Genomic DNA, 1,153,433 nt, shown 5'->3' with positions numbered 1-1,153,433 from the left:
AAGCTATTTGTTTTCTGTTTTGCTTTCTGGTTTATGGAGTAATAAACCTGTGAACTTTTGATGGAACGAGCCTCCTAAGTGTCAGCCGTCGCACTTGAGCGAGTGAAACCCCTACAATTGGTGGTAGACGTGCGGGCAGCGTTCCCAGCGAAGACATAAGTCTGTTATTGAATGTCCTGGGTCAAGTCTGTTGTAAGCCAGCAAACATTGCCGGGGAAAATGGAGGAACTGCTGAAACACTTGGTCCAGTTGCAGTCACAGCAGCAAGAGACCAACAGGCTGTTGCAGTCACAGCAGCAAGAGACCAACAGGCTGTTGATGCAGCAGATGCAACAGAACCAGCAGGAGCAACGGCAGCAGATGCAGCTTCTGGCAACCGCCATCCAGGGCAAGACGAGTGCCCCAACTCCATGTTTGGCTGTTGACACCCACATCCGGAAGACGGTAAGACGCGCATTACAGAAAATGACTCCCGGGGATGATGTTGAGGCCTTCCTGACGGTGTTTGAGAGGGTCGCTGAGAGGGAAAAACTTCCACCAGAGCAGTGGGCAGAGGTGTTGGCGCCTTACCTGATGGGGGAACCTCAGAAGGCGTACTATGATTTGACCTTGCAGGATGCCAAGGAGTATCACAAATTGAAAGCCGAGGTTCTCGCACGTCTGGGGGTGACACTGACTGTTAGGGCACAGTGAGTTCACTGCTGGGCCTATCACCGGGACAAACCGCCTCGCTCCCAAATGTTTGACCTGTTGCACCTGGTCCAGAAATGGCTGCAGCCAGAGTCCTCTACGCCTGCACAGATGGTAGAACGGGTGATGATGGATCGTTTTGTGCATTCCCTCCAGAGGTCCATACAGACTTGGGTTGCCCAGGGTGATCCCCAGAATGCCGACGAACTGATCGGACTGGTCGAGAGATACCAAGGGATGGAAGGCTCCTTTGGGAGGCAGCCCATGCCGTACTGGGGGTCCCAGAAAGGTGCTGAGTCCCAAAAAGGGGTGGCGCATCAAAGGTCACAAAGGGCGGGCGTGCGGTGCATACATGGTGATGCCAAGGACTACCCTATGGCCAGGGTGGATATTGAAACGGCGTGTGGCACTGAGTTTCATGAAGATGGCGTCGTTCGGGACTTGTTGCACCCTATAATTATTGGTCGGGATTTCTGTTTGTTTTGGGATTTGTGGGGTAAGGGTTCTGAGGTCACTAGCAAGAGTAGAACCCAATGAACCCTAAAAAGGTATCGCCACACCCAGAGACAGACAGGTTTCCTTTTTGTGTCCTGGTTGGGGATGAGGAGGAAGTGTCCCCTGCATCTGACATTCTGGAGTTAGAGGTAACCGGTGAAAATTTGGGGACTGCCCAACATAGGGACCCCACTCTGACGGAAGCCTTTAATAATGTCACAGTTATTGACGGGGTGGTACAGGAGCCGGGGGCAGACACAAGGTTTCCCCATTTTCTGATGAGTGGGAAGTTGTTGTACTGGGTCACGAAAATAAGGGAGGAGTCAGTAGAGCAGTTGGTAGTGCCGGGTCCATATAGACGGAAGGTATTGGACATGGCCCATTCACACATCTTGGGTGGACACCTAGGGGTGGAAAAAACGCAGGAACGGGTTGTGCAGAGGTTCTATTGGCCTGCGTGTCACCGGGAAATAGTGAACTATTGCAGGTCTTGCCCTACATGTCAGCTAACTGCCCCCAGTCCTCATTTCCGGAGCCCCCTTGTGCCATTACCCATTATTGAGGTACCATTCGAGAGAATTGCCATGGACTTGGTCGGTCCCTTAGTTAAATCAGCCCGGGGCCATCAGCATATATTAGTCATCCTGGACTATGCCACATGCTATCCTGAGGCAATTCCTCTGAGAAATTCTTCCTCAAAGAGTATAGCCCGTGAGTTGGTCCATGTGTTTTCCCGGACACGTCTGCCGAAGGAGATTCTGACTGACCAGGGGACACCTTTCATGAGCAAGGTGATGAGGGAGTTATGCAAAGTCCTGAAAATCTCCCAGTTGAGGACCTCGGTGTACCATCCCCAGTCAGATGGTCTTGTTGAGAGATTCAACAAAACACTGAAGAGCATGCTGAGAAAAGCTATAGAGAAAGACGGAAGAGACTGGGACTGTCTCTTACCATATCTGATGTTTTCCATTCGTGAAGTTCCACAGGCCTCCACAGGGTTCTCACAGTTTGAGCTTCTATATGGCCGACATCCGAGAGGACTCCTGGATATAGCCAAGGAAACTTGGGAAGCCGAAGTTACACCCCACAGAAGCGTCATTGAGCATGTGGAACTGATGCAGCAGAGGATTGCAAAGGTAATGCCTATCGTGAAAGAACACCTCCTCCAGGCACAAGAATCACAGGCGAGGGTCTACAACTGGTCTGCAAGAGTTAGGCAGTTCAAACCGGGAGACCGAGTTCTTGTGTTAGTTCCGACAGTGGAGAGCAAGTTCTTGGCCAAATGTCAAGGGCCATATGAGGTCATAGAGAAGCTTGGTGAGGTAAACTATAAAATTCACCAACCAGGTAGACGGAAACCAATCCAAGTCTACCATGTCAACCTCATCAAGCCATGGCAAGATAGAGAGCCGGCAGTAACTCCGTCTTTCCTAAGCAACCCAGAAGGTGAGGTTGGAGGGGTTACTATAGCGGAGACGCTATCGAAGGCCCAGAAACAGCAGTGCCGGGAGTTACTTCAGAAGAACAGGGACCTGTTTTCAGAGTTGCCTGGGTACACCAAGGTCATAGAGCACGAGGTCCTGACAGAGCCACATGTGCGGGTGAATATGAAGCCTTATCGAATTCCTGAGGCACGTCGAGAAGTAATCTCCAAGGAAGTGGGGCGTATGTTGAAGCTTGGAGTCATTGAGGAATCCAAGAGCGGTTGGTCAAGCCCCATTGTCCTGGTCCCAAAACCTGATGGGGAGTGGAGATTTTGCAACGACTATAGGAAGTTGAATGAAGTCTCCAAGTTCGATGCATATCCCATGCCCCGCGTTGATGAGCTCATCGAAAGGCTTGGCCCCGCCAGGTACATAACCAACTTGGATTTGACAAAGGGGTATTGGCAGATACCCATGGCACAGGAAGCCAATAAGAAGACGGGGTTTTCTACACCAGATGGATGCTTCCAGTATGTCCGGATGCCGTTTGGCCTACAGGGAGCTCCGGCGACCTTCCAGAGGGCTATGGATAGAATCCTTGCACCCCATAAGGCATACGCTGCTGTGTACCTGGATCATATTGTCATCTTTAGCCCGGACTGGGAGAGTCATCTGGAAAAGGTCCAAGCGGTGTTTGATGCTATAAGAGAGGCGGGGTTTACAATAAACCCGAAGAAGTGTGCCTTGGGTAAAGAAGAAGCTAAGTACCTTGGATATATAGTGGGTCATGGAGAAATAAAACCCCAAATTAGTAAAGTGGAGGCAATTCAAACATGGCCAAAACCAGTTTCCAAAAAGCAAGTTAAAGCCTTCCTGGGAATCGTGGGATATTACAGGAGGTTCATCCCGAACTTCACCACGATGGCTGCGCCTCTGACTGATCTGCTAAAAGGGACAAAGTCAGTGATGGTTAAATGGTCCGAAGAAACAGAGTCAGCCTTCAAAGAAATGAAAGAGGCTCTGTGTAAGCAACCCGTTCTGATGGCCCAAAACTTCAAGAAAGAGTTTATTCTTCAGACCGATGCCTCAGATGTTGGGGTAGGAGCAGTCCTTTCCCAAGAACTACATGGGGAGGAACATCCTGTTCTCTATCTGAGTAGGAAGCTGTCCCCGTCTGAAAAGAACTACTCAGTCGTAGAGAAGGAGTGCTTGGCCATAAAGTGGGCGGTGGACACATTACGGTACTATCTGCTGGGATGTAAATTTAGACTGATATCCGACCATGCCCCACTTAGATGGATGAGGGAAACGAAGGGTAGAAATGCTAGAGTCACCCGTTGGTTCTTAGCACTGCAGGACTTCTGTTTCCATGTGGAACATAGGGCCGGGAAGCTGCACGGTAATGCTGATGCCCTGTCAAGAATCCCTTGTCTAGAGGGGGAAAGTGCCAAGCCCCACGGCTTTAGGCAGAGGGGGGAGGTATGTAGCGGGGCTAAAGGGTGTCTAATCGACGGGAGATATGTGTCACATAGATGGCTTGCCGCTGTGATGTAACCATAGCTACCTATATGTGTGTCAGGACCTGTGGTGATGTCACAACCACATGTCTGATCATGTGATGGGTTCTGGGTGTGGTTAGACCTATAAAAGAAAGCCTAATGCTGAACACAGTAGATATGTGTGGAGGTGCTAGCCTCCAGAGTGTGTTAAGGCTCCAGGTCTGAGCCTGAAGGACTGGACACTTGTATTTTCTTTTGCCTAAGCTAAAAGCTATTTGTTTTCTGTTTTGCTTTCTGGTTTATGGTGTAATAAACCTTTGAACTTTTGATGGAACGAGCCTCCTAAGTGTCAGCCGTCGCACTTGAGCGAGTGAAACCCCTACAATATCCATTCACATCTGTCTGTTTAGCCTTTACGGGTTTGAAATTATAGGGGGACTCTACATCATTCTGTTTTTGGGGTACCCCAGAAAATAACCAATAAGACTAACTAAACACCTATGAGCTGATATTAATAACTTGGGAACATTTTGGAATATTGCCCTTCTTTCCAGAATATTAACATCAGCCGTCTGAAGTTAATATTCTATGGAGGAGGACAATATCCCTAGAGGTTCTCAGGCTATAAATATCAGCTCACAGCTGTATGGTTAGCCTTTACTCATTATTTTATGGGGGACACCAGGAAAAAAAATGATGTAGGGTCCCCCATGATTTTAAATCAGCAAAGGCTAAAAAGACAGCTGTGGACTGATATTAATAGCCAGGGAAGGGTCCAGGGAAATAGGCCCTACTCCCAGGCTAAGAATATCAGCCCACACTGCCCCAAAAATGGCATGTCAAAAAGATTCCCCAAATCTGGTGCTTAGCCTCGATCTTCCCACTGGCCTTGTGGCGGTGCAAGTGGAGTATTATTTGTGTAGTTAATATCACCTTTGTATAGTCAGGTGACATTACTAACACATCAGGGATGTGACCGCTATCCAAATCTAGATCGTTGTGGGACAGTATGGATTATCTTCACATTGGATAGGAGAGAGACATGGTTGTTTATTTTTTTTTAATTTATTTATTTTTTACATGGGACATATGCATTGCTGGAATAGGCGTAAGGTGAGTATTTTTGTTTATTATTTTCTTTTTTCTTTTTTTTACAAGGGACAAGTGCTTCGATGGAATAGGCCTAAGATGAGTAGAATGGATTTTTTAATTTCAAATAAAGGAGTCTGTGTCTTTCTTTCAAACAAAGGATTTTATTCTGGCTGTGTATTTTTTTTAAATCTAACTATGGGGTTCATAAATGATAGGCCACAAAACAGCTGACATCAAACCCATAAATATTACCCCACTTGCCATAGCACCAGGGCAAGTGGGAAAAGCTGGGCAATGCGCCAGAATTTGCACATCCAAAAGGTGTGCCTCACATGGGGTGGCTGCAAGCTGCTATTTTTAGGTTGGGGGGGGAATATCTATGGCCCCAGTTGATTGAGCCTGAGAACACCAGCCCCTAGCTGTCTACTTTATTTTAGCTGGTAGTCAAAAATGGGAGGACCCTACACTTTTTTTATTAATTAAATAATTTAAAAAAACGGCATGGGGACCCCTCTATTCTTGATAACCAGCCATGATAAAGCTGACAGTGGAGGGTTGCAGCCCACAGCTGTCAATTTTGCCTGCACTGGTTATCAAAAACAAGAGACAAGGCCATATAAATAAAAATTAATTTATAGTACATTCGCCAGCTAATAAATACTCCCATCAGCAGCGCCTTCTCTCACTTATCAGTGACAGCAGGTGTAGCCTGATAGGAGTAGTACTCTCTCATCAGCCAACCCCTGTGACTGGTGGTAAACATTTTACCATCGGTAACAGGTGCTGGCTTACGCTGTCATCTGATGGAGTGGGAACAGCAGGTCTGACCGCGAGGTAATAATCTTACTGCCGATCAGAGTCTGTTTGCCGCGCTGTCATGCAGAAGACAGGTGGCAAACAACAGATGTTTGGACCCTCCATCATCTGAATGGGTCCGGGTTAGAGTACCCAAACAAAACTTTTTTCTTTTTAGATGTTTGGCTGTACCTGCCGGACCCGAACATCCACAGGTTAGACCATCACTACTCATGACAATTAGTCTTTACTCTATTACTACAAAACTTTTTACCGCTATAAATTTAGGCAATAAACTACACATTCTCTGGCACTGTCAAATCTATGTTAACGTCTGGAACCAGAGGCATACATTTAAGCCCCAAAGCAAAATGTGTAACAGGACCCTACCTACCATGTGTCATATAAATAGTACATTACTGGTGCAATGCTTGCTTTTACACCCCCCATAGCTCTGGCCCTGTGTTGAATAGCCAAATGGAGACATATGATTCATTCATGTTTATTATGCAATGCTTTGTAGCCTACAACATATAAACACAGCTCTTTTCAGGTTTTATTCAAATAAACCAACCAGGAATTGTATAATTGGGTCCTCAAAACTTAATAATGTTGTTAGAGAAAACTAATATTATGATTTTCAAAGTACATAGTCTACATCAATATGACATTAGTACAGTGAATGAAAAATCATTACTATAATTTAGTTTATTGACAGCAAAGCTCTGCAAGTCATCAGGGTTTGAATATCTACGATTTCCTTACACCTAGAAAATTGCTTAATTTTATATACTGCTCCTAACATCACAGTCATGACCTCTGACACTCAGCTCAGTTAACCATATTTTCCCATAAAATCTAGCAACTACCTAACTTAACAGATATTTTTCACGAAGGAGCGACTATAATTTAGAAATCTAAGAATATTCCAAATGACATTCCGATATCACTTTTATCCACTTGTTTTGGAATATGAAATATACTTGTTGTGGTAAAACTATCGCTGGTTGAGTAAATATAGAAAATGAAAAATGTTAAATGCAAGCTTGATGTGCTCCTGCTACAGCATAACTAAGAAGATGCACAATTATCATGGTGATGACCTTTGGAGGTGCATTTTTTTGCATCACAGTCCCAGCCATAAAAATAATTTTCAAAGAACAGGCTTTGTATAACTAAGAAATAGAGACAGTCTCAGATTGATATCCAAAATAATTTGCATCGTCAGCAATAGATGAGGTAGTTGTTTTTAAGTTCAATAGGTTCAACAAATTTGTTCCCAAAAATTTGATTGACAGAGAATCAATCTACTGTGAATTGTCTGTACTGCTAAGTTTTTAATTGCTCAAAAAAAGACGTGCAACATTCTGAGGTCACCTAGGACTGTATTAAAACACTTACGAGCTCCTCAACACAAACACAGAGCTAGAAATATCAAAGTAACCTACCTATATAAACAAAATATTAACTACTGATAATCAACAGCCTGTTTTCTAAATGGTTTAGAATTGAAAATTATCTTTTTGTGGGGCAGATGCCTGCCTGGCACTTGTTTATACACAGTTAATACACACAGAAGAAGCCATGGCTTTTCACAGGGGGTGATGCAAAAATAATTCCTATTTGGTGAATACCAAAAAATTTTTTCAAATGAAGTAGTAATAGCTTTTTACAAACCATACAAAATGTATCTCTGTTTTGAGAGCAGGAGACAGGAACACTGACGCTAGTCACTTCTCACGGCCAAGCCATAAGTCAGAGTGGTCAAGGAGTCTATGGTCAGAAGCCAGAAGAGTATGTCATAAACAGAAGAAAGGACAAAAGCGCAGTCAGGTAACGTTCCGAGGTCAGACTGCCGGGAGGATAACAGATCAGAGCTGAAGGAGTTAAACAGGCGGATGGTTTGAACGAAGTCCAAGGTCAGGCAACAGAACAATCATACAGAACTCAAGAAACAAGAAAGCACAAATCTCACAGGTTGAATGTGTCTTGAGTTCTATATGATTGATCTGCTGCCTGACCTTAGACTTCATTCTGACCATCCGCCTGTTTAACACCTTCAGCTCTGATCCGTTATCCTTCCGGTACTCTGACCTCGGAATGTTACCTGACTGAGCTTTTGTCTCTTCCTTCTGTTTATGATGTATCCTCCTGGCTTCTGACCTTGGACTCATTGACCACTCTGACTTACGGCTTGGCCATGAGAAGTGACTAGTATTACATTATGTCTGGCCACTGTCATGGTTCCACCCCTCAGTGTGTCTGGGATGCAGTTACTGACAGCTCAGCCATCCAATCTGGGATAGCGGTGTGCTGAAGCTGTCAGTAGTTTTATTGACACCTTGGCCATCCAATCTGGTACAGGGGAATACTGAGCTACCAATGTGTTGATAGACAGCTCTGCTTTCCAACCTGAGACTGTTAATCAACATATTGAGAGCTCAGCAAGCCCCTAAGGCAGATTGGATGGCCAAGCTGTCAATAAAAGTACTGACAGCTTCAGCACACCTCTAAAGCAGTTTGGACGGCAAAGATGTTAGTAACTGCATCCCAGACACACTGAGGGATGGAACGCTGACATTTAACATGCACGCTCAGGAAGCGCCTCATTACCTCCTCCCATCGGCGCCCATGTCACATAACTGTGGGTCGCCAATGCGTTGGCATGATAACCCGGGGCCAGCAGAAGACCACTGTGGTTATCACTGCTGGATCGCTATGAGCGCCACCTGATGGTCAGCTCTCATAGCAAGTGAACATATCTGCTATATAGATCGGGGTTGCAGCTGTGGGATTGCATTTTTTTGGCAATTTCACCGCCCTTGTAATTTTTTTCCTGTTGTCTATTACATGACATAGTAAAACCAATAGTGTCATTCAACAGTACAACTCATCCCACAAAAAACAAGCCCTCACTTGGCCATTTTGACCAAAAAAAAAAAAGTTATGGCTCTGGGAAGAAGGGGAACAAAAAATGAAAACACAAAACCAAAAATACCCCTCATTGTTAAGGAGTTAAGTGATGAGCCAAAATTCTGAAATTAATTTGAAAAAAAAGTTGTGCTTTTGTCGCTATTTTCTAAGACCCATAATGTTTTCATTTCTCAGGGATATAGGGCTGGGTGGTGACTTATTTCTTGAGCCTGAGCTGACTTTTTTATATATACCATTTTTAGATAGATGAGACTTTTTGATTGACTCTTGTTGCAATTTATTGCGATTTTGCAGCGACCAAAAAAAACGGAGTTCTGTAGTTCTTATTTTTTTCGCACTACACTGTTTACTGTGCAGATTAATTTATTTATTAACTCTGTGACCATTCTTGACTGGCCCAGCCAGAGACCTGACCTAAACCCAAATGAGCGTCTCTGGAGAGGCCTGAAAATGGCTGTCCACCAATGTTCACCATCCAGCCTGACGGAACTGGAGAGAATCTGCAAGGAAGAATGGCAGAGGATCCCCAAATCCAAGAGTGAAAAACTTGTTGCATCATTCCCAAGAAGACTCAAGGCTGTACTAGCTCAAAAGGGTGCTTCTACTCAATACTGAGCAAAGGGTCTTAATACGACCAACAGATATTTCAGTTTTCTTTTTTAATAAATATGCAAAAATGTCTACATTTCAGTTTTTTTTCAGTCAAGATGGGGTGCAGAGTGTAAATCAATGGGAAAAAATTAACTATTTTGAATTTACCAAATGGCTGCAGTGAAACAACGAGTGAAAAATTTAAAGGTGTCTGAATACTTTCCGTACCCACTGTATCTGTATTATTAGATAAGGGTATTAGGTCAGGCGTCATCACCAGTAAGATCCAGTGATGGCTCTTGCCTGATCACACTACATTACCAATCTTTCGTGGTTTACCCAAAACCCATGAAGGTTTTTTTCACCTCCCCTACGCCCCATTATTTCAGGGTTGGGTTCTCTGAATGAGAAACAGCCAATGGTTGGATGAACACTTACAGCCCCTTGTTGTTAGGACACCAGGCTGCTTAAAGAATACAGTCACAATTCTTAAGGTTTTTGATAAATTAAAGTGATGATTTCTGTTTCATAACCTGTGTCATTTATAACTTTTATTCCACCATTCCACATTCTTTAGCAATTATTGCCATTCTTTGCCATCTGGATAGATACAGTGTTTATTCTCTTCACCTTAAAAAAAATCATAGTTGCAGTTTTGGATTACTTGTCGGAACAATTTTATTTTTAGCTGTAATTCAGAATTTTTTTTCAGGTATTAGGTACCCCGATGGGTACAAAATTTTCTCATTTCTTGCGACCCTATACAGCTCTGGCAAAAATTAAGAGACCACTGTAAAATGTTCAGTTGGTCTGATTTTTCTCTTTATAGGTATATTTTTGAGTAAAATGTAAATTGTTTTAGTCTACAAACTTCTGACAACATGTCTCCGAATTTCCAAGCAATAAATTTTATATTTTTTTTCTGAAAAGGAGAAATGGTCAAAATAATAAAAAAACAGTACTTTAAGACTAGAGATGAGCCACCTCCCTAGTGTTCGGGTTCGGTTCGGTTCGTTGAACAGGGACGTGTTCGACGAACACCGTCGAACCCCATTGAAACCAATGGCAGGCAAACTGAAACACATACAAACACATGGAAAACACATAGAAAACACCTTAAAAGGTGTCAAAAAGCTGACAAACTGCTCAGAAGACACAACAAACACATGGAAAAGTCACAACTACATGTAGTCATGTGAAAAGAAAAGAGGTGGAGGAGTAAAAGGAGGAGGAGACACAGATATAGGCATGTCATGCCCTTCTAAAATCAAGAAAGGCTGGAGTAAAAATCTAAACTCACTCTACCAACACCCAGACGTCTTGACAAAAAAAAATAAAAAAACAAAATATCTTTAGGTAGAATGGCGGCGGGTCCATTCAGAACACTTTCCTTAGAAGACGTAATGGTACCCCCGTTGGGAGTTGTGCCAAAAAATGAACCCAATACATTCAGACTAATCCACCATTTGTCATATCCAAGGGGCAGGTCAGAAAACGACAACATCGACGCAGAACCAAGTACAGTACTATGTACTGTACCTCCTTTGATGAGGCAATCAGGCGGGTCAAGAAGTTGGGAAGGGGAACCCTAATGCCAAAACAGACATTGAGGGGGCGTTCCGGTTACTACCTGTGCCTCCGAATAGTGTCCTCCCATTGGGCTGCTTCTGTGAAGGAGCATACTACATTGATCGCTGTTTGCCCATGGGGTGCTCCATATCCTGCTCACTATTTGAGGCGTTTAGTTGCTTCCTCGAATGTGTCATCATGGACGCAGTAGTCCACCTGTGAGAAGGAGAGAGCTGGAGGGAGAGTGGACACCCCAGAGCCGAGGGGTTAGATTGAGAAAGAAAGAAGGCGGTGTAGCTTGCTTCATGGGTGGGGGACTCTGCTGAGAAGCAGAAATTGCTACTAGGCCCAAAAGGATTTCCTGGGCCAGATGCCATTACAAAATAGTAGTTAGGTAAACAGTCAGTGTAGCTTGCTTCATGGGTGAAGTATGCTGCTGAGTAGCACAAAATGCTATTAGGTACAAAACGATTTCCTGGGCTAGGTGCAGTTAAAAATTAGTAATTAGATCAACAGGCGGTGTAGCTTGCTTCATGGGTGGGGTATGCTGCTGAGTTACACTAAATTCTACTAGGCCCAAAAGGATTTCCTGGGCCAGATGCCGTTACAAAATAGTAGTTAGGTAAACAGGCGGTGTAGCTTGCTTCATGGGTGGTGTACGCTGCTGAGTAGCACTAAATTCTACTAGGCCCAAAAGGATTTCCCAGGTTAGATGCCGTTACAAAATAGTAGTTAGGTAAACAGGCGGTGTAGCTTGCTTCATGGGTGGGGTACGCTGCTGAGTAGCACCAAATTCTACTAGGCCCAAAAGGATTTCATGGGCCAGATGCCGTTAAAAATAGTACATAGGTAAACAGGCGGTGTAGCTTGCTTCATGGGTGGGGTACGCTGCTGAGTAGCACTAAATCCTACTAGGCCCAAAAGGATTTCCCGGGCTAGATGCCGTTACAAAATAGTAGTTGGGTAAACAGGCGGTGTAGCTTGCTTCATGGGTGAAGTACGCTGCTGAGTAGCACCAAATTCTACTAGGCCCAAAAGGATTTCCTGGGCTAGATGCCTTTAAAAATAGTACTTAGGTAAACAGGCGGTGGGTGGCTGGCTACTCTGCTGACTAACAGACACTGAAGCTTTGGAGCAGACCTCTGAATCCCAGGCCGTAGTATGAGTAAACAACTCTGCAGATGACCCCACCCACCTGGAATTGACGATGGCAATGTCATGTAAAACTCAGCAAGGGGACTAAATAGGACGGTTGAAACGCGTTTGATTTTAATGCACTTTAAGCCTGTGACTGTCACTGGTATGAATCACCCGTTTTTGTGTCTATGGATAATAATAATCTTTATTTTTATATAAAACATATTCCGCAGCGCTTTACAGGTTGCACACACATTATCGTCACTGTCCCCGTTGGGGCTCACAATCTAAATTCCCTATCAGTATGTCTTTGGAATGTGGGAGGAAACCGGAGTACCCGGAGGAAACCCACGCAAACACAGAGAGAACATACAAACTCTTTGCAGATGTTGTCCTTAGTGGGGCTTGAACCCAGGACTCCAGCGCTGCAAGGCTGCTGTGCTATCCACTGCGCCACTGTGCTGCCCATGGATATGGATATGAAGATGGACTTTGGATTTATGTGCTTTTAACGAAAATGGAATAAAAGGTATTTTTTATGGACATCACCCACGCTGGACTCCTGCTTGTCCTAAATAAAAGAGTCTACATTTTTTCAAAAAATTTGGCCACAGACACCACTTAAGTGACATCAATTTCTCCAGAGTTTTTCAAAACGGTTGGTGAGATGATTTTCAAAAATCATCAAGCTTTTAGTCTCCCCAAGATGACACAGGGGTAGAAAAGTCCTTGCAGATCCAGGATTTGTTCATCTTGATGAACGTTAGTCTGTCTACATTGTTACTGGACAGCCGCATGCACTTATCTGTCAGCACACCACCAGCAGCGCTGAACACACGTTCAGAGAGAACGCTGACTGCGGGGCACGACAAGATCTCCAAGGCGTGAATGGCGAGCTCAGGCCATTTTTCAAGATTGGAAGCCCCAAATGAGCAAGGGTCCAGTTCCACAGTCATGGCATCGATGTTAACTTGGAGATACTCTTGTACCATCCTCTCTAGGCGTCTCCTGTGGCCTTGCAAAGGATGGTATAAAAAAATCTTGAAACGATTGGAAAAAATTGCTGTTACCACCAGATACGATGTTACTGTTACGGTTAGAGAGTGATGACTCAATAGTCCCACGGTTGGCAAGTTAGAACTTACAGATTGACTATGTGCACCACTGGTGTTTTGTGGAAAAGCAGATGTTAGATTCTGTAACAGTCTCTGCTGATACTCCTGCATGCAGGAATCCCTTTCTATGGCATGAATTATTTCGCCAAATTTGCTTTTGTACCGGGGATCTAAGAGTGTGGCAACCCAGTAGTCGGCATTTCTTCGGATTCTGACAATCCGAGGGTCATGTTGCAGGTAGTGCAGCAAGAAGGCACTCATGTGTCTTGCGCATCCAGGAGGACCAAGTCCTTGTTGTCTTGGTGGTGGCGATGTGAGAATCATTCTTCCTCCGTCTGCCCTCTCCCCCCAACCTCGCACAACAGAAATTTGATCAAGGTCTCCCTCATCTGTTGAGTCTTCCATGCCCAGCGCCAGTTTGTCCTCCACTTCTTCCTCGCCTCCTGCACCTTCCTCAACAGTTTGGCTGCTACCATGCGCCCTCGGTAATCCCTCTTCCCCAGCCTCCAATGCCAGCCGCCTTGGTGCTGCCAACCTTCTTGACCTTGGAGATATGATCCCTTCTGCATACGACTCCTCCTGTTCCTCCTCCTCCTCCTCTTGTTCCACCACCTGACTCCGAACACTGTGTAAGGTGTGCTCCAGCATGTAAATCACTGGATTGGTCTTGCAGATAATGGCATCGTCAGCACTAAACATCTTCATTGCTATTTAAACACTGTGCAGAAGGGTGCATAGGTCCCTGATACGAGACCACTCCTGCAGCGTGATTTGCCCCACCTCTTGAGCTCGTGGGCCCAGGCTATACGTCACAACGTATTGCACCAGGGCTCGTCGGACAGTGCAGACACTGCTCCTAGGCCCAAAACTATTAACTGGATTAGATGCAGTAAAAATTGAGATACACAGGCGGTATAGTTAGTTTCACAGGCTGGCTACTCTGCTGACGTGCAGACACTGCTCCTAGGCCCTAAACTATTAACTGGATTAGATGCAGTGAAAATAGAGATACACAGGCAGTATAGTTAGTTTCACAGGCTGGCTACTCTGCTGACGTGCAGACACTGCTCCTAGGCCCAAAACTATTAACTGGATTAGATGCAGTGAAAATAGAGATACACAGGTGGTGTATTTAGTTTCACAGACGGGCTACTCTGCTGACGTGCAGACACTGCTACTAAGCCCAAAACGTTTTACTGGGTTAGATGCAGTAAAAATTGAGATACACAGGTGGCGTAGCTAGCTTCACAGGCGGGCTACTCAGATGACTATCAGACAATGCTACTAGCCCAAAAGGATTGGCTGAGCTAGATTACACCAAATGCTGTGACTAACACTTGCACAGCACTGGCTCAGACCTGCCTGGCAAACAGTGCTATGAACTGCTGTAACCTACCCTGAAAAGGGCTGATATTACAACTAGTCCCGACTCCCTAAACCTATCTCTCTGACAATTCGCTCCAAAAAAACACTCTTAGTCTGTATAGCGCCCACAGCAGCAGCAGTGCCGTCTAACACTAAGCTGCAGCAGTGAGGAAATGGAAGCGACGGGGCAAATGGCTGGTTCTTATAGGGCAAGGACATGTGACATACACAGCCAATGACACATGTCCTTGCTTGTGTGCATCACATGCACATTGCTGTGTGTGTGTGCACTGCTGATAGGCTGAGAGACTGCACCGCCCCTCTGTAAATGCGGGAAAGAAAAAAAAATGGAGATCGGCGTTATTTCAGCACAGATCTATCCACCGCCCCCTTCCCCCCGCCCACTATACACTGAAACAGTCCATTAACAATGATAAACAGTTTTAATGTGCAAATCAAGCTAGGCTTTTGGTGAATGAACAGTTATCGAACTGAAACTCGAACAGCCGAATTTTAAGCAAATTGTTCGGGTTCGTCGAATGACTCGAACACCACCCAAAACAGCTCGAATTTGAAATTGGCGAACAGTTCAACTCGAACACCGCTCATCTCTATTTAAGACCTCAAATAATGCAAAGAAAACAAGTTAATAATCATTTAGAAACAACAATACTAATGTTTTAACTCAGGAAGATTTCAGATATATTTTGTGGAATAACCATGATTTTTAATCACAGCTTTCATGCGTCTTGGCATGCTTTCCACCAGTCTTTCAAACTGCTCCTGGTACAAAAATGTAAGCAGTTCTTCTTTGTTTGATGGCTTGTGACTATCCATCTTCCTCTTGATTACATACCAGAGGTTTTCAATGGGGTTCAGGTCTGGAGATTGGGCTGCCCATGACAGGTTTTTTTTTTGAACAATAAATTTCTATTAAAATTAGCAATTTACATATTCGGAGATAATAAAGAAAATATCAATACAGAGCTGTAAGTATAATAAATATAATAATGCATGTAAACATATAACACGCAGTCATATCAATTAACAATAAGTGGGGGACAGGGGGAGGGGGGGGAAGCCCGAGGAGAAAGGCTTATTGCATCTGCTATCTGTAGCGAGTCATTCCGAATCAGACGGGTCAGGGACGGTGTGGTAGAATGCAGGTGCGGCAAAAGGAGTATGGTTGGCATATTCCGCCCAAGGGAGCCATATTTTTTCAAATTTTCGGACTTTATCGGTGAGTATGCCCGATAGTTTCTCATTAATCATGTACCAAGAGAGGCGCGATTTCACTGCGGAAAAGTCTAGACTTGTTTTTTTCCATGCCAAAGCTATGATTTGTTTGGCGGCTAAGAATATGAATGTGATAAGGGTCTGAGTGTGTTTGGGGATGTTAGGAATGCGTTTATTGAGTAAAGCCTCCCAAGGTTTTTTTTCGAGGTTTGTATTAGTTATAGAGGAAACTAAATGATAAATTCTAAACCAAAACCTACGTACAATCGGGCATAGCCACCATATGTGGTACATGTCTCCTATGGAGCTGCATCCTCTGTAGCAGTTTGGGGAGTAGTTAGCCACTGCTTTAGCCACTCTGGCTGGGGTCAGGTACCAACGGGTTAACACCTTGTAGTTGGTTTCTAACATGAGAGTATTCAGTATCCCTCCAGTAGAGGCAGACCAGATTTGAGACCACTCCGGGTCAGTCAGGGTAGACCCAATGTCGGACTCCCAGCGAGAGGTGTATTTAAAGCAGTGTCTATGGGAGGGGGAGTTGATATGTAAGTAGAGGAGGGATATGATTCCTGAAGCATGTGGGTTTTGACAACATTTTTGTTCAAAAGGAGTAAAGGAATAAGGAGGGGTAGAGTGTTTTAGTAAGGAATTAACAAAGTTCTTTAGTTGTAGGTAACGAAATATTTATCCGGGAGGGAAATGGTACTTTTCTCTTAAGACTGAGAATGGGATAATCCCGTCGACATTGAAGAGATGGTGAACTCTGGATATACCTGCTGCCACCCACATATGGAAATTTCGAATGAATCTCATGCCTGGGGGGAAATAGGATATTGCCTCAAATGGGAGCAAGGGGCATAAAAGGTGAAATTAGCTGAGAGGAATATTTCACCGAATCAAGATTGTAAGGGAATGTTTTATAATGGGGTTCGAGATATGTTTGCGTTGAGATGGGAGAATCCATAGTAGTGTGTCTAAGGTACTGGATTGCAATTCTGAAGCTTCTAAAGATAGCCATAATGGAGGTTCAGTGTAGGCGTGGTATAGGGTCAGTTGACCTAATTGGGCTGCGCGGTAATATTTTGAGAGCCATGACAGGTTTTTGATGTGGTGACCTCTTAATTTTTGCCACAGCTGTATATGTCCTGGTGGGAGGAGAATTTTATTTTTACAGAAAGAAAAACAATTTTGTCCTTCTATCAGACGATTTGGTAAATATGTGGACGACCTTCTCCTGGTTTGTGCGGGTCCCATATCCACCTTTAAGGGGTTTGCCTCATATCTCAATACTAATGATATACACTTACGGTTGACGGTTACCAGTCCGTCTAGGTCAATCTCAATAGTGCTGCGCCAATTCTTTGGAATGCACTACCTAGGGCAATTTGATTGATCCCCAATATCCACAGTTTTAAGCGTGCCCTAAAAATGCATTTCTTTAGACTGGCCTGTCACTTCATCACACTTATCTAACTATCCCTGTTTTGCCCTCTAAAATTTTCTTACAAATCAGGACCCTCTTAGCATCTGTTCACACATCCTCTACTCACTTATTAGCCCTCTGTCTCTGTACCTGCACTGATACTGGCTGGTGACTGGTTCATGCAGTGTTGTGAAATCCCCTATGTATTTTATTCATGGCTGGACCATACAATACAAGCATTTTTTTTTATCATTCTCCTTTCATGTCTCCCCTAAATCCTCATAGACTGTAAGCTTGAGAGCAGGGCCCTCACTCCTTTTGGTATCTGTTGATTTTATGTGTTTTTTTGTCATGTCTTTATTGTTGGTATAAGTCCCTTCTAAAATGTAACTTGCTGTGGAATATGTTGGTGCCATAGAAATAAAAACTATTATTATAATCGTATCCCTAAAAGACCTCAGAGTGTAATACAAGTTTTTTCATAGAGATTACAGGCTTTGCAGTATTTATGACTCCTGGTGAACTTCAGTGTACTCTTCATAAAGACTGGCTTGTCTTGACGGATTGGATGCTTTGATAAATCAAAAACTTATTATAAAAAAATATATCATGCACATTGAACCTGTGTGAACTATTTAAGGCCTCTACTAATATACCATTATAAGTGAGGATTAGATGTCTGCATTGCAATGACATACCATTTTTATTCAATAGCTTGAAAAGTAAGAGCTGTTCAAAACATAAATAGAGGTACCCAAGTGAGTCATTAGTACAGTGCCAAAGCAGTGCCCATCCTTCTTATAAATTTATAATACAAATCCAAAACACAATGAGAGAAATAGCATCACGGCACGAATACCGAAAATTATTATTATTATTTCATTTGAAGTATACAAACTGAAAAATAGGTGTACTGCAGTGCCTGGACTATATTAAGCAGATTAAAATAAGGAGAGATTGATGAAATTATCCTGCCAACACCTGAAAATACATGGACATTTGTGGACTACAGAAAAGTAAGCCATTTTCAGTTCATGCCTCTTAGTTTGCAAGCTATCATTTTTAAGGGGATTCAGCCACAGAATACAAATGTATGTGATAGTTCTGTCACTTTCAATAGTTCGTTGGAGAAACAGCATCCAGCTTGGAAAAGCCATAAATTATCTCTCAGCAGACCAATTTTCCCCAACCTTAAAGGTAATAAAGGATGATGCATCTGCATCCAGTTCGGCTCTTCAATAACTGCATACAAAATATTCATGCACAAACTAATTTGCCTTAAATTGCATTACCTTCCAAGAAAATACACAACCATAAAAATGAAAGAAAAGTGCAACATGAATAAAATATAATTTAGAGGAGGAAGAAATGTCAGACAGTGGGGTTCTCAACTTGTCGGCTTCTATTAGCGTATACTGCAATTGCTTTTGCATTTATGCAGGGGTACCTCCGGGTAGTAGGTGGCCTGCAGTACAATGTCTATGTAAGCTTTGGACCTGATATACTTTGAAATACATGGCTTTTCCCCAGCCCTTTGAAACATCCTAATACTCCAAGGAGAAACATGCCTGAATACTGTTGTATGACTCTGTAAGCCTTTAATAGCAGCTAGGACTATTGGGTAGGAAACACTTCATCTGTTGTGACAGTTATGTCAGAACAAGTTTACATTTTGTCATTTGCAGTGATTCTTCAATCACTATAATGGACACTTCCCTACAAGATTTCCTTGCTGCTGAGCATGCCATCTTTCTTTACTGTTGTAGCTAATTTTTCCCAATTGCACATCTATTTAATTCTACTTATTTAATTAAATAAATGGAGAATTGTGTATGTCATTAAGTCTATCTTACTTTACCTGCAAGAAGACGTATTGAATGTTATAAGAAAATCCATGCTATCCAATTACATTATTCACAACAGCATTGCACACACAGTCTACCAACTAACTCAGCAACCGAGGTATCATCTATTAGAACAGCGCTGGTGCCTCTGTACAAATCCCCTACCCCCTCCCTGTAGAGACATCGGCGTGTTCACTTACTCGTCCGCCCTCCATCGGTGTCTGTGTCCTCCCAGGACCTGTGCTCAGCATGCACGCCTCTATGGAGTTTGCTTAAGGTGCGTGCTCCTTGAAATGTTCTCAGCCAATAGCTGGAAGATGTCTGATATTTAAGAAACCCTCCCCTATTCGGAAGTGCCTTTGCAACGTTAGCATTCAGTCTGTTTTCTGCTACCAAGTTTACCTGTGCTCTGTCCAAAACTGACCTAGTCCAACTTGCTTTCCCTATGATACTGACCTGAGACCTTCCTGTGTTCCTGAACTCATCCTGTCCATTGCTGATCCAGTACCTGTTCTGTCTAGCAGCCACATGTTTTTGTCTTCCAGTTCCTGGCAGGAACTGCTTCTTTGGCCCTTCGGGGTCATCTGCCATGGCTCTGGGGTCTTTCTTGGATTAGCACCTGGTGTCCATTTTGATTCAAAGTCTAACCACACCACCAGGGGCTCTAGTGAAAAACCAAGTGTTTGCTTATTTACATCCCTCCACGCTCTACCCAGACCATGGCACAGTTGTTCCACAACCACTTGCATAACATATTGTGTCATTCTGAATAAACACATTTATGCAAGACTAAATTCTTTTTACAAACACAACTATACATTTCCTGTCCACAAATATAAGCAAAGTGAGGATTTTAGTGAAAAGGTGTACTTTGCATTCCCAGGAACAATGCTACTTTCATCTGTAGACTGTCAGGTATTACAGCTCAATAGTGGCTTAGTGTTAGTTGTCAACGCCAGGGGCAAGGCAAGGATTTTTCACCAGCCAAATCATGGGCTCCCTGAGTCCAGTAATGAACCCCTTATAACTTTCTCTTTGGCCAAATATTTTTTTCTGCTTTTTCCTGAAATCTGCCAACAGTTTCAAAGTAAAAATGTATACAATGTCATATATGCTTTTTTTTTTTTTTTCAGTTTTGTAAATATTTTATTGCACTAGCCCTAAACTAGCCCTATCTCTCTAGCCACAAGATTCGTCCATAAACATAAATTAACTCTACCCCTTGCGAAACTCAAGCTACAGCCCTAACACCGGGTAGGAAGAAGTGTGTTAAAATGTAAATTGTATTTATGTTTTCTTACAGATGATACTTATTTGATACAGAACTCCTTGCAGGTACAGTGGGGCAAAAAAGTATTTAGTCAGTCAGCAATAGTGCAAGTTCCACCACTTAAAAAGATGAGAGGCGTCTATAATTTACATCATAGGTAGACCTCAACTATGGGAGACAAACTGAGAAAAAAAAATCCAGAAAATCACATTGTCTGTTTTTTTATCATTTTATTTGCATAATATGGTGGAAAATAAGTATTTGGTCAGAAACAAACAATCAAGATTTCTGGCTCTCACAGACCTGTAACTTCTTCTTTAAGAGTCTCCTCTTTCCTCCACTCATTACCTGTAGTAATGGCACCTGTTTAAACTTGTTATCAGTATAAAAAGACACCTGTGCACACCCTCAAACAGTCTGACTCCAAACTCCACTATGGTGAAGACCAAAGAGCTGTCAAAGGACACCAGAAACAAAATTGTAGCCCTGCACCAGGCTGGGAAGACTGAATCTGCAATAGCCAACCAGCTTGGAGTGAAGAAATCAACAGTGGGAGCAATAATTAGAAAATGAAAGACATTCAAGACCACTGATAATCTCCCTCGATCTGGGGCTCCACGCAAAATCCCACCCCGTGGGGTCAGAATGATCACAAGAACGGTGAGCAAAAATCCCAGAACCACGCGGGGGGACCTAGTGAATGAACTGCAGAGAGCTGGGACCAATGTAACAAGGCCTACCATAAGTAACACACTACGCCACCATGGACTCAGATCCTGCAGTGCCAGACGTGTCCCACTGCTTAAGCCAGTACATGTCCGGGCCCGTCTGAAGTTTGCTAGAGAGCATTTGGATGATCCAGAGGAGTTTTGGGAGAATGTCCTATGGTCTGATGAAACCAAACTGGAACTGTTTGGTAGAAACACAACTTGTCGTGTTTGGAGGAAAAAGAATACTGAGTTGCATCCATCAAACACCATACCTACTGTAAAGCATGGTGGTGGAAACATCATGCTTTGGGGCTGTTTCTCTGCAAAGGGGCCAGGACGACTGATCTGGGTACATGAAAGAATGAATGGGGCCATGTATCGTGAGATTTTGAGTGCAAACCTCCTTCCATCAGCAAGGGCATTGAAGATGAAACGTGGCTGGGTCTTTCAACATGACAATGATCCAAAGCACACGGCCAGGGCAACGAAGGAGTGGCTTCGTAAGAAGCATTTCAAGGTCCTGGAGTGGCCTAGCCAGTCTCCAGATCTCAACCCTATAGAAAACATTTGGAGGGAGTTGAAAGTCCGTGTTGCCAAGCGAAAAGCCAAAAACATCACTGCTCTAGAGGAGATCTGCATGGAGGAATGGGCCAACATACCAACAACAGTGTGTGACAACCTTGTGAAGACTTACAGAAAACGTTTGACCTCTGTCATTGCCAACAAAGGATATATTACAAAGTATTGAGATGAAATTTTGTTTCTGACCAAATACTTATTTTCCACCATAATATGCAAATAAAATGATAAAAAAACAGACAATGTGATTTTCTGGATTTTTTTTTCTCAGTTTGTCTCCCATAGTTGAGGTCTACCTGTGATGTAAATTACAGACGCCTCTCATCTTTTTAAGTGGTGGAACTTGCACTGTTGCTGACTGACTAAATACTTTTTTGCCCCACTGTATACCGCATCGTCGTATACATGGCCCCTATCCCCCATCCTGGTATACATGGCCATTATCCCCATCATGTTATACATGGCTCCCATCCTGATATACATAGCCCCCATCATGCTGTACACATAAAAATAAACAATTATACGTACCTTTCCTCTGCTCCCTCACAGTGGCGTCCTGTTCTGATGCTGGCAGCTTTCTGGAGCATGTAAACAGCGCATGAAATAACTGCCATGCACGCTCACATGCTAAGGTCAGCTGCCGGAATACACACTGCTCTCCATGCCCAGCGACGTAACCCTCGACAAGCCAGGTGGTCTCTTGTTTTTTGCCTACTTCAACTTCACACTCCATTTTCAGCCAGCAGTTACGAACGTCAAGGTGGATGCCCTCTCTAGATCTTTCCAGTCTTCTGACGAAAATGAGGATCCCCAACACGTCATTGAGCCCACCAAAATGATTACGGTTCATCTGTTGTATTTGCCCTGGTTCCCTTTTGGTTGTGTGACCAAACCCGATAAAACACGGGTTCTTCTGTAGAGTCATTCGTCTAAGGTTTCTGGGTATGTCAGTCAGAGGAAAAAGTCTCTCCTCATTAGCCAACATCATTGGTGGCCTGTGTCAGGATATTGCAAATTTCTCCTCTGCCTGTCCTTCTTGTGCCCAGAACAAATCCCTGAAGCAGCTTCCCTCAAGTTGTCTACTTCTTTTGCCTGTACCATCTGCTCCCAGGCAGCATATTGCAATGGACTTCACCGGTGTCCCACTATAGGCAGATTGTACCTTTACCTGAGTGGTTGTGGATCGTTTTGCCAAGATGGCTCATTTCATTACACTCTCTGGACTCTTATCTTCTCCAGGGCTGTCAGAGAATTTCATTCTACATATTTTCTGCCTTCATGGTCTTCCACTCCATATCATCTCGGATAGAGGCACCAATTTTAAATCTCACTTCTGGAGGGTCACCTGTAAACTGCTTAATATCGCTCTTGATTTTTCTTCTGCCTACCACCCTCAATCCAATGGTCAAATAGAATGGGTCGGTCAAATACTGACCAACTTCCTGTGGCCGTTCATCAATGCCCACTATAGTGACTGATCCAAACTGCTGCCAATGGCCGAATTCTCATACAACAATCATGTGAATAAATCTTCTGCTAAATCTCCTTTTTGTTTGCATATGGTCAACATTACAATATCTGTTTCCCTGTTTCCATTACCTCTAATATTTCTGCTGCTGAATCCCTCAACGGTTTTTCTAGGATATGGGAAAATATCAAGTCCACATTATTGAGATCCTTGGAAAGGATGAAAAGACATGCAAACAAGAGACGTCTGGATTTGCCTCTGTTTCGTCTGGCTGTCATCTAAATATGTCCATCTCAAGATACCCTCCTATAAGTGGGTCATCCCTTCATCGGTCCATTTGAGGTTCTCAGACAGACTAATCCTGTGGCCTACAAGCTCAAACTTCTGGATTCCTATTTCTTTTCATGGGTCTCTCTTCAAACCTGTTGTCTTCAGTCATTTCTTTAAAGATCCTGCTACTACTCCTGCTCCTGTCAGCACTGAGGACGATTTTGAGGTAGAGCACATTCTGGCTACCAAGAGGGTAAGAGGAAACACCTTTTTTCTTATGGATTGGAAGTGGTTCCGATAAGAGGTCCTGGGAGCCCAGGGAGAACATACATGCCCCTCTCCTCATGGAGATATCTTAAGGACTTGAAAAAAATGGGGTGTAAAGGAGTCACACCAGTGTCTTTGCACCCCTGTCCTCAGCAGAGACACCGACTCCATCACTACCACAGCCCTGCACCTCCTTCTACCCCTACTGCCATCCTGCTAAGGCTTCAGTGTCTCTGCCTCCCTCCCCCAGAAGAGAAGCCAACATACTCACCGACATGGTCTCATCCTCATGTGGCTGCCCACGGTCTGCACAACCCTCACAGATCCCTGGGCACTGTACTTAGGGTGCAGCATCTTAAAAGGACAGCACGCGCCCTTCTAAAGTATTCCCAGCCAATGGATGGGGAACACTTATTATTTAAAGCACCTCCACAAGGTGGGAGGTGCCTGTGCAACATTGTAAGTTTGTTTCTTAACACTCTTGTTAGTTGTCAGGTGCCAGTGCTCATATTCCTGTATACTTTCCTGTTTATCAGCAGCACCCACCAGCTTATCAGCCTTGCCCACCTGCCTACCCATCAGCCATGTTCACCTGCACACTCATCAGCCGTGTCTGCCTGCTTTTCTATCAGCCGTGGCCATCTGTGCTTGCCAAGTCTACCATCCCTGGCCATTCCTGCCTCTGGTCACTTGGAGCTCAGCTGTCATCTACCCAAGGTCAGTCCTGGACAAAAATGTAGTCCCATTTCCCCTCTAATTGCAATATTGTCAGCCACCATGCATCTGAGGTCAGACTTGGTGAGGTACCTAGGTACTGCTCCAGGCTCTACACGGATCACGGCACAGTGATTTCACCACCTAATCCGTTACAGCCAGCAGGCAACTCTCACATTTTTAGATAGTCAGCAGGTATCCTGCAGACAGAGGCGACCAAGAAAGAGCTTTTTGATGAAGTGCATAATTCTACTGTTCACTGTAAATGGAATGAGGCTTACAAATAAAAGAACATAGTAGTTACAGACAAATATGGTGGAAGTTCAAAAATATTTTGTGGTTGCTTTGCTGCCTCTGGCACTGAGTGCCATGACTGTGTGCAAGGCATCATGAAATGTGAAGATTCCAAAAGGACTTTGGGTGACAAAGTAGTGCCCAGTGTCAGAAAGCTGGGTTTGCATTGTAGAAGTTCATGGGTCTTCTAGCAGGACAAGGACCCTAAAACATGCTTCAAGAACTACAAAGAAATGGATGGAAGTGGTAATTCCCGCTCCAGTAGTGTAAAGTCTCCCACCACTACCTCTTACATACAGACACTACAGAGAAACTGCGAATGGACACATTAAATCAATTAATTTTGCACAGTAAAAAAAACAGGAATCTGTCAATGAGTGTATGGAAAAAAAGCTATCAAGTTACAGACTGTGGAACCACCTATATGAGTCAATAATCCCTGCCTAGATGCCTGTAATACGCTATCCCTACTGCAACAGCACACTACATGAATTGTAGATAAGAGCGGTATTATTAGAAAATTATATCTATTTGAATTAGCCCTGAAAAAAAGCGATTAGTTTAACGTAGCAGCATCAAGGACTATTATTTCATCAACCCTGCTGATGCTATTATGCTGCTGTCATCCAGTGGTGTAGAGAGGTTTGGGCCAATCCATACCTTGTTCATTTTGATAAGAGTCAGCTTGTCAGCATTTTCAGTTGATAGACGGATGCGGTGGCACTAAAAACCCGCTCTGATAAAATTCTAGTGGAATGGCAGGCCAGAACCTCCAAGGCATAGAGAGACAATTCATGCCACGTGTCTAGGTTGGATACCCAATAGTTGTAAGGTACAGAGAAATAACAAGGTAATCCTTCAGCATCTTTCAAAACTTTTCCCTCCTTGTCCTAGTACCCCGCACATCTGAGTCTGGGCGATGGGAGGGTCTGCGAAAACTGTCCCACACATTTGATAGTGTTGACTACACATGAGCGAATATTGATGGATCCCTCCTTATTCGGCTCGCTAATAGAGCTTACTGAATAGCTGCAGCGGGAACCCGGATTCCTGGAGCGCTCCCAATAATCAGGTGTCCAGCGCCCCAGTTGCATGTGACACGGCTGTGTGACAATCACAAGACATAAATGGAGAGCATGTGTGTTGTGACTGTAACATAGCTGCGACTCATGCAGCCGAGGCGCCAGAAACGTGATTTTCGAGAGCACCATAAAAAGAACATATCATTAACTAAAAACCGAAAATAAAGATTAAACAACCACAAAATGGATTTCATCAACCAAGACATAATTTTAATTAGTATAACGGTGCCAACCTGACACTATGTGTAGGTTACTGTGCACTATCCTGTTGACAGCTGCCCTTTAATATTGAATATAATTAGCCCTAATAAGGGCTGTTGCAGTTGAAAGAAACATTAATGGTGTCTAATCTCTGCCTATATGCAGCTAAAACTCTGTCCCTAGTTCATAATCACCTCTCCCTGCTCTGTCTGTTGCCGTTGGTAAACTATGCCAAGCATATAGACCTGATGATGACACTATGTGGCCATCCAATCACAGTAATGCCACAACCAAGATGGCTGCAACATTACAGTGACTGGCAGGCAATGCCTGCATGTGTATTAGCTGTCCAACAAGCGCCAACAAGTAGAGCGGAGAACTTGTGGGTGAGCATTCAAAATTACTCTCTGAGCAACAAGCATCTCGATCACTATTCTGACTCTTCAATGCAGTATGAGTCTCTAAATCCTTAGCCATCAATTCCTTAGGTAACTGTATGATTGTTGTACACACATGCCACGCGTCTTCAGATAGTGCCAACTCAGCTAGCAGTGACTTGTAATAAGAGTCCCGGAGAAACAGAGTTGATATTCTCTGAAGTCTTGTATTAAGTACAATGCAGCAGGTGGAAAGAGTATTCTTAAACAGAGAAGTATACCAGTGCCTCCAAAGATGGATGCAGCAAACTGATAATGAAGAAGAGAGGAGCAAGGGCTAACATCATCAACTACAGAAGAGACAAAGAGACAAACTTCAGAGGGCAGAGCTTCTCCTTAGCAACAGCTAAATGAAATACATAACATAGAAAATACACAAGTTGTTCCCATTCATGGGACACAACAAGCACCCTGATGCTTGAGCAAGTAGCAAGCAGTGAAGAGCATGCCTGTGTGACACCCCAGAAGTTCGGTTGTCACAGTGGTATTGCCTTCCTCACGGGGAGCGTGATGCCATGCTTGGAAGCGACGAGGATCCCTTTAACAGGTAACCAGTATATTATATACAACACTCATCTGACTCCAGGGAAGAAGGGAGAGCTCAAGACCTGGTTTCAGGGGAACTTCCCTAGATGTATTCTGGCTGGAGGAGGAGTTAGTCAGTCAAGAAGAGAGCTGGAGCTGTGCAGACACTAGGTTCGGCAGCTCCTGAGAGGGCAATTTGAGAGGAAAGCTGGGGCCGTGCAGACATGAGGTTCTGCAGCTCCAGGAAAGGAAAGAGAAAGACATAGCAGTCTGTAGGAAAGTGTGAAGGAGGAAGGAGCACAGGAAAAGTGAAGAGCTGGAGGGGAACTGCGACTTAGCAGTGCAAGAATACCGGAGGCCGTAAGCCCGAGGTTGTGAGGGTAACTGTATGCCCCACAGCAGAAACCGACAGGCAGGAGATTTCAAGTCACCTGTCCACCATTAACACCCGAAGGCACAGCAGCATTTAAAGCCCGGAGTCGCAATCAGAGACACCTGCAAAAAGGCTGGAGTTGCCTGCCATGCAGGTAGTGTCCAACTAAAAGGGACAGAGAGAGAGTGAGGACCTTGAGTGAAGCCTTAGGCAGCAAAGGTCTACAACACAGCACAGTAAGAAAGGCTTCCAACCCCACCTGGCAAGGGGGATTGTCACGCTCACGCCCTGACTGGTGGGTGTGAGCTCGGGGGGTTTGTGGCCCCACTGTGCCACAAACCAGACTACCCTGGAAGGAGCGTGACTATGACAGCTGCCTGGGTTTTCACTGGAGCCTCTGATGGTGAGGTCAGGCTTGTGCAGCAGGCAGCTGCCAGGTGCTACTCCAGGGTGGTGTCTGGCTGTGGCTGCTGATCCTACTTGGGAGACAGGAACACCAGGATTGGTGCGGGCATAAGGCAGGACTGGCAGAAGAGCACGGCTGAAACTCAGATGAGTAGTCTGGCATGGCTGAGACACAGGGCTGGCAGAGACACGGCAGAGAACACAGGGCTGGCAGGCACGGCAGAGAACACAGGGCTGGTTGATGTGGTGTATGAAGGAACATGTAGGGACCTGTTCACACTGGAGGTGCAGGAAAGGAAACAAGCAGAAAGGAATGAGGTATGAAGGAACAGGTTGGGACCTGTTCAGACTGGAAGAGAACCGCAAGGCTGCGGATAGGAGCGTTAGAGCAGCAAGAGATAGCTCAGCAATACAAACTAAGCAGAGCAGAACCACAAGGAATATGGAGAGTAGCTGCAGCAAGAGATTACTGCAGCTGCAGATGCTAAGCAGAGCGGAGCCACAAGGAGTGTGGAGAGGAACTGCAGCATGAGGTTTCTGCAGCAGCAAAGCAGAGGCGCAAGGAATACGGAGAGGAGCTGCAGCAGGAGATTACTGCAGCAGAAGATAAGCAGAGTAGAAAGGAGCAGAACCGCAGGAGTGCAGAGCAGAGGTAAAGCCACAAAGGTACAGAGCAGGCAGAGGCGCAAGAGTGCAGAGTGTAAGCAGACTGAGAACATGAGGAAAGACACAGCAGGGAAGGAAGCCACAGACAAGGAGACCGAGATAAGACTAAGTTCAGACAAGGAAATGGAACAAGACAAGAAACAAGGACAAAGACACAGGGACCAGGATATTCTGCCTCCTGGAGGGCGGACAACAAGATCAAGGCAAGAATACAGAGTAAAGCCTCCAGAGAGGGAGTAACACAGAGCAAGGCCTGGCAAACTCAGAAGCTAAACACAAACTGAGCTAACACATTCCACAGGCCCCATCTACTGGGTGGAGCTGCACTAAATACTGGAGGCCTCCTGGCAATTGGTCAGGAACAGATTAGACAGATGCACCTGATTCCTATAAGAACCAGAGAGTTCAGGCGCCGTCCCCCTATGCGCACAGCCAGGAAGCATGCAGAGAGCAGAGACAGAATATGGAGCTGGCAAGAAACAGAAACCACATCATGGCCTGGAGCAGTGGGTAAGATAGTGTGAGAGATGAGAGGCCATGCCGTGATGCCAGCAGAGTTGTCACAGGGATTCTGAATCGCTTCCAAGCTGGCCGGACCTCACTATCACCTGTGATCCGTACCCTGGACTGTGACTGCATCATACCAGTAAAAGGTAAAGAGACTGCAACCTTGTGTCCTCTCATTCTTTTCTGCACTTTGCCAATAGTCATCTTTACCCACTACACCGGGAGCCCTGGGGATTAAGCTTCACCTGTGGGAAGCCACACCATCATTGTTGCAGTACCATCATTCCCAGTGGACCCCTTTAAGCAGCGTTGGTCATCCCTGACCGAATACCACAGGTGGCATCACGAACATTCTTTATTAACAACAACCCCTTTACAGACCTTCCCTTTAACTCGGACGCTTAGGGCCAGGGACCGGGTCGCTTTTACCGCGACTACCCCTTTAATGACCACCGGACCCGGCCCGAGTACGCCAGGGTCCTAGTGGGCAATCCACTTGCTCATCACTAGTACTCACCTGAGGAGTTGTGTAGGCACACGTCCTGTGAAAGCTCAATAACCATTGCTGCTGCCCAGGGCTCGGTCATGAACTTCACCAGGATGCTTGAAGGAAAAGACAATCACGGTTTTTGGCTGGGCTAACCGAAATGAATATCCGTGATCCACTACTTTAAAGGAGTGGTTTTTATTTAACAACGTTTTTCCACTTCAATCTGACATTTTTCTCAAGCATAAAAAACTAAAGTTATTTTTTACATTTTAAAAAGATGCCAGTCTGGCATGGAAACACCTTGTGGAATAAAAATTACTCTTATTTTATATTATTACATCAAGGAATCAAGGATCTTCATTTTGGTTACTAGTGTTGAGCGATACCTTCCGATATGCAAAGGTATCGGTATCGGATTGGATCGGCCGATACCCAAAAAATATCGGATATCGCTGATACAGATACCCGATACCAATGCATATCAATGGGACACAAAATATCGGAATGGTTCCCAGGGTCTGAAGGAGAGGAAACTCTCCTTCAGGCCCTGGGATCCATATTCATGTATAAAATAAAGAATAAAAATAAAAAATATTGATATACTCACCCCTCGGACGGCCCTTGGCTCTCACCGGTCCAAGCGTCTGCCTCCGTTCCTAAGAATGCAGAGTGAAGGACCTTTGATGATGTCGCAGCTTGGGATTGGTCGCGTGACCGCTCATGTGACCGCTCACGTGACCAATCACAAGCCGCGACGTCATCGCAGGTCCTACACTCACTGCATTCTTAGGAACGGAGGCTGCCGGTTACATCGCTAAGGTCCAGGGTCCGCCGGAGGGGTGAGTATATCCATATTTTTTATTTTTATTCTTTATTTTTTACATGAATATGGATCCCAGGGCCTGAAGGAGAGTCTCCTCTCCTCCAGACCCTGGGAACCATACACTGTGTACTTCCGATTCCGATTTCCGATATCACAAAAATATCGGAACTCTGTATCGGAATTCCGATACAGCAAATATCGGCCGATACTTGCGGTATCGGAATGCTCAACACTAGTTACTGCACCCCAAAACCATGAATACTCTTTTCCTTCATACAGCTGTAGAGAGTAGAATTGTTGTGAATCCTGCAGTGGAATGAGATAAAACACAAGAAAGCAGCAGCACAATCCCCCTGCTCCTCTCATTCAGCTGTAATCTGATCCCTCACTGATCAGGCAGTCTATCGTGTTTCCAGCAAGATCGATTTTAGCAGTGTTTTAGAGTGAGTGAGGAGTATAGGAGGCTCATAAATAGAGAAGCATGCAGATTAGTCTGATAACATATATACACAGTTTATTATATTTGCATGCAATAATGATTTATGCAAAGTTTGTTGAAACAAATTACCACGTTGAATGAACATTTTAAGTCCTCTTACTTTTTATCCTTGCACATTATTCATTTTTGTGCTTTTCAGCTTACAACAATTTTTTATTCTAACAAAAATACATACAAAATAAGTACAATGTACTGTAAATGTTTAGATTATATGTATGTATTTGTAAATCTTCAAAAATATTTGTAATGTATCTACATAAAAAAACTGCCAGTCATTAATAGATAGGCCCCATGATCACCTTGACAAAGTAAGTGTGACTACAATTGATTGATTATTATGCTTAATACAGGAAGGAAATGTAGTAAATTTACTCATATCATGTCAAACACATTTCTGACAATGGCACCACATGCTCCCAAGAGATGCAATAAATAGGAAATGGCATACGTGTTAGACTACTTAAATTTCCTTTTACGACAAAAATCCTCAGACCCCAATTCCTTGGAGACAATATGTATTTCCTGGATACGTAATGACTTTTACTGTACATGATTACTTGAATGATCCATTTTATTCTTTCCTAATTGGCAGCTTTGATTATACAGTACTTTCTGCCTTTGAGCGATTTTCCTCTTAGCCACAAGCACTCGCTTGGTAAGTTACATTTTTACTGTTCAACATTCTACAAAGCTGTGTGTTATTCCACTTGAGATAGCTTTTACAACAGCAGAAAAGTAAAAAAAATACATTCTGGATGATGCGCTAATGTGCACTGCATTCAATTACAACCATGTAAAATATATAGTCAGACAAAAAATCACCAAAAACAATTTAGGAACACAAGATTAGTTTACTGAAATCATGTTGAGAAATCAGTTAACTGAATGAGCTTAAACAAAAAGCTAATTTAGATTTTGTTGTTGCATAGTCTAAGTGAGCTGTGCTATTTAGATTGGATTTTTGGTGCTTTGTCATTACTTTATTTGCCTCTTATGTGTCCTCTCGTTTGGCACATGAGCCATACTAGAAATCAATACTCCGACAGTACTGAGACTACAGTTATTTCTGCCTCTAGTAGACACCGAGGCATTGAATCATTGAGAGCATCCATCAATGGTGCTCTAAAAATGGAACTTAGGGAGAATAAAGCTCTAAGGAGTTTAAACACTTCTAGAAAAAGTCTACAAAACAGATTGTTTAATTATCTATGGAATGCTGAGCATCTAGTTAATTTTTCACTGTGATAAGGTTATCCTGATTAATGTCACTGATCGGAGTACATTAAAGACCCACTTAGCAATTAACTTATTGAATAAATTGACTGTAATATAAGTTGTGGTCAAAAGCTAGCTAAAAATGTAAATTGATATAGAATTTGCAACCTTTAAATGTATGTGGTAGTTAATTTATTCACAAAGGCTAAGCAAAATTTGGAGTTCAGGCACATTACAGAATTGTGTGCACAGAGTTAACAAAAAACAGCATGAAGGTTTACTAGCTTACGAATACAAAATTATACCAATGGAGCATACCCAAAGTATGGAATTGGAGAGATATGGAGGTACAGTTTAGGACTTGTGATGAGCGAGCACTAAAATGCTCGTGTGCTTGCTGCTCGAGTCGAGCAGATTGGAATACTCGGGTACTCGGCCAGAACAACGAGCCCTATGTAAGTCTATAGAAGACCCGAGTATTTTTACTGTGATCCCCCCCTGGGGTCCTTTTAAAGGTCTAAAAACGTCTGACAATGATAGAAACAGTACTCCAATGACATGGGAACATAATGGGGATCGCCCGTGGAAGCGTTACTGACTCCCAGGTCACAGCTGTAAGCAATGTTGTCAGAGTTTTAAGGCATTTTTACAGGTGCACCCAAAAACATACAAAAACAAAAACAAAATGAGTTTTCCTGGGAAATCTACTATATAATTGTCTAAGGGTACTTCCGTCTGTCTGTCCTTCTGTCTGTCTGTCATGGTTATTCGTTCGCGACCAATCAGAGACGCGCACAGTCCGGAAAAAAATGGCCGTTCCTTACTCCACGCACTCACTGCCCGGTGCCCGCATACACCCCTCCGGTCACCACTCACACAGGGTTAATGCCGGCGGTAACAGACCGCGTTATGCCACGGGTAACTCACTCCGTTACCGCCGCTATTAACCCTGTGTGTCCCCAACTTTGTACTATTGACGCTGCCTATGCGGCATCAATAGTACAAAATGTAATGTTAAAAATAATTTAAAAAAACCCCCTGCTATACTCACCCTCTGTAGTCTGCTGAGCCGCTCGCACCACCCTCCATCTTCCGTTGCAGGTTGCGGTGGCAAAGATGGTATGGCAGAAGGGCCTGCCATGATGTCATGGTCATGTGACCGCGACATCATCACAAGTCCTGTGTGCCTGCGCGGAAAGGACCTGACGTGACGTCACGGTCATGTGACCGCTACACGGTCATGTGACCGTGACGTCATCACAGGTCCTGCGCTCAGACCAACCCTGGGACCGGAAGCTGCCGTGGACTACAAGGGGCCCTTGGAAAGGTGAGTATATGTTTATTTTTTATTTTTTAACCTGTGACAAACGTGGCTGGGCAATATACTACGACTACGTGACTGGCCAATATACTACGTGGCTCTGTGCTGTATACTACTTCACTGTGCAATATACTACGTGGCTCTGTGCTGTATACTACGTCACTGGGCAATATACTACGTCGCTGGGCAATATACTACGTAATTGGGCAATATACTATGGCGCTGAACAATATACTACGTGGCTGGGCAATATACTACGTGACTGGGCAATATACTACGTGACTGGGCAATATACTACGTGACTGGGCAATATACTACGTGACTGGGCAATATACTACGTGGACATGCATATTCTAGAATACCCAATGCGTTAGAATCAGGCCACCATCTAGTATGTTAATGAACATCCTTTCCAGAGTAATGATTTATATATAAAGCAAAATAATTAACCAAAATCAAAAATGTTTCTCCCCCATTTTGGCCATATTCACGCGTAGCGTTTTTGATGCATTTTTCAACTTAACATTGCTTTCAACCAATACAATGAATTCACTGGGAAATGTCATTGTAACATTTACCAACTTTAGCTGGCCATGTGGTGAGTGACACATGATCAGATACATCTTGTTTCATTTATGAAGGAATGAAAAATCACAAAGCCTATTTTTATAGTGGCATCAGGCAGCATTAATATTATTAATGAGCTATTATTATACAGTGTGTCTCCTATACTGTTATTGCCTGTGCAGTGAGTGGCTGGGCTGCCAAAAATTAGGAAGCACCCCAATACCTCTTTCATGAGACATACAGGAGGGCCTCCTGAAAAAATGTTCCCATTAGAAGAAAGTGGGTCTCCCATAGTGTTTGCCTCTTCATTAAATCCAAGGCCTGCCCTGCCCCAAAGTAACACACACCCCAATAAGCCTTTGAGCCCACGTGCTGGATGGCCACATGAAACCAAATTTCACATTTTTTTCATTCGGTACTGCTATGCTGTTAGCCTATGTATTGCATGCAAGGCCTGCCCTGCACCAAAGTAACATGCACCCCAATAAGCCTTGGAAGAGACATAGAGGTTGGCCTCCTGAAAGCAATGTTCCCATTATTTGGAAGTTGGTCTCCCATAGTTTTTGCCTATGCAGTGAATACAAGGTCTGCAAAAAATTAGGAGTCACTCCAATGCCCTTGAAAGAGATGTGGAGGAGGGCCTAATAAAAAAATGTTCCTACTATTATAAACGAGCAAGTCTCCTATACTTGTAATGCCCATACACTTAGTATAAGGTCTGACAAACATTTCCCCCTGGGGGTACCCTTTTTTATTATTTAAAGGGAACCGGTCACCTGAATTTGGCGGGACCGGTTTTGGGTCATATGGGCGGGGTTTTCGGGTGTTTGATTCACCCTTTCCTTACCCGCTGGCTGCATGCTGGCTGCAATATTGGATTGAAGTTCATTCTTTGTCCTCCGGAGTACAATATTGCCTTGCACTGGCGTGTACTCCGGAGGACAGAGAATTAACTTCAATCCAATATTGCGGACAGCATGCAGCTAGCGGGTAAGGAAAGGGTGAATCAAACACCCGAAAACCCCACCCATATGACCCAAAACTGGTCCCGCCAAATTCAGGTGACAGGTTCCCTTTAATTAGTTACGGGCATCAAACACCCTTGCCAAAAATTAGGCTGGGGTCACACTAGAGAGTTTTACAAACATATGAGAGGCGCAAAAACAACGCATTGCATACGGACTAATGATTCTCTACGGGGCAGCTCCTATCAGCCGTATATTTCTCGGCCGTATTTTATGGGCTGAGAAAATCGCAGCATGCTGAACTTGTCAGCTTATTGCGCAAAAAATCCACCAATGAAAGTCTATGGGGGTGAGAAAAATAGGGATTACACACGGACCATGCGTGTGACTTGCGAGAAATACGCACCGGTGTTCTATAGAAAAGCCGGCAATTCAGTGCGGTGTACAGTAAAATCACACTGACAGATTAGAATAGAAAGAATAAATGTCTACACATAGTATAGGTATATATATATATTTATATTTCATACAGCACTGGATAGCTTAAGAGCCGGTAATTCAATTGCCGGCTTTTGATATCTCCTTATCAAACCCAACAGGATATGAGACATGGTTTACATACAGTAATCCATTTCTTATCCCTTATTTTTTTTCATATTCCTCACTACTAATGTTAGAAGTGTCTGTGTGCAAAATTTGGTGGCTCTGGGTGTTAAAATAAAGGGTTAAATCACGGAAAAAACTGGCATGGGCTTCCGCGCAATTTTCTCCGCCAGAGTGGGAGAGCCAGTGACTGAGGGCAGATATTAATAGCCTAGAAAGAGACCATGGTTATTGGCCCCCCTGGCTAAAAACATCTGCCCCCAGCCACCCCAGAAAAGGCACATCTGTAAGATGCGCCTTTTATGGCACTCAAAAAATACTACAGTACCACAAAAAATGCCACAATTTTCTGCGCACTCAGATGTGATGCCTGGGACGGGAAAAGCCGTTTAAAATTACTGGATTTTCACACTGCAGTATTAAAATGATCTGGCTGTAGTCTGCATTGTCAACCAGCAAATGGAGAAAAAAATGGGGTCTGGATTGCTTTGGAATAAAAAAAAAAAATCATGATTAAGGTAAAGGTTGCTAACCACTGATACCTGGAGCTAGATGTATATGTAATAGGTGCAGGGCCGGACTGGGACTAAAATTCAGCCCTGGCATTTGAAGATACACAGGCCCACTTGTCACATGGTGACTGTATAATATCTTTGTACACTTGTAGGTTACAAGAAGTGAGGGGAGTTCAGGGCCGGACTGGCCATCGGGCAGTTCTTGCAAATGCCAGAAGGGCCTATGGCAGTCGTGGGCCGCTCGACTCCCCCCCCCCCCGACTCCCCCCCCTGCCAGCGCCACCGCATTCAACTATACCGGCGTCTATGACGCCGGTACAGTTGAATGCAATGATGGAGGAGAGAGTGTCTGCTGACGCTCCCTCTCCCATCACTCCCCGCTCTGCCTGGCGCTGACACTGCGGGTGTGCGATGACGTCATATCATTGCGCACCTGCTGTGTGACCGGGCAGACTGCAGCTGCTGAGTCCGGAGCCAGGAGCAGCGCTGGGCACAAGGAGAGGTGAGTGTTTTTTTTTTTAAATATATCACTGAGTGATAACTGGATTGGGGGCTATTGGGGGGGCTGCATTACATTCTATGGGGTCTGTGCTGTATTTCATTCTATGGGGGCTGGCTGTATTACATTTTATGGGGGCTGTGCTTTATTACATTCTATGGGGGCTGTGCTGCATTACATTCTATGGGGACTGTGCTGCATTACATTCTATGGGGGCTGTGCTGTATTACATTCTATGGGGGCTGTGCTGTATTACATTCTATGGGGCTGTGCTGCATTACATTCTATGGGGCTGTGCTGCATTACATTCTATGGGGGCTGTGCTGTATTACATTCTATGGGGGCTGGCTGCATTACATTCTGTAGGGGCTGTGCTGCATTACATTCTATGGGGGCTGGCTGCATTACATTCTATGGGGGCTGTGCTGCATTACATTCTATGGGGCTGGCTGCATTACATTCTATGGGGGCTGGCTGCAGTACATTCTATGGGGGCTGGCTGCAGTACATTCTATGGGGGAGGGCTGTATTACATTCTATGGGGTGCTGTATTATATTCTATGGAGGGGCTACATTATATTCTATGGGGGGCTGCACTATGCTCTATGAGGGTGCTACCATATATTATATATGCAGGGGCTGCACTAAACTATATGAGGGGGATGCATTATATTCTCTGGGGGGTTACATTATAGTCAGGGGGCTACAATATATTCTATGGGGTGGCTGCATTATACTCTGGGGTGGCATCATTATACTATATGTGGGCTGCATTATACTGTATCATGGACTATGGGGAATACATTATACTATATGAAGAACTATGGGGTGCATTATACTATGGGAAGTGAATTGTTCTACATGGATGACAATGGCGGGCATTATACTATATGGAGCACTATGAGGAATGTATTATACTATTTGGAGGACTGAGGAATGTATTATACTATATGGTGTAATTGCAGTGTATTTTAATATATGGAGGTCTATGAGGAGTGTACTATACTATATGGATGACTATGTGGAGTGTATAATACTATATTGAGGACTGAGGTGTGTATTATACTATATGGAGGACAGAGGAGTGTATTATACTATTTGGAGGACTGAGCAGTGTATTATACTATATGGAGGACTGTGGCAGTACATGATACTATATGGAGGACTGAGGAGTATATTATACTATATGGAGGACTGAAGAGTGTATTATACTATATGGAGGACTGAGGTGCACATTATAATATATGGAGGACTATGGGGTGTATTATACTAAACAAGCAAAATGCTGCCTATTCATCGAGTGATTGGATTGTTTGAGGGAACAGAAATCCTTGTTCTCAGCAGCACATCGCCGGTGTAAATGGTTGTGCTGCTGATAACATGATACTGTATGGGGACAGATTGATCTAATTGTGATAGTTCTGTTCCCTTCATTCTTTCTCAGTTGGTGTAAAGAGGCCGTGAAACACGCGAACGACTTCACTATTGTCGATCACACTCGTTTAGTGGCCTGAGATCAGCGCATGTAAACACAGCAGAAATGCTTCGCAGGGAGACCAGACAAGGATGATGACAGTTTTAGTTAGCACCCAGCGCCTGGGAATAGCGCTAACTCTACTGCTTTTCCCAGCCGCCAGAGCATTTAATTCTGGTATGTGTAATGATTTTTAGGGTTGATGTCAGCTGCGTAATGCCAGCTGCTATCAATCCCTGGTGTAAGTAATGGAGAGGTGTCTATCAGACACCCCCACTACTAGCCCAGACCTGGCGAGACCCAGCAACTCTGAAGAGCAGTGACGGTAGTAACAATACCGCTCTTCACAGTTGCCGAGCTCAGCAAAAGACCTGGAATATCTGAAGAGCGGTGACGTTACTGATGTCACCGCTCTTCAGAGTCACCGGGTCTCGTTCTGCGCAGCGGAAACAAAAGTGGCTGTAGGCAAAGTTTATGGAGCATCAGAATGAGGTTCTATAGCCTTTGGTTGTCTCAATCCCTTCATTATCTACGAGATCCAGTTATGTAGCGGCTTTTCTTGATACTGCAACTAAAAGCAATATATAGGACTGAGCTGTAATGCTGGATACAGCTGTGATTATCTGTTATATAGTCATGTTACACTCCCCCAGGGCCGGACTGGGACTAAAATTCAGCCATGGCATTTGAAGTTACACAGGCCCACTTGTCACATGGTGACTGTATAATATCGTTGTACACTTGTAGGTTACAAGAAGTGAGGGGAGTGTGACACGACTATATAGCATAATCACAGCTGTATCCAGCATTACAGCTCAGTCCTATTTATTGCTTTTAGTTGCAGTATCAAGAAAAGCCGCTACTTTACCTACTGTAGGGATGTCACTCACTCAGGTGCGATGGCTGACATTCAGGAGGCACGTTCCTTTAAAGTTCAGAGGGTTTATTGCTTCATAAACCAGTTTAGCATAAACAGGAACACAAATAGCCTTTAACTCAGGCAAAAGGGAAAAAACAACTGTCCATTCCTTCAGGCCCAGTGCTGGAGCCTTAACACACTGGAGGCTAGCAGCTCCACACATATCCCCCTGTGTTAAGGGTTAGCCTGTCTTATATAAAGCTAACCACACCCAGTAACCCATCACATGATTAGCCATGTGGTCTGACATCACCACAGGTCTTGAACACACATATATACATGGTAATATACAATCAAGAAATACTCCGGACTACATTACAGCAACAAGGCACTTATGTGGCACATACCTCCCATCGACTACACACCCTTTAGCCATGCTACATACCTCCCCCCTCTGCCTAAAGCCGTGGGGCTTGGCACTTTTTCCCACTAAACAAGGGATTCTTGATAGGGCATCCGCATTACCGTGCAGCTTTCCGGCCCTATGTTCCACATGGAAACTGAAGTCATGTGTTATGACCCCAGTGGACAGGGTCTCAGAGGAACGTGTAAGTCTGCGAGATTCAAAAATCCAGCTCATAGGGCTGTGGTAACTGGGTTGACCAAATAGCTACTCCTAACGCCAACACTAGAAGTAGCCGGGGATCATGCCTACGGTGATCGCTAGATGACTCGCGCCAGCCGGAGAATCTAACTACCCCTAGGAGAAGAAAACAAAGACCTCTCTTGCCTCCAGAGAAAGGGACCCCAAAGCAAGATACAAGCCCCCCACAAATAATAACGGTGAGGTAAGAGGAAATGACAAACACAGAAATGAACCAGGTTCAGCAAAGAGAGGCCAGCTTACTAATAGCAGAATATAGCAAGATAACTTATCTGGTCAACAAAAACCCTATAAAAATCCACACTGGAGATTCAAGAACCCCCGAACCGTCTAACGGTCCGGGGGGAGAACACCAGCCCCCTAGAGCTTCCAGCAAAGGTCAGGATACAGATTGGAACAAGCTGGACAAAAATACCAAACAAAACAAAAGCAAAAAGCAAGGAAGCAGACTTAGCTTGAAATACAGGAACCCGGATCATAGGACAAGAGCACAACAGATTAGCTCTGATTTCAACGATGCCAGGCATTGAACTGAAGGTCCAGGGAGCTTATATAGCAACGCCCCTGAACTAACGGCCCAGGTGAGGATATAGGAAAAGACAGAAGCTCCAGAGTCAAATCACTAATGACCACTAGAGGGAGCAAAAAGCAAAATCACAACAGTACCCCCCCCTTAGTGAGGGGTCACCGAACCCTCACCACGACCACCAGGGCGATCAGGACGAGCGGCGTGAAAGGCACGAACTAAATCGGCCGCATGAACATCAGAGGCGACCACCCAGGAATTATCTTCCTGACCATAGCCCTTCCACTTGACCAGGTACTGAAGCCTCCGCCTGGAGAGACGAGAATCCAAGATCTTCTCCACCACGTACTCCAACTCGCCCTCAACCAACACCGGAGCAGGAGGCTCAGCAGAAGGAACCACAGGCACAACGTACCGCTGCAACAAGGACCTATGAAACACGTTGTGGATAGCAAACGACAGAGGAAGATCCAGGCGAAAGGATACAGGATTAAGGATTTCCAATATCTTGTAAGGACCAATAAAACGAGGTTTAAATTTGGGAGAGGAAACCTTCATAGGAACAAAGCGGGAAGAAAGCCACACCAAATCCCCAACACGTAGTCGGGGACCCACACCGCGGCGGCGGTTGGCAAAGCGCTGAGCCCTCTCCTGTGACAACTTCAAGTTGTCCACCACAAGATTCCAGATCCGCTGCAACCTATCCACCACAGAATCCACCCCAGGGCAGTCAGAAGGTTCCACATGACCCGAAGAAAAACGAGGGTGGAAACCAGAGTTGCAGAAAAACGGCGAAACCAAAGTGGCGGAACTAGCCCGATTATTAAGGGCAAACTCAGCCAACGGCAAGAAGGTCACCCAATCGTCCTGATCAGCAGAGACAAAACACCTCAAATAAGCCTCCAAAGTCTGATTAGTTCGCTCCGTCTGTCCATTAGTCTGAGGATGGAAAGCAGACGAAAACGACAAGTCAATGCCCATCCTACTACAAAAGGATCGCCAGAATCTGGAAACGAACTGGGATCCTCTGTCTGACACAATATTCTCAGGGATGCCGTGCAAACGAACCACGTTCTGGAAAAACACAGGAACCAGATCGGAAGAGGAAGGCAGCTTAGGCAAAGGAACCAAATGGACCATCTTGGAGAAGCGATCACATATCACCCAGATAACAGACATGCCTTGAGACACCGGAAGATCAGAAATGAAATCCATGGAGATATGTGTCCAAGGTCTCTTAGGGACAGGCAAGGGCAAGAGCAACCCGCTGGCACGAGAACAGCAAGGCTTAGCTCGAGCACAAGTCCCACAGGACTGTACAAATGACCGCACATCCCTAGACAAGGAAGGCCACCAAAAGGATCTGGCCACCAGATCTCTGGTGCCAAAAATTCCTGGGTGACCTGCCAACACCGAGGAATGAACCTCGGAAATGACTCTGCTGGTCCACTTATCAGGCACAAACAGTCTGTCAGGTGGAAAAGAATCAGGCCTATCAGCCTGAAATCTCTGCAACACACGTCGCAGATCTGGAGAAATAGCTGACAAGATAATACCATCCTTAAGAATACCAACCGGTTCAGCGACTCCAGGAGCATCAGGCACAAAGCTCCTGGAAAGAGCATCGGCCTTCACATTTTTTGAACCTGGTAAATACGAGACAACAAAGTCAAAACGGGAGAAAAACAATGACCAGCGGGCCTGTCTAGGATTCAGGCGTTTAGCAGACTCGAGATACATCAGATTTTTGTGATCAGTCAAGACCACCACACGATGCTTAGCACCCTCGAGCCAATGACGCCACTCCTCAAATGCCCATTTCATGGCCAACAACTCCCGATTGCCCACATCATAATTTCGCTCCGCAGGCGAAAACTTCCTAGAGAAAAAGGCGCAAGGTCTCATAACAGAGCAACCAGGGCCTCTCTGCGACAAAACGGCCCCTGCTCCAATCTCTGAAGCATCCACCTCAACCTGAAAGGGAAGCGAGACATCAGGCTGGCAAACAGGCGCCGAAGTAAACCGACGTTTCAACTCCTGGAAAGCCTCCACGGCAGCAGGAGCCCAATTAACCACATCGGAGCCCTTCTTGGTCATATCCGTCAAAGGTTTCACAATGCTAGAAAAGTTAGCGATAAAACGACGGTAGAAGTTAGCGAAACCCAAGAACTTCTGAAGACTCTTAACTGACGAGGGCTGAGTCCAATCAAGAATAGCTCGGACCTTGACTGGGTCCATCTCCACAGCAGAAGGGGAAAAAATGAACCCCAAAAAGGGAACCTTCTGTACACCAAAAAGACACTTTGAGCCCTTGACAAACAAAGAATTTTCACGCAAAATTTTAAAGACCATCCTGACCTGCTCCACATGCGAGTCCCAATTATCAGAAAAAACCAGAATATCATCCAGATAAACGATCAAAAATTTATCCAGATAGTTCCGGAAAATGTCATGCATAAAGGACTGAAAAACTGAAGGGGCATTAGAGAGCCCAAAAGGCATCACCAAGTACTCAAAATGACCTTCGGGCGTATTGAATGCGGTTTTCCATTCATCCCCTTGCTTAATGCGCACAAGGTTGTACGCACCACGAAGGTCTATCTTGGTAAACCACTTGGCACCTTTAATCCGGGCAAACAAGTCAGACAACAGCGGCAAAGGATACTGAAATTTGACAGTGATCTTATTTAAAAGCCGATAGTCAATACAAGGCCTCAAAGATCCGTCCTTTTTAGCCACAAAAAAGAATCCCGCACCAAGAGGGGAAGAAGACGGACGGATGTGTCCTTTCTCCAGAGACTCCTTGATATATGAACGCATAGCGGTATGTTCAGGTATCGACAGATTAAACAGTCTTCCCTTAGGAAATTTACTGCCTGGAATCAAATCTATTGCACAGTCACATTCCCTATGAGGAGGCAATGCACTGGACCTGGACTCGCTAAAGACATCCTGATAATCAGACAAATACTCCGGAACTTCCGAAGGTGTAGAAGAAGCAATAGACACAGGCAGGGAATCCTCATGAATACCACGACAGCCCCAACTAGACACTGACATAGCCTTCCAGTCAAGGACTGGATTATGGGTCTGTAACCATGGCAGCCCCAAAACAACCAAATCATGCATTTTATGTAGAACGAGAAAACGTATCACCTCGCGGTGTTCAGGAGTCATGCACATGGTAACCTGTGTCCAATACTGCGGTTTATTTTCTGCTAATGGCGTAGCATCAATACCCCTAAGAGGGATAGGATTTTCTAATGGTTCAAGAATAAAACCACAGCGCTTAGCAAATGAGAGATCCATAAGACTCAGGGCAGCACCTGAATCTACAAACGCCATGACAGGATAAGATGACAGTGAGCAAATCAAAGTTACAGACAGAATAAACTTAGGATGCAAATTACCAACGGTGACAGGACTAACAACCTTAGATATACGTTTAGAGCATGCTGAGATAACATGTGTAGAATCACCACAGTAGTAGCACAAGCCATTCCGGCGTCTATGAATTTTCCTCTCATTTCTAGTCAGGATTCTATCACATTGCATCAAATCAGGTGTCCGTTCAGACAACACCATGAGGGAATTTGCGGTTTTTCTATCACATTGCATCACATCAGGTGTCTGTTCAGACAACAACATGAGGGAATTTGCGGTTTTGCGCTCCCGCAACCGCCGGTCAATTTGAATAGCCAGGGACATGGTATCATTCAGACCTGTGGGAATGGGAAAACCCACCATAACATTCTTAATGGCCTCAGAAAGGCCATTTCTAAAATTAGCGGCCAGTGCACACTCGTTCCAATGTGTCAGCACGGACCATTTCCGAAATTTTTGGCAATACACCTCAGCCTCGTCCTGGCCCTGAGACATAGCCAGCAAGGCTTTCTCTGCCTGAATCTCAAGATTGGGTTCCTCATAAAGTAAACCGAGCGCCAGAAAAAACGCATCAATATCAGCCAATGCCGGATCTCCTGGCGCCAACGAAAAAGCCCAATCTTGAGGGTCACCCCGTAAGAATGAAATAACAATTTTTACTTGTTGAGCAGAGTCTCCAGACGAACAAGGTTTCAGGGACAAAAACAATTTACAATTATTCCTGAAATTCCTAAACTTAAATCGGTCTCCTGAAAACAGTTCAGGAATCGGAATCTTGGGTTCAGACCTAGGATTTCTGGTAACATAATCTTGTATACCCTGCACACGAGCGGCAAGCTGGTCCACACTTGTAATCAAGGTCTGCACATTCATGTCTGCAGCAAGCTTAAGCCACTCTGAGGTAAAGGGGAAAAGAAAAAAAAAAAGAAAAATGAGAGAGGGAAAAAAAAACTCAAAATTTTCTTTCTTATAATCCCACTTCTGCAATGCATTAAACATTTAATACTGGCCTGGCATACTGTTATGACCCCAGTGGACAGGGTCTCAGAGGAACGTGTAAGTCTGCGAGATTCAAAAATCCAGCTCATAGGGCTGTGGTAACTGGGTTGACCAAATAGCTACTCCTAACGCCAACACTAGAAGTAGCCGGGGATCATGCCTACGGTGATCGCTAGATGACTCGCGCCAGCCGGAGAATCTAACTACCCCTAGGAGAAGAAAACAAAGACCTCTCTTGCCTCCAGAGAAAGGGACCCCAAAGCAAGATACAAGCCCCCCACAAATAATAACGGTGAGGTAAGAGGAAATGACAAACACAGAAATGAACCAGGTTCAGCAAAGAGAGGCCAGCTTACTAATAGCAGAATATAGCAAGATAACTTATCTGGTCAACAAAAACCCTATAAAAATCCACGCTGGAGATTCAAGAACCCCCGAACCGTCTAACGGTCCGGGGGGAGAACACCAGCCCCCTAGAGCTTCCAGCAAAGGTCAGGATACAGATTGGAACAAGCTGGACAAAAATACCAAACAAAACAAAAGCAAAAAGCAAGGAAGCAGACTTAGCTTGAAATACAGGAACCCGGATCATAGGACAAGAGCACAACAGATTAGCTCTGATTTCAACGATGCCAGGCATTGAACTGAAGGTCCAGGGAGCTTATATAGCAACGCCCCTGAACTAACGGCCCAGGTGAGGATATAGGAAAAGACAGAAGCTCCAGAGTCAAATCACTAATGACCACTAGAGGGAGCAAAAAGCAAAATCACAACAGTCATGCAGGGCTAAGAACCAACGGGTGACCCTAGCATTTCTACCCCTTGTTTCCCTCATCCATTTTAGTGAGGCATGGTCAGATATCAGTCTGAATTTATGACCCAGCAGATAGTACCGTAACGTGTCCACCGCCCACTTTATGGCCAAACACTCTTTCTCAACGACTGAGTAGTTCTTTTCAGACGAGGACAACTTCCTACTCAGATAGAGAACAGGATGCTCCTCCCCATGTAGCTCTTGGGAAAGGACTGCTCCCACCCCGACATCTGAGGCATCTGTCTGAAGAATAAACTCTTTTTTGAAGTTTGGGGCCATCAGAACGGGTTGCTTACACAAAGCCTCTTTCATTTCTTGGAAGGCTGACTCTGTTTCTTCGGACCACTTAACCATTACTGATTTTGTCCCTTTTAGCAGGTCAGTCAGAGGTGAAGCCATCGCGGCGAAGTTTGGGATGAACCTCCTGTAATATCCCACAATTCCCAGGAAGGCTTTAACTTGCTTCTTGGAAACTGGTTTTGGCCATGTTTGAATTGCCTCCACTTTACTGATTTGGGGTTTTATTTCTCCACGACCCACTATGCATCCAAGGTACTTAGCTTCTTCTTTACCCAAGGCACACTTCCTCGGGTTTATTGTAAATCCGGCCTCTCTTATAGCATCAAACACCGCTTGGACCTTTTCCAGATGACTCTCCCAGTCCGGGCTAAAGATGACGATATCATCCAGGTATGCAGCAGCGTATGCCTTATGGGGGGGCAAGGATTCTATCCATAGCCCTCTGGAAGGTCGCCGGAGCTCCCTGTAGGCCAAACGGCATCCGGACATACTGGAAACATCCATCTGGTGTAGAAAACGCCGTCTTCTCCTTGGCTTCCTGTGCCATGGGGATCTGCCAATACCCCTTCGTCAAATCCAAGGTGGTTATGTACGTGGCGGGCCCAAGCCTTTTGATGAGCTCATCAACGCGGGGCATGGGATAAGCGTCAAACTTGGAGACCTCATTCAACTTCTGATAGTCGTTGCAAAACCTCCACTCTCCATCAGGTTTTGGGACCAGGACAATTGGGCTCGACCAACCGCTCTTGGATTCCTCAATGACTCCAAGCTTCAACATACGCTCCACTTCCTTGGAGATAACTTCTCGACGAGCCTCAGGAATACGATAAGGGCTTCACGTTCACCCGCACATGTGGCTCTGTTAGGACCTCGTGCGCTATGACCTTCGTCTGTCCTGGCAACTCTGAAAACAGGTCCCTGTTTTTCTGGAGTAACTCCCGGCACTGTTATTTCTGGGTCTTCGATAGCATCTCCGCTATAGTAACCGCTCCAACCTCACCTTCTGGGTTGCTTAACAACGATGGAGTTACTGTCGGCTCTTTATCTTGCCACGGCTTGATGAGGTTGACATGGTACACTTGGAATGGTTTCCGTCTTCCTGGTTGGTGAATTTTATAATTTACTTCACCAAGTTTCTCAACAACCTCATATAGCCCTTGCCATTTGGCCAAGAACTTGCTTTCCACCGTCAGAACTAACACAAGAACTCGGTCTCCCGGATTGAACTGCCTCACTCTTGCAGACCGGTTGTAGATTCTGGCCTGAGCTTCTTGTGCCTGGAGGATGTGTTCTTTCACGATAGGCATCACCTTTGCAATCCTCTGCTATATCAGGGCCACATGCTCAATGACGCTTCTGTGGGGCGTGGCTTCGGCTTCCCAGGCTTCCTTGGCTACATCCAGGAGTCCTCGCGGATGTCGGCCATATAGAAGCTCAAACGGTGAGAACCCTGTGGAGGCCTGTGGAACTTCACGAATGGAAAACATCAGATAGGGTAAGAGACAATCCCAGTCTCTACCGTCTTTCTCTATAGCTTTTCTCAGCATGCTCTTCAGTGTCTTGTTAAATCTCTCAACAAGACCATCTGACTGGGGATGGTACACCGAGGTCCTCAACTGGGAGATTTTCAGGGCTTTGCATAACTCCCTCATCACCTTGCTCATGAAAGGTGTCCCCTGGTCAGTCAGGATCTCCTTCGGCAGACCTGTCCGGGAAAAGACATGGACCAACTCGCGGGCTATACTCTTCGAGGAAGAATTTCTCAAGGGAATTGCCTCAGGATAGCGTGTGGCATAGTCCAGGATGACTAATATATACTGATGGCCCCGGGCTGATTTAACTAAGGGACCAACCAAGTCCATGGCAATTCTCTCGAACGGTACCTCAATAATGGGCAGTGGCACAAGGGGGTTCCGGAAATGAGGAGTGGGAGCAGTTAGCTGACATGTAGGGCAGGACCTGCAATAGTTCACTATTTCTCGGTGACACCCAGGCCAATAGAATCTCTGCACAACCCGTTCCTGCGTTTTTTCCACCCCTAGGTGTCCACCCAAGATGTGTGAATGGGCCATGTCCAACACCTTCCGTCTATATGGACCCGGCACTACCAACTGCTCTACCAACTCCTCCCTTATTTTCGTGACCCAGTACAACAACTCCCCACTCATCAGAAAATGGGGAAACCTTGTGTCTGCCCCCGGCTCCTGTACCACCCCGTCAATAACTGTGACATTATTAAAGGCTTCCGTCAGAGTGGGGTCCCTATGTTGGGCAGTCCCAAAATTTTCACCGGTTACCTCTAACTCCATAGTGTCAGATGCAGGGGACACTTCCTCCTCATCCCCAACCAGCACACAAAAAGGAAACCTGTCTGTCTCTGGGTGTGGTGACACCCTTCCAGGGTTCACTGGTTCCCTACTCTTGCTAGGGAGCTCAGAACCTTTTCCCCACAAATCCCAAAACAGACAGAAATCCCGGCCAATAATTATAGGGTGCAAAAAGTCTTGCACGACGCCGACTATGTGGGACTCAGTGCCACATGCCGTTTCAATGTCCACCCTGGCCAAAGAGTAGTCCTTGGCATCACCATGTATGCACCGCACGCCGACCTTCTTTCCCGGGAGCAGGTGGAGAGGGAAAGTGGCCCTCACCAGGGTCACTAAGCTCCCTGAGTCTAACAGCGCCGTTGCTGCTTGACCGTTCACCTTTACGGGACACGCTTGAGGTCCCTCGTTGGGCGGAGAGTTCACACTGCAGGCAGGATACGCATAGTATGAACAACGGCGTCCCATGCTGCAGTCCATCTGCTCAGTGGTCTGAGAAGAACGGGCAGCTATATGTCCTGGCCCGTGGCACTTCCAGCAAATAATATCACCCATAGGGACCTTGGGCACCACCTCCCCTGCCCTTTGTGACCTTGGACGCGCCACCCCTTTTTGGGACTCAGCACCTTTCTGGGACCCCCAGTACGGCATGGGCTGCCTCCCAAAGGAGCCTTCCATCCCTTGGTATCTCTCGACCAGTCCGATCAGTTCGTCGGCATTCTGGGGATCACCCTGGGCAACCCAAGTCTGTATGGACCTCGGGAGGGAATGCACAAACCGATCCATCATTACCCGTTCCACCATCTGTGCAGGTGTACATGACTCTGGCTGCAGCCATTTCTGGACCAGGTGCAACAGATCAAACATTTGAGAGCGAGGCGGTTTGTCCCGGTGATAGGCCCAGCTGTGAACTCGCTGTGCCCTGACAGTCAGTGTCACCCCCAAACGTGCGAGAATCTCGACTTTCAACTTGTGATACTCTTTGGCATCCCGCAAGGTCAAATCATAGTACGCCTTCTGGGGTTCTCCCGTCAGGTATGGCGCCAGTACCTCTGCCCACTGCTCTGGCGGGAGTTTTTCCCTCTCAGCGACCCTCTCAAACACCATCAGGAAGGCCTCAACATCATCCCCGGGGGTCATTTTCTGCAATGCGCGTCTTACCGTCTTCCGGACGTGGGTGTCATCAGCCAAACCTGGGGTTGGGGCACTCGACTTGCCCTGGATGGCAGTTGCCAGAAGCTGCATCTGCTGCCGTTGCTCCTGCTGGTTCTGTTGCATCTGCTGCATCAACAGCCTGTTGGTCTCTTGCTGCCGTTGCTCCTGCTGGCTCTGCCGTTGCTCCTGCTGTGACTGCAACTGGACCAAGTGTTTCAGCAGTTCCTCCATTTTCCCCGGCTGGCTTACAACAGACTTGACCCAGGACATTCAATAACAGACTTTTCGTCTCCCCTGGGAACGCTGCCCGCACGTCTACCACCAATTGTAGGGATGTCACTCACTCAGGTGCGATGGCTGACACTCAGGAGGCACGTTCCTTTAAAGTTCAGAGGGTTTATTGCTTCATAAACCAGTTTAGCATAAACAGGAAAACAAATAGCCTTTAACTCAGGCAAAAGGGAAAAAACAACTGTCCATTCCTTCAGGCCCAGTGCTGGAGCCTTAACACACTGGAGGCTAGCAGCTCCACACATATCCCCCTGTGTTAAGGGTTAGCCTGTCTTATATAAAGCTAACCACACCCAGTAACCCATCACATGATTAGCCATGTGGTCTGACATCACCACAGGTCCTGAACACACATATATACATGGTAATATACAATCAAGAAATACTCCGGACTACATTACAGCAACAAGGCACTTATGTGGCACATACCTCCCATCGACTACACACCCTTTAGCCATGCTACACTACATAACTGGATCTTGTAGATAATGAAGGGATTGAGATGACCAAAGGCTATGGAACCTCATTCTGATGCTCCATAAACTTTGCCTACTGCCACTTTTGGTTCCGCTGCGCAGCACGAGACCCGGTGACTCTGAAGAGCGGTGACATCAGAAACGTCACCGCTCTTCAGATATTCCGGGTCTTGCACTGAGCTTGGCGACTGTGAAGAGCGGTATTGTTACTACCGTCACCGCTCTTCAGAGTCGCTGGGTCTCGCCAGGTCTGGGCTAGTAGTGGGTGTGTCTGATAGACACCTCTCCATTACTTACACCAGGGATTGATAGCAGCAGAGTTTTAGAATTAAGCACATAGTTATACATCTTATTACTTCTACCCAAGTGCATGACCTTACATTTATCCCCATTAAAGCTCATTTGTCATTTATCAGCCCAAGCTTCTAGTTTACATAAATCATGCTGTAATATAAAATTGTCCTCCCCTGTATTGATTACCCTGCAGAGTTTAGTGTCATCTGCAAATATTGAAATTCTACTCTGAATGCCCCCTACAAGGTCCTTAATAATTATTTTAAAAAGAAGAGGGCCCAATACTGACCCCTGTGGTACCCCACTGCTAACCGTGACCCAGTCCGAGTGTGCTCCATTAATAACCACCCTTTGTTTTCTATCCCTGAACCAGCTCTCAATCCACTTACACATATTTTCCCCTATCCCCATTATTCTCATTTTATGAAACAACCTTTTGTGTGGCACCGTATCAAAAGCTTTTGAAAAGTCCATATACACTACATCCACTGGGTTCCCTTGGTCCAGTCTGGAACTTACCTCTTCATAGAAGCTGATCAAATTAGTCTGACATGAACAGTGACTAGTAAACCCGTGCTGATACTGGGTCATAAGGTTATTCCTCTTCAGATACTCCAGTATAGCATCCCTTAGAATGCCCTCCAGAATTTTACCCACAGTAGAGGTTAAGCTTACTGGCCTATAATTACCGAGTTCAGTTTTTGTCCCCTTTTTGAATATTGGCACCACATTTGCTATACGCCAGTCCTGTGGTACAGACCCTGTTATTATGGAGTCTTTAAAGATTAAAAATAATGGGCTATCAATGACTGTAATTACACAATTGTTTTTTCTTTTTTTACACCATGTTCACTAAATGCTAAAACTGACCTGCCATTATGATTCTCCAGGTCATTATGAGTTCACAAATACCAAACACTAAGTATAGGTTCTTTTTTATTTAAGTGGTGAAAAAAATCCAAAGTTTCTAAAAACCAAAATGGTGCCATTTTCTGAGATCTGGGGCTGGGTGAGGGCTTATTGTTTGCATGCTGAGTGTACATTTTATGGATACCATTTTTGTGTAGATACAATGTTTTGGTCTCTTGTTATTGCACTTTATTGCAATGTAGCAGTGACCAAGAAAACGTAAGGCTGGTTTCAGACTTGCGTTTTTTGCCGCTGCGTTTTTGCGCTAAAAAACGCATGCTTTTTTTCCTATACTTAACATTAAAAACGCATGCTTTTTTTGCGTGCGTTTTTACGCGTTTTTGGCAACGCATGCGTTTTTTAATGCGCGTGTTTAGTTGCAGTTTAACCCTAACCCTTGGGTTACTAGGGATCCTAACCCTAACCCTAGGGATCCTAACCCTTAGGGTACCGTCACACAGTGGCATTTTTATCGCTACGACGGCACGATTCGTGACGTTGTAGCGATATCGTTACGATCTCGCAGTGTCTGACACGCTACTGCGATCAGGCACCCTGCTGAGAATCGTACGTCGTAGCACATCGTTTCAAACTTTCTTTCGTCGCTTGATCACCCGCTGACATCGCTGGATCGTTGTGTGTGACAGCGATCCAGCGATGTGTTCGCTGGTAACCAGGGTAAACATCGGGTAACTAAGCGCAGGGCCGCGCTTAGTAACCCGATGTTTACCGTGGTTACCAGCGTAAAAGTAAAAAAAAAAAAACCGTACATACTCACCATCTGATGCCCGTCAGGTCCCTTGCCGTCTGCTTCCTGCTCTGACTGAATCCGGCCGTACAGTGAGAGCAGATCACAGCGGCGACGTCACCGCTGTGATCTGCTCTCACTTTCCGGCCGGCAGACAGTCAGAGAGGAAAGCAGACGGCAAGGGACCTGACGGGCATCAGATAGTGAGTATGTACGGTTTTTTTTTTTTTACTTTTACACTGGTAACCACGGTAAACATCGGGTTACTAAGCGCGGCCCTGCGCTTAGTTACCCGATGTTTACCCTGGTTACCCGGGGACTTCGGCATCGCTCCAGCGCCGTGATTGCACAGTGTGACCGCAGTCTACGACGCTGGAGCGATAATCATACGATCGATGCGACGTCACGGATCGTGCCGTCGTAGCGATGTAAATGGTACTGTGTGACGGTACCCTTAGGGTTAGGGTTAGGATCCTAACCCTTAGGGTTAGGGCTAGGATCCCTAGGGTTAGGGTTAGGGTTTGGATCCCTTTATCACCTTGATGGTGGGGGGTGGCTTATCAGTGACCTGGTGACCAGGACATTCTTATAATAAAAAGCTACCCCTAACCCTAGGGATCCTAACCCTAACCCTAGCCCTAACCCTAGCTAATTCTATTAATAGTGGGTTTTCTAGTTGATTTTGATGATTGGCAGCTGTCACACACTTCTCAGCATGCGTTTCAAAAACGCAAACGCAGGAAAAACGCATGTAAACACGTCAAAACGCAGCGTTTTTTTTTCTGCATGCAAAAACACATGCGTCTAAAAAACGCAGCGTTTGCACGCGTTTACATGCGTTTTTTCACCACATGCGTTTTTTTTTACAAACGCTGCAGATCAAAACGCAAGTGTGAAACCAGCCTTATTCTGGTGTTTTGATTTTTTTCTCTTTATGCCATTTATCGATCGCATTAATTATTTTTATATCTTGATAGATCAGGCAACTTTGAATGCAGTGATTAACATTATATTTTTCTTTTTTTTTTTTTTTTAATTTTAAAACTTTTTTTTTTTACTTTTTGCTTGCTTCAATATGGGAGACTAGAAGCTGCAATCATATGATCACCTGTGCTACACATAGCAGGGCTGCAAACCTGCTATGTGTAGCTAAAATGCTCATTTGCTATGAGTGCTGGCCACCAGGCGGCACTTAGAGCAGTTTGACAAAGACAACCACAGGGGTCTCCTGCAGACCCCAGGTTGTCATGCCAATCCCGTGGTTATGTGACATGGGTGTCGATGGGCGGTGGTAAGACACGCATCCAGGTTGTGCAAGTTAAATGCTGATGTCAGAGATTGACAGATATATTTAACTAGTTAACAGCCGCGGGTGGATTGCAAGCTGCTGTTAGGGTCACCTGTCAGCTGATTAGATCAGCTGTCATGTGCCAGAAAAGGTGCAGGCTCATTGTCGGAGACAGCACCAATGAGGGGGTGATGACCTATGATTGACACTGCAGGTCCTAGGTCAATATTGCCTTGCGCAGGCGTGTACTCCGGAGGACAGAGAATGAACTTCAATCCAATATTGCGGACAGCATGCAGCAAGCGGGTAAGGAAAGGGTGAATCAAACACCCGAAAACCCCACCCATATGACCCAAAACTGGTCCCGCCAAATTCAGTTGACAGGTTCCCTTTAAAGAGAATTTGTAAGAAGCTTTGTGTTAAGTAATCTGAAAGCAGCATCATGAGACCCTTATTCCAGCAGTGTTACTGAGTTGCTTGTTGCATGTTTATTAAAATAAGTGTTTTATTCACAGGAGATTATTACTAGAAGACTAGTTGTCTCATGCCATGTAGTCCTTCTGCATTGTGTAAACACATTGCCGATGCACCATGTACATTGAAAGTTGCCAATCGGAGTGAGTGGCGATATCCAGAGCTCAGTATTGATAGAACTGTTAGATCTCCAGGAGGGGAAACGGGGATTTGATCAAAATGACAGCATGCCGGCTAATAAGTGATAAATCTCTGGAATCAGTGTCACTGCCCCTACAACATGCTGATCTCAGATTGCACAGCAAAAACCTGATGAAAGATTCCTTTAAGCAAAGACAATGATGGATACAGTATCAAAGACTTGCAAAGGCAAATTACTATAAATGGGAATGCCTGAATCAAAAGCCCTTATGTCAATTGAGCACTGAACAGTAAAGGTTGCAGTCTGCAAGCTGCTATGTACATATAAGGGTCAATCTGTAGACAAAGATGTAAATGGATGAACATGTGGAACATATTTGAGTTAAGGAGATGAGAAAAGAAATCCCTTAAAAGTAAATAGGGCATTCGTTCTGACCTGTACTTTATGTGTATGTCATTGACTACAGCACTAGTAAATCTCACAACAAATATTTTTTTCTTTACCCAACAGCATCTGCTGTTGAACACAGCTATGTTGTACGGATATCTGATGCTACATTTCTTTGTAAAGCCTCTATAAACAGGTAGTGAAACTAATCCCCATCTATGTGAATCTCCAAAGCATCTGGATGAGCTTCAGGCTGTTAAGCCATGTCATTACTAGTGGCATTTACATTTAGCAATGACTGACCATGACCAGTAAAGCACAAAAAACTGTTATAGTGAATTTCCTCTTCAAGTATTATAGGTTTCAAAGTGACAAAAATGAGAACATTATTTTTTTTGTATCTCAATCTGTTCCCACCACCAAAATCCCCATAGCTGTTAACAATGCACCAATATCCTTCTTTTCCCTAACACGTTGCCTAGGGATAACATTTAGCTCAGTACCTATTTATAAACTTCTTACATATGTTCTTACAATCTCAATTCATCTTCAAATCAAAGCCATATTTTGCATTTATCCATCCTTCACAAAAAATACTGCAAACATGCTAACACTAGCAATAACATATAAAATATCCTGGCTAAAAGCCACTGCAAAAACCTAACTTTGCTTTTCTTTACCCACAGTGTCTTTTTAGATTAATTACAATTCACCGCTGCACACAAACTTCCACTCGGCCAATAACAATCTCTTCTCTACCACTATATTCTTCTCCTTTCACTCTAGGATGTCTTTTGGAATTCCCTACCTGATTCAATATCACATTTCCCAGCTCTTGAAACCTTCAAACACTCACTAAATACTTCATATAACCTCTAGCAATGTCTAAAGCGTCTTAAGGCATCTATATACTGTACATTTAATTCCGCTAAACCCAGCGATATTTGCAGAATTGGTCGACCATCTAATGGATATAGGAACTTTCTGACTTATCTATTTCTTCTCCCTAGAAGTGTCTGGCATCAGCTTACTTGCCTTTCCCCATACTGAACACATGCACACTTAGTTGAACCACAAAAATCTAACATTACTCTATGTTTGGTCATAGTTTGCAAATCCCTATGCACCCATAGCTTGTCATGCAGGTTACATGCGACTTGCATACAACATGTCTGCAATTTAGTGGTGTCTTAAACACGCAGATAATTACTCAAAAATAGCACAAGAGTCACAGAGAAGTCGTAAAAAATGTTTTTGTTTGTGAGACTTTTCGGAGAACTACTTACAAGACCAATGTTTCTGTGTAGTGGTAGCATTGCTCATTGTTTCATTATTTTTATGTACGGCCAAAGTTTGACCTAATATATCTTGTAAAACAGTCCTTTGCTTGTCCTTTATATCCATTACAATGTGCTACTTCAATATTGTTCAATGTAAAGCTCATGATGCTATATAAAAAATGAATAACTAGGTCACATGTATGAGAAGGATCCACAGCAGGCATGCACAGTCAGTCTATTAGATGTTGGTCAGACTAGCCAGCTTCTCCATAGTAGAAATGCTTACAGGATGCTAATAAGCAGGGATATAATTATAAAGGTGCCAAGGCTGTAGTCACTCCTGAGGCCTGGATACTAAGGTGGCCCAAAAGGCTTACCTGGTCCATATGAGAAGACTAGTACTATTAAACACTGTAATAGTTGGAGGGAGGAGGACCTGATGAAGATTTAGGGCCTGAGCTTCAGGTTATGCCACTGTCAATCATTTTACATGCATCTCTACATAAAAATTATTCTATGCTGTCGAACTTGCTCTACCGATCTTTGATTTCAGCACTAAGAAAACTACTGTATTGCTTACCACATTTATTAGGGCACAGTTAGGCTTGATTGATAGGGAAATCTATGTAAATAGGAATGTCTGAAATTATTAGCAGTGCTTCCATGCATAGATGAACTCTCGTGGAACTGTAATAAAAATGCAGATTGACTTCCCAGGTGTAGTTGTATCTATCAAAACACTTGAGCTATTCCATTTCCATGAATGGTGGATCGGAGAGTGTTGGTGCTGTATAAGAGGAATTGTGTTCAGTCATCATTAATGATAGTATAATGAGAATGTTTTTCTATGACACTAGATATTAAGTCAAACAGGTTTGATGGTGGTTTTCTAATTATTATTAAAACATTCATTTTAGAAAAAATAAATTATTTTAGTCAAAAGATCTAAAGAGTAAATATGTTTTCAAAAGTCACAAATTGTCAGGCTTTAAATATTACTTCCAGCACTCAAAAACTTACAACATAATACATATAGGTAGTATGATGAGATATTTAAACACATGATCAATCATAGTAGTAATAGTTGTGCGCAGGAATAGCTACTCTCTAATAACTCGCATCAGACCAGCAAAAGCGCAGTCACAGATGCATTTTGCGCAAGCCACCACTGCTAGTCAAGTCCTTAGGGGCCGGGCTAATCTTCATCCACTCCCTAAGGAGAGGGGCGCTTTATGGAGCCCTTCCCAGACTGCTGTTCCAGGGTAGCTGGCGTCTAGTGACGTGGACAATGTGGAGTCCGGTACAAGAGTAAAACCAAAAGATAGAAAAAACCCAAATGAAAACCAAAGGGGAACCCTGGGATGATAGATAATAAAGAAAAACCCAATAAAGACTTTTAGCAAGTACGTAGAAGCAACCAGAGCTCAACCAGGAAACACTAACCATACAACTGCACAATAGAATTGAATAAACAGCACTGAAATGTATTAGAAGCAGGCCTTATGAAGTCAGACCTAATCCTAGGGTAATAATAAGGTGATGTAATCCTCCCAGTCATGTCCAGGGAGCCACTCCCTGCTCATCTGAACCGCAGGGTGAACAAATTCCCACCACTGGCTACCAACAGACAAGACAGCATCCTGCGTTATCTGGCAATGGGGAGACACAACATGACATGTCTCCCAGGCAGCAAAACCAGTGGGAAGCATGGCATCCCATGTTCCCACATCGATCAACACTTACATATACATATGAGGCATGCAGTGACTGCAGGGAGTATGGAGCGGGCGCCGGGCACTGACTGCAGGGGAGTAGGGAGGGACTAATCGGACTGTGGCCGTCACTGATTGGTCGCGGCAGCCATGACAGGCAGCTGCCGAGACCAATCAGCGACACAGGATTCCATGACAGACAGAGGCCGCGACCAATGAATATCCGTGACAGAAAGAAAGACAGAAAGACAGAAGGACAGATGGAAGTGACCCTTAGACAATTATATAGTAGATTATGTAAAGTGCCTAAAATAAACCTTTTGTGTAATGCCCAAAGTAGTAAGTCATCTCTGATTTCTGGCAAATATGCATAAATGCTAAACCCCTGGTTTATGTGATAATTACTATGAAAAGTGTTGTTTCATCAGGACAGCCTATTTTTGTCAAAGCTTGCCCAATGTTTAGTTGATCACTGTATGCCTACCTAAAGAAACCACTGATGATTAGCTAGCATCATCAAGAAAAGCTGCAGCCAACTAGAAATTAGCCACTGCCATGGCATAGGGTACAGAACATGTAGCTTACATAAGTCCCTCCAATGAATAAATACCCAAGAAACAAAAAGGCTGGGAAATTTCGATCAGAGTAAAAGTTCCCCTGTTTATATGCTCTAAAATATAATATGTGATTCAATCAAATGTTCCTTTATTATAGCTATTAGAGATTAGCACATCTTTTGAAATTAAAGTTTGTCAGGTTTGGCAAATTTTTACTAAAAATTCAATTTCTGTTAAATAAATTTACTGTGAATGGCAAGTACTCCAACTGCCCTGAAAAGATATGTATAACAGTCTGAGGTCTTGTAAGACTATATCCAACCCCCTTCTATTTCTTTAATACAAAGCCAACAAGAGTAATGTCAAAATTACCTCACCATAGAAACGGAGGGTAACTGGGTAATAACCAACACCCCATTTATTAACAAAACACCCTGAGAGATTTTTCTTTGTTTTTGATAAAAAAAATGTCTAAAAATTATTCTCAGTAAATTGTGATCAGGTAGACCATTCTGTGCAGAACAGAGACTCAAACTCATGTTGTTGCTGTTAGATACAAAATGATCCTGCTGTAACTGGAAAGAGTGATGTGCCATGTATTCCATAATTTCTTCTCCTTTCTCCCCACTAATAAGCTTGCTAGAAGCAAAGGAGACCAGTTGTGGCATGTGTTTGGTAGTACAATTGCCTGGATGGCCAAGTGTTAAGGCCCCGTCTCACATAGCGATTTACCAACGATCACGACCAGCGATACGACCTGGCCGTGATCGTTGGTAAGTCGTTGTGTGGTCGCTGGGGAGCTGTCACACAGACAGCTCTCTCCAGCGACCAACGATCAGGGGAACCTCTTCGGCATCGTTGAAACTGTCTTCAACGATCCCGAAGTACCCCTGCAGCACCCGGGTAACCAGGGTAAACATTGGGTTACTAAGCGCAGGGCCGCGCTTAGTAACCCGATGTTTACCCTGGTTACCAAAAAAAACAAACAGTACATACTCGCCTTTCGGTGTCCGTCAGGTCCCTTGCCATCTGCTTCCTGCTCTGACTGAGTGCTGCCGTACAGTGAGAGCAGAGCGCAGCAGTGACGTCACCGCTGCGCTCTGCTCTCACTGTACGGCGGCACTCAGAGCAGGAAGCAGACGGCAAGGGACCTGACGGACACCGAAAGGCGAGTATGTACTGTTTGTTTTTTTTGGTAACCAGGGTAAACATCGGGTTACTAAGCGCGGCCCTGCGCTTAGTAACCCGATGTTTACCCTGGTTACCAGTGAAGACATTGCTGAATCCGTGTCACACACACCGATTCAGCGATGTCAGCGGGACCTCAACGACCAAAAAAAGGTCCAGGCCATTCCGACACGACCAGCGATCTCACAGCAGGGGCCTGATCGCTGGTACGTGTCACACATAGCGAGATCGCTACTGAGGTCGCTCTTGCGTCACAAAACTAGTGACTCAGCAGCGATCTCGCTAGCGATCTCGCTATGTGAGACGGGGCATTTAGTGGTGGAGCTCTAAGGCTATGTGCACACATTGCAAATTTATATGCGGATCCGCAGCATTTTTTGAGTCGCGGAATTGCATAAAATCTGCAGTGTAGTGCACAAGCAATGTTAGTCAATTTGAAATTGACATTTGGTGTGCACACGCTGCAGAAAAAAATGCACGGAATCACAGCTTTTTTTTCCGCAGCATGTCAATTCTTTTTGTGGATCTGAAGCATTTCTGCACCTATTGACTTCCATTGTGTCAGGCCAATCCGCAGCAAAACTGCAGGTTTAAAAAAGATCTGCGGATTTGCTGAGGATGTGCCTGCCAGAAACGCTGCAGATCGGGAGGGGGGAGAGTGTGTGGGCGGAGAGTTGGCAGATACTGTGCGTGTGGGTGGAGACTGTGTGTGTGCGGAGAAGATGTGCGGGGCTGTGTGCGGGTGTTTGTGTGTGTCTGCGGGGTTGTGCAGGGCTGTGTGTGTCTGTGGATAAGATGTGCGGGGCTGTGTGTGCGGGTGTTAGTGTGTATCTGTGTGTGTGCGGGGCTGTATGTGTGTGTGCGTGGGTATGTGGGGCTGTGTGTATGTGCGTGCGGGTCGGTGTGTAGGCAGGCATTATCCGATGGGACTACTAGTCCCATCCGGCTATGCCTGCTACAGTGACAGCTAGCCGGATGATGGGACAGCAGTAGTCCCATCATCCGGCTACCCTGTTCAAGTGTAAAAAAAAACCAAAAACACATACACGCAGATACAGTACAAACATATAGACATACAGTACATACAACATACAGTATATACTCACCATACAGCTAATCCCCGAAGCCCTCAATCACCTGTAAAAAAATAAAAAAATAATAAACCAACAGTATACTCCCTGATCCAATGTAATCCATTTAATAACGAGTGTCCCATGACGATCTCCTGTGGAGAGCTGTCACATCAGCAGATGCGACCGCTCTCCAAGGGCTCTGGGATACAATGACTGAAGGCATCCTTCCACACTGTATCCCTCTGTCGCTGTGAGTACAGTATAGTTCATACTGTCACTTGCGGCACTTGTTGTGAATTTACCATTTTGGCTCCCTCTAGTGGTTACTTGTGATTTGACTCTGGGAATGTCTGCCATCCCTTGTATGCTCACCTGGGTCGTTAGGTCAGGGGTGTTGCTATATAAGCTCCCTGGACCTTCAGTTCAATGCCTGGCAACGTTGTAATCAGAGCTAATCTGTTGTGCTCTTGTCTACTGATCCTGGTTCCTGCTAGATTAAGCTAAGTCTGCTTTCTTGCTTTTTGCTATTTGTTTTTGTTTGCATTTTTGTCCAGCTTGTACATAATCTGTATTCTTACCTTGCTGGAAGCTCTAGGGAGGCTGGAGTTCTCCCCCCGGGCCGTTAGACGGTTCGGGGGTTCTTGAATTTCCAGTGTGGATTTTTGATAGGGTTTTTGTTGACCATATAAGTTATCTTACTACTTTCTGCTATTAGTAAGTGGGCCTCTCTTTGCTAAACCTAGTTCATCTCTGTGTTTGTCATTTCCTCTTACCTCACCGTTATTATTTGTGGGGGGCTTGTATCCAACTTTTGGGGTCTATTCTCTGGAGGCAAGAGAGGTCTTTGTTTTCCTCTTCTAGGGGTAGTTAGTCCTCCGGCTGGCGCGAGACATCTAGCGACCAACGTAGGCATGTTCCCCGGCTACTTCTAGTGTTGGCGTTAGGAGTAGATATATGGTCAACTGTTATGGTTCTCAATGGCAAGAGAACATAGCCCAGCAAACATCAGAACTAGCTCTTGGAAGGATGGAAACTAAACTGACCATGAACTAAACCTGCCGCACAACTAACAGTAGCCGGGTAGCGTAGCCTGCGTTTTATCCCTAGACGCCCAGCGCCGGCCGGAGGACTAACTAATCCTGGCAGAGGAAAATATAGTCCTGGCTCACCTCTAGAGAAATTTCCCCGAAAGGCAGACAGAGGCCCCCACAAATATTGGCGGTGATTTTAGATGAAATGACAAACGTAGTATGAAAATAGGTTTTGCAAAATTGAGGTCCGCTTACTAGATAGCAGGAAGACAGAAAGGGCACTTTCATGGTCAGCTGAAAACCCTATCAAAACGCCATCCTGAAATTACTTTAAGACTCTAGTATTAACTCATAACATCAGAGTGGCAATTTCAGATCACAAGAACTTTCCAGACACAGAAACGAAACTACAGCTGTGAACTGGAACAAAATGCAAAAACAAACAAGGACTAAAGTCCAACTTAGCTGGGAGTTGTCTAGCAGCAGGAACATGCACAGAAAGGCTTCTGATTACAATGTTGACCGGCATGGAAGTGACAGAGGAGCAAGGCTAAATAGCGACTCCCACATCCTGATGGAAACAGGTGAACAGAGAGGATGATGCACACCAGTTCAATTCCACCAGTGGCCACCGGGGGAGCCCAAAATCCAATTTCACAACAGTACCCCCCCCTCAAGGAGGGGGCACCGAACCCTCACCAGAACCACCAGGGCGATCAGGATGAGCCCTATGAAAGGCACGGACCAAATCGGAGGCATGAACATCAGAGGCAGTCACCCAAGAATTATCCTCCTGACCGTATCCCTTCCATTTGACCAGATACTGGAGTTTCCGTCTGGAAACACGGGAGTCCAAGATTTTTTCCACAACGTACTCCAACTCGCCCTCAACCAACACCGGAGCAGGAGGCTCAACGGAAGGCACAACCGGTACCTCATACCTGCGCAATAATGACCGATGAAAAACATTATGAATAGAAAAAGATGCAGGGAGGTCCAAACGGAAGGACACAGGGTTAAGAATCTCCAATATCTTGTACGGGCCGATGAACCGAGGCTTAAACTTGGGAGAAGAAACCCTAATAGGGACAAAACGAGAAGACAACCACACCAAGTCCCCAACACAAAGCCGAGGACCAACCCGACGCCGGCGGTTGGCAAAAAGCTGAGTCTTCTCCTGGGACAACTTCAAATTGTCCACTACCTGCCCCCAAATCTGATGCAACCTCTCCACCACAGCATCCACTCCAGGACAATCCGAAGATTCCACCTGACCAGAAGAAAATCGAGGATGAAACCCCGAATTACAGAAAAAGGGAGACACCAAGGTGGCAGAGCTGGCCCGATTATTGAGGGCAAACTCCGCTAAAGGCAAAAAAGCAACCCAATCATCCTGATCTGCAGACACAAAACACCTCAAATATGTCTCCAAGGTCTGATTCGTCCGCTCGGTCTGGCCATTAGTCTGAGGATGGAAAGCAGACGAGAAAGACAAATCTATGCCCATCCTAGCACAGAATGCTCGCCAAAATCTAGACACGAATTGGGTACCTCTGTCAGAAAAGATATTCTCCGGAATACCATGCAAACGGACCACATTTTGAAAAAACAGAGGAACCAACTCGGAAGAAGAAGGCAACTTAGGCAGGGGAACCAAATGGACCATCTTAGAGAAACGATCACACACCACCCAGATGACAGACATCTTCTGAGAAACAGGAAGATCCGAAATAAAATCCATCGAGATGTGCGTCCAGGGCCTCTTCGGGATAGGCAAGGGCAACAACAATCCACTAGCCCGAGAACAACAAGGCTTGGCCCGAGCACAAACGTCACAAGACTGCACGAAGCCTCGCACATCTCGAGACAGGGAAGGCCACCAGAAGGACCTTGCCACCAAATCCCTGGTACCAAAGATTCCAGGATGACCTGCCAACGCAGAAGAATGAACCTCAGAAATGACTTTACTGGTCCAATCATCAGGAACAAACAGTCTACCAGGTGGGCAACGATCAGGTCTATCCGCCTGAAACTCCTGCAAGGCCCGCCGCAGGTCTGGAGAAACGGCAGACAATATCACTCCATCCTTAAGGATACCTGTAGGTTCAGAATTACCAGGGGAGTCAGGCTCAAAACTCCTAGAAAGGGCATCCGCCTTAACATTCTTAGAACCCGGCAGGTAGGACACCACAAAATTAAACCGAGAGAAAAACAACGACCAGCGCGCCTGTCTAGGATTCAGGCGTCTGGCGGACTCAAGATAAATTAGATTTTTGTGGTCAGTCAATACCACCACCTGATGTCTAGCCCCCTCAAGCCAATGACGCCACTCCTCAAAAGCCCACTTCATGGCCAAAAGCTCCCGATTCCCAACATCGTAATTCCGCTCGGCGGGCGAAAATTTACGCGAGAAAAAAAGCACAAGGTCTCATCACGGAGCAATCGGAACTTCTCTGCGACAAAACCGCCCCAGCTCCGATTTCAGAAGCGTCGACCTCAACCTGAAAAGGAAGAGCAACATCAGGCTGACGCAACACAGGGGCGGAAGAAAAGCGGCGCTTAAGCTCCCGAAAGGCCTCCACAGCAGCAGGGGACCAATCAGCAACATCAGCACCCTTCTTAGTCAAATCAGTCAATGGCTTAACAACATCAGAAAAACCAGCAATAAATCGACGATAAAAGTTAGCAAAGCCCAAAAATTTCTGAAGACTCTTAAGGGAAGAGGGTTGCGTCCAATCACAAATAGCCTGAACCTTGACAGGATCCATCTCGATGGAAGAGGGGGAAAAAATATATCCCAAAAAGGAAATCTTTTGAATCCCAAAAACGCACTTAGAACCCTTCACACACAAGGAATTAGACCGCAAAATCTGAAAAACCCTCCTGACCTGCTGGACATGAGAGTCCCAGTCATCCGAAAAAATCAAAATATCATCCAGATACACAATCATAAATTTATCCAAATAATCACGGAAAATGTCATGCATAAAGGACTGAAAGACTGAAGGGGCATTTGAAAGCCCAAAAGGCATCACCAAATACTCAAAGTGGCCCTCGGGCGTATTAAATGCGGTTTTCCACTCATCCCCCTGCTTAATTCGCACCAAATTATACGCCCCACGGAGATCTATCTTAGAGAACCACTTGGCCCCCTTTATGCGAGCAAACAAATCAGTCAGCAGTGGCAACGGATATTGATATTTAACCGTGATTTTATTCAAAAGCCGATAATCAATGCACGGCCTCAAAGAGCCATCTTTCTTAGCCACAAAGAAAAAACCGGCTCCTAAGGGAGATGACGAAGGACGAATATGTCCCTTTTCCAAGGACTCCTTTATATATTCTCGCATAGCAGCATGTTCAGGCACAGACAGATTAAATAAACGACCCTTAGGGTATTTACTACCCGGAATCAAATCTATGGCACAATCGCACTCCCGGTGCGGAGGTAATGAACCAAGCTTAGGTTCTTCAAAAACGTCACGATATTCAGTCAAGAATTCAGGAATCTCAGAGGGAATAGATGATGAAATGGAAACCACAGGTACGTCCCCATGCGTCCCCTTACATCCCCAGCTTAACACAGACATAGCTTTCCAGTCAAGGACTGGGTTATGAGATTGCAGCCATGGCAATCCAAGCACCAACACATCATGTAGGTTATACAGCACAAGAAAGCAAATAATCTCCTGGTGATCCGGATTAATCCGCATAGTTACTTGTGTCCAGTATTGTGGTTTATTGCTAGCCAATGGGGTGGAGTCAATCCCCTTCAGGGGTATAGGAGTTTCAAGAGGCTCCAAATCATACCCACAGCGTTTGGCAAAGGACCAATCCATAAGACTCAAAGCGGCACCAGAGTCGACATAGGCATCCGCGGTAATAGATGATAAAGAACAAATCAGGGTCACAGATAGAATAAACTTAGACTGTAAAGTGCCAATTGAAACAGACTTATCAAGCTTCTTAGTACGCTTAGAGCATGCTGATATAACATGAGTTGAATCACCGCAATAGAAGCACAACCCATTTTTTCGTCTAAAATTCTGCCGTTCACTTCTGGACAGAATTCTATCACATTGCATATTCTCTGGCGTCTTCTCAGTAGACACCGCCAAATGGTGCACAGGTTTGCGCTCCCGCAGACGCCTATCGATCTGGATAGCCATTGTCATGGACTCATTCAGACCCGCAGGCACAGGGAACCCCACCATAACATCCTTAATGGCATCAGAGAGACCCTTTCTGAAATTCGCCGCCAGGGCGCACTCATTCCACTGAGTAAGCACAGCCCATTTACGGAATTTCTGGCAGTATATTTCAGCTTCGTCTTGCCCCTGAGATAGGGACATCAAGGCCTTTTCCGCCTGAAGTTCTAACTGAGGTTCCTCATAAAGCAACCCCAAGGCCAGAAAAAACGCATCCACATTGAGCAACACAGGATCCCCTGGAGCCAACGCAAAAGCCCAATCCTGAGGGTCGCCCCCGAGCAAGGAAATCACAATCCTGACCTGCTGAGCAGGATCTCCAGCAGAGCGAGATTTCAGGGACAAAAACAACTTGCAATTATTTTTAAAATTTTGAAAGCAAGATCTATTCCCCGAGAAAAATTCAGGCAAAGGAATTCTAGGTTCAGATATAGGAACATGAACAACAAAATCTTGTAAATTTTGAACTTTCGTGGTGAGATTATTCAAACCTGCAGCTAAACTCTGAATATCCATTTTAAACAGGTGAACACAGAGCCATTCCAGGATTAGAAGGAGAGAGAAAGAGAAAGGCTGCAATATAGACAGACTTGCAAGAGATTCAATTACAAGCACACTCAGAACTGAAGGAAAAAAAAAAAATAAAAATCTTCAGCAGACTTCTCTTTTCTCTCCTTTCTCTGTCAATTAATTTAACCCTTGTAGGCCGGTCAAACTGTTATGGTTCTCAATGGCAAGAGAACATAGCCCAGCAAACATCAGAACTAGCTCTTGGAAGGATGGAAACTAAACTGACCATGAACTAAACCTGCCGCACAACTAACAGTAGCCGGGTAGCGTAGCCTGCGTTTTATCCCTAGACGCCCAGCGCCGGCCGGAGGACTAACTAATCCTGGCAGAGGAAAATATAGTCCTGGCTCACCTCTAGAGAAATTTCCCCGAAAGGCAGACAGAGGCCCCCACAAATATTGGCGGTGATTTTAGATGAAATGACAAACGTAGTATGAAAATAGGTTTAGCAAAATTGAGGTCCGCTTACTAGATAGCAGGAAGACAGAAAGGGCACTTTCATGGTCAGCTGAAAACCCTATCAAAACGCCATCCTGAAATTACTTTAAGACTCTAGTATTAACTCATAACATCAGAGTGGCAATTTCAGATCACAAGAACTTTCCAGACACAGAAACGAAACTACAGCTGTGAACTGGAACAAAATGCAAAAACAAACAAGGACTAAAGTCCAACTTAGCTGGGAGTTGTCTAGCAGCAGGAACATGCACAGAAAGGCTTCTGATTACAATGTTGACCGGCATGGAAGTGACAGAGGAGCAAGGCTAAATAGCGACTCCCACATCCTGATGGAAACAGGTGAACAGAGAGGATGATGCACACCAGTTCAATTCCACCAGTGGCCACCGGGGGAGCCCAAAATCCAATTTCACAACAGTCAACCCAGTTACCACTGCCCTATGAGCTGGATTTTTGTACTTCGCAGACTTACTTGTTCCTCTGAGACCCTCGCCATTGGGGTCATAACAGGCACTACTGTGTAGGAAAATTCTCACGCAGCAGTGTCGTAAAGTGAGAAGCCATTGAACCCTCAGTGATAACACTGCAGGAGCCATTGTCTCCTGTCAGTGTGTCACTGGAGACCTACAGAACTGTCTCCCGATCTGATCTCCTGATGTGACAGCTCTATAGGGGAGATCATCATGGGACTGCATCGGACCAGGGAGTATTCTGTTGGTTTATTTATTTATTTTTTTTGCAGGTGATCGATGGCTTCAGGGAATTAGGCGTGGTTGTGAGTATGGTGAAATTAAGAATATTAAAATACTTTTTTCTGGCTGTGTCTTTATTTAACTTTCACTACCATAGGATAAAGGTACCGTCACATTAAGCGACGCTGCCGCGATATAGAAAACGATGCCGATCGCTGCAGCGTCGCTGTTTGGTCACTGGAGAGCTGTCACACAGACAGCTCTCCAGCGACCAACTATGCCGAAGTCCCCGGGTAACCAGGGTAAACATTCGGTTACTAAGCGCAGGGCCGCGCTTAGTAACCCGATGTTTACCCTGGTTACCAGTGTAAATGTAAAAAAAAAAAAACACTACATACTTACATTCCGGTGTCTGTCGCGTCCCCCGGCGTCGGCTTCCCTGCACTGTGTCAGCGCCGGCCCTAAAGCAGAGCGGTGACGTCACCGCTGTGCTCTGCTTTACGGCTGGCCGGCGCTGACACAGTGCAGGGAAGTGGATGCCGGGGGACGCGACAGACATCAGAAGGTGAGTATGTAGTGTTTGGTTTTTTTTTACATTTACAATGGTAACCAGGGTAAATATCGGGTTACTAAGCACGGCCCTGCTTAGTAACCCGATGTTTACCCTGGTTACCAGTGAAGACATCGCGGATCGGTGTCACACACACCGATCCAGCGATGTCAGCGGGTGATCCAGCGACGAAATAAGGTGCTAGCCTTCTAGCTCCGACCAACGATATCACAGCAGGATCCTGATCGCTGCTGAGTGTCAAACACAACGATATTGCTATCCAGGACGCTGCAACGTCACAGATCGCTATCGTTATCGTTGTTAAGTTGTTCAGTGTGAAGGTACCTTTAGTAATGGATAGGTGTCTTATTGACACCTCTCCATTACTAACCAGTCTTAATGTCACCTTACAATCAATGGTGACATTAATCCCTAATTACCTCATATGCCACCTCTACAGGGCAGTGGGAAGAGAGAGGCTAAGTGCCGCAATTGGCGCATCTTACAGATGCGCCATTTCTGGGGTGGCTGGGGGCTGGTATTTGTAGCCAGGGGGGCAATAAACATGGTCTCTTCGTAGGCTATGCATATCAGCCCACAGCTTAACCTTTTCAGGCTATTAGTTATAGGGGGACCCCATGTCAATTTTTTTTGGCTCCCCTATTTTAATAGCCAGTAAAGGCTAACTATACAGCTGTGGGCTGATATTCATAGCCTGGGAAGCTCCATGGGTATTAACTAGTGATGAGCGAATATACTCGTTACTCGGGATTTCTCGAGCATGCTCGGGGGTCCTCCAAATATTTTTTTAGTGCTCGGAGATTTAGTTTTTCTTGCCGCAGCTGAATGAATTACATCTGTTAGCTAGCATAAATACATGTGGGGATTCCCTAGCAACCTGGCAACCCCCACATGTACTGGCTAGCAGATGTAAATAATTCAGCTGCGTAAAAAAAACCTAAATCTCTGAGCACTAAAGAATACTCGGAGGACCCCCGAGCATGCTTTAGAAATCTCGAGTAACGAGTATAATCGCTCATCACTATCATTAACCCCTTCTCAGGCTAGAAACATCAGCCCCCAGCCATCGGCTTTCCCTCTCTCACGCCATTTTTTTCATTTTTTTTAAATTAAAGATATTGCATGCAGATTTTGTGTGTCTTTATTTAACTCTTTATGTACCATTTTATTAGGTTCATTACTAAACATCGGCCTTGGTATTATCTATCTATCTATCATCTATTATCTATCTATCTATCATCTATCTATCTATTTATTATCTATGTATTATCTATCTATCTGTCTGTGTGTGTAAACATTATTCTTCAATAGAGTATGTAAATGAAGAGGTTGGACAAGAAATGACATCACAATTCTTTTTTTATGTTAAATAATAGATCTTTATATAGGTTACAAAAACACAGACAAATCGGTATGAAAATCCGCGCAAAAAACTTATCAAAAACGCGCAGACTTTTACCTGCGTTTTCTGCCTAGAGATGCAGAATCTGCACAGAAAATTCCACAGACAAATCTGCAAGGTGTGCACATAACCTAAAAGGGCATTTATGTAGTGTAATAACATGGTCATTTTATATTATAGTTGTTAAAGATAATTGAATCTTCTAAAATTCTAATTTGCCAGGTTCAGCAAATTTTTCCAATAATTTGTGGCAAATAAATTTGCAGGTACTCCGATTGCTCTGAAAATATGTGCATAGCACATAGTCTCCGATGACTGTACCCATCCCATATCAATCTCTTTCATGCAAACAAAGCCTTATTAATTTCATAGTGACCTCAACTGATATGACTACGGCAAACTATATTAATGCGAAAGCTGCAAGGAATTATGGCTATGGTCATGTCAACCTTCTGAAACTGATGTAATCTCCTGCAATGTGTAAAAATGCAACAGGAATTTTTTTTTTGGCAATTTGTTTTTACGCAAATTGAATTGCAAATTGCTGGGACCTGTGAATTTCATTAAATTTGATTGGAATTCAATTTCCAAAATGAGCAATTTTAAATTTTGTAATACAGAATTACAGCAAATAATATTGACATCACAGCTTACGCTGTTAGCAAGACAAAGGCCATAATAGTTTGGTTTTCAAACAAATCATATGAAGCAATGGATTCAATGTGCTGTCTGCTACTACAGCAGCATAAACCTTAAATGGCAGAGTAGTTCTATCAATAGCTTAGCTACGTATGCTATTTTCAGAATGTGCTTGTACAGTTTCAAATAGCAATACGCAGGAGACCTTGTTTTTGTCAACCTGAACTTGTCAAACTACATCACATGCAAAAGCTTGAAACAGCAAAACTATCACTGTCTCATTTAGGGTGTTGAGAAGGATCTGCAGTTCAGTCATTTAGTCACAAAATGTTAAAGACACATAATTCCTACTGTAGCTACATATTAGCCAACATACCTTGAAATTCAGCCTGGATTATTATTATTATTCATTTTTATAGCACCATTTATTTCATTGCGCTTTACACGTGGTTATCCTCCTGCAAGTGTGTAGAAAATGGCAGCAATAACACCAGTCATCCAGATGCTCGGTCCGTCACATGCAATTTCTTGCCCTTAATAGAGATGAGCGAATTTGATCGGGTCATGGCTTATTCGGCAAGCTATAGTGCTTACGCTTATCGAATAAGCTGCAGAAGGAACCTGGCTTCCTGGATCGCTCCGACCGATCAGCTGTTCGGTCAGTAGCTGCATGTGTCGTGGCTGTGTGAGTCACAACACATGCATGGAGAGCCTGTTTGTTGGGCTCTCCATGCATGTGTCATGTCTGTAACCTAGCCATGACACATGCAGCTGTGGAGCAGAACAGTTGATCAACCGGAGCGATCCAGGAAGCCGGGTTCTCTCTGCAACTTATTCGCTATAGCTTGCTGAATAAGCCTTGACCCGATCAAATTTGCTCATCTCTAGCCCTAACACCTTTATTATGGAGATAAGTGAATTTGTTAAAGTGGAATTGAATTATACTCAGATACATTTTTGTGAGTAGGGATTTTTGCAGATTTACTTCACCGGGATTGACCAAAATGTCTACTGGCTGGTTGGCATTTTGCAGAACCACAGCCAGACAGCAAAATTTTAAAAAGCAAAACAGGAAAACTTATGCTCACTAAAAACCTGTTTAGCCCCTCTGCTGCTTGGTGCCACTTTCCAATCCAAAGAGTTCTCTTTCTCCCATTCTTTCTCTTTCTTTAGTATGGTGAATCCAGCTAGGCCTTAGAAGTCATTGCACATCTTGACATCATGCATATTTGAAACCCAGAGACTTCTATGGCCTTGCCGTGGCAGGAAGTTCCGGCTTAAGTGAACAGGTCAAAGATGTGATAGCAGAAAAAAGAAGACCGTATGGCAGGCTCGTTTCCTGTCATTCAGTCCTTCGAGCTTCTTATTTCTGCTGTTGTACCTTGAGCTTCTTAACTCTAGACCCAGAACTTCCAGTCTTGACTAGGCTTCAGAGGAAAGAAGAGGCGGCTCTGAAAACAGGACTGTGGTCAGCAAGCAGCTGAGAGGTAAGACGGGTGAATAGAGTTGTGAGTATAAGTTGTTGTATTTTCTATTTTCACATCTTATATTTATCATCTCTCCAGGCCCCAGAACATAATAATTTAGCTGCAGATAGAATTTGCTGGGAAAATGTATGCAATTTTTCAAATTCAAATTTTGTCAGCTTCAATCATCTCTACTGCAATATAAATAGATAGAATATTAGTTTGGAACCAGCACTCCAATGGAAATCAATAAAAAAAGTGGATTTCATTCACACAGATACATGCAACGTTTAAGCTCCTCATTTATAGCCTTTTAAGAAAGGTTTGAGAAAAGCTTCAAATGAAAAGCAGAAATGTTGCATGTAATGTGTCAATATCTGTATGAATAAAGGCAACTCTCTTCACCGATTTCCATTGGAGTGCTGCTTCCAACCTACTTTTGCATCCACAACATTAGGACTGTGTTGCTATCTTACCTTCTTCAGGTAGATAGATAGATCGATAGATAGATCGATAGATACGGTAGATAGATATTTCATGCTCACAATTAAGTATTCCAAAATGATGTTTAACAAAAACTACAACTCATTCTGTAAAATATTAAGCTTCCATAAAGCAATGTAAAAGATAATACAAAATAATTATTTTCTCACGAAGACTAAAATTATTGATAATGTAATCGGTTGTTAATTTGACACATGGATAAGTGTTAATATTTGTCTATTGCAAAAAAAGTAAAATGTATTTCTTCTATTCCTCTTCCTAATTTTTCCCACCAAAATTGTAGCACTAGTGTTTTTTAGTGATGGAATAAAAACAGTTAACTCTTGACAAAAGCTGCATTCTAGGATACTGCAGCATCAATTCACTGTCTCCAGAGCATGGCTCCTGTAGCCACAACATATCCTGCACATACATTATTCTATCTTTTCATTTACTCCCAAGACAGCTATCGTTAACCTGTTCTCCTGCTCATTAATTATGCAAAGATCAGGAACACAGACTTGGTGCCTGGAGGCAAACAAAAATGTCTTAAAAATTTATCATAACACTAACCTTATGGTCCAGATAGCCGGAGATGTAAAATACTAAAATGAACATCTGAGTTTATCTAAATGGTTCATAAAATGTCATATGCCTCAGCCAACAAATAATATCTCGTTGGCAGTCAGAGCAAACAACACAGAGCTAATATTTTTTTAGTCCATCATTTTTTTTGGGAAAACAATCCTAATGTTTTATTAATCTACCAAGATGGTTGCTTCTCCAGGAAAAGGAGCATTCAGAAGGTCAGCACAACATGATTAGGGAAAAATCCCTTTTTTCTTGAGTAGTGAAAGCTGACAAGCAAGAATGTTAATACCCAAGCAGCCTGCAGTTATAAATGGCCGATCTTCTATTATTACAGTAGTATGTCAGGGTCCTGGTTGTAGAATATTTTTTGTTTGAAATTTAAAAGATAATTAAATGTATATATGAGTAAAACTGATACAAGATCATACAGTGAAGGAAAACATTTGATCCCTTGCCGATTTTGTAAGTTTGCCCACTGACAAAGACATGACCAGTCTATAATCTAAGGGCAAGTTAATTTTAACATTGAGATATAGAATATCAAAAATAAATTCCAGAAAATCACATTGTATAAATTATATACATTTATCTGCATTTTGCAGTGAGAAATAAGTATTTGATCCCTTTGGCAAACAAGACTTAATACTTGGTGGCAAAATCCTTGTTGGCGAGCACAGCAGTCAGACGTTTTTTGTAGTTGATGATTAGGTTTGCGCACATGTCAGGAATAATTTTGGTCCATTCCTCTTTGCAGATCATCTCTAAATCATTAAGATTTTGAGACCCTTGCTTGGCAACTCGGAGCTTCAACTCCCTCCATAAGTTTTCTATGGGATTAAGGTCTAGAGAGTGGCTAGGCCACTCCATTACCATAATGTGCTTCTTTTTGAGCCACTCCTTTGTTGCTCTGGCTCTATGTTTTGGGCCATTGTCTTGCTGGAAGACCCAGCCATGACCCATTTTTAAATGTCCTGGCAGAGGAAAGGAGGTTGGCACTCAGGATTTTACGGTACATGGCTCTGTTCCATTAGCAGAGAAACACCCCCAGAACATAATGTTTCCACCTCCATGCTTGACAGTGGGGACGGTGTTCTTTGGGTCATAAGCAGCATTTCTCTACCTCCAAATATGGTGAGTTGAGTTAATGCCAAAGAGCTTAAATCTTGTCTCATCTGACCACAGCACATTCTCCCAATCACTCACAGAATCATTCAGGTGTGTATAGGCAAACTTCAGACGAGCCTGCACACGTGCCTTATTGAGCAGTGGGGCCTTGCGGGCACTGCAGGACTTTAAACCTTTACGGTGTAATGTGTTACTAATGGTTTTCTTGGTGACTGTATTCCCAGCTGCCTTGAGAACATTAACAAGTTCCACCCGTGTAGTTTTAGGCTGATCTCTTACCTTCCTCATGATCAAGGATACCCCTCGAGGTGAGATTTTGCATTGTGCCCCAGATCGATGTCGATTAACAGTCATTTTGTATTTCTTCAATTTTCTTACTATTGCACCAACAGTTGTCTCATTCTCACCCAACATTTTACTAATGGTTTTGAAGCCCATTCTAGCTTTGTGCAGGTCTATGATCTTGTCCCTGACATCCTTATATAGCTCTTTAGTCTTGCCCATGTTGTAGAGGTTAAAGTTTGACTCATTAATTGAGTTTGTGGACACGAGTCTTTTTATAAAGGTGACTATGTAAGACAGCTGTCTTTAATGCAGGTAATGAGTTGATTAAGAGCGCTAACTGGTCTGTAGGAGCCAGAACACTTAACCCCTTACTGACATCAGACGGGATAGTACGTCCGATGTCAGCTCCCCTGCTTTGATGCAGGGCTCCGCGGTGAGCCCGCATCAAAGCCGGGACATGTCAGCTGTTTTGAACAGCTGACATGTGCCCGCAATAGCAGCGGGTGAAATCGCGATTCACCCGCTGCTATTAACTAGTTAAATGCCGCTGTCAAACGCAGACAGCGGCATTTAACTACCGCATCCGGCCGGGCGGCCGGAAATGACAGCATCGCCGACCCCCGTCACATGATCGGAGGTCGGTGATGCTTCTCCATTGTAACCATAGAGGTCCTTGAGACCTCTATGGTTACTGATCGCCGGTAGGTGCGAGCGCCACCCTGTGGTCGGCACTCACAGCACACATGATTTTCTACTACATAGCAGCGAACAGCAGATCGCTGCTATGTAGCAGAGGCGATTGTGCTGTGCCTGCTTCTAGCCTCCCATGGAGGCTATTGAAGCATGGCAAAAGTTTAAAAAAAAGTAAAAAAAAATGTGAAAAAAATAAAAAAATATAAAAGTTTAAATCACCCCCCTTTCACTCCAATCAAAAAAAAAATCAAATCTACAAATATTTGGTATCGCCACGTTCAGAGTCTCCCGATCTATCGATAAAAAAAAGCATTAACATGATCGCTAAACGGCGTAACGAGAAAAAAAATCGAAACGCCAGAATTACTTTTTTTGGTCGCCGCGACATTGCATTAAAACGCAATAACGGGTGATCAAAAGTACGTATCTGCACCAAAATGCAATCATTAAAAATGCCAGCTTGGCATGCAAAAAAATAAGCCCTCAACCGACCCCAGATCATGAAAAATGGAGACACTACGAGTATCGGAAAATGGCACAATTTTTTTTTTTTTTTTTTAGCAAAGTTTGGAATTTTTTTTCACCACTTAGGTAAAAAATTACCTAGTCATGTTAGGTGTCTATGAACTCGTAATGACCTGGAGAATCATAATGCAGGTCAGTTTTAGCATTTAGTGAACCTAGCAAAAAAGCCAAGCAAAAAACAAGTGTGGGATTGCACTTTTTTTTGCAATTTCACCGCACTTGGAATTTTTTTCACGTTTTCTAGTACACGACATGGTAAAACCAATGATGTCGTTCAAAAGTACAACTTGTCCGGCAAAAAATAAACCCTCACATGGCCAAATTGACGGAAAAATACAAAAGTTATGGCTCTGGGAAGTTGGGGAGTGAAAAACGAACACGGAAAAATGAAAAATCCCACGGTCATGAAGGGGTTAATGGTTGGTTCGGGATCAAGTACTTATGTCTCACTGCAAAAGGCAAAAAAAAAATGTTTATATAATTTATACAATGTGCTTTTCTCAATTTTTATTTTTGATATTCTATCTCTCAGAGTTAAGATTAACCAACCCTTAAAATTACAGACTGTTCATGTTTTTGTCAGTGGACAAACTTACTAAATCAGCAAGTCATCAAATACTTATTTTCCCCACTGTACCTCATCAGTACCACAGAGGGTTATCAGATATATTAAAAAGTAGCTTCCAGATCTTCTCTTGATAGATGCTTGGAGAATTACGCATCCCTCAGACAAAGATTACTCGTTTTTCTCTACAGTGCACAAGAAATGCTCTAAAACAGATTACTTATTTAAACTACATAATTTACTGAATCAGGTTAAGAAAATCACCTATGACACCATAATATATTTGGATCATGCCCCTTTATTTCTCAGCATCACCTCAATTGGAAGAAAATGTCCATTTAATTGGAAACTCAATAATAATTTAATCTATAATAATCTATAATATTGGGGGGAAAATTGCTTAGATGGTATATGTGACTCTAATATTTGCAAGGCACACAAAACAGTGCTTAGAGGCCTCCTTATAGAATTGCAAATTTAAAAAACTGACCGTTACATCCAAACATAAACTAAGTGTGAACAGGTGCTTACCTAGAGTCGCCAACTATACACTCAAACAAAAAAGGCAGCACTCTGTAGCGCCATAGCATGCAATGTGAAATATGATAATTGAATTGCATTACTGCTCTAGAAATATGAAAAAATGAGAATGCTTATCACAAATTAGCCAATTCATGTGTACCTGGAAGCCACATTAAGGCATTTCTCAAATCCAGGACCTAACTTAATGGCAATCCTCTCTTAGATTAAAGTCATCTGTATGGGAACTTAATATGAATCCTCTCAGACTAAAATCTATATCTCTGTAGAGGGGTAGTGGTCCTGCTGCTTTTAATCTAAGAGAGGATTTATATTACGTTCCCACACAGTTCTCAATTTTTCATATTTCTAGAGCAGTATTGCAATTCAATTTTCATATTTCATATTTGCATGCTATGGTGCTACAGAGTGCTGCCTTTTTTGCTTGAGTGTATACGAGTTGGTGAATCTAGGTAAGCACCTGTTCACACTTGGTTTATGTTTGGATGTAACGGTCAGTTTTTTTTAATTTGTACTCATTAGCCTTCTGACTGAGCACTCCGCCTCTTAGCCTTAGGCATTTTTAATCACAGCAGGACCACTACCCCTCCACAGAGATATAGATTTTAGTTTAAGAGAGGATTTATATTAAGTTCCAATACAGATGAAGAATTTATTCTAAGAGAGGATTGGCATTAAGTTAGGACCTGGAAACGAGAATCGCCTTAACGTTGCTTCCAGGTACACATGAATTGGCCAATTTATGCGCTAAGGATTCTCAATTTCTCATATTTCTAGAGCAGTAATGCAATTCAATTTTTATATTTCATATTTGCATGCTATGGTGCTACAGAGTGCTGCCTTTTTTGTTTGAATTCCTTATAGAATTAGGCTCCAGGAGAAAAAAGTAAAAGAGAAACTTGCTACTGCCTTTTTAAATAAAATCAAATATTTAGAAGAGAAACATAAAACAACCCAAACACTAAAATTAGAAAAAGACCTATTTATTATTATTATCATTATTATTTATAATGAGAAAGAAGAGAGGAGGGCTGAAACTTCCGGATTTTGACAAATATAGACTTGCTCAATACCTGGCTAGAATCAGTGAGTGGCGAATGTCCCCACCTAGGAAGCTATGGGTTGACCTGTAACTTCGTTTTCTTAATAGAAATATTAATCAATATCTTTGGCCAACACTGCACAACAAATTCAAATGCTGCGAAGTTATAAACCCGCTCACCAAATTAACTATTAATGTCTGGAACAAGACTAATAAAAAATATAATTTGGTCTCCAATAACTGTACATATACTCCATTGTTATATTTGATTCCCAATAGATATAAATATATTAAAAATAAAAATAAATCCTCAGTAAATTTTTCTAGCATACAAATTGGCCAATTATTTCAGAATAATTAAATTCTTTCCGCGAGCAAACTTAGAACCTTATTTGACAACTTCCAATGGACAGACCCTGAACTTGAAATTTTAAGAGAAACAAGATACACCTACCTGATATCTCTAACAAATCAGTTGATAACCTAATACAAAGTGTCTTTTTTAAAGCAAACGAAAACAGAATAATCTCTAAAATATACCAAATAATTTGCAACTCAGGTGAAATACTCTAATTTATCAGCAAATGGGAGAAAGAATTAAATATTACCTTGAAATTAGAGGTTTCAAAATCACTAAAAGATACACACTTCATTTCTCCCACAATCAAACATCAAGAGTTGAACTACAAAATCATGTATAGATGGTACTAAACCCCAAATATATATTTTTTTTTTTACAAAAATCGATGCAATCTGACAGTTGGAACGCCCTTCCATATTTGGCTTTATTGCTCTAAATCACACCTTTCTGAGAAAATATTCATAAATATATAGAAAAGGCTTTGAATATATCATTCTCTCTTACACCCCAATTAATTCTTTTTAACATTCATTCTCAACATCAGCATATTAGTACCTATATTATAATATCCCATCTCCTTAATGTTGCTCAAAGCCTCATAGCAAGATATTGGAAGGACATTGACCCCCTTCCCTCTTATAATGGATTTATGAATCTAACAGTATATATTAATTTGAAAAAATTTGCTAGATTCACCCCAAACAGGGAAAACTCTGTGAAAATTGGCACCAATGGCATGAATATAAAAAAATTACATTATAAATCATAGAAATAAGTAATAAACTATGTTTATGCTTCATATAATTATATTTGTTTTTAATTTCTTCATTATAAAGGAGAGTACTTGCTTGTTCTCAACAAGACTTCCCTATTTCCCCCCTACCCCTCCTTTCCATGTTTGTTCCCTCTTCCTCCTCCAATTTTCTTTAAGTTTGTACCCCATATATAAAATGAACTAGCTGTTTCCAGCCAGCTAACGCTCGGCACGCTTAGGAGCCCCATGTGGTAATGTGCGGGGATGGAGCTTCGTGTGGTAATGTGGGGGGACGGAGTATTGTGTGGTAATGTGGGGGAACGGAGCCGCGTTTGGTAATGTGTGGGGACGGAGCCTCGTGTGGTAATGTGTGAGGACGGAGCCTCGTGTGGTAATGTGTGTGGACGGAGCCTCGTGCTCGTGTAGTAATGTGTGGGGACGGAGCCTCGTGTGGTAATGTGTGAGGACGGAGCCTCGTGTGGTAATGTGTGTGGACGGAGCCTCGTGCTCGTGTAGTAATGTGTGGGGACGGAGCCTCGTGTGGTAATGTGTGGGGACGGAGCCTCGTGTGGTAATGTGGGGGGGCAGGATTATGTGTGGTGATGTGGTGGGGGGCGGGATTGTGTGTGGTGATGTGGTGGGGGTGGGATTATGTGTGGTGATGTGGTGGGGGGCAGGATTATGTGTGTTGATGTGGTGGGGGGCGGGATTATGTGTGGTGATGTGGTGGGGGAGGCGGGATTATGTGTGGTGATGTGGTGGGGGGCGGGATTATGTGTGGTAATGGGGTTGGGGGGCGGGGTTGTGTGGTAATGTGTTGGGGGATTATGTGTGGTAATGTGGTGGGGGGTGGGATTATGTGTGGTAATGTGGTGGGGGGGCGGGATTATATGTGCTAATGTGGTGGGGGGGCGGTATTATGTGTGGTGATATGGTGGGGGGTGGGATTGTGTGTGGTGATGTGGTGGGGGGTGGGATTGTGTGTGGTGATGTGGTGGGGGGTGGGATTATGTGTGGGGATGTGTTGGGGGGCGGGATTGTGTGTGGTGATGTGGTGGGGGGCGGGATTATGTGTGGTAATGTAATGGGGGCGGGATTAAGTGTGGTGATGTGGTGGGGGGCGGGATTATGTGTGGTGATGTGGTGGGGGTGGGATTGTGTGATGTGTGGGGGTGGGAATATGTGTGGTGATGTGGTGGGGGGACAGGATTGTGTGGGGCGATGTGGTGGGGGGGCGGGATTATGTGTGGTGATGTGGTGGGGGGGCGGGATTATGTGTGGTAATGTGGTGGGGGGCAGGATTGTGTGTGGTAATGTGATGGGGCGGGATTGTGTATTAATGGGGTGGGGGGCAGGTTTATGTGTGGTGATGTGTTGGGGGTGGGATTATGTGTGGTGATGTGGTGGGGGGTGGGATTGTGTGTGGTGATGTGGTGGGGGGTGGGATTTTGTGTGGTGATGTGGTGTGGGGGCAGGATTTTGTGTGGTGATGTGGTGTGGAAGCGGGATTGTGTGTGGTAATGTGGTGGGGGCAGGATTGTGTGTGGTTATGTGGTGGGGGCGGGATTGTGTGTGGTTATGTGGTGGGCGCGGAGCTACTGTGCAGGGGGGCGGGATTAGCGAGTAATCACGATACCTCATATATAGCTGTTGTTATACTCCAATGTACACACTGGTTTTATTTTCTCTTTGTGTACAATTATGTTGCCATTCATATCAACATTCCTAAATAAAGAATTTACAAAACAAAAATGAGGTGTGTTCCTCAAAACATACAAAAAAGAATCATAAAAAAGACATTGAAAAAATGCAAATTGTAAATTTTCAAACTTGTGTTGCATCAACTGCATAAACATGGTGGCATCAAACTACTCACTACCTCCCTAAATAGATTAAGGTGAAAAGTGAGAATTGTCATCAAACAATACATCCCTTTAAGGATACAATAGTCCATTTAACGTGAGGTTACAATATGTATTCATCATGATGTATTTATTTTCTTTATATTTACAGTACCTCCTTCTCATCCCCTAAAACATTAGCTACATAGTCCTGGTTGACTAATAGGAATGGATAGCACAATGCTATGTAACAGACACTGACCAGGTGCTGCCTCCTGTGACACTCTTGGCACATCACAATACACAGGGTCTAGAATGTAGGTGCTGGAGGTTGCATAAGTCACCTCCCGTGATGTGCTTCCGGCCAGGCCACCACATGCAGATACAAGAGACCTCCTGTCTCATTCCCCCAGGACACCAACAGCAGGCACGAGGCAAGGCACGGGAGCGCCGCCACTATCCACAACCTTAAAAAGTTACAGCAACCTTATTCCACTAACGATATACAGTTAGGTCCATATATATTTGGACAGAGACAACATTTTTCTAATTTTGGCTATAGACATTACCACAATGAATTTTAAACAAAACAATTCAGATGCAGTTGAAGTTCAGACTTTCAGCTTTCATTTGAGGGTATCCACATTAAAATTGGATGAAGGGTTTAGGAGTTTCAGCTCCTTAACATGTGCCACCCTGTTTTTAAATGGACCAAAAGTAATTGGACAGATTCAATAATTTTAAATAAAATGTTAATTTCTAGTACTTGGTTGAAAACCCTTTGTTGGCAATGACTGCCTGAAGTCTTGAACTCATGGACATCACCAGGCGCTGTGTTTCCTCCTTTTTGATGCTCGGCCAGGCCTTCACTGCGGTGGTTTTCAGTTGCTGTTTGTCTGTGAGCCTTTCTGTCTGAAGTTTAGTCTTTAACAAGTGAAATGCATGCTCAATTGGGTTGAGATCAGGTGACTGACTTGGCCATTCAAGAATATTCCACTTCTTTGCTTTAATAAACTCCTGGGTTGCATTGGCTTTATGTTTTGGGTCATTGTCCATCTGTAGTATGAAACGACGACCAATCAGTTTGGCTGCATTTGGCTGGATCTGAGCACACAGTATGTCTCTGAATACCTCAGAATTCATTCGGCTGCTTCTGTCCTGTGTCACATCATCAATAAACACTAGTGACCCAGTGCCACTGGCAGCCATGCATGCCCAAGCCATCACACATCATGCTTTGGATCATGAGCTGTACCACGCCTTCGCCATACTTTTCTCTTTCCATCATTCTGGAAGAGGTTGATCTTGGTTTCATCTGTCCAAAGAATGTTCTTCCAGAACTGTGCTGGCTTTTTTAGATGTTTTTTTAGCAAAGTCCAGTCTAGCCTTTTTATTCTTGATGCTTATGAGTGGCTTGCACCGTGCAGTGAACCCTCTGTATTTACTTTCATGCAGTCTTCTCTTTATGGTATACGCCGACCTCCTGGAGAGTGTTGTTCACTTGGTTGGCTGTTGTGAAGGGGTTTCTCTTCACGATGGAGATTATTCTGCGATCATCCACCACTGTTGTCTTCTGTGGGCGCCCAGGTACTTTTGGATTGATGGGTTCACCAGTGCTTTCTTTCTTTCTCGGGATGTACCAAACTGTAGATTTTGCCACTCCTAATATTGTAGCAATTTGTCGGATGGGTTTTTTCTGTTTTCGCAGCTTAAGGATGGCTTGTTTCCCCTGCATGGAGAGCTCCTTGGACCGCATGTTTACTTCACAGCAAAACCTTCCAAATGCAAGCACCACACCTCAAATCAACTCCAGGCCTTTTATCTGCTTAATTAAGAATGACATAACGAAGGGATTGCCCACACCTGTCCATGAAATAGCCTTGGAGTCAATTGTCCAATTACTTTTGGTCCCTTTAAAAACAGGGTGGCACATGTTAAGGAGCTGAAACTCCGAAACCCTTCATCCTATTTTAACGTGGATATCCTCAAATGAAAGCTGAAAGTCTGAACTTCAACTGAATCTGAATTGTTTTGTTTAAAATTCGTTGTGGTAATGTCTATAACCAAAATTAGAAAAATGTTGTCTCTGTCCAAATATATATGGACCCAACTGTATCTTTCTCTACATATTTTCCACACTTCCTTCTAGCCACTAATGGTATCAATTTACTTCCACAGCATATCGCTTTCTTTGTGGACTATACAGGCACCACAATCTCTGATTTATCACCCTCTTCTTTTAGCTATGGGTTTCATTTTCATGCTTTGTTTCCTCCTAGCCCATTGTACACATCACCAAAACCAGGGAGGCTTCCCTATACAGTGTACATCCACCACCAAGACAGCATTGAGTAAGCATCAAATCTATCTATATAATGGTCTAAGGGTCACTTCCATTTGTCTGTCTGTAACGGAAATCCCGTGTCACTGATTCGTCGAATTCGCCCCTTCCTACTCTCCGTCAGTGCCCCCTCCATACTCCCCTCCAGTCAGCGCTCACACAGGGTTAATGGCTTCGTTACACTGCTTTATGTCACGGTATAACGCAGTCCGTTAACGCTGCTATTAACCCTGTGTGACCAACTTTTTACTATTGATGCTGCCTATGCATTCTTGGGACCGGAGCGTCGCGAGGAGCATCGCTAAATGCCTGGCCTGGATCCGGGGGCCGCCGGAAGGTGAGTATATAACTATTTTTTATTTTAATTCTTTTTTTTTTAACAGGGATAAGGTGCCCACATTGCTATATACTACGTGGGCTGTGTTATATACTACGTGGGCTGTGTTATATACTGCGTGGGCTGTGTTATATACTACGTGGGCTGTGTTATATACTACGTGGGCTGTGCTATATACTACGTGGGATGTGTTATACACTGCGTGGGCTGTGCTATATACTATGTGGCTGTGCTATATGCTACGTGGGCTGTGTTATATGCTACGTGGGCTGTGCTATATGCTACGTGGGCTGTGCTATATGCTACGTGGGCTGTGCTATATGCTATGTGGGCTGTGCTATATGCTACGTGGGCTGTGCTATATGCTACGTGGGCTGTGCTATATGCTACTTGGCTGTGCTATATTTCTCGGCTGTGCTATATTTCTCGGCTGTGCTATATTTCTCTGCTGTATCTGTGCATCATGAATCATGGTATGTGTTAAAGAGGGGGGCCCACTGAGACTCTTTTGCCCGAGGCCCTCAAAAACCTTGAGCAGGCCTTGGCTTCACTGATTGGTCACGCCCGGCCGGCCGCGAATAATCAGCAACAGGCGCAGTCCGGCTGCGAATTGGCGCGGAATTTGAACCACGCTTCGCTAATTGGTTGCGCCCGGCCTGCAGAATCCTACATACATATTCTAGAATACCCGATGCGTTAGAATCGGGCCACCATCTAGTGTTAATAATATTCATTGATGATTGATTTAGGACTTGCTGACTTTATATTTTTAGTTGTCTTTATCATAGTACTTAAGAGTTGTGATTTAATCCTGAAACCCATTATCTCATCATATTACTTTGTATGGACATGAATTTTATTTTATTATAACTCTCATGCTATACCTATACCTATGTATATAAGCTTGGGACTGTGATATATGTAATATATGTATTATTTTCATGTAAATTATCAGTTATGTGCTTTTACTCTAGCAAGGGAACAAAAATAGTAGTTACTCACCGATAACGGTGTTTCTCTGAGCCCATGACGGCACCACGGAGAGAGGGGATCCGCCCACCAAGGACAGGAAACCTACAGATAAAAAGGCGGTACCTCTCTCCCGCATCAGTTTGTTTACAGAGCATAAAGGGAATATCAGGTTAATGATCACAAATGTTTCAACATGACTAAACCTTAATAAAAGATACCGCGTGCATAATGATTATATACATAACTAAACATTGTAAGAATGTGCACACCCACGCGTGAGGGAGGGAATGTATGGGTGCCGTCATGGGCTCAGAGAAACACCGTTATCGGTGAGTAACTACTATTTTCTCTGTCCCCCATGACGGCACCACGGAGAGAATTGCAGAGACTGTCTACATTAGGGAGGGACTACCGCTTCCAGAACCCTTCTACCAAAGGTAAGGTCTGAAGAAGAATTTAAGTCCAACCGATAGTGCCTAAAGAAAGTTGAGGGTGAAGACCAAGTAGCAGCTCTACATATCTGGTCTATTGTCGCTCCGGCTCTCTCTGCCCAGGAAGCCGCCATCGCTCTAGTTGAATGAGCTTTAACTTCCCCTGGAGCTGGCATCCCACTTGAAGTATAGGCGAGGTTGATGGCATCCCTGATCCACCTTGCCAATGTACCCTTGGAGGCCTTCTTGCCTTTCCGAGGGCCCTGAAAACACACAAAGAGAGAACCTTCCTCTCTACACTCCCTAGTAGTCTCCAGGTAATGGATGAGACACCTTCTAACATCCAATGTGTGTAGTGATTTTTCCCCCTCGTTTTTAGGGTTAGGACAAAAGGAGGGAAGAGAGATCTCTTGGGACCTATGGAACCAAGAGGCCACTTTTGGTAAGTATGCCGGATCAGTTTTTAACACCACCCTGTCCTCCAATATTAGCGTGAAGGGTAGCCCGGCTGACAAGGCTTGTATGTCGCTAATTCTTCGGGCTGAAGTGAGGGCTACCAAAAGGGTGGTCTTAAAGGATAGAATCTTTAAGGGAAGTTCTTTTAAGGGCTCAAAGGGTGCTTTGGTGAGGGCCGTAAGACCTAGATTTAAGTCCCACTGTGGGGCTCTACGTGAGGGTAGAGGCCTAGATCTTTCTGCCGCCTTAATGAATCTGGACACCCAACGATTCTTTGCTAGATTGTAATTAAACAGTGCCCCCAGTGTGGCAATATGAACCTTCAGTGTAATAGTGGCTAGGCCTTTTTCCAGCCCATTTTGCAGAAATTCTAACACTAATTTGAGAGGGATTCCTTCGCAGACTTTAGCCCCTGAGGAAGAGAGGAATTTCTTCCAGATTTTACCATACTGCCTAGTAGTTAATTTTCTACTTTTTAAGAGAGTTGACACTAGACCTTGAGAAAAGCCTTTCTCTATCAGCAACCCCCTCTCAAAATCCAAGCTGTCATGTGTAACCTCGCTACCTGCGGGTGTGATACTGGACCCTGGAATAGGAGATTGGGCAGGTCTGGGAGTATCCAAGGGTCTGTTATGGACATCCTTCTGGCCCAGGAAAACCAAGTTCTCTTCGGCCAGTAAGGGGCAATCAATATCACCCGGGCGCTGTCCTCCCTTATTTTCCTCAGAACCGCTGGTATCAGTGTGATAGGGGGAAACGCATACGCCAGTTTGTGCTTCCAAGGAATCATGAAAGCATCCAGCGCCACCGGGTTCCCTGCTGGGTTTATGGAACAAAAGGGGGTCACCTTCCAATTCAGATTGTTCGCGAAGAGATCTATTGTCGGAACCCCCCACATCTCCGTTATCCGATTGAATATGGACTGGTTCAGTTCCCATTCCCCCTGTTTTAGGCAGACCCGACTTAGGTAGTCTGCCTTGAAATTGTCCACCCCTTTTATGTGAAGTGCCGTCAAGGATGCTAAATTTTCCTCGGCCATCTGTAAGATTGAATGTGTGACTTCCATCAGCGGTTGAGAGTGTGTTCCCCCCTGATGGTTTATGTAGGCCACTACCACTCTGTTGTCTGAAAACAGTCTTACATGATGTGAGTGAAGGGGTTTTTGGAATTCTGTAAGAGCGAATTTTACTGCCAGTAACTCCCTCATGTTGGAGGATGCTTCTTTTACGTCGTCTGACCATGTCCCCTGAACCACTAGATCGTGTAGGTGAGCCTCCCAGCCGAAGGGACTTGCGTCTGTGGTTACCACCTTTGACACTGGGATCACCCATGGTAGACCGCGGCCCAAGTTGCTGTCTTTTGTCCACCAATCTAGCGAGAGAATTGTGTTTGATGAGAAGGTGAACCGACCTTCTAAATTTCCCTTCAGGGAAATTTCTTCCGCTAATGTCTGCCATTGCAGTTCCCTTGTATGTGACTGGGCCCATTGGACGGCAGAAATGCAGGCTGTCATGGACCCGAGGAGAGACATTGCCTCTCGAAGTGATATAGAGGGGAGATCTCTTGCCCTGGACACTAACCCCACCATCTTTTGGATCTTTTCTTGGGGTAGGCGACATTCCTGGGAGATGGAATCCAATGTGATCCCCAGGTACTCCTGAATCTGACTTGGTATTAGTCTGGACTTCTTCAGATTCAGGAGCCACCCCAAGCTTTCCAAAGAGTCCATAACTAACTGTAGCTGGTTTTTGCAATGTTGGGGAGAGTTGCCTATTATCAGGAAATCGTCCAGGTATGGGACGATTAGGGTGTTTTGTTTCCTCAGGTCTGCCATGACTTCCGCTATCAATTTGGTAAATACCCTTGGGGCTATTGCGAGACCGAATGGTAGGGCTGTAAACTGATAATGCTTTACCATCCCTCCTATTTCGATTGCCACCCTGAGGAATTTTTGGAAGTCTTTGTGAATGGGGACGTGGTAGTATGCGTCCTTTAAGTCGAGCACTACCATGAAACAATGCGGAAACAACATTTTGACTGCTGTCTTTACTGTTTCCATTTTGAAAGGTTCCACAATCAGGTGTTTAAGTTTTTTAAATTGATAATTGTCCTGAAAGACCCGTCTGGTTTCCTCCTGAGAAAAATCGGAGAGTAGAACCCTCTCCCTTTTTCCTGGAGGGGGACCTCCCGAAGAACCCCTTTGTTCAATAATGTTGAGACTTCCTGTTCCAGAGCTATCCGTTCCTGCGGAGAAGCTCTCTGAGATGTCACCAGGAAGGACGGCTGAGGGAATGTAAGAAATTTGAATTTCAGTCCCGATCGTACCAAGTCCAGAATCCAGGCACTGCTGGTTATCTTTTCCCAGGCTGAGAGGAATAGGGACAATCTTCCTCCCACCTGGGGCAAAAGTTCATTCTGAGGGTTTTTTGGGATCGGTGGGGCTTTTGTTGAAAATAAACCCTTTACTCTTATTCTTTTTATCTTCCCATCTGTCCTGTGGCCTAGGGGGCTTCCTACGGAAGAATTTTTTACTCCGAAAAGGACGTTTGTAAGATGGGTATTGTAGGACGGGAAAGGACTTCTTTTTGTCCCCTGCCTTTTCCAAAATATCATCCAGAGTAGAGCCGAAAAGAAATTCTCCCTCACAAGGAATATTACAAAGTTTTGCCTTTGTCTGGAGGTCTCCGGGCCAACATTTGAGCCAGAGGGCTCTTCTGGCTGCATTGGAGAATACCGCTGATCTGGCCGAAAGCCTGATGGAGTCTGCCGACGCATCGGCCAGAAAGGCGGCTGCCCCTTTCATTACTGGTAGAGTATTTAGTATATTGTCTCTGGATGTCTTATCCTTGAGCTGGGATTCCAGCTGGTCAAGCCACACCATAAGGGAGCGGGAAGTGCAAGCTGCGGCCACCGCTGGTTTTAGACCCCCCCCCCCTGCTGATTCCCAGGAACTTTTCAGGAAAGCATCCGCTTTTTTATCCATGGGATCCTTTAAGACCCCCATGTCTTCAAAAGGTAGGGCAAACTTTTTTGATGCTTTAGCGATTGCAACGTCTAATTTGGGTGCTTTTTCCCAAAAGGAGCATGCAGGGTTTTCAAAAGGGTATTTCCTTTTGGGTGTAAGCAGGGCCTTTCTTAAGGGTTTTTTCCATTCTTTATTTATTAAGGCTTGTATTTTATCATTAAGGGGAAACACCCTTCTTTTTTTCTGCTCCAGTCCACCGAACATGATATCTTGGACTGATTTTTTAGTGTGGGAATCGGCAAGCCCCATGGTACTTCTGACTGCTTTAATTAGGGAGTCCGTTTCTTCTAATGGGAAACAACTACGACCTCTCTGAGAAGAGGATGATGAAGAGGATGATGAGGAATCGGAGGAATTTGAACTAATCTCCCCACTATCCGAGTCACTAGAGTCAGATATAGGGGCTTTTTGTTTAATTTTTTTACGTTTTTTACCCTCCTGGAGAGACTTAAATGTATCTTCCACCTGAGTTTTAATTAGTGTTTTGAGTTCTGTGGCGAACCCTGGAAGCCCTTCACAGAGAGTCTCTTCCATACAGGATTTACATAATCTCTTTTCCCAGGAGGCAGGTAAATCTTCTTTACAAAGTGCGCAGATCCTATGTTTAGTTTTCCCTGCGCTCTTCCTTCCCTAAAACAACAAGAGAAAGGTAGGCTCTATTAGCCGGAGCATTCACGGAGATCACTCACCACCTGGTGTACCCTCAGTACCGGCTGTGGATGGTCCGTATCGACAGTATGGTGCTCCTTTGATCCGGATGCAGCACTCGAATTTTTGCTGTGCTGAGATCCAGAACGTGCTCCAGCTCCACGCCGCTGGACATGAGAGGTCCCTTGCCCCTGCTGCCGGCGTTTCTGCTGCTGCTGCTGCGGTGCCTGCGGTTGCTGTGCTGGTGAGCCCTGCAATTCGGGGTCACTCATAGTTGCAGGGGAACGCTGGCCGTACTCCATTAGAGCAACTAGCCAGGGAGACAGGCCCCATTTAAATATTCTGCGCGCCGATTTCCGCGCGCTTCCCGACGCTTACTGTGCGCATGCGCGAATCCCGGCATGCACCGCATTTCCCAGCAAGCCCTGCGCCGCCCAGAATGCCCTGCTTCGCCCAGCAGGCATTGCGGCACCCGCGCATGCGCGTTGCAAACCCGGAAGTTCGACACCATGCCTGGTGTTTCCAGGTGCGCCGTTCCAGCGCGCAATGCCGCGCCGTGCTCCACCTATGGAGGGACCCCTCACAGTGGCGTGCGGGTGTGTGCCATCTGGAATCCCCACGTGGTGAGGATTCCTCTAGGAGCCGCAGCGCTGCTGCTGCGGTCCCCCGCTCACCCTAGAGACCTACTGATCCCAGCGGTGGCACTTCGGGTGGCCCAGCCTAGCCGAGGCAGGGAACCCCCGCTGCCTGAACCGGTCTGACTGGCCCCGGAATCCAACGACGATCTGAGGTAAGATCTGCTGCAGGTCCCGTCAAGGACAGGAAACCAAACTGATGCGGGAGAGAGGTACCGCCTTTTTATCTGTAGGTTTCCTGTCCTTGGTGGGCGGATCCCCTCTCTCCGTGGTGCCGTCATGGGGGACAGAGAAATATTGATGTTTCTCCTTTTCTTACAGCGACGTATTGAATAAGACCTGGGATAGGTCGAAACGCTACTCTATTATATAGTCGATCGAAAATAAATTTTTCTGCGCTTTGCCACTTTACTGTTTTTTTGTTCTCACCAATAAATGTTTTTTTCTTGCATCACTTGAAAATCCTAAGAGTGTGCTGTGAATTTCTAATCTATGGACTCAGGGTCATCCGGCCCATTACACCAGCACCTCGAATTAGGACAGAATGCAGGTCATTATCTTTCTTTATAAAGAATATATGGCATAATCGTCACCTGATAGCAGGTGTCCAGTAAAACATTCATTGAGATGCGATCAATCACAACTGGGAGGACCGGTCATCCTCCGACGTACTTGTCTCGCCAGCTTTGGGGGCCTGGTCGTCTTACTACTGGGGGTTGGCACTCTGCTCCACGGGTTGCTCATTTAAATTGCAGAATCTTGCGATGTGTCCCACTTGTTGCAGCGGTGACAGATGGGCTGTCCATCCTGGTCATAGCAGTCGTTGTCTTTCCCTCTGGTCGGTGGGATCCTCTTCTGCCATCACCATGGGATGTCATCTGGACTGAAAGCCAGCTGGATCTTCTCCTTTGGGGACACTTGCAGGGACTGCACAGTTTTAGCTAATGCAACCATAGTTTTGGTCAGCTCCTGGACCTGCAAACGTAGGTCTGCAGAGGAGTTATTATCTAGGATCTGCGTGTCGGCTTCCACAAGGGTCTGGGGAAAGTATGCTGCTTCCTGGTGGTATATAATTGCTGGGTGCCTAGGGGGCACTGTGCGGCTGGAACTTGGTTCATGCAGTACCCTGATGGCCCTATCTTTAAAGTGTGCAAAGTCCAGATCAGGGTTTTATAGGGCCAAGATGAGCAGCTGTGTCCTGTGAGTGCTGGACAGGAGTCCTTCAATAAACTGCTCCTTTAACAATCTGTTCCCATCTTGCACACTGTCGAGGTCAACTTGCTTAATGGCCCGCTGTGCCTCATGGACATTAAGGGCATAGTCCTGTATACTGTCCTGCACCCTTTGTTTACACCCAAAGAATCTAATTTTTATCTCTGCTGCAGTGCGGGTGTCAAACGTGTCCTTCAGCTTGGCTAAGCTTTGTTTAACAGTTCTTTTATCGGTGTCCAGCCAGGACTTTACTTCCTTCTGAGCTGCACCAGTTAACTGGCCAATGAGCATGCTGACCTTTTGATTCTCAGACAGGGGGTACACTTCAAACAAACTGCAGAGTCTCTCCTTAAAATCACTCAGGGTGTGTGACTCCCATGAGTACTGCGGTAGCCAGGCTGCTCCCGGTATGTACAGCATTGATAAAGGCATTATGGAAGCTGTGGTAGCGGATTGACTTGGCTGCATCATGGGGGCTGAGGCTGTGGCTGCCGCGGAACCTCCACCCGGATTGGACATTTTCTCCTCCCCCCTAGTTAACCTCAGCCAGGCCCTGCATTTCATTACCGGAGACAGCGGCTGCTCCACCGGCGGTCTGGATGGTGCTCCTTCCAGTTTTCAAGTCCAGGGCCTCCAGTTTTATTTTTGCCCAGTGACAGTCGAGCACAGAGCACAGCTTACCTTCACGCTCTTTATTTCGCTCTGCCCATTAAGGAACACCTCTTCTGCTCCTCTTAAGCTGCGTGGCACGACAATGGCGGCGATCAAACAGTACATTACAGTCTATGGCGCACAGAACCCAGTTTGCTGGGTCGGTCCATCCTGTTTGTGATGCCAGAAATGCAACACCCGCTAGGGCCGTGGGGTACCTGGGAAGCAGGTCAGACGGCTCTTAAAGGGATGGTCACGGAGGCAGTGATTTGGTCCGTGGCCCTGGGCTTGCAATCAATGAGATGAGGGAAATGTTGGTAGGGGATTGTTTGTGACGCCACCTGTGGTATTCAGCTATAAATCACCCATGCTTCTTAGGCATGCTTCTTAGGGAGTCGATGGGACTGATGGTGATGCAGCTGGGATGGTTCTACTCCCCACAAGTGGAGCGGGGGGGCCCAGGGCTACAAGACCAGTCTATGAGGGGTTGTGTTATGATCCTTAGTGGCTGAGGATCACGAATAGACCAGCAAGTGAATAAACTAAGGACAAGCTCTAGGGGGATGGTAACTGGACTGATCGCAAATCTGAACCTATCCAACACAAATAGAGGTAGCCGGTGAACGTGCCTAAAAAATTCCTAGACGTCTCGAGCCAGCCTGAGGAACTAGCTACCCCTAAAGAAAAAGAAAGACCTCGCTTGCCTTCAGAGAAATAATCCCCAAAGATATAGAAGCCCCCAACAAATATTAACGGTGAAGTAAGAAGAAGGCACATACGTAGGGATGAAATCAGATTCAGCAAAAGAGGCCCACTAGTACTAGAAAGCAGAAAATAGAGCAGGGGTCTATGCGATCAATAAAAAACCCATACAAAATATCCATCCTGAGATTTCAAGAACCCACGCACCAACTAATGGTGTGTGGGGAGAAACTCAGTCCACTAGAGCATCCAGCAAGCGAGGGAATCACATTTTAGCAAACTGGACAAAAAAACATGAAAAACTCTGCTGATCAAAAATGAGCAAAACAAAACTTAGCTTATCCTGGATGGACTGGGAGCAAGGTAGTCAGAAGGAATCTGAGTAGCACTGATTACATCGACAGCCGGCCACAAGTGGAAGTAAAACAGAGCTATATAGGAACCTCCCAGAGGATAACGAACCAGCTGATAGCCAGAGACCAGCAGGATAACAAACAAAGCCACCAGGGGGAGCCCAAAGCAAAAGTCACACCATACCACCAGTGACCACAAGAGGGAGCCTGAAAACAGAGTTCACAACAGTACCCCCCCCTTAAGGAGGGGTCACCGAACCCTCATAAAAACCCCCAGGGCGATCAGGATGAGCCACATGAAAGGCACGAACCAAATCGGCCGCATGAACATCAGAAGCGACAACCCAAGAATTATCCTCCTGACCATAGCCCTTCCACTTGACCAAATACTGGAGCCTCCGTCTAGAAACACGAGAATCCAAGATCTTCTCCACCACGTATTCCAATTCTCCCTCAACCAGCACCGGGGCAGGAGGCTCAACCGGAGGAACCACAGGTACCACATACCTCCGCAACAACGAGCGATGGAACACATTATGAATAGCAAATGATGCCGGGAGGTCCAGACGGAATGACACAGGGCCAAGGACTTCCAGAATCTTATAAGGACCGATAAACTGAGGCTTGAACTTAGGAGAGGAGACCTTCATAGGAACGAAGCGAGAAGACAACCACACCAAGTCCCCAACGCGAAGTCGGGGACCCACACAGCGACGGCGGTTGGCAAAGAGTTGAGCCTTCTCTTGTGACAACTTCAAATTGTCCACCACATGATTCCAAATCTGATGCAACCTATCCACCACAACATCCACTCCAGGACAATCAGAAGGCTCCACCTGATCCGAGGAAAAACGAGGATGAAACCCCGAATTACAAAAAAAAGGAGAAACCAAAGTAGCAGAACTAGCCCGATTATTAAGGGCAAACTCGGCCAACGGCAAAAAAGTAACCCAGTCATCCTGGTCAGCAGAAACAAAACATCTTAAATAAGTCTCCAAGGTCTGATTAGTTCGCTCGGTTTGGCCATTAGTCTGAGGATGGAAGGCCGACGAAAAAGACAATTCAATGCCCAACTTAGCACAAAAGGTCCGCCAAAATCTAGACACAAACTGGGATCCTCTGTCAGAAACAATGTTCTCAGGAATCCCGTGCAAACGAACCACATTTTGAAAAAACAGTGGAACCAACTCGGAGGAGGAAGGCAACTTAGGCAAGGGCACCAAATGGACCATCTTAGAAAAACGATCACACACCACCCAGATGACAGACATTCTCTGAGAGACAGGGAGATCTGAAATAAAATCCATGGAAATGTGCGTCCAAGGCCTCTTTGGGACAGGCAAAGGTAACAGCAAACCACTGGCACGAGAACAGCAAGGCTTCGCCCGAGCACAAATTCCACAAGACTGCACAAAGGAACGCACATCCCGCGACAAGGAAGGCCACCAAAAAGACCTGGCCACCAAGTCTCTGGTACCAAATATTCCAGGATGGCCCACCAACACCGAAGAATGAACCTCGGAGATGACTCTGTTGGTCCATCTATCCGGGACAAACAGTCTCTCCGGTGGACAGCGGTCAGGTCTATCCGCCTGAAACTCTTGCAGCACACGTCGCAAATCTGGGGAGATGGCAGACAAAATCACCCCTTCTCTAAGGATACCAGCTGGCTCTGAATCTCCAGGAGAGTCAGGCACAAAACTCCTAGAAAGAGCATCAGCCTTCACATTCTTCGAACCCGGCAGGTACGAGACCATGAAATCAAAACGAGAGAAAAACAACGACCAACGAGCCTGTCTGGGATTCAGCCGCTTGGCCGACTCGAGATAAATCAAATTCTTGTGATCAGTCAAGACCACCACACGATGTTTAGCTCCCTCGAGCCAATGTCGCCACTCCTCAAATGCCCACTTCATAGCCAACAGCTCCCGATTACCGACATCATAATTCCGCTCAGCAGGCGAAAACTTTCTTGAAAAGAAAGCACATGGCTTCATCACAGAGCCATCGGGGCTTCTCTGCGACAAAACAGCCCCCGCTCCAATCTCGGAAGCATCAACCTCCACCTGGAAGGGAAGTGAGACATCTGGCTGACATAAGACCGGAGCCGAAGAAAACCGACGCTTCAGCTCCCGAAAGGCCTCCACAGCCGCAGAAGACCAATTAGTCACATCAGAACCCTTCTTGGTCAAATCCGTCAAAGGCTTAACAACGCCAGAAAAATTAGCTATGAAGCGACGGTAAAAATTAGCAAAACCCAAGAACTTCTGAAGACCCTTAACAGATGTAGGCTGCGTCCAGTCATGAATAGCCTGAACCTTGACTGGGTCCATCTCAATAGTAGAAGGAGAAAAAATGAAACCCAAAAAAGAAATCTTCTGGACTCCAAAAATACATTTTGAGCCCTTCACAAATAAAGCATTGTCACGCAGGACCTGAAAGAACATCCTAACCTGCTTAACATGAGACTCCCAATCATCCGAAAAAAACAGAATATCATCCAGATACACAATCATAAACTTATCCAGATATTCACGGAAGATGTCATGCATAAAGGACTGAAAGACTGAAGGAGCATTAGAAAGTCCAAAAGGCATCACCAAGTACTCAAAATGGCCTTCAGGCGTATTAAATGCAGTTTTCCATTCATCACCCTGTTTTATACGCACAAGGTTATACGCACCACGAAGATCTATCTTGGTGAACCAACTAGACCCCCTAATGCGAGCAAACAAATCAGTTAACAATGGCAAAGGATACTGAAATTTGACCGTGATTTTATTCAAAAGACGATAATCAATACAGGGTCTCAGGGAACCATCCTTTTTAGCCACAAAAAAGAATCCTGCACCAAGAGGGGATGAGGACGGGCGAATATGTCCCTTCTCTAAAGACTCCTTTATATAACTCCGCATGGCAGCATGCTCCGGCACAGATAAATTGAAACGTCGTCCCTTAGGAAACTTACTACCAGGAATCAAATCTATAGCACAATCACAGTCCCTATGAGGAGGTAGAGAATTGAGTTTGGGCTCCTCAAATACATCCTGGTAGTCTGACAAAAACGTAGGGACTTCCGAAGGAGTGGACGAAGCAATTGACACCACAGGAGCGTCACCATGAATTCCCTGACAACCCCAACTTGACACCGACATAGCTTTCCAATCCAGGACTGGATTATGAGTCTGCAACCATGGCAGACCCAACACGACGACATCATGCAAATTATGCAGTACAAGAAAGCGAATCACCTCCTGATGAACAGGAGTCATGCACATGGTCACTTGTGTCCAGTACTGAGGTCTATTCGTAGCCAATGGTGTAGAATCAATTCCCCTTAGTGGAATAGGGAATTTTAAAGGCTCCAAATCAAAACCACAGCGCCTGGCAAATGACCAATCCATCAGACTCAGGGCGGCACCTGAATCTACAAAAGCATTAACCAGGTAAGATGACAGGGAACAAATCAGGGTAACAGACAAAATGAACTTAGGCTGTAAAGTACCAATGGTGACAGATTTATCAACCTTTTTTTTTTGCGCTTAGAGCATGCTGAGATAACATGAGCTGAGTCACCACAGTAAAAGCACAACCCATTTTGCCGTCTATAATTTTGCCGTTCACTTCTGGTCAGAATTCTGTCACATTGCATAGATTCAGGTGTCTATTCAGAAGACACCGCCAAATGGTGCACAGGTTTGCGCTCCCGCAAACGCCGATCAATCTGAATGGCCAGAGTCATTGACTCATTCAGACCTGCAGGCGTAGGGAACCCCACCATGACATTCTTAATGGCTTCAGAAAGACCTTCTCTGAAATTTGCAGCCAGGGCACACTCATTCCACTGAGTAAGCACCGACCATTTCCGAAATTTCTGGCAGTACACCTCTGCTTCATCTTGCCCCTGCGTGAGGGCCAATAACGTTTTTTCAGCCTGGTTCTCAAGATTAGGTTCCTCATAGAGCAATCCAAGGGCTAGAAAAAACGCATCTACACTAAGCAATGCAGGATCCCCTGGCGCCAATGCGAAGGCCCAATCTTGGGGGTCACCACGCAAAAAGGAAATGATAATCTTAACTTGCTGAACGGCATCACCAGAGGAACGAGGTTTCAAAGAAAGAAACAACTTACAATTGTTCCTAAAATTCAGGAACCTAGATCTATCTCCAGAAAACAACTCCGGAATAGGTATCCTAGGCTCTGACATAGGACTGTGAACAACAAAATCCTGAATACCTTGAACCCTAGCAGCAAGATGATCCAGACTGGAAGCCAAGCTCTGGACATCCATGTCAGCAGCTGAACTCAGAGCCACACCAAGATTAAGAGGAGGAGAGAAGCCAGCCACAGCAGCTAGACACACGGCAAAAAAAAAAAAATTCTCAAGGCTTCTTTTCTCCTGCTTCTGCCATGCAATTAACACTTTATAGGCCGGCTGTACTGTTATGATCCTTAGTGGCTGAGGATCATGAATAGACCAGCAAGTGAATAAACTAAGGACAAGCTCTAGGGAGATGGTAACTGGACTGATCCCAAATCTGAACCTATCCAACACAAATAGAGGTAGCCGGTGAACGTGCCTAAAAAATTCCTAGACGTCTCGAGCCAACCTGAGGAACTAGCTACCCCTAAAGAGAAAGAAAGACCTCGCTTGCCTCCAGAGAAATAATCCCCAAAGATATAGAAGCCCCCAACAAATATTAACGGTGAAGTAAGAAGAAGGCACATACGTAGGGATGAAATCAGATTCAGCAAAAGAGGCCCACTAGTACTAGAAAGCAGAAAATAGAGCAGGGGTCTATGCGATCAATAAAAAACCCTTACAAAATATCCATCCTGAGATTTCAAGAACCCACGCACCAACTAATGGTGTGTGGGGAGAAACTCAGTCCACTAGAGCATCCAGCAAGCGAGGGAATCACATTTCAGCAAGCTGGACAAAAAAACATGAAAAACACTGCTGATCAAAAATGAGCAAAACAAAACTTAGCTTATCCTGGATGGACTGGGAGCAAGGTAGTCAGAAGGAATCTGAGTAGCACTGATTACATCGACAGCCGGCCACAAGTGGAAGTAAAACAGAGCTATATAGGAACCTCCCAGAGGATAACAAACCAGCTGTGTTGTGGATTCTGTTTGTGGGCTCCCTCTGGTGGTTACTGCTGGTACTGGGTGACTTTGGTGGGTTGCGGCCTTTGGTTTCCACCTGTCCATCAGAGGCTGGGTGTTTCCTATTTTACCTGGCCTTTCTGTCATTCCCTTGCCGGCTATCAATGTATTCAGATGTGCTCTGTTTGGTTCCTGCCTACCTGCTCCCAGATCTTTCAGGATAAGCTAAGTGCTGATTTTCAGTTGTTTGGTTTTTTGTCCAGCTTGCTTATTATGTCTCTATGCTAGCTGGTAGCTCTAGTGGACTGAGGTTCTCCCCATGTGCCATGAGTTGGCACATGGGTTCTTGTAATCTCAGGATGGTTTTTTGATTAGGGTTTTTTGCTGACCGCTCAGTCCCCTTTTGTATCGTTCTGCTTTCTAGTTTTCAGCGGGCCTCTATTTGCTAAAACTATATATATCATCTCTATGTGTGTGCCTTCCTCTCATTTCACCATCAATACATGTGAGGGGGCAACTATATCTTTTGGGGTTCATTCCTCTGGAGGCAAGTGAGGTCTTTATTTTCTCTGCAGTACTAGTTAGCTCTTAGGCTGGTGCGTGGCGTCTAGAACCAACGTAGGCACGCTCCCTGGCTATCTCTAGTTGCGTTTGTCAGGCGTAGGGCAGCGGTCAGCCCAGGTTCCATCACCCTAGAGCTCGTCCGTTATCTATTTGTACTTTGCTTGTCCTGTGCTATCCCTAGCCATTGGGGATTCATGACACAGCTGATAGCCAGAGACCAGCAGGATAACAAACAAAGCCACCAGGGGGAGCCCAAAGCAAAAGTCACACCATACCACCAGTGACCACAAGAGGGAGCCTGAAAACAGAGTTCACAACAGGGTTGTGGATGTTGGGGTGCAGGAATAATTGGAGGACACAGGGACTGTAGTTTCTTTACCTTTAATTGTAGTTGCAGTCTGGAGCACTGGTAACAGGTAACAGTCTGGAGCACAGGTAGGTGGTATCAGAGATCCGGGCAGCCTGGAAGCAGTTCAGAATTCCCCTAGCCAGTCGGGGTTGGAATCCTCCCTACTGTGCTGCTCTCTGGGTTCCTGATGCTTGCAGTTCTCCTCAAGTCCCTCTGTCAGTCTGTTCACTTAGTGAAATGCTACCCGCATGGCAGGCAGCTTGAGCCTTTTTCAGGTATCACTCCCTCGTGGTGACTCCGGGCTCTGATATGCAGCTGTACCTTTGGGTGTTAGTTGTGGCTAGGAGACCTGCAATCCCCTGTCCTGCAGATTTGGCTGCGGGGCATGTAGTTCCCACACAACCATAGACTCCGGCGTCTGCTCTGTTGCGCTCAATCCTGGGGGGAGCTCAGTCGCAGCTCCGCTCCCAGGCTCTCCTCACATGCTTCCTCTCCCTTCACTGTCTCACAGTAGACTCCCTAACCCCGCCTCCAGGCCATAACTTATAGAGAAGCTATCCTGAAACATAGTATGATGTCATGATCTCAATGGCAAGAGAACATAGCATAAGCATATATAGGAACTAGCTCTTGGAAGATGGGAACTGAGCTGACCATGAACTAAACCTAACGCACAACTAGCAGTGGCCGGGTAGCATGCCTACGTTGATTCTAGATGCCCAGCACCAGCCGGAGGACTAAATAAAGCTAGCAGAGGAAAATATTAGTCCTAGCTCACCTCTAGAGAAATACCCCGAAAGGAGACAAAGGCCCCCCACATGTATTGGCGGTGAGTTGAGATGAAATAACAAACGTAGTATGAAAATAGGTTTAGCAAATTTGAGGTCCACTTACTACATAGCAGAAGACAAAAAGGACACTTTCATGGTCAGCTGAAAACCCTATCAAAAACACCATCCAGAAATTACTTTAAAACTCTGGCATTAACTCATAACACCAGAGTGGCAATTCCTGTTCACAAGAGCTTTCCAGACACAGTAACGAAACTACAGCTGTGAACTGGAACAAAAATGCAAAAACAAACATGGACAAGAGTCCAACTTATCTAGTAGTTGTCTAGGAGCAGGAACAAGCACAGAGAGGCTTCTGATAACATTGTTGACCGGCAAGAAACTAACAGAGCAGCAAGGTTATATAGCGACTCCCACATCTTGATGGGAACAGGTGAACAGAGAAGATGAAGACACCAGTTCAATTCCACCAGAAGCCACCGGGGGAGCCCAGAATCCAAATTCACAACAGTACCCCCCCCCTCAAGGAGGGGGCACCGAACCCTCACCAGAACCACCAGGGCGATCAGGATGGGCCCTATGAAAGGCACGAACCAGATCGGAGGCATGAACATCAGATGCATTCACCCAAGAATTATCCTCCTGGCCGTATCCCTTCCACTTGACCAGATACTGGAGTCTCCGTCTGGAAACACGAGTGTCTAAGATTTTCTCCACAACGTACTCCAACTCACCCTCAACCAACACCGGAGCAGGAGGCTCAACGGAAGGCACAACCGGTACCTCATACCTGCGCAATAATGACCGATGAAAAACGTTATGAATAGAAAAGGATGCAGGGAGGTCCAAACGGAAGGAAACAGGGTTAAGAATCTCCAATATCTTATACGGGCCGATAAACCGAGGCTTAAACTTAGGAGAAGAGACCCTCATAGGGACAAAACGAGAAGACAACCACACCAAATCCCCAACAGAAAGCCGAGGACCAACACGACGGTGGCGGTTGGCAAAAAGCTGAGTCTTCTCCTGGGACAACCTCAAATTGTCCACCACCTGCCCCCAGATCTGATGCAATCTCTCCACCACAGCATCCACTCCAGGACAATCCGAAGATTCCACCTGACCAGAGGAAAATCGAGGATGAAACCCCGAATTACAGAAAAACGGGGACACCAAAGTGGCAGAGCTGGCCCGATTATTGAGAGCGAACTCCGCCAATGGCAAAAAAGCAACCCAATCATCCTGGTCAGCAGACACAAAACACCTCAGATATGTCTCCAGGGTCTGATTAATCCGCTCGGTCTGGCCATTCGTCTGAGGATGGAAAGCGGACGAAAAAGATAAATCTATGCCCATCCTAGCACAGAATGCCCGCCAAAATCTAGACACGAATTGGGTCCCTCTGTCAGAAACGATATTCTCAGGAATACCATGCAAACGAACAACATTTTGAAAAAACAGAGGAACCAACTCGGAAGAAGAAGGTAACTTGGGCAGAGGAACCAAATGGACCATCTTAGAAAAACGGTCACACACCACCCAGATGACAGACATCTTCTGAGAAACAGGCAGATCTGAAATAAAATCCATCGAGATGTGCGTCCAAGGCCTCTTAGGAATAGGCAAGGGCAACAATAATCCACTAGCCCGAGAACAACAAGGCTTGGCCCGAGCACAAACGTCACAAGACTGCACAAAGCCTCGCACATCTCGTGACAGGGAAGGCCACCAGAAGGACCTTGCCACCAAATCCCTGGTACCAAAAATGCCAGGATGACCTGCCAACGCAGAAGAATGAACCTCAGAGATGACTCTACTGGTCCAATCATCAGGAACAAACAGTTTATCAGGTGGGCAACGATCAGGTCTATCCGCCTGAAACTCCTGCAAGGCCCGCCGCAGGTCTGGAGAAACGGCTGACAATACCACTCCATCCTTAAGGATACCTGTGGGCTCAGAGTTACCAGGCGAGTCAGGCTCAAAACTCCTAGAAAGGGCATCCGCCTTAACATTCTTAGAACCCGGTAGGTATGACACCACAAAATTAAACCGAGAGAAAAATAATGACCAGCGCGCCTGTCTAGGATTCAGGCGCCTGGCGGTCTCAAGATAAATCAAATTTTTGTGGTCAGTCAATACCACCACCTGATGTCTGGCCCCCTCAAGCCAATGGCGCCACTCCTCAAAAGCCCACTTCATGGACAAAAGCTCCCGATTCCCAACATCATAATTCCGCTCAGCGGGCGAAAATTTACGGGAAAAGAAGGCACAAGGCCTCATCACGGAGCAGTCAGAACTTTTCTGCGACAACACTGCCCCAGCTCCGATCTCAGAAGCGTCGACCTCAACCTGAAAAGGTAGAGCAACATCAGGCTGACGCAACACAGGGGCAGAGGAAAAACGGCGCTTAAGCTCCCGAAAGGCCTCCACAGCATCAGGGGACCAATCAGCAACATCAGCACCCTTCTTAGTCAAATCGGTCAATGGTTTAGCAATATCCGAAAAACCAGCAATAAATCGACGATAAAAGTTAGCAAAGCCCAAAAATTTCTGAAGACTCTTAAGAGAAGAGGGCTGCGTCCAATCACAAATAGCTTGAACCTTGACAGGATCCATTTCAATGGAAGAGGGGGAAAAAATATATCCCAAAAAGGAAATCCTCTGTACCCCAAAAACACACTTAGAACCCTTCACACACAAAGAATTAGACCGCAAAACCTGAAAAACCCTCCTGACTTGCTGGACATGAGAGTCCCAGTCATCCGAAAAAATCAGAATATCATCCAGATACACAATCATAAATTTATCCAAATAATCGCGAAAAATATCATGCATAAAGGACTGGAAAACTGACGGAGCATTAGAAAGACCAAAAGGCATCACTAAATACTCAAAGTGGCCCTCGGGCGTATTAAATGCGGTTTTCCACTCATCCCCCTGCCTGATTCGCACCAAATTATACGCCCCACGAAGGTCAATCTTAGAGAACCACTTGGCCCCCTTTATGCGAGCAAACAAATCAGTCAGCAACGGCAATGGGTATTGATATTTAACAGTGATTTTATTCAAAAGCCGATAATCAATACATGGTCTCAAAGAGCCGTCTTTTTTTGACACAAAGAAAAAACCGGCTCCTAAGGGAGATGACGATGGACGAATATGTCCCTTTTCCAAGGACTCCTTTATATATTCTCGCATAGCAGCATGTTCAGGCACAGACAGATTAAATAAACGACCCTTTGGGTATTTACTACCCGGGATTAAATCTATGGCACAATCGCACTCTCGGTGCGGAGGTAACGAACCAAGCTTGGATTCTTCAAAGACGTCACGATAGTCAGACAGGAACTCAGGAATTTCAGAGGGAATGGATGATGAAATGGAAACCACAGGTACATCCCCATGAGCCCCCTTACATCCCCAGCTCAACACAGACATAGCTCTCCAGTCGAGGACTGGGTTGTGAGATTGCAGCCAAGGCAATCCTAGCACCAAATCATCATGTAGATTATACAGCACCAAAAAGCGAATAATCTCCTGGTGATCCGGATTAATACGCATAGTTACTTGTGTCCAGTATTGTGGTTTATTATTAGCCAATGGGGTGGAGTCAATCCCCTTCAGAGGAATAGGAGTCTCCAAAGGCTCTAAATCATACCCACAGCGTTTGGCAAAGGACCAATCCATAAGACTCAAAGCGGCGCCAGAGTCGACATAGGCGTCCGTGGTAATAGATGACAAAGAGCAAATCAGGGTCACAGATAGAATAAATTTAGACGGTAAGGTGCAAATGGAAACAGATTTACCAAGCTTTTTAGTGCGCTTAGAGCATGCTGATATAACATGAGTAGAATCACCACAATAGAAACACAACCCATTTTTCCGTCTAAAATTCTGCCGCTCGCTTCGGGACAGAATTCTATCACACTGCATACTCTCTGGCGACTTCTCAGTGGACACCGCCAGATGGTGCACTGGTTTGCGCTCCCGCAAACGCCTATCGATCTGAATAGCCATTGTCATGGACTCATTCAGACCCGCAGGCACAGGGAACCCCACCATAACATCCTTAATGGCATCAGAGAGACCCTCTCTGAAAGTCGCCGCCAGGGCGCACTCATTCCACTGAGTAAGCACAGACCATTTACGGAATCTTTGACAGTAAATTTCCGCTTCATCTTGCCCCTGAGATAGGGACATCAAAGTTTTTTCTGCCTGAAGCTCCAAATGAGGTTCGTCATAAAGCAACCCCAAGGCCAGAAAAAACGCATCCACATTGAGCAACGCAGGATCCCCTGGTGTCAATGAAAAAGCCCAGTCTTGAGGGTCGCCCCGGAGCAAGGAAATCACAATCCTGACCTGCTGTGCAGGGTCTCCGGCAGAGCGAGATTTCAGGGACAAAAATAATTTGCAATTATTTCGAAAATTCTGAAACCCGGATCTATTCCCCGAGAAAAATTCCGGCCAAGGAATTCTCGGCTCAGATACAGGTGCATGACAAACAAAATCTTGCAAATTTTGTACCTTCGTGGCGAGATTATTCAAACCTGCAGTTACACTCTGAAGATCCATTACAAACAGGTGGACACAGAGCCATTCAAGGGTTAAGAGGAGGTAAGAAGCAGCTAGACAGCAATTAAGGGCTAGGCAGCAAAACTCTGAGGGGAAAAAAAAAAAAAAAAAATTCCCTTCAACACTTCTTTTTCTCCTGCTTCAGCCCAAACAATTAACACTTTGCGGGCCGGTCAAACTGTCATGATCTCAATGGCAAGAGAACATAGCATAAGCATATATAGGAACTAGCTCTTGGAAGATGGGAACTGAGCTGACCATGAACTAAACCTAACGCACAACTAGCAGTGGCCGGGTAGCATGCCTACGTTGATTCTAGATGCCCAGCACCAGCCGGAGGACTAAATAAAGCTAGCAGAGGAAAATATTAGTCCTAGCTCACCTCTAGAGAAATACCCCGAAAGGAGACAAAGGCCCCCCACATGTATTGGCGGTGAGTTGAGATGAAATAACAAACGTAGTATGAAAATAGGTTTAGCAAATTTGAGGTCCACTTACTACATAGCAGAAGACAGAAAGGACACTTTCATGGTCAGCTGAAAACCCTATCAAAAACACCATCCAGAAATTACTTTAAAACTCTGGCATTAACTCATAACACCAGAGTGGCAATTCCTGTTCACAAGAGCTTTCCAGACACAGTAACGAAACTACAGCTGTGAACTGGAACAAAAATGCAAAAACAAACATGGACAAGAGTCCAACTTATCTAGTAGTTGTCTAGGAGCAGGAACAAGCACAGAGAGGCTTCTGATAACATTGTTGACCGGCAAGAAACTAACAGAGCAGCAAGGTTATATAGCGACTCCCACATCTTGATGGGAACAGGTGAACAGAGAAGATGAAGACACCAGTTCAATTCCACCAGAAGCCACCGGGGGAGCCCAGAATCCAAATTCACAACAGTATGAGTATAGAGCTTCACCTTTTGGTCTGGAGTCAGGAAAGGTGTTGTACACCAGCATACCTAGTAAGGGAATCTCTTCTTGCTTCCAGGCATGGCATCAACCCCTGTGAGGGAGGCAATGCCACTGTGGCAACTGGACTCCTGGGGTGCCATACATATCTGTCTTATTTAAAGGGAATCTGTCACCCCCAGGGTGTTTTTAAGGAAAAGAGCCACCTTCAGCAGCACTAAGACTTCAACACTATCTTCAATGGTGCACGGTGACCTCCCAAGACTTCGGCACCATCTTCAGTGGAGCACAGTGACCCGCTCCACTGCACAGGCGCCAGATTCATAACACTGCGGGGCGGGATCTGGGCCCTCGGCTACATAAAGGCGCTGTGACGTCAAGAGAGGAGGCGGTGTCCGGTGGGATGATGGACAGCTGTGAGGCGCTTGAGTCAGGGAGAAATCATACCTCCCTGACTAAATAGAGGTATGGCGCCAAGTTTATAAAAGTGATTAATTCAGCAATCCTATGGATGCTAAACATAAGAGCCACCTTCACAGAATGCAGACCTAGTGCTCCTGAAGGTGGCTCTTTTACTTAAAAATACCCTGGGGGGTGTCCGTTTCCCTTTAAGGGCATTAAAATTCAAAGTTTGAAAATTGCAAAAACAATCTCAAAATCAGCGGGATCCGTTAAAGCATTCTTGAGTGATAACCCCATAAAATGAAAGTGGTCAGAATTGTAAAATTTGGCTTGGTCATTAACCCCTTTACCCCCAAGTGTGGTTTGCACATTAATGACCGGGCCAATTTTTACAATTATGACCACTGTCCCTTTATGAGGTTATAACTCTGGAACGCTTGTGTAGTGCCCCCACTGCCGCAGGGCCGAGGGGTACCCGGTACCGGGCCTGTGAGTCTCTGCTCTGGGGTTGTCACGGTGGCTAGACCCGGTCCGTGACCCTGCTGAGGGGCGTACAGTGATAGATATGATGGTGGTGGTGAGGCTGTAGTGGTGCGGTGCAGTAAATAACGAGGACACCGGGTTGCAGTCTCTTTACCTCTTTACTGAAGATCTCTGGGTCCTCAGTCCGGAGTCCAGATAGCCAGGCTGCGCAAGTCCGGCCGGTCCAATGGCACCTCCAGAGTTCTCTTAGCAGGTGGAAACCTGTGCCTTCCTTCTAGCGCTATGTGTTGCGGTCCTTCCCTGCTGTGCTTACGGAAAGTCCCCACAACTGTTGTGTCCGTTTCTTAAGTTCCCTCACAACTCGATTAGATGATGTTCTGCTAATTCTCCGTCCCTCCCTGATGTTGCGGTTAGAACGGCACCCGTTTGACGAGTAGGCTCGGAGCTCTTCCGGGACCCTAGAGTCGCCCCTCTCCACTGGTTGCCCCCCATGACTGCATAGGTGATTTAGGTGAGACAGCCCGCCTTAGACTGACTGTCCTGCCGCTGTTTAGAGTATTGCTTGAAGCTGAATATTGTAATACTCCCTCGGCGTTCCGGCCGCCGGTTGTGCGCCTCAGTAGGATGTTGCCTCGGTCTTACAGCACGACCCCTACTGGTATTCTCCTTCTTGCTTTGATCTCGTTTCTCACTCAGCACAATCTATCTCGCTTCCAATCCCTTCTTGGGCACCGCCGCTATACTGAGCAGGCACGGTCCCGTTAATTTCGCTCAAGTTGCCAAGCCTCTGTCAGGATCCCACCCCTGACAGAGACCCTACCGAATCTTCTCCCGCAACACCCTCTGCCACAAGGTGTTGCCTGGTTCCAACCCAGTCAGCTTTCTGTCTAACTTCCTGCCTGACCCCCAGTTTTACCAGTATGTGGAGAGTGGCCTAATGAATAGAACCCTTAGCTCCCCCTGGAGGCCCGGTGGTGAAATGTTTTGGTGTCTGTGATACCTGATCAGATGAACTCCTTCAGTGCCATGGGACGTACCACAGCTCCCCTTAGTGGCGGAGCCACAGTACTGCAACGACCAGGACTCTGGGGCGCTGCACTTGTATGGATCCTGGTGATTCTGACAATGTTTTCTTGTGACATATTGTTTTTCATGTTAGTCATAAAATTTCCTTGACATTACTTGAGTTTATTTGTGAAAAAAACGGAAATTTAGCAAAAATTTGGAAAAATTTCACAATGTTCCAACTTTAAATTTTCATGCCCTTAAATCATAGAGATATGTCACACAAAATACTTCATAAGTAATATTTCCCACATGTTTACTTTATATCAGCATGATTTTGGAACCAACTTTTTTTGTTAGGGAGTTATAAGGGTTAAAATTTGATCAGCAATTTCTCATTTTTACACCACCATTTTTTTTTAGGGACCACATCACATTTGAAGTCACTTTGAGGGGTCTATATGATAGAAAATACCCAAAGTGTGACACCATTCTAAAAACTGCAGCCCTTAAGGTGCTCAAAACCACATTCAAGAAGTTTATTAACCTGCCAGGTGTTTCACAGGAATTTTTGGAATGTTTAAAAAAAAAAAATGAACATTTAACTTTTTCACAAAAAATTTACTTCAGCTCCAATTTCCTTTATTTTACCAAGGGTAACAGGAGAACATGGACCCCAAAAGTTGTTGTACAATTTGTCCTGACTACGCTGATACCCAATATGTGGGGGTAAACCGCTATTTGGGCGCATGGCAGAGCTCGGAAGCGAAGGAGAGCCATTTGACTTTTCAATGCAAAATTGACTGGAATTGAGATGGGACGCCATGTTGCGTTTGGAGAGCCCCTGATGTGCCTAAACATTGGAACCCCCCCACAAGTGACACCATTTTGGAAAGTAGACCCCCCTATGGAACTTATCTAAATGTGGGGTGAGCACTTTCGACCCATTAAGTGCTTCACAGAAGTTTATAATCTAGAGCCATGAAAATTAAAAAAAAAATTTTTTTCCCACAAAAAATGATCTTTTAGCCCTCAATTTTGTATTTTACCAAGGGTATCTGGAGAAATTGGACCCCAAAAGTTGTTGGGCAATTTGTCCTGAGTACGCTGATACCCCATATGAGGGAGAAAAGTGGCGTTTTGGAATGCAGACTTTGATGGAATGGTCTGCGAGCGTCACATTGTGTTTGCAGAGCCCCTGATATACCTAAACAGTAGAAACCCCCCACAAGTGACCCCATATTGGAAAATACACCCCAAGGAACTTATTTAGATGTGTTGTGAAAAGTTTGAACCCCCCCAGTGTTTCACTAAAGCTTATAAAGATTTTTTAGCTCCTAGTTTTGCATTTTCCCCAGGGTAACAGGAGAAATTGGACCCCAAAAGTCGTTGTCCAATTCATCCTGAGTACGCTGATACCCCATTTGTGGGGGTAAACTACTGTTTGGGCACACGGAAGAGCTCAGAAGCGAAGTAGCACAGTTTTACTTTTTCAACTCAGAAATTGTATGGATTGAGATCGGACGTCATGTTGCGTTTGCAGAGCCCCTGGTGTGCATAAACAGTGGAAACCTCCCAATTCTAACTTCAAGCCTAACTCCAACGCACCCCTATCCCTAATCCCAACCCTCACCACACCCCTAACCCCAACACACAACTAACCCTAATCCCAACCCTAACCACACTCCTAACCCGCACACCCATAACCCTAATCCCAACCCCAACACACCCCTAACCCCAACACCATCAGGGTTAGGGGTATGGTTAGGGTTGGGATTAGGGAATCCCAACCCTAACCATACCCCTAACCCTGACACACCCATGACCCATCCGTAAACGTAATCCAAACCCTAACCCTAACTTTAGCCCCAACCCTAGCCCGAATGAGAAAATGGAAATAAATAAATTTTTTTTAATTATTTTTCCCTAACTAAGGCGGTGATAAAGGGGGGGTTTGACTTACTATTTATAGCGGGTTTTTATGTTTGGCAGCTGTCACACACTAAAAGATGCTTTTTATTGCAAAAAATATTTTTTGCGCTAACACTCAGAGGTATAATTTTTCCATATTTTGTTCCACAGAGTCATGTGAGGTCTTGTTTTTTGCGGGACGAGTTGACATTTTTATTGGTACCATTTTCGCGCACTTGATATTTTTTGATCGCTTTTTATTCAGATTTTTGTTAGGCAGAATGAACAAAAACCAGCAATTTGTGAATTTCTTTTGGGAGGGCGTTTAAACCGTTCCGCGTTTGGTAAAATTGATAAAGGAGTTTTATTCTTCGGGTCAGTCAGATTACAGCGATATCTCATTTTTATCATTTTTCATGTTTTGGCGCTTTTATACAATAAAAACTATATTACAGAAAAAATAATTATTTTGCATCGTTTTATTCTGATATAACTTTTTTATTTTTTTGCTGATAATGCTGTATGGCGGCACGTTTTTGCTGGACAAGATGACGTTTTTGGCAGTAGCATGTTTATTTAGATCCATCTTGATCATGTGTTATTCCACTTTTTATTCGGCGGTATGCTGATAAAGCATTGTTTTTTGCCTTTTTTTTACGGTGTTCACTGAAGGGGTTAACTAGTGGGACATTTTTATAGGTCGGGTCATTATGGATGCGGCGATACTAAATATGTGTACTTTTATTGTTTTTTTTATTTACATAAAATTTATTTATTGTAACAATATTTTTTTTTTACTTTTTTACTTTGTCCCAGGGTGGGACATCATGCTATAGTGTCAGATTGCTGATCTGACACTTTGCACAGCACTGTGTCAGATCAACAATCTGACAGGCAGTGCTGCAGGCCTGCCGGCGCATGCTCTGAGCAAGCGCTTGCAAGCTACCTCCCTGCAGGACCCGGAAGGAGCCCTATGGCCATTTTGAATCCAGGGCCTGCAGGGAGGAGACACTCGGAACAACTCGTGTTGTTCCGAGGGTCTTAGGGAAGCACGCAAGGAGCCCCCTTCCTGCACGATGCTTCCCTATGCCGCCGGAACGCTGTGATCATGTTTAATCGCAGTATTCTGGGGTTAATGTGCTAGGAGGGGTCCGTGACCGCTCCTGGCACATAGTGCTGGATGTCAGCTGTGATAATCAGCTGACACCCGGCTGCGATCGGCCGCGCTCCCCCCGTGAGCGCGGCTGATCAGTGATGACGTACTATCCCGTCGATGGTCATAGGGGCCCAGACCACCCCGAAGGGATAGTCTCATGTGAGAAAGGGGTTAAGGTCAAAATTGGCTTGGTCACTAAAGGGTTAAGCTAGAGCAATATGGGACGTGAAATATACGGCCAGGAAAAAATATGCAGCTAATGAATTCTTTTGAAAACCCTGCTATTGGAAGTGGAAATAAAGAACAAAAACATAAAATTCTGAATGAAAATAGAGGAGCAAGAGAAACAGACTACAAACTAAAATGTGTCTATACAAATGCACAAAGCATGGGAAACAAACAAGGTGAATTGAAGCTGCTAAAACAGAATGAGAAATATGATGTCAAAGGCATCACTGAAACTTGGTGGGATGATACACATGATTGGAATAGAAACCTTGAAGGCTACAACTTATTTATTAGAAACAGAAATAATAGGAGGAGGAGGTGTTGCATTGTATGTTAGGAAAACATACCATATATACTAGAGTATAAGCAGACCCGAGTATAAGCTGACCCCCCCCTATTTTTTCCACAAAAAACTGGGAAAGCTTAATGACTTAAGTATAAGCCTAGGGTGGAAAATGCAACAGCTACCGGTAAATTTAAAAAATAAAAATAGGTACCAATAAAAGTAAAATTAATTGAGATATCAGTTGGTTAAATGTTTTTGAATATCCATATTACAGTTCATGATGGGCCCCATAAGATGTTCCATACAGTTCATGATGGGCCCCATAAGATGGTCCATATTAAAATATGCCCCATATAATGCCACACAAAGGTTAATAAGGGCCCCATAAGATGCTCCATAGAGACATTTGCCCAATATAATGCTGCACAAATGTTGATTTTGGCCCCATAAGATACTCCATAGGGATATTTGCCCCATATAATGCTGCACAAATGTAGATTATGGCCCCATAAGATGCTCCAGAGATATTTGCCCCCATATAATGCTGCACAAACGTTGATTATGGCCCCATAAGATGCTCCATAAAGATCTTTGCCCCATATAGTGCTGCACAAACATTTAATATGGCTCCATAAGATGCTCCATAAAGATATTTGTCCCATATGGTGCTGCACAAACGTTGAATATGACCCCATAAGATGTTCCATAGAGATATTTGCCCCATATGCTGTTGCTGCGATAAAAAAAAAATGACATACTCCCCTCTTGTCGCTCAGGCCCCCGACACTTGCAATACTCACCGGTCCTCGTTCTGGTGCCGCTGTGTCTTCTGCGTCCTTTGCACTAATGTTCCGACAGAGGGCACGGACTAACCATGTCATCGCGCCCTCTGACCTGAGCCTCACTGCAGAGGACGCGGAAGACGGAGCGGCGCCCGGAACGAGGACAGGTGAATATCGTGCAGTGCTCCCCCTCCCCATTATAATCACCTGCTCCTGGCGCAGTCCCTGCATTTCCGGTCTCCGGGCGCTGACAGCTTCTTCCAGAATTGATCGGTCACCGTTACCGCTCATTACAGTAATGAATATGCGGCTTCACCCCTATGGGAGTGGAGTCGGGTCCATATTCATTACTGTAATGAGCGGTACCACATGACCGCTCAACACTGGAAGAAGTTGTCAGCGCCCAGAGACAGAGAGCAGGTGAGTATATCACAGCCGCCGCTCCCCCGCCGACCCCCCTGGGACAATGACTCGAGTATAAGCTGAGAGGGGCACTTTCAGCCTAAAAAAGTGGGCTGAAAGTCTTGGCTTATATTCGAGTATATACAGTATCTCCACAGAGACTGATAGCTCGGTAGAAACTGTTTCGGTAAGAATACAAGGAGAGAAGAACAGAAAAATACATTATTGTAGCTGTTTACTATAGGTCACCTGAACAGACTGAAGATATGGATGAACTTTTATTTTACATCAGATGTTTCTGTTCTTCAAAAAATACGACTCTGATCATGAGAAATGTTGTCTATTCAGATATTTGTTGGGAATCTTCCTCAGGCAAAAGTAATGGGTATAGAAAAATCTTATCTTCTTTTGCTGACAACTTTATCTTTCAATAGGTAGAAGAGAGAACAAGAGGATTTACAATCTTGGACCTAATTCTACCCAACAGGGAGAAATTGGTTGAGGAAGTAAAGGTGGCTGGGAATTTAGGAGCCTGTGATCATGCTATCATCAAATTTTGGATTACAAAAGGAGTAGAGTTGAGCGAATTTGCTCAGGTCCCTGTTTATTTGAAAAGCTATAGCGCTTACCGAATAAGTTGCAGAGGGAATCCGGCTTCCTGGATCGCTCCAGCCGATCAGCAGGGAGCGCATCACCGCGACTGAAGGTAACTATAGGTCATTGACCTACATTTCCTTCATTCCCCGGGGTTTACAGGCACGAGCACCGCTGCATTAGCAGAGCTCCTGCCTGTAAAATATTTTAACCCTTTCAGATGGATTTACATCGTTGGACGTTACAGATCTACGGATGGTATGTATATTGTTGGTTTATTATGTTTCCTTTGTTACAGAGCGAGGGTCTTCAGGTGGATTGAGAGAGCAATAAAATATTACAACAACCTGTGTGTTTATTTCATTAAAATACTTTTTAATAATGTGTGTGTTTTTTTAACCCTTTCATACAATTGGATTAATAATGGATAGGTGTCATAACTGACGCCTCTCCATTATTAATCTGGCTTAATGTCACCTTACAATAGCAAGGTGACATAAACCCTTCATTACCCCATATCCCACCGCTACACAGGAGTGGGAAGAGAGTGGCCAAGTGCCAGAATAGGCGCATCTTCCAGATGTGCCTTTTCTGGGGTGGCTGGGGGCAGATGTTTGTAGCCAGGGGGGGCCAATAACCATGGACCCTCTCTAGGCTATTAATATCTGCCCTCAGTCACTGGCTTTACCACTCTGGCGGAGAAAATTGCGCGGGAGTCCACGCCAATTTTTTCCACGATTTAACCCTTAAATTTAATAGCTACAGCGCCGAAATTTTGCACATACACACTACTAACATTAGTAGTGTGGAATATGCAAAAAAAAAGGGGGATATGAGATGGTTTACTGTATGTAAACCATGTCTCATATCATGTGGGGTTTAGGCAGGAGAAATGAAAAGCCGGCAATTGAATTACCGGCTTTTCACATATATCGCGCTGAAGTAAATATAAAAATATATAGATTTTCCATTACCTTGCATTGGGTTTCGTGTTTTGGCCGATCCCCGACCCTGACTTTTCAAGAAGATCGGCCGATTTCACTCCACTCGACTTTTGAGAAAATCGGGTTTCGTGAAACCCGATTCGACCTCAAAAAAGGAAAAGTCGCTCAACCCTACTCCCTACATATATCAGTTGGACCTGGGACTAAAAATATAATAACAATAATATACCTTTAGGATACAGTTATGTGAGACACTACAGATATAACACTAACCGTGTGAGGTTAATTGTATAATAACATGAAATGGTGTTGCACAAATATAACGTCCCTACGCGTGTCAGTATAAATGAGGGACTGATGCAAATTACAGTAACAACATTACCTAAGCAGGTCAAAGACTAGTCCCAGAATTAAATCCTGAATGAGGATTTTACCTATAACATTTGTGCTGTATGTCCATTCGGTGTCCCCTCACCCCAACGCGCGTTTCGCTGCTAGCTTTTTCCGGGGGCTCCCGGAAGGAGAATAGGAGAAACGCACATCGGGGTGAGACGCAGCAGTGTTGATACACGATTCAGGTACAATGAGATTTTTATGGACTTTACTTTATGGTAAATATAGCACTAAGCATGTAGACATTTTACTTGATTGTGCCCTTATATTGTGCCCTTATATGGGATTAAGGGAAATAGCATTTTCAGTAATTCATTTTCTTTGATAAATGGCACTATGCCTTATGCTAGTGAGTGTAGGTATAACCTTGATTCATGGTTATTTATTGCAGTAATGTTATGGCTTTACCATTTAGTATTAAATTAATATATTCTATGTGATTTGGTGTAGCATGCTGCTGTTTGTCCTCTAGTCTGACTTGAGAAATCCATTATATACTTTGACAAGATTTTATGCATATTTATGTGAATAAACTTCATTGATTTTTTTGATATACACTCCATGTGCCTTAATTGGTTCTGGGCAAATTAGAATATTTCCTATTGTCTGTATAGGGAAACACAGGAGGTTTGAAATTCCACAGCTTAGCCAGTCGTCCACTAACAAACAGCATCCCTTAAAAGTACCAATCCGGGTCATCCTTGAAATATGAGCCTATGATCAAGAGTATAAAGCCGAGTGACACAAAGAGAATTGTTCACATGTGGGGGCTGTCTAAGGGCTCATGCGATTCATGATTCCCTTCTCGCTCCCTCAGGAAAATAGACAATAACATTATTTTATAACTGTTGTGCATATTTGTGTGTCATTTTATTGTTAACTTTTTATATATTTATTGTAAGCACTATATATTTTTATATTAAAGCTTAAAATCCTGTATGCTCTAAAAGAATCTATAGCCCTTCAGAGAGTGTGTGATCTTTGATTGTCTGACAGTAACATATTTGTACCATATTTTGGGGACTCATCTCCCTGTGTGTTTAATGAGTGGTGGCAGCAAGTTATGAAATCAGGGTGGCTGAATGTGTTGGGCTGTGATTTTTGCTCACGTTATAGCCTAAAGCAGAGGTTTAGAGCTGGATTGAGTGAGAGGAGATAAAATAACCCTTGAGGTGAACTCCACGTCACGTGTTGAGAAGTGTGTACGTGACAGCAACGATGAAAATTAGGAAAGAGGGATAGACTCTAATGTAAGTTTTATCTGGAGAAAATTGTTCAGCGTTGCTTAACCAAAAATTACACTTTAACTCTAAAGTTATATAATGTATAAAGTGCTGTATATGACTCTAGTGTAATCTATATTCAAGATTAGGCTTTCTTAATAAGCCTGGCCTAGATGACATTTATGTGAGTGCATTGATTCACTGCGAATAAATGCATCTTGTCACATTTATAGCTGCATACTCACACCATTTGTGAAGGTCAAGCGGTTTACTTTCAGACTTTATTATGCCCCTTAATGGTTTTTTAATGCTCATCCATTAGACATCCAGTAAGTATAGCATGAAGGTATATCGAAGATGGTGGCGCATGCACATTTCTCTCAGCTGTTCTATTAGATGAATATTCTTGTTAAATGTACCTGTAAACTGTTGAAGAATGGCTTCATTGTGTGACAGCATAATGACGTTATGGAAAGTCAAAATGTAATGAGTAAAAGGTCCCACAAAGGTTGTGTCACAATTATCAAAAACGTTATTTATCATGGTGGCCCATTGGTGAGCTCCAATCCCTGTTGTTACAGTGGGCATCTGGGTACTGCTGTCCATAGAGCAGGAACAACTTCTATGCGTGTAAGGTTTCTGATGTAATTGTCCTTCTTTAAGAAACCGTTATGCAAGGCAATACATTTATATCATGGACGTCCCTTGGGTTATTGAGCTTGCTAAGAATGCATGCACATGGCGTGGACTTGAGCATACCCGTATTGCATGTGTTGTAGGAAGATACTTTAGTAAATCACTGGTGGTATTTTACCTGTAGTGTCTTTTCTGATGTCTTCCCTGACATTTTTGCTGCCTTTTTATTTTTTCCTTATATAACAAAAATGGTGGCGGCTCTGGAGCATGAAGAGGCCCCTGAGCATAATAACGTCTCTGTAAATTTTGCCTGATCTGCTCATCTCTAAAGCTTTGTGCAAAAAGGATGTAAAATACATGAGGTCATTCCAAAGGATCGTCTAATGAATGGATAATAATTTATTTATGAGATGTATTTGGTGCATATATGCCTGTATTTATATAGATATACTTTACAAAAGAAATCTTAAAAAATAATGCCATTTTCTTAAACTAACCATTTTCTCCAAATGCCATTATACTTAAAGTACCGTGTCTTTAAGATCCCATGAGCTTGTTTTCTGCAGGGACTGGTAAATAGCTGGACTGCCTTACCTTTTCTATTGCTCTGCTCCACCTTTCTTTTGCAATGCTACTTGTGAAAACCGCATCTTCATTTCTAAGGAAAAGAAACTTATATTTATTTGGTAAACAAATAGCTATTCTGTATAGGCTGTTTTTTGCTAAATTATTTTACAACTATTGGAGTAATACAATGCTTTAGGCTACTTTCACACTAGCGTTAACTGCAATCCGCCACAATGCGTCGTTTTGCCGAAAAAACGCATCCTGCAAAAGTGCTTGCAGGATGCGTTTTTTCCCCATAGACTTACATTAAGCGACGTATTGCGACGGATTGACACACGTCGCAACCGTCGTGCGACGGTTGCGCCGTGTTGTGGCGGACTGTCGGGACCAAAAAACGCTACATGTAACGTTTTTTGCTCACGACGGTCCGCTTTTTCCGACCGCGCATGCGCGGCCGGAACTCCGCCCCCACCTCCCCGCACCTCACAATGGGGCAGCGGATGCGCTGGAAAAATGCATCCCCTGCCCCCGTTGTGCGGCGGAGACAACGCTAGCGTCGGGAACCTCGGCCCGACGCTAGTCTGAAAGTAGCCTTAACCTTTATATAAATGCAATTTTTGAATCAGCTGTAAAGCTAGAGTTTTTTAGTTTTTGTCATACTACAGTTTCCCTCAAAGACTAAAACTGTCCCATACTTAATAATAGTGACGATCTGATTTGTCACTTAATCACATTGATCACTATAGGGAACATGACTTCTTCATCCTGTATCAAGGGCACATAACACAATTGCAAGAGTCTTTATTAAACAATGTGATCATCTCTTAGCAAAGTATCATATACCATATTAGGTGATCAATTTTCCAATTGCAAAAAAAATTATTCTACACAGTGATAAAGATTAGTGTATACAATTAAATGATATTGATATATAATAATAATAAGCATATATATATATATATATATATATATATATATATATATATATACACACTGTAAGTAAAAAAAATGTCATTCATAAGTAATAGCTGATAAAATTACATTAGAAAGTTAGCAACTTTTTTAAAAATATATTTCATTAATCATATGATGCAGAGTTGTAATGTATTTTAATATACAGTATATTTATTTTCACTGCTGTCCAGTTTGTAATTTTTGTTGTTGCTGTACCCCATAAACAGTGCTCTATCTACTGGTCATGTGTTATTTCTCATCATATCGTGGGAATCATCTACCATGGATCTATGTGTGCACCAGTCCCTAAGTTTCTATTGCATTATCTCCCAATATAGAGTCACTGTACATACATAGCTTTTACTGGGCCTGCTGTGAAACTGATGTACACGCAACAGAAGTTACACGATGGATGAACTTAGACACGTCATCTACTCTATATGGAGAGAGAGCACTGGTTACGGGTGGTAAATAAAGAAATATATCAGTAGAATTTAGCTCAGACTTCAAAATAAAGTTAATTAGAATTTTACAACATTATATCGTTTCTCATTGGGTTGGCCCCAATTATTTTCACTAAACCCACCCCAATGACTCCCATTTGGTGTATTAATTGAGGGGATTTTAGAGGCAGACCCGTCACACAGTGACAGATGTATCATAGAGCTGGCATTGACAAAGAGAGATTGGTGATTTTGGGAAGTCCTTTACTGATGGACGCCAGAGCACTAGGCAGGTCTTAAATTGACTACTGGTCACTGACAATCTAATTTGCATAACACAGTTACTGTTTCTTTTCAAAAAATTTACTGAAAAAATGTTTTCATATGCTTGAAAGTGTACTGCTCACCACTGTTATCAGTTTTATAAGGAAAAATTTGGTAACACTTCCTACAAGGAATTTTCTTTGCTCACATGTACTGTACATATACATTACTTACCGGTAAATGTATGCTGTACTCAATAGCCTAGCCTCAATAAAGAAGAGGTCTAATAGGACAGATCTCTTCAAATAGTACTTGAAGGATAATGTAAATCAATTGGTAACACAGAGGGTAACACAGTTAATGGCAGATTCTGCTTTCATTTATGTTGTGGTACAGAAATTTCATTTGAGGACAACACAGACAGAAAACTAATTTGGTGCTGAAAGTGTCAGAAACCATACAATGCATCTGGTCCAATGAAGTGGAAAATGTGTCTGCAAGGATTTGCTGTGTAGTTATTATGTGTAGGAAAATGCATAATTATCAGCAAATACAAATAGTGCTAAACAGAAAAGTAAACTATTTCTAAGATCTCTAGGTGGCAGATACAGATTTAGGTATGTGTATAGTTAAACCCTGTTGCAATATTTAGAATTAACCTTAACTAATAATAATTAATCCTTATATTGAGTCAGACCAAACATTGCTTATCATGATAGAGTACATTTAGTTTTATAGGCCAAGATGACTAGAAGAACTAAAAGAATAGTAATATATACAGTGAGTACGGTAAGTATTCAGACCCCTTTAAATTTTTCACTCTTTGTTTCAATGCAGCCATTTGGTAAATTCCAAAAAGTTCATTTTTTTCTCATTAATGTACACTCTGCACCCCATCTTGAATTAAGATAAACAAAACAGAAATGCAGGAATTTTTGCAAATTTATGAACTTTTTTGAATTTACCAAATAGCTGCAATGAAACAAAGTGAAAAATGTAAAGTTGTCTGAATACTTTCTGCACCCACTGTATCTTACTGTGAGCATCATTTGGCACATAGCGTGATAGAGTTGTGCTACATTTTCATCATGTGCGCGTTATTTAGGCACAGACATTAATCATAGGTTGTAATCCCACTTATATCGCCTTTCAAAATTTCAAAACGGCCCTGAAGAATATTTTTTTTTTATCTTTTGCATACACAAATGATGGGAAATTCCATAGCAAGTTTATACTAGGCCCTGTTTTTAATCTTTTTTTTTCCACATAACTGTGGATGATAAACAACGTTCATGGACATGCACCATTTTGAGAACGCTGGGGGCATCATGAATATTCAGTGTGGCGTCATTTTATAGAATGACGCCACTGACCATGTCATATGTTTTTTTTAAATGTATTAGTATTTAGAAAAAAGTCACATTCTGGGATTATAGAAACTTAGTGAACATGTATCCCCTTAAAACAAAATTTTTATTATAAATTCTTTTAAAACAACACCACACCCAGTGTTTTTGGCAAATTAATGCCTAAAAATGCAAAAAAAGGACCAAAGTGGCACTTATCTATGGCATCCGGTATCTGACATCTTCTATAATGTGCCTCCTGATGAACCGAACCACGGGGAAACGCGTTGAGGCGTAACGTATAAACAATATGCAATTTTGCAAGTACTACTGACATATCTTGCAGTGTGATTTAATATGTCCATTTGGACATTTGACAATGACTATTGATGCTGTCAATCCTTTCTTGTTAGGCGTTTTTTTGGTTGCACTAATGATATCTGTGCTATTAGTGGTCTGACATTGTATATATCATGTGTTTTTGAGATATGGTCAATAGTTGATATTTTATGCCAAATACATCTTTATATATGTGGCATATTAGTTAGCATACCCACTGCAATCTAGCAGTCCAGAATTATTAACTGGCTTTACTGGCTTGTTCACTGTGCGCACAGCTCATGTGTTCTGGTTCTACATAATTGTTTTCTTGTTTCTACAAGACTGGGGAGGCCTCCACCCCTCTTTTCTTGAGCTGTGCGCACAGGAGCCGTTCTGTCCAACGAGTCCACATGGACATTCCTTTTCTGAATCCTGCTCATACAGGTATTGTACATATGACCAGGTTTTAAATACATCAGATAGGGATTACATACATTAGTTAGGACTGCTGTGATATGGGTATACCTTGGCGATTGGTACAGCGGCTTAATATACATTTTTTGCAAAAAACGTATCAACCAAATACCCTGTTTTTTCCATCTTTTTACTAGCACTTGCTGTCCACTGTGATTTTTTTTGCAACAGAGTGGTTTTGGTTTTACTGTGCTTTTTTGTGTTTTCAAGTCTCTTGGTGGTGTGAACATGTCTTTACTGGCTTGTTCACTGTGCGCACAGCTCATGTGTTCTGGTTCTACATAATTGTTTTCTTGTTTCTACAAGACTGGGGAGGCCTCCACCCCTCTTTTCTTGAGCTGTGCGCACAGGAGCCGTTCTGTCCAACGAGTCCACATGGACATTCCTTTTCTGAATCCTGCTCATACAGGTATTGTACATATGACCAGGTTTTAAATACATCAGATAGGGATTACATACATTAGTTAGGACTGCTGTGATATGGGTATACCTTGGCGATTGGTACAGCGGCTTAATATACATTTTTTGCAAAAAACGTATCAACCAAATACCCTGTTTTTTCCATCTTTTTACTAGCACTTGCTGTCCACTGTGATTTTTTTTGCAACAGAGTGGTTTTGGTTTTACTGTGCTTTTTTGTGTTTTCAAGTCTCTTGGTGGTGTGAACATGTCTTTACTGGCTTGTTCACTGTGCGCACAGCTCATGTGTTCTGGTTCTACATAATTGTTTTCTTGTTTCTACAAGACTGGGGAGGCCTCCACCCCTCTTTTCTTGAGCTGTGCGCACAGGAGCCGTTCTGTCCAACGAGTCCACATGGACATTCCTTTTCTGAATCCTGCTCATACAGGTATTGTACATATGACCAGGTTTTAAATACATCAGATAGGGATTACATACATTAGTTAGGACTGCTGTGATATGGGTATACCTTGGCGATTGGTACAGCGGCTTAATATACATTTTTTGCAAAAAACGTATCAACCAAATACCCTGTTTTTTCCATCTTTTTACTAGCACTTGCTGTCCACTGTGATTTTTTTTGCAACAGAGTGGTTTTGGTTTTACTGTGCTTTTTTGTGTTTTCAAGTCTCTTGGTGGTGTGAACATGTCTTTACTGGCTTGTTCACTGTGCGCACAGCTCATGTGTTCTGGTTCTACATAATTGTTTTCTTGTTTCTACAAGACTGGGGAGGCCTCCACCCCTCTTTTCTTGAGCTGTGCGCACAGGAGCCGTTCTGTCCAACGAGTCCACATGGACATTCCTTTTCTGAATCCTGCTCATACAGGTATTGTACATATGACCAGGTTTTAAATACATCAGATAGGGATTACATACATTAGTTAGGACTGCTGTGATATGGGTATACCTTGGCGATTGGTACAGCGGCTTAATATACATTTTTTGCAAAAAACGTATCAACCAAATACCCTGTTTTTTCCATCTTTTTACTAGCACTTGCTGTCCACTGTGATTTTTTTTGCAACAGAGTGGTTTTGGTTTTACTGTGCTTTTTTGTGTTTTCAAGTCTCTTGGTGGTGTGAACATGTCTTTACTGGCTTGTTCACTGTGCGCACAGCTCATGTGTTCTGGTTCTACATAATTGTTTTCTTGTTTCTACAAGACTGGGGAGGCCTCCACCCCTCTTTTCTTGAGCTGTGCGCACAGGAGCCGTTCTGTCCAACGAGTCCACATGGACATTCCTTTTCTGAATCCTGCTCATACAGGTATTGTACATATGACCAGGTTTTAAATACATCAGATAGGGATTACATACATTAGTTAGGACTGCTGTGATATGGGTATACCTTGGCGATTGGTACAGCGGCTTAATATACATTTTTTGCAAAAAACGTATCAACCAAATACCCTGTTTTTTCCATCTTTTTACTAGCACTTGCTGTCCACTGTGATTTTTTTTGCAACAGAGTGGTTTTGGTTTTACTGTGCTTTTTTGTGTTTTCAAGTCTCTTGGTGGTGTGAACATGTCTTTACTGGCTTGTTCACTGTGCGCACAGCTCATGTGTTCTGGTTCTACATAATTGTTTTCTTGTTTCTACAAGACTGGGGAGGCCTCCACCCCTCTTTTCTTGAGCTGTGCGCACAGGAGCCGTTCTGTCCAACGAGTCCACATGGACATTCCTTTTCTGAATCCTGCTCATACAGGTATTGTACATATGACCAGGTTTTAAATACATCAGATAGGGATTACATACATTAGTTAGGACTGCTGTGATATGGGTATACCTTGGCGATTGGTACAGCGGCTTAATATACATTTTTTGCAAAAAACGTATCAACCAAATACCCTGTTTTTTCCATCTTTTTACTAGCACTTGCTGTCCACTGTGATTTTTTTTGCAACAGAGTGGTTTTGGTTTTACTGTGCTTTTTTGTGTTTTCAAGTCTCTTGGTGGTGTGAACATGTCTTTACTGGCTTGTTCACTGTGCGCACAGCTCATGTGTTCTGGTTCTACATAATTGTTTTCTTGTTTCTACAAGACTGGGGAGGCCTCCACCCCTCTTTTCTTGAGCTGTGCGCACAGGAGCCGTTCTGTCCAACGAGTCCACATGGACATTCCTTTTCTGAATCCTGCTCATACAGGTATTGTACATATGACCAGGTTTTAAATACATCAGATAGGGATTACATACATTAGTTAGGACTGCTGTGATATGGGTATACCTTGGCGATTGGTACAGCGGCTTAATATACATTTTTTGCAAAAAACGTATCAACCAAATACCCTGTTTTTTCCATCTTTTTACTAGCACTTGCTGTCCACTGTGATTTTTTTTGCAACAGAGTGGTTTTGGTTTTACTGTGCTTTTTTGTGTTTTCAAGTCTCTTGGTGGTGTGAACATGTCTTTACTGGCTTGTTCACTGTGCGCACAGCTCATGTGTTCTGGTTCTACATAATTGTTTTCTTGTTTCTACAAGACTGGGGAGGCCTCCACCCCTCTTTTCTTGAGCTGTGCGCACAGGAGCCGTTCTGTCCAACGAGTCCACATGGACATTCCTTTTCTGAATCCTGCTCATACAGGTATTGTACATATGACCAGGTTTTAAATACATCAGATAGGGATTACATACATTAGTTAGGACTGCTGTGATATGGGTATACCTTGGCGATTGGTACAGCGGCTTAATATACATTTTTTGCAAAAAACGTATCAACCAAATACCCTGTTTTTTCCATCTTTTTACTAGCACTTGCTGTCCACTGTGATTTTTTTTGCAACAGAGTGGTTTTGGTTTTACTGTGCTTTTTTGTGTTTTCAAGTCTCTTGGTGGTGTGAACATGTCTTTACTGGCTTGTTCACTGTGCGCACAGCTCATGTGTTCTGGTTCTACATAATTGTTTTCTTGTTTCTACAAGACTGGGGAGGCCTCCACCCCTCTTTTCTTGAGCTGTGCGCACAGGAGCCGTTCTGTCCAACGAGTCCACATGGACATTCCTTTTCTGAATCCTGCTCATACAGGTATTGTACATATGACCAGGTTTTAAATACATCAGATAGGGATTACATACATTAGTTAGGACTGCTGTGATATGGGTATACCTTGGCGATTGGTACAGCGGCTTAATATACATTTTTTGCAAAAAACGTATCAACCAAATACCCTGTTTTTTCCATCTTTTTACTAGCACTTGCTGTCCACTGTGATTTTTTTTGCAACAGAGTGGTTTTGGTTTTACTGTGCTTTTTTGTGTTTTCAAGTCTCTTGGTGGTGTGAACATGTCTTTACTGGCTTGTTCACTGTGCGCACAGCTCATGTGTTCTGGTTCTACATAATTGTTTTCTTGTTTCTACAAGACTGGGGAGGCCTCCACCCCTCTTTTCTTGAGCTGTGCGCACAGGAGCCGTTCTGTCCAACGAGTCCACATGGACATTCCTTTTCTGAATCCTGCTCATACAGGTATTGTACATATGACCAGGTTTTAAATACATCAGATAGGGATTACATACATTAGTTAGGACTGCTGTGATATGGGTATACCTTGGCGATTGGTACAGCGGCTTAATATACATTTTTTGCAAAAAACGTATCAACCAAATACCCTGTTTTTTCCATCTTTTTACTAGCACTTGCTGTCCACTGTGATTTTTTTTGCAACAGAGTGGTTTTGGTTTTACTGTGCTTTTTTGTGTTTTCAAGTCTCTTGGTGGTGTGAACATGTCTTTACTGGCTTGTTCACTGTGCGCACAGCTCATGTGTTCTGGTTCTAAATATTTAGAATTAACCTTAACTAATAATAATTAATCCTTATATTGAGTCAGACCAAACATTGCTTATCATGATAGAGTACATTTAGTTTTATAGGCCAAGATGACTAGAAGAACTAAAAGAATAGTAATATATACAGTGAGTACGGTAAGTATTCAGACCCCTTTAAATTTTTCACTCTTTGTTTCAATGCAGCCATTTGGTAAATTCCAAAAAGTTCATTTTTTTCTCATTAATGTACACTCTGCACCCCATCTTGAATTAAGATAAACAAAACAGAAATGCAGGAATTTTTGCAAATTTATGAACTTTTTTGAATTTACCAAATAGCTGCAATGAAACAAAGTGAAAAATGTAAAGTTGTCTGAATACTTTCTGCACCCACTGTATCTTACTGTGAGCATCATTTGGCACATAGCGTGATAGAGTTGTGCTACATTTTCATCATGTGCGCGTTATTTAGGCACAGACATTAATCATAGGTTGTAATCCCACTTATATCGCCTTTCAAAATTTCAAAACGGCCCTGAAGAATATTTTTTTTTTATCTTTTGCATACACAAATGATGGGAAATTCCATAGCAAGTTTATACTAGGCCCTGTTTTTAATCTTTTTTTTTCCACATAACTGTGGATGATAAACAACGTTCATGGACATGCACCATTTTGAGAACGCTGGGGGCATCATGAATATTCAGTGTGGCGTCATTTTATAGAATGACGCCACTGACCATGTCATATGTTTTTTTTAAATGTATTAGTATTTAGAAAAAAGTCACATTCTGGGATTATAGAAACTTAGTGAACATGTATCCCCTTAAAACAAAATTTTTATTATAAATTCTTTTAAAACAACACCACACCCAGTGTTTTTGGCAAATTAATGCCTAAAAATGCAAAAAAAGGACCAAAGTGGCACTTATCTATGGCATCCGGTATCTGACATCTTCTATAATGTGCCTCCTGATGAACCGAACCACGGGGAAACGCGTTGAGGCGTAACGTATAAACAATATGCAATTTTGCAAGTACTACTGACATATCTTGCAGTGTGATTTAATATGTCCATTTGGACATTTGACAATGACTATTGATGCTGTCAATCCTTTCTTGTTAGGCGTTTTTTTGGTTGCACTAATGATATCTGTGCTATTAGTGGTCTGACATTGTATATATCATGTGTTTTTGAGATATGGTCAATAGTTGATATTTTATGCCAAATACATCTTTATATATGTGGCATATTAGTTAGCATACCCACTGCAATCTAGCAGTCCAGAATTATTAACTATTGATAGGGACTGTATACCTGTAAGGAAAATGATAACATTTATCTTGGTCTTTGCCGTGCCCCCTTTTTTGCTAATTTCATTATAATGAGTTTTTTGAATTTTTTTTGACCATATTTTTGTCTTTCTTCATCTCTGTTCTTTCATTATTGTTTTCTCACCTGTAGAATAGGGTGAGCTAGGGCAGTGAGGGGTAGCCTACGTTGAGTGGGGGCGCCAATAAATCGTTACCAGGGTGCCAACCTCCACAGCTAGGCAGGGGACAGGAAAGGTTTATTCTAGGGTATGCGCTAGACCTTTGGTCCTTTTTTTGCATTTTTAGGCATTAATTTGCCAAAAACACTGGGTGTGGTGTTGTTTTAAAAGAATTTATAATAAAAATTTTGTTTTAAGGGGATACATGTTCACTAAATTTTTTTAAATGGAGTCACTAGAGGGCTTGAACATACTTGTGAATAATACTGTGTTGGATTACTATATCCTTTTCACATATTGCCACATATAACGACACAATATATCTTGCACAATATTTATTGAAGTTATACATGATGCACAAAATGTTGATATAATGATTGATCACTGTGCTTTACACTTTTCCTATTTTTCTGTTGAATGAAACAGTGATGATGTAATTTCTGATTGTTTTCATGTGTATAAATAATGGTCACTGCTGCTTAATTATTATGCCTTAGGAAAGCTCCTTGGAGCTGTACACTCAATGTGTGACTCACTCCATTATTGTTGACTATTGATGACCATTGGATCAAGTCCAAAGAGGCGTGCACCCCCACTTTCAAATTGCCAGTGCTGCTGCCTTTCCTTTGACTATACATACAACATTGTTACAGAGCATTGCTATGATATGATTCAGCAAATCTGTGCAATATAACACTATAAATAAATAGTGCAATACAATATATGTACGCAGTATACAGTGAAAGTTGCATTTTTTAAAATGTAAAAGATAAACATATATAGATTTTTTTTACTTAGATACAAAGGAATGTGTTAAGCCTTTTAGAGATCATTTCTTCTTCATCTTGCTTAGGCTAGGTTCACATTGCGATAAAGCAGCCCGTTCATCACATGTGTTAAACGGGCTGCGTTAATGCAAGTACCGACATGTCATATTGCTAGTACAGATAGAGCTAGCAGATGCTCTATTTGCGATAGCGGTGATGAACCCGGAAATGCTGCAGCCCGCGTTCCAGGGTCCGTCACTCAATGACGGCACATTGCTAGCGCACGCCCATTTTGATGGATCAGAGTGTGATCCGATCTTCAGTGTGCCCATGAAAGCCAGACTGCACTTGGATGACGTCTGAGTGCAGTCTGAATTTTTCCATAGACTCATGACATTTGATTATCGAAGGCAACTCTTGCACGCTGCAATTTTTTTTCTCGGTCCGACTCAGTTTAGGGAAAGAATTATACAAGGACACAGCCCACAAATCCCTGACGAAGGATTGAATACAAAATGTGCGTCGGGATGCGCTGTACTTGGACTGGCAGGCCTTAAAGGTACATATTCTCCCCCCATTGCACTCCTGGTTGCTCTTCATTGTGTGCGTCTTAGAACATTTTTTTCACTTTTTGGTCCCTATTTTCCCCACTATTAAATGCCTTTTTTTGCACTTATTGTGTTTATATTTAATCAGTCATTACTTTTGAATTGTTATATGGTCACCTTTTTGCACTACGTTGCACTCTTGGTAGATATTGATATATTGATTTTTACAATCATATCTCTTTCTAATATATTGCATACATGAAGGGCACTATTTTGAGTGATTACTGGGCATAATGTACATACAGTTAGGTCCATATATATTTGTACAGAGGCAGCATTTTTCTAATTTTGGTTATAGACATTACCACAATGAATTTTAAACAAAACAATTCAGATGCAGTTGAAGTTCAGACTTTCAGCTTTCATTTGAGGGTATCCACATTAAAATTGGATGAAGGGTTTAGGAGTTTCAGCTCCTTAACATGTGCCACCCTGCATTTGGAAGGTTTTGCTGTGAAGTAAACATGCGGTCAAAGGAGCTCTCCATGCAGGTAAAACAAGCCATCCTTAAGCTGCAAAAACAGAAAAAACCCATCCGAGAAATTGCTACAATATTAGGAGTGGCAAAATCTACAGTTTGGTACATCCTGAAAAAGAGAGGAAGCACTGGTGAACTCATCAATGCATAAAGACCTGGGTGCCCACGGAAGGCAACAGTGGTGGATGATCACAGAATAATCTCCATGGTGAAGAGAAACCCCTTCACAACAGCCAACCAAGTGAACAACACTCTCCAGGAGGTAGGCATATCAATATCCAAATCTACCATAAAGAGAAGACTGCATGAAAGTAAATACAGAGGGTTCACTGCACGGTGCAAGCCACTCCTAAGCATCAAGAATAAAAAGGCTAAACTGGACTTTGCTAAAAAACATCTAAAAAAGCCAGCACAGTTCTGGAAGAACATTCTTTGGACAGATGAAACCAAGATCAACCCCTACCAGAATGATGGAAAGAGAAAAGTATGGTGAAGGCGTGGTACAGCTCATGATCCAAAGCATACGACATCATCTGTAAAACATGGCGGAGGCAGTGTGATGGCTTGGGCATGCATGGCTTCCACTGGCACTGGGTCACTAGTGTTTATTGATGATGTGACACAGGACAGAAGCAGCCGAATGAATTCTGAAGTATTCAGAGACATACAGTGTGCTCAGATCCAGCCAAATGCAGACAAACTGATTGGCTTTATGTTTTGAGTCATTGTTCATCTGTAGTATGAAATGACGACCAAAGCAACCCAGGAGTTTATTAAAGCAAAGAAGTGGAATATTCTTGAATGGCCAAGTCAGTCACCTGATCTCAACCCAATTGAGCATGCATTTCACTTGTTAAAGACTAAACTTCAGACAGAAAGGCCCACAAACACAGCAACTGAAAACCACCGCAGTGAAGGCCTGGCAGAGCATCAAAAAGGAGGAAACACAGCGTCTGGTGATGTCCATGAGTTCAAGACTTCAGGCAGTCATTGCCAACAAAGGGATTTCAACCAAGTACTAAAAATGAACATTTTATTTAAAATTATTGAATCTGTCCAATTACTTTTGGTCCCTTTAAAAACAGGGTGGCACATGATAAGGAGCTAAAACTCCTAAACCCTTCATCCAATTTTAATGTGGATACCCTCAAATGAAAGCTGAAAGTCTGAATTTCAACTGCATCTGAATTGTTTTGTTTAAAATTCATTGTGGTAATGTCTGTAACCAAAATTAGAAAAATGTTGTCTCTGTCCAAATATATATGGACCTAACTGTATGAATATGCAAATTGTTGTTATTGGATACACACATATATTTTTTACATACTTAATTTTGATGTGCATACATGTTTTTAGACGATATTATAAAAAATATATATGTACTTCTTTTGGCCCGCTGTTTCTTTCTTTTTATATAATAATATATATATTTTAATATTGTTGTTGTAATTTTATATTTTCCAAGTACGGGCACACTTTTAATAGTGCTACCGTTTACCATTTAATATTAAAGGCAATTTCATTGAATTATGCTTGTATTATTTGAGATCCTAAGTTGGGTTATGCGGTCTTGTTTGTAATATTCCGAATGGTCTGCCATTAGTGTTGAGCGATACCTTCCGATACTTGAAAGTATCGGTATCGGATAGTATCGGCCGATATCCGAAAAATATCGGATATCGCCGATACCGATACCCGATACCAATACAAGTCAACGGGACACAAATATCGGAAGCTATCCTGGATGGTTCCCAGGGTCTGAAGGAGAGGAAACTCTCCTTCAGGCCCTGGGATCCATATTCATGTAAAAAATAAAGAATTAAAATAAAAAATATGGATATACTCACCCCTCCGGCGGCCCCTGGACCTTACCGATGTAACTGGCAGCCTCCGTTCCTAAGAATGAGGAGTTTAGGACCTTCGATGACGTCGCGGCTTGTGATTGGTCGCGTGACCGCTCATGTGACCGCTCACATGACCAATCACAAGCCGCGACGTCATTGCAGGTCCTAAACTCCTCATTCTTAGGAACGGAGGCTGCCGGTTACATCGGTAAGGTCCAGGGGCCGCCGGAGGGGTGAGTATATCCATATTTTTTATTTTAATTCTATATTTTTTACATGAATATGGATCCCAGGGCCTGAAGGAGAGTCTCCTCTCCTCCAGACCCTGGGAACCATACACTGGGAACTTCCGATTCTGATTTCCGATATCACAAAAATATCGGAATTCGGTATCGGAATTCCGATACCGCAAATATCGGCTGATACCCGATACTTGCGGTATCGGAATGCTCAACACTATCTGCCATTCTTCTATCTAGCACTATATTCCTTTTTTATTGATATATATATATATATATATATATATATATATATATATATATATATATATATATTGATATTATAAATACATTTTAAACCATTTAGTTGGGATATAGGTTTGCTGCGCTCCTCTTTTTAAGGACACAGTGTTAGGGCTAGCGGAACACACCAAGTAATAGGGTGATAGATACGAGGTGCGTTCGCAGCCCGGGGTCCACCGTGCAAAGATACCTGCTGCAAGTAATGGCGGATGGACACTGAGCTCACAGGTGGGTTAAACATCACCCTGTGTGAAATGAAGGTGAGCTCTGTTGCCTCACAGAGTCGCGCTGTACACAGGGACTAAAACCCTAACTAAAAGTTGTGCTTGCTCTGGAACTCTTCTGTGCTAACCACACACATGAAGTTACCAGATGCTAAACCAAGGCTAATTGCCCCCACTGATGCAAGCTGCCTGCCTGAGTTTACAGCCCCAAGGCTAAGCAGACTCACACCACTTATATACAGTGTGGCAGAGAATCCAGTGGCAACTGCCAAACACAAATGATACTAGCCGTGCGGCCATGCAAACCTTTTATAGCTGTAGCAGTCCAAGACCTTTCTAGTGGACCAATAGGAGCTGCTACTGGAGGGGAAAAGCAGGACTTAGTCCCAGGAGTGCCTGCTCGTCGCTGAACAGCACTAGTTACAATGGCTGAACCTGAAAGGGTAGCAGTAACCAAACGTGCAGTTTCTGTCCTGGCCAGGTGCTGGGACCGATGTCTCCGCAGGCTCCACTGTGGCTGGAGAAAAATGGGAGACCGCAGTGGACATGGCTCGAAATTCCCCGTGTGCAGCAGCAGGAACTCGATGCCTAACATTACCTCCCCTCCGTGGGCCTCACTACGATCAAAGGCTGCAATAAGTAGCGGAGCCCGAATGTGCTCCACAGGCTCCCAGATTCTATCCTCTGGGCCGTGGCCAATCCAGTCCACCAGATAGTATTTTTTGCCATGTACCACCTTGCACCCCAAGATTGAGTTCACCTCGTACTCATCCCTGGACGAACCAGATGTCCCGGCAGATGACTCAGAAAACCGGAACATGTAGACAGGCTTTAACCCCTTAGTGACAGAGCCAATTTGGTACTTAATGACCGAGCCAATTTTTACAATTCTGACCACTGTCACTTTATGAGTTTATAACTCTGGAACGCTTTAACGGATCCCGCTGATTCTGACATTGTTTTTTCATGACATATTGTACTTCATGTTAGTGGTAACATTTCTTCGATATTACTTGTGATTATTTAAGAAAAAAATGGAAATATGGCAAAAAAATTTAAAATTTTGCAATTTTCAAACTTTGTATTTTTATGCCCTTAAATCAGAGCGATATGTCACACAAAAAAGTTAATAAATAACATTTCCCACATGTCTACTTTACATAAGCACAATTTGGGAAACAAAAAAATGTATGTGCTTCACAGGAACTGAAACAATGTGAAGGAAAAAATGAACATTTAACTTTTTTTGCAAACATTTTAATTCAGAACCATTTTTTTTTTATTTTCACAAGTGTAAAAACAGAGATTTAACCATAAATTTGTTGTGCAATTTCTCCTGAATACGCCGATACCCCATATGCAGGGGTAAACCACTGTTTGGGTGCACTGCAGAGCTTGTAAGAGAAGGAGCGCCATTTGACTTTTTCAATGTAGAATTGGCTGGAATTGAAATCGGACACCATGTCGCGTTTGGAGAGCCCCTGATGTGCCTAAACAGTAGAAACCCCCCACAAGTGACCCCATTTTGGAAACTATACCCCTTAAGGAACTTATCTAGATGTATGGTGAGCACTTTAAACCCCCAAGTGCTTCACAGAAATTTATAACGTAGAGCCGTGAAAATAAAAAATCCTTTTTTTTTTTCGTCAAAAATGATTTTTTTAGCCTGCAATTTTTTATTTTCTCAATGTTAACAGGAGACATTGGACCCCAAAATCTGTTGACCAGTTTGTCCGGCATACGCTGATACCACATATGTGGGGGGGGGGACACTGTTTGGGCACCCATCAGGGCTCAGAAGGAAAGGAGCGCCGCTTGGAATGCAGACTTTGATGGGATGGTCTGCGGGCGTCATGTTGCATTTGCAGAGCTCCTGATGTACCTAAACAGTAGAAAACCCCCACAAGTGACCCCATTTTGGAAACTAGGCCCCCCAAAGAGCTTATCTAGATGTGTGGTGAGCACTATGAACCCTCAACTGCTTCACAGAAGTTTATAATGTAGAGCCATGAAAATAAAAAAAATCATATTTTTTCCACAAAATATTTTCACCCCCAAAATTTATTGTGCAATTTATGCTGAGTAGGCTGATACCCCATATGTGGGGGTAAACCACTGTTTGGGTGCATGGCAGAGCTCGGAAGGGAAGGAGCGCCGTTTTGGAATGCAGACTTTGATAGAATTGTCTGCGGGCGTTATGTTGCGTTTGCAGAGCCCCCAATGTACCTAAACAGTAGAAACCCCCCACAAGTGACCCCATTTTGGAAACTAGACCCCCCAAGGAACTTATCTAGATGTGTGGTGAGAACTTTGAATGCCCAAGTGCTTCACAGAAGTTTATAATGCAGAGTCGTGAAAATAAAAAATAAAACATTTTCCACAAAAAAGATTTTTTTAACCCCCAAATTTTTAGTTTCACAAGGGTAACAGGAGAAATTGGACCCCAAAAGTTGTTGTCCAATTTATCCCGAGTACGCTGATGCCCCATATGTGGGGGTAAACCACTGTTTGGGCACATGGCAGAGCTCAGAATGGAGGGAGCACCATTTGACTCTTTGAGCGCAAAATTGGCTGTGGCGTTTAGAGACCCCCTGATGTACCTAAACAGTGGAAACCCCCCAATTCTAACTCCAACCCTAACCCGCAAAACACCCCTAACCCTAATCCCAAAGCTAACCATAACCCTAATCAAAACCCTAAACCCAACACACCCCTAATCCTAATCTCAACCCTAACCTCAAAACCTAACCCTAATCCCAATACACCCCTGACCCTAATCCCAACCCTAACCTTAACCTCTAATCCCAAACCTAACACTAATCCCAAATGTAACCCTAATCCAAACCCTAATCCCAACTCTAAACCTGACTTTAGCCCAAACCCTAACTTTAGCCCTAACCCTAGCTCTAACCCTAATCCTAGCTCTAACCTTAATCCTAGCCCTAACCCTAACCCAAGCCCTAACCCTAACCCTAAGGCTATGTACACACGTTGCAGATTTTGCTGCGGATCCGCAGCGTTTCTGCAGCTGCGGGTCCGCAGCAGTTTCCCATGAGTTTACAGTACAATGTAAACCTATGGGAAACATAAAATGCTGTGCCCATGCTGTGGAAAAATCCACGTGGAAACGCAGCGGTTTACATTCCGCAGCATGTCACTTCTTTCTGTGGATTCCGCAGCGGTTTTACACCTGCTCCATAATAGAAAACCACAGGTGTAAAACCGCAGGGGAATCTGCACAAAAACCGCGGTACATCCGCGATAAATCCGCAGGAAAAACGCAGCGTTTTGGCCCTGCGGATTTATCAAATCCGCTGTGGAAAAATCCACAGAGAACCATTCTACGTGTGCACATATCCTAACCCTTCCCATAACCCTACCCCTAACCCTACCCCCAACCCTACCTCTAACCCTAATTGGAAAATAGAAATACATACATTTTTTTATTTTATTATTTTTTCCTTACTAAGGGGGTGATAAAGGAGGGGTTATTTACAATTTTTTTTATTTTGATCACTGTGATAGGATCTCACAGTAACCAAAATAAAACAAGAGGAAGAATCTTCCTCTGCCATCCGGCAGATCATGGCGGACGCCAAGAAGCCGGCGGCCAGCAGAAGCAGGAGGACCAAGGGACACCGGTAAGTATAACAGGTGTGATCACATCGGAGGACAGAGAAATTAAATGACAAATCGCGTTTTTTGTTGTTGCGACCACTGGTAAATGGTTAATTACCGGCGATCGCAACTCGGGGGTCGGTAAAACCCCCCCGAATCATGTTCTCTGGGGTCTCGGCTACCCCCGGCAACTGAGAACCCTGAGAAAATCCGACTCTAGAGGCGCTATTCACTTTTTCTACAGCACCGTTAATTAACGGCGCTGTGGTTTAAGTACCCTTAACTGCCACCGTTAAAAGACGTATCGGTGGTCGTTAAGGGGTTAAGAAGGATACATGAAAAGTGTCGGTGATACCTAGGCACGGAGGAATAGCCAAACGGTAGACCACAGTGTTGACCTTTTCCAGAACCTTGAAAGGGCCTATGTAGCGAGGTGCAAACTTAGTGAACTCAACTCGCAACCTGATGTGACGGGCGGAGAGCCACACTAAGTCACCAGGAGCAAAGGTTAGAGCGGGGCGCCGTTGTGCATAAGAAGAAACCCTCATTCTCTCCTTGGACGCCCGGATGGCATCCTGTGCACAGTCCCAAATGTCATGTGCCTCCACCGCCCAGTCTGCCACCCTAGAATCGGTGGATGACACAGGCATGATCACAGGGACACACAGATGCTGGCCGTAATTAAGGAGAAATGGAGTTTTCCCAGTAGCGTTGGCTATGGTGTTGTTCAAAGCAAATTCCGCCCAAGGTAGCAAAGATGCCCAGTCATCCTGCCTGGCGGAGACAAAATGTCGCAAGTATGTGACCAGAGTCTGGTTGGCCCTCTCTACCAACCCATTTGTCTCGGGGTGGTATGTAGAAGAGAGATTCAATTCAATGCTGAGTAAATGACAGAGCTCTCTCCAGAACTGAGATGCAAACTGAGGACCCCGGTCACTGACAATTTTATCAGGCATGCCATGTAGACGGAAAATGAATGAACAATGCTGCTAAGGCCCATGCAGAAGGTAACAATGGAAGCGGAACCAAGTGCACCAAACTGTATATCATTGGTTTCTTTTGGAAAAATATAAAAGTACTATACAGTAATACTAGCAATGTCTCAGGTGCACTGGGACATACAGTGTGTCAAATCACTTAAAGGGGCGTTCTCAAACTTGAAAGTTATCTTCTATTTAAAGAATAGGGTGTAACTTTCCGAACGTTGGGGGATACGACAGCTGTGGCCCCCACCAATCCTGTGACTTTGAAGAACCCTAGCTGAATGGAGTGGAGGTCGATCATGCACACTGCCTCTCCATTCATTCTAATAGGAGTGCAGAAAATCGGCTGAGCATTGTGCCCGGCAATCTCCAGCACTCCTGTTAGATAGGGGTTATAGTCACAGAGCCATCAAGCACGGTTACCACAGGGCTGAACACACCCCACGTGAGATATTTCTAAGATTTTGCTTAGACCTTCAAGAAAGAGTAAACAAGAAGATGATAAAATAAGATTTATCTCCACTAGTGATGAGCAAGTGTACTCATTTCGGGTTTCCCGAGAACGCTCGGGTGACCTCCGAGTATTTATGACTGCTCAGAGATTTAGTTTTCATCTCAGCAGCTGAATGATTTACAGCTACTAGCCAGGCTGAGTACATGTGGGGGTTGCCTGGTTGCTAGGGAATCCCCACATGTAATCAAGCAGGGTAGTAGCTGTAAATTATTCAGCTGCCGCGATGAAAACTAAATCTCCGAGCAGTCATTAATACTCGGAGGTCACCCGAGCGTGCTCGGGAATACCCGAGCAACAAGTACACTCACTCATCACTAATCTCCACCTTTAAATGTAAATGGGACGCTATGCGTATGATCTTGAACAAGCATTGGTCAGTTTTAAAAATTAATCCTCTGCTTGGTAAGGTAATCTCTGATACTCCATTGATGACAGCGAAGAGAGGCACAAATCTCAAAGATCATTTGGTAAGGAGCCACTATGTGGCTACAGCAAAAAACTTTTTTGGTAACAGCAAACCAAACTGGGGGTGTTTCCCCTGTGGTAACCGTTTGGCTTGTAATCAGAAGAACATTCAAAGGGCCATTTTATCTAGATCAGCTGATGGCGTCCGTGAGTATGCCATCACGCATTACATTACATGTAGTACATCCTTTGTAATTTATTATGCCCAGTGTCCGTGTGGGAAAATCTATGTCGGCCTCACTTCGAGGGAGTTACGTATAAGGACAAGGGAGCAAATCCGGGATATTATTGCAGCGGAAGAGGTGGATGATCCTTCACAGCTGAAAACCATCCCGAAGCATTTCCGATTAGATCATAATTCTGATCCTCGGGGGTTTCACGTTAGGGGTATCGATAGGGCTCATGGTGGCATTAGAGGAGGTAATCTCATGCAAATTCTTGCGCAAGCTGAAGCCAGGTGGATTGTGGATTTGGGCACCATGTCCCCCAAGGGACTCAATGAAAAACTAATCTTCGTCTGCTTTTTATAGTTTTCCCTAGCTTTTTAACCTTATTTTGTGTGTATTTTTGTAGTTTTTTTTTTCCTATTTATTTTAGTAGTTATTCCATACTCACCCTCCCTGATGTGATCCCATATCTGCTGCCTGGATGAGGCGTATTGACATAATTACCAGAACTTGAATATTCCCCAATAATGCGATAACATATATCATATAAGGTCTACATGAATGAAGAAATGGAATTCTTAGTGCCACTGTGCGGACTTCCTTTAGATGACTTGCGACATTTATATGTTATATGACTATACTTTTAATGATTTGCGGCATTTGTATGTTATGTGACTTTCCATCTTATTTAGATGCACTATGCACTTATTATATGATTATATGTGGGTTGTTTAGTTATGTATTACATACATTTTTCTCCATTTTAGTTATGATTAGTATCCAGGGTTATGGAGATTGACATACTATGTGGTATTTGCATATATATGCAAATATATGAATATTTTTATTAATATATATTCAATCTATTGACTATTATGGAGATATTGCTGCTCTTATTATATTAGACACATTTGACATATATATGTTTTTGATACAGCATTTTGAGCAGTTTTAATGTGACACCATCAAAATGGCCGCTTATACTGAACCTTATGGCGACCTTATTATGTATATGGACTGCACCTTTAGCCATGTTATAGTGTGGTGGGTGTATGCAACTCTGGTATGTAAATTTTCAATGATTATGTTATCCCTATATTGTAAGATTATGACATATTCACACTTATAAGATGGTATTATGGGCAGTTTGTATGTGACGTCTTGAAAATAGCCACGTACTTGGAACCTCCTAAAAATGGTGACTCCACTGCACATGTGCACTGGCTTTTCCGGACGGTGCATAGTACGATGGCTTTTCACAGTCTCTGGCAAGTGATTATGATGTCACGGGTGGTATTCTGGGTAGTTTCTGTGGGACTTGAAGATGGCACGTACATGGAACTTCTAAAAAATGGTGATTCTACTGTGCATGCACACTTGAACTTCCTGTCGCGCATGGTATGACGGCCTTTTACAAGTTCCGGCAAGTGTTTATGACGTCATGGATGGGTTTCCTCCACACACTGGCCAGAATTGAGTGCCCTAACACAATGCAGCTGTGATGGAGAGGCGGTGTTGACATGCGTTGCAATCTGATTCGCCTTTCACAAACTCTGAGTGGTATATATGGGTGCCATTAGGGATGGGCAGACACACTCCTCTTGAGAAAGCACATCTGCGAAATGGGTGTCGGGGCATTCTGTGGCATCACAGACAGAGGCTGACAGCAACATGGGTAAGATCGATTTATGAATTACTGCTCCACTTGGTCTTTTTTTTTTTTTTTTCTGACCTGGTGGAGCTTTACTATGATCATTTAACTGTGTTGCAGCCTGAATTTAGGTCTGTTCCACTATATGTATGGACTTGATTCCCTACTTTTTCTGTACCTCATACATGTCTCGTGGTACACACAGTTCACGCTATCTTTATATTTGTATGTTGATATCTCTAATAAAGATTGATGTTCTTAATTAATTATGTCTTTGTTAAGTGGTGTTTTTTTGGATAATTTTGTATCCTTTTTTGATGTCATATGTTTCTTGAACACCAATTTACTATTGTAAAGCAATTGCTTCAGGATGAGGCCTCTCTTATAGATTGATATATTGGTGGACACTATTTTGATTACTTCTATTAATAATGTATAAAGGGATTCTAGGGATCGTGGGTGACTTAGCAGTTGGACACCCAGTGATTGCAAAGTTATCCTTTGTCACAAGGATAAGAGATGACATCTAAACTTGAGAACACCCCATGAAGTTGGCAACATAATATTGTGGGGTTTTGGGTGGGAATCTTGAATTTTTTGGTTCTATAATGGTGGGAGAACGCTATATAATATTCTGGATATAGCCATCAACTACAAAACTATTTTGACAGCTAATTGCTGTACCTTTTGCAGACACTTCCTAAAAGGTTATTATTTTAGTCTGGCTTCATATGATCTAAGAAACTATGGGCACCACGCAGTACTAGCAGATGTGCTTACATCAGCAGCTGAGCAAAAAAGACACAAGGAAGTGCTCCCTAGTGGTCCTATTACTGAGGATATCAGACATTCTTCGGCAAACCAACTACGTCTTGTTTAGTCTAGGCTCTTATTTTATTTCATATTTTAAAAAAACACAATTTTTTTCATATATGCTGTAGCTTATAAAAGGAGAATAAAGTAAATCTGCCATAAAATTATACACTACACGATTTTATAGAAGAAGCATAGGAAATACTTTGTTTACTTAAAAGGGAACCTGACAGGAGTTAGGGTATATAGACATCATAGATCAGGTTCCCTGCCCTGGAATTCCCTCCATACGTCAGAACTAGAGATGAGAAAATTTGCTCAGGTTCCCTCTTATTCAGCAAGCTATAGCGCTTGCCGAATAAGCTGCAGAGGAAACCTGGCTTCCTGGATCATGCCAGCCGATCATCTGATCGGCGCCGCAGCTGTATGTGTCATGCATGTGCATGTGAGGCTGTGTAACAGTAACGACACATGCATGGAGAGCCCAACAAACAGGCTCTTCATGCTTCTGCGCTCCAGGAAGCTGGGGGTCCCACTACAGCTTGTTCAGCAAGCTCTATAGCTTGCCGAGGCTCAGTAGGATTTCGGAGGGGAAGTTCTGTCTGTCACAAAACCAATAATTGGGGCGCTGGATATTACTGCGGTGAGGCAGTGGAAGGCAGGAGCTGGATGTCATTGCACAGGGGGCTCTGGATGTAGCTTTCAAGGTAAGAAAGGGTGAGAATCACAGAAGTAAATCGGGAATGAAGATTACACCCACTTGGATAGCAGGAATAGATTTTTATACAGGGACCAGGAAACAATAGGAAAAAAAAAAGACAGATTCAGGGAACAGTGGCATATACCATGTTCAAAATGTAATTTTTATGCCAAGTGCCAGGCCCTCGTTAAGTAAGCTTTAACTATTTTTACACAGCAAAAAGTCCTTGTGCATTTTTTCCTGAGCTTCACACAATTTTTTCTTTTAATTCTGCTCTTCATTTTATTATGTAACACCTACCATTACTAGCATCCAACAACTTTAAATAAACAACCAACAACATATAAAAGCCCAAAAGCCCAGTGGTATTTGCCATGCTGTCATGTAACCACAAATAGCAGAAAGTGAAAATAAGCAGAAATACGCAAAGTGAGATCAACAGAACTACAAATGGTGCCAAAAACTGCACAAAAGCAAAAATCGGTTTTATGCAAAACAAGAAACATCCAACAACAGCAGCACAATGAACAGTCAGTAATACTACTCTGAATGTACACAGAATTTGGCTTGTATGTTTAGAGACATTTTCGTTGCCTTGTTTTATATTGCCTTGTCATTATTTTATGTGGCAATGTAACGTGTTGCTGAAATGTAATTTAATTAAACATGTGCATTCAAACATGTAGCTGGACATGATATGATGCATCCGCACAGCAATTCTCATAGCCTACAAATATTTCAGTAAGTGATTTTTTTTATTTTTGACTGAGAATAGTAGAAATTTTATTTTAAAGTGTTTGTTACTTACGAATTTACAAAGCACTGATTTGAGACAGGAAACTTTCTTATTTTTACACCTGGAAGCCTATCTCGAATTCACAATAGTTGTACATCTCCGGCTTTCTGTTGTCACAAAAGTCTATCTGTTCATATGGCATTGAGCCCAATAATATCTCAACTGAAGAGTATAGATATCAAAGTCTTATGGCCTCAGGGAAACAGAGCAAGATACGGAAGAATTGGGTTTTTTGATGAAACAGCATCTTACATTTGTGTTTGCTACTCAATTCAGCAAAAGCAAATAGGAATAAACTGCTCACATCAGGTTTGGGGTCTATATTCTGATGTACAAGCAAAGAAAAGCCTCAACAAGGACGCCAAATGTATCCATTGATGGAGGCCAAAAGGAAGTCCCTTTAACCTTCAATTCCTTTTTTGAGGCATTGATTGATTTGATGACTGATGAATATAATGGATGATTATAAAATATAGTATTTCTAAATAATGTCTTTTTATTAGATAGTATATTTAAAATGGAATGTACTGTAGTTTATGGCAAGACTTAAGAAACAGACATCCTGCCATTTATATCATATTTTGCAACCAGTCCAGATAGTTAAGATAGATGCTAGATCATTAAAGCAAACCTGTCAGCAGGATTTTACTCAGTAACTTATATACAATAAAACCTTGGTTGATGAAATATGATGATGATATAATATGATATAATGATGTTGTGGTTGTTGATTAACCCCTACCTGACCGGAGGCATTTTAGTTTTTACGTTTTCGTTTTTTGCTCGTCTTCTTCAGAGAGCCATAACTTTTTTATTTTTCGGTCACTATGTCCATATGAGGGCTTGTGTTTTTGTGGGATGAGTAGTACTTTTGAAAGGCACCATTGGTTTTAACTAGTGATGAGCGAACGTGCTTGCCACTACTCGTTACTCACCCGAGTATCACTGTATTCGGTGTACTTGGCGGACACCGAGCATTTCCGGGATTACTCGGCAGGAAATCGGGTCTCCACCCTGCATTTTTGGTGGTCTTTAGAGACCCAATCAACATGCAGGGATTGTCTGCCAGGCACTGTAATGCCGCAGCCATCCTTGTTGTGGTTTTGCAGTGATTGGCTGGCCGCACAGCATCATCAGGGGTATAAGAGACCGGACACCGCCCTGCCCGGAGCATTCAGCGCAGACAGTGTAGGGAGAGCTGCTGCTGAGATAGGGACAGATTTGGGGATTTCTTAGTCAGTGTGAGGTCTACCATCCTAAACTACTCAAATCCAGCTAAACCAACAGTCCTTCAAAAGACTAATTCCGGAGTGTATAGGTTGCAGTGTTAAGTAGGCAGGGGAGTGTACGTCGCTCTATACATACCAGTTCAAGGCCTGCAGGCTCTGTATGTGTGTATATAGAAATCATTGCACACATCAAGAGGGTCCATTGCATTACTGTCTGCTGCCGATGCTACCTATACCACATCTTGACCGCATATACCTAGCCCCAGGTATAATTAGCTAGCTTTAGCTAATTAGCTAATTATTTTTGCCAGATTAATACAGATTATTTTATTGCAAAACAATCCAGAGCACTTTTTTTTCTACATTTGCATTTTAACACTGCACAGTACAGACAGATTCTTTTCCTAGCACAGCGTGAAAATCCAGCAATTTTAAAGGGGCCACAAAAATCACTTATGAGTGCGCAGAAAAATCTTTCATTTTTTTATGGTACGGTAGAGTAGAAATTTTTTTGAGCGTCTTACACAATTTCTTGACACTATTTTGCTGAACCCCCCAAAAAATACATACACTGCTCAAAAATATAAAGGGAACACTAAAATCCCACATCATAGATATCACTAAATGAAATATTCCAGTTGTTTCATTCATTACATAGTGGAATGTGTTGAGAACAATAAAACCTAAAAATTATCTATATAAATCACAACTAATATCCCACGGAGGTCTGGAGTTGGAATGATGCACAAAATCAAAGTGGAAAATGAAGTTACAGGCTCATCTAACTCCAGTGGAAATGCCTCAAGACAAGGAAATGATGCTCAGCAGTGTGTGTGGCCTCCACGTGCCTGTATGGCCTCCCTACAACACCTGTGAATGCTCCTGATGAGGCGTCGGATGGTCTCCTGAGGGATCTCCTCCCAGACCTGGACTAAAGCATCCGCTAACTCCTGGACAGTCTGTGGTGGATAGTGTGAGACATCATGTCCCAGATGTTTTCAATCCGATTCAGGTCTGGGGAACGGGCAGGCCAGTTCATAGCTTCAATTCCTTCATCTTGCAGGAACTGCTGACACATTCCAGCCACATGTGGTCTGGCATTGTCCTGCATTAGGAGGAACCCAGGGCCATCCGCACCAGCATATGGTCTCATAAGGGGTCTGAGGATCTCATATCGGTACCTAATGGCAGTCAGGCTACCTCTGGCGAGCACATGGATGGCTGTACAGCCCTCCAAAGAAATGGACACCATTACTGACCCACTGCCAAACGGTCATGCTGAAGCAGGTTGCAGGCAACAGATCGCTCTCCATGGTGTCTCCAGATTCTGTCACATCTGTCACATGTGCTCAGTGTGAACCTGCTTTCGTTTGTGAAGAGTACAGGGCTCCAGTGGTGAATTTGCCAATCCTGGTGTTCTGTGGCAAATGCCAAGCATCCTGCACGGTGTTGGGCTGTAAGCACAACCCCCATCTGTGGACGTTAGGCACTCAGACCATCCTCATGGAGTCGGTTTCTAACAGTTTGTGCAGACACATGCACATTTGTGGCCTGCTGGAGGACATTTTGCAGGGCTCTGGCAGTGTTAATCTTTGCACAAAGGCTGAGGTAGCAGTCCTGCTGCTGGGTTGTTGCCCTCCTTTGGCCCCCTCCACGTCTCCTGGTGTACTGGCCTGTCTCCTGGTAGCGCCTCCAGCCTCTGGACACTACATTGACAGACACAGCTTGCATTGATGTGCCATCCTGGATGAGCTGCACTACCTGAGCCACTTGTGAGGGTTGGAGAGTCTGTCTCAAGCTACCATGAGTGTGAAAGCACAACCAACATTCAAGTGACCAAAACATCAGCCAGAAAGCATTGGTACGGAGATGTGGTCTGTGGTCCCCACCTGCAGAACCACTCTTTTATTGAGTGTGTCTTGATAATTGCCAATAATTTCCATCTGTTGTCTATTCCATTTACACAACAGCATGTGAATTATCAAACAGTGTTGCTTCCTAAGTGGACAGTTTGATGTCACAGAAGTTTGATTTACTTGGAGTTATATTCTGCTGTTTAAGCGTTCCCTTTATTTTTTTGAGCAGTGTATTTTACAGTGTGGTATATCTGTGACACGCCTCATACATCCGCGTGCTAAAAATTTGGGCATTTTAGGCCTAAATTCCATTTTATTGCTATCTGTTACTCTAGTTATATACAGCAATATTTTGCAGACCCCCCCAAAAATACAGGCTACATATATGGCAGTGTGGTATTTCTGTGACAGGCCTCATATATCTGCGTGCTCCAAGTTTGGGCATTTTAGACTGGTATTCCATTTTTTTTCCTGTCTGTTACCCTACTTATATACAGCATTGATGATAACAGAACCAGGCAACATATTAAGTCCAAGGGAAAATTAAAGCACTACATAGTGCAGCAATAACCCCAGCCAGAGCAAAAGACCAACTCCATGCAAACTACTAGAAAAGGAGTACCAACGGAGCATAGAGGTAATAGAAAATAGTACATTTTATTAAGTTAACAAGCATAAAGTGCAGGGCCGGACTGGGACCACAAAGCAGCCCTGGCACAAATAAAAATTCACCAGCCCACATACGAGTGTCGTAGAATCAAATCGTAAAGCACTGACAGGTTGTGCCGACTTTTTTGCTTTATTAGTTAAACCAATCAAATATGTTATACCACTTTACATATGTATCCAGCAGTGGCCATAGGGGGAATAGACATGAATTCAACACAGATGGCCTGCAGACTATTATCACACTGCAGAATATGCTAAAAAAATACAGCACTGATCACACATGTAACACACACTACAGATACCTCACACACATGTAACACATACACACTACAGATACCGCACACACATGTAACACACACTACAGATACCTCACACACATGTAACACACACTATAAACACATACACACTACAGATACCTCAAACACATGTAACATACACTACAGATACCTCACACACATGTAACACATACACTACAGATACCTCACACACATGTAACACACACTATAGATACCTCACACACAAGTAACACATACACACTACAGATACCGCACACTCATGTAACACACACACTAGATACCTCACACACATGTAACACATACACACTACAGATACAGCACACACATGTAACACAAACACTACAGATACCGCTCACACACATGTAACACATACACACTACAGATACCGCTCACACACATGTAACACATACACACTACAGATACCTCACACACATGTAACACAAACACTACAGATACCTCACACACATGTAACACAAACACTACAGATACCGCTCACACACATGTAACACATCTACACTACAGATACCCCACACATGTAACACACACACACACTACAGATACCTCACACACATGTACTACCTCACGCACATGTAACACACACACTACAGATACCACACACATGTAACATACACACACATGTAACATACACACACTACAGATAACACACACACACGTAACATACACACACATGTAACATACACACACTACAGATAACACACACACACTCTGTGCTGCAGCAGAGGCTGATATACATGTGCAGCTCCTTCTGCTCATAGCAAGCACTTTCGCACCTCCCCCGCTCTCTCCTTCTCTGTCGGGGCTGTGGACCACAGCAGGAGAAGATGTGACGGTGGGGAATTGAGCTGCTTCTCTATCTGTCCCTGGGAGCACACACAGGTAGATATTCCTGACCTTGTAGCTTTATTGAAGGCTCTCTCCCTCAGAGGCGCCCAGTGCAGGGGACAGGAGCACTGGCCAATCAGCTCTTCTATCAATCTGATGCTCATTGGCCAGTGTTCTTCTTCAGCATGGCACGCCCCTTTTTTGAATGGCTGAACCCGGCGCAGCAAAAAAAACGAAAAATTAGTGCATAGAAAAATGTTTGCACCCCCTCATGCCCTGTCGCCGCCCTCACTAGACAGGAAGAAGTGGGCGGACTGATGTCCTGATCAGTGGGAGGCATGGCCGGAGCAGCACAGCGCGGCCCCCATCCTGTTTCTATGTTACCTCACTGTAGCGCTAGTGATCAGGACATCAGACCGCCCACTTCCTCCTTTCTAATACGGCGCGATCAAGTGCGCAAGGAAAGCAAATGCCATCCAGCGTGCTGGCTTCTGAAGTGAACTCTGGAACGCCCACTGACAACGCGGAGGAGGCGATATGTCTAGTGGCCCATTACAAGGAGCGGCCCTTCTGGCATTTGCCAGAAATGCCCGATGGCCAGTCCGGCCCTGATAAAGTGCATAACAAGTCAATATACAATAAGGTGCAAAAGGATGGTTAAAAGAGTGAGTATCCCCCGGTGTGAAGTGCCCCTATATATAACCTGCATAATGCCAAGAAAGGAAAAGCAGCCCAAAATCAATTGTAGGGATTAACCAGTGGGTGAAAAACGTCCCACCGCCTGAAATACCAGTAGAAAAGGGCGCTTACCAATATTGAATAATAGGGCAGTGTACACTGGGTCGGATCCTACCAGCAGAGACCCCCGACACGCGTTTTGCCTTTCAGTATGTTTGTGCAGCGCCCCAGAGTCCTGGTCGTTGCAGTACTGTGGCTCCGCCACTATGGGGAGCTACGGTGCGTCCGATGGCACTGAAGGAGTTCATCTGATCAGGTATCACAGACACCAATACATTTCACAGCTGGGCCTCCGGGGGTAGCTAAGGGTTCTATTCATTAGGCCACTCCCCACCATAGTGGGTAAACTGGGGGTCAGGCAGGAAGTTAGATCAGAAAGCTGACTGGATTGGATGAAGCAACACCTGGTGGCAGAGGGTGTTGTGGAGGAAGAGACAGTAGGGTCTCTGTCAGGGGTGGGATCCTGACAGAGGCTTGGCATTGAAAGAACGTAACGGGTCCGCGCCAGCTCCGGGAAGCGGCGGGACCCAAGAAAGGACTAGAAGCGAGATAGATTGTGCTGAGTGAGAAACGAGATCAAGCAATAGGAGAATACCAGTAGGGGTCATGCTGTAAGACCGGAGCAACACCCTACTGAGGCGCATTACCGGTGGCCGGAACGCCGAGGGAGTATTATAACAATCAGCTTCAAGCAATACTCTAAACAGCGGCAGGACAGTCAGTTTAAGGCGGGCTGTCTAACACATCACCTATGAAGTCTTGGGGGGCAACCTGTGGAGAGGGGCGACTCTAGGGTCCCGGAAGGGCTCCGAGCCTACCCGTCAAACGGGTGCCGTTCCAACCAGAATATCAGGGAGGGACGGAGGATTAGAAGAACATCATTTAATCGAGTTGTGAGGGAACTTAAGAAACAGACACAACGGTTGTGGGGACTTTCCGTAAGCACAGCAGGGAAGGACCGCAACACATAGCGCTAGAAGGAAGGCACCGATTTCCACCTGTGAAGAGAACTCTGGAGGTGCCATTGGACCGGCCGGACTTGCGCAGCCTGGTGAACCGTATTTCGGACTGAGGACCCAGAGATCTTCAGTAAAGAGGTAAAGAGACTTCAACCTGGTGTCCTCGTTATTTACTGCACCGCACCACAGCATCACCATCACCACTACCATCATCTATATCCCTCTATTCACTGTGCGCCCCATGGCAGGGTCACGGACCGGGGCCTAGCCGCCGTGACAACCCCAGAGCAGAGACTCAGAGGCCCGGTACCGGGTACCCCTCGGCCCTGCGGCGGTGGGGGCGCTACATTTGCTTTTTCAAGGGGAAGCAGCGCTGAACGCCACAAGGACTTTCAAATAGGGCGGACAAATAAGCATGTGACAAATCACATGCCGTGTCCAGACCAATAACAGCTGTATACCTGGCGCATGCGCGTACGGTGTGCCAAGCCCCGCGTCAGAGAAGGCGTCATGCATCCCACAGCTGCCTAGGGCAGCGAGCCCACGGTGCATGTGCGAGGCCAAAAAGATGCCGCTCCGGCGGGGAGCGAGGGGACCACGCACAGCGCATGCGCGCCTCCGCTGTGAAGGGGTCATAATAGAAGAAATACAAAAGAAATTCCTCCCAAGCAACGTGCACATGTCGGATCGGTAAGTGACGCCGTAGCAGAGAAAATAGAAGAAATAATAACATCACATGAAGCGAATATACTGTGGCTGCACAGTATACAAAAGCTTTACAATAAATGGTATATATTTTTAGCTGAATTGGAAGACATTTCACAACTGATCCAACCATACATGAAAAAACATCATTTCGCCGGTGCAGAGTATACATATTCACAATGTGCCACCAAGTACATAGTCCATGTGTGGCATGCTGCATCAGTTTTAAATTGGTTGGAGAGAGTATATATGAAACCTCCAGCAGTGAAGATAGTACGCTCTTATCCAAGGTCCTAGAGGTCAGAGCAACTTGAGGGTAAATAGTATAAAACTAGAATGATGAAAAAGAAAAAATGATAAGTAAAAAAGATAAAAACAATAAGGGAAAAACCCGAACAAAGAACTCACATGCCAGGGACAAAATTTGGATGAGCACAAGAAGGATAGGACAAAAACAGGAAAAGGTCTCAAATTCTAATCCAAATATAGGAAAAACATTCCACAATAGCAGATAAGAATCTATAATAATTCAGAGGCTCATAGGAAGGAGGAAAAACTTTTTCTACTGGTATTTCAGGCGGTGGGATGTTTTTCACCCACTGGTTAATCCCTACAATTGATTTCGGGCTGCTTTTCCTTTCTTGGCATTATGCAGGTTATATACAGTGGGGCAAAAAAGTATTTAGTCAGTCAGCAATAGTGCAAGTTCCACCACTTAAAAAGATGAGAGGCGTCTGTAATTTACATCATAGGTAGACCTCAATTATGGGAGACAAACTGAGAAAAAAAAATCCAGAAAATCACATTGTCTGTTTTTTTATCATTTTATTTGCATATTATGGTGGAAAATAAGTATTTGGTCAGAAACAAACAATCAAGATTTCTGGCTCTCACAGACCTGTAACTTCTTCTTTAAGAGTCTCCTCTTTCCTCCACTCATTACCTGTAGTAATGACACCACTCATTACCTGTAGTAATGACACCTGTTTAAACTTGTTATCAGTATAAAAAGACACCTGTGCAAACCCTCAAACAGTCTGACTCCAAACTCCACTATGGTGAAGACCAAAGAGCTGTCAAAGGACACCAGAAACAAAATTGTAGCCCTGCACCAGGCTGGGAAGACTGAATCTGCAATAGCCAACCAGCTTGGAGTGAAGAAATCAACAGTGGGAGCAATAATTAGAAAATGGAAGACATTCAAGACCACTGATAATCTCCCTCGATCTGGGGCTCCACGCAAAATCCCACCCCGTGGGGTCAGAATGATCACAAGAACGGTGAGCAAAAATCCCAGAACCACGCGAAGGGACCTCGTGAATGAACTGCAGAGAGCTGGGACCAATGTAACAAGGCCTACCATAAGTAACACACTACGCCACCATGGACTCAGATCCTGCAGTGCCAGACGTGTCCCACTGCTTAAGCCAGTACATGTCCGGGCCCGTCTGAAGTTTGCTAGAGAGCATTTGGATGATCCAGAGGAGTTTTGGGAGAATGTCCTATGGTCTGATTAAACCAAACTGGAACTGTTTGGTAGAAACACAACTTGTCGTGTTTGGAGGAAAAAGAATACTGAGTTGCATCCATCAAACACCATAACTACTGTAAAGCATGGTGGTGGAAACATCATGCTTTGGGGCTGTTTCTCTGCAAAGGGGCCAGGACGACTGATCCGGGTACATGAAAGAATGAATGGGGCCATGTATCGTGAGATTTTGAGTGCAAACCTCCTTCCATCAGCAAGGGCATTGAAGATGAAACGTGGCTGGGTCTTTCAACATGACAATGATCCAAAGCACACCACCAGGGCAACGAAGGAGTGGCTTCGTAAGAAGCATTTCAAGGTCCTGGAGTGGCCTAGCCAGTCTCCAGATCTCAACCCTATAGAAAACCTTTGGAGGGAGTTGAAAGTCCGTGTTGCCAAGCGAAAAGCCAAAAACATCACTGCTCTAGAGGAGATCTGCATGGAGGAATGGGCCAACATACCAACAACAGTGTGTGGCAACCTTGTGAAGACTTACAGAAAACGTTTGACCTCTGTCATTGCCAACAAAGGATATATTACAAAGTATTGAGATGAAATTTTGTTTCTGACCAAATACTTATTTTCCACCATAATATGCAAATAAAATGATAAAAAAACAGACAATGTGATTTTCTGGATTTTTTTTTCTCAGTTTGTCTCCCATAGTTGAGGTCTACCTATGATGTAAATTACAGACGCCTCTCATCTTTTTAAGTGGTGGAACTTGCACTATTGCTGACTGACTAAATACTTTTTTGCCCCACTGTATAGGGGCAGTTTACACCAGGGGATACTCACTCTTTTAACCATCCTTTTGCACCTTATTGTATACTGACTTGTTATGTACTTTATGCTTGTTAACTTAATAAAATTTACTATTTTCTCTTATCTCTATGCTCCATTGGTACTCCTTTTCTAGTAGTTATATACAGCATTATTTAGCAAACCTCAAAAAAATACAGGCCGCATATTTGGCAGTATGGTATTTCTGTGACAGGCCTCATACCTGCATGCTCCAAGTTTGGCGTTTTAGGCCGGTATTCCATTTTTTTCCGGTTACTCTACTTATATACAGCACTATTTTGCAAACCTCAAAAAAAATACAGGCCACATTTTTGGCAGAGTGGTATTTCCGTGAAAGGCTTCATATATCTGCGTGCTCAAAGTTTGGGCATTTTAGGTTGGTATTCCAGTCTTTTTCCTGTCTGTTACCCTAGTTATACACAGCACTATTTTGCATTTAAAAAAATAAAAAATACAGGCCACATATTTGGCAGTGTGGTATCTCCGTGACAGGCCTCATCTACCTGTGCTAAAAATTTGGCCATTTCAGGCCTACGTATTCTAGTGTTTTTGCCTGTTTTGTCTGTTACAGTGCTTATTGACACCAATTTGATAACCAAAAAAACATTAACTACAGTCCAGATAGTTTAAAGTGTGGTTTTCCTGCACACATCCCATACAAGTTCGCTCCCAATTGAGCCATTCGCAGTGAATGTGCAAAATATTCTATTCCATCTACAATGGGCAAGGTGCGTGGCAAGGGACACGGAAGTGGACGTGATGGTGCATAAATTGCTTATAATAGCTTAAATTGAGCCTCAAGAAACCCCCACATCTTCTCGCTGGACCTTAGTGTCCGAAGTGCTAGGGGACCGCAGCAAGACAGCACTATTGAAGCCAGAGCAGTGTGAAAAGAATACCCTGTCTTCCACACGGTCAAGTCTGAGTAGCCGTGAGTCTGGACTACCTAAACCTCACCCTGATCATCCTTCCTCCCACCATGCTGAATGCCCGGAGACAACTTATCCCACACTTGGACACTCCAAAGAGATGTTCACTTTTCCATTTACAGATTTGGCCCTCTCACCCAGTCCACTTGAAACAGGGCAAGATGAGATTCCATGTAGTGATGACCAAATATCTGAGCAGCCACGGTCACTAGAGGTGGATGATGATGAGACACAATTGCCAGAAAGTCAGGAGGAAAACCAGGGTGCGGAAGTGGAAGATGAGGTGGTGGACAATATAGTAACTGACCCAACCTGGCAGGAGGACATGCAGAGCGAGGACAGCAGCACACAAGGGGAGGGAGGCGTGGCACCCCTTCAGGCAGGAAGAAGCATTGAGGTGGCTGCAGACAGAATGTAGGCAACTGTTCCCCGTAACACCAACATGACGGAAGTTGCAGATCCAACTGTTAGGTCTTCCTGAGTCTGGTTACTTTTTTAACGACTGACGATAACCCCAAACAGGCCATTTGCAACACCTGCATTGCCAGCATCAGCAGGGGTAGTAAAACTACCAGCCTTACCACCACCAGAATGATCAGGCACATGGCAGCAAAGAACCAGACTTTGTTGACCCAACCCCAGGCTCCAGGAACAGTGTCTGCGGGTGACACCACTGCTTTGTCCACTGTTGTCCGTGCAAGCCAATCCCCTTGTCCACGGTGCATGTGAAGATGCCTCTTGACTTTCTCCTGCCATTGCCCACACTCAAATAGCACCATCATCAAGCATGTCCACAGCCTTGTCCGAGCACAGCCTTCAGTTGTCCATACCTCTGTCATTGGATTGCAAGCAGAAATACGCAACCAATGCCCCACAGGCCACAGTACTAAATTCACACATTTCTCATCTACTTCCGCTGGAAATGATGCCTTTTAGGCTCATTGAGATGGAATCTTTCCGCAACCTGATGGCGGCACAGTCTCAAGGAACTCGGTCCCCAGCCGCCACTATTTCTCCAACTGTGCCATCCCGGCATTACACAAGCATGTGTCCCACAACATTTCCCATGTCCTCAACAATGCAGTTACTGGGAAAGTACACCTAACCACAGACACATTGACAAGTGCTTGTGGCCAGGGACGGTACATCACGATGACGGCACACTGGGTTATTTTAGTGGAAGACGAGACCCAGTTAGACCTTGGGATGGAACACGTACTCCCAACGCCAAGGATTGCGGGCTCTACATCAATCAGGGTTGCCCCCACAGTCTACAGCTCCTGCACCTCCTCCTCTTCAGCCTCCATCTCTAAAATGAGCACATCAGTCCCAAGCTGGAAGCGGGATGGGAGGTATAAGTATATATTTGTAATGTTTATTATTAAATTTTATGATTTCTTTTACTGTAACACAGGTTTCCCATGGAATCCCGTGTTCGGGACCTTGTGACCGAACACTATGTGTGCGGTACAGTCCCGAATTTTACAGTTCGGGTTCACCCATTCCTAATGATAACCAGAGGTCTCCAGTAGACCTCTATGATTGTCATAGCCAGATTGCTATGATCGCCACTCAGTGGTCAGCACTCATTACAACTGAGCATTTCTGCTTCATACAGGCGATCTGATAATCGCCTGTATGTAGCAGAGCTGATCAGACAACTGCAGCTTCTAGTCTCCCATGTAGACTATTGAAGCATGAAAAAAGTAAAAAAAAAAGGTTTATAAAAATATTAAAAAACATGTAAAAAGTTCAAATCACCACCCTTTCGCCCCATTCAAAATAAAACAATAAAAAAAAAAATATCAAACATACACGTATTTGGTATCACAGCATTCAGAATTGCTCAATCTATCAATGTAAAAAAATAATTAACCAGATCAATAAATGGCGTAACAAGAAATAAAAAAATGCAGAATTAAGTTTTTTGGTCTCCGCTACATTGCAATAAAATTCAATAATGGGTGATCAAAATATCGCATCTACGCCAAAATGGTATCAATAAAAATGTTACCTTGGCACGCAAAAATAAGCCCTCACCCAGCCCCAAATCATGAAAATAGACACTCTACAGGTCTCAGAAAATGGCGCCATTTTTTTATTTTTTACTAGAGTTTGGATTTTGGATTTTTTTTTCACCACTTAAATAAAAAAGAACCTATACTTGTTTGGTGTCTATGAACTCATAATGACCTGGAGAATCCTAATGGTAGGTCAGTTTTAGCATTTAGTGAACATGGTAAAAAAAACTGTGGAATTGCATCGCACTTGGAATTTTTTTCCAATTTTTCACTACACGATGTGTTCAAACCAATGGTGTTGTTCAAAAGTACAACTTGTCCCACAGAAAACAAGCCCTCACATGGCCATTTTGACCAAAAAATAAAAAAGTTATGGCCATGGGAAGAAAGGGAGCAAAAAACGAAAACGCAAAAACCTCCGGTCATGAAGGGGTTAAATTCTCTACATGTAGCAATAGATAGGTAAATATTTAATTCAATTTATGGTTAAAAGATAACCTGAGAACATACCTATAAAAAGATGTTTGTGCATTCATTTTTTCAACAGTAGATGCACATACAGTATGTTCTCATTATACTTCATGTTTAGGAGAGACTCCTGTTTTTGCCTTTAAACAAATGATTTAATATACTGATTAAACATTCAGTACACTTAATAACCATATATTCTGCTATTTCCTTGAACCCTTTGCCTTACTTCTCTATGACATCTTTTACAAATGTCAATGTCTTACATTATTATTTGCACAAGTGATCCAATTTTCTTAACTTTCATTCATAATCTCTCAAGTTTCATCCCTACATTGACATCTTTTTACCTATTTCTATCATCATTCTGTCTTCATTGTAACATGCATTTGTAACATCAATAATTTTCAAGCAACCTTTCCTGACCCCACACTTCTCTCTAGTTAGAAGCAATCCTATTTATTTCTTAGATATTACTTTCTTGCCCAATTTCCATGTCTCACTTATCCACCTGGTCTCCTGATTGCGTTCCGTCACAGCACATTCATAACCTTTCCTTCATTTTTATCCGTCTTCATTTAAACTAGTGGTTGGAACACAGATATTAAATCGAGAAACATCCTTGGGATCCTTCTCCACATATTGCCATATATTGCAGCATTGTGACTTTTACAGTCAATCACTTGAAGTAATGTCAGTCACCTGCTATGTCAGCAGGACATCATTATGTTCCTAAGATGCAAGCATGGACTGTTAGAGAACCATCAAAGCAGCAAAATTGGGGGGCGGGGTATTTAACCCTCACACATTTTTGTTTTTCCCTCCTCTCCAAGGTGGCAGGGGATCCCACCCAACCCTGTACCTAACTTTAGGTGCCACTTCAAACCCACCCTCAACTCAGTTTTTTGACCTGCATGGTCTCTGAGACTCATTGCACCTGAAGTTTCTCACTTTTGAAGGTTCATACTTTGAGGGGTTTTTTTTTCACAATAGTTTATTTTGCTTGTTTAATGAATGAATAATGCAAAGTTTGTAGATAGCTCATAAAAATAAGTAGGATTTTCTTACAAATAAGGGGTTTTTCTTAGAAATGGCCTCTTCGGGTACTTTTTTTTAAATTATGTTTATGGTTATTAAAGGATTGTTTTTTTGCATCTGATTTTGTATACTCTCTTTTAATACAACACTATGAAGGTCACTGATTATTTTTATAGCCCATAAAATGTAATAATTAGATAGTAGAGGCAGTTTTCCAACCTGTGCCTGTCAGGCGCACTGCGCCTGCACTCGGGGATGCCAGCGATGCGCCTGACCCATTTAAACTATAAGTACTGCAATGTGTTTTCTATTTTACTACTTTTAGTTCTTATTTTACTACTGCTACTTTTTCTTTTTTTCTTTTCACTATTTGATTATTTGATTTTTCACTCTTTGATTAACAGCAGCCTCCTGTACTGAAGAATGTGTACATGTGTATTTGTTAAACTCCATCAATATTCAGTCTTATGGGCATTTAAGAAAATTATTCTGACTGTTGCTTTACATGGGAGCACTATAGCTGGTATTGATATATTGATGTTTTATATTTGAGCAGGTCCTGATTTTGGGGTGACCCCACTCAATTTGCACCCTCGTGCTTGAAAAATGGGGAGGTCCCCAAAATGTGAACAAGGACATGCAAACATGAAAAGAAATGGAAACAGAGTCTGTTACCAAAGTGGACAGGTAGGAAAATAACTAGCAGAAGTAGAACAAATTGTATATATAAGCTAAGGGTCAAGCACAAAAGCAGAAAGATCACATAAAAAAGTGCCACAAAGACCAATAAGAAGAAATAATCATGTTAATACAACATTTTTTAAAGGTATCGTATATACTCTAGTATAAGCCGACCCGAATATAAGCCGAGACCCCTAATTTTGCCACAAAAAACTGGGAAACTTAATGAGTCGAGTATAAGCCTAGGGTGGAAAATGCAGCAGCTACAGGCAAATTAAAAAAAAAAATAGATACCATTAAAAGTAAAATTAATTGAGACATCAGTAGGTTAAGTGTTTTTTGAATATCCATATTGAATCAGAAGCCCCCCCATAATGCTCCATACAGTTCATGATGGGCCCCATAAGATGCTCCATAAAGTTTATGATGGGCCCCATAAGATGCTCCATACAAAAATATGCCCCATATAATGCTGCAGAAAGGTTGATCGTGGCCCCATAAGATGCTCCACAGAAACATTTGCCCTATACAATGCTGCATAAAGGTTGATTATGGCCCCATAAGATGCTCAATAGAAACATTTGCCCCATATAATGATGCATTAAGGTTGATTATGGCCCCATAAGATGCTCCATAGAAACATTTGCCCCATATGCTGCTGCTGCGATAAAAAAAATGACAAAACTCATCTCCTGAGCAGGTGGGGACAAGGACACTTGCGATATTCACCTGTCCCCGTTCCACCGCTGCGTGCCACTCTGTCTTCCGTCTCTATGCAGTGACTGTTCAGGCAGAGGGCAGCGCGCACACTAAACACGTCATCGCGCCCTCTGACCTGAACATCACAGCCAGAGGACGCAGAAGAAGGAGCCGCGGTGGAATGGGAACAGGTGAATATCGCATGGCTCACCTCCCCCGTTATACTCACCCTCCCGGTGCGGTCCCTGCTTCTCCAATGCGATGGCGCCGGCAGCTTGCTCCTATGTTGAGCGGTCACTGGTATCGTTCATTAAGGTAATGAATATGTGGCTGCACCCCAATGGGAGAGTAGTCGCATCCTTATTCATTACTTTAATGAGCGGTACAATGTGACCGCTAAACACAGGAAGAGCTGCGGGCACAGGAGAAGCAGGGACATGCAGAGATGCGTCTGGAGCAGGTGAGTATGATGGACAGCTATGATGGACAATTCCCCGCCGACCCCCTGGGACAATGACTCAAGTTTAAGCCGAGGGGCACTTTCAGCCTATAAAAATGGGCTGAAAATCTCAGCTTATACTCGAGTATATACGGTAAATTAAATAAATAAAATAGCTGAATCAGGTAATGGTGCATGATATAAAAATAGTACAAAGAACCAATTAAAAGTTCATTAAAAATAACAATGCAAAAAAGTGCCCAAAGAAAAATCCCTTTAAAAGTAATTTGTACTAGCTCAAATAGAAAACAGAAGTATATATATCATAAAATGCATAATAAAAATTTAATAAAGTGACCAAAACATAAAAAAAAAACAAATAAGGCAATGACAATGTGTAAATACACTGCTCAAAAAAATAAAGGGAACACTTAAACAACAGAATATAACTCCAAGTAAATCAAACTTCTGTGAAATCAAATTGTCCACTTAGGAAGCAAAACTGTTTGACAATCAATTTCACATGCTGTTGTGCAAATGGAATAAACAGATGTAAATTATTCGCAATTATCAAGACACACTCAAAAGAGTGGTTCTGCAGGTGGGGACCACATACCACATCTCAGTACCAATGCTTTCTGGCTGATGTTTTGGTGACTTTTGAATGTTGGTTGTGCTTTCATACCTGTGGTAGCATGAGACAGACTCTACAAGCCACACAAGTGGCTCAGGTAGTGCAGCTCATCCAGGATGGCACATCAATGCGACCTGTGGCAAGAAGGTTTGTCGTGTCAGTCAAAGTAGTGTCCAGAGGCTGGAGGTGCTACCAGGGGACAGGCCAGTACACCAGGGGATGTGGAGGGGGACATAGGAGGGCTACAACCCAGCAGCAGGACCGCTACCTCAGCCTTTGTGCAAGAAGGAAAAAGAGGAGCACCGTCAGAGCCCTGCAAAATGACCTCCAGCAGGCCACAAATGTGCATGTGTCTGCAGAAACTGTTAGAAACAGACTTCATGAGGATGGTCTGAGTGCCTGACGTCCACAGATGGGGATTGTTCTCACACCATGCAGGATGCTTGACATTTGTCACAGAACACCAGGATTGGCAAATTCGCCACTGGCGCCATGTGCTCTTCACAAATGAAAGCAGGTTCACACTGAGCACACGTGACACACGTGACAGAATCTAGAGACCTCGTGGAGAGCGATCTGCTGCCTGCAACATCCTTCAGAAACCAGTTTGGCAGTCGGTCAGTAACGGTGTGGGCTGACATTTCTTTGGAGATCCTCAGACCCCTTGTGAGACCATATGCTAGTGCGCTTGGCCCTGGGTTCCTCATAATGCAGGACAATGCCAGACCTCATGTGGCTGGAGTGTGTCAGCAGTTCCTGCAAGATGAAGGCATTGAAGCTATGGACTGGCCTGCCCGTTCCCCATACCTGAATCCGATTGAACACATCTGGGGCATGATGTCTCGCACCATCCACCAACATCACATTGCTCCACAGACTGTCCAGGAGTTGGCAGATGCTTTAGTCCAGGTCTGGGAGGAGATCCCTCAGGAGACCATCCGCCGCCTCATCAGGAGCATGCCCAGGCATTGTAGGGAGATCATACAGGCACGTGGAGGCCACACACACTACTGAGCATCATTTCCTTGCCTTGAGGCATTTCCACTGAAGTTGGATCAGCCTGTAACTTCATTTTCCACTTTGATTTTGAGCATCATTCCAACTCCAGACCTCCATTGGATATTAGTTGTGATTTATGTTGATCATTTTTAGGTTTTATTGTTCTCAACAAATTCCACTATGTAATGAATAAGGATTTACAACTGGAATATTTCATTCAGTGATATCTAGGATGTGGGATTTTAGTGTTCCCTTTATTTTTTTGAGCACTGTATATACACTATGAAAAAATATATGTATAAATACAACAGCAAGTTAATGTGTAAACATGTACAAATAAAGTGCTGATGTGCATGAACAAATTAATGGCCAAAGACGTAAACACAAAGTGTATAGTGTGTAAAGTAAGGTGCTAGATTAGAGAGCATCAGAAAAAAAGTCAGAGGGGCATTGATTACCAGTGATAGACATGCAGCCAGGTCCCCTACGCACGTTTTGGAAAACAACATTTACCATAAAAAGCAGAATAATAAATGCAAACTAACGTGTAAATGATCATTAGATTATAGTCAATGACATGTAATCTTTTTTTGTGATGTGTATATAGTTGCCTATAGTAAAAGTACATGCTTAATTGATTAAAAATGATTATTACAGCTGAGACTTGGTGCCTGAAGAGGTATGAAAAAATAACATGTCTGTGCCTCTGACCTTTCATTAGATTTAGCTTTTGACCCTGAATGACTTCTAGGGCATAGAGTGGAAAATCATTAAATCCAGCATAATTGAAGTCAAATATGGCAAACTATTAACCTCAGACACAATTAAGAAAGAAAAATGTAACTACAGTACAATGGAAAATCCTTAGATGGACAAAAAGAAAATAGGTAACTAACCTTGCTGCAGTGTGACGTAAACATGCACTTTTTGTTGTAAATGCATACAGTATGTAGAAGATTTGTTTTTGTAGTGGAGCAAATTTTCTGTACTTGATGACTTATTTTGCTAAGTGGATTTTCAATGTGAATCATGGCTGCAATGATGACTTTTCTTTTTCACAGTAAGAACACTTAGGGCTTGTTCATGCACTGAGTGTTTTCAGTTCGTTTTTATGTGGAAAAAAAGTAGTGTTTTCCAGAATGCAGAAAGTGAATGGGATTTCTGAAATCTCTTGCACATACTGCTTATTTATTATCTTGCAGATTTGAACATCCAAATCAATTTTTTTTTCAAATCTGCAGCATGTCAACTTTTTCAGTGTTTTTGTAGACTTTTGCACCCTTTAAAGTGAATGGGAAAGAGACAAAGGAAAAACGCAACACAAATGCATGCAAAAAAAAGCCGGATTACTTAACGTTAATGCTCTTTTATTGAGTCCACGACAGCACCCACATGAGAGAGGGATCCACCCATAGGAACAGGAAAACTACAGAAATTAAAGGGGCTGTCTGCCTCTCCTCCTCAGTTGGATTTCAGAGTACCAGAGGGACTGCCAAGTATTAAGTCAAATATACTTTTTTTTTGCAAATATAACCATATTTATATATAAATACCTATATACCACCACCAATACGTGATCAGTTTATATTTTACTTAGGGAGGGTGGTGAGTGGGTGCTCTCGTGGACTCAATAAAAGAACATTACCGGTAAGTAATCCGGCTTTTTACTCTTCGCCACAACAGCACCCACATAAGAGATTTTCAGAGAACCATCACCTGGGAGTGACCACCATGCTGAGGACAGCTTTCCCAAAGGCAAGTTCCGAAGAGCATGAAAGATCCAGCCTGTAGTGGTTATAAAAGGTGGACTGTGACGACCATGTTGCGTCCTTACATAAAAGCTCAATTGGGATGTCAGCCCTCTCAGTCCAAGAGGATGCCACCGCTCGCACTGAAAGCGCCTTTACACCCACCCTTCCAATTTTTGCCTTTCGCTGAGTATGCCAGGTAGATTGCATTCCTTATCCAACGAGATAAGGTGCCCTTCATGACCCAGTACCCCTGGGAGGATACAAACAGAGCCCTACTGTGTCTCCAGGCCCTAGATCTATCTATATATTTCAGGACCGCTCTCCTTACGTCTAGGATGTGCAACCTCTCTTCCTCTGGAGTGGAAGGATTACTAAAGAAGGAGGGAAGAATGATCTCCTGAGACCTGTGAAGCTTAGCTGCCACCTTAGGAAGGTATAATGGATCTGGTTTCAGTATAATCTTGTATTAAGATACTAACAGGAAGGATGGATCTTTGGAAAGAGCTTGGATATCTCTAACTCTTCTGGCAGATGTCAATGCTACCAAAAGGGCTGTCTTTAATGATATGTATTTCAGGGGAACAGACTAACGGCTCAAATGAAGAACCTGTGCATCCAGAACTAAATTTAGATCTGAGGGAGGAACCCGAGAAATGTGAAATGGGTCGCTTCGTTCACAAGCTGCGATGAACAGAGAGACCCACCTATCTCCTGCCACATTATAACCATAAAGGGCCCTTAAGGCAGATACCTGGACTTTTAGTGTACTAACAGACAGACCCAGTTCTCTACCACCCTGCAGAAATTCTAAAATAAGTGTGATTTGAAACTCCCTAGAGAGCGTACCCATATGGAATTCAAGGAACTTCCTCCATACTTTACTATAAATCTTTGTTGTAGATTCTTTCCTACTGTGCTGGAGTGTGTTAATTAAGCCCTCTGAAAATCCCCTTAATTTTAATAACTTCCTCTCAAGTTCCATGCTGTCAAGTGAAGACCCTCCACTCGAGGATGAAGGCATGGACCTTGAGAGAGTAGATCCGGGACCGATGGGAGGACCCATGGGTCAGTTATGGACATGGCCTGCAGCCAGGAGAACCAAGGTCTCTTGTACCAGAATGGTGCAATGAGGATTATTCTTGCCTTCTCCTGCCTGATTTTTCTGATGACCAGAGGTAACTGCATTATTGGCAGAAAGGCATTTGCCAGTTTGAACTGCCAAGGAACTTGGAAGGGCATCCATTTTCTTAAGATGATCTGCTATATTCAGGGAGGCGAATCTCTGCACCTGTTTGTTCTCTCTCATGGCAAAAAGGTCTATTTGAGGAAGACCCCCATAATTCTATGATCTTCCTGAATATGTGGCGGCTGAAACACCATTCGCATTGACGTAGTACATGACAGCTCAGAAAGTTTGCTTTTGAATTTTCTTTCCCCTTGATATGAAGGGATGAGAGAGAATGTAGGTAGGTCTCGGATAAATTGAAAATTTTTACAGCAGAAAACATCCACTTTTTTGATCGTGTTCCGCCTTGTTGGTTCACATAGGCGACCGCCGTGGTGTTGTCCGACAAGACTCTTACATGCGAACCTTGAAGCTGTGGAGGAAAATGATGCAGTGCATGACTGACTGCGTTCAGCTCTTTCAATTTGATGAGTCCTGCATCCCCTCTATGTTCCACTGCCCCTGGGCCAGGCTGTCCCCCATATGGGTGCCCCATCCTTCCGGACTAGCATCAGTGGTGATTATACTGGATGTCTTATTACCCATGGGACACCTCTAGAAAGATGGGTATCATCCAACCACCAAGTCAGGGATGTAAACACTTCTGTAGAAAAGGTTATTACTCCCTCCAGATGACCCCGCAAGCATTCTTCCTCATGGAGGACCTCATGCTGCAACCCCTGGGTATGGTATTGAGCCCATTGGACCACCGGAATGCAGGAGGTAATGCATCTGCCAAGAATGACACTGCTCCTCAGATAAATGGAATAGCGGGTAACAATTTGTCCCTGGGCACTTTTTGCTCAATCTGTTGCTCTTGTTAGTCTAGCCATACCAGCATCGACCTTGCCGTGCATGTGCTGGATATGGCTGGCTTAAAAGTCCCAGTAGAGGCTTCGCACACCCTCTTAAGAGAGGTTTCTGCTCTGCGATCAAGCCAGTCGGATAACAAACCCACATCGTCTACTGGTAGAGTCGATTGTTTAGATGTGGAGGCTACCGCCACGTCCACTTTAGGGACTTTGGTCCAGATTAATAATTCCTCATCACCGAATGGATGTTTTATCTTGGAAGCAGAGGGAAGGAAGCCCCGCGTGCTTCATTTTTTCCCATTCCCTCTCTACTAGATCCTTTACTGCTGGAATAACAGAGAAGGCTCTTTTCTTCCTCTGAGAAAGCCCTGCAAACATTATATCCTGTGTTATTAAGGCTGCTTTTGCATCTGCGCATCCCATAGTGTTCCTGACTGACTTGACTAAATTGTCTATACGATCTTTAGGAAAGCATGAACGCCCCTCTGCATCAGATGAGAGAGATGATGAAAACGTCTGCGAGGAGTCGGAAGCCTTTCACTGTTCAGTATCAAAGTCTGAATTGCAGATGGGAAACACCTTTTTTATTTTACTTGTATGGCCCTTAGGAATTTTGGTCTAGCCTAAAGTCTGAACCTCCTTAGTGTTTCAGTAATACAACCCTGACATAGTCTCTTAGGGTAGGAGTCAGGAAGGGGCCGTTTGCATAGTGCACGCTCTTTATGTTTAAATTTTTTTGTTTTCTTGGTATGAAAGAGGGAGGTATACAGAAAGAAGGGAAGTTAATTAATAGGTAGAGCCCAGCACACTCACCCAGTGAAGCTTATATGGTACCGGTTCTGGAGGTCGAGGTACAGTCAGAGTTCTAGGTGGGTTCGATGTTGCACCTCTCCAACTCCTGTCTGTGGAGTCTCCTTCCCTGGAGCATCCACTGTCTTTGCCCACGCTATGCGCCTGCAGGTTCGCTGGTGGGTGCGCCACATGTCTGCCTGGGGATGACATATTTGGCACACTGGCGGTTCTGTAACCACCGCAATTTTTAATTACCCAGGGCCTCGTTTTTTCCCTGCTCATGTGCGGTTGACCTCCGGCCTTGCGTTGACAGTACTGCCTTCTCCATCCTCCCCGGAAGTCATCCAGGTCACTTCTGGGGCAAGGAGTGCTTACTGGTCTACTGTGCATGCGCAGGCCGGCATTCTCTTCCCTGGCACTGTGAGGCATTAGTGGCCTTTGCACCCACATAAGCAAGCGTAGCTTTACCCAGACCCTGGCCTCACGCTATCCGCGACAGTGCTTCTGCCACCTGTGGAATCCCGGCGGCTGGACATCCCGGATATGAGCTGCTGTTCACAATGGACACTGCACAGGCAGCATGTATTGGTCCAGGTATTCTTCTTTCTTCCGCAGGTCCTTTGGTTCCATAGGAACAAGAAACCAACTGAGGAGAGGTGAACCGCCCCTTTTATTTCTGTAGGTTTCCTGTTCCAATCCCTCTCTCATGTGGGTGCTGTCGTTGCGAAGAGTAAAAGTGCATATTATACTCACTGTTGTTCTAGTCCATACATTTTTTTTGTACAGAATCTGCTGCAAATACTCAATATGTGCACATAGCCTTAAACCCTTCATGACATGGCGATTTTCTGTTTTGGCTTTTTTTTTCATTTTTTCCTTTCCTTCCTCAAAGAGCCATAACTTTTTTAATTTTACCATCAATATAGCTGTTTGAGGGCTTGTTTTTTTTGCAGGACCAGTTGTACTTTTGCAATACATCATTCAATTTACCACATAGTGTACTCGAAATAAAAAGGAGAAAAATTCCAAGTGTGTTGAAATTGCAAAAAAAGTGCAATTTTACAATTTTTTTTTTTTACCATGTTCAATTTATGGTAAAACTGACTTGGTAAATATGATTACCCAGGTCAGTACAAGTACGCAAATACCAAACATGCATAGTTTTTAATTTATTTAAGTGGTGAAAAAATTTGTAGATTGGAAAAAGAAAAAATGTTTGCTTTAGTCGCCATTTTTTGTGACCTGTAACGTTTTCATTTTTCAGGATCTGGGGCTAATTTTTTGCACCCTGATCAAAGGTTTTACTGATAGCAATTTGTGGTAGGAACGATGTTCTGATCGCCTCTTTTTTGCATGGCCACTGCAGCATTTCTCACTGCACCGTTTACCAAACGGATTAACTTCATATTTTGACAGATCAGACTTTTATGAATGCAGCCGTACAAAATATGCGTATTTTTTTAACCCCAAATCACCCCAGTCTGTTTTCACCTTCATGACCAGGCCAATTTTTTTCAATTCTGACCACTGTCACTTTACAGTGCCTTGCGAAAGTATTTGGTCCCCTGGAACTTTTCAACCTTTTCCCACATATCATGCTTCAAACATAAAAATACCAAATGTAAATTTTTGGAGAAGAATCAACAACAAGTGGAACACAATTGTGAAGTAGAACAAAATTTATTGGTCATTTTAAATTTTTGTGGAAATTCAAAAACTGAAAAGTGGGGCGTGCAATATTATTCGGCCCCTTCGACTTAATACTTTGTTGTGCCGCCTTTTGCTGTGATTACAGCTGCAAGTCGCTTGGAGTATGTCTCTATCAGTTTTTTACATCTAGAGATTGAAATTCTAGCCCATTCTTCCTTGGCAAACAGCTCGAGCTCAGTGAGGTTTGATGGAGATCGTTTGTGAACAGCAGTTTTCAGCTCTTTCCACAGATTCTCGATTGGATTGAGGTCTTTACTTTGACTTGGCCATTCTAACACCTGGATACGTTTATTTGTGAACCATTCGATTGTAGATTTTGCTTCATGTTTGGGATCATTGTCTTGTTGGAAGACAAATCTCCATCCCAGTTTCAGGTCTTTTGCAGACTCCAACAGGTTTTCTTCAAGAATGGTCCTGTACTTTGCTCCATCCATCTTCCCATCAATTTTAACCATCTAGCAGGCCCAAACCATGACGCCGCCACCACCATGTTTGACAGTGGGGATGGTGTGTTCAGGGTGATGAGCTGTGTTGCCTTTATGCCAAAAATATCGTTTGGCATTGTTGCCAAAAAGTTCGATTTTGGTTTCATCTTACCAGAGCACCTTCTTCCACTTGTTTGGTGTGTCTCCCAGGTGGCTTGTTGCAAACTTTAAACATTTTTTCTGGATATCTTTGAGAAATGGCTTTCTTCTTGCCACTCTTCCATAAAAGCCAGTTTTGTGCAGTGATCGACTGATTGTTGTCCTATGGTCAGACTGTCCCACCTCAGCTGTAGATCTCTGCAGTTCATCCAGAGTGAACATGGGCCTCTTGGCTGCATCTCTGATCAGTCTTCTCCTTGTTTGAGCTGAAAGTTTAGAGGGACGGCCGGGTCTTGGTAGATTTGCTGTTGTAGGATACTCCTTCTATTTCAATATGATCGCTTGCACAGTGCTCCTTGGGATGTTTAACGTTTTGGAAATCATTTTGTATCCAAATCAGGCTTTAAACTTCTCCACAACAGTATCACGGACCTGCCTGTTGTGTTCCTTTGTCTTCATGATGCTCTCTGTGCTTCAAACAGAACCCTGAGACTATCACAGAGCAGGTGCATTTATACAGAGACTTGAATATACACAGGTGGATTATATTTATCATCATTAGGCATTTAGGACAACATTGGATCATTCAGAGATCCACAATGAACTCTGGAGTGAGCTTGCTGCAATGAAAGTAATGGGGTCGAATAATATTGCACGCCCCACTTTTCAGTTTTTGAATTTCGACAAATTAAAAAAAAAAACAATAAATTTCATTCAACTTCCCAATTGCGTTCCACTTGTTGTTGATTCTTCACCAAAAATGTACATTTGGTATCTTTATGTTTGAAGCATGATATGTGGGAAAAGGTTGAAAAGTTCCAGGGCACCAAATTCTTTCACAAGACACTATATGTGGTAATAACTCTAGAACGCTTCAACGTATCCCACTGATTCTGAAATTGTTTTTGTTTTTACTTCATATTAGGGGTACAATTGGGTCGATATGATTTGCCATTTACCGTGTGGTGCTTGTTAAATGCCACCGTCAGAGATTAACAGTGGAATTTAATAGTTTAACAGCCATGAACGGAGCTCCCCTTCACGAGTGGCTGTGGAAGCACATGATGGCTGATTAAATCAGACATCTTATGTGGGGAAATATGCATGCTTGGTGTGTAAGTCCACATTAAAAGCATACATCATATGTTGTGAAGGGGGAACATCAGATATTTCACTCATAAACAGTGTCAAATCTGACAGGTTTCCAGTATGGCTATTACTGCTATGGTTTGTCTATGAGGACTGCATGGCTGTGTGCATGATTGTACCCATTTGTATTGTATATGGCTAAAACACCTAATCTCAATAGTTTAATTTTTTAGCCACATTCATTACAAATTGGTGTTACTATAACACCTTTAATAATAGTGTGTTCATATATTTGAGAAAAAATCTTTAAAATTATTGCGTCATTTTTCTATGCATAAAGAAACTAAGGGTATGTTTCCACAATCAGTAAACGCTTCGGGTTTGACGCTGCGTTCATCTGCAGCTTCAAACCCGCAGCGGTCAGAAGTTACAGCATAGTGGATGAAATCCCATCTTCACTATGTGTGCAGGCGTCGCGGCGCATCTTTCAAGACCGCGGCATGTCAATTTATCTTGCAGAGATGCACAGTCTCCACAACATAAATTTCCCGTCCAATGTATTGGGCGTGGTGATTCTGCATGGTTCAGTGAACACATGCGGAATCACCTGCGTTCAAAAGCCGGCATCGCTTTGGACGCAGCGGACATGTACTGCATCCATAGCGCTGCCAGTTCCTGACCGTGGAAACATACCCTAACAGTTTTTCAAACAATCTGAAGTTCAAATAAAAAAAATGCAAATAAACAGCCTAAAACTTTCTAATAGCTTGCAGTTATAGCACCAGGACCAAAATATATTGTGCATATTGGCATTACACCTGTATTGTTCTCATTATAAACCGAATAACTTGGTACAGAAATAGTTAAGGATCACCATGGTATTAATGATATAACAGTGGTAAATAAAGTACCTGGTTTCTTTTACGATAGTACTAAGAATATAATTCTGCGATGAAGAACATAATTCTGCACTGTCAGAAGAGACCTCATTTTCATCATTGGTTGGATCCTCTTGGTCCTCGATCATGCCATCTGTTGTAACAATTAGCAAGGATGAGCTACTGAATTTGATCGATAAGCAACATGAGTATTTTTTGCAAACAATTGAACACTTGGAGCTAAAATATAATCAGTATGAATTATTATACCATCTGTTTCATATTTCTTGTTCATGGCCAACAGAGGCTGCACATCTCCCATGGTAAAAAACGTATATATTGTTAACAAGTTGTAGCTAAAATGAATGTAAATCTGAAGTTTTAAAATATACAGAATGGTTTAAAAGTAGGTATGCAGTTGAATCAAGGAAATCACAACGGATTATAAGGCTAAGCATACACACCGATACACAACAAAAGCACATTTTAATCACATTTTATCACGTTTATTACATTTAACCCTGCTTAATCTTGGAAACGCTCAAAATATTTTCCATCAACGTTGCAACATATCTCGAATGACATTGCAACATTCCAGGACCTCATACAGAAAATGACAAATTCCGATCTACATCAATGTCCATCAATGTTTCCAAGATGAACACTTTTAATCTGTCCACTGTCTAAATCTACCTCAAAAACATTATTCTTTACTGCATCCCAAAGAAAGAAGTTCATTGGTATTAAAAAAAAGCACTCCCATGAAGATTTTTTAAATAAATCTGTGTATGTGTATGTAGTGTTATGTTACGGTGTTAATAAACTCATCTACCGTTGTCTTTTCTGGGATCCAGCGCCATTCTGCTCCTCTTCTCAGTGATGTCACAGCTCTTCAAACTCTCTGGCTCACATTGTGCTCGGTATGACCTGGAAGTTCATTTTACAATGTAAGCCTATGGACCATCACAAAGAGGATCCATATGCTTGTAGTGTAAAAGAGACTTCCAGTTCAGAGCATAGAGTGAGCTGTACAGTCTGAATAGCAGTGACGTCACTCAGAAGAGGAGCAGAATGGCGCTGGATCCCGGAAAAGTTGGTGGTTGGTGAGTTTATAAGCACATATACACATACATAGATTTATTAAAAAATATGCTTTTGGGTGCACTTCTTTAAGTTAGGTGATGGTGGCAGACACTCGTTGCTGCCATGTTATCTGACCCAATGCTGTCGGAAGCTGAGGTCAAGGTTGTCTATTACTGCAAAAGCATACTGAGGAGGTGTTATATCTTGTTAAAGCACTCCAGGAAAGTTAGCCATAGTCCTAATCTGTGGCACAACATGTTTAGGTTATTGTTATCATCAACACTATGTTTTATTTGAGTACTCATAAAATGTTATACAATTTCATTAATCCAACTGCACACTTACTTTTGTGCCACACAGATTACCATACGTATTGCAAGTAATTTAAAAGAAAAAAAGAACAATTCTCTCTCTCTGTATATAATGTTTTTTCTAAATTTTGCATATTTTATTAATCTGCTCTTTACCAACCTGTTTACTACTTGAATTTTTTTTGTTATATTTTACCTGTAGCAAATAACTAAAACATATTAGAGTAACCAAAATTGGAACAAATTCTTTCTGGTTACAACACATTGTTCAAGAGCATCTTTGCCTGCAGCAAGCAAATCACATTGTTGCTTAGATTTTCTAATTTATATTCCTACATTTTCCCTATTAAACTTTATTGTAAAATATCACCTAAATATCGCCTGTCGTTGAAACCTTGGAAAGTGGTTTTTAATATTTGGCAATTAATTGAACAATACAAATTATTTTGCATTCATATTCTTGGTGTAATCAAATTATTACAATAACAACATATACTGTATTTTTATTTGCTTCTGTTTGTGCGTCTTTAACTTGTTTTCATAGTTGTGTACATTTTAAGAATAAATAAATCATTTTCCCAAGACTTGTTAATCCCTTAGTGACCAGGCCAAATTTTTAAAATCTGAACAGTGCCACTTTACGGAGCAATAACTCTAGAATGCTTCAACAAATCCCAGTGATTTTGAGATAGTTTCTTTGTGGCACATTATAATTTATGATAATGGCAAATTTAGGTTGATATGTTTTGTGTTTATTTATAAAAAATATCAGAAATTTGACAGAAATGTAACAAAAATTAGCAATTTGCAAACTTTGAATGATTATCCCTTTAATCCAGATAGTCATACAACACACAAACAATAATAAATATCATTTCCCATGTCTGCTTTACATCATCACATTTGTAAAATGTTATTTTAGGAGGTTTAAAAATGTAGCAACAATTTTTCACTTTTTTCATGGAAATGTACAAAATGTATTTTTGTAGGGATCTATCCATGTTTGAAGTGACTTTAGGGGTCCTATATATTGGTAAACCCCCAAAAGTGATTTTTTTTTTTGCTCCCGTTCTTCCCAGGGCCATAACTTTTTTTATTTTTTTGGTCAATATGGCCATGTGATGGCTTGTTTTTTTGTGGGAAAAGTTGTACTTTTGAACATGATTGGTTTTAACATATCATGTCCTGGAAAATGGAAAAAAAATTAAAGTGCGGTGAAATTGCAAAAAAAATGCAATCTCACAGTTGTTTTTTGTTTAGCTTTTTTTTACTAGATTCACTAAATGCTAAAACTGACCAGCCATTGTGATTCTCCACGTCATCACAAGTTCATAGACACCAAACATGTCTAGGTTGTTTTTTTATCTAAGTGGTGAAAAAAATTCCAAACTTTGTTTAAAAAAAAAATGGTGCCATTTTCCGATACCCATAGCACCTCCATTTTTCGTGATCTCGGGTTGGGTGAGGACTTATTTTTGCACGTCGAACTGTCGTTTTTAATGATACCATTTTGGTGCCGATACGATCTTTTGATCGCCTGTTATTGCATTTTAATGCAATGTTGCGGAGACAAAAAAAATGTAATTCTGGCATTTTTACTTTTTTCTCGCTACACCGTTTAGCAATCAGGTTAATGCTTTTTCTATTAATAGATAGGGAAATTTTGAACACGGCGATGCCAAATTTATTTTTTTTATTGTTTTATTTTCAAAGGGACGAAAGGGGGGTGATTTGAACTTTTATATATTTTACATTTTTTTATATTTTTAAAAACATTTTCACTTTTGGCATGCTTCAATAGTCACCATGGGAGACTAAAAGCTGCCACAACCTGATCGGCTCTGTTATATATAGGCGATGATCAGATCACCTGCATGTAGCAAAATACCTCACTTGCTATGAGTGCCGACCACCGGGTGGTGCTCATAGAAATCCGGCAGTGACAACCATAGAGGTCTCCAGGAGACCACTGGTTGTCAAGCCAACCCATCGGTCACCCGCGATCACAGATTCCTGGCGCGATTGCCGGAAATGCATGTTAAATGCCACTGTCAGAGGCATTTAACAGGCTAACAGCTGCGGGAGGATCACAGAATCCACACCAAACAGGGGGAGGCGTCCAATGACTAAGTTCCGTCATTGGTCATTAAGGTGTAAAAAGAACACCCCCTGACATACTGAAAACTGTTGTCAGGTAATCTATTAACCTTTCCGGTGCTTTTCAGAAATTAATACAAAGCGGCATGGCAGGAATGAAAAAGTGTATTTTTGCCACCTAAATGTTGCTACCTTCTGAACAGGTCGCTGTAGCCGGCAGACTCTACACTCACCCACACTCTGTTAACCATTTCTATGATGTATTCACTCTTGACAGCAGCATTTAAGGGGTTAAACAGATATGGTCAGTGCCAACACTGATCGTGGCTAATGCAGCAAGTTGTCAGCTCTAGTGTACAGCCGACAGCTGAAGGATTGTCACATGTATGAGGATGCTATTCTCTTATATCTCAGGTCAGTAAAAAGATGTATTGGTGGTCATTATGGGGTTTAAGGGGTTTTCAGAGTATCTATAAATAAAAGCTTAACCCCTTCCCGACATGTACCGTACATATACTGCTCTGTGGGCGCTGCATTCTCGCAAACAGCAGTATATATGTATGGCGCCACCATCGCGCGGCCTCACGATGAGTGCTGCGGGTGTCAGCTCTATGTGATAGAATAGGGTCAAAGCAGCTTCAGTGCGGTAGTTTAGATGCAATTTTCTTATTTAGGAAAAGTAAATCATTGGAACGAAAGGAAATACTTATACAAACTATAGGAATTATGACAGAAATCTATATTTTATCTCCATTTTCATATATGGGAATACAGCTCTGTAATAGCTAGATTTGCTGGGCTCAGTTTCGACAAGGAGATACATTTTCAGTTTTACTGTAATAAGAGATTACAATTGGATTCATAGAACAGCTCTCGACAACCAGTTTACTAATGATGAATGTGTTTTTTCTTCAAAATGATTTACACTAATACATCTTGTTCACTTCTTTATTCCTTTGCCTAAACTTTGCCTAACAGCATGTCAGGCAGAGAAGAGAATATTATTCATGGGTAGCTCAATGAATCTCTTATTATATAGAGATACATTTTACAGCTCTATGCACAAACTCAGGCTTTCTTCACATTAATGCTTTAATGCATCAAAGCTGAAGCGAAATGCGCGTCGGGCCGTGCGGGTTTACCAATGGGGTATGTATAATTATGGCAATACAGTACCGCAGGACAACCATGTCTGATGCACTGACATGGCGTGCATCGTAGTGACTAGGCTATCTTGTATCGGATAGCCCCCATTCTTATATTAATTACTTACCACCGTCCTGTGTGTGATAAGTGCCCCCCATCCTGTGTGTGATGAGTAAGTTCTGCCCCGTCCTGTGTGTGATAAGTGCCCCCTGTCCTGTGTGTGATAAGTGCCCCCCGTCCTGTGTGTGATGAGTAAGTTCTGCCCCGTCCTGTGTGTGATAAGTAAGTGCCCCCGTCCTGTGTGTGATAAGTGCCCCCCATCCTGTGTGTGATAAGTAAGTGCTGCTGTAAAGCTGGCAGCGCTGTTCAAGCACCATGTATTTCCTTCAGGAAATGCCCATCTAGTTTATTATTCTTCTTCTCCGCGTATTCTGCAATTAATGCGGCCCGAACCGCTCGGCACAGAGATCCCGTTCAGGCGGCATTTTGAAGCCCTCGGTGGGGACAGGTGTACTATGTATTTTTGGAGTCGATCCGATTTGTAGTTCTTTTAAAAATCAAATTTTAAGAAAATTTTTTCCCATAGGAATTAATGGTGAACTTTCCATGACCCCCAACTGACATGGATTGAAGCCACAGCGCAGCTGCACTGACCTTACAAAGATTGCAGCTATGGAAATGTACGGTGTCTGTATATAGGGGGATGTCTGTATATAAGTAAGATAAGTGCCCCCCGGCCTGTGTGTGATAAGTAAGTGCCCCCCGTCCTGTGTGTGATATGTGCCCCCCGGTCCTGTGTGTGAAAAGTAAGTGCCCCCCGTCCTGTGTGTGAAAAGCAAGTGCCCCCCCATCCTGTGTGTGAAAAGCAAGTTCCCCCCATCCTGTGTGTGAAAAGTAAGTGCCCCCCATCCTGTGTGTGAAAAGTGCCCCCCGTCCTGTGTGTGAAAAGTAAGTGAAGTGCCTCCCCGGTCCTGTGTGTGAAAAGTAAGTGAAGTGCCTCCCCGGTCCTGTGTGTGAAAAGTAAGTGCCCCCCGCTCCTGTGTGTGAAAATTAAGTGCCCTCCGGTCCTGTGTGTGAAAAGTAAGTGAAGTGCCTCCCCGGTCCTGTGTGTGAAAAGTAAGTGCCCCCCGCTCCTGTGTGTGAAAATTAAGTGCCCCCCAGTCCTGTGTGTGAAAAGTAAGTGAAGTGCCTCCCCGGTCCTGTGTGTGAAAAGTAAGTGAAGTGCCTCCCCGGTCCTGTGTGTGAAAAGTAAGTGCTCCCCGCTCCTGTGTGTGAAAATTAAGTGCCCTCCGGTCCTGTGTGTGAAAAGTAAGTCCCCCTTTGTCCTGTGTGTGAAAAGTAAGTGCCCTCCCGGTCCTGTGTGTGAAAAGTAAGTGCCCCCCGGTCCTGTGTGTGAAAAGTAAGTGCCCCCCTGGTCCTGTGTGTGAAAAGTAAGTGCTGCTGTAAAGCTAGCAGCGCTGTTCAAGCACAATGTATTTCCTTCAGGAAATGCCCATGTAGTTTAATGTTGTTATCACTGTGTAATAATAAAATATATACTTTTTAGTAGATTCTTGGTTGTTTATCATATTTGTAGGTGTTGAGTATTCTGACAGACACACGACTATATACATATTTATCAGCTTGGTCTATTAATTAATGCTTTAATGTTTGTTAGAGGTTTAGACAGTTTGCTGTTTTAATGTTATCGGGACCCTGACATGCTAAACTTGAAATGGACTCTGCAGCCAAAACTGATCCCTTGTAAATAAATGCTGCTCATTTTCAAAAATCCAGGACTTCTAGAGATTTACTTTCAAGTCTATACACTTCTTATTTTAAACATTTACTGATATTTACCATATTATGCTGCCAAACACCAAAACTACCCTTTCCATCCCAGTTGTCCAAGGGTAGTTCCACAACTAAATACTGTATTTTTCGGACTATAAGACACACTGGACCATAAGACACACCCCAAGTTTTCAGAAGGAAAATAGGGAATAAAAAAACGTGTCAAATGGGGGTCCATCTTACAGCCCGAATTCAGCCTACCAGAGAAGGGATCGGCACAGGTGGAGGAATAGTCACAGGGGTCAGTCGGTGGTCCAGGCTAGTGTGGTGGCCTCGGGGAAATCCCATCCCAAGCTGGTGCTGTGGTGGCGGCTCTGTGCTGGGGCAGGGGGGCTGTGCTGGGGCAGGGGGGCTGTGCTCTGGGGCAGTGGAAGCAGCCCGAGATCTCGTCTCTCAAGATCTGAATCTGAGCATGCGCCGCCCCCGGCATGGCGGCCAGCTTCCCAGAGGCCATGTTCCCAGAGGCCACCACATTATGTCAGCAACGGATGTGCAGGGGCCTCTGGGCTTTGACAAAATGCCGGTGGAGCCCCCCAAGGAGAACAGACAGCCGCTGCCACTGCCTTGGAGCACAGCCCGCCACCACCACACCACAGAGCCCCCCCGCTCCGCCACAGCCGCAAGCTTTGTATATTGCGACCATAAGATGCACCCCCATCTTCCCTCAAATTTTTTGGGAAAAAAGTGTCTTATTGTTTCGAAAAATACGATAATTACCAAAAAACTGTAGTTATTGACTCATGTGACTGAACCATCTCTATCTTTTTGCTCTTGTTAAGTAAAGAGAAAGCGGTAACATTTGGACGCGAAACGCGCATTGGGGTAAGGTGACCAGGGTCCAGATGGGACTTCTACACTTATGGGTAAATATCCTGCTTACTCACTCTTACTGCTTTGGACTATGCGCACAGAGGCATATAGTGATTAAGGCATTAACTATTTATACCGGTGCACCTTTTATAATAATCACTATATATTAGGCACATGCACTTTACATTATTATGGACATCATGCCTTTCTGTATGATTCTTTGAACCTGCTGTGGGCATTAAATGTCCCGTTCTGCATTCTTGGGTCACTTTTTGCATGTATGGATATAGTCGCATTGATGATAAAATCCATATACTTCAATTTTTGTAATATTGTGAAATTTTAATGCGTAAATTAGTGTTTGATTGTTCAAATAAATATTGTTATTTTTGTAACTTATTGGCAACTTTTTGGACTCTTTTCTCCTGTGATGATATTGTGGATAAGTAGCCATTAGATATATGTATATGGGGATTTATGACTGGTATTTTTCTAATGTTTTATCTATAGTATCAGTCAAATGTTTAGTTCATGCAATTATTTTCCTTGAATGTTTTTTCTACTTAGAATTTGCATACTGCAGATTCAGACCAAAGGATGCAAAACCAAGAAGGAACACATAAAACCAAGAATAAAAGAAACACATGGGAAACAAACCAGAATATGTCACAAACAAGCAGAAGAAAGGTAGCATGCATACAACAGGGATCACCAAGAGTAATTATTTCAAAAAATATATAAACTTTATTGAATTGTAATACAACAACACTGCAAAGAGTTAAAATCAAATAAAATTGCAAACTGCAAACAAAATTATACATTGACTCAAGATAAGGTCATGCCCCTGCCACACCTCAGTAATATAGAAAATAACCCCCACATCAAGCCACATACATGTGTAGTAACAATATTAACCCCTAGAAGACAAGGTAGGAATACCAAGAAAAAAACCGACTGCCCCTGAAGAAGCCAGATTTTCTGGCGACACGCATTGGGAATTTTATGCCTTTGCCTCAATCATTATTCTTATCCCTTGTGGCACCGATGTTCCATACAGGCATCGTTTTGCGGTGATTTCATCTACAGGCTCAGGTTGTATAGGCCTTCTCCTTTGCCTTTCTATGTGGGGACATGTCCCATTGATACAAGCCTTTCTTGATATGTGCTGTTTTTTTTTCCCTGATTATATGCCTTAAAAAATGGATTATTGTTCCTCTCTATAGCCTCCTAGACGTCGCTCTATAGGGGCTTTTTATGCATTGGGCTTAGACGAAATTAATTTCCAGTATCTTTGTATTGTGGGGGCTTTTTAGCAGACATTTTGCTGTTAATAATTTACTAAGTCTCGCAAATGAAACCTGTTAATATTGCTCATCTGCATAGTGGATTTTCCTATTGTGTGTCCATTTTACTGTTCTTTTCTACAGAAACGGGCCTTTTTGCCTAGTTGCATTCTCTAGACAAGAGGGACCCTTTTTTTCTTGGTATCCCTCCCTTGTCTTCTAGGGGTTAATATTGTTACTACACATGTAGGTGGCTTGATGTGGGGGTTATTTTCTATATTACTGAGGTGTGGCAGGGCCATGACCTTATCTTGGGTCAATGTATAACTTTGTTTGCAGTTTGCAATTTTAATTGATTTTAACTCTTTGCAGTGTTGTTTTATTACAATTCAATAAAGTTATATTTTTTGTAATAATTATTCTGTTGGTGATCCCTGTTGTATGCATGCTACCTTCCTTCTGCTTGCTCGTGCCATATTTATCTAGCATGTAATGGGAGATTCCTAGCAATAGTGCCCTCCAGCTTTGGTTGTTCAACCAGAATATGTCTTAACCCCTTTATGGCCTATGACGTATAGGTAGGTCATAGGTCGCCTCCCCCTCTTTGGTTCGGGGTCCGGTGCTGAGTCCACACCTTTTCAGGCACATGACACCTGATCGACTCCATATACAGATGGGCTCAGTTCAATAGTGTCTGTCTTTTCAAAAGATCACAAAAAAACTGTGGCTAGCCACGTTTTTATGCACACTTAAAAAGACAGACACACATAGATGAAAGGCCAGACAACATCCAAAGTGTATCCATCTGCCTCATTATAAGGCCAGTCTCACACGTCCAGATAATTCCGGTACCGGAGTTATCCGTGTCCGTGTGCTCACGTGACACATCAGTGTGGCACATGTGCGGCACCCGTGTGCCGACTGGGTACCACACGGACCGTGCAGGAGACAGCGCTAGAGATAAGCGCTGTCCCCTGCATCTGGTGCTGAAGCCAGAATTCATTCCTTCTTCCCAGCAGCGTTCGCTGGAGAGAAGGAATGAAAAATCTCTTTTTTTTTTTTTTTTGTGTTTAAAATAAAGATCCTTGTCACCACCCCCCTCCCACCCGCTGGAAATAGAATACTCACCCAGCTCCCTCGATGCTTCCTCTCAGCGCCGCAGCTTGTCCTGTATGAGCGGTCACGTGGTGCCGCTCATTACAGTGATGAATATGCGGCTCCACCCCTACGGGAGGTGGCGCCGCATATTCATCACTGTAATGAGCGGTACCACGTGACCGCTCATAAAGGAAGAAGCTGCGGTGCTGAGAGGAAGCATGGAGGGAGCTGGGTGAGTATTTTATTTCCAGCGGGAGGGCGCACAGGGGGTGGGAGGGGGGTGGTGACAAGGATCTTTATTTTAAACACAAAAAAAATTAAAAAACAATGATTTTTCATTCCTTCTCTCCAGCGAACGCTGCTGGAGAGAAGAAATGAATGGCAGCTTCAGCACCACAAGCTGGGGGGACAGCGCTTACTGTAGCGCTGTCTCCTGCACGGCACACGGATGGCACACGGACAGCATCCGTGTGCGGTACGTGTTTTACACGGACCTATTGACTTTAATGGGTCCGTGTGATCCGTGCGCTCCCACGAACACTGACATGTCTCCGTGTTTTTCAAATGGACACACGGTCCGTGAAAACACGCTGACATGTGCAGAGACACATTGATTTTAATGTGTCTATGTGAGTCAGTGTCTCCGGTATGTGAGAAAACTGTCACCACACGTACCAGAGCAACTGACGTGTGAAACCGGTCTAAGGAATCTTCTGAAAAAGGTTTCGATCTGAATCCCTTATTTCAGAGATTTACACCCAAACTCCAGTGTAAGCGCGCAGTGTTGAGTGCAGGATAGATGTGAGCAGAGCCTAACTACAATATTTGAGTGGCAGAATGAACAAATCAACAGCAGGTCAAAAATTGCTTTTATTTTTAATGCTGTTCCTTGTGTGGTATAAGCAATTAGTTAGGAAAAAAATAACTTTATTTTTGCTGTTTTACTTTATCCCTGTATTGGACTTCAATTTTTCTTTCTCTGATGGTTGGTCTTATGCACTGCAATACTTATATTTACAGGGTGGACCATTTATATGGATACACCTAAATAAAATGGGAATGGTTGGTGATATCAACTTCCTGTTTGTGGCACATTAGTATATGGGAGAGGGAAAGCTTTTCAAGATGGGTGGTGACCATGGAGGCGATTTTGTAGTTGGCCATTTGGGATCCAACTTTATTTTTTCCAATGGGAAGAGGGTCATGTGACACATCAAACTAATTGAGAATTTCACAAGAAAAACAATGGTGTGCTTGGTTTTAACAGAAGAAATGCTAGTCCAAGGGGGTCAAATTCCTTGTAGGAATGCTCGGACCTGACATCCATAATGTGGTGGTGCACCATCTTGCTGTAAAAACTTAGGGAACGTGCCATCTTCAGTGCATAAAGAGGGCAACACAACATGATGTAGCAATTTCAGATATCCAGTGGCACTGAGGTTTTCATGGATGAAGAATGATCCCACTATCTTTGTACCCCTTATACCACACCATACCATCAATTATGGGTGTCAGGTCCGAGCATTCCTACATGAACAGTTTACTGGAAAGTGGATTGGTCATCGTGGGCCAGTTGAATGACCACCAAGGTCTCCCGATATGACCCCCTTAGACTTTTATCTTTGGGGTCGTCTGAAGGCAGTTGTCTATGCTGTGAAGATACGAGATGTGCACCATCTGAAACAAAGGATACTGGTAGCCTGTGCTAGCATTTCTTCTGTGGTGTTGCTATCAGTGTGTCAAGGGTGGGAGAAGAGGGTTGCATTGACAATCCAACACAACGGTCAGCACTTTGAACACATTTTAAAAATGGTCATAAACTTGTAGATAACTCATGAAATAATAAAGTTATGTTAAAACCAAGCACACCATTGTTTTTCTTGTGAAATGCTCAATAAGTTTGATGTGTCACATGAGCCTCTTCCCAATGAAAAAAGGCCGCCATGGTCACGAGTCACGACCCATCTTGAAAACTTTCCCCCCTCCCATAAACTAATGTGCCACAAACAGGAAGTTGATATCACTACAAATTCCCATTTTATTTAGGTGTATCCATACAAATGGCCCACCCTGTATGTATTGCAATGCATGAGAACTGTCAGCTTTATGCTGACAGAACACCTGTTAGACCCTGCTGCTGGCTGAGTCATCAGATCACCATAGCTGGCAGACCCAGAGATCATCATTTGAACTTGGGCTGCCATGACAACCATTGGCTCTTTCGTGATCACGTCACAGGTGAGTCAGAGGGAGTCAGAAAAGCAGCCCCCTCCCACTCACAAACTTCTAAATGCCACAGCAAAAGAAAACACAGGGTTAACATCATCGAGACCTATCGCTCTGCACTGGAATCTCAGCGCATGCAGTACTTCGGGGGTCCTGTGCGCTGCAAGACTGTAGAGAAATGTCGGCACTGTACAAAGCCCAACAAGTGCTGAAGTTTATATTCCATGGGTGGTTGTGAAGGGGTTAATTTTATATATACCTCTGGCAATGGAACTGAATGAAAAAAAATTATTCCAATATAAAATGTTGTGAACCAATACTTACGATGAAGGGGCACTTGTGCAGATTTGGTCGAAAAGTCAGATTTTTCAAAATGCAAGGCAGTTAAACATAACAGCTAGCCAGGGCAAGATACAAGTAAGCCATGCAAAATATTGAAACATACTTGTTTCTAGTTCACTTGTGCTACAAGATGTATTTACCATATCTATTTCCCTCAGCTATGTTCTTCTAGCTGCTGCATTCTTTCAAATCTACTGGCCTTTCACACACACTCTGCATATAAGTCCGTCTCTACTCCATTCTCCCAGGTACAGCTCACGTTCTTTTTATATTTTTAAAACTCACAAATCCATTGACCCCATCATACAACACAAGAGGAGCTCCTACAAATCACTGAACCGTCTACTTACTCTGTCTATTCAGCCTGCTCTTCCTAGTTCTTGAAATCTCTCCTAACCTGGGCCATCTTTGTACTAGTAAATTCAACTCCTCTGCTACATACAAAAACTTTGGCAATCTCAGTAAAAATAAGTACATGATTACTCCTTTTCCCTTTAACTATGCCCTCTGGAACTCCAATTTGTAAGTAAACTCTCCTACAGCCATAACTTTTTCCTGTCAAATTCTTAGACTTCTGACTCTTAGTAAAACTCCACCACTGCACTCTCGTATGACAACCTACAGCATTTCCATACCCCCATACCCAGCTCCCTGCACACTGTGTTCTCATGCACATCTAAAGCTCCCTTGACTCTTTTTGGCGGACACATTTCATCACACGTGAAGCGTGAATCTCTGATGTCACTGGTTCGCCCATAGTACAACCTAGGGTGTACTCGGAACATCTGAGCTCTGTTTGCAAGCCACTCCTCCTCACTGAGGAAGAACATGTCACATAATGCAGACAACTCTGCGCAAACACCATGTAAGATGCCACATTGACACAGAACTTACCAGGATGCTCCATTACACTGGAATTCACCCAACTACCTCCCCAACAGATACAACATTTTCAACTACTAAATCTATGCCCTCTTTGTCATTTAATAGTGCATTTACCTACTTTCTATAAATCCTTGCAGTTATCTTTTGCAGGCTAAATATTTTTAATATCCACTTTCCATGAATCCTCTCCTTCTTTCCTTTTTTTTGTCAAGAACTGTCACCCCACCCAGGAAACCTATGCTTACTACATTTACAGAAATATACATGCCATCAATACCCAGAAACTTATGAAGAATTTAACGTCATCATTGGCCACAATTTCCATGCTCTCCATAGCACTTTGTATATGTGTAAAATATTGTGTTACTATGTTGTTTCTTATTTTGTTTGTACAAGTCCCTTTTGAATTGAAAAGTACTGCACAATATGTTGGTGTCATACTAATAAAATTATTATTAAAATCATTATGTCATGCTAGAGTACTGTATGCACTTTTTATTATCTGATTAAAGCATCATACTTCATCCATAGATCCATAAATTGTTCACTAGAAAATTCAGGAAAAAAGCTAAATCTTAATGTGTAATAGTATGTTTCAAATAAACTAATGCTATGCTAGAAGCTGTACTGACACTGTTTTGCTGCCCAAATCTATTTTTTTCTATTTTTTTCATTTTGCATCCTCTACATTCTGAAGACCTCCAGCTGCTAGATCTAGGAATTAATTGACTTATCTTGCCTGCAGTGTTCATGCTGTTTTTATAAAAGTTTAATAGAAGTCCAAAAAACAAAACACTTAATATAGTGGAAAAACAGAAATAAAGATGCTTATGGCTGCTGCTAAGGAATCAAACATATTAGAGGTTGATTGGACAATATAATTATTATGCAAGGCACCTAGCAAAAACAGTCATAATCCTGTAGTCGTGGTTAACAAGCAAGCAATGTGTTGTGTGAATTTAGTATGTGCAAGCTAATAAATCATTTTGGGTCTTAGCTATAACTTTTGCAATAAAGTAGAGGTTTCAATCAAGAAGTCATTAAAACTTCAAAAATGCTTCAGTGCTAAGTAGGACTTAAAGGGAACTTATCACGTTAAAAATGCTATTATCCTGCAGATATAGGTTTACTCTGTAGGTTAATAGTGTTCTGAACCTGCCTGGCCCACGGACTTAGAGACCAGCTGCCAGCAGGAAATTAAATTAATTCCTCCTGGCAGCATTCAGTCACAGGGGGGCGCAAGCACGTGTTCAGTCACTGCTCTGTGTATAGAGAGCGGTGGCTGTAACCACACCCATGCCATTGACTCACAGCCGGCCCTAATGATGAGCGAGCTGATAGTGCCTGGGGCGCAGTTAGCGCTACCGCTCTCAATATACAGAGCGTGGACTGAACCCGCGCCTGTGCTACCCCTATGACTGAATACTGAACGCTGATGGGAGGAAAAAAAAAATGTAAATTTCCTCCCAGCAGCAGGGTCCTAAGTGCGTGAGCCAGGCAGGTTCAGAATCCTGTTAACCTTCAGATTAACCCTATGCCTGCAGGTTAATAGCATTTTCTCACATGGCAGGTTCCATTTAAGCATGAATTTACAGAAATCAGAGTCCTAACAAGCCCTAAAACTAAGACAAATGTACTATGCCTTCAGTGAATTTAGAGAATCTGCTATCTCCCAGACATGTCTGTTTTAGTACATTACATCTGTTTTAATACATTAATATTCACTATGAAATAATTCTTCAGCACAATTTAATTGCACTGTCGAACTAATAATTCCTGCTGAACATTTATGAACAATTTGAAAACTACAGTTGCAATCAATGTTATTTAACCTTCATTGCAAAATACCATATTTTTCGGATAAGATGACACACCTTTTCTCAAAAATGTTTTGGGGAAAATAGGGTGCATCTTATAATCCAAATTGTAGCTGCGGTGGAGAGGGGTCCCAGGATAGCTGCAGCCAGAAGCTTCTGGCGGCGGCGCAGGTATGAGTCAGGTGATGGCTGCGGGCTCCAGGCTGGTACGACGAGGTATTTGGCGGTGTGGAGGCTTCGCCAACATTTTGTGAAAGCCCGGAGCGCTGCACTTTTCATACTCTTCTATGTGGTGCACTCCGGGAAAATGTCCACCAGATGAGGCGCACAAGCAAAAATTGAGATCTCGGCACTGAAATCTCAATTGTGCATGTGCCGCCTCCGGTGGCCATTTTCCCGGAGTACACCGCATTAAAAATTATGGAAAGTGCGGGGTTCCAGGCTTTTACAAAATGTTGGCGGAGCCCTCGCACTGCCTAACACCTCATCGTACCAACCTGGGGCCGCAGCCATGGTCCTACTCCTGACGATGTCAAACACCCCATCCTACCCATCTGGAGCCCACAGCATCCCATGCCTCCATCAGCAGCGACAATGCTACCAGGGACCCTGCTCGACCACTGCTGCCACCCAGGTAAGCTAGTGCAAAAGTGGATTATAACATGCACCATTTTATTAAAAAATCTAAACATTTTTTTCCCTATTTTCCTAACCCCAAATTTAGGCAAGCAACACATAACAGTACCAGCAAAATACCCAAGATGGTGCAAATTACAGAGTCTCACTCTTCAGCTGCCTCACCGGGATAAGAGCGGTTGCGCCTTCAGAGCTTACAGGGCTGACTACCCCCACCTGGGGCATGCACAGAGAGGAGGTAATGACAAGCTTAGGAAGCTAACCAAGAGCAGTGAGGTAAGTGGCCAAGTGACCTGATTGTGCCAACCTGGATTCTTCAAGATGTCTCAGAGTTCAGCAATGGTTAATGGAGCAGATCTGTGTTCTTACAGCTGGGGCCATGGTCCCCTAAGCTGACATCCTTTAGAATGTTAAATCTGTGTCCCTCGTGATGGAGCCATGATCTGGCAGCTATCCGGTAGAGCAGTGTGTGCCAAACTCCAGTCCTCATGGTCTGCAACTGGTCACGTTTTCAGGATTTCCACCATAGTATTGCACAAGTAATGACATTTTTATCAAGACATAAGAAATGACTAGAGCTGCTCACCTGTGCACAACTAAGAAAATCCCAAAAACCTGATCTGTTGGGGGTAGTGAGGACTGAAGTTGGGAAACACTGCTGTAGAGTGTTCCTGTCTGTGGTTTTGTAAAGAGTCTCTGGTTCTTTGGCTCTCTGCATCTCTTGGATATCTTGTAACAGAGGCATAACCCCTTTATATAGTTCACAACTATTGCCCTTCAAGCCTTCATACACAAGAAGAAGGGGTTATGAGGTTAACCCACACTGTTTGATTATTTATAGTTTATCCTTCAATGTTTGCAAGTTAACAAACTGCATGGCCTGGTGTAATGTGTAATCAACATATCAGCAAGCATCATTGTTCAGTGATCCTGTATCCCTGTTTTGCAAAAATAACAATACAATAAGCTGTAGGAGCTGATATAAGAGATAAATAATCATTCATCAATTTACAAATATCAATTCAATCTACAAGAAAAGTCAACATGAAGATAACTCACAGTCCATGATTCCTGGTTTACTGAAAATAGACAGATAATTAAGACTAAATGTTGTGTCGTCACACTGGCTAAACTACCTTGATGTGGAAGAAAGAGGAAACTACTGTATCAACAGCTGCATCCAAGTTCCTGAAGAGACAGGTGAACAAAAACTTCTAAGCTGACTGCAAAAGACTTGCAGCAAGAGTTGGAATGAACTGGAGGTTTTAGTTTACACAGTAAGACACATACTAAATGCTGAAGGTATCTATGCCTGAAGTCCATGACGTGTACTTCTACTGGCCCCGTATGCAGTGGCTGAGCGATGCTTTGTGGCTATTTTGTTTTTTCTGGCAGTGGAAACCTGCAGAATATTGAGGGCATGCCTTCTCTGTGAGGAAGATGAAGCTCTGGATCCACTGGACCTTCCAACAAGACAATGATACCATGAATACTGCAAAGTCCACTAAGGCTCAGTTTCAGAAGAAGTCATGGAAGGTTATCAACCAGAAGAAGCCCTGGAAAAGTGGCGATTATAGTTGCCTGTCCTGCACCAGATAGAATAGCTATTTCTGGGCTATTTTAAAAAAAGTGATTGCAGCACACAAACTTAAGAATTAGAGATAGTAGAATCCATTGCAGGACTCCGATCCATCACCTAGGTCTAAACTCGGTGACCACTTGACAGGAGACTGCATTTTTTGCCAGTTCATCACACTTGAATCTTTTCCTAATTTTTCAGTATATTGCACATTAAAATATATAGTGTCATTCAAAACTCCATCTCGTCCCTCAAAAACAAGTCCTTATGTGGCTTTATTGACATAAGTAATAAAAAGTTATGGCTGTTGGAAGGGAGGAAAAAATGAAAGTTCACAAATGAAAAATGCCCTAATCCTATAAGGGTGAAACAGTGGCTGTTGAAGCACCCACTTGTATCATTAGTTTAACCCCTTAACGACTGCTGATGCGCCTTTTAACAGCAGCAGTTAAGGGTACTTATTCCTCAGCGCTGTTTTTTAGGGTTAGGCTAGGGTTGGGGCCAGGGTTGTGGTTATGGTTGGCATTTAAGGTTACGGTTGGGATTAGGGTTAGGGGTGTGTTGGGGTTGGAGTTAGAATTGGGGGAGTTCCACTGATAAGGTACATCAAGGGGTCTTCAAACGTGACATTGCACCCACCATTGATTCCAGCCATTTTTGCGATCAAAAAGTCAAAGGGTGCTCCCTCCCTTCTGAGCCCTGGACTTGTGCCCAGTGGCTTTCCCCCACAAACAGGGTATCTGCGTACTCAGGAGAAATTGCACAACAAATTCTTTGGTCCATTTTCTCCACTTTCTTCTTGTGAAAATAAAAAAATTTGGTTCCAAAGTAAATTTTTTTGAAAAAAGTAGAATGTTCATTTTTTCCTTCCAAATTGCTTTAGTTCTCGTGAAGCACCTGAAGGGTTAATAAACTTCTTGAATGTGGTTTTGCGCACGTTGAGGAGTGCAGCTTTTAGAATGGTGTCACTTTTGGGCATTTTCTGTTATATTGACTCCCCAAACTCACTTCAAATGTAAGGTGGTCAATAAAAAAATTATTTTGTAAATTTTGTAGGAAAATTGAGAAATTGCTGGTCAACTTTTAACCCTTAGAACGTCCTAAGAAAAAGAAAAAAATCATGTTTTCAAAATTGTGCTGAAGTTAAGTTGACATGTGGGAAATGTTATTTATTAACTATTTTGTGTAACCCCACTGTTACACCATGTTTTCAAATTCTTGTTAAATTGAGGTTTTTATTTTATGGAAAACTTATATGCATGAAGTTTTTTTTTCTTAAAGTATAAATTCTGTTTCAATATCAAAAAATGATGAAGGCTAAACGAGTGTTCATTTCTTATTAATGTGCACTATATTTTACCTTTGCTAGTAGTAATAGTGTCAGTTTTAAATTAACATTTTTTAGTGATGAATTCTTGTGTGGTCAGAAAATTAGTATATCAGTTCATGTTAATTTGAACAAAAGAAAGACAAAATCAATTGGAATGTTTTTTTCATAACTTTTTCAATAGCAATTCAATACAGATAAAAATTATTTCTAGTTTATGTTTACAGCAGTGGTAGACTCATATGCAGATGCTAAGAATTTTACTGAGAAGGGTAGGGCATGATTGGAAAATGGTTGACAAAGTGTTAGCACCTGCCACTGATCCATTCCTTGCTACCCTCTTCCCAGTCCGCTGGACTCTGCTGTGCACCACATCGGCGTTTGCAGATGGCCTGGTGTGATCCTTGTGAGCATCAGCCCGAGCCTATATAAGGCTCACTGAGACACACTGTTTCTGGAGCTTGGCCTGCTACTCAGCTTCTCCTGCACTCCATCAGCCTGCTTGTAGCTTTCTGATGTCCTCCGACTGCCTGCAGATTCCTGATGTCCTTTGCCTGCCTGCAGTTTCCCACACTCTGCCTAGTCTCCTGTCCTGTGGCTGCCCGAGTTTCCCTCCAATCTGTTGCACTGATGCCCATGGTCCACGTGCCTACCCAGTCCTTGTGCTTGGAGGATCCACCTCATCTGAGGGGGTCTACCACAAAATCTATCAATGCAGGGGGCCAAACAGAGACATTGAGAAATAGAGATATTGTAAAATAATGTTTTGATGCAACAACTTTTTCATAAAGTATAAATCTCCCAAAGCATTAGAAAAGCAAACAAAGGCATTAAGTATATTAGGGGGCTCTATTGTATTTTTCTGGTATACTGTGTGTGGGTTTGACAGGAACCTAAAGAAGCTCCTGTTTTCTACATAGAAAGTAATTTACTTGCTTTCTTCATCTATGCCCGACTTTCATCTCTAGCTATATAGCAATACTTATATTAGTAATATCTGTTTTTATTCTTATCTTGGTTGTTGTTTTATAAAGATAGATTTTTTAATAAAATGTTTTTAAGTTTCATTGATTATCCTAAATAAGATTAATACTGTTACTTGAGGAAGCACTGCATGTATTTTAATAAAAGATGATTCTAAGGCTAGAGCTAGATGCCGTCTCCAGTCATGTAACAGCAATTCTCAAAAAAATTGTATTGTGTGTGGCTTGTGTTTGACCATTTTTAGTTGTGATTTGGCTAAAAAGAAAGAAAAAAATGCTACACCTCAGCTACTGGATACAGATGCAACATGCAGTGAAGTCTGAGGTCGATCTCATTTGTTACTTGCGATCAAAGATCCAACAGGGCTAGATTTTTTGATTACATAATGTGATGATGCACTTTGACAGTGTGATTTTTATATCACCATGTAGTCCTGGTCTTAGGGTATGTTCCAATGTTGCGGATTTGGCTGCAGATCCGCAGCGGATTTGGCCCTGCGGATCCGCAGTATTTTTCCATGCATTATACAGTACCATGTAAACGTATGGAAAACCAAATCCGCAGTGTACATGCTGCGGAAAATTCAGCGTGGAAACTATGCGGTTTATTTTCCGTAAAATGTCAATTCTTTGTGCGGATTCTGCAGCATTTTACACCTGTTCCATAATTGGAATCCACAGGTGTAAAAACGTAGGTTTATTCTGCACAAAATCCGTGGTAATAAGTCAGCAAATGTTTAATAGCCTATTTAAATAGATAGGCAAAATAAACAATGCACACAGAGATATTTGTAATAAATTGCTTGATGCACATAGTCTGCCAAGGTAGTGCGAGTCCTGTTTACACAGAACAGTTCACTGCCGAAAACGATGATTTTTTTTTGTGCTGCACAAAAGACCATTTCACCCGATGAATCAGAGTTTTCCTATTTCATTGGGTGAAAGGCAGCTGGCTTACACTGAAAGTGAAACAAGTGCTTTTAAGACCTCTTGTTCACAATTACCTGTGTGTAAATACAGCTTTAGTCTGTATTTCTTGTAAAATGCAGCTAAGATGTGTTCAGTGGAGCACATAAAAATTACTGTAGTCTTAGGCTATGTTCACACTGGGCATTTTTGCAGTGTTTTTTATGCTAATTTTCATATGCATTTGACAGCTATGTCCATGAGATTTCAGAAATCTCATGTACACAGCTGGCATTTTTTGTCATCAGTATTTTGTTGCATTCTTTTGGACAGAGCATGTCACTTCTTTCAGCATTTTTCATTCATTGACACGAATGAAAAATTCAGGTATCAGAAAGTTCTCATGCTTGCGGTGCCGTCAGAAAGGTCCTGGGAGCTCAAAGTCAATGAACTCACTTCTCCTGATGGCAGCGCAAGGGCCATGGAAAAGTCTCTAACAGTGCTAGAGCAGATGTCAGTTGAAGGTTAAGCAAGTTAATTGGCTGTGAACTACCAGGACCTTACTGGTGGCACCGTAGGCATGAGAACTTTCTCACGCTCTCGGTGATGTCAGACAGGTTATAGCAGTTCACCGGGAGACACTGAGCACATGCTGCTAAGTGTCTCTGCTGAATGTCAGGCAGTATAGTTGCATCATGCAACCATGCAGCTTGCCATCTAGATGTAGCAGAGCTAGACCAGTCGTGGGACAAATGGGTTATTTTCTCAGCTGACAGGTGAGGAATATGGTTGATTGTTATTTTAATTCTCTTGCAGGGGACAATGTTGTCACTGGAATGGGTGATTCAGTAAGTATGGTTTAGTTAAAGAAGTTGTCCACCACTATAACTTTGTTTTTGTTTTTTTTTCATAAATCTTGCTATTATGTGCCACTGAAAACATCTACTGTGTTTATTTTAGCAATATTACCTTTTATCATGCTGTAGCAGCACATCTTTAGTGCTGGATCCAGCTCTCATGGGGTTAATCGACAACTTCCTTTCTCCTGAGTTATTGTGCTCGAATACTACAAGTTCCATGATGCATTGCACTCGCCTGTAACTCTGCACCTGGCACACCCCATTCCCTCCCTCCTCTCCCCCCTCTATCTTCAAAAAGATTTGTGATGTCATTCTTGTCCATCCTCCTCTTTTACATTTGTCCAACCCACACTCCATTACAGATAGATAGATAGATAACAAATAGATAGATGAATGCATACAGATGTATCTATATATCTATGTCTATTTCCATAGATATGTCCATATCCATGTTTCTAAACCCCTTCACCCCTGGAGCTTTTTTCGTTTATCGCTCCCCTTTTTTCCAGAGCCATAATTTTTCCGTCAATATGGCCATGTGAGGGCTTATTTTTTGCGGGACAAGTTCTACTTTTGAACGACATTGGTTTTAGCATGTCGTGTAACAGAAAAAGTGAAAAAAATTCAAAGTGCAATGAAATTGCAAATAAAGTGCAATCCCACACTTGTTTTTTGCTTGGCATTTTTGCTAGGTTCACTAAATGCTAAGGCTGTGTGCACACGTTGCGGATTTAATTGCAGATCCGCAGCGTTTTTTGCCGCACAGAATTGCATCAAAGCCGCAGTGTAGTGCACAACCAATGTAAGTCTATGGGAGCGGCAGACTTGTTGTGCACATGCTGCGGAAAAAGCCGCACCGAAACGCAGCTTTTTTTTCTCGCAGCATGTCACTTCTTTTGTGCGGAACTGTAGCATTTCTGCACCCTTAGACTTTCATTGAGTCAGGCACATCCGCAGCAAAACCGCAGATGTAAAAAAGATCTGCAGTTTTGCTGCGGATGTGGGTCCGAGAAACGCTGCAGTTCGGGAGGAGGGAAGTGTGTGGGCGGAATGTGGGCATTGACTATGTGTGTGTATGTATGTGCTGGGTCTGCAGGCTGTTCGGATGTGTGCGGGACTGTTCGTGTGTGTGCGGGGCTGTTCGGGTGTGTGCGGGGCTGTGCGGGGGGGGCTTATTCAGATATAATCTGGACAGTGGACACACACCCTACGCTATCCATACATCTATCAATAGATATATCTATCCAGATATATCTATAGATAGATATAGGAATAGATAGATGCATGCATCTATAGATCTATCTATATGTAGATCTGTCTATCCATTTAATCTATCATCTATATGTCCATCTGTGTGGGTTGGACAAATGTAAAAGAGGATGTTGGACAATAATGACATCATAAATCTTTTTTTTTGTTCAATAATACATTTTTTTTTAGCTTTCAAAAATGCACAAAAACGAATAAAAACTGCGCAAAAACAGCATTAAAAAATGCATCAAAACCGCGCAAAAAACTGCATAAAAAAACGCATCAAATCTGCAAAACTACACCAGTTTTGGTGCAGTTTTTGGTGCAGTTTTGATGCAGTTTTTGGTGCAGTTTTGATGCTGTTTTTGGTGCGGTTTTGATGCTGTTTTGATGCAGTTTTTGGAAATAAATAAATAAACAGAAAATGTGCATGATTTGAATGGAAACATGCATTAAAAAATGGATTCAGAGGCCGGATTCATCATTTCACATCTCAGTTTCATATGTTTTTTGCCGGATCCGTCGCTGTGCGTTATTTTGCCGGACAGAAAAAACATTCCTCTGTATGTGTTTTCCATCCGGCGGAAACAGCTTTTTTGACGGATCTGGCAAAAAATAGATGAAACGTGTGGCCATCAGGCGCAATCCGGCGCTAATACAACTATGAGAAAAAAACGGATCCGGCGGAAAAAAATTGATCCGTTTTTTTTACAAAACTCGCTGGATTGTGCCTGATGGCAAAAACCTGATGTGTGAAAGCAGCCAGATATATGGATAGATACATCTATGTATCTATAGATATATCTATCTATAAATATATCTATAGATAGATATATCCATAGATATATAATAGAAAGGCCGATGTTTCTAAGGCTACTTTCACACTTGCGTTTTTAGCAATCCGTCGCAATCCATCTTTTTGGGAAAAAAACGGATCCTGCAAATGTGCTCGCAGGACTTGTATTAGCGACGGATCGCGATGGATGGCCACACGTCGCATCCCTCGTGCAATGGATCCGTCGTGTTTTGGCGGACCGTTGGCACGAAAAAACATTCAAGTGAATTTTTTTTGTCCGTCGCGTCCGCATTTTCTACCACACATGCGCGGCCAAAACTCCGCCCCCTCCTCCCCAGACTTCAGAATGGGCAGCGGATGTGTTGAAAAACTGCATCCGCTGCCCACGTCGTGCACAAATTTCACAACGTGTCTCAGTACGTCGGCCCGACGCATAGCGACGGACCCATACCGACGCAAGTGTGAAAAAGGCCTTAATGAGCGTTTAATTTAATTAAAAAATGGAAAAAACGGCGTGGTCTCCCGCACAATTTTCTGCACCAGAGGGGAAAAGCCGACAGCCAATATTTGTAGCCTGCTATGAATATCAGGCCACAGCTGTCTGCGTAGCCTTTACTGGCTATTAAAATAGGGGGTCCCCTTATATTTTATAGCCAGAAAGGCTACGCAGACAGCTGCGGGCTGATATTCATAGCCTAGAGAGGGGCCATGTGTATTGGTCCCCCCCAGCTACAAATACCAGTCCGCAGCCACCCCAGAAATGGCACATCTGTAAGATGTGCCAAATCCGGCACTTAGCCCCTCTCTTCCCACTCCCGTGTAGCGGTGGGATATTGGGTAATAAGGGGTTAATGTCACCTTGCTATTGTAAGGTGACATTAAGCCGGGTTAATAACGGAGAGGCGTCAATAAGACGCCTATCCATTATTAATCCAATACTAATAAAGGGTTAATGAAACACACACACACACACATTAGGAAAAAAGTATTTTAATATTCTTCATTTAACCATATTTACCATACTTCAGCGCCTGCAAAAACGTAAAATAATAAATCGTATACTACCTGTCCGCCGTAGTCCAATTAATAACGAGTGTCCCACGACGATCTCCCCTATAGAACAGTGACATCAGGTGATGTCACTGCTCTATAGGACCTTCAGTGACACACTGACAGGAGACAATGGCTCCTGCAGGGCATCACTGAGAGGTTACCTTAGGACAAAGTCTCACTTTATGGCAATTGCTGCCTGGGAAAATTTCTCACACAGCAATGGCATAAAGTGAGACTAGGGACTATTTTCTCACAGGGGCGTAGGAATACATTGTGAGGAATACATTGTGGAAGGATACCTTCCATCATTGTATTCCATCAGCTGATGCTCCTGCTCTCCACGGGAGATCGTCAAGGGACACTCGTTTTAATTGGATTTCTGTGGATCAGGGAGTATAGTGTTTGTTGTTTATTTTAATATTTTTTACAGATGACACTGGCTTCGGGGATCAATTCAATTTGACAAGTGATGGTGAGTATGTACTCTGTTATATGTACTGTATGTCTGTATGTATGTTGTATGTATGTACTGTATGTATGTACTGTATGTGGCATGTTGCATGTCACATGTTGCATGTTGTCGCATGTTGCAAGGTGCATGTCGTTGCATGTCATATGTCATTGCATGCTGCATGTCATCGCATGTTGCATGTCATATGTTGCATGTTGCATGTCGTCGCATGGTGCATGTCGCATGTAGCATGTCGTCGCATGGTGCATGTCGCCGCATGGTGCATGTCACCGCATGGTGCATGCCGTCGCATGGTGAATGTTGCATGGTGCATGTCATCGCATGTTGCATGTCGTTGCATGGTGCATGCTGCATGTCATCGCATGTTGCATGTCGCATGTCACATGTTGCATGTCATCGCATGTCATATGTCATTGCATGCTGCATGTCGCTTGTCATCGCATGTTGCATGTCGCCGCATGGTGCATGACGCATGGTGCATGTTGCCGCATGTCGTTGCATGGTGCATGTCGTCACATGGTGCATGTCGTATGTTGCATGTCACATGAGGTCACATGTTACATGTCACATGGTGTGTGTTGTATGTATGTACTGTATATGTGTATGTGTTTTTTTTTTACATTCAACACATTAGCTGGATGATGGCCCATCATTGGCTAATGTGTCACTTACTGTCACTGTAGCAGGCAGAGCCCGATGGGACTTGTAGTCCCATTGTACGAAGCCTGCACACAGAGACACCCCCACCGCCACCACCACCGCACCACCCCGCAGCAGAGTCTGGAAATTGATGTGACGTTGGCGGAAATAAGCGGTGGCTGCAGCCTGGGGGTCACGTGACCCGGACTCGGCCGCCGGAATAGCGCCGCTCACAGGCGAAAACGGCAACGGAAGGTATTTGCACAATTCATCAGGGGCTGTGTCATTCTTTCAATTAAAAGACTTTATTCTGGGTGTGTGTGTTTTCATACAATGACTATGGGGTTAGTAATGGGGAATCTTATAGACGTCTCTCTATTACTAACCTCTTGGCTTGATGTCACCTGTCATCACCCCCCCCAACTATTACCCCACTTGCCACCGCATCAAGGCAAGAGGGAAGAGCATGGCTAAGTGCCAGCATTGTTATAGATGTGCCTTTTCTGGGGTGGCCGAGAGCTGATGCTTTTAGCCTGGGGGTGCCAATATCCATGGGCATTTCCTATGCTATAAATATCAGCCCAAAGCTGTCTGCATAGCCTTTGCTGGTTATTAATTATAGGAGGACCCTACACCATTTTCTGGGGTCCCCCATTTTAAAAGCCTGTAAAGGCTAAGTATACAGTTGTGAGCTGATATTACTAGCCTGGGAAGCTTCATGGGTATTACCCCCTTCCCAGGCTATAAACATTGGCCCCAGCCATCAGCTTTAGCGCTGCTGGTTAAGATAATTACGCGGGAGCCCACGTCATTTCTTTCTGAAAAATAATATTTTAATAATTAAATACATGTACAGTAAGCTGCACACACACTGTACTCATATAGGTCACTGACATCTATATATCTATCTATTCAATGTGTATATACTGTATGTAATCGTACTATTTGTCAGGTTCTGCTGTGATTTACTGTATACGGCTGTTGAATTGCTGGCTTTTCATCTATTTATCTATTATCTATGCTGCAATTTTTTTTTTCCAGTCCAATCGGGATGTACAGGTATGGTTCTACAGGAAGTTTTTTTTTCCCCTCCAGGGCACCAAACTTTATTAGCATGTACAAAGAGACAAATGTTAGCCCAAAAACACATGAGAAAAATTGCACCAAAACATGCATTTTTATCTCAGCTTCTTTCCTGCCAAGAAATCAGATTTTGCTGCAGTATAAAAAAAAGGCAAAAGCACCCAGTTTTAACTTAACCTTAAAGGGGAGCTGTCAGGTCCAATAACGCTATTGACTACAAGCTGGCGGATCCTGGGAGAAATAACGTTTATTTCTTCTGGGTACCGCACTGTCAGTACTGAAGCCGGGTATCTTTATAATGCTACTAGCTGAAGAGCCCGGCGTTGCCTGGGCATAGTAAATATCTGTGGTTAGTTATAGCACCTCACTTCTCTTATTTTCCCATCACGCCTCTCATTTTCCCCATCACATCTTTCATTTTCCCCCTCACATCTCTCATTTTCTCCCTCACACCTCTCATTTTCCCCCTCACTCCTCTTATTTTCCCCCTCACTCCTCTCATTCCCCCCTAACACTTGTCATTTTGACCTCACATCTGTCATTTTCCGATCACTCCACTATTTTCCCTCACTCCTCATTTTGCACTCATACCTTTTCATTTTCACCTCACACCTCTCATTTTCACCTCAGTATATACATGTTTGTCATCTCCCTTATATATAGTATACACCTGTATGTCATCTCCTGTATATAGTATATACCTGTATGTCATCTCCCCTGTATGTAGTATATACCGGTGTGTCATCTCACCTATATATAGTATATATCTGTGTGTCATCTCCTCCTGTATATAGTATATACCTGTATGTCATCTCCTCCTATACATAGCATATACCTGTATGTCATCTCCTCCTGTATATACTATATACCTGTAGGTAATCTGCTCCTGTATATAGTATATACCTGTGTGTCATCTCCTCCTGTATATAGTATATACCTGTATGTCATCTCCTCCTGTATGTAGTATGTACCTGTATGTCATCTCCTCCTCTATATAGTATATACCTGTGTGTCATCTCCTCCTGTATATAGTATATACCTGTGTGTCATCTCCCCTGTAAATAGTATATACCTGTGTGTCATCTCCTCCTGTATATAGTATATATCTGTATGTCATCTCCTCCTGTATTAGACCTCGTTCACACGTTATTTGGTCAGTATTTTTACCTCAGTATTTGTGAGCTAAATTGGCAGCCTGATAAATCCCCAGCCAACAGTAAGCCCACCCCCTGGCAGTATATATTAGCTCACACATACACATAATAGACTGGTCATGTGACTGACAGCTGCTGGATTCCTATATGGTACATTTGTTGCTCTTGTAGTTTTTCTGCTTATTAATCAGATTTTTATTTTTGAAGTTTAATACCAGACTTGTGTGTGTTTTAGGGCGAGTTTCGTGTGTCAAGTTGTGTGTGTTGAGTTGCGTGTGGCGACATGCATGTAGCGACTTTTGTGAGATGAGTTTTGTGTGGCGACATGCGTGTAGCAACTTTTTGTGTGTCGAGTTGCATGTGACAGGTTAGTGTAGCAAGTTGTGTGCAGCAAGTTTTGCGCATGGCGAGTTTTGCGCGTGGTGAGTTTTATGTGTGGTGCCTTTTGAGTATGTGCAAGTTTTGTGTGAGGCAACTTTTGCATGTGTTGCAACTTTTGTGCATGTGGCAATTTTTCCGCGTGTGCAAGTTTTGCGTGTGGCGAGTTTTCCATGAGGTGAGTTTTGCACGTGTGGCGAGTTTTGCATGTGGAGAGTTTTGCGCGTGGCGAGTTTTGAGCGGCGACTTTTGTGTTTCGACTTTTATGTGGCGAGGTTGGTGTATGTGTGGTGAAATGTGCGCTGAGGGTGGTATATGTGTTCGAGCATGTGGTAGTGTGTTGCGCATTTTGTGTGTGTGTTCATATCGCCGTGGTGGTGTGGTGATTATCCCATGTCGGGGCCCCACCTTAGCAACTGTACAGTATATACTCTTTGGCGCCATCGCTCTCACTCTTTAAGTCCCCCTTGTTCACATCTGGCAGCTGTTAATTTGCCTCCAACACTTTTCCTTTCATTTTTTCCCCATTATGTAGATAGGGGCAAAATAGTTTGGTGAATTGGAAAGCGCGGGGTTAAAATTTCACCTCACAACGTAGCTTTGACGCTCTCGGGGTCCAGACGTGTGACTGTGCAAAATTTTGTGCCTGTAGCTGCGACGGTTCAGATGCCAATCCCGGACATACACACATACACACATTCAGCTTTATATATTAGATAAACCTGCATATTAACCCCATATCTCCAGGATAATATCATTATTGGACCTGGCAGGCTCCCTGTAAACAAATATTTTTAATAATTCCATTTCAGTTTCTCTTTTCTTTAGTTAACTTTCTGAGCCACGTAAAAATTTAAATTATTTTACCACCAAATACATATTATCTCTCATAAAAGTACAAGTTGAACTTATATTTAGTGATTTATGCCATGTACAGTGCCTACAAGTAGTATTCAACCCCCTGCAGATTTAGCAGGTTTACACATTTGGAATTAACTTGGCATTGTGACATTTGGACTGTAGATCAGCCTGGTAGTGTGAAATGCACTGCAGCAAAAAAGAATGTTATTTCTTTGTTTATTTTTTTTTTTTAATTGTGAAAAGTCTTTTCAGAGGGTCATTTATTATTCAACCCCTCAACCCACCAGAATTCTGTTTGGTTCCCCTAAAGTATTAAGAAGTAGTTCAGGCACAAAGAACAATGAGCTTCACATGTTTGGATTAATTATCTCTTTTTCCAGCCTTTTCTGACTATTTAAGACCCTCCCCAAACTTGTGAACAGCACTCAAACATGGTCAACATGGGAAAGACAAAGGAGCATTCCAAGGCCATCAGAGACAAGATCGTGGAGGGTCACAAGGCTGGCAAGGGGTACAAAACCCTTTCCAAGGAGTTGGGCCTACCTGTCTCCACTGTTGGGAGCATCATCCGGAAGTGGAAGGCTTATGGAACTACTGTTAGCCTTCCACGGCCTGGACAGCCTTTGAAAGTTTCCTCCCGTGCCGAGGCCAGGCTTGTCCGAAGAGTCAAGGCTAACCCAAGGACAACAAGGAAGGAGCTTCGGGAAGATCTCATGGCAGTGGGGACATTGGTTTCAGTCAATACCATAAGTAACGTACTCCACCGCAATGGTCTCCGTTCCAGACGAGCCCGTAAGGTACCTTTACTTTCAAAGCGTCATGTCAAGGCTCGTCTACAGTTTGCTCATGATCAGTTGGAGGACTCTGAGACTGACTGGTTCAAGGTTCTCTGGTCTGATGAGACCAAGATCGAGATCTTTGGTGCCAACCACACACGTGACGTTTGGAGACTGGATGGCACTGCATACGACCCCAAGAATACCATCCCTACAGTCAAGCATGGTGGTGGCAGCATCATGCTGTGGGGCTGTTTCTCAGCCAAGGGGCCTGGCCATCTGGTCCGCATCCATGGGAAGATGGATAGCACGGCCTACCTGGAGATTTTGGCCAAGAACCTCCGCTCCTCCATCAAGGATCTTAAGATGGGTCGTCATTTCATCTTCCAACAAGACAACGACCCAAAGCACACAGCCAAGAAAACCAAGGCCTGGTTCAAGAGGCAAAAAATCAAGGTGTTTCAGTGGCCTAGTCAGTCTCCTGACCTTAACACAATTGAAAACTTGTGGAAGGAGCTCAAGATTAAAGTCCACATGAGACACCCAAAGAACCTAGATAACTTGGAGAAGATCTGCATGGAGGAGTGGGCCAAGATAACTCCAGAGACCTGTGCCGGCCTGATCAGGTCTTATAAAAGACGATTATTAGCTGTAATTGCAAACAAAGGTTATTCCACAAAATATTAAACCTAGGGGTTGAATAATAATTGACCCACACTTTTATGTTTAAAATTTATAAAAATTTAACTGAGCAACAAAACTTTTTGGTTTGTAAGATTTATGCATCTGTTAATAAATCCTGCTCTTGTTTGAAGTTTGAAGGCTCTAACTTATTTCCATCTTATTAAACCTGCTAAATCTGCAGGGGGTTGAATACTACTTGTAGGCACTGTACATGTGCACTTAGCTAATGTTTGGTTTATAGGATAGCATATTATTACAGGATCTTATAAGAACTAGGCTGAAATATACTAATGGTGTGATTACTCCTAACTGAAACCTTACAACCTTTTCTTCAGCATCTATAAAATAATGAGAATCATAATTATCTTGCCCACTGTAGTTATATTTATTTTTTAACAAGCTATACACATTCACTTTCCATATGTCTTAGGGCTGCATTGATTTACAAGAGAAATAAATTATTTCTAGGATGAAAGTTAATTTAGACCTTTTTGAGGGAAATTTATATCACTGTTACAGCGTTCTTGCTCAATATATTGATTGTGAATACAAAAGAGCTGATTAATTTCTCAAAAGCAAGACTGATTTATGCCTGCACATATCTTGGAGGTGTAATACACTAATCACTCTTAAGAACTCTGCGGCGTCTGTGAGCCATAATACATCTACAAAAGTTGCTCCTTTTTCTTGTACACTATCTGGAGCATAAATTCAGCACAAATGCAAAAGCCATGGCGCTACATTTACATACTAACTAGATTCTGCAGCATTTCTAATAACTATATGTATGCATACAGATTGACTTGCAAGAATAAATACAATATTTGCAACTCTGATCTATGGGTTAAAGGAGGGCTATAATAAGGGAACAAAAAATTGCCATGAAGACAAAAATCAATATAAAGTTGAGTCCTAGCTAAAACAACCCTTTGTTCTAAATATATGATGAAAGATTAAGATTGTAGAAAAGGCTAACAAGAAAAAATAATTAAAAAACATTGCGGCATATTAATACAGTGCTTTTAATGCACAGGATAATTTTAAGGACAGGAGGTAGAGCAGTCATAGTAGTAGTTCCCTGAACGTTGTTTGCTTAGACCAGTTTCACACTTGCGTCTGGCTGGCCTCCGTATAGCTGCGTAGTTTCTCCCTTAAGCTCTGCCTACTTCCGCATGCATCCTGCGTACCTATCTATAACACTGGGTATGCAGGAACATGCGTTGTATGCAGATGCTTCCACATGCGGCGTTTTGACGTGCCCGCCTGCCGCACGGGAACTCACTCATCCCCAGCTAGCATGGCATGGAGCAGCCAAGGATGCAGACATGCGGAGAAGATGAAGCGATTGCCTGGGAGGCACAAAGAAAGTAAAACAATGGAAGTGGGGTTTTGACCAGAAAATTTTTATTTTGCACAGCATTTAGAAGACTAGAAGTGGATTGCATGTTTCTGCTACAAGGTGTGAGCAAATTGTGCTGTTTAGTGGAGCCCACCATGAGAGGCTACTGGGCACCAGAGTACAGCTGATAAGTGAAACATCCCCCCAAAAGATAACAGTGCCAGGAAGATTACAATTTTGCATATTATTGCTTTTACACTGGTGTTTCCAGTTGATGTTTTGTCCTATGCACCAATAAGGCTAAGGGCAAATATATTAAAAGGTATCCATGGGTCCTCATACACCTAAAAGTAGCCAAAAGTATGTGTTTTAGGACTAGCAGAGTCAGAGCTAGTATACAGTATATCGGTATAGATTTTCCCTGTATTATTGAACAGTATGCTATGAATTATTAAATATTGAATAGTATAGCTATGCCAGTCAAACAACATGATATATATTTTTTTTCTTTGTCTCTTCTTATAATGGAAGCTTTGGAAAACGGATGCCTATGCCGTAAGAAATACCATCAAAGTATACTTCTCACCAAATCTGGAAAATCCAGTTTGAAAGCACTTTACAACTTACCGTATGTTCCATGTTTCTGTGCAGCTACTACTCACATTCCATATCTAACAATTACTGTGTGATTTCTCCTTTGCTCATACAAAAAAAGTAAGAAGCGATGTGATTACAGCCAGGTATAATTTTTTATGAAGCACATGGAGTTTTAAAAAATACGCAGTTTAAAGATCCAGCTCTACCCATGGCTGACTTTTCCCAGCACCGCTAAAAAGAATATCAGACAATGACCTGCAGCAGTGCTGGGTTGCAGGCATTGATTCATGCTGTCCATGTAGCAAGTGCTGATTAAAGCTGTACATGGTGTACATTTTCTGCACTCTTGTCTAAACTTTGGCAACTGGGTTACTGAGTAGGTAAGCTGGGATATACATCACTCTAAAGGAAAATTTGGGGGTGCTCGGGTAAGATACGACTCAATGATCAAGTATGTAAGAAAAATCGGGCACTATTAATAATGCAAAAAAGTGTAATTTAATAGGAATCAAAATCCATTTAATTAAATGATGTTTTGGTGAACATGACCTTCAGAGTAAATAATTTCTTCAGAGTAAATACTTCCTGGACATCACACCCCTTCACTGCAAAACTTTCTATTTGCTCCAGTGTCCATAGTGCAATCAGTCTGAAGAAGGTCTTGTTGACCGAAATGTCATTTGATTACATGGATTGCAATTCCTATTAAATTACACTTTTTTACATTATTAAGAAATATGTTTTTTTTACATGCTTGTTAATGGGTTACTGTGTAATTACATGAGAAGACTGACAATAGATTGTTTTATACACCACAGAGGAGATTGTGTGTGTGTGATGTGTGTGTGATGTGTGTGTGATGTGTGTGTGTGTGAGATGTGTGATGCTGCATTTGTGTGTGTGTCATGTGTGTGAGGTATCTGGTGTGTGTGATGGCTGGGTGTGTGTGTGATGGCTGGGTGTGTGTGTGTGATGGCTGGGTGTGTGTGTGTGATGGCTGGGTGTGTGTGTGATGGCTGGGTGTGTGTGTGTGATGGCTGGGTGTGTGTGTGATGGCTGGGTGTGTGTGTGTGATGGCTGGGCGTGTGTGTGTGATGGCTGGGCGTGTGTGTGTGATGGCTGGGTGTGTGTGTGTGATGGCTGAGTGTGTGTGTGTGATGGCTGTGTGTGTGTGTGTGTGTGTGATGGCTGGGTGTGTGTGTGTGATGGCTGGGTGTGTGTGTGTGTGATGGCTGGGTGTGTGTGATGGCTGCGTGTGTGTGATGGCTGCGTGTGTGTGATGGCTGCGTGTGTGTGTGTGTGATGGCTGCATGTGTGTGATGGCTGCATGTGTGTGTGTGTGATGGCTGCGTGTGTGTGTGATGGCTGCGTGTGTGTGTGTGATGGCTGGGTGTGTGTGTGTGATGGCTGGGTGTGTGTGTGTGATGGCTGGGTGTGTGTGTGTGATGGCTGGGTGTGTGTGTGTCATGGCTGAGTGTGTGTGTGTGATGGCTGGGTGTGTGTGTGTGTGATGGCTGTGTGTGTGTGTGTGTGTGTGTGTGATGGCTGGGTGTGTGTGTGTGATGGCTGGGTGTGTGTGATGGCTGCGTGTGTGTGTGTGTGATGGCTGGGTGTGTGTGATGGCTGCGTGTGTGTGTGTTTGATGGCTGCATGTGTGTGATGGCTGCGTGTGTGTGTGTGTGTGTGTGTGATGGCTGCGTGTGTGTGTGTGTGTGATGGCTGCGTGTGTGTGTGATGGCTGCATGTGTGTGTGTGTGATGGCTGCGTGTGTGTGTGTGATGGCTGCATGTGTGTGTGATGGCTGCGTGTGTGTGATGGCTGTGTGTGTGTGTGTGATGGCTGCGTGTGTGTGTGATGGCTGCGTGTGTGTGATGACTGCGTGTGTGTGTGATGACTGCGTGTGTGTGTGATGACTGCGTGTGTGTGTGATGACTGCGTGTGTGTGTGATGGCTGTGTGTGTGATGGCTGCGTGTGTGTGTGATGACTGCGTGTGTGTGTGATGGCTGTGTGTGTGTGTGATGGCTGCGTGTGTGATGCATTTGTGTCAAAGCTGCATGTGTTTGTGAGCTGCGTTTGTGATGCTGCGTGTGTATGTGTGATACTGTGTGTGTGATGCTGCATGTGTGTGAGCTGCGTGCCTGTATGTCATTATACAGTATGGAGAACTGTGGCCATAATACAGTATGGAGCATCATGTGGGGTCATTATACAGTATGGAGCATCATGTGCAGTCATTATACAGTATGGAGCATCATGTGCGGTCATTATACAATATGGAGCATCATGTGCAGCCAGTATACAGTATGGAGCATCATGTGTGGTCATTATACAATATGGAGCATCATGTGCAGTCATTATACAGTATGGAGCATCATGTGCAGCCAGTATACAGTATGGAGCATCATGTGCGGTCATTATACAATATGGAGCATCATGTGCGGTCATTATACAGTATGGAGCATCATGTGCGGTCATTATACAGTATGGAGCATCATGTGCGGCCATTATACAGTATGGAGCATCATGTGCAGTCATTATACAGTATGGAGCATCATGTGCGGTCATTATACAGTATGGAGCATCATGTGCGGCCAGTATACAGTATGGAGCATCATGTGCGGTCATTATACAATATGGAGCATCATGTGCAGCCAGTATACAGTATGGAGCATCATGTGCGGTCATTATACAATATGGAGCATCATGTGCAGTCATTATACAGTATGGAGCATCATGTGCAGCCAGTATACAGTATGGAGCATCATGTGCGGTCATTATACAATATGGAGCATCATGTGCGGTCATTATACAGTATGGAGCATCATGTGCGGTCATTATACAGTATGGAGCATCATGTGCGGCCATTATACAGTATGGAGCATCATGTGCAGTCATTATACAGTATGGAGCATCATGTGCGGTCATTATACAGTATGGAGCATCATGTGTGGCCAGTATACAGTATGGAGCATCATGTGCGGTCATTATACAATATGGAGCATCATGTGCAGCCAGTATACAGTATGGAGCATCATGTGCGGTCATTATACAATATGGAGCATCATGTGCAGTCATTATACAGTATGGAGCATCATGTGCAGCCAGTATACAGTATGGAGCATCATGTGCGGTCATTATACAATATGGAGCATCATGTGCGGTCATTATACAGTATGGAGCATCATGTGCGTTCATTATACAGTATGGAGCATCATGTGCGGCCATTATACAGTATGCATGCGGTCATTATACAGTATGGAGCATCATGTGTGGTCATTATACAGTATGGAGCATCATGTGCGGCCATTATACAGTATGGAGCATCATGTGCGGTCATTATACAGTATGGAGCATCATGTGCGTTCATTATACAGTATGGAGCATCATGTGCGGCCATTATACAGTATGCATGCGGTCATTATACAGTATGGAGCATCATGTGCGGTCATTATACAGTATGGAGCATCATGTGCGGCCATTATACAGTATGGAGCATCATGTGCGGTCATTATACAGTATGGAGCATCATGTGCGGCCATTATACAGTATGCATGCGGTCATTATACAGTATGGAGCGTCATGTGTGTTCATTATACAGTATGGAGCATCATGTGCGGCCATTATACAGTATGGAGCATCATGTGCGGTCATTATACAGTATGGAGCATCATGTGCGTTCATTATACAGTATGGAGCATCATGTGCGGCCATTATACAGTATGCATGCGGTCATTATACAGTATGGAGCATCATGTGCGGTCATTATACAGTATGGAGCATCATGTGCGGCCATTATACAGTATGGAGCATCATGTGCGGTCATTATACAGTATGGAGCATCATGTGCGGCCATTATACAGTATGGAGCATCATGTGCGTTCATTATACAGTATGGAGCATCATGTGCGGCCATTATACAGTATGCATGCGGTCATTATACAGTATGGAGCATCATGTGTGGTCATTATACAGTATGGAGCATCATGTGCGGCCATTATACAGTATGGAGCATCATGTGCGGTCATTATACAGTATGGAGCATCATGTGCGTTCATTATACAGTATGGAGCATCATGTGCGGCCATTATACAGTATGCATGCGGTCATTATACAGTATGGAGCATCATGTGCGGTCATTATACAGTATGGAGCATCATGTGCGGCCATTATACAGTATGGAGCATCATGTGCGGTCATTATACAGTATGGAGCATCATGTGCGGCCATTATACAGTATGCATGCGGTCATTATACAGTATGGAGCGTCATGTGTGTTCATTATACAGTATGGAGCGTCATGTGTGGCCATTATACAGTATGGGGCATCATGTGTGGTCATTATACAGTATGGAGCACTGTGTGGCCATATTTTATTGTTTATAACTATTGTATATGAAACAGTGTGATCAGCAGTGCTAAATGGGTGTGCTTGGGACGTGGATATGGGTGTGACTAATTATGAATGGGTGTGGTCAGAGGCGTGGCCTAAAATTTGCCGCGGCGCGCAAAGCGCGCCGCAAACTTTGTCCCTCTTTCCCATCTTCAAAAGTTGGGAGGTATGTTGAGGTATGTTTGGGATCATTGTCCTGCTGGATGACCTGTAACCTACTATGATGCAAACCCAGCTTTCTGACCCAGAGCACTACATTGCGCCACAAAACCCTTTTGGAATCTTCACATTTCAAGGCATCCAGTGCCACAGGCAGGAAAACAACCCCAAAATATCTTTGAACCTCCACTAAAATGGACTATAACTACTGTGTTCTTTTGTTTGTAGGCCTTATTTTATTTACACTAAACAGGAGAATTATGTGCTGTACCAAATACTCTCTTTTTCTCAAATGCCCACAAGACACCTGCTGGTCCTCTAAAAATAGAAAGGGCCACATGATGGCCCTCTACAAATAGTGATGGCTGCCTGATGGCCCTGCAAAAATAAGAAAAAAAAAAGCCTTTTAAGGTGTCTGATCATGTCACATACAACATGACCAGATAAGGTATTAATATGATAAAATTAAATTTCTTGTGTAATGTTTTTTTTTCACCACTGGAAGCAATGCAAACATGTAAAAAGACTGTGTGTATACTTAGCCCAAGGTGTGGAGGAACAATTTTTTTTCTCTTATTTATTTTGCCTTATATACCATTCATTATCCTGGAAATATGCAAATTGTCTCTTCAGAGAGGAAGATGACTTGAACTCTAGTGCCACCTATTGGAAGTCGCAATCCTAACAGTCAATGTCGACCCTTTAAAGAACCTTGTCACATAACTTAGGATAAAAACCAAACCAGAATCTCAATTTGCAGACACTGTTTCGGGGTTCTGCCCCTCGTCAGTGCAAAGTGGAGATCTGGTTTGGCTGAGTGAGAGGTGTCTGACCGGGATCCAAGAAGCATAGTTTCTCCTTGCAGAGAGTGACATGTTAAGCATGTAGAGATGAGGAGACTTAAAGCCACAATGCTCCTCTGGGAAATATGCAAAATGTCTCTTCAGAGAGGAAGAGGACTAGAACTCTAGTGCCACCTATTGGAAGTAGCAATCCTAACAGTCAATGTCGACCCTTTAAGGAGCCTTGTCACATGACTTGATTTTTATCCTTTTGTAATTTTTAAAATGTAAAAGAGGACAATATCTATATTTTTTGCCTAAAATACAAAGGAAACATGTCATCTTTAACTTTAGGACTTTTAAAGATTATTTCTAATTATGAATTATGAAATAATTAGTGATGAGCGAGTGTACTTGTTGCTCCGGGTTTCCCGAGCACGCTTGGGTGACCTCCGAGTATTTATGACTGCTCGGAGATTTAGTTTTCATCGCGGCAGCTGAATGATTTACAACTACTAGCCAGGCTGAGTACATGTGGGGGTTGCCTGGTTGCTAGGGAATCCCCATATGTAATCAAGCTGGCTAGTAGCTGTAAATCATTCAGCTGCTGCGATGAAATTTAAATCTCCGATCAGTCAAAAATACTCGGAGGTCACCCAAGTGTGCTCTGGAAAACTGGAGCAACGAGTATACTCGCTCATCACTAATTATTTCATCTTTAAATTGCTTACCTGTTCACAATAACAGTAATTTTTGACCAGGGGTGCCCAAACCTTTACATGCAACTATAGCTGTCTCTTTTTAAAGGGACCAAAAGTAACTGGACAATTATTGTTAATTAAAAACCCTTTAACCCCTTTCCAACATCAGGCGTAATAGTATGCCCACATCTGAATCTCACCCTTTGATGTGGGCACTGGCGTTGAACCTACAATTCAAAACAACTGACATATGCCTCTAACAGCCGAGGGTGGAATCGCGATCCATCCGTAGCTGATAACCGGTTAAATGCCACTGTCAAACTGACAGTGGCATTTAACTCCCACCCAATGGTGACCCCATTACGTGATTGCAGCGCCCCAGAGTCCTGGTCGTTGCAGTAATGTCGCTCTGCCACTAAGGGGAGTGATGTTACGTCTGATTGCACTAAAGGAGTTCACCTGACCAGGTATCACACACACACTACACTTCACACTCCGACCACCAGGGGGAGTGGTTCTATTTAGTAGGCCACTCCTCACGCTTTGGTAAAACTGGGGGTTGGACAGGAAGTTAGACAGAAAGTAGCCCGAGAGAGTTCGGGAGAGGACCTGTCAGGGGTGGGATCCTGACAGCGGCCCGGCGAAAAGGACAGATCGTTACGGAGCCGTGCTTGAGTGATATAGCGGCAGGCTTCTTAGAAAGGACATGAAGCGAGGTTTATTGTGGAGAAGTGAGAAGCGAGATCACAGTACAAAGGAGAATAGAACCAGTAGGAGTCGTGCCTTAAGATCGTGGCAACATCCTACTGAGGCGCGTGGCCGGGGCACCGAGGAAGTAACAGACTCTACGCATTACTTCAAACTACGGCAGGACAGTTAACTTCAGGTTGGTTGTCTCACCCTTTTACACCTAACGAAGATAACGGAGGCAATTGCGGGAGAGGGGCGTCTCTAGGGTCCCAGAATAACTCCAGGCCTACCCCGTCATACGGGTGCGTCCTAGCCATATCATCTGGGGGATGGAGAGAGAAAGAATAACAGACACAACAGTTGTGAGGACTATCCCGTGGTGCTCAGCAGGGAGGTACTACAACACACAGGCGATAGAAGGTAGGCACTGATTTCCACCTGCAAAGGAAACTCTGGATGTGCCTTCGGACCGGCCGGTCTCAGCCTGCCCTGTTAGCAGTGCTCTGGATTGCGGATCCTGAAGCCTTCAATAAAGAGGTAAAGAGACTGCAACCCTGTGTCCTCGTTATTCATCGCACCTTGCACCATCCTTACACCTTTCATTGGACGCCCCTTAGCAGGGTGACGGACCGGGTCTAGCCACCATGACAACCCCAGGACCGAGACAGAGAGGCCCAGTACCGAGTACCCCGCAGCCCTGCGTCTGGGGGCGCTCCATGATCGTGGGTCACCGATGGATTGGCATGACAACCAGCGATCTCCAGCAAACCTCTTTGGTTGTCATTGCCGGATTGCTCATAGCAAGGGAGCATTTCTGCTACATACAGGCCATCTGATCATCGCCTGTATGTAACAGAGCCGATCAGACAACTGCAGCTTCTAGTCTCCCATGGAGACTATTGAAGCATGCAAAAAGAAAAAAAAAATTTAATATAAAAGAAATAAAATAATTCAAAACGCCAGAATTAAGTTTATTTGGTCGCCGCTATAATGCAATAAAATGCAATAGCGGGTGATCAAAAGATTGTATATATGCCAAAATGGTATCAATGAAAACATCAGCTCAGTGCGCAACAAATAAGCACTCACCCAGCTCCCCAAATCACGAAAAATAATAACAACACAGGTCTCAGAAAATGGCGCCTTTAAAAAAAAAAAATTCGATGTTTTTTCACCACTTAAACAATAAACTAGGCATGTTGGTGTCTATGAACTCGTAATGACATTGAGAATCATAAAGGCCAACTTTAGCATTTAGCAAACATGGTAAAAAATAAAAAAAGACTGTAGAATTGCACTTTTTTTTCAATTTCACTGCACTTGGATTTTTTTCCTGTTTTCCAGTACACAATATGTTTAAACCAATCATGTCTTTCAAAAGTAGAACTTGTCCCACAAAAAACAAGCCATCACATGGCCATTTTGACAGAAAAATAAAATACCGTATATACTCGAGTATAAGCCGAGATTTTCAGCCCAAATTTTTGGGCTGAAAGTGCCCCTCTCGGCTTATACTCGAGTCACGGTCGGCGGGTGAGGGGCAGAGGGCGCTGAGGCATACTTACCTGCTTCCGGGGCTCCTGGTGCTCCCCCTGCCTGTCCCAGGGTCTCCGGGTGCCGCAGCTCTTCCCCTGTTCAGCGGTCACGTGGGACCGCTCATTAGAGAAATGAATATGGACTCCACTCCCATAGGGGCGGAGCCGCCTATTCATTTCTCTAATCAGCGGTAATGGTGACCGCTGACAGAGGAAGAGGCTGCGGCACCGAAGACCAGCTGTCCGGGGGAAGGAGCGGGACGCCAGGAGCAGGTAAGTATGTCATATTCACCTGTCCGCGTTCCACACGCCGGGCGCCGCTCAGTCTTCCCGGCGTCTCTCTGCACTGACTGTACAGGTCAGAGGGTGCGATGATGCATATAGTGTGCGCGCCGCCCTCTGCCTGGTCAGTCAGTGCAGAGAGACGCCGGGACGCTGAGGAGCTGCAAGCAAGAGAGGTGAGTATGTTATTTATTATTTTTATTGCAGCAGCAGCACAGCTTTCTATGGCACAGCTTTCTATGGCACATCTATGGGGCAATAATGAACGGTGCAGAGCACTATATGGCACAGCTATGGGGCTATTATGAACGTGCAGAGCACTATATGGCACAGCTATGGGGCAATTATGAACGGTGCAGAGCACTATATGGCACAGCTATGGCATGGGGCAATAATGAACGGTGCAGAGCACTATATGGCACAGCTATGGGGCAATAATGAACGGTGCAGAGCACTATCAGCTATGGGGCAATAATGAACGGTGCAGAGCACTATATAGCACAGCTATGGGGCAATAATGATGGTGCAGAGTACTATATGGCACAGCTTTCTATGGTACAGCTATGGGGCAATAATGAATGGTGCAGAGCACTATATGGCACAGCTATGGGGCCATAATGAACGGTATGGAGGATCTATTTTTATTTTTGAAATTCATCGGTAGCCGCTCCATTTTCCACCCTAGGCTTATACTTGAGTCAATAAGTCTTCCCAGTTTTTTGTGGCAAAATTAGGGCGGTCGGCTTATACTCGAGTATATACGGTAGTTATGGCTCTGGAAGAAAGGGGAGCAAAAAACAAATGCAAAAACGGAAAATGTCCCGGGGGTTAAGAGGTGAATGTGCTGCATGGGATTTTCCTTCATTAATCCATAATTGATTAATCAGTTAAAAGTCTGGAGCTGATTCCATGATTCCAGGTGTGGCATTTGCATTTGAAGCTGTTGCTGGGAACCCAGAACATGCTGACAAAGTAGCTCTGAATTGAAGAGAAACAGACCATCATTAGGCTTAATCTATTAGAGAGATGGCAGAAATGATAAGAAGGGCAAAATCAACAGTTTTGTGCATGCTGAAAAAAAGGGCATTGGTTGCTTGGAAACCAAAGTGGCCTTGACACCCATGGAAGAAAACAAAGGTGGATGATCGCAGAATCCTTTCGAAGGTGAAGAAAAACCCCTTCACAACATCTACTCAAGTGAAGAACACTCTCCAAGAAGTAGGTGTGGCAGTATCTAAGACTATCATAAAGAGAAGACTTCATGAGAGCAAATACAGAGGGTTCACCACAAGGTGTAAACTATTAGCCTTCAAAATAGAAAGGTCAGATTAGACTTTGCCAAAAAAACATGTAAAGAAGCCATGCATTCTGGAAAAGCATTCTTTAGACAGATGAAACTAAGTTCAACACTTAGGGAGAAGATGGTGACCCCTAAGCACTCACCTAATGCTGAACCCTGCGCTCTCTATTGCCCTAGACAGGTACTTCTCCCCCCGTACGCCATCACGTGGCTGAACCTTGGCTTAGCCATGGATAGTGTGAAGGACAAGAAGACACTAGTCTTACTACTATGCTAAGACAACACTGGGAAAGACAGACGGGGGAAAAAAAACACACAACTGAAACCCCGCAGGTATCAAAAGGATCACAACAGCTTTTCCAGGAACACCTCCAGAGAAGTAACGCACAGGACAGAAACGCTAGAGCTGGCATTGAAGGAAGCTATGAGATGGTTTAAATAAAGAAAGAGGAGTAGCTCCACAGCTGACATAGGAGAAAATGGAAAACTCAGTAGAGTTTAAACAAGGAATTCTTAACCTCTTCCATATCACAAGAAAACATCAACCTATTTAACTCATGAGTGGCCATGCAGATACCAAAGAGGATGATCAGCTAACTGCTGTGATATTCTAATCCCAGATGCACCACAGGCCCCAGCAGGGTGTGGTACATTCATAACAACTTCACAGTACAGTTGGACAATGACGCAAAGTATGCCAAAGCAACCTAAGAGTTTTTTTAAGGCAAAGAAGTGGAATATTCTGCAGTGTCGGAGTCAATCACCAGATCTCAACCCCATCAAGCAGCATTTCACATGCTTAAGAGAAAACTTAATAAGAAAGACCCCACAAGCAAGCAACAACTTAAGTCAGCTGCAGTAAAGACCTGGCAAAGCATCACATAGGAAGAAATCCAGTGCATGGTTTCAGGCAGTCACTGCCTACAAAGGATTGCCTCCAAAGTATTAAAAATGAACATTTAACGTCTGGTAAAGTTAATTTGTGAATTACTTTTGAGCTATTGAATTGAGGAAGGTCTGTAGAAAAATGGTTGCAATTCTTAAAAGTTTCACAGAATATTTTTATTCAACCGCTTTAATTAAACCTGAAATATACTGTACACTTCAATTGCAACTCAGTTGCTTCCTTTTAAATAAAAAAGTAGTGGCATGCAGACCCCAAATTGCAAAAATTTGGTCACGGTTAAAAAAATATTTATTTACCTAACTGTACTTTTGTAGCAAATATGGTGCCTATAGTCTAACATCACAGTAGTTTATAAGTTTCATATAAAATCAGCTTCTTCTAGTCAGTGCTTTTTTTGAAATTTGCTTTTTGTTGCAAGAAACAGATCATGTCTCATTAAGCAGATCCTACTCATTTATGTGTTACTAATGCCAAAGCTCATCTGACTTCCCACATAAAGTAAGACATGGCGTTTTTCCCAGATAAACACACTATGTCTCCAAGCAATGTAATAACCCTTAAAGGTAGATTCATGTGTAGTGAAATGAAGAACTATACAAATATTTTGTTACTAGGAGTCACAGATTCTAAACGGCGACAAAAAGGCGGCTACAATTCTAATGTAGTAGAAGAATGCAAAGCGCAGTATGTCAAGCAGATTAAAAATAATATTTGATCGCGTTTAATAAGAAGGAAATTGCCTCTCCTGAAATGAGAAACTGAACTGTCCAAGAAGATGAAAGAAATATAAAACGAACATCAAAAGGAGGCAAAAAAAAACATTCTGTTGCCGTCATGGAATAAGACTCTACCTGAAGCCAAAGTATACAAACACTGAATCTTTTATGTTCCTTCTATGTTGTCTTATTCTATTATTAACACTTGTTTGTTCTTAGTTATGAGAAGGCTACAGCATAGCATGTGCATGTGAAATGATACGATGCAGCTGGGACAGAGGGTCATGATAGAAACTGTGGTCATTTCTCCTTCACCTGCGAAAACAGGGCGTCTACAGGGTAGAGTGATAAAAAAAGCTGTGATAAGGGTCCACAGCGCCGCCCCCTGATGACACTTTGTTTCAGGGTGGAAAGGAATCAGAAGATTGACAGTAGCTGCAGCCTCCTAATGACAATCTGCTTGGGAATCCCCAGTGCATGACGGGTAACTCACATGAATCATCATTGGAAGTAAAATAAAAATGGAACGGAACTTAGAGTAGAAAGGAAATGGTGAGAAATATTTAACTGAAGCATATTAGAGAAGTGGTTAGATCTTTAAAGGATACCTAAAATATCCTTTATGAATATCTATTTTTTTACACTCTAAGTAGTTTTGTAATTGTTTTTGCCGCGCGCACCATTTTAATGTCTCACGAAAGTGAATGAGATTTTTGAAATCTCATACTCCTAATGCTTGTTTTATCTTTTCAGATTTGAAGCTGTTTCAGATCTGTAGCATGTCAATTTTTCCAGCATTTTTCACCTATTTTACTGACATGGAAAAATTGCATTAAAAATGCATCAAAAACGCATGCAAAAAGTTTGGAAAAACGGGTATTTTTTATGCAGCATTTTTCCAGCCAAGAGACATGTTTTATATGCTGAAATATCCGGAAAAAATAAGAAAAAATAATAATTAACCTGTGCACGTCCCTTAAATGTGTTTTTTACTTCACTTTGTTTCTCAAACGACATGTCACAAGATGCTTGGGCTGCACTCACTGCCCCACAGTTACCACAGTTTTTTCATCACTGCTCTCTGAAATTGTCCTGAATACATGGCACTGATAAAAGCTGTGGGAGAAATGAATGAGGTGCCAGTACTTTTCTACTGTCCCTGCCTGCCGCAGCTTCTTACGGTGAAAGGCGAACAGGTGCTACTTCTATCACAGACCCCTGAAGATGTCTTTTTCCACAGTGTGGTGAAACGCTACCTGAGTGGGTTGGGGAACACTGGCTTGGCACAGGATTCAAGCACTCAGGCACGATTTCTCCACTTAAACAGTCTATTCCGGTTCATTAAACCTCATAAACCACATAACACAGTTTATTAAATTACATCCATGAACGTATCACGACCAGCAGTCTGTTCATGCAGCAGACAAACCTCTCTGCCATATAGTACAATCCCATTTGTTCGGGGTTACCTTTCAGGAGCTCCGGCTCCAGACACTGACTCCTGCCAGTGCTGGTTCACAGGGGGAAGCTGCCTCACTGGGATCACCGTCCTTGTGACCAGGGCACATCAGAGAGTCCAGACCCACAGTAGGAACTGTAGCTTCCCCAACACAGAAACCATCTCAGGCTCTGTAGATGTAGCTGTAGCGCCCCCACTGCCGCAGGGCCGAGGGGTACCCGGTACCGGGCCTCTGAGTCTCTGCTCTGGGGTTGTCACGGTGGCTAGGCCCGATCCGTGACCCTGCCGAGGGGCGCACAGTGAATGATGTGACGGATGTAGATGGTGCGTTGCAGTAAATAACGAGGACACCAAGTTTGCAGTCTCTTTACCTCTTTACTGAAGATCTCTGGGTCCTCAGTCCGGAATCCGGATAACCAGGCTGCGCAAGTCCGGCCGGTCCAATGGCACCTCCAGAGTTCTCTTAGCAGGTGGAAATCTGTGCCTTCCTTCTAGCGCTATGTGTTGCGGTCCTTCCCTGCTGTGCTTACGGAAAGTCCCCACAACTGTTGTGTCTGTTTCTTAAGTTCCCTCACAACTCGATTAGATGATGTTCTGCTAATCCTCCGTCCCTCCCTGATGTTACGGTTAGGACGGCACCCGTTTGACGGGTAGGCTCGGAGCTCTTCCGGGACCCTAGAGTCGCCCCTCTCCACAAGTTGCCCCCCAAGACTGCATAGGTGATTTAAGTGAGACAGCCCGCCTTAGACTGACTGTCCTGCCGCTGTTTAGAGTATTGCTTGAAGCTGAATATTGTAATACTCCCTCGGCGTTCCGGCCACCGGTTGTGCGCCTCAGTAGGATGTTGCCTCGGTCTTACAGCACGACTCCTACTGGTGTTCTCCTTATTGATTTGATCTCGTTTCTCACTCAGCACAATCTATCTCGCTTCTGATCCTTCCTTGGGCACCGCCGCTATCCTGAGCAGGCACGGTCCCGTTACGTTCGCTCAAGTTGCCAAGCCTCTGTCAGGATCCCACCCCTGACAGAGACCTTACTGTATCTTCCCCCACAACACCCTCTGCCACAAGGTGTTGCCTGGTTCCAACCCAGTCAGCTTTCTTCCTAACTTCCTGCCTGACCCCCAGTTTTACCAGTGTGTGAGGAGTGGCCTAATGAATAGAACCCTTAGCTCCCCCTGGAGGCCCGGCGGTGAAATGTATTGGTGTCTGTGATACCTGATCAGATGAACTCCTTCAGTGCCATCAGACGTACCATAGCTCCCCTTAGTGGCGGAGCCACAGTACTGCAACGACCAGGACTCTGGGGCGCTGCATAGCCTCTCCATGCGTTTCCAGGAAGTCCAATCACAGGCACTTCCAACACACAGGCCATCAGTCCATGGTCTTACCAGGTGCTTGAAGGACTCCAGTCCATCCTAGGACAATCCAACACCCTGACCCATTCCAGGACTCACACTCTCACCAGGTGCTTGCAGGACTCCAGTCCATCCCAGGACAATCCAACACCCTGAGCATTCAGGTCCACAGTCTCTCTAGGTGCTTCCAGGAAGTCTCCACTCACAGGAGCTTCCAACACTGACCACCAGGTTCATGGTCTCTCAGGTGCTTCCATGAAGACTCCACTCACAGGAGCTTCCAACACCGACCGTCCAGGACCTTGCACATGGACCAAACAGATCCATACACTCTGACCATGTGACCAGACCTCAGTCACATTATGTGGTTGTAACCACTCCCCTAGATAGGAGTATGTGCAGATAGCCTGTCCCACCCAGCTCACCAGCTAACCCTATAAGCCCGCCCTTATAAGTAAACACAACAAACTCTTGTGGAACTATAAGTCCCAGCATAACCATATCATTTTGGGCTTACAGCGCAGAGCACCTCTACGACACATACCGGCCATTTACAATCCTGCCGGACTGTGTTATTACCATAATTATGCCTCCAAGCGCATCCTGAAGCACACACACACAGCGCCCCCTGGCTGTAACATGGGTTACCGCACCACAACAGTAAGAAGCTGTGGCTTGCGGGCTCAGTAGCAGAGTGATGTTGCCTCAGACACTTCTCACAAAGATTTTAACAATGCCATGGATTCAGGACATTTTTAGAAGGCAGCGATGAAAGAGACTCTTGTAAGCGAGTGTGGCGCCGCTCGCTGTTAATGTCTTGTTCCAGGTGGGATGACAGACACTGCGACAAAGTGAGTGCAGCTCCAGCCTCCTATGCCATCCCGTTTGAGAATCTTCTAAAATGAAACACCACAGGAAGTAAAGTAAAAAACATATTTCGGAATTAGCTGCATAGGGAGAAGTACAGTGTATCTAATAATGAAGCAAAGTACAAAAGTAAAAATAGATATTTACAAATGACACTTTAGGTATCAGATGACCCCTTGAAGTTAAATGGTTAGACATAGTATGAAATTCACTTTTAGTTTCAGACAACCCGTTAATACTTTCATAGATCTTGGACTACATAACTAACATTATAGTACTAAGTATAGTCACAGCATAGGGTGAAATACAATGGAATTCAACAGAACTATACGAAATCTTGAAGAAAGTCTGCCAATACTGCCATCATTGTCACCTCTACACGTTTCAGAAGACTAAGAAAACAAAGCACCTGGAACAGCACCAGAAATCAAACAATGGATATATTTACTTAATGAGAGTGCGCCAATGTGCTCTGGTAAAATGTTAAAGGGCAACAATGGCCTATTGGAATTGCATGCTTGGTGTTCTACGAAAATAACACAATTTGTTTGCTAGATATAGTCATACATATCTGTGAACTTGGAGCAAGATGGATATTATTGATAGCTATACTATGCACCAGGGGAGTGAAATACATTACATTGTTGCTAAGGCTGAAAATAGACAATTGCCAGTTTTTTTTGATTGTTGTTACTTGTGGTTTCTAACTGCTGGTTACTATCCTAAAATTTTTTGTGTTCTACCTTTACATGGTATTCAATTATATTATATATTATATCATTGTACATTCTTTTGCAGATAAGCAAGGATGATAGGCACCCAGATGTTAACTATTAATGGTGATGTCCGCTGCAATCTGAGTAGGATTTTACAAAAGTATCATCATTTATTGTACAGTGATATACTGACCTCTGCTGGGCTTTTAATACTGCACTTTCATGCCACAACTAGTAACAGAGTAATGGAAATCTGGAATGTGCAACAGTACTTTCATTATTTATCAGAATGCTTTAACCAATTATATGCAGAAAATGTACTATTATCTGAATAAGGAGAGGAACTGTGACTATATCCTAGAAATCACTACTGATCTTAGTGTAAATAACATTAAATAAAATAACATCGTGTCATATCAGGGGAGGACATAGACAACAAAGAGCCACTGGGCAAGAAGAGAATATGGGCCTCTTGTCCTCTTAAAACTCATCACAAAGCAACCTCTTATAAATCTCTAACGATTCTCTAGTGATTGTGAGCTATGAAATTAAGTAGCTCAGTCCATTAACTCAGAAAGTAGAAAGCTACTTTGAAGTTGGCAGTGGGCCCTATACTCTCCTATGTCCCAGTGCAGCTGTAAAATTCATACCTGGTATCCCCTCCTGTGACATTGATACCGTGTAGATGACGTAACATGGTTTGGCCGCTCCTCTGTTCTCTATACTGTGTTCCCCACCATCAGTTTCATGGCTTCAAAATTTTGCATGGGCATAGCGTGAACGCTGTAGCTGATCATCGGCTAAGGACTGTCTACTTCGGTCATGTGATGCACTGAGAAGGATGTTGATGTCAGGATACTGCCACTGGACACAATACAGAATACAGAGAGAAGTGCCTGTCTAGGGAATGAGTATATATTTTTATCATTTCTTACACAACATTAAAGGAATTGTCAGTAGGCTCAACCATCCTAAGCAGTCTACATTTGTATGCCAGTCATAGGAAGCTGAATAAAATGATACATTGATGTCTGCTATCCGATGGGTTATTCTTGAGAAATCCATGTTTTTCTCATATGTAAATGAGCTGTTCAGGTCTATGGGCTAGACACTGATCGGCATGAGAATCAGCCTAGCCACACCAATGGCCTTCATCGCAGAGTTCCAAGATGAAAACCACTGCTAAGCAATTAAAGCATAAAGGCTTGTCTCAGGTTTGCCAGCAAACATTTTGGTGATCCCCAGGACTTTTGGGAGAAAACTCTGTGGATTGATGAGAAAAAAGTTGAACTTTTTGGAAGGTGTATGTCCTATTACATCTGGTGTATCAGAAACACAGCATTTCAGAAAAGGAACATCATACCAACAGTATACTATGGTGGTGGTATTGTGCTGCTTCAGTCCAGGAAGACTTGCTGTGGTAAATGGAACCTGAATACTACTGTTTAACATAAAATCCTGAACAAGAATATCCAGCTATCTATTCATGACCTCAAGCTAAAGTGCACTTGAGCTGTGCAGCAGGACAATGATCTAAAACACACCAGCATCTCCACCTCTGAATGGCTTAAGAAAAATAAATTGAAGACAAAGTCCTGACCTTAAATCCTATTGAGATGCTGTGACATGACCTTAAAAAGGTGCTTTATACTCGGAAAACCTCCAACGTGGCTGAATTAATACAATTTTGCAAAGATCAGTAGGCCAAAATTCCTCTAGAGCGTTGTAAAAGACTCATTGACAACTCTTGATTGCAGTTGTTGCTACTAAGGGTGGCCCAACCAGTTATTAGGTTTAGGGAGCAATCACTTTTTCACACAGATCCCTGTAGGTTTCTATTTCTTTTTCCCTTAATTATAAAGACCTTCATTTAAAATCTTCATTTTGTGTTTTACTTATGCTTATCTTTGTCTAATATTTAAATTTGTTTGGCGATTTGAAATATTTATGTGTGACAAACATGCAAAAGAATAGGAAATCAGGAAGGAGGCACTTTTTCACATCACTGCATACTATGATCCCCACAACACCTCATATAGTATTATGGAATACAAACAAAACCCCAAACAGTATGATATTCACCACTGCCCCCTATCCAGAATGACCTCCACAGCCCCATGTACAGTATGCTCACCACAGCTCTTCATATATTTTGTCCACTCTTCACAGCTCATTTCATGGCCCAAATGGATATTTGCTCATTTTATTGCCCCTGTACAGCCCCTCATGTCGTGCCCCACGGCACAGCCCCTCATTTTATTTCCCCACATCTGCCCAACCCCTCATTTTAGTCCCCGCTCTGCACAGCTCCTCATTTAACCCCCCTCTGCACAGCTTCTCAGCTTAATCCCCATCTACACAGCCCCTCATCTTATTTCCCCATTTGCACAGCCCATCAGTTTATTCATCCACATCTGCACAGCCCCTCATTTTATACCCCCTCTGCCCACCTCCTCAGCGCAATCCCCCATCTGCACAACCCCTCATTTTATTCCGCCCTCTGCACAGTCCTTCAGCTTATTCCCCCCACCTGCACAGCCCATCTGTCACGACAGCTGTCGGGTGATTCGGGACCAGGGGCTCCTTCATTATCCCTAACACTAGGGGGCACCCTAGCTCACCCTACTCTCCAGGATGCTTCAGAAGGTGAAGATGCCGGGGCCTCACCCTTGCCTTATCTCCTGAGTTAGCACTCCATCTGTTCTCTTCCCCCCCAGAGGGGCGCTACTGTGCACCGTAGTACACCAATCTGACAAACAAGGCAACACAAACAAGGATTAACATAAAACTCCAGGCATACAAAATATTCACTCACATATAACAGAGGAATGCATTGGGGTGTGAAGGTAGGGGGCAAACCAAAATAGAGAAGGATAAGGAATTACCAGGCAGACAAGCAACAGTCGCTAATAAATCCCCCAGCTCTCCTCATAAGAAATCCTCTCACTCTGTTAGCCATGCAGCAATAAAGCTAGCTCTGACAAGGATTTGTATCAGAGCCCAGATTATAAAGGGAAAAGGAGTAGCTAACCGGGCACAGCTGTGAGCACAGGGATTTCCAACATGGCCGATTAACCCCTGTTCTGCCAGAAGGAATAAACACATTTAAAATGAAGGTGAAGTGCTTCTTCTCAGTGCTGGAATACAAGCAATCAGACGCTGCGGTATTCTGGCTCCACACTGTTGCAGTAACCCTGTGACACAGCCAGTTTATTACCTCATCTACACAGCCCCTTAGTTTATTCCCGTCCTCTGCAAAGTCCCTCAATTTATTCCTCCCATCTGCATAGCCCCTCACCTCATTTATTCCCTCATTAGCACAGCCCCTCACCTCATATTATACCTCACATGAGAAAATCCCCTCATCTCATTTTATTCCCCCCCATCAGCACAGTCCTTCACCTCATTTTATTCCCCAACAGCACAGCCCCTCACCTCATTTTAATCCCCCAACAGCACAGCCCCTTTTTATTCCCCCAGCAACACAGCCCCACACCTCACTTTATTTATTTTACATATCTATTTATTTCACATAGACTGACTGCTGACTTGTAGTTTTAGACTGGACAACCCTCTTAAAATATTTTGAAGGTAAAGTCCTCCATATTGGACTAAAAACAGCCTACAGAGTTCTCCTGACTCTTCTAAGGCAGATGATGCTGGGGAAAAGAAGGATCCAGCCTGCTGAGATAAGTTGCCATTATTAGAGTCTGGTAATAGCTCTCTCATAGGGAACACAGGAGGGCTTGTCCAAGTCAAGTTTTCTTGTATATGGGAAGTCAGGAGTGATAGCTATTGGCCAAAATCTATTGTGTATGGAAATGTTAAACTGCATATTTTGTTTCTCATTACTATGGAGAAATGTAGAAAATCAACAAAAAATTTGATTCAAATAGATATACCTAGAGGTGTCTAAGTTATATCAGGAAGATGGGCAAACATAGATTTTTAAAACTATTGTCTTCCCACAGCCATTCAAAGTGAGCTAATCTTTCCAAACCTCTGTCAAAAGGCTGTTATTGCCTTTAAATACTATGGCCAGCCAGCAGCGTCGGACTGGAGCACCTTGGGCCCACCAGAGAAAATCATTCTTGGGGCCCACTATGTAGCTACATAGAAATAAATACAAGACCACCAATTGTGTGATAAAACACGCTAATATCAGGGTATAATATAAGGTAGTACACGTCTTAATTATGTAGCAGGGGTTGGGGTAGAATCATAGAGGGGTAGCCCCCTCATAGAATATAATATCACCCCCTCATAAAATAATGCAGCACCCCACAAAATATAATGCAACCCCCTCAGGTATAACGCAGTCCCCACCAGAGAATATACTGTAGCCCCCTCTTGGGGTATAATGCAGTCCCCCTCATATAGTATGATGTAGCCCCCCAGAATATAATGTAGTCCCCTGAGAATAATGCAGCTCACCACAGAATATAATGCAGCCCTCCCACAGAATATACTGTAGCCCCCTCATATAGTAATATGTAGCCCCCAGAATATAATGTAGTCCCCTGAGAGAATAATGCAGTCCAACCACAGAATATAATGCAGACCCCCATAGAGAATACTATAGCCAGCTCATATAGTATGATGTAGCCCCGAGATTATAATGTAGTCCCCTGAGAATAATGCAGTCCCCCCACAGAATATAATGTAGCCCCCTCAAAGTATAATGCAGCCCCTCTCCACCCCATCATTGTCCTCCTCACCACCTCCATCATTGCCTTCTCCCCCACCACCCCTATCATTCTACCCAACACTGCCCATTCCACCACCTCCATCATTGCCTCCTCCCCCACCACCATCGCCCATTTCATCACCTCCATCATTGCCTCCCCACTACCATCATTGTCCATTTTATCACTTCCATCATCCCCTCCTTCATTGCCTCCCCCACCACCATCTTTGCCCATTTCATCACCTCCATCAGTGCCTCCTCCCACCTTCATCATTGTCTATTTCATCACCTCCATCATTGCCTCCCCCCACCACCATCATTTTCCATTTAATCACCTCCATCATTGCCTCCCCCACCACCATCATTGCCTCCCCCAGCACCATCATTGCCCATCACCTCCATCATTGCCTACCCACCATAATTGCACATCACCTACATCATTGCCTCCCCACCACCATTGCCTATCACCTCCATCAGTGCCTCCCCCACCATCATTGCCCATCACTTCCATCATTGCCTCCCCTCACCATCATTGCCCATCACTTCCATCATTGCCTCCCCTCACCGTCAATGCCCATCACTTGCATCATTGCCTCCCCCACCATCATTGCCCATCACTTCCATCATTGCCTCCCCTCACCGTCAATGCCCATCACTTGCATCATTGCCTCCCCCACCATCATTGCCCATCACCTCCATCATTGCCTCTGCCACCATCATTGCCCATCACCTCCATCATTGCCTCCCCACCATCATTGCCCATCACTTCCATCATTGCCTCCCCTCACCATCATTGCCCATCAACTCCATCATTGCTTCCCCCACCATCATTGCCCATCACTTCCATCATTGCCTCCCCTCACCGTCAATGCCCATCACTTGCATCATTGCCTCCCCCACCATCATTGCCCATCACCTCCATCATTGCCTCTGCTACCATCATTGCCCATCACCTCCATCGTTGCCTCCCCACCATCATTGCCCATCACTTCCATCATTGCCTCCCCCACCATCATTGCCTATCACCGTCATCACTGTCTCTCCCCACCATTATTGCCCATCACTTCCATCATTGCCTCCCCTCACCATCATTGCCCATCAACTCCATCATTGCCTCCCCCCACCATCATTGCCTATCACCGCCATCACTGCCTCTCCCCACCATCATTGCCCATCACTTCCATCATTGCCTTCCCCCACTAATATCATTGTTCTTCCCCATCACCCCACACACACACAAAGCACAGCATCACTCTCTCACACACACGCACAAAGCACCGTACCACATACACACACGCAGCAGATCAACTACTGTATAAGATATATTTTTAAACGAAAGTCATACAAGTGAATGGCTGTCCATCTAACACATGGATGGTATAAAACCTCTGGAGTCCGACATGCTAGATTTGCTGAACATGCCGATACCCCATATGTGGGGGAAAAATATCACTGTATGGGTGCACGGCAGGGCAACGCAAAATTGGATGGAATCACGAGCAGATGCCATGTATCGCCAAGTGCTTCACAGAAATTTATAAGTGCCGTGAGAATAAAAAAGTCAAATTTGTTCCACAAAAATTATTTTTAGCCTCTTTTTTTTATTATTTTCACAATCATAGCAGGAGAAAACGGACCTCAAAAGTTGTGCAATTTCGACTGAGTACGAGGATATCCCATATGTGGGGGAAAACCACTGTTTGGGTGCACGTCAGGGCTCAGAAGGGAAATTGCCCACAAGTGATCCATTTTGGAAACCAGACCACCCAAGGAATTTACAGTGGGTACGGAAAGTATTCATACCCCTTTACAGTTTTCACTCTTTGTTTCATTGCAGCCACTTGGTGAATTCAAAAAAGTTCATTTTTTTCTCATTAATGTAAACTCTGCACTCCATCTTAACTGAAAAAACAGAAATGTAGTAATTTTTGCAAATGTAATAAAAAAGAAAAACTGAAATATCACATGCTCGTAAGTAGGGTTGAGCGACTTTTACTTTTTTGGGGTCGAGTCGGGTTTTGTGAAAACCGACTTTGTCAAAAGTCGAGTCGAGTGAAGTCGGCCGATTATCACGAAAAGTCGCGGATCGACCGAAACATGAAACCTAATGCAAGTCAATGGGGAAGCATAGTCGGCAGTGAGTGGAGGCCAGGAAAACACCTACAGTGCCCATTTTAATGGCAAAAACATCCATTCTTGTTACTGAAGCCTGTCAATCTTAATTTACTCTATAATAATAGATAGGCATTGGAAATTGGGGGACATTTGGCTAAAGTTGTGGGGGGTAGGGCTGGTTCAAGTTTTTAGTGGGCCCAGGAAACGTGGACTACGTCACGGCGGTGGAGCAGTGAGAGGTAAGTATGTCAAGTTTGCAAGTGCTGTGATCCTGAGCAAGCAGGAGGGGCCCACTCGTTGGCATTGGCACTGGCACAGGGCCTCTCAAAGTACAGCGGTGTGTTTGCACGGCGGGGGCACCTCCCACCGGCAGCGACACTTTTGCATACTCTGAGGGGCCCTGTGCTAGTGACGTCGCCAACGAGTATGCCCCCCCACCTGATGAAGGAACCTGCACTTTCATCTGCACCTTCCTCTTTGTCCCTGTGTAAGGTGGTATAGCATGCGGGAAGGGGAACCTGACTTTCAGCAGGGTCAGATTCTGGCTGTGTAGAGTGCAAGGGGAATGTAGTGGTCTGGGTCAATGTACCAGCAGACTCATCTAGCAGTGGCTGGGCAATGGGCAGGATGAGGAGGAAACAGATATAGGGCCAAAGAATAAAGTAGGCTAAATGCAGTTCAAAATTGGTAACAGGACTAAACAGGCGGCATTGCTTTGTTCAGTGGAGGAGCAAACCCAGGAGCAGCAGACACCGTTTTAAGGGCCCAACCACACTAGTAGGCCAAATGCAGTTTAATATCTGCTACTATAGGCCGAAAGCCTAAAGACTGAAGCTCAGCATTATACAGTGGAGAACAACACCACAGTGGAGAACAACACCAGGGAGCGGCAGACACCGTTACTAGGCCCCAACCAAAGTAGTAGGCCAACTGCAGTGTGACATTAAAAAATACTTAATGAGAGCCTGAAGGTTGAAGCTCAGACAAAGAAACCTGGAGGAGAACACGAAGGAGGATAAGAACACCAAGGAGCGGCAGACACCGTTACTAGGCGCCGACCAAAGTAGTAGGGCAACTGCTGTCTTATATAAACAACTACTTAATGAGAGCCTGAAGGTTGAAGTTCAGCTTTTTCAGTGGAGGACAGCGTGATTGAGTGACGCCGCAGACAGACAAAGGTAGTATGTGTTAACTTAAAAAGTTGGCTCTATGCATTTTTAAATTAGTTACAGGGGTACACAGGCAGCATTGGTGTGGTCAGTGTAGGACAATTGGAAGGAGGGACCGCAGACAGACTTCCTAGGCCTAAAATAATAAAATAGGCTCTATGCAGCTTCCATTAGGTGGCAGGGGTACACAGGCAGCATTGGTATGGTCAGCGGAGGACAATTGGAAGGAGGGACCGCAGACAGACTTCCTAGGCCCAAAATATTAAAATAGGCTCTATGCAGCTTAAATTTGGCAACAGGGGTACACAGGCAGCATTGGTGTGGTCAGTGGAGGACAATTGGAAGGAGGGACCGCAGACAGACTTCCTAGGCCTAAAATAATAAAATAGGCTCTATGCAGCTTCCATTAGGTGGCAGGGGTACACAGGCAGCATTGGTGTGGTCAACATAGGACAACTGGAAGGAGGGACCGCAGACAGAATTCCTAGGCCTAAAATAATAAAATAGGCTCTATGCAGCTTCCATTAGGTGGCAGGGGTACACAGGCAGCACTGGTGTGGTCAGCGGAGGACAATTGGAAGGAGTGTCTGACACAGTAAGTACTCCGAGTCCCAAAACCTAAATTGATGTTAATGTATCCCAAACAAAAACCAAACCAAAAAAAAAAAAAAAGGTGGCATACTTAGGTACAGGGGTGTGCTCCTATGGTGACTTTCAGACATTGTAATTTGGCGCAAAGTATTTACTGGTGTAAATGTAGGACAGGGCCCCTGACTATTTTAACTAGCATCATACATGTCAACAAATTGTTATTGTCTGTGCCAGGCATGGAAGGATTTCAGCGCATAGACTAAACAGTGGTGGAGCAGCGACAGATAATTTTGCAAGTGGTAGAGCACTGTTTGACCTGGGGGGGACACTCTCTCGTGGCCGGCGGTACAGGCCCAGGGCCCCTCATGTTACAACGGTGTTTCTGACGTTGGGTGCACGCCACCACCGCCAGAGACACTTCATTGTACTATGAGGGACCCAGTGCCAGTGCCGTCGACCAAAAGTGGGCACACCCACCTCTTCAGACAAACGGCACTCTGACGGGTGCTTGCGCCAAGTGGCGAGACCACGGCTCCGTGGGGGGAGTTAGGCCATTTAGGGAGGTGTAAACATGTCGTATGCTGGACAAACAGCAGCTGCAAATTAAGAGATTGAAACAGTCAGTAACACCAGTCCCAAAGCAAGACCTTTTTACAGGAAAGCTAGGTGTCAGCCGGGAAAGGTGGGGCAAAATAATTTGAAATCCATGAGTGGTTCATTTTAATGAAGGTTAGATCATCAACATTTTGGGTAGCCAGTAGTGTTGAGCGATACCGTCCGATACTTGAAAGTATCGGTATCGGAAAGTATCGGCCGATACCGGCAAAGTATCGGATCTGATCCGATACCGATACCCGATACCAATACAAGTGAATGGGACTCAAGTATCGGAAGGTATCCCTGATGGTTCCCAGGGTCTGAAGGAGAGGAAACTCTCCTTCAGGCCCTGGGATCCATATTAATGTGTAAAATAAAGAATTAAAATAAAAAATATTGATATACTCACCTCTCCGACGCAGCCTGGACCTTACCGCTGTGAACCGGCAGCCTTCTTTGCTTAAAATGAGCGCGTTCAGTACCTTCCATGACGTCACGGCTTCTGATTGGTCGCGTGCCGCTCATGTGACCGCCACGCGACCAATCACAAGCCGTGACGTCATCCCTCAGGTCCTAAATTCCTAGAAGGGAATTTAGGACCTGAGGGATGACGTCGCGCTTGTGATTGGTCGCGTGGCGGTCACATGAGCGGCACGCGACCAATCAGAAGCCGTAACGTCATGGAAGGTGCTGAACGCGCTCATTTTAAGCAAAGAAGGCTGCCGGTTACTACCAGGGCGCGTCCGAGGGTGAGTATATCCCTATTTTTTATTTTAATTCTTTACTTTTTACATGGATATGGATCCCAGGGCCTGAAGGAGAGTTTTCTCTCCTTCAGACCCTGGGAACCATACACTGGGAACTTCCGATTCCGATTCCCGATACCACAAAAGTATCGGATCTCGGTATCGGAATTCCGATACAGCAAATATCGGCCGATACCCGATACTTGCGGTATCGGAATGCTCAACACTAGTAGCCAGACAAGTCCTTTTTTCGGTCAGTATTGAACCAGCAGCACTGAATACTCTTTCTGATAGCACACTAGCTGCTGGGCAAGCAATCTCCTGCAATGCATATTCAGCCAATTCAGGCCAGGTGTCTATTTTGGATGCCCAGTAATCAAAGGGGAATGACGGTTGAGGGAGAACATCGGTAATGGAGGAAAAATAGTTAGTAACCATACTGGACAAATGTTGTCTCCTGTCACTTTGAATGGATGCTGCTGTACCCGTCGTGTCTGCGGTCATTGCGAAATCACTCCACAACCTGGTCAGAAAACCCCTCTGTCCTACGCCACTTCTGATCTGTGCACCTCTAACACCTCTGCCCTGTTGCCCCCTGCAGCTCGTGTGAGAACCATCACTGGCGCTGTGTGCTGGGAATGCCTGAATCAAACGGTCTACAAGAGTAGCTTATTTGGTTGCCAATATCTGTGCGAGGTTCTCATGTGGCATGATATTTTGCAATTTGCCTTTATAGCGAGGATCAAGGAGGCAGGCCAACCAGTAATCGTCATCGCTCATCATTTTTATAATGCGTGGGTCCCTTTTGAGGATACGCAAGGCATAATCCGCCATGTGGGCCAATGTTCCAGTTGTCAAGTCAGTGCATATGCTGGGTTGAGGAGCACTTTCTGGCAAATCAACGTAACTTGTTTCCCTCAAAAACCCTGAACCCGGCCTTGCACCGCCAGCAGTTTCTATTGCCCCCTGAGAAGCTTCCTCATCCAAAAAATAGTCATCCCCATCATCCTCCTCGTCCTCTTCGCCCGCCACCTCGTCCTGTAGACTACCCTGAGCAGACAATGCCTGACTGTCATCAAGGCTTCCCTCGTCCTCAGCTGCAGACGCCTGTTCCTTTATGTGCGTCAAACTTTGCATCAGCAGACGCATTAGGGGGATGCTCATGCTTATTACGGTGTTGTCTGCACTAACCAGCCGTGTGCATTCCTCAAAACACTGAAGGACTTGACACAGGTCTTGGAGCTTCGACCACTGCACAGCTGACAACTCCATATCTGCCATCCAACTGCCTGCCCGTGTATGTGTATCCTCCCACAAATACATAACAGCACGCCTCTGTTCGCACAGTCTATGAAGCATGTGCAGTGTGGAGTTCCACCTTGTTGCAACGTCGATGATTAGGCGATGCTGGGGAAGGTTCAAAGACCGCTGATGGTTCTGCATACGGCTGGAGTGTACGGGCGAACGGCGGATGTGAGAGCAAAGTCTGTGCACTTTCAGCAGCAGGTCGGGTAACTTTTCAGGAAGCACTGCACCACCAGGTTTAAGGTGTGAGCCAGGCAAGGAATGTGTTTCAGTTGTGAAAGGGCTATGGCAGCCATAAAATTTCTTCCGTTATCACTCACTACCTTGCCTGCCTCAAGATGTACAGTGCCCAGCCATGACCGAGTTTCTTGCTGCAAGAACTCGGACAGAACTTCCGCGGTGTGTCTGTTGTCGCCCAAACACTTCATTGCCAATACAGCCTGCTGACGCTTGCCACTAGCTGTTCCATAATTGGACACCTCGTGTGCAACAGTGGCAGCTGCGGATGGAGTGGTCGTGCGACTGCGGTCTGTGGACGAGCTCTCGCTTCTGCTGGAGGACGAGGAGGAGGAGGGGTGACGAACGCCTACAGCCAACTGTTTCCTAGACCGTGGGCTAGGCAGAACTGTCCCAATATTACTGTCCCCTGTGGACCCTGCATCCACCACATTAACCCAGTGTGCCGTGATGGAGACGTAACGCCCCTGGCCATACCTACTGGTCCATGCATCTGTTGTCAGGTGCACCTTTCTACTCACAGTTTGCCTGAGTGCATGGACAATGCGGTCTTTTACATGCTGGTGGAGGGCTGGGATGGCTTTTCTCGAAAAGAAATGTCGACTGGGTAGCTAGTAGCATGGTACAGCGTAGTCCATCAGGGCTTTGAAAGCTTAAGTTTCAACTAACCGGTAGGGCATCATCTCTAACGAGATTAGTCTAGCAATGCGGACGTTCAAACCCTGTGTATGCGGATGCGAGGATGAGTACTTCCTTTTCCTAACGAGAGTCTCATGTAGGGTGAGCTGGACTGGAGAGCTGCATACGGTGGAACTAGCGGGGGAGCCGGTGGACATGGGTGACTGACAGAGGGTTGGTGATGGTATTCTTGATGGTGCCCTACATACAGTTTTTCCGACCACGAACCTGGTGATTCCCTGACTGCTTTGGCCTTGTGACGAAACCGCAACATTACCTGCAGGTGGTGTGGTAAACGGTGGGCTTACAGTGAGGGAAGGGATGTCGCGTTGCTGACTACCTTCATTGTGAGAGGGTGCTAAAACATTAAGGGACGTTTGGTAGTTTGTCCAGGCTTGCAAGTGCATGGTGGTTAAATGTCTATGCATGCAACTTGTATTTAAATTTTTAACATTCTGACCTCTGCTGAAGGTCCTTGAGCATTTCTTACAGATGACTTTGCGCTGATCATTGGGATCTTGGTTAAAAAAATTCCAGACTGCACTCTTCCTATCGGATACCTTTTCAGGCATTGCACACTGCGCTACTTTAACCTGATGGCCAAGCTGTCCTACAACTGGTTTTGGTTTTGCCACACGTTTTTGGCCAGATATGGGCCTGCCAGATGGAACCTGTTGCGATGTTGATGCCTGCTGCGGCTCCTCCGCTTCAGAGCTACTGCCGCCTGCACCCTGTTCCCCCAATGGCTGCCAATCGGGGTCAACAACTGGGTCATCTATGACCTCCTCTTCTATGTTCTGTGCACCTTCCTCTGGGTCACCATGTAAGCCGGTGCTATAGCGTTCGTGACAGGGCTCCATAGTCTCATCGGGGTCAGATTCTGGATCAGTACACTGCGAGGGCAATGTTCTGATCTGAGTCAAAGGAACAGCATAATAATCTGGCTGTGGCTGTGCATCTGTGCACTCCATGTCCGATTCATCTTGTAATGGGCATGGCCTGTTAACAATTTACCTTTCTAACCCAGGCACGGTATGTGTAAAGAGCTCCATGGAGTAACCAGTTGTGTCGCCTGACGCATCCTTCACTGTTGTCCTGGGTGAAGGACACAAGGAAGCGACTTGTTCCTGACCGGGAGCATCCACTGACGACGCACTGCTCTGACATTTGGCACTTTCCGAGGAGGAGGCGAAAGAGCTAGAGGCAGAGTCAGCAATGAAAGCCAATACTTGTTCCTGCTGCTCCGGCTTCAAAAGTGGTTTTCCTACTCCCAGAAAAGGGAGCCTTCAAGGCCTTGTGTAGCCAGACGATGACGCTGGCTCATCAACTTGAGACTTAGGGGCTATATTGCTTTTCCCACGACCACCTGATGCTCCACGACCACCACCACTACCATCATTACTAGCTGGCAATGAACGCCCACGGCCACGACCTCTTCCACCAGACTTCCTCATTCTTGGAAAAATGTTACCAAACTAACAACCGTTATGTGGTCCTGTAAAACCAGGTACAAGGTGTGCGTGAACTTGTTGTGAATGTAAATCTCCCTTTTTTATGTGTGGGAGAATGCAATGAAAAATGAGGCCCACTGTATTACACTAGACAGTTTGATTGGCAGAAAGAGGCTGGCAGATATGGCACTAACAGGAGTGATGCAGATGCACACACTGGCAATAGAAATGTCCCTCTTTATGTGTGGGAGAATGCAGTGAAAAATCAGGCCCACTGCATTACACAACAACACAGTTTGATTAGCAGAAAGAGGCTGGCAGATATGACACTAACAGGAGTGACGCAGATAAAAACACTGGCAATAGAAATGTCCCTCTTTATGTGTGGGAGAATGCAGTGAAAAATCAGGCCCACTGTATTACACAACAACACAATTTGATTAGCAGAAAGAGGCTGGCAAATATGGCACTAGCCGGACTGACGCAGATGCACACACTGGCAATAGAAATGTCCCTCTTTTTTTGGGGAGACAAGGGATTGAATCAGGCCCACTATATCACGGTATAGTTCCTGTGGCACAAAATGACTGACAGATACCACAGACAGCACTCGCACAGATGCACAGGTTTGGCAAGATTATTCTCCCTTTATTTTAATTTTTTTGGGGGATATGTGAGAAAAGTGATTTAAATCAGGCCCACTGTTATACAGTAGGTTTTCTGTGGCAGAAAAACAAAGACAGATGCCACACACAGGACTGTCACTAATGCAGATTCGCCAATCTTAATCTCCCACTTTTATTTTTTTTTCTGGAAGTATTGTGAAGAAATCAGGCCCACAGTTATACAGTAGGTTTTCTGTGGCAGAAAAACAAAGACAGATGCCACACACAAGACTGGCACTGATGCAGATTTGCCAATCTTAATCTCCCAATTTTATTTTTGTTTCTGGGTTTATTGTGAATAAATCGGGGCCACTGTATTAGAGTATATTTTCTGTGGCAAAAAGTAGCTTGAAGAGATATAACCAAAAAAAAAAAAAAAAAAAGGGACTGTACTACAATTACTATCTCCCTACAGTTATCTCAGAAAAGTATGTCAGGCAGCAATAAAAAGGACTGCTGCACACAAAAGACAAAAGTGTGGACAAACAAACGAGATAGCTGTGCAGAAAGGAAGGAGCAACAGGATTGGTGCTTTGAAAAAAGCAGTTGGTTTGCACAGCGGCGTACACACAACAACGCAGCTATCAGGGAGCCTTATAAGCTACAGAGCTGTTGCACAGAAATCGAGCCTCCACTGTCCCAAAAAGAAAAGGTGGTGTTGGACAGTGGAAATCGCTACAGCACAAGCGGTTTGGGGCTCAATTTACCCTGCCTAACGCTATCCCTGCTTCTGACGAAGTGGCAGCAACCTCTCCCTATGCTCAGATCAGCAGCAGTAAGATGGCGGTCGGCGGGAACGCCCCTTTATAGCCCCTGTGACGCCGCAGAAAGCAAGCCAATCACTGCCATGCCCTTCTCTAAGATGGTGGGGACCAGGACCTATGTCATCACGCTGCCCACACTCTGCATGCACCTTCATTGGCTGAGAAATGGCGCTTTAAGCATCATAGGAAACGCGACTTTGGCGCGAAGATCGTGTACCGCATGGCCGATCCCACGCTGGGATCGGGTCGGGTTTCATGAAACCCGACTTTGCCAAAAGTCGGCGACTTATGAAAATGACCGATCCGTTTCGCTCAACCCTACTCATAAGTATTCAGACCCTTTGCTCAGTATTGAGTAGAAGCAGCCTTTTGAGCTAGTACAGCCATGAGTCTTCATGGGAGTGATGCAACAAGTTTTTCACACCCGGATTTGGGAATCCTCTGCCATTCTTCCTTGCAGATTTTCTACACTTCAGTCAGGTCGGAAGGTGAACGTTGGTGGACAGCCATTTTCAGGTCTCTCCAGAGATGCTCACTTGTGTTTAGGTCTGGGCTCTGGCAAAAATGGTCACAGAGTTGTTCTGAAGCCACTCCTTTGTTATTTTAGCTGTGTGCTTAGGGTCATTGTATTGTTGGAAGGTGAACCTTCGGCCAAGCCTGAGGTCCAGAGCATTCTGGAAGAGGTTTTCATCCAGGATATCTCTGTACTTGGCCGCATTCATGTTTCATTTAATGACATCCTGTACCTGCAGCTGAAAAACACCCCCATAGCATGATGCTGCCACCATGTTTCACTTTTGGGATTGTATTGGGCCGGTGATTAACAGTGCCTGGTTTTCTTCACACATACTGCTTAGAATTATCACCAAAAGGGTCTATCTTTATCTCATAAGACCAGATAATCTTATTTCTCATAGTCTGGGAGTCCTTCACGTGTTTTTTTAGCAAACTCTATGCGGGCTGTCATATGTCTTGCACTGAGGAGAGGCTTCCGTCGGCCCACTTTGCCATAAAGACCCGACTGGTGGAGGGCTGCAGTGATAGTTGACTTTGTGGAACTTTCTCCCATCTCCCTACTGCATCTCTGTAGCTCAGTCACAGTGATCTTTGGGTTCTTCTTTACATCTCTCATCAAGGCTCTTCTCCCATGATTGCTCAATTTGGCTGGACATCCAGGTCTAGGAAGACTTCTGGTGGTCCCAAACTTTTTACATTTAAGGATAATGGAGGCCACTGTACTGTTAGGAACCTTGAGTACAGCAGAAATTCTGTTGTAACCATGGCCAGATCTGTGCCTTGCCACCTTTCTGTCTCTGAGCCCCTTGGCCAGTTCCTTTGAGCTCATGATTTTCATTTGGTCTGACATGCACTGTGAGCTGTGAGGTCTTATATAGACAGGTGTGTGCCTTTCCAAATCAAGTCCTATCAGTTTAATTAAACACAGCTGGACTCCATTTAAGGAATAGAACAATCTCAAGGAGGAGGATCACAAGGGAATGGACAGCATGGGACTTAAATATGAGTGTCTGAGCAAAGGGTCTGAATACGTATGACCATGTGATATTTCAGTTTCTTTTTTATTAAATTTGCAAAAATTTCTACATTTCTGGTTTATTTTTCAGTCAAGTTGGGGTACAGAGTGAAAATTAATGTGTAAAAATGAACTTTTTTGAATTTACCAAACGGCTGCAATGAAACAGAGTGAAACATTTAAAGGGGTCTGAATACTTTCTGTAACCACTGTATATAGATGTCTGGTGAGCACCTTGAACCCACAGGTGCTTTACAAAAAATTTATAACATTGAATAGTTTAAAAAAAAAAAAAAAAAATTCCACCACAATGTTATTTTAGCCACAATTTTTTTGTTATTTTCACAAGGGTAACATGAGAAAAGAGACCTCAAAATCTGCTGTGCAATTACTCCTGAGTTCGCTGATACCTTATATGTTGGTCAAAACTACTGTCTGGTTGCACGCCAGGGCTCGGAATGGAATGGTCTGCGAGTGCCATGTCACGTTTGCAGAGCCAGTAATGTGCCTAAACAGTAGAAACCCCCCAAAAAGTGACCCTATATTGGAATTGATCTAGTATCTTCCTGGTATGTGAATTTTAAAACATGGTGGCATGGTGCATCAGTTTGGTATAAGTGAGTTGTGTAGTGTATGTCTGGGTTGCATATGCAAATTGTGTAGTGCACGCGAGATTGGCATACGTAAGTTGTGTAGTGTATGTCAGGTTGGCATACGTGAGTTATGCAAGTCAGAAATGCATTTAGTAGTCCATGGATGTGTGGTAAGGTGGCACAGTCTGAAGCATTCTTTTATACACAGGCCAGGTTTGTCTGGGCAGGTGCTGCATTGTCAAATGGTGTCCTTGCGTATTCCTCTTTCATAATAGACTAGCACCTTTATCATGATCTTCCTTACTTTGCGGTTTGAGGGACCTCACTCACAAAATGTTGCCCTGGTACGATACGAGCACCTTCATTTCCCAAAGTACTTGGGCCCACTCCTTCCTGACTGCCAAATATCAGGGCCTTAATCACAACCTCCTGGAATGCAAGGTACGTACCAGTCTGGCCTGCACATCGTGATAGCACAAAAGCGTTGTGCATTGCCATACAGCTTTGGCAAAAATTTAGAGACCACTGCAAAATGTTCAGTTTGTCTGATTTTTCTCTTTATAGATATATTTTTGAGTAAAATGTAAATTGTTCATTTATTCAATTTTGCATTTGCAACAGTGCTTACAGACGTCAAATAATACAAAGAAAACAAGCTCATAATCATTTAGAAACAACAATACTAAATGTTTTAACTCAACAAGTGTTCAGAAATCAATATTTTGTGGAATAACCATGATTTTTAACCACAGCTTTCATGCTTCTTGGCATGCTTTCCACCAGTCTTTCACACTGCTTCTGGCGCAAAAATTTAAGCAGTTCTTCTTTGTTTGATGGCTTGTGACTATCCATCATCCGCTTGATTACATTGAAGAGGTTTTCAACGGGGTTCAGGTCTGGATATTGAGCTGCCAATGACAGGGTTTTGATTTGGTGGTCTCTTAATTTTTACTAGAGCTGTATGTATGATGTGCACAGCCAGCTTTCCCACACCTTGGGCCTTTCTCATGGCACTATACAGCTGGAGGACTTGATCAGAGAGATCAACTCCCCCCATGTTCTTATTGTACCCCAGTACAGTGTGGTTTGTGGACCTGTGTAGAGGTACCTCATACAGTGGTGGGGGTGCTGCCATCACCATCTATGGTGGTCAAAAAAAGGACATCCCTCTTGTCCTTGATCACCAGCAGGTTGTCGCTACTTTGGGCTCAGCTCTAACCCTTTCTGAGCAGTTCCACAATTAGCATTTTAGGGAGGTCTTTCTGATTTTTGCTGACAGTACTGCAGGCTGAGGTAACTCACGCAGAGATGGACTTGAAGAGTGGGAAGCTGGTTTAAATTTATCTATGTAGAAGTGATAACCTTAACCTTGATCTAGCAGTGCGTGCACCAAATCCCACACAATTTTCCCATTCAGGACAGGAAGGCATTCAGGTTGTTGCATCCAGGTGTCCTTCCCTTCATAAACTCTAAGCCTGTGGGTATACCCTAAGGTACTCTCGCTCAGCTTTAATTCCATACCTGGCCCTCTTACTGGCCAGGTAATGTCAGAATTTGAACCTCTCATTGAAATGGATTACTGTCTCATCTATGCAGATGTCTGTTTGGGGCACATACACCTCAGCAAACTTGTTACTGAAATGATCAATTACACAGGTCTGCAAAAAAAAAATTGTCAAGAGCTGTTTTGGTTATTCCACGTAATCTTTATATTTTTAAGCGCACTGAATCTGAAAATGACCTCCGTTTTGTCATAGGACATCACGTTTTCTGACAATTTAAGTAACTATGTTAAATAGGACAATACCTCAAAATAAATGAAAATAGACTCATAAAATTAATTTTTTATTACAAATGTTTCATGAAAATCATTTTTTAACTGCAATGAGCTCACTAACACACACTAAAATCGATTCTTCTTCCCTGTGAGGCTTCTCTTGGTAAATTTACACTTGTGAGTAGCATCTGGAATGTCTCTCTGAAGCGTCCAACAGTAGTCTGCCATCATTGTAAGGCTATGTGCACACGTTCAGGTTTTTTCGCGTTTTTTTCACGTTTTTTCGTGATAAAAACGCTATAAAAACAAATTAAAAACACATACATTCTGCATTCTATCATTTAGAATGCATTCTGCATGTTTTGTGAACATGGTGTTTTTCCGTGAAAAAAAGGCATCGCGGTAAAAAAAAAAGCAACATGTTCATTAATTTTGCGGATTTTCCGCGTTTTTCCCGCAATTCTATGCATTTGGAAAAAACGCACAAAAACGTGTCAAAAACACATGAAAAAACGCGAAAAAAACGCATGCGGTTTTCTGGCAGAAATGTCCGGTTTTTGTCAGGAAAATTTCTGCAAGAAATCCTGATGTGTGCACATAGCCTAATGCTCCATCTTCCCTGGTATCTTCTTTCCATCTCTTTAATGTCCTGGTGGAATCGTTCACCTTGCTCTTCACTCACAGCTCCCAAATTTTCAGGAAAGTTGTCAAGGTGGGAATAGAGGAAATGCACTTTCAAACTCATCAGGCAACCTAAAGCTTGAAATGCTTTCAGCATTCGTCCGACGATTTTTTTGTAGTCAGGGTCTTTTTTCACAAAGTTTATAATATTCAGCTGTTGCTTCAACACTGTATATTCACCACAAATGTAACAGAAACTGTCAGGCGAATTAATACACTTCCGCTGAGCCATAATGCTAATTTTGGGAAACACGGTTGAATATGACGAGCTAACATGAACTGAGATGAAAAAATGTGAACAGGCGAGAACCAAGATAAAACAATTGAATCAAGCCCGGGCACGTCAGAGCCTGCTCGCTCAGCTAGCAATATGTTGATGCTGGTTTCATTAGCTCACTCTGAAAGTTCTTTTCTTTGAAAGCTATATTTTTTTGGCATTGTATATCTTCAATGCATTAATGTGAATTAATTAATAGTAATTTTGACTTTCAAGACCCTAAGATAAAAAAAAATACCAAAAATTGAGAAAAATATACTGTACTAAATTTGAAGAGAATTTTGCATTTTGTGGCAAATTCTGACATACAGGATTTTTTTCAATATTTTTTTCATTTTCAGCACACCAAAATACATGGAAATTAGATGAAAATAATCAAACAGCTTTTTAGTCGCAGACCTGTGTTATTGGTCGCACTTTGAAAATTTGGTCAAAGTTGGGGTTAGCTTGGGGAGGACACCGTGCATTATCATTGTAATGCAAAATTTTGTGGATGGCCTCAAAATGTTTACGGGTCATGGCCATGCGAAACACTATAGTGTTATACAAAACGTCAACACTCCAATAATGCCGAAGTTCTGGCTTCTTCACTAACCCCATGTGAAGAACTAGGCACCAAAATATCATCATTTCTACTGCATCTGCTACAGGGGTCCAGTTAGAAAATGATGACAGAAATTGACAGTTTTCTCACAAAGATTGCTAGGCATACAAATTTGTCTCGGCCACCATGAGGTTTACAAAATCCTCAGAGAAAAATACATGAAAAAGTCCTTCTGTGAGGCCGGTGGTGTCAAATTGAATTTCGGTTTGCACCACAAAAACAGCAACACGGTTAGTAACGGTGGGCACTGGTTCATTTTCTGTCTTGAGGCATCTACATGGTGATTTGGTATCACTTGAAGAGGAGGAGTCCGAAAAATAAAGGAAGGAGGGATCCTCTCCCTCACTATCAGTTTTAGAGGCAAGGAAAGCGTATGCCTGCTCCGCTGTAAACCAGGTTTGGGACTAGTGGGATGACATTTTTTCACATATGTGGTGTTTGTATGTGTACCAAATTTTATTCGTGTGTGTGTGTGTGTGTGTGTGTGTGTGTGTGTGTGTGTGTGTGTGTGTGTGTGTGTGTGAACATGTGTTTGGTGTAAAGTTTTTAATTTAGAAGAGAAAAAAAATGTATTCTATCAAGTAATGAAAAATAATTTTTTCACTCACTTTTCACATGAAAAAAAAACAAACAAAAACAGCCGAAGGCTGATCAGTGATGTGTCGCTTAGCGCTCGACAGCTGCAGTACAGTCGCACAGATGTGATTCCTTTTGCGCACTGACACTAACCCCAACTCAATTCTGTAAAAAAAAATGTGTAGTAGAAGACGAATACTATGGTATATTTTTATTGTCCTTAATCTAAATTATGTTTTTAATCTCTTTATAAAACAAACAAAGAACCGGAGGCCGATCACTGGTGTGCATCAGTGATCAGCGCTCGATGGCTGTAGGATGCACGCACTGATAGTTCTTTTTTTTTTCCAAGGTGGCACTAACCCTAACTTAATTCAGTTAAAAAATACTGTAGTAGACAATGATTACTACAGTACATTTTTACTGTCCCTAATCTAATCCTATCAACTAATCTAAGTTACTTTTTTTTTTTTAATTCTTTACTGACACTAACTCAATTCAGTAAAAAAAAAATACTGTAGTAGACAATTACTGCAGTATATTTTTACTGTCCCTAATCTACTTCTATCAAGTAATCTATATTTATTTATTTTCACACACAAAAGAAAAAAAAAGAAAACAAAAAAAAAACCTGTTAGGGTATGTGTCCACGTTCAGGCTTGCTTCAGGCTTTGGTCAGGATTTTATGCAAGTAAAATCCTGACCAAAACTGCACCTGAGGTCACTGGCAGGTCGCCTGCGGTGTTCCTGCGTGTTTTGCTCATTGTAGCAACATGCTGTGTTTTGAAAAAACGCACCGCGCATGCGTTTTCGCGGCAAAAACGCATGCGTTTTTTAACGCATAGTGGAGTCGGGATTTGATGAAATCCCCTCCACTATGCTGTAACATCTGGACGCTGCGTTTATGACGCTGCGGAAAAACGCAGCGTCAAAAACGCAGCGTTTCCTGAACGTGGACACATACCCTAAGCCTTTCAATGATGTTAGTCACCGACCAGCCTTGACGGCTGTAGGATGCAAGCATGGATGTGGTGCAAAAAGGGGATAAAAAAAAAATATATAGACCAAGAAAAAAAGGCCCTGCCTAAAGTGATGTGCTAATCGCGGTGTACATCTGAAAGAAAAAAAAAAGTTGTGGAAAACAGAATGTGGATCAGTGATTTGAGTCACTGATGAACATTCAGCAGCTACAGGATGCACGCACGAAGGTGGTACAAACGGGAGGGGAGAAAAAAAATAGACAGGGACAAAAAAAAGTCCTGGAAAACAGCGAGCATGAGTGCAGATCAGTGACTTGCGTCACTGATCAACGTTCGGTGGCTGCAGGAGGCACGAAAACAAAAAAAACCTGCCAAAATTACTGATCAGCGCTCAGTGACAGCCAATCACAGGGATTGTACTTGCAGGGGGGTGACACTCCCCAGTACGACAACCCTATGTGCCCTGCTTCAATATGGTGCAGGCACATGGAAGAGATCACCTTCACAGCAGTTAGGGTGCCGCCTTTTAGCAATAAGGTACCCAGTCCAAGGTTGTAGTATGTCCAAGGTTGGTAAATACTTGCCGACCAAGGTGTACAATGTGCATCCAAGAGTGCCAATACCACCTTGGCTGCCAGTGCTCCTACCACTACAGCATTTGATAAAAGTCATCCATCTCCTTCACAATAATATTTCCAGTGTACAAATGCTGGCTATTCATCTCATCCAATAAATCAACTATAAGATATTCTGTTGTGATATATCATCCATATCACCCGAAATGCTGTGGCTTAACCCCTTAGCACCCGATGATGTACATATCCCATCATAAACGGGTGTCAGTTCACGCATCATGGCGTGCTATGTCCATCATGATTTTAAACTGTCACTGCGTTTTAACATGCAGTAAGGGTATGTCTCCACGGTACGGATGGGCGGCGGTATCGCCGCAGCGGCGAAGCCGCTCGGCGCTAAGCCCCGCCCCCTTAATGGGACGCGATCATGCCAGATGTGTTAACTCTTCATATCCGGGATGATCGCTCGCTCCCATAGGGCCCTGTGATATGCCTTGCGGGGACGCTGCGTCCCCGCAAGGTGTACGGGCATGCTGCGATCTGAAAAAACGCGCAGCATGTCCGTAGTCGCAGGGCCGCCGCGTGCGGGTTTCCACGCATAGTGGAGACAGGATTTCATCAAATCCCCTCCACTATGCAGGAACATCTGGACGCTGCTTGTTTAACGCTGCAGCGCTGCGCAGCGTCAAACAAGCAGCGTTTCCTGAACGTGGAAACATACCCTTACAGTTTCATGCCAACAGCTGTCACTCATGGCCATATGGCACAGGAAAAGGTGTGGGGACCCATGCCGTCAGTTCCAGTACCTAGGGCCCTGTAATCGGTCAGTCAATCTGACTGCCCAATCACAGCATGATTCCGCAGGAGGTATTGAAATATTAGTAAAGCTGAATGCAAGAAGAGAAGGGTTTGGTTGGCACAGAACGTACTTCAATAATCATGAACCACTGCTGCAAACGTGGAGTTTGAGGGTCCGGGATTAATGTTTGTTTATTTCGGAAGGACCGGGCGGTGCTAAACCTTGACTAGTGACACATCCAAATGCAAAGAAAATAGAGAGAAAAAGGCAGCACTCACCCTTCTTTCTTCCATGGACCCGTAGAAGCACGCAAGTGCGAAACGGCCGTCGTCTTGTCTTCACCGCTCCCTCTCCTCACTTTCGCCCCAGCCTATACCGTACCTGTATGTCAAGTTTTATTGGTATGAATAAAAAGGATTTTTTACAACGGAAGAAAGAAGGGTGAGTGCTGCCTTTTTCTCTCTATTTTCTTTGCATTGAAATATTAGCACCTCCTGCCCGATCACAGCAGTAGCTCATTGCTGCTAGTGGCCAACTTCCTGCATTGCCAGGGATGATGCCAGCACAGGCCCTGGCTGTTTAACCCCCTAAATCCTGTGATCGAAAGCGATTGCAACATTTAGGAGGGAGGGAGCTCCCCCTACATTCAGATTGGGGCGATGCAAAGTCATGTAGGGGGCCCGATCGTTGTCATGTTGACCCAAGGTCGTCTTGATGACACCCAGGTAACCAAGCTAAGGAAAGCTGCATATACTGAAAAGCTTTCTGTACAGGTATAATGCATTGCAATGCAATATACCTGTGATCTAAGTGAAAAAAGCGAAAGTCCAATAGAGGGACTGATTAAAAAAGTTATTAAAAAAAAATAAATTACAAAATAATAATACAAATGTTTTTATCCCAATAAATACACATTTTTATAAAAAAAAAAAATAAAAAAAAAATAAAAAAAATAATAATATATATATATATTTTTAGTATTGCCACATCCAGAACGACCCATTCTCTAAAATGATCACACTAGTGGTATAGCTGACAATGTCATCTTGTCCCACAAAATAACAGTTGCCATACAGCTACATCAGCGTAAAAAAAAATTAAAAAGTTAGATCTCTGAGAATATAGCGATGGAAAACTAATTCTTATTTCTGTAAAAGTTTTAATTCTGTAATAGCACCAAAACAAAAAAAATGATATAAATGTGGTATCGCACTATGTGTTGGCTCATACTGTATGTACAGAGCTATGCTGGGGCTCATACTATATATAAGGGGACTTTGTAGGGGTTCATACTTTATATAAGGGGCTGTGTGTGTGCTTATACCGTATATGGGTCTGTGTGGGGGCTCAAATTGTATGTAGGGGCTATGTGGAGACACATTGCCTTGGACTGTTAGAAATTATCCTCGTAGTAGTATGAGCCATCACATAAACCCAATATACAGGACTTTGCCACACACTTTAAAAATAAGATCGACCAAACAAGGCAAGTCTTCATTGTTCAACCACCACAACCCCTTTGTATACCAGACCAATGCCCAAACTCCATAACCTCCCTCTCCAAGATCACTGAAGGGGGGCTTAATTGTCTCCTCTCCAAATTGCACCTCACCACCTGTGCGCTTGACCCCATCCCATACCACCCCCTCCCCAACCTCACCAGCACACTTATCCCATCCCTAACCCACCTCTTCAACCTATCACTAACTTCTGGCACCTTCCCTTCTGCTTTCAAACATGCCACAATGATGCCTATCCTTAAAAAGCCAACCCTCGACCCAACAGCTATGTCCAGCTATCGCTCAATATCGCTGCTTCCATTCGCTTCCAAAATCCTGGAGCAGCACGTCCACGCTGAACTTTCCTCCCACCTCTCATCTAACTTGCTCTTTGACAATCTACAAACTGTTTTCCGCCCCCATCACTCAACTGAGACAGCCCTGACCAAAATTACTAATGACCTACTTACATCCAAAGCTAATGGACAATACTCTGTACTCCTCCTTCTAGAACTGTCCTCTGCTTTTGACACAGTTGACCATTGCCTCCTACTACAGATCCTCTCCTCCTTTGGCATCAAAGACCTCGCCCTTTCCTGGATCTCCTCATACTTTTCCAATCGCACATTCAGCATCTCCCACTCCCACACTACATCCTCATCCCACCCTCTCTCTGTTGGAGTCCCCCAAGGCTCTGTTCTAGGACCCCTACTCTTCTCAATCTATACAATTGTTCTGGGACAACTCAAAGCCCCATGGATTCCAGTACCACCTCAATGCTGATGACACTCAGATCTACCTTTCTGGACCAGACGTCACCTCTCTGCTGTCCAGAATCCAGGAGTGTCTATCAGCCATATCCTCCTCCTTCTCACCTCGCTTCCTCAAACTCAATGTAGACAAATCTGAACTCATCATCTTTCCTCCATCTCATAGATCTTCCATACCTGACCTATCTATCCCAATTAATGACATCACGCTTAACCCCGTACCGGAAGTCCACTGCCTCGGAGTAACCTTTGACTCTGCCCTGTCCTTCAAACCACACATCCAAGCTCTTTCCACCTCCTGTCGCCTCCAGCTCAAAAATATCTCCAGAATCCATCCTTTCCTCAACCGTCAATCTACTAAAATGCTTGAGTGTGCCCTCATCATCTCCCACCTTGACTACTGCAACATCCTTTTCTGTGGCCTCCCTGCTAACACCCTTGCACCTCTCCAGTCCATCCTTAACTCTGCTGCCCGACTAATTCATCTCTCTCCTCACTACTCCTCCACTTCCCCCTCTGCAAATCTCTTCACTGGCTCCCATTCCCTCAGCGTATCCAGTTCAAATTACTAATACTGACCTACAAAGCCATCCATAACCTGTATCCTCCATATATCTCTGAACTAATCTCCCGATATCTTCCCTCACGTAATCTCTGGTCCTCCCAAGACCTCCTTCTCTCCTCCACACTTATTCGCTCCTCACCCAACCGCCTCCAAGACTTCTCCAGAATATCCCCCATGCTCTGGAATTCTTTGCCCCAACACATCCGACTATCAACCACATTCGGATCCTTCAGACGGAACCTGAAAACCTACAGCCTGCACTGACCCTGCTGCCTCCTCACCACTACCGAAGCTACCACCTCACCAACACCAGAGCTCCTACAACCCTCATCCTATTGTCTCCATCCCCACCATCCTGTAGAATGTAGGCCTGCAAGGGCAGGGTTGTCACCCCTCTGTATCAGTCTGTAATTGTTAGTTTGCTTACTGTAAGTGATATCTGTAATTTATATGTAACCCCTTCTCATGTACAGCACCATGGAATCAATGGTGCTATATAAATAAATAATAATAATAATAATAATACAGTATCAGCACCCTCATAACTCCTTATATACAGTATAAACCTCATATAACTGTATATACAGTATGAAACTCCATCTATCCGCTTAAATTGTCACGCTGGGGCGAGAGAGGACTTCCAGTGTGCGGCGCAAGACCAAGGAAGATGTACAGGTAGCATAAACCTGAATATGATCCCTGCACTCCCTATCGTACCTAGATGAGTTCGCAATCACATGCCTAAGCCCTCACTGGCCCTGAACTTGCCCTGTCTCGTGCACAGGCCAGGGAAAACAAAACACACAACAAATAACACTACTTAGCTTCTCCAGCAGGAAACTTCACTGCAGCAACTGTAATGAACACCTCCGCTTATCCAGAGACAGGCTCCTCCAAAGAGGTCAGTATAGAATTAACTGTAACCGGCAAGGAATGAAGCTAGCAGTGGGTTTATGTAGTGAAAGGGAGTGGACACAAGGTGCTGCAGCCCAGTACTCAAGCTCCAAGTTCACAGCCAGAAGATAAAGGGTCCTTAACCTTTTCAGCACTGAATTAAAAGTAAATCCACTCCAATTCAAGATAAAGGGCCAATGGATCCTAAAGAGGACCTGTGGTCTAACAGTGTGACCTTCTGACCCCAGATCCTCCAGGAGTCACATCAGGACCTGACACACTCGTCACATACGGTATATACTGAACGAGAATGCACATAGCTTCCTATATACAGTATGAGTATGCACAGCTCCCTATATACAGTACAAGGCTGCACATATCCCCTATATACAATATGAGCTTGCACATAGCTGCCTGTATTCAGTATGAGTGTGCACATACCTCCCTATACACAGTATGAGCCTGAACATAACACCTTATATAAAGTTTGAGCCTCCACATAGCCTCCTATATACAGTACGAGCCCCCATATAGCCTCCAATATACAGTATGAGCACCCACATAGCTCACTATACACAGCATGAGCCTTCACATAACTCCCTATATACTGTACAGTACGAACCCTCACATAGCATAATATTATATATATATATATATATATATATATATATATATATATATATATATATATATTGTAGCATAGCGCCTACTACGTGTCTTGGGGGACACTCGCTTGGCAGCAGAATCAAAGCACTCGGGCACGGTTTTCTATCAAAACAGTCTTTTCGGTTTATTTCACATAATGTAAACCACATCCACAGGAACTTGGTAACAGTTTGAACACAGTCTGCATATATTCATCTTTACCACAGTTCGTCTCTTACCCCGGTCAGCATTATACACGGTTTTCAGACAGTTACCCGTTGGCAACCTTTACGGGTTCCTGGACACCCCTTGGCCTCCGAGGTGCTAATACACAATGTCTCTCACTCTCACTGACTTCAGGTCAGTCCCAGGTCCTCAACACAGACCTCCCAGGTCTACAGTCTCCAGGTGCTTCCAGGACGACTCCACTCGCCGGAGCCTCCAACACCAACCATCCGTGCTATGTCCAGCACGCAGGCTCTCCAGCCTGGAATGGTCACTGTGTGCTTCCAGGACGTCTGTCCCCACCTGGGACCGTCCAGCACACAGGCCACTTTGTAGTGTCCTGCCAGGACACACGGAAATGTGTCCACCCTAACAGACACTTACCCACTAACACTCACATTTCGCCATGTGCTCCACACACCTCCTTTACATAGGTGTAACCACACCCAGGTACCTGTCACATGGCTAGTCAGGTGAGCGTGACATCACCACAGGTCCTTGCACACCATATATATGCCTCAATGCATATCTCAAGGAGCACACACTGCGCCCCCTATCTGCCACAGGGGTCGCTATACCACATATTACCCCCCTCTGTTCAAACCCATAGGGTTAAACACTTATCACACACCATCTTCATCATCACACCTTTGACAGGTCTTTTCCCCGCCCCCAGCAGTCAACATGTAAACCCTGAGCTTTAGCCGACAAGTCACAACATTTTTGTAACAAGGTCTCCCACCAATGTCATGTCCGTAAGTTGGGATCGTCCACCTTCTTCCCCGGTCAAGCCCAACTCAGGACCGTCAACCACAAGGGCACTCTCCGCACCAACCTCCATACCCAACAATTCATTTGGCCCGGACAACAGTCCGACTGCATCACCCTTTTGGGACGCTCCGCCCCCTTTTGGGAAACCACCATTTGGCAGAACTCCACCCTTTTTTGGAAACCACCATTTGGCAGAACTCCACCCCTTTTTTTGGGAAACCACCATTTGGCGGAACTCCACCCCTTTTAACAACCATCTTTTGGAAACCACCATTTGGCGGAACTCCACCCCTTTTTTTTTTTTTTTGGAAACTGGCATTTCCCAGGTTACCGCTCCCTTTTGGGACTCCGCCCCTTTTAAGGACACCAGCTCCTTCCCTGGCGTACACCCAACAGTACCAGTTCACACAGTACCGAGAAAAAAAAACATGTCTCTTTGGGTCGCACTGGCCCTTTAAGAGTCTGCACAGAGAAAAAAAAATGTTTTTTTTTTGTTTCTGTTTTTTTAACACTTCACCAGCTCCTGCTGGCAATCACAAGCCGCTGCTGAACCTCTTGCTGCAAGTGCAGCCGCACTACTCAATGCTCTGGACGGCTCCACTGCGACTTCGTGGACCCGCCGATCCACAGCAAGACGCTTGTCACCTTCGTAACCGCGCCGAGTTACAGCATTACAGCACAAACACATTTTGCTCACTGATCCTGATCAGCATAACACACGGTTGTCAGACCGTCGACTCCTCTGGCTTAGCCAGCACTGCCCATGTGCTTCTTAGGGAACCGTTTGCCTGCATTCTCCACCAATTGTAGCATAGCGCCTACTACGTGTCTTGGGGACACTCGCTTGGCAGCAGAATCAAAGCACTCGGGCACGGTTTGCTATCAAAACAGTCTTTTTGGTTTATTTCACATAATGTAAACCACATCCACAGGAACTTGGTAACAGTTTGAACACAGTCTGCATATATTCATCTTTACCACAGTTCGTCTCTTACCCCGGTCAGCATTATACACGGTTTTCAGACCGTTACCCGTTGGCAACCTTTACGGGTTCCTGGACACCCCTTGGCCTCCGAGGTGCCCATACACAATGTCTCTCACTCTCACTGACTTCAGGTCAGTCCCAGGTCCTCAACACAGGCCTCCCAGGTCTACGGTCTCCAGGTGCTTCCAGGACGACTCCACTCGCCGGAGCCTCCAACACCAAACGTCCGTGCTATGTCCAGCACGCAGGCTCTCCAGCCTGGAATGGTCACTGTGTGCTTCCAGGACGTCTGTCCCCACCTGGGACCATCCAGCACACAGGCCACTTTGCAGTGTCCTGCCAGGACACACGGAAATGTGTCCACCCTAACAGACACTTACCCACTAACACTCACATTTCACCATGTGCTCCACACACCTCCTTTACATAGGTGTAACCACACCCAGGTACCTGTCACATGGCTAGTCAGGTGAGCGTGACATCACCACAGGTCCTTGCACACCATATATATGCCTCAATGCATATCTCAAGGAGCACACACAGCGCCCCCTATCTGCCACAGGGGTCGCTATACCACTATATAATCTCACACAAATCCTATACACATATTAATGAGAAAAACAAAAGCAAACACATTGCTCACCTTGCTCCTGTTCCCTTGGCGCTCTGCTTTGGTCCACTTCTGCTTGTTGCCAGTGTGTACTTGCTGGTGGGCTGGCTGAGAATATCATCATGAGGCATGTCACAGCAGAGGTAACGGGAGCTCCCATGGAGCTTTGCTGCCATTCTGAATCATCTGCTTGGGAGTCAAGGGAAGCTCCCTGCCAGGATATGTGCATTATTATATAAGGCCAGATTGCCCTTATTATAATGAGGGTTTACTGACCCCATGTGCCCCGCGGGGGAGCCCAGATTGCCCTCATTATAATCTATATCTGCAGTATTTACACTCCTCAACAATGAAACTGCAATACCAAGAAGGAAAGGTCGAGTAATTATGGAAATCACAGGATTGATGAACATGTTGCTGATATGTAAAAGATGAAAAATGGAAAAAGATCTTTCAAAACATCAATTTATTCAGCATTGAGCATGAGCACCAAGCACAGAAATACATGCACTTACACACCTTTGCCTACTATCAATAAGGTTATTAAAGATTGTCTGAAGAAGGTTCGGCTATGCGAATCCACTTGGGCATGCAAATCATTCAGATACATTACTGGCAGCTCCCTTTCCAATTGCCAGTAAATGAAATCCCAGATGTACTTGAAGGGAGACAAGTCTGGAGACCCTGAAGCCATGGTAACAATAGACAATGCAGGCTGCTCACAGTTACACCAGAAACATGTGGCCAGGTATTGTCCTGTTGAAGAGTGTTGACAGCATGTGCACTGGTGTAAGGATGTGCATTGTCACGCAACAATAAGGCTATGTGCACACGTTGCGGATTGGGGTGCAGAATTTTCCGCACAAAATCCGCATCTCCTGGCAGAAACCGCAGGTACGGATTTGCTGCGGATTTTGTGCGGTTTTGATGCGGATTTTGTGCGGATTTTCTGCATTTTTTACCACTGCGGATTTCTATAATGGAAGGGTGCAGAAACACTGCAGTTCTGCGCAAAAGAAGTGACATGCACTTCTTTTCAATCCGCAGCGGATTCAGTGCGGATTTTTCCGCACCATTAGCACAGCTTTTTTTTCCCCTATTGATTTACATTGTACTGTAAATCACTGTGCGGAACTGCAGCGCTTTTGCGCGGAAAAATCAGCTGCAGATCCGCACAAATTCCGCATCCTGTGCACACAGCCTAAGAAAGCTCAAGGATGTGTGATATACCAACACAAAAGTAGTGAGTATTTGTGAAGTGTCAAGGAGGTGATAAATCGTTTTCTAGTTATTAAAAAAATATATTAAAAAAGTGACGTGCATTTAATTTCAGACACCTGCAGTCTGATGCCCCTAAATACAATGCTGAGTGATCAATTACCCCCACAAGTCAAATATTTAGTAAAAGATAGTCCACATGTGTGCAATTTATTCTCAGCAAAACTACAGCTGTTTTGTGAAGCCATAAGAGGTTTGTTGGAGAATATTAGGGATCAAATAGCATCATGGAAACAAAAAGGAACATGCCTGATGACATTTCAGGGATAAAGTTGTGGAGAAGCATAAATCAGGGTTAGGGTATAAAAAAAAAATAGCCCAAGCTTTCAACAACTCACATGCAATGTTCAGTACATCATCCAAAATAAGAGGGAGTATTGCACAACTGTAAACCTACGAATACATGACTGTCCACCTAAACTAACATCCAAGCAAGGATAGCACTAATTAGAGAAGTAACCAAGAGGCATATGGTCACTCTGGAGGAACTGCAGAGATCTACAGTTTAGGTGGGAAAATCTGTCCACAGGAAAACTATTAGGCCAGGGTCACATTTGCAACTGCAATGCAAAATACATGCAGCCGCACACCCCAGTCCCGAGTGCCGGCGGTAGTGCTGGGTATTGAGTTTCTCACATTCCAGTTGCAAGTGTGACCCCGGCCTTAGCGAAATACTCTACAAATCTGGCCTTCATGGAAATGTGGCAAGAAAAAAGCTATTATTGACAGCAAGCCATAAGTTTCATTTGCAGTTTGCAAAAAGCCATGTAGGGGACACAGCATGGGACAAAGGTGTTCTGATCGTATGAGACCAAAGTAGAACTTTTTGGGCTAATTGCAAAAAGCTATGGGTGGCAGAAAATTAACACAGCACATCACCCTGAAAACAACATCCCCACTGTTAAACATGATAATGGCAGCATCATGCTACGTGGGTGCTTATCTTCAGCAAGGCTAGAGAAGTTGGTCAAAGCTAATGGGAAGATGGGTTGAGTGAAATACAGAGCCATCCTGGAGGCAAACCTATTAGAGGATGCAAAAGACTTCAGAAAGGGATGTATGTTCACCTTCAAGCAGGACAATGACCTTAAACATTCTGCAAAAGCTACAATGGAATGCTTTAGATCAAAGCATATATATGTATCTGAAAGGCCTAGTCAAGGTCCAGATCTAAATGCCATTGAGAATTTGTGACATGACTCAAAAATTGCTGCTCCCGGATGCTCTCCATCCCATTTCCAAAGATTTGAGAGTGCAAATACTATTTCAAGCAGCCATATATTAAATAATTTTATATATATATTACACACACAAAAGGTCTTTATTATTAAAGGAAAAAGAAATCAAAACCTAGAGGGCCCTGTGTGAAAAAATGGTTGCACCCCCCCCCCATAAAACAAATTATCTGTAGGTTATCACATTGGGAAGCTGAGTTCCATTCACCCTTATCAGTGCTCTTATGAAAAAATAACTATTAGGGAGGGAAGTGAAGGGGTGCTGTCGTGGCTCTATAAAAGAGCTTTATGGGTAAGTAATCTGGTGTTCTCTCTTCGCCACGACAGAACCCACTTGAGAGACTTACAGAGATAGTCATTTGGGAGGGATCACCATGTTAAGAACTGATCTACCGAAAGACAAGTCAGATGAGGAAGACAAGTCCAATCTATAGTGAGTATAGAAAGTAGTAGGAGAAGACCAGGTTGCGGTCTTACTAGTGTTGAGCATTCCGATACCGCAAGTATCGGATATCGGCCGATACTTGCGGGTATCGGAATTCCGATACCGAGATCCGATACTTTTGTGGTATCGGGTAGGGCTGAGCGACCTTTAGTTTTTTAGGGTCGAGTCGCGTACCGCATGGCCGACCCCACACAGGGATCGGGTCGGGTTTCATGAGACGCCGACTTTGCCAAAAGTCGGCGACTTATGAAAATGAACGACCCGTTTCGCTCAACCCTAGTATCGGGTATCGGTATCGAAACAACATTAATGTAATAATGTGTAAAAGAGAGAATTAAAATAAAAAATATTGCTATACTCACCTCTACGACGCAGCCTGGACCTCAGCGAGGGAACCGGCAGCGTTGTTTGCTTAAAATCCGCGCGTTTACTTCCTTACGTGAAGTCCCAGCTTGTGATTGGTCGCGTGCCGCCCATGTGGCCGCGACGCGACCAATCAAAGCAAGCCGTGACGTAATTTTAGGTCCTTCAGGATTTTAAAATTACGTTCTGGCTTGTGATTGGTCGCGTCGCGGTCACATGGGCGACGCGCCCAATCACAAGCCGGGACGTCACGGGAGGCAGGACAAGCGTGCATTTTAAAATGCGCGCGTGTCCAGCCTCCCGTGACGTCCCGGCTTGTGATTGGTCGCGTCGCCCATGTGACCGCGACGCGACCAATCACAAGCCAGAACGTAATTTTAAAATCCTGAAGGACCTAAAATTACGTCACTGCTTGCTGTGATTGGTCGCGTCGCGGCCACATGGGCGGCACGCGACCAATCACAAGCCGGGACTTCACGTAAGGAAGTAAACGCGCGAATTTTAAGCAAACAATGCTGCCGGTTCCCTCGGTGAGGTCCAGGCTGCGTCGGAGAGGTGAGTATAGCAATATTTTTTATTTTAATTCTTTCTTTTACACATTAATATGGATCCCAGGGCCTGAAGGAGAGTTTCCTCTCCTTCAGACCCTGGGAACCATCAGAGATACCGTCCGATACTTGAGTCCCATTGACTTGTATTGGTATCGGGTATCGGTATCGGATTGGATCCGATACTTTGCCGGTATCGGCCGATACTTTCCCGGTATCGGCCGATACTTTCCGATACCGATACTTTCAAGTATCGGACGGTATCGCTCAACACTAGGTCTTACATATCAGTTCTATTGGAACCTCCACTCTCTCAGCCCAGGATGAAGACATCGCCCGGGTAGTGTGTGCCTTTACAGTCTCAGGCGGGTTCTCCCCTTTTGCTGAATAGGCCAGGCAAATTGCATCCCGAATCCATCGAGATAACGTGTTTTTCGTGACACTAGAACCTTTCTTATGGCCCTGGAAGGAAACAAAGAGAGCCCTGCTCTTCCTCCAGGGTCTAGTCCTGTCTAGGTAAGCTATTACGGCCCTTCTTACATCTAATGTATGGTACCTTTTCTCTTCCTGATTTGTGGGGTTACTATAGAATGAAGGAAGGAAGATTTCTTGGGATCTGTGGAATTTGGTCCCTACTTTAGGTAAGTAAGAAGGGTCTGTTTTTAAAACAATCCTATCCTGGAATATTGACAGAAAAGGAGGGTCTACTGATAATGCCTGAATATCGCCTACTCTTCTGGCTGATACTAAAGCAATAAGAAGAGCTGTCTTAAGAGAAACATATTTTATGTGGGCTAAGTGTATTGGCTTGAATCGTTCCCCTGTCAGGGCCTCTAGAACTAGATTAAGATCCCATGGTGGTATGTGGGGAATCTGGATTGGTTCTGCCCTTTGGCATGCTGAAATGAACCGTGCTACCCATCTGTCTCCTGCAATATTGTGACTATACAGGGCTCCTAGAGCAGAAACCTGCACTTTTAGTGTACTGACTGATAAGCCTAAGTCACACCCTTTCTGGAGAAATTCTAAAATAGCAGAAATAGGAATTTCTCTTGACAGAGCTGCTGGGTAGAAAGTTAGAAATTTTTTCCATATTCTTACATATATGGTTGTTGTAGACCTCTTTCTACTGAGTATAAGGGTATCAATCAATCTCTCTGAAAAACCTCTTAGTTTTAATAGTTGCCTTTCAAACACCAGGCTGTCAACCGTAGGTCCTTCACATGAGGGTGGTTGAAGGGACCCTGAGAGGGAAGGTCTTGAGTCTCTGGAAGGATCCATGGATCCGAGACAGACATGGCTCTGAGGCAGGAAAACCGTGGTCTCTTGGGCCAGAATGGCGCTATTAGGATTATGTTCGCTTTGTCTTCCCTCATCTTCCTGATTACAGTCGGAAGGATGGAGGAAAGGCGTAAGCTTGCCGGAATGTCCATGGAACTTGGAGAGCATCTAGGATATCGGGATTGTCAAACAGGAACAATGAAGCAAACTTTTTGACTTGTCTGTTGTTTCTTGTTGCAAAAAGGTCTATGTCAGGAGTGCCCCACTTCTTGGCTATCATCATGAAGATACGCTGACTGAGTACCCACTCTCCTTGATGGAGAGTGTGACGACTGAGGAAATCTGCCTTTGAATTGTCCACTCCTCTGACATGCAGTGCTGACAAAGACAGGAGATGTATCTCAGCCATAGATAGGATATCGTCTGTTATAGACATGAGAGCTCCCGATCTCATTCCTCCTTGATGGTTTATATATGCAACAGATGTCATGTTGTCTGAAAGTATTCTTGTGTGAGTTCCGTGTAACTGCGGAAGGAATTTACATATGGCATGATAAACTGCTTTTAGTTCCCTTTTATTAGATGAATCGTTCGACTCACTAATAGACCATTGGCCTTGAACTATCTGGTCCTCCAGATGTGCCCCCCAACCAGTAGGACTGGCGTCAGTAAAAATTATTTTTGAAGGTTTAATCACCCAAAAGACTCCATCAACCAGATGATCCGGCTCTAACCACCAGTAGAGGGACTCGATTACATTTAATGGGAGGTATAAACGACTACCTAAATGGCCTTGTAATTTCCCTTCCTCCTGTAAAATTGTGTACTGTAACCGCCTAGTGTGGAATTGAGCCCATGGAACCACCGGAATGCATGATGTAAAGGAACCTAAGAGGGACATACCTTCTCTAAGGGAGATTACAGGGTTATTAATCACAGATTGTACTTTCTTTTTTATTATTGACTGTTTGGATTCTGGAGGGAAGCATCTCTGACATTCAGAGTCTAGGATAAGACCCAGGAATGTTTGACGGGTTGTTGGGAGATAATCTGGATTTTTCCCAGTTAATCAACCATCCCATTTCCTGTAGGGATGAGATCGTATTAGATAGGCGCTGTTCACATTGTGAAGGGGAGTTTCCTACCACCAGAAGGTCATCTAAATATGAAACTATGAGGGTGTCTCTGTTATGACCCCAATGGCGAGGGTCTCAGAGAAACAAGTAAGTCTGCGACGTACAAAAATCCAGCTCATAGGGCAGTGGTAACTGGGTTGACCATATATCTACTCCTAACGCCAACACTAGCAGTAGCCGGGGAACATGCCTACGTTGGTCGCTAGATGTCTCGCGCCAGCCGGAGGACTAACTACCCCTAGAAGAGGAAAACAAAGACCTCTCTTGCCTCCAGAGAATAGACCCCAAAAGTAGGATAGTAGCCCCCACAAATAATAACGGTGAGGTAAGAGGAAATGACAAACACAGAGATGAACTAGATTTTAGCAAAGAGAGGCCCACTTTACTAATAGCAGAATGTAGTAAGATAACTTATATGGTCAACAAAAACCCTATCAAAATCCACGCTGGAGATTCAAGAACCCCCGAACCGTCTAACGGCCCAGGGGGCGAACACCAGCCACCTTAGAGCTTCCAGCAAGGTCAGGAAACAGATTATATACAAGCTGGACAAAAATGCAAACAAAAACAAATAGCAAAAAGCAAGAAAGCAGACTTAGCTTAATCAAGCAGGAACCAGGATCAGAAGACCAGAGCACTACAGATTAGTTCTGATATCAACGTTGCCAGGCATTGAACTGAAGGTCCAGGGAGCTTATATAGCAACACCCCTGACCTAACGACCCAGGTGAGCATACAAGGGATGAATGACATACCCAGAGTAAAATCACTAGTAGCCACTAGAGGGAGCCAAAAGGTAAATTCACAACAGTACCCCCACCTTAGTGAGGGGTCACCGAACCCTCACCAAGACCACCAGGGCGATCAGGATGAGCGGCGTGAAAGGCATGAACTAAATCGGCCGCATGCACATCAGAGGCGACCACCCAGGAATTATCCTCCTGACCATAGCCCTTCCACTTGACCAGGTACTGAAGCCTCCGCCTGGAGAGACGAGAATCTAAGATCTTCTCCACCACGTACTCCAACTCGCCCTCAACCAACACCGGAGCAGGAGGCTCAGCAGAAGGAACCACAGGCACAACGTACCGCCGCAACAAGGACCTATGAAATACGTTGTGGATGGCAAACGACACCGGAAGATCCAGGCGAAAGGATACAGGATTAATGATTTCCAATATCTTGTAAGGACCAATGAAGCGAGGCTTAAATTTGGGAGAGGAGACCTTCATAGGAACAAATCGAGAAGACAGCCACACCAAATCCCCAACGCGAAGTCGGGGACCCACACCGCGGTGGCGGTTGGCAAAACGCTGAGCCTTCTCCTGTGACAACTTCAAGTTGTCCACCACATGCCCCCAGATCCGCTGCAACCTATCCACCACGGAATCCACCCCAGGACAGTCAGAAGGCTCCACATGTCCCGAGGAAAAACGAGGATGGAAACCAGAGTTGCAGAAAAATGGCGAAACCAAGGTGGCGGAACTAGCCCGATTATTAAGGGCAAATTCAGCCAACGGCAATAAGGTCACCCAATCATCCTGATCAGAAGAGACAAAACACCTCAAATAAGCCTCCAGAGTCTGATTAGTTCGCTCCGTTTGTCCGTTAGTCTGGGGATGGAAAGCGGATGAAAACGACAACTCAATGCCTATCCTACCACAAAAGGATCGCCAGAACCTGGAAACAAACTGGGATCCTCTGTCCGACACAATATTCTCAGGAATGCCGTGCAAACGAACCACGTTCTGGAAGAACACAGGAACCAGATCAGAAGAAGAGGGCAGCTTAGGCAAAGGAACCAAATGGACCATCTTGGAGAAACGATCACATATCACCCAGATGACAGACATGCCCTGAGACACCGGAAGATCAGAAATGAAATCCATAGAGATGTGTGTCCAAGGTCTCTTCGGGACAGGCAAGGGCAAGAGCAACCCGCTGGCACGAGAACAGCAAGGCTTAGCTCGAGCACAAGTACCACAGGACTGTACAAATGACCGCACATCCCTTGACAAGGAAGGCCACCAAAAGGACCTGGCCACCAGATCTCTGGTGCCAAAAATTCCCGGGTGCCCTGCCAACACCGAGGAATGAACCTCGGAAATGACTCTGCTGGTCCATCTAGCAGGCACAAACAATCTGTCAGGTGGACAAGAGTCAGGCCTACCAGCCTGAAATCTCTGCAACACACGTCGCAGATCTGGAGAAATAGCCAATGACGCCACTCCTCAAATGCCCACTTCATGGCCAACAACTCCCGATTGCCCACATCATAATTTCGCTCTGCCGGCGAAAACTTCCTAGAGAAAAAGGCACAAGGTCTCATAGTAGAGCAACCAGGGCCTCTCTGTGACAAAACGGCCCCTGCCCCAATCTCCGAAGCATCCACCTCAACCTGAAAAGGAAGTGAGATGTCAGGCTGGCACAAAACAGGCGCCGAAGTAAACCGGCGTTTTAACTCCTGGAAAGCCTCCACGGCAGCAGGAGCCCAGTTAGCTACATCAGAGCCTTTCTTGGTCATATCCGTCAGCGGTTTAACAACGCTAGAGAAATTTGCAATAAAACGACGGTAGAAGTTAGCAAAACCCAAGAACTTCTGAAGACTCTTAACTGACGAGGGTTGAGTCCAATCATGAATAGCTCGGACCTTGACTGGATCCATCTCCACAGCAGAAGGGGAAAAAATGAACCCCAAAAAGGGAACCTTCTGTACACCAAAGAGACACTTTGAGCCTTTTACAAACAAAGAATTTTCACGCAGAATCTCAAAAACCATCCTGACCTGCTCCACATGCGAGTCCCAATCATCAGAAAAAACCAGAATATCATCCAGATAAACAATCAAAAATTTATCCAGATACTTCCGGAAAATGTCATGCATGAAGGACTGAAAAACTGAAGGTGCATTAGAGAGACCGAATGGCATCACCAAGTACTCAAAATGACCTTCGGGCGTATTGAATGCGGTTTTCCATTCATCGCCCTGCCTAATGCGCACAAGGTTGTACGCACCACGAAGGTCTATCTTGGTGAACCACTTGGCACCTTTAATCCGGGCAAACAAATCTGACAACAGCGGCAAAGGATACTGAAATTTAACAGTGATCTTATTTAAAAGCCGATAGTCAATACAAGGCCTCAAAGATCCGTCCTTTTTGGCCACAAAAAAGAATCCCGCACCAAGAGGGGAAGAAGAAGGACGGATATGCCCCTTCTCAAGAGACTCCTTGATATATGAACGCATCGCGGTATGTTCAGGTACCGACAGATTAAACAGTCTCCCCTTAGGAAACTTACTGCCAGGAATCAAATCTATTGCACAGTCACATTCCCTATGAGGAGGCAGTGCACTGGACTTAGACTCGCTGAAGACATCCTGATAATCAGACAAATACGCCGGAACTTCCGAAGGCGTAGAAGAAGCAATAGACAAGGGCAGGGAATCTCCATGAATTCCATGGCAGCCCCAACTTGACACTGACATAGCCTTCCAGTCCAAGACTGGATTATGGGTCTGTAACCATGGCAAACCCAAAACAACCAAATCATGCATTTTATGCAGAACAAGAAAACGTATTACCTCCCGATGTTCGGGAGTCATGCACATGGTAACCTGTGTCCAAAACTGCGGTTTATTTTTTGCCAATGGCGTAGAATCAATACCCCTAAGAGGGATAGGATTTTCCAATGGCTCAAGAACAAATCCGCAGCGCTTGGCAAATGACAGATCCATAAGGCTCAGAGCAGCACCCGAGTCCACAAACGCCATGACAGGATACGATGACAGTGAGCAAATCAAAGTTACAGATAGAATAAATTTAGGTTGCAAATTACCAATGGCGACCGGACTAACAACCTTAGTAAGACGTTTAGAGCATGCTGAGATAACATGTGCAGAATCACCACAGTAGTAACACAAGCCATTCCGGCGTCTATGAATTTTCCGCTCATTTCTAGTCAGGATTCTATCACATTGCATTAAATCAGGTGTCTGTTCAGACAACACCATGAGGGAATTAGCGGTTTTGCGCTCCCGCAACCGCCGGTCGATTTGAATAGCCAGGGCCATAGAATCATTCAGACCTGTGGGAATGGGAAAACCCACCATCACATTCTTAATGGCTTCAGAAAGGCCATTTCTAAAATTAGCAGCCAATGCCCACTCGTTCCACTGGGTCAGCACGGACCATTTCCGAAATTTTTGGCAATACACTTCAGCCTCGTCCTGGCCCTGAGACATAGCCAGCAAGGCCTTTTCTGCCTGAATCTCAAGATTGGGTTCCTCATAAAGCAAACCGAGCGCCAGAAAAAACGCATCAATGTCAGCCAATGCCGGATCTCCTGGCGCCAGCGAGAAGGCCCAATCCTGAGGGTCGCCCCGTAAAAAAGAAATAACAATTTTTACTTGCTGAGCGGAGTCTCCAGATGAACAGGGTTTCAGGGACAAAAACAATTTACAATTATTCCTGAAATTTCTAAATTTAAATCGGTCTCCGAAAAACGGTTCAGGAATCGGTATCTTAGGTTCTGACATAGGACTTCTGATAACATAATCTTGTATGCCCTGCACACGAGCAGCAAGCTGGTCCACACTTGTAATCAAGGTCTGGACATTCATGTCTGCAGCAAACACAAGCCACTCAGAGGTAAAGGGGAAAAGAAAAAAAAAAAAATGAGAGAGAGAAAAAAAAACTCAGAACTTTCTTTCTTATAATCCCGCTTCTGCAATGCATTTAACATTTAATTCTGGCCTGGCAAACTGTTATGACCCCAATGGCGAGGGTCTCAGAGAAACAAGTAAGTCTGCGACGTACAAAAATCCAGCTCATAGGGCAGTGGTAACTGGGTTGACCATATATCTACTCCTAACGCCAACACTAGCAGTAGCCGGGGAACATGCCTACGTTGGTCGCTAGATGTCTCGCGCCAGCCGGAGGACTAACTACCCCTAGAAGAGGAAAACAAAGACCTCTCTTGCCTCCAGAGAATAGACCCCAAAAGTAGGATAGTAGCCCCCCACAAATAATAACGGTGAGGTAAGAGGAAATGACAAACACAGAGATGAACTAGATTTTAGCAAAGAGAGGCCCACTTTACTAATAGCAAAAAGCAAGAAAGCAGACTTAACTTAATCAAGCAGGAACCAGGATCAGAAGACCAGAGCACTACAGATTAGTTCTGATATCAACGTTGCCAGGCATTGAACTGAAGGTCCAGGGAGCTTATATAGCAACACCCCTGACCTAACGACCCAGGTGAACATACAAGGGATGAATGACATACCCAGAGTAAAATCACTAGTAGCCACTAGAGGGGGCCAAAAGGTAAATTCACAACAGTCTCTTAATCTTAAAAATGACATCACTTCCGACATTAATTTAATAAAGACTCTGGGAGCTATGGACAGTCCGAAGGGCATTGCTGTGTATTGAAAATGACGTATTTGCCCCTTGATCATGATTGCCACACGCAGATACTGCTGGTGTTCAATATAAATTGGTAGACGGTAATATGCATGTTTTAGGTCGAGGACTGCCATAAAGCACCCAGGGAACAGAAGTTTTACTGTGGACCTGATCGACTCCATCTTGAAGGTTTGGTTTTCCAGACAGATATTCAGTTTTTTAAGATTTATTATAGTCCTATACGATCCTTCAGGCTTTGGGATCAAAAATAAAGGGGAGTAAAAACCTTTTCCCCTCTGATGAAACGGGACTTCCACTAATACATTTTTGGATAGGAGATTAATTATTTCCTGTTCCAAAAATTGTTGTTGAGATTGAGACTTTAAAGAAGTCAATAGGAATGAGTCCGGAGGAACTCGGGCAAGTTTTAATTTTAAGCCTGAAGTTATGAGGCTAGTTGCCCAAGAGTTGGAGGTTACTGCACGCCATTTTGTGGTGAAAAAAGACAATCTACCACCTACTGGCAGATCTGTACTAACGCAGTTTGTCTTCCATTTTAAATGGACGTTTTCCGAAAAAAGAGCCTCTTTGTTTGTTATCCTTATTGGCCCAGCGGTCTTGGTTTTTAAAATCCCTTCTCTTATTAAAGATGGGCTTCCAGAATGCTCTCCTATAGGATGGAAAATAGTTATTAGGGAATCCCTTTTTTCTTTCACCCGCTTTGGTTAGGATCTCATCTAACTTTGTACCAAAAGGTACTCACCCTGGCATGGAAGGCCACAATTTTGTTTTTGTCTGGGCGTCTCCTTTCCAACCCTTTAGCCACAGGACCTGACGAGCCGCGTTAGTTAGACCTGCTGATTTGGCAGCCAATCTGAGTCAGCAGATGAGTCCGCTAAAAATGCCGTAGCGCCTCTGATTAGGGATAAAGAAGAGATCAATTTTTCTCTGGATAGGCCCCCCTTTTAGACCTTCCTTCAGGTCATTAAGCCAGACTAACATGGACCTTGCCGTACATGTAGCTGATATAGCCGGTCTGAATGCCCCAGTACATGATTCCCATGCTCGTTTTAACAAAGAGTCGGCCTTACGATCTAGTGGTTCTTGCAAGGAACCAGAATCTTCTACAGGAAGTAAGGATTTCTTGGACGTGGATGCCACTGCCGCGTCTACCTTCGGGGCTTTGGCCCACGTAGGCATGTCCTCATCCTTAAAGGGATAACGCCTTTTTGATGATGATGGTAATCCCTTCTGCCCCTGACTCTCCCATTCTTTTTTAACTAAATCTTTGATTGGTGTTATTACGGGAAAGGTAGGTCTTTTCTTTTCTGACAATCCTGCGAACATTATATCCTGTGGTGTCTTAGGGACATTACTGTCTTTAATACCCATGGTGTTACAAACAGATCTGACAAGATTATCTATGCTCTCTATTGGAAAGCACGTATCTTGCTCCCCTTCTGAGGAAATATATTCCAGGGAGACATCCGTATCTTCCTTATCAGTAGAATGATCTGACCTTGGAGAATTATACTTCCTGCTTTTAGTTTCAGGAATACTTTCTGAACTACGGAAGGCTCATAACTCGTCCCTGATCATCTGTCTGATGTCCTCAGATCTTACAGAGGCTTCCTCACGTAAGGTGTTTTCTATACAAACATAACACATTTTCTTTGTATAATTATCCGGGAGGGGTTGGGTACATAAGGCACATTGTTGGTGCTTCGTTTTTTCGGATCTCTTTGCCTAGGTTGTATAGACAAAAGAGGGGGCAATAATCAGCTTAATAGGGTGGGATACACACTCACCCCAGTGAAGCAGATGAATCAGGTACCGGCCAAAGAGGAGGAGATGAAGGCACAGGCTGGGATGAGGATCGGTCGGATCTCTTCTCCTTAGCGCTCTTTGTGGAGGATCTGCGCCCGCTGCTTGTGCTGCTGCGAGGTATATTAGCGGTGTCTTCTAATGAAGGCACCGCTGAGTCCTGAGGTGAAGTTGCCATGCTTGGACGCTGGGGAAACAGCGCCGGCCTCCTTTAATGCTGGGGGCCGCCATCTTCTTCCTGTTGAAACTGGAAGTCATCACCACTTCCTGGTCGCGGACATCTTGGATTTACCTGCGCAATGCCCGGTGTCATCTCTCCCCTTCTCTCACCCCAGAAGCTTTCACTTCACCTCCAGGGGAGTAAATAGCAGGCTGCACACTCGCGCGTACAGCCGAGAGTGGCGTCGCACCCCCGGAGCGTTCTTACCCGCCGCAGGCCCGCTGATGCATCCTCCTCTCCCATGAGCCAGGTGACGCCCCGACCCTGGCCTCACGGTGCCTGCCAGCAGAGGGGGGAAGCTGATCCCAGGACCACCGATGCTGCTTCCAGCACTGCAGCCCCTGCCGTCCTCAGGTAAACCGCGCAGGCGGTGTCCAGGCCAGGTATCCTCTTCTCCATGGGTTCCCTTAGGAACAGGAAACCAACTGTGGGAGCGAGGGGGACTGCCCCTTTTATTCTCTCCATAGGTTTTCCTGTTCCTAAGGGGCAGATCCCCTCTCTCAAGTGGGTGCTGTCATGGTGAAGAGAAAAATAGTAACAAAATTCTCATTGGGGTCTGTTACAAACACCCAATATAACAAAAATCATGGAAAGTCAACTACTAAGGCAGATAGATGAAGCTGCAAACCCTTATGAGGTCCTTGTTATGGGGGACTTTAACTACCCAGATATTAACTGGGAAACAGAGACCTGCGGAACCCGTAAAGGCAACAGGTTTCTAGTAATAACCAAGGAAAATTATCTTTCACAATTGGTGCAGAAACCAACCAGAGGAGCAGCACTTTTAGACCTAATACTCTCTAATAGACCTGACAGAATAACAAATCTGCAGGTCGTCGGGCATCTAGGAAATAGCGACCATAATATTGTACAGTATCAGTTGTCCTTCGCTAGGGCGACTTGTCAGGGAGTCACAAAAACACAACTTTAGGAAGGTAAAGTTTGACCAGCTTAGAGATGCCCTTAATCTGGTTGACTGGAACAATGTCATCTAAAATAAGAATACAGATAATAAATGGGAAATGTTTAAAAACATCCTAAATAGGCACTGTAAGCAGTTTATACCTTCTGGGAATAAAAGGACAAGAAATAGGAAAAAACCAATGTGGCTAAACAAGGAAGTAAGAGTGGCAATTAACAGTAAGATGCATTTAAACTACTAAAGCAGGATGGCACCGTTGAAGCTCTAAAATACTATAGGTAGAAAAGTACTTTATCTAAAAACCTAATTAAAGCTGCCAAAAAGGAAACCGATAAGCACATTGCTAAGGAGAGTAAAACTAAACCCAAACTGTTCTTCAACTATATCAATAGTAAAAGAATGAAACGTGAAAGTGTAGGCCCCTTAAACAAAATTGTGAAGAAAGAATGTAGATGATGAGGAAAAAGCTAATATATTAAACACCTTCTTCTTCATGGTATTCATGGTGGAAAATAAATTGCTAGGTGAAATGCCGAGAGACAAAGAAAACCCTATATTAAGGGTCACCAATCTAACCCAAGAGGTGCGAAACCGGCTAAATAAGATTAAAATAGATAAAACTCCGGGTCCAGATGGCATACACCCACGAGTATTAAGAGAACTAAGTAATGTAATAGACAAACCATTATTTCTTATATTTAGGGACTCTATAGCAACGCGGTCTGTTCCACAGGATTGGCACATAGCAAATGTGGTACCAATATTCTAAAAGGGCTCTAAAAGTTAACCTGGAAATTATAGGCCAGTAAGTCTAACCTCTACAGTAATATTGGTAAAATATTTAAAGGATTTCTGAGGGATGTTATTCTGGATTATCTCAATGAGAATAACTGTTTAACTCCATATCAGCATGGATTTTTGAGCAATCGATCCTGTCAAACCAATCTAATTAGTTTTTATGAAGAGGAAAGCTATAGACTGGACCACGTGAGTCATTGGACATGGTATATCTTGATTTTTCCAAAGCGTTTGATACTGTGCCAGACAAGAGGTTGGTACACGAAATGAGAATGCTGGTTTTGGGGGAAAATGTGTGTAAATGGGTAAGTAACTAGCTTAGTGATAGAAAGCAGAGAGTGATTATAAATGGTATATTCTGTAATTGGGTCGCTGTGACCAGTGGGATACCGCAGGGGTCAGTGTTGGGACCCATTTTCTTCAACATATTTATTAACGATCTAGTAGAAGGTTTACATAGTAAAATATTTATATTTGCAGATGATACAAATCTATGTAAAGCAGTCAATACAAGAGAAGATAGTATTCTGCTACAGATGGATCTGGATAAGTTGGAAACTTGGGCTGAAAGGTGGCAGATGAGGTTTAACAATGATAAATGTAAGGTTATACACATGGGAAGAAGGAATCAATATCACCATTACACACTGAATGGAAAACCGCTGGGTAAATCTGACATGGAGAAGACTTGGGGATCCTAGTTAATGATAAACTTACCTGGAGCACCCAGTGCCAGTCAGCTGCTACCAAGGCAAACTGGATCAAGGGGTGCATTAAAAGAGGTCTGGATACACAGGATGAGAGCATTATACTGCCTACAGTTTTGGGTACCGGTGCACAGGAAGAATATAATGGAACTAGAGCGAGTACAAAGGAGGGCAACAAAATGAATAAAGGGGATGGGGAAACAACAATACCCAGAGAGATTAGCAAAATTAGGATTATTTAGTCTGGAGAAAAGACGACTGAGGGGCGAAGGTTTTTCCATCAACATAGAACAGGATTCTTTACTGTTAGGGCAGTGAAAATCTGGAATTGCTTGCCTGAGGAGGTGGTGATGGCGAACTCAGTCGAGGGGTTCAAGAGAGGCCTGGATGTCTTCCTGGAGCGTAATAATAGATTATCTTACAGTTATTAGGTTCTTTAGGAAGGACGTAGATCTGGGGATTTATTCTGACGAAATATAGGCTGAACTGGATGGACAAATGTCTTTATTCGGCCTTGCTAACTATGTTATTATGTAGATTGTTGACAGTATGCAACCACATTAAGCTCTTACCATTTGAAGCTATGGTAGCACATTAATCCCTTTCTGACATATGACGTACTATCCCGTCGAGGTGGCACATTAACATCAAACATGATCGCTGCGTTCCAATGGCATAGGGAAGCATTGATCAGGGAGGGGGCTCCCTGCGTGCTTCCCTGAGACCATCGGAGCAACGCGATATGATCGCGTTGCTCCGAGGGTCTCCTACGTCCTCCTCCCTGCAGGCCCCGGATCCAAAATGGCCGCGGGGGGGCCTTCTGGGTCCTGCAGGGTGGTGGCTTGCAAGCGCCTGCACAGTGCATTGCAAAGTGTCAGATCAGCGATCTGACATTATATAGTCATGTCCCCCCCTGGGACAAAGTAAACAAATAAAAATATATATATTTACATGTGTACAAAAAAAAAAACCTAAATAAAGAAAAAAAAAATATTGTTCCAATAAATACATTTCTTTATCTAAATAAAAAAAAAACAATAAGAAAGTACACATATTTAGTATCGCCGTGTCCGTAACGACCCGACCTATAAAACTGTCCCACTAGTTAACCCCTTCAGTGAAACCGTTAAAAGCAAAAAAAAAAAAAAAAAACATGAGGCAAAAAACAAAGCATTATACCGCCGAACAAAATGTGGAAAAACACGCGATCAAAAAGAGGGATATAAAAAAACATGATACTGCTGAAAACGTCATCTTGTCCTGCAAAAAACGAGCTGCCATACAGCATCATCAGCAAAAAACTAAAAGTTATAGTCCTCAGAATAAAGTGATGCAAAAATAATTATTTTTTATATAAAATAGTTTTTATAGTATAAAAACGCCAAAACATAAAAAAATGATATAAATGAGGTATCTCTGTAATCGTACTGACCCGAAAAATAAAACTGCTTTATCAATTTTACCAAACGTGGAACGGTATAAATGCCCACCCCAAAAGAAATTAATTAATTGCTGGTTTTTGGTCATTCTGCCTCACAAAAAACGGAATAAAATTCGATCAAAAAATGTTATATGCCCGCAAATGGTACCAATAAAAACGTCAACTCGTCCCGCAAAAAACAAGACCTCACATGACTATGTGGACCAAAATATGGAAAAATTATAGCTCTCAAAATGTGGAGACGCAAAAACAATTTTTTGCAATTAAAAGCGTCTTTTAGTGTGTGACCGCTGCCAATCATAAAAATCCACTAAAAAACCCACTATAAATAGTAAATCTAACCCCCCCCTTCATTACCCGCTTAGTTAGGGAAAAATAATAAAATAAAAAATGTATTTATGTCTATTTTCCCATTAGGGTTAGGGTTAAAGTTAGGGTTAGGGTTGGGGCTAAAGTTAGGGTTAGGGTTTGCATTACATTTACGGTTGGGATTAGGGTTAGGGGTGTGTCAGGGTTAGGGGTGTAGTTAGGGTTATGGTTGGGATTAGGGTTAGGGGTGTGTTGGAGTTACGGGTGAGGTTAGGGTTGGGATTAGGGTTAGGGGTGTGTTGGGGTTAGGGGTATGGTTGGGTTTAGGGTTAGGGGTGTGGTTAGGGTTATGGTTAAGGTTGGGATTAGGGTTAGGGGTGTGTTTGGGTTAGGGTTTCAGTTAGAATTGGGGGTCTCCACACGCGACATGGCGTCTGATCTCAATTCCAGCCAATTTTGCATTGAAAAGTCAAACGGCGCTCCTTCCCTTATGAGCTCTGCCATGCACCCAAACAGTGGTTTACCCCCACATATGGGGTATTAGCGTACTCAGGACAAATTTCACAACAACTTTTGGGGTCTAATTTCTTCTGTTACCCTTGGGAAAATAAAAAATTGGGGGCAAAAAATCATTTTTGTGAAAAAATATGATTTTTTATTTTACGGCTCTACATTATAAACTTCTGTGAAACACTTGGTGGGTCAAAGTGCTCACCACACATCTAGATAAGTTCCTTAGGGGGTTTACTTTCCAAAATGGGGTCATCTGGGGGGGTTCAAATGGCGCTCCCTCCCTTCCGAGCTCTGCCATGCGCCCAAACAGTGGTTTACCCCCACATATGGGGTATCAGCATACTCAGGACAAATTGCATAACAACTTTTGGGGTCCAATTTCTCCTGTTACCCTTGGTAAAATAAAACAAATTGGAGCTGAAGTAAATTGTGAAACACCTGAAGGGTTAATAAACTTCTTGAATGTGTTTTTTTTTCACAAATAAACGCAGGTAATATCAAAGAAATTTTACCACTATCATAAAGTACAATATGTCGTGAGAAAACAGTGTCAGAATCATCAGGATCCGTTGAAGCATTCCAGAGTTATAACCTCATAAAGGGACAGTGGTCAGAATTGTAAAAATTGGCCTGTTCATTAACGTGCAAACCACCCTTGGGGTAAAGGGGTTAAGGCCACCAGGCTACTAACAATAGCTTGTAAAACCACAACATGAAGAGACAAATTCAGAAACATCAGAAGAAAAAAAGAGCAGCCTTACTTACCAAGTGTTGTTCAAAATATCAAAAGATCAATACCTCATTTATTTATATATTTTTCATTATTTTATTGCAGATTTATTCATTTTTATGCAGGATGCAGCTAGGTCCTATAGTGTTGTCTGGGTAAATAGGGGCTTCTGTCTTTGCAGGGTGCACTTATGAAGTGCTGGGCAGCCTGTCTGTTTTAAAATTATGGTTGTTGTCACTAATACGCTGTAAGCCAGACACTATGCATGACACATATCTGTGTGACTGGCACCCTATGCACCAACCCTTCTATGAACGGTAGGTTTGTGAGTGATTGCTTCATCAGTATTGTGCACCTGTGCTGCCCCTGGCCTTTATCATTGGGGTCTGCTGCATGCTCCTAGTGCATTGGTATTGTGATTTGGTGTTGGCAAGGCTGCTCTTTTTTTCTGTGATGTCACAGTAGCATTTCAAACAAAAGGTTATCCTGTTGAAAAACAGTTCCTGGGAAACTTTGGCGTAATGGTTTTACTACTGGTTTCATGATTGATCAGTTCTGTAATGCAAGATGGACATGACATACCAAGTCTAAGGTGTCAAACAGTGTCTATACAAACCATAAGAAATAATTTTGATAATATTGGGCTAAAAGCCAGATGTCTAGCTACAATGGTTCCATTTACCGCAACCCACCATTCTCACTCTATCAGGGTGCAGAGCAAGACAGCAATGGAGGCTGGAAATGAAGTTATCCTTTTCAGCCATGAGCCCAGCTTTTGTCTTTGATGCAATACTTGCCAGCGATTGGTCTGGAGATGACATGTACAGTGGGTATGAAAAGTATTCACACCCTTTTACATTTTTCACTCTTTGTTTCATTGCTGCCATTTGCTAATTTCAAAAAAAGTTCATTATTTTCTCATTATTTGTACACTCTGCACCCCATCGTGACTGAAAAAAACTGAAAAGTGGTAATTTTTGCAAATTTATTAAAAAGAAAAACTGAAATATCACATGGTCATAAGTATTCAGACCCTTTGCTCAGTATTGAGTAGAAGCACCCTTTTGAGCTAGTACAGCCATGAGTCTTCTTGGGAATGATGCAACAAGTTTTTCACACCTGGATTTGGGGATCCTCTGCTATTCTTCCTGGCAGATCCTCTCCAGTTCCGTCAGGTTGGATGGTGAATGTTGGTGGACAGCCAATTTCAGGTCTCTCCAGAGATGCTCAATTGGGTTTAGGTCAAGGCTCTGGCTGGGCCAGTCAAGAATGGTCACAGAGTTCTTCGGAAGCTACTAATTTGTGTTATTTTAGCTGTGTGCTTAGGGTCATTGTTTTGTTGGAAGGTGAACCTTCGGCCAAGTCTGAGGTCCAGACCACTGCAGAAGAGGTTTTCATCTAGGATAACTCTATACTTGGCCGCATTCATGTTTCCTTCAATGGCAACCAGTTGTCCTGTCCCTGCAACTGAAAAAAAACCCATAGTATGATGCTGCTACCATGTTTCACTGTTGGGATTGTATTGGGCAGGTGATGAGCAGTGCCTGGTTTTCTCCACACATACCACTTAGAATTATCACCAAAAAGGTCTATCTTCGTCTCATCAGACCAGAGAATCTTAGTTCTCATAGTCTGGGAGTCCTTTGTGTGTTTTTTTAGCAAACTATGCAGGCTTTCATATCTCTTGTAGTGAGTAGAGGCGTCCGTCGGGCCACTCTGCCATAAAGGCCTGACTGTGGGGGGCTGCAGTGATAGTTGACTTTGTGGAACTTTCTCCCATCTCCCTACTGCATCTCTGGAGCTCAGTCACAGTGATCTTGGGGTTCTTCTTTACCTCTCTCACCGTAGCTCTTCTCCCACGATTGCTCAGTTTGGCTGGACGGCCAGGTATAGGAAGACCTCTGGTGGTCCCAAACATCTTCCATTTAAGGATCATAGAGGCCACTGTGCTCTTATGAACCTTGAGTACTGCATAAATTCTGTTGTAACCTTGGACAGATCTGTGCCTTGCCATAATTCTGTGTCTGAGCTCCTTGGCCAGTTCCTTTGACCTCATGATTCTCACCTGGTCTGACATGCACTGTAAGCTGCCAGGTCTTCTATAAACAGGTGTGTGCCTTTCCAAATCAAGTCCTATCAGTTTAATTAAACACAGCTGGACTCCAATGAAGGAGTGAGTAGAACCATCTCAAGGAGGATCACAATAAAATGGACCACATGTGGCTTAAATATGAGTGTCTGAGCAAAGGGTCTGAATACTTATGACCATGTGATATTTCAATTTTTCTTTTTTATTAAATTTGCAAAAATGTCTACATTTCTGGGGGGGGGGGGGTTCAATCAAGTAGGATGCAGAGTGTGCATTAATGTGAAAAAATTAACTTTTTTTGAATTTACCAAATGGCTGCAATGAAAGAGTGAAAAATTTATAGGGATCTGAATACTTTCCATACCTACTGTACAATGCCATGAAGAAGCCTTCATGAGGGAATGTCCCATCAATACTACTCGCAGGATTATGGTGTATTCAACACGACAACACCAGGCCGCATATTTCTTGTGCCACTATGAGCATCCTTTTTGGCCTAAACAAGGTACTACGGCTTACATGGTTTCCAGACTTATCTCTCATCAAGCATATTTGGGCATCATTGTTAGGCAAAAGAAAACAAAGCTGATTGTCATGCTTGATACAAAATAAATTGAGACGTTTTGCGAATTTTGTTTCCATTATTTTATCATTTGCATATCTTTAACATGTCTATTAATCTTGTGTTTTGCGTTATTCCACAATTTTTCCTATTTGGTGTTGCAATTTCCATTTTGAGAAGTCTAGATAGATCTGATAGATCTATATGCATATGGGTATAATAGCCAAAAGGAACCAGAAATCTTCTGAAGGGCAGGGCGCTTGAATTATGAGCTTCCGTTGCTAAGGAAATATTTGTGGAACCTTCTGATTCATTATACCAGCCGATGCGATTGGGGAAGGTTGTGTTTGGCTCTATTTACTTTTTTCAACCAGTTCACATGAACAGTGTGTGGCTATGAACTTTTATTTAATTAGGGAAAAAAGCATCAGAAAAGGTTGTTGTAAGGCACAAATTTTGTTGCAACTCTTTTCATGCTCAATGTCTTAGCTAAAATTTGCAGACAGAACTCCATGAATTTACAGTCAAAGTTACACATTAATCAAAGGTAGGATGGAGATCTTCCAGAATGGTTTGACAAATTTTAGTCACATTTTTATCAGCAAGCCATAGGATCCACTCCTGTTTCCCGTTGCAAGATTCAATGGTTTCCATTCCTGTGAAGCATGGATACAACTGAAAATATGTGAAGGACAGAGCATAGGAGCCCTCATCAGCTCCCTGTCCCAATGTGTAAAATCCTCTCAAGTGACGCAGAGAACTGGAGCACAGAGGTAGTGAGGACAAAGGTGAACTCTTTATTGGAGCAGCAGGTAGATCCATTTTTATTGCCATTTAATTTCTTTGTGGAGTAGAACAGTAGAAGGGAGGGTGAGTTTGAAGAGGGGGCATGGTTGAGGTCAGTGTGGAGAGAAGACAAATGGGACAGAGTAGAGGAGGGGCAGAGTGGAGATGGGAAAAAGAAAAGAGAGTGGAGGAGGGTAGGTTTAGAAAGGAAAGTAAGAAGTAGTGACACTGTTGAGGCCATATTAATAGGGGAGAACAGTGTAGAGGTCATAGTTCATAAGGGAGGGTGATGTGGCTGTCATATTTCATATGAGGGAATGGTGTGGCGGTCCAGTGAACACAAAGAGGGGCAATTATTTAGTTAGGAGTTTGCTTTGCCTATGTATTAGGCAGGTTTGTGTTTAGTAAATCTGCCCAACTGATACTTCATATAAGCTGCTTAATACTTCAACACAATAAATGACAGAGCTGAAATATAATGAAATCACATATTTGTAGGCATGCCAAGCAATCAAGAAGTCAATTAAATTTACTACGTTAAACAATAAGAATGCTGTAGTATTAGTGTGAAGGCTTAGTGAGAGCATCGGAATGGAATTAGAAATCCAAACATTAGGGATTTCAGAAGAAATATGTGTGGGTTATATAAAATGTGCATATTGTATGGATTTTTTTCATTGTGTGGCAAATGTCATAAATTTGACAAACACAAATAGATTATAGTTAGCCTTGATTATACCTTTGACTTGTTTAATAAAAAAAATGACAGAATTTACTAACTGTTAAATGTTACTAGGTTTTAGGTAGCAATAATTCAACTATTGACCTACAAAGAAAAGAAAGGTGAAACAAGAGCATTTATATTTCATACAAAAAAATTAAAACTGAACAGCAAATCCCATAAAAGTGTAGTCATTCACATTTTTTTCATTCATTAAGGATTAAGATTGGCTTTTGGGAAGTGTAACCTGTGGACTCACGTTCAGTCCATCAGCTGCCTTTGCTAAACGGGGTGACTTTTGTATCTCCACATATCTTAATACTAATTTACATAATAATTAACAATTATTTACATTTACATAATTCATTACAAGACATACATTAAGAAATAGTATATTTTTTATAAGGAGCTTTTAACTGGTCAATGAATATTGTTATTATTGGAGCAATAAATGGTGGTATTTGACTGTGACACCGCTACGCAAGAACAGTATACTTTTGTAGTGTTTGGGGTGTTGTGCTACTATAGAGCATTGTAATTTTGGCAATTGTATGGAAGTGTTGTAGGTGCACCATACATCCTAGCACCCATGACCGTGCTTAGTATGGTTATTGAATATTAAATGACAATATACCAACTAGAGGGGCATCAACCGAAGGAACAGCATCGAGTACGACCGAACTTAAGATGCCATTTGCTACTGTACTAGCACACCTACATGTACATCTTTATGCCTGCTAAACCAATCAATCAACTGTGGTGTTATCAAGACACTCGCTGAAGAAATAATGATAGACAATTGTAGGGACAGCAGGCTGTTTATATTACAGTCCTGGAAAATCTCTTTAAAGGAAAAGTTAACAACTAAAGTTAGACTCAAACCAAAATGAATTGTTAAAGGTTACCTGTCAGCAGGATTGTGCATAGTAACCTGCACACAGTTTCAAGTCAGTGCCGTTATACTGAATAAAATGACTGCCTGCAGAAGGGTTATTTTTTTTATTCAGTAAGTGATGGTATTCATTATGCAGACTAGGGGGCAGGTCAGTGAGGGATCAGTGACCTGTCAGCAGTCTCCATTATGAATATCTAATCAGAGCACCACATACACCAGCACCACATACACCAGCCCTGCCTTAGGGCACGAGAATCTCATTAGCACAAAACTGAAAATAAAGATTAAGAAACAACCACAAGACGGATTTCATCAACCAAGGTGTCAGTGTAATCAGTATAACGGCACCAACCTTACACTGTGTAGGTTATTATGCACAATCCTGCTGACAGGTTCCCTTTTGTCACGGGGATACAAGGAGGGCGAGAGCTAAAAACCCGGGCCCCTGCAATTTCCCTCAGACTAGGGAAACCCTGTCTGACCCTCTACCTGAAGTTTACACTGAAGGTGTGCATGTTCAGGCCTCCACCCTCACCCTGACTCCTGATTCAGCCCTAGTCTGAACACCACCGCCCACCACCCAGTGAATGCAATAGACCAATACCCACAGTTATAACAAACAAGGATAAAGGAAAATATACACCACGCCGCAGTCAATCAGGAATACACTATAAAGGTGCAGGGCAAAATAAATACAAATATAGGAAGGAGTAAATAAGACAAAGGAAAATACACCACCAGCAACGATTCTCCAACAACCAGCTCTCCACTCTGGACCGAGATAACTACGGATAAGACAGAAGCTATAATCGGCGACGCCCAAAGATCAGGAGAACCATTTAAAGGAAATGGGCATGGCCCAGCTTCCAATCCAAGGATCAGATAAATTAACCCCGGAGCAGCCAGACGAAAACTAGCCGACGCCAATGAGCAAACAGTGGTCAAACGCGGAATTACCGCTGTTTGTCAGACGACCTGGTCTGGACAGTGTCCGACATGACAGTACCCTGCCTTCTACGAGGGACCCCAGGGCCCTCACGGCTTATAGAACCCGGCTTGTCCGGATGGCGACGATTAAAACACCTGACCAGCCGATCCGCATGAATGTCCGAGGCTGGTACCCAGGACCTCTCCTCAGGCCCATAACCACGCCAGTGTACCAAATATTGTAAAGTGCGGTGCACCACACGAGAGTCAACCACCCTGGAGACTTCAAATTCTAGGTTACCATCCACCAAGACTGGAGGTGGCATAGGCGCCGCGTCCACAGAACCCACCACCTTCTTAAGAAGAGACCTGTGGAACACGTTGTGTATTTTATACACTGTAGGGAGCTCCAGTTAGTACGCTACTGGGTTAATGACAGCGGTGACCCCAAATGGACCAATAAACCGTGGACACAATTTAAGGGATGGTATCTTGAGCATTATGTTTTTTGTGGATAAACACACCCAGTCATCCACACTCAGGTCCGGACCTGGCACACGCCTACCATCAGCCACACGTTTGTACCTAGCACCCACACTCAACAGGCACTGTTTCACTCTCCTCCAGACTGATGACAATTGTGTTCCTAACTGGTCTTCCTCCGTAACGCCCGAAGAGCCTCTCTGACTCAACGTACAAAACTGAGGATGTAGCCCGTAAACACAAAAAAACGGAGACTCCCCAGACGACTCCTGGCGGTGATTATCGATGGCAAACTCAGCCAATGGAAGAAAGGTAGACCACTCCTCCTGGTTATCAGAGACAAAGCAGAGCAAGTACTGCTCCAAATTTTGGTTCATACGCTCGGTCTGACCATTTGACTGGGGATGAAATGCAGACGAATGAGACAACTTGATCCCCAGCCGTGAGCAAAATGCTTTCCAAAATTTTGCTACAAACTGAGTACCCCTATCTGACACGTTGTCAGACGGAACTCCATGAAGCCTGACCACCTCCTGCACAAACACCTGAGCAAGAGTCTTAGCGTTAGGTAAAGAAGGCAAAGACACAAAGTATGACATTTTTGAAAACCAATCCACAATCCCCAAAATGACCGTGTTCCCAGCTGAGGGAGGCAAATCAGTGATGAAATCCATGGAGATTTCCGTCCATGGCTTACTAGGTACCTCCAGAGGAAGTAGTGTGCCAACAGGACAGGAGCGGGGCGTCTTCGCCCTAGCGCACGTGGTGCAAGCTGACACATATGAGACCACGTCCTGTCGGATTTTGGGCCACCAAAACCGACGTGACACCAACTCCAAAGTACCTCTAACCCCTGGGTGGCCAGCCAGGACAGTATCATGATGCTCCGCCAACACCTTTAGGCGGAGATGAAGAGGTACAAAAGATTTGTTGATGGGAAGCTCAGATGGTACCTCCTCCTGAGCCTCGGCAATCTCAGCCTCAACCTCGGGAGTGAGTGCAGAAACCACAACACCCTTTTGGAGGATGGGTACTGGATCTTCCCGCAGTTCTCCCCCCGGAAAACACCTGGACAGAGCATCCGCCTTAGTGTTTTTAGACCCTGGTCTGTAAGTGACAACAAAGTTGAACCGCGTGAAAAACAATGCCCAGCGAGCCTGCCTGGGAGACAGACGCTTGGCAGACTCCAAATACAGCAGATTCTTATGGTCGGTAATAACAGTGACCTGATGTACCGACCCCTCCAAGAAGTGTCGCCATTCCTCAAAGGCCAACTTAATAGCCAACAACTCCCTGTTGCCGATATCGTAGTTACGTTCAGCGGACGACAGTTTTTTGGAGAAATAGGCACACGGACGCAAACCACTCAAGGATGAGCCTTGAGATAGTACCGCCCCCACACCAACCTCATACGCATCGACTTCCACGACAAAGGGTTTAGATACGTCTGGCTGCACAAGAATGGGGGCTGAAACAAAACTGTTCTTGAGAAATTCAAATGCGCGAATAGCAGCCTCAGGTCAAACGGAGAAATTGGTACCCTTTTTAGTCATGTCAGATAGCGGTTTAGCAATGATAGAAAAATCCTTGATAAATTTCCTATAGTAGTTAGAAAACCCAAGGAACCGCTGAAGTGCTTTCAGGTTATCAGGACGTTCCCAATGCAGCACCGCTTGCACCTTAGCGGCGTCCATTTTAAAACCAGAAGCAGACACAATATAACCCAAGAATGGCAACTCTTGAGCAAAAAATACACATTTCTCAAGTTTAGCATACAGCTTATTCTCTGAGAAGCTGTAACACCTGCCTGACATGATCTAAATGAGCATCATGGTCGCAAGAATATATGAGGATGTCATCTAGGTACACGATAACGAATTTCCCCAAAACATGCGAGAACACATCATTGATGAAATGTTGGAACACTGCAGGTGCGTTAGTTAATCCAAAAGGCATCACCAAATTTTCAAAATGACCCTCAGGGGTATTAAAAGCCGTCTTCCACTCATCACCTTGACGGACTCTTATGAGGTTGTACGCCCCCCCTGAGGTCAAGCTTGGTAAACCACTTAGCACCTGCCACCTGGTTGAACAAGTCAGGTATCAGTGGCATAGGGTATGGATCACGAACCGTAATCTGGTTCAACTCCCTGAAATCCAAACACGGGCGTAATCCGCCATCTTTCTTCTTCACGAAGAAGAACCCTGCTGCCACCGGCGAGGATGACGGCCTGATGTGCCCTTTGCTCAAACTTTCAGAAATGTAATCCTTGAGCGCTTGTCTCTCCGGACCGGAGATGTTGAACATCCTTGCTTTAGGCAACTTGGCCCCTGGTTTAAACCTGATAGAACAGTCATAGGAGAGGTGTGGCGGCAACTCTGAACAACCCTTCTCAGAGAACACATCCGCATAATCCTGAAGTGACTCAGGAACGCTTGAAGTCACAGCGGACACACATGTGGCCAGGCAATTCTCCTGACAGAAATCACTCCACTGGATTATGTCCTGAGTTTTCCAGTCAATCACCGGGTTGTGTGTAGACAACCATGGAAAACCCAGAACCAATTGTGCCGGAAGACTCTTGAGCACCTTACATGTGACCTGCTCGAAATGAAGAACCCCAATGTGGAGTTTAACCTCAGCCACGAACTCAGTAATCTCCCCCTGAGGAAGAGGAGCAGAATTGATGGTGACCACACGGATAGGATGAGGCAGTTTTTCAATCTTAAAACCAGCAGTGCGCGCAAACTCCTCATCAATGAGATTTGTGGCGGAACCACTATCCACAAAAATAGTGATTGGTATCTCTCTGCCAGCGACAACAACTTTGGCAGGGAGCATGCACTGAGAAATCATCATGGAGGATATACATAAGCTCAGATTGGACTCCTCCACACCCTCTGAGCTCAGAAGTTTTCCGCCGTTGCGTTTTTCTTTAACAGCAGAGGACAGATATTAATAAAATGACCAGTTTTACCACAGAAAAAACAGGCTCCCTGCTTCCTGAGTACAGGGGTACGATTCTTAACATGTGACACCCCTGCGATTTGCATAGATTCTGTGGGCTCACCTGCAGCAACCTCACGTGAACCTAAACATTTACCCACAGGCGGCGTCTCATGATTCCCCTGACGCAAACGGTGATCAATGCGGACAACAAGACTCATAGCGGAATCTAGTGAAGCAGGAGTCTCGTACATCAGGAGGGCTTTTTTAGCCCTATTAGAAACTCCATGAATAAAGTGACTCCGCAATGCTGGCTCATTCCACTGAGTGTCAACCGCCCAGCGGCGAAATTCAGAACAGTAATCCTCTGCAACACGCTCCCCCTGGCAAATAGTGCGTAACTTAGATTCTGCTAGAGCCATTCTGTCTGGATCGTCGTAAATGTGTCCTAGACCAGAAAAGAAACTCTCCACTGAGTTAAATGCAACAGAATCAGACGGCAACGAAAATGCCCATGCTTGGGGATCCCCGCTCAGTGACAACACCAGGCCCACACGTTGAGCCTCATTACCAGAGGAGATCGGGCGCATACGGAAATACAGTTTGCAAGCTTCACGAAAAGAAACAAATTTACTGCGTTCCCCAGCAAATTTTTCAGGCAAAGGAAACTTGGTCTCATTAACTCCTCCTGTCGCTCCAGCCTGTATATTAGATACTGCTAGTCCCTGTTGCTGCACTGCTCCCTTCAACTCAGTGACCTGTAGGGACAGCGCCTCCAACTGGCGGGTTATGGAAGTCATGGGATCCATGACAAAAAAATGAGAAGAGAAAAAAAAAAGGAACCCCTTTTTTTTTTTGCTGTTGTTGTTGTTGTTGTTGTTAGGCCGATTATAATGTCGCGGGGATACAAGGAGGGCGAGAGCTAATAACCCGGGCCCCTGCAATATCCCTCAGACAAGGGAAACCCTGTCTGACCCTCTACCTGAAGTTTACACTGAAGGTGTGCTTGTTCAGGCCTCCACCCTCACCCTGATTCCTGATTCAGCCCTAGACTGAACACCACCGCCCACCACTCAGTGAATGCAATAGACCAATACCCACAGTTATAACAAACAAGGATAAAGGAAAATATACACCACGCCGCAGTCAATCAGGAATACACTATAAAGGTGCAGGGCAAAATAAATACAAATATAGGAAGGAGTAAATAAGACAAAGGAAAATACACCACCAGCAACGATTCTCCAACAACCAGCTCTCCACTCCGGACTGAGATCACTATGGATAAGACAGAAGCTATAATCGGCGACGCCCAAAGATCAGGAGAATAATTTAAAGGAAATGGGCATGGCCCAGCTTCCAATCCAAGGATCAGATAAATTAACCCCGGAGCAGCCAGACGAAAACTAGCCGACGCCAATGAGCAAACAGTGGTCAAACGCGGAATTACCGCTGTTTGTCAGACGACCTGGTCTGGACAGTGTCCAACAGGACACCTTTAATGTCAGTTTATAAAATTCATAGTGAAGTGAAATTACATGGAAAACTCTGACTTCTTTAAGCATTTCATATACTAATTATGCAGTGAACCACAATGAACATGAATCATTGAACTCAATTTATTGCAATAATAATGCAATTTATAATTTCCATATAACACACATTTTTTCCATGAAATGTATTTCGACATTCAGGTCCCCGCGTGCTCCATCAATCTGGACATAATACAAAGTCTAAACAAGGAAATGTCTGTCTTTTAAAATGAAAAGGTTGCTGGACTTATGCCAGACTTCCTTATTGTTTTATCTTAGGGCGCATATTCAAGATAACTTTGCTAGGAAATGTTTAAAATACTTTGCGTAACATTCAACTTACCAAATGGCTCTGCAAAGAAAAGGTCCAATAATATCTTATGCAAGGTTGGTGATTTGATCCCAGAAATCTCATCTTTATTTGTGAGGATTTCAGAATATAATGTCCACCATTCTCCAGATCCTTCCTGAAAAAAATTATAAAAGAGAAAGTCAATTTGTAAAACCCAATACATCACATACATGATTATAAATGTTGCAAAACAGTATTTCAGTTTATTTTATGCATAATCAGGCCTATAATTGCTGTTAAGGGAATTAAGCATACAGTCTTGGGCATTTTGTTGGGTTGCTCAATTAACAATTTGCAAAATTATTAATTTAAAGAAAAGTAAAAGATGTGGATGCAAAAAGGATATTCAAGTTTGGGATGAAAGTCTGCACTCTATGTGACTGCAGGCTTCTAAATCTTCACAGTGTACACGCCACCCGCTGTCAGGATTCTCCAGTCCTGGCCACGAGACTGGGTGGTCACGTAACCACAAAAATACGATTTGCATACATGTAGTCATGTGCCAAAATCTGTAAACCAGGGGATTCTATGGAGCCCACCAAATTTCATTTAAACAAAGTACATACATTTTAATTATATAGTGGACTTTGCTATTATTATACACATTGAACCTAAAAATATGCCGTGTCGGACTGAAGTGCCAAGGGCCCACCAGTAACACTGACTCTGCGGGCCCACTGTTCAGGTACATGCAAATATTACATTATTGTCACGGGTGTGTCAGATGAAACAGACAGTCGTTCTACATCTGGCTGCAGAAGGTCTCTACGTTTGGCATTGCAGACGCCTTCTGAATCCTTCTGACTGTTGGACCCAGGGGCAACCTCCCTCCGGCTCTAATTGACACACCTGGATCTTGGAGTTTATAAACTTCCAGCCTGCTTCAGGGAGTCACCAGGGATATTCACGTTTTCCCTTGAGAAGGCTTGGAGCTGTAGCTGTTGGCTAACTTCCTCTCTGTTGCTCTTGGAGGACATTTGGTGTCATCTCTCTGAAGTCTGCTCAAGCTAAGTTCCTCTCTCCTTGTTTGTCTCCCTTGTTGTCTTTAGTTATCAGTGGGGACTGACCAGTCCTCACTCCTCCCCCTCCCTTATGCAGGGCCTAGCTCTAGGGATATACAAGGCTTAGGTTTCCTGCTCGGCGATTAGTGTGGAACTAATTTCGGGATGGTAGGGTAGGCAGGGTGTTATAAGATCTGCCTAGGGGTCTCCACTTCCCCTTTCCTAGTGTTTGGGCTTCCTACCCCTCATCGCTTCGTGTTGCACTTAGTCTTTCCCACACTGTGTGTGACAATTATCCTCATTCACAAATGTGTCTCTGCTTCTGTATAATAGTAGACTGGGTAGTTTTTTAAATGAATTATGAGATGCTGCCCTTGTCTGTGCATAGTGAATCAAGTGTATTGTGCAAACTACTGCTCATATAAGGTGGTAGAGGGACCACTCCTAGACAGGGGCCCACCATGAGATTTAACTTTTATCCTGTGGGACAGCTGAGCCTGTCTAGTGAAAAGTGATTAGATCCAAAATCAGCAATAAATTGAGTTGTCTTCAGCAGGCTCTTCCGTCTGTCAGAGAAATATCTGGTACTCTGGTGTGCAACTTTGTACCGGTCTCTTACTGGTACCTATTGAATGATAGCAATCAGTCATTGATACAGAAAGCATAAAGAATAAATAGACTTCTCAAATTTGAAATTGCAATACCATGATGGAAAAGTTATGAAGTGATGGAACTCACAGGATAAAAACAAATCTCAATGAGTGATATGCAAACGATGAAAAATTAAGCTATTAATGGTTGTCAAAGGAATGTTCAGCCACACTGAATGCACTTCAGCACACAAATCATCATGATCCATTTCCCACTCACTGCAAATTGACAGTATTTTAGTGTTATATTTCACTGGGTGATGTGTTCGATAAATAGATAGGGTCTCACAGGGACAATTAGGCTATGTGCACACTTTGCGGCGTCCTCTGCGGGTTCTCCCGCAGCGGATTTGATAAATCTGCAGGGCAAAACCGCTGCGGTTATCCCTGCAGATTTATCGCGGTTTGTTTTGCGGTTTCCGCTGCGGGTTTACTCCTATACTATTGATGCTGCATATGCAGCAATATGCAGCATCAATAGTAATGTTAAAAATAATAAAAATTGGTTATATACTCACCCTCTGATGTCCCGATCTCCTCGGCGGTCCGGTTCCAAAGATGCTGTGCGAGAAGGACCTTCGTGACGTCACGGTCATGTGACCACGACATCATCTCAGGCCCTGCTCGCACAGCAACCCAGACCGGACGGCCGCGTGCAGCGCTGAGAGGTGAGTATATCATTATTTTTTATTTTAATTCTTTTTTTTTTTACACACAAATATGGTTCCCAAGGACTGGAGGAGAGTCTCCTCTCCTCCACCCCGGGTACCATCTGCACATTATCCGCTTACTTCCCGCATCGTGGGCACAGCCCCATGCGGGAAGTAAGCGGTTCAATGCATTCCTATGTGTGCAGAATCGCAGCGATTCTGCACAAAAGTGACATGCTGCGGGTTGTAAACCGCTGCGTTTCTGAGCGGTTTTTCCCGCAGCATGTGCACAGCGGTTTGCGGTTTCCATAGGGTTTACATGTAAATGTAAACGCAATGGAAACTGCTGCGGACCCGCAGCATCAAAATCGCCGCGGATCCGCGGTAAAACCCGCAATGTGTGAACATGGCCTTAGGGTCAGCCCAAGGTGAGGGGGAATGCCTTATCGTCTACGTATACAATAGGGTGCAAAACTGCAGACAGGTAAGGGTGCTATAGGGTGAAATTAGGGGGATTATAGATCTTTATCCCCTCCAATCCTATGACCTATTTACATATTTTGTATATCCAATGCCTTTTTGCTATGAGTTATATTTTTCCAGTATATTAATATTTAATAAAGATTATTATAGATGGGTTTATTCTAATTTTTGATATATCAGTGAAGGGCCCCTCTATTATATCTTCTTGGCTTTTACACAATTGCAAAAGGGAGCTTCCAGCAGTGGATCTTGATAATTTGTGTGCCCAACTGCATTCAGTGTGGCAAAACATTCCACAAACAAGGATTATTAACTTCACTTATAGCATGCTGCCAAGGCATGTAAGAGCATGTATTTTTGCACATAGACCTCATACGCAATGATGAATACATTGAGATGTTTTAAAAATGTGTTTCCTTTATCACATGCATATCATTAACATGTTGATCGATCCTGTAATTTCTATGATTTCACGACTTTCCTTCTTTGCGCTGCAAATTTATTGCTGAGGAGTGTACATAACACAGTGAAGTCCCTTTAATTTTAAATATGAAATTTCAGTGACAGAAATCCAAAGAGGACATTTCCAGTATTGGATGTCAGTGGCATTTAGCTTAGTGTTATACGTCATGTTCTGCCCTTCCTAATCAAGGACAGGGGTTCGTCCAAGCATTAAAGTTTCACTGCTATAGTTTTGGGTTTGCTGTGTTATAGCACCACCCAGTGGTGGAGAAATTTATTACCTGTGTTTTTCTTAGTAATTATCAGAGTGTTGCATTCTGGGTTGCACCAAGGTATCATGGGATGGGGAATTCCCCATCTTTCTCTCTGTGTATTTTCCTGTACACTCGTGTTAATCTCTTGTGTTGGAAAAACTTCACTTACTTGCCAGCCTGGTTAGTTTATCCGGTAAGATTGCTATCCTTGTTCTTGCAATATAGTGTTCTATAGAATGTGATTACTGTATAGCAACTAGTACCTGGGAAATCTATTATCTGTGAGTTACTGTATGTAGCTGCATGTAGCGGTTGCATCATCCTGTATGCTTTCTCTGCTAGCTATAAGTATCAGTTGTGCTGTTATTTGCCCAATACTTACCCAAATCATTTGTATTCTTATAGTTTTACCGCATTTCAATACCTGTTACCAATAAACAAGTTAGACTACAGAGAACAGTCTGCTTAATTTGGAAGACAGAAGTGGTTTATGCTGTATGTTGGATCACACACCGTATCAACGTGTATGAAGATAGAACAGTAAAACGGAAGCTAGACGCCGGGATGACAGTAAAGGGAGGCTAGACGCCAGCGATAGCAAATACCACTTACGCAGCCGCTTGTACCACACCGCACTGCCTGCAGATACCGCAGCGGCCGCCATACAGTCACAAGTACCAAGAGTGCAGCCCACCAAACACCACACGTCTCAGTCCACGCTGAAGTCACCCCTACCAGCTCTGAGACGTCCTACAGCCTGCAAATGGACATAAAATGTCTGCAAGTCAAACATCTTCACTCAGGACGAGGTCCCAACAAGCCGCTCTAGCAAGTCTTCCTCGAAAAGGTCTGGCACCCTCGCCCAAGCAGAAGCGGAGGCGGCGAAAGTAAGATCCTCCTTCGCTGCACAAGAGATGCAGTTAAAGTTAAGACAAGCAGACCAGGAAGTAGAAAAGGCTCGCCTGCAAGCAGAAAGAGCCCACCAAGAAGCAGAAAGAGCCCGCCTGCAAGCAGAGCAAGAAGCAGAAAGAGCCCGCCTGTAAGCAGAGCAAGAAGCAGAAAGAGCCCGCCTGCAAGCGACCTTAGAAAGGCTTTCCGCTGAAAAAGAAGCAGCAGCCGCAATAGCCAAAACTGAGTTTTTAGAAGCCGTGGAGTTTCCTGAATCCGAGCGAGGCAGCGACATACGCGGACCAGACCTTGATCATCAGGACCCTGCTCAACGCGTCTCAGAATATGTCCGCCAACATCCCAAAATAGAAGACAACTCTGATCCGTTACACCAACCAGCCTATACAGATTACCAGAGATCCTTCCTCCAAACACCATACTGGAAGCAGGAAAGTATACTGCGAAACGACATTGATCACCACTACCGTCTTACGGAACAGAAGGTACGGCCTCCGCCCAGACTGACAGGGACACCCTTCGCCACTGAACGGGTTTACACAGACTTTCCTAAGCCAGAAGCTCCTACCAGGTATGAGGATGCACCACAAACACCGCATAACAACAGCGCACCAGCTCACGTCGGCACTGACTCAGCCACTATGAACTTTGCAAGGTTCTTTACCCGCCGGGAGCTGGTGACCAAGGGACTTGTAAAGTTCACTGATCGAGCTGAAAGCTACAGAGCATGGCGAGCCTCCTTTCAGAATGCCATCAGAGACTTGCATCTTTCCAGTAGTGAAGAGTTAGATCTACTGGTTAAGTGGCTTGGGAGCGAGTCAGCTGAACACGCCAAAAGAATCAGGAACATTAACATAAAGTACCCACACACAGGACTTCGTATGGTGTGGGAGAGACTCGAAGAATGTTATGGGTCAATAGAAGCTATAGAAAATGCTTTGTATAAAAGAATTGATGATTTACCCAAGATAGCAAATAAGGGTTATCAAAAGCTCAGGGAACTGAGCGACTTGTTAATGGAGGTACATGCTGCTCAGGCAGAAGGTGATCTACCAGGGTTGGCATTCCTGGACACTGCCAGAGGTGTCAACCCGATTGTCCAAAAGCTCCTTTACAACTTACAAGAAAAGTGGGTCAGTCACGGGTCCCGTTACAAACAGGCTCATAAGGTACCATTTCCTCCTTTTGGGGTGTTTGTAGACTTTGTTGCTCAGCAGGCTAAAGTTAGAAATGACCCTAGTTTCAATTTCACTATGTCATGTACCACTGCCTCTGGTGTAAAACCCAGTAAAACACCAGTGGCAGTCCACAAAACTAATGTTACCTCCACAGGTTTCCCTTACAGGGCAAGTAAGTCTTCTCCAGAAGAGGACAAACCGCAGGATCTCAACAAACACTGCCCCCTACACAAGAAACCTCATCCTCTGCTAAAATGTAGAGCCTTCAGGGAGAAGTCTCTGGAAGACCGTAAGAGTTTCCTAAAGGAAAACAAGATATGCTTCAGATGCTGCGTGACAACCTCACACTTCGCCAAGAACTGTGAAACCAGTGTGAAATGCACAGAATGTAGTAGTGTGGAGCACAACACGGCCTTACATCCTGGACCACCCTCAGGGGTATCGTCGCGAGTAGAAGAGTCTGCCGAAAAACAGATGGACACTGACATGGACACCCCAGTGGTCACTTCTTAGTGCACAGAGATCTGCAAGGAACTCGTAGCAGGAAGATCCTGCTCAAAGATCTGTCTTGTCAGAGTGTTCCCAGCGAGCCAACGGGATAAGGCAATCAAGGTATTTGCAATCTTGGACGATCAGAGCAACAGGTCTCTAGCTAAGTCCTTTCTCTTCGACACCTTCAACATTGCTGGTCCCGGCTCTCCGTACTCCTTGAAGACATGTGCAGGTACTGTCGAGACGGCGGGGAGGAGAGCAACTGGATTCAAAGTAGAGTCTATGGACGGTCAAACCTGCTTATCCTTGCCATCAATACTGGAGTGAAACCAGATTCCCGACAACAGGTCTGAGATACCTACACCAGAGGTAGCAGCTTATCACACCCACTTGAGATGTATAGCTCACCTGATACCAGAGCTTGACCAAGGAGCTCCTATCGTCTTAGGGTACCGTCACACAGTGCAATTTTGATCGCTACGACGGCACGATCCGTGACGTCGCAGCGATCGTATGATTATCGCTCCAGCGTCGTAGACTGCGGTCACACGTTGCAATCACGGCGCTGGAGCGATGCCGAAGTCCCCGGGTAACCAGGGTAAACATCGGGTTACTAAGCGCAGGGCCGCGCTTAGTAACCCGATGTTTACCGTGGTTACCAGCGTAAAAGTAAAAAAAAAAAAAACCGTACATGCTCACCATCTGATGTCCGTCCAGTCCCTTGCCGTCCGCTTCCTGCTCTGACAGATCCGGCCGTACAGTGAGAGCAGAGTGCAGCGGTGACGTCACCGCTGTGATCTGCTCTCACTTTCCGGCCGGCAGACAGTCAGAGCGGGAAGCGGACGGCAAGGGACTGGACGGACATCAGATGGTGAGCATGTACGGTTTTTTTTTTTTTACTTTTACGCTGGTAACCACGGTAAACATCGGGTTACTAAGCGCGGCCCTGCGCTTAGTTACCCGATGTTTACCCTGGTTACAAGCGAACACATCGCTGGATCGCTGTCACACACAACGATCCAGCGATGTCAGCGGGTGATCAAGCGACGAAAGAAAGTTCCAAACGATCTGCTACGACGTACGATTCTCAGCAGGATCCCTGATCGCTGCTGCGTGTCAGACACTGCGATATCGTAATGATATCGCTAGAACGTCACGAATCGTACCGTCGTAGCGATCAAAATTGCACTGTGTGACGGTACCCTTACTTCTCGGAAGAGACATACTACGGGTCCACAAGGCTAGAGGACAGATCAACGGCCCACAAAACGCCCCATACGCTCAGAGACTTGACCTAGGATGGGTCATTGTGGGGGATGTCTGTTTGGGTGGAGCACACAGGCCGACATCAGTCAACAGCATGCTCACCAATACCCTCGAGAATGGACGTCCATCTCTCTTCCAGCCATGCGAGAGCAGTTTCCTGATTAAAGAATTACCACACCACACCCCTCCACCTTGTCCGTTAGCTGATCCTTCCTGTGAAGACCATGCATGCGACGGTGAGCAAGATCATATAGGGTGCACAGTTTTCCACAGGACAAGAGAAGACAACCAGGTAGCAACGTCCATAGAGGACAGACTGTTCTTGGACATCATGGAGCGAGAGATAGTAAGAGATGAATCAAAGAGTTGGGTCGCACCTTTACCATTCAAACCACAGAGGCAACGCTTACCCAACAACAGAGAACTTGTCTACAGTCGATTTGTCTCCCTTACGCGCAAACTGCAGAAGGCACCAGAAACAAAACAACACTTCTTTACCTTCATGGAGAGAATATTCCAGAGTGGCCACGCGGAAATTGCACCTGTACTTCAAGATTCCGAGGAATGTTGGTACTTACCTATTTTCGGCGTGTATCATCCGAAGAAACCAGGTCAGATAAGAGTGGTATTTGACTCAAGTGCCAGATACGAAGGTGTTTCTTTAAACGACGTCTTCCTGTCTTGTCCAGACCTCAACAACAGACTTCTGGGAGTACTTCTTCGTTTCCGCAAAGATGCAGTAGCATTTATGGCCGACATACAACAGATGTTTCACTGCTTCCTTGTTAAAGAAGAACACAAACTACTTGAGGTTCTTCTGGTACCGCAATAATGACCCCTACAAGGACATCGTGGAATATCGTATGAAGGTTCACATCTTCGGGAACAGCCCTTCCCCTGCTGTCGCTATCTATGGCCTTAGACATTCAGCCAGAGAGGGTGAAGTGAAGTATGGATCGGATGTAAGATCTTTTGTGGAAAAGGATTTCTACGTAGATGACTGCCTGAAATCCACACCCACAGAGGAGTCGGCAGTCAGTCTCCTGAAAAGGGCACAAGAAATGCTCGCTTCATCCAATTTGAGGTTGCACAAAATTGCTTCCAACAGCCAGAAACTAATGGCAGCCTTTCCCTCTCAAGATTACTCAACAGATTTAAAAGACTTGGATTTAAGCACGGACTCCCTTCCCATGCAGCGGAGCCTGGGTCTACTCTGGGATTTGAAAAAGGATGCATTCACCTTCCAGATCAGCGAAGAAGAGAAACCCTTCACGCGTAGAGGCGTCCTGTCCATTGTGAACAGCTTGTACGATCCTCTGGGATTTGTAACCCCTGTAACTATCCAAGGTAAAATGATGTTGAGAGACTTCACCCAAGAGACATCCGATTGGGATGATCCACTTCCCAGCGAGCAAAGAGAATTGTGGGAAAGATGGAAAAATTCTTTAGAAGCCCTGTCAAGTCTCTACGTGGCACGACCATATGCTTCTGTGCCATCAACAGAAATCAAGATGCAAAGGCTTTGTATCTTCTGCGATGCCTCAACCAAAGCAATTGCGGCAGTGGCATATTTGAAAATAACTGACATCAATGAACAATGCCATATAAGGTTTGTTATGAGCCAGATAAAACTGGCCCCACTCCGTGAACACACAGTACCCAGACTGGAACTCTGTGCAGCTGTGCTAGCAGTAGAGTTAGCTGAGCTTATCTTGAGAGAAATGGACCTGGAAATCAAAGAAGTCGAGTTCTACACTGACAGCAAGGTAGTGCTGGGGTACATTTGCAATGAAACTCGTCGCTTCTATGTCTATGTCAGCAATCGGGTGCTAAGGATCAGGAGACCCACCGAACCTAAACAGTGGCACTATGTGTCCACAAACCACAATCCTGCGGACAACGCAACCAGATCCGTTGAAGCAAGTCACCTTAAGGACACGACCTGGTTTACTGGCCCTACATTCTTATACCGTTCGACGCCATACATGGACGAGTCAAACATCTTTGTACTGGTAGATCCAGAGGCAGATGAGGAAATCCGCCCTCAGGTATCCGTTCTACGTACGGTGACTAAAGACAATCACCTCAAATCCCACCATTTCAATAAGTTCTCAACTTGGAACTCGCTTGTTCGTGCCCTCGTTTGTTTGATTCCTGTGGCTCGGTCCTATAAGTCAACGTCACCCGCCATTCAGAAACCTTGCAAGGGTTGGCATCACTGCAAGCTTGCCTTTACCGTTCCAAACATGGAAAATGCCAGACCATTGACTTCGCTTTCTAGTGACTCTGAGGATCCAACCATTCTCACTCCTGCCATGTTACTTACTCAGAAAGCCAGCGTTCTCAGCGCTCCACCTGGAGAATTTAGCAACAAGGACCTTTACAGACGGCAATGGAGACAAGTCCAAAGTCTCTCCAATACCTTCTGGGACAGATGGAGGAAGCAGTACCTCTCCACCTTGCAACCAAGGAAGAAGTGGCAGACCGACGAACCAAACATCAAAACCGGTGATGTCGTTCTCATGAAAGACAGCCAGTCACACCGTAATGAGTGGCCACTGGGCCTCATCACTAAAGTATTCCCAAGCAAAGATGGGAAGATCCGTAAGGTCGAGGTCAAAGTAGGCAAGTCCGGGGAAAGCAAACTATTCCTCAGACCAGTGGCGGAACTTGTCTTACTGTTTTCGCCAAAGGAACCTATAGGTGGCATCGGTTGATGCCAAGCGGGGAGTGTTATGCCCTTCCTAATCAAGGACAGGGGTTCGTCCAAGCATTAAAGTTTCACTGCTATAGTTTTGGGTTTGCTGTGTTATAGCACCACCCAGTGGTGGAGAAATTTATTACCTGTGTTTTTCTTAGTAATTATCAGAGTGTTGCATTCTGGGTTGCACCAAGGTATCATGGGATGGGGAATTCCCCATCTTTCTCTCTGTGTATTTTCCTGTACACTCATGTTAATCTCTTGTGTTGGAAAAACTTCACTTACTTGCCACCCTGGTTAGTTTATCCGGTAAGATTGCTATCATTGTTCTTGCAATATAGTGTTCTATAGAATGTGATTACTGTATAGCAACTAGTACCTGGGAAATCTATTATCTGTGAGTTACTGTATGTAGCTGCATGTAGAGGTTGCATCATCCTGTATGCTTTCTCTGCTAGTTATAAGTATCAGTTGTGCTGTTATTTGCCCAATACTTACCCAAATCATTTGTATTCTTATAGTTTTACCGCATTTCAATACCTGTTACCAATAAACAAGTTAGACTACAGAGAACAGTCTGCTTAATTTGGAAGACAGAAGTGGTTTATGCTGTATGTTGGATCACACACCGTATCAACGTGTATGAAGACAGAACACGTCATAAGTAGTAAACAAAAAATATATATATATTCAGTGTTTATTGTAAATTAAATGTTTGAAACAGTAGCGCTACAGTTTCTGTACATACATACATTGGTGGCATGCTTAATCTTTTGAAGGGGAATCCACACATTTCCTAATAGTGAGTCTCGAAGCCAACCACACTTCCATACTTGTACAAGGAGACCACTTTGTGTGTCATTAAGGTCACTGTAACAAGAAAAAGTGTTTAGGTAGGTTTACCTAGTTTTCATGTGCAGTCATGAGAATTGTTAAATCATGTTCGAGCATGCTGATTACATATTTCACTGAACGCATACTATACTTCCTGCTAACCACCCTATAAAGATTTGTGTCTATAATGTCCAGCCTGTAAAACTTATCAAAATTCTCATAGAAAAGCAATATGTTAAAACACATTAACATGGATGATCCTGATGACAGGTTCTCTTTAAACTAAAGGTATGGACATAATGGCTATGTCATACTAATCTAATACATACCTTTAGTGTAAAAATTAGCAGCTTGGTTTTCGTTAAGCCCTTTCTGGAATTGGAATTAATGATACGTCTATGTGCCCTGGGTCCTATTGACGCGGGACGGATTATTACGTCCAGGCGATAGCCGCCAGGTTTTAGCGGAGACTAACAGCTGACACTCGACACTAAGTGTGAGGAGCAGTCCCTCACCGCTCCCAGCACTTTAACACCCTAAATGCAGTGATCAAACTCAATCATAGCATTCCAGGTGTCGGCAAAGGGATGACAGCCCCTCTGCCCCTTGGATCGCTGCCATGGTGACCCGATGTCGTCATGATGACATCTGGGTCACTAGAGCTAAGAAAGTTGCTTGATCATGCGCAGTGCATGATCAGCAACTTTCTCTGTCAGCGTAGAACTGTCAGTTTGCATAGCAAGGGGATGCTGCATCCCCACGATATTCAAGCGATCAGCCTGCAAAACAGGATAGTCTCATAGTGGTACAAAGTAAAAAAAGTTAAAACTTTTTTTCTTATTTTAAGAATTTAAAAATATTTAAAAAAATTAAAAGATATTGTATCGATAAATAAATATTTGTATGAATTTTTTTTATAAACAATAAAAGTACACATTTTATATTGCCGCATCCGGAATGACCTGACCTATAAAACGGTCCCACTAGTTAACCCCTTTAGTAAAAATCATTTAAAAAAAAAATTCAAGGCAAAAACAATGGTTTATCATTATACCGCTGAACAAAAAGTGGAAAAAAACGTGATCAGAAAGACAGATATAAATAAACATTGTACTGCTGAAATCATCATCTTGTACCACAAAAAACAAGCCACCATACAGTGCTATCTGCAGAAAAATAAAAAAGTTATAGCTCTCAGAATAAAGCGATACAAAAATAATTATTTTTTCTGTAAAATAGTTTTATTGTGTAAAAGCGCCAAAACAAAAAAATAAAAATATAGTATTGCTGTAATCGTACTGACCCAAAGAATAAAATGGCCTTATCAGTTTTACCACATGCGGAATGACATAACGCCCCTCCCCCAAAAAATTCCTGAATTGCTGGTGTTGTTCATTCTGCTTCCCAAAAACGGAATAGAAAGCAATCAAAAAATGTCAGGTGTCTGAAAATGGTACCAATAAAAACATCAACTTGTCCTGCAAAAAAGAAGCCATCACATAACTCTGTGGGCCAAAACACGGAAAATTATAGCTCTCAAAATATGACGATGCAAAAACTAGTTTTTTTCAATTGAAAGAGTATTTTAGTGTGTGACAGCAGCCAAACATAAAAACCTGCTATAAATCTGGTATCGCTGTGATCGCACTGACCCGAAGAATAAAGTCATCTAATCACTTATACTGCACGAAGAATGGCGTAAAATAATAATAAAACCAATTCTTCACCGGCTGTTGATTTTTTCATTCTGCCTCGCAATGCAAGGCTCAGCACACATTTATACTGTGCTCAGCACTGAGCGCTTGTATTGTGGTTTCCGTGTAAATTTCTGAAATAAATGATTCAGACGGGACCATTGGCAGAAGAATCATTGTAATGAGGCAGATGGCGGCACTGTGGATGCTGTCTGACCTGTGATCCGGCGGTGTCCGTCTTTGTAGGATTGCATACAAGTACCGTCAGCCACAGTTTTGTGCACTTCTGAAAAGAAGGACAATGCTGAACAGAGGCCAGATAGAGTCCATAGTAACTCTTCTGCCTCATTATAGTGAATGGATCCCTTGGGGTTTCATCTGAATCACATCCCTCAGAAATTTAGATGGAAACCCCAAAGTAAGTGCTCAGCATACAGTGACTGATAAATGTGATCCCAAACATTATGTAATATATTCCCAATAAAAGCTTCAACTGAATCCACAAAAAAGTAAGTCCCCACTCAGCTCTGTCATCTGGTAATGGAAATATAGGGGGCTTCCACGTTACTGGTAGTACAAAGTCTCTGGAAAAGCAAAATGGCTCCTCACCCTCCTAAAGAAATTCAGTAAATTCTCCACTCCCAAATCCAAATGCCTCCTCCCTTCTGAGCACCACAGTGTACCTAAACCATATATAGCGTCCATCTTTGGCATTTCAGAAGCAATAAGAGACCGCCTACTTTACGGGTGCATGACTCCAGAAGCACGGGCTGGGCTTAACGTACTGTTGACTGCAACGTACTTGTCACTACAGCATTCTGGTCATTACAAAGGTAGTTTGCAATTTTCACTTGGCATCATTCATTGCTGCTTGTTTCTGGTAAATACCCATGGAGTCAAAATAGTCACTACACCTGCAGATACATTCTCAAAGGGATATAATTTCCAAAATGCGGTCACGTGAGGGGGGATTCTGCTCTTCTAGCAATTAGGGATTCTGTTTGTGGAGTCCGCAAACTGTTCTAGGAAAATCTGTGCAAATAGCGCTCTGTTCCTCCCAAGTCTCTCCATATGGCTAAGGAGTACTGTACAGCCACATATGGGGTATTACCACATTCAGTAGAAATTGTGGGAGAATTTACAGTGCCATGTTCACCCACTTCTGTGTGAAAATGTAAAATCTAGGGCTAAAACAAAATTTTGATTATAAAAATTTAGTTATTTTTTTCTTCACTCCCCAATGGTATAAAAGTTCTCTGACACACCCGTGGAGTCAATGTGATCACTGGTCACTTAATGGGGGGGTTCTGCTGTTCTGGCACCTCTTGGGCTCTCCCCGTGGGTCAAAGCCTCTCCCAGTGGGTCATGGTCATGGCACCTGCAAACCATAACAGTAATATCTGGCGCCCCTTGCCTTCTGAACTTTGCATTGTGTTTGAAAAATATTTCTCAATTACATATAGGGTATTGGCGCACTCAGTTTGTTATAAAAAAATTCCTTTGAGCCCTTAGAAAAATTAAAAACCTGGGGCTAAAACAACATTTTAGTGATAAAAATGTAATTTATTCTCTCTTCACCGATCAATGATGTAAATTTCTGCGAGGCACATGCAGTGTCAATATGATCACTGCACCCCTAGATTAATTCATTGTGGAGTGTAGTTTGTAAAATTAGTTTACCTATACGGGGTTTCTATTGTTCTGGCACCTCAGGGGCTCTGCCAATGTGATATGACACCCTCAAACCATTCCAGGAAAATCTCAACTCTAATATGGCAACTCTTCCCTTGTGAGTTTTGCACTGTGTCTCTAAAATAGTATTCCCCCACATATGGGGTATCCGCGTACTCGAAAGAAATTGCACAATAAACTATTTGGCCAAAATAACATTTTTTGTGGGGAAAATTTGATTGTATTCTTTTCACGGCTCAACATTATAAACTTCTATGAGGCACCTTAGGGTTCAAGGTGCTCACCACACATCTAAATACATTCCTTGAGGGGTCTAGTTTCCAAAATGGAGTCATTGTGGGGGTTTCCACTGTTTAGGCACATCAGGGGCTCTCCAAATGGGACATTATGTCCACTAGTGATTCTAGGAACTTTTACATTCAAAAAGACAAATGATGCTCCTTCCCTTCCGAGCCCTGCCGTGCGCCCAAACAGAAGTTTTTTCCCTCATATGGGGTATCGGCATACTCAGGAGAAATTGCACTACAAATTGTATGGTGCAATTTCTCCTGTTACCCTTATGAAAATGCAACATTTGGGGCCAAAACATACATTGCTCAAAAGGATAAAGGGAACACTTAAACAACAGAATATAACTTCAAGCAAATCAAACTTCTGTGAAATCAAACTGTCCACTTAGGAAGCAACACTGTTTGACAATCAATTTCACATGCTGTTGTGCAAATGGAATAGACAACAGATGGAAATTATTGGCAATTATCAAGACACACTCAATAAAGGAGTGGTACTGCAGGTGGGGACCACAGACCACATCTCAGTACCAATGCTTTCTGGCTGATGTTTTGGTCACTTTTGAATGATGGTTGTGCTTTCACACTCGTGGTAGCATGAGATGGACTCTACAACCCACACAAGTGGCTTAGGTAGTGCAGCTCATCCAGGATGGCACATCAATGCAAGCTGTGGCAAGAAGGTTTGCCGTGTCTGTCACCATAGTGTCCAGAGGCTGGAGGCGCTACCAGGAGACAGGCCAGTACACCAGGAGACGTGGAGGGGGCCATAGGAGGGCAACAACCCAGCAGCAGGACCGCTACCTCAGCTTTTGTGCAAGGAGGAACAGGAGGAGCACTGCTAGAGCCCTGCAAAATGACTTCCAGCAGGACACAAATGTGTATGTGTCTGCACAAACGGTTAAAAACTGACTCCATGAGGATGGTCTGAGTGCCCAACGTCCACAGATGGGATTGTGCTCACAGCACAACCCCATGCAGGACGATTGGCATTTGCCACAGGACACGAGGATTGGCAAATTCGCTACTGTCACCCTGTACTCTTCACAGATAAAGGCAGGTTCACACTGTGCACATGTGACAGACATGACAGATTCTGGAGACGCAGTGGAGAGTGATCTGCTGCCTGCAACATCCTTCAGCATGGCCGTTTTGACAGTGGGTCAGTAATGGTGTGGGGTGGTATTTCTTTGGAGGGCCACACAGCCCTCCATGTGCTCACCAGAGGTAGCCTGACTGCCATTAGGTACCGAGATGAGATCCTCAGACCCCTTGTGAGACCATATTCTAGTGCGGTTGGCCCTGGGTTCCTCCTAATACAGGACAATGCCAGACCTCATATGGCTGGAGTGTGTCAACAGTTCCTGCAAGATGAAGGCATTGAAGCTATGGACTGGCCCGCCCGTTCTCCAGACCTGAATTCGATTGAACACATCTGGGACATCATGTCTCACACCATCCACCAACGTCACGCTGCACCACAAACTGTCTAGGAGTTGGCGGATGCTTTAGTCCAAGTCTGGGAGGAGATCCCTCAGGAGACCATCCACCGCCTCATCAGGAGCATGCCCAGGCATTGTAGGGAGGTCATACAGGCACATGGATGCAACACACACAACTGAACATCTTTTCCTTGTCTTGAGGCATTTCCACTGAAGTTGGATTAGCCTGTAATTTGATTTTACAGTTTGATTTTGAGTATCATTCCAAATCCAGACCTCCATGGAATATTCATTTTGTTGTACATTGATCATTTTCATGTTTTATTGTTCTCAACACATTCATCTATGTAATGAATAATGATTTGCAACTGAAATATTTCATTCAGTGATATTTAGGATGTGGTATTTTAGTGTTCCCTTTATTTTTTTGAGCAGTGTGTTAGGGGTCGAGTTCCCGCCTCTGCACCGGGGGAATCTCGGGCCATCTCCGCTGCGGTCTCCCATTCTTCTCCTGCCGCAGTGGAGCCTGCTCAGCGGAGACGTCAGTCCCAGCGTCTTGCTCAGTCCCACTCTGTACAAAGAGTTACTGCTGCCTTTCCTGCTTCTGCCATTGAAGTCAGTGCTGGGCAGAGGCGAGCAGATGCTTCTGGGACTAAGTCCTGCTTTTCTCGTTCTGAGCATGCCCAGAGTAAGATCTCTCAGTGGAGATCGAGGGTCACATGATCAGATACTGCAGCTAAGGCCATTGGTCCTTCAGGAAGGTCCTGTATGTGCTGCAACTATTTAAGGTTCGCATGGCCATGCACTAGTATTGTTCTTTGTCATGTGCTTTGCGCCAGTGTGGTCACGTGAGAGTGTGTTCAGGGACCCGGCTGAAATAAGCCCCTAGAATGCTGGCACCTCTGGCGAGGAGTTTTGTGTGCATGCGTGACCACTGACTGCTCTCTGTTTGGGCAGTTAGGGCACAGTGCTTTACTTTCACGGCTACTCGGTGAATTAACTGAGTTAGTCCATACCGCCATATAGTGCCGCGTTTGCTAGCAGCAGGTACTCCTGCACGGTGGACCCTGGGCTGCGAAGGCACCAATATCAATAAAAACATCTCTATTTACTCGGTGCATTCCGCTAGCCCTAACACAGTGTATTTGTGGGTAAAATTATTTTTTTTATTTTCACCTCTCAACGGTATAAACATCTGTGACGGTTTAATGTGCTCACCACACATCTTGATCAGTTCCCTGAAGGGTCTAATTTCCAAAATGGTGTCAATTGTGTGGAATTTTCACTGTTAAGGCACATCAGAGGCTCTCCAAATGCGACATGGCATCAGACAATTGTTCCAGCAACTTTTGCATTCAAAAAGTCAAATGGCGCTCCTTCCCTTCCGAGCTCTGCCAAGTGCCCAAACAATGGTTTTCTCCCTCCTTTGGGGCATCCGCTTGCGCAGGAGAAATTGCACAACAAATTTTGGGGTCCATTTTTTCCTGTTACCCTGGTCAAAATTAAAAAAATGGAGCTGAAGTAAAATTTTGTGTGAAAAAAGTTAAATGTAAATTTTTTTTCCACTTTCCAAAAATTCCTGTGAAGCACCTGAAGGGTTAATAAACTTCTTGAATGTGGTTCTGAGCATCTTGAAGGGTGCAAGGTGACTTCAAATCTGATGTGGTCCCTAAAAAATGGTTGTGTAAATTTTGTTGGAAAATTGTGCTGATGTAAAGTAGACATGTGGGAAATGTCATTTATTATTTTGTGTGACATATCTCTTTAAAGGCATGAAAATTCAAAGTCTGAAATTTTCAAAATTTTAGCCAAATTTCCATTTATTTCACAAATAAATGCAAATCATATAGAAGAAATTGTACTACAATAATGAAGTACAATATGTCAAGAAAAAAAATCTTCAGAATTAGTGGGATCCGTTGATGTGTTCCAGAGTTATTACCTCAAAGTGACAGTGGTTAGAATTGGAAAATAGCGCAGGCACATACGCAGATTGAAGTCCAGCGGTCTTCAGGAAAATAGTGCAGCCAAAATATAATTCTGCCCATGCGCCAGCTCTGGCGCCATTTTCCTAAAGACAGCCGAAGTTCGATCTGCGCATGCACCATTTTCACCACTAGCAAGAGCACCGCCCACAGCTAAGACGGCGCTAGCCCAAAATTTAAATGAATACATGATGATGAATGCAACAGAGGCATCCATGACTGAGCCCTCTGAGACGAAGACCCTACTTACAATCCCACCCACAAGTCCCGCCACAAAGCATGAAGGAAACCAAAATTTATCATGATGATTTAACGAAAACCAGACTGGAGATTTTTACACTAAAAATATGCATTCAATGACTCTGATGGGGCCATTCTGCCCATATCTTTAGTTTAACACGGATTATTCTGATGACCGGTTCTCTTTAATGCACTTACACAGTGTATTACTGTAATCTTTGATAGTTTAAATTCTAAGATCTTCAAGAAACAGCAGCTTCAGAAATAATGGTCTAAAGAATTGTTCAATTTGAAAGAACCATAGCTCAGAGAAAGGCCTCCTTAATTGGTAGACGTTTTCCATACATGTGGTATCCATTTTTTTTCACGGATGCGACCGGTACCTATTATAACCTATGTTGCAGTACACACGTCCGTGCAAAACACACAGAGACATGTCCGTTTTTTTCCCATCAGCAAGGATGACAATGGACAATAAAGGTCAGTGAAAAACATGTACAGCACATGGATGGCGTTTGTGCACCAATGCGTAACACTGCAAAGTATACGAGAGGCTTTGTTGTTTAATTCTTTCTTGAACCATAATCGGATAAACATTGATGTTAAATATGAACCCACAGATGACACACTGATTGAAAACACTGATAGTACCAGTACACGTTTTTTTTCACGCAAGTATTTAAACATGGACGTGTGAAGGAGACCTTAATAGTAATTTTTTTTTAAATCTTCTTTACCCACAATCATGAGAAAAACTAAATACACTCTCTGAGCTATATAGTTTTACTTATCAGACAGAACATAATGGAAAAAACATTTGGATTTTAACGAGGTTGTTCCAAACTAACAGTGAATTTCATACTATACAGTACAGACGAAAAGTTTGGACACACCTTCTCATTTAAAGATTTTTCTGTATTTTCATGACTATGAAAATTGTACATTCACACTGAAGGCATCAAAACTATGAATTAACACATGTGGAATTATATACTGAACAAAAAAGTGTGAAACAACTGAAATTATGTCTTATATTCTAGGTTCTTCACAGTAGCCACCTTTTGCTTTGATGACTGCTTTGCACACTCTTGGGTGTGCTTGGAAATTTAGTTTTTATTGCCGCAGCTGAATGATTTTCATCTGTTAGCCAGCATAAGTACATGTGGGGGTTGCCTGGTTGCTAGAGAATCCCCACATGTACTTATGCTGGCTAACAGATGTAAATCATTCAGCTGCGGCAATAAAAACTAAACTTCCGAGCACTAAAAAATACTCGGAGGACACCCGAGGGTGCTTGGGAAATCTTGAGTAACGAGTATATTCGCTCATCAGTAACCTGAATCTATAAGGTCGGACACTCGAACAGGCTCGAGTTGAGTACCGAGTATAATGAAAGTCAATGGGAAACTAAAATTTTTCCGGAAAACCCTAAAAGGAGGGCTAGGTACTCAGGAAAATCGCTTAAGTGGATGGAAACAGCACTTAAATGGAATGGGATCAGCATGGGGAAGCCGTCTGGATGCATCTTTGACTACAAGGTCGCTGCTGGGAACAATGTCGTCAGAGAATTACTCCAATTTTATGGACTGACAATAAAACATACAAAACCGAAGACCAATTTGATTTTAAAATGTATAATGACTTAAATATAAGGCAAATAAAAAAATTGCTCCTCCATCCCTTAACAGTCAGGCGATCTCTCCCCGTATTTCCCAATCGCCTATGACTTCAGTAAATGACATAGTAGAGGGGGAAATAAAATTACCAGTAGTCACCGGTAAAAGTAACTTTAACATTTTACTACCTTATCTGGGCATGGGGGGTGTGTAACACAGTCAGACACATCCTGTTTAATTTATGAAAGAGGGACTTTGAAACTCAAAGCCTATGCGGTCAATGCAAGAACTACCAAAAATTAGAAGGAAGAGGGACTCTGTATACACCCTGTATTAGACATAAAGGAGGGCCTCATACACATTCTGTTAAAATTATTAGGTAGTGGGACTCCTAGACTCATATAGCCTGTGCACTAAGTGCAAGGGTTGCCACAAATTAAGAGAGACTGCAACACATTCTGGAAGATACGTAGAAGAGGGTCTCAAAAAACATTTATTTCCCATTTTTAAGGAGTGGGTCTCCGAGACTAGTAAAGCATATGCAAGGACTGATGAAGAGGCCTGAGTAGTCTCGAAAGCTTGCAATTTGTTATCATCTTTTCAGTTAGCCATTAAAAAAGGTATCAACCACTGAGGACTGTCAATTCTAAATATTTTTTCTATCTACTGGCTAACACGGTACCAAGATATATATCTTTGATGATTCTCTAAAAATTATGAGTACCACATGACAATCCTCGAAATATTTTGAGTGACGGCCACCTGATGACCCTCTAAAAATTGGCTACGGCATTACCGTGTATGGCAGGCAATCCTCACATGTCTAACAGGCGCAAAACCTGCGGGGAAGAGACTCGAGCACTGCCAATACTCGTACACTCTTGAGCACTTCGATGCTCTATCAAGTATCGAGCAGTGCTGAGCGCTCCTGCTCATCACTAGTTCTCAGGGAAATGTTCTATCAAAAAAACTTGTACAAATACCAAAGACAATCCCCTATACATAATGTACAAAGCATTACAGCATATATAGACTACATGTAGATATAAAGCACATGTAGATAGTTGATCTATGCAGGTTGTATAAATCGATAGAATAACTTACAATGAGTAGTCTTGTTCCCAGCATGGCTCATTCCCTGGCCTGGATACAGTAGAACTCTGCAGACTTTGTATCTTGATCACTACATAAGTATTACAATTGGCTAGAAAAATATAAATGATCAACACATTAGTAGAATGCAAAATTACTAATGTACAGTATATCACAAAGGTGAGTACATCCCTCAAATTTTTAAAAATATTTTATTATATCTTTTCATGGGACAACACTGAAAATATGACACTATGATACAATGTAAAGAAGTCAGTGTCAAAATGGTCAAATTGTGCCCAAAGTGTAATATTTTGAGTGGTCACCATTATTTTCAAGTACTGCCTTAACTCTCTTTAGCATGGAGTTCACTAAAGCTTCACAGGATGCCACTGGAATCCTCTTCCACGCCTCCATGATGACATCATGGAGCAGGTGGATGTTAGAGACCTTGCGATTCCATTTGAGGATGCCCCAAAGATGCCCAATAGGGTTTAGGTCTGGAGACATACTTGGCCATTCCAAGACCTTTGCCCTCGTTTTTTTTAGCAAGGCAGTGGTTGTCTTGGATGTGTGTTTGGGGTTATGTTGGAATACTGTCCTGCTGCCCAGTCGACAGCACTTATGCAGCCCCAAATCATGACACTCCCACCAACATGCTTGACTGTAGGCAAAACACACTTGTCTTTGTACTCCTCACTTGGTTGCTGCAACACTCGCTTGAAACTGGAAAATCATGGAGTAAATATGCATAAAAAACTACTGACTCGTTAACATACAGATAATAGAAAGATATGCATCCATTACATTCGTTCCCCATGTGTGTGGTTCATCGGGAGACCAGGGTTGTGGATGATCTGGAAAGAGGGTGCTATGCTTATCTATCTATATTATCTGTATGTTAATGAGTTAGTAGTTTTTTATGTATACCTACGCGATGAGCTTCCACCCTGTCTCTTCCATGGTGTCAGCATCAAGAAGGAGGGGGTTTGGAATCAATGAATTATATAACAGCCCATATATTATTATTATTATTATTATTATAGCACCATTTATTCCATGGCGCTTTACATGTGAGGAGGGGTATACATGATAAAAACAGGTACAATAATCTTGAACAATACAAGTCACAACTGGTACAGTAGGAGAGAGGACCCTGCCCGCGAGGGCTCACAATCTACAAGGGATGGGTGAGGATACAGTAGGTAAGGATAGAGCAGGTAGTGCAGTGGTTTGGTCGATCGGTGATTACTGCAGGTTCTAGGCTTGCCGGAAGAGGTAGGACTTCAGGTTCTATTTGAAGGATTCTATGGTAGGTGAGAGTCTGATATGTTGTGGTAGATAGTTCCAGAGTAGCAGTGATGCACGAGAGAAATCTTGTATGTGATTGTGGGAAGAGGAGATAAGAGGGGAGTAGTGAAAGAGATCTTGTGAGGATCGGAGGTTGCGTGCAGGAAAGTACCGGGAGACGAGGTCACAGATGTATGGAGGAGACAGGTTGTGGATGGCTTTGTATGTCATGGTTAGGCTTTTGTACTGGAGTCTCTGGGTAATGGGGAGCCAGTGAAGGGATTGACAGAGGGGAGAGGCCGGGGAATAGCGGGGGGACAGGTGGATTAGTCAGGCAGCTGAGTTTAGAATAGATTGGAGGGGTGCGAGAGTGTTCGAGGGGAGGCCACAGAGCAGGAGGTTACAGTAGTCGAGGCGGGAGATGATGAGGGCATGGACTAGGGTTTTTGCAGATTCTTGGTTTAGGAATGTACGGATCCGTGAAATATTTTTGAGTTGAAGGCGGCAGGAAGTGGAAAGGGCTTGGATATGAGGTTTGAAGGTGAGATCAGTGTCAGGGATTACCCCGAGACAGCGAGCTTGTGGGACTGGGGAGAGTGGGCAGCAGTTTACTGCAATGGATAGGTTCGTTGGGGGCGTTGCGTGAGATGGGGGAAAGACAAAGAATTCTGTTTTGTCCATGATAAGAATGATTTTAGAAATCTAGCGGAGAAGAAAGATGAAATAGCAGATAGACATTGAGGGATATTATATATATACACACACACACACACACACATATATATATATATACATATATATATACACAGTACAGACCAAAAGTTTGGACACACCTCATTTAAAGATTTTTCTGTATTTTCATAACTATGAAAATTGTACATTCACACTGAAGGCATCAAAACTATGAATTAACACATGTGGAATTATATACTTAACAAAAAAGCATGAAACAACTGAAATTATGTCTTATAGTCTAGGTTCTTCAAAGTAGCCACCTTTTGCTTTGATGACTGCTTTGCACACTCTTGGCATTCTCTTGATGAGCTTCAAGAGGTAGTCACCGGGAATGGTCTTCCAGCAATCTTGAAGGAGTTCCCAGAGATGCTTAGCACTTGTTGGCCCTTTTGCCTTCACTCTGCGGTCCAGCTTACCCCAAACCATCTCGATTGGGTTCAGGTCTGGTGACTCTGGAGGCCAGGTCATCTGGCATAGCACCCCATCACTTTCCTTCTTGGTCAAATAGCCTTTACACAGCCTGGAGGTGTGTTTGGGGTCATTGTCCTGTTGAAAAATAAATGATGGTCCAACTAAAAGCAAAAGGTGGCTACTTGAAAAACCTAGAATATAAGACATAATTTCAGTTGGTTTACACTTTTTGTCAAGTATATAATTCCACATGTGTTAATTCATAGTTTTGATGCCTTCAGTGTGAATGTACAATTTTCATAGTCATAAAAATACAGAAAAATCTTTATAAGAGAAGTTGTGTCCAACTTTTGGTCTGTATTGTATTATATATATTAACTAATATAGTACATACTATTTTTCTATATTCAATTCATTATCTTTTACTTTAGTGATAGACCCGTACCAGGGAAATAAGAGAGCCGCTGTTGAACGGGGGCCCCATTCTCGTATCTCTGGGTGCCAACCTCGGCTAGGTAGTTGCAGAATAGGTTTTGAATAAAGAAACATTGAGGGTTTTTTCTGTCTGTGTCAGATTTTTGCTACATGCAATAATATACACATTCTCGGGTTTTTGGTGTGTTTTTAGACATTATTAATAAAATATTTTTTAAGGGATTATATGTTCACTAGAGAACCATTAGCAATCCTGAAGTTCCAGGTCGCTGCATAGAACTCAATGAATGCCATGTTGCTGGCAAAAGCAAAGACAGAATCAATCACAAACTACACAAAATGTAGCATTTATATTTACCTGATATTCCAATAAAATGCCCTCTTTTCACTATAAAAAAAAGAGAAATTAACTTTTTGTAGGTCACATTGATTTAGTATAATACCGTAATATGCTCAACATTGAAAGTTTTCACTAATACGCTGGTGGGTGTCAAGCGGTCCGACTCCACAAATCCTAAGAAAGTTGCTCTGGAATGGAGAAGTGACCACACTCTACTCATTCTCAATGGGAGTGCTGGGAAAAGCGAAGAGCTACACTTGGCTGTCTCCGATAGTTCCATAGCAAATGATTGGAGGGGGTCTACTGATGACAGCAAAGTATAGAGTTTGGCTCAGACGGTTTTAATTAGCAGGAAACTGAGTGGGATTATCCCTATTTTTGCCGTTAGCTCACAGTCTGCGAGCATGGTGAAGATGATTCTTACTTGGTATTGGTGCTGTGACCTAGAGTCGGGGAGGCTCATCCTTACAGCATTGCAAGGCACCAGGTCACCTGCCCTGCAGTGCCATATCTTTAACGTTAGGGACCCACTGAGAAGTTTGCCGTGACATGAATGTGGACTTCATACAGTCTGATCAGAATGTTAAACTAAGAAACTCATGTTCAGTTTTGTAAAATTTTTGGTTAGCTATAATGGATCAACATATAAGTTTTGGATGTGCGGCCCATGTCTTCTACAGATATGGTATGAAGTATAGAGTTCGGCTTGGCTATCCTGAGTGGCTTGCTGCCCCTGCTCCATTCCGATGGGGCATTTAACGTCCCATTCTCAGGGTCAATGGTGGTCTCAGTCTTTGGAACACCACTGACAAGAAAGTTATCCCCTTTGATAGTTGATATTCCCAAAATTGAAAATTTTCTCAATAAGGGTTCATTCAGATGTCCATTTTTCACGTATATGTTCTGTTTCCAAAGATAATATATCCATTAAAGTATATGAGGCTGTTCATATGTTTTTACTCTTTTTGCAGGCTGAGTGTCAACCAAAAAAAAAATAAAAATTGTGTACAATTTTTGTCACAGATCAAACTCGCCAATGGAAATCTACAAGTATGTTAAAAACAAGAACATCCTACAGTAACTGCATTCATGTGCTGTCTTTTTTTCACTGTATACTAGTTTTGGAAAATTTAGGTCATTTCTTTTTGCATGAGAAAAACAGAAAAACTGATAAAATCCAGATAGTAAAACTGCCAAACTGACCAAACATGGATGAAAACCTGATCCAGCACAAGGATGGATTGGTTTGGTTTTTTTTTCAATATGCAAGAAAACAACAGATTTCTGAAGAAGGCCATAAACAAATCCATCATTTTAATAAGCAGACTTATGAGGAGATGAAAATTTTCACCAAAATTTGCACCATTTCCTTGCTTTAGCAGTGATAAATTTGTCTAAAGTTGCTAATTATGCCCCCACTAATGAACTATTCCAAATTTTCTTAGAACTGTTAAAGGGAACCTGTCATCTAAAAAAACATTACCTCCATTATTCTGTTTAAATCATGTTAGTCACGCTCAATGCAAGATGGGCTACAAGGAGAAAACTAAGTTTAGATTCTCCCTGCAGCCGCCTCCTTTTAGTCATTGGGTCGTTGCAGGGGGTTGTAACAGGTTGCACTCACTACACAGTGAGCATTCTGTTATCACTCCCCATCCTCTTTAATGGACAGCGAGCTCATGTGTGTAGCATGAGAGCGTTCACTGTTTAATAAGCAATAACTGTAAGGCTATGTTTCCACGGTCAGGAAACGTTCAGGATTTGCTGCAGATTGGACGCCTGCGTACAGCAGCAGTGTCCAATCCGCAGTGTCCAGATGTTACAGCATAGTGGAGGGGATTTTATGAAACACGGGGTGGCGTTTTGGGTGGAGCGGGGTATCAGATGCGTCCAAAGTGCTGGGTTTCCTGAACGTGGAAACATACCCTTACAGCCCCTACACTACTCTGATGACTAGAAGTGGCTGAAAGGAGAATATAACTTCATTTTCTCCCTGTAGCTATGCTTCCAGTATAGTAGCCTGACATTTGTTCATTTCTTCTAGTGCACTAAATTCTGTCTTATTTAGGTTTTTCAATGGTGATTTATAATGAAGAGCTTCTACATCTTTAATTACTAGTTCTTGAAACAAATATATGGCATTGCCTGGTGAAATAGGTGGCATGTAATTCTAAGGGACTCCTCTTGTAAAAGGTGAAAATTCAATGTTTTTATCAGTAGTAACAGTAGGGGTGGGATGTGATAAACTTAACAAAAGGGATACATCATTATATAAAGCTGTATTATCGGCCTTATCTATACTGAAACCCAAGAAAAACAGGGTTAGTTTTTTCACATCAGAAAAGGATTTAAAAACATGAATTTTTCTTGTGGTTTTAAAAAGATAAATTTTGAAGTCAGTCAAATCAAATCGTTCCGGTAGACAAAAATTAAGTCCTTTAGTCAAGACTTTAATGTGATTTGCAGCTAATTTTTTTTAATCAAAATTCACAACTTTATTCCCCAAATTTTTGTCTGTTATTTTCTCAATGAAACTTGTTTGCATTTTATGCTGACTCCTGCGATTTTTTTCATTCCTCCCAGTCTTGTTTTTTTTCCTAAAGGGACTGGTGGCCCTGTTTTAGGCCGATTTCACACGTCAGTGGCTCCGGTACGTGAGGTGACAGTTTCCTCACGTACCGGAGACACTGACACACGTAGACCCATAAATATCAATGCATCTGTGCATATGTCATTGATTTTTTGCGGACCGTGTCTCCGTGTGCCAAACACGGAGACATGTCAGTGTTCGTGGGCGCGCACGTATTACACGAACCCATTAAAGTCAATGGGTCCGTGTAAAACACGGACCACACACGGACAGTCTCCATTTGCAGTCCGTGTGCCGTGCAGGGGACAGCGCTACAGTAAGCGCTGTCCCCCCCACTGGTGCTGAATCCGCGATTCATATGTTCCCTGCATCAGCGTTTGCTGCAGAGAAAATATGAATAATAGTGTTTAAAAGAAAGATCTATATGTCCGCCCCCTCCCACCCCTTGTGCGCCCCCCCCGCTGTTCTGAAAATACTCACCCGCATCCCTCGCAGTGTCCTGTGCTGGCCGCTCCTTCTACTGTATGCGGTCACGTGGGGCCGCCGTTTAGAATCATGAATAAGTGGCTCCACCTCCCATAGGGGTGGAGCCGCCTATTCATGACTGTAAATGAGCGGCCCCACGTGACCGCATACAGGAGAAGATGGGGCCAGACCAGGAAGCAGCGACAGCCAACGAGGGAGCGGGTGAGTATTTTCAGAACAGCGGGGGGGGGGGGGGGCACACAGGGGGTGGGAGGGTGGGGGACACATAGATCTTTATTTTAAACACTATTATTTATATCTTCTATGCAGCAAACGCTGCTGCAGAGAAGATATGAATGGCGGCTTCAGCACGATGCAGTGTACCACACGCGTGGGTACCACACGCTCCGTGTGGTACCCACTCGGCACACGGGCAGCAAACGTGTGCCGCACGTATGGCCTACGTGAGCTCACAGGAACACGGACACGGATACCGGTACCGGAATTATCTGGACGTGTGGGACGGCCCTTAGAAACTTTATGTTGACTGCTGTCACCTGGTTTTGCTTGATCCTTTGCAAAGCTGGAATCAGATTCTGTGGTCCATCTACATACGTTTTTTTCCTTTTATTAGATTTTTTATTGCAATTTTTTTCTTTGGTTACAACTTTTTTTATTGCGAGAAAAAAAAAAAAACATTGCCCATGTCAATCATTTTTGTCTCTCAAAATTTTTTCTTTTTTTCTTTGCTTGATTTTGGTTTTAATCATGATCAGTTTCTTTTCAAGTTTTTTTTTTTATAAAATGTACGGAATTGATTTTTTTGTTAAACGTGACCATAGTTCATTTTTAGCTTTGCCTAGCTGATTATTAAGATCTCTACTTTCTTTTTCATTCTGTGAGAGCTCTAGACATAATAATGTAATTGTTCCCAGTCTTTTTGGAAAATTAAATCACCTTGAAACAGATATTTCTTTGAAGAGTATGCGGCCTCTAGGAACACGTTCACATTCAATGTAAGATTTTAATAATTTGATAGACCAGAATAGCCGTATTTCTTTCTCAGCTTGAAAACTGATCTTAGACTCTAGTGATTTAGTATATATAACTTGTAATTCTTCTTTAAAATTGCAATCTAAAAAAAAAGCTCTCCTGACCTGCTAATAATCCTTCTTTTGCTGATGTTGGCTCAATGAGGTCTTCATTATCATATACTTCCATTTTTATTTATGGGAATAAATATTGCCTGACAAAAACAATTGTATATGCAAAGTTCAAAGAGAAAAGTACCGACAACATATAAAAAATTCCCTGGAAGGCTGAATAGACATCCCAAATAGAGCTACAGCGGCTGATCAAACGGTGTTTGGTGCTCTGCATAAAGTGCTTTAATGTGCAATATTGAAGAAAAAAAAAAAAAAAATAAGATGTGGCACTCACCAGTTCGAATGAATGTGAAAATGTCCTTTATTCCATTCCTTGGGGTTAGGACTAAAACATGATTTGCAGGTTACAGAGGCATGCAGGGAGATGCAGAGTGGACAACACTGTTTAATGAGCAATGACTGTTAGGCTATGTGCACACGATGCGTTTTCGCAGCATTTTTTTCTCAGTGGAAATGGTTCAAAAACGCAATGGAATCCTTATGCAAGGTAATTCAATGACAATTCTGAAGTGTTTTGCACATGATCAGTAAATTTCCGTGCGTATTTGCAGTACGTTTTTTTCTGCAGCATGTCAATTCTTTGCGCTTCTGTAGCGTTTCTGCACCCATTGACTTCAATTGAGTCAGTCAAATCCGCAGCAAAAACGCAGGTATAAAAATGTTTGCGGATTTGCTGAGTTTTTGTTTCGCGTTTTACTGGCTTCCTATGGTGTTTCCCATGCTGTCATCTGTGTGACAGCGTGGGAAACACCGGCGCGGTAATTTTTATCGGCGGTAACACTACCGCCGGAAAGGCCATCGGTCAGAGCACTGCAGGGTAACGCTGTCAGATGTCAGCGTGACTCAGCAGCTGTGACTGTCACCCGTGGTAACATTACCGCCAGTATTGTTGGTCAGAGCGTTGCGGGATCATGCTGTCAGATGTCAGCGTGATCCCACAGCTGTGACTGTGAATCGCAGGCGTGGACCGATGAGACTACTGCTCCCATTGGGCTACGTCTGCTGTCATTGTTAACAGTGACAGCAGGTGCCGCTGATGGAAGACATAGTCTCATCTGCTGGCGCCTGTGCTCACAGTTTAAAAAAAAGAAATCAAAATTACATACATATTCAAATAAAATTAAAAACCATTATACTCGCCTACCACCAATGCCCTCGTGTCCTAGAAATAATGTAAAAGAATAAACCAACATACACTCACCCGTCCCCCATAGTCCATGTAATCCAGATTGTCCCACGACGATCTCACGTGTAGAACAGTCACATAGGGAGAGGTCACTGCTCTACCCGGCCGCCTGCGATACACTGCGGGAGATTACCTTCTGTCAGTGTATCACTTATGGCACCGCTGCGTGAGATCACCAGAGCTGATGAACTCCGATGAACTCTCACGGCAGCCCGGTGATACACTGCGGGAACGATTACCTCCTGTCAGTGTATCGATGGCTGTCTTTAAGAGCAGTTACATCAGTGATGTGACTGCTCTCAAAATGATCATCGTGGGATATTATGGATAATCTTCTTGGCAGACAAGTGAGGAATATTGTGGTTTATTATTTTATTTTGTTGCAGGAGACGTTGGCTTTGGTGGATTAGGCGTTCAGTGAGTATGGTTTAAAGGGAACCTGTCACCCCCAAAATGGAAGATGAGCTAAGCCCACCAGCATCAGGGGCTTATCAACATCATTCTGGAATGCTATAGATAAGCCCCTGATGTAACCTGAAAGGTAAGAAAAAGAGGTTAGATTATACTCACCCAGGGGAGGTCCCGGTTCTGTTCGGGTCCGATGGGAGTTGCGGTCCAGTCCGGGGCCTCTCATCTTCATTGGATGACGTCCTCTTCTTGTCTTCATGCTGCAGGAAAGGTTAGAGTGGCCCGGCACCTGCAGTACTTTGCTCTGTCCTCAACAGGGCAGACAAAGTACGCCTGCGCCGCAGCGTGAAGACAAGAAGAGGACATCATCCTATGAAGATGGGAGGCCCCGGACCGGACCGGACCGTAACTCCCATCGGACCCGAACAGAACCGGGACCGCCCCTGGGTGAGTATAATCTAACCTCTTTTTCTTAACTTTCAGGTTACATCGGGGGCTTATCTACAGAATGCTGTAGATAAGCCCCTAATGCTGGTGGGCTTAGCTCATCTTCCATTTTGGGGTGACAGGTTCCGTTTAATTAAGATTTTTAGAGGAGTCCATGTCATTATTTCAAATAAAAGGACGTGTGTGTGGGTGTGTGTGTTTTTATACAATATCACTACGGGGTTACTAATGGATAGGTGTCTTATAGATACCTCTCTATTACTAACCTGTTGGCTTGATGTCACCTGACAACAGAAAGGTGACATGAACCCCACTTGCCACCGCTACAGGGCAAGTGGGAAGACCAGGCAAAGCGCTAGATTTGGCGCATCTTAAAGATGCACCTTTTCTGGGGCGGCTGAGAGCTGATGTTTTCAGTATGGGAGGGGCAAATATCCATGGCCCCTTCCTAGACTATTAATATCAGCCCGCAGCTGTCTACCTAGCTTTGCTGGTTAGATCTTATGGGGACCCTTTGTCAAATTTTTGCTGGGATCCCCCTGTAAACTAGCCAGTAAAGTCTAAGCAAACCGCTGTGAGCTGATATTTATAGCCTATGATGCAAAAAAACGGTGTATTAATCCAGCGATTTTGCATCATCGATTATCTGCCTGGAGCCCAAGGCTAATCCATGCGCAGGGGGTGAAACCAGAGCGCAGGAAGACGACCGATAAGGGGTGAGCTGAATTATTTTACTTTGGTTTTTCCATATTAATAGCCTGGGAACCTTTATGGCTATTGGCTCCTACCCAGAATATTAACAACAGCCCTCAGCTTTCCCTCTGGTGGTTATTAAAATTACGCGGGAGCCCATGCAATTTTTTTTTTTTTTTAATTAACAGTTGCTGTCTGGTTACAGCCTATGTATGTTCGTTCTGTTAACGCTCCTACATATGCTGGAAACAATGTGTGTTGATTTGTGTGTGTTTGTGTAAGAAATTACATCACAAAAAATATTTTTTTTATTTTTAAAAATATCTTTATTTAGTTAAAAAAAAACTATTAATTGCTGTACAAAAACGCATACAAAACACGGCAAAAACGCCCACTTTTCCAGCCAAGAGATGCAGAAACCTTGCAGAATTTTCTGCAAGCAAATACTCAATGTGCGCACATAGCCTTACAGCCCCGGCAACACTCTGATGACTGGAAGTGGCTGCAGGGAGAATATAACTTCATATTCTCCCTGTAGCTACGCTTCCAGTATATTAGCCTGACATAAATTAAATACTATTTACTGAAAATAATGTGCCTGAAGGCAAGCAGCATTTTTGTAGGTGACTGGCTCCCTTCAAAAACTGGGTGCTGAGAAAAGTCTAAAATTCTTGCGAGAAATATGGCATGCACCATCATTTGCGGCTTTTTTCTTTTAGCTCAGTTTGCACGTAAATAATGTTTAAACTGATTACATGCATCAATATGTGTTGGACAACCGTGATCATCATCAGTAATTAGAAATAGCAATAGAGCTGTCAAGTAAAGTATGCTTCTTCAGATTCCAAAATGATGGCAAACACTGTGATAGCACTGCTGATCCTGGTAACCAGGTAAAGCTAGATTTAGACAGAATTGAAAATTATGGTGAGCCCTGTTTGCCAGAAAACTAATGTAGTAAAGCTGCAGATTTTTGTTAACAAGAACATTTTGTGACATTGTTTTTATGACAGCTCCATCAACGTTTTGCAGAAAGGGTCATTCCCTCGTGCTGCCTGACATATCAATAATAACTTATATCACAGAAGTGGTAGTGAAATAATCATAGTAGAGCTGTAATCATTTCATCCATTTCTCCATGCATGGCAGAGAATGAATCTGATGCATCTTACTAATCACGACTGGTGTGCAAATAAATATTACCATAATACCAGTCTTGTCACATATGTCAGGAACTAATTCTGGTAAATACACTGAACATATCCATAGGTGATAGGACACAATAATACCATGCTTTTAAATTCAAAGTTAAAGAGGAATTCTCAAGTTTGGAAGTTATCACTTCCTGATCACTGGGGTCCAACTGCCAGAGATAGCTGCTTAGACCCCAGAGATAGCCAATCGTCCCCAGAGACAGCCAGTTGGACCCCAGAGATAGCAGGTTGGACCCCAGAGACAGCCGGTTGGACCCCAGAGACAGCCGGTTGGACCCCGGAGACAGCCGGTTGGACCCCAGGGATCCGGAGGTTAACCCTACCCATGGATAAGGTATAACTCCAAAGTTGAGAATACCGCAACCTGAGAGAACATGTAACTGTATACAGACGACAGTGTGCCAACCATGAGGTGGCATAAGAAAGGAAACTAACGTCTTGCTTACAAACGTTAATGCAAAATACTAATCACCTTCTACCATATGAAAGTGGCATGAGAGGGTAGGGACCACCAGGACCCTTCTGCCTCATCTGGGGGTCTATGTGTGGAGACTGCTTTCACCATAATGCATTAGACAAGCAGACCTGATTTCTCAGTGATATTCTGCCCCTTGCACATAAGTTCAGTCATCCTCTGCAGTACAGCCATGTTACCTTTCACACAGAGGAGCACCATGTCCCTGGGTCAGTGAGAGCTCTCATCAGTCAGCCCTTTTCCCTCCCGTCCTCTCTCTGGAGCGCCTGCTCCACTCTGTCAGTGCCGGCAATGAGAGCTGCACAGCTGTAAGCACTGCCGTGTCCTCCCCGCCCACTGTATCAATACAGCCCGGAGTCTGCCCACAGAGTAAACACGCATTACATATGTGACTGGTCGTGGTGCTTGTGCTGACATACAGAGGGAAGCAGCACCACACTGCAGGCAAAGGACAGGGCTGACAGCCAGTCATGGACATGTCAAAGAAAGGGACTCTTCACCCTCACAGACACACCCTCTGTGGAGGAAATCCTAGGCAGAGCCAGTACTTTCCTACATGTCTACTATGAGGTGAAGACTGTGGAGCTTGTGTGACTTCACCTGAGAAGCCAGGGGGCACACAATGACAATTGCAGCATGACAATGCTGTGCAGTTATGGTTACGTGGAACTAATGAGACATTTTAGTCACAATCTGGTTGTCATTTTTCCCCTCTATGGGAAGGTTCTGTCTCAAGTTTTACTGTAAGAAAAAAAGTGCAGAATGCCAGAACCTGACCTTCAGGAGGGTATCCATGGAATACATGGCATTACCATGCATTTGTTATTCACGTCCTGAAAGGGATAATTGTCGGGAAAGGTTTTGTCACCAAGTCTTCCCTGCACATACAAGGGGAGGAAAAGATGGTGGGTGGCTATTTTTTCTTAGCTGCTTTTTTCTTGCCTAATACAGATTCTAACAGTCTATTCAGTAGGACTATCAGCTGTGTATCCACCAGACTTCTGCACAACACAACTGATGGTCCCAACACCATTTATAAGGCCGGTTTCACACGTCAGTGGCTCCGGTACGTGAGGTGACAGTTTCCTCACGTACCGGAGACACTGACACACGTAGACCCATAAAAATCAATGCATCTGTTCAGATGTCATTGATTTTTTGCGGACCGTGTCTCCGTGTGCCAAACACGGAGACATGTCAGTGTTCGTGGGAGCGCACGGATTACACGGACCCAATAGAGTCAATGGGTCCGTGTAAAACACGGACCTCACACGGACGTTCTCTGTCTGGGGTCCGTGTGCGTGCAGGAGACAGCGCTACAGTAAGCGCTGTCCCCCCCACATGGTGCTGAAGCCGCGATTCATATGTTCCCTGCATCAGCGTTTGCTGCAGAGAAAATATGAATAATAGTGTTTAAAATAAAGATCTATGTGTCCGCCGCCCTCCCACCCCCTGTGCGCCCCCCCCGCTGTTCTGAAAATACTCACCCGCTCCCACGTTGGCTGTCACTCCTTCCTCTCTGCCCCGCGCCTTCTACTGTATGCGGTCACGTGGGGCCGCTCATTTACAATCATGAATAGTCGGCTCCGCCCCTATGGGAGGTGGAGCCACATATTCATGACTGTAAATGATCGGCCCCACGTGACCACATACACTAGAAGCCGCGGCCAGACCAGGAAGCAACGAGGGAGCGGGTGAGTATTTTCTGAACAGCGGGGGGGGGGGGGGCGCACAGGGGGTGGGAGGGCGGCGGACACATAGATCTTTATTTTAAACACTATTATTCATATTTTCTCTGCAGCAAACGCTGCTGCAGGGAACATATGAATCGCGGCTTCAGCACGATGCAGGGTACCAAACGCGTGGGTACCACACACTCCGTGTGGTACCCACTCGCCATACGGGCGGCACACGTGTGCCGCACGTATGGCCTACGTGAGTTCCCAGGCACACGGACACGGATAACTCCGGTAACGATTTATTCCGGTACCGGAATTATCTGGACGTGTGAAACAGCCCTAAGGCAAGAAATCCCACTTATTAAACCTGACAGGGCACACCTGTGAAGTGAAAACCATTCCCGGTGACTACCTCTTGAAGCTCATCAAGAGAATGCCAAGAGTGTGCAAAGCAGTCATCAAAGCAAAAGGTGGCTACTTTGAAGAACCTAGAATAAAATACACAATTTCAGTTGTTTCACACTTTTTTGTTAAGTATATAATTCCACATGTGTTAATTCATAGTTTTGATGCCTTCAGTGTGAATGTACAATTTTCATAGGAAAATACAGAAAAATCTTTAAATGAGAAGGTGTGTCCAAACTTTTGGTCTGTACTGTATGATTGCCTCAAACCTTATTCTGCAGCTGAACAGCAACCCCAAACATAATGCAATTCATATTTCATATATTTCTTGCTTTCATGATATAGTTCAACGTTATTTGTTGGTTATATATGGAGATTGCTACTCTTAGTTTGCACCTGTACACACCTGCTTTCTGTTTGGAAGTGATGGTCAGTCTTTTGATATTTGTATACATATTTTCTGACTGAGCACTCCATCCATCAGCCTCTGGAGGTTTCAACCATAGCAGAAGAGAATCGCCTTATCGCGGCTGGTGGGTATACATGAATTGGCCAATTATGCGCTAAATATTCTCAATTTTTCCTATTTTCTAGAGCAGTAATGCAATTCATATTTCATATTTTCATGCTATAGCGCTAGAGTGCAACTTTATTTGTTAAACAATCAGAGGCCGGCACAAAACAGCTTGCCAGTGACACGTAGCACATAACAGTGACATCATGTGCTGCCCATACTGTCATGCCGAAGTAAGCTACCGTCTCCTGCATCGGTTACAGAAGAGGACACCGCATGACATGGGAGTGAAGGAAGGTGAGCAGAATTGTTTGCTTATTTTTAAAATGTGCTGGAGAAGAATGGAAGGGTCCCAACTTGTGGGACAATATACCAGAATTGGTGATATTATACCAGAATTGGGGACATTATACCAGGATGAGGCAAATTATACCAGTATTATTATTATTATTTATTACTATAGCGCCATTTATTCCTTGGCGCTTTACATGTGAGGAAGGGTATACATAATAAAAACAAGTACAGTACAAGTCACTCACAATGGTACAGGAGGAGAGAGGATCCTGCCCGCAAGGGCTCACAATTTACAAGGGTTGGGTGAGGATACAATAGGCGGGGGTAGAGCTGGTCGTGCAGTGGCTTGGTCGAGCGGTGGTTACTGCAGGTTGTAGACTTGTCCGAAGAGGTGGGTCTTCAGGTTCTTTTTGAAGGTTTCGATGGTAGGTGAGAGTCTATTATGCTGTAGTAGAGAGTTCCAGAGTAGGGGGGATGTGAGGGAGAAATCGTGTATGCGATTGTGAGAAGAGCAAATAAGAGGAGAGTAGAGAAGGAGATGCTGTGAGGATCGGAGGTTGCGTGCAGGTAAGTACTGGGAGACGAGGTCACAGATGTATGCTGGAGACAGGCTGTGGATGGCTTTGTATGTCATGGTTAGGGTTTTGAACTGGAGTCTTTGGGTAATGGGGAGCCAGTGCAGGGATTGACAGAGGGGAATAGCGGGGGGACAGGTGGATTAGTAGAGCAGCAGAGTTTAGAATAGATTGGAGGGGTGCGAGAGTGTTAGAGGGGAGGCCACAGAACAGGAGGTTGCAGTAGTCAAGGCGGGAGATGATGAGGGCATGGCTAGGGTTTTTGCAGATTCTTGGTTGAGGAATGTATGGATCCGTAAAATATTTGTGAGTTGAAGTCGGCAGGAAGTGGAAAGGGATGATGATATTGTATCAGGATGAGGGTCACTATACTAGGATGCGGACATTATACCAGGGTCAGTACTTTATACCAGGTTGGGGACATTATACCAGGACTGGGGACTCTATGCCAGGATACAGACATTATACCAGGAAGTGACCCAGGATGGGGGAAAATGTTACTGCATAGGGTCCAGGATGGGGGACTTTATTACATGGGAGGTGTACTGAACATGTATGTCTTTATAGGATCTAGTGTGGCACCCCAGGAGTTTGGGTACCATGGTGGTGCTGCCTTCCTCTCTGGGAGGGTAATGCCATGCCTGGAAACAGGAGGGATCCCTTTGGCAGGTGATCTCACATTCAACATATTCTAACTCCAGGCCAGAAGGGGGAGCTCAAAATTTGGTTTTAGGGGAGCTTCCCTCAATATACATCCTGGTCTGGAGGAGGAGTTAGTAGTAGACAGTGAAGGAGCACAGAGAAAGAGAGGAGCTAGAGGAGGCTGTGACTGGGCCCCTCTAAGCAGAGCTGCAAGTCCCACAGCAGAACCGGAGAGCAGAGAGCTGAAAGTAACCTGCCCACATTAAAAATGAGGTATAGCAGCATTCCAGAGCCCGGAGTCACCGTATACAGAGACCCCAGAGAAACGGCTCAAGCTGCCCACCATACAGGTACTGTCCCAGGACTGGAGAGAACGAGGACCTTGTTAAGACACTACAGGCAGCAAGGGGCTAATAGTCAGTACAAAGTGGAAGGCTCCCAACCTGACCTGCCAAGGGGTTTTCCACCTGTCTTCAGGCTGCCTGGACTCCATCTACACCTGTTGCCGGTATCCAGGTCTGTGGCCTGCTACCATGAGTAAACCAGGTAAAGACTGCAACCCTGTGTCCTCCGTTTATTTACCGGCAACCCGCCATCCTTGCCCACTCCACTGGAAGCCCTGGGGACCCCGCTTCACCTGTGGGAAGCGTCACCATCTATGCTGCGGTAACATCACCCCAGAGGACCCCTTTAAGCAGCGTCGGTCCCCTCTGACTGAGAATCACAGGTGGCGTCGCGAATACAAACTTTATTACAAAGACCCCATAAAAGACTTTTCCCTTTTAATTGAGTGCCCAGGGCCACGGACCAGGTCGCAGCTACCGTGACATACCCTTTAAGTGTGACCGGACCCGGTACCGAGTATCCCCATTGCACTGGTGGGCGACTCACTAGCACCCAACAAGGACCCATATAGCTCTGGCAAAAATTAAGAGACCACCACATAAAAACCCTCTCATGGCCAGCCTGTCACGAGGGTACTGGGTAGACTACAGCTGATTACCCGGGCCCCTGCGATATCCCTCAGACTAGGGAAAACCCTGTCTGTCCCTCTCCCAGAATTTACACTGATGGTGTGCTTGTCTGGGCCGCCAGGCCTGACCCTGACTCCTGTTTCAGCCCTATGCTGAAACCTCCACCCGCCACCCAGTGATTAGACCACACACCGACCTCCACAGAAAGCACAGACAGGGAAAACTAAAAAAAAAAACGCACCACGCCACAGACACACAGGAAAACACTATAATGTGCACAGGGCAAAACAAACACAAATATAGGAAGGAGAAATATGACAAAGGATAATACACCACCAGATACGATATTTCTTCTCCTAGACCACCACTCCAGACCAAGATCACCAGGCACAAGAAACAAGCTATAATCGGCGACGCCCAAAGTCCAGAATGACTATTTAAAGGCCACAGGCGTGACCCAGCCTCCAACCAGATTACCAGCTAGATTAACCCCGGACAACCTGGATAAAATCTAGCCGGAGCCACTGAGCGTATAGTGGACAAATGTGGAATTACCACTGTCTGTCGGATGCCCTAGTGTGAATAGCGTCCGACATGACAGTACCCCGCCTTCTACGAGCGACCCCAGGGCCCTTACGACTTATAGGACCCGGCTTGTCCGGATGGCGGCGGTGAAACATACTGACCAGCCGGTCCGCATGTATGTCCTAAGCTGGTACCCAAGACCTCTCCTCCGGCCCATAACCACACCAGTGTACCAGGTACTGTAATGTGTGGCACACTATATGAGAGTCAACCACCTTGGAGACTTCAAACTCCAAATTGCCACCCACCAAGACTGGAGGTGGCATTGGCGCCACGTCCACGGAACCCACCACCTTCTTTAAAAGAGATCTGTGAAACATGTTGTGTATTTTATATACCGTAGGAAGCTCCAATCGGTAGGCTACCGGGTTAATGATGGCGGCAACCCTAAATGGACCAATAAACCTTGGACCCAATTTCAGGGATGGTACTTTGAGTTTTATGTTTTTTGTGGACAACCACACCCAATCACCCACATACAGGTCTGGACCCGGCACACGTCTACTGTCAGCCACTCGTTTGTACCTTGCACCCACTCTCAGCAAGCGCTGTTTCACTCTCCTCCAAACGGATGACAGTTGTGCTCCTAGCTGGTCCTCCTCCGCATCGCCAGCTGAGCCACCCTGATGCAGAGTCCAAAATTGAGGACGGTGTCCGTAAACACAAAAGAACAGGGACTCCCCAGACAATTCCTGATGGTGATTATTAATGGCACTCAGCCAAAGGAAGGAACGTCGACCACTCCTCCTGGTTGTCAGAAACAAAGCAGCATAAGTACTGCTCCAAATTCTGGTTCATATGCTCGGTCTGACCATTTGACTGAGGATGAAACACCGAAGAATGCGACAACTTGATCCCCTGCCGTGAGCAAAATGCTTTCCAAAACTTTGCCACAAACTGAGTACCCCTATCAGACACTATGTCAGACGGGACCCCATGACGTCTGACCACCTCCTGCACAAAAACCTGAGCCAGAGACTTCGCGTTAGGCAACGAAGGCAAGGACACAAAGTGGGACATCTTTGAGAACCGATCAACAACCACCAAGATGACCATGTTCCCAGCTGAGGAGGGTAGGTCTGTAATAAAATCCATGGAGATCTCCGTCCATGGCCTACTGGGTACCCCTAGAGGATGTAATGAGTCAGCAGGACGGGAGCAAGGCATCTTAGCCCTAGCACACGTGGTACAATGCTGATACGTACGAGACCACGTCCTGTCGGATTTTGGGCCACCAAAACCGACGCGACACCAACTCCAAGGTACCCCTAACCCCTAGATGGCCAGCCAGAACAGCATCATGATGCTCACCCAACACCTTTAGGCGAAGATGGAGAGGTACAAATGATTTGTTAATGGGAAGCTCTGGTGGTACTTCCTCCTGAGCCTCGGCAATCTCAGCCTCAACCTCTGTCATGAGAGCCGAGACCACTACACCCTTTTGGAGGATGGGAACCGGATCTTCCCGAGGTTCTCCCCCCGGAAAGCACCTGGACAAAGCATCCGCCTTAGTGTTCTTAGACCCAGGTCGGTACGTAACAAAAAAGTTGAACCGCGTGAAAAACAATGCCCAGCGAGCCTGCCTGGGAGACAGATGCTTGGCTGACTCCAAATACAGCAGATTTTTATGGTCGGTGATCACTGTAACCTGATGGACCGACCCCTCCAAAAAGTGTCGCCATTCCTCAAAAGCCAACTTGATAGCCAACAACTCCCTGTTGCCGATATCGTAGTTACGTTCGGCGGGCGACAGCTTCTTGGAAAAGTAGGCGCATGGACCAACTCGAGCCTTGTGACAGCACCGCCCCCACTCCAACCTCAGACGCATTGACTTCCACGGTAAATGGTTTTGATATGTCCGGTTGCACCAGAATGGGGGCCGAAGCAAAACTGTTCTTCAGAAATTCGAATGCGCGCACAGCAGCCTCAGGCCAGGCGGAGAAATTGGTACCCTTTTTCGTCATGTCAGTAAGCGGTTTAGCAATGGTAGAAAAATCTTTGATAAATTTTCTATTATAATTAGAAAATCCAAGGAACCGCTGGAGTGCTTTTAGGTTATCAGGCCGTTCCCAATGCAGCACCGCTTGCACCTTAGCGGCGTCTATTTTAAACCCTGAAGCAGACACAATATAACCCAAGAAAGGCAACTCCTGAACCGAAAATACACATTTCTCCAGTTTTGCATAGAGCTTATTTTCTCTGAGTAGCTGTAACACCTGCCTCACATGCTCTAAATGAGTATCACGGTCGCATGAATAAATGAGAATGTCATCTACGTACACAATAACGAATTTCCCCAGTACATGCGAGAACACATCATTTATTAAATGTTGAAATACAGCAGGCGTGTTTATCAACCCAAATGGCATCACCAAATTTTCAAAATGACCCTCAGGAGTATTAAAAGCCATCTTCCACTCATCACCTTGACGGACTCTTATGAGGTTGTACGCCCCCCTGAGGTCAAGCTTGGAAAACCACTTAGCACCAGCCCCCTGGTTGAACAAATCAGGTATCAGTGGCATAGGGTATGGATCACGGACCGTAATCTGGTTTAACTCCCTGAAATCCAGACACAGGCGTAGTCCGCCATCTTTCTTCTTAACTAAGAAGAACCCTGCTGCCACCGGCTAGGACGAAGGCCTGATGTGCCCTTTGCTCAAACTCTCAGCAATGTAGACTTTTAAAGCTTGCCTCTCAGGACCAGAGATGTTAAACATCCTAGCTTTCAGCAATTTGGCCCCTGGTTTAAACCTAATAATACAGTCATAGGGTCGATGTGGTGGCAATTCTGAGCAACCCTTCTCAGAGAACACATCTGCGAAATCCAGCAGTGACTCAGGAATGCTATTGGTCACAGCGGACACACATGTGGCCAGGCAATTCTCCTGGCAGAATCCGCTCCACTGAATTATGTCCTGAATTTTCCAGTCAATCACCGGGTTGTGCATAGACAACCATGGAAAACCCAGAACCATTTGTGCAGGAAGATTACTGAGCACCCTACATGTAACTTTTTCAGAATGTAGGACCCCAATGTGGAGTTTAACCTCAGCCACAAACTCAGTAATCTCCCCCTGTGGGAGTGGAGTAGCATTGATGGTGACCACCCGGATAGGATAGGCAGTTTTTCGACCGTGAACCCGGCCGTGCGCGCAAACTCCTCATCAATGAGATTAGTGGCCGACCCACTATCCACAAAAACAGTGATTGGCAGCTCTCTGCCAGTGACCATAACTCTGGCAGAGAGCATACATTGAGAGGCCACCTTGGAGGATATGCATAAGCTCAGATTGGCCTTCTCCACACCCTCTGAGCTTAGTAGTTTTCCGCCGATGCGCTTTTCTTAGAAAACAGAGGACGAGCATTTACATAATGCCCTTTTTTACCACAGCAAAAACAGGCTCCCTGCTTCCTGAGTGAGTGGGCTCGATGATGTGACACCCCTGCGATTTGCTTAGGCTCCGTGGGCTCACCTGCAGCAACCTCACGTGCACCTATGCCCTCCCCCATAAGTGGCATCTCTTGCACCCCCTGACGCAAACGGCAATCAATGCAGACAACAAGACTCGTGGCATACTCTAGAGAAGCAGGAGTCTCATACACCAGGAGGGCTTGTTTACCCCTTCTCAAAACCCCATGAACAAACTGACTCCGCAGCGCAGGGTCATTCCATTTTGTGTCCACCGTCCAGCAGCGAAATTCAGAACAGGAATCCTCCGCCATTCACTCCCCCTGGTGGAGAGCGCATATTTTAGATTCTGCTAGAGCCAATCTGTCAGGATCATCATATATGAGTCCAAGAGCAGAAAAAAAATCTCCACTGAGTTAAGTGCAGCTGAATCAGATGGTAATGAAAATGCCCATGCTTGGGGGTCTCCATTCAGTAATGAGTCATGACAATACCAGGCCCACACGCTGAGCCTCATTACCTGAGGAAACCGGGCGCATACGAAAATATAATTCGCAAGCTTCACGAAAAACAACAAATTTACTGCGTTCCCCAGCAAACCTCTCAGGTAAAGGAATCTTTGGCTCTGCAACTCTACCTGCAGTTTCAGCTTGCTCATTAGATTCTACAAGACCCTGTTGCTGAACTGCCCCCTTCAACTCAGTGACCTGTAAGGACAGCGCCTCCAACTGGCGGGTTATGGAAGTCATGGGATCCATGGCATCCAAAAATTTATTTAGGCCGATTATAATGTCACGAGGGTACTGGGTAGACTACAGCTGATTACCCAGGCCCCTGCGATATCCCTCAGACTAGGGAAAACCCTGTCTGTCCCTCTCCCAGAATTTACACTGATGGTGTGCTTGTCTGGGCTGCCAGGCCTGACCCTGACTCCTGTTTCAGCCCTATGCTGAAACCTTCACCCGCCACCCAGTGATTAGACCACACACCAACTTCCACAGAAAGCACAGACAGGGAAAACTAAAAAATGCACCATGCCGCAGACACACAGGAAAACACTGTAATGTGCACAGGGCAAAACAAACACAAATATAGGAAGGAGAAATATGACAACGGATGATACACCACCAGATACGATATTTCTTCTCCTAGACCACCACTCCACACCGAGATCACCAGGCACGAGACACAAGCTATAATCGGCGACTCCCAAAGTCCAGAGTGACTATTTAAAGGCCACGGGCGTGACCCAGCCTCCAACCGGATTACTAGCTAGATTAACCCCGGACAAACTGGATAAAATCTAGCCGGCGCCACTGAGCATATAGTGGACGAATGTGGAATTACCGCTGTCTGTCGGATGCCCTAGTGTGAATAGCGTCCGACATGACACAGCCCAATCTCCAGACCTGAACCCCATTAAAAACCTCTGGAATGTAATCAAAAGGATGATGGATAGTCACAAGCCATCAAACAAAGAAGAACTGCTTACATTTTTGCGCCAGGAGCAGTTTGAAAGACTTGTGGAAAGCATGCCAAGAATCATGAAAGCTGCGATTAAAAGTCATGGTTATTCCACAAAATATTGATTTCTGAACTCTTCCTGAGTGACAACATTAGTATTGTTGTTTCTATTGTTTCTAAATGATTATGAACTTGTCTTCTTTGCATTATTTGAGGTCTCAAAGCACTGCTTGTTTGTTTTTTAAATTTTGACCATTTTTCCTTTTCTGAAAAGAAATACAAAATTTATTGCTTGCAAATTTGGAGACATGTTGTCAGAAGTTTATAGACTAAAAAATCAATATACATTTTATTCAAAAATATATCTATAAAGAGAAAAATCAGAGAAACTGAAAATTTTGCAGTGGTCTCTTATTATTGCCAGAGTTGTACATTTGACCAACATGCAGGTGGGGGCCTAAGTCCAAATTTTGCCTCGGGTCCCATTGGACTCTAATTACGCCACTGTGCAACTGCAATATTAAACCTGCCTATTTGCCTGTAATCCAAAACTATCCCTCAACTGAATGCATGTAACAGTGGTCATCCAAGTTTTTCTAGGCAAAGACGCTTCAGAAAAATGCCAGCGCTCATTTTGCTAAAGCAGTTTCACTAATGACTTTGCCATCCTTTTCTGTGGTGGCCCTGCCGCCGGAGTCTTTTCTCTTTATTTTACACAATAGTGGGAGAGTAACTTTAGCAAAAAACTGAGCGCGCCACTTCTTTTAGCCTATTCACAGTTTCCAAACCCTGAAGCAGTGAAAAGAGGTTAACCAAACACTAAACATGTGCACAGCAATGATGTTTGTACATTGCTGTGCAGTATATTCATTTTTTGTGCATTTTTGCAGCTCTTTTACAGGTGGAATCCACCTGAATAAGATGTTACAATCAGTTTGGTTTTGAAACCATATCTGTGTAGTAGGGTTTGGTCTTTCAGTGCATCTATGCATGTAGCCCACTCAATGGTGAATTTCATACTGTAAACACTATAAGGATGGGCCGCTGCTCATGGGCCTCTGCTGTCTGCTTGCCCTCCAGGCCAAAATTTGCCAGCCAGCCCCTGTCTGTGACTTTTTTTACCCCCAAACCATCCGCCACTTACAGAAAGTGAAAATCAATAAGAGATCGTCATTTTGTTCCACCAAGAAGGATAGGTACTTGGCTTCCCAATAGATCAACAGGCACTTTTAATTGAGGCAATTGTACCTTGTGTCGATGTATTTATCCCTCAAGTCCTTTGAAAATCTTAGTGACTAATAGGGGTTATTATGACATGAGGTGTTTTGCTAATTTCAAGACTACAGGGGTAGTGTATCTCTGCATGTGTATGTGCCCCAAAGATTATCTAGGTAAAGCTAATTTCAAATTGTATGTGCGTATTAGTGAACATCTGAGGGACATTAGACACGGCAGTGATACATAATTGGCACATCAACTCTGAACACAGGGGTGATAAAGGGTTCATATAATTTTGTGTGAATGAAGTGGTCTCACCATCTGCTAGACAAGGGGATTGGGACAGGAAAATTATCCAATGTGAAACAAGATGGATCTACTGGCTTGAGTCTATGAGCCCAAAGGGGCTCAATGAACAACTTAGCTTCGCTAGCTTCATCCAGGATTATTTGAATTTTGTGGTCTATGAGGCACCATTGCCTTATATATTTACGCTATGGGCTATACTATGCTTATTATGTCATTTAATTTGATGACTATTTGCATTCAAATTTACTATTACCTTTTAAGCAGAGGGTTTTGTCCTTAAAAGGTTTATTAACTATCTTAATGATCCACTTCGTACATGTTTGTCCTTAATTTTTCTGTATCTTGTGTCCACTAGACATATTGTTATGGGTAGGGTTGAGCGACTTTCATTTTTTTAAGATCGAGTAGGGTTTTGGGAAACCCGATTTTGTCCAGAGTCGAGTCGAGTGCAGTCGGCCGATTATCGCTAAAAGTCGGGGATCGACCGAAACACGAAACCCAATGCAAGTCAATGGGGAAGCATAGTCGGCAGTGAGTGGAGGCCAGGAAAACACCTACAGTGCCCATTTTAATGCCAAAAACATCCATTCTTGTTTCTGAAGCTTGCCAATCTTAATTAACTGTATAATAATAGTTGGGCATAGGGAATTGGGTGAAAGTTGTGGGGGGAGTAGGGCTGGCTCAAGTTTTTCGTGGGCCCAGGAAATGCGGACTACGTCACGGCGGTGTTGCAGGGAAAGGTAAGTATTTAAAAGTTGCAAGTGCTGTGATCCTGAGCAAGCAGGGGGGGGGCCCACTCGTTCGCATTGCCACTGGCACAGGGCCCCTCAAAGTACGGCGGTGTGTTTGCATGGCGGGGGCGCCTCCCACCAGCAGCGACACTTTTGCGTACTCTGAGGGGCCCTGTGCCAGTGACGTCGCCAACGAGTATGCCCCCCCACCTGATGAAGGAACCTGCACTTTCATCTGCACCTTCCTCTTTGTCCCTGTGTAAGGTGGTATAACATGCGGGAAGGGGAACCTTACTTTCAGCAGGGACAGATTCTGGCTGTGTAGAGTACAAGGGGAATGTAGTGGTCTAGGTCAATGTACCAGCAGACTCATTTAGCAGTGGCTGGGCAATGGGCAGGATGAGGAGGAAACAGATATAGGGCCAAAGAATAAAGTAGGCTACATGCAGTTCAAAATTGGTAACAGGACTAAACAGGCGGCATTGCTTTGTTCAGTGGAGTAGCAAACCCAAGAGCAGCAGACACTGTTTCAAGGGCCTAACCACACTAGTAGGCCAAATGCAGTTTAATATCTGATAGTATAGGGCGAAAGCCAGAATGTGGAAGCTCAGCTTTGTTCAGTTGAGGACAACACCAGGGAGGGGCAGACACCTTTAGTAGGCCGGAAAAGCCTATTGCATTTTTTAAAATGGTAATTTGGAGCAGAAGGTTGAAGCTCAGCTTTATTTACTTGAGGGCAACACCAGGGAGGGGCAGAAGCCGTTAGTAGGCCCTAACCACCATTTTTTTTTTTTAAACCACATAATGAGAGCCGGAAGGTTGAAGCTCAGCTTTATTTAGTTGAGGACAACACCAGGGAGGGGCACACAGACAGACACCTTTAGTAGGCCTGAAAAGCCTATTGCATTTTTCAAAATGGTAATTTGGAGCAGAAGGTTGAAGCTCAGCTTTATTTAGTTGAGGGCAACACCAGGGAGGGGCAGAAGCCGTTAGTAGGCCCTAACCACCATTTTTTTTTTAAAACCACATAATGAGAGCCGGAAGGTTGAAGCTCAGCTTTATTTAGTTGAGGACAACACCAGGGAGGGGCAGAAGCCGTTAGTAGGCCCTAACCACCATTTTTTTTTTTAAAACCACATAATGAGAGCCGGAAGGTTGAAGCTCAGCTTTATTTAGTTGAGGACAACACCAGGGAGGGGCAGAAGCCGTTAGTAGGCCCTAACCACCATTTTTTTTTTTAAAACCACATAATGAGAGCCGGAAGGTTGAAGCTCAGCTTTATTTAGTTGAGGACAACACCAGGGAGGGGCACACAGACAGACACCTTTTGTAGGCCTGAAAAGCCTATTGCATTTTTCAAAATGGTAATTTGGAGCAGAAGGTTGAAGCTCAGCTTTATTTAGTTGAGGGCAACACCAGGGAGGGGCAGAAGCCGTTAGTAGGCCCTAACCACCATTTTTTTTTTAAAACCACATAATGAGAGCCGGAAGGTTGAAGCTCAGCTTTATTTAGTTGAGGACAACACCAGGGAGGGGCAGAAGCCGTTAGTAGGCCCTAACCACCATTTTTTTTTTTTAAACCACATAATGAGAGCCGGAAGGTTGAAGCTCAGCTTTATTTAGTTGAGGACAACACCAGGGAGGGGCACACAGACAGACACCTTTAGTAGGCCTGAAAAGCCTATTGCATTTTTCAAAATGGTAATTTGGAGCAGAAGGTTGAAGCTCAGCTTTATTTAGTTGAGGGCAACACCAGGGAGGGGCAGAAGCCGTTAGTAGGCCCTAACCACCATTTTTTTTTTAAAACCACATAATGAGAGCCGGAAGGTTGAAGCTCAGCTTTATTTAGTTGAGGACAACACCAGGGAGGGGCAGAAGCCGTTAGTAGGCCCTAACCACCATTTTTTTTTTTTAAACCACATAATGAGAGCCGGAAGGTTGAAGCTCAGCTTTATTTAGTTGAGGACAACACCAGGGAGGGGCACACAGACAGACACCTTTAGTAGGCCTGAAAAGCCTATTGCATTTTTCAAAATGGTAATTTGGAGCAGAAGGTTGAAGCTCAGCTTTATTTAGTTGAGGGCAACACCAGGGAGGGGCAGAAGCCGTTAGTAGGCCCTAACCACCATTTTTTTTTTAAAACCACATAATGAGAGCCGGAAGGTTGAAGCTCAGCTTTATTTAGTTGAGGACAACACCAGGGAGGGGCAGAAGCCGTTAGTAGGCCCTAACCACCATTTTTTTTTTTAAAACCACATAATGAGAGCCGGAAGGTTGAAGCTCAGCTTTATTTAGTTGAGGACAACACCAGGGAGGGGCAGAAGCCGTTAGTAGGCCCTAACCACCATTTTTTTTTTTAAAACCACATAATGAGAGCCGGAAGGTTGAAGCTCAGCTTTATTTAGTTGAGGACAACACCAGGGAGGGGCACACAGACAGACACCTTTTGTAGGCCTGAAAAGCCTATTGCATTTTTCAAAATGGTAATTTGGAGCAGAAGGTTGAAGCTCAGCTTTATTTAGTTGAGGGCAACACCAGGGAGGGGCAGAAGCCGTTAGTAGGCCCTAACCACCATTTTTTTTTTAAAACCACATAATGAGAGCCGGAAGGTTGAAGCTCAGCTTTATTTAGTTGAGGACAACACCAGGGAGGGGCAGAAGCCGTTAGTAGGCCCTAACCACCATTTTTTTTTTTTAAACCACATAATGAGAGCCGGAAGGTTGAAGCTCAGCTTTATTTAGTTGAGGACAACACCAGGGAGGGGCACACAGACAGACACCTTTAGTAGGCCTGAAAAGCCTATTGCATTTTTCAAAATGGTAATTTGGAGCAGAAGGTTGAAGCTCAGCTTTATTTAGTTGAGGGCAACACCAGGGAGGGGCAGAAGCCGTTAGTAGGCCCTAACCACCATTTTTTTTTTTTAAACCACATAATGAGAGCCGGAAGGTTGAAGCTCAGCTTTATTTAGTTGAGGACAACACCAGGGAGGGGCACACAGACAGACACCTTTAGTAGGCCTGAAAAGCCTATTGCATTTTTCAAAATGGTAATTTGGAGCAGAAGGTTGAAGCTCAGCTTTATTTAGTTGAGGGCAACACCAGGGAGGGGCAGAAGCCGTTAGTAGGCCCTAACCACCATTTTTTTTTTAAAACCACATAATGAGAGCCGGAAGGTTGAAGCTCAGCTTTATTTAGTTGAGGACAACACCAGGGAGGGGCAGAAGCCGTTAGTAGGCCCTAACCACCATTTTTTTTTTTAAAACCACATAATGAGAGCCGGAAGGTTGAAGCTCAGCTTTATTTAGTTGAGGACAACACCAGGGAGGGGCAGAAGCCGTTAGTAGGCCCTAACCACCATTTTTTTTTTTAAAACCACATAATGAGAGCCGGAAGGTTGAAGCTCAGCTTTATTTAGTTGAGGACAACACCAGGGAGGGGCACACAGACAGACACCTTTTGTAGGCCTGAAAAGCCTATTGCATTTTTCAAAATGGTAATTTGGAGCAGAAGGTTGAAGCTCAGCTTTATTTAGTTGAGGGCAACACCAGGGAGGGGCAGAAGCCGTTAGTAGGCCCTAACCACCATTTTTTTTTTAAAACCACATAATGAGAGCCGGAAGGTTGAAGCTCAGCTTTATTTAGTTGAGGACAACACCAGGGAGGGGCAGAAGCCGTTAGTAGGCCCTAACCACCATTTTTTTTTTTAAAACCACATAATGAGAGCCGGAAGGTTGAAGCTCAGCTTTATTTAGTTGAGGACAACACCAGGGAGGGGCACACAGACAGACACCTTTTGTAGGCCTGAAAAGCCTATTGCATTTTTCAAAATGGTAATTTGGAGCAGAAGGTTGAAGCTCAGCTTTATTTAGTTGAGGGCAACACCAGGGAGGGGCAGAAGCCGTTAGTAGGCCCTAACCACCATTTTTTTTTTAAAACCACATAATGAGAGCCGGAAGGTTGAAGCTCAGCTTTATTTAGTTGAGGACAACACCAGGGAGGGGCAGAAGCCGTTAGTAGGCCCTAACCACCATTTTTTTTTTTAAAACCACATAATGAGAGCCGGAAGGTTGAAGCTCAGCTTTATTTAGTTGAGGACAACACCAGGGAGGGGCACACAGACAGACACCTTTTGTAGGCCTGAAAAGCCTATTGCATTTTTCAAAATGGTAATTTGGAGCAGAAGGTTGAAGCTCAGCTTTATTTAGTTGAGGGCAACACCAGGGAGGGGCAGAAGCCGTTAGTAGGCCCTAACCACCATTTTTTTTTTAAAACCACATAATGAGAGCCGGAAGGTTGAAGCTCAGCTTTATTTAGTTGAGGACAACACCAGGGAGGGGCACACAGACAGACACCTTTAGTAGGCCTGAAAAGCCTATTGCATTTTTTAAAATGGTAATTTGGAGCAGAAGGTTGAAGCTCAGCTTTATTTAGTTGAGGGCAACACCAGGGAGGGGCAGAAGCCGTTAGTAGGCCCTAACCACCATTTTTTTTTTTTAAACCACATAATGAGAGCCGGAAGGTTGAAGCTCAGCTTTATTTAGTTGAGGGCAACACCAGGGAGGGGCAGAAGCCGTTAGTAGGCCCTAACCACCATTTTTTTTTTTTAAACCACATAATGAGAGCCGGAAGGTTGAAGCTCAGCTTTATTTAGTTGAGGGCAACACCAGGGAGGGGCAGAAGCCGTTAGTAGGCCCTAACCAAAGTTGAAGGCCAAATGCAGTTTAATTTCTGATACTATAGGCCGAAAGCCAGAAGGTGGAAGTTCCGATTTAGACAGTGGAGGACAATTTGAATTAGGGACTGCAGACAGACTTAGTAGGCTGTCCCCTGTGGACCATGCATCCACCACATTAACCCATTGCGCCGTAATGGACACGTAATCTTCCGTGGCCATGCCTACAGGTCCATGCGTCTGTTGTCAGGTGCACCTTTGTACTCACAGATTGCCAGAGTGCATGGACAATGCGGTCTTCTACATGCTGGTGGAGGGTTGGGATGGCTTTTCTCGCAAAAGAAGTGTCGACTGGTTAGCTTGTAGCGTGGTACAGCGTAGTCCATCATGGCCTTATTAATAGTAAATAAAATATATAACTAGGCTCTATGAACTTTTAAATAGGTTCCAGGGGTACACGGGCAGCATTGGTGTGGTCAGTGGAGGAGTATTGCAAGTAGGGGCTGCAGACAGGCTATCAAAGGCCTAAAATAACAAACAGTAGGCAGTCATGGCAGTTTTACATCGGTTACATGGATACACAGGCAGGCACTCCAGGCAGCATTGTGGTCAGTGGAGGAGTATTGCAAGTAGGGGCCGCAGACAGGCTATCAAAGGCCTAAAATAACAAACAATAGGCTCATGGCAGTTTTACAGCGGTTACATGGATACACGGGCAGGCAGCTTGGTGGTCAGTGGAGGAGTATTTAAAGTAGGGACCGCAGACAGGCTTCAAAGGCCTAACATAAGAAAATGGGCTGGCTGTAGGCACTTTATAATTGGTTCCAGGGGTACACGGGCAGCAGTGGTCTGGTCAGTGGAGGAGTATTTAAAGTAGGGACCGCAGACAGGCTATCAAAGGCCTAACATAACAAACAATAGGCTCATGGCAGTTTCACAGCGGTTACATGGATACACGGGCAGGCAGCTTGGTGGTCAGTGGAGGAGTATTGCAAGTAGGGGCTGCAGACAGGCTATCAAAGGCCTAAAATAACAAACAGTAGGCAGTCATGGCAGTTTTACATCGGTTACATGGATACACAGGCAGGCACTCCAGGCAGCATTGTGGTCAGTGGAGGAGTATTGCAAGTAGGGACCGCAGACAGGCTTCAAAGGCCTAACATAAAAAAATGGGCTGGCTGTAGGCACTTTATAATTGGTTCCAGGGGTACACGGGCAGCAGTGGTCTGGTCAGTGGAGGAGTATTTAAAGTAGGGACCGCAGACAGGCTATCAAAGGCCTAAAATAACAAACAATAGGCTCATGGCAGTTTCACAGCGGTTACATGGATACACGGGCAGGCAGCTTGGTGGTCAGTGGAGGAGTATTGCAAGTAGGGGCCGCAGACAGGCTATCAAAGGCCTAAAATAACAAACAATAGGCTCATGGCAGTTTTACAGCGGTTACATGGATACACAGGCAGCTTGGTGGTGAGTGGAGGAGTAGTGCAAGGAGTGTCTGTCCCAGTACTCCCAAAATATAAATAGATGTTAATGTCTCGCAAAACAACCAAAACAAAAAAAAAAGGTGGCATACTTAGGTACAGGGGTGGGCTCATCTACTGAGTTTCTGACATAGTAATTTGGCAGTAACTATTTAATGGTGCCAATATAGGACACAGACACAGACTACTTTAAGTTGCATCATAGATGTCTACAAATTTGTATTGTCAGTGCCAGACATTGAATGATGTCAGCGAATAGACTAAAGATTGGTGGAGCTGTGCGACATAATTTTGCACGTGGTAGAGCACATTTTGAGCTGGGGTAGGGGGGAACTCTCTTGAGGCCGGCGGGACCGCCCCAGGGCCCCTCATGTTACAACGGTGTGTCTGACGTTGGGTGCGCACCACCACCGCCAGAGACACTACATTGTACTATGAGGGACCCAGTAGCAATGCCGTCAACCAAAAGCGAGCACACCCACCTCTTCAGACAAACAGCAGTCTCACGGGTGCTTGCGCCAAGTCGCGATACCACGGCCCCGTGTGGGGAGTTTTGCCATTTAGGGAGGTGTAAACATGTCGTATGCTGTACAATCAGCTGCAGCAAATTAGACATTAGAAAAGTAATTCACAGGCAAGAGCTTTTCATAGGAAAGCTAGGTGTCGGCCGGGCAAGGTGGGGCAAAAGATTTCGAAATCCAGTTGTGGTTCATTTTAATGAATGTTAGATCGTCAACATTTTGGGTAGCCAGACGAGTCCTTTTTTCGGTTAATATTGAACCTGCAGCACTGAATACTCTTTCTGATAGGACACTTGCTGCCGGGCAAGCAAGCTCCTGCAATGCATATTCTGCCAATTCTGGCCAGGTGTCTAATTTGGAGGCCCAGTAATCAAATGGGAATGACGGTTGAGGGAGAACATCGATAAGGGATGAAAAATAGTTAGTAACCATACTGGACAAATGTTGTCTCCTGTCACTTTCAATTGATGCAGCAGTACCTGTCCTGTCTGCGGTCATAGCAAAATCACTCCACAACCTGGTCAGAAAACCCCTCTGTCCAATGCCACTTCTGATGTGTGCACCCCTAACACTCCTAGTCTGCTGCCCCCTGGAGCTCGTGTGAGAACGATCACGTGCGCTGTGTGCTGGGAATGCCTGAAGCAAACGGTCAACAAGAGTTGATTGTTTGGTTGCTAATATTAGTTCCAAGTTCTCATGTGGCATAATATTTTGCAATTTGCCTTTATAGCGTGGATCAAGGAGGCAGGCCAACCAGTAATCGTCATCGTTCATCATTTTCGTAATGCGTGTGTCCCTTTTTAGGATACGTAAGGCATAATCCGCCATGTGGGCCAAAGTTCCAGTTGTCAAATCTCCGGTTGTGATTGGTTGAGGGGCAGTTGCAGGCAAATCTACGTCACTTGTGTCCCTCAAAAAACCAGAACCCGGCCGTGACACGCAACCAAATTCCTGTGCCCCCGGGAAAGGTTCGGCATTAAAAATATACTCATCCCCATCATCCTCCTCGTCCTCCACCTCCTCTTCGCCCGCTACCTCGTCCTGTACACTGCCCTGACCAGACAATGGCTGACTGTCATCAAGGCTTTCCTCTTCCTCTGGTGCAGACGCCTGCTCCTTTATGTGCGTCAAACTTTGCATCAGCAGACGCATTAGGGGGATGCTCATGCTTATTACGGCGTTGTCTGCACTAACCAGCCGTGTGCATTCCTCAAAGCACTGAAGGACTTGACACATGTCTTGTATCTTAGACCACTGCACACCTGACAACTCCATGTCTGCCATCCTACTGCCTGCCCGTGTATCCTCCCACAAATAAATAACAGCACGCCTCTGTTCGCACAGTCTCTGAAGCATGTGCAGTGTTGAGTTCCACCTTGTTGCAACGTCTATGATTAGGCGATGCTGGGGAAGGTTCAAAGACCGCTGATAGGTCTGCATACGGCTGGCGTGTACAGGCGAACGTCGGATATGTGAGCAAAGTGCACGCACTTTGAGGAGCAGGTCGGAGAACCCAGGATAAGTTTTCAATAAGCACTGCACCACCAGGTTTAAGGTGTGAGCCAGGCAAGGAATGTGTTTCAGTTGGGAAAGGGAGATGGCAGCCATGAAATTCCTTCCGTTATCACTCACTACCTTGCCTGCCTCAAGATCTACTGTGCCCAGCCACGACTGCGTTTCTTGTTGCAAGAACTCGGACAGAACTTCCGCGGTGTGTCTATTGTCGCCCAAGCACTTCATAGCCAATACAGCCTGCTGACGCTTGGCAGTAGCTGGCCCATAATGGGACAACTGGTGTGCAACAGTGTCATCTGCCGATGGAGTGGTTGGCAGACTGCGTTCTGTGGAAGAGCTGTAGCTTCTGCAGGAGGACGAGGAGGAGGAGGAGGAGGGGGTGCGAACGCCTACAGCCAACTGTTTCCTAGACCGTGGGCTAGGCACAACTGTCCCTAAATTGATGTCGCCTGTGGACCCTGCATCCACCACATTCACCCAGTGTGCCGTGATGGACACATAACGTCCCTGGCCATGCCTACTGGTCCATGCATCTGTAGTCAGGTGCACCTTTGTACTCACAGATTGCCTGAGTGCATGGACGATGCGCTGTTTAACATGCTGGTGCAGGGCTGGGATGGCTTTTCTGGAAAAAAAGTGTCGACTGGGTAGCTCGTATCGTGGTTCAGCGTACTCCATCAGGGCTTTGAAAGCTTCGCTTTCAACTAACCGGTAGGGCATCATCTCTAACGAGATTAGTCTAGCTATGTGGGCGTTAAAACCCTGTGTACGCGGATGCGAGGATAAGTACTTCCTTTTTCTAACCAGAGTCTCATGTAGGGTGAGCTGGACTGGAGAGCTGGAGATCGTGGAACTTTCGGGTGTGCCGGTGTACATGGCAGACTGAGAGACGGTTGGAGACGGTATTGTTTCCGCCGGTGCCCTAGATGCAATATTTCCTCCTACAAAACTGGTGATTCCCTGACCCTGACTGCTTTTGGCTGGCAAAGAAACCTGCACAGATACTGCCTGTGGTGCGGAAAATGGTGGCCTTACAGTGACGGAAGGGATGTTGCGTTGCTGACTAGCTTCATTGGCCGAGGGTGCTACAACCTTGAGGGACGTTTGGTAGTTAGTCCAGGCTTGAAAATGCATGGTGGTTAAGTGTCTATGCATGCAACTAGTATTTAGACTTTTCAGATTCTGACCTCTGCTTAAGCTAGTTGAACATTTTTGACAGATGACTTTGCGCTGATCAGTTGGATGTTGTTTAAAAAAATGCCAGACTGCACTCTTCCTAGACTCGGATCCCTTTTCAGGGATTGCAGACTGAGCTTTAACCGGATGGCAACGCTGTGCTCCAACAGGTTTTGGCTTTGACACGCGTTTTGGGCCAGATACGGGCCCGGCAGATGTAACCTGTTGCGATGTTGATGCCTGCTGCGGCCCCTCCTCCACCTCCGCTTCTGAACTACTGCCGCCTGCACCCTGTTCCCCCAATGGCTGCCAATCGGGGTCAATAACTGGGTCATCTATTACCTCCTCTTCGAGCTCGTGTGCAACTTCGTCTGTGTCACTGTGTCGGTCGGTGGTATAGCGTTCGTGGCGGGGCAACATAGTCTCATCAGGGTCTGATTGTGGATCTGTACCCTGAGAGGGCAATGTGGTGGTCTGAGTCAAAGGAGCAGCATAGTACTCTGGCTGTGGCTGTGCATCAGTGCACTCCATGTCAGAATATACTTGTAATGGGCATGGCCTGTTAAATGTTTCACTTTCTAAGCCAGGGACGGTATGTGTAAAGAGCTCCATGGAGTGACCCGTTGTGTCGCCTGCTGCATCCTTCTCTCTTGTTGTAGTTTTTGCTGAGGAGGACAAGGAAGCGACTTGTCCCTGACCGTGAACATCCAGAAGCGACGCGCTGCTTTTACATTTACCAGTTTCGGAAGAGGAGGCAAAAGAGCTAGAGGCTGAGTCTGCAATGTAAGCCAAAACTTGCTGTTGCTGCTCCGCCTTTAAAAGCGGTTTTCCTACTCCCAGAAAAGAGAGCGTTCGAGGCCTTGTGTAGCCTGACGACGAAACTGGCTCCACAGCTCCAGACTTAGGTGGAATATTTTTATCCCCACGACCACCTGATGCTCCTCTACCACTACCATCATTACCAGCTGACAATGAACGCCCACGACGACCTCTTGCACCAGACTTCCTCATTGTTTTAAAATCTTAACCAAAGTAACTTTATTTGTTGCTGTCAAACAACTTACACGGTGAGCTATAACTTCAGTATGATTTCAATATCCCTTAACAGGTTGGTGAGACCACAAGGAAAATCAGGCACAATGTTACACACTCTGTTTTCTGTGGCACAAAATCACAGAGATGACACACACGCAGGACTGTCACTCAAGCACTAATGTCAATATTAATCTCCCACCTAATTTATTTTTTTTTTTTTCTCAGGGAGACTTTAGAAACCAAATAATATTAAAAAAAAAAAAAAAAAAGGCTTTCTATGGCCCACAATTAGAGAGAGAGAGGTGGCACACCCAGGAGTCAAGACTGGCACACAAGCTGAGAGGGCAATATTACTCTCCCACTGTTTTTTTATGTATTTTTTGTTTTTTCAGGGAGACTTTAGAAACCCAATAATATTTTAAAAAAAAAATAAATAGGCTTTCTATGGCCCACTGAATGAGAGGGAGAGAGGTGGCACACCCAGGAGTCAAGACTGGCACACAAGCTGAAAGGGCAATATTACTCTCCCACTGTTTTTTTAGGTTTTTTTTTTTTTTTCAGGGAGACTTTAGAAACCCAATAATATTTTAAAAAAAAAATAAATAGGCTTTCTATGGCCCACTGAATGAAAGGGAGAGAGGTGGCACACCCAGGAGTCAAGACTGGCACACAAGCTGAAAGGGCAATATTACTCTCCCACTGTTTTTTTATGTATTTTTTGTTTTTTCAGGGAGACTTTAGAAACCCAATAATATTTAAAAAAAAAAATAAATAGGCTTTCTATGGCCCACTGAATGAGAGGGAGAGAGGTGGCACACCCAGGAGTCAAGACTGGCACACAAGCTGAAAGGGCAATATTACTCTCCCACTGTTTTTTTAGGTTTTTTTTTTTTTTTCAGGGAGACTTTAGAAACCAAATAATATAAAAAAAAAAAAAAAAAAAAAAAATAGGCTTGCTATAGCCCACTGAATGAGAGATAGCACACACAGCAGTGGCACACAAGCCCTGACTGAGGCCAATATTTTTCTCCCACTGATTGATGTAGTGTTTTTGTGTTGAGGTAGAATTTAGAACACAAATCACGGAAAAAATAAATAGGCTTTCTATGGCCCACTGAATGAAAGGGAGAGAGGTGGCACACCCAGGAGTCAAGACTGGCACACAAGCTGAAAGGGCAATATTACTCTCCCACTGTTTTTTTATGTATTTTTTGTTTTTTCAGGGAGACTTTAGAAACCCAATAATATTTAAAAAAAAAAATAAATAGGCTTTCTATGGCCCACTGAATGAGAGGGAGAGAGGTGGCACACCCAGGAGTCAAGACTGGCACACAAGCTGAAAGGGCAATATTACTCTCCCACTGTTTTTTTAGGTTTTTTTTTTTTTTTTCAGGGAGACTTTAGAAACCCAATAATATTTTAAAAAAAAAATAAATAGGCTTTCTATGGCCCACTGAATGAGAGGGAGAGAGGTGGCACACCCAGGAGTCAAGACTGGCACACAAGCTGAAAGGGCAATATTACTCTCCCACTGTTTTTTTAGGTTTTTTTTTTTTTTTCAGGGAGACTTTAGAAACCCAATAATATTTAAAAAAAAAAATAAATAGGCTTTCTATGGCCCACTGAATGAAAGGGAGAGAGGTGGCACACCCAGGAGTCAAGACTGGCACACAAGCTGAAAGGGCAATATTACTCTCCCACTGTTTTTTTATGTATTTTTTGTTTTTTCAGGGAGACTTTAGAAACCCAATAATATTTTTAAAAAAAAATAAATAGGCTTTCTATGGCCCGCTGAATGAGAGGGAGAGAGGTGGCACACCCAGGAGTCAAGACTGGCACACAAGCTGAAAGGGCAATATTATTCTCCCACTGTTTTTTTAGGTTTTTTTTTTTTTTTCAGGGAGAATTAGAAACCAAATAATATTAAAAAAAAAAAATAAATAGGCTTTCTATGGCCCACTGAATGAGAGGGAGAGAGGTGGCACACCCAGGAGTCAAGACTGGCACACAAGCTGAAAGGGCAATATTACTCTCCCACTGTTTTTTTAGGTTTTTTTTTTTTTTTCAGGGAGACTTTAGAAACCAAATAATATTAAAAAAAAAAAAAAAAAAAAAAAAAATAGGCTTGCTATAGCCCACTGAATGAGAGATAGCACACACAGCAGTGGCACACAAGCCCTGACTGAGGCCAATATTTTTCTCCCACTGATTGATGTAGTGTTTTTGTGTTGAGGTAGAATTTAGAACACAAATCACGGAAAAAATAAATAGGCTTTCTATGGCCCACTGAATGAAAGGGAGAGAGGTGGCACACCCAGGAGTCAAGACTGGCACACAAGCTGAAAGGGCAATATTACTCTCCCACTGTTTTTTTATGTATTTTTTGTTTTTTCAGGGAGACTTTAGAAACCCAATAATATTTTTTAAAAAAAATAAATAGGCTTTCTATGGCCCACTGAATGAGAGGGAGAGAGGTGGCACACCCAGGAGTCAAGACTGGCACACAAGCTGAAAGGGCAATATTACTCTCCCACTGTTTTTTTAGGTTTTTTTTTTTTTTCAGGGAGACTTTAGAAACCAAATAATATTAAAAAAAAAAAAAAAAAATAGGCTTGCTATAGCCCACTGAATGAGAGATAGCACACACAGCAGTGGCACACAAGCCCTGACTGAGGCCAATATTTTTCTCCCACTGATTGATGTAGTGTTTTTGTGTTGAGGTAGATTTTAGAACACAAATCACGGAAAAAATAAATAGGCTTTCTATGGCCCACTCAGTGAGAGATGGCACACACAGGGATGGCACTGTAGCAGAAATGCCAATCTTAATCTCCCACAAAAAAAAAAAAAAAAAAAAAAAAAAACTGTCCTACAATTACTATCTCCCTGCAGTAATGTAAGCCAGGTATGGCAGGCAGCAATAGGAGTGGACTGATGCACAAATTAAATAAAAAGTGTGGACAAACAAAAAAGATAGCTGTGCAGAAAGGAAGGAACAAGAGGATATGTGCTTTGAAAAAAGCAGTTGGTTTCCACAGTGGCGTACACACAGCAATACAGCTATCACGGAGCCTTCTAGGGCAGCCCAATGAGCTACAGCGCTGAGGGGAAAAAAAAAAAAAAATAGCTTCCACAGTCCCTGCACACCGAAGGTGGTGTTGGACAGTGGAAATCGCTGCAGCACAAGCGGTTTGGTGGTTAGTGGACCCTGCCTAACGCTCTCCCTGCTTCTGACGAAGCGGCAGCAACCTCTCCCTAAGCTCAGATCAGCAGCAGTAAGATGGCGGTCGGCGGGAACGCCCCTTTATAGCCCCTGTGACGCCGCAGACAGCAAGCCAATCACTGCAATGCCCTTCTCTAAGATGGTGGGGACCAGGATCTATGTCATCACGCTGCCCACACTCTGCGTTCACCTTCATTGGCTGAGAAATGGCGCTTTTCGCGTCATTGAAACGCGACTTTGGCGCGAAAGTCGCGTACCGCATGGCCGACAAGCACAGGGGTCGGATCGGGTTTCATGAGACGCCGACTTAGCCAAAAGTCGGCGACTTTTGAAAATGATCGACCCGTTTCGCTCAACCCTAGTTATGGGATATGTTTTGGTGTGCTCTTCAGAAATATATCCTTGTATGCAGTAATAAAATATATCCCTTGCTGAGTCTTTTCTGGGGTATAGGTGAATATATGACCGTTTTTGGGACTCTCTGGTCTTATTTTCAATCCTGTTATTAATTATTTGAGCTTGATTTATTAAATATTAATTTGATACCCATGGTGTAACGCATTTGTGCTCCAAGTCTAAAATTCCCCACGTGATTATGTTGTCACTTCCGGTGCGTGTATCATCTGTCTCTGTGTCGGTATGCATGTTGAATTCCACTCTTCATTTTGGAACCGGAAGTGATGTCACTTCTGGTGCACGTATTATATGAAACTATTTTGAAACGCACCCAGCATTGCATGCCTCATTCTATACTGGAAGTGGCGTCACACACTGCTTTAAAACTTTGGTGGTGACAATTCTTATCAGTACACACCATTGTATGTGGCGACAGGATCCAGCTATATCTATAGTGAGCCAGATGATCCACTGATGAACCCCAGTGTCATGGTTTTTTATCTCAACTATGGGATTGGCTGATTCAAATGTACTGTAAGTACATCTTATTGCTTACCCTGGTTAGTGATGTCTCTATTTAAAGATTATGATTGGCTACTCTGCATACACATACTTTTATGTATATCATAGATTCCACCAAATGTGAATTAAAAAATAAATTTTTTTACTAACAGGTGAAAAATGATGAATGAATACTAAAAATAGACAGGGCTGAAACCTCCAAAAAGGAGGGAGAGACACAGAACAAAGGCACAGCACAATTGTATTAATAAATATCAGACCGACTGTATATGTATAAATATATCACTTTTCGGACTATAAACCGGCCACTATATACTATGAATTAATTCTGTAAATCAATCATGGTATTATCCATTAAGAACTCTGTAGACGACGTACAGTAAGTCATTACAAATATGGTGGAAAATCAATAAGACCAAAGGAATGTTCCAAACTAAGGATAAGCATAGTTCAGGAAGTTAAATGTACAAATATATTGTTCCCTAAGCAGTGGCTATCCTATACTGGTTAACAGCGGTGTCTAATGAGTCTAAGAACTCTTTGCCATAATATCCAGGTAAATAAGGCTAAGAGTATGCCCCCCTATAATACATTTATTACCTGGGTAGGGGTAGTGGGTGACTGTGTGGCTGGTAGTGCTGGCCAAGGGTGATGTAGCAGAGCTGTGCTTTCCCTTCCGCCCGATGGGCGTCGTTTCGCTGTTTGCTTTTTCCGGGGGCCCAATATAGGGAACAATATATTTGTACATTTAATTTCCTGCACTATGCTTATCCTTACTTTGGAACATCCCTTTGATCTTATTGACTTTACGCTATATTTGCAATGACTTACTTTATGTTGTCTATAGAGTTCTTCATGGATAATACCATTATTGAGTTACAGAATTAATCGTATTCTATAGTGGCTGCTTTAAAGTCTGAATAGTGATATATTTATACATATGCAGTCAGCTCTTAAATTTATTAATACCATCGTGCTGTGCCTTTGTTCTGTGTCTCTCCCTCCTTTTTGGAGGTTTCAGCCCTATCTATTTTGAGTATCCATTCACCATTTTTAACTTGTTATTAATAAAATTTATTTTTTAAATCACACTTGTTGGAATCTCTTCTGGTCTAGTGGCAATTTGACCACTATAAGACAATTTTTGATATATATTGGTTGAATTGTCTAACAGTTACTCCTCCTTTGGACACATAGGTATTAACATATTTTATATTTTGCCTGTACAGGTTTACATGCATTACATTCCTTTGAGAAGTAGGGTGATTTTGTACTATTATATCATTTGTACATTGTCAATAGGGAGGGCTGATGATCCTAAATATCTAACATATCTGATTTCCCCTTCTATTTGTATTTTTTGACAGAAACTATTTGTCTGCATAAGGTCTCTATAAAAGAGGCTGATTTTGTGGGATCATACTATTCACACTAAGCCTTACTAATAAGGAAGGAAAATATCGATAATATATTGACTGCCTTCATTGCCACTTTTTAGTGGAATCATTTTTTAATCGCTATATGCGAATTGTGCTATTATGTATGCCCTTCACACAAAACCAGGGTTGAACATTCAATATTACATGTGCTGCACTTTATGTTAGGGGTGTACTAGGGTCCCAAGGGAAAGCCGTTGAGGAGCGGGGGCACCAAATCGCACAAATTTAGGTCTCTGCTCTGCCTGTGCAGACCCAAAGTACTGACCTGCCACACGTTGGATGAGGGCTGGCGAGTGCTGCTCTGCACCAGTCCTGGGACCACAGTGTTTAAATGTATTCACGTTTAAAAGACGCAAATACATTTGAATACAGGGAGCGGCGTCTCTCAGGCAGCTTCGTGGGCCGCACAACATCCTTTGTCGGGCCGCATGTGGCCCACTGGCTGTATGTTGTGCAGGTTTGTTTTAAGCAAGCAACATACTCTGTTGATTAATTTACCTAACTGTTCTGAGAGAGACTGACATACCACTCCTATGTTGCAATGTGTATGCTAAATTTTAAATTTTTCAATGAATCCATACAACCAGTCTCTGGCAAAACCTTGAGAGTTTCAGAACCACACAAAACTTTCTGTTCACATGTAAATGGGACAACGTAAAGATATCCTTGTAAAATAAAATAACTTATGGATGGTTTTTGAAAGTAATTGATTTGGGAGGCTTTTAACTTCATGAAATTTGAATGTTCCACTAGCAATTTATAGACCATATTTAGCAAGACTGACACACTTCAAGGTGTTCTACTTAATCTCTTATTTTTACTGTCTCTTAACTTTCCTTTCTAAATGTTTACGAACATTTGTAATTCTTGAATTTCAATGTTTAGGAAATATTAACACATAGCAGATTTGTTGCAGACATTTCTGGAACTGAAAAACACGTAACTTAAAGGACTTGTTTAACAGCATTGCGTGGATTTTTTCAAATACTATTCAGATGTGTGGGAGACAGCAGCACATGATAGGTTTGCAAATGCAAGGGCAAGGCAAGTATCTTGTCCCCTAACCCAATAATAATGTACCCTTGAAACAAATAAATGCCTCCTGTGTGCTTTCTTAAAACAAATAATGCATGTTCATGCCCCCTTAAAAAGTAATGATGACTTCTTAATGCCTTTTCTAAAAGTAATTATGCCTTCTTTATTCTATCCCCTACAAAAAATAAAGTTTATACTAAACTAATCTGAACAACCGGTCCTTGACTTCCGAGCACTCGCGGTAGGCCAGAAAAGATGGTGCAATACATTGACAAAATTGCGTTGCTTGTCCTGGGGCATTGATGATTTGCATGTTGTAGCGTTTCCCTTACTTCGGGTCTTGGGGAACACTCGCTTTGCACGGGAATAATGCATACAGGCACGATATCTCACACAAATCAATCCATACGGTTTATTAAGCGTCATAAACCACGCCATAAGCCAGGTTACACACCACCAGCTTACACATAGTCTGTTACTTTAACACGCGTGGCTTTACAAAACATTCAGTACTCACGCCTTATCTCTCCAGTCAGCAGGTGACTGCACAGTTCATTACATGCATCAACGGAACATATTAATCACCGACAGTCTGTTCCAATGGCAGATACGTCTCTGCTGTATATTACAGGTTTTTTCCCATACCAGGGGTTACTTCTCAGGAGCTTCGGCTCCACACACTGACTTCTGCCAGTGCTGGTTCACAGGGAAACTGCCTCACTGGGATCACCGTCCTTGTGCCCAGGGCCCTTGGATAGTCCAAACCCACAGTAGGAACTGTAGCTTCCCCAACACAGAAACTGTCTCAGGCTCTGTAGATGCAGCCTTTCCATGTGCTTCTAGGAAGTCCAATCACAGGCACTTCCAGCACACAGGCCATCAGTCCATGATCTTACCAAGTACTTACAGGACTCCAGTCCATCCCAGGACAATCCAACACTCTGACCATTCCAGGACTCACACTCTTACCAGGTGCTTGCAGGGCTCCAGTCCATACCAGGACAATCCAACACCCTCGAGCATTCAGTCCATTGCCTCAGCAGTGCTTCCAGGACTCCAGCCCACTTCAGGACAATCCAACACACAGGCTATTGCAGGACTCACTCTCTTCAGTGCTTCCAGGACATATCCAGTGCCAGGAGACTCCAACACTGGCCGTTCACTAGGTCCACAGTCTCAGGTGCTTCCAGACTACAATGCCAGGAGACTCCAACACCGACTGGCCAGGACCTTGCACATGGACCAAACGGATCCATGCACAGGAACCCACAGGAACCATGTGACTCACACCCTGGTCACATTACAAACCTGTAACCACTCCCCTGGGTGGGAGTGTGGGTGTGTGTGGCTAGTTTGACCCTCCCATCTCTCACAACTAGCCCTGACAGTCTCCCATTAGAACTACACAATTACTTATGGGACTACAGGTCCCAGAACTGTTATGGTTTCCAATGGCAAGGAAACATCAGAAGCATAGAATAAACGGACAAGCTCTCGGGTGATGGAAACTAGAGCTGACCGCGATGCTAAACCTACAACCCACACTAGAAGTAGCCAGGGGGCATTCCTGCGTTGTCTCTAGATGCCGCGCGCCAGCCGGAGAACTAACTACCCCTGGTAGAAGAAAACACAGTCCTGGCTTGCCTCCAGAGAATGTCCCCACAGGAGATAGCAGCCCCCCACATATAATAACGGTGAGAGCAGATGAAAAGACACACGTAGTATGAAAGCAGATTTAGCACAGAGAGGCCCGCTAACTAAATAGCAGAAAGATACAACAGAGGACTTCGCGGTCAGCTGCAAAACCCTTCAAAACACCATCCTGAAATTACCTTAACTCATGTGACAACTCATGACACCGGAGTGGTAATTTCAGCCCAACAAGAGCTTCCAGCTGCAGAGATTCACATAAGTGCAAACTGGACAAAACATACAAAAATAGACTTAAGGACTAAAGTGTCCAACTTAGCTGAGCAGAAAACTGGGAGCAGGAACAAGCAACAAAATCACTCTGGATACATTGATGGCCAGCATTAGAATGACTGAGGAGCAAGGTTAAATAGGATACTCCCACATCCTGATAGGAACAGGTGAACTGAGAAGGCAAAGCTTGCAGAACACCAGTACCACAAGAGACCACCGGGGGAGCCCACGAACCGAATCACAACACAGAACACAACATAACTTTAGACTGACAGCACAGAGTGTCTTCCTCTGCGACACACATACCTGTCATTTATAATCCTGCCAGACTTTGTCTCACCACCACAGTTATACATCCAAGCGCATCCTGCAGCGCACACACAGTGCCCCCTGGCTGTAAGATTGGTCACTGCACCACAATGCTTATAGAGGAGGAGTAATACATCTGTTATTTATTTTTTATTTTTTTATGGAACTCACTTAAAACAACATAGAATTAACAAAACTAAAACTGGAAATCTAGAAAAAGGAGGCGTAGGTCCAAGTGGAGAAAGAGGTGGACGTGGCAGTGTAGGTGGAAAAGGCAAGGGAGGAGTAATCCAATCTTGTTTGTGTTTTTTTATTTTTTTTAGGAACTGACTAAAAAGAACATAGAATGAACCCAAAATAAACTAACAAGCTACAACCAGGTGGCGGAGGTCCAACTGGAGGAGGTTGACATGGCAGTGGATGTGGAAGTGGCATAAGTGGAGGTAGCCAACACAGTTTTTTGGCTTTTATATATGGGGAGGAAGCACCATTAAAACACAGTCATGACAATACATGGCATGGCTGTGATGGTGCCGGAAATGTCTACACCAGAAAAGCTTGTTGATTGGCTTCACTGCAGCTTTTCAACAAGTTTTATTAGCTGAACCTAACAGGAAACCAGATATACAGTAAGAAATCTCTGTTCAGGGTTTGTGTCATGGTTAGGACAAGGTTATGTCCTGTACTCTCAAGGTTAATGTTCTTAGCCTCCCTTAGCCTCCCTTTCAAGATGGTAGGGCTGTTTATATTCGCTCCTAACCTGGTATCTTTGTCAGCTATAGGTTTTTCTGCAGTCTGTATGCTTGACCTCTGAAGTGTGTGCTGGCTTGCTTTTTTGTCTTGCTGTCACCTGCTTTATTCGTTTTCCTGGATTTCTGACTTCTGGCTTGGCTTCTGACTATTCCCTGACTCTCCCTGTTGGTATCTTGTAATCTCCTGGCTAAGACCTCTGTTTGTTTCACTATTCTTTTATGCTTGTCCCTTCTCTGTTTCCCCAGCATCTGGCTCCGCCCCTGACCGCCTCCCACTCTGTCACATGATCGTAGGTCCTTTTGCTTTACCTGATCACTCTGTCCTATGTGAAAATTCCCATTGGTGTTCATGTTAGTTACCCGATTTCTGGTCCAGCTCCGTTGCTGCTGGGTGCAGTTTCCCCTGCAGCATTAATACCTGGGTATCGTGACAGTTCGGTACCAGACACTAGCTATTGGGTACGGACCTCGAAGTTTACAGTTCGGGTTTACTCATCCCTAAAGACTACTCCTATAGACACAGCGGTACAGTAAAATGTTTTTTTTGGCCCACAATTGGAAAAGAGATGGCTGCAGAGTAGATTTATTTTTCAGGAACACTACTTGTACAGACACGGCTGTAGAGTACACAGAGGCCTTTTGGAGCACTGCTCCCACAGTTGCTGCTGCAGAGAACACACAGAGGCTTAAAGGCACACTACTTCCACAGTAGGGGTTCAGAGAACACATAGAGGATTAAAGGCAAAGCACTAACACAGACAGGGGTGCAGAGTACACACAGAGGCTTTGGGCACAGTACTCCCACAGACCAGGATGCAAAGTACTTATAGTGACTTAAAGACACAGTACTCCCATTTGCAGTGGTTGCAGAGTACACACAGCGAGGTTTGGCACAATACTTCCACAGATATGGGTCAAGAGTACACACATCGGCTTTTTGGGACAGTACTCCCACTGAGAAACATGCAGAGTATACACAGAGGTTTTTTCACACAGTACTCCCATAGGCTGGGTTTCAGAGTATACACAGTGGCTTTTTGGCATGGTACTCCCACAGATATGGGTGCGGAGTACACACAGCTGCTTTTTGGCATAGTACTCCCACTGAGACATGCGCAAAGTACACATAACGGCAATTTTGCAGAGCACGCGGTCTAATTCTGCCCCTCACTCCAGCTGTGTCCTGTCCCTACACTAATCAGAGCAGAATAGCGGTGGCACTCATGATCCAGCATTCATGCAGACTGGGTCACATGGTGTGCTGGTAAATCACAACCATGCCAATGCTTGGTTATGACTGTGATGGCTCCGGAAGTGCCAACAGCCTAAAAGTGTGTTGATTGGCTGCTCTGCAGCCTTTCAACAAATTTTATTGCGCATCTGAACCCTAACAGCAAACAAGACTTCCTGTTAAAAGTCCGTGTTCAGGGTTCGGTACTGGACATGGTACACTAGGTGTCCGATAGGGATGCCAAACTATATACTTCGGGTTCACTCATTCATAATTGCTGCCAGTTCTCATCTTATTGCATTGCTGCAATAAGGGAAAGGGAAGGAAGGAAAAAGGGAAGAAAGCATGATGTGTCTTCTATTTTCTGCTCCTTGACTCACCAATGAGCAGAGCTGGATTGGCAATCTGCCAAGCCAGGCAAATGCCCACTGGGACAGAGAACTAAAGTAAAAAGCGGGCTGTCTGCCATTTGAACCTCTACCTCTTTGAATTTGCAGCTGTGCTTTAACTTCTACCTGTATTGCTGGGCATTGGACAGCTGAAGAAGTACCAGTGCACACCAAAACTGAGCATTCAAATAGTGTCCAAAAAAGAAACAAAAAATGGCACTTACCCTCCAAATTAAGTGTCCTTTATTTAGCCCATTTAAAACATTTACAGCAGGGAGAAGTGGAAAACTTCTGTGGACCGTTTTACATGGACTAAATAAACGTCTCGTTTAATTTGGAGGGTGAGTGCCACCTTCACACTGTGTGTTTGCTAGCACACAACACCACCACATCACACACGGTGCTGTTATCATGTCTCACGATGGCTAGTACAAGAGTGAGGATTAGGGTTGAGCGAAACGGGTCGATCATTTTCAAAAGTCGCCGACTTTTGGCTAAGTCGGCGTCTCATGAAACCCGATCCGACCCCTGTGCTTGTCGGCCATGCGGTACGCGACTTTCGCGCCAAAGTCGCGTTTCAATGACGCGAAAAGCGCCATTTCTCAGCCAATGAAGGTGAACGCAGAGTGTGGGCAGCGTGATGACATAGATCCTGGTCCCCACCATCTTAGAGAAGGGCATTGCAGTGATTGGCTTGCTGTCTGCGGCGTCACAGGGGCTATAAAGGGGCGTTCCCGCCGACCGCCATCTTACTGCTGCTGATCTGAGCTTAGGGACAGGTTGCTGCTGCTTCGTCAGAAGCAGGGAGAGCGTTAGGCAGGGTCCACTAACCACCAAACCGCTTGTGCTGCATCGATTTGCATTGTCCAACACCACCTTCGGTGTGCAGGGACTGTGGAAGCTATTTTTTTTTTTTTTTCCCCTCAGCGCTGTAGCTCATTGGGCTGCCCTAGAAGGCTCCGTGATAGCTGTATTGCTGTGTGTACGCCACTGTGCAAACCAACTGCTTTTTTCAAAGCACATATCCTCTTGTTCCTTCCTTTCTGCACAGCTATCTTTTTTGTTTGTCCACACTTTTTATTTAATTTGTGCATCAGTCCACTCCTATTGCTGCCTGCCATACCTGGCTTAGATTACTGCAGGGAGATAGTAATTGTAGGACAGTCCCTGTTTTTTTTTTGTTTTTTTTGTGGGAGATTAAGATTGGCATTTCTGCTACAGTGCCATCCCTGTGTGTGCCATCTCTCACTGAGTGGGCCATAGAAAGCCTATTTATTTTTTCCGTGATTTGTGTTCTAAATTCTACCTCAACACAAAAACACTACATCAATCAGTGGGAGAAAAATATTGGCCTCAGTCAGGGCTTGTGTGTCACTGCTGTGTGTGCTATCTCTCATTCAGTGGGCTATAGCAAGCCTATTTATTTTATTTTTTTTTTTAATATTATTTGGTTTCTAAAGTCTCCCTGAAAAAAAAAAATACCTAAAAAAACAGTGGGAGAGTAATATTGCCCTTTCAGCTTGTGTGCCAGTCTTGACTCCTGGGTGTGCCACCTCTCTCTCTCATTCAGTGGGCCATAGAAAGGCTATTTTTTTTTTTGGTTTTTTTAATATTATTTGGTTTCTAAAGTCTCCCTGAAAAAAAAAAAAAAAACATAAAAAAACAGTGGGAGAGTAATATTGCCCTTTCAGCTTGTGTGCCAGTCTTGACTCCTGGGTGTGCCACCTCTCTCCCTCTCATTCAGTGGGCCATAGAAAGCCTATTTATTTTTTTTTTTAAATATTATTGGGTTTCTAAAGTCTCCCTTAAAAACAAAAAATACATAAAAAAACAGTGGGAGAGTAATATTGCCCTTTCAGCTTGTGTGCCAGTCTTGACTCCTGGGTGTGCCACCTCTCTCCCTCTCATTCAGTGGGCCATAGAAAGCCTATTTATTTTTTTTTTAAAATATTATTGGGTTTCTAAAGTCTCCCTTAAAAAACAAAAAATACATAAAAAAACAGTGGGAGAGTAATATTGCCCTTTCAGCTTGTGTGCCAGTCTTGACTCCTGGGTGTGCCACCTCTCTCCCTCTCATTCAGTGGGCCATAGAAAGCCTATTTATTTATTTTTAAAAATATTATTGGGTTTCTAAAGTCTCCCTTAAAAAACAAAAAATACATAAAAAAACAGTGGGAGAGTAATATTGCCCTTTCAGCTTGTGTGCCAGTCTTGACTCCTGGGTGTGCCACCTCTCTCTCTCATTCAGTGGGCCATAGAAAGGCTATTTTTTTTTTTGGTTTTTTTAATATTATTTGGTTTCTAAAGTCTCCCTGAAAAAAAAAAAAAAAACATAAAAAAACAGTGGGAGAGTAATATTGCCCTTTCAGCTTGTGTGCCAGTCTTGACTCCTGGGTGTGCCACCTCTCTCCCTCTCATTCAGTGGGCCATAGAAAGCCTATTTTTTTTTTTTTTTAAATATTATTGGGTTTCTAAAGTCTCCCTTAAAAAACAAAAAATACATAAAAAAACAGTGGGAGAGTAATATTGCCCTTTCAGCTTGTGTGCCAGTCTTGACTCCTGGGTGTGCCACCTCTCTCTCTCATTCAGTGGGCCATAGAAAGGCTATTTTTTTTTTGGTTTTTTTTAATATTATTTGGTTTCTAAAGTCTCCCTGAAAAAAAAAAAAAACATAAGAAAACAGTGGGAGAGTAATATTGCCCTTTCAGCTTGTGTGCCAGTCTTGACTCCTGGGTGTACCACCTCTCTCTCTCATTCAGTGGGCCATAGAAAGGCTATTTTTTTTTTTGGTTTTTTTAATATTATTTGGTTTCTAAAGTCTCCCTGAAAAAAAAAAAAAAAACATAAAAAAACAGTGGGAGAGTAATATTGCCCTTTCAGCTTGTGTGCCAGTCTTGACTCCTGGGTGTGCCACCTCTCTCTCTCATTCAGTGGGCCATAGAAAGGCTATTTTTTTTTTTGTTTTTTTTAATATTATTTGGTTTCTAAAGTCTCCCTGAAAAAAAAAAAAAAAACATAAAAAAACAGTGGGAGAGTAATATTGCCCTTTCAGCTTGTGTGCCAGTCTTGACTCCTGGGTGTGCCACCTCTCTCCCTCTCATTCAGTGGGCCATAGAAAGCCTATTTATTTTTTTTTTAAATATTATTGGGTTTCTAAAGTCTCCCTTAAAAAACAAAAAATACATAAAAAAACAGTGGGAGAGTAATATTGCCCTTTCAGCTTGTGTGCCAGTCTTGACTCCTGGGTGTGCCACCTCTCTCCCTCTCATTCAGTGGGCCATAGAAAGCCTATTTATTTTTTTTAAAAAATATTATTGGGTTTCTAAAGTCTCCCTTAAAAAAAAAAAAATACATAAAAAAACAGTGGGAGAGTAATATTGCCCTTTCAGCTTGTGTGCCAGTCTTGACTCCTGGGTGTGCCACCTCTCTCTCTCATTCAGTGGGCCATAGAAAGGCTATTTTTTTTTTTGTTTTTTTAATATTATTTGGTTTCTAAACTCTCCCTGAAAAAAAAAAAAAAAACATAAAAAAACTGGGAGAGTAATATTGCCCTTTCAGCTTGTGTGCCAGTCTTGACTCCTGGGTGTGCCACCTCTCTCTCTCATTCAGTGGGCCATAGAAAGGCTATTTTTTTGGGGTTTTTTTTTAATATTATTTGGTTTCTAAAGTCTCCCTGAAAAAAACAAAAAAAACATAAAAAAACAGTGGGAGAGTAATATTGCCCTTTCAGCTTGTGCGCCAGTCTTGACTCCTGGGTGTGCCACCTCTCTCTCTCTAATTGTGGGCCATAGAAAGCCTTTTTTTTTTTTTTTTTTTTTTAATATTATTTGGTTTCTAAAGTCTCCCTGAGAAAAAAAAATAAATAAATTAGGTGGGAGATTAATATTGACATTAGTGCTTGAGTGACAGTCCTGCGTGTGTGTCATCTCTGTGATTTTGTGCCACAGAAAACAGAGTGTGTAACATTGTGCCTGATTTTCTTTGTGGTCTCACCAACCTGTTAAGGGATATTGAAATCATACTGAAGTTATAGCTCACCGTGTAAGTTGTTTGACAGCAACAAATAAAGTTACTTTGGTTAAGATTTTAAAACAATGAGGAAGTCTGGTGCAAGAGGTCGTCGTGGGCGTTCATTGTCAGCTGGTAATGATGGTAGTGGTAGTGGAGCATCAGGTGGTCGTGGGGATAAAAATATTCCACCTAAGTCTGGAGCTGTGGAGCCAGTTTCGTCGTCAGGCTACACAAGGCCTCGAACGCTCTCTTTTCTGGGAGTAGGAAAACCGCTTTTAAAGGCGGAGCAGCAACAGCAAGTTTTGGCTTACATTGCAGACTCAGCCTCTAGCTCTTTTGCCTCCTCTTCCGAAACTGGTAAATGTAAAAGCAGCGTGTCGCTTGTGGATGTTCACGGTCAGGGACAAGTCGCTTCCTTGTCCTCCTCAGCAAAAACTACAACAAGAGAGAAGGATGCAGCAGGCGACACAACGGATCACTCCATGGAGCTCTTTACACATACCGTCCCTGGCTTAGAAAGTGAAACATTTAACAGGCCATGCCCATTACAAGTATATTCTGACATGGAGTGCACTGATGCACAGCCACAGCCAGAGTACTATGCTGCTCCTTTGACTCAGACCACCACATTGCCCTCTCAGGGTACAGATCCACAATCAGACCCTGATGAGACTATGTTGCCCCGCCACGAACGCTATACCACCGACCGACACAGTGACACAGACGAAGTTGCACACGAGCTCGAAGAGGAGGTAATAGATGACCCAGTTATTGACCCCGATTGGCAGCCATTGGGGGAACAGGGTGCAGGCGGCAGTAGTTCAGAAGCGGAGGTGGAGGAGGGGCCGCAGCAGGCATCAACATCGCAACAGGTTCCATCTGCCGGGCCCGTATCTGGCCCAAAACGCGTGTCAAAGCCAAAACCTGTTGGAGCACAGCGTTGCCATCCGGTTAAAGCTCAGTCTGCAATCCCTGAAAAGGGATCCGAGTCTAGGAAGAGTGCAGTCTGGCATTTTTTTAAACAACATCCAACAGATCAGCGCAAAGTCATTTGTCAAAAATGTTCAACTAGCTTAAGCAGAGGTCAGAATCTGAAAAGTCTAAATACTAGTTGCATGCATAGACACTTAACCACCATGCATTTTCAAGCCTGGACTAACTACCAAACGTCCCTCAAGGTTGTAGCACCCTCGGCCAATGAAGCTAGTCAGCAACGCAACATCCCTTCTGTCACTGTAAGGCCACCATTTTCTGCACCACCGGCAGTATCTGTGCAGGTTTCTTTGCCAGCCAAAAGCAGTCAGGGTCAGGGAACCACCAGTTTTGTAGGAGGAAATATTGCATCTAGGGCACCGGCGGAAACAATACCGTCTCCAACCGTCTCTCAGTCTGCCATGTACACCGGCACACCCGAAAGTTCCACGATCTCCAGCTCTCCAGTCCAGCTCACCCTACATGAGACTCTGGTTAGAAAAAGGAAGTACTTATCCTCGCATCCGCGTACACAGGGTTTTAACGCCCACATAGCTAGACTAATCTCGTTAGAGATGATGCCCTACCGGTTAGTTGAAAGCGAAGCTTTCAAAGCCCTGATGGAGTACGCTGAACCACGATACGAGCTACCCAGTCGACACTTTTTTTCCAGAAAAGCCATCCCAGCCCTGCACCAGCATGTTAAACAGCGCATCGTCCATGCACTCAGGCAATCTGTGAGTACAAAGGTGCACCTGACTACAGATGCATGGACCAGTAGGCATGGCCAGGGACGTTATGTGTCCATCACGGCACCTTGGGTGAATGTGGTGGATGCAGGGTCCACAGGCGACATCAATTTAGGGACAGTTGTGCCTAGCCCACGGTCTAGGAAACAGTTGGCTGTAGGCGTTCGCACCCCCTCCTCCTCCTCCTCCTCGTCCTCCTGCAGAAGCTACAGCTCTTCCACAGAACGCAGTCTGCCAACCACTCCATCGGCAGATGACACTGTTGCACACCAGTTGTCCCATTATGGGCCAGCTACTGCCAAGCGTCAGCAGGCTGTATTGGCTATGAAGTGCTTGGGCGACAACAGACACACCGCGGAAGTTCTGTCCGAGTTCTTGCAACAAGAAACGCAGTCGTGGCTGGGCACAGTAGATCTTGAGGCAGGCAAAGTAGTGAGTGATAACGGAAGGAATTTCATGGCTGCCATCTCCCTTTCCCAACTGAAACACATTCCTTGCCTGGCTCACACCTTAAACCTGGTGGTGCAGTGCTTATTGAAAACTTATCCTGGGTTCTCCGACCTGCTCCTCAAAGTGCGTGCACTTTGCTCACATATCCGACGTTCGCCTGTACACGCCAGCCGTATGCAGACCTATCAGCGGTCTTTGAACCTTCCCCAGCATCGCCTAATCATAGACGTTGCAACAAGGTGGAACTCAACACTGCACATGCTTCAGAGACTGTGCGAACAGAGGCGTGCTGTTATTTATTTGTGGGAGGATACACGGGCAGGCAGTAGGATGGCAGACATGGAGTTGTCAGGTGTGCAGTGGTCTAAGATACAAGACATGTGTCAAGTCCTTCAGTGTTTTGAGGAATGCACACGGCTGGTTAGTGCAGACAACGCCGTAATAAGCATGAGCATCCCCCTAATGCGTCTGCTGATGCAAAGTTTGACGCACATAAAGGAGCAGGCGTCTGCACCAGAGGAAGAGGAAAGCCTTGATGACAGTCAGCCATTGTCTGGTCAGGGCAGTGTACAGGACGAGGTAGCGGGCGAAGAGGAGGTGGAGGACGAGGAGGATGATGGGGATGAGTATATTTTTAATGCCGAACCTTTCCCGGGGGCACAGGAAATTGGTTGCGTGTCACGGCCGGGTTCTGGTTTTTTGAGGGACACAAGTGACGTAGATTTGCCTGCAACTGCCCCTCAACCAATCACAACCGGAGATTTGACAACTGGAACTTTGGCCCACATGGCGGATTATGCCTTACGTATCCTAAAAAGGGACACACGCATTACGAAAATGATGAACGATGACGATTACTGGTTGGCCTGCCTCCTTGATCCACGCTATAAAGGCAAATTGCAAAATATTATGCCACATGAGAACTTGGAACTAATATTAGCAACCAAACAATCAACTCTTGTTGACCGTTTGCTTCAGGCATTCCCAGCACACAGCGCACGTGATCGTTCTCACACGAGCTCCAGGGGGCAGCAGACTAGGAGTGTTAGGGGTGCACACATCAGAAGTGGCGTTGGACAGAGGGGTTTTCTGACCAGGTTGTGGAGTGATTTTGCTATGACCGCAGACAGGACAGGTACTGCTGCATCAATTGAAAGTGACAGGAGACAACATTTGTCCAGTATGGTTACTAACTATTTTTCATCCCTTATCGATGTTCTCCCTCAACCGTCATTCCCATTTGATTACTGGGCCTCCAAATTAGACACCTGGCCAGAATTGGCAGAATATGCATTGCAGGAGCTTGCTTGCCCGGCAGCAAGTGTCCTATCAGAAAGAGTATTCAGTGCTGCAGGTTCAATATTAACCGAAAAAAGGACTCGTCTGGCTACCCAAAATGTTGACGATCTAACATTCATTAAAATTAACCACAACTGGATTTCGAAATCTTTTGCCCCACCTTGCCCGGCCGACACCTAGCTTTCCTATGAAAGGCTCTTGCCTGTGAATTACTTTTCTAATGTCTAATTTGCTGCAGCTGATTGTACAGCATACGACATGTTTACACCTCCCTAAATGGCAAAACTCCCCACACGGGGCCGTGGTATCGCGACTTGGCGCAAGCACCCGTGAGACTGCTGTTTGTCTGAAGAGGTGGGTGTGCTCGCTTTTGGTTGACGGCATTGCTACTGGGTCCCTCATAGTACAATGTAGTGTCTCTGGCGGTGGTGGTGCGCACCCAACGTCAGACACACCGTTGTAACATGAGGGGCCCTGGGGCGGTCCCGCCGGCCTCTAGAGAGTTCCCCCCTACCCCAGCTCAAAATGTGCTCTACCACATGCAAAATTATGTCGCACAGCTCCACCAATCTTTAGTCTATTCGCTGACATCATTCAATGTCTGGCACTGACAATACACATTTGTAGACATCTATGATGCAACTTAAAGTAGTCTGTGTCTGTGTCCTATATTGGCACCATTAAATAGTTACTGCCAAATTACTATGTCAGAAACTCAGCAGATGAGCCCACCCCTGTACCTAAGTATGCCACCTTTTTTTTTGTTTTGGTTGTTTTGCGAGACATTAACATCTATTTATATTTTGGGAGTACTGGGACAGACACTCCTTGCACTACTCCTCCACTCACCACCAAGCTGCCCGTGTATCCATGTAACCGCTGTAAAACTGCCATGAGCCTATTGTTTGTTATTTTAGGCCTTTGAAGCCTGTCTGCGGTCCCTCCTTCCACTAGTCCTCCACTGACCAGACCACTGCTGCCCGTGTACCCCTGGAACCAATTATAAAGTGCCTACAGCCAGCCCATTTTTTTATGTTAGGCCTTTGAAGCCTGTCTGCGGTCCCTCCTTCCACTAGTCCTCCACTGACCAGACCACTGCTGCCCGTGTACCCCTGGAACCAATTATAAAGTGCCTACAGCCAGCCCATTTTTTTATGTTAGGCCTTTGAAGCCTGTCTGCGGTCCCTCCTTCCACTAGTCCTCCACTGACCAGACCACTGCTGCCCGTGTACCCCTGGAACCAATTATAAAGTGCCTACAGCCAGCCCATTTTTTTATGTTAGGCCTTTGAAGCCTGTCTGCGGTCCCTCCTTCCACTAGTCCTCCACTGACCAGACCACTGCTGCCCGTGTACCCCTGGAACCAATTATAAAGTGCCTACAGCCAGCCCATTTTTTTATGTTAGGCCTTTGAAGCCTGTCTGCGGTCCCTCCTTCCACTAGTCCTCCACTGGCCAGACCACTGCTGCCCGTGTACCCCTGGAACCAATTATAAAGTGCCTACAGCCAGCCCATTTTCTTATGTTAGGCCTTTGAAGCCTGTCTGCGGTCCCTACTTTAAATACTCCTCCACTCACCACCAAGCTGCCTGCCCGTCTATCCATGTAACCGCTGTAAAACTGCAATGAGCCTATTGTTTGTTATTTTAGGCCTTTGATAGCCTGTCTGCGGCCCCTACTTGCAATACTCCTCCACTGACCACAATGCTGCCTGGAGTGCCTGCCTGTGTATCCATGTAACCGATGTAAAACTGCCATGACTGCCTACTGTTTGTTATTTTAGGCCTTTGATAGCCTGTCTGCGGCCCCTACTTGCAATACTCCTCCACTGACCACAATGCTGCCTGGATTGCCTGCCTGTGTATCCATGTAACCGATGTAAAACTGCCATGACTGCCTACTGTTTGTTATTTTAGGCCTTTGATAGCCTGTCTGCGGCCCCTACTTGCAATACTCCTCCACTGACCACAATGCTGCCTGGAGTGCCTGCCTGTGTATCCATGTAACCGATGTAAAACTGCCATGAGTGCCTACTGTTTGGTATTTTAGGCCTTTGATAGCCTGTCTGCAGCCCCTACTTGCAATACTCCTCCACTGACCACACCAATGCTGCCCGTGTACCCCTGGAACCTATTTAAAAGTTCATAGAGCCTAGTTATATATTTTATTTACTATTAATAAGGCCATGATGGACTACGCTGTACCACGCTACAAGCTAACCAGTCGACACTTCTTTTGCGAGAAAAGCCATCCCAACCCTCCACCAGCATGTAGAAGACCGCATTGTCCATGCACTCTGGCAATCTGTGAGTACAAAGGTGCACCTGACAACAGACGCATGGACCTGTAGGCATGGCCACGGAAGATTACGTGTCCATTACGGCGCAATGGGTTAATGTGTTGGATGCATGGTCCACAGGGGACAGCCTACTAAGTCTGTCTGCAGTCCCTAATTCAAATTGTCCTCCACTGTCTAAATCGGAGCTTCCACCTTCTGGCTTTCGGCCTATAGTATCAGAAATTAAACTGCATTTGGCCTTCAACTTTGGTTAGGGCCTACTAACGGCTTCTGCCCCTCCCTGGTGTTGCCCTCAACTAAATAAAGCTGAGCTTCAACCTTCTGCTCCAAATTACCATTTTAAAAAATGCAATAGGCTTTTCCGGCCTACTAAAGGTGTCTGTCTGTGTGCCCCTGCCTGGTGTTGTCCTCAACTAAATAAAGCTGAGCTTCAACCTTCTGCTCCAAATTACCATTTTAAAAAATGCAATAGGCTTTTCCGGCCTACTAAAGGTGTCTGTCTGTGTGCCCCTGCCTGGTGTTGCCCTCAACTAAATAAAGCTGAGCTTCAACCTTCTGCTCCAAATTACCATTTTAAAAAATGCAATAGGCTTTTCCGGCCTACTAAAGGTGTCTGTCTGTGTGCCCCTGCCTGGTGTTGTCCTCAACTAAATAAAGCTGAGCTTCAACCTTCTGCTCCAAATTACCATTTTAAAAAATGCAATAGGCTTTTCCGGCCTACTAAAGGTGTCTGTCTGTGTGCCCCTGCCTGGTGTTGTCCTCAACTGAATAAAGCTGAGCTTCAACCTTCCGGCTCTCATTAAGTGGTTTTTAAAAAACAAAATGGTGGTTAGGGCCTACTAACGGCTTCTGCCCCTCCCTGGTGTTGCCCTCAACTAAATAAAGCTGAGCTTCAACCTTCTGCTCCAAATTACCATTTTAAAAAATGCAATAGGCTTTTCCGGCCTACTAAAGGTGTCTGTCTGTGTGCCCCTGCCTGGTGTTGTCCTCAACTGAATAAAGCTGAGCTTCAACCTTCCGGCTCTCATTAAGTGGTTTTTAAAAAACAAAATGGTGGTTAGGGCCTACTAACGGCTTCTGCCCCTCCCTGGTGTTGCCCTCAACTAAATAAAGCTGAGCTTCAACCTTCTGCTCCAAATTACCATTTTAAAAAATGCAATAGGCTTTTCCGGCCTACTAAAGGTGTCTGTCTGTGTGCCCCTGCCTGGTGTTGTCCTCAACTGAATAAAGCTGAGCTTCAACCTTCCGGCTCTCATTAAGTGGTTTTTAAAAAACAAAATGGTGGTTAGGGCCTACTAACGGCTTCTGCCCCTCCCTGGTGTTGCCCTCAACTAAATAAAGCTGAGCTTCAACCTTCTGCTCCAAATTACCATTTTAAAAAATGCAATAGGCTTTTCCGGCCTACTAAAGGTGTCTGTCTGTGTGCCCCTGCCTGGTGTTGTCCTCAACTGAATATAGCTGAGCTTCAACCTTCCGGCTCTCATTAAGTGGTTTTTAAAAAACAAAATGGTGGTTAGGGCCTACTAACGGCTTCTGCCCCTCCCTGGTGTTGCCCTCAACTAAATAAAGCTGAGCTTCAACCTTCTGCTCCAAATTACCATTTTAAAAAATGCAATAGGCTTTTCCGGCCTACTAAAGGTGTCTGTCTGTGTGCCCCTGCCTGGTGTTGTCCTCAACTGAATAAAGCTGAGCTTCAACCTTCCGGCTCTCATTAAGTGGTTTTTAAAAAACAAAATGGTGGTTAGGGCCTACTAACGGCTTCTGCCCCTCCCTGGTGTTGCCCTCAACTAAATAAAGCTGAGCTTCAACCTTCTGCTCCAAACTACCATTTTAAAAAATGCAATAGGCTTTTCCAGCCTACTAAAGGTGTCTGTCTGTGTGCCCCTGCCTGGTGTTGTCCTCAACTAAATAAAGCTGAGCTTCAACCTTCCGGCTCTCATTAAGTGGTTTTTAAAAAACAAAATGGTGGTTAGGGCCTACTAACGGCTTCTGCCCCTCCCTGGTGTTGCCCTCAACTAAATAAAGCTGAGCTTCAACCTTCTGCTCCAAATTATCATTTTAAAAAATGCAATAGGCTTTTCCGGCCTACTAAAGGTGTCTGTCTGTGTGCCCCTGCCTGGTGTTGTCCTCAACTGAATAAAGCTGAGCTTCAACCTTCCGGCGCTCATTAAGTGGTTTTTAAAAAACAAAATGGTGGTTAGGGCCTACTAACGGCTTCTGCCCCTCCCTGGTGTTGCCCTCAACTAAATAAAGCTGAGCTTCAACCTTCTGCTCCAAATTACCATTTTAAAAAATGCAATAGGCTTTTCCGGCCTACTAAAGGTGTCTGTCTGTGTGCCCCTGCCTGGTGTTGTCCTCAACTAAATAAAGCTGAGCTTCAACCTTCCGGCTCTCATTAAGTGGTTTTTAAAAAACAAAATGGTGGTTAGGGCCTACTAACGGCTTCTGCCCCTCCCTGGTGTTGCCCTCAACTAAATAAAGCTGAGCTGCAACCTTCTACTCCAAATTACCATTTTAAAAAATGCAATAGGCTTTTCCGGCCTACTAAAGGTGTCTGTCTGTGTGCCCCTGCCTGGTGTTGTCCTCAACTAAATAAAGCTGAGCTTCAACCTTCTGCTCCAAATTACCATTTTAAAAAATGCAATAGGCTTTTCCGGCCTACTAAAGGTGTCTGCCCCTCCCTGGTGTTGTCCTCAACTGAACAAAGCTGAGCTTCCACATTCTGGCTTTCGCCCTATACTATCAGATATTAAACTGCATTTGGCCTACTAGTGTGGTTAGGCCCTTGAAACAGTGTCTGCTGCTCTTGGGTTTGCTACTCCACTGAACAAAGCAATGCCGCCTGTTTAGTCCTGTTACCAATTTTGAACTGCATTTAGCCTACTTTATTCTTTGGCCCTATATCTGTTTCCTCCTCATCCTGCCCATTGCCCAGCCACTGCTAAATGAGTCTGCTGGTACATTGACCTAGACCACTACATTCCCCTTGTATTCTACACAGCCAGAATCTGACCCTGCTGAAAGTAAGGTTCCCCTTCCCGCATGTTATACCACCTTACACAGGGACAAAGAGGAAGGTGCAGATGAAAGTGCAGGTTCCTTCATCAGGTGGGGGGGCATACTCGTTGGCGACGTCACTGGCACAGGGCCCCTCAGAGTACGCAAAAGTGTCGCTGCTGGTGGGAGGCGCCCCCGCCATGCAAACACACCGCCGTACTTTGAGGGGCCCTGTGCCAGTGCCAATGCGAACGAGTGGGCCCCCCCCTGCTTGCTCAGGATCACAGCACTTGCAACGTTTAAATACTTACCTTTCCCTGCAACACCGCCGTGACGTAGTCCGCATTTCCTGGGCCCACGAAAAACTTGAGCCAGCCCTACTCCCCCCACAACTTTCCCCCAATTCCCTATGCCCAACTATTATTATACAGTTAATTAAGATTGGCAAGCTTCAGAAACAAGAATGGATGTTTTTGGCATTAAAATGGGCACTGTAGGTGTTTTCCTGGCCTCCACTCACTGCCGACTATGCTTCCCCATTGACTTGCATTGGGTTTCGTGTTTCGGTCGATCCCCGACTTTTAGCGATAATCGGCCGACTGCACTCGACTCGACTCTGGACAAAATCGGGTTTCCCAAAACCCTACTCGATCTTAAAAAAATGAAAGTCGCTCAACCCTAGTGAGGATGTCTTCTTGTGGGCAGAGAAGTAAGGAGACGCACTGAGTGAGAGGCAGCCTGAGAGAATGAGCCACAGGAGGGGTGGAACTGTCACCAAGTAGCAGAAGTAGCGCATTGCTGGGGTGAGTGAATTTCTGGATGAGTTAGTTAAGGAAGAGTCTCAATGGATGTCAGGATAGGCTCCATGTGCGCAGCAAAATCATCCTCAGAGAGTCGGCTGGTGTGCTCTGCCATACTATCAGGCCGCTCACTGAGGATGCTGTGAGGTCCTAATCTTGACCCCTCTCGATTTGTCAGCTATAAATGATGACAAGCAGAGTCTGCTGTCGCACTGAGTCTACGGTCTTCAACATTGAACAGTGCCTGTTTCTTGATGTGTCTTCCAAACAGCATGAACAGCACATCTTGAAACCACAGTCTGCTTTTAATTCTTTGTCTGGGAGAGACCTTGCTCATGCAATATGCTCATGTGTTCTTATGCTGTGTTCAATCCTGCCATGATGTTTGACCATATGAAACTGTCTTAGACAACCTTACCTGTGTAACAGCTGTTTCTGATTCAATTAATCACTGATCTTTCATGGCACAGGTACTGATCACCACTGTACAAGGTATGATAATCCATAATACGTCATAGTTGCAGGACATTATGTGGAAGCCTGCACAGCAATGCAAAATGAGGGTAGCCTGCTTTTTGATGGTTCAACAGTGGGAGATTTTGTGCTAGGCCACTTTTTCAAACTCATTCCTCCACAGGTTGATCTCTAGTGCCAACCTCTGCATTGAGCTATTTGATGTTTTTTTTATAGAGCCAAGGAATGTGCAGGTAATTAAAGATGAATGGATCAGGCAAAATCTGAAATGTTCTTTTTCTAGGAAAAAGAGAAGTTGTTCTCAGTGAATTTAATGTCCATTCCAGGTTTGCTAGGTAGGGTCCTGCGCTAAGCATGACCTGTATGCCATGACCTTTGTTATACTATGTATACCTTACTTTTCATTTATTATAGATCTATTTGGTTAATTCTCCAGTGTCCAGGCGGAGCATGCACTGTGCATGCGATGCTTCACCACAGTGGGGAGGTGTCATTAGTATGTAACTGATGCCATGATGTTATTGGTGGTCATGTTTCTGGATGACGGGAGTGCTGTACACTGTTCTTTTCGCGTTGCAGCAACATGACGTTTGCGCACTTGCAAACAGCTGATCAGTCATGTGACTGGATGATGTGATTACTGGCCACTAGTGTTGAGCGATACCTTCCGATATTTAAAAGTATCGGTATCGGATTGGATCGCCCGATATTCAAAAAATATCGGATATCGCTGATACCGATACCCGATACCAATGCAAGTCAATGGGACCAAAATATCACAATTAAAATAAACCCTTTCTTTCCTTGTAGGTTCATTCTACATGAAGGAAAACAACTAAGAATAATGTAGGATGTATTGGGGGAGGTGGAGGAGACATTAAAGGCATAGAGGTTTAGCCCAATCAAATGGAATAGCAGGAATTAATTTTTTTTTAAAGACTTTCGAAGTTACAAAGATATTGACTATCTTAAGATTTTTTATATTTTGTCAGATATTGATGTTTCACTAATTCCATGCTCTTCACCTTCATTTTTAATTGTCCGACACTTTCTTCTTCATCATCCTCAGCAGCAGCATCTTTTACATCAACCTCTTCTTCACCTTATTCATCTTCTTCACCTTCTTCCTATTATTCTTTTTTGTTACATTCTTCATATTCCTTTTATTAAACTATTAATCTTCTTCATATTCTACTTTTTCATCATATTCTTATTTGTGACAGGCATTTCTGTAGTTGTTATCTATAAAGGTTTGAAGATTACACCTTCCGTTCTGCCTGTCACAAAAGAGTTACAACAGGATTTGTCCGCATTCAGTTTGCGCTGCAGCAGCAGGCTTTTTCCACGGGCACCACGAGGAGGAACGGACTCACCCCCATACACTGCTTAGTCTTCTTCTGCTTATAATTTAGATAATATCTTTTGCTCTGATTTTTAGTCTTATGCTTAATGTTCTTCTGCTCTTTGTTCTGCAGCTTCTTGTTCTTCTGCTTCTCGGTCTTCAGGGTCGTCGTCTTCAGGGTCGTCGTCTCCAGGGTCGTCGTCTCAGGGGTTGTCATCTCTGGGGTCATCATCGTCTTAGGCGTGGTCTTCAGGGTCGTCGTCTTTAGGGTCTTGAACTTGGAAATGTAGCAGAAGGTACAAGAAGGCTGAGAAAATGCCAAGAACCAGCTGATGGTACTGGAACCCGGATGGCTACCCGAAGGTCCAAGAACCAATGGAACTACCGAGGACCAGCTGACGATACTGGAACCCGGTTACTAAGCAGGAGGTACCCATGCCAGAAAGCACTACCAAGGACCACCTGACGTTGGTGGAACTCGGATACCCAGTAGGAGGCACCTAAGCCAAAGGCTCTGCCCGGAACCAGCTGACGGTACTGGAACCAGGATGGGGAGCAGAAGGTACAAGAGCCAAAGACACTGCCGAGAACCAGCTGATGGTACTGGAACCCGGATGGGTAGCCGAAGGTACAAGAGCCAATGGAACTACCGAGGACCAGCTGACGTTACTGGAACCCGGTTACTAAGCAGAAGGTACCTGTGCCAGAAAGCACTACCAAGGACCACCTGACGTTGGTGGAACTCGAATACCCAGAAGGAGGCACCTAAGCCAAAGGCTCTGCCCGGAACAAGCTGACGGTACTGGAACCAGGATGGAGAGCAGAAGGCACAAGAGCAAAAGACACTGTTGAGAACCAGCTGATGGTACTGGAACCCGGATGGGTAGCAGAAGGTACAAGAGCCAATGGAACAACCTAGGACCAGCTGACGTTACTGGAACCTGGTTACTAAGTTGGAGGTACCCGTGCCAGAAAGCACTACCAAGGACCACCTGATGTTGGTGGAACTCAGATACCCAGAAGGAGGCACCTAAGCCAAAGGCTCTGCCCGGAACAAACTGACGGTACTGGAACCAGGGGGACCTATTCAAGATTGTCTTCCTAAGAACCAGCTGATGGTCCTGGAACTCAGATAGGCAGCAGAAGGTCCACAGTAAAAACAAAAGTTGCTAGGCCGCGAGCCGGCCGTAGTTACCGAAAATCCACAGTCCTAGAGGGGGAGCTTGTCCTATTGGCACTACGGAACCAGCCTTTATTGCCAATTCCCGCAGCCCACATAGGAAGCACCTAAACTGCAGGCACCATAGAGTCGGCTAACCGGACCGCAACACGACAGGACAATGTATTGGAGGCAAAGTGACCTTGACACTACCCGGAAACAGCTGGCGTGCTGGAACGGGGCTGGGCAGGAGGGAGTACCCGCGCCAAAGACACTTCTGAGCAGCAACTGGCGGTGTTGGAGCCCAGGGAATAAAGGAGAAGCAGAGTATAGGCTGAGGCCTAATTGGAGCAAGTTGAAAGGGAACCTTTAACCTCCCCAGGCATTAGCAACTAGAAGAGCCACCTTGTGCAGCAGTAATGCTGCACAAGGAAAAGGTGGCTCTTTTAATTATGCTCCTTGCACACGCTGAACGAAACACTTATAAAATTGGGCCACTCATACCGTGAAACCGTCCCGGAGGCGAGACTTTCCTTCTTAATGAGACGCAGCACAGCTGTCATTCACACCCCCTTGGCGCCGGGTGCAGCCTCCTGAGCATTGTTTGTTTGTGTACAGGAGTCTGCGCTGTTATGTTATCCCTTGGCCATGCGCAGTTAGCGCTGCCCGTCTTCTGACATCATTTGATGTCAGCCTGACTGCACCTGTGCGGTCCCGCTGCCCGAGATCAGGCCCTGCAGTGTCTTCTGATTTATTCACACTGCGGGGCTGGCATCCATGGCCTTGCGCAGTGCATATCTTCATCTGTCTAACTCAACTCCTTCCTCCTTCTTCAGACTGTGCGGCGTCAGCTGATCCCTAATCACATGCCACGGCCGTGACACCGCAGTCTGAAAAAGGCGGAAGGAGATGAGTGAGAGGCTAAGATATGCACTGCGCATGCCCATGATTCCCAGCCCCACAGTGTGAATAAATAAGACACTGCGGGGTACGATCTCGGACATGGCGGCCGCACAGACGCAGCCAGCCTAACACCAAATGATGTCAGAAGACGGGCAACGCTAACTGCGCATGGCCAAGGCATAACATAACAGTGCAGGCTCAGGGACAGATTCAAACAACGCTGAGGAGGCGGCGAACTGCGCCAAGGGGTAGGAATGACGGCTGTGTTGCGTCTCATTAAGAAGGAAAGTCCCACCTCCTGGATGATTTGAAGGTACGAGGGGACACATTTTATAAGTGTAAACTTCAGCATGTGCAAGGAGAATAACTAAAAGAGCCACCTTGTCCAAATGCAGCATTAGTGCTGCACAAGGTGACTCTTCTAGCTACAAACGCCTGGGGTGGACAGGTTCCCTTTAATTTCTGTTGTTCTGTCAGTGTGGAGGTCGCAGGACACATTGCTGGATACACAGCTGGGAATCAGCTGATGTTACTGAAACCCAATAACATGGCAGCAAGTGTTGACTGTGTTGGAGCCCAGGGACTGCAGGAGGAGCAGACTTGACTGATTGCCACACACACAGCAGGGGAGCAGCTGGCGTTACTGAACCCCAATAACACTGGAGCAGGTGTTTTTCTCTGTGCAGACAGCACTTCCGGGCAGCAACTGGCGGTGTTGAAGCCCAGGGATTACAGAAAAAAAAGAGTGTAGGCCGAAGCCTAATTGGAGCAAGTTTAATATCTGATGTAATTTGACTGTGGAGGTAGCAGGAGCAATTGCCGGACACACAGCAGGGGAGCAGCTGATGTTACTGAACCCCACTAACACAGGAGTGAGTGTTTTTCTCTGTGCAGATGGCACTTCCGGGCAGCAACTGGTGGTGTTGGAGCCCAGGGACAGCAGGAAGAGCAGACTAGAGTGATTGCCGCACATACAGCAGGGGAGCAGCTGGCGTTACTGAACCCCAATAACACGGCAGTAAGTGTTGACTGTGCAGACACCACTTCCGAGCAGCAACTGGCTCTCGGTCAGCGTGGCCGCACAGGCACAGGCATCCTGACACCAAATGATGACAGAAGACGGGCAGCGCTAACTGCGCATGACCAAGGTTTAACATAATAGCACAGGCTCCGGGACAGATTCAAACAACGCTGAGAAGGTGGCTCACGGCGCCAAGGGGATAGGAATGACGGCTGTGTTGTGTCTCATTACGAAGGAAAGTCCCACCTCCGGGACTGTTTAACGGTATGAGGGGACACATTTTATAAGTGTTAAGTTCAGCAGGTGCAAGGAGCATAACTAAAAGAGCCACCTTTTCCTTGTGCAGCATTACTGCTGCACAAGGTGGCTCTTTCAGTAACAAACACCTCCCCCAGGACAGGTTCCCTTAAATTTCTGTTGTAGTATCAGCGTGGAGGTAGCAGGACACATTGCCGGATACACAGCTGGGGATCAGCTGACGTTACTGAAACCCAATAACACTGGGTCATGTGTTGACTGTGCAGACGGCACATCTGAGCAGCAACTGGCGGTGTTGGAGCCTAGGGATTACAGTTCAGGTGGTAGAAACATGAGCACAACAGGAGACCTTGATACGGTAGCCCAGAGGTGTCAAACTGCATTCCTCGAGGGCCGCCAACAGGTCATGTTTTCAGGATTTCCTTGTATTGCACAGGTGATAATTTAATCACCTGCACAGAATGATTCCAGCACCTTGTGGAATGCTAAGGAAATCCTGAAAACATGACTTGTTGGCGGCCCTCGAGGAATGCAGTTTGACACCTCTGCTTTAGCCAACCAATTATTTAATCTGGAAGAGGACTGGCAAATTCCTGCGAGATCCAGGCCTTGTTCATTTTCAGAAAAGTAAGCCGGTCAATGTTATCAGAGGACAGTCGCATGCGACGGTCTGTTAGTACACCACCACCACTAAAGACGCGTTTCGATAATACACTAGCAGCAGGTCAAGCCAGCACCTCCAATGCATACTGGCTAAGCTCTGGCCATGTATATAGCTTAGAGACCCAAAACTTGAAGGGGAAAGAGCCGTCTGGGAGTACACTGAGAGGGCAAGACATGTAGTCTGTCACCATCTGACGGAAACGTTGCCTCCTGCTGACTGGAGCCGTCTGTAATGGTGTAGACATTTGTGGCGGGCACACAAAACTGTGCCACAGTTGGGCCATACCGGTCTTGCCTTGTGCTGAGGCGCTGCTTCTGCTCCCTCTTTGTGCAGAGCTTCCTCCACTGCCTTGACGCACTGAGCTGCTTTGTAAAGCACTAGCAGCACTGCTCTCAGTTGGACTGGAGAAGATGACGGAATTCACAAGTGTGTCTTGGTACTCACGCATTTTACACTCCCGGTTCAACGGTGTAATGAGGCTTTGTAAGTTGTCCCGGTAGCAAGGATCTAGGAGGGTGTACACCCAATAATCAGCTGTGTTGAGAATGTGGGCGATGCGGCAGTTGTTTCTCAGGCACTGCAGCATGAAATCAACCATGTGCTGCAGACTGCCAACTGGCCAAGAAACGCTGTCCCCTGCTTGAGGCGTGATCTCAGCCTGCTCTGCATCACCGCACCCTCGCTCTACACACTGACTATTGGAGAATTGTGTAACTCCCTCCTCTGGACAGATGTCTTCCTCCTCCATTGACTCCTCCTCATCCTCCTCACAAAGTGTCCACTGCCTAGGCCTTTGTGAGGAACCACGTTGCGCTGAGTGTCCAGAAGCAGATGGAATTGGTGACTCCTCATCCTCCACCTCTTCCACAACCTCATCCCTTAGCACTTGCAGTGTTCTTTCAAGCAGGCAGATAAGGGGGACAGTCATGCTGACTAGTGCATCATCTGTACTTGCCATCTGCGTGGAATCATCGAAGGCACGCAAAACCTGGCATACGTCCTTCATAGTGGCCCACTCAGTGGTTGTGAAGTCTGAATGGCACGGAGTGCGACTTCTTTGCGCCTGATGCAGCTGGTACTCCATTACTGCTGGCTGCTGCTCACACAACCTCTCCAACATATGTAACATGGAATTCCACCTGGTGGGTAGGTCGCATATGATGCGATGTTCCAGAAGGCGGAATCGGCACTGGAGAGCTGCAATGCGTGATCTTGCCATGCTGGAATGACGCAAATGAGCACACTCTAGGCGGACCTTGTGCAGCAGTGCATCAAAATCCGGATAGTCCCTCAAAAAACTCTGAACGACCAAGTTGTGCACATGTGCCAGACATGGGATGTGAGTGAGTTTGCATAGGGCCAGAGCTGCCACCATATTTCGACCATTGTCACACACTACCATGCCTGGCTGGAGATTCGCTGGCACAAACCACACGTCGCTCTCCTGCTTGATGGCATTCCAGAGCTCCTGCGCTGTGTGGCTTCGATTCCCCAAAGAAATTAATTTAATATGGCCTGTTGACGTTTGGCCACAGCTGTGCTCATATCCGTCGTAACAGGTAAGCGTTCACGGGTCCATGTGGAGGTGGACTGTGACAGCTCCTGCAGTGCTGATTCTGAGGAACTGGAGTATGAGGAGGAGTCAATGTGTACAGACTGGATTCCTGCAATCCTTGGAGTTGGCAGAACATGTACAGCACCACTCTCACGATCTGTACCCGGCTCCACAACATTTACCCAATGGGCAGTGAGGGAAAGGTATCGTCCCTGTCCATGGTGACTGGTCCACGCATCGGTGGTGAGGTGGACCTTGCTACTGATGACATTTAGTAGTGCATGTTTAATGTTTCCCTCCACATGCTTTTGCAGGGCGGGGACGGCTTGCCTGCTGAAATAAAAGCGCCTGGGCACGTTGTATTGTGGGACTGCCAATGCCATCAAGTTACGGAAGCTGTCAGTCTTCACCAGCCTGAATGACAGCATTTCAAGGGACAGTAGTTTTGCAATGCCAGCATTCAGAGCCTGTGCTCGGGGGTGGTTTGCCAAGAATAGCTGATTTTCTCCCATGCCTGTGCTACCGATGGCTGTAGACTAGGCTGGGAGTGTGATGATGACTGGGAACGTGGTGCTGTGGGTGGAATTACAGTACACTGGGTCTCTGGACAACAGTGCCAGAGGTTCTTCCATGGAGATCCTGTGAGGAAGCCGAACCAGCTGTGTGTTAACTGGAGGAATAGGCAACAACACGAGCTGAAGAGGTGGTAGGTGGTGCTGTAGGTTGGCCTAGGTCTTCAGTGTGTTTTTGTAACTCCACCGCGTGCTTGGTCCGCACATGTTTCCACATATTTGTGGTATTGAAGTTGCTGACACTTTTCCCTCTTTTGACTTTCTGATGACACACCTTGCATTTGACAAAGCAAATGTCATCTGCAACTGTGTCAAAAAAGGACCAGGCACTGCAAGTCTTGGGAGCACCTGTTTTGGCTTTTGGAAGAGGCATGCTCCTAAAGGGTGCCAAAGTGGAGGCTACAGGCACCGCAGTCTTCCCCCTCCCTCTCCCTCTTTGGGCCATTCGGGGAATCTCTTCCTCAGAGCTGCTCCCACCACCTTCCTGTACCTCACGCCATGATGGGTCAAGGACCTCATCATCTACACTACCCTCTTCCACCAACTGCTTCTCCTGGGTAGTCTCGGCAGCACAGTATGCACCGGAAAGTGGCACCTGAGTCTCATCATCAGATGCGTACTGAGGTGTGCTGACCGGAGGCACTGGCCCACCCGTCTCTTCAGAGTCAGAGAGAAAAAGCTGTTGGGCATCACTGCATTCTGCCTCTTTTTCCATTTCTCCAATGCTGCTTGGCTGGCCCCCTCTTTCCAAGCCAAGAGATTTAGAGAACAGAAGTAGAGATGGCTCTTGTCCCAGGCTCTCTGACTGCCTGGGCAATTTGTAGAGAATATGGAAAGCTAGCACTCAATCAATGTGGTTCATGGTGCCAGTGAATGGGATACTGAGTCCCACAAATCGTAGAGTTAAAGTAATCACTGCACTCGTATAGTTAAAGTTGCATACATCAAAAGTTTTATTTGACTTGAATCAGTAGAAAAATGCTTGGCGAATTAACGTTTCGGCCAGCCCGTGGCCTTGATCACAAAATCGCCCAATAGAAATCTGTTGTTTAAAGTAAGGATACCGTATGTCTGATGAGTCAGATAGAAGGATACAGTTGTGTAACCAAACTGATATGGTATAATCGCTTGCCCGTGCACTATAGCTGTAGTTCCAGCCGGAAGGGAAACAATTGCTGTCATGTATATACAATCAGGAGTACAGACCAGGCCGTGTAGTACCTGCTTCTTCTGGACTATCCCAGGGGGAGCTGGGGAAGATAGTGCTGTCTCGTATATGGACTCAGGGGCACAGGTTAGGTTGTATGATCCCTGTGTAGTTTGGTATATCCCAGATGAAGCCAGGGGTAATAACAATCCGTTTTTCCTTATTTCCTGTATGGGGAGCAAGCGTTGGTGGCCAAGTAGAGGGTGCCCACACAAACCTGAGCCCCACTGCCTTGACACAGGTTTGTGTCGGCACCCTCCACTTGGCCATCAACGCTTGCTTCACATACAGGAAATAAGGAAAAACGGATTGTTATTACCCCTGGCTTCATCTGGGATATACCAAACTACACAGGGATCATACAACCTAACCTGTGCCCCTGAGTCCATATACGAGACAGCACTATCTTCCCCAGCTCCCCCTGGGATAGTCCAGAAGAAGCAGGTACTACACGGCCTGCTCTGTACTCCTGATTGTATATACATGACAGCAATTGTTTCCCTTCCGGCTGGAACTACAGCTATAGTGCACGGGCAAGCGATTATACCATATTAGTTTGGTTACACAACTGTATCCTTCTATCTGACTCATCAGACATACGGTATCCTTACTTTAAACAACAGATTTCTATTGGGCGATTTTGTGATCAAGGCCACGGGCTGGCCGAAACGTTAATTCGCCAAGCATTTTTCTACTGATTCAAGTCAAATAAAACTTTTGATGTATGCAACTTTAACTATACGAGTGCAGTGATTACTTTAACTGTGCCTGGGCAATTTGGCAGGTGGTGAAGAGACAGATGGGTGCTCTTCAGTGCTCTGTGCCTGAGAGGATGTGGCACTAATTGAAGTCGATGCGTTAGCTGCCATCCATCCGACAATGGCTTCAATTTGTTCGTCCCGCAGCAGCGGGGCACGGCGAGCTCCTATAAAGCTGCACATGAAGGACTGTTCCCTGCTAAAACTGGGGGATGATGAGTCATCGGTGCCCGCAGCAGGCACAGAATCCCCACGTCCTCTCCCTGCTCCACCTCCACACCCATGCCCACATGCCTTACTCCCTGCCTTCTTCATCTTGGTAGACTGATAAAGATAGGCAGAAAAGTTCCCTAGGGCTTAGTGTGCTTATTCCTGAACAGCTGCTAACAGATATAAGGAACATAAATTTTATCAAGTGTGGACTAGACTTTAATATGAGCTAATGTGGCCAACACAACTCTAAAGTGGAGTGTTTGGTGAACTTTATAAACTGTTTGTTTTTTCCGCAGAACAAACTACAGACTGAGCTGCACTCACACAGAGACCGTGCAGACAGCCGTTAACGGCGCCTCAAGGCCAAAAAAAGCTCCTCTATGTAATCCTATATAGTGTTTTTCCACAATCTAGCAGGATATGGATGGAAAGCCACTAATAGGATAAATTTTAAAAAATGTGCAGCCGGCTGCACTAATTGAGAAATGGACAATGGAACGGTATGAGGCAATGACGCACCCTGAGCTGACTACAACCAGCGGTGGCTGCAGACCAGACTACAGAGTGAGCTGCACTCACACAGACACCTTGCAGACAGCCGTGAACAGTGCTGCAAGGCAAAAAATAGGTTCTCACACAGCGGTTGCTATATTAGCCTGGGTAAAGCACAATGAAGCAAATCGCTATCTCTAAACTGGCCCTCAGTCAGAACACAGCATCTTGTCCCTAACTGAATTCAGAGCAGAGTGAACCCAAAATGGCGGCGGCAACTTTTATACTGCATCATGACATAATTTCAGCAGTCAATCACAGCCATGCCAGTAGTTACATGCCTACCATGCAGAACAGGATGTGCCCACACTTCTAATTATTCCTCATTGGCTGAATTCTGGCTCTTTGAATTATGGGAACTTCCGATTTCGGTATCCGATATACTGAAAGTATCGGAATTCCGATACCGCAAATATCGGCCGATAGCCGATGCGGTATCGGAATGCTCACCACTACTGGCCACTTCTCCTCTAGTGTCAAGGCATCATGACAGTTGTGCACTTACAATCACATATTTTCAAGCATGTTTAGCCCTAATTGTTGTTCTGTCTATTAAACTAATCTTACTGCATATGGTGTGTACCTCCTGATGGAGCCGCAGTGTAGTGGTGAAACACACTTTGAGGCTGTGTTTACTCAACATGCAAACTAGGATGGCTAAAGGTATTTGTATGTGCTGTTATCAATACAATAGTATTATATTTTATTGCTTGGAATGTCTAAATGCACGTATTCAGTTTTGAACTGTTTAATGTTAGAGATGAGAGAACCCGAACTGCAAAGTTTTGGGTCCATACTGAACACGGCGTTTAACTCCAAATATGGAATTCGGGGAGAAGACAGCAATTCGATCCCGACAAACCTGAACTTTCATGGGTCCGCTCATCCCTATTTAATGCCTTTCCTCTATTCACCAATAATACATTGAAAGTAGCTGCAGTCATATTAATTGCTTGTTCTATTTTATGTTGGTATTGCATTTACTTTATTTGGTATCAATGGCTGCAGTGGCTGGATAATATATTCTATATTTATGGGTTGCTGCATGTGGGAGTTTCTATGCTTTTATGCAATATGTACTCTGCATGATAAAAGAGCCAAAATGTTTCCATTTCTCCTTTTTATTTTTTTGTATACATGTAATTTTTCATAATTGATCACGTAGCAAGAAACATTAGTATTGTATGCAATATTCAATTGTCATGTATTTTCTTCATTTGATCATAGGCAGAAAATATATTGTGGTTGAGGTGGCAATAAATACTATTTTTATGAGGTTGGTTTGCTTATCTTGTAACACTAGATAAATTATCTATCATGCTCACTATCTGTACACCTCCTAGAATAATACTGTTTCCGTAAGACATTGAACATAATATTGAAGGGTAAATATTCCACCTTCTAGACAAACTGGAACAGTCTAGCCTAATCAGGACCCAATTGATTATGAGGTCATCCATTTCTGACTCTGTAAATAGATCACTATTTTCTTAAAGCCAGTAGATTACATGACGCCCTAGAAGTAAAGATATGGGTGACTAACTTCAAAGAAAAATATATTAGCCAGCATTCTTTCTACAAATAGCAGGTTGTCCATATATGTTTATAATTGTTCTATGATTTCATTACCATCATGTATGAAAGTAAGCAGGGTTTTATCAATTTCAGAAGTATTTTTATCTCAAATCGCCCAAAAAAAAACTTCCAGTTTTTTGTGCCAAATTCATAAAAATGGTGCACATGATTCATGAATTTGCGACAAAGTCAAACATGGTATTTCTTCTTGTCTTGAACTGTTTTTGTTCTGTGACTTTTGGTGTGAATTGTCGCAAAACTTAGTAGGTTTTATTTGTTTTGTTTCTGTGAATGCTTAATCTGCAAAAAAACAAGGCAAGTGAAAAACCCCTTAAACTATAACGGACATATTTGTTATCCATTTGAAACACAGGCATTTGAATGAGGCCTTAGATCAGGGGTGTCAAACTCATTTTCACCGAGGGCCACATCCATATTATGGTTGCGTTCAAAGGGCTGCTTCTAAATGTAAGGTCTCGTGTAGACATCCGTACAACATGGTACCAAAACAGACTGCAATGCACAGACTGGCCAAGGGCAATAAGAGAGCTGTCCTTGGGTAGTAGGGCTGTAATAGAGCTGTAACTGCATAGTAGGGATAAAAGAGCTGTCCTTGGGTAGTAGGGCTAAAAGACCTGTCCCTGAGCTGTATGGCTAAGTGAGCTGTCAGAGAATCATAGTATCATAGAATGTTAGAGTTGGAAGGGACCTCAAGAGTCATCATATCCAACTCCCTGCTCAAAGCAGGATTCACTAAACCATCTCAAACAGATGTCTGTATAGCCTCTGTTTGAAGACTTCCATTGAAGGATAATCACCACGTCTCATGGCAGTCTGTTCCACTCATTGATTCACTGCCAAAACATTTTCTAATATCTTACTTTGGATCGATGTATAGTCCTGTGCAGGGAATGTCCACTTGCATAGCGGTTTTCCCACTGTCTGGTAGTATTTGGCGATGGGAGCGTCCTCCCTAGGGTAGCAGTCCCCCGTGGGAACCCGCCGCCATGAATCAGCGGTAGCCTCGGCCGATGGGGCCGCCGACAGCGTGAAGAGGTGAGCGGGGGGCGTGGTTAGGTGGTGACGTCACCTGTCCGTGTGTAACGGACGTGTGTAGGGGCCAGTCCCGACGCGTTTCGAGGCAAAGTCCCTCTTCCTCAAGGTATGGCACCTGCACTGCTGCTGTTCTTATATATCTATCCGCGCCTCTGCAACCCTGTAATCTACCAATGGATGGTACAATATGCTAGTCAGCTCGTGCTCGACCGAGCTTAGTATGGCCAATCCGGCAGCTACTATTCAACTACTGGACTGTGGGCATACTTAAAACTCCTAGTTGCAACTATAATGAATGTGTATAAAAAGCAATAAGAATGATGATGCTCCCTTAACCATATAAAAAACAATCTTTATTTATTTACTTCATGACTAAAAACTAATAAATATGTGTATAAATAGGTATAAAATGTAGATATAAATGTAAAATTGGTTTAAAAAATATATATGCAGACATATGTATGTATATATATATATATATATATATATATATATATATATATATATATATATATATATAAAAAATAACAAATGGCACCGTTTATAGAACCTTGGCAGTGAATATTAACAAAATTGTATAAAATTGTAACCAAGTGAAAATAAAAACCACTCCCCTGCCAAGGACTTCCTCAAATAGAACAAGGTGCATTAGAGGTATATAAAATATGTATCAAGGAGAGGCAGAAATTTGTCACTCGTGACCCCATCATAAAACCTTACAGGGCATATAATTCAATTTCATGATTGAGTCCTTTGGGAGCTAAAGTGTCTAATGTAAAAATCCATTTGGATTCAATGCGGGACATGCTCTTAATATAATCCCCTCCCCTTGGATTTTTTGGTACCGTTTGGATACCACAAAACAAAAAACCATCAATTGAGCGTCCATGTTTTTCTGCAAAGTGTCGCGAAAGGGGGTGCCCTATAAATCCCTTCATAATGTTGTCCAGGTGCTCTTTAATCCCGTCCCTAAGTCTTCTTTTTGTACGGCCCACGTACATTTTTTCACAAGGACATCTTATTATATATATAACACCCATGGAGTGACATGAGATATTTTCTTTGAGATGGAACTCCCTGGTTTTGTCCATATTCCAAAATGATTCCTGCAATACCGTTGGATACATTCATACGTATACAGCATGGGCATCTTCCACAGTATGTGAATCCGCCCTTTGTGGGGTTCAGCCTGTTTTTCCTTGGTTACAATTTTATACAATTTTGTTAATATTCACTGCCAAGGTTCTATAAACGGTGCCATTTGTTATATATATACATATGTCTGCATATATATTTTTTAAACCAAATTTACATTTATATCTACATTTTATTCCTATTTATACACATATTAGTTTTTAGTCATGAAGTAAATAAATAAAGATTGTTTTTTATATGGTGAAGGGAGCATCATCATTCTTATTGCTTTTTATACACATTCATTATAGTTGCAACTAGGAGTTTTAAGTATGCCCACAGTCCAGTAGTTGAATAGTAGCGATCGGGCACGAGCTGACTAGGATATTGTACCATCCATTGGTAGATTACAGGGTTGCAGAGGCGCGGATAGATATATAAGAACAGCAGCAGTGCAGGTGCCATACCTTGAGGAAGAGGTACGTTTCCCTCAAAACCCATCGGGATTGGCCTCTACCCATGTCCGTTACACACGGACAGGTGACGTCACCACCTAATCACGCCCCCCGCTCACCTCTCCACGCTGTCGGCAGTGCCATTGGCCGAGGCTACCGCTGATTCACGGCGGCGGGTTCCCACGGGGGACTGCTACCCTAGGGAGGACGCTCCCATCAACAAATACTACCGGACAGTGGGAAAACCGCTACGCAAATGGACATTCCCCGCACAGGACTATACATCGATCCAAAGTAAGTGCCTTCAGCGCGGCAACCTCTCCACAGACTCTGATTATTCTTTGGCAGTTATCACACCATACTAGCTGGTCTTGCCTGCTGCTGTTTCGTTAGGCACACGTGTTCAGCACCATTGTGATTTACAGATATAATATTTTCTAATATCTAATCTGTATCTTCTCCCTTTCAGTTTAATTCAATTGCTTATCGTGTTTCCATTTGCAAATGAGAATAAGGATGATCCCTTTACATTGTGACAGTCCTTCAGACATTTGTAGACAGCTATTAAGTCTTTTCTAAGACTTCTTTGCAAGATAAACATACCCAGATCCTTTAAACGTTCATCGTAGGACATACTTTGCAGTCTGCTCACCATCTTGATAGATCTACTCTGCACTTGCTCCAGTTCTTCAATGTTTTCTTTAAAATGTGCCCAGAACTGGACACAGTTGGCATGACCGGGGAGGAGTAGAGGGGGATAATTAGTTCACGTGATCTAGATTCTATGCTCCTCTTAATACATCCTAGGACTGTGTTTGCCTTTTGTGCTGCTGCATCACACTGTTGACTCATGTGCAATCTGTGATCTATTAGTATACCCAAGTCTTTTTCACACGTGCTGTTGCTTAGTTCTATTCCTCCCTTTCTATAGTTGTAATTTTCATTTTTGTTGCCCAGATGTAGAATCTTGCATTTCTCTCTGCTAAATACCATTCTATTAGTTATTGTCCATTGTTCAAGCCTATCCAGATCCTTCTGAATCCTTTCTCTGCCATCACTGTTGTTAAATATCCCTCCTAACTTTGCATCTTCTGCAAATTTGATTGGTTTACTTTCAGTTCTCTTATCTAGATCATTTATAAAAATGTTGAACAACACTGGGGCCAGGACAGAGCCATGTGGTACCCCACTTGAAACACTTTTCCAATTGGATGTGCAACCATTTATTACCACTGTTTGAGTACGATCACTGAGATTGACTGTCCTTGGGTAGTAGGTCTAAAAGCACTGTTATTGGGTAGTAGGACTATAAAAGCTGCCCCTGGGTAGTAAGGCTAAGAGATCTGTTCCTGGGTAGAGGGCTATGAGAGCTGTCCCTGGGTAATAGGGCTATGAGTGCTGCCCCTCAGTAGTAGGTCTATAATAGCTGTCCCTGAGTAGAAGGGCTAACAGAGCAGTCCCTGGGTAGTAGTACTAAGAGAGCTGTCTCTGGGTAATAGGGCTAAGAGAGCTTTCCCTGGGTAGTAGGGCTAAGAATGCTGTCCCTGAGTAGTAGGGCTAAGAAAGCTGTCCCTAAGTAGTAGGACTAACAGCTGTTTCTGGGTAATGCAGCTATGAGAGCCATGCCAGACCTGAGAGTCCAAGATGGACTGCTCCCTATGCTAAGTACTGGCTCTGTCTGCTCTGATTCAAAGACTGTTTGTACTGGCTGACTGCGTTCATGGCATTCACTCTTTGTGCTGGCTGACTGCGTTCATGTTTTGTGATGACTGACTGCTATCATTGTAGGGAGGATATGAAATTTATTCCTCCTGGCAGCCTCGCTCTTGCAGTCATAGGAATGGCGCCAGTGCAGTTTCAGTCATCACTATTTATTCTATTTTGTGTTCTGAATATCCCCTGCTGTATATCCTAACCAAACACTATGGCTAGCTAACATTATACCTAATTCAGTTGCTATAGGTTACTATTTAATTTTGCAATACATACATGACTATACAATATATTGCTGTCATGTGATGTGTGTTGCTTTGACAGATGTGCAACATACTGATCGACAAGCTTACTAATGCCATATAAGTGATTATAGTAAATAAATGTTTAATAAGAGAAACAGTAAGTTTAGATAATGCTTGTAAAGATGCCACAAGTAGAGATAAAGGTTTCCCTATATTTTTAAAGGGAATATGTCATAGGTCATAGGAAGCTGAATAAAATTATACCTTGACTCTGCAATCTGATATCTTATTCCAGAGAAATATGTATATGAGATGTTCCAGGCTATGGGCAGACAATGATCTCCCTGAAAATCTGCCTTCAGAGATTATTTTCAATAAAAGGGGGAGTTACCAGTGTGATGTGTAATGGCTGCTCTCCTGATCTCACTGCAGAGCTTTGTGTGATTATACCTGACACATCTGCAGGTTCCTCTCAGTGCTTCAACTTCCATCTCACCGATAGACAGGGTTGCGATATGTTTGCAGAACAGCAGAACTGTGAGAGCTGTAGCTGTTAACATATTTGTTATGAGACAAAGTTCAGTACTACTGTTCTGTCTTAGTTACATGTTTCAGATTGGTAGGATGAAGGAGGCATCTTTCATTTAAAAAAAGTCCCATTAGACAGATTCTCATACAGATCAGTAAGCGGCTCATAACCCTAAACAGCTCATTTACATATAAGAAAGACATGGATTATTCTGGATTTTACAGACCTACATGTCCGTATATACAGCTTAAGAGAATTACCGTATATACTTGTGTACAAGTCGACCCGTGTATTAGCTGAGGCACCTAATTTTGCCTTGAAAAACTGGGAAAACTTATTGACTCGAGTATAAGCCTGGTATGCATTGTCTCCTAATCCCTATTATGGTATGCATGGTTCCTCATCCCCATCCTTGTATACTTGGCTCCTTTTTCCCATCCTTGTATACATGGCTCCTAATTCCCGTCTTTGTCTGCATGGCTCCTTATTCCAATCCTTGTCTGCATGGCTCCTTATCCCCATCCTTGTCTGCATGGCTCCTTATTCCCATCCTTGTGTGCATGGCTCCTTATTCCCATCCTTGTTTGCATGGCTCCTCATCCCCATCCTTATATGTACGGGCCCTATGAGAAATGCATACAAAAATCCTACTGCCATAAACAGTATAATGCCACAGTACATTCCTCTACACACTATGATGCCTCCCTCTGTTCCACACACAGTATGATTTCCCACACAGTCCCCCACGAACAAAGCATAATGCCACCATAGGCCTCCTTAAACATATTGCTCTCAAAGTTAATTTCCCACACACAATAAGATGCTCCCATAGAACATTCTCCCACATCTCCCACACACAGTAGAATTCCCCATAGTACAATTCCCCACACAGTATAATGCTTCACACAGAACATTTCCCACACACAGTATGTTTATACAGCTGCCACAAACAATATAATGCCACCACAGTACATTCTCCACCACAGATGAAGCCCTCATAGCCCCCTTACACAGTATGGTTCCCACTAGAGTTGAGCGACTTTTACTTTTTTCGGATCGAGTCAGGTTTCGGGTGAAATCGGCCGATTATTGCGAAAAGTCGGGGACCGACTGAAGCACGAAACCCAATGCAAGTCAATGGGGAATCAAAGTCGGCAGTGAGTGGAGGACAGGAAAACACCTACAGTGCCCGTTTTAATGCCAAAAACATCAATTCTTATTACTTAGGCTTGTCAATCTTAATTTACTTTATAATAATAGTTAGGCATTGAAAACTGGGGGTCATTTAGCTAAAGTTGTGGGGGGTAGGGCTGGCTCAAGATTTTCGTGGGCCCAGGAAACGCAGAATTCGTCACGGCGGTGGAGCAGGGACAGGTAAGTATTTCAACTTTGCAAGTGCTGTGATCCTGAGCAAGCAGGGGGGGCCCACTCGTTGGCACTGGCACAGGCCCCTCATAGTACGGCGGTGTGTTTGACGGCAGGTGGCACCTCCCACTGGCAGAAACACTTTTGCATACTATGAGGGGCCCTGTGCCAGTGACATTGCCAACGAATATGCCCCCCACCACCTGATGAAGGAAGCTGCACTTTCATCTGCACCTTCCTCTTTGTCCCCGTGTAAGGTGGTATAGTATGCGGGAAGGGGAACCTGACTTTCAGCAGGGTCAGATTCTGGCTGTGTAAAGTGCAAGGGGAATGTAGTGGTCTGGGTCAATGTACCAGCAGACTCATCTAGCAGTGGCTGGGCAATGGGCAGGATGAGGAGGAAACACAGATATAGGCCCAAATAATAAAGTAAGCTAAATGCAGTTCAAATGTGGTAACAGGACTAAACAGGCGGCATTGCTTTGTTCAGCGGAGGAAAACTGTAATGAGTGGCAGACACAGTTAGTAGGCCCAAATAATAAAGTGGGCTAAATGTCTGCCAAAAAATTGATCATAAATAAACAGGTGGCATAGCTAGGTACAGGGGTGGGCTCCTCTGCTGAGTAGCAGACAGTGGTAGTAGGCGCAAAGTATTAACTGGTCTAAATGGAAGCCAGGGCCCCTGTATATTTTAACTATCATCTATCATTTCAACAAATTTGTATTGGCAGTGCCATTGAAGGATTTAACAGCACAGACTACACAGTGGTGGAGCAGGGAGAGGTAAGTATTGCAAGTGGTAGAGCACTGTTCGAGCTGGGAAGAACACTCTCTCGTGGGCGGCGGTACTGGCACAGGGCCCCTCATATTACGATGGTGTGTCTGACGTTGGTTGTGCACCACCACCATCAGTACCAGCTGGCAACCACCGCCCATGGGCTCTTCCACCAGACTTCCTAATTTTTTGGAAAATCTAACCAAAATAACAACCGTTATATGATACTGTAAAACAAGGTAGAAGGTGTATATAAACTTGTTGAGAATTTAAATCTTCCTTTTTTTTGGGAGACTGAACCAAAACTCAGGCCCTGTGCATAAAACAACACAATGTAAGTGGCAGAAAGTGGCTGGCTGATATACGGCAAACTAACAGGACTGAAGTATATCCACTTTGTTAGAATTTGAATCTCACTTTTTTTGTTGGAGACTGAACCAAAACTCAGGCCCAGTGTATAAAAAACACAATGTAAGTGGCAGAAAGTGGCTGGAAGATATATGAAAAAATACAAGGACTGTAGTACAATTTCAATCTCCCTACAATGATCTCAGGACAAGTATGGCAGCAATAAAAGGACTGCTGCACACAAGAGTGTGGACAAATAAACAAGATAACTGTGCAGAAAGGAGCAACAGGATTTTTGCTTTTAAAAATACAGTTGGTTTGCACAGCAGCGTGCAAACAGCAATGCAGCTATCAGGGAGCCTTATAAGGCAGCCTAATAAGCTACAGAGCTGATGCACAAAAATATAGCCTCCACTGTCCCTGCAAAAAAAAGGTGGTGTTGGACAGTGGAAATCACTACAGCACAAGCAGTTTGGGGGTTAATCTTCCCTCCCTAACTATATCCCTTCTTCTGATGAAGCTGCAGCAACCTCTCCCTATGCTAAGATCGGCAGAAGTAAGATGGCGGTCGGCGTGCACGCCCCTTTATAGCCCCTGTGACACCACAGAAAGCAAGCCAATCACTGTCATGCCCTTCTCTAAGATGGTGTGGACCGAGACCTATGTCATCACGCTGACCTCATGGCCAATCCCACACTATCGAAAGTCGGCGATTTTTGAATTTGTCCGATCCGTTTCGCTAGTTCCCACGGTATATTCCTCACACACACTGTATGATGTCCCACAATTCCCACACACAGTATCAAGCCCTCACATATTTACACATACACATAAATCCCCCCAAAGTACATTCCCGAACACATGGTATGATGACCCCACAGTACTTTCCTACACATAATTTGATACTGCCACAGAACATTCCCAACACAGTATAATGCTCCCACAGATCCCCTCAAACAAAATGATGCTCATCACATTCCCCCTCACAAGGAACAATGAAAATCCCATTCCCACCACAAAGAATGATGCCCCCAAACAGATCCCACACTGCCTGTTGCCCCCAGTGTCCCCTCACACGCATGATGACCACACAGTCCTCCACACACCATGATTAGTGCTGAGCAAACATGCTTGGATAAGGTCTTATTTGAGCATGCTCGGGTGCTAACGGAGTGTCTTTGGGGTGCTCGAAAAATATGTTCAAGTCCCCACGGCTGCATGTCTCGCTGCTGTTAGACAACTGCAACATATGCAGGGATTGCCTAAACAGGCAATCCATGCATGTGTTACGGCTGTCAAATAGCTGCGAGACATGCAGCTGCGGGGACTCGCACATATTTTTTGAGCAAGCCGAAGACTCTTGGTTAGCACCCGAGCATTAAGCCTTATCTAAGCACATTCGCTCATCACTAACTATAATGCCCTACATTTTCCATATAGCAAAATGCCCACCAGTATGATGGCCACCATCAATCCCACAGTACTTTTTCAAACCAAAGTATGATTCCTCCCTCAGTATGATGCTCTCACAGCCCCGTCACACAAAATGATGCCTTCATAGTTCTCCCACGATACATTCTCCACCACACATTAGATTCCTCCACAAACAGTGTGATGCACCCACAATATATTCCACCATAGACAGAATGATGCTCACCACATTTCCCCTCACATAGAATGGTGTCCACCCCATTTCTCCCACACAGATGATGGCTGTCACAGCTCCCCCAACTATATGTTGCCCTCCCACGGACACATGATCACCCCACAGTCCTCCACACACTATGATGCTCCACATCCCCCCACACAGTAAAATGGCCACACAGCATGATAGCACCCATCGCCCCCACAGTATATTTTCCCACCACATTATGTCCCCAGGCCATTTTCCCACACACTGTGATGTCCCCATAGTGTACTTTCCTGCATACTATGATATGAAAGTACCCAAAAGTACATTCTCCCAAACAGTATGAGACCCCTCAGTAAATTCCCCTCTCATGGCATGATTCTTCCCTCAGTATATTGTCTCACATGCAGTATGATTTTCCCGCAGCGCCCCCAACACAGAATGAAGACCCCACAGTGCTTTCACAGCACATTCCCCACACAGTATGATGCTCCCATAGTATATTCCCTCCACACTAGGGTTGAGCGAAACGGGTCGATCATTTTCAAAAGTCGCCGACTTTTGGCTAAGTCGGCGTCTCATGAAACCCGATCCGACCCCTGTGCTTGTCGGCCATGCGGTACGCGACTTTTGCGCCAAAGTCGCGTTTCAATGACGCGAAAAGCGCCATTTCTCAGCCAATGAAGGTGAACGCAGAGTGTGGGCAGCGTGATGACATAGATCCTGGTCCCCACCATCTTAGAGAAGGGCATTGCAGTGATTGGCTTGCTGTCTGCGGCGTCACAGGGGCTATAAAGGGGCGTTCCCGCCGACCGCCATCTTACTGCTGCTGATCTGAGCTTAGGGACAGGTTGCTGCCGCTTCATCAGAAGCAGGGAGAGCGTTAGGCAGGGTCCACTAACCACCAAACCGCTTGTGCTGCAGCGATTTCCACTGTCCAACACCACCTTCGGTGTGCAGGGACTGTGGAAGCTATTTTTTTTTTTTTTTCCCCTCAGCGCTGTAGCTCATTGGGCTGCCCTAGAAGGCTCCGTGATAGCTGTATTGCTGTGTGTACGCCACTGTGGAAACCAACTGCTTTTTTCAAAGCACATATCCTCTTGTTCCTTCCTTTCTGCACAGCTATCTTTTCTGTTTGTCCACACTTTTTATTTAATTTGTGCATCAGTCCACTCCTATTGCTGCCTGCCATACCTGGCTTACATTACTGCAGGGAGATAGTAATTGTAGGACAGTTTTTTTTTTTTTTTTGTTTTTTTTTTGTGGGAGATTAAGATTGGCATTTCTGCTACAGTGCCATCCCTGTGTGTGCCATCTCTCACTGAGTGGGCCATAGAAAGCCTATTTATTTTTTCCGTGATTTGTGTTCTAAAATCTACCTCAACACAAAAACACTACATCAATCAGTGGGAGAAAAATATTGGCCTCAGTCAGGGCTTGTGTGCCACTGCTGTGTGTGCTATCTCTCATTCAGTGGGCTATAGCAAGCCTATTTTTTTTTTTTTTTTTTTTTAATATTATTTGGTTTCTAAAGTCTCCCTGAAAAAAAAAAAAAACCTAAAAAAACAGTGGGAGAGTAATATTGCCCTTTCAGCTTGTGTGCCAGTCTTGACTCCTGGGTGTGCCACCTCTCTCCCTCTCATTCAGTGGGCCATAGAAAGCCTATTTATTTTTTTTTTTAAATATTATTGGGTTTCTAAAGTCTCCCTGAAAAAACAAAAAATACATAAAAAAACAGTGGGAGAGTAATATTGCCCTTTCAGCTTGTGTGCCAGTCTTGACTCCTGGGTGTGCCACCTCTCTCCCTTTCATTCAGTGGGCCATAGAAAGCCTATTTATTTTTTTTTTTTAATATTATTTGGTTTCTAATTCTCCCTGAAAAAAAAAAAAAAAACCTAAAAAAACAGTGGGAGAATAATATTGCCCTTTCAGCTTGTGTGCCAGTCTTGACTCCTGGGTGTGCCACCTCTCTCCCTCTCATTCAGTGGGCCATAGAAAGCCTATTTATTTTTTTTTTTAAATATTATTGGGTTTCTAAAGTCTCCCTGAAAAAACAAAAAATACATAAAAAAACAGTGGGAGAGTAATATTGCCCTTTCAGCTTGTGTGCCAGTCTTGACTCCTGGGTGTGCCACCTCTCTCCCTTTCATTCAGTGGGCCATAGAAAGCCTATTTATTTTTTTTTTTAATATTATTTGGTTTCTAATTCTCCCTGAAAAAAAAAAAAAAAACCTAAAAAAACAGTGGGAGAATAATATTGCCCTTTCAGCTTGTGTGCCAGTCTTGACTCCTGGGTGTGCCACCTCTCTCCCTCTCATTCAGTGGGCCATAGAAAGCCTATTTATTTTTTTTTTTAAATATTATTGGGTTTCTAAAGTCTCCCTGAAAAAACAAAAAATACATAAAAAAACAGTGGGAGAGTAATATTGCCCTTTCAGCTTGTGTGCCAGTCTAGACTCCTGGGTGTGCCACCTCTCTCCCTTTCATTCAGTGGGCCATAGAAAGCCTATTTATTTTTTCCGTGATTTGTGTTCTAAAATCTACCTCAACACAAAAACACTACATCAATCAGTGGGAGAAAAATATTGGCCTCAGTCAGGGCTTGTGTGCCACTGCTGTGTGTGCTATCTCTCATTCAGTGGGCTATAGCAAGCCTATTTTTTTTTTTTTTTTTTTTTTTTTAATATTATTTGGTTTCTAAAGTCTCCCTGAAAAAAAAAAAAAACCTAAAAAAACAGTGGGAGAGTAATATTGCCCTTTCAGCTTGTGTGCCAGTCTTGACTCCTGGGTGTGCCACCTCTCTCCCTCTCATTCAGTGGGCCATAGAAAGCCTATTTATTTTTTTTTTTAAATATTATTGGGTTTCTAAAGTCTCCCTGAAAAAACAAAAAATACATAAAAAAACAGTGGGAGAGTAATATTGCCCTTTCAGCTTGTGTGCCAGTCTTGACTCCTGGGTGTGCCACCTCTCTCCCTTTCATTCAGTGGGCCATAGAAAGCCTATTTATTTATTTTTTTTAATATTATTTGGTTTCTAATTCTCCCTGAAAAAAAAAAAAAAAACCTAAAAAAACAGTGGGAGAATAATATTGCCCTTTCAGCTTGTGTGCCAGTCTTGACTCCTGGGTGTGCCACCTCTCTCCCTCTCATTCAGTGGGCCATAGAAAGCCTATTTATTTTTTTTTTTAAATATTATTGGGTTTCTAAAGTCTCCCTGAAAAAACAAAAAATACATAAAAAAACAGTGGGAGAGTAATATTGCCCTTTCAGCTTGTGTGCCAGTCTTGACTCCTGGGTGTGCCACCTCTCTCCCTTTCATTCAGTGGGCCATAGAAAGCCTATTTATTTTTTTTTTTTAATATTATTTGGTTTCTAATTCTCCCTGAAAAAAAAAAAAAAAACCTAAAAAAACAGTGGGAGAATAATATTGCCCTTTCAGCTTGTGTGCCAGTCTTGACTCCTGGGTGTGCCACCTCTCTCCCTCTCATTCAGTGGGCCATAGAAAGCCTATTTATTTATTTTTTTAAATATTATTGGGTTTCTAAAGTCTCCCTGAAAAAACAAAAAATACATAAAAAAACAGTGGGAGAGTAATATTGCCCTTTCAGCTTGTGTGCCAGTCTTGACTCCTGGGTGTGCCACCTCTCTCCCTTTCATTCAGTGGGCCATAGAAAGCCTATTTATTTTTTTTTTTAATATTATTTGGTTTCTAATTCTCCCTGAAAAAAAAAAAAAAAACCTAAAAAAACAGTGGGAGAATAATATTGCCCTTTCAGCTTGTGTGCCAGTCTTGACTCCTGGGTGTGCCACCTCTCTCCCTCTCATTCAGTGGGCCATAGAAAGCCTATTTATTTTTTTTTTTAAATATTATTGGGTTTCTAAAGTCTCCCTGAAAAAACAAAAAATACATAAAAAAACAGTGGGAGAGTAATATTGCCCTTTCAGCTTGTGTGCCAGTCTTGACTCCTGGGTGTGCCACCTCTGTCCCTCTCATTCAGTGGGCCATAGAAAGCCTTGTTTTTTTGTTTTTTTTTTAATATTATTTGGTTTCTAAAGTCTCCCTGAAAATAAAAAAAAAAAAAACATAAAAAAACAGTGGGAGAGTAATATTGCCCTTTCAGCTTGTGTGCCAGTCTTGACTCCTGGGTGTGCAACCTCTGTCCCTCTCATTCAGTGGGCCATAGAAAGCCTTGTTTTTTTTTTTTTTTTTAATATTATTTGGTTTCTAAAGTCTCCCTGAAAATAAAAAAAAAATACATAAAAAAACAGTGGGAGAGTAATATTGCCATTTCAGCTTGTGTGCCAGTCTTGACTCCTGGGTGTGCCACCTCTGTCCCTCTCATTCAGTGGGCCATAGAAAGCCTTGTTTTTTTGTTTTTTTTTTAATATTATTTGGTTTCTAAAGTCTCCCTGAAAATAAAAAAAAAAAAAACATAAAAAAACAGTGGGAGAGTAATATTGCCCTTTCAGCTTGTGTGCCAGTCTTGACTCCTGGGTGTGCCACCTCTGTCCCTCTCATTCAGTGGGCCATAGAAAGCCTTGTTTTTTTTTTTTTTTTAATATTATTTGGTTTCTAAAGTCTCCCTGAAAATAAAAAAAAAATACATAAAAAAACAGTGGGAGAGTAATATTGCCATTTCAGCTTGTGTGCCAGTCTTGACTCCTGGGTGTGCCACCTCTGTCCCTCTCATTCAGTGGGCCATAGAAAGCCTTGTTTTTTTGTTTTTTTTTTAATATTATTTGGTTTCTAAAGTCTCCCTGAAAATAAAAAAAAAATACATAAAAAAACAGTGGGAGAGTAATATTGCCATTTCAGCTTGTGTGCCAGTCTTGACTCCTGGGTGTGCCACCTCTCTCTCTAATTGTGGGCCATAGAAAGCCTTTTTATTTTTTTCCTTCATTTGTGTTTTAAAATCAACCTCAACACAAAAACACTACATCAATCAGTGGGAGAAAAATATTGGCCTCAGTCAGGGCTTGTGTGCCACTCCTGTGCGTGCCATCTCTCATTCAGTGGGCCATAGAAAGCCTTGTTTTTTTGTTTTTTTTTAAATATTATTTGGTTTCTAAAGTCTCACAGAGAAAAAAAAAAAAAAAAATTAGGTGGGAGATTAATATTGACATTAGTGCTTGAGTGACAGTCCTGCGTGTGTGTCATCTCTGTGATTTGGTGTCACAGAAAACAGAGTGTGTAACATTGTGCCTGATTTTCCTTGTGGTCTCACCAACCTGTTAAGGGATATTGAAATCATACTGAAGTTATAGCTCACCGTGTAAGTTGTTTGACAGCAACAAATAAAGTTAGTTTGGTTACGATTTTTAAACAATGAGGAAGTCTGGTGCAAGAGGTCGTCGTGGGCGTTCATTGTCAGCTGGTAATGATGGTAGTGGTAGTGGAGCATCAGGTGGTCGTGGGGATAAAAATATTCCACCTAAGTCTGGAGCTGTGGAGCCAGTTTCGTCGTCAGGCTACACAAGGCCTCGAACGCTCTCTTTTCTGGGAGTAGGAAAACCGCTTTTAAAGGCTGAGCAGCAACAGCAAGTTTTGGCTTACATTGCAGACTCAGCCTCTAGCTCTTTTGCCTCCTCTTCCGAAACTGGTAAATGTAAAAGCAGCGCGTCGCTTGTGGATGTTCACGGTCAGGGACAAGTCGCTTCCTTGTCCTCCTCAGCAAAAACTACAACAAGAGAGAAGGATGCAGCAGGCGACACAACGGGTCACTCCATGGAGCTCTTTACACATACCGTCCCTGGCTTAGAAAGTGAAACATTTAACAGGCCATGCCCATTACAAGTAGATTCTGACATGGAGTGCACTGATGCACAGCCACAGCCAGAGTACTATGCTGCTCCTTTGACTCAGACCACCACATTGCCCTCTCAGGGTACAGATCCACAATCAGACCCTGATGAGACTATGTTGCCCCGCCACGAACGCTATACCACCGACCGACACAGTGACACAGACGAAGTTGCACACGAGCTCGAAGAGGAGGTAATAGATGACCCAGTTATTGACCCCGATTGGCAGCCATTGGGGGAACAGGGTGCAGGCGGCAGTAGTTCAGAAGCGGAGGTGGAGGAGGGGCCGCAGCAGGCATCAACATCGCAACAGGTTCCATCTGCCGGGCCCGTATCTGGCCCAAAACGCGTGTCAAAGCCAAAACCTGTTGGAGGACAGCGTGGCCATCCGGTTAAAGCTCAGTCTGCAATCCCTGAAAAGGGATCCGAGTCTAGGAAGAGTGCAGTCTGGCATTTTTTTAAACAACATCCAACTGATCAGCGCAAAGTCATCTGTCAAAAATGTTCAACTAGCTTAAGCAGAGGTCAGAATCTGAAAAGTCTAAATACTAGTTGCATGCATAGACACTTAACCACCATGCATTTTCAAGCCTGGACTAACTACCAAACGTCCCTTAAGGTTGTAGCACCCTCGGCCAATGAAGCTAGTCAGCAACGCAACATCCCTTCCGTCACTGTAAGGCCACCATTTTCCGCACCACCGGCAGTATCTGTGCAGGTTTCTTTGCCAGCCAAAAGCAGTCAGGGTCAGGGAATCACCAGTTTAGTAGGAGGAAATATTGCATCTAGGGCACCGGCGGAAACAATACCGTCTCCAACCGTCTCTCAGTCTGCCATGTACACCGGCACACCCGAAAGTTCCACGATCTCCTGCTCTCCAGTCCAGCTCACCCTACATGAGACTCTGGTTAGAAAAAGGAAGTACTTATCCTCGCATCCGCGTACACAGGGTTTTAACGCCCACATAGCTAGACTAATCTCGTTAGAGATGATGCCCTACCGTTTAGTTGAAAGCGAAGCTTTTAAAGCCCTGATGGAGTACGCTGAACCACGATACGAGCTACCTAGTCGACACTTTTTTTCCAGAAAAGCCATCCCAGCCCTGCACCAGCATGTTAAACAGCGCATCGTCCATGCACTTAGGCAATCTGTGAGTACAAAGGTGCACCTGACTACAGATGCATGGACCAGTAGGCATGGCCAGGGACGTTATGTGTCCATCACGGCACACTGGGTGAATGTGGTGGATGCAGGGTCCACAGGCGACATCAATTTAGGGACAGTTGTGCCTAGCCCACGGTCTAGGAAACAGTTGGCTGTAGGCGTTCGCACCCCCTCCTCCTCCTCCTCGTCCTCCTGCAGAAGCTACAGCTCTTCCACAGAACGCAGTCGGCCAACCACTCCATCGGCAGATGACACTGTTGCACACCAGTTGTCCCATTATGGGCCAGCTACTGCCAAGCGTCAGCAGGCTGTATTGGCTATGAAGTGTTTGGGCGACAACAGACACACCGCGGAAGTTCTGTCCGAGTTCTTGCAACAAGAAACGCAGTCGTGGCTGGGCACAGTAGATCTTGAGGCAGGCAAGGTAGTGAGTGATAACGGAAGGAATTTCATGGCTGCCATCTCCCTTTCCCAACTGAAACACATTCCTTGCCTGGCTCACACCTTAAACCTGGTGGTGCAGTGCTTATTGAAAACTTATCCTGGGTTCTCCGACCTGCTCCTCAAAGTGCGTGCACTTTGCTCACATATCCGACGTTCGCCTGTACACGCCAGCCGTATGCAGACCTATCAGCGGTCTTTGAACCTTCCCCAGCATCGCCTAATCATAGACGTTGCAACAAGGTGGAACTCAACACTGCACATGCTTCAGAGACTGTGCGAACAGAGGCGTGCTGTTATTTATTTGTGGGAGGATACACGGGCAGGCAGTAGGATGGCAGACATGGAGTTGTCAGGTGTGCAGTGGTCGAAGATACAAGACATGTGTCAAGTCCTTCAGTGTTTTGAGGAATGCACACGGCTGGTTAGTGCAGACAACGCCGTAATAAGCATGAGCATCCCCCTAATGCGTCTGCTGATGCAAAGTTTGACGCACATAAAGGAGCAGGCGTCTGCACCAGAGGAAGAGGGAAGCCTTGATGACAGTCAGCCATTGTCTGGTCAGGGCAGTGTACAGGACGAGGTAGCGGGCGAAGAGGAGGTGGAGGACGAGGAGGATGATGGGGATGAGTATATTTTTAATGCGGAAACTTTCACGGGGGCACAGGAAATTGGTTGCGTGTCACGGCCGGGTTCTGGTTTTTTGAGGGACACAAGTGACGTAGATTTGCCTGCAACTGCCCCTCAACCAATCACAACCGGAGATTTGACAACTGGAACTTTGGCCCACATGGCGGATTATGCCTTACGTATCCTAAAAAGGGACACACGCATTACGAAAATGATGAACGATGACGATTACTGGTTGGCCTGCCTCCTTGATCCACGCTATAAAGGCAAATTGCAAAATATTATGCCACATGAGAACTTGGAACTAATATTAGCAACCAAACAATCAACTCTTGTTGACCGTTTGCTTCAGGCATTCCCAGCACACAGCGCACGTGATCGTTCTCACACAAGCTCCAGGGGGCAGCAGACTAGGAGTGTTAGGGGTGCACACATCAGAAGTGGCGTTGGACAGAGGGGTTTTCTGACCAGGTTGTGGAGTGATTTTGCTATGACCGCAGACAGGACAGGTACTGCTGCATCAATTGAAAGTGACAGGAGACAACATTTGTCCAGTATGGTTACTAACTATTTTTCATCCCTTATCGATGTTCTCCCTCAACCGTCATTCCCATTTGATTACTGGGCCTCCAAATTAGACACCTGGCCAGAATTGGCAGAATATGCATTGCAGGAGCTTGCTTGCCCGGCAGCAAGTGTCCTATCAGAAAGAGTATTCAGTGCTGCAGGTTCAATATTAACCGAAAAAAGGACTCGTCTGGCTACCCAAAATGTTGACGATCTAACATTCATTAAAATGAACCACAACTGGATTTCGAAATCTTTTGCCCCACCTTGCCCGGCCGACACCTAGCTTTCCTATGAAAAGCTCTTGCCTGTGAATTACTTTTCTAATGTCTAATTTGCTGCAGCTGATTGTACAGCATACGACATGTTTACACCTCCCTAAATGGCAAAACTCCCCACACGGGGCCGTGGTATCGCGACTTGGCGCAAGCACCCGTGAGACTGCTGTTTGTCTGAAGAGGTGGGTGTGCTCGCTTTTGGTTGACGGCATTGCTACTGGGTCCCTCATAGTACAATGTAGTGTCTCTGGCGGTGGTGGTGCGCACCCAACGTCAGACACACCGTTGTAACATGAGGGGCCCTGGGGCGGTCCCGCCGGCCTCAAGAGAGTTCCCCCCTACCCCAGCTCAAAATGTGCTCTACCACGTGCAAAATTATGTCGCACAGCTCCACCAATCTTTAGTCTATTCGCTGACATCATTCAATGTCTGGCACTGACAATACAAATTTGTAGACATCTATGATGCAACTTAAAGTAGTCTGTGTCTGTGTCCTATATTGGCACCATTAAATAGTTACTGCCAAATTACTATGTCAGAAACTCAGTAGATGAGCCCACCCCTGTACCTAAGTATGCCACCTTTTTTTTTTGTTTTGGTTGTTTTGCGAGACATTAACATCTATTTATATTTTGGGAGTACTGGGACAGACACTCCTTGCACTACTCCTCCACTCACCACCAAGCTGCCTGTGTATCCATGTAACCGCTGTAAAACTGCCATGAGCCTATTGTTTGTTATTTTAGGCCTTTGATAGCCTGTCTGCGGTCCCTACTTTAAATACTCCTCCACTGACCACCAAGCTGCCTGCCCGTGTATCCATGTAACCGCTGTGAAACTGCCATGAGCCTATTGTTTGTTATGTTAGGCCTTTGATAGCCTGTCTGCGGTCCCTACTTTAAATACTCCTCCACTGACCAGACCACTGCTGCCCGTGTACCCCTGGAACCAATTATAAAGTGCCTACAGCCAGCCCATTTTCTTATGTTAGGCCTTTGAAGCCTGTCTGCGGTCCCTACTTTAAATACTCCTCCACTGACCAGACCACTGCTGCCCGTGTACCCCTGGAACCAATTATAAAGTGCCTACAGCCAGCCCATTTTCTTATGTTAGGCCTTTGAAGCCTGTCTGCGGTCCCTACTTTAAATACTCCTCCACTCACCACCACCAAGCTGCCTGCCCGTGTATCCATGTAACCGCTGTGAAACTGCCATGAGCCTATTGTTTGTTATTTTAGGCCTTTGATAGCCTGTCTGCGGTCCCTACTTTAAATACTCCTCCACTCACCACCAAGCTGCCTGTGTATCCATGTAACCGCTGTAAAACTGCCATGAGCCTATTGTTTGTTATTTTAGGCCTTTGATAGCCTGTCTGCGGTCCCTACTTTAAATACTCCTCCACTGACCAGACCACTGCTGCCCGTGTACCCCTGGAACCAATTATAAAGTGCCTACAGCCAGCCCATTTTCTTATGTTAGGCCTTTGAAGCCTGTCTGCGGTCCCTACTTTAAATACTCCTCCACTCACCACCACCAAGCTGCCTGCCCGTGTATCCATGTAACCGCTGTGAAACTGCCATGAGCCTATTGTTTGTTATTTTAGGCCTTTGATAGCCTGTCTGCGGTCCCTACTTTAAATACTCCTCCACTCACCACCAAGCTGCCTGTTTATCCATGTAACCGCTGTAAAACTGCCATGAGCCTATTGTTTGTTATTTTAGGCCTTTGATAGCCTGTCTGCGGTCCCTACTTTAAATACTCCTCCACTGACCAGACCACTGCTGCCCGTGTACCCCTGGAACCAATTATAAAGTGCCTACAGCCAGCCCATTTTCTTATGTTAGGCCTTTGAAGCCTGTCTGCGGTCCCTACTTTAAATACTCCTCCACTCACCACCACCAAGCTGCCTGCCCGTGTATCCATGTAACCGCTGTGAAACTGCCATGAGCCTATTGTTTGTTATTTTAGGCCTTTGATAGCCTGTCTGCGGTCCCTACTTTAAATACTCCTCCACTCACCACCAAGCTGCCTGTGTATCCATGTAACCGCTGTAAAACTGCCATGAGCCTATTGTTTGTTATTTTAGGCCTTTGATAGCCTGTCTGCGGTCCCTACTTTAAATACTCCTCCACTGACCAGACCACTGCTGCCCGTGTACCCCTGGAACCAATTATAAAGTGCCTACAGCCAGCCCATTTTCTTATGTTAGGCCTTTGAAGCCTGTCTGCGGTCCCTACTTTAAATACTCCTCCACTGACCAGACCACTGCTGCCCGTGTACCCCTGGAACCAATTATAAAGTGCCTACAGCCAGCCCATTTTCTTATGTTAGGCCTTTGAAGCCTGTCTGCGGTCCCTACTTTAAATACTCCTCCACTCACCACCACCAAGCTGCCTGCCCGTGTATCCATGTAACCGCTGTGAAACTGCCATGAGCCTATTGTTTGTTATTTTAGGCCTTTGATAGCCTGTCTGCGGTCCCTACTTTAAATACTCCTCCACTGACCAGACCACTGCTGCCCGTGTACCCCTGGAACCAATTATAAAGTGCCTACAGCCAGCCCATTTTCTTATGTTAGGCCTTTGAAGCCTGTCTGCGGTCCCTACTTTAAATACTCCTCCACTCACCACCACCAAGCTGCCTGCCCGTGTATCCATGTAACCGCTGTGAAACTGCCATGAGCCTATTGTTTGTTATTTTAGGCCTTTGAAGCCTGTCTGCGGTCCCTACTTTAAATACTCCTCCACTCACCACCACCAAGCTGCCTGCCCGTGTATCCATGTAACCGCTGTGAAACTGCCATGAGCCTATTGTTTGTTATTTTAGGCCTTTGATAGCCTGTCTGCAGCCCCTACTTGCAATACTCCTCCACTGACCACACCAATGCTGCCCGTGTACCCCTGGAACCTATTTAAAAGTTCATAGAGCCTAGTTATATATTTTATTTACTATTAATAAGGCCATGATGGACTACGCTGTACCACGCTACAAGCTAACCAGTCGACACTTCTTTTGCGAGAAAAGCCATCCCAACCCTCCACCAGCATGTAGAAGACCGCATTGTCCATGCACTCTGGCAATCTGTGAGTACAAAGGTGCACCTGACAACAGACGCATGGACCTGTAGGCATGGCCACGGAAGATTACGTGTCCATTACGGCGCAATGGGTTAATGTGGTGGATGCATGGTCCACAGGGGACAGCCTACTAAGTCTGTCTGCAGTCCCTAATTCAAATTGTCCTCCACTGTCTAAATCGGAACTTCCACCTTCTGGCTTTCGGCCTATAGTATCAGAAATTAAACTGCATTTGGCCTTCAACTTTGGTTAGGGCCTACTAACGGCTTCTGCCCCTCCCTGGTGTTGTCCTCAACTAAATAAAGCTGAGCTTCAACCTTCCGGCTCTCATTATGTGGTTTTAAAAAAAAAAATGGTGGTTAGGGCCTACTAACGGCTTCTGCCCCTCCCTGGTGTTGTCCTCAACTAAATAAAGCTGAGCTTCAACCTTCCGGCTCTCATTAAGTGGTTTTAAAACAAAAATGGTGGTTAGGGCCTACTAACGGCTTCTGCCCCTCCCTGGTGTTGTCCTCAACTAAATAAAGCTGAGCTTCAACCTTCCGGCTCTCATTATGTGGTTTTAAAAAAAAAAATGGTGGTTAGGGCCTACTAACGGCTTCTGCCCCTCCCTGGTGTTGTCCTCAACTAAATAAAGCTGAGCTTCAACCTTCCGGCTCTCATTAAGTGGTTTTAAAACAAAAATGGTGGTTAGGGCCTACTAACGGCTTCTGCCCCTCCCTGGTGTTGTCCTCAACTAAATAAAGCTGAGCTTCAACCTTCCGGCTCTCATTATGTGGTTTTAAAACAAAAATGGTGGTTAGGGCCTACTAACGGCTTCTGCCCCTCCCTGGTGTTGTCCTCAACTAAATAAAGCTGAGCTTCAACCTTCCGGCTCTCATTAAGTGGTTTTAAAACAAAAATGGTGGTTAGGGCCTACTAACGGCTTCTGCCCCTCCCTGGTGTTGTCCTCAACTAAATAAAGCTGAGCTTCAACCTTCCGGCTCTCATTATGTGGTTTTAAAAAAAAAAATGGTGGTTAGGGCCTACTAACGGCTTCTGCCCCTCCCTGGTGTTGTCCTCAACTAAATAAAGCTGAGCTTCAACCTTCCGGCTCTCATTAAGTGGTTTTAAAACAAAAATGGTGGTTAGGGCCTACTAACGGCTTCTGCCCCTCCCTGGTGTTGTCCTCAACTAAATAAAGCTGAGCTTCAACCTTCCGGCTCTCATTATGTGGTTTTAAAACAAAAATGGTGGTTAGGGCCTACTAACGGCTTCTGCCCCTCCCTGGTGTTGTCCTCAACTAAATAAAGCTGAGCTTCAACCTTCCGGCTCTCATTAAGTGGTTTTAAAACAAAAATGGTGGTTAGGGCCTACTAACGGCTTCTGCCCCTCCCTGGTGTTGTCCTCAACTAAATAAAGCTGAGCTTCAACCTTCCGGCTCTCATTAAGTGGTTTTAAAACAAAAATGGTGGTAAGGGCCTACTAACGGCTTCTGCCCCTCCCTGGTGTTGTCCTCAACTAAATAAAGCTGAGCTTCAACCTTCCGGCTCTCATTAAGTGGTTTTAAAACAAAAATGGTGGTTAGGGCCTACTAACGGCTTCTGCCCCTCCCTGGTGTTGTCCTCAACTAAATAAAGCTGAGCTTCAACCTTCCGGCTCTCATTAAGTGGTTTTAAAACAAAAATGGTGGTTAGGGCCTACTAACGGCTTCTGCCCCTCCCTGGTGTTGTCCTCAACTAAATAAAGCTGAGCTTCAACCTTCCGGCTCTCATTATGTGGTTTAAAAAAAAAAAATGGTGGTTAGGGCCTACTAACGGCTTCTGCCCCTCCCTGGTGTTGTCCTCAACTAAATAAAGCTGAGCTTCAACCTTCCGGCTCTCATTAAGTGGTTTTAAAACAAAAATGGTGGTTAGGGCCTACTAACGGCTTCTGCCCCTCCCTGGTGTTGTCCTCAACTAAATAAAGCTGAGCTTCAACCTTCCGGCTCTCATTATGTGGTTTAAAAAAAAAAAATGGTGGTTAGGGCCTACTAACGGCTTCTGCCCCTCCCTGGTGTTGTCCTCAACTAAATAAAGCTGAGCTTCAACCTTCCGGCTCTCATTATGTGGTTTTAAAAAAAAAAATGGTGGTTAGGGCCTACTAACGGCTTCTGCCCCTCCCTGGTGTTGTCCTCAACTAAATAAAGCTGAGCTTCAACCTTCCGGCTCTCATTAAGTGGTTTTAAAACAAAAATGGTGGTTAGGGCCTACTAACGGCTTCTGCCCCTCCCTGGTGTTGCCCTCAACTAAATAAAGCTGAGCTTCAACCTTCTGCTCCAAATTACCATTTTAAAAAATGCAATAGGCTTTTCCGGCCTACTAAAGGTGTCTGCCACTCCCTGGTGTTGTCCTCAACTGAACAAAGCTGAGCTTCCACATTCTGGCTTTCGCCCTATACTATCAGATATTAAACTGCATTTGGCCTACTAGTGTGGTTAGGCCCTTGAAACAGTGTCTGCTGCTCTTGGGTTTGCTACTCCACTGAACAAAGCAATGCCGCCTGTTTAGTCCTGTTACCAATTTTGAACTGCATGTAGCCTACTTTATTCTTTGGCCCTATATCTGTTTCCTCCTCATCCTGCCCATTGCCCAGCCACTGCTAAATGAGTCTGCTGGTACATTGACCTAGACCACTACATTCCCCTTGTACTCTACACAGCCAGAATCTGTCCCTGCTGAAAGTAAGGTTCCCCTTCCCGCATGTTATACCACCTTACACAGGGACAAAGAGGAAGGTGCAGATGAAAGTGCAGGTTCCTTCATCAGGTGGGGGGGCATACTCGTTGGCGACGTCACTGGCACAGGGCCCCTCAGAGTACGCAAAAGTGTCGCTGCTGGTGGGAGGCGCCCCCGCCATGCAAACACACCGCCGTACTTTGAGGGGCCCTGTGCCAGTGGCAATGCGAACGAGTGGGCCCCCCCCCTGCTTGCTCAGGATCACAGCACTTGCAACTTTTAAATACTTACCTTTCCCTGCAACACCGCCGTGACGTAGTCCGCATTTCCTGGGCCCACGAAAAACTTGAGCCGGCCCTACTCCCCCCACAACTTTTGCCAAATGACCCCCAATTCCCTATGCCCAACTATTATTATAAAGTTAATTAAGATTGACAAGCTTCAGAAACAAGAATGGATGTTTTTGGCATTAAAATGGGCACTGTAGGTGTTTTCCTGGCCTCCACTCACTGCCGACTATGCTTCCCCATTGACTTGCATTGGGTTTCGTGTTTCGGTCGATCCCCGACTTTTAGCGATAATCGGCCGACTGCACTCGACTCGACTCTGGACAAAATCGGGTTTCCCAAAACCCTACTCGATCTTAAAAAAATGAAAGTCGCTCAACCCTACTCCACACATTAGATTCGTCCACACTGTATGATGCCCCCCAATATATTCTCCCACACAATATGATGCTCCCATGATACCATGCCCCTATATCATACTCCCATAATCCTCACCACAGTATGATGCCCCCACAGCTTCCCACACAGTATGATGACCCCAAAGACTTCCACACTGTATGATGCTCCCAAAGTCCACCTCCTCGCACAGTTTGAGTCCCCCACACAAAGTATTTTTCCAACATATCCCTACCACACAGCCTCTCAAACACAAAGCCTTTACAGCATCCACACAATCTGATATCACTCACATTCCCACAACACAGTATAATGGCCCTCACAGGCCCACCAAATATGATGACTCTGAAACACATTTCATCCACAATATATTGCCCCCCAAAGTCCCCCTACCACAGTATAATGTCCGTAATGTCCCCATCCACACTATAATGCCTCCAAAGTCCATCCACACAGTATGACATCCCAACATCATCCTTTACACAGTATAATGCCTACAGGGTTGTTGGTAACACATATTGGTCATAGGGAAAGCATGGGGTGAGCATCGCCATTCACACATCTCTGAAAAATTCAGAGCACATAAAAGTTTCTTGTTTACTGTCAGTAAATGCCATACACACAGATGGCCCACCAAGCAGAAGAATGGAGATCTGTAGTGATCAACATAAATTTCTTGCACTATAGCTAAATAGTAGTACTATGTACGGTATTCCACTCTGGGGGTATAGACACATGTGGGAGAAAACTAAAATCCTAAGAAAAAGAGACTTATTCCTGTGAGTAAAAAGAAAATCTGCCAAAAAGGTGAAAAAAGCATGCCTATGATTAAGAACTTTGTTCGAAACGCGTCAGGTGGTTTTTTCTTGACATGAATATAAAATATTGAAGATTTTTATGATGAGATGCCTGGTGCTGGAGCTTTTTTTTCCTCCTTTTGCTATTGCTAATGAGTGGTATCCAGCCACTTGTTCCTGGCACCTGTGTTCATCTGGATTCTGGTGAGGCACCACTAATCCCTTTCCCTGTTATCAGTATGATGTTGGGTTACTCTTTAAAGGGAACCTGTCACCTGAATTTGGCGGGACCGGTTTTCGGTCATATGGGCTGGGTTTTCGGGTGTTTGATTCACCCTTTCCTTACCCGCTGGCTGCATGCTTGCCGCAGTATTGGATTGAAGTTCATTCTCTGTCCTCCGGAGTACACCCCAGTGCAAGACAATATTGCCTTGCGCAGGCGTGTACTCCGGAGGACAGAGAATGAACTTCAATCCAATATTGCGGCCAGCATGCAGCCAGCGGGTAAGGAAAGGGTGAATCAAACACCCGAAAGCCCCACCCATATGACCCCAAACTGGTCCCACCAAATTCAGGTGACAGGTTCCCTTTAAGCCTTTGTCTCTTGTGAGAACAATTTATAAGCATCAAGATATTTTTGCAGACAATTTATTACCATCACGTTTGTTGCTTTTCCATTAATTAAGCCATTATTCCGTGGCCAAAATCACTCAGATCACATTTTAACTGTTATTAATCATTACAATTAATCATTCAGCAAAGAACAGATAATGCAGCTTTAGGAGCAGTGAAAAGAGATAAGGAATGAGAACAGAAATTGTACTGCATAAAAGTAAAACAAATCTGACTGTGCACAGGAAATGAACACATTTTTACTCTTCACTAAAAGGATATAATGAGAAACTATATCCAGCTCATGTCTCAGGGTGACTTATGGAAAGTAACCTCTTGCCTGGTACACACAAGGCAGGAAACAGGATAAGAGGAAGAATGTGTGGATCCGATTAGTTAGCTGGATACAATAAGGTCTGGGTAAGGGTTGCTCTGCAAAATTATTTTTGTTACAGTAACTTAAAATTACATGCATGGTAAGTTTTGGATAATATCTTCAGTTCATTTTCATAAAGTTATTATTTAATATAGTTGAATAAAATAGAGACTTTTTTACTACTTTTGGTTTTCTGATTTTATTACATTTTTGTATTTAAAAGCATATTTTCATTTTCGTTCCTTTGCAATATTGCTTGTAATGAGTGCAGTTTTAGCATTTGGCTCTGGATGTCAGTATAGACTACATTTATACAAGAGAAAGAGTAAAATGCTTTTCAGCTTTGCCAACCGTATAGAAATGTGCTGCATGATCTCGGCTGTTATTTAAGCCACTCACAATCACTCTTGGGAGTTGGCTTGACAACTTTGCTCATGGAGCAACAGTCAGGGTTGATGCAAGCACTGATCTTAAGTATTTAATCCTCTGCATGCCTCATGCAGTAGCGACTGCAGCATCTAGATGGTTATGGCAATGAGGGAGCTCTGCAATATTTATACAACCAACCTGTATATTACAAGTCGGCAGCATCAGGTGGCATCAGCGGTCCCATTGCAGGCTGCACAGTGATGTCGCTGCATTCCACGGGCTGCGCCATGCTACGTAGGATAAAGAAAAAGTTCCTTGACATGGGAGAGAAAACAGCTGAGAGGAATAGTTGTTTTTAGCCTTTCTCTTAAATCTCCACAAGTTTTCACAATCAATGATGGTTGTGGGAGCCATGTTATCTGCTGTTGTAGGTGCACTGTGTTTTATGAAGACCAAAGTCAGCACAGCCGTCCACCAGGAAATTTTGCCTCCTCTTTCCCCATTTCACTTTTTTGGGGAATTCTAGAAAACCCCGTCTTCCTGAGACCATTGAACACCGCCTGGTTCTTTTCCAGATGATTTCCCCAATCCGGGCTGAAGATAACAATGCCATCCAGTTACGCTGTGGTGTAGTTCTTATCTGGATGTATTGGAAGCATCCATTGGGCGTAAAGAAAGCCATCTTCTCCTTGGCTTCTTGTGACATGGGTAGTTGCCAATATCCCTTTGTTAGATCTTACATAGATATGTATCTTGCCAGTTAGCTCATCGACACGCGACATCGGATATGTGTCGAACTTGGAAACTTCGTTCAGCTTCCGATAATCATTACACAATCTCCATTCTCCATCGGGTTTTGGAACAAGAACAATGGAGCTAGACCACAAGCTCTTAGATTCCTCAATCACTCCGAGATTTTAGCATACCCTTGATGCCTTTGGTGATCAGCTCTTGCCAGACTTCGGGAATTCGTTAGGGCTTCAAGTTCACCTGCACATGGGGTTCCATCAGAACCTCCTGTTCTATGACATTTGAACACCCAGGCAAATCACAGAACAGGTCCTGGGTCTGCTGCAGCAATTCCCCACACTGCTTTTTTGGGGCCTTTGACAGCATCTCTGCTATTTTGACACCTTCAATGACCCCTTCTGGCTTGCCCAGCAAACATGGAGTTTCAACGGGGTCCCTGTAATGTTATAGTTTGATAAGATCGATATGGTAGACTTGTTACGGCTTACATCTTCTCGATTGATGAACCTTGTAGTTCTCTTTTCCCAGCTTTTCTACCACCTCATAGGGGCCATGCCATTTGGCCAAAAACTTATTCTCTACTAGAGATGAGCAAATATTTCAATGTTCGGTTCAGATTACGAGTGCCGAATTTGCAATATTCGCCGATTTATCTTCAAATATTCGCCGAACATAACCGAAAGCCATTCAACTCAATTCACCCACAGAGCAAATTGTAGCATGGCACTGCAGCAGTCAGCCATGCATGAGGTATCGGGGTCTGGGCCAGAATTTAAAGCTTTCAATTGAACATCACAGTAAGACGAGGTGGGTGAGGGATCAATGTAGGCCTCCTGTGCTGAGAGCCCTGATACCACATGCAACAGCTCAACCTGCTTTCATGCTCAGCCACACTCAGGTGGCACAAATATCATATAAATTTCATAGACTACTACTGTCAGAAAAATCTAACCTAACCAGTAGTGTTGAGCGATACCTTCCGATATGCAAAGGTATCAGTATCGGATTGGATCGGCCGATACCCAAAAAGTATCGGATATCGCAGATACTGATACCCGATACCAATGCATATCAATGGGACACAAAATTTCGGAATGGTTCCCAGGGTCTGAAGGAGAGGTAACTCTCCTTCAGGCCCTGGGATCCATATTCATGTATAAAATAAAGAATAAAAATAAAAAATATTGATATACTCACCCCTCTGACGGCCCCGACTCTCACCGCTGCAAGCGTCTGCCTCCGTTCCCTAAGAATGCAGAGTGAAGGACCTTCGATGACGTCGCGGCTTGTGATTGGTCGCGTGACCGCTCATGTGACCGCTCACACTACCAATCACAAGCCGCGACGTCATCGCCGGCCCTACACTCACTCATTCTTAGGAACGGAGGCTGCCGGTTACATCGCTAAGGTCCAGGGGCCGCCGGAGGGGTGAGTATATCAATATTTTTTATTTTTATTATTTATTTTTTACATGAATATGGATCCCAGGGCCTGAAGGAGAGTCTCCTCTCCTCCAGACCCTGGGAACCATACACACCACACACTTCCGATTCCGATTTCTGATATCGCAAAAATATCGGAACCCGGTATCGGAATTCCGATACAGCAAATATCGGCTGATACCTGATACTTGCAGTATCGGAATGCTCAACACTACTAACCAGGATTCTACACATTTACAAATATTAGTAGCAGACACCAACAAAGTGGCATCAATTTCACCACAGTAGAAATAGTATAATAGGGACCGACAGGTCTTCCACTACCCCCAATCCAGCAGATGAACACCCAACCAGGAGTGTTCACATTTAAACAAAAAAGGGCCTGACATCACTGAAGTGGAATAAATTTCACGGGAGTAGAAATAGTATAATTGCGACCTACACATCTTCCACTACAGAAAACCCAGCAGATGTAGAAAAACCATAGCTGTTCACAGTTCCACAAATTTGTGTTAACATCAGCAGCAGCAGCAACAGCAGGCACACAAGCCACACTAATGATTTCACAAAATGCAGTTACAAGACATTAATGCAGCATACTAAAAAAATGCAACATCGCCTGGTCTGTACAGTCTGCGATTGGGGTGCAAATGTCCTTGGAGATCCATGACTTGTTCATCTTGATGAAAGTTAGGCGGTCTACACTTTCAGGGGACAGCTGGCTACGCTTATCCATTAGGATACTACCAGCAGTGCTGAAAACACTTTCTGAGAGAATTCTGCCTGTCGGGCATGATAAAACCTCCAAGGTGTGTGAGACGAGCTCAGGCCACTCATCCATTTTTGACCACAGACCAAAATGTGATAGGATCCAAACCCTCCCTGATGGTATTGATATTCAGTTCTAGATGCTCCTGCACCATCCTTTCCATTCGTTCACCACATGTAAGACTTGGACTCTATTGTGCTGGTTCACAAGCTGGTCTAAAAAAAGTGTCAAAGGACTCACAGAAATTGCTTCTTCTACTTACACCACTGCTGCTGCTGCTTATATTTTGGCATTGACGAATTAATGCGCCAGAGGATTGAAATCTAGATCTGCAATGCGAACTGTGTGCTACACTGCTGTCTGGGGAAAAGGCTCTCTTAAGGTTGTGTAAAAGCGTTTCAATACTCCAGCATTCGCTGGTCACTTTCCATGGCGAATAGCATCTGGCAAAATTTGGTTTTATAACATGGATCTAATAGAGTGGCAACCTAGTAGTCAACACTATTTCTAATCATAACTATACAGGGATCTTGTTGCAGATAGCGCAGTAAGAAGGCACTCATATGTCGGGCTCTACCATGAGGTCCAAGCCCATGCTCTGTTGGTGGTTAGGTAACACTGATGCTTGTTTCCTCCATCCTCTCCGACCAACCACAAACAACAGAGAGGGGAGGATTATCCTCTTCATGTCCTGACAGTTGCTCACTCATCACCTCTTCCTTCTCCATTTGTTCCTCAGATCTTTAACCTTCACTAACAGTTTGTCTGTCTTGCCAAACCTCCCTTCATCGCAGTAATCCACCCTCCCTTAGCACCTGCCTGTGTGACGACAGTCTGCAACTTAGAGACAATGTCATCCTTTCCGCATCCTCCTTTGCTTCCACCTCTTCTTCTGGGAGCACCATCTCCTCCCGCAGGCTATTCAAAGTCTGTTCAGGTATATAGATTACTGGAATAGTGATGCTGATGATGGCATCGTCAGCGCTAACCATCTTAGTTGCTGTGAAGAAGGGTGTAGAGGTCCTGAATCTGTGCCCACTCTGTAAATGTGATATGCGCCACATCCGTACTGCGTTGGCCCAGGCTATACAACATGACATACTGAGTCAGGGCTCGTTGCTGCTGCCACAGTTGCTGCAATATGTGCAGAGTGGACTTCCACCGTGTCGGCACATCGCATATCAATCTGTTAACTGACACGGACAAAGACTTCTGTATCTATTCAAGTCGAAGACCTGAGAGACACGATTGGCAGAAATGCGAACACCGGTTCCGTGCTTTCTGTAGCAGCTCACCCAGGCCAGAATAGTGGCGGAGAAAACTCGGTACCACCAAGTTGAGGACATGAGTCATGCAAGGCACGTGTGTGAGCTTGCCTTGCCATAGGGCCACCACCAGGTTCACAACATTATCGGACACGGTGTTCCCTGGATGCAGGTTCAGCGGAGACAGCCATTGATCAAACTCAACTTGGAGAGCTGTCCACAACTCTTCAGCTGTATGACTGAATGATCTCCAAGGCATATAAACTTTCATACCGCCTGATTGCGGTGAGGCCTGGCTATGGCGTGGTATGGAGATGGTGGGGATTCACTCTGCACTCTTGTCTCATTAAGGCAGAGGTTGAGTGCACAGGTAGAGGCCCTAGAGGAGGAGGCAGAAGATTGGAGGAAGTGTTAAATGTAGAGATTTGTCCTGCAAGCCTTGGGGATTCCAAGACTTGTGGAGCAGCGCCTGCCCCCACAGCCATTAGAGTCACCCAATGCCCAGTCAGTGAGATGTTTCGCCCTTGGCCATGCCTACTCGTCCAAGTGTCTGTGGTGAAATGCGCCCTGGCAGACAGAGATTTTGTCAATGAATGGGTGATGTTGTCTGCAACATGCTGGTGTAGTGCAGGCACAGCTTTCTTAGAAAATTAATGGCGACTGGGTAATTGGTAGTGGGCGACTGCGACAGAGATCAGCTTTCGGAAACCATCTGTATTTACCAGGCAGAAAGGCAGCATTTCCATGGCCAACAAATTAGAGTAGAGTTCAACCTCTTAGCTTTGTCATGCATACGAGGAAATCTTTTACGTGACCACAACAGCTGTACCGTGGGCTGGCTGCAGTGCTGAGAGAAGGCGAAGTACAGTGAACCAGACAAACTGCTTGACCGTGAAAGAGGTGCAGGAAGAGATGTTATGGTGGATTGAGAAAGTTGTGGTGTGCTCATTTTCTGAGATCGGTCAAAAACAGCAGGCATGACAGCTTCCATTACAGCTGACAGCAGGCTCTCAGTCAGCGTGACTGGAGCGGGTAAAGAACCCGAGGTTCTGCGGCCAAAGACCTACATCTCAATAGTTGACATGGTAACAGAGGAGGATGAAAAAGCAGCAGATGTGATAGATTGTTGTTGATGTCCATTTTTCTGCATTTTTGCGCAATGGGATTTCCACAGTAATGCATGTTGATTGCGCATGGGAAGGTTCAAACATGTAGTGGTCAAGTTATTACCTCAACTCAGATTTTTTTTTGCAAAGTTGTCAGATTACGTGGATTGGCTCATCCTTTGCAGTGTCACAAAAGGCCCAAGCTAGGCAATCCTTACTACCCCTGCAAGCTGCAGACCCATGCATGCTCCTGGTCACAGCCACAGCTGTGGCTGAGGATGCATTGCTTGTCGTGGCTGCATCACTACATGTTTGCTACCTACGGTACAACGTAACCTCCGCGTCTTCCTCCTCAGTTGACCTACTCAGCTGTGTGCCTCTATATTCACATCAACTGGGATCTAACACCTCATCATCATCATCCTCTGTGTTATCACATTCCTCACCCTTGGAGTCGCCCTCCTCCTCTTCCTGCCCTATCAGCACAGTACAGTCCGTGTGAGCCTCAGATATCTGAGTCTTATCAGGATCACCTCCCACAGGGGTTAAAGTCTGATGACGAGGGTCAGGATGCTGTGTGGACCCTACTTTATCCTTCCCCGGATCCTAGCTAAAAAAAATTTGGCATCAGTGCAGATTTCCTCCTCTTGACTCTGTAAAGCTTTTGAGTACACTTCTGATGACCATGGCATCCTGATAGTGCATTTGTTTGGAGGCCTAGGCAGGTAAGTATCTCTGCCTTTTTGCTGTTTTTTCTGAATTTTTGGAGGATCTCTGAATTTTTTTTGTGCTACTGCTGTTTAAAATTAGGACTTGTAAGCGTGGGGACCTGTGACGTGGGTTACGAGCTTGCGTATTTTGGCCAAAATATAAACTAATACCTCACATATATTTTTTGTATATGTGTTTTGTTGCACTTTTTTTCAGGGTGCAGTTGGGCCCATTTTGTCTTGTAAACTGTGGTGTCTGTTCACATGGGGTTCATTTGGATAGAGCTGGGCAGCCTGCCTGATCTAATAGAAGGGTGTCACTACTAGGCTGTTAAGCTGGATGCTGTGCATCTCCACTGTTTGAACAGCGCCACATACAAGTTTCTTATGTGCAGTAATATGCCAAGCAGCCACCCCCTCCATTAGTTTGTTAGGTTGTGAGTAGTGTTGAGCATTCCGATACCGCAGGTATCGGGTATCGGCCGATACTTGCAGGTATCGGAATTCCGATACCGAGATCCGATACTTTTGTGGTATCGGGAATCGGTATCGGGATTAATATCAATGTGTAAAAGAAAGAATTAAAATAAAAAATAGGGATATACTCACCTCTCCGATGCAGCCTGGACTTTACCGCCGTAACCGGGATCCGTTGTACCTAAAAATGCGCGCTTGAAGGGCCTTAGATGACGTCACGGCGCTCTGATTGGTCCGTAGTGGTCGCGTGTCCGCTACGCGACCAATCACAAAGCAGTGACGTCACCTAAGGTCTTTCAAGCGCTTGAAAGACCTTAGGTGACGTCACTGCTTTGTGATTGGTCGCGTAGCGGTCACGCGACCGCTACGCGACCAATCAGAAGCTGCGGACGTCTTCTAAGGTATTTCAAGCGCTTGAAAAACCTTAGGTGACGTCACTGCTTTGTGATTGGTCGCGTAGCGGTCACGCGACCGCTACGGACCAATCAGAGCGCCGTGACATCATCTAAGGCCCTTCAAGCGCGCATTCTTAGGTACAACGGCTCCCGGTTACGGCGGTAAAGTCCAGGCTGCGTCGGAGAGGTGAGTATATCCCTATTTTTTATTTTAATTCTTTCTTTTACACATTGATATGGATCCCAGGGCCTGAAGGAGAGTTTCCTCTCCTTCAGACCCTGGGAACCATACAGGATACTGTCCGATACTTGGTGTCCCATTGACTTGTATTGGTATCGGGTATCGGTATCGGATTAGATCCGATACTTTGCCGGTATCGGCCGATACTTTCCGATACCGATACTTTCAAGTATCGGACGGTATCGCTCAACACTAGTTGTGAGTGGTTGCCTCATCGGTAATTCTGCACCTGTGTTGCCGCCATCTTAACCACATGGGTCCACTGCATCCTGATAGTGCATTTGTTTGGAGGCCTAGGCAGGTACCGCTGTGCGTCTGCCAAACAAAGGTAGTGGAGCAGCACATCCACTAACAGAAGTTGTCAGTTGTCTTGCATAGGATGTGACGTTATTGGTTCAATAGTGCTTTCACAAACATTACCACCTACCCCACGAACATCTTGAACACCAAGCCTAATTCCCCTTCGACCACAGCCTCGCTTCTTCCCAGTCATGTTGCTCAGATAGTGTGGTAGGAGCACAGTATAACTGACAAAAAATTAGATTTTTAACTCTGCAACAGCACTGCAAACAGCTGAATTTCAGCGGCAGTAAATTAAAATGTGAAATATGGCATGCTGTTAGTCACATAAGAAAGAATTGTTTGAGTGGGGATGAGGCCTGTATGACAAAGAAGATATGCTGCAAAGAATTTGAAAATGAGATGTCCTCTACTGTATGACGATAGTAACAGAAGAATGTTTTGGTGTCCTCTGGAACAGGCCTCTATAAAACACTAAATGCTACAAACAATTTTAAAGTCAGGTCCCCTACTGTATGACATTAGTAACAGAAGAATTTTGGGGTCCTCTGGAACAGGCCTCTATAACTCACTAGATGCTGCAAACAATTTGAAGGTAAGATGTCCCCTACTGTATGACGTTAGTAACAGAGGAATTTTTTGGCTATGTACGTGAGATCTGCAGACAGCTTAATTTCAAACCAACAAAATAACAAAGTGGGATAAAATGGGCTGTATAATGTTTTGCAACAGAAAAATTATATATTTTTTTCTAATGTGCATTAGGTCTGCAGACAGTTTCATATCACCACAGCAGTAAACGACAAGGTGGGATACAGCATGCTGTTTCACATTTAGCTGGTGAAAAAAATATTTAGAATGCTATACTCATGCATGGAGCACAATAGAAGCAGTGCACAATACACTTATATGATACTAGCTGTACTACCCGGCTTCGCCCGGGTTAATGACTGCTGTTAGCAAAATAGAATGTGTTAACAAAAATTTATTCTGCACACAAAAACCACAAAACAAATAGATAGAAATGTAATTATTAAAAGGCAAAAACTAAGCAAATAGAAGCATTTCACAACATATATTAGCTTTGTTATACTGAGAATGTCTTTGTTGCCTATATTAACCAATCAGAGCTCAGGTTAATTAACTGTAGCAAAATAGAAGCTGAGCTGTGATTGGTTGCTATTGGCAGCCTGATAAATCCCCAGCCAACAGGAAGCCCTCCCCCCTGGCAGTATATATTAGCTCACACATACACATAATAGACAGGTCATGTGACTGACAGCTGCCGTATTTCCTATATGGTACATTTGTTGCTCTTGTAGTTTGCTTATTAATCAGATTTTTATTTTTGAAGGACAATACCAGACTTGTGTGTGTTTTAGGGCGAGTTTTATGTGTCAAGTTGTGTGTGTTGAGTTGCGTGTGGCGACATGCATGTAGCGACTTTTGTGAGATGAGTTTTGTGTGGCGACATGCGTGTAGCAACATTTTGTGTGTTGAGTTGCATGTGACAGGTTAGTGTAGCAAGTTGTGTGCAGCAAGATTTGTGCATGGCGAGTTTTGCACGTGGCGAGTTTTATGTGTGGTGCATTTTGAGTATGTGCAAGTTTTGTGTGAGGCAACTTTTGCATGTGGTGCAACTTTTGTACATGTGGCAATTTTTCTGTGTGTGCAAGTTTTGCATGAGGTGAGTTTTCCATGAGGTGAGTTTTGCACGTGTGGCGAGTTTTGCGTGAGCCTAGTTTTGCATATGGCGAGTTTTGCATGTAGCGAGTTTTGAGTGGTGACTTTTGTGTTTCGACTTTTATGTGGCGAGGTTGGTGTGTGTGTGTGGTGAAATGTGTGCTGAGGGTGGTATATGTGTTCAAGCACGTGGTAGTGTGTGGCGCATTTTGTGTTTGTGTTCATATCCCCGTGTGTGGTGAGTATCCCATGTCGGGGCCCCACCTTAGCAACTGTACGGTATATACTCTTTGTCGCCATCGCTCTCATTCTTTAAGTCCTCATTGTTCACATCTGGCAGCTGTCAATTTTCCTCCAACACTTTTCCCTTCACTTTTTCCCCATTATGTAGATAGGAGCAAAATTGTTTGGTGAATTGGAACGCGCGGGGTTAAAATTTCACCTCACAACATAGCCTATGACGCTCTCGGGGTCCAGACGTGTGACTGTGCAAAATTTTGTGGCTGTAGCTGCGACGGTACAGATGCCAATCCCGGACATACACACATACATACATACACACATTCAGCTTTATATATTAGATATACCTGTATGTAATCTCCTGTATATAGTATATACCTGTGTGTCATCTCACCTATATATAGTATATATCTGTGTGTCATCTCCTGTATATAGTATATACCTGTATGTCATCTCCTCCTATACATAGCATATACCTGTGTCATCTCCTCCTGTATATACTATATACCTGTAGGTAATCTGCTCCTGTATATAGTATATACCTGTGTGTCATCTCCTCCTGTATATAGTATATACCTGTATGTCATCTCCTCCTGTATGTAGTATGTACCTGTATGTCATCTCCTCCTCTATATAGTATATACCTGTGTGTCATCTCTCCTGTATATAGTATATATCTGTGTGTCATCTCCTCCTGTATATAGTATATACCTGTGTGTCATCTCCCCTGTAAATAGTATATACCTGTGTGTCATCTCCTGTATATAGTATATAGCTGTATGCCATCTCCTCCTGTATTAGCCCTCGTTCACACGTTATTTGGTCAGTATTTTTACCTCAGTATTTGTAAGCTAAAATGGCAGCCTGATAAATCCCCAGCCAACAGTAAGCCCACCCCCTGGCAGTATATATTAGCTCACACATACACATAATAGACTGGTCATGTGACTGACAGCTGCCGGATTCCTATATGGTACATTTGTTGCTCTTGTAGTTTGTCTGCTTATTAATCAGATTTTTATTTTTGAAGGATACCAGACTTGTGTGTGTTTTAGGGCGAGTTTCGTGTGTCAAGTTGTGTGTGTTGAGTTGCGTGTGGCGACATGCATGTAGGGACTTTTGTGAGATGAGTTTTGTGTGGCGACATGCGTGTAGCAACTTTTTGTGTGTCGAGTTGCATGTGACAGGTTAGTGTAGCAAGTTGTGTGCAGCAAGTTTTGCGCATGGCGAGTTTTGCGCGTGGCGAGTTTTATGTGTGGTGCCTTTTGAGTATGTGCAAGTTTTGTGTGAGGCAACTTTTGCATGTGTTGCAACTTTTGTGCATGTGGCAATTTTTCTGCGTGTGGCAATTTTTCTGCGTGTGCAAGTTTTGCGTGTGGCGAGTTTTGCACGTGTGGCGAGTTTTGCATGTGGAGAGTTTTGCGCGTGGCGAGTTTTGAGCGGCGACTTTTGTGTTTCTACTTTTATGTGGCGAGGTTGGTGTATGTGTGGTGAAATGTGCACTGAGGGTGGTATATGTGTTCGAGCACGTGGTAGTGTGTGGCGCATTTTGTGTGTGTGTTCATATCCCCGTGGTGGTGTGATTATCCCATGTTGGGGCCCCACCTTAGCAACTGTACAGTATATACTCTTTGGTGCCATCGCTGTCATTCTTTAAGTCCCCCTTGTTCACATCTGGCAGCTGTTAATTTGCCTCCAACACTTTTCCTTTCATTTTTTCCCCATTATGTAGATAGGGGCAAAATTGTTTGGTGACTTGGAAAGCGCGGGGTTAAAATTTCACCTCACAATATAGCTTTGACGCTCTCAGGGTCCAGACGTGTGACTGTGCAAAATTTTGTGCCTGTAGCTGCGACGCCTCCAACACTTTTCCTTTCACTTTTTCCCCATTATGTAGATAGGGGCAAAATTGTTTGGTGAATTGGAAAGCGCGGGGTTAAAATTTCACCTCACAACATAGCCTATGACGCTCTCGGGGTCCAGACGTGTGACTGTGCAAAATTTTGTGGCTGTAGCTGCTACGGTTCAGATGCCAATCCCGGACATACATACATACATACATACATACACACACACACACATTCAGCTTTATATATTAGATGTGCCCTGCTGGCTTAGTCTGTGGACCTCAGTAATGGCAAAAAAAGTGCTGGAAGGTCAATTTCACAGCCACACTGGACAGTAGCTAGCTAAACTATCTGACTAATAAACAATGTGCACACATAAAATACTGTTTACAAGAATGCCATGCCTCTGAGCTCTGCAAACTCTCTCCCCTCATCAAATACGTGCCAAATGCTCATGATACACCACCATTATCGTTGCTGAAGTGCTGACAATACTTTTGTGGCAAAGCGAATATTTTCTCGTACTTTTTACCAAATGTTACCAAATTTTTTATGATTTTATAAAATTTTGCTCGTGTTTCCAATCACGAATACGAATGTGCCATATTCATATCGAATTTATGTTTGGCGATCGATTTCCGAACAAATTCGCTCATCACTACTCACTACCATGGAAATAAGCATGAGAACTTGTTCGCTGAGGCTGAACTGTCTCACCCTGGCTGATCGGATTTAGACTCGGGATTTAGCCTCTTGTGCCTGGAGGAGATGTTCATTTTTCAGGGGCATTACATTTGCATCTGGGTGAAATGCTCGAAAATGCTCTTATGGGTTGTGACCTCGGCTTCTCATGTTTCCTTTGCTTTATCAAGCAAACCCCAACAATGTTGGCCATACTGGAGTTCAAAAGTAGAGAATCCTGTAGAAGCTTGTGGAATCTCCTGGACAGAAAATAACAGATATGAAATGAGACAGTCCCAGTCTTGCCCTTCCTTTTCTAAGACCTTCTTAAGCATACTCTTTAGGGTTTTATTGAACCTTTCCACAAGTCCGTCTGTCTGGGCATGGTAAACAGACTGTCACAAAGTGACTTGGGATGGTGGGCGCTAACCAGGTCTAAGGGCGCCCTATCTATCACTGTGTTCCAGATTACTCCTGAAGATGGACATGCCAGGTTCACGTGCCTTGGTATGCTCCTATATCAACCATAATCTTTCTTTTCCCCCACCAAGGTGGGAATCTGAAGTGTATAGGATAACACTAACCAGAAAAACAAGGGAAGAAAGACAGGAATAAATAAAAATAGCAATCATACAAAATTCACTCACCAAACAATAGAGTGGAACACAGGGAAGTAAAAGGAAGGAGAAGCAAGATATGAGAGATTGAGGATGGGCACGCAAACAAAACTCCTAACAACAACCTGCTTAATAAATTTCCAAATGCCTACTCCAACCACGAATAACACCTCCAACTCTAAACAAGGTAGCAAGAGCTAACACTGGCAATATATAGCAAAGAGGAGTGGTCAACACTGAAAAGCTGAGTCAATCCAAGTAGGAAAGCTCCCGGCGGTGAGCCCGCATCAAAGCCGGGACATATAGCTGAATACATGTCAGCTGTATTTTCTTTACCTCCAGCATATAAAGAGTTCTCTGACATCTGTGACAAGAAGAATGCAGATCAACTTCCTCCACACAGGCACTATGACTGTCCCATTGAGTTGCTTCCTGGGGCAGCTATTCCTTTTGGTAACGTATACCCTTTGGCGGCACCTGAGCTTCAAGCCTTAAAGGAGTATATTGATGAAAATCTGGCCAAAGGCTTCATACGTCCTTCTTCCTCACCAGCAGGGGCACCTATCTTTTTGGTAAAGAAGAAGGATGGGGCCCTGAGACCCTGTGTTGACTATTGGGAACTCAATAAGGTAACCGTACGAAACCGTTACCCTTTGCCTCTGATTCCCAAATTACTGGAAAGAGTCCTCCATGCTAAGGTGTTCTCTAAACTGGATCTTCGTGGGGCTTATAAATTGGTGCGTATTCATCCAGGGGATGAGTGGAAGACAGCATTCAGATGCCGGTATGGACACTTTGAATCTCTTGTGATGCCCTTCGGTCTTTGTAACGCCCCTGCAACGTTTCAACACCTTGCTAATGACATATTCAGAGATTTGTTGAACCAGTTTGTAGTGATCTATTTGGACGATATACTAATCTTTTCTGACTCTCTACAGGAACATGAAGAACATGTCAAAACTGTTTTAAGACGTCTGAAAGAGAACCATCTGTATATTAAGCCGGAGAAATGCGAGTTCCATCGTTCTGAAATACAGTTCTTAGGTTATATCATCTCTCCCCAGGGGCTGAACATGGAATCTGGTAAGATTCAGGCTATCCTTGACTGGCCGGTACCCAAGAACGTTAAGGAGGTCCAACGTTTTATTGGTTTTGCAAATTTCTACAGATGCTTCATTCAAAATTTTTCTGATATTGTCCGTCCCATTACTTCCTTGACAAAGAAGGAAAAGCTTTTTAAGTGGTCATCACAGGCTCAAGAAGCTTTTGATCGGCTTAAGATCTGTTTCACATCAGCACTGCTGTTGATACACCCAGATCCAACACTTTCTTTCATTGTGGAGGTGGACGCTTCTGATAATGCTTTGGGGGCTATTCTCTCCCAAAGAACTGGAGAGAAGGGTCTGCTACATTCTTGTGCTTTCTTTTCCCGTAGACTAACCTCAGCAGAGAAGAATTACGACTTGGGAGACAAGGAATTGCTGGCTATTATTGCGGCTTTCAAAGAATGGAGGCATCATCTGCAAGGAGCTGCACAACAGATCATAGTGCTAACTGACCATCGCAATTTAGAGTTCCTTAGATCCGCTAGATGTCTTTCTCCTCGTCAGGCTTGTTGAAACTTATTTTTAAATCAATTTAACTTTGTTATCTCGTACCATCCAGGTTCTCGTAATGGGAAGGCTGATGCTTTATCCCAAATCCATGCTGCGGATTCCGTACCTGGAGCCTCGTCCAAGACCATTCTATCTGATGCCAATTTCATTGGAGTTATCCATGATCAGGACTTGTGGAAGGAGTGCAGGGAGGCCTATGACGGTGATGTATTTCTGGCCAACCCACCTGTGGATATTAATCTTGTCTTTAAGGGTGGCATGTGGTTTAGAGATCGACGTATCTACGTTCCTGAGGTCATCCGTCTGCAGATCCTCAAGTGGGTACGTGACTCCAAGTTGGCTGGTCACAGAGGGGTACAGAAGGCACAAGAGTTCCTGAGCCGATTCTTCTGGTGGCCAACTTGCCTGAAGGATACCAAGGACTATGTTCTCTCTTGCGAGGTATGTGCTCGTTACAAGACTCCTCATGTGGCACCTACGGGTCTTCTACAACCATTACCTGTTCCGTCCCGCCCTTGGAGGTCTATATCAATGGACTTTATTGTGGAGCTGCCTACATCGGGGGGCATGAATACAATCATGATGGTAGTTGATTGCCTGACTAAAGCTGCTCATTTTGTTCTGTGCACCGGCCTCCCCTCAGCTAAAGATACAGTGAACTTGGTTATACAGAATGTCTTTCGGTAGCATGGGGTTCCAGATGAGATCATCTCTGACTGTGGAGTGCTGTTCACTTCAAGATTCTGGAAGGGGTTTTGCTCTGCACTCAATATTAATGTCTGTCTCTCTTCCGCTTACCATCCCCAGACAAATGGTCAGACTGAGCGTACCAACCAGACGCTGGAACAATATCTAAGATGCTATGTCAGCCATCTCCAGGATGATTGGTTGGAGTTGCTGCCGTTAGCCGAATTTTCATATAATAATTCTCAGAGCGCCTCCACTAAATTTACACCTTTCTTTGCCAATCTGGGTTATCATCCATGTATCTTACCTAGGTCTCCAATTAATTCTCCGGTTCCGGCAGTGGAGTAAAGGCTGACTGCGATGAGGCAAAATCTGGAGGTTCTGAAGGAATCCCTGACCACAGCTCAAGAACGTTATAAGAGATCGGCTGATAGATTCCGTAAACCTGCACCCATGTTCAAGGTAGGAGAATCCTTGTGGTTAGCAACTAAGTATCTGAAGTTAAACGTTCCTTCACAAAAACTTGGACAGAAATTCATTGGCCCTTTCAAGATCAACGGTATTGTGAGCTCTGTGGCCTGCCGGCTGAAGCTGCCTAGGACTATGAAGGTACACCCAGTTTTTCATGTATCTTTACTAAAGCCGGTATCTCCTAATACCTTCCAGGGACGTGTTATGCCACCTCCGCAGCTTGTGGTGATTGATGGGCAAGAACAATTTGTGGTGGAGGAAATTGTTGATTCCACGATTCGCAGGAATCGGCTCCAATATCTGATAAGATGGCAGGGATATCCCCCTGAGGAAGACTCTTGGGAACCTGTGGAAAGCATCAATACCCAACAGAAGATTTCTCGTTTTCATCAGAGATTCCCTGAGAAACCAGGTCCAGATTCGTCCTGAGGCCGCTTCTAAGGAGGGAGTAATGTCAGGACTCTGAACATTTTTTATTACCTTTTTGTGCATTTACTGCCCTTTTCCAAGATGGCGTCTTTGGTCTCATGTGCACTGTGTCTTCCTGCTATAAAACTCCACCCCAGCCTTCAGTCTGTGTTAGAGTATTCTGCCTTGCATCCAGCTCCTGACCTCTGGTGACTCCCTGGCTATATACCTGCTCCTGTGAACCTGTGGGGTTATCCTGCTACTCTGCACTGAGTTCCTGCTGCATACACCAGTTCCAGTAATCCTCCATCTGCTGCTCGTGTTTACTTCCATCTGCATTTGCTGGACATGTAAGCTGTTGCTGCTCTGCAAGAAACTGAGACTATTACCCAGACCTCCCTGGTTGAGCTAAGATATTATTTGAACTGCCTTATAAGCATATCTATCTGTGTTTTGGACTAAGCAAGGACTTATTCGGGTCAAGTATCCTCAAGAATAATTGTGCTTCATAGACTTTCTGCGTGATTGCATTTTCCTCTGAAGTTTCCTATAGACTGCTGAGCTGCATTTTATATTTGCACCAAGTGTTGTGGACTTGAGTTTCTCTCTGCACCTGTTTGAATCACCGTGTGATAATATAGACTTTACCACTTATAAAACTGTGTCCGGTAGTTGTCTTGTTCCACGCAAAGAGTCTCCTGAGTTATCCCTTATAATTATTACACATCCTCATCAGCGGAGCGGACCGGCATCAGTGGAACCACATCAGACGCAGGTACAGAAAATGCCCCTGCTCCAGTGACTGATCCTGCTCCAGCAACCGCTCTTCCCCAGCTACTGATCCCTCTTCAGTGACCGTTCCTCCTCCAGACTGCGATCGAACACCAGCCATCGCTCCAGCGACTCCCCACATCACTGACGAACCACCATTCCTGCGCTCAGCGACAGAGGGCATACGCTGGACGTGATCCCTGAGGGGGTGATCTTCCGATGGTACGCTCCGAGAGACGGGGTTGAAGGGGCCTATATCGGAATCCTCAACTGGGAAGAGTATAGATGATGCTCGATCTTACAGTGGAGAGACAGGAAAGAGCGGAAAGCCCGACTTAGGGCGCTGACCCACCAAACCGAACGCAGTAACTCGTGCCCCGTGATGCAGGGGATCATAATAGCCTTTCACTCGAAAAGGGGTTGGGGCTTCATTCAGGAACGGGGACTGCAGACAGAAGTATATGTCACCAGCGGTAAAGTGGAATCCCATCTCCAGGACGGATGTCCTGACCGAGACTTGTGTTGAGGGGATCACGTAACATACTCTTGTCACTGGAGTGAGAAAGGTTGGTACGCTAAGAATGTTGAAAGATGTGCACCTGCAGTAGCACCCCCATCTGCAAAAAATAAGACTGCCAGCACTATCCCTCCGGTCTCTGAAACAGTCACTCCTCAAACCAACACTACTGTGTGTATAATCACCACCACTGGAACTACTGCTGTGGCAAATGCCGTTGCAGACATTCGTACCCAAGCTACACAAACTTTGATAGCAGCTAATAACTTGACAATACATGAGAGGCAAATCCATGACGTTTACTTGGAACCAGAAGAAGATCCGGGCACCCACCTTCCCAGGCCAGGAAGTTTTCGATGCCGGCTGGTGCCTTGGAAATTGCTATAATACAATACCGCAAATAGGAACACTGATTGTGCATAGTTCTTTAACTCTTTTCCTGCTTTAAACCCGTCCAGGGTTATTTCTTAAAGGGGTCCCACATTTAGAGGGATCCTCTGTTTACAGAGTTTCGTTTTGCTTCAAGGACATTTGGATCATGGACAATGAATGGTCCACGAACTTTCCATTGCACATAGCTGACACCTCCAAGGTGCACCCTGGTTCTGCCCACTTGCCGGCGTGGGTAGGACTGGACTTGCTTGTATATAGTTTGCACCTTCTTAAAGGTGCTTTCTACTGGTTTTACAAGAGAAGCTTTTGAAGTGACTGCTTCATGAAAGTTATTGTTGCTGCTGTTTTAAAGTTATTGACTGACTAGAGTATTATTTGCACTGGATTTTTTCTTTTGTCTATTATTTGCACTACCACATTGAAAGACTTGAATGTTATTCAAACCCTTAAAGGGAATGTTGAATCGTCACACTTTGCTGAACTCGTGCTTAGAGTTGGTTGATCATGCTAGTTAGTCGGTATATTAGAAATTTAATGTATTAAAGAGAGATTGCCAGAAGGGAGCTTGTCGTAGAAAATTAGCTAGGTGGAGCTGGTACGATAGGAGAATAGCTGAGCAGACGTGGGAGTCTGTAGCTCCTGGCAGAAAGAGGAACCTGAGAAGGAAAGCACATCATCAGTTAGTTAGATAGTAGATAGTCTGAAATTATAGAGCACTTTGAATAAAATGAAGAAAAATGCAGTAAGCCAGTGGGGGTTGATAGATTGCTCTGCAACTGAATAAAGTAAACCCGATGGGGGTTGGTTGAAAAAATAAAAGTAATCAAATGTTGATTTGCACCAGAATAAATAGAAATATTTAACTTTGCACTTAAGAGATAGTATACCCGTAGAGGGTACCTGTACAGGGTACCTGCACTTCATAGTTAGTTAATATATTGTTGCTAAGGTGTTCTATTTCCAAAAGTAGTCCTACAATGTATATACAGTATGTTATTGTTATGCAACGTTCAAGTGTCCTCACCTCCCATAATGGGAAGCTTAGTATATATTAATTTGTTTTAAAGCATTTCAAAAAAATTTGTATGTCTTTTGCTAATCTATTGTTGTTTTCTTTTCCCAGTCCCGGAGTTCTGGACTTAACGGGGGGGGGGAGGAGTGCAGTGCCCCAGGGTCCTGGTCGTTGCAGTAATATCGTTCTCCTCTAGGGGGGAGTGATGTTACGTTTGGAGGCAAAGAAAGACAACTGAATCCAGGTATCACAATCATGCAACACATTTCACACTCCAGGCCATCAGAGGGAGCTCTGCTCCTATTTATTAGGGCACTCTTCACACTTAGGTAAAACTGGTTGCCTGGGGAGGAAGTTAGACAGTTGCTGGATGAGCTTCGCTCAGGTAGTTGGTCCCTGACAGGGGTGGGATCCTGTCAGAGGCTGAGACAGAAGGACACGGAGCTGCGCCTGCCCTGAGTGCGGCAGCCTCCCAGAAATAGACACGGAAAGAGAACTGTATTGTAGAGAGGGTGAAGAAGTCGCAGCAAAGGAGTGGATATCAGAGGAGTTCTGCCCTGCACAGGCTGCCTCCTTCTGAGGCGCAAGATCCCGGTAGCCGGAACACCGAGGGAGCAACAGTACTCTATGCCTTGCTCCAGAGAGTGGCAGGACAGCTAATTTCACCTTACCTGCCTGCCCTATACCCAGGAGGCAAGGTGGCACCCATGAGAGGCCAGGGCATGATAGAGTCCCTGTAAAAAGCCTCAAGCCACCGATCATACGGGTTTGTCCTATCCTATCTGGGGGACAGAGAGAGAGAGACATTACATCTGTAACATCTTCAACAGTTGTGAGGACCTTATGAGAAGCTTAGCAGTAAGGTACTACAACACACGGTGCTAGAGGAAGGCTACTGATTTCTACCTGGACAACGGGACTCTGGATTTGCCTCCAAACTGGCCAAACTCTGCCTGCCCTGTGGTCTGTGCTCTGGACTGTGGATGCTGAAACCTTCAGTAAAAAGGTAAAGAGACTGCAACCTTGTGTCCTCGTTCTTCACTGGGCTTCACACCATCCACCATCTACACACTGGGATGCCCTGGTGACACACTTCACCTGTGGGAAGGTATACCATCTAGCTGCCATAACATCACCCCAGCGGACCCCTTAAAGCAGCGTCGGTCATCCTGACCAAATACCACAGGTGGTGTCATGAACACAAACTTTATCCCTTTAAAGACCTTTCCCGTTAACACGGACGTCCCGAGGGCCACGGACCGGGTCAGCCACCGTGACATCCCCCTCAAGAACTGAAGGACCCGGTACCAAGTAACCCCTAGCCCTTGGGGGCGCTCCACATGCGCCAACATTTACCTTGTTGTTCTGTGCCCCGGAAGTCTTTCTATGCTTCTGGGGCACAGGGCATAGGGTCAAAAGCCGGCCCATGTGCAATAATGATTTCATGCTTTGCCCACAGTTGGTCAAAGCATACTGCACATGCACGAGACGCTAATTCAATGCGCAACCGCAGAAACTGACCGCTATCTGTGCTATTCACAGATACAGTTACGTCTGACACGCCGAGGAGCGGGGGATAGACAGCGATTAGGCCCTGGCCATCGGACCGGAATGGGGTGATTGACATACGAAAATGGAGAGATTACTAAGGTATTTTTGCAGCAAAGGTGGGGAATCAGGGGATATGAAAGGTACTGATGTAAAGCTGAGCTGAGGCCCTATTGAACCATATTTTTATCTCATATCGAAAAAAGTGGTGACAGGTTCCCTTTAAAGAGCTTTGAGACCAATGGGTTGTAGCTATTTCAAAATTTCAGAAAATTTCTCTAGACCCATATGCTGACCTCCAGATGAGATGCTAAATCTGAGAAATGGCAATTCATGATGCTCAAAGAAACATTTTTCCAATTTCGCATAGAGATGGTTTTGTCTCAGTCTCTTTAGATGGAACTTATTTGAAGGCTATGGGAGTCTAGGACTCTGGAGAGGATTAAGATGTTGTACAGACATCATGAAAGATCTCATTAATGAAGTACTTGTGTTAGAATGTAGCATAGTTTTTCTATGGTCTGCACTGAAAAGACATCTGCAAAGTCTTAGTAAGTTTTAGTAAATAGCAGGAAAATTGGAAGCAATGAAAGTAGAGGCAATTTGAACAAGCAGAAAGTCCCGGGTAATAATTAGGCTGTGGTAGATGTTGAGGAGCTGCAGGTGTAACCACAGGAGTTTGAAGTACAGTGTCCATGGAGGCTGAGAAGCAATGCATAGCCTGGACTACCTCCTTTTGTCATAGAAAGTTGCATAAACAGTTCAGATAAGTCCTACATGTCCAACGGCAATAGAATTGCTGCCATTGCATCCTTTTGTATCCATAATCTGAGTATTCTGTTATGGGCTCATCTGATGAGTTGGATTCTCTGAGTCACATGCCAGATTGGACAATACAGACTGAAGACTCTGTTTTTCTTGTGTTTCTTGCTCCACTTCTCTGCCTTCCATTCTGCATACCATGAGGTCCTGTCCTCACTAATCCTATCTGGTTGCTGGTGGTGCATCTGCTGCTTTACCACTTAATCTTGCCTGTTGGGACATGATGGTGTGTGCTCAGGTTCACAGGATGGTGCCAAGCCATCATTATTTCTCACAGAAAGGAGTACCTGCCTTGTGCTCTTAATTGCAGGAGACAGTGGACCACTCTCTCGACTTGACATTGAGCTCAAAAGTGCACTTCACCACAGACACATGGAGCTGCAACTTTGGACAGATAAAGGATATGTATTTTATGGCCCACTGATTTTGAGCGACAGTAACGCACCACTATAACCAAGACAGGTTGTTTAGCCTCCATTGGTGTGTATTAGAACTGGTTCCAACACCCAGTTGTTATCCACCTCATTCAAGTTCTCTACAGCCTTCTCAATAGACATGACCCATCCTCAACCAGATTCTGCAAAAACAGAACAGTCTGCCAATTAACCTCCTAATTTGAGATGTAATAACCATCAGGAATTCAATAGATTGAAGCATCTGTATGAGCAGCGTAAAGCAGTAACTGATAATGTCATGCAGCAGTCAAAGTAAATCTTAAGTTACATTTACATACACAATCTGCAGCTGAAGAGGGACATGTGTCGACTACTGGACCCTTTGATGTGGCTACAAAATGTATTACTTTTTAAGAACTGTAGCATCAACAATGTCATCCCCGTCATATTTCTATTGTAAATATAATCACAAGGATGCAATGTAATCGAGGAAGAACATTAACTTCCTGAGCTGTTGGGGACCCTCAAGGTCAATGTTACCTGCAGTATGTTAAAGAAGTAGATGAGGAAGAGCCGCAGCAGTTTGAAGTTGAAAGGACATTGAATTTTCCCAGGAACAAGAGACAGGACAAGGCTGAAAGTCAGTGTGAAATTGATGATGACGATGAAGCTGGCCATGATGACCAACCATTGCAATGGGCTGTGGAAACCGAACCAACAGGGCCCTCAGATGTGCTCGTAAGCAAGGCAGAACTAGAGCGGCAACAAATAGCTGAAGCAGTATTTACAGTATATATATGTATATATGACATGATGAACAAGATGTTATATTTATTGTTGTGCAAACTTGAATCACTTATTTCAGCAAACAAAGGCACATTGCCTGAACAGCCTGGCTCTGTTGTACATGGACTGTGTCCTTTTTCTGTCAGATGCCCTGAACCCATGGACTTCCGGTTCAGAATATTAGACCAGTGGCAAGAGCTGAATGAGCTAACAATGCTCATTCGGTTTTGTCAAGCCTCCCAGTGTCCTGTCTGTCTGAGAAGTTATTCAGTTTAGCAGGTGGCTTTGTCATGCTCAAGCAGACCAGCTTATACTCCACAATTGTAGAAAGCCTTACATTTGTCAAAATGAATCAGGCATGGATCAGTATTGATATTAATTCACCTATTGTAATGCTAATGATTAGATACTCTGTAGCATCTGCATGCTTTCCCATTGTGTTCTACATTGTTCTGCTGACACTTTTGCCAATGCCCCTTGTCCAGTTGTGCATCAGATGTCCATACATCATGTTATAGCTTCATTGTTCTAATGTTATTGCTGAGTCTGCCAGTGCTAGTCCCACACAGACATACACTATCAGAATCTAAATAGGCTACACGAGAGAGACTTAACCCTGATGAAGAGGGATTGTTCCCCTCGAAACGCGTTGGTTAGCTGCGTCTCTCTCGCGCACCCTACTCCAATCCCTGAGCCCTGTGACGTCACGCTAAGCTTCGCCAAGCTCAACCCCCGACCACCACGCCATGGCCTCAGCGTTGCTTCCGGCCGGAGCACGCGAGGACACGGTGGTTTTTCTCTTCCAGTGGGGATCTACACACTGGCAGGCCCCTGGCAATCTTTCCTCTTCGCCTGTACCCCCTGCAAGGTGACTCCTCCTAGCAGCACCGCACGCCGGCCCCAGTGAGTGTAACCTAGACTGCACATATTAACAGTAAGTGCACTCCTATTATTTGAGTATAATCTCTGTATCACCATCACTAAGTATTAACGGACCACCACAATTGCCCTTTTGATCTAGCTAAAGCGCATTTGTCTCATCTGGGGCACCTATGGTATGGTGTGTATACCCCAAATACCAGTTTCTATTGACTTAGGAATTAACCCTTATTCTCTGGTCAAATAAGTGAGTACATGCAAATCAGGATGCTGTCTCCTGAACACTTACTATACTCCATAAAATACAGCAGGTTCAACAATCAATTAATTAATTTTTATTAAAATCTACAGTGACTCCTGCTTCCACACCATTTGCTGCCTTGTACCCACATCCATTAAAAACCAGGTTATCCACTCCCTCTGAAGTTTTCAATTCACTCACCACCAGTGAACAAATAAACAGTAAGTTCATAAATATTTTTCTTGACAAATTTTCAACCTATTCCTAGCTTCTTCAGCGCAGGTGATTTTTTATCCTATTACCTCTTAGAATCTAAATAGTGTCGTTGCTGCCGCTTCCACTTCCACCATCACTGCTGATAGACAGTCACACACTTCTTTTGCTTATTTATTGTGTTCCTGAGACCCTACCCTTATTTTAATCCCACAAAAGGGATATCTAAAAAATCATTACTTCTCTTTCTAAAAAACAAACCACTTGCTGTTCCCAAAATAGTAGAAATGAGTGAATCTTTCTCCAGCTTCTGCAAAAATTAGAATAGCAGCAAGAACTGAAAAGTGTGCAAGTGCACTAAGAATTCAAGTATAACATTCTAAATTTGAAAACAAACTAATCTCACTATATTACCAAATCATGCAGGTCAGGCACACCCCATGCATTGAACAATTTCCAACACGACAAGATGAATGCAAGAAGAGGTAACACTCTAAGGTCTTATGAAACTGTATTAAACACTTTATGAAAACATTTTAACAGATACAGCCTTATTAATTTCGATATTACCTCAACATACATGGCTACGCGTAAACTAATAATAGCTGTTTTTCTTTGCTGTGCTAGCAACCCCTGCAATCTGTAATGCTTATTCAGATGTTTCAAAGCTTTCTTTCTCTATCACTATTGCTAAGCTGTGAGCTGTGCTAACCTCTTACTATCCAGAATTAGTATATAGCTGCTGTTTTCCATGCCTCTGCTTTTATACAGGCTGTAATATTCCCTTTCAATTCTCTGTGCTATGCTTTGCAGCTGTTGATGTGATAGTTGCAAGGCATAGTAATTAAGTCTGTGTGGTGACACCTGAAGTCATCTGAATCATTTAATTTTCTGCTTTGTGGTGGACTTATTTTTTGGGATATGCACAAATCAAGTAAGAATGTTCAAATTTGCTAAAATTTCCCCCAAAACTGTCATTTTTTTGTGCAATAACTATGGTGATGTCTTAATTTCTCTTTCTAGTGCTCTATAAAATAGGGATTATTTTTGGATGGCCTGTTAAAAAGCCATTTATTGTTTTCTTTCCAAACAGCAAATTTAATGCTGCCCAAAAAAGGGACTATTTTTGGAAGGCTTGATAAAACTATATCTTCTTCATTTAACATAAAACCTATATCTTGCTACTCAAGGATATTTTTTTAGAACACTGCTTGTAAAAATTCAGAGCTGACGGTTTTATTACCGTATATGCTCGAGTATAAGCCCACCTGAGTATAAGCCAAGACCCCTAATTTTGGGAAATCTTATTGACTCGAGTATAAGCCTAGGGTGGGAAATGCAGCAGCTGCTGGTAAATTTCAAAAATAAAAATAGATACCAATAAAAGTAAAATTAATTGAGACTAGTAGGTTAAGTGTTTTTGAATATCCATATTGAATCAGGAGCTCCATATAATGCTGCATAAAAGGTTAATGATGGCCCCATAAGATGCTCCATAGAATATTATGCCCCATATGCTGCTCCATAAAGGTTGATAGACCCATAAGATGCTCCATAGAATATTATGCCCCATATAATACTGCACAAAGGTTGATAGCCCCATAAGATGCTCCATAGAATTATATGCCCTGTATGCTGCTGCTGCGATAAAAAAAAATGACATACTCACCTCTTGTCCTGAGCAGGTGGGGACACTGGCGCTCTATGAAGGCCAGGTGCGGGAGTCGCCGCTTGTTCAGGGCACCAGCACTTGCAATATTCACCTGTCCCCGTTTCACTGCCGCAGGCCACTGTGTTTTCTGGGTCTCTGCAGTGACTGCTGAGGCAGAGGGCGCGCACTAAGCACATCATTGCGCCCTCTGACCTGAACGTCACAGCCAGAGGACGCGGAAGACAAAGCCCGGTGGTGGAACGGGGACAGGTGAATATTGCATCGCTCACCCTCCTCATCATACTCACCTCATCCTGGTGCGGTCTCTCTGCAAGTCCCTGCTTCTCCGATTGCCTCCTGCGTGCGACGGCATCTTGTTCCTGTGTTCAGCAGTCACATAGTACCACTTTTTAAAGTAATGAATATGCATGCCATGCCTATGGGAGTGGAGTTGCGTCCATATTCATTACTTAAATGAGCGGTACCACGTGACCACTGAACACAGGAAGAGCTGCGGGCACCGGAGACCATCGGAGAAGTAGGGAAGTGCAGAGACTGCGCCGGGAACAGGTGAGTATGATGTGACAGCCGCCATTCCTGCCTCTCCCCCCTCCCCCGCCGACCTCCTGGGACAATGAAATGAGTATAAGCCGAGAGGGGCACTTTCAGCCTAAAAAAATTGGCTGAAAATCTCAGCTTATACTCGAGCATAGACAGTATATCATCTTGTGGTAGGTCGCCTTTTATTGCATTTTATTTTTGTAATGAGGGCTTATTTTTTGCACCCTGAGCTGACGGTTTTAATGATAACATTTTGGGATAGATCGCCTGTTACTGCATTTTATTGCAATGTTGCAGCAGCCAAAAAACTGAATTCAGTCATTTTTATTGTTTGCTTTTTACACCACTTACCTATCAGATTAATTTATTTTCCATTTTGATAGATTGGACATTTCTGTTCATAGTGTTACCAAATATGTGTATGCAGCGCCCCAGAGTCCTGATCGTTGCAGTACTGATGCTCCGCCGCTAAGGGGGGCTATGGTACGTCTGATGGCACTGAAGGAGTTCACCTGACCAGGTATCACAGACACCAATACACTTCACAGTCTGGCCTCCAGGGGGAGCTAAGGGTGCTATGTATTAGGCCACTCCTCACAATATGGTAAAACTGGGGGTTAGATAGGAAGTTAGTCCGAAGCTGACTGGGTTGGAACCAGGCAACATCCTGTGGCAGAGGGTGTTGCAGGGGAAGATTCAGGGGGGTCCCTGTCAGGGGTGGGATCCTGACAGAGGCCTAGCGAACAGAAAGAACGTTACGGGACCGTGCCTGCACTTCATCGCGGAGGTACCCCAAGAAAGGACAAGAAGTGAGGTTTATTGTGCTGAGTGAGAAATGAGATCAACGCAACAAGGAGAAACACCAGTAGGAGTCGTGCTGTAAGACGAGGCAACATCCTACTGAGGAGCGTAGCCGGTGGCCGGAACGCCGAGGAAGTATTGAGCTCCAGGCCTTACTTCAAACCTACGGCAGGACAGTCAGTTATAGGCCGGCTGTCTTACCCAAAATCACCTAAGCAGACACAGGGGGCAACATCTGGAGAGGGGGGACTCTAGGGTCCCAGAAGACCTCCGAGCCTACCCGTCATACGGGTGCATCCTAGCCATATCATCTGGGGGATGAAACAGAACATCATAATCGAGTTGTGAGGGAACTTCAGAAACAGACACAACAGTTGTGAGGACTATCCCGTAAGCACAGCAGGGAAGGACTACAACACACAAGCGCTAGAAGGTAGGCACAGATTTCCACCTGCAAAGGGAACTCTGGAGGTGCCATCGGACCGGCTGGACTCACGCAGCCCGGTTAACTGTATTCCGGACTGAGGATTCTGAAGCCTTCAGTAAAGAGGTAAAGAGACTGCAACCTGGTGTCCTTGTTATTTACTGCGACGGGCACCACACCACAACAGCATCACTCCCCACCTTCATTGGACGCCCCTCAGCAGGATCACGGGCCGGGTCTAGCCACCGTGACAACCCCAGAACTGAGACAGAGAGGCCCGGTACCGGGTACCCCTCGGCCCTGCGGCAGTGGGGGCGCTCCATGTATTAAAAAAAAAATAAATTAACTCTTTTGTGGCAAAAAAATGGGGATTTCAACTTGTGGGTTTTGTTTCAGATTTTTTATAACATTTTTTTTCCTTTTAGCTGAATTTAATAGTGCTTTTAGGAAATATGAAGCTGTGATTGCTCAATCTCCTGTGCTATACATAGCAGGGCATCAGCACTGCTCAGTATAGCTAAAATCACAATCTCTTTTGAATACCGGCCACAGGTTAGTAATGACAGGCCCAGAGGTCATTGGCAAAACCCCAGCTTTCATGACAATCCATCGTTGCCCACGATCAAGGCATGGAGGCACCAATGAACGGGAGGAACGATGCACTGCCCACCAGTGCATTGTGATGACACCAATGGTGTCACTGTTGCTACCTAGGGGCACTATCAGGGAGCAAGGGAACGAGAACAGGGAGTGCAGGAACAAGGCACGCTGTGCGCAAGGACCTGACACTAAGCAGTAAGCACAGGACCTGGCACTGAGCAGTCACATGACCAGGGGGCGGAGTCACCCCGCGTGAGTGCAGGGAAGATAACGGAGTGCAAGGCACAGACAGTAAAACGTGGTCAAGGAAAGCCGAGGATCAAAAGCCAGACGAGAGTGTAGTACCTAGGGATAAGGCAAAGAGTAAACGGAGACAAACCAAGGGGTCAGATAACCGGAAAGGACAAATCAGTACAAAGCAGGATACAGAGGCAAGAGTCAGGGGACAAACCGGGTCATACACAGCAAAGCACACAAGCGCAGAGGAACAAAGTTTACAGACAAGTAAACTGGTTCAGCAACCACAAACCGAGAATACAGAAGTATCACCGACACCAAATCCAGGAACTGCCAACATTAAATAGCAGCCCCAGAATGAAAGAGAGGCGAACTAAAATGAACCCTGACCTGACCAGGATGGAAGCGGAACCATCCTGTCCAGAGTCAAGACAGTGCCTCCATCTCAACGGGGGGCCACCAGACCCCCAGGTTTCCCAAGAAACCAGGCATGAAAGGGGCACACTAGATGATTGGCATGAACTGACCAGGCAGGAACTCAGGTTCGGTCTTCAGAACCATACCCCTTCCAGTGCACAAGATACTGGAGGGAACATCGGACCAACCGGGAATCCACGATGTGCTCCACCTCATACTTCTCCTGACTATCCACCAATACAGGTGGCGAGGGACCCAATGATGCTTCTTCCACAGCCCCCAAGACGCAAACGAAACGACACTGTGTGAACCACCTCCGTGATCTCATAAGGGACAATAAAGTTAGGTCCCAATTTTGCCAACGAACCTTAAGCTTAGTGTTCCTGGTAGACAGCCACACTTTATCCCCAACCCGAAGGGTGTGTCCCACAGTCCGCCTTCTGTCAGCAAAAAGCTTAAATTTTCTGCTGTACAGCAACACCAGCCCCCAGGCAACCGGAATCCAGGCGAGAAAACTCCCCTATGTGTGGATTGTACCCAAAATTACCGAAAAAAAGGGGAGGTACCTGTAGAGTGGTTAACACGGTTATTGAACACAAACTCTGTTAAAGGCAAGGCATCGGACCAGTCCTCTTGACTGAAGGTGGCAAGGCAGCACAAAATTTGTTCCAATGACTGATTGGTCCATTCGGTCTGACCATTTGTCTCCGGATGGTAGGCCGACGAAAAGGACAACTCAATACCCAACCTTTTACAAAACGCCCTCCAAAACCTGGACACAAACTGCAAACCACGGTCAGACACCACATTCAAGGGCACACCATGCAAACGAACCACATGTTGAACGAACAACCTAGACAAGGTCTCAGCAGAAGATAACGCCACTAAGGGTACAAAGTGTGCTTGCTTCGTAAACCTTTCCACCACCAGCCAGATGACATTATTACCCTTGGAATGAGGAAGATCGGTGATAAAGTCCATGGACAAATGTGGCAATGGTCTATCAGGAACTGGCAACCAGTTCCCCGACTGGCCGTTATGAGAGCTCTTAGCACAGGCACAAATTTCACAGGCAGACACAAACTTCCTCACATCAGAAGTAAGTGAGGCCCACCAGAAAACCCTCACGATCCCCGGATATCCACTCAGCGTCGAATCATGGAACTCCTGGAGGACTCTGAATCAAAGTTCAACCGGACAAAACAATTTTCCCTCCGTCTTGGATGGGGGAGCCTGAGACTAGGCTTCCTGAATCTCCCATTCCAAACCTGCAGACACATCAGCCACCACCACCCCGGGTTTAAGATTGGAGGATGGAAGCTCGAGGGGAGAATCTGGGTCCAGACTTCGAGACAAGGCATCGGCCTTCACATTCTTGGATCCAGGATGAAAAGTGATCAAGAACTGGAACCGGGAAAAGAAAAGTGACCATCTGGCTTGACTGGGGGGTCAATATTTTAGCAGACTCAATATACGCCAGGTTCTTGTGGTCCATAACTACAGTAATGGGATGAACCGCCCTCTCCAAAAAATGCCTCCATTCTTCAAAGGCCAACTTAACCGCAAGAAGTTCCCGATTACCCACGTCATAATTTTTTTCTGCCAAGGAGAACGTCTTAGAGTAGAAGGCGCATGGTCTCAAATTGGTCAAGGTGGTGGGCCCCTGAGACACCCCCACCCCCACCCCCACCTCCGAGGCATCAACCTCCACCACAAAAGGTTCAGATGGATCAGGTTGAACCAGAACTGAGGCAGCCAGTTCTTGATATCAGTCCCCTTCTGTGTCAAGTCAGTGAGGGGCTTGACCATCTGAGAGAACCCCTTAATAAACCTCTGGTAGTAATTGGGGAACCCAAGAAGGCCCTTCAGGTCCCAGGGTTGAACCCAGTCTACAATGGCCTGTACCTTTTTGGGATCCATACTACACCCCTAACTAGAGACAAAGAACCCCAAGAAAGGCAGTTCCTGGATGAAAAACAAGCATTTCTCTAGTTTAGCGAAAAGTTGGTTCTCCCTGAGTCTCTGAAGAACCGCCCGAAGGTGACCAACATGTGTCTGCTCATGAAGTGAATATATTAGAATGTCATCCAAGTTTATAACCACAAATCGACCAAGAAAATCAGAAAACACATGATTGATGAAGTTTTGGAAAACCACAGGGGAATTGGTCAGACCAAACGGCATAACTAAGTTTTCAAATAGCCCTTCTGAGGGGAGAAACGCAAAATTTCACTCATCCCTCTCCCGCACCCGGATGAGGTTATATGCCCCCTGCAACTATTTGGCCCTGGATAATTCATTACACAAATCGGGAATGAGTGTGAGGTGATATGTGTTTCTTACAGTAATCTTATTCAATTAATCTTATTTTACAAAAAAAAACCTGTTGCAACAGGAGACATGGAAGAGCGAATATGCCCCTTGCGGAGACACTCAGATATGTACTCCTTCATGGTGACCCTCTTGGGACCAGAAAAGTTAACCAATCGAGCCTTAGGCAATATAGCCCCAGGAGTCAGGGCAATGGCACAATCAAAAGGGCAGTGCGGTGGTAACCCCTTGGCCTGACTTTCGGAGAACACATCCTTGAAGTCGTTCAGGTACTCCGGAATACCCTCCAGACTGATGGACGACACAGACATAGAATTCAGACATTTGTTTTCACAGTTGGAACCCCATTTAACAATCTCCCAGGCCTCCCAGTCAATGACTGGATTATGACATTGTAGCCAAGGAAACCCCAAAACTAAACCAGCAGGGAGGTTGTCCAGAACGAAACAGGCTATATGCTCCAGATTAACAGACCCCCACCTTCAGGACTAGTGTTGAGCGATACCGTCCGATACTTGAAAGTATCGGTATCGGAAAGTATCGGCCGATACCGTCACAGTATCGGAATCCAATCCGATACCGATACCCGATACCAATACAAGTCAATGGGACTCATGTATCGGACGGTATCCCTGATGGTTCCCAGGGTCTGAAGGAGAGGAAACTCTCCTTCAGGCCCTGGGAACCATATTAATGTGTAAAAGAAAGAATTAAAATAAAAAATATCGCTATACTCACCTGTCCGACGCAGCCGGGACTTCAGCGAGGGAACCGGCAGCGTTGTTTGTTTAAAAATCGCGCTATTACTTGGTTACGTGAATTCCCGGCTTGTGATTGGTCAGGTCGGCCATGTTGCCGGGACGCGGACCAATCACAGCAAGCCGTGACGAAATTACGTCACGGCTTGCTGTGATTGGTCCGCGTCCCGGCAATATGGCCGCCCTGACCAATCACAAGCCGGGACGTCACGGGAGGCTGGACACGCGCTCATTTTAAAATGGGCGCGTGTCCAGCCTCCCGTGACGTCACGGCTTGTGATTGGTTGCGCCGCGATCAACCAATCACAAGCCGGGAGGCTGGACGCGCTCATTTTGAAATGGGCGCGTGTCCAGCCTCCCGTGACGTCACGGCTTGTGATTGGTTGCGCCGCGATCAACCAATCACAAGCCGGGAGGCTGGACGCGCTCATTTTGAAATGGGCGCGTGTCCAGCCTCCCGGCTTGTGATTGGTTGACCGCGACGCAACCAATCACAAGCCGTGACGTCACGGGAGGCTGGACACGCGCCCTTTTTAAAATGAGCGCGTTTCCAGCCTCCCGTGACGTCACGGCTTGTGATTGGTTAATGGCGGCCATGTTGCCGGGACGCGGACCAATCACAGCAAGCCGTGACGTATTTTCGTCACGGCTTGTTGTGATTGGTCCGCGGCCCGGCAACATGGCCGCCCTGACCAATCACAAGCCGGGACTTCGCGTAACCATGTAAAAGCGGGAATTTTAAACAAACAACGCTGCCGGTTCCTGCGCTGAGGTCCCGGCTGCGTCGGACAGGTGAGTATAGCGATATTTTTTATTTTAATTCTCTATTTTACACATTTTAACATTAATGTTGTTCCGATACCCGATACCCGATACCACAAGAGTATCGGAATCCCGGTATCGGAATTCCGATACAGCAAGTATCGGCCGATACCCGATACTTGCAGCATCGGAATGCTCAACACTATTCAGGACTAATTCTTTAGTAACAGAGCGAATCCCACCTTGATGAACGGGGTTGAGTCAATAGCCACCACTCTCATGGGTTCATCCAACCTGACTGTCTCTATTTCACAGTGAGCCACTAACCTTGAGTCAATCAAGTTCACTGAAGAGACCCGCAATCCACAAAAGCAGAAGAGGGGAAAAAACAATTGTTAACTCCTACTTCCACTTTTAACAACAGTTTGAAGGCTGAGGAAAAAAGTACCTGTGGGTCTGAGTAACCTCCTCGGCAGTTACTCAGACCTAGTCATTTCTCCAAAATAGAAGCAGAGTTTGTTTTCTCTCTGTGCATCTCCTCTCCTTTTCCTTCATGGAGTCAGCCCCCACCTCCATGGGCTCAACCAACAACGAAGGCTCTGGTTTCACTGGCAACAGAGGAGCATCTCATTGCACAACACCTCTCTCAGCCTGCAATCCATACTTAGGGCCTGGGTCATGGCCTCCTCCAGAGAGTCGGGCGGTGGGTGTAGGGCCAAGGCATCCTTTAAATGCTCAGAGAGACCTCGTCGGAACAGCCCCCTGAGTGCCGAGTCTTTCCAGGAAACCTCGGGTGCCCACCGCCTGTACTGTACTGAACAGTAACAATCAGCTGAGCGCTTTCCCTGGGTCAGACTCATAATCGTGTCCTCTGCCAATCTCACCCAATCAGGTTCATCATAAATAAGACATCCACAACGCCCAACCCACAGCGGCCAGATGTTACAGCATAGTGGATGGAATTTCAAGAAATCCCATCTCCACTATGCGTGCACAGACGCCTCAGGCTTCCCTGCGGAGACGGACATGTGGCTCATCTTTCCAGACTGCAGCATGTCTATTTATCTTGCGGAAATGCTCAGTCTCCACAAGATAAATATGACCAGTCCAATGTATTGGACGCCGTGATTCCGCATGGTTCAGTGAACACATGCGGAATCACCTGGGTTCAAAAGCCGGCAGTGCTTTGGACGGAGTGAACATGTGCTGCGTCCAAAGCACTGCCAATTACTGACTGTGGGAACTGCCGATTACTGACTGTGGGGACGTAGCCTAAGAGTTTTAGGCAGGTGTGTAAAAAAAATTCTGCACAATAAGGATGCTTTAAAAAATAAAAGTGTAATCTTTAGCGGTTAATGTTTATGAATTAACAAGAAGTAAATTGAATGTACAACAGAGAAATCAGAATCAAATTAGTATTTAGTGTGATTGCACTTTATCATAAAAACTGAATAAATTCTTCTAGGTACAAAACTAGGAACTGAATTCTACTCAAATTTTTCAAAAATCTGCATTAGTCAAAATGCTGATTTTTGTAATTAGCTTCTGTGTGTATTCAGGAAGAATTATAACTATTGTAATGTGATTATGAAAAACAAAACACATTTTTAATACCCAAAATGGGCCTGGCTTTGAAATGGTAATTATAAAACTGCTCACCTGTAAGCAGTTTTATGAATAAAACCTTTAGAACCTAGCCTACTTAGGCAATACTGTGACCTGTTAAAGGTCCAGTGGTGGCCAACAGTGAGCTGTAAACAGGTTGCAGAGCTAAAACACCAATCTCAAGACATTTTATAGTGGCTGTAGCTTAGCTGATATTCATTTCAATTGGAGCGAAGCTGCAGTTTTACATTACAGTCTCTGTGTACATTTGACCACTACGGGACTTGGTAACAGCTCATTGGCAGGGCCGGCGTTAGGGGCAGGCCCCCACTCCTCCCAGGGGCCCCAGTTAGTGGCATGCAGCTAATAGTGGCACACCACGAGGCTGCTATGGGGTCCATGAGTTAGAGGGGCCCGGCGCCAGCGCCGTTCCCCCCACGCACTACCTTTAACTGTGTCGGCATCATAGATACAGATATAGATTCTCCCTCCTCCATCATTCTCCTCTGCCTCTGACACTGCAAGTGCATGATGATGTCACTTCATTGTGGACAATGCTGTGAGTCGGGCAGTGGAGCTGCTGAGACGCTCTGCAGAGCCTGGAGCAGCAGGGGAATGAGGAAGAAAGGTGAGCATTGTTTTTTTATGTATCAGAGAGTGAGTGCGTACATAGTGGCCATAATACTGTAGGACTACATTGTATTCTATGGGGGGGTTGCATTATATTGTATGAGGGGGGCTGCATTATATTCTATGAGGGGCTGCATTTTACTATACGGGTGTAAGGCCAGTGTTCGGGGCAGGCAGACTAGGGGGCTGCCTATGGCCCCCACTCATCCATGGGCCCCCAGCCAGTGGCAAGATGCTAATAGCGGCCGCTCTGGGTCCCATGAGTCAGGGGGCCCGGCATCAGCCCCACCCCGGTCGCGTTTATCCATACAGTTTAAAGCAATATGGAGGAGAGAGCTTCAGATGATGCTCCCTCCCCCATCATTCCCCTCTGCCTCTGACACTGCGTGTGTGCGATGATGTCACTTCATCGCACACCATGCTGAGTGCCAGGCAATGAAGCTGCTGAGATGCTCTGCATAGCCCGGAGCAGCGGGGGAATGAGGAGGAGAGGTGAGTATTGCATCGTTGTTTAATCATCAGTGAGTACATGGTCGCCATAATACTGTGGGACTGCATTGCATTCTGTGGGGGGCTGCATTACATTCTATGAGGGGGTACATAATGTTCTATGAGGGGGCTACATTATATTCTATGGGGGGCTGCATTATACTCAATGAGGGGGTTGCATTATACTATATAGAGGCTGCATTATGCTATATGGGGGATGAATTATGCCTTATGAGGGGGCTGCATTATATTCTATGGGAGGGCTGCATTATATTCTATGGGGGTTGCATTATACCATATGAGAGGGCTGCATTGTACCCTATGAGGGGGCTGCATTATACTATATGAGGGGGGCTGCATTATATTCTATGGGGGGCTACATTATACTATATGAGAGAGGCTGCATTATATTCTATGGGGGCTACATTATATTCTATGATGGGGCTGCATGATATTCTATGGGAGGCTGCATTATACTCTGTGTAGGGGCTATATTATACTGTATGGGGTGGCTGCATTATACTCTGAGGGGGTGGCTGCATTTTACTCTGAGGAGGGCTGCATTATATTCTATGAGGGGGCTGCATTATATTCTTTGATGGGGCTGCATTATATTCTATAGGGGGCTGCCTTTTATTTTATGGGGGCCGGGCTACATTATATTATATGAGGGAGACTGCATTATAGTCTATGGGGGCTGCAGTATATTCTATGGGGGGCTGCATTATACTATATTAGGGGGCTGCATTATATTCTATGGGGGTTGAATTATAATGTATGGGTGGCTGCATTATAATCGATAGGGTGGCTGCATTATACTCTAATGGAGAACTATGGGCAGTGCATTATACTATATGTACTATATGTGACCTGCATTATACTGTGTGGAGGACTAGGAGGAATGCATTATACTATATGAAGAACTATGGGGTGCATTATACTATGGGGAGTGCATTGTACTACATGGAGGACTGTGAGGAGTGCATTGTACTACATGGAGTACTATGGGGAGTGGCACTATATGGAGGACTATAGGGAGTGTGTTACAATATATGGAGGACTATGGGAGTGTATTCTACCATATGGAGAACTATGGAGAGTGCATTATTCAATATGGAGGACTATGGGGAGTGTATTATACCATATGGAGGACAACGGGGAGTGTATTATAACATATGGAGGACAATGGGGAGTGTATTATACCATATGAAGGTCTATGGGGAGGGTATTATACCATATAGATGAATAAGGGGAGTATATTATACCATATGGAGGACTATGGGGAGTGCATTATACCATATGAAGGACTATGGCAAGTGTATTATACCATATGCAGGAATATGGGAAGTGTTTTATACCATGTAGAGGACTATGGGGAATGTATTATACCATATAGAGGACTATGGGGAATGTATTATACCATATGGAGGACTATGAGGGAGTGTATTATACCATATGGAGGACTATGAGGAGTGTATTATACCATATGGAGGACTATGGGGAGTGTATTATACTAAACAAGCAAAATGCTGCCTATTCATTGAGTGATTGGATTGGTTATGCCAAAACAAAAATCATTGTTCTTAGCAGCACATTGCCTGATGAAAACTGTAGATATGCTGCTGAAAACTGATACTATATTGGGACAGATTGATCTACTAGTGATCATTCTGTCCCCATCATTGTTTCTCAGCCGGTGTAAAGAGGCTGGGAAACAAGCGAACGACTTCAATATTGTTGGTCATGCTCATTTAGTGGTCTGGATTCAGCGCATGTAAATACAACTGAAATGTTTCCATGTGATGGTGCAATATATTAGCATTTGGGGCCCCATTTTACATTTTTGCCCAGAGCCCCACTTTGCCTAAAACCGGCCCTGCTCATTGGTTGGGATGTCAGATGTTGGACCCCCACCAATCTGATATTGATGGCCTATCCTGAGAACAGGCCATCAATATTCGTCCAGAATAAATGCTGCCTCTGGCTGTATATGGTGCATCAAGTTTACAATGCCAGACACTGCTCGTGTAATGATATGTGTTCTGCAGGTCCACTCCTGCATATTGGCCTACCACGAGATTCATCTATTCCTCTGTAGAAAGTCAGAGCTTGGTAATATTGCTAAATAATAGACTGATGCAAATCAGAGAATGACCTTTGCACAGTAGTGTAGTTACTTCAGAAGAGCAGGGAGACAGGCGGCTGCCATAGAGCCCATGAGCCAAAGGTGGGGATAGGGGCGATGCCAGCATGTTCAACTGTATGGGTATTGTAGATGCTCTATGGACAGTAAATTATACTGTATGAACCACTATGGGGTATATGCCTGAGTAGAGACTCACCTCAGGTTAACAGTACCGTAATAATAGATACCCGGGTATCTCCAGATTAAGTGTTTAAGAGCTTTTGTTATATCTACAGTACAGACCAAAAGTTTGGACCCACTTTCTCATTTAGGCTAGGGTCTCATTGCGTTAATGTGACCGCGTTAAACGGACTACGTTACACCGCGGCATAACGCGGGTTAACGTAGTCCGTTAACGCCGCCATTGCCTCTAATGGTGAACGCGTCGCTAGCGCCCGCCCACATTGGGCGTGCGCTAGCGATGTGCCGTCATTTGAGTGACGGACCTCGGACGCTGCTTGCAGCGTCCGCGGCGCGCCCGAGGTCCGTTCCTCGCTAGTGCAGATCGGGGATCTGCGCTAGCGGGGATGCCGAACGCGGACCCTAGAGAAGCATTGCGTTAGCGCAATCCTCTAGCGCTATGCGCTTAACGGATTGCCCTAACGCAATGTGACCCTTTAAAGATTTTTCTGTATTTTCATGACTATGAAAATTGTACATTCACACTGAAGGCATCAAAACTATGAATTAACACTTGTGGAATTATATACTTAACAAAAAAGTGTGAAACAATTGAAATTATGTCTTATATTCTAGGTTCTTCAAAGTAGCCACCATTTGCTTTGATGATTGCTTTGCACACTCTTGGCATTCTCTTGATGAGCTTCAAGAAGTAGTTACCGGGAATGGTTTTCAATTCACAGGTGTGCCCTGTCAGGTTTAATAAGTGGGATTTCTTGCCTTATAAATGGGGTTGGAACCATCAGTTGTGTTGTGCAGAAGTCTGGTGGATACACAGCTGATAGTCCTACTGAACAGACTGTTGGAATTTGTATTATGGCAAGAAAAAAAGCAGCTAAGTAAAGAAAAACGAGTGGCCATCATTACGTTAAGAAATGAAGGTCTGACAGTCTGAAAAATTGGGCAAACTTTGAAAGTGTCCCCAAGTGCAGTGGCAAAAACTATCAAGCTCTACAAAGATACTGGCTCACATGAGGACCGCCCCAGGAAAGGAAGACCAAGAGTCACCTCTGCTTCTGAGGATAAGTTTATCCGTGTCACCAGCCTCAGAAATTGCAGGTTAACAGCAGCTCAGATTAGAGACCAGGTCAATGCCACACAGAGTTCTAGCAGCAGACACATCTCTACAATAACTGTTAAGAGGCGACTTTGTGAAGCAGGCCTCCATGGTAAAATAGCTGCTAGGAAACCACTGCTAAGGACAGGCAACAAGCAGAAGAGACTTGTTTGGGCTAAAGAACACAAGGAATGGACATTAGACCAGTGGAAATCTGTGCTTTGGTCTGATGAGTCCAAATCTGAGATCTTTGGTTCCAACCACAGTGTCTTTGTGCGAGGCAGAAAAGGTGAACGGATGGACTCTGCATGCCTGGTTCCCACCGTGAAGCATTGAGGAGGAGGTGTGATGGTGTGGGGGTGCTTTGCTGGTGACACTGTTGGGGATTTATTCAAAATTGAAAGCATACTGAACCAGCATGGCTACCACAGCATCTTGCAGCGGCACTCTATTCCATCTGCTTTGCATTTAGTTGGACCATCATTTATTTTTCAGCAGAACAATGACCCCAAACACACCTAAAGGCTGTGTAAGGGCTCTCCAAGAAGGAGAGTGATGGAGTGCTACACCAGATGACCTGGCCTCCACAGTCACCAGACCTGAACCCAATCGAGATGGTTTGGGGTTGGCTGGACCGCAGAGTGAAGGCAAAAGGGCCAACAAGTGCTAAGCATCTCTGGGAACTACTTCAAGATTGTTGGAAGACCATTCCCGGTGACTACCACTTGAAGCTCATTAAAAGAATGCCAAGAGTGTGCAAAGCAATCATCAAAGCAAAAGGTGGCTACTTTGAAGAACCTAGAATATAAGACATAATTTCTTTTGCTTCACACTTTTTTGTTAAGTATATAATTCCACATGTATTAATTCATAGTTTTGATGCCTTCAGTGTGGATGTGCAATTTTCATAGTCATAAAAATACAGAAAAATCTTTAAATGAGAAGGTGTGTCCAAACTTTTGGTCTGTACTGTATATGTATTGTATTGTGGGTGTTGATCAATTTATACTCAGTGTGCCATCCCAGGGGGTCCCATAATACCACCCCATCCCATTTACACCTGTCTTCTCAGTCCTTGTTTGACCTTTTGTTAGGTAAATTTCTTCTAAAAACCTCAGTGTAATACACTTAAAGTGGGAGCTTTGGGATTGGCACATTGATTTCAGCCCTGGCTGAATAATTGTAAATAATAGGGGAATCTCAGGCTGTTTCATACAATATTGAATTTCACTTCAACTCCTATTACAGTAAAGGAAGTGTTGTTATTTCTGTCTCTGTCTCAGTTTGTGACTCACTGGATCTTATTCAGACCTCTGGTCATTACACATGCATAAGGGGGGAACATAACACTGTTTGAAGGACTATGGGGAGTGCATTATACTGTATACAGGCCTATAGAGAGTGCATTATATTATATGGAAGCCTATGGGGAGTGCATTATACCATATGGAGAACTATGGGGAGTGCACTATACTGTACACAGGCTTATGGGGGTGCATTATGCTATATGGAGACCTATGGATAGTGCATTATAATGTGCTTAGGTCTATGGGGGTGCATTATACTAATTTGAGCACTATTGGGAGTGCATTATAATGTATAGAGGCCCATGAGGGTGCATTATACTACAGTGGGGCAAAAAAGTATTTAGTCAGTCAGCAATAGTGCAAGTTCCACCACTTAAAAAGATGAGAGGCGTCTGTAATTTACATCATAGGTAGACCTCAACTATGGGAGACAAACTGAGAAAAAAAAATCCAGAAAATCACATTGTCTGTTTTTTTATCATTTTATTTGCATATTATGGTGGAAAATAAGTATTTGGTCAGAAACAAACAATCAAGATTTCTGGCTCTCACAGACCTGTAACTTCTTCTTTAAGAGTCTCCTCTTTCCTCCACTCATTACCTGTAGTAATGGCACCTGTTTAAACTTGTTATCAGTATAAAAAGACACCTGTGCACACCCTCAAACAGTCTGACTCCAAACTCCACTATGGTGAAGACCAAAGAGCTGTCAAAGGACACCAGAAACAAAATTGTAGCCCTGCACCAGGCTGGGAAGACTGAATCTGCAATAGCCAACCAGCTTGGAGTGAAGAAATCAACAGTGGGAGCAATAATTAGAAAATGGAAGACATTCAAGACCACTGATAATCTCCCTCGATCTGGGGCTCCACGCAAAATCCCACCCCGTGGGGTCAGAATGATCACAAGAACGGTGAGCAAAAATCCCAGAACCACGCGGGGGGACCTAGTGAATGAACTGCAGAGAGCTGGGACCAATGTAACAAGGCCTACCATAAGTAACACACTACGCCACCATGGACTCAGATCCTGCAGTGCCAGACGTGTCCCACTGCTTAAGCCAGTACATGTCCGGGCCCGTCTGAAGTTTGCTAGAGAGCATTTGGATGATCCAGAGGAGTTTTGGGAGAATGTCCTATGGTCTGATGAAACCAAACTGGAACTGTTTGGTAGAAACACAACTTGTCGTGTTTGGAGGAAAAAGAATACTGAGTTGCATCCATCAAACACCATACCTACTGTAAAGCATGGTGGTGGAAACATCATGCTTTGGGGCTGTTTCTCTGCAAAGGGGCCAGGACGACTGATCCGGGTACATGAAAGAATGAATGGGGCCATGTATCGTGAGATTTTGAGTGCAAACCTCCTTCCATCAGCAAGGGCATTGAAGATGAAACGTGGCTGGGTCTTTCAACATGACAATGATCCAAAGCACACCACCAGGGCAACGAAGGAGTGGCTTTGTAAGAAGCATTTCAAGGTCCTGGAGTGGCCTAGCCAGTCTCCAGATCTCAACCCTATAGAAAACCTTTGGAGGGAGTTGAAAGTCCGTGTTGCCAAGTGAAAAGCCAAAAACATCACTGCTCTAGAGGAGATCTGCATGGAGGAATGGGCCAACATACCAACAACAGTGTGTGGCAACCTTGTGAAGACTTACAGAAAACGTTTGACCTCTGTGATTGCCAACAAAGGATACATTACAAAGTATTGAGATGAAATTTTGTTTCTGACCAAATACTTATTTTCCACCATAGTATGCAAATAAAATGATAAAAAAACAGACAATGTGATTTTCTGGATTTTTTTTTCTCAGTTTGTCTCCCATAGTTGAGGTCTAGCTATGATGTAAATTACAGACGCCTCTCATCTTTTTAAGTGGTGGAACTTGCACTATTGCTGAATGACTAAATACTTTTTTGCCCCACTGTATATGTAGACCTATGGGAAGTGCATTATAATATATGGAGCACTATGAGGAGTGCATTATACTGTATAGAGGCCTATGGAGAGTGCATTATATTGCATAGAGGCCTATTGGGAGTGCAGTATACTGTATGGAAGACTATGGTGAGTGTATTACACTATATAGAGGCTCATTGGATATGCTTTATGGGGAGTACATTATACTATATGAAGGCCCATGGGGAGTGCATTATACTGTATAGAGGCCTATGGGACGTGCATTATACTGTATAGAGGCCAATGTGGAGTGTATTATACTGTATAAAGGACTATGGTTAGTTTATGATACTATATGGAGGCATGTGGGGGTTCAATGAACTATGTGGAGGACTATGGGGAGTGTATTATACTATATGGATTCCTACGGGGAGTGCATTATACTATAAGAAGGCCTATTGAGAGTGAATTATACTGTATGAAGGAATATGGAGAGTGCATTATGTTGTATGGAGGCCTATAGGGCATGCATTATACCGTATGGAGTCCTAGGGGGTGCATTATACTGTATGGAGGACTATGGGGAGTGTATTATACTATATTAAGGGTATTTGGGGGCCATCATACAGTATGGGGATTACAGTGAGGGGACCAGAATACAATGTGGGAGCTAATGTGGGGTTTTGCACAGTGTACAAGCAATAATACAGAGTTAGGGCCTACTAAGGGGTCAGTAAACTGTGTGTTGGTTACTATACAGGGAGGGGGTCATCATAGTGAGTATAGTATTTTCTAGTTGGCATACACCCACGAGTACTTAGAGAACTAAGTAATGTAATAGACAAGCCATTATTTCCTATATTTATGGACTCTATAGCGACGGGGTCTGTTCCACAGGACTGGCGCATAGCAAATGTGGTACCAATATTCAAAAAGGGCTCTAAACGCGAACCTGTAAATTATAGGCCAGTAAATCTAACCTCTATTGTTGGTAAAATATTTGAAGGGTTTCTGAAGAATGTTATTCTGGATTATCTCAATGAGAATAACTGTTTAACTCCATATCAGCATGGGTTTATGAGGAATCGCTCCTGTCAAACCAATCTAATCAGTTTTTATGAAGAAGAAAGCTATAGACTGGACTAAGGTGAGTCATTGGATGTGGTATATCTTAATTTTTCCAAAGCGTTTGATACCGTGCCACACAAGAGGTTGGTACATAAAATGAGAATGCTGGGTCTGGGGGAAAATGTGTGTAAATGGGTAAGTAACTGGCTTAGTGATAGAAAGCAGAGAGTGGTTATAAATGGTATTTTCTCTAACTGGGTCACAGTAACCAGTGGGGTACCGCAGGGGTTGGTGTTGGGGCCTATTCTCTTCATCATATTTATTAACGATCTGATAGAAGGTTTACACAGTAAAATATCGATATTTGCAGATGATACAAAACTATATAAAAGCAGTCAATACAAGAGAAGATAGTATTCTGCTACAGATGGATCTGGATACGTTGGAAACTTATGGCAGAGGTGGCAGATGCGGTTTAACAATGGTAAATGTAAGGTTATACACATGGGAAGGAATCAATATCACCATTACACACTAAACAAGAAACCTCTAGGTAAATCTGACATGGAGAAGAACTTGGGGTTCCAAGTTAATGATAAACTTACCCAGAGCAGCCACAGCCAGGCAGTGGCTGCCAAGGCAAACAGGATCATAGGGTGCATTAAAAGAGGTCTGGATACACATGGTGAGAGCATTATACTGCCTCTGTACAAATCCCTGGTTAGACTGCACATGGAGTACTGTGTACAGTTTTGGGCCCCGGTGCTCAGGAAGGATATAATGGGACTACACTGTGTTCCAAATTATTATGCAAATTGGATTTAAGTGTCATAAAGATTTAATTGTTTTGTTTTTCAAATAAACTCGTGGATGGTATTGTGTCTCAGGGCTAAATGGATCACTTAAATCAATCTTAAACACATGTGATAATTGGTTTTCCAGATGATTCTAATTAAAGGGAAAACTACTTAAAAATGATGTTACACATTATTAAGCAGGTCACAGTTTTCAAGTAACATGGGAAAGAAAAAAGATCTCTCTGCTGCTGAAAAGCATCAAATAGTGCAATGCCTTGGTGAAGGGATGAAAACATTAGAAATTTCCCCAAAACTTAAGCGTGATTATCGTACTGTTAAGAGATTTGTGGCTGTATCTGAGCACAAATGTATTTGTGCTGATAAAGGCATAATGAGGAAGATTTCTGCCAGGCAAGTTCATCGGATTAAGAGAGCAGCTGCTAAAAAGCCATTACAAAGCAGCAAACAGATATTTGAAGCTGCTGGTGCCTCTGCAGTCCCTCGAACCTCAAGGTGTAGGCTCCTTCAAAGGCTTGCTGTGGTGCATAAACCTACTATTCGGCCACCCTTAAACAGTGTTCACAAGCAGAAATGGTTGTATTGGGCCCACACATACATGAAGACTAATTTCCAAACAGTCTTGTTTACTGATAAGTGTTGAGCAACCCTGGATGGTCCAGATGGATGGAGTAGTGGATGGTTGGTGGATGGCCACCATGTCCCAACAAGGCTGCAACGTCAGCAAGGAGGTGGAGGAGTCATGTTTTGGGCCGGAATCATGGAGAAACAGCTGGTGGGGCATTTTAAGGTTCTAGAAGGTATGAAAATGACCTCTGCAAAGTATATAGAGTTTCTGACTGACAACTTTCCTCCATGGTATAAAAAGCAGAAATGTGCCTTCAGGAGCAAAATCATCTTCATGCCTGACAATGCACCATCTCATGCTGCAAAGAATATCTCTGAGTCATTGGCTGATATGGGCATAAAAGGAGATAGCCTCATGGTGTGGCCACCATCTTCCCCTGACCGCAACCCTATAGAGAACCTTTGGAGTATCATAAAGCAAAAGATCTATGAGGGTGGGAGACAGTTCACATCAAAACAGCAGCTCTGGGAGGCTATTCCAACTTCATGCAAAGAAATACAAGCAGAAACTCTCCAAAAACTCACAAGTTCAATGGATGCAAGAATTGTGAAGGTGATATCAAAGAAAGGTTCCTATGTTAACATGTAACTTGGCCTGTTAGGATGTTTTGGCGTTAAATAGCTTTTTTGTTCAGTGAATGTGACTTCCTAATGCTGCAAATTCCACAAATGAGCATTTTCAGTTCTTTAAAACATCAAATGTTTAGAAATTCTACTGTGCCTAATAATTTGGAACAGTGCATTTTGAGATTTTATTCATTTTGGAGATTATACTGTTATCATTGGGAGGTTTCTTCAATAAAATTCGATGTATACTCTAATGGGTGATTACTTTTATTAGACTGACTGTCATTTGCACCAACAATTTAGGAAAATCCGATTAAAATGTAATTTGCATAATAATTTGGAACATAGTGTAGAGTGAGTACAAAGGAGGGCAACAAAATTAATAAAGGGGAAGGGGGAACTACAATATCCAGAGAGATTAGCAAAATTAGGATTGTTTAGTCTAGAAAAAAGATGACTGAGGGGCGATCTAATAACCATGTATAAGTATATAAGGGGACAATACAAATAGCTCTCCGAGGATCTGTTTATACCAAGGAAGGTGAAGGTCACAAGGGGGCATTCTCTGCGTCTGGAGGAGAGAAGATTTTTCCACCAACATAGAAGAGGATTCTTTACTGTTAGGGCAGTGAGAATCTGGAATTCCTTGCCTGAGGAGGTGGTGATACCGAACTCACTCGAGGGGTTCATGAGAGGCCTGGATGCCTTCCTGGGGAGTAACAATATTGTATCTTACAGTTATTAGGTTCATTAGAAGGACGTAGATCTGGGGATTTATTCTGATGGAATATAGGCTGAACTGAATGGACAAATGTCTTTTTTCGGCCTTGCTAACTATGTTACTATATATGTCTTTATTGCAATCTCTGCAGCAGAGTCCTGGTTGTAGAAGTTGTGTCGGTCTGGGCCAGATGAAAAAGATGGGAAAATGAATACTCCACTAAAAAGAACATCAGCTATAAGTCACCATCAATAACTGTACTGTAATCTCTTACATATTCTGCAGCACTGGTATCTACCACTATATGGTCACCATATGACAGAAATACCAGTTTTGATCTTTGTACAGGGATTGTTTTTAGTAACAGCACGGTCACCTGCTGAGGTTCTCCTACATTCACTATTAGGTTGCGCCACCATAGTTGCAATCAGGGTTACCAGGTTAGGAGCCACGGCTGCCATCAGGGCATTACTGCCCTAACTGGCGTATGGGGCCCGGTGGGCAGAGGGGGCCCGCATCGGGCCCCGTCTCATCTGCCCATCAGGCCCGTGCCCCAGCGGCAGGCTTCTGACAGTACACTGAACCTGCGTCTGAGATGCAGGTTCAGTGTCTTCTTTTGCCTTGCGGGCCCGTCCCTGCCCGCAAGGCAACAGTTAAAGCCACCAGGCAATCGGAGGCTGGCAGCTGATGTCAGCGCACACATCGCCGGCGTATGACGTCATCGTCATTCACCGGCGAGTCCGCGCTGAAATGCCTGGGATGGATGTCGGCGCTGGACAGCGGCCAGGTAAAGTGTTTTTTTTGTTTTTTTTTACAGAACGTGGCAAGCCCGGGGCATAATGAAGACAGGAGGGAAGGATGGGGGACACATGGGCAGGAAAGAAAAGAACACAGGGCAGGAATGAAAACACTGGGGGCAGGAATGAAATCAGGGGGGCAGGAATGAAAACTCTAGGAGCCGGATTGGAAACACTGGGGGCAGGAATGAAATCAGGGGGCAGGAATGAAAACACTAGGGGCAGGAATGGAAACACTGGTGGCAGGAATGGAAACACTGAGGGCAGGAATGAAATCAAGGGGACAGGAATGAAATCACTGGGGGCAGGAATAAAAACACTGGGGGCAGGAATGGAAACACTGGGGGCAGGAATGAAATCAGGGGGGCAAGAAAGAAAACACTGGGGGCAGGAATGGAAACACTGGGGGCAGGAATTAAAACACCACAGGGGGCAGGAATGGAAACACCACAAGGTGCAGGAATGGAAACACTGGGGGCAGGAATGAAGATACAGGGGGCATGAATGAAAACACTTGGGGCAGGAATGGAAACACTGGGGGCAGGAATGAAATCACTGGGGGCAGGAATGAAATCAGGGGGCAGGAATGAAATCAAGGGGGCAGGAATGAAAACACTGGGGGCAGGAATGGAAACACCACAGGGGGCAGGAATGAAAACAACACAGGGGGACAGAATGTGTGACACGGGGCAGAATGTGAGACACAGGGGGCAGGTATGGAAACAACACAGGGGGGCAGAATGTGTGACAGGAGGCAGGATGTGAGACACGGGCAGAATTTGTGATGGGGCAGGATGTGAGACACAGGGGGCAGAATTTGTGACACAGGGGGCAGAATGTTAGACGGGGGCAGGATGTGAGACACAGTGGGCAGAATGTGAGACATGGGGCAGGATGTGAGACAGGGGAGCAGGATGTGAGACGGGGGCAGGATGTGAGATGGGGCAGGATGTGAGACAGGTGGGCATGATGTGAGACAGGGGGCACGATGTGAGATGGGTAGGATGTGAGACAGGGGGGCAGAATGTGAGACACAGGGGCAGAATGTGAGACACGGGGCAGAATGTGAGACACGTAGCAGAATGTGAGACACAGGGGGGCAGAATGTGAGACACAGGGGGGTAGGATGTGAGACAGGATGGAGACAGAGGGGGCAGGATGGAGACAGATGGGGCAGGATCATGGTGCATGTTCACGGGGCAGGATGGATACGATGGAGACAGATGGGGCGGCAGGATATGGGACAGATGGGGCAGGATGGAGAGATCATATGGGGCAGAATGGATACTCATGAGGACAGGATGGGAGAACATATGGCTGGAGCCAGGAATGAGAGACACGGGGCCAGGATGCGGATATTATTACCATAAGGGCTAATTAAGGGATATTATTACTGCAGTGATGTATTTATGTTATTTTTTGAGGATACTGTTTTAAATGGGGGGGCGGTCCTGTTACTGTGCAGAGCGACACTAGGTCACCTTTTTTCTTCATCTGGTGTAGTATAGAAGTCGGGAAAAAATTAAGTAATGTGTTCTGCAAGCGGAGCTCTAGAAAACTGTTATTTCCTGCAGAGACGAGCCCTGGCTGGAAGAAGTGATGGCGGTCTGTGCTGGATGAAGATGGAAAGCAAGGCTGAAGGACTTCACCAAGAGATGTCACTGGTGAGTTAGTGTGTTACCTGTACACAGACACTGCATACTAAGTACAGATCTCCTGTGTATAATGGCACTTATGGTGATAGTATTGTGGGATTTTTATTAATGATCAGTATTGCAGTATTCAGTCACTATGCGGTGGTAATATGTTGTCCGGCCAAGGTGTGGCGGTATTTGTCCTTTGTATGTGCTATTATTTGGTCACTTGTGGTAATATGTGGTCTGGTCATGGTGTGGTGGTAGTTGTCCCTTGTATGTGGTATTATTGGTCACCATGTGGTGGTAATATGTGATCTGGACATGGTGTTGCGGTATTTGTTTCTTGTATGTGGTATTATAGGTCACTATGTGGTAGTAATATGGTGTCCGATCATGGTGTGGCGGTATTTTTCCTTGTTTGTGATATGATTTGTCATTTAAAAATTGAAAAATAAATAAAAAATATACCTAAATTGTATTGAATATTTTAACAAATGTTTAGTAAGTTACAGTAGAGTAGAGCCTGGCCTAAAGAGTCTACCTTGTCTTGGTGGTGGATTAAAAAATATTTTGGCCAAAACAAAAGCTGCTGGCCATGCATGTGGTGATGGAAACTGTAAATGTGTGATTAGTGAGGATGTGGTGCAGAAGTGGAGTTTTTGCAAGAGAGGGCAGTGGGACTGTGGATGGTACGAGGGGTGGAGGCGGGGCTAGGGTGTAGCCTGGGCGGAGTCTCAAGGGGGGCCCCGAAAATTTTGCCAGTATGGGGCCCCGAAATTCCTAGTGGCAGCCCTGTTAGGAGCTCATTCAGAAGTTCCCCCCCCCCCCCAGCTACACCTCTGCCTTTGCAGCATTTATTCACTTCTAAGGCTACGTGCACACGTTGCAAATTTGACTGTGGAATTTTCTGTGCAGATTCTGCATTTCTTGGCAGAAAACGCAGGTCAGAGTCTGCGCCTTTTTTTGGTATGTGCACACGTTGCAGATTTTTGTGCAGATTTCTTCCTTTTTTTACCCCTGCAGTTTTCTATTATGGAATGGGTGCAGAAACGCAGCAGATCTGCAAAGAGAAGTGACTTGGTACTTTTTTGAATCTTCTGCGTTTTCCGTGCAGATTTTTCTGCACAGCATTTTTTTTGCCATTGATTAAGGCTATGTGCACATGTTGCGGATTAGCAGCTGCGGATTTGTCGCGCTTTTTGTGCGGATCCGCAGCGTTTTTTGTGTAGTTTTGCTGCGGATTTTTTGCAGATTTTCAGCGTTTTTTAGCCCAGCGGATTACTATAATGGAATGGGTACAAAACGCTGCAGATCCGCAAAAAATAAGTGACATGCTACTTCTTTTAATCCGCAGCTTTTCCGCACCATCTGCACAGCGTTTTTTTTTTCCATTGATTTACATTGTACTGTAAATCAATTGCGGATCTGCAGCGTTTCTGCACAGAAAAAAAGCTGCAGATCTGCAGGAAATCTGCAACGTGTGCACATACCCTTAAAATTTCCCCCCTGCTATAGCTCATCAACATTTAGAGGTCACCTGAAAGTACTGCCTTAAAACACTGTAGTATTTATATCATATTAGTAAAAGTGATCATACCATAATAGCTGAGGAGCAAGACTCCTGGTGACAAACTAATCAAGGTAGTAAAACAATTTCTCTTGGCAGATCGCATTACACTCTTCTCTGTTAGAGGACACTATTACAGATCAGTCCAGAGAATATCATAATATTTGCTACTGCTGATAGTTGTTTGGTTGTAATGTAGTTTCTAATTACCGATGGTGTGGCCCAACACATAGTAACACACCCTCTTCTTCAACAGCACAATCCAAACAAGAGAGGAAAAGCAACAGCATTGCTCAGATTGATAAATGATTGTTTTACAATGTTTATTTTCCTAGTAACCGCTTACATTTTTTGAGTTCACTTACAAAAGGTTATTTCTGAATATCCTAGAACTGAATTTAATTTGAAGTCTTTATCTTTGTATATAAGAATTTAAGTTTTAATAAAGAATTCCTGCATGCAGCTTCAGACTTTAAGTGCACAGTTTGCAAAAAACAAACAAAAACATTTTAATGGATAGTAAAGATCCCTTGGGCTGTGAGTAAACTTTGCCTGTCATTTACAAATCATGTCAGTATTTTCATTTATAGTGCATATATTGCCATCTAGTGATCGCAGTGGAAACTACAGTCAAGTTTCAATTCAGTCATACAGCCACTACAGTTGAGCGAATTTGCTAGATGCCTGCTTATTCGGTAAGCTATAGCGCTTACCGAATAAGCTGCAGAGGAAACCCAGCATCCTGGATCGCACCGGCTGATCAGCTGTTCGGCTCCGCAGCTGCATGTGCTGTGACTGTCACACAGCCACAGGTTCCCTCTGCAGCTTATTCGGTAAGGCTATGTGCACACGTTGCGGATTAGGCTTAGGAATTTCTGGTGCGGATTTTGCCTCTCTTGGCAGAAAACGCAGGTGCGGATGTGTCGCGTTTTTTGTGCGGATTTTGTGCATTTTTGTTGCAGATTTGCTGCTGATTTTTTGCAGATTTCTTGCGTTTTTTTACCCCTGCGGATTTCTATAATTGAATGGGTACAAAAACACTGCAGATTCGCAAAAAAGAAGTGACATGCTACTTCTTTTAATCCGCTGCGTTTCTGCACGGAATTTTCTGCACCATTAGCACAGCATTTTTTTTTACCATTGATTTACATTGTACTGTAAATCACTTGCGGATCTGCAGCGTTTCTGCACCTCAAAAAACGCTGGCAGGAAATCCGCAATGTGTGCACATACCCTAAGCGCTATAGCTTACCGAATAAGCAGGGATCCAAGCAAATTCACTCAACTTTAATAGCAATGGTTGTACTCCCATTTTGTTTTTCATGTAACAAAAATATATTATCTAAAATATAACCATACATCATTGTCCAAGAATCTTTTTATTAAAATGCAAAAGAAAAGATAGTTTTTTTTGTCTGGATTTGTAAGCCAAAAAATTGCCATTTATAACAGTAGCACAAAACCAAAAAAGTAAAAATGCAGGATAAAAATCTAAAATAAAATAAAAGACACCAACAAATAGAAAGATTTTCTATAAGGCTATGTAAAATTAACTTTATTGATACAAGATATATAAAAATATACATGTATGTTTAAAAAACAAAAGCATTTATGTATGACAAGACATCAGAGATTATTATTATTATTATTTATTGTTATAGCGCCATCTATTCCATGGCGCTTTACATGTGAGGAGGGGTATACATAATAAGAACAAATACAATAATCTTAAACAATGCAAGTCATAACTAGTGTTGAGCGATACCGTCCGATACTTGAAAGTATCGGTATCGGAAAGTATCGGCCGATACCGGCAAAGTATCGGATCTCGCCGATACCGATACCCGATACCAATACAAGTCAATGGGACTCAAGTATTGGAAGGTATCCCTGATGGTTCCCAGGGTCTGAAGGAGAGGAAACTCTCCTTCAGGCCCTGGGATCCATATGAATGTGTAAAATAAAGAATTAAAATAAAAAATATTGATATACTCACCTCTCCGACGCAGCCTGGACCTTACCGCTGTGAACCGGCAGCCTTCTTTGCTTAAAATGAGCACGTTCAGTACCTTCCATGACGTCACGGCTTCTGATTGGTCGCGTGCCGCTCATGTGACCGCCACGCGACCAATCAGAAGCCGTGACGTCATCCCTCAGGTCCTAAATTCCAAGAAGGGCGTGTCAGAGGGTGAGTATATCCCTATTTTTTATTTTAATTCTTTATTTTTTACATGGATATGGATCCCAGGGCCTGAAGGAGAGTTTCCTCTCCTTCAGACCCTGGGAACCATACACTGGGAACTTCCGATTCCGATTCCCGATACCACAAAAGTATCGGATCTCGGTATCGGAATTCCGATACCGCAAGTATCGGCCGATACCCGATACTTGCGGTATCGGAATGCTCAACACTAGTCATAACTGGTACAGGAGGAGTGAGGACCCTGCCCGCGAAGGCTCCCAATCTACAAGGGATGGGTGAGAATACAGTAGGTGAGGATAGAGCTGGTCATGCAGCGGTTTGGTCGATCGGTGGTTACTGCAGGTTGTAGGCTTGTCGGAAGAGGTGGGTCTTCAGGTTCTTTTTGAAGATTTCGATGGTAGGCGAGAGTCTGATGTGTTGTGGTAGAGATGAGGTTAAAGGGAATTTGTCACCCCCTGGCTTTTAAGCTATTACTATGGGCATACAGGTAATATAATGGGTAAACCAGTCTTACCTGTATGCCTCATAGCTGTGGTCTACATGTTGAGAAATACACTTTTAATGTTTTAAGTTAATAATTTCTTCCAGGCTCCGGGGCTTGCAGTGCCTGAAAGAAATTCCTGCCCCCTCTCTTCTTCATTATACTATCACCCCCATCCCATGCACGTCACACTGACCTGTGATGTGCAGTTGCTGTGCTGTAATCCCTGCTACTGCATAGTGACTCACCTGCGCAGAAGCAGGTTTGAAGAAACTGCCGGAGAAGGGCGGATAAGGCACCCATAACCGCGTAAGTGCATGGTGAATGCGAGGGATTACTGCAGTGCTCCACTAGCAGTCATTTCATTTTATATCTAACAAGAGAGAACAGTAATTATGACAAAAATAACAAGAGAATCCAATATGTAAGGGACAGGGTTGTACATATGAAGAGAGGGCACTACGAAATAAGGGGCAGTTATGTACATAATACAAGGAGACTATGTAACATACAAGTGCTTCTCACTAAAATAGAATATCATCAAAAAGTTAACTTAATTCAATTCTTCAATACAAAAAGTGAAACTTATGTATTATATAGAGTTATTACAAACAGAGTGATCTATTTCAAGTGTTTACCGTATTTCTGTTAATGTTGATGGAGCGCCCCCAGATGCAGGGCCGCGGGGTACTCGGTACCGGGCCTCTCTGTCTCAGTTCTGGGGTTGTCACGGTGGCTAGACCCGGTCCGTGACCCTGCTAAGGGGGCGTCCAATGAAAGATGTGATGATGGTGCGTGGTGCAGGTCGCGATGAATAACGAGGACACAGGGTTGCAGTCTCTTTACCTCTTTACTGAAGGCTTCAAGGTCCTCAATCCAGAGTACGGTTAACAGGGCTGTCTGAGACCGGCCGGTCCGATGGCACCTCCAGAGTTCCCTTTGCAGGTGGAAATCTGTGCCTACCTTCTAGCGCCTGTGTGTAGTACTTCCCTGCTGAGCACCACGGGATAGTCCTCACAACTGTTGTGTCTGTTTCTGATGTTCTTTCCCACAACTTATGTCTGTTCTGATGTTCTTCTCCGTTCCCCAGATGACATGGATAGGACGCACCCGTATGACGGGTAGGCCTGGAGTTCTTCCGGGACCCTAGTGACGCCCCTCTCCCACAGTTGCCCCCTATGTCTGCTTAGGTGATTTAGGTGAGACAGCCAACTTATAATTAACTGTCCTGCTGTTGGTTTGAAGTAATGCTTGGAGCCCAATACTTCCTCGGCGTTCCGGCCACCGGCTACGCGCCTCAGTAGGATGTGGCCTCGATCTTACAGCACGACTCCTACTGGTGTTATCTCCTTTTTGCTTTGATCTCGTTTCTCACTATCCACAATAAACCTCGCTTCTTGTCCTTTCTTGAGATACCGCCGCGATGTAGTGCAGGCGCGGTTCCTTAACGTTCTTTCCTTTTCGCTAGGCCTCTGTCAGGATCCCACCCCTGACAGGGACCCCCCTGAATCTTCCCCTGCAACACCCTCTGCCACAGGATGTTGCCTGGTTCCAACTCAGTCAGCTTCTGTCTAACTTTCTATCCAACCCCCGGTTTTACCAGATTGTGAGGAGTGGCCTAATACATCGCACCCTTAGCTCCCCCTGGAGGCCAGACTATGAAGTGTATTGGTGTCTGTGATACCTGGTCAGGTGAACTCATTAAGTGCCATCAGACATACCATCACTCCCCTTAGCGGCAGAGCATCAGTACTGCAACGACCAGGACTCTGGGGCGCTGCACTCCCCCCCGGTTAAATCCAGTACTCCCGGACTGGGAAGAAAACAACAATACATGTCAGCAAAAGACATACAAATTTTGGAAATGCAATAAACAAGTAATAAAAAATAATAACAGTGCTTCCCTTTATGGGAGGTGAGGACTCTTAAACGTTACAAACAAGACATGGTTAAATATTTTAAATAACACACTATAAATAACCTTTATTACCCAGCCGGGTATTCCACTAAGTGCAAATTCTGAACAATAACTTAACTTTGCCTCTAAGGACGTATAAGCTGGATCCACTAAAGGCTTACTATAAAACTCCTAAAATATAAATTAACTTTTCTTCATTTCTCTCTTCTAAGTGCAACACCTTCTTCTTGATTTGTCTTATGCAGGACCGCCTGTCTATCTGCCCAGGCCTACTGCCTCTTTTCGTAGTACAGGATCACTGAACCATCTCTCTATGGCTCCTAGGAGGACTCACCCACTAACCCCTACGGGTTCACTTCCTGTCCTCAATCTCTAGCAACATTATCAAACATTTTCTATAACTAACTAGCTACATATAACTCGCTATATAAAACATTATTACTGTTCATTTTCTTTTAAGGCAACATTGTAAATTAAGTGCAACTGGTGAACATCCCCTTTAAGAGTTGACCAGGTCTCTTGGAGGTAGTGCAACTGCTCAAGTTGCAAGTCCGTGTAAGGCAGGAACTCCTGTACTGTTTCCAGGAACAGTTTCTTCGCAAAGAGTTCTTTTTCTTGTAAAACCAGTAGGGGGCACCCTTAATAGGGTGCAAACTATTTACAGCACAGTTTGTGAACCATTCACAGTTCATGATTCGGCAGTCTTTTCCAAATAGGGGGTTAAAAGGAGCAAAAAGGGAAAACAAAAGCAAAATAAAAGTGATAGGGATCCCGGGTAAACAAAGGGATCCCTTTAGGAACAACCCTGGTCGGGTACTAGCAGCAGGAAACACGGAAGACGAACAGTTAACTATTTACATACTCGTGGTTCCGAGGTTTATCCTCACAGAAGGTTACACTGCATCAATTGGTGACGGACACTCACCGGCCGGGAAGGCTGCGGTCCTCTGTCCTCGGCGGATGCAGAATCAGTATCATTGGTTGGTCTCCCAGACGCGGTCAGATCACCCGGTGTCTGGATTCGAATGTCAGCTGTGGTTGCAAGTTCAGTAGCGGCGATTATACACACCGTGGCAACAGTAGTGGCATTGGTCAAATCTGGGTTAGTCGTAGTCTGGACAGCAGGTGGCGCTACCACCGGCTCACATCGTTGGACGTCCCGGGCGCACCACCCCTGCGCACTCTGGTGGCGAGTGTAGGTCACCTGGTCCCCTTTACATGGTAGCTGATTGTCATATCGATTGCGGGTCGGGGTTTTCACATTGTAGCTGGTAAAGAAGATTTCTGTCGGCAGTCCCGGTTCTTGTATGGAGCCCCAACCCCGCTTCAGGTGGAAGGCTAGTACAGTCCCCTGCCTGACCGAGTTCCTCCGGTTGTGTTCAGTCTTTGGTCTCTGTACTCTCGGTGGGTCATTTGGTTCTGTCTCTGTTTGGTTTTGCCATTGTCGAATTAAGCATTGCTTATACTGTTCCCAGGTGAGCGCAGCAATGCTGAGGTCACCCCTTCTGAGCTCACATCTAGCGGTTTCCCCATCGTTGTTGGTAACGGGGGCACCAGCTTCTCCATGGTGTGTGGGGTCAGTATTACTAGCGCGGCGGTGAAAACTCGGTTATTGTCGGGCTGGGGAGTGGTCGCGGGAGCAGGATCGGTCGGGGGAGCAGGGACGCTTTCCATACCTGCGTCTGATGTGATTCCACCGATGTCGATCCGTTCCGTTGACAAGGACACTGGAATCGGCTGCAGCCCGGACCGCGGTTCTTCCAGGGCGGTCTCCTGACACAGTTCCGACCTCCATTGCTTCGCATCGGCTGGCTCCACATTCAGGATAGGCTGGCTCAGCTCCGCCGCCTGTGGCTCCAAGAGGTCCGGGTCCTCCAGCTGCAGTGGGTCTAGGTCCATCTCCGGTAGTCGAGGACAGGCCGGGATCACTGTGCCGTCGCTCTGGGACTCGCTGGTCTCCATCCCTGCTCCAGGATCTTTGGTGGCACATGCACGTTGCTCCTCCATTTTCTGAGGGCGTAGCTTCTTCTTCCTCCCGTTCCCGCTGTTGCAATTCAGGGGGCAGTTCTCCTCTGCTACTTGGCAGGTCGTCATCTCGCATCAGTAATCGGAGGGGGCGGTCGCCACTTTTGGCGCCGCTTGGATAGCCTCCTCCCAGGGCATGCCCTTCTTCTTCTTCTGCGCTCCCCGTGGCGCTGTAATGGCGGTGGTTTTGGCGGGAACTTTTGGCGGCAAGTGGCAATCCACAGTCATTGCAATAAGTCACAGTTCAAGCACAATAAATCGCAGTTCCAAGGCACACATGACCTGATTCTTCAGGCTTGAATAGATCCTGTTCGTGATGCCAAGTTTGGAGCGCCTCCAGACACAGGGCCGCGGGGTACTCGGTACCGGGCCTCTCTGTCTCAGTTCTGGGGTTGTCACGGTGGCTAGACCTGGTCCGTGACCCTGCTAAGCGGGCGTCCAATGAAAGATGTGATGATGGTGCGTGGTGCAGGTCGCGATGAATAACGAGGACACAGAGTTGCAGTCTCTTTACCTCTTTACTGAAGGCTTCAAGGTCCTCAATCCAGAATACGGTTAACAGGGCTGTCTGAGACCGGCCGGTCCGATGGCACCTCCAGAGTTCCCTTTGCAGGTGGAAATTTGTGCCTACCTTCTAGCGCCTGTGTGTTGTAGTACTTCCCTGCTGAGCACCACGGGATAGTCCTCACAACTGTTGTGTCTGTTTCTGATGTTCTTTCCCACAACTTATGTCTGTTCTGATGTTCTTCTCCGTCCCCCAGATGACATGGATAGGACGCACCCGTATGACGGGTAGGCCTGGAGTTCTTCCGGGACCCTAGTGACGCCCCTCTCCCACAGTTGCCCCCTATGTCTGCTTAGGTGATTTAGGTGAGACAGCCAACTTATAATTAACTGTCCTGCCGTTGGTTTGAAGTAATGCTTGGAGCCCAATACTTCCTCGGCGTTCCGGCCACCGGCTACGCGCCTCAGTAGGATTTTGCCTCAATCTTACAGCACGACTCCTACTGGTGTTATCTCCTTTTTGCTTTGATCTCGTTTCTCACTCTCCACAATAAACCTCGCTTCTTGTCCTTTCTTGAGATACCGCCGCGATGTAGTGCAGGCGTGGTTCCTTAACGTTCTTTCCTTTTCGCTAGGCCTCTGTCCGGATCCCACCCCTGTGGAAACTTCACACTGACCTCAAGCAGCTTGAATTGTGGCTTCTCCACTCTTGCTCCAGACTCTGGGACGTTGATTTACAAATGAAATACAAAATTTGCTTTCATCTGAAAACAACACCTTGGACCGCTGAGCAACAGTCCAGTTAATTTTCTCCAGGTAAGACGCTTCTGGCGTTGTCTTTTGGTCATCAGTGACTTGACACAAAAAAAGTGACACTTGTAGCCCATGTCCTGGATACCTCTGTGTGTGTTGGCTCTTAAAGCAATGACTCCAGCAGCAGTCCACTTCTTGTGAATTTCCCCCAAATTTTTGAATGGCCTTTTCTTAACAATCCTTTCAAGGCTGCGGTTATCCCTGTTGCTTGTGCACCTTTTTCTACCACTCAATTTTCCATTAATATGCTTGGATACAGCAATCTGTGAGCAGCCAGTTTCTTTAGCAATTACTTTTTGTGGCTTACCCTACTTGTGGAGTGTGTCAATGACTGCCTTCTGGGCATCTGTCAAGTCAGCAGTCTTCCCCATGATTGTGGAGCCTCCTGAAACAGACTGAGGGACCTTTTTAAACACTTCGGAAGCCTTTGCAGGTGTTTTTTGTTAATTTATTTTAATTTACTGAGATAAGGACTTTTGGGTTTTCATTGGCTGTAAGCCATAATCATCAATATTAACGGAAATAAACCCTTGAAATAGACCACTCTGTTTGTAATGACTCTATATAATATACAAGCTTTACTTTTTGTGTTGAAGAACTGAAAAATTAACTTTTTGATGATATTCTAATTTAGTGAGAAGCACTTGTATATTTCTGTAGCTCGGTTGCCATAAAAGGAGGGTGGCCCAAATACATTTCTTCCACAAGGGCCCCAAGCTGTCAATGTCCGCCGCTGGACCGTCTCTTTATACTGCCTTCCTTGCTCTGTATGTATGTATGAGGTATTTTGAAATAATTATTTGAGCTTATTTATTAAACTCTATAGCTCCACCTGTTGGAAGCAGAAATCCTACAAGTCGCTATTGACCCTTTAATAAACCTTGAAATGTGACTTAGGCTAAAAGTCAAATCAGAATCTCAATTTGGAGACACAGGGTTTCGGGGTATTACCCCTCATCAGTGCAAAGTAAACTGATTTGGCTAGGTTAGAGGCTCTGGACTGACAATGCTACAAGGAGATTATGTAAATGTTTGATGGATATGGGTTCCACCACTAGATGATACTTTTATAATAATAATGGGGGTCCCTTGAGCCACTTCACCGTCATCTCTGGTTTCTTGGCCGCTCCCCACAAATAGGTGAATGTATGTGCATAGCTCTCTGCACAGAATTTTATGAAAGTTTCAAAAATCATCAAGCACATTAAACCTTTTCAGAAGTACAAAATACCAAAATGCAGATAAAGAAACAAAAACTCCCACAGTACTGTAAAAATGGCTTCTCAGCAACACCAAATGCTATAGTGCAACACAAAATATCTCCCCAATAAAAATTCCCCTTCCCTGTCAAACACACTCTTATCTTCATCGACAAGCCTCCCCCACTGGTAGCAGTATCAACATCAACATCAACATCAATGGTAGCAACATGAACAACCTTCACTAGCGGGAGGATCAACCTTTTCCCCACTGGTGGCCTCATTTACAGAACGGCACTGGTAACCGAATCAATCACCCTCGTCCCATAGCAGAATCAACATCACCTCATAACATGGAAAGCAGCATCAACACATTCCCCTCTAGTATCAGTACAGTTCAACCCTGTAGTAATAGTATCAACACCAGTCTCCAACTGGTAGCAGTATGAACTGCTCCTCCCATCCACCCCATTGAAGGTAGCATCAACACACCCAATCCCGATGTGAAGCAGCCTCAGTCTCCCTCCATCACTGGTAGCAGCATTAGGTAGCAGCATTAATTACTCCTGCTGTGAAGCAGTATCAGCAATCCTCTCACATAAACCAGAAACACACCCACTATCCCTATCACTATCCCCTATCCCCTCCTAATCTAATCATTTCCCATTGGTAGCAGCACTGGGGAGGTGCAGTAGGTGGGAGCAGATGGAGATCTTCAGGCTCCTCTCTAATCTGTCGTATAGTTCTCTTGCAGGTTCTAGAATTCCTACTGCTGCTGAGCTGCTCAGCATAGGTGCAAGAAGTGATCATATGGTCACTCTGTCACTTCAAGTCCTTCACTCTGTCTACAAGCCAGAGTGCAGGAGCACACTGTGTGCGCCAAGATCTATGCAAATAGTGATTGTATGACTACTAAACTGCAATGTTTCTATAGATTAAAATTATAAAATTGAGGTAATTAGCGCACAAATTAACCAATTTGCATTTGGTCAAAAGCCACAAGAAGGTGTACCTTTCTTTGATGGGACAAAAATGTTTTTAATTGGACACATCTCTTCTGAGCCAAAAGCCTACAAATTCATTGTTATCCCTTCACCTTGTCTAGTCACTGAGACTGCACTTACAATGCAGGGGAAGCATTATCAGTAGAGATGAGCGAATATTTCAATATTAGATTCGGATTATGTTCTCCGAATTTGCAATATTCACCGATTAATTCGTTGAGTATTCGCTAAATATTACTGAACACCATTATAGACACCAGGAAACTGGCCTCAATTTACCCACAGTACAGATTTTAGCATGGCACTGAAACAATCAGCCAGGCTTTAGGTATTGGGGTCTGGGACAGCATTTAAAGCTCTCCAATGAACGTCACAGTAAGACGAAGTGGGTGAGGGATCGATGTAGGGCCCCTTTGCGTGGAACCCTGACACAGCATGCAACGCCTCTACCTTCTTTCATGCTGATCCTCACTCAGGTGGCACAAATATCAGTTTTCTAGACTACTATTTTCAGAAAAATGTAAGGATAGTAAAAAGGGTAGTTGAGTACAAGGAAGTGGAGGCCTGATGGTCTCGGAAGCCTACTGCTACAGGCAACACACGTGAAGAAGACCCAAGCAGGAGTCTACACATTTACAAAAATTAGTGGCAGACACCAACAAAGTGGCATCAATTGCAATAACATAGAATTAGTATAGCGGAGACCGACACCTCTTCCAGGACAGGCAACCCAGCAGATAGAGATCTGTAATGGGCAATGTAGTGGAATCACTGTTCCATATCCCTCTGAAAATCTGGAAGGGGCGTAACTAGGTGGCCTACCAAATACCTACTCGGACAAGTGGCAGCAAGCTAAAACTGCGAACCAAGGAGGTACAAAGAGGTGGTACCAGGTGCTACTCAATGGCTGACCTACAGAATGCGGCAGCTGACCCACTACAGCAGGTAGGCTGCTAAGGCCCAAAAGGAGGAATGAAAAATGCAGGCAGGCACTGTAGGGACTCTTGAACCATGAGTGCAGATGGGAGCAGCTGAGAAACAGAAAGGCACAGGCAGGTGCGGTCTGGACCAGGTGTTAGACTGATGGGTTCTGATGTGCGATCTGGACCTGCTGATGGACAGAATAACGCAGACATTTATGAGCAGACGGGCACAGACAGGTAAGAGCAGATGGGTACATGGTAGACACGCAGACAGACGGACCTATGGAACCTGACAAATCGCAAACATGCAAGGTAAACTAACAACGTAGCTCAGGTACCTCTATATTGGAGGAGAAGCCTTAAATAGAAGGTGTCGCCCAGCTATAAGTTGGGAATACCTAAGGTTGATGTGTGCGGTCCCTTTAAGAGAGAGGGAGCACGCAAGTGCGCCCTCTAAGCATAGTTCCCGGTCCTACAACTGAACCTTGGTGGACACCGACACATAGGGGGCGAGATCAGGAGGTGATGTGTGAGTGGGAGACACTGAATGTCCTGTCTGTTAGGTATGAAGAGATCCAACAAAGGGCCAAGTCTGTAATGTCAACAGATCAGAACTTCTGTAGTAAGAGGGAATGGTCCACTGTCAAAGACAGATGCCAGGTCCAGGAGAAGGAGGAAGACAAACTTGCGTCGCTTTCATTTGGCGGTTAGTAGGTCATTGGTGACTTTAGTCAGGGCAGTTTCAGTGGAATGGTGTGGTCTGAAGTCAGATTGTAGATTGTAGCTACACTATCTGACTGATATACAACAGCCTAACTAAATAGCTAAAATCTTGATAGTAATGGTGACAGCGTCAGGATCAGCCTCTTAGCGCTGGTGCAGTGTCTAAATGGTGCTAAAACCACATGTCAGATATTTATATGGAGAGGGACATGTGATTTCAGCAGCCAATGACACAAGCCGTTGTGTCAAGACATTGTGGGTGTTTCCTGCTCCCTGATTTGCTAGGCGCATTGTGCACACATAAAGTTAGGAAAACAAAATATGACTGCTGTGCTGTGCTTCCAAGAATGCCACGCCTCTGAGCTCAGCAATCCCCCTCCCCTCATCAAACATGTGCCAAATGCTCAGAATACACCACCATTATGGTTGCTAAAGTGCTGAAAATGTTTTTGTGGCAACGCAAATATTTTCCCGCACTTTTACCGAATGATACTGATTTTTACCGATTTTATAAAATTTTGCTCGGGTTTTTGATCTCGAATCCGAATGTGCCATGTTCGTGCCGAATTTATGTTTAACGATCATTTTCTGAACAATTTCGCTCATCTCTAATTGTCAGCGCACTCAATCCACAGACTGCAGGTTAAACATTTTCAGCACATTCATCCCACAGGCTGCAGGCTAAGTGTTGTCAGCACACTCAGCCCACAGACTGCAGGCTAAGCATTATCAGCGCACTCAGGCCACAGACTGCAGGGTAAGTGATATCAGCACACTCAGCCCACAGTCTGCAGGTTAAGTGTTTTCAGCACATTTAGTCCACAGACTGCAGTATAAGCATTATCAGCACACTTAGCCCACAGACTGAGGGTAAGCGTTATCAGCGTGTAAGGCGGCCAGGGTGGTAATTGTGGCAACGAGCTGTAGTGTTCTCACACCCTGACGCCTCACAAATGAAGCATAATGTCCCCTCGGTGGTGTGTGCAACGGCTGTGGATCCACGGCTCTCACAAACAACTCTGGATTCAATGTTCATGTCCAACAATTCAACTTTAGCGTACATAGCGACATTCCTAGGGCTCTCCCTGCTGTGATGCTAGTCACTTCTCACGGCTAAGCCATGAGTCAGAGTGGTCAGGGAGTTCAAGGTTAGAAGCCAGGAGGGTATGTCATAAACAGAATGAAGAGACAAAAGTGTAGTCAGGTAACATTCCAAGGTCAGAACCCAGGAGGGTACGTCATAAACAGAAGGAAGAGACAAAAGCGTAGTCAGGTAACTTTCAAAGGTCAGAGTACTGGGAGGATAGTTGGTCAGAGCTGAAGGGGTTAAACAGGAAGATGGTCAGAACAAAGTCAAAGGTCAGGCAACCGATCAAACATATATAACTCAAGGCACAAGAGAGCACAAAGCACAAACCTCACAAGATGAATGTACGTCTGGCAATCGTCTGGGAGAAGTAGCTCAGTTAAGTAGGCATTACAATTACCCAGGATAGTGAACACTTGAGACAGCCGACGCCCCCCAGTCACAGATTGACTAGATGAGCTGTCAATAAACACACCGATAGCTCAGCATACCCCTTAACCAGACTGGATGGTTATGCTGTCAATCAAAGTACTGACAGCTTCAGCACGCCCCTGTACCAGATTGGACGTCCGAGCTGTCAGTAACTGTATCCCAGTGTTACGGAAGTGCAACACAGGACTAGCATAGAAGGGGGAAACTGTCCCTGCACTATGACTAGGCTGATACCCTAGGATGGAGTGGGTGACTCATTCCTTGCGAATAGACCTACCAACAATCTTAGGATAACGTCAAGCGAAGACCTATAGATAGGGGGAAGGGGGTCCCTAAAAGACCTAAGGACTGGGTACAAAAACGGGTCACCTCCTAATAGAAAACACAGAGAAGGCTGCAGAAGCCAACAGAAAATGGAAATAAGACTAGCAGAACCAGAGGTCCCAGTACTGCACATGAAACACACACAGAAGACAAAGCAACGCACCAAGCCAGAACTAAAGTTGACTAATACTGTTGTCCAGCAAGGACTGAGAGGCAGGTGCTGGTTAATAAAGAGAGACACGATCACCTGACCCAAAACAAACCCAGCACCAGAGGGAAAAGACCAGCAGCCAGAACACCACAAGAAAATGGCGGATAGTCACAAACTGAACAGATTCTAACAGTACCTCCCCTTTAACGAGGATCCCCCAGATCCTCTAGGCTGGGTCTTAATCGGAAATCTCCTGTGAAAAGCCTTAATTAACCTTGAGGCTGAGACGTCAACAGCTTTCACCCAGTAATTGTCCTCAGGACAGAAACCCTTCCAGGACACAAGATACTGTAACCCTCCTCTGTGCCACCAGGAATCAAGAATGTGTGAAATCTCAAACTCTCAGTGCTCATCAATTGGAGGAGCAGACGGCATAGTCACCTTATCAGGCGTGTCAACTTTCTTCAGCAAAGATACATGAAAGACTGAAATAATTTTCCAGGACAAAGGAATGTCTAATCTTATCGCTGCAGAGTTGACAATCTGAACTACTTTGAAGGGTCCTACAAACTTAGGGTACCGTTACACAAAACGATTTACCAACGATCACGACCAGCGATACGACCTGGCCGTGATCGTTGGTAAGTCGTTGTGTGGTCGCTGGAGAGCTGTCACACAGACAGCTCTCCAGCGACCAACGATGCCGAAGTCCCCGGGTAACTAGGGTAAACATCGGGTTACTAAGCACAGGGCCGCACTTAGTAACCCGATGTTTACCCTGGTTACCATCGTAAATGTAAAAAAAAAACCAAACAGTACATACTCACATTCCGGTGTCCGTCAGGTCCGTAGCCGTCTGCTTCCCGCACTGACTGACTGCCGGCCGTAAAGTAAAAGCAGAGCACAGCGGTGACGTCACCGCTGTGCTCTGCTTTCACTTTACGGCCGGCACTCAGTCAGTGCGGGAAGCAGACGGCTACGGACCTGACGGACACCGGAATGTGAGTATGTACTGTTTGTTTGTTTTTTTACATTTACGATGGTAACCAGGGTAAACATCGGGTTACTAAGCGCGGCCCTGCGCTTAGTAACCCGATGTTTACCCTGGTTACAAGCGAACGTATCGCTGGATCGGTGTCACACACACCGATCCAGCGATGACAGCGGGAGATCCAGCGACGAAATAAAGTTCCAAACGATCTGCTACGACATACGATTCTCAGCAGGGTCTGTGATCGCTGCTGCGTGTCAGACACAGCGATATCGTATGGATATCGCTGGAACGTCACGGATCGTACCGTCGTAGCGACAAAAGTGCCACTGTGAGACGGTACCCTTAGGCCCCAACTTTTTAGAAGGGATCTTCAAACGCAGATTCCTAGAGGACAACCAAACCATGTCCCCAACAACAAAACTTGCATCCATTCTTCTCTTGTCAAAATATTTCTTAGATCTCCTATTAACCTGTTTCAGATTATGGCGCACACTGGTCCAAACCTTTTCCAAATTTCCAGAAAAACTTTCGTCTTCAGGCACCGCCGCCCCAATCCTAGAAAAAGGACCGAAAGATGGATGCTTCCCAGTACAACGAAAGAAAGGAGAACACCCAGCCGAGGAAGACGTATGATTATTGAGAGCAAACTCAGCTAGTGGTAGATATTCTGACCACATCTCCTGATTGTCCGCTACAAAACATGTAAAAAACTGCTCAACGTCCTGGTTCTTCCTCTTGGTCTGTCCATTGGACTCCGGATGATAACCCAACGAAAAAGATAAATGAACCTTAAGTCTGTCACAAAAAGCATGCCAAAAGCGAGCCACAAACTGAGGTCCCCTATCGGAGAAAATGTGCGTGGGAATACCATTGAGCCTGACAATCTCTTTCACAAATGCCCTGGCAAGTGTCTTAGTGCAGGGTAATTTATTGAATGGGACCAGATGATACTAAACCAGGCCACAACAACCCAGATGACAGAAAAACCCTCAGAGACCGGCAAGTCAGTGATAAAATCCATAGCAAGATGCGTCCATGGAGAACTAGGAACACGGTACACTGACGCACCCACTTGACAATTTCTCTTAGCCACCCGGGCCACCAGAAACTCCGACCAATCGCTTTTCTTGTTTCAGCAATCCCTGGATGACCTGCCAAACGAGACTCATGACATTCTGTAAACAAAGCTCTCCTCAGGGCTTTAGGCACAAATAATTTCCCATACGGAGTGTTAGTTGGTGCCACATCCTGGGCTTTAAGAATGCTATTTTCCAACTCAGAACCTAATGCTGCCACAACTACCCCTCTCTGCAGAACAGATTCCTCCTTTTCAGTATTAACCACTGGGGAGAAACTACGAGACAAAGCTTCAGCTTTAACATTCTTTGTCCCAGGGATATATGTCACAGAGAAATGGAACCGGGCAAAACACAATGCCCACCTAGCTTGACGGGCATTCAAAAGTTTAGCAGCATCCAGGTAGATCAGATTCTTATGATCAGTAAAGACTTGTAAAGGATGTCTGGTGCCCTCCAAAAAATGTTGCCAATGCTCAAACGCAAGCTTAATAGCCAGCAATTCTTGGTTCCCAATATCGTAGTTGAGCTCCGCCTCCGAAAATTTCTTAGAAAAGAACACACAGGGATGCACCCCATCCTCTCCTTCCTGTGACAGAACAGCCCCCACTCCTACTGATGAGGCATCCACCTCTACCAGAAAGGGCTTAGTCTCATCTGTCTGGATCAAAACAGGAGCCGAGCAAAGCCTCTCCTTAAGATGCTCAAAAGCCTTGACAGTGTCAGGACTCTGAACATTTTTTACCTTTTGTGCATTACTGCCCTTTTCCAACATGGCGTCTTTGGCCTCATGTGCACTTGTCTTCCTGCTATAAAACTCCACCCCAGCCTTCAGTCTGTGCTAGATTATTCTGCTTTGCATCCAGCTCCTGATTACACCCTGGCCTTGCACCTGCATCTGCTCCTGTGAACCTGTGTTGGAGATCCTGACACTCTGCTCTGAGTTCCTGCTGCATACACCAGTGTTCAGTAATCCTCCTTCATCTGCTGCTCGTGTTACTTCCATCTGCATTTGCTGGACATGTAAGCTGTTTCTGGAGCGCCCCCACTGCCGCAGGGCTGAGGGGTACCCGGTACCGGGCCTCTCTGTCTCGGTTCTGGGATTGTCACGGTGGCTAGACCCAGTCCGTGACCCTGCTGAGGGGCGTCCAGTGACAGTTGAGAGTGATGATGTACAGTGCAGGGTGCGATGAATAACGAGGACACCAGGTTGCAGTCTCTTTACCTCTTTACTGAAGGTTTCGAGATACTCAATCCAGAGAACTGTTAACACGGCTGGCTGAGACCGGCCGGTCCAAAGGCACATCCGGAGTTCCCTTCGCAGGTGGGAATCAGTGTCTACCTTCTAGCGCCTGTGTGTTGTAGTCCTTCCCTGCTGAGCACCCCGGGATAGTCCTCACAACTGATTCTGTCTGTCTCTGATGTTCGTTCTCTCCGTCCCCCAGATGATATGGTTAGGACGCACCCGTATGACGGGGTAGGCCTGGAGGTCTTCCGGGACCCTAAAGTCGCCCCTCTCCCACAGCTGCCTCCATTGTCTGCTTAGGTGTTTAAGTGAGACAGCCAACCTATGATTGGCTGTCCTGCCATGGTTTGAAGTAATGCTTAAAGTCTCTTACTTTCTCGGCGTTCCGGCCACCGACTTTGCGCTTCAGAAGGATGTTGCCTCGATCTTACAGCACGACTCCTTCTGGTCCTATCACCTCTGCGCTGTATTCCTGTTTCTCACTCCTTCACAATACCCCTCGCTTCTTGTCCTTTCCTAGGAGACTGCCGCTGTAAGCACAGGCACGGCTCCGTAACATTCTTTCTTGTTCACTCAGGCTCTGCCAGGATCCCACCTCTGACAGATCCTCCCTCGAGCTCTTCCCAGCTCCTTTCCCTCTCACTTCCTGTCCAACCCCCAGTTTTACTCAAGTGTGAGGAGTGGTCTAATAGATAGAACCACCCCCCCTGGTGGCCGGAGTGTGAAGTGTATTGTGAGTGTGTATTACCTGGTCAGGTGAACTCCTTTAGTGCAATCAGACGTACCATCACTCCCCTTAGTGGCAGAGCAACAGTACTGCAACGACCAGGACTCTGGGGCGCTGCACTTCTGCTCTGCAAAACCTGAGACTATTAACCAGGCCTCCCTGGTTGAGCTAAGATATGATTTGAACTGCCTAATAGCATATCTATCTTTGGAGTAAGTCAAGGATCTATTCGTGTCAAGTTTCCTCAAGTATAACTGTGCTTCATAGACTTTCTGTTTGTTTGCATCTACCTCTGAAGTTTCCTATTGACTGCTAAGCTGCGTTTATTATTTGCACCAAGTGTTGTGGACTTGACTTTCTCTCTGCACCTGCTTGAATCACCGTGTGATAATATAAACTTTACCACTTATAAAACTGTGTCCTGTTGTCTTGTTCCACGCAAAGAGTCTCCTGAATTATCCCCTATAATTATTACAGGATAATCTAGCCATAAAAAAAAGGAGACTGCTGGAACAATGACTGCAGAGAGCAGATTAGAGCAGGTGTTTTCCATAATTAGATCACTGCAGAAAGATGTGGAAGGTCTGCAAAAGAAGTTTGGAAGCTTTGAACACAATCAACAAGTGTTTGGACAAACTTTGCAGGACTTAAAGGGAACCTGTCACCACGTTTTTGGAAGATGGGATAAAAATAGCGTTAAATAGGGGCAGAGGTGGGCGTTACATTAGTGTGTTTGTTATGCGTTTATTACCCACCTAAGTTGCCGAAATACCTTTGCAAAGTCTCCGTTTTCGCCTGTCAATCAGGCTGGTCTGGTCAAAAGGGCGTGTTGTCTTCCCCCAGATTTTGCGTATTTTTCCGTTGGTGGCGTAGTGGTGTGCGCATGCCCAAGGTCCCGAATCCTCTGCCAGGGGATTTAAAAGAGCGCGCTGTTCGTTATTTCATTGGTGATCGGTGGGCGCGGCCATCTTCCCTTGGCCGCGCGTGCGCAGAAGCGGCGCTCTGCTGGCCACGGCTTCAGGAAAATGGCCACGGGATGCCGCGCGTGCGCAGATGGATATCGCGGCAGCCATTTTCCTGAAGCCGCGGCCAGCAGAGCGCCGCTTCTGCGCACGCGCGGCCAAAGGAAGATGGCCGCGCCCACGATCACCAATGAAATAACGAACAGCGCGCTCTTTTAAATCCCCTGGCAGAGGATTCGGGACCTTGGGCATGCGCACACCACTACGCCACCAACGGAAAACTACGCAAAATCTGGGGGAAGACAACACGCCCTTTTGACCAGACCAGCCTGATTGACAGGCGAAAACGACTACTTTGGTAACGTATTTCGGCAGCATAGGTGGGGAATCGGGGTACACAAACTACACTAATGTAATGCTCAGCTCAGGCCCTATTTAACAGTATTTTTATCTCATACCGAAAAAACGGGGTGACAGGTTCCCTTTAAGCAATCGCATGGCAGCCCAGGAAAACAAACTTGCTGGCATAGAGTCCCAGTATGGACGGGCTTTTCAGGACATAAGCACGCAAATAGCAGCACAAGTGACTTTACCCTCTGGGCAAACGCCACCAGCTAGCCCACCTAAGTTGCCCCCATTCAGATTTAATGGTGATCGCGACAAATTTCGTGGCTTTGTGAATCAATGTATGCTATATTTTGATGTGCATGCTGACCATTTTCCTACTGATAGATCCAAAGTATTGTGTGTAATAATGCTACTGACCTCACGAGCGCTCGCCTGGGCGAATCCGATGATTGAGTCTCGTGACCCACGGTTAAATGACTTGGATGATTTCTTGGCCACTATGGCATTGATATTTGATGACCCTAATTGCCGTGCAACTGCTGAATCTGCTTTGTTGTCTTTACGCCAGGCTAAACGTTCTGTTATTGAGTATGCCACTGAATTCAGGAGATTGGCGGTAGATACCAATTGGGACAGTTATGCACAATTGCCTATTTTTAAAAGGGGTCTGTCTAGTATTATAAAAATGAACTAGCTCGCTCAGAGTCACCACAAGAACTAGAGACATTTATACAGCATTATGTGCGCATAGACATTCGCCTTACTGAGCGTAGGCAGGAGAAATTTGCTGCATATAACAGTATTTCTAACTTTTCCCTTCCTTCCAAAGAGCCTGCAGGTAAAACATCTTGGGAAGTGGAGGAGGTGCCCATGCAAATTGATTCCGTTCAGAGACGCGAGATCAATGAGCGCCGGGAGCATCGCCTTCGTGAAAGTCTATGTTTCTACTGCGGCCAGTCTGACCACTTCTTGATCAATTGTCCTAAGTGTCCTAGACGGCCTAACAAGGTGCTAGCAGCAATAGGGGAGTATGACAACTGTGATGATGAATCTGACATCTCTGAATGTAGCCTGCCTTTAAACTCTGTATTCCATTCACTTTCTATGTCTTCACCCCCCAAGGAGCTGAAGGAAAAGAACTCTCACTGTTCTCTCCCTATTAAGATCCTGTGTTCAGGAAAGTGGATTTCCAGTTCAGCTATGATTGACTTTGGTGCAGGTGGCAATTTCATGGATATCGCATTTGCCAAGGAACATGGTATTAAAATTCAGCAAAGATCCTCTCCAATTACCATGGAAACAGTGGATGGGTCACCTTTAATCTCTGGGCCTATGGATCAGGAGACCGTACCCCTTGAAATTTTGTTGGAGCCTAATCATCAGGAGCAACTTTCTTTCTTGCTAATTTCTTCTCCTCATTTTCCTGTGATTTTAGGCATTCCTTGGTTGCGTTCTCAGAACTAGGGTTGAGCGACTTTCATTTTTTAAAGATCGAGTCGGGTTTTGTGAAACCCGACTTTGTCCAGAGTCGAGTCGAGTGCAGTCGGCCGATTATCGCTAAAAGTCGGGGATCGACCGAAACACGAAACCCAATGCAAGTCAATGGGGAAGCATAGTCGGCAGTGAGTGGAGGCCAGGAAAACACCTACAATGCCCATTTTAATGCCAAAAACATCCATTCTTGTTTCTGAAGCTTGTCAATCTTAATTAACTTTATAATAATAGTTGTTCAATGGAACTTGGGGGTCATTTGGCAAAAGTTGTTGGGGGTAGGGCTGGTTCAAGGTTTTAGTGGGCCCAGGAATCGTGGACTACGTCACGGCGGTGGAGCAGGGAGAGGTAAGTATTTCAACGTTGCAAGTGCTGTGATCCTGAGCAAGCAGGGGGGCACACTTGTTCGCATTGGCACTGGCACAGGGCCCCTCAAAGTACAGCGGTGTGTTTGCACGGCGGGGGCGCCTCCCACCAGCAGCGACACTTTTGCGTACTCTGAGGGGCCCTGTGCCAGTGACGTCGCCAACGAGTATGCCCCCCCCACCTGATGAAGGAACCTGCACTTTCATCTGCACCTTTCTCTTTGTCCTTGTGTAAGGTGGTATAACATGCGGGAAGGGGAACCTTACTTTCAGCAGGGTCAGATTCTGGCTGTGTAGAGTGCAAGGGGAATGTAGTGGTCTAGGTCAGTGTACCAGCAGACTCATCTAGCAGTGGCTGGGCAATGGGCAGGATGAGGAGGAAACAGATATAGGGCCAAAGAATAAAGTAGGCTAAATGCAGTTCAAAATTGGTAACAGGACTAAACAGGCGGCATTGCTTTGTTCAGTGGAGTAGCAAACCCAGGAGCAGCAGACACTGTTTTAAGGGCCCAAACACACTAATAGGCCAAATGCAGTTTAATATCTGATACTTTAGGCCAAAAGCCTAAGACTGAAGCTCAGCTTTATTCAGTTGAGGGCAAACACCAGGGAGGGGCAGACACCGTTAGTAGGCCCTAACCACCAATTTTTAAAAACACAGCACTTAATGAGAGCCAGAAGGTTGAAGCTCAGCTTTATTCAGTTGAGGACAAACACCAGGGAGGGGCAGACACCGTTAGTAGGCCGTAACCAAAGTTGAAGGCCAAATGCAGTTTAATATCTGATACTATAGGCCGAAAGCCAGAAGGTGGAAGCTCAGCTTTATTCAGTTGAGGGCAAACACCAGGGAGGGGCAGACACCGTTAGTAGGCCCTAACCACCAATTTTTAAAAACACAGCACTTAATGAGAGCCAGAAGGTTGAAGCTCAGCTTTATTCAGTTGAGGACAAACACCAGGCAGGGGCAGACACCGTTAGTAGGCCGTAACCAAAGTTGAAGGCCAAATGCAGTTTAATATCTGATACTATAGGCCGAAAGCCAGAAGGTGGAAGCTCAGCTTTATTCAGTTGAGGGCAAACACCAGGGAGGGGCAGACACCGTTAGTAGGCCCTAACCACCAATTTTTAAAAACACAGCACTTAATGAGAGCCAGAAGGTTGAAGCTCAGCTTTATTCAGTTGAGGACAAACACCAGGCAGGGGCAGACACCGTTAGTAGGCCATAACCAAAGTTGAAGGCCAAATGCAGTTTAATATCTGATACTGTAGGCCGAAAGCCAGAAGGTGGAAGCTCAGCTTTATTCAGTTGAGGGCAAACACCAGGGAGGGGCAGACACCGTTAGTAGGCCCTAACCACCAATTTTTAAAAACACAGCACTTAATGAGAGCCAGAAGGTTGAAGCTCGGCTTTATTCAGTTGAGGACAAACACCAGGCAGGGGCAGACACCGTTAGTAGGCCGTATCCAAAGTTGAAGGCCAAATGCAGTTTAATTTCTGATACTATAGGTCGAAAGCCAGAAGGTGGAAGCTCCGATTTAGACAGTGGAGGACAATTTGAATTAGGGACTGCAGACAGACTTAGTAGGCTGTCCCCTGTGGACCATGCATCCACCACATTAACCCATTGCGCCTTAATGGACACGTAATCTTCCGTGGCCATGCCTACAGGTCCATGCGTCTGTTGTCAGGTGCACCTTTGTACTCACAGATTTACAGAGTGCATGGACAATGCGGTCTTTTACATGCTGGTGGAGGGTTGGGATGGCTTTTCTCACAAAAGAAGTGTCGACTGGTTAGCTTGTAGCGTGGTACAGCGTAGTCCATCATGGCCTTATTAATAGTAAATAAAATATATAACTAGGCTCTATGAACTTTTAAATAGGTTCCAGGGGTACACGGGCAGCATTGGTGTGGTCAGTGGAGGAGTATTGCAAGTAGGGGCCGCAGACAGGCTAACAAAGGCCTAAAATAACAAACAATAGGCAGGCATGGCAGTTTTAAATCGGTTACATGGATACACAGGCAGGCACTCCAGGCAGCATTGTGGTCAGTGGAGGAGTATTGCAAGTAGGGGCCGCAGACAGCTATCAAAGGCCTAAAATAACAAACAATAGGCAGGCATGGCAGTTTTAAATTGGTTACATGGATACACAGGCAGGCACTCCAGGCAGCATTGTGGTCAGTGGAGGAGTATTGCAAGTAGGGGCCGCAGACAGGCTATCAAAGGCCTTAAATAACAAACAATAGGCAGGCATGGCAGTTTTAAATCGGTTACATGGATACACAGGCAGGCAGCATTGTGGTCAGTGGAGGAGTATTGCAAGTAGGGGCTGCAGACAGGCTATCAAAGGCCTAAAATAACAAACAATAGGCAGGCATGGCAGTTTTAAATCGGTTACATGGATACACAGGCAGGCAGCATTGTGGTCGGTGGAGGAGTATTGCAAGAAGTGTCTGACACAGTTAGTACTCCCAAAAAATAAATAGATGTTAATGTCTCGCAAAACAACTATAAATAAAAAAAAGGGTGGCATGCTTAGGTACAGGGGTGGGCTCATCTGCAGAGTTTATGACAAAGTAATTTGGCAGTAAATTAGTATTTACTGGTGTCAATATAGGACACTGACCCAGACTACTGTAACTATCATCATAGATGTCAACAAATTGGTATTGATTGTCAGTGCCAGGCATTGAATGATGTCAGCGCATAGACTAAACATTGGTGGAGCTGTGCGAGATAATTTGGCACGTGGTAGAGCACAGTTTGAGCTGGGGGGGGGGAACTCTCTTGTGGCCGGCGGTACCGCCCCAGGGCCCCTCATGTTATAACGGTGTGTCTGACGTTGGGTGCGCACCACCACCGCCAGAGACACTACATTGTACTATGAGGGACCCAGTGGCAGTGCCGTCGACCAAAAGCGAGCACACCCACCTCTTCTGACAAACAGCACTGTAACTAACGGGTGCTTGCGCCAAGTGTCGAGAGTGAGACAACGGCCCCGTGGGGGGAGTTTTCCCATTGGGGGATGTGTAAACATGTCGTATTCTGGACAAACAGCTGCTGCAAATTAACAGATTGGAACACTCAGTAAGACCAGTCCACAAGCAAGACCTTTTTATAGGAAAGCTAGGTATCAGCCGGGAAAGGTGGGGCAAAATAATTTGAAATCCAGGAGTGGTTCATTTTAATGAAGGTGAGATCATCCACATTTTGGGTAGCCAGACGAGTCCTTTTTTTCGGTTAATATTGAACCAGCAGCACTGAATACTCTTTCTGATAGCACACTAGCTGCTGGGCAAGCAAGCTCCTGCAACGCATATTCTGCCAATTCAGGCCAGGTGTCTAATTTGGATGCCCAGTAATCAAATGGGAATGACGGTTGAGGGAGAACATCAATAAGGGCTGAAAAATAGTTAGTAACCATACTGGACAAATGTTGTCTCCTGTCACTTTGAATAGATGCTGCAGTACCTGTCCTGTCTGCGGTCATTGCGAAATCACTCCACAACCTGGTCAGAAAACCCCTCTGTCCAACGCCACTTCTTATCTGTGCACCTCTAACACCTCTGCCCTGTAGCCCCCTGCAGCTCGTGTGAGAACCATCACCGGCGCTGTGTGCTGGGAATGCCTGAATCAAACGGTCTACAAGAGTAGCTTGTTTGGTTGCTAATATTTGTTCAAGGTTCTCATGTGGCATAATATTTTGCAATTTGCCTTTATAGCGAGGGTCAAGGATGCAGGCCAACCAGTAATCGTCATCGCTCATCATTTTAATAATGCGTGGGTCCTTTTTGAGGATATGTAAGGCATAATCCGCCATGTGGGCCAAAGTTCCAGTTGGCAAATCTGCAGTTGTGCTGGTTTGAGGGGCAGTTACAGGCAAATCTACGTCACTTGTCTCCCTTACAAAAACAGAACCCGGCCTTGCAACGCCACTAATTTCTGTTGGCCCAGGAGAAGCTTCCTCATTAAAAAAGTACTCATCCCCATCATCCTCCTCGTCCTCCTCCTCCTCTTCGCCCGCTACCGCGTCCTCTACACGGCCCTGACCAGACAATGGCTGACTGTCATCAAGGCTTTCCTCTTCCTCGGCTGCAGACGCCTGCTCCTTTATGTGCGTCAAACTTTGCATCAGCAGACGCATTAGGGGGATGCTCATGCTTATTATTGCGTTGTCTGCACTAACCAGCCGTGTGCATTCCTCAAAACACTGAAGGACTTGACACAGGTCTTGTAGCTTCGACCACTGCACACCTGACAACTCCATGTCTGCCATCCAACTGCCTGCCCGTGTATCCTCCCACAAATACATAACAGCACGCCTCTGTTCGCACACTCTCTGAAGCATGTGCAGTGTGGAGTTCCACCTTGTTGCAACGTCGATGATTAGGCGATGCTGAGGAAGGTTCAAAGAACGCTGATAGTTCTGCATACGGCTGGAGTGTACAGGCGAACGGCGGATATGCGAGCAAAGTCTGCGCACTTTGAGGAGCAGGTCGGGTAACCCCGGATAACTTTTCAGGAAGCACTGCACCACCAGGTTTAAGGTGTGAGCCAGGCAAGGAATGTGTTTCAGTTGGGAAAGGGCTATGGCAGACATGAAATTCCTTCTGTTATCACTCACTACCTTGCCTGCCTCAAGATGTACAGTGCCCAGCCATGACTGAGTTTCTTTCTGCAAGAACTCGGACAGAACTTCCGCGGTGTGTCTGTTGTCGCCCAAACACTTCATTGCCAATACAGCCTGCTGACGCTTGCCACTAGCTGTCCCATAATGGCACACCTGGTGTGCAACAGTGGCAGCTGCGGATGGAGTGGATGTGCGACTGCGGTCTGTGGACGAGCTCTCGCTTCTGCAGGAGGAGGAGGAAGAGGAGGAGGGGGGGCGAACGCCTACAGCCAACTCTTTCCTTGACCGTGGGCTAGGCAGAACTGTCCCAATATTGCTGTCCCCTGTGGAGCCTGCATCCACCACATTCACCCAGTGTGCCGTGATGTACACGTAACGTCCCTGGCCATGCCTACTGGTCCATGCATCTGTTGTCAGGTGCACCTTTGTAGTCACAGACTGCCTGAGTGCATGGACGATGCGGTCTTTGACATGCTGTTGGAGGGCTGGGATGGCTTTTCTAGAAAAGAAGTGCCGACTGGGTAGCTCGTAGCGTGGTACAGCGTAGTCCATCAGCGCTTTGAAAGCTTCGCTTTCAACTAACCGGTAGGGCATCATCTCTAATGAGATTAGTCTAGCAATGTGGGCGTTCAAACCCTGTGTACGCGGATGCGAGGATAAGTACTTCCTTTTCCTAACAAGAGTCTCATGTAGGGTGAGCTGGACTGGAGAGCTGGAGATCGTGGAACTAGCGGTGGTGCCGGTGGACATGGGTGAGTGAGAGAGGGTTGGAGATGGTATTCTTGCCGGTGCCCTACATGCAGTGTTTCCTACTACTAACCTGGTGACTCCCTGACTGCTTTGGCCTGGCGACGAAAGCTGCACAGATACTGCAGGTGGTGTGGGAAATGGTCGGCTTACAGGGATGGAAGGGATGTAGCGTTGCTGACTAGCTTCATTGGCCGAGGGTGCTGCAACCTTTAGGGACGTTTGGTAGTTAGTCCAGGCTTGCAAATGCATGGTGGATAAATGTCTATGCATGCAACTTGTATTTAGACTTTTAAGATTCTGACCTCTGCTTAAGGTAGTTGAACATTTTTGACAGATGACTTTGCGCTGATCATTTGGATGTTGTTTAAAAAAATGCCAGACTGCACTCTTTCTACTATCGTATACCTTTTCAGGCATTGCAGACTGAGCTTCTTTAACCGGATGGCCACGCTGTCCTCCAACTGGTTTAGGTTTTGCCATGCGTTTTTGGCCAGATACGGGCCCGGTAGATGGAACCTGTTGTGATGTTGATGCCTGCTGCGGCTCCTCCTCCTCCGCTTCAGAACTACTGCCACCTGCACCCTGTTCCCCCAATGGTTGCCAATCGGTGTCCACAACTGGGTCATCTATGACCTCCTCTTCTATGTTGTGTGCAACTTCGTCTGTGTCACCGTGTAAGCCGGTGGTATTGCGTTCGTGACGGAGCACCATAGTCTCCGCTAGTTTTGATTCTGCCTCAGTACACTGCGAGGGCAATGTTCTGGTCTGAGTCAAAGGAACAGCATAGTAATCTGGCTGTGGCTGTGCATCTGTGCACTCCATGTCCGATTCAACTTCTAATGGGCATAGCCTGTTAACTGTTTCACTGTGTAACCCAGGAACGGTATGTGTAAAGAGCTCCATGGAGTAACCTGTTGTGTCGACTGACGCATCCTTCACTGTTGTTTTTAGTGAAGGACACAAGGAAGCGACTTGTTCCTGACCGGGAGCATCCACTGACGATGCACTGCTCTGACATTTGGCACTTTCCGAGGAGGAGGCGAAAGAGTTAGAGGCAGAGTCAGCAATGAAAGCCAATACTTGTTCCTCCTGCTCCGGCTTCAAAAGTGGTTTTCCTACTCCCAGAAAAGAGAGCGTTCGAGGCCTTGTGTAGCCAGACAACGAACCTGGCTCAACAACTCGAGACTTAGGTGCTGTACTGCTTTTACCACGACCACCTGATGCTCCACCACCACTACCATCATTACCAGCTGACAATGACCGCCCACGGCCACGACCTCTTCCACTAGACTTCCTCATTGTTTGCAAAACGTAACCAAAGTAACGCTATTTGTTACTGTAAAACAACTTATCAGGTGAACTCAAACTTCTGTAGGATTTATATATACCTTTATAGGTACCTGACACTGAAAGGAAAATCAGGCCCAATGTTACACACTAGGTTTTCTGTTCCCCAATAATTTGAGACATATGGCACACACAGGACCAGCACTCAAGCAGAAATGCCAATCTTAATCTCCCACTATTTTTTTTTTTTTCTGGGAGAATTTATCCTAAAAAAAAAAAATGGCCAAGTATTACACAGTGTTTTCGGTGGCACACAATGAGAGACAGATACCACACACAGCAATGGCACGGAGGCAGACTTGCCAATATTTATCTCCCACTAATTTTTTTTTGGGAAAAGGGAGAATGTACCCCAAAAAAAAAAAATGGCCAAGTATTACACAGTGTTTTCGGTGCCACACAATGACAGACAGATGCCACACACAGCAATGGCACGGAGGCAGACTTGCCAATATTTATCTCCCACTAATTTTTTTTTGGGAAAAGGGAGATTTTAGCAAAAAAAAAAAAATGGCCAAGTATTACACAGTGTTTTCGGTGGCACACAATGAGAGACAGATACCACACACAGCAATGGCACGGAGGCAGACTTGCCAATATTTATCTCCCACTAATTTTTTTTTTTGGAAAAGGGAGAATGTACCCCCCAAAAAATAAAAATGGCCAAGTATTACACAGTGTTTTCGGTGCCACACAATGACAGACAGATGCCACACACAGCAATGGCACAGAGGCAGACTTGCCAATATTTATCTCCCACTAATTTTTTTTTGGGAAAAGGGAGAATTTAGCAAAAAAAAAAAAAAATGGCCAAGTATTACACAGTGTTTTCGGTGGCACACAATGAGAGACAGATACCACACACAGCAATGGCACGGAGGCAGACGTGCCAGTATTTATCTCCCACTTTTTTTTTGGAAAAGGGAGAATGTACCCCCCCCCCAAAAAAAAATGGCCAAGTATTACACAGTGTTTTCAGTGCCACACAATGACAGACAGATGCCACACACAGCAATGGCACGGAGGCAGACTTGCCAATATTTATCTCCCACTAATTTTTTTTTTGGAAAAGGGAGAATGTACCCAAAAAAAAAAAAATGGCCAAGTATTACACAGTGTTTTCGGTGCCACACAATGAGAGACAGATGCCACACACAGCAATGGCACGGAGGCCAGACTTGCCAATATTTATCTCCCACTAATTTTTTTTGGGGAAAAGGGAGAATTTACCCCCCCCCAAAAAAAATGGGCAAGTATTACACAGTGTTTTCGGTGGCACACAATGAGAGACAGATACCACACACAGCAATGGCACGGAGGCAGACTTGCCAATATTTATCTCCCACTAATTTTTTTTTTGGAAAAGGGAGAATGTACCCAAAAAAAAAAAAAATGGCCAAGTATTACACAGTGTTTTCGGTGCCACACAATGACAGACAGATGCCACACACAGCAATGGCACGGAGGCAGACTTGCCAATATTTATCTCCCACTAATTTTTTTTTTGGGAAAAGGGAGATTTTAGCAAAAAAAAAAAAAAATGGCCAAGTATTACACAGTGTTTTTGGTGGCACACAATGAGAGACAGATACCACACACTGCAATGGCACGGAGGCAGACTTGCCAATATTTATCTCCCACTAATTTTTTTTTTTGGAAAAGGGAGAATGTACCCCCCCCCAAAAAAAAAATGGCCAAGTATTACACAGTGTTTTCGGTGCCACACAATGAGAGACAGATGCCACACACAGCAATGGCACGGAGGCAGACTTGCCAATATTTATCTCCCACTAATTTTTTTTTTGGAAAAGGGAGAATGTACTCCCCCCCCAAAAAAAAATGGCCAAGTATTACACAGTGTTTTCGGTGCCACACAATGACAGACAGATGCCACACACAGCAATGGCACGGAGGCAGACTTGCCAATATTTATCTCCCACTAATTTTTTTTTTGGGAAAAGGGAGATTTTAGCAAAAAAAAAAAATGGCCAAGTATTACACAGTGTTTTTGGTGGCACACAATGAGAGACAGATACCACACACAGCAATGGCACGGAGGCAGACTTGCCAATATTTATCTCCCACTAATTTTTTTTTTTGGAAAAGGGAGAATGTACCCCCCCCCAAAAAAAAATGGCCAAGTATTACACAGTGTTTTCGGTGCCACACAATGAGAGACAGATGCCACACACAGCAATGGCACGGAGGCAGACTTGCCAATATTTATCTCCCACTAATTTTTTTTTTGGAAAAGGGAGAATGTACCCCCCCCAAAAAAAATGGCCAAGTATTACACAGTGTTTTCGGTGCCACACAATGACAGACAGATGCCACACACAGCAATGGCACGGAGGCAGACTTGCCAATATTGATCTCCCACTAATTTTTTTTTTTGGAAAAGGGAGAATTTAGCAAAAAAAAATAAAAAATGGCCAAGTATTACACAGTGTTTTCGGTGGCACACAATGAGAGACAGATACCACACACAGCAATGGCACGGAGGCAGACTTGCCAATATTTATCTCCCACTAATTTTTTGGAAAAGGGAGAATGTACCCCAAAAAAAAAAAATGGCCAAGTATTACACAGTGTTTTCAGTGCCACACAATGACAGACAGATGCCACACACAGCAATGGCACGGAGGCAGACTTGCCAATATTTATCTCCCACTAATTTTTTTTTTGGAAAAGGGAGAATGTACCCAAAAAAAAAAAAATGGCCAAGTATTACACAGTGTTTTCGGTGCCACACAATGACAGACAGATGCCACACACAGCAATGGCACGGAGGCAGACTTGCCAATATTTATCTCCCACTAATTTTTTTTTTGGGAAAAGGGAGATTTTAGCAAAAAAAAAAAAAAATGGCCAAGTATTACACAGTGTTTTTGGTGGCACACAATGAGAGACAGATACCACACACAGCAATGGCACAGAGGCAGACTTGCCAATATTTATCTCCCACTAATTTTTTTTTTTGGAAAAGGGAGAATGTACCCCCCCCCCCAAAAAAAATGGCCAAGTATTACACAGTGTTTTCGGTGCCACACAATGAGAGGCAGATGCCACACACAGCAATGGCACGGAGGCAGACTTGCCAATATTTATCTCCCACTAATTTTTTTTTTGGAAAAGGGAGAATGTACTCCCCCCCCCAAAAAAAATGGCCAAGTATTACACAGTGTTTTCGGTGCCACACAATGACAGACAGATGCCACACACAGCAATGGCACGGAGGCAGACTTGCCAATATTTATCTCCCACTAATTTTTTTTTTGGAAAAGGGAGAATGTACCCCCCCCCAAAAAAATGGCCAAGTATTACACAGTGTTTTCGGTGCCACACAATGACAGACAGATGCCACACACAGCAATGGCACGGAGGCAGACTTGCCAATATTGATCTCCCACTAATTTTTTTTTTTGGAAAAGGGAGAATTTAGCAAAAAAAAATAAAAAATGGCCAAGTATTACACAGTGTTTTCGGTGGCACACAATGAGAGACAGATACCACACACAGCAATGGCACGGAGGCAGACTTGCCAATATTTATCTCCCACTAATTTTTTGGAAAAGGGAGAATGTACCCCCCAAAAAAAAAAATGGCCAAGTATTACACAGTGTTTTCAGTGCCACACAATGACAGACAGATGCCACACACAGCAATGGCACGGAGGCAGACTTGCCAATATTTATCTCCCACTAATTTTTTTTTTGGAAAAGGGAGAATTTAGCAAAAAAAAAAAAAGGCCAAGAATTACACAGTGTTTTCGGTGGCACACAATGAGAGACAGATACCACACACAGCAATGGCACGGAGGCAGACTTGCCAATATTTATCTCCCACTAATTTTTTTTTTGGAAAAGGGAGAATGTACCCCAAAAAAAATAAAAAGGCCAAGTATTACACAGTGTTTTCGGTGCCACACAATGAGAGACAGATACCACACACAGCAATGGCACGGAGGCAGACTTGCCAATATTTATCTCCCTGCAGTTATCTCAGAAAAGTATGGCAGGCAGCTATAAAAAGGATTGCTGCACACAAAAGTGTGTACAAACACAAGATAGCTGTGCAGAAAGGAAGGAAAAACGGGATTTGTGCTTTGAAAAAAGCAGTTGGTTTACACAGCGGCGTACACACAGGCACAGCAACGCAGCTATCAGGGTCAGGGAGCCTTCTAGTGCAGCCCAATGAGCCACAGCACTGAGGAAAAAAAATGTAGCTTCCACTGTCCCTGCAATCAAAATGTGGTGTTGGACAGTGGAAATCGCTACAGCACAAGCGGTTTGTAGCTTTATGTACCCTGCCTATCACTATCCCTGCTTCCGAAGAAGCTGCAGCAACCTCTCCCTACGCTCAGATCAGCAGCAGTAAGATGGCGGTCGGCGGGAACGCCCCTTTATAGCCCCTGTGACGCCGCAGAAAGCAAGCCAATTACTGCAATGCCCTTCTCTAAGATGGTGGGGACTGAGATCTATGTCATCACGCTGCCCACACTCTGCGTCCACCTTCATTGGCTGAGAAATGGCGCTTTTAGCGTCATTGAAACGCGACTTTGGCACGAAAGTCGCGTACCGCATGGCAGACCCCCACACAGGGATCGGCTCGGTTTCATGAGACGCCGACTTTGCCAAAAGTTGGCGACTTATGAAAATGAACGATCCGTTTCGCTCAACCCTACTCAGAACCCAATTATCAACTGGGAGACAAAGGAGATTATCTTTCCAACAAGGAGCAACTCAGCGTTAACAGAAGCTGTCCCAGAGTCCACGGCTATGGAACCACATGTACAGGTATCTTCTTTACCTCCAGCATATAAAGAGTTCTCTGACCTCTGTGACAAGAAGAATGCAGATCAACTTCCTCCATATAGGCATTATGACTGTTCCATTGAGTTGCTTCCTGGGGCAGATATTCCTTTTGGTCACGTATACCCTTTGGCGGCACCTGAGCTTCAAGCCTTAAAGGAGTATATTGATGAAAATCTGGCCAAAGGCTTCATACGTCCTTCTTCCTCACCAGCAGGGGCACCCATTTTTTTTGTAAAGAAGAAGGATGGGACCCTGAGACCCCGTGTTGACTATCGGGAACTCAATAAGGTAACCTGTTGTGAATTCTGCTTTTGGGTTCCCTCCGGTGGTAGTAGGTGGTAATGCAGTTGTCCCTGGGTTGCAGTCCTGGTCAGGTGTGTCTGCTGATTGCAGTTCTGACTGGGGTATTTAGGTGTGCAGGATTCATTAGTCCTTGCCAATTGTCAATTGTTGTTGGGAGGTGTTGGACCTCTGCCTGGCTCCTCCTGTCATTCTGCCAAATCAGCAAAGATAAGTGTCTGTTTTTTTTTCAAGTGGCACACATGCTGTGTGCTTCACAATTCAGTGCTATTCTTTGTGTTTTCTTGTCCAGCTTAGATTGTGTCAGTATTTTCTCAGTCTTGCTGGATTCTCTGGAGTGGCAGATATACATTCCATGTCTTTAGTTAGATTGTGGAACTTTTTGTATTATCTGTTGTGGATATTTTTGGAAGGGTTTTAATACTGACCGCCTAGTAATCTGTCCTATCCTTTCCTATTTAGCTAGAGTGGCCTCTTTTGCTAAATCCTGTTTTCTACCTGCGTGTGTCTATTCTTCTCCTACTCAGTCATTATTCGTGGGGGGCTGCCTATCCTTTTGGGGTCTGCTCTGAGGCAAGATAGCATTCCTATTTCCATCTATAGGGGTATTTAGTCCTCCGGCTGTGCCGAGGTGTCTAGGGTTTGTTAGGCACACCCCACGGCTACTTCTAGTTGCGGTGTTAGTTCAGGATTTGCGGTCAGTACAGGTTCCACCGACTCCAGAGAAAGTTTTTATGCGGCTCCAAGGTCACTGGATCATAACAGTACAACCAATAATGAGTTAAATGCATCTCAGAAGAAGGGAAGAAAGGTGTTGAGCCATTTTTTTTTCTGCAGTCTGTTTTGTCTTCTCTTCCCTCTTTATTTATGGGTGGCTGAGGAGTCTTGTGCCAGCATGGATGTTCAGGAATTAGCTTCTTGTGTAGACCAGCTTGCTGCTAGGGTACAGGATATTTCTGATTATATTGTTCAGACTCCTGCTTTAGAGCCGAAGATTCCTACTCCTGATTTGTTTTTTGGTGATAGGTCCAAATTTTTGGGTTTTAAAAACAATTGTAAACTGCTTTTTGCTCTGAGACCACGATCCTCCGGTGATTCCATTCAGCAGGTTAAAATTGTCATCTCCCTGCTGCGTGGCGATCCACAGGATTGGGCATTTTCCCTGGAATCTGGGAATCCGGCCTTGCTTAATGTAGATTCCTTTTTTCAGGCTTTAGGATTATTATATGATGAACCGAATTCTGTGGATCAAGCGGAGAAAACCTTATTGGCCCTGTCTCAGGGTCAAGAGGCGGCAGAATTGTATTGTCAGAAATTTAGAAAATGGTCTGTGTTGACTAAATGGAATGATGATGCTTTGGCGGCAATTTTCAGAAAGGGTCTTTCTGAATCCGTTAAAGATGTTATGGTGGGGCCTTCCGGTCTGAGTGGTTCTATGTCTCTGGCCATTCAGATTGATCGGCGTTTGCGGGAGCGTCAAACTGTGCGCGCTGTGGCGTCGTCCTTAGAGCAAAGTCCTTTGCCAATGCAGTGTGATAGGATTTTGTCTAGAATGGAACGACAAGGATTCAGACGTCAGAATAGGTTGTGTTATTATTGTGGCGACGCTTCTCATGTCATTTCAGTCTGCCCTAAGCGGACAAAAAGGATCGCTAGTTCATTTAATATCAGTACTGTACAACCTAAATTTCTGTTATCGGTGTCCTTGATCTGCTCATTGTCATCATTTTCTGTCATGGCGTTTGTGGATTCAGGCGCCGCCTTGAACTTAATGGATTTTGAGTGTGCCAGGTGTTGTGGTTTTCCCTTGCAGCCTTTGCAGAACCCTATTCCTTTAAGGGGGATTGATGCTACACCTTTGGCTAAAAATAAGCCCCAGTTTTGGACACAGGTGACCATGCACATGGCGCCAGCCCATCAGGAAGATTGTCGATTTCTGGTGTTGCATTATTTGCATGATGTTATCGTGCTGTGTTTCCCGTGGTTGCAGGTACATAATCCTATGTTGGATTGGAAATCTATGTCTGTGACTAGTTGGGGTTGTCAGGGGGTTCATAATGATGTTCCTTTGATGTCAATCTCCTCTTCTTCCTCTTCCGAAATTCCAGAGTTTTTGTCTGATTTTCAGGATGTATTCGATGAGCCCAAGTCCAGTTCCCTTCCACCGCACAGGGACTGTGATTGTGCGATTGACTTGATTCCAGGCAGTAAGTTTCCTAAGGGCCGACTTTTCAACCTGTCTGTGCCTGAACATACCGCCATGCGGAGTTATGTTAAGGAGTCTTTGGAGAAAGGGCATATTCGGCCATCTTCTTCACCGTTGGGAGCAGGAGTTTTTTTTGTTGCTAAGAAGGATGGCTCCTTGAGACCTTGTATTGATTATCGCCTCTTGAATAAGATCACGGCCAAGTTTCAATACCCTTTACCTTTGCTTTCCGATTTGGTTGCTAGGATTAAGGGGGCTAGTTGGTTTACGAAGATTGACCTTCGGGGGGCATATAATCTTGTTCGTATTAAGCAGGGTGATGAATGGTAAACTGCGTTTAATACGCCCGAAGGCCATTTTGAATACCTTGTGATGCCATTCGGGCTCACTAACTCTCCATCTGTTTTTCAATCCTTCATGCATGATATCTTCCGGACTTATATTGATAAATTCTTGATTGTATATTTGGACGATATTTTGATTTTTTCCGATGATTGGAAGTCTCATGTGGAACAGGTCAGGATGGTATTTCAGATCCTTCGTGACAATGATTTGTTTGTGAAGGGGTCTAAGTGTCTCTTTGGGGTGCAGAAGGTTTCTTTTTTGGGCTTTATTTTTTCTCCCTCATCTATGGAGATGGATCCGGTTAAGGTTCAGGCCATTCATGATTGGATTCAACCCACATCCGTGAAGAGCCTTCAGAAATTTTTGGGTTTTGCAAATTTTTATCGCCGGTTCATTGCTAACTTCTCCAGCATGGTTAAACCCTTGACTGATTTGACGAAAAAAGGCGCTGATGTGGCGAATTGGTCCTCTGCGGCTGTCTCTGCCTTTCAGGAGCTTAAACGCCGATTTACTTCTGCTCCGGTGTTGCGCCAACCAGATGTTTCTCTTCCGTTTCAGGTTGAGATTGATGTTTCTGAGATTGGGGCAGGGGCCGTTTTGTCTCAGAGGGATTCTGTTGGTTCTTTGATGAAACCGTGTGCCTTCTTCTCCCGCAAGTTTTCGCCTGCTGAACACAATTATGATGTCGGCAATCGGGAGTTGTTGGCTATGAAGTGGGCGCTTGAGGAGTGGCGACATTGGCTTGAGGGAGCTAAGCACCGTATTGTGGTCCTGACCGATCATAAGAATTTGATTTACCTCGAGTCTGCCAAACGGCTGAGTCCTAGACAGGCTCGATGGTTCTTGTTTTTTTTCCCGTTTTGATTTCGTGGTTTCGTATCTTCCGGGTTCTAAGAATATTAAGGCTGATGCCCTTTCTAGGAGTTTTTTGCCTGATTCTCCTGAGGTCCTTGAACCGGTCGGCATTCTGAAAGAAGGGGTGGTTCTTTTTTGCCATTTCCCCTGATTTACGGCGGGTTCTTCAGGAATTTCAGGCTGATAGACCTGATTGCTGTCCTGTGGGGAAATTGTTTGTTCCTAACAGATGGACTAGTAGAGTGATTTCTGAGGTTCACTGTTCTGTGTTGGCTGGTCATCCTGGTATTTTTGGTACCAGAGATTTGGTTGGTAGGTCCTTTTGGTGGCCTTCGTTGTCACATGATGTGCATTCTTTTGTGCAGTCCTGTGGGACTTGTGCGCAGGCCAAGCCTTGTTGTTCCCGTACTAGTGGGTTACTTTTGCCATTGCCGATCCCTGAGAGGCCCTGGACGCATATTTCTATGGATTTTATTTCTGATCTTCCGGTTTCCCAGAGGATGACGGTTATCTGGGTTGTTTGTGACCGGTTTTCTAAGATGGTTCATTTGGTGCCTTTGCCTAAATTGCCTTCCTCTTCAGAGTTGGTTCCGTTGTTTTTTCAGCATGTGGTTCGTTTGCATGGTATTCCGGAGAATATTGTGTCCGACAGAGGTTCCCAGTTTGTTTCTAGTTTTTGGCAGGCCTTTTGTGCTAGGCTGGGCATTGATTTGTCTTATTCTTCTGCATTTCATCCTCAGACAAATGGCCAGACTGAGCGAACTAATCAGACTTTGGAGACTTATTTGAGATGCTTTGTGTCTGCCGATCAGGATGATTGGGTGGCCTTTTTGTCATTGGCCGAGTTTGCCCTTAATAATTGGGCTAGTTCGGCTACTTTGGTTTCGCCTTTTTTTTGTAATTTTGGTTTTCATCCTTGTTTTTCTTCTGGGCAGGTTGAGCCTTCTGACTGTCCTGGTGAGGATTCTGTGGTTGACAGGTTGCAGCAGATTTGGGCTCATGTCGTGGACAATTTGGTGTTGTCTCAGGAGGAGGCTCAATGTTTTGCTAACCGTCGTCGGTGTGTTGGTTCCCGGCTTCAGGTTGGGGATTTGGTTTGGTTGTCTTCCCGTCATGTTCCTATGAAGGTCTCTTCCCCTAAGTTTAAGCCTCGGTTTATTGGTCCTTATAGGATTTCTGAGATTATTAATCCGGTGTCTTTTCGATTGGCGCTTCCGGCCTCTTTTGCTATCCATAATGTCTTCCATAGATCTTTATTGCGGAAATATGTGGTGCCCGTTGTTCCCTCTGTTGATCCTCCGGCCCCTGTTTTGGTTGATGGGGAGTTGGAGTATGTGGTTGAGAAGATTTTGGATTCTCGTTTTTCGAGGCGGAGGCTTCAGTACCTTGTCAAATGGAAGGGTTATGTGTTATGACCCCAATGGCAGAGGGTCTCAGGAATAAATACCAAGTCTGCAAACACAAAAAACCAGCTCATAGGGCAGTGGTAACTGGGCTGACCATATATCTAATCCTAGCACCACAAATAGAAGTAGCCGGGGAACGTGCCTACGTTGGTTCTAGACGTCTCGCGCCAGCCGGAGAACTAACTAACCCTAGAAGGGAAAAGAAAGACCTTTCTTGCCTCCAGAGAAAAGACCCCAAAAGTTGGATACAAGCCCCCAACAAATAATAACGGTGAGGTAAGAGGAAAAGACAAACATAAGAATGAGCTAGGTATTTAGCAAAGAGAGGCCCACTAGCTAATAGCAGAATATAGTAAGATGACTTATATGGTCAGCAAAAACCCTATTAAAATATCCACGCTGGATATTCAAGAACCCCCGAACCGTCTAACGGCCGGGGGGAGAACACCAGCCCCCTAGAGCTTCCAGCAAGGTCAGAAATCACATTTAGTACAAGCTGGACAAAAATAGTAGCAAAGCAAGTAACTCAAAAAACAAAGAAGCAAGACTTAGCTTAATTTTGCAAGAGCCAGGACCAGCAGACAGGAGCAACAGAAGGATCTGATTACAACGATGCCAGGCACTGGACTAAGGATCCAGGAAGTTAATATAGCGACACCCCTGGACTAACGACCCAGGTGAGTGCCAAACAGAAAAAAGACAATCCCAGAGTCATACCACTAGTGACCACAAGAGGGAGCCAAATAGTCTAATTCACAACAGTACCCCCCCCTTAAGGAGGGGTCACCGAACCCTCACCAAGACCACCAGGGCGATCAGGATGAGCAGCGTGAAAGGCACGAACTAAATCGTCCGCATGCACATCAGAGGCAACCACCCAGGAATTATCCTCCTGACCATAGCCCTTCCACTTGACCAGATACTGAAGCCTCCGCCTGGAGAGACGAGAATCCAAGATCTTCTCCACCACGTACTCCAACTCGCCCTCAACCAACACCGGAGCAGGAGGCTCAACAGAAGGAACCACAGGTACAACGTACCGCCGCGACAAAGACCTATGGAACACGTTGTGAATGGCAAATGACACAGGAAGATCCAAGCGAAAGGACACAGGATTAAGGATTTCCAATATCTTGTAAGGACCGATGAAGCGAGGCTTAAATTTAGGAGAGGAGACCTTCATAGGAACAAATTGAGAAGACAGCCATACCAAATCCCCAACACGAAGTCGGGGACCCACACCGCGGCGGCGGTTGGCAAAACGCTGAGCCTTCTCTTGTGACAACTTTAAGTTGTCCACCACATGATTCCAGATCTGCTGCAACCTATCCACCACAGAATCTACCCCAGGACAGTCAGAAGGCTCCACATGTCCCGAGGCAAAACGAGGATGGAAACCAGAGTTGCAGAAAAATGGCGAAACCAATGTAGCGGAACTAGCCCGATTATTAAGGGCAAACTCAGCCAACGGCAAGAAGGTCACCCAATCATCCTGATCCGCAGAAACAAAACACCTCAAATAAGCCTCCAGAGTCTGATTAGTTCGCTCCGTTTGTCCATTAGTCTGAGGATGAAAGGCAGACGAAAACGACAACTCAATGCCCATCCTAGCACAAAAGGATCGCCAGAACCTGGAAACAAACTGGGATCCTCTGTCAGACACAATATTCTCAGGAATGCCGTGTAAACGAACCACATTCTGAAAGAACACAGGAACCAGATCGGAAGAGGAAGGCAGCTTAGGCAAAGGTACCAAATGGACCATCTTAGAAAAGCGATCACATACCACCCAGATGACAGACATGCCCTGAGACACCGGGAGATCTGAAATGAAATCCATGGAAATGTGTGTCCAAGGCCTCTTCGGGACAGGCAATGGCAAGAGCAACCCGCTGGCATGCGAACAGCAAGGCTTAGCTCGAGCACAAGTCCCACAGGACTGCACAAACGACCGCACATCCCGTGACAAGGAAGGCCACCAAAAGGACCTAGCCACCAGATCTCTGGTGCCAAAAATTCCCGGATGCCCTGCCAACACCGAGGAATGAACCTCGGAAATGACTCTGCTGGTCCACTTATCAGGAACAAACAGTCTGTCAGGTGGACACGAGTCAGGTCTACCAGCCTGAAATCTCTGCAACACACGTCGCAAATCCGGAGAAATGGCAGACAAGATAACTCCCTCTTTAAGAATACCAACTGGTTCTGCGACTCCCGGAGAGTCAGGCACAAAGCTCCTTGAAAGAGCATCAGCCTTCACATTCTTTGAACCTGGTAAATACGAGACCACAAAGTCAAAACGGGAGAAAAACAATGACCAGCGGGCCTGTCTAGGATTCAGGCGTTTAGCAGACTCGAGATACATCAAATTTTTGTGATCAGTCAAGACCACCACACGATGCTTAGCACCCTCGAGCCAATGACGCCACTCCTCAAATGCCCACTTCATGGCCAACAACTCCCGATTCCCAACATCATAATTCCGCTCAGCAGGCAAAAACTTCCTTGAGAAAAAGGCACAAGGTCTCATCACAGAGCAACCAGGGCCTCTCTGCGACAAAACGGCCCCTGCCCCAATCTCAGAAGCATCCACTTCAACCTGAAAGGGAAGTGAGACATCAGGCTGGCACAAAACAGGCGCCGAAGTAAACCGGCGCTTCAACTCCTGGAAAGCCTCCACGGCTGCAGGAGCCCAGTTAGCAACATCAGAACCTTTCTTGGTCATATCCGTCAAAGGTTTAGCAATGCTAGAAAAATTAGCAATAAAACGACGGTAGAAGTTAGCAAAACCCAAGAACTTCTGAAGACTCTTAACTGACGTGGGTTGAGTCCAATCATGAATAGCACGGACCTTGACTGGGTCCATCTCCACCGCAGAAGGGGAAAAAATAAACCCCAAAAAGGGAACCTTCTGTACTCCAAAGAGACACCTTGAGCCCTTAACAAATAAAGCATTCTCACGCAAAACCTGAAACACCATCCTGACCTGCTCTACATGCGAGTCCCAGTCATCAGAAAAAACCCGAATATCATCCAGATAAACGATCATAAATTTATCCAGATACTTCCGGAAAATATCATGCATAAAGGACTGAAACACTGAAGGAGCATTAGAGAGCCCAAAAGGCATCACCAAGTACTCAAAATGACCTTCGGGCGTATTAAACGCGGTTTTCCATTCATCTCCTCGCTTAATGCGCACAAGGTTGTACGCACCACGAAGATCTATCTTGGTGAACCACTTGGCACCTTTAATTCGGGCAAACAAGTCTGACAACAGAGGCAAAGGATACTGAAATTTAACAGTGATTTTATTCAAAAGCCGATAGTCAATACAAGGTCTCAAAGATCCGTCCTTCTTGGCCACAAAAAAGAATCCCGCACCAAGAGGGGAAGAGGAAGGACGGATATGCCCCTTCTCCAGAGATTCCTTGATATACGAACGCATTGCGGTATGCTCAGGTACAGACAGATTAAATAGTCTTCCCTTAGGAAATTTGCTACCTGGAATCAAATCTATGGCACAGTCACAGTCCCTATGAGGAGGCAGCACACTGGACCTGGACTCGCTGAACACATCCTGATAATCAGACAAATACTCAGGAACTTCCGAAGGAGTAGAGGAAGCAATAGACACCGGCGGGGAATCACCATGAATACCCTGACAGCCCCAACTTGACACAGACATTGCCTTCCAATCCAAGACTGGATTATGAGTCTGTAACCATGGCAAACCCAAAACGACCAAATCATGCATTTTATGCAGAACAAGAAAACGAATCACCTCCCGATGTTCAGGAGTCATGCACATGGTTACCTGTGTCCAAAACTGTGGTTTATTTTCCGCCAATGGCGTAGCATCAATACCCCTCAGAGGGATAGGATTAACCAACGGCTCAAGAACAAAACCACAGCGCTTGGCAAATGACAGATCCATAAGACTCAGGGCAGCACCTGAATCCACAAACGCCATAACAGGGTAAGAGGACAATGAGCAAATTAAAGTCACAGACAAAATAAATGTAGGTTGCAAATTACCAATGGCGACAGGACTAACAACCCTTGTTAGGCGTTTAGAGCATGCTGATATAACATGTGTAGAATCACCACAGTAAAAACACAACCCATTCTGACGTCTATGATTTTTCCGCTCATTTCTGGTCTGAATTCTATCACATTGCATCAAATCAGGTGTTTGTTTAGACAACACCACCAGAGGATTAGCGGTTTTGCGCTCCCGCAAACGCCGGTCAATTTGAATAGCCAGCGCCATGGAATCATTCAGACTTGTAGGAATGGAGAAACCCACCATCACATTCTTAATGGCTTCAGAAAGGCCATTTCTGAAGTTTGCGGCCAGAGCACACTCATTCCACTGAGTAAGCACGGACCATTTCTGAAATTTTTGGCAATACACTTCAGCTTCATCCTGGCCCTGAGAAATAGCCAGCAAGGCTTTTTCTGCCTGAACCTCAAGATTGGGTTCCTCGTAAAGCAATCCGAGCGCCAGAAAAAACGCATCAATATTTGCCAATGCCGGATCTCCTGGCGCTAGCGAGAAAGCCCAATCCTGAGGGTCGCCCCGTAAGAAAGAGATAACAATTTTAACTTGCTGAACTGAGTCTCCAGATGAACGGGGTCTCAGAGATAGAAACAATTTACAATTATCCCTGAAATTCCTAAACTTAAATCGGTCTCCAGAAAACAGTTCAGGAATAGGTATTTTAGGTTCAGACATAGGACTACTGGTAACAAAATCTTGTATGCTTTGCACACGAGCAGCAAGCTGGTCCACACTTGTAATCAAGGTCTGGACATTCATGTCTGCAGCAAGCTCAAGCCACTCAGAGGTAAAGGGGAGAAAGAGAGGAAAAAAAAAAAAATTCAGAATTTCCCTTCTTATATCCCACTTCTGCAATGCATTAAACATTCAATGTTGGCCTGGCATACTGTTATGACCCCAATGGCAGAGGGTCTCAGGAATAAATACCAAGTCTGCAAACACAAAAAACCAGCTCATAGGGCAGTGGTAACTGGGCTGACCATATATCTAATCCTAGCACCACAAATAGAAGTAGCCGGGGAACGTGCCTACGTTGGTTCTAGACGTCTCGTGCCAGCCGGAGAACTAACTAACCCTAGAAGGGAAAAGAAAGACCTTTCTTGCCTCCAGAGAAAAGACCCCAAAAGTTGGATACAAGCCCCCAACAAATAATAATGGTGAGGTAAGAGGAAAAGACAAACATAAGAATGAGCTAGGTATTTAGCAAAGAGAGGCCCACTAGCTAATAGCAGAATATAGTAAGATGACTTATATGGTCAGCAAAAACCCTATTAAAATATCCACGCTAGATATTCAAGAACCCCCGAACCGTCTAATGGCCGGGGGGAGAACACCAGCCCCCTAGAGCTTCCAGCAAGGTCAGAAATCACATTTAGTACAAGCTGGACAAAAATAGTAGCAAAGCAAGTAACTCAAAAAACAAAGAAGCAAGACTTAGCTTAATTTTGCAAGAGCCAGGACCAGCAGACAGGAGCAACAGAAGGATCTGATTACAACGATGCCAGGCACTGAACTAAGGATCCAGGAAGTTAATATAGCGACACCCCTGGACTAACGACCCAGGTGAGTGCCAAACAGAAAAAAGACAATCCCAGAGTCATACCACTAGTGACCACAAGAGGGAGCCAAAAAGTCTAATTCACAACAGTTATGGCCAGGAGGATAATTCTTGGGTTTTTGCTTCTGATGTCCATGCTGCTGATCTGGTCCGTGCCTTTCATCTGGCTCGTCCTGATCGGCCTGGGGGCGCTGGTGAGGGTTCGGTGACCCCTCCTCAAGGGGAGGGTACTGTTGTGAATTCTGCTTTTGGGTTCCCTCCGGTGGTAGTAGGTGGTAATGCAGTTGTCCCTGGGTTGCAGTCCTGGTCAGGTGTGTCTGCTGATTGCAGTTCTGACTGGGGTATTTAGGTGTGCAGGATTCATTAGTCCTTGCCAGTTGTCAATTGTTGTTGGGAGGTGTTGGACCTCTGCCTGGTTCCTCCTGTCATTCTGCCAAATCAGCAAAGATAAGTGTGTTTTTTTTTTCCTGTGGCACACATGCTGTGTGCTTCACAATTCAGTGCTATTCTATGTGTTTTCTTGTCCAGCTTAGATTGTGTCAGTATTTTCTCAGTCTTGATGGATTCTCTGGAGTGGCAGATATACATTCCATGTCTTTAGTTAGATTGTGGAACTTTTTGTATTATCTGTTGTGGATATTTTTGGAAGGGTTTTAATACTGACCGCTTAGTAATCTGTCCTATCCTTTCCTATTTAGCTAGAGTGGCCTCTTTTGCTAAATCCTGTTTTCTACCTGCGTGTATCTATTCTTCTCCTACTCAGTCATTATTTGTGGGGGGCTGCCTATCCTTTGGGGGTCTGCTCTGAGGCAAGATAGCATTCCTATTTCCATCTATAGGGGTATTTAGTCCTCCGGCTGTGTCGAGGTGTCTAGGGTTTGTTAGGCACACCCCACGGCTACTTCTAGTTGCGGTGTTAGTTCAGGATTTGCGGTCAGTACAGGTTCCACCGACTCCAGAGAAAGTTTTCATGCGGCTCCAAGGTCACTGGATCATAACAGTAACCGTACGAAACCGTTACCCTTTGCCTCTGATTCCCGAATTACTGGAAAGAGTCCGCCACGCTAAGGTGTTCTCTAAGCTGGATCTTCGTGGGGCTTATAATTTGGTGCGTATTCGTCCAGGGGATGAGTGGAAGGCAGCATTCAGATGCCGGTATGGACACTTAGAATCTCTTGTGATGCCCTTCGGGCTTTGTAACGCCCCTGCAGCATTTCAACACCTTGTTAATGACATCTTCAGAGATTTGTTGGACCAGTTTGTGGTGATCTATTTGGACGATATACTAATCTTTTCTGACTCTCTACAGGAACATGAAGAACATGTCAAAACTGTTTTAAGACGTCTGAAAGAGAACCAACTGTATATCAAGCTGGAGAAATGTGAGTTCCATCATTCTGAGATACAGTTCTTGGGTTATATCATCTCTCCCCAGGGGCTGAACATGGAATCTGGTAAGATTCAGGCTCTCCTTGACTGGCCGGCACCCAAGAACGTTAAGGAGGTCCAACGTTTTATTGGTTTTGCAAATTTTTGCAGACCCTTCATTCGAAATTTTTCTGATATTGTCCGTCCCATTACTTCTTTGACAAAGAAGGAAAAGCCCTTTAAGTGGTCATCACAGGCTCAAGAAGCTTTTGATCGGCTGAAGATCTGTTTCACATCAGCACCGCTGTTGATACACCCAGATCCAACACATCCTTTCATTGTGGAGGTGGACGCTTCTGATAATGCTTTGGGGGCTATTCTCTCCCAAAGAACTGGAGAGAAGGGTCTGCTACATCCTTGTGCTTTCTATTCCCGTAGACTAACCTCAGCAGAGAAGAATTACGATGTGGGAGACAAGGAATTGCTGGCTATTATTGCGGCTTTCAAAGAATGGAGGCATCATCTGCAAGGAGCTGCATAACAGATCATAGTGCTAACTGACCATCGCAATCTAGAGTTCCTTAGATCCGCTAGATGTCTTTCTCCTTGTCAGGCTCGTTGGAACTTATTCTTAAATCAATTTAACTTTGTTATCTCGTACCGTCCAGGTTTTTCATGTATCTTTACTAAAGCCTGTATCTCCTAATACCTTCCAGGGACGTGTTGTGCCACCTCCGCAGCCTGTGGTGATTGATGGGCAAGAACAATTCGTGGTGGAGGAAATTATTGATTCCAGGATTCGCAGGAATCGGCTCCAATATCTGATAAGATGGCAGGGATATCCCCCTGAGGAAGACTCTTGGGAACCTGTGGAAAACAACAATGTCAAACAGAAGATTTCTCATTTTCATCAGAGATTCCCTGAGAAACCAGGTCCAGGATCGTCCTGAGGCCGCTTCTAAGGAGGGAGTAATGTCAGGACTCTGAACATTTTTTACCTTTTGTGCATTACTGCCCTTTTCCAACATGGCGTCTTTGGTCTCATGTGCACTTGTCTTCCTGCTATAAAACTCCACCCCAGCCTTCAGTCTGTGCTAGATTATTCTGCTTTGCATCCAGCTCCTGATTACTCCCTGGCCTTGCACCTGCACCTGCTCCTGTGAACCTGTGTTGGAGATCCTGCCACTCTGCTCTGAGTTCCTGCTGCATACACCAGTGTTCAGCAATCCTCCTTCATCTGCTGCTCATGTTACTTCCATCTGCATTTGCTGGACATGTAAGCTGTTTCAACTCTGCAAAACCTGAGACTATTAACCAGGCCTCCCTGGTTGAGCTAAGATATGATTTGAACTGCCTAATAGCATATCTATCTGTGTCTGGACTAAGTCAAGGATCTATTCGTGTCAAGTTTCCTCAAGTATAACTGTGCTTCATAGACTTTCTGTTTGTTTGCATCTACCTCTGAAGTTTCCTATTGACTGCTAAGCTGCGTTTATTATTTGCACCAAGTGTTGTGGACTTGACTTTCTCTCTGCACCTGCTTGAATCACCGTGTGATAATATAAACTTTACCACTTATAAAACTGTGTCCTGTTGTCTTGTTCCACACAAAGAGTCTCCTGAATTATCCCCTATAATTATTACAAACAGCCTCAGGGGAACATTGGACAGTATTGGAACCCTTCTTAGTCAGATCAGTAAGAGGTTTTGCGATAACAGAAAAACAGAAAAATTCTTTATGAATTTTCTATAATAATTAGCAAACCCCAAGAATCTCTGAATCATCTTCAAGCATTCAGGTCTAGGCCACTCCAATACCACCTGAGCCTTCACCGGGTCCATCTCAAAACCATCACTGGGTATAAAGTACCCCCAAAAAACAAATTTTCTCTACTGCAAACTCACATTTCTCCAGTTTAGCAAAGTGTGTGTTCTCTCTCATAATCTGCAGAACCTCGTGGACTCTCAATGCTGATTAACACTGTTGTCCAGCAAGGACTGGGAGGCAGGTGCTGTTTAGAAAAGAGTGATACGATCACCTGACCCAAAACAAACCCAGCACCAGATGGAAAAGACAAGCAGGCAGAACACCACAAGAAAATGGCAGATAGTCACAAACTAAACAGATTCTATCACCCAGACACCCTAAGGGGTGGAACCGTGACACCTGCCTTCACGGTAATTACTGCTTTTCCTGTACAATCTCTGTCCTGTCCTGGCAACCACTGCTCTTCCTGGACAATCCCTGTCCAGTCCTGGAAATCACTGCTCTTCCTGGACAATTCCTGTCCCGTCCTGGCAATCACTGTTCTTTCTAGACAGTCCCTGTCCTGTAATGTCTGTGCTTTTAGGCCCACCAGCTTCCACCCATTCTCCTTGTCCGGTTTCAAAAAGGAAAAGGTAAAAGGCTCGCTGTCTCAGTTTCACCTAGTCCCGGCCATAGGCCCCAGATCCTTCTTTGGATGGTTACTGTTTAAGGTGGTGTCCGCCTGCACGCCACTAAAGGTACCGTCACATTAAGCGACGCTGCAGCGATATCGACAACGATGCCAATCGCTGCAGCATCGCTGTGTGGTTGCTGGAGAGCTGTCACACAGACAGCTCTCCAGCGACCAACGATGCCGAAGTCCCAGGGTAACCAGGGTAAACATCGGGTTACTAAGCGCAGGGCCGCGCTTAGTAACCCGATGTTTACCCTGGTTACCATTGTAAATGTAAAAAAAAACAGTACATACTCACCTTCTGATGTCCGTCAGGTCCCTGGCCGTCTGCTTCCCGCACTGACTGTGAGCGCCGGCCGGCCGTAAAGTAAAAGCAGAGCACAGCGGTGACGTCACCGCTGTGCTGTGCTTTACGGCTGGCCGGCGCTCACAGTCAGTGCGGGAAGCAGACGGCCAGAGACCTGACGGACATCAGAGGGTGAGTATGTAGTGTTTTTTTTTTACATTTACAATGGTAACCAGGGTAAATATCACTGAGGAAACAAACAAAAAACAATAGGTAAAAAACAGAAGCAGGATAACCAGCAAAAGCAAGGTAGTAACCAAGGGAAGGCAGGAACGGAGGGGAACCGTGAGCACAGACGAAAACGGAGCGAGCACGATAAGAGGGGAAAACGGAGAGAGCCAGACGCAATAGCAAAAACTCTAAAACATTCAGGCACCAGGGAGCAGGGGAGCCTACCTCTTATAGTAGAGGCAGGAACGGGATTGGATAACAGGAGACTGACCTAATGACCTCAGGAAGAGGTAACAGAGAAGCTGCGCCTGCGCCCCTGAGGAAACCTAGAGCGCCTGCGCAAAGAGAGAGTACCTGCCGAGGACCTGGACACCGGAAGTGCTGGGGAAGCACAGAAGCGCGCGGACCCAGAAATGGATTGCCGGGGATGTGCAGCAGCAGAGAAGGAGGATCCGGCGCTCACAGGAGCAGGACGGACGGAAGCAGATGCAGGGACAGAGAGGTGAGAGCGGCGGACCCCAGGCAGCGCAGCGGGGGAGCGGCGACGCAGGAGAGCAGCGTCGGTAACAGTACCCCCCTTACACCCCCCCCTAGGTAAAGTAGCAAATAATCTGTTAAGAATACGAGGAGCATAGATGTTTTCCAAAGGCTCCCAGGACCTCTCCTCAGGACCAAACCCCTTCCAATCAACCAAGAAAAATTATTTTCCCCGAATCCTCTTAACAGTCAAAATATCCTTTACCTCAAAGACGTTGTCAGTGCTGACTGGATGAGAAGAGGTACAAGAGGAGGGATGAAAACGGTTAAAGACGGCTGGTTTGAGAAGAGAGACATGAAACGTATTGGGTATACGAAGCGAAGCAAGCAATCTCAGCTTGTAAGCAACATCGTTGACTCGACGCAGAATCTCAAAAGGACCAATGAAACGTGGACCAAGTTTGTAGGAAGGAATCTTGAGTCTGATGAATCTTGAAGAAAGCCAGACCTTATCACCAGGAGAGAAAGGAGGAGAATCTAAACGCCTCTTGTCTGCTTGTCTTCTCATTCTTGAAGAAGCTCGGTTTAACGTTTCTTTGACCTAGTCCCAGATAGAAGAAAACTCGAGAGCCACAGAGTCAGCTGCTGGAACACCAGAGGCAGGAGAAACTGGTAGGGGCACACCAGGATGCTGTCCAAAAACAATGAAAAACAGAGTTCTTGCAGAGGACTCGCTGGAATGGTTGTTATAGGCAAACTCCGCCCAAGGAAGCAAATTGACCCAGTCATTATGGTGAGCATTAGAAAAATGCCGTAAATAAACAGCCAAAGTCTGGTTGGTTCGTTCCGCCTGACCGTTGGTTTGAGGATGATATGAGGAAGAGAAGTCCAGGTTCACCTTTAAAAGTCCGCACAAAGCTCTCCAAAAGCGGGAAGTAAATTGAACCCCTCTGTCCGACACGATGTGCTGAGGTAGACCATGGAATTTGAAGGTGTTAAGAATAAAAATGTTTGCCAACTCAGGAGCAGAAGGTAAACCGGGCAACGGAATAAAGTGAGCCATCTTAGAGAATCTGTCCACAACGACGAGGATGACCGTACATGCGGAAGAGCAGGGTAGATCGGTGATGAAGTCCATGGCGATATGTTGCCACGGTGCAGACGGGACTGGAAGAGGAAGCAGATTTCCAAACGGTAGTCGTCTAGGTACCTTGTTTCTGGCACAAGAAGGACAAGAAGCTACGAACTCCTTTACATCTTGACGTAAGGTAGGCCACCAATAGTACCGAGAGATGAGAAGGAAAGTCTTCTTAGTACCTGCATGCCCAGCCAATTTGGAAGAATGGCCCCAAGATAACACCCTCCTTGTGTCATCATCCAAGACAAGAGTCTTACCCGGTGGAGGACGGAACATCTGTAAGGGAGCAACAGTTACCATTTTAGTGGGATCAATGATGTATGCTGGCTCCTCCACTGTATCCGACGATTGGAATGACCTGGACAGAGCATCAGCCTTTATGTTCCTGTTGCCGGGCCGAAAACGTAGTTCAAGTTCGAAGCGAGCAAAAAACAAAGACCATCTAGCTTGACATGGATTTAACCTTTGCGCAGTCTGCAGCTAAGTAAGATTCTTGTGATTGGAGAATATTACAAAAGGGTGCACAGACCCCTCTAGCAGATACCTCCACTCCTCTAAAGCCAGTTTGATGGCCAACAACTCTCGATCTCCAATGGTGTAGTTCCATTCTGAAGTCGAAAAGGCTTTTGAGAAGAAGCCGCATGGAGCTGTTCGACCTTCAGGAGTCTTTTGTGAGAGCACAGCTCCAGCACCTGTAGAGGAGGCGTCTACTTCCAGAATAAATGGCTTGTTCACCTCCAGGTGATGCAAGACAGGAGCGGAAGAAAAAGATTTTTTAAGTAGAGCAAAGGACTCCTCTGCCTCTGGGGTCCATCCCTTGGAGCAGGAACCTTTGCGAGTGAGAGAAGAAAGAGGACGGATCACAGAAGAAAAATGCGGGATGAATTGCCTGTAGTAATTGGCGAATCCGATGAAGCGTTGGATGGCTTTCACTCCGCAGGGCCGCGGACAGTTAATAATGGCATTCACCTTTTCAGGATCCATTTTAAGACCAGAGTCCGAGACAATGTATCCTAGGAATGGCAAAGAGGTTTGCTCGATTACACATTTCTCAATCTTGGCATACAAGTGGTTGTCTCTTAAGCGTTGCAAGACCTCGCGAACACTCCTGCGATGCGATGGGAGATCTGGAGAAAAAACAAGGATATCGTCCAAGTGAACCAAAGCACAAGAGTAGAGGAGATCTCGGAACACATCGTTGACGAACTCTTGGAATACCGTGGGAGCATTACAGAGGCCGAAAGGCATTACTAAATACTCGTAATGTCCATCCCGGGTGTTAAAGGCGGTCTTCCACTCGTCACCGGAGCGGATCCGGACTAAATTGTAGGCGCCTCGTAAATCAAGCTTAGTAAAAATACGAGCACCTCGAAGACGGTCGAAGAGCTCCGGTATAAGGGGCAGAGGATACCTATTCTTGACCGTGATGCTGTTCAATCCCCGATAGTCTATACATGGTCTTAAGGAACCGTCCTTCTTCTTCACAAAGAAGAACCCAGCTCCGGCAGGAGAAGAAGACTTCCGGATGAATCCTTTAGCAAGGTTCTCTTGTATGTACTCAGACATAGACTTGGTCTCAGCTGCAGAAAGCGGATAAATTCTTCCTCTAGGTGGAGAGCAACCGGGAAGGAGATCCACCGGACAATCGTAGGAGCGATGGGGAGGAAGATTTTCAGCCTCCCTCTTGTTGAAGACGTCAGCATGTGACCAGTAAGGAGAAGGTAAACCAACAGGAACTTCAGCAGGCTGGGAAGGGGAAACCGGACATACTGACCAAAGACAATGATCATGGCACGAAGGACCCCACCGAAGCACGTCTCCTGTATGCCAATTCAGGGTAGGTTCATGAACTCGAAGCCAGGGAAGACCAAGCAGGAAGGCGTGAGAGAGGATAGGCAAAACATAAAAAGCGATCCTCTCATGATGAAGAGCCCCGATTTGTATCTCCACCTCCTCTGTGACGAAAGAAATTGCCTCCTGTAAAGGTCTTCCATCCACTGAAGCGATTAGGCGAGGAGAGTCCAAAGAGAATACAGGAACGCGAAGCCTCCGAGCCGCCTCAAGACTGATAAAATTGCCTGCTGCGCCTGAATCCACATACGCCACCTCGGAAGACCGATGCTGGTTAGAGACAAAAAGAACAGAAAGAGTCAAAGGTTGAGAGGAAACACGTGCACCTAGGGAGGCCTCTCTTACCTGTCCTAGGCGGAAGAGTTTTCCGGTCTGTCTGGACAACTGCGGAGCAAGTGAGCGGCACTACCTCAATAAAAACAGAGACCCTGGGTACGCCTCTCCTTGCGGCGTTGTTCCGCCATTTTTACTCGATCCACCTGCATGGGTTCTGAAGTTGGCACAGAAGAAGGAACAGAAACGGGAGCATGAGGAGAGCTAGACTGACGGAAGGTAGAAGAGATAGGATTAGGTCTCCTCTCTCGAGCAGACTCCCGAGATCGCTCCTGAAAGCGGAGGTCAATCCGGGTAGCGAGGGAGATAAGATCCTCAAGGGTAGTTGGGGTATCACGACCGGCAAGCTCGTCCTTAATCCGGCCAGACAGACCCGCCAAAAAGCGCCCACAAGAGCCTTATTGTTCCACCCCAGTTCCGAGGCCAGGGTACGGAAGCGGATGGCATATTGTCCAACAGAAGAGGAACCTTGACGTAAATTAAAGAGAGACTCGGTAGTAGAGGCTAAACGTCCGGGCTCATCAAAAACTTTACGAAAGGTCTCAAGGAAATCCTCCAGGTGACAGACTACGGGATCGTCACGCTCCCACAAGGGATTAACCCAAGCTAACGCCTCTCCCTCTAGGTGAGACACAATAAACGCCACTCTCGCCCGATCCGAGGGGTACTGTAGTGGCAGAAGCTCGAAGTGGAGACGGCATTGATTCAAAAAACCCCTACAGAGCTTAGGATCACCTGAGTACCTGGGAGGTTTGCCCAAACGAGGAGGAGGGTGAGAGGTAGGCAAAGGACTGGAGTCGAGGGGAGATGCTTGCGCAGCCGCAGGAGGGGCAGACTGAAGACTAAATAGGCGATCATCTATAGAGGCCATATAACTCAACATGCGGGTCTGAGTATCCCGTTGCTGAGCCAGCTCTTGTTGGAGGCTAGCCAATTGGGCGGCATTAACAGGATCAGCAGTCTGTATAGTGGTTAAGCGTGACTCCATAGACTTCATGAAAGCCATTATGCAGTGTTGATTATCACGCAAATGGGCTAACTCTTTCTGGGCCGAAAAAGGGGTACCTGCGGGGTCCATGGCCTGATTGTACTGTAGCGAACTTAGCAGAAACTAGAGTGGACCCTCTGGACCGTGGGGAGACCTACCCCTGGGCGAGCGGAACTTAGGTGAGAAATGACCCCTATACAGGGACCGCAAGGAGCAAGCCCAGAGGTCACTTACTCACGGTGAAGATACCAGGAGGAACGGCTCCAGGAAGAAGGGAAAAGAGGTGGCTGGATACAGGAGAAGAATTCGGGTATCCGAACGGGAACTGGAACGGAGAAACCACTGAGGAAAGAAACAAAAAACAATAGGTAAAAAACAGAAGCAGATAACCAGCAAAAGCAAGGTAGTAACCAAGGGAAGGCAGGAACGGAGGGGAACCATGAGCACAGACGAAAACGGAGCGAGCACGATGAGAGGGGAAAACGGAGAGAGCCGAACGCAATAGCAAAAACGCTAAAACAATCAGGCACCAGGGAGCAGGGGAGCCTACCTCTTATAGTAGAGGCAGGAACGGGATTGGATAAGAGGAGACTGACCTAATGACCTCAGGAAGAGGTAACAGAGAAGCTGCGCCTGCGCCCCTGAGGAAACCTAGAGCGCCTGCGCAAAGAGACAGTACCTGCCGAGGACCTGGACACCGGAAGTGCTGGGGAAGCACAGAAGCGCACGGACCCGGAAATGGATTGCCAGGGACGTGTGTTGTGAATTCCGTTCTCGGGCTCCCTCTTGTGGTCATGAGTGGTATTGTGTGAGTTCTGTTCTTGGGCTCCCTCTGGTGGCCTTTAGTGCTTACTGCGGGTTTGTAGCTGGAATCCAGCTGCCTCGTTTTCTGCTAGTCTGGCCTCTATTTAACTCCACCTGGACCTTCACTTTTTGCCTGCTGTCGTTGTATTCAGTACTGGTTCTGATCTCTCTGGACTTTCCTTGTGACCTGTCTCCTCCTGAGAAGCTAAGTCTTGCTAGTTCATGTTTGCTCATTATTTCCTTGAAATTGTTTCTCTGTATATGATGAGTTCTGTCCAGCTTGCTTATATGTAATATTCTCGCTTGCTGGAAGTTCTGGGGTGCAGAGTTGCGCCCCTCACATCGTGAGTCGGTGTGGGGGTTCTTGTAATCTCTGCGTGGATTATTTTTTATAGCATTTTATACTGACCGCACAGATCCCTTGCTGTCTTCTGTCTATTTAGTGTTAGCGGGCCTCATTTGCTAAAAAACCTGTTTTCATTTCTACGTTTGTGTTTTCCCCTTAACTCACCGTTATTATTTGTGGGGGGCTGTCTAAAACTTTAGGGTGATTTCTCTGAGGCAAGTGAGGCTTGCTTTCTCTCTAGGGGTAGCTAGTTTCTCAGGCTGTGACGAGGCGTCTAGGATTTTAGGTAACGCTCCACGGCTGCCTATAGTGTGTATTGATAGAATCATTAGTTGCGGTCAGTATAGCTCCCACATCCCCAGAGCTTGTCCTAAGGATTTCTGTTACTTAGCAGGTCAGTTTGCGATCCTTGCCACCAGGATCATAACAGTACAGCAGGCCATAAAAGAGTTAATGCATCGCAAAAGAGGGATAAGAGAGATCCTGAGTTCATTTTTTTTTCCTCTGCAGTGTGGCTAGCCTCTCTCCTCCCCTTAATCTCTGGGTGGTTCAGAATTCAGCTGCAGACATGGACATTCAGAGTCTGTCCTCTAGTCTGGATCATCTCACTGCAAGGGTACAAGGTATCCAGGATTATGTAGTTCACAGTCCTATGTCAGAGCCTAAAATACCAATTCCTGAGTTATTCTCTGGAGATAGATCTAGGTTTTTGAATTTCAAAAATAATTGTAAATTATTCCTTTCTCTGAGACCTCGTTCCTCTGGTGACCCTGTTCAGCAAGTTAAAATTATTATTTCTTTGTTACGTGGTGACCCTCAAGATTGGGCATTCTCTCTGCTGCCAGGAGATCCTGCATTACTAAATGTGGATGCGTTTTTTCTGGCGCTTGGATTGCTTTATGAGGAACCTAATCTAATAGACCAGGCAGAAAAGGTTTTGCTGGCTCTCTCTCAGGGTCTGGATGAAGCAGAGGTTTACTGTCAGAAGTTTAGGAAATGGTCTGTGCTCACTCAGTGGAATGAGTGTGCCCTGGCAGCAATTTTCAGAAAAGGTCTTTCTGAAGCCGTTAAGGATGTTATGGTGGGGTTCCCCATGCCTGCGGGTCTGAATGAGTCTATGTCGTTGGCCATTCAGATTGATCGGCGTTTGCGGGAATTGATGCTACGCCATTGACCAAGAATAAGCCTCAGTACTGGACTCAAGTGACTATGTGCATGACTCCTGCACATCATGAGGTGATTCGTTTTCTTGTGTTACATAATTTGCATGACGTTGTCGTGTTGGGTCTGCCATGGCTGCAGGCTCATAATCCAGTCCTGGATTGGAAAGCAATGTCTGTGTCAAGTTGGGGTTGCCAGGGGATTCATGGCGATGCTCCTTTGGTGTCAATTGCTGCTTCTACTCCTTCTGAAGTCCCTGAATTTCTGTCGGACTACCAGGATGTATTTGATGAGCCCAAATCCAGTGCCCTACCTCCTCATAGGGATTGTGATTGTGCTATAAATTTGATTCCTGGTAGTAAGTTCCCTAAGGGACGACTTTTCAATTTATCTGTATCAGAACATACCGCTATGCGGAGTTATATAAAGGAGTCTCTGGAGAAGGGGCATATTCACCCGTCCTCGTCCCCTTTGGGTGCGGGGTTCTTTTTTGTGGCCAAGAAGGATGGTTCTCTGAGACCTTGTATAGATTATCGCCTTCTAAATAACATCACGGTCAAATTTCAGTATCCTTTGCCATTGCTGTCTGATCTGTTTGCTCGGATTAAGGGGGCTAGTTGGTTCACCAAGATAGATCTTCGAGGAGCGTATAATCTTGTGCGTATAAAACAGGGTGATGAATGGAAAACGGCATTTAATACGCCCGAAGGCCATTTTGAGTACTTGGTGATGCCTTTTGGGCTCTCTAATGCACCTTCCGTGTTTCAGTCCTTCATGCACGACATCTTCCGAGAGTATCTGGATAGATTTATGATTGTGTACCTGGATGATATTTTGGTATTTTCTGACGATTGGGAATCCCATGTGAAGCAGGTCAGGATGGTATTTCAGGTCCTGCATGCCAATGCCTTATTTGTGAAGGGCTCTAAATGTCTCTTCGGAGTCCAGAAGGTTTCCTTTTTGGGCTTTATTTTTTCTCCTTCCACTATTGAGATGGATCCAGTTAAGGTCCAGGCTATTTATGACTGGACTCAACCTACATCAGTGAAGAGTCTTCAGAAGTTTTTGGGCTTTGCTAATTTTTACCGTCGCTTCATCACTAATTTCTCTAGTGTGGTTAAGCCTTTGACGGATTTGACCAAGAAGGGTTCTGATGTGACCAATTGGTCTCCTGCGGCCGTGGAGGCCTTTCAGGAGCTGAAACGTCGGTTTTCTTTGGCTCCTGTCTTGCGTCATCCGGATGTCTTTCTCCCTTCCAGGTCGAGGTTGATGCCTCTGAGATAGGAGCATGGGCTGTCTTGTCGCAGAAAAACTCTGATGGCTCTATGATGAGGCCATGTGCTTTCTTTTCAAGAAAGTTTTCGCCTGCCGAGCGGAATTATGATGTTGGTAATCGGGAGTTGTTGGCAATGATGTGGGCATTTGAGGAGTGGCGACATTGGCTTGAGGGAGCCAAACATCGTGTGGTGGTCTTGACGGATCACAAGAATTTGACTTATCTCGAGTCTGCCAAGCGGTTGAATCCTAGACAGGCTCGATGGTCGCTGTTTTTCTCCCGTTTCAATTTCGTGGTTTCATACCGTCCGGGTTCAAAGAACGTGAAGGCTGATGCCCTTTCTAGGAGTGTGCCTGACTCTCCAGGAGTTTCTGAACCGGCTGGTATCCTCAGAGAGGGGGTGATTCTGTCTGCCATCTCCCCTGATTTGCGGCGGGTGCTGCAGGAATTTCAGGCCAATAAACCTGACCGTTGTCCACCGGAGAGACTGTTTGTCCCGGATAGATGGACCAGTAGAGTTATTTCCGAGGTTCATTCTTCGGTGTTGGTGGGTCACCCTGGAATTTTTGGTACCAGGGATTTGGTGGCTAGGTCCTTTTGGTGGCCGTCCTTGTCGCGGGATGTGCGTTCCTTTGTGCAGTCCTGTGGGATTTGTGCTCGGGCCAAGCCTTGCTGTTCTCGTGCCAGTGGTTTGCTTTTGCCTTTGCCTGTCCCAAAGAGGCCTTGGACGCATATTTCCATGGATTTTATTTCGGATCTTCCAGTCTCTCAGAGGATGTCTGTCATCTGGGTGGTTTGTGATCGTTTTTCTAAAATGGTCCATTTGGTGCCCTTGCCTAAGCTGCCTTCCTCCTCCGATTTGGTGCCGCTGTTTTTTCAGAATGTGGTCCGTTTGCATGGGATTCCGGAGAACATTGTGTCTGACAGAGGATCCCAGTTTGTGTCCAGATTTTGGCGGTCCTTTTGTGCTAAGATGGGCATTGATTTGTCGTTTTCGTCGGCCTTCCATCCTCAGACGAATGGCCAAACTGAACGAATGTTTTGTTTCAGCTGATCAGGATGATTGGGTGTCCTTTTTGCCATTGGCTGAGTTCGCCCTCAATAATCGGGCTAGTTCTGCTACTTTGGTTTCACCTTTTTTTTGCAATTCTGGTTTTCATCCTCGTTTTTCCTCAGGTCAGGTTGAGCCTTCGGACTGTCCTGGGGTGGATTCTGTGGTGGATAGGTTGCAACAGATTTGGAATCATGTAGTGGACAATTTGACGTTGTCACAAGAGAAGGCTCAGCGCTTTGCTAACCGCCGTCGCTGTGTGGGTCCCCGACTTCGTGTGGGGGATTTGGTATGGCTGTCTTCTCGTTTCGTTCCTATGAAGGTTTCCTCTCCTAAGTTCAAGCCTCGTTTCATTGGTCCTTATAAGATTTTAGAAATCCTTAACCCTGTGTCATTTCGTTTGGACTCGTTTGGACCTCCCAGCATCGTTTGCCATTCATAATGTGTTCCATAGGTCATTATTGTGGAGGTATGTGGTGCCTGTGGTTCCATCTGTTGATCCTCCTGCTCCAGTGTTGGTTGAGGCAGAATTGGAGTATGTGGTGGAGAAGATCTTGGATTCTCGTATTTCGAGACGGAAGCTTCAGTACTTGGTTAAGTGGAAGGGCTATGGTCAGGAGGATAATTCCTGGGTTGTCGCCTCTGATGTCCATGCGGCTGATTTGGTTCGTGCCTTTCATCTGGCTCTTCCGGATCGGCCTGGGGGCTCTGGTGAGGGTTCGGTGACCCCTTCTCAAGGGGGGGTACTGTTGTGAATTCCGTTCTCGGGCTCCCTCTTGTGGTCATGAGTGGTAATGTGTGAGTTCTGTTCTTGGGCTCCCTCTGGTGGCCTTTAGTGCTTACTGCGGGTCTGTAGCTGGAATCCAGCTGCCTCAATTTCTGCTAGTCTGGCCTCTATTTAACTCCACCTGGACCTTCACTTTTTGCCTGCTGTCGTTGTATTCAGTACTGGTTCTGATCTCTCTGGACTTTCCTTGTGACCTGTCTCCTCCTGAGAAGCTAAGTCTTGCTAGTTCATGTTTGCTCATTATTTCCTTGAATTTGTTTCTCTGTATATGATGAGTTCTGTCCAGCTTGCTTATATGTAATATTCTCGCTTGCTGGAAGTTCTGGGGTGCAGAGTTGCGCCCCTCACATCGTGAGTCGGTGTGGGGGTTCTTGTAATCTCTGCGTGGATTATTTTTTATAGCATTTTATACTGACCACACAGATCCCTTGCTGTCTTCTGTCTATTTAGTGTTAGCGGGCCTCATTTGCTAAAAAACCTGTTTTCATTTTTACGTTTGTGTTTTCTCCTTAACTCACCGTTATTATTTGTGGGGGGCTGTCTAAAAATTTGGGGTGATTTCTCTGAGGCAAGTGAGGCTTGCTTTCTCTCTAGGGGTAGCTAGTTTCTCAGGCTGTGACAAGGCGTCTAGGATTTTAGGTAACGCTCCACGGCTGCCTATAGTGTGTATTGATAGAATCAGGGTTGTGGTCAGTATAGCTCCCACATCCCCAGAGCTTGTCCTAAGGATTTCTGTTACTTAGCAGGTCAGTTTGCGATCCTTGCCACCAGGATCATAACAGACGTGCAGCAGCAGAGAAGGAGGATCCAGCGCTCACAGGAGCAGGAGCAGGACGGACGGAAGCAGACGCAGGGACAGAGTGGTGAGAGCGGCGGACCCCAGGCAGCGCAGCGGGGGAGCGGCGATGCAGGAGAGCGGCGTCGGTAACACTGGCTGATGTTTTGGTCACTTTTGAATGTTGGTTGTGATTTCACACTCGTGGTAGAAAGAGACGGACTCTACAACCCACACAAGTGTCTCAGGTAATGCAGCTCATCCAGGATTGCACATCAATGCGAGCTGTGGCAGCAAGGTTTGCTGTGTCTGTCAGCGTAGTGTCCAGAGGCTGGAAGCGCTACCAGGAGACAAGCCAGTACACCAGGAGACGTGAAAGGGGCCGTAGGAGGGCAACAATGCCGTGGAGAGCGATCTGCTGCCTGCAACATGCTTCAGCATGACTGGTTTGGCAGTGGGTCAGTAATGGTGTGGGGTGGCATTTCTTCGGAGGGCTGCGCAGCTCTCCATGTTCTCACAAGAGGTAGCCTGACTACCATTAGTTACTGAGATGAGATCCTCAGACCCCTTGAGAGACCATATGCTGGTGCGGTTGGCCCTGGGATCCTCCTAACACAGGACAATGCCAGACCTCATGTGGCTGGAGTGTCAGCAGTTCCTGCAAGATGAAGGCATTGAAGCTATGGACTGGCCCTCCTGTTCCCCAGACCTGAATCCGATTGAACACATCTAGGACATCATGTCTTGCACCATTCACCCACATGACGTTCCACCACAGACTGTCCAGGACTGTCCAGGAGTTGGTGGATGCTTTAGTCCAGGTCTGGGAGGAGATCCCTCAGGAGACCATCCACCATCTCATCAGGAGCATGCCCAGGTGTTGTAGGGAGGTCATACAGGCATGTGGAGGCCACACACACTACTGAGCATCATTTCCTTGTCTTGAGGCATTTCCACTGAAGTTGGATCAACCTGTAACTTAATTTTCCACTTTGATTTTGAGCATCATTCCAACTCCAGACCTCCTTGGGATATTAGTTGTGATTTACGGTGATCATTTTTAGGTTTTATTGTTCTCAACACATTCCACTATGTAATGAATAAAGATTTACAACTGAAACATTTCATTCAGTGATATCTAGGATGTGGGATTTTAGTGTTCCCTTTATTTTTTTGAGCAGTGTATATATATTCCATTCGCTACTTCTATGATCATAACCCTCCATCAAATTCCATTGCTCCAAAAAGTATTACTAATAATGCCTGGGGAGCAGGTCATGCAGCCGTGTCTTCCCCTTATTTCCTCAACATGGCTATACTATCTTTGTAAACAAGCATCTGTACTTTGTCACCCCACCTCATTGCAGATTGGAAGGGTCATCATTAGCTTTGCATTACTTATTGTATTATAGTTAACTGTCCTATGACTGTTGTACTGTACAGTATATCTACTATTGATATGTAAAGCGCTGTGGAATATATTGGCGCTGTACTGTATAAAGATTATTATTATTATTAGACACAGAGGCTCGTCCATCTAAGGATTTAGGCTTATTTCCAGCTATCTGCATGAAGTTCCACACTATGTCAGATGAGTATGATGTATTTTGGGGTTGTATCTTTTTGTGCTCCTATTTGTCATTTTGTAAACTGGAATATTTTGGGGTTGAAGCATGTGTGTGGTAACATCTATGCATTTATATTATGCTGACTGTTATTTTGCATATTTGCTGGAATATTTATCAGGGTCATTGTGTGTCAGCACTGGTGTAATCCTTTTTATATGAGGGGATTGTTATTGCAGCTATGATATGTCTTTTAGGGTATGTGCACACGTTGCGGATTTCTTGCAGAAATTTCCTGAAGAAAACCGGAAATTCTCTGCAAGAAATCCGCATTGTTTTTTTGCGTTTTTTCCCCGTTTTTTTTGCGTTTTTTTAGCATTCTGCAAGCGTAATTAGCTTGCAGAATGCTCCAAGCGATCTGTAGCATCGCTTGGAAAACTGACTGACAAGTTGGTCACACTTGTCAAACATAGCGTTTGACAAGTGTGACCAACTTGTTACTATAGATGCTGCTTTTGCAGCATCTATAGTAAAAGATAGAACGTTTAAAAATAATAAAAAAAATAAAAAAAATGCTTATACTCACCCGCAGACATCAGATCTCCTCACCGGCGTCCGTTCCGTATAGATGGTGTGTGCGCGCAGGGCCTTCCATGATGTCACGGTCACGTGAGCGGTCTCGACCAATCACAGGACAGTGACGTCATTCGGCAAGGTCCTTCACCGCACACCAGCTACAGGAACCAGCCAGCGTGCAGCACAGAGGCGGGAACACTTCGGGGGACATCGAGGGTGAGTATAGGACTATTTTTTATTTTAATTCTTATTTTTTTACCAATTATATGGTGCCCAGTGCGTGGAGGAGAGTCTCCTCTCCTCCACCCTGGGTACCAACCGCACATAATCTGCTTACTTCCCGCATCGTGGGCACAGCCCCGTGCGGGAAGTAAGCAGATCAATGGACCCCTAGGTGTGCGGAATCCCCTGCAATTCCGCATTTTAATGAACATGTTGCTTTTTTTTCCGCGATGCGATTTTTTCGCGGAAAAAAAGGCTACATTTGCACAAAAAATGCGGAATACACTGAAAATAATGGGAGGCATATGTAAGCGTTTTTTTCGCGTTTTTATCACGTTTTTATAGCGAAAAAACGCGAAAAAAACGCGAAAAATACTGAACGTGTGCACATGGCCTTAGTGTTCTAACATACTTGTTTTGAGTGACTTAAGTTGATCGTAATCTCTCCTTTTGTATACATTCACACCTTATTTTAGCCTATTTTTGGCCTGTGTTATCATACACTGACACCACTTCATCTTGATATCATACAATGATTACAGGCCATCTGGCCCTCTGTTTCCGACTATCAGCCTTATAGGGTATTTATTGGAGTTCAGGAACAGCCATCGTGCGAGCGGGGGCGCCAGTCTCGCTTTTTCTTAGGGTGCCAACCTCCGCACCAAGGTATGTGCTCAGATAGAAGTGGTATCCAGGGAGAGGTCACTCATTTCTTCACATAGGTTTAGTGAGTCTGTTATGACATAGTTGCACTAATATTATCATCTTGTAGTTGTTAACCATTTAGGTACTGGTCTTGCTGAGATTTTTTGACTGGGCATACTTCTATCATGTTAGAGAGGTCTTTTTCCTATCATTTTTTCTAGTCTTTTCCGGTATATCATTATTTACATTGACTAGTCAGGTAGAGAGCTTCTATTTTTTTGGTCTGCTCTCTTGTATATTTACAAGACCGGTTTTTCCTAGGCAATTTAATTATAAGGAACAAATCCCGATGTTGGGATTCTTTTATTATGTTCATTTAATAAAGGTTATATTTTAATAGGGGTAGTTTTCTTTAGTAAGCCGTTAATTATTTACCCTTGCATATACTGAGTTGTAAGAAGCCCGAAAATGATACCAATGAAAACGTAAGCTTGACCTGCAAAAAACAAGCCACAATATAACTCTGTTTGCCGAAATATGGAAAAATTATAGCTCTCAAAATATGGTGATGCAAAAACAGTTTTCCCCAAAAAAGCGCATTTTTTAGTTTGTGACAGCAGCCATACATAAAAACCCGATATAAATCTGGTATCATGGTAATCGCACTGACCCAAAGAATGAAGTTGCCTAATCACTTATACTGCACGAGGAACGGCATAAAAAATAAATAAAGCCAATTCTTCACATGCTGTTGATTTTTTCATTCTGCCTCTCAAAGATCGCAGTAAGGCTTGGTGCACAACTATCCTGAGCTCTGTGCTGAGCGCTTACATCGGGATCTATGTGTAAATCTCTGAAATATGTGATTCAGACAGAAGCCCGGGAGAAGATTCCCTATAATGAGGCAGATGGAGACGCTGTGGGCGCCATAGGACCTGTGATCTGATGTCCGTCATTTTGGGATTGCATAAAAGTGCCGTTGGCCACAGTTTTGTGCTCTTCTGAAAAGGATAACGCTGAATAGAGGCCAGATGGAGTCCAGAGTAACTCTACTGCCTCATTATAGTGAATGGATCCATCGGGGGTTTCATTTATCACATCACTCAGAGATTTAGATGGAAACCCCAATTTAAGTGCTCAATGTAGAGCGCTGGATGAATGTGATCATAAATGCTATGTAAAATTTTCCCAATATAAGCGTCAACTCAACCCACAGAAAAGCAAGTCCACACTCAAGTCTCTCATCTGTTAACGGAAATATTGTGGCTTCCACATTACTGGTAGCACAAAAGCTCTGGAAAAGCAAAATGGCTCCTCATCCCCCAAAAGAAATTCAGCAAATTTTCCATTTCCAAATTCAAATGCCGCCCTCCTTTCTAAGTCTCATTATGCCTATACCACATTTAGCGCCCACATGTTTGGCATTTCTGCAGTGATGAGAGCCTGCCTAATTTACAGGTGCCTGTCTCCAGAAGCATGAGCTGAGTTTTACCCCTTAGTGACAGAGCCAATTTGGTACTTAATGACCGGGCCAATTTTTACAATTCTGACCACTGTCACTTTATGAGTTTATAACTCTGGAACCCTTTAACAGATCCCACTGATTCTGAGATTGTTTTTTCGTGACATATTGTACTTCATATTAGTGGTAACATTTCTTCGATATTACTTGTGATTATTTATGAAAAAAATGGAAATATGGCAAAAAATTTTAAAATTTTGCAATTTTCAAACTTTGTATTTTTATGCAATTAAATCAGAGAGATATGTCACACAAAATAGTTAATAAATAACATTTCCCACATGTCTACTTTACATCAGCACAATTTTGGAAACAAAATTTTTTTGTTAGGGAGTTATAAGGGTTAAAAGTTGACCAGGAATTTCTCATTTTTACACCACCATTTTTTTTAGGGACCACATCACATTTGAAGTCATTTTGAGGGGTCTATATGATAGAAAATAACCAAGTGTGACACCATTCTAAAAACTGCACCCCTCAAGGTGCTCAAAACCACATTCAAGAAGTTTATTAACCCTTTATGTGCTTCGCAGGAACTGAAACAATGTGGAAGGAAAAAATGAACATTTAACTTTTTTTGCAAACATTTTAATTCAGAACCATATTTTTTTATTTTCACAAGTGTAAAAACAGAAATTTAACCATACGTTTTGTTGTGCAATTTCTCCTGAATATGCCGATACCCCATATGTGGGGATAAACCACTGTTTGGGCGCACCGCAGAGCTTGGAAGAGAAGGAGCGCCGTTTGACTTTTTCAATGCAGAATTGGCTGGAATTGAGATCGGATGCCATGTCATGTTTAGAGAGCCCCTGATGTGCCTAAACAGTGGAAACGCTCCACAAGTGACAACATTTTGAAAACTAGACCCCTTAAGGAACTTAACTAGATGTGTGGTGAGCACTTTAAACCCCCAAGTGCTTCACAGAAGTTCATAAAGTAGAGCCGTGAAAATAAAAAATCGCATTTGTTTACACAAAAATGATCTTTTCGCACACAAATTCTTATTTTCACAAGGGTAACAGGAGAAATTAGAACACAAAAGTTGTTTTGCAATTTTTCCTGAGTACGTTGATACCCTATATGTGGGGGTAAACCACTGTTTGGGCGCACAGCAGAGCTTGGAAGAGAAGGAGTGCCGTTTTACTTTTTCAATGTAGAATTGGCTGGAATTGAGATCGGACACCATGTCGCGTTTGGAGAGCCCCTGATGTGCCTAAACAGTGGAAACCCCCCACAAGTGACACTATTTTGGAAACTAGACCCCATAAGGAACTTAACTAGATGTGTGGTAAGCACTTTAAACCCCCAGGTGCTTCACAGAAGTTTATAACGTAGAGCCGTGAAAATAAAAAATCGCATTTTTTCTACAAAAATGATCTTTTTGCCCCAAAATTTTTATTTTCACAAGGGTAAAAGGAGAAATTAGACCACAAAAGTTGTTGTGCAATTTCTCCTGAGTACGTCGATACCCCACATGTGGGGGTAAACCACTGTTTGGGCGCACAGCAGAGCTTGGAAAAGAAGCAGTGCCGTTTTACTTTTTCAATGTAGAATTGGCTGGAATTGAGATCGGACACCATGTCGCGTTTGGAGAGCCCCTGATGTGCCTAAACAGTAGAAACTCCACACAATTGACCCCATTTTGGAAACTAGACCCCTTAAGGAACTTATCTAGATGTGTGGTGAGCACTTTAAACCCCCAAGTGCTTCACAGAAATTTATAACGTAGAGCCATGAAAATAAAAAATCCTTTTTTTTTCCTCAAAAATGATTTTTTAGCCTGCAATTTTTTATTTTCTCAAGGGTAACAGGAGACATTGGACCCCAAAATCTGTTGACCAGTTTGTCCTGAGTACGCTGATACCCCATATGTATTCGGAAGAGAATGAGCGCCGCTTGGAATGCAGACTTTGATGGGATGGTCTGCGGGTGTCATGTTGCATTTGCAGAGCTCCTGATGTACCTAAACAGTAGAAACCCCCCACAAGTGACCCCATATTGGAAACTAGACCCCCCAAGGAACTTATCTAGATGTGTGGTGAGAACTTTGAATGCCCAAGTGCTTCACAGAAGTTTATAATGCAGAGTCGTGAAAATAAAAAATATTTTTTTCCACAAAAAAGATTTTTAGCCCCCAAGTTTTTATTTTCACAAGGGTAACAGGAGAAATTGGACCCCAAAAGTTGTTGTCCAATTTATCCCGAGTATGCTGATGCCCCATATGTGGGGGTAAACCACTGTTTGGGCGCACGGCAGAGCTCAGAAGGGAGGGAGCACCATTTGACTTTTTGAGCACAAAATTGGCTGTGGCGTTAAGAGACCTCCCTGATGTACCTAAACAGTGGAAACCCCCCAATTCTAAATCCAACCCTAACCCCAACACACCCCTAACCCTAATCCCAACCCAATCCATAATCCTAATCACAACTCTAACCCCCAAAACACCCCTAACCCTAATCCCAAAGCTAACCATAACCCTAATCAAAACCCTAAACCGAACACACCCCTAATCCTAATCTCAACCCTAACCTCAAAACCTAACCCTAATCCCAATATACCCCTATCCCTAATCCCAACCCTAGCCTTAACCCTAATCCCAAACCTAACCCTAATCCCAAATGTAACCCTAATGCCAACCCTAATCCAAACCCTAATCCCAACTCTAACCCTAACTTTAGCCTCAACCCTAGCCCTAACCCTAACTTTAGCCCAAACCCTAACTTTAGCCCTATACCTAGCCCCAACCCTAACCCTAACTTTAGCCCCAACCCTAACCCTAGCCCTAACCCTAGCTCTAACCCTAATCCTAGCTCTATCCCTAACCCTACCCCTAACCCTAACTCAAGCCCTATCCCTAGCCCTAACCCTAAGGCTATGTGCACACGTTGCGGATTTTGCTGCGGATCCGCAGCGTTTCTGCAGCTGCGGGTCCGCAGCAGTTTCCCATGAGTTTACAGTACAATGTAAACCTATGGGAAACATAAAATGCTGTGCCCATGCTGTGGAAAAAAACCACGCGGAAACGCAGCGGTTTACATTCCGCAGCATGTCAATTCTTTCTGCGGATTCCGCAGCGGTTTTACACCTGCTCCATAATAGAAAACCGCAGGTGTAAAACCGCAGGGGAATCCGCACAAAAATCGCGGTACATCCGCGATAAATCTGCAGGAAAAACGCAGCATTTTGGCCCTGCGGATTTATCAAATCCTAACCCTAATTGGAAAATAGAAATTCATACATTTTTTTAATTTTATTATTTTTTCCTTACTAAGGGGGTGATAAAGGGGGGGTTATTTACTATTTTTTTTATTTTGATCATTGTGATAGGATCTCACAGTGACCAAAATAAAACAAGTCGGACGGCAGATCATGGCGGGCGCACTGCGCATGCGACCGCCATTTTCTTACTGGAGCAAGAAGCCGGCGGCCAGCAGAAGAAGCAGGAGGACCCAGGGACACCGGTAAGTATAACAGGGTCCCTGAATCCCCCTATTTCTCTGTCCTCTGATGTGTGATCACATCAGAGGACAGAGAATGACATCGCTTTTTTTTTTTTTGGCGGTCGCCGGTAAACAGTTAATTACCGGCGATCGCAAAACAGGGGTCGGTAAAAACCGACCCCGATCATGTTCTTTGGGGTCTCGGCTACCCCCCGGCAGCTGAGACCCCAAAGATCTTCCGGGTGCTGGGCGGCGGGCACACTGCGCATGCGCCCGCCATTTTTTCCCCGGAAAAAGATGGTGGCGCCCATCGGGAGCCACGAGGAGCACCGGAGGAGATAGGTGAGTATTGGGGGGCTATCTGGGGCGATCGGGGACCCCATTTCTCTGTCCTCCGATGTGCGATCCCATCGGAGGACAGAGAAATTAAATGGCAAATCTCGTTTTTTTTTGTTGTTGTTGCGACCGCCGGTAAACGGTTAATTACCGGCAATCGCAATTCGGGGGTCGGTAAAACCCTCCCGAATGATGTTCTCTGGGGTCTCGGCTACCCTCGGCAACCGAGACCCCAAAGAAAATCCGACTCTGGGGGCGCTATTCACTTTTTCCACAGCGCTGTTAATTAACGGCGCTGTGGTTTAAGTACCCTTAGCGGCCGCCGCTAAAAGGCGTATCGACGGTCATTAAGGGGTTAACATACTGGTCACTACAATGGCAGTTTGCAATTTTTACTCAGAAACATCCACTGCTGCCTATTCCTGGAAAATGCCCATGGAGTCAAAATTGTCACTACATGGCTAGATAAATTCCCAAAGAGTTATAATTTTCAACATGGGGTCACTTGAGGGGGGTTCTACTTTTCTAGCACTTAGGGACTCTTTATATGGAATCTGCAAAGTATTATAGAAAAAGCTGCATTCCAGGAGGCAAATAGCCATACGGAGAGATTAGGGAGGGACGGAACACTAAGTAGTACTGCACAGCCACATATGGGATATTGCCAAGTTCAGTAGAAATTGTGGGACAAATTTTGGTGCCATTTTTACCCATTTACCAGTATGAAAATGTAAAACTTGGGGCTAACACACAATCTTGGTAATAAAAAAATTAACTATTTTATCTTCACTGCCCAATGATATAAAAAAATCTGTGACACACCTGTGGTGTCAATATAATCACTGCACCCCTAGACGAATTCATTAAAATGTTCAGTTTGTAAATTGGGGTCACATATAGGGGTTCTGCGGTGTTGGCACCTCAGGGGATCTGCCGATGTAACAATTGTGCTGATGTAAAGTACACATTTCGGAAATGTTATTTATTAACTACTTTGTGTGATATGACTCTCTGATTTAAGGGCATAAAAATTAAAAGTTTGAAAATTGCCCCATTTTCAAAATTTTCACCAAATTTCCATTTTTTCACAAATAAACACAAGTCATATCAAAAAATTTTTTGCCACTATCATGAAGTAGAATATGTCATGAGAAAACGTTCTCAGAATCAGTCGGATCTATTGAATTGTTCTAGAGTTATGACCTCATAAATTGACAGTGGTTAGAATTGTAAAAATTGGCTTGGTTAGGAAGGTGAAAATAGGCTTCGGGGCAAAGGGTGAAGGGTTTAATCAATATCTAACTTAACACTAGAGCAATTTCTAAAGTGTTGACAAGACTTAATTTCAAAGAACATTTTTTAACTCATAACATAAAAGTAAGGTTAATAAAGATAACTTTCTTTTACAAAATTTTCTGTTTCACTCAAATTATTAGTTGGTGCAAAAATGAACACACCCCACAACAAAAACAACTACATCTAATATTATGTATGTCCTCCATGGATTCTAAGGACAGCACCAAGTCTTATAGGCATGGATTGATCAATTTGGGGACACATTGCAACAGCTATCTTTTAGAGCTTGGATGCTGGATGTAGAGTGATGCTCAGCTTGTCTCTTTAGAATTCTCCACAGGTGTTCGACTGGATTTAGATCAGTAGACATACTTGGCCATTGAATCACCCAGTTCTAATCAATGTGTGTTTTGGATCATTGTCATGTTGGAAAAGTGCATGACTATCAAGGGCATGAAGTGATAGTAGAACCTTTTCTTTCAATGTGGAATATTACATCTGTGAATTCATGATACCATCACTGAAATGTAGCTCACCAACATATGCAGCACTCATGCAGCCCCACATAAAGACAATGTCATCAACATGTTTCACTATAGGCACCATACACTTTTTTGTACTCCTCACCTATGCACCACCATACAAGTTTGAAGTGATCAGTCCCCAAAACTGTTATCTTGGACTCATCACTAGGGATGAGCAAGCACCAAAATGCTCGGAAGCTCGCTACATGAACCGAGCAATTTCTAATGGTAGGATGCTCATTTCCAGTAATGAGCATAATGAGAATCAGTACAAAATACCAGCATTTTTCTGGCAGACCCTACAAAGAGGTCTTTGAGGCAGTGAAAATGTTGAAATGGATGGAAAAAGTGCTGAATGGAAGGGAACAGCATGGGGAAGGCTCCTGGAAGCATTTCTGACTCAAAGATCGCTGCTGAGAACAAAGGTGTCACACTTTTACTACATTTTAAGAACTGACAATAAAATATTCAAAATCGACAAGAAATTGGAATTTACAAGAAAAAAAATGCTAAGAAACATTATTTTCTCTATAATGACTGGTATATAAGGCGAAATTTCTAAAGGATTTTAAAAAAAATTAAGTAAACCAAAATTGAATTTGTATTAAATTATTAATTTTTTATTAAAAAATTGGAAATGTCAGTGTAATTTATGAACGAAGCAAAGACTGCAAAATTAGATGGAAAAGTGACTCATATTCACCATGTGTTAGACATAAAGGAGGGCCTCACACACATTCTGTTCAAATTGTCATCTAGTGGTACTCCTAGACTCATAAAGGCTGAGCACTAAGTGCAAAGCCTGCCAAAAATTACAAGCAGGGCCATCCATTTACCCTTGAAGGCACCAAACTGCAGTGTCTCATTTACATAGTTATAGTTACATAGGTTGAAAAAAGATCTAAGTCCATCAAGTTCCACATTTCCCACCAGTTGTTCATTTTGTCACTACTTTAACTATAACTAGCAATGTTATGTGTATTAAGGAAATCGTCCAGTCCTTTTTTAGAAGCTGTTATAGTGTCTGCCATTACTACTTTTGTGGTTGGGAATTCCACAGTCTGACTGCTCTAACTGCAAAGAACCCTTTCCTATTTTGCTGCTGGAATCTCCTTTCATTAACCCTTAATGTATTCCCCCTAGTCCTCAGTATGGTCTTTGGAAGGAATAAGTCATGTGCCAGTGTTTTATACTGGCCACACATATATTTATACATGTAAATATTGTGAACAAAATGTTGTAGTACTCATACACATACAAAGAATTTTCACACAGTGCAAAGCTAGAAAAAAATTATAAGGAGGGTCATCTATAGACCCTTGAAGGCAACAAATTGCGGGCCTCATTCAAATATTTTGAAAGTGTAGCTGATGTACTCCTACACTTAAAATGCAAAGCCAGGAGAAAAAATGATAAGGAGGGTAATGCATTAATCCTTTTCAGGTGTCTGCTTCTTCTTTACCTTTCCCAGGAGGCTGGAAAGACTGCCTCCACCTGCTTCCTAGAGCCCAATTTCCATGTGCCTGCGCTGTAACTGACCCAACTTTGGGAAGCGACAGAGCCCCCGACATGTAGAAATGGGCGACAGCCCCCTGTGTCACTTGCACCATTGACTGCTCCCCCATAGGAAATCGGGAAACCCTAGGACAGTCTGATATCTTGTGGGTGATAGCCCTGTCTTGAGCCACCTCGAGGATCCTCTCCCAGGCACATACAGTTTGCAAGAAGGGTTCATGCTGCTCCTTTCCTTTTCGGATAACACTCATGCATACCAGCGATGTTGCTTCTATTTTGAGGAATGTGACCCTGGTTCAAACTGTCAGCTTTTGCAGCTTTTGGAGGCAAGAGTTCTGTCTCTACTGCCTGATGGTTGGATAAGATGTGATATTGATTCCCAAACTTTTCTATGGACCTCATCTGTGCTGATGCTCATACTTAACTATTTCTTACTGGGATGCCAACTTTTGGTAACTTGCAACTAGCTGGCTCACTAGCATATCTTCAACTCTGGTCTTTCTCTCTTCTGACCAGCCTAGGCCCCGCAGTCCACTCACCAGTTTCTGAATCTTGGCTCTCCCATCCGCAGTCCACAAGAACCCCAGCGGTGAGGGCTGTGGCCGGAGCTAGGGCCTTTGATGCTCTGGGAAAGTGGCCAGCTTTGGACCACAGGCTCCTGCTACTTCAACTGTCGGGCCAACTTGGTCTGGCTCCCATATCTTCGGTCACTCCCTCGGAAGTCTTACAGGATTCTGCCATTTTGTCACCCACTAAGCACGTTACACTGTTTGGATTACAAATTCAATCCAGAAAACAATTTAGAATGTTTGTTTTGATGTTCATATACCACCATAAAGTAACACTAACCACGTTAAACTCTGCAGACGAATAATTGAATCTAGAATAAAATTGGAGTGATATATACCACCGTAATATAACACAAACCAAGTAATACTCTATGGATGACAAATTCAATCCAAAAAATGTTTTAAACGCTTTATGAAGTGTTATAAACCACCAAAATGTAACACAGAGCACGTAATACTCTATGCATGACAAATTCAAAGCAGTACACTTTTTGAACACTTTTTTGGAGATTTATATACCACTGAAATGTAAGACAAACCATGTAATACTCTATGGATGGCTAATGGTTCAGCATCAGCAGCAGTATCAACACTAGAGGATGCTGATTAGTTAAACTGTGAACACACAGACCTGGATAACTGCTCTCACCCCTCCAATCACAACTGTCCAAGAGCTGTGCAATGGCATTAGTATGCCAAGCGTGGCTTCACCTGTTCTTTTATAACCTCTGATGAGGTAATGTGGCCAGCTAATCACAGTAATATCACTACCAAGATGGCAACACCATTAAAGTGTCTGGCAGGCAATCCCCAAGTGTTTATTGGCTGTGTAAAAGTGGCTAAACACGCGGGGCAGGGATTCAAGCTTCAAATCTGAGCAGCAGCCAATGCTTGTTGAATGCCAAGCACATCCGATCACCCAGATACTCGAGTGAAGTCCGAGTATCACAAAGCATGTTTTCTCATCTCGATTCATCACTCCAGAGTTTAGAATTTTGGGAATTGTTCTTGTGTTCAGTGAGATGTTGAATAAATCTTATATTTCAAAGGAGGTGTACTCATTTATGCTCATTTATCTATGTATATATACATAGATTCTCTTTTAAATGGTAATATACTTTGGTATTTTGGATACCTGATCTTTTAAGACAATTTCAACACCCTTGGGGTATGTTATTAACATATCTATGGTATATCTAGCTCTCCATATGCATGCTGTTAAAAATCTACTAAATGGACAATAATAAATATAGCATAGAAAAAACATGCAGGACTTAGGTGCTTTGCTTTCTAGAAGAGAACAAAGTAAGATAATTAGGATAATATTAGTAGCGATGAAATTCTACCTCTAATGGAAGGAAGACTTCTGCTCTTTCCCAATGTAGACAGGCTGAGGCCTGGATGTCCGTATTATCAGATTACTAGAGTTTAATGGGGTAACATCTCTCCTTGTGGAGAGTGACATGCCAGTGTAAGGAGACTTATTCGCCATGAAATTCTCCTCTGGGAAATTAAATATGCAAATTACCTCTTCAGAAACATAGTGGACCTGAACTTTTGTGCCATGTATTAGAATAGCAATACTAGAAATTAATATTGATCCTTTAACTGGCATGTCTGGAATCTCACTCTCCACAAGGATAGACATTACCCCTTAGACTGCACTCATATGCCTCTGATGCAGCCAAATCAGATCTCTTACTTTGCACTGAGGAGGGGCAACACCCTGAAACACGTGTCTGCAAATAGAGATTCTGGTTTAGCTTTTATCCTAAGTCATATGGCGAGGCTCGTTGAAGAGTTAATATTAATTTTTAGAATTTCTTCTTCCAATAGGTGACGCGACAGTTCAAGTCCTCTTCTTCTCTGAAAAGACAATTTGCATATCAGATAATTAGTGATTGTCAAAAATGCTACTAGGAGTTGGTGGCGCTTTCAAATATTTTTAAGATCATGCTCTCCAAGTCCCATAATTTACAATCACTAATGATCTATAAAACAGACAAGGCAAATTTACAAATAACTTTATTTTTACAACAAATCTATTGTATTACACTCTTTACTTCACACTAAAATTATCTTTTATCCAATAACTAAGGATTTTAAAGCAAATATCACAAAAATCTTTGCAGCATTGCTTTATTTTTCTACTTCTAAACTCTCTTTTTTGACCACTTGATACATTAATTTAGTAATTACTTTAAGAAGACATGTTTAAATAAGTTAGCTAATCAGTGTTATGTCCAATTTCTTAATGTTCCTCTACCTATAAATTTTATGGCTATTTTATGACTTCAGCCTTCCCTGTCCTGAAGCACACCCATATTTCACCTTGACAGCTACGCTTAGTTTAGTGTAATCTCGGGAAGTTATTTACTGGTTGTGCCACTCTAACGTTTCAAAATGGGCCATAAATAAATAGTTCTTCGGTATTACCTAAATACAAGCACACGGGACATCACTCATTCTGTTTGTCCTTAACTAATTTGTTATATGACACCTGCTCTAATCAAATGAATGATTTAATCCGCCAAATTTCCAAATATCTGGAAGCTTGTGTGAAGGTGTTACAAGTATGTAGTTTATCTTTGGAAAATAATAGCTTGTCTGACATGAAATGTAGCGTTGTATGCTCAATATTTTACTGAACGATACATAAGATAATACAATAAATTCTCTCTACCTGACACGCCTGGGTTGAGGTAATCTGAGCTAATGTTGCTTCATTTCTCAATGAGCTGACATCTGTCAAGCATTATTTTAGGCAACTAATTGTAGTGCTTAAGGTCGACAGCTGCCCATGGTTTCCAAAGCATTCATGAAAACACAAATATGCGATAGGAGTGTAACATTGGCCATAGACGTGTGACTATGATTCTGTGGAAAATACAAATAATTGCTAGAATTTAAGTTCCGGTATCTACCAAACTTAATGGTAAACTGCTATTATTTACATTATTTACCCGAGAATATGTTAAAAAGGCTAAAAAAAAAAGAACAGAAAGCAAGGTCACTGGTGCTAGAAGCTATAATAATACCCAGCATGAGACGGAATGTGGTTTGCTGCTGGTTCTCATTTAACATGTGTCAGTGATCTGCTTGAAAAACTAGAATTGCCAACTACATAATAATAATAATTTTAACAATAATAATTTTATTTCCATAGCTCCAACTTATTCTGCAGCACTTTACATTTGAGATGGGACTATGTACATTACAGAGTAACACATAATTAAACAGATATCAAGAGGAGTGAGAAGTAGGAATGGGCGAACCCAAACTGTAAAGTTCGGGACCGTACCCCATGTTACAGTTAGGGTCCAGTTCGGGCTGTAAAGAAAAGCAGAAAATTAATAATAAACATCATAATTATACTTACCTGTCCTGCGACGAGTCCTGCCGTCCCACTGTCTCCCAACTGCATCTGCTTCCCGGGCCGCTCATTAACTGATTAATTAATTTCCTGCTTTTTTTTTATAGCTCCCCCTCCCCATTCCATATACGTAAAGTTCGAGTTCGGACGCAAGTTCGTGTCATGTCCGGCCCCAAACTCGAACTGTACAAATAACTTGGGCGAACCCACTGATCCCGAACATCGGGGGGTTCGCCCATCACTAGTGAGAAGTCCTTGGTCACAAGCTTCCAATAACTTATTTATTTTACTTGTGTATATAGTACTAACACTTACGCAGCACTTTACAGAGTCTGTTATCTGTATCCCTATTGAGGCTCACAATAAAATTCCCTATCAGTATGTCTTTGGAGTGTCAGGAGGAAACTGGGGAGCAAAAGAGCGCAATAAGTGTTTTCCGATGTTAAACATATAATAGATATAGAATCTTTGCTCACCTGGTGGGGTTCTGACCACACATCATTTTCTGAGTAAAAATGAACCAGTTGCTGCAAGCTATGAGTTAAAAACCAAGACGATATTGAAACAGGATATGTAGGTGGTTTTCGTCACTGCTGGTGATGTTCCACAGATGAAACCAAGACATACAGGGTGAAGAAATAGGCATTTTTTTTATTTACATGTTTTGAAGTTCTCCAACTTCTTCCTCAGGATAGTGTGGTTGCATCCTGAGGAAGAAGTTGGAGAACTTCAAAATGCATAGATAATAAAAAACGCATATTCCTTCACCCCTATTCCTGTGTGTCCTGGTTTCATCCGTGAAACTTCACCAGCAGCGACGAAAACCACCTACATATCGTATTTGAATATGTCTTTGAAATGTGGGAGGAAACCAGTGAACCCATAGGAAATCCATACAAACTCCTTGCAAATGTTGCACTTAGGCCCCTTTCACACATCAAGTTTTTGCTGTCAGGCTCAATCTGGCGATTTTAGAAACAAACAAATCCGGCGAAAGCTGTTGCCAGATCCGTTTTTTTCTCATAGACTGTATTAGTGCCGGATTGCACCGGATTGCCTCACGTTTCATCCGTCTTTCGACGGATTCGGCGAAAACTGTTTTCCCGGCATCTGGAAAAAATGTACAAAGTTATGTTTTTTGTTTGCCGCGAAAAACCGGACAGCGCCGAATGAGGTGCTTCTGGCCTTTTGCTGCAATGAAAGCCTATGGGCGCCGGAAAGCGCCGAATCTGGCTCCGGATTTCGTTTTTTTCAACTGAGCATGCTCAGATACAATTGGCCAGCCCCCAATTAGGAAACAGATATAAAGCCAGCAAAGTAGGACTTCACTCATCCATTTACCAGCCAGCAAGACACAGAGAACACTTGCCTCAAGAGCTGAACCTGCCGCCAGAGCCAGATCTGAACCTGCCACCAGAGCAAGAGCTGAATTGGCGCCAGAGCTGAATTGGCGCCAGAGCCAGAGCTGAACCTGCTGCCAGCCAGAGCTGAACCTGCCACCAGCGAGAGCTGAACCTGCTCCAGGCCAGCCAGCAGCCAGCCACAGCCACAGCCAGCTCCAGCCACAGCCAGCAGCCAGCCAGCCAGCTACAGCTACAGCCAGCTACAGCTCCATCCAGCAGCCAGCTCCAGCCACAGCCAGCTACAGCCACAGCCAGCTGTAGGCAGCCATGTCTTCATCTGGGAGCCCTCCCCCGTGTCGTCAGCGCTGTGAGGTAAATACCATATTTATCGCTTTATAAGACACACCTGATTATAAGACGCACCTCCAAATTTGGTGAAGAAAAATAGAAAATAATTTTATGTTAAATGGGGTTCTGTCTTATAATGCCAGTGTCCGTGCACATGGCCCCCCTGTGTTGCTGGCACACTGGCACATTTCCCCCTTGTGCTGCTGGCACACTGCCCCCTTGTGCTGCTGGCAGACTGCCCCTTTGTGCTGCTGGCACATTGCCCCCCTGTGCTGCTGGCACAATGCCCCCCCTGTGCTGCTGGCACAATGCCCCCCTGTGCTGCTGGCACACTGCCCCCCTGTGCTGCTGGCACACTGCCCCCCCTATGGTGCTAGAACACTGCCCCCATCTCATCCTGGATATGGACCCCCATCACTATAAGCCCCCCTACTGGCACACACATGCCCCTCCTCTCTATATATGCCCCCCTGCTGGCACACACATGGCCCCCCCAGTCAGTCACTACATGCCCCCCTGCAGGCACGCACATGATAAAATAACAAACACTTAACTCACCTTCTGATGATGGCTCCGTGCTCCCAGCTCCTCGGTTGCGCTTCCTGTTTCCCAGACATAAGATCATGTGACCTGGGCACACAGTGATGGCATCACTGTGCTGTGCCGATCACATGATTGGATGTTGGCACAGACACAGAAAGAGCCACGGGGAACTGGGAGCACGGAACCATCATCAGAAGGTGAGGTAAGTGTTTGTTATATTATCATGTGCGTGCCTGCAGGGGGGCATGTAGTGACTGACTGGGGGGCCATGTGTGTGCCAGCAGGGGGGAATATAGAGTGATCAGGGGGCATATTCATGATGGGGGGAATGCAGGCACATGCAATATGCACTGCTCCCCTGTCAAGCAACGCAGTGCGGCTTCAGCACCGAGGTGATGAACAGCTGGTGCAGTGAATATTACATGAGGCTAATGAGCGGGAGCACAGGACCTCCTGCTGTCTCTGCAGACTGCAGCCAGCCCACTCCAGCCCCCTGACACCACTCCAGAGCTGCTCCCCCTCCTCTACAGCACAGCACACAGATTCAGATTATAAGAAGCACCCCCCCACTTTCCCCCAAAATTTGAGGGAACAAAAGTGCATCTTGCAATCCGAAAAATACGGTAAATTTATTTATTTTTTTGGCTTTGTTCACGTTTTTTTTTATTTTTGGCGATGTTCACGTAATATATATACTGTATATATAACTAATACATCATTTGTGTATAACAGGAAGCTGCAGCAGAAGAGGTGCTGCCAGAAGGAGACGGAAGGGGTGGAGAGATACCAGGAATGGGCTTGCAATTGGTAAGCTTACATGCATCGCAGAACCACAACATCACACACATCACAGTACACACAACACAAAAACAGATTATTACAGACATCAGCGTACGCACAACATATAGCCTACATCCAAGCACATAATTTTTTTTTCCTTTTAGTCTTCTGATTCTGCGGCTCAATCTAGGGGTCTTCAAAGCGCCTCCCAGGATCAGCGGCTTGAGCGTCAGGGCAGTCGCCATCGAGTAAGTACCTTTTTTTTTTTTTTATTTCCACTTTATGTTGTTTTGAGTCTAATGTCTTTGTTTTTTGTCTTTTTTAACAGGCTTCACAGCATGTTCCTGACTCGGATGGTAAGGAGGCTGGGATAGATATCGACCTCCTCATTGATCTATTCCGAGAGCGGGAGCCGCTGTGGAACATGGTGGACCGCCGCCACTAAGATCTTGGTGTTTCCCGTCAGCTCTGGGAACAAGTATGCCAACAACTTGTGGACAACTGGGTGAACCTTGATGTTCGGGCCCAGAATCAAGCACATAGGTATTCACAGTCCAGTTATGTTGCTGGATGTAATGTGTTGTATACTAACCAATTTGTGCTTTCACATTACAGGTGAAAGAGTTGTCAAGCGGTGGAGGTCAATCAGGGACCGCTTCAAGAAGGAATTCAACAAAGAGATGCAGGCACCGAGTGGATAGGGAGGATGCAGGAGCAAATATAAATATGCTAGAGCCCTGTCGTTCCTCCAGTCGAAGATGGTGAGCAGAAGGTAAATATCCACAGCACCGTCTGCAGCACTGGGGAGCCTGCAGACTTGATCCCTTCTGGAGCAATCCCTCAGGAGGCTGCCACAGCAGTACACTTCGACAAACCCAACCCCTCTGCTCCTTCCCAGCCTTCCCTCACATCTGATCCCTTGGTCCCATCCACTAGCGATGGAGCATCATGGCAGACTTCGTTACATGACGCTGCTTGTGAGGATATAGCTTTTCCTTTACCCCACCCCTCTGATGCTGTCACCTTTAGAACACGTGTGGGTTCTGGGCGGAAGCGCCAGAGGGGGCAGGAAAACAGCTATGCGCCCGAGTTCTTACATCTGAATGCAGCCTTCCAGAACTGTCTGAAACTGTTGTCTGAGCAAATGACTGCAGGTTTTAATTTGCTCAACAACAGTATTCTTGAGTTGCACACACATCTGGATAGGATGCATTCAGATGCAAGTAAATCGCCAAACCACTCCTTTTTCCAGGCAGTACTTGAGCGCATAGACAAGCTATCTCCTGACCAGCAGATGCATGTAATGCAAGTTTGCCAGTTTGCTGTAGCGCATGTTACCTCCCAAGCCCCTCCACCCACCATGGTAGTTCCTCCACCACCTGCCTCCCCTCCAGCCACTGTCCCTCCTCTCCCTCCTACACAATACCATCATTCTGCCCCGTACCAGCACTCTGCCCCGTACCAGCACTCTGCCCATACCAGCAATCTGCCCCATACCAGCAATCTGCCCTGTACCAGCATTCTGCCCCGTACCAGTTCCCAACCACATCACTTTCACCTCCACTCCCTGCCCAACCTCTACTCCCTGCCCACTACCACCAGTCTCCTTCCACACCTATCATGCCCCCAACACAACCCTCTTCTCCACCCACCACCTCTTCTGCCTCTCAATCCCTCCACTCCACCCCTCAAACCTTCCAAAATCCAAACACTACTCCCGCTTTTATGTCCACACATTGTTTCCTTCTCCACCCCTTCACCTTCTGTTTTTCCTCCTGATCCGTCACCACCAACACAATCCTCTCTCCACACTCCCACTTTTGAAGTGTCCCAATCTGACAGCCCCTCCAGTATTATCTCCACCTCACACTTTTTAAATTTATGAAACTTTTGTAAATTTGTAAATAAAACAGTTTTTTGGTTTTAAAATGTTTGTCTTTTGTTTATTAAATTATAAGGTTAAATACTTTGGGTAAAAGAAGGTACAATACTGTGGGTAAAACCCAACCAGGTACAATACTTTGGGTAAAAAAGGTACAATACAACCAAACAGGTACAATACATTGGATACAAAATTTAAAAAACTTTGTGTAAATCCCAGCCAGGTACAATACTTTGGGTTAAAAAAGGTCAAATACTTTGGGTAATAAGGTCCAAGACAAATTTTTCACACTCTCTCATCCTGCCAGTCTACTCTTCCTTGAGGTGAAATAAAGTATTCAGCAAATTTGTCCCTCATTCTGGAAATTGACACAGAACTTCTATAAGTAATGTTCTTAGAATCAGGCAAGGTGATTTCTTCAAAGTTGTCATCAATGGAAATCAGTTCCTTGCATATAACAAAATTGTGCAGGACCACACAAGCTTTAACCACCTCGCCAACAGTGTCAGTCTTTAGGTTGATAGGTTAATAGAACTCGCCATTTTGCTGTTAGTATCCCAAAAGCGCACTCCACCATTTTCCGTGCTCGTGTAAGTCGGTAGTTAAAAATTCTTTTAGTTGGCATCAAGCCACTACTTGAGTAAGGCTTAAGCAGGTGTTTCAAGAGTTGGAACGCTTCATCTCCAACACATACAAAAGGCATTGGTGGCCCCGAGGTTTCAGGCAGCGGTCTTGGTGGTGGAAATTGGAATGTGTTTCCATAGAGATGACGCCTCATTGCAGATACTTTAAATAGTTGGGAATCATTGGAGCAGCCATAGGTCCCAATATCGACCACTACAAATTTTTATTCTGCTTCAGCGATGGCCATGAGCAAAATGGACAAATATTTTTTGTAGTTAAAAAATTCAGATCCAGATGCAGCAGGTTGAACAACGTGTATATGTTTTCCGTCCACGGCACCCAAGCAATTGGGAAACTGACAAATTTGTTGGAATTTTTTGGCAATCTCCAGCCAGCTCTCCGTTGTGGGATGTGTTATAAACTCGCCATGTAAAGAGTCCCACAATGCATGGCAGGTGTGCTTCACAATTTCTCATATTGTAGAAATCCCAAGTCTGAACTGAAAATGTAGTGATGAATGGAATTCTCCAGTTGCAAGGAATCTGTGAAAAAAGAAAGACCAATATTAGTACAAAATGCCAGCAATAACATTACAGTTATAAGTCAGCTTTAACAGTAGGAAATACAATAAAAATAATTATTAAAAACTATCAGCAACAACATTACAGTTATAAGTGTGCTTTAACAGTAGGAGATACAATAAAAATGGCTTACCTAAGGCTACTTTCACACCAGCGTCGGGCTCGGCCCGTCGCGGTGCGTCGGGCCGAGGTTCCCGACGCTAGCGTTGTCTCCGCCGCACAACGGGGGCAGCGGATGCATTTTTCCAGCGCATCCACTGCCCCATTGTGAGGTGCGGGGAAGTGCGGGGAGGTGGGGGCGGAGTTCCGGCCGCGCATGCGCGGTCGGAAAAAGCGGACCGTCGGGAGCAAAAAACGTTACATGTAACGTTTTTTGCTCCCGACGGTCCGCCACAGCACGGCGCAACCTTCGCACGACGGTTGCGACGTGTGTCATTGCGTCGCAAATGCGTCCCTAATGTTAGTCAATGCAGAAAAAACACATCCTGCAAGCACTTTTGCAGGATGTGTTTTATCGGCAAAACGACGCATTGCGACGTAATGCAGTTAACGCCAGTGTGAAAGTAGTCTAAGAGTCACCATCAGACGCTCCACCAGTGAAACTGAGAAGCGGCTATATGTATCACTTCTTGCGATGAGGTGCCCAATCCGCTCCACCAACAAGTCGAAGATCTCCGCTTTCATCCGCACGTATCTGAAAAACTTCTCTGGGTTTCCTTGTAACTCCATGTATAAAGTAGGAAAAAAAAACGTGTCATTCTCTGTGCTGTTATTGGGTGAATCCAAAAACGCTGTCGCTGCTGACACATGATGCACTGCTGTCTCTCTCACTCCTCCAGAACAATCGCTTTCAAACAATTCGCCTCAAAAGTAAAATCCACAGATATCTTCAGAATGTTTGCCATCATGCCTTCCATCTTCGCAACTTGCTTGTCTACAACCTGTCAAAGATGGGCTGTACCAACACTGTATGTATAGGTTTTCAGTGACCAATCACGTTTGGTAGCCTCCCATGGGCGTTTTTAAAATCGAATCCATCGTAAAACGGATTTAAAAAAATGGACGAAATGGATGCAAAACGGATGGGACGGATGCAGTTTTTAGCAGAATCCGCTAGACGGTTCTGGCAAAAAAACGGATCCGTCGCATCGGTTTTCCACAATTTATGCCGGATCCGTTGCTCCAGCACGACACCATATTTAGCCTGATGGCAAAAACCTGATGTGGGAAAGGGGCCTTAGTGGGATTTTAACCCATCGCTTAAGCAACAGTGCTAACCACTGAGCCACCATGCTGACTTTGGAGAGATTGCAGAATTACAGATATACAAATCTCTGAGCTAAGATCTGAAGGGGCATAGCTCTCCAAAGTATGCCAAAAATCCTTAGTTTTCAAAATTAGTGAAGTTCCATGTATGGTATCTGGATGGTCACTAATGCTATTGTTTGACATGCCATAACACACTTAACGAGTTTGTCCACAATTTGAACAACTCCATTTTAAATGCTGTATTAAATGCTGTTTAATATAAAAAATAGACACTCACCTCCTGCAGCGGTACCATTCCAGTGAGTTGGTGTCACGTCTCCTGGCTGCCTTGTGAATTTTACAGTCAGTCAGCTGCCACTAATAGGCTGCAGTGATCATACTTCCCCTGGATGACACTTAGACATGCGGGTGAGGTGTGAGAGCTGTAGTCCATTAGTGGTAGGTGAATATAAGTTTTATTTTTATTTTAAATGACTACCGTATAGTTTTGAGCGACACCTTCCGATATCGGAAAGTATCGGTATCGGTTTGGATCGGCCGATATTCAAAAAATATCGGATATCGTCGATACCGATACGCGATACCAATGCAAGTCAATGGGACCAAAATATCGGAATTAAAATAAACCCTTTCTTTCCTTGTAGGTTCATTCTACATGAAGGAAAACAACTAAGAATAATGTAGGATGTATTGGGGGAGGTGGCGGAGACATTAAAGGCATATAGGTTTAGCCCAATCAAATAGAATAGCAGGAATTTTATTTATTTTATTTTTTTTAAGACGTTCGGAGTTACAAAGATATTGACTATGTTAAGATTTTTGAATTTTGTCAGATATTGATGTTTCACTACTTCCATGCCCTTCACCTTCTTTTTTACTTCTCCCACACTTTCTTCTTCATCATCCTCAGCAGCAGCATCTTTGACATCAACTTCTTCTTCACCTTATTCTACTTCTTCTTCATCTTCTACCTATTATTTTTTTGTTACATTCTTCATATTCTTTTTATTAAACTATTATTCTTCTTCGTATTCTACTTCTTCATCATATTCTTATTTGTGACAGGCATTCCTGTAGCTGCTATGTATAAAAGTTTGACGATTACACCTTCCTGCCGTTCTGCCTGTCACAAAAGAGTTACAAAACGATTTGTCCGCGTTCAGTTAGGCCTGCAGCAGCAGGCTTTTTCCAGGGGCACCACGAGGAGGAACGGACTCACCCCCATACACAGCTTAGTCTTCTTCTGCTTATAATTTAGATAATATATTTTGCTCTGATGTTTAGTCTTATGCTTAATGTTCTTCTGCTCTTTGTTCTGCAGCCTCTTGTTCTTTTGCTTCTCGGTCTTCCGGGTCGTCGTCTTTAGGGTCTTGAACATGTAGCATAAGGTACAAGAAGGCTGAGAAAATGCAGAGAACCAGCTGATGGAACTGGAACTCGGATGGCTACCCGAAGGTCCAAGAGCCAATGGAACTACCGAGGACCAGCTGATGTTACTGGAACCCGGTTACTAAGCAGGAGGTACCCGTGCCAGAAAGCACTACCAAGGACCACCTGACGTTGGTGGAACTCAGATACCCAGAAGGAGGCACCTAAGCCAAAGGCTCTCCCGGAACCAGCTGACGGTACTGGAACCAGGATGGGGAGCAGAAGGTACAAGAGTAAAAGACACTGCCGAGAACCAGCTGACGGTACTGGAACCTGGATGGGTAGCCGAAGGTCCAAGAGCCAATGGAACTACCGAGGACCAACTGACATTACTGGAACTCGGTTACTAAGCAGGAGGTACCCATGCCAGACAGCACTACCAAGGACCACCTGACGTTGGTGGAACTCGGATACCCAGAAGGAGATACCTAAGCCAAAGGCTCTGCCCGGAACCAGCTGATGGTACTGGAAACAGGGGGACCTATTCAAGATTGTCTTCCTAGAGCCCCAACTAGCAGTGTTGGAGACAAGGGTCAGCAGGGGGAGCAGAGTGTAGGCCGAAGCCTGCATTGGAGGCAGCTTAGTGTCTGTTGTGTCTGCGTGGCGTTTGCAGGACACGTTGCCGGCTACACAGCAGGGGAACAGCTGACGTTACTGAACCCCACTGACACAGTGGCGAGTGTTTTTCTCTGTGCAGCCAGCACTTCCGAGCACCAACTGGCGGTGTTAGAGCCCAGGGAATCAAGGAGGAGCAGAGTGTAGGCCGAAGCCTGCACTGGAGGCCGCTTAGTGTCTGTTGTGTCTGCGTGGCGTTTGCAGGACACGTTGCTGGCTACACAGCAGGGGAACAGCTGACGTTACTGAACCCCACTGACACAGTGGCGAGTGTTTTTCTCTGTGCAGCCAGCACCTCCGAGCACCAACTGGCGGTGTTAGAGCCCAGGGACAGCAGGAGGAGCAGAGTGTAGGCCGAAGCCTGCACTGGAGGCAGCTTATTGTCTGCTGTGTCTGCGTGGCATTTGCAGGACACGTTGCCGGCTACACAGCAGGGGAACAGCTGGCGTTACTGAACCCCGCTGACACAGTGGCGAGTGTTTTTCTCTGTGCAGCCAGCACTTCCGAGCACCAACTGGCGGTGTTAGAGCCCAGGGAATCAAGGAGGAGCAGAGTGTAGGCCGAAGCCTGCACTGGAGGCAGCTTATTGTCTGTTGTGTCTGCGTGGCATTTGCAGGACACGTTGCCGGCTACACAGCAGGGGAACAGCTGGCGTTACTGAACCCCACTGACACAGTGGCGAGTGTTTTTCTCTGTGCAGCCAGCACTTGCGAGCACCAACTGGCGGTGTTAGAGCCCAGGGACAGCAGGAGGAGCAGAGTGTAGGCCGAAGCCTGCACTGGAGGCAGCTTATTGTCTGTTGTGTCTGCGTGGCATTTGCAGGACATGTTGCCGGCTACACAGCAGGGGAACAGCTGACGTTACTGAACCCCACTGACACAGTGGCGAGTGTTTTTCTCTGTGCAGCCAGCACTTCCGAGCACCAACTGGCGGTGTTAGAGCCCAGGGAATCAATTAGGAGCAGAGTGTAGGCCGAAGCCTGCACTGGAGGCAGCTTAGTGTCTGTTGTGTCTGCGTGGCGTTTGCAGGACACGTTGCCAGCTACATAGCAGGGGAACAGCTGACGTTACTGAACCCCACTGACACAGTGGCAAGTGTTTTTCTCTGTGCAGCCAGCACTTTTGAGCACCAACTGGCGGTGTTAGAGCCCAGGGACAGCAGGAGGAGCAGAGTGTAGGCCGAAGCCTGCACTGGAGGCAGCTTAGTGTCTGTTGTGTCTGCGTAGCGTTTCCATGACACGTTGCTGGCTACACAGCAGGGGAACAGCTGACGTTACTGAACCCCACTGACACAGTGGCGAGTGTTTTTCTCTGTGCAGCCAGCACTTCTGAGCACCAACTGGCGGTGTTAGAGCCCAGGGACTCAAGGAGGAGCAGAGGAACAGAGTGTAGGCCGAAGCCTGATTGGAGGAAGTTGAAAGGGAACCTTTAACCCCCCCCAATGCGTTTTTAGCTGAAAGAGCCATCTTTTGCAGCACTAAGGATGCAAAAGGAAAAGGTGGCTCTTTTAATTATGCTCCTTGCAAATGCAGAACTAAACACTCATAAAATGTGTCCCCTGATACCGTGAAACCGTCCCGGAGGTGGAACTTTCCTTCGTAATAGGACGCAGCACAGCCGTCATTCCTACCCAATTGGCACCGTGCGCCGCCTCCTCAGCGTTGTTTGAATCTGTCCCCTAGCCTGTGCTGTTATGTTCAACCTTGGCCATGTGCAGTTAGCGCTGCCCATCTTCTGACATCATTTGGTGTCAGGCTGGCTGCGCCTGTGCGGCCGCGCTGCCGGAGATCTCACCTCGCAGTGTCGTCTAATGTAATCACACTGCGGGCCTAGGATCCATGGGCATGCGCAGTGCATATCTTCGCCTCTCACTCCCCTCCTTCTGGCTTATTCAGACTGTGCGGCGTCACGGCCGTGGCATGCTATTAGGGATCAGCTGACGGCGCACAGTCTGAAGAAGGCAGAGGGAGATGAGTGAGAGCCTGAGGTGAAGATATACGGTTTTATAAAGACAGCATAAGGCAAAGGCCACGTTCACACAATCAGTATTTGATGAGTTTTTTACCTCAGTATTTATAAGCCAAAACCAGAAGTGGAACAATCAGAAGAAAAGTATAATAGAAACACGTCACCACTTCTGTATTTATCACCCACTCCTGGTTTAGGCTTACAAATACTGATGTAAAATACTGACCAAATACTCAACATCACCTAGCAAGAGTTTCTAGAGATGCCCTGTAGTCATGTGTATTTAATAAACATTAATATTAAGAAATTTCATATGAAATATAACATTTCATTGTAGAAAATATAAAAAAGTTCAAGTGAGAACAAGCATACTTTTTATCAGCTTTGAGGGGCCCACGGCATACAGAAGGTACTTAACTTTAGATAATATGTACTATTTATCAAACACTTGCATGTTAATTGCCCTTTTCCTATTTGTTTTACATCTTTAAGCCCCCTTCCGATTAAAAAAAAACATAGGGACAGTCCGTTTTTACTATTCATGTGGTTTTCTTTTGGCCATCTGTGTGCACGTGTGTAATATCCGTGTGCCGTCCATATAAAATAAATACCTTAACTGCAATCAATCACTTCCTATAACCATCTTCAAGCTTCTTACACCTCTCAACTGGCATTTTAGATCACTCTTCTTTTGCAAACTGCTTCAGGTCTCTCATATTTGAAGGTGCCTTCTCCCAACAGCAATATTAACATCTCTCCACATGTGTTCAATGGGATTTAGATTCGGACTCATTGCTGGCCACTATAGAACTCTCCAGCACTTTGTTTCCATCCATTTCTGGATGGTTCTTGAAATGTGTTTGGATCATTGTCCTGCTGGAAACCCATGACCTAGGATGCGAACCCAGCTTTCTGACACTGGGCATTACATTGCAAACCAAAATCTTTGGTAATCTTCAAATTTCATGATGCCGTGCAGACAATCAAGGCATTCAATGCCACAGACAGCAAAATAACCTTAAAACATATTTGACCCTGCACCATATTTGACTGTAGGTACTGTGTTCTTTTCTTTGTAGGCCTCATTTTGTTTTCGGTAAACGGTACAATGATGTGCTCCCCCAAAAGCTTTATCTTGGTCTCATCTGTCCACAAGACGCTTCCCTAGAAGGATTTTAGCTTCCTCGTGTACATTTTGGCAAACTGCAGTCAGGCTATATTAAGTCTCTGTCAACAGTGGGGTCCTCCTAGGTCACCTGCCATAGCATTTCATTTCATTCAAGTGTCGACTGATAGTTTGAGTTGACACTGGTGAACCCAGAGCCTGCAGGACATCTTGAATTTCTTGATTGGGGCTGCTTATTCACCATTTGGACTATCCTGCGTTGCTACCTTTCATCAATTTTTCTCTGCAGTCCACATCCAGGGGAATTATCTAGAGTGCCTTGGGTTATAAACTTATTCATTAGGTTGTGCACAGTGGGCAAAAGAAGATCAAAATCTCTGGAAAAGAACTTGTATCTTTGAAATTGTTGATATTTTTCAACAATTTTGGTTCTCAAGTCCTCAGATAGTTCTTTTCTGCTCTTTCCGTTTTTCAAACTTAGTGTGGCACACACAGGCACACAATTCAAAGATTGAGTCACCTCCTTCCCTTTTTATCTGGTTTCAGGTGTGATTTTCATATTGGCCACACCTGTTACTCGCCAAAGGTGAATTTGGACGAGTATCACATGCTTGAAACAAAGTTGTTTACCCACAATTTTGAAAAGATACCAGCGATTTTGTCTGGACCATTTTGGGGGTTTTGTTTGAAATTATGTCCAATTTGACTTTTTCCTTTGTGTTTTTGTGTTTTTCCAATACACACAAAAGATATGAACATGTCTATTGTCTATAACAAAACGTGTAATTGCAATAATTTCTGCTCTTCTATTTACATTGGCTTCACTTTTGTTTTGCGCAGGTGTCGGAGTCGGAGAGTATCTGTAAATTCTGTTCTCAGTGTTCTCTGGTGCACAGAAAAGTTAGAAATGACATTTTTACTATGCAGGGAAGTGGAAAGGAAGCCGAAAGTGCACCTTTTCTCTGCAGCAGAGAATACTTCAAGCAGAAGTGACAATGACTCTCTAGCACCTGTGCAAACAAAAGTGATGGAGGAACAGCAAAGAGGAGCAACAGCAGACAGATTGTGCAGGTGAAAAATTTTAGGCCTCGCACCTGATATCTTTGGGACACTGTGACAATGTGGAGGAGAAATATAGGATAATGAAGAAAAGAGGCATTGTTATCTTCCAGACAGCATAAAGCAATAAATAGCGATGAGCAAGTGTGCTCTGATAATGTGTTATCTGAGCATGCCCAAGGGCTAATAGAGCATCCTCGTCATGCTCTAATGCTATGTTAGAGTTGCTGTGGCTGCAGGGACTGCCTAACAAACAAGCAATCCCTGCATGTTTTGCGGCTGTCGAAAAGTGACGAGACATATAGCCACAGCTCTATTAGAACTCCAGCATGCTCAGATAACACCTTATCTGAATAAACTCGATCATCACTAGTGATAAAAGATGATTTCTCAACAACGAGGCATCTAGTATGATACATACAAGTAGGACTTTTCAGCCGTCTACAACCTGTATGCCCATACTTATAGGTCAGATCATTCAAACGAAGTGACTAGTGATGAACACGCGTGCTCAAATATAATGTTATCCTAGCATGTTCAGGTATTATCCGAGTATCGCGGGGCTCTGGCAATATGTTCGAGTCCCCACGGCTGCATATTTCATGGCTGTCAGATAGCTGTGTAACAAATGCGGGATTGCCTGTTTGTTAGAGATGGGACTGGGATCCCACAGTTCTCTGCAGCCCCTCTCACAGTGAACGCACAAGTTCTTGCATCGTTTGTTAAGCGGTTATTGAACTTCATTACAGCAGTTATCATTTAATAACAGCTTAGGATTTGCTGCGCAGTTTTGCAGCACAGTATACTATGTTAAGCAGTGCTCCTTTAAAATAAAAGCCATACCTCTTTAAGTCCTCTTGTCTGTCAAATCATAAAAAGTGTCTAAAACACATGTTGCAAGTCAAGAAAAACCCTTTTTTTTGCTCAAATTATGTCAGGATTGTGACCCATGTGACTTGGTAAATATGCCCAATTATTTTTGTATCATAAATAAATCATATTTTTAAAATAAAATAACTAAACAGCAAAGCAAGTAATGTGATATTTCTACTGGTAATGTACAGCGCAAAGTTATTGTGTCATTTATGGTGACTAGAAACGGTTTAAGAAAATTTGTATATAACTTAATGCAGTCACTCCTTATAGAAAATCACAGACCTTAGCCACTAACAGGACATTATGTATGCCAAAATATACTCGTACAGCAATCAAAAAGGCCTGGAATAGCCACATGATCAAGGAATACAATAGTTTTTACATAATACAATACAATACTATACAATGATTGCCATCTGCAGGTGAAAAGGGAACAATACGTGTGATACGTCCACTTACCAGCAGATGGCAGACAACTAGCAGCATTTAAAAGAAGAAGCATTAACCCCTTATAAAGTCCTGCACCCAAGTCCCATCATACTTTTTTTTCAGTGTTCAGTAATTTGCATTAACAGTTTTACAATATACAACACAAAATATAATATACTGTATATAATACAAAAAAATTAAGTACAACATGCATACTTTAGCATGAAGTATGGACTTACAGGAAAGAGACATATCACACGTTATAATAATTAGATTTCTGTTTATTTCAGAATTTGATCTAAATGAACAACCGGAAAAAAACCTGCTCAAACAACAAAGCATAATCCTAAAGGTGCAGATAAAGAGGGCTGTGTGAGAATGGATTGGGTAACACTTGGCCTGCAAGCATGGGACAGATTCATAATGTCTGCCCTGTTTACAGTAAATACGCTTCTTTCTCACTGTCTGTTTACAGTGCACGCATACCTCCAGGTTCACAATCTAAAGTAACAAGGATATATAAATACAGAGGATAGTGTAAGCACTCAAGAAATGTAGCCAGTGTGCCTTTAATGAGGGGCTGCAATGTGTATGTGGGCCACAAAAAGACCCAATGTCCAGAGTCATATGAAAGCCATTAAGTAAAATTCCCCAAATTCGGTCAAATTGTGGATTAATTGGAAATGTGCCAGTATATATTAGCCTCTTAAAGGGGTTGTCCCATTTCAGAAAACCTTGGTCCCTGGCTGCAGTTTGTTATAAAGCAAACAAACCCCACGTTACTCATTGTTTCTGCCGCTGCTCCTGGGGTCTGATATTACCTGCAACGGTGACATCACATCAGCCAATCAGTAAGCTCAGCCAATCAGTAAGCTCAGCCAATCAGTAAGCTCAGCCAATCAGTAAGCTCAGCCAATCAGTAAGCTCAGCCAATCAGTAAGCTCAGCCACTCTGATTTTTTTTAATGAGAACCAAGACTTTCTGAAAGGGATAACCCATGCAATGACGCTGCCTACCTTCGGCCTTCAGGGTGCCCACATTGTTTTCATTCCTGTATTTCAAAAGCCATAACATTGTTTTTGTTTTTTTTCCCATCTCCTCCCCAAATTTTTTTTTTATTTTTTTTTACAGAATTATGATTAGCAACACTTTGGGCTACATAACACTTATTAAAAAGTTTTCACTAATTTTAGGGGGGAAATGAGGATTGTAGGGCTCATTAAGACGTCTTTGTCATAGTCTATGGGGCCATTCAGGCATTTGTGATTTTCTCGTTTCATGGAGACATGTCCAATATTGATCTGAACCTCAGATAAAAATTGTCAATGCAAGTCTATGGGTCAATGAAAAAAATCAGAATGCACTCGAATGACATCTGAATGCAGTCTGATTTTCACAGACTTTCAAAATGGAGAAGGTGGAGAAACTTTTTTTTTTTTTTTAAATCTCTCCATTCTGGCACATTTTGCTTGATAAATGGTCCCCAATGTTTATTTTTTTATTTTTTTTATTTTGTGTATTGGTCACCATATTGCAGAATGAAAAAATGTGTTTGTTTAGATCTATTATGTAGAGATGTAATTTAGATTTTAAATAAAAATGGAAAAACTGGAGAAAAAAGAAGCGCATGTTAAGGTCTTACCTGGTGGCAAAAGGGTGTAGGATGTTAAGAAATCTGCTCACCTGATAGGGTTGTGACACAGGCATGTGAAGACTGCTGCAGGATCATCAATAGGGTTTGATGCAATCAAATGACGAATCTGGTGATTCACAATCCGCATGTCACGGGGTTTACGCAACAGAGAAAAGCCAGAAGACCGCACCCTCTGATTTCTCCTACTCTTGCACTGATTAGAAGCACTTCACCTTCACATTAAATGGCGTAAGTTTATTTTAGCAGTGCAGGGGTTAATCTGCTCAGTTGAGTGCTCCTGGAAGCTTTCTTACATTAATGCTCTCAGCTGTGCACTGTTAGCCACTCCCATCTCCTATATAAACTGGGCCCTGTCTAGCACTCAATGTCCAAGCCAACTTTTCCTACATGGCTGGTGGTTGTTATTGGAAATTCCCTTTCTTCTCCTACTTTGGTTTAACCCCATTCTCCACTCCATGGTGTTTACTTCTGTTGTTTGTGTGAATATATTTGTACAATTGGTATTTTCTTTTATCCCTGTTCGTTTAGCCTTGTTAGTCTGGTTGGTGTATTACGGTACACTACTACTCCCCTCTTCCCTGGGTGGGGGAAGGATACAGACTGAGGGCAAAATCAGGAGCTAAGGCAAGGTGCATGGCACCAGCGTCTTCACCATCAGAATTAGTCTGGGGAACAGGGTGAGCTAGGGCGCCCCTAGCGTTAGGGACAGGGAGGGAGCCCCTGGTCCTGTGACACCCGACAGCAGTCTTAACACCACTTTTTGTAAGAAAAAATTGCTTATTTCACCATTTTCCAAGACCCACAACATTTTCATTTTTCGGGATCCAGAGCTGTATGATGGCTTAATTTTTGTGCCCCTAGCTAATATTTTTACTGATACTATTTTGGGATAGATACAATGTGTTGATGGCCTCGTTTTGATTTTTTTTCATTACGCTGTTTACGAATCTGATTAATTTATTTTACATTTTAATAGATCAGACTTTTATTAACACAGTAATGCCAGTTATGTATATTTTTATTTTGTTTTAATTATTTTATTTTTATTGAGGCAAAATGGGGATGATTTGAACTTTTGTGCTTTTTTAATTTTTTCCACATTTTTTTCACTTTTTACTGTATTTAATAATCTTTTTAGAGAACTTGAAGCTGTGATCGTCCTATCGCTTGTACTATAGACAGCAGTGCTTCAGCACTGCTCTGTATAGTGAAACTGACTATCTCCTATGAATGCCGGCCGAGAGTCGGCATTCATAAGAGTGTTGTAATGACAGGCACAGGGCTCTTATGAAGACCCCTGGCTGTCATGGCAACCCATCAATGCCCTGTAATCACTTAATCACATAATCAAGGATGTGGAAGTGTGGAATGTTATATGCCACTGTCAGAGATTGACAGCTCCACTCCACCTGCGGCTGTTAAAGGCACATTATGGCTGATTAATCAGCCATCATGTGTGGTGAAAGATGTGGGAAAGGCAGGGAAACATCTTTTGATTTGATGCAGGGGATACATCAAAGGCCATGTGAAGATGTTAACACAGTGATATTAGGACATTGCTGTCAGTTTTCTCCTGTTTGAGTCAAAGTGATTGCAGGTAGATTCATTGACTTTTGTACTACAAAGCAACTGTCCAACATGAACACCTTTCAAAATCACAAACAGATACTCCACACATGGACATCACCAAATTGGACCCATAAGAATCAAAATTACTTAATATGTGTTGGCCAAAGAGGGAGGTTGTCTATCATTACTGTGAAAACAAGGCAAGGAGCTTACTGTGAAACTGATCATGAACTTTTGACAGCAAAGATTAGAGTCAAGTTGTGCAAATGAACTAGGCAGCAAATCGCTTGCAACTTCCATTTAATCAACTAACCTGAAGCTTTTAGGAACGGTCTGTACAACTGATTTATCTCACTTGACAAGTAGGTAGGAAAGCCTGAAAAATTATGTACACTATAGAGACTATGCTACTAACTGTGGAAACTATCAGACTATTGCGCTCATACCCAATGCCAGCAAAGTACTGCTAAAGATCCTACAAAGATGGCTGAAGCCTTACTTTGACAAAGAGCTGCCAGAGGAACAAGCAGGAGTCATAAATGGCAAAGGGAACAAGAAACGTAATTGCTAACATTAGATGGATAATGGAAAAGGCCAAAGAATACAACAAGGAGGCCTATTTTTGCTTCATCAACTACAGCAAAGTCTTTAACTGTGTTGATCACCAGAAACTTTAGAATACCAGGAAGGATGAGTGTGCTGAGCTATCTTATCAGTCTTATTAAGAACCTTTACGTAGACCAAGAAGCAACAGTCTGAACAGACCACTAGGACACAGCATGGTCCAAAGTAGTGCTAGTTGTTAGACAAGCAGACAAGGCTGTATCCTGTCATCATTTCTCTTCAATTAATATGCAGAACTCAGAAGCTATTTTCAGGAGGGCTGGACTTGCTGAAAAAGAAGAAGGAATCAAAATTGCTGGACGAATCATCGACAATCTTAAATGTGCTTAAATAGATGGAATGAAGGACTTAATATGGATCGTAGAGATGGAAACCTCGAACATGGGACTCCTACCCAATACAAAGAAGACAAAGATATTGACTACTACCAGGTATGACCAGGACTAGTGTTGAGCATTCCGATTCCACAATTATCGGGTATCGGCCGATATTTGCTGTATCGGAATTCCGATACCGAGATCTGATACTTTTGTGATATCGGGAATCGGTATCGGGATTGATATTAATGTGTAAAATAAAGAATAAAAAAAAAAAATATTGATATACTCACCTCTCCGACGCAGCCTGGACCTTACCGATGTAACCGGCAGCTTCCGTTCCTAAGAATGAGCGCTTGAAAGACCTTGGACCAATCACAGGCAGCGACGTCATCTAAGGTCTTTCAAGCGCTTGAAAGACCTTAGATGATGTCGCGGCTTGTGATTGGTCGCATGGCGGTCACGTGATCGCTCACGCGACCAATCACAGGCCGCGACATCATCTAAGGTCTTTCAAGCGCTTGAAAGACCTTAGATGATGTCGCGGCTTGTGATTGGTCGCATGGCGGTCACGTGATCGCTCACGCGACCAATCACAGGCCGCGACGTCATCTAAGGTCTTTCAAGCGCTCATTCTTAGGAACGGAAGCTGCCGGTTACATCGGTAAGGTCCAGGCTGCGTCGGAGAGGTGAGTATATCAATATTTTTTATTTTTATTCTTTATTTTACACATTAATATGGATCCCAGGGCCTGAAGGAGAGTTTCCTCTCCTTCAGACCCTGGGAACCATACAGGATACCTTCCGATACTTGGTGTCCCATTGACTTGTATTGGTATCGGGTATCGGTATCGGCGATATCTGATACTTTTCGGGTATCGGCCGATACTATCCGATACCGATACTTTCAAGTATCGGACGGTATCGCTCAACACTAACCAGGACACATTTGAGATGGATAAAAATGAACTGGAAATTGTAAAGGATTTCAACATACTTGGATCAATGATCACTCAAGATGCAGTGATGACATTAGAAGTCAATAGGAGAATAGCTATGGGCAAATCAACAATGAAGTCACTGGACAAGGTTTTCAAATCGATCATTTCACTGGTGATGAAAACTACATAGTCTTGTCTGTTCTGTAGTTACATATGGATGCGAAACATGGACAATAAAGGAGCAAAACCGAAGAAGAATCAATGCCTTCGAAATGTGGTACTGGAGAAGGATGCCTTCAATACTGTGAATGGCAAGAAGAAGAAACAAAATCAATTTTAGAACAAAATAAAGACATGTCTATTGAAGGAAGGATCACCAAGCTACAACTTGTCTACTTTGGAAATATCATACGAATAGAGCAATCACTGGAGAAGTATATAATGGTCGGAAGAATAGAAGGAACAAGGCGTGATACATTCCAGGTAACTGCAGAAAAAACCTAGTGGACCTATTTAGACTTGCACAAGATTGATTTTCCTTCAGAGCCATCAACCATCAAGTCACCATGACTCGAGTTTGTGTTGAAGGCCGTTAAACAACGATAATAATAATTGCAGGTTAAAAATGTACTATTCATTTTAGTACTGCAATTTTAGTAGAAAAAAGTATGTGCAAGTGATAACAAAACTTATTTCAAATTATTCTTTTTTTATCTAGGCTGCTGCCACACGGTGACAGATCGCGCAACAGTAGTTCTCTGAAATGTTGGCTATGGTAAACTCTGAATTCTGCTGTAAGTAAACCAGCCATGTTGCAGAGAAGTTGCATGTTATGTGCGACTTGCATTGAAGTTTATAACAAGTTAGTCGTGTCTGACTTTTGCAACCAGTGACAGAATATTCAACACTCTGTCACAGGCTAATATTGGAGAGGCAAGAGTCAAAAAGTAGCCATACAAGTAACATTAGAACATATTTATTGAAAACTTCAATTTCCACCTAAAAATTCAACATATATAGTACAAAATCATGTTATAAATAGTAGCTAATGACTATATCCAACAGTGCACCTAGTACTGCAGGTTCACAAGACAGGACAGCAATAAATAGTGTATTGCGGCCGTGAATGTTACCAGTCTCTGCACATGTGCAATAAAGATTGATGCATATCAACTAGAGTAAGTATTGCGATAATACAATCGCACTGACCATGTAGTGCATCATAGGCAAACACCCCGCAACATGTAAAAGATACAGTTAGGTCCATATATATTTGGACAGAGACAACATTTTTCTCATTTTGGTTATAGACATTACCACAATGAATTTTAAACAAAACAATTCAGATGCAGTTGAACTTCAGACTTTCAGCTTTCATTTGAGGGTATCCACATTAAAATTGGATGAAGGGTTTAGGAGTTTCAGCTCCTTAACATGTGCCACCCTGTTTTTAAAGGGACCAAAAGTAATTGGACAGATTCAATAATTTTAAATAAAATGTTCATTTCTAGTACTTGGTTGAAAACCCTTTGTTGGCAATGACTGCCTGAAGTCTTGAACTCATGGACATCACCAGACGCTGTGTTTCCTCCTTTTTGATGCTCTGCCAGGTCTTCACTGCGGTGGTTTTCAGTTGCTGTTTGTTTGTGGGCCTTTCTGTCTGAAGTTTAGTCTTTAACAAGTGAAATGCATGCTCAATTGGGTTGAGATCAGGTGACTGACTTGGCCATTCAAGAATATTCCACTTCTTTGCTTTAATAGACTCCTGGGTTGCTTTGGCTTCATGTTTTGGGTCATTGTCCATCTGTAGTATGAAACCACGACCAATCGGTTTTGCTGCATTTGGCTGGATCTGAGCACACAGTATGGCTCTGAATACCTCAGAATTCATTCGGCTGCTTCTGTCCTGTGTCACATCATCAATAAACACTAGTGACCCAGTGCCACTGGCAGCCATGCATGGCCAAGCCATCACACTGCCTCTGCCGTGTTTTACAGATGATGTGGTATGCTTTGGATCATGAGCTGTACCAAGCCTTCACCATACTTTTCTCTTTCCATCATTCTGGTAGAGGTTGATCTTGGTTTCATCTGTCCAAAGAATGTTCTTCCTGAACTGTGCTGGCTTTTTTAGATGTTTTTTAGCAAAGTCCAGTCTAGCCTTTTTATTCTTGACACTTATGAGTGGCTTGCACCGTGCAGTGAACCCTCTGTATTTACTTTCATGCATTTTTCTCTTTATGGTAGATTTGGATATTGATGCACCGACCTCCTGGAGAGTGTTGTTCACTTGGTTGGCTGTTGTGAAGGGGTTTCTCTTCACCATGGAGATTATTCTGCGATCATCCACCACTGTTGTCTTCCGTGGGCACCCAGGTCTTTTTGCATTGATGAGATCACCAGTGCTTTCTTTCCTTCTCAGGATGTACCAAACTGTACATTTTGCCACTCCTAATATTGTAGCAATTTCTCGGATGGGTTTTTTCTCTGTTTTCACAGCTTAAGAATGGCTTGTTTCACCTTCATGGAGAGCACTTTTGACCGCATGTTTACTTCATAGGAAAACCTTCCAAATGCAACCACCACACCTCAAATCAACTCCAGGCCTTTTATCTGCTTAGTTGAGAATGACATAATGAAGGGATTGCCCACACCTGTCCATGAAATAGCCTTGGAGTCAATTGTCCAATTACTTTTGGTCCCTTTAAAAAACAGGGTGGCACAGGTTAAGGAGCTGAAACTCCTAAACTCTTCATCCAATTTTAATATGGATACCCTCAAATGAAAGCTAAAAGTCTGAACTTCAACTGCATCTGAATTGTTTTGTTTAAAATTAAATTGTGGTAATGTCTATAACCAAAATGAGAAAAATGTTGTCTCTGTCCAAATATATATGGACCTAACTGTAGGTACAAAAGTAAAAGGGTTAATTACCCATAAATATCTGTGATGACCCGTCTGGACCCTGGATTGCTACCCCAACGCGCGTTTCGCGTTCGTGTATTCACCGCTTCCTCAGGGGGCATGCACGTGCATATTAGCTAATTGTTAATTGAGTCGCCATGTGTATATAACTAACTGACGTCTATATCTGTACCCTGTCACAGGCACTGACGGTCGCAGGTCGCAAGGCGACACCACAGGAAATCATTAGATGAAATGTTGCATTGTGATACTGCGACTTCATTGTCGCATGCCACATGTTACTGTGCAGCCCTGGCCTTATTATCGCAGTTCGATATAATAATAGGAGATGTGTATGACTTAGCTCCGTAATGATGTAACTATAAAAATCCTCACCTATCTCTTTGTCGCCAATGTACGGTGTTGTGTAGATTCCCTTTTCTATTTTCTGCTATCTAGTATTAGTGGGCCTCATTTGCTGAATCTGCTTTCACCCCTGTGTATGTGCCTTCCTCTTACCTCACCATTATTATTTGTTGGGGGCTTCTATATCTTTGGGGATTATTTCTCTGGAGGCAAGAGAGGTCTTTCTTTCTCTCTAGGGGTAGTTAGTTCCTCAGGCTGGCTCGAGACATCTAGGATTTTTAGGCACGTTCACTGTCTACTTCTAGTGTGTTTGGATAGGTTTAGATTTGCGGTCAGTCCAGTTTGCCACCTCCCTAGAGCTTGTCCTATGTTTGTTACTTACCATGAGTAATTTGTGATCCTCAACCACTAAGGATCATAACAGTACGGATGTTTTGCGGATGAGAATCACTATGTACATTATCTCTTCACTTCTATAAAGTCAAATATATTCAAAGCTGTCCAAGAGAATGACAGTCAGGCCATAGTGCCCCCTAACAGTGGCACCTGATGCCAGTAAGCAGGGAGAAAAAATGTCATTCTAAAGGCTCACACTGATGTATATTCTCTCATACAAAAGAATTGAGCTGATTATGCTATTGACACTTGGCTCAAAGTCTGTCAGAGTTTGACCTGACTGTCATGTTAGTGTGAGAATAGAATTACAGGTTCGGAGAAGACAGAGAATTTAATTTCTCCATCTTCTCTGTTGTCTTTGGCGGTGTACATCTGATTGCACTTCGATGACATCTAATCATGCTGTGATTGTTCGCTCTTTCCGAATCCTGAAAAGGAAAAAAAATCCCAGATCTGCACTGCCCCACAGTATAATATTGGGCCAACTACTATCCGATTAAACATGGGATAGCACTCAGCTGTGTTAAACGCCAGTGTGGGCAAGGGAGGCCTTAGGGTTTCCTAATGGTATATGTGATTCTAATGCCAATAACTGTTATGAATTCTCTCTGAGGTCAGCGAATACAATAAATGAAGAGTTAATGTTGGATGTCTCTTTGTCTCTGTTTTGTGTCTGATGAGGCGTGTGTTTAGCCTGACAACATGACTGCTCTTATTCTAGTGTAACCCAAAACACTGCAAGCTAGAACATCAGGTTTTACTCTTCAGGGACTTCCATACAGCTACAGTAAGCACGGATGATGAGGACAGAGCACTGATACATCTCATAAGGTACGATCAGTACACAAGTTTTGGGTTAGACATATATTCTTTTAATTAGATGTATATATAAGTGGTTCTGTTTTGGTTTGAGGTCTGTATTTGTTTTGTCGTCTGGACTGAAGTCTGATTTTTTTTATAGGACTTATCTGGAACCTATTTATAGATTTGTTCTGGGGTCAATGTTTATTCGGGAGTCTAGTCGAGGGTGTGATCTGAGTTTTGGTCTGATGTCTGAGTGTATTAAGGGATCTGTTTTTTTTTAGCTTTTTTGGGGTCTGGTCTAGGGTCTGAATTTATTGTAGTTTTCTGGTCTTGGGTTTTAATTTATTTAAGAATCTGGTGTATTTATGTAGGGCAAGGGTAAACAACCTTTTTTGGTCCAAGGACCACATTGTCCTACTAAACCAATCCAGGGGCCACACTAAAAGGTATATTACCTTCTGTCACATTTATGGCATATCAAAATTGTAAACAATAAATGTCTATTAGGTGCTAATTCTACTCATAGGACTATTAACTCCCCAACTCAGCCCTCTCATGGTACATTCAAAGTTTTTTTATGAGAATTAAAAAATAGATTGTGCTCCTAAATTCACATCAAAAGCCACGTGAAATACTCATTGATTGCGTCCCCATCTAATTAGAATGGGAAAAGTTCCTCTAGTGCTTAGAGGCTGCTCACATGTAGTTAGCCTGTCAGTTAATAATTTTTCTGTCCATATGATGGATAGCCGCACAGAATGACATCATGTGCACCGCTGATGTAGGTTATGACCTGTGGTCTTGAATTTATTAATGGTTTTGGTCAGAATCTAAATTTATGTTTAGTCTGTCTGGTTTTTTTTTTTTAGTATAGGAGTTTATTTTATTTTGGGGTCTGGTCTGAACTCCTGATTATTTTGGAAGCTAATTGGGGATCTATTTTGATGTCTGGTGTCTGAATTTAGGATGGAGTTGGTCTGAATTCACTTAAACAGTGTAGTGGTTTGGAGTCTGAATTTATTTAGGAGTCTTTCTTGGGGTCTAGTTTTATTTTTGGGTCATATTCTGGAGTCCAAATTTATTTAGCAGTTTGGTCTACGATCTAATTTTATTTAGGGCTAATTATACTTCTGATTTGTCTGGTTTCATTTAGCAGATTCGTCTGGTGTCTCTAATGATTTAGGAGTCTGGTTTCAGATCTGAATTGGAGGAGGGTCTAGCAAAATCTTCAGCCATTATAAGTCATCATTGCAGTGTGGGCTGGATGTAGAAGATAAGGTAAGACAATGCTAATCAGGGAAGACATCCCTTGTGAATCACTGAATGTATTTGATGGGCATTCTACTTGTAAAGCTTCCTTCACACATGTTTCCAGTACTTGTGGTGACAATTTCCACATGTACTGGAGACCCTTAGACACGCAGACCCATTCAAATATATGCGTCTGCGCATATGTCAGTGTGTTCACACGGACCGCGTGCAAAACACATAGACATGTCTGTTCTTTTCCGGCAGCACGTTCCGCAGAACATCCTGCACACGTACACATTGGTGACACACAGCTGACATCAGCGTATCAGCGGCTTGGAAAAAGCAATACAGTTTCCAGGCGCTGGGTGCTGACTACAACGCCTTGATTGGTCTCCCTGAGATCTGCGAGAACAGGCGATGCTGATGACAGTTGTAGTCAGCACCCGGCGCCTGGGAATCTCACTAATTACAACTGTTATCATCCTCGCCTGGTCTCCCTGCAATCAGTGAGACCAGGCATCGCTGATGATAGTTGTAGTCAATGCATTAAATAAGTAAATAAAAGAAACGATGTGGGGTCCGTGTGGAAAATCTGATATGTGTGCACCACCATTGAATACAATGGATGTGCGTGTGTCTGTGTCTGTATTTGAGGTACTTAAAAAACGGATCACATAAGGACATAAAAAATGGATGTGTGAAGGCCTTAGTAGTAGATTTTCTTGTGACTCATATATCCAGATTAAATCAGTAGACAAACCATACATAATATTAGCAATTCTGTGCTTGGGTATTATTTTTGTGCTTTTTCCAAACTACTCTACAAATGAAGTCTCATGTTTGTGTATTCCATAGGCAACCTCTGGCTTAGTCTTTTCTGGCTTTTTGTCAGGACATGTGACAAATTTTACACTAGAGAATCCTTTAAAATTCGCTTCACTGATGCAAAAACACTTTTTGTTGAGAATCTTGGACCTGATAAATTGATTTTACTGATCACCTTTCTGGGGATTTCTAATATGTCCTTTTTTGTGTGTCATTCAGATAACGGGCCTCTTGTATAAAAACTAATGCAGGCAAAAGATGGAAAAATAAGTAGTAGCAATAAATCAGCACTATTTTCACTTCATAGCATTTACTGGAGAATTATATAACCATTAACATGGGTCTACAGGGAGACTTAAATGAGTTTTCCCTTTATCAAACGTATTACCTATCTCCACCTATATCTTTGGATCCATAGGATTGGTAGTCATCTGATGAAGGCCAGAAGAATGTCCTTTTGGCCTCGCTAAGGCTCATAAACATGAGCGCACCTTGTTTTCTGCTCTATGGAATAGCACAGTCTGCTGGTTGTTTAAGAGACCAATAATAGGTTCCATTATTGATAATGATATGTTAATGAAGAACTAGATTCTTTGACATGCGCTCTTTCCATTGCGAACATACATTTCCTCCTGCGTGCCTTCTATGGTAGCTCTGCTGATCATTCAGTCTACACATTCTGTATCTGATGAAGATTGAAGTAACCGACCAAAACGTCATACACAGTCATACACAATTTCCAGCCCTTACAGCAACACATATCCTGAAAGGGCTGCCCAGGTCCTATTTCAGGATACTATTAGTACATTGCACAAACATTACTTGACAGATTCCCTTCTATGCATGCTCAGATGCCAGTTTTTCACAGATAATCTTTGTACCTCTGATGCTCTATGGGGCTGGTCCAATTGAGAGGTTCATGCAAAATCATAGAGACATTTCAAATATTGATCAGAGTGTTGGAACAAAATCGGCAATGAAAGTCTATGGGTCAGTGAAAACATCTGACAGTATTCGGATGCCATCAGTGTTGTCACTGATTTATAGATAGGAGAAGGTGGATAACCTTTCTTTTATTTTCTCATCAGTAAAAAAACCCCCCAAAACTCTGATAAAAATCTGATGACACTTGGTCTGTTGTTCTGTTAGATGTAGGATCCTATTCGTGCACCATAATCTGGGATGCTGTGGTCTACTATGGATGATATGTTAATGGCAGATAAGGACATGGACAGGCTCTTGAAAACCCTTTGTGGTTTTACATCTCAAAGAATATTTTCTTTTTCAATATAATTGCACCCCTTCCTGCTGTGAGATGGTCGCCTACCTTCTACTGCACTCTGTCCTGACCCGGCCTGCTCACACCTGTGGCATGACTGCTAATGGTCCTAAATCAGAGATCCATTGATTGATGTCTGTTCAATTTGGAACAATGTATGGCAAGGAAGCGACAGTAAATCAACTTCGGCAGAAATGAGTTGATTTATTTTGGGCAGAAAGACCATTGGTGGGATGATTAGGAAATTGCTGGCATTAGTCCTCTGTGCTGGATGAAGTCTGACAAGCTCTTTACAAGCCACTTAGCCACATGTGCTCGTGAAGAGATCTTGTAGAGTTTGTGCTCGTATGAAGTGATTGTGTGCTCCACTACCCAATTTCCCCCTTTACATTCAACATAAACCATTTTAATTAATATTGTGTCACCAAAAGGGATTGAAATGGCCAATTGAATTTTGCCAAGATAGAGTCTTTTGATGAAAACATATCTTTATTGATTGCAGAAGAAGAAAATCATTCTTAAAATGAAATCCCAAGAAAAATCATATCCCTGAGAGAAAATTTCTGAGTGGCAGGCTAAGATTAACATCATAAAATTGAATTTTTGCTGCAAAGCTTTGATGTAATCAGCAGCTGGGAGATGGCATTGCCCTTGCAGTGCTCTCTTTGATTGTGGTGAATTATTGTGTGGAATGAAATAAATGTTTCTTGTGTCATTCTTTCTTGAAACACAAAGCCAGGGGCTGCAAGACAGTTGTTTTTCTAAAACATGAAATTGGTTGTATTGCGTTTATCATTTGTGATGATTGCTCTTCTCTCTAAACTCTTGTAATGCTTGCAGTTGAATACAATTTACTTTTCACTATCTAATGGGCATGAAGAGAGAATACGCTACTGTGGAGTTATTGTAGTGGGCAATAAGGGTCATTTACATGATGGGGAAAGGGCAACTGGAGTTACTAAAAAAAAAACACCCAGCTAGAAAAAGTACACATAACACAGGGTTAAAATTGGAAGGGGATGGTTACTACGGACAAATTGTAGTTAGGGTTTTTTTTTGCAGAACCTGTAAAAGTATGTAAAAACAAAACACAAACATCAACATGTTAAAACATCATGTGTCAAAAATTTGCAGTGAGGTCACCACAGGTATGCTATCAGTCTGCTCCATGCCTCACTTCCCAGGTACTGTCACTTAGAAAAGTTAAAATTCAATATATCATAAATTGTAAAATTCCAATAATAAAAACAACAAATATATTTTGTCTAAGACATACTAGTTAAAGAGACCATCAAATATTCCCAATATTCATGATTAAGGGTGCGCAGTCACCTGAAACGCATTGATGGCGCGTGTTCTGTAATCCGTACTGCTCACTTTGTATATCCTGTCTTAAGCACTTGATGCAATAAAGCATATCCACAGTTCATTGAGCTGGACTCTTCGACTTTGTGACTAGTTCATGCCTTGACGCGGCATTCCCGAGCTACGAACAATTCCAAGGTGTCTCCTGTGGATTAAACTTTTTCTATCATAGGTCATCAACATCATTTTAGCGGCGGCACCCGCACAGATCAGCGGTCTTAAGCTCTGGTGGTGGCTGTATTTAAGTAGATTGAATGGAGTTGCAATGTGCAGCTTTATTCAATGTGATGGGGATGCTGTAAGAACATATTAAAGCTGATACTTAGGATGGGTCACCCAATATCTTGTGACAACCCCTTTAATAAAAAGCAAACTAACATTTTTTAAACCAATAATATAATTGCATAGCAAATTGCTAATTGTACACTTCCTCCAGACAAATTGTGTGAACCTTCCCTAACACAAGCAATAACAAATGGGAGGGCAGAGGGGAGGTATAGCTTTGTATAAGGCTAGGGTCACACCAACATATTTCCTCTCATCTGAGAGAATAGGGTTGATTATGCTAATCACACTCTGATCACCATGGGATTTTCTCAGCTGAGGAGAAGATGAAAAAAAAAATGTCTCCATCTTTTCCATTGTGCCAGTCTGTGGAAATCACACTGCACTTAGATGTTATTTGAGTGCAATCCAATTTTCCCCACGCACTCATTGACTTGCATGGCGTAGTGCACTCCGATATCGAATGGAAATGAAGCATGCTGTGTAAAAATTGGACGTGTGCACTGCCCCATAAAATAACATTGGTCCAAGTGCGATCCGATGTTTTGTCGGATTGCACTCAGACCGAAAATGTGATTGTCTGCACAATCCCTAACAATGTATTTGCAAAGATTTGTCAAATTGCAGATTATTTTGTTTAAAAGTGGACATACACTGTAAATGTTATATGAATGAAATTGTCTTAATGACATTTATGAAATTTGCTGATACTGCTGTAGAAAGTTTTTTTTACAGACTATATATGTATATATATTAATTCAAGAATGCTTTTTGGGTTAATCTTCTGCTGGTTTATTAAAACACGGCATAAACCAGCGCAAGATGTGACAAAATAAACATGGTCTTTCTGGCATAACAGCAAAGCAAAAGACAACTTATAGCACAGTCCATATGCCTGCGGGATTAGCGCACTCAAGAAACAGTAAGGCTATGTGCACATGTTTAGGAACGTCAGCAGAATTTTCCTGAACAAAGCTGAACATTTTCTGCAGGAAATCCGCTCTTGTTTTTATCGCATTTTTATCACGTTTTTTTGTGCTTTTTTTTTTGCGGATTTTTTCGCATTTTTTTTTTCAGAGCTTCCCAATGCAATAATATTGCAGCAAACACGTGAAAAATCCGCAAAATTAATGAACATGCTGCGTTTTTTACCGTGATGCGTTTTTTTCACTGACAAAAATTGCAGAATGCCGTAAATGGCCGAAAAAGCGCGAAAAAAACGCGAAAAATCCTGAACGTGTGCACATAGCCTTAATCACGGCAGGGAAAAAAACTCAGTAGCTGGACATTTAACTTCCCTAACCACACTCTTGAGGTGGAGATATGATGAATAGGCATCCCACCCATCTCTTACACCTGTTCCCAAAAATCCCAACTCTTGTCATGGCCGATATATGGGGAGAGAAGCTTCTGGGTTTCACATCACAAAAGACAGCAATTTTAGCGACACATATCTCCCCTCAGATACATCGCGAGTGATGCTGTGACACTTTCAAATCAATTCTCACTGAGAATAATGAAATAAAAACATAAATGTATTTTACATGTTTTTCTGGAACAAAAAATTCATGGTCAACTACTTTATTATGTTCATCCAAATAGTTTACATCCAACGTATTGCATTCTAACAACATGTACTCAAAAGGACATTTTTTTACTATGCCGTGCTCATTTAGCTGCCATAAATCAGAATAGAGGTTTTTAAAATTCAGGCGTATGCATCCAGTGGACTGCACTGTACATATGTGTATCTAACCTATAAAACATTCACAAAAATTAAATTTTTTCTGTTATTGTTGGTTTAACCTTGCACTCACAATGTACTGGAAAGAAGAGCCAAAGTGCATTTATATATAGTTTAACCACAGATTGTATGAGTTGTGTAAAAGAGTACATTAAATACAGTGTAGTAACAGGGTTTCATAATTTTATTTAACATTATCTGTCTTTATCATTAGCTATTAAAATTGATTAGGACATTTCATGGTGTCATGGCTTGAGTCAGCTGCTCGATCCGGTGACCTCTGGCTATGGGTTGGTTTCCTTCTCTGTTGGACCACAGCCTGTTTCGTCTCTGCCCAACTGCGATAATGTCTTTCTTTTGATTTGCTGTTTTTCTTATCTGTAGAGGTTTTTCTCTTCCTCCTTTGGTTTGTCCTATCACATCTTTGGACGGGCTTTTTATACTCTCCTGGCACATGCAGTCTTTGCTGGCTATATTCCAAGGTAGATGGGTGTTTGGAGTCCCAGTTCCCCAGTGAAGTGTTATCTTGCTGATGTGTTGTCTATTGCTTCTCCTGTGGTTTGTTTGCATGTTCCCCTTCCCAGCACTTTTCCCATTTTCTTACATTTAGGGTCTTGGGGTTTCCATGTATACCGAGGGTCTTTTTGGGTTCCTTTTTTTCTTCCGTCTTTCATGTGTGACTGTGTGAACCCGTTCTTAGCCCTGTGTCTCACAATCTGTCTGTGTGGACTATGTTCTGTTGTTGTTGTTTTGGGGTACATTCTGTGTATAATTGAGTGTGCAGTTAAGTACTATAGGGGTCAGCCGACATTGAGTGAGGGGTGCCGTAGCCTAATTTTAGGGTGCCAATCTCTGCGGTCAGATAGAGACCAATCAGATTCAAATTAAGGATTTGTTTAGTCTGTATAGTTACTTGTGGTGTGCAGGTAGAACATCTCGCCTGGTTTGTTCATCCCCGTGTGAATGTTACGGTCCAGTCATAACACTTTGTAAGCTGTAAAATTACCGGTAAATGGTGTTTGTGACTGGTATGTAATGTAAGCTGCTTGACCACTAGATGTCAGCATTACAATAGTTTATCATTTATCCTGTACTTTCAAAAAGAGAGATGACAATGTGAAAAAAAGAACATTGTATATTTGTAAGGTGACTGCCGATCACAATGAGGATGAGAGATATGTATCATGTATCACAGAGGTGCACATTCTCTGTGTACTAAGAGGAGTAAATCAGCCATGCTAGGTCAAGCTCTAATGCTAAGCGGCTGGAGAGTTAGTGCAGGTAGGCCACTCACCATATCTCCACCCAGGGCGTGGTTCACAAAATAAAAGAGAATCTGTTCATCTGATACATGGCATTTGTGTTATGAAGTAAGAATACCTCCTGTGTGATGTCTCCAGACTGATCCAGTATGCTGGATGTTATCCAGCCTGGGTGTCCTGGACTGTCTCTAAAGTGACTTTGTTGGAACTGTTTACTTTGTTTTACCTGCACCGAAAGGATCTTTATTTTCCTTTACTTGTGATATGGTCTATGAAGGATCAATAAGCAAGTCTGGATGTTTAACTGGAAATTGTTCTTATGTTACCTTATCATGCACCCAAATGAGCAGCATAGCCACTATAAAGTGTCGGACTGGGGTGACAAGGGCCCACCAGTAACATTGACTTTGGGGGGTCCAATTTTCACCTGCATGCAAATATTATACTACCTTCGTTCACAAATTTACCTATATCTCTATATAATAATAATAATAATAATAATAATAATAATAATAATAAACTGGGTAGCGTGGTTAATGAATGATGAGATGCTGTTTTTTCTGTACAGAGTGAATCAAGTGAATTATGCCAAGTACTGCCTATACAGTGAGGTTGGGGGCCCAGATCTACACAGGGGCACACCGGGGGATTCCCCTGTTACCCTGTGGGCCAGTCCAAGCATGCCACTATATATACTGTATATACTGTACTATATGCAGTGAAGAGCAAAAGAGTAGCCATCTTTTGAACTTTTGACTTTCAGGCTCCATATCTCATTATCCACTTCTGCTTTGAAATTGAGACTGCTATCATTTTATAGACAAATATCTTGGATATTTCATACTTAAACTTGACCTGCAACTATTTAGCATATGATTAGTTGTGCAGATTCTTGTCATGTCACTGCATTGTTATTGTTATGATCCTAGTGGTGGAAAATTATTTTTCTCCCTGAATACTACAAAGCACAACCTGTTCTTCCTTTACCTAATGGCTCAGTGTATTATTAGGTTGATTCCCAAGTGAAAGGTCATTGGTTCGAATCAAAGAGCAGTCATGAAGAAAATTTCCCAAGAAAAGAGAACCAGCATCATCCAGCTCATTGATAGCGGTCTCTTTTGTCCAAGAAAATTGTCAAACTGCATCATGTGAGTGGCATGACAGTGAGAGAATACGAAATGAAGTTTGTCCATCCATTCAGAAGCCAAAAGGTGAACATCCAGGCAAAATATAGGGGTAAACAAGTCTGCTCATCCCAAAGTCTATCGGTTTTGGCCTGACAAACACGGCAATGGTGATCGATGGTGGTCTCAATACTGAGCTATATGTGAGTATCCTACAAGATGAGTTACTTCATACACTAAAGCACTATGTGTATGAAAAGGATGACAAAGTGTTCCAACAGGACAACAACACGAAGCATACGTCTGGACTGGCAAAAAAATGGTTCAATGACAATAAAGTAGAGGTGCTAAAATGGCCCTCACAGACCCCAGACCTCAAGCCAATCAAACACTTGTGGGTAGAATTTAAGAAAAGACTGTATACATACTCAAGTGAGTTGACCAGCATGCACCAACTTTGAGAACGGGTAGAAGGGACCTGAGATCAAATTTTGGAAGACACATGTTTGAATCTGACTGAGAGCATGCCCAGAAGGATTTAGGCAGTGTTAAAAGCCAAAGGTGGATTTACAAAATGCTAACAAAATAATAAAAAATAATTTTAGAACTTTAGGAGGAAAACAGTAGCATGACAAGAACCTGCATAACTATTCATATACTAAATAGTTGCAGATCATATTTAAGTATGAGATATCCAAGATAATTGTCTATACAATGATAGCAGTCTATAGTTCAAATCAGAAGTGGATAAAGAGATATGGAGCCTGAAAATCAAAAGTTCAAAACATTGTTACCCCTTTGCTGTTGACTGTAATATGTATATAATATACTGTATATATAAATCATATAGAGAATATTATAAATCTAATAATTATATATACATCTTTTTTATATTATCTTAACAATGTGATGTTGTGATATGTGTGATATTCTTGTAAAATTCTTAGACTCTTTTGTAACAGGGTTGGTTCCACAGGATTGGAGAATGGCTGATGTGGAACCGATTAGAAATGATCGAACTGTTCAGAAAACATTCGCAATCTCAAAGTCGGCACAAACTTTGCACATTCGGATTCATGCTCAGATTCCTGAGCATTTTACTCAAAATCGGCTAAGTTCCACCAAAGTTTCGTAAAATGATCAAGTTTACTAAGGCTGTGTGCACATGGCAGCTCTGATCAGCGGTAACGTTACCACCAGTAAGATCGTTGGCATCAGCCAGAGCGCTGAGGGGTCATGTTGTCAGATGTCAGTGTGACCCCGTAGCTGTGACCATGACCCACGTTAGAAAGTGTATCGCGGGTCACAAGCATCGGCTGATGAGAGACTACTACTCCCATCAGCCTACACCTTCTGTCTCTGATAACAGCGGGAACAGGAGGCAGCTAATGGGCGCAGTAATCAGCCGGCACCTATGCTTAAAGTAAAGAAAAAAAATTAAGTAAAGAAATACATATTGAAATAAAAACACTGTACATACTTACCTTACATTTAATCTCTGAAGTTCTTTGTCTTCTGTAAAAAATAAAAAAAAACATTATATACTCTCTTTAACGCCTAATCCCCGATGCCCGTGCCACCTGGAAAAGAGAAATAATAATACAACTTTATATCTATCACATATCCGCTGTAATCCATACTCTCCCACGATGATTTAGATTACTTGTAGAGCAGTCATGTCACATGATGTGACTGCTCTACCCAGCTGCCGGCCACACAATGACAGGAGAGTGTAATCACTCCTGCAGTGTGTGGTACTGAGCTGTGGTGAGAAAGTTCACCAGAGTTCAGCAGCTGATGAGCCCTGGTGATCTCACGCACCTTTGCTGCCTGAGACTTTCCAGTAGCTCTCAACTGAGCAGATTAACCGCTCCACTGCTAAAATAAACTTCCACCATTTAATGTAAGTGCTTATAATTAGTGCATAAGTAGGAGAAATCAATAGTTGTGGTCTTCTGGCTCCTCTCTGTCACGATAAACCCGTGACAGTACCCCCTTCTACGAGGGACCTCTGGAACCTCAGAACCCAGTTTATCTGGGTGTGCCACTTGAAAAGACCCGATCAGCCTGGCCGCATGGACATCAGATGCTGGTACCCATATCCTCTCTTCAGGACCGTATCCCTTCCAGTGTACCAGATACTGCAGTCACCGACAAACTAAGCGAGAATCAACAAATCTTAGCTATCTGAAATGCCAAATTTCCATCCACAATGACCAGAGATGGCAGTAGCAGTGATGGTGCAGAGGACGCAAGGTGTTTTTTGAGTAGAGATCGATGAGTCACATTATGGATCCTAAAAGTGGGCGGCAAAGTAATGCTGAATGCTACAAGATTGACGATGGTGACAATCTTATAAGGACCAATGAACCTGGGACCCAGTTTCCAGGAGAGAACCTACAACTTAATGTTCCTTGAAGACAACCACACCAAGTCACCAACACACAGGTCCAGACCCACCAAACGTATCCGAACAGCTGTACTTTTATATTTGGTCCCAATCATCCTCAAATTACCAAGAACCCCCTGCCACACATATGTAATTGATGTTGAAAACCATTTTTCTTCGAGTATTCCAGAAGAATGATTCCTATTAAATGAGCTGAACTGAGGATGAAACCCATATGCCCCAAAAACGGGAACTTAGCAATAGATGCATGACTATGATTATTTACGGTCAATTTAGATAGAGGTAAGTAAAAAACATAATCCTCCTGATTCTCAGACACAAAACACCTAAGATAAGTCTCAAGATTCTGGCTCAGCCATTCAGTTTGCCAATTGGACTGCGGGTGAAACGCTGAAGAGAATGACATATGGATCTCAAAATGAGTGCAAAAAATCCTCCAAAATTTGGAAATAAATCCCACAGTCAGAAACCATATCGGTTTAGGGATCCCATGTAGTTTTACAATCTCTCTGATTCAAATTTGCCCCATGTCTTGACGTTAGGTAAAGTATGTAGCACAATCAAATATTACATTTTACTGAATCTGTCCACCATCACAAAAATTACACAGGTAAATCAGTGATAAAATGAGTCTATGGTCTACTGGGAATCGCCAATGGTTGGAGAGACCCAGACGTATGAGTATGAGAGGTTTTAAAATGCTCACAGACACTGCAGGCAGCTGCTTAGTCTCGGACATGCTGATGTACCCCTGACCATTAAAAACACAGAGTAAGAAGATATGTTATGGCTTTATTACTGCGCTGTCCTGACAAGACCGAATCATCATGTTCACTGAGAACTCTAAAAAGGAGATTCACAGGTACAAACAGTTTCCCTAATTGACAGGCAGGAGGGGCGTCCCCCTGAGTCTCAACAACCTCTTTCTCAAGATCGGAGCATATAGATGTAATAGCCACCCTTTTTGTAGTATAGGAATCAGTTCACAATTATCAAAAATGGTGAATACAGCGCTTGAAAAAGCAAATATTCATTATTTTAAAATTTTAAAAAATGTATTGAATGCATGTTAAAAAAAATTCTAGTGTGCAGATGGCCAAAACTAAAATTAGTTAGGCGTATGTAGCATAGATGATCCTACGCATTTCTGCATAAAACCTTACTCATGGTAATCATATCCCCCATCCTGGCCCCCGTGTGTCTCATTCCTGGCTCCAGCCATATATTCTCCCATCCTGGCCCCATATATTCTACCATCCTGCCCTCATGAGTATCCATTCTGCCCCATTTGATGTCCTATCCTGACCCATCTGTCCCATGATCCTGCCCCATCTGTCCTGTGATCCTGCCCCATCTGTCCCATGATCCTGCCCCATCTTCCCTGTGATCATGCCCCATCTACCCCATTTGTCTCCATTGTATCCATCCTGCCCACGATCTTGCACCATGTGTCTCCATCCTGCCCATGTCTCCATCCTGCCCCATGATCCTGTACCATGTGTCTCCATCCTGCACTTTATCTCCATCCTGTCCCCTGATCCTGTCCCATTTGTCTCCATCCTGCCCCATGATCCTGCCCCATCGGTCTCCATCCTGCACCATGATACTGTCCCACCTGTCTTCATCCTGCCCCGTGTCAACATCCTGCCCCCTGTGTCTCCATCCTGCCCCCGTGTCTCCATTCTGCTGTCGAAACATATTGTGGCTTGCAGCTTGCTGCTTTCAATAAGAATAAAAAAACCTTTCTCCTTACCTGACCGCACCATCTGTCTCCATCCTGCCCCATCTGTCTCAATCCTGCCCCTTGTCTTCCATCCTGCCCTGTGTCTCCCTCCTGCCCCCGTGACTCCCATCCTGCCCCTGTGTCGCTTTCAATAAAAATAAAAAAGCCTTTCTCCTTAACTGGCCTTGCTCCAGCACCAAAGTTCCACCCCAAGCAGTTCAAGCACGCACAATGATGTCATACGCCAGCGATGTGCACACTGACATCAGCTGGCAGCCTTCGATTGGCTGGCGGCTTTTAACTATTGCCGTGCGGGCCTGCACGGCAATAGAATTTAACTGAGCTTGTGTCTCGGACGCAGGTTGTTACTGCACTGGCAGAAGCCTGCCACTGGGGCCTGATGAGCAGAAGAGATGGGGCCGATGTGGGCCTCCTCTGCTCATCAGGCCTCATACGCCAGTCAGGGCAGTAATGCCCTGATGGCAGCCCTGCACAGACTAATCTAAGGTCTTTTGACACAAACTTGACAGCTTATACAAGTGCTTCTTACAAATACCCTTCAAAAGTTAATTTATTTCAGTTATTCAATACAAAAAGTGAAACTCAGATATTATATAGAGTAATTACATACAGATTGATCTATTTCAAGTGTTTATTTCTGTTAATTTTGTTGATTATGGCTTACAGCCAATGAAAACCTAAAAGTCATTATCTCAATAAATTAGAATAACAAAAATCACCTGCAAAGGTTTCCTAAGCATTTAAAATGGTCACTTAGTCTGTTTCAGTAGGCTCCACAATCATGGGGAACACTGTTGATGTGACAGATGTCCAGAAGGCAGTCATTAACACACTCCACAAGAAGGGTAAGAAGCTGGCTGTTCACAGAGTGCTGTATCTAAGCATATTAATAGAAAGTTGAGTGGAAGGAAAAAGTGTGGTAGAAAAAGGTGCACAAGCAACCAGGATAACTGCACCCTTAAAAGGATTGTTAAGAAAAGGCTGCTCAAAAATTTTGGGGAGATTCACAAGGAGTGGACTGCTGTTCGAGTCATTGCTTCAAGAGCCACCAAACACAGATGTAACCAGGACATGGGCTACAAGTGTCGCATTCCTTGTGTCAAGCCACTCATCATGACCAATAGACAACGCCAGAAGCGTCTTACCTGGGCCAAGGCGAAAAAAAACTGGACTGTTGCTCAGTGGGTCCAAGGTGTTGTTTTCAGATGAAAGTAACATTTGCATTTCATTTGGAAATCAAGGTCCCAGTGTCTAGAGGAAGAGTGGAGAGGCCACAATCCAAGCTGCTAGAGGTCTAGTATGAAGTTTCCACAATCAGTGATGGTTTGGGGAGCCATGTCATCTGCTGGTGTAGGTCCACTGTGTTTTATCAAGACCAAAGTCAGCGCAGCTGTCTGCCAGGAAATTTTAGAGTACTTCATGCTTCCTTCTGCTGACAAGCTTTTTGGAGATTGAAATTTCATTCTCCAGCAGGACTTGGCACCTGTCCACACTGCCAAAAGTACCAATACCTGGTTTAAAAACAACAGTATCACTGTGCTTGATTGGCCAGCAAACTCGCCTGCTCACTGACCTTAATCCTATAGAGAATCTATGGGGTATTGTCAAGAGGAAGATGAGAGACACCAGACCCAACAATGCAGATGAGCTGAAGGCTGTTATCAAAGCAACCTGGGCTTCCATAACACCTCAGCAGTGCCACAGGCTGATCGCCTTCATGCCACGCTGCATTGATGCAATAATTGATGCAAATGGAGCACCAACCAAGTATTGAGTGCATTTACTGAACATACATTTCAGTAGGCCAACATATCAGATTTTAAAATCATTTTTCAAGCTGGTGCTATAAAGTATTCCAATTTACTGAGATAATGACCTTTGGGTTTTCATTGGCTGTAAGCCATAATTATCAACAGAATAGTACGTCAGCTGACAGATCCCCTGCTTTGAGGTGGGCTCCGGTGGTGAGCCCACCTCAATGCCACGACGTGTCAGCTGTTTTGTACAGCTGACATGTGAGCGCAATGAGCGCGAGTGGAATTGCGATCCGCCCGCACCCATTAACTAGTTAAATGCCGACGTCAAGCGCTGACAGCGGCATTTAACTAGCGCTCCTGGCCATGCGGCCGGAAATGCTCGCACTGCTGACCCCCGTCACATGATCGGGGGTCAGCGGTGCATTGCTATAACAACCAGATGTCTCCTCGAGACCTCTATGGTTGTTGATGGCCAATTCCTTTGAGCGCCACCCTGTGGTCGGCGTTCAAAGCAACCCTGCATTTCTGCTACATAGAGGTAATCTGTACTTCACCTCTATGTAGCAGAGGCGATCGTGTAGTGCAAGCTTCTAACCTTCTATGGAGGCTATTGAAGCATGCCAAAATTAAAAAAAAAAGTGTTTAAAAATATAAAAAAAAATAAAAAAATATAAAAGTTCAAATCACCCCCCTTTCGCCCCAATCAAAATAAAACAATAAAAAAAAATCAAACCTACACATATTTGGTATTGCCGCGTTCAGAATCGCCCGATCTATCAATAAAAACAAATGATTAACCTGATCGCTAAATGGCGTAGCAAGAAAAAAAATCAAAACGCCAAAATTACGTTTTTTTTGTCGCCGTGACATTGCATTAAAATGTAATAACGGGCGATCAAAAAAATGTATCTACACCAAAATGGTATCATTAATAATGCCAGCTTGGCACGCAAAAAATAAGCCCTCACCTGACCCCAGATCACGAAAATTGGAGAAACTACGGGTATCGGAAAATCACGCAATTTTTATTTATTTATTTTTTTTAGCAAAGTTTGGAATTTTTTTTCACCACTTAGATAAAAAATAACCTGGACATGTTAGGTGTCTATGAACTCGTAATGACCTGGAAAATCATAGTGGCAGGTTAGTTTTAGCATTTGGTGAACCTAGAAAAAAAGTCAAACAAAAAACAAGTGTGAGATTGCACTTTTTTTGCAATTTCATCACACTTGGAATTTTTTTCCCGTTTTCTGTTACATGGCATGGTAATACCAATGGTATCGTTCAAAAGTACATCTCGTCCTGCAAAAAATAAGCCCTCACATGGCCATATTGACGGAAAAATAAAAAAGTTATGGCTCTGGGAAGAAGGGGAGCGAAAACCGAAAACGAAAAAAAGGAAAAAGCTCCGGGGGTGAAGGAGTTAACAGAAATAAACACTTGAAATATATCTCTCTGTAATGGCACTATATAATATGAGTTTCAATTTTTGTATTGAAGAACTGAAATAAATTAACTTTTTCATATTCCAATTTTGTGAGAAGCACCTGTATATGACGTATATGAGGCTGTTGTGTTCTTGTTAGGAGTCCCATGGCAAGTCAGTGCATAGCAATCCATACTTGGACTGTGAACCACAGATATGTAAATCCAGCCTAAATTTGAGACATGCCTAGTACGGAGTACAGCCCTTATTTTTTATCATGTGACTATAGATTTGTTTTTTTATTTAGAAAACACAGCAGAAAAATTGTGGAATCCTTCATCAATAAGGAGTCAGAACTCATAGGACAGGATTCACAAGGTGGACATCACCAATTTATGCTAATAGGAAAAGGGGGAAGGGGGAAAGTGGAAGTGTGAACAAAATTAGAATTTACTATAAATCCTTAATTTAAAAGAAAATTATAATGTCTAATTTAAAATGAATGATCATACATCACAAATGTATATTGAATCACAGTGTGTGAATAATTATATTATATTCACCACTATGACCCATTAAATCGCAAGTGATGGGACCTCAGAATCAAAATGAATTATATGAGATGGAATCCCAACCACTGACCCTTAAATTAAAGGCTGATTCCAATCTCATTAAGGCACTCTGTTAATCAAAAGAAATAAATACAATTTCTTGGTGTTAAACACCTCATATATTGATGTCGCACCACATTATTAATCACATTAAATGTTATACAGTGCCTACAAGTAGTATTCAACCCCCTGCAGATTTAGCAGGTTTAATAAGAAGCAAATAAGTTAGAGCCTTCAAACTTCAAACAAGAGCAGGATTTATTAACAGATGCATAAATCTTACAAACCAAAAAGTTTTGTTGCTCAGTTACGTTTTTATAAATTTTAAACATAAAAGTGTGGGTCAATTATTATTCAACCCCTAGGTTTAATATTTTGTGGAATAACCTTTGTTTGCAATTACAGCTAATAATCGTCTTTTCTAAGACCTGATCAGGCTGGCACAGGTCTCTGGAGTTATCTTGGCCCACTCCTCCATGCAGATCTTCTCCAAGTTATCTAGGTACTTTGGGTGTCTCATGTGGACTTTAATCTTGAGCTCCTTCCACAAGTTTTCAATTGGGTTAAGGTCAGGAGACTGACTAGGCCACTGCAACACCTTGATTTTTTGCCTCTTGAACCAGGCCTTGATTTTCTTGGCTGTGTGCTTTGGGTCGTTGTCTTGTTGGAAGATGAAATGACGACCCATCTTAAGATCCTTGATGGAGGAGCGGAGGTTCTTGGCCAAAATCTCCAGGTAGGCCGTGCTATCCATCTTCCCATGGATGCGGACCAGATGGCCAGGCCCCTTGGCTGAGAAACAGCCCCACAGCATGATGCTGCCACCACCATGCTTGACTGTAGGGATAGTATTCTTGGGGTCGTATGCAGTGCCATCCAGTCTCCAAACGTCACGTGTGTGGTTGGCACCAAAGATCTCGATCTTGGTCTCATCAGACCAGAGAACCTTGAACCAGTCAGTCTCAGAGTCCTCCAAGTGATCATGAGCAAACTGTAGACGAGCCTTGACATGACGCTTTGAAAGTAAAGGTACCTTATGGGCTCGTCTGGAACGGAGACCATTGCGGTGGAGTACGTTACTTATGGTATTGACTGAAACCAATGTCCCCACTGCCATGAGATCTTCCTGGAGGTCCTTCCTTGTTTTCCTTGGGTTAGCCTTGACTCTTCGGACAAGCCTGGCCTCGGCACGGGAGGAAACTTTCAAAGGCTGTCCAGGCCGTGGAAGGCTAACAGTAGTTCCATAAGCCTTCCACTTCCGGATGATGCTCCCAACAGTGGAGACAGGTAGGCCCAACTCCTTAGAAAGGGTTTTGTACCCCTTGCCAGCCTTGTGACCCTCCACGATCTTGTCTCTGATGGCCTTGGAATGCTCCTTTGTCTTTCCCATGTTGACCATGTTTGAGTGCTGTTCACAAGTTTGGGGAGGGTCTTAAATAGTCAGAAAAGGCTGTAAAAAGAGATAATTAATCCAAACATGTGAAGCTCATTGTTCTTTGTGCCTGAACTACTTCTTAATACTTTAGGGGAACCAAACAGAATTCTGGTGGGTTGAGGGGTTGAATAATAAATGACCCTCTGAAAAGACTTTTCACAATTTAAAAAAAAAATAAACAAAGAAATAACATTCTTTTTTGCTGCAGTGCATTTCACACTTCCAGGCTGATCTACAGTCCAAATGTCACAATGCCAAGTTAATTCCAAATGTGTAAACCTGCTAAATCTGCAGGGGGTTGAATACTACTTGTAGGCACTGTACATCTGTGTGAATAAGACAGGCCTTAAACATGTAATGATCCATAAGTCTTAGGTCTGGATGTAAAAATAAAAGGAATGGAGCGCACTTACCCAAGTAGAATTGTCACCACTTTATTTGGACATATAACAATACAGCAGGGAGGGATGTGGAAATAGAAGGACGACGGCCGTTTCGTGCCCACGGCACTTCAACGGGTCCTGACGACAAATGAAGTAGGGAGGGTTCTTTTAACTGTGCAGTCTAATTAAATCCTCCCTCAACACAACGTCACGGTGAAAAAAAACCACCATTTACCAGAATATAAGTGTGAAAAAAACATACGACATATACATTAAAAACATTACAAATGAAAATGTACCCTAGCTAATTTATTCTTGGCCAGATTCGAGGAGGAATATATCTACTCTTCCAGGAATCCTTTCTTGAAACATATCAAACTATACGCCAGGTATGTGGACGACATATTCATGGTGTGGGATGGTCACCAGGAGGCCTTCACACAGTTTGTGGAGCATCTGGAGACGTCCAATACCATGAATATGAGGTTCACCTCGCAATTTGGAGGGGATGATTTAGTTTTTTTGGATGTGAAGTTAAAAGTGAAGGAAGGTGTTATTCACACAGAGGTTTACTGAAAACCATCTGCATCCAATTCCTTGCTACATTTTAATAGTGCCCATCCCCTTTATACTAAACAGTCTTTACTCTATAGTCAATTCTTAAGGGTTAAAAGGATAAACAGTAATATCACAGGGTTTAGACAACGATCTAAAGATCTATATGACAGATTTACAAGGCGAGGCTATCCACAGTCAATCTTAAACAGAGCGTTGAATGAAGCGGCGGTAGCCGATGTTAGTAATATACCATCCAAAAAGACAAGAAAAGAGGATAAGAAATCTGTGTTCTGTTTTAAGTTTGGACCTATGGATAGTCAAATTAGGCCCACTATCAGAAAAAACTGGCAGATTCAGGGACAAGATAGTGACTTGAGAGAGATGGTGGATAGAGGTCCGTTATTTGCATGCCGACGGAGTAGAAACATTAGAGATTATTTGGTACGTAACCGGTTTGTCTCTGGTCAAGAAAATTGGTTGGGTGGCAATGCTCCTAAAGGGAATTTTAAGTGCGGCCAATGTAATTTTTGTGTATACCATCTTACAGGCAATAAGATTAAAATTGGCCCAATTCAGCACACAGTACAAGATTTTATATCTTGCAGAACTACCCATATTGTGTATGTAATCTTCCGCCCGTGCGGCTTTTTTTACATTGGTAAAACAATCCGGCCACTGTTTGTTAGGATAAGGGAGCATCTTAACTCCGTACGTACAGGTAAAGGGGTCCCTAGGTTAATCAACCATGTGAGAGATCATCATGAAGGTAATATTCAGATGTTGCGTTTTGCAGGATTAGAAAAAATCTCCTTACCGCGGGAAGGAGGGGACTTACATCGTCTTCTGTTACAAAGAGAGGTGAGGTGGATACTTCGCGCAGGCGCATTGGGACCTCTCGGACTCAACGAGAGAATAGACATGTCGGTCTTTCTGTGAAAAGTTAGTGATAATCTAAAGCTCATGTGCAATATGGTGTTTCATTTTTAATGTTTTTAATGTATATGTCGTATGTTTTTTTCACACTTATATTCTGATAAATGGTGGTTTTTTCACTGTGACGTTGTGTTGAAGGAGGAGTTAATTAGACTGCACAGTTTAAAGAACCCTCCCTACTTCCATTCGTCATCAGGACCCGTTGAAGTGCCGTGGGCAGGAAACAGCCATTGTCCTTCTATTTCCACATCCCTCCCTGCTGTATTGTTATATGTCCAAATAAAGTGGTGACAATTCTACTTGGGTAAGTGCACCCCATTCCTTTTATTTTTTCTATGGATTATTGTGGATTTCTTTTTTGGATGCAGCACCCCATTGTTAATAAGGGGAAAATTATTACGGCTACAACAGAAAAGGTTTGAGATATCAGGGTCTAACGTATTGCAGCAGTGCGGAGGTGTATTTTTCCTTTTTTTTCTTTGTTTTTGCTCTCAAAAGGACTTAGGTCTGGATGTTTAGGCAAATCAGATGGTTAAATTAAATTGGGGCATATTGTTTTTATGCCTATTGGAGACACGGTCAAGTACCTAGGTGACCTTGCAGTAAGGTTATCTTTGAGAGAACTTTACTAATGTCACCTTAGTTCCAGGTAGCGACACCCAGCAGTTGCTGCTGTTCCAGTGAATGGAGTTGCATTCTTTGTAGCAGAGATGAGTTTCATTGTCAAACCTCAATATTATTGGATTATCTGTGGACAGATGAGGATTACTTTTATTTTTAATTTTTATGTTAATTAATAGTAAAGAGTGGATTTGTTTGAGAGCATTTTGTTCAAGTTCAAGTAAAGGACTTTTTTTCTGTGTGTTTTTCTTACTTTTGACTACAGGGTCATAATGGGGGGTGTCTTATAAATACCTCACCATTACTTACCCCAGGGCTTGATGTCAGCATATATATATATATATATCAGCTGACATCAACCCTAAAGCCATTACCCCACTTGTCAATGCACCAGGGCAAGTGGGAGGAGCCAAGGCTAAACACCAGACTTGGTGCATCAATTGGATGTGCCATCTCTGGTGTGGTTGAAGATGTTATTAGTCTTGGAGGGGGCCAAAATCCATGGCCAATTCCCAGCCTATTAATATCAACCCACAGCTGTCTGCTTAGCTTTTGCTGGTTATTAAAAATATGGGGGAAACCACGCCTTTTTTAAATTATTTAAATAAATAATTTTAAAAATGGTGTGGAGTCCTACCCATTTTTGATTACCAGCCAATCTAAAACAGATAGCTGGGGCTAGTATTATTAGGCTGGGAAGGCCCATGGATATTTGGCCCTCCCCAGACTAAAAAATAGCAGCCCGTAGCACCCCAGAAATAATGCATCCATTAGATGCCCAATTCTGGTGCTTTTCATGGCTCTACCTGCTTGCCCTGATGTGATAGAAAGCTGGGTAATATTAAAGAAATAATGACACACAGAAAAAAGTATTTTAACTGAATAAAACACTCCCACACAAACCCTTTTTTACCCATCCATAAATTAATGTAAAAATAAAAAATCTAAGTTATGCTCACTAGAGATGGGCGGATACCTGGATGTTTTGGTCCGGTGGGTTCACCCGAACAGTTACAAAAAATTCGGGTTCGGGTACCAGAACAGTACCCAGACCCAAACCCCATTCACTTGAATGAGGGGCCCAAACATCCAGTGTTTGCTGCACTGATATAATCCATGACAGTGCGGCAAATGCCGCTTCTTTTCGGAGGTGAAATCATTCCCACCAGTCAGCGAGCCGTGGTTCCCACGCTGTCAGAAGACTGCTGTGATTGGAGGTATAAAGTTTACCTCCGGTCACTGGTGGCAGCTGATGGGACAACTGCTCCCATCATCCGACACCTACTGCTGCTAATAACGAGAGCAGGAGCAGTGGATGGGAGTATTCATCAGCCACTCCTGCGCTGTAAATAAATAATTTAAAAAAAAACCCGGCGTGGGTTACCCTGTATTTTTGTTAACCAGACAGGCAAAACTCACAGCAGGGGGCTGCAACCCTCAGCTGTCAGCTTCAGCAAGGCTAGTTATCAAGAATAGAGGGTCCCCAAGCCATATTTTTTAATTATTTAAATAAATAATAAAAAAAAACACGCTTGGGGTCCCCCTTATTTTTGACAACCAACCTTGCTAAAGCAGACAGCTGAAGGCTGGTATTCTCAGGCTGGTAAGGGGCCATGGATATTGCCCCCCCCAGCCTAAAAATAGCAGCCCGCAGGTGCCCAAAAAGGCACATCTATTAGATATGCCAATTCTGGCGCTTTGCCCGACTCTTCCCACTTGCCCTGTAGTGGTGGCGAGTGGGTTGATAGTTCGGAGTTGATGTCATCTTTGTATAGTCCGGTGACATCAAGCCCTGAGATTAGTAATGGAGAGGCATCCATAAGCCCTCGTTCTCCTGTAATAAACCAAAAATAATTTAAAAAAATATACCATACCTGTAAGTCGTTCTGTGCCACACCATAATCCATGTCTGGGGGAAAAACAGTTTTCAGCCTTGACGGTGCCAAGATGCGACGAGAACACTGGGGAATGAACTGCTGCAAGCCCAGCATCAGTGACTAGCAGTGACATCACTGAGGCTGCGTTCTCAGCTGGGCTGAACTGCTGTGACCTCGGTGAGATCCCTGCTAGCACCGTGAGAAAAACTCCAGAACTCTCCCCAATAGGGAAAAGGATTAGTTACCTTAAGGTCTCGACCGTAATTTAGGTCCAAGTGCTGTCCGAGAAAATAACAGATCGCACTCAGGCCAATTGAATTACCGGCTTTTCTATAGAACACCGCTGCGTATTTCTCGCAAGTCACACTGCTGGTCCGTGTGTAATCCGTATTTTTCTCGCCCCCATAGACTTTCATTGGCGATTTTTTTGCGCATTACGGTGACAAACGCAGCATGCTGCGATTTTGTACGGCCGTAGAAGACCGTATAATACGGATCAGTAAAATACGGCTGATAGGAGCTGGGACATAGAGAATCATTGGGCCGTGTGTTATGCGTATTTTACGGGTGTATTTTCTGCGCTCATACATCCGTAAAACTCGCCAGTGTGACAGCATTCAGAGAACTGGTAGATTTGCAGCAGATAAAACAGTAAATAGGTTAGTAAGTGACACATCACAGGAACCAGGTTCTCTGCCCCTAAATCATGGTGCCCTCAGATGTGGCGACAAAACGTTGTTGATTACTTCCATTTAAGAAATGACGCTCCAGATTGGTTATTTTATGAGAAATTCAAGTACTTACTGAAAGAACTATTAAGATATTACTGTTTATACCGTCGCCCTATCTACAGGTTCAGGGCACTTTCACACCATGATAGTTTTTTTCTATTCTTTTATAGAGAAATAATGTTTTACATTAAATTTTTTGCTAAAAGTGTCATTTCCATAATGGATATTTTCTTTTTTTCATTTTTTTTATTGCATAGCTACTTGCGTAGGAATGGATTATTCTCTATAGCTTATTCTAAAAAAAAAAAGCACAAAGCTTACCAAGCACATATCCTTGATCCAGTGTTTTTTTTTCTTTATAAACCAATATGTACTGAAATGTGATCCATTTTCCTAGTAAATATGCCATTTTATACAAATTTAATTGGTTTCGTTCTTAGCTAATTTGCTGTCTCTAATCATAGAAAATATATAAAATGTTAACTACATAATAGCAATGCTTCATTATTTAGTTTTGTATCTTCCACACTATACAGTAAGTACAATATATAAATATTTCTATGGATTTATGAGTATTTAAATCATTTGTATGCAGATATGGGAGTTGATTCGGCAGCAGTGAAATATCAATTACGATATTTCTTAAGAAATAGAAGGAGGAACACAACCTAACCGTATCAGTTGAGGCAAAAATCTTTTTGTCACTGTCACCCAGTCTGTTGCTCTGGACTCAGTTGTCCACAATATATAATCTCGACTATTCTACATATGTAGTTGATCCTCGATATATATCAGTCTGATTTGTATCCATTTTCTCATCATGCTTTGTTGTAGTGTTTCCACCCTGCGCTCATGCTGCGTGTGTCACACTCTCCACAATGTGGCGCTGCTGCTCTTTCCATATAATACTCCTTGATTTGTACCAGTCTCTCTATACATCATTAGCTGCTGAGGGCTTAGTCCTACAAATAAGAACATATTTTTATATCCGTATGAAGAATTTAGATTTTTTTTTATTTAATCCTAACCGCTATATACTATGGCTGTCCACAGGACAAGATTAATTGAAATGTTCAGGAATATTCTGGATTAATACGTGCCTCCTAGTTCTCATTTTTCATAATATACTGTTGTCCATATTTAGTCTCCAGGCTCAAGAGAATTTTTCCGTACTTGTAGAATAAATGTCCTTAGTACATAACATGTAGCATATAAGCATATATAAAAGTGAGAGTAACAACGGCCATCCGCCAACATTATGTTGAAGGGTTTGGTCACACTGCAAAAGGACCTTGCATTCGTTTCCCTCTCCATGATCTTCCCATTACTTTTTGGCCAAATCCTCACTTTGAATTTCCCCTGGAGAGTGGAGTTCTGCAAAAGTTTTTCCATTCAGTAGCAGGGATAGGCGTCACTGCATTATAGCTCTAGAATATGCACCTTGAAATCACGAAAAAACCCCACTAATTTACAGGTTATTGCAAATCATGCATGAAATATTATTCCTCATCCCGTTCCTTTTCGAATGTAAGTCATTGCAGATTGTTAAACTTAAGAATAATATGTTAAAGCATAATGTTATATCTGGTTGCAAAGTTTTTGAACAAAAAAATGGTGTAAAAAATGCCTCTGAAAACGCATCAATATAAATCTAAGATCAAGGAAGAATAAACACAGAAAGTGAATAAGAAAATTGCACCAGTGTTCTTTGTGTGAAAAGAGCCTAAGGCCGGAGTCACACTAGTGTTGAACATGGACGAGTGCTATGGGAGAAAACATCACACAGCACTCGGCCCAGTGTTAATCTATGGGGCAGATCACATCACCGTATTTTTCCTCAGGCGATTGAAATCGCAGCATGCTGTGATTGTACGCGTATATCTTCCAAGACTCGCCAATGCAAGCCTATGGGTGCGAGAAATACTCGGACACCACACGGACTATCCGTCTAGCTTGCAACAAATACGCACACATTTTCCTCATTTCAGCCCATTGAGCCATTAAATTCAATGGTGAAAAAAATCAGTGAGAAATGTTAGGGTATGTGAACACGTTGCGGATTTGCCTGTGGATTCGCAGCAGTTTTCCATGCGTTGTACAGTACCATGTAAACCTATGGAAAACCAAATCCACAGTGCCCATGCTGTGGAAAATACTTAGTTCTTAGAGGAAACGCTGCGGTTTATTTTCCACAGCATGTCAATTCTTTGTGCGGATTCCGCAGCGGTTTACACCTGCTCCTCAATAGGAATCTGCAGGTGTTAAAATACAGGTGAAATCTGCACAAAAACGCTGGAAATCTGTGGTAAATCCGCAGATTTTTCAAAAACTGAGCAAAAAAATCCGCACAGAAATCCGCAACATGGGCACATAGCCTAAAGCCATACAGATGTCATACGGATACATAGGTGCGAGAAAATCGCATCATCCCACTGCAAACGCATTACACATGGATTACCATACGGAGAACACTCGTGTGACTCTCTTCAGGGAGACTGACCAATTTTCCATACATTTAGTGTGACACTACACAGACCAACAGATGGCACAATACGACCACTGACTGATAAACTTTTCCAATCTGCTGTTTGCAGGTGTATCTATACTATGCTGCCATACTTCTTGGAAGGGCGAGTCTTGTTTACACCAGGATGATGCACTACCAAGAACGATGATCTTTTATGGTGAATAAGAGATCATTTCACGCAATGAACGAGCGTTTTCTCATTTATCATCGCCTGTTTACACCGCAAGATAATCATGAAATGCACACTTTTAGCATTACCCGTTCATGGTTATTTTGCAGTGTAAATGCCCCTTTAGACTCCATTTTAGGCCATTTTTATGGAAGAAACAAAAGTGGATTGTATCCTATGGAGTTTCATATACTTCTATTGATACTGCAAACCTCTTATTGCTGTGTTTTTAGCAACTGAAAAATGCCAGTAAAAAAACAAAAATAAATTGTGTATGAGGGTTTATCAGGCTAATCACATTGATCAGTGGGTCTCTGAATTCTGGCAACACCAGCGGTCAGCTGCTTTCAATAGAAACGGACCTGCCAAACCTGTGAGAGACCACTACACAGTGAGCAGAGCTGGGCTGTCTGGCTTTTACACCTGGCCGCTGATCAGTATTGCACTCCTACCCATTTGACACTGATGACCTATCCTAAGAATAGGTCATCAATATGATAAACCTAGAAACCCCCTTTAAATGTAACTTAACTAAAGTGTAAACGTCTGGTCTAGTCTTCCCGCTCAAAATAAAAAAAAATCTACACAAAGATGCTTATCTGGAAAATAATTGGATAAAGACAACATTGTGCATTCATTAGACTCTGATGACATGTATTGACAGACAAAGATGGAGTAAAGTCAATGGGGAATAGCCCAGACTACAGCTGAAGCAGTGGTATAAAGTAATGGTGCCATCAATGGTTACTATGGCTACCCATGTAATTAGGTATTATCTACCAAAACAGTTATTTTACAAAAAAAATGGCATGTATCAGACATCTTATTAATTTCTACCGCTCTTTCTTCCCACCATCACATCCTGATAGGGAGAAAATATTATAATTGCATTGGTTACAGTAATATTGAAGTATTATATGCAGAGTCTGGGGTTTTTATTTTGGGTGTGACTGTTGGTTTCTGAAACCAAAAAACCCCATACACATTAAATTAACATTGGCCCAGCACACCACAATATTGGTGCCTAATGGGGACAGGGTCTCCTGAGATCAGGATCCGACATGTCTGATTTCGAACTGCCAATCCTTTTGTTCTTGGCATGATAAGTTGCCACTAGAGGAGTCTGACAATGGCCTGTTTATGGAGGAGATACAACTGCCAGCCGAACGTCCTGTCAAATTGTTCAGCCAGCAGCTATATGATGTGTATGGGGTTTTATAAGTTATTCCAGTAGAGATAATGCCCCCAGCGTCAACTCAGTCCATCAATATTGATGGGGTCAGCTGTCAGTCTAATATGTTTGAGGGACTCAAAAAATTATTGCAAGGGAGAGAAATATCCGGTTTGTCCAAATTCGGACTGCACACCCTTTTGTTCTCGGCAACAAAAGCCGCGCCAGAGGAGTCTGGCAGAGTCCTGTTTATGGAGGACTCGGGATATCTAGCTGCCAGCCGAATGACCTGCCAAACCATTATTTAGCCATCTATACGACTTACAACAGTTCAACTGTGTACTAACTTATGTGATAAAACCAATGTGTAAAAGTTGCCAGGAGTCCAGTGTAGGATTGTGTACTCGAGATGCCTACATGAGGAAATTATTCTGAGGGTTCAATACCAATATACATAATACAGAACAAGAACATACGTAATTTTATTTACATTTCACTCTTTGTTGCTATACCGGCACAAACTAACTGGTATCCATAGGATATTTGTGCAAATCCCAACAGTAGAGGAAATTCCTATGACAGAACCTGGGTCCACCCAAGGAATCGCCTTGTCCTCTTACTGTCCAGTCATGACCCTGATGGGATGTTCATGTTGCCTTCATAGTTCTTTTTATTCTAAAATTTATATTCTACATTGGTGATACTGGTAAATCGCATGTATTCATTGATTTATACTTAAAAATAAAGATTATTATTATTATTATTATTATTATTATTATTAAATCTATGGAGCAGCCATTGGAGCATATAGAAGTCTGAGCCACTTTTGCAATGTTTACTATTCAGAATCTGACCATTGCATACATGAGCCATTGATACTACCTAATAAAACAAAATCTAAATCTATATTATTTCCAAAATGCTCATGTAATTTATTTTTTCTATCACTTAATCAATTACGCTTCTGAAAATGTAACATTTTTAGATGAATATTGGAACTCTAAATAAATGAGTGATTTTCTAGGGTTTAAACGAGGTTTGCTTTTTAAAAGTATCCCCAAAGACCACTTCTGTAAAATGGTGAGATTAAAAAAAATCCATTTTCAAAATTACAATCCCAGTATGAATGATGGATTAACTGGGCTGTTATTTACTCTAATTCCACAGTTAGAGACTGGAGGACCACATGCTTAGTATGTACATCACTACTGTGATGTGAAGCTGAGGTTGAAGACATTTCTGCTGCAACTGGAGAGGACAGAGAGATGACTTGAAGTACGTTGATTGCTAATCCATAAAACATAACGTTCTGGTCAAATAAAAAGTAAGCCTACTAGAAAATGACACAGCACGTGCCATGTTTCTTTGCAACCCCCTCCAGCTGGTCTGTGACCCACGGCAAGGTGGAGTCAAAGGGCACATTTTCTCTTTTTTTCTTTGTCTTGGAGTGAACTGCAGAGCAGCTGCTCACAGACACAAGAAGAGGCTTCCTACCTCTCCTTACAAGGCTTCTCCTCTAATTAGAAAGGAGCAGCAAAATGAGACATTTCTCTCATCTTCGAGCAGCCATTTAATCTTTGAAGGCAACGTCCATTTTTCAGGGCGCTATCTGAATAGCCAACCTCTCCAAGTGCTGACAAGTGATGTAAAGTTTGCTTAATGGTATGGTTATGTGAATTATGAACACATACTTTACTTTGTCACAAGTGGTAACATCTCCTGGAAACTGCTAAAGCTCATAATATTGTGCAGTAAATTATGGTATTTTTGTAGGTGGGTGGATGGGATGTCGAGGTCATCTCTATGGTTGCTCATCAGTTATTTTTTATTGTAGCATTTAGATTCCATCTCGGTAATGTCGGTATATCTCATATACTAATAGATTTATAGTAAAATCTATGGAGCAGCCATCAAGTGGTAAAAGAGTCTGAAGTATATTTCTCTCCAACATGTTGTACACCCCTCTGATTCTACAGGAATAAAGCATCATACTTTATTACATGCACCACAATGAAGGGACAGATCCAGGCCGTAAATTAAGGTGACAACTCAAGTCTGTACAGAAAGACTATGTAAAATGAGACACAACGTATCATTTTTAATGTTGGAATTCGAACATAGAACAGGATTTAATTAAATAATGGATCATGACAATCTCAGAAGGGCATATTGCATAAGAATAGTTATCTAAGTGCCTGTCTTACCTGTTTGATCAGTGTACCTTGAGGATGCAAATATCTTTGACATGGAAAAAATATTGCTTCTTATATTAGCTAATTAAAGTTAATAAAAATACACTGAGCTTCAGTTTGCAATGTTTATTCATATCATGACCCCCAATATGCAGTTTGCAGCCTCATTCTGCTTCCAGATTCTTCTCTTCTGACAGTGGGTGTCTTAGGGCTCATACTCGCATGCGAGAAACTCGGATGAGTCTCACACGTCAATACCCGGCACTGCACCCGGCACTCAGGAGCGGAGCTTGCGGCTGCATGTATTGCTACGCGGCCGCACGCTCCGATCCGAGTGCCGGGTGCAGTGCCGGGTATTGACGTGCAAGACTCATCCGGGTTTCTCGCATGTGAGTATGAGTCCTTAGGCCGGAGACACACTAGCGGATCACATCCGATGTGAGAGCTACAGACACTCAGCTCCTGCTCTGCTGCGATCGTGAGCCGAGTGTCAGTGTGCTGTTCTCCTATCCTCTCGCAGCAGGGGATGAGAGCACAGCTGCGGAGGAGACGGAGAAAATAATTTCTCCGTTTCCTCTTTTGCTGGCGTCCACAGGAATCGCACTGCACTTGGGTGATATCTGAGTGTAGTGCGATGTTTCACACGCACTAATAGACTTATATGGATGCATGCAATCCAAATCTTGCATGTAATCGCAACTCGTTTTTTTTTTCCATTTGATCCAGTTGGAGCAGGAAAAAAAAATGCCATTGAGAACACAAGTATAGGATTAAATTGGTACAAATATGGAGCGGCCCCCAGACGCAGGGCAGCGGGGTACTCGGTACCGGGTCTCTCGGTCCTGGGGATGTCACGGTGGCCTGACCAGGTCCGTGGCCCTGCTAAGGGGCGCCCAATAAAAGGTGTAGGTGGTGGTGTAGGTCGCAGTAAATGACGAGGACACAGGGTTGCAGTCTCTTTACCTCTTTACTGAAGGCTTCGGCATCCGCAATCCAGAGCACTGCTAACAGGGCTGGCTGAGACCGGCCAGTCTGAAGGCACATCCAGAGTTCTCTTTGCAGGTGGAAATCAGTAGCCTACCTACCAGCGCCTGTGTGTTGTAGTACTTCCCTGCTGAGCACCACGGGATAGTCCTCACAACTGTCGTGTATGTTTCTGTTCTTTCTCTTCGTCCCCCAGATGATAAAGATAGGACGCACCCGTATGACGGGGTAGGCCTGGAGTTATTTTATAGGGACCCTAGAGACGCCCCTCTCCCACAATTGCCTCCGTTGTCATCATTAGGTGTAAAAGGTGAGACAGCCAACCTAAAGTTAACTGCCCTGCCATAGTTCAAAGTAATGCGTAGAGTCTATTACTTCCTCGGCGTTCCGGCCACCGGCTACGTGCCTCAGAAGGATGTTGCCGATCTCGGGGCACGACTCCTTCTGGTTCTATCGCCTTTTTGCTGTGATCTCGTTTCTCACTTCTCCACAATATACTTCGCTTCGTGTCCTTTCTTAAGATGCCGCCACAATGAGGTGCAGGCACGGCTCCGTAACGATCTGACCTTTTGCTAGGCCACTGTCAGTATCCCACCCCTGACAAAGACCCCCCTGAATCTTCCCAAGCAACGCTCTCCTCTCACTAGACGTTACCTGGGCAAAACCCAGTCAGCTTCTCCCTCACTTCCTATCCAACCCCCAGTTTTACCAGAGTGTGAGGAGTGGCCTAATACATAGAACCTTTTGCTCCCCCTGGTGGCCAGAGTGTGAAGTGTAATGTGTGACTGTGATACCTGGTCAGGTGAACTCTTTTAGTGCAATCAGATGTACCATCACTCCCCTTAGCGGCAGAGCGACGTTACTGCCACGACCAGGACTCTGGGGCGCTGCACTTACAATCTGGTTTTTAATTGGATTGCATTAGTGCAATTTACAGTGGGAGCGAGCCCTTAGTATTACAGACATGAAGTCTGTCTATATCCAGGTTGCTGCTGTCTTCATTATCTCATATATAAATACAGCATTGATCCCATAGAGCATTCAGAACGGAGCTGGAGCTCTGGTGTATTTGTAACATTTTTGCTCATATCCAGTTACCATGCTGGCCAGGGCCGGACTGGGACTAAAACTCAGCCCTAGCATTTGAAGTTACACAGGCCCACTTGTCACATGGTGACTGTAGAATATCTTTGTACACTTGTAGGTTACAAGACGTGAGGTGAGTGTAACACGACTATATAACGTATAATTACAGCTGTATCCAGCATTACAGCTCAGACCTATTTATTGCTTTTAGTTGCAGTACCAAGAAAAGCCGCTACTTTACCTACATAACTGGATCTTGTAGATAATGAAGGGATGAGACGACCAAAGGCTATGGAACCTCTTTCTGATGCTCCATAAACGTTGCCTACAGCCACTTTCTGTTCCGCTGCGCAGCACGAGACACAGTGACTCTGAAAAGCGGTAACTCAGTAATGTCACCACTCTTCAGATATTCCGGGTCTTGCAATGAGCTCGGCGACTGTGAAGAGCGGTATTGTTACTACCGTCACCGCTCTTCAGAGTCACTGGGTCTCGCCAGGTCTGGGCTAGTAGTGGGGGGTGTCTGATAGACACCTCTCCATTACTTACACCAGGGATTGATAGCAGCTGACATTATGCAGCTGACATCAACCCTAAAAATAATTTCATATACCAGAATTAAATGCTCTGGCGGCTGGGAAAAGCAGTAGAGTTAGTGCTATTCCCAGGCGCTGGGTGCTAACTAAAACTGTCATCATCCTTACCTGGTCTCCCTGCGAAGCATTTCTGCTGTATTTACATGCGCTGATCTCAGGCCACTAAACGAGTGTGATCGACAATACTGAAGTCATTTGCTTGTTTCCTGGCCTCTTTACACCAACTGAGAAAGAATGATGAGGACAGAACAATCACAATTAGATAAATCTGTCCCCATACAGTATCATGTTATCAGCAGCACAACTACAATTTACACCGGCAATGTGCTGCTGAGAACAAGGATTTCTGTTCCCACATAAACAATCCAATCACTCGATGAATAGGCAGCATTTTGCTTGTTTAGTATAATACACCCCATAGTCCTCCATATATTATAATGTGCACCTCAGTCCTCCATATAGTATAATACACTCCTCAGTCCTCCATATAGTATAATACACTCCTCAGTCCTCCATATAGTATAATGTACTGCCACAGTCCTCCATATAGTATAGTACACTACTCAGTCCTCCAAATAGTATAATACATTCCTCATAGTGCTCCATATAGTATAATGCCCAGCCATTGTCATCCATGTAGTACAATTCACTTCCCATAGTATAATGCACCCTATAGTTCTTCATATAGTATAATGTATTCCCCATAGTCCTCGATACAGTATAATGCAGCCCACATATAGTATAATGATGCCACCCCAGAATATATTGCAGCCCCAAGTATAATGTAACCTCCCAGAGAATATACTGCAGCCCCCTCATATAGTATAATGCAGCCCCTGCATATATAATATATGGTAGCCCCATCATAGAGCATAATGTAGCCACTCCATAGAATATATTACAGCACCCTATAGAATGTAATACAGCCCCCCATAGAATGTAATGCAGCCCACCTCCCCATAGAATATAATACAGCCCCCATAGAATATAATGTAGCCCCCATAGAATTTAATACAGCCAGCCCCCATAGAATGTAAAGCAGCCAGCCCCCATAGAATGTAATGCAGCCAGCCCCATAGAATGTAATACAGCACAGCCCCCATAGAATGTAATGCAGCACAGCCCCCATAGAATGCAATGCAGCACAGCCCCCATAGAATCTAATGCAGCACAGCTACCATAGAATGTAATGCAGCCAGCCCCCATAGAATGTAATGCAGCACAGACCCATAGAATGTAATACAGCACAGCCCTCATAGAATATAATACAGCACAGCCCCCATAAAATGTAATGCAGCACAGCCCCCATAGAATGTAATGCAGCACAGCCCCCAGAGAATGTAATGCAGCCAGTCCCCCATAGAATGTAATGCAGCCAGTCCCCATAGAATGTAATGCAGCACAGACCCATAGAATGTAATACAGCACAGTCCCCATAGAATATAATACAGCACAGCCCCCATAAAATGTAATGCAGCACAGCCCCCATAGAATCTAATGCAGCACAGCCCCCATAGAATGTAATGCAGCCAGTCCCCCATAGAATGTAATACAGCCCCCCAATAGCCCCACAATCCAGTTATCACTCATTGATATATTTTAAAAAAAACCACTCTCCTCACCTCTCCTCATGCCTGCGCTGCTTCCTCCTCCAGTCTCACCAGCTGCAGTCCGCTCGGCGACACACAGCAGGTACGCGATGATATGACATCATCGCACACCTGCAGTGTCAGAGGCAGAGCGGGGAATGATGGGAGAGGGAGCGACAGCAGACGCTCTCTCCTCCATCATTGCATTCAACTGTACCGGTGTCATAGACGCCGGTATAGTTGAATGCGGCAGCGCTGGCGGGGGGAGTCGGCGGTGGGGGCGGAGTCGAGGCTAGCGAGCGGCCCACGACTGCCACCAGCCCTTCTGGCATTTTCCAGAAATACCCGATGGCCAGTCTGGCCCTGATGCTGGCATACTGTGATAAAGAGAGATTACAAATCTATGATGCAATACAAAGAAGCAAAAGTTCTAGCTAGAGCTGTCTCACTATGCAAAAGTGTTATATATATGATAAATAGAATTACAGAATAGCACAATACTCACCTTTTAAGCAGCTTTTATTGTCAGATGTAGAGATGAGCAATGTGATTTTGCACTACTTGAGTTTTAACCAAATTTTTTTATCACACTTTGAATGTCTGCTTTTGCAGCACCCAATATTTCAGAAAACTCCGGAGCACTAAGCGGAGAAAAACATAACTTTGGTAGGAAAATAAAAAAAATCTAATTTTTCCTGCAAAAATCTTTTAGCTCCAAATTTTGTATTTTCACAAGGGTAACATCAGAAAATGGGTCCCAAGATTTGTTGTACAATTTCTCCTGCATTCACCGATAGCCCATATGTCTTTGAAAACTACTTTTGAGGCACAGTGCAAAACTCAGAAGGGAAGAAACGCCATATTACAGTGCAGATTTGAGGGTGCCATGTTACATTAATAGAGACCCTGAGGTGCCAACACAGCAGAATTCCCCATAGGAGACCCCATTTTACAAATTAAACCTCTCAATGAATTCATCTAGGGGTGAAGTGATCATATTGACACCATAGCTGCATCACAGACTTTTATATCATTGGGCAGTGAAGATAAAGTAATTTACACTTTTACCACCAAGATTGTGTGTTAGCCTCAAGTTTTACATTTTCATACTAGGAAATGGGTAAAAATTACACACAAGTTTGTCCCACAATTTCTGTTGAATTTAGAAATGCCCCATATGTAGCTGTACAGTATTGCTTATCCATACAGAGAGACTTGGGAGGGACGGAGCGCCATTTGGCTCCTGGACTGCAGATTTTCCTAGAATAGTTTGTGGACTCCATATACAGAGCCCCTAAGTGCTAGAAAAGCAGAATTCCCCCTCAAGTGACCCCATTTTGGAAACTGGACCCCTTTGGGAATTTATCTACAGGTGTAGTGACGATGGGTGTTTTCCAGAAACACGCAATAGTGGATGTTGCTGACTGAAAATTGAAAACTGCCGTTGTAGTTACCAGCATGTTATGCCCAGCCCATGCTCCTGGAGACACACACCTGTAAATGAGGTGGGCTCTCATCACTACAGAAATGCCAAACATGTGGGTGCTCCATGTGGTTTAGACTGTGGGGCTCAGAAGGGAGGGGGGCATTTGGATTTGAGAGCTCAGAATTTGCTGAATTTCTTTGAGGGTGAAGAGATATTTCGCTTTTCCAGAGCATTTTTACTACCAGTGACATGGAAACCCCCTATATTTCCATTAACACATTACCGGCCTAAGTAGGGACTTGCTTATTTTGTGGATTGAGTTTAAGCTTTTATTGGGAACATTTTACAAAATGTTTGTGATCACATTTATCAGGTGCTCTACGCTGAGCACTTACATCAGGGGTTTGCTTCAAAATCTCTGAGTGACATGATTCAGATGAAACCCCCGAGGGATCCATTCACTATAATAAGGCAGCAGAGTTACTCTGGACTTCATCTGGCCTCTGTTCAGCACTGTCCTTCTTTTCAGAAATGCACAAAACTATGGCCAATGGGACTTTTATGCAATCCTAAAAAGAACGGACACTGCCGGATCACAGATCCTATGGCATCCACAGTGCCTCCATCTGCCTCATTATAGGGAATCTTCCACCGAGGGTTCTGTCTGAATTACGTATTTCAGAGATTTGCACGGAAACCCTGTGCCGAGCCTTACTACGATCTTTGGGAGGCAGAATGAACAAATCTACAGCAGGTGAACAATCGCTTTTATTTATTTTTTACGCTGTTCCTTGTGCGGTATAAGTGATTAGGTGACTTTATTCTTCAGGAAGGAATGATTACAGCAATTCCAGATTTATATCGGGTTTTTATGTTTGGCTGCTGTTACACACTAAAAGACGCCTTTTATTGCAAAAACTAGTTTTCGCATCCCCATATTTTGAGAGCTATAATTCTTCAATATTTCTGCCCACAGAGTCATGTGAGGGCTTATTTTTTGTAGGACGAGTTGACGTTTTTATTGGTACCATTTTTGGGCGCATGTCATTTTTTGATCGCTTTCTATTCTGATTTTTGGGAGGCAGACTGAACAGAAACCAGCAATTCAGGAATCTTTTTTTCTTTTTCTTTAATGTCGTTCTGCTTGTTGTAAAATTGATAAGGCAGTTTTATTCTTCGGGTCAATACGATTACAGTGATACCCAATTTATATTTTTTTTATGTTTTGGCGCTTTAACACAGTAAAAACTATTTTATAGAAAAAATAATTATTTCTGCATCTCTTTATTCTGAGCCACAATTTTTTTTTTTTCTGCTGCTAGAGCTATATGGTGGCTTGTTTTTGTGGGACAATATGACAATTTGAGTTGTACCTTTTTTTTACATTCATCTGTTTGATTTATTTCACTTTTTGTTCAGCTGTATGATGATAAAGCATTGTTTTTTGCCCCACTTTTATTGAGTGGGTGGTTACGGACACGGCAATACCAAATATGTGCACTTTTTCTGTTCATTTCCTTTTTTTTATTTGTTATTTTTGTTGTATACGTGAGGATTTTTAAAAAATATTTTTACACTTTTTATTATGATTATTTTTTTTTAAACTTTTTTACATTGTCCCAGGATGCGACATCACTGTACAATATCAGATCGCTGATCTGATACTCTGCATAGCATTGGAGCAGCATCTGACAGGCAGGGAAGGAGGCATGTCAGCATCAGCTCTCAACAGGCACTCACAAGACACCATTCCTGCAGTACTCTGAAGGACCCCATGGCCATCTTAGTACCAGAGGCTTCTATGGAGACAATCAGAATAACGCGACCACATCGCACGCAAGTAGGGGGCTCCGAGTGCTCCCATCAGAACAATGTGATCTCCTCGATGTCACTGTCCCTATTGACAGTGGCATCAGAGGGGATAAACGCCCGTGATCGGTGCTAGCACCAATTGTGGATGTTGCTGCAGGGTGTCAGCTCTCATACAAAGCTGACACCCGCACCCGATCGCCACGGCGTGAGGCTGAGTGATTGCGGCGCAGTACTTAGGCCTGTTTCACACGTCAGTGGCTCCGGTACATGTGGTGACAGTTTTCTCATGTACTGGAGACACTGACTCACATAGACACATTAAAATCAATGTGTCTCTGCACATGTCAGCATGTTTTCACGGACCGTGTGTCCGTGTGCAAAACACGGAGACATGTCAGTGTTCGTGGGAGCGCACGGATCACACGGACCCATTAACGTCAATGGGTCCATGTAAAACACGTACCACACATGGATGCTGTCCGTGTGCCATCCGTGTGCTGTGCAGGAGACAGCGCCACAGTAAGCGCTGTCCCCCCAGCTTGTGGTGCTGAAGCCGCCATTCATTTCTTCTCTCCAGCAGCGTTCGCTTGAGAGAAGGAATGAAAAATCAATGTTTTTTAATTTTTTTTGTGGTTAAAATAAACTTCCCGGCAACCTCCCCCCTCCCACCCCCTGTGCGCCCGCCCGCTGGAAATAAAATACTCACTCAGCTCCCTCGATGCTTCCTCTCAGCGCCGCAGCTTGTCCTGTATGAGCGGTCACGTGGTACCACTCATTATAGGGATGAATTTGCGGCTCCACCTCCCATAGGGAGGTGTCTCAAATAGATCCAACAAAGCAATTGAGAGATAATACTTTTAATCATATAATAATAAAACAAAATTGACAAAAAGAGAGAACAGATGCCCCATCATAGGTATGAATCAACCTGAATTGTGGAGACCAGTCTATCTTAGTTAAAATAGAAAATTATGAACCAATCTACGCTTCAGTATGTAGATCAGGATTATATATGTTTAGAAGTTATATCGTGGAGGAAGATAGATCCCAATGTACAGTTCATAGGGACACTGTTTCAAAGGTCCATCACCTTTCAGGAGGCAAGATATCCCAATGCAGGTATATTTATTGGACAATAGCTTGTGTATCTCTATTAGAAAACATATCTGTATTGGATTGATAGAAAAAGTCAACCAATGACAGTGGTCAAATTAGGACCCACATAGTAACAATAGGATGCACACTTGAAACCATGTGACAAGAGCAATAATAGAACAATGCATAGTAAGCTCAGAGCAAATATGGTTAGAGATAACATGGAATATCTTCACCCATTTATTGCTCTTCAAATCCAATGAGTGGTGTACTTCGTCCTCGAAGATTGGTCCAGGGAAGATCCGGGGGTGCAGTGTGGCTCTATAGATCCCTATAGTGGCTAATTCCCGACGTATTTCCTCTAAGTAATTCATCAGGAGACTAAACGTATTAGCACTAGAATTACCACGGTTGTCCAAGTCAATGGTAAGGAGCTATCCCACATTGGCATACCTTATCTCCTGGAAGAAGCGAGACCTTTGAAACAATGTTCCAGCGGTTTGTCCCTCAGGATCCATCTTCCTTCACAATATAACTCCTAAAAATATGATCCTGATCTCCATATTGCAGGGTAGATCAGTTCATAATTTCCGATGGCCCATCCCAACCTTGTGCAGGTCTTCAATTTTGTCTCTGGTGTCCTTATAGAGCTCTTTGGTCTTGTCCATGGTGGAGAGGTTGCAGTGTGATTGATTGTGTGTAGGTGTCTTTTATACAGTTAATGATTTCAAAGAGGTGCAATTAATACAGGTAATGAGTGCAGAATAGGAGGGTTTCTTAAAGAAAAAGTAAAAGAGAGCGAGCCAGAATTCTTGCTGGTTGGTAGGTGATCAAATACTTATTTCATGCAATTTAATTATTTAAAATCCTGCAATGTGATTTGCTGGTTTTTATTTTTAGATTCTGTCTCTCACAGTTGAAGTGCACCTGCAATAAAAATTACTGACTTCTCCATTCTTTGTAGGTAGAAAAACATTATTTATTTATTTTCTCCACTGTATATGTAGTTGAGATTGCTTTAACATTACTAAACCTGTCTGCATTAAATAGCTTGACATGGGTTGCTTAAAGTTCTAGGACACCTCACAATGTTTTACGTGTCTTTTCAGACATGTTTCTGGAGGCTTTGTAGCAATTTAAGTTTGGGCCTAAATGGACAAACTGAACCTGAAACAAATTTGGGAAATTTTCTCATCTAGAGTCATGTAAAAAATTAAGCAAATGTTCTTAATTATATGACTTCTACAGACAAAAACTATTAGTACCTTAGCATTCAGTTAGTTCACACATTGATTTCTTAGCAAGCAGTGACGCATACTAGGAAATAATAGAATGATCATTAACCAGAGCTAGAAAATACTGTGTCCCATGCCAAACTTTTAAATGCCCAAATCCCAAGCATGGGTCTCTCTGGTCATGCTCCTCATCTTTCAGATTCTAGACAGTATCAGGATCTTTTATGATGGGTCCTGAAAAGCCTGATGTGGCACAGGGTCCTGTGGACCCCCTGGACTAACAGGCTTGTCACAATTTCGACCACTGTGCTTCCTATAATTTCATCATTGTGTGCTCATCAAAACCATAAACCATTGCTATTACTAAGCCATAAGTCACAGACTCTTAACCAAACCAGAAAGCAGCTAAAAAAAACGCATTTCCCTCTCGAGGGACTACCCATTGATTTAATTGTGATGCGTGTTTCACTTCCTCTGCCATGCTTTCCTATAAATTGTAGCTGAATGCTGTTGACGCCATTGACAGGACACCTATGTATCATCATTAGGCTCCTTTAAGAAATTGGATTTAATCAAAGTAGCCCAAACAATAGGTTCGGTAAAGCTCTTTGGTTCCGACAGGATGTTTTAGCACTTTGATTCCATTCCATTCCAAAATATGGTTAGATACATTGTATATTAAAGTTACTGTGTATTGAGTAATAAGGCAGAAAACATGTAATTTGAACCTTCTCTAATTGCAGTACCAACTAACTTTATAGTATAGTTAGATCTACTTTTTTTGTAACCTGACTTTTTTTTGCCTATTAAACATTAACTATCATGTAAGAGAAATCTACAAAAATGAAACATTAATGGAACGAATAGCATGACTTCCAACCATGTTTCGATGTAGTGCTGGGTAATAATTCCTCCTCTCTAGTAGCTGTCCATATAATTGACGTGAGGTGCAGTGCAGAAATGTCAGTAGACGCTGTCATGCTGACCTTTGTTCATTGTGCTTGTGCTTGATATAAGCAAGGTATGATTGTTTTCCACAATTAAGGAGTGGTAAGAGAAGCCGGCCTGGGGTTAGCCAGAACAATAGAGAATGAGGTGTCTTGAGGATCCTGTTGTGTATAAAACACTGGGATATTGTGAACCTCATATTTGATCAACACAACAAAACCAATATTTATGAAAAGGAAAAAAGAACAAAAACAGCGTGGTCCATCGTTTATATAAAATAGAAAACAGACTGAAATGAAAGCCAGTTCTTACTGAACAAAATGGATTTTATTATAATAATAATAAAAATCTTTATTTTTATATAGCGCTAGCATATTCCGCAGCACTTTACAGTTTTGCACACATTACACAGGTCAACAAAAAAAAAATTTTTTTCTGGTGTCCAAAATATTTTAATGAATTTGGGGTATTTTTATTCTGTTATTTCTGTGCAGTGCAAGTGCAAGGATTCAATAAGCATAAGAAACGAAAATGGGAGTAACATGGAATCTGCAAGAAGGCCTGTCCCTCATTGTGAAGATGTGCCTGTACCTGTGTTTACCATAAATAACAGTCATCATGATGATTTTTTGGCTCTCTCCACACCATTGGAACACCAAATTTGAAGCTTTTTCTTTGTCCTTTGCTCCATTTTCGTAATAATTCGATACATGCTTTGCACACTATGTGTGGTGCCCAAAACTTGTCTTGGTCCCCAAGCATAACCCCAAAATAGGCAAAATACACTTTTTTTACGAAGTCTGTTATGTTTCTTCTATGTTTTGGCAGTGTGTATTCACCACAAATGTAACAGAATGAGTCTGGATCGTTAAGACAACTTCTTCTTGATGAGTTCATGCTTTTCACTGGAAAACAGACAACAACATAAAGTTAGTGCAAAAATCAAGCTATGAACAAACTTTTAGAACACTAATTAACACAAAACTATATTGAGAACTGCTCAGTTCAAGTACTAATCCAAAGAAATTAATGAGATGATGCGTCGCATTTACCAACAAGTGCTATAAATAAGATACCAAAAATCTCAAAAACTTGAGCCAATCTGGCAAAACTGATGACATATTCAGAATCAGCACCCAAAAAATACCCTAAATTCGATGAAATATCTTTGGCACCAAAAATGCTGTTGACCAGTGTTATCATCGTTGTCCCCAATGGAGCTCACAATCTAAATTCCCTATCAGTATGTCTTTGGAATGTGGGAGGAAACCGGAGGAAACCCTCGCAAACACGGGGAGAACATACAAACTCCTTGCAGATGTTGTCCTGGGTGGGATTTGAACCCAGACCCCAGCGCTGCAAGGCTACAGTGCTAACCACTGAGCCACTGCATTAAAATGACAGGCATGTATGGCATGACTGTGTTCTTACATAGTACATAAAGAAAGACATAGGGAAAATATTTATGACTGGCCTTTTATATATTTGTCTTTTATGGAAGTCTCCTAATAAATTCAGCGCATTCTTGGCTGAACTTGTGCTTGAAATTTCAATCTTAGTGTTCTATGAGACAATTGGTAGTGTGTTTATGTTTATGTTTATTTATTATGCTTTGCTTCTATAGCGCCATCATATTCCGCAGCGCTTTACAACCATTATCATCACTGTCTCCATTGAGGCTCACACTTTAAATTCCCTATCAGCCTTTGGAGTGTGAGAAGAAACTGGAGAACCCGGAGAAAACCCATGCAAACACGGGGAGAACATACAAACTCCTTACACATATTGCCTTGGTTGGATTTGAACCCAGGACTCCAGCGCTGCAAAGCAACAGTGCTAACCACTGAGCCACCATGGTGTAAGTGCAGGTAAATCTGTAGTACCTATATACTGTAGGTTGTTTACACCCATGGATGCTTGGGAAAACACGTTTTAATTAGAAAGAGAACTCAATTTGTATGCTGGGAATTTATTTAGGATATCATAATAGACAAAGATTATTTATCCATGGTAGGAGATTGGTGACATGATTTACTAACCATCTTTCTGGTTTGCTTTATAAATCAATGGTAGCTTGTGTCCTCCGTTTGAACTCAATAAAGTCAATATGATTTCCCAATCATAGAAGGAAATATCTAATTTTTCATAAATAGATAAATCAATAGAAAATATTTTACCTTGACCCTGTTTTGAAGGAAAAGGACTATGATATATTTCTGAAACACACTGAGGTGGTCACCATAGTTATATAACAATTTAATACAACAGAGCAGACTTAGAAATGTAATTACATCAGCTTCCTGGCTTTTAAATGGCCAATAATATGGCATACAAGCCTAACACTTGTAGGCTTGTATGCCCTATGCAAATTTTTCTGCAATGTTCTGATGTAAGTGAGTGCAATGTATGATTCACTTGACGATAACCTATTTATTCAGATTAGAAATATGGTGTAAAACAATGTCAGTTCTGAAATAAGGGCTTAAATATAATTTATTGCATGGGTTGAATTCTATTGAAACTGCAGTTCTTTTGCCTGGCCCTGGTTCTGGAGATATGATTCTATATTTTGTATTGACTGTCTCATTTCACCTAAGTAGTTGGCACTGTCTTAATTAGAGATGAGCCACCTCTCTAGTGTTCGGGTTCGGTTCGGTTCGTCGAACAGGGAGATGTTCGCCGAACTGTTCGTCGAACTGTTTGACGAACACCGTCGAACCCCTTTGAAACCAATGACAGGCAAACACAAACACATACAAACACATGGAAAACACATAGAAAACACATTAAAAGGTGTCCAAAAGCTGACAAACTGCTCAGAAGACACAACAAACACATGGAAAAGTCACAACTACACATAGTCATGCGAAAAGAAAAGAGGCGGAGGAGTAAAAGGAGGAGGAGACACAGATATAGGCATGTCATGCCCTTCTAAAGTTAAGAAAGGCTGGAGTAAAAATCTAAACTCACTCTACCAACACCCAGACGTCTTGACAAAAAAAAAAAAAAAGAAATATCTTTAGGTAGAATGGTAGAATGGCGGCGGGTCCATTCAGAACACTTTCCTTAGAAGACGTAGTGGTACCCCCGTTGGGAGTTGTGCCAAAAAATGAACCCACTAAATTCAGACTAATCCACCATTTGTCATATCCAAGGGGCAGGTCAGTAAACGACAACATCGACGCGGAACCAAGTACAGTACTATGTACTGTACCTCCTTTGACGAGGCAATCAGGTGGGTCAAGAAGTTGGGAAGGGGCACCCTAATGGCCAAAACAGACATTGAGGGGGCGTTCCAGTTACTACCTGTGCCTCCGAATAGTGTCCTCCCATTGGGCTGCTTCTGTGAAGGAGCATACTACATAGATCGCTGTTTGCCCATGGGGTGCTCCATATCCTGCTCACTATTTGAGGCGTTTAGTTGCTTCCTCAAAGGTGTTGTCATGGATGTTTGTAAGGCGGCACATATTATCCATTACCTCGACGACTTCTTATGCCTGGGCCCAAAAGATTCGCCACAGTGTGAAAACACGCGGTAGTCCACCTGTGAGAAGGAGAGAGCTGGAGGGAGAGTGGACACCCCAGAGCCGAAAGGTTAGATTGAGAAAGAAAGAAGGCGGTGTAGCTTGCTTCATGGGTGGGGTACTCTGCTGAGTAGCAGAAATTGCTACTAGGCCCAAAAGGATTTCCTTGGCCAAATGCCATTAAAAAATAGTAGTTAGGTAAACAGGTGGTGTAGCTTGCTTCATAGGTGGGGTACTCTGCTGAGTAGCACAAAATGCTATTAGGTACAAAATGATTTCCTGGGCTAGATCAGTTAAAAATTAGTAATTAGATCAACAGGCGATGTAGCTTGCTTCATGGGTGGGGTACGCTGCTGAGTAGCACTAAATTCTACTAGGCCCAAAAGGATTTCCTGGGCTACATGCCGTTACAAAATAGTAGTTAGGTAAACAGGCGGTGTAGCTTGCTTCATGGGTGAAGTACGCTGCTGAGTAGCACCAAATTCTACTAGGCCCTAAAGGATTTCCTGGGCCAGATTCTGTTAAAATTAGTACTTGGGTAAACAGGCGGTGGGTGGCTGGGCTACTCTGCTGACTAGCAGACACTGAAGCTTTGGAGCAGACCTCTGAATCCCAGGCCATAGTATGAGTAAACAACTCTGCAGACGACCCCACCCACCTGGAATTGACGATGGCAACGTCATGTACAACTCAGCAAGGAGACTAAATCAAAGAGTCTCCATTTTTTCCAAAAATTTGGCCACAGACACCACTTAAGTGGCATCAATTTTGCCAGAGTTTTTTAAAACGGTTGGTGAAGTGATTTTCAAAAATTATCAAGCTTTTAGTCTCCCCAAGATGACACAGGGGTAGAAAAGTCCTTGCGGATCCAGGATTTGTTCATCTTGATGAACGTTAGTCTGTCTACATTGTCACTGGACAGCCGCGTGCGCTTATTTGTCAGCACACCACCAGCAGCACTGAACACACGTTGAGAGAGAACGCTGGCTGCAGGGCACGACAAGATCTCCAAGGCATGAGTGGCGAGCTCAGGCCATTTTTCAAGATTGGAAGCCCAAACTGAGCAAGGGTCCAGTTCCACAGTCATGGCATCGATGTTAACTTGGAGATACTCTTGTACCATCCTCTCTAGGCATTTTCTGTGCGTCAGACTTCTTGTCTCCTGTGGCCTTGCAAAGGATGGTCTAAAAAAATCTTGAAACGATTGGAAAAAATTGCTGTTACTACCAGATACGATGTTACTGTTACGGTTTGAGTGATGACTCGATAGTCCCACGGTTGGCAAGTTAGAACTCAGAGATTCACTACGTGCACCACTGGTGTTTTGTGGAAAAGCAGATGTTAGATTCTGTAACAGTCTCTGCTGATACTCCTGCATGCGTGAATCCCTTTCTATGGCAGGAATTATTTCACCAAATTTGCTTTTGTACCGGGGATCTAAGAGTGTCATGTCGGACGCTATTCACACTAGGGCGTCCGACAGACAGCGGTAATTCCACATTCGTCCACTATACGCTCAGTGGCGCCGGCTAGACTTTATCCAGGCTGTCCGGGGTTAATCTAGCTGGTAATCGGGTTGGAGGCTTTGTCACGCCCGTGGCCTTTAAATAGTCATTCTGGACTTTGGGCGTCACCGATTATAGCTTGTGTCTTGTGCCTGGTGGTCTCGGTCTGGAGTGGTGGTCTAGGAGAAGAAATATCGTATCTGGTGGTGTATTATCCTTTGTCATATTTCTCCTTCCTATATTTGTATTTGTTTTGCCCTGTGCACATTATAGTGTTTTCCTGTGAGTCTGCGGCGTGGTGCGTTTTTAGTTTTCCCTGTTAGTCTGTACTTTCTGTAGGGGTTGGTGTGTGGTCTAATCACTGGGTGGCGGGTGGAGGTTTCAGCATAGGACTGAAACAGGAGTCAGGGTCAGGCCTGGCGGCCCAGACAAGCACACCAACAGTGTAAATTCTGGGAGAGGGACAGACAGGGTTTTCCCTAGTCTGAGGGATATCGCAGGGGCCCGGGTAATCTTCTGCGCAGTTACAATGCGGGTGGCATTACCAGACAGGCTTTGGGTGCAGGTGGAGGACCGAGAGGAGGTTGAGGAGGCAGAAGCAGTGGAGGAACTTCTAGATACAGAGGATTGATGAGCAACTCGTGGGGATGGCAAGACTTGGACAGTAGCCCCTTCTCCTGATGTTGCCGTAGTTACCCAGTGCCCAGTCACCAACATGTAACGCCCCTGTCCATGTCAATTCGTCCAAGTGTCTGTGGTGAAATGCACCCTGTCACACACAGAGTTTCTCAAGGAAGCAGTGATGTTGAGTGCGACATGCTGGTGTATCACAGGCACAGCTTTCTTTGAGAAGTAGTGGCGACTGGGCATCTGGTACTGGGGCATTGCGACGGACATAAGGTCTCAAAAATCCTCAGTGTCCACCAGGCGGAAAGACAGCATTTCTGTAGCCAACAGCTTGCAGATGGAGAAATTCAACCTCTTAGCTTTGTCATGGCTAGGAGGAAATGGTCTTTTACTTGTCCACATCTGGGGGACTGAGGGCTGGCTGCCGTGCTTAGACGGAGTTGAGTAGGGTGTCCCCGGCAAACTGCTGGTCTGTGAGGAAGGTGCAGGCGGAGATGTTATGTTGCCTTGATCAAAATGTGGTGTCGATGTCGGAGAGCGCTCAACACCAGCAGGTGTTTCCACTTGCAAATGTCCTGATGACCTGCCAATCACACTGGCTGTTGCGGGTAAAGAGGTGGAAGGTCTGCTTCCAAAACCATGTGCGACTGCTGTCCCCACAGTCACAGAGGATGAAGAGGACACGGATGCACTTGATGGGGCAGACGGTGGTTGACCCGGCCCACTAGGCCACATTGTAGCACAGTGAGCTTCCCACTGCAACTTATGCCTCATATCCATGTGACGGTTCATGCATGAAGTACTCAAGCTAGTGATTTTTTGGCCTCTACTGAGATTTTGTTGACAAATCTTACAGACAACATGAGTTGGGTCATCCTTTGCGATGTCAAAAAATGCCCAGGCTATGCAAGGCTTAGAGCCCGTGCGACCTGAAGAGCCACCACGACTTCTGGTCTGAGGCACAATTGGGGTTGAGGATGCAGTTGTTGACGTGCTTCCAGTACTCCGTCTCTGTCCAGGAAGGCGCACCGTTACCTCGTCATCAGACTCGTCACTAGCATCCTCCTCCACCTCTTCTGCTGACCTCATGGACTGGCGGACTGGGGGTTGACAGTAAGTGGGGTCTACAACCTCGTCATCATCATTGTCCCGGCTAGGAACTCCTAGAGTGAACCCGCAGATCCACGACAACGAACCTCCCACGGGTGAGCTGGCCAGGTGGACCACCCCCTATACAGGGAGTGTTAGGGGCAGGTGTTGTGAATTCTGCTTTTGGGCTCCCTCCGGTGGTTGTAGGTGGTAATGCAGTTGTCCCTGAGTTGCAGTCCTGGTCAGGTGTATCTGCTGATTGCAGTTCTGACTGGGGTATTTAGGCGTGCAGGATTCATTAGTCCTTGCCAGTTGTCCATGGTTGTTGGGAGGTTTTGGTCCTGGTTTGGTTCCTTCTGCCTTCTGCCAAATCAGCAAAGATAAGTGTCTGGTTTTGTTTCTGTGGCACACATGCTGTGTGCTTAATAATTCTGTGCTATTCAGTGTTTTTTTGTCCAGCTTAGATTGTGTCAGTATTTTCTCAGTCTTGATGGATTCTCTGGAGTGGCAGATATACATTCCATGTCTTTAGTTAGATTGTGGAACTTTTTGTATTATCTGCTGTGGATATTTTTGGAAGGGTTTTAATACTGACCGCTTAGTATTCTGTCCTATCTTTCCCAATTTATCTAGAGTGGCCTCTTTTGCTGAATCCTGTTTTCTGCCTGCGTGTGTCTTTCCTCTCCTACTCACAGTCAATATTCGTGGGGGGCTGCCTATCCTTTGGGGTTCTGCTCTGAGGCAAGGTAGTATTCCTATTTCCATCTATAGGGGTATTTAGTCCTCCGGCTGGGTCGAGGTGTCTAGGGTTTGTTAGGCACACCCCACGGCTACTTCTAGTTGCGGTGTTAGTTCAGGTTTTGCAGTCAGTACAGTTTCCACTTACTCCAGAAAAAGTTCATGCGGCTCCAAAGTCACCGGATCATAACAGTACAACTGGCCCACTGTGAGTTAAATGCATCTCAGAAGAAGGGAAGAAAGGTGTTGAGTCATTTTTTTTCTGCAGTTTGCTTTGCCTTTTCTTCTCTCTTTTTCTCTGGGTGGCTAAGGAGTCTTGTGTTAGCATGGATGTTCAGGAATTAGCTTCTTGTGTAGACCAGCTTGCTGCTAGGGTACAGGGAATTTCACACTTGCGTTTTGATCTGCATGCGTTTTTGAAAAAACGCATGTGGTGAAAAAACGCATGTAATCGCGGCAAAACGCCGCGTTTTTTAGACGCATGCGTTTTTTTTTTCCCCATGAAAAAATCAACTAGAAAATCCACTAATAGTAGAATTAGTTAGGGTTAGGGGTAGCTTTTTATTAGAAGAATGTCCTGGTCACCCTAACCCTACCCCTAACCCCTAAACGTAACTGAAATACGTGGCACTGAAATACGTGGCACTGAAATACGTGGCACTGAAATACGTGGCACTAAAATACGTGATACGTGGCACTGAAATACGTGGCACTGAAATACGTGGTACGTGGCACTGAATACGTGGTACGTGGCACTGAAATACGTGGCACTGAATAAGTGGTACTGAAATACGTGATACGTGGCACTGAAATACGTGGCACTGAAATACGTGGTACGTGGCACTGAATACGTGGTACGTGGCACTGAAATACGTGGCACTGAATACGTGGTACTGAAATACGTGATACGTGGCACTGAAATACGTGGAACTGAATACGTGGTACTGAAATACGTGATACGTGGCACTGAAATACGTGGCACTGAAATACGTGGTACGTGGCACTGAATACGTGGTACGTGGCACTGAAATACATGGCACTGAATACGTGGTACTGAAATACGTGATACGTGGCACTGAAATACGTGGCATTGAAATACGTGGCACTAAAATAAGTGATACGTGGCACTTAAATACGTGGCACTATGACTGTCACAAAAAGGTTCATTAAACGGTTAGGGGTGAGGTTAGGGGTAGAGTTAGGGTTAGGGTTTGGATCCCTTTATCACCTTGATGGTGGTGGGTGGCTTTTCAGTCTGTTTTCTGGGTTTTTTCTATAAAAACGCATGTGTTTTTAACGCAAACAAACGCATGTGCTTAAAAACGCATGCGTTTACATAGACAGCAATGCATTTTTTTGCCGCGAAAAAACGCATGCGTTTTTTCGCGGCAAAAAAAACGCGAAAAAAAATACTACAGGTTGCATTTTTGAAAAAGAACGCATGCAGAAAAAAAACGCATGCGTTTGAAAATGCGACCAAACGCGTACAAAAAAACGCATGCGTTTTCAATGTTAAGTATAGGGGAAAAAAACGCATGCGTTTTTTGTGCAAAAAACGCTGCAGACAAAAACGCAAGTGTGAAACCAGCCTTAGATTGTGTCAGTATTTTCTCAGTCTTGTTGGATTCTCTGGAGTGGCAGATATACATTCCATGTCTTTAGTTAGATTGTGGAACTTTTTGTATTATCTGCTGTGGATATTTTTGGAAGGGTTTTAATACTGACCGCTTAGTATTCTGTCCTATCTTTCCCTATTTAGCTAGAGTGGCCTCTTTTGCTGAATCCTGTTTTCTGCCTGCGTGTGTCTTTCCTCTCCTACTCACAGTCAATATTCGTGGGGGGCTGCCTATCCTTTGGGGTTCTGCTCTGAGGCAAGGTAGTATTCCTATTTCCATCTATAGGGGTATTTAGTCCTCCGGCTGGGTCGAGGTGTCTAGGGTTTGTTAGGCACACCCCACGGCTACTTCTAGTTGCGGTGTTAGTTCAGGTTTTGCGGTCAGTACAGTTTCCACCTACTCCAGAGAAAGTTCATGCGGCTCCAAAGTCACCGGATCATAACAGTACAACTGGCCCACTATGAGTTAAATGCATCTCAGAAGAAGGGAAGCAAGGTGTTGAGTCATTTTTTTTTCTGCAGTTTGCTTTGCCTTTTCTTCCCTCTTTTTCTCTGGGTGGCTAAGGAGTCTTGTGTTAGCATGGATGTTCAGGAATTAGCTTCTTGTGTAGACCAGCTTGCTGCTAGGGTACAGGGAATTTCTGATTATATTGTTCAGACTCCTGTTTTAGAGCCGAAGATTCCTAATCCTGATTTGTTTTTTGGTGACAGGTCCAAATTTTTGAGTTTTAAAAACAACCGTAAACAGTTTTTTTCTTTGAGACCTCGATCCTCTGGGGATTCTATTCAGCAGGTTAAAATCGTCATTTCCCTGCTGCGTGGTGATCCACAGGATTGGGCATTTTCCCTGGAATCTGGGAATCCGGCTTTGCTTAATGTAGATTCCTTTTTTCAGGCTTTAGGACTATTTTATGATGAACCTAATTCTGTGGATCAAGCGGAGAAGACCTTGTTGGCCCTATCTCAACGCTGTGGCGTTATCCTCAGAGCAGAGTCCTGAGCCAATGCAGTGTGATAGGATTCTGTCTAGGACAGAACGACAAGGACTCAGACGTCAGAATAGGTTGTGTTATTATTGTGGTGACTCTTCTCATGTCATTTCAGTCTGCCCTAAACGGACAAAGAGGATCGCTAGTTCATTTACCATCAGTACTGTACAACCTAAATTTCTGTTATCGGTGTCCTTGATCTGCTCATTGTCATCATTTTCTGTCTTGGCATTTGTGGATTCAGGCGCTGCTTTTAACTTAATGGACCTTGAGTTTGCCAGGCGTTGTGGTTTCCCCTTGCAGCCCTTGCAGAACCTTATTCCTTTAAGGGGCATTGATGCTACACCTTTGGCTAAAAATAAGCCCCAGTTTTGGACACAGGTGACCATGCGCATGGCGCCAGCCCATCAGGAAGATTGTCGATTTCTGGTATTGCATAATTTACATGATGCTATCGTGTTGGGTTTTCCGTGGTTGTAGGTACATAATCCTGTGTTGGATTGGAAGTCTATGTCTGTGACTAGTTGGGGTTGTCAGGGGGTTCATAATGATGTTCCTTTAATGTCCATCTCCTCTTCTTCCTCTTCCAAAATTCCAGAGTTTTTGTCTGATTTTCAGGATGTATTCGATGAGCCCAAGTCCAGTTCTCTTCCACCGCACAGGGACTGTGATTGTGCTATTGATTTGATTCCAGGCTGTAAGTTTCCTAAGGGCCGACTCTTCAACCTGTCTGTGCCTGAACATACAGCTATGCGGAGTTATGTTAAGGAGTCTTTGGAGAAAGGGCATATACGGCCATCTTCTTCACCGATGGGAGCGGCATTTTTTTTTGTTGCTAAGAAGGATGGCTCCTTGAGACCCTGTATTGATTATCGCTTCTTGAATAAGATCACGGTCAAGTTTCAATACCCTTTACCTTTGCTTTCCGATTTGTTTGCTAGGATTAAGGGGGCTAGTTGGTTTACGAAGATTGACCTTCGGGGGGCGTATAATCTTGTTCGCATTAAGCAGGGTGATGAATGGAAAACTGCGTTCAATACGCCCGAAGGCCATTTTGAATACCTTGTGATGCCGTTCGGGCTCACTAATGCTCCATCTGTTTTTCAATCTTTCATGCATGATATCTTCCGGACTTATATTGATAAATTCTTGATTGTATATTTGGACGATATTTTGATTTTTTCTGATGATTGGGAGTCTCATGTGGAAAAGGTCAGGATGGTATTTCAGATCCTTCGGGACAATGCTTTGTTTGTGAAGGGGTCTAAGTGTCTCTTTGGGGTGCAGAAGGTTTCTTTTTTGGGTTTTATTTTTTCTCCTTCATCTATTGAGATGGATCCGGTTAAGGTTCAGGCCATTCATGATTGGATTCAACCCACGTCCATAAAGAGCCTTCAGAAATTTTTGGGTTTTGCAAATTTTTATCGCCGTTTCATTGCTAACTTTTCCAGCGTGGTTAAACCCTTGACCGATTTGACGAAAAAAGGCGCTGATGTGGCGAATTGGTCCTCTGCAGCTGTTTCTGCCTTTCAGGAGCTTAAACGTCGATTTACTTCTGCTCCGGTGTTGCGCCAACCGGATGTTTCCCTTCCGTTTCAGGTTGAGATTGACGCTTCTGAGATTGGCGCAGGGGCCGCTTTGTCCCAGAGGGATCATGTTGGTTCCTTGACGAAACCGTGTGCATTCTTTTCCCGTAAATTTTCGCCTGCTGAACGCAATTATGATGTCGGCAATCGGGAGTTGTTGGCTATGAAGTGGGCATTTGAGGAGTGGCGACATTGGCTTGAGGGAGCTAAGCACCGTATTGTGGTCTTGACCGATCATAAGAATTTGATTTACCTTGAGTCTGCCAAGCGGCTGAATCCTAGACAGGCTCGATGGTCCTTAATTTTTTCCCGTTTTGATTTTGTGGTCTCGTATCTTCCGGGTTCCAAGAATATTAAGGCTGATGCCCTTTCTAGGAGTTTTTTGCCTGATTCTCCTGAGGTCCTTGAACTGGTCGGCATTCTGAAAGAAGGGGTGGTTCTTTCTGCTATTTCTCCTGATTTACGACGGGTTCTTCAGGAATTTCAGGCTGACAGACCTGATCGTTGTCCAGTGGGGAAACTGTTTGTTCCTGACAGATGGACTAGTAGAGTGATTTCTGAGGTTCACTGTTCTGTGTTGGCTGGTCATCCTGGTATTTTTGGTACCAGAGACTTGGTTGGTAGGTCCTTTTGGTGGCCTTCTTTATCACATGATGTGTGTTCTTTTGTGCAGTCCTGTGGGACTTGTGCGTGGGTCAAGCCTTGTTGTTCCCGTGCTAGTGGGTTGCTTTTGCCATTGCCGGTCCCTGAGAGGCCCTGGACGCATATTTCTATGGATTTTATTTCTGATCTTCCGGTTTCCCAGAGGATGTCGGTTATCTGGGTTGTTTGTGACCGGTTTTCTAAGATGGTTCATTTGGTGCCTTTGCCTAAATTGCCTTCCTTTTCAGATTTAGTTTCGTTGTTTTTTCAGCATGTGGTTCGTTTGCATGGCATTCCGGAGAATATTGTGTCTGACAGAGGTTCCCAGTTTGTTTCTAGGTTTTGGCGGGCCTTTTGTGCTAGGCTGGGCATTGATTTATGTTTTTCCTCTGCATTTCATCCTCAGACAAATGGCCAAACCGAACGAACTAATCAGACCTTGGAGACTTATTTGAGATGCTTTGTGTCTGCTGATCAGGATGATTGGGTGGCCTTTTTGCCATTGGCCGAGTTTGCACTTAATAATCGTGCTAGTTCGGCTACTTTGGTTTCGCCTTTTTTTTGTAATTTTGGTTTTCATCCTCGTTTTTCTTCGGGGCAGGTTGAGTCTTCTGACTGTCCTGGTGTGGATTCGGTGGTTGACAGGTTGCAGCAGATTTGGGCTCATGTGGTGGACAATTTGCCGTTGTCTCAGGAGGAGGCTCAACGTTTTGCTAACCGTCGTCGGTGTGTTGGTTCCCGGCTTCAGGTTGGGGATCTGGTCTGGTTGTCTTCCCGTCATGTTCCTATGAAGGTTTCTTCTCCTAAGTTTAAGCCTCGGTTTATTGGTCCTTATAGGATTTCTGGGATTATTAATCCGGTGTCTTTTCGATTGGCGCTTCCGGCCTCTTTTGCTATCCATAATGTCTTCCATAGATCTTTATTGCGGAAATATGTGGTACCCGTTGTTCCCTCTGTTGATCCTCCGGCCCCTGTGTTGGCTGATGGGGAGTTGGAGTATGTGGTTGAGAAGATTTTGGATTCTCGTTTTTCGAGGCGGAGGCTTCAGTATCTTGTCAAATGGAAGGGTTATGGCCAGGAGGATAATTCTTGGGTTTTTGCCTCTGATGTCCATGCTGCTGATTTGGTTCATGCTTTTCATCTGGCTCGTCCTGATCAGCCTGGGGGCTCTGGTGAGGGTTCGGTGACCCCTCCTCAATGGGGGGGTACTGTTGTGAATTCTGCTTTTGGGCTCCCTCCGGTGGTTGTAGGTGGTAATGCAGTTGTCCTTGAGTTGCAGTCCTGGTCAGGTGTATCTGCTGATTGCAGTTCTGACTGGGGTATTTAGGCGTGCAGGACTCATTAATCCTTGCCAGTTGTCCATGGTTGTTGGGAGGTTTTGGTCCTGGTTTGGTTCCTTCTGCCTTCTTACCTGTCTGAATAGGCCTCAATACAAATGCACAAGCAGGGTGCAGCGGACCCAAACAAAATAGCAAATGCACAGGTGCAATACCTAATGAAACAGCCAGCCTTCAATCAGGGTTTGGCCGTGTGGTACACCAATGCACTGAGATACATACTCTGTATGTGGCGTGTTCACACAGGGAATGCAAAGCATCTGGCTCCAGCCTAATAATGACGCCCTATGGCGGGCTGCCCAGTGCTAAAATGCATCCTGTGTGAACAGAGGCCACAGTGTACAGAACCATTTGGGCCCAACTGCACCCTACAAAAATATACGTGCAAAACAAAACATATAAATATATGTAAGGCATTAGTTGATATTCTGGCCATAATATGCAAGCTGGCAACCCGCGCCAAGGGTCCTTACGCTTTGCCAGTCCAGACAGGTAAGCATCTCTGCCTGTTTTTGGTGTATTTTCTTGAATTTTTCCTTTTTTGGTGTCCTTCTGCCTTCTGCCAAATCAGCAAAGATCAGCAAAGTGTCTGGTTTTGTTTCTGTGGCACACATGCTGTGTGCTTAATAATTCTGTGCTATTCAGTGTTTTTTTGTCCAGCTTAGATTGTGTCAGTATTTTCTCAGTCTTGTTGGATTCTCTGGAGTGGCAGACATACATTCCATGTCTTTAGTTAGATTGTGGAACTTTTTGTATTATCTGCTGTGGATATTTTTGGAAGGGTTTTAATACTGACCGCTTAGTATTCTGTCCTATCTTTCCCTATTTAGCTAGAGTGGCCTCTTTTGCTGAATCCTGTTTTCTGCCTGCGTGTGTCTTTCCTCTCCTACTCACAGTCAATATTCGTGGGGGGCTGCCTATCCTTTGGGGTTCTGCTCTGAGGCAAGGTAGTATTCCTATTTCCATCTATAGGGGTATTTAGTCCTCCGGCTGTGTCGAGGTGTCTAGGGTTTGTTAGGCACACCCCATGGCTACTTCTAGTTGCGGTGTTAGTTCAGGTTTTGCGGTCAGTACAGTTTCCACCTACTCCAGAGAAAGTTCATGCGGCTCCAAAGTCACCGGATCATAACAGGCAGGCCCGAGGGAGACTATTGCCGCAGAAGCTGATACCCGGGGACAGGAAGTAGGAGCAGAAAAGAAGCAGCACTGAGTGTGACGAAGACACAGGGCAGATAGCCATGACAGAGACCAAGATCAGATAGAATATAGCGGACGCCCAAGGCGGACTGGGTATGGCGGTAGTACGGGACAGGCAGGGTACGGAGAAAACACTGGACAGGCAGGATGGCAGAGAATGACGGACGCACAGAACAGAGCAATGTACGGCAGATGCACAAGACTGAGCAAAGTACGAAGGACGCACAAGACAGAGCAAGGTACGAAGGGACCTGGGTCAAATGAAGACAAATGACAATCAGGCAAGGATCAGGGGAAAGGGCGTACCTTAAATACATGGTGTGCAGGAGGACTTCCGGGTCAGGATCCTCCAAGCCATAGAGAGGAGAAGCAGCGCTCCAGAATGACACAGAGGAAGCGCGCGTGCACAGAGGGAGATGGAGTGCGCACACGCAGCCGACGGACACCAGGAGGCTGCGGTGCATCAGGAGGAGAAGGGAGAATGCACGCCTGCAAGAGGAGCGCGTCGGAGAGGGTAAGTATGCCGGCGAGCGGGGGGGCGGAGTGGCAGGCGGGGTGGCAGGAGCGGCGACGCTGAGCGGCGCCGTGACAATCATCCTGTGTGTTCTCACACCCGTCGTCCTCAGAGCCAACCTCTTCCTGCCCCGACCGAAAAGTCAAGTTTTCGTTCCAATCAGGTATCTCAGTCTCATCATCATCTTCCTCATTGTCTCCAACAACAGGAGTTACAGTTTGGGAACGAGGGTCTACATTATACTCAGAGCCTTCTTCATCTGGGCCTGGATCCGACTCACAAAGATTCTGGGCATCAGTGCAGATCATTTCCTCGTCTGGATTCACAGAATCTCTGGAGCAGACTTCTGATTCCCAGGCTATAGTATGCGTAAACAGCTCTACAGACTCAACCATGTGTGCTACCCCATGCTCAGACGGGCAGCTGGAGACTTGGGAGCTGTGAGGAAGCAAGTGCGATTGGGGTGACAACTCTGAGGACTGGAGTAGTTGTGATGTTGAAGTTGACATGGAGGAGAGCCCATTTGAACGAGCACTTGATATCCGTTCAAGCACCTGCTGTTTTTGTGCCTCATCTGGAATTTTTGGCGATGCTTGTAGCAATGGTCGTAAGAAAGGGATTATATCAGATTGTCCACGAAAAGAAGTAGACATCTTACTTTGGCTGGAAGATGGTCTTTCTTCCGCAGATGTTACTGTTGCTTTACCACCTACTCCACAGACACAACCTTTTTTCCATTTCCAACACGCCTATTCCCCTTTCCACCAGCAGCAGGCCTTTTGCCACTCATTTTAGTGCTTAATTAGCAACTCTGTATCTGAAGTTGTTGGCACAACAACCGATGGATGAAAACCGAGCAGAACTGAGTGGCCAAACTGTGGTACTAGGCCCAAAACTATCAACTGGATTAGATGCAGTGAAAATAGAGATACACAGGCGGTATAGTTTGTTTCACAGGCGGGCTACTCTGCTGACGTGCAGACAATGCTACTAGGCCCAAAACTATCAACTGGATTAGATGCAGTGAAAATAGAGATACACAGGCGGTATAATTTGTTTCACAGGCGGGCTACTCTGCTGACGTGCAGACACTGCTACTAAGCCCAAAACCCCAAAATGATTAACTGGGTTAGATGCCGTAAAAATTGAGATACACAGGCGGTGTAGCTACCTTCACAGGCGGGCTACTCTGCTGACGTGCAGACAATGCTACTAGGCCCAAAACTATCAACTGGATTAGATGCAGTGAAAATAGAGATACACAGGCGGTATAGTTTGTTTCGCAGGCGGGCTACTCTGCTGACGTGCAGACAATGCTACTAGGCCCAAAACTATCTAAATGGTTAGACGCCACCCTTTTTGGCTCCAACGCCGCTCTGTACCATAGTGACGTCACTGTTCAGGCACCTACGAGCCGGCGTTAGCGGCCATTTTTTCTTCTCCTCGCGGTTACCAAGGACGCCTTCGGCCGGGGCTCCTAGGTACCGCTATTGCTGCAATACCCGCTGCTATCATCCCTCGTCCTTCATAGACGCCGCACCGCACTCCACAGCGGACGCCAGACAGGACACTGGAGCGGCTTAGCTATCACAACTAGGTAAGCACCGTCTATACAGCCCATATAGACATATATATGCTAGATAGCAAGCCCGCATGTCACGCACAGCAGGTCTATATTGGATAGTGATCTGGACACTTTCTATCACACATTGTTATTAACCCCTGTTGCCCATTATTACTGAACACGCACCCCCGAGCGCGGTCCCTCATATCCATATTGTGATATTCTAGCGCACATATTTCCTCCCAGGATAGGCACAGATCCTGTGTGGTCCAGCGGCTAGGGGTGCTCATTCCCCACATCATACCACCGCCCATTCCCCCTGCCACCAACTGCCATTTTCTTCTCCCTTCCCTCCTTGTGGCGAGCGCCATAGTGTGTGTAATTGCGATTTACTGGGTTAGATGCCGTAAAAATTGAGATACACAGGCGGTGTAGCTAGCTTCACTGGCGGGCTACTCTGCTGACGTGCAGACAATGATACTAGGCCCAAAACTATCAACTGGATTAGATGCAGTGAAAATAGAGATACACAGGCGGTATAGTTTGTTTCACAGGCGGGCTACTTTGCTGACGTGCAGACAATGCTACTAGGCCCAAAACTATCAACTGGATTAGATGCAGTGAAAATAGAGATACACAGGCGGTATATTTTTTTTCACAGGCGTGCTACTCTGCTGACGTGCAGACAATCCTACTAGGCCCAAAACTATCAACTGGATTAGATGCAGTGAAAATAGAGATACACAGGTGGTGTAGCTAGCTTCACAGGCAGGCTACTCTGCTGACGTGCAGACAATGCTACTAAGCCCAAAACCCCAAAACGATTTACTGGGTTAGATGCCGTAAAAATTTAGATATACAGGCGGTGTAGCTAGCTTCACAGGTGGGCTACTCAGATGACTATCAGACAATGCTACTAGCCCAAAAGGATTGGCTGAGCTAGATTACACCAAATGCTGTGACTAACACTTGCACAGCACTGGCTCAGACCTGCCTGGCAAACAGTGCTATGAACTGCTGTAACCTACCCTGAAAAGGGCTGATATTACAACTAGTCCCAACTCCCGACTCCCTAAACTTATCTCTCAGAAAATTTGCTGGCAAAAAAAGACTATTTGACTGTATAGCGCCCACAGCAGCAGCGGTGCCGTCTAACACTAAGCTGTAGCAGTGAGGAAATGGTGACGACGGGGCAAATGGCTGTTTCTCATTGGGCAAGGAGTGACATGTGACATACACAGCGAATGACACATGCCCTTGCTTGTCTGCATCACATGCACATTGCTGTGTGTGTGCGCACTGCTGATAGACTGAGAGACTGCACTGCTCCTCTGTAAATGCGGGAAAGAAAAAAAAATGGAGATCGGCGTTATTTCAGCACAGATCTATCCCCTGCCCCCCACCCACTATACTGTTGTGAGTTCTGTTTGTGGGCTCCCCCGGTGGTGTTTTATGGTAGTGCCACTTATTTGCCTTCTTCTATCCTTGATCACCTGTTGACACCCATTAGGGGAGTTTCCTATTTAAGGCTGCTTGGCTGCTGGTCTGATGCCGGCCAACAATGTATCAGTAGCATTCTGTTGCATTCTCCTGCCTCAAGATCCTGTTCAGCTAAGTTGAATTTTGTTTCTAGTTAATGCTATTTTTGTCCAGCTATTTGCAATGTGACTCTCTGTAGCTGGAAGCTCTCGTGGACTGGAATTGCCACTCCAGTGGCATGAGTTGTCACTGGAGTTTTAAAGTAATTTCAGGATGGTGTTTTTGAGTAGTGTTTTGAAGTTGACCGTGAAGTGACTCTTTCCTGTACTTCTGCTATCTAGTAAGCGGACCTCACTGTGCTAAATCTGCTGTTCATCCTACGTATGTCTTTTCCTCTTGACTCACCGTCAATATCTGTGGGGGGCTGCTATCTCCTTTTGGGGTTCATCTCTGGAGGTAAGGCAGGCCTGTATATTCCTCTGATAGGGGTAGTTAGATCTCCGGCTGGCGCGTGGTGTCTAGGGCATCGTAGGAAACACTCCCCGGCTACTTCCAGTGTCGTGTCAGGTTCAGGTCACGGTCACTTTAGTTCCCATCACCCGAGAGCTAGTCCGTTGTTATTTTGATTTCCCTGCCATTGGGAAAATCATAACAGTTTGGCCGGCCCACATATGTTAAAACTATGCACTAAAGCAGGAAAGGATATGAAAAGGTTTTTTTTCCTTCTGTGTTTGGAAAGTGCACCTTAGTGCTTATTTGTACTCCTTGCTTAAACTGCAGTCTTCAGCCTTTTTTTTTTCCTCTCCTCTTAATCTCTGAATGGCTTTGGTTACACCTGTTTGAATCATGGATCCACAGAGTTTGGTTGCAGGTCTGAATAACCTGGCTACAAAGGTCCAGAACTTACAAGATTTTGTTATACGTGCTCCAATGTCTGAACCTAAGATCCCTATGCCTGAATTTTTTACCGGAGACAGATCCCGTTTTTTGAATTTCAGAGAGAATTGTAAATTGTTTTTGTCTCTGAAATCTCACTCTGCTGGTGATCCTGCGCAACAGGTTAAAATTGTTATTTCTCTATTGCGGGGTGACCCACAAAGTTGGGCATTTGCATTGTCGCCAGGGGATCCTGCGTTATTAAATGTAGATGCATTTTTTCTGGCTTTGGGGTTGCTTTATGAAGAACCTAATTTAGAGATTTTGGCTGAGAAAGCCTTGATAGCTCTTTCTCAAGGGCAAGATGAAGCTGAGATATACTGCCAAAAATTTCGTAAATGGTCGGTGCTTACTAAATGGAATGAGTGCGCTCTAGCAGCTAATTTCAGAGAAGGTCTCTCTGATGCCGTGAAGGATGTCATGGTGGGGTTCCCTGTGCCTACAGGTCTGAATGATGCCATGAAATTGGCTATCCAGATTGATCGGCGTTTACGGGAGCGCAAATCTGTGCACCATATGGCGGTATCTTCTGAGCAAAAATCTGTGCACCATATGGCGGTATCTTTTGAGAAAAAACCTGTGCACCATATGGCGGTATCTTCTGAGCAAAAACCTGTGCACCATATGGCGGTATCTTCTGAGCAAAAACCTGTGCATCATTTGGCGGTGACCTCTGAAAAGGCACCAGAGCATATGCAATGCGATAGTGTATTGTCTAGAGGCGAACGACAGAATTACAGGCGCAAAAATGGGTTGTGCTTCTATTGTGGAGATCCAGCTCATGTTATATCAGCATGCTCTAAACGCATAAAGAAGGTTGATAAAAAGGTTGATAAATCTTTTTCTATGGGTACCTTGCAGTCTAAATTTCTTTTGTCCGTGACATTGATTTGTACTTTATCATCTGTTACTGTGGATGCTTATGTGGATTCTGGCGCTGCTCTGAGTCTCATGGATTGGTCCTTTGCCAAGCGTTGTGGGTTTGATTTAGAGCCTCTGGAGGTTTCTATTCCCTTAAAGGGTATTGATTCTACACCTTTGGCTAGCAATAAACCACAATATTGGACACAAGTGACTATGCATCTGTCCCCAGACCATCAGGAGATTATTCGTTTCCTTGTGTTATATAATCTACATGACGTATTAGTACTTGGATTACCATGGTTACAAATTCATAATCCAGTCTTGGACTGGAGATCAATGTCTGTGCTGAGCTGGGGATGTCAGGGGATTCATGGGGATGCACCTTTGGTTCCCATTTCTTCATCTACTCCCTCTGAGATCCCAGCATTTCTGTCAGATTTTTATGATGTCTTTCAGGAGCCTAAAACTGATTCTCACCCTCCTCACAGAGAGTGTGACTGCTCTATTGAGTTGATTCCCGGTAGTAAATTTCCTAAGGGTCGCTTGTTTAATTTGTCTGTACCTGAACATACTGCTATGCGGGAGTATATCAGAGAATCTTTGGAAAAGGGTCATATTCGCCCCTCTTTGTCTCCACTGGGGGCAGGGTTTTTCTTTGTGGGTAAAAAGGATGGTTCATTGAGACCTTGTATCGACTATCGACTTCTGAATAAGATTACAGTTAAATACCAGTATCCGTTGCCTTTACTGACTGATCTTTTTGCTCGCATAAAGGGGGCAAAGTGGTTCACTAAGATCGATCTACGTGGTGCGTATAATTTGGTGCGGATTAAGCAGGGGGATGAGTGGAAGACCGCATTTAATACGCCTGAAGGCCATTTTGAGTATTTGGTAATGCCTTTCGGTCTCGCGAATGCCCCTTCCGTTTTTCAGTCCTTTATGCACGATATTTTCCGTGAATATCTGGATAAATTTATGATTGTGTATTTGGATGATATTTTGATTTTTTCGGAGGACTGGGAATCTCATGTTCAACAGGTCAGGAGAGTTTTTCAGGTTTTACGAGCTAATTCTCTATTTGTGAAGGGCTCAAAGTGTATTTTTGGGGTTCAGAGAATTTCCTTTTTGGGATATATTTTTTCCCCTTCATCTATGGAGATGGACCCTGTTAAGGTTCAGGCTATTTGTGATTGGGTACAACCTACTTCTCTAAAGAGTCTTCAGAAATTCTTGGGATTTGCTAATTTCTATCGCCGATTCATAGCGGGTTTTTCTGCCATTGCTAAACCTTTGACTGATTTGACCAAGAAGGGTGCTGATGTTGCTAATTGGTCCTCTGCGGCTGTGGAGGCCTTTCGGGAGCTTAAGCGCCGCTTTTCTTCTGCTCCTGTGTTGCGCCAGCCTGATGTTTCGCTCCCGTTCCAGGTTGAAGTAGATGCTTCCGAGATCGGAGCAGGTGCAGTTTTGTCGCAGAAAGGTCCTGACTGCTCAGTGATGAGACCATGTGCGTTTTTCTCTCGAAAGTTTTCGCCCGCTGAGCGAAATTATGATGTTGGAAATCGGGAGCTCTTGGCCATGAAGTGGGCATTTGAGGAGTGGCGTCATTGGCTTGAGGGTGCTAGACACCAGGTGGTGGTCTTGACTGACCACAAAAATCTAATTTATCTTGAGTCAGCCAGGCGTCTGAATCCTAGACAGGCGCGCTGGTCGTTGTTTTTCTCTCGATTTAACTTTGTGGTTTCATATCTGCCTGGGTCTAAGAATGTGAGGGCGGATGCCCTCTCTAGGAGTTTTGAGCCTGACTCGCCTGGTGATTCCGAACCTACTGGCATCCTGAAGGATGGGGTGATATTGTCAGCTGTCTCCCCAGACCTGCGGCGCTCTTTGCAGGAGTTTCAGGTGGATAGGCCTGATCGCTGTCCGCCTGGTAGACTGTTTGTCCCTGATGACTGGACCAGTAGAGTTATTTCGGAGGTTCACTCTTCCGCGTTGGCAGGTCATCCTGGAATTTTTGGCACCAGGGATCTGGTGTCTAGGTCCTTCTGGTGGCCTTCCTTGTCTCGAGATGTACGTATTTTTGTGCAGTCTTGTGATGTTTGTGCTCGGGCTAAGCCCTGCTGTTCCCGGGCCAGCGGGTTGTTGTTGCCCTTGCCTATTCCTAAGAGGCCTTGGACGCACATCTCTATGGACTTTATTTCTGACCTTCCTGTTTCTCGTAGGATGTCCGTCATCTGGGTGGTGTGTGACCGTTTTTCCAAGATGGTTCACTTGGTACCTTTGCCCAAATTGCCCTCCTCCTCTGAGCTGGTCCCTCTATTTTTTCAGAATGTTGTGCGTTTGCATGGTATTCCTGAGAATATAGTGTCTGACAGGGGTACTCAGTTTGTGTCTAGATTTTGGCGGGCGTTCTGTGCCAGGATGGGCATCGACTTGTCTTTTTCGTCTGCATTCCATCCTCAGACTAATGGCCAGACTGAGCGTACTAATCAGACCTTGGAGACTTACTTGAGGTGTTTTGTGTCCGCTGATCAGGACGATTGGCTTGATTTTTTGCCATTGGCAGAGTTTGCCCTTAACAATCGGGCCAGTTCTGCCACTTTGGTTTCTCCATTTTTTTGTAATTCAGGGTTTCACCCTCGCTTTTCGTCCGGTCAATTGGAGTCTTCGGATTGTCCTGGAGTAGATGCTGTGGTTGATAGAATGCATCAGATTTGGGGACAGGTTGTGGACAATCTGAAGTTGTCCCAGGAGAAGACTCAACAGTTCACTAATCGTCATCGGCGTGTCGGTCCTCGTCTTTGTGTTGGGGACCTGGTTTGGTTGTCTTCTCGATTTGTTCCTATGAAGGTCTCGTCTCCTAAGTTTAAGCCTCGGTTTATCGGCCCTTATAGGATTCTGGAGGTTCTCAATCCTGTGTCCTTTCGTTTGGACCTCCCAGCATCTTTTACTATTCATAATGTTTTTCATCGGTCATTGTTGCGGAGGTATGAGGTGCCGGTTGTTCCGTCTGCTGATCCTCCTGCTCCTGTGCTGGTTGAGGGTGAGTTGGAGTATGTGGTGGAAAAGATCTTGGACTCCCGTGTTTCCAGACGGAAACTTCAGTATCTGGTTAAGTGGAAAGGCTATGGTCAGGAGGATAATTCTTGGGTGACAGCATCTGATGTTCATGCTCCTGATTTGGTTTGTGCATTTCATAGTGCTCATCCAGATCGCCCTGGTGGTTCTGGTGAGGGTTCGGTGCCCCCTCCTTAAGGGGGGGGTACTGTTGTGAGTTCTGTTTGTGGGCTCCCCCGGTGGTGTTTTATGGTAGTGCCACTTATTTGCCTTCTTCTATCCTTGATCACCTGTTGACACCCATTAGGGGAGTTTCCTATTTAAGGCTGCTTGGCTGCTGGTCTGATGCCGGCCAACAATGTATCAGTAGCATTCTGTTGCATTCTCCTGCCTCAAGATCCTGTTCAGCTAAGTTGAATTTTGTTTCTAGTTAATGCTATTTTTGTCCAGCTATTTGCAATGTGACTCTCTGTAGCTGGAAGCTCTCGTGGACTGGAATTGCCACTCCAGTGGCATGAGTTGTCACTGGAGTTTTAAAGTAATTTCAGGATGGTGTTTTTGAGTAGTGTTTTGAAGTTGACCGTGAAGTGACTCTTTCCTGTACTTCTGCTATCTAGTAAGCGGACCTCACTGTGCTAAATCTGCTGTTCATCCTACGTATGTCTTTTCCTCTTGACTCACCGTCAATATCTGTGGGGGGCTGCTATCTCCTTTTGGGGTTCATCTCTGGAGGTAAGGCAGGCCTGTATATTCCTCTGATAGGGGTAGTTAGATCTCCGGCTGGCGCGTGGTGTCTAGGGCATCGTAGGAAACACTCCCCGGCTACTTCCAGTGTCGTGTCAGGTTCAGGTCACGGTCACTTTAGTTCCCATCACCCGAGAGCTAGTCCGTTGTTATTTTGATTTCCCTGCCATTGGGAAAATCATAACACTATACACTGAAACAGTCCATTAACAATGATAAACAGTTTTAATGTGCAAATCAAGCTAGGCTTTTGGTGAATGAACAGTTATCGAACAGAAACTCGAACAGCCGAATTTTAAGCAAATTGTTCGGGTTCGTTGAACGACTCGAACACCGCCCAAAACAGCTCGAATTTGAAATTGGCAAACAGTTGGACTCGAACACCGCTCATCTCTAGTCTTAATGGCGATAATGATTTATAAGTTTTACAATTGTATTGTGTTTACTATGTAGTGACTCTGTAATCTAGTGGGGTGGTTATGGACCTCCTACTGGGCCATGAACTTGATCTGGACTTCTGTTAATAACAGACATGCTGAAGTGAGATCTCTGAACAGAAATGGCCACAGATACTGCAAGCTGTTGTGAACCACTATCAGTCTACAGCCCATTTTATTTCATGTAGGTCAAGATGCTGTGGTTTAAAAGAGTGATTTGAGGTGTTGTGCAAACCAGCATTTACCTACTGTGAGATACATGGTGAATTGTGCCAAGAGACTGTTCCAATTTCTGTTGTGTAACCACCAAGCTGTGTGCCTCAATACTGTGTGTAACTGCCAAGATACTGCCCTGCCCCTGATGAGGAACTCTAATTGATATTCTATTTGCCTCTTACTAATTATTAGTAATGAGCCAATGTGTCCAGATAAGGTTTTATCCAAGCATGCTCGGGTGCTAACCGAGTGTCTTCGGCGTGCTTGGAAAATATTTTATTTCGATTTTCGAGTTCCCACGCCTGCAAGTCTCACGGCTGTTCAACAGCCACAACGCATGTCAGGATTGTCTAACAACCAGGCAATCCATTCATGTGTTGCGGTTGTTGAACAGCCATGACACTTGTAGCCACAGGGACTTGAACATATTTATCAAGCACGCCAAAGACACTCGGTTAGCACCTGAGCATGAACGGATAATGCCTTATCCGAGCAAGTTCGCTCATGACTACTGATTAAATATTTGTCCCAATTGAAACATGCCACATCCATGTAAGGGTACTGTCACACAGTGCCATTTTGATCGCTACGACGGCACGATCCGTGACGTCGCAGCGATCGTATGATTATCGCTCCAGTGTCGTAGACTGCGGTCACACGTTGCAATCACGGCGCTGGAGCGATGCCGAAGTCCCCGGGTAACCAGGGTAAACATCGGGTTACTAAGCGCAGGGCCGCGCTTAGTAACCCGATGTTTACTGTGGTTACCAGCGTAAACGTAAAAAAAAACAAACAGTACATACTCACATTCCGGTGTCTGTCCCCCGGCGTCTCAGCTTCTCTGCACTGTGTAAACACAGCGGCCGGAAAGCAGAGCGGTGACGTCAGACGTCACCGCTGAGCTCGCTTTCTGGCTGGCCGGCGCTCACAGTGCAGAGAAGCTGAGAAGCAGGGGCCCTAGGACTGAGCCATGGGGAACACCGACAGACAGGGGGCGAGGTGAGGAGGTGGTGTGGAAAAGGGAGACACTGAATGTTCTGTCTGTTAGATATGACGAGATCCAGGATAGGGCCAAGTCTGTGATGCCAAGAGATGAGAGAATCTGTAGCGGGAGGGAATGGTCGACAGTGTCAAAGGCAGAAGACTGGTCTAGGAGAAAAAGAACAGAGTAGTGTCGTTTGCTCTTGGTGGTTAGTAGGTCGCTGGTAACTTTATTTAGGGAAGTTTCAGTTGAGTGATGCAGCCAGAAGCCAGATTGTAACTGGTCAAAGAGGGAGCAGGAGGAGAGGTAGGAGGACAGTTCAAGATAGACATGCTGTTCCAGTAGTTTTGAGGCATTAAGGAGAAGAGATATCTGGTGAGAGCTAGACACAGAGGATGGGTCAAGGGAGGGCTTTTTGAGGATGGGTGTGATTGAGGCATGTTTGAAGGATGAGGGGAAGACACCATTTGTGAGAGGTTGAAGAGGTGTGTTTGGGATGGGATGAAGACTGTAGCGAGGTTAGGGATTAGGTGGGATGGGTGCGGGTCAAGTGTGCAAGTGGTGAGATGTGATCTTGATAGGAGGGTGGAGAGCTGATCTTCTGTCATGGTGGAGAAGCTGGTTTTGGAGGAACAGGGCTGAGCAGCTAAGAGGGGCATTGGGGGCTGTGGGCAAAAGCTTTCTCTGATCATATCAATCTTCTACTTAAAGAAAGAGGCAAAGTCTTCAGCAGAAATGAGAGGAGAGGGAGGAGGTGCAGGGGAACAGAGTAGAGAATTGAAAGTGTCGAAAAGCTGTTTAGGGTTGTGGGATAGGGAGGATATGAGAGATGAGAAGTAAGTTTGTTTTGCGGCAGTGACTGTAGACTTGAAACTGGTGAGGGACTGCTTGTATGCGATGAAGTGCTCAGCAGAGCGAGATCTCTTCCATCTCCGCTCAGCGACCCTGGAAGCCCGTCTCAGTTCTTTGGTCAGGCTTGTCAGCCAGGGCTGCCTTTTGAATGTACAAGTTTTGCTATGTATGAGGGGGCAGCCGAATCAAGTGTAGCTGTTATTGTGGTGTTATAAAAAGTAGCAGCAGCATCTGTGTCATGTAAGGAAGACATGTCTGTAAGAGGGAGAAGGGACTCAGAGAGTGATTGTAAATTGAGGTGTTTGAGATTTCTGCGAGGGTGAGTGGGTTTGTGGAGTGGGGGTTGCACACTAGGAGAGGAGAGGGAAGAGAATGTCAGTAGGTTGTGGTCAGACAGGGAGAGGGGTGAGTTAGTTAGATTAGTAAAGGACCAGATGTGGGTGAAGATGACGTCCAGCATGTGGCCATCTTTGTGAGTGGCCACGGAGGACCATTGAGTGAGGTCAAAGGAGACAGTGAGCGATAAAAGTTTAGAGGCAGCTGGGGTGGAAGTGTCAATGGGGATGCTGAAGTCACCCAAAATGATAGTGGGGGATGTCATCAGGGAGGAAATGAAGCAGCCAGGTTGGTGAAGTGGTCGAGAAAGGTGGAGATGGCTAGTTCTCGGGGGCGGTAGATGACATCCAGCTGGAGGTTGGAGGGGGAGTAGATGCGGACAGAGTGCACCTCAAACGAGGGAAGAGTAGCAGAGGGTGGTAGCGGAATAGGGGTAAAGGAGCAGGTATGAGGCAGGAGCAAGCCAACTCCTCCACCATGTTTGTTGCTGGGGCGAGGAGTGTGAGAGAGATGGAATCCGCCATAAAAAAGTGCAGCTGGGGAAGCTGAGTCAGAGGGGGTGAGCCAGGTTTCAGTGATGCCAAGGAAGGAGAGTTTGTTGGTGATAAAGAGGTCATGGATATACAACATTTTGTTGCAGACCGAGCGTGCGTTCCATAGTGCCCCAGGTAGGGGGTCCGGAGGAGTGGGGGCTGGATGAATGGGTATGAGGTTATCGTAATTGTGAAAATGTGTAGAGAATTGTGGCAGGGGGTAAGAAATGAGAGTGGGGATGTGTTGAGGAGGGCCAGGATTTGGGGATACAAATAGAAAGAAAGCGGCTAACAGCACTACCGTGGCTTGTGGCTGCACGTCCTAGCTCCACAGGATCCAAGTGGAGATTAACATACCAAAGATTCAAAGTAAAGGACAGCATCCAATCCGGGTGAAAGTAACCAACGATTTATTGTGCCATTCTGCAGAATGGCACAATAAATCGTTGGTTACTTTCACCCGGATTGGATGCTGTCCTTTACTTTGAATCTTTAGGATTTGGGGATACGTCGCCAGGAATGAGGAGTAGCAAAGAGAGCTTTAGAAGGTGGGAGCAGGATAGGACATGATGTGGCCGTGTGTCTGGAGAAAAAGGATTGTATGTGGAGGAACAGTTCTCAGGGGGAGGTGAGATGGCTGGGGAGGATGGAGGGATAAATTACTAGTTCCTTACTTGGTGGAGGGATTACAGGAGATAGGAAAAAATACAGTTGCATTCGGTTCTGGGAAGTGCAGCAAGAACATTTCACCTGCACAGACTGCGACCAGGACAAGACTTTGAAGGAAAAAACATTGAAGAAGATTCCACTCTAACAGTGCCGCATCCTCCTCATTCTCAGGAATGGTGTCCCAGATTTCAGACACCCACGTATCATGGTGGGATCTGTCGCCGTCTGTCGTTCCATTCTAGGAAGCCTATGGCGCTGGATCCATGAAATGACGGAATCCGGTGATGGATTCCATTTTTTTTAACTGTGCATGCGCCGATCCAATTAGCCACATCCGCTAGTCGGATCCATCCAAAAAATGGATCTGTCGCATCAGTTTTTCACAATCTGTGATGGATCCGTCGATCTGTCGAGCCAACAGATTGTGACTGGTGGCAAAAAACTGATGTGTGAAAGGGGCCTTACACACATAGGAACATTTTGTTCTTTTGTAATGGAAAACTTAAAGCTGCCATCTCATTTACATTCTTTACTGATTAACTGCCTGTGAATAAAGTGTCACAATCTGTCAAATGGTTTAGGTAGGAAATTATTTTCATGCCAAAAGCTTTCTTATGCAAATGTATTCTTCACAATTAGGCACCTTTACTAAAGCAGCAAGCTTGGAAGTAATCTATGGACCATTTAGTTTTAGACTGCAGAAATAAATGGGTTAAAGCTGGGGAATATTTATGCCTGAGCAGGCAGACCTGGCTCTGTAAAACACGTCATGATTAGCTCCAGTGCATTAGTCACAGTTATGCCTCTGGCACTCTTTGACTTTGCAAAGACACATTTTAAATATATATATTTTTTAACAACAGGGTGATGGAACCAGTCGCTAGAATTCAGGCACTTTATTATTGTGCTGTACATGTTATTATTACTCCAGGCTTTTGGATTTATTGTAATAAAATAAATTTACAGAGACAGATATAGACTAAGAGTTCTAGAAGAATCACGTTTTCAAGAATTGCGGCATTGCTTTATCTATTGCCATGGAAGATATGAACTGGACCTTAAAGAAGTATGTGAGTAATAGTTCTGACATTTTCATTGATTTCATAGTTATTTTTACTTCAATATGTAATTGCTTAATCGTACAATATGAAAGTTACAGTGTGAATGCTGCTCTGGTGTAACCTGCTCCTCTCTGCCTGTTTCACACGACTTTATTCTCATGTATCCCAGTTATGTGGCTCAAATGTATTTGACAACAGTAAGGCCAAAGCATTGGGACAAATATATATATATATATATATATATATATACATATATATATATATATATATATATATATATATATATATATATATATATATATATATATATATATATATATACACAGTGGGTACGGAACGTATTCAGACCCCTTTACATTTTTCACTCCTTGTTTCATTGCAGCCATTTGGTAAATTCAAAAAAGTTCATTTTTTTCTCATTAAAGTACACTCATACCGCATCTTGACTAAAAATAAACAAAACAGAAATGTAGACATTTTTGCAAATGTATTAAAAAGGAAAAACTGAAATATCACATGGTCATAAGTATTCAGACCTTTTGCTCTGTATTGAGTAGAAGCACCCTTTTGAGCTAGTACAGCCATGAGTCTTCTTGGGAATGATCCAACAAGTTATTTCACACCTGTATTTGGGGATCCCCTGCCATTCTTCCTTGCAGATCCTCTCCAGTTCCATCAGGTTGAACGGTGAACGTTGGTGGACAACAAAGGAGTTCTGAAGCCACAAAGGAGTGGCTTCAGAACAACTCTGTGACCATTCCTGACTGGCCCAGCCAAAGCGCTGACCTAAACCCAACTGATCATCTCTGGAGAGACCTGAAAATGGCTGTCCACCAACATTTACCATCCAACCTGATGGAACTGGAGAGGATCTGCAAGGAAGAATGGCAGAGGACCTCCAAATCCAGGTGTGAAAAACTTGTTGCATCATTCCCAAGACTTATGGCTGTACTAGCTTAAAAGGGTGCTTCTACTCAATACTGAGCAAAGGGTCTGAATACTTACGAACATGTGGGCAGCACGGTGGAGCAGTGGTTAGTATTGCAGAGCTGGGGTCCTGGGTTCAAACCCCACCAAGGACAACATCTGCAAGGAGTTTGTATGTTCTCTCCGTGTTTGCGTGGGTTTCCTCCAGGTACTCCGGTTTCCTCCCACATTTCAAAGACATACTGATAGGGAATTTAGATTGTGAGCCCCATCGGGGACAGTGGTGATAATGTGTGCAAACTGTAAAGCGCTGCAGAATATGTTAGCGCTATATAAAAATAAAGATTATTATTATATTTCAGTTTTTCTTTTTTAATAAATTTGCAAAAATTTCTACATTTCTGTTTTTTTTCAGTCAAGATGGGGTGCAGAGTGTACATTAATGAGAAAATATGATTTTATTTTAATTTACCAAATGGCTGCTATATATATATACATAATTTAGCTACATTCACTGTACTTACTGTGCTGTATCTACAGTATATTACTTTAAGTATTTTCATAGAATTATAGAATGACAGAGTTGGAAGGGTCCTCCTGGGTCATCTGGTCCAACCCCCTGCTCAAAGCAGGATTGACTAAATCATGCCAGACAGATGTCTGTCCAACCTCTGTTTGAAGACTTCCATGGAAGGAGAGCTCACTACCTCTCGTGGCAGCCTGTTCCACTCATTGATAACACTCTGAACTGTCAAAAATGTTTTTCTAATATCTAATCTGTCTCCTCCCATTCAGTTTCATCCCATTGCTTTTAGACTTTCCTTGTACAAATGATAATAAAGATGATCCTTCTACAATGTGACAGCCCTTGAGATATTTGTAGACAGCTAATAAGTCTCCTCTCAGTCTCCTTTTTTTTGAAAACTAAAGGTTCCCAAATCCTGTAACCGTTCCTCATAGGACATGGTTTGCAGACCAGTCACCATTCTGGTCGCTCTTCTCTGAACTTGCTCCAGTTTGTTGATGTCTTTTTTAAAATGTGGTGCCCAAAACTGGACACAGTATTCCAGATGAGGTCTGACCAAAGAGTAGTAGAGGGCAATAATGACTGTGTTACACTCTTACATATCATAATAACTTTGCTATTATTTTATAGTATTACTATTGTAATGTTAATAGAACATAGATGAGACAGCACATTATGGCAGAATTTATTATTCCCCCTAACTCACCAGTTTTATAGTTAATATGCAATAAACAAAGTGCTGGGTGCTTAATACATGTACATGATGCTGGAGACTGTCCCAGGTGTATGGTGCAAGCCAGACAGCTTGCATTTTAGAAATCTATAATATAACTCTGGGAGCGTCACTCTGTCCGAAGCCTTTATAGACTGCGCAAGCGCCGGCGCAGTCTGGACCCCACAGAGTGACGCTCCCAGGAGATCGCGGTATGTGTAAGCACTGAACGCACACCGCGATCTCCAACGGAGAGGCAGGGATGTGCCAGGAGGGTGAGTATGCTATATTCACCTGTCCCATTCCATTGATGCGTGCCGCTCCATCTTCCACATCCTCTGCCTGTGACGTTCAGTTCAGAGGGCGCGATGATGCGCTTAATGCGCGCCGCCCTCTGACTGAACAGTCACAGCCAGAGGACCCGGAAGACGGAGCAGCGCGCAGTACTGGATCAGGGCCAGGTGACTATAGCAAGTGCCGGGGGCCTGAGCTAGCGGCGACTCCGGCACCTGACCCCCACAGCGCGCCGGTGTCCCCGCCTGCTCAGGCCCCCCAGCGACGATAGGTGAGTATGTTATTTTTTTTTTATTGCAGCAGCATACAGGGCATATAATACTACTATGGAGCATCTTATGGGGGCCATCAACCTTTATGGATCAGCATACAGGGCATATACTATGGAGCATCTTATGGGGACCACCAACCATAATGGAGCAGCATACGAGGCATATACTATGGAGCATCTTATGGGGGCCATCAACCTTTTTGGAGCAGCATATGAGGCATATACTATGGAGCATCTTATGGGGGCCATCAACCTTTATGGAGCAGCGTATGGGGCATATGGATGGGAGCAGCAAATTACAGAACGGTGGCGCAGGATGGGAGCAGCACATGACAGAATAGAGCAGCACATGACAGAGCGGGGGTGCAGGATGGAAGCAGCACATGACAGAGTGGGGGCGCAGGATGGGAGCAGCACATGACAGAATAGAGCAGCACATGACAGAATAGGGCAGCACATGACAGAACGGGGTGCAGGATGGCAGCAGCACATGACAGAAAGAGGGTGCAGGATGGAAGCAGCACATGACAGTGGGGGCACAGGATGGGAGCAGCACATGACAGAATAAAGCAGCACATGACAGAATAGGGCAGCACATGAAAGAACGGGGGTGCAGGATGGCAGCAGCACATGACAGAACGGGGGTGCAGGATGGAAGCAGCACATGACAGAACGGGGGCGCAGGATGGGAGCAGCACATGACAGAATAGAGCAGCACATGACAGAATAGGGCAGCACATGGCAGAACGGGGGTGCAGGATGGCAGCAGCACATGACAGAACGGGGTGCAGGATGGAAGCAGCACATGACAGAACGGGGGCGCAGGATGGGAGCAGCACATGACAGAATAGAGCAGCACATGACAGAATAGGGCAGCACATGACAGAACAGGGGTGCAGGATGGCAGCAGCACATGACAGAACGGGGATGCAGGATGGAAGCAGCACATGACAAAGTGGGGGCTCTGGATGGGAGCAGCACATGACAGAATAGAGCAGCACATGACAGAATAGGGCAACACATGACAGAACGGGGGTGCAGGATGGCAGCAGCACATGACAGAATGGGGGTGCAGGATGGAGGCAGCACATGACAGAACAGGGGCGCAGGATGGAAGCAGCACATGACAGAACAGGGGCACAGGATGGGAGCAGCACATGACAGGATGGGGGCACAGGATGTGAGCAGCAAATGACAGAATGGAGGCGCAGGATGGGTGCAGCACATGTCAGAATGGGGGCGCAGGATGGGAGCAGCACATGACAGAATAGGGCCTGTTGTGAATTCTGTTTGTGGGCTCCCCCGGTGGTGTTTTATGGTAGTGCCACTTATTTGCCTTCTTCTATCCTTGATCACCTGTTGACACCCATTAGGGGAGTTTCCTATTTAAGGCTGCTTGGCTGCTGGTCCGATGCCGGCCAACAATGTATCAGTAGCATTCTGTTGCATTCTCCTGCCTCAAGATCCTGTTCAGCTAAGTTGAATTTTGTTTCTAGTTAATGCTATTTTTGTCCAGCTATTTGCAATGTGACTCTCTGTAGCTGGAAGCTCTCGTGGACTGATATTGCCACTCCAGTGGCATGAGTTGTCACTGGAGTTTTAAAGTAATTTCAGGATGGTGTTTTTGAGTAGTGTTTTGAAGTTGACCGTGAAGTGACTCTTTCCTGTACTTCTGCTATCTAGTAAGCGGACCTCACTGTGCTAAATCTGCTGTTCATCCTACGTATGTCTTTTCCTCTTGACTCACCGTCAATATCTGTGGGGGGCTGCTATCTCCTTTTGGGGTTCATCTCTGGAGGTAAGGCAGGCCTGTATATTCCTCTGATAGGGGTAGTTAGATCTCCGGCTGGCGCGTGGTGTCTAGGGCATCGTAGGAAACACTCAGCGGCTACTTCCAGTGTTGTGTCAGGTTCAGGTCACGGTCACTTTAGTTCCCATCACCCGAGAGCTAGTCCGTTGTTATTTTGATTTCCCTGCCATTGGGAAAATCATAACAGTTTGGCCGGCCCACATGTGTTAAAACTATGCACTAAAGCAGGAAAGGATATGAAAAGGTTTTTTTTTTCCTTCTGTGTTTGGAAAGTGCACCTTAGTGCTTATTTGTACTCCTTGCTTAAACTGCAGTCTTCAGCCTTTTTTTTTTTTTCCTCTCCTCTTAATCTCTGAATGGCTTTGGTTACACCTGTTTGAATCATGGATCCACAGAGTTTGGTTGCAGGTCTGAATAACCTGGCTACAAAGGTCCAGAACTTACAAGATTTTGTTATACGTGCTCCAATGTCTGAACCTAAGATCCCTATGCCTGAATTTTTTACCGGAGACAGATCCCGTTTTTTGAATTTCAGAGAGAATTGTAAATTGTTTTTGTCTCTGAAATCTCACTCTGCTGGTGATCCTGCGCAACAGGTTAAAATTGTTATTTCTCTATTGCGGGGTGACCCACAAAGTTGGGCATTTGCATTGTCGCCAGGGGATCCTGCGTTATTAAATGTAGATGCGTTTTTTCTGGCTTTGGGGTTGCTTTATGAAGAACCTAATTTAGAGATTTTGGCTGAGAAAGCCTTGATAGCTCTTTCCCAAGGGCAAGATGAAGCTGAGATATACTGCCAAAAATTTCGTAAATGGTCGGTACTTACTAAATGGAATGAGTGCGCTCTAGCAGCTAATTTCAGAGAAGGTCTCTCTGATGCCGTGAAGGATGTCATGGTGGGGTTCCCTGTGCCTACAGGTCTGAATGATGCCATGAAATTGGCTATCCAGATTGATCGGCGTTACGGGAGCGCAAATCTGTGCACCATATGGCGGTATCTTCTGAGCAAAAACCTGTGCACCATATGGCGGTATCTTCTGAGCAAAAACCTGTGCATCATTTGGCGGTGACCTCTGAAAAGGCACCAGAGCATATGCAATGCGATAGTGTATTGTCTAGAGGCGAACGACAGAATTACAGGCGCAAAAATGGGTTGTGCTTCTATTGTGGAGATCCAGCTCATGTTATATCAGCATGCTCTAAACGCATAAAGAAGGTTGATAAAAAGGTTGATAAATCTTTTTCTATGGGTACCTTGCAGTCTAAATTTCTTTTGTCCGTGACATTGATTTGTACTTTATCATCTGTTACTGTGGATGCTTATGTGGATTCTGGCGCCGCTCTGAGTCTCATGGATTGGTCCTTTGCCAAGCATTGTGGGTTTGATTTAGAGCCTCTGGAGGTTTCTATTCCCTTAAAGGGTATTGATTCTACACCTTTGGCTAGCAATAAACCACAATATTGGACACAAGTGACTATGCATCTTTCCCCAGACCATCAGGAGATTATTCGTTTCCTTGTGTTATATAATCTACATGACGTATTAGTACTTGGATTACCATGGTTACAAATTCATAATCCAGTCTTGGACTGGAGATCAATGTCTGTGCTGAGCTGGGGATGTCGGGGGATTCATGGGGATGCACCTTTGGTTCCCATTTCTTCATCTACTCCCTCTGAGATCCCAGCATTTCTGTCAGATTTTTATGATGTCTTTCAGGAGCCTAAAACTGATTCTCTCCCCCCTCACAGAGAGTGTGACTGCGCTATTGAGTTGATTCCCGGTAGTAAATTTCCTAAGGGTCGCTTGTTTAATTTGTCTGTACCTGAACATACTGCTATGCGGGAGTATATCAGAGAATCTTTGGAAAAGGGTCATATTCGCCCCTCTTTGTCTCCACTGGGGGCAGGGTTTTTCTTTGTGGGTAAAAAGGATGGTTCATTGAGACCTTGTATCGACTATCGACTTCTGAATAAGATTACAGTTAAATACCAGTACCCGTTACCTTTACTGACTGATCTTTTTGCTCGCATAAAGGGGGCGAAGTGGTTCACTAAGATCGATCTACGTGGTGCGTATAATTTGGTGCGGATTAAGCAGGGGGATGAGTGGAAGACCGCATTTAATACGCCTGAAGGCCATTTTGAGTATTTGGTAATGCCTTTCGGTCTCGCGAATGCCCCTTCCGTTTTTCAGTCCTTTATGCACGATATTTTCCGTGAATATCTGGATAAATTTATGATTGTGTATTTGGATGATATTTTGATTTTTTCGGAGGACTGGGAATCTCATGTTCAACAGGTCAGGAGAGTTTTTCAGGTTTTACGAGCTAATTCTCTATTTGTGAAGGGCTCAAAGTGTATTTTTGGGGTTCAGAGAATTTCCTTTTTGGGATATATTTTTTCCCCTTCATCTATGGAGATGGACCCTGTTAAGGTTCAGGCTATTTGTGATTGGATACAACCTACTTCTCTAAAGAGTCTTCAGAAATTCTTGGGATTTGCTAATTTCTATCGCCGATTCATAGCGGGTTTTTCTGCTATTGCTAAACCTTTGACTGATTTGACCAAGAAGGGTGCTGATGTTGCTAATTGGTCCTCTGCGGCTGTGGAGGCCTTTCGGGAGCTTAAGCGCCGCTTTTCTTCTGCTCCTGTGTTGCGCCAGCCTGATGTTTCGCTCCCGTTCCAGGTTGAAGTAGATGCTTCCGAGATCGGAGCAGGTGCAGTTTTGTCGCAGAAAGGTCCTGACTGCTCAGTGATGAGACCATGTGCGTTTTTCTCTCGAAAGTTTTCGCCCGCTGAGCGAAATTATGATGTTGGAAATCGGGAGCTCTTGGCCATGAAGTGGGCATTTGAGGAGTGGCGTCATTGGCTTGAGGGTGCTAGACACCAGGTGGTGGTCTTGACTGACCACAAAAATCTAATTTATCTTGAGTCAGCCAGGCGTCTGAATCCTAGACAGGCGCGCTGGTCGTTGTTTTTCTCTCGATTTAACTTTGTGGTTTCATATCTGCCTGGGTCTAAGAATGTGAGGGCGGATGCCCTCTCTAGGAGTTTTGAGCCTGACTCGCCTGGTGATTCCGAACCTACTGGCATCCTGAAGGATGGGGTGATATTGTCAGCTGTCTCCCCAGACCTGCGGCGCTCTTTGCAGGAGTTTCAGGTGGATAGGCCTGATCGCTGTCCGCCTGGTAGACTGTTTGTCCCTGATGACTGGACCAGTAGAGTTATTTCGGAGGTTCACTCTTCCGCGTTGGCAGGTCATCCTGGAATTTTTGGCACCAGGGATCTGGTGTCTAGGTCCTTCTGGTGGCCTTCCTTGTCTTGAGATGTACGTATTTTTGTGCAGTCTTGTGATGTTTGTGCTCGGGCTAAGCCCTGCTGTTCCCGGGCCAGCGGGTTGTTGTTGCCCTTGCCTATTCCTAAGAGGCCTTGGACGCACATCTCTATGGACTTTATTTCTGACCTTCCTGTTTCTCGTAGGATGTCCGTCATCTGGGTGGTGTGTGACCGTTTTTCCAAGATGGTTCACTTGGTACCTTTGCCCAAATTGCCCTCCTCCTCTGAGCTGGTCCCTCTATTTTTTCAGAATGTTGTGCGTTTGCATGGTATTCCTGAGAATATAGTGTCTGACAGGGGTACTCAGTTTGTGTCTAGATTTTGGCGAGCGTTCTGTGCCAGGATGGGCATCGACTTGTCTTTTTCGTCTGCATTCCATCCTCAGACTAATGGCCAGACTGAGCGTACTAATCAGACCTTGGAGACTTACTTGAGGTGTTTTGTGTCCGCTGATCAGGACGATTGGCTTGATTTTTTGCCATTGGCAGAGTTTGCCCTTAACAATCGGGCCAGTTCTGCCACTTTGGTTTCTCCATTTTTTTGTAATTCAGGGTTTCACCCTCGCTTTTCGTCCGGTCAATTGGAGTCTTCGGATTGTCCTGGAGTAGATGCTGTGGTTGATAGAATGCATCAGATTTGGGGACAGGTTGTGGACAATCTGAAGTTGTCCCAGGAGAAGACTCAACAGTTCACTAATCGTCATCGGCGTGTCGGTCCTCGTCTTTGTGTTGGGGACCTGGTTTGGTTGTCTTCTCGATTTGTTCCTATGAAGGTCTCGTCTCCTAAGTTTAAGCCTCGGTTTATCGGCCCTTATAGGATTCTGGAGGTTCTCAATCCTGTGTCCTTTCGTTTGGACCTCCCAGCATCTTTTACTATTCATAATGTTTTTCATCGGTCATTGTTGCGGAGGTATGAGGTGCCGGTTGTTCCGTCTGCTGATCCTCCTGCTCCTGTGCTGGTTGAGGGTGAGTTGGAGTATGTGGTGGAAAAGATCTTGGACTCCCGTGTTTCCAGACGGAAACTTCAGTATCTGGTTAAGTGGAAAGGCTATGGTCAGGAGGATAATTCTTGGGTGACAGCATCTGATGTTCATGCTCCTGATTTGGTTCGTGCATTTCATAGTGCTCATCCAGATCGCCCTGGTGGTTCTGGTGAGGGTTCGGTGCCCCCTCCTTAAGGGGGGGGTACTGTTGTGAGTTCTGTTTGTGGGCTCCCCCGGTGGTGTTTTATGGTAGTGCCACTTATTTGCCTTCTTCTATCCTTGATCACCTGTTGACACCCATTAGGGGAGTTTCCTATTTAAGGCTGCTTGGCTGCTGGTCCGATGCCGGCCAACAATGTATCAGTAGCATTCTGTTGCATTCTCCTGCCTCAAGATCCTGTTCAGCTAAGTTGAATTTTGTTTCTAGTTAATGCTATTTTTGTCCAGCTATTTGCAATGTGACTCTCTGTAGCTGGAAGCTCTCGTGGACTGATATTGCCACTCCAGTGGCATGAGTTGTCACTGGAGTTTTAAAGTAATTTCAGGATGGTGTTTTTGAGTAGTGTTTTGAAGTTGACCGTGAAGTGACTCTTTCCTGTACTTCTGCTATCTAGTAAGCGGACCTCACTGTGCTAAATCTGCTGTTCATCCTACGTATGTCTTTTCCTCTTGACTCACCGTCAATATCTGTGGGGGGCTGCTATCTCCTTTTGGGGTTCATCTCTGGAGGTAAGGCAGGCCTGTATATTCCTCTGATAGGGGTAGTTAGATCTCCGGCTGGCGCGTGGTGTCTAGGGCATCGTAGGAAACACTCCCCGGCTACTTCCAGTGTTGTGTCAGGTTCAGGTCACGGTCACTTTAGTTCCCATCACCCGAGAGCTAGTCCGTTGTTATTTTGATTTCCCTGCCATTGGGAAAATCATAACAAGGGCCGCAGGATGGTAGCAACACATGACAGAACTGGGGCGTAGGATCGGAGCAGCACATGACAGCATGGGGGCACAGGATGGGAGCAGCACATGACAGAATGGGGGGGTAGGATGGGAGCAGCACATGACAGAATGGGGGCACAAGATGGCAGCAGCACATGACGGAATCGGGGCTCAGGATGGGAGCAGCACATGACAGAACGGGGGCGCAGGATGGGACCAGCACATGACAGAACGGGGGAGCAGGATGGAAGCAGCACATGACAGGATGGGAGCAGCACATGACAGAATGGGGGCACAAGATAGGAGCAGCACATGGCAGGATAAGGGTGCAGGATGGGAGCAGCATGTGACAGGATGGGGTTGCAGGATGAGAGCAGCACATGAAAGGATGGGGCGCAGGATGGAAGCAGCACATAACCAAAATGGAGGCGCAGGATGGGAGCAGCACATGACAGGATGAGGGCGCAGGATGGGAGCAGCACATGACAGCATGGGGGTGCAGGATGGGAGCACAATATGACAGCATGGGGGTGCAGGATGGGAGCACCACATGACAGCATGGGGGTGCAGGATGGGAGCACATGACAGGATGAGGGCTCAGGAAGAGAGTAGCACATGACAAGATGGGGGCGCATGTTGGTAGCAGCACATGACAGGATTGGGGTGGAGTATGGGAGCACCACATGACAGGATTGGGGTACAGGATGGGACCACCACATGACAGGATTGGGGTACAGGATGGGAGCACGTGACAGGATGAGTGCTCAGGAAGACAGTAGCACATCACAAGATGCACACAAAACAGGATGGGGGCTACACATGACAGGATGGGGGTGCAAGATGGTAGCAGCACATGACAAGATTAGGGCGCAGGATGGATGCAACACATACCAGGATGGAGACCATATACCAATATAAATGCTCGCCACCCGGGCGTAGAACGGCTTCAATAGCTAGTAAGGCTATAATAGCATGACTCCAAACCATCTGGTAGCAGACAGACCAGGGACAGTGAAACAAATATGGTTTTACTTTGTAGATATCTAAACAACACTCAGTATAGGCATACAGACAGGCATATTTACCAGAGCTACAACCTGCAACAGTGGACCCCCTTAATGCACGTTTTGGCAGTTCTTCCTCAGAAGGGGTGCATGAGGAAGAACACACTTTTTGTTAAAACCAGCATGTAAAACGCTGATCCTACCAAATTTCTCTCTAAGTTTTATAAGTTTAATTCTTTAACTTTGAAGCCCTTACTTTACGTTAAAGCACAGTATCACCTTTGACTGTAAAGTAATTTGTTGTCTGAAATCATGGGTTGCAGATAGTGTTGAGCGATACCGTCCGATACTTGAAAGTATCGGTATCGGAAAGTATCGGCCGATACCGGCAAAGTATCGGATCTAATCCGATACCGATACCCGATACCAATACAAGTCAATGGGACTCAAGTATCGGACGGTATCCCTGATGGTTCCCAGGGTCTGAAGGAGAGGAAACTCTCCTTCAGGCCCTGGGATCCATATTAATGTGTAAAATAAAGAATTAAAATAAAAAATCTTGCTATACTCACCTCGCAGAATTAGGCATACAGGACCTGAAATTACGTCACGGCTTGCTGTGATTGGTCGCGTCGCGGTCACATGGGCGGCACGCAACCAATCACAAGCCGTGACGTAATTTTAAAATGCGCGCGTTTCCTGCCTCCCGTGACGTCACGGCTTGTGATTGGTCGCATCGCCCATGTGACCGTGACGCAACCAATCACAAGCCGGAATGTAATTTTAAATTCCTGAATGCCTAGAATTAGGCATTGAGGACCTGAAAATTACGTCACGGCTTGTGTGATTGGTCGCGTCGCGGCCACATGGGCGGCACGCGACCAATCACAAGCCGTGACGTCACGGAAGGAAGTAAACGCGCGCATTTTAAGCAAAGAACGCTGCCGGTTCCCTCGGTGAGGTCCAGGCTGCGTCGGAGAGGTGAGTATAGCAATATTTTTTATTTTAATTCTTTCTTTTACACATTAATGTTGTTTCGATACCGATACCCGATACCACAAAAGTATCGGATCTCGGTATCAGAATTCCGATACCCGCAAGTATCGGCCGATACCCGATACTTGCGGTATCAGAATGCTCAACACTAGTTGCAGACTATAAACTGAAAAAGTTGTCAGCGAAGGAGATTTTATTCCAATTTAGTAATTCTATGGATTGTATTCACAGGCACTATTTTTGTAAGAATTATTGCAACATTTTTTCATGTATTTAAGAAAAATGACAAAATATTTCACATTTCAATGCATTTTGTAAGATAAAGGGGTTGTCCCTTGAGTTACAAGTCTGTAGTCACTCTATGTGACTGCAAACTTGCAAACACCTCAACACATCATGTACTCTGTGAAGATTCTTGGTGTTGGCCATGGGAGTGGGCAGTCATGTGACCCAAAGTATATGACATACAAGTGCTTTTCACTAAATTAGAATATCATCAAAAAGTTAATTTATTTCAGTTCTTCAATACAAAAAGTGAAACTCATATATTATATAGAGTCATTACAAACAGAGTGATCTGTTTCAAGTGTTTATTTATATTAATGTTAACGATTATGCTAATGATTATGGCTTACAGCCAATGAAAACCCAAAAATCATTGTCTCAGTAAATTAGAGTAATTGACAAAAACACCAGCAAAGGCTTCCTAAGCGTTTAAAAAGGTTACTTAGTCTGTTTCAGTAGGTTCGACAATAATAGGGAAGACTGATGACTTGACAGATGTCCAGAAGGCAGTCATTAACACACTCCACAAGGAGGGTTAGCCACAAAAGGTCATTGCTAAAGAATCTGTCTGTTCACAGAGTGCTGTATCCAAGCATATTAACCCTACGCATACCTGGGGCCTCGCAGGCCTGCCAGGTTACTTGTTTTCTATTTTCTGTACTTTAGTTAGAATTTTGAAAATCTAGGTAATCCTCAGGTATATAGTTGTTAGTAATTTCCAGTTATTCATATATTTTTATGTTACAGACATTTCGGTATAACAACCTTTTTTTGGGACTACCCCATATTCACGCACCTGGGGCCTTTTAGGCCTGTACTAGGTTTACATGTGATACTCAGTCTTTTTGTCTGTATTGTTGCTGGGGAAGAACTTTTATGACTCTGCTATTGCTGGGAAGAGTGTGGATTCTGCATGACAACATAAAAATAAGAAAAATAAGAAAAAAAAAAGAATAAAAATATTACAATGGATAATTACTTTACCAATTTTGAAATGGCCAACTTTTTGCTTCAAAAGCAACTTACACTTGTTGGTACTATGAGGCCAAACCACAATTCCTCCATTCATGAAGCACAATGCACAGCGAACAATCTACGAGAGTGTATTCGGTTTCTGCAATCAAGCAACAATGGTGTCTTATGAACTTTTGATGCCTACTATGATGGAGAGAAGCAGCATGATATGCTTATCAAGGCAAATTACGGAGGCAATGATCCAATGTGGAATACGCTTTCTAGAACATCCAGAGCAAAGAGAAAAAAAAAGAAAGCGCTGCTATATTTGTCCAGCAAAGAAGGAAAGAAAATCGGAGCATTTCTGTTCTACTTGCGGACAAAATGTATGCAAGGAACATTCAGCCGAAAAAATAATATGCGAGAATTGTCGGGGGAATATGTAAAGTTACAAATAAATATTCCTGCACCAAGTTTGCTACAACCAAAAAATGTTTTCATAAAAAAATTGCATATAGAATGCCTATATTTGGCGTGCCCGTTTACTTACTTTTTTGTTGTTTTATGCACATAATTATGTTTTGAAATATACACATCTTAGGCTGTGCTCCCAGTAGCGCTGGGGTTCGCCAGAAGGGGATCCATAATGGATCTGACCTCCTGGTAACTCCAGCTAAGGCTGCCAGAATGACGGGATTCCGCCAGCCTTAGCTGGGGTCACCAGGAGGTCAGATCCATTACGGATCCCCTCCTGGCGGACCCCAGCGCTAGTTGGAATGCATCCTTACCTTGCAATTGTAAAATAATTTTTGAAAAGTATTTTTATTTGAGTTATTCCGTGTTATTTGCACACAGGCCTAAAAGGCCCCAGGTGCGTGAATATGGGGTAGTCCCAAAAAAAGGTTGTTATACCGAAATACCTATAACATAAAAATATATGAACAACTGGAAATTACTAACAACTATATACCTGAGGAATACCTAGAGTTTCAAAATTCTAACTAAAGTAATTTTACAGAAAATAGAAAACAAGTAACCTGGCAGGCCTGCGAGGCCCCAGGTATGCGTCCGCCAGCCTTAGCTGGGGTCACCAGGAGGTCAGATCCATTACGGAATCCCGTCCTGGCGGACCCCTGCGCTAGTGAGAATGCATCCTTACTTTGCAATAAACTTTGAAAAGTATTTTTATTTGAGTTATTCCATGATAATTGTAAACAGGCCTATAAGGCCCCAGGTGCGTGAATGTGTAGATTTCTATGGGTATGCGTTCTATGGTTAATGGAAAGTTGAGTGGAAGGAAAAAGTGTGGTAGAAAAAGGTGCACAAGCAACCGTGAAAGGATTGTTAAGAAAAGGCTATTCAAAAATTTTGGGGAGATTCAGAAGGAGTGGACTGCTGCTCGAGTCATTGCTTTAAGAGCCACCACACACAGATGTAACCAGGACATGAGCTACAAGTGTCACATTCCTTGTGTCAAGCCAATCATGACCAATAGACAACACCAGAAGTGTCTTACTTGGGCCAAAGTAAAAAAGAACTGGACTGTTGCTCAGTGGTCCAAGCAGGTGTTGTTGTCAGATGAAGGTAAATTTTGTATTTCATTTGGAAATCAAGGTCCCAGAGTCTGGAGGAAGAGTGGAGAAGCACAAAATCCAAGCTGCTTGAGGTCAGTGTGAAGTTTCCACAATCAGTGATGGTTTGCGGAGCCATGTCATCTGCTGGTGTAGGTCCACTGTGTTTTATCAAGACCAAAGTCGGTGCAGCTGTCGACCAGGAAATTTTAGAGCACTTCATGCTTTCCTCTGCCAACAAGATTTTTGGAGATGGAAATTTCATTCTTCAGCAGGACTTGGCACCTGTCCACACTGCCAAAAGTACCAATACCTGGTTTAAAAACAACAGTATCACTGTGCTTGATTGGCGAGCAAACTCTCCTGACCTTAACACCATAGAGAATCTATGGGGTATTGTCAAGAGGAAGATGAGAGACCCCAGACCCAACAATGCGGACGAGCTGAAGGCGGCTATCAAAGCAACCTGGGCTTCCATAACACCTCAGCAGTGCCACAGGCTGATCGCCTCCATGCCACACCGCATTGATGCAGTAGTTGATGCAAAAAGAGCCCTGACCAAGTATTGAGTGAATTTACTGATCATATATTTCAGTAGGCCAATATTTCGGATTTTAAAATCATTTTTCAAGCTGGTATTATAAAGTATTCTGCATTTTTTCCGCAGTCAAAACCTGCTCCTTTGGCAGTAAATACACTGCATTCAAATGCCCATTTTTCAGCATTTTTATGACGCTTTTTGTCTCTTTTTTTATTTTTTATTTTTTAAATTGGGATTACACATGTACTTCGTCTACAGTACATATTTAATAAAGTTAGCGTTATTCGCCAAAAGCACTTAATGCGCTGTTGCATATTTTTTTAACTTGCTCGTTGCTTTTTATGGGTGAAAAATGTTGAAAAATCACTGAAAGAATTGACTTGGTGCAGATTTAAAACAACCTTGCAGTACTCAAATTCAGAAAAAAAAACAAAGTGTGTGTATGAGATTTCTGAAATCTCATAGCTTTTGCTACTACTGTAAAAAGCAGCTTTTAACTTGCACACTACAAACAATCTGCATGTGAACATAGCCCAAAGCAGCTCATTGGGTACAGGACTAGATAGCTGACTGACTCAAATGTAGCCTTAGGGTATGTGCACACGTTGCGGAATGGTGTGTGGATTTTTCCACACTGATTTTGGTAAATCCGCAGGAAATCCGCACTGCGGATTTACTGCGGAATTACCGCGGATTTACGGCGGTTTTTGTGCGGATTCCACCTGCAGTTTTACACCTGCTGATTCCTATTATGGAGCAGGTGTAAACCGCTGTGGAATCCACGCAAAGAATTGACATGCTGTGGAATAAACAAACACAGTGTTTCTGCGCGTTTTTTTCTGCAGTATGTGCACTGTGGATTTTGTTTTCCATAGGTTAACATGGTACTGTAAACTCATGGAAAAATGCTGCGAATCAGCAGCGCCAATCTGCTGCGGATCCACAGCAAAATCCGCAACGTGTGCACATACCCTTATCCATAATGCGTGTCCTATATGAAGTAAGGCATTGTTCATAAGTAGAAAATTGGTGGCAGATATTTTTGCAACTAAAAATCTGTCCTCTTTATATGAAAGAGATTGTTGCTGCAGTGTGTGCCTGGATTTTTACAAATTCTATTCATGTCAGAAACTAGTTTTAGAAATTATTTTATTATCACAATATTAATTATAATATTTTTATATTAATAGATATACAACTAGTATTACTATGCAACCATTTCACAAAGCTCATGTGGCAAATAAAGCCAGGTGAATGCAACTGCATGCCATAGACTGATAATAAAGCATATGCCAAGTGACAAACATATTTTTTATACAAATGCATGAGAAATGTATTTGACAGTGTTTTAACTTAATTGAGTCTGTGGGATCAGCCAAAAGGAAAATTAAATGCAATTAGATCTATGGGTAATGGTACAGTGGGGCAAAAAAGTATTTAGTCAGTCAGCAATAGTGCAAGTTCCACCACTTAAAAAGATGAGAGGCGTCTGTAATTTACATCATAGGTAGACCTCAACTATGGGAGACAAACTGAGAAAAAAAAAAAAATCCAGAAAATCACATTGTCTGTTTTTTTATCATTTTATTTGCATATTCTGGTGGAAAATAAGTATTTGGTCAGAAACAAACAATCAAGATTTCTGGCTCTCACAGACCTGTAACTTCTTCTTTAAGAGTCTCCTCTTTCCTCCACTCATTACCTGTAGTAATGGCACCTGTTTAAACTTGTTATCAGTATAAAAAGACACCTGTGCACACCCTCAAACAGTCTGACTCCAAACTCCACTATGGTGAAGACCAAAGAGCTGTCAAAGGACACCAGAAACAAAATTGTAGCCCTGCACCAGGCTGGGAAGACTGAATCTGCAATAGCCAACCAGCTTGGAGTGAAGAAATCAACAGTGGGAGCAATAATTAGAAAATGGAAGACATTCAAGACCACTGATAATCTCCCTCGATCTGGGGCTCCACGCAAAATCCCACCCCGTGGGGTCAGAATGATCACAAGAACGATGAGCAAAAATCCCAGAACCACGCGGGGGGACCTAGTGAATGAACTGCAGAGAGCTGGGACCAATGTAACAAGGCCTACCATAAGTAACACACTACGCCACCATGGACTCAGATCCTGCAGTGCCAGACGTGTCCCACTGCTTAAGCCAGTACATGTCCGGGCCCGTCTGAAGTTTGCTAGAGAGCATTTGGATGATCCAGAGGAGTTTTGGGAGAATGTCCTATGGTCTGATGAAACCAAACTGGAACTGTTTGGTAGAAACACAACTTGTCGTGTTTGGAGGAAAAAGAATACTGAGTTGCATCCATCAAACACCATACCTACTGTAAAGCATCGTGGTGGAAACATCATGCTTTGGGGCTGTTTCTCTGCAAAGGGGCCAGGACGACTGATCCGGGTACATGAAAGAATGAATGGGGCCATGTATCGTGAGATTTTGAGTGCAAACCTCCTTCCATCAGCAAGGGCATTGAAGATGAAACGTGGCTGGGTCTTTCAACATGACAATGATCCAAAGCACACCACCAGGGCAACGAAGGAGTGGCTTCGTAAGAAGCATTTCAAGGTCCTGGAGTGGCCTAGCCAGTCTCCAGATCTCAACCCTATAGAAAACCTTTGGAGGGAGTTGAAAGTCCGTGTTGCCAAGTGAAAAGCCAAAAACATCACTGCTCTAGAGGAGATCTGCATGGAGGAATGGGCCAACATACCAACAACAGTGTGTGGCAACCTTGTGAAGACTTACAGAAAACGTTTGACCTCTGTGATTGCCAACAAAGGATACATTACAAAGTATTGAGATGAAATTTTGTTTCTGACCAAATACTTATTTTCCACCATAGTATGCAAATAAAATGATAAAAAAACAGACAATGTGATTTTCTGGATTTTTTTTTCTCAGTTTGTCTCCCATAGTTGAGGTCTACCTATGATGTAAATTACAGACGCCTCTCATCTTTTTAAGTGGTGGAACTTGCACTATTGCTGAATGACTAAATACTTTTTTGCCCCACTGTATGTCAGAGTAAATGCCAGGAGATTTCCCTGGAAATGCTCAGAAGCACTAGAGACACTATTTGGATTTACCCAAACTGTATGTTTCCAACAAATTCTAATAGCAAAAAACATGTATCTATTAGAACCAACTATGGGTTGAACTAGATGGACGTAAAGTCTTCCTTCAACCTTAATAACTACAGTATGTTACTATGTAACTAGAAGACAGATACATTGTATAGATTTAAAAAGCCAAAATGTAATTACATTTCATAACGTTTGTTATAATGAAATAACTAATGTAAATTATAGGTTATACCAGGCTCAGATATACCACTGGTGCAACCAGCACAGCGGGGCCCTTGCAGGAAGGGGAGTACTGCCCATAGCAGCAGCCCACGCAGCAGTTGTATGGCCACTTAGTCAAGAGGTCAAAGGCAGCTTGAGACCGAGCCCCCCTTTCCCCAGCCAGTAATCATTCTGATACCAAGAGCTGGGGAGAGGGGCAGTGCGCCGAATGCTTCCACTTAAAAAGGGGTCATGTCATGCAGGAAGAGATACTCTGGTGAATAAACGCGTTCCCAACCAAACTGGTGAGAGCACTCACTGGCTGCTGGCTCTGGTTTCTTGCACAGCACTCCCCAATGGTGAGTGTTCATCTATAGAGTCAGGGGGCCCGGCCAAGCAGAACACTGCTGACAATAGTGGATATGTGCACACAATCAGGAATTGGCAGCGCTTTGGACGCAGGACCTGTACGCTGCATCCAAAGCGCTGCCAGCTATTGAACTCAGGTGAATCCGCATTTGTTCACTGAACCATGTGGATTCACCGCTTCCAATACATTGTACGGGTGACACTTATCTTGCGGAAGACTGGATGGTTGGGCTCAGCATAACCAAATTGTAACGGAGATACACACGTGGTCAAAATTGTTGCTTCCCCTCGTTTAATGACAGAAAAACCCACAATGGTCACAGAAATAACTTGAATCTGACAAAAGTAATAATAAATAAAAGATCTATGAAAATAAAAAAATGGAAGTCAGACATTGCTTTTCAACCATGCTTCCACAGAATAAAAAAAATAAATAAAACTCATGAAATAGGCATGGACAGAAATGATGATACCCCTGAAAATAATGTGACAAAAGGGACATGTTAAATCAAGGTGTGTCCACTAACTAGCATCACAGGTGTCTACAATCTTGGAAACAGTGAGTGGGCCTGAATATAGGGCTACAGGTACTCACTCACTGTTGGGTGACATGGTGTGTATCATACTCAACATGGACCTGAGGAAGCAAAGGAAAAAGTTGTCTCAGGAAATAAGAAAGAAAATTATAGACAAACATGTTAAAGGTAAAAGACCATCTCCAAGCAGCTTGATGTTCCTGTGGCTACAGTTGCACATATTATTCAGAAATTTAAGATCCATGGGACTGTAGCCAACGTCCCTGGATGTGGCCACGGGTGGAAAATTGATGACAAATCAAATAGATGGATATTACAAAAGAGCCCAGAAAAACTTCTAAACAGAGGTGAACTTGAAGCTCAAGGAACATCAGCGTCAGATTGCACCATCCGTCACTGTATGAGCCAAAGTGGACTTCATGGGAAACGATTTTTGAAAAAAAATCATAAAAAAGCCAGATTGGAATTTGCCAAACTACATGTTGACAAGCCTCAAAGCTTCTGGGAGAATTGTAACACCCCAGGAAGCCGGCTGTTACAGTGGTGTTGCTTTCCTTTCGGGGAGGGTGATGCCATGCCTGGAAGTAAGGAGGATCCCTTTAACAGGTAGCACAATACATGCCACATGTCCTGACTCCAGGCCAGAAGGGGGAGCTCTGAACCTGGTTTCAGGGGAGCTTCCCTAGATATATATATATATATATATATATATATATATATATATATATATATATATGTGAATCCGAAAATGCAGAGGAAACAGAAGGCAGCACTCACCGATCTTCAAAAACAGGTGTCTTTATTTGCTCACATAAAATCTTCACGGCCGGGGGTGCAGGGGTACAGAGTGTGGCAGGGCTGACGATGGCCGTTTCGTGCCTACCTGGCGCTTCTACGGGTCAGTGACCATAGAAGCGCCAGGTGGGGGCGAAACGGCCATCTTCAGCCCTGCCACACTCTGTACCCCTGCACCCCCGGCCGTGAAGATTTTATGTGAGTAAATAAAGACACCTGTTTTTGAAGATCGGTGAGTGCTGCCTTCTGTTTCCTCTGCATTTTTGGATTCATCGGCTTGTGTTTTCGGCAATAGCACCCGACATCTGTCGGCTTTACTCCTTGCTGCTGGTGGACAGACACAGCTCACATATACAACGGTGGTGCGGTGAGCTGTTATTTCTATTTTTGGATATATATATATATATATATATATGTATTCTGGCTTGGAGGAGGAGTTAGTGAGTTGAGTCTGGAGTTTGAGTCAGACAGATAGTGAGTGGAAGAGAGAGGAGCTGGGGCCATGCAGCAACGTGGTGCTGCAGCTCCAGGCCAGAGAAGAGAAGCAGACGGCATTGCATCTGTAACGTGCCAGAGGGAAGAAGCACAGGAGAATTAAGGAACTGGAAGGGAGCTGCGAATGAGCTCCTTCCATGCTAGAGCACAGAAACAGGGTGTTAGGTGTCGACTTCCTGCCACTGCACAGGGGGAATCTCACACCATGTCCTCTGCAGTCTCCCATTCTTCCCCAGCCGCAGTGCAGTCTGCTCAGCAGAGACATCGGTCCCAGCGTCTGGCTCAAGCTGATGCTGTGCGTCTGGTTACAGCTGCCATCCCAGGTTCAGCCTTTGTAACCAACATTGATCAGCAGCGAGCAGACATTCCAGGGACTAAGTCCTGCTTTTCATCTACTGAGCATGCCCGTGGGACGACCTCTCATTGGAGGTCAGAGGTCACATGCCCAGGTCCTGTAGCAGCTCTGATTGGACCACCAGGAAGGTCCTGGAAGGCTGTGACTTTAAAAGGTTCACATGGTTGCTCGGCCATGCGCTAGTATAGACCTGACTATGTATGTGTGTGCTGAGAGATTGATACTGGTTAATGCTCCTAAATGATCCCCATCCCTTTGGTTGTTGTCTGAGTATTAGGGTGAGTGGAGCAAGCCGTCAGCGCCTAATAGTGGCTTCTCAGCTACATTAACACTACTGGTCAGTGTAGGGTGGAAATTCGCGCATGATCTCAGCATCTGACTCAGGGCGTCCCCAGGCGCGGGCTCAAAAGCCACCGAGGGTCAGGGCGAGATCAATCACCAGCCTAGTGGGGGTGAATTTCAGGGATCCCACTAGCGTCCATCTGCTGCACAGCTAACAGGGCACAGCGTTTTCTTTGTTTCTCTGCATCTCTGTGAAGCAACAGAGTTCGCATCAGTTCATACCGGGTGATGGAAACCGTGTTTATTCTGGCGTAGTACTGCCATATAGTGCCGCCATTACCTAGCAGCAGGTTCCATCTCTGCACGGTGGACCCTGTGCTGTGAACGCAACTTATTACTATCTTTATATTTATTCGGTGCGTTCCGCCAGCCTTAACACTGGGCACCGGAGGCCAGAGGCCGTGTGGAACTGTTTGTCCCATAGCAGAACCGAAAGGCAGAAGATTCTAGGTCATTGACCGCACCACACTCGAAGGTACAGCAACATACAGAGACAGGAGTCATCTGAGAGACACCTGTATAAAGGCCCACATTGCCTACCTTGCGGGTACTGTCTTAGGACAGGAAAAGACAGAACCTTGTGTGGAGCCTTAGGCAGCAAGGGACTCGCATTCCAGCGCTAGAAGGAAGGCTTACAACCTCACCTGGAAAGGGGGATCCATAATGGCTTCCTGGCCGACCAGACCTCACCAACACCTGTTACCGGTACCCTGTACTGTGGTCGTGAATCATCAGTAAACAGGTAAAGAGACTGCAACCTTGTGTCCTCTGATTATTTCTGAGACCACACTATCTTTGCCAAATACACCGGGAGCCCTGGGAACCCAGCTTCACCTGTGGGAAGCCATACCATCCTGCTGCAGTGCCATCACTCCCCAGAGGACCCCTTTAAGCAGCATCGGTCACCTCTGACCGAATACCACAGGTGGCGTCACAAACATTCTTATTTCTAATAACCACTTAAAAGACCTTCCCTTTTATTTGGACACCCATGGCCACGGATCCGTTCGCTGCCACCGTGACCACCCCTTTAATGACAAACAAACCCGGTAGCGAGTACCCTTAGGCCCTGGTGGGTGCTCCAAACTGTCCTATGGGCAGATGAGTCAAAAATTGAACTTTTTGGAAAGGCACATTAGCTCTATGTTCACAGACAGAAAAATGAAGCATATCAAGAAAAGAAGTCTGTCCCTACTGTGAAACATGGAGGAGGCTCTGTTATGTTTTGGGGCTGCTTTGCTGCATCCATCTGGCACAGGGTGTCTAGAATCTGTGAAGGGTACAATGAAATCTCAAGACTATCAAGGGATTCTAGAGAGAAATGTGCTGCTCAGTGTCAGAAAGCTTCGTCTCAGTCGCAGGTCATGGGTCTTGCAACTGGATAATGACCCAAAACACACAGCTAAAAACACCCCAAATGGCTAAGAGGAAAACATTGGGCTATTCTGAAGTGGCTCTTATGAGCCCTGACCTAAATCCAATTGAGCATCTTTGGAAAGAGCTGAAACATGCTGTCTGGAAAAGGCAACCTTCAAACACGAGACAACTGGAGCAGTTTGCTCTTGAGGAGTTGGCCAAAATACCTGTCGAGAGGTGCAGAAGTTTCATTGACAGTTACAGGAATCGTTTGATTGTAGTGATTGCCTCAAAAGGTTTTGCAACAAAATATTAAGTTAAGGGTACCATCATTTCTGTCCAGGCCTATTTCATGAGTTTTTTTTTTTTTAAATTCTGTGGAAGCATGATTGAAAAGCAATGTCTGACTTTCATTTGTTCATTTTCATAGATTTTTTATTTATTATTCAAGTTATTTCTGTGACCATTGTCGGTTTTTCTGTCATTAAACGAGGGGTACCAACAATTTTTACCACGTGTGTATATATGCATCTCCATCTCAGTAAAAAAAATATAAATATATATATTTTTAGAGGTGTTGTGAGGCCCAAATAGAACTTTTGCTGTGGGGCCCTGTGAACTCTTTTTATGCCCCTGCTTGCAGGGTGGTAATTATGAGGGCAATCTGAACTGCTGCTCAGAGCCCAAGGCTCTGGGGGTCCCATGGCCAGATTGCCCTCATCATAAGCTGCTTGTCAAGCAGGGAGAGGGGCCCAGATATATTTCTTGCACAGGGGCCCCAAGCTGTCAGTGTCCATCCCTGGATAGCACTTACATTAATATTTTTTATGCTTAAATCTTAAAGATTGAACCAATAACCACAGATTTCATTTCAACGTTTTCTGCACTTTAACAAAAGGGATTTGCAAATCAAGAGATTTAACCTCTTTGAGACCTTGCCATTTTTCGGATTGCGTTTCTGTTTTTCGCTCCCCTTCTTCCCAGAGCCATAACTTTTTTATTTTTCCATCAATATGGTTATGTTAGGGCTTGTTTTTTGTGGAACAAGTTGTATTTTTGAACGACACAATTGGTTTCATTGGTTTTACCATATCATGTACTCAAAAAAGGGAAAAAAAATCCTAGTATGGTGAAATTGCAAAAAAGTGCAATTCCACAATGTTTTGACTTTTTTTTACCCTGTTCACCAAATGCTAAAAAGGACCTGCCTTTATGATTCTCCAGGTCATTACGAGTTCGTAGACACCAAACATGTGTCCGTTCTTTTTTTATTTAAGTGGTGAAAAAAAATCCAAAGTTTGTTAAAAAAAAATTGTGCCATTTTGCCATTTTCCGAGACCAGGATCGTCTCTATTTTTCATGATCTCTGGTTGGGTGAGGGATTATTGTTTGCATGCCAAGATGACATTTTTACTGATACCATTTTGGTGCACATACAATTTTTTGATCGCCCTTTATTACACCATTTAGCGATCTGGTTAATCCTTTTTCTATAGATAGATCGGGCGATTCTTAACGCCGCAATACCAAATATGTGTATGTTTGTTTTTTTATTGTTTCTTTTATTTTCTTTTATTGTTCTTTTTTTTTTTTACTTTTGGCAAGCTTCAATAGTGTTCATGGGAGACTAGAAGCTGCCTTAACCCGATCGGCTCTACAACATAGAGGCGATGATCAGATCACCTGTATGTAGTAGAATACCTCACTTGCTATGAGCGCCGGTGTCATGATCTCCATGGCCAGAGAACTAGCATAAGCCTCAAAAGGAACAAGCTCTTGGAAGATGTAACTGTACTGACCATGAACTAAACCTACCGCATCATCTAGAAGTAGCCAGGTAGCATGTCCTACTTTTTATCCCTATATGCCCAGCGCCGGCCGGAGAACTAAATAATGCTAGCAGAGGGAAATATAAGACCTGACTCACCTCTAGAGAAATGCCCAAAAAGGAGACAGAAGCCCCCCACATATATTGGCGGTGATATGAGATGAAACAACAAACGCAGCAGGAAAATAGTTTTAGCAAATTTGAGGTCCGCTTTCTAGATAGCAGAAGACAGAAAGCATACTTTCATGGTCAGTAGAAAACCCTAACAAAACACATCCAGAAATTACTTTAGGACTCTGGCATTAACTCATAATACCAGAGTGGCAATTCCTGATCAACAAGAGCTTTCCAGACACAGTAACGAAACTGCAGCTGTGAACTGGAACCAAAATACAAAAACAAAACATGGACGAATGTCCAACTTATCTAGTAGATGTCTGGGAGCAGGAACAAGCACAGAAAGGCTTCTGATAACATTGTTGACCGGCAAGCATCTAACAGAGAAGCCAGGTTATATAGCGACACCCAGATCTAATCAGAACAGGTGAACAGGGAAGATGATGTCACAAGTTCAATTCCACCAGTAGCCACCGGGGGAGCCCAGAATCCAAATTCACAACAGTACCCCCCCCTCAAGGAGGGGGCACCGAACCCTCACCAGAACCACCAGGGCGATCAGGATGGGCCCTATGAAAGGCACGAACCAGATCAGAGGCATGAACATCAGATGCAGTGACCCAAGAATTATCCTCCTGGCCGTATCCCTTCCACTTGACCAGATACTGGAGTCTCCGTCTGGAAACACGGGAGTCTAGGATTTTTTCCACAACGTACTCCAACTCACCCTCAACCAACACCGGAGCAGGAGGCTCAACGGAAGGCACAACCGGTGCCTCATACCTGCGCAATAACGACCGATGAAAAACGTTATGAATAGAAAAGGATGCAGGGAGGTCCAAACGGAAGGAAACAGGGTTAAGAATCTCCAATATTTTATACGGACCGATGAACCGAGGCTTAAACTTAGGAGATGAGACCCTCATAGGGACAAAACGAGAAGACAACCACACCAAATCTCCAACACAAAGCCGAGGACCAACACGACGGTGACGGTTGGCAAAAAGCTGAGTCTTCTCCTGGGACAACTTTAAATTGTCCATCACCTGCCCCCAGATATGATGCAATCTCTCCACCACCGCATCCACTCCAGGACAATCCGAGGATTCCATCTGACCGGAGGAAAATCGAGGGTGGAACCCCGAATTACAGAAAAACGGGGACACCAAAGTGGCAGAGCTGGCCCGATTATTGAGGGCGAACTCCGCCAATGGCAAAAAAGCAACCCAATCATCCTGGTCAGCAGACACAAAACACCTCAGATATGTCTCCAGGGTCTGATTAGTCCGCTCGGTCTGGCCATTAGTCTGAGGGTGAAAAGCAGACGAAAAAGACAAATCTATGCCCATCCTAGCACAGAATGCCCGCCAAAATCTAGACACAAATTGGGTTCCTCTGTCAGAAACGATATTCTCAGGAATACCATGCAAACGAACAACATTTTGAAAAAACAGGGGCACCAACTCGGAAGAAGAAGGCAATTTGGGCAGGGGAACCAAATGGACCATCTTAGAAAAACGGTCACACACCACCCAGATGACAGACATCTTCTGAGAAACAGGCAGATCTGAAATAAAATCCATCGAGATGTGTGTCCAAGGCCTCTTAGGAATAGGCAAGGGCAACAATAATCCACTAGCCTGAGAACAACAAGGCTTGGCCCGAGCACAAACGTCACAAGACTGCACAAAGCCTCGCACATCTCGTGACAGGGAAGGCCACCAGAAGGATCTTGCCACCAAATCCCTGGTACCAAAAATTCCAGGATGACCTGCCAATGCAGAAGAATGTACCTCAGAGATGACTCTACTGGTCCAATCATCAGGAACAAACAACCTATCAGGCGGACAACGATCCGGTCTATCCGCCTGAAACTCCTGCAAGGCCCGCCGCAGGTCTGGAGAAACGGCTGACAAGATAACTCCCTCCTTAAGAATACCTGTGGGGTCAGAGTTGCCGGGTGAATCAGGCTCAAAACTCCTATAAAGGGCATCCGCCTTAACATTCTTAGAACCCGGTAGGTACGATACCACAAAATTAAACCGAGAGAAAAATAATGACCAGCGCGCCTGTCTAGGATTCAGGCGCCTGGCGGTCTCAAGATAGATCAAATTTTTGTGGTCAGTCAATACCACCACCTGATGTCTGGCCCCCTCGAGCCAATGGCGCCACTCCTCAAACGCCCACTTCATGGCCAAAAGCTCCCGATTCCCAACATCATAATTCCGCTCAGCGGGCGAAAATTTACGGGAAAAGAAGGCACAAGGCCTCATCACGGCGCAGTCAGAACTTTTCTGCGACAACACTGCCCCAGCCCCGATCTCAGAAGCGTCGACCTCAACCTGAAAAGGAAGAGTCACATCAGGCTGACGCAACACAGGGGCAGAAGAAAAACGGCGCTTAAGCTCCTGAAAGGCCTCCACAGCATCAGGGGACCAATTAGCAACATCAGCACCCTGTCTAGTCAAATCGGTCAATGGCTTAACGACATCCGAAAAACCAGAAATAAATCGACGATAAAAGTTGGCAAAGCCCAAAAATTTCTGAAGACTTTTAAGAGAAGAGGGCTGCGTCCAATCACAAATAGCTTGAACCTTGACCGGATCCATCTCAATGGAAGAGGGAGAAAAAATATATCCCAAAAAGGAAATTCTCTGAACCCCAAAAACGCACTTAGAACCCTTGACACACAGAGAATTAGACCGCAAAACCTGAAAAACCCTCTTAACTTGCCGGACATGAGAGTCCCAATCATCCGAAAAAATCAGAATATCATCCAGATACACTATCATAAATTTATCCAAAAAATCGCGGAAAATATCATGCATAAAGGACTGGAAGACTGAAGGGGCATTAGAAAGACCAAAAGGCATCACCAAATACTCAAAGTGGCCCTCGGGCGTATTAAATGCGGTTTTCCACTCATCCCCCTGCCTGATCCGCACCAAATTATACGCCCCACGGAGATCAATCTTAGAGAACCACTTGGCCCCCTTTATGCGAGCAAACAAATCAGTCAGCAACGGCAATGGGTATTGATATTTAACCGTGATTTTATTCAAAAGCCGATAATCAATACATGGTCTCAAAGAGCCGTCTTTTTTTGACACAAAGAAAAAACCGGCTCCTAAGGGAGATGACGATGGACGAATATGTCCCTTTTCCAAGGACTCCTTTATATATTCTCGCATAGCAGTATGTTCAGGCACAGACAGATTAAATAAACGACCCTTTGGGTATTTACTACCCGGAATTAAATCTATAGCACAATCGCACTCACGGTGCGGAGGTAGCGAACCCAGCTTGGGTTCTTCAAAGACGTCACGATAATCAGACAGGAACTCAGGGATTTCAGAGGGAATAGATGATGAAATGGACACCAAAGGTACGTCCCCATGAGTCCCCTTACATCCCCAGCTCAACACAGACATAGCTCTCCAGTCAAGGACTGGGTTGTGAGACTGCAGCCATGGCAATCCTAGCACCAAATCATCATGTAGATTATACAGCACCAGAAAACGAATAGTCTCCTGGTGATCCGGATTAATACACATAGTCACTTGTGTCCAGTATTGTGGTTTATTATTAGCCAATGGGGTGGAGTCAATCCCCTTCAGAGGAATAAGAGTCTCCAAAGGCTCTAAATCATACCCACAACGATTGGCAAAGGACCAATCCATAAGACTCAAAGCGGCGCCAGAGTCGATATAGGCGTCCGTAGTAATAGATGACAAAGAGCAAATCAGGGTCACAGACAAAATAAATTTAGACTGTAAAGTGCCAATGGGAACGGATTTATCAAGCTTTTTAGTACGCTTAGAGCATGCTGATATAACATGAGTAGAATCCCCACAATAGAAACACAACCCATTTTTCCGTCTAAAATTCTGCCGCTCGCTTCTGGACAGAATTCTATCACACTGCATGTTTTCTGGCGTCTTCTCAGTGGACACCGCCAGATGGTGCACTGGTTTGCGCTCCCGCAGACGCCTATCGATCTGAATGGCCATTGTCATGGACTCATTCAGACTTGCAGGCACAGGGAACCCCACCATAACATCCTTAATGGCATCAGAAAGACCCTCTCTGAAAGTAGCCGCCAAGGCACACTCATTCCACTGAGTAAGCACAGACCATTTACGGAATCTTTGGCAGTAAATTTCAGCTTCATCTTGCCCCTGCGATAGGGACATCAAAGTTTTTTCTGCCTGAAGTTCCAAATGAGGTTCCTCATAAAGCAAGCCCAAGGCCAGAAAAAACGCATCCACATTGCGCAACGCAGGATCCCCTGGTGCCAATGCAAAAGCCCAATCTTGAGGGTCGCCGCGGAGCAAGGAAATCACAATCCCAACCTGCTGTGCAGGGTCTCCAGCAGAACGAGATTTCAGGGACAAAAATAACTTACAATTATTTCTAAAATTCTGAAAGCTAGATCTATTCCCTGAGAAGAATTCCGGCAAAGGAATTCTCGGCTCTGATACCGGAGCATGAACAACAAAATCTTGCAAACTTTGTACTTTCGTGGCGAGATTATTCAAACCTGCAGTTACACTCTGTAGATCCATTATAGACAGGTGAACATAGAGCCATTCAAAGATTAGAAGGAGAGAGAAAAAAAAGAAAGACTGCAGCATAGACAGACTGGCAAGTGATCCAATTAAGAGCACACTAACTACTAGAGAAAAAAAAAAAAAAAAAAAAAATTTTCAGCAGACTTCTTATTTCTCTCCTTTCTCAGCCAAGGATTTTAACCCTTTAGTGGGCCGGTCAAACTGTCATGATCTCCATGGCCAGAGAACTAGCATAAGCCTCAAAAGGAACAAGCTCTTGGAAGATGTAACTGTACTGACCATGAACTAAACCTACCGCATCATCTAGAAGTAGCCAGGTAGCATGTCCTACTTTTTATCCCTATATGCCCAGCGCCGGCCGGAGAACTAAATAATGCTAGCAGAGGGAAATATAAGACCTGACTCACCTCTAGAGAAATGCCCAAAAAGGAGACAGAAGCCCCCCACATATATTGGCGGTGATATGAGATGAAACAACAAACGCAGCAGGAAAATAGTTTTAGCAAATTTGAGGTCCGCTTTCTAGATAGCAGAAGACAGAAAGCATACTTTCATGGTCAGTAGAAAACCCTAACAAAACACATCCAGAAATTACTTTAGGACTCTGGCATTAACTCATAATACCAGAGTGGCAATTCCTGATCAACAAGAGCTTTCCAGACACAGTAACGAAACTGCAGCTGTGAACTGGAACCAAAATACAAAAACAAAACATGGACGAATGTCCAACTTATCTAGTAGATGTCTGGGAGCAGGAACAAGCACAGAGAGGCTTCTGATAACATTGTTGACCGGCAAGCATCTAACAGAGAAGCCAGGTTATATAGCGACACCCAGATCTAATCAGAACAGGTGAACAGGGAAGATGATGTCACAAGTTCAATTCCACCAGTAGCCACCGGGGGAGCCCAGAATCCAAATTCACAACACGCCGGCCACCGGGTGACGCTCACAGCAAGCCGGCAGTGACAACCATAGAGGTCTCCAGGAGACCCCTGGTTGTCATGCCAACCCATCGGTGACATGCAATCATGTGACGGGAGTCACCGATGGGCGGGATTTCCTGCCCGATGGCCGTAAACACGCATTAAATGCTGCTGTCAGAGTTTGACAGCGGCATTTAATGGGTTAATAGCCGCGGTTGGATCTCCATTCCACCTGCTACTGTTCCGGGCACATCTCAGCTGTTCAAAACAGCTAACATGTATCAGGAAAGATGTGGGCTCACCGCTTGAGCTCACATTAAAGGGAGAGAAGCGACCTGCGCTGTACTAGTACGGTGCAGGTCGCGAAGAGGTTAATTTAGGGTGAAGCTGCGCAATAGTCATTTTCTTTAATGACAGTATGAAAAAAATTGTATAATCTACTGCAAATATAAGCACCGGTGTCATTTTTGTTTTAGAATACTTTTTGTTTTGTAGGTGTTTTTCTAGTATCCAAAGTTTAGTTTTGTTTGCAATCCATAAGGAACCTCTGTTGCAGTTCCATCAGGATGTTCTGCTATTTTTTTTTTATTTTTGCAAAATGACAAACTCCAAGATTTAAACCTAATGGGCCCAATTAGAGTCAATGGGGTTCTGTATGCCACCGTTCTTTGACATCTTGTCACCAATCATTGAAATCAATTTTTCTAGTCTTATGACAGAACAGAAATTCAGAATTCAAAGCGCAGCTGTGAAAATAGATGTAGATTGTAATATGTAGTGGCTGAAATGCTGCCGTGAGAAGAACAACAGCATACTTGTTTGTCAGCTGCTAAAAGCTGATCCTGCACATTTTTTTTTAATTCCTCACATAAGGCCTGTACAGCGACACAAAGTCCCTATGGTGCCATACACACAGCAGATGCATAGTGCTTTATTTCTAATAGAGAAGATTTCTAATAAGGCACATATCAGAGTATGCCATGCTTTTCTTCTGCCTGATTTTGTATAATTCTGAAAAAACCCTGTATATTGGAGGCATTCTGAGATATAGTGGGGACCTATAGAAACATCAGAACCTCTCAGAATGTATTTCCTGCAGAATCACTAGATTTGGTTGACAGAATAGATTTAGTTGGAATAAAAGTGCCTTAATTGCTATGAAAAGATGTTTATTAAGCTACGAGTAGGGTTGAGCGAAACGGATCGGTCATTTTCATAAGTCGCCGACTTTTGGCAAAGTCGGGTTTCATGAAACCCGACCCGATCCCTGTGTGGGGTCGGCCATGCTGTACGCGACTTTCGCGCCAAAGTCGAGTTTCAATGACGCTAAAAGTGCCATTTCTCAGCCAATGAAGGTGGACGCAGAGTGTGGGCAGCGTGATGACATAGATCTCAGTCCCCACCATCTTAGAGAAGGGCATTGCAGTGATTGGCTTGCTTTCTGCGGCATCACAGGGGCTATAAAGGGGCGTTCCCGCCGACCGCCATCTTACTGCTGCTGATCTGAGCGTAGGGAGAGGTTGCTGCCGGTTCGTCAGAAGCAGGGATAGTGTTAGGCAGGGTACATTCACCCCCAAACCGCTTGTGCTGTAGCGATTTCCACTGTCCAACACCACCTTTTGTTTGCAGGGACAGTGGAAGCTACATTTTTTTTTCCTCAGCGCTGTAGCTCATTGGGCTGCCCTAGAAGGCTCCCTGATAGCTGCGTTGCTGTGTGTGTACGCTGCTGTGCAAACCAACTGCTTTTTTCAAAGCACAAATCCTGTTGTTCCTTCCTTTCTGCACAGCTATCTTGTTTGTTTGTCCACACTTTTGTGTGCAGCAGTCCTTTTTATAGCTGCCTGCCATACTTTTCTGAGATTACTGCAGGGAGATAAAGATTGGGAAGTCTGCCTCTGTGCCAGTGCTGTGTGTGGCATCTGTCTCTCATTGTGTGCCACAGAAAACCTAGTGTGTAATACTGGGCCATTTTTTTTTTTTAATTCTCCCTGAAAAAAAAAAAATAAATAGTGGGAGATAAAGATTGGCAAGTCTGCCTCTGTGGCAGTGCTGTGTGTGGCATCTGTCTCTCATTGTGTGCCACAGAAAACCTAGTGTGTAATACTGGGCCTTTTTTTTTTCTTTTTTTAATTCTCCCTGAAAAAAAAAAAAAAATAGTGGGAGATAAAGATTGGCAAGTCTGCCTCTGTGCCAGTGCTGTGTGTGGCATCTGTCTCTCATTGTGTGCCACAGAAAACCTAGTGTGTAATACTGGGCCATTTTTTTTTTTTAATTCTCCCTGAAAAAAAAAAATAGTGGGAGATAAAGATTGGCAAGTCTGCCTCTGTGCCAGTGCTGTGTGTGGCATCTGTCTCTCATTGTGTGCCAGAGAAAACCTAGTGTGTAATACTGGGCCATTTTTTTTTTAATTCTTCCTGAAAAAAAATAAATAAATAGTGTGAGATAAAGATTGGCATGTCTGCCTCTGTGCCAGTGCTGTGTGTGGCATCTGTCTCTCATTGTGTGCCACAGAAAACCTAGTGTGTAATACTGGGCCTTTTTTTTTTTTTTTTAATTCTCCCTGAAAAAAAAAAAAATAGTCGTTGATTAAGATTGGCATTTCTGCTTGAGTGCCGGTCCTGTGTGTGCCATCTGTCTCAAATTATTGGGGCACAGAAAACCTAGTGTGTCATACTGTTAATTTTTTTTTTTTTTTTTTTTTTTAAATTCTCCCTGAAAAAAAAAAATAGTGGGAGATTAAGATTGGCATTTCTGCTTGAGTGCCGGTCCTGTGTGTGCCATCTGTCTCAAATTATTGGGGCACAGAAAACCTAGTGTGTCATACTGTTAATTTTTTTTCTTTTTTTAAATTCTCCCTGAAAACAAAAAATAGTGGGAGATTAAGATTGGCATTTCTGCTTGAGTGCCGGTCCTGTGTGTGCCATCTCTCTCAAATTATTGGGGCACAGAAAACCTAGTGTGTCATTCTGTTAATTTTTTTGTTTTTTTTAATTCTCCCTGAAAACAAAAAATAGTGGGAGGTTAAGATTGGCATTTCTGCTTGAGTGCCGGTCCTGTGTGTGCCATCTGTCTCAAATTATTGGGGCACAGAAAACTTAGTGTGTAACATTGGGCCTGATTTTCCTTTCAGTGTCAGCCACCTATAAAGGTATATATAAATCCTACAGAAGTTTGAGTTCACCTTATAAGTTGTTTTACAGTAACAAATACCGTTACTTTGGTTACGTTTTGCAAACAATGAGGAAGTCTGGTGGAAGAGGTCGTGGCCGTGGGCGGTCATTGTCAGCTGGTAATGATGGTAGTGGTGGTGGAGCATCAGGTGGTCGTGGTAAAAGCAGTACAGCACCTAAGTCTCGAGTTGTTGAGCCAGGTTCGTCATCTGGCTACACAAGGCCTCGAACGCTCCCTTTTCTGGGAGTAGGAAAACCGCTTTTAAAGCCGGAGCAGCAAGAACAAGTTTTGGCTTTCCTTGCTGACTCAGTCTCTAGCTCTTTTGCCTCCTCTTCTGAAAGTGCTAAATGTAAAAGCAGCGCGTCGTTAGTGGATGTTCACAGTCAGGGACAAGTCGCTTCCTTGTCTTCTTCACCCAGAACAAGAGAGAAGGATGCGTCAGGAGTTACTCCATGGAGCTCTTTACACATACCGTTCCTGGGTTAGACAGTGAAACAGTTAACGGGCCATGCCCATCAGAAGTTGAATCGGACATGGAGTGCACTGATGCACAGCCACAGCCAGATTACTATGCTGTTCCTTTGACTCAGACCAGAACATTGCCCTCGCAGTGTACTGAGCCAGAATCAAACCCAGCTGAGACTATGGTGCCCCGTCACGAACGCTATGCCACCGGCTTTCACGGTGACACAGACGAAGTTGCACACGAGATAGAAGAGGAGGTCATAGATGACCCAGTTGTTCACCCCGACTGGCAGCCATTGGGGGAACAGGGTGCAGGCGGCAGTAGTTCTGAAGTGGAGGAGGAGGAGGAGGAGGAGCCGCAGCAGGCATCAACATCACAACAGGTTCCATCTGCCGGGCCCGTATCTGGCCAAAAACGCGTGGCAAAACCAAAACCAGTTGGAGGACAGCGTGGCCATCCGGTTAAAGGATCCCAGTCTGCAATGCCTGAAAAGGTATCCGATAGTAGAAAGAGTGCAGTCTGGCATTTTTTTAAACAACATCCAAATGATCAGCGCAAAGTCATCTGTCAAAAATGTTCAACTACCTTAAGCAGAGGTCAGAATCTTAAAAGTCTAAATACAAGTTGCATGCATAGACATTTAACCACCATGCATTTGCAAGCCTGGACTAACTATAATAATCTTTATTTTTATATAGCGCTAACATATTCCGCAGTGCTTTACAGTTTGCACACATTATCATCACTGTCCCCGATGGGGCTCACAATCTAAATTCCCTATCAGTATGTCTTTGGAATGTGGGAGGAAACCGGAGTACCCGGAGGAAACCCACGCAAACACGGAGAGAACATACAAACTCTTTGCAGATGTTGTCCTGAGTGGGATTCGAACCCAGGACTCCAGCGCTGCAAGGCTGCAGTGCTAACCACTACCAAACGTGCCTAAAGGTTGCAGCACCCTCGGCCAATGAAGCTAGTCAGCAACGCTACATCCCTTCCCTCACTGTAAGCCCACCATTTCCCGCACCACCTGCAGTATCTGTGCAGCTTTTGTCTCCAGGCCAAAGCAGTCAGGGGATCACCAGGTTCGTAGTAGGAAACACTGCATCTAGGGCACCGGCAAGAATACCATCTCCAACCCTCTCTCAGTCTGCCATGTCCACCGGCACCACCGCTAGTTCCACGATCTCCAGCTCTCCAGTCCAGCTCACCCTACATGAGACTCTTGTTAGGAAAAGGAAGTACTCATCCTCGCATCCGCGTACACAGGGTTTGAACGCCCACATTGCTAGACTAATCTCATTAGAGATGATGCCCTACCGGTTAGTTGAAAGCGAAGCTTTCAAAGCGCTGATGGACTACGCTGTACCACGCTACGAGCTACCCAGTCGGCACTTCTTTTCTAGAAAAGCCATCCCAGCACTCCAACAGCATGTTAAAGACCGCATCGTCCATGCACTCAGGCAGTCTGTGACTGCAAAGGTGCACCTGACAACAGATGCATGGACCAGTAGGCATGGCCAGGGACGTTACGTGTCCATCACGGCACACTGGGTGAATGTGGTGGATGCAGGGTCCACAGGGGACAGCAATATTGGGACAGTTCTGCCTAGCCCACGGTCAAGGAAACAGTTGGCTGTAGGCGTTCACCCCCCCTCCTCCTCTTCCTCGTCCTCCTGCAGAAGCGAGAGCTCATCCACAGACCGCAGTCGCACATCCACTCCATCCGCAGCTGCCACTGTTGCACACCAGGTGTGCCATTATGGGACAGCTAGTGGCAAGCGTCAGCAGGCTGTATTGGCAATGAAGTGTTTGGGCGACAACAGACACACCGCGGAAGTTCTGTCCGAGTTCTTGCAGAAAGAAACTCATTCATGGCTGGGCACTGTACATCTTGAGGCAGGCAAGGTAGTGAGTGATAACGGAAGAAATTTCATGGCTGCCATAGCCCTTTCCCAACTGAAACACATTCCTTGCCTGGCTCACACCTTAAACCTGGTGGTGCAGTGCTTCCTGAAAAGTTATCCGGGGTTACCCGACCTGCTCCTCAAAGTGCGCAGACTTTGCTCGCATATCCGCCATTCGCCCATACACTCCAGCCGTATGCAGAACTATCAGCGGTCTTTGAACCTTCCCCAGCATCGCCTAATCATCGACGTTGCAACAAGGTGGAACTCCACACTGCACATGCTTCAAAGACTGTGCGAACAGAGGCGTGCTGTTATGTATTTGTGGGAGGATACATGGGCAGGCAGTTGGATGGCAGACATGGAGTTGTCAGGTGTGCAGTGGTCGAAGCTACAAGACCTGTGTCAAGTCCTTCAGTGTTTTGAGGAATGCACACGGCTGGTTAGTGCAGACAATGCCATAATAAGCATGAGCATCCTCCTAATGCGTCTGCTGATGCAAAGTTTGATGCACATAAAGGAGCAGGCGTCTGCAGCCGAGGAAGAGGAAAGCCTTGATGACAGTCAGCCATTGTCTGGTCAGGGATGTGTAGAGGACGCGGTAGCGGGCGAAGAGGAGGAGGAGGACGAGGAGGATGATGGGGATGAGTACTTTTTTAATGAGGAAGCTTCTCCTGGGCCAACAGAAATTTAGTGGCGTTGCAAGGCCGGGTTCTGGTTTTTTAAGGGAGACAAGTGACGTAGATTTGCCTGTAACTGCCCCTCAAACCAGCACAACCGCAGATTTGACAACTGGAACTTTGGCCCACATGGCGGATTATGCCTTACGTATCCTCAAAAGGGACCCACGCATTATTAAAATGATGACCGATGACGATTACTGGTTGGCCTGCATCCTTGACCCTCGCTATAAAGGCAAATTGCAAAATATTATGCCACATGAGAACCTCGAACAAATATTAGCAACCAAACAAGCAACTCTTGTAGACCGTTTGATTCAGGCATTCCCAGCACACAGCGCCGGTGATGGTTCTCACACGAGCTGCAGGGGGCTACAGGGCAGAGGTGTTAGAGGTGCACAAATCAGAAGTGGCGTTGGACAGAGGGGTTTTCTGACAAGGTTGTGGAGTGATTTCGCAATGACCGCAGACAGGACAGGTACTGCAGCATCTATTCAAAGTGACAGAAGACAACATTTGTCCAGTATGGTTACTAACTATTTTTCATCCCTTATCGATGTTCTCCCTCAACCGTCATTCCCATTTGATTACTGGGCAACCAAATTAGACACCTGGCCTGAATTGGCAGAATATGCATTGCAGGAGCTTGCTTGCCCAGCAGCTAGTGTGCTATCAGAAAGAGTATTCAGTGCTGCTGGTTCAATATTAACCGAAAAAAGGACTCGTCTGGCTACCCAAAATGTGGATGATCTAACCTTCATTAAAATGAACCACTCCTGGATTTCAAATTATTTTGCCCCACCTTTCCCGGCTGACACCTAGCTTTCCTATAAAAAGGTCTTGCTTGTGGACTGGTCTTACTGAGTGTTCCAATCTCTTAATTTGCAGCAGTTGTTTGTCCAGCATACGACATGTTTACACCTCCCTCAATGGGAAAACTCCCCCCACGGGACCATGGTCTCGCCACTTGGCGCAAGCACCCGTTACAGTGCCGTTTGTCTGAAGAGGTGCGTGTGCCCGCTTTTGGTCGACGGCACTGCCACTGGGTCCCTCATAGTACAATAAAGTGTCTCTGGCGGTGGTGGCGCGCACCCAACCTCAGACACACCGTTGTAACATGAGGGGCCCTGGGATGGTACCGCCAGCCACAAGAGAGTTTACCCCCCCCAGCTCAAACTGTGCTCTACCACGTGCAAAATTATCTCTCACAGCTCCACCAATGTTTAGTCTATGCGCTGACATCATTCAATCCCTGGCACTGACAATACCAATTTGTTGACATCTATGATGCTAGTTAAAATAGTCTGGGTCAGTGTCCTATATTGACACCAGTAAATACTTAGTGCCAAATTACTATGTCTGAAACTCAGCAGAGGAGCCCACCCCTGTACATAAGTATGCCACACTTTTGTTTTTTTGTTTTGTTGTTTTGCGAGACATTAACATCTATTTATTTTTTGTGAGTACTAACTGTGTCAGACACTCCTTGCAATCGTCCTCCGCTGACCACACCAATGCTGCCTGTGTACCCATGTAACCTATTTCAAAGTGCATATAGCCTATTTTTATTTATTTTAGGCCCAGTAAGCCTGTCTGCGGTCCCTCCTCGCAATCGTCCTCCGCTGACCACACCAATGCTGCCTGTGTACCCATGTAACCTATTTAAAACTGCATAGAGCCTATTTTTATTTATTTTAGGCCCAGTAAGCCTGTCTGCAGTCCCTCCTCGCAATCGTCCTCCGCTGACCACACCAATGCTGCCTGTGTACCCATGTAACCTATTTAAAACTGCATAGAGCCTATTTTTATTTATTTTAGGTCCAGTAAGCCTGTCTGTGGTCCCTCCTCGCATTCATCCTCTGCTGAACACACCAATGCTGCCTGTGTACCCATGTAACCTATTTAAAACTGCATAGAGCCTATTTTTATTTAGTTTAGGCCCAGTAAGCCTGTCTGCGGTCCCTCCTCGCAATCGTCCTCTGCTGACCACTCCAATGCTGCCTGTGTACCCATGTAACCTATTTTAAAGTGCATAGAGCCTATTTTTATTTATTTTAGGCCCAGTAAGCCTGTCTGCGGTCCCTCCTTGCAATCGTCCTCCGCTGACTACACCAATGCTGCCTGTGTACCCATGTAACCTATTTTAAAGTGCATATAGCCTATTTTTATTTATTTTAGGCCCAGTAAGCCTGTCTGCGGTCCCTCCTCGCAATCGTCCTCCACTGACCACACCAATGCTGCCTGTGTACCCATGTAACCTATTTAAAACTGCATAGAGTCTATTTTTATTTATTCTAGGCCCAGTAAGCCTGTCTGCGGTCCCTCCTCGCAATCGTCCTCCGCTGACCACACCAATGCTGCCTGTGTACCCATGTAACCTATTTAAAACTGCATAGAGCCTATTTTTATTTATTTTAGGCCCAGTAAGCCTGTCTGTGGTCCCTCCTCGCAATCGTCCTCCGCTGACCACATCAATGCTGCCTGTGTACCCATGTAACCTATTTTAAAGTGCATATAGCCTATTTTTATTTATTTTAGGCCCAGTAAGCCTGTCTGCGGTCCCTCCTCACAATCGTCCTCTGCTGACCACACCAATGCTGCCTGTGTACCCATGTAACCTATTTAAAACTGCATGTTGCCTATTTTTATTTATTTTAGGCCCAGTAAGCCTGTCTGCGGTCCCTCCTCGCAATCGTCCTCCGCTGACCACACCAATGCTGCCTGTGTACCCATGTAACCTATTTAAAACTGCATAGAGCCTATTTTTATTTATTTTAGGCCAAGTAAGCCTGTCTGTGGTCCCTCCTCACAATCGTCCTCCGCTGACCACACCAATGCTGCCTGTGTACCCATGTAACCTATTTAAAACTGCATAGAGCCTATTTTTATTTATTTTAGGCCCAGTAAGCCTGTCTGTGGTCCCTCCTCGCAATCGTCCTCCGCTGACCACACCAATGCTGCCTGTGTACCCATGTAACCTATTTAAAACTGCATAGAGCCTATTTTTATTTATTTTAGGCCCAGTAAGCCTGTCTGCGGTCCCTCCTCGCAATCGTCCTCCGCTGACCACACCAATGCTGCCTGTGTACCCATATAACCTATTTAAAACTGCATAGAGCCTATTTTTATTTATTTTAGGCCCAGTAAGCCTGTCTGCGGTCCCTCCTCGCAATCATCCTCCGCTGACCAAACCAATGCTGCCTTTGTACCCATGTAACCTATTTTAAAGTGCATAGAGCCTATTTTTATTTATTTTAGGCCCAGTAAGCCTGTCTGCGGTCCCTCCTCGCAATCGTCCTCCGCTGACCACACCAATGCTGCCTGTGTACCCATGTAACCTATTTAAAACTGCATAGAGCCTATTTTTATTTATTTTAGGCCAAGTAAGCCTGTCTGCGGTCCCTCCTCGCAATCGTCCTCCGCTGACCACACCAATGCTGCCTGTGTACCCATGTAACCTATTTAAAACTGCATGTAGCCTATTTTTATTTATTTTAGGCCCAGTAAGCCTGTCTGCGGTCCCTCCTCGCAATCGTCCTCCGCTGACCACACCAATGCTGCCTGTGTACCCATGTTACCTATTTAAAACTGCATAGAGCCTATTTTTATTTATTTTAGGCCCAGTAAGCCTGTCTGCGGTCCCTCCTCACAATCATCCTCCGCTGACTACACCAATGCTGCCTGTGTACCCATGTAACCTATTTTAAAGTGCATAGAGCCTATTTTTATTTATTTTAGGCCCAGTAAGCCTGTCTGCGGTCCCTCCTCGCAATCGTCCTCCGCTGACCACACCAATGCTGCCTGTGTACCCATGTAACCTATTTAAAACTGCATAGAGCCTATTTTTATTTATTTTAGGCCCAGTAAGCCTGTGTGCGGTCCCTCCTTGCAATCGTCCTCCGCTGACCACACCAATGCTGCCCGTGTACCCCTGGAACCTATTTAAAAGTTCATAGAGCCTATTTATATATTTTATTTAATATTAATAAAGCCATGATGGACTACGCTGTACCATGCTACAAGCTAACCAGTCGACACTTCTTTTGCGAGAAAAGCCATCCCAACCCTCCACCAGCATGTAAAAGACCCCATTGTCCATGCACTCTGGCAATCTGTGAGTACAAAGGTGCACCTGACAACAGACGCATGGACCTGTAGGCATGGCCACGGAAGGTTACGTGTCCATTACAGCGCAATGGGTTAATGTGGTGGATGCATGGTCCACAGGGGACAGCCTACTAAGTCTGTCTGCAGTCCCTAATTAAAATTGTCCTCAATTCAGGTTTTCGGGCTTTTGAAAAAAATAGGAAACTGCATTTGGGCTACTAGTTTGGTTGGGGCCTACTAGTGATGTCTGCCGCTCCTGGGTGTTCTCCTCCTCCTGGGTGTTCTCCTCCTCCTTGGTGTTCTCCTCCAGGTTTCCTTGTCTGAGCTTCAACCTTCAGGCTCTCATTAAGTATTTTTAAATGTAATACTACAGTTGCCATACTACTTGGGTTGGGGCCTAGTAACGGTGTTCTCCTTCTCCTTGGTGTTCTCCTCCTCCTTGGTGTTCTCCTCCAGGTTTCCTTGTCTGAGCTTCAACCTTCAGGCTCTCATTAAGTATTTTTAAATGTAACATTACAGTTGCCATACTACTTGGGTTGGGGCCTAGTAACGGTGTTCTCCTCCTCCTTGGTGTTCTCCTCCTCCTTGGTGTTCTCCTCCAGGTTTCCTTGTCTGAGCTTCAACCTTCAGGCTCTCATTAAGTATTTTTAAATGTAACACTACAGTTGCCATACTACTTGGGTTGGGGCCTAGTAACGGTGTTCTCCTCCTCCTTGGTGTTCTCCTCCAGGTTTCCTTGTCTGAGCTTCAACCTTCAGGCTCTCATTAAGTATTTTTAAATGTAACACTACAGTTGCCATACTACTTGGGTTGGGGCCTAGTAACGGTGTTCTCCTCCTCCTTGGTGTTCTCCTCCTCCTTGGTGTTCTCCTCCAGGTTTCCTTGTCTGAGCTTCAACCTTCAGGCTCTCATTAAGTATTTTTAAATGTAACACTACAGTTGCCATACTACTTCGGTTGGGGCCTAGTAACGGTGTTCTCCTCCTCCTTGGTGTTCTCCTCCAGGTTTCCTTGTTTGAGCTTCAACCTTCAGGCTCTCATTAAGTATTTTTAAATTTAACACTACAGTTGCCATACTACTTGGGTTGGGGCCTAGTAACGGTGTTCTCCTCCTCCTTGGTGTTCTCCTCCTCCTTGGTGTTCTCCTCCAGGTTTCCTTGTCTGAGCTTCAACCTTCAGGCTCTCATTAAGTATTTTTAAATGTAACACTACAGTTGCCATACTACTTGGGTTGGGGCCTAGTAACGGTGTTCTCCTCCTCCTTGGTGTTCTCCTCCAGGTTTCCTTGTCTGAGCTTCAACCTTCAGGCTCTCATTAAGTATTTTTTAATGTAACACTACAGTTGCCATACTACTTGGGTTGGGGCCTAGTAACGGTGTTCTCCTCCTCCTTGGTGTTCTCCTCCAGGTTTCCTTGTCTGAGCTTCAACCTTCAGGCTCTCATTAAGTATTTTTAAATGTAACACTACAGTTGCCATACTACTTGGGTTGGGGCCTAGTAACGGTGTTCTCCTCCTCCTTGGTGTTCTCCTCCAGGTTTCCTTGTCTGAGCTTCAACCTTCAGGCTCTCATTAAGTATTTTTTAATGTAACACTACAGTTGCCATACTACTTGGGTTGGGGCCTAGTAACGGTGTTCTCCTCCTCCTTGGTGTTCTCCTCCTCCTTGGTGTTCTCCTCCAGGTTTCCTTGTCTGAGCTTCAACCTTCAGGCTCTCATTAAGTATTTTTAAATGTAACACTACAGTTGCCATACAACTTGGGTTGGGGCCTAGTAACGGTGTTCTCCTCCTCCTTGGTGTTCTCCTCCTCCTTGGGGTTCTCCTCCATGTTTCCTTGTCTGAGCTTCAACTTTTAGGCTCTCATTAAGTATTTTTAAATGTAACACTACAGTTGCCATACTACTTGGGTTGGGGCCTAGTAACGGTGTTCTCCTCCTCCTTGGTGTTCTCCTTCTCCTTGGTGTTCTCCTCCAGGTTTCCTTGTCTGAGCTTCAACCTTCAGGCTCTCATTAAGTATTTGTTGGTAAAAATTGGTGGTTGGGGCCTACTAACAGTGTGTGCCGCTCCCTGGTGTTGTCCTCCACTGTATAAATCTGAGCTTCAACCTTCAGGCTCTCACTAAGTAGTTGTTTTTAAAAATTGGTGGTTGGGGCCCTACTAACGGTGTCTGCCGCTCCCTGGTGTTGTCCTCCACTGTATAAAGCTGAGCTTCAACCTTTTGGCTTTCGGCCTATAGTAGCAGATATTAAACTGCATTTGGCCTTCAACTTTGGTTGGTCCCTACTAACGGTGTCTGCCGCTCCCTGGTGTTGTCCTCCACTGTATAAAGCTGAGCTTCAATCTTTTGGCTTTCGGCCTATAGTAGCAGATATTAAACTGCATTTGGCCTTCAACTTTGGTTGGGCCCTACTAACGGTGTGTGCCGCTCCCTGGTGTTGTCCTCCACTGTATAAAGCTTAGCTTCAACCTTCTGACTCTCATTAAGTATTTGTTGGTAAAAATTGGTGGTTGGGGCCTACTAACGGTGTGTGCCGCTCCCTGGTGTTGTCCTCCACTGTATAAATCTGAGCTTCAACCTTCAGGCTCTCATTAAGTAGTTGTTTTTAAAAATTGGTGGTTGGTGCCTACTAATGGTGTGTGCCGCTCCATGGTGTTGTCCTCCACTGTATAAAGCTGAGCTTCAATCTTAAAGCTCTCGTTAAGTAGTTGTTTTTAAAATGTGTGGTTGGGCCCTTAAAACGGTGTCTGACGCTACTGGGTTTTCTCCTGTTTTGTTGTCCCGACCTTCAATGTTCAGGCTTTCGGCTTACATTTTAAATAATTAAACTGCAGTTGGCCTACTACTTTGGTTGGGCCTAGTAACGGTGTGCCGCACCTTGGTGTTGTCCTGTGTTATTTTCCTGACCTTTAATCTTCAGGCTTTCGGCCTTCATTTGTAATATTAAACTGCATAGGGCCTACTAGTGTGGTTCGGCCCTACTAATGGTGTCTGTCTGCCGCTCCTGGGTTTTCTACTCCACTGAACTAAGCAATGCCACCTGGTTAGTCCTGTTACCAATTTTGACCTGCATTTTACCCACTTTATTATTTGGGCCTATTGTTGTGAACTCTATTTTTAGGCTCCCTCTAATGGTCACAAGCGGTACTGTGTAGTGTTGTCTTCTGCAGGTTGGCTGCATCAGCTGGTTCGTTATCCTTGGTTCGTTTCCTATTTAACTCACCTGGATACTCAGTTCCTTGCCTGCTATCAATGTATTCAGTGCTCTTCAGATTCCTTGTGATTACCTTGCTCCCAGCCTCTCCAAGACAAGCTAAGTTTTTGTCCGTTCATTTTTTGATTATCAGCATTCATCATGTTTCTTGTCCAGCTTGCTAAGATGTGATCTCCTCGCTTGCTGGTTGCTCTAGGGGACTGAGTTTCTCCCCCCACACCGTTAGTTGGTGCGGCGGTTCTTGAAATCTCAGTGTGGATATTTTGTTAGGGTTTTTTTACTGACCGCACAGACCCCTTACTATTTTCTGCTATCTAGTATTAGTGGGCCTCATTTGCTGAATCTGTTTTCACCCCTGTGTATGTGCCTTCCTCTTACCTCACCGTTATTATTTGTTGGGGGCTTCTATATCTTTGGGGATTATTTCTCTGGAGGCAAGAGAGGTCTTTCTTTCTCTCTAGGGGTAGTTAGTTCCTCAGGCTGGCTCGAGACGTCTAGGATTTTTTAGGCACGTTCACCGGCTACTTCTAGTGTGTTTGGATAGGTTCAGATTTGCGGTTAGTCCAGTTTGCCACCTCCCTAGAGCTTGTCCTATGTTTGTTACTTAGCTGGAGTAATTCGTGATCCTCAACCACTAAGGATCATAACAGTATAGCAGGCCCTAAAAAGTGTTTAATGCATCGCAGAAGTGGGATAAAAAGAAGACCTGAGTACATTTTTTTTTTCCCGCTTTTCCTTTGCTGCAGTCTGTTTAGTTTCTTTCATCCCCTTGAACTCTGGGTGGTTTTGAGCTCAGCTGCAGACATGAATATTCAGACTCTGACTTCTAGTGTGGATCATCTTACTGCACGGGTGCAAAGTATTCAGGATTTTGTTATTCATAGCCCTATGTCGGAACCAAAGATACCCATTCCTGAGTTGTTTTCTGGAGATAGATCTAGGTTTCAGAATTTTAAGAATAATTGTAAGTTATTTCTATCTCTGAGACCTCATTCCTCTGGTGATTCCGCTCAGCAAGTTAAAATTGTTGCCTTGTTGCGCGGCGACCCTCAGGATTGGGCCTTCTCTCTGGCGCCATGAGATCCTGCATTGCTTAATGTAGATGCATTTTTTCTGGCTCTTGGACTGCTTTATGAGGAGCCTAATCTTGAGAATCAGGCAGAAAAAGCGTTGCTGGCTATCTCTCAAGGTCTGGATGAATCAGAGGTGTATTGTCAAAAATTTCGGAAATGGTCGGTGCTTACTCAATGGAATGAGTGTGCCCTGGCTGCAAATTTCAGAGAAGGTCTTTCTGAGGCCGTTAAGAATGTTATGGTGGGGTTTCCCACCCCTACAAGTCTGAGTGATTCTATGGCTTTAGCCATTCAGGTTGATCGGCGTTTGCGGGAGCGCAAATCTGTTCATCCTTTGGCGGTATTTTCTGAACAGAGACCTGAGTCTATGCAATGTGACCGAACTCTGACCAGAATTGAGCGACAAAGTCATAGACGTCAAAATGGGTTGTGCTTTTACTGTGGTGATTCTACTCATGTTATCTCAGCATGCTCTAAACGTTTAAAAAAAATCGCTAAACCTGTCACCATTGGTACGATACAGCCTAAATTTATTTTGTCTGTTACTTTGATTTGTTCTTTGTCGTCCTACCCGGTTATGGCTTTTGTGGATTCGGGTGCTGCCCTGAATCTGATGGATTTGTCATTTGCCAGGCGCTGTGGTTTTGTCCTGGAGCCTTTGGAATTTCCTATTCCTCTGAGGGGAATTGATGCTACGCCATTGGCTGAGAATAAGCCTCAGTATTGGACGCAAATGACCATGTGCATGACTCCCGTAGATCAGGAGGTGATTCGTTTTCTCGTTCTGTATAATTTGCATGATGTTGTTGTTTTGGGTCTGCCATGGCTGCAGGCTCATAATCCAGTTTTAGATTGGAAAGCTATGTCTGTGTCAAGTTGGGGTTGTCAGGGAATTCATGGCGATACTCCGCTGGTGTCTATTGCTTCTTCCACTCCTTCTGAGGTCCCTGAGTTATTGTCTGACTACCTGGATGTATTTAATGAGCCCAGGTCCAGTGCCCTGCCCCCTCATAGGGATTGTGACTGTGCTATAAATTTAATTCCTGGTAGTAAATTCCCTAAGGGACGACTTTTTAATTTGTCTATACCAGAGCATGCCGCGATGCGGAGTTATATAAAGGAGTCTTTGGAGAAGGGACATATTCGCCCATCCTCTTCCCCTCTTGGTGCAGGATTTTTTTTTGTGGCCAAGAAGGACGGTTCTTTGAGACCTTGTATAGATTATCATCTTCTGAATAAAATCACAGTCAAATTTCAGTATCCTTTGCCACTATTGTCTGATTTGTTTGCTCGGATTAAGGGGGCCAGTTGGTTCACTAAGATAGATCTCTGTGGTGCGTATAACCTTGTGCGCATTAAGCAGGGAGATGAATGGAAAACAGCATTTAATACGCCCGAAGGCCATTTTGAGTACTTGGTGATGCCTTTTGGACTCTCTAATGCTCCTTCTGTGTTTCAGTCCTTCATGCATGACATCTTCCGAGAATATCTGGATAAATTTATGATTGTTTATCTGGATGACATTTTGGTCTTTTCTGATGATTGGGAGTCCCATGTGAAGCAGGTCAGGATGGTGTTTCAGGTCCTGCGTGCTAATGCTTTTTTTGTGAAGGGCTCAAAATGCCTCTTCGGAGTACAGAAGGTCTCCTTTTTGGGTTTTATTTTTTCTCCTTCTACTGTGGAGATGGACCCAGTCAAGGTCCAGGCTATTCATGACTGGACTCAGCCTACGTCTGTTAAGAGTCTTCAGAAGTTCTTGGGTTTTGCTAATTTTTACCGTCGTTTCATCGCTAATTTTTCTAGCGTGGTTAAACCTTTGACGGATTTGACCAAGAAGGGTTCTGATGTGACTAATTGGTCTCCTGCGGCCGTGGAGGCCTTTCGGGAACTGAAGCACCGGTTTTATTCAGCTCCAGTCTTATGTCAACCAGATGTCTCTCTCCCCTTCCAGGTCGAGGTTGATGCTTCTGAGATTGGAGCAGGGGCTGTTTTGTTGCAGAGAAGCTCTGATGGCTCTGTGATGAAGCCATGTGCTTTCTTTTCAAGAAAGTTTTTGCCTGCCGAGCAGAATTATGATGTTGGTAATCGGGAGTTGTTGGCTATGAAGTGGGCATTTGAGGAGTGGCGACATTGGCTCGAAGGAGCTAAACATCGTGTGGTGGTCTTGACTGATCACAAAAACCTGATTTACCTCGAATCTGCCAAGCGCCTGAATCCTAGACAGGCTCGTTGGTCGCTGTTTTTCTCCCGTTTCAACTTTGTGGTCTCATACCTGCCTGGTTCGAAGAACGTGAAGGCTGATGCACTTTCTATGAGTTTTGTGCCTGACTCTCCGGGAGTTTCTGAGCCGGCTGGTATTCTCAGAGAGGGAGTGATTTTGTCTGCCATTTCCCCAGATTTGCGACGAGTGCTGCAGAAATTTCAGGCGGATAGACCTGACCGTTGTCCACCAGAGAGACTGTTTGTTCCGGATAGATGGACCAGCAGAGTTATTTCCGAGGTTCATTCTTCGGTGTTGGCGGGTCATCCTGGGATTTTTGGTACCAGAGATTTGGTGGCTAGGTCCTTCTGGTGGCCTTCCTTGTCGCGGGATGTGCGTTCCTTTGTGCAGTCTTGTGGGATTTGTGCTCGGGCTAAGCCTTGCTGTTCTCGTGCCAGCGGTGTACTTTTGCCTTTGCCTGTCCCGAAGAGGCCTTGGACGCACATTTCCATGGATTTTATTTCGGATCTTCCAGTATCTCAGAAAATGTCTGTCATCTGGGTGGTGTGTGATCGTTTTTCCAAGATGGTCCATTTGGTGCCCTTGCCTAAGTTGCCTTCCTCCTCCGATTTGGTTCCTCTATTTTTTCAGAATGTTGTTCGCTTGCACGGCATTCCTGAAAATATTGTGTCTGATAGAGGATCCCAGTTTGTGTCCAGGTTTTGGCGGACTTTTTGTGCTAAGATGGGCATTGATTTATCTTTTTCGTCGGCCTTCCATCCTCAGACTAATGGCCAAACCGAGCGAACTAATCAGACGTTGGAAACTTATTTGAGATGTTTTGTTTCTGCTGATCAGGATGATTGGGTGACTTTTTTGCCATTGGCCGAGTTTGCCCTTAATAATCGGGCTAGTTCTGCTACTTTGGTTTCGCCTTTTTTCTGCAATTCTGGTTTCCATCCTCGTTTTTCCTCGGGTCAGGTTGAGTCTTCTGACTGTTCTGGGGTGGATTCTGTGGTGGATAGGTTGCAGCAGATTTGGAACCATGTGGTGGACAATTTGAGGTTGTCACAGGAGAAGGCTCAGCGCTTTGCCAACCGCCGCCGCGGTGTGGGTCCCCGACTTCGTGTTGGGGATTTGGTGTGGCTGTCTTCTCGGTATGTTCCTATGAAGGTCTCCTCTCCTAAATTCAAGCCTCGCTTCATCGGTCCTTATAAGATCTTGGTAATCCTTATCCCGGTGTCTTTTCATTTGGATCTCCCAGCATCATTTGCCATTCATAATGTGTTCCATAGGTCTTTGTTGCAGAGGTATGTGGTACCTGTGGTTCCTTCTGTTGACCCTCCTGCTCCGGTGCTGGTCGAGGGTGAATTGGAGTACGTGGTGGAGAAGATTTTGGATTCTCGTATCTCTAGACGGAGGCTTCAGTATTTGGTGAAGTGGAAGGGCTATGGTCAGGAGGATAATTCCTGGGTTGTCGCCTCTGATGTTCATGCGGCCGATTTGGTTCGTGCCTTCCACGCGGCTCATCCTGATCGCCCTGGGGGTCTTGATGAGGGTTCGGTGACCCCTCCTCAAGGGGGGGGTACTGTTGTGAACTCTATTTTTAGGCTCCCTCTAGTGGTCACAAGCGGTACTGTGTAGTGTTGTCTTCTGCAGGTTGGCTGCATCAGCTGGTTCGTTATCCTTGGTTCGTTTCCTATTTAACTTACCTGGATACTCAGTTCCTTGCCTGCTATCAATGTATTCAGTGCTCTTCAGATTCCTTGTGATTACCTTGCTCCCAGCCTCTCCAAGACAAGCTAAGTTTTTGTCCGTTCATTTTTTGATTATCAGCATTCATCATGTTTCTTGTCCAGCTTGCTAAGATGTGATCTCCTCGCTTGCTGGTTGCTCTAGGGGACTGAGTTTCTCCCCCCACACCGTTAGTTGGTGCGGGGGTTCTTGAAATCTCAGTGTGGATATTTTGTTAGGGTTTTTTTACTGACTGCACAGACCCCTTACTATTTTCTGCTATCTAGTATTAGTGGGCCTCATTTGCTGAATCTGTTTTCACCCCTGTGTATGTGCCTTCCTCTTACCTCACCGTTATTATTTGTTGGGGGCTTCTATATCTTTGGGGATTATTTCTCTGGAGGCAAGAGAGGTCTTTCTTTCTCTCTAGGGGTAGTTAGTTCCTCAGGCTGGCTCGAGACGTCTAGGATTTTTTAGGCACGTTCACCGGCTACTTCTAGTGTGTTTGGATAGGTTCAGATTTGCGGTTAGTCCAGTTTGCCACCTCCCTAGAGCTTGTCCTATGTTTGTTACTTAGCTGGAGTAATTCGTGATCCTCAACCACTAAGGATCATAACAGCCTATATCAGTGTTTCCGCCTCATCCTGCCCATTGCCCAGCCGGTGCTAGATGAGTCTTGTGGTACTTTGACCCAGACCACCACATTCCCCTTGCACACTACACAGCCACAATCTGACCCTGCTGAAAGTCAGGTTCCCCTTCCCGCATACTATACCACCTTACACAGGGACAAAGAGGAAGGTGCAGATTAAAGTGCAGGTTTCTTCAACAGGTAGGGGGGCATACTCGTTGGCGACGTCACAGGCACAGGGCCCCTCAGAGTACGCAAAAGTGTCACTGCCAGTGGGAGGCGCCCCCGCCATGCAAACACACCACCGTACTTTGAGGGGCCCTGTGCCAGTGCCAATGCGAACAAGTGGGCATCCCTGCTTGCTCAGGATCACAGCACTTGCAAAGTTGAAATACTTACCTCTCACTGCTCCACCGCCATGATGTAGTCCACGTTTCCTGGGCCCACTAAAACCTTGAACCAGCCCTACCCCCCACAACTTTTGCCAAATGACCCCCAATTTCCAATGCCCAACTATTATTATAAAGTTAATTAAGATTGGCAAGCTTCAGAAACAAGAATGGATGTTTTTGGCATTAAAATGGGCACTGTAGGTGTTTTCCTGGCCTCCACTCACTGCCGACTATGCTTCCCCATTGACTTGCATTGGGTTTCATGTTTCGGTTGATCCCCAACTTTTCGCGATAATCGGCCGACTTCACTCGACTCGACTTTGGACAAAGTCGGGTTTCGCAAAACCCGACTCGATCTTAAAAAAATGAAAGTCGCTCAACCCTAGCTACGAGGTCTCTCCAGACACCCAAGCCTAATAAATTTAGGGGGTAAACATGTAAACAGGGCGCACTCCTATAAGAATAATGACGCAAGGTGCAAAACCTAGTCCGTATAACCAGGAAAGGTACAACAGGAAAAAGAAAAGTAAAAAAATAATGGTATGCACACCAATAGATGATGAAAAATATATAAAGCAAATTTTATTACACCTCAAGAAAGGACAAACATACAATAAAACCTGTTATGGTTCTCAATGGCAAGAGAACATAGCCCAACAAACATTAGTACTAGCTCTTGGAAGGATGGAAACTAAACTGACCATGAACTAAACCTGCCGCACAACTAACAGTAGCCGGGTAGCGTTGCCTACGTTTTATCCCTAGACGCCCAGCGCCGGCCGGAGGACTAACTAATCCTGGCAGAGGAAAATATAGTCCTGGCTCACCTCTAGAGAAATTTCCCCGATAGGCAGACAGAGGCCCCCACATATATTGGCGGTGATTTTAGATGAAATGACAAACGTAGTATGAAAATAGGTTTAGCAAAATTGAGGTCCGCTTACTAGATAGCAGGAAGACAGAAAGGGCACTTTCACGGTCAGCTGAAAACCCTATCAAAATACCATCCTGAAATTACTTTAAAGGGAACCTGTCACCACGTTTTTGGAAGATGGGATAAAAATAGCGTTAAATAGGGGCAGAGGTGGGCGTTACATTAGTGTGTGTGTTATGCGTTTATTACCCACCTAAGTTGCCGAAATAACTTTGCAAAGTCTCCGTTTTCGCCTGTCAATCAGGCTGGTCAGGTCGCATGGGCGTTGTCTTCCCCCAGATTTGGCGTAGTTTTCCGTTGGTGGCGTAGTGGTGTGCGCATGCCCAAAGTCCGGAATCCTCTTCCAGGGGATTTAAAATAGCGCGGTGTTCGTTATTGCATTGGTGATCGGTGGGCGCGGCCATCTTCCTTTGGCCGCGCGTGCGCAGAAGCGGCGCTCTGCTGGCCGCGGCTTCAGGAAAATGGCCGCCGCGATATCCATCTGCGCACGCGCGGCATCCCGCGGCCATTTTCCTGAAGCCGCGGCCAGCAGAGCGCCGCTTCTGCGCACGCGCGGCCAAAGGAAGATGGCCGCGCCCACCGATCACCAATGCAATAACGAACACCGCGCTATTTTAAATCCCCTGGAAGAGGATTCCGGACTTTGGGCATGCGCACACCACTACGCCACCAACGGAAAACTACGCCAAATCTGGGTGAAGACACCACGCCCATGTGACCTGACCAGCCTGATTGACAGGCGAAAACGGAGACTTTGCAAAGTTATTTCGGCAACTTAGGTGGGTAATAAACGCATAACACACACACTAATGTAACGCCCACCTCTGCCCCTATTTAACGCTATTTTTATCCCATCTTCCAAAAACGTGGTGACAGGTTCCCTTTAAGACTCTAGTATTAACTCATAACATCAGAGTGGCAATTTCAGATCACAAGAGCTTTCCAGACACAGAAACGAAACTACAGCTGTGAACTGGAACAAAATGCAAAAACAAACGAGGACTAAAGTCCAACTTATCTGGGAGTTGTCTAGCAGCAGGAACATGCACAGAAAGGCTTCTGATTACAATGTTGACCGGCATGGAAGTGACAGAGGAGCAAGGTTAAATAGCGACTCCCACATCCTGATGGAAACAGGTGAACAGAGGGGATGATGCACACCAGTTCAATTCCACCAGTGGCCACCGGGGGAGCCCAAAATCCAATTTCACAACAGTACCCCCCCCTCAAGGAGGGGGCACCGAACCCTCACCAGAACCACCAGGGCGATCAGGATGAGCCCTATGAAAGGCACGGACCAGATCGGAGGCATGAACATCAGAGGCAGTCACCCAAGAATTATCCTCCTGACCGTATCCCTTCCATTTGACCAGATACTGGAGTTTCCGTCTGGAAACACGGGAGTCCAAGATTTTTTCCACAACATACTCCAACTCGCCCTCAACCAACACCGGAGCAGGAGGCTCAACGGAAGGCACAACCGGTACCTCATACCTGCGCAACAATGACCGATGAAAAACATTATGAGTAGAAAAAGATGCAGGGAGGTCCAAACGGAAGGACACAGGGTTAAGAATCTCCAATATCTTGTACGGGCCGATGAACCGAGGCTTAAACTTAGGAGAAGAAACCCTCATAGGGACAAAACGAGAAGACAACCACACTAAGTCCCCAACACAAAGCCGAGGACCAACCCGACGCCGGCGGTTGGCAAAAAGCTGAGTCTTCTCCTGGGACAACTTCAAATTGTCCACTACCTGCCCCCAAATCTGATGCAACCTCTCCACCACAGCATCCACTCCAGGACAATCCGAAGATTCCACCTGACCAGAAGAAAATCGAGGATGAAACCCCGAATTACAGAAAAAAGGAGACACCAAGGTGGCAGAGCTGGCCCGATTATTGAGGGCAAACTCCGCTAAAGGCAAAAAAGCAACCCAATCATCCTGATCTGCAGACACAAAACACCTCAAATATGTCTCCAAGGTCTGATTCGTCCGCTCGGTCTGGCCATTTGTCTGAGGATGGAAAGCAGACGAGAAAGACAAATCTATGCCCATCCTAGCACAGAATGCTCGCCAAAATCTAGACACGAATTGGGTTCCTCTGTCAGAAACGATATTTTCCGGAATACCATGCAAACGGACCACATTTTGAAAAAACAGAGGAACCAACTCGGAAGAAGAAGGCAACTTAGGCAGGGGAACCAAATGGACCATCTTAGAGAAACGGTCACACACCACCCAGATGACAGACATCTTCTGAGAAACAGGAAGATCCGAAATAAAATCCATCGAGATGTGCGTCCAGGGCCTCTTCGGGATAGGCAAGGGCAACAACAATCCACTAGCCCGAGAACAACAAGGCTTGGCCCGAGCACAAACGTCACAAGACTGCACAAAGCCTCGCACATCTCGAGACAGGGAAGGCCACCAGAAGGACCTTGCCACCAAATCCCTGGTACCAAAGATTCCAGGATGACCTGTCAACGCAGAAGAATGAACCTCAGAAATGACTTTACTGGTCCAATCATCAGGAACAAACAGTCTACCAGGTGGGCAACGATCAGGTCTATCCGCCTGAAACTCCTGCAAGGCCCGCCGCAGGTCTGGAGAAACGGCAGACAATATCACTCCATCCTTAAGGATACCTGTAGGTTCAGAGTTACCAGGGGAGTCAGGCTCAAAACTCCTAGAAAGGGCATCCGCCTTAACATTCTTAGAACCCGGCAGGTAGGACACCACAAAATTAAACCGAGAGAAAAACAACGACCAGCGCGCCTGTCTAGGATTCAGGCGTCTGGCGGACTCAAGATAAATTAGATTTTTGTGGTCAGTCAATACCACCACCTGATGTCTAGCCCCCTCAAGCCAATGACGCCACTCCTCAAAAGCCCACTTCATGGCCAAAAGCTCCCGATTCCCAACATCATAATTCCGCTCGGCGGGCGAAAATTTACGCGAGAAAAAGGCACAAGGTCTCATCACGGAACAATCGGAACTTCTCTGCGACAAAACTGCCCCAGCTCCGATTTCAGAAGCGTCGACCTCAACCTGAAAAGGAAGAGCAACATCAGGCTGACGCAACACAGGGGCGGAAGAAAAGCGGCGCTTAAGCTCCCGAAAGGCCTCCACAGCAGCAGGGGACCAATCAGCAACATCAGCACCCTTCTTAGTCAAATCAGTCAATGGTTTAACAACATCAGAAAAACCAGCAATAAATCGACGATAAAAGTTAGCAAAGCCCAAAAATTTCTGAAGACTCTTAAGAGAAGAGGGTTGCGTCCACTCACAAATAGCCTGAACCTTGACAGGATCCATCTCGATGGAAGAGGGGGAAAAAATATATCCCAAAAAGGAAATCTTTTGAACCCCAAAAACGCACTTAGAACCCTTCACACACAAGGAATTAGACCGCAAAACCTGAAAAACCCTCCTGACCTGCTGGACATGAGAGTCCCAGTCATCCGAAAAAATCAAAATATCATCCAGATACACAATCATAAATTTATCCAAATAATCACGGAAAATGTCATGCATAAAGGACTGAAAGACTGAAGGGGCATTTGAAAGACCAAAAGGCATCACCAAATACTCAAAGTGGCCCTCGGGCGTATTAAATGCGGTCTTCCACTCATCCCCCTGCTTAATTCGTACCAAATTATACGCCCCACGGAGATCTATCTTAGAGAACCACTTGGCCCCCTTTATGCGAGCAAACAAATCAGTCAGCAGTGACAACGGATATTGATATTTAACCGTGATTTTATTCAAAAGCCGATAATCAATACACGGTCTCAAAGAGCCATCTTTCTTAGCCACAAAGAAAAAACCGGCTCCTAAGGGAGATGACGAAGGACGAATATGTCCCTTTTCCAAGGACTCCTTTATATATTCTCGCATAGCAGCATGTTCAGGCACAGACAGATTAAATAAACGACCCTTAGGGTATTTACTACCCGGAATCAAATCTATGGCACAATAGCACTCCCGGTGCGGAGGTAATGAACCAAGCTTAGGTTCTTCAAAAACGTCACGATATTCAGTCAAGAATTCAGGAATCTCAGAGGGAATAGATGATGAAATGGAAACCACAGGTACGTCCCCATGCGTCCCCTTACATCCCCAGCTTAACACAGACATAGCTTTCCAGTCAAGGACTGGGTTATGAGATTGCAGCCATGGCAATCCAAGCACCAACACATCATGTAGGTTATACAGCACAAGAAAGCGAATAATCTCCTGATGATCCGGATTAATCCGCATAGTTACTTGTGTCCAGTATTGTGGTTTATTACTAGCCAATGGGGTGGAGTCAATCCCCTTCAGGGGTATAGGAGTTTCAAGAGGCTCCAAATCATACCCACAGCGTTTGGCAAAGGACCAATCCATAAGACTCAAAGCGGCGCCAGAGTCGACATAGGCATCCGCGGTAATAGATGATAAAGAACAAATCAGGGTCACAGATAGAATAAACTTAGACTGTAAAGTGCCAATTGAAACAGACTTATCAAGCTTCTTAGTACGCTTAGAGCATGCTGATATAACATGAGTTGAATCACCGCAATAGAAGCACAACCCATTTTTTCGTCTTAAATTCTGCCGTTCACTTCTGGACAGAATTCTATCACATTGCATATTCTCTGGCGTCTTCTCAGTAGACATCGCCAAATGGTGCACAGGTTTGCGCTCCTGCAGACGCCTATTGATCTGGATAGCCATTGTCATGGACTCATTCAGACCCGCAGGCACAGGGAACCCCACCATAACATCCTTAATGGCGTCAGAGAGACCCTCTCTGAAATTCGCCGCCAGGGCGCACTCATTCCACTGAGTAAGCACAGCCCATTTACGGAATTTCTGGCAGTATATTTCAGCTTCGTCTTGCCCCTGAGATAGGGACATCAAGGCCTTTTCCGCCTGAAGCTCTAACTGAGGTTCCTCATAAAGCAACCCCAAGGCCAGAAAAAACGCATCCACATTGAGCAACGCAGGATCCCCTGGAGCCAATGCAAAAGCCCAATCCTGAGGGTCGCCCCGGAGCAAGGAAATCACAATCCTGACCTGCTGAGCAGGATCTCCAGCAGAGCGAGATTTCAGGGACAAAAACAACTTGCAATTATTTTTGAAATTTTGAAAGCAAGATCTATTCCCCGAGAAAAATTCAGGCAAAGGAATTCTAGGTTCAGATATAGGAACATGAACAACAAAATCTTGTAAATTTTGAACTTTCGTGGTGAGATTATTCAAACCTGCAGCTAAACTCTGAATATCCATTTTAAACAGGTGAACACAGAGCCATTCCAGGATTAGAAGGAGAGAGAGAGAGAGAAAGGCTGCAATATAGGCAGACTTGCTAGAGATTCAATTACAAGCACACTCAGAACTGAAGGGAAGGGGAAGAAAAAAAAAAAAAAAAAAAATCTTCAGCAGACTTCTCTTTTCTCTCCTTTCTCTGTCAATTAATTTAACCCTTTAGGGCCGGTCAAACTGTTATGGTTCTCAATGGCAAGAGAACATAGCCCAACAAACATTAGTACTAGCTCTTGGAAGGATGGAAACTAAACTGACCATGAACTAAACCTGCCGCACAACTAACAGTAGCCGGGTAGCGTTGCCTACGTTTTATCCCTAGACGCCCAGCGCCGGCCGGAGGACTAACTAATCCTGGCAGAGGAAAATATAGTCCTGGCTCACCTCTAGAGAAATTTCCCCGATAGGCAGACAGAGGCCCCCACATATATTGGCGGTGATTTTAGATGAAATGACAAACGTAGTATGAAAATAGGTTTAGCAAAATTGAGGTCCGCTTACTAGATAGCAGGAAGACAGAAAGGGCACTTTCACGGTCAGCTGAAAACCCTATCAAAATACCATCCTGAAATTACTTTAAGACTCTAGTATTAACTCATAACATCAGAGTGGCAATTTCAGATCACAAGAGCTTTCCAGACACAGAAACGAAACTACAGCTGTGAACTGGAACAAAATGCAAAAACAAACGAGGACTAAAGTCCAACTTATCTGGGAGTTGTCTAGCAGCAGGAACATGCACAGAAAGGCTTCTGATTACAATGTTGACCGGCATGGAAGTGACAGAGGAGCAAGGTTAAATAGCGACTCCCACATCCTGATGGAAACAGGTGAACAGAGGGGATGATGCACACCAGTTCAATTCCACCAGTGGCCACCGGGGGAGCCCAAAATCCAATTTCACAACAAAAACCATTTAAAAAGGGTCTAAACATAAGACCTGTGACCAGTACCCCCCAAATGGAACTTTCCATCATAACTACTGTGCCTATACTCTCGGTGACATTCTTCATCGTTACATTTATTGTAATTTGGGCTTTTTCCTCCCTGCAATAGATATTACTTATTGTCTGGGTTTTTTAGTTCCAGTGCTTAGCCACAAACTTTCTCCTCATATCAGCCCATGTCTGGGTGATATTGGTGTGACATTTGGACATAATTGTCTGGTGGTTATTCTTCATACCGGCACTATTCTAGCATGCCCAGAATATATCATTATTTGATGTATAGGTGTATTACTTAAACAGGGTCGTCCATATGCAGATTTAGGTTTCTGGTTTATATCTATATGGGAGTTTAGCCGTGCACACTGGTTATGTTAAACCATACATATGTTCACTCTTTCATGTGCATTATCGGCTAAATCTCTCACTTATTATTATATTGCTTTTAGCATATAATTATATCAGGATCCTTTGGTTATTCTGAAGTCATTTTGAGGATAGGCAAGACATAATAAATTTAGGGGATGACAGATATTAAAAATACCCAAATACACATTACTCACCTGTCCCAAGCTCACACCTTTCCTTAACCCTCTGCTGCATCCTCCTCGTCCTCCATGTTGGACCTCAGTTCTTTTGGTTCTGAAGCCAGTGATTGGTCTCACTTGGTCATGTGACAATGCAACGATCTAGAACAGATGTATGATGTTCTCTGATTCGACCCTTACCCGATCCTCAAAAGACGCATTGCATTCATGTAAATCAGACCTGAAAATGTACAGATTATCCAGCATCTGAAAGTTTAGAGAACTCTACAATGACTTGATGCTCTCATCTCTAGTGCCTTAATAATGGTGACTATACACCTTAGATAGCCATCGGACTAGTTGACCCAACAGCTAGAGGTCCAACAAACACCTTTAAACGTGAACATATGGCTGGCTTAAAGGGAACCTGTCAGCAGGTTTTTCTATTTAATCTAAGTACAGCATGATGTAGGGGTTAAAACACAGAATTACAGTGATGTATCACTTATTAGGCTGTGTGATGTTGTTTACTTATAATGAAGGCGTTTTAACTAGGACATTATCATTGCCCAGACTAGCTGCCTTGTGTCAAGTCATCCTACCCCGACCTCTCCTGTGATAAGAAGCTCACTGTCAATAGACTATGTAGATAGAGCCTGGTGTGGGCGGAGTTAGCTTTCTCAGCTCTGCTTCATGCTTCATCTAAGAACTCTGATTGTGTCACAACTGCAGTACCTGCTGTACCTAGTAAACTAAGCGATACATCGCTGGACCAAGGGGCTCTTTTTCTATTATGTCGCTCTCAGATGAGGTAGCAAGATCTGCTATGGAGCAATTGAACCCTTATTGTCCACAGTGATAGCTCTATAGCTGTATAGTATAAAGATCTATGATCTCCAAATACCAACTGAAAATGCTTGAAATACCAAATGTAAGCAAAGACAATTTAATTAAATGACAGTGCTATCTACAATTATGTAAACTTTATAGAAAAGCCACCACTGACATTCTCCTCAATGTTACGGTCAATACGGTCAGTTACACAGCTTACGAGTCTGCCCCTTAATATACAGTTTTTCCTCTTTTTATTAGATAAAGCTGTGAATGCAAAGAAATGTAATTGTTTTTGACTGTGTACAACTAGAATAGATAGAGTTCAGGGCTGGAATTATGTAGTGATGCTATAAAACTTTATTTTTAAAGGAAGTAAACTACCATTTTATAGTAGGTCAAATATTCTATGGAACAATTGTATGGATTTCTGCATTAGTGCTGATAGGAATATATTTAGGAAATCAAAGGCACCTGGTACAGTGAGTAAGCAATTTGTTATCCTCTTTAAAAGCTGTACACGATAGGGGAGCAGAGAGCCATTAATACAGTAAATTGAATAGCTGTAGAATGGACTCGTTTGTAGGCATAGAGTGTGCTCTAGGAAGATAGAGTGTTCACTCTCATCCCTGGCAATAAATTGTAATGGTACAGTGGCAGATAGCATCCACAGCAAAATTGTGTTTTTGTTTTCTTTAGATTTCAGAATCTTTATATTTTCCCCTGTCATATGGCGCTTTTTGTCATTGTGGCTAAAAGTGACAAGATGGAACACCGGGCTCATCAAGATGCTATTGTGATGTTTTATGTGCTAAATAGTATAATAAAACAAGAAATGTGTTAGCACTGTGTAGGTTCTTTTATTTCTAGGGATGTTGACCCTTGCTTTGCAGAATCGGCGTTAAAGCTGCCGACAGACTGTAAATACCAGATGTGGAACTTTTACATGTGCTAATTGAAATTTACATCAAATTTAAAGGGGCAACGAATTAAGCTTGATCGCAGCATCTTACAGTTCCAGAAAAGTGCATGGGATTTAAGGAAATCTCATGCCCAATGTACCTTTTTTTTAATCAAACATATTGACCATTTGGCCATTAAACCAAATTGAATCAAGAAGTGTCTCTTATTTTTTTCTTTAAAAAAGATCAACTTTTATTTACAAATTAGTTAAAAGATTTACATATAACAATAAAATAGTGCCTCCAAACCAATAAACTACAATTTATAGGTCAGCTGAACCATATGCAGATCAAGACAGGGGGAAAGTTGGAACAATAAAGCCTCATTATACTGCTCCTATTAATAGGGAGCCAAAATGCCAAAAAGACCTCAAAAATAATATTTAAATGTGTAAAACAAATACAAATTGATTATAGCAAGGTCCCATATAGGTGTAGCAAAATTGCTGCACAACTAGTTCCACTCCAAAATGCCTTAAATGCACTGAGACCGCGCCGCTCATGAACCATGTCAGATGGCTTACTCAGGTCTAATTACCCCAATCTGTCCACTATTAGATCGTAACAGTGCATGGTATAGTCACATATATTTGAGTGCTGCTTAAAACAGCTTGCTGAAAAATAGGAATCTCAATCAATACATGTTACCTGAATGACTGCACAGGTTCACAAATCAGGTGCCGAGTGACACGCCGAACCTTCTGATGCCCGATGCGCGTTTCGCGTAATACTTCTTCCCAGGGGTGCCCAGGTTGGGCCCTTTTCTATTTTGGTCTTCAAAAATGGAAGAGTGGCCTGAGCTCGCCTGTCACACCTTGGAGGTTTTGTAATGCCCGCCAGCCAGCGTTCCCTCAGAATGTGTCTTCAGCGCTGCTGGGGGTATCCTGATGGATAATGGCATCCAGGTGTCCCCTGAAAGTGTAGACTGACTAACTTTCATCAAAATGAACAAGTCATGGATATCCAATGACTTTTCCTCCCCAGTCTCAGACTGGGCAGACTGGGCAATGGTGTCGTTTTTAGTGTCATGCATTGATCTCGCATTATTGCAGTCTGTGGCACTTTTGTCATGGCTACTGCTGCTGATGTTCCAAATAATTATTTGAAATGTGGAAACTCAAAGTTGCATCTCCATCTGGGGGGTTGCCTTTAGTATAATGTGTGTCAGAGGCCTATTATACTGTTTCTACTCTGTAGAAATTGTTGCTACTTTAGTTGTGTGTGACAATATTTTTTTAAAATTTGGAGACTCAAAGTTGGGCCTTCATCTGATGGGTTGCTTGTGTACGTAGAGCTCCCGGAAAGGCAGGCCTGCACTTACTTTCAGTCAACTATCTGTTACTTTCCTTACATTTATCTACCAATAGTACTCTATGAAACTGCTGTTTGTGCTATCTGAGTGTGGCTGGAAAAAAATAATTGGAGTTGTTGCATGAGGTATCAGGACTCCCAGCTAAGAAGGCTTATACCACTCACTTAACCACCAGGTCCTCATTAAAACTTCAATTCAAAGCTGCAAATGCTGGCCCAGATGCTGATGCCACATGCATGGCTCATGGCTGACTGCTGCTGTGCCATTTGCAAATTTCTACTGTGGGTCAATTGATGCCACATTTCATGGTGTCTGCCTCTAATTTGAGCTGTTTGTGAAGCTTTTTGTCACCCCTTAGGCTACTTTCACACTTCCGTCTTATGGCCTACTTCGCAATGCGTCGTTTTGGAGAAAAAACGCATCCTGCAAAGTTGCCCGCAGGATGCGTTTTTCTCCATAGACTTGCATTAGCGACACATTGTGACGTATGGCCACACGTCGCATCCGTCGTGCAACGGATGCATCGTGTTTTGGCGGCCACGACGCACAAAAAAAGTTCAATGTGAATTTGTTTGTGCGATGGGTCCGCCATTTTCGACCGTGCATGTGCGGCCAAAACTCCACCCCCTCCTCCCCGGAACTCACAATGGGCAGCAGATGCGTTGTAAAACTGCATCCGCTGCCCACGTTGTGCTACATTTAGCACACTCTCCATCGGTAAGTCGGGCCGACGGTTTGCGACGGCCCAGTACCGACGGAAGTGTGAAAGTAGCCTGAAGGTGTTGTGTATTCATTTGATTTGGCCTCCCATTGAAATGAATAGGGTTTGGGTACGTTTGTCGAACTGTTTGTCGAACGTCTAAACATTTGGCGAATCAAACTGAATGGAACCTTGAAAGGTTCGCTCATGTCTGGTTGCAAACAACTTTGGTCCCCGCCATTCATGCTGAAATCCCTGGGACTTCTGGCTGTGTTGAGTCCCAAGATAGTTTTAAACAGTTTTAGGCTGAATTACATTGAAAGGACTAGCAGGAGCTACTGCCATCCTCAATTATATCTGCTTAGAATACCAATACACATCACCTAATAGCTCTGCCTTGCCTTTACTTGCATACTGATTGTGTTTATGGACTCTTCAAGATCCAGGGTTAGGTAAGTTTTTACACAGATGTAGCCATTCTTTACACACACAAAACATATTTTTAAGGTCTACCTGTTAAGATAGATTAATGAAGATGCATATTTGGGTGAACACACACTGTCAGGATTCCTTTTGTCCTTCTGAAGTTTGACCAGTAGTGGCTGCTATTGTTTTTCTTCATAATTGTACCACATTTCCACTCTTTACCATTGGAGGCTGCTGTTGTGTTCTACATTTTCCCTTTACTTACATAGATGGCAGATTTTGGAATCCATCTTTCTTGTTTGGGCCTTCTTAAAGCCTCGTGGATCTCTCACTTATTGGTTGAGTATTGTTTCTAGCTGTTAGTCTAATTCCAGTCTCCAGCTCCTGAACTGTCTTATCCAGATGTTTCTCACTTATCTCTGTATTTTTTCCTATGACTCATTTTGCTGTCTCTAAGGATTTCTACTACTGCCTGCTGTTAGTGCTCCTACTGCCACTTTATTCCAGCAGTGCTACACCAGTATTGTAAAATAATAGTCAAGCAATGAGTTAGAGATACATGTGGCTTTAAGAAGGCCCAAATATGAAGCAGGATGGATTCCACAGGTACAGAATCTGTATAAATGACAGGACTTTGCAGAGATGATTAAAGCTGAAGGAACTTGATGGTAGCAAACTCCAAGTCAAATAACAACAGAACACAACACTGACTGAATACTCAGACATTACATGTGCTTCTAAATCAACTAATAAGTCTTGGATTATGATCTCATTGAGGTACGTTGAGCAACTTGTTAAACCCAAAGAACGGTGGTCATAAAAGTAGGGAGATGCTTCTGATTCTGGAGTCTAGACAGGGTAGTAACAGTATCCCCCATTTAGGGCCCTTTCCAGAAGAGTTAGTAACAAAAGAAAGAGGATGCTTGGAATGAAATCTTTTTAGCTTGATTGGAGCACATTTTCGGCAACCAGCATTTCTCGTCAGGAACTTATTCCTTCCAGTCTTTCAAGTAGATGAGATTCCCAGGAACCTTCTTACAGTCAAAAACATATTTAATTTCTTTATCCAGCTCTGGATCAGAGGCAGTCTTTACTGTAGGAGAGAATTTGCTGAGGAACAAAGGACATAATACGGACAGGTACCTTCAGTTGGAAAGTGATCAAAATAATTTGCTGAACAATGTGAACTGTGCTATAAAACTTAAGAGCCAACTATTTGTAAGGAGTTTTTAAATGGGTATTTTTGGTGGAAAGCCAAACTGGGAGAGATTTTGGGTACAAGTTGAAGGTATCTATCAGCACTCTTGTGCTTTAGCTGCAACTGCAGCCAAATTTAATTGCACCTCTGTCCAGATGTGTATATCCCAAGGGAAGCTGAAACTGAATTGTTGGCATATTCAGTCCAAATGTCACGGTTTGTCTGGTTTGGTTCTTTTAGGGTTAACTCCTGTAGCCTCACATTGGTCCTGGGTGGACTTTATATAAGTCTCCTTCTGGGAGATTCCTTTGTCAGTTATACTTCCGCCCTTGGCTAAGTGTGTTGACCACTGAGTGTGCTGTGTGCTAGTTTGTTTGATCTCTTGGCTTTCTGACTCGGTCTGTTCTCTGGATATTGCTTATTGGATTCCCTATTTGTACTTTCTCTGTCCGTTCGTTATTGACCTCGGCTTGGCCCCTACTATCCTTTCTGTCTAGTCCCTTGGTACTGTTACGCTATCCTGTGCTCTGACCCCGGCCTGATCTGTTTTTGTCTCTATCTTTACCCCTTGGTAGCTTTGCTTCTTAGTTGTCTTTCTAGGAGTTTTCCTTCACCTTCTAGTTCCCTGGAGCTTAGGCCACGCCCACTTGCAGTCAGGTGATTCAGGTCCTCTCAGGCCTGGAGCCAGTCTTGCTGGCTCTGCATTCCTGGGAGTCTGCGGCTCTCTCCAGATCCTGTCTTTCCAGGAATTAGTATCGGTGAGTGTCGCTCATATCTCCCACTCTGACATTATAACTGACCCCTAAGTTATTTCTGTGTTTCTGCAGTTTTGGGCGTGTATTGATTTGAGGGTTATGGATCCCATACAGTCTTTGTCTGAGCAGATGAAAAAACTAAGTCAGATGTTTCAGGCCTTAACCCTGGAGCAGCAGGCCCTTGCTCGTTCTCAGCAGCAGGTCACTGAGACTGTGCAGGGAGCATTGTCTTCTGGTGTTCAGGGGGCTATGGCGAGTGATGTTGCGCTGGTGTCTCCAGAACCCCCTGTTAAGTTGCCTGACTTTTTCTCTGGAAATAAGAAGGAGTTCAGGGTTTTCAAAGAGGGTTGTAAACTTTTTTTCAATTTGAGACCACGGTCCTCTGGGGATGAAAGTCAGAGGGTAGGGGTCGTCATGTCCTTGTTAAGGGGGTCCCCTCAGGCTTGGGCATTTTCCCTTCCTCCCACCGCTCCTGAGAGAATGTCAGTGAATGCGTTCTTTGAGGCCCTCGGGCATATATATGATGAGCCTGACCGTGTGCGATTGGCAGAAGATATGGTGATGAGTGTCTGTCAGGGGAAGCACTCGGCCGAGTGGTTTTGTACGGAGTTCCGCCGCTGGGCCGCGGAGGTCTCTTGGAACGATGCCACTCTCCGAGGACTTTTTCGTAGAGGCTTGTCCGAGCGGCTACAAGATGCCCTGGCGTTACACCCTCCACCAAACACCCTCGAGGATGCCATGACTCAGGCCGTCCGGATGGACCGCAGGTTGCGGGCCAGAGGGGCGATGCAGGTGGAGACTCCGTTATTTCTCAGTGGAAAAGAGACTGTTTCTGAGCCTATGGAAGTAGGTGCCCTCAGCTTAAAAGAAAAAGAGAGAAAACGCCGGCGGGAAAAGCAGTTATGTTTTTACTGTGGTGAAGCTGGACACTGGAAGAAGGAGTGTCCTTCTTGCCCATCATCGACCCGGTCGGCGGGAAACGACTAGGTCTGGGTAGTTATCGAGGAGACTACTCAGACCCACAGGTACATTTGTCCTCATTTTCTAAGGTGTTGCTTCATGTGGAACTATTAGTGGATGGTTGTTCTTCTTTTTCGACAGCATTTGTGGACTGTGGCTCATCTATCAATCTGATTGACTCCCAATTGGTCACACGTTGCAAGATAGGGACAGTTAGGCTCAAATCTCCAATCAAAGTGGTGGCCATTGACTCCTCCCCCCTCACAAAAGAGGGAATTCTCTTTATGTCTGATTTGTTTTCGCTCAGAGTGGGTGCTGCTCACGAAGAGAAATTAAGTTGTTTTGTTCTGGACAATCTGCCAGCAGGCTTAGTGTTGGGTATGCCCTGGCTTCAACGTCATAATCCAGTTATTAATTGGAAAACGGGGGAGATTGTTCAGTGGGGGTCTAATTGTTCTAACTTGTGTTCTAAATCTGCATTGTTGGTTAAACCTGTCAAATCTGTGTCTGTGTCGTCTGTCGAGCTGGAGGGTATTCCGGAGTACCTGATAGACTTCGAAGATGTGTTCTCTGAAAGCGAGGCTGAGACGTTACCGCCACATAGACCTTTTGATTGTGCCATCGAATTAGTCCCAGGGGCTAAACTACCTAAAGCCCGTCTGTTTAATTTGTCTGGCCCTGAACGCTTGGCTATGAAAAATTACATTGCTGAAAGTCTTCGTAAGGGACATATACGTCCTTCTGTCTCACCTATAGCTGCAGGGTTCTTTTTTGTAAAAAAGAAAGATGGCGGTTTACGTCCCTGTCTCGACTTTCGAGAACTTAATAAAATAACGGTTCGGAATACATATCCTCTCCCGTTGATTCCTGATTTATGTAACCAACTTTCGGGGGCTAAATGGTTCTCCAAACTGGATCTTCGGGGAGCATATAACTTGATAAGAGTCCGGGAGGGGGATGAATGGAAGACTGCGTTCCTCACGTCCGAGGGACTTTTTGAAAATTTAGTCATGCCATTTGGTCTTACCAACGCCCCCGCTATATTTCAGAATTTCATCAATGTTGTGTTTGCTGATCTTATTGGTCGTTTTGTTGTGATTTACTTGGATGATATTCTGATATACTCATCTGACAGTCAGTCTCATCTGATTCATGTACGAACCGTCCTCCAAAGACTTAGGGAAAATCATCTGTTTGCTAAATTAGAGAAATGTTTGTTTTTTGTTCAAGAATTATCTTTTTTGGGGTTAATTGTGTCATGTGAGGGTTTTCGTATGGACCCCAAGAAGGTGCAGGCCATTGCCGATTGGGTACAACCCCGAGATCTTAAGGGGCTTCAGCGTTTCTTGGGGTTCGCCAATTATTACCGTAAATTTATTCGGGGGTTTTCGCAGGTGGTCAAACCTCTCACAGATTTAACACGCAAGGGTGCGGATGTAAAAAATTGGTCCTCATCTGCTGAGGAGGCCTTTGCTGCTCTTAAAAAATGCTTTACTACCGCCCCGGTTTTGGTACAGCCAGATCCGTCCAAACCTTTTATTGTGGAGGTGGACGCCTCTGAGGTGGGGGTGGGTGCTGTGTTGTCTCAAGGGTCCATCACTCTGACCAACCTCAGGCCATGTGGGTTTTTTTCCAGGAAGTTCTCTGCTGCTGAAAGGAATTATGATGTAGGCAACAGAGAGCTTCTTGCGGTGAAGCTGGCGTTTGAAGAGTGGAGGCACTTTTTGGAGGGGGCCAAACATTCGGTCACTGTAATTACCGATCATAAAAATTTATCTTATATTGAATCTGCCAAAAGACTTACGCCCAGACAGGCCCGTTGGTCACTTTTTTTCTCTCGTTTTCAGTTTACCATAACGTTTCGGCCTGGGTCAAAAAATATCAAGGCTGATGCCTTGTCTCGTAGTTTTCATTCGGTGTCTCCACCTGAGCCACCGTCCTCCATTCTTCGCCCTGGGGTAGTGTTGGCAGGGGTTTCGTCTGAGTTGGAACAAGAGATTGAGGGGGCTCAGTCTCTGGCTCCTGCTGCCAAGCCGCGGGGTAAGTTGTTTATCCCGCTCCAGCTTCGACTTAAACTCCTGCAGGAGTTTCACGAGTCCAAGCTTACAGCTCATCCTGGTATTTCAGCCACACGCCTAGCGATAGCTAAGACTTTTTGGTGGCCTACTCTAAGTTCGGATGTTAAAAAATTCATTTCTGGTTGTGGGGTCTGCACTCGTTCCAAAAACTCTCACGGTCGGCCGGCCGGGGAACTGATGCCCTTGGCAGTTCCTGAAAGGCCATGGACTCACTTGTCCATGGACTTTATTACCAATCTTCCCCTGTCTAGGGGCAATACTGTGGTATGGGTAGTGGTGGACAGGTTCTCGAAGCAGGCTCATTTTGTTCCTTTGACCGCGTTACCTTCTGCTGAGACTTTATCCGGATTGTTTGTGCAGCATGTGGTCCGGTTGCATGGGGTACCCCTGAATGTGGTGTCTGATCGTGGGGTGCAGTTTGTGGCTAAGTTTTGGCGTGCCTTCTGTAAAAAATTGGGAATTTCTCTGTCTTTTTCATCTGCATACCACCCTGAGAGCAATGGTCAGACAGAACGCACTAATCAGTCTTTGGAACAAATTCTCAGATGTCTGATTTCCGCTAGGCAGAATGACTGGTGTTATGTACTGCCATTGGCGGAGTTCGCTTTCAATAGTCGTGTGAGCCAAGCTACCGGTATGTCTCCTTTCATGATTAATTATGGCTTTAATCCACATTTCGGCGAGTTTTCTCGTATGGATTCTGGATGCCCTGGGGCTGAGGGTTCTGTTCAGAGTCTGAAAAATACATGGGCAGAGGTCCAGCGGAATATCTCCAGGTCTCAAGGGAGATATAAATTTTTTGCTGACAGGAAAAGAACCCCAGGTCCGGTGTTTCGGGTTGGGGACGAAGTTTGGCTTTCCACGCGAAACATTAAGCTGAAGGTTCCTTCAGCTAAATTGGGCCCTAAGTTCATTGGTCCATACAAGATTGTAGAAAAGGTCAATCCAGTTGCTTACAGGTTGTGTTTACCAGTCTCATTCAAGATCCCTAATGTCTTCCATAAATCCCTACTGAAACCTTTTGTGCCAGTTCGGGGGGAGTCTGGGTCTGCTGCGCCCCCTGTCTTGGTGGAGGGACACATGGAATATGAAATTGGTCACATCGTGGATTCCAGGTTGGTGCGGCGGTCGGTACAGTATCTGGTTCACTGGAAGGGGTATGGGCCTGAGGACAGGTCCTGGGTTGCTGCCCGCTCGGTACATGCAGATCGCTTGATTCGTGCTTTTCATTCCAGGTATCCTGGTAAGCCTGGGGGTCCAGTGGCCCCCCGTTGAGAAGGGGGTACTGTCACGGTTTGTCTGGTTTGGTTCTTTTAGGGTTAACTCCTGTAGCCTCACATTGGTCCTGGGTGGACTTTATATAAGTCTCCTTCTGGGAGATTCCTTTGTCAGTTATACTTCCGCCCTTGGCTAAGTGTGTTGACCACTGAGTGTGCTGTGTGCTAGTTTGTTTGATCTCTTGGCTTTCTGACTCGGTCTGTTCTCTGGATATTGCTTATTGGATTCCCTATTTGTACTTTCTCTGTCCGTTCGTTATTGACCTCGGCTTGGCCCCTACTATCCTTTCTGTCTAGTCCCTTGGTACTGTTACGCTATCCTGTGCTCTGACCCCGGCCTGATCTGTTTTTGTCTCTATCTTTACCCCTTGGTAGCTTTGCTTCTTAGTTGTCTTTCTAGGAGTTTTCCTTCACCTTCTAGTTCCCTGGAGCTTAGGCCACGCCCACTTGCAGTCAGGTGATTCAGGTCCTCTCAGGCCTGGAGCCAGTCTTGCTGGCTCTGCATTCCTGGGAGTCTGCGGCTCTCTCCAGATCCTGTCTTTCCAGGAATTAGTATCGGTGAGTGTCGCTCATATCTCCCACTCTGACACCAAAGAGGCAGATATGCCTAATTATATTGATGGGAGTTGGAGATATTTTTCTATGGACTGACTGAGTCTCTTAGTTTGCCCATTATTTTAGTGAGGAAAAGCTGAGAAATATAAGGAGATTTTTAAATTGTTACAGAGTGGCCCTCAGGTTTTGGAAAAACAAATTGCAGACTCTGACCAGACACTATGTAAACTGAGAGATTTATTTTGAAAAATATTTTGGCCAACTGTGGAGCAGATGAAAGTCCTAAAAACAGAACAAAGCAAAACATTTTAGACAAACAGTCCCCTACGATCCAGATGCTAGTGAACCCTTGCTCCTGAGGAAGATAATAACAAAGTCTATAGAAATATCAGGTAAACGCTCTTGTGATATTGGAAGAAGCCCAAGAGGTGCTTGATGTGAGGGATTGAAATGTGTACACTGACAGCAAGGTGCTATGAATTCTTTGATGTCTTGTTTCCATTTGGGCGTCCAGTAGAAATGAGCAAGCAGTTCACTTAGATCCTGGGTAACCAGGGAGAAGTGAAAATTGACCCAGGATATTAATTTCTGATACAGTGCTTTAGATGAAGAACTAACAGAAGAGATGATAGTAAGGATCCATACATGTTCACTTGCATGTATGAGGTATAACAATAATCAAAGGACATGACAGGGCATCATCTTTGCAGTTTTTCTCAGCAGGACGGTAGGTGTAAATGAAGTCAAACTCTATAAACAAGAATGACCATAGGCTGATGAAAGATATTTGTGATTTTTATGGTGAGTATAGATGCTCACTGGAACTTTGCTCCTACTAGTAGATGTTGCCTTTCCTCAAAATCTAATTTTATGGCTTAGAACTCATGATCACCAATGGAACAATTCCGATTTACTGGTGAAATTTTCATGAAGAAGAATCTGTGTGAAGACCAACCGTTGAGAGTATTCTTTAATGAATTGATGTTAATAATTTGCAAAGCCAGGGAATCTTTGGAGAGCTTTGAGACAACTGGATTGTGGCCGATTTATGATGGATAAGTAAGTATCTGTTTGTGGCAAGAAAATGGCAATGCACATCTTTGTAGATTGTAGACTCAGTGGCTGGCCAAGGAAAATTAGTAAAGCAGATGAAAGACATTATGTTCACTTCCCGTTTAAATCAGAAGATGTCCAGCAACTCAGAATTTGCAGACACCAGTTGGACCTAGTTACAGTACACTCATCTACTGTTGAAAGCATTCTGGCCACAAGTGGTCTTCATGGAAGATTTGCATCCCCAAACCATAACTTTGACACAGAGATAAGGCCAAGTGAATTGTGCACAAAAAAACTCAAGGGGCAAAGATATCATGAAAGTTGGGGAACCCATAATTTTCTAAAGACCTAGTCACATCCCATGAGCAGCGCCCATATGAGCTCACCAAGGTTATGTGTGCCATAACCTGTATCTGATAAAATCAGAGTTTTTGTCATTGTTCATTTATGGAAGACAATTTGCTGTGTGAGTTTCCCATTTTCCTAATTGGAATGCTTCTCTTCATAAAGATAAGAGGTATTTCTGTGACATCAGATTTAGTACATTTCTTTTGTTATCCTTTTTTATTTTATGTAATTGTAAATGCAGTATTGCCTTGTTCCCATTTTGTAACATCTTTTGTATATTTTTATAAATAGTGCCTACTTTTGGATTAAATATTTAAAATGGAATAGCTTAGTTCTTCTTGCTCTACTGTAAGACCCCCATTCCTGAAGCCATTTGCAACTTGTAAAGGGTGTCCAGTTGGCCTTTATTGGTGGAGGCAGCTAGATTTTTGTTGGTTGTTGTGGAGCTTCGCAATGACCATACTGTAGTATATATACAGTGGGGGAAATAAGTATTTTATCCCTTGCTGATTTTGTGTTTGCCCACTTAATACTTGGCGGTAAAACCCTTCTTGGCAAGCACAGCAGTCAGACATTTTTTGTAGTTGATGATGAGGTTTGCGCACATGTCAGGAGGAATTTTGGTCTGCTCCTCTTTACAGATCATCTCTAAATCATTAAGATTTTGAGGCTGTCGCTTGGCAACTCAGAGCTTCAACTCCCTCCATAAGTTTTCTATGGGATTAAAGTCTGGAGACTGGCTAGGCCACTACAATACAGGTGCTTCTCACAAAATTAGAATATCATCAAAAAGTTACCATATTTTTCGGATTATATGATGCTCCGGATTATAAGACGCACCCCAAGTTTTGAGGAGAAAAATAAGAAAAAAATATTTTTTAATAAATTGGTGGTATTTCTTATAATCCTTGCATATTATTGCTTATTGGGGTGGTGGCTACCGTGAAGTGGGGTCCCAGGGTCACTGCTGGAGGAGGCAGGAGTGGGGTGATGCTCCAGGCCACAGGCAGGGATGAGTGGGGGCTCCAATGTGTGGCACACTGCTGTGGGGATCTTGTGCTGCTGCGGGGTTCTTGTGCTGCTGCCATGTGTCTCCGGGTGCCCGGTGGTTGCTGCAGGTGTCTCCAGTGCCCAGCGGTGCTGCGTGGGTGTCCGGCGCTGCCCGGTTTTAACATGCGCTGGTCTCCGGGAATATGGCCACCGTCAGGGGCGCCGCATGCGCTGATGGTGATCTCGGAATCAAGACCTCGAGAGATGAGATTTCAGCACTGAAATCTCATCTCTCGAGATCTTGACACCCGGACACCACCCAGGTAAGGCATGTTCACTTTCTGAGACGCACCCCCATTTTCCCCCCAAGTTTGGGGGAAAAAAGTGTGTCTTACAAAGCGAAAAATATGGTAATTTATTTCTGTTCTTCAATACGAAAAGTGAAGCTCATATATTATATAGAGTCATTACAAACAGAATGATCTATTTCAATTGTTTATTTCTTTTAATGTTGATGATCGTGGATAACAGCCAGTGAAAATCCAAAAGTCATTATTTCAGTAAATTACAATAATTAGCAAAAACACATGCAAAGGCTTCCTAAGTATTTAAAAAAGTCCATTAGTTTGTTTCAGTAGGCTCCACAATCATGGGGAAGACTTGACAGATGTCCAGGAGGCAGTCATTGACACACTCCACAAGGAAGGTAAGCCACAAAAGGACATTGCTAAAGAAGCTGGCTGTTCACAGAGTGCTGTGTCCATGCATATTGATGGGAAGTTGAGTGGAAGGAAAAAGTGTGGTAGAAAAGGGTGCACAGGCAATTGGGATACCCGCAGCCTTGAAAGGATTGTTAAGAAAAGGCCATTCAGAAATTTGGGGGGGTTCACAAATAGTGGACTGCTGCTGGAGTCAATGTTTCAGGAGCCACCACACACGGATGTATCCAGAACATGGGCTACAAGTATCGCATTCCTTGTGTTAAGCCACTCATGACCAATAGACAACGTGAGAAGCATCTTACCTGGGCCAAGGAGAAAAAGAAATGGGCTGTTTCTCAGTGGTCCAAGGTGTTGTTTTCATATAAAAGTAAATTTTGCATTTCATTTGGAAATCAAGATCCCAGAGTCTGGAGGAAAAGCGGAGAGGCCACAATCCAAGGTGCTTGAGGTCTAGTGTGAAGTTCCCACAATCAGTGATGGTTTTGAGAGCCATGTCATTTGCTGGTGTAGGTCCACTGTGTTTTATGAATACCAAAGTCAGTGCATCCATCTACGAAGAAATTTTAGAGCACTTCATGCTTCCCTCTATCAACAAGCTTTTTGGAGTTGGAATCTTCAATCTCCAGCCATACTTGGCACCTGTCCACACTGCCAAAAGTACCAATACCTGGTTTAAAAACAACAGTATCACTGTGCTTGATTGGCCAGCAAATTCGTCTGACCTTAACCCCATAGAGAATCTATGGGATTTTGTCAAGAGGAAGATGAGAGACACCTGACCCAACAATGCAGACAAGCTCAAGGCTGCTATCAAAGCAACCTGGGCTTCCATAACACCTCACCAGTGCCACAGGCTGATCTCCTCCATGCCACACCACATTGATGCAATAATTGATGCAAAAAGAGCCCCAACCAAGTATTGAGTGCATTGACTGAATATACATTTCAGCAAGCCAACATTTCGGATTTTAAAATTATTTTTCAAGCTGGTGTTATAAATATTCTAATTTACTGAGATAATGACTTTTCACTTCTTGTATAGAAGTACTGAAATAAATTAACTTTTGATTATATTCTAATTTTGCGAAAAGCACCTGTATATTTTCCAGCTAACCAGCTAAGGCAAAACATGCAGTTGGGGGCTGATATTAATAGGCTGGGAAGGTCCATGGATATTTGCTACTTCCCAGCCTAATAAGACCAGCCATCATCCACCCCAGACATAACATGCAAAGGCAAAGCAGATACCTGGGGGCTGATATTGGTAGGCTGGGAAGGTCCATGAATCTTGGTCCCTTCCCAGCATAATATTACCACTTCACAGCTGTCTACTTTCCCCTCGATTTTTAATAAAAATAGGGGGGACTCCATGTCATTTTTTTCTTTTTATTTATTTTACACATTCCGACGGGGTCATGTGGTGCGCCAGTCAATCACAGCCATGCCTTTACTTGGCATGGTTGTGATGGGGCAGGAAGTGCCAAAAGCCTTTCAATAAGCTTTACTAGTACGCCGAAACCGAACAGTAACATGGCCGTATTTTTTTTCAAATAAAGATTTTTTTTGTGTGTTTATTTCTTTTGACTACTCGATTAGTAATGGAGATGTCTGACAGATGCTTCTCCATTAATAAGCCGTGGACTCAATGTCAGTGCCAGCTGCTGACATCAACCCCACAATCCCTAGCAGTGACACTGATGTACAGTAGGAAGTTCATGTTCGGGGTTCAGCTCAAGACACTGGGTGCTGTAAAAAGTGCAATCTGAACCCAACCTAAATATGAACATATAAAAAAGTGCATATACATATAGTTTTGCATGTAGTTAGCTGAAATTTGTTTATGGTGATGCTATAGCCATCTTTGGGATCCCTGCTGATATTAACATGTTTGCCAAGATGTTGTCATTGGTGACCTAATTTGCCTGATCTAGGAGGTTGTAAGGCAATACAGAGTGGATATCACATCTCCCCACATGCATGTAGATAATTACTAGACTACTTCATGGTTGGTTCTGTGGGTGGGATTGTGTTTTTGAGTACAACATCAAATGGAAAAATTGGTTTTAATTGAATTGCAAAATAAATGATGCAGTCCTGAAGTGTGCATGTAATAATGAACATTGGCTAATTACATTGTAATCCTCTGCTATCAGAATCACGTCCTTTTATAAGTGAGAGTGATTTTGATAATAGGGGAGAGAAGCCGTGGGGAAATTCAAGTCTTTTCTGTACAATATTGTATAATGTAGTTGTCAGGGGTATTGGTGTGACTTGTTTGTAAGTGAATGACAGACAGCTAACAGCAAAAGCTGGGAGGGATGAGTCGGGTACTGCTGTAGTACTGACCAGGGAGTAAGTCTAAATCTTCTTTTCCTCATCGTAATTGGCATTGGAGCCCTGCCACTAATCAATACTGTGCATAGCAAATCACCGCTTGAGTTTGAATCCATTTGACAGAAAACTGTTCATGTTTAACAAACTACTTTATAACAGAGCGGCTCACGGACTGTGGTAAGCCAGAAGCACAAGTTAAAAAAGGGCCACAGAGCTGTAAAATGCAGATTACAGGTTCATGGGAATACTGCTAGTTTAGATCACTCACAAAGGCCAATGCTGTGGCAATACTTGAATATATTATCTCTCCACCCCAAAGGCTATGAGTTTCTAGATTTAAAAAAATATACATTCCAGTTTTAAAGGCACAAACCAGACAAATCTAATACCTTTTTGCTTCGCTCAAGGCTCTGTTCACACCTGCATTTCTGAGGTCAGCTTCACTATTCTGTTCTAGGAACAGAAAAATGGAATTGTGGTATAAGGATCTGTTATCTGCTACATTATAGATGCAAATAGGAATAGAAAAACAGATGCTACATGATACATTATAGTATAAGAAGTAATTTTATTAAATAGTTTCACAAGAAGTTGAAGAAACCAAACGTGTATAAATCTGGAAAATTTCTCAAAAAACAGAGAGCGCAGGGGTCAGATTATATGGAACATAGTACATATAGTAAAGAACTGTTAAAGTACTAAATGGGTTGCATATAACACCCAAACATTGACCAATAAAGACACAATATACGTATAGTACTAAATGACAAATTCATCTCAGTGACGTCTGTTTTTATGATGACCTCACTTGTCTTAAAAAAGAAAAATAAATCTCTCAATGATAGTAAATAATACCTAAATACAGTGTAATGAACTTCTATTAAAAGTAATATAGAGGACTTAAAATGGCACAGTGGCTCAGTGGTTAGCATTGCTGCTTTATAGCCCTGGAATTCTAGGTTCAACCCCAACCAAAGACAACATCAGCAAGGAATTTGTATGTTCTCCCCGTGTTAGTGAATGTTTCCTACAGGTTCTCCAGTTTCCTCCTTTATTACAAAGACATACTGATAGAGAATTTAGATTGTGAGCCCCAATGACTATGTCTGTACAGAATATGATGTTGCTAGATCCATAAAATAACTCATATAAAGTGAAAAATGTTATGTCATAATATGGCCTTATAATTCACTTAACTATTTTAGCCTTTTGTTTTTTATATTATTACAGAAATCCAGATTTTTATTGTAGTTATTCATTCATCAATATTTCTGTCTTTTGCTGTTAGTCACATATTCGCTCAGAGAATTATTGCAAAATATCATTCAATATGACTCACACTCATCAGGAATGCCAGTGTATTTGTCAGTATTTGCCAAAAAATTGACACAAAATTACGTGTCAAATCACTATACTTTAGAAGCACAAATAAATCTCTCCTGGGGCAGACATCAGTAACTTTATAATGACAATAGCAATTTAAAACTACAATATTTGACTGTACATAATTTTACCAGTTCAGTTTTTGGAGATGTTGTGGTTCAGCTTAATAATGGGCAGAGCATGGAAACAGAATGCAAGTATTTACAGTACTTAAAGAGACATGTCTGAAAAGCTGACATGTCCACTTTAAAAGGGTAGTCTGGTTTCATATTGAACTGGGTAAAGTAGAAAAAAAATAGATTACTTACCCAATGAAGCCCTTACCACTGTAGCACCACTTCTACATTGGTCTTTGCTTTTAAAGCTGCAATAATGGGGTCAGCCGAACACTGGGCTCAATGAGGATGCCGAGGTGGAAGCAAGTGAACACTGGACCAGAGAGTTTTTTTAGTGTCTACTATTCAGGGAGACTTCTGCTTTTCCTGATACAGCATATATTTGCCCTTAAGGGTACATTTTCTCCTTGTGGAAGGTGCCAAGATGGCAAAGGGAGACTTCTAGGTCATGCAGTACTCCCCTAGGAATTGAAATATACAAATACCCTCTTCTCTTCCTCTCAGAAGAGGTTATCTAATGCAACCTATTGGAGGTAGCAAACCAAAGGGCAGAGTAAGACTGCCGTATAACTTATGCGAGGATCGCATCGCACTGCACACACTGGCCTGGCACCCCTCCTGACCCGAGAAAGACAGTATGATGTATTTCTATACAGCTGTTAAGGTCAGGTCAGGAGAGCCGACAGCCTACTACACCACCCTGATCTCCTCACTATCCAACAACCCCAAGAAACTTTTTAACACCTTTCACTCCCTCCTCAGGCCAAACGCACAAGACCCTATCACAGACATTTGTGCTGATGACCTGGCCTCCCACTTTATAGAGAAAATAGACAATATCCGTCAGGAAATCCACTCCCAGACACCAAGTGCAATGACTCCCATCCCTCCCTGCATCTCCCCTGGCTCACTCTCCACATTCGATCCCATCACAGAAGAAGTCTCCAAGCTCCTCTCCTCTTCTCATCCGACTACATGCACCACCAACCCCATTCCCTCACACCTCCTCCAGTCTCTCTCTCTCCAGTCATCACAACTCACCTAACTACACTCTTTAATCTCTCCCTCTCCTCTGGCATTTTCCCCTCCTCCTTCAAACACTCTATCTTTACTCCATTACTAAAAAAAACCCACCCTCGACCCATCCTGCACAAACAACTACAGACCAGTCTCCAATCTCCCCTTCATCTCGAAATTCTTGGAGCGCCTGATCTACTCCAGCCTTACCCGTTACCTCTCCACTCATTCCCTCCTAGACCCTTCACAGTCTGGTTTCCGCCCATTACATTCAACAGAAACTGCACTCATCAAGGTGACCAATGACCTTCTGACAGCAAAATCTAATGGTGACCACTCTCTGCTCATTCTTCTCAACCTTTCTGAAGCTTTCGATACTGTTGACCACCCTCTCCTACTCTCTAGGCTCCAGTCACTAGGCATTAAGGACACTGCTCTCTCCTGGTTCTCCTCTTACCTTTCTGACTGCTCCTTCAGTGTTCTGTTCTCTGGTTCCACTTCATCTCCTCTTCCTCTCACTGTTGGGGTACCTCAGGGCTCAGTCCTTGGCCCCCTTCTCTTCTCCCTGTACACAGCCCCAATTGGACAGACCATCAGCAGATTTGGCTTTCAGTACCATCTTTATGCTGATGACACAGAACTATACACGTCATCCCCTGACCTTACCCCCGCTGTACTACAGAGTGCCACTGACTGTCTGTCTGCTGTCTCCAACATCATGTCCGCTCTCTATCTGAAACTCAGCCTCTCCAAAACTGAACTTCTTCTGCTCCCGCCTTCTACTAACCTCCCTAAATCTGACATTTCCCTCTCCGTGGGTGGCACCATAATAAAACCCCGGCAGCAGGCGCTCTGTCTGGGTGTTTTGTTTGACTCCGATTTCTCCTTCACATCCCATATACAATCTCTGCCTGCTCATGCCGCTTACACCTAAAGAACATCTCTAGATTCCGCCCTTTTCTCACCATGGAGACAAAAAACCCTCACTGTCGCCCTGATCCACTCCCGCCTTGACTACTGCAATGCTCTATTAATTGGCCTCCCCCTTACTCGACTTTCCCCTCTCCAGTCTATCCTTAATGCAGCAGCCAGGGTTGTCCATCTGGCTAATCGTTACTCAGATGCATCTGCTCTTCGCCAGTCATTACACTGGCTGCCCATTCATTACAGGATACAATTGAAAGTACTTGTTCTCACCCACAAAGCTCTCCACAGCGCGGCACCCCCATACATCTCCTCCTTCATTTCGGTCTATTGGCCTAGCCGACCGCTGCGCTCTGCAAATGACTTTCGACTAACTTTTGCACTAATCCGTACCTCCCACTCCCAACTCCAAGACTTCTCCTGTGCTGCTCCAATCCTCTGGAATGTTCTACCCCAAGATATTAGGACCATCCACAATTTGCATAGTCTTAGGCGCTCGCTCAAAACACATTTGTTCAGAGCGGCCTACCACATTAACTAATCAAACTAATCAAAGTCATTTTATGTTTGTGTATGTGTAGCCCATTCACTATCTCCATCTATCCCCCACCCCTGAAGATGGCTGGACCATCATTGTAAATACATCATTGTAAATACACACCTGTACTTTGTATCTCCCCCACCTCATTGTAGATTGTAAGCTCTCACGAGCAGGGTCATCTTATTTTGCTTTATTATTGTATTGTTAACATTGTTACCTAAAACTGTTGTGTTTGAAACTGTTAAACTGTAAAGCGCTGCCGAATATGTTGGTGCTATAAAAATAAAGATTATTATTATTATTCACCTGACTTAGAGCAGGATGCCAAATCAGAAACTCCATTTGAGGATATGTTTCAGTATTTTGTGTACTCATCATGATTAAGGGAGCTTAGTCTCCAGAAACGCGTTGAGATTCTTACCCATATGGTTTATGCTGAAGCTTGTATCCTCCATGTTTAAGTTTGTGAATAAGGAAAACTTTTTTTCATGGATTCGGTGAAGCTGGACATTTTCTTCTTTTGGATTCTGCACACCTGAACATAGCAGGTCCGTGCTCCCGAAACTCAGCTTATACATCACTGGTGAGCTGGTTTATATTCCTTCTCTTCAAAGTCCTCATCAATGCAAAGCAGGAGAACTGGTTGGTTGAATGAAAAGCCTCTGACAAGTTGCATAAGGGGTAAAGTTTCTTCTTGTGGAGAGCAACATAGCTACATCCAATTCCTCTTTGAAGAGCCTATTTTATTTTAAAATTCTCAAGGGATAATCTAATCGCCTATAAGTCTCCCAGCACTAACTAGGCAATGTCGAAGGTTTCTCCCCATTCGGCTAGTTCTACTTTGCACTGATGAGGGGCAAATACCTTGAAAAATGTGTATGCAACTGAAGCTTCTGGTTTGGATTCTTATTCCAGGTCACACAGCATATGAATCTTAGCATTACTACCTCTGACAGTTGACACTAGAGTCCTTGCTCTCTTCCTCACTGAAGAGTAATTTACATTCTGCATACATTTTCATGAATCTTTTGAGCCAAAAATGTTACATGTCCTTTATAACTTTCGTACAATTGTTGCCTACTTTTAGAAGTAACCCTTTTACTGGACACAAAATTATTGAAGTGGAATTAAAAAGTATTTTAAATAGTTATAAAATTTGGTGTACATTGTTTACTCCATCTTTTTTCTTTATAACTTTTCCCTCTTGAAAAAAGGAGCCGAAAATTGTCAGTCCTGAGTTAAATGACTATCTCTTAATGGCACCACAATTGCACACTAGTTTAAATTCTCTTTTGTAATAATATTATTGCTGTAGAATTTGTAGCTGTTTTATACAAATGTTCTTATTAATTATAGGTCAAGCTCATGATGAAGAGTACTACCCAGGCGGTGGCATTATGGGGAAATCGGGCTCCTGCTCACAGTGTAACCACCATGATGATAACAGATGATCAGAAAACAATTGTCACTGGAAGCCTCGAGGGGCAGATATGTCTTTGGCATTTGTCAATGGACATGAAGGTTTGTAAATGAAATTTTTTTTAAAGCAGTTTGTGTCGAAATATAGATCAATAACAAAATTTTAATCGGGGGTTTACCCAAAATGTATAAGAGCCTTATGATAGGGAAAATTTTCTGACTACAGGGGGTCAAGCACTGGGATTTTCAGTGATCTCGAGAATGGGGCTCTAGAACAATACTTTCCAGAACCTCCTCTGTAATGGAGTGGATGTATACATGCTCGGCTTATACACCATTCTTTGTCTTTGGCATTGTCAGAAAGAATTTAGGAACACACAGCTTTCACCAGCAGTTTCATAGACAACAAATGGAGCAGAGGCTCAGTATACACACCTTTCAAGATGGGGCTATGCAGGTTCCTGTTTTTGGAGTTCTAGAATCCCACTGTTGGATCACTAGTGATCCATCCACTAGGGTTCCATGAATAAAAGATAACTTGCAATTTTGGGAGAACCCCTGCAAGCAAAATTATATTTTTTCTAGAAACAATATATGTTGTGCTGTGCATTTTAGGATTGATAAATATTTTTAAGGAAATGTTATCAAAAAGCTAATCTTTTAAGTTGAAGTTAACCTATAGTAAAAGTTTAACTATACATGACAAATGTATAGTCAGCATATCGTGTTCCCTAAGAACCTGCCACTATTGGTGCATTGTGGGCCGCAGGACAAGTTATTTGGAGACAGTGGATATGTTGACTATACATTTGCCTTGTATAGTCACACTTTAAATTTTGACAGTGGGCAGCTTGAGTTGCTAAAAGCTCCTACTAACATGCAAACATGTGGATGGTACCATATTAAAAATGGAAACCGCTTTGCATTATCTCTCGAGCAAAATTGCCCCTTCTGCATCACTCAATGCTTTATGTTTTACTATTCAGTATATATTGTTACAAAGTTACCTCAATACATGCAAATGGTTAATAAAGTTAAGCACAAAGATATACTGTAAAACCTGATCATAGTATCTTACATAATGCTGAGCCTGGCAGGAATATGTACACGTAGGAACTGAAACAAAAAATGATATACTCTTTTATATCAATACCCTATAAACATCCAGTTATTTAAGTATCTTACATAGTGCATTGGTAAGTCAAAAAGCAGTGACCTATATACTCATGTAACATAAAGATGTTTGCTGCATAGTTGCTTTATTGATTAGTCCAAATACATAGAAATACTAGTTTTTTTTATTTGAACGCTGTTTGCAATTTTGGAAACTTCGTATTAATAAATAATAGTTTCCTATTAGAATTCTGTCTGGCATCAGTGATCTGGAATTCTGTGCTATTAATGCCTTAGTTTGACCAGCAGAATTATAATTATATGAGAATACTGACTGACTCCAGGTGGAATGAGAGAATCAGCCATTGAGGAGTATAATTTTATGGTTCACATCTCTTAAATCAGAAGTATCTGGCCCAATGGGCCTCGAAGGCTGAAAGTGTGTCTTATTGTAGACGAGAGTAACACTGGTAATATTATACAGAGCACCCAACCAATCAATTCTGCACCCTAAATGTGCACAGTTCTGTTGTGTTGTATAATTTTTCTTAATTTTTTTTAGGTTACATCTAAAGCAATTCTGTTTGGCCATACTGCTGCTATTACATGCTTAGCGAGAGCGCGAGATTTTGAAAAACAACCTTATGTGGTTAGTGGTTCAGAAAATGGGTAAGTACAGGGATATTTTATCCCCCCCTAAATTCTGTTGGTTAAATGTGGAAAAAGTTAAAAAAAAATAATATTTTAAATGCTCTTGCTTACGTACCCAAGTAGAGCTTTAGTAGATTCAGGGTGGATGGCAACTGAGAGTGACCACTTTCAAAAAATCTTGGTTCCTGGCTGCAGTTTGTTTTTTAAAAAATAAACTGCAGTTTTCTCACTGTGTCCGGGACCAGTACTTTGGTAGTGAAATAGTCCAGCATCAAAACGTTGCACTCCAACAAACTTTATTCCAAAATCTTCATATAAAAACATAGACAACCAGCAATAGGTAAAATGGCAAAAATAGTCTTTGATGTTGCTCCTGATTTTTCCTACTGGCTGTGGCGCTAACATCACGTCAGTGAGCTCAGTGGCTTTGAGGAGGATGTTATGTCTAGACGGAAACAGCCGCTGAGCTCATGAGTAAGGTGCTAAGTGCACCAGAAATGTATAAATGTCCTGATCTATGGACAAATGATGAATGTGGAGATGTTTTAATCATTTGTTGAGATGGACTTCTACCACATTTTGATCATTATTGTCGGTGGCAGTGACGTTCATTCCATGCTCCAGAGGGACTAGGCAACTGCGGTGAGCTGGCTTTTTCCTTTTTCCTGTTAGTGCTGAAGCCAATACCGGATGCTGGGAGCCAAATAACAAACTGCAGCCACGGACCAAGATTTTCTGAAACGGGGCAAACCTTTTAAATCTTTAAAGACAACGTAGGAAATTCAAAATGTGGCAAAGCAAAGAAAATGGTGTGCACCAAAATTATTAGCTGTACAAGCAAATGTAATTTTATAAACTCAGGAACAAGAACTGGAAATACAACATATCTCAATTTAACCTTACAGAGACTTACAATAATATTTTAGGCTGTAACTTTTATTGAGATTTCCAGAATATCAATTAACCTGCCAGGAAGGATTAGTCAGCAGCAACATTCTTTACATTAGATATATTTCAAATTTACTGTGAATCTAAAACTTAGCATATCTATCCTACCAGTGCTATTTGTAACTTGGCAAACAGTCATGGCTGAAAGTGTTGTGAGCCTTGAAACTGTTTCAAAAAATGAACTATTTCTCCAGGAAAATCTTTGCAATTACACGTTGTATTATACACATGTTTATTTCCTTTGTGTGTAATGGAACAACACCTACAAACAGAGAAAAAAAGGCAAATTTAACAAAATTTCACACCAAACCTCAAAAATGGTCCTGACAAAATTGTTGTCACCCTCAACTTAACATTTGGTCACATACCATTGGAATAAATAACTGCAATCAATAGCTTCCTATAACCATCAACAAACTTCTTACACCTCTCAACTGAAATTTTGGACCATTCTTCTTTTACTCCAGGTCTCTTATATTGGAAGGGAGCCTTTTCCCAACAGCAATTTTAAAATCTCTCCACAGGTGTCCAATGGGATTTAGATCCAGACTCATTGCTGTCCATTTCTGAACTCTCCAGAACTTTTTTTCCATGCATTTCTGGGTGCTTCTTGAACTATGCTTTAAGAACCATGACCTAGGATCCAAACCCAGCTTTCTGACACTGGGCTCTATATTGCAACCCAAAATCCTTTGGTAGTCTTCTTCAGATTTCATGATGCCTTGCACATAGTCAAGGCACACAGTGCCAGAGGCAGCAAAGCAACCCCAAAACATCTTTGAACCTCTACCATATTTGACTGTAGGTACTGGGTTCCTTTCTTTGTAGGGCTCATTCCGTTTTTGGTAAACAGTAGAATGATGTGCTTTATCAAAAAACAGCAGTGGGGTCCTCCAGGGTCTCCAGCTACAGCATTTCCTTTCATTCAAATATCGACGTATAGTCTGAGCTGACACTGATGCACCCGAGCCTGCATGGCAGCTTGAATTTCTATGGAACTTGACTGGGCCTGCTTATCCACTATATGGACTATCATTCGTTGCAACTAGTGATGAGTGAGCTTGCTCGCCCCTGCTCGATACTCTATCAAGCATTTGGGTGCTCGATTGAGTACCGTGCAGTGCCGAGTACCTCATTTTAATCTGAGCCACAGCACTGAAACCGGGAATATATTTTCTCTATTTCTATCTATTCATCTCTCTCTTTATCTCTCTTTCATCTCTCTTTCTCTCGCTTTATCTCTCTCTTACATGCTTCATCTCTTTCACTTGCGCGCTTCATCTCTCTCACTTCATCTCTCTCTCGCTTCATCTCTCTCTGTCTCTCTCGCTTTATCCCTCTCTGTCTCTCTTGCTTAATCTCTCTTTGTCTCTCTTGCTTCATCTCTCTCCCAGCCCTTCAAGTACAGTTTTCCTAGAAAAATACTCGACTGCTTCATTGACGTACATTATGCTTGGTACTCGAGTCAAACACCCATCCAGTCTAACATGCTCAATTCAAGTACCGAGCATTGGAACAGTTTACTGCTCACTCATTGCTAGTTGCAACCTTTCATTAATTTTTCTCTGCCGTCCGCATCAAGGGAGATTAGCTACAGTGCCAGGCATTGTAGACTTCTTGACTATGTTGCACACTATGGACAAAGGAACATCAAGATCTCTGGAGATGGATTTGTAACCTTGAGATTGTTGATATTTTTCAACAATTTTGGTTCTCAATTCCTCAGACAGTTTTCTTCTCCTTTTTCTGTACTCCATGCTTAGTGTGGCACTCACAGACACAATGCCATGATTGAGTCAACTTCTCCTTTTTTTATCGGGTTTCAGATGTAATTTTCATATTGCCCACACCTATTACTTGCTAAAAGTAAGTTTGAACCAACATCACATGCTTGAAATTAAATTGTTTACTTTTACTCACATTTTTGGAAAGGTGCCAGCAATTTTGTACAGTCCATTTTTGGGGTTTTGTGTGAAACTTTGTCCAATTTGCTTTTTTCTCCTGTGTTTTTTTGGGTTGTTCCAATACACACAAAGGGAATAAACATATACTGTATATAACAAAACAGGTGTAATTGCAATAAATTTCTGGGAGAAATACTTGGTTTTCTGTAACAATGTCAAGGGTGCAAACACTTTCGTTCATGATGACTGTATATCATAGATTTCAAATAAGGCCAGGTTCACACGTTCAGTATTTGGTCAGTATTTTGCATCAGTATTTGTAAGCCAAGACCAGGAGTGGATGAAAAATACAGAAGTGGTGCACATGTGTCTCTTATACTTATACTGATTGTTCCACTCCTGATTTTGGCTTACAATTACTCATGTAAAATGCTGACTAAATGTGTGAACATGGCCTTAAAGTGAAATTTGTCAGCAGTTTCATGCTGCCTGAATCCCGAGGAGCATGAATCAAAGACCGTCTCCATTATTGCAACCATGTATATTTCATTCTGAAATGCAGTGGTGTTTTTAGGTAAAACATAATTTAAAACAGCAGTTGGTCTCTTGGCTTGCCTGTAGGTCTCTCCCTACATTTTCACGTAGGGATAGACCTTTGCTATTTTGCTTTTATTTTATTACAAAGAGTCAGTCTAAGGGCTCATGCAGATGACCGTATTTGTGGTCTGAGTGCGATCCGACAAAACATCAGATCACACTCAGACCACTGTTGTTCTATGGGGCCGGGCACATGTCAGATTTTTGCATCTAACCATGCCATTCGGAGGAAAATACAATCGCTGCCCAAGTTGGATATGATATTCGGTTCACACTTGGCCGTACAAATTAATGAGTCGGTGGAAACCATCGGACTGTACTCTGATGACATTGAGTGCAGTACGATTTCCACGGACAGATAGAATGGAGAAGATGGAGAATGTAATTAGCACAATCGTTTCCATCGGCCCTAAGGAGTGTGTTGTGGAGAAGCTGCCAGGGATCTGCCTCTGGGATTAGTCATCTTAACTAGAGTTGAGCAAATATGTTCGGAATCGGTCATCGAATCTGAATCTGAATTTGTCATATTCGTGCCACATTGGTACTCTATTCGTGCCTAATTTATGTTTGATGATCGGTTTCGAAACATAATCATTCATCTTTACTTCCATTGAGTCTAATGACGCTCAGCTGTGTTTGACGAATGTTGCAAAGACAATATTTGCCGCTGATCGTAATAGAAAAATTTGCTGACCTCTAATCTTAACTACATCATACCCCGACAATGTTTAAAGTATATTTAATTTAACATGTTACATGGAATCAATAACACAGCTGGTCTCAGAATTATGCCACCCTTGTTTCAGGCTGTATGAATCGGCTGATAAGCTCATAATAATTGTATACTTTTTTTTATTATAACTAGTATTAGAAAGCATTCATCTTAAGAAAATCTGAAACATCAGTCTTTGGGTCATCGGTAATTTTCTAATAAAAAAGTTACCATGAAAACAAATTATTCAAAGCATTTTCTAGGGTCAACCACATTTTTGGTCTTAAAAGCTACAGTTATAATCTCCAATCTGTAAAGACCTAAAGCTATCACAAAATAATCCTCATGGTGGCGCTGTTTCATCTTGGGAGTAAATAATAGTCTTGGAAAATAACATAGTCACGGCATAAAAAGTGTATTGCTGAGGTTCTGTGAAATGACCCAATTTCAGGAGGATGTAGTTCTGAAGAATGATACTTCTAGTGACACATTGATGAGACATAATGGCAGTATACCTACAATTCATTTTATTCCAGGCATGGCCTTAAAGTTAGTTTGATGCAGGGCAGCAGGGTGTAATTACCTAAACAAAAGGGAATACGTTCTGTATGCCATCTATTCTTAATGACCGCAACATTTTCTTCTCCAGTAATCGGTAACAAAAACGCTACGTAAATGATAAGTGTTCTCTTAAATACAGTTTTTAAACTTAAAAATCCATGTCACAGAATTGTCCCAACCAACTAAGTAGAAATGACAACGGCTAACCTGAGGTTATGTCTTACAGGGAAATGTGTGTATGGAATGTCAACACCGGCCACTGCATGGAGAATGCAAAGCTGCCATATAGGCACACGGCAATCTGCGTAAGTATTATAGATTTGTCACAACACTGTGCTATGGAAAAAGCTTCCTGACGACCTTTAACCTTTATTTCAAAAGCTGCTATTACTATCCTGAACTATTCAGATTGGAAGTCCTCAGTGATGCAGAATCCAAGCTATGTTACATTCTCTGCAAAATTACGTATAGATTACTATGTAAATGCTATATACTATCTATTCATGAGCCCTCTAAGCGACTTGGAGTCAAAAAAGTCCAGAAAACATTCATGTAAAAAAACAACAACATTTATGACACAGAAAAATTCACAAAAACATAGTAGCACAAATGTAGAAAATAGAAGGTAAAACAGAAAAAACTGATGGCACAGGATGTCGCAAAAGTGCAGTCCCACACAAGACAGTGTAAGGCATGAGTCAAAATAGCCTTATAACCCTATGGACAGGGTATACCAGGAACCTGATGTCCACAATATAAGTAAATAGCCCAAGGAATAATAGATGGCTTCACGCAATAGTGACCTATTAAGATGTCTCATTATTATATTAGGTACACTCTGCACAATATTAAGTGGTCTCCACAAAGTATATAAATGATAGAATTTGTATTAACCCAGGGCAAAAAATATATATAAAAAGCATGAGAGAACCATATGAAGGAAAATTATAATTAGGAGATTAGGTAATGGCACAGTCATCTGACCCTTGAGAGAGAGAGCACAGCAGAAGGGCAGCCCCAACGCACGTTTCGCGTGGGCTTCCTCTGGGGCGGCTATACTATCTATTCATCACTGAAACTGTTTAGATAGATAGATAGATAGATAGATAGATAGATAGATAGATAGATAGACAGACAGGGAGATAGATAAGGAGATATTCACAAATAAAGCAACATTGTACAAAACAGATTTAGCAAACTGTGCAAGCTTCAGGGTACTGACCCAGTATACTCTTTATCAATGGTAGACACAGACAAGAGAGCTCATGTGAAAGAGCAACAAATGGGAACATTCCAATCCAATATTGTGTCTGTGACAAAACCTGATTGCTACTTTTGAGGTGAATATGGCCCCCTTATCACTTGGGCCCCCAATTTGGCTACTCTTGGTATACCAACGGTATGTCCTACCCTGTTCCATATACATACAGCAATAAAGAACAGCACTCCAGGTATGGGATAGTGAAAAAAATGTTTTTTTTTCCATCTTTGTACAATAAGTTTATTTTGGCTCTTCAAACTGTGAGAAAAACTCATAGCTTGAAGAGCTGAAAAGTTACACACATGGGTGAATATAAGCCATTGTTTCTTCTCTATCAATCATCTGGAGTGCTGCCATTTTTTGCTGTACAGATATATAGATATAGGAGTGGACAGAGACACAGACTGAACAGGGCCCCTGTGTAAGAACACTATACTGTATGGGTCCTAAGTTCACACTAGGCATTTTTGCTGCTTTTTATGCAAATTTTTAGCTACATTTGACAATACCAGCTATGTCTATAAGATTTCAGAAACTTCATACACACAACTTGGTTTTTTGTCATCAGTATTTTGTGGTTTGCTTGCTTTTTTGGACATAGAATTGTTTTTCAGCCACTGAATTGAATGAGAAAAACAAATGAAAAAATGCAGCAAAACCACACCACAAATGCAGCAAAAAAGCAGCAAAACCTGCATTTTTGCTGCAGCTTCTTTCCTGCTAAGCACTAAGGTTTTGTTGCAGGAAAAAAAGGCAAAAACGCCCAGTGTGAACTTAGCTTTAAAGTCCACTAATGTGTCTCTTTTAAAGTGTTTGGTCCAGATTACTTGAAGATTTAGGCAAAAAAAAATTGCAGGGACTTGCAAAACTCCTCCTATCTGTCGGCATCCCAAGCATCCCTTTTGATTAGTTGGCTCATCATCATTGTGGCGTGACACATGCCAGGCCAGTAAAGGGAAATTTTCAGGGCTCTGGTTCGGCAGCCACGGACTACTAACATGGATGTTCAATCAGCCTCCTGAAAATCTGTTTGATATATATATATACACTCACTGGCCACTTTATTAGGTACACCATGCTAGTAACAGGTTGGACCCCTTTTGCCTTCAGAACTGCCTCAATTCTTCGTGGCATAGATTCAACAAGGTGCTGGAAGCATTCCTCAGAGATTTTGGTCCATATTGACATGATGGCATCACACAGTTGCCGCAGATTTGTCGGCTGCACATCCCTGATGCGAATCTCCCGTTCCACCACATCCCAAAGATTTCATGTTGTTTACGCCAAATTCTGACCCTACCATCCGAATGTCGCAGCAGAAATCGAGACTCATCAGACCAAGCAACGTTTTTCCAATCTTCTACTGTCCAATTTCGATGAGCTTGTGCAAATTGTAGCCTCAGTTTCCTGTTCTTAGCTGAAAGGAGTTTTACCCGGTGTGGTCTTCTGCTGCTGTAGCCCATCTGCCTCAAAGTTCGACGCACTGTGCGTTCAGAGATGCTCTTAGGCCTACCTTGGTTGTAACGGGTGGCGATTTGAGTCACTGTTGCCTTTCTATCAGCTCGAACCAGTCTGCCCATTCTCCTCTGACCTCTGGCATCAACAAGGCATTTCCGCCCACAGAACTGCCGCTCACTGGATTTTTTTTCTTTTTCGGACCATTCTCTGTAAACCCTAGAGATGGTTGTGCGTGAAAATCCCAGTAGATCAGCAGTTTCTGAAATACTCAGACCAGCCCTTCTGGCACCAACAACCATGCCACGTTCAAAGGCACTCAAATCACCTTTCTTCCCCATACTGATGCTCGGTTTGAACTGCAGGAGATTGTCTTGACCATGTCTACATGCCTAAATGCACTGAGTTGCCGCCATGTGATTGGCTGATTAGAAATTAAGTGTTAACAAGAAGTTGGACAGGTGTACCTAATAAAGTGGCCAGTGAGTGTATATATATATATAAATATATATAGTACAGACCAAATGTTTGGACACCCCTTCTCATTTAAAGATTTTTCTGTATTTTCATGACTATGAAAATTGTAAATTCACATTGAAGGCATCAAAACTATGAATTAACACATGTATACTTAATAAAAAAGTGTGAAACAACTAAAAATATGTCTTATTTTCTAGGTTCTTCAAAGTAGCCACCTTTTGCTTTGATGACTGCTTTGCACAGTCTTGGCATTCTCTTGATGAGCTTCAAGAGGTAGTCACCAGAAATGGTCTTCCAACAATCTTGAAGCAGTTCACAGAGATGCTTAGCACTTGTTGGCCCTTTTGCCTTCACTCTGCGGTCCAGCTCACCCCAAACCATCTCGATTGGGTTCAGGTCTGGTGACTGTGGAGGCCTTGTCATCTGGTGTAGCACCCCATCACTCTCTGCTTCTGAGGATAAGTTTTTCCAAGTCATCAGCCTCAGAAATCGCAGGTTAACACTTTCCTGGGGCGGACCTCATGTGAGCCAGTGTCTTTGTAGCGCTTGATGGTTTTTGCAACTGCACTTCAGGACACTTTCAAAGTTTTCCCAATTTTTCAGACTGACTGACCTTCATTTCTTAAAGTAATGATGGCCACTCGTTTTTCTTTACTTAGCTGCTTTTTTCTTGCCATAATACAAATTCTAGCAGTCTATTCAGTAGGACTATCAGCTGTGTCTCCACCAGACTTCTGCACAACACAACTGATGGTCCCAACCCCATTTATAAGGCAAGAAATGCCACTTATTAAACCTGACAGGGCACACCTGTGAAGTGAAAACCATTTTCGGTGATTACCTCTTGAAGCTCATAAAGAGAATGCCAAGAGTGTGCAAAGCAGTCATCAAAGCAAAAGGTGGCTACTTTGAAGAACCTACAATATAAGACAAATTTTCAGTTGTTTCACACTTTTTTTTAAAGTATATAATTCCACATGTGTTAAATCATGGTTTTGATGCCTTCAGTGTGAATTTACAATTTTCATAGTCGTGAAAATACAGAAAAATCTTTAAATGAGAAAGTGTGTCCAAACTTTTGGTCTGTACTGTGTATATATATATATATATATATATATATATATATATATATATACGTAAGAGACCGCCTTTATGGCTGCAGCTCTAATTACTCCCCAATTAGGAAAGGAAACTCTACATTGAATCATTAGACCCATTCCAGCCATTTCACTGTTTACAATGGATAGAAGAGAGCTATCGGTCCAAGCTGTGTAACTTTAATATTAGAATTTTATCTAATAATATACTTATTTTTTTTATATCTGGCAGTACTACCATTGCTCATTCCGAATGACAGGGGAAGGCTGGCTGCTCTGCTGTGGTCACTATCAAGACATCCTCATTATTGATGCAAAGACCTTGCAAGTTCTTCATACTTTCAAGTCTCAGTATTCAGAATGGATCAGCTGCATGTGCATTGTACACTCTACTAGAATTCAAGGTACTGTCAAGACAGTATGATGCATTATAAGAATGACCAACATCAACTAAGTTTTAGAGTATAGGTATTATGTCTGTATGAGACTGCAGTATCATGGACAATCAGATATATCTCTAAGGAATCCAATATACACTTCTCAAAAAAATAAAGGGAACACTAAAATCCCACATCCTAGATATCACTTAATGAAATATTCCAGTTGTAAATCTTTATTCATTACATAGTGGGATGTGTTGAGAACAATAAAACCTACAAATAATCAATGTAAATCACAACTAATATCCCACGGAGGACTGGAGTTGGAATGATGCTCAAAATCAAAGTGGGAAATGAAGTTACAGGCTAATCCAACTTCAGTGGAAATGCCTCAAGACAAGGAAATGATGCTCTGTAGTGTGCGTGGCCTCCTTGTGCCTGTATGACATCCCTACAAAGCCTGGGCATGCTCCTGATGAGACGGCGGATGGTCTCCTGAGGGATATCCTCCCAGACCTGGAATAAACCATCCGCCAACTCCTGGACAGTCTGTGGTGCAACGTGACATTGATGCATGGTGCGAGATATGATGTCGCAGATGTGTTCAATCGGATTCAGGTCTGGGGAACGGGCGGGCCAGTCCGTAGCTTCAATGCATTCATCTTGCAGGAACTTCTGACACACTCCAGCCACATGAGGTCTGGCATTGTCCTGCATTAGGAGGAACCCCGGGCCAACTGCACCAGCATATGGTCTTACAAGGGGTCTGAGGATCTCATCTCGGTAGCTAATGACAGTCAGGCTACCTCTGGTGAGCACATGGAGGGCTGTGCGGCCCTCCAAAGAAGTGCCACCCCACACCATTACTGACCCACTGCCAAACCGGTCATGCTGAAGGATGTTGCAGGCAGCGGTGGGATATGGGGTAATGAAGGGTTAATGTCACCTTGCTATTGTAAGGTGACATTAAGCCAGATTAATAATGGAGAGGCGTCAATTATGACACCTATCCATTATTAATACAATAGTATGAAATGGTTAATAAAACACACACACATTATTACAAAGTATTTTAATGAAATAAAGACATAGGTTGTTGTAATATTTTATTAGACTCTTAGGCTGGTTTCACATTTGCGTTTCCCTGATCCGCGGACGTCTGCGGACTTCCTCCGTGAAGCCCCGCCCTCTCCCGCACCTCAGCCGCTAGCTCCGCCTACTTCTGCATGCCGCCCGCATGCGGCCTGCATACCTATCTTTAACATTAGGTACGCAGGTCGTGCGGCTGTATGCGGAGGCTGCCGCATGCGTCGTTTTGACATATAGGGGTTAGACCAGGAGATCATGCTGCTTGTCATACATCTCATATACTGAGGAACCTGCTCTAACCTACTGTATTGTTGGACATGTTCTTATGGCCTTTGAGTGTTGCTGCCTGCTTATGATTGGTCAGCATCATACAGGGAGAAGAAAAAAAAACGTTAACTTATTAGGGGCCAAATACTTTGATAATATATTTGCAACAGGCATAATAAAATAAACAAGCCTCTATTACATTGTGCATCTGTTTCAACATGAAAGAATTGGTGAAAAGTCCCTTATAAATGTCTACATTTATTTATTTTTTTTCACAGTTCAAACATTTCCTAAAAATTACAAAAAACAAGCCCTGTATTAGTATGGCATGTACTGATGTAAAATTTGTCTAGCAAAAAGAGATGCACAAAAAATACATTGTAACATGCACACTTTGTAAGGCAGACTGTCACGGTGAAATGTCTGGATTTGGTGGAATTTTCTTTTGTATGCCCCCTTCACAAAAAAGGATGCATAAGAAATGTAAAAACTCCATACAGTGACAAGCCAGCAGCACTCCTTCTCAGACTGACACTGATTAAGGTTTTATTTTCTTCAAAATGATTGCTGTCTCCAATGACCTGGCTCTTATCAACCCATTACTGCCCCTTCTCTTTTTGAGGTTACATCTTGCAGAATAAACAGAAACAATTAGGAAATGTGTGAGGGATCTAACAATGTATCCTGTGCTGAAGTAAATTCCAAAAAACATTTTGACAAGTGACCTGAGCGAGGCCGAGCACGCCTAGTTGGAATGAGGCTGGAAGGATGCAAATCACATACTTGCAATCACGTGAACACCTGCTCTGGGCAGAAATACTGTAGTATATTGACAGCGTGCAGTGCATGCGCTGTAAGGATTTAGAAGTCCGCTGTCACAAAAAGTGAATAGTTCTTAAAGGATTTTTCTACCTTCAGTATAAAATACAAGAGTCCTAAAATTGAAGATATCTCACCACAGAGCCCTGATCTCTACATCAAATCTGTGCAGGATTGCATAAAGTGATTTGCACAAGCTTAGATCCATAGAGGGATCTGTGGTTAGTTCTCCAAGATGTTTGGAGCAACCTCCCTGCCTTTAAATACTGTGCACAAGTGTACCTAGAAGCATTAATGCTGCTTTGCATTTTTTGATTTGATAAAAATAAACTATTAATTCCTCTAAAGCAGTCTTACTTTGCAGAATTTTTCCACACCTGTCCTAAACTTTTGCACAGTACTGTATCTTGTTATACACCTTTAATGACAACATACATTTTCTGTGTGCACACCTTGTCATTCAGTTTGTTATGGTACTGTTTTTACACATTCTCATACATCTGTAAATAAAATATTACTTTTTGCAGAAGATTCACTAATTGCAATATCTACCGCTGGAGACCTAAAAGTATGGGACCTCTCATCATCTGTGAATAGCATACAGGTCAGTAGTATTGTCAACTGAATAATCATGAATATGAATACATCAACAGAGCTCATATTTCTGGAGATTAGGGCAGGTTCACATGACCGTCAATTCAGCAATGTTTCTCTATGGGGCAGCTTCCTTCAGCCGTATTTTATGGGCTGAGAAAATCGCAGCATGCTGCGTTTGTCAGCGTATTGCGCAAAAAATCTGCCAATGAAAGTCTATGGGGGCGAGAAAAATACAGATTACACACGGACCATGCGTGTGACTTGCGAGAAATACGCACCAGTGTTCTATAGAAAAGCCGGCAATTCAGCGCAGTGTACAGTAAAATCACACTGACAGGTTAGAATAGATTAGATAAAATAAATGTCTACACATAGAATAGGTATATACTGTATATATATATATATATATATATATATATATATATATATATATATATATACATATATACACACTGTATATATGTTTTCACGAATATTTGAGCCCATGTCCATTTTGCAAGCCGGCGAGAAAATCTTGCCGTATGGATACCATACCGAAGACACACAGATAAGTTTTGGAGAAAAAATCGCATCCTCGCATTGAATACGGATCACTGTTCAGGAACTTTTCTGCATATTTTGGCCGTAACAAACGGACCGTATTTTGATACGTTAAGTGTGATGCCGGGCTAAGGGTTATATGTATAATATGATTTATTGTAATTTGCATTCATGTACGGTAGAGTGTATTATCTGATATGCCAGTAGAAGTTGGATCAGCTGAGTCTCTGATATTTGCAGGAGGGCACAGCTTACAGCAGAAGGACCCCCACAATGCAACTGAATATTAATTAATGAAACAGAAGCAGGTATTGGCATGGCTTTGATTGGCAAGCGCAGCACGTGAACCTGCCCATATGAAGGCCAGATCACGAGTGTCACCCCCATTATGCTTGTTAGTGTAGGGATAGGACACAATGCTGTATGTACACTGCAACCCCTATATGTGCTATTTCTGTGGTAAAGGTTGCTGTGTGTACTCTGCAGCCTCCGCCTGTGAGAGTACTATGCTAAAAGCCACTGTGTGTACTCTGCACCCTCCGCATTTGGGAGTACGGTCCTCTAAGCCGCTGTGAAAACCTGCTGTGCATACTCTGCACTCTCCACAGGTGGGAGTACTGTCCTTTAAACCGCTGTGTGCACTCTGCAAAACCCATCTGTGAGAGATCTGTGCTAAAAGCTGATGTGTGTACTCTGCACCCTCTGCCTGGAGGCGTACTGTCCTTTAACCCCTTTACCTCCCAGGGTGGTTTACACGTTAATGACCTGGACAATTTTTACAATTCTGACCACTGTCACTTTAAGAGGTAATAACGCTGGAACGCTTTAACCCCTTCCCCACCTATGATGCAGCGTAAGCGTCATGAAAGTCGGTGCCAATCCAACCTGTGACGCAGCGTATGTATCATGGCGGGATCGCATTCCTGCAGGTCGGGTGAAAGGGTTAACTGAAATTTCACCTGACCTGCAGGAACAGGGGACTTGTACTTGAGCCCGGGGGGTGGCTTTGCCCCGCTTGGCTACGATCGCTCTGGTGACCACTTTGTCACCCCCCCAGATCTGATTGGAGTTAGCGTCCATATGACGCTATCTCTCCATTCAGACGTGGAGGGGTGGAGAAAACCATGGCTGCCTCGCTGTCCAGCTTCATGCCATCCATGGAAGCTGAACAGCAAGGTGCCTGCTTGTGTAATAATTATAGGGGATAACTCAGGAGACTCTTTGCATGGAACAAGACAACTACAGGACAGTTTTATAAGTGGTAAAGTCTATATTATCACACGGTGATTCAAACAGGTGCAGAGAGAAACTCAAGTCCACAACACTTGGTGCAAATAATAAACGCAGTTTAGCAGTCTATAGGAAACTTCAGAGGAAAATGCAATCAACCAGAAAGTCTATGAAGCACAGTTATTCTTGAGGATACTTGACACGAATAAATCCTTGTCTTAGTCCAGGCACAGATAGATATGCTTATTAGGCAGTTCAAATCATATCTTAGCTCAACCAGGGAGGCCTGGTTAATAGTCTCAGGTTATTGCAAAGCAGAAACAGCTTACATGTCCAGCAAATGCAGATGAAGTAAACACGAACAGCAGATGAAGGAGGATTACTGGAAACTTGTGTATGCAGCAGGAACTCAGAGCTGAGTAGCAGGATACCCACACAGGTTCACAGGAGCAGGTGTATAGCCAGGGAGTAATCAGAGGTCAGGAGCTGGATGCAAGGCAGAATACTCTAGCACAGACTGAAGGCTGGGGTGGAGTTTTATAGCAGGAAGACACAGTGCACATGAGACCAAAGACGCCATATTGGAAAAGGGCAGTAATGCACAAAAGGTAAAAAATGTTCAGAGTCCTGACAGCTTGCTGCCCTGCCACATACCGCAATCATCGCAGCCACCATTGCCGCCGCCAGGTACTCCCCTCTGCTGCTCTCTGCTCCCCCACCGTCCGATTCCATGCCCCCCTCCCTCCTCTTTCTCCCTTCTGCCCCGGTGATTACCCCCTCCCCCTACCCCGGAGATCACCCCCCACTGCTGCTGCCACCTCCATCTTTTCCATCTGCTGCATCTCCTCAGCCCCCCATGCCTGACAGCCCCCTCCTGCCCCCAGTGATCACCCCCCACCCCAGTGATCACCCCCTGATCGCTCCTGCCCCCCTGATCGCCCCCTGATCGCCCCCTGCCTTGCTGATCTCCCCATGCCACGCTGATCTCTCCCCTGCCCCGCTGGTCTTACCTCTGCCCCGCTGGTCTTACCTCTTCCCCGCTGAACTTACCCCTGCCCTGCTGATCTCCCCCCTGCCCCGTGGATCGCCCCCTGCCACACAGATCTCCCCCCTGCCCTTCTGATCTCCCCCCTGCCCTGCTGATCTCCTCTCTGCCTTGTAAAAATAAAAAATTGTGGGCTACAAAATCATTTTTGAGGAAAAAATTTTTTTTTTATTTTCACGGCTCTGTGTTATAAACTTCTGTGAAGTACTTGGGGGTAAAAAAGCACTCACCACACAGCTAAATAAGTTCATTGGGTGTTCTAGTTTCAAAAATGGGGTCACTTGTGGGCGATGTCTACTGTTTAGGCACATCAGGGACTCTGCAAACATAACCTGACGTCCGCAGACCATTCCATCAAAGTCTGCATTTCAAAAAGTCACTACTTCCCTTCCGAGCTCTGCCATGCGCCCAAGCACTGGTTCCCTCCCACATATGGGGTACCAGCGTACTCAGGACAAACTGGACAACAACTTTTGGGGTCCAATTTCTCCTGTTACCCTTGTGAAAATAAAAAATTGCAGGCAAAAAAATCATTTTTAGAGGAAAAAAAGGATTTTTTATTTTCATGGCTCTGCTTTATAAACTTCTGTGAAGCACTTGGGGGTAAAAAGTGCTCACCGTCACAACACATCTAGATAAGTTGCTTGGGGGGTCTAGTTTCTAAAATGGGGTCCCTGGTGGGGAGTTTCTACTGTTTAGGCACAACTGGGGCCAGGGCCGGACTGGGACTAAAATTCAGCCCTGGCATTTGAAGTCACACAGGCCCACTTGTCACATGGTGACTGTATAATATCTTTGTACACTTGTAGGCTACAAGAAGTGAGGGGAGTGTAACACGACTATATAACATATAATTACAGCTGTATCCAGCATTACAGCTCAGCCCCCATAGAATGTAATACAGCCAGCCCCCATAGACTATAATACAGCACAGCCCCATAGAATGTAATGCTGCACAGCCCCCATAGAATGTAATGCAGCACAGCCCCCATAGAATGTAATGCAGCACAGCCCCATAGAATGTAATACAGCCAGCCCCCATAGAATGTAATACAGCCAGCCCCCATAGAATGTAATGCAGCACAGCCCCCATAGAATGTAATGCAGCACAGCCCCCATAGAATGTAATGCAGCCAGCCACCATAGAATGTAATGCAGCCAGCCACCATACAATATAATGCAGCACAGCCCCATAGAATGTAATGCAGCACAGCCCCCATACAATATAATGCAGCACAGCCCCATAGAATGTAATGCAGCACAGCCCCATAGAATGTAATGCAGCACAGCCCCCATACAATATAATGCAGCACAGGCCCATAGAATGGAATGCAGCACAGCCCCATAGAATATAATGCAGCACAGGCCCATATAATATAATGCAGCACAGGCCCATAGAATATAATGCAGCACAGGCCCATAGAATGGAATGCAGCACAGCCCCATAGAATATAATGCAGCACAGCCCCATAGAATATAATGCAGCACAGCCCCATAGAATATAATGCAGCACAGCCCCATAGAATATAATGCAGCACAGCCCCATAGAATATAATGCAGCACAGGCCCATAGAATATAATGCAGCACAAGCCCATAGAATGGAATGCAGCACAGTCACATAGAATATAATGCAGCACAGGCACATAGAATATAATGCAGCACAGGCCCATAGAATATAATGCAGCACAGGCCCATAGAATGGAATGCAGCACAGCCCCATAGAATATAATGTAGCACAGGCCCATAGAATATAATGCAGCACAGGCCCATAGAATGGAAAGCAGCACAGGCCCATAGAATGGAATGCAGCACAGGCCCATAGAATACAATGCAGCACAGGCCCATAGAATACAATGCAGCACAGGCCCATAGAATATAATGCAGCACAGGCCCATAGAATGGAATGCAGCACAGCCCCATAGAATATAATGCAGCACAGCCCCATAGAATATAATGCAGCACAGGCCCATAGAATATAATGCAGCACAGGCCCATAGAATGGAATGCAGCACAGCCCCATAGAATATAATGCAGCACAGGCCCATAGAATATAATGCAGCACAGGCCCATAGAATGGAATGCAGCAGAGGCCCATGGAATTGAATGCAGCACAGGCCCATAGAATACAATGCAGCACAGGCCCATAGAATATAATGCAGCACAGGCCCATAGAATGGAATGCAGCACAGCCCCATAGAATATAATGCAGCACAGCCCCATAGAATATAATGCAGCACAGGCCCATAGAATATAATGCAGCACAGGCCCATAGAATGGAATGCAGCACAGCCCCATAGAATATAATGCAGCACAGGCCCATACAATGGAATGCAGCCAGCCCCATAGAATATAATGCAGCAGAGGCCCATAGAATGGAATGCAGCCAACCCCATAGAATATAATGCAGCACAGGCCCATAGAATGGAATGCAGCACAGCCCCATAGAATATAATGCAGCACAGCCCCATAGAATATAATGCAGCACAGGCCCATAGAATGGAATGCAGCACAGCCCCATAGAATATAATGCAGCACAGCCCCATAGAATATAATGCAGCACAGGCCCATAGAATATAATGCAGCACAGGCCCATAGAATGGAATGCAGCCAGCCCCATAGAATATAATGCAGCAGAGGCCCATAGAATGGAATGCAGCCAGCCCCATAGAATATAATGCAGCACAGGCCCATAGAATGGAATGCAGCACAGCCCCATAGAATATAATGCAGCAGAGGCCCATAGAATGGAATGCAGCCAGCCCCATAGAATATAATGCAGCAGAGGCCCATAGAATGGAATGCAGCCAGCCCCATAGAATATAATGCAGCAGAGGCCCATAGAATGGAATGCAGCACAGCCCCCCCCCCCCAATAGCTCCACAATCCAGTCATCACTCATTGATAAAAAAAACCAAAACACTCTACTCACCTTTCCTCCTGCCCCGCGCTGCTCTGGCTCTGGTCTCAGCAGTCGCAGTCTGCCCGCCCGGTCACACAGCAGGTGCGCGATGATATGACGTCATCGCGCACCCGCAGTGTCAGCGGCAGGCAGAGCGGGGAATGATGGGAGAGGAAGCGTCAGCAGACGCTCTCTCCTCCATCATTGCATTCAACTGTACCTAGTTGAATGCGGGGCCGGGAGTGCGCCGACAGCGGGGAGAGTGTGCCGACAGCGGCACACTCGAGCGGCCCACTACTGCCACCGGCCCTTCTGGCATTTGCCAGAACTGCCCGATGGCGAGAGCGGCCCTGTCTGGGGCTCTGAAAACGTAACATGATGCCCGCAGACCATTCCATCAAAGTCTGCATTCCAAACGTCACTACTTCCCTTCAGAGCCCCGCCGTGTGCCCAAACAGTGGTTCCCCCCACATATGGGGTATTAGCGTACTCAGGAAAAACTGGACAACAACTTTTGGGGTCTAATTTCTCCTGTTACCCTTGAGAAAATAAAAAATTGAGGGCTAAAAAATAATGTTTGAGGAAAAAAAATGATTTTTTTTATTTTCACGGCTCTGCGTTATAAACTTCTGTGAAGCACTTGGGGTTTAAAAGTGCTCACCACACATCTAGATTAGTTCCTTGGGAGGTCTAGTTTCCAAAATGGGGTCACTTGTGGGGAGCTCCAAAGTTTAGGGACTCTACTAACGTGACATGGTGTCCGCTAATGATTGGAGCTAATTTTCCATTCAAAAAGTCAAATGGTGCTCCTTCCCTTACGAGCCCTGTCGTGCACCCAAATAGTGGTTCACCCCCACGTATGAGGTTTCAGCGTACTCTGGTCAAATGGGACAACAACCTTTGTGGTCCACTTTCTCCTTTTACACTTGGGAAAATAAAAAAATTGTTGCTAAAAGATCATTTTTGTGACTAAAAAGTTAAATGTTCATTTTTACCTTCCATGCTTTTTCTGCTGTTGTTAAACACCTGAAGGGTTAATAAACTTCTTGAGTGTGGTTGTGAGCACCTTGAGGGGTGCAGTTTTTAGAATGGTGTCACGTTTGGGTATTTTCAGCCATATAGACCCTTCAAACTGACTTCAAATGTGAGGTGGTCCTTAAAAAAATGGTTTTGTAAATTTTGTTGTAAAAATGAGAAATCGCTGGTCAACTTTTAACCCTTATAACTTCCTAGCAAAAAAAAAAAAATATTTCCAAAATTGTGCTAATGCAAAGCAGACATGTGGGAAATGTTATTTATTAACTATGTTGTGTTACATAACTCTCTGGTTTAACAGAATAAAAATTCTAAATTTGAAAATTGCAACATTTTTGCCAAATTTCCAATTTTTTCACAAATAAACGCAAAAATTATCTACCTAAGTTTACCACTAACATGATGCCCAATATGTCATGAAAAAAACAATCTCAGAATCGCATATATAGGGTGCCAACTTCTGCTGGTTGGCAGGAACACTGGTGAGAAATTTTATAGGGTTGGTCTAGGATGATCCCTAACTACGTTGTGTTGTGTGGCTTACTTGTTGTCAGTCCTTTTAATAATTTTTAATCATATGCATTAAAAGTTATATATATATATATATATATATATATATATATATATATATATATATATATATATAATTTGTTTGGGGGGGGTGGTCTTTCCAGATGAGTCATCCACAGCCCCACACTCATTATGGGAGTCCCCACAATCCCTGAATCAGCATGAGGACCTCACAGCCCCTCACACAGTACAATGGCCCCCACAATTGTAAACTGAATTACTGACCTTTTAAAAAAAAAAAATGCAACACACTATTCACTTTCCCTATTCCCCTGGTATGCTAGTTGAATCTGTGTAGTATGAGTGCGGAGGCTCCACACTACAGGCACAATGTAGTGATGTCATCATGCCTGCACTGAATGGAGTCTCAGATGCATTGGAACACGCTGAATGGTGCATCATAAAGCTTTTGGCTTCCATTTCTCATTCTCTTCAGTGGTATCTGCATCCCGGGGTTGTGGATACCACTGAACTTGTGATGACGGAGGAAGAGAAGACCTGCCGTGGGCTACCACTATGTATTCCTTTGATGGAAAGATATCATTATTTGGACGTCTAAACAAATCCATTGGGAAACATTTTTCTTGCTTTAAAGACATGTGTTGCATTATTACATGTGTTGCATTATTACATTGCATATGGATATGTAAGAACAAACAATAATTGATAATATGTATATCAATATTTTCTTCAATACAGGAAAAGCTAAATGTCTATGAAACAGAATCAAAACGTTTGGAGATGGCGAATTACTGCGCAGTACGATTCTGCATGTACACAGAGAGGTTACTGCTTGTGATTTGCTCCAGTTCCTGGAAGGTGCTGATCTTCTTATTATATTGTATGTTTGTCTCACGGTAACAGCATGAGCAGCTTCTAAAATAACTGCTTGAGTTGATATCCATCTTTTTCTCACTGTATGGTGATGTTACATTTATAAAGTGTCACTTCTGATCTTCATGAAATTACATGGTGAGATATAAAATGTTTTATTCTCTCTAAAAGTTGTCAACAAAGGGTACTCTCATGTTCAGCACATTGGCTGGAAAGTCATCTTTTCCTTTGTACCTAAAAGTAGTGCTGATAGATGCTATTAACATGTAGATATTGGCTAATAGTGTTATGACGCTGTGCTGCGACTGCACTGAACTCCCTGGTGCCAAGAGGAAATTAACCTTCTTTCTCCTGGCAGTCTTGGGCTTTCAGTCAAAGAGGCAAGGCCAGCATGGCTTCAGTACATAGTGAGCAGCGGCTGTAACCACACCACTGGCACTGACTGACAGCCGGCATTGCAGTGCAGTAGTACAGAGATGCTTGTCAGTTCATTCTGGGGCATGGTTACTGCCATTTCACACATATATGACCTGTCAGCTGAATCATAGATGATGATGATGATGATGATTCTGTGTTGAATAAACCTGAGAACCAGACAGGAGTTGAGGTCATGAGAAGAGGAGGCAGCTGGCATTGGCGATACCCAGTGCTGGCGACATGCATCAAAAACCTCTTGTAGGGCTTAATCAGCTTTTCCTGCAGCCAGCTCTGGAGCTGGTATTGCCAGATGTGCTGTTGGTAGAGGAGGTTCTACAGCACCTGAAATGTCTGGTCAAGGTAGGAGCAAGGCAGGCTTCTCGTGTGGGGAAATTCTTTTCCACATTGTTAGAGGACCAATCTATTGCATCGTGCAGGTTTCACTGCTGGAAAATAAACCGGGTACATTCTGGCACACATCAAATAGAAATGACATCACTCTGTCAGCCCATGAAGAGACATCACCTGTTCATGTCAACAGAAAATACCAGGCATACAAATATTTACTCACATATAACCAACCAAAATGTATTGCGTTATGTGCATCAATTTTTTGATACGACAAACTTGCCTTCTTTTTAATTATGGCCAAAATTACTGTGTCTGGGCTGAGTTTTTCCAGTGTCACCCCAATCAGAACTGTGAGAATTGTTGAAAATTATCCAATCAAACTTTTTGAAATTCAATAAATTAACATAAAAAAATTATACATTTTTTTCAAAATTGTTCAGAAATTTTTGGAGTGGTGGAATAGGCATATTAGCATGAAAATCTTTGTTTCCTTATCAGTGTAACTTTTGCACAGGGAATGGTTGCCAACTTCATGCATGATCAGGTGACTACTATGCGCTTCATGCAGAGTCAACACTTCTCCGTATTTGAGAACCTGCGCACTGAAGGTCTGAGTGATAAAAATTTGTTTTTAAAATTATTAAACCAAAATTCTTTGCGTTCCTTAAATGAAATTTTCTGTTAAGAAGATAATTTTGTCCTCCAATTAAGATTTTTTTTTGTCTGGGAATTGAAGTATTAACTGAAAAATATAAGTTCCAAAATTGGTTAAGCTTTTGCATAGTGGACACTTGCAGACCACAGGTGACCACTATACGCTTCCTGCAAGGTCAACACTTTCTTGATATTTTGGTCCCTTCACAAAGCAGGTCAGAAACGGAAAAAAATATCAGAAAGCGCCAAACTGTTTAAAATGTTCAAAACCATATTTTTTTAAATTAATTAAGAGCAATTTTCTTTCACAAAATGAACAACTTCACAAATACATCAGTTTGTCTCCCCATTAAAGGGATAATTTTTGGACAGCTTATAAAATAGCTAGCACTTCTACATCTAGCAAAGCGCAAAGCTCTTTATACCCCAATACAGTAATAATTGTTTCACTCAATTATGTGAAAATGCCACTGCTTCTTCATTGAACGCTATATGTCAATAAACTGCAGCAATGCTTGCATTTGTTCCCCCAAGAGAGATCATTTTTAGGCCGTTTCTACAATATTGGTAGCCTAAAAAGTTTGCCACTGCAGTGTGTTGTTAAATAAGCTGTTGGTTACCATCAAATTTCCTGTAACCAGATAGGTGCAAGTCATTTAGACATTAAAAAGGCTGTGTTTGTATTACGGAGCTCAAAACATGTTCAACTTCCTCCAAGGGGAATGCACTGTGGCCTTCACATATCTGTCAGGAAATTAGAGGCTTTTCAATAATGTAATTCATGTGAATTAATTTGTCGCAACTCGCAAATCTAACTTTTGGGGGGATATTTGATGAAGTACGCAAATTAGAATTTCTAAAGGTCACTAGTATTAATGCATACTGTAACTTAAATGTTTCTGCTATATCTTATACTGTCCCTAATGTACTAGCCCTCAGTATTACCATTTCCTTTGTTTCCAGGTTTATGATTACTGTGATTTTTCACTCTTCTGCACTGATGTTTGTAAAAATGGCCAGGTTTTTGCTGGTGGTGAGTTCCTAGCTGCTAATCGATTTATCATCTGGACGCAGGATGGGCACAGCTATATCTACCAGCTGCTGAACAGGTGGGCTCACACAGAAATGGAGTATGATAAGTCCAGGTACAAAGTAAGCAGTTTGCAAGTGCATTGTACAAAATCCCTTCTTGTCACACTTGATCAAAACCCATAACAAAACCCCTTTGACATTAGAACATTTGGCTTGAGTTTGGCACTCTTCAGTCTTTATGTGAAGCAGCAGGAGATGAAGAAATAAGATTACCCATGTAGAACTTGATTGGGCAGATGGTGCAATGATTTCCAAGAACACAAAAGTAATTAGTTACAATTTTTGCAACTTTTCTTTTGGTGCTAAGAATTTTAACCCTGTCAGTCACCTTTATGTTTGATGTCGTTTTAAAGCCTTATGTTGCTTTCTTTCTGCAGTGGCCTTTCTAAGAGTGTATATCCGGTGGATGGAGGATTACTAAAAGAAACAATCACCCCTCACTTGCTGTGCTCCACAAGGGTGATAGAGGAGGTATTATTTTTTATCTTCAAAAAGTCCTCTAAATATTTTACTTCCATTAGGCTAATCCTTGTATACCAGAGTTAAGATCCTAGGTATTATGTTGATTTTGTAGAATGTTTGTTTAAAGGTGGATATAAGAGAAGGCTAATTTTCATAACACAAACACATAGCAGATGACCTATAGTAACATGCAGTAGAACCACCCTCCCATAGGATGTAAAGAAGAAAAATAGTGGATTATACACAAAGAAAACTGAATGGGCTGAAAATGTGATCACTGTGACAGTAATTGCATGATTTCATAATGTAACTATTCGGGGAGATGAGAGTAGGATGAAGATTGGGGCTTTGAAATCTGATTGGCATGAACATTTTTAGTGATAAAATAGAGCCTTTATATCTATTGTGCTGTATATGTGGTGCACCCTTTATAACCAGACATGCATGTCCTCATATAGCACTGTCCTACTTTATAATGGTCAACTTTAACACCAGCCAACATATATCTAAGGTAGATCAATACCAACCTACCAAACCAATTGGTAGGGTATAGTGATGGTGTTTCCACATGTGGTTTTGCTCACATCTGTGTTCACAGATTCATTATTAGCCTCTTTCAGCAGTTTTATGACTTATCGCAGCAAAAACAGAAATATAGAACCTCTATGGACCGCAATGTAAGCTTCTATAGATTTGACACAACTCTAAGCATATGGTTATAAACTGAGACCAAACTTGATATGGCCATTGAAAGAGGTGTAAGTTTGACAATTGTATACTGTATAAGGAGCAACATGGTTGTGGCATCACTAATATATTGTATTACTGTAGCACTGTGACACCAGGAACTAGTGAACCGGGTTTTTCTGAGGGTGTTTGTGTGGTGTTGTTGGGTAGAGAAACATAGTACTCAGGTCACCTAATCCCAAATTACTCAGGGACCCCAAATGAAGATTGTAGACAAGGAAGAAAACAGTCCATTTTACAACAATGAATTGAATTTTTATTTTCGAGCAGGTATAACACAAGAAATAGATAGGAAGAGAGCTACTCATATCAATTCCTAGACTAACGTTTATCCTACTTAAAATCTACTATGTATTATTTTATGATGCCACATCTATCTTGTAAATTTTTACAGTACTATGATTGCCTGTATCCCCTATCTTCATAGGGGATCTTTCCCTACACTCGTATCCCTCCCTTTACCCTCCCTCCCTTCCCCTGTCTATCCTTCCCTGTTTAAAAAGTTAAAATCAAATAAAGTTTGTTGAAAAAGAAATAGATAGGAGGTAGAAAGCTTATTGTTAACATCTTCTGTGTAACACAGAGGCATACACTTGATGGTTGCAGAAAATGGCTTGAATTTAACAAATTACATTACCATAATATGGCCCACAATTTTTCTTTTCACAGCCCACTTCCTATGGTCTCACACGTTGCCACTTCAGCCCTCTGTTCTCTAGCTGTCCAAAGTCCATAAACAGCTCTGTATTCTGGCCCTTGGCTGTATTCCATAAATTAATAGATTCCCTCTTATCCAACTTGTCCCTCAAGCAGCAAAGTTGTTTATGGCTGTATTCAGATTTCTCTATGTAATTTTGGTTATTTTATTGGACTTGCTATTAGTGATGAGCGAGTATACTCGTTGCTCAGGTTTTCCCGAGCATGCTCGGGTGGTCTCTGAGAATTTGTGAGTGCTGGGAGATTTCGTTTTTGTTGAAGCTGCATGATTTACGGCTGCTAGCACATAGCACATGTGGGGGTTGCCTGGTTGCTAGGGAATTCCCACATGTGTTCAGGCTGTCCAGCAGCTGTAACTCATGTAGCTGAGGCAATGAAAACTAATTCTCCGAGTCCTAACAAATACTTGGAGATCACTCGAGCGTGCTCGGGAAAACTCGAGCAACGAGTATACTCGCTCATCACTACTTGCTATCCCTCTCTTTCTTTCTTGCTGAACACACTCATATATAGGCAACCTTTTAATTCTAGTGCAACTAACTACAGACTCTCCATAACTAACTCAACCCAGGTATATAATTCCTCCTAGTTCTCACACAACACCTCCAACCATCGGGACTAGTCAGTTGTTAACCCTTTGTTTCCCACCTGCCTTAGCGCCATAGCCCAGAGGAGGGGAATAGTACTAAATCATATAACCAGATTCCATAAACAACAACACATCAAAGATAAATTAATGCTTATAAAACTACACAATATGAAGGCAGAATAAAATAATGTATGCAGAAGGTACATGTTTTGCACTGTAAAATAATTAATTTATTGCTTGTTAACTTGTTTCTGTATTTGTACAGAGCTCTTCATGTACTATGGGTTTTGTGAATGAAAGAAAGGAGCCATTTTTAAAAATATTGTATTCTGGTGATTCGACTGGGCAGCTCCGCTTCTGGCATATCCCTGATGTTCCAGTAACACAGTTTGATGGCTCTCCATTAGGTAAGATATATATTTTGCTACTTCAAAATGAAAAATATGTATTAAAAATCTTAAATGTAATACTTGTCATTTTTGTATTTTAGCAAAATTGTTTCTACCATGTCAGTATATGATATCTTTTAAATGTATCGGAGCAATGATACTACTGATTAAATTACTGTTGCTCAGTATTCACCCATAGATTATCTGGTTGTTTTCTTTGATTTCTTTTTAGTACAAACAGGATGTGTTTTACTTACACATGTGGTCAAAATTGTTGGTACCCCTCGTTTAATGACAGAAAAACCCACAATGGTCACAGAAATAACTTGAATCTGACAAAAGTAATAATAAATGAAAAATCTATGAAAATGAACAAATGAAAGTCAGAGATTGCTTTTCAACCATGCTTCCACAATATTAAAAAGAAAAAAAAAAAAACTCATGAAATAGGCCTGGACAGAAATGATGGTACCCTTTAAAATAATGTGACAAAAAAGACATGTTAAATCAAGTTGTGTCCACTAACTAGCAGCACAGGTGTCTACAATCTTGGAATCAGTGAGTGGGTGTTAGGAGTCGAGTTTACTCTGCTGCACAGGGGGAGTCTCGATCCGTGTCTGCTGCAGTCTCCCATTCTCCATTGGCCGCAGTGGAGCCTGCTCAGTGAAGACGTCGGTCCCAGCGTCTCACTGAGTCTGATTCAGTGCAAAGGGTTATTGCTGCTTCTCCAGGCTCTGCTATAGTACCCTGCACTGATCTACGACAAACAGGCTTTTCTGGGACTAAGTCCTGCTTTGCACACACTGAGCATGCCCAGGGTAAGATCTCTCACTGGAGATCAAAGGTCACATGTTCAGGTACTGCAGCCAAATCTATTGGTCTTTCTAGGAAGGTCCTGTAGGTACACAGGCTCTGTAGCAGTTTATCATTGGTCCTCTGGAAGGTCCTGTACGTGCTGCTGCTATTTAAGGCTCGCATGGCCGCACGGCCATGCGCTAGTATCTTCTAAAGTTACATGCTTTGTGCCACTGTGGTCATATGCGTGAACGTGTTCAGGGACCCGGCTGAAATAAGCCCCTAGAATGCTGGCACTTCCGGCGAGGAGATTGTGTACGAGAGTATACATGGACCCGGCTGAAATAAGCCCCTAGAATGCTGACACCTCCGGCGAGGAGTGTTGTTTGCATGCATGACCACTGACTGCTCTCTTCTGGGTAGTTAGCCTGTGTCTCTGTGAGAGTTAACAGGGCACAGAGCTTTGCTTTCTCGGCCGCTCTGTGAAGCTAACAGAGCTGGTTAATACCGCCATATTGAGCCGCCATTCACTAAGCGGCAGGATATTTCCTGCACGGTGGACCCCGGGTTGCGAACGCACCAATCACATCAATAAATATATTCGGTGCGTTCCGCAAACCCTTACAGTGGGCCTGTATATAGGGCTACAGATACTCACTCTGCTGTTTGGTGACATGGTGTGTATCATACTCAACATGGACCAGAGGAAGCAAAGGAAAGAGTTGCCTCAGGAGATTAGAAAGAAAATTATAGACAAACAAGTTAAAGGTAAAAGTTATAAGACCACCTCCAAGCAGCTTGATGTTCCTGTGACTACAGTATATTATTATATTATTCAGAAATTTAAGATCTATGGGACTGTAGCCAACCTCCCTGGACGTGGCCGCAGGAGGAAAATTGATGACAAATCAAAGAGATGGATATGAATGGTAGCAAAAGAGCCCAGAAAAACTTCTAAACAGATTAAAGGTGAACTTCAAGCTCAAGGAACATCAGTGTCAGATCACACCATCCGTCATTGTATGAGCCAAAGTGGACTTCATGGAAGACGACCAAGGAGGACACCATTGTGGAAAAAAAATCATAAAAAAGCCAGACTGGAATTTGCCAAGCTACATGTTGACAAGCCACAAAGATTCTGGGAGAATGTCCTATGGACAGATGAGACAGAAATTGAACTTTTCAATGAAGGAAAAATGAAGCATATCAAAAAAAGAACACTGTCCCTACTGTGAAACATGGAGGAGGCTCAGTTATGTTCTGGGGCTGCTTTGCTGCATCTGGATCAGGGTGTCTAGAATCTGTGCATGGTACAATGAAATCTCAAGACTATCAAGGGATTCTAGAGAGCAATGTGCTGCCCAGTGTCAGAAAGCTTGGTCTCAGTCGCAGGTCATGGGTCTTGCAACAGGATAATGACCCAAAACACACCGCTGAAAACACCCAAGAATGGCTAATAGGAAAACATTGGACTATTCTGAAGTGGCCTTCTATGAGCTATGACCTAAATTTTATTGAGCATCTTTGGAAAGAGCTGAAATATGCTGTCTGGGAAAGGCAACCTGCAAACATGAGACAACTGGAGCAGTTTGCCCTTGAGGAGTGGGCCAAAATACATGTTGAGAGGTGCAGAAGTCTCATTGACAGTTACAGGAATCATTTGACTGCAGTGATTGCCTCAAAAGGTTGTGCAACAAAATATTAAGTTAAGGGTACCATCATTTCTGTGCAGGCCTATTTCATGAGTTTAAATTTTTAAAATAAATTGTGGAAGCATGGTTGAAAAGCAATGTCTGACTTTCATTTCTTCATTCTGAGAGCAGGACCTGAGAAGCCTCCTTCACTGCCTGTCAGATCGCTGATCTGACACAGTGCTGTGCAGTGTCACATCAGCGATCTGACTTTATACAGTGATGTCCTATCCTGGGATAATGTAAAAAAAAAAATTAACATCTGTAAAAATAATTTTTTTAAAATTCCTAAATAAAGAAAAAAAAAATATTTTTCCAAAAAAATGCATTTCTTTGTGTAAATAAAAAAATAAAAGTACACATATTTAGTATCGCCGCGTCCTAACGACCCGCACTGTAAAACTTTCCTACTAGTTAACCCCTTCAGTGAACACCGTAAAAAAAAAAAAACAAGGCAAAAAACAATGCTTTATCATCATACCGCCGAACAAAAAGTGGAAAAACATGCAATCAAAAAGAAGGATATAAATAAACATGGTACCACTGAAAACGTAATCTTGTCCCGCAAAAAACGAGCCACTATATACAGTGCCTTGCAAAAGTATTCGGCCCCATGGAACTTTTCAACCTTTCCCACATAACACGCTTCAAACATAAAGATACCAAATGTAAATTTTTGGTGAAGAATCAACAACAAGTGGAACACAATTGTGAAGTTGAACAAAATTTATTGGTTAGTTTAAATTTTTGTGGAAATTCAAAAACTGAAAAGTGGGGCGTGCAATATTATTCGGCCCCTTTAACTTACTGTAATACTTTGTTGCCCCATCATTTGCTGTGATTACAGCTGCAAGTCATTGGGGTATGTCTCTATCAGTTTTGTACATCGAGAGACTGAAATTCTTTGTTGGGGATCCACAGCGTTTTAGCATTTAATCCGCAATCTAGTGCACAACCAATGTTAATCTATGTGAATCCAGAATTAGTGTGCACATGTCAATTTTTTTTGTGGATCTGCAGCATTTCTTCACCCATTGACTTCCATTGAGTCAGTCAAATCAGCACCAAAACCACAGGTGTAAAAAGATTGCGGATGTGCGTGCGAAAAATGCTGCAGGAGGGCAGGAGGAAGAGTGTGTGGGTGGAGAATGTGTGTGTGGGTGGAGACTATGTGTGAGTGGAGAATATGTGTGGGTCTGTCTGTGTTTATCTGTGTGTGTCTGTGGAGGTCTGCGGGTTTTTGCACAGCTGTGTGTGTGTATAGGGCCAGCATTAGCGGAAGGCAGACCAGGCAGCTGCCTAGGGCCTCTGCTGCTCAGAGGCCCCTAGCTAGTGGCACATCACGCAGCCGCTATGGGGCCTGTGAGGCAGGGGGACCGCCTGCCGCCAGCAGCGACTCACCCAACTGCCTCTGCGCCGCCACCGCATTGAACTATAACGGCGTCATAGACGCTCCCTCTCCCATAATTCCCTTCTGCCTCTGACACTGCAGGTGTGCGATGATGTCCTATCATCACGCACCCACTGTGTGCTGGGCCCGGGCAATGCAGCCGCTGAGACCGGAGCCGGGAGCAGCGCGGCGCATGAGCAGAGGTGAGGATTGTGTATTTTTATATATATATATATATATATATATATATATATATATATATATATATATATATGAGTACTGGACTGTGGCACTTTTGGGGGGTGCTACATTATATTCTATGGAGGAGGCTGTTTTATATACTATGGGGGCACATTATATTCTATGGAGGAGGCTGTGTTATGTACTATGGGGGGCACATTATATTCTATGAAGGAGGTTGTATTATATTCTATAGGGGGCACATTATATTCTATGGAGGAGGCTTTGTTATATACTATGGGGGGCACATTATATTCGATGGAGGAGGCTGTGTTATATACTATGGGGAGCACATTATATTCTATGGAGGAGGCTGTGTTATATACTATGGGGGTCACATTATATTCTATGGAGAAGGATATGTTATATACTCTGGGGGCACATTATATTCTATGGGGGGCCTGTATTATATTCTATGGGGGGTACATTTTATTCTGTGGGGGGCTGTATTATATTCTATGGGTGGTCTGTATTATATTTTATGGAGGGTACATTATAATCTATGGGGGCTGTATTATATTCTATGGGTGGGCTGTGTTATATTGTATGAAGGGGCTACATTATATTCTTTGGAGTGCTGCATTATATTCTGTGGGGGTGCTAGATTATATTGTATGGGGGCTTCATTATATTCTATGGGGCTGAATTATGCTCTATGAGGAGGGTTTCATTGTATTCTATGGAGGGGCTACATTCTACTATGTAAGGGGCTGTATTATATTCTATGGATTGGCTGCATTATATTCTGTGGAGGGCTGCATTATACTCTATGAGAGGGCTACCATATATTCTATAGAACGGCTACATTAAACTATATGAGGGGGGCTGCATTATATTCTATGGGGGTTACATTATATTGTATGGCAGGGCTGCATTATACTCTGGGGTGGTTGCATTATACTCTGTGGGGTGACTGCATTATACTCTTTGGGGTGGCTGCATTATGCTCTATGGGGTGGCTGCATTATACTATATGTGGGCTGCATTATACTACATCGAGCACTATGGGGAATACATTATACTATATAAAGAACTATGCGGTGCATTATACTATGGAAAGTGAATTGTACTACATGGATGACTATGGCGGTGCATTATACTATATGGAGCACTATGAAGAGTGTAATACTATATGGAGGACTGAGTAGTGTATTGTACTATATTGAAGACTGATTGTGTTGTAATATATGGAGGGCTATGAGGAGTGTATTATACTATATGGAGGACTGAGGAGTGAATTATACTATATGGAGGACGGAGGAGTGTATTATACTATATGGAGGACTGAGTGCATTGTAATATATGGAGGGCTATGAGGAGTGTATTATACTATATGAAGGACTGAGGAGTGTATTATACTATATGGAGGACGGAGGAGTGTATTATACTATATGGAGGACGGAGGAGTGTATCATACAATATGGAGCACTGAGGAGTGTATTCTACTATATGGAGGACTGAGTACTGTATTTTAATATATGAATGACTATGAGGAGTTTATTATACTATATGGAGTAATGAGTAGTGTGTTTTACTATATGGAGGACTAAGGGAAATGTATAACACTATATGGAGGACAGAGGAGTGTATTTTAATACATTGAGGACTATAGGGAGTGTATTATACTATATGGAGGACTATGGGGAGTGCATTATAATATATGAAGGACTATGGGGCACATTATAATATATGGAGGACTATGGGGTGTATTATACTAAACAAGCAAAATGCTGCATATTCATCCAGTGATTGGATTGGTTATGCGAATCAAAAATCCTTGTTCTCAGCAGCACATCGTCGGTGTAAGCTTGATCTAATAGTGACTGTTCTATCTCTATCATTCTTTCTCAGTTGGTGTAAAGCGGCCAGGAAACAAGCGTCGAATGACTCCAGTATTGTCAATTACACTCGTTTAGCGGCCTTAACTCAGCGCATATAAAAACAAAACAGAAATGCTTCTGTGTGATGTGCAATGTTAGCATTTCAGGCCCCATTTCAAACTTTTGCCTAGGGCCCCACTTTGCCTAAAACTGGTCCTGTGTGTGTTTGTGCGGGGGTCTGTGGGTGTGGGTAGGTCTGTGTGTATGCAGGCATCATCCGTTGGGACCACTAGACCTATCCGGCTATGTCTGCTGTTACATAGAACAGTTACAACATTAGCCGATGATGGGATAGTAGTCCCTTCATCCAGCTAATTTTTTGAATATTAGAAAAAAACAAAACATTTACTTATACATACAGTACATACATGTACACATACAGTACATACTTACCAAACAGCTAATCCCCGACTCCCTCCATCTCCTGCAAAAAAAATAAAATAATAAACCACCATATACTCCCTGTTCTGCCGTAGTCTATTTAATAATGAGAGTTCCACGACGATCTCCTGTGTTGAGCTGTCACATCAGGAGATGTGACTGCTCTACAGGGGCTCCGGTGATAAAGTGACAGGGGGTATCACTCGCCACCTAGAGATCACTGGAGTTCATCCTGTCACTTGTGGCACTGCTGAGTGAGAAAATTCTCATGCAGCTGTAGTGCCGTAAAGTGAGAGCACGAACTCTTATGAGCTACACTGCGGGAGTATTATCTCCAGTCAGTGTATCATCGGGAGCCCCTGTAGAGCAATCACATCTCCCGATGTGACAGCTTTACACAGGAGATCGTTGTGGGACAGTCATTATTAAATGGATTACATCGGAACAGGGAGTATTTGTGTTGGTTTATTATTTTTTTTTTTTTGCAGGAGAACGAGGACGTCACAGGAATTAGGCGTTTAATAAATATTGGAAACTGTGTGGTGTTTTATTTCATTAAAATACTTTATTCTGGCTGTGTCTTTATTTAACATGTAATAACTATAAAATTAGTGATGGATAGGTGTCTTATTGACACTTTTCCATTACTAAGCCGTGCGGTTGATGTCACCTTACAATACAAAGGTGACATCAACACCACAACTATTATACCACTTGCCACCGCTACATGGCAAGTGGGAATAGAGAGCCTAAGTGCCGGAATTGACACATCTTAGAGATGCACCTTTTCTGGGGCAGCTGAGAGCTGGGGTTTGTAGTTGGGGGGGCAATATCCATGGCCCCTTCCTAGGCTATTAATATCAGCCCGCAGCTGTCTGCACAGCCTTTTCTGGTTATTAATTATAGGGGGACCCCACATCATTTTTTGGGGGGCTCCCCTATTTTAATAGCTAGTAAAGGGTAAGTATACAGTTGTGAGCTGATATTAAGAGCCTGGGAAGCTCCATGGGTATTACCCCATTCCCAGGCTATAAACATTGACTCTCAGTCACTGGCTTTCCCTCTCTGGTTTGGAAAATTGCGCAGGAGCCCATGCCATTTTTTTCCATTTTTTAAAAATTAAACATATATTGCGCTTAAAGCCGGGGTCACACTTGCAAGAAACTCGCACGAGTCTCGCACCTCAATACCCGGCACTTCCATCGGCACTTGGGACCGGAGTGTGTGGCTGCATGTATTTCTATACAGCTGAACGTTCCGGTCCGAGTGTCGGCGGTAGTGCCGGCTATTGAGGTGTGTGACCCCCCATGTGTGTGTATCTTTATCTCTTTATGTACCATTTTATTGTGTTTATTACTAAACATCAGGCTTGGTACTATCTATTTATCTATCTATCTATAGATATAGCTATCTATCTATATATCTATAGATATATCTATCTGTGTGTAAACATTATTTTTCAATGGCGTATGTAAAAGAAGAGGTTGGACAATGAAATGACATCACAATTCTTTTTTTTCTTAAATAATATATCTTTATTTAGCTTTCAAAAACGCATACAAATCCACATAAAAAACACATGAAAATCGGCATAAAAAAAATGCATCAAATCCACTAGAATTTTCAACTGCGTTTTCTGCCAAGAGAGGAAGAATCTGCACAGAAAATTATACAGGCAAATCCGCAACGTGTGCACATACAGTGGGTACAGAAAATATTCAGACCTCTTTAAATTTTTCACTTTGTTTCATTGCAGCCATTTGGTAAATTCAAAAATGTTCATTTTTTCTCATTAATGTACACTCTGCACTCCATCTTGACTGAAAAAAAATGTAGAAATGTTTGCAAATTTATTAAAAAAGAAATACTGTAATATCACATAGTCATAACAATTCATAAGTATTCAGACCCTTTGCTCAGACACTCTTGTTTAAATCACATGCAGTCCATTTCCTTGTGATCCTCCTTGAGATGGTTCTACTCCTTTATTGTGTAACAATAACGACCCCCTGTGCAACTTAGCACAAGGAGCTGCACACTGAAATAGAAGTAACTGGAGAATGTAGGTGAATTTAAAAGACTGTGCATGGGACCTGTCCCATGTGACTCTAGGAGAGTGGCCGGGGAACGGCGGTGAACTCACTAGTCTGGGCATAGGACCTGTCCCTCATGACCCTGGGGGAGTGGCCGGAGAACGGCGGAGAACTTCAACAGACTGTGTACAGGACCTGTCCCACGTAACTGCGGGGAAGTGGCCGGGGCAGAGCCAGGTGCCATCTACCAGACAAACCAAGAGATCTGGGAGGTACCGTGGGCTGAGACATAAGGGTAGTCAAGTCGAAGCCAGAGGTCAAAAAGCTAGAACGATCAGTGCGGTACAATAGGGACAAACTGTAACGGAATAACAATAGCCAAGCCAGAAGGTCATAACCGAAAAAGTCAATAGTACCAAAACATGAGACAGAGAACAGAGTGAATCGACAGACCAGGTCATACACGGGAGGCAATCAAGCAATGCACTATACACGCACACCAGGGGGTCAGACACACAGTCAGAACGAAACTATAACTGACAGAGAATTTTAGCCAGGAAGGGGAATATATGTCCCTCCCAGATCCAAAAGGAGGCACGCAACATTAACCCCATGATGGCAGGGGTGGAACCCCATCCATAACCATGACACATTGGAGTCCAGCTGTGTTTAATTAAACTGATAGGACTTGATTTGGAAAGGCACACACCTGTCTATATAAGGCCTCTTTCACACTTCTGTCTTTTTGTTTCCGTCAAAATCTGTCGTTTTGTGAAAAAAACGGATACAGCAAATGTTTCTCCTGGATCCGTTTTTTTCTCATAGACTTCTATTAGCGATGGATTGTGACGAATGGCCTTTCGTTTCATCTGTCATGCATTGGATCCATCGTAAATCGGTGTCCGTCAGGTGGAGACAACGCACATAGAAAAGTTTTTTGTGTACGTCAGAAAATCGCCCAGCAACGGATCCTGCGCTGTGCGTTGTTGGCTATAATGGAAGCTTATGGATGCAGGATCTGTCGCTGACCGTCAAAAGCAGGAATCCAGCAACAGATGCCATCTTTTGAAACTGAGCATGCCTGGAAGAATTTCCAGTCAGGGAAATTCTCTCTCTCTCTTTTTTTTTACTATTGATGCTGCCTATGCAGCATCAATAGTAAAAAGATATAATGTTAAAAATAATACAGTAAAAAAAAATCGTGATATTCTTACCTTCTGGCGTCCCCTCCGGCCTTCCCGATGCTTGTGATGCTCCCAGCAGCTCCCGTTCCCAGTCATGTCTTGCGACAATAACCCGCTATGTCATCACAGGTCTTTGTCTTGCAAGGCATCACTGGGAACGGGAGCTGTCGGGAGCATCGCAAGCATCGGGAAGGTTGTGGGGGATGCTGGAAGGTAAGAATATCATGATTTTTTATTTTTTTAGTATTTTTAACATGGGTTTTGTTGTGTATGCGTTTTCACAGCGAAAAAATGCGGCGAAGATGCACACACAACGTGAGCACATAGCCTTAAATTCTGGCAACAACTGCCTCGACGGATCCGTAAAAAAATGGATCCAGTTCATCAGTTTTTTACAATCCGCACAGGATCCGTCTTTTCAACATTTTCACGGATTGTGACTGATTGTAAAAAACGGAAGTGTGAAAAAGGCCTAAGACCTGACAGCTCACAGTACATGTCAGACCAAATGAGAATCATGAGGTCAAAAGAACTGGCCAAGGAGCTCAGAGACAGAATTGTGGCAAGGCACAGATCTGGCCAAGGTTACAAAAGAATTTCTGCAGTACCCAATGTTCCTAAGAGCACAGTGGTCTCCATAATCCTTAACCCCTTTCTGACCTTGGACGGGATAGTACGTCCGAGGTCAGAACCCCCGCTTTGATGCGGGCTCCGGTGGTGAGCCCGCATCAAAGCCGGGACATGTTAGCTGTTTTGAACAGCTGACATGTGCCCGCAATAGCCGGGGGTGAAATTGCGATTCACCCGCCGCTATTATCTAATTAAATGCCGCTGTCAAACGCTGACAGCGGCATTTAACCGGCGCTTCCGGGCGGCCGGAAATGAGCGCATCGCTGATCCCCGTCACATGATCGGGGGTCAGCGATGCTTCTGCAGAGTAACCATAGAGGTCCTTGAGACCTCTATGGTTACTGATCCCGGATAGCTGTGAACGCCACCCTGTGGTCGGCGCTCATAGCGCACCTGCATTTCTGCTGCATAGCAGCGATCTGATGATCGCTGCTATGTAGCAGAGGCGATCGAGTGGTTCCAGCTTCTAGCCTCCCATGGAGGCTATTGAAGCATGGCAAAAGTAAAAAAAAGTAAAAAAATGTGAAAAAAATAAAAAAAATATAAAAGTTTAAATCACCCCCCTTACGCTCCATTCAAAATAAATCAATAAAAAAAATCAAACCTACACCTATTTGGTACTGCCGTGTTCACATTCACCCGATCTATCAATAAAAAAAGCATTAACCTGATCGCTAAACAGCGTTGCGAGAAAAAAATTTGAAACGCCAGAATTACGTTTTTTTGGTCGCCGCGACATTGCATTAAAATGCAATAACGGGCGATCAAAAGAATGTATCTGCACCAAAATGGTATAATTAAAAACGCCAGCTCGACACGCAAAAAATAAGCCCTCAAACGACCCCAGATCATGAAAAATGGAGACGCTACCGGTATCGGAAAATGGCATAATTTTTTTTTCTTTTATTAGCAAAGTTTGGAATTTTTTTTCACCACTTAGATAAAAAATAACGTAGTTATGTTAGGTGTCTATGAACTCATAATGACCTGGAGAATCATATTGGCAGGTCAGTTTTAGCATTTAATGAACCTAGCAAAAAAGCCAAACAAAAAACAAGCTTGGGATTGCACTTTTTTTGCAATTTCACCACACTTGGAATTTTTTTCCCGCTTTCTAGTACACGACATGCTAAAACCAATGATGTCGTTCAAAAGTACAACTTGTTTTGCAAAAAAATAAGCCCTCACATGGCCATATTGACGGAAAAATAAAAAAAGTTATGGCTCTGGGAAGGAGGGGAGCGAAAAACGAGCACGGAAAAATGGAAAATCCCAAGGTCATGAAGGGGTTAAATGGAAAAAGTTTGGGACCACCAGAAGTCTTCCTAGACTTGGTTGTCCAGCCAAACTGAGCAATCATGGGAGAAGAGCCTTGGTTAGAGAGGTAAAGAAAAACCCCAAGACGACTGTGGCTGAGCTCCACAGATGCAGTAAGGAGATGGGAGAAATTTCCACAAAGTCAACTATCACTGCAGCCCTCCACCAGTCGGGCTTTTATATCTGAGTGGCTCAACAGAAGCTTCTCCTCAGTGCAAGACATATGAAAGCCTACATAGAGTTTGCTAAAAAATACATGAAAGATTCCCAGACTATGAGAAATAAGATTCTCTGGTCTTATGAGATGAAGATAGAACTTTTTAGTGATAATTCTAAGCGGTATGTGTGCTGAAAACCAGGCACTGCTCGTCACCGGCCCAATACAATCCTTACAGTGAAACATGGTGGTGGCAGCATCATGCTATGGTTTTTTTTTAGCTGCAGGTACAGGACAACTTGTTGCAATTGAAGGAATCGTGAAGGCGGCCAAGAACAGAGATATCCTGGATGAAAAAATCTTTCAGCGTGCTCTGGACTTCAGACTTGGCCAAAGGTTCACCTTCCAACAAGACAATAGCCCTAAGCACACAGCTAAAATAACAAAGGAGTGGCTTCAGAACAACTCTGTGACCATTCTTGACTGGCCCAGTCAGAGCCCTGACCTAAACCCAATTGATCATCTCTGGAGAGACCTGAAAATGGCTGTCCACCAACGTTCACCATCCAGCCTGACAGAACTGGAGAGGATCTGCAAAGAAGAATGGCAGATGATCCCAAAATCCAGCTGGGAAAAAACTTGTTGCATCATTCCCAAGAAGACTCATGGCTGTACTAACTCAAAAGCGTGCTTCTACTCAATACTGAGCAAAGGGACTGAATGCGTATAACCCTGTGATATTTCAGTTTTTCTTTTTTTAATAAATTTGCAAAGACTTTTACATTTCTGTTTTTTGAAGTCAATATGGGGTGCAGAGCGTACATTAATGAGAAAAAATGAACTTTTTCTGCAATGAAGCAGAGTGAAAAATGTAAAAGGGTCTGAATATTTTCTGTAGCCACTGTGCCCTTAAAGTTTATGCACAGAGCTAAAAACGTTTAAAACTGATGTTTGCAAAGTGTTCAATAAAGTGTTAAAGGGAATCTGTCAGGTTATGCATGCTTCCCAATCTGTATCTGTGGGCAGCATGTATCAGCCACTAGCTCTATTATCACAACCATGTATGCTTGCTTCTGAAATGCTTTCAGAGAAAAACATGCTTTTAATTGTCACCGGAGACTGAGCCACATGGGTGACTAGTCATACAAATGAGTCCCTGATGCCTTCTCATGTCTGCTGATGTCTGACCAAACCGCTGCACAGCTCTATCCTCACCTACTGTATCCTCACCCATCCCTTGTAGATTGTGAGCCTTCGCGGGCAGGGTCCTCTCTCCTCCTGTACCAGTTGTGACTTGTATTGTTTAAGATTATTGTACCTGTTTTTATTATGTATACCCCTCCTCACATGTAAAGCGCCATGGAATAAATGGCGCTATAACAATAAATAATAATAATAATAATAGTGACATGCAAGCCTCTGCCTATATGCGCACGAAGGCAGAAGCTTGTCAGTCACTGTCAGTGGGCAGGGGCAATTGCCAGGGTCCCGCCTGTATGACTAGTCACCCACGCGGCTCGGCCCCCAGCAGTAATTAAAAGTGCTGTAGCATTTCAGAGACAAACATACATGGCTGTGATCATACAGCCTGTGGCCGATACATGCTGGCCACAGTTTGGTCAACGTGTATAATATAACCTGACAGGTTCCCTTTAACTAATCAATGTGAGTTGCCTCTTTCATACCCTTACATTATCCAATTCAGTCCGTGTAGGCACATACTCAGTTCTTCTCAAAAGCAATGGTAGAGTACAGCTCTTCATTTATTCCAAATTCCTAGAAAAAATGTACTTTTACCAGGTAGAGTCACAGAGGGTGAGCAAAATGCAAAATTCTGAGAAAATTTGTTCAAAAATTTTAATTTTATGGGAAATTCAAGTATTTACTGAAAATACATGAAAAAAGGGGACAAATAGCCTTTAAAGGGCTCCTGTCCGCAGGTCTTTTAATGTTTTATTTACTTTGTTTATTGAATATCACGGCTTGCTTACAAAAAAATGAATTCTCTTTGGAGAAAGCAATCAACATGTTATTAGCATCTTGCTCTCATCTAGGCAGCTAGCCAGTTTGCAGGCAGAGACATTCAGAGAAGTTGCTACCCGTGATTGAGCGTAACTAATAAGGGGAAGCCACTGCTAGCCCAGAAGAGAGCAATATGCTTAAGGCATACTGATTGCTTTCTTGGAACCTTCTTTTCTGCCTGGTATACAGGACATAATTAATCCATACCAAAAATGGTACAGGGCCAGATGTCATGACCTCTTTTATAGCAGTAGTTAAAACTGAATAATAATATAATATATATAGTCGAATTTCATGAAATTTGCAGGTCCTGGTGATTTAAAGCAATATGTAATTTGATTCAAGAGCAACGTCAGTGTTTTCTCAAACATTTCCAAAGAGAGAGTGGTATCACATGAAGTCATGCGCAGCCGTGGGGGCTTCTTCATAAGGCCTTACAGCTTTCACATCATATGGTCTAGTGCAGCCAATCAGGAGGACTATCACAGACATTATAAATGTGGACAGGGTTGAAAGCAGTTGTTTTTCATTTGTTATTTTGAAATGTAAACTCAATTGTCTATCTCACAAAGGGTGCATTCTGTAAAACTGCTTGTAATAGTCCAATATAAAACTCGTACACACCAACCAAATACAGTGGTATGTTGAACCTAGCTAGATTTTATAAATATGACCTATTAGGTAAAGGCCCTCAGGGAAAGAGAGTTTATTCTAAGATGAAAAAAAAAACATTGATCTGCATACCTGTCTTACTAGTCATATATATATATATATATATATATATATATATATATATATATATATATATATATATATATATATATATATATATATATATATTGATATATTGTTATATAAGAATATACAGTATATATATATATATATATATATATATACGAGAGAGGGAGATATATGCTAAAATCTGAGGCAGCGCAGCATTCAAGGTGAAAAAGAGATTGTGTTTATTAGCCCATGGCGACATTTTTGTTCAGAAGTGAGAACCCTCTTCAGGCTTGAAATACATATACTGTATATACATATATATATATATATATATATATACAGAGTGAGACAGATCTGTGTGTGTGTGTGTGTGTGTATATATGCAGTGCGGGGCCATGGGTATTGCCCCCTCCAGCCTAAAAATAACAGCCTGCAACCGCCCCAGAAAAGATGCATCATTTAAATGTGCCAATTCTGGCACCTTGCCCAACTCTTCTCACTTGCCCTGTGGTGGAAAGTGGGGTTGATATTTGTGAGGGTGATGTCTCCTTTGTAATGTCAGGTAACATCAAGCTCATGGCTTAGTAATGGAGAGATGTCTATAAGATGCCTCTCCATTACAAATCCTATAGTTATATTGTAAATAAAGACACAGACAGAATAGTCATTTATTTGAAATAAAAAACACACTTACTTTAAAAAAAAAAAATAAAAAAAAATAAAACAACCATATCCCTCACCTGTCTGACATTCTGTTCCATGCCATAATCCATGTCTGCAATAAATAATTTTCAACCTAGACGGTGCCAAGATGCAAAATGTCTCAAGTTGAACTTTGGTGAACTCACTGAGCTCAGCTCTGCACCATAAAGGTACCTTCACACGAAACGACATTATAACGATATCGCTAGCAATCCGTGACGTTGCAGCGTCCTCGCTAGCGATATCGTTTCGTTTGACACGCAGCAGCGATCAGGATCCTGCTGTGATGTCGCTGGTCGCTGAATAAAGTCCAGAACTTTATTTGGTCGTCCGATCGCTGTGTATCGTTGTGTTTGAAAGCAAAAGCAACGATACCAGCGATATTTTACACTGGTAACCAGGGTAAACATCGGGTTACTAAGCGCAGGGCCGCGCTTAGTTACCCGATGTTTACCCTGGTTACTAGCGTAAAATGTAAAAAAAACAAACAGCACATACTCACATTGCGTCCCCTGCAGTCTGCTTCCTCCTCTGACTCAGCGCCGCAAAGTGAAAGTGAAAGCAGCACAGCGGTGACGTCACCGCTCTGCTCTCACTGTACGGCGCTCAGTCAGTCAGGAAGTGGACGCAGGGGGACGTGAATGTAAGTATGTGCTGTTTGTTTTTTTTAGATTTTACGCTGGTAACCAGGGTAAACATCGGGTTACTAAGCGCGGCCCTGCGCTTAGTTACCCGATGTTTACCCTGGTTACCAGGGGACCTCGGCATAGTTGATCGCTGGAGAGCGGTCTGTGTGACAGCTCTCCAGCGACCAAACAGCGACGCTGCAGCGATCGACATCGTTGTCGCTATCGCTGCAGCGTCGCTTCGTGTGAAGGTACCTTAAGACTTTTTCTCATGGTGCTAGCACCACGGAGGTCAAGCTGTTCATTGGCCTGGCTGTGAATGCAGCCTTAATGACCTGCGGTAACCTTGATGATGTCACCGCTAGTCACTGATGCTGCGCTCTCCAGTGATTTTTAGCCTAGTTACATCTTGGCACCATCCAGGTTGAAAAGTATTTATCGCAGACATGGATTAGGGCATGGGACAGAAAGTCAGCAAGATGAGGGATATGGTTGTTTTATATATATATATATATATTTATTTTTTTACAGAGGTCAGGACTTCAATTAAATGGGAGTTAGGTGAGTAGAACTGTTTGTTATTTTGGAATAAAAAAGTGAAAGTGTGTTTCTTTTTTTCAAATAAAGAACTTTATTCTCGTTGTGTGTTAATTTCCAATATAACTATAGGATTACTAATGGATAGGCCTCACAATTACTAACCCATGGGCTTGATGTCACCTGACAGTACAAAAATGACATCAATCCCTGAAATATCAACCCCACTTGCCACGACCACAGAGCAAGTGGGGAGAGCCAGGGAAAGCCCCAGAATTGGCACATTTAATAAATGTGCCTTTTCTGGGTTGGTTTCTGGCTTTTATTTTTAGGATAGGAACAAAACCTACAAGAAGCAAAATAAACATAAACCCTGCTGTAACTAAATAAGTAAAAAGCAAAAGTGCATTTAAATAACACAAGGTTCTTAGTAACACTGTTTTTGAACAAAAGTAGCATGAAAGCCATCCCACTGTCAGCAGGTTGACCCTGATTTGGATGGTCCTACGCTGTCTAATATTAAAAACCTTACCATGTGTAAGAGTTGACCTCAATGTGTGAATATGGGCAGACAAAGGACCGAGTCCTGACCCATGGACACCAGCCTGTGGAAGCTTTTAAATGTAGTTTCCAGCTCAAGGGAGGGAGGCCACACCCCGGCTTGCACAAAATGCAAAAATTCAAAGAAAAAAACAAGCAAAATTGAGCTTGGTTTGAGTTGGTCTACATGCAACACATGTGCTACATGTATGCCAACTTAAACCAAGCTCAATTTTGTGTATTTTTAGGATGGGACAATATCCATGGCCCCTTACCAGGCTGAGAATACCAGCCCCCGAGCTTTCTGCTTTAGCTTGACTAGTTGTAACAATTGGGGGGCCCTCTATTCTTGATAACCAGCCTTGCTAAAGCTGACAGTTGAGTATTGCAGCGAACAGCTGCCAGTTTTGCCTGGTTGGTTATCAAAAATACTGGGGAACTCGCATGATTTTAAAAAAAAATTTATTTATAGTGCAGGCACTAGCTGATGTATACTCCAATAGTCCTATCAGCCAATGCCTGTGTCCAGAGGTAAATTTTTTACCTCCGGTCACAGCTGCAGGCTCACACTGTCATCTGACGGCAAGGGAGCCGCAGCACTCTGACTGGCGGTAATGATCTTACCGCTGATCAGAAGCAATGTTTGCCATGCTGTCTTTCACATGCAGCTTGTCCAACACTGGATGTCCTGGCCCCTTAGTCATGTTAATGGGGTCCAGGTTCGGCTATCCAAACCAAACTTTTTTTAACTGTTCGTCTGAATCCACCTGACCCAAACATCCAGGGGTTTGCCCATCACTATCCATCACATCATTGTATCATCAGATATCCATCCTTGATTGTGTGTGTGTGCAGAAGAAACAGACCTACACTCCCAGTCACATGCTCGCGTGTTAACTAAGCTCACACTTGGTCGAGTTGCCGGTGTTGCAGTCATTAGTATTACTATACTACCTAGTTGAGTTGGACACCTTTTATGAAATTATAACGTGTGGTCAGACTCACTGGAAGATATCCAGCCACCAATATTTCTCACGGAAAGGTCTCTACGCGTGTCTGAGCTTCAAAGTGCACTGCACCATACACACGTAAAGCTGCAACTATGGACAGGAATAATAAATTAATTTATTGACACACTAGATGAATGTTTAGAGTTATAGTGATTTGCCACTGCCATTGTAACAGGTGGTAAATCCTCCACAAATGGCAGCAATGTCTGTTTCCACTACTAGGCGGTGGTTATCTGTCTCCTACACTTTCTCTACATCTCACCTCTACAAATAGCCAAAGCAGCAGAATAACCATGATTGTACTGTATTTAACATGATGGATCATATGTTTTATCTGCGGTTGTGCCAAGGCGACATTCTTTAGGAAACAGATGCAGCTGCTGAACAGTGTACTGTCAGAGAGGGTATTCAATATGGACAGTAGCTTTGTCCTACCCAAGCAGACTGGATATTCTCTGCATGTTCGGAAATCTTACGTTTGTTAAAATGTATCAATGATAGATCAATTCTGACTTTCATTCAGCTATAGCTGATGCCAAAGATGAGATCAGCTGTACCATCTGCCTGCCTGTACATTGTTTTCTACACTCGTCTGCTGTCACCAATGAGGATGTCCCATGCTCAAGTGGGCATATACTCCCTATCCATCATGTCATCTATACTTCACTGCTGCTGGTGGGGCCCCAGACCTCTTCTTGCCTTCCCTATGATATTTTTATACTGTGCTTCTTCAGTCACTGCTACTTCCACTGCACAGCCACTCCTGTCACACATCTCCAAGCTGTACACTGTGTTTTATAATGCTATACTGTACTGCTCTGCTGGGGCTTCAGTTGCTGGTCCTAAACAGCTAGATATCTTTTTTTTGCCTTACCAGTCATATTTTATTCCGTGCGGCTATTGCTACTGATGCTAAACACCCATCTCCTGCTCTTGTTCTCTGTTGTATAATTATACTGCGCTGCTGCTGGGAAGCATATATGCTTCATGATATACAAACATGAAATAGCTCCCAAAATAAGGATAATTTTTTATGACTTGATGACAAGCCTTTTCTTTTCCACGTTGAAAACAGTCAGCCTATTCCTGCATCCAAAAAAAGAGATAATTTTTAAGCAGCTTAATAAAAAGAATATGCAATTGTTTAATCATTTTTAAATACTGTATTGTTTACTTGTCTTGTCTACATAATTGTTTAATTAAAACTTGTATTTTTATAATTAAGCTTACAGTCTTTGATTTTTGGGACATCATACTCCATAGTTCTCTGTAGGATTTATTCTTACCATTGGTGGCAATCTGTTTTCCCTTAGATAGATTGAGGTCACTATGACATTTCTAAAGCTGTATTTGCATTAAGGTGCTAAAAAAGGGTTCAGTAAAGTTTAGAAGACCACAAAGTGTTACATATCTTTTCTGGGGAATTATAGGTTTAGCACCACTTGAGAATTTTTTTTGAAAAAAATAATCAAAGCTGGTGATTTGGAATTTCAAAAGATTTAATGATCTCTAGTTAGAGACTGTGCACTCTTCTCGACACTGTAGTCAATCAGAGAACACATAAACCAGCTTTGTAAGCCTAGTAGATGTAGGTAGTCTTCTGAAAAGTCTTGTAAAATATCTTCTCATTCCTTTCTTTTACAGAAATTTTGATGGTGCCATCATTTGTCAGTGATAATGGTGGCAGTCAGATGTTATCACAAGTTTATCTAGAATGGTCTCGGGTTTTGGCAGTATACTTTAGATGACTTTATGTGACCGAATAACAATAGAGTCTTGTCTAAGAGCTTCTTGTGTAACTAATAACATATTGCATTGATAGTTCTGTTTGAGAAAGTGACTGAGTTTGGCAAATATTGACCTGACATCTCTTCTGTAGATAAGAAGTTTCATAGATAAGAACTACAATTCGTTATTCTGTTCTAGATAGAATTATTTAATGTCTTTACAATAGCTACACTTCATTTTTGTGATATTATTGATATGCTCTGTTTTTTTTTAGAGATACCACTAAAGGTAAACTTGACTCTTCAGGAAATGTTTGACAGACATAAATCAATGTCCGAAGGAATCATAGATCACCTATGTAGCCCCAACAATGGTGTGGCCTTTGCCACGGTCACAGCATCCCTCTACATTCCCAGCCTTGATAAACTGGTGTGTGGCTGTGAAGATGGTAACATTGTCATTACATTTGCACTGCATGCTGCCAGAGCAAGGCTTCTCCAAGACCATCCACTATTAAGAGGTAATAATGATGACACTACGACAATAAAGAAAATACAATGGAAGAAATCATGTGCATGTAAAATACCAGTATAATCTCTGCAAATGATCATGATAAATACTTTAAAGGAAACCTGTCTAATGAGTCATGCTGTCTTAACTACAGGAAGTATATGTAAGATACACTCCCTATTGCAACCAGCTTTTAAACATTGTTTTTTGTATAGGGAGAGACCTATCAATCTAACTGAACTGGATGGGAAGAAGCCATCATGGACTCACCTGACAAGACTCCTTTAAAATACATTATTAGGAGTAATAAATCCAATGTTTTAGTATCCTATAAATATACATATTTTCTTCTATTAATTTCAAATAGTTTTCAAGATATCTGCTTGCTGTCATTCATTGTTATCTTCCAAGTGATAAACATGTGCATGTGTACCGGTCATATAATCAACACAGAGATGCAGGAAAGATCATACACTCCCTGACAGAAGTTATGTCGCTTATCCATGTTATGTAAATAAAAGCTTATAACCTGACGTTAAATTCATCCATTGGTTGTATAAATTATTCTTTTGAAAGCTGAAGCCCTCCGAAATGTGGTTTAGGTAAAGAAAATAAATTGGCATCAATGCAGAACTATTAATCAGTTAATGGACACAGAATGGTCAGATTTTGGCAAGACAAAAGTTTTGTCGCCCACAGAAATTAATGTGATATTCAAACAAATAATTAACTTAAAATACAAATATATGTTGCATAACATTGGTGAATGAAGTTGTGGTGCTATTAGAGTCATATTTAATATTTTGTGTGACTTCCATGAGCTTGAAGGACTGCATCCATGCTGTTCAACAATGATTCATACAATTTATTAATGAAGTAATCAGGAATAGCAAAGAATGCAGTCTTACATGCCTCTCAGAGTTCATCTAGATTCTTTGGTTTTTGTCTTCCAAGCTTCCTCTTTCATCCTACCCCAAACATGCTCAATGATGTTCATGTCTGGTGACTGGGCTGGCCAGTCCTTGAGCACCTTGATCTTTTTAGCTTGGAGGAACTTTGTTGTAGACATGGATGTATGAGCTGGAGCACCATCCTGCTGCAGAATTTTACCCCTTTTATGATTTGGAATATAAGAGGTAGCTAATACTTCTTGATATTTTAGGCTACTGATATTGCCTTCCACCTTGCAAATGTTTCTCACACCCCCTGAATGTAACCCCAGACCATGATCTTTCCACCACCAAATTTAACGGTTTTCTGGGTGTATTTTGGACCCATACGGGCTCCAGTAGGTCCCCTGCAGTATTTGGGGCAGCTGTGGTGAAATCCACTTTTCCAGCGTCCATCTGTTTAGCAGGCTGTGGGACTTTGCAAATGCCACATGGTTTTTTATTTGACTTTTGTTTAGTGCTGGCTTCTGGGCATTGATTCAACCATGGAGGCCATTTCGAGACAGAATCCTACAAACTGTTCTAGTTGACACAGGGACTTGAGGTGACCAGGCCTGTTGGAGCTCTGCTGCAGTGGAAGAGGGGCTTGCTTTGGATTTTCTAACCAACAAACATTCCTCCTGAGCAGTTGTATTGTGGGGTGTGCTGGACCTTGGCTTGTCAAACACATCCCCAGTCTCTTCAAATCTTTTTTTTAATTCTTTGTACTTGATGCTGAGACACATTAAAGGTGTCAGCCACCTCTGCAGCAGATCTGGTCTTCAGCCTCTTGATAATTCAGGCTTTGGTTGCAGGGTGGATTTTTGGCATGTTATCAGAGCTCAAGTTGCAGTTCAAGTTAAGATCCGGGGTGCTGGGCTTCTTTTTATACACACACACTAATTAACCAATCATTCACTGAGCACAGGTGAGGATGTAAACTAGGATTGGGTGCATTATATGACCAGGTGACATAACTTTTGTCTTGCCAAAAACTGACCATTCTGTGTCCATTAACTGATCAATATTTCTGCATTGATGCCAATTTATTTTCTTAACCTAAACCACATTTCAGAGGGTTTCCACTTTCAAAAGAATAATTTATACAACCAATGGATGAATTTAACGTCAGATTATAAGCTTTTATTTACATAACATGGATAAGCGACATAACTTCTGTCAGGGAGTGTAGCTATAGTGGAGATATCAGATCTCCTTGGTGATCTTTACATGATCCACACAGATCATTTTTCATTGGACGTACGCATTGAAGATTCATGATGCATGACTGCAAGCAGAGATCTTGAAAATGGTAAAAGATTTGATGCAGGAAAAATATCAATTACTTTACCAAAGTAATACCTCCTTCTGTAATATGCTTTATAACTGATCCCACTTTAACAAGTGTACATATGAAACCTAAATCAATCCATTGCTCTTGCCATTAGAGCAGCCACTTGGGTGGTATAGGTCATAGGATTTCGCATGAGTCCATACACTGCTCTGTGTATTCACTCATGGAGGAGCTGTGAATTTCAGAGCAGTATTTTGAATGATAGGCCTTAGTCTAAGGACCTTGACCACTGTTGATTGTCAGCACTCTAATATATATATATATATATATATATATATATATATATATATATATATATATATATTCATTCAATGAAATAATTATTCTTTAAAGAGGATCTTTTACAAGTTTCATCAAGCTAAATTGACCTGAATATGGGATAGTGGGTGCAGAGCGGATTAAATGTTGTTTTTTTTAATTATTATTTCTTATTTCCATTACTGAAATATTGGCTTGTAAAGTTCAGATACTAATTTCTACTGAAACAAAGGAGACATTAGCAAAGATTTGTCTCAGGAGGCATAGACGTTTCGGGAAAAAAAAAACAACCCCCCAAGGAATGTCAGACCCGACTTTGTATGTGTTAGACATATAATGGTAGATAGCTCTGCTTACTAATCTTACTACCGCCAACCACACTGATTACAAACAAGAGAACAATAGTAGGGCAGAGCTGTGTGTGATTATAAGGCTATGTGCACACGTAGGAAAAGAGGTTCAGAATTTTCTGCACAAAATCCGCATCTCCTGGCAGAATCCGCAGCTGCAGATTTGCCGCGGTTTTTAAGTGGATTTTGTGCAGTTTTTTATGCGGAATTGATGCGGATTTTGTGCTGATTTTCTGCGGTTTTTGCCACTGGGGATTTTTATCATGGAGGGGTGCAGAAACGCTGCAGATCCGCACAAAAGAAGTGACATCCAATTCTTTGAAATCTGCAGCAATTCCGCACTGATTTTTCCCCACCATCTGCACAGCTTTTTTTAAATCCCATTGAATAACATTGTACTGTACATCGCAGTGCGGATCTGCAGCGTTTCTGCGTGGAAAAATCCGCTGTGGATCCACAGCAAATCTGCATCGTGTGCACATAGCCTAAACATCCTCTGCCTCTGCAGCTCTCATACCATGGCACTGTCAGTGTGGTGTAAGGATGAGTAGAGAAGTGCTGTGGGATGAGAGCTGCAGATGCAGAAGGCATTTGTACGTACACAGAGCACGTAGCTCTGTTCTACTCCCTTCCCTGATTGTCCTCATAGTAAATGCCGGTGGTAAGATCAGTGAGGAGAGCAGTGTTGTGCGTCATCATTAAATGTTTCACACACAGAGAAAGATGTACGGTATATGACATTTTCTGGGGCATGTTCTTATTTAAATCCCCAGAAAATGAATCTCTGTTATTACAGCCTTGTTTATAGAGGAAATTACAATTTAAATTTTACAACTTGACAACTATCACAACAGCTAGAAACTTGTCTCCAGAAGAAAAATCCAATCTGCAATCAGAAATAGGACATGTGTGATTGACATCTCCCTCAACCATCAGTCGACCGGCTCCCGCATACAGATTAGACTTTCAGCCAAACCGGTCGATATCGGAGGGTTCAGCTAAAATTAGTTTAATGTATATGGGGCCTTCAGTCACAGAAAATTGCACGATTTTACGTTTTGTATAATGCATAAGATTTTTCTTAGTGCACTGTGACTAGTGTATTTTACATCATGTTATCCAACATGACCCTTGCCTGTTGACCAATGGAATATATCCAAATGAATAACAACAGTCATATTTTTTGCAGTTTACCATATCACAATCTTCAATTAATCTTAAAGGGGTTGTCCACTACTTAGACAACCACTTTTTTTAATGCCCTAGTAAAATAAGAAAAACTTGATCTCTCTGGTGCTGTTCCAGTGATGTCTGCACAGGTGAATGAGTTGAGTATAAGTTTTTCTTATTTTACTTGATATTTAAGAAGGGTCTGTCCAAGTAGTAGAGAACCCCTTTAACATGTGTTTGTACACTGTTTTCTCTGTACCTTAACTAATTGAGTATTTTTTAAATAATTATTTGCCTCACATTTTTCATTGCATATAGGTTCCCTGCCACATAAGATATTTGAAGGCCATGACAGCAGTGTGACAAGTCTACTTTACCCTCATGGACGATCAGAGAAATATGATCCAAGTTGGCTCATTTCTGGGGATAAGAATTCATCTATAATTTGGAGGGATGTGTTCACGGGGGAAATATTTCACAAGTTTGTGCTGCAGTCTGGTACAATCCTGAAGTTGCTAGTCTCACCAAATGATTGCAAAGTAAGAAGAAGGTTTTAGTTTAAGCTTCTATACCGTACATTTGCTAAAATTTGCCAATATAGAGATTGTCTTATAAACTCCATTAATCATGTTTCCACAGAATAGGTGATAAAATTATGGTCTATCCAGCATGATTCCAATCCTTCACAAGAATAGGGCTCTAAAATTCACCAGTGAGAATCAAATGCACCTAGCATGTGTCCACTGATCCATTCAGTTCTAATGGAGTATTGATCACACATGTACACTACTGTTTCAGTATACTCAAAGCCGTGAATTAAGTGGCAGTCAGACATCACCACTCCATACACACAGAGAACTATGGGACCTCTGTCTTGTGATCGGTTTAATTCCATTGACCAGATTCTCAACAATCGTACATTTACTACCTATCCTATATATAAGAACTAAATCTTGTTTTGGGACAATCCTTCAATTAAAGGGACAGTCCAGAACTAAAATATTGATGACGAATATTTTGGAAAGGTCATAAATATCAGATCTTGAGAATTTGACATTTGGCACCAGTGTCAGATTGGAGTGGCTAGGGCCTACCTGTAACATTGACCTTGGGGCCCACTGTTCTGCTATAAGTGGGGGGAATTCTGCATAAGGACCCACTGGGGGATTCCCTTGTTCCCCCGTGGGCCAGTCAAAGCCTACTTGGTACCGTTGAATGTGCACTGGAAGTAAATGAGAGCTGAGCTGGGTGTTAGACTCCAATGATCTGATATTGATGACCTTTTGTACAAATAACTTATCCATAATGTATATCTTGGAACCCTTTTAAGACAATCTATTATTATTTTGTGATAACTCATCAGTAATTTTAAACCCATCCGCAAGACTGTATAATTTCTGGAGATCCCATCACAAGGCTCATCATTGAGAAGAATGTGGATCCTGTCCTCTCCATTTACGAGTGCTAATCAAACTATTTCTATGGTTTATGTGACTAATGGAGATAGTTTAGCGTGGTAATCAGCTCTCTGTGTAACCCCAGAGTTAGACACTTAAGGCACATTTAAACTGGCTAATAATTCTTCAAATTCTAAGGTTAAAGAATCTTCGTTCATGATAACTTGGTAAATTGAGTGAATTGAGCGACTGAAAAATGTGTCCAAAAATGTGTTTGAAATCATTTAGGCGAGTGAAAACATTCTCATTAATGTTTTTAAATTGTGCTATGTAAATGGAGATTGTTCACTCGTTCAACAATTAGATGTGCAAAAAAGAGAAATGGAAATTCAAGTTGTAAATGGGTATGGCTTTCAGTAATTGGTTGATTGTATTACGGGGTAATTGATCTATAGCGGTTGGATTGTTAAAACGAGCAAATAATTGTGTCATATTGCTCATCATTATTATCGCAAATGCCACCGCATTTGAATTAAATTTGTTTTGTACAGCATTGATGGAAATGTTTTTACAATGCTGTGTTTGAGATGAATAGTATCTCTTATGGGATTTGAACGTTGAACACACCTACACTTCAGATTATGTCTGTGTGATCACAGCATACGATGTTCGATGTTGCGATGAAACAATCGCTTATTAATTATTTCATTTCCTATTCTCGTCCTATGTAAAAACTTGTTTGACATTGTTCATTAGTTGTGAGTTGTGATCACATCATTCACCATTTAAAGGGAACCTGTCGGCTTCCCCAGGCCCACAAAACTGCCACCATGATATTTCGCGATCCTTTTATATACTTCCTAATCAGCTCCTTTTTATTCCTTATAGACTTTTAAATATGCCTAAAGCCCGTCTTATAACTGTGGTTGCAATATGCTAAATACTGGGTGAATTGTTTTCCCCGAACTAATCGGCTCACTAATCATGTTACATGAAGGGTTCAATAAACACATTTTAGGGGTTCTGGGAAGACTGAGGAAGCTGACAGATTGCCTTTAAAAGATTATCTGCTCTTAAAAATGAATCATATTCTGTGGACAGATGTTATGTTGTGTTTCTGGTAACACCGACCAAGTCCCTTTAAACAGGCAGATAATAGGGTAGGCTATCATTGCTGACCATTGGATTGTGTAAACATGACGGCCAATCATAGAACAAATGACCAGGTACACATTTTTTTTATTGCATCTTTTATACAGACACTTTTGTGTTTAAAAGGCAACTGCAATACTCTGGCCAAAAGGGAAGCATTCATCAGAGAATGTGGTGATGTGCCTGTATTAACAGTCCAGAAGGCTTAGCACTGTACTTAAAGGGTATTCCTTATGAATGCCAAAGAGCTACTATAACTTTAACTATAGTAAAAAAAACTGGAATAATTTTTTAACTTTTCCTAGAATTTTCATTTATCTGAGAGCACTACTGCAACATATAGATAAAACCCCAAAGAGTTAAACTGGAAATTAAGCTCTGCTTCATCCGTTTCTATATTTCAGACACGTGTCAACTTCAGTAAAGCGATATTCTGTTTTAATTATTGATTGATGCACTTTTGTTTTGGTACAGTTAAAAATAATTTAAAAAGACAGCTTTAGGTCAGCTAAACTTGACATTTAAAAAAATGCCTGACCTTTTGAATAAAATACATAGAACTTTGACAGACAGTCAGCATGCAACACAAAAGTCTCCATCCAGCAGTGGGAAAAAATCTACAATATGCACCATTATGTCAAAGGAAACTGTGCTGATGCCTCCACCCAATCAACTAAATACATAATTGTGATATTAATACATGTGCACCATAAATAAAATTGGCATACGACATTGTGCATGTGTTAGACAAATGGGTGTTGTATTTTGGAAATAAATTTTAGTTTCAATGTGTAATAAGTAAAAGCATCAACTCACAGACATGACACAGATTTGTATTAGTATTATACGCATTACGGTGTATACCAAAATGACAAGGTAGATGAGGATTTCCAGTTCTTATATTTTGATGATCCTGGTGTCATGTTGTCATGTTAACACATAACCTAATGTTATAATACTAATTTAATAAAGAATTTTATATTTGGAGTCTTTGATATAAATCATAAGAATTACGATTAATAAGCCCTTCCATGAAGGTTGATTTTTTGTTACTAAACCTGTGTATGTGTGTATGTAGTGTACTTTCAGTGTATTACTATACTTACCCACAGCCGCTGTCTCTGGTATCCAGCATCCATCTGGTCCTCTTCTCAGGCACATCACCACTCTTCAGACTCTATGCTTTATTTGTGAACCCTAAGTCTCTTTTAGAATGAAAGCCTTTAAAGCCTTGTTCTGACATTTCATATTCTTACAATGTAAAAGTCACTGCCAAGTTATGCAGAGCACAGCGTGACCCGGAGAGTCTTAAGAGTGACATCACTCAGTAGAGGAGAAGAACGGCACTGGATACCGGAGAAGGTAGCCGAGTATATAGACATAGACAGACTACAGTACATACACATATACGCAGGTGTAGTAAAAAATAACTTAGATTAGATATTAGATAAAGTCAGCGAAGCCTGTATACAATAGAGCAGAGGGTGTACATTGGTGCTTGAAACTTTGTAAACGCTTCAATATTTTCCATATTTTGCTTAAATTTGTAGCAAAACTATAGCAGTTTTTCAAGTAAGTCTTAAAAGTAGATAAAGTGAACCAAATCAAATGAATGAGTTGCAAATATTCTACTTTGTCAATTTTTAAATGAGTGAAATGATCCAATATCACATTTCTGCGAGTTGCAAAAGTATGTGACCCTTTGCTTTCAGTACCTGGTGTAGCAATAACTAATACATCTAATGTTTCCCGTAATTGCTGATTAGTCCTGCATATCAGTTCAGAGGACGTTTCGCTCAATCTTTCCTACGAAATGTCCCTGACATCTTTTCAAGCTACATTTTCTCTGAAATGCAGCCAGGCTCTGATTCATGCTGTCTGTGGAGTGAGCAGCATGAATCTAATGACGGGTTCCTTTTAAGCCCAACAAGTCACCAAGGTATCTAAGTAGTAAGTAATGCAATGAATTACTCTACAACGCTCTACTGAAATGAAGTCTTTTAGATAACTGATGATGAGATGCTTATGCTCTGTCATTTTTTTTCTCTTTTCCGTCGACAGGTAAAACTGTTCCAGAGCATATACTGCATATGTAGTGATAATTCAGTGGCACTTCTCAACCTTCAGGAGAGAGCTTGCTTTTTCCATGCTAGGAAACATCTATTTCCAGTAAAGTCTCTGAAATGGCATTCGGTGGAAGAAGTCTTAGTGGTTGGCTGTGAAGATGGCTCCATATATGTATGGGAGATTGAATCAGGTAGTATTCTACTTTAATGGTATATCCTAAGGTAATAGAATAAACAAGAATGTTGCGCTCGGGGCACAGATTTTTAACACAAAATCCATTATTTCCACACTGTCTATTTCGTTCTACAGCAGTTTAAGATCACTTTTCAGTGTACAATAAAATATTATATAGTGGTATGATGTTAGCCAGAAATATATATGTAAATACTTTCATGACAAAAGAATTCTAGGAGTGATACCTTTATTAACAAGCAAGAAAAATTATGGAACCTTCATGGTGAAAATTTACAAATGAATGAGTGAGACAAGAGAACTACAAGGGATTTGTACATGGGCGGATGGAGTGATGCATCCTAGGGATAATCCAAAGTAGCTTACTTTATTTTATTTTTTGTCTTACATTATTTTGTTTTATTACTTTGGCTTTTCTTTTTTATGCATCACCTTATCCACGCCTTGTACGATTGTCTTGTTATGATATATTTCAAAATGTTCTGCTCTCGTCTGAGTTATTCATTTCTAAACTTGCCTGATGAAAGGACTTCTGTGCTCCTAAAGAACTTGTAAATATAAATTTTCTGGTTAGCTGAAAAAGGTATCACTCCTGAAACACATCTTTTCTGGCTTAAAAATATTTACATAAGTTATAGATAAAGCTTTTTCTCAGACAAATTAAGCTTAAAAAGGCATAAAACAGCACATAGAACATTGGATTGCTTTTATAACATAGCTAGAAGTAATGCATGTGCAAATATTTTAACTAATAGTTTTAACTAATAATGAGGCTGTCTCCTACAATATGTATGTCATCACAATAATACCATGGGATACAAAATACCTAAACTTGAATACAGGGCTCGTTGCTGCAATCACAGTTGCTGCAACATGTGTAGAGTGGAATTTCACTCTGTCGGCACATCACATATCAACCTGTTAACTGACATGGACAAAGACCTCTGTATCAATGCAAGTTCATGAACTGAGGGGTGTGAACGGCAGAATTAAGCACGTAGCTTAGGTGCTTTGTGGAGCAGCTCACCCAGGCCAGGATAGAGAAAACGCTGTACCACCATGTTGAGGATGTGAGCCATGCAAGGCATGTGTGTGAGCTTGCCTCGGCATAGGGCTGCCACCAGGTTAGCACCGTTATCAGACATGGCCTTCCCTGGATGCTGGTTCAGCGGAGACAGCCATTGATCAAGCTCAGCCTGGAGAGCTGTTCCCAACTCTTCAGCTGTATGACTCCGATCTCCAAGGCATATCAATTTTAACACTGTCTGATTGTGGTGAGCTCTGGCTATGCAGTACAAAGGTGATAGTGATTCGCTCTGACTGTTGGAACATGTGTCTCATTAAGGCAGAGGTTGAGGGTGCAGGTGGAGGCCCTAGAGGAGATAGAGGAGGAGGTAGAAGCAGTGGAGGAAGTGTTAAATGTAGAGGTTTGTCCTGCAAGCCTTGGGGATTCCAAGACTTGTGGAGCAGTGTCTGCCCCCACAGCCACCAGAGGCAGTTGTCCAAGTGTCTGTGGTAAAATGCACCCTGGCAGACATAGATTTAGTCAAGGAACGAGTGATATTGTCTGTGACATGCTGGTGTAGCACAGCCACAACTTTCTTAGAAAAGTAATGGCGACTGGGAAATTGTTACTGGGGGACTGTGACAGCCATCAGCTTTCAGAAACCATCTGTATCTACCAGCCAGAAAGGCAGCCTCCGCAACATGCAGGCAATATAGCCTGATGTCAGTTCCCGGGCAGCGCGCACTGCACATGCCTGAGAACTGTTAGCACAGCGCAGGTGCCGGGCATGTAATAGCAACACAGAAGGCGGTGCACAGACGCAAGTGGGGGATGATGGATGGCTGGGAGGTGGCTGAAACAGAGGGAAACAGCATACCTCTTGGACTCAATACAGGCATGGGGCGCAAATTATAAAAGGCAATATTTCAGTGTTACTAGGGATCAGAAACATAAGAGTCACCTTCACAGAATGCAGCCTTAGTGCTGCTGAAGGTGGCTCTTTTACTTAAAAATGCCCTGGGTGGTGACAATTTCCCTTTAAGAAATGAAAATTAACATGAATAGTTGATATCAATATAAGGTCTAGAAGACCAAGCAAAATTTCAAGCAGGGACCATCCTCAAAGGCGATATACTCCAGTACCAGAATCACAGACCCTCCATCCATGTAAGTGCTTTCTGTAACTATCTCACTAAAAGCCTCTTTACAAGGAATAGTGTATCCTTTCTCTATGCACTGGCTACTATAGGCTTTGGGCATACTTAGCCACACTAGCACTTCTGGTACTGGAATGTATCGTCTTTGAGGGTGGTCCCTGCTTGGAATGTAGTTACCTTGGATATTTTGAAAGTAAATGTATTTTAATGATGTTTAAATAAATTGTATTTTATTTTGGCACTTTGTACTGTAGTCTCTTCCTATGATGTAGGTACTAAGCATGCTTAGCAAACTAAGCAAACTAAGCAAACTTTAGCAAAAGTCCATTTGTAATTTTTAAAATGTTAAAGATTAATATGTACAGTTGCGCTCAAAAGTTTACATACCCTGGCAAAATTTCTGCTTTCTTGGCTTTTTTCAGACATATTATTACTAGTGTTGAGCATTCCGATACCGCAAGTATCGGGTATCGGCCGATACTTGCGGGTATTGGAATTCCGATACCGAGATCCGATACTTTTGTGGTATCGGGAATCGGTATCGGGATTAATATCAATGTGTAAAATGAAGAATTAAAATAAAAAATAGGGATATACTCACCTCTCCGGCGGCTCCTGGACTTTACCGCCGTAACCGGGAGCCGTTGTACCTAAGAATGCGCGCTTGAAGGGCCTTAGATGAGGTCACTGCGCTCTGATTGGTCAGTAGCGGTCGCGTGACCGCTACGCGACCAATCACAAAGCAGTGACGTCACCTAAGGTCTTTCAAGCGCTTGAAATACCTTAGAAGACGTCACTGCTTTGTGATTGGTCGCGTAGCGGTCACGCGACCGCTACGCGACCAATCAGAAGCTGCGGACGTCTTCTAAGGTATTTCAAGCGCTTGAAAGACCTTAGGTGACGTCACTGCTTTGTGATTGGTCGCGTAGCGGTCACGCGACTGCTACGGACCAATCAGAGCGCAGTGACCTCATCTAAGGCCCTTCAAGCGCGCATTCTTAGGTACAACGGCTCCCGGTTACGACAGTAAAGTCCAGGCTGCGTCGGAGGGTGAGTATATCCCTATTTTTTATTTTAATTCTTTATTTTACACATTGATATGGATCCCAGGGCCTGAAGGAGAGTTTCCTCTCCTTCAGACCCTGGGAACCATACAGGATACCGTCCGATACTTGGTGTCCCATTGACTTGTATTGGTATCGGGTATCGGTATCGGATTAGATCCGATACTTTGCCGGTATCGGCCGATACTTTCCGATACCGATACTTTCAAGTATCGGACGGTATCGCTCAACACTAATTATTACTATTATTATTATTTATTTATTTATATAGCACCATTAATTCCATGGTGCTGTACATGAGAAGGGGTTACATATAAAGTTATAGATATCGTTTACAGTAAACAAATTTACGCTGACAGACTGGTTCAGAGGGGAGAGGACCTTTGCGGACTTACATTCTATGGGATAATGGAGAAGAGACAGTATGTCGGGGGTGCAGCAGCTCTCGTGGTGAGGAGGCAGCAGCTCAGGTGGTTGGTGAGGTGGTAGAATGGTTATTGCAGGCTGTAAGCTTTCCTGAAGAGATGGGTTTTCAGGCTCTGTCTGAAGGATCTGAGGATGGTGGATAATCGGACGTTTTGAGGCATGGAATTCCAGAGGATGGGGGATATTTGGGGGAAATCTTGGAGGTGCTTGTGTAAGGAACGAATAAGTGTGGAGGAGAGTAGGAGGTCTGGTGAGGATCGAAGATTATGTGAGGGAAGATATTGGGAGATTAGTTCAGAGATATAGGGAGGGGACAGCTTGTGGATGGCTTTGTAGGTCAGTGCTATTGACATCCTTTTTTCTTGGTTCTGTATTGTAAAGGGACAGACTGCAATTAAATTGTAAAAATCCTGAAGTCTTCTAATACATTGGTATTATATATACAGTTATCCCCAAAAAATGAACTGAAGTATAAATTATATAAAATGAGATTGTCAGCTCACCTCCTCCAGGCTGCACGTATCCACTGGGTGAAGGTTGATATGCATCAAACAGTGAATGATAGCACCAAAACTTTTTCTCCACTCATGGATAGTGGTTTGGTAAAGTCATTTATTGTCAAACTACTGTGTTTTCTCTTTTTTAATCATAATGACAACTCAAAACTTCCAAATGACCCTGATCAAAAGTTCACATACCCCATTTCTTAATCCTCTGTGTTGCCCCCTCTAACATTGAAGACAGCTTGAAGTCTTTTTTGGTAGTTGTGGATGAGGTTCTTTATTTTCTCAGATGGTGAAGCTGATCACTCTTCTTAACAAAAAGGCTCCAGTTCCTGTAAATTCCTGGGCTGTCTAGCATGAACTGCACGCTTGAGATCTCCCCAGAGTGGCTCAATGATATTGAGGTCAGGAGGCTGACATGGCCTCTCCAGAACTTTAACTTTGTTCTGCTGTGGCCAATGACAGGTCGACTTAGCCTTGTGTTTTGGATCCTTGTCTTGTTGGAAAGTCCAAGCACGTCCCATGCGTAGTTTCTGGGCTGATGAGTGCAAATTTGCTTCCAGTATTTGCTGATACCATGCTGCATTCATCTTTTCTTCAAATTTGACCATGTTTCCTGTGCCTTTGTAGCACACACATCACCAAAACATCAGCGATCCACCTCTGTGCTTTACAGTAGGAATGATGTTCCTATCATCATAGGCCTTGTTGACCTCTCTCCAAATGTAAAATTTATGGTTGTGGCCAAAAAGTTCAATTTTGGTCTCATGACTCCAAATTACCTTGTTCCAGAAGTTTTGAGGCTTGTCTCTGTGCTGTTTTGCATATTGTAGGCAAGATAATTTGTGGCATTTGAGCAGTAATGGCTTTCTTCTGGCGACTCGACCATGCCGCCCATTTTTCTTCAAGTGCCTCCTTATTGTGCATCTTGAAACAGCCACAATGCTAGTTTTCAAAGAGTCCTGCATTTGAGCTGATGTTATTTGTGGGTTTTTCTTTACATCCTGAACAATTTTCCTGGCAGTTGTGGACAAAATTTTTGTTGGTCTGTCTGACCGTGGTCTTGTTTTTACAGAGTCCCTGATTTGAATGCTACTGATTGGCATTATCAATTCCTTGGATATCTTTTTGTATCACTTTCCTGTTTTATACAGTTCAACTACCTTTTCCCATAGATCCGTTAATAATTCTTTTGCTTTCCTCATGACTCAGAATCCAGACATGTCAGTGGCTGGATGAAAGATACAAGAGTCTGTCTGGATCCCAGAAACTCAATCAGCTTTTATGCACACACACTGATTACAAGCAAACAGGTCACAGGTGAGGATGTTACCATTAGGAGCTATTCAAACGAAAAACAACATTTTCAGTCTCTCCTGCCAATACCTCTAAGGGGAGCCTATCAGGATTACACTCTGATCCTAATTTGGCGACCCCTATGAAAGGTGTCTCAACATTTTCAGGTTCTACGCCCAACACAGCACATAAGCACATTCTCTGCTGCTTCCACTGCAGCTCCTGCTGCTGCAGAACCTCTTGCTGCAACTGCAGCTCCTGCTGCTGCAGAACCTTTTGCTGCAACTGCAGCTCCTCTGCAACACAGACTTCATGGACCCGCCGATCCACAGTAAATCTTCGTAACCCCACTGAGTTACCGCCAGAAGTCTTCAATCTTCATGACCCCTCTGAGCCACAGCAAGCTATCTTGAAAAAATCTTTCCAGCAGATTTGCACAACGCTATGCAGCACACTTTGGGGTATGCCTCAGTTCACACTGCCCGCATTCTTTCAACCATATGTAATGCTGCAGTAGCATCGTACACAGTGAAGAGGCAGTGACCCAAAAAGTTCAAACACAAAAGTCCCTTTAATATGTTACTTCACACCTAAAGGTGCATAGCATTTTATAGTACATGTCATCAAAGTTCAATACACACAGTTGCATCTCATCTCAGTGCCCGTTTCATAGCACTACACATCATATGGCTTTTAGATTGCAGTCCCTAAACACGCCAGACTTCTCCTTGTCCTGTATCCGTGGGGAGACTGTTATGATCCCAATGGCAGAGGATCTCAGAGATTTAAGCAAAGTCTGCAAAACATAAATACCAGCTCATAGGGAAGTGGTAACTAGGCTGACCGTATATCTGATCCTAGCACAACCAACTAACAGTAGCCGGGGAACGTACCTACGTTGATTCTAGACGTCTTGCGCCAGCCGGAGAACTAACTAACCCTGTCAGGGAAAATAAGACCTCTCTTGCCTCAAGAAGAAAGACCCCAAAGTTATAGTACAAGCCCCCAACAAATAATAACGGTGAGGTAAGAAGAAAAGACAAATGTAAGAATGAACTAGATTTTAGCAAAGAGAGGCCCACTGACTAATAGCAGAAGATAGTAAGATGACTTATACGGTCAGCAAAAAACCCTGCAAAATATCCACGCTGAATATCCAAGAACCCCCGAACTGACTAACGGTGAGGGGGGAGAATATCAGCCCCCTAGAGCTTCCAGCGAAATCAGGAATCACATATTGTACAAGCTGGACAAAAATAAGAACAATGCAAATAAACAAAAATAAGAAAGCAGGACTTAGCTTATCTTGCAAGGAACCAGGACCTGAAGACAGGAACAAACAGAAATGAACTGATTACAACGATGCCAGGCACTGGACTGAGAATCCAGGAAGTTTAAATAGCAACACCCCAGGCCTAACGAACCAGGTGAGAACCAACCTGGGGAAAGACAATCCAAGTGCCAACCACTAGTGACCACAAGAGGGAGCCAAGAAGTATAGTTCACAACAGTACCCCCCCTTTAAGGAGGGGTCACCAAACCCTCACCAAGACCACCAGGGCGATCAGGATGAGCAGCGTGGAAGGCACGAACCAAATCGGCCGCATGAACATCAGAAGCGACCACCCAGGAATTATCCTCCTGACCATAGCCCTTCCATTTGACCAGATACTGAAGCCTCCGTCTAGAGAGACGAGAATCCAAGATCTTCTCCACCACGTACTCCAACTCGCCCTCAACCAACACCGGAGCAGGAGGCTCAACAGCAGGAACCACAGGCACAACGTACCGCCGCAACAAAGACCTATGGAACACGTTGTGAATGGCAAACGACACCGGAAGATCCAAACGAAATGATACTGGATTAAGAACTTCCAAAATTTTATAAGGACCAATAAAGCGAGGCTTAAACTTAGGAGAGGAAACCTTCAGAGGGACATACCGAGAAGACAACCAAACCAACTCCCCCACACGAAGTCGGGGACCCACACCGCGGCGGCGGTTGGCAAAACGCTGAGCCTTCTCCTGTGACAACTTCAAGTTGTCCACCACATGATTCCAAATCCGCTGCAACCTATCCACCACGGAATCCACCCCAGGACAGTCAGAAGGCTCAACATGACCCGAGGAAAAACGAGGATGAAAACCAGAGTTGCAGAAAAATGGCGAAACCAAAGTAGCGGAACTAGCCCGATTATTAAGGGCAAACTCAGCCAATGGCAAGAAGGTCACCCAATCATCCTGGTCCGCAGAAACAAAACATCTCAAATAAGCCTCCAGTGTCTGATTAGTTCGCTCCATTTGGCCATTAGTCTGAGGATGAAAGGCAGATGAAAACGACAAATCAATGCCCATTTTAGCACAAAAAGATCGCCAGAATCTGGACACAAACTGGGATCTTCTGTCGGACACGATATTCTCAGGAATGCCGTGTAAACGAACCACATTCTGAAAAAACAAAGGAACCAGATCGGAAGAGGAAGGCAACTTAGGCAAGGGCACCAAATGGACCATCTTGGAAAAATGATCACACACCACCCAGATGACAGACATTCCTTGAGACACCGGAAGATCAGAAATGAAATCCATGGAAATGTGTGTCCAAGGCCACTTCGGGACGGGCAAGGGCAAAAGCAACCCGCTAGCACGAGAACAACAAGGCTTAGCCCGAGCACAAGTCCCACAGGACTGCACAAATGACCGCACATCCAGTGACAAGGAAGGCCACCAAAAGGACCTGGCCACCAAATCTCGGGTACCAAAAATCCCCGGATGCCCTGCCAACACCGAGGAATGAACCTCGGAAACAACTCTGCTGGTCCATCTATCAGGAACAAACAGTCTGTCGGGTGGACAAGAGTCAGGTCTACCAGCCTGAAATCTCTGCAACACACGTCGCAAATCAGGAGATATGGCCGACACGATTACTCCCTCTTTAAGAATACCAGCTGGCTCTGAGACTCCAGGAGAGTCAGGCACAAAGCTCCTTGAAAGAGCATCAGCCTTCACATTCTTCGACCCAGGCAGGTATGAGACCACAAAGTCAAAACGAGAGAAAAACAATGACCAACGAGCCTGTCTAGGATTCAGGCGCTTAGCAGACTCGAGATACATCAGATTTTTGTGATCAGTCAAGACCACCACACGATGCTTAGCACCCTCAAGCCAATGACGCCACTCTTCAAATGCCCACTTCATGGCCAACAACTCCCGATTACCAACATCATAGTTCCGCTCAGCAGGCGAAAACTTCCTAGAGAAAAAAGCACATGGTCTCATCACAGAGCAACCAGAGCCTCTCTGCGACAAAACAGCCCAAGCACCGATCTCAGAAGCATCCACTTCAACCTGAAAGGGAAGTGAGACATCAGGCTGGCACAAAACAGGCGCCGAAGTAAACCGGCGCTTCAGCTCCTGGAAGGCCTCCACGGCTGCAGGAGCCCAATTAGCCACATCAGAACCTTTCTTGGTCATATCGGTCAAAGGTTTAACAACACTAGAAAAATTAGCGATAAAACGACGGTAGAAATTAGCAAACCCCAAGAACTTCTGAAGACTCTTAACAGACGTGGGCTGAGTCCAATCATGAATAGCTCGGACCTTAACTGGGTCCATCTCCACAGCAGAAGGGGAGAAAATAAAACCCAAAAAGGAAACCTTCTGCACTCCAAAGAGACACTTTGAGCCCTTCACAAACAAAGCATTATCTCGCAAAACCTGAAACACCATCCTGACCTGCTTTACATGAGAATCCCAATCATCAGAAAAAAACAGAATATCATCCAGATAAACAATCATAAATTTATCTAGATACTTCCGGAAGATATCATGCATAAAGGACTGAAACACTGAAGGAGCATTAGAGAGCCCAAAGGGCGTCACCAAGTACTCGAAATGACCTTCAGGCGTATTAAATGCAGTTTTCCATTCATCTCCCTGCCTAATGCGCACAAGGTTGTACGCACCATGAAGATCTATCTTGGTGAACCACTTGGCACCCTTAATCCGAGCAAACAAGTCCGACAATAGTGGCAAAGGATACTGAAATTTAACAGTGATTTTATTCAGAAGCCGATAGTCTATACAAGGTCTCAAAGACCCGTCTTTCTTGGCCACAAAAAAAGAATCCCGCACCAAGAGGGGAAGAGGATGGACGAATATGCCCCTTCTCCAAAGACTCCTTGACATAAGAACGCATTGCGGCATGCTCGGGTACAGACAAATTAAATATTCGTCCCTTAGGAAATTTACTACCAGGAATCAAATCTATAGCGCAGTCACAGTCCCTATGAGGAGGAAGAGCACTGGACCTGGACTCACTGAATACATCCTGATAGTCACACAAATACTCAGGAACTTCTGAAGGAGTAGAGGAAACAATAGACACCGGCGGAGAATCGCAATGAATTCCCTGACAACCCCAACTCGACACAGACATAGCCTTCCAATCCAAAACTGGATTATGGGTCTGTAACCATGGCAGACCTAAAACGACCAAATCATTCATTTTATGCAGAACAAGAAAACGAATCACCTCCCGATGTTCAGGAGTCATGCACATGGTCACTTGTGTCCAATACTGCGGTTTATTTTCCGCCAGTGGCGTAGCATCAATTCCTCTAAGAGGAATAGGAATTTTTAAAGGCTCCAGGACAAAACCACAGCGCTTCGCAAACGACAAGTCCATAAGACTCAGGGCAGCACCTGAATCCACAAACGCCATAACAGGGTAGGAAGACAATGAGCAAATTAAGGTCACAGACAAAATAAATTTAGGCTGCAAATTACCAGTGGTGACAGGACTGACAACCTTTGTTAGGCATTTAGAGCATGCTGATATAACATGTGTAGAATCACCACAGTAAAAACACAGCCCATTCTGACGTCTATGATTTTGTCGTTCAGTTCTAGTCAGGATTCTATCACATTGCATTGAGACAGGTGTCTGTTCAGACAACACCGCCAGAGGATTAGCGGATTTGCGCTCCCGCAAACGCCGATCAATCTGAATAGCCAGCACCATAGAATCATTCAGGCTTGTAGAAATGGAGAAACCCACCATCACATTTTTAATAGCTTCAGAAAGGCCATTTCTGAAATTTGCGGCCAGAGCACACTCATTCCATTGAGTAAGCACGGACCATTTCCAAAATTTTTGGCAGTACACTTCAGCTTCATCTTGGCCCTGAGAGATAGCCAGTAAAGCTTTTTCTGCCTGAATTTCCAGATTAGGCTCCTCATAAAGCAATCCGAGCACCAGAAAAAACGCATCAATATTTGCCAATGCCGGATCTCCTGGCGCCAACGAGAAAGCCCAATCCTGAGGGTCGCCACGCAAGAAGGAGATAACAATTTTAACTTGCTGAGCTGAATCTCCAGACGAACGAGGTTTCAAAGATAGAAACAATTTACAATTATTCCTAAAATTCCTGAATTTAAATCGATCTCCTGAGAACAGCTCAGGAATAGGTATCTTAGGCTCTGACATAGGACTGCTAACAACAAAATCCTGAATGCCCTGCACTCGTGCAGCAAGCTGATCCACACTAGTAATCAAGGTCTGAACATTCATGTCTGCAGCAAAGCTTCAAGCCACTCAGAGAAAAAGGGGAAGGAAGAAAGGAAAAAAAACAAAAAAAAAAACTCAGAACTTCTTTTCTTTTAATCCCGCTTCTGCAATGCATTAACTATTCACTAGGCCTGGCATACTGTTATGATCCCAATGGCAGAGGATCTCAGAGATTTCAGCAAAGTCTGCAAAACATAAATACCAGCTCATAGGGAAGTGGTAACTAGGCTGACCGTATATCTGATCCTAGCACAACCAACTAACAGTAGCCGGGGAACGTACCTACGTTGATTCTAGACGTCTTGCGCCAGCCGGAGAACTAACTAACCCTGTCAGGGAAAATAAGACCTCTCTTGCCTCAAGAAGAAAGACCCCAAAGTTATAGTACAAGCCCCCAACAAATAATAACGGTGAGGTAAGAAGAAAAGACAAACGTAAGAATGAACTAGATTTTAGCAAAGAGAGGCCCACTGACTAATAGCAGAAGATAGTAAGATGACTTATACGGTCAGCAAAAAACCCTGCAAAATATCCACGCTGAATATCCAAGAACCCCCGAACCGACTAACGGTGAGGGGGGAGAATATCAGCCCCCTAGAGCTTCCAGCGAAATCAGGAATCACATATTGTACAAGCTGGACAAAAATAAGAACAATGCAAATAAACAAAAATAAGAAAGCAGGACTTAGCTTATCTTGCAAGGAACCAGGACCTGAAGACAGGAGCAAACAGAAATGAACTGATTACAACGATGCCAGGCACTGGACTGAGAATCCAGGAAGTTTAAATAGCAACACCCCAGGCCTAACGAACCAGGTGAGAACCAACCTGGGGAAAGACAATCCAAGTGCCAACCACTAGTGACCACAAGAGGGAGCCAAGAAGTATAGTTCACAACAGGAGACCGCATGCCATATTACAGTCTCCAAACGCAGCTTCACATATTGCAGACACTACACACGCCAGTCCTCCTCTGACTAGTTCCCGTGGGTGTCCTGCATTGCTGAATCACAGACTCTTTACTCACACAGCCCAGGATATCCTCCGGATAGCAGCCGGGCATCATATCGACATGTTTACTATCATACATGCCAGTCCTCTTTCGGGCACAAGACATTCACCTCCGGTTCACCTCCAGGCACAGGACTGTCCACATCCGAGACCAGTTACCATGGATGACTTGCATCGCTGTGTATGCTGCGGGTGCTAGGCTATTCAGATGCCATAGCTGCTGGCTCCGCTGGCCTGTGCTGCTTCACACACAGAGCCAGCACTCTGCAGGCCTCTGCTCTGCACAACAGCACACACCAGACTGACACTGATGTTGCACCTGACACACCAATACACCTTACTGCAGAGTTTTTAACAAACAAACCTGTGGCTTTCAGCCACATGGAAAACCTGGACCGAAAATCCATAACTGCCATGCACACCTTTGGACTTCATACATCTCCATGCACAACCTGGGGAGAACACACATCGACCCCTACCTGTGACACGAGTCACTGGCTCAGTGGATAGCACTGCAGCCTTGCAGCGCTGGAGTCCATGGTTCAAATCCCATGAAGGACAACATCTGCAAAGAGTTTGTATGTTATCCCCCTGTATGTGTGGGTTTCCTCCGGGTACTCCGGTTTCCTCCCACATTCCAAAGACATACTGATAGGGAATTTAGATTGTGAGCCCCATTGGGGACAGCGGTGATAATGTGTGCAAAAACTGTAAAGCACTGCGGAATAGGTTAGCGCTATATAAAGATTATTATATATATATATATATATATATATATATATATATATACAGTATATTTATATATATAATATAATTTTTATATACAAAGGAAATGTGTTATATTTAACTTTAGGTCTTTTGGAGATCATTTAATCTTCTCCATGGGTGCTCAAACTTTTACATGCCACTGTGTATGGCCACTGACTTTTACAACAAATCCTACATAAGTCAATATTATAAGTGAATATAGCAAACTTGGTATTATATATTATCAAACAAATACACTTCTTTCTCCACTAGTGACCCTCTGCCCCATACATCTGTCAAGTCTGTGTGTAAGCATACTGCTGTAACTCCTGCTACAGTTGCTAGGAAGTACTGCACTAATAACATGGTTTCTGCTAGATGACCGCAGTATGAGCTAGTTTAGATATTAAGGTACCTTCACACTCACCAACTTTACAACGAGAACGACAACGATCCGTGACGTTGCAGCATCCTGGATAGCGATCTCGTGTTTGACACGCAGCAGTGATCTGGATCCCGCTGTGATATCGCTGTTTGGAGCTAGAAGTCCAGAACTTTATTTGGTCATCAGGTCGGCGTGTATCGTCGTGTTTGACAGCAAAAGCAACGATGTCAGCAATGTTTTACATGGAGCTAACGACCTGTGAGAACGATAAGTGAGTCGCTGTTACGTCACTGGATCGCTCCAGCATCGTTCTGGAGCTGCTGTGTTTGACGTCTCTACAGCGACCTAAACAGCGACGCTGCAGCGATCGGCTCGTTGTCTATATCGCTGCAGCGTCGCTGAGTGTGACGGTACCTTTAGATTGCTGAGACTGATTGTCCCTTGTGTTACATTTTGCTGCAGTGAGCTGGTGTGTAATTGGCTCTCTGCTAGGAGCCATGGTTGGGGCTCTCTTCTATATACCACTCAGCAGACTGTCTCTAGCTGCCAACTATTTAATTAGTTCAAGTAGAGCTGTGTTCTGTTTTGTCTGTCCTGTTGTCTGATCTCGGCTTGTATTTTGGCCACCCACTTGTGTTCTGATTTTGTCCATGACTTCCTGGTTTCGACCTCTTTTGCCTCTTTTTTGCTCCTCCAGATGGCAAGACCAGATCCCTGTACATTAGTAAAAAGGTGAAGGTTGGAGTCTCTTTGTAATTGCTAGACTGAGTTGCTTGTGCCAAGTGCATCCGAGGTACCATTTTGAGACTCTGGCCTCTGACAGACGTGACAATATCCAGAACTCATCATTTACTCTGAAAACAACTAACATCCATCTTGCTGAAGAAAGGCAAGAAAAACTGCCAGCTTACTGAAGTAACAGTTTAAAGCTACTAATTAAATTTTTTGAAAAGGAGGGGTGATGAGTACAGTGAGAAAACAAGCCGAATTCACCGACAGTAGAAATGTTAGAATTGCACAGCAGCAGTCAGCCATGGCCCATGGATGAGGTATCAGGGTCTAGGCCAGCATTTAGAGCTTTGAATTGAAGTTTATATTAAGAGGAGGTGGGTGAGGGACCAGTGAAAGCCTGCTGTGCTGGGAGCCCTGATACCTCGTGCAACAGCTCAAACTGCTTTTCTTCTCAGCCACACTGAGGTGGCACAAATATCAGCTTCATAGACTAGAATTGTTAAGCTATGAGTCAGAGCTCATCTGTGATTTTTTTTTCTCAGCTGAAATCTGACTGAGAAAAAAAATTGCAGCATGCTGCGATTGTCCTCGTATTTTGGACGAGACTCGCCAATGCAAGTCAATGGGTGCGAGAAAATTTTTTTACGGCACTCAGTCAGCTGCTCAGTGTCTCTGCAGGATGGCAGCCTGTATTGTTGTATCATGCAACAATTCAGGCTGCCTTCTAGATGTAGCAGAGCTAGACATGTGGCTCGACAATTGGATTATTATGTTCTCATCGGCGAGGTGAGGATTAGGTTGCTTTACTATTTTATTTTTGTTACATGGGACATATGCTTCAGTGGAATTGGTGATGACGTGATTATCGTTTAATTTAGATTCATTAAAAGAGTCTGTGTCATTCTTTCAATTAAATGACTTTATTTAGGGTGTGTGTGTTTTTTTTTGTACAATATCACTATGGGGTTAGTAATGGGTGCATCTCATAGACCATCTCCATTACTAATCTCTGAGCTTTTAATCACCTGACAATACAAAGGTGACATCAACCCCCCAACTATCACCCCACTTGCCACCGCACTAGGGCAAGTGGGAAGAGCGAGGCTAAGTGCCAGATTTGGCTCATTCCATGGATGTGCCTTTTCTGGGGCAGCTGAGAGCTGATGGTTGTTAGACTGGTATGTAGCCAATATCCATGGCCACTTCCTAGCCTATTAATATCAGCCTGTTGCTGTTTGCCTAGTCTTTGCTGGTTATTAATTATAGGGGTCTGTATGTCATTTTTTGGGGGGTCCCCCATTTTAATAACCAGTAAAGGCTAAGTATACAGCTGTGAGCTGATATTAATAGCCTGGGAATCTCCATGGGTATTACCCTCTTCCCAGGCTATAAACATTAGCCTCCAGCCATCAGCTTTCCCTCTGCTAGTTATGAAAATCAAGCGAGAGCCCACGCCATTTTTTTCTGAAAAGTAATCATTTATTAAATATATGTACAGTAAGCTGCACATGCACTGCACTAATTATATATGTGACTGACATCCTTATATCTATCTATTCTATGTGTATATGTCTATTCTATCTATTCTATTCTAACCTGTTAAGCTGTGATTTTACTGTATGTGGCAGATGAATTGCCGGCTTTTCATCGATTTGTTTATCTCCGCAGCTCCATCCAAAGCGCTGCAGGCTTTTGAACGTGCGATGATTCCGCATGTGTTCATTGAACCATGCCAAATCACCCCATCCTATACATTGGACTGTGATTTTTATCTTGCCGAGACTGAGCATTTAGAAAGACGTGCCGTATGTCCATTTACGCAGGGTTGCTGGAGGCGTCCCTGCACGCATAGTGGAGATGGGATTTCATAAAATCCCATCCACTATGCTGTAGCATCTGGCCGCTGTGAATTGGACCCTGCAGCTGTACCTAGCATCCAATCTGCAGAGAATGCTTACCGTGGAAACATACCCTTAGAGCTTTTCCTTTTTGGAAAGGAAATCATGAATGTGGTCAATGTAGATTTTGTAAGTAGTTGATTTGTGGGGAATATCTCAAATTGGGAATATCACCAATTACTGTTACATAACTAATGACATGGAAAAGCAATTATTTTGCCTGTAGTTTTTATTATATTAGAAAAAGATTCATTCTATGTTTAAAAGTTTTATTTAGCTCATAAGATCTCTAGAAACAGGTGTGGGACCACTGTGACATGCTATATACAGTATGCACAATGCTCACAGTGGTAATCCTCGAGCAGTTTGTAGGTGCATTACAAGTTAAACCACTATTGACAGAATGGGAAACACATTGGATGTTGTTAAGTAGCAACCACAATTAATTTTGGAGGCTTTGGGTTCCTTTTGTCTAAATGACAGAAACTATTTAAGCTGATTGTAACCCCTTAAGGGATGTTTCTGTTTTTGCATTTCCATATTTTGCTTCACTTCTTCTCAAGGCCATAACTTTTTTATTTTTCTGTCAATATAGCCACATGAGGGCTTGTTTATTGCGTGACAAGTTGTACTTTGATTGAAACCATTGGTTTTACTATATTGTTTACTGGAAAATTAGAAAATATTCCAAATGTAATAAAATTGCAAAAAAGTGAATGTCCCCAATTGTTTTTTGGATTTTTTTTTACCATGTTCACTAAATGCTAAAACTGACCAGCCAATATGATTCTCCAGGTCATTACAAGTTCACAGACGCCAAGCTTGTATCGGTTCTTTTTTTACCTAAGCGGTGAGAAAAAAATCCAAAGTTTGTAGAAAAACAAACAAACAAAATGTTGCCATTTTCCCAGACCCATAGCGTCTCCCTTTTTCGGGATCTGGGGCCAGGAGAGAGCTTACTTTTTGCGTGCGGACCTGAAGTTTTTATTGATTCCATTTTGTTGTGCAAACGATTTTTTGATCGCCCGTTATTGCATTTTATTGCAATGTTGCAGCGACCAAAAAGACGTAATTCTGGCATTTCGATTTTTTTTGAGAGCTGATTTGGCTAGGTGAGAGGCTCTGCACTGAGATCTAAGGGGTAAGGTTTCTCCTTGTGGAGAGTGACATACCAGCTCTGGCTTGTCAAGGTAAGGAGGCTTATTCACCATGCAGTGCTCCTCTGGGGAATTTAATATACAAATTGCCTCTTCAGATAAAAAAGGACTTGAACTCTATAGTGCCACCTGTTGGAAGTAGCAATCATACAAGTCAAAACCAATCCTTTAATGAGTCTTGCAATGTGACTTAGGATAAGAGCCAAATCAGTATCTCCATTCGCAGACACGGTGTTTTGGGCTGTTTGCCCTCGTCAGTGCGAAGCATGAGAACTGATTTGGCTAGGTGAGAGGCTCTGGACCGGGTGGCGTTCATAGCAATCCGGCAGTTACAACCATACAGATCTGCGTAAGACCTCTGGTTGTCAAGCCAACCTATCTGTGACACGCGATCACGTGATAGGGGTCACCGATGGGCGGAATTCCGGCATGATTGCTGGAAGCGGATGTTAAATGCTGCTGTCAGAGTTTGACAACAGCATTTAATGGGTTAACAGCCGTGGGAGGATAGCGATGCCCCCTGCGGCTGTTAGGGGCACATGACAGCTGAACAGATGAGCTGTTATGTGCTGGAAAAGGTGCAGGCTCATCGACAGAGCCTGCAACAAACAGGGGGAGGCATCCAATGATCCATCATTGGACATTAAATATGTTAAATAACTATATTTTAGGTATCTAACTCACCTATCTAATTTGTGTAATGCTTAATGGGAACAAAATTTAAGTTGGCATGGTGGGAGGAGATATTAGAGCTTGGATAAAGCAATAGATTGCTCATTTTTTTGGTATCTTCAATCTAGTACAGTATTAAATGACTGTCTTAAGCTGCCGGGTGTGTGCCACGATTTTTTTTGTCTTTTATGAATTTTGGTATTGCTCCTGATTAAAGATGGCGATTTCAGCGCAAGTAGTGGGGATCAGAAGATGCAACAAGGACCAGATGGAAGGGGCAACAGAGGAGCCAGAATGGTGAGCGGTAAGATAAGTACAGGGACTCCAGAGCATAATAAGGGATACTAAATTTGTAACGTCCAAAAAATATCTGCGCGAACAGATGAATTTGAATTTTGTCTGATCCACTCATCTCTACTCATAACCTGTTTAGCTTCACGTCTAGCCACAATATATCTGAATTAGAACTTAAACAGTGGAATTTACACTCTTTTTAACCTCCTATTTGATGATTGTGTGCTTTACAAAGTAGTGTTGATCCACTCTTCTTTATAGCTTGATTTCTCAAGTGTTGTTGTTCATCTGAGATTGAATTTACCTAGTTTCAAAACCCTCTAAGGACCTAGTGTCCTAGAATTCTGATTGCCAATGCACCAGGGAAATTGGGAAGAGTGTTGTGAACTCTATTGTTAGGCTCCCTCTAGTGGTCACAAGCGGTACTGTGTAGTGTTGTCTTCTGCAGGTTGGCTGCATCAGCTGGTTCGTTATCCTTGGTTCGTTTCCTATTTAACTCACCTGGATACTCAGTTCCTTGCCTGCTATCAATGTATTCAGTGCTCTTCAGATTCCTTGTGATTACCTTGCTCCCAGCCTCTCCAAGACAAGCTAAGTTTTTGTCCGTTCATTTTTTGATTATCAGCATTCATCATGTTTCTTGTCCAGCTTGCTAAGATGTGATCTCCTCGCTTGCTGGTTGATCTAGGGGACTGAGTTTCTCCCCCCACACCGTTAGTTGGTGCGGGGGTTCTTGAAATCTCAGTGTGGATATTTTGTTAGGGTTTTTTACTGACCGCACAGACCCCTTACTATTTTCTGCTATCTAGTATTAGTGGGCCTCATTTGCTGAATCTGTTTTCACCCCTGTGTATGTGCCTTCCTCTTACCTCACCGTTATTATTTGTTGGGGGCTTCTATATCTTTGGGGATTATTTCTCTGGAGGCAAGAGAGGTCTTTCTTTCTCTCTAGGGGTAGTTAGTTCCTCAGGCTGGCTCGAGACATCTAGGATTTTTTAGGCATGTTCACCGGCTACTTCTAGTGTGTTTGGATAGGTTCAGATTTGCGGTTAGTCCAGTTGGCCACCTCCCTAGAGCTTGTCCTATGTTTGTTACTTAGCTGGAGTAATTCGTGATCCTCAACCACTAAGGATCATAACAGTATAGCAGGCCTAAAAAGTGTTTCATGCATCGCAGAAGTGGGATAAAAAGACCTGAGTACATTTTTTTTTCCCGCTTTTCCTTTGCTGCAGTCTGTTTAGTTTCTTTCATCCCCTTGAACTCTGGGTGGTTTTGAGCTCAGCTGCAGACATGAATATTCAGACTCTGACTTCTAGTGTGGATCATCTTACTGCACGGGTGCAAAGTATTCAGGATTTTGTTATTCATAGCCCTATGTCAGAACCAAAGATACCCATTCCTGAGTTGTTTTCTGGAGATAGATCTAGGTTTCAGAATTTTAAAAATAATTGTAAGTTATTTCTGTCTCTGAGACCTCGTTCCTCTGGTGATTCCGCTCAGCAAGTTAAAATTGTTATCTCCTTGTTGCGCGGCGACCCTCAAGATTGGGCCTTCTCTCTGGTGCCAGGAGATCCTGCATTGCTTAATGTAGATGCATTTTTTCTGGCTCTTGGACTGCTTTATGAGGAGCCTAATCTTGAGAATCAGGCAGAAAAAGCGTTGCTGGCTATTTCTCAAGGTCTGGATGAAGCAGAGGTGTATTGTCAAAAATTTCGGAAATGGTCGGTGCTTACTCAATGGAATGAGTGTGCCCTGGCTGCAAATTTCAGAGAAGGTCTTTCTGAGGCTGTTAAGAATGTTATGGTGGGGTTTCCCACCCCTACAAGTCTGAGTGATTCTATGGCTTTAGCCATTCAGGTTGATCGGCGTTTGCGGGAGCGCAAATCTGTTCATCCTTTGGCGGTATTTTCTGAACAGAGACCTGAGTCTATGCAATGTGACCGAACTCTGACCAGAATTGAGCGACAAAGTCATAGACGTCAAAATGGGTTGTGCTTTTACTGTGGTGATTCTACTCATGTTATCTTAGCATGCTCTAAATGTTTAAAAAAAATCGTTAAACCTGTCACCATTGGTACGATACAGCCTAAATTTATTTTGTCTGTTACTTTGATTTGTTCTTTGTCGTCCTACCCGGTTATGGCTTTTGTGGATTCGGGTGCTGCCCTGAATCTGATGGATTTGTCGTTTGCCAGGCGCTGTGGTTTTGTCCTGGAGCCTTTGGAATTTCCTATTCCTCTGAGGGGAATTGATGCTACGCCATTGGCTGAGAATAAGCCTCAGTATTGGACGCAAATGACCATGTGCATGACTCCCGTACATCAGGAGGTGATTCGTTTTCTCGTTCTGCATAATTTGCATGATGTTGTCGTTTTGGGTCTGCCATGGCTGCAGGCTCATAATCAAGTTTTAGATTGGAAAGCTATGTCTGTGTCAAGTTGGGGTTGTCAGGGAATTCATGGCGATACTCCGTTGGTGTCTATTGCTTCTTCCACTCCTTCTGAGGTCCCTGAGTTTTTGTCTGACTACCAGGATGTATTTAATGAGCCCAGGTCAAGTGCCCTGCCCCCTCATAGGGATTGTGACTGTGCTATAAATTTAATTCCTCGTAGTAAATTCCCTAAGGGACGACTTTTTAATTTGTCTATACCAGAGCATGCCGCGATGCGGAGTTATATAAAGGAGTCTTTGGAGAAGGGACATATTCGCCCATCCTCTTCCCCTCTTGGTGCAGGATTTTTTTTTGTGGCCAAGAAGGACGGTTCTTTGAGACCTTGTATAGATTATCGTCTTCTGAATAAAATCACAGTCAAATTTCAGTATCCTTTGCCACTATTGTCTGATTTGTTTGCTCGGATTAAGGGGGCCAGTTGGTTCACTAAGATAGATCTCCGTGGTGCGTATAACCTTGTGCGCATTAAGCAGGGAGATGAATGGAAAACAGCATTTAATATGCCCGAAGGCCATTTTGAGTACTTAGTGATGCCTTTTGGACTCTCTAATGCTCCTTCTGTGTTTCAGTCCTTCATGCATGACATCTTCCGAGAATATCTGGATAAATTTATGATTGTTTATTTGGATGACATTTTGGTCTTTTCTGATGATTGGGAGTCCCATGTGAAGCAGGTCAGGATGGTGTTTCAGGTCCTGCGTGCTAATGCTTTATTTGTGAAGGGCTCAAAATGCCTCTTCAGAGTACAGAAGGTCTCCTTTTTGGGTTTTATTTTTTCTCCTTCTACTGTGGAGATGGACCCAGTCAAGGTCCAGGCTATTCATGACTGGACTCAGCCTACGTCTGTTAAGAGTCTTCAGAAGTCCTTGGGTTTTGCTAATTTTTACCGTCGTTTCATCGCTAATTTTTCCAGCGTGGTTAAACCTTTGACGGATCTGACCAAGAAGGGTTCTGATGTGACTAATTGGTCTCCTGCGGCCGTGGAGGCCTTTCGGGAACTGAAGCACCGGTTTTCTTCAGCTCCAGTCTTATGTCAACCAGATGTCTCTCTCCCCTTCCAGGTCGAGGTTGATGCTTCTGAGATTGGAGCAGGGGCTGTTTTGTCGCAGAGAAGCTCTGATGGCTCTGTGATGAAGCCATGTGCTTTCTTTTCAGGAAAGTTTTCGCCTGCCGAGCGGAATTATGATGTTGGTAATCGGGAGTTGTTGGCTATGAAGTGGGCATTTGAGGAGTGGCGACATTGGCTCGAAGGAGCTAAACATCGTGTGGTGGTCTTGACTAATCACAAAAACCTGATTTACCTCGAATCTGCCAAGCGCCTGAATCCTAGACAGGCTCGTTGGTCGCTGTTTTTCTCCTGTTTCAACTTTGTGGTCTCATACCTGCCTGGTTCAAAGAACGTGAAGGCTGATGCATTTTCTAGGAGTTTTGTGCCTGACTCTCTGGGAGTTTCTGAGCCAGCTGGTATTCTCAGAGAGGGAGTGATTTTGTCTGCCATTTCCCCAGATTTGCGACGAGTGCTGCAGAAATTTCAGGCGGATAGACCTGACCGTTGTCCACCAGAGAGACTGTTTGTTCCGGATAGATGGACCAGCAGAGTTATTTCCGAGGTTCATTCTTCAGTGTTGGCGGGTCATCCTGGGATTTTTGGTACCAGAGATTTGGTGGCTAGGTCCTTCTGGTGGCCTTCCTTGTCGCGGGATGTGCGTTCCTTTGTGCAGTCTTGTGGGATTTGTGCTCGGGCTAAGCCTTGCTGTTCTCGTGCCAGCGGTTTACTTTTGCCTTTGCCTGTCCCGAAGAGGCCTTGGACGCACGTTTCCATGGATTTTATTTCGGATCTTCCAGTATCTCAGAAAATGTCTGTCATATGGGTGGTGTGTGATCGTTTTTCCAAGATGGTCCATTTGGTGCCCTTGCCTAAGTTGCCTTCCTCCTCCGATTTGGTTCCTCTATTTTTTCAGAATGTGGTTCGCTTGCACAGCATTCCTGAAAATATTGTGTCTGATAGAGGATCCCAGTTTGTGTCCAGGTTTTGGCGGACTTTTTGTGCTAAGATGGGCATTGATTTATCTTTTTCGTCGGCCTTCCATCCTCAGACTAATGGCCAAACCGAGCAAACTAATCAGACGTTGGAAACTTATTTGAGATGTTTTGTTTCTGCTGATCAGGATGATTGGGTGACTTTTTTGCCATTGGCCGAGTTTGCCCTTAATAATCGGGCTAGTTCTGCTACTTTGGTTTCGCCTTTTTTCTGCAATTCTGGGTTCCATCCTCGTTTTTCCTCGGGTCAGGTTGAGTCTTCTGACTGTCCTGGGGTGGATTCTGTGGTGGATAGGTTGCAGCAGATTTGGAACCATGTGGTGGATAATTTGAGGTTGTCACAGGAGAAGGCTCAGCGCTTTGCCAACCGCCGCCGCGGTGTGGGTCCCCGACTTCGTGTTGGGGATTTGGTGTGGCTGTCTTCTCGGTATGTTCCTATGAAGGTCTCCTCTCCTAAATTCAAGCCTCGCTTCATCGGTCCTTATAAGATCTTGGAAATCCTTAACCCGGTGTCTTTTCGTTTGGATCTCCCATCATCGTTTGCCATTCATAATGTGTTCCATAGGTCTTTGTTACGGAGGTATGTGGTACCTGTGGTTCCTTCTGTTGACCCTCCTGCTCCGGTGCTGGTCGAGGGTGAATTGGAGTACGTGGTGGAGAAGATTTTGGATTCTCGTATCTCTAGACGGAGGCTTCAGTATTTGGTGAAGTGGAAGGGCTATGGTCAGGAGGATAATTCCTGGGTTGTCGCCTCTGATGTTCATGCGGCCGATTTGGTTCGTGCCTTCCACGCGGCTCATCCTGATCGCCCTGGGGGTCTTGATGAGGGTTTGGTGACCCCTCCTCAAGGGGGGGTACTGTTGTGAACTCTATTTTTAGGCTCCCTCTAGTGGTCACAAGCGGTACTGTGTAGTGTTGTCTTCTGCAGGTTGGCTGCATCAGCTGGTTCGTTATCCTTGGTTCGTTTCCTATTTAACTCACCTGGATACTCAGTTCCTTGCCTGCTATCAATGTATTCAGTGCTCTTCAGATTCCTTGTGATTACCTTGCTCCCAGCCTCTCCAAGACAAGCTAAGTTTTTGTCCGTTCATTTTTTGATTATCAGCATTCATCATGTTTCTTGTCCAGCTTGCTAAGATGTGATCTCCTCGCTTGCTGGTTGCTCTAGGGGACTGAGTTTCTCCCCCCACACCGTTAGTTGGTGCGGGGGTTCTTGAAATCTCAGTGTGGATATTTTGTTAGGGTTTTTTACTGACCGCACAGACCCCTTACTATTTTCTGCTATCTAGTATTAGTGGGCCTCATTTGCTGAATCTGTTTTCACCCCTGTGTATGTGCCTTCCTCTTACCTCACCGTTATTATTTGTTGGGTGCTTCTATATCTTTGGGGATTATTTCTCTGGAGGCAAGAGAGGTCTTTCTTTCTCTCTAGGGGTAGTTAGTTCCTCAGGCTGGCTCGAGATGTCTAGGATTTTTTAGGCACATTCACCGGCTACTTCTAGTGTGTTTGGATAGGTTCAGATTTGCGGTTAGTCCAGTTGGCCACCTCCCTAGAGCTTGTCCTATTTTTGTTACTTAGCTGGAGTAATTCGTGATCCTCAACCACTAAGGATCATAACAGAAGAGCCTGGCAAGGTTCTAGATATTGCACTTCTAATGTCATCTGCTAATTCAGTGGAAGGCTGCGGGTTGGTGTTTTTAGGCTGGGAAGATGCATGGGCCTTCCCAGCCTGATAATATAAGCCCACAGCTGTCTGCTTTACCTTGGCTGGTTATCAAAAATAGGGGGACCCCATATCATGTTTTAAATTAACTATTTAATAGGTTTAAAAAAGGTTAAAAACACCTTATACTGCTTCCAGGTGACAGTGTGCCAAGCATCGTGCCACTGGTTACTCTATAAGATCCGATGACATGATGCGGCCGGCTATTCACATTAATGCCAGTAGCCAAAATGGCTTCAGTATTAATGTTTAAGGTGGGCAATCTCTGTTTAGCAGACGCAAAACATGCAAGCCGAGTATTCGATTGAGTAATGAGATCACCAGTGTACCCCAATACTCCATCGAGTAACAACAGTATATATATATTGTCATAGCCGAAAGTGTTGGCACCCTTGAAATTGTTCCAGAAAATTGAGTTTTTCTCCCAGAAAATTATTGCAATTGCACGTTTTATTATACATATGTTTACTTTATTTATATGCATTGGAACAGCAAAAAACAACACAGAAAAAAAGACAAATTGGACATTTTCAAGGGTGCCAACACTTTTGGCCATGATTTGAATTACGTATCTTTATTTTCCTTGCTAATATCTACTTATATAATAAACTTGACTGAAAACTCCTGTATGTGGCTTTATTCTCAATATGTCTATCAGAGGAAGAATATGGTCTCTAACCTCTGTATGACTTATAATATAATAACTACTTATGTAACTGTAATTATTGTTATAACCATGAATGAAATAATGTCGATACAATACTTGAAAAGACAGATTGACATATAGAGATTGATTTCATTTGTTGGACTTATTATATGTATTGATTAGAAAATGTCTACATTCTAAGTGACTTCTCTGCACTTACTATTGAGTATGTAATGCTTATTAGACACTCATCATCTATTAGACAAATCTATACTTTCTTGTTTGTAGTGTCTTCTAGTGCTTCTTTTTATAAACTGTTAGCATTTCAAGAACAAAGTGACATAATGATGCAGGGGATGGCACGTAGCAAAATCCGTTTTCATATTACAGCATGTAACATTACAGATATCCTAATGAATGGTGTCTCAGTACACAAGGGGAACATGGGACTTCTTCAACTAGTTTAATATTGATCTGTATTGTATATTCAAATTAATAGATTAATTGCACTTTAGTTGAATAATCATTTTCACAGCTAATAAGTCCTGAAATTGTCAATGAATTGTCTATTATAGGATTATTTGAGAATGCATAAAAATATTTTAATAATTTGTACATTTTTCTTGGATCTCGGAGCACACGGGCTTGTAGTTGTACCGCTTGTCATAAGCAGTATCTGTCAGTTCCTCTGTATGACCTTTGCAGTTAGTGATTGTGTCTGTCTTTCGTTCTCATGCTCTCTACCGTACTTACTCTTAGCGTAATTGTTTGTTTGTTCAGTGACAATGAGTGGCAGATGGAGTCAGTTACGATGAGTACTGTATTTTCAAGAATGAGATAAAATCAGCTTCTATTTCATTACACTGTAGGGATTAAAATTAATTAGTTTTGAGATACATTGAGAAGATATAAAACCAGAGTTCCATCAGATCCATGTCTATTCCACATGAATTCAAATCATAGTAAATTACCTTCATCTTTATTATACAGTAAATCATGGGTGCTGTCTGCGTGTGGTCATTGCCCTTAATGCCGTTGGTTTCCACTATGCAAACTGGCTGCTAGCATTTCTCTTTAGTACATTAATTAGAGGGCATATTTTATTGTGGGATACACTGGCTTACCTCCTGAGCTGCAAACTACTGACTTTAAACTCATCCTCACCTCTAAAATTGTGGCGCACTCAATTGTGCTTTGTAAATATACCTAAAACTGTCTTGAATGTGCATTCCCAGGATTGCTTGTTTCCTGAAATCATGCAGTCTAAACAGGCTGAAAAATGTTCATTCATAGGCTGAAAGGATCTTTTGTTTTGCCCAAAAGATTATTGTGTTCTGCAGCACATTCTTCTGTGTAAACAGGACATGTGCTGCTGAGATCAATGGCATCCTAACTAGAATTGATTGTTTACTTTGCATCTGAAGTCCATTCTGTGTCTGTAAACAGGTTTTAATCGACTGCTGATTGGTAAATATTAGAGCAGGTGGTCATCCAACCCCTTACCGGCATATGACATAATGGTACGTCATACGTCAGGCCTCTTTCTTTAATGAAGGCTTAAAGGCCCCGTCTCACATAGCGAGATCGCTAGCGAGATCGCTGCTGAGTCACAAGTTTTGTGACGCAACAGCGACCTCCATAGCGATCTCGCTATGTGTGACACGTACCAGCGATCAGGCCCCTGCTGTGAGATCGCTGGTCGTGTCGGAATGGCCTGGACCTTTTTTTGGTCGTTGAGGCCCCGCTGACATCGCTGAATCGGTGTGTGTGACACCAATCCAGCGATGTCTTCACTGGTAACCAGGGTAAACATCGGGTTACTAAGCGCAGGGCCGCGCTTAGTAACCCGATGTTTACCCTGGTTACCAAAAAAAACAAACAGTACATACTCGCCTTTCGGTGTCCCTTGCCGTCTGCTTCCTGCTCTGACTGAGCCGCCGTACAGTGAGAGCAGAGCGCAGCGGTGACGTCACTGCTGCGCTCTCACTTCTCACTGTACGGCGGCTCAGTCAGAGCAGGAAGCAGACGGCAAGGGACCTGGACACCGAAAGGCGAGTATGTACTGTTTGTTTTTTTTGGTAACCAGGGTAAACATCGGGTTACTAAGCGCGGCCCTGCGCTTAGTAACCCGATGTTTACCCTGGTTACCCGGGTGCTGCAGGGGGACTTCGGCATCGTTGAAGACAGTTTCAACGATGCCGAAGTCGTTCCCCTGATCGTTGGTCGCTGGAGAGCGGTCTGTGTGACAGCTCCCCAGCGACCACACAGCGACTTACCAACGATCACGGCCAGGTCGTATCGCTGGTCGTGATCGTTGGTAAATCGCTTAGTGAGACGGGGCCTTAAGAGCTGAGCCTACATGTTTGCTGATAGATGATGGCTGTGATCCTTCTACAGCTGAGTGGATTGCAGCTCTGCCAGCGGCTGTTAACCTGGTAAATTCCGTTGTTATTCTAACTACCCATTGGCTTTCCCATGACATGGCATCTGCTGAAGACTTCCGTGCCTGACATGATGAATGGGGTGATTTTTTCCTATGTGAAACAATGCTAAAGTATTGCTGTATATAGCACAATCAATGAGAAGATTACTGGTTCAAGTTCTTTAAGGGGACTACAACGTAAAGTAAAAAAAAAAATCATATTGAAAATCTGAAATATAAAAATTCAAGTTACCCCTGCTTTTACCACAATAAAAAAAAACATTTCTAAAGAGTACATATACAATTCCTTGAAAAAGTATTCATATCCCAAGAACTTTTCCACATTATTTCACTTTATACCCAGAAACTTAATGTATATTAATGAGATTTTATGTGATATAAACTCAAAGCATCAAATATTTTGTAAATGAAGCCATACATGGATTTCTAATTATTTTTAAAATATAAATCTGAAAATTGTGGCATGCATTTGTATTTAGTCTTTTACAGTCTGCAACTAAAATAAAATTGAGTGACCAATTACCTCCAGAACTCACATAATTAGTAAATTGAGTCTACCTGTGTGTAATTTATCCTCAGTATAACTATAGCTGCTTTCTGAAGGGCTCAGAGGTTTGTTTAAGAAAATTAGGTATTCAAATAGCGTCATGACAACCAAGGAACACACCAGACAGGTCAGGGATAAAGTTATGGAGAAGAGGTGGAGTGGTGGAGAAGAGTATAGAAGGGTTAGGTTATAAAAAAAAAAAAAGCCCAAGCTCTGAACGTCTCATGGAGCACTGTTCATTCCATCATCCAAAAATGGAAGGAGTATAGCACAACTGCAAACCTACAAAGACATGGATTTTTACCTAAACTGGCATGCGAAGCAAGGAGAGCACAAATTGGAAAAGCAGCCAAGGGGACCATGTTCACTCTGGAGATGCTGAAGAGGTGCACTGGACAACTATTAGGCCGGAATCACACTAAACGCAGAAAAATCAGTCCCAGTCTCCCTGCCAAGAGTCACACGTGTCTAATGCGAGTGTCATGCGAGTACAATCCTATTTTTCACCCCTAGCATCCGATTTACATTATTATTAGTGTTGAGTGATACCGTCCGATACTTGAAAGTATTGGTATCAGAAAGTATCGGCCGATACCGGCAAAGTATCGGATCTAATCCGATACCGATACCCGATACCAATACAAGTCAATGGGACTCAAGTATCGGACGGTATCCCTGATGGTTCCCAGGGTCTGAAGGAGAGGAAACTCTCCTTCAGGCCCTGGGATCCATATTAATGTGTAAAATAAAGAATTAAAATAAAAAATATTGCTATACTCACCTCTCCGACGCAGCCTGGACCTCACCGAGGGAACCGGCAGCGTTCTTTGCTTAAAATGCGTGCGTTTACTTCCTTCCGTGACGTCACGGCTTGTGATTGGTCGCGTGCCGCCCATGTGGCCGCGACGCGACCAATCACAGCAAGCCGTGACGTAATTTTCAGGTCCTCAATGCCTAATTCTAGGCATTCAAGATTTTAAAATTACGTTCCGGCTTGTGATTGGTCGCGTCGCGGTCACATGGGCGACGCGACCAATCACAAGCCGTGACGTCACGGGAGGCAGGAAACGCGCGCATTTTAAAATTACGTCACGGCTTGTGATTGGTTGCGTACCGCCCATGTGACCGCGACGCGACCAATCACAGCAAGCCGTGACGTAATTTCAGGTCCTGAATGCAGAATTAGGTCCAGGCTGCGTCGGAGAGGTGAGTATAGCAATATTTTTTATTTTAATTCTTTATTTTACACATTAATGTTGTTTCGATACCGATACCCGATACCACAAAAGTATCGGATCTCGGTATTGGAATTCCGATACCCGCAAGTATCGGCCGATACCCGGCCGGTATCGGAATGCTCAACACTAATTATTATTATTATTTATTTATATAGCACCATTGATTCCGAGGTGCTGTACATGAGAAGGGGTTAAGGTACCGTCACACTCAACAACTTTGCAACGAGAACGACAACGATCCGTGACGTTGCAGCGTCCTGGATAGCGATCTCGTTGTGTTTGACACGCAGCAGCGATCTGGATCCCGCTGTGATATCGCTGGTCGGAGCTAGAAGTCCAGAACTTTATTTCGTCGTCAGGTCGGCATGTATTGTCATGTTTGACATCAAAAGCAACGATGCCAGCAATGTTTTACATGGAGCTAACAACCAGCGAGAACGATAAGTGAGTCGCCGTTACGTCACTGGATTGCTCCTGCATCGTTCTGGAGCTGCTGTGTTTGACGTCTCTACGGCGACCTAAATAGCCACGCTCCAGCGATCGGCTCGTTGTCTATATCGCTGAAGCGTCGCTGAGTGTGACGGTACCTTTACAAAAAAATTACAGACATCACTTACAGTAAGCAAACTAACAATGACAGACTGATACAGGGGGCGAGGACCCTGCCCTTGCGAGCTTACATAGTTACATAGTTACATAGTTATTAAGGTTGAAGGAAGACTTTAAGTCCATCTAGTTCAACCCATAGCCTAACCTAACATGCCCTAACATGTTGATCCAGGGGAAGGCAAAAAAAACCCATGTGGTAAGAGTAACTCCACCATGGGGAAAAAAATTCCTTCCCGACCCCACATACGGCAATCAGACTAGTTCCCTGGATCAACGCCTTATCAAGGAATCTAGTGTATATACCCTGTAACATTATACTTTTCCAGAAAGGCATCCAGTCCCCTCTTAAATTTAAGTAATGAATCACTCATTACAACATCATACGGCAGAGAGTTCCATAGTCTCACTGCTCTTACAGTAAAGAATCTGCGTCTGTTATTATTCTTAAACCTTTTTTACTCCAGACGTAGAGGATGCCCCCTTGTCCCTGTCACCGGTCTATGATTAAAAAGATCATCAGAAAGGTCTTTGTACTGTCCCCTCATATATTTATACATTAAAATAAGATCACCCCTTAGCCTTCGTTTTTCCAAACTAAATAGCCCCAAGTGTAATAACCTATCTTGGTATTGCAGACCCCCCAGTCCTCTAATAACCTTGGTCGCTCTTCTCTGCACCCGCTCCAGTTCAGCTATGTCTTTCTTATACACCGGAGACCAGAACTGTGCACAGTATTCTAAGTGTGGTCGCACTAGTGACTTGTATAGAGGTAAAATTATGTTCTCCTCATGAGCATCTATGCCTCTTTTAATGCATCCCATTATTTTATTTGCCTTTGTAGCAGCTGCCTGACACTGGCCACTGAATATGAGTTTGTCATCCACCCATACACCCAGGTCCTTTTCATTGACAGTTTTACCCAGAGTTTTAGAATTAAGCACATAGTTATACATCTTATTACTTCTACCCAAATGCATGACCTTACATTTATCCCCATTAAAGCTCATTTGCCATTTATCAGCCCAAGCTTCTAGTTTACATAAATCATCCTGTAATATAAAATTGTCCTCCCCTGTATTGATTACCCTGCAGAGTTTAGTGTCATCTGCAAATATTGAAATTCTACTCTGAATGCCCCCTACAAGGTCATTAATAAATATGTTAAAAAGAAGAGGGCCCAATACTGACCCCTGTGGTACCCCACTACTAACCGCGACCCAGTCCGAGTGTGCTCCATTAATAACCACCATTTGTTTCCTATCCCTGAGCCAGCTCTCAATCCACTTGCACATATTTTCCCCTATCCCCATTATTCTCATTTTATGTATCAACCTTTTGTGTGGCACTGTATCAAAAGCTTTTGAAAAGTCCATATACACTACATCCACTGGGTTCCCTTGGTCCAGTCCGGAACTTACCTCTTCATAGAAGCTGATCAAATTAGTCTGACATGAACGGTCCCTACTAGTAAACCCGTGCTGATACTGGGTCATGAGGTTATTCCTCTTCAGATACTCCAGTATAGCATCCCTTAGAATGCCCTCCAGGATTTTACCCACAGTAGAGGTTAAGCTTACTGGCCTATAATTACCGAGTTCAGTTTTTGTCCCCTTTTTGAATATTGGCCCCACATTTGCTATACGCCAGTCCTGTGGTACAGACCCTGTTATTATGGACTCTTTAAAGATTAAAAATAACGGTCTATCAATGACTGTACTTAGTTCCTGCAGTACTCGGGGGTGTATCCCATCCGGGCCCGGAGATTTATCAATTTTTGTGATTTTTAGACGCCGCCGTACTTCCTGCTGGGTTAAGCAGGTAACATTTAATTGGGAATTTTTATCACTAGTCATATTGGCTGCCATGGGATTTTCTTTTGTAAATACTGATGAAAAAAAGTCATTTAGCATATTGGCTTTTTCCTCATCCTCATCCACAATTTCATCCAGACTATTTTTAAGGGGGCCAACACTATCATTTTTTAGTTTCTTACTATTTATGTAGTTAAAGAATATTTTGGGGTTATTTTTGCTCTCTCTGACAATGAGTCTCTCTGTCTCAATCTTTGCTACCTTGATTTGCTTTTTACAGAATTTATTTAATTTTCTATATTTATTTAATGCCTCATCACTACCTACTTCCTTTAATTCTCTAAATGCTTTCTTTTTGTCACTTATTGCGCCCCTTACAGCTCTATTTAGCCATATTGGTTTCCTCCTATTTCTAGTATGTTTATTCCCATACGGTATATACTGTGCACAGGTCCTATCCAGGATGCTAATAAACGTCTCCCATTTTCTTTGTGTACTTTTATGTCTCAGGATATAGTCCCAGTTAATTGCACCAAGATCCTCTCTCATCCGTTGGAAATTTGCCCTCCTGAAGTTTAGTGTCCTTGTCACCCCTCTACTACACATCTTATTAAAGGAGACCTGAAAACTTATTATTTTGTGATCACTATTCCCCAAGTGACCCCCAACCCTTATATTTGATATGCGGTCTGGCCTGTTGGTTAATATTAGGTCTAGCAGTGCCCCCCTCCTTGTTGGGTCCTGAACCAGTTGTGAAAGGTAATTGTCTCTCATAGTTGTCAAAAACCGATTACCTTTACTGGAACTGCAGGTTTCTGTTCCCCAATCTATTTCAGGGTAGTTGAAGTCCCCCATAATAATGACTTCTCCTTGAGTCGCAGCTTCATCTATTTGCTTTACGAGGATATTCTCCATTGCTTCCATTATTTTTGGAGATTTATAACAAACCCCTATCAGTAATTTATTATTTTTTCCTCCTCCCCTTATCTCCACCCACAGGGACTCTACATTTTCATTAGATTCACCTATATTATCACGCAGGATGGGTTTTAAGGTGGATTTTACATACAGACACACCCCTCCCCCTCTCTTATCTGTACGGTCATTTCTGAACAGACTATAGCCCTGCAAGTTAACAGTCCAGTCATGGCTCTCATCCAGCCATGTTTCAGATATCCCCACCATGTCATAATTATGTTCCAAAAACATTAGTTCTAATTCGTTCATTTTGTTGGCGGAGCTTCTGGCATTAGTATACATGCACTTGATGTTCCTCTCTGTACCTCTATTCTTTCTTAAATTATTAGCTGTTCTAACCCCACCCCCCATGCCACCGCCACCCCCAACTTCCTTATTTGTGCCCAGGTCTCTATCTGCACTATCTTCCCCTCCTATAAAATGAATACCCTCCCCCCCAATCCCTAGTTTAAACACTCCTCCAACCTTCTAGCCATTTTCTCCCCCAGCACAGCTGCACCTTCCCCATTGAGGTGCAGCCCGTCCCTAGCATAGAGCCTGTAGCCAACTGAGAAGTCGGCCCAGTTCTGCAGGAACCCAAACCCCTCCTTCCTACACCAATTCTTGAGCCACTTATTAACCTCCCTAAACTCCCGTTGCCTCTCTGGCGTGGCACGTGGTACAGGCAGTATTTCGGAAAATACCACATTGGAGGTCCTTGCTTTCAGCTTGCAGCCTAATTCCCTGAAATCATCTTTAAGGACCTTCCACCTACCTCTAACTTTGTCATTTGTGCCAATGTGCACCATGACCGCTGGGTCCTCACCAGCCCCTCCCAGTAATCTGTCCACCCGATCAGCGATGTGTCGGACTCGAGCACCAGGTAGGCAGCACACCGTTCGACGATCCCTGTCTTTGTGACAGATTGCCCTATCTGTTCCTACAGAATAGTGTGTAGGAGACAATGGGTTGGGGGTTGGGGCAGCTCCAGTGGTGGTGAGGAGGCAGTGGGGTCATTGCAGGCTGTAGGCTTTCTGACTCTGAATGCAGTGCAATTGCTATCCGACTGCAATGCGATTTTGACATGAGCTTTTACATAGAGCAATTCTCTGTATTTTACGCATCCTTTTCCAAGGAAATATTCATCAAAACATATATATATATATATATATATATATATATATATATATATATATATATATATATATATATACAGGATATATGCACCTTGTACAGTAATCTGCACACACACTGTACTAATTGTATTTGTCACAGACATCTATATATCTACCTATTCTATTTGTATTTACTGAATTTAATCCATCTCTTCTATGCTGTTGGCTACTGCTTTGATTTTACAGTACACGGCTGCTGAATTGCCGGCTTTTCTTGTATCTATCTATATATGTAATATAAATACATATATATATATATGTGTGTATCACTGACATCTATATATATGTATTCTAGGTGTATATATCTATTCTATTCTAACCTGTCAGTGTGATTTTACTGCTTTTTTTCTATCTAATATAATAATATATATATACATACATATATACTGTATATTATATATTATTATATTAGATAGATATAGATAGATAGAAAAAAAGCTGTCAATTCATGTGCTGTGGGCTGATATTAATAGCCTAGGAAGGGCCATGGATACTGCCCCCAGGCTAAAAACATCAGCTCTCAGCCACCCCAGAAAAGGCAGATCTCTCAGATGCACCAATTCTGGCAATTAGCCTCTCTCTTCCCACTTACCCTTTAGCGGTGACAAGTGGGGTGATAGTTGGGGGGGTTGATGTCACCTTTGTATTGCCAGGTGACATCAAGCCCCGAGGTTAGTAATGGAGAGGTGTCACTAAGACACCCCCATTATTAACCACATAATCACTGGGGTTAATCGCTGGGAACCTCCATGGGTATTTCCCGCTTCCCAGGCTATCAACATCGGTCCCCAACAATCTTTCCCTCTGATGGTTATGAAAATAGCACGGGAGCCCACTCCAATTTTTTCCGAAAAATAATCTTTTATTAATTAAATACATGTACAATAAGCTGCAGACACAGTACAAATTGTATTTGACACATACATCTATATATATATATACCTATTCTATTGGTATTAACTGTATGTAATCCATCTCTTCTATCCTGTTGGCTCCTGCTATGATTTTACAGTACATGGCTGCTGAATTGGCTTTACTTGTATCTATCTATCTATGCAATATAAATACATATATACAGTATGTGTGTCACTGATATCTATACATATACAACTCTGGCAAAAATTAAAAGACAACCACATCAAAACCTTGTCATGTGCAGCCCAATCTCCAGACCTGAACCCCATTGAAAACCTCTGGAATGTAATCAAAAGGATGATGGATAGTCACAAGCCATCAAACAAAGAACTGCTTAACTTTTTGCGCCTGAAGCAGTGTGGAAGACTGGTGGAAAGCATGCCAAGACGCATGACAGCTGTGATTGAAAATCATGGTAATTGCACAAAATATTGATTTCTGAACTATTCCTGAGTTAAAACATTAGTATTGTTGTTTATAAATGATTATGAACTTGTTTTCTTTGCATTATTTGAGGTCTCAAACCACTGTTTTTTTTTTTTCATTTTGACCAATTTCTCCTTTTCAGAAAAAAATACAAAATGTATTGCTTGGAAATTCGGAGACATGATGTCAGTAGTTTATAGAATAAATTAACAATTTACATTTCACTCAAAAATATACCTATAAGGAGAAAAATCAGACACACTGGACATATTGCAATGGTCCCTTCATTTTTGTCAGAGCTGTATGTATGTATTCTATGTGTATATATCTATTTTATCTATTCTATTCTACCTGTCAGTATGATTTTACTGTACGTGGCACATGAATTGCTGGCTTTTTTCCTGTGTATCTATCTATGTAATATAAACTGCTCAAAAAAATAAAGGGAACACTTAAACAACAGAATATAACTCCAAGTAAATCAACCTTCTGTGAAATCAAACAGTCCACTTAGGAAGCAACACTGTTTGACAATCAATTTCACATGCTGTTGTGCAAATGGAATAGACAACAGATGGAAATTATTGGCAATTATCAAGACACACTCAATGACGGAGTGGTTCTGCAGGTGGGGACCACAGACCACATCTCAGTACCAAAGCTTTCTGGCTAATGTTTTGGTCACTTTTGAATGTTGGTTGTGCTTTCACACTCGTGGTAGCAGGAGACGGACTCTACAACCCACACAAGTGGCTCAGGTAGGGCAGCTCATCCAGGATGACACATCAATGCGAGCTGTGGCAAGAAGGTTTGCTGTGTCTGTCAGCGTAGTGTTCAGAGGCTGGAGGTGCTACTAGGGGAAAGGCCAGTACACCAGGAGACGTGCAGGGGGCGGTAGTAGGGCAAAAACCCAGCAGCAGGACCCTTACCTCATCCTTTGTGCAAGGAGGAACAGGAGGAGCACTGCTAGAGCCCTGCAAAATGACCTCCAGCAGGCCACAAATGTGCATGTGTCTGCACAAACAGTTAGAAAACAACTCCATGAGGATGGTCTGAGTGCTGAACGTCCACGGATGGGGATTGTGCTCACAGCCCAACACCATGATGCAGGACGCTTGGCATTTGCCACAGAAGACCAGGATTGGCAAATTCACCACTGGCACCCTGTGCTCTTCACAGATGAAAGCAGGATCACACTGAGCACATGTGACAGACGTGACAGAGTCTGGAGATGCCATGGAGAGCTATATGCTGGCTGCAGCATTCTTCAGCATGACCAGTTTGGCAGTGGGTCATTAATGGTGTGGGGTGGAATTTCTTTGGATTGCCGCACAGCCCTCCAAGTGCTCGCCAGAGGTAGCCTGACTGCTATTAGGTACTGAGGTGAGATCCTCAGACCCCTTGTGAGACCATTTGCAGGTGGAGCAGGCCCTGGATTCCTTCTGATGCATGACAATGCTAGGCCTCATGTGGCTGAAGTGTGTCAGCAGTTCTTGCATGATGAAGGCATTGAAGCTAAGGACTGGCCCACCCATCCACCAGCCCTGAATCCAATCGAGCACATCTGGGACATCATGTCTTGTTCCATCCACCAACACCACGTTGCACCACAGACTGTACAGGAGTTGACTGATGCTTTATTCCAGGCCTGAGAGGAGATCCCTCAGGAGACCATCCACCACCTAATTAGGAGCAAGCCCAGGCATTGTAGGGAGATCATACAGGCACATGGAGGCCACACACACTACTGAGCATCATTTCCTTGTCTTGAAGCCTTTCAACTGAAGTTCGATCAGCCTGTATCTTCATTTTCCACTTTGATTTTGAGCATCATTCCAACTCTAGACCTCCGTGGGATATTAGTTGTGATTTACGTTGATCATTTTTAGGTTTTATTGTTCTCAACACATTCCACTATGTAATGAATAAAGATTTACAACTGGAATATTTCATTCAATGAAATCTAGGATGTGGGATTTTAGTGTTCCTTTTTTTTGAGCAGTGTATATACATATAGATGTGTGTGTCAATGACATCTATAGATCTATGTATTCTATGTGTATATATCCATTCTATCTATTTTATTCTAACCTGTCAGTGTGATTTTACTGTATGCGGCACATGAATTGCTGACTTTTCAAAGAATATGGGTGCGTAAAAATCGGACAGCACTTGCATGGTCCGAGTACTGTGCAATTTTTCTCTCTCACCTATAGGCTTGTATTGGCGAGTCTCAGTCTAGTCTAATTACAGCATGCTGTGATTTTACATGCACGCTGAATATGCCTGAGAAAATAAACGGTGATGTGAGCTGCCCCATAGATTAACACTGGTTCGAGTGCCATGCGATGTTTTTTCGCATAGCACTCGCCCGTATTCTATGGTAGTGTGATGCCGGCCTTAGTAATATACTCCACAAATCTGGCCATTCTTGAGAAGTGGCAAGAAGAAAGCCATTTCTGAAAGCAAGTCATAAGAAGTTCTGTTTGTGGGTGTACCGTGAAAAATGTGGAAAAGTTTACAGGCTATGAATATTTTTTCAAGTCAATGTAATTAGTATGTCTATGTCTATAAAAGTCCAACCTATCAAAATATAAAATTAATTCACCTAATCTGTAATCATTGTAATGAGAAAACAAATGAAAATTACAGTATTGCACCGCAAAGAATGCAATAAGCAGTGATCAAGCATCCTATCTACCATGAAATGGTATCAATAAAAAAGTTAGCTTAGTGTGGAAAAAATAAGCTCTTCCATTGCTACATCCACTGAAATTTTAAAACAAAATGGGTCTTGGAAAATAGCAACATAAGCAAAAAATATATATATATTTTTAAATTTCCCTTAGTTTTTTTCTCACCATTTTAATAAAGAAACAAAGTATGCATGCTACTACTGTAATCATACTGACTTGGATAATCATAGTGCCAGGTCAATTTTACCATATAATGAACGGTATGAAAGCAAAACCTAAAAAATGAAACAAATTATGAAATAGCGTTTTTTGATGATTTCACCAGACTTTATTTCATTTTTAAAAGTATATTTAATGGTTAAATGAATGGTATTATTCAAAAGTGCAACTTGTCTCACATAAAAAAGCCATTATATACCTAAGTTGATGGAAAAATAAAAAAGTTATGGCTGAAAGATGGAGAATTAAAAACAAATGAGGAAATAACGGGAAAATCACCTGTTCCACTATTGGTTTAACCTGTCAGTGACTAGGAACATTTTTGCACTTTCGTTTTTTCTCCCTTTGTTCCAAGACGATAACTTCTTTATTTTTCCATTGACATTTTTCCATGATTTTTGAAGGACGAGATAGTTCTAAATTACATTGTACTGGGAAAAAACAATAGTTTCATTGTTTTCTTGGGTTTTGCTTTTACAGAATTCATTGCAATGTAAAATTGTCGTGGCAACAGGATTTTCCAGATCAGAACTAAGATTAGCAATCTAGGCTAGGTGCATACGGCATTTTTTTCCTGAAACTTCTTTTTGACATTTTTTCTGATGTCTTTTGCCATCCTTGTATTATTTTTAAATGTATGTGTTAATATTAAGTCGATTTAAGAACGATCAGATCACTTCTTATAACTGCTTTCTGGCTTTGAAAGCCTGAAGCGATTAAAAGAAGTTCAAAAAGATATTCACAGCAAGTAGTTTTTTACAATGCAGTGCATGTGTTCATTCTTTTTGGTGCTTTTATTTTTGAAAGAATGGGTAAATATACATAATGTAAGAGGATGTATGATTATCATCTTGTTTATTCCCATTGCACACTCCAGTCCCCTGCACCTCAAAAACATTTGCAAAATCCACCCTTTTCTTACTGTGAAAACAGACAAAATTGTCTCTCTTATTCATTCCTGTATGCATTATTCCAACTAATCTGTCTCCATTCAACAAACATTCTCCACTCCAATCCTTCCTGAATGCATCATCCAGAGTCCAGCCATTACACTAACGATTCTAGGCTGTGCAAGTCTCTGCACTTGTTACCTAGTCACTTTAGAACTCCTCTTTAATGTATTACTCTCATCTACAAAGAAGTAGAACTGTATAATAAATGATATACAGCAAATATCACATTTTGTAAATGGAGCATTTCAGATTAAATGTATCACCCCAACCATTAATGTTTGAGGAAGCTGATCTTGTTGCCAGTAGCAAACAATAAGAATTTAGTTTCTCTGGATTCTATTAGCTAAGGATGAATGGTATCCATTTGAAAATCTATTTTTCTGTAATGTGCTTATCATATTGGAAAAAAAAAGAATAAATGTAGAAGTTTACTATAGTTACTTTGTACTGTATGTGAGATAATATTGACACATAAAATTACATTCTATATAACACCAGCAATTGTCAAACATGCAGTTGTACAAAAAATGCTTTTTTAAGTTGATCACAGAAGTTGAAGTTTAGTCTCAGTTACAATCTCTAAACATTACAAGTCCTTTATTAGTATGTTGCAACTTTTCATATACCAATAGTGGTCACGTCGACCAGGCTTTTGTGTGTAGGCTATATCTGTGCTATCCCTTTGTTTTCAGCAGCCTTTGTCTTTTAGACAGCAATAGTCATCAGTCAGAATTATATCTGAGTGGGGATGTAGCCCTCAACTGATATATTCTGCAGGGGTTTTTCAGCTGCTCAAGGCTGGAACATTGCCGGGGTCAGGGTCACTGTGGTCAGTAGCACATATTTGAAATACACTGTGTTTACCCTTAAGGCTCATATGTGTGCAAAGCTTTCGTACCAGCTTGTGAATGTGGCCTGTAACTTTAACCCTTGCTATTCCACTAAATTTACTGCACCATCCTTTGTTGAATGCGTAATTGAATCTTGTGCTTAGTACATCTGTGCTGCAATAACAGAAGGAAATATGTTTGCTTTGATATGCTGTTGTCAATAGTGACACAAATAATACAATACAATATATTAGGTACTATTCATTTATTTAATGATTCTCTAATTGAAATGCATTGATTTATTTTGTAGCATTTTATTTTTAAATGTCTTGTTATGGAATGATCAAATTGTACATAAGTTCTCCAAGACGTTTCAAATATACACTTTAAATAATGCAAAAATAATCTGTTTATAAATGTAAACAGAATGAAAAGCAAAGCTCCCGAATCAAGAGCTGATAATTAGACCATTGCAGTCATTTGGTAAATTCAAAGAAGTTCATTTTTTTTCTCATTAATGAATACTCTGCACCCCATCTTGACTAAAAAAAACAGAAATGTAGAAATTTTTGCAAATTTAATAAAAATAAAAGCTGAAATATCACATGGTCATAAGTATTCAGACCCTTTGCTCAGACCCTCATATTTAAGTCACATGCTGTCCATTTCCTTGTGATCCTCCTTGAGATGGTTCTACTCCTTCATTGGAGTCCAGCTGTGTTTAATTATAATGCTAGGACTTGATTTGGAAAGGCACACACCTGTCTATATAAGACCTCACAGCTCACAGTGCATGTCAGACCAAATGAGAATGATGAGGTCAAAAGAACTGGCCAAGGAGCTCAGAGACAGAATTGTGGCAAGGCAATGATCTGGCCAAGGTTACAACAGAATTTCTGCAGTACTCAATGTCCCTAAGAGTACAGTAGCCTCCATAATCCTTAAATGGAAGAAGTTTGAGAACACCAGAAGTCTTCCTAGACCTGGCAGTCCAGCCGAACTGAGCAACCGTGGGAGAAGAGCCTTGGTGAGCGAGGTCAAGAAGAACCCCAAGATCAGTATGGCTGAGCTCCAGAGATGCAGTAGGGAGATGGGAGAAAGCTCCACAAAGTCACTGCAGCCCTCCACCACTCAGGCCTTTATGGCAGAGTGGCCAGACGGAAGCCTCTCCTCAGTGTAAGACATATAAAAGCCTGCATAGAGTTTGCTAAAAAAACACATGAAGGACTCCCAGACTATGAGAAATAAGATTCTCTGGTCTGATGAGCAAATATAGACCTTTTGGTTGATAATTCTAAGCAGAATGTGTGGAGAAAAACAGGCACTGCTCATCACCTGCCCAATACAATCCCAACAGTGAAATATGGTGGTGTTTTCAGCTGCAGGGACAGGACGACTGGTTGTCATTGAAGGAGACATGAATGCGGCCAAGTATAGAGATATCCTGGATGAAAACCTCTTCCAGAGTGCTTTTGACCTCAGACCTGGCCGCAGGTTCACCTTCCAACAAGACAATGACCCTAAGCACACAGCTAAGATAACAAAGGAGTGGCTTCAGAACAACTCTGTGATCATTCTTGACTGGCTCAGCCAGAGCCCTGATCTAGACCCATTTGAGCATCTCTGGAGAGACCTGTAAATGGCTGACTACCAACGTTCACCATCCAACCTGAGAGAACTGAAGAGGATCTGCAAGGAAGAACGGCAGAGGATCCCCAAATCCAGGTGTGAAAAACTTGTTGCATCATTCCCAAGAAGACTCATGGCTGTACTAGCTCAAAAGGGTGTTTCTACTCAATACTGGGCAAAGGGTCTGAATACTTATGACCATGTGATATTTCAGATTTTCTTTTTTAATTGATTTGCAAAAACTACTACATTTCTGTAATTTTAAGTAAAGATGGGGTGCAGAGTGTTCATTAATGAGAAAAAAATTACTTTTACCAGATGGCTGCAAAGAAACAGAGTGAAAATGTAAAGGGGTCTGAATACTTTCTGTACCCACTGTACTTTCTTTTTTCCCATCATTCTGGTACAGGTTGATCATAGTTTCATCTGTCTAGCACCCCCACCGACCAGTTAATATCAGCACAGCACAACACTGCAGTTCTGTACAGAATCTGCTCTTAGTACTGCAGTTAATCTCCCATTAACTTAAAATTAGAACTAAACCTAATAAGAAATAAGGAATCAAAATAAGAATTAAACCTGTTGATTTCTACATTTATGGTGAAAGCAATGGCAAGAAAAAAAGTTTTAAAAAAGCAAATGTGTTTCTGACATTAAAAAAACAATATGCCTACTGGCAGTAGCTAGGAAATGTACATTGATGTGAATTGTGATATTGATCTACTATGTCCTGTGGCAATCCCCTGACTAGCTGGAACCTTGCATTGGAAGCTTTGCCTTTTGATCCAGTAGAGGTTTGCGTCCTGAGTGTGGTAATATGGGTCATGTGTAAATATGTCCTCTACCACAGTTCCAGTTCCCTACCAACCCAAATTATATTTCTTTAACAATTTGCCACACTCAAGTTGGGTAAATCAACTAGGTAAGGCTCCTCGATTTCAGGAAATATGTTATTTTACCTGGAGATTACTTTGATAGGTATTTGACCCATGTTACCATATATTAGCAATGTAATGTCAGGCAACAGCTAATTTTCCAACAGTTTTGTGCACAGGGCAGCAGAGGCACTGCGGTAAATTTCTTTATTTTTTTCCTACCTGGAATGATGCCCTAAATATGGAGATTTTACAGCTAGGCCAAGCATACATTGAAATTAAAATAAATGATTTTAAACTTTTGTCAAGAATAAAGAACACATTCTGCTTTATTGTATATGCAGCTTTTAACGCTAACTTATATGTATCCATGGTTACATTCTTAACGAACTCTACATTTGATGTAATGGAGGCATAATCTATTCCATTGCCTCTGCTTTCCACCGCCTTACAAACAATAGAATATTTTCAATAGTGAGTAGATGTATATAACAAAAATACTATCTGTGCCGTCCCTATTTCTATATGCATGGCGCTGGAGAAGTGCTGTGTACATAGTAATAGGAAGCGCTAATGGCACTTCACCTTCTAGATCCAGTGGTCACGTGATCACGGGGAGTTGGGGGGAGTTGCTGGGTCTTAGGAGACCCAGTCGGCTCTGTTTTGCACCCTGGAGGTGGCACTCCACTGTAACTGGGGCTAATATGATAAGGACAATAACAGAGGAAGTAAGATTAAAAAAAGGCTTGTATGACTTTATTGGGGGTACAATTTGTGAAATAAATGAAAAATAAGTGAATAAATAAAAAGCAGGTAAAAGATAAATAATACACAAGCCTATGTGAATCCAAGTAATTGCTACTAAACCCGTCTCTGTAAATAAAAATGTCTAATATATGAAAAGTGAACCAAGAAAAAGACAGACATGGAGACCTAATTTTGATTGACCACCCTCGCACCATCCACGTTGCCCTTGTTTCTCCAGCCTGATGTATATGCTCATGATCATTGACAGGTCGTATATACTTGGATGACCTTGTACCAGTGTTATTGTTATTATTGTTACCACGTGGTATATATATATGGGCAGTAAGGGCATGGGCCCTGCACGGATGGTTGGTTTATACACACCAGACGTGGTGTGTGATAGACATGGTATTAGGGTCGGCCTCTAGGGTCTCGCTCTGTGGTTTCCCACATATAGAGAATACACAGATCCATCTGGGGGTATCCATCATTATGGACATTTTCTACCAGGTTTTCTATTTACCTTGGGTTATGGTGTTTGTTTAGATATATACCTTTTTAAATGTTTTTATGTCTTTTTTGAGGTGTAATAAAGGCTTGATGATATTTATACACATATATATGTGTTCTGTTTTGATTTTGTGTGGTTGTGCATACCACATGAGTCTGTCTTTTTCTTGGTTCGCTGTTGGTTATGATACAGACTCGGTATTGCACCCCTCTAAGCTTATATGTGCATGTAGGATATTAGTGCGCCCCCATTTTTGTCTCTATACTAATATATGAAAAGTAATTAAGACAGAAAGGGGAGCACATTGCTAAATTTGTTTTAGTTGTCATTGTGGTCATAAGGAACACAGCTCAAGTAGGAATTAAAACATAACTTTTAATAAATATTGGTAAAAAATATGCAAATGGGTGTCACCAAAAACAAATGTCAATAAGAAGTACCACTAGGTATGTACAAAAATAGTATACCATATAGGAAAAGGTACAAAAAGGGATTTCTATAGGAACACTGGCAGTGGTCCAGAATTCCAATACTTAGACCAAGGAACCTGGTTAAATGACAAAAAGCCAAAACCAATGGTACATAACAAGTACCCAGACCAATATGTGCCTTGGTTGCATTAATATTAGCAGTCAATCATTTACTGAAAGAAAAACAATGATAAAGAGGGATACACATGATTGGGAGAGTAATAATAAAGCAACGATCTCACCAATTTGTAGAAGGTAGGAGAGCTGAAACCCCAGTGGTGCTTCTGGGATATCTGCCCTTTTGGTTTATCATTAAGCCTTTGGTTTATTAATGCGGCTTTTGTAGCACACATATCATTTTCTTAAGGTAGACACATGGTTAGTATCTACTTATGAAATGTCCCCACTATCTATTATTTATTTTCTTTACCGTATAATGCTCCTCATATAATTTCATGGCATCCTTTCATATGGCTACCATGATGTAATGGTTAAGACGCTGAATCGCTCTCTGTTAGTGCGGTGACATTTATCTGGCCCTTCCTGGCGTTCCGTTGCCATGGCTACAACAACATCCGGTTCTCTAGCGGATGTTGACTCTTACCGCCTATCGGCAACATTTTTAGATACGCGCATTTTAGGAGTTTCTTTGTCCGGTTACATACCAGTGACCACTGCCCACTGGCAATGTAATCCAGGTATGACGATCCTTGCTTTACTTTATAAATTCTTCTAGCGCTATTGTATCACGCTAATGGTGTCTTCCGGTTGGTTGCGGCCAGTCACCTTGGTAACAGTGACATCCGGTTATCACCGTAGGTTCATTCTTGCTATGTCTCGGCAGTATATTTTGTACGAATACTATGAGTTCTTTATTCAGGGTACACATCAGTAACATTCATCTATTGTCAAACTATGTTATTGGTGTTGATCCCTGTTTCTCAGTATGCTTTTCGTTAGCGCACCGTGGTCATGGCAACGGTCACTTCCGGTGGCCGGAGGAAATACCCGTCTTAGTTTAATCATGGAGCTGTATGGTGCCTTCAAATGAGTAAAAGAGCATCGGATGGGCTGAATATGTTTATGATGGGGTATATTTTTCCATTGCTCGTTCTATGAAATTACTTGTAAGCGTTTTTCGGTTACTAGCGCTGCACACAACATTTGACCTATTAGACCGGTCATATCGGTCACATGACTCCTTTGCGACAGGAGATTGGTTATTTTTAGCCCTTTAGCACACTATATATTTGGAAAGCAACGGTTCCTTCCTCTCTCTGCAGTCCAGCATAGAGGGTGGCAGCTTTATCTTTAGCACTGAAGCACTTTATCTCCCATGCAAGCTAGTCCCCTGATGATCCTGCTTGCAAAGAAACGCGTTGGGACCTTCTAACAGGGAGAGTGCAGGGCTTGTTATATTGTAGGGATAGCTGTGGACTGTCCTTGTAAGGGCAGGAGTTTGGGGATTGAGCTCATTAATAGCCCCGCAGGGATTTGACAGGGTATTGTCTCCTGAAGTCGTGCGATAACGGACTATTCCAGAGAAGCACCACTGGGGTTTCAGCTCTCCTACCTTCTACAAATTGGTGAGATCGTTCCTTTATTATTACTCTCCCAATCATGTGTATCCCTCTTTATCATTGTTTTTCTTTCAGTAAATGATTGACTGCTAATATTAATGCAACCAAGGCACATATTGGTCTGGGTACTTGTTATGTACCATTGGTTTTGGCTTTTTGTCATTTAACCAGGTTCCTTGGTCTAAGTAATTCCTACTTGATCTGTGTTCCCTATAATTTGGTAGGATCATGTAAATTGTATTATTATTTATTGCTGTCTTCGCATTGTGGTCATAAAGAAATGTGTGTGACTTTCACATTTTGTTTTCTTCCCATGAATATCTCCCAATTGTAGCAAAAATATAAAAAAGAAAGTATGAAATAACATAAAAAATAATATTGGAGGTAAATGGCCCACTCTTTAACCAGTTAAAAAATACATTAATTAGCATAGAAACCTGATTTAATCAATAGACTTGTTTATGACACATTCCTTTTAAAACAACTTGCAAAGCTGTTTTCATTTTTAAGAAAGCCTAACCATAGACTTTTAAATGTATTCTTGCCTTTAAATTAGATAATTTTATATACTGTATTCACTCTATCCCTTGTTATACATTTTCTCAAATATGTATGTGACAGTTAACACAGCAAAAAGCCTCTGCCCGTTCATGTATTCCTGCTCTTAAATGCAGTTAGTGTGAAATAGCTTTGCTAGAAAGGGGCACGAGGTTGATCTTTATGTCGCTCATGTGAGCGAGGCAATGAACTTCATCTGTAAGTGATGAGAAATGATACATCTTCAATTGCTCAAAGTTCCATGATAGATACTGCACGATTCAGCTGTCACTCACTGGCTTCTTGAACTCTGACAGAAGGCTTAAAATAATAAGCAACCCTGTCAATGAAACACATTTTATTGTTTGACAAAAAGAAACCTTAGTTTGTCAAAGCAAAACACAAGTCTTTCCACTAATGAAGTAATATCACTATCGAACGTGTTCTTCTACAGGAAAAGGAACATTGTACAGGAATGTCATATACAGTATGAGTGCAAAGCATATATATTTATTAGGAATCTTATCAATTGTGAAATCACTTGTAAAAATGAATGCAATATCTGATATATACACCTCTTTTATGTATATATGTTGCAGACTTCCTTAAACTAGCAAGATATCACAAATCAGAAAGTGAACTCATAACAAGTAACACAACAAATGCTATTGAATTTGTATAGTTAGGTATCAAGTTACATTTTTCTACATTTTTATATATTTGTACAAAATTATATATTTGTCATTTTAAGAAAGGGTATGTTAGGATTGGTGGAACGCACCGAGTATATATATAAGTAATAAAAGGTGCGTTTGGGGTCCACCATGCTGGAGGGTAACCTGCTGCTAGAATTGGCGGCACTATATGGCGGTATAAGCGAACTCTGTTTTACTTCACAGAATCGCATAGATAGGAAAACGCTGTGCCCTGTTAACCTCACAGAGGATCACAGCTACCTATCTGAGCAGAGATCAACCAGTGGTCACGCAGTCAGTAAAGCACACAAACACCTCCTCTCCGGTGGAGCCGGAATTCTAGTGGCAATACGCCAGCCCTGAATTCAAACACACAAAACTCCTCACCGGAGGTGCTGGTATTCTAGGGGCTTATTTCAGCCAACCCTGACCTCATGCAGACATGTCCACTAAAGCAGCAAAGCTCATGACATAGGTTGATGCTAGCGCATATAAATACAGCCGATGGTATTATCCTTAAATTTGCATATATAGAACTAATAAAGGATAAAATGTAACTTTTACTTCATAATATTAAAAGCCAAAAACAAAAACTCACAATAATAGTGCAAGGTGCATAACACAAACAAACATACAAATAACCATATGAATAGCGCTGTAGATCTTTATCAGACAACAGTGTAGTACTGGATTTCTATATTATATCACGTGCTATTCAAAAATAATCAATAGGATCCAACAGCGCAAAAACCCCTATAGTACTAATACCTTATAGTATAAGTGTGTAAACCCACTTTCAATAGCTTAATGGGTACCTACTGTCCTGACGCATTTCGTTTTAAACTCTTCAGGGGATATCATTGGGGTGCTTTAAACTGCCCGTCCAGCCGACGCTGCCCTCCATGCGCGTCATGGAGGGCAGCGTCGGCTGGATGGGCAGTTTAAAGCACCCCAATGATATCCCCTGAAGAGTTTAAAATGAAACGCGTCGGGACAGTAGGGGAGGACATCCACCGCCACCAGTACAACTTAAAGATACGGTGTATTATGGTCCGAAGCGGGTGAGATCGTTCCTTGATATAAGTTTGGCATAACCAGCCATAATTGATGGATTCTTAAGTGGGCCTAATAAGGTTGTTGAACAGTCTCGAGTAGACTGAATACTATGCAATTTTGGCAAATTTGAATTCATTGATGTACCCCGGACTGCAGTGTACAAATGTATATGGTTTCTGCTGCTGAAATGGGATCACCAAAAAATCCCTGAGTAGTACTATGAGTTTTAGGTACCCATTAAGCTATTGAAAGTGGGTTTACACACCTATACTATAAGGTATCAGTACTATAGGGGTTTTTGCGCTGTTGGATATAATGATTATTTTTGAATAGGACGTGATATAATATCAGAAATCCAGTACTACACTGTTGTCTGATAAAGATCTACAGCGCTATTCATATGGTTATTTGTATGTTTGTTTGTGCTATGCACCTTGCACTATTATTGTGAGTTTTTGTTTTTGGCTTTTAATATTATGAAGTAAAGGTTACATTTGATACTAGCGCATGGCTGTGTGGCCATGCAAACCTTTTATAGCTGCAGCAGGCAAGGACCTTCCTAGTGGTCCAATACGAACCGCAACAGGACCTAAATATGTGACCTCCGACCTCCAATTGGAGGTCGTCCCATGGGCATGCTCAGTATGGGAAAAGCAGGACTTAATCCCAGAAAGACCTGCTTGCTGCTGAACATTGCTGGCTACAAAGGTAGAGCCTGGAAGGGAAGTAGTAACCAGTTGTCCAGTATCAGCCTGAGCCAGACACTGGGACCGATGTCTCCATTGAGCAGGCTCCACTGCAGCTGGAGGAGAATGGGAGACTGCAGCAGACATGGTTCGAGATTCCCCCTGTGCAGCGGCGGGAACTCGACACCTAACATTACCCCCCTCCTAGGGCCCCCCTCCTTGGACCTCGCTACATTTGAAGGCAGCAATGAGCTGCGGAGCTCGAATGTGCAGGCTCCCAGGATCTGTTCTCTGGGCCATAATCCTTCCAGTCCACCAAATAAAATTTTTTGCCACGTACCACCTTGCACCCCAAATTAACGTTCACCTCGTAATCGTCTGTAGACGAACCCAATGTCCCGGCCATTGACATGAGTACGGGCTTTAAGAGGGACACATGAAAGGTATCGGTGATACCTAGGCGTGGAGGAAGGGCCAGACGGTAGACTACAGGATTAACTGTTGTGAATTCCGTTCTTGGACTCCCTCCTGTGGTCATGAATGGTACTTTGGTTAGTTCTGCTCTTGGACTCCCTCTGGTGGCTTCGAGCGGAACTGCTGGTTACTGAGGTTGGCTTTATCAGCTGCCCTCGTTTATTGCTATGCTGGTTTCCCTATTTAACTCCACTCAGATCGTTACTTCATGCCAGCTGTCAATGTTTCAGTATTGGTTCAGATCTCTCTTGGACTTCTCTGAGGACCTGACTACTCCAGCAGAAGCTAAGTCTTTGCTAGTACATTTGTTGTTACTGCTTCCTGAATATATTTCTTAGTACTGCTAAATTCTAGTCCAGCTTGTTATCATGATATTCCCTTGCTAGCTGGAAGCTCTGGGGTGCAGAGTGGCACCTCCACACTGTGAGTCGGTGTGGGGAGTCTTTTTGCTTACTCTGCGTGGCTTTTTGAAGTTTTTTGTGCTGACCGCATAGTTCCCTTTTCTTTCCTCTGACTATTTAGTTAAGTCTGGCCTCCTTTGCTAAAACCTGTTTCATTCCTGTGTTTGTGACCTTCCTCTTAACTCACAGTCAATATATGTTGGGGGCTGCCTTTGCCTTTGGGGAATTTCTCTGAGGCAAGGTAAGGCTTCTATTTCTATCCTTAGGGGTAGTTAGCTCTTAGGCTGTGAAGAGGCATCTAGGGAGAGTTAGGTACGCTCCACGGTTATTTCTATTGTGTGTGATAGGAGTAGGGTTTGCAGTCAGCAGAGTTCCCACTTCCCAGAGCTAGTCCCAATTTTGAGTTTACTCATCAGGTCATTCCGGGTGCTCCTAACCACCAGGTCCATAACAGTTAACCTGTTCGAGGACCTTGAATGGACCCAGGTAGTGAGGTGCAAACTTACTGGACTCAACACGCAGCCTGATGTTATGGGCGGAGAGCCACACTAAATCGCCAGGAGCAAAAGTCAGAGCGGGGCGCCGGGGTGCATCGGCGTAGGAAATAATTCTCTCCTTGGAAGCCCGGATGGCATCCTGAGTACGGTCCCAAATGTCCAGTGCTTCCACAGCCCAGTCTGCCACCCTGGAGTCGGCAGAAGACACGGGCATAGGCACAGGAACCCGCCGATATTGACCGTAATTAGGGAGAAATGGGGTCTGGCCAGTGTAGTCGGCTACAGCATTGTTTAGCGCAAACTCCGCCCACGGTAGCAAAGATGCCCAGTCATCCTGTCTGGCTGAAACAAAATGTCACAGATATGTGACCAAGGTCTGGTTGGCCCTCTCTACCAACCCATTTGTCTGGGGATGATCTGCCGAAAAGAGATTAAACTCGATACTGAGTAGTCGACAAAGCTCTCTCCAGAACCAAGAGGCAAACTGGGGACCCTGGTCACTGACAATCTTGTTAGGCATGCCGTGTAGGTGGAAAATATGTTTTACAAATAATGCTGCCAGAGCCCGTGCAGAAGGTAGCTGTGGAAGAGGCACCAAGTACACCATTTTAGAGAAATGGTCGGTGATTACCCAAATGATGGTGCAGCCACGAGACTTGGGTAAGCCCACCACAAAGTCCATCCCAACCATTTCCCAGGGCCTGTCTGCCACCAGTAAAGGATAAAGTAATCCTGCTGGCCATTGTCGAGGAGACTTATTCTTAGCACAGGAAACACATGCCCGAATATAGTCCCCGACATCACGAGCCATATGCAGCCACCAGTATGTTCTCGCCAGCAGCTCAGATGTCCTCTTGGCCCCAAAATGTCTACCCACCCTAGACGAATGAGTCCAAGAGAGAACCTCCGGTCGCAAATGGGATGGCACAAAAGTCTTGCCCGGGGCACAGACTCTAGCGAGACCGGGGCCACAGTTCTCAGGCTCTCAGTGGGGACAATAAGCCGAGGCTCCTCTTTCTCCTCCACAAAAGACACAATGGAGCGAGAGAGAGTGTCGGCACGAATGTTCTCCCCCGAAAGAAAATGGAGAGTGAAATGGAACTGGGAGAAGAACAGGGACCATCTTGGCTGGCGAGAATTTAGCCACTGGGCTGTCTTAAGTATACCAGATTTTTGTGGTCAGTAAAAACTTGGTAGGGAAAGAGAGCCCCCTCCAGAAGATGTCTTTGCTCAGAGAAAGCCAATTTCATGGCTAGCAACACCCTGTCCCCGATGGAATAATTCCTCTCCGCTGGTGAAAAGGTCTTAGAGAAGAAGAAGCAAGGATGCTTCTGACCTTGAGCATCCTTTTGGAAGAGGACTGCTCCAGCACCAACAGATGAGGCATCCACCTCCATTATAAATGGCTTATCAACATCGGGGCGATGTAGAATGGGAGCACTAGCAAAATGAGATTTAATTGAGAGAAAGGCCTTGGAGACCTCTTCTGACCACAATTTGGGATTTGCTCCCTTCTTGGTGAGGGCTACCAAGGGAGCTACTAAAGTTGGGAAATGCAGAATGACCTGGCGGTAGTAGTTAATGAACCCCATAAAGCCTTGCACCGCTTTGAAAGAGTGGGGTTCTTGCCAGTCAATCACAGCCTGTAGTTTGGCAGGATCTATAGCCAATCCCTGGGCAGAGATGATATAACCAAGGAAGCAAGGACTCCTGCTCAAACACACATTTCTCCAACTTTGCGTAGAAGAAGTTTGCCCATAAGAGATCGAAGACTTTGCAAACATCTCTCCGGTGAGAGTCAATATCTGGAGAGTAGATGAGTATATCATCCAGATAGACTATGACTGAGGTGGAGAGCATATCCCGGAAGATGTAATTTACAAAGTCTTGGAAAACAGCTGGGGCATTACAGAGGCCGAAGGGCATCACCAGATATTCATAGTGCCCATCCCTGGTGTTAAATACCGTCTTCCATTAGTCCCCCCCACGGATGTGAATCAGGTTGTAAGCACCCCGCATATCTAATTTGGTGAATACCCTTGCTCCCCGTAGCCTATCGAAGAGCTCAGATTTCAGGGGCAAAGGGTACTTATTATTAATGGTGATGGTGTTAAGACTCCTGTAATCTATTCATGAACAAAGTTCTCCTTTCTTCTTCTGCACGAAAAACAACCCTGCTCCTGCGGGAGACACTGACCTTGAGCATCCTTTTGGAAGAGGACTGCTCCAGCACCAACGGATGAGGCATCCACCTCCATTATAAATGGCTTATCAACATCGGGGCGATGTAGAATGGGAGCACTAGCAAAATGAGATTTAATTGAGAGAAAGGCCTTGGAGACCTCTTCTGACCACAATTTGGGATTTGCTCCCTTCTTGGTGAGGGCTACCAAGGGAGCTACTAAAGTTGGGAAATGCAGAATGACCTGGCGGTAGTAGTTAATGAACCCCATAAAGCCTTGCACCGCTTTGAAAGAGTGGGGTTCTTGCCAGTCAATCACAGCCTGTAGTTTGGCAGGATCTATAGCCAATCCCTGGGCAGAGATGATATAACCAAGGAAGCAAGGACTCCTGCTCAAACACACATTTCTCCAACTTTGCGTAGAAGAAGTTTGCCCATAAGAGATCGAAGACTTTGCAAACATCTCTCCGGTGAGAGTCAATATCTGGAGAGTAGATGAGTATATCATCCAGATAGACTATGACTGAGGTGGAGAGCATATCCCGGAAGATGTCATTTACAAAGTCTTGGAAAACAGCTGGGGCATTACAGAGGCCGAAGGGCATCACCAGATATTCATAGTGCCCATCCCTGGTGTTAAATACCGTCTTCCATTAGTCCCCCTCACAGATGTGAATCAGGTTGTAAGCACCCCGCATATCCAATTTGGTGAATACCCTTGCTCCCCGTAGCCTATCGAAGAGCTCAGATTTCAGGGGCAAAGGGTACTTATTCTTAATGGTGATGGTGTTAAAACTCCAATCTATGCATGAACAAAGTTCTCCTTTCTTCTTCTGCACGAAAAACAACCCTGCTCCTGCGGGAGACACAGACTTCCTAATAAACCCTCTAGCCAAATTCTCCTGAATATATTGAGTCATATCCTCCATCTCCGGGAGGGAGAGAGGATAGACCCGACCCCGGGGAGGCTCTGCTCCAGGCATGAGATCAATAGGACAGTCATAGGGACAGTGAGGCGGAAGGGTCTCCGCAGCCTTCTTGGAGAAGAAGTCCACATAGGACCAATAGCACTTGGGGAGAGAAGTAAGATCTGCGGGTACCTCTGTAGTGGCAACCTGAATGCACTCCCTCATACATCTGCCCTTACAGGATTCACTCCAAACCAAAATTATCCCTGAGGACCACTCTATATGGGGAGAGTGGAAACGTCACTAGGGCATCCCCAGAAGAATCTCATCCATTCCCTCGGAAATGACAAGCAGGGAGATAATCTCCTGATGGGAAGGAGACATAAAATTCCCCTCCACCCCAGAGTCTACACAAAGCTCGACTGTGAGAGTGAAAGTGCTTAAAGTGATTGTCCCCTTAAAGGATAGCTTGGAGGAAAATACCGCTGTGTCTAGTGAACCTCCTCCTATGGTTACTAGACGCGATCGTTTTGCCGACCACTGAGGACATTTATTGGCATAATTTCCCCTCTGCTGGCAGTTATTACAGACCGTGAGTACTCGAGCGGCCCTGGACTTAGGGCCCGCTCGAGAAACCTCCATGGCCTCATGGGAGTCGGTCGCCTGAATGGGAGATTCCAGAGGACTAGCAAAGATAGGAGCCAACCAGAGCCTCTGCCTACACTGGATCCGCTCCAACCTCTGCTCGTTAAAACGGAGGTTGATGCGGGTAGATATAGTTATGAGGTCCTCCAGTGTGGCGGGAATCTCCCTGGTGGCCAAGGCGTCCTTTACATGGTCAGCCAGTCCCCTCCAGTACACAGGAATAAGGACTTTATCCGGCCACTGCAGCTCTGATGCCAAAGTCCGGAAGTGGACGGCAAATTGGCTGACCATGGACGAACCCTTTGTTAATGCCAGCAGTTGGAGCGCCATATCGTGGGTAACCCGAAGTCCTAAAAAGACCTGTCTCAGAGAGTCCAGGAAGCGAGGAGCACTCTGTACAACACGATCATCCTGCTCCCACAGCGGTGTTTCCCACTCCAACGCCCTGCTCGACAGAAGGGATATGATAAATCCCAATTTAGCCCGTTCCGTAGGAAAACATGCAGCCAGAAGCTCAAGATGTATGGTGCACTGGCTCACGAATCACCGACAGACATTACTGTCACCAGCAAACTTGTCTGGAAATGGAAGTCAGGATAAAGTCAGAGCAGGGGTGGCAGAGGACAAACTGGCTCCAGCTACGCTAGCAGCCTGTACAGCGACTACGGTGACATCCACAGCCGAGGTTGTGCGCTCAAGAGCCGCCAACCTACCCTCCAGCTGCTGGATGTACTGCTGATCATCCGCCATTTTCTAGCCAGACCCTGGTGCTAGTATTATGTTAGGGTTGGCGGAACGCACGAGTATATATATATAAGTAATAATAGGTGCGTTCGCAACCCTGGGTCCACCGTGCAGGAGGGTAACCTGCTGCTAGAATTGGCGGCACTATATGGTGGTATAAACGAACTCTGTTACTTCACAGAATTGCATAGATAGGAAAACGCTGTGCCCTGTTAACCACACAGAGGATCACAGCTACCTAACTGAGCAGAGAGCAACCAGTGGTCACGCAGTCAGTAAAGCACACAAACACCTCCTCTCCGGTGGAGCCGGAATTCTACTGGCAATACGCCAGCCCTGAATTCAAACACAAAAATCTCCTCACTGGAGGTGGCGGTATTCTAGGGGCTTATTTCAGCCAACCCTGACCTCATGCAGACATGACCAATAAAGCAGCAAAGCTCATGACATAGATTGATACTAGTGCATGGCTGTGTGGCCATGCGAACCTTTTATAGCTGCAGCAGACAACGACCTTCCTAGTGGTTCAATAGGAACCGCAACAGAACCTAAGCATGTGACCCCTGACCTCCAATGGGAGGTCGTCCCATGGGCATGCTCAGTATGGGAAAAGCAGGACTTAATCCCAGAAAGACCTGCTTGCTGCTGAACATTGCTGGCTACAAAGGTAGAGCCTGGAAGGGGAGTAGTAACCAGTCGTCCAGTATCAGCCTGAGCCAATCGCTGGAACTGACATCTCCGCTGAGCAGGCTCCACTGTTGCTGGAGGAGAATTGGAGACCACAGCAGACATGGTTTGAGATTCCTCCTGTGCAGCTGCGGGAACTCGACACCTAACAGGGTATATCTGTAGTTGTCCAAAAGTCCAAAATGATTACTATTGTCCTTATGATAGCAAAGTAAAGCACTGACTTATTACTTTCCATTAACAAATGTGCCCTAATCAACCACATGGAGGAGCAGTCACGTGATCCTAAATGATTAGTAGTTGTTTGGAAGGCTGTGATGTCACAGGAACAAGATTCCTGCTTCCTTTAGTGACTTAGCGCGTCATTGGTTTTTAGCTAACTTACACTGGTTAATTATTGTGAACACGTGTTTTTAAGAGGACTTGTTACTGGTAATTGATCAGGCATAAACAGGGAGCTAATCACCTGTGAACAAAAAAGGACTTTTTTGTTTGGTGAAATTATTTTTACGCAAGTCATGGATCCCTGCAGCATATCATCCTGTGTAAACAGGATATGTGGCCATGCGCGTATATTATTTTATTACCTATTGTTTTGTGCTCATAATTAATGGTGTCTGGCTATTAAACAACCTCCGATCAGCAAACAGATCTTTTAATATCACAAGTAAGATTTACTCTGGTCTATTATTTTTGAACTAGGAATGTTCATTTCCCAATAATTCGTCAGTGTAAACATGCTGCCAATCACCTATCTCTCAAGCAAATTGTCCAATGAAATTATTCAATAAAAATTATTGAAAATGATCACTCTCAGCAGCGCAAACAGCGCAGAGCAATGGCAGTCTATTGCAAGATGTTCTATGCACATAGGAAATGCAGTATACCTGTCTAAACAGGCTATTATACGACCACCAATCAAAACTCATATGACCAGTAGCATGTCTTCACAAACATCTCTTTGATCACACTTAAAGAGACCTTGACACCTCATACATGCTGTCCAACCCACAAGCAACATATATCAGACTGTATGGTTTCAGTCATCTATGTTTAACTCTTAAGTGCATTTGTAAAAATATCTCAGGCCTAAGTAAAGCTGGAAGTCTTGGTCGAGCTTGAATAAGGGATTCAGCACTCGCTGTAGAAGATGCAACACAGACCAAGTGGGTGATGGTGAGCAGCAGTGTCCAACTTGCTGAATCCATGCAGAAGCTAATTGTGGATAAGCAGCATTTTGGATAAATACAGAATTTTGTAACATTGAAGTAGAATTCAATTCCACTTGAAATCTATTCACTCATCTCTCCGGATAGCATGTGGCTCAGTGATTAGCATTGTAATGCTAGTTCAAATTCCATGAAGGACAACATATGCAAGGAGTTTGGAGGTTCTGCCTACATTTATGTAGGTTTGCTGTAAGTACTCTGGTTTCCTTTTATTCTCCAAAAACATTCTGATAGGGAATTTAAATTGTGAATCTTAAGTGAGACGATGATGATGATGTCTGTAAAGCACCATGATAATTAATGGGACTTTGTAAGCAAGTAAAATAATTAAATCTGTCTCTTGTAAACAAATTTATTTGGCTTCCTGCTGGTCAAAAATTATAAGTTTAATTTGGGAACAAAAACAACGGTGATATTTTGTAAGTGAAGAAACAATGAGTTCTCTACTATCAGTGAAAAAAATATTCCTTTTTTGGGTTCCTCAACAAGTTTATTCTCAAAATGACTAAACAATTATACTGACGTTTTATCAAGTAGTCTAAAAATTATCCCTTTATTAATGGAATGGGAATAAGTTATCTCTTTTCAAAAAGAAGCAACAATAGCTTGTCAACAAGCTGTAAAAACATTATTCCTTCATTTAATTTCATTTTCATGTTTGACTATCCTACAGGATAGACTTATCAACTGCAGTATAGTATTCTTGTATAAACTGGACAAATTCTGGAAATGTTTTTGCGCATCTATATGATATGATGGGGTAGGTACGGTGATGTCTGTCAGCACATAGTACCAACATCAGCAGGTTTTTGAAATAATAGAAGCGTTAAAACGTAACTTTTACTGTGTTACTTGATAAAATGTGATGTAAACAAACAGTGTCACTAAGGTGCTAGTGCTGACGTATACAAAAACACAAAACAAACGAACCATAAAAAATCTCACTGCCTCAGATCACCACTAAGGGCCAAACAATGGTCACCATTAGGACAGAAATAAACAAACCCGACTAAAGTGGAGTCCACCGTGCCAAAACAGAGGGGGTCCCCCCTACCAGCATAATCAGATGAATAATGGTGATAACATTCTCCCCCGTGAAAACGGGGGCCACACACTCTATTATGGTAGGTATATCGGGGGATGCCTCTCACGGAGCTCCTCTATGGGGGATATAGAGTACAATAATGATAGATCCTATAAAGGCAGTGTACAGATGCGATATACTAAATATGCAAACAAACATAGGACCCTAAATACCATATGTCCTGAATGGACTGGACATCTCCCAACCAGTGGCTGAACAAACAATAACACCGTTTTCCACTAAGGGAAACCTCTCAGGGTGTATGTCCACAGAGGCCACCTAGTGGGATTTCATATTACGTCTACCCATTAAAAATATACTCATCTGCTTGTACTGGTAGTCATCACAGTCCTCATGCAGAGTTGAGTTTTTCAGGACTCCCTAGCGGTTTTCACATACATCCGCCTCAAGGTCTCCTGTTTTGAGTATGCCTCCCGACGCGTTTCTTCCTGAATAGATTCATCAGGGGATTATGGCATGATAGTGAGCAATCGCTGGTTTACTTACATGCTGCCAGCCCTTATAACAGAAAGTCACCGGCATTCATGGTAGCGTACTTCCGGACGCCGTGGTTCCTACTTCCGGTCTAAGAGAGCACGTACACCTCACGGCGGCGTGCACTCATGTGACCGGCCTTGTGTAGCCCATGGATCAACGCTAGGATCCTGGTATGTCAAGGCGCATGCACCAAATTGTGACACGCACAGTCTCCCTGGCAACCGGGACGCTCTGACCAAATGGCGTAGCGTCATTTCCGGTTTGTTACCAATTCAGCAATCCTCATTCTGTGTAAACCTGTGCGTACCGTATTATTTCGAGAGGAGACGCACATTCACGGTCATTCATTCATGGTGAACCGTTCCCACCGTGCTGTTTCCCTCCACTATAAGACGGGTAGAAAATTACCCTAAAGCCAAAAGGTAAGTATGTACGGGTAAATAAAACCATCACAAAAACACTATTAATACCCCCATGGACACAGGCCTCCATAGAAGTATAAATATCAGACGTAAACCCAGACCCAGAATAAAAAAGATAAACCCCGAATAGAAAAAAATGTGAATAAATAGATAAATACTCTGTATGGAGTGACACGGCAGACCCTCCATACTGGAAATGATAGGCAAAGGGTGAAAACTACACAAAAACCTACTAAGCCCTCCCTATCCTGATCCCTACCTCTCGCGGAGGTTGACACCTTAAACCTGCGCAGTCGCGCCCCCACTCAACGGCGGCTGTCCCTAGAACAAATATGCCCTGGTGCGCCCTGCTTCTACAGTAAGGAAGAAAAGCTCAATTGGTCATTAAGACCATGTGGTGTTATGGTTTATAGTCGAAATATCCATTTGCTCTCCCTTTGCAAAATGTTTCTGTCCCAGTCACCACCTCTTTGGGGCTGGTATACACTATCTATCCCCATAAATTTTACGGCCTTCAAATTGCCTTGATGTACCCTGTTGATATGGTTCGCCACAGGGGTGTCGCTTCCTTTAATTGTGTTTTAATTGTGTTTAATTGTGCTCACTGTTGTGAACTCTGTTCTTGGGCTCCCTCCGGTGGTTGTTGGTGGTAGTGCAGTTGTCTCTGTGTTGTAATCCAGGGCAGGTGTTTCTGCTGATTGCAGCTCTACTAGGTATTTAGGTGTGCAGGATCCATTAGTCCTTGCCAGTTGTCCATTGTTCTAGGAGGGATTGCATCTCTGTCTGGCTCCTCTTGCCCTGCTGTCAATTCAGCTAAGATAAGTGTCTGTTTTTTTGTCTCTGCAGCACACATGCAGTGTGCTTTACAATTCAGTGCAATTCATTGTGTTTTTGTCCAGCTTAGACTTTGTTTGGATTTTTCAGTCATGCTGGATTCTCTGGAGATGCAGATTTACATTCTATGTCTTTAGTTAGATGTAGAATTTTTGTATTATCTGCTGTGGATATTTTAGGGGTTTTAATACTGACCGCTTAGAATTCTGTCCTATCCTTTTCTATTTAGCTAGAAGTGCCTCTTTTGCTAAATCCTGTTTTCTGCCTGCGTGTATCTTTCCTCTTATACTCACAGTCAATATTTGTGGGAGGCTGCCTATCTTTTGGGGTTCTGCTCTGAGGAAAGATAGCATTCCCATTTCCATCTATAGGGGTATTTAGTCCTCCGGCTGTGTCGAGGTGTCTAGGACGTGTTAGGTACACCCCACGGCTACTTCTAGTTGCGGTGTCAGTTTAGGGTTTGCGGTCAGTACAGGTACCAATTAATCCAGAGAACGTCTCATGCGGCTCCAAGGTCACCGGATCATAACAGTACAACTGGCCAACAATGAGTTAAATGCATCTCAGAAGAAGGGAAGAAACGTGTTGAGCCATTTTTTTTTCTGTAGTCTGTTTTGTCTTTCCTTCCCTCTTTTCCTCTGGGTGACTGAGGAGTCTTGTGCTAGCATGGATGTTCAGGGATTAGCTTCTCGTGTAGACCAGCTTGCTGCTAGGGTACAGGGTATTTCTGATTATATTGTTCAGACTCCGGTTTTAGAGCCTAGGATTCCTACTCCTGATTTGTTTTTTGGGGGCAGGTCCAAATTTTTGAGTTTTAAAAACAACTGTAAACTGTTTTTTGCTCTGAAACCTCGTTCCTCTGGTGATCCCATTCAGCAGGTTAAAATTGTCATCTCCCTGCTGCCTGGCGATCCTCAGGATTGGGCATTTTCCCTAGAATCTGGGAATCCGGCCTTGCTTAATGTAGATGCCTTTTTTCAGGCTCTAGAATTATTATATGATGATCCAAATTCTGTGGATCAAGCTGAGAAGACCTTGTTGGCCCTGTCTCAGGGTCAAGAAGCGGCAGAATTGTATTGTCAGAAATTTAGAAAATGGTCTGTGCTGACTAAATGGAATGAGGATGCTTTGGCAGCAATTTTCAGAAAGGGTCTTTCTGAATCTGTTAAAGATGTTATAGTGGGGTTTCCCACGCCTGTTGGTCTGAGTGATTCTATGTCTCTGGCCATTCAGATTGATCGGCGCTTGCGGGAGCGCAGAACTGTGCGCGCTGTGGCGTTGTCCTCAGAGCAGATGCCTGAGCCTTTGCAGTGTGATAGGATTCTGTCTAGAACGGAACAACAAGGATTCAGACGTCAGAATGTGTTGTGTTTTTATTGTGGCGATGCTTCTCATGTCATTTCAGTCTGCCCTAAGCGTACAAAGAGAATCGCTAGTTCAGTTACCATCAGTACTGTACAACCTAAATTTCTGTTATCTGTGACCTTGATCTGCTCATTGTCATCATTTTCTGTCATGGCGTTTGTGGATTCAGGCGCCGCTTTGAACTTAATGGACTTTGAATTTGCCAGGCGTTGTGGTTTTCCCTTGCAGTCTTTGCAGAACCCTATTCCTTTAAGGGGCATTGATGCTACACCTTTGGCTAAAAATAAACCCCAGTTTTGGACACAGGTGACCATGTGCATGGCGCCAGCCCATCAGGAATATTGTCGTTTTCTGGTGTTGAATAATTTGCATGATGTTATCGTGCTGGGTTTTCCGTGGTTGCAGGTACATAATCCTGTGTTGGATTGGAAGTCTATGTCTGTGACTAGTTGGGGTTGTCAGGGGGTTCATAATGACGTTCCTTTGATGTCAATCTCCTCTTCTGAAATCCCAGAGTTTTTGTCTGATTTTCAGGATGTATTCGATGAGCCCAAGTCCAGTTCCCTTCCACCGCATAGGGACTGTGATTGTGCTATTGACTTGATTCCAGGCTGTAAGTTTCCTAAGGGCCGACTTTTCAACCTGTCTGTGCCTGAACATACCGCCATGCGGAGTTATGTTAAGGAGTCTTTGGAGAAAGGGCATATTCGGCCATCTTCTCCACCGTTGGGAGCGGGATTTTTTTTTGTTGCTAAGAAGGATGGCTCCATGAGACCCTGTATTGATTATCGCCTCTTGAATAAGATCACGGTCAAGTTTCAATACCCTTTGCCTTTGCTTTCTGATTTGTTTGCTAGGATTAAGGGGGCTAGTTGGTTTACTAAGATTGATCTTCGGGGGGCATATAATCTTGTTCTTATTAAGCAGGGTGATGAATGGAAAACTGCGATTAATACGCCCGAAGGCCATTTTGAATACCTTGTGATGCCATTCGGGCTCTCTAATGCTCCATCTGTTTTTCAGTCCTTCATGCATGATATCTTCCGGAATTATCTTGATAAATTCATGATTGTATATTTGGATGACATTTTAATTTTTTCCGATGATTGGGAGTCTCATGTGAAACAGGTCAGGATGGTATTTCAGATCCTTCGTGATAATGCTTTGTTTGTGAAGGGGTCTAAGTGTCTCTTTGGAGTGCAGAAGGTTTCTTTTTTGGGCTTCATTTTTTCTCCCTCATCTATAGAGATGGATCCGGTTAAGGTTCAGGCCATTCATGATTGGATTCAGCCCACATCCGTGAAGAGCCTTCAGGAATTTTTGGGCTTTGCTAATTTTTATCGCCGTTTCATTGCTAACTTCTCCAGTGTGGTTAAACCCCTGACCGATTTGACGAAGAAAGGCGCTGATGTGACGAATTGGTCCTCTGCGTCTGTCTCTGCCTTTCAGGAGCTTAAACGCCGGTTTACTTCTGCCCCGGTGTTGCGTCAGCCGGACGTTTCTCTTCCGTTTCAGGTTGAGGTGGACGCTTCTGAGATTGGGGCAGGGGCTGTTTTGTCTCAGAGGAATTCTGATGGTTCCTTGATGAAACCATGTGCCTTCTTTTCCCGTAAGTTTTTGCCTGCTGAACGCAATTATGATGTCGGCAATCGGGAGTTGTTGGCTATGAAGTGGGCATTTGAGGGATGGCGACATTGGCTTGAGGGAGCCAAGCACCATATTGTGGTCTTGACCGATCATAAAAATCTGATTTACCTCGAGTCTGCCAAACGGCTGAATCCTAGACAGGCTCGATGGTCCCTGTCTTTCTCCCGTTTTGATTTCGTGGTCTCGTATCTTCCGGGTTCTAAGAATACTAAGGCTGATGCCCTCTCTAGGAGTTTTTTGCCTGATTCTCCTGAGGTCCTTGAACCGGTCGGCATTCTGAAGGAAGGGGTAGTCCTTTCTGCCATTTCCCCTGATTTACGACGGGTTCTTCAGGAATTTCAGGCTGACAAACCTGACCGCTGTCCAGTGGGGAAACTGTTTGTTCCTGATAGATGGACTAGTAGAGTGATTTCTGAGGTTCATTGTTCTGTGTTGCCTGGCCATCCTAGTATTTTTGGTACCAGAGATTTGGTTGGTAGGTCCTTTTGGTGGCCTTCTTTGTCGCGTGATGTGCGTTTTTTTGTGCAGTCCTGTGGGACTTGTGCGCGGGCCAAGCCTTGTTGTTCCCGTGCTAGTGGGTTGCTTTTGCCTTTGCCGGTCCCTGAGAGGCCCTGGACGCATATTTCTATGGATTTTATTTCAGATCTTCCGGTTTCCCAGAGGATGTCGGTTATCTGGTTGGTTTGTGACCAGTTCTCTAAGATGGTTCATTTGGTGCCTTTGCCTAAATTGCCTTCCTCTTCTGATTTGGTTCCGTTGTTTTTTCAGCATGTGGTTCGTTTGCATGGTATTCCGGAGAATGTTGTGTCCGACAGGGGTTCCCAGTTTGTTTCTAGGTTTTGGCAGGCCTTTTGTGCTAGGCTGGGCATTGATTTGTCTTTTTCGTCCGCATTTCATCCTCAGACAAATGGCCAGACCGAGCGCACTAATCAGACTTTGGAAACTTATTTGAGATGCTTTGTGTCTGCTGATCAGGATGATTGGGTGGCTTTCTTGCCATTGGCCGAGTTTGCCCTTAATAATCGGGCTAGTTCGGCTACCTTGGTTTCGCCCTTCTTTTGTAATTTTGGTTTTCATCCTCGTTTTTCTTCGGGGCAGGTTGAGCCTTCTGATTGTCCTGGTGTGGATTCTGTGGTTGACAGGTTGCAGCAGATTTGGGCTCATGTGGTGGACAATTTGGTGTTGTCTCAGGGGGAGGCTCAGCGTTTTGCTAACCGTCGTCGGTGTGTTGGTTCCCGGCTTTGGGTTGGGGATTTGGTCTGGTTGTCTTCCCGTCATGTTCCTATGAAGGTTTCTTCCCCTAAGTTTAAGCCTCGGTTTATTGGTCCTTATTGGATTTCTGAGATTATCAATCCGGTGTCTTTTCGTTTGGCCCTTCCAGCCTCTTTTGCCATCCATAATGTTTTCCATAGATCTTTATTGCGGAAATATATGGTGCCCGTTGTTCCCTCTGTTGATCCTCCTGCCCCTGTGTTTGTTGATGGAGAGTTGGAGTATGTGGTTGAGAAGATTTTGGATTCTCGTTTTTCGAGGCGGAAGCTTCAGTACCTTGTCAAATGGAAGGGTTATGGCCAGGAGGATAATTCTTGGGTTTTTGCCTCTGATGTCCATGCTGCTGATTTGGTCCGTGCCTTTCATCTGGCTCGTCCTGATCGGCCTGGGGGCTCTGGTGAGGGTTCGGCGACCCCTCTTCAAGGGGGGTACTGTTGTAAATTCTGCTCTTGGGCTCCCTCCGGTGGTTGTTGGTGGTAGTGCAGTTGTCTCTGGGTTGTAATCCAGGGCAGGTGTTTCTGCTGATTGCAGCTCTACTAGGTATTTAGGTGTGCAGGATCCATTAGTCCTTGCCAGTTGTCCATTGTTCTTGGAGGGATTGCATCTCTGTCTGGCTCCTCTTGCCCTGCTGTCAATTCAGCTAAGATAAGTGTCTGTTTTTTGTCTCTGCAGCACACATGCAGTGTGCTTTACAATTCAGTGCAATCCATTGTGTTTTTGTCCAGCTTAGACTTTGTTTGGATTTTTCAGTCATGCTGGATTCTCTGGAGATGCAGATTTACATTCTATGTCTTTAGTTAGATGTAGAATTTTTGCATTATCTGCTGTGGATATTTTAGGGGTTTTAATACTGACCGCTTAGAATTCTGTCCTATCCTTTTCTATTTAGCTAGAAGTGCCTCTTTTGCTAAATCCTGTTTTCTGCCTGCGTGTGTCTTTCCTCTTATACTCACAGTCAATATTTGTGGGGGGCTGCCTATCCTTTGGGGTTCTGCTCTGAGGCAAGATAGCATTCCCATTTCCATCTATAGGGGTATTTAGTCCTCCGGCTGTGTCGAGGTGTCTAGGACGTGTTAGGTACACTTCACGACTACTTCTAGTTGCGGTGTCAGTTTAGGGTTTGTGGTCAGTACAGGTACCACCTACTCCAGAGAACGTCTCATGCGGCTCCAAGGTCACCGGATCATAACAGCTCACCCACCCTCCTTCTCAGCTCTCTACTCGTCTTCCCAATATACTCCACTCCGCATTCACAAGTCATCTTATAGACCACGCCTTTAGTCTTGCAGTTTTTTAAATGATTGATGTGGAAGACTTTTCCTGTCACGTTACTGACAAACTCCTTTCCTTGGTATAGTGCCCCACAATATTTACAACTACCACACTTATAGCAACCTTTCACCCTTTCACCCAACCATGTGGAGTTCACTTTAGGGAGGGGGAAGGTAAAATGGCTGTGGACCACCCTGTCTTTAATTGAGCTGCCCTTTCTGAATGTAATTTGTGGGACCGGAGTAAGAATTTCCTTCAAGTCGCTGTCCATCTGGAGGATAGGCCAGTGCTTTTTTAAAATTTCTCTCAAGTCTATAGCCCCATTAGTGTACTTAGTGATCAATCTCACATGTTGATCCCCTTCCTTTTTTGGGGTAGGTGTTAAAAGATCTTTCCTTTGTTTTGTTAAAGATACACTACAGGCTTCCTTGAGGATCTTATCCGGATATCTTCGTTCTCGGAAACGTGCTCTGAGATCATCTGCCTGTTCACGATATGTGGAGGGCTCAGAGCAGTTTCTTCGGACCCGCAAATACTGTCCCTTGGGGATACCCTTCTTAAGAGGAGCAGGATGATTTGACTCCCACCGCAGGAGGGAGTTAGACGCTGTCGGCTTTCTGTATGTACTCGTGGTTAATTGACCATCTCTGCCTTTTTCAATAAGAACATCCAAAAATGGTAATCTGATTCGGTCCATTTCATAGGTAAAATGTAGACCCAAATCATTATCATTAAGGCCTACTACAAAGGAAGCAAAATCTTCCTCACTGCCCCTCCAGATGACAAAAACATCTTCAATGTACCGCAGCCACATGACGATACCATCCTCAGTAGACGATGTTTCACCAAAGATGATGTTCTCCTCCCACCAGCCCAGGAGCAAATTTGCATACGAGGGGGCACAAGGGCTCCCCATCGCGGTACCCCTGAGCTGGTGGAAGTACGTACCGTCAAAAAGAAAATTTTTTGTCAGACAAAATTCCAAGGCCTTTACCACAAACTCGTTATGTTGGCAGAATTGCAGCCCTCTTGTATTAAGGAAGTACTCCACGGCCATAATACCTTTGTTGTGTGGGATAGAAGAATAAAGTGCCTCCACATCAATGGAACACAACAACATATCTGCATCAAGCACCACACTTTCAAGCTTCAAAAGAAGGTCTGCCGTGTCACGGGTGTAGGAACTTAAAGAAACTACGAAGGGACGCAGAATGCGATCCACATACAGTCCTAAGTTTTGGGTAAGGCTACCAATCCCCGAGACTATAGGTCTCCCTTTCAGGGGATTGGTGCCTTTATGTATTTTTGGTAGACAGTAAAAAGTTGGCACTACAGGGTGCACGGGTATCAAAAACACCATCCGTCGTGAGGTGTACGCGCTCTCTTAGACCGGAAGTAGGAACCACGGCATCCGGAAGTACGCTACCATGAATGCTTGTGACTTTCTGTTATAAGGGCTGGCAGCATGTAAGTAAACCAGCGATTGCTCACTATCATGCCATAATCCCCTGATGAATCTATTCAGGAAGAAACGCGTCGGGAGGCATACTCAAAACAGGAGACCTTGAGGCGGATGTATGTGAAAACCGCTAGGGAGTCCTGAAAAACTCAACTCTGCATGAGGACTGTGATGACTACCAGTACAAGCAGATGAGTATATTTTTAATGGGTGGACGTAATATGAAATCCCACTAGGTGACCTCTGTGGACATACACCCTGAGAGGTTTCCCTTAGTGGAAAATGGTGTTATTGTTTGTTCAGCCACTGGTTGGGAGATGTCCAGTCCATCCAGGACATATGGTATTTAGGGTCCTATGTTTGTTTGCATATTTAGTATACCGCATCTGTACACTGCCATTATAGGATCTATCATTATTGTACTCTATATCCCCCATAGAGGAGCTCCGTGAGAGGCATCCCCCGATATACCTACCATAATAGAGTGTGTGGCCCCCGTTTTCACGGGGGAGAATGTTATCACCATTATTCATCTGATTATGCTGGTAGGGGGGACCCCCTCTGTTTTGGCACGGTGGACTCCACTTTAGTAGGGTTTGTTTATTTCTGTCCTAATGGTGACCATTGTTTGGCCCTTAGTGGTGATCTGAGGCAGTGAGATTTTTTATGGTTCGTTTGTATTGTGTTTTTGTATTCGTCAGCACTAGCACCTTAGTGACACTGTTTGTTTACATCACATTTTATCAAGTAACACAGTAAAAGTTACGTTTTAATGCTTCTATTATTTCAAATCCTGCTGATTTTGGTACCTTTTGTTCTTTGGTTTTTGACCCATATGATTTGTTTAAGCCAGGCTAGTTTAACTGTCAGCACATAGGGCCAACAACATCAGGCTGGCATAAGCAATATCGTATAGCACTATAAAACATAGTGTGCATCTATAAGGTCTGGGCTGGTATGGCTCTGCAGTGGCAGTCTGATTGTAAATCTTTATTCATTGCATAGTGGAATGTGTTGAGAACAATAAAACCTAAAAATTATCAAAGTAAATCACAACTAGTATCCCACGGAGGTCTGGAGTTGGAATGATGCTCAAAATCAAAGTGGGCAATGAAGTTACAGGCTGAACCAACTTCAGTGGAAATGCCTCAAGACTAGGAAATAATGTTCAGTAGTGTGTGTGGCCTCCACGTGCCTGTATGACCTCCCTACAATGCCTGGGCATGCTCCTGATTAGGTGGCAGATGGTTTCCTGAGGGATCTCCTCCCAGACCTGGACTAAAGCATCCGCCAACTCTTGGACAGTCTATGGTGCAAGGTGATGTTGGTGGATCTTGCGAGACATGATGTCCCAGATATGTTCAATCGGATTCAGGTCTGGGGAATGGGCAAGCCTGTCCATAGCTTCAATAACTTAATCTTACAGGAACTGCTGACACACTCCAGCCATTGATGTGCCATCCTGGATGAGCTGCACTACTTGAGCCACTTGTGTGGGTTGTAGAGTCTGTCTCATGCTACCGCGAGTGTGAAAGCACAACCAACATTCCGAAGTGACCAAAACATCAGCCAGAAATCATTGGTACTGAGATGTGGTCTGTTTTCCCCATCTGCAGAACCACTCCTTTGTTAACTGTGTCTTGATAATTGCCAATAATTACCATCTGTTGTCTATTCCATTTGCACAGCAACATGTGAAATTGAATGTCAAACAGTGTTGCTTCCTAAGTGGACAGTTTGATTTCACAGAAGTTTGATTTACTTGGAGTTATATTCTGTTGTTTAAGTGTTCCCTTTAATTTTTTGAGCAGTGTATATATATATTTTTTTCTTTTTTTGTTGTAAATAGCCTCATTTTATAGAAATCTTTTGTAGCCCAATAATGCTACATTGCTAGGTAGGTAAACGTGGGTTTGGACTTGGAAAGGAATATGCAGCAACTGCATGCATTATTGTCATGAGGTGTACCTTTGATAATTTGGACAAGGTATGCAAAAATGTAAATGTGTCCTTTTTTTAAAAAAAACAAAAAAAAAACTGTATTTGGTCGTGCAAATAGCAGTATAAAGTTATTTTAAAACATGCACATGTTGTGAGATGGACATCTGCATTTACATTTTGTCAATGTTGAGATTTTTATTGCTTTAAAAAAATCTTTTACCTATAAATGCAAAAGATAGAACAAACTTATGGTTTGTTTGTCTCACAATCCAAGTAAACACCTATATGTATCCTATATATACACACCATGAAGGGAATAAATAGCTAGACAACACCAAAAGAAACCATCCTTCACACGATATTAAGTAAAAACCATAAATACTTTATTGACAATTCCTATAAAAGTAAACAGTGATAGATAAAATCCACAACACAGGAACAAAAGGTGGGCTATCCAGGAAAAATACTCCAAGTATAATGATAACTAAATCTTGATAAATCCTGATACATAACATATGTGCCAAGTGACCATGTACATATATGCAAAAAAAGAGGTAAAAAAGAGGTAAAGAAACACAGTATAAAGTAAATACAAAGTGTATATAATATATTACCTATGGAGCGCTCCTGGAGACCCACCACACCCGACGCGCGTTTCGCAATGAAATGCTTCGTCCAGGGGTGGACGAAGCATTTCATTGCGAAACACGCGTCGGTGACATATCTCCATTATTAACCAGGCTTAATGTCACCTTACATTAGCAAGTTGACATTAAACCCTTATTACTCCGTATCCCACCGCTACACGGGAGTGGGAAGAGAGTGGCTAAGTGTCAGAATAGGTCGATCTTACAGATGTGCCTTTTCTGGGGTGGCTGGGGGCAGATATTTTTAGCCGGGGAGGGGAAATAGCCTTGGTCTCTCTCTAGGCTATTAATATCTGCCTTCAGTCACTGGCTTTCCCACTCTGGTGGAGAAAATTGCGCGGGAGCCCACGCTAGTTTTTTCCATGATTTAACCCTTTATTATAACACCTAGAGCTCCCAAATTTTGCACACACAAACTACTAACATTATTAGTGAGGAATATGTAAAAATATAATGGATATATATATGTGTCTCACTGACATATATATATTTAGTATATGTATATAAATATAGACTGTATCTATGTTTTCACGAATATTTGAGCCCACGGATCCATTATATATCCATTTTGCAACCAAGTGAGAAAATCTCGCCATACGGATGACACACGGATACTTTTTTGGAGAAAAAAATTGCATCCTCGCATTGAATACGGATCATTGTTCAGGAACTTTTCTGCGTATCTCGGCCATAAAAAAAAGGACTGTACTTTTATACATTAGGTGTGACCACGGCCTAATTCACATTTTTAAATTCTTCATGTTTACTACAAGCTGTACCCCTAAAAACAGACACTACAACCAAGACCAGGAACACCAAAAGGAGTGAATCCACACAGAAGATAAATATTAAATAGCCTTTATTCTAATGAGATGGCAACAAGGTTATACAAAAAAATGTTAAAAAATAATAATAAAAGAACAAGTACGCGGTTTTTAAAACAGGACAATTTACAAGAAATACACAATTTTAGTAATAAATATATATGGTGACCTCCAGTACTGGTTAATACAGACAGGACGCTAAAAAATGTATAAAAAGTGCAGATATAAAAAAATTTAAAAAAATCCCAAAGAACTATTAATAATAATATTAATTTAAAGAAACAGAGTGTAAGTATAATCTACCCTGTGTAACAATATATGTACACCATAAATGTGAGTCTATTTTTGACTCAAAAAGCACTGGATAAAGTGCATATGTGCAAACAGAAAAAAAGAAGAAAAAAGAAAAAAATGTAAAAAATGCAAAAGGTGAACAAATTATCCACACATAAAATGTAGCAGCACACAAACGGTTATACTAAAATATAGTGCAAAGAAATATATATATATCTATCCACGTGCCACATATATTGGTGTGCAAATATATCAAAAGCACACAGCTATAATATATAGTGTGCCATGAGTATTTCCTCAATGCAGAGCCATAGTGAAGGTGGCACACAAATGAAAGCAAAGTGAGCACACCAGCAAAGTGCAAGGTGCAAGGTGCAGAAAAATAAAAAAATCAAATCACTGTCTGTAAGTTACCTCTCGGGAGAATCACCAGGTCCTGACACCGCGCACCCCGACGCGCGTTTCGGAAATCGCTTTCCTTCGTCAGGGGGTGAGAAAATCTCGCCATACGGATGACACATGGATACTTTTTTGGAGAAAAAAATTGCATCCTCGCATTGAATACGGATCATTGTTCAGGAACTTTTCTGCGTATCTCGGCCATAAAAAAAAGGACTGTACTTTTATACATTAGGTGTGACCACGGCCTAATTCACATTTTTAAATTCTTCATGTTTACTACAAGCTGTACCCCTAAGTATTATTATTGTTAGTGTTTGAGGAATGTTAATATCTATTTTTTTTACTTTCAATATCCTATATTGACAGCTAAATATCGCGAACAATGTTATTCACTGGTGTCTTATCAATAGATGATTTCCTATTGTTTGCTGTGCCAAAAATTACATTGGCTGAAATGCTCAAGTATGGATCCATTTTACTCTTCTATTTTGCTTTAAGCCTCAAACACCGCTTTTGGATAAATGGAGTTAACACAAATTTTTCAAGTGTCTATGAACTCTATCTACAGCTGTACTTATGCAGACTTACATGTATCAGTGGCACAATATATATTTTTTGCTCAAGGATGTTTCAATGTGAAGAGCTCAGAAGTAAAAAGACTTGCGAAGTAAGATTGATGGTCTATAAGGGATTAAGAAGAATGTCTCATTGGGGAACAGATCATCGTGCAATGAAGGCCTGACTAACGATAGTGGGGGATTTTTCCTTTAAATTATAAATGCTAATCCTTAGATGTAAGGTCCAGAACAAGCTGGAGATCTATCAATTCTGCTTCACCTAAAAAAATAATAACTGTTTTAAGAATAAGATAAACTAGTTCATTGAAATCAAAGAAACCCATTCTTGTCAATTTGATATGTTTAGGTCAGCAAAAACGATTTTTTTAATAAATGGATGAGCTTATAGAAAGCTAACTGGGAGATCAAGAAATGAAAAGGAAGTAGCATTTGAATTCAATGACTGAAGAGTACCTATTTCTATTATTTGATAATGATTGAAAAAAAACAACAACTTTATATTGAAGAGAGATGAACTGGGCTATACCTAGCAGGAGTAAATAGCATGGATAAACTCTAATAAATATTGTATAGCTGAACTTTCAAGAGCACAAAGGTCCCTTCTGCAAGGTTAACAGGGAGGTTTTTCTTTTCAATAGCCTGTTTTATTTACTATAGTTGAAAACATATTAGAAAAATACATCTACTTTGTGATTTTTTTTTAGGACACTTCTATCTATCTTTTTTTTATCTAGCTGCTGGTTTCAGTCATTGACTTTAAATATTATATTTTTGGCCATTTTGTATTTTTGGCCGTAACACTGTAAATATTGTATATGTTCTATTGTATCATTGATCTTTTTGCAGTGTCTAACTGTAATATTTGAAGGGTACCTTTATGTTAAAAGATCAAAGCAATTGATCAGTCTAGCCTGAGAACAAATTCTCCTCCACAGGGGTGATCAGTAGCAGGGGATTGAGCATGATTCCAGCAAAGGGTTCTCCTTATTTCTAAAAACACAACAGGATTGATAAACATCAACATTAATTTCAGGAAAGAAAAGAAGAATAAATAATGCAGGATGTTTGGGAGAAGGTGATAATATAGCAGCGGGCAATTGTGCTGAGTGTGTGTAGATAATATGTAGGTGTAAGGTTTACATGTCATAATAAACTAAACAAAATTATCTTTGCTGAAATTTGTTCTGGGCACAGGGGCCTTCATGACCCTTTTGAGAACTGCATGTGGCCTCCAGGCTGCTTGATGCCCATTACTTTTTTTTTTCAAGAAAGACCAAAATCAATAATCTGTCCGCCCTCCTTCTTATGCCAGCTGGGGCATGAGACAGAAAAGCTGTTTTAAACCTGTGGAATAAAAGCTAACAGAAGCCGCAGGATTGTTCTAACCCTTAGATACATTAACAGAACTCTTATAGAAATATTTTCTAGTTGTGCTCCTGACCCGTCATGGATGAAAACCTCAATTTTAAATCAACATTTTGCCCAATGACAAATTTATTTCTGATATATACTCTAAAGCCTAAATCAGACATCTTTGGTTTTGAAAAAACAGTCCCGGTTTTGTCATTGTTTGGATCCGATTCTCCTTAGTCCACGTTCACACGTTCAGTATTTAGTCAGTATTTTACATCAGTATTTGTAAGCCAAAACCAGTAGTGGTTGAGAAATGCAGAAGTGGTGAACATCTATTATACTTTTCCTGATTGTTCCAGCATTGGCCATCCCTGGCCAAGTACCACAGGTGGCGTCACGAACATTCCCCCATAGACTTTATTGTCCACCACACTTCATCTCCTTTATTTGGACGTCCAAGGCCATGGACCGGGTCACCGCTTCCGTGACCACCCCTTTAAGTACCGCCGGACCCGGTACCAAGTACCCCACGGTCCTAGCGGGTGCTCCATTTTTCTTGTCTACTGAACTGTTAATCACTGATAGCACATGCATTGCACATGGATGCAATCTGTAAATTGTCTGTGATTTTTACAGACCCATAGATATTTATGATTAATTTTGATCAATGATTTCAATAAAAAACGGGCACATCTCAGTGATTTTTTTGCAGACTTCATAGACTTGAATGGGTTTGTGATTTATATGTGAAACTCATGGATACAACACTCCAATTGTATCCAGTTACATTTATTCAGTTCTTGACTATTCACTGTTTTCTTCTTAATGAAGAAGTATTGCAAATAAATAGATTCAGTAAAAAAAAGCCGAAAATGCAACCTGCTTCTAGTTGTATATTGAAATAGAACAAAACTTTTTTTATCCAAGCATCAATACATAATTAGGTTTGTCCACTGTATATTAGTCCTATTTTTAAGGAACTTGTTGAAAAAGAATATACAATGCGTCTTCAAATTCATTACATAGAATGGCCTTCTGAACTTCATCCTGAACTCAAGAGCTGAGAGGATTAATCTATGAAGGAAAGGGTTCAAGACGAATTTCCTGAAATGTGCAGTTTCATGCGAATTTGAACACTTTGCAATTTGATTTGCTATTCACAAAAAAAACCCCAAATGCACGGCCACCATTTTGTTGAACCATTTCGGGCCGCCACATGGTAGAAATAAACCTAATATTCATCACTCACGCAACCTGCTGCCCAGTATCTGGTCCTCTGGCAGCAATCAGGCCTTGCGGGTAACAATATGTTATAAGTTTGACGTGATGTCATGACATGCACCACCTTAAAATGCACACACTGACCGGTTCAGAAATCCTGGCTATACTGCAGAGAATGGAGATGGGGAAAGTGATGGCTGAAAGACGACCAGATGGCTATAAGAAAGCAGCAAGGCAGCTGGAGAGGTGAGCATGGGAGTTTTAGGTTTTTTTTATTTTAAAATCTTACATTTATTTTGTTTTTGGGTCTGATAGCGCTATTTCTCCATCAGTGACCATTTGTCCTGCACATTTGTTTCATCACACTACCATCCGGTCAAGAAGAATTTCATTTGAATACAGTCGTTCTTTGAATTGTAGTTTGCAAAAGCACCTGCAGATGTTAACTATTTTTTTCCTTTGTGATTATTAGATTTTAGACAGTAAATAGGCACCACTAGTTTTTTTTACTTTAGCTCTTTAGCCTTCTGTCCTGATATGCAATAATAGGAGCTGAAATTTGTGAAATAAACAGTTAAGTGGCCACATGTATCGTATCTACATTTTCTTACACAGAGCAAAGAGGTTGAACAGCTCAATAATTACAGTGGCTATGCTTTAAAGGAGTGTTTCTCAACTCCAGCATTAATTTCATCACCTATGCAATACTAAGGAAATCCTGTAAACATGACCTGTTAGTGGGTCTTGAGGACTGGAGTTGAGAAACACTGCTTTAAAGGGCACATACCTTCTTTAAGTTCTCAAATGAACTGCTGTGTCAATCGGTGGGGGGCTGACATTACCGCATGACATTATTCACATAACACATTATTGACGCTATTGGTATCTTCAGAGGAAGGAACACAGCAGAACGGTCCAACATGTATTGCCCACAGAGTATGGGCTAAAAAGAAATTCTATTAGCCTGTACACAGTATGTGCATACCACATGGTGTTGTCCCTTTCATGTGACCAGCTAAAAAGAGGTGTGTCCAGCCCCAGGTGTGTGGGGATGATGTCACAGTATATTGTCCACTAAGATACATCCCCTCAGTCCTAAATTAGACTTGTTTTTCCAGCACATGACAGCTTTGTTTTACAGCAAGCTGGAGGAGGGGGCTTCTGGGATATATACACAACTATACACATCTCTATATAAAGATGCACATTTTGGGGCACTTCCTTTCTACAAATCCCTGCTATCGAGAACGCGACAATTAAATTAGAGGGAAGTGTTGTGCTTGGATTTATTTGCCTACTCAACCCCATTTATAACTTGTGACAGTTCAGGATGGAATGAAGCATAATTCTGCATTTAGGTACCTAGACATCATCCACATGGTCATCAGCTCTTCCCTGCCTTTCGCCGTAACCCAACATTGCTATCCACAGAGTACACCTTCTTCTTCTTTCTTGGATCCTAATCAAAGTCTTTTTGTTGTCAAATCAAAGTCTTTTGTTATCAAAGTCTTTTTGCTATGTCTTTTCTCTGTGGCCATGTTGTTACAGGTCTTCAGGTGTGGGCCTATCCCAATGTAATTTTACTGGTCAGACTCTGGAATGGCTTCACCCTTTCAGTCCATAGGTCAGCCAGCGTCATGCTGTGTGTACCCTTCACCCTGCCAGAATTCATGTTACTCTATTTTGAGTATATCTGGATCGATGAGACTGCTGGGTGTCACAGTCTGTAAATGGGCCCCATGGCATTTTTGTTGCGGAGGCACAACTTCCATCAGGCATGACTTCCATCAGCACGACTTTACTTTGATCAGACATGCATCTTGATTGAAGATCGTTGATGAGGTTCCTCCATAAATAGATATGCAGATCTTTACTAGGCAGGTCAGAATTTCTGGAGTAAAGAGTGATGTCACAATACCTAAGTTGACTGCAAAAAAGAACACTGTCTAATTCTAACCGACATTCAATCCATCCCTTACGAACTTCACCATTGCTAAGGTTAAAGTGGCAATAACTTAGAGGATGGGTGGGGGGACCTGTCCCTACAGAACCTCAGTCTTTTTCCCCATTCACACAAAACACATATTACAATTCCTTTCCAAAATAAGCTTTTGGGTTTGACCCATGTACAATTCGAGTTATCTACTGGCTATAAATGCATGAACACCTTCACATGAACACTCTTACTGAGTATGTCCATGTACAGGTAGTCCTGCACTTACACCTAAAGTGTCTATATGCACACATATGGAATTTACTACACAGTAACACGACAATGAATATGACATCATCATTTATATACAATATATATTGGATTTGGGGTAAAGGACTGAATTTTTCTTATGTCCTCAGCCCCCATCCATATCCGGCTGAGTAAATGGTGCTCAGCCTGACTTCTGTACAGTTGGGTGTTCAGTATTTTGGTCCTCCTGCAGATCATATACAGTCTAATATATATAAAATAATGACCAGGATGAAAATGACAGGAAGAAGTGGTGTTGGGTTTTATTAGTCTCCTCCTTGTGGCTGAAATCTGAGAGGAGATGTTTCAGCTTGGCACCAAACGTAAGAGGGGTGTTCTAGAGTCTCTAAGGGGCCTCTGGGTAAAGGTCAAGTCTTCTTCTCTGGAGTGATAGGTGCTCTTCTACATAGATATTTAAATGGGACAAAGGGAACAATACGCTCTGGGAGATCTTCCAGTGCAGTTAATAACCTTCCTTATTTGATGCTTCCCTGTCCCACCAAACTCACTCATTCTTTATGCTTTTACTTCAGGGTGACTTCCCCCTGTTAACCTTTCTTGAGCTGCCCAGTAATTAGCTAATGCCTCCCTCAACTCTCCTGAACCTCACAAAATGAATGCAATTTTCCTTTAGTAATATCTGTTGTGAATTCCATTCTCGAACTCCCTCCTGTGGTCATGAATGGTACTTCGGTGAGTTCTGTCCGTGGACTCCCTCTGGTGGCTGTGAGTGGAGCTGCTGGTTCTGAGATTCCTTCCCCACCTGCCCTCATTTAGGGCTAGGCTGGATTCTCTATTTAACTCCACTCAGATCATTACTGCATGCCAGCTGTCAATGTTCTAGTACTGGTTCAGATCTCTCCTGGATCTTTCTGAGGACCTGACTACTCCAGCAAAAGCTAAGTTCCGGCTTGTTCATTTGTTACTTATGGTTTTTCTTGCTAAGTTCTAGTCCAGCTTGCTATCATGAAACTGCCTGGCTAGCTGGAAGCTCTGGGGGTGCAGAGTGGCACCACCACACCGTGAGTCGTGGGGTATTTTTTGCACACTATGCGTGGCTTTTGTAGTTTGTTGTGTTGACCGCAAAGATCCTTTTTCTATCCTCAATCTGTTTAGTTAGACTGGCCTCTCTTTGCTAAAGCCTATTTCATCCTGTGTTTGTGATTTCCTCTTAACTCACAGTCAATACTTGTGGGGGGCTGCTTTTACCTTTGGTGAAATTTCTCTGAGGCAAGTGAGGCTTTGTTTCCTTTCTTTAGGGGTAGTTAGCTCTTAGGCTGTGAAGAGGCATCTAGGCAGAGTCAGGCACGCTCCACGGCTATTTCTAGTTGTGTTGATAGGAGTAGGGTTTGCGGTCAGCAGAGTTCCCATTTCCCCAGAGCTCGTCCCGATTCCGTGTTTAACTATCAGGTCATTCCTGGTGCACCTAACCACTAGGTCCATAACAAATATCCTAGTAAATTGCTTCTGTTTCCTATACAGACACCCCTTCCAGTTTTTCACAATTCACAACCCTCGCAGCTACATAACACCCTAGGAAAACTAAACATAAAACTAAGGTACGCTGACATTAGTTGTATCCTGCATCACGTTTTAAACAAAACCATGTTATCTGTCCAAACTTCAAGGTCTAAGCACACAGTATAACATGACACTCCATCATGTACATTCGTTTTCTGTCCATGCTTCTCCGCCTGTCTTAGTTCACATAACAACAACCTTTATCCAAAACAGAACCATGTTATCCATCCAAACTTCAAGGTCTAAGCACACAGTATAACACGACATTCCATCTTGTACGTCCATTAGCTGTCCATGCTTTTCTGCCTGTCTTAGTTCAACAAAACCACCACATACATGAATGTGTCTCTTATCCTGCGATCTGTGTTACTCTTATCATTATGAATTCTATGGAACACTGGAGATAAAAATACAAGTAACAGTAAATAAGCCTCATTTACTTCACAGGGGGTGTGATAGAAAACAGCAAACAACCAACATACTAACAAATCGATCCTGTTATAATAGCATTCACATTGAACCTCAGATAAGCCTTTTTGCCTTCTGTCTGAACCTCACTGGTTTTAGTGTTTTTAATGTGTTCTGCCTGTTTTCATGTGTGTTGAATTAAATTAATAAAAATGTATTGATCATATGTTGTATTCCAGCCTCAGGTGATCCCCTCATTATGACCTATTCCTTTCTCCCTTTTTTCTGGATGCATCGTTTTGACGTGCCCACTGTCCGCACAAAACACAACAAGTTGCATTTGTGGCACTCCAGGAGTTTGGGTACCACAGTAGTGCTGCCTTCCTCTCGGGGAGGGTAGTGCTATGCCTGGAGACAAGAGAGATCCCTTTGGCAGGTAATCTCACACACAACACCTTCTGAATCCAGGCCAGGAGGGGGAGCTCAAAACCCAGTTTTAGGGCAGGTTCCCTGAATAAAGATCCTGGTCTGGAAGAGGAGTTAGGTTAGTCGTTCAGTGTAGTCGGAGAGTGGACAGAGACAGGAGAGGATCACAGTGAGAAGGAAGAAAGCCTCAGAGGGGAACTGCTACTGGGCACCCTCAGAGCCAGAGCACAGAGGCCGGGCACCGTGAGCCCGAGGCTGTGGGTGACTATAAGTTGCACCACAGAATCGGAGGGCATAGGACTATACATAAATTGCCCATATTATGCCTGTGGTACAGCAGCATTCTGGAGCCTGGAGTCACCATGCAGAGACCCCAGAAAGAATGGCTCAAGCTGCCTACCATACAGGTACTGTCCCAGGACAGGAAAGAACAAGGACCTTGTTAGGATACTTCAGGCAGCAAAGGACTAATAGTGAGCGCAAAGTGGAAGGCTCCCAAACTGACCTGCCAAGGGTACTTCTTCTTGTTTCCCGGCTGCCTGGACTTCTGTAACCGTTGATGGTGCCCTGGACTGTGATCTGCAGTAAACCAGGTAAAGACTGCAACCCTGAGTCTTCTGTTATTTACTGGCAACTCATCATCCCTGCCATATATTTTGGGAGCCCTGGGGACCCCACTTCACCTGTGGGAAGTGTCACCATCCAGCCGCCATACCATCACCTCAGAGGACCCCTTTAAATGGCGTCGGTACCTACTGACCAAGAACCACAGGTGGGGTCACAAAATTCGACTTTCACAATACCCCTTAAAAGACCATTCCCCTTTAATTGGGTCCCAGGGCCATGGACCGGGTCGCACCCACCGTGACATCCCCTTTAAGAGCGACCGGACCCGGTACCGAGGACCGCACTGCCCTGGTGGGTGACTCATCTTCAAAACAACACATCCAAAAAACAACCTCATGTCCTGCGTACCCAATGTTAAAGATAGGTGCACAGGAAGCATGCAGAAGTAGGTGGACCTAATCGGAGGAAGTGCGGAAGAGGGTGGAGCTTAACAGGGGAAGTGCGCAGCTCTCCGCAAAGCCCCCGAATGCTAATGTGAACTTAGCCTTAGTGATAGAAAACAGAGGGTGGTTATAAATGGTAGATTCTCTAACTGGGTTACTGTGACCAGTGGGATACCGCAGGGGTCGGTCTTGGGACCTATTCTCTTCAATATATTTATTAATGATCTGGTAGAAGGTTTACACGGAATAATATCAATATTTGCAGATGATACAAAACTATGTAAAGCAGTCAATACAAGAGAAGATAGTATTCTGCTACAGATGGATCTGGATAAGTTGGAAACTTGGGCCAAAAGGTGGCAGATGTGGTTTAACAATGATAAATGTACGATTATACACATGGGAAGAAGGAATCAATATCACCATTACACACTGAAGGGGAAACCACTGGGTAAGTCTGGCATGGAGAAGGACTTGAGTATTCTAGTTAATGATAAACTTACCTGGAGTAGCCAGTGCCAGGCAGCGGCTGCCAAGGCAAACAGGATCATGGGGTGCATTAAAAGATGTCTGGATAGACATAATGAGAGCATTTTACTGCCTCTGTGCAAATCCCTGGTTACACCACACATGGAGTACAGTTTTGGGCACCAGTGCTCAGGAAGATATAATGGAACTAGAGCGAGTACAAAGGAGGGCAATAAAACTATTAAAGGGGATGGGGGAACTACAATACCCAGAGAGATTAGCAAAATAAGGATTATTTAGTCTAAGTATAGAATTCCACTGTGTCCTGCAGGGTTTTACTTCCCCAGCCTATCCCCAGGCATCGAGTTTATTAGGCAGCTCCTGCCACCACTCCTTGCCTTAACATTGGTTCTTAGTGAGTTCTTCTGCTAGTATCCTGTTTATGTGCTTGTTTGTATTGATTCTTCCGTTATTTACCCAGCTTGTAAACTTGTCGTGTCTGACCTCTCTGCTCCTGACCTCGGCTTTTGTACTCTGATCCTGTGCTGCTTGCCTGACCCCAGATTTTCTGACCACGTCTTTGCCTTCATTCTCCTGTATCTTGTACCCATGTTTCCGAACCTCCGGTCAGCTGCTGTTGACCCGTAGACTGCACTGGAGTGGTACCTGGTGACTACCTGCGTGCAAACATATATTTACCAAAAGAGGCTATAGTGAATACCAACTACTCACTTAGTCACGCCCCTCCAGGGTGAGCATGGCCCGTGAGGCAGTGGGTCTGCACTCACCAGCTTTACAGGGACTTAGTTTAGTAGCACCACTCTAATGCTCAAATAAAAAAGATGCTGCAGTGATGCTTTGACCTAAATGGAATACCCACAGAAATGTTTGCAGCAAATTTGACTCATGAAAATTCACCCTTGGTTAAAAATAATGGAGCATGCATCTTGTCATAAACTCTTAGCACCTCAAATCATTGATACGAATGTGTAGCCCTTTAAAACATAAGCCAGTCAATTCCATGATGACCCCAAAACACAACTTCAGCAGTGAGAAATTGAGTTTTGATGTACTGCATACAAATGTCTGAAACTGCATTAGGATGTAACAATGTACTTTCATCTCTTCAGCCTCACAATATATTCCTTTCTATGCCACCCTCCGCTGGCTGATTTGCATGTCATAGGCTCTGGAACACAGGCAAAGACCAGCTATTTGACCAGAGGATGGTACTATGCAAAAAGAATAAAGCATGAGATTGAATGACTGGAGGTGAATAGAAAAATATTTAGAATTGAGAGTCCTCAGTGGTTGATACCTTTTAATGGCTAACTGAAAAGATGGTAACAAATTGCAAGCTTTCGAGACTACATACGTCTCTTCATCAGGCAAAGACTTTAGTCTTTGCCTGATGAAGAGACGTATGTAGTCTCGAAAGCTTGCAATTTGTTACCATCTTTTCAGTTAGCCATTAAAAGGTATCAACCACTGAGGACTCTCAATTCTAAATATTTTTCTATCTACTGGCTAACACGGTACCAAGATATATTTCTTTCCTGTATCAAAATGGAGGTGAATAGTAATGAGCGAGTATGCTCGTTACTCGGGTTCCTCCGAGCATGCCCAGGAATCTCCGAGTATTTCAGCGCGCTCGGAGATTTCATTTTGGAGATTTCATTTATGTCGACACAACTGCATGATTTGCAGCTGCTAGACAGCTTGAATACATGTGGGGGTTGCTTAACAAACAGGCAATCCCCACATGCATTCAAGCTGTCTACCAGCCACAAATCACAAGCCGAAATACTTGGAGACCACCTGAGCATGCTCAGAGAAACCCGAATAACGAGTATACTCGCTCATCACTAGAGGTGAATCATCACATCCTAATGCTTTCCAGATATATGTGTACAGAACTTCAAAGTGTGATTCCTCATTGGTGGTCCAGTACTGTGTTTAGTCCTTTAAAAGGTAAGTGAATGCCTTTACCACCCCAACCATATACAGATGGTGAAATACGTGCTGAACTTGTCATTAATTTTCTAAATCAATGTATTTCTAAAGGTGCTATGACATGAAATACCACTGGCATTGGTCACAGAAGAATTTTGAAACTTCTGAAGGTTCAAGTGAGCACTGTTGGGTCCAAAATCCGGAAGTGGAAAGAACATAATTTCACCATAAACCAGCCACAACTATATGTTCCCTGCATGATTTCAGACAGAGGAGTGAAAAGTATTAAGCTGGGGTCATATTTGCAAGTGCAATGTGAGAAACTCGAGCGAGTCTCTCACCTCAATACCTGGCACTGCTGCCAGCACTCGGGACTGGAGCATTAAGTTGCATAGAAATGCATATATCCACACACTCCGGGCCCAAGTGCTGACGGCAGTGCCGGGTATTGAGGCGAGAGACTCGCTCAAGTTTCTTGCATTGCACTCGCAAGTTTGACCCTGGCCTCATCAAAAGAGTTGTCCAAAAGCAAAGGACCACCTGTGGGAGTGATGGAAAGATATGGAATCAGCATAAAGAATTGTTACTATAAGTAATGCACTCAACTTCCATGGCCTGCATGCACGCTCGCTACGCAGGACTCCATTGCTGAATGAAAAGCATGCTCAAGCACATTTAAAGTTTGCTCAGCAACATTTAGACAAGCCTGTGAAATATAGTCTGGTCAGATGAGACAAAAATTAAATTCTTTGTATGCTATAATACACACCATGCTTTGAATAAAAAATGGCACTGCATATCCCCCCAAAAACACCACACCAACAGTGAAGTTTGGAGTGGGAACATCATGGTATGGGGCTGTTTTTCAGCATATGGCACAGGAAAACACTATGAAGTTGAAGGAAGGGTGAATGGACCAAGACCTTCTTGATAAAAATCTGCTGCCATCTACCAGAATGATGATGAAACAATGGTGGACATTTCAGCAAGGCTATGAACCCTAAAGGTACCGTTACACTAAACGACTTACCAACGATCACGACCAGCGATGCGATCGTTGGTAAGTCATTGTGTGGTCGCTGGGGAGCTGTCACACAGACAGCTCTCTCCAGCGACCGACGATCAGGGGAACGACTTCGGCATCGTTGAAACTGTCTTCAACGATGCCGAAGTCCCCCTGCAGCACCCGGGTAACCAGGGTAAACATCGGGTTACTAAGCGCAGGGCCGCGCTTAGTAACCCGATATTTACCCTGGTTACCATTGTAAAAGTAAAAAAAAACACTACATACTCACCTTCTGATGTCTGTCACCGCTGTGCTCTGCTTTACGGCCGGCGCTGACACATTCAGTGCAGGGAAGCCGCCGGAGGGGGACGTGACAGACATCAGAAGGTGAGTATGTAGTGTTTTTTTTTTACTTTTACAATGGTAACCAGGGTAAATATCGGGTTACTAAGTGCGGCCCTGCGCTTAGTAACCAGATGTTTACCCTGGTTACAAGTGAACACATCGCTGGATCGGTGTCACACACACCGATCCAGCGATGACAGCGAGTGATCAGCGACGAAATAAAGTTCTGGACTTCTAGCTCCAACCAACGATATCACAGCGGGATCCAGATCGCTGTTGCGTGTCAAACACAACAAGATCGCTATCCAGGACGCTGCAACGTCACGGATCGTCGTCGTTCTCGCTGCAAAGTCACTTAGTGTGAAGGTACCTTAACACACAGTGAAGGAAATTCTTAATTGGTTTCAGAGAAAGAAAAGAATAGCCCAGCCAATCACCTGACCTGAATCCAATAGAAAATTTATGAAAAGATCCAAAGCTCAGAGTTCATAGTATAAGCCCAGGAAGCACTCATTTGAAGAGTGCTTGTGTGGAAGAATGTGGCCAAATCATACCTAAGAAATGCATGCGAATAGTTTCTCCATATAGTAGGTATCTTGAAGCTATCATCACCAACAAATGCATTTGTACGAAGTATTAAATACATTTCAGTAAGCATGTTCAATACTTTTTCCTTATGTCATTTTCATGTCATTAGCACCTTTAGATATACTCACAAAACAACAGAACGGAGTATACAAGTCCCAATACGCATTTTATTTAAAAATTGTATAATTTTATTTATATTATCAAAATATATAATTCAAACTGAGTAATCAAATATAAATACAATACATATAAATAACAGGATTAGTGGAGGAGGAAACACTATAATAGTGGCGGAGCGGATGACAACACCTATCACATCATATCACAAGGACTGCTATTGTGGGAGCCATAGTATGAAAACAGTCTGTGGCAATAGCCCTAATCATCATAGCTATATTGCTCAAAAAGAAAAAAAAAAAAAAAAAAAAAAAAAAAAAAGTTTCAACAGTGCAGGTTATATCACTAGCTAAAGTGCCATAGTGCCTACAGGACTCATCACCTCATATCATATAAAGCAGCTTACCCATTAGGTCTGAGATGTCTCACCACGCTCCACACACCACCCCCTTGACGCACGTTTCGCGGTCGCTTTCTCAAAAAGGGGTTTGTTGCTAGCTCACTCTCTCACCGGTTAAAATAGGGCGCATACAGGAAGTCTCATCAAGCGCATCGCTGATGCCGATGCGCTTGATGAGACTTCCTGTATGCGCCCTATTTTAACTATGATTTTAGCTATGATGATTAGGGCTATTGCCACAGACTGTTTTCATACTATGGCTCCCACAATAGCAGTCCTTGTGATATGATGTGATAGGTGTTGTCATCCGCTCCGCCACTATTATAGTGTTTCCTCCTCCACTAATCCTGTTATTTATATGTATTGTATTTATATTTGATTACTCAGTTTGAATTATATATTTTGATAATATAAATAAAATTATACAATTTTTAAATAAAATGCGTATTGGGACTTGTATACTCCGTTCTGTTGTTTTGTATTTATTGGGGAGTTTCCTAGACTGTCCTATTGTTTCGGACAGAAATATTGGGAGAGATATAACAATCCTTGTCTCTCGGCCACGCATATGTATTAATTTTTGTGAGTTTTGTATTGAGCCTTTAGATATACTGTATATTTGTTTAGAAAATTGGTGTTGTGTTTAATTCTTCACTCCCTGTATATTTTTTCTTTTTCTTTTTTTTTTGGGGGGAGAGGGTGTTTTTGATCGTTCCCCTTTATGGCTTGGTAAATAAAATCTGAAAACCTCCTACATGAAAATATAATTTTCCTATAAATGTGCTAGGTAATTTGACTTGAGAGTCTGGGTTAGAAACTTATTCTGTTTTTACAGCATGTTGTTGTGTGGAAAAACAGAATATCTTTAATTAGACCACAGGGGGATTGTTACGTTTGAGAGTCGAGACTAGAGTCAGACTTCAAATAATTTTCAACTATTTAGGTAAGCTTGTGAAACATGGCGGCTGCTTTGCTATACTCTCCTGACATCTTTGACAGAATGGTCACAAATATCTATAGTTCAAGCCAGGGAGTTACCATTTATTTTCAATCTAAATTAACCAAAATTTACTGTTCGGTTCTTATTATAATTATTGAATTCTGTAGCTACGATTTTGGTTTAAGCTTGACAAGAACAGTGTAGGGTTAAAATATAAATATACAGCTCTGGCAAAAATTAAGAGACTAATGCAACATTTTCAGTTTGTCTGATTCTTCTCTTTATAGGTATATTTTAAAATAAAATGTAAATTGTTCATTTATTCTATTAACTACTGACAACATGTCTCCGAAGTTCCAAGCAATAAATTTTGTATTTACTTTCTGAAAATGAGAAATGGTCAAAATAACAAAAAAAGCATTGCTTGCAGACCTCAAATAATGCAAAAAACAAAAAACAAAAACAAGTTCATAAACATTTAGAAACAACAATACTAATGTTTTAACTCAGGATGAGTTCAGAAATCAATATTTTGTAGAATAACCATAATTGTTAATCACAGCTTCATGTCTCTTGGCATGCTTTCCACCAGTCTTTCACACTGCTTTTGGGTGACCTTATGCCACTCCTGATATAAAGATTTAAGCAGTTCTTCTTTGTTTGATGGCTTGTGACTATCCATCTTCCTCTTGATTAAATTCCAGAGGTTTTCAATGGGGTTCAGGGTTGGAGACTAGGCTGGCCATGACAGGGATTTGTTGCGGTGGTCCTTCATCCACACCTTGATTGACCTAGCTGTGTGACATGGAGCATTGTCCTGCTGGAAAAAACAGTCCTCAGAGTTGGGGAACATTGCCTGAGCAGAAGGAATCAACTGTTTTTCCAGGATAACCTTGTAAGTGGCTTGATTCATACGACTTTTGCAAAGAACAACCTGCCCAATTCCAGCCTTGCTAAACCATCCCCAGATCATCACCGATCCTCCACCAAATTTCACAATGGGTGCAAGACACTGTGGCTTGTATGCCTCTCCAGGTCTCCGTCTAACCATTAGACTACCAGGCGTTGATCTGGGGATGTTTCAGCAAGGCTGGAATTGGGCAGCTTAATCTTTGCAAAGGACATATGAATCAAGCCGCAAACAAGGTTATCCTGGAAAAACGGTTGATTCCTTCTACTCAGGCAATGTTCCCCAATTCTGAGGACTGGTTTTCCCAGCAGGACAATGCGCTATGCCACACAGCTAGGTCAATCAAGGTGTTGATGAAGGACCACCACATCAAATCCCGGTCATGGCCTGCCCAATCTACAGACCTGAACCCCATTGAAAACCTCTGGAATGTAATCAAGAGGAAGATGGATAGTCACAAGCCATCAAGCAAAGAAGAACTGCCTACATTTTTGTACTAGTAGGGGCATAAGGTAACCCAAAAGCAATGTGAAAGACTGGAGGAAAGCATGCCAAGATGCATGAAAGCTGTGATTAAAAATCATGGTTATTCCACAAATATTGATTTCCTGAGTTAAAACATTAGTATTGTTGTTTCTAAATGATTATGAACTTGCTTTCTTTGCATTATTTGAGATCTGCAAGCAATGCATTTTTTTGTTATTTTGACCATTTCTCAATTTCAGAAAATAAATACAACATTTATTGCTTGGAAATTCAGAGACGTGTTGTCAGTAGTTTATAGAATAAAATAACAATTTACGTTTTACTCAAAAATATACCTATAAAGAGAAAAATCAGACAAATTGAAAATTTTGCAGTGGTCTCTTAATTTTTGCCAGAGCTGTATGTGTAGTAGCTTTATCCTGCAGTAGCAGCTGTCACAGGTTTACAATATCACACTAACTACTCTTCACTACTAAAACTCAAATGTTTGGAAAAAAACATAATTTTCCTAAAAAAATACTACAAATATTGTAAGTCATTCAATGTTTTAGAACCAGCATGGAAATTACTGGTTCGGTTGTATTTGACCACTTTATCTCTGCATAGAGATAGGTATCCTGCTGGGAGAATGAGTGCTATCTACAGTTGAGACTGTAAATGCTTTCGAGCGGTACATATTGCCCTATAAAAATGTCTCTATTCATTGCAAGCTTTTTGTTATTTATGTTTTTGAACACAGGAGGGCAGTGCTTATGCTCCATAATATATATTTTGACAAGGGCAAGATATGTCTTCTGCTGGGAAAATGACATTTAGACATTTATACTTAAATGTGCCTAGGTTAATCCAGTGTGCATACTTGAAATTAATAATGTGCATTAGGGCATATGTTTTCTTCTTTAGAATGCCAGATACAGTTGGTTCAGCAATGTGTCTGAATGTGCAAAATCTGTAGCTAACGTTGAATCCAAGGCTTTGCTTTTCAGGATGATGTGAACAGTATTTTCTTTTTTGGTGCAAATGAATACTAGTACATATTTTTATTTCCTTTAAAATGTATTGGTCCAGGTGCTAACAATGGGTTAAAGTTGAATTGAAATTGTGTAGTTATTGATATTTTTGTGCAATATTCAGATTAAACTTCAATACGGTATTATTTAGAAATAAAGTGCTATTTAGAAATAGGACAATCAAACAGACAGAATAGGTCAAAGAGTAAAAGCAAGAAAAAACTATATTTTCATGTTTGTTACAAATAATTACACTATTTACTAACACAATGGGTTAAAGTCTTACCTTTAGCGCTCCTGCAGATGAACGTATTATCGGTCAAAAAGCTATCCGAACATCAGATTGCACGCTGACAAATGTTAGTCTACAGGGCTGGGCTCATGTCGAATTGTTTCCTTGGACAGTATCTGTTCAAGGAAAAAAATCTCAGCATACTCGAGTGGGGTCCAATATTCAGATCGCACTCGGCCATGCAAGTAAATGAATGCAGTCTGATTTTCAAGGCCTCACAGAATAGAGAAGGTGGAGACTTTTTTTCTCCATATTCTCCTCATCCAAGAGAATCGGCTTATGCTCACACTGATCCAAATCTGATCAGAGTCTGATCAGCATGTGATTGGCATAATTGATCCAATTTGCTTGGATGACAATAAAAGACCCTAAGTCTGCACCTAACCTGAAGATGAATTTACATGTATAAAGTTTTGTTGCAAAATAAAAAAAATCTGTGACTGAGAAATCAATCCATTCATTTAAATTGAGAAGCAAGTACAAGTATTTCTCAAAGCCACAGAGATGTACAGTGGGTACAGAAAGTATTTAGACCCCTTTACATTTTTCACTCTTTGTTTCATTGCAGCCATTTGGTAAATTCAAAAAATTTCTTTTGGTCTCATTAACGGAAATGTAGAAATTTTTGCAAATTTAATAAGAAAAAAAAACCTGAAATATCACATAGTCGTAAGTATTCTGACCCTTTGCTCAGACACTCATATTTAAGTCACATGCTGTCCATTTCTTTGTGATCCTCCTTGAGATGGTTCAACTCCTTCATTGGAGTTTAATTAAACTGATAGGACTTGATTTGGAAAGGCACACACCTGTCTATATAAGACATCACAGTTCACAGTGCATGCCAGACCAAATGAGAATCATGAGGTCAAAGGAACTGGCCAAGGAGCTCAGAGAAAGAATTGTGACAAGGCACAGATCTGGCCAAGGTTACAACAGAATTTCTGCAGTACTCAAGGTTCCTAAGAGCACAGTGGCCTTCATAATCCTTAAATAGATGAAGTTTGGGACCACCAGAAGTCTTCCTACACCTGGTGTGACAACTCCCGGGTATTACTGCTGCAGGGAGCGCTGCACACCGCCTCAAGAGAGCTGAGAGCAGAGCGGCGGGGAACTCACAGGCCCGATGGAAGTCTCTCCTCAATGCAAGACATATGAAAGCCCACATAGACTGAAACTGCCCTAACTAAAGGCACCAATGACCTACTAACCGTCAATAACAAGCAACACTTCTCTGTTCTCCTTCTACTGGATCTGTCCTCTGCCTTTGACACTGTGGGCCATTCCCTCTTGTTACAGATTCTCTCATTTCTTGGCATCACAGATTTAGCCCTATCCTGGATCTTGTTATATCTAACAGACTGGACATTCAGTGTCTCCCTCTCCCACACCACCTCTACATCTTGCCCCCTGTCTGTCGGTGTTCCCCAAGGCTCAGTTCTAGGACCTCTACTCTTCTCCATCTACACCTTTGGCCTGGGACAGCTCATAGAATCACACGGTTTGCAGTATCATCTCTACGCCGATGACACGCAGATCTACCTATCTGGTCCTGACATCACCTCCTTACTGACCAAAATCCCACAATGTCTATCCGCTATTTCATCTTTCTTTTCTGCTCGCTTTCTAAAACTCAACATGGACAAAACAGAATTCATCATCTTTCCCCCATCTCACGCTACCCCCACCAGGCCTATCCATCAATGTCAATGGCTGCTCACTTTCCTCATTTCCGCATGCTAGGGGCCTCAGCATAATCCTTGACTCTGCCCTCTTTTTCAAGCCACATATCCAAGCCCTTGCAACCTCCTGCCGACTCCATCTCAAAAATATTTCCTGGATTCGTACATTCCTTGACCAAGAAACTGCAAAAACACTTGTGCACACCCTCATTGTCTCCTGCCTCAACTATTGCAACATCTTACTCTCTGGTCTCCCCTCTAGCACTCTTTCACCATTAGTGTTGAGCGATACCTTCCGATACTTGAAAGTATCGGTATCGGATAGTATCGGCCGATACCCGAAAAATATCAGATATCGCCGATATCCGATACCAATACAAGTCAATGGGACACAAGTATCGGAAGCTATCCTGGATGATTCCCAGGGTCTGAAGGAGAGGAAACTCTCCTTCAGGCCCTGGGATCCATATTCATGTAAAAAATAAAGAATTAAAATAAAAAATATGGATATTCTCACCCGTCCAGCGGCCCCTGGACCTTACCGATGTAACCGGCAGCCTCCGTTCCTAAGAATGAGGAGTTTAGGACCTTCGATGACGTGGCGGCTTGTGATTGGTCGCGTGACCGCTCATGTGACCGCTCACGCGACCAATCACAAGCCGCGACGTCATCGCAGGGCCTAAACTCCTCATTCTTAGGAACGGAGGCTGCCGGTTACATCGGTAAGGTCCAGGGACCTCCGGAGGGGTGAGTATATCCATATTTTTTATTTTAATTCTTTATTTTTTATATGAATATGGAACCCAGGGCCTGAAGGAGAGTCTCCTCTCCTCCAGACCCTGGGAACCATACACTGGGAACTTCCGATTCCGATTTCCGATATCACAAACATATTGGAACTCGGTATCGGAATTCCGATAACGCAAGTATCGGCCGATACCCGATACTTGCGGTATCGGAATGCTCAACACTATTCACCACTCCAATCTATACTAAACTCTGCTGCCCGACTAATCCACCTGTCTCCCCTTTATTCCCCAGCCTCTCCTCTCTGCCAAGCCCTTCACTGGATTCCTATTGTCCAGAGGCTCCAGTTCAAAACTCTTACTATGACATGCAAAGCCACCCACAACCTTTCTCTTCCATACATCTGTGATATGTTCTCCTGGTACTTACCTACATGCAACCTTCGATCCTCTCAAGATCTCCTTCTCTACTCCCCTCTTATCTCTTCTTTCCACAACCGCATACAAGACTTCTCCCATGCTTCCCCCATTCTCTGGAACTCTCTACCCCAACACATCAGACTTTCGCCTACACAGAAATCGTCAAAAAGGAAAACTTATGTGTGGCTTGTATTGCTCATGTTTATTGTACTTGTCTATGTATGCCCCTTTTTCACATGTAAAGCGCCATGGAATAAATGGTGCTATAAAAATGAATAATAATAATAATAGAGTTTGCTAAAAAACACATGAAGGACTCCCAGACTATGAGAAATAATATTGTCTAGTTTGATGAGATGCAGATAGACCTTTTAGGTGATAATTCTAAGAGGTAAGTGTGGAGAAAACCAGGCACCCCTCATCACATATCTAATACAATCCCAACAGTGAAACGTGGTGGCAGCATCATGCAATGGGGGTGTTTTTTAGCTGCAGGGACAGGATGACTGGTTGTCATTGAAGGAAACATGAATGCAGCCAAATACAGAGATATCCTGGATGAAAACCTCTTCCAGAGTGCTCTGGACTTCAGACTTGGCCGATGGTTCACCTTCCATCAAGATAATGACCCTAAGCACACAGCTAAAATAACAAAGGAGTGGCTTCAGAACAACTCTGTGACTATTCTTGACTGGTCCAGCCAGAGCCCTGACCTAAACCCAGTTGAGCATCTCTGAAGAGACCTGAAAATGGCTGTTCACCAATGTTCATCATCCAACCTGACAGAACTGGAGAGGATCTGCAAGGAAGAATGGCAGAGGATCCACAAATCAAGGTGTGAAAAACTTGCTGCATCATTCCCAAGAAGACTCATTGCTGTACTAGCTCAAAAGGGTGTTTCTACTCAATACTGAGCAAAGTGTCTGAATACTTATGACCATGTGATATTTCAGTTTTTCTTCTTTAATAAATTTGAAAAATTACTACATTTCTGTTTTTTTTTTCTGTCAAGATTGGGTGTAGAGTGTACATTAATGAGAAAAAAATGAACTTTTTTGAATTTACCAAATGGCTGCAATGAAACAAAGAGTGAAAAATTTAAAGGGGTCTGAATACTTTCACCCACTGTATATGACAGCCGTAGAAAAGTTTTGCCAACTTGATGACAACCAGTGGGTCACGTTTCCATATCTTGTTGCATATACTCCTTGAATCTTCCTATTACACCATATGCACTAATACCCATTAATATGTTAAGTAAAGGAACTCTGGAATCTACTGTTTAAAAATGCCCCTAAAGTTGATCCTTATGAATTCTGTTAAACCATAAGGGCAACCTGCTACTCAAAGAAAAGGTAACAATCATTTATAATATGCACTACATGATATATCTGTAGTGTTTAGGCATTTGGCTACCTACAGTAACAACTTTAAGCCTCTGAGGTTTACCAAGTCCTTTCAACCTGGAGTTGATCCACTACATTACAAGAACAATATATGCTAAACTGAACCACAGGAAATTATTTTTTTTTATGTTTTTTTTTTTTACCATCTATGATACTTGTTTGAGAAAGCTTTTTTCAACTCTTGTAGTTATTGTACAGTGTACTGATAAGATTGAGGCAAAATTCTAAAGATTACAATGGGAGTTAAATTGAGAGCTTAAGACTGTTACCACTGACTTCTGGCCAGTCAAGAGTTGTGGTCACAAGATGGTAGCACAGGACTTAATCGGTTCCAGGAAGAGCTGATGATAGTGAGTGATGAGTATATTACCAGGAAGGGATGAGGCAAGGTGTTTTGATGCCATAAGCAGATGAAGCTAATGGCACCCCTCCTTCCTCAAATAACCATCAGCCCCCAAGAAAAGGAATGGGTCGGAGACTAAAGTAAAAGGAGCCTTAATACACACCCCTCACCCATCCATTGGGTTAAAAAGCTCTGACGACTTCTTCTACAAGTATTGTTAGCGTTTTCACCAAATAATACCATCAAGACTTAAAAAAAGGAATGTACTTTAAGGTCGGCGTCACACTACTGTAGAATACGGGCACGTGCTATGCGAGAAAACATCGCACAGCACTCGGACCTGTGTTAATCTTTGGAGCAGCTCGCTTCACCGTATTTTTCTCAGGCGTATTTGACATGCACGTAAGATCACAGCAGGCTGCGATTGTATGCGTATATCGTCCAAGACTCGCCAATGCAAGCCTATGGACGCCACAAGTACCAATCGTCTAGCTTGCGACAAATACACACACATTTTCTTTATTTCAGTTCTTTAATCAATTTAATTCAGTGGGGAAAACAAGTGAGAACTGTAAAGCCATACACATGCCATAGGGATGCCATATGGATACATAGGTGGGAGAAAATCGCATAATCGCATTGCAAACACATTACACATGGATTACCATTTTTTTTCCACTTTATTTGCGTATTCTCAGTTAATTGATTTGTCACAAATTGCAATATCCAACCTTTTTCAAGCTCTTTAACCTCTTCACTCCCAAGCCTGTTTTCACCTTCATGACCAGGGCAAATTTTACAATTCTGACGAGTGTCACTCTATGTAGTAATAACTCAGGAACACTACAACGGATCCCGCTAATTCTGAGAATGTTTTGTTGTGACATATAGTACTTCATGATAGTGGTAAAATTTACTCAAAATGATTTGCATTTATTTGTGAAAAAAAAATAGGAAATATGGAGAAAACTTTGCAACTTTCAAACTTTTAATTTTTATGCCCTTAAACCAGAGCTTTGTCACACAAAATAGAGTTAATAAATAACATTTCCCACATGTCTACTTTACACCAGCACAATGTTTAAAACATAATTTTTTTTTGTTAGGAAGTTAAGGGGTTAAAAGTTGACCAGCGATTTTAAAATTTTACAACAGAATTTACAAAACCATTTTTTTTAGGGATCACATCACATTTGAAGTGACTTTGAAGGATCTATATGACAGAAAATACCTAAAATGACACCATTCTAAAAGCTGCATGCCTCAAGGTGTTCAAAATCACATGAAGAAATGTATTATCCCTTTAGGTGCTTCACATGAAGTAAAAGAATGTGGATTTTTTTTCATTTTCACAAGAGTGACAAGAGAAAATTGCCCAAAAGTTTGTTGTGGAATTTCTTCTGAGCACGCCGATACTTATACATACATATACATATATGGGGAAAAACTATTGTTTGGGTGCACAATAGTGCTCGGAAAGAAAGGTGAGCCATTTAACTTTTTGAATGCAAAATTTTCTGGAATTAGCGGACACCATGTCGCGTTTGGAGAGCACCTGATGTGCTTAAACAGTGTAAATTCCCCCACAAGATACCCCATTTCTAGATGTGTGGTGAGCACCTTGAACCCCAAGTCACTTCACAGAAGTTTATAATGTTGAGCGGTGAAAATAAAATATTAAATGTTTCCCCAAAAAATGCGCATTTAGCCCCACAGTTCACATTTTCACAAGGTAAGAGGAGAAATTGCACCATACAATTTGTAGCCAAATCTCTCCTGAGAACACCGATATTCCATATGTGGGAAAAAACTACTTTTTGGGCACACCGCAGGGCTTGGAAAGGAAGCAGTGCCATTTGACTTTTTGACTGCAAAATTTGCTGGAATAATTAGCGGATGTATGTCACGTTTGGAGAGCCCCTGACGTGTCTATACAGTGTAAACACCCCAAGTGACCCCGTTTTGGAAACTAGACCCCTCAAGGAATTTATCTAGATATGTTGTTAGCACCTTGAACCCACAGGTGCTTCACAGAATTTTACAATGTTAATCTGTGAAAATGAGAAAAAATTATTTTTCCCACAAAAATGTTGTTTTAGCCCCAATTTTTTAATTTGGACAAGGATAGCAGCAGAAAGTGGACAGCAAAATTTGTTTTTCAATTTCTCGTGATTACACTGACGTTCAATATGTGGTCAAAAACTACTTTTGAGGCACAGTGCAAAGCTCAGAATAGAATGAGTGCCATATTTGAGTTCAGATTTTGCTGAACTGGTTTGAGGGTGCCCTCTCACATTGGCCAAGCCGCTGACGTGCCAGAGTAGCAGAACCCCCCATAAGTGACACAATTTAAAAAACTACACCTCTCAATGAACTTCTCTAGGAGTGCAGTGATCATATTGACAATTGTGGAGAAACGGGGTCAGTGGGTGCTCTCGTCCGCTGGCCCGGCTGTCTTTAGCAAGACTGCATGGACCACGGCTCATACCACTGAACGCCCGCTCTATCTCCCCGTGGGCAATACACCACACAGACAACACAGGGTTAAGGTAAAACAGTGTGGCAATACTTTATTGAACCACAACACACAATAGCAAACAGAACAATCTCACCATGGCTGGAATTGTTTGGTTACATGGGCGCATATAAAATATCACTGCGTCTCCACGTATTTCTAGTATGACATGATGTCAGAGCTCCCAGCGTCACATGGGCACATATAAAATATCACTGCGTCTGTTAGGGGTCAAGTTCCCGCCTCTGCACAGGGGGAATCTCTGTCCATCTCCGCTGCGGTCTCCCATTCTTCTCCTGCCGCAGTGGAGCCTGCTCAGCGGAGATGTCGGTCCCAGCAGTCTGACTCTGTACAAAGAGTTACTGCTGCTTTCCCTGCTTCTGCCATTGAAGTCACTGCTGGGCAGCGGCAAGCAGATGCTTCTGGGACTAAGTCCTGCTTTTCTCATTCTGAGTGGAGATCGAGGGTCACATGATAAGATACTGCAGCTTAGGCCATTGGTCCTTCAGGAAGGTTCTGTAGGTGCTCACGTTCTGTGGCAGCCTCTCATTGGTCCTTCTAGGAAGGTCCTGTACGTGCTGCAACTATTTAAGGCTCGCATGGCCACATGGTTCTAAGTTATGTACTTTGAGCCAGTGTGGTCATGTATGATTGTGTTCAGATACCCGGCTGAAATAAGCCCCTAGATTGCTGGCACCTCCGGCGAGGTGTTTGTGTATTCAGGGACCTGGCTGAAATAAGCCCCTAGAACTCTGGCACCTCCGGCTAGGAGTTTTGTGTGCGTGCATGACCACTGACTGCTCTCGTTTGGGTAGTTAGCCTGTGCCACTGTGAAGTCTAACAGGGCGCAGTGCTTTGAGTTCACGGCTACTCTGTGAAGTAACAGAATTAGCTCATACCGCCATATAGTTCCGCCGTTTGCTAGCAGCAGGTTCACCTGCAAGGTGGACCCCGGGCTGTGAATGCATCTATTATAATAAAATCTCTATATTCATTCTGTGCGTTCCGCTAGCCCTAACAGCGTCTCTATGTATTTCCAGTATGACATGATGTCAGAGCTCCCAGGGTCGCTACTCCATCTGTTTATGAACGCACAGAGAAGGGGTAATGACAAGCATAGGGAGATGACCAAGAACTGTCCATAGAGTCCATACAAGGTCCAAAGCCAGTTGGCATGATATCAGAGCTCCCAGGGCCGCTACTCCATCTGTGGATGAACGCACAGAGAAGGGGTAACGACAAGCATAGGGAGATGACCAAGAACTGTCCATAGAGTCCATACAAGGTCCTAAGCCAGTTGACACGAGAGTTACCACCTGGCTTATCTGACCGTCTCCATGGAACCAGGCGACCAGCGGGTCCCAACCCTGGCTTTCTCCAAACATATCCATGGTTCAGAGATGGTCACTGGATCAGATCTGTGTCCTTCCAACCGGAGCCGAAAACCCCTAGGTTGTATCCTATAGAATCCTAGATTAGTGTCCCTCGTGATGGTGCCATGATGAATTTGCTGCAGTCTTTCTCTTGTCTGTTGGGTGGTTTGCAGAATGTCTGGCTGGTAGCTCTGTCTTACTTCAGACTCTCAAGATGTGAACTCTGAGTCATTTTATACCCAAGGCATGTAAGCTATTTTTAGAATTACCCAGTGTCCTTTAGTTCAACATCAAGATATGGCAAACAATGGTGATGAGATTACCTAGTACTATTTGACCATTCAATCTATTTGCACAGTCTTTCCTTCACTGCTTCAGAAGTCACCAAGCTAGTTCTGGAATTCAATGCACAATTAGCATATCAGCACACATCAATAAACAAAGATAAACACACACTATGCACAAGTCATTATTACAGACTTACATTGTATGTTAAATGGTATATCAGTGGGCAAGTCTGTCTCCTTGACCCACCAGACATAAACACTTAAATTCCCAAGCCAATATACAGAACAAAAGCCAGTCCTTTTGTTTTTGCAAAACATGGTTGTCTGGGAAATTAAGATACAATCTGGTTTCTTCACATTCCTCACCCATCTTAATTAACTAGACATGATACGCATCCGATCATCCAGTTTCCTTAGAGCATAAGGAAAATAAACTCCATACTTAATTGAAGAGTAACAACTTGTGTAACGGGGTCTACTGTGCTGGAGCACCTCTTTCAGCACCACCCCGTGTCTCAGGAGGCCCACTCTGCCCTGGCTGGAGTCTGAATGAAGGACGCTGGCTGGAACTCCTTGGTTACATGGACACATATAAAAGGTCACTGCTTCTCCACGTATTTCCAGTGCGACAACACTCCACTCACAGGACACAGAATATAAGGATGCTGGCTGGAACTCCTTGGTTACGTGAACGCATATAAAAGATCACTGCTTGTCCACGTATTTTGTAGCTCCTGCATTAAATTCTATTAAATCCGTTGAAGCTGGAAAATCTCCTGTAGTTTCCGTTTCTTGTTGAGGTCATATAGCTACTCTGGTCCTCTTCCCAAGGCCGATTTGGTGGGGTTGGATATAGTGGCATCCGAAACCTTCTGTGCATGCCTCATCAATGGTCTGCTGGGTCTGTCTGTATACGTTCCTGATTGTGAAGCCCTGGATGGTGTCTACGAACACCAGTCCCCTGCAGCTCCCCCGTTTCTGCCGGGCTGAGTAGTGTCCCACTGCTGCCACCAATTGTGGAGAAATGGGGTCAGTGGGTGCTCTCGTCCACTGGCCCGGCTGTCTTTAGCAAGACTGCATGGACCACGGCTCATACCACTGAACGCCCGCTCTATCTCCCCGTGGGCAATACACTACCCAGACAACACAGGGTTAAGGTAAAACAGTGTGGCAATACTTTATTGAACCACAACACACAATAGCAAACAGAACAATCTCACCATGGCTGGAATTGTGTGGTTACATGGGCGCATATAAAATATCACTGCGTCTCCTCATATTTCTAGTATGACATGATGTCAGAGCTCCCAGCATCACACGGGCGCATATAAAATATCACTGCGTCTCCATGTATTTCCAGTATGACATGATGTCAGAGCTCCCAGGGTCGCTACTCCATCTGTGGATGAACGCACAGAGAAGGGGTAAAGACAAGCATAGGGAGATGACCAAGAACTGTCCATAGAGTCCATACAAGGTCCAAAGCCAGTTGGCATGATGTCAGAGCTCCCAGGGTCGCTACTCCATCTGTGGATGAACGCACAGAGAAGGGGTAACGACAAGCATAGGGAGATGACCAAGAACTGTCCATAGAGTCCATACAAGGTCCTAAGCCAGTTGACACGAGAGTTACCACCTGGCTTATCTGACCATCTCCATGGAACCAGGCGACCAGCGGGTCCCAACCCTGGCTTTCTCCAAACATATCCATGGTTCAGAGATGGTCACTGGATCAGATCTGTGTCCTTCCAACCGGAGCCGAAAACCCCTAGGTTGTATCCTATAGAATCCTAGATTAGTGTCCCTCGTGATGGTGCCATGATGAATTTGCTGCAGTCTTTCTCTTGTCTGTTGGGTGGTTTGCAGAATGTCTGGCTGGTAGCTCTGTCTTACTTCAGACTCTCAAGATGTGAACTCTGAGTCATTTTATACCCTAGGCATGTAAGCTATTTTTAGAATTACCCAGTGTCCTTTAGTTCAACATCAAGATATGGCAAACAATGGTGATGAGATTACCTAGTACTATTTGACCATTCAATCTATTTGCACAGTCTTTCCTTCTCTGCTTCAGAAGTCACCAAGCTAGTTCTGGAATTCAATGCACAATTAGCATATAAGCACACATCAATAAACAAAGATAAACACACACTATGTACAAGTCACTATTACAGACTTACATTGTATGTTAAATGGTATATCAGTGGGCAAGTCTGTCTCCTTGACCCACCAGACATAAAAACTTAAATTCACAAGCCAATATACAGAACAAAAGCCAGTCCTTTTGTTTTTGCAAAACATGGTTGTCTGGGAAATTAAGATACAATCTGGTTTCTTCACATTCCTCACCCATCTTAATTAACTAGACATGATACGCTTCCGATCATCCAGTTTCCTTAGAGCATAAGGAAAATAAACTCCATACTTAATTGAAGAGTAACAACTTGTGTAACGGGGTCTACCGTGCTGGAGCACCTCTTTCAGCACCACCCCGTGTCTCAGGAGGCCCACTCTGCCCTGGCTGGAGTCTGAATGAAGGACGCTGGCTGGAACTCCTTGGTTACATGGACGCATATAAAAGGTCACTGCTTCTCCACGTATTTCCAGTGCGACAACACTCCACTCACAGGACACAGAATATAAGGACGCTGGCTGGAACTCCTTGGTTACGTGAACGCATATAAAAGATCACTGCTTGTCCACGTATTTTGTAGCTCCTGCATTAAATTCTATTAAATCCGTTGAAGCTGGAAAATCTCCTGTAGTTTCCGTTTCTTGTTGAGGTCATATAGCTACTCTGGTCCTCTTCCCAAGGCCGATTTGGTGGGGTTGGATATAGTGGCATCCGAAACCTTCTGTGCATGCCTCATCAATGGTCTGCTGGGTCTGTCTGTATACGTTCCTGGTTGTGAAGCCCTGGATGGTGTCTACGAACACCAGTCCCCTGCAGCTCCCCCGTTTCTGCCGGGCTGAGTAGTGTCCCACTGCTGCCACCAATTGTGGAGAATCGGGGTCAGTGGGTACTCTTGTCCGCTGGCCCGGCTGTCTTTAGCAAGACTGCATGGACCACGGCTCATACCACTGAACACCCGCTCTATCACCCCATGGGCAATACACTACCCAGACAACACAGGGTTAAGGTAAAACAGTGTGGCAATACTTTATTGAACCACAACACACAATAGCAAACAGAACAATCTCACCATGGCTGGAATTGTTTGGTTACATGGGCGCATATAAAATATCACTGCGTCTCCACGTATTTCTAGTATGACATGATGTCAGAGCTCCCAGCATCACACGGGCGCATATAAAATATCACTGCGTCTCCATGTATTTTCAGTATGACATGATGTCAGAGCTCCCAGGGTCGCTACTCCATCTGTGGATGAACGCACAGAGAAGGGGTAACGACAAGCATAGGGAGATGACCAAGGACTGTCCATAGAGTCCATACAAGGTCCGAAGCCAGTTGACACGAGAGTTACCACCTGGCTTATCTGACCATCTCCATGGAACCAGGCGACCAGCGGGTCCCAACCCTGGCTTTCTCCAAACATATCCATGGTTCAGAGATGGTCACTGGATCAGATCTGTGTCCTTCCAACCGGAGCCAAAAACCCCTAGGTTGAATCCTATAGAATCCTAGATTAGTGTCCCTCGTGATGGTGCCATGATGAATTTGCTGCAGTCCTTTCTCTTGTCTGTTGGGTGGTTTGCAGAATGTCTGGCTGGTAGCTCTGTCTTACTTCAGACTCTCAAGATGTGAACTCTGAGTCATTTTATACCCAAGGCATGTAAGCTATTTTTAGAATTACCCAGTGTCCTTTAGTTCAACATCAAGATATGGCAAACAATGGTGATGAGATTACCTAGTACTACTTGACCATTCAATCTATTTGCACAGTCTTTCCTTCTCTGCTTTAGAAGTCACCAAGCTAGTTCTGGAATTCAATGCACAATTAGCATATCAGCACACATCAATAAACAAAGATAAACACACACTATGTACAAGTCACTATTACAGACTTATATTGTATGTTAAATGGTATATCAGTGGGCAAGTCTGTCTCCTTGACCCACCAGACATAAACACGTAAATTCACAAGCCAATATACAGATAAAAAGCCAGTTCTTTTGTTTTTGCAAAACATGGTTGTCTGGGAAATTAAGATACAATCTGGTTTCTTCACAACAACACAAACCCTATTTGCCTCCTTGAGTGCAAATTTTCCTAGAATAGTTTGCAAACTCCACATACAGAGCCCCTAAGTGCTTGAAGAGCAAAACACACCCCTCAAGTGACCCAATTTTGGAAATAAATCCCCTTTGGGAATTTATCTACAGGTGTAGTGATGATTTTGACTCCATGGGTGTTTTCCAGAAACAAGCAGCAGTGAATTTTGGAGCGCAGAATTTTCTGGAATTCTTTTGGGGTGAGGAGCCATAACCTTTTTCGAGAGCCTTTGTGCTACCAGTAATGTGGAAGCCACCTATATTTCCATTAACAGATGATGGACATGAGAGGGGGCTTGCTTTTTCTTTTGGCTTCAGTTGATTTAGTTGGATTTAGTTGAAGCTTTTATTGGGAACATTTTATATAATATTTAGGATCACATTTACCCTGCACTCTATGCTGAGCACTTATTTTGGGGTTTCCATATAAATCTCCAATTGTCATGATTCAGATGAAATCCCCGAGGGATCCATTCACTACAATGAGGGAGCAAAGTTGCTCAGGACTCCGTCTGACGTCTGTTCAGCATTGTCCTTTTTTTCAGAAGTGCACAAAACTGTAGCTGACCATGCTTATATGCACGCCTAAAAAGATGGACATCACCGGATCATAGACCAAATGGCATCCACATTGCCTCCATCTGCCTCATTATAGGGAATCACCTGGGGTTCTGTCTGAATCATGTATTTCAGAGATTTACACGGAAGCCATGGTGTAAGCGCTCAGTGTAAAGCACAGGATAAACGTGCACTAAACTTTACTGCAATTTTTTGGGAGGCAGAATGAAGAAATCAGTAGTAGGTCAAGAATTGGTTCTATTTATTTTTTACGCTGTTCCTCATGCTGTATCAGTGATTAGACGACTTTATTCTTTGGGTTGGTGCGATTATAGCGGTACAAGATTTATATCTGTTTTTATGTTTGGCTGCTGTCACACACTAAAAGTTGCTTTTTATTGCCAAAACACGTCATTTTTTATCGATATCCATTCTGATTTTTGAGAGGTAGAATGAACGAAAACTAGCAATTCACGAATTGTTTGGTTTTTTTATGCCGTTCCTCATGTGGTAAAATTGATAAGGCAGCTTTATTCCTTGGATGAGTACGATTACAGTGGTACAACATTTATATAATTTTTTATGTTTTGCTGCTTTTCCACAATAAAAACTATTTTATAGAAAAGAAAATATATTTTTGCGTCGCTTTATTCTGACAGCTATAACTTTTCTATTTTTCCGCTGATATGGCAGCTTGTTTTATGTGGGACAAGATAAAATTTTTATTTACATTCGTCTTTTTGATTGTGTCTTATTACACTTTTTCTCTTTGGTGGTATGATAATAAAGAATCGTTTTTTTGCCTCGTTTTTTTTTTAAATTCTTACTGTGTTCTTGGAAGGGGTTAACTAGTGGGACACTTTTATAGGTCAGCTATTTCTGGATGTAGCGATACCAAATATGTGCACTTCTTTTGCTTATTTTTTTCCATAAAATTTATAAATATATATACTAGATGGTGGCCCGATTCTAACGTATCGGGTATTCTAGAATATGCATGTCCACGTAGTATATTGCACAACCCACGTAGTATATTGCCCAGCCCACGTAGTATATTGCCCAGCCACGTAGTATACTGCCCAGCCATGTAGTATATTGCCCAGCCACGTAGTATATTGCCCAGTGACGTAGTATATTACCCAGCCACGTAGTATACAGCACAGAGCCACGTAGTATATTGCCCAGCCCAAGTAGTATATTGCCCAGTCATGTAGTATATTGCCCAGTGACATAGTATGTTGCCCAGTGCTGTAGTATATTGCCCAGTGACGTAGTATATTGCCCAGCCACGTAGTATATTGCCCAGTAATGTAGTATATTGCCCAGTGACGTAGTATACAGCACAGAGCCATGTAGTATATTGCCCAGCCATGTAGCATATTGGCCAGTCACGTAGTATATTGCCCAGCTACGTAGTATATTGCCCAGCCACATAGTATATTGCCCAGCCACGTAGTATATTGCACAGCGACGTAGTTTACAGCACAGAGCCACGTAGTATATTGCCCAGTGACGTAGTATATTGCCCAGTGACGTAGTATGTTGCCCAGCCACGTAGTATATTGCCCAGTTACGTAGTATACAGCACAGAGCCATGTAGTATATTGCACAGCGATGTAGTATACAGCACAGAGCCATGCAGTATATTGGCCAGTCACGTAGCATATTGCCCAGCCACGTATGTCACAGGTTAAAAAATAAAAAATAAACATATACTCACCTTCCAGGGCCCCTTGTAGTCCTGTCGCCTCCTTCTCGCGCAGGCGCGCAGGACCTGTGATGACGTCGCGGTCACATGACTGTGACGTCATGGCAGGTCCTTCTCGCAGACCATCCTTGCCACCGGAACCTGCCGCTTGCATGGAGCGGTCACCGGAGGGTCGCGAGGAACAGGAAAGGTGAGTATATAATGATTTTTTAATTTTTTTATTATTTTTAAACATTAGATGTTTTTACTATTGACGCTGCATAGGCAGCATCAATAGTAAAAACTTGGTCACACAGGGTTAATAGAGGCGGGCGGTAACGGAGTGAGTTACCCGCGGCATAACGCGGTCCGTTACCGCCTGCATTAACCCTGTGTGAGCGGTGACTGGAAGAGAGTATGGAGCGGGCGCCGGGCACTGACTGCAGGGGAGTAGGGAGGGACTAATCGGACTGTGGCCGCTAGATGGTGGCCTGATTCTAACGCATTGGGTATTCTAGAATATGTATGTATGTATGTATATAGCAGCCACATAGTATATAGCACAGGCCACATAGTATATAGGAGCCATGTAGTATATAGCAGACAAATACTACGTGGCCTGTGCTATATACTATGTGGCTGCTATATACAAACATACATACATATTGTAGAATACCCGCTGCGTTAATACAGGCCACGGAGTATATAACAGTGGCCACGCAGTATATAACACAGCCCACGTACTATATAACACAGCCCACGCAGTATATAGCAGCCACGCAGTATATAACACAGGCGACATAGTATATAACACTGGCCACGTAATATACAGCACAGCCCACGCAGTATATAGCAGCCAGGCAGTATATAGCACAGCCCCCACAGTATATAACGCTGGCCATGTAATATATAGTACAGCCTACGCAGTACATAGCAGCCACACAGTATATAGCACAGCCCCCACAGTATATAACACTGGCCACGTAATATATAACACAGCCCATGCAGTATATAGCAGCCGCGCAGTATATAACTTAGCCACGTTAGTATATAGCACAGAGATGTAGTATATAACAGAGCCCACGCAGTATGTAACACAGCCCACGTAGTATATAGCAATGTGGGCACTATATGCATGGTTAAAAAGACTTAAAATTAAAAATAAACATATACTCACCTTCCGAAGGCCCCTTGAAGTCCTGGCGCCGGTGTGTGGTGCACGCGGCAGCTTCCGGTCCCAGGGTTGGTATGTGCGCAGGATGTGTGATGACGTCGCTGTCACATGACCGTGACGTCATGGAAGGTCCTTCTCGCATAGCATCCTTGGCACCGGAACCTGCCGCTTTCATTGCCGAGGACAGCGGGCGACGTCGGAGGGTGAGAATAACCTTTTTTTTTATTATTCTTATTTGTAACATTAGATCTTTTTACTATTGATGCTGCATACGCAGCATCAATAGTAAAAAGTTGGTCACACAGGGTTTAGCTGCGTAACCGGAGTGCGTTACACTGCGCTCTGGTAACACTGGCATTAACCCTGTGTGAGGGCTGACTGGAGGGGAGTATGGAGCGGGCACTCACAGCGGGGAGGAAAGAGCGGCCATTTTGCCGCCGGACTGTGACCTTCGCTGATTGGTCGTGGCAATGGTTGTGGGCGTTTTGCCACGACCAATCAGCGACTTGGATTTCCAAGACAGACAGAGGCCGCGACCAATGAATATCCACGACAGAAAGAAAGAAAGACAGAAGGACAGACGGAAGTGACCCTTAGACAATTATATAGTAGATATTCTGTCATTCATTATATGACTGGTAGGTAAACTTCATTCTTAATTTCTAGGGAAAATGGCAGTGATGCCACAGTCAACGCATGTAATGCTTTCAACTGTCTCTAAGTCTGTGTATCTGCCTATGGATTGTAGACCCACTATGCTAAGACTGCACTCACCCTGGTGGGGCGTATAAAAGCAGCTACCTGGTATTCACTGGAACCTCGAGTACTCTAGAATATGTATGTATGTATGTATGTATGTTGCGCTGTGAGTGGTGTTTAAATCCCGCACAAATATCGCTGATTGGTCGTGGCCGGCCAGGAGTAACCAATCAGTGAAGCATGTCTCAAATCCCGCGCCAATGCATGGGAGGACTGCGCCTGTCGGGGGTTGGAGGCGCATGATGTCGGGGATTCTGGGCGCAGGATGCTGGAGGTATGCACATGCTTGGCACAGCCGCAGCTCTGCTCCCTCTTCCCTGCACCCCTACTTCTCATTCGGGCGCCTCTGCTCCCTCTCCTGGGGGACCCTGCTCCTTCTCTCCGGTGCTACTGCTTCTCACTCGGGCGCCTCAGCTCCCTCTTCTGGGGGACCCTGCTCCTTCTCCCTGGCGCCACTGCTTCTCACTCGGGTGCCTCTGCTCCCTCTCCCGGGGGACCCTGCTCCTTCTCCCCAGCGCCACTGCTTCTCACTCGGGCGCCGACCCTGCTCCTTCACCCCAGCGCCCCGGCTCTCCACACACGCAGGACTCCAGGTGCCCACACACAATAGGTAGTCACAGGCCGGCGTCCTCGCAGTGCCCTCTGCCCCCCACTCTTTGCCCTCTCCCGGTCCCCAGCTTCCTCACTGCCTCCCTCGCTCACCCGGGCCAGTACACACTGTCCGGGGGACCCTGCTCCTTCTCCCCGGTGCCCTGGCTCCCGCGCCCCGGCTGTCCACACATGCAGAAACTCCAGGTGCCCGCACACAATACGTCGTCACAGGCTGGCATTCTCGCAGCCCCCTCTACCCTCCACTCTTTGCACTCTCCCGGTCCCCGGCTTCCTCCCCGCCTCCCTTGCTCACCTGGGACGGTACACGCACTGTCCAGACACCTCCACATTCCCTCCTGGTCGGTACACTGTCCCGCTCCTCTCTCCTGTACATCAGCAGAGATGGTGGAGACCACACCCCTTCCTGGAAATCCCGCGTCGCTGATTGGTCAGGGCCCAGTCGGCCACGACCAATCAGTGATGCAGGATTTCCGGGACAGACAATTATATATATATATATATAATATATATATATACGTACAGTATATATATACAGTTAGGTCCATACATATTTGGACAGAGACAACATTTTTCAAATTTTGGTTATAGACATTACCACAATGAATTTTAAACAAAACAATTCAGATGCAGTTGAAGTTCAGACTTTCAGCTTTCATTTGAGGGTATTCACATTAAAATTGGATGAAGGGTTTAGTAGTTTCAGCTCCTTAACATGTGCCACCCTGTTTTTAAGGGGACCAAAAGTAATTGGACAGATTCAATAATTTTAAATAAAATGTTAATTTTTAGTACCTGGTTGAAAACCCTTTGTTGGCAATGACTGCCTGAAGTATTGAACTCATGGACATCACCAGACGCTGTGTTTCCTCCTTTTTGATGCTCTGCCAGGCCTTCACTGCGGTGGTTTTCAGTTGCTGCTTGCTTGTGGGCCTTTCTGTCTGAAGTTTAGTCTTTAACAAGTGAAATGCATGCTTAATTGGGTTGAGATCAGGTGACTGACTTGGCCATTCAAGAATATTCCACTTCTTTCCTTTAATGAACTCCTGGGTTGCTTTGGCTTTATGTTTTGGGTTATTGTCCATCTGTAGTATGAAACGACGACCAATCAGTTTTGCTGCATTTGGCTGGATCTGAGCACACAGTATGTCTCTGAATACCTCAGAATTCATTCGGCTGCTTCTGTCCTGTGTCACATCATCAATAAACACTAGTGACCCAGTGCCACTGGCAGCCATGCATGCCCAAGCCATCACACTGCCTCCCGCCATGTTTTACAGATGATGTGGTATGCTTTGGATCATGAGCTGTACCACACCTTTGCCATACTTTTCTCTTTCCATCATTCTGTTAGAGGTTGATCTTGGTTTCATCTGTCCAAAGAATGTTATTCCAGAACTGTGCTGGCTTTTTTAGATGTTTTTTAGCAAAGTCCAGTCTAGCCTTTTTATTCTTGATGCTTATGAGTGGTTTGCACCTTTTTATTCTTGATGCTTATGAGTGGTTTGCACCTCTGTATTTACTTTCATGCAGTCTTCTCTTTATGGTAGATTTGGATATTGATACGGCTACCTCCGAGAGTGTGTTGTTCACTTGGTTGGCTGTTGTGCAGGGGTTTCTCTTCACCATGGAGATTATTCTGCGATCATCCACCACTGTTGTCTTCCGTGGGCGCCCAGGTCTTTTTGCATTGATGAGTTCACCAGTGCTTTCGTTCTTTCTCAGGATGTAACAAACTGTAGATTTTGCCACTCCTAATATTGTAGCAATTTCTCAGATGGGTTTTTTCTGTTTTCGCAGCTTAAGGATGGTTGTTTCACCTGCATGGAGAGCTCCTTTGACCGCGTTTACTTCACAGCAAAACCTTCCAAATGGAAGCACCACACCTCAAATCAACTTCAGGCCTTTTATCTGCTTAATTGAGAATGACATAACGAAGGGATTGCCCATACCTGTCCATGAAATAGCCTTGGAGTCAATTGTCCAATTACTTTGGGTCCCTTTAAAAACAGGGTGGCACATGTTAAGGAGCTGAAACTCCTAAACCCTTCATCCAATTTTAATGTGGATACCCTCAAATGAAAGCTGAAATTCTGAACTTCAACTGTATCTGAATTGTTTTGTTTAAAATTGATTGTGGTAATGTCTATAAACAAAATTAGAAAAATGTTGTCTCTGTCCAAATATATATGGACCTAACTATATATATATATATATATATATATATATATATATATATATATATATATAATTATTTAGTAATTGTTTTACATATTTTTCATTTTTTTTTACTTTTTTAATTAGTCCCTTTTTGCATTGCTATGCTTTATAAACTGTCAGTGCTGCACTGAGCCACAAACTTGATACACGATGTTCTGAGCATAGTGTAACAAATTTGCTAGCACTGGTGACAGCATCGAGTCATCAATGGCAATGATCGTCCCCTTGCGATGACGTAACAAGGGTGCCGATCGGAGGGCAGAGAAGGCTCCCTCCCTCTGCCTATCTTCTAAAAGCTGCGTTCAATATCACATAGAGTTAAACTACCAGGAGTAGTGCGGCCACCGCTCCTGGCAGTAAGTGCCGCATGTCAGCTATGATATTAGCTGAACACCTGGCTGCAATTGAGTGCACAGCTTCTGTGCGTTCTAAAATCACCAGGACGTACTCAGCACATCCAAGGTCGGAAAGCACTTCCCAACCATGGCATACTATGTATATCCAAGGTCGAGAAGGGGTTCAAGGGGTTGTCTGGTCTAAATTGATGTCTGCAGTCACTCTGTGTGATTCCAGAATACTGCATCCCCCAGAGCACTGTTCGCTGCGAAGATTAGCCAGATTCTGAGTGCAGTGATGTATGCGTTATGCATACTCCTGGCCAGAGCCCATCTAGTGGGCTTGAACTTGCTCCATACACTTGCATACAGGCCCACTAGACAGGCCATAATGTATACGTACCTGCCGGTCCCAAGTCATAAACTATTGGATCCTCACAGCACACAGTGCGTGCACAGGGGGATTCATAAGTCTCCAGTCACACAGAGTAACTGCAAACATCAATTTAAAAATGTTTAGAATTGAGAGTCCTCAGTGGTTGATACCTTTTAATGGCTAACTGAAAAGATGGTAACAAATTGCAAGCTTTCGAGACAACTCAGGTCTCTTCATCAGGCATAGACTAATACAAATTCTGAAGAATCACATATTTATGCACAACACAGCACAGAACAAAAAAAAAACACATGGATAAGACAGGTGGCATGAAGCAGAATTACCATGAGTGATAAACAGTTATGTCCGATAAACTATGTCCATAAATGTTGGGCCAGTTCTTAGATAAGGAATGTTTTATTGTCCTGATTGGGGTCTCTGTTGTGATGTCTTTCCTGACATCAATTTAGACAGACTTCTTTAACAACAATACAGACTCACCATAAAAGCAGATATTAACCAACAGTCCAATAAATAACACTGACAGACTTTTTTTTGTTTTCAAAAATTTAAAAAAGATCCCAAAATGATCCTATAGTTATCTGTTAGTTATTTCTGATCAGGCAGACTGTTCTTTGCAGAACACTGACTCAAGCTGAAGGTGTTGCGTTTTCCGAGTTCACATCATTCTGCTGTGACTGAGACCAGTAATTAGTAGTAGAGATTCATCGCACACTCTCTTTGTTAATTTGCAAGTGTATTCACACAATTTATTCCAACTTTGGAATAAATTGTGTGAATACACTTGCAAATTAACAAAGAGAGTGTGCGATGAATCTCTACTACTACTTATGGGACTATCATAGTCCGTTCCACCTGCACCTCATATTCTGGACCAGAGTGCACACCATCTTCTCCTTATCGTGAGACCAGTAATTGCCATATATATTCCATAATGCACTCTGCTTTCGCCCCACTATTACGCTTGATGGAACCAAAAGGGGCCAATTGGTGCTTGAATTTGTCATTACTATTGCCCTGATGGCTGCAGCTAGAGGTGGTGGTGGTGACGCTTCTGTTGTTGCCAGTGGTTCCCACATTCTTAGCTGTGGTATGATTTTTTTTTCTTTTACACTGTTCCATCCTTTGTCAATGTCACTTTTTCTTTTATCATACATTTTGTACAGCACTTAATGAACTTTTGACAATGCTTTCAAATCCAATTATTTAGCTATTGCCAAAAAGGAAGTAGTAAGAATTGCTAGGTATGTAAATGCAAGAGGTACAGCAAACCACAATACAGGCATGGTATGTACAGTTTTATAATTGGACTAGTAACACAACTGTGCAAAAACAGATATGTATAGTGAAATTCCAACATTTTTTAACATTTTTTCCCCAAAATTCAAACTTTTCCCCAAAATTTACCTGTTTAGAAATCACATCCAAAAAGACAGCAGATATAACAAGGTGCTTTATTAGATTGTGATGACTATCTATAAAATTTAAAATTTGGCTAGCAAAATAGTTGGGCAGAAAAAATGACTTTTGTTTGAGTCACCATGTGATGACAAACCCAGTTAAATGTCTGCATTTTGGGGAATTGTATTTTGTGTATGTACAAATCTACTATATAATTGTCTAAGGGTCACTTCTGTCTTTCTGTCTGTCCTTCTGTCTTTCTTTCTGTTACGGATATTCATTGGTCGCGGCCTCTGTCTGTCAAGTCGCTGATTGGTCTCGCCAGCTGCCTGTCATGGCTGCCGCAACCAATCAGCGGCGGCCACAGTCTGATTAGTCCCTCCCTACTCCCCTGCAGTCAGTGCCCGGCGCCCACTCCATACTCCCCTTCAGTCACTGCTCACACAGGGTTAATGCCGGTGGTAACGGACCGCGTTATGCCGTGGTAACTCACTCCGTTACCGCCGCTATTAACCCTGTGTGACCAAGTTTTTACTATTGATGCTGCCTATGCAGTGTCAATAGTAAAAACATCTAATGTTAAAAAATAATAAAAAAAATAAAAAATCATTATATACTCACCTTCCGTCGCCTTTCCCGCTCCTCGCGAAGCTCCAGTGACCGCTCCATACAAGCGGAAGGTTCTGGTGGCAAGGATGGTCTGCGAGAAGGACCTGCCATGACGTCACGGTCATGTGACCGAGATGTCATCACAGGTCCTGCGCGCCTGCGCGAGAAGGACCTGCCATGACGTCACGGTCATGTGACCGCAACACGGTCATGTGACTGCTACGTCATCAAAGGTCCTGCGCATCTGCGTGAGAAGGAGGCGACAGGACTACAAGGGGCCCTCGGAAGGTGAGTATATGTTTATTTTTTAACCTGTGACATACGTGGCTGGGCAATATACTACGTAGCTGGGCAATATACTACGTGACTGGCCAATATACTATGTGGCTGGGCAATATACTACATGGCTCTGTGCTGTATACTACGTCACTGTGCAATATACTACGTGGCTCTGTGCTGTATACTATGTCACTGGGCAATATACTACGTGGCTCTGTTCTGTATACTATGGCACTGGGCAATATACTACGTCACTGGGCAATATACTACGTGGCTCTGTGCTGTATACTACGTCGCTGTGCAATATACTACGTGGCTCTGTGCTGTATACTACGTCAATGTGCAATATACTGCGTGGCTCTGTGCTGTATACTATGTCACTTGGCAATATACTACGTGGCTCTGTTCTGTATACTATGTCACTGGGCAATATACTACGTCACTGGGCAATATACTACGTGGCTCTGTGCTGTATACTACGTCGCTGTGCAATATACTACGTGGTTGGGCAATATACTACATGGTTGGGCAATATACTACGTACCTGGCCAATATACTACATGGCTGGGCAATATACTATATGGCCCTGTGCTGTATACTATGTCGCTGTGCAATATATTACGTGGCTCTGTGCTGTATACTATGTCACTGGGCAATATACTACATGGCTTGGCAATATACTATGTCACTGGGCAATATACTACGTCACTGGACAATATACTACGTCACTGGGCAATATACTACGTGGGCTGTGCAGTGCAATATACTACGTGGACATGCATATTCTAGAACACCCGATACGTTAGAATCGGGCCACCATCTAGTTATATATATAATTATTCCTTCCTTTACAAAAGGGCTGCATAACAAGTGCAAAGACTCAGGACAGCCACTTATGACAATCAGGCACAACATCTCTAACACTGTTACAAGATAATTTTTTTATGTAAAAATATTGTGCTGCGGCTTTCTAGTGCATTTTTGAATGTAGAAAAATTTGTGTAACTGCAATTTTAGTGTGGCAGGACAGATGCCAGCTCCAACATGATACAGATTAAAAACACTCTTTCACTGCTGCTGGTACCTCTCCTATCTCTTTTGCCCTATCAATTCAATGACTGTATTATTCACTCTGAGGTGTATATAGGTTTTCTAGCACAGGGGCAAGAATTCAGTTTGGCGCCCCCCCAGCACACATGCGATTTGCACACTTAGTCATGTACCAACGAGCTCCTCTCCCTAATGCTCTCAATGATCAGTGAAAAACTGAGAGAAGCAGGAAGAGAAGCTCGTTATCACAGGGCCATAAGTATGAAAGTGGCATATGAGTGAAGTGTCCATGTGATGACTACTGGAACCTGCAGATCTGAATCCTGACATTGCAGGCTTCTGAATTCTCACAAATAATGCACTGCACACTTTTAGGATTCTCCTTTGCCGGTGGGCAGTCATGTCAGCACAAGTATGTGATTTGTATACTTCTGGCCACATTCCAACTAGACTTGCCCGGCCTCACTCAGTTCATTTTCATTGAGTGAGGCCACGCATGTCTCGTCAGCACAAAACCGCATGAATGTAAATCACCAGCAAAAGAGAATCTTAACAGCGTGCAGTGCGTACTGTGAGAATTAACAAGTCTGCAATCACATAGAATGACTGCAGACTCATCACAAGCCTGGACAACCGCTTTAATGCTCCTAACATAAATAAAAAGATGAGAATTAGTCAGTATCGCAAAAAACATTTACATCCAGGTATCTTCATAGATGATGTTGTATCTGCTTCTTTTCTTCATCTTGTCCAGACCCCATGATGAGTTTTCTCATCCACAGCTCGTCTCTGCAAACTTCCATCTTCTCCACTCTTTTTCAGAAAATGTCCACATGATGCCCTTAAAGAAAGAAGTGTCATTATATTGCTCCTGAATAGAACATTGCCACTCACTAAAATATGACTCCCACATTGTCCCTCTTATGGCACGTGCTCTTTACACTAATCTTTCCATTCCATACTGGCCCCCTCTACACACTGTCTTTTCACACTGTGTCCTCCCTATAGGGCCCAGTCTCTATACTGTACTCTGTCATCACACTCCCCCTCCTTGGTTTACTATCCCCTCCTGGCTGTACCCTTACACTGTCTCCCCATGCTATGCCCCCACTACTCAGTTTCTATTCTGTGCCCACTCACTTTTCTCCCCCCATTCTGTCTCCTAACACTATTCCCGTTCCTCCTTATACTGTCTCCTCTCACATCCCCCCTGTTCACCATACTGTTTCCTCATATATTTACTTCCTCACTTTCTATACTGCCTGCTCATACATACCCCTCACACATACCCCCACTGTGTTTGCACACTTCCTATCACCCTCACTCCCCATACTCTGTCCACATACATTTTTCACATCACTACTCATACTGTTTCTGCATACATTCCCCCGTTCACTCCCCATACTCTCTGCACCCATCCCCACTCACCATACTGTGCATACTGTGTCTCTGCACCCATCACCCCATACTATTTCATCATACATGCCCCCCATTCTCCTGTACTGTTTCCTCATACATGCCCTGCATCTCCCCCTTTGCTCCTCATTTTGTGTCCTCAAATTTCCCCACACACATTAAATCCCCCATCCCCACTCCAAATCTCTCCACACACATTAAATTCCCCCATACCCACTCCAAATCTCCCCACACACATTAAATCCCCCCATCCCCACTCCAAATCTCCCCATACACATTAAATTCCCCCATACCCACTCCAAATCTCCCCACACACATTAAATCTCCCCATTTCCCGCACAGTCCGTCATCATTCCCCCATTCCCCACACAGCCCCTCATCATTCCCCCTTCCCCACACAGCCCATCATCATCCCCCCATTCTCCACACAGCCCCTCATCATCCCCCATTCCCCACACAGACCCTTATTATCCCCCATTCTCCACACAGCCTCTCATTATCCCCCCATTCCCCACAAAGCCCCTCATCATCCTCCCTTCTCCACACAAATTTCTCACACAGCCCCTCATCACTCCCACATCACCCCTTCTCCACACAGCCCCTCATCACCCCCCAATTCCCCACACAGTTCCTCATTATCCCCAACTCCCTACACAGCCACACATCATCCCCATCATCCCTTCTCCACACAGCCCATCACCCAATTCCCCACACAGCCCCTCATCACCCCCCAATTTCCCACACAGCCCCTCATCATCCCCAACTCCCCACACAGCCCCACATCATCCCCCATCATCCCTTCTCCACACAGCCCATCACCCAATTCCCCACACAGCCCCTCATCACCCCCCAATTTCCCACACAGACCCTCATCATCCTCCTATTCCCCACAGCCCCTCATCATCCCCCATTCCCCACACAGCACCTCATCATAATCTTCCATATGCAGCCTCACTCAAGTAACATCAACTTCTTTCCAAAATCCATCCTCAGAGAGCTCACACTGAGTCCTGGGTCCTCATTCCCATTTGTACAAGGGTCCATGGTGCAGCCCTTCAGTCCTTTCCTCACAAAGCTCCATGGTGTAGCCCCTCAGTCCTCTCCTCACACAGTTCCATGATGCAGCCCCTCATTTCCCATGTCTCTTCTCCAGCAGCCTCAGGAAAATGCAGCTTCCTGCTATTGGGTCTTCAGTGGACTGAAGGGGGCCCCGCCCCTTCTGGTGACATCATCGCCTCAAAAAATCAACCATTCTAGTCCCTACCATCATAGCTTCAATTCTACTCATGTCTGTAAGATGCGAGTACAATTGATCACTGGGAGCTGGTGTGCTGCAAGCTTCTTTGTGCCGGCTGTCAGTTTGACTGCCGACACAGAGAACAGCCGACTCCCAGTCCCAGTGTCAGAATGCAGCTGCCGCGGGAGACACTGTGGACTGCTGCATTAGTTGGCTTGACTGCTCCCCCCTGCCGGCTGCACCTGGGGCACATGCCCCGGCTGCCCCCCTAGATATACTGTACCTCTGTATTCACATATTGCTACAATTAACTTTTTCACTGCTGCAGTGGTAAAGCACATTACATGTCTAGAGTATTGTGCAATGCGTTAAGACTTTCACTTCCAATCTCTATTGTTGAGCTGTGAGTTTTGATGTCCTCTCACTATCTTAAATCACCCTAAAATGGTTACTGCATTTCCTGCTAAGGCTTTTTATACAGACTGTGGTATTCCTTCCTGTCTGGTATACTATGCAATGTGATACCTATAAGAAATACTGGAGCAACCTGTGTATAGGCAAGCCTTCTGTGGCTAATGCATTCTTCTGAAATATTTAAAAAGGTTTTGGGTATACAGTATTTTATGCAATTTTATGAAACTTGACTTGAATTAGATTTGCATTGAATCAATATTCTCATCTCTAATAGGCATTGGTATGAATTAATGGTTTTATTTTTTTACAGGCACTTTAGAACGCCATGAAACAGGTGAGATGGCAAAAGCAATCCTTTCTGCTTGTGATGATCTTGCCATTGATATGAATGACTCCATGGTAACCTCTTCTCACGAGACTCGGCGTCACAATAGAACAACCTTCAAATCATCAAGCTCTCACAAACTTGGAGCCCTGACCCATAATCTAATGCATCATGAGAAATCTTCAAACAAAGTAAGAAAACTGTAAATTGTGTGCTATTAATGAAATTATAAGCCCAGAAGGATTTCCGGTTAAATGGAAATTCCAAACTTTGAAAAAAAATCCAAGACAAGTTTACATCTCTTTTTGTTTTGCACAATGGTTTCATAGTTCTTTGACGGTCTTTGTTTACTTGGACATATTGGTAACCATAGCAACTAATCTTGACCGCATTTGTGATGTCAGTATGGACAGTATGTTTTAAATTCGACATGTCACTACTAAGGCCGAATGAACAAAAAATAATGGGAGGGGGAACATAGAACCAATGAGGTAGAAATAACTAAATAATTGAAAAATAAATACACAGAGATTATAGTGGAGCTGTTAAGGCTAACTAGTAACTCAAGCACGAGCTTGTTGATGGTCAAGAACGGCTAATATTTATACAAATATACCATATTATATATATATATATATATATATATATATACACTGCTCCAAAAAATAAAGGGAACAATAAAATCCCACATCCTAGATATCACTGAATGGAATATTCCATTTCTAAATCTTTATTCATTACATAGTGGAATGTGTTGAGACCAATAAAACCTAAAAATTATCATTGCAAATCATAACCAATATCCCACGGAGGTCTGGAATTGGAATGATGCTCAAAATCAAAGTGGAAAATCAAGTTACAGGGTGATCCAACTTCAGTGGACATGCCTCAAGACAAGGAAATGATGCTCAGTAGTGTGTGTGGCCTCCATGTCCATGTGCCTGTATGACCTCCCTACAATGCCTGGGCATGCTCTTGATGAGGCGGCAGATGGTCTCCTGAGGGATCTCCTCCCAGACCTGGACTAAAGCATCCGCCAACTCTTGGACAGTCTGTGGTGCAACGATATTTTTTTAGATGGTGCGAGACATGATGTCCCAGATGTGTTCAATTGTATTCAGGTCTGGGGAACAGTGAGGCCAGTCCATAGCTTCAATGCCTTCAACTTGCAGGAACTGCTGACACACTCCAGCCACATGAGGTCTTGCATTGTCCTGCATTAGGAGGAACCTTAGGCCAACCGCACCAGCGTATGGTCTCACAAGGGGTCTGAGGATTTCATCTCGGTACCTAATGGCAGTCAGGCTACCTCTGGCGAGCACATAGAGGCCTGTGCAGCCCTCCAAAGAAATGCCACCCCACACCATTACTGATGCACTGCCAAACCGGTCATGCTGAAGGATGTTGCAAACAGCAGATCGCTCTCCATGGCATCACCAGACTCTGTCACGTCTGTCACATGTCCTCAGTGTGAACCTGCTTTCATCTGTGAAAAGCACAGGGCGCCAGTGGTGAATTTGCCAATCCTGGTGTTCTGTGGCAAATGCCAAGCATCCTGCATGGTGTTGGGCTGTGAGCACAACCCCCATCTGTGGACGCCGGGCACTCAGACCATCCTCATGGAGTCGGTTTCTGCTGGAGGTCATTTTGCAGTGCTCTGGTATTCCTCCTCCTCTTCCTCCTTGCACAAAGGCTGAGGTAGTGGTCCTGCTGCTGGGTTGTTGCCCTCCTACGGCCCCATCCACGTCTCCTGGTGTACTGGCCTGTCTCCTGGTAGTGCCTCCAGCCTCTGAACACTACACTGATAGACACAGCAAACCTTCTTGCCACAGCTCACATCGATGTGCCATCCTGGATGAGCTTCACTACCTGAGCCACTTGTGTAGGTTGTAGAGTCCATCTCATTCTACCATGAGTGTGAAAGCACAACCAACATTCAAAAGTGACCAAAACATTAGCCAGAAAGCTTTGGTACTGAGATGTGGTCTGTGGTCCCCACCTGCAGAACCACTCCGTCATTGAGTGTGTCTTGATAATTGCCAATAATTTCCATCTGTTTGTATTTGGACAACAGCATGTGAAATTGATTGTCAAACAGTGTTGCTTCCTAAGTGGACAGTTTGATTTCACAGAAGTTGGATTTACTTGGAGTTATATTCTTTTGTTTAAGTGTTCCCTTTAATTTTTTGAGCAGTGTGTGTATATATATATATATATATATATATATATATATATTTATATGAGAAAAAAAAAGAAAAGCAGCACAAAAAAGTAACAAAAAAGTGGGTCTTTTTAATGCCTGAACGGCGTGGCAACGTTTCGGATTTTCCAATCCTTTTTCAAGCAGTGAACATACAAATGAAGTGAGTATATATAGCTGTTACACATGTTGCTTATTAATTTGTTATTAAAAGATTATTCACATTTATAACATTAATATCAATATATTTTATATTACAATAAAGTGCATCCGCATATATTTTTCTCAGATAAAAAATCATCCTAAAGTGACATTTATCAAATAAAGTGCATCGTGACTGTGAATTAAATATATTAAATGATCAATTAAAATCTCACAGATGTCCCAATCTATTGTAAAAGCAAATCAGAGACGTACTTACAGGCATAACGCCACATGTATTTCGCTCTCGGCGTCTTCCTAGAGTCACTGCGCATGTCTGTGACATCTAGTTGAGGAAACAAGGAATTATGGTCGGCGCCTGCGCACAAATGTTCTAAAAACATCAGCGCCATCTTGGAAAAGGGAAAACACACTGACTACATGACGGAAGAAAAAAAAAGTCCAAAATAAAGAGCGATGTATAGACTTTTACTAAGCGCTGACCTCTCAAGTTAATGTTAGATGTAATATTAACCTTTTTGAGTTTAATAATCATATATTTGTTTGACTGGTAAAAGCACTATTAATATACTTATATAAAGGCACCCACAACATCCTTAATAAACAAGGATGTTGTGGGTGCCTTTATATAAGTATATTAATAGTGCTTTTACCAGTCAAACAAATATATGATTATTAAACTCAAAAAGGTTAATATTACATCTAACATTAACTTGAGAGGTCAGCGCTTAGTAAAAGTCTATACATCGCTCTTTATTTTGGACTTTTTTTTTCTTCCGTCATGTAGTCAGTGTGTTTTCCCTTTTCCAAGATGGCGCTGATGTTTTTAGAACATTTGTGCGCAGGCGCCGACCATAATTCCTTGTTTCCTCAACTAGATGTCACAGACATGCGCAGTGACTCTAGGAAGACGCCGAGAGCGAAATACATGTGGCGTTATGCCTGTAAGTACGTCTCTGATTTGCTTTTACAATAGATTGGGACATATGTGAGATTTTAATTGATCATTTAATATATTTAATTCACAGTCACGATGCACTTTATTTGATAAATGTCACTTTAGGATGATTTTTTATCTGAGAAAAATATATGCGGATGCACTTTATTGTAATATAAAATATATTGATATTAATGTTATAAATGTGAATAATCTTTTAATAACAAATTAATAAGCAACATGTGTAACAGCTATATATACTCACTTCATTTGTATGTTCACTGCTTGAAAAAGGATTGGAAAATCCGAAACGTTGCCACGCCGTTCAGGCATTAAAAAGACCCACTTTTTTGTTACTTTTTTGTGCTGCTTTTCTTTTTTTTCTCATATTGTTGGAGCCGCTGGAATACTGGCTTGGAGAGCTTGGCACTACAAGTGTGGTAATATGATGCTGTTCTAATTTTTCTAATATATATATATGTATATATATCTATATATATAATTGTCTAAGGGTTTTTCCGTCTGTCTGTCTGTCTGTCTGTCTGTCTAGGAAATCCCGCGTCTCTGATTGGTCGAGGCCGCCAGGCCTCGACCAATCAGCAACGGGCACAGCATGGCGACGATGATGTCATAATGGAAATCCCGCGTCTGATTGGTCGAGGCCGCCAGGCCTCGACCAATCAGCGACGGGCACAGTATCAATGTAGATGTCATAATGGTTGCCATGGCGACGATGATGTCATAAAGGTTGCCTCGACCAATCAGCGACGGGCATAGTCTGCCGCGAATTCTGGAATCATCATTGTCCATATACTACGGGGACATGCATATTCTAGAATACCCGATGCATTAGAATCGGGCCACAGTCTAGTATATATATATATATTTATCTTTTGTAGCCCAATAATGCTACATTGCTAGGTAAGTAAAAGTAGGTTTGGGATTGGAAAGGAATATGCAGCAACTGCGTGCATTATTGTCATGAGGTGTACGTTTGATAATTTGGACAAGGTATGCAAAAATGTAAATGGATGAAGAGATCTATAAGTTAAAAATTAACTTTTATTTGTAAGGATTTAAAGTGCAAGAATGAAAAATAACAAAGCAATGTGCCTCATATAGAGGACAGTCCAGGCTACCTGAAACTAACACTAAATACAGGTACAATATATGAATGCTAAGTAGGACTGAATCACAAACTAGCAAAACTGATAGCCCCTTTTTGGTCATTTGCTTAGTAGCTACCTCAAAATGAGTAATGAATTAAATGACTAGCTCAAAGCCATAACGAATGAAGGTATAATGTTTATGAGATAAAGCTGGAGTGCAAGGAGAATACTGAAACCTATTATGCTTACCACATGTAAAAATGTATACAATGCTTGGCCCAACAGTTTGTATAGTAATATCTACTATTGAGAAGAGGCCTGCCAAATAACTTTAGACAGAATCAAAGAAAGTGCTACAAGTAGTAAGGACCGTGCCTGCAATAATAAGAGACCGATTCACCTTGTTATCAGGAGCCTGGAGTGATGTCCTCTCACCCCGACGCACTTTTCGCCACTGGCTTCTTCCAAGGGCGTGGCTAGGTGAAGGGCAGTGAACTATTTATGCGAGTGCGCAGCCTATGAGAGTGGATGTCAGACAGCTGAGGGTTGCAGTACCCAGCTGTGAGTTTTGCCTGGCTAGTTAGAAAATATTTATTTACAGCACAGGAGCGGCTGATGAATACTCCCATCCACCGCTTCTGCTCTCACTGTTCTAAGCCACAGCAGGTGTCGGATGATGGGATCAGTAGTCCCATCAGCTGACACCAGTGACCAGAGGTAAACTTTATACCTCCGATCACAGCTGAGCGCTCACACTGTCTTTTGACAGTGTGGGAACCACGGCTCTCTGACCGGCGGGGATGATTCACCACCGATCATAAGCAGTGTTTGACGCACTGCCATGCACATGACAGTGTGACAAACACCCAGTGTTCGGGCAGCCGAACCCGAACATTACCACGGACTTCCTGGTGAAGTCTGTTTTCGGTGTCCATGTCCGAACAGTAGGTGTTCAGTGCAGACGCCGAACTTTGCTGTTTTGGTTCACCCATCTCTATTCATAATCCATGATTATACAAACAATTAAGGTGGTATGTATTTTATATATTGAAATATATAAACATATATATTACATATATATAAAACATATATATATATATATATATATATATTAGTGAATCATGACAATGTGTTTAAAATGGGTAAAGTGAATAAACAAAGTGGCAAATGCAATGTGAAGCCTATATATAACATACACCCGGTTATAAAAAAAACTCTTGATAATACTATCTGCAAATACACTGCCATAAATGCAGAAACCATTCAGCCATAAACAAGTAAAGCAGGGAATGAGCTACCTGTTAAGTACACAGTCTCTTTATAATATTAAAGTGTACTGTGAAAAAAAGGGGTAACAGGATATCCACACATCTCCAGCTACAGACACTGAATGAGGCACTTGATCTCCATTTTGTCTGTCAAGCCATGCCCCTGGGGTTGGAATATGTGAGCGGTCATTCCCACCCATCAATTATGACTGCTTGTTAAACCCGGCTCTGGAATGGCCTAATAACTCTCTCAGCATTATATGTGCTACCACATTCTTCTGAACTCACATCACTGCAGCTAACAGCCACGATGACATGTATCTTCCCTCAAGGACTCATCCGGCGGCCATCTTACATACCGCCCCTCTGCCCAAAGCTGGGGGGGGCTTGGCACCTTCTGCCATCAAGCAAAGGACTCTAGACAGGCCTATGCTCCACATGGAAATAAGGTTAGTTAGCTACTGGGTGTGGGGCTGAATGCAGCAACCTTACACTGAATGAGGAACTTGGTCCTCATTTTATCTGTCAAGCCAGAATCCCTGGGGTTGGAATATGTGAGCAGTCATTCCCACCAATCTCTTAATACTGCTCATAAAATTTGGCTCTGGAATTGCCTAATAACTCGGACAGCACTATATGTCCTGGAGCATGCTTCTAAGCTCACATCACCGCAGCTAATAACCGCGGTGACACATATCTCCCCTTAAGAACCCATCCTGTGGCCATCTTACTATATATATATATATATATATATATATATATACTGTATGTATATATATATATATATATATATATATATATATATATATATATATATACACACACAGTTTGTGGAGGTTGGCTCACTGCCTTATCATGGATTTCTACAATGTTTTTAATGGTCCCAGGATGGTCCGAAAATACAAACAATACTCAACCACTCAATTGGCACCTCTCCTGGGTTTTGCTTCCACCATCACTCACTGGGATCATTGCTTTCCTTGTGGTAGCTAGAAGAAGTATTTCTTCCAGATTGGATGGAATATGAAGACTGCGTCCATAACATAATGTTCTGCCGGAGCTAGTAGAGGAAATAGGCAGCGCAGCAGCGGATGCTGGCAGCGCATCGGATGAGGATCACCGCTGGTTTGGTAGATGAGTTTTTATTTATTTTTAATAATTTATTATAAAAAGGTTTGTACTTAAAAGCATTTATGGAAAAATGTTATGTCATGATTTTAATTATTTAAATTAGTACAATGCTTTGGTCCTGGGAAAATTCTGCATTTATTTTGTGTCGTACTGTAGCAAAATCATGATTTAACTGCAATGTGCAAGCACAGCTTTAAGGTGATTGTTTTAACCTTTGTTCTTGTTATACTGTTTTTGATGTATTAATTTAGCCAAATCCAATAGTGGATTACAAACTGAAGAAAAGTAGAAAGAGAACACTTTATCCTGCTTTTGCACTTTTTATTTTATTTTTTTAAAGTGAAGACAAAAGTGATCAAATATAGCTGTGTGCTGTCATATTATGGTACTAGATGCGATTATTGTCTGCTGTTTTGGAGAAATACTTATATTCCACATGCAATGACATTTCTGAAGGATTTTTTTCAGAACCTTATGCTTTGCTATTCTTCTGCAATTCCTTCTAGAAAATACTGAATAAATTGACATTTGAGTGTTACCATTATGGGATTCAGTGTTCCTACAAACTATGATACTGTCCAATCAGTGATACCAGGGTAACAATGTGTAAAGACAAGCCCATTTGACAGGAACAATTTCATAGCACCCACTTGTCAATTTATTCATACATATTTAGAAATGGCAATAGAACAGTAAAATACTACTGCTCTGAAAATAGCCTTCAGACTCCTTAGATTATATGAGTAATATAATAATTTATTAAAACAGACATATCTGTGAGAGTCTGAGAACTTTAACCCAATATAAACATAATCGATATTTGAATGCAATCTAGGGTTACATTTTAGGCAACAATCACCTTTTATTTTACATTTTCAATGAATAGATATTTTATGAACCTGTTCAGAAGGTGATCCAGATTGTACAGTACATACTCCAACCTTGAGCCCTTAGCACTCCAGACATTTTCAATTACATCAACTTTACAACTTAGGAACTGGATTCTGGAAATGATTGTTGAGCTCAGCAAATCTCTGTCCTTTTGTTTACTTCCAGGATACAGAATTCTCTAGTGGAAAAAAGTATAGACATAGTAGATTATATTAGTATCTTGCCAACATCTGTGTCACAATGTGTCTTAATACTGCGATTTGTCACGCCACAAATGAGTAACAACTGATATTGAAGTGACTCAAATTATCTCTAATTATTATCAAGGGCCAAGTTAATGACCATCTGTGCCAACTGATATCACCAGACTTGTGAGTAGTAGCAGATGATGGCATGGCATTAGTTAGAATAGTTTTACTTCATCCCGTAGCACAAGAGTCAACGTCAAACCAGTAAATGATTGTGCTAGAAGTAAACATTTTAATTTTCAATAATCTTCTCGTTTAGGCTTCATACAAAACCATGTTGGGTATGCAAATTACAAATGCCTACAGTACTTCCCTAATATTCTTTGTCAACTTAGTACCCTGTCAAGTGCTAGAGCCTTAAAATGAGATGCAAAGACGGGATTAGATCCTGACATCATCGCAAAATATACAACTCATGGATGAAGCCATAATATAGCCTTGTGCAATTGGGCCCAAGATACAGTGCCCAATACGGAAACTGCTTTGTGCACCATATTTTAGGGTGACATGTCCAATATACTGAATGTGTATTTACTGTCAAATGTTCAATAAGGTATGCTGCTTTTTATTTAAATGTGAAGTGATAAAAAACTGCATAAAACATTGGCACCCTACCAAGTGTTTTATGTGCTGGTATGCATGATTCCTCTAATAATGCATTACCTCCATATTTAGACTCTGTGATGCAGATCCAATGTATGGTTATGCACATGAGACCTTAGAGAAGATTTTGGGTCCCTTGAAGGACAGTTTAAATTATAAAGTGTGAGCACTGAGTACAATATATGCCCAGTATAAAGTCAAAACTCTGTTATTATTGATGATATCCAATTGATTTATATTATGACTCCCAAAGCACATTCATACGGGTAACGTGCAAACCAGGGAGACAAATACCTGAACCTGACATATCCCTGCTCAGATGAGGAAAAGCCCTTCTCTGTCCCTGCCTAACTGCAGAGGTTGGCACCCTAAGGTAGCATAATGGTGGCCCACACTCAATGACAACTTACTCCAAATGTCCTTTGCAGATTCTAGTATCCCTATGGTTCGCTAAAGAGAAAAGGAATCACACTCAAAGCAACTGCAACCAACACAAACTAAAGCACAATGAATGAGTCCAACAAAGTCTATCACCAGCCCAGCAGGAAACATTAGTAGGGAAAGGGATTTTAAGCTGCACCCGAAAGTTGATAGGGCAGACAAACAGGGCAGAGTAAATAAAAAAGGTGCTTAGCTGTGGCTAAGTGGAAAGAGATGCCAACCACAGAACCAAGTGTTCAAATCCAGAAGCATGACAATTTATGGCCCTAGATTAGCTGAGTATGATTTTGTGTGTATTTTCTTCCCATTGTACAATCAATATGTCTTTTTATATTAATCATCAGACTCCATTGACTACAGTGAAGAAAATCATAATAGAAAGCATTTGTTTTTTATAGATTCACTTTTTTCAGTGTTTTTTTCTTTCTGTTGAGGTTAATGGAATTGTACTATCCCTTCTTCATACTTATTCATTAGAGTGTCAATTAACGCTTACAGAACGCTTTACCTTCTTGGAAGATGCATCTGCAAAATAATAAAAAAAAGCCTTTATGGGACTATTGCCTCCTGAAAATAGAAATGTATGCATTTATAGCATACATAACACAGGTCACTACGTAGACGCCTCACATATACATTGCATGGATGTTTAGCCCTAATACAATGCTATATCATTATCCGTATGGTAGCAATGAACGTTTTGCAGGTTTTATTTAGTACGTTCGTACAAATTCTACTATACCACATGGCGTTAAATGCTGCAGAGGACAATGCGGGGGCAATGTGCTTCCTCTGGTTATATCTCACTTACTGCTGTTGTCATGCTCTCGGAGAGACCTGCAGGTTAATCTATGCAGATTTGCGTCTCAATGCAGGAAGAGGCTTGTTCAGCACAGCTACACTTCAAAGACTTTGCTGTGTCACAGTATTTGTGCTCATGTAAATCTGGGTTACAAAAGAAGAATGCCTCAATTTCATGGTCCCCTGTCCTTTCTTTTTTCCGTTATTGTAGTGCACGTGCCAAGTGAACTCCCAGTAACAGAAGGCCACTGCTTGGCCTTGTGTGACAAATGCAGTTGACACAAGATCCATATTAATGTTGTCAAGCATCTTTGATGTATCTAAGCAGATTTTAATTAATTTTAACAGCACAATCTCTGCGTTCCGTTCTGTAATCGTCCTTTTAAGGAACAATTTTAACCCATTCATTGCCTGACTAGGCTGCCTACAACACAAGCAGAGGCTTTAAACTCTTTTCTATGTAAAGCATTTTCAGAAGAAAAATAGAAATAAAACTTTGCTATTTGCTTCCTCTTCTCCGTTTTTTTCCCCAACAAAGGGCATTCATCAAGTCAGCGATTTGTGTGGCAAAGTGCCATTTGAATAGTGTATTGTTAGAATACTTATGGTCCGCTTGACAAGGACTCTTGCTGTAAATAGTGCAATTTGACTCCAGCTGTTAAAGAGTGTCTCTGACAGGAGCCAAATAGAATGGAGATGCTTTACTGCACCGCAGAAAAATCAATATTGGGTTCTTGTTCACAGTAACCTGCTCTTTTCTACAGATTTATACAATCATATATGGACCTTACAAAAAGAGATGGGAACAAAAAAATCCTGACTGTAAATAATGGTATTGCAATTTTGCATATAGAACCAAAAATTAATCACTATTTTAAATAATTATTACTATTTTTATATTATTTTTATTCTGTTTCTTTAGATGTATGTTTTATTTTTGGACTAAATAGCAAAAAACACTGGAAAGCATCCATAAAATGTTAAATGTGGTTTTGTTATAAAGTGCACGCGGAGCAGCTATTTTATGGCGCATGCAGTGATACCTATTAAAAAGGCAGAACTAATGGTAAGTTAGTTACATTCGAAGTGAAAAGTGACGGGAAACTATCAATAAAATGAAATAAATTAATTCAATGACGAATAAAACTCGCACAAAATTCAATCTTTATTGGATTTTGATATTTTAGATTGGTACACAGTTCCACGTTTATAAATTAGGGCATTAACCTACAATACAGAACAACTAAAGATCGTTATTTCCGTGCTAGCTTAAAGTCTCCCAGATAAGAAAAGTGTAATACAGATGAGATTTTTTTTCATTTTTAATATGCTTTTTTTTAACCTAAAGATAATAACATTTGTGGTGATAATAATTATTGATAACGTAGGGCACGGAAAAATGAAACAGATTACAATTAAAAATATGACACCTGAAGCAAAAAATGAGATAAAGAACAATGCGTCGTCTAATGTAATTATGAATGTCACCATTTATACAGCTATGCCTTTCGGTTCAATTGGAGAGGAAGTTTGCTGGTATTATGAGAAAAAAATATGCCAGTAAGTTTAAAAGTAGGTACAAGGTAAAGTTAAATATTAACATTACGGGGAAAATAACAATAATATATATTATATAAACAATAATATATATATATATATATATATATATATATATATATATATATATATATATACACTCACCGGCCACTTTATTAGGTACACCATGCTAGTACCGGGTTGGACCCCCTTTTGCCTTCAGAACTGCCTCAATTCTTCGTGGCATAGATTCAACAAGGTGCTGGAAGCATTCCTCAGAGATTTTGGTCCATATTGACATGATGGCATCACACAGTTGCCGCAGATTTGTCGGCTGCACATCCCAAAGATGCTCCATACAAGGCAGGATGGATCCATGCTTTCATGTTGTTTACGCCAAATTCTGACCCTACCATCCGAATGTCGCAGCAGAAATCGAGACTCATCAGACCAAGCAACGTTTTTCCAATCTTCTACTGTCCAATTTCGATGAGCTTGTACAAATTGTAGCCTCAGTTTCCTGTTCTTAGCTGAAAGGACTGGTACCCGGTGTGGTCTTCTGCTGCTGTAGCCCATCTGCCTCAAAGTTCGACGCACTGTGCGTTCAGAGATGCTCTTAGGCCTACCTTGGTTGTAACGGGTGGCGATTTGAGTCACTGTTGCCTTTCTATCAGCTCGAACCAGTCTGCCCATTCTCCTCTGACCTCTGGCATCAACAAGGCATTTCCGCCCACAGAACTGCCGCTCACTGGATTTTTTTTCTTTTTCGGACCATTCTCTGTAAACCCTAGAGATGGTTGTGCGTGAAAATCCCAGTAGATCAGCAGTTTCTGAAATACTCAGACCAGCCCTTCTGGCACCAACAACCATGCCACGTTCAAAGGCACTCAAATCACCTTTCTTCCCCATACTGATGCTCGGTTTGAACTGCAGGAGATTGTCTTGACCATGTCTACATGCCTAAATGCACTGAGTTGCCGCCATGTGATTGGCTGATTAGAAATTAAGTGTTAACAAGAAGTTGGACAGGTGTACCTAATAAAGTGGCCGGTGAGTGTATATATATATATATATATATATATATTCCATTAATCCTCTATGAATGGGATCTGATAGATGCAGGATTAATAGTTACTCAGATACCCTGAATCATTAGATGTCATAAAAATCTACAACATAAAAGCGTAGAGGACTGATTGATTCACTCTTCTCCTGGTCATGGAAAATTCCTCTTTGTATTGCAGTTTTATGTGAAACAAATACAGTTTATCAGATTTTTTTAGGCTGCCAATTGCCAATTTTACTCGATATGGTCACCATCTGAGCTACAAGAAAACTCAATACTTAGAGGATTTGTGTCCCTTTTTTCAATTTCATCTTCTTTGAGACTTTAGTTCAATATTGAAATATTGATATTTTCCATTTTTTAGATACAATATGAATACATTACCCTTATCACATCAACTGGTAAATGCACAAAAGAAAACATAATGATTATGATTTTAGATTCTACTGACGCCAAAATTACATCCATTTACATTTGCAACAGGAATCTGATATTCTGAAACAGTATAAGTAAATTACATTGACCAGAAATTCAATGTTTTGTAAATGTATATTGATGATTATTTATGTTAATCTATAAATTATGTATACTTTATTACACTTTATAACTATGTCTAAACATTAAAAAATAGGCTTTAGCAGAGAATATCATTTTTTTTTATAAAAGTACAAATAATGTGTTAAAGGGAACCTGACATCAGATACATCATGCCCAAACCACAGACGCAGGCTGTTTGATTTCAGCCATGTGTGTCTCTACCTTTACTTGCATGGAGGGAGAGACCTGTCACTCAAGGTGAGTGGGCAGATAGAACCCGCTGGGGACCTGCCTTTCTGACCAATCACCCATGTGGCTTGGTCCCCCTCACCTTTTAAAGTAAGTTTTTCTCTGAAACACCGCAGCATTTCAGATTCAAACAAACATGGCTAAAATCATCCAGCCAGTGCCTGATACCTGCTGCCCGATCCATTGACAGATGTCAGGATCCCTTCAACATACATATGAATTTAAAGAGGAATTTATCAATTAATCTATTCACTGAATAAATGATAAATATTAAACAAGGATGATCGGATATCTGAGATTTCTGACTTTGAAATTTGTGAATTTGTATGAATCTGTTGGACTTCAGGAAAGGAACTGTATTGATGACAAGTGGGTCTCTTTTATGAAGGCCACATTGATTTTCTTGTTCTATGTGGAATGAAGAAGGGATAACTGTTTCTCAGGAATTTTAAATCTTTTATAATTTTGTGGGTCAACTGAGATAATACCTATAGATATCTATATTTAAAAAAAATGGTTGAAGGGGTGACAAAAAAGCTACATATAAGGAGAGGAAAAAGGTTAGGAAGTATGCAAAGACATAACAAAATGTGTCAGATTGCTAGTCAAACCACAGATAGGTAAAAACTTTACATAGAGCTCTTTAAAGAGAGGGAGATGTACACCCTTGAGTGGTAACTGATTGGCAACCAGTCATTTCAATGTTAGACATCCAAGATCATAATGGTATAAAAAAAGGAAGTCCACTGTATTGTGATAATTAGGAGGGATCAGTATGAAAACTAGGCAAAATATAAATGAAAGATCTGTCAGTGGCACAGTTAGTCGTCAAAGTGTTAGGATTAGTCAATTGACCAACTTGTGATTGAGGACCTTTGATCATTCACGTTGAGATGTGCTTGTGAAGCAATCAGCGCTTTAACACTGGGTCTCTTATGTGCCGTAAGATTTAGAGATGTCACTCATCATCTGTATGGGTGAGAAAGTAAGAGAGTCCATTAAAGCAGAATAGGAGGGATCCGTGGAAAGTATTGCAAGTTAGCAGCTTGGAAACATTTATGTAATTTCACAAAATGCTAAATAGTTTTAGCAGTCCTGACACATTGTAGATGTCATCTTTTCAAGAATCCCCTGCTCTAGCACAATATGTTTATTTCCTTGACAAATTGTGCTTGTCAAATTTACTTTTTTAGCCTTTCTTGTCAGTGCATGTTTTTTTACAAAAAAGGTGTAGTTTTCTTGTTAAAGTGCCATGATTTAAGATGTACCACATTTCTGCAAGATTTTGATACTGAAAAAAGTGGTCTATAGTAAACTAATCAATTGGTGCCACAAAGTTATGTAAATATGTTTAACCCCTTAATGACGATACGTCTTTTAACAGCGGCAGTTAAGGGAAATAAGGGTATAGTTCCCCCCAGCATTGGAAAATCTCTAAGATCTTGGCAAATGGGTGTAGCTGAGTCCCTGGAGAACATGAACAGGGATGGTTACCTGTCAAGTTATCACCCCTATTCACCAAATGATCACAAAAAAAGTCTGATTTACAATTAATTTCTCTCTTCTCTGATATGATCTAGCATGTCACAGAAGAGAGAGAAATGGGGTCCCCCGAGCCTCCAGGTACCGCCTCCATCCCTGGAACCTCTTGCTCCATCCCCTTGCCCTCCGTGTCCTCTTCCTGGAAGAAAATGGTGGGCGCATGCGCAGTGCGTCTACCGAGATCTGCCAGCCAGTACTCGGCAACAATAGTAAATTTTTCCTATTGGTTCCTTTTGATCACTGTGGTATACCCTATCACAATGATCAAAATAACAAAAATAGTAAATCAAATTCCTCTTTGTCACCCCCTTATTTAGATGAACATTGTAAAAAATAAAAAATAAAAACATTATTTTTTTTATATTTTTTGCAATTAGGGTTGAGGTTAGGGTTGTGTTGGCCTTAGGGTTGTGTTGGGGTTAGGGTTGTGTTGGGTTTATGCTAGGGTTGGAGTTAGAATTGTTTTTTTTTCAAAAGTAAAAAAAAAAAGATGACGACTAGTGTTGAGCACAATTGCTTGCTACTTTAGTTTGCAATCGGGTGCTCTGGTATGAACCAAGTATTACAGATCCCCGCATGTTTTGCTGGGGGGTGTAGAACAGCCACAAAACTTGTGAGAAGAGACTCGAGAATGTCACTCGAGCACTGGCGAGATCTGGTGCATACTTGAACGCCTGATGCAAACTGGAGTAGCTAGCACTTGCGTTCAACACTAATAACGACATATTCAATATGACAACCTAATGTTATCAAATTCTGTGTCATACCTGTGAATTCAAAATGCTCACTATACAACTGGACAAAATCCTTGAGGGTTGTGGTTTCCAAAATGAGGTCACTTTTGGAGGTTTCCACTGTTTAGGCACATCAGAGGCTCTCCAAACGTGAAATGGTGCCCTTCAATTTTGCAGAAACTGTGCTCCTTCCCTTCTGAGCCTTGCAGTGCACCCAAACAGTGAATTTTCCCCACATATAAGATATCGGTGTACACAAGAGAAATTGCACAACAAATTTTGGGTTCTGTTTTTACCCTTGTGAAAATAAAAAAGTTTGCCTCTAAAGTAATTTTTTTGTGAAAAAAGATAAATGTTATTTTTTTTCTTCCACATTACTTCAGTTCGCGTGAACCACCTGAAGGGTTAATAAACGTAATGAACGTGGTTGTGAGCACCTTGAGGGGTGCAGCTTTTAGAATGCTGTCACTTTTGGGTGCTTTCTGTCATATTGACCCCACAAATTTTGTTGGAAAAATGAGAAATCGCTGGTCAAACTTTAACCCTTATAACGTCCTAACAAAAAAAATTATGTTTCCACAATTGTTCTGATGTAAAGTAGACATGTGGGAAATGTTATTTATAAAATATTTTGTGCAATATGACTCTCTGATTTAAGGAAACAAAAATTAAAATTATGAAAATTGCTAAATTTTCAACATTTTTGCAATATTTCTTTTTTTCATAAATAAATGCCAGTCATATCGAATAATAACTCTGAAACGCTTCAACGGATCTTCGTGATTTTGAGAATGTTTTCTTGTGATGTATTGTACATTATGATAGTGGTAAAATTTCTTCGATATGACTTGTGTTTATTTGTGAAAAAAATGGAAATTTGGGGACAATTTTGAAAATTTTGCAATTTTTAAACTTTAAGTTTTTATGCCCTTAAATTAGAGAGTCATATCATACCAAATAGTTAATAAATAACATTACCCACATGTCTGCTTTACATTAGCACAATTTTGGAATCTTATTTTTTTTTGTTAGGAAGTTAAAACGGTTAAATTTGACCAGCGATTTCTCATTTTTACAACAAATTTTGCAAAACAATTTTTTTTAGGGACCACCTCACACTTGAAGTGACTTTGAGGGGCCGATATGACAGAAAATGCCCAAAAGTGACACCATTCTAAAAACTGCACCCCTCAAGGTACTCAAAATCACATTCAAGAAGTTTATTAACCCTTCAGGTGCTTCACAGAAATGTTTGGAATGTTTACAAAAATTGAACATTTAACTTTTTTTCACAAAATTTTTACTTCAGATGCAATTTGTTTTATTTTACCAACAGTAACAGGAGAAATTGAACCAGAAAAGTCGTTATACAATTTGTCCTGAGTACGTCGATACCCCATATGTGGGGGTAAACCACTGTTTGGGCACATGGCAGAGCTCGGAAGGGAAGGAGCGCCATTTGACTTTTCAATGCAAAATTTGCTGGAATTGAGATCGGACACCATGTCGCATTTGGAGAGCCTCTGATATGCCTAAACAGTGGAAATCCCACAAGTGACACCATTTTGGAAAGTGTGTACTCTATTGTTTTTTTATTTACATAAATAAATGGATTTATTGGAAAATATTTATTTATTTTTTTCTTTATTGGAGGATTTTTTTTGTACATTCTATTTTTTTTTACTTTATAACATTGTCTCAGGGTGGGACATCACTATGTTACATCAGATCACTGATCTGACACTTTGCATAGCACTGTGTCAGATCAGCGATCTGACAGGCAGTGCAGGAGGCTTTCCGGCGCCTGTTCTCAGCAGGCGCCGGGAAGCCACCTCACTCCAGGACCCGGAAGGAGCCCCATGGCCATTTTGGATCCGGGGACTCCTTCGAGAACACCGGTACAATGCGATCGCATCGCGTTGTTCCGGTGGGAGTGCGCAGGGAGCCCTCATCCCTGCGCGATGCCCCTCTATGTCGCTGTCACTACTGACAGCGGCATCAGAGGGGTTAAATGCCCATGATTGGCGCTAGCAATAAATTGTTCCACCTACCAATACACTGGTGCACATGCCATATAAATTCCCTTGACACTAAAGCAAACAGAGGTCCATACATGTAAATGTACTCTTAATTTGTGTCCTTGATTCTATCTATGTAACAAAATTTACCCATTGATATTTTACAATTTTAGTGCCTCATATCTCTATATACAGTATCTGCTAAAACATATATGTGCTATCACTTGCTATATACAGTATATGTGAGTCCCTAGATTTGTGCTGCTCTTTGCATTTATGTTTTTTTAATTGTTTCAATTAATACTGTTTTATGGGTTAATATACTGCTTGGGTTATTCTTGCCCTCTTTTTGTGATGTCTACTATTTGAGTTTTGCCCGCTTATTTGTACCTATGGGTGTTTTGTGGTCGTCTTGTTTTCTTTAGACAGCCATACAGTCTGCCAAACCATTTCTCATTCAATGGCATACTAGACTTGGCCTAGAGTGGAAGTGTTGCCAATGAGAAAGGATTAAATTGCTGCTAGACTCCTTTGTCAGTTATTTATCCTGGGATAAACAAAAATGTATTTGACTTTGAAATTCAAGATGCCAAATTCTTCCCCCTCTTAACTTCTGTTGAGTTGAGAGGCCCCCATACATATTAGATGGTTGCCTGCTCCTATGAATGTGCATGAAATGGGGACTACAGATGTGTGAACCTTTTAAGATTTGGCTTGGCAAACTTCCAAATGTTAGCCAAACAGTTCGTCAAACAGTTCGCCAAACAGTTTCGCATTGAATTCAATGGGAGGCAAAACCAGAAGCATAGACAACACCTATAGGGGGGCCTAAAAGCTGCCAAAACAGATCAAATTAGGGGCAGTCAGGAAAAGTGGCATAATTTGACCCAGAGAACAAATAGTATAATTCCACAGCATGGATGCATGGGACAGGGCTAGGACCAACATTTCTAGCTTAAACATTAATCAGTAACAGGTGGATGAGTTAAAGGTGTAGGCTTGGTGCTCTGAGAGCCCTGCCAAATTCAGGCAACACACATTAAGGAGACCCAACTTGGAGTCCAAAGAGTTCCAAAACTTAGGGTCAGACACCAGAAAAAGTGGCATTAATTGACCCAAAATAGAAATTTTATAATGGTGCAGCATGGAAGGATGGGATTGGGCCTGGCCCAGCATTTCTAGCTTACAAATAGATCAGCAAGAGGTGGATAAGTTACAGGTGTAGGCCTGGTGCTCTGAGACCCCACTACAGGCAACCCACCAGATGGAAACTCAACTTGGAGTGTCAGCATTTCAAAAAATTATCTACAAGGCGTACCGCTGGGCCATCCAGTAATATAAATTGTCAATTGTCTTTGGATTGAACGAGCAGGTGTTTGCTCAGTAGAGTTTTCAGTAAGAGTACCACCTACACCTCAAACACCACATCTATTCCCCCTTCCACCACGACCTTGCCTTTTCACACTCATGTTGGGTGTACCCTTCCCGGCCCAGACCTGTCCGTCATCTGTCACCAAATTAACAATTAGTATTTATTTGCTGAGATACAGTAGTTGGACCACAGAATTAGCACAAAAGATTTATATGCTGAAATGTGGACTTGTGGCTGGACCACATAATTAGCACAAAGATTCTGATGTTGAAACATGGACTGGTGGCGGGACCACACAATTAGCACAAAGGATTTACCTGCTGAAATGCAGACAGGTGGCTGGACCACACAATAGAACAAAAAATGTATATGCTGACATGCGGACTGGTGGCTGGACCACACCATTACAACAAAGGATTTATATGCTGAAGTGGCGACTGATCAATGTACAACACAATCAGCAGCACCTGGATTTATATGCTGAAGTGGCGACTTTTAGCTGCACCACAGAATTAGCACTCCAGATTTATATGCTGGAAGGTCAATTTGACACAGGACCCTATTTGAACTAGCTTAGAATAAACCGCCTAATTATCTGACTACTAGCAGCGGTAGCAGTAGCCTCACAGCGCTGTTACACTCACAAAATGGTGCCGAAACCACATGTCTGCTTTTTATATGGAGAGGGACATGTGACTTCAGCAGCCAATGACACAAGCCCTTGTGTCTGGACTTTTAGGAATGGTTTCTGCACCCTGAATGGCTGCGGGAATCTCCACACATTACATTAATAAAAGAGTAAATAAATACTCCTCTGATCTCCCCCCACCTTCTCCCTTCAAACACGTGCTTCCCACTTATCATACAGCACCACTATCCTAGCCAAAATCCTAACAAAAGCATTAGTGTCATCTCCATAATTTATCGAACTTTGGGCAAATTTTGCAGATCTTGAGGAAAATGCTCGGGAATCCAAACACACAACCCGAATGTTCAAGGTTCGTGCCGAATTTGAGTTTGGAGAACTATTTCCAAACAAGTTTGTTAATTTCTGATGGGGACCTTAGTATTTTGATAACAGAGTGTAATTAGATTCAGTGGCCTATGTGTTTACTTATAATAGCTTTATCAGAGCCAATGTTGAATATTTCCATGTAGAGATAAAAGTATTAACTTCTAAGTCATGTCAGGAGATCAGACAGATCGTCTTTAATCACTTAATTACTGCAGTGTGTTATCGGCCACACAATTATTCAACAGTGTCAAACCCAAAGATGAATGAATATAAGAGGGACACGTGAATGCTGGAGGTGTCATGCTCAGTCCTAAGACTTCTGCTGGTAATTCGGAATATATGCAGAATATTTTTATTTGATATTGTAAAGAGTCCTTCAAATGAGTTTTTATGGAAGGAAAAGCTCTCAGAAAAACATACTGAGCTGCACTGAAAATCATTTTTATTTATTTTTTTCCTCTTTATTGTCTTTAATGCTTCCAAGCGCCTTCGAAAGGGTCGTTGGATTTTGTTATATATTTCATCCTTTTTTATGTGTGACTGTATTCATTTTCTAGGTTTATGCCAGTGACAGGCATTCATTAATGTAGGTTCTTGTGCTCTGTATGGAGCATGATCTATGATGGTTTCTTCCTATCTGCCAGGCTGATAAAGAGGTCTGTCATACACCGAGAGCTGATAAAGCTGTGGAGCCCAAAAAAGGCTCATGAGGAAAGACAAACATTTGCATTGTACAGCTGAGACATCTGCAGGGCATCTCGCACTAGAATATTGGAGAGACTTCTCTGGTGCTGAAATTTCTAGCCTGAAAGCCAGAAAGGGTGAGCAGATCATTGTTATCTCTATACAGCAGTTCTCAGTTAGTGCTCATGTAAACAGAAAATCCTACACAATAAAACACAAAAAAACAAGTAACAAAGACTTACAGTATATGTAGCAGTAATGAAATTAAAAACAACGTGTGTGACTCTGCCAAACGTCATTGGTCGTAGAAACAGTATTTGTGACCAGTAGCTTTTACACTTCTGGATATGCAGGTAAAGTAGAATTTGGTTTGTCATTTATGATTGATATTGTATAGTTTCTGCATTGAGACAACAACAGAAAATATTACAAAGTGTTTGTTGCTTTACGTAAAACTACAATAGTTGTAATACATTATATTTGGAGTTATGGTGGCACACCAGGGCAGATTCTAGCTTCCCTCTTGCCTGGGGCAAAAAATTGAGTGGCGCAATTCTACCCTCCCCCTTTCACCATCCCAACCCTCAGCACAAGAAAAAATAATGAAAACAAAAATATAATCTAAAACATTTTTCTCCAGCTTAAAAGAAACATTCCTTTAAACATCCCTTTGGTATATGCTGTCTGATGATTAATGATCCAAGTTAATTTATTATCAAGGTACCTATGATTTTCAGAAATCAGCCGTTATATGCTGTTGTGAGGACGATCATAGTTTCGGTCCAAGTGCAATCTGTCAAAACATCGGATCACACTTGGACCAATGTTGTTTAGTGAAGAAGTGCACTTGTCCAATTTTGAAAAAGTTACAGCATGCAGTATTTTCCTTGCCCATTCGTGTCTATGGGTCCATGGAAAACATTGGGCTGCTCTCGGATGATATCCAAGTGTGGTCTTATTTTCACGGACAAACTGAATGGAGAAGATGAAGAAACTTTTTTTTTTTATTCTCCACATCCAAGAACGGATCACCTTTTGATCTAAGTCTTAGGAAATTCTGGACAGAGTGTGATTAGCATAATCAGACGGGTTTTCTCTGATGCAGAACCTACAGTCATCTGCACCTGCCCTAAACATGATTTTGCAGGAATCAGAAATCATTAACTTTTCAGCTCCCCACTCAACTTTAATTATGACAGCATTCATGGTTCTGGACTAAAATCATCTATCATTTTCAATTTCCCTTATAAGTATAGTAATGGATAACTTAGCTCTGCTTATCGCATGTAATTTGCAGGCATTAGTGCCACATGACTAAGTTAGTAATGGTGTCAACACATCCACAGGCTCCTCTCCAGCATGCAGTGATGAGCATACATAGTTTGACAGTCAGGGCATGTTGTGTACAATGTTAAATGGGCATCTGCATCCATCAGACTGAGAAGCTGCCAGCACAGGTGGAGCCAACAGCTCAGCAGAGACGGGGACACTGTCACAATTAGCTTTTGCGACTCAGGCAGTTTCTGCCCACACAGAACAACAGAATAAAGTGACAAACACAGTGAATACTGCAATGTCACTAGGTACTGAAAGGCCTGAGTGGAATATATATATATAAGGCAATATAATCCTCTTGCTGCAGTAGGATTGTGTGACCATGACTCTGGTTAGCTGGCTAGAGTCAAGAGCAGGAACATTGTTCACCCCTTGAAAGATAGCTCAGACCAACACCTGATAAGGGATGCTTATCTTACTTCATGGCAGATGTGGCCCTGTGTGTTGTGAATTAGACTTTTTTGGCTCCCTCTTGTGGTCACTAGTGATATGACTCTGGGATTGTCTTTCCTCAGTTTGGCACCCACCTGGGTCGTTAGTCCAGGGGTGTTGCTATATAAACTTCCTGGTTTCTCAGTCCAGTGCCTGGCATCGTTGTAATCAGTTCCTTTCTGTTTGCTCCTGTCTGCTGGTCTTGGATCTTGCAAAATTAAGCTAAGTCCTGCTTCCTTGTTTTTTGGTTATTTGCTTTGCTCTTATTTTTTGTCCAGCTTGTACTAAATGTGATTCCTGATTTTGCTGGAAGCTCTAGGGGGCTGGTGTTCTCCCCCCGGGCCGTTAGACGGTTCGGGGGTTCTTGAATATCCAGCGTGGAAATTTTGATAGGGTTTTTGCTGACCATATAAGTCATCTTACTATATTCTGCTATTAGTCAGTGAGCCTCTCTTTGCTAAATATCTAGTTCATTCTTACGTTTGTCTTTTCTCCTTACCTCACCGTTATTATTTGTTGGGGGCTTGTATCCAACTTTTGGGGTCTTTTCTCTGGAGGCAAGAAAGGTCTATCTTTTCCCTTCTAGGGTTAGTTAGTTCTCCGGCTGGCGCGAGACGTCTAGAACCAACGTAGGCACGTTCCCCGGCTGCTGCTATTTGTGGTGCTAGGATTAGATATATGGTCAGCCCAGTTACCACTGCCCTATGAGCTGGTTTTTTGTGTTTGCAGACTTGGTATGTACTTTTGAGACCCTCTGCCATTGGGGTCATAACAGTATGCCAGGCCCAAGGTTGAATATTTAATGCATTGCAGAAGTGGGATTACAAGAAAGGAAAGTCTGAGGTTTTTTTTTTTTTTCCTTTCCTCTCTTTTTTCCTCCCCTTTACCTCTGAGTGGCTTGTGCTTGCTGCAGACATGAATGTCCAGACTTTGATTAAAAGTGTGGATCAGCTTGCTGCTCGTGTGCAGGGCATACAAGATTTTGTTACCAGTAGTCCAATGTCTGAACCTAAAATACCTATTCCTGAACTGTTCTCTGGAGACCGATTTAAGTTTAGGAATTTCAGGAATAATTGTAAATTGTTTCTATCTCTGAGACCCCGTTCATCTGGAGACTCAGCTCAGCAAGTAAAAATTGTTATCTCTTTCTTACGGGGCGACCCTCAGGATTGGGCCTTCTCGCTAGCGCCAGGAGATCCGGCATTGGCAAATATTGATGCATTTTTTCTGGCGCTCGGATTGCTTTACGAGGAACCCAATCTTGAAATTCAGGCAGAAAAAGCCTTGCTGGCTATTTCTCAGGGTCAGGATGAAGCTGAAGTGTATTGCCAAAAATTTCGGAAATGGTCCGTGCTTACTCAGTGGAATGAGTGTGCTCTGGCCGCAAATTTCAGAAATGGCCTTTCTGAAGTCATTAAGAATGTGATGGTGGGTTTCTCCATTCCTACAGGTCTGAATGATTCCATGGCGCTGGCTATTCAAATTGACCGGCGTTTGCGGGAGCACAAAGCCGCGAATCCTCTGGTGGTGTTGTCTGAACAAACACCTGATTTAATGCAATGTGGTAGAATTCAGACTAGAAATGAACAGAAAAATCATAGACGTCAGAATGGGTTGTGTTTTTACTGTGGTGATTCTACACATGTTATATCAGCATGCTCTAAACGCCTAACTAGGGTTGTTAGTCCTGTCGCCATTGGTAATTTGCAACCTAAATTTATTTTGTCTGTGACTTTAATTTGCTCATTGTCCTCCTACCCTGTTATGGCGTTTGTGGATTCAGGTGCTGCCCTGAGTCTTATGGATCTGTCGTTTGCCAAGCGCTGTGGTTTTGTTTTGAGCCGTTGGTAAATCCTATCCCTCTTAGAGGTATTGATGCTACGCCAGTGGCGGAAAATAAACCGCAGTTTTGGACACAGGTAACCATGTGCATGACTCCTGAACATCGGGAGGTGATTCGTTTTCTTGTTCTGCATAAAATGCATGATTTGGTTGTTTTGGGTCTGCCATGGTTACAGACCCATAATCCAGTCTTGGATTGGAAGGCAATGTCTGTGTCAAGTTGGGGCTGTCGGGGAATTCATGGTGATTCCCCGCCGGTGTCTATTGCTTCCTCTACTCCTTCAGAAGTTCCTGAGTATTTGTCTGATTACCAGGATGTATTCAGCGAGTCCAGGTCCAGTGCTCTTCCTCCTCATAGGGACTGTGACTGCGCTATAGATTTGATTCCAGGTAGTAAATTTCCTAAGGGAAGATTATTTAATCTGTCTATACCTGAGCATACCGCAATGCGTTCGTATATCAAGGAATCTCTGGAGAAGGGGCATATCCGTCCATCCTCTTCCCCTCTTGGTGCAGGATTCTTTTTTGTGGCCAAGAAGGACGGCTCTTTGAGACCTTGTATTGACTATCGGCTTCTGAATAAAATCACTGTTAAATTTCAGTATCCTTTGCCTCTGTTGTCGGACTTGTTTGCCCGGATTAAAGGTGCCAAGTGGTTCACCAAGATAGATCTTCGTGGTGCGTACAACCTTGTGCGCATTAAGCAAGGAGATGAATGGAAAACTGCATTTAATACGCCCGAAGGTCATTTTGAGTACTTGGTGATGCCTTTCGGGCTCTCTAATGCTCCTTCAGTGTTTCAGTCCTTTATGCATGATATTTTCCGGAAGTATCTGGATAAATTTATGATTGTTTATCTGGATGATATTCTGTTTTTTTCTGATGATTGGGACTCGCATGTAGAGCAGGTCAGGATGGTGTTTCAGGTTTTGCGTGAGAATGCTTTGTTTGTTAAGGGCTCAAAGTGTCTCTTTGGAGTACAGAAGGTACCCTTTTTGGGTTTTATTTTTTCCCCTTCTGCGGTGGAGATGGACCCAGTCAAGGTCCGAGCTATTCATGATTGGACTCAACCCACGTCAGTTAAGAGTCTTCAGAAGTTCTTGGGTTTTGCTAACTTCTACCGTCGTTTTATCGCTAATTTTTCTAGCGTTGTTAAACCTTTGACGGATATGACCAAGAAAGGTTCTGATGTTGCTAACTGGGCTCCTGCAGCCGTGGAAGCCTTTCAAGAGTTGAAGCGCCGGTTTACTTTGGCACCTGTTTTGTGCCAGCCTGATGTCTCACTTCCCTTTCAGGTTGAAGTGGATGCTTCTGAGATTGGGGCAGGGGCCGTTTTGTCGCAGAGAGGCCCTGGTTGCTCTGTAATGAGACCATGTGCTTTTTTCTCTAGGAAGTTTTCGCCTGCTGAGCGGAATTATGATGTTGGCAATCGGGAGTTGTTAGCCATGAAGTGGGCATTTGAGGAGTGGCGTCATTGGCTCGAGGGTGCTAAGCATCGTGTGGTGGTCTTGACTGATCACAAAAATCTGATGTATCTCGAGTCTGCTAAACGCCTGAATCCTAGACAGGCCCGCTGGTCATTGTTTTTCTCCCGTTTTGACTTTGTGGTCTCGTATTTACCAGGTTCAAAGAATGTGAAGGCTGATGCTCTTTCAAGGAGCTTTGTGCCTGACTCTCCTGGAGTCGCAGAACCAGTTGGTATTCTCAAAGAGGGAGTTATCCTGTCAGCCATTTCTCCGGATTTGCGACGTGTGTTGCAGAGATTTCAGGCTGGTAGACCTGACTCTTGTCCACCTGACAGACTGTTTGTTCCTGATAAGTGGACCAGCAGAGTCATTTCCGAGGTTCATTCCTCGGTGTTGGCAGGGCATCCGGGAATTTTTGGCACCAGAGATCTGGTGGCTAGGTCCTTTTGGTGGCCTTCCTTGTCACGGGATCTGCGGTCATTTGTGCAGTCCTGTGGGACTTGTGCTCGAGCTAAGCCTTGCTGTTCTCGTGCCAGCGGGTTGCTCTTGCCCTTGCCTGTCCCGAAGAGGCCTTGGACACACATTTCCATGGATTTCATTTCAGATCTTCCGGTGTCTCAGGGCATGTCTGTCATCTGGGTGGTATGTGATCGCTTTTCCAAGATGGTCCATTTGGTATCTTTGCCTAAGCTGCCTTCCTCTTCCGATCTGGTTCCTTTGTTCTTTCAGAATGTGGTTCGTTTACACGGCATTCCTGAGAATAATGTGTCTGACAGAGGATCCCAGTTTGTTTCCAGGTTCTGGCGATCCTTTTGTGCTAAGATGGGCATTGATTTGTCGTTTTCGTCTGCCTTTCATCCTCAGACTAATGGACAAACGGAGCGAACTAATCAGACTCTGGAGGCCTATTTGAGGTGTTTTGTTTCTGCAGATCAGGATGATTGGGTGACCTTCTTGCCGTTGGCTGAGTTTGCCCTTAATAAATCTGGCTAGTTCCGCTACTTTGGTTTCGCCATTTTTTTGCAACTCTGGTTTCCATCCTCGTTTTTCCTCGGGACATGTGGAGCCTTCTGACTGTCCTGGGGTAGATTCCGTGGTGGATAGGTTGCAGCGGATCTGGAATCATGTGGTGGACAACTTGAAGTTGTCACAGGAGAAGGCTCAGCGTTTTGCCAACCGCCGCCGCGGTGTGGGTCCCCGACTTCGCGTTGGGGATTTGGTATGGCTGTCTTCTCGATTTGTTCCTATGAAGGTCTCCTCTCCTAAATTTAAGCCTCGCTTCATCGGTCCTTACAAGATATTGGAAATCCTTAATCCTGTGTCCTTTCGCTTGGATCTTCCGGTGTCGTTTGCCATTCACAACGTGTTCCATAGGTCTTTGTTGCGGCGGTACGTTGTACCTGTGGTTCGTTCTGTTGAGCCTCCTGCTCCGGTGTTGGTTGAGGGCGAGTTGGAGTACGTGGTGGAGAAGATCTTGGATTCTCGTCTCTCCAGGCGGAGGCTTCAGTATCTGGTCAAGTGGATGGGCTATGGTCAGGAGGATAATTCCTGGGTGGTTGCCTCTGATGTGCATGCGGCCGATTTAGTTCGTGCCTTTCACGCTGCTCATCCTGATCGCCCTGGTGGTCTTGGTGAGGGTTCGGTGACCCCTCCTTAAAGGGGGGTACTGTTGTGAATTAGACTTTTTTGGCTCCCTCTTGTGGTCACTAGTGATATGACTCTGGGATTGTCTTTCCTCAGTTTGGCACCCACCTGGGTCGTTAGTCCAGGGGTGTTGCTATATAAACTTCCTGGTTTCTCAGTCCAGTGCCTGGCATCGTTGTAATCAGTTCCTTTCTGTTTGCTCCTGTCTGCTGGTCTTGGATCTTGCAAAATTAAGCTAAGTCCTGCTTCCTTGTTTTTTGGTTATTTGCTTTGCTCTTATTTTTTGTCCAGCTTGTACTAAATGTGATTCCTGATTTTGCTGGAAGCTCTAGGGGGCTGGTGTTCTCCCCCCGGGCCGTTAGACGGTTCGGGGGTTCTTGAATATCCAGCGTGGAAATTTTGATAGGGTTTTTGCTGACCATATAAGTCATCTTACTATATTCTGCTATTAGTCAGTGGGCCTCTCTTTGCTAAATATCTAGTTCATTCTTACGTTTGTCTTTTCTCCTTACCTCACCGTTATTATTTGTTGGGGGCTTGTATCCAACTTTTGGGGTCTTTTCTCTGGAGGCAAGAAAGGTCTATCTTTTCCCTTCTAGGGTTAGTTAGTTCTCCGGCTGGCACGAGACGTCTAGAACCAACGTAGGCACGTTCCCCAGCTGCTGCTATTTGTGGTGCTAGGATTAGATATATGGTCAGCCCAGTTACCACTGCCCTATGAGCTGTTTTTTTGTGTTTGCAGACTTGGTATGTACTTTTGAGACCCTCTGCCATTGGGGTCATAACACCTGTGGTCCATAGAAAATGCCAACTTAAAAGGATATTTAAAAAGTAGTAAATTGTTCTCTATCCACAGGATACTGCATAATTTAGCAATTGCTGTTCCTTGTCTTGCGCATGCTCGACCTACGCTCTATTAATTGTCTATTGCATTGCCAGAGAAAGCTGAGGCCTGCTCTGAACTATGGATAAGAAATAATTTACTGATTTTCAGAATAACTCAGTATACGAGAAGAAATCATAATGAGTAAACATAACTACACTAGATGGTGGCCGGATACACTAGATGGTGGCCCGGCCGGGGGCGACCAATCAGTGAAGCCAGGGCCAGTTCCAGGTTTTTGAGGGCCCCGAGCGAAAGGGTCTCAGTGGGCCCCCCTTTAATATATACCATGATTCATGATGCACAGATACAGCAGAGAAATATAGCACAGCCACGTAGCATATAACACAGCCCATGTAGCATATAGCACAGCCACATAGCATATAACACAACCCATGTAGTATGTAACACAGCCCATGTAGCATATAGCACAGCCACGTAGCATATAACAGAGCCACGTAGCATATTGCACAGTCCACGTAGCACATAACACAGCCCACATAGTATATATCACAGCCACGTAGTATGTAACACAGCCACATAGTATATAGCACAGCTATGTAGCATATAACACAGCCCATGTAGTATATAACACAGCCCACATAGCATATAGCACAGCCACATAGCATATAACACAGCCACGTAGTATATAACACAGCCACGTAGTATATTGCACAGCCCACGTAGCATATAACACAGCCCATGTAGTATATAACACAGCCCATGTAGCATATAGCACAGCCACGTAGCATATTGCACAGCCCACGTAGCATATAACACAGCCCACATAGTATATACAAAAGCCACATAGTAAATAGCACAGCCACGTAGTATATTGCACAGCCACGTGGTATATACCAAAGCCACATAGTAAATAGCACAGCTACGTAGTATATGGCACAGACACATAGTATATTGCACAGCCACGTAGTATATAGCACAGAACACATAGTATATAACACAGCCCACGCAGTATATAGCACAGCCACATAGTATATAGCACAGCCACATAGTAAATAGCACAGCCACGTAGTATATTGCACAGTCAAATAGTATATAGCACAGCACACATAGTATATAACACAGCCCATGTAGTATATAACACAGCCCACGTAGTATATGGCACAGCCCACGCAGTATATAGCACAACCCACATAGTATATAGCACAGCCCATGCAGTATATAGCACAGCCACGTAGTATACAGCACAGCCCACGTAGTATATAACACAGCCCATGTAGTATATAACACAGCCCATGTATTATATAGCACAGCCACGTAGTATATAGCACAGCCACGTAGTATATAGCACAGCCACATAGTATATAACACAGCCCACATAGTATATAACACAGCCACGTAGTATATAACACAGCCATGTAGTATATAGCACAGTCACGTAGTATATAACACAGCCATGTAGTATATAGCACAGCCACATACTGTATTGCACAGCCACGTAGTATATAGCACAGCCACGTAGTATATAGCTCAGCCACGTAGTATATAGCATAGCCCACATAGTATATAACACAGCCCACATAGTGTATAACACAGCCCACGTAGTATATAACACAGCCCATATAGTATATAGCACAGCCACATAGTATATAGCACAGCCACATAGTATATAGCACAGCCCACGTAGTATATAACACAGCCCACATAGTATATAACACAGCCACTTAGTATATAACACAGCCATGTAGAAAATATAGCACAGTCACGTAGTATATAACACAGCCACATAGTATATAGCACAGCCCACATAGTATATAGCACAGCCCATGTAGTATATAGCACATCCCATGCAGTATATAGCACAGCCACATAGTATACAGCACAGCCCACATAGTATATAACACAGCCCATGTAGTATATAGCACAGCCACGTAGTATATAGCACAGCCACATAGTATATAGCACAGCCCACGTAGTATATAACACAGCCCACATAGTATATAACACAGCCACGTAGTATATAACACAGCCATGTAGTATATAGCACAGTCACGTAGTATATAACACAGCCATGTAGTATATAGCACAGCCACGTAGTATATTACACAGCCATGTAGTATATAGCACAGCCATGTAGTATATAGCTCAGCCACATAGTATATAGCACAGCCCACATAGTATATAACACAGCCACATAGTATATAACACAGCCATGAAGTATATAGCACAGCCCCCATAGTATATAACACAGCCCACGTAGTATATAACACAGCCCGCGTAGTATATGGCACAGTCCACGTAGTATATATCACAGCCCATGCAGTATATAGCACAGCCCCCATAGTATATAACACAGCCCACGTAGTATATAACACAGCCCGCGTAGTATATGGCACAGTCCACGTAGTATATAGCACAGCCCATGCAGTATATAGCACAGCCCACATAGTATATAACACAGCCCATGTAGTATATAACACAGCCCATGTAGTATATAGCACAGCCCACATAGTATATAACACAGCCCAAGTAGTATATAACACAGCCACGTAGTATATAGCAGTGTGGGCACCATATCCCTGTTAAAAAAATAATTAAAATAAAAAATAGTTATATACTCACCTTCCGGCGGCCCCCGGATCCAGGCCACGTAGTATATAGCACAAAGCATGCTCCCGCCAGGTCCGTTCCCAGTAATGCTTTGTGGTAATAACCCGTGATGATGTAGCGGTAGTATAGCAGCAGAGCCCACGTAGTATACAACACAGCCCACGCAGTATATAACACAGCCACATAGTATATTACACAGCCACGTAGTATATAACACTGCCATGTAGTATATAGCACAGCCACGTAGCATATAGCACAGCCACGTAGTATATTGCACAGCCATGTAGTATATTGCACAGCCATGTAGTATATAGCACAGCTACGTAGCATATAGCACAGCCACGTAGTATATTGCACAGCCACGTAGTATATAGCACAGCCACGTAGTATATAGCACAGCCACATAGAATATTGCACTTCCACATAGTATATAGCACAGCCCACGTAGTATATAACACAGCCCACGTAGTGTATAACACAGCCACATAGTATATAACACAGCCTCATAGTATATAGCACAGCCCACGTAGTATAAAACACAGCCCACATAGTATATAACACAGCCCACAAAGTATATAGCACAACCCATGTAGTATATAGCACAGTCCACGCAGTATATAGCACAACCCATGTAGTATATAACACAGCCCATGTAGTATATAACACATCCTACGTAGTATATAACAAAGCCCACACAGTATATAACACAGCTATGTAGTATATAGCAGTGTGGGCACCATATCCCTGTTAAAAAAAGAATTAAAATAAAAAATAGTTATATACTCACCTTCCGGCGGCCCCCGGATCCAGCCCAGGCCTTTAGCAATGCTCCCGCTAGGTCTGTTCCCAGTGATGCTTTGCGGCAATAACCCGTGATAATGTAGCAGTCTCGCGAGACCGCTACATCATCTGGGGTCATTACCGCAAAGCATTACTGGGACCAGAGCATCGCGAGGTGCGGGAAAAGGTGCCGGGGACGCCGGATGGTGAGAATATCACGATTTTTTTAAAATTATTTTTAACATTATATCTTTTTACTATTGATGCCGCATAGGCAGCATCAATAGTAAAAAGTGAAGCGGTGTTTAAATCCCGCCCCAGTATCGCTGATTGGTCACAGCCAGCCGGGCGTGACCAATCAGTGACGCGGGATTTCCGTTACAGACAAACAGATGGAAGTGGACCTTAAACAATTATATATATAGATATAGCTGAACTAGAGAGGTTGACAAGAAGAGCAACCAAGGTCATTTACAGAATTTGTTGACTAGGAGATGCTAGCACATAAACTATACCACAATGTCTTAACTTAGACTATTAATATCCTGGTCAAGCACATTAACTATCCCTCTATCTATCTATCTATCTATCTATCTATCTATCTATCTATCTATCCAGCTATCTATCCAGATATCTATCTATTATCTATCTATCATCTATCTATCCAGCAATCAATCTATCTATCTATCTATCTATCTATCTATCTATCTATCTATCTATCTATCTATCTATCTATCTATCATTTAGCTATCATCTATCTATCCAGCAATCTATCTATCATCTATCTATCCAGCAATCTATCTATCTATCTATCTATCTATCTATCTATCTATCTATCTATCTATCTATCTTTTAATCTTTGCACTTTAAGTATCTTAATAGATACAAGGCAATATTGTCTTGCGCTGGCGTGTACTCCGGAGGACAGAGAATGAACTTCAATCCAATATTGCGGCCAGCATGCAGCCAGCGGGTAAGGAAAGGGTGAATCAAACACCCGAAAACCCAGCCCATATGACCCAAAACTGGTCCCGCCAAATTCAGGTGACAGATTCCCTTTAAAAGAACATCATACCAACAGTGAAGCAAGGTGGAGGCAGCATTATGCACTGGAGCTGATTTTTGCCAGCTGAAACTAGGGCTTTAATCAAGGAAAGAGAATTATGAACAGTTCCAAATATCAATTAATTTTGCAACAAAACATTTAGGTCTCTGCCAAAAAAGTGAAAATGAAGAGGAATTTCACCTTTCAGCATGACAACAACCTTAAGCATATCCCCAAATGAAAAAAGAATGGCTTCACCAAAAGATCAAAGTTTTGGAAAGGCCCATCCAGAGCCCAGACCTTAATCCAATTGAAAATCTCTGGGTTGACTTAAATTTTGCTGTTCACAGGAAGTGCCCTTTCAATCTGACAGATTTGGAGTGCTAGTGCAAGGAAGAGTGGGCAAAGGTTTCCAATTCTAGATGTGCCAGGAGACCAATTGGTCAATTCTAGAATTACCATGCAGATAGACTCCTACCCAAAAAAAGGGATGTGGAAAAAAGCGCATAAAAAATGCATGCAAAAATATGCAAGTAAAAAAACTAGCGTATTTACAATTTTATTTACTTCTAACAGACTCGTTTTTGGTGCAGAATTTTCAGCTGCAAATATTCAACTTGTGCACATACCCTTTACAGGTGGAAACCTGGATGTAACAGTTTCAGAAATTATTGTTCTTGGTATGGTTTTTCACATGACAAAAACTTGGCATTTTATAATGGTATGCATATCAACTGTTGTGGCAGCTTGCACCTGTTCACATTTGCCTCAGTCATCTACTTTTCATAGCGAAGTACAAACATTTTAACTTAAATGCTCAATTCATTTTATTTATTCATAGTTCTACAGTGTTGGTATTTATGTTATATGTCTGGTGGGCAACTTTAACCTACTACCTGTTATTAAAAATCCATAGGAAGAAAGTGGAAATTTCTTTTTGCATGTAACCTTACATAATATTCAGATTATCCATGCACAGGGCTGTAAATTGTGCCTTCCTAGAATCTTTCTCACCTTATCCATCATATTCTTGCAAGAGAAAAATTGAGACTCTTGAAACTATCATTTCCACCACCAACAAGGAAGATTCAATCATGAGATCACATCCTGTATTTTTGCACTTGTTTTATATAAAGCCATATTTATATATTTGGTGTAGTTTGTGAGTAATATATAACATGTATCCATCAATGACCAAGGCCCTGCTGCTGTTATAAATCTCAGTTTATAGTTATAATTTACACTACATTTCACAGGAATGGCACCTTCATTCATCAAATTTTGTAATGTGAAATCCTACACCATCCTATATACTTCTAAGTTAATCTTCCGATACTATAATTTTTTTCCTTAGAAAATTATTGTTCTGTTCAATCAATGATAATTTATAATTTTAAAACTACTATCATGTTACCGGTATTTAGAAATATTTACCGAGTACCATGTCTGATATTCTAAAAGAAAGAGTTAATGCTTTAATGTACCGTATATACTCGAGTATAAGCCCAGATTTTCAGCCCGTGTTTTTTAGGCTGAAAGTGCCCCTCTCGGCTTTTACTTGAGTAATTGTCCCAGGGGTCGGCGGGGGAAGAGGAGCGGCAGGAGTGGCGGCTGTCACATCATGCTCACCTCCTCCTGGTGCGGTCTCTGCAAGTCCCAGCTTCTCAGATGGTCTCCGGTGCCGGCAGCTCTTCCTCTGTTCAGTGGTCATGAGGTACCGCACATTAAAGAAATGAATATGGAAGCGCCTCCACTCCTATAGGCGTGGAGCGCATATTCATTACTTTAATGAGCGCTACCATGTGATCGGTGATACTGGAACAAGCTGCCAGTGTACACCGAAGACCATCGGAGAAGCAGGGACATGCAGACCACGCAAGGAGGGGGTGAGTATAACGGGGGAAGGTGAGCCACGCTATATTCACCTGTCCCCGTTTCACCATCAGGCACTGTCTTCCATATCCTCTGGCTGTGACGTTCAGGTCAGAGAGTGCGATGACATGGTTAGTGCGCTTCCTCTGCCTGAACAGTCAAGCAGAGATCCGGAAGACACAGTGGCGCATGGTGGTGGAGCGGGGACAGGTGAATATCGCAAGCGCCGGGGGCCTGAGCCAGCAGCGACTCCTGCACCCGGCGCCCAGCGACAAGAGGTGAGTATGTAATTTTTTTTTATTCGCAGCATATGGGGTATATTAGTCTATGGAGCATCTTATGGGGCCATCGACCTTTATGGAGCAGCATATGCGGCATATTATTCTATGGAGCATCATATGGGACCATCAACCTTTGTTCAGCATTATATGTGACATATTATTCTACGGAGCATCTTATGGGGCCATCAATAACCTTTTATGCAGCATTATATGGGGCGTATTTTAATATGGAGCATCTTATGGGGCCATTATTAACCTTTGTGCAGCATTACATGGGACATATTTTAATATGGAGCATCTTATGAGGCCATCGTTAACCTTTTATGCAGCATTATATGGGGCACATTTTTTGCATGGAGCATCTTATGGGGCCCATCATGAACTTTATGGAGCATTATATGGGGCTCCTGATTCAATATGGATATTCAAAAACACAGCTGTTATGATCCGGTGACCTTGGAGCCGCATGAGACTTTCTCAGGAGAAGGTGGAACCTGTACTGACCGCAAACCCTAAACTGTCACCGCAACTAGAAGTAGCCGTGGGGTGTACCTAACACATCCTAGACACCTCGACACAGCCGGAGGACTAAATACCCCTATAGATGGAAATGGGAATTCTATCTTGCCTCAGAGCAGAACCCCAAAGGATAGGCAGCCCCCCACAAATATTGACTGTGAGTATTAGAGGAAAGACACACGCAGGCAGAAATCAGGATTTAGCAAAAGAGGCCACGCTAGCTAAATAGGAAAGGATAGGACAGAATACTAAGCGGTCAGTATTAAAACCCTAAAAATATCCACAGCAGACAATACAAAAATTCCACCATCTAACTAAAGACATGGAATGTATATCTGCACCTCCTGAGAATCCAACTAGACTGAAATATCCAAACACAGTCTAAGCTGGACAAGAAAAAACATTGAATAGTACTGAATTGTAAAGCACACAGCATGTGTGCTACAAAAACAAAACCAGACACTTATCTTTGCTGATTTGACAGCAGGGCAGGAGGAACCAGACAGAGATGCAAAACCTCCAAGAACAATGGACAACTGGCAAGGGCTAATGAATCCTGCATGTTGTGAACTCTGTTTTCAGGCTCCCTCTTGTGGTCACTGGTGGTATGGTGTGACTTTTGCTTTGGGCTCCCCCTGGTGGCTTTGTTTGTTATCCTGCTGGTCTCTGGCTATCAGCTGGTTCGTTATCCCTGGGAGGATATAGCTCTGTTTTACTTTCACTTGTTGCCGGCTGTCGATGTTATCAGTGCTACTCAGATTCCTTCTGACTACCTTGCTCCCAGTCCATCCAGGACAAGCTAAGTTTTGTTTGCTCATTTTTTGATCAGCAGTGTTTATCATGTTGTCTTGTCCAGCTTGCTAAAATGTGATTCCCTCGCTTGCTGGATGCTCTAGTGGACTGAGTTTCTCCCCACACCATTAGTTGGTGCGTGGGTTCTTGAAATCTCAGGATGGATATTTTGTAAGGGTTTTTTATTGATCGCATAGACCCCTGCTCCATTTTCTGCTTTCTAGTACTAGTGGGCCTCTTTTGCTGAATCTGATTTCATCCCTACGTATGTGCCTTCTTCTTACTTCACCGTTAATATTTGTTGGGGGCTTCTATATCTTTGGGGATTATTTCTCTGGAGGCAAGCGAGGTCTTTCTTTCTCTTTAGGGGTAGCTAGTTCCTCAGGCTGGCTCGAAACGTCTAGGAATTTTTTAGGCACGTTCACCGGCTACCTCTAGTTGTGTTGGATAGGTTCAGATTTGCGATCAGTCCAGTTACCATCTCCCTAGAGCTTGTCCTTAGTTTATTCACTTGCTGGTCTATTCATGATCCTCAGCCACTAAGGATCATAACAGTACAGCCGGCCCGTAAAGTGTTAATTGCATGGCAGAAGCAGGAGAAAAGAAGCCTTGAGAAATTTTTTTTTTCTTTTTTTTTTTTTGTTGTTGCCGTGTATCTAGCTGCTGTGGCTAGCTTCTCTCCTCCTCTTAATCTTGGTGTGGCTCTGAGTTCAGCTGCTGACATGGATGTCCAGAGCTTGGCTTCCAGTCTGGATCATCTTGCTGCTAGGGTTCAAAGTATTCAGGATTTTGTTGTTCACAGTCCTATGTCAGAGCCTAGAATACCTATTCCGGAGTTGTTTTCTGGAGATAGATCTAGGTTCCTGAATTTTAGGAACAATTGTAAGTTGTTTCTTTCTTTGAAACCTCGTTCCTCTGGTGATGCCGTTCAGCAAGTTAAGATTATCATTTCCTTTTTGCGTGGTGACCCTCAAGATTGGGCCTTCGCATTGGCGCCAGGGGATCCTGCATTGCTTAGTGTAGATGCGTTTTTTCTAGCCCTTTGATTGCTCTATGAGGAACCTAATCTTGAGAACCAGGCTGAAAAAACGTTATTGGCCCTCTCGCAGGGGCAAGATGAAGCAGAGGTGTACTGCCAGAAATTTCAGAAATGGTCAGTGCTTACTCAGTGGAATGAGTGTGCCCTGGCTGCAAATTTCAGAGAAGGTCTTTCTGAAGCCATTAAGAATGTCATGGTGGGGTTCCCTACGCCTGCAGGTCTGAATGAGTCAATGACTCTGGCCATTCAGATTGATCGGCGTTTGCGGGAGCGCAAACCTGTGCACCATTTGGCGGTGTCTTCTGAACAGACACCTGAATCTATGCAATGTGACAGAATTCTGACCAGAAGTGAACGGCAAAATTATAGACGGCAAAATGGGTTGTGCTTTTACTGTGGTGACTCAGCTCATGTTATCTCAGCATGCTCTAAGCGCAAAAAAAAGGTTGATAAATCTGTCACCATTGGTACTTTACAGCCTAAGTTCATTTTGTCTGTTACCCTGATTTGTTCCCTGTCATCTTACCCGGTTAATGCTTTTGTAGATTCAGGTGCCGCCCTGAGTCTGATGGATTGGTCATTTGCCAGGCGCTGTGGTTTTGATTTGGAGCCTTTGAAATTCCCTATTCCACTGAGGGTAATTGATTCTACACCATTGGCTACGAATAGACCTCAGTACTGGACACAAGTGACCATGTGCATGACTCCTGTTCATCAGGAGGTGATTCGCTTTCTTGTACTGCATAATTTGCATGATGTCGTCGTGTTGGGTCTACCATGGTTGCAGACTCATAATCCAGTCCTGGATTGGAAAGCTATGTCGGTGTCAAGTTGGGGTTGTCAGGGAATTCATGGTGACGCTCCTGTGGTGTCAATTGCTTCGTCCACTCCTTCTGAAGTCCCTACGTTTTTGTCAGACTACCAGGATGTATTTGAGGAGCCCAAACTCAATTCTCTACCTCCTCATAGGGACTGTGATTGTGCTATAAATTTGCTTCCTGGTAGTAAGTTTCCTAAGGGACGACTTTTCAATTTGCCTGTGCCGGAGCATGCTGCCATGCGGAGTTATATAAAGGAGTCTTTAGAGAAGGGACATATTCGCCCGTCCTCATCCCCTCTTGGTGCAGGATTCTTTTTTGTGGCTAAAAAGGATGGTTCCCTGAGACCCTGTATTGATTATCGCCTTTTGAATAAAATCACGGTCAAATTTCAGTATCCTTTGCCATTGTTAACTGATTTGTTTGCTCGCATTAGGGGGTCTAGTTGGTTCACCAAGATAGATCTTCATGGTGCGTATAACCTTGTGCGTATAAAACAGGGTGATGAATGGAAAACTGCATTTAATACGCCTGAAGGCCATTTTGAGTACTTGGTGATGCCTTTTGAACTTTCTAATGCTCCTTCAGTCTTTCAGTCCTTTATGCATGACATCTTCCGTGAATATCTGGATAAGTTTATGATTGTGTATCTGGATGATATTCTGGTTTTTTCGGATGATTGGGAGTCTCATGTTAAGCAGGTCAGGATGGTCTTTCAGGTCCTGCGTGACAATGCTTTATTTGTGAAGGGCTCAAAATGTCTTTTTGGAGTCCAGAAGATTTCTTTTTTGGGTTTCATTTTTTCTCCTTCTACTATTGAGATGGACCCAGTCAAGGTTCAGGCTATTCATGACTGGACGCAGCCTACATCTGTGAAGAGTCTTCAGAAGTTCTTGGGTTTTGCTAATTTTTACTGTCGCTTCATAGCTAATTTTTCTGGCGTTGTTAAGCCTTTGACGGATTTGACCAAGAAGGGTTCTGATGTGACTAATTGGTCTTCTGCGGCTGTGGAGGCCTTTCGGGAGCTAAAGCGTCGGTTTTCTTCGGCTCCGGTCTTATGTCAGCCAGATGTCTCACTTCCCTTCCAGGTGGAGGTTGATGCTTCCGAGATTGGAGCGGGGGCTGTTTTGTCGCAGAGAAGCCCCGATGGCTCTGTGATGAAGCCATGTGCTTTCTTTTCAAGAAAGTTTTCGCCTACCGAGCGGAATTATGATGTCGGTAATCGGGAGCTGTTGGCTATGAAGTGGGCATTTGAGGAGTGGCGACATTGGCTCGAGGGAGCTAAACATCGTGTGGTGGTCTTGACTGATCACAAGAATTTGATTTATCTCGAGTCGGCCAAGCGGCTGAATCCCAGACAGGCTCGTTGGTTGTTGTTTTTCTCTCGTTTTGATTTCATGGTCTCGTACTTGCCGGGTTCGAAGAATGTGAAGGCTGATGCTCTTTCTAGGAGTTTTGTGCCTGACTCTCCTGGAGATTCAGAGCCAGCTGGTATCCTTAGAGAAGGGGTGATATTGTCTGCCATCTCTCCAGATTTGCGACGTGTGCTGCAAGAGTTTCAGGTGGATAGACCTGACCGCTGTCCACCGGAGAGACTGTTTGTCCCGGATAGATGGACCAACAGAGTCATCTCCGAGGTTCATTCTTCGGTGTTGGCGGGCCATCCTGGAATATTTGTTACCAGAGACTTGGTGGCCAGGTCTTTTTGGTGGCCTTCCTTGTCGCGGGATGTGCGTTCCTTTGTGCAGTCTTGTGGAATTTGTGCTGGGGTGAAGCCTTGCTGTTCTCGTGCCAGTGGTTTGCTGTTACCTTTGCCTGTCCCGAAGAGGCCTTGGACGCACATTTCCATGGATTTTATTTCAGATCTCCCTGTCTCTCAGAGAATGTCTGTCATCTGGGTGGTGTGTGATCGTTTTTCTAAGATGGTCCATTTGGTGCCCTTGCCTAAGTTGCCTTCCTCCTCCGAGTTGGTTCCACTGTTTTTTCAAAATGTGGTTCTTTTGCACGGGATTCCTGAGAACATTGTTTCTGACAGAGGATCCCAGTTTGTGTCTAGATTTTGGCGGACCTTTTGTGCTAAGTTGGGCATTGAATTGTCTTTTTCGTCGGCCTTCCATCCTCAGACGAATGGCCAAACCGAGCGAACTAATCAGACCTTGGAGACTTATTTAAGATGTTTTGTTTCTGCTGACTAGGACGACTGGGTTACTTTTTTGCCGTTGGCCGAGTTTGCCCTTAATAATCGGGCTAGTTCTGCTACTTTGGTTTCTCCTTTTTTTTGTAATTCGGGGTTTCATCCTCGTTTTTCATCGGGTCAGGTGGAGCCTTCTGACTGTCCTGGAGTGGATGTTGTGGTGGATAGGTTGCATCAGATTTGGAATCATGTGGTGGACAATTTGAAGTTGTCACAAGAGAAGGCTCAGCTCTTTGCCAACCGCCGTCGCTGTGTGGGTCCCCGACTTCGCGTTGGGGACTTGGTGTGGTTGTCTTCTCGCTTCGTTCCTATGAAGGTCTCCTCTCCTAAGTTCAAGCCTCGGTTTATCGGTCCTTATAAGATTCTGGAAGTCCTTGGCCCTGTGTCATTCCGTCTGGACCTCCCAGCATCATTTGCTATTCATAATGTGTTCCATCGCTCGTTGTTGCGGAGGTATGTGGTACCTGTGGTTCCTCCGGTTGAGCCTCCTGCCCCGGTGCTGGTTGAGGGAGAATTGGAATACGTGGTGGAGAAGATCTTGGATTCTCGTGTTTCTAGACGGAGGCTCCAGTATTTGGTCAAGTGGAAGGGCTATGGTCAGGAGGATAATTCTTGGGTTGTCGCCTCTGATGTTCATGCGGCTGATTTGGTTTGTGCCTTCCATGTGGCTCATCCTGATCACCCTGGGGGTTTTCATGAGGGTTCGGTGACCCCTCCTTAAGGGGGGGGGGTACTGTTGTGAACTCTGTTTTCAGGCTTCCTCTTGTGGTCACTGGTGGTATGGTGTGACTTTTGCTTTGGGCTCCCCCTGGTGGCTTTGTTTGTTATCCTGCTGGTCTCTGGCTATCAGCTGGTTTGTTATCCCTGGGAGGTTCCTATATAGCTCTGTTTTACTTTCACTTGTTGCCGGCTGTCGATGTTATCAGTGCTACTCAGATTCCTTCTGACTACCTTGCTCCCAGTCCATCCAGGACAAGCTAAGTTTTGTTTGCTCATTTTTTGATCAGCAGTGATTATCATGTTGTCTTGTCCAGCTTGCTAAAATGTGATTCCCTCGCTTGCTGGATGCTCTAGTGGACTGAGTTTCTCCCCACACACCATTAGTTGGTGCGTGGGTTCTTGAAATCTCAGGATGGATATTTTGTAAGGGTTTTTTATTGATCGCATAGACCCCTGCTCTATTTTCTGCTTTCTAGTACTAGTGGGCCTCTTTTGCTGAATCTGATTTCATCCCTACGTATGTGCCTTCTTCTTACTTCACCGTTAATATTTGTTGGGGGCTTCTATATCTTTGGGGATTATTTCTCTGGAGGCAAGCGAGGTCTTTCTTTCTCTTTAGGGGTAGCTAGTTCCTCAGGCTGGCTCGAAACGTCTAGGAATTTTTTAGGCACGTTCACCGGCTACCTCTAGTTGTGTTGGATAGGTTCAGATTTGCGATCAGTCCAGTTACCATCTCCCTAGAGCTTGTCCTTAGTTTATTCACTTGCTGGTCTATTCATGATCCTCAGCCACTAAGGATCATAACACCTGCACACCTAAATATCCCAGTCAGAGCTGCAATCAGCAGGGACACCTGCCCAGGATTGCAACCCAGGGACAACTGCATTACTACCAACAACCACCAGAGGGAACCCAAGAGCAGAATTCACAATAGTACCCCCCCCTTGAGGAGGGGTCACCGAACCCTCACCAGAGCCCCCAGGCCGATCAGGACGAGCCAGATGAAAGGCACGGACCAAATCAGCAGCATGGACATCAGAGGCAAAAACGCAAGAATTATCCTCCTGGCCATAACCCTTCCATTTGACAAGGTACTGAAGCCTCCGCCTCGAAAAGCGAGAATCCAAAATCTTCTCAACCACATACTCCAACTCCCCATCAACCAACACAGGGGCCGGAGGATCAACAGAGGGAACAACGGGCACCACATATTTCCGCAATAAAGATCTATGGAAGACATTATGGATAGCAAAAGATTCCGGAAGGGCCAATCGAAAAGACACCGGATTAATAATCTCAGAAATCCTATAATGACCAATAAAGCGAGGCTTAAACTTAGGGGAAGAAACCTTCATAGGAACATGACGGGAAGACAACCAGACTAGATCCCCAACCCGAAGCCGGGAACCAACACACCGACGATGGTTAGCAAAACGTTGAGCCTCCTCCTGAGACAATACCAAATTGTCGACCACATGAGCCCAAATCTGCTGCAAACTATCAACCACAGAATCCACACCAGGACAGTCAGAAGGCTCAACCTGCCCCGAAGAAAAACGAGGATGAAAACCAAAATTACAAAAGAAGGGTAAAACCAAGGTAGCCGAACTAGCCCGATTATTAAGGGCAAACTCGGCCAATGGCAAGAAAGCCACCCAATCATCCTGATCAGCAGACACAAAGCATCTCAGATAAGTTTCTAAAGTCTGATTAGTTCGCTCAGTCTGGCCATTTGTCTGAGTATGAAATGCGGAAGAAAAAGACAAATGAATGCCCAGCTTAGCACAAAAGGCCCACCAAAACCGAGAAACAAACTGAGAACCTCTGTCGGACACAATATTCTCCGGAATACCATGCAAACGAACCACATGCTGAAAAAACAACGGAACCAAATCAGAAGAGCAATTTAGGCAAAGGCACCAAATGGACCATCTTAGAGAACCGGTCACAAACAACCCAGATGACAGACATCTTCTGGGAAACCGGAAGATCAGAAATAAAATCCATAGAAATATGCGTCCAAGGCCTCTCAGGGACCGGCAAAGGCAAAAGCAACCCACTAGCACGGGAACAAAGAGGCTTGGCCCGCGCACAAGTCCCACAGGACTGCACAAAAGAACGCACATCACGTGACAAAGAAGGCCACCAAAAGGACCTACCAACCAAATCTCTGGTACCAAAAATACCAGGATGGCCAGCCAACACAGAACAATGAACCTCAGAAATCACTCTACTAGTCCATCTATCAGGAACAAACAGTTTCCCCACTGGACAGCGGTCAGGTTTGTCAGCCTGAAATTCCTGAAGAACCCATCGTAAATCAGGGGAAATGGCAGAAAGGACCACCCCTTCTTTCAGAATGCCGACAAGGACCTCAGGAGAATCAGGCAAAAAACTCCTAGAGAGGGCATCAGCCTTAATTGTTGTGAATTTGGATTCTGGGCTCCCCCGGTGGCCGCTTGTGGAATTGGACTTGTCATCCTCTTTCCTGTTTCACCTGATTCCATCAGTAGTGGGTGTCGCTATTTAAGCTCATTTCTCTGGTGGTTTCTTGCCGGTCAACAATGTTATCTGATGCCTCTCAGTGCTTGTTCCTGCTTCTAGACAACTACTGATAAGTTGGACTTTTGTCCATGTTTTGTTTTGCCTATTTGTTCCAGTTCGCAGCTGAAGTTTTGTTACTGTGTCTGGAAAGCTCTCGTCGATCAGGGATTGCTACTCTGGCGTTATGAGTTAATGCCAGAGTTTAAGGTAATCTCTGGATGGTGTTTTGTTAGTATTTTTCTGCTGACCATGAAAGTATACTATCTGTCTTCTGCTATCTAGTAAGCGGACCTCAAATTTGCTAAGACTATTTTCCTGCTGCGTTTGTTGTTTCATCTGAACTCACCGTCATTATATGTGGGGGGCTACTGTCTTCTTTGGAATATTTCTCTAGAGGTGAGCCAGGTCTTATATTTCCCTCTGCTAGCTATTTAGGTCTTAGGCCAGAGCTGGGCATCTAGCTATAAATAGGAAATGCTACCTGGCTATTTCTAGTTGCGCGGCAGGCTTAGTTCATGGTCAGTATAGTTCCATCTTCCGAGAGCTTGTCCCTCTATAGGCTTGCTATGATCTCTGCCTGCAGAGATCATGACACTTAATATTCTTAGAATCCGGAAGATACGAGACCACGAAATCAAAACGGGAAAAACACAAAGACCATCGAGCCTGTCTAGGATTCAGCCGCTTGGCAGACTCGAGGTAAATCAGATTTTTATGATCGGTCAAGACCACAATACGGTGCTTAGCTCCCTCGAGCCAATGTCACCACTCCTCAAACATCCACTTCATAGCCAACAACTCCCGATTGCCGACATCATAATTGCGTTCAGCGGGCGAAAACTTACGGGAAAAGAAGGCACACGGTTTCATCAAGGAACCAACAGGATCCCTCTGAGACGAAACGGCCCCTGCCCCAATCTCAGAAGCGTCAACCTCAACCTGAAACGGAAGAGAAACATCCAGTTGACGCAACACCGGGGCAGAAGTAAATCGGCGTTTAAGCTCCTGAAAGGCAGAGACAGCCGCAGAGGACCAATTCGTCACATCAGTGCCTTTCTTCGTCAAATCGGTCAAGGGTTTAACCACACTGGAGAAGTTAGCAATGAAACGGCGATAAAAATTAGCAAAGCCCAAAAATTTCTGAAGGCTCTTCACAGATGTGGGTTGAATCCAATCATGAATGGCCTGAACCTTAACTAGATCCATCTCTATAGATGAGGGAGAAAAAATGAAGCCCAAAAAAGAAACCTTCTGCACTCCAAAGAGACACTTAGACCCCTTCACAAACAAAGCATTATCACGAAGGATCTGATATACCATCCTGACCTGTTTCACATGAGACTCCCAATCATCAGAAAAAATTTAAATGTCATCCAAATATACAATCATGAATTTATCAAGATTAGTCCGGAAGATATCGTGCATGAAGAACTGAAAAACAGATGGAGCATTAGAGAGCACGAATGGCATCACAAGGTATTCAAAATGGCCTTCGGGCGTATTAAACGCAGTTTTCCATTCATCACCCTGCTTAATACAAACAAGATTATTTACCCCCGAAGGTCAATCTTCATAAACCAACTAGCCCCCTTAATCCTAGCAAACAAATCAGAAAGCAGAGGTAAAGGGTATTGAAACTTGACCGTGATCTTATTCAAGAGGTGATAATCAATACAGGGTCTCAAGGAGCCATCCTTCTTAGCAACAAAAAAAAATCCCGCTCCCAACGGTGAAGAAGATGGCCGAATATGTCCTTTCTCCAAAGACTCCTTAACATAACTCCGCATGACGGTATGTTCAGCCACAGACAGGTTGAAAAGTCGGCCCTTAGGAAACTTACAGCCTGGAATCAAGTCAATAGCACAATCACAGTCCCTATGCGGTGGAAGGGAACTGGACTTGGGCTCATCGAATAAATCCTGAAAATCAGACAAAAACTCTGGAACTTCAGAAGTGGAAGAAGAGGAGATTGACATTAAAGGAACGTCATTATGAACCCCCTGACATCCCCAACTAGTCACAGACATAGACTTCCAATCCAACACAGGATTATGTGCCTGCAACCACGGAAAACCCAGCACGACAGCATCATGTAAATTATGCAACACCAGAAATCGACAATCTTCCTGATGGGCTGGCGCCATGCACATGGTCACCTGTGTCCAGAACTGGGGCTTATTTTTAGGCAAAGGTGTAGCATCAATGCCCCTTAACGGAATAGGGTTCTGCAAAGACTGCAAGGGAAAACCACAACGCCTGGCAAACTCAAAGTCCATTAAGTTCAAGGCGGCGCCTGAATCCACAAACGCCATGACAAAAAATGATGACAATTAGCTGATCAAGGATACAGATAATAAAAATTTAGGTTGTACAGTACTGATGGTAAATGAACCAGTGATCCTCTTTGCACGCTTAGGGCAAACTGAAATGACATGAGAAGCATCGCCACAATAAAAACACAACCTATTCTGATGTCTGAATCCCTGTTGTTCCGTTCTAGACAGAATCCTATCACACTGCATTGACTCAGGCATCTGCTCTGAGGACAACACCACAGTGCGCACAGTTCTGCGCTCCCGCAAGCGCCGATCAATCTGAATGGCCAGAGACATAGAATCACTCAGACCGAAAGGTGTGGGAAACCCCACATAACATCTTTAACGGATTCAGAAAGACCCTTTCTGAAAATTGCCGCCAAAGCATCATCATTCCATTTAGTCAACACAGACCATTTTCTAAATTTCTGACAATACAATTCTGCCGCTTCTTGACCCTGAGACAGGGCCAACAAGGTCTTCTCCGCTTGATCCACAGAATTTGGTTCATCATATAATAATCCTAAAGCCTGAAAAAAGGTGTCTACATTAAGCAAGGCCGGATTCCCAGATTCCAGGGAAAATGCCCAATCCTGAGGATCGCCACGCAGCAGGGAGATGACAATTTTAACCTGCTGAATGGAATCACCAGAGGATCGAGGTCTCAGAGCAAAAAACAGTTTACAGTTGTTTTTAAAACTCAAAAATTTGGACCTGTCCCCAAAAAACAAATCAGGAGTAGGAATCTTAGGCTCTAAAACTGGAGTCTGAAAAATATAATCAGAAATACCCTGTACCCTAGTAGCGAGCTGGTCTACACGAGAAGCTAATCCCTGAACATCCATGCTAGCACAAGGCTCCTCAGCCACTCAGAGGAAAAGAGGGAAGAAAAGACAAAGCAGGCTACAGAAAAAAAATGGCTCTTTCTTCCCTTCTTCTGAGATGCATTTAACTCATTGTTGGCCAGTTGTACTGTTATGATCCGGTGACCTTGGAGCCGCATGAGACTTTCTCAGGAGAAGGTGGAACCTGTACTGACCGCAAACCCTAAACTGTCACCGCAACTAGAAATAGCCGTGGGGTGTACCTAACACATCCTAGACACCTCGACACAGCCGGAGGACTAAATACCCCTATAGATGGAAATGGGAATTCTATCTTGCCTCAGAGCAGAACCCCAAAGGATAGGCAGCCCCCCACAAATATTGACTGTGAGTATTAGAGGAAAGACACACGCAGGCAGAAATCAGGATTTAGCAAAAGAGGCCACGCTAGCTAAATAGGAAAGGATAGGACAGAATACTAAGCGGTCAGTATTAAAACCCTAAAAATATCCACAGCAGATAATACAAAAATTCCACCATCTAACTAAAGACATGGAATGTATATCTGCATCTCCTGAGAATCCAACTAGACTGAAATATCCAAACACAGTCTAAGCTGGACAAGAAAAAACATTGAATAGTACTGAATTGTAAAGCACACAGCATGTGTGCTACAAAAACAAAACCAGACACTTATCTTTGCTGATTTGACAGCAGGGCAGGAGGAACCAGACAGAGATGCAAAACCTCCAAGAACAATGGACAACTGGCAAGGGCTAATGAATCCTGCACACCTAAATATCCCAGTCAGAGCTGCAATCAGCAGGGACACCTGCCCAGGATTGCAACCCAGGGACAACTGCATTACTACCAACAACCACCGGAGGGAACCCAAGAGCAGAATTCACAACACACAGCCTACTGATGTCTTAATTAATTTTACTTTTATTGGTATCTATTGTTATTTTTTAAATTTACCAGTAGCTGCTGCATTTCCACCCTAGGCTTATACTCGAGTCATTAAGTTTTTCCAGTTTTTTGTGGCAAAAAACTTATACTTGCTTATACTCGGGTCGGCTTATACTCGAGTATATATGCTAATTTCATTTTTTTTCCACTAGATATTATATGTCTTTGCAATCAGATATAAGTAAACATAGAATACAGAGTAAAGCAATAAACAAAACACAGAACCCATCTACTGGACCTCTGCAGCTCCTTCACAATGCAGCAGGTGTCCCCTAGTGGTCTCCTAACTTTTTCTTCCTGTGGGTGGCATCAGGTGACCTCCAAATCTAAAGAAAGATCTAGAAGATTGTTTACTCCTACTTAGGTAGAAAGAGATCACTGCAGCCAATCAGTCTCTGACTGGCTGCAACTGTCACATGGCACCCTTTCCCAGAGGAGAAACAAGCAGTACAGAAGAGCTGCAAAGGAGAAGTAGATTTTTTTAAATTATTTTAGCACCGCCATGGCCCCATTTATGAAATGTTTTTTAGAAGTGGACAATCCCTTAATTAAATAGATTATGGATCAATAATGTGGTCTAGACAACTGCTTTTTAGTTTATTTGTTGAATCCTTGAATATTTCTATATTTTACCATTACTAAATAGTTTTCCTCTAAATGTTGGGTATAGCTCATTTCTTAGACTAAAACCACCTGCAGTGCAACCTTAGACAGGCCTGCAAAAGATTACCAGGCACAAAGAACAGTCAGCACAGTACCCCTACAACGTCAGTCCTAACGCTAATGTAATGTCACCAGCCTTCATGCCTTTATAAAACTGTCAGACAATATTCCTGTCTAAAGATAGTAAGTCACAGCACACCATTATAATAGAATCACGAATAGTATAACATACAACTGTCGACAGCCGTATATCGATTAATGTTACCACCTTCCATGGACCAGGGTGGAAGCTTTTGCATGGCGAGCTATGGATTTTATTTATACAATTTTGGAGTTTATACTTTTTTTTATCGCTTCTTATTATGTTTTTTTTGTTACTGCAGTGACAAAAAAACCTGCTATTCTGGCATTTTATTTTTTCCCTGTTACATCATTTACTGATTAGGTTCATTTCATTAGTTTTATATTTTAATAAAATTAAGCTTTCTGGACTTATTTGTTATATTTCTTTATTGCTAGATAGGGAAAAGGGGTAAATTTGAATTTTTATATTTTTTTAAAGTTTTTTTCCCACTTTTAACTGTATTTTTTGGTCCCCTTAAGCTACATTCCCAGGATGAGCATTTGATGAGTTTTTAATGTTAAGTAAAATAGGTTATTTGCATTTTTTTAAAATACACAGAGAAAAAACTAACCAAAAACTCATTATGGGAACATAGCCTTAGAGGATTTTAACTGCATGTGCAATGTACAACACTATAGTATTGCTGTCTGTAATAAAAATGGCAGTCACAAAAGATTACATAACAGGCATGGGGCATTCAGCTGGCACAAGCTGTCGTAGCAATCCATAAGCTCCCTGTGGTTGCAGGCTGGCAGATGGGCATTCCAACTCACACCTAAATGCTGGTGTCCATGATTGACAGTGGTATTTAAGAGGTTAAAAGTAACGTTTGAAGACTGCACTGATACTACTGTTAAAGACAGCTGCAAGCTATATAATATTGCTGGCATCTGCATTGTGTGGAGATGGTTCTACTTCTGACTCTGCTCCAAAGTCCCTAACATGCTTAATGATGTACTGTAAATATGCGTCACAGAGTATAAAGGTATTAAATGGTTATTCCCCAAAAAATGAATTTATCCACTACTCATAAGCATCTGATGGCGGTGGCCTTAGCTTATAGGCCTAAAATGGGGTGACAGATTCCCTTTAAAAATATTATTTTATTGGATAATATTTAAAAAAAACAGCAAAATTTCCCATGTAAAAAATAATAGATAAAAAATTGATTTTTTTTTCTGGCATAATTATAAATTTTTGATATAGATCAACATCATATATATATACAGTATATAGAAAAACACTGCTCAAAAAATAAAGGGAACACAAACAACAGAATATAACTCCAAGTAAATCAAACTTCTGTGAAATCAAACTGTCCACTTAGGAAGCAACACTGTTTGACAATCAATTTCACATGCTGTTGTGCAAATGGAATAGACAACAGATGGAAATTATTGGCCATTATCAAGACACACTCAATAAAGGAGTGGTTCTGCAGGTGGGGACCACAGACCACATCTCAGTACCAATGCTTTCTGGCTGATGTTTTGGTCACTTTTGAATGTTGGTTGTGCTTTCACACTCGTGGTAGCATGAGACGGATTCTACAACCCACACAAGTGGCTCAGGTAGTGCAGCTCATCCAGAATGGCACATCAATGCGAGCTGTAGCAAGAAGGTTTGCTGTGTCTGTCAGCGTAGCGTCCTGAGTCTGGAGGCGCCACCAGGAGACAGGCCAGTAGACCAGGAGACGTGGAGGGGGATGTAGGAGGGCAACAAGCCAGCAGCAGAACTGCTACCTCAGCCTTTGTGCAAGGAGGAAGAGGAGGAGCTCTGCCGGAGCCCTGCAAAATGACCTCTAGCAGGCCACAAATGTGCATGTGTCTGCAGAAACGGTTAGAAACTGACTCCATGAGGATGGTCTGAGTGCCCGACATCCACAGATGGTGGTTGTACTCACTGCCCAACATAGTGCAGAACCATGAGGATGTCTGAGTGCCCAATATCCACAGATGGGGGTTGTGCTCACAGCCCAACACAGTGCAGGACGCTTGGCATTTGCCACAGAACACCAGGATTGGCAAATTCGCCACTGGCACCCTTTGCTCTTCACAGATGAAAGCAGGTTCAGATTGAGCACAAGTGACAGACGTGACAGAGTCTGGAGATGCTGTGGAGAGAGATCTGCTGCCTGCAACATCTTTCAACATGATCGGTTTGGCAGTGGGTCAGTAATGGTGTTGGGTGGCATTTCTTTGGAGGGCAATACAGCCCTCCATGTGCTTGCCAGAGGTAGCCTGACTGCCATTAGGTACCAAGGTGAGATCCTCAGACCCCTCGTGAGACCATATGCTGGTGCGGTTGGTCCTGGGTTCCCCCTAATGCAGGACAATGCCAGATCTCATGTGGCTTGAGTGTGTCAGCAGTTCCTGCAGGATGAAGGCATTGAAGCTATGGACTGGCCTGCCCATTCCCCAGACTTGAATCCGATTGAACACATCTGGGACATCACGTCTTGCACCATCCACCAGCGTCATGTTGCACCACAGACTGTCCAGAAGTTGGCGGAACTACTCCAGGTCTGAGAGTAGATCCCTCAGGAGACCATCTGCCGCCTCATCAGGAGCATGCCCAGGAGTTGTAGGGAGGTCATACAGGCACGTGGAGGACACACACACTACTGAGCATCATTTCCTTGTCTTGACATTGGCATTTCCACTGAAGTTGGATCAGCCTGTAACTTCATTTTCCACTTTGATTTTGAGCATCATTCCAACTCCAGACCTCCGTGGGATATTAGTTGTGATTTACGTTGATCATTTTTAGGTTTTATTGTTCTCAACACACCCAGAAAAAAAAACTGTAAAGCCCTAATATGATATCTGGGGCTGGTACTGCCTAGCTGCCGAGGTTGGCTGTTATGACCCCAATGGCGAGGGTCTCAGAGGAACGTGGAAGTCTGCAGAATACAAAAATCCAGCTCATAGGGCAGTGGTAACTGGGTTGACCATATAACTACTCCTAACGCCAACACTAGAAGTAGCCGGGGATCATTCCTACGTTGATTCTAGATGACACGCGCCAGCCGGAGAATCTAGCTACCCCTAGTAGAGGAAAACAAAGACCTTTCTTGCCTCCAGAGAAGGGGACCCCAAAGCTGGATAGAAGCCCCCCACAAATAATGACGGTGAGGTAAGAGGAAATGACAAACACAGAAATGAATCAGGTTTAGCACAGAGAGGCCCGCTTACTGATAGCAGAATAAAGAAAGGTAACTTATATGGTCAACAAAAACCCTATCAAAATCCACACTGGAAATTCAAGAACCCCCGAACCGTCTAACGGTCCGGGGGGAGAACACCAGCCCCCTAGAGCTTCCAGCAAAGGTCAGGATATAGATTTGGAACAAGCTGGACAAAAATACAAAACCAAAACAAATAGCAAAAAGCAAAAGGCAGACTTAGCTGATATAACTGGAACCAGGATCAGTAGACAAGAGCACAGCAGACTAGCTCTGATAACTACGTTGCCAGGCATAGAACTGAAGGTCCAGGGAGCTTATATAGCAACACCCCTAACTAACGACCCAGGTGCGGATAAAAGGAATGACAGAAAAACCAGAGTCAAAAAACTAGTAACCACTAGAGGGAGCAAAAAGCAAATCACAACAGTACCCCCCCCTTAGTGAGGGGTCACCGAACCCTCACCACGACCACCAGGGCGATCAGGATGAGCGGCATGAAAGGCACGAACTAAATCGGCCGCATGAACATCAGAGGCGACCACCCAGGAATTATCCTCCTGACCATAGCCCTTCCACTTGACCAGGTACTGAAGCCTCCGCCTGGAGAGGCGAGAATCCAAGATCTTCTCCACCACGTACTCCAACTCGCCCTCAACCAACACCGGAGCAGGAGGCTCAGCAGAAGGAACTACAGGCACAATGTACCGCCGCAACAAGGACCTATGAAATACATTGTGAATAGCAAACGACACAGGAAGATCCAGACGAAAAGATACAGGATTAAGGATTTCCAATATCTTGTAAGGCCCAATAAAACGAGGTTTAAATTTGGGAGAGGAGACCTTCATAGGAACAAAGCGGGAAGAAAGCCATACCAAATCCCCAACGCATAGTCGGGGACCCACACTGCGGCGGCGGTTGGCAAAGCGCTGAGCCTTCTCCTGTGACAACTTCAAGTTGTCCACCACATGATTCCAGATCTGCTGCAACCTATCCACCACAGAATCCACCCCAGGACAGTCAGAAGGCTCCACATGACCCGAAGAAAAGCGAGGATGGAAACCAGAGTTGCAGAAAAAAGGCGAAACCAAGGTGGCGGAACTAGCCCGATTATTAAGGGCAAACTCAGCCAACGGCAAGAATGTCACCCAATCGTCCTGATCAGCAGAGACAAAACACCTCAAATAAGCCTCCAAAGTCTGATTGGTTCGCTCCGTCTGTCCATTAGTCTGAGGATGGAAAGCAGACGAAAACGACAAATCAATGCCCATCCTACTACAAAAGGATCGCCAGAACCTGGAAACGAACTGGGATCCTCTGTCTGACACAATATTCTCAGGGATGCCGTGCAAACGAACCACGTTCTGGAAAAACACAGGAACCAGATCGGAAGAGGAAGGCAGCTTAGGCAAAGGGACCAAATGGACCATCTTGGAGAAGCGATCACATATCACCCAGATAACGGACATGCCCTGAGATAGCGGAAGATCAGAAATGAAATCCATGGAGATATGTGTCCAAGGTCTCTTCGGGACAGGCAAGGGCAAGAGCAAACCGCTGGCACGAGAACAGCAAGGCTTAGCTCGAGCACAAGTCCCACAGGACTGCACAAATGACCGCACATCCCTTGACAAGGAAGGCCACCAAAAGGACCTGGCCACCAGATCTCTGGTGCCAAAAATTCCCGGGTGACCTGCCAACACCGAGGAATGAACCTCGGAAATGACTCTGCTGGTCCACTTATCCGGGACAAACAGTCTGTCAGGTGGACAAGACTCAGGCCTATCAGCCTGAAATCTCTGCAACACACGTCGCAGATCCGGAGAAATAGCTGACAAGATAACTCCATCTTTAAGAATACCAACAGGATCAGCGACTCCAGGAGCATCAGGCACAAAGCTCCTAGAAAGAGCATCGGCCTTCACATTCTTTGAACCTGGTAAATACGAGACAACAAAATCAAAGCGGGAGAAAAACAATGACCAGCGGGCCTGTCTCGGATTAAGGCGTTTAGCAGACTCGAGATACATCAGATTTTTGTGATCAGTCAAGACCACCACACGATGCTTAGCACCCTCGAGCCAATGACGCCACTCCTCAAATGCCCATTTCATGGCCAACAACTCCCGATTGCCCACATCATAATTTCGCTCGGCAGGCGAAAACTTCCTAGAGAAAAAGGCACAAGGTTTCATAACAGAGCAACCAGGGCCTCTCTGCGACAAAACGGCCCCTGCCCCAATCTCCGAAGCATCCACCTCAACCTGAAAGGGAAGTGAGACGTCAGGCTGGCACAAAACAGGCGCCGAAGTAAACCGGCGTTTCAACTACTGGAAAGCCTCCACGGCAGCAGGAGCCCAGTTAGCTACATCGGAGCCCTTCTTGGTCATATCCGTCAAAGGTTTCACAATGCTAGAAAAATTAGCAATAAAACGACGGTAGAAGTTAGCGAAGCCCAAGAACTTCTGAAGACTCTTAACTGACGAGGGCTGAGTCCAATCAAGAATAGCTCGGACCTTGACTGGGTCCATCTCCACAGCAGAAGGGGAAAAAATGAACCCCAAAAAGGGAACCTTCTGTACACCAAAGAGACACTTTGAGCCCTTGACAAACAAAGAATTTTCACGCAAAATTTTAAAGACCAACCTGACCTGCTCCACATGCGAATCCCAATTATCAGAAAAAACCAAAATATCATCCAGATAAACAATCAAAAATTTATCCAGATACTTCCGGAAAATGTCATGCATAAAGGACTGAAAAACTGAAGGCGCATTGGAGAGACCAAAAGGCATCACCAAGTACTCAAAATGACCTTCGGGCGTATTGAATGCGGTTTTCCATTCATCACCTTGCTTAATGCGCACAAGGTTGTACGCACCACGAAGGTCTATCTTGGTGAACCACTTGGCACCCTTAATCCGGGCGAACAAGTCAGACAACAGCGGTAAAGGATACTGAAATTTGACAGTGATCTTATTTAAAAGCCGATAATCAATACAAGGTCTCAAAGATCCGTCTTTTTTTGCCACAAAAAAGAATCCCGCACCAAGAGGGGAAGAAGACGGACGAATATGTCCTTTCTCCAGAGACTCCTTGATATATGAACGCATAGCGGTATGTTCAGGTACCGACAGATTAAACAGTCTTCCCTTAGGAAACTTACTGCCTGGGATCAAATCTATAGCACAGTCACAGTCCCTATGAGGAGGCAGTGCACTGGACTCAGACTCACTGAAGACATCCTGATAATCAGACAAATACTCCGGAACTTCCGAAGGCGTAGAAGAAGCAATAGACACAGGCAGGGAATCCCCATGAATACAATGACAGCCCCAACTTGAGACTGACATAGCCTTCCAGTCCAGGACTGGATTATGGGTCTGTAACCATGGCAGCCCTAAAACAACCAAATCATGCATTTTATGTAAAACCAGGAAACGTATCACCTCGCGGTGTTCAGGAGTCATGCACATGGTAACCTGTGTCCAATACTGCGGTTTATTTGCTGCCAATGGTGTAGCATCAATACCCCTAAGAGGAATAGGATTTTCTAATGGTTCAAGAGTAAAACCACAGCGCTTAGCAAATGAGAGATCCATGAGACTCAGGGCAGCACCTGAATCTACAAACGCCATGACAGGATAAGAAGACAGTGAGCAAATCAAAGTTACAGACAGAATAAATTTAGGTTGCAAATTACCAACGGTGACAGGACTAACAACCTTAGCTATACGTTTAGAGCATGCTGAGATAACATGTGTAGAATCACCACAGTAGTAGCACAAGCCATTCCGGCGTCTATGAATTTTCCGCTCACTTCTAGTCAGGATTCTATCACATTGCATTAAATCAGGTGTCTGTTCAGACAACACCATGAGGGAATTTGCGGTTTTTCTATCACATTGCACCGAATTAGGTGTCTGTTCAGACAACACCATGAGGGAATTTGCGGTTTTGCGCTCCCGCAACCGCCGGTCAATTTGAATAGCCAGTGCCATAGTATCATTCAGACCTGTGGGAATGGGAAAACCCACCATAACATTCTTAATGGCTTCAGAAAGGCCATTTCTAAAATTAGCGGCCAGTGCACTCTCGTTCCAATGTGTCAGCACGGACCATTTCCGAAATTTTTGGCAATACACTTCAGCCTCGTCCTGCCCCTGAGACATAGCCAGCAAGGCCTTTTCTGCCTGAATCTCAAGATTGGGTTCCTCATAAAGTAAACCGAGCGCCAGAAAAAACGCATCAAGATCAGCCAATGCCGGATCTCCTGGCGCCAGCGAAAAAGCCCAATCCTGAGGGTCGCCCCGTAAGAACGAAATAACAATTTTTACTTGCTGAGCAGAATCTCCAGATGAACAGGGTCTCAGGGACAAAAACAATTTACAATTATTCACGAAATTCCTAAACTTAAACCTGTCTCCGGAAAACAGTTCAGGAATCGGTATTTTAGGTTCTGACCTAGGATTTCTGATAACATAGTCTTGTATGCCCTGCACACGAGTAGCCAGCTGGTCCACACTTGTAATCAAGGTCTGGACATTCATGTCTGCAGCAAGCATAGCCACTCTGAGGTAAAGGGGAAGAAGAAAGAAAAAAAAAACTCAGAATCTTCTTTCTTATAATCCCTCTTCTGCAATGCATTAAACATTTAATACTGGCCTGGCAAACTGTTATGACCCCAATGGCGAGGGTCTCAGAGGAACGTGGAAGTCTGCAGAATACAAAAATCCAGCTCATAGGGCAGTGGTAACTGGGTTGACCATATAACTACTCCTAACGCCAACACTAGAAGTAGCCGGGGATCATTCCTACGTTGATTCTAGATGACACGCGCCAGCCGGAGAATCTAGCTACCCCTAGTAGAGGAAAACAAAGACCTTTCTTGCCTCCAGAGAAGGGGACCCCAAAGCTGGATAGAAGCCCCCCACAAATAATGACGGTGAGGTAAGAGGAAATGACAAACACAGAAATGAATCAGGTTTAGCACAGAGAGGCCCGCTTACTGATAGCAGAATAAAGAAAGGTAACTTATATGGTCAACAAAAACCCTATCAAAATCCACACTGGAAATTCAAGAACCCCCGAACCGTCTAACGGTCCGGGGGGAGAACACCAGCCCCCTAGAGCTTCCAGCAAAGGTCAGGATATAGATTTGGAACAAGCTGGACAAAAATACAAAACCAAAACAAATAGCAAAAAGCAAAAGGCAGACTTAGCTGATATAACTGGAACCAGGATCAGTAGACAAGAGCACAGCAGACTAGCTCTGATAACTACGTTGCCAGGCATAGAACTGAAGGTCCAGGGAGCTTATATAGCAACACCCCTAACTAACGACCCAGGTGCGGATAAAAGGAATGACAGAAAAACCAGAGTCAAAAAACTAGTAACCACTAGAGGGAGCAAAAAGCAAATCACAACAGTTGGCATCCTAAATAAACAAGAATGGTGCCCCCGCTCTACGGCACAACTCCTTTGCTCACTTGCTGCCTCTTCCTCCCTGTTCTGGTTATGCAATCAGCAAAAAATGAGTAAGGCGTTCTTCACATATCCTGGTAATTCCTGCTGTCAGCTGACATCAAGCCCAGGGGTTAGTAATGGAGAGGCATTTATAAGACACCTCATTACTAACTCTATAGTAAGTTTTGAAATAAACACACAGCAACAATAAAATCCTTTACTTGAAATAAAACTCAGCACCCTGTTTAAAAAAAAAAAAAAAAAAGTTATTCTCACCTTTATGCCTGAAAACCATAAAACATATCCCTCGCCTGTCCAACATGAAGATCCATCCAAATCCATTCTGTCCCATGCAACATCTGAATTTCAAACTGAACTGTAGCATGATGCCACGGTTCCGGCTAAAATCCCAGAGATACTGAGCTCCTGAGAACGTAGCTTCAGTGATGAGCGCTGACATCATAGAGATTACCGCTGTTCACTGAATCTATGATTTCCACTGGCAATTCACTGTGAGCGGCCCAATGAACTGTGGTGACCTCAATTAGATCACCAAAAGCAGTGGGAGAATTTTCAGAAGTGGACATCACACCGGAAAATAAACACAATCGTGTTACATAATGTATTTTATTTGTTACATAAGTCACAGGAAGACTGAACCTAGTGTTTAAAACCTGGCATTAACACGTTGTTCTTTTTTTTCATTTCCACGATTGCAGGCACACCAGTAGTCAGGCAGTCAGAAAATATTTGTTTGGGAATTTGTACGTATCCATAAACCATCCTGTGATTTATTATGTACAAACTCAGGTAATTTCTATTTATTTTAACTAGATATATACCAGTAGAAAATATTAACAGTGGTCTTATTTCTATGAGGAAATATTATTTTACATACCGTATGGTCAGAGCTAGGGGTCAGTACAGGATTATGACCTGGTAATTCTTGCCAAGTCAAGTGAAGCAGAAGAATTGCCTGTCTGCTAGGTGGTCCCCACTTTAATTGGTAATGATAGCAGGTATTCTCAGTAAAGTCATTGCTGAAAGAAAACAAAAAGTATCCAATATAGTAATTTATTACCAGTCAGTAGGTTTTGCACACTGGGTTGTTTTACCCCTGCAGTGGCCAGAGAAAGCGAAAAGGTACTCTAACACTTAGCCGAAAATGGAAGCCCTGCTGCTAGTAGAGATGCATGGTGGTCAAATGATTGCCTATGCCATTAGCTTGGTAATGTTTTCTCTATTGTAAACTCAGATCCCTGAGCTCCTTGTGTGCATCAGCTGCAGATTGAAGGCTTTCTCGTTTGTGTTCTATTTGTACTGCCAATCATTGCTGTGCTATCCACCAAGTGAATTTTAAGAAGCCAACTTTTTTCCTTATTGACAGCCATCTGTTGAACAAGCTGTGCGCCCTGACACTCAGAAGAGAGAGAGACAGAGAACTATGTTTTCACTCAGGACTTCAAGATGTCTTTATTAAATCAATGTGGCTATAGCCCAATATTTTAACATTTTGCGCTTTTACAGTATTATTTTTTTTTGTTAGAATCTACTACAAAACAGAATAGGCAGTAAAAATTATGTTCTTCTTTATGTGCATTCTACAACAATACACGGGCATTGGGTTTAGAAATGCCCTTTTTTAAATGCCTTAATTTTGTCCTTAATGACCAAGGCAATTTTTGCAATTCTGACCACTTTCAGTTTATGAAGTTATAGCTCTGGAATGTTTTAATATATCCCACTGATTCTGAGGCTGTTCTTTCGTGACATATTGTACTTCATGATAGTGGTAAAATTATTTGATATGATTTGCGTTAAAAGCAGAAATTTGGCAAAAATATAGAAAATTTAGCAATTTAAAAAATTGTATTTTTATGCCCTTAAACTACTGAGTGATGTCAGGCAAAATAGTAAAAAAAATTACATTTCCCGCAGGTCTACTTTATATTAGCACAATTTTGGAAACATACATTTTTTTTGTTAGGACGTTATAAGGGTTAAAGTTTGACCAGCGATTTCTCATTTTTCTAACAAAATTTGCAAAGCCATTTTTAGGGACCACCTCACATTTGAAGTGAGTTTGGGGGGTCAATATAACAGAAAATACCCAAAAGTGACACCATTCTAAAAAATTGCATCCCTCAGGGTGTGCAAAACCACATTAAAGAAGTTTATTTACCCTTCAGGTGCTTCACGAGAACTAAAGCAATGAGGAAGGAGAAAATGAACATTTTTCTTTTTTCACAAACAATTTACTTTGGAATCAAACTTTTTTTTAATTTCACAAGGATATCAGGAGAAAATGGACAACAAAATTTGTTGTGCAATTTCTCCTGAGTACGCCGATACCCCGTATGTGGGTGAAAGCCACTAGGTGTATGGCAGGGCTAAGAATGGAGGGAGCACCATTTGACTTTTTGAACTCAAAATTGGCTGGAATAAATGGCAAGCCCCATGTCACATTGGGAGACCCCTGACGTACCTAAACAGTGGAAAACCCTCAATTCTGACTCCAATCCTAACACAGCCCTAACCCCAACCTTAACCCCAACACAGCCCTAACCGTAATCCCAACCCTAACCACAATCATAGCCCTAACACAACCCTAATCCTAACCCCAACATCACCATAACCCTCAACACCACCCTAACCCCAACACCACCCTAACCACAACACCACAGCCATAGCCCCAACCGTAACCCCAACACAACTGTAACCCCCAACACAACCATAACCTCAACTCAACCCTAACCCTAGCTCTAGCGCTAACCCTAGCCCCAACCCTAACCCTAGCCCCAACCCTAAACGTAGCCCAACACTAAACCTAGCTCTAACCCAACCCTAAACCTAATGCTAGATCTAACCCCAACCCTAACCCTAACTGCAAAGAGTGGAAAAAAAACTTTTTTTTAAATTTTATTACTTGTACCTAACTAAGGGGGTGACAAAGGGGGTTTGATTTACAATTTTTTTGTATTTTAATCACTGTGATAGGGTCTATCATAGTGATCAAAATGAACCAATAGGAAAAACCTCCTATTTGTGCTGGCTGGCAGATCTCGGCGGGCGCATTGCGCATGTGCCCGCCATTTTCTTCCGAGAAAGTTACACATAATGGGGGGCTCTGGAGACCCCATTTCTCTCTCCTCTGGTATGCTAGATCATATCAGAGGAGAGAGAAATGAATGGAAAATTGGATTTTTTTTTGTGATTGCCGTTATTCGGTGAATAACAGCGATCACGAGAATGGGGACGATAAAATCCGACCTGAATCATGCTCTATGGGGTAAAAAAGAGAACAATGGGGGCACCACGATCAATGGGACTCAAACCAGGGCCTAAGAACTGCTAAGTGCAATGTTTAAAGAGAAAAGGTAGGCCTTACAAAACGGGAGCTTTATTAACACAGCTTTATTATACACGTATGCAAAAGGCAGAACACATTAAAAGCATTTAAAACAAGGGGATGTAACATATCCCTGAATAGACAAAAGCCCGTGGTAAGGCCACAAAACCGCACCAACCCGTGCAGGGTAAAATACACATGCCCATAAATGTAGGTAGCCTAGCCTGAATAATAGTATATTGGCTAAAAGTAACCAGCCCCCCTGGTCCCATGCAATCACTCATGTAAAGAAACAAGGTGCATGCCTAAAGGCAACTTGACATACACCCCATAATACTGTGCCATGAAGTCTGTAAATGAGACAAAATATGCAAAAAAAACCCAAAAAACATAAACATAAGCATGAGACCAGCCAAACAAATGCTACATGCAGAGATATCAAATACCCACCTAAAGAAAGAAAGAAACCGGTAACCTAAGATGAAAGGGCAAGCATGAAATGCATGAAATAGCCCATGAGTACCGGTGGTGGGCAAGACTACAGGGGCATGTGTACCCTGGAGAGAGTGAGTGCGGGCAGCAGACACCCAACGCGTGTCGCCACGCTCCGGTGGCTTCGTCACCCCTTGTTTCTTTACATGAGTGATTGCATGGGACCAGGGGGGCTGGTTACTTTTAGCCAATATACTATTACTCAGGCTAGGCTACCTACATTTATGGGCATGTGTATTTTACCCTGCATGAGTTGGTGCGGTTTTGTGGCCTTACCACGGGCTTTTGTCTATTCAGGGATATGTTACATCCCCTTGTTTTAAATGCTTTTAATGTGTTCTGCCTTTTGCATACGTGTATAATAAAGCTGTGTTTTTGTATTTACATGGTGGTGACTCCCGTTTTGTAAGGCCTACCCTTTCTCTTTAAACATGCTCTATGGGGTCTCAGCTACCCCCAGTAACTGAAAGCCTGGAGATTTTCCAATGCTGGGGAGCGCTATACCCTTATTTCTCAGCACCCTTAAAAAGCGGCACTGAGGAATAAGTACCCTTAGCTTCTGCCGTTAAAAGGCGTATCGGCGGTCGTTAAGGGGTTAAGAAATTCTGAGTTAAAAACAAGAGATCTTATAACCCACATGTACTTGATGGAATTGAAAGCAGATTCCTTGACAGATTCCTTGACAGATATTATAGATCTTCCCTGTTGTGAGTTTAAATAGTGAAGGGAGAGTGCACCAATAAGTCAAATGGAATATCAGCAGACTTAAACCAAAGACTCCTAATTTCTTTCTTTCCAAAATAAACAGTACACCTGCATAAGGGTACTGTCACACAGTGCAATTTTGATCGCTACGACGGCACGATCCGTGACGTCGCAGCGTCGTATGATTATCGCTCCAGCGTCGTAGACTGCGGTCACACGTTGCAATCACGGTGCTGGAGCGATGCCTAAGTCCCCGGGTAACAGTACATACTTACATTCCGGTGTCTGTCCCCCGGCGTTCTGCTTCTCTGCACTGTGTAAGCACCATAGCTGGAAAGCACAGCGGTGACGTCACCGCATCACCGCTGTGCTCGCTTTCCGGCCGGCAGGCGCTCACAGTGCAGAGAAGCTGAGACGCCGGAGGACAGACACCGGAATGTAAGTATGTACTGTTTGTTTTTTTTACATTTACGCTGGTAACCAGGGTAAACATCGGGTTACTAAGCGCGGCCCTGCGCTTAGTTACCCGATGTTTACCCTGGTTACAAGCGAACACATCGCTGTCACACACAACGATCCAGCAATGTCAGCGGGTGATCAAGCGACGAAAGAAAGTTCCAAACGATCTGCTACGACGTACGATTCTCAGCAGGGTCCCTGATCGCTGCTGCGTGTCAGACACTGTGATATCGTAACGATATCGCTAGAACGTCACGAATCGTACCGTCGTAGCGATCAAAATTGCACTGTGTGACAGTACCCTAACTCATCTGAATGGTCATGTAGACTCCAAAGAGGACTTGGGATCAGTTAACGTTTGTGATCTTCTGATCCCAGATGCAGGATAGGTCCCAGCAGGGTGTGGCACACTTGTGACAAAAACTCAGTGTGCATAAAACCTTAGGCCTCTTTCACAGGTCCGTGTCTCCAGTATGTGTGGTGACAGTTCGCAGGCAGTGGCTGAGGAATATCCCGATCATCTGCTTCTGCTGTCACTGTTATTAGCGGCAGCAGCTTTCGGATGATGGGAGTTATTGTTCCAAAAGCCCCCACCTGTTGTCATCATTCGGACTTTAATATAATTCTCATCATTCTCCTCTGCTCCCGCCGATCGCTGGAAGAGCAGGGGAGAATGATGAGAGGGTCTTCAGCACCCGCTGCCGGGGAACAGAGCTTACCATAGCGCTTCTTCCCTGGCTGTCGTCCGTGTGCTACTGATGCAGCACACAGTTGCCACACGTGTGCCGCAAACGAATTACACACACAGACACAAGGACACGTATATCTCCGGTACCGTTTTTTCTGGTACTGGAAATATCAGGACGTTTGAAACCAGCCTTAGAGATCTTGTGTAGACAATGACTTGATGGCTCAGCATTGTATTGATGGCAATATATAAATAATACATACATTTGTTTATAACAATTGTGAGAGATGGTCTTGGTCTTGGTCTTTGCCCAACTCCATTTTCTCAGTTATGAGTAGTATGCATTTCTCTATTTTTATAATGCGGCGATGTAAGTGAATTTACTAAGACTTTAATTACTGTTTTACAATAAGTATGGCTTAACAGTATTGTGATGAACTAAACCAGAAAAAACTATAAGAATTTAATCTTAAATTAGATGTGCGAGCAGTACAAGTCAATTAAAGCTTCATAAGAACATAACTATAAAGTCACAGCACGCAGCCTTGCCTCAGTCATGAAAACGGAAATTCTCCAAGGTCCTCTTGAAGCAAAAAAGTTTACAGCCCATATATCAACAACAGAGTTGAGTAAAATGTGTTCAGTTTTAAAGAAGAAATAAGGAGGGTATTTGTCTTTCTGAGTGATTGCTCTCTGTGCATTCAATAATAATCTTGAAAGAAATTTCTTTGAGAACGGTTATGTTTCAAGTCTATAAAGAATAGTTCACAATAGGGGGAGTCCTGTGACTATAGCTGCAGGGGGAACTGGTGACATCCAGGAAAACTGTCAACTCTGCTGGCAATGGCAAGTAACTTGTGTTCGCGCAGGCATCTGTAAGTCACTACTACTGTGAGTAAAGATGGTCAAATATAACTCCTAAGGTTAAAACTGCTAGTGTTGAAAATATGAAATGCAGCTAGTGTATTAGAGGTAACATATTATAGTCAGGATCCAATAGTTGGCAAAGCCTTGTATTGTAGAGTCTATAAAGCTTACATGCTGTTACAGTTTGGAAATTTTTGCTTCAGTGTTATATGGACTAATGAATAAAGTAGTATATGATGGCGGTGTTAAAAGTGGCAAACGAAAAATTAATTTACTGCTAAATTGGCGATAACATTAGAAATAGAACAGAAGAGTTGGTTTTGCATAATATATACTAAGCAATTGATGAGGGATAATAATCTGCTCATGTAATTTTATATAAGGATTACATGTATTATTTTTACTCTTATTTGTAAGTTGCTGTAATTTACTGACAATGTTGAACAGTTTAGATAACAAATATTTACAGCAGTGGCCCCCAACTTGTGACTCAGGAGCCATGTACATTTTGTGGCCCACTGGACAGGCTGAGTTGTAACCATATTTTCGGCATTGTACTTGTATCCTAACCTCAAATAGTGTGATTAATTAGCATTTTATTTATTTTCTTCAGGATGCAGATAGGTTTAGGCTCTGTTCATATTATATTTTGGTCCTCATTTTATTTCTCAACAGGGAAAGTTGAATATTTATCCATAGACCCTTGTTTATTTGTTTATATATTATTTTTCACTATTCAGTACATTTTATAACTTTTTACAATAGGGGGAACTTAGAAGCATATTCCATAGTAAAGGAATATGCTTATCCAGTAGGACATTACATTTCCCATCAGAGGTATATGTCCAATATAGAGCGCTGGTCTGGTATCACTTTCATCAGTTGACAAAATCTGTAAATGAAGAAATACAGTATTGTCAGAAAGCCTGATGCTCCATGTTCACCCTCTTTTCATATAGGCTAGGTTTGATCATCCCTTGGTTACTGTATTTTTCTTGTTTTACTGATTCTTGATTTCTTGACTTCTGCTAATATCAGTTTCCATATCTGGTGGCTGCTTTCCATGATTTAGACCTTCTGACTATAATACTTTCTCAAACTCTGGTTCCGTACCTCAAGTCCTGTTGGTGAATGAGTGATGATGACTGATTAAGTAGACTGAGTTTTAGAAATCTCTGGTTTACAACTCTTCTATAAGATAGGGAAATAAAAGTTCCCATTTTATTGTTAGTTTATGATGCACAAATATATTTGTGAGAAACTTAAAAAACAAAAACAAAATAATTTCTTAGTTATTGTACCTCCAATGAGCCTTGTTTCTAAGTTGCTCACTATCTAGGGCTTGTCAGGGGCTAAACAGACAGAATCAATGTTGTCTCTGATCCTGGCCTAGAGGAGGAACCCAGCTGTCAGAAACCTGAGCACCCACTACAACTATCCATGGTCTCCAAAGGCATCATATACAGTACCATTGAACAAAGTCTCTTAGCAACTTAGAAAAAAGGCTTGAAGACACCAGCTGTAGTGCCTCATTCAAATATTAAGCAAGAGTAGTTGTGGTACTAGAACACTCATAAAGACACTGTACACAGTGCAAAGCAAGAGGATCATTCAGTTTTTCGTAGACACTTGAAGGCAACAACTGGTGGGCTTCATTAAAATATTTTGAAAGTGTAGTTGATGTACTCCTACACTTACAAAGGCTTTGCACAAAGTGTAAAGATAGGAAAAAAAATGATAAAGAGGAAATACAGTCATCCATAGACCCTTAAAGGCAACAACTTGCAGGCCTCAATAAAATATTTTGAAAGTGCAGTTGATGTACTCCTACAATCAAAGGCTTTGCACAAATAGGAAACAAGTATAAGGTCACTCAAATATAGAAATGTGCTAATGGTGAGTGCAGAGGCCGAGGCCGTGGGCAAGGTGAAACTGTGTCTGCTGCGGGAGCACAAAAAACAAATACATCATGTCTACCTAGCTCTCTGTCCCGCTTTGTAGGGGGGTGCAAAACACCACTCTTGAAGCCAGACCAGTGTGAAAAGGTTGTTGGATGGATAGCAGATAATGCTTCCAGACAGTTTGTAAGCTCCACCTTGTCTTCCAAATGGTTCAGTCTCAGTAACCATGATTTTGGACCACATAATCCTCACCCTGATCCTCGTTCCTCTCACCATGCCAAATGCCCGGGGACAAGTGATCCCATGCTTGGACACTCCAAAGAACTGTTTACATTTCCATTTACAGATTCTGGCCGCTCGCCCTTGTCGTTTCAAGTGGGACATGAGGAGATCGTAGGTAGTAATACTCAAATATTTGAACAGCTACGGTCACAAGAAGGCGGCGGTGGGAAAATGCAATTACTCTCGTAAGAGGTAGATGATGATTAGACACGATTGCCAACAAATGATGTTGTTAAGTCAGAAAGTCAGGAGGATGACCAGGGTGAAAAAGTGGAAGATGAAGTGGTGGACGATGAACTCAGTGACCAAACCTGGGAATGTGACATGCAGAGCAAAGACAGCAATGCTGAGTAGGAGGTATCAGCAGCACCACAACAGGCAAGAATAGGCAGTGGGGTGGCCAGAGACACAAGGCGGGCAACTGTTCCCCAGTGAAGTTGCCAAGCCAAGGGTTAGATGTTCCCGAGTCTGATGCTTTTTTGAAGACAGTCCAGTTAACCCAAAAAAGGCTATTTGCAACATTTTCCAACATCAGAAGGGGCAGCACAACTACCAGCCTGACCACCACCAGTATGCTCAAGCACATCACAGCAAAGCACCTGACTAGTTGGGCCGAATCACAACTAATCTCACTGAATTATACGCGAGAAGAAGAAATCCAAATAACATTTAAAACCAATATTTATTGATAGATAAAAATAATATGATAACAAAAGCAAAGAATACCGTAGGGGACACCTCAGTACAAGGATATATGTATATATACACTCAATAAGATATGTAATAGTTAATACTAGAGAATAACTCTACTGCACTCAGAAAATGCCCACAAAAACATAACAGATCAATATGGACCCAATTCCAAAAAGTAACGTCCACAGCAAGGCAGTTTTGCATCAAATGGTCACATAATATGGCTAACATTCAATGCCCAGACAATACTATAATAACCTTAGAAGAGGTAATGTTATACAGCACAGTGGCCTCTATTTACTCTGGCAAAAATGCTGATCAAAAACACCTGTGATCCAAAACAACCAACTCTAGTGGACAAGTGTGGAAACATGATATCATAAAATGCATCCCCATCCCCGGAAGAAGCAGGAGGCGAAACGCGCATCGGGGTTAGGGGACACCATAAGCACAAGGTATTATACTCGCTTACTGCATTATATGATAGCATGTTTCCACACTTGTCCACTAGAGGTGGTTGTTTTGGATCACAGGTGTTTTTGATCAGCATTTTTGCCAGAGTAAATAGAGGCCACTGTGCTGTATAATATTACCTCTTCTAAGGTTATTATAGTATTGTCTGGGCATTGAATGTTGGTCATATTATGTGACCATTTGATGCAAAACTGCCTTGCTGTGGACGTTACATTTTGGAATTAGGTCCATATTGATCTATTATGTTTTTGTGGGCATTTTCTGAATGCAGTAGAGTTATTCTCTAGTATTAACTATTATATATCTTATTGAGTGTATATATACATATACAGTATTCTTGTACTGAGGTGTCCCCTATGGTATTCTTTGCTTTTTTTATCATGTTATTTTTAATATATATCAATAAACATTGGTTTTAAATGTTATTTGGGATCTCTTCTTCTTCTCGCGCATAATTATGTGAGATTTTTTGTTTTATATACCACCATAATGTAAGACTATCTATGTTAAACTGTTTAGATGACTAATTGATTACAGAAAAAAAGCATTTCAATGGTATGTGGTAGTTTTACATACCACTGTAATGTAACACTAACCACGTTAAACATGACATTGACAATATAGACAATTTTTTGTCATGTGCAGCAGCTATAAATTTAGCAATGAACTGCAAAGCCCTAAGCCCTGCCTAGAGGCTGTATGCTGCCACTCTCCCTGCTCTTGTAACTATTCCTAGGCTAAATGCAGAATGTATCTGATACAAAGAGCATAGCACAGGATTAATCCTTAGAAGGACTGTTAGTATGATGGTTGAGCATCAGCATCAGTATCGGCACTAGAGGACTCTGATTAAACTGCGTACACACAAGCCTGGGTAACTGTTCTCTACCTCCAATCACAACTGTCCCTGAGCTGTGAATTGGTGTCAGTTAGCCAAGCGAGGAATCGCCTGTCCTTTTTTAACCTCTGATGAGGTAATGCGGCCAATCAATTACAGTAATGCCACTAACAATATGGCTAAGGCATTAAAGTAACTGTCAGGCCAACCCAGCATGATTATTGGCTGTGTAACAGGCATCAAACATACGGGACAGGGATTCGAGCTTCAAATCCGGGCACCAACAAATGCTTGTCCAGTAACTAGCACATCCGAGCACCCAAATACTCGAGTGATATCCGAGTATCGCCGAGCACATTCGCTCATCCCTATTGATGACTCTTAATTTTTCATATTTTCTGAGATTTATAGTAATTATAGTAATGTGGTTAAAATATAAAGTAAAATTGCTTTATTGAAAATCTAAAATGCATTGTGAACTTTGTAAATGAAAGCTAAAAAACAATATGCAAAAAATTGTACAGGATTAAGGCTCCAAATAAGTGGAGTTTTAGGGGGTAATTCAGTATGCGATCTTGTTTACTACTTTGATTTGGCAGAATTAACTGTAAGGCTATGTGCACACGTTCAGGATTTCTTGCAGAAATTTCCTGAGCAAAACCGGACATTTTCTGCAAGAAATCCGCATACGGTTTTTTTGCATTTTTCTGCGTGTTTTTTATGCGTTTTTGTTTTGCGGATTTTTCCAGAGATTTCCCAATGCAATGATATAAAGGGAAATCTGCAAAATTAATGAACCGCGATGCTTTTTTTTCGTGGAAAAAAACGCATCATGTACACAAAAATTGCGGAATGCATTCTAAATGATGGGATGCATAATGTATGCGTTATTTATGCATTTTTGTAGTGTTTTTACAGCGAAAAAACGTGAAAAAAATGCAAAAAATCCACAACGTGTGCACACAGCCTAAATCGGACCTTTACTGAATACCAATATTATAATAGTCTTCATTTTAGTCAGAGAAAATCATTAAAAAGATGCATACAGCTGTATATTCACAAACTCTGCTACTATTATATATCACAAATGTTTCAATAATTCTCATTTGAAAAAACAAAACATATGTTTCCAAAACTTTAATATGGACAGTTTATCCTAAGGAGAGAACGTTAATTATGGATTGTGGAAAAGAATGTGACATTTAGGCAGGTGTAACTTTCCATTTTTGTTTATCAGGTATAGCTCTTTACATTTTATATTGGTTTGTTCAGATATTACTGTTCCATGTCATTTACTTGAATGGAATTTAGTTGCAAAAAACTGCAGTATAATTTATCACTAGTCATGAGTGAGTATACTCATTGCTCGGGTTTTCCCGAGCATGCTCGAGTGGTCTCCGAGTATTGGTTATAGGATGTTTCACCCCCAGCAGTTCGTCCCCAGCAGTTCATCCCTGGGTACAACCTGTTCGTGCCGCCAAGTTGAGTCGCAGGGCAGTAGGGTACTCGTACCGGGTCTTGTACTTGAAGGTGACATCACGGTGGCTGCGACCCGGTCCATGGCCCTGGGCGCCCAAGTAAAGGGAAAGGTCTTCAAAGGGAGTTTAAGAATAAAATTTGTTTATGACGCCATTCAGTCAGTAGGGACTGACGCTGCTTAAAGGGGTCCTCTGGGGTGATGGTATGGAAATTGGATGGTATAACTTCCCACAGGTGAAGTAAATGTACCTGGGGGCGAACTGCTGGGGGCAAACTGCTGGGGGCGAACTGCTGGGGGTGAAACATCCAATTCTCCCGAGTATTTGTAAATGCTCGGAGATTTAGTTTTTGTCAATGCAGCTGCATTATTTATGGCTGCTAGCCAGCCTGAGTACGTGTGGGGGTTGCCTGGTTGCTAGGGAATCCCCACATGTATTTAAGCTGTCTAGCAGCCGCAAATCATTCAGCTGCATCAACAGAAACGAAATCTCCGAGCACTCACAAATACTTGGAGACCACCCGAGCATGCTCGGGAAAACCCGAGCAACGAGTGTACTCAATCATCACTATTTATAGCAACTGCAAATAGTATAGAGCAGTGTCTGGAAAACAGAGAAGTGGAAGTGTTGGTAATGAGGAGACTCCATCAATATCAAAGTCCTGTAAAATTGCTTTAATTAAATTTGTAATGTGCAGAGTTACATAAATGTAATATTAACTAATTAAATTTTTTTAATCCTAGGCTATGGATTTCAACTACTCTTCAAGCCCCTTCACTGTATTGCCAGTACGATCTACTTATAGCATCAGTCTACATTTACTTCTATTTGACCTGGAAAAAGTTTTAGAACTTTTACAGTCCTCTCAAGCCAATGGACTAAAGTCAGCAAACTCTTTCCATAGCTATGATGCACTGAAAACAGCCAAGAGTTCCTCTGAAAAGAGACCATTGACACTAAAACGAAATAAAACTGCCGGATCATTGCATCAGATGGATGGACCAGTCTCTGAATCTACCACTAAAGAAACTATCAGCAGACTAGTTGAAGAAAGTAGTAGTGGCATCAAAAGACACAAGAAGTTCAAAAGCACCAAGAAAAACAAGAGCCAGTCTTCAGGCAAAATAGATGTTAACATGGTAACTGATGCAGCAAAACTCATACTCTCCTGTCTCTTACCTTGGGGTATAGACAAAGAACTGGACAATTTTTGCGTTCAGCATTTAGACATCCTAAAGCTTCAAGGATCTGTCACGTTTGGAGTGATATCAGGCATAGATCACTTGTGCTTGATGTTACCTGGGTGGAATCAAATAAACCATGACATGACTGGAGAACATTCACATAATCTATTGTCAAAGAAAGTGATTGAACTCTCTGCAAAATATTCTCTTGCAGCACAGAAACATCATAGCAAAAAGGAGCGAGTGGAGAGTTCCATCACAAATGCAATAAGCCTTCAAACTCTTCTATATTTCCTAAAAAAGTTATTTTATGTCAGTAAATCGCTGAAGATGGAATTGATTTCAAAATGTAGCAGTGAGTCTGGCAGGTAAAATATATTTTAAAAAATATTATCTTTCTTTTATTTTGAGATCCCATAAGCAAACATTGGCACTATATTTTAAAATGCTCCATGTTATGAACTATACTGTAGAAGAACAATTTCTGGAGAACTAACACTTCTGGCCTTCAAGTTCCTGTCAATTTTATATATTTTTTAGGATAATACAAATGTTATTCAGAACTCTTAGAAGATATAACCAGTCATAATATTCCTGTAATAATTACAATAAAGTTATTATATCATATTTTGTTAACATTTTACTAAAGACTTTCTTCCTGATCATCCTTTACATTGACAAATGGGTTTTTATTAATTTGTTATTATCAGATATTCTTTATATAATGGCCAGAAAAGAGATGGTTGTACTTTTGAAGCAAATTTGGCTTAGAGCTGTACCAAGGAGAAAAATATAAGGGGTAATCTATTCTTGACAATTAAACCCTTTAAAGGGGTATTTTCAGTTTATTAAATTACTTTATTTAGTTAACAACGTGAAAATAAGTAAGTTTACAATTGACTTGCATTTTCTATCTGCTATGCTTCTCTTGATATGAGAGAATTTATCTTACATAATAATGTACAGCTTGTTTCCATGGAGCTCAGCAACCAATGCTTGGCCAAGTGTGCACAGTGGTAATATTCCAAGCTGAGGAGTTAACTCTTAAGAACCCAGCCACCTCTCTCCAGGCCATTGGTTCCTATACAGCAGATAACTGTTCAGCCCCCACTGCTCCCAGATGAGTTCTCCTTATCAAGGCTCTTACTTTATTGAGATAGTTCAAATACACTGTTATATCTACTTATAAATATACAACCCCTGCAAAAATTATGGAATTACCAGCCTTGGAGGATGTTCATTCAGTTGTTTAATTTTGTAGAAAAAAAGCAGATCACAGACATGGCACAAAACTAATGTAATTTCAAATGGCAACTTTCTGGCTTTAAGAAACACTAAAATAAATCAAGAACAAAAAATGTGGTAGACAGTAATGGTTACTTTTTAACCAAGCATAGGGAAAAATTATGGAGTCACTCAATTCTGAGGAAAAAATTATGGAATCATGAAAAGCAAACAAACAAAAAACACTCCAAAACTAGTATTTTGTTGCACCACCTCTGGCTTTTATAACAGCCTGCAGTCTCTGAGGCATGGACTTAATGAGTGTCAAACAGTACTCTTCATCAATCTGGCTCCAACTTTCTCTGATTGCTGTTGCCAGATCAGCTTTGCAGGTTGGAGCCTTGTCATGGACCATTTTCTTCAACTTCCACCAAAGACTTTCGATTGGATTGAGATCCGGACTGTTTGCTGTTATGATCCTTAGTGGCTGAGGATCACAGAACTGACGAGCTAAGTAACTGAACATAGAACGAGCTCTAGGGAGGTGGTAACTGGACTGACCGCAATCCTGATTCTAACCAAACACACTAAAGGTAGCCGGTGAACGTGCCTGAATTCCTAGACGTCACGACGCAGCCTGAGAAACTAGCTACCCCTAGAGATAGAAAGTAAGACCTCACTTGCCTCAGAGAAATAACCACAAAGATATAGAAAGCCCCCAACAAATAATAACGGTGAGGTAAGGGGAAAATACAAATGAAGAAATGAAAACAGATTCAGCAAATAAGGCCCGCTAGTACTAGATAGCAGAAGACAGATAGGAAACTGTGCGGTCAGTAGAAAACCCTATACAAAATATCCACGCTGAGAATTCAAGAACCCCCCACACCAACTAACGGTGTGAGTGGAGAAACTCAGCCCTCTAGAGCTACCAGCAAGCAAGGAAATCACATATTAGCAAGCTGGACAAGGACAGATAATAAACCAAGAAACATATTGAACACTGATGATCAAAAAATGAACAAACAGAAACTTGGAGAGACTGATAACGAAGGTAGTCAGGAGAGATCAAAATAGCACTGAATACATCGACATCAGGCAACAACTGAAAGTCCAGGTGAGCTAAATAGGAAACCAACCAGCAGATAACGAGACAGCTGATCCCAGCCACAGACCTGCAGAATGACAAAAAGAGCCACCAGAGCCACCAGAGCCACCAGAGGGAGCCCAAAGATAGCACTCACACAGTACCACTTGTGACCACAAGAGGGAGCCCAAAAACAGAGTTCACAACAGTACCCCCCCCTTGAGGAGGGGTCACCGAACCCTCATCAAAACCCCCAGGGCGATCAGGATGAGCAACATGGAAGGCATGAACCAAATCGGCCGCATGAACATCAGAGGCAACAACCCAGGAATTATCCTCCTGACCATAGCCCTTCCACTTAACCAAATACTGAAGCCTCCGTCTAGAAATACGAGAATCCAAGATCTTCTCCACTACGTACTCCAATTCTCCCTCAACCAGCACCGGAGCAGGGGGCTCAACAGAAGGAACCACAGACACAGGGTTAAGGATTTCCAAAATCTTATAAGGACCGATGAAGCGAGGCTTGAACTTAGGAGAGGAGACCTTCATAGGAACATACCGAGAAGACAGCCATACCAAATCCCCAACACGAAGTTGGGGACCCACACCGCGACGGCGGTTGGCAAAGCGCTGAGCCTTCTCCTGTGACAACTTCAAATTGTCCACCACATGGTTCCAAATCTGCTGCAACCTATCCACCACAGAATCCACCCCAGGACAGTCAGACGGCTCCACCTGATCCGAGGAAAAACGAGGATGAAAGCCAGAATTACAAAAAAAAGGCGAAACCAAAGTAGCAGAACTAGCCCGATTATTAAGGGCAAACTCGGCCAATGGCAAAAAAGTAACCCAATCATCCTGATCAGCAGAAACAAAACATCTTAAATAAGTATAAAAAGGTCTGATTAGTTCGCTCGGTTTGGCCATTCGTCTGAGGATGGAAGGCAGACGAAAAAGACAAATCAATGCCCATCTTAGCACAAAAGATCCGCCAAAATCTGGACACAAACTGGGATCCTCTGTCTGACACAATATTTTCAGGGATGCCGTGTAAGCGAACCACATTCTGAAAAAATAGAGGAACCAAATCGGAGGAGGAAGGCAACTTAGGCAAGGGCACCAAATGGACCATTTTAGAAAAACGATCACACACCACCCAGATGACAGACATTCTCTGAAAGACTGGAAGATCCGAAATAAAATCCATGGAAATGTGCGTCCAAGGCCTCTTTGGGACAGGCAAAGGCAAAAGCAAACCGCTGGCACGAGAACAGCAAGGCTTAGCCCGAGCACAAATCCCACAGGACTGCACAAAGGAACGCACATCCCGCGACAAGGAAGGCCAACAGAAGGATCTAGCCACCAAATCTCTGGTACCAAAAATCCCAGGATGACCTGCCAACACCGAAGAATGAACCCCGGAAATAACTCTGCTGGTCCATCTATCTGGGACAAACAGTCTCTCTGGTGGACAACGGTCAGGTCTATCCGCCTGAAATTCCTGCAGCACTCGTCGCAAATCTGGGGAAATGGCAGACAAAATCACTCCCTCTCTGAGGATACCAGCCGGCTCTGAAACTCCCGGAGAGTCAGGCACAAAACTCCTAGAAAGAGCATCAGCCTTCACGTTCTTCGAACCAGGCAGGTACGAGACCATGAAATCGAAACGGGAGAAAAACAACGACCAACGAGCCTGTCTAGGATTCAGCCGCTTGGCACACTCGAGATAGATCAGATTTTTGTGATCAGTCAAGACCACCACACGATGCTTAGATCCCTCGAGCCAATGTCGCCACTCCTCAAATGCCCACTTCATAGCCAACAACTCCCGATTACCAACATCATAATTCCGCTCGGCAGGCGAAAACTTTCTTGAAAAGAAGGCACAAGGCTTCATCACAGAGCAATCAGAGCTTCTCTGCGACAAAACAGCCCCTGCTCCAATCTCAGAAGCATCAACCTCGACCTGAAAAGGAAGAGATATATCAGGCTGACATAAAACTGGAGCCGAAGAAAACCGGCGCTTCAGCTCCTGAAAGGCTTCCACAGCCGCAGAAGACCAATTAGTCACATCAGAACCCTTCTTGGTCAAATCCGTCAAGGGTTTAACCACGCCAGAAAAATTAGCAATGAAGCGACGGTAAAAATTAGCAAAACCCAAGAACTTCTGAAGACTCTTAACAGATGTAGGCTGAGTCCAGTCATGAATAGCCTGGACCTTGACTGGGTCCATCTCAATAGTAGAAGGAGAAAAAATAAAACCCAAAAAGGAAACCTTCTGTACTCCGAAGAGACATTTTGAGCCCTTCACAAATAAGGCATTAGCACGCAGGACCTGAAATACCATCCTGACCTGCTTCACATGGGACTCCCAATCCTCAGAAATACCAAAATGTCATCCAGATACACAATCATAAATTTATCCAGATATTCTCGGAAGATGTCATGCATGAAGGACTGAAACACAGAAGGAGCATTAGAGAGTCCAAAAGGCATCACCAAGTACTCAAAATGGCCTTCGGGCGTATTAAATGCTGTTTTCCATTCATCCCCCTGCTTAATACGCACAAGGTTATACGCACCACGAAGATCTATCTTGGTGAACCAACTGGATCCCTTAATCCGAGCAAACAGATCAGACAATAATGGCAAAGGATACTGAAATTTGACCGTGATTTTATTTAGAAGACGATAATCTATACAAGGTCTCAGAGAACCATCCTTCTTGGCCACAAAAAGAATCCTGCACCAAGAAGGGATGAGGATGGCCGAATATGTCCCTTCTCCAAAGACTCCTTTATATAACTCCGCATAGCGGCATGTTCTGGTACAGACAAATTAAAAAGTCGTCCCTTAGGGAACTTACTACCAGGAATCAAATTTATAGCACAATCACAATCCCTATGAGGAGGCAGGGCACCGGATCTGGGCTCATCAAATACATCCTGGTAGTCCGACAAAAACTCAGGGACCTCAGAAGGAGTGGAAGAAGCAGTGGACACCAAAGGAGCATCGCCATGAATCCCCTGGCAACCCCAACTTGACACAGACATAGCTTTCCAATCCAGAACTGGATTATGGGCCTGCAACCATGGCAGACCCAAAACGACAACATCATGCAAATTATGCAGCACAAGAAAGCGAATCACCTCCTGATGTACAGGAGTCATGCACATGGTCACTTGAGTCCAATACTGAGGCTTATTCTCAGCCAATGGTGTAGCATCAATTCCCCTCAGTGGAATAGGGATTTTTAAAGGCTCCAGGACCAAACCACAGCGCCTGGCAAAAGACAAATCCATCAGATTCAGGGCAGCACCTGAATCCACAAAAGCCATAACCGAGTAGGATGACAAAGAACAAATTAAAGTAACAGACAAAATGAATTTAGGCTGTATAGTACCAACGGTGACAGATTTAGCGATTTTTTTTAAGCGCTCAGAGCATGCTGAGATAACATGAGTAGAATCACCACAGCAAAAGCACAACCCATTTTGACGTCTATGACTTTGCCGCTCAATTCTGGTCAGAATTCTGTCACATTGCATAGACTCAGGTCTCTGTTCAGAAAACACCGCCAGATGGTGCGCAGATTTGCGCTCCCGCAAACGCCGATCAATCTGAATGGCCAAAGCCATTGAGTCATTCAGACTTGCAGGCGTGGGGAACCCCACCATAACATTCTTAATGGCTTCAGAAAGACCTTCTCTGAAATTTGCAGCCAGGGCACACTCATTCCATTGAGTAAGCACTGACCATTTCCTAAATTTTTGACAATACACCTCTGCTTCATCCTGTCCCTGAGATAGGGCCAGCAAAGCCTTTTCTGCCTGGTTCTCAAGATTAGGTTCCTCATAAAGCAGTCCAAGCACTAGAAAAACCGCATCCACATTCAGCAATGCAGGATCTCCTGGCGCCAGGGAGAAAGCCCAATCTTGAGGGTCGCCACGTAACAAGGAGATAACAATTTTAACTTGCTGAGCGGAATCACCAGAGGAACGAGGTCTCAAGGAAAGAAATAATTTACAATTATTCTTAAAATTCAGAAACCTAGATCTATCTCCAGAAAACAACTCAGGAATAGGTATTTTTGGCTCTGACATAGAACTGTGAACAACAAAATCCTGAATGCTTTGCACCCTTGCAGCAAGATGGTCCATACTAGAAGTCAGACTCTGAATATCCATGTCTGCGGCTGAACTCAAAGCCACCCAGAGATTAAGGGGATGAGAGAAGCTGGACAGACTGCAGCAAAGGGAGAAAAAAAAAAATTGCACTCAGGACTTCTCTTATCCCACTTCTGCGATGCATTAAACACTCTTTGGCCTGCTGTATTGTTATGATCCTTAGTGGCTGAGGATCACAGAACTGACGAGCTAAGTAACTGAACATAGAACGAGCTCTAGGGAGGTGGTAACTGGACTGACCGCAATCCTGATTCTAACCAAACACACTAAAGGTAGCCGGTGAACGTGCCTGAATTCCTAGACGTCACGACGCAGCCTGAGAAACTAGCTACCCCTAGAGATAGAAAGTAAGACCTCACTTGCCTCAGAGAAATAACCCCAAAGATATAGAAAGCCCCCAACAAATAATAACGGTGAGGTAAGGGGAAAATACAAACGAAGAAATGAAAACAGATTCAGCAAATGAGGCCCGCTAGTACTAGATAGCAGAAGACAGATAGGAAACTGTGCGGTCAGTAGAAAACCCTATACAAAATATCCACGCTGAGAATTCAAGAACCCCCCACACCAACTAACGGTGTGAGGGGAGAAACTCAGCCCTCTAGAGCTACCAGCAAGCAAGGAAATCACATATTAGCAAGCTGGACAAGGACAGATAATAAACCAAGAAACATATTGAACACTGATGATCAAAAAATGAACAAACAGAAACTTAGCTTCTCTTGGAGAGACTGATAATGAAGGTAGTCAGGAGAGATCAAAATAGCACTGAATACATCGACAGCAGGCAACAACTGAAAGTCCAGGTGAGCTAAATAGGAAACCAACCAGCAGATAACGAGACATCTGATCCCAGCCACAGACCTGCAGAATGACAAAAAGAGCCACCAGAGGGAGCCCAAAGATAGCACTCACACAGTACCACTTGTGACCACAAGAGGGAGCCCAAAAACAAAGTTCACAACAGTTTGCAGGCCATGACATTGACCTTACGTGCCTTTTTTCAAGGAATGTTTTCACAGTTTTTGCTCTATGGCAGTATGCATTATCATCTTGAAAAATGATTTAATCATCCCAAACATCCTTTCAATTGATGGGATAAGAATAGTGTCCAAAATATCAACATAAACTTGTGCATTTATTGAAGATGTAATGACAGCCATCTCCCCAGTGCCTTTTCCTGACATGCAGCCCCATATCATCAATGACTGTGGAAATTTGCATGTTCTCTTCAGGCAGTCATCTTTATAAATCTCATTGGAACGGCACCAAACAAAAGTGCCAGCATCATCACCTTGCCCAATGCAGATTCGCGATTTATCACTGTATATGGCTTTCATCCAATCATCCACAGTCCACAATTGCTTTTCCTTAGCCCATTGTAACCTTGTTTTTTAATATTAGGTGCTAATGATTGCTTTCGTTTAGCTTTTCTGTATGTAAATCCCATTTCCTTTAGGCGGTTTCTTACAGTTCGGTCACAGACGTTGACTCCAGTTTCCACCCATTTGTTCCTCTTTTGTTTTGATATGCATTTCCTGTTTTGGAGACATATTGCTTTAAGTTTCCGGTCTTGATGCTTTGATGTCTTCCTTGGTCTACCAGTATGTTTGCCTTTAACAACCTTCCCATGTTGTTTGTATTTGATCCAGATTTTAGACACAGCTGACTGTGAACAACCAACATCTTTTGCAACATTGCATGATGATTTACCCTCTTTTAAGAGTTAGATAATCCTCTCCTTTGTTTCAATTCTCTCCTGTTGGAGCCATGATTCATGTCAGTCCACTTGGTGCAACAGCTCTCCAAGGTGTGATCACTCCTTTTTAGATGCAGACTATCAAGCAGATCTAATTTGATGCAGGTGTTAGGCTATGTTCACATTTGCGTTGTGCGCCGCAGCGTCGGCGACGCAACGCACAATGCAAATGTGAACGCATGCACAACGCAGCGTTTTGTGATGCATGCGTCCTTTTTTTGCTTTATTTTGGACGCACAAAAAATGCAACTTGCTGCGTCCTGTGTGCCCTGACGCGTGCGCCGCAGCGACGCATGCGTCACAAAACGCAAATGCAACGCATGTCCATGCGCCCCCATGTTAAATATAGGGGTGCATGACGCATGCGGCGACGCAGCGGCGCCCGACGCTGCGTCGCACAACGCTAATGTGAACGTAGCCTTATTTTGGGGTATGAAAATTTACAGGGTGATTCCATAATTTTTTCCTCAGAATTGAGTGATTCCATAATTTCCCCCCAATGCTTGGTTAAAAAAAGTAACCATTACTGACTACCACATTTTTTATTCTTGATTTATTTTAGTGTTTCTTAAAGCCAGAAAGTTGCCATCTGAAGTGACTTTAGTTTTGTGCCATGTCTGTGATCTGCTTTTTTCTACAAAATGAAACAACTGAATGAACATCCTCCAAGGCCGGTGATTCCATAATTTTTGCCAGGGGTTGTAGTCATAGTAGTGTACACTTCAGAACAAATCAAGTAGCTGAAAATGTTACAGGTGAACTATAATGCTCAGTGGAAGTTCTGCTGAGGCTGCAGTTCTACTACTGACCAAAACTGTAGATGAAGGTGTAGTGTCCCTAGAAACCAGGAAAGAAGGAGACTAAAAAGACGTGAGCTGCTTCATGCAGAAGTAGAGAATTGTCATTAACAGAGGTATGGCCTTTACTGTAAGGAATACGTGAGTTGTTTTTCCCTTAATAGTTTGCAGTAGTGAAAGCCAACATACCAGTAGACACTAGGAGCTAAACAGATTTGTATTTGTATGAAATACAGAGTCATAGGATAGCACATCCAGGAGGCATCACAAGTTAAATCCAAGTAATGGAGCAGAGCAACCTTTACAGATCACAAAACATATTGCTCAGTAAAGGAAATGAGGCGAGGGTCACATTTAAAGGGAATCTGTCAGCAGGTTTTTTGCTATGCACTCTGAAAGCCGTATAACATAGGGAACAAGAGCCTGATTCCAGGAATGTGTCACTTATTGGACTGCATACTGTAGTTTTGATAGAATCCCTGTATTCTAAGGTGTTCAGGTAGCAGTAGTCAGATTGTTAATTCCTGTGTAACTCCTTACTCTCCCCTGATTGGCAGCTTCCTGTGTACACTGTACATAGACAGCAATCTGCCAATGAGTGGTGGAGGTTGCACAAAGTAGCCTGACTGGCCTACAGGTGACAGTTAGTCTGACAGTGATAATTTGCTGCTGATAAAACACAATGTAATGAAACTACAGTAGACAGCCTAATATTCACATTCCTGGAATCAGGTTCTATTGCTCCATATTATGCTGCTCTCCGATTACATAGCAAAAACCTGCTGACATATTCCCTTTAAATGTGAAAGCATCACTTTGAATATGGGAGCAGTGTGGTAATGACAGTAAGCAGAAAGGGCTGTTGGCTGTTGTAACTAGGTAAACAGCTGCATTATTTATAACCTAGAATATCTGAAAGTCTGAGATGTACTAGGTTACAGTGATGCTGGATTAAAGATGTTTTACTGTTCCTATGCATTGGACTGGTACTTTATGCTAATGTAATATTTTATATTCTGTTTCTATAAACCTAAATTATGATTTTTTTTTTTTGCAGTCAGGAGAAAATTGAGTTTACTCGTGGAAAATGGAAGAGCACAGAACATTTTAGCTCCTCGTTTCCTGCCTTTGCAGACATTTTGCAAGGTAGGTATCCCATTCGTCTTGAACCTACAAAAGAAGGAGTATATCCCAGAATAAATATATATAAGAAGTGCAATTGCCAGCACTACCTAAGAGAGATAAAGTAGACAGCACCGCCAGTACCTCCGAGTAATGGTGTGTGACACACCTGGTTGCAGTGGAAGCTTGCCTTCGGATCTCGGGTGCTTAAGCCAAAATATCAGAGATGCATATCATGTCCATAGAAAAAAGAAAAGGCAATAGCACTCACCGATCCTTAAAATGGGTAATCCTTCATTCAAGCACAATACAAACCTCTTCTTACGATTTTTTGCTCCTACAAACCAGTTAGATGTTCCTAATCCATTTGTTACCTGCATTAAAGACCGCTGTGTTACATAGTCAACTTTATAAAAGACTCCTGTCCACAGACTCAATCAGTCAGACTCTAACCTCTACAACATGGACAAGACCAAAGAGCTTTATAAGGATAACAGGGACAAGATCATAGACCTGCACAAAGCTGGAATGGGCTACAAAACCATAAGTAGGATGCTGGGTGAGAAGGACACAATTGTTGGTGCAATAATAAGAAAATGGAAGAAATACAAAATTATTGTCAATCAACATCAATCTAGGGCACAGAGCAAAATCTCACCTCGAGGGGTATCCTTGATAATGAGGAAGGTGAGAGATCAGCCTAAAACTACATGGGGGAACTTGTTAATGATCTCAAGGCAGCTGGAACCACAGTCACCAAGAAAATCATTGGTAACACAATACACTGTAAAGGTTTAAAATCCTGCAGTGCCCACAAGGTCCCCCTGCTCAAGAAGGCACATGTGCAGGCCCATCTGAAGTTTGCCAATGAACGCCTAGATGATTCTGTTAGTGATTGGGAGATGGTGCTGCGGTCAGATGAGACAAAAATTGAGGTCTTTGTTGTTAACTCAACTCGCTGTGGTTGGAGGAAAAGAAATGCTGCCTATCACCCAAAGAATACTGTCCCCACTGTCAAGCATGGAGGTGGAAACATTATGTTTTGGGGGGTGTTTCTCTGCTAAGGGCACAGGACTACTTCACTGCGTCAATGGAAGAATGGATGGATGTATCGTAAAATTCTGAGTGACAGCCTCCTTCCATCCACCAGGACATTAAATATGGGTCGTGGCTGGGTCTTCCAGCAAGAAAATGACCCAAAACATACAGCCAAGGTATCAAAGGAGAGTCTCCAGACCTTAATTTTATAGAAAACCTATGTAGGGAGTTGAAGCTCTGAGTTGCCAAGCGACAGCCTCAAAATCTTAATGATTTAGAGATGATCTGCAAAGAGGAGTGGACCAAAATTCCTCCTGACATGTGCGCAAACCTCATCATTAACTACAAAACATCTGACTGCTATGCTTGCCAACAAGGGTTTTGCCACCAAGCATTAACTCTTGTTTGCCAGAGGGATCAAATGCTTATTTGTCACTGCAAAATGCAAATAAATATATATAATTTACACAATGTGATTTTCTGAATTTTATTTTTGATAGTCTATCTTTCAGTGTTAAAATTAACCTACCCCTGAAATTATAGACTTTCATGTGTCTGTCAGTGGGCAAACTTACAAAATCAGCAAGGGATCAAATGCTTATTTCCCCCACTGTATATACATATATTTACATAACTGTTATAGAATTATTTCCAATTATATGCAATTGTTCATAGTTTGGTTCATTTTTGTTCACCCTCTTTGCCCATATCTGTTATTGCTTTCCTGCGTGTTGTTGATATGACAGCCATGTTTTTCCATTCTGCCATTTTTCTCACCCTCATTTAAAATGTCATCACCGTTGTTGGGTGCATGTTCTTTTTTTCCGGTATGCACGCACTGTCTCCAATGCATTTCGCCTGCGATGTCACAAATGGCGCCACAGCACCTTCTTGTGACGTCGCCGCGATCTGAGTGATGGATGTGCGGCAACGCCAGCAAGCCATTGCATATGCCTTGTAATTAGCACCTGGGTGAGTTACATTTAATTGATTTGGAAATTATTTCAGTGCCTTTATCAATCCTGTTTGACACCAAACTATATCACTCCCTGAGGAAGCTCATGTGAAATGCACCTTGGAGTGAGGGGCGGTGGCAGTAACATCTCCAGCATGAACTCGGGTCAGTAAACTTTCCTTTGCCTACGCAGGCATTATACTTCAGTCTTTGATATAATTTCAACAGCCACTTTTTGGGCACTTGCACCTAATATAGTTATTGATCTCTTACCTGGTTTTGTATCCTCTTTTCCATGCTGCTGATGTTTCTCCGCCTCCTCTTTTTATGCATTTTGTCATTTTTAATCCTGTCTTGTATATTTAAGTTTTTTTTATCTTGTTTGTCATGTGGTGTCTCTAAAAAAATAATGGATTTATTGTACCTTGATATCTTTATCTTATATTACCCTAAGTAGTTTATTTTTGATTCTAGGTATGCCATTCGTGTAGTGATTAGAAGAAACTCTAGAAATGATTCATAAAGTTGTAGAAATTCTGCAAAGATTAAAGGGGTTAATCTCCTGCTGATCTATTCTACATTTTCTATATCTTTGCTTAGGGAACAATGGAGGACTTGTGAATCATCACATCACACGCTCTGTGCACTGTGAGGATTCTCCTGTACTGGTGCCAGGAGTGGCAGGTGCGTGACTACAAGTAGGGGATTTGTATACACATTGCCATGTGCCGACTAGAAGTGCATGGCTTCCCTCAATGTAAATGTATTGAGCGAGGTCAGACACATCTAGTTGGAGTGTTGCAGGAAGTTTGCAAATCACATACTTGCTGCCACATAACCTCCGGCAGTGGAGAATCCTCACAGCATGCAGTGAGCGAGATGTGAGTATTCACAAGTCTGCAGTCACATAGAGAAGCTACAAGTCTGCAGTCAAAGGCTGGACAACCCCTATGACAATCATCATATACATTTAACTACATGGGTGGTGGTTACAATATTTCAGTTAAATTAAATGGCCCAAAATATTTATCGTTCCTTCACTATTTGCTATTAAATTAAAGGCCAACAACATGCACATTAGATAAAAATTGGCTAAATCCACTGATTTTGGCAGGATGGGCTAAACATCTAATGAGTATAGGGATGTCCCAGCTGTTCCCTGGAAAATAATGTTGGCAAGAGAAGTATTCAGCTGTTGGAATTTCAGTTGAAAAATACTTTTCCTTAGCAGGGAAATATGCTACTGCGGGATGTTTCTGGCTGAGGCGCTTTCATGGAGAATGGTGGAGAACTCAGACAGGCCAAGCATTGCTGTGTATAGGGTAGGTAGGAGAGCTACTAACCAGATTAGTAGTTAGCATGCTCTCTTCAAGAGTTAACATCCATGATATTTGTTTTATCACTGTTGAGTTTATAAAAACTATTAGTAACACATGATAATACTATTATATACTGTATATGATTTATTTAACTTTCCTGACCCTAATTATTTATATAATGTTCACTTGTTCATTCATATAGATAAAAATGCTTCCAGTTTTCCGGATCGAGAAAATGTTTTCGTAATGAAAATAGTTTCTACTTGGAAAGATCAATCAGTACAGGTAAGTCTCTTGTATTGCACAGAGAGGTACAGTAATTGTTTCTGTCAGGTTCATAAAAACAGGGACCAAAAGCAATAAATATAATCGGGCCCCTGTCAGTTGAAGATTGCAAATTCAGAATTACCATCTAACATAGTCACACACAGTATATAGACACATAAATATTTCCTACAAAAATACAGATTCTCTCTTATACACAGACAAAACATCTAAGTTAAAATTCAGTGGGGTCTGTTATATTGTCTTTGCATCACATTTATTTTTGACATGCTTGACAATGGGTAATGCCTGACCTAAATTGTGATCACATGTGCCAAAATTGCAAAAAAAAAAAAAAAGTTACAATCGGTACGGAAAGTGATCAGACCCCTCTAAATTGTGCACTCTTTGTTTCAATGCAGCAATAAGGTAAATTCAAAAAAGTTTATTTTTTTCACATTATTGTACACTCTGCACCCCATCTTGACTAAAAATACAGAATTGTAGAAATTTTTGCAAATTAAATAAAAAAGAAAAACTCAAATATCGCATGGTCATAACTATTCAGACCCTTTGCTCAGACACTCATATTTAAGTCACATGCTGTCCATTTCCTTGTGATCCTCCTTGAGATGGTTCTACTCCTTTATTGAAGTCCACCTGTGTTTAATTAAACTAATAGGACTTGATTTGGAAAGGCACACACCTGTCTATATAAGACCTCACAGCTCACAGCGCATGTCAGACCAAATGAGAATCATGATGTCAAAGGAACTGGCCAAGGAGCTAAGAGACAGAATTGTGGCAAAGCACAGATCTGGCCAAGGTTACAACAGAATTTCTGCAGTACTCAAGGTTCCTAAGACCACAGTGGCCTCCATAAACCTTAAATGGAAGAAGTTTGGAACCACCAGAAGTCTTCCCAGACCTGGCCGCCCAGCAAAACTCAGCAATCGTGGGAGAAGAGCCTTGGGGAGAGAGGTAAAGAAGAACCCCAAGATCACTGTGGCTGAGCTCCAGAGATGCAGTAGGCAGATGGGAGAAAGTTCCACAAAGTCAACTAGCACTGCAGCCTTTCAACTGTTGGGCCTTTATGGCAGAGTAGCCCGATGGAATTATCTCCTCAGTGCAAGACTTATGAAAGACAGCACAGAGTTTGCTAAAAAACACATGAAGGACTCCCAGACTATGAGAAATAAGATTCTTTGGTCTGATAAGATGAAGATAGACCTTTGTGGTGATAATTCTAAGCGGTATGTGTGGAGAAAACCTGGCATTGCTCATCACCTACCCAATACAATCCCAACAATGAATCAAGGTGGTGGCAGCATCATGCTATGGGGGTGTTTTTCAGCTGCAGGAACAGGACGACTTGTTGTCATTGAAGTAAACATGAATGCGGCCAAGTACAGAGTTATCTTGAATGAAAACCTCTTCCAGAGTGCTCTGGACCTCAGACTTGGCTGAAGGTTCACCTTTCAACATGACAATGACTCTAAGCACACAGCTAAAATAACACAGCAGTGGCTTCAGAACAATTCTGTGACCATTCTTGACTGGCCCAGCCAAAGCCCTGATCTAAACCCAATTGAGAATCTCTGGAGAGACCTGTATATGGCTGTCCACCAATGTTCACCGTCAAACCTGATGGAACTGGAGAGGATCTGCAAGGAAGAATGGCAGAGGATCCCCAAATCCAGGTGTGAAAAACTTGTTGCATCATTCCCAAGACGACTCATGGCTGCACTACCTCAAAGGGTGCTTTTACTCAATACTGAGCAAAGGGTCTGAATTCTTATGACCATGTGATATTTCAGTTTTTCTTTTTTAATAAATTTGCAAAAATTTCTACATTTGTTTTTTTCAGTCAAGATGAGGGGCAGAGTGTACATTAATGAGAAAAAAAACATTTGTGAATTTACCAAATGGCTGCAATGAAACAAAGACTAAAACATTTAAAGGGGTCTGAATACTTTCCATACCCATTGTAACTTAGTTGACCAAATTAAGCCAAGAAACAGATGGTGGAATTTTAGATATTCTAAAGATGCTGCAAATTTATTAAACACTGTGTTAGGGCTAGTGGAACGCACCAAATTATAAGAGAGATGGTTACCATCTCACCACCTGGCTACTTCATTTCCTTTCCGCGGACATCCCTACTATCATCATGGGCGACTTCAACATCCCCATTGACACTTCCCTCTCAGCTGCCACTAAACTTCTATCTCTCACTTCCTCCTTCGGCCTCACTCAATGGTCTTCTACAGCCACCCACAAAGATGGCCACACACTGGACCTCATCTTCACCCGCCTCTGCTCCCTGTCTAACCTCTCTAACTCACCTCTTCCTCTCTCTGACCACAACCTTCTCACATTCTCTTCCCTCTCCACTCCATGTCTACAATCCCCACCCCACAAACGTTCACACCCTCACTTAAATCTTAAACACCTTGACCTACACTCATTATCTGAATCCCTCCTCCCTCTCACAGATATACAGTGGGTCAAAAAAGTATTTAGTCAGTCAGCAATATTGCAAGTTCCACCACTTAAAAAGATGAGAGGCGTCTGTAATTTACATCATAGGTAGACCTCAACTATGGGAGACAAACTGAGAAAAAAAAATCCAGAAAATCACATTGTCTGTTTTTTTATCATTTTATTTGCATATTATGGTGGAAAATAAGTATTTGGTCAGAAACAAACAATCAAGATTTCTGGCTCTCACAGACCTGTAACTTCTTCTTTAAGAGTCTCCTCTTTCCTCCACTCATTACCTGTAGTAATGGCACCTGTTTAAACTTGTTATCAGTATAAAAAGACACCTGTGCACACCCTCAAACAGTCTGACTCCAAACTCCACTATGGTGAAGACCAAAGAGCTGTCAAAGGACACCAGAAACAAAATTGTAGCCCTGCACCAGGCTGGGAAGACTGAATCTGCAATAGCCAACCAGCTTGGAGTGAAGAAATCAACAGTGGGAGCAATAATTAGAAAATGGAAGACATTCAAGACCACTGATAATCTCCCTCGATCTGGGGCTCCACGCAAAATCCCGCCCCGTGGGGTCAGAATGATCACAAGAACGGTGAGCAAAAATCCCAGAACCACGCGGGGGGACCTAGTGAATGAACTGCAGAGAGCTGGGACCAATGTAACAAGGCCTACCATAAGTAACACACTATGCCACCATGGACTCAGATCCTGCAGTGCCAGACGTGTCCCACTGCTTAAGCCAGTACATGTCCGGGCCCGTCTGAAGTTTGCTAGAGAGCATTTGGATGATCCAGAGGAGTTTTGGGAGAATGTCCTATGGTCTGATGAAACCAAACTGGAACTGTTTGGTAGAAACACAACTTGTCGTGTTTGGAGGAAAAAGAATACTGAGTTGCATCCATCAAACACCATACCTACTGTAAAGCATGGTGGTGGAAACATCATGCTTTGGGGCTGTTTCTCTGCAAAGGGGCCAGGACGACTGATCCGGGTACATGAAAGAATGAATGGGGCCATGTATCGTGAGATTTTGAGTGCAAACCTCCTTCCATCAGCAAGGGCATTGAAGATGAAACCTGGCTTGGTCTTTCAACATGACAATGATCCAAAGCACACCGCCAGGGCAACGAAGGAGTGGCTTCGTAAGAAGCATTTCAAGGTCCTGGAGTGGCCTAGCCAGTCTCCAGATCTCAACCCTATAGAAAACCTTTGGAGGGAGTTGAAAGTCCGTGTTGCCAAGCGAAAAGCCAAAAACATCACTGCTCTAGAGGAGATCTGCATGGAGGAATGGGCCAACATACCAACAACAGTGTGTGGCAACCTTGTGAAGACTTACAGAAAACGTTTGACCTCTGTCATTGCCAACAAAGGATATATTACAAAGTATTGAGATGAAATTTTGTTTCTGACCAAATACTTATTTTCCACCATAATATGCAAATAAAATGATAAAAAAACAGACAATGTGATTTTCTGGATTTTTTTTTCTCAGTTTGTCTCCCATAGTTGAGGTCTACCTATGATGTAAATTACAGACGCCTCTCATCTTTTTAAGTGGTGGAACTTGCACTATTGCTGACTGACTAAATACTTTTTTGCCCCACTGTAAGTTCCTTACACAATGCGGATGACGCTGCCGCTCTATATAACACCACAATAGCTGTAGCTTTGGAATCTGCTGCCCCACTTACACATACCAAAGCTGGCAAAATCAACAGACAGCCCTGGCACACCAGTTTGACCAAAGAACTGAGGCGAGCTTCCAGGGCTGCCGAGCGCAGATGGAAAAGATCCCACTCCAACGAGCACTTCTGTTATGATCCTTAGTGGCTGAGGATCACGAATAGACCAGCAAGTGAATAAACTAAGGACAAGCTCCAGGGAGATGGTAACTGGACTGATCGCAAATCTGAACCTATCCAAAACAACTAGAGGTAGCCGGTGAACGTGCCTAAAAAAATCCTAGACGTCTCGAGCCAGCCTGAGGAACTAGCTACCCCTAAAGAGAAAGAAAGACCTCGATTGCCTCCAGAGAAATAATCCCCAAAGATATAGAAGCCCCCAACAAATATTAATGGTGAAGTAAGAAGAAGGCACATACGTAGGGATGAAATCAGATTCAGCAAAAGAGGCCCACTAGTACTAGAAAGCAGAAAATAGAGCAGGGGTCTATGCGATCAATAAAAAACCCTTACCAAATATCCATCCTGAGATTTCAAGAACCCACGCACCAACTAATGGTGTGTGGGGAGAAACTCAGTCCACTAGAGCATCCAGCAAGCGAGGGAGTCACATTTTAGCAAGCTGGACAAGAAAACATGATAAACACTGCTGATCAAAAAATGAGCAAACAAAACTTAGCTTGTCCTGGATGGACTGGGAGCAAGGTAGTCAGAAGGAATCTGAGTAGCACTGATAACATCGACAGCCGGCAACAAGTGAAAGTAAAACAGAGCTATATAGGAACCTCCCAGGGATAACAAACCAGCTGATAGCCAGAGACCAGCAGGATAACAAACAAAGCCACCAGGGGGAGCCCAAAGCAAAAGTCACACCATACCACCAGTGACCACAAGAGGAAGCCTGAAAACAGAGTTCACAACAGTACCCCCCCCCCTTAAGGAGGGGTCGCCGAACCTTCATGAAAACCCCCAGGGCGATCAGGATGAGCCACATGGAAGGCACGAACCAAATCGGCCGCATGAACATCAGAGGCGACAACCCAAGAATTATCCTCCTGACCATAGCCCTTCCACTTGACCAAATACTGGAGCCTCCGTCTAGAAACACGAGAATCCAAGATCTTCTCCACCACGTATTCCAATTCTCCCTCAACCAGCACCGGGGCAGGAGGCTCAACCGGAGGAACCACAGGTATCACATACCTCCGCAACAACGAGTGAAGGAACACATTATGAATAGCAAATGATGCCGGGAGGTCCAGATGGAATGACACAGGGCCAAGTACTTCCAGAATCTTATAAAGACCGATAAACCGAGGCTTGAACTTAGGAGAGGAGACCTTCATAGGAACGAAGCGAGACGACAACCACACCAAGTCCCCAACGCGAAGTCGGGGACCCACACAGCGACGGCGGTTGGCAAAGAGCTGAGCCTTCTCTTGTGACAACTTCAAATTGTCCACCACATGATTCCAAATCTGATGCAACCTATCTACCACAACATCCACTCCAGGACAGTCAGAAGGCTCCACCTGACCCGAGGAAAAACGAGGATGAAACCCCGAATTACAAAAAAAAGGAGAAACCAAAGTAGCAGAACTAGCCCGATTATTAAGGGCAAACTCGGCCAACGGTAAAAAAGTAACCCAGTCGTCCTGGTCAGCAGAAACAAAACATCTTAAATAAGTCTCCAAGGTCTGATTAGTTCGCTCGGTTTGGCCATTCGTCTGAGGATGGAAGGCCGACGAAAAAGACAATTCAATGCCCAACTTAGCACAAAAGGTCCGCCAAAATCTAGACACAAACTGGGATCCTCTGTCAGAAACAATGTTCTCAGGAATCCCGTGCAAACGAACCACATTTTGAAAAAACAGTGGAACCAACTCGGAGGAGGAAGGCAACTTAGGCAAGGGAACCAAATGGACCATCTTAGAAAAACGATCACACACCACCTAGATGACAGACATTCTCTGAGAGACAGGGAGATCTGAAATAAAATCCATGGAAATGTGCGTCCAAGGCCTCTTCGGGACAGGCAAAGGTAACAGCAAACCACTGGCACGAGAACAGCAAGGCTTTGCCCGAGCACAAATTCCACAAGACTGCACAAAGGAACGCACATCCCGCGACAAGGAAGGCCACCAAAAAGACCTGGCCACCAAGTCTCTGGTACCAAATATTCCAGGATGACCCGCCAACACCGAAGAATGAACCTCGGAGATGACTCTGTTGGTCCATCTATCCGGGACAAACAGTCTCTCCGGTGGACAGCGGTCAGGTCTATCCGTCTGAAACTCTTGCAGCACACGTCGCAAATCTGGGGAGATGGCAGACAAAATCACCCCTTCTCTAAGGATACCAGCCGGCTCTGAATCTCCAGGAGAGTCAGGCACAAAACTCCTAGGAAGAGCATCAGCCTTCACATTCTTCGAACCCGGCAGGTACGAGACCATGAAATCAAAACGAGAGAAAAACAACGACCAACGAGACTGTCTGGGATTCAGCCGCTTGGCCGACTCGAGATAAATCAAATTCTTGTGGTCAGTCAAGACCACCACACGATGTTTAGCTCCCTCGAGCCAATGTCGCCACTCCTCAAATGCCCATTTCATAGCCAACAGCTCCCGATTACCGACATCATAATTCCGCTCGGCAGGCGAAAACTTTCTTGAAAAGAAAGCACATGGCTTCATCACAGAGCCATCGGGGCTTCTCTGCGACAAAACAGCCCCCGCTCCAATCTCGGAAGCATCAACCTCCACCTGGAAGGGAAGTGAGACATCTGGCTGACATAAGACTGGAGCCGAAGAAAACCGACGCTTCAGCTCCCAAAAGGCCTCCACAGCCGCAGAAGACCAATTAGTCACATCAGAACTCTTCTTGGTCAAATCCGTCAAAGGCTTAACAATGCCAGAAAAATTAGCTATGAAGCGACGGTAAAAATTAGCAAAACCCAAGAACTTCTGAAGACTCTTAACAGATGTAGGTTGCATCCAGTCATGAATAGCCTGAACCTTGACTGGGTCCATCTCAATAGTAGAAGGAGAAAAAATGAAACCCAAAAAAAGAAATCTTCTGGACTCCAAAAAGACATTTTGAGCCCTTCACAAATAAAGCATTGTCACGTAGGACCTGAAAGACCATCCTGACCTGCTTAACATGAGACTCCCAATCATCCGAAAAAAACAGAATATCATCCAGATACTCAATCATAAACTTATCCAGATATTCACGGAAGATGTCATGCATAAAGGACTGAAAGACTGAAGGAGCATTAGAAAGTTCAAAAGGCATCACCAAGTACTCAAAATGGCCTTCAGGCATATTAAATGCAGTTTTCCATTCATCACCCTGTTTTATACGCACAAGGTTATACGCACCACGAAGATCTATCTTGGTGAACCAACTAGACACCCTAATGCGAGCAAACAAATCAGTTAACAATGGCAAAGGATACTGAAATTTGACCGTGATTTTATTCAAAAGGCGATAATCAATACAGGGTCTCAGGGAACCATCCTTTTTAGCCACAAAAAAGAATCCTGCACCAAGAGGGGATGAGGACGGGCGAATATGTCCCTTCTCTAAAGACTCCTTTATATAACTCCGCATGGCAGCATGCTCCGGCATAGATAAATTGAAAAGTCGTCCCTTAGGAAACTTACTACCAGGAATCAAATTTATAGCACAATCACAGTCCCTATGAGGAGGTAGAGAATTGAGTTTGGGCTCCTCAAATACATCCTGGTAGTCTGACAAAAACATAGGGACTTCAGAAGGAGTGGACGAAGCAATTGACACCACAGGAGCGTCACCATGAATTCCCTGACAACCCCAACTTGACACCGACATAGCTTTCCAATCCAGGACTGGATTATGAGTCTGCAACCATGGTAGACCCAACACGACGACATCATGCAAATTATGCAGTACAAGAAAGCGAATCCCCTCCTGATGAACAGGAGTCATGCACATGGTCACTTGTGTCCAGTACTGAGGTCTATTCGTAGCCAATGGTGTAGAATCAATTCCCCTTAGTGGAATAGGGAATTTTAAAGGCTCCAAATCAAAACCACAGCGCCTGGCAAATGACCAATCCATCAGACTCAGGGCGGCACCTGAATCTACAAAAGCATTAACCGGGTAAGATGACAGGGAACAAATCAGGGTAACAGACAAAATGAACTTAGGCTGTAAAGTACCAATGGTGACAGATTTATCAACCTTTTTTTTGCGCTCAGAGCATGCTGAGATAACATGAGCTGAGTCACCACAGTAAAAGCACAACCCATTTTGCCGTCTATAACTTTGCCGCTCACTTCTGGTCAGAATTCTGTCACATTGCATAGATTCAGGTGTCTGTTCAGAAGACACCGCCAAATGGTGCACAGGTTTGCGCTCCCGCAAACGCCGATCAATCTGAATGGCCAGAGTCATTGACTCATTCAGACCTGCAGGCGTAGGGAACCCCACCATGACATTCTTAATGGCTTCAGAAAGACCTTCTCTGAAATTTGCAGCCAGGGCACACTCATTCCATTGAGTAAGCACCGACCATTTCCGAAATTTCTGGCAGTACACCTCTGCTTCATCTTGCCCCTGCGAGAGGGCCAATAACATTTTTTCAGCCTGGTTCTCAAGATTAGGTTCCTCATAGAGCAATCCAAGGGCTAGAAAAAACGCATCTACACTAAGCAATGCAGGATCCCCTGGCGCCAATGCGAAGGCCCAATCTTGGGGGTCACCACGCAAAAAGGAAATGATAATCTTAACTTGCTGAACGGCATCACCAGAGGAACGAGGTTTCAATGAAAGAAACAACTTACAATTGCTCCTAAAATTCTGGAACCTAGATCTATCTCCAGAAAACAACTCCGGAATAGGTATTCTAGGCTCTGACATAGGACTATGAACAACAAAATCCTGAATACTTTGAACCCTAGCAGCAAGATGATCCAGACTGGAAGCCAAGCTCTGGACATCCATGTCAGCAGCTGAACTCAGAGCCACACCAAGATTAAGAGGATGAGAGAAGCTAGCCACAGCAGCTAGACACACGGCAAAAAAAAAAAAAAATTCTCAAGGCTTCTTTTCTCCTGCTTCTGCCATGCAATTAACACTTTACGGGCCGGCTGTACTGTTATGATCCTTAGTGGCTGAGGATCACGAATAGACCAGCAAGTGAATAAACTAAGGACAAGCTCTAGGGAGATGGTAACTGGACTGATCGCAAATCTGAACCTACCCAAAACAACTAGAGGTAGCCGGTGAACGTGCCTAAAAAATTCCTAGACGTCTCGAGCCAGCCTGAGGAACTAGCTACCCCTAAAGAGAAAGAAAGACCTCGATTGCCTCCAGAGAAATAATCCCCAAAGATATAGAAGCCCCCAACAAATATTAACGGTGAAGTAAGAAGAAGGCACATACGTAGGGATGAAATCAGATTCAGCAAAAGAGGCCCACTAGTACTAGAAAGCAGAAAATAGAGCAGGGGTCTATGCGATCAATAAAAAACCCTTACCAAATATCCATCCTGAGATTTCAAGAACCCATGCACCAACTAATGGTGTGTGGGGAGAAACTCAGTCCACTAGAGCATCCAGCAAGCGAGGGAGTCACATTTTAGCAAGCTGGACAAGAAAACATGATAAACACTGCTGATCAAAAAATGAGCAAACAAAACTTAGCTTGTCCTGGATGGACTGGGAGCAGGGTAGTCAGAAGGAATCTGAGTAGCACTGATTACATCGACAGCCGGCAACAAGTGGAAGTAAAACAGAGCTATATAGGAACCTCCCAGAGGATAACGAACCAGCTGATAGCCAGAGACCAGCAGGATAACAAACAAAGCCACCAGGGGGAGCCCAAAGCAAAAGTCACACCATACCACCAGTGACCACAAGAGGGAGCCCGAAAACAGAGTTCACAACACACTTCATCGCATTCAAACAGTCCCTCACTACTTTCAAGACCACACTCGCCACAGCTAAACAAACCTACTTCTCATCTCTCATATCCTTCCTGTCTCACAACCCTAAACGGTTATTCAACACCTTCAACTCTCTCCACCGTCCCCCAGCACCTCCTCCCTCCCCACTCATCTCAGCTGAAGACTTTGCCTCATTTTTCAAGCAGAAGATTGATAACATCAGAGACAGTTTTGGTCAACAACCCCAAGAGCCCTTCCTCCCGACTTCCCAGCCCTCCACCTCCAAAACCAACTTCTCCACCATTACAGAAGATTGACTCTCCACTCTACTCTCAAGATCACATCTCACCACCTGTGCACTTGACCCGATCCCATCCCACTTCATCCCAAACCTCACCACAGTCTTCATCCCAACCCTAACCCATCTCTTCAACATATCACTAACAACTGGTGTTTTCCCTTCAAGCTTTAAACATGCCTCCATCACACCTATCCTCAAAAAGCCCTCTCTTGACCCATCCTCTGTATCTAGCTATCGCCCTATATCACTTCTCCCCTATGCCTCAAAACTACTGGAACAACATGTCTACCTTGAACTGTCCTCCCATGTCTCTTTTTGCTCCCACTTCGACCGGTTACAATCTGGCTTCTGGTCACACCACTCCACTGAAACTGCCCTAACTAAGGTCACCAATGACCTCTTAACCGTCAAGAGCAAGCGACACTACTCTATCCTCCTCCTCCTGGACCTGTCGGCTGCCTTTGACACAGTGGACCATTCCCTATTATCACAGACCCTCTCATCCCTTGGCATCACAGACTTGGCCCTATCCTGGATCTCATCATACCTAACAGACCGGACATTCAGCGTCTCCCACTCACATACCACCTCCTCACCTCGCCCCCTATCTGTCGGTGTGCCACAGGGTTCAGTCCTAGAGCCCCTGCTCTTCTCCATTTACACCTTTGGCCTGGGACAGCTCATAGAATCTCATGGCTTTCAGTATCATCTCTCTGTGCTGATGACACACAGATCTACATCTGTTGACCAGACATCACCTCCCTACTAACCAGAATCCCTCAATGTCTGTCCACCATTTCATCCTTCTTCTCCGCTAGATTTCTGAAACTTAACATGGACAAAACAGAATTCATCATCTTTCCCCCATCTCACGTGACCCCCCCAACGAACCTATCCATTACAGTAAATGGCTGCCCACTCTCCCCAGTCCCACAAGCTCGCTGCCTCGGCGTAATCCTTGATGCTGATCTCTCCTTCAAACCACATATCCATGCCCTTTCCACTTCCTGATGACTTCAACTCAAAAATATTTCACAAATCCGTTCATTCCTCAGCCAAAAATCTGCAAAATCCCTAGTCCATGCCCTCATCATCTCTCGCCTCGACTACTGTAACCTTCTGCTCTGTGGCCTCCCCTCTAGCACGCTCGCACCCCTCCAATCTATTCTAAACTCTGCTGCCCGACTAATTCACCTGTTTCCCCGCTATTCCCCAGCTTCTCCCCCTTCACTGGCTCCCCATTGCCCAGAGACTCCAGTACAAAACCCTAACCATGATGTACAAAGCCATCCACAACCTGTCTCCTCCATACCTCTGTGACCTTGTCTCCCGGTACTTACCTACATGCAACCTCCGATCCTCACAAGACCTCCTTCTCTACTCCCCTAAAGAATGACTTGCACTCATCAACACACACACGATTCCAAATGTACACTAGCGCATGGCCGTGCGGCCATGCGAACCTTTTATAGCTGCAGCAAGAACAGGACCTTCCCAGAAGGACCAATGGGAGTCAACCACAGAAGAAGAACACCTTCAGGACCTTCCTAGAGGACCAATGGGATTTGCTGCAGTATCTAAGCATGTGACCCTTGATCTCCAACGAGGGATCTTGCCCTGGGCATGCTCAGAAAGGGAAGAGCAAGACTTAGTCCCAAACACGTCTGTTCGCCGCTGCCCAGTACTGGCTACAATGGCAGAAGCTGGAAAGGCAGCAGTAATCAGTCGTCCAGTATCAGCCTGAGCTAGATGCTGGGACTGTCTCCGCTGAGCAGACTTCACTGCGGCTGGAGAAGAATGGGAGACTGCTGCGGAGATGGTTCGAGATTCCCCCTGTGCAGAGGTGGTATCTTGACACCTAACACACTGTGCCCTGATTCATCAACACAGGCGTTGTTCAAGCCAGAATTGATTAAGGGACTGTTATGACCCCAATGGCAGAGGGTCTCAAAAGTACATACCAAGTCTGCAAACATAAAAAACCAGCTCATAGGGCAGTGGTAACTGGGCTAACCGTATATCTAATCCTAGCACCACAAATAGCAGCAGCCGGGGAACGTGCCTACGTTGGTTCTAGACGTCTCGCGCCAGCCGGAGAACTAACTAACCCTAGAAGGGAAAAGATAGACCTTTCTTGCCTCCAGAGAAAAGACCCCAAAAGTTGGATACAAGCCCCCCACAAATAATAACGGTGAGGTAAGGAGAAAAGACAAACGTAAGAATGAACTAGATATTAGCAAAGAGAGGCCCACTGACTAATAGCAGAATATAGTAAGATGACTTATACGGTCAGCAAAAACCCTATCAAAATTTCCACGCTGGATATTCAAGAACCCCCGAACCGTCTAACGGCCCGGGGGGAGAATACCAGCCCCCTAGAGCTTCCAGCAAAATCATGAATCACATTTAGTACAAGCTGGACAGAAAATAAGAGCAATACAGATAACCAAAAAACAAGGAAGCAGGACTTAGCTTAATTTTGCAAGAAACAGGACCAGCAGACAGGAGCAAACAGAAAGGATCTGATTACAACGATGCCAGGCACTGGACTGAGGATCCAGGAAGTTTATATAGCAACACCCCTGGACTAACGACCCAGGTGGGTGCCAAACTGAGGAAAGACAATCCCAGAGTCATATCACTAGTGACCACCAGAGGGAGCCAAAAAAGTCTAATTCACAACAGGGACATGGTGGAGTTAGAGGCACTTGATTCATTAATGGGAACCTGTCAGCAGGATTGTGCACAGTAACCTACAGACAGTGTTAGATTGGTGTTGTTATACTGATTACAATGATACCTTGGTTGATTAAATCCATATTGTGGTAGTTGTTTAAGCTTTATTTTTAGTTAATGATATGCTCGTGCTCTGGGGCGGACTGTGGGGGGTCTTCATGTGGTGCTCTGATTAGGTATTCATAATGCAGACTGCTGACAGGTCACTAATCCCTCAGTGACCTCCCCCTTGTTTGCAGAATAAATATATGAACATACTTTATAAAAAAAATCCTTCTGCAGCGCAGGTGGAAGCCTTGGCATCTGCGCTGCAGCATAATCGCATGTTTAATGTGCAGTTAATAACTGTGCTTGCTGATAGCTGCTACTGCGCAGACATGGGCGGCTCCATTTTGGAGGAGGACATTTTTTTTCTTCTCTATCAAAATAGCTCCTCTGGTGCATGCACAGTAGCAGCTATCGGATCACCTCTATATACACCGATAGCTGCTTCTGAGCAGGCACAGCGGGCGCCATTTTAAAATCTTTTTTTTATACTCCTCTGGAAAACATCAAGCACAGTTATTAACTGCACATTAAACATGCGATTATGCTGCATCGCAGGTGCCATGGCTGGCACCTGCCTGCAGAAGGGATTTTTTTTTTAAGTATGTACTGATATTCATGATGCAAACTGGGGGGCAGGTCACTGAGGGATCAGTAATACAAGTTGAGAAAGGACAGCGCCACATCAGGAAGTGATAGACAGCAATATACTTTATTCTGCCTCCTGCGGCAACGTTTCGGTCCGAGGACCTTTTTCAAGCACTTTATTGAATACTGAGGGATCAGTGGCCTGTCAGCAATCTGCATTATGAATACCTAAGCAGAGCACCACATGAAGACCCCCACAGGCCGCCCTGAAGCATGAGAATCTCATTAACTCAAACCTGAAAATAATGATTAAACAACAACCACAAGATGGATTTCATCAACCAAGGTATCATTTTATTCAGCATAACGGCACCGAACTGACATTGTGTGTAGGTTACTGTGCACAATCCTGCTGACAGGTTCCCTTTAAGAGCCACAAGTTGTATCTTAAAAGTGACATGCTCCTCTGTGCGCCTTTCCACAAATCTCACTCCAGTCAGAGTAACACACAGTACTCTACAACTCGTCATAAATTAGCTGGGTGTCTAAAATTGATAAAAATTTTCTGCAACATCATATTGGTCCAAACTTTTGCAATCCTCCAGAGTGTTTTACACTATATTTCTAGCATAAATACTTTGATAGGTTAGGGGCCATGAGTCACTTTGGTAAGTTGGATGCCTTTTAACACTGCCTAGTGTAAGTTTTCACTGTCTAAAAGAATTCCACCTTTGGTAAATCCGCCCTAAAATCTGTGCTAATTACTGTGCTAATAATCACACAGGAGTTTATGTGTGAACCAGAAGTCGTCTTTGCAATGTAAGTCTATGAAGCTTCATAATGACACTATACTTTACTGCACGTCACTATTACGCAAGTATTGAAACAGGCATTCCATATTGAAACAAACATAACAATTAGGCCATGTTCACATGTTCAGTATTTTACATCAGTATTTGTAAGCCAAAACCAGGAGTAGGTAAAAAATGCAGAAGTGGTGCACGTGTTTCTATTATACTTCTCCTCTAATTGTTCCACACCTGACTTTGGCTTATAAAAGTTTTGTAAGGTGCTAGCAGGAACGCAGGATGCAGTGACGAGCAGGAGGCAGAGCAAGAGTTAATAGATTATATATATATGTATAACTCAACAGTAAATACTCCACACAGAGAGTAAGGGGATATGAATATACAGGTCCACGATGTATACAGTATATAGCAATAGAGTAACTACAATGGGTGAAATAACAGGTCAACTTATCAGTCTTTGGTTCCTGGATGATGGAGGCTGGAAAATTCCATGATGGCGCCGTAGGTGGCGCGTGAAGTTTCTGTACTGGTCCTGAAGGAAAGTGTAGCACAGTCTCTGCATGCCAACGAAGCGTCCTGTTCTTCTTTTCTGTGGTCTTGTGATCCTGGAACGAGGTGCTGAACGGGGAAAGGTCTGCCACATGGCTAGAGATGTACACAGTCCCGGACTGGAGGCCACAGTCTCACCACTATGAGCTGCATGCAACGCCAGACCAGCACTGCAAGGAGGGACAGAAGGGGTGAGATGTCCTGACCATTTAGTGCTGTAAAGGTCAGAAAGTAATGGGGAATTAATCTCGGGTAATGCACAGTCTATAAGCACGGGGGATGGATTACTGCAAGCGGTCTTGTTAATTGGCGTCGGTCAGCAGAGAGGGAGTCATCCTTCTCCTGTAGCGCATGCTGGGTCCCCATCAAAAGTCCTGTTTCCACGTGTGCAGTCTCTTTTATATCACCCCCACCCCAAGCAGTCAGGTGCAAAGGTCTAGCCCAGTCAGAAAGTGCTTCCCCCGGCAGCAATGGTGACAGTCCCGATAGTTCCGACCCGGACACGCAGGAGAGACTACTATTCTGGTCCATCTTCCTACAGTTTCATACTCTGCGACTGGTGGTATAATATTCAGGTTATAAATTGTACTTTATGCCATTTTACTCTAGGTAACAGAGGCAATGCAAGCAGTTTTACTATCAGAAGTTAGAAAATGGATGGACACTTTAAGGCAAACTGTAATTACAACTCAACCAGTTTCTGTGGTGGATTCCAACTCTCCACAACATATTATAAGCATGGAACAATCCTATAATTTTGAACAATTGTTTGAAGAAACATCGCTTCAAGGTAAGTCAGAAGCATAGACAGCTATACATTTCATTATAGATACAATTGTGTTCATATCTTTTTAGTTCTCAATTATTGGAGATTGTGAAATTTCATAGCTATATAGTTAGTGAATTGAAAAATTCCATCAAGTTTATCCAGTTGAACTTTTCATATTTCATACACCCTTTAAATGGCATAGATACAATATGCCAGTGGAAAAGTGGAATAAAAATCTTTCTTGACAGGTCCCTGCATCAACATTTTAGTGTACATAAACCAGTTCACACCAGAGATACTTTGGCGCTTAATTGGGTGTTCTCACGTTCTTAAATTGCATTAATTAGTTAGACAGAATTAGTCAGAAGTTTGCGATCAACTTGCTTTTTCTATCTGCTGTCATTCTCCCTCACTGAGATATTTTAATTTTTATAATGCATACCTGGCTTCCATGGCGTTTAGCCTCCAGGCCTCGGCCAAAAGTGCACAGTAGTAACATTATTCTGGCAATTGACAAATATTAATAATTATGGTAATCTTAATTGACCCAGAACGGGAAGGGTTTATTCTGATTTGTCAGATATTGAGAAAAACATGTATACAGGTCCTTCTCAAAAAATTAGCATTTAGTGTTAAATTTCATTATTTACCATAATGTAATGATTACAATTAAACTTTCATATATTATAGATTCATTATCCACCAACTGAAATTTGTCAGGTCTTTTATTGTTTTAATACTGATGATTTTGGCATACAACTCCTGATAACCCAAAAAACCTGTCTCAATAAATTAGCATATTTCACCCGTCCAATCAAATAAAAGTGTTTTTTAATAACAAACAAAAAAACCATCAAATAATAATGTTCAGTTATGCACTCAATACTTGGTCGGGAATCCTTTGGCAGAAATGACTGCTTCAATGCGGCGTGGCATGGAGGCAATCAGCCTGTGACACTGCTGAGATGTTATGGAGGTCCAGGATGCTTCAATAGCGGCCTTAAGCTCATCCAGAGTGTTGGGTCTTGCGTCTCTCAACTTTCTCTTCACAATATCCCACAGATTCTCTATGGGGTTCAGGTCAGGAGAGTTGGCAGGCCAATTGAGCACAGTAATACCATGGTCAGTAAACCATTTACCAGTGGTTTTGGCACTGTGAGCAGGTGCCAGGTCGTGCTGAAAAATGAAATCTTCATCTCCATAAAGCATTTCAGCCGATGGAAGCATGAAGTGCTCCAAAATCTCCTGATAGCTAGCTGCATTGACCCTGCCCTTGATGAAACACAGTGGACCAACACCAGCAGCTGACATGGCACCCCACACCATCACTGACTGTGGGTACTTGACACTGGACTTCAGGCATTTTGGCATTTCCTTCTCCCCAGTCTTCCGCCAGACTCTGGCACCTTGATTTCCGAATGACATGCAAAATTTGCTTTCATCAGAAAAAAGTACTTGGGACCACTTAGCAACAGTCCAGTGCTGCTTCTCTGTAGCCCAGGTCAGGCGCTTCTGCCGCTGTTTATGGTTCAAAAGTGGCTTTACCTGGGGAATGCGGCACCTGTAGCCCATTTCCTGCACACCAGACTCAGTCCACTGCTTCCTCAGGTTCCCCAAGGTCTGGAATCGGTCCTTCTCCACAATCTTCCTCAGGGTCCGGTCACCTCTTCTCGTTGTACAGCGTTTTCTGCCACATTGTTTCCTTCCAACAGACTTACCATTGAGGTGCCTTGATACAGCACTCTGGGAACAGCCTATTTGTTGAGAAATTTCTTTCTGGGTCTTACCCTCTTGCTTGAGGGTGTCAATGATGGCCTTCTTGACATCTGTCAGGTCGCTAGTCTTACCCATGATGGGGGTTTTGAGTAATGAACCAGGCAGGGAGTTTTTAAAAGCCTCAGGTATCTTTTGCATGTGTTTAGAGTTAATTAGTTGATTCAGAAGATTAGGGTAATAGGTCGTTTAGAGAACCTTTTCTTGATATGCTAATTTATTGAGACAGGTTTTTTGGGTTATCAGGAGTTGTAGGCCAAAATCATCAGTATTAAAACAATAAAAGACCTGACAAATTTCAGTTGGTGGATAATGAATCTATAATATATGAAAGTTTAATTGTAATCATTACATTATGGTAAATAATGAAATTTAACACTATATGCTAATTTTTTGAGAGGACCTGTATGTGTTTTTTTATATAGTTTATGTAAACTTCTAGTTTCAACTGTATTTGTCTAAGATGTTCAAGGAACAATTTGAGATTACACATTTAAGAAGCAGATAAAATATATGTTTTCATCATGCATTTAATATTTTTGTTGATTGAACTACTAAGGTTACCAGCATCCTGAAAATCCTGTGACAGAAGTCTGCACAGTGATGCTCATTAAGAGCAGAAAAAATTGTTTTTTATCAAATGTCTCTGGTAGACATTTGCCTGCCTGATCACTTGAGAAATCAGCCTGCAACAGCAAAGTACATACAGATAGCAATATAGCAATTAACGTCATATGTGATAGGTTACTAACCATGATATAGCTAAAAACTGAAATGCAACAAACCCTAAAGAGTAATCATCATTTCAATTTTAATTTCAGAAATCAATAGTGTACAAGAAAATAAGAAATTTTGCAATCTCTTAATAGAGAAATATGCTCCTTTCTCTGCCAGGAATTATCAGTCATTATCATAGTTCTCAATTCACAGAAAAAAAATCTGTATTCAGGGAAGACAGATTTCTATATTACTGAAATAGGAAATTACAGTTACTACTGATGAGATTCCCTAGCTCCTCCCAACAACCCCCCTCTATAGAATCTTATGTGATCTCCTGTCTCAGAAATGTAAAATTATGTAGTATTATTATTATTATTATTATTATTATTATTATTTATTGTTATTATAGCGCCATGGCGCTTTACATGTGAAAAAGGGTGTACATAATAAAAAACAAGTACAATAATCTTGATCTCAACACAGATTTTACTCATGAATTGAGAATTTTGACATTGAATGATCACTCCTGGTGGAGAAAGAAGCAGATTTCTCTGATAAAATATATTACAAAGTTCCTTATTTTTACATGTACTATTGATTTATAAAATTAAAATAGTGGTTGATCTTTAACTTTTATAACCTATTAAAAATATTTTTGCTGCATCATGATATCATAAGAGGTTAAGAGTAAATGTTTTTATGTCCGTATGTCTGTGATGTCACTTGCGGCGGCGGCGCTAATAAGGGTATGTTCTCATGGTCTGCAAACTCTGCATTAAAACATTAAAGTCTATGGGAAACAAATCATAATGGATGGTCATCTGTTATTTCCATCATTAACTAGAGACGACAGAATCTGGCAAGATTAAAATTTATAACAACAATCCCACATTTGAATAAATATTGAGAATAAGAAGAGATCCAAGGATGATATTAAAAGGTTATTTTTATTCAAAGTAAAATGTCACGCACGGGATGGATCAGACCGGCAGACAGCACAACACACACACACAACGGCATGGAAGAATGGAGAGGAAGGCCCTAATAGTAGGGAGAGAGGGATGGGGCACCTCCTAAACAAAACCTGTGCCTATCCCTAAGCTCCTCTAATGCCCTATGCGGGTACTTCCCCCCTGCCACTGTCACCTCACAATGCCCTGACTAGTGCACTGGCCAGCAAGGATGCTAGCCTCACCACTGCAGATGGTGTCAATACAGAGGGCAGTGACAAGCACGAGGCAGACAAGGAAAGGGAACATGAAACTTAGTTCCAGCCTCTGCTGCCAAGCTCCACACAGCAGAGGATACGGACTCAAGAAACTAAACTCCACAGAAGTAGCAGATGCACCCCTGGCACCAGAAAACTAGAAACTCCTAGAATGGTCTACATAGACAAACTATATTACCAACAGTCAGCTGATGTGTCATGTGACTATTTAAAGGATGCAGAGAGTGGCCACCACCCATATCAGCTGACCAGCAACAAAGCATCTTCCAGCAAGAAAACTGACATTAACCTTTGCTGGCATGAAAGCAAAAAACAATGTTTCAATTAAAGTAGAACCAGTCATGAATCCAAAATTGAATCATGGCAATATATGTTAACCCCTTCCCGACCTGCACCATACTAGAACTGCTCTGCAGGACCTGTGTTCCCGCAAACCACAGTACAGGTACAATGCTGCTACTTCTGGTCACTTCACTACATCGTGCGGTGACCAGGTTAACATGGCTACTGTCCCTGACAGCAGACCATCCCTGCATGTCACCCCGGTGGCCTGTACGTCCCCTGCATCAGCAATTACTGTGATTGGCTGGTTAATTCTGACCAGTGAATCACAGCAATGTGACAAAGTTAATAAAAAAAAGTGACATGCTGTGCTCGGTGCTGTGTGACACAGCACCAATCACAGCCATGACAATGGGTGGGGTGATCGCAACATCACCTCTTCCTGTGTCCTCAGTGTTCTGATCAGTATCGCTGCTGATCAGAGACTACACCATGGTTATTTTTCTATTTTTAGCTTGTTAGCACAGCAGATGCCGCAGTATAAGTGACATCCGATTTTTTTTTTAATAATAGTAGTTAGTACAGCGTAGTTTTAGAGGTAGCGAGGTTGAGTAGCCGCCGTCACGATATTAGTGAGAACCAATTGTTATTTTTAGAAAAAAGCAAAAGTAGTAGTATAGCAGAGTTTTAGATGTAGCAAGGATTTGTGTTGGTATAGCCGGCATCACAGTGTTAGTGATGACCGATCTTGTTTTAGAGAACAAAAAAATCATACAGCGTAGGTTAGAGGTATTGCACAGTGTCCTCCCCAAGATGAGCCAAACTTTGATCATCTATATATAATTCGGCCAGTGGTTGAACACTTCAGCAGAAAATTTGCTGGGGCATACACCCCCAAAGGGACATCGCTATAGAAGAATCTCTGGTTCATTTCAAAGGGAGGCTAAAATTCTGACAATACCTGCCCAGTAAGAAGGCCAGGCACACAATAAAACTATACAAACTGTGCGAAAGTACCCCAGGGTACACCCACAGATTTAGGGTCTACGAGGGTAAGAACATCCAGGGTAACCCCCCGATTGACTCCCCATCCTGGGAGTGAGTGAAAAAATTATGAGGGAATTGCTGCACTCTCTGGTGGATAAAGGTTAACACCTCTACATTGATAATTTTTACACCAGCATCCCGTTCTTCAAGAACATCTCTCTAAGAGGTACAGTTGCATGTAGCACCATGTGAAAAAATCAGCAAGGCCTTCATAAGCCGCTAATTGAGAAAATGCTGAGAAAAGGTTAAAGCAGAGCCCAATGCCCATGCTGGTGGTCAAGTATAAGGACAAAAGGGATGTCCTTATTTTGACCACCATACACTGTGACAATAGCTTCCTTGTCACTGTTCGTGGTACCACAACACCAGTCCCAAAGTTAGATTATATCTTGGATTACAATCTGGACATGGGGTGTAGATCTTGCAGATCAAGTCCTCAAACCATACAGTGCCATGCGAAAAGCCAAAATATGGCATAAAAAATTGGCCTTGCACATTGTACAGATGGCACTTTTGTGCTGTTTCAATCAAGGCCCTAATATTTGGCACTGAGGAAGGTAAGGATCCTAGTACTTCTGAAACAGATAGTGCTCTTATTGTCCCATGTCAACATTTCCCAGGACTTCTTCCCCAAACAGTGAGGACAGAACAATCATAAAAACTATGCAGAGTCTGCTCCAAGAGGGGAACCCAAAAGGACACAACATACCATTGTGAAACCTGCCCTGAGAAACCGGGTTTGTGCATTAAGGATTGCTTCAAAGCGTACCACATGTCCACAAATTAATAAAATTAGTTTATACCCTGTTGACACAACACACTTTTATAATCGAATGTACCCCGCACACCTTACACATAACACCACATTATAAATTCATACATCAGTAAAACCAGAAGAATTATAATCACTAGTGTTGAGCGATACCGTCCGATACTTGAAAGTATCGGTATCAGATAGTATCGGCCGATACCCGAAAAGTATCGGATATCGCCGATACCGATACCCGATACCAATACAAGTCAATGGGACACCAAGTATCGGAAGGTATCCTGATGGTTCCCAGGGTCTGAAGGAGAGGAAACTCTCCTTCAGGCCCTGGGATCCATATTACTGTGTAAAATAAAGAATTAAAATAAAAAATATTGATATAACCGGCAGCCTTCTTTGCTTAAAATGAGCGCGTTTAGGGCCATCCATGACGTCACGGCTTCTGATTGGTTGCGTGCGCTCATGTGACCGCCACGCGACCAATCAGAAGCCGTGACGTCATGGAAGGTGCTGAACGCGCTCATTTTAAGCAAAGCAGGCTGCCGGTTACCAGCGGTGATGTCCAGGGGCCTCCAGAGAGGTGAGTATATCAATATTTTTTATTTTAATTCTTTATTTTTTACATGGATATGGATCCCAGGGCCTGAAGGAGAGTTTCCTCTCCTTCAGACCCTGGGAACCATACACTGGGAACTTCTGATTCCGATTCCCGATACCACAAAAGTATCGGATCTCGGTATCGGAATTCCGATACCGCAAGTATCGGCCGATACCCGATACTTGCGGTATCGGAATGCTCAACACTAATAATCATTACTATAAAACTATGCCTCTAGATAAATTTCTTCAAGGGTGTAGTTTCCAAAATGGGGTCACTTGTGTGGGATTTCCACTGTTTAGGAACATCAGGGTCTTTGCAAACGTGACATGATGCCCGCAGACCATTGCATCAAAGTCTGCAATCCAAAACTTCGCTCCTTCCCTTCCGAGCCCAGCTGTGCACCCAAACAGTGGTTTTCCCCCAGACATGGGGTTTCGGCATTCTCAGATGAACTTGCACAATAAATTTAATGGTCCTTTTTCTCCTGCTACCTTTGTGAAAATGAAAAAAAATTGGGGCCAAAAATCATTTTTGTGGAAAAAATGTGATTTTTTATTTTCACTGCTCTAGGTTATAATTTTCTGTGAGGCACTTGAAGTTCACGGTGCTCACCACATGTCTAAATAAATTCCTTGGAATGTCTATTTTCCAAAATGGGGTCACTTGTGGGGGATTTCCACTGTTTAGGCACATCAGGGGCTCTGCAAACATGACATGATGCCCATAAATCATTCCATCAAAGTCTGCAATCCAAAATGTCACTCATTCCCTTCTGAGCCCAGCTGTGTGCTCAAAAAGTGGTTTTCCCCAACACATGGGGTACAGGCATTCTCAGGAGAAATTGTACAACAACTTTAGTGGTCCATTTACTCCTGATACCCAAGTGAAAATAAAAAAAACATTGTTAAAAGATCATTCTTGTGGAAACAATTTGATTTTTTATTTTCACAGCTCTTCGTTATAAATTTCTGTAAAGCACCTGGGGGTTCAAAGTGCTCATCACATGTCTACATAAATTCCTTGAAGGGTTTATTTTCCAAAATAGGGTCACTTCTGGGTGTTTTCCTTTTCAAACGCGACATGGTGTTAACTCTCAATTCCAGCCAATTTTGCGTTCAAAAAGTCAAAAGGTGCTCCCTCCATGCGCCGTGCGATATGGGGTATTGGCGCACTCAGGAGAAATTGCACAACATCTTTAGCAGTCAATTTTTGCTTGTCACCCTTGTAAGAATAAAAAATATAGCTAAAAGATCATTTTTGTGACTAAAAAGTTAAATGTTAATTTTTGCCTTCAGCTCCTGTGAAGCACCTGAAGGGATAATAAACATCTTGAATACGGTTTTGAGCACATTGCGGGGTGTAGTTTTTAGAATGGTGTCACTTTAGGGTATTTTCTGTAATATAGACTCCTCAAAGTCTCTTCAAATATGTGATCCCTAAAAAAATGGTTTTGTACATTTTGTTGAAAAAATGAAAAATCGCTAGACAAATTTTAGCGCTTATGACTTCCTAACAAAAAAATTTGATTCCAAAATTATACTGATGTAAAGTAGACACGTGGGAAATGTTATTTATTAACTTTGTGTGATATGTCTCTCTGATTTAAGGGCATAAAAGTTAAAAGTTTGAAAATTGCAAAATTTTCCAAATTTTCCACAAATTTCCATTTATTTCACAAATAAACACAAGTTATTTCAAAGAATTTTGACCACTATCATGAAGTACAATATGTCACGAGAAAAGTTTCTCAGAAAGAGTGGGATCCATTGAAGCGTTCCAGAGTTATGATTTCATAAAGTGACAGTGGCCAGAATTGTCAGAATTGTAAAAATTGGCCTGGAAAGGAAAGTGAACAGGCTTTGGGGCGAAGTGGTTAAAAACATACAATATAATAAAGCAGAAATGCCGTAGGGATGCTGAGTAAAAACAGAGGGGCAGAAAATAGGTAAAATGTTTTTTTTTCTTTTATAGAGGGATAATAATAATCAAAGAAGATACATAGTCGCGCAGTGCCTCCCTGCCATACAGGTTAAGCTCCAATACCGAAATCGCCATCTCGATTCTAGAATGCAGGAATTTAAATGTACATCTGAAAAAGCAAATTATTGACTGCAAAGTCTCAAATATGTCAGGTTTTATTCTAGGTTTCATCAGACATCGGGCTTTATTTGAAATTGGAGATGTCAGTGCACAGTAAATGATGATCCCTACTATCATTACTGTAAAGCCAAATGTATTATATTAGGGTAATATTTATTTACATCAACCATACGTTATAAGCTACTAAATTGTGGAGCAATGGACTTTTCTGATTTAATGTTCCCTGGATGATTTTCAGTTTATTTTTAATTCTATTTTTCCTCTTCAAAGTGACTGGCATAATATTTAGGGTTTTAAATTGCACTTATTTCTCGTAAGAGAACACATATCCAATTATATTCTGCCTTCAAGTCTTTGACTTCAACTTAATATTAAATCATCTACATTTCACTCAAATTAAATGTTTGTTTTTTTTCCCTTCCCATGGCCGAGTGTTTGGACTGAAGAATAGGAAGGCTGCTGAGTACTCTAAAACCAAAGTATATTTCCTCTCTCCTTTGTGCATTTTACTGGAGAACAACTTAATGTAGTAGAAATCAGATTTGGTGTGTATTTTTACACAAAATCAAATTGCAAAGGCGCCACCCCAGCACTTCATCCTCCTTCCAAACACTAAGGAGGATAAGATTCCACCATCAGTTCTCACCACAGTTAAACATCTTCACAGGAAAGTCCTTCCTGTAAAGTGGAGATTACGCTGTTCAACTTAGAAATAATTGGCTGTAAATGCTTGTCAACTTCCTCAACTGGATATTAGGCAGAATGAAATTGGGAAAAAAATCTATCGGACTTACTCAGGTTTTTAGTAGGAGATTGGGAAGTGGTGATATTATTATTACTTTACATCATCACATATTATATTTTTATATTATCATTTAAATTGTGCCATTAACTTCCGTGTTCCTTTATATATTGTTGTGTGACAAATCGTAACAGTTAAAAAAAGACAATGTGGTAATGAGAAATTAAACAATTATTCACTGGTTGCTTTTGATAAGAGGCTACATGAGCTTATGTCCTGTAAGAGATTGGGAAAAGATATAAAACATTAAGGAATAAAGTAATCAGTTTAGGTGGCCACGATGTTGGGGACTTTGGGGGACTCAAGTCATATGCTTGTCAGAACAGTTTTTAAGTATGCATCTTAGGCATCATTCAAACATCTGTTTTTCACATAAGTTTTATTTTCTTTTTCACAGATCGAATACATACCCATTACAGTCTATATAACTGCTCACATCTTTGTTTTTCTGCAGACTGCGTGTCCTCTAAAAAAATCACAGAGACATGTCTTTTTATGTTTCAAGTCATGAATCATAATTACTCGTAAGTCTGTGGGTCTATAAAAAATTACTCACAGCACAGGGATGCCATTGTTATTTTATTTTCCATACCAGAAAAATTACTGATAACACTGATGGTAAAAACTAAAACACCAACCAAACACTAATAAAAATCTGATCCAAATGCAGATGAAAATCGGTCTGTGTTATTACGTACAAGAAAAATAACTGAAGCCTGAATTTGGCCCATAAGTTTGGAGAGTTGGATATTGGATTAAAAAAAGTAGGGAGTTCCAGAAAAGAAGAAAAGAGAGACAAGTGTTAATTTATTGAATAATGTGTGCAAAAAAACAAATAGTTGAAAATAAGGCAGTAATATTGTTTCCCAGTGTGAAATTGTGGTTACCTATAGTGAGGCGTAGGAACCTCTCAGTTCACTAGTTAAAAATTGATAGACAAATGGCAAAACTATCAAAGGAAAAAAATGAGGTAAACTATCAGTAAGTTTATTTGTGTGTTAGATTATGCTTACCATAGTTAGGAAGTTACAGGGTTTTGTTTATAATATTAAATCCTGGACTGACCCAATTAACAGTAGACATTCATGGTGGGATCTGGTTTCAACACCTGATCTTCACAGTCCTTTGGATCTTCATAGAGTTTAAGGAGACTTGCACTATAGCACCCAGGAACATTACATGAAGCATGAGTTTAGGTAAAGGTCCCACTACACATTAGACTAATGTCTATGAAACCTGTCGATATCTCCAGTTTCAGCCAACAGTCTTATATGCAAGGGGTGCCAAGCATGTCAGATTAGGCATTTCAGATTCCAGACTGCCGATCATATTTTTCTGCCTGAGATAAACTATTAGCAAACATGTCAGCTGGCGGCTATCTCATAGAGGACATAGGAGTGCTCAGCAAAATGGAGAGTTGGCTGAGATGGCAATCAGCCGAATGGTTGGCTGAAGCATCATTTGGCCAACAGCGATCTAAAGTGTATGGGGCCTTAAAAATTAGCATACAAACTGAACATCTTAATAAGCATTGTTATAAAGTACACCAGAAAAAAAAGGTTCTATGGTGATCAAGCTGTGGTTCAGTAAAAGTCCAGATGTTGCAGACAAATTTTTGCTAATTGAAATAGAATTTAATGCCCATGTTCAGTTTCATAAACCTTTGAATCAGCTTGACATGAAGCTCTTGGGCCCCAGTGCAAAATCTCCAACAAGGCCCCCGACTATTGTTGGTTTGTAATAATATTGGTCTTTTAAAATGGGTAAAAAAAACTCTTTGGGTCCCTCAGCCTCCAGGGCAGTAAAGTTACACCTCTGTATTTAACATCAAGACAAGTCATTAAGGCAAGTCAAAATCTTTAATTAGTGAGGATTTAATTGATTCCTGGACAAAGTGGCCCATAATATTGCACGTATAATGTCTCCATAACCGTTAGGTTGGAGGCTTCCATGTTTTTAAAGACTTATAATATCTGTTACATTCATGAATAGTAATAAATACTGTGCAAAGGTTTACATCCAGAGGTTTACATTTAATAACTGTGAAATAAATAATGTAGTTTTAGCTCTGTACAAATGAACAAATTTTAAAAGAAATATTTATACTAAAATAGTTGTTAAATTCCACCATATTCTATTCACTGTAGAGATCTTAAAGATATTACTCCACTTTACTTTAGTCTACGTATACTGAAAACATGATTATTTTAGATGCCACTTTAAAGTTGAAATAACTAGACCAGGTACCACTGTGCCAGATACCTTTGTGAGTCAAAGGAAAATGTTTTTAACACAGCACACATCTGGCTAAGTGCCTACCACATTTTTTTCTTTTTTCAAGAATAGGAGTTTATAATGTCATTTTTTATATTCAGACATTCAATGATGTTAGCAGGCAGATCTAGTAAGTTCTATACTGGGAAAGCATTCAGTTTTCCTTTGTAATTTTTTTTTCCTTTTCAATCTCCTGTTGTTTTCTAGCAAGCTAAAGGTCAAGTGAAACACTTTTGTTAGGAACAGTCAAGTACAAACTGTGAGAATGGCCGGTGTGCGTAAAGGTTCCTTAACCCTTTGAGAGATGTTGGTTAAAGAGCATCTGTCAAGAAAATATTTTTCTTTTTGGATTTATATGGATAAATCAATGAAGAATGATATATATGATGTGTTTTGTACTAGATGGGGTTAGTCAATTAAAATACATTGCGATTCCCTAAATTTAATTGTGTTGCTATACCTAAATGGCTGCTGATGAAATGTGGGATTTAGTTTTACGGATGTAGCATACAAACTCCAGCTCATGGATGCATTTAGAGATATTGAAACCAAAGACTCATCTGTACTGTAGACAAGAAACAAATGGGAAATGATCACATAATCTTCTAAAATACTTTTAATGTACAAAAAATATGTATTGTGGCACTTTTCTTGGCTAATACATCAAGATACTTAAAATCCAAGTTCAGTGAAATTGCAAAAAAATGTGCAATTCCACAATTATTTTTTTTTTTTACTTTGCATGTTCATTAAAGGCTAAAACTGGCCTGTCATTATGTTTCTCCAGATCATTTCAAGTTCGTAAATACCAAACATATATAGGTTCTTTTTTAATTAAATGGTGAAAAAAATTCAAAGTTTGCAAGAAAGAAAAGGCGCCTTATTCCGAGACCCATAGCTTCTCCTTTTTTTGTGATGTGCGCCTGGGTGAAGGCTTATTTGTTGCATGCCAAGCTCATGTTTTTATTGATAACATTTTGGAGTAAATTAAATGTTTTTATCAACAGTTATTCCTTTTTATTGTAATATTGTGGTGACTAAAAAAATGTAATTCTGGAGTTTTGATTTTTTTTTCTTTTTTTTCTGCCGTTTACAGATTGGGTTTATTATTTTGATATTTTGATAGATCGGACATTTCTAAAAGCAGTTATATAAAATATGTGCATTTTAGATTTTTTTATGGTTTAATTTTGAATGAGGCAAAAGGGTGGTTTATTTTTATATTTTTGAAACTTTTTAAAATATTTTTTAAAACATTTTCTCTACTTCATCCGATCATGATCTCCTATGAACTTCGGCCACAGGCATTATGTGAGATCTGCAATGACAAGCATGGGGATTTTCTGCAGACCCACGGCTGTTATGCCAACCCATCTGTGCCCCACGATTATGTGAAAGGGGCGCTGATGGGTGAGTCTTATGACATGCTTCTGGCACGTGCAAGTTAAATGTTGCTGTCGGTGGGTCACATGACAGCTGGTGAAATCAGCTGTCATTTGCCGTAAAAGATGCAGGCTCTGGAACTGAGGGAGAGACACGACCTATGATGTATTTATATGATGTAAATGGATATAGAGGGAAAACGTCTTAAAGGTACAAAATTGTTGAGGGAAAGTAAAACAAATATTGTTAAAAAAAAGTAGGAGAAGCATTATTGCAGTACTAGAATTTCTGAAACCTTTGAGCCCTGAACGAGAATATTAGTTTTTTTTGTAAAGATAGTCCTAATGATTTTAAGAATTTGGAAAATTTGTGTGGGAATCTCTTTTACTTCATGTGATGGTTGCAAAGCATTATGGGGAAGCCCGCCTTTCTGTGTCAGATACCATTAACACACTCTCTGAGTCTTCAATAGTGTGTGAAATTGGATTGAGCTTTTCAGCATTTTTTTGTCAGTTTCTACATATTTCATATTTTCTTGTTTATATTGAATATATTTCTTGTCCATTTCTGAATTGAATTTGGCTCAAAAATTAAAAAACTGCTGGTTCTCTTTAACATTAGTTATGATTGCTGCCCTTAAAAAATAAATTTCAGCATTAGGTTTTGTACCCACAATCAGTTTTTGATGTTGCTTATTTAAAAAAAATGCAAGTAACCTATTTTACTTAATGCGTGAAGAAATGGTACAGAAAATCTGCAACATCAAAGACTCATCAAATGCTTATCGTGGGAATGTAGCCTAATGGGTCTTTTTGATTAATAGATTGAGCAAGGCAAATAAAATATTAGACTGCCTTTTTCTGCATTGATAAAATAATTTCTGTAAAATTTAGTAAAATTTGTATTATATCACTATCTCTGGATGCATTATACAGATAAATATGGGACACCTGCGTAATATGCAGTTGGCCCATCATCTGCAACTAACACAGTTTCCACTCTTCTGGAAGGCTTACTCCAAAATATTGAAGTATGTCTGTGTTAATTTTTACAAAGTCATTCAGAAAAAAACATTTGTGAGGTCTGACACTGATAATGCACAAAATGGTCCTGTTTTTAATCTTCATTTATTTAATCTCAAAAGTGTTAGAAGCAGATAAGAGCTATGTAGTCCAGTCAATTTCTTCCCTACTAGATTCACCCCATCATGTCTTTTTGGGCCTTACTTTGTGCACTGTTGCAAAAATGTGCTGTTAGGGCTAGCGGAACGCACCGAGAAAATATGAAGCATATGAAGCACTGACTTCAATGGCAGAAGCTGGAAAAGCAGCAGTAATCCTCTTTACAGAGTCAGATTGAGTGAGACGCTGGGACCGACGTCTCCGCTGAGCAGCCTCCACTGCGGCAAGAGAAGAATGGGAGACCGCAGCAGAAATGGCCCCCCGTGCAGAGGCAGGAACTCAACCCCTAACATTACCCCCCCTCCTAGGGCCCCCCTCCTTGGACTTCGCTACACTTGAAGGCAGCAATGAGCTGCGGAGCCCGAATGTGCTCAGCAGGCTCCCAAGACCTGTCCTCAGGACCATAACCCTTCCAGTCCACCAAATAAAATTTTTTGCCACGTACCACCTTGCACCCCAAAATAGTGTTCACCTCGTAATCATCCGTAGATGAACCCGATGTCCCAGCAGATGACTCGGAAAACCGGGACATGTATACGGGTTTCAAGAAGGACACATGAAAGGTGTCGGTGATACCAGGCGTGGAGGAAGGGCTAAACAATAGACCACAGGGTTAACCTGTTCGAGGACCTTGAAAGGACCCAAGTAGCGAGGTGCAAACTTAGTGGACTCAACTCGCAGCCTGATGTTACGGGCGGAGAGCCACACTGTCATGGATCCCAATGGCTGGGGATCGCACTGGACAAGCAAAATAACATAAATAACGGACGAGCTCTAGGGTGATGGAACCTGGGCTGACCGCTGCCCTACTCCTGACAAACACAACTAGAAATAGCCAGGGAGCGTGCCTACGTTGATTCTAGACGCCACGCGCCAGCCTAAGAGCTAACTAGCACTGCAGAGGAAATAAAGACCTAGCTTGCCTCCAGAGGAATGAACCCAAAAAGGTATAGTTGCCCCCCACATGTATTGACGGTGAAATGAGAGGAAGGCACGCACATAGAGATGAAAATAGATTTAGCAAAATGAGGCCCGCTAAAACTAGAAAGCAGAATGATACAAAAGGGGTCTGAGCGGTCAGCAAAAACCCTAATCAAAAACCATCCTGAGATTACAAGAACCCATGTGCCAACTCATGGCACATGGGGAGAACCTCAGCCCACTAGAGCTACCAGCTAGCATAGAGTCATAATTAGCAAGCTGGACAAAAAACCAAACAACTAAAAAACAGAACTTAGCTTATCCTGAGAGATCTGGGAGCAGGTAGTCAGGAACCAAACTGAGCACATCTGAGTACATTGATAGCCGGCAAGGGAATGACAGAAAAGCCAGGTTAAATAGGAAACACCCAGCCTCTGATGGACAGGTGGAAAGCAGAGACCGCAACCCACCAAAGTCACCCAGTACCAGCCGTAACCACCAGAGGAGCCCAAAAACAGAATCCACAACAGTACCCCCCCCTTGAGGAGGGGTCACCGAACCCTCACGAGAACCCCCAGGGCGATCAGGATGAGCTCTATGGAAGGCGCGGACCAAATCAGTCGCATGAACATCAGAGGCGACCACCCAGGAATTATCCTCCTGACCATAACCCTTCCACTTAACCAAATACTGGAGTTTACGTCTGGAAACACGAGAATCCAAGATCTTCTCAACAACATACTCCAATTCTCCCTCCACCAGCACCGGAGCAGGAGGCTCAACCGAAGGAACAACGGGCACCTCATACCTCCGCAATAACGACCGATGGAACACATTATGAATAGCAAACGATGCTGGGAGATCCAAACGAAAAGATACAGGGTTAAGAATCTCCAAGATCTTATAAGGACCGATGAACCAAGGCTTGAACTTAGGAGAAGAGACCTTCATAGGGACAAAACGAGAAGACAACCACACCAAGTCCCCAACAAGAAGTCGGGGACCCACGCGGCGACGGCGATTAGCAAACTGCTGAGTCTTCTCCTGAGACAACTTCAAATTGTCCACCACCTGATTCCAAATCTGATGTAGCCTGTCCACCACCACGTCCACTCCAGGACAATCCGAAGGCTCCACCTGACCAGAGGAAAAACGAGGATGAAACCCCGAATTACAAAAGAAAGGAGAGACCAAAGTAGCAGAACTAGCCCGATTATTAAGGGCAAATTCGGCCAGTGGCAAAAAAGCAACCCAGTCATCTTGATCAGCAGAAACAAAACACCTCAAATAAGTTTCCAAGGTCTGATTAGTTCGCTCCATCTGGCCATTCGTCTGAGGATGGAATGCAGACGAGAAAGACAAATCAATGCCCATCTTGGCACAAAACGTCCGCCAAAATCTAGACACAAACTGGGATCCCCTGTCAGAAACGATATTCTCCGGAATCCCATGCAAAGGAACCACGTTCTGAAAAAATAAAGGGACCAACTCAGAAGAGGAAGGCAACTTAGGCAAGGGTACCAAATGAACCATCTTAGAAAATCGGTCACACACAACCCAGATAACGGACATTTTCTGTGAGACAGGGAGATCTGAAATAAAATCCATGGAAATGTGCGTCCAAGGCCTCTTCGGGATAGGCAAGGATAACAACAACCCACTGGCCCGAGAACAGCAAGGCTTAGCCCGAGCACACACTTCACAAGACTGCACAAAGGTGCGCACATCCCTTGACAAGGAAGGCCACCAAAAAGACCTGGCCACCAAGTCTCTAGTACCAAATATTCCAGGATGACCAGCCAACACAGAAGAATGGACCTCGGAGATTACTCTACTGGTCCAATCATCCGGAACAAACAGTCTTTCTGGTGGACAACGATCAGGTTTATCCGCCTGAAACTCCTGCAATGCACGTCGCAAGTCTGGGGAGACGGCGGACAATATTACCCCATCCCTAAGGATACCAGTAGGCCCAGAGTCTCCAGGAGAGTCAGGCACAAAACTCCTAGAAAGAGCATCTGCCTTCACATTCTTTGAACCTGGCAGGTATGAAACCACAAAATTAAAACGAGAAAAAAACAACGACCAACGAGCCTGTCTAGGATTCAGACGCCTGGCAGACTCAAGGTAAATCAGATTTTTGTGATCAGTCAAGACCACCACACGATGTCTAGCACCCTCAAGCCAATGACGCCACTCCTCAAATGCCCACTTCATGGCCAAAAGCTCCCGATTACCCACATCATAATTGCGCTCGGCGGGTGAGAATTTTCTAGAAAAGAACGCACATGGCTTCATCACCGAGCCATTGGAACTTCTCTGTGACAAAACCGCCCCCGCTCCAATCTCGGAAGCATCAACCTCAACCTGAAAAGGAAGTGAAACATCTGGTTGACACAACACAGGAGCAGAAGAAAACCGGCGCTTAAGTTCCTGAAAGGCCTCCACAGCCGTAGGAGACCAATTAGCAACATCAGCACCCTTTTTAGTCAAATCAGTCAAAGGTTTAACAACACTGGAAAAATTAGTAATGAACCGACGATAAAAATTAGTAAAACCCAATAACTTCTGAAGACTCTTAACAGATGTAGGTTGTGTCCAGTCACAAATCGCCTGAACCTTGACGGGATCCATCTCAATAGTAGAAGGAGAAAAAATGTACCCCAAAAAAGAAATTTTCTGGACTCCGAAGAGACATTTTGAGCCCTTCACAAACAGAGAATTGGCCCGCAGGACTTGAAACACCTTCCTGACCTGTAGAACATGAGACTCCCAGTCATCAGAAAACACCAAAATATCATCCAAATACACAATCATAAACTTATCCAGATATTCACGGAAAATATTGTGCATAAAGGACTGAAAGACCGAAGGAGCATTAGAAAGTCCAAAAGGCATTACCAAATACTCAAAATGGCCCTCAGGCGTATTAAATGCGGTTTTCCACTCATCACCCTGTTTTATCCGCACAAGATTATACGCACCGCGAAGATCTATCTTAGTGAACCACCTAGCCCCCTAAATGCGAGCAAACAAATCAGTCAATAATGGCAATGGATACTGATATTTGACTGTAATCTTATTCAGAAGGCGATAATCTATACAAGGCCTCAGGGAACCATCTTTTTTTGCCACGAAAAAAAAACCTGCTCCCAGAGGGGACGAAGATGGACGAATATGTCCCTTTTCCAAGGACTCCTTAATATAATTCCGCATAGCAGTATGCTCTGGCACTGACAGATTAAATAAACGACCCTTAGGGAACTTACTGCCAGGAATCAATTCTATAGCACAGTCACAATCCCTATGAGGAGGGAGCGAATTGAGCTTAGGCTCCTCAAAAACATCCCGATAGTCAGACAAAAACGCAGGGACCTCAGAAGGAGTAGATGAAGCGATTGAAATCAGAGGTGCATCATCATGAACCCCCTGACATCCCCAGCTTAACACAGACATTGTTTTCCAATCCAGGACAGGATTATGAGTTTGTAACCATGGCAGACCAAGCACTAGTACATCATGTAAATTATACAGTACAAGGAAGCGAATCACCTCCTGATGAACGGGAGTCATGCGCATGGTCACTTGTGTCCAGTACTGCGGTTTATTCATAGCCAATGATGTAGAGTCAATTCCCTTCAAAGGAATAGGAACTTCCAGAGGCTCCAGACTAAAACCGCAGCGTTTGGCAAATGACCAATCCATAAGACTCAGGGCAGCGCCCGAATCCACATAGGCATCGACGGAAATGGATGACAGTGAACAAATCAGAGTTACAGACAAAATGAACTTAGACTGCAGAGTACTAATGGCAAAAGATTTATCAACCTTTTTTGTGCGTTTAGAGCATGCTGATATAACATGAGCTGAATCACCACAATAAAAACACAATCCATTTTTCCGCCTATAATTTTGCCGTTCACTTCTGGACTGAATTCTATCACATTGCATAGTCTCAGGTGCCTGTTCAGAAGACACCGCCAACTGGTGCACAGGTTTGCGCTCCCGTAAACGCCGATCAATCTGAATGGCCATAGTCATAGACTCATTCAGACCTGTAGGTGCAGGGAACCCCACCATAATATCCTTAATGGCCTCAGAAAGACCATCTCTGAAGTTTGCAGCCAGGGCGCACTCATTCCACTGAGTAAGCACCGACCATTTCCGAAATTTTTGACAATATACTTCCGCTTCATCATGCCCCTGAGAGAGGGCCAATAAAGCCTTTTCAGCCTGAATCTCCAGGTTAGGTTCCTCATAGAGCAATCCCAGTGCCAGAAAAAACGCATCCACACTGAGCAATGCAGGATCCCCTGGTGCCAATGCAAATGCCCAATTCTGAGGGTCGCCCCGCAGGAAAGATATTACAATCTTAACCTGCTGAGCAGGGTCTCCAGAGGAGCGAGATTTCAAAGAAAGAAACAATTTGCAATTGTTCCTGAAATTCAGGAAGGTAGATCTATCTCCAGAAAAAAACTCTGGAATAGGAATTCTAGGTTCAGACATGGGAGTGTGAACAACAAAATCCTGTATGTTTTGAACTTTTGCAGCAAGATTATTCAGGCTGGAAGCCAAACTCTGGACATCCATGTTAAACAGCTAAGGTCAGAGCCATTCAAGGGTTAAGAGGAGGTAAGAAGCAGCTAGACAGCAATTAAGGGCTAGGCAGCAAAACTCTGAGGGGAAAAAAAAAAAAAAAAAATTTTCCCTTAAACACTTCTTTTTCTCCTGCTTCAGCCCAAACAATTAACACTTTGTGGGCCGGCTATACTGTCATGGATCCCAATGGCTGGGGATCGCACTGGACAAGCAAAATAACATAAATAACGGACGAGCTCTAGGGTGATGGAACCTGGGCTGACCGCTGCCCTACTCCTGACATACACAACTAGAAATAGCCAGGGAGCGTGCCTACGTTGATTCTAGACGCCACGCGCCAGCCTAAGAGCTAACTAGCACTGCAGAGGAAATAAAGACCTAGCTTGCCTCCAGAGGAATGAACCCCAAAAGGTATAGTTGCCCCCACATGTATTGACGGTGAAATGAGAGGAAGGCACGCACATAGAGATGAAAATAGATTTAGCAAAATGAGGCCCGCTATAACTAGAAAGCAGAATGATACAAAAGGGGTCTGAGCGGTCAGCAAAAAACCCTAATCAAAAACCATCCTGAGATTACAAGAACCCATGTGCCAACTCATGGCACATGGGGAGAACCTCAGCCCACTAGAGCTACCAGCTAGCATAGAGTCATAATTAGCAAGCTGGACAAAAAACCAAACAACTAAAAAATAGAACTTAGCTTATCCTGAGAGATCTGGGAGCAGGTAGTCAGGAACCAAACTGAGCACATCTGAGTACATTGATAGCCGGCAAGGGAATGACAGAAAAGCCAGGTTAAATAGGAAACACCCAGCCTCTGATGGACAGGTGGAAAGCAGAGACCGCAACCCACCAAAGTCACCCAGTACCAGCCATAACCACCAGAGGAGCCCAAAAACAGAATCCACAACACCACACCAAGTCACCAAGAGCAAAGGTCGGAGCGGGGCACCGATGTGCATCGGCGGAGGACCTCATTCTCTCCTTGGAGGTCCGAATGGCATCCTGAGTGTGGTCCCAAATATCCCGTGCTTCCACAGCCCAGTCTGCCACCCTGGAGTCGGTGGAAGACACGGGCATAGGCACAGGTACCCACGGATGCTGACCATAGTTGAGGAGGAGTGGGGTTTGTCCAGTGGAGTCGGCTATGGCGTTGTTCAGCGCAAACTCCGCCCACGGTAGCAAGGATGCCCAGTCATCCTGCCTGGCTGAGACAAAATGTCGCAGATATGTGACCAAGGTCTGGTTGGCCCTCTCTACCAACGCATTCATCTCGGGATGATATGCAGAAGAGAGGTTTAACTCAATGCTGAGAAGACGACAAAGCTCTCTCCAGAACTGAGACGCAAACTGGGGACCCGGTCACTGACAATTTTGTGTGGCATACCGTGTAGTCGGAAGATGTGTTTTATGAACAATGCTGCCAAGGCCCGTGCAGAAGGTAACCGTGGAAGCGGCACCAAATGTAACATTTTTGAAAAATGATCAGTGATAACCCAAATGATGGTACAGCCACGAGACTTGGGCAAACCCACCACAAAGTCCATCCTGACCATTTCCCACGGCCTGTCTGCCACCGGCAAGGGATAGAGTAACCCAGCTGGCCGTTGTCGGGGAGACTTATTTTTGGCGCAGTAGACACATGCCTGAATATAATCTTTGACATCACAGACCATATGTGGCCACCAGTATGTCCTCGCCAACAGATCAGATGTTCTCTTTGTCCCAAAGTGTCCACCCACCCTGGATGAATGAGCCCAAGAGAGAACCTCCAGTTGCAAATTAATGGGTACAAAAGTCTTGCCCGGAGGCACAGACTCTAGCGAAACCAGAGCTACGGTTCTCAGACTCTCGGAAGGGACAATAAGCCGAGGCTCTCCTTCCTCCTCCTCAGATGACACAACAGAGTGAGAGAGGGCGTCAGCATGAATGTTCTTCTCCCCAGCGAGATAATGGAGGGTGAAATGGAACCGGGAGAAGAACAAGGACCATCTGGCGTGGCGAGAATTTAGCCGCTGAGCTGTTTGCAAATATAATAAATTTTTATGATCCGTGAAGACTTGAAAGGGAAAATGAGCCCCCTCCAAGAGATGTCTCCACTCAGAGAAAGCCAACTTCATCGCTAGCAACTCCCTGTCCCTGATGGAATAATTCCTCTCCGCTGGTGTGAAGGTCTTGGAGAAGAAGAAGCAAGGATGCTTCCAACCTTGAGCATCCTTTTGGAAGAGGACTGCTCCTGCACCAATGGATGAGGCATCCACCTCCATTATAATTGGCTTATCTACATTGGGGCGATGTAGAATGGGAGCGCTAGCAAAATGAGACTTAATAGAAGAGAAGGCCCTGGAGACCTCTTCAGACCACAATTTGGGATTTGCTCCCTTCTTGGTGAGGGCTACCAAGGGAGCCACCAAAGTTGAGAAGTGGGGAATGAACTGGCGGTCATAATTCATGAACCCCATAAAGCGCTGCACCGCTTTAAGAGAATGGGGTTCTTGTCAGTCCAACACAGCCTGTAGTTTGGCAGGATCCATAGCCAATCCCTGGGCTGAGATGATGTAGCCCAGGAAAGGTAAAGACTCCTGCTCAAACATGCACTTCTCCAACTTTGCATAGAGAGAATTTGCCCGTAAGAGGTCGAAGACTCTGCCAACATCTCTCCGGTGGGAGTCAATATCTGGAGAAAAGATGAGAATATCATCCAGATAGACTACGACCGAGGTGGAGAGCATATCCCGGAATTTGTTGTTGCAAAAGTCTTGGAAAACGGCTGGAGCATTACAGAGCCCGAAGGGCATCACCAGATACTCATAGTGCCCATCTCTGGTGTTAAACGCTGTCTTCCATTCGTCCCCCTCACGGATGCGAATCAGGTTATACACACCCCGCAGATCTAATTTGGTTAATACCTTTGCTCCCCGTAGCCTATCAAAAAGCTCAGAAATCAGGGGCAGCGGGTACTTATTCTTAACAGTGATGGCGTTAAGACCCCTGTAATCTATGAAAGGACATAACTCTCCATTCTTCTTCTGAACGAAAAAGAACCCCGCCCCTGCAGGTGACACTGACTTCCAAACGAACCCTCTTGCCAAATTCTCCTGGATGTATTGGGACATAGCCTCAGTTTCCGGGAGAGAGAGGGGATAGACACGTCCCCCAGGAGGTTCTGCTCCAGGCAAGAGATCTATAGGACAGTCATAGGGACAGTGAGGCGGAAGGGTCTCCGCAGCCTTTTTGGAGAAAGCGTCTGCATAGGACCAATAGCATTCGGGAAGAGAAGAGAGATCTGCGGGTATCTCAGTGGTGGAAACCTGAACGCACTCTTTCACACATCTGCCCTTACAATTCACTCCAACCCAATATCCTCCCAGAGGTGCACTCAATATGTGGAGAGTGGAAAAGGAGCCAGGGTATTCCCAGCAGAATCTCATCCATTCCCTCGGGAAGGACAAGAAGGGAAATAATCTCCTGGTGGGATGGGGACATGGCTAATGTGAAAGGGAGAGTCTGGTGTGTGATTTGTAACCGAAGTGTCGACCCATTCACCACTCTAACAGTTACTGGTTTGATGAGCATCACCAGAGGTACTGTGTGGCACAGAGCAAAAGCAGAGGACATGAAATTTCCCTCTGCTCCTGAATCCACACAAAGCTCAACTGCAAGAGTGGATGAGCCCAACAGAATTGTCCCTTTAAAGGACAGCTGGGAGGAAAAGGCCGCTGTGTCTAGTGAACCTCCTCCTATGGTCACTAGACGCGATCGTTTCCCGACCGCTGTGGACACTTATTAGCGTAATGTCCCAGTTGTTGACAATTTTTACACACCACTGGTACTCGAGCGGTCTGAGACTTAGGTCCCGCTTGAGAAACCTCCATGGCCTCATGGGAGTCGGACACCAGAACAGGAGATTCTAGAAGTTTGGCGAAGGTGGGAGCCAGCCGAAACCTCTGCCTACACTGGGTCCGCTCCAACCTCTGCTCGTTAAAATGGAGGTTGATGCGGGTAGATACAGAAATGAGCTCCTCCAGTGTGGCGGGAATCTCCCTGGTGGCCAAGGCGTCCTTCACATGATCTGCCAGTCCTTTCCAGAACACCGGAATAAGGACTTTATCTGGCCATTCTAGCTCAGAGGCTAGAGTCCGGAATTGAACGGCAAACTTGCTGACCATGGACGAACCCTGAGTAATTGCCAACAATTGGAGCGCGGTATTGTGAGTGACACCAGGTCCCAAAAAGACCTGCCTCAGAGTGTCCAGGAAGAGAGGAGCACTCTGCACCACACGATCATTGCGCTCCCAAAGCGGCGTTGCCCACTCCAACGCCCTGCCCGACAAAAGAGATAAAATGAATCCCACTTTCGCCCATTCCGTAGGAAAACGTGCAGCCAGGAGCTCGAGATGGATGGAGCACTGGCTCACGAATCCCCGACATAGCTTACTGTCACCAGCAAACTTGTCTGGAAGCGGGAGACGGGATATAGTCAGAGCAGGGGTGGCTGTGGACAAACTGGCTGCAGCTGCACTTGCAGCCTGAACAGCAACAGCAGTGATGTCCACAGCTGAGGTTGTACGCTCTAGAGCTGCCAACCTACCCTCCAGCTGCTGGATGTACCGCTGTAGACGCTGATCATCCGCCATTTACTAGCCAGACCCTGGCGCTAGTATACTGTTAGGGCTAGCTGAATGCACCGAGAAAATATAGTTTTTATTGTTATTGATGCGTTCGCAGCCCGGGGTCCACCGTGCAGGAAAACCTGCTGCTAGCAAATGGCAGCACTAGATGGCGGTATTGGCTAGCTCTGTTAACTCACAGAGCAGCCGTGAAAGCAAAGCACTGCGCCCTGTTAGACTTCACAGGAGCACAGGCTAACTGCCCAACAGAGAGCAGTCAGTGGTCACGCATGCACACAAAACTCCTCGCCGGAGGTGGCAGCATTCTAGGGGCTCATTTCAGCCAGGTCCTTGAATACACACAAACACACAAACTCCTCGTCGGAGGTGCCGGCATTCTAGAGGCTTATTTCAGCCGGGTCCCTGAACACAATGTTACATGACCACACTGGCGCAAAGTGTTGTGAACTCTCTTTTTTGGGCTCCCTCTAGTGGTCACGAGCGGTACTGTGTAGTGTTGTCTTTCTGCAGGTTGGCAGCATCAGCTGGTTCGTTATCCTTGGCTGGTTTCCTATTTAGCTCACCTGGATACTCAGTTCCTTGCCTGCTATCAATGTATTCAGTGCTCTTCAGATTCCTTGTGACTACCTTGCTCCCAGTCTCTCCAAGACAAGCTAAGTTTTTGTTTGTTCATTTTTTGATTATCAGCATTCATCATGTTTCTTGTCCAGCTTGCTAAAATGTGATTTCCTCGCTTGCTGGTTGCTCTAGGGGACTGAGTTTCTCCCCCCACACCGTTAGTTGGTGCGGGGGTTCTGGAAATCTCAGTGTGGATATTTTGTAAGGGTTTTTTACTGACCGCACAGACCCCTTTTCTATTTTCTGCTATCTAGTATTAGTGGGCCTCATTTGCTGAATCTGCTTTCACCCCTGTGTATGTGCCTTCCTCTTACCTCACCATTATTATTTGTTGGGGGCTTCTATATGTTTGGGGATTATTTCTCTGGAGGCAAGTGAGGTCTTTCTCTCTCTCTAGGGGTAGTTAGTTCCTCAGGTTGGCTCGAGACGTCTAGGATTTTAGACACGTTCACCGGCTACTTCTAGTGTGTTTGGATAGGTTCAGATTTGCGGTCAGTCCAGTTTGCCACCTCCCTAGAGCTTGTCCTATGTTTGTTACTTAGCTGGAGTAATTTGTGATCCTCAACCACTAAGGATCATAACAGTATAGCAGGCCAAAAAGTGTTTAATCATCGCAGAAGTGGGATAAAAAGAAGACCTGAGTACATTTTTTTTTCCTCCCGCTTTTCCTTTGCTGCAGTCTGTTTAGCTTCTTTCATCCCCTTGAACTCTGGGTGGTTTTGAGCTCAGCTGCAGACATGAATGTTCAGACTCTGACTTCTAGTGTGGATCATCTTACTGCACGGGTGCAAAGTATTCAGGATTTTGTTATTCATAGCCCTATGTCAGAACCAAAGATACCCATTCCTGAGTTCTTTTCTGGAGATAGATCTAGGTTTCTAAATTTTAAGAATAATTGTAAGTTATTTCTATCTCTGAGACCTCGTTCCTCTGGTGATTCCGCTCAGCAAGTTAAAATTGTTATCTCCTTGTTGCGTGGCGACCCTCAAGATTGGGCTTTCTCTCTGGCGCCAGGAGATCCTGCATTGCTTAATGTAGATGCATTTTTTCTGGCTCTTGGACTGCTTTATGAGGAGCCGAATCTTGAGAATCAGGCAGAAAAAGCGTTGCTGGCTGTCTCTCAAGGTCAGGATGAAGCAGAGGTGTATTGTCAAAAATTTCAGAAATGGTCGGTGCTTACTCAATGGAATGAGTGTGCCCTGGCTGCAAATTTCAGAGAAGGTCTTTCTGAGGCCGTTAAGAATGTTATGGTGGGGTTTCCCACCCCTACAAGTCTGAGTGATTCTATGGCTTTAGCCATTCAGGTTGATCGGCGTTTGCGGAAGCGCAAATCTGCTCATCCTTTGGCGGTATTTTCTGAACAGAGACCTGAGTCTATGCAATGTGACCGAACTCTGACCAGAATTGAGCGACAAAGTCATAGATGTCAAAATGGGTTGTGCTTTTACTGTGGTGATTCTACTCATGTTATCTCAGCATGCTCTAAACGCTTAAAAAAATTCGCTAAACCTGTCACCATTGGTACTATACAGCCTAAATTTATTTTGTCTGTTACTTTGATTTGTTCTTTGTCATCCTACCCGGTTATGGCTTTTGTGGATTCGGGTGCTGCCCTGAATCTGATGGATTTGTCGTTTGCCAGGCGCTGTGGTTTTGTCCTGGAGCCTTTGGAATTTCCTATTCCTCTGAGGGTATTGATGCTACGCCATTGGCTGAGAATAAGCCTCAGTATTGGACGCAAATGACCATGTGCATGACTCCCGTACATCAGGAGGTGATTCGCTTTCTTGTTTTGTATAATTTGCATGATGTTGTCGTTTTGGGTCTGCCATGGCTGCAGGCTCATAATCCAGTTTTAGATTGGAAAGCTATGTCTGTGTCAAGTTGGGGTTGTCAGGGAATTCATGGCGATACTCCGTTGGTGTCTATTGCTTCTTCCACTCCTTCTGAGGTCCCTGAGTTTTTGTCTGACTACCAGGATATATTTGATGAGCCCAGGTCCAGTGCCCTGCCCCCTCATAGGGATTGGGACTGTGCTATAAATTTAATTCCTGGTAGTAAATTTCCTAAGGGACGACTTTTTAATTTGTCTATACCAGAGCATGCCGCGATGCGGAGTTATATAAAGGAGTCTTTGGAGAAGGGACATATTCGCCCATCCTCTTCCCCTCTTGGTGCAGGATTTTTTTTGTGGCCAAGAAGGATGGTTCTTTGAGACCGTGTATAGATTATCAAAAGAAAGAACCTGGCACTCAACTTAATGCTTGTGAGATTTTAATCGTAGTAGCCAATTAAAATCTCACAAGCATTAAGTTGAGTGCCAGGTTCTTTCTTTTAGTATCACATGGTGTGGGAACCTACCTGGGCACCACCAGTAGTAGTGCACACGGCTTTATCTTTGAAACTTGTATAGATTATCGTCTTCTGAATAAAATCACAGTCAAATTTCAGTATCCTTTGCCACTATTGTCTGATTTATTTGCTCGGATTAAGGGTGCCAGTTGGTTCACCAAGATAGATCTCCGTGGTGCGTATAACCTTGTGCGCATTAAGCAGGGAGATGAATGGAAAACAGCATTTAATATGCCCGAAGGCCATTTTGAGTACTTGGTGATGCCTTTTGGACTTTCTAATGCTCCTTCTGTGTTTCAGTCCTTCATGCATGACATCTTCCGAGAATATCTGGATAAATTTATGATTGTTTATCTGGATGACATTTTGGTCTTTTCTGATGATTGGGAGTCCCATGTGAAGCAGGCCAGGATGGTGTTTCAGGTCTTGCATGCTAATGCTTTATTTGTGAAGGGCTCAAAATGTCTCTTCGGAGTACAGAAGGTCTCCTTTTTGGGTTTTATTTTTTCTCCTTCTACTGTGGAGATGGACCCAGTCAAGGTCCAGGCTATTCATGACTGGACTCAGCCCACGTCTGTTAAGAGTCTTCAGAAGTTCTTGGGTTTTGCTAATTTTTACCGTCGTTTCATCGCTAATTTTTCTAGCGTGGTTAAACCTTTGACGGATTTGACCAAGAAGGGTTCTGATGTGACTAATTGGTCTCCTGCGGCCATGGAGGCCTTTCGGGAGCTGAAGCACCGGTTTTCTTCAGCTCCAGTCTTATGTCAGCCAGATGTCTCTCTCCCCTTCCAGGTTGAGGTTGATGCTTCTGAGATTGGAGCAGGGGCTGTTTTGTCGCAGAGAAGCTCTGATGGCTCTGTAATGAAGCCATGTGCTTTCTTTTCAAGAAAGTTTTCGCCTGCCGAGCGGAATTATGATGTTGGTAATCGGGAGTTGTTGGCTATGAAGTGGGCATTTGAGGAGTGGCGACATTGGCTCGAAGGAGCTAAACATCGTGTGGTGGTCTTGACTGATCACAAAAATCTGATTTATCTTGAATCTGCCAAGCGCCTGAATCCTAGACAGGCTCGTTGGTCGTTGTTTTTCTCCCGTTTCAACTTCGTGGTCTCATACCTGCCTGGTTCGAAGAACGTGAAAGCTGATGCACTTTCTAGGAGTTTTGTGCCTGACTCTCCGGGAGTTTCTGAGCCGGCTGGTATTCTCAGAGAGGGAGTGATTTTGTCCGCCATTTCCCCAGATTTGCGACGAGTGCTGCAGAAATTTCAGGCAGATAGACCTGACCGTTGTCCACCAGAGAGACTGTTTGTCCCGGATAGATAGACCAGCAGAGTTATTTCCGAGGTCCATTCTTCGGTGTTGGCGGGTCATCCTGGGATTTTTGGTACCAGAGATTTGGTGGCTAGGTCCTTCTGGTGGCCTTCCTTGTCGCGGGATGTGCGTTTCTTTGTGCAGTCTTGTGGGATTTGTGCTCGGGCTAAGCCTTGCTGTTCTCGTGCCAGCGGTTTGCTTTTGCCTTTGCCTGTTCCGAAAAGGCCTTGGATGCACATTTCCATGGATTTTATTTCGGATCTTCCAGTATCTCAGAAAATGTCTGTCATCTGGGTGGTGTGTGATCGTTTTTTCAAGATGGTCCATTTGGTGCCCTTGCCTAAGTTGCCTTCTTCCTCCGATTTGGTTCCTCTATTTTTTCAGAATGTGGTTCGCTTGCACGGCATTCCTGAAAATATTGTGTCTGATAGAGGATCCCAGTTTGTGTCCAGGTTTTGGCGGACTTTTTGTGCTAAGATGGGCATTGATTTGTCTTTTTCGTCGGCCTTCCATCCTCAGACTAATGGCCAAACCGAGCGAACTAATCAGACGTTGGAAACTTATTTGAGATGTTTTGTTTGTGATGATCAGGATGATTGGGTGACTTTTTTGCCATTGGCCGAGTTTGCCCTTAATAATCGGGCTAGTTCTGCTACTTTGGTTTCGCCTTTTTTCTGCAATTCTGGTTTCCATCCTCGTTTTTCCTCGGGTCAGGTTGAGTCTTCTGACTGTCCTGGGGTGGATTCTGTGGTGGATAGGTTGCAGCAGATTTGGAACCATGTGGTGGACAATTTGAGGTTGTCACAGGAGAAGGCTCAGCGCTTTGCCAACCGCCGCCGCGGTGTGGGTCCCCGACTTCGTGTTGGGGATTTGGTGTGGCTGTCTTCTCGGTATGTTCCTATGAAGGTCTCCTCTCCTAAATTCAAGCCTCGCTTCATCGGTCCTTATAAGATCTTGGAAATCCTTAACCCGGTGTCTTTTTGTTTGGATCTCCCAGCATCGTTTGCCATTCATAATGTGTTCCATAGGTCTTTGTTGCGGAGGTATGTGGTACCTGTGGTTCCTTCTGTTGAGCCTCCTGCTCCGGTGCTGGTCGAGGGCGAATTGGAGTACGTGGTGGAGAAGATTTTGGATTCTCGTATCTCTAGACGGAGGCTTCAGTATTTGGTTAAGTGGAAGGGCTATGGTCAGGAAGATAATTCCTGGTTTGTCGCCTCTGATGTTCATGCGGCCGATTTGGTTCGTGCCTTCCACGCGGCTCATCCTGATCGCCCTGGGGGTCTTGATGAGGGTTCAGTGACCCCTCCTCAAGGGGGGGTACTGTTGTGAACTCTATTTTTGGGCTCCCTCTAGTGGTCACGAGCGGTACTGTGTAGTGTTGTCTTTCTGCAGGTTGGCAGCATCAGCTGGTTCGTTATCCTTGGCTGGTTTCCTATTTAGCTCACCTGGATACTCAGTTCCTTGCCTGCTATCAATGTATTCAGTGCTCTTCAGATTCCTTGTGACTACCTTGCTCCCAGTCTCTCCAAGACAAGCTAAGTTTTTGTTTGTTCATTTTTTGATTATCAGCATTCATCATATTTCTTGTCCAGCTTGCTAAAATGTGATTTCCTTGCTTGCTGGTTGCTCTAGGGGACTGAGTTTCTCCCCCCACACCGTTAGTTGGTGCGGGGGTTCTGGAAATCTCAGTGTGGATATTTTGTAAGGGTTTTTTACTGACCGCACAGACCCCTTTTCTATTTTCTGCTATCTAGTATTAGTGGGCCTCATTTGCTGAATCTGCTTTCACCCCTGTGTATGTGCCTTCCTCTTACCTCACCGTTATTATTTGTTGGGGGCTTCTATATCTTTGGGGATTATTTATCTGGAGGCAAGTGAGGTCTTTCTCTCTCTCTAGGGGTAGTTAGTTCCTCAGGCTGGCTCGAGACGTCTAGGATTTTAGACACGTTCACCGGCTACTTCTAATGTGTTTGGATAGGTTCAGATTTGCGGTCAGTCCAGTTTGCCACCTCCCTAGAGCTTGTCCTATGTTTGTTACTTAGCTGGAGTAATTTGTGATCCTCAACCACTAAGGATCATAACAGCAAAGCACATAACTTAGAAAGATACTAGCGCATGACCGTGCGGCCACACGAGCCTTTTATAGCTGTAGCCAGAACAAGACCTTCCTAGAAGGACCAATGAGAAGCTGCCACAAAGCCTGAGCACCTTCAGGACCTTCCTGGAGGACCAATGGGCTTTGCTGCAGTATCCAAGCATGTGACTCCCGATCTCCAATGAGAGATCTTACCCTGGGCATGCTCAGAAAGAGAAAAGCAGGACTTAGTCCCAAAAGTGTCTGCTCGCCGCTGCCCAGCACTGACTTCAATGGCAGAAGCTGGAAAAGCAGCAGTAATCCTCTTTACAGAGTCAGATTGAGCGAGACGCTGGGACCGACGTCTCCGCTGAGTAGCCTCCACTGCAGCAGGAGAAGAATGGGAGACTGCAGCAGAGGTGGGAACTCGTCCCCTAACATATGCTGGAGCAAAAACTAGCCTTCCTCAAAGTGGTCCTACAAAAATTGTAAGTTTACAATTACCCAAAATTTAGATCCAATCCATTGAGAATCGAGTTCAATCCGAATTTCCTGAAATTTACAGTTTCACAAATATTTTTTTGTATGGCCACCTTACTCTAACTTCATGGTTGCGTTGCAGTGTGTCCTAAACAATTTCACTTTACAATATTACTCATAGGTGATCGTTGAAAATGGCATCCTTTTACACTATCAAGCCTGAATTTAGAATGACTCATTCTTTCACTTTTTTTTATTGCAGGCTGTATGGCTAGGGCTTTAATTTATATGCTTGAAGTAATAGGAGTAAAAGAAAAACCTGAATTTAATGATTTATGTGGCCTTCCACAGGGTTTTCCCATATAAAGTATGGCCACCACCATTAGGGCCTTTTTTACAGCATTCAGGAATGCTGTCAAAAAGTACCCAATCCAGTCTGCAGATCCCAAAAAATAAATGTTATTATACTCACCTAGGGCGCGTTCTGGTTTGATGGGAGTCTCTAGTCTTGACTTAGTGCCTTCTCTCTTCTTGCAATCACCGTCCTCCTTCCCTGCTTCATGTGGATGATCTCCATAGTGCACATGCACATGCGCTGGGAAAGGCCGAAGAGAGCCAATGACCCAGAAGTAAAGGCAGCACATGCGCACTACAGTGCTTTCCTCTACTCTCACAGGGCTGAGAGTGAAGTATGCCTGCACAGGAGAATGATGGAAGATACTTTGTGGGTGATGTTGGATGTGCAATCCACACAAACAGGGAAGGAGGACAGCAATTACAAGAAGAGATGAAGCGCCAAATAAAGACCACAGATGCCCATCAGACTTGACTGTACCATCTGTGAATATAATAAAAGGTCTTTTTTTATCTGCAGAGAGGATTGGGGACTTTTTTACATCATTCCAGAATGCTGTAGGCTAAAGAAGAAGAAGGCCCTAATGGTGGTCGTCGTTTTTTATATGGGAAAAATCCTTGTGACAGGTTCCCTTTAAAAGTTTTGTCTCAATAATGTACGTAATCACCTAGTAAATCAAATGATACAGGGAATTAAAAATTCTATTGTATTCTATTGTACATTTATTGAATTTATATTATGAATTTTACTGCCATTTATGCAGAGAAAACTGACATTGTTACAAAGCTTGCTGGATAGAATTAGGTGCTCGGATTTGATCAATGCGTTATACAGCTTAAACATGTGAATAAACTTAAATACGATTAAATTACCTTCCATAGCTAAATTTCCTTTAATCTTCCTAATCTTTCTTCCTCGCTGAAAGGGGGAAGAATCATCTATGCCTTTTAAAGAACTATGCTTTTTGGATCTATTGATTCATCCTCACAACTGCTCCATTTCTGTCTCTGAAAACAGAAGTGCTGGCTGGGATTTACATTGTACCAGGATAGAGAAGCAAATATTAACAATGACGATCAATAAATCTTTATGTTCACTAAAAACCAAATCTATTTTTGTACAGTTACATAACTTAAGTGGATTCTGCTTTTATCTATGTTTTCAAAGGAGCAATGTAGTTAAACATAAAATAGAGTGATCCCAGATATAAATGTTCTACAAAGTAGGAAGGTACTCCATGAGATAGAAGCTTCAGCTGCAGTTCTAATTACATTTAGCAACAATGTACTATTATCTGAACTCTGCTGGAAGAAATTTTAGGATAAGAGTGAAGTGTTTTTGTAAAGGCACACAAAATCTAATGCTTCCAATATTCTGACAATCAACTGAGCGCAATAAACTGCGCATCTGTGGAAGTTTTTATCAACTAATTCCATTTTAAGTCAAGATAAAATTCATAAAATTTTATTTTGGAAAGTATAAATTGCTTCTACTATTGTTAACAATCTTTATTTACAGTGTGCAAGAGATTTAAAGGCAATGTGTTTTACCTGCTTTTTGTGTGACATATAGCTTTCAAAAATATTACCATTTTCCCATATCATGATCTTTATTAACACCTTCACGACATGCGGAGTATATATACAGTCCTGCTGGAGCTGTGATCCCGCAAACCGCCGTATATATATGATGTGATGATCACGCGGGCTCATGCTGAATGCTGCCATGATCGAATGTGGGTGTCAGCTCTATATGATAGCTGACATCCTGCAGCAACACCCACGATTGGTACTAGCCCCGATCGCGGGCATCCAGTCCCTCTGATGCCACTGTTAATAGTAACAGTGACATTGAGGGACATCGCATAGGGAAGGAGCTCCCTCTCTGATCTCAACAGTACAACATGATTGAGATCTCTAGTCTCCCTAGTGCCCCTGGGCTAAAAGATGGCCATGGAGTCATCCATGAATGGTGGCCTCTACACTCCAGTTCAGAGCAGGAGCTGACACACCTCTTCCCTGCCTGTGAGACGCTGATCTGATGTCCTGCAATGCAAAAGCATTGCAGAGTGGCAGATCGGTGATCAGGGAAGGGAAAGTTGATGTCCTATGGTGGAGCAAAATAAAAAAGTAAAAATAAGTTATTAAAAATTGTAACAATATAAAATAATCACAAAATAAAGAGCAAAAAAATGAAAAAAAAAAATTGATCCAATAGATAAATGTATTTATGTAAAAAAAAAGTACACATATTTGGCATCACCATGTCCAGAACAACCTGACCTATAAAGCTAAAAGATGAAGTTCCAGCTGGACAGCAGGAAAGTAAAGATAAATTCCACGATTTATTGAGTATTTAAAAACAGTGTCTGTTCCTCCAATAGGCAGAAAACCTACGCGTTACAGCATAACAAGCCTTACTCATGGTTATACAATGCATGCTGGAACTCATCTATAATTAAAATATCTTTATCAACATAATACAGTCGCCAGTACTGTGATGTTGTACAGATTATCAAAAAATACTTGCCTATTCTTAGCCAAGATGCCAAGCTTCATAATATATTGCAAAGTATAGACATTAGGTATGTGGCCAAAAAAAACACTGACATTAGGGTCCATCTTATCCCCTAGCTTATTTCAGTACAATATCAGAAAACTCACAGAAATGTTCTTTCAAAAAATGATGCAACATAAAACATGGTTTACTTTGTGGTTGTTTCCGGGAAAATGGCTGCCAATGGCAGCACATGCGCAGATGGAGATCTTGGTACTGAGATCTCATCTCCTGAAATTTTGGTGCCAAGATCTCCATCTGTGCATGCACAGCCCCAGCAGCCATTTTCCCGGAGTCCACTTCAATGTAAACCATGAAAGTGCAGAGGTCCCGGGCTTTCACAAAATGTTGTTGGGGCCCCCACACCACCGAGCACACACCATGTTGCACCTCCAAACACCCCCTCATCCCAGCCTTCAGCCTCTTGCCTCCTCCAGCAGCAACCCTGGGACCCTGCTCCATATATTCAAATTATAAGACGCACCCCCATTTTCCCCTTCAAATTTGGAATTAAAGTGTGTCTTATAATCCGAAAAATATGGTACTCTCATGTACTTCATGAGTTGTTTTTTGAACCAAAAGAAAGTTAAAATCTAAAAAAAATTCCCAGTGGCCATTATGAAAATTGCAATATTTCTATTTTTTATTGTTAATACAGGTTATGATATGGGAAAAAAACATTGTAAAAAAAAAATAAAATAAATAAATATATATATATATATATATATATATACATTTAACAGTAAAGCATGATGTAAATAGCATGAACTTTTTAATGATAGTCTCCCTTTAACCTCTTCCCAACATTGAGCATACCAGTACATCCAAAGTTGGGTCCTCATCTTTGATGCAGGCATTCATTCATTCCTAGCTGATAATGGCAGTATTACCCAGCAGGCATCTGTCTCTAAAAGCAGCCTCTGTTCTGTCCTCTGCTGTTCACTCATTAAATGCCACTGACAATCTCTGACAGCCGCATTTAAAGAAGAGCACGCACTAAGCAGGCACTAAGGTACCAATTCACATTCCCATCACCCCCCATGATTCAATTATGGACTGCTATTGAGATTCCATCGAAGTTGGGAGACTTTTTGATGGCTAGTAAAGTTCTCCTGTGAACACTAGCCTGTGGCTGGCGTTCATAGAACTGTGATTTTATTATATACAGAAATATTAAGTGGTCAATGATCACTGATTCAAGTCCCCTAAAGAAACTAAAAAATAAAGTAAAAAAAATCCAAAACATTTTTAGTCATACCTTTTTCCCTCATTAAAAATAAAGGACAAAAAAAATGCAGTATTGACATGCCTGTTATATTTATCAAAGTATAAAATTAACCTGATAGATAAACTTTGCTAAAAGAAAAAAAATACAATGCCAGATTTGTGTTTTTTTAAGTAGCAAAAAAACCTGCAATAAGTAGTGATCAAAATGTTTTATCTAGCCAGAAGTTGCATCAATAAAAAGGTCATCTAATTACGCAAAAAACAAAGATTCACACAGCTTCATCTATAGAAAAATGAAAATGAAACCTTGTAAGACCAGCAAAAAGCATTTTCTAAGAACTTTTTTCATTTCTTAAATAAAAAAAAGCATTCAAATTTGTTATCTCTATAATTGTATTGACCTGGAGAAACATGAAAAGAAAAAACAATAAACAAGTGTGTAATTGTAGGTTTTGAGGAATTTCCCAACACTGCGGTGTTTGCAGCCCTCGTATGGTTTTGTGGATGGAAAAGTAGAAATAGAAAAGTTATAGATCTTAGCAAAAGTGGAGGAAAAAAAACAAAATTGCAGAAATTAAAAATCTCCCAGTCTCAAAGGGATTAAGCTACAGTAGGTCCAGATGACTATTCCTGCAATGCTAACAATAAACAGAGGCATCATGGTACATGGTACATCACGGGAAGATTAAAATTGAACTCACAATCTAAATGCATTTCACTTGGCTGCATTGCCATGGATCATCGGGCACGTCCACAGTTCAATGCATAAGAGTTAAATAGGTTTTCAATCAATCAAAATGATACTTAAAAGGTCTCAAATTTAAAATAAGTAAATACAATTAATAAATAGAAGCAATTAAACTAACACATACCATTGTTTCCCAAGTCCCATTTCTTGGCATACTAGAAATGGCTGAATAGACTAGTTCAGTCAATCACTGGCTGTATACGTGACGTGACATCCCTTAGCATTGATTGGCATGCTGGCAGAGATGATCAGGACTTTGGAATTTCAAACTTGCTATCTTCTGCAATTTTTTTCCAAAAATTTGATTTACAGCAAATACAGTATATTCACAGCAAATCCCACATACAGTTTCCCTGAGAAAAGATATATAATATTCTGTGGTGTCCTAGGACTCTACCTAACCCAGACTTCTTATCACAAGCACAGCCTAAGTAATGTTAAAGTGATCTCCGCTTACTGTAAATGGTGATGAGTAAATGGATGGTAACTACTCTTTACGACTGTTTTTTTCACACAGTATGTGTACATTATATTCAGAAATGTTGGTCTTTTTCTTACCTATTTCTGTTGATAAGCTGTGAGCATTGATATCATCTCACTAAACAGACTCATGCCATAATGGTTGGGCTACTGCTCTGCATTTTCTGCCTTGACTTTTATACAGGCTATGATCAGCTATGTGATGTAATAGCTGCATGGCATTATTATGAAATCTACCTGTCACACCCGAGCTTATGTGAGCCTTCTGTCCGGTCTTGAGATCATGTCGGTCTTTTCTGGCTGTTGCAATCTCTTGCAATGTGTAAAATAAAGCTCTGGCAAAAATTAAGAGACCACTGCAAAATGTGCAGTTTGTCTGATTTTTCTCTTTATAGGTATATTTCTGAGTAAAATGTAAATTTTCATTTATTCTATAAACTTCTGAGAACAAGATTGAAGCTGTATGTACTGTTTGAACTGTACATCTCAGCAGTGGCGTATCCAGGGGGGCAGCCAGGGCATGTACCCTAGGTGCAGCCGACAGGGGGCACCAGTGGGCCGCCTGATGATGCGGCGGTCCAAGGAGGCTCCTTATCGAGTCATTCCCAGGGGTCAGCAGGGGAGGGGGAGCGGGGACTGTCTAATTATACTCACCTGCTCCTGGCGCGGTCCCTGCAGGTCCCTGGCTTCCCGGCACCACAGCTTCATCCTGTACTGAGCGGTCACATGGTACCACTCATTACAGTAATGAATATGCGGCTCCACCTCCCATACGGGTGGAGCCGCATATTCATTACTGTAATGAGCGGTAACGGTGACCGCTCAATACAGGAAGAAGCTGTGGCTCCGGGGAAGCAGGGACTGCACTGCACCAGGAGCAGGTAAGTATAACGGGGAGGGGAGCGCAGTGCTGCGCGATATTCACCTACTCCTCGTTCCGGCGCTGTTCCATCTTCAGCGTCTTCTGCAGTGACGCTGAGGTCACAGGGCGCAGTGATGTGATTAGTGCGCACCCTCTGCCTGAACGTCAGCGCAGAAGACGCTGAAGATGGAGCGGCGCCGGAACAAAGTCAGGTGCATATTGAAAGTGCCGGTGGCCTGAGCGATGGAGAGGTGAGTATGTGATTTTTTTTATTGCAGCAACAGCAAATGGGGCAAGTATCTGTCTGGCTGATCATATGGGGCCATAATGTTTGTGCAGCAATATATGGGGCAAGTATCTGTATGGGGCCATAATAAGCGTTTGTGCAGCACTATATGGGGCAAGTGTCTGTATGGGGCATCTTATGGGGCCATAACGTTTGTGCAGCACTATATGGGGCAAGTGTCTGTATGGGGCATCTTATGGGGCCATAACGTTTGTGCAGCACTATATGGGGCAAGTGTCTATATGGACCATCTTATGGGGCCATAATTAACGTTTGTGCAGCACTATATGGGGCAAGTGTCTATATGGAGCATCTTATGGGGCCATAATTAACGTTTGTGCAGCACTATATGGGGCAAGTGTCTATATTGTGCATCTTATGGGGCCATAATCAACGTTTCTGCAGCACTATACGGGGCAAATGTCTCTATGGAGCATCTTATGGGGCCATAATCAATGTTTCTGCAGCACTATATGGCACAAATATCTTTATGGAGCATCTTATGGGGCCATAATCAACGTTTTTGCAGCACTATATGGGGCAAATATCTATATGAAGCATCTTATGGGGCCATAATCAACGTTTCTGCAGCACTATAAGGGGCAAATGTCTCCATGGAGCATCTTATGGGGCCATAATCAACGTTTCTGCAGCACTATATGGCGCAAATATCTTTATGGAGCATCTTATGGGGCCATAATCAACGTTTCTGCAGCACTATATTGGGCAAATATCTATATGGAGCATCTTATGGGGCCATAATCAACATTTCTGCAGCACTATAAGGGCCAAATGTCTCTATGGAGCATCTTATGGGGCTATAATCAACGTTTCTGCAGCACTATATTGGGCAAATGTGTCTATGGAGCATCTTATGGGGCCGTTATTAACCTTTATGCAGGATTATATGCGGCTCCTGATTCAATATGGATATTCAAAAACACTTAACCTACTGATGTCTCAATTAATTTTAATTTTATTGGTATCTATTTTAACATTATGGGGATTCAGGAATGTACATTGGCATGGTCATACAGTTTCAATAGAGTTAAGGTTCAAATGGGGGAGGTTTGGGGGGGGCGCCAAACTGATCCTTTGCCCCGGGTGCAGGAAAGGCTAGATACACCTCTGCATCTCAGTAGGTGTTGTTCCTTATTTCCTTCCACATTTCCTGTACCACCTTGGAGAAAAGTAAATTCCTCAAATAAAAAGGTATCTGAATTAGAATGTTTGATGTCGAAACTAATATAGAGAACCTCAAATAAGATTGATTTACTGGCTGATAACCTTTCTATAATTAAAAAAAGATGGTTACTATTAGTTTGAATGCTATAGCTTTACTTAATGTAACAAAATACTGGACTTTTCATGTAGTGATTAGTGAATCAAAAGTGGACTTATTGTTTAGTTGAATTTTTTTAAGTCAAATGCATTTTTTTATAATGTTTTCTATTTCTATATTAAATGCTATAAAAAATTAAATCTTACAATTGTCATACTGACCATTAACGCTAATATTAGATTTATGCTTCCTGTTCTTTTCAGTAGTCTCACTAGCATAGACTGGAATACAAGAAAAGTTAACACCTCTATATACAGACTAAAACAATAATCTAAAAGCACAAAATCAATAATGGGGCTGAGAGCATATTGGGGTATAGCTCCCCCAAAATGCTAATGTAGTAATAAAGGTAGTGGAGTACTCCCAAAGAAGTTGCAAAACTAGAGAAAAATCTACTTGTATTAATACAATTTCTCTTGTGTATAATTCTTAGTGGTTTATAGCTTACTCCACTTATCTAGTTTTGACACCTCTATACACAGTGGATAAAACAGGATCTACCATTCACAATAGATGGTGGCCAAATCGTAACTCCTCCCCATCCCTCCATGATGACAATTGACTAGAAAAAAGCAAGCAAAACCATAACATCTCAAACAGATATGGGTTTAAAAGTTTCATAAACCTCTACATCAACAACATCTAAAATAAACACAATGGAGTCCCTGATATTTATATTGGTTCTATGATAACCAACCAACAAGATAGTAGGACAAGTCAATATTTTAATTCTGAAGCCTTTGAATAATAAAAATATTTTCACTTCTTACAAAATATTCCTCTATCAGGACAGTCATGTTAATAGCCTAATGATTAGCCGGCAATTATTCCAATAACAATTTCTTCTTGTAGCTTTTATGTTCATTTAGGTCAGTCTTAGATTGCTGATGCACCATATATTGAGCCAGAAATGATGGAAGATATTCTCTGATGCCCAGCCCTTTGTGATTGCAAAGACTTAAGGCTCACACAGCTCACATAGAGAAAACCTCCAGTCATTACATAATTACCATCAATGCTTTTCTATAGGGGTTCAATCAATGGAGTATGACATTGTAGAATGCCAAAGTACACATTTCTTATTTCTTACATTAGGTATGCCACACAATTCATTCTTTTCAACTGACAATTTTAGAAATCTTTCTTCCAGGGTACAGTATATTAATTACAGCATATTTAAAAGGCTTCATATATGGATATTTTGCTATGTAATGACGTGCTTCAACATTTTAAAAACATTTTCCTGTTCTGACAGCGTGACATTTTTATTTAAAAAACAAAAAAAATAACTCCCAGATGTTACACAAAAATATGAAACAAACAATACATACTACATGATTAGGTTTATGCCATTTTGGTAAAGTTTTTGGGGCAAAGGCATTTTTTTATGCTCTGGCTATGAAGTGTTTTACCGACATTTTTCCATAGGCTTCGCTAAAAGATTTAATAAGCACAAAGAATAATGCATATGTAAAATACTATGAAATAAAATAAGGCATAAAAAACCACACTGAAAACCACTTCAAATTCATGGTCAGTGTTTAAAAGTGCTACGAAACAAATTTGTGTGAAAAGATCTTAATAGTGACAATGTTTATAACAGACCTGCAATTTTAAAATTAACTGTAAGTTAAAAAATTGGAAGACTGCAAAGGTTTTTTGATTTAGCTCGTTCAGATATAGCAGATATAGAAAAAATTATATTTTAAGACTTCATCAATATATTGGTAACATATAAAATCTTTAAATTGAGTCAGTCAGCATTATTTCACACACCAAACTGTTTGTGCATGTATCTCTTTCAACGACTAGTCCAGCAATACTTTACTTGGCAAGTCCATTCCTCCATTACTGAGAATTAACATTTGAATTGGTATACAAATGAGGCTAAAGAGCTATTGTAGATCTGAAGTCTCTGTTCATAAAGCTCTATTCCCTGACCAGCTCCTCCTCCGCTTGTTTGACTGATAGCACTTTGCCTGAAGACTGTCAGTCAAGCAGGAGGACGCGGCCCTGAACAGTGAATAGAGCTGGAGTGACAGAGACTTCAGATCAGCTGTAGCTCTCATTTGAGTATTAATTCAAATGCTTATTTCTCTATACTTAGTGCATGGGCATTACAAGTATAGGAGATCCGGTCCTTTAAATTGGGAAAACATTCATAAGAGGACATCCTCCATGTCTCTTTAGACACCACTACCAGAACATGAGGGAGAACGTATTCTGTGATGCTACAGCCAGTCTATTTTTTGAAAGGGTGTCTATGAGGCCAGTAAATAAAAAAAAAAGTACCCCCATGGGGAAATGATACTTAGTGTATGGGCATTCCAAGTATAGGAGACCCACTCCTTTAAATTGGGAAAACATTCATATGAGGACATCCTCTACATCCACCAATAGAACACGAGGGTGAACGTATTCCGTGATGCAACAGTCACTCTAATTTTTGGCAAGGGTGTTTATGATGCCCATAAATAATAATAAAAAAAGTAGACCTCCAAGGAGAAATGTTTGACATTCCTTACACATAGTGTATGGGCATTACAAGTATAGGAGACCCGCTCCTTTAAATTGGGAAAACATTCTTATGAGGACATCCTCCATGTGTTTCTTCAAACACCATCACTAGAACACGAGGGTGAGCGTATTCCGTGATGCAACAGTCACTCTAATTTTTGGCAAGGGTGTTTATGATGCCCGTAAATAATTTTTAAAAACTTGACCCCCCAGGGGGAAATGTTTGTCAGCCCTTACACTTCATGTATGGGCATTCCAAGTATAGGAGACCCGCTCCTTTAAATTGGGAAAACATGCATAGGGGGACATCCTCTATGTCTCTAAAGACACCACCACTAGAACAAGAGGGTGAACGTATTCCGTGATGCTACAGCCACTCTAGTTTCTTGCAAGGGTGAATGATGGCTGTAAACAATTTAAAAAAAAAAATTATCCAGCATGGGGTGCATGTAACTTTGGGGCAGGCCAGGCCTTGCATTCAATGCAGCATTTTTACAGAAGGCCCTCCTGTATGTCTCATGAAAGAGGTATTGGAGTGCGTCCCAATTTTTGGTAGCCCAGCCACTCACTGCATAGGCAATAACAGTATAGGAGACCCACTGTTTAATGACCCTTTAAGAAGATTAATGCCACCTGATGCCCCTCTAAAAATAAGCCCTGTGACTTTAAGAGTCCCTCCTTCATAAATGTAAAAAGATGTGTCTGCTCATGTGTCACACACCACATGGCCAGCTAGGGTTGTTGTTGTGAATTTGGATTCTGGGCTCCCCCGGTGGCTACTGGTGGAATTGAACTGGTGTCTTCATCTTCTCTGTTCACCTGTTCCCATCAAGATGTGGGAGTCGCTATATAACCTTGCTGCTCTGTTAGTTGCTTGCCGGTCAACAATGTTATCAGAAGCCTCTCTGTGCTTGTTCCTGCTCCTAGACAACTACTAGATAAGTTGGACTCTTGTCCATGTTTGTTTTTGCATTTTGTTCCAGTTCACAGCTGTAGTTTCGTTACTGTGTCTGGAAAGCTCTTGTGAACGGGAATTGCCACTCTGGTGTTATGAGTTAATGCCAGAGTTTTAAAGTAATTTCTGGATGGTGTTTTTTGATAGGGTTTTCAGCTGACCATGAAAGTGTCCTTTCTGTCTTCTGCTATGTAGTAAGTGGACCTCAAATTTGCTAAACCTATTTTCATACTACGTTTGTTATTTCATCTCAACTCACCGCCAATACATGTGGGGGGCCTCTGTCTCCTTTCGGGGTATTTCTCTAGAGGTGAGCTAGGACTAATATTTTCCTCTGCTAGCTTTATTTAGTCCTCCGGCTGGGCTGGGCATCTAGAACCAACGTAGGCATGCTACCCGGCCACTGCTAGTTGTGCGTTAGGTTTAGTTCATGGTCAGCTCAGTTCCCATCTTCCAAGAGCTAGTTCCTATATATGCTTATGCTATGATCTCTTGCCATTGAGATCATGACAGTTTGACCGGCCAGCAAAGTGTTAATTGTTTGGGCTGAAGCAGGAGAAAAAGAAGTGTTGAAGGGAAATTTTTTTTTTTTCCCCTCAGAGTTTTGCTGCCTAGCCCTTAATTGCTGTCTAGCTGCTTCTTACCTCCTCTTAACCCTTGAATGGCTCTGTGTCCACCTGTTTGTAATGGATCTTCAGAGTGTAACTGCAGGTTTGAATAATCTCGCCACGAAGGTACAAAATTTGCAAGATTTTGTTTGTCATGCACCTGTATCTGAGCCGAGAATTCCTTTGCCGGAATTTTTCTCGGGGAATAGATCCGGGTTTCAGAATTTTCGAAATAATTGCAAATTATTTTTGTCTCTGAAATTTCGCTCTGCCGGAGACCCTGCACAGCAGGTCAGGATTGTGATTTCCTTGCTCCGGGGCGACCCTCAAGACTGGGCTTTTTCATTGACACCAGGGGATCCTGCGTTGCTCAATGTGGATGCGTTTTTTCTGGCCTTGGGGTTGCTTTATGACGAACCTCATTTGGAGCTTCAGGCAGAAAAAACTTTGATGTCCCTATCTCAGGGGCAAGATGAAGCGGAAATTTACTGCCAAAGATTCCGTAAATGGTCTGTGCTTACTCAGTGGAATGAGTACGCCCTGGCGGCGACTTTCAGAGAGGGTCTCTCTGATGCCATTAAGGATGTTATGGTGGGGTTCCCTGTGCCTGCGGGTCTGAATGAGTCCATGACAATGGCTATTCAGATCGATAGGCGTTTGCGGGAGCGCAAACCAGTGCACCATCTGGCGGTGTCCACTGAGAAGTCGCCAGAGAGTATGCAGTGTGATAGAATTCTGTCCCGAAGCGAGCGGCAGAATTTTAGACGGAAAAATGGGTTGTGTTTCTATTGTGGTGATTCTACTCATGTTATATCAGCATGCTCTAAGCGCACTAAAAAGCTTGGTAAATCTGTTTCCATTTGCACCTTACCGTCTAAATTTATTCTATCTGTGACCCTGATTTGCTCTTTGTCATCTATTACCACGGACGCCTATGTCGACTCTGGCGCCGCTTTGAGTCTTATGGATTGGTCCTTTGCCAAACGCTGTGGGTATGATTTAGAGCCTTTGGAGACTCCTATTCCTCTGAAGGGGATTGACTCCACCCCATTGGCTAATAATAAACCACAATACTGGACACAAGTAACTATGCGTATTAATCCGGATCACCAGGAGATTATTCGCTTTCTGGTGCTGTATAATCTACATGATGATTTGGTGCTAGGATTGCCTTGGCTGCAATCTCACAACCCAGTCCTCGACTGGAGAGCTATGTCTGTGTTGAGCTGGGGATGTAAGGGGGTTCATGGGGATGTACCTGTGGTTTCCATTTCATCATCCATTCCCTCTGAAATTCCTGAGTTCCTGTCTGACTATCGTGACGTCTTTGAAGAATCCAAGCTTGGTTCGTTACCTCCGCACCGAGAGTGCGATTGTGCCATAGATTTAATCCCGGGTAGTAAATACCCAAAGGGTCGTTTATTTAATCTGTCTGTGCCTGAACATGCTGCTATGCGAGAATATATAAAGGAGTCCTTGGAAAAGGGACATATTCGTCCATCGTCATCTCCCTTAGGAGCCGGTTTTTTCTTTGTGTCAAAAAAAGACGGCTCTTTGAGACCATGTATTGATTATCGGCTTTTGAATAAAATCACTGTTAAATATCAATACCCATTGCCGTTGCTGACTGATTTGTTTGCTCGCATAAAGGGGGCCAAGTGGTTCTCTAAGATTGACCTTCGTGGGGCGTATAATTTGGTGCGAATCAGGCAGGGGGATGAGTGGAAAACCGCATTTAATACGCCCGAGGGCCACTTTGAGTATTTAGTGATGCCTTTTGGTCTTTCTAATGCTCCGTCAGTTTTCCAGTCCTTTATGCATGATATTTTTCGCGATTATTTGGATAAATTTATGATTGTGTATCTGGATGATATTCTGATTTTTTCGGATGACTGGGACTCTCATGTCCAGCAAGTCAGGAGGGTTTTTCAGGTTTTGCGGTCTAATTCTTTGTGTGTGAAGGGTTCTAAGTGTGTTTTTGGGGTACAGAGGATTTCCTTTTTGGGATATATTTTTTCCCCCTCTTCCATTGAAATGGATCCTGTCAAGGTTCAAGCTATTTGTGATTGGACGCAGCCCTCTTCTCTTAAGAGTCTTCAGAAATTTTTGGGCTTTGCTAACTTTTATCGTCGATTTATTGCTGGTTTTTCGGATATTGCTAAGCCATTGACCGATTTGACTAAGAAGGGTGCTGATGTTGCTGATTGGTCCCCTGATGCTGTGGAGGCCTTTCGGGAGCTTAAGCGCCGTTTTTCCTCTGCCCCTGTGTTGCGTCAGCCTGATGTTGCTCTACCTTTTCAGGTTGAGGTCGACGCTTCTGAGATCGGAGCTGGGGCAGTGTTGTCGCAGAAAAGTTCTGACTGCTCCGTGATGAGGCCTTGTGCCTTCTTTTCCCGTAAATTTTCGCCCGCTGAGCGGAATTATGATGTTGGGAATCGGGAGCTTTTGGCCATGAAGTGGGCTTTTGAGGAGTGGCGCCATTGGCTTGAGGGGGCCAGACATCAGGTGGTGGTATTGACTGACCACAAAAATTTGATTTATCTTGAGACCGCCAGGCGCCTGAATCCTAGACAGGCGCGCTGGTCATTATTTTTCTCTCGGTTTAATTTTGTGGTGTCATACCTACCGGGTTCTAAGAATGTTAAGGCGGATGCCCTTTCTAGGAGTTTTGAGCCTGACTCGCCTGGTAACTCTGAGCCCACAGGTATCCTTAAGGATGGAGTGGTATTGTCAGCCGTTTCTCCAGACCTGCGGCGGGCCTTGCAGGAGTTTCAGGCGGAGAGACCTGATCGTTGCCCACCTGATAAACTGTTTGTTCCTGATGATTGGACCAGTAGAGTCATCTCTGAGGTTCATTCTTCTGCGTTGGCAGGTCATCCTGGCATTTTTGGTACCAGGGATTTGGTGGCAAGGTCCTTCTGGTGGCCTTCCCTGTCACGAGATGTGCGAGGCTTTGTGCAGTCTTGTGACGTTTGTGCTCGGGCCAAGCCTTGTTGTTCTCGGGCTAGTGGATTATTGTTGCCCTTGCCTATTCCTAAGAGGCCTTGGACGCACATCTCGATGGATTTTATTTCAGATCTGCCTGTTTCTCAGAAGATGTCTGTCATCTGGGTGGTGTGTGACCGTTTTTCTAAGATGGTCCATTTGGTTCCTCTGCCCAAGTTACCTTCTTCTTCCGAGTTGGTTCCTCTGTTTTTTCAAAATGTTGTTCGTTTGCATGGTATTCCTGAGAATATCGTTTCTGACAGAGGGACCCAATTCGTGTCTAGATTTTGGCGGGCATTCTGTGCTAGGATGGGCATAGATTTATCTTTTTCGTCCGCTTTCCATCCTCAGACGAATGGCCAGACCGAGCGGATTAATCAGACCCTGGAGACATATCTGAGGTGTTTTGTGTCTGCTGACCAGGATGATTGGGTTGCTTTTTTGCCATTGGCGGAGTTCGCTCTCAATAATCGGGCCAGCTCTGCCACTTTGGTGTCCCCGTTTTTCTGTAATTCGGGGTTTCATCCTCGATTTTCCTCTGGTCAGGTGGAATCTTCGGATTGTCCTGGAGTGGATGCTGTGGTGGAGAGATTGCATCAGATCTGGGGGCAGGTGGTGGACAATTTGAGGTTGTCCCAGGAGAAGACTCAGCTTTTTGCCAACCGCCACCGTCGTGTTGGTCCTTGGCTTTCTGTTGGGGATTTGGTGTGGTTGTCTTCTCGTTTTGTCCCTATGAGGGTCTCTTCTCCTAAGTTTAAGCCTCGGTTTATCGGCCCGTATAAGATATTGGAGATTCTTAACCCTGTTTCCTTCCGTTTGGACCTCCCTGCATCCTTTTCTATTCATAACGTTTTTCATCGGTCATTATTGCGCAGGTATGAGGTACCGGTTGTGCCTTCCGTTGAGCCTCCTGCTCCGGTGTTGGTTGAGGGTGAGTTGGAGTACGTTGTGGAGAAAATTTTGGACTCTCGTGTTTCCAGACGGAGACTCCAGTATCTGGTCAAGTGGAAGGGATACGGCCAGGAGGATAATTCTTGGGTGAATGCATCTGATGTTCATGCCTCCGATCTGGTTCGTGCCTTTCATAGGGCCCATCCTGATCGCCCTGGTGGTTCTGGTGAGGGTTCGGTGCCCCCTCCTTGAGGGGGGGGTACTGTTGTGAATTTGGATTCTGGGCTCCCCCGGTGGCTACTGGTGGAATTGAACTGGTGTCTTCATCTTCTCTGTTCACCTGTTCCCATCAAGATGTGGGAGTCGCTATATAACCTTGCTGCTCTGTTAGTTGCTTGCCGGTCAACAATGTTATCAGAAGCCTCTCTGTGCTTGTTCCTGCTCCTAGACAACTACTAGATAAGTTGGACTCTTGTCCATGTTTGTTTTTGCATTTTGTTCCAGTTCACAGCTGTAGTTTCGTTACTGTGTCTGGAAAGCTCTTGTGAACGGGAATTGCCACTCTGGTGTTATGAGTTAATGCCAGAGTTTTAAAGTAATTTCTGGATGGTGTTTTTTGATAGGGTTTTCAGCTGACCATGAAAGTGTCCTTTCTGTCTTCTGCTATGTAGTAAGTGGACCTCAAATTTGCTAAACCTATTTTCATACTACGTTTGTTATTTCATCTCAACTCACCGCCAATACATGTGGGGGGCCTCTGTCTCCTTTCGGGGTATTTCTCTAGAGGTGAGCTAGGACTAATATTTTCCTCTGCTAGCTTTATTTAGTCCTCCGGCTGGGCTGGGCATCTAGAACCAACGTAGGCATGCTACCCGGCCACTGCTAGTTGTGCGTTAGGTTTAGTTCATGGTCAGCTCAGTTCCCATCTTCCAAGAGCTAGTTCCTATATATGCTTATGCTATGATCTCTTGCCATTGAGATCATGACAGGTTGTTAAATGTTACAATAACATTTCCCAGTGAATGCATTTGTATTGGTTAAAAGCAATGCTAAAGTTGAAAAACCCATCAAAAATGCTGCATGTGAACATAGCCCAAGTGGTGGAGGAACATTTTTGTTTGGGGTTAGTTATTTTGCCTTATATACAAGCCATTACACTGGAAAGGATGTTTCTTAACATATTTCCCAGGAAAATCCATTTTGGTTTAGTTTTTGTATGTTTTTTGGTGCACCTGTTAAAATGGCGTGAAACTCTGATAACATTGTTACAGCTGTGACCTAAGAGTCAGAAATGTCATTTGAGCAGTGTTTCCAGAATTTTCTGTCATTTTTAGACCTTAAAAGGACCCCCTGGGGGATCGCTGTCAATATACTCGGGTCTCCCATAGACTTACATTGGGCTCATTGTTCTGTCCGAGTACCTGAGTATTACAAATTGTTGGACCCGAGCAACGAGCACCTGAGTATTTTAGTGCTCGCTAATTATAGACAAATGTTTGTAAAAGTTAATGGGCTGCAAACTTGCACCACTGCCTGTATACTTATTGATGGGATACACATACTTGTTATGGATTTGACTAGAAAAGACTTCATCTGTATAGTTAATGTAACATTTATGCATGAAACACTTATAAGCAGAAAATAATTTTTGGTAATACTTTTCTTGTCAGCTGGAGTAACTTTATCAGACAAAGGGACAGCACTACATAGATTCCCAAAATGTTACCAAAGATGGCATCGTCTCTCCATCAGCAACATTGTGTCACACCGTGATGGTCTTTGGTAAGGAAGAGAGACCTCAAACTGTCCCTTTATCTAGGACCCCAGCTATTCCTTTCACGTGTGTACTCTTGAAGGTAGTGAGGCCTGGGTCTCCAACCTTACTATGCTCCTGTTAAACCCTGATCTGTCCCCAACCCCACCCCCATAAGGCATGGGATAGAAATATAATGTAACAGAAAACCTCTATCATACAAAAGCACTCATCAACAATAGCAAGGAGGAATCAACTAAATTGAAATAGGGACCAGGAGATAAACTCACACGTGCTACAATAAACAACAGATCACAACCAAAACTCCACTCCTACTACTCAGCTTAACTGTTATGACCCCAATGGCAGAGGGTCTCAGAAATAAATACCAAGTTTGCAAACACAAAAAACCAGCTCATAGGGCAGTGGTAACTGGGCTGACCATATATCTAATCCTAGCACCACAAATAGCAGTAGCCGGGGAACGTGCCTACGTTGGTTCTAGACGTCTCGCGCCAGCCGGAGAACTAACTAACCCTAGAAGGGAAAAGATAGACCTTTCTTGCCTCCAGAGAAAAGACCCCAAAAGTTGGATACAAGCCCCCAACAAATAATAACGGTGAGGTAAGAGGAAAAGACAAACGTAAGAATGAGCTAGGTATTTAGCAAAGAGAGGCCCACTAGCTAATAGCAGAATATAGTAAGATGACTTATATGGTCAGCAAAAACCCTATTAAAATATCCACGCTGGATATTCAAGAACCCCCGAACCATCTAACAGCCCGGGGGGAGAACACCAGCCCCCGAGAGCTTCCAGCAAGGACAGAAATCACATATAGTACAAGCTGGACAAAAATAAGAGCAAAGCAAATAACCAAAAAACAAAGAAGCAGGACTTAGCTTAATTTAGCAAGAACCAGGACCAGCAGACAGGAGCAAACAGAAAGGATCTGATTACAACGATGCCAGGCACTGGACTAAGACTCCAGGAAGTTAATATAGCAACACCCCTGGACTAACGACCCAGGTGAGTGCCAAACTGAAGAAAGACAATCCCAGAGTCACATCAACAGTGACCACAAGAGGGAGTCAAAAAGTCTAATTCACAACAGTACCCCCCCCTTAAGGAGGGGTCACCGAACCCTCACCAAGACCACCAGGGCGATCAGGATGAGCAGCGTGAAAGGCACGAACTAAATCGGCCGCATGCACATCAGAGGCAACCACCCAGGAATTATCCTCCTGACCATAGCCCTTCCACTTGACCAGATACTGAAGCCTCCGCCTGGAGAGACGAGAATCCAAGATCTTCTCCACCACGTACTCCAACTCGCCCTCAACCAACACCGGAGCAGGAGGCTCAACAGAAGGAACAAAGACCTATGGAACACGTTGTGAATGGCAAACGACACCGGAAGATCCAAGCGAAAGGACACAGGATTAAGGATTTCCAATATCTTGTAAGGACCGATGAAGCGAGGCTTAAATTTAGGAGAGGAGACCTTCATAGGAACAAATCGAGAAGACAGCCATACCAAATCCCCAACACGAAGTCTGTTATGGTTCTCAATGGCAAGAGTACATAGCCCAGCATACATAGGAACTAGCTCTTGGAAGGATGGAAACTTAAACTGACCATGAACTAAACCTGCCGCACAACTAACAGTAGCCGGGTAGCGTAGCCTGCGTTTTATCCCTAGACGCCCAGCGCCGGCCGGAGGACTAACTAATCCTGGCAGAGGAAAATATAGTCCTGGCTCACCTCTAGAGAAATTTCCCCGAAAGGCAGACAGAGGCCCCCACATATATTGGCGGTGATTTAAGATGAAAATGACAAACGTAGTATGAAAATAGGTTTAGCAAAATCGAGGTCCGCTTACTAGATAGCAGGAAGACAGAAAGGGTACTTTCATGGTCAGCTGAAAACCCTATCAATACACCATCCTGAAATTACTTTAAGACTCTAGTATTAGCTCATAACATCAGAGTGGCAATTTCAGATCACAAGAGCTTTCCAGACACAGAAACGAAACTGCAGCTGTGAACTGGAACAAAATGCAAAAAACAAACAAGGACAAAAGTCCGACTTAGCTGGAAGTTGTCTGGTAGCAGGAACATGCACAGAAAGGCTTCTGATTACAATGTTGACGGGCATGGAAGTGACAGAGGAGCAAGGTTAAATAGCGACTCCCACATCCTGATGGGAACAGGTGAACAGAGGGGATGATGCACACAAGTTCAATTCCACCAGTGGCCACCGGGGGAGCCCAAAATCCAATTTCACAACAGTACCCCCCCTCAAGGAGGGGGCACCGAACCCTCACCAGAACTACCAGGGCGATCAGGATGAGCCCTATGAAAGGCACGGACCAGATCGGAGGCATGAACATCAGAGGCAGTCACCCAAGAATTATCCTCCTGACCATATCCCTTCCATTTGACCAGATACTGGAGTTTCCGTCTGGAAACACGGGAGTCCAAGATTTTTTCCACAACGTACTCCAACTCGCCCTCAACCAACACCGGAGCAGGAGGCTCAACGGAAGGCACAACCGGTACCTCATACCTGCGCAACAATGACCGATGAAAAACATTATGAATAGAAAAAGATGCAGGGAGGTCCAAACGGAAGGACACAGGGTTAAGAATCTCCAATATCTTGTACGGGCCGATGAACCGAGGCTTAAACTTAGGAGAAGAAACCCTCATAGGGACAAAACGAGAAGACAACCACACCAAGTCCCCGACACAAAGCCGAGGACCAACCCGACGCCGGCGGTTGGCAAAAAGCTGAGTCTTCTCCTGGGACAACTTCAAATTGTCCACCACCTGCCCCCAAATCTGATGCAACCTCTCCACCACAGCATCCACTCCAGGACAATCCGAAGATTCCACCTGACCGGAGGAAAATCGAGGATGAAACCCCGAATTACAGAAAAAAGGAGACACCAAGGTGGCAGAGCTGGCCCGATTATTGAGGGCAAACTCCGCTAAAGGCAAAAAAGCAACCCAATCATCCTGATCTGCAGACACAAAACACCTCAAATATGTCTCCAAAGTCTGATTCGTCCGCTCGGTCTGGCCATTAGTCTGAGGATGGAAAGCAGACGAGAAAGACAAATCTATGCCCATCCTAGCACAGAATGCCCGCCAAAATCTAGACACGAATTGGGTTCCTCTGTCAGAAACGATATTCTCCGGAATACCATGCAAACGAAAAAACAGAGGAACCAACTCGGTAGAAGAAGGCAACTTAGGCAGGGGAACCAAATGGACCATCTTAGAGAAACGGTCACACACCACCCAGATGACAGACATCTTCTGAGAAACAGGAAGATCCGAAATAAAATCCATCGAGATGTGCGTCCAAGGCCTCTTTGGGATAGGCAAGGGCAACAACAATCCACTAGCCCGAGAACAACAAGGCTTGGCCCGAGCACAAACGTCACAAGACTGCACAAAGCCTCGTACATCTCGTGACAGGGAAGGCCACCAGAAGGACCTTGCCACCAAATCCCTGGTACCAAAGATTCCAGGATGACCTGCCAACGCAGAAGAATGAACCTCAGAAATGACTTTACTGGTCCAATCATCAGGAACAAACAGTCTACCAGGTGGGCAACGATCAGGTCTATCCGCCTGAAAATCCTGCAAGGCCCGCCGCAGGTCTGGAGAAACGGCAGACAATATCACTCCATCCTTAAGGATACCTGTAGGTTCAGAATTACCAGGGGAGTCAGGCTCAAAACTCCTAGAAAGGGCATCCGCCTTAACATTCTTAGAACCCGGTAGGTATGACACCACAAAATTAAACCGAGAGAAAAACAACGACCAGCGCGCCTGTCTAGGATTCAGGCGTCTGGCGGACTCAAGATAAATTAAATTTTTGTGGTCGGTCAATACCACCACCTGATGTCTAGCCCCCTCAAGCCAATGACGCCACTCCTCAAAAGCCCACTTCATGGCCAAAAGCTCCCGATTCCCAATATCATAATTCCGCTCGGCGGGCGAAAATTTACGAGAAAAAAAAGCACAAGGTTTCATCACGGAGCAGTCGGAACTTCTTTGCGACAAAACCGCCCCAGCTCCGATTTCAGAAGCGTCGACCTCAACCTGAAAAGGAAGAGCAACATCAGGCTGACGCAACACAGGGGCGGAAGAAAAGCGGCGCTTAAGCTCCCGAAAGGCCTCCACAGCAGCAGGGGACCAATCAGCAACATCAGCACCCTTCTTAGTCAAATCAGTCAATGGTTTAACAACATCAGAAAAACCAGCAATAAATCGACGATAAAAGTTAGCAAAGCCCAAAAATTTCTGAAGACTCTTAAGAGAAGAGGGTTGCGTCCAATCACAAATAGCCCGAACCTTGACAGGATCCATCTCGATGGAAGAGGGGGAAAAAATGTATCCCAAGAAGGAAATCTTTTGAACCCCAAAAACGCACTTAGAACCCTTCACACACAAGGAATTAGACCGCAAAACCTGAAAAACCCTCCTGACCTGCTGGACATGAGAGTCCCAGTCATCCGAAAAAATCAGAATATCATCCAGATACACGATCATAAATTTATCCAAATATTCACGGAAAATGTCATGCATAAAGGACTGAAAGACTGAAGGGGCATTTGAAAGGCCAAAAGGCATCACCAAATACTCAAAGTGGCCCTCGGGCGTATTAAATGCGGTTTTCCACTCATCCCCCTGCTTAATTCGCACCAAATTATACGCCCCACGGAGATCTATCTTAGAGAACCACTTGGCCCCCTTTATGCGAGCAAACAAATCAGTCAGCAGTGGCAACGGATATTGATATTTAACCGTGATTTTATTCAAAAGCCGATAATCAATACACGGCCTCAAAGAGCCATCTTTCTTAGACACAAAGAAAAAACCGGCTCCTAAGGGAGATGACGAAGGACGAATATGTCCCTTTTCCAAGGACTCCTTTATATATTCTCGCATAGCAGCATGTTCAGGCACAGACAGATTAAATAAACGACCCTTAGGGTATTTACTACCCGGAATCAAATCTATGGCACAATCGCACTCCCGGTGCGGAGGTAATGAACCAAGCTTAGGTTCTTCAAAAACGTCACGATAGTCAGACAAGAATTCAGGAATCTCAGAGGGAATAGATGACGAAATGGAAACCAAAGGTACGTCCCCATGCATCCCCTTACATCCCCAGCTTAACACAGACATAGCGTTCCAGTCGAGGACTGGGTTATGAGATTGCAGCCATGGCAATCCAAGCACCAACACATCATGTAGATTATACAGCACAAGAAAGCGAATAATCTCCTGATGATCCGGATTAATTCGCATAGTTACTTGTGTCCAGTATTGTGGTTTATTACTAGCCAATGGGGTGGAGTCAATCCCCTTCAGAGGTATAGGAGTTTCAAGAGGCTCTAAATCATACCCACAGCGTTTGGCAAAGGACCAATCCATAAGACTCAAAGCGGCGCCAGAGTCGACATAGGCATCCGCGGTAATAGATGATAAAGAACAAATCAGGGTCACAGATAGAATAAACTTAGACTGAAAAGTGCCAATTGAAACTGACTTATCAAGCTTCTTAGTACGCTTAGAGCATGCTGATATAACATGAGTTGAATCACCACAATAAAAGCACAACCCATTTTTTCGTCTAAAATTCTGCCGTTCGCTTCTGGACAGAATTCTATCACATTGCATATTCTCTGGCGTCTTCTCAGTAGACACCGCCAAATGGTGCACAGGTTTGCGCTCCCGCAGACGTCTATCGATCTGGATAGCCATTGTCATGGACTCATTCAGACCCGCAGGCACAGGGAACCCCACCATAACATCCTTAACGGCATCAGAGAGACCCTCTCTGAAATTCGCCGCCAGGGCGCACTCATTCCACTGAGTAAGCACAGACCATTTACGGAATTTTTGGCAGTATATTTCAACTTCATCTTGCCCCTGAGATAGGGACATCAAGGCTTTTTCCGCCTGAAGCTCTAAATGAGGTTCCTCATAAAGCAACCCCAAGGCCAGAAAAAACGCATCCACATTGAGCAACGCAGGATCCCCTGGAGCCAATGCAAAAGCCCAATCTTGAGGGTCGCCCCGGAGCAAGGAAATCACAATCCTGACCTGCTGAGCAGGATCTCCAGCAGAGCGAGATTTCAGGGACAAAAACAACTTGCAATTAATTTTGAAATTTTGAAAGCAAGATCTATTCCCCGAGAAAAATTCAGGCAAAGGAATTCTAGGTTCAGATATAGGAACATGAACAACAAAATCTTGTAAATTTTGAACTTTCGTGGTGAGATTATTCAAACCTGCAGCTAAACTCTGAATATCCATTTTAAACAGGTGAACACAGAGCCATTCCAGGATTAGAAGGAGAGAGAGAGAGGAAGGCTGCAATATAGGCAGACTTGCAAGTGATTCAATTGAAAGCACACTCAGAACTGAAGGGAAAAAAAAAAAAAAAAAAAATTTCAGCAGACTTCTTTTTTCTCTCCTTTCTCTGCCAATTAATTTAACCCTTTGTGGGCCGGTCAAACTGTTATGGTTCTCAATGGCAAGAGAACATAGCCCAGCATACATAGGAACTAGCTCTTGGAAGGATGGAAACTTAAACTGACCATGAACTAAACCTGCCGCACAACTAACAGTAGCCGGGTAGCGTAGCCTGCGTTTTATCCCTAGACGCCCAGCGCCGGCCGGAGGACTAACTAATCCTGGCAGAGGAAAATATAGTCCTGGCTCACCTCTAGAGAAATTTCCCCGAAAGGCAGACAGAGGCCCCCACATATATTGGCGGTGATTTAAGATGAAAATGACAAACGTAGTATGAAAATAGGTTTAGCAAAATCGAGGTCCGCTTACTAGATAGCTGGAAGACAGAAAGGGTACTTTCATGGTCAGCTGAAAACCCTATCAATACACCATCCTGAAATTACTTTAAGACTCTAGTATTAACTCATAACATCAGAGTGGCAATTTCAGATCACAAGAGCTTTCCAGACACAGAAACGAAACTGCAGCTGTGAACTGGAACAAAATGCAAAAAACAAACAAGGACAAAAGTCCGACTTAGCTGGAAGTTGTCTGGTAGCAGGAACATGCACAGAAAGGCTTCTGATTACAATGTTGACCGGCATGGAAGTGACAGAGGAGCAAGGTTAAATAGCGACTCCCACATCCTGATGGGAACAGGTGAACAGAGGGGATGATGCACACAAGTTCAATTCCACCAGTGGCCACCGGGGGAGCCCAAAATCCAATTTCACAACAGTGGATATTTTTGATAGGGTTTTTGCTGACCATATAAGTTATCTTACTATATTCTGCTATTAGCTAGTGGGCCTCTCTTTGCTAAATACCTAGCTCATTCTTACGTTTGTCTTTTCCTCTTACCTCACCGTTATTATTTGTTGGGGGCTTGTATCCAACTTTTTGGGGTCTTTTCTCTGGAGGCAAGAAAGGTCTTTCTTTTCCCTTCTAGGGTTAGTTAGTTCTCCGGCTGGCGCGAGACGTCTAGAATCAACGTAGGCACGTTCCCCGGCTGCTGTTATTTGTGGTGCTAGGATTAGATATATGGTCAGCCCAGTTACCACTGCCCTATGAGCTGGTTTTTGTGTTTGCAGACTTAGTAACTATTTCTGAGACCCTCTGCCATTGGGGTCATAACACCGCACATCCCGTGACAAGGAAGGCCACCAAAAGGACCTAGCCACCAGATCTCTGGTGCCAAAAATTCCCGGATGCCCTGCCAACACCGAGGAATGAACCTCGGAAATGACTCTGCTGGTCCACTTGTCAGGAACAAACAGTCTGTCAGGTGGACAAGAGTCAGGTCTACCAGCCTGAAATCTCTGCAACACACGTCGCAAATCCGGAGAAATGGCAGACAAGATAACTCCCTCTTTAAGAATACCAACTGGTTCTGCGACTCCCGGAGAGTCAGGCACAAAGCTCCTTGAAAGAGCATCAGCCTTCACATTCTTTGAACCTGGTAAATACGAGACCACAAAGTCAAAATGGGAGAAAAACAATGACCAGCGGGCCTGTCTAGGATTCAGGCGTTTAGCAGACTCGAGATACATCAAATTTTTGTGATCAGTCAAGACCACCACACGGTGCTTAGCACCCTCGAGCCAATGACGCCACTCCTCAAATGCCCACTTCATGGCCAACAACTCCCGATTGCCAACATCATAATTCCGCTCAGCAGGCGAAGACTTCCTAGAGAAAAAGGCACAAGGTCTCATCACAGAGCAACCAGGGCCTCTCTGCGACAAAACGGCCCCTGCCCCAATCTCAGAAGCATCCACTTTAACCTGAAAGGGAAGTGAGACATCAGGCTGGCACAAAACAGGCGCCGAAGTAAACCGGCGCTTCAACTCCTGAAAAGCCTCCACGGCTGCAGGAGCCCAGTTAGCAACATCAGAACCTTTCTTGGTCATATCCGTCAAAGGTTTAACAATGCTAGAAAAATTAGCAATAAAACGACGGTAGAAGTTAGCAAAACCCAAGAACTTCTGAAGACTCTTAACTGACGTGGGTTGAGTCCAATCATGAATAGCTCGGACCTTGACTGGGTCCATCTCCACCGCAGAAGGGGAAAAAATAAACCCCAAAAAGGGAACCTTCTGTACTCCAAAGAGACACTTTGAGCCCTTAACAAACAAAGCATTCTCACGCAAGACCTGAAGCACCATCCTGACCTGCTCTACATGCGAGTCCCAGTCATCAGAAAAAAACAGAATATCATCCAGATAAACGATCATAAATTTATCCAGATACTTCCGGAAAATATCATGCATAAAGGACTGAAACACTGAAGGAGCATTAGAGAGCCCAATAGGCATCACCAAGTACTCAAAATGACCTTCGGGCGTATTAAACGCGGTTTTCCATTCATCTCCTCGCTTAATGCGCACAAGGTTGTACACACCACGAAGATCTATCTTGGTGAACCACTTGGCACCTTTAATCCAGGCAAACAAGTCTGACAACAGAGGCAAAGGATACTGAAATTTAACAGTGATTTTATTCAAAAGCCGATAGTCAATACAAGGTCTCAAAGATCCGTCCTTCTTGGCCACAAAAAAGAATCCCGCACCAAGAGGGGAAGAGGATGGACGGATATGCCCCTTCTCCAGAGATTCCTTGATATACGAACGCATTGCGGTATGCTCAGGTACAGACAGATTAAATAGTCTTCCCTTAGGAAATTTGCTACCTGGAATCAAATCTATGGCACAGTCACAGTCCCTATGAGGAGGCAGAGCACTGGACCTGGACTCGCTGAACACATCCTGATAATCAGACAAATACTCAGGAACTTCCAAAGGAGTAGAGGAAGCAATAGACACCGGCGGGGAATCACCATGAATACCCTGACAGCCCCAACTTGACACAGACATTGCCTTCCAATCCAAGACTGGATTATGAGTCTGTAACCATGGCAAACCCAAAACGACCAAATCATGCATTTTATGCAGAACAAGAAAACGAATCACCTCCCGATGTTCAGGCGTCATGCACATGGTTACCTGTGTCCAAAACTGCGGTTTATTTTCCGCCAATGGCGTAGCATCAATACCCCTCAGAGGGATAGGATTTACCAACGGCTCAAGAACAAAACCACAGCGCTTGGCAAATGACAGATCCATAAGACTCAGGGCAGCACCTGAATCCACAAACGCCATAACAGGGTAAGAGGACAATGAGCAAATTAAAGTCACAGACAAAATAAATTTAGGTTGCAAATTACCAATGGCGACAGGACTAACAACCCTTGTTAGGCGTTTAGAGCATGCTGATATAACATGTGTAGAATCACCACAGTAAAAACACAACCCATTCTGACGTCTATGATTTTTCCGCTCATTTCTGGTCTGAATTCTATCACATTGCATTAAATCAGGTGTTTGTTCAGACAACACCACCAGAGGATTAGCGGTTTTGCGCTCCCGCAAACGCCGGTCAATTTGAATAGCCAGCGCCATGGAATCATTCAGACTTGTAGGAATGGGGAAACCCACCATCACATTCTTAATGGCTTCAGAAAGGCCATTTCTGAAATTTGCGGCCAGAGCACACTCATTCCACTGAGTAAGCACGGACCATTTCTGAAATTTTTGGCAATACACTTCAGCTTCATCCTGGCCCTGAGAAATAGCCAGCAAGGCTTTTTCTGCCTGAACCTCAAGATTGGGTTCCTCGTAAAGCAATCCGAGCGCCAGAAAAAACGCATCAATATTTGCCAATGCCGGATCTCCTGGCGCTAGCGAGAATGCCCAATCCTGAGGGTCGCCCCGTAAAAAAGAGATAACAATTTTAACTTGCTGAGCTGAGTCTCCAGATGAACGGGGTCTCAGAGATAGAAACAATTTACAATTATTCCTGAAATTCCTAAACTTAAATCGGTCTCCAGAAAACAGTTCAGGAATAGGTATTTTAGGTTCAGACATAGGACTACTGGTAACAAAATCTTGTATGCCCTGCACACGAGCAGCAAGCTGGTCCACACTTGTAATCAAGGTCTGGACATTCATGTCTGCAGCAAGCTCAAGCCACTCAGAGGTAAAGGGGAGGAAGAGAGGAAAAAAAACAAAAAAAACTCAGAATTTCCTTTCTTATTATACCACTTCTGCAATGCATTAAACATGCAATGTTGGCCTGGCATACTGTTATGACCCCAATGGCAGAGGGTCTCAGAAATAAATACCAAGTCTGCAAACACAAAAAACCAGCTCATAGGGCAGTGGTAACTGGGCTGACCATATATCTAATCCTAGCACCACAAATAGCAGTAGCCGGGGAACGTGCCTACGTTGGTTCTAGACGTCTCGCGCCAGCCGGAGAACTAACTAACCCTAGAAGGGAAAAGATAGACCTTTCTTGCCTCCAGAGAAAAGACCCCAAAAGTTGGATACAAGCCCCCAACAAATAATAACGGTGAGGTAAGAGGAAAAGACAAACGTAAGAATGAGCTAGGTATTTAGCAAAGAGAGGCCCACTAGCTAATAGCAGAATATAGTAAGATGACTTATATGGTCAGCAAAAACCCTATTAAAATATCCACGCTGGATATTCAAGAACCCCCGAACCGTCTAACGGCCCGGGGGGAGAACACCAGCCCCCGAGAGCTTCCAGCAAGGACAGAAATCACATATAGTACAAGCTGGACAAAAATAAGAGCAAAGCAAATAACCAAAAAACAAAGAAGCAGGACTTAGCTTAATTTAGCAAGAACCAGGACCAGCAGACAGGAGCAAACAGAAAGGATCTGATTACAACGATGCCAGGCACTGGACTAAGACTCCAGGAAGTTAATATAGCAACACCCCTGGACTAACGACCCAGGTGAGTGCCAAACTGAAGAAAGACAATCCCAGAGTCACATCACCAGTGACCACAAGAGGGAGTCAAAAAGTCTAATTCACAACACTTAACCACTCAGCACAGGAAGATGAATTATTCATCATCAAGGACTAAATACCCAAAGCCTGTATATATAGAGGGAGTAAATGATAAGCAGTTGCTGCTGAGAACAACCCAGCTATATGGTCACAGCCAGCATGGAAAGAGTAATTAACCCTCTCAGCACTGAAGGAAAGGAAATCCACTTAAAATAGGACCCGAATCACACATCTCTAAAGAAGACCTGCAATTCATTACCCAACATGAACTTCTAACTCTAGGTCTTCCAGGAGGACGTGACACCCTCATAACACATTGTATTTTCCAAGTATTCAGTGATAACTTCTGTATGCCATCCTTGACTACATATGCATGTAATTGAAAATTGACTCTATGCAAGATTAAAGTGGTTGACATTAATTGGACTACCACTTCTCAATCCCCATGTTTCCTCTAAGTAAAAACATAACACCTTTATTCACTTCAGGCGCCAATGCCTCTCATGGGACTTACATGACATTAGTATATCACTCAATCCCTGCACCAACCAGCGCTGTCTTCACTCTTCCTTCCTTTATGCAAATAAGGCATTCAGAAAAAGTGAGAGTTGTGGCTGCCCTCTCATTTCCTCCGGATGTCTCATTTGTTTTAAGTAGGAGAGAGTGAAGCCAGCACTGATTAGTCGCATGGATGGTGTGTTATAACAATGTCACACAAGCCCTGGGAGAACCAGTCACAACACTGCTGGAATGGCATCGGAGGTGAGTATAGGTATTACTCTTTTACTGGGAGAAACCAGGAATTGAGAAGGGCTTGTAGTGGACAACCCTTTTAATGTTTTGGGAATAGAATTCATAGTACACTGTACCTGTATCTTAGAAATATAGTTAAGGATGTATGTATGTCATAGATGCTACATACATCAATAACCTTTATTTCCCATTTAAAGTGGACATGTCATCATTCGTGTATTTTTAAGTAAGTCCCCTTGAAAAACAATTCTACAACATCTTTTCTCATAATGGTGTGTTGAGCTTCTCTCTTCACTATTGACAACTGTGTGCCATGATTTCTGCTACAAATGGGGTGTGACCTTGCACAGTCTGCTACTGGTACCACTGGTTGTACAATATCAGAGTACGTAGGATAACACTCACATTGGTAACATCCAGCTGTAAATGTATTAATAAATTTCTAGACAGAAAACAGGGAAAAGGTAGAATTTTAAGAGGCTGCAAAATTATTTCATGAACAATATAAGGCATACCATGAGAAGCGACAGGTCCTCTTTAAACAAGAACATATATGATAAATGATACAGTCAGGTACAAATGCTGCAAGTTTCAGTTTCAAGCAATCTGTAATAACGGGTATAAATAGAGGACATTGTGGTTATAGTTTGTGCTTCTCTTTTAGAATGATATCACTGGGTTATAGTTACAGTCATGGCACATAATACTGAGCATTGGAAAGTGGCATAATAAAGAATATGGTGCATCCTGAATCTTTGCTGTAATAAAGTATCTGTTCATCTGTGGTCAGAGATCACCATAAAAGTCCTTGAGTTCCTTCACTTTATTTCACAGAAAGGTCATCAGACAGCTTTGCATCATCTAACTCTATCAATCAAGGACCTCAACCACTGCTTTCTGCTGAAAGCCTTCCTGTTTGGCTCTGCTTTTCATAGACAGCTCAATATCTTGTCTGTGAAGCTGTGATAAATGTGGCATGTTCTCTTAAACTACTCCTTTAACTTTGGACATCATTTCAATACGCTCTTTCTTGTATGATGCAGTTTGTGTTTGAGGCATGTATATTTTTCTTGAAATAGTAATTTATCTTATCCTCTTGCTCATATTTTCTCTTTTTTTTCTCTCTATACAGTTTTAATGTTTTGAAATTTTCTACAGCAAGGCATCAATTAGGTGTGTTTTAGCTTGGAGGTGTTTAGAAAGAAGTCTATCGAGCCTTTGTAAAACAGTTTACAATTGGGAGACTAATGTGGGCCATCTTATCCAAGTGCCGGCTATTAATGTTCTCTACAAATGGTACACATCAGGAAACATTGGCAACGACAACTTTCGTTCTTTCTTCCAGCCATCTTCACTTTGATCAAAGCTAAAATGGGTTCAATGTTGTTCTATTCGAACAGTTGTCAATATCTCCAAACCATCCCATTTTCGCTCAATTGTCTATCTCAGGAAGAAGGACTGAAATAGAGCTATTATAGCAAATGAATAACTTCTCACTCTGAAAGAGGATGGCTCTTTCAAATCAGGTTGGAGGTCAATGGCAGGGCAGGGCATAAGAGCTCACATTGCAGCTGCCTGCAAATGAGCTGCTGCTAAACATACAGCAGGGTTTGCAGTGTGAAATACAGTGGGCAGCATCGTGCCTTTTTAGGTCATTTAAATGCAAATAACACAACATACTGCAACAGATGATCTATACATACTTATGGTATCACAGTTATACATATGAAGCAGCAGAAAAAAAAACTGTTCACAGCTAAGGCTGGTATTAACTCACTTCATGCCTTACGCTGATCAACTTAGCATTACCAAAAAATGACATTAGGTCGCAAAGCGGGTGATTTCAAGCCAATTCCCCTTGCTGCAATCGCTAAACCATCCTTGAGACGTAATCCTTCTTTGTTTTTGTTACTTCAGTTTTTATTTACTTTTTTCCTGAATGCTCACATAAGGGTTCATTCCCACTTGCGATGAAATCGGACTAATGCAATCCGATAAAAAATTGGATTGAATTCGGACCAATGTTATTCTATGATTGTGTCTTCACCTGCATTTTTTTTTCCAGCTCGGATTGGATCACGATCGGACTGGAAAAAAGTTGCAGCATGCTGTGATTGTAATCAGAATTCGTATCGCATCCCACAATCGAAGTCAATGGGTGCGAGAAAATAATCACACAGCACTCGTACCATGCGAGTGCTGTCCGATTTTTACACACCGATCGCATTTGAAAAGCCGGTAATTCATATGCAGGTACAGTAAAATCACACTGACAGGTTAGAATAGAATAAATAAATATATATATATATATATATATATATATATATATATATATATATATATACACACATAGAATACATATTAATATACACTGCTCAAAAAAATATAGGGAACACGTAAACAACAGAATATAACTCCGACAGCAGCAGGACCACTACATCAGCCTTTGTGCAAGGAGGAACTGGAGGAGCACTGCCAGAGCCCTGCAAAATGACTTCCAGCAGGCCACAAATGTGCATGTGTCTGCACAAATGGTTAGAAACCGACTCCATGAGGATGGTCTGAGGGCCTGACATCCACAGATGGTGGTTATGCTCACAGCCCAACACCATGCAGGACGATTGGCATTTGTCACAGAACACCAGGATTGGCAAATTCGTCACTGGTGCCCTGTGCTCTTCACAGATGAAAGCAGGTTCAAACTGAGCACATGTGACAGACATGACAGAGTCTGGAGACGCCGTGGAGAGCGATCTGCTGCCTGCAACATCCTTCAGCATGACCGGTATGGCAGTGGGTCAGTAATGGTGTGGGGTGGCATTTCTTTGGTGGGCTGCACAGCCCTCCATGTGCTCAACAGAGGTAGCCTGACTGCCATTAGGTACCAAGATGAGATCCTCAGACCCCTCGTGAGACCATATCCTGGTGCGGTTGGCCCTGGGTTCCTCCTAATGCACGACAATGCCAGACCTCATGTGGCTGGAGTGTGTCAGCAGTTCTGGCAAGATGAAGGCATCAAAGCTATGGACTGACCCGCCCATTCCCCAGACCTGAATCCGATTGAACACATCTGGGACATCACGTTTTGCACCATCCACCAATGTCACGTTGCACCACAGATTATCCAGGAGTTGGCGGATGCTTTAATCCAGGTCTGGGAGGAGATCCCTCAGAAGACCATCTGCTGCCTCATCAGGAGCATGCCTAGGCATTGTAGGGAGGTCAAACAGGCACATGGAGACAACACCCACACAACTGAACATCATTTCTTTGTCTTGAGGCATTTCCACTTAAGTTGGATCAGCCTGTAATTTGATTTTCCACTTTGATTTTGAGTATCATTTCAAATCCAGACCTCCATGGGATATTAATTTTGATTTACATTGATCATTTTTATGTTTTATTGTTCTCAACACATTCCACTATGTAATGAATAAAGATTTGCAACTGAAATATTTCATTCAGTGATATCAAGGATGTTCCCTTTATTTTTTTGAGCAGTGTATATATATATATATATATATATATATATATATATATATATATATAGGTATATGGATATAGATATCAGTGACATACACATATACATATGTATTTATATTACATAGATAGATAGATAGATTGCGTGGGCTCCCGCACAATTTTCAAAACCAGCCGTGGGAAAGCCAGAGGCTGGAGGCAGATGTTTATAGCCTGGGAAGGGGGTAATACCCATGGAGCTTCCCAGGCTATTAGTATCAGCTCAAAACTGAATACTTAGCCTTTACTTGCTATTAAAATGGGGGACCCCCAAAAGAATGACTTTGGATCCCTCCATAATTAGTAACCAGCAAAGGCTATGCAGACACCTGCGGGCTGATATTAATAGCCTAGGAAGGGGCCAGGGATACTGGCTCCCCCACTATAAACATCAGCTCTCAACTGACCCAGAAAAGGCGCATCTCTAAGATGCACCAATTCTGGCACTTAGCCTTGCTCTTCCCACTTGCCCTGTAGCTGTGGCAAGTGGGGTAACAGTTGGGGGGTTGATATCACCGTCAGGTGACAACAAGCCCACAGATTAGTAATGGAGAAGTGTCTATAATAAAGACACAGCCAGAATAGAGTCCTTTATTTGAAAGAAACACACAGACTATTTTAATATTCTTAATTAAACCATACTTACGACCTCACCTAATTCCTGCAAAGCCCTCGATCTTCTGTAATAAAAATAACATAAAAAAGCAACAATATACCATAAGTGTCTGTTGTTGTGCCCCACGCTGTAGTCCATGTCTGGGGAATAATTCCTTTTCAACTGGGATGGTGTCAAGATGCAACCATCTCAGCTGAAAACCACTGGTGAAGGAGCTGCTGGGAGCACAGCTTCAGTGACATCACTGAGGCTGCGCTCCTAGCCTATGCTGAACTGGGATGACCTCTGGACCGTGGGAAAATGCCAGTGATGAGGTGACCGCAGTTCAAGCAGTATCTTCACAGCAGATCACAGTGAGAATTTTTCACGGTGATCTGCTGTGAAGACTCTGTTCATGAAACTCGCATGACACTTGCATTACACTTGTCCGACTTTCCTGCATCAAAATAGGACCAATTTTAAAATGACTAGTGTGACACCCATGGTCCTGATTGTCACAGTGGCATTGCTTTCCGCATGGGAAGAGTGATGTCACGCTTGGAAGCGATGGAATATTCGTCTTAACAGGTAATTAGCACATACAACACCGTTCTGACTCCAGGCCAGAAGGGGGAGCTCTACATCCGACTTCAGTGGAGCTTCTCTCTCTGGTCGGGAGGAGGAGAAAGTTGCTAGGCAGTTGCTAGGCAGTTAGGAAGATTTAGACAGTTGGTGCCAGACAGCAGACAGGAGCAGTCTGAGGCAGAAGGATGAGTGAGGGGCCGTACAGCCTGAAGTACTGTAGCTCCTGGATAGCGACATACAGAAGGAAGAACAGTCTTTAGCTAATGTGCTGGAGAGCGAAGTACAAGAGATTGACAACAAGAGAGAATAGCTGCAACTGGGCTACCTCCCTGATAGAGCGCAGATACCGGTAACTGGAAGACCGAGGTTGTGTCGTACTCTAGCAGGCACAGTAGAAGCTGGTAGGACAGCTTAACTACACGTATCCTGTCCGCCCTAACACCCAAGAGACACAGTGACACATAGAGCCTGAGTCCTGATAGAGACCCTGTAAAAAGGCTTGAGTCACCTGTCATATGGGTTTGTGTTTCATTTCAATAAATGACAGAGATAACTGAGAGGACCTTGCTAAGAAGCCATAGGCAGTAAGGAACTACACCACAGCTCTAGAAGGAAGGCTTTTAACTCCACCTGGTAAAGCTGAACTCTGAACTCGCTTCCAAGCTGGCTAGACCTTGTCTGTACCTGTGATCTGGTGCCCTGGACTGTGGCTGCCTGCTACCATCAGTAAACCAGGTAGAAAGACTGCACAACTGCATCCTTCGTTCTTTACTGCACCACTCACCATCTTCCATCTATTTACCGGGAGCACTGGGGACCTACTTCACATGTGGTAAGTTATACCATCTGGCTGCCATAACATCACCCCAGGGGACCCCTTTAAGCAACGTTGGTCACCTCTGACTGAATACCACAGGTGGTGTCACAACTTTTTTTTATTTCAAAAACCCCTGTAAAGACCTTTCTTTAACATGGGCACCCAGGGCCACGGACCAGGTCGCCACCGCCATGACACGTCCCTTTAAGTACCGGACCCAGTACCGAGTACCCCACGGCCCTGGTGTTTCACTAGTGTGTCGCCAGCCTAACTAATATCTAATCAAATTACCATATATCCTCTAGTGTAAGCCGACCCGAGTATAAGCAGAGACCCCTAATTTTGCCTAAAAAAACCTAGGAAAATTTATTGACTTGAGTATAAGCCTAGGGTGGGAAATGCAGCAGCTACTGGTAAATTTCAAAACTAAAAATAGATACCAATAAAAGTAAAATTAATTGAGACATCAGTAGTTTAAGTGTTTTTAAATATCCATATTGAATCAGGAGCCCTATATAACGCTCCATACAGTTCATGATGGGCCCCATAAGGTGCTCCATACAAAATACGCTTCATATAATGCTCCATACAGTTCATGATGGGCCCCATAAGATGCTCCATATTAAAATATGCCCCATATAATGCTGCATAAAAGGTTAATGATGACCCCATAAGATGCTCCATAGAACATTATGGCCTATATAATGCTGCACAAAGGTTGATGGCCCCATAAGATGCTCCATAGATTATGCCCGATATAATGCTGCACAAAGGTTGATGGCCCCATAAGATGCTCCATAGATTATGCCCCATATAATGCTGCACAAAGGTTGATGGCCCCATAAGATGTCCCATAGCATATTATGACCCATACTGTATGCTGCTCCTGCTGCGGTAAAAAAAAAACCGGACATACCCACCTCTTGTTGCTCAGGCCCCCGGCAATTGAGATATTCACCTGTCCCCGCTCCACTGTCACGCGCCGCTGTGTCTTCCGGCTCTCTGCAGTGACTGTTCAGGCAGAGGGCGCACACTAAACACATCATCGCGCCCTCTGACCTGAACGTCACAGCCAGAGGACGCGGAAGACGGAGGCGGGTGGTGGAATGCGGACAGGTGAATATCGCATGGTTCACCCTCCCCCGTCATTCTCACCCCCTCCTGACAGGGTCCCTGCTTCTCCGATGCGAAGGTTTCTGGTGCCGGCAGCTTGTTCCTGTGTTCAGCGGTCACATGGTAGCACTCATTAAAGTAATGAATATGCGCTCCACTCCTATAGGAGTGGAGTCGCATCCATATTCATTACTTAAATGAGCGGTACCATGTGATCGCTGAACACAGGAACAAGCTGCTGATGTCAGAGACAATCTGAGAAGCAGGGACCGTGCCGGGAGCAGGTGAGTATGATGTGACAGCCGCCGCTCCCCCTCCCCGCTGACCCCCGGGGACAATGACTCGAGTATAAGTCAAGAGGGGCACTTTTAGCATAAAAAAATGAGCTGAAAATCTCAGCTTGTACTCAAGTATATACGGTAATTTACTTCAAATCAGTTGAGCCTTCAAGATAGGAGAGAATCTGTTGAGACTAATACAATTCGGAGTCAGTTGTCAGAATTCAGACAGAATAGAATTGAGCTGCTTGCAGTGTATTATAATGCATGCAAGTTGCAAAAGAAAAGGAGAAAACAAATTGCAGAGAGGTTTTAAGTAAGAATTCATAAAACATACAGTGGGGCAAAAAAGTATTTAGTCAGTCAGCAATAGTGCAAGTTCCACCACTTAAAAAGATGAGAGGCGTCTGTAATTTACATCATAGGTAGACCTCAACTATGGGAGACAAACTGAGAAACAAAAATCCAGAAAATCACATTGTCTGTTTTTTTATCATTTTATTTGCATATTATGGTGGAAAATAAGTATTTGGTCAGAAACAAACAATCAAGATTTCTGCCTCTCACAGACCTGTAACTTCTTCTTTAAGAGTCTCCTCTTTCCTCCACTCATTACCTGTAGTAATGGCACCTGTTTAAACTTATCAGTACAAAAAGACACCTGTGCACACCCTCAAACAGTCTGACTCCAAACTCCACTATGGTGAAGACCAAAGAGCTGTCAAAGGACACCAGAAACAAAATTGTAGCCCTGCACCAGGCTGGGAAGACTGAATCTGCAATAGCCAACCAGCTTGGAGTGAAGAAATCAACAGTGGGAGCAATAATTAGAAAATGGAAGACATTCAAGACCACTGATAATCTCCCTCGATCTGGGGCTCCATGCAAAATCCCACCCCGTGGGGTCAGAATGATCACAAGAACGGTGAGCAAAAATCCCAGAACCACACGGGGGGACCTAGTGAATGAACTGCAGAGAGCTGGGACCAATGTAACAAGGCCTACCATAAGTAACACACTACGCCACCATGGACTCAGATCCTGCAGTGCCAGATGTGTCCCACTGCTTAAGCCAGTACATGTCCGGGCCCGTCTGAAGTTTGCTAGAGAGCATTTGGATGATCCAGAGGAGTTTTGGGAGAATTTCCTATGGTCTGATGAAACCAAACTGGAACTGTTTGGTAGAAACACAACTTGTCGTGTTTGGAGGAAAAAGAATACTGAGTTGCATCCATCAAACACCATACCTACTGTAAAGCATGGTGGTGGAAACATCATGCTTTGGGGCTGTTTCTCTGCATAGGGGCCAGGACGACTGATCCGGGTACATGAAAGAATGAATGGGGCCATGTATCGTGAGATTTTGAGTGCAAACCTCCTTCCATCAGCAAGGGCATTGAAGATGAAACGTGGCTGGGTCTTTCAACATGACAATGATCCAAAGCACACCGCCAGGGCAACGAAGGAGTGGCTTCGTAAGAAGCATTTCAAGGTCCTGGAGTGGCCTAGCCAGTCTCCAGATCTCAACCCTATAGAAAACCTTTGAAGGGAGTTGAAAGTCCGTGTTGCCAAGCGAAAAGCCAAAAAAATCACTGCTCTAGAGGAGATCTGCATGGAGGAATGGGCCAACATACCAACAACAGTGTATGGCAACCTTGTGAAGACTTACAGAAAACGTTTGACCTCTGTTATTGCCAACAAAGGATGTATTACAAAGTATTGAGATTAAATTTTGTTTCTGACCAAATACTTATTTTCCACCATAATATGCAAATAAAATGATAAAAAAACAGACAATGTGATTTTCTGGATTTTTGTTTCTCAGTTTGTCTCCCATAGTTGAGGTCTACCTATGATGTAAATTACAGACGCCTCTCATCTTTTTAAGTGGTGGAACTTGCACTATTGCTGACTGACTAAATACTTTTTTGCCCCACTGTACATTACATATATGCACTAAAATACAGGGTTGGCCATTTATATGGATACACCTAAATAAAATGGGAATGGTTGGTGAGATCAACTTCCTGTTTTTGGCACATTAGTATATGGGAGGGGGTAAAACTATTCAAGATGAGTAGTGACCATGCCAGCAATTTAGAAGTCGGCCATTTTGGACCCAACATTATTTTTTCCAATGGGTAGAGGGTCATGTGACACATCAAACATTAAGAATTTCACAAGAAAAACAATGGTGTGCTTGGTTTTAACATAACTTTATTATTTCATGAGTTATTTACAAGCTTTTGACAATTTATAAAATGTGTTCAAAGTGCTTCCGATTGTGTTGGATTGTCAATGCAACCCTCTTCTCCCACTCTTGACACACTGATAGCAAGACCGCAGAAGAAATGCTAGAACAGGCTTCCAGTATCCGTTGTTTCAGATGCTGCACATCTCGTATCTTCACAGCACCGACAATTGCCTTTAGATGACCCCAGCATCTGAAACAACAGATACTGGAAGCCTGTGCTAGCATTTCTTCTGCGGTGTTGCTATCAGTGTGTCAAGAGTGGGAGAAGAGGGTTGCATTGACTATCTAACACAATGGGCAGCACTTTGGACACATTTTATAAGTGATAATGGTAAACTGACTGAACAGAGAACTAGTCTGAACTTGGTGCATGTCAAAAAACAACTAACATAGCAACATAGCAAATAGAGAAATAGTTGCACTCAATTGTACTAAAGCAAGTGAATGTGTGATACATGAAATGCGGATAGCATAATGGCTTGTGAAAACTATGAAAAAACACGAGATGCTTAGCACAAAATTTGGCCAAAAAAACGCGAGCCCATCCACCAACGTCAAGGTAATCTCGTGGATCGGATGGGACCCTGACCTAACTGCCTAGTGTGAACACTTAGTTCTGGCTAATGTCTTGGTAAAGCCTGTATTTATAGGAAGGTCGGAACCAAATGTGTTTGGATGTAATTAAAATCACAGCATGGTGAAGGGCAGGGTGTTCAAGTCAGAATAAAATGGTACATAGCAAATAATGGTAAACTGACTGAACAGAGAACTAGTCTGAACTTGGTGCATACCGAAAAACAATCCAGCCCTTAGTCCAATGCTAGATCCCAGATCCCAAAATACCAGGACCAGAGCCATTGCTCTGGTCCTAGTATTTTGGCTGCAGTGTTGAAATCTTATCAACAGTGAGCGTCACCGCTTTACCCATTCACCAGCTCGGTAGCACTTGCAACCTAACTCAGCATGGTCACTAAGCTAATTGCTGCAGCAGTGATGTCATATCAACAGAGCACACTACTACGTCATTAAGGGACCTCAGTGCATGAGCTGCTGAGCTCAGTGACTGGCTAGAGAGGTGGCATGTGCTGTTGATGTGATGTCACTGCTGTAGCCCACACAAAGGGACTGGAGAAGTGGTGGGGAGTCATTGCTGGAAACAGGCTGGGTGAGAACCACCAGAGTCTGATATTTTAGTTAATTTACAATGTTTGGTGTCTACTTTTATGAAAATAGACACCCTTTTAAGGAACAGCAACAACTTTTGTGTTTTGAAAACATTTAGGTTTTGTACCTTATCTGAGATTTGTATTTGTCAAGTTATTGATATGGGAAGAAAAGAAAAGTAAACTGAACTAAATTTGGTCTTGTTTACTTTTAAGGAAATACCTAGAGATCCTATGTAACAACATTATCTGTCCTGTGTTGTTTTGTTTGGAGACCGTCTTTAATTTTTTTGTATTTTTATTTTTCTCTTTAGCAGCGCTAATAACTGTATCAAAGCTCTTCATCGTACTGCTCCAATCTTTTTTCCTTGTTTAAGCTTCTCATTTTAATGCTAGTGTCCCAACAGCCTGCTGCTCAATATGAGAATACAGTTTAGTTTGTCAGTGCTAGGCAGTGTAAGGCTTTATTCACACTATGTAGCAGATTTATTAAACTAAATGTGTCTGAGTTCAGACTTAAAGGGGTTGTCTAGCCTAAATTGATAAGTCTGCAGTCATTCTGTGAGACAGCACACTCATATATTTCCACAGCACACGCACTGTGTGATGCGAGGATTCCCCAATTCCTGAGCGGGGACTGGGTGGTACGTATGCGTTATGCATTCTCCCGGCCAGAACCTGACTACTGGATGTGGCCTTGCTCCATACACTTGTATGGAGCGAGGCCACACCCTATAAATGGTCACACCAACTGAACAGCCACATCAATAGATGGGACGCGGCTCAGCTTCATACAAGTGTATTGAGCGAGGCCGCATTCACTGGATGGGCTCTTGCCAGGAGTATGCATACTTACCTTCCGATGTCGGCTCAGAGACTGGCAAATCCCTGCAGCATTCAGTGTGTGCGCCGTGGTGATTTATAAGTCTGTAAGCGGAGAAACTGCACACTTATCAATTTAGACTGAACCACCCCTTTAAAAGATATGGTACTTATCATGGAGTTATAATTTTTTGGCACAAATTATGTCAGATTAATAAGGTGGAGTAGATATAGTGACTACTCTATTCCTGCACATAAACCTTTGCCGACCCTTGTGGTGCAGTTAGCAGTAAGAAAAAAGTGATCAGTCACAACACATAGTGTGACACAAGAAGAATCCTTTATAGTTTGACAGAATAGTGTCAACTACTAAAGCTATAGTCTGATGATTTCCACACCTGCCACTGAAATTTGTCTATAGCAGGGCTCTTAAGCCCATACTCAATATATAGCAGCAAGGTAAGAATATGTATTTTTTTATGTTTTGTAGGGCACATAAGCTTTTAAGAACTGGTTTTCAGTAATGGTCACCCCTTTAAGAGCGTAACCTTAATATCACTGCAGATTTCAAATTCAAGGCCTTAGTTAGTCCAGATGCAACACCTTGGTTCTACTCAACTGAACTTACAGCATAATGAATATTTGTCAGTGAAAACAAATATAGACAGTTATCTTTATCTCTGTAGGACAAAATAATAGTTCAATGTCAGATGCAACAAAATATGCACTTTTATTATTATGAAAGTGCCTTTTAAAATATTTTGTGTGACGTGGTAGCACCTCACATCTTGTATACCTTCATTTCGGTTTGTCCTGGTATAAATGTTTATTTTTGCTGTTGCTGTTGTAGCCCACATTCAGGTTAATTAAAAAGCATTATTTCATTTTAGGCATTTTTTCAAGTATTATTTATCAAGTATTCAAAGTAAAAGATTAGAGAATTGTGTAACAATTAATTAATTTGTTGTTTTTTTTTTCATTAAAATCATTAAAATAGATGATGGGATCCTCCCTTGTCTTTGCCTCTACTTAACTGGATTGGAAACAGCTTAAGTATTGAAATCTTAAAAGTCAAATGATCCCAGCTGTTTTTAAAGCTTAAGAAAAGCAGACCATATGATCATGTCAAGACTCCTAGAAAGGACTTTAATCTTTTTTTTCATCCGTGTAACACCCTAGAAGTGTTTAAAACCTTCTAAGCACCATTGTGTCTCAGATTGTCCTCAGTTACCATTCTGATCTAGTTAAGGCATTGCTGATTATAAAAATAAGTATTTGCCAGAGAAATGCTACCGCTTTTTTTTTAACATACTTCTGTGTTTTGCTTCTTAAAATGCCCAGTCTGTTCTAATGTCTGCTAATGTATTTATTACAACGTGTGACAGTATGAGGATGGGTCACAAGGACACATTATTGTGACTGCATCTAGTGACTTAGTAAAAGGCTTGTTACATAGTTACATAGGTTCAACCTTTTTCCAGTAATTATATATTTTTGTCACTAAATTATCTATAATAAAACATGAAAAGTTCTTGCAAAAGTATGAAACTTTGCAATTTAATTGTTATTAAAAATCCTCTCTGGTCTCAAGAATAGAAGGATGTTGTATTCTAGGCTGGAATTGAGTCATAAATAAATATTAAATATAAAGTACAGTGTGGAAAAAAGAATTTAGTCAGCCACCAATTGTGCAAGTTCCCCCACTTAAAAAGATGAGAGGGGCCTGTAATTGGCATCATAGGTAGACCTCAACTATGAGAGTCAAAATGAGAAAGCAAATCCAGAAAATCATCTTCCCTGATTTGGCAAGATTTATTTTGCAAATTATGTTGGAAAATAAGTATTTGGGCATTAACAAAAGTTAATCTTAATATTTTGTTATATATCCTTTGTTGGCTATGACTAAGGTTAAACGTTTTTTCAGAGTGCGTGCAGCGTTGCACTGGTGAACGCCAGTAACCACCCTGACTAGGGAATTAAGTGCACTGATTGCGCACGACGTCGCACTGGCGAACACCACTAATAGACGCTAGTTATCATGCTCAGTGCTGGCAATGCACTACCTGGCACTGTATTTTCTCCAATCACCCTGACTCAGACATAACACGATAGAAGGGGATAATTAGGAGCTTGCACCAGTAGCATACATGCATCCACACACACAACGATTAGAGATATACTAGCTAGTGATGTGTCGTTCACGAATGAGCCGACACAAAGAGCCAGCTCCCTGCTGTGAACGATGGGAGCCGGCACTCCAGTGAGAGCCACTAAAATTCCTGAATGGCTTTCACTGGGCATAAAATCCCGGACTTCGGCATGTGTAACTCCGCCCACCTGAGCAAAACCCCACCCACTCTTCAATTTAATTGGCTCTAAGAAGTGGGCGGAGTTTCTGCGGTACGTGGGCGAAGTTTCAGACACCTGAATAGATAGTCAATAGGGATCCATTTAGGATCCAAAAAGAGCCATTTTGTGAGCCGAAAGAGCCAGGTCTTTTTGGTGAGCGGAGCCATGAGAGCCGGATCACCAAAAAGAGACGAACTGCCCATCACTAATACTAGCTCACGGCCGTGAGATACCTTTATAGCCGCAGCCTTCCGGGACCTTACTAGTGAACCAATCTGAGCAGCTTGAGTACCTGGACATGTGACATCCGACCATCAATGAAAGGTCAACTCACGAGCATGCTCAAAAGGCCAAAAGCAGGACTTAGTCCCAGGAGCATCTGCTCATCGCTGACTAATGCTGGTTACTATAGCTGGACCTGAGATGGCAGCAGTAACCAGACTCACAGCATTAACCTGAGCTAGACGCTGGGACCAATGTCTCTGCTGAGCAGGATGCTCTGTGGCTGATGAAGAATGGGAGACTGCAGAGGACATGGCTTGAGATTCCCCTTGTGCAGTGGTGGGAACTCGATGCCTTATACATGGACTTTCAACTTCCTCCAAAGGTTTTCTATGGGGATGAGATCTGGAGACTGGCTAAACCACTCCAGGACCTTCATATGCATCTTACGAAGCCACTCCTTCGCTGCCCTGGCAGTGTGCTTGGGATCATTATCATGCTGAAAGACCCATACACGTTTCATCAATGCCCTTGCTGATGGAAGGAGGTTTGCACTCAAAATCTCACAATACATGGCCCCATTCAATCTTTCATGTACACGGATCAGTCATCCTGGTCCCTTTGCAGAGAAGCAGCCCCAAAGCAAGATGTTGCCACCCCCATGCTTCACAGTAGGTATGGTGTTCTTTGGATGCAACTCAGCATTCTGTCTCCTCCAAACACGACAAATTTTGTTTCTACCAAACTGTTCTACTTTGGCTTCATCAGGCCATATGACATTCTCCCAATACTTTTCTGGATAATCCAAATGCTCTCTATCAAACTTCAGACTGGCCTGGACATGTACTGGCTTAAGCAGGGGGACAGGTTTGGCACTGCAGGATCTGAGTCCCTGGCGGCGTAGTGTGTTACTGATGGTAACCTTTGTTACAGTGGTCCCAGACCAATGCAGGTCATTCACTAGGTCCCCCATGTGGTTCTGGGATTTTTGCTCACCATTCTTGTGATCATAATGACCCCACGGGGTGAGATCTGGCATGGAGCCTCAGATTGAGGGAAATTATCAATGGTCTTGTATGTCTTCAATTTTCTTATTATTGCTCCCACAGTTTATTTCATCACACCAAGCTGCTTGCCATTGCAGATTCAGTCTTCCCAGCCTGGTGCAGGACTACAATTTTGTTTCTGGTGTCCTTCGACAGCTCTTTGGTCTTCACCTTAGTGTCTAGAGTTTGGAGTGTGACTGTTTGAGGTTGTGAACAGGTGTCTTTTATACTGGTATCAAGTTCAAACAGGTGTTATTACTACAGGTAATGAGTGGAGGACAGAGGAGCCTCTTAAAGAAGAAGTTGCAGGTCTCTGAGAGCCAGAAATCTTGCATGTTTTTAGGTGACCAAATACTTATTTTCCACCATAATTTGCAAAATAAGTATTTTCAAATCAGACAAGGTGATTTACTGGATTTGTGTTCTCATTTTGACTCTCATAGTTGTGGTCTACCTATGATGTCAGATTACAGGTCTCTCTCATTTTTTAAGTGGAAGAACTTGTACAATTGGTGGCTGACTAAATACTGTTTTTCCCCACTGTACGTATGAATTGGTAGTCAGTGTCACCTATTGATTGCAATGTGAATATTTTCTATATCCCTAGCTATTATAACAATGCAGCACAAATCCTGGTAAACATTTCAGAAAGTTACCATTAGTATATAATGTAAAGTGTTAGGTGCTTGATATACAGATAAATAATTTTAGATCATTATTTTGTTTTTGGAGGATCTTTTCTCAATATTGGTTTTCTGCTATCACAGTGCTCCTTTTTATTGTTCAGGACACAATAGGCTCCTTTTCTACACTTGGACCTGTGGATCTCTGATAACATAGGTACTGTCCACCACTGCAAAAAGTACCATATTCTGTCTCAGCTTTAGGAAATTATTGGGAAGCCCTTGCGACAACACAAAACATTATTACAATCTACTGTATATATATATATAATCCATACAGTACAAAGTCCAAATATATAAAAAAATATATCAGTTTTTATTACAAAAATATAAACAATAACTCAGATTTGATAAAAAAGGTGATGGTAAAGTGGCGCACAGTGTCAAAAAAATTCCGTTGCACAACTCCATAAATAAACGTATCAGGCATGGGATAAGAGACATGAGAATAACATACACTCTTTATAATAGTATAACATGTGACAGAGCAAACAATGTATATTAAGAAGCTGCCAAAGGTTAAAAGACCAAACTTATTTGTATAGAAAACAAGGGAATATCTACATAATCACAAAATTACCACCATGACATGTGGTGAGGAGAGAGACAAACCCAAAGATGTTTACATAGTAGAATCAGACCATGGCAGAAATAGGTAACCAAAAAAGCGTCTCACCCATTGTAACCTGTATGTGGTAAAGCAGTGGAACCAGCCCCAACGCGCGTTTCACATGGGCTTCTTCGGGGGGTCCCCCGAAGAAGCCCACTCGAAAAGCGCGTTGGGGCTGATTGACTGGGCTGAGGGCGGTGTTTCACCGCACGCCACAGCCAAGTATCCAGCTAAAAAATTATCAAAGGTCTGGGACAGTTTCATTAGGCCATTTCAGTGCCCATGGCCTGATGTGCTGGGTACTCTACCAAAAAGGGAAAGCTTTGGAAGATGGTGAAGGAGTATCTAGCCAACCCTACCAGTGTCCTCCATGATTCATCTGTTCCGTACAATTATTGGGTATCCAAAGCGGATACGTGGTGTAGACAGAGTTGCTGAAAAAGGGCTAGTTTTTCATTGGATTCCTTGCTGCTGCAACCTAAAACCAAAACTTCTTATCAGGGCTACATCTTTTCTATGTTATTCCCTATTAATACCACTGTTTTCTGTTTTTAGTGAAGGGATGGGTGCTGGAGAAAGGATAGTTTTGCATTATAGGCTTGTAGGCATGGTTTATTACCTTACAGTCCTTGCTGCTGCAACCAAAAACCAAAAGTTCTTATCGGGGCTACATCTGTTATTCTTATTAATACCGATATTAGCTGCATACAATGTAGGGATAGCTTTTGGAGGGGGGATAGTTTTGGATTAGAGGAGGAGTAGGAGGTGGACAAGATTAAGAATAAACCATGAACCGTATAACCTTTTTTGAGTGGGATGCAGTGCATGGGAATATGCCAGGGAAAAAAACATTTGGTTTACCTTTGTTTCGCTATTGTCATCTCGTGGGGTTGAGAAGTCTGGGCCAATTCAGGCCTTATTCATTTTGACTTGAGTCAGACTGTCATCATTTTCATTTGACAATCGGATGCGCATATCAGTTATTATGCCCCCGGTGGCATTAAAAATCCACTTTAACAAAATATTAGTGTCAGGGAAGGGTAACACCTCCAAGGCATTGAGGGACAGTTCATGCCTCATGTCCAGTTGGGTTACCCAATAGTTGTACAGGATAGAGGAATCACAGAGGATGCTGTTATGGTTGGCTAGGTACTTCTTAACCATTTTCCAAAACTTTTCCCTCCTTGTCAGGGTACCTCACACATCAGGGCATGGGCGCTGGGAGGGTATAATGAAACTGTCTCAGACTTTCGATAGTGTTCCCCTGTCTCTGTTAGAAATGGAAAACTGCTCCATGATTTAGCGAAGTCACATGTCAATTCTTTCAGCATTTTTCACCATTGAAAGCAATGAGAAAGTGCAAAAACACCATGTGTGAACATAATCTAAGGGGTGAAGGAGGCAGTTTTTTTTCTCTTTTTAATTTTGCCTTAAATGTAAGTCATTATACAGGAAAGAATGTTTTCTTGTTTTCTAACAGTTTTTCCTGTAAAATCCATTTTATCTTCAGTTTGGTATGTTTTATTGTCAGTCCGTAAAAGTGGCGTAATACTCTGACAGCTTTGTTTCCTGCACCTCGGAGTCAGATATGCATCCAGGCATCTTCCCCATGCTGTTCATATTCCATTGGAGCACTATTTCCATCCTTTTCAGCAATTTTCCTGCCTCCTCAGCCATCCTGTTAGGGTCTATCGGAAAAATGCTTGAGTTTCCCATTGACTTCCATTATGCTCGTTACTTGAATTGAACTTGTCTGAGTGCCCAACCTGCTCGATTTGAGTACTGAGCACTCAAGCATTTTAGTGCTCACTCATCACTAGCTAAAAATAATTTAACCCTTTCCTGATATGTGCCTTATATATACAGCACATGGCAAGTGCATCACATCTGCCTGTGACTGGAGTGAATGTCACCATTTAAAAAACTTAAAAAAAAATTAAATCACCCTCCTTTTCCACATTAAATAAAGAGGTTAAAGAAATAAAAAGGGAAGCATATTCAGTATTTCCGCATCCATGAAAATCAAATCTATTAAATTATAAAATTATTTAACCGGTACAAAAAAATCGCAACACAAAAAAAGACCAAAAAACTCCCATATCTTTGAAAAAAATGCAATAAAAAGTAATCAAACATCCCATGTACAACAAAAATGGTATCAATAAAAATGAAAGTTTGCCCTGCAAAATTAAGTGTTAAAGCGGTGATGATCCATTTAAAAAAATCTCAGATTTGCAGTACTCACTATCTATTAAGCATTGACAGTATTATTGCAGTTGAGAGCAGAACCAACAATGCACCACAATAAAAACTGCATTTAATTCCATACTTTTTTTATTGTAGTTTTGCTGCAGGTTTTTTGGTGGGAACATTTTTTTTTCAGCTAAAATGTGAATGTGCCTGTGAATGTACCCCAATATAATCTTCATAAAGCTAATAGTTAAATTCAAAGGACTAATATTCCTTTTGCTGCATTGTTTTTATCATAATTAGTAAATCTTTGAACTACAATTCTTCAACTTGTCAAATTTAAAAAAGACAGATGTTCAATTGGCTGCGAATTGCAATACTGTAAAGCCTCAAATAGCCTGGCAAAATTGTATATAACACGCTGAGACTTCCTATGACTGTACTGTAACTAGTGATGAGCGAGTATACTCGTTGCTTGGGTGATATCCAAGTATTTGTTAGTGTTCGGAGATTTCGTTTTTGTTTACGCAACTGCATGATTTACAGCGGCTAACCAGCCTGAGTATATGTGAGGGCAGGAGCTTGGGGGATAGCATATTGTAGCCCCACAGGGATTGACATAGGGATTGTCATCTCTTCATGAACCGGATGTCTGTCTGACTAAAGAAAATCCGGTGCTCCGATGCTTGCCTTATGGAATTGGTGAGACCGTTCCTTTTTGTTTATTAGTACAGTAAGCATATTTTGTTAGTGTTCGGAGATTTCATTTTTGTTTACGCAACTGCATGATTTACAGCGGCTAACCAGCCTGAGTATATGTGGGGGCAGGAGCTTGGGGGATAGCATATTGTAGCCCCACAGGGATTGACATAGGGATTGTCATCTCTTCATGAACCGGATGTCTGTCTGACTAAAGAAAATCCGGTGCTCCGATGCTTGCCTTATGGAATTGGTGAGACCGTTCCTTTTTGTTTATTAGTACAGTAAGCATATTTTACAGTACATGCTGATTACTGTCTATTGTTTCTATATGCGTCTGGTTGCATAGGGTCAGTTGCTGTTTTATATATTGTTGAACAGCTCCTTTGGGTACCTTATCTCAGATTGATTCCGCATATATTGTCGGAAACTTTTAATCCTGTTTAGGGCCTGCCATCTTTCAAGGTCCATTATATATGGTGGTGACGTGGCCCCGTATTAAGTGTTCACTTGGGTGACTTGTTTTTACCTACTTTTGTATATTAAAAGTTATGTTTTATTTTTTCCACTTTGTGCTTTTTTGTGATACTCGATAGTGGGATCATCTGCAGGACCTACACTCTTTATGCAGATTTTGCTTTGTTAAACAATCAGAAAAGCATATTTGGTGGCACAACGAAGAAGGAGGAGTTATCAAAGTATGCAAAAGCTTAAATCATTTAAAAAAGCGGCTTGGGAACCCCTCTATTTTTGATAACCAGCCATGATAAAGCTGACAGCTGAGGTTTGCAGCCCTCAGCTGTCAGTTTTGCCATGTTGGTTATCAAAAATAGAAAGACTACATGTCATTTTTATTTAGTCATAGTGCAAGTGCCGGCTGATGAATACTCCCATCAGCCACACCTTCTATTTCTGTTATTAGCGGCAGCAGGTTTAGGCTGATGTGAGTAGTGCTCTCTCATCAGCCAACGCCTCTCTGAGTGGAGGTAAATTTTTTACATCCGGACTCAGCTGCTGGCTCACGCTGTCATATGGCAGCGTGGAACCACAGCTCTCTGCTGGGCGGTTATGATCTTACCACACATGACAGCGTGGCAAACAACGGATGTTCTGCTACCCAAATCAAACTTTTTTTTAACTGTTCATCCGAGTCTGCTGAACCTGAACATCCAGGAATTCACCCATCACTGATCATTTCTAATCACAATTACATGCAATTGTATCACAAAAATGTCCAATCTCTAGAAACTTGTTATATCACACGGGGTGGTACTCACTTTATTCACTCTGCCACCCAGTGTTACACATTCAAGTGTGACACCAGGTCGTTACTTTAATTCACCCTGGTGACACAGGGCTGCTTGCAGCAAATCAAGTGCACTTAATGCCCAGCTGCTCTATGGAGTCAGACTAGATGCAAGTCCCAGCTGTTCAGCTTGATGTTTCCTGATTGCACCATGTGCTTAATCTGCAAACTCTTTTCTGGGCAGTAGGTTTTTCAAGCTCTAGGGTTTTAAAACCTCATGCAGGCAGGCATTCTTAGATATGCCATTATAAGCTGCTGCCGGGGGATCTTCCTGGTGATAAATGGAATCTGTGTGAAGTAAATTAGAGTGAACCAGTCAATCAGTGTGTCAGTCCTAAATGTAGGGTAACTAGCCTGCCAACATAAAGGGCATAGGCTTAATGTATATGTGACTAGCTTTGCATTACATTGATGCTTTTGAATTTCTGTCAAATTTGCAACATCTTTACAAAGGCATTCTGTAACTAAATGAATCGCTTACCAGAAAATCGACCCAGTGAGCTAAAGAGACTACTATAATAAAGAAAAAAAGTAATGGGAGGTTTCTCTCACAGTACATTATTGAATGCATGATCTTGGAATTCTCTAGAAAGTCTATCTTTGGGCAAAACTTATAATGCATAATGCAAGGATGTGGAATCCTTTGTGACGGTAATTCAAGTTATTTTTAGAACATCAGCTTGATTGGTAGCTATGGGAAACTTTTTCAATATACAGTATATTTCTAAGGGGGTCACCAGACTGAGCTCTGACATAAAGAGAAATCTATGGCTGGATTAGCTTGCAGTGTTATGTTTCCCCACAAATCTTCCTCTAGCTTACACTACTAATCCCTGTAGGGACGTTTAATATTCACATGTGTAATGCATTTTGTTGCATCAAATTTGGAGCATCTTATAGATGCACCATTTCTGGGGCAGCTGAGGGCTGCTGTTGGTAGCCTGGATGGGGGCAATATCTCTGACCACTTCCCAGGCTCTTGATATTAGCATGCAGCTGTCTGTTTAGCTTTGCTGATTTGAATTTATAGGGGGACCCTACATGATTTTTTTCTCGGGTCCCCCATAAATTCACTAGGAAAAGCTAAGCAAACAGCTGTGAGCTGTTGTTAATAGCCTGGGAAACTTATGGGGTATTGTCCCTTGTCCCAGGTTATTAACATCAGCCCCCAGCCGTGGACTTTCCACTGCTGGTTATGAAAACTGTGCAGGAACCAATGCCGTTTTTTTATTTAATTATTTATTTTACACAGGAGGTACATCGCTGCTGCTGAGTACAAGTTCCATCATTGTCTACTGGTCGTGCTTTTCTCAGCGCGAGCAGAAGACAATGATGAGAGCTGCTAGCAGCCAGCCGGTGCCGGAGAGCAGCACAAACTTTACCACTTCTTCCTCGGTGACGGTACTTGTCACGCTGATGACAACTCCCATTATTGTCTCCAGGTCACTCTGATCACAGGGCAAGCAGAAGACAATGATTACAGCTGACTTCAGCAGCCAGCCGGGACCAGGGAATAGCGCAAACTGTACCACTTCTATCCTGGTGCCGATACATGTCACACAGAAACAGGGATGGCACACAGATGTAACACACAAACACACGGACAGTAAACACGGACACACGGACAGCACCCGGACTGCACATTGATTTCACATAAGCACAAACACAGACATGGACCACAGATCTCACCAGCAGTGGCGTAACTAGAAAGTTATGGGCCCCGATGCGAACATTGGGATGGGGCCCCCCAACCATGCAAAAATATTTTCCACCCAAATTCAGATTTTCCCTATTCATTTCGCACACTATAGCTTTATTGCAAAGTTGTATAGTGTGATCTCAGTGGCGTAACTATCCGGTGCCCCATCCTGGTATATATCTGTCCCCCATACTGCCATTGTTATGTAATTTATAAAAAAAAATAAACCATTATACTCATTAGGGGCTTACATAGAAGTCATGGGGATCCATATAAGAATTATAATGCACCCCCATAGTACTCCTTATAATATAATGCACCCCCATAGTCCTCTATATAATATACTGCACAGTTCATAGTCATCCATATAGTATAATACACTCTCCATAGTCATCCATATAGTACAATAGTATAATACACTCCTCATAGTCCTCCATATAGTATTATACACTCCTCAGTCCTCCATATAGTATAATACACTCCTCATAGTCCTTCATATATTAAAATACACTCCTCATAGTGCTCCACATAGTGTAATACACTGCTCAGTCCTCCATATAGTATAATACACTCCTCAGTCCTCCATATAGTATAATACACTGCTCATAGTGCTCTATATAGTATAATGCACCCCTCATAGTCCTCCATATAGTATACACTCCTCAGTCCTCCATATAGTATTAAACACTCCTCATAGTCCTCCATATATTAAAATACACTGCTCAGTCCTCTATATAGTATAATACACTCCTCATAGTGCTCCATATAGTATAATGCACCGCCATCGTCATCCATGTCGTACAATTCACTTCTCATAGTATAATGCACCCCATAGTTCTTCATATAGTATAACGTATTCCCCATAGTCCTCGATACAATTTAATGCAGCCCACATATATTATAATGCAGCCACCCCACAGAGTATAATGCAGCCACCCCACAAAAGTATAATGCAGCCCCACCATACAATATAATGTAACCCCCATAGAATATAATGCAGCCCCCCTCATAGTATAATGCAGCCCCTCCATACAGGTGCAGTGAGAAAGACACGGGCAAATGGTGACTATGGGGCAGGGGAGAAGGACACAAGGGGGCTAGGGGAGACAGGCACAATGGTGACACAGGGGGGCTAGGGAGCAAGGAAGACAGGCACAAGGGGACACATGTGGGCTAGGAGGCGGCAGAAGGGCACAAGGGGACTAGTGGGCAAGGGAGACTGACACAAGGGGACAAGGGAGACTGACACAAGGGGACACAGGGGGACCAGTAGGCCAGGGAGACTGACAAGGGGACACACGAGGACTAGTGGGCAAGGGAGACTAACAGAAGTGGACACACGGGGACTAGTGGGCCAGGGAGACTGAATAGAGGACACACAGGGACTAGTGGGCAAGGGAGACTGACACAAGGGGACAAAGGAGACTGACACAATGGGACAAGGGAGACTGACACAAGGGGACACAGGGGGACCAGTGGGCTAGGGAGACTGACAAGGGGACACACGGAGACTAGTGGGCAAGGGAGATTGACACAAGGGGACTAGTGGGCAATGGAGACTGACACAAGGGAGCTAGCGGGCAAGGGAGACAGGCACAATGGGACACACAGGGACCAGTGGGCAAGGGAGACTGACACAATGGGACACACAGGGACAAGGGACACAAGCACAAGGGGACAAGGGCGACAGGCACAAGGGGACACATGGGGACTAGGAGGAAGGGGAGAAGGGCACAAGGGGCAAGGGAGACAGGCACAAGAAGAAATAAGGGGACTCCTAGGGCAAAGTAGATAGGGACACACAGGGAGACGGAGCTGCAAGGGGACAGGGGAAAATGGGGGGAGCCTTGGGAGCAAGGAAGAAGGGGGCACATGGATTTTGAGGACAGGGTAGATGGGGAACACACGGTTAGAAAGGGGACAGGGGAGACTTGAGAACACGGCAGATGAGTGGCTGCTAATGACAGGAGGACAAATGCAGATCTGAGGCTTAAGGGACCCTTCGGCAGCAGGAGGAGGAGGACGCAGCAACAGATTGCAGCTTTTTAGGTTTAGGCTCTCAGCCACTCACTCAAGCAGCACCAGCTCCCTTCGACCAGTCTTTCCCTTTGGTGTGGCTGAAGGACCTGTGGACACGCCTCTCTCCAGTCACAAGGTTGGATCACGTGACCGCATTAAATCCATCTTCCCCCATGTAACTGGAGGTCCTGCGGTGACGCCTCCCTGCTGTAATGGTTGGGTCCTTCTCCTTCACTATTGCTGGATGGACAGGCCCCTAAGCAGTCCGGGCCCGGTCGCAGCTGCGACCGCTGCGACCGCTATAGTTGCACCCCTGCTCACCAGTACTAGTTTTTCCTGCACAGGAATCACCAGGACATGTGAAGGAGGCCTAAGGGTGAACTGCGGTCAATCAGTGGTGGGGGTGCGTCTTAAAAATTAGTCCTATATTCATTCCGAAAATTTGACGGTCAAAAGTTTTGTCGTGCGAGTGTTTTTTTTTTAACTGACATCTGTATGACATCCATATGACATGCATGTGCAATGCGCTTTTAAAATTAACTTTTACATACTATAATACTCTATGTAAACTTAAAGCTAATTGGCAAAAATAATAAAGTTATCTTACATAAAGATATAAGTAAATAGATGATAGAAAGATAAAAGTGCTTCTCACAAAATTAGAATATCATCAAAAGGTTAATTTATTTCAGTTCTTCAATACAAAAAAGTGAAACTCATGTTGTTAGGTGTCGAGTTCCCACCTCTGCACAGGGGGAATCTAAAACCATCTCTTCTGCGGTCTCCAATTCTTTTCCAGCTGCAGTGGAGCCTGCTCGGCGGAGTTGTCGGTCCCAGCATCTAGCTCAGGCTGATACTGGACAACTGGTTACTACTGCCCTTCCAGGTTCTGTTCTTGTAGCCAGCAATGTTCAGCAGCGAGCAGGTCTTTCTGGGACTAAGTCCTGCTTTTCACATACTGAGCATGCCCATGGGATGACCTCTCATTGGAGGTCGGGGGTCACATGCTCAGGTCCTGTTGCGGCTCCTATTTGTCCATCTGGAAGGTCTTGTAGCACTGCTGCTATAAAAGGTTCCCATGGCTGCTCGGCCATGCGCTAGTTTACACTTGTGAACGTGTGTGTTGATGAGAGAAAGTCACTCTTTAATTATCCCCTCCCTTGTGTTTGACTGCTCGCGAAAGGTGGATGATTGCTATCTAGCGCCCGACTTGTTATCAGCACTAGAACACATGAAACAGCACATATTTGCTGTGACCGCCAGTGCGGCGCCATGTGCTATCACAGTGCTTTCCTAACCCAGGTCTGGGTGGTTAGTGGCGTCCGCCAGTGCGGCACCGCACGCACTCTCGTGCATCTTAATTATTATTTCTGTTACTCTGACACACCAGTTGCTGTGTCGAGCGCAAGAGGTCTAGTTGTACTCTATCCTGAGTCTTGGGATTGAGTTCTGTGACTCCTTGCTTACGCTCTTTGTGCGGTACCGTGGCCCTGTGATGCAGCAGGGTTCACTTTCCTCATACTGGGTGAAGTTAACCCGTGTCTGAATCCATACTATACCACCATATAGTCCGTCATTACTTAGCAACAGGTTCCATCTCTGCACGGTGGACCCCGGGCTGCGAACACACCTTACACTATCTTTCTAATTATTTGGTGAGTTCCGCTAGCCCTAACACATGTATTATATAGTCATTACAAACAGAGTGATGTATTTTAAGTGTTTATTTCTGTTAATGTTGATGATTATGGGTTACAGCCAATGAAAACCCAAAAGTCATTATCTCAGTAAATTAGAATAATTAACAAAAAACACCTGAAAAGGCTTCTTAAGCGTTTAAAAAGGTATCTTAGTCTGCTTCAGTAGGCTCCACAATCATGAGGAAGACTGCTGACTTGACAGATGTCCAGAAGGTAGTCATTGACACACTCCACAAAGAGGGTAAGCCAAAAAAGGTCATTGCTAAATAAGCTGGCTGCTCACAGAGTGTATCCAAGCATATTAATGGAAATTTGAGTGGAAGGAAAAAGTGTGGTGGAAAAAGGTGAGCAAGCAACCGAAATAACTGCAGCCTTGAAAGATTGTTAAGAAAAGGCCATTCAAAAAATTGGGTGACATTCACAAGTAGTGGACTGCTGCTAGAGTCATAGCTTCAAGAGCTACCACAAACAGACGTATCCAGGACATGGGCTACAAGTGTCCCATTTCTTGTGTCAAGCCACTCATGACCAATAGACAATGCCAGAAGTGTCTTACCTGGGTCAAGGAGAAAAGAACTGGACTGTTGCTCTGTTGCTTAGTGGTCCAAGGTGTGGGTTTCAGATGAAAGTAAATTTTGCATTTCATTTGGAAATCAAGTTCCCAGAGTTTGGAGGAAGAGTGGAGAGGCACACAATCCAAGCTGCTTGAGGTCTAGTGTGCAGTTTCCACAGTCAGTGATGGTTTGGGGAGCCAAGTCATCTGCTGGTGTAGGTCCATTGTGATTTTTTTAAGACCAAAGTCAGCGCAGCTGTCTGACAGGAAATTTTAGAGCACTTCATGCTTCCCTCTGCCGACAAGCTTTTTAGAGATGGAAATTTCATTCTCCACCACGACTTGGCACCTGTCTACACCGCCAAAAGTACCAATACCTTGTTTAAAAACAACAGTATTACTGTGCTTGTTTGGCCAGCAAATTTTCCTGACCTTATGCACATAGAGAATCTATGGGGCATTGTCAAGAGGAAGATAAGAGACACCAGACCAACAATGCAGACGAGCTGAAGGCTGCTGTCAAAGCAACCTGGGCTTCCATAACACCTCAGCAGTGCCACAAGCTGATTCCCTTCATGCCACGCTGCATTGATGCAGTAATTGATGCAAAAGGAGCCCCGGCCAAGTATTGAGTGCATTTACTGAACATACATTTTAGTAGGCCAACGTTTTGGATTTTAAAATCATTTTTCAAGCTGGTGATATAAAGTGTTCTAATTTACTGAGATAATGACTTTTGGGTTTTCGTTGGCTGTAAGCCATAATCATCAACATTAACAAAAATAAACACTTGAAATACATCACTCTGTTTATAATGACACTATCTATTAAAAGAGTTTCGCTTTTTGTATTGAAGAACTGAAATAAATTAACATTTTGATGATATTCTAATTTTGTGAGAAGCACCTGTATTAGATATGTCATAGATAGATAATAAATAGATAATAGATAGATATTGTATAATAGAGAGGTTGATGGATAGAATAGATGGACAAACAGCAACAGATAGATAGACAGACAGAGAATGAATGGACAGATAGAATAGATAAAATAAAAGTAGTAAAGCAGACAGCTGTCAGTTGATGTTATCAGGATGAGAATACCAGCCTGCAGCCACCCCAGAAGTGGAGCATCATATTAGAGGCACCAATTCTGGCCTTTGCCTTCACTCTTCCCAATTGCCCTGGTGTGTTGGCAATTGGGGTAATGGGCTTGTGGTTAATGGCAGCTGTGACTTGCCAAAAATTATGGCTGGCTTCAAGCCCTGGAGTTAGTAAATGAGAAGTGTCTATCAGACACCCCCATTACTAGCCCGTTATTTAAAAAAAACCACACATACACACACAAAAAAAACAACTTTATTTGAATTTCCCTGGTTCAACAATTTATAAAAAAAAATGAAAAAAAAACAAGTAGCTCCAACGTAGTCCACTGAATCTGATGTAGTCCACAAATAGATACTAGAAAACCATAAAAAGAGAGAAATAAAAACAAGACACTGTCCATTCTTCACCATTCTATTAGTAAGTAAGGTTCCCACGTGGGTCTGACATAGGCAAGCGCTTCCCTTGATGTTCCCTGAGTCCAACGATAAAAGCTTGTGGAGACTTGTTCTGAGTCTTCATAGGCTTTTAGCAATATCCACTCCCGGCTTACGCTGTGCTCTGCGAGATCCAGTGGCTCTGAAGAGCAGTGATGTCAGTAATGTTCCCGCTCACTAGAATCATTGAATCTCAGAGGGCATCTTGACAAGGCAACTCTGAGGGTGCTCATGATTGAGTGACAGTTCAGGACTGCAGTATTGTAGTGCTGCTGGCCTGAACTACAGTATATGCGTTCTAAAGCTGCCATGTGATGGAGTCTTGCATCTTCAGCATCAGAAGCACAGTGGTAATGAAGCTAGTTAAGATCAGGAGCTAATGGTGCATTGCGGTAAACTTGGCCTGCCACGTGGCACTTCTTAAAGGCTCTGCTGGGAAGCATTTGTAAGCACTCTACATGTTCAACCAAGGTGCGTATGCAATGTAGCTGCTTCATATATGTCACAGCACCTCCCAGCTATATTATTAGACAATAATTGCAGATTGCTTGAGCATTGTCATTCGTTGCAGGATTCTTCACAAACTGCTTGGTTTTATCAATTTGCATGCAATTTACAATGAGTTTCTAATAATACAGCTGAAAGCTACTGTGACTTCTATAAGGCTTTGTGGGACTGCAGCTATGTAACTCTGCATCAATTACCAAGCAAATGGCAAAAGGGTTGTCTGTGACTTTTATATCGGTGGAGTAGCCTTAGGATGAGGAATCAATATCTGATCAGTGGGGATGCGATACCCTGCAGCCCTGTTGATCAACTGCTCCCGGTGCGAGCGGGTGTTAAATGTGCTCAGTTGTGGAGCTGCACAACACAGTTCCATCAGCTGTTTGGAAGCCATGACCGAGTATTGCACGTCTTCCCTGTATACATAGGGGGCATATATGTAGTACCCATACATGGCCAAGATTGAGTTGATGGAGCTATGCAGCAACTAAGCACATCTCGCCTCTACCTGCAATTGGAAAAACTGATCGTCAAGGTGTTGCATCCCTACAGATCATCGTTTTTCCTTATTCTAATAATAATAATAATAATTTTTATTTATATAGCGCCAACATATTCCGCAGCGCTTTACAACTTATAGAGGGGACTTGTACAGACAATAGACATTACAGCATAACAGAAATCACAGTTCAAAACAGATACCAGGAGGAATGAGGGCCCTGCTCACAAGCTTACAAACTATGAGGAAAAGGGGAGACACGAGAGGTGGATGGTGACAATTGCTTTAGTTATTTGGACCAGCCATAGTGTAAGGCTCGGGTGTTCATGTAAAGCTGCATGAACCAGTTAACAGCCTAAGTATGTAGCAGTACAGACACAGAGTGCTATTAACTGCATAAAGTGTATGAGAACACGATGCAAGGAACCTGATTATGTGTTTTTTTTTTTTTTTCTGTTTTTAATAGGCCACACAGGGATAGTTAGGTTAATGCATTGAGGCGGTAGGCCAGTCTGAACAAATGCGTTTTTAGGGCACGCTTAAAACTGTTTGGATTGGGGATTAATCGTATTAACCTAGGTAGTGCATTCCAAAGAATCGGCGCAGCACGTGTAAAGTCTTGGAGACGGGAGTGGGAGGTTCTGATTATTGAGGATGCTAACCTGAGGTCATTAGCGGAGCGGAGGGCACAGGTAGGGTGGTAGACTGAGACCAGAGAGGAGATGTAGGGTGGTGCTGAGCCATGGAGTGCTTTGTGGATGAGGGTAGTAGTTTTGTACTGGATTCGAAATTACGCTACTGTTTTGGGTTAGCTCAGGACCCGTTTGATCGGAGCTGGTGGCAGCGACCGTGTGCAGACTTTTGGGTGATTGTAGCGACTGCTGCTTGATAATTATTGTTCCTGCCTGAGCGGGAGTAGTTATTGCGTCGCTGCAGCCTGCCCAATAGCCAGTACATAGCAGGCAGCCATTCTGGCGACTAAGTACCCTAGGTGCAGTACCTAATCTGACCTGACAGTAAGGGGGGCGCCAGCGAGCTGCAAGTGTTAAGTGGAACTGTAAGCGGGATATACCCAAATCCCTGCAGTTCATGGTATATTGAAGAGCAGTGGGATACCTAAAATAAGCCCCTGCTGTAAACTAAGAGGTCAATAGCATTGTGTGTGTTTTTCATCACATTGTGGCAGTGGAGGGGTAACTAAAATAAGCCCCCGTGCGCATGTGATAGCCGTCTGTTGGTCTAAAGTCACACCAAGCCGTGACTTATTCTAAGGATAAGTCATCATTGTACAAACCCTGGGCAACCCCTTGGTGTTAATTGAGTGTAGAAATGTACAATCAGAAATGTATGTTAAACATAAGAATTGGAAAGTGAAATCTGGCACATTCCTTAAGGGAGAAAAAATATTTGCGCATCTTGAAATCTTATGCGGTACAAAAATACTGTACATGTCATATTGGAGTAATTCCCTTTGGGTAATGGAAGTGGCTACCGTGTCACTTTACAATACATTTTCAGGCTGAATAATGTTTTATGGTTTTCTGTTTAAATGAAACTTCAACTTAATTATTCAGCTATACATTTAAATGTCAGATCAGGTTGGAAATAACATGATTGTTTTGCCCCTTTGGGAAATGAATCTTGACTATGATGAAAACTGTAATCCCATTATTTTAGGAGAATTCTTTTTTTTTTGCTTTGTGTTTAAAAATCTCCGGGGAATGTTATGTTTAATAAGTAATGTATTGTTCTATTTCTTCAGAGCATGTGTACTTTGGTAATATCTAGATAGATACAAACAGATAGGTATATAGCCATCAGCTCTAACAAATCAAAGCATACACTCAGTAAGACTTTTGAATGTGTCATGTGAACGGGGTATATGGCACCAAGATGTTAGCAGTAAATTATTTAAAGGAGTATTTCCATTTCAAAAACTGATATGTCTTCCCTTAATGGTTGGTGAGGGATCGATTTTTGTAACCTCACAATATTATTAGTATAGTGCCAACAAAATCCATTGCATTTTACAGAATTCTGGCATAAAAGCTTAAAAATTTTGCAACTTCTGCTGTCTTCATTCCAGATTCTCCCAGTTCCACCAAAATGGCTGAACCTGGGGCAGGCGGCCACTGCTCATAAAATTCATGACGAGTGGCAATTTTCATTAAGCCACAATTCTTTGAATTTGTATCATGGCGTGCACAGAGGTGTATGCCACTCATTCAACCCTCTTGATGAATGAAGAGGCAAACGCCTCTTCATGAATCAGAAGCGTCTGACTCCAGCAAATCTTTTCATCAAGACTGGCACGATGAAGCGGTCCTGTGGACCTTCATTTCTGGGTGAGGTTGGATCACAAGCAATCATTATAATAATAATAATAATTGCATTTCTATCAAAATATGAAAATGGTTGCATTCAATTGTGTTAAAGCATGTCAATGTGAAATACATGAAGTGGGAATAGCAAAACAGCTTTTGAAATTTCGGAAAAATACATGGCATGTTTAGCACAAAATTTGACCAAATAGTATGAGCCCATCAACCATCATCAAGGTAATCTCATGAATCTGATGGGTCCCTGACCTAACTGCCCAGTGTGAACACTTACCTATGGCTAATATCTGAATGCATGGGTCAATATAACCACATCTCTTGGTAAAGCCTACATTTATGGGTTGGTCAGAATCTGATGTGATTAAATGTAGTTAAAATCACCACATGGTGAAGGGTGGAGTGCTCAGTCAGAAAACTTAGCATATACAGTAAATAACAAAAAAACTGACCGGCACATCAAGAACTAGTCTGGACAGGTGCATACCAAAAAAAGCAACTGATATATCAAAATTTGAAAATGGTTGCAGTCAATTGAGTTAAAGCATGTCAATGTGAACCAACATATTCCGCTGCACTTTAGATTTTAGAGGGTATTTGTACTGACAGTCAAAGACATTACAGATTAACCACAATACATAAATCAACAGATACAGGAGGAGTAAGGGCCCTGCTCGCAAGCTTACAATCTATGAGGAAATAGGGGAGACACGAAAGGTGGATGGTAACAATTGCTCTCATTGTTCTGACCAGCCATCATGTAAGAAATCGGGTGTTTATGCAATGCTGCATGAACCAGTAACCAACCAGTATGTGTAAAAGTACAGACACAGAGGGCTATTAAATGCATAAAGCAATACAAGGATATAAAGGATACAAGGATCCTGATTATGGAGAAAATGTTGAATGGGCAACACAGGGATAGATAGATAGATAGATAGATAGATAGATAGATAGATAGATAGATAGATAGATAGATAGATAATTATGTTGATGCGGTAGGCCAGTCTGAAGAAAAATGTTTTTAGGGCATGCTTAAAACTGTGGGTATTGGGGATTAATCAAATTATCCTGGGTGGTGCATTCCAAAGAATAGGCACATCATGCAAGAAGTTTTGGAGATGGAAGTGGGAGGTTCTGATTATTGAGTGTGTCAACCTTAGGTCATTTACAGAATGGAGGGCGCGGTTAGGGTGATAGACTGAGATGAGGGAGAAGATGTAAGGTGGTGTTGAACCGTGGAGAGCTTTGTGGGTGAGAGCTATAAGTTCATGTTGAACTCTGGAGTGGATGGGTAACCAGTGCAATGACTGGTACAAGGTAGAGGCATCAGTGTAACGGTTGAAGAAGAATATGATCCTGGCTGCAGCATTCCAGACAGATTGGAGAGGGGAGAGTATGGTAAGAGGTGAGAACGAATAACAGCCACAATAAGAGTTTTTGCAGAGTCGAAAGTATGAAAAGGTTGAATTTTAGAAATGTTTTTGAGGTGTAGATAACAAGAGTGAGCCAGCGATCGGATGTCAGGGGTGAATGAAAGATCTGAATCAAGTAGGGCCATAAGACAGCAGGCATGTTGCTGAGGAGTAATGGTAGAACCACACATGGAAATTGCAATGTCCGGAATACATAGGTTAGTTGAGGGAGGAAACACAAGGTGTTCAGTTTTTGAAAGGTTCATTTTCAGAGAGATAGAGGACATGATGTTGGAGACAGCAGTAAGACAATCACTGGTGTTTTGTGATAATGCAGGCATGATGTCAGGAGTAGAGGCAGGTACGGACTAGGAAATTCAGCCCTGGCATTTGCAATCACACAGGCCCATGTTGTCCCCTTTTCCTAGCACCAGATGGGGATATATTACTAATAGTACCCTGGATGGAGGAAAGCAAGATTTACTACAAGACCAATATTTCTAATGATACCTGTGGCCTGCTGGGGTAAGTGACGGAGTCAGTGACTTGTGCTCCATCACAACTGTTAACAGTATGGCTGTCTTGAGAACACCAATTCTGTTAACAACATGTTAGATCTAGCGGAACGCAGCAAATAATTAGCAAGATAGAGTAAGGTGCGTTCGCAGCCCGGGGTCCACCGTGCAGAGATGGAACCTGCTGCTAAGTAATGATGGACTATATGGCGGTACAATGTGAATACACACACGGGTTAACTTCACCCTGTGTGGAGGAAGCAAACCCTGTTGCATCACAGGGCCGCGGTACCGCACCAAGAGCGCAAGCAAGGAGTCCCAGAACTCAATCCCAAGACACAGGATTTGAGTTCATATGGACCTCTTGCGCTCGACACCGCAACTGGGGTGTCAATATTAATAAAGATGCACGAGAGTGCGTGCGGTGCTGCACTGGCGGACGCCACTAACCACCCAGGCTTGGGTCAGGAAAGTGCTGTGAAAGCGCACGGTGCCGCACTGGCGGTAACAGCAATAGACCCTGTTTTGTGTGTTACGTGCTGATGTCTAAGTCGGGTGCTAGATATCAATCATCCACCTTACGTGAGCAGTCATTCAATAGGGATGGGATATTTAAGGACGACTTGCACTCATCAACACACACATATACAAATTTACACTAGTGCATGGCCGTGCGGTCATGCAAACCTTTTATAGCTGCAGCATGTACAGGACCTTCCCAGAAGGACCAATAGGAAGCTGCCACAGAAGTTGAGCACCTTCAGGACCTTCCTGGAGGACCAATGGGATCTGCTGCAGTATCTGAGCATGTGTCCCTCGATCTCCAATGGGAGATCTTGCCCTGGGCATGCTCAGAAGAGGAAAAGCAGGACTTAGTCCCAAAAGCATCTGCTCGCCACTGCCCAGCACTGGCTTCAATGGCAGAAGCTGGAAAAGAAGCAGTAACCCTATGCACAGAGTGAGACTGAGCAAGACGCTGGGACCAACGTCTCCACTGAGCAGACTCCACTGCGGCTGGAGAAGAATGGGAGACCGCAGTGGAAATGGTTTGAGATTCCCCCTGTGCAGAGGTGGGAACTCGACACCTAACACAACATAGCAGACAAGGCAGTCCACGACCAGACAGGCCTTTTTGTCATTTGCCAGATGGCCAGTCTGGCCTTGAGTAAAGGTGTATAATTTGGTTTCATCAACGTAGAGATGTACTGGAAACTAAATCTACTGATTGTTTGTCCAATAGGGGCAGTATATAAGCAACACCATATACTACCAGTATGCCATTAGCTAATTAGATGAAAACACTTCCTTTATGACCTGTAAGCTGCATGATAGAGCCTCCAAGGATTGGGGTTGGCAGAAGTGTCTTTCAGCAAGGTGATAAATCCTTTCAACCTGCAAAAATTATGGGAGCTGGGGATCATGACAAAAAGACATTTCTTACATGTGAGTATTCTGAAAATATACTATAACTGTTTAAGTGGGGAATACTCTTTAACAAAATTAGTACTGAAAAGGGTTGAAAAAGTAAATGAATCACAATTTCTCAGTAACTTTTTAAACTGAAATAATCATCTTGACTTGTCTACTCTAATGCATTGCTCATGGGCAAAGGCCAGGACTAGAGATGTTTGAATATATCAGAGTGTAATTTAATTCTACTTTAATTTTACAAAAACCTGAATTCGCGAAAATCCAGATTTATTGTAAATCATTTTTGCGTGTATTCAGCAAAAAATAGTGGCAGCTGGCTGCTGGCTTTTGTACATTAAAATTCCTTCAAAAGGTAAAAACTTTAAAAAAAAAATCTTATATTCGCTTTACCACTCATCTCTCTGCTCCTTTGCTCCTCACTCACTCTTTTGGTCCTTGTTGTATCTTTTGATTCCTGCTGTGAGGGCTAAAATCCCTGAGGATCGGAAATTAGGGGAGGTGAGCAATAAGGTGAGGATGAGAATGTTTTCATGTTTTAAATGTTACATTTGTTATAGTAAGGGACATTACATTTGTTTAGAATAATTTCTCTGAGAATTGAATTTCCTAGAAAAATATACGCAAACAAGAACGTTTTAATTTTGCCTGATCCACCAGTCTCTAGTCAGAAGCGTTGTATATCAGATTGGGCATGTTTGTGTGGTCTTATCACAAAATTAAAATGATACCTTTGGTGCTTGTAGAAGAAAAGACCTAGGGGACATTTTGGCTGAGGCTGAGGACTACCTTTATGGGCTGCAAAACCACTATGTAAAGATGCTTATAAAATAAAGGAAAATCCTATCTATCCAGATGTGTGTGTATGCTGTCATGATAAAATATTTAGATTTGAGAGCCCTCAGTGGTTGATACCTTTTAATGGCTAACTGAAAAGATGGTAACAAATTGCAAGCTACTGGCACAAAGATATATATCTTTCCTGCTGTCATAATAGAAATTTGAAAGGAGCCTAAAGTCCCCCATACACATTGGACTAATTTCGGCTGAACTCTCTGATATCAAAGGGTTTGACTGACACTCTAATGGCTCAAGTCATTAATGGAGGCCTCAGAAAACAGATTTTCGGGGGAGTAAAAGTTGTGGCATGTTCGATTTTGGACCGCTGATCCTTTTGTTCTCCCAGAGATATGTCTAGTGGTGGCTCTCTCAGAACCACAAGACCATTCAACTAAATGATCACTCCTGTCAATGGAGAGCCAGCTGACAGCCACATAATTTGTATGGCGTGCGTTAGTCTTATTATGTTTATAGGCTCACACTCTACATTAAGAGTTGGAACTAGCCAACCTTAGCGACCTCTCCCCCCCAGCCCCGTTCTATAGCCACTTATGTCTGATTGACAAATATGCAAGGATGCACGGTGTTTTACATGAAGGAAGTTGAATCGTTTAAATGGAGGCTCAATGAAGGCGTAAAATACTTGACGCTTTTATGCATCATTTAGCCACTTATGATTAGATTGCCTTTTTATTGAATGTATTTTGTTTTCAGACGTAACATCGGCTCCTTTTTATTTCTAGTCCCTGATGCTTCAGCAAAAAATGAAAAAGTAGTAAACTTCCAAGAGCCAGAATCCATCATGGACAAGAGTGGACTGGAGGACCCAGATAGTCCAGGTAAGTAAGAATTGGACAAAATATGCTATTAATTATCCTTCCTCATAAAATGCATCAGTCTAATACCTTTTTAGCAGCTACTGCAGCAAATTAGTAATCACCTCTAATGGTCAAGCAGCACAGAGCTTATTCATTTTGCTCTTTCATCAAGAACTCACGACTCAGATTGGCCAAAGGCTTTATGACTTTAAAAGAAAGCTGACACGACCACTTCATTATAATTAGTTTTAGACTGAAGTCTTTTTTAAATATATGTGCAGGGTCCAACCTCTGAGCGTATGCTCGCCGAGCGTGTCTGAGTAAAGAGCTGATTTTAGAGAGGCTGACATAAGCATACTGGCCATACGGAGCTTTCATTAATCTGAAGTCTGACCTATACACATTTCTTGTCACATTTTACCATTTTTATCTTTTCAGTGCACAAAAAAATATGTCTTCCTAAATACTATAGTGTTTGAATGGTTTTGTATCGTTGTGTAGCGGCAAGTATTTCATTATTTGGTGCCCTGTCATTGCAATTTATTTTTCACCATGTTTAATTGCACCTAATATCTCGCATCTGTGTGATCTCAAATCCGTGATTCATCCCCTCCGCTGTCTGTCAGCTTAGTTAAGAAATTTCAAAGTCTTGTAGCTGTGTTGACAGGGGGCAGCTGACGGTAGTCACCTGACCGGTCCCCAAGGAAAAGGGCTGAGATTTCATCTTTGTGCAGCCTGCTACTATACACAGCCATGTTTCCGCACATTTATGATGCAGTTTGCTCATCATCGGCATCAAACGGTGCCACGATCAACACGTCCCCTTCTTTTTTAAGCATTTTTAAGTACCCAAGCATCAGGTTATATAGTTATTAGACGTGTGCATTCTCCATGTAGTGCCGCGGGCATTGCTTTGCGCATCTCAAAGTGATCAAACGAACAATTGGGACTGCACTATGAGAACCCATTGGACCAAATGCAAGCACCGACATCAGTCATATCTTTGGTGTATACATATATATATATATATATATATATATATATATATATATATACATAATAGATATGCTATAGGTTTTCTGAAAATCAATAATGAGTGATCTCTGAAATCGGCATGAAAGGAGCATGAAGAACCAGCTGTGAGTGCTAGAACCCAAATGGTAATTAACAAATTAATTCCCTATGATACACAGAATAATTAAATTACTAGATATATATGGTAATACATCTAGTAATTTAATTACTAACATTTAATTATTCTGCATATCATAAGGAATTCATTTGTTAATTACCATTTGGGTTCAAGCACTCACGGTTTGGGTTGTCTATGCTCCTTTCATGCCAATTTCAGAAATCACTCATTATTGATTTTTTTTTAGAAAACCTATAGTAGTGCTCCCCAACTCCAGTCCTCAAGAGCCACCAACAGGTCATGTATTCAGGATTTCCTTACTATTGCACAGGTGATGGATTTCTTGCCTTTCCAGGTTATGCAATTATCACCTGTGCAATACTAAGTCCTATAGCATATCTCTTTCATTGGATTATTATTATATCACATATAAAGTTACATATTTGATGAATTTATCTTTTCTTTATATGTCCTGAAAATGTAATATCTATACATTTCAGTGACCCTGAAATGACTAAAGCCCAATTAAATTAAGGGCTCGTGCAGACGGTCGTATTTTCGGTCTGAGTATGATTTGTTAAAATATCGGATCGCACTCGAACCAATGTTAATCTATGGGGATGATTTTTTCTTTGGACCAAGTCTGTCTGAGGAAGAAATTGCAGCATTCTTGATTTGCATCCATAAATCAGGTCACACTCGGCCATGCAAGTTAACGGGTCTGTCAAAAAAATCACACTGCACTCAGATGACATCCAAGTGCAGTCCGATTTTTAAGGACTTATAGAACAGAGAAAATTAAGATTTTTTTCCATCTTATACAAATCCGAGAACATCGGGTCACACTGTGTTCACACGCTGATCAAATTCTGATCAGAGTCTGATCAGAGTGTAATTAGCATAATGGGACTTTTTTCAAATCAAACAAAATACGGTAGTGTACCCCAGCCTAACCGGTTTTCGGCATAAATGACCTTCAATCTGAAAATATTTACAGATCGGTGACTGTTTATTAACCTTTTCAGACAGCCAGAACATTCTCAATGGCGTACAGCAAATGATCTGTAAGACAGTAGATCGTTCAGTGCACTCAGGCTGCCATTGTGATCCTTTGTGCAGTACAAAACCTGATGAAAGAGCATTTTGCTTATTTATTGGGTGATCAGCAACTGGTTTTCTCTCCAAGACTATGGTGAAACGAGCGTTCCTGGAAACTCTTGTTCACTATAATCTTTCTGTGATATACAAAGACTATTCATCGGCACTCTGCAATCGATGAATACATGAACTCCACTAAAGCTACAAGCATAAAAAATGTAAGCTACTTATTTTATAGTTTTGATCAAAATTGTATAAGCCCACTAATCAGCAACATTTAAAAATGATCGACTAGTAATTATACAAGTCAGTTTCCTAGATTGCACTTCATTAACGAAATGCAGATGGCAACAATTCTCCAAGATCGCTAGTAGATCAAATACTTTGTTCCTTTTTCTCTTAATATTATATTCTGTCGGACACATCGCATACTCTCTTACCAGAGATATATGAGGCAGACTTGTGCTTTGAATATAATTGATGATAGGGATCCAGGTTGAGAATAGGATTCTTCAAATATGGTATCATTACATTGGCAGTAAACAATGAATTGCTCAGTCTTCCCTGTGTGTCCATCCCTGAATTTTAAAACACTGTTCCTTATAACTCTGAAAACCTCTGGAGAATTCAGAACTGGTCTCATTGCCTTCCACTGAGAATTTGTGGCTTGGTTGCCATAGAGACATCGTATTTCTTCAAGAATTGTTCATATTGATCCGTGGACAGGCGTAAATGGCCAGACTAGTGAGGAGAATAAAAGAGGTGGGCAGTACAGCAAATGACCAGAGGTTATGGGTGGGAAATAGGCTTACTGCAGACACGCACACTTCGAGACGACCATAAAGAACGTGTAGCATTTTAGGTTGGATTTTGTTTTTTGTACTTTGCGCCATTGTTTTCATTCACTATGGAGTGAAAGAAACTTGTTAGTCACTTGTCATGTCAGATCTTTGGTGCTTGTCCTGACACAGCTGTCAGCCTCCGAGCTCTGTGTGCAGTTCAGGGACGCACAACAAAGAGCTAGTAGCATGAATTATTTATCTGCTCCCCTGTGGGGGAAATTCTCTGATAAGAAATGAAGACACTTCCAATAGGAGAGAAGGTAAAACAGGTTACGTCACATGATTGTGCACTTACGTTGTAAGTGACAAAATGAAGATGAGTATGGAAATATACTACAGTATTAAAAATATGCGTCTCTGGCCACCCGGTATTTACATAGGGTTATACATGTCCCACATACAAAAAACTCCTGAATGAATTGTGAAAAGAGTACATAAAATAATATAGAAAACAGAGAAATATTAGGCACAAACACACAAGTAGATAAATGTGGATACAGTATAAAAAAAATAGAACAAGGCTCAGTAGTGTACTTAATAATACAGATATATCTATCTATCCATCCTTCTATCTATCATCTATTATATATAGATCTATCTATCTATCTATCTATCTATCTATCTATCTATCCATCCTTCTATCTATCTATCATCTATCTATCTATCTATCTATCTATCTATCTATCATCTATCTATCTATTCTATATATCTATTATATATAGATCTATCTATCTATCTATCTATCTATCTATCTATCTATTATATATAGATCTATCTATCTATTATATATAGATCTATCTATCCATCCTTCTATCTATCTATCTATCTATCTATCTATCTATCTATCTATCTATCATCTATCTATTATATATAGATTTATCTATATATCTAATATCTATCTATCTATCTATCTATCTATCTATTTATCATCTATCTATCTATCTAATATCTATCCATCCTTCTATCTATCTATCTATCTATCTATCTATCTATCTATCTATCTATTTATCTATCTATCATCTATCTATTATATATAGATCTATCTATCTGTCATGTCGGACGCTATTCACACTAGGGCGTCTGACAGACAGCGGTAATTCCGCATTTGTCCACTATGCGCTCAGTGGCGCCGGTTAGATTTCATCTAGGTTGTTCGGGGGTTAATCTAGCTGGTACTCGGATTGGAGTCTGGGTCTCACCCACTGCCTTTAAATAGTTCTGCTGAACTTTGGGTGTCGCCGATTATAGCTTGTGTCTTGTGCTTGGTGATCTCGGTCTGGAGTGGTGGTCTAGGAGAGGAAATATCGTATCTGGTGGTGTAGTACCTTCATCATATTTCTCCTTCCTGTATTTGTATTTGTTTTGCCCTGTGCACATTATAGTGTTTTCCTGTGTGTCTGCAGCGTGGTGCGTTTTTAGTTTTCCCTGTCTGTGCTTTCTGTAGGGGTTGGTGTGAGGTTTTATCACTGGGTGGCGGGTGGCGGGTGGAGGTTTCAGCTTAGTACGGAAACAGGAGTCAGGGTCAGGCCTGGCGGCCCAGACATGCACACCTTCAGTGTAAACTCTTGGAGAGGGACAGACAGGGTTTCCCTAGTCTGAGGGATATTGCAGGGGCCCGGGTAATCAGCTGTACCCCCGTGACATTATAATCGGCCACAAAATTTTGTATTCCATGGATCCCATGACTTCCATAACCCACCAGCTGGAGGCGCTGTCCTTACAGGTCACTGAGTTGAAAGGAGCAGTCCAGCAGCAGGGTCTTGTAGTATCTAATGTGCAAGCTGAAAATGCAGGTAGAGTTGCAGAGCCAAAGATCCCCTTGCCTGAGAGGTTTGCTGGGGAACGCAGTAAATTTGTTGTCTTTCATGAAGCTTGCAAATTGTATTTTCGTATATGCGCCCGATTTCCTCGGGTAATGAGGCTCAGCGTGTGGGCCTGGTGTTGTCATTGCTGAACAGAGACCCCCAAGCTTGGGCGTTTTCTTTACCATCTGATTCAGCTGCATTTAACTCAGTGGAGTTTTTTTCTGCTCTTGGACTCATTTATGATGATCCTGACAGATTGGCTTTAGCAGAATCTAAAATTTGCGCTCTCCACCAGGGGGAGCGAATGGCGGAGGATTACTGTTCTCAATTTTGCCGCTAGGCGGTGGACATGGTGGAATGACCCGGCGCTGCGGAGTCAATTTGTTCATGGGGTTTCGAGAAGGGTTAAACAAGCCCTTCTGATGTATGAGACTCCTGCTTCTCTAGAGTCTGCCATGAGTCTTGTTGTCCGCATTGATCGCCGTTTGCATCAGGGGGCGCTAGAGACGCCACCTATGGGGGAGGTTGTCGGTGCCCGTGAGGTTGCTGCAGGTGAGCCCACGGAGCCTATGCAAATCGCAGGGGTGTCACATCCTCGTATCCCCTCACTCAGGAAGCAGGGAGCCTGTTTTTGCTGTGGTAAAGATGGGCATTATGTAAATGCTTGTCCTCTGTTACCTAAAAAAAAGCACATCGGCGGAAAACTACTAAGCTCAGAGGGTGTGGAGGAGACTAATCTGAGTTTATGCATATCTTCCATTGTGGTCTCTCAATGTATGCTCCCTGCCAGGGTTATGGTCGCTGGCAGAGAGCTGCCTATCACTGTTTTGTGGATAGTGGTTCGGCCACTAATCTCATTGATGAGGAGTTTGCGCGCACGGCCGGGTTCACGGTCGAAAAACTGCCTCATCCTATCCGGGTGGTCACCATCAATGCTGCTCCTCTCCCACAGGGGGAAATTACTGAGTTTGTGGCTGAATTGAAACTCCATATTGGGGTACTACAGTTCGAGCAGGTTACATGTAGGGTGCTCAGTAATCTTCCTGCACAAATGGTTTTGGGTTTACCATGGTTATCTTTGCATTACCCGGTGATTGACTGGAAAACTCAGGACATAATCCAGTGGAGCGGATCTTGCCAGGAGAATTGCCTGGCCACATGTGTGTCCGCCGTGACTCCTAGCATTCCTGAGTCACTGCTGGATTTCGCAGATGTGTTCTCAGAGAAGGGTTGCTCAGAATTGCCACCACATCGCCCCTATGACTGTACTATCAGGTTTAAACCTGGGGCCAAATTGCCTAAAGCTAGGATGTTTAACATCTCTGGTCCTGAGAGGCAAGCTTTAAAGGACTACATTGCTGAGAGTTTGAGCAAAGGGCACACCAGGCCTTCGTCCTCGCCTGTGGCAGTGGGGTTCTTCTTCGTTAAAAAGAAAGATGGCGGACTACGCCCGTATTTGGATTTCAGGGAGTTAAACCAGATACGGTTCGTGATCCATACCCTATGCCACTTATACCAGATTTGTTCAACCAGGTGGCTGGTGCTAAGTGGTTCTCCAAGCTTGACCTCAGGGGGGCGTACAACCTCATAAGAGTCCGTCAAGGTGATGAGTGGAAGACGGCTTTTAATACTCCTGAGGGTCATTTTGAAAATTTGGTGATGCCATTTGGGTTGACAAATGCGCCTGCAGTATTTCAGCATTTCATAAATGATGTGTTCTTGCATGTTTTGGGGAAATTCATTATTGTGTACTTAGATGACATTCTCATTTATTCATGCGACCGTGATACTCATTTAGAGCATGTCAGGCAGGTGTTACAGCTTCTCAGAGAGAATAAGCTCTATGCTAAACTTGAAAAATGTGTATTTTCGGTTCAGGAGTTGCCTTTCTTGGGTTATATTGTGTCTGCTTCCGGGTTTAAAATGGACGCCGCTAAGGTGCAAGCGGTGCTGAGTTGGGAACGGCCTGATAACCTTCAAGCGCTTCCGCGGTTCCTTGGATTTTCTAACTACTATAGGAAGTTTATCAAAGATTTTTCTACTTTTGCTAAACCGTTTACTGACATGACGAAAAAGGGTACCAATTTCTCCGCCTGGCCTGAGGCTGCTGTGCGTGCATTCGAATTTCTTAAGAACAGTTTTGCTTCGGCCCCCATTCTGGTGCAGCCGGACGTATCGAAACCATTTACCGTGGAAGTCGATGCGTCTGAGGTTGGAGTGGGGGTGGTGCTGTCACAAGGCTCATCTTTGGGCGAGTTGCGTCCATGTGCCTATTTTTCCAAGAAGCTGTCGCCCGCCGAACGTAACTACGATATCGGCAACAGGGAATTTTTGGCTATCAAGTTGGCTTTTGAGGAATGGCGACACTTCTTGGAGGGGTCGGTCCACCAGGTTACAGTTATCACCGACCATAAAAACCTGATTTATCTGGAGTCAGCCAAGCGTCTGTCCCCCAGGCAGGCTTGCTGGGCATTGTTTTTCACACGGTTTAACTTTTTTGTTACTTACCGACCGGGGTCTAAGAACACTAAAGCGGATGCTTTATCCAGGTGTTTTCTGGGGGGAGAGCCTCGGGAAGATCCGGTACCCATCCTCCAAAAAGGTGTAGTGGTCTCGGCTCTCACGACAGAGGTTGAGGCTGAGATTGCCGAGGTGTTGGGTGAGCATCATGATGCTGTCCTGACTGGCCATCCAGGGGTTAGGGGTACCTTGGAGTTGGTGTCACGTCGGTTTTGGTGGCCCAAAATCCGACAGGACGTGGTCTCGTACGTGTCAGCTTGTACCACGTGTGCTAGGGCTAAGACGCCTCGCTCCCGTCCTGCTGGCACTTTACATCCGCTAGGGGTACCCAGTAGGCCAAGGACGGAGATCTCCATGGATTTTATTACAGATTTGCCCTCTTCAGCTGGGAACACAGTCATCTTGGTGGTTGTTGATCGGTTCTCAAAAATATCTCACTTTGTGTCCTTACCTTCGTTGCCTAACGCTAACACTCTGGCTCAGGTACTCAGGTATTTGTACAGGAGGTGGTCAGACTTCACGGGGTTCCGTCTGACATCGTGTCTGATAGAGGTACACAGTATTTTGGAAAGCATTTTGCTCACGGCTGGGGATCAAGTTATCACATTCTTCGGCGTTTCATCCTCAGTCAAATAGTCAGACCGAGCGTATGAACCAGAATTTAGAGCAGTATTTACGCTGCTTTGTTTCTGACAATCAGGAGGAGTGGTCGAAGTTCCTTCCTTTGGCGGAGTTTGCGATAAATAATCACCGCCAGGAATCATCTGGGGAGTCCCCGTTCTTTTGTGTTTACGGGCATCATCCTCAATTTTCTACTCTGCGTCAGGGGGGCTCTGCTGGCGTCCCGGAGGAAGACCAGCTAGGAGCAGAACTGTCATCTGTCTGGAGGAGAGTTAAACAGCGCTTGCTGAGTTTGGGTGCTAGGTACAAACGTGTGGCTGACAGTAGACGTGTGCCAGGTCCAGACCTGAGTGTGGGTGACTGGGTGTGGTTGTCCACAAAAAACATCAAACTCAAAATACCATCCCTGAAATTAGGTCCAAGGTTTATTGGTCCATTTAGGGTCGCCGCCATCATTAACCCAGTAGCCTACCGATTGGAGCTTCCTACGGTTTATAAGATACACAACGTGTTCCACAGATCGTTGTTAAAAAAGGTGGTGGGTTCCGTGGACACGATGCTGACGCCATCTCCAGTTTTGGTGGATGGCAATTTGGAATTTTAAGTCTCCAAGGTGGTTGACTCTCGAGTAGTGCGCCGCACATTACAGTACCTGGTACACTGGCGTGGTTATGGGCCGGAGGAGAGGTCTTGGGTATCAGCCTCGGACATTCATGTGGACCGGCTGGTCAGTATGTTTCACCACCGCCATCCGGACAAGCCGGGTCATATAAGTCGTGAGGGCCCTGGGGTCCCTCGTAGAAGGCAGGGTACTGTCATGTCAGATGCTATTCACACTAGGGCATCCCACAGACAGCGGTAATTCCGCATTTGTCCACTATGCGCTCAGTGGCGCCGGCTAGATTTCATCTAGGTTGCTTCGGGGGTTAATCTAGCTGGTACTCGGATTGGAGGCTGGGTCTCGCCCACTGCCTTTAAATAGTTCTGCTGAACTTTGGGTGTCGCCGATTATAGCTTGTGTCTTGTGCCTGGTGATCTCGGTCTGGAGTGGTGGTCTAGGAGAGGAAATATCGTATCTGGTGGTGTATTATCCTTCGTCATATTTCTCCTTCCTATATTTGTATTTGTTTTGCCCTGTGCACATTATAGTGTTTTCCTGTGTGTCTGCAGCGTGGTGCGTTTTTAGTTTTCCCTGTCTGTGCTTTCTGTAGGAGTTGGTGTGAGGTTTTATCACTGGGTGGCGGGTGGAGGTTTCAGCTTAGTACTGAAACAGGAGTCAGGGTCAGGCCTGGCTGCCCAGACATGCACACCTTCAGTGTAAACTCTGGGAGAGGGACAGACAGGGTTTCCCTAGTCTGAGGGATATTGCAGGGGCCCGGGTAATCAGCTGTAGTCTACCCAGTACCCCGTGACACTATCAATCTATCTATCTAATATCTATCCATCCTTCTATCTATCCATCTATCTAACTAACTATCTGTCTATCTAAATATCTATCTATCCACCCATCCATTCATCTATCCAGAAAAAAAAACAAAAGATGAGGCAGCACCGGCTAAAGTAAAAGCAGATGATAGGTGCCAGCTTGCAGATTACAAACTTTTAAAGCAACGTTTCAGCTCCCGAGAGCCTTTATCAAGTTTGTGAGGAGCAAGACTGGCACAAGGCAGCCGTACGCTTGCTGAGTCATGGGGACTCCGTTTTTCAGCATGTGCACTGTGAGGCACTAGGCCGCCCTCCCTGCTGGTGCATTGTCACTGCGATGGTGGTTAGCACACAACGCCACTCTTTTAAGGTAATAATAGCTAGGACCCACTGAGAGGTTCACCATGGCTTGGCAGAGAGCTTCATACAGGCTGATCAGAATGGTAAACTAAGAACCTCATGCTCTTACAGCGATATCAGATTTATGCATTTTTTATGTTTGGCTGCTGTTACACAGTAAGAAACGCTTTTCATTGCAAAATCAATTGCATCGCCATATTTTGAGAGCTATAATTTTTCCATATTTCTGTCGACAGAGTCATGTGAGGTCTTGTTTTTTGCAGGGCATTTTTATCGGTACTATTTTCGTGCAGGTAAAATTTTTTGATCGCTTTTTATTCTGATTTTTGGGAGACAAAATTAACAAGATCCAGCAATTCAGGAACTGTTTTTTTGTTTGTTTTTTATACTGCTAACTGTGTGGTAAAAGTGATAAGACAAGTTTATTCATTTGGTCAGTACGATTACAGCAATACCCCATTTATATCTTTTGTTGTGTATTGTCGCTTTTACACAATAAAAACTATTTTATAGAAAAAATAATTATTTTTGCATTGCTACATCCTGAGAGCTATAACTTTTTTATTTCTGAGCTAATGGAGCTGTATGGCAGCTTTTGCAGGATAAGATGGTGTTTTCAACGATACCATTTTTATTTCCATTCAATCTTTTTTTGTCATGTTTTACTCCACTTTTTATTTGGCGTTATGATGAAAAAACATAGTGTTTTACCACTTTTTTTGTTTAATTTTTTTATGATGTTCACTGAAGGGACTAACTAGTGTGACAGTTTTATAGTTGCAGTCGTTCCAGACATGGCAATAGCAATTATATGTACTTTTTTTGTTTATATTTTTTTTCTTTAAATATGTGTACTTATTGGTATAATATTTTTTAATTTTTTTTTTTATTATTGTTATTATATATTTTTTAAAATATTTTTGCAATGTTTTTAAATTAGTCCCTCTATGGGACTTTAACTTTTTTTTTCTTTACTCGCTGTTATAATGTATTGCAATGCCCCAGCATTGCAATGCTTTATACCTATCAGCGCTGAAAGACAGAAGCCTCTTAGACCATGCTCTGAGCATGGTCTAACAGACTTGCTGTGGCTGGCTGACACAGTGGTTATCTTGAAGACCTCGGGCTGCCATGGCAACAATTGGACCCTCACGATGACGTCACAGGGTCACCGATCGGAAGGAAGAGGGAGCCCCTAAACTCTCCCAGCCCTTTAAATATTGTGATTGATATTGATCATTGAATTTAGGGGGATAAATGGCCCGTGGCAGTGCTGGCACTGCTCCTACGCATGACAGCCATGTTTCAGCTTTAACTTAAGCCAAGCTCCTGATGGTGATCGCACAGGCACAGCTCCTGTGCCCCGTACAATCACCATGATATACCTATACGTCAAAGGCCGGGAAGGTGTCAAGGGTGGTACTGAGCAGAGTTAAACTGGTAAAAGATAAATAGTGGAAAAGAGGTGTTGAATTGGAAATTAAAGGTACCTTCACACGAAGCGACGCTGCAGCGATAGCGACAACGATGCCGATCGCTGCAGCGTCGCTGTTTGATCGCTGGAGAGCTGTCACACAGACCGCTCTCCAGCGACCAACGATGCCGAGGTCCCCGGGTAACCAGGGTAAACATCGGGTTACTAAGCGCAGGGCCGCGCTTAGTAACCCGATGTTTACCGTGGTTACCAGAGTAAAAGTAAAAAAAACAAACAGTACATGCTCACCTGCGCGTCCCCCAGCGTCTGCTTCCTGACACTGACTGAGCTCCGGCCCTAACAGCAGAGCGGTGACGTCACCGCTGTGCTTTCACTTTCACTTTAGGGCCGGCGCTCAGTAAGTGTCAGGAAGCAGACGCTGGGGGACGCGCAGGTGAGTATGTACTGTTTGTTTTTTTTACTTTTACGCTGGTAACCAGGGTAAACATCGGGTTACTAAGCGCGGCCCTGCGCTTGGTAACCCGATGTTTACCCTGGTTACCATTGTAAAACATCGCTGGTATCGTTGCTTTTGCTTTCAAACACAACGATACACGGCGATCGGACGACCAAATAAAGTTCTGGACTTTATTCAGCGACCAGCGACATCACAGCAGGATCCTGATCGCTGCTGCGTGTCAAACTAAACGATATCGCTAGCGAGGACGCTGCAACGTCACGGATCGCTAACGATATCGTTACAAAGTCGTTTCGTGTGAAGGTACCTTAAGGTTTGAGAGACTAAAACATTGTTTACCCAGGATAATAACCCAGAGAATAGATGGTTTTGGAAAGAGGCCTAAAAACAAATTAGATTATTTCAAATGTGCAAGTACAAGTGCAAGCTGACAACAAAGGAATGTTTTCAAAACAGCAGTTTTAAGAGGAGGAAGAAACTACTCTCTGCTTTCTATCCAAAATGGCCCAAGCTGTGAGAGAAAATGCTTTTATACACCAGTTAAAAGCCAGATAGAGGAAGATTAACACCCAAACTCCTGAAATTTTACAGACTGTGCACATGTTTTATACTAATTTATATTTATCTAGGATGAGGTACTCGGGAGACGAACTAGCAGACTACCTAACCAGGAGTAAAATGCCAGCTCTGTGCGAAAGTGATAGAGACTTTGAAAATTGCGAATTTCCTTGGAAGAGATTAAGAGAGCGGTAGGGGAAATGTCAAACAATAAAACCCCTGGATCTGATGGCCTCCCAGTAGAGATTTTTTAAATATTTGAGGAAGAGCTTTTACCACACTATTTGGAAATGATCAATGATGCGATTTCCAAGCGTACACTGTCAAGATCATTATACAATAGCCTAGCTACCTGGGGGGAAGAATAGGCAGTGGTCCTGGGCCCCACACTCTGAGGGGGCACACCCGGAGCTATGCTATGTAACTGTATTGGCGTGCGCAGTGTGTTTCATAGAGTTACATTCTGTGGCAGAGCAGGGAGACACAATCTCCCTGCTCTGCCACCCAGCCGCTATGGGGCCCCTGAGGAGGCAGTGGGGGGTCCTGTGCCAGCTACATGCCTATACAGCTGACCGTATTGATGAGAGAGGGAGCGTCACACTCCCTCTCCCATCATCTCCCTGTCAACGTCTGACATCACCGACACCGTCACTGACAGGGGGTCGCGATGATTTCAGTACTCGGCTAATGGGGTGCATTATACTATACTGGCTGCCTAATGGAGGTGCATTATATTGTACCGGCTGCCTAATGTGGGTGCATTATATTATACTGGCTACATAATAAGGGTGCATTATATTGTACTGGCTGCCTAATGGGGGTGCATTATACTATACAGACTGCCTAATGGGGGTGCATTATATGATACATGCTGCCTAATGGGGGTGGATTATACTATACAGACTGCCTAATGGGGGTGCATTATATTGTACTGGCTGCCTAGTGGGTGTGCATTATATTGTACTGGCTTCCTAATGGGGGTGAATTATACTATAAAGACTGCCTAATGGGGATGCATTATACTATACAGGCTGCCAAATGGGGTGCATTATACTACACAGACTGTCTAATGGGGGTGCATTATATTGGTACTGGCTGCCTAATGGGGGTGTATTATACTATACACACTGCCTAATGGGGGTGCATTATACTATGCAGGTTGCCTAATGGGGGTGCATTATACTATACAGGCTGCCTAATAGGGTGCATTACACTGTACTGGCTAAATATGGGGGTGCTTTATACTGTACTGGCTGCCTATGGGGGTGCATTATACTATACAGGCTGCCTAATAGGGTGCATTACACTATACAGACTGCCTAATGGGGGTGTATTATACTGTACTGGCTAAATATGGGGGTGCATTATATTGTACTTGCTGCCTATGGGGGTGCATTATACTATAGAGACTGCTTAATGGGGTGCATTATATTGTACTTGCTGCCTATGGGGGTGCATTATACTATACAGACTGCTTAATGGGGTGCTTTATACTGTACTGGCTGCCTATGGGGGTGCATTATACTATACAGCATGCCTGTGGGGGTGCATTATATTGTACTGGCTGCCTATTGGGGGCGAATTATACTATACAAACTGCCTAATGGAGGTGCATTATACTCTACTGGCTGCGTATGGGGGTGCATTATACTATACAGGCTGCCTATGGGAGTTTGTTATATTGTGCTGGCTGCCTGATGAGGGTGCATTATACTATACAGACTGCCTACTTGGGGTGCATTATATTGTACTGGCTGCATAATGGGGGTGTATTATACTATACAGACTGCCTAATGGGGGTGCATTATACTATACAGGCTGCCTAATGGGGGTGCATTATACTATACAGCAGGATTCCCCAACCTGTAGCTCGGGAGCCACATGTGGCTCGCGGTCCCATGAATTGTGGCTCGCGGCTGTCTGTCAGCTTGGTGAATTAGCTCCAGTTCTAGCAAACAGGTATGAAGAGCAAATCTGAAAATGGTGAATTTTGTGAGCAGCCCATGCACAGAAGAGCAGATCTGGACGCACATATACTGGTCTTAGGGGTTTTGAGATGATTTCAGTATGGTTCGCTGGAGACAAGATGATACCACCTGTCAGAGGAGATGTTGGAAGCTGGATGTGACTGTGTCTTCGAAGTGCTTTATAGGAGAATACTGAATGGGGGTATTGTGGGAACCCCTGGATCTTAGTATACTGCTTTGGCGTGATTTTTGTGGAAAAGCTTTGGTTAACCATTATGCCTGCAATGGGGGCTTTGGTTGCCACTATTGTGAGGGGGGCAGGAGCTGAATGTGGCTCGCGACCATCTCTCAAGGCTGGATGTGGCTCCCGACCCTCTCTCAGAGCTGAATGTGGCTCCTAAGGTCAGAAATGTTGGGGACCTCTGCTATACAGGCTGCCTAATAGGGTGCATTATACTATACAGACTGCCTAATGGGGGTGCATTATACTGTACTGGCTAAATATGGGGGTGCATTATATTGTACTTGCTGCCTATGGGGGTGCATTATACTATAGAGACTGCTTAATGGGGTGCATTATACTGTACTGGCTAAATATGGGGGTGCATTATACTATACAGCATGCATGTGGAGGTGCATTATATTGTACTGGCTGCCTATTGGGGTGAATTATACTATACAAAATGTATAATGGAGGTGCATTATACTCTACTGGCTGTGTATGGGGGTGCAGTATACTATACAGGCTGCCTATGTGAGTACGTTATATTGTACAGGCTGCCTAATGGGGGTGCGTTATACTATACAGACTGCCTACTTGGGGTACATTATACAGTATTGGCTGCCTAATGGAGGTGCATTATACTGTACTGGCTACCTATGGTGGTGCATTTTACCGTACTGGCTGCCTGTGGGGGTGCATTATTCTGTACATACCAATGGGAAGTAGATTATACTATAAGGCTTATAGGGAGTGCATTATACTATACAGGCCTATGGGGGTGCATTATACTATACAGGCCTATGGGGAGAGCATGATACTCTGCAGGCTTATGGTGAGTGCATTATACTATACAGGCCTATATTGAGTGCATTATACTATACAGGCCTGGGGGGAGTGCATTATACTCTACAAGCCTATGGGGTGTGCGTTATACTATACGGGTCCATGGGGAGTGCATTATACCATACAGGCCTATAGGGAGTGCATTATGCTATACAAGCCTATAGGGAGTGTATTAAACTATACAGGCCTGTGAGGAGTGCATTATACTATACAGGCCTGTAGGGAGTGCATTATACTATACAGGCCTATGGGGAGTGCATTATACCATACAGGCATATGGGCAGTGCATTATGCTATACAGGCCTATGGGGAGTGCATTATACCATACAGGCATATGGGCAGTGCATTATGCTATACAGGCCTATGGGGAATGCATTATCCTATACAGGCTTATGGGGAATGCATCATACTATACAGGCTTATGGGAAATGCACTATACTATACAGATGTATGGGGAGTGGATTATACTATACAGGACTCTGGGGAGTGCATTATACTATACAGGCTGCCTAATGGGGGTGCATTATATTGCACTGGCTGCCTATGGAGGTGCAATATACTATACAGACTGCCTAATGGGGGTGCAATATACTGTACTGGCTGCCTAAGGGGGTGCATTATACTATACAGCATGCCTGAGGGGGTGCATTATATTGCACTGGCTGCCTACTGGGGGCGAATTATATTATACAAACTGCCTAATGGAGGTGCATTATACTATACTGGCTGTGTATGGGGTGCATTATACTATATAGGCTGCCTATGGGAGTACGTTATATTGTACTGGCTGGCTAATGGGGTGCATTTTACTATACAGACTGTCTACTTGGGGTACATTATACAGTATTGGCTGCCTAATGGAGGTGCAATATACTATCCTGGCTAAATATGGTGGTGTATTTTATTGTATTGGCTGCCTGTGGGGGTGCATTATACTGTACTGGCTGCCTATGGGGGTGCATTATACTGTACAGGCCTATGGGAAGTGCATTATACTGTAAGGCCTATAGGGAGTGCATTATATTATACAGGCCTATGGAGAGTGCATTATACTATAGAGGCCAATGGGGAGAGCATTATACTATGCAGGCCTGTGGGGAGTGGATTATACTCTACAGGTCTATAGGGAGTGCATTATACTACACAGGCCTGTGGGGAGTGCATTATACTCTACAAGTCTGTGGGGTTTGCATTATACTATACAGGCTTATGTGGAATGCATTATACTATACAGGCTTATAGGGAATGCATTATACAATACATGCTTATGGGAATGCATTATACTATAAAGGCATATGGGGAATTCATTATACTATACAGGCCTGTCATGGTTCCCGATGGCAAGGGAACGTAAGAAACATATAAGTAACGAACGAGCTCTTGGGTGATGGAAACTAGCTCTCGGGTGATGGAAACTCGAGTTGACCGTGAGCTAAATCTACCACACAACTAACAGTAGCCAGGGAGCATACCTACGGCTTCCTATATGCCACGTGCCAGCCGGAGGACTAACTACGCCTGGTAGAGGAAGAAACAGACCTGGCTTACCTCTAGGGAAATACCCCAAAAGATGATAGCAGCCCCCCACATGTAATAACGGTGAATTAAGAGGAAAAGACATACACAGTATGAAAGTAGATTTAGCAAAGAGAGGTCCACTTACTAGATAGCAGAAGGATACAAAAGAGGACTTCACGGTCAACTGAAAACCCTTTCAAAAACCATCCTGAAATTACTTTAAGACTCCTGTGTCAACTCATGACACAGGAGTGGCAATTTCAGCCCGCAAGAGCTTCCAGCTACAGAGAATAACAAAAACTGCAAACTGGACAAAAGATACAAAACAAAAGGACAAAGTCCACTTAGCTGATCAGCAGACTAGTAGCAGGAACGTGCAACCGAAGGCTCTGGTTACAATGATGACCGGCAAGGAAATGACTGGAGAGCAAGGCTAAATAGGAAACTCCCAAACACTGATGGAAGCAGGTGAAAAGAAGAAGCAAAGTGCAAACAAGTCACCAGTACCACCAGCAACCACCAGGGGAGCCCAAAAAGCAGATACACAACACAGGCCTATGCGGAGTGCATTATACTTTAAAGGCCTATGGGGAATGCATTATACTATACAGGCCTATGGGGAATGCATTATACTACACAGGCATTTGGGGAGTGGATTATATTATACATGACTCTGGGGAGTGCATTATACTATACAGGCTGCATAATGGGGGTCCATTATATTGTACTGGCTGCCTATGGGGTGCATTATACTATACAGACTGCCTAATGGGGGTGCAATATCCTGTACTGGCTGCCTAAGGGGGTGCATTATACTGTACAGCATGCCTGTGGGGGTGCATTATATTGTACTGGCAGCGTATGGGGGTGCATTATACTATACAGGCCTATTGGAAGTGCATTATACTCTAAGGCCTATAGGGAGTGCATTATACTGTACAGGCCTATTGAGAGTGCATTATACTATACAGGCCTATGGGGGAGCATTATACTATGCAGTCCTATGGCGAATGCATTATACTATACAGGCCTATAGGGAGTGCATTATACTATACAGGTCTGTGGGGAGTGCATTATACTGTACAGGCCCATGGGGAGTGCATTATACTATACAGGCCTATGGGGAGTGCATTATACTATACAGTCCTATGTCAAGTGCATTATGCCATGCAGGCCTATAGGTAGTGCATTATACTATACAAGCCTATAGGGAGTGAATTAAACTATATAGGCCTGTGGGGAGTGCATTATACTATACAGGCCTGTAGCGAGTGCATTATACTATACAGGCTTATGGGGAATGCATTATACTATACAGGCTTAAGGGGAATGCATAATACTATACAGGCTTATGTGGAGTGCATTATGCTATACAGGCCTATGGGGAGTGCATTATACTATACATGCCTATGGGGAATTCATTATACTATACAGGCTTATGGGGAATGCATTATACTATACAGGCTTATGGGGAATACATTATACTTTACAGTCTTATGGGGAATGCATTATACTATACAGGCGTATATGGAGTGCATGATACTATACAGTCCAATGAGGAGTGCATTATACTCTACAAGCCTATTGGGAATGCATTATACTATACAGGCCTATGTGGAGTGCATTATACTATACAGGCCTATGGGGAATGCATTATACTATACAGGCCTATGGTGAGTGCATTATACTATACAGGCCTGTAGGGAGTGCATTATACTATACAGGCCTATGGGGAGTGCATTACACCATACAGGCATATGGGCAGTGCATTATGCTATACAGGCCTATGGGGAATGCATTATACTATACAGGCCTATGGGGAATGCATTAAACTATACAGGCCTATGGGGAGTGCATTATACTATACAGGCATATGGGGAATGCATTATACTATACAGGCCTATGGGGAATGCATTATACTATACAGGCATATGGGGAGTGCATTATACTATACAGGCCTGTAGCGAGTGCATTATACTATACAGGACTATGGGGAATGCATTATACTATACAGGCCTATGGGAAATGCATTATACTATACAGGCTTATGGGGAATGCATTATACAATACAGTCTTAAGGGGAATGCATTATAATGCTTATGGGGAGTGCATTATGCTATACAGGCCTATGGGGAGTGCATTATACTATACATGCCTATGGGGAATTCATTATACTATACAGGCCTATGGGGAATGCATTATACTATACAGGCTTATGGGGAATGCATTATACTATACAGATGTATGGGGAGTGCATGATACTATAGAGTCCTATGGGGAGTGTATTATACTCTACATGCCTATGGGGAGTGCATTATACTATACAGGCCTGTAGGGAGTGCATTTTACTATACAGGCCTATGGGGAATGTATTATACTATACAGGCCTATGGGAAATGCATTATACTATACAGGCTTATGTGGAATGCATAATACTATACAGGCTTATGGGGAATGCATTTTACTATACAGGCTTATGGGGAATGCATTATACTGTACAGGCTTATGGGGAATGCATTATACTATACAGACCTATTGGGAATACATTATACTATTCAGGCCTATGGTGAGTGGATTATGCTATACATGACTCTGTGGAGTGCATTATACTATACAGGCTTCCTAATGAGGGTGCATTATATTGTACTGGCTGCCTATGGGGGTGCATTATACTATGCAGACTGCCTAATGGGGGTGCAATATGCTGTACTGGCTGCCTAAGGGGATTGCATTATACTATACAGGCTGCATATGGGGGTGCATTATATTGTATTGGCTACCTAATGGGGTGCATTATACTATACAGACTGCCTATTTGGGGTGCATTATACAGTACTGGCTGCCTAATGGGGGTGCATTATCCTGTACTGGCTACCTATGGGGGTGCATTATACTGTACTGGCTACCTGTGTGGGTGCATTATACTGTACTTGCTGCCTATGGGGGTGCTTTATACTGTACAGGCCTATGAGGAGCACATTATACTATGCAGGCCTATGGCGAGTGCATTATACTGTACAGGTCTATAGGGAGTGCATTATACTACACAGGCCTGTGGGGAGTTCATTGTACTATACAGGCTGCCTAATGGGGGTGTATTATATTGTTCTGGCTGCCTATGGGGGTGCATTTTACTATTCAGACTGCCTATGGAGGTGCATTATATCGTACTGGCTGCCTAATGGGGTGCATTACACTATACAGGCTGCCTACTTGGGGTGCATTATACAGTACTGGCTGCCTAATGGGGGTGCATTATACTGTACTGGCTACCTATGGGGGTGCATTATACTGTATTGGCTACTTGTGGGGGTGCATTATACTATACTGGCTGCCTATGGGGGTGCATTATACTGTACAGGCCTATGGGAATGCATTATACTATGCAGGCCTATGGCGAGTGCATTATACTGTATAGGCCTATAGGGAGAGCGTTATGCTATACAGGCCTATAGGGAGTGCATTATACTATACAAGCCTGTAGGGAGTGCATTGTACTATACAGACATATGGGGAGTGCATTATACCATACAGGCATATGGGCAGTGCATTATACTATACAGGCCTGTGGGGAGTGCATTATAGTATACAGGCCTATGGGGAATGCATTATACTACACAGGCCTATGGGGAATGCATTACACTATACAGGCCTATGGGGACTGCATTATACCATACAGGCCTATGGGGAATGCATTATACTATACAGGCCTATGGGAAATGCATTACACTATACAGGCCTATGGGGAGTGCATTATACTATACATGCCTATGGGGAGTGCATTATGCTTTACAGGCCTATGGGCAGTGCATTATACTATACAGGCCTATGGGGAATGCATTATACTATATAGGCCTATGAGGGGTGCATTATACTATATTGAGGACTATTTGGTGCATTATACTATATTTAGGCTTTCTAGGAGACCATCATAAATTGTGGGGATTACAGTGAAGGGGCCATCACACAGTGTTGGGGCCATCAAGCAGTTTGGGGGCTACTAAAGGGTCAGTATACTGTGTGGGTACATTACAATGAGGAGTCATCATGTTATGTATAAGAGAGCATCTTGCTGTGTATAGAGGAGCTGTTCATGGGGGAGACTTGGGACATTATTCAATGTTAAGTGGGCCTTTATTGTTGTAGGGGAATTTGGGTTACTGTGACTATCAAAGGGGCACACAGGGCAACATTACTTTCTAGGGTGCAAAATGTGGGCACTGTTTTCTTGGGAACTTGCACCCGGCATTAGTATATTCTAGAGGGTTGCTTTAGAATTTAGAGGGCACAGAGAACCACACAGCAGGGGCAGTAATAGGGACACATAAGGCAGCAGCGGCTCAGTATTGAGATAACAGTAGGATGAGGAGTTTGTGCAGGTTGGGAATAGATGGTGACATGCTGAAAATATGAGAAGTGAAATGTGTCTTTGTTGTATTCTCTGCAGACAAGTCCTGGGTGGAAGAAGTTGTGTCAGTCTGGGCCAGATGGAAAAGACGTGAAAAGTGAACAATTCCATCAGAAAGAACGTCAGTGGTACGTCACCATCTATAACTGTACAGTGATCTCTTATATGTTCTGTAGGACTGGTATTTATCACTGACCATATATCAATGTTGCTCTTTGTATAGAGATTATTTTCAGCAACATCGCGGTCATCTGCTGAGGTTCTCCTCCACTATTACAGTGTGTCACCCAGTTGTAATCAAGGTTACCTGGTTAGGGGCCCACTCAGAAGCTTCACCCCCCCCCCGAACCAGAACCCTAGCTACACCTCTGTCATTATATGAAGCTATAAATAATAGTTGTCATACCCAAGGAAAGAAAAAATAAAGTTTCATCAGACTCACACAGGCCCATTTCACTGCTAATGACTGATGTCAAGATTCTGGCAAAAATCCTGGCAAATAGATTGAGCACCGTGCTAACATTGGTAATACATCCAGATTAAGCTGGCTTCATACCATTTAAATTGACTGGCATTAACCTGAGAATATTATTCTTACATTTGCAAGCAGTTCAGTCTGATCTAAAGAATAATGTTGTTCTCTCCTTAGAAGCCACAAAGGCTTTTGAGTGTGTTGAATGGAAATATATGTGGGCAATACTAAGGGAAATGGGCCTAATTTTATTAAATGGGTAATGCTACTGTACAAGACCCCAACAGCTAGAATAAGAGCCAACAGGGACATGTCTAAGAGTTTTGATCTCTTTAGGGGAACAAGGTAAGGTTTCCCCCTATCGCCTCGGCTTTTGGCTATTGCAATAGAACCTTCAGCTTGTATCATTAGCCAACACCTGGGCATTAAGAGCTTTAAATACAGTAGCAAAGAGGAATAGTTTTCCCTATATGCCGATGACTTCTTATGTGTTTACAATTTGAAGATCTCTCTCCCAGTAATAATGTATACTATTTCTAAATGTGGGGTCTTTTCTGGTCTAAATATTAACTGGTCGAAATCGGCATTGCTCCCCCTGGATAATAAGGTACATCTTTGGCAAAACAAAGTTTTAGAAATCCCGGTGGTCAACAAGTTCAGGCACCCAGGCATATATGTTACCAGCGAGGTTAATGACTACATACCTTTAAACCTGAATCCTCGGTTAGTAAAGTCAAGAAACAAAGTTGAAGCATAGGGTAAATTACCCTCTTGCGCCCTTGGTAGATCAAACCTCACTAAAATGTGACTCATGCCCTCTGTATGCTATGCTCTACATAATTCTCCTCTGTGGATCCCAAATTACTAGTTTAAAAAAATTGATAATATCTACAATGAAGAAAGTGGTTCAGTGCCTAAATGCTACTAATTTATTGTAGAGAAAGGTTTACATTCAGAGGGGTGCAATAGCCAAATTCTGGAAGCAGTGAGTAGACTGGATTAAATATCCACAGTGGTATCTGAAGAACATGCTGGGGGCATGATCTTTAAAATGTTTATTCTCCGATAACCCTTGTACCGCCAGAGAGAACCTCTCCTTTTGAAAAATGGACTTTAATTGTATGTGCATATACTGGCTTGCATTCTAAACACAGAGTTGGTGGTTGTTGTGGGAGGGGAATAAGCAAGTTGAGGTAAGGAGTGGTTTTCATCTATATCCAAGATTAAAAGTTAATGCACTTTTTATATGTTGTATGCTAATGTGCCTTTTTACTTTTTGTAAATAACTTTATATTCGTGTGACCTGGATCTCTCTATATTAATTAGTTTATACCTCAATAAAATTGTTTATTTGTCAATAACAAAATTGAATCTCTCTACAGTAGAACTGGGCTGTTCCTTTCCGGTATGCAGACCGAGACCTCCCAGGGGCTGAAAACAGCCCTTTGCTACCCATCCGCCACAGATCTCTGTCACCACTATCGGCATCCTCAGGATACAGACAGCAGTGAATACATTGATGGAAGATGGGACCTTGGGCTCCTTCTTCCACCAATCAGCATGTGAGCCAACATTGCTCCTGCTGAGACTCAGTGCATAGGAGAAAAGGAGCATAATGCCGAGGGAATGGGAGTGAGGTGAGTATGTGTTTTTCTTTCATATGTGTATGGAATGTTTACATGTATATTGGAGGCTTTGTGGGGGCTCATGCTGTATATTGGAGACTATGTGGGGGCTCATATTGTATATAGGGGCTAAGTGTGAGTTGTATATGCAAAGCTATATGGGGCTGTGCTTTATAATGGAGACTATGTGGGGGCTCCTGATGTATATAGAATGTTACATAGGGGTTCATACTGTATATAGTGTAAATAGGGGGCTATGTGGCTGCTCTTACTGAATATAAGAGGCTGTGTGGTGACTAATGCTGTTTAGGGTTGAGCGAAACGGGTCGTTCATTTTCAAAAGTCGCCGACTTTTGGCTAAGTCGGCGTCTCATGAAACCCGATCCGACCCCTGTGCTTGTCGGCCATGCGGTACGCGACTTTCGCGCCAAAGTCGCGTTTCAATGACGCGAAAAGCGCCATTTCTCAGCCAATGAAGGTGAACGCAGAGTGTGGGCAGCGTGATGACATAGGTCCTGGTCCCCACCATCTTAGAGAAGGGCATTGCAGTGATTGGCTTGCTGTCTGCGGCGTCACAGGGGCTATAAAGGGGCGTTCCCGCCGACCGCCATCTTACTGCTGCTGATCTGAGCTTAGGGAGAGGTTGCTGCCGCTTCGTCAGAAGCAGGGAGAGCGTTAGGCAGGGTCCACTAACCACCAAACCGCTTGTGCTGTAGCGATTTCCACTGTCCAACACCACCTTCGGTGTGCAGGGACAGTGAAAGCAATTTTTTGTTTTTTTTTCCCTCAGCGCTGTAGCTCATTGGGCTGCCCTAGAAGGCTCCCTGATAGCTGTATTGCTGTGTGTACGCCACTGTGGAAACCAACTGCTTTTTTCAAAGCACATATCCTCTTGTTCCTTCCTTTCTGCACAGCTATCTTTTTTGTTTGTCCACACTTTTTATTTAATTTGTGCATCAGTCCACTCCTATTGCTGCCTGCCATACCTGGCTTAGATTACTGCAGGGAGATAGTAATTGTAGGACAGTCCCTGTTTTTTTTTTTTTTTTTTGTGGGAGATTAAGATTGGCATTTCTGCTACAGTGCCATCCCTGTGTGTGCCATCTCTCACTGAGTGGGCCATAGAAAGCCTATTTATTTTTGTCCTTGATTTGTGTTCTAAAATCTACCTCAACACAAAAACACTACATCAATCAGTGGGAGAAAAATATTGGCCTCAGTCAGGGCTTGTGTGCCACTCCTGTGCGTGCCATCTCTCATTCAGTGGGCCATAGAAAGCCTTTTTTTTTGTTTTTTTTTAATATTATTTGGTTTCTAAAGTCTCCCTGAAAAAAAAAAAAAAAAACCATAAAAAAACAGTGGGAGAGTAATATTGCCCTTTCAGCTTGTGCGCCAGTCTTGACTCCTGGGTGTGCCACCTCTCTCTCTGTAATTGTGGGCCATAGAAAGCCTATTTATTTTTTTCCTTCATTTGTGTTTTAAAATCTACCTCAACACAAAAACACTACATCAATCAGTGGGAGAAAAATATTGGCCTCAGTCAGGGCTTGTGTGCCACTCCTGTGCGTGTCATCTCTCATTCTGTGGGCCATAGAAAGCCTTTTTTTTTTGTTTTTTTTTAATATTATTTGGTTTCTAAAGTCTCCCTGAAAATAAAAAAAAAAAAACTTAAAAAAACAGTGGGAGAGTAATATTGCCCTTTCAGCTTGTGCGCCAGTCTTGACTCCTGGGTGTGCCACCTCTCTCTCTCTAATTGTGGGCCATAGAAAGCCTATTTATTTTTTTCCTTCATTTGTGTTTTAAAATCTACCTCAACACAAAAACACTACATCAATCAGTGGGAGAAAAATATTGGCCTCAGTCAGGGCTTGTGTGCCACTCCTGTGCGTGTCATCTCTCATTCAGTGGGCCATAGAAAGCCTTTTTTTTTTGTTTTTTTTTAATATTATTTGGTTTCTAAAGTCTCCCTGAAAATAAAAAAAAAAAAACTTAAAAAACAGTGGGAGAGTAATATTGCCCTTTCAGCTTGTGCGCCAGTCTTGACTCCTGAGTGTGCCACCTCTCTCTCTCTAATTGTGGGCCATAGAAAGCCTATTTATTTTTTTCCTTCATTTATGTTTTAAAATCTACCTCAACACAAAAACACTACATCACAGTGGGAGAAAAATATTGGCCTCAGTCAGGGCTTGTGTGCCACTCCTGTGCGTGTCATCTGTCATTCAGTGGGCCATAGAAAGCCTTTTTTTTGTTTTTTTTTTATATTATTTGGTTTCTAAAGTCTCCCTGAAAATAAAAAAAACAAAACTTAAAAAAACAGTGGGAGAGTAATATTGCCCTTTCAGCTTGTGCGCCAGTCTTGAATCCTGGGTGTGCCACCTCTCTCTCTGTAATTGTGGCCAATAGAAAGCCTATTTATTTTTTTCCTTCATTTGTGTTTTAAAATCTACCTCAACACAAAAACACTACATCAATCAGTGGGAGAAAAATATTGGCCTCAGTCAGGGCTTGTGTGCCACTCCTGTGCGTGTCATCTCTCATTCAGTGGGCCATAGAAAGCCTTTTTTTTTTGTTTTTTTTTAATATTATTTGGTTTCTAAAGTCTCCCTGAAAATAAAAAAAAAAAAACTTAAAAAAACAGTGGGAGAGTAATATTGCCCTTTCAGCTTGTGCGCCAGTCTTGACTCCTGGGTGTGCCACCTCTCTCTCTCTAATTGTGGGCCATAGAAAGCCTATTTATTTTTTTCCTTCATTTGTGTTCTAAAATCTACCTCAACACAAAAACACTACATCAATCAGTGGGAGAAAAATATTGGCCTCAGTCAGGGCTTGTGTGCCACTCCTGTGCGTGTCATCTCTCATTCTGTGGGCCATAGAAAGCCTTTTTTTTTGTTTTTTTTAAATATTATTTGGTTTCTAAAGTCTCCCTGAAAATAAAAAAAAAAAAACTTAAAAAAACAGTGGGAGAGTAATATTGCCCTTTCAGCTTGTGCGCCAGTCTTGACTCCTGAGTGTGCCACCTCTCTCTCTCTAATTGTGGGCCATAGAAAGCCTATTTATTTTTTTCCTTCATTTGTGTTTTAAAATCTACCTCAACACAAAAACACTACATCAATCAGTGGGAGAAAAATATTGGCCTCAGTCAGGGCTTGTGTGCCACTCCTGTGCGTGTCATCTCTCATTCAGTGGGCCATAGAAAGCCTTTTTTTTTGTTTTTTTTTAATATTATTTGGTTTCTAAAGTCTCCCTGAAAATAAAAAAAAAAAACTTAAAAAAACAGTGGGAGAGTAATATTGCCCTTTCAGCTTGTGCGCCAGTCTTGACTCCTGGGTGTGCCACCTCTCTCTCTCTAATTGTGAGCCATAGAAAGCCTATTTATTTTTTTCCTTCATTTGTGTTCTAAAATCTACCTCAACACAAAAACACTACATCAATCAGTGGGAGAAAAATATTGGCCTCAGTCAGGGCTTGTGTGCCACTCCTGTGCGTGCCATCTCTCATTCAGTGGGCCATAGAAAGCCTTTTTTTTTGTTTTTTTTTAATATTATTTGGTTTCTAAAGTCTCCCTGAAAATAAAAAAAAAAAAACTTAAAAAAACAGTGGGAGAGTAATATTGCCCTTTCAGCTTGTGCGCCAGTCTTGACTCCTGGGTGTGCCACCTCTCTCTCTCTAATTGTGGGCCATAGAAAGCCTATTTATTTTTTTCCTTCATTTGTGTTCTAAAATCTACCTCAACACAAAAACACTACATCAATCAGTGGGAGAAAAATATTGGCCTCAGTCAGGGCTTGTGTGCCACTCCTGTGCGTGTCATCTCTCATTCAGTGGGCCATAGAAAGCCTTTTTTTTGTTTTTTTTTTATATTATTTGGTTTCTAAAGTCTCCCTGAAAAAAAAAAAAAAAAACATAAAAAAACAGTGGGAGAGTAATATTGCCCTTTCAGCTTGTGCGCCAGTCTTGACTCCTGGGTGTGCCACCTCTCTCTCTCTAATTGTGGGCCATAGAAAGCCTATTTATTTTTTTCCTTCATTTGTGTTCTAAAATCTACCTCAACACAAAAACACTACATCAATCAGTGGGAGAAAAATATTGGCCTCAGTCAGGGCTTGTGTGCCACTCCTGTGCGTGCCATCTCTCATTCAGTGGGCCATAGAAAGCCTTTTTTTTTGTTTTTTTTTAATATTATTTGGTTTCTAAAGTCTCCCTGAAAAAAAAAATTAAATAAATTAGGTGGGAGATTAATATTGACATTAGTGCTTGAGTGACAGTCCTGCGTGTGTGTCATCTCTGTGATTTGGTGCCACAGAAAATAATAATAATAATAATAATAATAATTTTATTTATATAGCGCCAACATATTCCGCAGCGCTTTACAACTTATAGAGGGGACTTATACAGACAACAGACATTACAGCATAACAGAAATCACAGTTCAAAACAGATACCAGGAGGAATGAGGGCCCTGCTGCTCGCAAGCTTACAATCTATGAGGAAAAGGGGAGACACAAGAGGTGGATGGTAACAATTGCTTTAGTTATTTGGACCAGCCATAGTGTAAGGCTCGGGTGTTCATGTAAAGCTGCATGAACCAGTTAACTGCCTAAGTATGTAACAGTACAGACACAGAGGCTATTAACTGCATAAAGTGTATGAGAACATGATGGAGGAACGTGATTATGTTGTTGTTTTTTATTAATAGGCCACACAGGGATAATTAGGTTAATGCGTTGAGGCGGTAGGCCAATCTGAACAAATGAGTTTTTAGTGCACGCTTAAAACTGTGGGGATTGGGGATTAATCGTATTAACCTAGGTAGTGCATTCCAAAGAATCGGCGCCGCACGTGTAAAGTCTTGGAGACGGGAGTGGGAGGTTCTGATTATTGAGGATGCTAACCTGAGGTCATTAGCAGAGCGGAGGGCACGGGTAGGTTGGTAGACTGAGACCAGAGAGGAGATGTAGGGTGGTGCTGAGCCATGGAGTGCTTTGTGGATGAGGGTAGTAGTTTTGTACTGGATTCTGGATTGGATGGGTAGCCAGTGTAATGACTGGCACAAGGTAGAGGCATCGGTGTAACGGTTGGCGAGGAATATGATCCTGGCAGCAGCATTCAGGACAGATTGGAGCGGGGAGAGTCTGGTAAAAGGTAGGCCAATTAGTAGAGAGTTACAATAGTCCAGACGAGAATGAATAAGTGAGACAGTAAGAGTTTTTGCAGAGTCGAAAGTAAGAAAAGGGCGAATTCTGGAAATGTTTTTGAGAAAACAGAGTGTGTAACATTGTGCCTGATTTTCCTTGTGGTCTCACCAACCTGTTAAGGGATATTGAAATCATACTGAAGTTATAGCTCACCGTGTAAGTTGTTTGACAGCAACAAATAAAGTTACTTTGGTTAAGATTTTAAAACAATGAGGAAGTCTGGTGCAAGAGGTCGTCGTGGGCGTTCATTGTCAGCTGGTAATGATGGTAGTGGTAGTGGAGCATCAGTTGGTCGTGGGGATAAAAATATTCCACCTAAGTCTGGAGCTGTGGAGCCAGTTTCGTCGTCAGGCTACACAAGGCCTCGAACGCTCTCTTTTCTGGGAGTAGGAAAACCGCTTTTAAAGGCGGAGCAGCAACAGCAAGTTTTGGCTTACATTGCAGACTCAGCCTCTAGCTCTTTTGCCTCCTCTTCAGAAACTGGTAAATGTAAAAGCAGCGCGTCGCTTGTGGATGTTCACGGTCAGGGACAAGTCGCTTCCTTGTCCTCCTCAGCAAAAACTACAACAAGAGAGAAGGATGCAGCAGGCGACACAACGGGTCACTCCATGGAGCTCTTTACACATACCGTCCCTGGCTTAGAAAGTGAAACATTTAACAGGCCATGCCCATTACAAGTAGATTCTGACATGGAGTGCACTGATGCACAGCCACAGCCAGAGTACTATGCTGCTCCTTTGACTCAGACCACCACATTGCCCTCTCAGGGTACAGATCCACAATCAGACCCTGATGAGACTATGTTGCCCCGCCACGAACGCTATACCACCGACCGACACAGTGACACAGACGAAGTTGCACACGAGCTCGAAGAGGAGGTAATAGATGACCCAGTTATTGACCCCGATTGGCAGCCATTGGGGGAACAGGGTGCAGGCGGCAGTAGTTCAGAAGCGGAGGTGGAGGAGGGGCCGCAGCAGGCATCAACATCGCAACAGGTTCCATCTGCCGGGCCCGTATCTGGCCCAAAACGCGTGTCAAAGCCAAAACCTGTTGGAGGACAGCGTGGCCATCCGGTTAAATCTCAGTCTGCAATCCCTGAAAAGGGATCCGATGCTAGGAAGAGTGCAGTCTGGCATTTTTTTAAACAACATCCAACTGATCAGCGCAAAGTCATCTGTCAAAAATGTTCAACTAGCTTAAGCAGAGGTCAGAATCTGAAAAGTCTAAATACTAGTTGCATGCATAGACACTTAACCACCATGCATTTTCAAGCCTGGACTAACTACCAAACGTCCCTTAAGGTTGTAGCACCCTCGGCCAATGAAGCTAGTCAGCAACGCAACATCCCTTCCGTCACTGTAAGGCCACCATTTTCCGCACCACCGGCAGTATCTGTGCAGGTTTCTTTGCCAGCCAAAAGCAGTCAGGGTCAGGGAATCACCAGTTTTGTAGGAGGAAATATTGCATCTAGGGCACCGGCGGAAACAATACCGTCTCCAACCGTCTCTCAGTCTGCCATGTACACCGGCACACCCGAAAGTTCCACGATCTCCAGCTCTCCAGTCCAGCTCACCCTACATGAGACTCTGGTTAGAAAAAGGAAGTACTTATCCTCGCATCCGCGTACACAGGGTTTTAACGCCCACATAGCTAGACTAATCTCGTTAGAGATGATGCCCTACTGGTTAGTTGAAAGCGAAGCTTTCAAAGCCCTGATGGAGTACGCTGAACCACGATACGAGCTACCCAGTCGACACTTTTTTTCCAGAAAAGCCATCCCAGCCCTGCACCAGCATGTTAAACAGCGCATCGTCCATGCACTCAGGCAATCTGTGAGTACAAAGGTGCACCTGACTACAGATGCATGGACCAGTAGGCATGGCCAGGGACGTTATGTGTCCATCACGGCACACTGGGTGAATGTGGTGGATGCAGGGTCCACAGGCGACATCAATTTAGGGACAGTTGTGCCTAGCCCACGGTCTAGGAAACAGTTGGCTGTAGGCGTTCGCACCCCCTCCTCCTCCTCGTCCTCCTGCAGAAGCTACAGCTCTTCCACAGAACGCAGTCGGCCAACCACTCCATCGGCAGATGACACTGTTGCACACCAGTTGTCCCATTATGGGCCAGCTACTGGCAAGCGTCAGCAGGCTGTATTGGCTATGAAGTGTTTGGGCGACAACAGACACACCGCGGGAGTTCTGTCCGAGTTCTTGCAACAAGAAACGCAGTCGTGGCTGGGCACAGTAGATCTTGAGGCAGGCAAGGTAGTGAGTGATAACGGAAGGAATTTCATGGCTGCCATCTCCCTTTCCCAACTGAAACACATTCCTTGCCTGGCTCACACCTTAAACCTGGTGGTGCAGTGCTTATTGAAAACTTATCCTGGGTTCTCCGACCTGCTCCTCAAAGTGCGTGCACTTTGCTCACATATCCGACGTTCGCCTGTACACGCCAGCCGTATGCAGACCTATCAGCGGTCTTTGAACCTTCCCCAGCATCGCCTAATCATAGACGTTGCAACAAGGTGGAACTCAACACTGCACATGCTTCAGAGACTGTGCGAACAGAGGCGTGCTGTTATTTATTTGTGGGAGGATACACGGGCAGGCAGTAGGATGGCAGACATGGAGTTGTCAGGTGTGCAGTGGTCTAAGATACAAGACATGTGTCAAGTCCTTCAGTGTTTTGAGGAATGCACACGGCTGGTTAGTGCAGACAACGCCGTAATAAGCATGAGCATCCCCCTAATGCGTCTGCTGATGCAAAGTTTGACGCACATAAAGGAGCAGGCGTCTGCACCAGAGGAAGAGGAAAGCCTTGATGACAGTCAGCCATTGTCTGGTCAGGGCAGTGTACAGGACGAGGTAGCGGGCGAAGAGGAGGTGGAGGACGAGGAGGATGATGGGGATGAGTATATTTTTAATGCGGAACCTTTCCCGGGGGCACTGGAAATTGGTTGCGTGTCACGGCCGGGTTCTGGTTTTTTGAGGGACACAAGTGACATAGATTTGCCTGCAACTGCCCCTCAACCAATCACAACCGGAGATTTGACAACTGGAACTTTGGCCCACATGGCGGATTATGCCTTACGTATCCTAAAAAGGGACACACGCATTACGAAAATGATGAACGATGACGATTACTGGTTGGCCTGCCTCCTTGATCCACGCTATAAAGGCAAATTGCAAAATATTATGCCACATGAGAACTTGGAACTAATATTAGCAACCAAACAATCAACTCTTGTTGACCGTTTGCTTCAGGCATTCCCAGCACACAGCGCACGTGATCGTTCTCACACGAGCTCCAGGGGGCAGCAGACTAGGAGTGTTAGGGGTGCACACATCAGAAGTGGCGTTGGACAGAGGGGTTTTCTGACCAGGTTGTGGAGTGATTTTGCTATGACCGCAGACAGGACAGGTACTGCTGCATCAATTGAAAGTGACAGGAGACAACATTTGTCCAGTATGGTTACTAACTATTTTTCATCCCTTATCGATGTTCTCCCTCAACCGTCATTCCCATTTGATTACTGGGCCTCCAAATTAGACACCTGGCCAGAATTGGCAGAATATGCATTGCAGGAGCTTGCTTGCCCGGCAGCAAGTGTCCTATCAGAAAGAGTATTCAGTGCTGCAGGTTCAATATTAACCGAAAAAAGGACTCGTCTGGCTACCCAAAATGTTGACGATCTAACATTCATTAAAATGAACCACAACTGGATTTCGAAATCTTTTGCCCCACCTTGCCCGGCCGACACCTAGCTTTCCTATGAAAAGCTCTTGCCTGTGAATTACTTTTCTAATGTCTAATTTGCTGCAGCTGATTGTACAGCATACGACATGTTTACACCTCCCTAAATGGCCAAACTCCCCACACGGGGCCGTGGTATCGCGACTTGGCGCAAGCACCCATGAGACTGCTGTTTGTCTGAAGAGGTGGGTGTGCTCGCTTTTGGTTGACGGCATTGCTACTGGGTCCCTCATAGTACAATGTAGTGTCTCTGGCGGTGGTGGTGCGCACCCAACGTCAGACACACCGTTGTAACATGAGGGGCCCTGGGGCGGTCCCGCCGGCCTCAAGAGAGTTCCCCCCTCCCCCAGCTCAAAATGTGCTGTACCACGTGCAAAATTATGTCGCACAGCTCCACTAATCTTTAGTCTATTCGCTGACATGATTCAATGTCTGGCACTGACAATACAAATTTGTAGACATCTATGATGCAACTTAAAGTAGTCTGTGTCTGTGTCCTATATTGGCACCATTAAATAGTTACTGCCAAATTACTATGTCAGAAACTCAGCAGATGAGCCCACCCCTGTACCTAAGTATGCCACCTTTTTTTTTGTTTTGGTTGTTTTGCGAGACATTAACATCTATTTATATTTTGGGAGTACTGGGACAGACACTCCTTGCAATACTCCTCCACTGACCACCAAGCTGCCTGCCCGTGTATCCATGTAACCGCTGTAAAACTGCCATGAGCCTTTTGTTTGTTATTTTAGGCCTTTGATAGCCTGTCTGCGGTCCCTACTTTAAATACTCCTCCACTGACCACCAAGCTGCCTGCCCGTGTATCCATGTAACCGCTGTAAAACTGCCATGAGCCTATTGTTTGTTATTTTAGGCCTTTGATAGCCTGTCTGCGGTCCCTACTTTCAATACTCCTCCACTGACCACCAAGCTGCCTGCCGTGTATCCATGTAACCGCTGTAAAACTGCCATGAGCCTATTGTTTGTTATTTTAGGCCTTCGAAGCCTGTCTGCGGTCCCTCCTTCCACTAGGCCTCCACTGACCAGACCACTGCTGCCCGTGTACCCCTGGAACCAATTTTAAAGTGCCTACAGCCAGCCCATTTTATTGTGTTAGGCCTTCGAAGCCTGTCTGCGGTCCCTCCTTCCACTAGGCCTCCACTGACCAGACCACTGCTGCCCGTGTACCCCTGGAACCAATTATAAAGTGCCTACAGCCAGCCCATTTTATTGTGTTAGGCCTTCGAAGCCTGTCTGTGGTCCCTCCTTCCACTAGGCCTCCACTGACCAGACCACTGCTGCCCGTGTACCCCTGGAACCAATTTTAAAGTGCCTACAGCCAGCCCATTTTATTGTGTTAGGCCTTCGAAGCCTGTCTGCGGTCCCTCCTTCCACTAGGCCTCCACTGACCAGACCACTGCTGCCCGTGTACCCCTGGAACCAATTATAAAGTGCCTACAGCCAGCCCATTTTATTATGTTAGGCCTTCGAAGCCTGTCTGCGGTCCCTCCTTCCACTAGGCCTTCACTGACCAGACCACTGCTGCCCGTGTACCCCTGGAACCAATTTTAAAGTGCCTACAGCCAGCCCATTTTATTGTGTTAGGCCTTCGAAGCCTGTCTGCGGTCCCTCCTTCCACTAGGCCTCCACTGACCAGACCACTGCTGCCCGTGTACCCCTGGAACCAATTTTAAAGTGCCTACAGCCAGCCCATTTTATTGTGTTAGGCCTTTGAAGCCTGTCTGCGGTCCCTCCTTCCACTAGGCCTCCACTGACCAGACCACTGCTGCCCGTGTACCCCTGGAACCGATTTTAAAGTGCCTACAGCCAGCCCATTTTATTGTGTTAGGCCTTCGAAGCCTGTCTGCGGTCCCTCCTTCCACTAGGCCTCCACTGACCAGACCACTGCTGCCCGTGTACCCCTGGAACCAATTTTAAAGTGCCTACAGCCAGCCCATTTTATTATGTTAGGCCTTCGAAGCCTGTCTGCGGTCCCTCCTTCCACTAGGCCTTCACTGACCAGACCACTGCTGCCCGTGTACCCCTGGAACCAATTTTAAAGTGCCTACAGCCAGCCCATTTTATTGTGTTAGGCCTTCGAAGCCTGTTCTGCGGTCCCTCCTTCCACTAGGCCTCCACTGACCAGACCACTGCTGCCCGTGTACCCCTGGAACCGATTTTAAAGTGCCTACAGCCAGCCCATTTTATTGTGTTAGGCCTTCGAAGCCTGTCTGCGGTCCCTCCTTCCACTAGGCCTTCACTGACCAGACCACTGCTGCCCGTGTACCCCTGGAACCAATTTTAAAGTGCCTACAGCCAGCCCATTTTATTGTGTTAGGCCTTCGAAGCCTGTCTGCGGTCCCTCCTTCCACTAGGCCTCCACTGACCAGACCACTGCTGCCCGTGTACCCCTGGAACCAATTATAAAGTGCCTACAGCCAGCCCATTTTATTATGTTAGGCCTTCGAAGCCTGTCTGCGGTCCCTCCTTCCACTAGGCCTCCACTGACCAGACCACTGCTGTCCGTGTACCCCTGGAACCGATTTTAAAGTGCCTACAGCCAGCCCATTTTATTGTGTTAGGCCTTCGAAGCCTGTCTGCGGTCCCTCCTTCCACTAGGCCTTCACTGACCAGACCACTGCTGCCCGTGTACCCCTGGAACCAATTTTAAAGTGCCTACAGCCAGCCCATTTTATTGTGTTAGGCCTTCGAAGCCTGTCTGCGGTCCCTCCTTCCACTAGGCCTACACTGACAAAGGTACACCTGACAACAGACACATGGACCTGTAGGCATGGCCACGGAAGGTTACGTGTCCTTTGTGGCTCAATGGGTTAATGTATTGGATGCATGGTCCACACAGGGGACAGCCTGCTAAGTCTGTCTGCAGTCCCTAATTCAAGTTGTCCTCAACTGAATAAAGCTGAGCTTCTACCTTCCGGCACTGATTAACTGCTGTTTTTAAACACATTGGTGGTTCCGGCCTACTAACGGTGTCTGCCCCTGCCTGGTGTTGTCCTCAACTGAATACAGCTGAGCTTCAACCTTCTGCCTCTCATTAACTGCTGTTTTTTTTTTTTTTTTTAAATGGTGTTTAGGGCCTACTAACGGTGTCTGCCCCTCCCTGGTGTTGCCCTCAACTGAATAAAGCTGAGCTTCAACCTTCTGGCTCTCATTAAGTGTTTTTTAAAAAACAAAATGGTGGTTACGGCCTACTAACGGTGTCTGCCCCTCCCTGGTGTTGCCCTCAACTGAATAAAGCTGAGCTTCAACCTTCTGGCTCTCATTAAGTGTTTTTTAAAAAACAAAATGGTGGTTAGGGCCTACTAACGGTGTCTGCCCCTCCCTGGTGTTGCCCTCAACTGAATAAAGCTGAGCTTCAACCTTCTGGCTCTCATTAAGTGTTTTTTAAAAAACAAAATGGTGGTTACGGCCTACTAACGGTGTCTGCCCCTCCCTGGTGTTGCCCTCAACTGAATAAAGCTGAGCTTCAACCTTCTGGCTCTCATTAAGTGTTTTTTAAAAAACAAAATGGTGGTTAGGGCCTACTAACGGTGTCTGCCCCTCTCTGGTGTTGCCCTCAACTGAATAAAGCTGTGCTTCAACCTTCTGGCTTTCGGCCTATAGTATCAGATATTAAACTGCATTTGGCCTTCAACTTTGGTTACGGCCTACTAACGGTGTCTGCCCCTCCCTGGTGTTGTCCTCAACTGAACAAAGCTGAGCTTCCACATTCTGGCTTTCGGCCTATACTATCAGATATTAAACTGCATTTGGCCTACTAGTGTGGTTAGGCCCTTGAAACAGTGTCTGCTGCTCTTGGGTTTGCTACTCCACTGAACAAAGCAATGCCGCCTGTTTAGTCCTGTTACCAATTTTGATCTGCATTTAGCCTACTTTATTCTTTGGCCCTATATCTGTTTCCTCCTCATCCTGCCCATTGTCCAGCCACTGCTAGATGAGTCTGCTGGTACATTGACCTAGACCACTACATTCCCCTTGTACTCTACACAGCCAGAATCTGACCCTGCTGAAAGTAAGGTTCCCCTTCCCGCATACTATACCACCTTACACAGGGACAAAGAGGAAGGTGCAGATGAAAGTGCAGGTTCCTTCATCAGGTGGGGGGGCATACTCGTTGGCGACGTCACTGGCACAGGGCCACTCAGAATACGCAAAAGTGTCGCTGCTGGTGGGAGGCGCCCCCGCCATGCAAACACACCGCCGTACTTTGAGGGGCCCTGTGCCAGTGCCAATGCGAACGAGTGGGCCCCCCCTGCTTGCTCAGGATCACAGCACTTGCAACGTTGAAATACTTACCTCTCCCTGCTCCACCGCCATGACGTAGTCCACGTTTCCTGGGCCCACTAAAACCTTGAACCAGCCCTACCCCCCACAACTTTTGCCAAATGACCCCCAATTTCCAGTGCCCAACTATTATTATAAAGTTAATTAAGATTGACAAGCTTCAGAAAACAAGAATGGATGTTTTTGGCAGTAAAATGGGCACTGTAGGTGTTTTCCTGGCCTCCACTCACTGCCGGCTATGCTTCCCCATTGACTTGCATTGGGTTTCGTTTTTCGGTCGATCCCCGACTTTTAGCGATAATCGGCCGACTTCACTCGACTCGACTCTGGACTAAATCGGGTTTCACAAAACCAGACTAGATCTTAAAAAAATGAAAGTCGCTCAACCCTAATGCTGTTTACAGGAGGCTATATGTGGGCGCATACTGAACATAGGGGCTGTGTTGGGGCTCATGATGTCTATTAAATTCTATGTTGGGGCTCATACTGTATATATGAGGTTACAGTTGTGGCCAAAAGTATTGACACCCCTGCAATTCTGTCAGATAATACTCAGTTTCTTCCTGAAAATGATTGCAATCACAAATTCTTTGGTATTACTATCTTCATTTAATTTGTCTTAAATGAAAAAACACAAAAGAGAATGAAGCAAAAAGCAAAACATTGATCATTTCACACAAAACTCCAAAAATGGGCCAGACAAAAGTATTGGCACCCTCAGCCTATTACTTGGTTGCACAACCTTTAGCCAAAATAACTGCGACCAACCACTTCCGGTAACCATCAATGAGTTTCTTACAATGCTCTGCTGGAATTTTAGACCATTCTTCTTTGGCAAACTGCTCCATGTCCCTGATATTTGAAGGGTGCCTTCTCCAAACTGCCATTTTTAGATCTCTCCACAGGTGTTCTATGGGATTCAGGTCTGGACTCATTGCTGGCCACCTTAGAAGTCTCCAGTGCTTTCTCTCAAACCATTTTCTAGTGCTTTTTGAAGTGTGCTTTGGGTCATTGTCCTGCTGGAAGACCCATGACCTCTGAGGGAGACCCAGCTTTCTCACACTAGGCCCTACATTATGCTGCAAAATTTGTTGGTAGTCTTCAGACTTCATAATGCCATGCACACGGTCAAGCAGTCCAGTGCCAGAGGCAGCAAAGCAACCACAAAACATCAGGGAACCTCCGCCATGTTTGACTGTAGGGACCATGTTCTTTTCTTTGAATGAATCTTTTTTTCTCCTGTAAACTCTATGTTAATGCCTTTGCCTAAAAAGCTCTACTTTTGTCTCATCTGACCAGAGAACATTCTTCCAAAACATTTTAGGCTTTTTCAGGTAAATTTTGGCAAACTCCAGCCTGGCTTTTTTATGTCTTGGGGTAAGAAGTGGGGTCTTCCTGGGTCTCCTACCATACAGTCCCTTTTCATTCAGACGCCGACGGATAGTACGGGTTGACACTGTTGTACCCTCGGACTGCAGGGCAGCTTGAACTTGTTTGGATGTTAGTCGAGGTTCTTTATCCAACATCCGCACAATCTTGCGTTGAAATCTCTTGTCAATTTTTCTTTTCCGTCCACATCTAGGGAGGTTAGCCACAATGCCATGGGCTTTAAACTTCTTGATGACACTGCGCACGGTAGACACAGGAACATTGAGGTCTTTGGAGATGGACTTGTAGCCTTAAGATTGCTCATGCTTCCTCACAATTTGGTTTCTCAAGTCCTCAGACAGTTCTTTGGTCTTCTTTCTTTTCTCCATGCTCAATGTGGTACACACAAGGACACAGGACAGAGGTTGAGTCAACTTGAATCCATGTCAACTGGCTGCAAGTGTGATTTAGTTATTGCCAACACCTGTTAGGTGCCACAGGTAAGTTACAGGTGCTGTTAATCACATGATTTTTCGAACAGTGCCAATACTTTTGTCCACCCCCTTTTTTATGTTTGGTGTGGAATTATATCCAATTTGGCTTTAGGACAATTCTTTTTGTGTTCTTTCATTTAAGACAAATTAAATGAAGATAATAATAACAAAGATTTTGTGTTTGCAATCATTTTCAGAAAGAAACTGAGTATTATCTGACAGAATTGCAGGGTTGTCAATAGTTTTGGCTACAACTGTATGTGGGGGCTCATACTGTATATGGAAGGCTATGTTTCGGCTCATATTGTAGAAAAAGGCTATGTGGTGGCTCATACTGTATATAGAGGCTATGTGGTGGTTCACACTGTTTAGAAATGTATATACTGCAAATCATATGTGGCTAATTACATTCTAACGTCTCTCCAGACTGTAGATCATAATAAATGTAAATTTAAAAAAATTGTAGCAACCCCTTTCTCCCCAAGGGTGGTTTGCACGTTAATGACCAGTCCAAATTTTACAATTCTGACCAGTGTAATAACTTTGGAACACTTCAAAGGATTCCACTGATTTTAATATTGTTTTTTCATTACATATTGTACTTCATGATTTTGGTAAAACTTCTTTGATATAACTTGTGCTTATTTATGAAAAAATGGAAATTTGGTGAAAATTTATCAATTTTCAAACTTTGAATTCTGCTACCCTTAAATTAGAGAGGTGTATCACACAAAATAGTTAATAAACAACATTTTCCACATGTCTACTTTACATCAGCACAATTTTTGAAACACAATTTTTTGTTAAGAAGCAATACGGGTGAAATGATGACCAGTGATTTCTCCTTTTTCACATTTGAAGTGACTTTGAAAGGTCTATATGACAGAAAATACCCAAAAGTGACACCATTCTAAAAACTGCACCACTGAAGGTGCTCAAAACCACATTCAAGAAGTTTATTAACCCTTCAGGTGTTTCACAGGGATTTTTGAAATGTGGAAAAAACAGGAACAGGAAAAATGGACCCCCACATTTGTTGTGAAATTTATCCTGAGTGCAGATGCCCCAAAGCTCAGAAAGGAAGAGGGCCTTATTGGACTTCAGATTTTGATGGAATGGTTTGAGGGTGCCATGTCACTTTGGCAGAGCCCCTGAGGTGCCAGAACAACAGAACCCCCTATATGTGAACTCATTTTGCAATCTACACTCCCCAGTGAATTAATCTGGGGGTGCAGTGATCATGTTGACACCACATGTGCCTCACAGAATTTTATACCATTGAGCGGTGAAGAAAGAAATACATTTTTACCACTAAAATTTTGTTTTAGCCCCAAGTTTTTAATTTTTCTAAAGGCTAATAGGATTTTTTTACAGCAAACTGAGGTAGATTTTTTCCTGAGTGCATCAATACCCTACTTGTAATAGGAAAATATTTTTCAGGCACAGTGCAAAGCTCAGAAAGGAAAGAGCGCCATATAACGATTCTATAGTGCAGATTTTACTGTTGTGGTTTGCGGGTGTTATGACCCACTGGGTTGCCAGAATAGCAGAAATCCCCATAAGTGACCTCATTTTACAAACTACACCTCTCAATGAATTCATGTGCAGTGATCATATAGACACCATGGGTGTGTCACGGAATTTTATACCATTAGGCAGTGAAGAAAAAATAGCTACATTTTTACCACCAACATTTTGTTTTAGCCCCAGATTTTACATTTTCACACAAGAAGTTAGTAAAAATGGCACCATAATTTGTCCTTCAATTTCTACTGGCAATAGCCCATATGTGGCTGTACAGTACTACTTAGCCATATGGGTTATTCAGAAGGGAAGGAGCCCTATTTGCCTGTTGTGCAGATTTTCCTAGAATAGTTTGTGGACTCCATATACAGAGCCCCTAATTGCTAGAAGAGCAGTATCCCCCCCTCAAATGACCCCATTTTGGAAATCATACCCCTTTGGGAATTTATCTACAGGTGTATTGACGATTTTGACACAGTGGGTGTTTTCCAGAAACAAGTAGCAATGAATGTTGCCGAGTGAAAATTGCAAACTGCCGTTGTAGTGACCGGTACGAGGTAGTGACCAGTATGTTGCAGTCACCAGTACGTTCTGCCCAGCTCATGCTTCTGGAGACATTCACCCATAACTTAAGCAGGCTCTCATCGCTTCAGAAATGCCAAATATGTGGATACCATAAGTAGTTTAGGCACATTTGGGGGCTCTGAAGGGAAGGGGTCAATTGGATTAGGGAGTGCAGAATTTGCTGAATTTCTTTTGAGGGCCAAAGAGCCATTTCGCTTTTCCAAAGCCTACCAGTAACGTGGAAGACCCCAATATTTCTGTTAACAGATGAAAGACCTGAATGGAAGTTTGCTGTTTTTGTGGATTGAGTTGAAGCTTTTATTGGGAACATTTTACATAATGTTGGGGATCACATTTATCCGGCGCTCTACACTGAGCACTTACTTTGGGGTTTACATCTAAATCTCTGAGTGACATGATTCAGATGAAACCCCCAAGGATCCATTCACTATAATGAAGCAGCAGAGCTACTTTGGACTCCGTCTGGCTTGTGTTCAGCTCTGTCTTTCTTTTTGGAAGTACACAAAACTGTGACCGACGGCACTTTTATGCAATCCTAAAAACACAGACACCGCCGGATCACAGGTCCTATGATGTTTGATGATTTTATTGATACCATTTTCAGACATATAAAATTTGTTGATCACTTTCTATTATGATTTTTTGGAGGCAGAATGATCAAAAACCAGCAATTTAGGATTTTTTTTCTGGGGGGTTTATGCTATTTTCATCTGGTAAAAATATATAAGATAGTTTTATTCTTCACAATAATTACAGTGATACCCATTTATATAATTTTTTTATGTTTTGGCGCTTTTACGCAATAAAAACTTTTATAGAAAAAAAGTATTATTTTTGCATCACTTTATTCTGAGAGCTATAACTTTTATATTTTTCTATTGATGGAGCTGTATAATGGTTTGTTTTCTGCAGAACAAGATTACATTTTCAGCAATACCATGTTTATTTATATTTGTATTTTTGATCGCTTTTTATTCCTCCTTTTGTTTGGTAGTATGATGATAAAGCTTTGTTTTTTGCCTTGTTTTTTATTTTTCTTTATGGTGTTCTCCAAAGGAGTTAATTAGTGAGACCATTTCATAAGTCGGGTCGTTCTGGACATGGCGATACCAAATATGTGTACTTTTATTGTTCATAGATTTTTTTTTTCATAAAAATATTTATTAAATAAAAATATTTATTCATGTATGCAATACATATAGTAATTTTCTTTATATTTTTACAATTTTTTTTTAAACTTTCTTTTTACTTTTTCAATTTTTTTACTTTGTCCCACTATGGCTGCCGTCACACTAGCAGTATTTTGTCAGTATTTTACATCAGTATTTGTAAGCCAAAACCAGGAGTGGGTGATAAATGCAGAAGTGGTGCATATGTTTCTATTATACTTTTCCTCTAATTGTTCCACTCCTGGTTTTGGCTTACAAATACTGATGTAAAATACTGACAAAATACTGCTAGTGTGACAGCAGCCTATGGAACAATCATTTTTTGCTGGCTGATTGCTTGCATAGCATGGGGATGCAGCACCATCCCTATGCAATGCAAACTGTCAGTGTTGCACTGACAGACAAAGTTTGTTGATCATACTCTGGGCATGATCAAGCAACTTGGCAACTTTTCTAGCTCTGGTGACCCAGATGTTGTTAAGACGAGGTCGGGTCACCATAGCAACGATCGGGCAGAGGGACTGTCTTCCCTCTGCTTGCTCCTGAAATGCTATGATTGAGTTAGATCACAGCATTTATGAGGGTTAAAGTGCTGAGAACAGTGCAGGATTGCTTCTGGCACTGAGTGCCTGCTGTCAGCTGTCAGAATCAGCTGACACCTAGTGGCACTCTCGCGTGCACTCTCGCCGGGGCATATCCATACGTCCCACGTCAATAAGGCCCAAGTCACAGAAACATATGGAAATGTCTTGGGTGGGAAAGGGGTTAAAATTTTTCTTTTAACCCCTTTCCGACCCATTAGAAGCTTGCCAGCATTTATATACAATTATATACAACTTAAAGCGGTTTCCTTATAATGACAAAGCAAACAAAAAAATGTTAAAATGTTATGGCCAAAATATGCAATAAAAACTGAGCTTTATTATCCCCTTAATAGTACGCTGTTGTCATACTCCCTCCCTTTGATGTGGTCTCCGGAGCAATAAGACTATTGATACATTTGTAGCAAAGCAGAACCACCCCCTCTTCTTGCTAATCCAGAATACATAAACTATTTAATAAACCCCAAAAGGATATGTATACTGCCTTACATCTTCCGCCCCCCCAACTGAGAAGTCGATATATACTATTAACATATCCCTTTTCCCTGTTCATCAGCTGCTCTCTGGAAGCCATTTCAGATGTATCAATCCTAGATTTGGGCAAATTAACTTGAGTGGAATTGAATTCTTCTCAAATTTGTACAAAAATCCTTATTCTTCAGAATGTAGATTTTTGTTTTTCATTTGTTCCACACAAATTCAACAGGATGGTGACTAGCTAGTGCCATTTTGTTGAACCATTTTACTGAACCATAGAAGGCTGGCAAATAGTTAAAAGAAACAAACAAAAAAAAAAGACTGATACACACTTTACTGCTCACCTCTCCAGCCATTTTGGCTGCTTACTCTTCCCTGTATGGTCTCTTTTTGCCTCCACTGCTCATTGAATCCAAGGGCATCTTGTAACTAAGCCAGAATTTCTTGCTGCGAGTAAGCCCGGGACGTCTCTCTACATGTAACATCATGATGTCATGCGGTGCATCGCCACTAAACAACACGTACTGAACTCTAGGCTGGGACTTCTGGCCACGACTAGGACAGAGACCTTTCTTCTCAACCTAACATGAAGATGCCAAGGGTTTCCCCGTTTGGTGGCAGTAAGACGAGTTGCAAGTTTATCTTTTCAATAAATTCTTGTACAGTTGGACCCTTCTCATCTATTCAATGTTGTACTAACAACTTCCTTATCAGATAAAGCATTCTTGTCACTGCTGTAGTTTTCCTTAGCTCATTAATCTCAAGTCTTCCACATACACCAGAATACTCTCCAATGGCATGAGAGTAATATTTACAGAATATACATTATTATGTGTGCTACTCCCTTCCAAAACATTTCTAGATCTTGTCAAGTCCACAACATGTTGAGCAAATCGACAGATTATGATTTGCACCTAGGACATCGGGAGTAACCCATCATCCCTATATCATAAAACAAATTGGGTGTTCTACATACCCAATGAAGAGACTACAGATATGACAATCTATGTCCAGCCAAATACATAATTCTTAGCTGATACAGGCAAGGTTAAAGCAAATTGGTAAATGATCATTATCTCTTATGTACATCTTGGTAAAAGTATCAAAACCTACATGACTATGAAGTTATCTATTCTTTTTTCTATAGAAAAAGAAAATGTAAAAAAAATATGTATTTTATAGATTATAGACTACAAAAGAGTTTTTTCCCATGTGTTCACTATGCAGCCCTATATTGTTTAAACTCCTCTAAGGTGCCATGTTAGAACTTTGGAGATTGTGTTGTTGTCATGTGAATGTTGTATGGTCATGTGAAGTCTTAAATGGCCACAGTGTTTTCAACAAGCATTGCATGAATCTAAGTGAATATAAGGAACTTGTTTTAGATGTCTTATCAGAAAAATAAATTTGATTCCCCACTTATTAGCCACTCCCCCGGCTTCTAAAACTTAACATCACTAAAGGTACCTTCACAATAAGCGACTTTGCAACGATAACGATAGCGATCCGTGACGTTGCAGCATCCTGGATAGCGATATCGTTGTGTTTGACATGCAGCAACGATCTGGATCCTGCTGTGATATCGCTGGTCGTTGCTGAAAGTTCAGAACTTTATTTGGTCGTCAGATCTGCGTGTATCATTGTGTTTGACAGCAAAAGCAACGATGCCAGCAATGTTTTACAATGGTAACCAGGGTAAATATCGGGTTACTAAGCGCAGGGCCGCGCTTAGTAACCCGATATTAACCCTGGTTACCATTGTAAAAGTAAAAAAAACAAACAGTACATACTCACCTTCTGCTGTCTGTCACACGTCCCCCGCCGTCCGCTTCCCGCACTGACTGTGAGTGCCGGCCATAAAGTAAAAGCAGAGCACAGCGGTGACGTCACCGCTGTGCTGTGCTTTACGGCCGGCACTGACAGTCAGTGCGGGAAGCAGATGGCGAGGGACGTGTGACAGGCACCGGAATGTAAGTATGTAGTGTTTGGTTTTTTTTACATTTACAATGGTAACCAGGCCCTGCGCTTAGTAATCCGATGTTTACCCTGGTTATCCAGGGACCTCAGCATCGTTGGTCGCTGGAGAGCTGTCTGTGTGACAGCTCCCCAGCGACCCACACAACGACTTACCAACGATCACGGCCAGGTCGTATCGCTGGTCGTGATCATTGGTAAATCGTTTAGTGTGAAGGTACCTTTAGAAAAAAATCTAAAATCAGTCTTACTCAAGACAAGATGGGTTACCAACATATTAAGTAATTGATAGAACAGATTACAGCTGTCTATTGAAGTCTATAGAAATGAAGGAGGAGGCATGAGCAGAGTGAGAAAGAGAGACTGTGTTTCTTCTTTCTTTTAAAAAGGTTTTCTGGTGAAAACAAATTATCACCTATGCACAGCGTTAGTAATCAATTATTGATTGTGGGTGATCCAACTGCTGGGACTCAGCCGGATGGGGAAATTGATGGGATGATCAACAGGATGGAGACATTTTATCCACAATGGGGCAATTTATTCCCATTAGAATGGAGAAGCACTGCACATGCCGACACTCCATTCATTTGTGGTGGCATCAGGGTTGTCAATTTGACTTTTTATTTTTTCTGGACAGCTTATCAAAAAATCACAGACAATATTTTTTACAGATATGTTGGGAAACCAAAATAAATAATTATTATGAATGATTGATGTCCATAGCCCATAATTCTGATATGAAGACATTGGCTGCATTCACTGTAAACTGTAAAATTATAATTACAGTAAAAAAAAAACGGAAAAGGTTTCTTCAGCTTCAAGAAAATCACGGAAACCTTAATTTTTTTATGGACAGGGAAAAAAAGTTCCCTAAATTTAAGTAGTGTCCTGGAATTTTAGGATGATTGGTAACACTAGGTAGCAGCAGTGGAAAGAATCAGCAAGAATTTTGAAGGTTCTAAAAGTACTGTCTTTGAGCATTGTATATGACACACTACTGCACTTAGCCAGCTGTAAATAAATGTGTAGATTAATATAAAAAATATTCACAGAAATGTCATGCATCCCGGATTTTTTTTAATTTGCTTAAAAAGTAGACTTTTCTAATGTTTGATATGTTTCTTTTTCAGATGAAAGCAAGCAGAACCCTTGGATGTCCAAAGTGTGTTACTGCAAAGTGTGTTAAAGTACCTATATAACACAAATATAGTATTCTGTTATGCATGTATATGTCAAATCAACAATCTATTAAAATAAAGCAGAAACATAAAATGGATTCATGTCATAAGTATGGCAAAATACAAATAAATTATTAAAAAATGTTACATGATATGGCGGTGTCAGACACATTTATAAATAATGAGTGACATTTAAAAAAACAACTCTAGTGATGACTTCTTTGTTAATACACTGTGCCCACAAAGTTTTGCATAAGAAAGTGCTATATACTGGAACTAGGTTCAGGTGGCAGTAATATGGCCAAATGTTCACATCTGCAATATACCCCTCCTGTTCCACCTCCCCTCCGTATTACTGAACAGAACTTTGATCACCATAGAACTCTTTGATGATCTAAGCTCAGCAGACCTGCAAGGGATCTGTATCATATGAATTCTAAAATGGGCTGCAATGTGGCCACCTGAATCTGACCTTAATCTGAAAATGAGAAGTGCTGACCCATACTGTATGCAGATTTTGAAGAAAAAAATCTTTATTACTATTCCTATTTATGTATTAATTATAACATTGCAATAAAGGATCTTTCAAACAAATCTGTTCTGTGGTTTGTTCTTTATTGTAGCACTAGTTTTCTGAAGTTTTGTTTAATATTGTTTGAGTTTTGATGAAAAATAAACCATGATGTTTTCCAGTATTTTACATAGTAACTTCGTAATACATTCTTTTCTCTTAATACTCAGAACCATTGTAGTAATAAATTAGGATATCTCCAAGGCTTCTCTGTCCTATTAAAAGAATAGGCTGTTTGTACTGCTGTATATGATATTCACTAGGGATGATCATATCAATTTGATGCGAATTGATTCTGTGTCAAAATTTTAGGAATTTGTTAAACCTGGCAAATTTGAAAGATTTTGTGCAAATTGCCATAAAGTGCCCACCGATGTTTTATACATTGTAGGAAATTGCATAATTCGAATGATCACATGACCTTGTGCTAGGACAGGTGGGCTTCCCTTTTTGATGATAAGATATAAAAAGACACCTGCGCTAGAAATAAAAAGATTCCCCGTTAAGCTATTGCTGCAACCGAAAGTAGCTGCCAGGACAAATTAACTGTGCAAAGACCACCTGCATAGAAGTTACTGCACATGCATTACATGGGGCTGTATATGAGCTAAGGATGCTGGTATGCAGGGAGGATGACTTACTTGTGTCTGATGGGTGCAGGGTGGTTGGTCATAGATCCAGTTGGCTGGGGATGATGCAGAGTACACTCCCATAGTTGGCCAACATGGAGTCCGATGGGGGGTTGCAACAAGGTTAGACTGAGAATGCGTCATGCCACCAAGGGAGCATCCTCCCTGGGTGGTGGGGAAGCCACCAATGCTGCTAGGCGGCTGGACAGGTGAGTGGCGGCGTGCTCTGGCCAAGAGGCGCTGCTGTGAGGTAGCGTTGTGTGTTGGGGGTGTGGTAAGGGTGATGTCCCCGAAGGACAGGAGCGCGAGAGGGTCAGACTTTCTGATTAATTTCAAAGGTGCTCGGACCTAACAAAGGTGCTGATGAAGGTCCAAGCACCTTTAAAACGTGTCAGAAAGTCTGACCCTCTCACTCTCCTTCCCTTCAGCTTCTTGGCCGGAGCACACCGCTGCTCACCTGTCCAGCTACCTAGCAGCATTGGAGGCTTCCCCACAGCCCAGGGAGGACGCTCCCTCAGTGGCATACCACATTCTCAGTCTAACCTTGCTGCAACTCCGGTCGGACTTCTATTCTAATTTTATAGTAGCTGAGTGCCAAGTTTTTCAATATTAGATTACGGATTGGGCACCTACATGTGCACCTACATACAGGAGTGCCTTGTTCTACTATACATCCCTGCTGCTCCCAACCGACCGTCCATTCTTCTGTGCCTTACTTGCATCGCATCTCCGGCATGGTGTTCACTCTAGTCTTGGGTTTCTTGAGGCCCCAGATGTCAGTGCATATGCATAGCTAACTCCAGGGCCTGCTCACAGCCGGAACCCAAAGCCTAGAGTACCGAGCCAGAGATGCAATGTGACAGAGGCGCAGAGGACCGAACAGCAGTAAGGGAGCAGTGGGAGCAGCAAGAATGGTGAGGTGAGCATGAGAAACTCTTCTTTAAATTTTTACATGTTTCATTTACAATGCTCCCTGGTCTGGAAAGATAGCAGAACAAAACTAAGGGACATTAATTTTGCAAAAAATAACTTTTCTTCAAATCAAATTTCCTAGTAAATTAAACCCAAATGGCTAAATACTATTTTTCAGATCTAGTTAGCACTAATAAGAGTTAATTGTGATTAAGCTTAACACTTTATTTTAAGTAGACGATGCTCTTGAATACAGTATAAGGGCCTACTCACATGAGTGTATAACATGGTCGAGTGCTATCTGATGCTTTATCAGATAGCATTCGGACCAATAATTTACTATAGGGCACTGAAGATCTACTATTTTTTATCATGGCATGAGATAAAAATTGTAGCATGCTGTGATGCTGTGAGTGCCCTGAAATTATGTGAACATTGGATTGCACTCGAATGTCAGCCAAGTGCGGTCCAACATCTGCAGACGCAAACAGTGGAGAAACTAATTATTTTTTTTCTTCTCTGCACCCGTGCTGTGATTCTTCCATGTGAGAAAATCTGATCAGAGTTTGATCTGATTATCAATAGCATAATCGACCAATTCTTTCACAGGTGAGAATAATCGCTCATGTGATCCTGGCGTAAGGGTAAGTTTACACACGATAAAGCGGCGATTGTTTGTTTTTTTATGGATTTTTGAGCAGTAAAAGGTAAAATTTTCAACATAAAGGAAGACACGTGTGTCAGAGAGACGAAGGTGCGGAGAACTGGACAGGAGGTAGGAAGCAATGGGAATAACCAGAGAAATGAGCCGTGTGGTATGTTTTTTTTTTTAACTTTTTGCCAGCTCTCTACTGTCTAGTAAGATGGCGGCAATAGCTGGCCATCATTTTACTGAGTTTGCACAGAGTGAGTACCGAAAGTCTGTATTCTTCAGAAAGCGTAATTTTTTATAATTCGAGTAGAATTCAAATCCACTTGACAAAATTCTCACTTCTCTAGTTTTAACAATTTCAATATTTTAAACTATATAGCTATCTCCTGCTCTTATTCTGCTTGTCCATATTTCTGCCTGAAGCAGTTAGTTCTTTCAGCCGCCCGCAAACCATGCACATTATTTAAACAAGAATGTCATAAAGGTAGCAGGGAGATGAAAAATGCTTTCGCTATGTACACACTACAACAAGCTCTGTAGAAAATTAGGCCCATGTGGGCTTTTCTGAACATCAGCCATTTTCAAAAGAATTGAGTAAAACAGTTTCTGACCCCAATAAATACTGCTGTATAATTTGTCCTTAGAAAGCTGAACATTTGTATCATCCTCCTGCACAGAGACGTTTGGATGCTTTTTTATAATGACTATCTTCACAAGCTTTTGAGCATGACAAGTAAAAAACCCCTTTGCAATACAGAATGTTTTATTTACTTGTCTGATTTTAGTGGGAAAGCCACTTTATGCTATGGAATCTGCTAAAACTTTATACATTGTACATGGTTCAAGAATAAAATAACTTATTTTTAAAAATGCAGTTTTCTCAGTTGAATGAATATGGTCAGTTAAAGGGACACTAAAAAATATAAAAGATTAGGCATCAGTATTATTAAAAATTCCAACATGTATTATGCATACATACTGTACGTCATACAATGATTGCTGTTGTAGATACATTGTGAGCCTTTTTCAAGCATTGCTTTAGTTTGATCCCAGAGACAAAATTGAAGACAGATTTGAGCAGTTTTTCAGGGTAGGGAGGTGGTGACTGAGACTGAGTGATAAGTGGGGAAAGAAGCATTTTTTTTCTAGCAAGTGTAGTGCAGCCGTTGCACACTATGCAGTGATGAGGCAGTGACCCAGCAAAGTTCAAAGCAAAAAGTCTCTTTAATGTTTAACTCACAAATAATGCACAACACACAATATCCTCTGGATCACAGCTGGGAACCATATCATCTGGATTACAGCCAATAAACATGCCAGTCCACCTCCATGACCGATTGCCATTGGCGACTGCACCGCTGTGTACAATGTCTCTACTCACAGCATCACACAGTACATCCCCCGATTCGCAGCCAGGCACATATCCTCCTCTTTACAGTAACTAAACATGCCAGTCCACCTCCTGAGACCATTTTCTATGGGCGACTGCACCGCTGTGTAAGCTGTGGGTGCCAGACTTCTCAGCCCCCCTGCCTCTTTGGCTCTGCTGGCCTGTGTTGCCTCACACAGGTAGAGCGCTGCAGAGCTAACTGCTCTATACTCCTCCAAACACCAGACTGACACTGAACCTGACACACCCAAGCCCTATACTGCAGGGCCTTTAACTAGCAACCTGTGGCCTTCAGCCACATGGAAAACCCATCCAGTAATGAAACAGACTGCAACTACTGTCCTGTAGTCTGTTTCAATACACAAAGGCCCAGAACAGGCTTCCCTAAATCTGCCTTGGACAACCAGCATGTCCAAGACCTATACTCACTTTAATCTGCATTGCAACCACAGCTATGCCTGTGACTGCAATGTCCTCTCATGACCTAAATATGCCTCCATGTGCATCCTGGTAACAGGTAACACCAGTCACTGCCTCACATTATCTTCACTTGAAAGGTAGCATTCAATCCAGCACATGTGAGAAGTTAAAAAATGTGTATTCCAAAATTGTTAAAAACAGCTTCATCAGTGAACATGCCATGAAAAAGCTAGTCAAAAGGTAAGGCATGGAAGGTATTACACATTTTGAACCTTTGAGCTCCTTATTTCTTAGTCAAATGCATAGTGACGCCCTTGTTTAGAAGATTTTTTTGTCATTGTTTTTATCTACTCAAATGTGCTGGATCCCCTACTACCTTGGAACCTTCTTTGTTCGATGGATTCAATTAATCTCTCCTGTTTCCAGTGATTGCTGGCTCTTACTATGGTGAGCTGAATAATTTTTCTTGTCCTCTTTATGATTTGGATATCACAAGCTTCACTTTTACTTTTAATTTATGTAAAAAATAAATTGAAACTTGTAGTAACTCTTAAAAGAGGAGATAAGAGGAGAGTTGAGAAGGAGATCTTGTGAGGATCGGAGGTTGTGTGCAGGTAAATACTATAAGGTAGCATAAAGTTATTAGGCATTTGAATATTGAACACCTATATAAAACTGTTTTTCCATGCCTATATTTAGTAAATTATAACTAAGCAAGCATACAGATGTACAATTTACCTAGGTATAAAAGTGCAGAAAGTGTACCCCGCCACCAAAATGTTCAATAGCTTTTGCTGTGTTAAGCATTCAGCTACAGCTTTCTGCATCATATCTTTGTGTGATGTGATATACTGTGTTAAGAAATGCCGCATATTTATGTGGCAACATAAACATTGACACTGGTCAATATCTTCACAGGCAAATTCTAAGCTTTTAGACATCTTGTCACTGCTCTAAAGCATTATATTATCCAATCTTAGCTTCTAGATGAAGCATACAACCCAAACGTTATGCAGATGTGCTATTTTTTTTTATCAATAAAGTATCATTTTCTAGCTTTATTCATTTTTAGCATTCCATTCAAATGTACATCATCAAAATGAGTTTTCTCAATAGTATCAATAAAATAACTTGGAAAAATAGACTTTCTGGAGTAATATCTGCATGCAGTGATTTTTTTTTCTTTTTTCGACACTAGTGAATGAATTTTCATACAGATGCACAGAAGAAATACAATAATACTCTGCTGAATTGCTTGACTTTATTATGGGATGTTAGAAGTCATGATAAACCACCTGCCAGCAGCTTAATAGAAACAGCTCCCCGGAGTTCTCTTAGAAAATTCCTTCTTTCTCCTCAACTATCACAAAATGCAAGTTATTATAAGTAACATATTCCAGCAATTGTAGTACTGAAACCATTATCTTCTATCATTATTTTGGTCCTGTATTAATGTATATTTTATTTCTGCACTGCCAGCTATCTCTATCCTAGCTACTATAAATGTACTGAGTGACACTCTATCTTTTGTAAATAATATTGTTATGATAGAACAGTAAAGAGAACATATAAACTCAAAAAGTATTTTATGCATTATCAACAAATGTGTTTTAATGGGACCTTTCTGATTTGCAACGTCTGACGTATTATTAAAGCACCACTCCAGTTTTTTTTTAATGCACCACTAGAATGGTGCTTTAAATGTAAGTCCTCTGCTCCCTGTCTCATACTCACCTGCCACCGCCTTCATTCGTTTTCCAGTGTCGCTCCTGTCGGTCTCCACCAATAAGTGACCTGCTCGCAGCTCCAGTGTTTCATGGAGTTGAGCGGAGGTCACTTTTCAAAGCAAGTCTATGAGAGCCTCAATCTGGCCCTCAAAGACTTGTATTAAGAGTGTGTGACATACCTTCTGACTTCGAGCCAGTCAGAAGATACTGTCACAAGATATCACAGACCGGAGCAGCACCCAAGAATGGGTAAGACGCTGGAGGGTGAGTATATGACCGGAGGAAGGTGCTTCGATTTAAAGCACCACTCCAACATTGAAAGAAACCCAGCTGGATTGGTGCTTTAAAGGAAATCTGTCAAGGATAGAGATGAATGTTCGGGTAGGGCGGGTTCAGCAGAACACACAAAAATTTCAGGTTCGTGTACCAGAACAGTACCCAGACCTGAACCCGGACACCATTCACTTGAATGGGAGGCCCAAACATCGAGTGTTTGCCGTGCTGTCATGTGCATGACAGCGTGGCAAACACCACTTCTGATCAGTGGTGAAATCATCCCTGCCAGACAGAGAGCCGCGGTTCCCACGCTGTCAAAAGACAGCGTGAGCACTCAGCTGTGATTGGAGGTATAAAGTTTACCTCTGGTTACTGGTGTCAGCTGATGGGACTACTGATCCCATCATCCGACACCTGCTGCCACTAGTAACAGTGAGAGCAGGAGCAGCGGATGGGAGTATTAATCTTCCGATCCTGCTCTGTAAGTAAATAATTTTAAAAAAATCGCATTGGTTCCCCCGTATTTTTGATAACCAGCCAGGCAAAACTTGCAGCTGGAGGCTGAAACCCTCAGCTGTCAGCTTCAGCAAGGCTGGTTATCAAGAATAGAGCTGTCCCCACTCTGTTTTTTTAATTATTTAGATAAATAATAAAAAAAAAACATGTGGGGTCCCCCCATTTTTGACAATCAGCCTTGCTAAAGCAGACAGCTGTGGTCTGGTATTCTCAGGCTTGTAAGGGGCCATGGACATTGGCCCCCCCAGCCTAAAATTAGCAGCCCAAAGCTGCCCAGAAAAGGCACATCTATTATATGCGTCGATTCTGGCACCTTGCCCAACTCATATTTGTGGGGTTGATGCTATGCACATGACAGCGTGGCAAACACCACTTCTGATCATTGGTGAAATCATCCCCAACGATCAGAGAGCCACGGTTCTCATGCTGTCAAAAGACAGCATGAGCGCTCAGTTGTGATTGGAGGTATAAAGTTTACCTCCGGTTACTGGTGTCAGCTGATGGGACTACTGATCCCATCATCCGACACCTGCTGCCACTAGTAACAGTGAGAGCAGGAGCAGCAGATGGGAGTATTCATCAGCCACTCCTGTGCTGTAAATAAATAATAAAAACAAAAACCGGCGGAGGTTCCCCTGTCTTTATGATAAACAGCCAGGAAATCTCAAAGCTGGGGGCTGCAACCCTCAGCTGTCAGCTTCAACAAGGCTGGTTATCAAGAACTGATGGGTCCCCACGCTTTTTTTAAATTATTTAAATAAATAATTTTAAAAATGGTGGGGCTTTTCCCCCATTTTTGATAACCAGCCTTATTAAAGCAGACAGCTGGGGTCTGGTATTCTCAGGCTGGTAAGGGACCATGGATACTGGCTCCCCCAGCCTAAAAATAGCAGCCCAAAGCTGGCCAGAAAAGGCAAATCTATTAGAAGGACCAATTATGATGCTCTTCCCACTTGGCCTGTAGTGGTGGCAAGTGGGGGTCATATTTATGGGGTTGATGTCACCTTTGTATTGTCAGGTGACATCAAGCCCACGGCTTAGTAATAGAGAGGCATCTATAAGGCACCTATCCATTACTAATCCTATAGTTATGTGGTAAATAAAGACACAGCTAGAATATAGTTCTTTATTTGAAATAAGACTAAACATAGTTTTCCATTTTTATTTAAAAATAACAAACACAGTTATACTCACAAAAAATCTATTCCAGCGAAGCCCTCATTCTCCTGTAATAAAACTAAAATAAAAAAACAACAATATACCATACCTGTCTGTCGTTCTGTCCCACGCCATAAGCCATTTTCCCTCGCTGGTTATCAAAAAGACAGGGGTACCCACACCATTTTTTTTTAAATTATATATTTACAGCGCTGATGAATACTACCATCCGCCACTCCTGCTCTCACTGTTATTAGTGTCAGCAGGTGTCAGATGATGGGATCAGTGGTCCCATCAGCTGACACCAGTGACCGGAGGTAAACTTTATACCTCCGATCACAGCTGAGCGCTCACGCTGCCTTTTGACAGCGTGGGAACCATGGATCCGTGGCTTCCTCAGAAGCGTTGTTTGCCGTGATGTCATGCACATGACAGAGCAACAATCACTTGGTGTTCGGGCATCCGAATCTGAAAAGTAACATGGATCTCCTGGTGAAGTCCATGTTCGGTGGCCATGCCTGAACTGTAGGTGTTCGTTACAGATGCCAAACTTTACTTTTCTGGTTCTCCCAACTCTAGTCAAGAGCTTTAAGGTTATCACTAAAGATCAGTAGATCAGGCAAAATAAAAATTCACCTGTTCTTGTGGATTTTCCTTTCAAACGTATGCTATGCGGTATTAATGTCCATAATTTTTCTCTAAGGCCTTTTGAGACCACAGAGCATAATATACATAATATGTAATAAATAAAAAGTAAGATTACAAGTTCATGACGTCACAACATGTGCAACCACAGAATAGTCCCCGGCTTCATAAGGGCTGGTTGTCCCAGCTCAGGGTGAAAGGCCAGGGGATTTCAGTGTGAGTGGTGGAGATCAGAAGATGAGAGGAGCTAGTAAAGTCAACAGTAACCTGAGCCTAATTATTTTTTTTAACTTTTTGATGGCCGTTTATGGATCAGAAAGTGTCAGACAGCAGCAGTCCACACAGAAAACAAATTACAAAAAATTTGCCTTTAGCAAAAGTGGATTTTTTCATAATTCTTGTAGAATTAAATTCCTCTCAAATGTATTTGCTCATCTATTGTCATCACCAAACATTACTGGGTAGGGTAGTAAAACACAAGGTCAACCATACGTTGCTTGCCTCAAATACGTCTTCATTGTTGAGAAAATAAACTTTGAACCATTATGCAGATGATGCTATAAGTGCACATTAGGTGGTCCAATTCAAGGAAGTGTATAGATCTGCCATATTTCCTAAATTGTGCAACCACCTATTGCTTTTTTTAAAATCTTTTCTGCACTGTTCTGTCCTTGTCATATTCATGCCTAACTACACTGCTTCTACCCCTGCCTTGATTACTAGGCAGAACTACACCGATACTGCGGATGCCGCTAGGCAACAGCAGTGTATGGGTCGTAGATTCGCTCATCACAAGTGTATTGAGCAATGTAGCACCCACTAAACGGGTTCTGGATGAGGGTATTCAAATCACATACAGACTACCATTCTCGGCGCAGATACCATTCCCGGCGCAGAGTGACTGCAGATTTATCATTCTAGACTAGACATTTATGATAAAGTTTATTCGTCAAATTACTTTTCAGGCCCTGAAATGAAGAGTTTTTAAGAACGAATGGTTACAAACTTACAATTCCTAAATGTTTCACAGAATTTTGATGTTTCAACATCCTTTATGTAAACCTGAAAGTCTACACTTTAATTGCATCTCAGTTGTTAAATTTTAAATAAAACAGTGGCATGCCGAGCCCAAATCAAGAAGATTCGGTCATTGTCCACAAATATGTTTGGACATAACTGTACTTCTACTTGTAGATGCTTGTTGGTTACCTGTATTTTATATCATGAACCTGGTTTGCATTTCATTACTTAAATAATAATAACCTTTTATGTCTTTTATGACTTACACTGACGAGCAAAAGGGTAACTATGTTTTGAATTTTTGACTTTCAGGCTCCAGATCTCACCTTCCACTACTGCTTCGAATTAGAGACTACCATCATTTTATAGACAATCATCTTGGATTTGTCATACATAAATTTAACATGCAACTATTCAGCATATGATTAGTTATGCAGATTCTTGTCATGCCACTGCATTTTTAGTGTTTTGATCCTAAAAATCTAAATTTTAATTTTTATTATTTTGTCAGTATTTTTTAAATCCACCTTTGGCTTCCAACACTGCCTAAATCCTTCTGGGTATGCTCTTGATCAGTCTTCTCAATCTTCTACTATCCAGTTTTAGTACTTTTGTTGCAAAACCAAGCCAATACTCCTTTTTACGATATTGGAGTCGAGGTTTCTTCACCTGTTTATGAGTCATAATTCCAGACTTGTGTAACGTGTGTCGCACAGTGCTTGCATGGATGTCTGTGATCTCACTATTAAAAAGCATACGAGCCATCTCCACTGCCATGTTTGTCGCCCCAAAACTGATAGACCTTGCAATGAGTCAACTGATGTTAGGGCTGTCGGAACACGCCTATTAAATATAACGATAGTAAAGGTGCGTTTGCAGCCCACGGTCCACCGTGCAGGAGTGGAAACTGCTGCTAGGTAATGGCGGCACTATATGGCAGTACTACACTCCACAGCTCCACAGAGTTGCAGGGAATCAAGGATACTCTGTGCCCTGTTAGCTGTCACAGGGAGCAGCAAATGAATACTAGTGGGATCCCTGCAATTCACCCCCACTATGCTGGTGCTTGATCCCGCTCTGACCCTCGGTGGCTTTTGAGCCCGCGCCTGAGGATGCCCTGAGTCAGATGCAGAGATCGAGCAGGAGTTCCCACCCTACACTGACTGATTGTCAGGAGTAATAGAAGATATCGTCACAGAGTGAATATAGCACTGCACTGGCAGTCACTGCAGGTTAAACGCAGTACAGATCGTGCTCTTGTGTATAGATTAGCCCTGTCAGGTGACAGTTAACTACAGCATTCGTGGGCATTCAACATCACTAGGAATGGGAATGATTAAGGAGCAATCACCAGAACAGGCATACAACCACACACACGTGATAACAGGTTTATACTAGCGCATGGCCGTGCGGCCATGCAAACCTTTTATAACTGTAGCTCTCCAGGACCTTCCTAGTGGACCAATAGGTGCTGCTACAGGACCTGAGCGTGTGACCCCTGACCTCCAATGAGAGGTCTTCCGTTGGGCATGCTCAGAGGAGAAAAGCAGGACTTAGTCCCAAGAGCGCCTGCTCACCGCTGAACAGTACTGGTTATAATGGCTGAACCTGGAAGGCCAGCAGTAACCAAACGTGCAGTATCTGTCTGAGCAAGGCGCTGGGACCGATGTCTCTGCTGAGCAGGCTCCACTGCAGCTGGAGGAGAATGAGAGACCGCAGTGGAGGTGGTTCGAGATTCTCCCTGTGCAGCGGCGGGAACTCGACACCTCACATAACCCCCACTCCTAGGGCCCCTCCTCCTTGGACCTCGCTGCGCTCGAAGGCAGCAATAAGCTGCAGAGCCCGAATGTGCTCAGCAGGCTCCCAGGACCTGTCCTCTGGGCCATAACCCTTCCAATCCACCAAATAGAATTTTTTGTCACGTACCACCTTACACCCCAAGATAACGTTCACCTCATAATCATCGCTAGATAAACCCGATGTCCTGACAGATGATGCAGAAAACCGGGACATATGAACGGGCTTTAGAAGGGACACGTGAAAGGTGTCGGTGATACCTAGGCGTTGAGGAAGGGCCAGACGATAGACCACAGGGTTAACCTTTTCCAGGACCTTGAAGGGACCCAAGTAGCGAGGTGCAAACTTAGTGGACTCAACTCGCAGCCGGATATTATGGGCGGATAGCCACACTAAGTTGCCAGGAGCAAAGGTCGGAGCAGGGTGCCGATGTGCATCGGCGGAGACTCCATTCTCTCCTTGGAGGCCCAGATGGCATCCAGAGTGTGGTCCCATATGTCACGTGCCTCCACAGCCCAGTCTGCCACCTTGGAGTCGGCAGAAGACACGGGCATGGCACAGGAACCCGCGGATGCTGGCTGTAGTTACGGAGGAATGGGGTGTGCCCGATGGAGTCGGCTATGGTGTTGTTCAGCGCAAACTCCGCCCATAGTAGTAAGGATGCCCAGTCATCCAGCCTGGCTGAATCAAAATGTCACAGATATGTGACCAGGGTCTGGTTGGCCCTCTCAACCAACCCATTCGTCTCAGGATGGTATGCTGAAGAAAGATTGAGCTCGATTCTGAATAGACGACAAAGCTCTCTCCAGAACCGAGATGCAAACTGTTGACCCTGGTTACTGACAATTTTGTCTGGCATACCATGTAGGTGGAAAATGTGTTTAATAAACAACGCTGCCAAAGCCTGTGCAGAAGGTAGCCGTGGAAGAGGCATCAAGTGCACCATTTTGGAAAAATGATCGGTGATTACCCAAATAATGGTGTAGCTACGGGACTTGGGTAAGCCCACCACAAAGTCCATCCCGACCATCTCCCAGGGCCTGTCCGACACCATCAGGGGGTAAAGTAACCCAGCTGGCCGTTGTCGAGGAGACTTATTCTTGGCGCAGGATACACATGCCCGAATATAGTCTCCGACGTCACGGGCCATATGCGGCCACCAGTACATCCTTGCCAGCAGCTCAGATGTCCTCTTGGTCCCAAAATGTCCACCCACCCTGGATGAGTGAGCCCAAGAGAGAATCTCTGGTTGCAAATTAGATGGCACAAAAGTCTTGCCTGGAGGCACAGACTAGAGTGAAACCGGGGCCACGGTCCTCAGGCTCTCTGAAGGGACAATTAGCCAAGGCTCCTTCTCCTCCTCTACTGAAGACACTACAGAGCGGGAGAGAGCATTGGCACGAATGTTCCTCTCCCCGGAGAGAAAATGGAGGGTGAAATGGAACCGGGAGAAGAACTGGGACCATCTGGCCTGGCGAGAATTTAGCCGCTGGGCAGTCTGTATATAGACCAAATTCTTGTGGTCGGTGTAAATTTGGAAGGGAAAGCGAGCACCCTCCAGGAGGTGTCTCCATTCCGAGAAAGCCAACTTCATGGCTAGCAACTCCCTGTCCCCAATGGAATAATTCCTCTCCGCCGGTGTGAAGGTCTTAGAGAAAAAAAAGCAAGGATGCTTCTGACCTTGAGCATCCTTTTGGAAGAGGACTGCTTCAGCACCGACAGATGCGGCATCCACCTCTATTATGAAAGGTTTATCTACATCGGGGCGATGTAGAATGGGAGCACTAGCAAAGTGGGCTTAATAGAGAGGAAGGCCTTGGAGACCTCCTCCTCCGACAATTTGGGATTTGCTCCCTTTTTGGTGAGGGCAACCAAGGGACCTACCAGAAGTGAGGAATGAACTGGGGATAGTAATTAATGAACCCCGAAAAGCACTGCACCACTTTGAGAGAATGGGGTTCCTTCCAGTCCATCACAGCCTGTAGCTTGGCAGGATCCATAGCCAATCCCTGGGCGGAGATGATATAGCCAAGGAAAGGCAAGGACTCCTGCTCAAACACACACTTCTCCAACTTGCCGTAGAGGGAGTTTGCCCGTACGAGGTCGAAGACTTTGCAAACATCTCTCCGGTGGGAATCCACATCTGGAGAGTAGATGAGAATATCATCCAGATAGACTACCACTGAGGAGGAGAGCATATCCCGGAAGATATCATTCAGAAAGTCTTGGAAAACGGCAGGGGCATTACAGAGCCCAAAGGGCATCACCAGGTATTCATAGCGCCCATCTCTGGTGTTAAAAGCTGTCTTCCATTTGTCCCCCTCATGGATACGAACCAGGTTGTAAGCACCCTGCAAATCTAGTTTAGCAAATACCCTTGCTCCCTGTAGCCTATCGAAGAGCTCAGATATCAGGGGCAAAGAGTACTTTTTATTAACGGTGATGGCGTTAAGACCCCTGTAGTCTATGCATGGACGTAATTCTCCATTCTTCTTCTGCACGAAGAAGAACCCTGCCCCAGCAGGTGACACTGACTTCCTAATGAACCCTCTTCCTAAATTCTCCTGGATGTATTGAGTCATTACCTCTGTCTCTGGGAGAGACAAGGGGTAGACTCGAGCCTGGGGAGGCTCTGCCCCAGGCAATAGATCAATAGGACAGTCATAGGGGGGTGAGGCGGATGGGTCTCCACAGCCCTCTTGGAGAACACATCCGCATAGGACCAAAAGCAATTGGAGAGAGAAGAAAGATCTGTGGGTATCTCTGTAGTGGCAACCTGAACGCACTCCCTCAGACATCTGCCCTCACAAGATTCACTCCATCCCAAAATTCTCCCTGAGGAAAACTCTATATGAGGGGATTGGTAACGTAACCAGGGTATCCCTAGCAGGATCTCGTCTATTCCCTCAGGAATGAAAAGAAGGGAAATAATCTCCTGATGGGATGGAGACTGTTGTGAATTAGACTTTTTTGGCTCCCTCTTGTGGTCACTAGTGATATGACTCTGGGATTGTCTTTCCTCAGTTTGTCACCCACCTGGGTCGTTAGTCCAGGGGTGTTGCTATATAAACTTCCTGGTTTCTCAGTCCAGTGCCTGGCATCGTTGTAATCAGTTCCTTTCTGTTTGCTCCTGTCTGCTGGTCTTGGATCTTGCAAAATTAAGCTAAGTCCTGCTTCCTTGTTTTTTGGTTATTTGCTTTGCTCTTATTTTTTGTCCAGCTTGTACTAAATGTGATTCCTGATTTTGCTGGAAGCTCTAGGGGGCTGGTGTTCTCCCCCCGGGCCGTTAGATGGTTCGGGGGTTCTTGAATATCCAGCGTGGAAATTTTGATAGGGTTTTTGCTGACCATATAAGTCATCTTACTATATTCTGCTATTAGTCAGTGGGCCTCTCTTTGCTAAATATCTAGTTCATTCTTACGTTTGTCTTTTCTCCTTACTTCACCGTTATTATTTGTTGGGGGCTTGTATCCAACTTTTGGGGTCTTTTCTCTGGAGGCAAGAAAGGTCTATCTTTTCCCTTCTAGGGTTAGTTAGTTCTCCGGCTGGCGCGAGACGTCTAGAACCAACGTAGGCACGTTCCCCGGCTGCTGCTATTTGTGGTGCTAGGATTAGATATATGGTCAGCCCAGTTACCACTGCCCTATGAGCTGGTTTTTTGTGTTTGCAGACTTGGTATGTACTTTTGAGACCCTCTGCCATTGGGGTCATAACAGTATGCCAGGCCAAGGTTGAATGTTTAATGCATTGCAGAAGTGGGATTACAAGAAAGGAAAGTCTGAGTTTTTTTTTTTTCTTTCCTCTCTTTTTTCCTCCCCTTTACCTCTGAGTGGCTTGTGCTTGCTGCAGACATGAATGTCCAGACTTTGATTACAAGTGTGGATCAGCTTGCTGCTCGTGTGCAGGGCATACAAGATTTTGTTACCAGTAGTCCAATGTCTGAACCTAAAATACCTATTCCTGAACTGTTCTCTGGAGACCGATTTAAGTTTAGGAATTTCAGGAATAATTGTAAATTGTTTCTATCTCTGAGACCCCGTTCATCTGGAGACTCAGCTCAGCAAGTAAAAATTGTTATCTCTTTCTTACGGGGCGACCCTCAGGATTGGGCCTTCTCGCTAGCGCCAGGAGATCCGGCATTGGCAAATATTGATGCGTTTTTTCTGGCGCTCGGATTGCTTTACGAGGAACCCAATCTTGAAATTCAGGCAGAAAAAGCCTTGCTGGCTATTTCTCAGGGTCAGGATGAAGCTGAAGTGTATTGCCAAAAATTTCGGAAATGGTCCGTGCTTACTCAGTGGAATGAGTGTGCTCTGGCCGCAAATTTCAGAAATGGCCTTTCTGAAGCCATTAAGAATGTGATGGTGGGTTTCTCCATTCCTACAGGTCTGAATGATTCCATGGCGCTGGCTATTCAAATTGACCGGCGTTTGCGGGAGCGCAAAGCCGCGAATCCTCTGGTGGTGTTGTCTGAACAAACACCTGATTTAATGCAATGTGGTAGAATTCAGACTAGAAATGAACGGAAAAATCATAGACGTCAGAATGGGTTGTGTTTTTACTGTGGTGATTCTACACATGTTATATCAGCATGCTCTAAACGCCTAACTAGGGTTATTAGTCCTGTCGCCATTGGTAATTTGCAACCTAAATTTATTTTGTCTGTGACTTTAATTTGCTCATTGTCCTCCTACCCTGTTATGGCGTTTGTGGATTCGGGTGCTGCCCTGAGTCTTATGGATCTGTCATTTGCCAAGCGCTGTGGTTTTGTTCTTGAGCCGTTGGTAAATCCTATCCCTCTTAGAGGTATTGATGCTACGCCATTGGCGGAAAATAAACCACAGTTTTGGACACAGGTAACCATGTGCATGACTCCTGAACATCGGGAGGTGATTCGTTTTCTTGTTCTGCATAAAATGCATGATTTAGTCGTTTTGGGTCTGCCATGGTTACAGACCCATAATCCAGTCTTGGATTGGAAGGCAATGTCTGTGTCAAGTTGGGGCTGTCAGGGAATTCAAGGTGATTCCCCGCCGGTGTCTATTGCTTCCTCTACTCCTTCGGAAGTTCCTGAGTATTTGTCTGATTACCAGGATGTATTCAGTGAGTCCAGGTCCAGTGCTCTTCCTCCTCATAGGGACTGTGACTGCGCTATAGATTTGATTCCAGGTAGTAAATTTCCTAAGGGAAGATTATTTAATCTGTCTGTACCTGAGCATACCGCAATGCATTCGTATATCAAGGAATCTCTGGAGAAGGGGCATATCCGTCCATCCTCTTCCCCTCTTGGTGCGGGATTCTTTTTTGTGGCCAAGAAGGACGGATCTTTGAGACCTTGTATTGACTATCGGCTTCTGAATAAAATCACTGTTAAATTTCAGTATCCTTTGCCTCTGTTGTCGGACTTGTTTGCCCGGATTAAAGGTGCCAAGTGGTTCACCAAGATAGATCTTCGTGGTGCGTACAACCTTGTGCGCATTAAGCGAGGAGATGAATGGAAAACTGCATTTAATACGCCCGAAGGTCATTTTGAGTACTTGGTGATGCCTTTCGGGCTCTCTAATGCTCCTTCAGTGTTTCAGTCCTTTATGCATGATATTTTCCGGAAGTATCTGGATAAATTTATGATTGTTTATCTGGATGATATTCTGTTTTTTTCTGATGATTGGGACTCGCATGTAGAGCAGGTCAGGATGGTGTTTCAGGTTTTGCGTGAGAATGCTTTGTTTGTTAAGGGCTCAAAGTGTCTCTTTGGAGTACAGAAGGTTCCCTTTTTGGGTTTTATTTTTTCCCCTTCTGCGGTGGAGATGGACCCAGTCAAGGTCCGAGCTATTCATGATTGGACTCAACCCACGTCAGTTAAGAGTCTTCAGAAGTTCTTGGGTTTTGCTAACTTCTACCGTCGTTTTATCGCTAATTTTTCTAGCGTTGTTAAACCTTTGACGGATATGACCAAGAAAGGTTCTGATGTTGCTAACTGGGCTCCTGCAGCCGTGGAAGCCTTTCAAGAGTTGAAGCGCCGGTTTACTTCAGCGCCTGTTTTGTGCCAGCCTGATGTCTCACTTCCCTTTTAGGTTGAAGTGGATGCTTCTGAGATTGGGGCAGGGGCCGTTTTGTCGCAGAGAGGCCCTGGTTGCTCTGTAATGAGACCATGTGCTTTTTTCTCTAGGAAGTTTTCGCCTGCTGAGCGGAATTATGATGTTGGCAATCGGGAGTTGTTAGCCATGAAGTGGGCATTTGAGGAGTGGCGTCATTGGCTCGAGGGTGCTAAGTATCGTGTGGTGGTCTTGACTGATCACAAAAATCTGATGTATCTCGAGTCTGCTAAACGCCTGAATCCTAGACAGGCCCGCTGGTCATTGTTTTTCTCCCGTTTTGACTTTGTGGTCTCGTATTTACCAGGTTCAAAGAATGTGAAGGCTGATGCTCTTTCAAGGAGCTTTGTGCCTGACTCTCCTGGAGTCGCAGAACCAGTTGGTATTCTCAAAGAGGGAGTTATCCTGTCAGCCATTTCTCCGGATTTGCGACGTGTGTTGCAGAGATTTCAGGCTGGTAGACCTGACTCTTGTCCACCTGACAGACTGTTTGTTCCTGATAACTGGACCAGCAGAGTCATTTCCGAGGTTCATTCCTCGGTGTTGGCAGGGCATCCGGGAATTTTTGGCACCAGAGATCTGGTGGCTAGGTCCTTTTGGTGGCCTTCCTTGTCACGGGATGTGCGGTCATTTGTGCAGTCCTGTGGGACTTGTGCTCGAGCTAAGCCTTGCTGTTCTCGTGCCAGCGGGTTGCTCTTGCCCTTGCCTGTCCCGAAGAGGCCTTGGACACACATTTCCATGGATTTCATTTCAGATCTTCCGGTGTCTCAGGGCATGTCTGTCATCTGGGTGGTATATGATCGCTTTTCCAAGATGGTCCATTTGGTATCTTTGCCTAAGCTGCCTTCCTCTTCCGATCTGGTTCCTTTGTTCTTTCAGAATGTGGTTCGTTTACACGGCATTCCTGAGAATATTGTGTCTGACAGAGGATCCCAGTTTGTTTCCAGGTTCTGGCGATCCTTTTGTGCTAAGATGGGCATTGATTTGTCGTTTTCGTCTGCCTTTCATCCTCAGACTAATGGACAAACGGAGCGAACTAATCAGACTCTGGAGGCTTATTTGAGGTGTTTTGTTTCTGCATATCAGGATGATTGGGTGACCTTCTTGCCGTTGGCTGAGTTTGCCCTTAATAATCGGGCTAGTTCCGCTACTTTGGTTTCGCCATTTTTTTGCAACTCTGGTTTCCATCCTCGTTTTTCCTCGGGACATGTGGAGCCTTCTGACTGTCCTGGGGTAGATTCCGTGGTGGATAGGTTGCAGCGGATCTGGAATCATGTGGTGGACAACTTGAAGTTGTCACAGGAGAAGGCTCAGCGTTTTGCCAACCGCCGCCGCGGTGTGGGTCCCCTACTTCGTGTTGGGGATTTGGTATGGCTGTCTTCTCGATTTGTTCCTATGAAGGTCTCCTCTCCTAAATTTAAGCCTCGCTTCATCGGTCCTTACAAGATATTGGAAATCCTTAATCCTGTGTCCTATCGCTTGGATCTTCCGGTGTCGTTTGCCATTCACAACGTGTTCCATAGGTCTTTGTTGCGGCGGTACGTTGTACCTGTGGTTCCTTCTGTTGAGCCTCCTGCTCCGGTGTTGGTTGAGGGCGAGTTGGAGTACGTGGTGGAGAAGATCTTGGATTCTCGTCTCTCCAGGCGGAGGCTTCAGTATCTGGTCAAGTGGAAGGGCTATGGTCAGGAGGATAATTCCTGGGTGGTTGCCTCTGATGTGCATGCGGCCGATTTAGTTCGTGCCTTTCACGCTGCTCATCCTGATCGCCCTGGTGGTCTTGGTGAGGGTTCGGTGACCCCTCCTTAAAGGGGGGGTACTGTTGTGAATTAGACTTTTTTGGCTCCCTCTTGTGGTCACTAGTGATATGACTCTGGGATTGTCTTTCCTCAGTTTGGCACCCACCTGGGTCGTTAGTCCAGGGGTGTTGCTATATAAACTTCCTGGTTTCTCAGTCCAGTGCCTGGCATCGTTGTAATCAGTTCCTTTCTATTTGCTCCTGTCTGCTGGCCTTGGATCTTGCAAAATTAAGCTAAGTCCTGCTTCCTTGTTTTTTGGTTATTTGCTTTGCTCTTATTTTTTGTCCAGCTTGTACTAAATGTGATTCCTGATTTTGGTGGAAGCTCTAGGGGGCTGGTGTTCTCCCCCCAGGCCGTTAGACGGTTCGGGGGTTCTTGAATATCCAGCGTGGAAATTTTGATAGGGTTTTTGCTGACCATATAAGTCATCTTACTATATTCTGCTATTAGTCAGTGGGCCTCTCTTTGCTAAATATCTAGTTCATTCTTACGTTTGTCTTTTCTCCTTACCTCACCGTTATTATTTGTTGGGGGCTTGTATCCAACTTTTGGGGTCTTTTCTCTGGAGGCAAGAAAGGTCTATCTTTTCCCTTCTAGGGTTAGTTAGTTCTCCGGCTGGCGCGAGACGTCTAGAACCAATGTAGGCACGTTCCCCGGCTGCTGCTATTTGTGGTGCTAGGATTAGATATATGGTCAGCCCAGTTACCACTGCCCTATGAGCTGGTTTTTTGTGTTTGCAGACTTGGTATGTACTTTTGAGACCCTCTGCCATTGGGGTCATAACAGGAGACATAGATAACTTAAATGGGATGGTCTGGTGTGTTATTTGTGAGGGCAGCGTCAACCCTTTCACCACTCGTACAGTCACAGGCTTGGCGAGCATCACCAGGGGTATTGTGTGGCTTTGGGTGAAGGCAGAGGACTTAACATTCCCCTCCGCCCCTGAATCCACACAAAGCTCGACTATAAGAATAGATGAGCCTAAAGTGATTGTCCCTTTAAAGGACAGTTTGGAGGAAAACGCCGCTGTGTCTAGTGAACCTCCTCCTACAGTTACTAGATGCGGTCGTTTCCCGACTGCTGGGGACATTTCTTGGCATAATGTCCTAACTGCTGGCAGACATTACATACCACAGGTATTCGAGCGGCCCGGGACTTAGGTCCCGCTCGAGAATCCTCCATGGCCTTATGGGACTCGGATGCCTGAACAGGAGATTCCAGAGGCCTGGCGAAGGTAGGAGCCAACCGGAACCTGTGCCTACACTGGGTTCACTCCAACCTTCGTTCGTTAAAACAAAGATCGATGCGGGTGGATATAGTTATAAGCTCCTCCAGTGTGGAGGGAATCTCCCTGGTGGCCAAGGCGTCCTTCACATGGTCAGCCAGTCCCTTCCAGAACACTGAGATAAGGACTTTATCAGGCCACTCAAGCTCAGATGCCACAGTCCAGAAGTTGACGATGAATTGACTGACCATGGACAAGCCCTGTGTCAATACCAGCAGTTGGAGCGCCGTATCATGGGTGACACGAGGTCCCATAAAGACCTGTTTCAGAGAGTCTAAGAAGCGAAGAGCACTCTGCACCACATGATCATCACGCTCCCACAGCGGCGTTGCCCACTCCAATGCCCTGCCCGATAGAAGGGAAATAATAAATCCCACTTTATCCCGTTCCTTGGAAAACATGCAGCCAGCAGCTCTAGGTGTATGGTACACTGGCTCACGAATCCCCGACACAGCTTACTGTCTCCAGCAAACTTGTCTGGTAACGGGAAATGGGATAATGTCGGAGCAGGGGTGGCAGTGGACAAACTGGCTGCAGCTACGCTAGAAGAACAGCGACTGCGGTGACATCCACTGCCGAGGTTATGCGCTCAAGAGACGCCCACCTACCCTCCAGCTGCTGGATGTACCATTGTTGACGCTGATCATCCGCCATTACTAGCCAGACCCTGGCGCTAGTATACTGTTAGGACTGGCAGAACGCACCGAGTAAATATAATGATAGTAAAAGTGCGTTCGCAGCCAGAGGTCCACCGTGCAGGAGTGGAACCTGCTGCTTGGTAATGGTGGCACTATATGGCAGTACTACACCAGAATAGACACTGGTTCCATCACCTGGTCTGTACAGGAGCGAACTCTGTTGCTCCACAGAGTACTGCACTGGAGGTCACTGCTGGTTAGACGCAGTACAGATCGTGCTCTTGTGTATAGATTAGCACACACACGATAACAGGTTTGTACTAGAGCATGGCCGTGCGGCCATGCAAACCTTTTTGTAGCTGTAGCTCTCCAGGACCTTCCTAGTGGACCAAAAGGAGCTGCTACAGGACCTGAGTGTGTGACCCCTGACCTCCAATGAGAGGACTTCCGTTGGGCATGCTCAGAAGGAGAAAAGCAGGACGTAGTCCCAGGAGCGCCTGCTCACCGCTGAAAAGTACTGGTTATAATGGCTGTAACCAAACGTGCAGTATCTGTCTGAGCCAGGTGCTGGGACCGACGTCTCTGCTGAGCAGGCTCCACTGCGGCTGGAGGAGAATGAGAGACCACAGCGGAGGTGGTCCGAGATTCCCCCTGTGCAGCGTCGGGAACTCGACACCTAACAACTGATTGACCCCAATATTTTTCTTGAACATCCACCTCTTGGATTTAAAAAAAAATAGAAGGACATCATTTTGTATTCTTCCAACTGTCATGGCACTCAAATAATGCAGTTTGGCAATTTTCTTAGTTGAGAGACTGCTATCGATGAGCTGGATGATGCTGTTTCTCTTGTCTTGGGAAATCTTCATGGCTGCTCTTCGATTCGAACCAGTGAACTTTCTCTTGGGAGTTATCTAATAGCACATTAAGCTATTAGGGAATGTGAGAACAGGTTGTAATTTGTAGTATACAGAAAGAAAATGATCTTTCCATCAACAGGAGCAAAACAGTAACAATGCAGTGACATGACAAGAATTTGCATAACTAATCATATGCTAAATGGTTGCAATTCAAATTTATGTACGAGATAGATTGTCTATAAAATGATGGTATTCTCATGTTCAAAGCAGTAGTGAGTGGATGGCGAGATATGGAGCCTGAAAGTAAAAAAGTTCAAAACATTATTTGTTACCCTTTAGCTCATCAGTGTATATCATATTATGGTAACAATAATACTTTTTGTTGAAATGTTGAATTTATATTGCATCAACATAAATTATTAGCACATAAATATTATGGCATACAAATAAGTATCTTTTTTTACATTTTCCCAAAAAATGCTTTTTCTTTTTATCACTTTAAATTGCAAGTTTGGTACGATATAGATATCAAAGAACATTACAGTGAGTTACGTTAATATTATTTTAAAGGTGCACATGTAGAACAAGTCCTTTGAGGGACCAGAAGAATGAAATTCTCTTTGTACCTACTAATAAGAGCGTGGATGAAGTAGAACATCTCTCTCTGCTAAATGGAGTAACTTCTGTGGCTTCCTGCTCCTTCAGTGCATGCGGAAACAGGAAACATAAGGCATTTGGAATGAAAAGATGATAATCGTTTGCTTTTATGTATTGATCCACCACTGACTTCTCACAATTGATTTCTTTGTTCAAAGATTACAAGGCAACTCCCAAATTTGATCTTCAGCATCAAACCAAGATTTTTATTGTTATTTCCTACTAGACAGGATGTTGGTGCTCTAGCTGTTCAATAAATTATTTGCCAATATCACAAAGTCCCACATATCTCACAGGTAGAACATTGAAGAATTTGGTAGGAGTTACTATTGTATAATCAGATATAACTTGCATTCATCGATATTTACACCCTCCATTTGCAACACACTCTCTTGGTAATGAGCAGCATGGGAATGGTTGTAGTAAATCAAGCAGATGTTCATCACTAGGTTTTCAGAAATGTTTAGTGCTAAAAAGCCTGGGAGTATTTTGAAAAGAGCTTACCAACTCTTCATCCCCTTTTTGACCAGATGATTTTCCATTTATGTGCTTTCGTTTTATCCTCCCTTTCTTCCACACATCATAACTTTTTTATGTAGCAGTGGTGACATTGTGGGAAAAAACTAAATTCTGCAATTATTTTTTGGGTTTTGTTTATACAGTATTAATTGTAAGGTAAAAAAAAATGCCAGGTCATTACAACTATGGCAAAACCAAACATATATATTTTTTTAAGCATTGAGAAAAATATAATTAAAAAAAAATGCTTGTGCTGTCATTTTGCGAGACTTGTAATTTTGTAATTTTTACCCGTTGACCCGTTTGACCCGTTGAAGCGCTGTTCTAAGCGCGAAACGGCCGTTGTCTCGTCCGCCGCACCCTGCACTTTGTCCTCCCGTGTGCCGTGAAGAATCTCCATTTTTTGTACATGATATAATAAAGACTTGTTGAACTGCAAGACCGGTGAGTGCTTTGGCGTTCTTTTTTTTTGATTGATTTTTTTTTATTGTAATTTTTACACTGATAAAGCTGTGTGGGAGATTATTTGTTTGCATAATGAGTTAATGTTTCTATTAATGCCAATTTGGAATAGATACAATGTCGTTTATTGCTGCATCTTTTATTCAGAGTTGCCACAACTGAAAAATCTCAATTTTTGAGTTTTCTTTTTTCTTTTTACAGCTTTTATTGTTTGGGTAAATTATATATTTTTATATATTGGGCTTTTATTGACATGACAATTCCAAACATGTTTGCTTTTTAAATTTTTAGCAAATATCACAGTCTCCTATGAAGCCCATGGGAAGCATGTATCAGATACTAACTACACGATTTTTGCCATGTATACGTTTAACTCTGAGACGCTGTGGTGTTTCAGAGAAAAATATAATTCTATAGCAGTAGGGGACTGAGCCGCACGAGAGAATAGTCTGACAAGTGTGGTCTCGGCAACTTCTCCCCTCTCACTGCACCAGAGTGAAAGCTCTCTCCCCATGTGCATGTATAGGCAAAGACCTATCACAACGACAGTGGATTGGGAGAAGCCTTCAGAAACCCGCCTGTCTGACTAGTCATCTCTGCAACTCAGTCCCTGCAGACTACTATTTCTCTCTCTGAAACTCTTCAGCATTTCACAGTTAAACATGTATGTGTGAAATTATGCAGCCACGGTCTGATACACGCTGCTCTGCTCCTTTGCTTCTACTTGATTGTAATGTATCTGTTGTGCTTATATGGTGTATTAAATTATTATCATAGCTGAAAGTGTTGGCACCCTTGAAATTGTTTCAGAAAATTAATTATTTCTCACAGACATTTATTGCAGTTACACGTTTTGTTATACACATGTTTACTTCCTTTGTGTGCATTGGAACAACACAAAAAAAACTGAAAAAAGTCAAATTGGACATAATTTCACACAATACTCCAAAATGGGCAGGACAAAATTGTTGACACATTTCCCAAAATGAGATTAAACAACTTTGTTTCAAGCATGTGATGCTTGTTCAAACTCATCTGTGACAAGTAACAGGTGTGGGCAATATGAAAATCACACCTGAAACCAGATAAACAGGGGAAAAGTTAACACATTATTTACATTGTGTCTGTGTTTGTGCCACACTAAGCATGGGGAACAAAAAGAGGAGAAGAGAACTGTCTGAGGACTTGAGAACCAAATTTGGGCCATTTTAGAGATGGTCTGATCCAGTCATATTCTTCCTATTGCCAGAGCTACTCATATACATACAATTGACGATTTTCCCTGCTTCCAACACATCAACTTTACTAACTGCTTATTAGCTGCAGTATGTTTGCTTCCTGCAAAGGGAGAGAGAGAGGACCTCAGTAATGATAAAGAGCTTAAGGTACCTTCACACTAAACGATATCGCTAGCGATCCGTGACGTTGCAGCGTCCTGGCTAGCGATATCGTTTTGTTTGACACGCAGCAGCGATCTGGATCCTGCTGTGATATCGCTGGTCATTGCTGAAAGTTCAGAACTTTATTTGGTCATCAGATCGGCGTATATCGTCGTATTTGACACCAAAGGCAACGATGCCAGCGATGTTTTACAATGGTAACCAGGGTAAATATTGGGTTACTAAGCGCAGGGCCGCGCTTAGTAACCCGATGTTTACCCTGGTTACCAGTGTAAAATGTAAAAAAAACAAAGAGTACATACTCACCTTCACGTCCCCTGCTGTCCGCTTCCCGCACTGACTGAGTGCCGGCCGTAAAGTAAAAGCAGAGCGCAGCGGTGATGTCACCGCTCTGCTGTTAGGGCCGGCACTCAGTCAGTGCAGGGAAACAGACGGCAGGGGATGCGAATGTGAGTATGTACTGTTTGTTTTTTTACATTTTACACTGGTAACCAGGGTAAACATCGGGTTACTAAGCGCGGCCCTCGGCATCGTTGGTCGATGGAGAGCTGTCTGTGTGACAGCTCTCCAGCGACCAAACAGCGACGCTGCAGTGATCGGCATCGTTGTCTGTATCGCTGCAGCGTCGCTTAGTGTGAAGGTACCTTTACTCTTTACAGGGAAGAGAGGGAACACTGTAAAATTTGTAATTACTCGGAAAATACACATAGAGGAGAGGAGAGAGAAGACCCTGCTGACCATAAAAGCTTACTCTACAGAAGAAAGAGAACCCGGCTCTTAACCAGTGACCCTAGAGATAGAAAACAACTGTGCTGTATGAAAATTGCTGCAGTTGAAACCACTTAACTATGATGACCTAGGTACTGACCACCCTTGCACAAGGTATTATAATCTGTAAGATGTGTGACATTATAGGGAGGCAATGAAAAATGAAGCCCACTCTCTGATGCTTAAACCATGCGGTACAGTGGGAAAAATAAGTATTTGATCCTTTGCTGATTATTTTAAGTTTGCCCACTGACAAAGACATGAACAGTCTATAATTTTAAGGGTAGGTTAATTTTAACATTGAGAGATAGAATATCAAAAATAAAATCCAGAAAATCACATTGTATAAATTATATAAATTTATTTGCATTTTGCAGGGAGAAATAAGCATTTGATCCCCTACAAACCATTAAGAGTTCTGGCTCCTACAGACCAGTTAGACAGTCTTAATTAACTCGTTACCTGCAATAAAGACAGGTGTCTTACATAGTCACCTTTATAAAAGACTCCTGTCCACAGACTCAATTAATCAGTCAGACTCTAACCTCTACAACATGTGCAGGACCAAAGAGCTTTATGAGGATGTCAGGGACAAGATCATAGACCTATACAAAGCTGGAATGGGCTACAAAACCATAAGTAAGACGCTGAGTGAGAAGGAGACAACTGTTGGTGCAATAGTAAGAAAATGGAAGAAATACAAAATGACTGTCAATCGACATCGAACGGGGGCACCATGCAAAATCTCACCTCATGAGGTATCCTTGATCATGAGGAAGGTGAGAGATCAGCCTAAAAATTTATGGGGGGAACTTGTTATTGATCTCAAGGCAGCTGGGACCACAGTCACCAAGAAAACCATTGGTAACACATTATGCTGTAAAGGTTTAAAATCCTGTAGTCCCCGCATGGTCCCCCTGCTCAAGGAGGCACATGAGCAGGCCCATCTGCAGTTTGCCAATGAACACCTGAATTATTCTGTGAGTGATTGGGAGAAAATGCTGTGGTCAGATGAGACAAAAATTGAAGTAATTGGCATTAACTCAACTCGGCGTGTTGGGAGGAAGAGAAATGCTGCCTATGACCCAAAGAACACTGTCTCCACTGTCAAGCATGGAGGTAGAAACATTATGTTTTGGGGTGTTTCTCTGCTAAGGGCATGACTACTTCACCGCATCAATGGCAGAATGAATAGAGCCATGTATTGTAAAATCCTGAGTGAAAACCTCCTTTCTTCCACCAGGATATTAAAAATGGGTCATGTCTGGGTCTTCCAGCAACACAATGACCCAAAACATACAGCCAAGGCAACAAAGGCGTCACTCAAAAAGAAGCACATTTAGGCCAAGGAGTGGCGTAGTCAGTCTCCAGACCTTATTCCCATAGAAAACTTATGGAGGGAGTTGAAGCTCTGAGTTGTCAACCGACAGACTCAAAATCTTAATGATTTAGATTTAGTGTTAAGTCTTGTTTGCCATGAGAATCAAACACTTATTACTCTCTGCATAATGCAAGTAAATCTATATAATTTATACAATGTGATTTTCTGTATTTTATTTTTGATATTCTATCTCTTAATGTTAAAATTAACCTACCCTTAAAATTAGACTGTTCCTGTCTTTGTCAGTAGTCAAGCTTACAAAATCAGCAAGGGATCAAATACTCATTTTCCCCACTGTAAATGGCGCCAGTTAGTGTTGAGCATTCCGATACCGCAAGTATCGGGTATCGGCCGATCCTTGCGGTATCGGAATTCCGATACCGAGTTCCGATACTTTTGTGGTATCGGAAAACGGAATCAGAAGTTCCCAGTGTATGGTTCCCAGGGTCTGGAGGAGAGGAGACTCTCCTTCAGGCCCTGGGATCCATATTCATGTAAAAAATAAAGAATTAAAATTAAAAATATGGATATACTCACCCGTCCGGGGGCCCCTGGACCTTACCGATTGTAACCGGCAGCCTCCGTTCCTAAGAATGAGCAGTTTAAGACCTTCGATGGCATCGCGGCTTGTGATTGGTCGCGTGCCGCTCATGTGACCGCTCACGCGACCAATCACAGGCCGTGACGTCATCAAAGGTCTTAAACTGCTCATTCTTAGGAACGGAGGCTGCCGGTTACAATCGGTAAGGTCCAGGGGCCCCCGGACGGGTGAGTATATCCATATTTTTAATTTTAATTCTTTATTTTTTATTCTTCCTTCGGAAGGTATCGCTCAACACTAGTGCCAGTACATTGAATCTCAAAATATTCAAAATTCGTATGAAATAGTTAATTTCAGGAAATTTGACTCCAGATTAATCCCCCACTGATCAATACATTCATCTCTATTCAAAATAAGACATTATCTCTTTTAATTTGGAAAATAAAAAATGTTGTCACTAATTTAAAGCCATCATGATATATAATATAGAAAATTCTTGTGTGAAACAAAGAGCATATTATTGTTCCATAAATTGCATAAAACTATGCCAGTTGTCCAGAGTCAAGTACTGATACATTTAGCCAATGTTCAGTCATGCAACTTGGGCAAATAGTTCACTTGCTAATCCAGACATCGAGAGCCAACTGGCATTTACAAACTTCACTCATCCTTGCGCCAAAACACCCACTCATAAAATCATTAGGTGCACATTCACCCAGGTTAACATCTTTTGGTAAAAGGTAAAATTGTTTCTTGAGTAGGTCCCAATGCAGAAGATGTTTTTTTTCTACTCTGATATGTGGATATTTGAGACCTAAATACTTGTCAAAGATTTTTCACTACAGTCAATAAGTTACCACAATTATGTTCAGGTCTTGGAATCTACAAATGAAGTGGTTGACAGACATTCATAAATAGGTAAAATTGCAAAGTAATTGTACAAACAAATAACATTACAATTTACCCCATGCAGTTACAGCTAAGCTGGTTAGAGCGGAACGAAAGGGCTCTATGCTGTACAATCTGCTCGCAATGCTTTCTAGGCAGCTTCATTCCCTCTGCATTGCTCCCATTCTCCAGCGGCATGGCTGGCTATGCTCGCTGCCTTGGAGAGAATACAATTTCGACCAGTGCCGTAACCATGAAACTGCTTTGAATTGTCAATATTCAGCAGCATACAGTTTGAGAAAACCCCTTTTAAAAATATTTTGGCCTCTGCCTATATTTAAAAAATAAAAAGGGCTATGTGGACATTGATGTTGTTTTATATACTCCTTTAAAAACATATTTATTAGATCAAACTCAGTCATAAAATTTTAACAAATCCTGCTCATAGACCAAAAAAGGAATGCATTGACTTTCTAAATGAAATCTTGTTTTACTGAAGATTTTTGGGAGTATTTTTTGCCATTTATGGCACATAAAATGAGTTCTAGATCACATTCTGGTAAGTCGTTTTGTAATAGTATCACAGAGGCAAACCAGAGTGTATTGCATTTCATTTAGGTGAGCAATTGCTGCACTGGCTCACTGCAGAGATGTCAATATCATAAAGCACTGACTGATCTCCTCTGAACAAAGCCTAACAAAGCACTTGTACCTATTGTTGTGTCTGAAGTGAACAGACCAATGCGGAGGCTCATCTGTTGGCAACAAAGGTGAATTGAGAAAGTATAGGAAGCAGCTGTATATGATGCCTGGGCTGCTTTCAGCTAAGTGTAGGATTAGTGCAGTGCAATAAATAATGGTCCTTCTGATAGCAGACACTCATTTCCTCTAAAAGAACCGCAAATAATAGCAAGAGCTTAAATGTATTTTGGCTTTTTAGCAAAGTGTAATAGAGAAAGATGTGTTTGATGCAAAGGTAACATATTCGAGCAAATATTCTGGAATTCATGCTGCATTTACTAAATTAATGATCATATGATTAATATACTATAATTGTTTAAAAAAGGAAACAAGGCATAAGTATGTGTGGCTGGAATTTATAAAAGTGTGTTTTTTTAGCCAAAAACAAGTGTATTTCCAAAAATAAGGAAATGTTTATGAAAAAAGAGGAATACTCTCTCCTTTGTATCCGCATTTTGTGTTTGGCACAAAAACGGCACCAAAATCTGGCACAAAAAGCAGCATGTGCAATTTAAAGTATATTTGTTTGTCCACAATATCTTGGTGCCTACAAAAAGAAGCATGAAAAGTATCTCAATTGCCTCACTCAGGGACGGTCACAGACAGAAGAGTGCAAGAACGTTATAAAGGCCCTTTACAATTCAATAGCTTATCATAATGCACAATCCTACCTGCTTTGGAGGTAAAAGTAGGCCTCATTACCCTTTGGACCTTTTGTGACTGCACAAGTTGAATCGATGGTTTGTCTGCCCCTGGTTTCCCTCTCTACTATTAAAAGAACCATGGACAGTGACTATGTTGCTAGATACCAGTATACATATACAGTCATTTCTACCTCCCATCCACGCTCCATCACAAATTTACGTAACCCCTCTAACCTTATACCCATTCGCCCAGCCACTGCTTCCCCTGTCCCACTAACAGGAGCTCTGTGGAACGCTCGATCTGTCTGCAACAAGCTTTCCTACATCCATGATCTTTTTGTTACTACCATACTTTCATTCCTCGCCATCACCGAAACCTGGCTCACCCCTTCTGACACAGCCTCCCCTGCTGCACTCTCTTACGGTGGCTTCCACCTTTCTCACACACCCCGCCCCAGCAGCAAGCATGGCGGGGGAGTTGGTGTTCTCCTGTCAGATAACTGCTCCTTCACCCCAATCCCACTGCCACCCTCTGTTACCCCCCCTTCCTTTGAGGTGCACTCTGTGAGCATGTACTCCCCCTCCAACCTCCAACTGGCTGCCATTTACCGCCCCCCAGGGCCAGCCACCACCTTCTTTGACCACTTCACCACCTGGCTACTTCATTTCCTTTCTGCGGACATCCCCACTATCATCATGGGTGATTTCAACATCCCCATTGACACTTCCCTCTCAGCTGCCACTAAACTTCTATCTCTCACTTCCTCCTTCGGCCTCACCCAATGGTCTTCTGCAGCCACTCACAAAGATGGTCACACACTGGACTTCATCTTCACCCGCCTCTGCTCCCTATCTAACCTCTCTAACTCACCTCTTCCACTCTCTGACCACAACCTTCTCACATTCTCATCTCTCTCCACACCATGTCTACAATCCCCACCCCACAAACTTTCACACCCTCGCAGAAATCTTAAACACCTTGACCTACATTCATTCTCTGAATCCCTTCTCCCTCTCACAGACATAAGTTCCATACACAATGCGGATGATGCTGCCGCTATATATAACACCACAATAGCTGTAGCTTTGGAATCTGCTGCCCCACTTACACATACCAAAGCTCGCAAAATCAACAGACAGCCCTGGCACACCAGCCTGACCAAAGAACTGAGGCGAGCTTCCAGGGCTGCTGAGCGCAGATGGAAAAGATCCCACTCCAACGAGCACTTCATCGTATTCAAACAGTCCCTCACTACTTTCAAGACCACACTCGCCACAGCTAAACAAACCTACTTCTCATCTCTCATATCCTCCCTGTCTCACAACCCTAAACAGTTATTCAACACATTCAATTCTCTCCTCCATCCTCCAGCACCTCCTCCCTCCCCACTTATCTCCGCTGAAGACTTTGCCTCATTTTTCAAGCAGAAGATTGATAGCATCAGAGACAGTTTTGGTCAACAACCCCCAGAGCCCTTCCTCCCGACTTCCCAGCCCTCCACCTCCAAAACCAACTTCTCCACCATTACAGAAGATCAACTCTCCACTCTACTCTCAAGATCGCATCTCACCACCTGTGCACTTGACCCGCTCCCTTCCCACCTCATCCCAAACCTCACCACAGTCTTCATCCCAATCCTAACCCATCTCTTCAACCTATCACTAACAATTGGTGTTTTCCCCTCAAGCTTTAAACATGCCTCAATCACACCTATCCTCAAAAAGCCCTCTCTTGAACCATCCTCTGTATCTAGCTATCGCCCTATATCACTTCTCCCTTATGTCTCCAAACTACTGGAACAACACGTTTACCTTGAACTGTCCTCCCATCTCTCTTCTTGCACCCTCTTTGACTGCTTACAATCTGGCTTCCGGTCACACCATTCCACTGAAACTGCCCTAACCAAGGTCACCAACGACCTCTTAACCGCCAAGAGCAAGCGACACTACTCTGTCCTCCTCCTCCTCGACCTGTCGGCTGCCTTTGACACAGTGGACCATTCCCTATTATTACAGACCCTCTCATCCCTTGGCATCACAGACTTGGCCCTATCCTGAATCTCATCATACCTAACAGACCGGACATTCAGCGTCTCCCACTCACACACCACCTCCTCACCTCGCCCCCTATCTGTCGGAGTCCCGCAAGGTTCAGTCCTTGGGCCCCTGCTCTTCTCTATTTACACCTTTGGCCTGGGACAGCTCATAGAATCTCATGGCTTTCAGTATCACCTCTATGCTGATGACACACAGATCTACATCTCTGGACCAGATATCACCTCCCTACTAACCAGAATCCCTCAATGTGTGTCCACTATTTCATCCTTCTTCTCCGCTAGATTTCTGAAACTTAACATGGACAAAACAGAATTCATCATCTTTCCCCCATCTCACGCGACCCCCCAATGAACCTAACCATTACAGTAAATGGCTGCCCACTCTCCCCAGTCCCACAAGCTCGCTGCCTCAGGGTAATCCTTGACGCTGATCTCTCCTTCAAACCACATATCCAAGCCCTTTCCACTTCCTGCCGACTTCAACTCAAAAATATTTCACGAATCTGTTCATTCCTCAACCAAGAATCTGCAAAAACCCTAGTCCATGCCCTCATCATCTCTCGCCTTGACTACTGCAACCTCCTGCTCTGTGGCCACCCCTCGAACACTCTCGCACCCCTCCAATCTATTCTAAACTCTGCTGCCAGACTAATCCACCTGTCACCCCGCTATTCCCCGGCCTCTCCCCTCTGTCAATCCCTTCAGTGGCTCCCCATTGCCCAGAGACTCCAGTACAAAGCCCTAACCGTGACGTACAAAGCCATCCACAACCTGTCTCCTCCATACATCTGTGACCTCGTCTCCCGGTACTTACCTACACGCAACCTTCGATCCTCACAAGACCTCCTTCTCTACTCCCCTCTTATCTCCTCTTCCCACAATCGTATACAAGATTTCTCTCGCGTATGACCCCTACTCTTGAACCCTCTACCACAACACATCAGACTCTCGCCTACCATCAAAACCTTCAAAAAGAGCCTGAAGACCCACCTCTTCCGACAAGCCTATAACCTGCAGTAACCACCGATCAACCAAACCGCTGCATAACCAGCTCTACCCTCGCCTACTGTATTCTCACCCAGCCCTTGTAGATTGTGAGCCTTCGCGGGCAGGGTCCTCACTCCTCCTGTACCAGTTATGACTTGTATTGTTTAAGATTATTGTACTTGTTTTTATTATGTATACCCTTCCTCACATGTAAAGCGCCATGGAATAAATGGCGCTATGACAATAAATAATAATAATAATAATAATAATAATAATACCAAGGACTTGACCTCCAAATAATATGTTGACAAGCATTTAGACACAAAGGAATTGGGCATCATGCAGTTGGATATAGGAAGCAGAGAAAGAATAATGATCAACCTGCTGATTTGTTTTTGTGCCTAATAGAATATATCAATAACACATTTTACTTTGCTTTACTAACCATGCAATATTCTTTGTTTTCAACTGTGGGTCATAATCACAAGATTGTAGCTGCTTTTATAAAAAAATTTTGTTTCTAATGTGACCAAAGGCAATCAAAATTCTCCACTGAACCAGCCAACAAACTTTGTCTCAAACCCATTCTGAGATGTGCATATTCCTTAGATTCCGTTCAATAAGCATAAGATAAGTAGCAGTTGGAGACAGTGAGGGAACCTCTTACAGTGTGCACAGAAAGTATTCAGACCCAAATTTTTCACTTTGTTTCATTACAGCCATTTGGTAAATTCAAAAAAGTTCATTTTTTTCTCATTAATGTACACTCTACACCCCATCATGACTGAAAAAATACAGAAATGTAGAAATGTTTGCATATTTATTAAAAAAGAAAAACTAAAATATCACATGGTCATAAGTATTCAGACCCTTTGCTCAGACACTCATGTCTGAATACTGTCCATTTCCTTGTGATCCTCCTTGAGATGGTTCTAATCCTTCATTAAAGTCCAGCTGTGCTTAATTAAACTGATAGGACTTGATTTGGAAAGGCACACACCTGTGTATATAAGACCTCACAGCTTACAGTGCATGTCAGATCAAGTGAGATTCGTGAGGTCAAAGGAACTGGCCAAGGAGCTCAGAGACAGAATTATGGCAAGGCACAGATCTGGCCAAGGTTACAAAAGAATTTCTGCAGTACTCAAGTTGCCTAAGAGCACATTGGCCTCCATAATTCTTAAATTGAAGAAGTTTGGGGCCACCAGAAGTCTTCCTAGACCTGGCTGTCTAGCCAAACTGAGTAATTGTGGAAGAGCCTTGGTGAGAGAGGTAAAGAAGAACCCCAAGATCACTGTAGCTGAGCTCCAGAGATGCAGTAAGGAGATGGGAGAAAGTTCCACAAAGTCAACTATCACTGCAGCCCTCCACCAGTCCATCCTTTATGTCCAGACGGAAGCCTCTCCTTAGTGCAAGACATATGAAAGCTTGCATAGAGTTTGTTAAAAAACACATAAAGGACTCCCAGACTATGAGAAATAAGATTCTCTGGTCTGATGAGATGAAAATAGACCTTTTTGGTGATAATTCTATGCGGTATGTGTGGACAAAACAGGCACTGCTCATCTCCTGCCAAACACAATCCCAACATGGTGGTGGCATCATCATGCTATGGGGGTGTTTTTCAGCTGCAGGGGCAGTACGACTGGTGCCATTGAAGGAGACATGAATGCGGCTGAGTACAGAGATATCCTGGATGAAAACCTCTTTCAGAGTGCTCTGGACCTCAGAGTTGACCAAAGGTTCACCTTCCAACAAGACAATGACCCTAAGCACACAGCTAAAATAACAAAGGGGTGGCTTCAGAACAACTTTGTGACCATTCTTGACTGGCCCAGCCAGAGCCCTGACCTAAACCCAATTGAACATCTCTGGAGAGACCAGAAAATGGCTTTCCACCAACATTCACCATCCAATCTAATGGAACTGGAGAGGATTTGCAAAGAAAAATGGCAGAGGATCCCCAAATCCAGGTTTGGAAAACTTGTTGCATCATTCCCAAGAAGATTCATGGCTGTACTAGCTCAAAAGGGTGCTTCGACTCAATACCAAGCAAAGGGTCTGAATACTTATGACCATGTGATATTTCAGTTTTTCTTTTTTAATAAATATGTAAAATTTACTACATTTCTGTTTTTTTTCAGTCAAGATGGGGTGTAGAGTGTACATTAATGAGATAAAAAATGAACTTTTTTGATTTTACCAAATGGCTGCAATGAAACAAAGAGTGAAAAATTTAAAGGGGTCTGAATACTTTCCATACCCACTGTAAGTTACCTTTAGAAAGGTGATTTGAGTCATAATTAAAAGACAATGAAAACAGTTTTCAGCTTTTCGATGCCTGGGTGCTCTTTTGACTACAATGAACTAAGTCAGACTAATCAATCAAGGTAGACTCTAGTTATGAGCAGTTAACGTGTTATCGGAGCTTGTTCAGATGTTATCCAGGCATCTTGGGTGTGCTCAAGTATTGTGTTCCAGTCCCCACGGCTGTATTATTTAGACAGACACAACACATACAGGGATTACATGTTTGTTCGAGAATTCCCATGTGTTGAGGCTGTCAAACAGCCACAAGTCCTGCAGCCACTGAGACTCAAACATAATATACAAGCACTCCCAGGTGCTCGGATTACACCTGAGCATGCTCGGATAAGACGTTATCCAAGCACGTTCCGTCATTACTAGTAGACTCTAAGATTGAATGTTAATCTGTTCTAGGCTATGACTCAAAACAAAAATCTAAGTAAGTATCTACAGCAAGCTTTTGCCAGATCTTAAGAAATTTTTTTTTGCGACTTTACTATATTTTTTTAAAGTGATTGATATATAGTTGATGTGTCAGTTTTCCTCGAGACATCATTTTTAACATTTTCATTCTATTTCAACCTGCATTTTGGTACCTGGTTCCTAAGAGATTAGAAGTAATGTCTGTTTGGGCCTTTATTGATTATTTCTGTAGTTGTGATAGCTCGGTTTCTATGAGGCATATCTGGCAGATGTGTACTGTGGTTGACTGACTTTGGGACAAGGTAGTTAAGATGATAGGAGTGTTTGCAACAGAACCTTAAGATTCCAAATTACTTCTGCCACTTGTCACAAAAACGTAAAGAGAGAAATTTGTACAGAGACCCAGTAATGATCTAATCAAATGTGTAACTATGATCCAAAGCCTGTTTATTGCAAGTAGATGAATGTATTACTAATATGCCATAATTACATTAAACATTTTCAGATTAAAGTGCTATAATTACTGCATTGTATGTTAATTGCCAGCCTTAGCTGTGCACTTACATGATTGTAAAATCTTGCAGAATAACCTTTTAAAAGCTCACAAGTAAATTTATTTACTGAATACATTATACTCTATCAGGGACAGATGAGCGGATCGATTTGTGCAGGATCGAGTTCAAGTCGAATTTCCTGAAATTCGTAGTTCATTGCAAATTTGAACATTTAGCATGTAGCAAAAACAAAACATTTTTGCATTGCTGGGTCTCCCCATCATACCCTGCAACTATGATATCTTGCAGATTATCATACCTTGTACAGTGGTGGTCAGTATCTTGGCCGTAAAAAACAAAAAATTTGACCAGCGCCTCCATATAGTATGAACAGTAGCACTCTCTCTGTAAGGGCCGAGATATATGCAATCAATGAAAATATGAGTTCTAAACTGTATTGTTGCTAAACAGTATGTACTTACAAAAACTGAAGGTTATTAGCTCATAAATTGGCCAATTCATGTATGCCCATCAACCACGGCATGGTGAACTCCCTCTGATGGGTATCTATCCTACTAAACTTGCCTCTCTCAGGCTATAAGCCTGCAATTTATATGTGCAAATATGCCTCTCTTGGGCTATAAGGCTTATAGCCCGAGATAGGAATGTTTTCCCATTTAAATTGTAGGCTTATAACCTAAGAGAGGCATGTTTAGTAGGATAGATACCCATCAGAGAGAGTTTACCATGCCATGATTAATGGGCACACATGAATTGGCCAATTTATGCCCTAAGAGCCTTCATATTTTGTAAGTACATTATATTTAGCAACAATACAGTTTAGAACTCATGTTTTCAGTGATTACATTTATATTGGCCCTTACAGAGTGCTGCTGTGTTTTTTTTGTCAATACCTGGGTCATCAGAAAGAAGAAGTCCCCACTGAAGCACACTTTCTATGGCAATGTCATTTTCTATCTTCAGATGGTAAGTTTCTCTCCTTTGTACAGTGTAAGCTCTTGTGGTCAGCAGGGTCCTCTTTCTCCTGTAGAGTGTAAACTGTTATGGCCAGTAAGGTGGTTTCTCTCACCTGTAGTGTGTAAGGTTCTATGATTTAGGGGTCCTCTCCTTCCTATAGAGTGCAAGCTCTTATGATCATTGGGGTCCTCTTTCTCGCCTGTAAATTTTAAGCTCTTATGGTCAGTATGATACTCTCATTTTCTCACCAGTTAAGTACAATCTCTTATGGTAAATGAGGTTTGTTCTCTCCTGTCCCCAAGTGTATTTTATTACAAGTAGTGACGAGCGGGTGTACTCGTTGCTCGGATTTTTCCGAGCACGCTCGGGTGGTCTCCATGTGTTTGTAACTGTCGGAGATTTATTTTTGTTGACAAAGCTGCATGATTTATGGCTGCTAGCCAGCCTGAGTACATGTCGGGGTTGCCTGGTTGCTAGAGAATCCCCACATGTAATCAAGTTGGCTAACAGATGTAAATCATTCAGCTGCGGCAATGAAAACTAAATCTCCGAGCACTAAAAAATACTCGGAGGACCCCCGAGCGTGCTCGAGAAATCTCAAGTAACGAGTATATTCGCTCATCACTAGTGATGAGCATTCCGATACCGCAAGTATCGGGTATCGGCCGATATTTGCTGTATCGGAATTCCGATACCGAGATCCGATACTTTTGTGGTATCGGGTATCGGTATCGAAACAACATTAATGTGTAAAAGAAAGAATTAAAATAAAAAATATTGCTATACTCACCTCTCTGACGCAGCCTGGACCTCACCGAGGGAACCGGCAGCGTTGTTTGCTTAAAATGCGCGCTTTTCCTTCCTTCCGTGACGTCACGGCTTCTGATTGGTCGCGTGCCGCCCATGTGGCCGAGACGCGACCAATCACAGCAAGCCGTGACGTAATTTTCAGGTCCTTCTAGGCATTCAGTATTTTAAAATTACATTCCGGCTTTGTGATTGGTCGCGTCGCGGTCACATGGGCGACGCGACCAATCACAAGCCGTGACGTCACGGGAGGCTGGACACGCGCGCATTTTAAAATGCGCGCGTGTCCTGCCTCCCGTGACGTCACAGCTTGTGATTGGTCGCGTCGCCCATGTGGCCGCGACGCAACCAATCACAGCAAGCCGTGACGTAATTTCAGGTCCTTCAGGATTTTAAAATTACGTTCTGGCTTGTGATTGGTCACGTCGCGGTCACATGGGCGATGCGACCAATCACAAGCCGTGACGTCACGGGAGGCTGGACACGCGCGCATTTTAAAATGCGCGCGTCTCCTGCCTCCCGTGACGTCACGGCTTGTGATTGGTCGCGTCGCCCATGTGACCGCGACGCGACCAATCACAAAGCCGGAACGTAATTTTAAAATACTGAATGCCTAGAAGGACCTGAAAATTACGTCACGGCTTGCTGTGATTGGTCGCGTCGCGGCCACATGGGCGGCACGCGACCAATCAGAAGCCGTGACGTCACGGAAGGAAGGAAAAGCACGCATTTTAAGCAAACAACGCTGCCGGTTCCCTCGGTGAGGTCCAGGCTGCGTCGGAGGGTGAGTATAGCAATATTTTTTATTTTAATTCTTTATTTTACACATTAATATGGTTCCCAGGGCCTGAAGGAGAGTTTCCTCTCCTTCAGACCCTGGGAACCATCAGGAATACCGTCCGATACTTGAGTCCCATTGACTTGTATTGGTATCGGGTATCGGTATCGGATTAGATCCGATACTTTGCCGGTATCGGCCGATACTTTCCGATACCGATACTTTCAAGTATCGGACGGTATCGCTCAACACTACTCATCACTATTACCAACATCTCGGACTTGCACTCTGTTCTCCTGGTGCATTGGCTGGTCTAAAAAATGTGTGAAGCGACTCACAGAAATTGCTTAGGCCACTCACACTGCTACTGCAACTGCTAATGTCTTTGCAGTGATGGCTTGATGTTCCTTGAGTTGGACATTTAGAACTGGGATGCACATTGCTGTCTTAGGCTATATGTCCACAGGGTGTATTGTCAGTGCTTTGGACGCAGCGGATACCCCGCTCCACCCAAAGCCCTGCCCCCGTTTGCATGTGCGGTGATTCCACCTGTGTTCATTGAACACAGGCGGAATCACCACATCCTATACATAGACTGTGTTGTTTAGACATGCTGTGGTCTATAAATACACGCCGCATCTCAGGTTACGCACGTCTGCACCTGCGTGTTTGTACGCATTGTGGAGATGGGATTTCATAAAATCCTCTCCACTATGCTGTAACATCTGGATGCTGTAGATTGGACGCTACAGCAAAAACTCAAGCATGTATTCAAGCTGTCTATCAGCTGTAAATCATGCAACTGAAGCAACGAAAACTAAATCTCCGAGCACTTACAAATACTCGGAGACCACCCGAGCAACGAGTATACTCGCTCACCACTAAATACAAGCTTACCGGTATTAAAATTTGGGAGAGTTTATTCACTGCAAATCAAATTTTTGGGGAAAATTTTGTGAAGTCGGCGAATTTGGATTTCAAAAGATTCACTCATCTCTACTATTGGGATTATGTTCGTATGCCCATGTCAACTTTTGTGTGCATGTTTTTTTTCTATTGCATGATCATTTGAAATGTATTCCTCCAATGTTGTGTACAATTATGTTTTTTATTTAATTTAGCATTTTATTTTACTTTTTACCGTTTTCTAATTTTTTTTTACGCTTTGCTGAATATAAGCAACACAGAAGACATTGTTATAGAAAGCCAAGGCCAAAGTAGACAGATTTCTCTAATCACCTACATTATTGTGTGGACTTTATCATAGTTGTGGCGAATCAATACAAGCCTATTTAATGTTAGAACCTGAATCTGATATTCTTCATGTTTAACTCAGTAAACAAATCAATGAACATCATTGATCGCCATTGATATTTGACAGTTTTTAAATACAATTAAACTACTTTTGCACCACTAAAAGCACTTGAAATAAACAATTGAGACCTATTTATACTTTAAAGAGCTACTCGAAAATACAATAGATCAAGTGTTTGTGTTGACAGTGTCAATGTCAACGGAAGCATTGAGATCTATAACCTTAGTTATAAATAGAAAACTGAGATGTGATGCATCCTCTAGCACTCAAGGCTGTGTATAAAACACAATTATGCTGTTTAATGCTGACACTGTGGTATTGTTATTAGTTAATTATTTATTAGCATTTGCTGCAAATATGAAGCTTTGATCAAACACAACTTACAAAACCACTAATTGCACCAGCAATGTCATGTTGCCAGTTTGTGTGAGTTGGGTATGACCTTTCAAGGAATTTATTCTGTAGTTATCAATTTTCAAGTCAAATTTATGGAAATATAGAGTAATCATGTCTGTAATCATTTTAGTAGGAAGTTAGATGTCAGTGTGGTCCGTTTTTTGCTTATTACTGCATCTGCCATTGGTGTCATTTTTACTGCCCTAAGTGCCAGTTCATGCTCTTATTGCTATTTGTGCTGCCCTATGCATACCACATATCAATACCACCTACCTGAGGATGGTATCGGTATTATTCACTCCCTATTAGGTAGGTGACTCATTTAGTTTTATTAGAAATTGAGTAGCTATGCTGACACGTCGATGTTGAGATCCGCATTGTCAGCACAGATTGGGAGTTTCTGTCTCCAATACTAATTGGCCTTGTACCAGTGCTTCAAGCTATATATTTCTGAGCCATCTAGGGACATGTCTTTTATCTCACTATTAAAACTAATTTTTATCTTTTGCTCTGCTAGGTTCAATGCCATTGCCAACCAAGGCTGGACCTCACTAATTCAACCAAAAACAATGCATAATTTTATTTAAATAGCATTTTCTCCCACAATGATTGAAAGCAGACAGGAATTTGTCAAAACTGGATACACTGCCCTAATTGGGTACACTTGGGTCGGATGCCTTTTACGCTGTTATGATCAAAATAGTGATAACTAAGTACCCAATCTTATTTACATGTACTATTACTATTTACTTATCCACTTACTATAGGGTATATGCTCATTTTGTTTTATTCTTGTGTTTTGTCTGTGAAATGGCCACAGTGTGAACGTGCTCTTACACATTACACATATAACAATTTTTGCTCCTACTCATTACACTGTACAAACAGTGGCGTGCCCCCCTTTATGAGCAAGGCATTTTTTTATATAGCTCCCCATGTACCGGTGTCTGAACTAGTCTGGCTCCTGTCCTGCTCTGAAATTATTCACATTGAGGTCAGTTGACACATGGTAAGGTTTTAATACTAGAGACAGGACTGTCCTGACTGGGTACGCTTTGTCGCGTGGCATGCTTTTATGCTATTTTGATCAAAATGTTGACAACAATATTATTTACTTGTACTACTACTATCTACTTATTTACTTATTATAGGGTATATGCTCATTTTTTTCCTTCTCGGGTTTTGCCTGTGAAATTACGACAGTGTGAACGTGCTCTTATGCATTGCCAACTTATGCTCAGGCTGATTTCTTTCGTTCGGTGTCAATATAACCAACCTAGGTTGACATCTGTATTATTCACTCCCTGTTAGATTGGTGATTTATTTTGTTTTATTTAAAATAGAGTAGCTAAGCTATCACGTTGATATCGAGAGCCACATTGTCAGCACAGATCTGGAGTTTCTGCCCCAAATACTAAATAACTGGCATTATACAAGTACTTTTAGCCATATATTTCTAAGTCATCTTTTTACATGTCTTTTATCTCACTATTTAAGATGACTGTTTTTTATTTATTCTGCTAAGTCCAATGTGAACCAAGGCAGGACCTCACTAAACCAACCAAAAAACCATAGTGCAGAAAGAATACTACTTCAATGCACTACAATAATGCAGTAATGGTGTTTGAAGTGCCTACTGTCATTTGATGGCTCAAAAAAAATCTCCTAGTAATTTATGGGAAGAAGAAGTTACCACTTCCTTTTTGTGCAAAATATAATGGCGAGGAAACAGTTTCTAGCCCTTGCAGGGCAAACATTACCAAGTTAAACGGTACCTGTCACACTCAACATGCAGTCTGATCTGTCAGCAAAATGTTATAGTAGACGAGAAGCTAAACAGAATGATATATAGGTTTGTATGAAAAAATTCAGTGTAACTTGTATTTTTTCTTTGGAATTCCTGTTCAATCTGGGTTTAGTACAGTAAAAAGTATCCAAAGTATCTTATAATTTATTCAGTCAGTTACTTTATTGGTTAAAGCATAAAAAAAGTTTCTGACATACAGCAAAAATTAAAAGACCACCACATCAAAACCCTGTCATGTGCAGCCCAATCTCCAGACCTGAACCCTATTGAAAACCTCTGGAATGTAATCAAAAGGAAGATGGATAGTCACAAGCCATCAAACAAAGAAGAACTGCTTACATTTTGGGGCAAGAAGCAGTGTGAAAGACTGGTGGAAAGCATGCCAAGTAGTGATGAGCGAATATACTCGTTACTCGAGATTTCTCGAGCATGCTCGGGGGTCCTCCGAGTATTTTTTAGTGCTCAGAGATTTAGTTTTTCTTGCCGCAGCTGAGTGATTTACATCTGTTAGCCAGCATAAGTACATGTGAGGGTTGCCTGGTTGCTAGGGAATCCCACATGTAATCAAGCTGGCTAACAAATGTAAATCATTCAGCTGAGGTGAGGAAAACTAAATCTCTGAGCACTAAAAAATACTCGGAGGACCCCCGAGCATGCTCGAGAAATCTCGAGTAACGAGTATATTCGCTCTTCACTAATACCAAGACGCATGAAAGCTGTGATTAAAAATCATGGTTATTCCACAAAATATTGATTTCTGAACTCTTCCTGAGTGAAAACGTTAGTATTGTTGTTTCTAAATGATTATGAACTTGTTTTCTTTGCATTATTTGAGGTCTGAAAGCACAGGGGGTTTTCTCATATTGACCATTTCTCCTTTTCAGAAAAAAAATAAAAAATGTATTGCTTGGAAATTCACAGACATGTTGCAGAAGTTTTTAGAATAAACGAGCAATTTACATTTTACTCAAAAATATACCTATAAAGAGAAAAAACAGACAAACTGAACATTTTGCAGTGGTCTCTTAATTTTTGCCAGAGCTGTACAGTATATGATCTATTGCTACTCTATTGCTCGATAAAGGTTATAAATAGCCAAAACATTGTGTATTTTTATGCATAAAGTAACTGACTGAGGAATTTATCCAGTGATTTGGACACTTTGGATGCCTTATAGTACCATCCAGATCCACCTTGCAGTGAGATGGCTTTTATGCTTTTTTGATCAAAAACACAGATTATTAAGTACCCTATGTTATTTATATGAACTATTACTATTTACTTGCTTACATCAGGGTATATCTTCATTTTGTTAATATCTTAGGTTTTGTGTGTTCAATGGCTACACACTGAATATGCTGTAATACGTTGACTGTATATGCCAACTTATGCTCCAGCAAATTTCTTTGGTTTTGCTGTAGTTTTTGTACTTTGTGCAAACAGGGATGTTGCTCATATTGTTGAGCTAAGCTTTTCATTTATATAGCTTCCCATGGCCAGGTGTCTGACCAGTCAGATCCTAGCCCTGATTTGCCCTCATCTACATTTGAGGTTGTCTGACAGTAAGTGCGGTTTTAATACTAAAGGATAGGACCGTCCCGAATGGGCACACCTTGTTATGGTGAGATGGCTTCTATACTTTCTTTTTTTTATCAAAAACAGTGTTTAATAAGAACCCAATGATATTTATAAGTACTATTACTACTTACAGCAGGGTTTATTCTCATTGTTTCCATCTTAGATTTTAGCCTTATAGTAAGTGGCATAACTTGTGGGGGCTCCAGTGCAAGATCTTCAACAGAGCCCTCAATTGTCATGGATCTTAATAGTACTGATTTAATGGGCCAAAGGAACATTTTAGGGCCCCTTAGACTCCAGGGCCTGTGTGAGCGGATTTCTGAGTGGCACACTGGTCCTCTACACAATATTCTGTGTTTAGTAGACAATTGAGCAATATTCTGTGTTTAGTAGACAATTGAGCAGTTTTATGCATTGATTGACAGTCTTCCCAGTATATAGTGTGCATACAAAAATATTTGTCTAACTAAACCACCGAAGTATGGATGTCAAACGTGTTAGCCCTATTTTAGCAAAATGGTCCAATTTGCTAAAGATGGACAGTGATGAACAGTTGCTCAAACTTTTTGTAATTGAAATTTAATGTGGATAAATGAAAAGTTGTGCATTTGGGAATAGGAATTGAAATGTATAATTATGTACTAAATGATCTAAATGATAAAACACTGGAAAAAAAAACTATCACTGAAAAAGACTTGGGCATATGGGTGAATGGCAAACTGACCAGTGAAAGGCAGCTGCTGCCAAAACTAATAAAATAAAGGTAAGCATTAAAAGTGGCATAGATGCTCATGACAAGAATATAGTTTTGCCTCCATACAAGTCATTAGTGCAGCCTCACTTAGAATACTGTGTACAATTTTGGACTCCACTATATACAAAGGACATAGCTGAACTAGAGCAGGTGCAGAGAAGGGCGACCAATGTTAGTAAGGGAATGGATGGACTGCAATATCAAAATAGGCTATTAAACTTTTAATTTGGAAAAACGAAGGTTTAGTGGCAATCATTTTACAATGTACAATTATATGAAGGGATAGTATAGAGATCTTTCTAATAATCCTTTTATACCTAAGCTTGCAAAGATGACAAGGGGGCATCCTCTACATATAGAGGAAAGAAGGTTTAATCATAATTAGTGATGAGCGAGTGTGCTAGTTACTTGAGTTTTCTGAGCATGCTCAGGTGGTCTCCAAGTATTTTGAGCGTGCTCGTAGATTATGTTTGTGCCTCCACAGCTGCATAATTTGCGGCTGTCGGACAACCTGAACATATGCAGGGATTGTCTGTTTGTTATGGAATCTCCACATGTATTGTACTCCACAAACATAATCTACGAGCACACCCAAAATACTCGAAGACCACCCAAGCATGCTCGGAAAACTCGAGTAACGAGTACACTCACTCATCACTAATCATAATCTCAGCTGCAGATTCTTTAGTGTAAGAGTAGTGAGACAATGGACTCTCTGCCACATGCTGTTGTAATGCTTTACTTACTAAAGTACAAGGAGGGCCTGGATGTCTTTCTTGAGAAATACAATATTACAGGTGTAACAGACTAGGTAGTGGAACCACTGTGCCGTGATCTGAGGAAAACCTGAAGGGGCGTGACTAGGTGTCTCACCAAGTCTGACCTCGGATGCATGGCGGCTGATGATACCGCGATCCGAGAAGAAATGAGGGAGGTGGGATCAGGTGCTACACTAGGACTGACCTGGGGTAGATGGCAGCTGACCCTTAAAGGACAGGAGGCAGATACGGCCAGGGATGATAAGCGCTGTCAGACAGGATGGACAGACAGGCAGGCTGGGATGACTGATAGACAGACAGGTGGACATGGCTGATAGGCTGGCGAGCAGAGCTGATAGCCAGGTTGGTACAGCTGATAGACTCGGCTGATAGATGGGAATGCACAGCTGATAAACAGGCTGGCAGGCATGACTGATAGACAGGTTGGTGGGTGTGGCAGAGAGACATGCTGGCGGGCATGGCTGATAGGCAGGTATACAGGAATATGAGGACTGGGACCTGAGAACTAAGAAGAGTGTAAAGAACAAACTTACAATGTTGCACAGGCACTTCCCACCTGGTAGAGGTGCCTTAAATGATAAGTGTTCCCCAGCCATTGGCTGGGGACAATTTAGGATGAAACTCAATGTCCCTTTATGAAGACAGGACAGAGCGTGCATGCACCTTAGGCACAGTACCCTGCAATTTATAAACTATGATCAGCCCCGAGCAGCCACAGGTCTAGGCGCAGGTGAGGTCTAGGCGCGGTACCACAGCGGTGAGTATGTCAGGGTCTCTGTTAGGGTAGGGAGGCAGAGTGCACAGATGCTGGCTGCATAGCAGGGACAGCAGGAGAAGGAGAGGGAAGTGTGGGGCCATGGTGGTGAGAGCGTCAGCGTCTCTGCCGGGGAAGAGGGTACAGATACACCGGTGTTGCAACAGGTTATCAGCACTAGATTCTGTGATGGGACATTAATCCAGGGAACTATTCTGATTACAGTGTTTGGAGTCGGGAAGGAATTTTCCCTAATATGAGTCAGGTTTTTGCCTTCCTCTGGATCAGCAGGTTGAACTTGATAGACATATTAAAAAACCATAACACTATGAAATTTTTTTGTTCTTGAGTCAAATTTTTTAATTGACTAGAAAAATGTGTATGGCCTTGCATGAGTCACACGTTAACCCCAAAACTGATAAACTGAGATTCTATAAACAACACAAATTTTAGCACAATCAGCAAATTACTGCTATCTAAAGGCTAAAATAAGCATAAAGGTATTTTTTCATCACAAAATGAATATACAAACTAAGCTCCAATGCCAACTTGTTTTCAATTTCCCTCCTTTGACTCCTGTATAGCTAAAGCAAGCTTTTAATCAAGGAAGATGGAATATATGGAAAACTATTAGGTGGGAAAGTGCACTGAAATCTTTGGCATTACCCATGGTGTGGTGGGTTTAAACTTTCAATTTGTAGTGAAAAACATAGTTATATTATTTACATGCTAATTATATGAAATTTTGATCAGAACATCAGCTAAATAGCATCTATTTTATATTGATTTACAACTGGTTTATATATAAATTTATTCAAATACCACAAAAATCTGTTTTCTTCAAAATGCAGATTTTTTGTTATTCTATCTCCGCAAATACAGTAAAAGAGGCCTGGTAACAGTTTATTAAAAAACCTAATACATACTTTATCTCTCATCTCTCCTGCCACCTCCATTTTAAGTCCACACTTCTTTTTCCCGATACCACACACTAAAATGCCAAGCATCTTCATAATAGACTAGGACTTCTGGCCATGACTAGTCCTACAGAGTGCTTACGGATGTCCTAGGCACAGGGATGTACTGGAAGTTCCAGTTCGACTCCATACCTGCGCATTGTAACGGCGTGGTGATGTTGTGAAGTCACAACATGCGCTTTACACCTGGGATGTTCCACCAGAAACGATGGGACGTCTTAAGTATGCAGATGTGCAGGGTGTCAATGCATGGCGGTAGTAAGAAGAGGTGTCAAGGACCACACGATGGATAGTGAGCAGTCGAGGTGAGTGGTTAGGTGACTATTAGATTTTTTTTAGTTCTTTTTTTCTACCTATTATGCTCTGGACTCTAGAGAGACCTTAGAGAATAATATGCAAAATTAAATTTTTGGAGTATAAATTAGCTGCAAATCGAATTTGTGAGTAATATCCTCAAGATTTGGCAAATTTTAATTTCACCAGATGCTCTCATTTCTAATATTTACAATTATTAAGGGGTAATTGTAATAATTTGCATTCACTGGAATAAAAGTTATAATGTGACTTTGACTTATATATTTGACCTATGCTATATTTATTGAACCATATCATCAAATAGTGGTTTTTCCATTTATTTTCAAAAGTAAAGATACACAGCTATGCCTTTTCCACATAACAATTGAATTTTCTAAGCCACAAATGGAAATAAGTTAGCAGGTTTGCTGTCGTACTTTATGATGACTTATATCCTACAGAATATAATATTTCTTTCTTCCACTTTCAGCAGACTAGATTATTTATGTTATAGGATGCAAGGAAAGTCTTCCATTTTCCAGAACTGACATCCTATTAAACAGAGAAGAAAGTAAACATCTCAGAATTAGGGCCTTACAGTTTCGATCAGCAACTTTTTTTTTGCTCCTGTCATGTCTTGGCAGTGACTACAAAATGTGATGCTTAAACACACTTTATCATTGTCCTGCTCGAAACCCACAGTGCCATACAGAGGAGGCTGAATAATGCTGATTACCTGTTTTGCCTGGATCTGAGTTATATTCAATCATTTTAATACTTTGATTGTTTTCCAGGTGTTGTTAAAATGTCACTTTGATCTACAAAAAAGATTCATGAGATATGGGAAGAGGTTTTAAAACTAAGAATTCTGTTCTTCCAATTTTCTTTTTTTTTGTCTTTATATATAGTTAAATATATTCTTGTCTATTTCATAGGGAAATATCTGTAAATCCAAAAAATAATGTAAAATTAATGCTTTTTACCTTCCTAGTTTCTGATGTTTCAGAAATCCATTAAGGTCTTTAGTAAGGCATTTTTATACAAAGTGGAGCCTTTACTTGAATAACATAATTTACAGTAATCTCTGGATAGCAGCAAGAAGATAACCTTAAAGTAATGCTAAGTGTTAAAGAATAAACATTAGAGATGAGCAAATTTACGAAAAATCAAATTAGTCAGATTTGCTAAAATTTGGCATGAAAATTTTGATTCACATCATGTAATTCAGGGTGAAGTGAATGGGCTCAAAAAGGATTGAAAAACTCTGATACTCACCTCTCCTGTGCCCTGCCCAAACCCCTCTCTTCCCTTTTTCTCCTCAGTTTTCTCTCTTATATCTTCTTCTCTTCCCCCATCTTTGGTGCTACAATTCCTTGCAAAACCCACACTGTCATCTGCGGAGCT

At 43.6% G+C, this 1,153,433-nt stretch overlaps 2 protein-coding genes across 3 annotated transcripts; one reads left to right on the top strand and one right to left on the bottom strand.

Moving 5' to 3' along the window:
- Positions 1–273,725: 273,725 nt before the first annotated feature.
- On the bottom strand, positions 273,726–306,833 carry LOC143775532 (protein unc-13 homolog A-like). Its single transcript, XM_077263772.1, has 5 exons — positions 306,697–306,833; positions 297,892–297,921; positions 294,675–294,774; positions 284,526–284,647; positions 273,726–273,849 (listed from the first exon to the last, which is right to left on the bottom strand). Coding segments are annotated over exons 1-5 (276 nt in total). The 5' UTR covers positions 306,719–306,833; the 3' UTR covers positions 273,726–273,847.
- A 234,223-nt stretch (positions 306,834–541,056) lies between these two features.
- On the top strand, positions 541,057–1,104,734 carry WDR72 (WD repeat domain 72). 2 transcript variants are annotated; one of them, XM_077263771.1, is made up of 21 exons: positions 541,057–541,121; positions 542,248–542,372; positions 689,896–690,060; positions 691,634–691,740; positions 696,671–696,749; positions 700,970–701,141; positions 703,820–703,896; positions 711,909–712,028; positions 714,429–714,574; positions 714,935–715,028; positions 717,338–717,479; positions 737,322–737,567; positions 741,937–742,157; positions 746,229–746,424; positions 861,273–861,478; positions 931,126–931,934; positions 941,681–941,769; positions 945,260–945,342; positions 961,070–961,250; positions 1,058,143–1,058,238; positions 1,104,109–1,104,734. In XM_077263771.1, the coding sequence occupies exons 3-21, from the start codon at positions 689,905–689,907 to the stop codon at positions 1,104,162–1,104,164; spliced, it is 3,276 nt and encodes a 1,091-aa protein (XP_077119886.1). In that variant the 5' UTR covers positions 541,057–541,121; positions 542,248–542,372; positions 689,896–689,904; the 3' UTR covers positions 1,104,165–1,104,734. The 2 variants fall into 2 exon arrangements, with proteins under 2 accessions (XP_077119886.1, XP_077119884.1); XM_077263769.1 differs by having other exon boundaries at positions 541,058–541,121; positions 542,251–542,372.
- The last annotated feature ends 48,699 nt before the right edge of the window (positions 1,104,735–1,153,433 follow it).

This window comes from Ranitomeya variabilis, chromosome 5, assembly GCF_051348905.1.
Source record: "Ranitomeya variabilis isolate aRanVar5 chromosome 5, aRanVar5.hap1, whole genome shotgun sequence".
NCBI lineage: Eukaryota > Metazoa > Chordata > Amphibia > Anura > Dendrobatidae > Ranitomeya > Ranitomeya variabilis.
The sequence above is the reverse complement of the archived record's forward strand: the minus strand, read 5'-3'. Positions and strand labels throughout refer to the sequence as shown.

Coding starts and splice junctions, on each gene's coding strand:
- LOC143775532 (XM_077263772.1), bottom strand. CDS start 306,718: ATGGTGCTCCTCTGTGTGAAAG. Junction 297,922..306,696: donor GGTGCTCCTCTGTGTGAAAG/GTAACATGGCTG, acceptor TTTTTTTTATAG/TGAAAAGAGGGCATTTTATT. Junction 294,775..297,891: donor GCATTTTATTGGAATATCAG/GTAAATATAAAT, acceptor ATATTTTTCTAG/CCAATTGTAATACTTATGTA.
- WDR72 (XM_077263771.1), top strand. CDS start 689,905: ATGATGAAGAGTACTACCCAGGCGGTGGCATTATGGGGAAATCGGGCT. Junction 931,935..941,680: donor TGTAGCAGTGAGTCTGGCAG/GTAAAATATATT, acceptor TTTTTTTTGCAG/TCAGGAGAAAATTGAGTTTA. Junction 1,058,239..1,104,108: donor GGAGGACCCAGATAGTCCAG/GTAAGTAAGAAT, acceptor TTTCTTTTTCAG/ATGAAAGCAAGCAGAACCCT.